We start from the raw sequence: 1,153,433 nt of genomic DNA on the forward strand, positions 1-1,153,433 counted from the left end.
AAGCGTTTTTTTTTCTCTTATAAGCTGGTAAAATCAATTCACATGTAAAAATTCGTAACTGCTACGGCAAATGAAATGTAATATGTTATTAAAAAATGTTAATTAGTGCTTAATTTAGTTTTACCAAATTAGGATGATAGTGCTGTCTAACACAGATATAACATAGATATAAGAAACAAATGTAATGTTTGGAATTATACTAATAAAGAATTAAAAAAAGAATGATTGACTAATCCCAAGCACCATTTGTTGGACCTCTGGAGCAATTTCGATATCAAATTTACAGACCTACTATGTTCTGAAGAGTTTTATATAAAATACACATTTTCTCTGAAGACGTCATACCTTTAAAATTTTCATATGAAAATTTTGAGCGTTTTTTGAGATTTCACTTTTGTCATCATTTTTTTTCAAGCGTATTATTTCAAAATCGCGCAAGTGTAATCAATGAATAAGCATATCATCGAGTGTATTTTAAGAAACTTTGTTCCAATTTTGTGTACAAAATCGTGCATGAATTTCAGAATATTCTGAAAAAATATCCAGGCAAAATGCAAAATTCAAAAACAAACAAAACATAGAAACTAAGACTAAATTTGTAGCAAAATTTCTGTAACATTAAACCCTTTTTTCCACAAAAACAGGGTTGATCAATGAAAAAATGTATAGCTTATTTGTTGAATATCTAATGTTCTTTCTAATTTTTAATAGCAGAACTAATACTAGTTTTTAAAGTCCTGGACGAGTTTCTAAGAGTTTTTTTTTTTGCTTTTACTCCTAACCGTCTCTGGCTTAACTTCTGGAGAAGTTTTAATGAGGTTCTTCAAGAAATTAGGTTTCAGATTCCTTCTATAGTCACAAATTGCTGCAGAAAGGTTACTAGTAGTTTATTCAGCAGGTCTATCAGATAATGGTTCTGGTTTTCGCCAAAATTTATTCAAATATTTTGGTCAGAAAATTCAGGTTAAGGTCGCTTCCTAAGTTGTGCCAGAATCTTTTCCAAAACTTTTCCCAGATTACTTTACATTTTCTGTGAGGAAATTTTTACGAAACATTCCCCTGAATTCTTGAAAAAAGTGACTAAGTCACTAAGAAGTGACTCGCTGCCAGCCAGTATGCACCTATTAAGTGAAACTGTGACATTTTGTTACTCTTAATCGGCTGTGGTAATGAGCTATAGATTATCTTTGCGCTCGTGCATTTTTCAGCGTCCATTTTAGGAGGCTATTAGAATCTATTGTTATTATAAAAATCTACAATCTTCTTGTCCACGCTAAGAATGATTCATTATTTATAATTTTATCATAAATGAATCGACTGTAATTGTATTTGAATTTCAAAAAGGTGGAAAATTTTGTTTTCTAAGGAATTTTAAGGAATAATTCATAACGCATTTATTAGAAAAAATTAAAAAAAAATACCTTCACTAAAGTTTCTTAAAATACACTTTAAGATATGCTTATTCAAGTAGTGGGAAAAGTTTTTGATTTCACTTGCGCCATTTTAAAATGTTACGCTTGAAAAAATGGATGAAAAAAAGTGGAACAACAAAAAACGCATATAATTTTTCACAGGAAAATTTTAGAGGCATGACGTCTTCAGAGACAATGTGCATGTTGCTCATATCTAAAACTTTTCAGAACATAGTAGGCCTTTAAATTTGATATTTTCGTTAGTATTGAGAAAAACAACGTTTTTGACCATAAAATTCTAAACTGACCTAAATTTCCGAAACTATTAGATAAGGTACCGTGGGGGAAGTGTAGCAGTGGGGTAAGTGGATCATTCGTCCGTAATATGAATAAATACTTTAATATTTCGAATGTTTTCACACCTTTGCTTCATTTTACGTTATATTCTCACGTACACACTGAAACTACTGCAAAACTGATACTACACGTGCACTAACACAAACAAACTTGTTGACTGCAAAAATCAATTCATTTTAAAGATGTTTTCTGTCGATAAAAATTCAAACAACATTTTTCTAGGTTTTTCTAAACTGAAATGCAAAAGAGCAAGATATACAAATTCTCCATCTGCAAGCATATTATCGTACGATTTTTGACCATATCGATTGTTCTAGACAAGTATTTCCATAAATAGAATAAAAAGATTTCAGTATGTTAAACAAAAGTAAATGTAATTAAAAATTTTAAACTAAGAGTGTCTTTCGAAAACATCGTTAGGAATCATCCTCAATTCTTTTGTATAACTCAGGTGTATAAAATGGATGAATTTCCTCCAAAATATTCTAGTTACAGTGTTTGTTTTTGTTCGAATAAGTGTAAACTAATGCCCAAATATTTTTCATAATATTTTGATAAAATAAAGATTTTTTTTATTTTAAAGCTATCAAAATATATAACATAGCACGTATAACAAGAATGACAGTAATATCATTCCTACTATACATGATTACTTCACATTTGTTTTGAGAATAGAGTTTTTTTTTATAGGTGATCCACTTACCCCACCATGGTGGGGCAAGTGGATCATTTGGCGCAAAATTTCAAGTCCTTCATGCTCAATAGATAACAATCAGAAAAATCAAAATAATTGACGATTTAAAGTATAATAGTCCCTCATTTGTCTTGCATAGAAAAAAGTTATATTATTATATTATTAACTTTAGCTGTACATAACAATGAAGTTGACTATTGATTTTTCTGTATCCACTTACCCCACGGTACCTTATGAAAAAACTGATGTTCTAGAATGTTTTCTCATTTTCAATAGTCTACAATATTGTAGAACATTTTATTGTGCTATCTCTTGAAATAAAAAAGTTTGAGAGCGAATTTCGAAAAATAAGAAATTTGGCGCTTAGGACACTTTTGCATATAACGTGCCTTGACCATACAAACAAATGTTCAAAAGACACCAAAACACTGACACTTATATTTTTCAAGTTATTAATTTCTTCTTCTTTCTGGCGTTACGTCCCCACTGGGACAGAGCCTGCTACTCAGCTTAGTGTTCAGATGAGCACTTGCACAGTTATTAACTGAGAGCTTACTATGCGAATGGCCATTTTTGCATGCATATATCGTGTGGGAGGTACGAAGATACTCTATGCCCTGGGAAGTCGAGAAAATTTCCAACCCGAAAAGTTCCACGACCGGTGGGATTCGAACCCACGACCCTCAGCTTGGTCTTGCTCAATAGCTGCGCGTTTACCGCTACGGCTATCTGGGCCCCTAAGTTATTAATTTATTCCACTTAATTTCGTTCCGTGGACCAATGTGCATTATTATTTTTTTCAGAAATATATAGGTAGGGAGCCGGATCCTATTCTTGGTACTTTTGATTCACTTCGGCAGAGGGGTTTTTCGAAAGCTACAAAGCTCATATTTGGCCACAATATGTGTCGTACTGAAGCGCTTCTTATTGCAAGGTTTCAGACAATTCGGCAGAGAAAAACCCCTCATGAAAGTGCCCAAGTAGCTCTGCACCCTACTTTGATTCAGTACAGAGACTACTGTTCCTGCCGCTTTAATTGTCACTAAATACCGAAGGGACGACAATGTGAAATAATGCACCTGACATCTCAGTGACATAATACACGTTGAATCCATTTGTGATGGTTGAAACACTTGCCAAAGACCTAAACATCGTAACCTCTGTGAAAATTGAATAAATCATACAGCGAATCACCCAATCGGAATAAACTCCCTAAATTGGACATCTCGTTCATCTCGTTTATGAAACAGTAACTGAGATTCTAATTATGGCGTGAAAAAATTATGACAGTTTTATTAAAAAAAAAGAGCAGCACCAAAGTGACAAATTGGTTTCTAATTTGGGAGGGGTGACTTCTTGATGCGAGCGACGCTACCAAATATATGTTACAGTTAGGGGAAGGTGAAAAGCCCACATGTTCATAATGCGGATTATTTCAACTGGGAAGGGTGGTGTCTGGAACAGGAAATTAGCAATTTTCAGAGCATACGCTTCGAAAGGATAATCTTTCCGGTAAGTGGGATTCTAAGAACAATATTTACGCGAGGGTTGGATTGAAGTCAGACAATGCTGCATCAAGTGAGTGAGTTTAAACTTGTTGAAATGCCTGTAAGTCAAATTTCAAACAAAAGGATGCAACCCTGCTTGATTGATTTTGGACTGTGAAATTGGCGTGAGAATCACAGCATGCGTACCTAGTTATATAATCGGTGTAACTAATCGTTGTGGCAGAAACAATTTTCGTGTGCCATCTGATTTCCTGTTGAAAAATGGTCGCTCAAGAGATATTTAGCCGACTCCATGCAGGCTTATTCACCACTCATTTGGTGCTCCATTTATCGCTATTATAAAAAAACACGACGAAATTTTGAGTTACGTCTTTTTGACTGCGTAATCGTGAAAATTAGTAATTTTAATACATCAACTAAGTGTTTCAATACCTAAAACCGTTTTGGAATGCTCTCACATATAATCTCCAATCTTATAAAAGTTCACCATTACTAACTGTTTATATACAGGCTCAAGCGTTATGAGATGTTACGGAGCCGATTTCATTTTGTAATTACTTACGAATTCCATTTCTCAACATAACAATCTCAATTTTTTCAGTCCTGGTGTATAAAATCTAATAATAAAGCCAGCGGTATTATTTTACGTCATCTGTAAGCTTTTGATGTTGGTTTTGAAGAAAAAATATGAAAACTACAAAAATCCATATATTGGTATCGTAAAACAGGGTCACTTTGATAGTTTTTCGGAATAATATCTAAATATTTCTGCATTCTGATTTCAGGATTTTTATTTTATATTTTTGTAATAGGTACTGTTATATGTTATCGATTGCTATTGAAATATTGCATAACGGTTTATTTTGAATGAATTCATATTTTTTTATATAATCGAAAGTCGATTTTCGGTTTTGGGGTAACTTTGATAATGGGTAGCTAAAAACATGGAAATCCACACCCAAACTACTGTTTGACATCATTGACATTGGAACTGGATTATGAAATGTTAACAGAGAACGTGAATTAGATTATACTAATTGAAGTACAGAATTTATAGAAAAAATACCTTCGAAAGTGAAAGTTGCAAATACAGTCGACTCTCCACATCTCGATATCTCTCTCTACGTCGATGGTTTGTTCGGTCCCTTCATTTTGCTTACATTTTCACTCTCCGTATCTCGATATCCTCTATATTTCGGTCTCTCCAGTGGTTTTCAAACTAGTGTTCATTACAAATGTGTTCTTTGTCTCGATCTTTCCCAATCTCGATGGTCCCTTCAATATCGAGATGTGAAGAGTTGACTGTAATTCGTATAAAATTATATCTCTGAATAGATACCTATTAATAATCATGTTTTGATAATTTACCCGAGCAAAGTTGGGTAACAAAAAGATAACAAGTTGTGTTATCCGATAACAAGCATTTGATAACATAGTTTGTTTTCATTTTGGTTGAATAAGCAGGCAACATAACAAACGTGATAACAAAAGTTTATACTAAAGATATCATATAAATATCTCATTGTGTTATCATTGGAAACACATTGATAACAAGTTTTGTTATCCCGCCAATTTCCTTCATTGATAACTCATTATGTTATCAATTAGTTATGAAGATCGAACTATGATAATAAATATTTGACGTCATTCACCCGTCGGTGGCATCCTCGATCTGACAGCTCAAAATTCGTTGATAACAAGAGTCTTCGTATTGATAACAAAAAATAACAAAATGAAATCATGATGTACATCTTGTTATCACTATGTTATGCGGTTGTTATTCGACTTTGCTCGGGTAGTATCCTTGTTTTTAATTATGAATCGTGGTTTACGGCTTACCAGCCGAGTGTAAGTTTAACAACTACCGAAAAGCTAAACATTACATATACTTTGCAATTGCGTTCTTTTAACTTAACTGATCAATAGAATTTATGCCAATTCGTTTATTATTTATTATGTTTTTATTATTTATTATTATTAGAGTTACATTCATCTGACACATTAGTCTACACGAACACTTAAACCTATTCATAAAAAATTGTCACTCGATTTTGAAATACTCTATAAATAACATTAAAGTCGAACATTTGATAGTACAAATTAAACAAAACAAACATGGAGTTAACTGGCTCGTTTCGTGCGTACACACTCAATCGCGCTTTCTCTGTTCGGTAATTTTTACGGTGTTTGAACCGTAAAACACAAAAAATACCGGGTTTTCAGCTTTTTCAATGAAAATCACTGAGATTCAGCGAAGCTTTTTCGTATTTTACTGAAAACGGTAGTCACTTGTACTGAACACATTGTAACATTTAAACTTTACCGAACAAACTCAGTTTCAGTAAAAAATCAGTAATGTTGAATAACGAGCCTTGGGTAAAAACAATTTCTACTGAGATTTCGTCAAAATATAATAAAAACATTGTTCTGCAAAACATGTCAGCCAAAACGGGCGTGGCTTCAACGGTGATGAATATTGTCTGGTCTGGAAAAGCTTTGTTACTCAAATCTAGCACCCATCAGGTCAGCTGTTCATGGTAAGTATGAATAATCGAATATCTGCAACGTATTCCGATGAAATTTGCTGGAATTAGAACTGGACTCACTCTTCTGTGTTGCACAATGCTTGAGGTTATGTTGCACCGCTTTTTGCATTTTTTTTATAATTTCTTTATTTGTATCATTCCAAACATTACATTCATTTCTTATATCTAGGTGTTCTGTGTTATTAGACAACACTATAATCCTAATTTGGTAAAACAAATTCAAGATTTTATTAACATTTTGTTAACAACATATTACATTTCATTTGCCGTAACAGTTCAGATTTTTTACAGGTGACCACTTGCTAATAAGAGAAAAAACAACGCTTTGAATATACTTAACCTAACATAACCTAAACATATAACGCATCAATAGTGGCAATAGAAGATTGTAACGATTTTTGCCTGAAATTATTAATTATTTTATTTGACATTTGTTCCAATGTTTCATTGGATATTCTATGTAACTCATTGGTACTATACCAGGGAGGAAGCTTCAGAATCATTTTCAAAATTTTATTTTGAATTATCTGCAGAGCTTTCTTCCTGGTATTACAACAGCTAGTCCATATTGGAACAGCATACAACATGGCTGGCCTGAAAATTTGTTTGAATATCAAAAGCTTGTTCTTGATTTTCTATTAATAAGTGGATAGAGACATTTGAGCGGTTCCACAGAAAATGACGACTTTTTTCCCAAATTTCATTTTTATATTTTTTGATTTGGATGAAATTTTGCACATGCTTTCTTTATGCCCAAAAATGCCTTTTTGCATCATCGGCTCGCCATTTTGACTCTAGCCTTACTTTTGAGAAGGGCCTAAGAATAAAATCCTTAATAATTTTCAAAAAATTATAACTTAGAAACGGTTTGTCCGATCAGTTTGGTGCCTTCCGCAAAGTTTTAGGTTATTGTTGGGACTATCTGGAAAAAAAATATACACCGTAAAAAAAATGTTGTAATTTTTTATATATCGAAAATAAAGCTTAAAAATCAATTTTCTCAAAAATCGTATCTTTGATTATTTTTTTTTATAAGGATTTTTTTTAGGCCCTTCTCAAAAGTAAGGCTAGAGTCAAAATGGCGAGCCGATGATTCAAAAAGGCATTTTTGGGCATAAAGAAAGCATGTGCAAAATTTCATCCAAATCAAAAAATACAAAAGTAAACCGACATTCGAATTCAAATGGAACCGCTCATTTTACATATTTGTTACATTTGGGTTGGATGCCCTCAATGTGATTTTTGAAAGTTAAATTCTTATCTAGCATGAGCCCTAGATACTTAACTTCATCTGACTAATTTATTGGAACCCCTCTCATCGTGACAACATGTCTACTTGAAGGTTTCAAATAAAGAGCTTTCGGTTTATGTGGGAATATTATTAGTTGAGTTTTGGAAGCATTAGGAGAAATCTTCCATTTTTGCATTTTTGGAAAAAATATCCAAACTTTTTTGCAATCGACTACAGATGATACGTAGGCTTCGTCTTTTGGCGGAGAGGCCTGTGTCATCCACAAACAAAGATTTTTGACATCCCTGAAGTAACTCAGGTAAGTCAGATGTGAAAATATTGTATAATATTGGTCCCAAAATGCTGCCTTGAGGAACATCAGCTCTTACAGGAAGTCTTTCAGATCTGGAGTTCTGATAATTAACCTGAAGTGTATGATTTGACAGATAACTTTGAATTATTCTAGCAATGTATGTTGGAAAATTAAAGTTTTTTAGTTTTACAATCAAACCTTCATGCCAAACACTGTCGAATGCTTTTTCTATGTCTAGAAGAGCAAGACCAGTAGAATAGCCTTCAGATTTGTTGGAACGGATCAAATTTGTTACACGTAAAAGTTGATGAGTGGTCGAATGTCCATGGCGGAATGCGAACTGTTCATTGGCAAAAATTGAATTTTCGTTGATGTGGGCCATCATTCTGTTCAAAATAATCTTTTCAAAAAGTTTACTGATGGAGGAAAGCAAACTGATTGGACGATAGCTAGAAGCTTCTGCAGGATTTTTGTCTGGTTTTAAAATTGGAACAACCTTAGCATTTTTCCATTTGTCAGGAAAATATGCCAACTGAAAACATTTGTTAAATATATCAACTAAAAATGATAAGCTACTATCTGGAAGTTTCTTGATGAGGATGTAGAAAATTCCATAATCGCCGGGAGGTTTCAATTTTTTTTATTTTTTTTTAATAATAGTTCTCACTTCTTCCAAATCAGTCTCCCAGGAATTTTCGAAAACGTTCTCTTGATTAAGAATATTTTCGAAGTCCTGAGTAACTTGATTTTCAATTGGACTAGTAAGTCCTAAATTAAAATTGTGCGCACTTTCAAACTGCATAGCAAGTTTTTGAGAATTTTCGAAATTAGTTAGTAATAATTTGTTTTCCTCTTTCAATGCCGGTATTGGCTTCTGAGGTTTTTTCAAAGTTTTAGATAATTTCCAAAAAGGCTTACAGTCAGGGTCCAATTGAGAAATTTTATTTTCAAAATTTTTGTTTCTTAATTGAGCAAAACGTTTCTTGATTTCTTTCTGCAAATACTGCCATATAATTTTCATAGCAGGATCGCGAGTGCGTTGAAATTGCCTTCTCCTCACGTTTTTAAGAAGGATCAAGAGTTTAAGATCATCGTCTATAATCAGGGATTCAAATTTTGGAATTGCAATGCTCCTGGCTTCAACAATGCAATTTGTTAAAGTTTCAAGAGCATTGTCAATATCAAGTTTAGTTTCTAAAGAAATGTTAACATCAAGATTAGAGTCAGCATACGTTTCATATATATATATTCCAGTCGACTCGTAAATAATTGAAAGTGAAGCTGATAGGATTGAGAATCGCTTAATGGGATATCTGAAATGTAACAGGGACATGATCAGAATCAAAATCAACATGAGTAATCAGTTGGCTACAAAGATGACTAGAGTCGATTAGGACCAAATCAATCGTAGATAGATTTCTAGAAGAGGAAAAACATGTAGGACTATCAGGGTATTGAATTGAGAAATATCCTGAAGAGCACTCATCAAATAAAATTCTGCCGTTGGAATTACTTTGAGAATTATTCCATGACCGATGTTTGGCATTAAGGTGAAGATAAATCGAGGCCAAACCTCAAATTTTCAAGAGCACGGATCTGGAGAACCGAACACCCGTTTGAGCTGAAAACTTAATCGATTGGTCACTCGCTGGTGGTTTGGCTTCGATTTATCTTCACCTTAAAGTCACCAATGACAAAAAAAATTGACTTATTGCGAGTCAATTTTCGCAAGTCAGTTTGGAGCAAATTAACTTGCTGTCCAGAGCATTGAAAAGGCAAATAGGCAGCTATGAAAGTATATTTACCAAACTGTGTTTCAACAGAAACACCTAAAGTTTCAAAAACTTTAGTTTCAAATGATGAAAACAGTTGATGATTTATACGCCTATGAATGATGATTGCAACTCCATCACATGCCCCATCAAGTCGATCATTACGATAAACAAAAAAGTTAGGATCTCTTTTGAGTTTAGATCCAGGTTTTAAATACGTTTCGGTAATAACTGCTATATGCACGTTATTAACCATAAGAAAATTAAACAGCTCGTCCTCTTTACCATTCAGAGAACGAGCATTCCAATTTAAAATATTTAAATTATTATTTGAATCCATTAGAAAAACGTAATCCAATAACAATTTGATTAGTAAATTTTACACCTACTTGGACTGCTTCAGTCATAGTGGTGGCTTTGAACGTTGCATCAATCATTAGATTCAATTGTTCAGTTAGAAAATTAAAATCAGAGGCAGACATGTCACTTGAAGTGGGTACATTATCTGATAAATTCCCATTAGAATTTTCGGTAGACGAAGAAGCGGAGTTACCTGTGGCGGTAGGATTTTTCCATTTGATTTGAAACAAGTAGAATGGGTACTCATAGTACGAACAGGGGAGGAGTTCAAATTTCCTGCTACGATATCGGCAAAGGATTTTCCGTGGGTAGATACATTCGAAATTGAAAGATTCGAACGACTACCCGACGGATTTAGTTTGTGAATGAGCATGATTATGATCTTCCTGATCATGAATCATCAAGCGATCGTTAACTGAAAAATGAGTATTGTTCGATACTCTACCAGGCAAATTCCGGAAACGACCGTTATGGAAATTGGTGCTTTTCCCCTACCGCGTTTGGTGCTCCCGCATTTGATATTTGCATTTCAAACGCACACAGCAAAACTTATGTCCATAACGGTCAAAATACCAATAAATTTGAGTCTTCAATTGTTTTCGTTTAATCTCATCAAACAAATTGGCAGGTCACTAAGCGATACAGGGATTTTACTCCATTCAAATATATCATATGATATTCCGATATATCGATATTTTGAATCAATTTATCGGTGGTATCGATACTTTGATTCGATAATCGTATCGAATCAAATATCGATACTTCGCAATATCGGAACGTCCCTACCACCCGCAGCGCTCGCATCGTTTTTGTTCGTGTTTGACGTTTATACACTACCGCCATCTGTTGGCCCGTCGGCCAAACACATCGATTGTAGCATTGGGCCTTCATGTCCTTGTAACTATGATTTTGATCGAGATTTGTTCTAAGTGTTACGTCTGTTTGTCTGTGCTGTAGTGTTCACGAAAGTTTAACTCAGAGGTCGTTCACAACGTTCGTCCTTTAAATAAATTTAAATAAAAAATAATAATTCCAGAGAATTGGCTTTTTCTTCCTGGTGAACGACATTACCGAGCATTTCTTCACGCTGATAACAAAAAGTTACTTTCGCACCAGCTTGAAAACCTCTCGACTAACACTTGCTTGGGAATTTATCCTCTGATCCAAAAACCTTGAAAACTGCGATTGAAAATCAAATTGAAGCATTATATTGACTTCGCAGCACCAAACCGTAATCGCGCCTGCTCATGAGATGCGAAGCTAATGTCAAAGTCGAAACAATGGGATGGCGGCTGTGATTACTCCTGGCGGCTTTAACAGATGTAAATAAACGGCTAAACTGACCTCTTACACACTTAGCCATTATCGACGAACTTCAATTAAATGCTGTATAACATTGTGAAATTGATATTTCTGGATTTATCAAAACAGCCAAGCGTTGTTGGAAAAGTTTCATCACAGCCTGTGATTCACAGGTAACATCGGATCAGATCCATAAATAGATTTAATCGATAAAGCAGATACATATAATGTACTTAAAAGTACAACTGTCAAATTAGAATTCGCTCTGGTGATGCCTCATAGCCTGGGACACGGTAATATGAAAAATTTGAACTCTCGCTCCAGTCCACTTTTTGGATTGCATTTGGGTCCCATAACAACTGTGCGAAATTTCAGTTCGATCGGCAAAACTATATTTTAGCGCCAGCCGTTCAAAGTTTGTATGGGATTTAATATGGAAAACTTATTTTTGCAAAGAAAAATCACCATAGGTCGCCCATTGACCTCTATAAAAAATTCTGAGCACATACATCGATAGGTGTTTTTACGATGAACAACATTGTCGAACACCGCAAAGCAATCCGATACTTGTGAAACAAGTTATTATGCATGGACTATTCGGAAATTTTGCCCAATTTTGTTATTATTGTTATTCCTTTACGTGTTTTTTTTCTATCTTTATTAACGAGATTTTTAGCCCTGGGCTAGTTCATCTCGGGACCAACGGCTTTACTTCTCTTCCGAAGGAAGTCGTCACTGAAATTTTTAGTGACTATCTCGGGGATGGGATTCGATCCCAGGTCCTCGACGTGAGAGGCGTGTGTTCTAACCACTACACCAGGTCCGTCCCCTTAAGGTGAAACAGTTTGGAATCAATTTCTGAGATTGCACTAAAACTTCAAAGGCACAAATCTCGCGAAGGAAGCATCCAACATCAGTGAACTTTTAATTTTGGCTTTGTGCACTAGCAGAAAGCTTAAAATAGGAAGATCAGAAATGTTTGTCAACTATTTCTCCAGTTTAGTGCCCTTGAAAACGTGAGTAGGGGCACAAGGCGGCCATTGTGACGGCCATCTTTGTATTCCAAGATGTTTCACCTTAACGTGTTAATGAACGTCGCCTTGCCAACAGGTTTTCATTGAATAACTTTTTTCACAAGTGTCAGAATGTTTCGCGGTCTTCGGCAATATTCTTCATGGTAAAAATACCTACCGACGTCTGTGTTCAGCATTTTTATAGAGGTCAATGAGCGACCTCTGGCGATTTTTCTTTGCAAAAGTAAGTTTTCCCATATTAAATGCCTTACAAACTCTGAACGGCTGGCGCTAAAATATAGTTTCACTGATCGAGCTGAAATTTTACTCAGTTGTTATGGGATCCAAAAAGTGGTCTGGAGCGAGAATCTATTTTTTTTCCCTCACTAATGCCCAAGCTGGCGAATAAGAGCTCAATAAGTTAAGTAAATGGAGAATAAAAAGACGATGTCGCCCACATTCCTCCCACAGCAAGATAGCCGAGGAATTACGGTGGGCGTAAAGTGGGTGGTTGCACAGACAAACAGACGTAACACCTAGAACAAATTTCTTCAAAAATTATCGCCCAGTTTACACCATCATCATCTGGTGAGCAAGTTGCACGAAAAGGTGTTTCGTGCAACAAGACCGGTAGATGGCGGTAGTGTGAAACGTCAAACGCGAAGAAAAACGATGCGCGCGCCTCTGGTGAGATTTGTAACATAGCGAATTTGAAATGATCGTTAAATGAGTTGTCGATGGAAATTTCGTCAGTGTTACGTCTGTTTGTCTGTGGTGGTAGTGTCTAAAAGGAGACCTGACTGTAATTCCAAGAAGATTTAGCTCATATTTGTGCATTCGCCGTAGTATGGGTATTTGAACACGATGAGCAGAAGTACAATTTCAGGACTAGGGTAATCAAAGTATTTTTGACATACCGATCAAATGGAAGTGGCCAAATTGTATACGCGTAACGCTTAAGAGTTGCATTGACTCATTTTCCCCCTTAGATTCCCCTACATTTGTTCTCCCATTTCCCTGGCTTTGAAATTTGCTATTAGGTGATGACAAGACCGCTGAAGCTTCTTTACATATGCTGAATCCTTTTAATTTTATATTTTTTATAAATTTTGTAGGTATAGGCCATGAGACAAAGCAGATTCCATCACATTCAGTTTGATTCGATGGGCTCTGCCGGTTTGGTACCACTCGATAGCTATGTTCTGAAATAAAAAAAAGTGTATAAATGTATAATCAATATTTTTTAATGTTAGCAGGTTCCTTTTAAATCCGAAAATAATTTGAAAATTTCGCGAATGCCGTATTTGTCAGATAGCAAACAACTCAATGATTGCTGAGGCGAAATTTTCAGTTCACTTTGTTTTTATAGCAACACACTATAACAAAAAATTGTGTCGGTAGTACGCCGAAATGTGCCAAAGCAGCGCAAGGCATACACTGCGTAGAGTGACCACCCCCTTGGCTCAGTTTATTCATACGACTTATTATTGTTGAACGATGGAAACATAATTCTTTATTTCTTTATCGATGCGCACTTGATCCGTCCACCTCGCTGCGCTCCACGTAAAAAAAAACAGTACTGACGAAGGCATTTACTCCATTGTCCATCTCCTCGCACTCCGTCTCCTCCAGACGGCATTTTTTCTCCAGGAAGAGGCGGAACTGCTATTGCCGTTTCCGTCTATAACGTTCCACGTTCTGCTGGGTCCCTTGCTGCAGCATGACCGCCCACGCTGCATTCCAGTCTTCAAAAAATCCCACTTTAAGAGCTGCTGAGATTCAATACCACCGGAGCAAGATTTATTTCGCGCGCATATTTTGTTTCAATCCAGGCATGCAATGAATCCTGCCACGTGTATGAAAGGATTGAATCCTAGTATTCAATCCTTGATCGATTGTTTGCTAGTTGTTGTTGTTGTTTGAGAGGGACTTTAACCCGAAGGTCATTCGTCCCTAAATGTTAGCTAGTAGAAATGAATCCAGTTAGTTTTGACATTTCTTGAGCATTTATGGACCTATGCACGGGTTCACTATTTGACGTTTTAGCGGTGCCGTGTTATTTATGTGACCATGGAAACCAGTGAATTCGGCACCGCTCAATGAACCCGTGCATGGGTCCATAGAAAATTTTTGTCTGTCAGGACAGTTGGGATGAGCCTTAATGATGTCAGCATGCACAGTTGATTCCTGGATTGGAATTCTTGTGACAATTTTTGATAGCTTTCTTTCTAATTTAGTGCAAGCATTTCTTGATATGGCAAAAATAGTGATGTGATGGTCAAATCTTTTGCTCTATTCGCTTCAACACCATGACTAACTTGCAGTAGTTTGATTTATCCAGTATAGGCCTGAGTGAAAGCAAAAATACTGAAACCCTCACTGCTCATCGAATTCTTGTCGGATTTAAGCATAGCATAGCATAGACTGACTGTACATGTCAATGGTTGCTACTCCGTGATTGATCCGAACCGGTAAGAATTGCACTTCGATCCAAATGAATAAGGGATGGGATTTTCCGCATATTCTCGAAGTGCAATTTTAGCAGCTCTCATATTATTGATCAATAACGGCGCCGGCCAAGTCCTTACAGTCAGTTGGGAAGGGTAAGGAACGTTATTGTGTAATGATCGTTGCTTCTAAAGACCGAGAATACCTCTGCATCTCCACAATCATCACGGGACAGGTTGATTAGTGAGGAAGGAAAAAGATCTGGGAGTCACCTTTGGTCGGTGATGCGATCCATGGATTAGGAGGGAAAATACGAAACTTAAAACTAGTGTTGCATTTTTTGTATCGCAGTAAAATTATATTGAGAGAAATTATGAAAAAAGTCGACATTCATAATATCGAACTATTCAGAGGTTATTTTTGGTAATGACGAAGACAGAAAGGATTGCGTGTTTTGAAAGTGTATGTAACAGAAATAAGGGTATTGTCGACACATGTAATGACGAACCATTCAAAGTATGTTTGAAAATTAAAATAAAATTAAAAAAAAAAGTTACGTTGCAACAAAAAAATGTCTTACGTCGACATTCATAATGTCGAACTATTCAAAGGTTATTTTGATCAATGACGAAAACATAATGGTATATTAAGTTTGAATGTAACGCGAAAAAGTCGACACTTGTAGTGACGAACCATTCATAGCTTGTTTGAAAATAAAATGAAAGCTACTTATAGCAACGATAAAAATAGGCCAGGGGAAGTGGTTCACCTAGAGTGAATTTCTGTCAGAGAAAAAGTAGATTTTGTATGAGATTTGACAGAAAATGAATGACAAGTTCATCCACTTCTCCTGGCCTATGAATTATCATAAGCATGAAACGATCGCACCAGTACTTCGTCCTCGGATGAACACGAAGCTTTTCGCACTTGATCAACACGAACCGAACACGATTGGTCTTGACTCCGTTGCGCGTCCTTCCGGAACATGCAACCGAATCAAAAGACCACGCACTATTGTCGTTTTTTTTTTGTCCGCACTCGAATGACGCGAACCGAACACGCTTTGTTTTGATTCCGTCGCGCGTTCCATCGGAAAACGCAACCAAATCAAAAGACCACGCACTCTGCTCTGGCCTCTGCAAAGCACTGGGCAAACGAACGAAGCCACCGAAATACACTCCGAGCGCGCGAAAATGAATCGGACAGCTTGGGTCTTCGCAAAGCACTGGACAAACGAACGAAGCCACCGAAATACACTCCGAGCGCGAGAAAATGAATCGGACTGATCTGGTCTTCACAAAGCACTGGGCAAACGAACGAAGCCACCGAAATACACTCCGAGCGCGCGAAAATGAATCGGACAGCTTGGGTCTTCGCAAAGCACTCCATCGAATTCTTGTCGGATTTAAATGCTTTTTTGTCAGTTCACTAGCCCACATATCTAGTTTCTGGAAGTGGCCAGAGGAACTCGGAAATATTGCTGTGGCTGGAGTTATTCCGGTGAGTCACTGGGTCTAGTCGGGTGAAAAAAGGCTATTTTTGGGACATGCCAAGTTACCTTTATTTGTTTGCAATGACAATCATTTTGATTTGCATCAATCATTTAGATCTGATATAAATGAAGAGTTTTGCACCGTTTAAAATTTACCTGATGAGGCCATTCGGACGTAAAACCCGGAAGAACCGGCTGTAGATTTGTTGTATACTAAACCGTTTCAACCTTCGAACAGTAGAAATCCAACATAATTGTGCACTAAAATGCGTCCCCATAAGCTGGGTACAGATGTTCAGATACAAATTGGCGTCTCGGGACCCGAAAATGGTCATTTGTAGGATTAATCAAATGCAAAACAAATAGTTATCCAATTCAATCGTTTCTCAAAAGGTTTACACAGATGCAATTTTTATAAAATTCCGTCATGTAGTGGCCACATTATAGCCGATTCCGGAAATTATCTGTGACTTGAAATTTGTCTACCTTCACAAACGCACAGTACCCTTCTCACCCGACCTGACCCAGTGATCCACCGGAATATTTCCGCGTTCCTCAGTCCACTTCTAGAAACTAAACATGTGTGCCAGTATACTCACAAAAAAACATTTGAATCCATTAAGAATACGCTGAGCGGTGAAAGTTTTAGAATTTTTGCGTTCACTCGGGCCTATACGGTTTAATTTTTAGATATTTCTTACGGTGTACATGATGTTGCTGCCTTCCATACAACTTCGCCTTCTCTTCGGTAACCCACCTAGGTTTGTCCTAATCCTTTATAAAACGTCAAATAATCATGTTCTAGATGAGTAGCATTTTATATTCATTCGTTAGCTTGGATATGTATGCTCAATGACAGAGATTCAATCCTGGGATTGAATCCTTGCACAAATCACGCACGTTTAGATTCAAAAATCAGGATTCAGAAGAATCCCGATGATTGAGATGAATTCAAAGCATGCTTGTTTAAATCTTGGAGTAGAAGGATGATCTAAGAATCTGCCTACGTTCCTCGTCGAACCAATCGTTCCGTCGATTCCGTCCCACGTACCCGACGTTGCTCTCAGCTGCATTGTTGATGGCAGCTTTCACTGTTCTCCAGTAGTTCTCAAGAGGGGCTTCATCCAGCTCACCCTCTTCCAGTAATGCAGCCTCGAGGTGCTACGCGTATGTAGTTGCGACATCCGGTTGCTTAAGCCGCTTTAGGTCACCGGGGCAGCCGTCGCTACGTTACGCTGTTAACGACAGACAGTTTTGGGCCCAGTTTAACCATCACCAGATAGTGGTCAGAGTCGCTGCTAGCGATAAGTCCTGACGTCGATAATATCGGAGAAGTATCGCCCTTCAATCAGAACGTGGTCTATTTCTGATTCTTAGGTTTATTCTATGAGTGGCGTGAGGTGAGCATTGTTGGTCTCGTACACGGCATAAAAATTAACAAGGCAGTCTCTTCACTGATGTAAATATCGAGTTTCATTATAAACATGTGACGTCACTCCTATCGTACCATATACCTTCCGGATCACTAGATCATTTTTTTTCGCAAATTTGTTTGAGGTGGATAGGAATGACGTCGTCAAGTAGCTGTCAGTTTTCGGAGTATATCACCTTCTTAATTTTAGTACACCGTGGTCTCGTATAGCGAGATGACAATTCTCGACTCGAGTGAAGTGACTCTCTGTTTGATTTGCACGCCACTTATAGAATAGTCCGACAAGATACATTTTTCAAGTTATTCAGCATGAAGCTTTCAGAGCTCACATCGGGTCCACCTCGATATCAGGGAAATTTCCTTCACTCATAAAACACAAAAATGGGGTTATTTTCGTGGTTTCAAAAATGATCCCGACCGTGGCCATTCTGTTCCAACGAGAAGCCAAGCGCCGAGCATTTTATTTTGACAAGTTCTGGTTACAGTTTTACACTTAAATCTGCAGGTAGTTCTACAGCTATGTTTTTTATATCATTTTTATCTTTTTGTCTGATTCGCCCTAGAAATCTTATCAGCTACAAGTGTTATTTTTTATTTCTTTGCCATTTTGCCTAACGCAAAAATATATAACATTGATGCTTCTTTAATCCTTGCCAACGATAAAATTTGTCAGTTTAAAATAATCAAACACAAAAAGGGACTTTAAATTTGCTCTCTTTCACAAAAACAAAACATACTAACAGAAGAAGGGCTAAAAATATCGCATCGTAGGATTTATTATCATTAGCTCGTATTCACAATGTCAATTACAGTTGAAATTTACAAACTTATTTAGTCCTGAGGAAAGCAAAAGAGGGAAATCCAACACAGCAGGGAACCGAAAAAACCGTCGACTCAGAGGTCGGCATTACAATGATAAGAGTGGAATATTTACAGAGGGTTGAATGGAGAATACACTTCCCATTTGTTTTAAGCGTTCGTTTTTACTTAACTTACTGTGTTTATGAACACAGATCACTAGGTTTTTTTTCTTCTTGGTGAAATAGTTGAACATATGTTATTTGTTTTTGATGTCGGGATATTCCCCATGTGATTATTATGTATTATTTTTCTTAATTTTTATGTTGAGAGTAGTGATAATGCCCGGCGATCTGTGGTGAGAGATTTTTGTTAGCTTAATCCAATGTTGTAGCATTTGCATCAAAATAGCGTTACAGTTGGTTTTTAGTGCACGTGGATCAAAATGAATTGTACCTGAAACGCATTTCGTGTTTGGGTATTGTCTCTTATGTGAAACAACTTTTGACATAGGTAAAATAATCAGTAGTTTTTTCCTGTTTGAGTGTTATTTTGTTTCCTCAATAGTACATCTCTTAAACACGAATTCTTATAACCTGTACAAACAGCTACTGGAGAATGCTATTAGTTAGGACCTAGTAAGTTTAAAATTAAAACAAAAACTGTGACCAAGGAGAATGAAACTACAAAACGAAATTAAGAAACCATACTCCTGCGGCGATCGAGATCAGAGCCTTCCTCGGCCAAAACCGTATGGAAGAAAGCGGGCAACAATTTACGTTCGTCCCCGTCCAGGCCGATCGTACCATTCCGGATCGTTGGGATCATCTTCTTCCACAAACAGTGATTCGCCAGTGTCGGTTTCCTCGTCATCCATGGGATCGTCATCGTCCAGCACTTCCCGCACCCCGACAAACATTCGGTTCTCGTCACAGTTCTTAAGCAGCTTCTCCATGATGATTTGGTGCTCTACCTTCTTGGCTTGCAGCAGTTCCTCTTCATCGCAGTCCAAATCGTCCAGGTCGTTCTCGGTGGCCGACAGGGTCGTCGACGTGGTGGAAAGGTTCGAACTTAGAGGGTTCTCGATATGGCCGCTACTCGACGGAGCCAGGTTCAGGTTGTTCCGGTTGATCAGCAGAACGTTATTGTTGGGTCGGTTCGGTCGCGTCAGCTTACTTATGGCATCTTCCACCAGGGCGAGGTGGTCACTTGGCATCGTGCGCACCATGTCCTCGTAAATTTCGTCCGCTAGAGGGAACTGCAATGGCTCGTATGGAGGAATTACCTGCAAAAAAGGATTGAAATTTTGTTACATTTTAGATTAACTTCAATAATAGTTTGACATAATTGGAACGACTTATCCAACATTATTTGATATAATGGTTTATTCTCGATATCCAAACTACAGAAATCATTATCAGAAAATCATGCTGCAGTACAATGGGCAGATAGGTATTGTCGGAATATGTAAAGTATTCTGTGAAGCAAATTAGCGAGGGTGCAGTTCGATCACAGAGCAGTAGAGGAAGTCTTTGTTCCTCTGAAGGGGCAGACAACGGAAATATACTTGATTAGCAATTCTACTGAAACAGCCGAAACAGCATATGGACATGATTGCAGATAGAGACAGAAGCAAGTATAGTTGATGCAGATATAGTATTAGCGCATTTGCTCATTCCCGGCGAGATTTGGCGTTACCCAGAGGGAACAACCGGGGTTCTACTTCCTTTTTAGTTCATTTTTATGGGAGATAATATTGCGGTGAATCCAAAGGCTTCTAGTTTCATATGCTGGCTCAAGTGGGCCAATTTATTCCCTATGGCCGGATTTATTCCGGTGTCCTCCTGGGTCAGGTCGGGTGTAATTTCGATTAACTTCCTTTTCTGGACAGTTTAACCATAGTAAATGGTGTTTAAACACCTATAATTTAACAGAAAACGGAAATAATGTGTCCTCGGGTAATATTATGATATCGTGGGACAACCGATTGCAGTCAAGGTACCTTTTTGGTCATTTGGAAGAAATAACGGAACATCCCTAAAAGTGGACATATCCTGAAAGTTGACCTTTGAAAACAAAAAATGTTTTCGCTGTAACCTGGAATCAAACCAAGGACCTTGCGATCGATAGGCCCGTGCGTACACCACGCGCCTATCGACGCCTTGATGTGAGGTGATGCTAAAACGATACATAAAGCGTTCGTCTTGCAATTGGCGATCAAAATTGAGGTTAGGTTGCGAAAAATTTTCAAACCGAAATGAATATATACGGTTTCTTGTGCCTTAAATTGCAAAAATCTTGTCAGTTAAATAATTGTGGTGATTTTCTTCCAAAGTTATCACTAGAAATTTTGATACAGATGCACTAATCCCTATTCTAGAAAAGCGCCATCTACGCATTTAAGCTTTGCGTTAGATCACCAATAATCGTTCCACCTTTCATAAGGCAAAATGTATAAATTTCGATAGTCTAGCTCACAACGTGTAGGAATCCATCAATCAGAAATCCCTCATGAAACCCAGGAAAGTCCAGGATTTCAGTAAGAACCCCCTTCAGATCTACAGGGAAATTTCACAAAATAAAACAATTCAGTTTTTTATCAACTGGATTTTTTTTTAATTTCTTGAAAAATAAAATCTTTTAGAGAATTTTCTAAAAAGCTCTTAATCCGGTAATTGTTCGCCTGGATTCGTTAGGATTCTTGCAAAGATATTATCAAGAATTGCTAGAACCTTAATGGAAATTTATCAAGCATCCTACCAAGAACCTTGCCAGAAATCTTCAAGTAAATTTCTAGAAATTTTCCAAGGATCGGATTATATTTCATAAGTTTTCCTATAAATCTGCTCAATATCTTCAGCCAGAAATACACAAAAAAATCCTGCAAGGGTGTCCATTCAAAAATAGTCTTCCAATTCCCGGATGCCCAAAAAGTTATAAAAACGAATGACAAACTGATCCAGCGACTTGATATTTTCTTTTAAATGGGCACATTTGCACTTTTTTTATGATTTTTTATGGTTTGAAGTTCGAAAGAGTTTTGAACAAAAAGATTTAAAATACGTGTTGCAATATCTAACAGACCATTCACTTCCTAGAACTCGAAAGAACTTCGGAGAGATTTTGGAATTATGTTAACAAATTTCAGTTTGTGTATCTAAACTTAAACTATATTTCGACTCAAGTCGAGTCTAGTAGGGGTACCGGGGGCAGTATGGACACCCGAGGCAGAATGGACATCTCCTGTATCTTTGCATAAGCGAATACTTTTACACTTTAAATGCAAACAATATTTCAGTTGCCTGTCGGAGGAGTAAATTATCCACTAAAATTTAAGAAAAAATGTTCAAAACATTGATTTTGAATAGAAAAAATGAGCATGTTTTTATTTGGTTCGAAAATTATAACATTCACACCTCACCAAATAAGGTTTCAGAGTCAAATGACTGCAAGTTGACCGATAATGTAGCTCTTGATTGAATCTTCAATTATTTATGCTATATTCAAAAATATAGTAGATTTTTTTCTGGTACTTTAAGACATTGAAATACTTATATAAAAATTTCTTATACCGTTGGGGCAATATGGACACCGGGTGACAAAGTAGAGCTGACACTTCAAAGAGAAAAAAATATAACTTCAAATACAAATTTATCCAAAAATATTTAGCATTCAATGCAATGATTATGAAGCGGAATCACAAATCAGTTGAAAATCGTCAATTCTCGCATACTCTGAGATAACGCCCTAAAAGCCATTGGTGGCCACGTGTGTAGCTCGTTGATTCTGAGCAAATGAAAGAATAAGCATCCAAACCAACATCACGGGCAGGTAGATAATGATCCTTTCTTCCCTATAGCGTTGTTAAATAACATGAAAATCCATTCAAATGCTCAGAAACAATGAGTTACACACATGGTTACCAATGGCTTTTAGGGCGAGATCAGAAGTTAGGCGAGAATTCTTGATTAAAACTAACATGGAGGCAATATTGAAAGCATCTCTACGAAAAATGTCATAAATTGGTTTTAATCATGTTTCCAGTGGCACAGTGACCTGTCACTATGGTTTCCTGAATATGAACTTCATTTTTAGAGGTTTTGAGAACGATCGCGGGACAATTTTCCCATAAACATTAGGGTGTCCATACTGCCCCATGGGGGTGTCCACTTTGCCCCGCTAGCTTGATGGCGACTACCAAATATAAGCTTTTTAAAACATATTTTTGAAAACAAAATATTTTTTTCCCAATCATGCAACCATGTTTAACAAATGCTTAAGAACTGCAAAAAAGCAAACTGCACATAAAAAACAGTATAATATTCATGTCCTCACAGTCAAAATAGGCAAATTCTTGAGGGTTTCCATACTGCCCCGTGTTCCCCTACACGACACTGAAGACGGCCTTACAGTTGAGGTCGAAATACGCGTAGGGGAAAGTGGGGCAGTTTGGCTACCTTAAGGAAAAGTCGATAAAAGTGCTGAAAATATTATGAATTTTTCGAATGTTTGCATGATTTCCAACAATTTTTAGATGAACACACTAGATCCGCATGATTTCCTTTGTCTAATAAAGTTCACGGATGAATGAGTGATTTTTCAAAATTTGTCATTTTTCGAGTCGATTTTTTACTGATGGGGTGATATGAGCACCCAATTTTTGATTGCAAAATAATCTCATATAATCTAAAAATTCATTTATTTTGTTACTACCCTTGAAAATTATTAGTATTTATAAACACTTCGTGCAAGAATATATAATTTTTAAGGAACATTCTAACAGTCAAACATCATTATTCTGAAATGATGAAATTCAAAAGAAAGAGCCATTCGGGGCAATATGGGCAGTTTTTTCAAACATTATTTATTTATTTTTATTTGAGTTTCGAATACTGACTTATAACATGCCTATTGTTTTATTTCCTAATCAGCTTTGGGGTTGCATGTTATTTCAGATGAAATTTACAGAATTTATGCAGTTTTCAAGGGGTGCTCATTCCACCCCATTGGCCAAACCGCCCCGAATACCCCTATCTGACAAAGGATACAAACTCTAGTGGAATTAAATGGTATAGTACCTGTGGTAGATCTGGATGTGTATAAGCAGGCCATGCTTCTGGTGCAGATTATTACCACTAAAGCTGTCAACGAAGAAGCTTCACATTGGCGACGAGTGAACCCAGTTTCGTTTGCGATGGCCATCAGATTTAGGATTATATCTTGGATTATACAGCGGGGAAGAGAGTAAGTGAAGAAAACAGCAGCAGTTTGGACCATTACGATGTATATTGCAAACGAGAATTCCTTCATTTGACGACACCAAATTCTTCTACTATGATGTTCGCTTCAAAGTAAAAAGGCGCTATGTGTAAGTAGGTTCTTAAAAAAAAAAAACTTCACCTTAGAAGGGAAGTTGCCTTAGCGGCGGATTCGATCCGTCGGGTCAGGCTGTCGAAAAATAAGTTCACCTTAAAAGGGAACTTATAGCAATAAATGGCTCGCCTTAGAAGGGAGCAGCCGTAGCGACAGTTACGAACTGTCGGGTCCGGCAGAAAAGGAAACAGAGTGCTCGCCTTAGAAGGGGGCAACCGGTGCGGATACGATCCGTTGAGTCCGGTCAATACTGAAATGCTCGCCTTAGAAGGGAGCTGCCGCAGCGACAGTTTCGAACTGTCGGGTCCGGCGGAAATGCTTGCCTTAGAAGGAAGCAGCAGTCATAGCAATGAACACAATCTGTTGGGCTCAGAGGAATCTGGAATGCTCGCCTTTGAAGGGAACAGCCGAAGCAACAGTTCCGAACTGTTGGGTTTGGTGGAAAGTCTAATGCTCGCCTACAAGGGTGACGGGTACGATCCGTAGTATTCGGCAAAAATGTGAACGCTCGCCTCACGTGGAGACGTTTTAAAAACAAATATAATCAGAACGGTTAGGTCTTGGGAAAATCATCCGAAGCAGCGGATGCAATCGGTTTGGCTCAAAAACAAAAGCATGACAATATAAGTAAATGAGTTGATTCAAAAGTTGAGTAACTTTTTGAAATACTTTGCGATACGTGATGCAAAAGATCTTGAACACAGTTCACCGATGTTGTAAATACCGTCCGACGGTAGGTGAAACATTGTTGCTTCAATTATCTGCTGTATAAATTGCTTCGATCAATACGGAAAAAGCACAACTTGTGTTAAACAAAAGGAGATGTGGTAGATCTGGATGTGTATAAGCAGGCCATGCTTCTGGTGCAGATTATTACCACTAAAGCTGTCAACGAAGAAGCTTCACAGTACCAAATTCGGGTCTACCCTGTTCGGAGTGATGCCGTATAGCATAAAATCACTTTGAAAGGAAGCTTCCACGTGGATGTCACAACTTAATACCCGAGTATCGTTTTTACAAAGGAAAAATCTTCGACCAGACGTAGCGTGGAGATGACGCACCACCGATTACCCACTAAAACACAACGAGGTACGCCTACCGTTCATGTTTGATGAGTGTGTTAGTGTGGCTCACAACGCTGCTTAACATCCCGAGTCAAAAATTGTCACCTCACTATACGAGACCGACAATCCCCATCTTACGCCACTCGTAGAATAAGCTCAATTGTATGTATGATCATAGCAGAATACAGTGTTCTGGTACATATTTGTACGCGAAAAGATTTTGCACAAAAGCGTTGAGCATCCGTCTAGGTAGCACCGTAACATAACAAAGTCGCTTAAAATTTCTCGTTCTCCAGTAACCATTGTTTGGAAACGTTTCCAGGATAAACTGTAGGTTGACCGAAAACCTGGATTCCGCGGGAAGTAGAAAGTTAACTCCGAATTGTAGCGGAATGCAGTAAATTTGTTCTATCATAAATATTGCTAAAAAGACGGGATTGGTGGTCTAATGGCTACCGCTTCTGCTCCATAAGCAGAAGGTCATGGGTTCAATCCCAGGCCCTTCCCTTTCCTTGTACTTTGTAGTTGTATATCTCTCACTTGCTTCTATCTTCCATTCTTAATCTATCACACTCAAACTATTCGTGTTTAGCAAACGCTAGAACCAGAGACGGACGAGAAACCGTTTCCCTAACGCTTCCATTCTTCCACGCGCATGCCTTTCCTTACGCCTGATACATAGTCAGACTGCTAACCACAAAAGCAAACATCTCTGCCATGCCTTTCCCCCAATCCACACACTTCCGCAAGAACTGGCGTAGATGCAATCGGACTCCACTGGGCCAGTATAAGTGCAACATAATTTCTTCCCCCTTCCCCACATTGGTCTGCATTCTGACGTGGCTGGTGCCATTGTTGCCTAAAAATAGAAGATCACCAGCATTTATACACTGAGGGTGTCTGTTAGTCCCAAGCAGTCATTCGGTTGGTTCCTTGTGCAAGTGCAGCTGATCTGGCGATACTGGAGTAGCATTCACGGGCGGCCAATCAAGCTCAAGCTCAAGCTCTATAATAAATATGGCTAAGAAGTGACAATGTCGTTTTCTTACGCCAAAAAGTTATGAAAGCATAAAAAAGCTACATATAAGTCGCTCTAGACAATAAAGCCTTGAACAGAAACGGAAGCAGGAAGCAACTTCAAAAACGCAACCAGTTGTAGTTGTAATGTAAATAGCATGATCTTCATAACCACTGGTACAATTATTCAGTAGGAGTACATCAAAAAGTGTCTGCAGAAATGGCTCTTGAGTCCACGCGTTCTGTATTATTATGACCTGATTTAGCGTCATGCTATTGCGGAAAAATGGTGCAGAGGTGATATTCAGAAAACTGCATTAAATTTGATCAAAAGATTGTAATCCTCCAAACACCCCAGAACTACGGCCATTTACAAAATTGTGAGGCATCATGTAGCAAAATAACGTTAAAAAAAGAAGAATCAAATAATGTGAAAGATTTTGTAAAAAAAGGAGAAAATATTCCAAAACTTAGCAAAACTTTATGCATGGAATCATACAAAAAGTTGAAGCATTTGAATGTAACAAGGCAGAAAATTGAATATTGTTTGCTGAATGTTTCGTCAACTCCAATGTTGTTTGTAATAAAAACAATTAGATATCGAATTCTTTTCTGTCAGTTTTTCTTTGGCTAGATTTTGCAATGCGCATAGCTTAGGCTCTATTGGATTTCCCGGATTGGTAGCGTTTAAATGTCTTGAAAGTAAGAACTTATTGCTAGAAGAAAAGAGACCAATAATAGTAATTAAGGCCTTTTGGTGCGTCATCACAAAATGGCTTCTTCCAAAATCATTAACATATTGTTATGATAGTATTGGTATTTGCAACATCGATGAAATATAACTGCTTATCACCTGATTTAATGAATAATTTATGCAAAGAAAAATGCTTCAGGTTGTATTTCAATATTTAATCAACACTTTCAGATACAGCATTATCAATTTAGCGACAATATACATGAGATTTATATTCTCAAAAAAAATCTCCGATTTCATGCCGCATTTCATTGCCTCACACAACTACACTTGTAAATAGAAGGTGCTTACCTTTTTGATTGTAATTCAGCGGCAAGCATTTGTGTTTTGGATCCCATATTGCGTTCATTACACTTCCACTAAACAAATCTTTTATTCACTTTCCTTAAAGGAACACATTTCCACCGGGATTTCAATATTTATAAAGTTTTATCAACCGCACCACTCAAAACTATTATGGCGATGGTTTTCACTTGTTGCGAATCGACGCCGCCACCGCACACTGAGGCATGCCTGTGTTTATAGTCTAAAATATCCAACTTTATTTTCTGTTGTATTAATTTTCAGTGCGGAAAGGCTTGGCAAAGCATAGAAACTTGAAACTCATACGTTGTTTGTTTTTCGATTCTCTCAAATTACAGAAACCATCTCTACGAAGCATAAAATCATACCAACACACTACGAAAAAATCATGTGATTTACGTCTTTTAGGATGCACATAAAAGAAGCGAGCCGAATGACGTAAATTTATGTCGAATTTAAAATTCGCTAGGGTCTGATTCGGGAAATGTCGATCACAGTTCCATTGTTTTCGTGTCCTTTATCATGTAAAATTAATTTTTTTTTTTTCAATACATCTTCAAGGACACATTTTTGTGTCGTTCCACCACTTACATCATGTGTCATTCAGTCATAACAGAATTATGTCCACAGTAATATTCATTATTTTTAAGAGTGAAGTGTTTATCAATTTGGACCACCCAAAATAATCGAAAAGCTCCACAGTGCGATGCGTCGGGATGCGTCGGGACGCGTCTATCGTGTGTGCACAATCATCGCGATCCAATGAGAATATATACTAAGGTGTGGAAGAAGAAGCAATGGCTGTGTATTAGTAAAGAGAAAAAAACGTAAACAAAAATAACTACGTCACTAATTTACACGGCTTCTTATGGGAGCTCGCTTGTTTGTAGTGGTGAATCATTTTGCACCGTACATGGATGTCACGCACACTAAGTGTCATTTCCTCACCTTGGTATATATTCTCATTGATCGCGATCGTTGAGCGCAGTGATGTCAGAGTTGCTATCTGTAAAATCATAGCATTTAATGTGGATTGATCACAAAAATCATTAATTTTTTTTTAAATCAGTGATCTTATGATGGAAAACTATTTGCAAAATGATAAGATTTTATAATATGCAGCAAATGTTCAGAAAACAAGCATATAACAATTGCTAGAAAAATCTATCACCAATCACCTGGCAACACCGTCATCGCATGCAAACATAAACCGTACCGATGCATAACAAAAATATGCGATAAATCCAATAATAAACAGAGAAATTCCGTTGCCCTTCATTAAATTGTAATTATTATTATTAATATTTATTTAGGACACTTTACCATACGTGTGGCATTCGTGTCGAAATAGTCGTATTCATTCTTCAATTACATAACATCGTTTAAAACTAGATTTGATTATAGATATTACAATCTTTGAGAAATTGCAAAATGTTTGCTTCTTTTTTTGCATCGTGCGCTAGTATTTCAGAAAGTGATCCGGTGATTTCGCATCTGACCCGTTGTTGAGAATATCCTCTGCAGTCGATCAGGATGTGTGAGATTGTTATTTGGGTTCCACAAAATCGACATATAGGCGGTAAGGTTTTGTCGATGAGATGTGAATGGGTGAGACGAGTGTGCCCTATGCGAAGCCTTGTCAGAGTCCGTTGTTCGGAAGTATTGTTACGGTCTGGATATTTAACTGGAGAACACTTGATCAGTCGAAGTTGAGACTGGACTTGACGCCATTCAGATTCCCATGTGGACCAAACACCTCGCTTTAGAGCCATTTTTACGTCTTGAGAGGGTAGGGGAGTGTTCAGCTTGTGCTTGTTTCGCGCTGATTTAGCTAGGCTGTCTGCTCGTTCGTTCCCTGTAATACCACAGTGACCTGGGATCCAACAGAAGGTGATGTTCCTGTCCTTAGATAGTCTTTCTACTGATTGAATCCATGGGTGTTTGGATCGCCCACCTCGTAGAGCATCTATGCAGCTGGCGGAGTCAGTGAAGATGATGGTGCTGTGATTTCCATTTACTTTGGACACAGCAGTAAGCAGAGCATGGGCCTCTGCTGAGAATATGCTGCATTCGTCTGGTAGGGAATAGTTTTCTTCTTCTTCATCCATGACAACCCCAACCCCAGTAAAGGAGCCATCTTTCGAGCCGTCAGTAAAGGATTTCACGTAGTGCCGGTAACGATTTGTTGTGAAGTCCTGGAACATTGGTATCACGATCCTACTATTCGTGCCAGCTTTAACGCTATTTCTAAAAAAGTTATCAATGCGTGGAGGCAGGGTGTACCATTCTCGGTCGGTGTTTCTGAGAGTAATGCAAATGTTCGGTAAGGAGTAGCCTGTTGTTTGCTGGAAGATGTCCTTTGCCCTTGATACCACTGGGTATTTGGAAGATAACAGATCTTTCTCCAGAAGTCGTACAGCTAATTTCGCTAGTCGTAGAGTTAGAGCAAGGCGGAAAGGTAGGCAGCCGGCTTCAGCCATAATAGATGTAGTGGGGCTAGATACAAATGCTCCAGAAGATAGGCGCACAACTTCGTTGTATGTTGGCCCTAGCATCTGCTCCATATCCTCGGTGTTAGTACTTGTTAGCCCTAGGCCGTAAAATAATTTTGAAAAGATCAGTGCTGAACCTGCGCTCAGTAGGGTTGATCTGTTACTTCTCTTCAACCGAGACCCTAGAATTCGGAGGATATTGATTCTACTGCTACAGCTTTTCTTGATAGTTGCTAGGTGCTGTTTGAAATTAAGTTTCGAGTCAACCATAATTCCCAGGATTTTAATTTTCCGCACTTGTGGGATGGGAATGCTGTTGATATTGATCGCTCGACCTCGTTTACGGTGGCGTTGACGACAACAGTGCATAAGCTTGGATTTAGCTGGAGCAATGGAGAAACCTACGCTGGCTGCCCATTCCGTTACGATTCCAACGGTTCTCCTCATGCTCTGGCGAACTAATCGACGGTTGTTTCCCTTCACTACGAGAAGAACATCATCAGCGTATAAAAGAATTTCAGCACTCGACGGAATTTTTTTGAAAATAGGCTGCATGGCTACCAAGAACAGCGTAACTGACAAAATAGATCCTTGTGGCACGCCATTGTCCGCTTTTCTGAGGCTTGATGTAGATCCATTGGCGAACACCTGGAAACGTCTGTTTGCAAGGAAGCTGGATAGCATGTTCATCATTCGACCAGAGATTTTCCATTCTTTCAGTGTGTGGAGGATGCCAGGTTTCCAGGTGGTGTCGTAGGCCTTGGATATGTCCAGAGTCACAATCTCAACATGCTCGTCGTTTTCAAAGCTGAGCAAAGATTCGAGTGCAGCCAAGTGGGAATCCACACCTTTTCCCGACCGGAAGGCGTGTTGACGTGGGTCCAGTCTTTGGTTTGTTTCGAGCTCAGTGATAAGCCGACGGTTGACCATTCTCTCGAAAACTTTACCCATGCAGCTCAGAAGAGCTATTGGTCTATAGCCATCCGCTCTGCTACGGTCCGAATCAGGTTTGGGAATTGGCATTATTGTTCCTAGCTTCCACTGATCGGGGAATGTACCGTTGTCCCAGATACGATTAAAAAGCTCTAGCATTGCAACTTTCGATGATATTGGTAGCCGTTGCAGCATTGGGTATCCAATGTTGTCTGCGCCTATTGATGAACCTGCTTTGCGCTCTAAGGCCCATAAGAGTTCCTCCAAAGTAAAGTCTTGGTTGTATTTTTTATAGAGATGCGGTCGCTGAGTTTGCCTGAACGCATTCCAGTCAGATTTATGTTGCCGTCTAAACTTATCAGGGTAAGTAGCATTGGAGGATTTACTTTCATATTCATCGGCTAAAGCTTCCGATACGTCCCTACCATTGTTAGTGAGGCCAGTTGGTAGATTAAGTGTGATTGTGGTGGTGGATTTTTTGCCTTGGAGTCTGTTAATCTTACTCCACACTTCGCTGGCTGGACTATTAGGATTAATGCTTTCGACGAAATCTTCCCAGCATTTTTGCTTTGCTTCTTTGACGATTTTTCGAGCTTTAGACCGGGCAATTTGAAATTGTCGAAGTGCATCGAGCTTTTGGGGATCTTCGTCACTTAACCGCCGGAGAGCACGTAACCGCTTCCGTCTTTGCTTCACTGCTGATTTGACGTCTTCGTTCCACCATGCGACAGATTTCGTTCCCCTTCTTCCGGAAGTTTTTGGAATGGATGCTGCCGCCGCCGAAATGATATAGTCTGAAAATTCCTCCACTGTCAGCAAGTGTCCTGGGCGTAGAGTGTTGCTTGTGAGTTCTTCGAAGCATTTCCAATCGGCTTTGGTATAAATCCATTTTGCCCGGGTTAGTGGTTCGTTTGAGACGTCGAGCGTGTTGATTAGGATCGGTAGATGATCGCTGTCCGAGGAATCCGTCAGAATTTTCCAGTTGAACTTTCCTGCCATAGATGTGGAACACATAGAGATGTCGAGCGCTTGCGAGTTACCAGTTACTGGATCTATTCGAGTGTGGGAACCGTTGTTTAATACAATCATGTCATTTTCGACCACGAGCTCGAGGATTTTTTCACCTCTTCGATTTGCTTCTGTAGCTCCTGTACCGGTACGACTTCCCCAAGCGGCGTGATGTGCGTTCACGTCACCCAATAGTAGGAAGGGTTTGGGAAGTTCTTCTAACAGATTTTTCAGTAGGAGTACTGCTTCCTTGTCCTTCGGTGGCAAGTAAATCGAGACGACGGTAATTTTCAGGGGCGCCAAAAGTTCGATGGCGACAGCTTGAATATTGGTTTTAAGCAAGATCCGTTGGAAAGGTGTTCCGGTCTTAATTGCCATGCCAGCACCTTGTCTCCCATGCGTTGAGCATTTGCTGAACAAAAACTCGTATCCGTTTCCAAGGAATTTGTTCGGAAGTTTGTGCCCATCTACGTTTGTTTCTTGCAGACAAATCACAACCGGTTGGTGTTTCGTGACTAAAATCTGCAATTCGCTACGGTGCGACCGAAGACCGCATATGTTCCACTGCATAGCGAATGAAGACGGAGGGAATCGTTCAGCGACGTCCGAAGCCGATGAAGGGGTGGAGGGTCTAGAGTTGGAATGCGGTGGCCTGGGATACTGTTGGTATCTGTTGCTATCAGGGCCGAATGTGGTGTTGCTCGACTCGACTGGATTCCAGGAGGAAGCCGAGAATGCAAGGCGCTCGTGACAGGCCTCATTCAAGTCCCCCCAGACATCCACTCCCAAGTTTGGGAGGGGGGAGGTTACTACACGCTCTCCCTCCCCTCGTCGAGGACGCCCGCGAACTAGGCTGGAGGTACTTGGTTTGCTGTTGTTGTTTGTGTTGATGTTGTTACTTTCTGGCGTGGTAGTTGATTTAAGTCCTATAAGGATGGGAGAGTTCGAGGGAGTATACTGGTTCACAGTTAGGGAAAGTGAAGCAGGAATACTTGCCTTAGAGAGAAAATTGACCACGTCGACTGCCGCCAGAGGCTCATCGGAAATATCCGGAACATCCCTGGTCAGGGTCGACGTGGTGAGCCTCGCACTTGGCGAATCAGGGTTTGTAGAACTTGACGATGGCACAGGTTTCAGGTTGTTGTAGTGGTCGTAGGCAACAGAATCAGATACGACAGCGCATGGTAGCGCTAGAAGTTTCCAATTGATGGACATTGGAGCTTGGAGGTCCGCGGATAGAGGGTTGGATACCTGAATCGTCTCATTTTTCTGCTTCTCTTTCGGAGGTGTAGGGGTTGCTGAGGACACTCTACTTTCCTCAGCAACAAAGAGCTTGTCATCTTGGTTGGTATAGTCTAGCGTGGTGCAGAATTGTTGTCCATGATCGGGTCCAGGGGTATATTTGCAGGGGTCTAATCTTGCGTCGGTGAATAGTCGTCGTTCTACCGTTATCGTGTCCGTTTTCGATGCCAGGTCAATATTGAGATTCGGTGAGGAGTTTTGAGGGGTTTTACGAGCCATTATCCACTGTGGTTGCACTGCTAGACGTACCTGGGAGATTCTGTACACGCTTTCCACGATTGGCACTGGAACTTGTTGGAGAGATTTCAAATATACGTTTGCCACTTCGGCTCCGAGTGCGGGCGCCCACATCGGTCCCGATGTCACGGTTGTCTTTCCTTTTAGCTGGTGGTGAGACAAATGTCTTATCTTTTCTCGATTGATGTGTTGTCTTGTGGGGGATGTTGGGGACTGGGTTTGATGAAGTGGTCTGGTTGTCCATGAATGGGCTGGGTTGAGAACTTGGCCGCAGTGATTCTCGAGGAGTTGGTGTGAGGGCAGCAAGCTTTTTAGTCGAGTCGGCTACTTGTTTTTGGAGTGTCGCTATTAATTTGTCCTTTACTGCTAGTTCTTGTTTGAGCTGGTTTTGAATCGTGCGAGCAATAGTTTCTCTCCTATTTTCTTCGTTGAAGAGGCGCCTAGCTTCACCAAACGAGATGTTTTGATCCACTTTTATGTGGATGATTTTGTCTTCTTCTTTGAATTTAGCGCAGTCCCGTGAACTAATGGGGTGCTCTTTTTCGCAATGGTAACAGTGTGGGGTGTTGTTGCATTGTTCTCCTTCTGCTAAATGGAGCGGTTGTGAGCAACGTAGGCAAATGCCGGGCTTTTGACAGGCTTTTCGGGGGTGGCCGTATGATCCACAGTTGTAGCACAGTAGCGGAGATGGGTAGTATGTCCGCACTGGAATACGCAACAACCCAAAGAAGACATGATCTGGAAGCGTTGTACCGTGAAAAGCTAGGATCAGCAGCGGGGTGTTCTGGAGCTTGCCATTTACTCGCTTTTTGATGCGACGGACTGCTTGTACTTCTTGGGAGATCAGATGCTTGTGGATCACTTGTTCGTCCGTATTGATTGAGTCCGGCTCATATACGATGCCCTGCACCGTGTTTAGGGTTGGGTGTGGGAATATTTCTATCTCCGTACCATCGGAGAGCTCAGTCAACTGCGTTAGCTTATTAACGATACTTCTGGAGGTAGTGCGAAGTAGGTATCGTGAACCACGACCTTCGCGGGTAGCTTTTACGCTTCTGGCTTCTTTAATACCGATTGCCGATTCTACAGATAGGCCGATGACAAACGGTTCAGGAAGTTGAGGATCGTCCGTTACACCGTCGGGCACTTTGCATCGCAGAACTAAAACCATGGGTTGGCCCAAATCATCCTTATTAAGCATCCATCCCGGCACTCTTCCACCGCGCTGAGACCCAGCTGGGTCACCGGGGGCCCCCGCCAATACGGCGGGGGGTTCGCCGGCCATTAGGCCGAGCGTCAGAAGCACTAATTCGGATAGATTTCTATTTTCGATTAATCGCGACGAATAACTAAGTGTCGATTTTGATCAGTTTTTGACACCAACTTCTATTCGGGATTCACCGATCAGTATAGTCTATTGTTACAGCGTTTGTGTGGATAGGAATAACAACTGCACCACCGTGAGACACTTTTTAATGATTTGCACTGTGAGTCCTTAGAGATTTCACCAGGACTTCACGATGACCGTGGCAGCACCGGCGAGACCAATCGCGTAATGATGGTTTTGAAAATTAATTGCGCGAATTCCGGAGAAAACCGTGCAAAAAACATACGAGCTACTGGCACGTGTTGATGTACGACGTAACCCGAACACTCGAAACTGATTAAATTGTAATGTTTTCTTTTGATATGTACGATTGAACAGTTGATTTTGATTTCTAATACTCGTCAATCTACTAAGTTTCCAGTGTGTTTACATAAAAATATGCTTAACACAAATGTTATATTTTTTGTTTGTTTGTTTTGAAAATATACATGGAAAGGCGACACTACTACTGTTACATCAATGATGATTCTAATGATTCTTTGAGTTACACGCCGCTTCACCTTAAAAAGAGATCCAAAAGGGACTAAATAGAAATCACGATAACCAAGAAACCCTAACCAGAGTTGATTTTTAATCCACAGAGAATTTTACCAGACATTTTGTATTTGATTTTATGGGCTACAATCCGCTACGTTGAATCTACGCCGAATGGATAATTCTTCTCCACTGGGCTCGGTCCTTAGCCAATCGCTTCCAGTCGCCCTGAACGTTAAGTGCCCTTAAGTCCTCTTCAACTGCAAAAAGCCAACGTGTGCGCGGCCTACCACGAAGCCGACGGCCTCGTCCGGGTTCTCTACTGAATATTATTTTTGCTTGTCGTTCTTCCGGCATTCGTACCACGTGACCAGCCCAACGCAGCCTGCCGTGTTTTATGAGCTTGATAATATCCACTTCTTTATATACTTGGTACAACTCATGATTCATGCGACGCCGCCAGATGCCATTTTCTTGTTTACCGCCGAGTATTGTTCGCAGCACTTTACGCTCAAAAACTCCAAACGCTTTCCAGTCGACCTTTTTTAACGTCCAGGATTCATGGCCGTATAGAGCAACCGGAAGGATAAGAGTCTTATATAGCGCGAATTTTGTTTTCGTCTGCAGGCTACGGGACTTAAGCTGGTTACGGAGCCCGTAAAAAGCCCTATTCGCAGCTGTAAGACGCCTTTTCACCTCGCGGGTAACATCATTATCGCAAGTCACTAAAGTACCAAGATACACAAATTCTTCGGATTTCTGTATATATATTATCATTTTTTATTCCGGGAATTGACCCTGGTATTCACTAAAAGTGTTTCCTTCAGGTATAACTACAAAGATTCCTTCAGGAGTTCATTTAGTGATTTTTACGGAATCCTTCCAAAAGTTTCGTTTTAGGAATTCAGGACATCTTCTAAGGCTAACTACAGAAATTGCTTCAGAGGTTTTATCAGGAATTCCACCAGATATTCATGCAGGATTTTTTCAGGCAATAATGATGTTTATTTTTAGGATGGTATTCCAAAAAGAAACCCTTAAGTAACATCTGATGAAACTTGATAGAATTGTAAAGTAACCTTTGATGAGTAACTTGATAGAGTCTCGATGAAATCTTGGTGGATTTTCTAAACAAAATGCTAATTGCTATACTGCACAAATTCCTTGACAATTATCGGACGAAATTCCTAAAGAAACTTGTGTGTGAAAGGTCGGAGATTTTTTTTGGAATTGACACAGTAGTACTAGGTACTACTTATCTGGTAAGAAATCTGAAATAATTGCTTGACAAATCCATTTAGACTTTTCTTGAGAAATTACTCGGAAAATAAAATATTTAGAAGATTTGCAGGAATAATCCCTGAATGTACGACAGTGATACCTGGTTTAATGTGGATGAATTCTTGTAGAAATTCATATGCAAATTCCAGGAAGGATAACAGGAAAATTGGCGTGGGAATTGTTGTAGATCTTCCAGGAAAAATCCCTGGACAAATCTCTCCAAAAACTCAAGAATGGACCTTTTGGATTTCCTTGGAATAACTCCTTCAGGAATCTTTGGAAGATTTCCTATAGACAGCCTCTTGGTAAACCTTTTTTTAATAATCATTGTGGAAATTACTGGCGGTAGAGGCGTCTAAGTGTTCAAGGATTACCTGCAGCAAATAAAAAAAAATCCTCTAAACATACATTGAAAACCCATTGGAAGATTTCCTGGAAGAATTGATGGAGGAATCTAAAGAGGAATGTCTGGAGAATACAATTAATCGATCGATAATGCAAGCTCGTTTACTATTCGGGAATAAGACTGTTTGAATATTTTTTTGAGAATTGGTTTCTTTTTTTTTTGAATCGTGAGCTACCATGCGTCCACATCGTTTTCATTTCGGTAAGCGCTGGGGTAAACGCATTGTGATTGTTGCCATTAAGTACCGTACTGGACCAATTAGACGGAATCCTGGGCAAGCTTGATAATACTCATCAACATCACGCCAAGCTGAGGGATTCCATTTACGCGGTACCAATTACCGTCATACATGGAGGAGCTATAAAATTTGTGTTCATTACATGGCTGGTATGTAGAGAAAGAGGCAGAATATGTTTTTAACCTTTCGGTCGTCGCGCGAATTTTTGTAACGCGAGTAGTCACGCGTTGTACTTTGTACAACACCCTTGATTTTGCGAATATCCGAGGAATCTGACCACTTAGAAAGATGGCGTCTTCGGCAAAGTTGTTCAGTAGCTCAAGGGCTATCATTATTTTAGCCAAGAAATTCGGGATTTTGCCACTAGGCGGCGCTAGTGAGCATGAAACTTTTGTTTCGCAGATCTCAGGATCCTGACCACTTAGAAAGATGGCGTCTTCGGCAAAGTTGCTCGATAATTTATGGACTATCATTGTTCGAGCTAGTTGATTCAAAATTTTGCCATCAGGCGGCGCTAGTGAGCATAAAACATTTGTTTCGCAAATATATCAGGAGCCTGGTCACTTAGAAAGATGGCGTCTTCAACAGAGTTGCTCGATAGCTCAAATTATTTCTTTGTTTAATCCTTAAAGTTCGAGATTTTGTAAAATAATGATAGTTCCTGAGCTTCTGAACAACTTTGCTGAAGGTGCTTGGCTTAAAAGGCAAGATCCTGAAGTATCCACAAAACAAAAATGTTATGCTCACTAGCACCCCCTGGTGGCAAAGTATCCTATTTGTTGGCTCAAATAATGATAGTCCTTGAGCTACTGAACTACTTTGCCGAAGACACTATTTTTCTAAGTGGTCAGGCTCTGGAGATATTTGCAAACAAAAGTTTCATGCACACTAGCGCCGCCTAGTGGCAAAATTTTGAATCAACTAGCTCGAACAATGACAGTCCTTAACTTACTTAACAATTTTGCCGAAGACGCCATCCTTCTAAATGATCAGGATCCTGAAATATCTGCAAAACAAAAGTAAAACTTCCATGCCCACTAGTGCCATCTAGCGGTCAAATTCCGAATTAAATGAGGTACCATCAGATAGCGCTTCACCTCCAGAACAACTTTACTAAAAACCCCAAGTTTCTATATTATCTGGATTTTGAGATATACCGATTCAAACCTGTGGTTTACTCGAACCGTATATAGTGCGTTCATTATTATGCGACTTTCATGTACATTTGTTGATTTTACAGCATTATAAAGGGTCACACTGTAAATAAAAACTGTCGAGTATTGTTCCTAAGAAGATTCTTGAGGAATACATTTTGGTTTGGTGTCGATATCTCGCATAACTTCTGATCTCGCCCTAAAAGCCATTGGTAACCATGTGTGTAGCTCGTTGTTTCTGAGCATTTGAAAGGATTTTCATGTTATTTAACAACGCTATGGGAAAGAAAGGATCATTAGCTACCTGCCCGTGATGTAGGTTTGGATGCTTATTCTTTCTTTTGCTCAGAAACAACGATCTATACATGTGGCTACCAATGGCTTTTAGGGCGTTATCTCAGAGTATGCGAGATATATATCTTTTTTTTTTTTTTTTTTTTTTTTTTTTGTCGGTAGCGATAGGGGTAGTACTGGCACTTTTAATCTGCCCTAAGCTCCTTCCCAGCATTTGCTTTTATAAGCCTCTATTGCGTTCATCACACAGACGTTCCTAAGCAATGTTGCTCAAATGGTCACTGTTTACCCTAGCAGCAATCAGCCCTTACCGTAGTTTTGCAGTCTAGTAGTTCAGACTACTATCAAACTATGATAAGGCCTGAAATGTTACTAGAGTGGTTAAAGTGAAGAACGAAATAGTTTTATTAAAAGGTCCCCATTCCCCATTTTATTTTATTATTGACTGTCACATAATTGCCTCACTTTTGTTTTTGACACTAGCACTTCTATATCCGATTATCATGTATGAACTTTCGTTATCACTTTCCACTGTCACAGCTAAAAGTTTCACCAATATTACATCACGCCACTTTCATACCAATTTATTTTGTTACCAATAATTGAAGGATGTTTTTTAATTACTATTTAATTGAACTACGAATTATCACAACGACCGTAACAAAAAAATACTTCGATCACTTCTATTGCACTCGCTGTTATTATGAACACTGTCATTGTAAAAGTGTAAAGAACTAGGCAATAGTGTTTTTGTTTAAAGAAATAAGTGCATACTGTTACTATTATGTCTGTGGTATTAACGTAACCCTCACAATCACTTCAAATGCAATTTCAACAGTTTATCATCACAATGCAATTCATCAAGTATCATTATCACCCTCACAATCATTAATTTTATAACGACGAATGTTACACAGAAACTCACCGAATATTCACTTTTAAGTCACAAAACAAAAAGTTGGATCATGCGTTAGCTTCGAAACCTATCCACCATTACCGATTAGTACAAAGGATGCTACAATTCATCTAACAAACTGCAACTACAAGTAGTGGTGCATAAGTAACTACTGAGCCCTGGCGGTCCCTCCATTCGAAGAGTTCCTGATAATATGCAGAAACATATTAACAGATCCTCAGCCTGCAAGCAGCCGTTTCATGATAAATCATGATCCGTTAGAGGTGTGCCAAAGTATTGGGAAGGTGATATTTTATACAAACGGATATTATTTTACGGTGCACCTTTACTTTGGCACCGTCAATCCCCATGATCCAGGCCAGGGATTATGCGAGATATATATATCTTTGTTCCAAAATGATAGCATATAAATCACAACTGTTGTACAAAGTACAACAGCGCGACAGCCCGAAGGTTAATGATTTGGCGATTGTGAGCGCAACAGGCGAATCTAGTGTTCAGTAAAAACGGTGATATTTCATACAAATCCGACGTACCAAATAATAGAATGAATAAGTGATAGTTTAGAAACGAGATTATTATTGAATTGTAAGTATAAAACTCTATACAAGAATGAAACGGCACAGGCATCTTCTTATAAACAATTCAAACTTGAAGGTACATGGCATTCATGATAGTGAAAAAAACAACAGTAATATATGAAAGGTTCAAGAAATCGATTTGCGCGCCTTTGTTACACAACTGTTTTCCGCTGTCCTAAATGACGAACTTCCTACGAATGCCATTAATTCTAATGCCAAGTTTGCCGAAGGTTTCATTCTATTAAAATATTGACCTACCTCTCGAATATCTGGCGAACTACTGCGCGGAATCTCCTCTCGCGGCGTTTTGCTAGAAACGGTTCGCCTTCGCTCTTTCCTGTTTAGGCTCTGATTGAGGGCTAGACGTATAACGATAAGAAATAGGTAAATGTCAGATTAAGTGCACAAAAACTCTTGTTTGTCACAACTCTTACCATTGATCACGTTTGTTTCAGACAGCTCCAACGAATCCAGTGGCGTAAGTGGCGTTGAAGGACATGCAGGAGACGTGTTGGACTGCAAAAATCAAAATCAACATTAGTCGAATAATTCTTAAAAATCTCAAAACTCAACGAACCTCATGATCCACCAGCGGAGTCGGTGGCGCCGGGGAAGTTGGATCCGGAGTGTTACCACCACTCGATTCCGCTCTGCTGTCGATTCGACGATTGGCTCGGGGCCTGCTCCAAGGGAACTTCATGTACGTTTGGAACTTCTTACGTTCCTCCTGCAGGGCTCGGTCGTGCTTCACCAGAATGGTCTCATCGGAGATGTCCTCCTCGTCAATCGCCGGAAGCACAATTAACTGCCCCTCCGAAGCCGATTTGTTAACACTGGAAATGGCGGATGCAGATGATGGTAGAACCGGTGCCGACACCGATTGAGATGGTTTACTGATGCTGGCAGCCGCAGGTACTTTCGGGGGTAGCTTATCGCTCGAATCCGCCGCCTTTGAGGGATGACTAGTATTAAGGATGCCCGAATCCGCCGTACTGTCCAGTGTTTTATCCGCGGCGGTGCCGTCCAAATCGGTTGATTCTTCGTTATCACCGACAACGCGCCACCTATGAAATAGAATGGTTGATTAGTTATTGTAACTCTAGCACGGTGTGTTGCGTAGAGCAATAAAAAAACTGTCTCAAATTTTGACACAAAGCCAATATTTTCCCCTTTTCATTTGCATAGCATAGCAAAGACTGATTGTAGGTACATGTCAATGGTTGCTACTCCGTGATTGATCGGAACTGGTAAGAATTGCACTTCGATCCAAGTGAATAAGGGATGGGACTTTTCACTTACTCTCGAAGGGCACATTTTAGCAGCTCCCATATTATTGATCAATAACGGCGCCGGACAAGGGAAGGAATGTTAGTGTGCAAAGAGTGTTGCTGCTAGAGACCGAGAATACCTCTGCATCTCCACAATCACTACGAGAAGGGTGTTGATTAGTGAGGGAAGAAAAAGATCTGGGGGTCACTTGTGGTCGGTGATGCGATCCATGGACAAGGACGAAAAATACGACTCTTACTTGTAACTAGTTTTGCATTTTTGTCTCGTGGTGGAAATACAGTCATCTCTCCCTTACTCGATATTTCGTATCTCGATATCGAGTTAGAGAACCATAGTAAAAGTTGGTTTTCATGGCTACCTCGATGGTCCCTTAGATCGCAGTTGCACTGATTTCGTGTTCTGTAACTCGATACCTCCCTTACTCGATGGTCCCTTCAATATCGAGTTATGGAGAGATGACTGTATATTGGTAGAAGTTTGAAAAAGTAGTCGACATTCATAAAGGTTATTTTTAATAATAACGACAAAAGTTATGGATACATTAAGGGGTCTATTTTGTAAATCGAGCGGATTCATGTGACTCGTTTGTAGTCATTGTCGATCAAAGTAAGCATGCATATTTCAGATGTCACCCGTCGACTCCCAAAGTAATCCAGTCACTTAGAGTGACAACTGTCGATAAACTCGAGTGACAGAGCCGAGTCGAGTGAAATTTTTGGTGACTCCAATCGAGTCGTTTCTGATCGACTCGACTTATAAAATAGGGCCCTAAAATTATGTGCAACAGGAACACACTTATTGTGACGAACCACCCATAGTTTGTTTGAAAACAACATGAACGCAACGTTGCCACGATAAAAATGGGTTATCATAAGCATAGAACGAACTCACCAGGTGACAGTCAATCCTCGACTGAACGTGAACGTGAGTTACCGTAAAATGGGGCGAATAGAAACACTTTCCGACATGTTTGAATGTGTACAACTTAAACCGTGTGGATAAAATCCAATTTTATTAGTCTTAAATATGGGTCGCGTCTTCCTTTACTAAGACCCCAATCGCTGTTAAAAAATAAAAATTATATCGTACAAATATTTATGAAAATGTTGTATGTTTCTATTCACCCCGCAATGGGGCGAATAGAAACATTGTTCAGTAAATATCAATACTTTTTTTATTTAAATGGGAAAATAAACACATTTTTAACTGCATCTTGAAGAAATATCAACATGTACCGTGAAGGCCCCATACTCTGCGCACTTAAGGCTTTTCAAATTTCAAACAGCTGTAATTAATTGAAAACAAAACACAATAGTCTGAAATTTTCGGAGCAAATACTTATTGATCTTATGTATAAGGAAAAAATATAAAAGTTTCACTAAGTAATGATTTTTATTGCATTTTTTTAATTTTTCTCAAGGGTGTCCGTGTTCCTAACTCTGCGCACTCATTTTTGCAATGCTCCTTATTCTGCGCATTTAGGTTCCTAACTCTGCGCACTCGATAAATTCTTTATAACAGTTAAAGTATTTTACTAAAAGCATTACTAGCAGTTAAACTCTGAATTAATCTTCATTTTCTTACTTTATACGACTTTACGTCCCTAGTGGAGCGTGGAATGTCTGTAACATAGAAGTTTACTAAATGAAGTGAATTTTATCTATAATTCAATCCATGATAATTAGTGTTAATGAATGCCATTAAGGGCAACTCTTAAAATAATCGAAATTACAATCACACGTACAAACTACGTCTTTTTTGCGTTCACTTTTGGCGTGTAAAGGAAAATTAGCTTGGACTGTTTATGTATTTTCATTAGAAAATATAAAACCCAAATTTGTTTGGTTCTGTTCGGGTCCGGATTCGGTATTAAATAATTGTCTCGGATTCGGGTCGGATCCGGGTTTGAAGTAAATAAATAAGAACCTGGTTCGGGTTTGTTATATGTAAAACCCAGAGTCTATATACAGAGAGTTGCGCGAAGACGCTTCTTTGAATGATTGTTCTCCTTTTTCTTCAAAAATAGCCCCTCCCCATTAAACATTTGACAGTTCAACAGCCGACTAAATTGGTTGCAAAATCGGTCGATTATTGCACCGTCGCTTATGGAAGATTAACACAAGGATCAATCGAATATCATCCGATTTAATAGGGTGGGCCGACGCAATCCTACTAAATAGGTGGATAAATCGGTATTTTAAGTAAAATCCAAGCAAGTTGACCTACTAAAACGCAGATTTCCTCGGTCACCCGATTTAATCTAGCGATTAGTCAGTTGTTCGCTGTGTTAAACTTCCATAAGCGTCGGTGCAACAACCAATTTAGTCGGCTGTTGAACTGTCAAATGTTTAATGGGGCTATTTGTTATGCTGGTCTGCTCGATAGGTAGACGGTTTGACAGTTCGATAGGTAGATTTGGTTTCACTCTTCGCGCAACTCTTCATTTATAGACTCTGGTAAAACCCGAACATTTCTACTAAATACGAATAATAGTTTAAGCGAAAGGGTATATCCATTCTTCATGTATTGTTCATCAATCAATCGAGAAGTATCGCCACTCTGTATAAGCGTGACGTAATTAATGAACGATTCCTATTGCAGATCAATAACAGTACTTTATTGGCGTTTCTATATAGCAAATACGATTAAACCTCGGTGTTCCATTACTCGATATTGACTCATGAAACTATACAAAATATCTAAATTATTTTATTGCATGGTTAGGGAGCATTCAAAAATTACGTCCATCGTTGAGGGGAGGAAGAGTCTATGACAATGTGACATTAGGTACTGTAAAAATCGCGACAGGGACTGAGGAGACGGAGTGTAGAAATCCTTAAAATGTGAAGGACGTCATTTTTTAATCTTCCCTTACTATGATGGTCCCCTCAAACAATTTTCCAAAGCATTTCTATTCCATATCACGATGGTGTCGACAAGTCGATGGTTCCCTTCAATATCGACCTCTGGAGGGTTGATTGTTTGTTGAAAATAACGTTTTATAACTGCTGCGCATAGTAAGGAACATAGTTGAAAAAAGGGTTCCTTACTATGCGCACTTAAGAAGAATAAGAAAATGAAGGAAAAAAAGTTGCACTTTACCAGTGATGATTGCTCGATAAATAAACTAGTGCCTACGTACTAAAAATCTGAAACATATTCTCTTTAATTTGCTTCAAATGACTTAAGTGATGAGGTACTCCCTTAGCATTTTTGCTAACGGGCAGTCAATTTGGACGTTTTTCAATATTTTTAAAGCTATTTCATTTTTTATTAGAGTAATAAACATAATTTGTCAAGAAAATTCTTCGCGTACTTTTTTATTACTATTGTAGCAATATATGAAACAAAAATTGTAAACAAAAATTTAAGTGTTTTACCAGATTTTGGTGAATTTTGGTAAAAGTGCGCAGAGTTAGGAGCTGCGCAGAGTTAGGGGCCCTCACGGTATTTACTTAGTGAAGAAAAAAAATAAAATTTTTGAAACCAAGTTCAATTTTAGATCATTTTTGAAATCAGCCAAAATGGCGGATGTTTCAAGCTATCAAAAATGATTAAGATTTCAATATTTTCTTCTCAAATTTTTAATGAGAAATGTAGCAAAATTTTTAATTTGAAAATAGTTTAGCGATACTCTGTTGTTATTGAACTAATGAAAAAAAAAATATTTCTGTAGGTTTCTAAAGTTTATCATTGCATAATAGTCGCATTTTTAACTAAAGGTCGCTTTGTTTCTATTCGCCCCACTTTTTCTATTCGCCCCGTTTTACGGTACACATTAAAATACAAAAGAAAGATAGGTTGCTTGATATAGTTCCGAGAGCACTACAAATTCCAACACTAGATTGATACAAAGAAGAGGGCAACTGGATCATTTCTGTGAATTTTCATATCTTGTGCCTAATTCACAAGATGCAATACTCTCTTTTTTTGCAAATTCAGCAATTCAGCTCACTTGATTAAATTTAATTATTGTAAATTTATATAATACTACAGACAACATTTCAAGAAAAAAAAGCACTGGAGAATGCGACACATTATTTTCATTTCACTAGGAAAAGAAGAAATAAAGTCTAAACTTTCTTCTGTACAAATTGTAGACATGTTGATTTTATTTGTTATAACATTAAATGCAAAAGATCTGTGCTAGAAGTAGGTATGTATCAAGATGCAACTTACTTTGGTGTTGTAATTTCCTTATACTGTAGGATTTCTACCCTATTTGCAGCAGCAACGCTGTACGGAATGACAATATTATCAATGTCATACGAGGTTCGGTTTTTCCTAGAAAGATACATTGATTAGAATGTGAATATAAAGTTTAGAGCATAATCCTACCTCTCATTTCGGTGATGATTCGGCGTAGGTGACGAATTTTTGCTCCTGCTGCTGCCGCTGCCGGCTCCATCCTGTTGCATTCCGGTGGGGTCCATGTAGTCATAGCCGCCACTGTTGTACCGACTGTGACCTCCGACGCCGGGCATCGTCGTTGAGGAGTGCGACGATTTCCGGTACTTGCTGCTGGAGCTTTTGTAGTACTTGTTCGAGCTGCCGCCTGGAGTGGCACCGTATCCACTAGAGATGCCGTACTGGCTACTGCCACTGGGCGGATAACCACCGGAAGAGGTCTTTCGACTGCCGCCGCCACCACCACCGCTGGCCAGCAAGAGATTTTGTCGAGATTTCGATTTTTTGAGTTCTGAAATGGAAGACAGTTACAGGTGGCTGGATTAGGATTCCGCTAGATGATTATTTGTTTCACGTAAAAAATGATCTAAAGTTTTAACATTTCAACTTGTTTACATTGATGTATCCTAGCAACTGATCACAGCGGCATGGAATATTCTAGATCTCTAGATCTAGAACATAGGGGCCTATTTTGTAAATCGAGCAGATTCATATGACTCGTCTATATTCATTATCGATCAAAGCAAGCATACATATTTCAGATGTCACCCGTCGACTCCAGTCACATAGAGTGATAACCTGGGAGGGAGAAACCAATACAAAATTTCTGTACGTCATAGTGAGCCGGGATTCCGCTGTCACGAACTGTCACTATGAGCCCAGATCTCAAACATTGGACTAACATAGAAAAAGCGCGTAACTAATTAAAACACATTTTCGCATTTCATCAAAAGTGACAAAAATAGAATGAAAATCAATTCATGCACACAATGCAAGTAATGTTCCGTGAGCACCTTTCAATCGGATTGAATATAAAGCATTGAAAAACGCATCGTTCTACTTTTTCCAATAAAAATGAATATTTAGTGCATAGAAAACTGTGGCCCTTTTTCCATGTTTGTCAGGAAAAATCAAAAGTACACAACAAAAGAAAACTAGCGATTTTCCCCAAGCCTGCCTTGATTGTTGTTGGCAAGCTGGAGTTATCTTGCAGTTCAAACAAACATTGTTCTATATTCCGTGTGTAGTATCGGTGTCTCCCTCCCAGGTGATAACTAGCATAGCATAGCATAGCATAGACTGACTGTACATGTCAATGGTTGCTACTCCGTGATTGATCGGAACTGGTAAGAATTGCACTACGATCCAAATGAATAAGGGATGGGAGTTTCTGCTTACTCTCGAAGTGCAATTTTAGCAGATCTAATATTATTGATCAATAACGGCGCCGGCCAAGTCCTTACAGTCAGTTGGGATGGGGAAGGAATGTTAGGGTGTAATGATTGTTGCTTCTAGAGACCGAGAATACCTCTGCATCTCCACAATCACCACGGGAAGGGTGTTTATTAGTGAGGGAGGATCTGGAAGTCACCTCTGGTCGGTGATGCGATCCATACACAAGAAGAAAATATACGACTTATATTTAAAGCTAGTTTTGTATTTTTGTCTCGAGAAGTTTTTGGTAGAAGCTTTTAAAAATACGTCAACATCTATAATGTCGAACAATTCAAAAGACGTTTTTATTAATGACGAAAACTGAAAATGACATGTATATATTTCAAATTATATGAAACAGGAATAATGCCGACACTTGTAGTGACGAACCATACATAGGTTGTTTGAAAATGACATATGAGTATTACTGTGCATTTTGTCTCGATATGGTAGAAGTTTTAAAAAATACGTCAACATTCACAATGTCGAACAATTCAAAAGACAATTTTTAATAATGTCAAAAAGAGAAAAATATATGTATATTGAAATTGTATAAGAAAAAAGCATAATGCCGACACTTATAGTGACGAACCATACAAAGTTTGATTTAATATTACATAAAAGTTACGCTTTCAAGAAAAAATGTTTATCAGAAGCATGAAACGAACTCACCAGTTGGTAATCCATTCTCGACTGAACACAAAACTGACACTGACAGCAAAACTTCTTGGCGTCCCGAAAACAAACCGTCTTGCTTGGGCCTTCCCAAATACCTCAAGACGCAAGACGCTCCAAATCAGGGAAAAAAAAATCTCCGGCGACGAAAACGCGCGAAATCGTGAGCAAAATCTATCGGACGACGCAAAACCGAACCGTCCTGCTTGGGCCTCACGAAGCACTACCACCAGTCACATAGAGTGATAACTGTCGAAAAACTCGAAAAACGGTACTCAGCTGGAGGTGTCTGGGATCGAGTCTCCTTTAGATTTCCTTGACGTCCCTAAGCGTAGAATCTCCCATAGATTATCACGACATATCCAACTTTCAATCGGCTTTTAATTGTTCGAATACATGTCCCATATAATTTTGCTAACGTTAACGGGAATTTGGAACGATTTTCGATCGAAGTTGAATTCGAACGTCAAAAAGAATGGGGGAATAAAATCGTACCTGCAATATACGGCTAAAAAAGGTAACATTGACAAAGAAAATTCTCAGTCAATAACTGTAGAAGTGCTTTTAGAACACTAAGCTGATAAGCAGACTCTATTTCAGTGAGGACGTAGTACCAAGGAGAAGAAGAAGTTGGTATACCTATCACGAGTGAAAACTAATAATTTCTTTGAGTAACAGAAATCGTTTAAAGATTAGCTATATCTATGAAAAAATAGTTTGGTTCAAAATGTATAATTCATATGTTAAAAACGTTATTGATCCAACTAGACCATGGCGTTACCACTACGCCATGAGAGGACGCAGAAGTTAACCTGAATTCGATTTCAGCTCAATAATCACGTGGTCCTTTTTCGCAAAGTGCACCTCAAATCTTCACATTAATTTGTCCATCGCGCCCCAACTAGAGATCGGGGAGTCGTGAGTTCGATTCTCACTGAGAAGACATGTAACTTTTTCGCAAATATTCACATCAATTTGTCCATCTAAGCCAATTGCAAATTATATGCAATGTTTAGCTATTCGCTACTAACAATGTTTGTTACCCATCTACCTACAGCATGATCCACGCAGTTGAATGAGCCACAAATGATTCAGAAAAATGATGCAGTATTTTACCGAAATGATAGGATCACATCAAAGCCTTGTTGAATTGAAAAATAAGGATCGTGCATTCTCTTTCTCCTTGTTTTATGAATCAAAGCAACGCAAAGCAAAGACAATTTTAAAGACTGCCTCCTACTACGACTCCTGTTTGTATTACCTACAAGATCTTCGGCAACAAAGTTTTGTTCAAGGCCATCTATGTTGACGATATACTCACTTTCACGAATTGTCGTCAATGGTGTAAGAAGCTGAACGATGACCTGTCTTATGACAGACATCGATCCGGCGAAACACATACTGGGAAAGCGTGTCACGAGAAGCCAAAAGCTTTCTATCCAGCCTCCTGACACCGCCTATACAACCCCATTGAAAAATAACGAGCAAACATCTCTGGTTCCTACTGGGAAGTGGTTCCCACTGACAGCTCAATGTTTGTAAACAAATAACCGTTTGAGGAATAACAATCGATGATGGCGAAATCTTTTTCTCCGAAAAAATCTTTTCCCGCATAACAACAGCTATTCGAACAAACAAACGGTTGCAAGCTATTGGATTGCAGTACAGCAAGTCAATTTGGGTTGATGTGATTAGCTAGAAACACATTTTAGTATTGGAGGAAAAATTCCCTTATATAATAAGGCCAATGTACGTTGTTGCTCTTGAGTTTGATGCTGACCACGAGAACATGGCTGCCTAGCACCGGGTTGTTTCTATCGATCAAGAAGCGTACGTTGAGAGTATACTCGATCGGTTCGGAATGTCGAAGAGCAATCCGGTGGCTACTCCACTGAACCCGAACGACAAACTCACGAAGGAGATGCAATCAATCGACGGTGAGGTGACAAGGACTAGCGAATGAAGCAAGTTCCGTACAAGGATGATGTAGGATGTCTTATGTACCTAGCGCAGCGTACACGTCCCGACATCAGCCATGCTGTCTTCTATGCCGATTCAATGAGAATCTCGCCGAAAAGAACTGGAATGTTGTCAAGCATCTTCTGAGGTACTTGCGAAATTCTGTTTGACCTACAAGAAAGCAGCAGATCCTATGATCACCGGGTACTCCGACGCTGTTTGGGCTACGAGCAGTGATGATCAGAAGTGCATTACTGCAAAAGTCAGCAGACAGCACTATGGGCGGTTTCCATACAGACTGGCGGCCAAAAATATGTTTTCCATCTCATGTCGTATTTATGAGTTTTATGATATAAATTTGATGTTTTATTTTCAAAAACAAGTTTTCGAGACTAACTTTTGAATAGGGCCTATAGCGAAATATTAAACTTTGTTACTTATGATGCATGTAAGCCATTTATGCGATTAACGTTGTGCAAACCATTATAAATATTAAAACTTACATAAAGATGATGATTTGAATGATTTAGCGAAATTCAGTTATTTTCTGAATTAGTTTTTAGCTGTTTTCAATAGAAAATGGTTAAAAATATTGGAAAAATTCAAAAAGCCTTAAATTAAAAAAGTGCAAATTTGTGCGGCTGAATTCTTTACGATCCTTTAGTTTACATCTCAAAGTACCCTTGGAACTGAATTTAAGCCTGGGACAAAAAAGTACTCGATGTGTTAACTATAAGCTTATTCGATTTTTTAAACCGCTTTATAAAAAAAACATCATAAAAGCCACTATTTTAAAGCTTTTTTTTATTTTTTTATTGTTTCTAGGAAGCCTTTTTTGTAAGCTTTCAAATGGTGTAAAAACATTTTACGTAAGTATTATAGAAAAAAAGTTATATTCATTTGAGTAAACCATAGTTTTTGTTAATAAAAACAGGTTTTTCTCTATAGGCTCAACTTTGGCACCTCATATCTGAGTGTGCAATGCAAATCATGCCCTAATATTTTGGGGATTTCTTAGCAGACATGTTTACAATGCAATGGCGAACAAGAATTGAAATTTGGGGCACATCACTTTTTTGATTATTGGCCACCTGATAAGCCATAGTGGACAGTAGCACTATCGACAAATGAAGCCGAGTATATGGCCCTCTAGACAGTTGTTCAAGAAGCGCTTTGGTGGAAGCGCCTAAAAGCAACGTTCGATATCGATGAAGCCTTGAAGATCAATTGCGATAATAAAAATGCGTGAAAATCAATTGCGATAATCAAAAAAACTAAAAAAAAGCTAAAAACGGTGGGTACTATCCAAGGACCAAGCATATTGACATCCGTTATTATTTTATTCGGGATTCTGTGCATCGTGGTCAGGTCCGTCCCACTCGGGCTCAGATTGAGTACCACTTCTAGTACTGAATTTGGTCCCTTGGTACTGCAAAAGGTACCCAAGTTTGACATATCGCAGCACACTTTTCACGGAATTCTAGATTTTGCTCTATTACTTTATGTGCCCTAAAATTTTGGGCAGCTGCAAGGGACATGGAGGGTCTTTATTTTGTCTTTGTCGTGGTGATATAGAACATCGTTTATATCAGTACCGATAAACAACTGGTGGACTACTAGACGAAGCCGCTCCCGAAGCCGAAGATCGAACTTCAGCGAGCTGCTATGGGAATCCAAAGACAGTGAGATGAGGAGGAGTATTGAAGTAAATAACGGAGCAAACTATGACTTGTAGACTAGAATAAGATTTTATAAAGTAAACTTTACTTTAGTACCGTCCACACACGAGACAAGACGTGTTTCCTGATCCTCTGCCCAATATTTTCTTCAGGTATTTCCGCAAGGATTCTCTCACAAAAGTTTCACAAATATGATCTTGATGAATTTCCTTAGGATTTAGAATTTTTCCGAAATTTCTCGAGAAATAAGTAGGTGTTTTTTGTATCTATCTTAGGATCTTTTCCAAAATATTTGTTCGGAATTTATCACAGGATCTACTGCAAGGATTCTTTGACGCATTAAAGCTGAAATTTCATCTTGAAAATACGAATAATTTATTCGAAAATTTTCACTGAATTCTTTTAGAATTTCTTCCCATCCTACCATAACTTCTTCTTGAAATTTGACCAAAGCTAAGAATTGTTTTCAAGGGTTCCTACAGGAATTTTGAGAAAGATTGATATATGAATACTTTTGAAATTAAAATATTGATAATCCCAGTATTCTACAACAGTACTCCTCCTATAAAATTGAATATTTTTTTCCCAGCAATTCATCCATGAATTATTTCAGGATTTGCATCTAGGTACTGAACTTGCTTTAAAGATATCTCCAAAGGGATAATAAAAATCCGTTGAAGTTTCCTCGAGGATTATTATACTAATTCTAGGATTATTTTAGAAAATCTTGAAAAACTCTTGCAGATATCCATCTAGCAGTTCTCCAAGGCTCCAGGAATTTTGCTGTGGCTAATGATGTTTATGATTATCATGAGAGTAAGTGTTCACTAAGCTGAACAACTGGATTTATATCTAACATTTTACACACAAATGCATAAAAATAATGACTTCACTTACTGTGATTCGGCTGCTCCAGGGAGCTGCTGTCGGCGAGTTTGTGTTTGTTGTACTTCCGCTTGCCGTCCGGACCGTACTTCTTGTTACCCCCGACGGATAGCGATGATGGTGCGGCCTCGTCACCCGACGACAGGAACGACGGGGTGGCACTGGAAGGTAGGATGCCACAGGGCGGAGACGAACCGGTCGAGGTGAATCCTGCCTTCTGGGCGATGCTTTTACTGATCGATTTCGCCGTACAGCGAATCATTTTGTTCTGCCACTCCGGTATCCGCATGATCGCCTCGAAGTGTATGCTGTGGGAGACGTCTGCAGGGAAAAATAATGCTGTTTAGTGCTTCTGTGAAGTTTTTGACTTGGTCATGAGCATTATCTACCTTCAGGGAAACTTAACACCGGGTGGAAACAGGGGTCTAGTAGTGCCACCCTATCCGACGCCGGCATCGTGTCAGGTAGATCTCGTGGAGCAGTAGGATCTTGTCGGCCGGTACACAACGCACACGGGTGTAACGGCCACGCACAGCCACATTTCACAGTACTGTAATAATTTTGGAACATGATTAGTCTGAATAAAACTTTGAATTACTTATGAAGGTTCTTACCTAGGTCGAGCAGCCTTCTTGGAAATTGTGTGCAGATTTGCAGTCTGCAGTAGTTTCCGCTTTCGGAACCCATTCCGATGGAAGGCTCTCGTTCGACAGGAACCACCGCTTTGATCGTACGCTCCGTTATGGCCGGTGTTGCCCATTGCGATGGCATCGTAGCTGTCGTCCAACGGTTTGCTGTTACCGGGAAGAGTGCCCCGGTATCCGTTGACCGACTGCTGTGAGGGAGGTTGAGTAGACGGGATGGATGATGCATCTTCCAGCGTAACTGCTCCTTTGTTCACTTTGATTTTGTTGTGCAGTTCGTTGTGCTGCCGGATGCGATACTCGAGGTCGGAAATCTGTGCCAACAGCCAGGTCCACCGAGCTGCCACCGAAGCACGATCCTTGGCCCATCGCCACGCCGCTCGCTTGGCTCTGTGGAAGATAGAGCGGAGAGGGAAGATAGTGAAAATGGTTGAATTTGGTGTGAATAAATGTTACGAGGAGCAATAATGCACAATCTATATCGGAATCAGAGAAATACATGCAATGATTATATTTTAAATAGTTGCGTTGAACCTGTGATTGCCACCTTTTATGAAGCTGTGATCATCTTCAAACTTCTACAAACATCCGTGGACCAGTGAAAATATGAAGTTCTAAATATCAAAGTGTACAGCAAGTACAGGGGCCAAGTGGTTAAGAGTCCGCGGCTACAAAACAAAGCCATGTTGTCTGAATTCGTTTCCCGCTCGGTCCAGAATATTTTCGTAATGGAAATTTCCTTGACTTCCTTGGACATAGAGTATCATCGTACCTGCCACACGATGGAGGAAACAGCGGAGCATGTCGTGTTCGATTGCCCCCGTTTCATTGTTGTGAGAGGTCGCATGCTCACTACATGCCGAGTGCTGGAATGCAGTAACTACGGCTGTCACTCTCACATTATGTTAGAATTGCAGCGCCTATGGCCCGCCGACCAAGAGTTGGCTGCAGAGGATTAGCCCTGCCGAGGCTGGTCCCTTGTAACATTGTTGAAGTCGGCTAGGAGAAGCAGTTTGCCTAGGCTACTTCTGCTACACGTGTCGTGCTGTATGCACTGGTCCCTCCCCGAAGAAATACCTTAAGGTGGTTTCGGGGAGATAAGGGTCTGAGCCCAAGGGTCATGTCGATGCACTATACACCACTTGAGCAATTCAAAAAGAATGGCTGGTTTTAGCGGATCGTCATTGGTCTCGCATTCCCTGAGTTACTTTCTTGGGGGATCTGTTTGCAGATTTCTTTCTGGCCAAATATTCACCATGCCCTCTTCAGAATATAAGACATATAAAATAAATCCAGTTCCAATTCTAAATTCAAGACCAACAATTGAAAAGGCCTCAAGTCCAATATGTAAACAAATCGGGTTTCTGCTGATTTTGGTGTAAAACAGTCTATTCTTACTGAAACATACATCAGCCATTCAAAAATATGCATGAAACTTGAAAAAATAACATTTTTCTAAAAGGCCTCATCTTATTTCTCACTAACTAGGATATTTATCGTAAATGCGGCCTTTTTCTAAAAAGGTCTCATTTCTATATTCAACTGGAACTAGGCTTACCAGAAGAATATTTCAGAAAGGAGGACATTTTGCTTTACTGGTTTTGAAAAAGGAGGACATTTCTAAACTTTGCCAAACCTGAACAAATTTCAAATTTTTGGAAAAAAAAAATTAGGATAATGAAAAACACTGATAATTACATCATTTGTTAGAGAAACAAAATATATTCATTGAAAAAGGTATCAAGAAAACCTGGAAAGTGATTCTTACTGAAAAAAAAAAGTTGTTGATTTGCCTATGGCGACAAAGCACTTTGATAAATATAACAATAATAATAACAAAACAAACCTGAATTTTCTACTTTTTTTCAACATAAAACTTAAATTGAGGACAACCTGATTCCTTAAAACGTTTTTTGTATTCCAAATATTAGTTGAATGCATAAATAACTGCATTCGTGCTTTTCATTTCAAGTATCTATTTTTCAAGATAAAATGAAGAGTGGTAATTTGGTAGACAAATGTGTCAAATTTTGATGGTTGTTAGATGGTTGGTGGTTAGATGGTAAATAATTTATCCACATAATAATTTTATTGGAAATCCCAAGAGCATTCAAATCTTACAACATGTCAAGTATTGTACAGCAACCGAAGCCTTGAAGATATCCTATTTAAGGCTCTTCCATCAACAGTGCGCATCGTACCTTCGTGCTGTGCGTACACGAATTCTCTCTGCTCTTGGAAGTTTTCTTAAAAACTACCTAAAGCAATAAAACAGTACTTTTCAGTGCTACAAAAACAGTACTTTTCAGTGCTAAAATTAAAAACGGTACTTTTCAGTGCTACTTAAACAGTACTTTTCAGTACTATTTTTTCTACTATTGATCCCTTTACGATCCTTGTTTGGACCCGTGCCTTCGATTTTTCGTTGGACCCGTTGGCGAAAGCTAGCGGTGGTAATCCTTCTTGGACACCGTCTTGGGAAAAAACCTTTCGAAGGTCACGTCTTCTTTCGTTTATTAATTAAACATGGTATCAACAACTAACAAAAGGAAGGGTGAATCTCTGAATTCACTACTTCCTTCCAAAAAAGTGGGTTTTAAAACTGTCACTACACGTGGCAAGAATGGAAGAAAGGACGTTTCCCCGGAATGCGAACTTTCTTCCAAGGGTGAAATGAATAATTGTATCGAAATGAGCAATCAGTTCGATGCTCTAGACAAATTTTCCGAACACCAAATCGAAGCAGCCTCTAGCCCAGGCTCTTTGATTCAAGTGAGGAAGCAAAGAGTGCCGCCTATCGTGGTCAGTTGTTCCGAATTTGGGGGATTTAGGCAGGAGATCTTGAACTCCATTAGGGGAATCAAGGTTTCCTTCCAAATCGCAAAAAAAGGTGACTGTCGCGTTTTGCCGGAAACTCTTAAAGATCGTGAGCTTCTTCTCAAACATCTTGAAGAGAAGAAGCACAAATTTTTTACTTATGACGACAAAACTGAACGTTTGTTCAAAGTTGTCTTGAAAGGTCTCTCAAGTGACTATAAATCACCTGAAGAGATCAAAAATGGAATAAATGATTTACTTGGATTTTCCCCAGTCCAAGTAATCATTATGAAAAAGAGAACCCAATCTGGCATTGTTCGGAAAGGGCTTTCTCAAGAATTTTATTTAGTTCACTTTAACAAAAAAGAACTAAATAATATTAAAGCTTTAGAAAAAGCAAAACTTTTGTTTGATGTCCGTGTGACATGGGAACATTTCCAGAAACCTGGAGGAAATTACCAGAACCCCACTCAGTGCCGTCGGTGCCAAAAGTGGGGTCATGGTACAAAAAATTGTCGCATGGATGCTAAATGCATGATTTGCGGAGGTTCTTCTCACGCCAAAGACGTCTGTCCAGTGAAGGAAGATACCACCAAATTCATATGTTGTAATTGCGGGGCTAACCATAAGTCCAATTTTTGGAATTGTCCTTCACGCAAAAAGGTCATTGAGGCTCGTGCCAGGCAGATGAAAGATAATATCCGTTACGATAACGGTCGTTTCCGGAATTTGCCTGGTAGAGTATCGAACAATGCTCATTTTTCAGTTAACGATCGCTTGATCATGAATCATACCCATCAGGAAGATCATAATCATGCTCATTCACAAACTAATTTTATTCCGTCGGGTAGCCGTTCGAATCTTTCTATTTCGAATGTATCTACCCACGGTAAATCCTTTGCCGATATCGTAGCAGGAAATTCGAACTCCTCCCCTGTTCGATCCATGGGTACCCATTCTACTTGTTTCAAATCAAATGGAAAAAACCCTACCGCCACAGGTAACTCCGCTTCTTCGTCTACCGGAAATTCCAATGGGAAATCACATGACATGTCTGCCTCTGATTTTAATTTTCTAACTGAACAATTGAATCTAATGATTGATGCAATGTTCAAAGCCACCACTATGACTGAAGCAGTCCAAGTAGGTATAAAATTTACAAATCAAATTGTTATTGGATTACGTTTTTCTAATGGATCCAAATAATAATTTAAATATTTTAAATTGGAATGCTCGTTCTCTGAATGGTAAAGAGGACGAGCTGTTTAATTTTCTTACGGTTAATAACGTGCATATAGCAGTTATTACCGAAACGTATTTAAAACCTGGATCTAAACTCAAAAGAGATCCTAACTTTTTTGTTTATCGTAATGATCGACTTGATGGGGCATGTGGGGGAGTTGCAATCATCATTCATAGGCGTATAAAACATCAACTGTTTTCATCATTTGAAACTAAAGTTTTTGAAACTTTAGGTGTTTCTGTTGAAACACAGTTTGGTAAATATACTTTCATAGCTGCCTATTTGCCTTTTCAATGCTCTGGGCAGCAAGTTAATTTGCTCCAAACTGACTTGCGTAAATTGACTCGCAATAAGTCAAAATTTTTTGTCATTGGTGACTTTAATGCCAAACATCGGTCATGGAATAATTCTCAAAGTAATTCCAACGGCAGAATTTTATTTGATGAGTGCTCTTCAGGATATTTCTCAATTCAATACCCTGATAGCCCCACATGTTTTTCCTCTTCTAGAAATCCATCAACGATTGATTTGGTCTTAACCGACTCTAGTCATCTTTGTAGCCAAATGATTACTCATGCTGATTTTGATTCTGATCATGTCCCTGTTACATTTCAAATATCCCAAGAAGCGATTCTCAATCCTATCAGCTCCACTTTCAATTATTTACGAGCCGACTGGAATATATATAAAACGTATGTTGACTCCAATCTTGATGTTAACATTTCTTTAGAAACTAAACTTGATATTGACAATGCTCTTGAAACTTTAACAAATTCCATTGTTGAAGCCCGGAGCATTGCAATTCCAAAATGTGAAGTAAAATTTGAATCCGTGATTATAGACGATGATCTTAAACTCTTGATCCGTCTTAAAAACGTGAGGAGAAGGCAATTTCAACGCACTCGCGATCCTGTTATGAAAATTATATGGCAGGATTTGCAGAAAGAAATCAAGAAACGTTTTGCTCAATTAAGAAACAAAAATTTTGAAAATAAAATTTCTCAATTGGACCCTGGCTCTAAGCCCTTTTGGAAATTATCGAAAATCTTGAAAAAACCTCAGAAGCCAATACCGGCATTGAAAGAGGAAAACAAATTATTACTAACTAATTGCGAAAAAGCTCAAAAACTTGCTATGCAGTTTGAAAGTGCGCACAATTTTAATTTAGGACTTACTAGTCCAATTGAAAATGAAGTTACTCAGGAGTTCGAAAATATTCTCAATCAAGAGAACGTTTTCGAAAATGCCTGGGAGACTGATTTGGAAGAAGTGAGAACTATTATTAAAAAATTCAAAAACATGAAAGCTCCTGGCGATGATGGAATTTTCTACATCCTCATCAAGAAACTTCCAGAAAGTAGCTTATCATTTTTAGTTGATATATTTAACAAATGTTTTCAATTAGCATATTTTCCTGACAAATGGAAAAATGCTAAGGTTGTTCCAATTTTAAAACCAGACAAAAATCCTGCAGAAGCTTCTAGCTATCGTCCAATCAGTTTGCTTTCCTCCATCAGTAAACTTTTTGAAAAGGTTATTTTGAACAGAATGATGGCCCACATCAACGAAAATTCAATTTTTGCCAATGAACAGTTCGGATTTCGCCATGGACATTCGACCACTCATCAACTTTTACGTGTAACAAATTTGATCCGTTCCAACAAATCTGAAGGCTACTCTACTGGTCTTGCTCTTCTAGACATAGAAAAAGCATTCGACAGTGTTTGGCATGAAGGTTTGATCGTAAAATTGAAAAACTTTAATTTTCCAACATACATTGTTAAAATAATTCAAAGTTATCTGTCAAATCGTACACTTCAGGTTAATTATCAAAACTCCAGATCTGAAAGACTTCCTGTAAGAGCTGGTGTTCCTCAAGGCAGCATTTTGGGACCAATATTATACAATATTTTCACATCTGACTTACCTGAGTTACCTCAAGGATGTCAAAAATCTTTATTTGCGGATGACACAGGCCTCTCCGCCAAAGGACGAAGCCTGCGTGTCATCTGTAGTCGATTGCAAAAAAGTTTGGATATTTTTTCTTCATACTTGCAAAAATGGAAGATTTCTCCTAATGCTTCCAAAACTCAACTTATAATATTCCCACATAAACCAAAAGCTCTTTATTTGAAACCTTCAAGTAGACATGTTGTCACGATGAGAGGGGTTCCAATAAATTGGTCAGATGAAGTTAAGTATCTAGGGCTCATGCTAGATAAGAATTTAAGTTTCAAAAATCACATTGAGGGCATTCAAGCCAAATGTAATAAATATGTAAAATGTCTCTATCCCCTTATTAATAGAAAATCAAAACTTTGTCTTAAGAACAAGCTTTTGATATTCAAACAAATTTTCAGGCCAGCCATGTTGTATGCTGTACCAATATGGACTAGCTGTTGTAATACCAGGAAGAAAGCTCTGCAGAGAATTCAAAATAAAATTTTGAAAATGATTCTGAGGCTTCCTCCCTGGTATAGTACCAATGAGTTACATAGAATATCCAATGTTGAAACATTGGAACAAATGTCAAATGCAATCATTAATATTTTCAGGCAAAAATCGTTACAATCTTCTATTGCCACGATTAATGCGTTATATGTTTAGGTTAAGTTAGGTTAAGTATATGAAAAACTTTTTTTTTTCTCTTATAAGCAGGTGAAATCAACTCACCTGTAAATAAAAACTGAACTGCTACGGCAAATGAAATGTAATATGTTGTTAACAAAATGTTAATTAAATCTTAAATTTGTTTTACCAAATTAGGATGATAGTGTTGTCAAATAACACAGAACACCTAGATATAAGAAATGAATGTAATGTTTGGAATGATACTAATAAAGAAATTAAAAAAAAAAAAAAAAAAAAAAAAAAAAAAAAAAAAAAAAAAAAAAGGCTCTTCCAACATTATCTAGAAAAGAAATCAAAATCCTGTTCCATACTAAAATCTTAGAAAATGTACATTTAAAAAATTTGGAAGAGAAAATTTAAATTTCGCAAACGTGTGAATAAAATGTTGAAAATTGTAATAACTCAACATTGAGCTCAAAGTAAAAAAATCTTCATCCTTATTCAAGACCAATGAACAGTTAGAGATTCTATCAAATAAGTTATCACAGAACTGAAGGATATGAAATTTAATACTCGATTAATTTGAAAAAGGAGGACATTTTCAGCCCAAAGGAGGACGGCAGGACACATGATCGAAAAGGAGGACATGTCCTCCCAAAGGATACCATCTGGTAAGCCTAATTGGAACCGAGTTGAGGCCTATTAAACAAACATCCAAATTGCAATTTAGATTGCGAAAAACGTTCCAAATTCACTAGCCAGATGCAAGTTATACTACAGCCGCTCCGCTATTTATATTATTTTACCCAGCGATTGTCTCAATGGTGAACATTATCAACTTTCCCGTCGGGTTTCTGTAGAGTGATGTATGTTGTATCATACTACCTAATAATACCTGTGTCAGCCTGTCTGTACTTCATTTGGTTATAATTGCATGAAAAATAAAGTTCAATTGAAATATCAATTTAATTGAACTAATATTTCCATACGATTTCTAGACGACACAGTCGCGTAGAACATACATTATGTTCATGGATGACGATGATTGAATAAATCACATATTTAATTGACCGCATGAATCTTTTCTTGCTGCAGACATTCCCTACCTAGGTACCTTACTTTACCACTTAACACTCTTCTACACTTCAATTTTCTCATTCTATCATCAATTTTTAATGATTTAAAAAGGCCACATCTAAGGATGGTGAAAATATAAGCCACAACTAGAAGGCCTCAACACATTTTAGAGTAAACAAAACTGGCCTCATCAGCGTCGGCCGGCGTCTATGGGCACAAATCAAAAGGGCTGCATATTAAATTTGTTTTACCAAATTAGGATGATAGTGTTGTCTAATAACACAGAACACCTAGATATAAGAAATAATGAATGTAATGTTTGGAATGATACTAATAAAGAAATTAAAAAAAAGGGCTGCATAGCTTTTGGTGAAATAAAAGCCTCATTAGCTTTTGGTGAAATAAAAGCCTCAGCCATCTTTTCAATTGTTAGTCTTGAATTATTCCAGTGTTCTGTTTAAATGTTTTGGAGAGATCTTGGAATCAGCTACACCCGAAGACACGTTTGAATCTAACAACCCCCCCTCTCTCTCTGTGGTGCTTTTTCCATTACCTATCTAATACAGGGTGTCGACTCAAAATTCCTTGATTTTCCCTGACCTTCCAGTTAGGCTGATACAAATATTAAATTTCTTTTATGTCCGAGACCACTTGGAAGGTACGAGGGGGGGGATAAAAATAAATAAGGAACAAAAAAATTAAAATGAAAAAAAGTTAATTTTTCGAAATTTTTATTTTTAATGATAATTGTTGAACTTTTTTTAGTCGTCCTCTGGATCATTATTTTACTTGTTTTTTACTTTGAAAATTGAAAAAAACCTAAATGATGTCAAAAAATGATGAATCTTTTTTTTTTCTCCCCTACAGAACATTCGGATTTTCGCAGGGGGGGGGGGGGGGGGGGGGGGGGGGTGACATAGAAGAAAATTAATATTTGTATCAGCCTTATTTTTCAAAGTAATTCCAGACCAATGTATTTATTTATTTTTAAACCGAAATAAGTACGATTTTTGAAGATACATTTTCGGCTATTTGCATAAATTAAAGTTTTAGGCCGTACGAATAAACTGAACAACAATTTTACTTTACTCAAGTTGTCTTACAAACTTTCTCGAGCGTTTTTTTTCAAGGTTATATTCCATAAAATGAAATAAACGTATTTATCCAGTTTTTTCTAGATGGAAACCGGAGGCGTAACCAGTAGTGCTGGTATCACATTTTGGGTGGTATCGCAATGGCCATTGATAGAATTGATGCCCATTTCAAATAATTAATCTATTCGAAGTGGACATTAATACTATTGGTGACGATCAGTTTGCCTTTTGCTAACCAGAATGATCCGTAGCCACTCTTACTATTAGCTAGCTAGACACAACGTTGGGGCTCAGATAGCCGTAGCGGTAAACGCGCAGCTATTCAGCAAGACCATGCTGAGGGTCGTGGGTTCGAATCCCACCGGTCGAGGATCTTTTCGGGTTGGAAATTTTCTCGACTTCCCAGGGCATAGAGTATCTTCGTACCTGCCACACGATATACGCATGCAAAAATGGTCATTGGCATAATAAGCTCTCAGTTAAATAACTGTGGAAGTGCTCATAAGAACTTTAAGCTGAGAAGCAGGCTCTGTCCCAGTGGGGACGTAACGTCAGAAAGAAGACACATCGTTATCATGTACGACGTAGGGAATATTACTCTGAGGAAAATGACTAGTAGATTCACTGAGTAGAAATAAGTAGCGACAATCTTATTTTAATATGGTTTTTACATTGCCATAATAAGAAATACCTCTTTTGTAACAACGGTATAAATAATCTAATTCCAGCTTCATTTTCGCAAAATTTACAAGTAGAAAGTAGGCGTTGTGAAGCATTGCATTTGCCACCGAAAAGTGAATCTTGTAGGAGACTAATATATGTTAAAGCCTAAGGTAACTTGGCACTTAATTATACACTATTAAACTTACTTACTTAGACGCTGAGATCGATCATTAGGGTATACTTGCTAGTTTCGAGAAATTGTTGAACAGACAAGGAAAGTTTTCTTTAAGAATATATGAACGTAATGACCAATAAATACTTTTAACAACAAAAAAATGAAATTAACTAGAACTACTACTAAACAGCCAAATTTTGTTAAGACTTGACGTCAATTGACATTTAAGACTCTAATCTTACGTAAAATACCAGAGTAATCAGAAAAGCGCTTAAATGACAAATTATTCTAAACCATTTCGACTAGACAGTATTAGTAATGACACTACTACAATACTATTTAAAACAAATTCTGATGGAGCTGCTGATTTTCACAATGCTTCCTTTTCCCAGAAGCAAGGGAATATGGGTATTTTTCAAAAACTACCACGTCACCGATAAACAAAAACACAGGCGTAATCAATGAAATGTATTGTTTTGCATGAGGTAAAGTTTCGTCTTCTACAAATTTGCGTTTTTTGAATAGTTAATTTATCGGTAGGGGAAAAGTTTGAGTGCAGTGAATAGACAATCAAGCTATAAGTTTAGCGCTATATTTTCTTGCATTGTGTACATTTCGTCAGTTTCGTCCAGATCGCGAATCTTTCTAGAACTATTAGTTGAAATATCTAAAAGAACATCCACCCACTATTCATAGGAAATTCAGAGAGATTGTGAAATTATATTAACAAATCTCTGCACTGTGTATCTAATGTTAGCCAATACTTTCACAAAAAGGCCAATCCATTACATGGCCCATGACTTGTTCCTTGAGAAATTCTTGATCTGGTGAAACTCGTGTTGAATCCAAGAAAAGATTTTTTTAACAGAAACGATTTCTCCAAATCTATGTTATTGCTCTCCTATGAAGCTGACTAACACTTTTCACATACCGTATTCCGGGGTAACATTGATCTTTTTTTTTTTTGATATTTCTTGAAAAATTTATTTGAAAATGTATATGTTGCAAATTTTATATTTTTAAAACAAGTACTGACACCCAATGCTCGCGTCTACATACTGTATTTTGTTTTCTGAAAGTTTTAAGCATGTTTAAAAAATGTTTTAAGTGATTTTTTTATTTAGCTGCTATGGGGTAAGATCACCCATGAAAACAACGTTAGGTAATATTGAAAATATAATTACTTACTAAAAGCATGGTCCCTGAAGCCGAATATGAAGGTCAAACTCTTACAAGTCATTTACTTTTAAAAGTTTTAGAGTTATTTCAAAATTAAAAACACCTTGAATTGTGAAATACGCTTAAAGGTAGGCAATTTTCTAAGGAATTACTGCATTCTTTATAGTAATTCGTGAATTATGCTTAACTGAACACAGAGCGTTAATGATTAATCATAAATTTAATCATGATTAATGATTAATGATTATGAATAATCAAAAATGTTAATCATTAATCACAAAAAAATAAAAGCTAATCATTATAATTAATCATAATCATTGAAATTTTATGTTTAAATCATTAATCATTAATCATAATCATAAAGATTGCTTATTTCATTCAGTAATCATAATCTTAATCATAAGTCAAACATTTAATCAATCATCAATCAATCATTGAACAAAATTTAACAAATTTTACAAAATTGCCTTCTAATGCAAAAATAAATTTTGCATTTTTATGTCTTATGACAAGAACAGTGATAGTTTATGCCCAAGGAAGTTCCAAATCCAATTGCTTTGTATCCGCGGACGTTACCATAAGACTAAAACGACCCTTAAATATTTCCTCCATATAAGACGGTGCATTTTCTCAGTTGTATTTGATCCGAATCGGAAGATCCGGTTGGAAGCTTGTGAGTGGTACACACTACCAACAAATAATGTGATTTACGTCTTTTGCGAGCCGAATGACGTAAATTTATGTCGAATTTTGAATACGTTAGTGTCTGATTCGGGAAATGTCGGTCAAAGTTCCACCGTTAACGTATCCTTTAACATGTAAAATTACATGTTTTGTTCAATACATTTTCAAGGGCACGTTTTTGTGTCGTTACATCACTTACATCATGTGTCATTCAGTCATAAACAGAATCACGTCCACAGTAATTTTCATTATTTTTAAGAGTGTACCATTCTACATGAAGGTTTGTTAGTTATAGGGGCAGATCACTAAATTTCTACCTAGCACTAGTTTTCTATCCGTTCATAAGATTTGTGTATACTTTGTATGAAATTCCGAAAATTGTCGCAACGAGTGTTTGATCCGTTGAAACTGTTGCATGCTCCTTTGAGGACAAGCGACGAAATCCGGATCAATTGTGTCCGGTTCGCGTTTTTTCGAAAAAAAAAACGAAAACAAAGTACGCGGGTGAAAAAACAAATAAAAAAAATCGACGCGTCAGTAGTTTTTGGTCCGTTGAATCTGTTGCATGCTCCTTTGTGGGCGAGCGACGCAATTCGGATCGTGTCCGTTTCGCATAGTAACCACACTATCGGTATCGATCATTCGTGTCTAGGTTCTATATTTAAAAATATATCTTTATCGTTTACCAAAACGAATCCTTTCCCATATCCAAACTCCCAGTGTTTTCTTGTGGAAGTGCAGAGGACTCCTCGGCTTCCATAAAGCAACGTTCCTCTTATTCCCAAATTGACCTGCATTCAGACGCAGCCAGCGCCGGAATTGTTTGTTATAATAATGAGAACACCAATACTTACACATTGAAGATGCTACTGATCCTGAGTAGCATCTGTTGGTTCCCTGTGTAAGTACAGCTGTTCTTGCAATAACGGAGTAGCAACTGCGGGCGGTCAAATGCGCCAATTTTCGGAGTCATGAGCATGAGGACTCCGAAAATTGGCGCAACATTTTTGAGATCAAAAATTATTCTTTTTCCCATAGGGTCGATGTACCAATAGCCGCATAGCTAAGAACAAAAAATCGTATAAAATCGAAAAATAACACTAGCGTCATTATTTTTACATCATCTGAAAGCTTTTTATCTTGGTTTTGCGGGAAAAATATGAAAACTACGAAAACTCAAATGTATGTATTTATTATCGCGTGTGCCACTATAGGAATACATGTGCCTATAGTAGCACTATTTCTAATTCCTGTTCCTATAGTAGCACTAGCATCACGGCGTTGGCAAAATACTTATCAAAATCGTATTTTTACAAAACTTTTATATTTTTCCTACACAGTGTGGATCAAAAGCTTTCGTTTGATGTAAAAAAGTTGTTATTTCATCAAGTATTTTGTATAATAAAAAATAGTTTCTCTCAGTAGTGCTACTATAGGAACAATAGGTTAACTATAGGCGCAAGGGAGCTCAAATTTTAAGCAAAACTAAATATTTCGATCATTTTTTGAACAAAATCAAACTGTGTATCAATGGTACTTAGATTAATAGCTCCTGCCCTTCATGTCAAAAAATATTTTGAAAAGATTTATAGCTAAACGGCCGTAAAAAGCCACTAGTGCGACTATAGGGGACTGTCCACTAAGGGAACACCGACCCTAGTAGGTTGTTTTTCTGTCAATAGCTCATCGCTGTTTTTGTTCACGTTGGATGTTTTCAATCTAACATCGCCTGCAAATATCCACTGAATGTAGCAGATCATTAAGTTAATCTTGATTAAACATTTGATGATAATAAAAAATAAACCATACTTGAAGCTTTTCAATTTGAATTGTTCTCTTTAATAATGAGTAATGGCTCATTCGTTGCATAGGCCAAGGCGTGTAAGTAGCATCCATTTATTACGTAGCGTCAAAAATTTGATTTTTTGAACCTCGGGGAAAGCCCTCCTCTCTCCGTAATGCTTTTTGTATAAACATTTTCAAAATTTTGTTTGAGGCTCATGCGATGCGAGCCTACCCCCTCCCCCTTCGAGCATAACGTAATTTGTGGACGGTGGCTTAGGGAGATGCCATTTAATCATTACTTCTATAAATAATCATTAATTAATGGTAAAACATGCAAAGGCTAATGATTAAATGCCCGAAAGTATGCACTAAACGTCTTGAAGTATGCAACAAACAAGTTATACATTACATAATTTTTTGCCTTGATTAGCAATAAATCTGATATAAAATCTTTTGAACTTTGTTTCAGCAAATTTTTAATCTCAATCCGTTTCTACTGTAATTTAGATTCAAATCAAGCAAGGGCGGAAATTTCTTTAAAACATTGTTTGAAACAATATTTTCCAGTTTTTCATAAAGATCTCGTCAGGAAATTTCTAGCAAATGTTCAAACTGATTTTACCCAACATTTCTCCAAGAATTGAATTGTTTTTAGCTTGTTCAAAAGATCACATTTTTCCAAGTATATCAAGTATATCGAAAAAGATTTCAATGCGTAAACTCAAAGACATTTCAGTTTACATAATGACAACTCGCTCGAAGCAAAATTTTTCGGAGGTAATTCAAAAGTGATTCCCATATTAATATCAAACGCGTTATTAAAATAGTTTCAGGACACGGACAATTTTGAAATTTTGGGTTTTGGTTCAAACTTCGACGTAGATTCAGAATATACAAAAAAAAAAAAAAACTGGATACTCCTAAACAAGCAAATTTTCCCGAAAAAAATATATCTAATACTTCAATAATTCCCTAGAGAATGAATTCAATGACTTGGTTTGAAAAATTCATGAAGTTCAATATATGGAAAGCTAGGTTTCAAAACTGCCAATATAGTGCTTCACTTTCACTTTGGAGTATGAATAAATAATTAATTCTCGCGTTGAGTATCATACAGGCGTATCTGCAGTGATCGATTTCTCTCCGTCGATTTTCTCTTTGCAATAATACGAGAAAATCAAAAAAAATCGTAACATTTTCGATGTAGCAAGACGAAGGACGATGAGTACTTTTTACTGAACCAAAAATAGCAATCGAAAACAGTCACCCGGCCGAGAAATAAGTCAAAGAGAAAATCGATGAAGAGAAATCGATCATTGCAGTTACGCCCTTATGATACTGAACGCGAGAATTGAATTTTAACACGTCACTTTACCAAAAAAAAAATACTAATAATCACTAGAAAGGCGAGCAAATACCATTAATACCCATCCATTGTATGGAAATCCGAAAATTGGCACAAAATTCTTGTTGGTCGAAAATTAGAGTTTTTCCCCTGATTATAATATTATAATCACAAGATAAGCAACATATTAGAGTTTGTTCGCCTTACTAATGAGTTTTTCAACACTCTTCTTTCTTTTATGAAATGAAGTGTTAAAGTTCAATTACCAATATTTTGAATACTTTCTCCAGGAAATCGACAAACCTTAACAACTCGGCATCCTTCTTTATCAATAACGCTTGAAACATATGTTTAAAACTTGATAATTTATGAAGTTGGATGTGTCGCAAGCTACGCTTCACAAAGCTAATATATTGACCTCTACCTCCAGGTTACTGGCTCTTGAACCAGAGCAATTAATCTTGATTTGTAATTGAACACTGTGATCAATTTGCCATAACAAAGTTCAAAAGATTTTTATATAGGGTTGTTTGTTAATCATGAGTAATATGATCAAAATTATCTAGTCTTAGTGTATAACCCATTGGTTGCATATTTCAAGTCGCTTAGTGAATCTTTGCGGGAATTTAATCATTAGTTGATGAATGATTAATGATTATTCAAAGATTAAATGACTTTAGATGCCCAAAACACATTTAAGTATGCGAATGCATCACCTTCTTGAAAATATATCGGTACATTTACGGTCCACTTCAAATATGAATCAAATAGCTCTCATCGTGATTTTTCGTTTAATCATCAATTTTTGAATCATGATTAACTTACGCTCTGCTCTTGAACCATACCTACACCACGAGAGGACCCATGGACGCAAAAGTTAACCTGAATTCGATTTTAACTCAATAATCACACACTACTCGCCAACGACTTGTTGGACGAGATTTGTATAGTGCGGGCTTACAATGAGTCGCGACGTTCTCAATATAAATACGATAAAAGATAATTAAAAAACGTATTATTTTGAAATTGAAAATTTTGATCAAATTTGACATTAGGCACGTAAGGGTTAATCATAATAATTAATCATAATCACTAATCATACTGAGTTTTATCATTAATCATAATCACTAATCATCTAAAATTGTAATTTAATCATTAATCATAATCATTAATCATACTTTGGTTTAATAATCAATCACAACCATTAATCATGACTTCAAAAATTTTAATCATTAATCATAATCATTAATCATGATGAAATTGAATTTAATCATTAATCACCTAATTAATCATTGCGACCCGTTAATCATTAACGCTCTGACTGAACATATTTATGAAAGTGTTGACAACGAAATAGTATTCAGTGATGTCATTTTTAGTAACAACTGCATTTCTTCTGCTGATATCATTGCCAGGGCTCAGGTGAGACATTCTTTGAGCATGTCATCCATAACCATGAAAATCATTGTTTTCAAAAGTTGAAATTTTTTTTTTTTTTTTTTAAATCAGCCAAAGTTTTTTTAAGAATCCACTAAAACCATATTAGCAATCTACTGATAACCTATCGAGTGTTCTCTCAGAACGAACTTTTGAGAAATTGATTATTTATCGTTTCGATTTCCGCTAGGATTCCAGCAAAGCATTCATTTAAAATTTGCGTTGAATCTAGCAAGCATCTCGCCATGAATCTTTTCAGGAAACCATTAGTACTCTTCTAGAAATGTTTCAAAGAACTTAATCGTTAACTATCTGACCTGGTACACAAGTTAGTCATGAAGCGAAGTACGAGTAACACTCAGTCGTATACTCTCTGGAATAAATTTCCCAAAGTCTCATGTTCAAAATCCTTTTTTTCCGCTGTGCTCTCCAATTCCCGTATGGACTAGCGTTGGGCAAATTTGTCTAGAACATCGATGTTACTGAATCGATTCACATTTGAACTGCCGAATCGATTCTCCGATTTAATCGAATCCTTTGAATCGATGTTTTCGAATCGATTCGAATCGGATAAAAATTTACATTTATGAAGCTTGAATTGACACCAAATGCATTTGCATTCGATTTCAACAGCTTTCAAACAAATCAGTTTCGAAAATCAATCGAACAAATTTACTACATCAAGATTAGTTCAAAAAATGGTTTCTATTCTACAAACTCATTAAGAAATCTTTAACGATTTCAACAAAATGAATCGAATCAAAGAATCGAATGAAGAGAATCGATTCACCCGATTTTAAGTGCTCCAAACATCGATTCAAAAAATCGATTAATCGGAAAGCAAACATCGATTTTCGGAACATCGATTCAAAATCGCCCAACGCTAGTATGGACACTCTTCTGTTCAGAATCGCACTTGCTCCAGTTAAAAATGTAAAAAAAAAAAAAATATACAGGCTAAATTACTATTATTAAAGATTTTACCATCCATGAATTTGACACTGTTGCTTTATAATGGGTACAAGATTCGGCGATCGTTTATCGTTCAACAGAAAAAAAAGTGTAACGAACAGTGAATCAATTTTATGTAATAATGTGAAGAAAGCGACGATGATGAGAAGTCGATTATTGCAAGTAAGCTCCACTGAAAAATTTGGGTGGAAAAAGTGGAGAATTTGAACAAAGAAATGCAATTGATAAGCATTTGCACTGTTTCCACGTTAAAAATCATTCAATAATTAAAAGAAATCTTGACCACCCGAGAAATCACGGTTCCCTTGTGATAGGCGGACAATATAGGAGTTGGTACGTAAATAACTTTTTTTTCGGGAATAACAAAATGTTTGGAATCCGATTAAAAACGTCTTCAAACTTCAGCACATTTCGAATTAGAAGAACTAATAACTAGGTTATATAACGATGAGCCTATCGTACACCGAATCATATTCATCGGTAATATCTATTATCAAATCAATGTATATACCACTGTATAAACAATCGGTAAATCATGATAGAAGTAACTTATTAATCAGCTGTAACAACAATCGTAGTCCAATTACGTAGGGTGCAGAGCTTCTTGGGCACTTCCATAATTCACTTTGGCGTGGGGGGTTTTCCAGGCCGAATTGTCTGAAACTTTGCGATAAGAAGCACTTCAATACGACGCATATTGTGGCCAAATATGAGCTCAGTAACACCCCACTGCCGAAGTGAAGCAAAAGTGCCAAGAATAGGATTCGGCTTCCTATCTGGTTCTCACTATTTAGTTCGTTACACATTAGTTCGCAATTTTAACTACGGAAACTCTCAAGCTTCTCGCGATTAGCTGGGCTCATTAAGTTACTCCAGAACACGACAATAAGTCTTTGTTTGCACATTGTACCATGTGTTACCATTCGTGCGCTGGCAGTAAGTACCACTAAATAAACCATGAAAACATCCCACGACCAACACAAACTCAGGCATAGCAGTTCTGTACGAATGAACGTTCTTCTAATTCTGTCAAACGAAAGAGAAAGCGATAGATGAGCCCCGCAACCTTCCCCTTTAATGGATTGATTATTCTGTTTAGAAGCTTTGCCTATCTAATTTATTCGATATGCCTACAAACACTACTGAATCGAGCAAAAACCAGAGTAGCACGCATATGGAATGTAGAATGCCACATACAGATACAAATTACAAACATACACAAGCATTCTGAAAGGGTTGAGGTATTCATTGAAATGTGTTTTGGTTGTATTACTACTACTCTTGGGCTGTGAGAGGCAAGTGAATAAATAAATATTGTAAGAAGCATCACCAATAATATTTAGTTTTGAGTGCTCGATAAACTACAGTCGGCAGATAAGTATTTGGCAGTACAGGGGTATCTCAATATAAATTTCCCGAGACACAAATGTTCTACATTTGAAAGATTAATTTTATCTATGAATAGGATCATCAGGGCTGGTCTTGAACAGTAGTATCGAACATACACTAAACTTTTCATGTCTTTATATTGAAGGGTAAGTCGAGATACAGAACACAATATGAAAACGCAAATACGGTTTATAGGACCATCAGAGTAGAACATCGAGATGCGGAAAGTTGAATGTAGTTCCTAAAATTAATGACCATTAAAGTGACAATACATTATTTAAGAACGATTCAGTTTACGATTGAAATTCAGGTTAACGGCAATTTCAGTAATTATACAATATTTTGATAGGGTTCCTCTTTTTCTTCTATCTGTTGTTACGTCCCATCTGGGACAGACCCTGCTTCTCAGCTCAGTGCTCTTTTTAATACTTCCATAGTTATTAGTTGAGAGCTTTCTTTGTCAATTGACCATTTGGGGAATTCGAGAAAATTTCCTTTACGGAAAGATCCTCGACCGGTGGAATTCTAATCCACGAATCTTAACTTGGTATCTTGCTGAATAGTGTTTACAGCTACGGTTATTGGGGCCGGCGATCCGAGAAATAGTTGCATAATAAATTCGGCCAAAGTTACAAATCTGAGAATTGTCGCAACAATCTTCATCGTTATCGAAACAGATGGAACCATAATCAAGTCCATGAGATGATGATGATAAAAACATCACGGTACACTCCAGCTCATAATGATATTAAGTTATAAACACTATCAAAACCGATCAATTTGAATTAAAGTTCGTTTCCGCTAATACCATAACGAACGCAACTGTATATTGCACATCCCTATATTAAACAAAAATACGGCCCGTCTTTGCATGTATACAAATATTAAATGGGCAAAAATCACAGGTTCTACCGCCCCCATACTCCGCTCTGTCTGATTGTCTTCGCGATGAACTTTTAGTTACATTGATAGCGGCCACCGACGCGACGTTGCCACGTTTTTGGACTTCTCTCTCTCTCCCTCTCACTCTCACTGACTTGTATACAAACATAGAATGGACGGAACACGTTCTCAAATCTCTTCAATGATATGGCTTCGAGTGTGATTGACTACGACAGCTTCTCCATCACGACGTGTACAACAACAACGTATGGATGATGGGGGTGGGATATAGCATATGACCAGCTCTACTAGCGTGATTAGTTGGTAGCGAAGTTGATGATTATGACATGAAGACTTTAATCAAGAAGAAAAGAACAAATGCGATAGGGTCACTCGTTAGGTAGAAGTTAGATTCATCTACGATTTCATGGGATTTGTATAAGTGGATTCTAGGATAGATTGGCATTATTTAAAACAAAATACAATTATTTTTCAAATTTGGAAAACTATGAATTTTTTGTCACGAGATGTACGAGGTAATAATTTTCAGGTGTGTACTCACTAGAACATCACCTATTTTTAATATGGAAGTGTACTATCGGTTCTTAGAATTAAAACTATGCCATTTTAGGATAATTCCAAAGTTCTTGGATAAAATTGCATTACATTTTATACTTGTTTACGAGGGTGTCAAAAATTTACATTTTAGGCGTTATGAAATTTGTAAATGAACCAAAATTCGTAGGCGGTGCAATTCTACATCACTGTGAGAAGGTTTTGTTCTTCCCATCCTTTACCTAAGACAGATGTTCGAGCCTAATTGATGTCTTTTAAATGAGATTGATGTACCTTCTTCAGAGTTTCTACTCATTTACTGAAATGAAATTCCCTGATATTTCCAGGTTTTTTTCAGGTCTTAAGAAATAGTTCCAGGCTCAAGAAAAACTCCTAAAAACTAATGATTATCGAATTAATAATTTTAGATGAATTTGAATTCATTTCTAACAGTAGGTCTTAAATGACTTCAAAACACTGGAACAAAAAAAAAAGATTCCTTTAGTTCCTTAGTGATTATTTCCCCCTAGAATTTCATTTTAGAAACCTCAAGAATACAATATGGATTTTTCGAAGGAGAACCACAGAGAACACCTTAGAGATTTCATTAGGAATGCCTCCAAATATTCTCAAACGAAGCCCTAAATCCTCCAGACTTTTATGCAATGATTTTTCCGTCTCTTCCTTTTGGGCTCTCTCAAAAATACCCGTTTAAAACATCTAAAAAACAGTATTTTCTTCAGAAACCACCTCTGGGTCTTTCGTAGAATTCCTTACAACATAGTTTTTCAGGATATTTTTCACATTTTAACATGAAATTTCACTATGGATACTTTTTGGATGTACCCTAGAGATTCCTTCTAAGATTTCTTAAAGAATTACTCCAGTAATTCTTTGAGATATTTCCCAAGTAAGTCGTCGAATATTTTTTTCAGGCATTTTTAAATGAACATCTTCACAGAAATTTCATGAAATTTTTCAGAAATAATTGAATAAACCTTCGATAAAAATCTTGACGAGTAATATTTTGGAAGAAAACCTAAAGTAAACTCTGATGAAGCTTGTGTAAGGTTTAAAGTACATAACTCTTGATGAACCAGGATTCTGAAAGAACTCCTGGAAATTTGAGAAACTTTTAGAAGAATTCCTAGAGTATTTGTTCAGATATTGAAAACAAAAATCAATCGAATAGCTTATCCAGTAGGATTTTCTGATTTCTAATTCCTTGAATAACATCGGAAGGAATTCCCAAAGAAGTATGTGTAAGAATGATTGTAGTAATTACTGGAAAAATTGCAGTGGTGTTAACTAGTGTGGAACTGTAAATAAACTTTAGAAGGGTATTTTATTCGAGAAATTCATTGGAAAACGTTTGGAAGAAATGCTGAAGAAACTCTTAGAAAAAAAATAGTACCCCTCGAGAAACTGTTGGAGCAATTCCTGGAAGTAACCATGGATGAACTCTAAAGGAATTCACATGAAAAAGCGTAGTAATTCTTGTGGGGTTGCTTGGTAAAATTTCTAAGCGAATTTCTTCAAAACTATGGAATAAATCTTCGAAGGATTTCTTAAAGAAATTTATGAGCATGAATCTTTGGAAAATTCTTTAGAGCAGCAACTGGAGGAATCGATTGAAGAATTAGTGCATAGTTTGTGATAGTTTTCGAAAAAATAAATCAAAGAAATAAATTAAGAAATTACGGGAGCACAATTTGCAGAAATTCCTCTAAGCATCCTTCGAAAAGTCACTGGATGAATTTCTGGGTGATTGGTAGAGAGAACTCTATAAATAAATCTAGAGAACATCTTTGAAAGTATTCCAGATCAAATCTCTTGGAATAACTGGGATATTTCTTGAAGCTTTTCCTCGAGAGATCTGAGAAAAAAATCTAGATGAGCCTGTTGAATAGCTGCATTATAGTCTCTGAATGTTTCTGTGTCAAATTTTGCATCAGGATTAACAATATATTGAATATAGTGACTTTAGAGACCATTTTGTACAAAACAGAGGCTTTAGAAATCTTCCTTCAAAAATAGAAACTTGTTCAAGACTTGCTTTGAAATAGACACCAAGTATCTTAAAAAAAATCTGCTACCAACTCTGCAAAGGACATATTTTTTTTGTATTTCAGTAGAATTTCTGCGAAAAACAGGAATACTTATATCATAGTAAATCTTTGAGCTGTTTAAATAGATTAAAAATAGATAAAAATTTAATACAATTGAATACTATACCGTTTAAAATACTTACAAAATATTCTGAGAGCGGGCTCTAAACTGCTAGTCTGGTATGAAGAAAATGGTCTATTCAAAAGTTCCATTGAAAAGTATTAATTTTACTAGTGTATGCGTCAATCTTTTACATTAATCAATTACACTGCGGAACTTTTTCTTTGTTTCAAGCATCAAAATACTGCTATTTACATGAATTAGAGGTACTGAAGCCATGCCCGTTTTCAAAAATATTTTCTAGTTTTTGAGATATTGGATGTTGAAATGCATTGTTTAAAGGTTACAGTCAACTTACATGCAAGAACCAGCTTATATGAAGAATTATTTGCTTAGTTTACTACATAATTCAAAGTTAATGTGTTAGAGAATACTTTTCAACAAATTCCATAATACTTTCAAAGCTTAAAAGTTATTTGTTGATGTATTAGAAAAGTATGGTATCTTGCCAATTATTAGGAACGAATAATTTTGTGAGACGATGGTGGCATGTTGAAAAAATCAATTTATTCAACATTTATTCGTGCATTCAAACCAAATTGAATCCCACATAACTCTATTCTGATGATTATTGGTGGGTTAGATCACTATTTACCAATCACAGTTTAATTTTCAACATTAAAAAACAGCATTTTATACAACTTTGAGGACCCGTAGCTCAAAAATGTAATGTGCTGGTACATTTTCGAAATCAGCTTCAAATTCACCAACCCCAAATTTACTATGCACGTGATTTGATGTTTGAGACACGCAATCTTTATCTTTGTTAAGCTGTGTAATATTACTGCTACCTTTGAAAATTTTAATCATGCATATTCATGACTTGCTACAAACGGACATTTTTTTCCGGAACTACGAATAATCTATGATTTTCATAAACATATATCGTTCAAATAGCATTTTTAAGCGGCGCAGCCGAAATTTTTTATATTAAATAAAGTGTGAAAAAATAATTTCGAAATAGTTATTCGTGGACATAAATATTCAACCATGAATTACTGTTTCAACATTATTATTTCCCTGAGTGTGGCCAAAATTCCCTGAGAATTCCAGGTTTTTTCCAGGTTGAATAAAATTCCCTGACAATTTCAGGTTTTTCCAGGTAGTAGACACCTTGTTCTTAAAGTCCAGAACTATCCTAGCTACGTCCCTGTGACAAACGGGGATAGGGAAGTATGATAACTTACCTACTTGAGATGGTTGATGTAGTTGTAGAGAACTATTAGACGGGAAGGTTAGGCGTTTTATTAAAGTTTAAGGCGCAAGAGAAAATGGCACAAAAGTCAGAACTGAAAAAGCAGTTTTCTCCTTTATAAACAACAAATTGATCAAAATAAAAACTTACAGCCTTTTTATTTGACATATAAAAGAGCTGTGTTTTTATTTTCTTCGATTTGTCTATTTAAAAAAAAGAAAACTGCTTTTTCAGTTTTGACTTTTGCACCATTTTTACTTGGGCCTTAAGGGGGACTGAACTCATGATCTTACAGTTCGTGAACAAAAGCGATAGACACTAGATCACCTATCCAATCACTCACACCCACAAATCACTCTAAAACAGCCTGTTGTTTGGTCGGTACAACGAATTGCCTCCAGAGATCCCTTTTTGCTTAAAAGTTTAAAATCACAAGCAGTTTTATTCCGCAAAATTGCTACAATCATCACGGTATAAAATATTTGCCTGGGATTCAACAGGGTGCCTAACATATGTTTGATATTAACAGAACTTCTTCAGTGTCTAAAAATTGATTTGTCCTAATATTGACCTCGTCTACTTCGGGCTCTCAACGCAAACTTTTAGAAATTTGGATGGATGAATCGAGGAAAATCGGAAAATTTCATGGAGAAATTCTTGTGGGGTTTCCTGTAAAATTCTCTAAACAAATATCATTAAACATTCTGGAATAAACCTTAAATCACTCAGGGTAACAACTGGAGAAATTGGTGGAAGCATTAATGCAAACATCTCTGAACTTAATCCCAAGATACATTACTCTTAAATTCTGAACACATTTCTAAACATATCCCAAAATCGTTAAAAAAAATGTATAAACCGTCTTCAATCGATTCAATAAGCTTTAAGACAGTGGCAATTCCCTAACCTCAAATCTATTTGTTTCACGAATAGAAATTCTTGAATTTCAGCAACAAATTTGCATGTAATGAGTAGTGATTTGTTGGACAGGACGATTTCAATAATTAGGTACCTACCTGCTTGATTTATAATCTAAATTTGCCGAAATAGTCATTTTTAGAGTTGTAGAACAGGTAGAAAGTGAGGTTACGAGTCGCCACTGCTTTAAGGTGAAACAGTTTGGAATCGTTTCTAAAACAGCACTAAAATGTCAAAGGCACAAATCTCGCGAAGAAAGCATCCAACAATAGGTCGTGTCGATTTTGGCAAATTTTCGAAATCGAAAAACCGCATGGTCACAAATGGTAGTAAATGGACCCAAACGAAACCATGCAAAATTTAAAAATTCTAAAATATCGTTTAGCCATTCGGCAAGCGACTTGAAGTTCAGTACAGGGAAACGGAACCTTTCAAAATAAAAAAGGAAAAAGTACTTCAGGGACGTACTAAAAATTCTCTCCTTAGCTGATAATTTAGGGCCTCAAATCTACCTGTTCCACGAATAGAAATTATTGACTTTACGCAACATATGTTAGAAAGGAAAATTCCAATCATTTACTATTTGCTTCATGATCTCAATTTACCGAAAAAGGCATTTTTAGATGCGTAGAAAAGGTAAAAAGTGAGGTTACGAGTCGCTTCTGCGTTAGAATACAATTTTCTAGTAGCTCTTCAAAAAATTGAAAGCACCGAAAATTTTATACGCATGATTTGAAATTTTTAATCTGCATTTTATGTAGGAAAGTGGGTGGTAAAGCCGTCTTCCGCATCACCGCCCGCTGGATGGAGGTACCAAGTAGTTGTTGAAACTAATTTCTCTTCAATGTTAAATATTCGTGTGATTTTCACTAGATAGAAGAAAGTTGTTAAAGTTGTTACCTAGTTCGAGAACTATCCCTTGATGAGCCTTTTTTAAGGGCTTCAACCGCTAGGAGGCGCTAGTGAGCATACACACTATGCACAAACTCTACAGATATATGCTTGTATCTCAAGATCCTGATCATTTGGAAGGACGGTTTCTTCGACAAGTTTGTTCAGGTTGAGAATTGCTGTCAATAAAATATTTGGAATCCAAAATGGCCACTTCCGGTTCATGAAATTCATTGTATCTCAAGATCCTGATTATTTAGAAGCTTGTTTTCTCAAAACCGTATGAAAGTTACTTACGTCGATCTGAAAGAAAAGCAATCGATATTTCGATCATTTAATGTTTCCATAATATTATCGATTTGCTAAAATATAAATTTTCAGTGTCGTAGAACAGGTAAAAAGTAAGGTTTTGAGTCGCGACTGAAAATCACAAAAAAAATTGTTATATTTTGTATTCATGCATTGAAAATTTAGAATTATGTGATGCTTTTGGGTTTAGGTCCAAGTTTGTTGGAAATTATCGTAAGTAAAACACGTCTGATAGGGTTTAACGTTGGAAAGCGAATGAAAAGTTTTATTGATTACTAGTGGTCCCGGCAAACTTCGTCTTGCCATCAAGTAGGCTGTTGAAAACCGCTATGAATCGTCCCATACAAAATGACAGTTCCGTTCAGTCCCGTTTCTCCTACATTCCCGGTGAACATCCTGAAACTTTTATACACACAAACACGTCGGAACCCTTGACGAACAAAATGGGGGAAGAATTATCCAAATCCGTTGCCCCGTTCGTGAGCCATTTCGTGACATACAAACACCATTCCATTTTTATTTATATAGATTACAACTAACAAACTTCGGTTACTAAGGTCGTCATGGATTACTTGATGCTAACAGAAATGACAGGGAAATTTAAGAACCCTTATTAATCATATACACTGAAGTTAACGTACCGCGTAAAAACCGCGTTAATTCAAAACGACATAAATAATCGCGTTAATAAAAAAACGTAAAAAAAATCTTTTTCCATATAAATTAATACATTATGATTCGTAGGATCATGAAACGTCGAAAAACATGAGGTGATTTTTATGTCTGTTTTTTTTTTTTTTAATTTCGCGTTTTTTTTATGAACGCGGTTTTTTTACGCGGGACATCGAACGACGTGCCGTTGTTGGGGGTGAGAATGGGTCAAAAAGGGATATGTGCGATTTATTTATTGAATAACTATCGCAATTTAACTCTAATAAACTTCAAATTTGGTGCGTTTGTACTTTGATGGTATATTAACAACTGTTCAAAATATTAAAGAAAAACATTTATTCACCCAACAGAACCCAACATTTATCGTCAAGTTTACATAAAATTTCTTGTGTTTTCCCTCAAATTGTCTTCAAAGTCTCATCCCCATTGCCATAAAGCCTATTCAGTTTCCCCATAAGTGTACTGAAACAGTGATTATTTTAAACCTTCGCAAATAGTTAAATTTCGTTGCGACATTCCACGACCAATACATAGGCAGATGTTGACGTCATAATCCCGGTATTTCAGCGATCCAACTCATTTTTACTTTCGTGAGATGTTTCTGTTTAAAAAAAAATCCTTACGTGAAAAATGAACCGCCCTTAGTAATTACTAAACTTAGCTGGTAGAACACATTTTTATTAAATCATAAGCGGGAATCTTACACAATCCCTAATAGGAATCTGAACAGAATTCTTACAAAATCTTGAGTAGGAATTCTATAGAGTCCTTGGCATTACGACCCCACTGGAACAGTCCCGGTTTCTCAGCTTAGTGTTCTTATGAGCACTTCCACAGTTACTAACTGAGAATTTTTATGCCAAAGTTTCCATTACGAAAAGATCCTGGACCGACCGGGAATCGAACCTACCTGTAACTGGCGCAAGACAGTGACTCACCAGCCGTGCTAGATATCATACACACAGATTCCATGCTTTTCAGGTCTAGGTTAGATTCTGAAGTAAGCCTGATCTCAACTGTAATCCTGATTACAACTGTCACAGTATTTTGGGCAAGATTATTATAGAGTTCTGGGAGGGCTTGTAACAGAATCTTAAGCAGTCTACGTAGACTTTCGTTGACTTACTTTTTCTAGACACACCCCCGTCATAGAGGCTCCATGAGGCTACATAAAACCCTTGAGAATCACGTTTTACATCCTCGTGGTGACCCGACCGTAGGAATATCATGTCGGATCTTGACTGAACACGACTTCGGTTGTACTGCTCCCCGCGGTAGCCAATGTGAAACATCGCCGAATTTTCGGCAAACATATGTCATGCTTTTTTCGCTTGTAATGCTTTGCGTCTCCCCCGGTCATTTCATGCTGCCAGCCATCGAGTTCAGTTCAAGGTCTGTTGTGTTTGGCAAAAATGAGAAATAGAAGAAAGGAAAACTCGCCAACACCAACACTAGCAAACACTAACCAGCATGCCTTCCTTGTTGCGATAACCCGCTGTCCATGTCAGTGAAGTTGCTCACCTCACACACCAACAGGGGTGGGCCAGCAGACAAGAGTGGTGAGAAAACGTTTTGTTTGGTAAAAGGGAGCGAAACGCTCGGCAAACGTTTTCCACACCTCCGTTGTAGTCGTTGTTGGCGACCGATGGGTGGTTTCAACCGTTCGGAAGCTAGATATTTCGCAACGTCAAGTGCGAGTTGCACAAATTTGCCGTTTCTGCCTCTTCCTGCTTGCCAATCTGACCGAGGAGACAGCTAGAGGAAGATCCTATCGTCGACCAGAGTTTGTCTTTCAACACGATTGCATCATAATGGGAACATTGGCGAGATGGACGTGAGCCGGTGAGAAAGGTGTGAGATATGCTGCCTAGAGGCTGCGTTTTTTCCCCGTGAGAATTCAGGTTGCCAACACCCATCGACCGATTGAAGGTATAGTGTGTTGTACTATGATAAGTGCAAATGAATAGAGTACACAGGAATAGTAACGACTAAGGGTCTACGAAATACAAACTTTTGAAACCTCATCCCTGAAATAGATAAAAAAAATGACTAAACAGGAACCAAAAAACGACCAAAGATGAATCAAGAATATGAATATGGAGCTAGAAGACAAGAGTATGCGTAGGGTTTTATTAGAGAATCCAACCATTTCAATGAGGATATTTCTAAGAGTGTTTAAGGTATTCCTTGTAACGATTACAGCTCAAATTGCTGTACTTATTTTTCATTTTTATCTTCAGGAATTTAATCAAAAATTAATTCAGGTGTTTGCCCAAAAGGCCTCTTTTAGACCAATGATAAGCAAAGCCATGGTGAAGGTGCCTGGGTTCGATTCCCGGTCGACATTTTCGTAATGGAAATTACCTTGGCTGTCCTGAGCATAGAAGTATCTCGTTCCTGCCACACGATATACGAAAGAAAAAATGGCAACTTTGGCAAAAAAGCTCTTAGAGTTAATAAATGTGAATTTCCTCATAAGAACACCAGCTGAAAAACGGGCTTTGCTCCACTGGGGACGTAATAAATTGAGTTTATTCAAAGTTTTTTTTAGAAGATCTCCAAAAGATTTCTTGTGGAGTTTATTTAGAAGTTTTGACGAACTTAAAGAAGAATTTTGCCAAGAATTTCATCTAACATATGATGCAGAGCTACTTGGGCACTTTCATGATTCACTTTGACATAAAGGTTCTTTTCTCGGTCGAAATTTTTGTATCAGAAGAACTTAAACACGACGCATGTTGTGTCCAAATATAAGCTCAGTAGCAAAAACCCCACTGCCGAAGTGAATCAAAAGTGCCAAGAATAGGATACGGTTCCCTATCTTTAGAAATGGAACCTTGATTTTTTTTTATTAGGATAACTGTAAAACTTATTCCAAAGAATCCATCAGAATTTTTTTTAGAATGTTCTCAAAAATGTCCTTTAGGAGGAATTAATAAATTTGTTTTTGTCATTTGTTTTCTTAAAATTTCCTTTAAAATTTTCTTGGAGAACATCTTCAAGATTATAACTTGATCAACCATTCTTCCAATTTCTTTATAGATCTTTGTTCAACGATAGCGATCGCCAACGATTCAAAACGATCGCTATCGAAAATCGACTGGTTGACCGGGAATCAGATTTTTTGCCAGAGACATCACCAGGGATTTTTGAGGATTTCTTTAAGAAGTCAACAAGGGGTTTCCTAAGTAAGGATACCTTAATGAGTTTTTCCGGAGATTCTTTCTTAAATTAAAAAAAATCCTAAAGAAGTCCTTAAAGAATAAAATTTAGGAATTCTTTCAGGGTATTGTATGGATTTTTTTAAAATAAATTATTGGATTTTCTTTAACCCAGGAAATTTTGCGATTTTTTGAGGTGTTCAGAAGGATTTCCTAGAATCTAGAAAATTTGCTAAGACAATAAGAAAAAAATCCCTAAAAACATAAGACTTAAGAAATTTGTGAAAGAATTATCTGGAATAATGCCTGATGTGAAACCTGAAATGAACTTTTGAAGAAATCATGGAGCTTTTTTTGAAGAAATGTTTGAAAGAACTGCAGGATTAACTTTTGCAAGAAATGCTAATGAAACACCTGGAGAAATTTGTGAAGGAACTTCATGAGAAATTGGAGGTTGAATTTATTGATTAATTCATGTAAGATTTTGCAATCAACTTGCAGGAATAGTCCCTGGATTTTTTTTAATGTTTGGATATTTTTTTAATCCAGGAGATTTTGAGAAATCTTAACACTTCAACAGTAGTGAAACGCTTATCGTACACAGCTTCAGCGTGGTGGTTCGAACGGTGGCAAACCGCGCGACGACTGAAGGGTTAAAGTAATCTCTGATGAAACTTCTGCAGGAGTTCCTTAAGACTTAAGAAATGTGTGAAAGAATTATCGAAGATTTTGCTGTAGTATTTGCTACTGTGAAACCTGAAATGAGCTTTTGAAGAAATCATGCAGATTTTATTCGAGAAAACGCCTGAGAAATGCTTGAAAGAACTGCAGGATTAATTTCTGGATAAAATGCTAATGAAATACCTAGAGAAATTTGTTAAGGAGTTTCATAAGAAATTGCAAATCGAATTAATTGATGAAATCATGTAAGATTTTGCAATTAACTTCCAGGAATAATCGCTGGAGGATTTAAAAAAGCAATTCTTAAAATAAACCACATTCACTTTTGAAAATCTTGATTTTTGATATCCATATTGATGTAATTCCGGACATGGTTTGAATTAACATCCCCCGGAGCGGCTGGAATCTACCCTAGAGTGGTCCTGGCAGCCATTAGTGTTGAAAATGCTTCGGGAAGTATCTCTTTTGAGAATGTTGAAGTTTGATTCCCATATTGATATGGTTCCGAATATGATCGTAATTGGTTACTTTCCCCAGGGCACCTGGAAAACTGGAACCTACTATAAAGTGATCTATGGTTCTGATTTTGCCTATCTCCCTCAATGGAACGGTTGGTACGTTTCTTCCCTCGCAATATTCAAAAATTTTCTGTCTATCATGTTATTCATCATATTATTGATCGCCGGAAATTTTTGAATTACCTCTAAACTCCAAGTCTGCACAGTGGGCCTGGCCATTTCAATATTTGTATCAAATCATTGATATGCTGCAAATATTAATTCTGACAAGAAAATACTGGTAGAAATATCAGTATTTCCAGGATGCTTTTCAATATAGGCTGTGGAAGCACTTAGAGCCGTCCATAAATGACGTAGCATTTTTTCGCTGAATATTTACGAGTGACGACTGCTTAATTTGATTACACGTCTTAATTTGATCCAGTTGAAACTCTCCATGGCGCATTCTAAGATCAATGAGTTATTCTTACTTTGTGGGTATTTTTCCAAAAAAAATGTGTGCTAAATTTTTGCTAAAAGTTGTGTCATTTTTCAAAAAAACACACTGAAAAAACATGGCTAATTTCCTCAACATTGGATCGACCAAAATTTGAAATCAATTTGTCATTAGAACCGTAATCTTATATTCTCTGAATAGCACTCACGAAATTTAGTCGGAAGAATCTAAAAGAAAAATCAAGATCAATGAAACAGCCGTTCAAATCATCGTGCAAAAGTTTTGGGTTCACCCTCCAGTATGGTGTATCGTGCAAAAGCTTTGTTTCACCTGCAATTTCCTCGTGTCGTGTCGTTTTGCTTCGTTTTCGCTCGAAATCTGTTATTTTTTATGTTGTTACCGTTACTGATCATCAATATGTCCGCTCCACTTTTATCTGCAGTAAAACCGTCAGAATATTATGGTGTCTTACCTCAGTCAAACCGCGGTTTCATAAAGCCAATATTAGAGGTAATGAATTAAAAGAAATTGTAATAAAAGTTTAAATCATTAAATTTAAAAGTTAGGTTCTGTTATGCCTGATGGCGCTTGAGCCTTGAAATAAACAAAATCAATGTAGTTTTGTCGTTTTTATGGTATTCTAATGAAAAAGCGAACACAAGAAGTACTAGAATGCAATAATTCAATAGCCTGCCTGCTTTCATAAAAAAATGTTATCTCAAGCCTGCCTTGGAACATTTTTGTATCAAAAATTAGTTTTTCGGCGCTGATGAATTCTTATTAACTTTGGACTGAACAGAAAACAAAAAAAGTTGGATAATAAATTTGCTTCGATTCTTTCAGCGGAATTCCTGTGAAAATTACTGGAGGTAGAAACTTTGAAATGTAGGGTAACTCAGTGTAATACGCCCCAACGGGGCAATACGCCCCTCTTCATTTTAACTAAATTGTGGCTTCTTTTACATGTAAATATGATCACAAATCTTAAATATTCGCGAAAAAATGATGTTGCGCATATATGTTCTTTGAGAAGTATAAACAATCAATAGAAATTCTAAAAATATAGAAAATCAGGCTTACGCCTTATGCGTACGAAAAGCAAGCCTCGCCGTAAATGAAGCCCTTCCTTTACTATTGTACTTATCACAAAAACTTTTACCGGAAGACGACTGCTAATGGACCCCTTTTAGCTTATCAAGTGGTGGAATCCTCCTTGGAAACATTTCTACAACGTTGCACACCTTTGTTCTATGGGAGGGGCATATTACCCGGGTTGTTTTGAAACGTAAACATTGGGACCGTTTACAAAAAACATCTTAATTCTTTTTTTAAGCAACCTGGAAAGAGAAAGTTGTCTGCAGAGCATGACCAACTAAATAAGGAACACCTTGACATAAAAAACTTTAAAAGTGATGCATTTGCTTCTGCGATAGAGCAGGCAAGCAAGGGGGGCGTATTACACCTTTCTACCTTACAAGAATATTCTGATGCATCTCCGAGAAAAAATCCGCAAAAAATCCCTAGCAAAATCGCTGGAAAAATGTCATTTTCTTAAGGAATTGATAAAGGAATCTTCAGACAAACTTCTGGAGAGATCCCCCGGCCGAAAGTATTTTAAAAGACATCCTTGGGGAATATTTTTTGAAGCTTTCCCTTGAGGAATCTAGGAAAAAAATAAGTAAAACCCTGTATATTAGTTGCGTAAGAGTCGCTGCAAGTTTCACAAGAGCCTCTAGAATAATTCACCAAGATCAACTGGGAGCAAAAAATTAAATAAAAATGCTTGCGAGACCATATTGCCTAAAGACTTGAGGGATCTTCTCTTAAAAATACAGACTTATAAGAAGGTTAAGCATTAAAATAGCGCAGTCCTTCAAATATTAAAAAGTGCGGTCGGTACATTGGGGACAAATCTCAAGATAGTTTTGCAACTGCCAAAATTTGCATGCATTCCTCCTCCAAAAATATACCAAGTTAAAAATAATCATTCAATAATACTCACATTCCCAACGGCTGCTGGTTCATGTTGTTGTACATCACCATCTCGTCGGCCGATTCCCCACCGGAGCTGCTGGCCGTTGCTTCCGAGTCGATCGTACACTGCACCTGTTTCAGTTCCGAGTGCAGCAGCCCGGCCGTCTGCTCCAGCTGATCAATGGTTAAATCTTCGTACTTGGGGATCGTCGTCGACAGGGTCGTGTAGGTGGTGGCCGCCATCGCATCCGGTGGACTACTGGCCGTTCCTTGAAAGTATCGATTACCGTAGATGCGTTTGGTTTGCGTCGAGCACTGCGTGGTGGCGATTCCTTCCAAGCGCTTGACGAACGTTTTCATCGCATTGGCCGAGATGGGTTTCGCTTTCTCAGCGAGCGAAGGTGGCGGAGGTTGGTAGGGAATTATGTCCGGGATCAACGGCGTCGGAGATGCTGAGGAAGATCCCGTGTTTAGGCCTTTGGTATGTTCTTTGTCCTTTTTCTTCCAGTAGCGTTGAGAATACTCAAAGAGGCCGGCTATTTCTTCACTCACGTGCTGGCCCATGTATCGCGCTTGGAGTTTGTTAAGACGCCGGATTAGGAAATCGTATTTACGCTGCATTTGGGCCTGCCGCTTTACGATATCGGCATGCAACTCCATTCGTTCGCGGTCTTTATTTGGAGGTGTTGACTGGGCGACTTCCTCGTAAATGTTGCCGACGTCTACGTCATTGAAGAGCGATAAGCCACCTGCAAGTTCGGCACACAAACCATCGCCACTCGGATTGCCTTCCAAGCTTTTGAACACCTGGAGGAGTTCCATGTCCGACGTGGACGCCAACTCACCCAGCATTTGCTCCATGTCAGGATTATCTTTGAGGTAATCTTTCTGCAAACCCATCGCAGTACTGGTGCTGGAAACGAGGGACGACTGGGAATCTAACTGTTGCAGGTCGGACTGCGGATCGGCGGGTCCGACTTGCTCACCGGTGACTATATCGGCGTGGGCCATCTGTTCAATCACAGCCTGAGTTATAAATGCATCGGTATCTGCGCTACCACTAGCGGTAGCTCCGTCAGCAACCGCCGTCTCCCCTTGGCTCACATCTCGATGGAGCTGCTCAAGAGCAAGCTCAATGAGATCCTTTCCACTTTCAGGATCAATCTTCAACAATTGGCCTCCGCTGCTGTTGTTGTTCTGGATGTCGTCCACCGTTTGGTCTAATCCGGAGGAAGATGTGGTATCTCTCAAGGTAACGTCCGTTTCACTGGGGTTGGTTGATGCTGTGCCAGCTCCGGAATCCGTGCTGGCACTACTGGGAACTTCCTGTTGTGTGCTTGTGGTGGTCTCAACCTCTGTACGGGGCGATGCACCCGATGCTGCCGACGACGAGAGTTTACTTTGACTCAACGGCTCGGTAAGAGCTGGAGCCATTTCCTCATTGGGACTTTGGATTAACGCTTTCGTTACTGCGCCAGCCAGTCCCATTCACGCATACGTACACCCCCCAAAACAAGTGCAAATGTAACTCACATAACACACCGCAGCACACCAGCCGGCTTAATCTTCCTCTTCTTCTTGGTTTTCCTCACCCGCTTAAAAACAACAATGTGCCACACAATGCTAGTCGTCGATGGGGCGAGTTTTGTATTTCACTTTTACTTTGCTTTTTATTGACCGGCTTGAAACCGAAACGATCGCACACTCTTAAACTTTCTGCGGCTCTTCCTACTATTATTATTATTATTCTTCAACCACTCGAATCACTACAAACACACATCCACACGAGGGAACTGGGACGGCGTCGCTTGGTGCAGGGCGCCGCCGGTTTCCAAAACCAGAAAAAAGCCGGCTCAGCACGTTTAGCGCCTTCTCGTGAGATGATACAGCAGGGGTAACCGCGCGCGCACTTGTGCAATAATTTCACTTGACGTTGGTCGTCTCGAATCTAATCTTCACTTGAGGCTAGAGAGGGGGGTTTAGTAGCTTATTGCTACCGATGGACCGAGAAGTGTCGAGTTGCAGCAGCGTGATGTTCGTGGGTTGATCCCATGTGACGGATGATCCGGTGACGACGATCCGGCGGTGGACTGGAAAAGCAAGAGAAATGAGAGGTTGGAGATTAATTTGAATTCGAGGGTGAATGATTAGGACGTTATATGGATAGCAATAAGTTATACAGGCACAAAAACGATGAAACCAGTTCACAGGTAAATTAGGGGATGACGGACGATGAGATGCGAGTTTCGAATTAGGGATTTTTTACCTGCTAAGTAAATGTTGATGCTGTAATCCAAATATTAAGCAATCTAGGGTATGAGGCACTTAAGCTTCGATGTAGTCAGCTACGTTTTGTTGAAAATTTCAACTAGATTAAAAAAAAACTTGCAGTAGGGAGACGTTTCTTAAGGTCTTAAAATTGGTAAATTAGCCATAGTAGAATATTCAACAGATCCAGTCAATTTGTATGTTTCGCGGATGATATGGATATTGTGGACCGAAAATTTGAAAATGTGGTAGACTTCTGTCCACTCGCCTGAAGCGCAAGGCAGCAAGTGTCGGACTGGTAGTGGAAACGTCAGACAAAGTACTAGCTAGTAGTTCGTTTTTTTCCTTTTATTTTAGTGTTTTTTAACTTATAGCTAGTTCAACACTCATCAGAAGAGGTCACCGAAATGGTGCCTCAAAAAGAAGAAGAGGACGCTTAAGGGGTGCCTCTTTCGAGCCCAACCAAGGGGTCTCGCGAAACACAGAGTAACGCTATTTTAGCTGACTCACTGGACTGTCGGCCTGTCGTTGTTTTACATATAACACCCACAGACAGTCTTGATTTGAAATACCATAATTGTAAATGCGCACCGCATAATGCGAAACTTCCTTATTTTGAAAAATGTAATAAACTAATTGCGTATAGCCGCCGATTTTGACGGTAGACATCTATTTAACCGGACTAAGATGACTTGTAGTGTTGGGTCACCCTATTAAAGTTGACACGGTGGCCGCATCGTTCCCTAGGGCGCTGCGGATACTTCCCGAAATTCCGAAGGATCTCCGGGCTGATTCGTATTGCGGACATGTACATAAAAAGTGCTCGACGGAGTTCTGAACGCCGCAAATAGAGCACATCCGTCTGAAAGGACCACGTCCATCCATGTTATGGGAAACCCGCGTATACCCGGTTCTTAAACGGGAGATGACTCGTTGATCGTGGAGAAGAGGACAATCGATCCAGTTTTCGGTTGAGAGTTTGATTTTTCGCAGGTGCGGAGAGTAAGACTGAGCCCATTCAGTACCCCATACGTTCTTGAAGGTTTTCGAAATCCATCTTTTCACGTCATCGAAAGGAACCGTTTCTTCGAAACGAGGGGAAGAATGGCCAGTCCCGGCGAGGTTATCGGCAGCTACATTTCCGGGTATCCCACAATGTCCGGGAATCCATGCGTAGGTTGTATTCGGCAGAGCATTCTCCAGCGTCCCCTGAATCCATGGATGTGTGGGCTTTTCAGATTGCAAGGCAGAAACCACGCTTGCTGAATCTGTAAGGATTAATACTGGTCGGTCGGATGGTATGGTGGTTGCTATGAAAAAAGCAGCGGCTTCCGCAGAAAAAACGAAGCATGTAGGAGGAAGACTAAGGCTTAGTGAAATGTCGGAGGCTGAAACTCCCAAACCGACGCCAAGGTTCGAGCGTGACCCATCGGTATAGCGTTTTTTGTGACTGCTATACTTGTTATGTAGCCAATCAAGGACGGTAGCTCTAAGAAACGATGAATTGTCACCGGCGCGAAACTGAGTTGCAATTGCGTTGTCTATGTTTGGTTTCGATGAGTGCCAAGAAATATTTCCGTACCAGTGAACCTTGGCCACTGCGGGGAGATCCACGTTGGCGGCCGACCGGAGGATTCTGCACCCTTCAGATAGGATAAAAATCCTGTCGTCTCCGGATGTTTTTTCGGTAATAGCGGCAGCTTTTCTGCAGACAGCAGTGTAAATTAAAAAACGGAAGGGGAGAAGACCTGCTTCGGTGCAGCTTGAGTCCGCCGGAGTTGATGGGAGCAACCCTGATATTATGCGTATACACCCGTGGTATAAGGGAGCGAGAGTGCTAACCAGTCGGTCTAACGCTATACAAGTGAGTTCTAACCCGTATGTTAGCCTACTATCGATAATTCGTTCGTTCGGTGGGGGCGTGAGATCGTCCGGATTATATTAAGGCGGGTTTGACAACACTGCTTCACCGAGTCAAAGTGATGCCGGAAGGTGAGCCCATGTTCAACAGTGACTCTAAGCACCTTGACGGTTTTTTTTGTTGTGAATAATTGCCCCATTGACCATAATTGGGACGGGGTTACGATGATTAGATTGACACAAGTGACATCTAACGCTTTTCGATGCGGACAGCTCGAAACCGACTGCAGAGGCCCACTTATATACCGCGTTGGCAGCTGCTTGGGTTTTAATTCTGACACGAACTGGTGTTTTCCCGCTAACGACAAGAAGGATATCGTCAGCGTATACAAATACATATATGCCACAGGGAACAGGGTGGCCACCAAATATCCATTTTGAAATTCCCGCTTTTTGACCGGATTTGCCGGTATAATTTTCTAAATTTTCCCGGTTTTTAATTGAGGGGTCCAAACGCAAAAGGGTGACCCTTTGGCCAGTTTTTTTATATTGAATACACCAAAAAAAAAAATACTGATTTTTTCATCCAATAGGAAAAAACTATATTATCCGTAGAAGATTGGCTTGTTTTTTGGCTCCCGTACAATTAGTCTTCTTCTTCTTCTTCTTGGCATTTACGGCCTCACTAGGACAGAGGGGCCCAGATAGCTGTAGCGGTAAACACGCAGCTATGCAGCAAGACCACGCTGAGGGTAGTGGGTTCGAATCCCACCGGTCGAGGATCTTTTCGGGTTGGAAATTTTCTCGACTCCCAGGGCATAGAGTATCTTTGTACCTGATACACGAAATACACATGCAAAAATAGTTAATTGCCAAAGAAAGCACGCAGTTAATAACTGTGGAAGTGCACATAAGAACACTAAGCTGAGAAGCATGCTTTGTCCCAACTGGGACGTAACGCCAGAGAGAAGAAGAAGGACAGAGCCGGCTTCTCAGTGTAGTATTCTTATGAGCACTTCCACATTTATTAACTGAGAGCTTTTTTGCCAAAGTTGTCATTTTCGCATTCGTATATCGTATGGTAGGTAGGGGAAGTGGTGGTAAAATGAACAGGGGTGGTAAAATGAACACCGTGCCTTTCACCAAGAAAAAACAAATTTCGATGAATTTTTATCACGCACGGACGATTTAGAGCATAAATCTGAGTGTTCGAGTTGATACTCAGGTCAATTGAAGGGAAAATATCAACGAAAACTAAGATTTAAAAAAAATCGCGTTTAAAAATTAGAACTGACGTAACTTTTAGCTCGGAAGACTTGTGGTTTTTCAGTGAGGTGAATATCGTTATGATATGATGTCAAATCTGATAGCTTTAGAATTCTTTTTGAATGAGTTACAATCATTGATGGATGTATTTTCGGTGGGGCAATGAAATTTTTGAAAAATATTTGTTTTGCTCACGTTTTTTGCGTGGTGTTCATTTTACCACCAACCGCTGTTCATTTTACCCACATAGTGCAGGTAAAATGAACATTTGCATCCCTTTTTGAAAGCGATGAAAATATGTGAAAATTTAGCTGTTTCAGTCTGAATCCTTGTCGTTGCTATAGATTACATCCCTATTTTTGATGTTGTGCGATAGAACTATAAAAAATCTTCGTTTTTCTATCAGAAACAAAATGATTTCCTTAAGGTGTTCATTTTACCACCCCTTCCCCTACGAAGATACACTATGCCCAGGGAAGTCAGGGAAATTTAATTTACGAAAAGATCCTGGACTCACCGGGATTCGAACCCAGACACCTTCAGCATGGGTTTGCTTTGTAGCCGCGGACTCTAACCACTCGGCTAAGGAAGGCCCGCCCGTACAATTAGTATGGGACAAAAAAAGTCGACTTTCTCAAAACAGAGTTTCTGTCACTTACACCCTTTTGCTTCTAATCCTTCCAATTGTGTCAATAGGGCGGTTTATGTCCAATTTGTATTTCCCGTTTTTTCAACTTTCTCTGAGGATTTTCAAAAATATTATTCCACAAACACACGTTGGCATTGATGAAAAAAGTGAAAGCATTGTTCACATCGATCGTCACGTTCTCAAGCAACTCGTGACGTACAAACACCATTCCATTTTTTTTTATACAGATATGCCCCTTTTGTACATCTTATTACCACCCTATTTGAAAGTATTTCAATTCCTAATATTTCGATTTTTTTTTCTTCCTGAAAAATGAAGTGTTCGCTTAAGTAAAGAAGTTTAAGGTAAGGATGAAACACAAAGCTACACATGTAAGAGAAAAAATCATAAAGTATCCCGAAACATTACCAACTAATTTCAAACATTTCTAAGAAGTTTAGTGTAATAAAGTAAACTATTTCTACAAGTAGTTGAATCATTAATGTTTAAATGTAATTTGTTCAAGGTTACATATGCTTAATGGAAATATCATCAACCATATCAACTTTCTACAACTTATTTTTGGTGGTTTGTAGATTTAGGGCTGGTTCAAAATTATTTTCCCGGTGACCGTCTCAAATTCCCGGTTTTTCCCGTCTTTTTCCCGATGGATTCAAATTCCCGTCTTTTTCCGCTTTTCCCGTTTTTCCCGGTTCGGTGGCCACCCTGACAATATTTCTTACCAAATTTCTCACAAGAACTGTTCTCCATCTAATTTGGTTACTCATGGATCCGTCCGATGCTCCTGTTAGTCGAGTTGAAATTGGAAACATTCGGCTTAGTTGAACATAGTGAAGGAGACATATTTTGAAATGGTATACACACTCAATTTCAACTGAACTCTTATCCCTCTATTTCAACAAACTGAGCCGGATCCTAGTCTTGGCACTTTTGATTCACTTCGGCCGTAAAGTTTTTTGAAAGCTACCGAGCTCATATTTGGCTATAATATGCGTCGCGTTGAGGTGCTTCTTTTTGTAAAGTTTCAGACAATTCGACCGAGAAAAATCCTTCATGCCAAAGTGAATCATGAAAGTGCCCAAATAGCTCTGCACCCTATCCCTTCAGATTACGTTGTGGTTTGAAAGTGTTTCATAGCGTAGGTATACGTCCACGTTCCCGCCAGTACACTTCCTGTACAGTTAGCGGAGGAAAAACATCCCGAAATATAATTTTACAGTAGCAACTGACGAATTAACTAAGTTTTTATGGGAAATAGCAAACCGTAATGTAAATGGTGAATATGAATATATTACAGATCACCTAGATATAGAAAACTAAGAAAAATAAATGTTGATAACTTTTTTTTCGAAAAAAGTAAGCTTAATAAAAATGATCATATACTCACAAACTTTTTATACGAAATTATGTGCAGTCTCATCAAAACCGTAGAAATGAACAGATTCTATCAAGCTCTTCACAAGTATTTACATGTAATCACAGAAAAGCCGGTTCCAACTTGATATTCGCTGTCAGCCGATCATACAACTGATATAGCTGCCGGAGCAACAGTACCAACAGCAAAAACGTACAATCCAATTGGATTCCATCGAATGATGTCTACCACAGAACCCGGCAGTCATGAAAGCATGAAGGTCCCAACTTTGAACAAATTGAACGACAGTCAACCGCTCACAACTCGCAGTCAAGCAGCAATATGGAGATATCTCCACTCACTCATCATCCCATACAAAATGCGGAACACTATGAAAGCGTTGGGCAAACACCACCACTGTCTCCGTCCGGATTGCGACTACGGCGACAACTACCACTACAAGAAGATGTGTACAAACATTGAATGTTTGACTAGAGAATGGAATGGCCAAATACACTGCCAGCTAACCAGCGTATGGTGGAATCGTTCCTCCGAGGGGTTCTCGCTTCTTTGGTTTTGCAGCTTTGCCAGCGGGTTCGGTATACTTTTGTATCACGAGAATGGGCTGGCCAAGTGGTAGTGATACCGAACAGCATTGCATGCCGGACGAAGTATCCAGCAAAAAACAAGCGTAGAGCTAGAGGCTCCATCGTCGCACAGAGGTTCAGTTTTTTTTTTCCAAAGAGCTGGAAAACCCCAAAAACTCAGTAAAAAATCCATCTACAATGTCATATTTTTGAGAGCAATTAAGGAAATTCCAAAAAAAAAAAATTGTATTTGTACCTATGGTGACATGTGCAAAAAACCTTAACTTTTGCTCTAAAGCTCAACAAATTAATCTTCATCAAAAATCAAATTTAATTTCCTTCGTCGTTTACCCTATCAAATAAACAATTATTATTGTAGGTATTTTAAATAACAAAAGGACAGCTTCTTCATATTGTACAAATAGCTCCCCGAGAAAATATGTTGCTCAAATTATTTTTTAAATCTAAGGAATTAATTTGAGAAGAATTCTCTTGCTTAAGTTTACAAAAAAAAAAGTTTTTTAGGTTAAGTGCATCAAAATATATAAAAAACAGTATTTTTTTTTAAATTATGTTCTTTGAAAATAAAATATTTACTATGCCTAAAATCTGCAATCCAAAAATATGTTCCTCAACACTTGTCATGATCAAATCCTGTAAAACTTTAGGAATGCGTAATTTTTGCCATGCTTTATTTTAACCTAGATCCCTGTGCGTCTTCTCCAAGTTTCGTTATCTTACTGGGATGTCGTCCGCCTTAGTCACGGCGGTTGCGACGGAGGATGATTGTGTTGGCGGCTTTGATTCGGCAATCTGATAACAAATGTGTGATGTCGTCTGACGTTCAATTAGATTGATAACACTTCCCAAAGCTGATATCCGACTACACGTGCGCGACTTTCGTTGGACCCCTTGAAAAAGACTTGGTTACGGTAATTACGCGCGGTTCTCGTGTAACTCGCAGGTACGATAATTATATAATAGATCCGTTCATTTGCCCCTTTGGGGAGTGCAACGTCACTGCAGTTAGTACGGTGGAATTATTGCTAGTCATTGGTTGAGTAAAAGTCGCGAACGGTCGTGCCTCTCTAGAACTTCCGAAGCCTAACACAGGAAATCGAATACGATTGTGGTCGTTGGTCGTCCGAAACGGCAATCATCGGGAAATGATCAACGTGTGACAAAAGTAGGCGCTTTTGATTATCTACCAATTTCAATAGATGGTCAATTAGGTAAATTGATTGTTTTCTGATTTGTACAAAGCCAATTTTTATTTAAGTAAAATTGAAGGATTAAGATAAAAATCTCTCTTTTACTCTTACACAGGGCTGGTAGCGACTAAATATCTTTAAAATATAAACGTTTCGAGACCTTATGCTTGAAAAAAGAGATCGAACATTTAATAATAATAGTAATAATAATAATAATAATGAGATCATACAGGAATCAAGAAATCAAAAATTACCCAAATAGGAATCGAAATATTCAAATTTTTAAAACAACTTTCCAGAAAATTCGACCAGACATTTTCCTATCAATATTATACTTTTTTATGGAAATTGCAAGTGTTAGTGCTCGTAATATTGTATGCATTTTTTGAAGATTTTCCCAAAAATTTAATCGGATTGCAATTCAGGAATTTGTTAAAGAGTTTATTTATTGATTCTTTAACGGCCTTCTTAAGAAAATCCTCCATGAAATGAATTCAATATACCTTCAAGCAGTGGCGCGGAAAGTGGATAGGACAGGTAGAACCACGCACAAAAACACTTGGATAGGACAGTCAAAGGATTGCCTTACCCACAATTTAACAGAATAAAAAAAAAAAAACAAGATCAGCATATAGTTTGAGAAATAAATTAAACTATTTATAATCTGTGCAATATACATTCGAGCTTTCTATGAAAGTTCTACGAGAAGCTAAAGCGCGAGCAGAAATGTGTAGGGATAAGAATGGAAGCATCTTGACGGACGTGGGGTGATTGAAAGGTGGAAGCATCACTATGATGTACACCTGAATGGCACGGAGAACACAGGTGCAGAGGGTCACGACAGCGGACGAGTGACTACGTCAGCACGGCGAATGAAGGAAACCTCACATTGAGGGAAGTTAAGGGGGCAGGATCCGTTATCAATTTGAGAATTTTCAAAAGCAGTTTTTTCGTTCAAAATCATGAAAGTTTACATGGAAATGTGTTCACTGTATTCTATTTTCCAACCGAAACACAGTGAACACATTTTCGTCGAATAAATTTCAGTTTTGAACAGACAATCTTCACTTTACGGCAAATCCTCTAGAAATGCCGTTAATACCAAGTTCCAACGCATCACCTGTTCATCGATTTTAAAGCGGCTTATGATAGCATCGACCGTGAATGAGCTATGGAAAATCATGGACGAGTACAGCTTTCCCGGGAAGCTCACAAGACTAATAACAGCAACAATGAACGGGTTCGAATCCCGCCGGGGAATTCGTCAGGGTGATAGAGTTTCGGGCCTGCTGTGCAACATCGCGCTAGAAGGTGTCATGCGGAAAATCGGGTTCAATAACCGAGATATGATTTTCACAAGATCCAACCAATTTGTTTGCTTCGCGGATGATATGGATATTGTCGCAGAACATTTGGAATGGTTACTTACTTACTTACTTATTTGGCTTTACATCAATTATCTTGATAAAGCCTCGCCAACAATAACATTTGGAATGGTGGCAGACCTGTATACCCGCCTGAAACGTGAAGCGACAATAGTCGGTGGTTAATGCGTCAAAAACATGGTACATGCTGATAGGCGGAAGCAGTTTTACGATAGACGGAGATACCTTCGAGGTGGTGGACGAGTTCGTCTAGCTCGGATCCTTGTTAACGGCTGATAACAACGTTTGTCGTGAAATACGGAGACGCATCGCCAGTGGAAGTCGCGCCTACTATGGGCTCCAGAAGAACTGCGGTCGAGAAAGATTCACCCCGTGCCATGTACAAAACGCTTATAAGACCGGGATCCTCTATGGACATGAGGCACGGACCATGCTGGAAAAGGACCTGCAGGCACGGAGTGTTCGTACGAATGGTGCTTTGGACGATCTTTGGCGATGTGCAGGAGAACAGTGTGGCGACGGAGAATGAACCACGAGTTCGCTAGGCACTACGGCAACCCTGTATCCAGAAGGTGGCGCAAGCCGGAAGGGTGCGTTGGGCAGGGCACATTAGTCCAGGTTCCAGGTCCCGTGCCAATTTTGGTTTCAGAATATTTTTTTTTCTGGTCGATAACTCATTCTCATTAAGATTCAACATCATCAGATGCAAATTTATATTCAAGCGTCGTTAACCTTATTAAATTAATACTTGTTGTCGTAGGTACTTCAAATATTTAAAGAATAGCTTCTCTATACCGTACAAATCGTCGTACAAACATTCTTCTTGCCTAAGTTTGCCTAAACGATAGTTGTTTGAAAAAGTTGAGAGTCAAAAAAACACATATAAAAAACAGCACTTTGTTAGAATTTTGCCCTAAGACAACCAAAAAATTGTGACTATGCCCAAAATAGAGTCCCTAAACCATGTTCCAAAATACTTGTAATGGCTAAAAATAGTAAAATATTGAGAATGCGCAATTTCTGCCTTGATTTTTTTTTTAACTAGACTAATGTGCAGGGCATGTTGTAAGACTGCCGGAAAACAACCCTGCAAAGATGGCGTTCGCGTCGAATCCGATTGGTACAAGAAGGCGAGGTCCCTGAGGAAAAGCTTCAGGAATTATAGTGATTTTATTTAGTATACTTTAAGGGTTTTCTACTGGAATCTCTATAAAAATTTCTCTAGATATTTTTCTACTAATTCTTCGAGCAATTTTCAAAAGAATGCTTAGAAAAAATTCTCCAGAATCTGCTCCAGTAAATCATTGAGAACCTGCAGTAATTTCCTCAGGTATTCGATTTTTTTTACAAAACTATTCTAGAATTTACTCCAGATATTTTTTTACTAATCCTTAAACCGAATTCTCCAGTTGTTAGTCTTGGAGATCTTCCAAAGATTTCTACAGACTTTCTTTTGAGGGAATCCGCAAAGGGTTTTCCAGAGTTTTTGAATAAAAAAATAGTTTAAGGTTTTTCTTCAGCTTCAAGAAATCCTGCAAGAATGCCTTCGTCTGTTCATGTGAATTGTTGCAAGAATTCATCCGTGTTTCTCAGTAATCTAAAATTTCTTAAGGGTTTTTTAGAGCAAATCTACTTTTTTCCTAGGAATTTCTCCAGCATTTCATTCAAGTATTACTCCTTCAGTTTTTCTAAACATTTCTTTAAAAGTTTTTCAAAACATTCTCAAGCAATCTTCCAAAGTTTTATTCAAGTTTTCACACCAGTTAATCACCTCTATTCTTGTTTATTAGACTGGCCCAAATACAAAAAAGTTGGAAATTTCTACGGGGCACCCTTCAGGTTTCTGCTATTGGGTAAGAAGAACACTCTCTGAAAGTTTGAGCCCATTTGATTCTAAAATGAGCTGGCGCATTTGAATTGAAGTTTATATGAGAAATTCCATTAAGTTATATGGTAATTTGAGATATCTTCGCTCTTTTGTTCTGCATTTTGTCCCATTGTGCTTGATATTGCTCAGAATGGCAAAACACTAGTTTATACCCCAAGGAACAAACTTGTAGAAGGTTATATAATGATTAGATTTCGTTTTATAGTGATTAAACCAACAAAAGGTGAAATTTGTCGTGCACCTTCGTATTCTCTCTGTTACAGCATGATGTTCGTTTTCGAGCTGCGGAAAATGCGCGCGCCATCACAGGTGGCTATGTGGTTTTCATAGGTAACAACATATTCGTCCACGTGCATAACTAATTGAAATGACACCGCATTGTTTCAAATTCTGAACGGTCTCATTTTCCGAACAGTCATATTTTATATGGAGTTTTTGCTGAAGCTTTTGCATTGAAATATTTCAATTATTTTCCAGGAAATGAAGGTTATTTGAAAGTTAATCACCTTCAACGCTAATTAAGACCTAGGCGTTGTAATGTTTCTGTAGTTCAAGTTTGTAATAATTAGCACGGATGCATTTATTTGTAATATTATCAATCAAAAGGGTTAATGTTAATGTTGTTCGGAATTTGAATCAAGCAAAATGTTTTTCCATACTTTTGGGTAAAAATAACAGCAAAACAGCAAATGACGCCTAAGAACACTACACACAAAAAATTGTGCGGTAAAAACTACCATTCAAGGGGGTTAACTTAAGCGCTCACACCGGCAATTTTCAGCAGACCAGAAATCAGATTGTTGTAAATTATTTCTGTCAAATGTACCAGTAATGTGGTGGGATGTACCGTAAACATAGTCAATTAGTCCGAAATTCCATGGTAGTTTCAAGAATGGGCGTAGTCAGCTAAAATAGTAATAGTGTACACTGAGAAGCAGGCTCTGTCCCAATGGGGACGTAACACCATAATGGAGAAGAAGAATAAGAAGTAGAAGGCTTCTATTTAAAAACATGTATTCAAATAACCTAGTAAAGATCGGACAAGACGACTAAATGGATGAGTACAGTTCGGAATTCTACCAAAGATTATTTTAGTTACAGTGGAACAGATAAGTTTACAAATACTGATTTATTTATTTAATCGCAGTTCATTGATCATAATTTTATTCCATAAATGGTTTCAATAATGATTGTTTCGTGATGATCTGCTTATGGTAAAACTATCTGCGTCTAGCTTCAGGGACTCCAACACGGCGTGGATCACTTGCACGGCAGAACGGTCAGAAATTTTACTGCGACCAATCTTGGAGTCATTATGTCTTGGCGAGCACGTTTAAGACCTGACTTTCTTACAGGCAAGACGACATCATCACTGCTTGTTGCTTCGGATTCCATATTGCTATCTTCTGATTCAAGTTCTTCAGAATTCATATTGAAATCTGAAGTACAAAACCCAACAGAAGTTATTTCAGAAGTTAGTTATATATACATGTATATAAAAATATATATAAAAAATACCCTCGATTTTATTGCTTTCGTTGATTTCGTCGATTCCTGGACAAGTTCTCTTTCTTTCTTCCGTACATTTTGTTCCTCTATTTTCGTTCAAACCCAATATACATCCTTGTCTTCCCGGTTTTCTTTGCATAAGCAAGAAATTTTTATCTTTTTCACATTTCATTATATCTAAAGCCTTCTCGTAGGCTATATCAAAGAGGTTATCCAATTTTTCCACAAATTGTTCACGGTTTTTCACATCAGATAAGTTTGTTCTGTTTCTACTTTTCCGCAAAACCTTCCATTCTTTGTACAAATCTTGATCTTCGCAAGATTGAATAATATGCTTCTTCAATCTGATTGGTACTTTAGCCTTTTCCCAAAACAACTGCACTTCTTTGGCTACCAATTCTGCACTGTCACAGCAGGATAGTCGAACTTTGTTCAAATTGTAGAAAAATATTTCTAGAACTTGACGGTTTGACGGCAGTTTAGCACCAACGATTTGTGCGCTGTCGTGATCAATCAAAAAGATTTGGCTTTTTCGTCGAGTATCCATTGCGGTTTATGGAGGCACAGCTTTTGAAAACACTTCAAACGTTAATGTTCGAATGCTCTTTTGATCAAAAACTGTTTTGCATTTCCGTTTACGCCAGCAAAATCAAGTGGGCCGTGGATTCAAACGAAGCGGATTCGATTGAAAGTTGAATCCGCCGTAAACGACGATAGGAGTGCATACTATAGCAATTTTTCCGATCATTCCTACACAAATTTCTATAGAGATTCTGTCCAATGTTTTTCGAGAAAACAAAATCCTGCGGAATATTATCTCGTGATTCAATTCACTTTTTTCAATGGGTTACATACAAAGCCTGATTCGCTACTCGTCACATAGTAACGCACATGCGCTAGTGTCTATGCACGAAAAATCCCTAAAAGGTAACGTGAAAAATATTTGTATGGCGAAACGCAGCTAACGAATTATTTCTCAAAATTGGGAACTATTTTCGAAAAAATGTTTGGTACCGGTTGTACGAAATGATGTTGGCTATCACGCATAACAATTATTTTTTCGATTGATGCTTTTATTTACGAGAAATTTGAAGTTAGATGCCTTTTCCCATACAAAATAAAACGAGAACAGGGTGTCCACTCCTTTACATAAATGAAAATCCCTGAGTTTTCCAGGTTTTTCCAGGTTAAAAATAAAAACAATTCCAGGTTGTAGAAATTCTCCAAAATACATAAATGATTGGCAAATATTTCATTTTACATGACTAAAAATTTATTTTAAAAAAAGTGCTTCAAAGCACTTGCACAAAAAAAAAAACGATAAATTTCGAAGTATTTTTCATTTTAATAAACAAAAAAATTATTATCTGTTTGTTCTAAACTTGGTTATTTTTTTTTTATTTTTTTAATGAGGGAAAGCTTGTAGGAGTGAAAAAAAACTCTTCTATAGGCATAAAACCCTCAAACCTATCTTTATTTAGACCCTTATCATTAAGCATTAGGAGCCAACTCAATAACGTTATAAACAATGTTTATATTGATTTTGTTTAGCTTCTACATCTTGTCATACTTTCACGACAAGTTAGAAGTTCTAAACTCGGGGCTTGGGATGCAACGTAGGACGGTTCTCTTGTCATTTTATCTTCTCAATGGATTCGTGAAGTTGCTCAAACGAGATGGCGATGGTGGTATTATTTATTGGAGGCGTCGTGCAGTTCAAAATGGCGGCTTGAGAAAAATTTGAGGAAACTTAATCGCTTTGATATGTGGCTCAAGACATCCGTCAATCACTTGAGTCCCAGGTAATAGTAATTCACTGTTGAAGACAAAAGTGATATAGGGTGCAGAACCAATTGGGCATTTTCATGATTCACTTTGGCATAGGGAGTTTTTCTCGGCCGAATTATCTGAAACTTTGCAATAAGGAGCACTTCACTACGACGCATATTTTGGCCAAATATGAGCTTTGTAGCTTTCAAAAAACCCCACTGAAGTGAATTAAAAGTGTCAAGAATTGGATCCTGGTCCCTATTTAGCTATATAGGAAAGTCAATAGCTTTTAGAAATTTATGTATAGGATTTTGGAAATTATGATTGCGAGAAAATAGAGCATCGCGGACTGTTGCGTTGGGCGGTTTCCATAAAACAGGAAGGGAATCAATCAGTTCTTGTCCTTTTACTTCATACTTAGAACAAACCCAAACAATGTGTTCTATATCTTCAAATCCTTCAACACAGCCACAATAATTAGAATCACTTAAACCAATACGCATAAGGTGAGTCTTAGATCGATAATGATTCGACATAAGTCTAGAAATAACCTTAATAAAGTGCCTAGTTATTTTTTTTTATTTCCGCAAAAAAAACGATTATTCTTATCAAATGATTTGAAAGCGCCTTTAATAATCATAATCAGATATGAAGAAAAAAGTCTATTCGAACTTAAGGGAAAACCTTTTCCTTGAAATGGGATTCTGAATTATGGACATCAGCGTACATCCACAAAATTCGTCTAAAGGGCGTTTTGTAATATTTTTTTTAGATTTTGTCGAATAATGTCTGAAAGAAGCAACTCTGAGCAATTTCTGAAAGTAATAAAGGAATTCATTTGAGCATCCCTTGAAAAATTGCTGATAGCATCCCACGAGGAGCTTATAAAGATATTCCAGAAATAATCACTAGCATACCTGAAGCATTCTTGGAAATTTCCTTCCGAACTTGTGGAATAGTCGAAAAACATTTTTGTGAACAAATTTAGAATGTTTTCAAGTTTCATATGCTCATGAAGGACACCCAACACTGTAAATGGGAACTGTACTTGCCTTTCCCAACTGTCTAATCTTAACGATCAACGCTCCGTCATCGTAATCATCGTCATCATCGAAACTTCAAAAGCAGTTTTTCTGTTCAAAACTGAAAATTATTCGATGAAAATGTGTCCACTGTGTTGTAGTTGGAGAATTGAATACAGTGAACACATTTTCTAGTAAATTTTCTTGATTTTGAACGAAAAAACTGATTTTGAAAATCCCGAAATTGATGACGGATCCTGCCCCCTTAAGCTAGAGTTAGGCGAAGTAGGCTGTCATTGAAATTTGTACGCGTCGTTGATGATTGTTGCTTATGCATCTCACGATTACGAATCAAAGAAAATCAGTTGGGTTTGCTCTGACACAGCTGGAAAAGTATCAGCATACTTTATGTATGTTAGCGAGTACAGTGATACTTTTTCAAGTAATCATTGTTGCCAAAACGAATGACGGGCTACTTAGCCTTAAGATAAGGATGCAATTATCTAAACATGTTTTATGTTGGATAAATAAAAATATTTGAGTACTGAACATATCTAGTAGCTTTTTGACAACGGCGCAGCCTAAAATTTTTATGTTTGTGAAGAATTTCTGTCATAATAAGGATATATTCTACCTTGTTATCACTGATTTAAAATAATTTTCCTGATTATGGCTGAAATTTCCTGAGAATTGCAGGTTGAATAAAATTCCCTGAATCCTGATAATTCCAGGTTCTCCAGGTAGTAGACACCTGCAGGAGTGCCTCAAAACATTATTTCAAAAATTTCTCGAGTAATTGGTGTGTCATCCAGGAATCCAGTAGATCTTTTATCAACTTGTTTTTTTTTTATAAAAAAAAGCGCCACTCTACCATCGTAACGCCCCTCGTGGTCAAACTACAAGTGAACAACATCAAGAACAAGAGACGCAAATGAAAATTCACTCCAAATGGTGGCCTCTCACAAACCGATTACGATTACGATTGTGACGAATAGCAGGCTGAGAAAAACTTTTGCCAGCCATCAAAAAGTGCACATGGTTAGTGGGAAAAATGGCAGCCTACTTAAATTATTCAGCATCCCTGCCTGAATGCAGAAAACATGGAAACCCAACACAGGACTGATCATCAGCAAAATTCATACCATCCATCGTTGGCTCGCCTTTTCCTTTGGGTGATGATAAAAAAGCAACTCACTTCTCACTCCTGTACCAACACCAATGCGCATATGTGGGTGAGCTTTTCGATCGCCCGGAGCGAAAAAAAACACAAGCATACATTTTCAAAACGACGTATGTGCCAATTGATAGGAAACGAGAAAAATGTACTACATTGGGCGTTAAGAATAAAATGTAGTGAAGTTAAGTTTACTACATTCTTCTTCTTTTTCTTGACGTTACGTTCTCACTGGGACAAAGCCTGCTTCTTGAGTACTTCCACAGTTATGTACTGAGAGCTTTCTTTGCCAAAGTTACCATTTTTGCATTTGTATGTATATCGTGTGGCAGGTACGTTGATACAATATGGGACGATTCAAATATGACGTCCATCGTTTTTCGGGACTTCTAGTCTCTCCCCTCTGTCACGCTTTTTTAAATACTCAATACATGCACTGTCACACATTCGTAGACCCTACCCCCTCCCCCAAATGATGGACATCATATTTGGATGATCCTTATGCCCAGAAAAAACAAGGAAATTTCCATTACGAAAAGATCCTAGACCGACCGGGAATCGAACCCAGACACCTTCAGCATGGCTTTGCTTTATAGCCGCGAACTCCAACTACTCGGCTAAGGAAAGCGCCCCGGCGTCTCTTTCCTCCAAAAATTTGGCTTGAGCGTTAGGCTTATTATTGCAAAAACAAGTGCAGAAAAAAATTACATTAGTGACCAGAATTAGGAAAAAAGTGATTAAACAATAATGACTTCTGATTCTCCAAAAAGTGGCATGGAAATCAAAACATAATCAATTTATTTCTGTTCTATTACAATGTGTTACAATGAAATAGGAAACATCTAATATTATCGACTGCAAATATATAGAATTGAATAACATCACGGTTTTATTTTTGGATATTTTCTAGACGTCTGATAGCAAATTTTGATAGAATTTTCAAACCAAACGTTTTAATTTTGGAGCAGTATCTCCAAAAACATAAAATAGTGTCAAATATTGATAAATATTAGCATCACCATTGTAGTTCCATTAATATGGCATTAAACAGATTAGATGGAAAATACCCCAGCAGTTCGGTATTGGAAACAAAATGATTCAAATTGGAAGATTTATGTTGTTTATGCATAAATTTTGATGCAACTGAGCAAAATACCGCCAGTTTTAATTTTGAAAGAGTTTGGAAAAACAGTTACAAACAATTCAAGCGCGTGCTTGAATAAGGGGTTAAGTCGCATGATCGATTTCTCTTCATCGATCCTGTCTTCTGCGAATAAAGATGGCAAGACGCAAGTTCGTCAGCATTTTTCCAGCTCAGGACACAAGATTGTATCGCTGCCAAGCGGTCTGAAGTGAAAAAATACTAACAAACCGGCATCTTGTCACTTTTATTCACAGAAGAGAGGATCGATGAAGAGAAAACGATCATGCGACTTACTCCCTTATTCTAGCAAACGCTTGAATTATTAATTGAAAAATCTAAGAGATCTATTCAGCAACTTTCCATGAATTTTCAAAACTCATTTTTTGTGACAACTACCGAAAAGCTAAACATTACATATACTTTGCCATTGAATTAAATGGACAAATTGATGTTAAGTTTTGCGAAAAACTTACACGTCTTCTCGGTGAGAATCGAACTCACGACTCCCTGATCTCTAGTTAGGGCGCGTTACTCCTACGCCACAAGAGGACTCATGGACGCAGAAGTTAACCTGAATTCGATTTCACATCAATTTGTTCATTTAATTCAATTGCACAGTATATGTAATGTTAAGCTTTTCGGTGGTTGTCATAAAAAATGAGTTCTAGCGTAACATTTGAAAAGGGCCTAACTGCAAAATGTAAACAAACTTGATTATTCATTATTCGTATCATTTTTTACGTAAATTATTCCTACACACTCTTACGGGCATGCAAAATGCATTATTAATGGTAATTTTATTCAAACTTAAAAGGGCCTATCTGAAAATGATAAAACTAAGAGGGCCTAACTGGTCATAAAAGGGCCTAACTGTAAATTTCCATCAACATCATATTGGCCCTTCCGTGCATTTTTAATTTTGCTCCATATTTTTCAATATTTAGCCCTAGCCCTTGTATAGTGATCAGCATAACGTAAAAATTGAGAAATGCTCGATTGAAGATTCTGTAACATATTGATTGTTACTATTTTAAACTTATTGCTATCTAATAGTTTTAAACTTTTGTTCGACACTAATAGTCTATTACTGGGCCACGTAACGTTTTAAATCTAACATAACATAAAAACTAGTAAAAAATGTTGAATTCAAACATCATCGGCAGATAGGCCCTTTTACGAGTCTTCAAACCAGTTAGGCCCTTTCAATTAGGCCCTTTAATTGACCATGGTTTCAGTTAGGCCCCTCCAGTTAGGCCCTTTTATTTAACATAGTTCCAGTTAGGCCCTTTTGGAATTTGTTAATTTTATTGATTATTGAATAGATTTTCAAAGTTTTAGAACAAAATCAATCGATTATGTGAGAAAATCAACATTGAATATTGAAAATTCTTTATTGAAAATTCTGTACTATATTGATTATTCATATTTCAAACCCTTTCTCCTATTTACTAGTTTTATACTTGTGTTCGACACTCAAAATAGTCTACTAGGTATCCCATAACGTTTTAAATCTTAAATAACAAAACAACTCGTGAAAATGGTTGAATTCAAACATCGTCGGCAGATAGGCCCTTTTACGAGTCTGCAAACCAGTTAGGCCCTTTGATTGAACATGGTTTCAGTTAGGCCCCTCCAGTTAGGCCTTTTTATTAAACTTAGTTCCAGTTAGGCCCTTTTGTAATTTGTTAATTTTATTGATTATTGAAGTGATTTTCAAAGTTTTAGATCAAAATCAATCGATTAGGTATGTGAGAAAATCAACATTGATTAATAAAAATTCTTTATTGAAGATTCAGTACTATTTTGATTCCTATTTCAAGCCCATTCTCTTTTTTACTAGTTTTATCATAATCTTAATGCGAAGTTAGTTAAAAAACTGATTTTTTATCCTGAAAAAAAAAATCAATTACATTAAAAATTTTGAATAATTTTTATTTGTTAATTTTTATTTGTTGCCTCTAGTTGTGGATCGAGTTCCAAAATCCGTGATTTTCACAAAAACAAATTCGTTTGTTTTTGTAACAGCCAAGGGGTGGATCACTCTTGATGCATTTGATGTATCAGAAGATTTTGATGCATCTGATTGCATTTAAATGCACGCATTTTCACTAATCCATGGATTGCTATAATGTTTGATTTTCATCATTGTCAAAGTGTCAAATTAGTCCAACCAAAAACTACAACTGATTCAACGGTCTTAAAAAATGAATTCGCCCATCATCCCTGGGACCAGGCCCCTGGGATTGGGTGAATTCATTGGTTATTCGCGACAATCTCCAATGATTCAACAATTCCGGATATTCAACTCAAATATTTATGGAACCTTTGCATGATTTAAAAATAATTAATGTTTTATCTTGCAGCTTTGAAGTTTTATACGGTGGGATCATGGGATGCAAGAGAGCGACCGTATTATTGGAGACTTTATATGCCAGACGAGAAAACAAATATGTGCACTATTTTTTCAAGTCACTGTTACTTCTATAGAATATAGCAGATTGCAAGTAAAGATCAACTTTCAAGAGGATTCTGTTGTAGAGTGAAGTAGGACCAAATAAAAGCATCGATTACAAGTTCAATTTACACAATCGATAAAAAATGTTGAAAAAAAAAAATGAACCGTTGGCCAAGGACACTTGCGTCATTCATGGATTTGATCTGTTCTTTGTTATTATTGACAAATGCAAATCAAGATTTGATTCACATTATTTCTATGGAAAGCGAATCACGGCCGTCACAAATGAAATCAACAAACCGTTTTGACTCATATTCTACGGTGAATCGATCTTAAAGTGGGTTCTGCCAAATACGTCTCTTTAGGATCTTCACGGAATTGGTTTTTCAAATACATAGGGCAGGGATGGAGGCAATATTTAGGCTTAATATTAACCTTATGCTTATGGCAAGCCTATTAATATGTTATTATGCATTCATATATTTTTTATCAATTTATTTCATTATCTTTAAAATAGTTTACTAAACATTAATCTGCACAGAAGCCTTGACAAGATCACTAGCCGAGCCAAAAACGTTCTTGATTTGCCTGGGCTATGCGGATATGCCTCAAAATCAATTGATGATCTGTAAGGAATAAAGAAGAGGTTAAATAACGTTTGTAATAATTATTAATTGATCGATCATCAAAGTTTTTAGCTGACCGACATTTCAAACCACGAGAAATTATGAACTTTCCAATTTTTCACAATAAACAATGAAGTGTTGCTATGATTCTCAGGCTATGATGATATAGAGGGATCACGGCTAAGTTGATGAGAATGAAGGAAAAATGCATTTGATGCAAATCGATGCACTGAAGAAGTGATCCTCCCCTTGGTAACAGCCCTGCAAGAATTCTTCTTATACTTCTTCTTGGCATTACGTCCTCACTGGGACAGAGCCTGCTTCTAAGCTTTGTGTTCAATGAGTACTTCCACAGTTATAAACTGAGAGCTTTCTTTGACAAGTTGCCATTTTCGCATTCATATATCGTGTGACAAGTACGAAGGTACTCTATATTCAGGAAATTAAAGGAAATTTCCATTACGAAAAAAAACCTGGACCGACCGGGAATGGAACTCAGATACCTTCAGAATAGCTTTGCTTTGTAGCCGCGGACTTAAGTTTAAACTGCTCGGCTAAGGAAGGCCCTCAAGTATAAAACAAGTAAAAAAGTGAATTTGTTTGAAATAGATATAATCAATAAGGTACTGAACCTTCAACCGAGAATATCCAACATTTAGCTATTACATTGTTTTTCTCTCGCTTTATTTTATTTAAAAACTATGAAAATCACTTCAATAAGCAATAAAATCAACAAATTCCAAAAGGGCCTAACTGGAACTATGTTTAATAAAAGGGCCTAACTGGAGGGGCCTTACTGAAACCATGTCCAATCGAAGGGCCTAACTGAAAGGGCCTAACTGGTTTGAAGATTCATTGAAGGGCCTAACTGCTGATGATATTTGAATGCAACCATTTTCACGAGTCGTTATGCTATTTGAGATTACTAACGTTCTGGGCCACGTAATAAACCATAATGAGTGTCTAACACAAGTATAAAACTAGTAAAAATAAGTGAATGGGTTTGAAATATCAATAATCAATATGTTGCTGATTTTGTATAGAATAGTTTCCAATATTTAGCTTGTATGATATAGTGTTGTTTTCTCACATAATCATTAAATGTTGTCTAAGAATTATGCAAATCACTTCAATAATCAATAAAATTAGCAAATTCAAAAAGGGCCTAACTGGTTTAAAAATTCGTTAAAGGGCCTATCTGCGGATGATGTTTTAATTGAACTATTTTTACAAGCTGTTGTGCTATTTCAAATTCAAATCGTTGTGAGCCACGTAATAGACCATTATAAGTGTCGAACACAAGGGGTTATCCGAAAATGACGTCCATCAATTGAGGCCTTCTCCAATGGGGGGATGTACGAAAATGTGACAGTGCATGGATTGGGTATTAGAAAAAGCGTGACAGAGGTGGTAGAAGGGTTCTAGAAATCCCGAAAAACGATGGACGTCATTTTTGGATCTTCCCCAAGTATGAAACTTGTAACAATTGAATGGGTTTGAAATAGGAATAATCAATATGGTACAGAATCTTCAACCGAAAATTTCCAATATTTAGCTATTATATAGTGTTCACATAATCGCTAAATTTTGTTCAAGATTTATGCAAACCAATTCAAAAATCAATAAAATTAGCAAATTATAAAAGGGCCTAACTGAAACCATGTTCAATCAAAGGGCCTAACTGAAAGGGCCTAACTGGTTTGAAGATTCATAATAGGGCCTATCTGCCGATGATGTTTGAATTCAACAATTTTGACGAGTTGTTGTGTTATTTGAGATTAGAAACATAATGGGCCACGCAACAGACTTTAATGGGTGTCGAACACAGGTATGAAACTAGTAAAAATGCGAATGGGTTTAAATTAGGAATTATAAATATGGTACGGAATCTTCAATTGAGAATTTCTCAATGTTTACGTTTTGCAGATAGGCCCTTTTCAAATGTTACGCTAGAGTTTTGAAAATTCATGGAAAGTTACTGAATAGATCTCTTAGATTTTTCAATTAATAATTCAAGCGTGTGCTAGAGTAAGTGCGTAAGTTGCATAATCGATTTCTCTTCATCAATCCTCTCTTCCGTGAAGAAGGGTGACAAGATGCGGGTTTGTTAGCAATTTTTCACTTGAGGACGCTAGGCAGCGATGCATCCTGAGGTGAAAAAAATACTGATAAAATTGCGTCTTGTCGCTTTTATTCACAGAAGAGAGGATCGATGGAGAGAAATCGATCTTGCGACGTCTTAGTTGCGACTTACGCCCTTATTCTAGCACACGCTTGATATGTAGATTAAGCGACTGTCGAGCACGCTTTGAGAAAAATTAAATTTTTAATAATCTTGTTTTTGTTTCATACGTCGTCTTGAAAGCTTATCCTAGAGTCTGTTTCGTGTACTCACCCAAACGCAACGCACGCACACACTTTCAATCGGCGTGGAACACTTCGGCCCTCACCAACACTTTTGAACGACGGTTGTGAAGTGCGAAGCCTGCTGCTGCTGCTAACACGTCTCTTCTTTCTCACACACGACAAAAAATCTTTTTCCCGTCGGTTCTTTGCGGTTGAAAACTTCGATTTTCCTATCCCATAAAAGTGGGCACCATCAAAACGGGAGCTTTTTTCTTGTTCCCAATCACTTACCGACGAAACGAATATTCTCGTTGAATTATGCAAGAAATTGAAGCACTTTCTTCGCTGCAATTCTGCTTCCGACTGGCCCAAAAACCATCCAAATCGATTCCGGCTGCTGTTTGTCCCGAAACTCACAGGGTTCCAATTTGCTTCCCTTCGCGCAATGCTGGCTCTGAATAAAGAGTAACTAAAAGCGGCCTCAGCTTTGCAATGGATTACAATTTTCCTCCTCTTTTTCACTACACTGCATCCACACGACGGTCACTTCTCACCGAAGAAAGATTCACGCTTCACAAACTCACGCCTTTTTCGTCTCACGGGAGACGGCGAACGAAAAAAAAGCCCTAGCCAAGAAGCAGGAAGCGCATTTCGCATTCGAAATAGATTTTCATCACCGCACACTTGGATCATTTACGCAGTAGCACTTCGGTTTCAACGCTTTCACACACCTTGATCAGCATCCACGCGGTTCAATTCGTGGATTAATCCACTCGAAACGCCCCAAATTCTGCCGCAGAACAGGAAATTTTTCACAAATTCACAGAACTATCGGAAAAAATGCGCAGCTTCTACGTCCTATCCGATGGACTGATCTCACACGAGTATGACGATTCTACACTTCTTTCTGCTCACCAGGGGGATTATTTCGTCAGCCGCACTGTGACCGATGGCCATCTCACTCGCACGACGCCGTTTGCGCTTCATTGGCGCAAGCGAGACGGAATGAGCGCGTCCGTTCGAGAAACGAGAGCTTTTTTGGGGTGTGCGAGCTTTTTCTAAGGCGTCGCTTCACCAGGTGACGTGTGTGACAGGAGCGAAGCGGCCCAAAAACGGAAGCGGCGCTGAGCGGTAACGCCTGCCGCGTGACGAGGGCAGGCGTTATAATCGTTTCGTGGGTTACCAAATGTGACGATTGTGGTTTCGTTAGTTTCATGGCTACCGTCTGTTGGTGGCGATGTAGACCTGAAATGAGAAATGTGGAAATTTAAAATATTAATAAATACTAATTCATGAAAATATAACCGTTTTCAGTGAAATTGAAATTCTAACACCTGAAATGTAATTATCACTAGTCGAATAACAGCGTGACAAGCCTTACAAAATTATTGGAAGTCTTATACAAAACGCGTGACTAGGGGACGGAGTAAAAAAGTTCCAATAAGCATGATATAATTTGTGTACCACAGTGATACTACCACCCCAAAGTAAATATTGTAATGTCGGGCAGAAACAAACACCGGACTTTCACTATTCACTTAATTTATTACGATGGCTTAGTTTATACTTACAGAACGGTCGATCGGTAAAGAGACCGATCATGGGGACGCATGGTTTTTTATAGGGTGCAGAACAAAAGACATTGTTTTACAATCTATTGAGCGTGGAGAAAGTGTACAGGAAAATCTACGTTCAAGGTCATGACTACTTTTATACACTCTATTGCTAATTACCACAGTATACACTTGATGGATTCTGCAATGCTAATAGGGTTCACAACAGATATCATCGTAGTTCTCAAAAATGCGTTCCTATAAGCTTAGATGTTTGTAGGTAAATTGGCTACCTTATAGAAAATTTGAGTAGATAATGGTTTAATGTTTCCATGCCCACACAGTTACGGATCACCCACAGTGACGGATCACTTTGGCGTTCAACATCGGATAAATCGCTCAAAACATAATCGTTGACGTAAAACACATTTTTTCCATGTTATACTATTTGTCTTCTACTATTTGTAATGTTAAGCACAATTTTCAATCGCTAAATAACGGTGTATTTGACAAATATTTAGTTGGTACCACACAGCTATCATTATATGGGCGTTTTCTGTTAGAAGTGCCGTCAGCATTCATAAGCTTCCGCAGGTGGTAAAATTTAAATGTTATAGCATAAAACATGCTCATTCGCTTCGATTCAGTATGAATTCATCTTTGGAAAACATTTTTCTTGATTGTTGATTCTAAATACCGAATATTAGCACTTCTAACTAGTGATCCATAATATGGACCAGGAAATGATTGTTTACCACGGTTATGGATCACTTACAAAGAATGTTTCCAGCTCTAAGCACTGCTATTTTTTGCAGTAATATGTGACACATTGCTAACTTTCATCAACTCATGAAATACAGATGCATTGGGTTGAAAATCTCTTGATTTTGCGCACTGATCCGTAATATGTCACAATTTGATCCATAATACGAAATTTGATCCATAATATGGTTTTCAGAAACCGATACAATTTTTATTTTTTATGCAGTTTTATGTAAATATTACACTCAATACAGTTTACCAACCGAAGTCCCAATTTAAAACGATTCGATTCGTACTTTTAAATTACAATTTTACGTTTTCCATGTCGTTTCATTGAATTTTATAGGTTGGACTCTACACTATTTGATCCATAACTGTGGGGTCATGGTATATATTAGGCAAATCAAAATAATAATCGGGTCCCAAAATGTTTGATGAAATCTTTTATTTATTTAATAACACGAAAGAGCATGTTGCTGCAACTACTTTAGCAATTTTGTCCGCGTAAATAGCGGCTATATACACGGCGTGTATATAGGGAAGGTTTATCACAAAAAATGCCTATCTTTGCTCAATGCAAATCTTTCACCATTCGAAAATATAGGGCTTTAGCTTTCCCGAACATTTTTTTTTATTTTAAATTTTTGTTCCTTAGAATATTTTTTTTTTCAATGTGATCAAAGTACAATACAGTTTTATTCCTCTTTAGTTCGATCAAAGCTTCTATTTAAAATACGAGTTCATAAAATAAAGTTATATTAGGTCTAATTTTATCAACGATAAAACTATCCTATGTGATTTTCAGGATTTAATGAGCCATAGGACACTTATTCGAGTTGATGTGCTGGAGGTTCGACAGATGGACACTTATTCGTACTGGAAAAGTATATCGATCCGAGCATACAACTGTTCCTTTACAAAGTTAGATTACATTTACTTTCTTCTTGTTCTTCTGTCTGGCATTACACCTCTGCTAGGATAGAGCCTGCTTCTCAGTTCAGAGTTTGTTGAACACATAGTTATTATTACTGGAGAGTTCCATTGCCAATCAATCATTAATCCATTTGAATGTTGTGTGAAAGAACCAATCAAGTTTTTGATAGTAGTCTGCCATCACAGACATTCCATGTTTTCTAGTTTATTGATGTCTAATGATGATTTTAAGCTATTTCATTTTTATTAATTTCAGTTTTGCATAGAAATATTCACAGTTTATGAAGGTGTTAGCAATACTGTTGGAATTGTCGGTATTAAACAATTCGTTGGTGTTAAGCCAGCATGTAAATTTTGAGTGTTAAAAATGTTGTGTGAGCTTCAGTGTGAACTGCTGAACTCATTTTTGAAATCGTACATCATTACAAAAATAGTTTTTTGCTCATAAAACCGTTTATTGTTGACTAACGTGCTTACTTCAAAGGGAAATTGCATACATTTAGGCGTTTTATGCAGATTTACAAATTTTGAAATTGCAATAAAATGATGATATACACGAGATGTAAGAATTTTTACATTATTTTCAGATTCAGGAGACCCAAATTTAGTAGATGGGGAAATTTTACATTCTAAAATATGCTTTATTACAGTGGTCACCAACTCACGGTTATGTGAGGCTCGCGGAGTAATTTTGAATATTGGAGTAGTGCGGCCCGCAAGTTGTAATTTCAAACGTTGAAAATTTATTTTCTGTAAAATCTCGCAAACGATTTTCTTAAAGTGTGGGCCACACTGGGTTAATCTTCAGATATTTTTCTTTCTCATGTGTTGAACAGTGGAATAGCTATTGAGAAACTAATATTTCAGACTGGTATAACTTGATGTCGCTGTTGATATCACTTAAAAAATTCAGATAAGGATGCGGAGATCATATTGCGAATGCTGTTATATGAATTATTATATGTGCATATAGCCGATTTTGCCATTATCTCTCTTCCCATGTCCAATTGTCTGTCCATTGAAAGCAATATATCAGGATTATTCTTGTGCAACTTGAAAAGATTCCCGCTCAGAGTTGCTTCACATGCTCATAAGCCTACTTTTGGTATACGGATCTAAAAAGCTAATGAACACTTTTTTAAGTGCCGAAGATGTACATACCAAATAAATAATGTCAATTTCACATCAAATCTCTACCAAAACCAAATAACGAACATGTCTTTTAATGTAATTAATCTTACGTTTCAAATATTTACTACTAAGAAATGACTAATGAATTATTTGTTAATATTTTGTTGCTTTTCAATGTTTTTTTAATCTCACAATTTGATTTTTTTATCGATGGATTTATAGATAAGGTACACCGGGGCAAATTGAAATAGGTGGAGCAAGATGGAATTGAAAGATCTGAATATGTCGCTAGTAAATGTTATAAGATTTTTCTTCCCTAAAAGTTTAATCCATCTGGTTACTTAATGGTTTTGTCGTTAAATTCTTCAATATTATAAAATTTCACTATGATACCTTGCCATTTCATCTTACCCCAGCTGTTTCAACTTGCCCCGGTGTTCTTTACTGAAATGTTGTTCAATAACTTAATAAATACAAGAACAATTTAATGTCGTTCCTCCCACACTTTGGGAAGTCATACCATATATATTAGAATGGCTGTTGTACCAATACTAATTCAATAGGATTTTATTGTATCAGCACCCTCACTTAAACTACTTATTAAATCAATATACAATGTTGCAAGTGCATTCATATCGAATTGAAGTATTTTCATTATTAAGTAAATTTCATTATTTTGTATATTCATTTTAGTTAGCTACAAGTATACTGGTGTGTTATAAATTCAATGAATATGTTTACCATTGGTGTTATTGTTAAAACTAACAACTTTGGAGGCACGTTGCTAACTTATTTGCAAATATTTGCAGCTAGAACCTTCACAGGTTCATTTTCCTACTCAAACATGATCATCTGGTGGCTGAAGTTTGATTAAATGTGATTAAGAACATATTCAAAAACGTACTTCAAATAAAGTGATGTACTTACGGAGTGAGTATATTTCTATCCTCAGTACTCACATAAATTCCGACTCCTAGAATTCAAATAACACTCTAAAATGTATCGGAGGTGATAGATATATGTATATATGTACTAATGTTCAGTAATCTAAATTGATTGAAGAATCAATTGATTCTAGATTGCGGAGACAATAAACAAAGTGCTGCAATCGATTAATTTTTAACGTATTTTTAACACATGAAAAATACAATCAATCATTCATAGCCCTACTATGCATATTATACGGGAACGTCTATAATATTTATGGTTTTACACTCTTGAGATCGTAATCGATCCATGAAAACGTAAAGGAGTGACAACCAAGAAATTTTGTTTTTCGAATTATGGCCTATGGGCGGTACCACTGTGCGTGATGGTGTAAGGAAAGTTGGGGTAAAACATCTCGATGACTCTACACTAATTATAATGTTTGTTCCTATCTTAGGCTTTAGTGAAATCTAGCAATGATTTTGTTAGCTTCAAACTAATCTATCTGTTTGTGTTAAATAAGTTATAGTTTATTTTTTATCATTTACTAGGTTGTTTATTGTTGTTTATTCTTGTTTTGTTATTCAACATCAAGCATAATATTGATGTTCGGTTCCACCTTGCTTTGCGCTGTTGGCGAGTTATATTGATCATGAAAAAAATAATGATAATGACTGTACTAGTAGTGATTAGTCGGTCTGTTACCTTTCCGATGGATGTGTGCGGTAAGTAATGCACATTATTCTCTATTTTATTGAGTGATCCAGCTACAGTTATGTGAAAAATCTATTTTCAGATAATGGATAATGCATGACAGCCTCTCCAATGATTTTGTGGCTAAAATGCTTGATCAATGTGACTCACAGCTGAAAAAGTAAGTAGTGAATCATAATGAATTTCTTCATTGAGAATCAAGCTAAACACAAAAACAGTGTGTTCACACAAGTTCTCGAGATTTTCGCCCAATCCTGGATATAAAATACAATGCAAAAATGGCTGCACATTTTGATTGATTGATTGATTGACTCTTTTTTATGGGGAAATTCAGCCCGAGGCTGGTTTATCCCCGTACATGCACATTTTGAACGGTCGATAAACTGCATTGTAATTTTAACATATTTGATCGAAAATTCATGAAACAAAAAATTAAGAAAAAGAAATATCAATCCACATTATACAACATAAAGGTTGTTTGATACAAACAACAAACTCGTTTATTTCAATCCAAGAATTGTTTAATTCAAACTACAGTTTCCAGTTCGAAATAACCAAACCAGAGTGTTGGTTGTTTTGAGAACTGTCAAATGAAAAAATCATTTTTTTTGTTGTAGCTAATAAAAAAAGTTTCGATTTAATTGGACTCTCGCATAAACTGAACCTTCTACTTCGTCTCACGGTTCATGCACCAGTTTAAATCGCAAAAATGATGCCGATAACTCAGGTTGGCGCTGCCTTGGAACAAGTAAGGTGTGGAGGGCTGACTGGACGGACTACGATGCGCGAAAAATAGTCCGCCTTAATCAGCAAAAACTATATGGAAAACGCGCTTACCTGGTATACTGAAGGCGAAGTGAAGAGGTTCAAAGAGATCTGTGGAAATCATTTGCTGCTTCGACGCGCAAGAACGCTAGTGAACGCTAGAGGAATATGATATGACTGCGCTCGTTCTTGGCGTAAATGGAGCACGGATCAAAACGTTTGCTAGTAAATTAAATCCACAAATAGGGAATTTTATAATTAAATGAATTAACTTTTGTAACTTATCATAATTACAACTGATTTATTAATAAACTGTTACCGTGATGAATCAAAATCCGGACAGGACCAATATCCGGACACTCTGGTGAAATTCAATAATTTCAATGTTAAATATCCTTCCTAGTGTGAGAATATTATTCCTACTATTAATGTTAACTATTGCTGATCATTGTAACATGAATCGACATCAAGTTAGTCTTGTAAATCATTAACAAAGACAAAAACAAAAGTCGGTTCCGCTAGGACGCGTTTGCTTTCAAAATTAACGATAACCAAAGAAATTCTACTCAATGCGCCATCGCGTTTCGGCGATTCATCACGCGTTTGTTACGTGCTTATCATATGTGATTTATGTTCTGTAGTGATTTGTTTGTATTTTGTTCTCGGTAAAGTCAATAGTTTCGAAGAAATTAATGAAATGCATGTAATTCTGTGCTAGAAAAAGACTGTCCGGATACTTATATGTGTGGTTTCGAATCCTGACACAGTGTGTCAGCATACAATTTTTCAAAGTTCAAAAAGAAATACAACATCATAATTGTTCGAAAACCTGGAAAACGCGTTGAATGTTGTACCGTTGTGATTTTAAATAGTATTAACTGAAAATGTTTGTAAATTATGTGTAATTATTGGGGGAACGACGCACATATCACAAGTATCTTTTGAAGACTTCAAAACCTACGTTTTATGATGTTTCTGTATAATCCAACAGAGGAACAACATTATTTTTGCAAATCCATGAATCTTTGTATCGTGATATCAAGGTATGTTTAATGGTTTTTATTTTTTTTAAGAACAACTGCGATTTTTTGAATGTCCAGATTTTGATTCATGTGTCCGGATTTATGGACACGACATGATGCAGAATTAACTCAATTTTCATTAAATTCATTGTAAATTTGGTGAAAATTATCAAGTTCTAACCTAAAAGCTATCATCCCAAAGTAATACATAATAAAATAACGATTAACCAATCGTATGCAAGCATTTGAATATGTGTATCATCTTAGGTGTCCGGGTTTTGATGCATCACAGTAATCAGTATTTTTGTTTTCTATATTATTTTATTGCTTTCTCCAGTTGATAACTACTTCAGAACATCTTTTATCATTAAATGTGGTGGAAGAATCCCTACTTTGTATTGTTGGCGAAAATGAAAAACTGTTTTCGATCGAAATGGCATTTGAATATAAACAAGAACAGGGGTGAATAATATTTTGCTTGTTCAGCACTAATCTCTCTTTTAAATATCTATATTTTTCAACATTTTTATTACAATCATGAATAATTATAATTCGTCAATCATATATTCCCTATTTCTGTTTGTCTTGTTTCCTGTATACATTTTCCTCATAAATCGAGATAAAAAGATGTCGAGGAATATGATCAGTTGATCATGTAAGCTCAGGCTTTGATTTAAACTTTCATCAGTTTGAATATTCACTCTTGTATAATTTTCAGAGTACTCTTGGCTTTATGTGACTCCATTTTGCTGATTTGAAGAGCAGATTGTTCACTGTTAGATGATTTGACAGCAAATAAACAAATGATAATACTGATAATACTGACATCTAAATTAGAAAAAAAAAATCAGATGGATTTTCCATCGAAAATTGAAATTCAAGGTAAAAGCAATATTCTCCGTCCCAACCTCACCTATCTAAAATAATCTATCCAGCCCAATGTGAAACAAAACCAAAACAACGCCATTATGGGTTCCGGGCAATTCGATCGGATAAACCTTAAGTAACTGTTTGTAAAACGCCTCTAAAAACAGGGAATCTTCCTAGAGTTCTTGATTACGATTCAATATCAAGCACCAGTTCAATAAAATTTTGTGAAATATTGTGTGCAACACTATCATCCAAAGAATTGCTGTTCCATTACTCGATATTTCCATGAGTCGATGGTCCCTCCAATATCGACTCATGGAGGTTTCACTGTATCTAGATATTTTGTGCAAACACTATGGCTTACGTAAAACAAACTTGCTCCTTGTGGATCACTTGTCAATGCGGTATATAAAAAATCGACAAGGCATATTTGATAAAATCTCAAACCATATTACTTAGAACAGACAGAAAGCGAGGATGTGAAAGAGGAGCGTACGCGTTGAAGGTCTCTCCATGCATGTTGTATGAAAATCGCGCTTACCTGGCATACTGAAGCGATGCGAAGAGGGATGGAAAGTGTGGTCAAGCGTGAAAGCAGTTCGTGTGGTGCTTCGACGCGCGAAAACGCTTGAAGATAATTTGAACTATTATTGGTAGCACTAATATTGCGCGTGAATTTCGAACTGATGAAAACAGTTGGGAGTAAACTAAATTAACAAACACAAAAGAAAAGTTCTTTTTTATATTTGAAAAAAAAAAATGTGTGCTTTGTACCACTGAACTGATCTTATACATTAAATTCCCCAAAGCAAAATTATCACTCGGCCATTCCGTAGGAAAAAAAGGAAAACCACAATGTTCCATGACTTATAAATAAGAGAGTCGATTTGTTATCAATCATTAAAACCATAGCTTTTACTTCAATAAAACGGGAAATTGCTCTCAAATTTGATCGATTATTACCCGTTCGGAAAATCAATATTTACTTAAAAATTAACTGCAATTGGAACCATTCGTGATCTTGTTTATAATATCGATGATTCAAGTTTAGAAAAGATTCCCATAAACCATTTAAAGTACTCGTAGAAAAGGTATGCAATTAACATACTATTTCATTCCATAGATACAAACATGATATTATATCTATAACTAGTGTATTGTTTAAACTTCCAGTCGTCGCGCGGTTCACCACCGTCAAAACCACTAAACTGCTGTTGAGGACGAAAAGCGAGTTTTTTTTTTCAAAAGTGTTGTACAAAATACAATAGCGCGACGACTGAAGTGTTAAGTGAATTTAAAGAAATTTTTCGTTCATAACAGCAGAAGTTTAATAATTTAATTTTGATTGGAAAAAGGCATTTAATTTCAAAATTCTCGAAAATTATAACTTTTTTTGAAAAAATATTCGGTAGGCTTGATAGATATCATTTTTTTAATTTCTTTATTTGTATCATTTCAAACATTACATTCATTTCTTCTGTGTGTTCTGTGTTATTAGACAACACTAGCATCCTAATTCTGTAAAACAAATTTAAGATTTTATTAACAACATATTACATTTCATTTGCTGTAGCAGTTCAGATTTTTAACAGGTGAGTTGATTTCACCTGCTTATAAGAGAAAAAAACACGTTTTCAATTTACTTAACTTAACTTAACCTAAAAATATAACGCATTAATCGTGGCAATAGAAGATTGTAACGTTTTTGCCTGAAATTATCAATTATTTTATTTGACATTTGTTCCAATATTTCAACATTGGATATTTTATGTAACACATTAGTACTATACAAGGGAGGAAGCTTCAGAATCATTTTCAAAATTTTATTTTGAATTCTCTGAAGAGCTTTTTTAAAGACAATTTACACCGTCTTCAGCCATAGGCTGCACAGACTGAACATAACTAACATTAGACAACGGACACACGGAACAACCAGTGGACCAGTGAAGAATTTTTCGTTTGACGAAAAGTTTTCTCCGACTGGGGCGGGAATCGAACCCACACTCCATAGCACAATACGCCTAAACGACTGACGCCGCTAACCGCACGGCTACGAAGCCCACATTTCCTGGTTACAATCACAACAGCTAGTCCATATTGATACAGCATACAGCATGGTTGGTCTGAAAATTTGTTTGCATATCAAAAGCTTGTTCTTAAGACAAAGTTTTGATTTTCTATTAATAATGGGATAGAGACATTTTACATATTTGTTACATTTGACTTGAATGACCTCAATGTGATTTTTGAAAGTTAAATTCTTATCTTGCATGAGCCCTAGATAATTACCTTCATCTGACAAATTTATTGGAACCCCTCTCATCGTGTCAACATGTCTACTTGAAGGTTTCAAATAAAGAGCTTTTGGTTTACGTGGGAATATTATTAGTTGAGTTTTGGAAGCATAAGGAGAAATCTTCCATTTTTGCAAGTATGAAGAAAAAATATCCAAACTTTTTTGCAATCGACTACAGATGACACGCAGGCTTCGTCTTTTGGCGGAGAGGCCTGTGTCATCCGCAAACAAAGATTTTTGACATCCCTGACTCTGGTAAGTCAGATGTGAAAATATTGTATAATATTGGTCCCAAAATGCTGCCTTGGGGAACACCAGCTCTTACAGGAAGTCTGTTAGACTTGAAGTTCTGATAATTAACTTTAAATGTACGGTTTGACAGATAACTTTGAATTATCCTAACAATGTGTGTTTGAAATTTTTTTTTTTAATTTTACGATCAAGCCTTCAGTGCCAAACACTGTCGAATGCTTTTTCTATATCTAGATATGCAAGACCAGTAGAATAGCCTTCAGATTTTTTGGAATGAATCACTTTTTTTATACACGTAAAAGTTGATGAGTGGTCGAATGTCCATTTCGGAATCCGAACTGTTTATTGTCAAAAAATGAATGTTCGTTGATGTGGGCCATCATTCTGTTCAAAATGACTTTTTCAAAAAGTTTACTGATGGAGGAAAGCAAACTGATTGGACGATAGCTAGAAGCTTCTGCAGGATTTGTGTCTGGTTTCAAAATTGGTACAACCCTAGCATTTTTTCATTTGTCAGGAAAATATGCTAATTGAAAACATTTGTTAAAAATATACTTTCTTGAAGTTTCTTGATGAGGATGTAAAAAATTCCATCATCGCCAGGAGCTTTCATAATTTTTCAATAATAGTTCTCATTTCTTCCAAATCAGTATCCCAGGAATTTTCGAAAACGTTCTCTTGATTGAGAATATTTTCGAAGTCCTGAGTAACTTGATTTTCTATTGGACTAGTAAGTCCTTAATTAAAATTGTGCGCGCTTTCAAACTGCATAGAAGTTTTCTTGTTCCAATGCCGGTATTGGCTTCTGAGGTTTTTTTTTTTAATTTTAGATAATTTCCAAAAATGCTTAGAGCCAAGGTACAATTGAGAAATTTTATTTTCAAAATTTTTGTTTCTTAATTGAGAAAAACGTTTCTAGATTTCTTATTTATTCTGTTATATTTTTCTCCAATTTTTATGTTGTTCCGCCCACGCAGTTACGGATCACCCACAGTGACGGATCACTTTGGCGTTCAACATCGGATAAATCGCTCAAAACATAATCGTTGACGTAAAACACATTTTTTCCATGTTATACTATTTGTCTTCTACTATTTGTAATGTTAAGCACAATTTTCAATCGCTAAATAACGGTGTATTTGACAAATATTTAGTTGGTACCACACAGCTATCATTATATGGTCGTTTTCTGTAAGAAGTGCCGTCAGCATTCATAAGCTCCCACAGGTGGTAAAATTCAAATGTTATAGCATAAAACATGCTCGTTCGCTTCGATTCAGTATGAATTCATCATTGGAAAACATTTTTCTTGATTGTTGATTCTAAATACCAAATATTAGCACTTCTAACTAGTGATCCATAATATGGACCAGGAAATGATTGTTTACTACGGTTATGGATCACATCCAAAGAATGTAGATTTCTTCGCACGCCATCGAGAAGCAGTCTTCCTGCTTGATGAGAAATGATTTTAACAAACTTGATACATTCTACAGAGTCGCCTTTACAGGCCTCTGTTGATGCGAATGGGACATGGGAAAGGAGAAGAAACCGAATAGAGCAGCCGTGCGCGCTCTCTCTCCGGTCGCAGGCAGCATGCTGTTGCCGAAGCACAAAATCAATGAAAACACGGAGCGCATTGAAACTCTTTCGAAACCTCTTCCAGTATGCCATACCATTTTTACCTCTTCTCTTCTCTTTTCGCCAACACTTCACTTCACTTCTCTTCTCTTTCGGTATGCCATCAGCCTAAGCGGAGAAGGAAGCAAAAATCAACCGCAATAACACAGCTGACAACGGAATGAATCATCATCCAAGCGACAGTCGAAATCGGAATAGTGCGGGTCGACTGGATGGAGACTTCATAGCGGCAGGCGGTCACAGCTTTCTACCACCGGACCGAGTACTTTTGGCAGCAACAAAGGAGAGATTTTCCAGACCACCACAGTGCTCATCATCAGGAACACCGGCTGCTCAACGGCCCATACAGTTTCAACGAGGAGAAATTTTGAATCCCAGCCGGACATGCGTCGAAAATCAGCAACCTACGCATGGCAGGCAGTCACAAAGGATTTCTCCCGGATGCTCATCAAATTCAGCTGCATCATGTGAAGCGTGCCATGCTCAACATTCGTGTTTTCGGCGCAATCGACGCACTCCTTAGAGGTAGGACTCAACTTAACGCACTCTATAGAGGTAGGACAAGATAGAAGTTTACTGTACTTGACACATTCCTCATACAGTGAAGAGGTAAGAGACAGCCAAGAATCAGGTATTCCAATTGACTCAACCCAGAACACTTCTACAAATTCAACACAAATTGGAACAGAAATCGTAGTATATTGCCAAAATTTCAACCGAATGAAAAGTTCGTTGACGATAAGAGAAATTCATAACAAAATTTTGAGTTGTTCCTTCCCAATAATTTTAGCAAATGAAACAATTTGGGATGAAGGAGTTAGGAGTGAAGAAGTGTTTGGGTGTAACTACAATGTTTACAGAGATGACCGGAATTTTGAAACGTCTGAAAAGAAGTCAGGGGGTGGAGTTCTAGTTGCTGTTTCAATTCAATTTAATTCGGAAATTATCAGCACTGAAAAATGTGAAGAATTCGAACATGTTTGGGTGAAAATACTTGTGGAAGGCGAAACACATGTGTTTGCCTCGGTATACTTTCCCCCAAATAATGCTCGTAAAAACTCTTATGATAAATTTTTCCAAATCGCTGACGAAATCATGTCTAGGCTCTCTCCAGAAGTAAAAGTTCACATATTCGGAGATTTTAATCAAAGAAGCATTGACTTTATTTCAGACGCTGACAATGAGTGTATCTTGCTTCCAATCGTTGGTGATAACGAAACATTGCAATTTTTATTTGACAAAATCGCTAGCTTAGGCCTCAATCAAGTTAACCACATTAAAAATAAGCAAAATAACTATTTAGATTTTTTATTAACGAATATGTATTAGGACTTCTGTTTGTCTGAATCACTAACCCCATTATGGAAAAATGAAGCATTCCATACGGCAATTGAGCTCTCAATTTTTGTACACAAGAATAACAGACCTGATGACTGCGTATATGAAGAAGTTTTTCAATATCATTCGGCAAATTATGAAAATATTAGGGAAAGGTTAAATAGGATAGATTGGCAAACGATTTTAAGAAGCGAAAGAAATGTCGAAGCCTCAGTCGACGTATTTTACAAATTGTTATTTGAAATTATTCTTGACGAGGTTCCATTAAAAATAATAAGACGAAGAAACCATTCCAAGACTCCAGTGTGGTACAATGAACAAATAAAAAATTTAAAAAACCGCAAGCAGAAAGCACATAAAAAATACAAAAGAAATAACAATAACGAAAACTTAACAAGCTATCTATCAATTTGTGATCAACTTAATCAAGCCATAGATAACGCATATGAGAATTACAACTTAAAAACTGAAAATTAAATAAAATCTTGCCCAAAAAATTTCTTTTATTACGTCAAAACAAAACTGAAGTCAGATAATTTTCCCTCGATAATGCATCTTGACAAAAACGTTGGTGATAGCTCCGAAAAAATTTGCAATCTTTTTGCATTTTTCTTCCAAGAAATCTATACTACTTTTAATGATGAAGACCGCGATTGCAATTACTTTGATTTCTTACCAGAATATACTAGAGACATTGAAGTCAGTCATATCAACGTTGAGGACGTCATGGAAGGCTTGAATAACTTAGATGTTTCAAAAGGTTCTGGACCAGATGGAATTCCACCATTATTCATGCAGAGCTTAGCTGTAGAACTTACAACTCCATTGTTTTGGCTTTTTAATATGTCATTAGAGTCTGGTATTTTTCCAAAAGCATGGAAAAGCTCATACCTGGTACCCATCTTTAAAAATGGAAAAAAATCTGACATAAGGAATTATCGTGATATTGCCATTATTTCTTGTATTCCTAAACTATTCGAAGCAATCATTAATGAAAAACTATTCAATCAAATTAAAAGCAGAATAACAAATGCTCAACATGGATTCTTTAAAGGACGTTCAACAAATACAAATCTAATAGAATTTGTCAATTACTCACTCACTGCAATGGATAATGGTCACCATGTAGTGGCACTTTATACTGACTTCAGTAAAGCATTTGACCGCGTTGATATACCTATGCTATTATTCAAATTACAAAAACTAGGAATAGAGTCTAATCTTCTGAAATGGATTGAGTCCTACTTAACCAACCGTCAACAAATAGTTAGATTCAAAGGAAGTAAATCGAATCCCATTCAAGTCACCTCTGGAGTCCCTCAAGGTTCCCATTTGGGCCCTCTTCTCTTCATACTGTTTGTCAACGACATCTCTTTGATCCTTAAACACATAAAAGTGCTGATTTACGCTGATGATATGAAACTTTATTAAGAAATTATTAATAAAGAGGACATAAATATATTCCAAAATGAAAAAAAGTCTTCTACACCTGGTGTAATAAATCTCAGCTGCAATGGAATGTAAAAAATGTAACTTAATAGCTTTTAGTAGAAAACGAGACACACCAAACGTTACAATCACCCTGGGAAATCAGACAGTGGTAAAATGTGACAGAGTCAGAGACTTAGGTGTCATCTTAGATTCAAAACTAACATTCATTGATCATTATAATACAATCATCAACAGAGCAAATAACATGCTTGGATTCATAAAACGGTTTAGTTATAGTTTCCATGACCCGTACACAATTAAAACGTTATATACTGCTTATGTAAGGTCAATACTTGAATATTGTAGTGTAGTTTGGTCTCCTTTTTCAATAACACATGAAGAACGGATAGAATCAGTACAAAAACAATTCCTACTGTTTGCCCTACGTGAATTAGGTTGGACAAGATTTCCTCTACCTTCTTATAAAGCCCGCTGCATGCTTATCAACATACAAACTCTAAAAGTGCGTCGTGAATTCGCAATGGTGTCCTTCGTAAATGATATTGTTTCACATCGTATTGACTCCGCAGAACTCTAAGCAAAACTAAATTTTTATGCACCCTTCCGACAACTGCGAAACCGGAATATATTCCTTACATGCCATCATCGTACTAACTATGCCAAATATGGGCCTCTTAATCAAATGATGGCAACATATAATAAACATTGCGCAAGTATTGACTTCACAACGACAAAAACCAAATTGAAGCGATATTTCAATTCAGTTCGATGATTGTAAACTCGTTATGTAACTTTATAATTCCTGTTAGAAATAAGAAAAATATGTAAAATTAGTGTGTAATGAAACGGTCTACTAATGATTGACGACAAATAAATAAATAAATAAATAAATAAATAAATAAATAAATAAATAAATAAATAAACATCAACATAATATTTTAGTTTGGTTCAACCAAGTGACATTGTCACAGCAAACTTATATTTTGTTTGTGCAATTTTCAATGTAGAATTTAAGTTGAAATAAACTAGATTTTGTTTGCCTTTAACCTTCGGGCTGTCGCGCTGTTGTACTTTGTACAACAGTTGTGATTTATATGCTATCATTTTGCCACAAAGATATCTATCGACACCAAACCAAAATGTATTCCTTAAAAATCCTCTTAAGAACAATACTCGATAGTTTTTGTTTACAGCATGGTCCTTTATAATACGATAAAATCAACAAATGTACATGGATCGCATAATAATGAACGCACTATGTACGGTTCGAGGAAACCACAGTTTGAAATCGTCATATCTCAAAATCCAAATAATATAGAAACTTGGGGTCTTTAGTAAAGTAGTTCTGGAGGTGAAGCGCTATCTGATGGTACCTCATTTAATTCGGAATTTGACCGCTAGGTGGCACTAGTGGGCATGGAAGTTTTACTTTTGTTTTGCAGATATTTCAGGATCCTGACCATTTAGAAGGATGTCTTCTTCGGCAAAGTTGTTTAGTAAGTTAAGGACTATCTTTTTTCGAGCTAATTGATTCAAAGTTTTTCCACTTGGCGGCGCTAGTGAGCATAAAACTTTTGTTTGGAGCCTGACCACTTTGAAAGATAGTGTCTTGGGCAAAGTAGTTCAGTAGCCCAAGGGCTATCATTATTTGAGCCAAATAAATAGGATATTTTGCCACAAGGCGGCGCTAGTGAGCATGAAATTTTAGTTTTGCGGATACTGCAGGATCTTGGCTTTTTAGACAGGCACCTTCGGCAAAGTTGTTCAGAAGCTCAGGGACTATCGTTATTTTACAAAATCTCGAACTTAAAGGATTAAACAAAGAAAGAATTTGAGCTACTGAACAACTCTGCCATCTCTCTAGACGATCAGACTCCTGAGATATTTGCGAAACAATTTTTTTTATGCTCACTAGCGCCGCATAGTGACAAAATTTTGTATCAACTGGCTCAAACAATGATAGTCCTTGAGTTACCGAGCAACTTGGCCGAAGACGCCATCTTTCTAAGTGGTCAGGATCCTGAGATCTGAGAAACAAAAGTTTCATGCTCACTTGCGCCGCCTAGTGGCAAAATCCCAAATTTCTTGGCTATGATAATGATAGCCCTTAAGCTACTGAACAATTTTGCCGAAGGCGTCATCTTTCTAAGTGGTCAGACGCTTGGGATATTCGCAAAATCAAGGGTGTTGTACAAAGTACAACGCGCGACTACTCGCGTTACAAAAATTCGCGCGACGACTGAAAGGTTAACAAACTTTTTTCTCCGTGTAGGCTTTATACTTTTATAAAGTTTACAGTTAGGACATGAGGTAGAAATATCCGTTTCCCATCCCAGGAAACGGAAAAGGACTACAAACGGAGTGCGCATAAACATTCTTAGCCACTCCCCAAAGTTTTTGTCTACGTACCCCCGGTTGCCCCCGTTTCTTCCTCAAAAATTTGAAAATTTTCGTTAATCATGTTATTTATACGTGAATAATCTGATTGCCGTAAATGTTTGAACTATCTTAAAACCCACGTCTGCACAGTGGGCCTGGCCATTTTAATATCTGTATGATATTTCAGATATACCTCAAATATTAATACTGACAAGCAAGTACCAGAAGATGTTCCGGTATTTCCAGGATACTTTTCATTATTGGCTGTGCAAGCACTTAGAATAGAATAGAATAGATATTTGTGAAGTTTCAAATATATTGGGACTTTTGAACAGCTAATTGATGGAGTATCAGGGATGGTACACAAATTATGTCACGCTTAATTTCAAATTTTTCGAACACCTTCCACACTTGTCTTGTCACACTTTTTGTATCCTCCGAAAGTTTTTGGACCGTGACATAATTTGTGCTTGACCCCTCAGTAGCATCAACATTCTTTCAGTTGACTCAGCATTTAGTCAATTTAGATATTCAGAGCATACGAATTCCCGTAGAAATAAAACTTTGATTTTTTAAGATAACTGAGAAAAAAAAAACCTGAAAAATGCTATCTGAGTATTCAGCTTTCGGTGGAGGCATATGAGTTCCTGTAAATATTTTAACAATTTCGAGATTTGTAATTTACGACGTAATGCTAAAATTGAGAATTTTCCACCCCTCCCCCACGATCTCCGTATGAAAGCAGAAATCATTTTTTGTATGATTTGTTACACATGTTCCCTCCATCTAAAACGCTACGTAATTTGTGAGCTACACTTAGAAGAATGGCGCGAGAGCTTCTAAAAAAATACCTTCAAGTTTGCAAGTTTGACGAACATTAGAAGAACACAACAGTTGTGAATACAACTGTCGACCAATTTGAAGTATGTCAATGGTTTTTCATTTTCCTCGAAATATAACGCAATTTTATGAATCCTAGTGGAAATTTCGCTCTCAATAAGTAATTTGAAAAAAAAAATATTCCTCCGAGATTTTCTTCAAGAATTCCTTAGGGCATTTCCAATAGCAATTTCTCCGTGGATTTCGTCCAAAAATGCCTTCGGGAATTTTTTCAAAAAGTTTATTCGTAGGTTTCGCCCAGGAATATCTTTTGGGATTTGCACCAGGAAATTCTCCGGAGATTTCCTCAAGAATTTCCATCTGGGGAATTTCTTAACGATTTCCTCCGGGAATTTCAAGGTGTGAAGTGAAAAGTCTGAGAAATTCGACGAAATCGATCGAAAGGTAGACCAGTGTCCGCGACAGTGACATTTTTGGAACCTGTATGACTTCGACTATGGGCAAACTTGGCTTGATCGACAAAACTGGCACTTCTCGGATCGTGGAATTTCGAGAGAGAGTTTGTGGATTGCACACTTCACTTATGGATGGCTTTTTTCGACTGTGCTAAGATATAATTTCTGTGGTTTTGTTGTAAGTGTGTTCATGAACAAGTTAGGTAGATGAAAGGTATGTATGTTTGTATTTAATTCCAATTTACTAATTGTTTTAAGTTTTGTTTGTAGGTAATTACAAATCTCAACACAAGAATTCATCTGGGGATTTTTACCAATAACTCCTCCGAAGATTTTCTCCAGAAATTCCTCAGGGGATTATTCCCAGCATCCGGTGATTTCGTCGAAGAATTCTTCCGAGAATTTCCTCCAGAAGCTCCTCTGGCGGTTTGCTCCAGGAATTCCTCTGGAGTTTTTTTTTTCATGAATTTCTCCGGGAATTTCTCCCAAGGACCCCTCCTGGGATTTTCACCAGGAATTCGTCAGGGTATGTTTTATGGCAATTTCTCCAGGAATTTCGTCTAGGAATTGCGATGGAATTTTCATTCAGAAATTCATCCGGGGATTTCCTCCAGGAATTGCTCAGAGTTCCTACAGGATTTTTCCTGATTTCTCCCATGAATTCTTCCGCAGTTCCTTCAGCAATTTCTCCGTTCCTTAAGCAATTCGTCTGAAGTTCTGCAAGGAATTCCTCAAGGGTCCCTCCAGCAATTTCTTCAGAATTCCGCCGGGAATTCCTCCAGAGTTCATGCGGGAATTCCTTCAGGGTTACTCCGGGCATTCTTCCGAAAATTTCTTCAGAGCTCCTCCACGATTAGCTTCGGAGTTTCTTAAAGAATTCCTTCGGAATTTCTCCAACAGTTAATCCAAAAATTCCTCTGATATTGCTTTGGAGATCCTCCAGAAATTTAGAAAGATTGCCTACGGAATTTCCTCCATAGTTGCTTCAGGAATTACTCCGGTGATTCTCTGAAAAATATTCCACAGTTCAAATGGCTCGATAGTTTAGTTTCTTAAAGTGCTCGTCCAGCATGTATATCTTGGAGATATGAACCCAGGGTGACCATGCAAACATTAAATAATTGTTATTTTCCATGAAATTGTTCAGTCAGAGTGAACCAAATCACTGAACGTTGTTCCTTGGTTCAGTCAGAGTAGACCAAGTGCGCTTAGTTCATCAAAAAATCGTTTCGATAATGTTTTTCCATGACTATTATTTTACATTATATTGTTTGAAAGTTACCCAAAGAAGTGTGCAAATATTGAACCAAAATTTTTACAAGTAAAAAATTGCAAGCCCGTTCTTCTCAAACTATGAAAAATGTCACTTGGTCAACTCTGACTTAACGTTTGCTATGGACCAATGCACGAGTTCATTATTTGACGTTTGAGCGGTGCCGTGTTATTTATGTAGCCATGGAAACCAATGAATTCGGCACCGCTCAAACGTCAAATTAGTGAACTCGTGCATCGGTCCATAGTAGCTCGTCTGTACTAATGTTTTCTGTTAGTTAAAGTTTTGCGTGTTTCGAGTTTTATGTATGTTTTTGCCTTATATTTCGCCACGCCTGCTAAGACTTCGATATGTAATCAGATTAAAACTGTAAATCTTCATGTTAATTAAATTCATTTCAAATTATTAGGAAGGATGCACCTGAGAAGAAAAGAAATCGCCTATCTCGATGCGTGGGAATCTTCTTATCATAAATGGTCAAGAAAATATATTTTCTTCAATCGCAGAACGCAGTTGAAAAGAAATTTCATTACAAATGGAGCAAATGCTGCAGAAAACTTGTGTTTTTTACTTTTCCCTAAACTTTTCCGGTTTCATTTAATTTTTTTTTAAAATTAAAATAATATTTTACAATTTTTTACAACTTTTCTTTCTAAAACTGGGTTCTTGAACTTTTCTGTACATTTGGCGAAATACGGTTTAACCGCTCTTTTTGATCTATTGCCACAGATAAACGAAGCTTAAAGAAGCATTATTTACTCGCTTGACATATTTTTGAGACTAATGCTTATTGAACGGAACAAACCGGAAATGTATACATTTTTAAGTTATCATTGTTTGAATAAGGTTCGTAACAGCCCTGACAAAACATTGGATTTTTTAAATTTATTTACAAATTTCAAAAATTTTGCCACATGGCAACACTTTGATTTGTTTTGATTTTTACCACCGTTCAGTATCACCTCGCAGAAAGCAATTACGCCGCACCGGAGTTGTGGTCGTACAGCTGATCGGGTGAACCATATTTTATGTAGAATGAATCCCATGAACAGATGAACCAGCGAATGGCATGCCAAACAAAATGCATCAAACAAAAATCAAAACAAAAATATAATCCACTGGCTGCTTTTCCCAGAAAGTAATGACAGTTTGATTCTGGCGATAAGAATTGCATGATATTTTTTAAATTTAGTTCGATCCATGCCTATAGTGCGTCATGAACAAATTTCGTCCTAACGCTGTCTGTTGCACTGTGATTCAACTTCTTTTTTTAAAATTTGACAGGCTACCTACGTCACCACATGAACTGGCCATCGAGGCTGTCAAAATGAGGTCAATATCAAGCGAGTTTGATCTCGATAGAAAAATGATCGACCTCAATTGTTACTTCGTGGGGTATTGCATTTTTGTTAGATTTTTGATTGAATCAAGAATCTATTATAGTTAATTTGAAAGGTTTTATGCTATCAGACATGACTACGAAAAGAAGCTCATCATAAATAGAAATTGTAACGATACAATGCGATAAAAACTCAACATGTATCGAAATGCATTTTTGTAATGAATTTATTGGGAAAATCATTATAATTCAACAAATCTTTCCGGGACTCAGTTATATTTAGTTATATTTTACTAACAGTGACAAAAACTGTATTGAAAAACAATATATAAACTACTGCATATTTAAAAATTAAACAATTACCCAATACTCTTACCTTACGTTATGCGACTCGAAGATTACATTTTAACCATTTCCAGCATTGTAAATCCCACATTTTTTCAAATATCTTTGGAAAATGGAAATTATTACAGGCCTTGGCACATCGACACATAGAACCACGTTTATCTGAAAATAAAAACATAATTAGTTGTCAAATAGTTCGAAACGTATTATAGTTATGCTATAAAAACAAGTATTTAGAAGTTTTGTTGATTTTTTGCACATTAGTTTCAAAAATCTTACATTTTCTGAACACTACCAAAACATTGACCTGTCAAATTGTCCATTACTCGCTTGGCCATAACATTAGAAATTTAAGTCACCAACTTTATAATAATAACTTTTACACAACTTGTCACACATTAAAGTATTAAAACTCCATAAAATGTCCCAAATTTTCAACAATTAAAACCGACCGACGTTTCACGTAGAAGGGGAAAAGCTAGTGAAAGTGATTGGATTTCAAAGATCGACGACGTACGCGGATGGAAACTGCTACATGACTGATTGCATGAACCAAAAACTTTTCTGGCAGTCAGTGGATGAATGCTATACTGTCGGCTTGGGCCACGGTCACTGTTTGGCTGTCTTGCAGCGTGCGTTTCGATGGATGAAGGTAGGAGGAGCCGGAGAGATCAATGTTTTGAAACACCATTTACACCGTCGATGGAAGTTTGCGCGTGCAGGCTGGATTGCATTCCCAATTCGGTTTTCATACGAAAATGGTCATTAATGTCTATGACATTATTTGGCGGGATGCATGTTTTATAAGTCTAAAAGATTTTCATTCACAATTAATTCACATTTTTTTAATTTAAACATATTTCATAGCGTCAGATTTTGACAGAGTTAGACTGTTCGCAAACTTTGCCCTTCTAAGCAGTGGCATCCTCAACAACTACCTGTGTAATCATAAATTATTTATCACGATTTTTAATCATTTTACAGTATGGCCCACAAGAATTGCAAAAATCATCATAATATGAAACATCGATTTTTTTGTTCCGAGTAATCGATTTTATGAATCGATATTAGGATCACTTAAAACCGAGTGAAACGATCATTCGATTTTTGGTTTCGATTCAAAAATATGAAATCCTCATTTTTTTAATTTTTAAACAAATTTTGCACCATTTTTTTACAACTTCTCAAAAATCTCTTCTAGTTTGAGAATCCATGTCGATATCTAACATTGGTGATCTGATTTTGAAGATATTTCAATGTTCCTTGGGGATCCGATTTTCTCCATATAAAATTCCTTTGGCGGCCATTTTGTTTTACTTCAATTTATCAAAACAATTAAATGTGGGCTATATGAAGGAAGGTGATAAGGATCTACTCTGAAAAAATCTTACAAATCGGTTAAATATTCTAGAAGATATATGAAATTTACGATATGATGTTTCTTGACGTTTTAAAGATATTTATTTAGCCAGCGTGGTACCAGACACATACCTAAATGCTCATTACTTAAAAACGGCTGCACCAAATTGCTTCATTTTTTCACAACATACTCTCATTAATGTTTTGTTCCGAAGAGTGAATATCAGAATACGATAAAAATTTACGCGGGTTATAGTTACGCGTCGGCCCCCAAGGAATATCGGAATATCTCAGGATACAGTTGACCAATGATCAATAGAGACAGATTCTAAAACGAGAAGAGTTTTTTTTGAGAACTTGTGCAATAATGCTTCAAAAATATCACAGAACAAAAAAGTTATCAAGGTTTGAATATTTTTATGGCGGTAGAGGGGTTAAATATTTCTACACTTGGTTTTGAGTTTCGGATATGATTTTCATCTATACAGCAATTTTAATGTCGTACTCCGCGAAGCCCTGGCAGGTGCTCCGTAACAGTTTTGAAAATTTATAGCAATGCTTTGACCTATCTCAATATTTTGCTTTAAAATACGGTCAAAAATATTTGGCTACCCAGACTTGTGTTCTTGAAAGTTTTAGTTTTGGCTTCGAATCATCTTTACCTTAATAGGGCGCTTGCAGCCAACAAAAGTGTGCCCACCGGCTCCCTTTGATTTTGCTGGGTAACGGTTTGAAACGGAAAACAGGTTACAAAACGTTTCCCAGCAAAAACAAATGGGTCCGTTGGGCACACTAAACAAAGGCTGCAAGTGCCCTATGGAAGATTGGTCAACATAAATCATAGGGGAATTCGGAGCATCAATCAAATGCTTGTTTTCAGACCATACAATGACATATTTTTTCAAATTAATACCAGCTAGTTTTCAAGTTTAATGTTAGTACGATCATGGTAATAAAAATCATATCATATGCCACAAAAGTGAGAATGAAAATTAGATTCAAAACAAGGCTATCAAAAAGGTATCGGGGCAAAATGAACACTTGCATGAAATTTAATGATTCCAAAATATTTAATGTCTGTCAGTCGTTTCGATGTGTAAAAGGGCTCTGTCATAAGAGCTAAAAAGAACCTTTCTGGGTTCGTTATTTTGCTCAAAAATTAGATTCCCCAACCCCTTGCTTATACACCAATTTAGAGCAGAGAAAAACTTAAAGTCAAATTTCAAAGGACAATTGAAGCAAAACATAAACGTTTTTACTGTCAAACATTTCAAATGCAATACAGATTTCATGCAGTGTATGAACTTTTGATGAAGTATGCATATTCTCAGAGATTGAGGGCGTGTCCATTTCGCCCCGGGTGTTCGTTATGCCCCTAATCCCCCTACTTCACGATTTTCGAAGGAGTTATAGGGTCGATTTAAACGTGTAAAAAGTCCAGATTTCAAATGGAGTGGTAATGAAGGACTTTCCCTTACAAAAGAGAATTTGGAAGCATGCTTTCTAAGTATATGATTGAGTTCAATGGTTGGTATGAATAAAAATAGCTTAGCTTCACTATGTGTAGCATCCACTCAGAAACAGTTTACTACACTATTAGTATGAATAAAAAACCTTTCGGGGACGGACCTGGTGTAGTGGTTAGAATCCCATCCCCGACAAAGTCACTTATGACGTAAAAAGTTATAGTGACAACAAAGAAAGCCGAAGTAAAACCGTGGGTCCCGATATGAACTAACCCAGGGCTAAAATCTCGTTAATAAAAACAGAAAAAAAACCTTTCGAGCATGTAGTACGTACTACTTTCGAACATAAGCGTTTACTACATACGTGTAGCAATGAGCTATCAGCTGATGCACATTGAGAGAATGCGATAATCTGGTACATCTCTATGTGCATGATTTTATGATGATTTTACATCAGAGATTTTTCTGGGTTGTTTTCTGTCTTCGCCAACGTTCAACAAATTTAAGAATTGAAGCTTGAAATCTCAATGGGATCAATGGTGCGAAAGTTTAGAGGTAACCATATAATCTACCAGAGCTGCGGCAACACACACGAGCTGGGAATAGCTTATATGGTAATGGGTGCAATTCAGAGGCGCGTGATCGGGGGGTGGCCGATCAATGAGAGAATGTGCAAGTTGAGGCTCAAAGGCCAGTCCTTCAACTTCAGCACAATAAACGTACACCTCACTCCGGAAGCACTGATGATGATAAAGACGCTTTTTACGCGCAGCTCAAACGCGAGTACGACATATGCCCAAGCCATGACGTCGAAATCATCATAGGAAATCTAAACGCTCAGGTTGGCCAGGAGGAGGAGTTCAGACCGACTATTGGAAAGTTCAGCGCCCACCGGCTGACAAACGAAAACGGCTTTCGACTAATTGATTTCGCTGCCTCCAAGAATATGGCCATTCGTAGCACCTACTTCCAGCACAGCCTTCCATACCTGTACACCTGGATATCACCACAGCAGACAGAATCACAAATCGACCATGGACAGCATTTCTCCGACATTATCGACGTCATTACCTATAGTGGCGCTAACATCGACTCTGACCACTATCTGGTGATGGTTAAACTGCGCCCAAAACTCTCCGTCGGTAACAACGTACGGTACCGACGACCGCCCCGGTATGACCTAGATCAGCTTAAGCAACCGGATGTCGCAGTGGCGTACGCACAGCACCTCGAAGCTGTATTACCGGAAGAGGGTGAGCGAGCTGGATGAAGCTCCTCTTGAGGACTGCTGGAGAATAGTGAAGGCAGTCATCACCAATGCAGCTGAGAGCAACGTCGGGTACGTGGGACGAAGTCGACGGAACGATTGGTTCGACGAGGAATGTAGGCAGATTCTGGAGGAGAAGAATGCAACAAGAGACCCGGCAGAACGTAGAGCGTTATAGACGGAAACGGCAACAGCAGACCCGCCTCTTTCGGGAGAAAAAAAAAACGCCACCTGGAAAAGATGGAGCGCGAGGAGATGGAACAGGTGCCGGTCTCAAGAAGCTCAACGCATCCCGCAACGGCTTCGTGCCGCGGGTCGAGATGTGGGATAAAGATAGTAGCATTTTGACGGACGAGCGTGAAGTGATCGAAAGGTGGAAGCAGCACTTCGACGAAAACCTGAATGGCGCTAAGAGCACAGGCAACGAAGGACGGGTCAACGGAGGAAATGCCTTCGTCATGCGGGCGATGGAAACCAACCAGCTCCCACTTCGAGGGAGGTTAAAGATGCCATTCACCAGCTCAAGAACAATAAAGCTGCTGGTAAGGATGGTACCGGAGCTGAACTTATAAAGATGGGCCCGGAGAGGCTGGCCATTTGTCTGCATCGGCTGATAGGCACAATCTGGGAAACAGAACAGCTACCGGAGAAGTGGAAGAAAGGGGTAATATACCCCATCTACAAGAAAGGCGACAAGTTAGATTGTGAAAACTTTCGAGCGATCGCCATTTTAAATGCGATCTACAAAGTATTATCCCAGATCATCTTCCATCTTCTGTCACCTGTAGTAAACGAGTTCGTCGGAAGGAAGGGGGGGGGGACACAAGGAGTGCAAAATTGTGTGAAGGTTTCAGGCGAACATTCCAGTTCCTTTGGATCCCGCCGTGGACTACGACAAGGTGAACTTTCGAGTCTGTTGTTCAATATTACGCTAGAAGGTGGTTATGCGGAGAGCTGGGCTTAACAGCGGGGTTACGATTTTTACGCGATCTGAACATTGTCGGCCGAACATTTGAAAAAGTTGCGGACCTGTACACCCGCCTGAAACGGTTTATGGACAAAAGGTCGAAAGACAAAACGTCGAAAGGACAAAAGGTCGAAAGACAAAAAGTCGAAAGGACAAAAGGTCGAAAATGATTTGCTTGGTGGGAAATTTTTCCTTCTTTGAAAAAAATTTTTCGACCTTTTGTCCCTTCTTTTTTGTTCTTCGACCTTTTGTCCTTTCGACCTTTTGTCTTTCGACCTTCTGTCCTTTCGGCCTTTTGTCTTTCGACCTTTTGTCATAGATTCCCTGAAACACGAGACAGCGAAAGTTGGACTGATAATGAATGCGACCGAGGCAAAGTACATGCTAGTTGGCGGGGCCGAGCGCGACAGAGCTCTCATAGGTAGCAGTATTACGATAGACGGGGATACGTTCGAGGTGGTCGATGAGTTCGTCTACCTTGGATCCTTGCTGACGGCTGACAATAACGTTAGTCGTGAAATACGGAGACGCATCATCAGTGGAAGTCGGGGCTACTATGACCTCCACAAGAAGCTGCGGTCAAAAAAGATTCACACCCTTATCAACATGCTCATAAAACAGGTAGTCTAATGTCATATATAACAGGCCCGGCTCTTAGTATGTGTTCGCCTGTATTAGTGATGAAAAAGATGTAAACAAACGATCAGCTGATGGTGACGACAAGGCTGCGAAAAATTTTGTTCGCGGTTTTCTCAACGTGACGTCATCTTCGGCTGCTTCGTGAACTTTCGGCTCGCCGAAGTTGGCATTGCACAACTACCACTTCAAAACTGATGTTATCACAAATATTGATTTGATGCTTGCCCGCACCTCTAAATACCCCACATCACAGGTAGTCCTCTACGGGCATGAAACGTGGACGATGCGCAAGGAGGACTTGCAAGCACTTGGAGTCAGTGATGGGAAAGTTCGCATCACGAAGCAACTCACGAGTGTATACCAACGCATAACAAACATTACCGACTCGCGAACTGGCTAGGTGTGAGTAAGTCCACACCCGTCTGCTCGGGAGAACATGCCAAAAGAAGTAGCAACAAGCTCGGGAACGTTAACTTGCGAGTAACCGAGCAAGGTGTGATTTATTATGGTTTTGACAGACAAATTAATTGTATAACCCTCAAATAGACAGTAAACTACCAGTTTGTAGTCAAAAACCCTCGGAAACCATAAATTTCGGAGGAGAAGCAGCGTTCTTCCCAAAAGCACAATTGACTCTGAACAGCTCCGAACACGTTCGTGAATCACTTTTAGCTTTGGTTACTCGGGAGCACGACAGATGCGAGTAAATCAGCGCTCTGACGTTCGGGAGCGTTTGATTTTGTTTTTGTTCCAGTTCAGCAGAAGTTTTTGTGAGTTGTGTTTGATCCTTCGACCTTGACGCTTGCTCCTGCGGGGGCGGGCGATGAGGGCAGGATCAAACTTGTCGCGCGTCGTTCGCTCAATGAAATGAAAAAGCACCGCGGGTCGTTAGTAGTGTTTGATCTATTGATCGCGTCGCTTGCTCTTGCGTGGGCGAGTGATGAACACTTGTTCGGCGTAGAATGCGATAATCGCAATTATAATTATATAATTATTTCGCGATATCGATTAGGCGTGAAAATATCTTGGATCGCATCACCAACCATTGGTGACTCCCAGATCTTTACCTTATCCCACTAACCCAATATCCTATCCATGACAACTGTGGAGATGCAGAGGTATATTCGGTCTCTAGTAACCACGGTTGTCAAACTAATATTCCTTCCTTTCCCCGATGACCGTTATTGACTTTTAATATTTGAGCTCTCGATTTGCGCACATCCCAAGTAACCAAATAGCACTTTAATTCGCCCTGCGTGCTAATATACTGCTATTATACAGCTGACAAGCCCTATATATTTTTTTTTATTTTTTTTATTAGGCACTCTGTGCACTTGGCCACTACTATGCCGAGGATCATATTTACAGAATCTATTTATATCCTAGTTCTTATTGCTATTTCTCCCACACCGAGCAGGTAGAGGAGAGTGCTGCCGTTGGTCCAATCCATATCCATATCGAAGTCCATTGGTGTGCGGTGGTTCATTTTGCCATGTATATGTGTCGTGTGAGGCAACAGCCTACAAAGAGGGTCAATGTGTCTCAGTCACCATCCAATACTGACGAAGGATGGATGTGTTCCCCTATACACAGTCCTTCGTGCGGCGTCTTCTGGTGGCTGGACGGAGTTTTTTTTGTGTGGGGGGATTGGGAATCGAACCCATGACCTTCCGCTTACGAAGCGAAACCGTAACCTCGAGGCTACGAGACCCCCCGCAAGCCCTATATTAGCCGTATAATAGTCCTATAAGGTCGAAAAGGCGAATTAGGGGGCTAGTGATTACTTGGGATTGAAGAATGGTAAGCTAATCCCAAGCCCTATTCGTTAATTCTCTGTGCAACTTCGATTGTTCTGGTCAATCAAGGAGTAGCAAATACGAATTGTACGGTTATCTATGCTCATGCTCAGTTCAACAGAAGTGTTTGCCACTTTCCATCACTGCTTGGAGTTTTCGTCGGGTGCTTAGACCGATCTTTGGCAGTGTGCAGGAAAACGGTGTGTGGCGGCGAAGGATGAATCACGAGCACGCCCAACTCTACGGCGAACCCAGTATCAAAAAGGTGGCCAAAGCTGGAATGATACGCTGAGCAGGGCATGTTGCAAGATTGCCTGACAACAGCACTGTAAAGATGATGTTCGCTTCGAATCCGGTCGGAACAAGTAGGCGTGGGGCGCAGCGAGCTAGGTAGTTTGACCTGAAGAGCGTGGGTCGAAGTCAAGGATGGAGAGAGGCGGTCATGAACCGAGTGAATAGGCGATATATTGATGGCGGGGCTTTATCAAGTAAATTGATGTAGAACCAAATAAATACAATAACAAGAACATTCCCAAGTTTCACTGGCTGAACAAAAAGATGAAGTTAACTACGGTAGGTGTACCAGTTGTGGACATAGTGGTTCCCTATTTCGCCACACGTGATTTTGAAAATTATTGTATGATGTAGAAGTTACATTTAAGATATATCTTGATGCTAAAACATTCCAAAAAATTTAAAATGTGAAAGTTGTCAAAATTTCACATATGGCCAATTAGGGAACCACTATGGCCATAACTGGTACACTTTCACTATTGATTTTTCTGTATCCTCGAAGTCCAGACTGTACCTTACAGAGTAGTGTTTGATCCTTTGCTCGCGTCACTTGCTCCTGCGGGGGCGGGTGATGTGAGCAGGATCAATCGTGTTGCGCGTCGCTCGCGTGGCATGATATATTAGTGGCGCGGATCGCGATGCAGGTTAGTAGTGTTTGATCCTTTGCTCGCGTCACTTGCTCCTGCAGGGGCGGGTGATGTGAGCAGGATCAATCGTGTTGCGCGTCGCTCGCGTGACATGATTATATAGTGTCGCGGATCGCGAAGCAGGTTAGTAGTGTTTGATCTTTTGCTCGCGTTACTTGCTCCTGCGGGGGCGGGTGATGTGAGCAGGATCAATCGTGTTGCGCGTCGCTCGCGTGGCATGATATATTAGTGGCGCGGATCGCGAAGCAGGTTAGTAGTGTTTGATCCTTTGCTTGCGTCAAATTATTTATCATGGTCTAATCGCTTATCAAAGTGAATCCTGTGACCCAACGATCCTCCTCATTAACAAACATCCCTCCCAGTAACCTTTGTGGAGATGCAGAGGCAAACACGGTCTCCAAATAGCAAAGGTTACACACCCTGTATAAATAAAGGCACTGAATTATGCACACTGAAGAAGATAATTGCCAATCCCAGCCGAACTTCTAGTTGATTCTTTGTGCATTTTCACTGACTTCGGTCAATCACGGAATAGCAACCATTGATATGTGTAGTCAGTCTAAGCTAAGCTATCCACGAAGTCCAGACTGTACCTTACAGTCATCGCCAAAATGAAGTACCCACATGCGTGTAACTACACATATTAGAAAAATAGTGTATTAAAACTGTTTTAAAAAAAATGTGTGTACTTCGCATTTAACATGTAATCTCTACGACACACACCAAAACAGCTCTTATTTTTGAAAAATATTTTGTTTTGTTTTTCACAAAGACGAAACAATTGTGTCCCAGAGAGAGTCGAAATTGAGTGCACGCTTGGAGTTTCCTTCACTTATTAATATTTTACTTGTGCTGGTCCATTCTGTCACAAACATGCTGTTGTAGTTATTAAATGTTTTTGTGAGAGATTTTGAAATGATTTTTGACGGTTTAGGTGAATTATTGATTAAAATCTGTTTCGTTGTGCTGTTATAAGGGTGTAAATGGATTTGAACCGATTATACTGGAAAAGGATTCGACCCCATTACCCCGAATGCCATCAACCCGAATGCCGTCACCCCGAATTCCATATACCCGAACGGGCATAAATCCCGAATGACATAACACCTAATTCGATTATCGCTAAGAAATGTCATTCTTTGAATTGATCTAACGTGATGCATACGAAAACAATTCATATTGATTGTTATTGATTATAATAAATCTCAAAACGGCTTTCGGGAAGGTCGCGGAACTACTACTGCAATTGTTTAGCCTCTAGATGAGTTTATTAGTCAAATCGATCGACAACATTGTTGGAGGTCTTTTCATTGATTTGAAAAAAAGCTTTCAACGCAATAAACCACGAAATTCTTCTGAAAAAATAAACTCAACAGATGTGGTATAAGAGGAATCGCAAACGATCTTTCGGATCCTTGCCTTTCGTGGTATTGGCACATAGGGAATGTATCTAGTAAACTGGCGTTTTTTGTGGAGTACATCCTTTTGTGCACAAAGATGTAGGGGGGCTGGGGGCAAGAAGGACACCTTAAGATATATAGGTTCAAATCATGGTTGATAAGCACACTTTTTGAAGATTATTCCAGTGAAGGGGCAAGCTCAGCTCTTGTCCTAAATGATGTTATCGATAGATTTCAAAAATATAATCAACACATGATGATTTGAGATTTTTGAAAATGTCCCTTCTTATAAGGTTTTTAAACGAGGCACGGGGCAAGAGTGCCACTCGTATGGGGCAAGAAGACCATCAGAGCAAAATGCCACAAATTTTGTAAATTATTATTTCCCCGCCTAAAGGATAAATTGTAGAGTAAGTAAAGATAAAAACTGAGGGATAAAAGTTGACTTATAGTTAAAAAGTAATTTTACCAAATTAATTTAGTTTTCATCTTATTTGACTATAACAATAATAGTAAACATTTTCAGAAACCATTTTGAATGTCCAAGATGGTTTATTTTGATTTTATTTAGTAGGAAACATTGATTGAATGCAATATTTAACAGGAAAAATAAAAGTTCATTTGATTTTATATGAGAAAATTGCGGTGTCCCTCTTGCCCCATAAGACATACTGTTATTATATATGTAAAATTTAATGTCAAAAGGACTTTTTCGAAAAAAAATCCTTACAGCTATATTAAACAATTGAAAATCATCAATACTGTGCGGAAAAATCAATATTTTTTGTATTTATTGGGAGTCAAACCTTGTTTTCCAGTCTTACATTCTTATAATATTTCGCATATTTTGCGTTGGTGAGTTAAAGACATTTTTCTAATTTTTTGTACTAAACATTTTTAACTGTAATATTTACACAACCCTCAATTAGTACTCAATTTATATTTATCCTGCGTTAAACATCAAAAAATTGATTTGAACTACGTGAAATTAGAGGTGGCACTCTTGCCCCGGGTGTCCTTCTTGCCCCATGTCCCCCTACTAATGCAGTTTTATTATGCTTGTATCCATTCAATTCTTCAGTATCTCATCACTGCCTGGAGTCGTGCCACAAAATCAAAAATTAAAAGAATACATGTTTTGCAGAACAGATGCTTGAAAATTATTTTTATTTTACATCTTTCATATGTTTCTTTTTATATATATACATATATACATAAATCTTTTTTTATATATATCTGTTTCGTCTAGGGTTGTCCAGGCCCTACGTTGTGTTTCTTTCTGGTCCCGAAGGGGCAGACGAAATGACGAACTCTTGACTTCTACTACTCGGATTTATTGCCTCCACCGAGAGGCAGTGCTCCTTCTCGGTGGGAAAACGATTCGTGACGATTACAGCTCCCAACTAATATTTCATACGGAACGGTGCCTCTTCTATACATGCGAGGTAGTACGGCAGAGTGTAACATCACAACCATTTTTCTAGAAGGCAATCTTTCTGGGCATCTAAGTATACTGAAAGAGTTTCGTATTGATAAATCAGTACAGATGATCGAAGACTGGATGGAAAAAATCCTGAACCTAGATAAATCATATGAAGTGATTAATACAAATCGCCAAGTATGGGAATCAGGAGGGCCTATTATTTCACCAGGATCGATTATTTTTTACACAAATGGTTCCAAAATGAAAGATAGTGTCGGAGCTGGTATTATAGGCCCGGGGATTCATGTTTCAATACCTATGGGAAGATGGACAACCGTCTTCTTTGCAGAAGTATACGCCATCTTAGAATGTGCATATATATGTTTGAAAATAAACTACAGACATGCAAGGATGTGCATATTTTCAGATAGTCCGGTGGCTCTGAATGCATTAAAATGGTTCACATGCCAATTAAAATTGGTTTGGGAATGTATAACAATTCTGAAGCAATTGGCTATGAAAAACCAGGTCCATTTGTACTGGGTGCCAGGCCATTGTGGGATTGAAGGAAACGAGAAAGCCGATTTACTTGCCAGACAAGGCGCAAGTTCTCAGTATGTAGGACCAGAACCTTTCTGCGGAATATCTAAATGTGTAACACAATTGCAATTAAAGCAATGGAAGGACAATATGATTCAGTTAAATTGGAAATCTATAAAAAAATTATGGCAATCAAAACTCTTCATAAATCCAAACAAACAAATTACGGAAAAAATCTTGAATTTAAATAAAAAATCACTAAGAATATTTATTGGGCTGCTTACGGGACACTGTCCGGCAAGATATCATTTGAAAAAGATAAGTCGAAATCAAACTGATATCTGTCGGTTTTGTGGCTGTGAAAAAGATACCTCTCAACATCTGCTTTGTGACTGTCTAGCAATATTTGCAAGTAGGAATAAATATTTCAACAAGGGCATTCTAAATCCTTCTGAAATTTGGTTACAGAACCCTAATCTAGTAGTTAAATTTATTTTAAAGGCCATTCCGGATTGGGATACCTCGCATCATCAGATAACGGCAGTCATCCTGAATGGTAACTCTCCGTACCGATCAAGTTGTGATAGTAAACAGGAGTATACCACAATAGATCAATTAATGGTCGCAGTGGTTCAAATCCCAACAAAAAATGAAAAACATTACAATCACAATACTGTAATGCGCCGACCGGCTAGCATCACGCAGCCCAACCCAACGCAGGAGCATCAAAGCAATTGCTGCTAGCTGGAGGAGAAACAGAGAAATTGAATTCACGTTCTTGGATTGCACGAAACAATTACACAGCGTAACAAAAATTACATTTTTGCGTGTTTGTGTCTCTGGTAGATTTGAGGTTGCTAAATCTGTTGCCATTCCCAGGAATGTTCCAGCACGTCACAATTTTTAGCTACAGGTTACCAAAGTCAAAACACTAGTTTCATGAAAGTTTACATAAAGTTTTAGGTATGATTTATCAAACTTTTTTGAGATCTAATCCACCAAGCATGCAAAACTGGACTTTAACTATCATTTCAGTTTCCATACAAAATTCCTCGTTTCTCTTATATGGCAAAATAAAATACTTTTCTAACTATCAAAAACTAACAAAAGTATTATAAACTTTGTTAAGCAATGTTGTTCAACACATGAAGTTTAAATTATGTTGTAAATAAAGCAAACAAATTAGCATACAAGCTGGTGGACTTGCATGTAAGTTGGATGAAATAGACAAATTTAGCATTTTCAACAGCCAATATCTCAAAAACTAGGCGTGCTATGATATTTTTGAAAACGGCAATTGATTCAGCAACCTTTAATTTAGTAAATAGCGGTATTTTGGTGCTCAAGACAAAAACGTGTTTCGCAGTGTTATGTTTGTACGTAATACTTTGAACAACCGCAGTTTCCATAACAACATTATTTTTCCATATAGAATTAATATCCACAATACTAGACATGCATGAGCTTTCAAGAAGCAGAGCATACACGAATCTGGGGCTAGAACGCATCGCCAATAACGAACCTTCAAAATTTAATTCACTTTAAAATTATTTAAAAGAACATAATTAACAATATTCATTTTAGAAGCAAGCTCAAGCAACATTTACTGAGGAATGTGAATGATTTCATTTTAAAACGTGTCAACCATTTAATAATGTAGGGCTTTTCTGGTTCATGCTAGTTTTTACCTGCATAAACTTTTCAATCATAGTAATTTAATTTAGTTGCCATGATCGTTATCACTGCAGTTTGTGATACGTTTACCATTCTGTTATATTTTTCTTCCCGTCAAACGTACAATGTTCCACTAGTACTTCACATTGTTTGTATATGTTTTTCAAATCTCCAAGTATTTGTTAACCTTCGGGCTGTCGCGCTGTTGTACTTTGTACAACAGTTGTGATTAATATGCTATCATTTTGCAACAAAGATATCTATCGACACCAAACCAAAATGTATTCCTCAAGAATCTTCTTAAGAACAATACTCCACAGTTTTTATTTACGGTATGGCCCTTTTTAATACGGTGAAATCAACAAATGTACATGGAAGTCGCATAATAATGAACGCACTATGTACGGTTCGAGGAAACCACAGTTTGGATTCGTCATATCTTAAAATCCAGATAATATAGAAACTTGGGATCTTTATTAAAGTTGTTCTGGAGGTGAAGCGCTATCTGATGGTACCTCATTTAATTCGGAATTTGACCGCTAGGTGGCACTAGTGGGCATGGAAGTTTTACTTTTGTTTTGCAGATATTTCAGGATCCTGACTATTTACAAGGATGTCGTCTTCGGCAAAGTTGTTCAGTAAGTTAAGGACTATCAATTTTCAAGCTAGTTGATTCAAAATTTTGCCACTAGGCGGCGCTAGTGAGCATGGAACTTTTGTTTGCAAATATCTCAGGAGCCTGATCACTTAGAAAGATAGTGTCTTCGGCAAAGTAGATCAGTAGCTCAAGGGCTATCATTATTTGAGCCAAGAAATAGGATGTTTTGCCACCAGGCGGCGCTAGTGAGCATGAAATTTTTATTTTGCGGATACTGCAGGATCTCGACTTTTTAGACAGGCACCTTCGGCAAAGTTGTTCAGAAGCTCAGGGACTATCATTATTTGGCAAAATCTCGAACTTTAAGGATTAAACAAAGAAATAATTTGAGCTACTGAACAACTCTGCCGAAGACACCATCTTTCTAAGTGGTCAGGCTCCTGAGATATTTGAGAAACAAAAGTTGCATGCTCACTAGCGCCGCCTAGTGGCAAAATCCCGAATTTCTTGGCTATAATAATAATAGCCCTTATGCTACTGAACAATTTTGCCGAAGACGTCTTCTTTCTAAGTGGTCAGACTCCTGGGATATTCGCAAAACCAAGGGTGTTGTACAAAGTACTACGCGCGACTACTCGCGTTACAAAAATTCGCGCGACGACCGAAAGGTTAAAAATATTTTTTTTTATCGAAGTACATAATCGTCCACTACCTGTGTGAGCTTTTTAGTGTGGGGTTCAGTGATGGGTCGTTAAAACAGTCCTTTTGAATTTATTTATTAAAACTACATTTACCATCTTTCAATTACTGCCGAAATTGTAAAAATGCTCTGTTATTGCTATTGTGTTTGGCAGAAAACCACTTGTAGTGTGGAATTACTTTTCTTGATTATTCACCCAAAGTATCAACTGCGTTTCTGTTAAATTTTCAGAATGTTCCAACACGCAAAAATATTGTGCGGTAAAAACTACCATTTTAGGGGGTTAAACTAAGCGCTCGCAGCGGCAATTTTCAGCAGACCAGAAATGCGCTTGATTTTATCATGTCTGTAGTTGAAATCAGATTGTTGCAAATTATTTCTGTCAAATGCACCAGTAATGTGGTGGGATGTACCGTAAACGTAGTACATTGGTCCGAAATTCCATGGTAGTTTCAAGAATGGGCGTAGTCAGCTAAAATAGTAATTTTTACCACAGATTTTTTTTCCCGTGAACAATAACAATTTGTCTCAAGTATCAAAATACCACTTCTTCTTCATCTACTTCTTCTTCTTCTACTTCTTCTTCTTCTTCTTCTTCTTGGCATTGTTCTTACTGGGGCAGAGCCTGCTTCTCAACTTAATGTTCAATGAGCACTTCCACAGTTATTAACTGAGAGCTTGCTTTGCCAAATTTGCCATTTTCGCATTCGTATATCGTGTCGCAGGTACGATGATACTCTGTGCCCAGGAAAGTCAAGGAAATTTCCACTACAAAAAGATCCTGGACCGACCAGGAATCGAACCCAGACATCTTCAGCATAGCTTTGCTTTGTAGCCACTTCTAACCACTCGGCTAAGGAATACCTCAAATTCATTTGATTTAGGATTGCTTAACTCATTGATGTTTTCAAGAATATCATAGCATGTCTAGTTTTTAAGATGTTGGCTATTGAATATTCAGAATTTTACGGTTTTAGTGAACTTGCATGCACGTTTGTCAGCTTGTATGGCAATATATTTGCTTAATTTTCCAAAAAATCCAAACTTCATGTGTTAAGCAATACTTATCAATAAAGTTCATATATTCGATGCTCAAAAGTTATTTTTTTTATGGTTCAGAAATGTTTTGTATTTTGTCATATAGGAAAAACAAATAATTTTGTATGGAGACGGCAAGCATATTTAAAAAGTCGATTTAATCTAAATTTATTCGTGCAATTTAAATCAAATTATATCTTAAATGAAAGTTGTAGTCCTATTCTACACGCTTGGTGGATTAGATTAGGGATCTAATATAGATCAATTTAATTTATACATGGAATGAAATTAAAATATCTATTCATCGTAGAAAGCTTTTTATAACACTTGTGCTCCATGATGATAATCCGATTATTGACACAATTATTTCTTTTCGAGACTATACAAGAATTTGAAATGCAATACACATTGAAAATGGCAATGAAATTAATACAACTGTTACATATTACACATGCCAGTAATAGTAAATACAATAATGAGTTTGTGCCTACTTCATTTCTTGCCATTAGTTTTAACTTTCGAGAAGCCCCCTTAAAATTCATACCACACTCCCACTTACCTCGGATTCTTACTTGTCTCGGGATACCACCTTATCTGTATTGACTGTATTCGTAGACTTATGAAATGAATCTATCTACTTTCTACTAGATGCCTCAGATTTGTTTGGAGTGCATATTTACAGATTTGGAAACTGTACGCATTTAGATGAAATGTGAAGGAATTCGTGGAAAGTGCGTACGTGATGAAAAAGGTAATAACTACCATTACGCATTTTGGCACATTTCCGAGCTTATCAATCGAAACACAATTACATTACAATAATATTGCTATTATTATATATAACACAATTCACCAGTGCTGTGCAATAAACAATTAAATTTACTAATATACTTGTATACACATGATTTGGTTGAAATGTCTCATATAGCATGGTTTTCAGTGGAATTGAACTCTGTCATGTATGGATATAACGTTTAAAGAAAACAGATCAAATAGTAGTTTATGTTAATAAATCCTTACCTTCCAATTACTATAAATTGATCGACAAGATCCGAAAGCCCGACTACTCGTATCGTTTGAAAACACGGAACTAAAGCGTGACAGTTTGGCTAGCTGACTGCAGTGCATAGGCCTGAATTCTTCGGCGAGAAAGATGATGAAGGGGGACTATAAACAGATCTGTTGGTGTTCATTCAGTGCGATACGGTGTAATGTGCATGAATTTCGACCAACAATAGTGATTTCGTAAATGTGCAGTGCTGTCAGAAAGTTTCTTATTGGAATGTTCGAAAAAAAAATCTGTAGTTGGTTTCAATACAAAAGCTTTGTTTTTAATTCATTTTTTTACATTATTTCAAACATCACATTAAATTCTAACTTAAAAATCTTCTTTTAAATTTTTGTATTGATACCATTCTAAATATTGCTTTCATCTCTGGTCCCGGCAAACTTTGTCTTACCATCAAGTAGGCTGTTGAAAAAGGCTATGGATCGTCCCATACAAAATGACAGTTCCGTTCCCGCTCGTTTTTTCAACTTTCCCGGTGAATATCCTAGGATTTTTATACACACAAACACGTCGGAACACTTGACGAACAAAACGGAAAAATAATCATTCAAATCGGTTGACCCGTTCGGAAGCCATTTCGTGACATACAAACACCACTCAATTTTTTATTTATTTAGATTTGTTATTTAATGGATATTCTATGTAACTCAATAGTACTATATCAGGAAGGGAACTTCGGAAACATTTTCAAAATTTTATTTAAAAAGTTTTATCTAGCATGACCCTTCGATACTTGACTTCATCTGACCAATTTAATGGAACCCATTTCATCGTGACAACATGTCTACTTGAAGGTTTCAAATAAAGAGATTTTTATTTATGTGAGAATGATGTAAGTTGAGTTTTTAGGAGAAATCTTCCATTTTTGCAAGTATGAAAAATATTCACCCTTTTTTGCAATCTACTACAGATGACACACAGGCTATGTCTTTTGGCGGAGAGACCTGTGCCGCAAACAAAGGTTTTTGACATCCCTGAGGTAACTCAGGTAAGTCAGATGTGAAGTCTTTCAGATCTGGAGTTCTGATAATTAACCTGAAGTGTACGATTTGACAGATAACTTTGAATTATTCTAACAATGTATGTTGGAAAATTGAAGTTTTTTAATTTTACAATCAAACCTTCATGCCAAACACTGTCCAATGCTTTTTCTATGTCTAGAAGAGCAAGACCAGTAGAATAGCCTTCAGATTTATTGGAACGGATCAAATTTGTTACACGTAAAAGTTGATGAGTGGTCGAATGTCCATGGCGGAATCCGAACTGTTCATTGGCAAAAATTGAATTATCGTTGATGTTGACAATCTTTATGTTCAAAATGCCCTTTTCAAAAGATTTACTGATAGAGGAAAGCAAACTGATTGGACGATAGCTAGAAGCTTCTGCAGGATTTTTGTCTGGTTTCAAAATTGGTACAATCTCAGCATTTCTCCATTTGTCAGGAAAATATGCCAACTGAAAACATTTGTTAAATATATCAATTAGGAATGATAAGCTACTTTCTGGAAGTTTCTTGATGAGGATGTAGAAAATTCCATCATCGCCAGGAGCTTTCATATTTTTGAATTTTCTAATAATAGTTCTCACTTCTTCCAAATCAGTCTCCCAAGAATTTTCGAAAATGTTCTCTTGATTGAGAATATTTTCGAAGTCCTGAGTAACTTGATTTTCAATTGGACTAGTAAGTCCAATAGTAAGTTTTCAATAAAAGTTGTGCGCGCTTTCAAACTACATAGCAAATTTTTGAGCTTTTTCGCAATTAGTTAGTACTAATTTGTTTTCCTCTTTCAATGCCAAAGGTTTTTTTTTTTTAAATTTTAGATAATTTCTAAAAGGCTTACAGCCAGGATCCAATTAGGAAATTTATTTTATTTTCAAAATTTTTGTTTTTTTTTATTATGAAAAATTTTCTTGATTTCTTTCTGCAAATACTGTCATATAATTTTCATAGCAGGATCGCGAGTGCGTTGAAATTGCCTTCTCACGTTTTTAAGACGGATCAAGAGTTTAGGATCATCGTCTATAAACGGATTCAAATTTTTCTTCACATTTTGGAATTGCAATGCTCCTGGCTTCAACAATGGAATCTGTTAAAGTTTCAAGAGCTTTGTCAATATCAAGTTTTGTTTGTAATGAAATGTTAAAATCAAGATAAGAGTCAATATACGTTTCATATATATTCCAGTCGAAAATAATTGAAAGTGGAGTTGAGGATTGAGAGTCGCTTCATGGGATATTTGAAATGTAACAGGGACATGATCAGAATCAAAATCAGCATGAGTAACCAATTGGTTACAAAGATGACTAGAATCGGATAAGACCAAGTCAATCGTAGATGGATTTCTAGAAGAGGAAAACCACGTAGGGCTATCAGGGTATTGAATTGAGAAATATCCTGAAGAGCACTCATCAAATGAAATACTGCCGTTGGGATTACTTTGAAAATTATCCCATGACCGATGTTTGGCATTAAAGTCACCAATGACAAAAAAAATGACTTATTGCGAGTCAATTTTTGCAAGTCAGTTTGGAGCAAATTAACTTGCTGTCCAGAGCATTGAAAAGGCAAACAGGCAGCTATGAAAGTATATTTACCAAGCTGTGTTTCAACAGATATACCTAAAGTTTCGAAAACTTTAGTTTCAAATGACGAAAACAGTTGATGTTTTATACGCCTATGAATGATGATTGCAACTCCCCCACATGCCCCATTAAGTCGATCATTACGATAAACAAAAAAGTAAGGATCTGTTTTAGTTTAGATCCAGGTTTCAAATATGTTTCAGTGATAACTGCTATATGCACGTTATTAGCTGTAAGAAAATTAAACAGCTCATCCTCTTTACCATTCAAAGAACGAGCATTCTAATTTAAAATATTTAAATTATTATTAATTGGATCCATTAGAAAAACGTAATCCAATAACAATTTGATTAGTAAATTTTACATTAATTTGAACTGCTTCAGCCAAAGTGATGGCTTTGAACATTGTATCAATCATTAGATTCAATTGTTTAGTTAGAAAATTAAAATAAAAGGCAGACATATCTTAATCAACTTGCAGTGGGTACATCTGATGATTTTCCGTTAGAGTTTTTGGTAGACGAAGAGGCGGAGTACAAATTTCCTATTACGGCTGGTTTTTTTTTCATTTGATTTGAACTCATTAGAACGGGTACTTGTATCGGGTACGATATCGGCAAAGGATTTTCCTTGGATAGATAGATTCGAAATTAAAAGATTCGAACGGCTACCAGTCGGATTAAAATTAGTTTTTGAATGAGCATGATTATAATCTACCTGATGGGTATGATTCTTAATCAAGCGATCGTTAACTGAACAATGAGCATTTTTCGAAACTCTACCAGTCTAACTCCGGAAACGACCGTTATCGTTACGGATATTACTGTTCATCTGCCTGGCACGAGCCTCGACGACTCACCTACGCAAAAGGCAAGCCCAAAAATTTGATTTATGATTGCCTCCGCAATTCGCGCAAATGAACTTATCGGTATCTTCCTTCACTGAACAGACGTCCTTAGCGCGAGAAGAACCTCCGCAAATTATGCATTTAGCATCCATGCAGCACATTTTTTGTACCATGACCCCACTTTTGGCATCAACGGCACTGAGTGTGGTTCTGGAAAATTCCTCCAGGTTTCTGGAAATGTTCCCATATCACACGGACATCGGACATAAGTCTAGCTTAAAGCTGTTAAAGTGAACTAAATAATATTCTTGAGAGAGCCCTTTCCGAACAATGCCAGATTGGGTTCTTTTTTTATAATGATTACTTACGATTTTTGGAACCGCGGTCAACGATTAAAATTTACCGTAATTTTGGATTGATCACGGAGACTACTGAGGTAATCCCACTTGATGAATCAGTAACCACTTTAATTTAGAGTCCATGGCTTGCGACAAATCAACTTCATGATTTAGATAACCAAGTCTAAATAAAAATAGTTCAACCGGTTTTTGATGACTTGGCCACATGCTGGGTTGTTCCGAATACCAGTTCACTGTTGAAAGTAATCATTATTTTGGCGAATCTGAAACCTGGCTTGCGACATACCAATTTTCATGAATTCAAGTCTTAAAGTGGTTCAAAGGTATTTGAATGACTTGGCCACATGTCGGATTGTTCCGAGTTCTCGGTTCCCAGGGGGAAATGGTCACTAAATTGTCGGCTCTGAAACCTAGCTGGTAACATCAAACTTCATAAATTCCCAAATCAAAGCTAGAGAAAGGTAATTCAGACGTCTTTGGATGACTTGATAACATGCCAGGTTGTTTTGATACCCTGTTCTCCAGAGGAAGTGGTCATTCTATTGGCGGTTCTGAGATCTATCTTGCGACATATAAAACATTATGAATTTGCAAATCAAGTCAAAAGAAGAATAGTTCAAGAGATTTTGGATGACCTCGCCACAAACTGGCTTATTCGGGATAACTGGTTTTTCGGTGCAAGTGGCAAATATGTTGGCGGTTCTAAAACTTAGTTTGCGATGTATCGAATATCATGATTTTGTAAACCAAGCCCAAAAAAATGTCAAATCGTGTGACGATTTGTGTAATGAATTTTGAGTTAAATATTTATTCCGAAGAATAACCTTCAATTCGCAGTTGACTTTTTGTCAAGCCTGCAGCTGAAAGAGTCAATATAGGAATTTTTACGTCTTATAAACTCTCTAACTAACTCATCCGCTCTTTCTTTCACTAACTCATACATTTTCTCATTATCACACATACAGAAAACTTTGCTTTCCATCCCAAACTATAAAATCGTTTTTTTTCACTTTTCCACACGTGGCTCCGTTTGGCACATGTCACTTGAGCCTTCATTAGGTGCCTTAACATAGCCTTGAGGATATACGTCCTCTACATTCGGTACAATCTATACGTAAGAACGGTCATTTACAGCAGTATAGTTAGCACATAATTTGTCACTATAATCAGTGGGACTGTTATGCGTAGAAATTCACCAAAAACCCCGTATTTCTAGGCATAACAACCCCACTTTGAATTTCGTAGCTAAATTTTCTTTTTCCCATAATACAAACTCTTGAATCTAATGAACACACTATTCTTGATACTATTGTAAAGATTTTAATTTAATTTACCACACACCAGGTCAATACGAGGCCTAAATGTGTTAAAATCTTTAAATGCGTTTTTCTCGATTGCATATTTTGGAACATGGGACAATTATGCGTATAACGGCAGTTTTGTTGTCATAAGTAAAAAATTGTGCTTTTATCTCCATGATGTTTGAGAGAAGTTCGCGATCCTCAAGAGTTTCCCGCAAAACGCGACAGTCTCCTTCTTTGCAATTTGGAAGGAATCTTTGATTTCCCTAATGGAGCTCGAGTTCTCCAGCCTAAATCCTCCAAATTTGGAACAATTGATCACGATTGGCGGCACTCTTTGTTTCCTCTCTTGAATCAAAAAGCCTGGGCTACTTCGATTTGATGTTACGAAAATTTGTCTAAAGCATCGAACTGACTGCTCATTTGATGCAATTATCAACATTAACCATTTTACCATTGGAAGAAATCGCGCATTCTGGAGAAACTTCCTTTTTCCATTTTTGCCACGTGGCAGTTTTAAGACTCACTGTTTTGGAGAGAAGTTATGAATTCAGAGATTCACCCTTCTTTTTGTTCATGGTTACGACCATGTTTTGTGAATAATCGAAATAAAAATGAACTTCTGGTTTTTTTCCCAAGACGGTGTCCAAAAAGGATTACCACCGCTAGGGTTCGGCAAAGGGTCCAAAAACTTTTTAAAAACTTCTTTCAAAAATCAAGATGTCCTTAGCGATAGAGAGACCTCCATAAATCATGTATTTGGCATGCATGAGGTAAACCGATCTTAACCAGACCACAGTTGCTGCTAAAAAGCAAGCACCAAATTGCGTAGTTCCCATAAGACTGCAGCTCAGAATCTGCCGCATCGATAAGTAATGGCTTGACACAGATTCCTGTGCGCTTCCGTCAGTAACAGTCTGTATCCCGTCGCGAACAGATGCACAACAGCATCACGACTCGGTCCAGCGTTAGAACCGTTCTCTGCAAATTCAGCAACATACTCTAGAACTGCTGGTTTACATTCGAACAACATAGCTTCGAACATCCAACTCCTTACAGTAAACCTCGATTTTACTGATAGTTAAGTGAGTTGGACAGCAGTAATCAAGTGAATTGTTAAATAGTCGGCGCCCGATAACATTCAGTCAAACTTGATGTGGGAATCCATTCCAAGAACATCGAAGAATACATTGCAAAGTCCAGAAATAGAATTTCCCGCCTGCTTTGACAAAGAACACAAGAAAAAATCGGCTAAAGTATTTATGTCACGAGACCGATTCAAGTGAGCGGCGGTCGTCGATGCAGCAAAGAACGCGCCATACCTAGAACGGAACCAATTTGTAAACTCTCTAGTGAAGTGAGTGGAGACGCGTGGTTATCTATGGAACCGTACAACGTGGTTGTGAACAGACAAGATGTAGGTACCGTCAAACGGGGCAAATTGATCAGTAGGGTGAATTTGATCAGGTCGGTACAAAATAAAATTTCCTTCCAAGGATGATGAATGTTTCATTGGTATCACAAACAATGTTACATAAAATATACAAAGTTGTAAAATTTTTGATATTATTTTAAGATTCAGTAAACCCAAGTTTAGTAGACAGGGTTTTTTTGTATTCTAAACCCTGTTTTGTTGTATAATGATTAATTTCGCCCTGTGTCTTAGAAAATTTTTAACATTCAAGCTTATTTCATTAAATGGTAAATATTATTTCATAAAAAAAATCGTTTACATAAACTGATAAAGATCATCAAAGTACTGATATCGTCAAAATGTCTATTTCTGAATTCCTCTATCTTTAGGAATTCGAAAATTGTCAATACATACACTGAGAAAAATCCACACGTTTGATCCGTGTGCCGAAAATTATGGATCGATTCATGAACGTCTATATCGATTTGTTGTGATTTTCTTACAAACCTCGTGTGTGTTACACATTCAATTCTTTAGTTTTGCTTCATGGACCGATTCATCAACCGACAACATGAATTCCATAATTTTCCACATAAGTTCCTGAAGCTTTCCATTTCAAATTCGTGTGTGTCAACCTATGGGTGCATATATCATCATCCAACACGGATTCAGTGTGCTTAACTTATGGTTATCTTGTGTCATGCTCATCATGTTCAAGTTGGTCGATTTGAAATCGATGAGCTTACTGTCGATTTCCGTGTTCCAAATTTCTAAATTGTTAGTGATCAACCCATAGTGAACTAAATTGCGGTCAGACCTCGTGTCGAACGACAGTCATCATCATGTTCCAAAGAGAAAAAGCAAATTCTGAAGCTGAAAGTGTTAGAGGAAAATTTGCGGATTCGTTTTTCTTTCAATTAGACGAGTTGAAGATACCCGAGTGAAGATGATGAGTTCATTCTAATTTTCTATAAATGAAATGCATTACTTCCAGCATTGGAGCATTGGTGTTAGAGAATCGAATTCCACTAACAGATTTTCCTTGCTTTCAGCTTCGAATAAAATGAAATATGCTAATCCCGGACTATAAAATATGGATTTGCGGCGCCACGCTTGTTGCTGACTCACTTGCTTGAAAAAAAAAAAAACATTCAAGTGAGCTTGCGACAAGCAGAGGAGCCTCGAATCCATATTTTGGGGAGCAAGAGTTCTTCTACCAAATTTCTTCTTTCAGTCTCATGACATTCATGTTATATCACACATAACTATCTAAAGCCACTACATTTCGAATTCAATAAGCAAATCAGTTGGTTTTCATGATTTAATATTTAGACATTCATGTTTGTTTCACATGACAACCTAATGTTGATACACATGTTATTATACCGTGAAGTCAATTACGAAATCCATATGGCTACCACACTCAAGTCATGTGGTTTTCCTCTTTGCGCAAATCTATAAGTAAAACACACGACCTTGACGTGTAGATTTTTCTCAGTGTAACAAGAAGTTGTCAAAACAGTGATCAATCCGCCCCCGTTTGACGGTAGTGAAGACGAGTTGCAGTGCGTGTTGCATTCTATTTTTTCGTCCGTAAACAATTTCGACCGCAAAGTGAAGGAAATGCTCTGAGGAGGAGGACAACATGCGAAGTGGCCTCCAAAAATAAAGTGCCCGGATGGATTTCTGCTCAGCCTTCAACCGTTGTTGGTTGTGGAACATGTACTAAGATTGCAGATGGCAAATTGAGTTGGATTGGTGGGGATATGGGGAAGGTTTGTAACGTGTGTTGAAAAGAAGCGATATTATGGGAAAAGTTGGAAATACTTGGAATGGACTATATGCGTTTGGGAGATACATGCTTTGTCTGCTGGAACAGAAACAGAAACGAGTGAACTTTGTTATTAGTCAAGGTCACTACAAACAATCGTGTAGTTGGTAGATATAACAACTTATATAAAAGGTAAGTTAGCGTTATGAAGGTTCAAACATGTAACACGCTATGTCTGAACCAGACGATTATAAAAATCGAATGTACATCGGATTTTTTCTCGGTAGAGTTCAGTATTTGGGTTATATTTTCATAATCGGAAAGATTTAAAATATTCCATCGGTGAAATTTTGATTTTTTCCTCTTTTTAGCCATTTTTCATACTAAATCCCATGAAAATCAAGTATTCGACGCATTTTCGCCCATACAAAATGTATGGAAAAAAAATTCACCGATAGAATATTTTAAAACCTTCCGATTATGAAATTATGGACCAAATACTGATCTCTAGCGAGAAAAAATCCGATGTACATTCAATTTTTATAATCGTCCGGTTAAACATAGCGTGTGTAATTGACAATACAATTGTGAAGGAGAATTACAGTTTTGTTGTATTAAATCCTATTTAATAAGTTCTATCGGCCATCCATATTGACATATAACGATAACGGTAATCATAAGTAGTAGATGTTTGGTTTCGATGTTTATACATCGATATCTCAAGCAAAAGGTAGACATTTTTCAGTAGGATTACATTTTGCAGTGTTTTTTAGACGAATTCAATTCATTTAGAAGAATTCTGCAAAGCTACACGCAAATAAAACCGTTCCAGAAAATGCGAACATTCAGTCCCGTATTTCAGAACGAGCTGTTTTTTGCTTTACGAATATACACCATAAACTAAAATCACGGAACCCAGAACTATGTTCCACAAATATTTCATAACGCCTGCGAAACTGATTGCTGGCAACGAAAAGATTTCATAGATCCGTGAATTCAGTTCTGCTAATTGAGAACACTGTTCTAGGAAACAGGAACATTGTTCATGGTGGTGTTTCGTAAATTGTCATTTCAACACAAATGATAAGAATCCCCTTTTCGGCTTCCTGTCTGTCGATGATTTATACTTAAGCTTTTGGATACAAATCTGGATAATTTTCAACCGAAAAAATGTAATCTTTGCAATCAGAGAAAAGAAAATGAGGCAGTTAAAATTCAGTGCTGTTAGAGACCAGTGTTGTGAAAAACTCAATTTCTCACAACTCACGCTTGAGATTTTTCATGCGTGAGTTGTCAATCACGCAACTCAGCAGTCAAAAAATCATGGATGAGTTGGCTCACCTTTTTAACTCATTGTCTCGAATTTCCACAGTTTACTTACACACGGCAATAATTTCTTGTTAATCTGGTAACATTATAGTAATCCTTTCTAACGTAAACAACAACATTCGGGTTTCACGAGCTTTTGCCGGGTTTTTAGACTGAATCATTTTTTACGGTTTGAGTTGATTGAGTTGATTTTGCACCAAAATCTCAAGCGTGAGATTTGCAAAGCAGATCTCTAATGAGTTTGCTCTCACGGGAGAGCGTATTGATTGAGATTTGAGTGTGAGTCTATCAACACTGTTAGAGACAAAACCTTTACTCCGGAGGAACATGAAAATTTGCACTTGCAAACCCAACAGCTACCCAACAACTACTTTAGAAAACGAAAACACATTTTTAAACTTTTTTTTTAAGATCCCCATTGTTGACTACTTGACTACCATAGTTTTGTTTTTGCGCATGCGTTATTATTTTTGACAGCGCGCATGAACTGAGCTCTCGTATTCAGGAACCCAATTTGATTCTATGGGTTCTTAAGGTGATTATAGAACGAAGCCACACCTCAAATTTTCAAGAACACAAGATTAGAGAACGAAACAGCGCTCCGCGTTGAAAATCTATCCCATTGTTCACCATCAGCAAGCAAGTAATTTGATCGGTTTTCAACGCGAACTGTTGTCAGATTCTCTCGTCTTGTGCACTTGAAAATTTGAAGTTTGGCTTCGTTTTATAATCACCTTAATATCGTGATAACATAGACGTGGCTCTGAAAGCGTTACTAACCAGTGGAAGAGGCAAGAACTCTGTTCTTGGATAAGTGATTACGTTCACGAAAACGTTAGCGTTAGCGTAGTTACGGTATACTTCGTAGATTGGATACTAGCAACATTCATATTTTTTATTTTGATAATCTCATCTAGATTGCTTTCAGGAGCAGGGCTAGGGAGTGAACCTTGATCCAATCCTTAACAAGAATACCAAAACCATGAATATCGCTATTCCCGGCCACGCCCATCTTTGCTTTAATTTGGGAGGGAGAGGAAATGTTGATGTAGCACTTACTTAATGAGAGGCCACCGACTCAGCGACGCCCTCATAAGTGCTACGGAGTGGGGGGTTGGGAAAGGTATTCGTCAGGATTTGCCTGAAAAGCTGGCGATAGACCCAAAGCATTTGATATTCAATTGTTTTAAATTTAATCTTTTGAATGCCGGCAAGCAAAAGAACGGAACAATGCTTTATTTACAGTATGAACAATATTGTTTCTAGTGAAAAACGGAATGATCGCGCGTTCGACGGAAGTGACATTCTGCTCAGAAAAAGCAGGAACGATCCCTCCAAGGTCATCGGATTATTCCTAAAAAAAAAAATGCTGTCAAAATCACATGAAACGAGAGGCTGTCCACAACACATAAACCGAGCAAAACAAAAAACTGCCACTACGCATAGCCAACTTTGCGACAAACGACTAATTGATCATTGATTCCGTCTCCCGTCCCCTAGGAGCAAGCAACAGAATCAAATGAAAAACATTACAACACACTTCGCGATGCTTTTTCGTAACCGTACAACGCAAAAAAAAAACGAGCACGATTGATCTCGCCCTCCCGTAAGTGCAAGCAACATAATCGAATGACACTACTCACCATCGATGTTTTCCAACCGCCCAGCCAAAACCCGTAAACCGAATAAAAATGAATTTCGACAATTCAAATACATTCCGTAATCGAAAAAACGATTCACGGAACTTTTGCCATGGTAAAATGGAACATACTCACCAAATTGCCTGCAACATCTGCAAAATTGTTTTCGCAGATGCGGAATCCTGTTATCCGAATCCCATAGGCCGGAACTCATCGTTGGTTACAGCACGGAAGGCACAATCTTACACGTTTTCATTTTTCATCACTAATCACTATCGCTAAAATGAATATACAGTCACCTCTCCACATCTCGATATCGAAGAGACCATCGAGATAGGGAGAGATCGAGACAAAGAATGCACTTTTAGTGAATACTAGATTGAAACCCACTCCGTTGCCAGGAAAATAACAAACAAGCAGACGTCACCTCGTGTTCCAAAGCTGTTTTGATTAAATAAAATCGGGTCTAGTAACCTTTGATAATGGGCATATCGACATATGGAGAGGAAATCGAGAACGAAAATCAATCAGGAATACATCGAGATAAAGAGATATCGAGATATAGAGGATATCGAGATATGGAGAGAGAAAATGTATGCAGACTGAAGGGACCGAAGAAATCATCGACATAGGGAGAGATATCGAGATATAGAACATCGAGATGTGGAGAGTCGACTGTAATAAGCTAAATTTCTTCACTGGTTAATGAAACTAAAGCCCTCAGTACACTGTTTGTCAAGTGTGCAAATTTTTCCGCACGCATAAACCAACATGCAAACATCGGTCTCAACAATGACAAAACATCTGAAGTGTCAAGTGGATATTGAAGTGTTAGTTTATGCGTGTGGAAAAATTTGCACTCTTGGCAAAGAGTGTACTGAGGGCTTAAGAAATGAAAATTTTGACGGGAATGAAAAATTTTCGCGTCCGGTATGAAACACGGCACACTACGATCGCCCAGTGATTACGTTCACGAAAACGAGATGCAAAAAGTTAGGGAATTCAATCATGAAATAGGACTAGCAATGTGTTGCGTTTACCATGACGTTTTGTACACGAATATGGGAACGGATTTTTTTGTGTGTACGGCAAAGGATATGTAATATGTTGTTAACTCGTATAGGCCTGAGTGAAAGCAAACATTCTAAAACCCTCACCGCTCAGCGAATTCTTAATGGATTCAAATGATTTTTTGATAGTATACTGGCATACATATCTAGTTTCTAGAAGTGGACAGAGGAACGCGGAAATATTCCTATGGTCGGAGTTATTCCGGTGGATCACTGGGTCAGGTCGGGTGAGAAGGGGATTGTGCGTTTGTGCCCCTGGAGGTAGGCAAATTTCAAGAAACAGATAATTTCTGGAATAGGTTATAATGTGGCCACTGCATGACGGAATTTTAAGAAAATCGCATCAGTGTAAACCTTTTGAGAAACGATTTAATTGGATAACTATGGGTTTTGCATTTGATTAATCCTACAAATGACCATTTTCGAGTCCTGGGTCGCCTCAAACTTACGGTAAAGTCGCCAATTTGTATCTGAACATCTGTGCCAAGCTCATGGGAACGTATTGTAATGCATAACTACGTTTGATTTCTACTTTTCGAGCATTGAAACGATTTAGTATCCAACAAATTTATAGCCGGTTCTTCCGGGCATTACGTCCGAGTGGCCACATCCGGTATATTTTAAACGGTGCAAAACTCTTAATTTATAATGTTGAATATTAGATCTTAATGATTTATGTAAATTAAAATGATTGTTTTTGCAAAAAATTAAAGGTAACTTGGCATGTCCAAAAAATAGCCCTTTTTAACCCGACTTGACCCAGTAACCCACCGGAATAACTCCGGCCACAGGAATTTTTCCGAGTTCCTCTGGCCACTTTCAGAAACTAGATATGTGGGCCAGTGAACTGACAAAAAATCATTTGAATCCGTTAAGAGTTCTCTGAGCAGTGAGGGTTTTAGTATTTTTGCTTTCACTCAGGCCTATACGGGTTAACATAATGTCAATAATAGCTTAGTTTTACCATATTAAGCTGATAATGTTACTCAACAAAGAAAACCTATGACAGTGATTGAATTCTGAGAAAATGGAAAGAATTACTCACTTCTCACTCTCTCAAATAATCATGATCTGCTACATATAATGAGCCAACTATAAACAATCAAGCAACTAACAATCAACGTGAGAATACTAACCGGGACAATCGGCGAAGACCTCAGTGACGTAAAAGGACTAGCGATTGGAAGCTCGGTACGTACGTGGAACTGTAAATCTCTCAACTTTATCGGGAGTACTCGCAAACTCGCCGACGTGCTGAAGGACCGCGGATTGTATATTTTGATTGATTGACTCTTTATTAAGGGGAAATTCAGCCCGAGGCTGGTTCATCCCCGTTGTATATTTTGTAAAATGCATGAACCCATTTCGTTCAATGCACTAAAAAGCTCTAGCTCTTTTTTATATATGATTCGTACAATTATACGCAATAAAAGTTCGTTCTCAATACGAAAGAAACGAATTACGATTACGAAATGTTAGTACATTATAACAATCATTGTTTGTTATGATTTGGAGCTTCAATTTTATTACGAAGCTGGTTACATACATTTTACGAAACTGTTTCGTTGCAAAAAACAACGAATAATTTCGTAATACAAACGAACGATTTCGTAATATAAAACAATATATGTTTTCAGTGTATTGAAAATCATGGACGAGAACAGCTTTCCCGGGAAGCTCACAAGACTGGATAAGAGCGACGATGGAAGGTGTGCAAAATTGTGTGAAGGTTTTAGGCGAACACTCTAGTTTGTTTGGATCCCTTCAAGGACTACGACAAGGTGATGGACTTTCGTGCGTGCTGTTCAATATTGCGCTAGAAGGTGTTATGCGGAGAGCCAGGCTTAACAGTACGACAGTCGGGGAACGATTTTTACGAGATCCAGTCAATTTGCTTGCTTTGCGGATTATACGGACATTGTCGGTCGAACATTTAAAAAGGTGGCAGACCTGTACAACTCACCTGAAACGCGATGTACAGAAAACCGATTGAGATTTCATTGATAAATTCAAAAGATATGGCATGTACAAGGTGTCAACTTTATAAAATGAACAGTCTTTAATGTTCTGTTTGGTGGGTGTTTTAACGATACCGATTCAATCTTCATACAACAGAGAATTTTGAGCTATTTTACATTTCGATTATTTTCAAAAGTATTAAGAAGTATACTTACTTATCATTGCTATGTACAAATATTACTAAATGTTAATTTCTTCTTCTTCTTCATTTCCCATTTCGCTTATCCACCAACATTCCACATCTTCTATCCTGTAACTTCTATGCAAGCATTATAGATAGAGGGATAGACAGATAGATAGACGAACAGACAAAACGACGAATTCCAAAACGTCAAATGAACAAACTTGCAATATTTAAGTATTCGATTGAAATCTGTAAGACACATCGCAAAAACTAATTGATACCCTGGTTTCCGGTAACCAGGGAGTGATGGAGATTTACTGACTTTCCCTGTTAAATTTCCATAACTCTAGATCGGATAATCTAGATACCTTAAAGTTGACCTAAAGCTAATACATCTCACGCAAATGCGTTGGTTATGTACGTTGCAACGAACGACATTACGATAAACGCGACCGCAAAGAGCAGGCATCGCATTAATAGGTTGTGACACACCGAAGCACGATGGATGTGAGCGCATTCTTATGAGCGACTGCGAGATTGTACCATACCCAGAAACAGCTGCCGGTAATGACCATACTAGAGCAGTTGATCACCTTACCGGCCATGTGTGTCGATTCTTCCGAGAGAGAGTAGTAGGTAAGTATGATCACGAGACGCCACTGGATGGCGTGGCATATTGGTTTCGATTCGAAACTCGAGAGTCAGTGGGTGCAAATTTTGGCGTGTACATTACTGATGCACGGATGGAAGAATCGATAAGTTCGGTTTGCAACCTAGTCTACAGCTATATCAAAGATGCTTGAATGGTGGACTGTGGGTTGAAGATTTTGAGATGTAGGTTATTCAGAAATGATAGTTTAAAGTGATTATAAGTCGAAGCCATAACTCAAATTTAGTTTATTTACGAAAGCACAAATCTAGAGAATCCGAAAGCAGTTCAAGCTGAAAAACCGAATTTTTGTATAGTTCTCTAGATTTATGCTCTTGAAAATTTGAGGTTTGGCTTCAATGCATCTTCACCTTGAGAAGATTCCTCTTCATCTTCTTCCCAAACATGGCAGAGCCTGTTTCTCAGCTTAGTGTTCTATGAAAATATCCACAGATATTTGACAGATTTCTTCTTCATTCGATCGTTTTTACATTTGTATTTCGTATGACATGGGTGAAGATACTCTATGCCCTGAGAAACAAGGCCCTAAAATGAACATGAATTCGGTCGCAAATCTATTCTATTATTTCTGAATATATGGTCTAACCCGCAGTGTCTCGTGTGTGTTGTATTCACTGCTGTGATGAATTTCATTTGGCGGCGTTAATTATACACATTCAACCACCCACTAGCTAGCTAGTCGGTGGCCGAAGACTCATCTCTCATACAGAGAATATTTCACCTCCCGAGATCCACATAGGCGTAAATAGGAATTAGACTTAGGGGCTCACGTCCCTTGTGCAATTTTTAACCAGTGTACTGGACACAATATTAGGCTTTAATCGTTTTTCATAGAGATGGTCAAGTTAATTACTTGGATCTCTATTTTTGATGCTCTAATTGTCTTTAAAATATCACCACAGCTTGGAAAAAAACTTGAAATTTCTTCTTCTTTTTCTTAGCATATATGTTCTTACTGGGACAGACAATCGTCAGTTTTTGTTTTCCCTCTCGGGTTGAGCGTTCTTTCTTTTTTTTTCTCGCTTCTCCAGAGTGATTTATTTTCCAGTTAGTCTGTATACGTTAAGTGAAGCCGAAAGTGGAATCTGGCTACTCAGTCGAGGATAAAGAATCAATTACTTCATGTTTTTATTTCAGAACTGTAAAATATATATGAATGCACATTTAATCGTAACAATGGTGGGATGTAAATATGATTTTTTCATCAAAACATCAATGGTTCGTCACTGAGAGTCACGGCATCAACTCTTTCTCACAAATTATTTATGTTTTACATTTTTTTTTCAAAACCCTCTTTTCCTTTTAGTTTTATTTTTCTTATTAAGAAAGGACTTTGAATGGTTTGACACTATAAGTGAGGGATTCCACGGAGGCATGCAAGTCGATTCTGATCGACCATTTCAAAAATATCTGAAACTTTGCACAGTTTTTCAGTTCCATCTAAATCGTCATTTTCCGATATCAAATCTTCAAGTTGAGTCACGACTAACTTTTCAAAAGGGTGTATGTGAAAATGGTTCAAAAATATTCAAAAAGCTGCACAGCAAAATCGGTTCGTTCGATTGTTAGACAACTAAAGAAACAAAGTTAGACAACTAAATAAAGATTCCAAAAAAAATACACACAGTAAAAAAAAATTTTTTTTGCATTAAAAAACATCATTTTTGTCACAAAAACTCAAATATCTCAAAACCCTATCGGAATACCAACGTAATTTTTTGGAGGAAAACAGTCCATTATATTAGCTATCTACCATAAAAATTTGGTGATGGTAAGCCAATAAACAAAAAAGTTATGACATTTCAAATATTTCACAAATTTGACACTTAGTGAAATTTTTTTTTTTCATTGTTATTTTTTTTAGGACCGCAGTTTGTTGCTGAATTTTTTGTTAAGGGTACCACATGAGGTTAACAAGTTGTTTTCATGATATTTTATTTAATTATTCATAACTATTATAGCATCTATTAGAAAGTTAGACGCGATCCAGTGTTGTGATCTAAAGTCTTGATAGTGTCATATTTTTTATTGTACGTAACTGAAGAAAAATTCTCTCAATAGTGTTGAAACCTTTTGATAAAAGAAACCTATAAGAAACCTAATATTGAAGACAAAAGCTACAAAAAAAGTTTTCTATACAGGTATACGACTAGTTTACCTGCAAAAAGTTTACCTCGTAGAGAACAAGGCGGGTCTATACCCAGGTGATCTAGTATACGTAAAGCAGGTCGGTTTTCTCGGCGCTGGTTTTCTCCACAAAGTTAAAATCTGATTACACCTGGGTACAGACCCGCCCATGTAGAGAATAGACTTTGTTAATCATATTTGGGAGAAAGCGAGTAACTTCAACAACATCAAAAACATGATAGGTACATACCATGAACATACTCACGAAAAAGCTAAAAATATACTACCACTATGGTTATAAAAGATTTAATTGTAAAATTTTTCTTCAGTCAAGCAAACGACACCAAACTAGTCAGTAAAAACTTAAAAAAGATTTTGTTTATTAAAATCTAACGAGCAACATGAGTAGTCGCTTTCTCAACTGTTGCAGGCCGTTTGCAGAAAAAAAGTGTTCGAAAGAGCTACGAAATCTCACCGAAAGCACCATAGATAAACTGAAAGCGGCTGGTTATGCTCCAATGTCTACATTGAATACAAATTTACGCATTTGTACGTCCTGCCGTTTAAACGTTGACAAACGGGCAATCTGTACATCATCGGTGGATCAGGTTGCAGGAAGTTCGAAAACAACAACAACTGAGGAATTACTAGATGCACCGACATCAACTGAGGAGTTACCAGAAGTACCAAGTGCAGATAGTCTTGCCACGGTATCATCAGTGACATCAGTTTCAACAAATCAATCAGAAGATGAGTGCATCCAGAAGGTCAACATCGAACGCTTCAACGAAGGGATAGCTGGAATAAAAGTGACTCCGATTAAATGGACGAAGATGGGTTACGTCAATTATCCCGAGAAAAAATACCGTGAAATCAACGAAGCTGTACGAAGAAACCTCTTCAAATTAGGACCTGAGGATGTGGAAAATAAAGACTACGATGAGGTAATTATGAATATGAAGGAAAGGTTCTCGAATCTAGCCACGACAAGGAAAGAAAAATTATTGATTTTGTCGATGCTGCCAAGCTCGTGGTCTATTCAAGACGCCATTGATGAGTTCAAAACCAATAGAAATACAGCAAAAGAGGCAAAACAATTCAAAAATAACTGTCTTGCAACCAAAAATGCTAGGTCGAGTACTTCATTAACAGATGAGACAAAAGAAAAAATAATTCAATATTTTGAAGACGATGAAGTAAGTAGAGCTATGCCTGGCCAAAAAGATTATGTATCTGTAAAAAAAGATGGAAAGCGTCAAGCAATTCAAAAACGATTAATGATGACTACTTTAAAAGAAGCGTATACACGCTTCAAGGAAATTAACGAAAATATTAAGGTAGGTTTTTCCTCATTTGCAAGCCTTCGTCCAAGGCAATGCAAGCTTCTATCCAATTCAGGAACACATAATGTTTGTGTGTGCACAACACACGAAAATATTAACCTAATCTTACATAGTTTGAAAAGAATCAATTTATCAAAGGATATTAAAATGTTAACTGGTAGTCTTTTGTGTGAAAATACAACATCAAATTGCTATCTACGATCTTGTTCGGATTGTCCAGATTCTTCATCATTGGAAAATACTTTATTCGCTGACCACGTGACCACGGATAGGTGTGACCTAGAAACTATTGTAAAACCTGTAGATGAGTTTGTGTCATTTTTTTTGCTTGAAATTAGAAAGTTTAATTCCTCACAACTTTATTAAAACAGAGCAATCCCGCTTTATAAAAAATACGAAAAATACATTACAAGATGGTGAATTTTTAGTCATTTGTGATTTTTCTGAAAACTATAGCTTTGTATTGCAAGATGAAGTGCAGTCCCATCACTGGAACGTACAACAAGCTACAATTCATCCATTCGTTATTTATTTCAATGGAAGTACGCAAATTGAACATTTTAGTTTTATTGTAATTTCCGAAGATTTAAGGCCCAAGTCAGTGGCGCGTCTGAAATGCGCGCGGGCTACTTTGATCGCAATTTTAACAAATTTGACCACTTTTTTCAAAATTCTAAACTCACTTGTCTCTTCGAAATTAAATGGAGATTATTTCTTGTGAAGAAACCATGTTCGTAAAGTTATTAGATTTAGCTGGAATGTCTTTTGAGTGGTAAATGAAATGCCGAAAATATAAGACATTGCTTGCTATTTCATCTGATAGAAGCTGTTTGGGGGCATATTTTGAAAATTGGAAAACATCCATCGATAGATATTTCCTCAAGGATTATTCCTGTAAAAAAATATTTCCAATAAAATGAGGCAGGAATACGGGAATGTCTTTTAAACGCGATTTAAAAATCATCATTTTTCTCATAAAATTAGCCATCAAATTGCCAACGATAGCCATGCAACGATCGATGAATCAGGCATAGTTCATCCAAGTGGGCAAAATGAATTCTAGGAGTAATCCACGTTGCAGCTAATGGGAAACTTTCTGGTGGTTGATGAGTTTTGATGATAGAGATATTTTGTTTCTTGGATAAGTACAATTTCATGGTGAAAGTTCATAATGATACTTATTTCACTACTGGACTATCGCAAAAGTTTTTACAAGTGCGGGAACGCTAATGAAAGTGCGCGATGGCATCAAATCGAGTCAGTTACTTCAGCGGGATTATTCATCGCAGTCCAAAGAATAAATGATCTGAAGACACCACTATGATTCGAAGCAATCTCGCACTTTTATTCCCAGTTCAGCAGTGAATGAAATATACAACAACTTGATAAAACTTTTGCGCGAGTTAGAATTGATTTGACGCTTCCACACTAATTATGATTTGCATGAGGGAACAGATGTCAACAATATATAAAATTATGTTTGATAAAACCTGATAAGGAGGTGTTGTTATGTTCCATGGTTATTTGAAAATGATGAGTAAACTACCTATCTAACTGATGCTTTTCTGAAATAAATTTGACTGCTCCAATTGCAATATTGAAATTATATGAAAATTCGCATGCCCACCCTAGCCGTTGAAGAAATGAACCGTTACTCTTTGAACGTGGCAAAGGATGGTATTACCATGGATGGTGGGTGCGCTCGTAAGACATGCAGTTGTTTGCCCCAAGATTATTTGGTTTTCTAATATGAAAGCATAAATTTTTTTATATACCAATGAATTGCTGAGAAAATTTGCAATCTATTGGTGCTAATTATAAGGCTGAAAAATAAAATTCATAGCATACTTTTTCAATTTCCATTTCATGCGCAAATGATTTCCGCTGCAACAGCAGCGGGCCGTGGGAAGAAGGAATACGAAAAAACGACCAACAAGCGATAAATGAAATGTGTTCATCTAACTGTGAGTCATTTTGCTAATGATGTAGGATGGGTGATCTGTTGATATTGATATTGGTATCACGTGTTGATTACTTCGAGCCTCGAATTCTTGGATCAATTATAATTTTATCTGCAAATTGTTCTGAACAAATCTTCTTAATTTTGTTGAATAAAATATATTGGGGGATTAGAGTTTTCTAAATTAGTAAATAATACGCCATAAGTCATTTTTAATTTCAGAGCGGTCGGTTCTCAGCTTGCTCCTGGCGATCAACATGCTCGTGCTGTATGTATCGAGCGAGCGTGCTTGTGCGGAATGTACTAAGTATACGATGCAACTGATCTTGAATTAAATATTTCATATTACAATTGGCATTGGAAATTCCAAGTAAATATTTGTATCTCATGGCTTTCTAAGTGGGATGCCCGAAATTCATTGAAAATATTCTAATTGTTTGTGGCTGAGAACTTTGGACAGACAATTTGAATGTGATTATTGGGAATTTGTTGAATATTTTCCAATTACTGGTAGACACTGAAAAAGGCTGCAATATGAAAAGATGATTGCTTAAAAAGTCTTTGATAAAGTGTACAATATTTTGAAATACATCGAGTTGAAAACAAACAAAGCTATGACAAGAACACTATTTGTATGACATGTTGGTTTATTAAAATAAATCCTAATAATATTTGAGATTTTTATGGAATAATTTGAATATTTCCAAATACCTGATGACAAATGGGCATTCCAGACAAATATTTGAATGAGATGAGGAGCTTTACCAACATTTTGAGTAATACATTACATTCAAATGAAATAAGGGTTTCTAAAAAAAACGGTTCAATGTATAAACGAAATGAGTATTTTCTAGTAAACTCTCGAATATTTGAATGCTCTCTCGAAACATTCGCATTTTTTCAGCAACTTAGATATACTTGTGTTTTGTGGAATTCTTTAAATTATTCTGAATATTTGATGGCGATTGAGAATTTCTGACTTATATTTGAATGAGATTAGAATATTAGAAAATTTCTGAAAAAAATAGAGTATCTCGTCAGTGATATTTGCATAAAAGGAATGTTTTAGAAGAAATTCTGAAGTATGCATGATTGAGATAAGTATTTTTTTAATGCAATTTTAAATAAGACGTCTCAATATTATATGAATATAATTAAATAAACTATTTAAACAATATATGCTCCTTTTTTAAGAATTACCGCTGAATGTTTGACTGAGATGAGAATATTTTGAATGACTCCGGAATAATTCAGTAATTTATGAAAATTTTGAATATTTCTGAATATTCGATGTTATTTGAGAACTTCTGGCAAATATTTTAATGCGATGAGGATTTTGAAAAAATTAAGTATAACAAAATATTTAAATGAAATGAGTTTCTCGTGAATAATATTCATATATGGTTTCTGAATGAAATTTTGATAAATGTATGAATAAGATGAGTATTTTTATTTCACTTCAATATTTGAAATATCATGGAGTTCCTTGGAAAAAATCCGAATTATCGATGGCAATATAAAATTTCTGACAAATATTTTAATGAGATGAGGATTTTTACGAAAATTCTGAGAAATATAAGAATGCGATAAGTATCTCGTAAACAACATTCGAATAAGACTGAATTTCTAAAATAAATACGGTATCTTGCATGAATGATACGAGTGTTTTCTAAATAACTCTCGACTATTTGAATGATCTCTGGAATCTTCCGCATATTTTCGAATATCTGCGAATTTCAAAGATTCTGACAACTTTTTCAATAAGATAAGAATATAAGAAAATTTCTGAATAATAGGAAATAAACATCTCGAAAGTAATATTTGCATATAAACAAGTGTTTCAAAAGAAATTCTGACGAGAATGGGATAGATATTTTCTCAATATAATTTCAAATGATATGAGTGTCAGAAAATTTCTTAATAATATATGAATAAGGTGAGTATCTCATGAATGACAATTGAGTTATATGCTTTTTACAGGAATTCCGCTAAATGTATGACTAAGATGAGTAATTTTTTAATTACTCCGGAATACTCGAATAATTTATGAAATACTTTGAACAGTCACGAATTATCGATGCCATCATGCCAATCGAGAATTTCTGACAAATATTTTAATGAGAAGAGGATTCCAAAATATTTCTGAAAAATATATAAATGTGATGGGAATCTGTAAATGATATTAAAATTATAGAAAGGTTTCTTGAAGAAATTCTGAGAAATGTGTAAATGCGCTGAGTATTTTTTCAGTAACTTCTAAATTCTTGAGTGTTTTGTGGAATTCTTCAAATTACTCTGAATACTTGATGGTGATTGAGAATTTCTGGCATATATTTGAATAGAATGTTAGACAATTTCTGAAAAAAAATTGGAGTATCTCGTCAGCGATATTTGCATAAAAGGAGTGTTTTAAAAGAAATTTTTGAAGAAAGCATGAATGAGATAAGTAGAGTATTTTTGTAAATCAATTCTAAATAAGACGAGGATACTAGAAAATATCCATATAATATATGAATAACATGAACATCTTGTGGATGATATTCAAAAAATATAAGTGTTAAATAACTTCCGCTGAATGTGTGACTGAAATGAGAATCTTTAAATTGACTCCGCAATATTTTAGTAATTTATGAAAACTTTGAATATTTCCGAATACTCCATGCCTATTAAGTACTTCTGTTAAATATTTTAATAAGATGAGGATTCCAGATAATTTCAGAAAAAAAATATATGAGTGAAGGGGCCTAGATAGCCGTAGCGGTAAACGCGCAGCTATTCAGCAAGACCAAGCTGAGGGTCGTGAGTTCGAATCCCACCGGTCGAGGATCTTTTCGGGTCGGAAATTTTCTCGACTTCCCAGGACATCAAGTATCTTCGTACCTGCCACACGATATACGCATGCAAAAATGGTCATTGGCATAGTAAGCTCTCAGCTAATAACTGTGGAAGTGCTCATTAGAACACTAAGCTGAGAAGCAGGCACTGTCCCAGTGATGACGTAACGCCAGAGAGAAGAAGAATATGAGTGAAATTTCTCGTGAATGTTATTTATATACGATAAGTGTTTCCTGATGAAATTCTGATGAATGTATGAATGAGATGAGTATTTTTAATTGACTGTAATATTTGAAATATAATAAAATTTGTTGAAAAATCCGGTCTTGATAGCAATTGAGAATTTCTTACAAGCATTTGAATAAGATGAGGATTCCAATATCTGAATAACATATAAATGAAATGCGTGTCTTGTTATTTGAATTACATAATGGTTTCCTAAAGAAATCCTGAAAAATACGCGAATGAGATGAGAATTTTATCAGTGACTCTGGAATACTTGAGTGTTTTATGAAATTCTTTCAAGTGTTCCGAATACTTGATGCCAATTGAGAAATTCTGACATATGTTTGAATGATATTAGGATATTATAAAACTTCTATTTTATGCATAAAAAAAGTGTTTGACAAGAAGTTTTGAAGAATGCATGCATGAGATAAGTATTTTTTGTTTCATTTAATTTAAAAAAAAATTCTAGAAAATGTATTGATACTATAATAAAATAAATATCTCGTGAATGATATTCAAACAATATAAATACTTTTTTTAGAATTTCCGCTAAATACGACTGGGACGAGAATCTTTTCAATGACTCCGGAATATTTCAGTAATTTATGAAAACTTTGAATATTTCTAAATTTTTGATGCCAATTGAGAACTTCTGGCAAATATTTTAATGAGATGAGGATTCTAGAAAATTTTAGAATACAAGATATATAAATGAGATCAGTTTCTCGTGAATGATACTTATATACGATAAGGATTTCTGAATGAAATTTTAAATTGACTTAAATATTTAAAATGTTCTGGAATTCTTAAAAAAATTAGAATTCCAGATGGCAATTGAAAATTTCTGACAAATATTTGATTGAGAAATGTAAGAATAAGATGAGTATTTCGTAAATTGCATTTGATTGAGATAGAATTTCTGAATTAAATACGAAAGAAAATATTCTAAATAACTCTTGAATATTTCAATGCTCTCTGGAATCTTTCGCATATTTTTGAATACCTGGGCAATTTTTGAAAATTTTCTGAATAAGACTATGACATTAGATAATTTCTAATAAGCATTATTTAGTAATATTTGCACACGGGAAGTGTTATTGAAGAAATTCTGAAGAATGTATGAATTAGATAAATATTTTTTTAGTTTAAATTAAATTGAACCGAGGATACTAGAAAGTCTCTGTTCAATATATGTATACGATAAAAATCTCGTAAATGACATTTGAACAATATAAGTGGTTTTTTAAAGAATTTCCGCTAAAATATATGACTGGGATGAGAATCTTTAAAATGACTCCGGAATATTTGAGTAATTTATTAAATGCTTTGAATATTTCCGAATACTCGATGCTAGTTGAGGGCTTCTGACAAATATTTAATGAGATGAGGATTCAAGAAAATTTTAGAAAGAAAAAACAATAAATGAGTTGAGTATCTCGTGAATGATATTCATATACGACAGGTGTATCTGGTTGAAATACTAATGAATGTATGAATGATTTAAGTATTTTTAAATTACTTTAATATAAGAAATATTATGGAATTCTTTGAAAAATTCGAATTATAGTTAGCAATTGAAAATTTCTGACAACTATTTGAATGAGATAAGGATTCCAAAATATTTCTAATATATAAAAAATGAGACAGAGACGAGCCTACCAACGACTGAAAGCCTTTTTAATAAAGATAGATAATGAAAGTCGAAATGAGGTTTCCACCTTATAAATTATATTTGAATTATATAATGATTTCTCATAGAAATTCTGAAAATTGTATGAATAATGAGTGTTTTTCATTGACTTCGGAATACTTGAGTGTTCAGTGCAATTCATTGAATTATTCTTTTTATTTGATGGCAATTGATAAATTCATGTTTTGAATAAGATTAGGATTTTAGAAAATATCTGAAAAAATTGGAGATAAGTGTGAGTGATATTTGCATAAAATAAGTGTTTTAAAATAAATTCTGCAGAATGCATGAATAGGACAACTTTTACCTTAATTCAATTTCAAATAATACGGGGATACTACAAAACATTTTAATAATATATTAATAAGATGAGTGAATGACATTTAAATAACATAAATACTCTTTTAAAGTAATTCCGCTGAACGTATAACTGAGATTAGTAATGATTCCGCAATATTTAAGTAAATTATTAATTACTGTGAATATTTCCAAATATGCCTGACGCATTCTTATATTTCTCAGAATTTCGTAAAAATCCTTTCTCGTCTTATATAACATTGAATTAAGACAATAGTTATTCATACAAATATATGTTCTAATGTCTCATTTGCTAAAAATTGTACGAAATTTGAAAAAATAACATGAAATACTCAAGTATTTCGGAGTCGTTGAAACATATTGCATCTCATTCATACATTCTTTAGAATTTCGTTTAGAAACAATTATATCACTCAAATGTCATTAACAAAATACTCATTTCATTGAAATATTATTTGGAATCCTCAACTCATTCAAATTTGTCATAAATTCGCAATTGCCATCGAGAATTTAGATTTTTCAAAAAGTTCCATAACATTTTAAGCATTGCATAGTCTTAAAAAAATAATCGCATCCATACATTTGTCATATTCTCTTTTAGAAACTCTTCAAATAACATTCACGAGATACTTATCTCAATAATAATTTTCTCAAATTTTCTTTCATCCTCATCTCATTCAAATATTTTTCAGAAGTTCTCAATTGGCGTCAGGCATATTTGTAAATATTGACAGTAATTAATAATTTACTTAAATATTGCGGAATCATTACTAATCTCAGTTATACGTTCAGCGGAATTACTTTGAAAAAAGTATTTATGTTATTTAAATGTCATTCACTCATCTTATTAATATATTATTAAAATGTTTTGTAGTATCCCCGTATTATTTGAAATTGAATTAAGGTAAAAGTTGTCCTATTCATGCATTCTGCAGAATTTGTTTTAAATCACTTATTTTATGCAAATATCACTCACACTTATCTCCAATTTTTTCAGATATTTTCTAGAATCCTAATCTTATTCAAAACATGAATTTCTCAATTGCCATCAAGTATTTAGAATAATTCAATGAATTGCACTAAACACTCAAGTATTCCGAAGTCAATGAAAAAACACTAATAATTCATACAATTTTCAGAATTTCTATGTGAAATCATTATACAATTTTTTGTTTTCTTTATTAACGAGATTTTTAGCCCTGGGCTAGTTCATCTTGGGACCAACGGCTTTACTTCCCTTCCGAAGGAAGTCGTCACTATAACTTTTATGTCATAAGTGACTATCTCGGGGATGGGATTCGATCCCAGGTCCTCGGCGTGAGAGGCGAGTGTTCTAACCGCTACACCAGGTCCGTCCCCTACAACATCATTATATAATTCAAATGAAATTTATAAGGTGGAAACCTCATTTCGACTTTCATTATCTATCTTTATTAAAGAGACTTTCAGTCGTTGGTAGGCTCGTCTCTGTCTCATTTTTTTATATATTAGAAATATTTTGGAATCCTTATCTCATTCAAATAGTTGTCAGAAATTTTCAATTGCTATCGATAATTCCGATTTTTCAAAGAATTCCATAATGATTCTTATATTAAAGTATTTTAAAAATACTTAAATCATTCATACATTCATTAGTATTTCAACCAGATATACCAATCGTATATGAATATCATTCACGAGATGCTCCCCCTTTATTTTTTTTTCTTTCTAAAATTTTCTTGAATCCTCATCTTATTAAATATTTGTCAGAAGCACTCAATTAGCATCGAGTATTCGGAAATATTCAAAGCATTTAAAAAATTACTCAAATATTCCGGAGTCATTTTAAAGATTCTCATCCCAGTCATATATTTTAGCGAAAATTCTTTAAAAAACCACTTATATTGTTCAAATGTCATTTACGAGATTTTTATCATATACATATATTAAAAAGAGACTTTCTAGTATCCTCGGTTCAATTTAATTTAAACTAAAAAAATATTTATCTAATTCATACATTCTTCAGAATTTCTTTAAAAACACTTCCCGTATGCAAATATTACTTACGAAATGCTTATCTCCTATTTTTCAGAAATTATCTAATGGCTTAGTCTTATTCAGAACATATTCAAAAATATGCGAAAGATTCCAGAGAGCATTGAAATATTCAAGAGTTATTTAGAATATTTTCTTTCGTATTTAATTCAGAAATTCTATCTCAATCAAATGCAATTTACGAAATACTCATCTTATTCTTACATTTCTCAATAATATTCAAATGTCACAAATTATCAATTGCCATCTGGAATTTTATGTTTTTTTTTAAAGAATTCCAGAACATTTTAAATATTTAAGTCAATTCAAAATTTCATTCAGAAACCCTTATCGTATATAAGTATCATTCACGAGAAACTGATCTCATTTATATATCTTGTATTCTAAAATTTTCTAGAATCCTCATCTCATTAAAATATTTGCCAGAAGTTCTCAATTGGCATCATAAATTTAGAAATATTCAAAGTTTTCATAAATTACTGAAATATTCTGGAGTCATTTTAAAGATTCTCGTCTCAGTCGTATTTAGCGGAGATTCTAAAAAAAAGTACTTATATGCTACTTGTTTTTAATTATGAATCGTGGTTTACGGCTAACCAGCCGAGTGGAAGTTCAATAACTACCGAAAAGCTAAACATTACATATAATTTGCAATTGGATTAGATGGACAAATTGATGTGAAGATTTAAGAAAAAGTTACACGTCTTCTTATTTTGTTTGAATATCTTTCACGAGATATTAATTGTATTCATATAATATCAATACATTTTCTAGAATTATTTTTAAATTAAATGAATCAAAAAATACTTATCTAATTAATGCATTCGTCAAAACTTCTTATCAAACACTTCTTTTATGCATAAAATAGAAGTTTTATAATATCCTTATATCATACAAACATATGTCAGAATTTCTCAATTGGCATCAAGTATTCGGAACACTTGAAAGAATTTCATAAAACACCCAAGTTTTCCAGAGTCATTGATAAAATTCTCATCTTATTCATGTATTTTTCAGAATTTCTTTACTAAACCATTATGTAATTCAAATAACAAGACACGCATTTCATTTATATGTTATTCAGATATATTTTGGAATCCTCATCTTATTCAAATGCTTGTTAGAAATTCTCAATTGCTATCAAGACCGGATTTTTCAACAAATTTTATTATATTTCAAATATTACAGTCAATTAAAAATACTCATCTCATTCATACATTCATCAGAATTTCATCAGGAAACACTTATCGTATATAAATAACATTCACGAGAAATTTCACTCATATTCTTCTTCTCTCTGGCGTTACGTCATCACTGGGACAGTGCCTGCTTCTCAGCTTAGTGTTCTAATGAGCACTTCCACAGTTATTAACTGAGAGCTTACTATGCCAATGACCATTTTTGCATGCGTATATCGTGTGGCAGGTACGAAGATACTTGATGTCCTGGGAAGTCGAGAAAATTTCCGACCCGAAAAGATCCTCGACCGGTGGGATTCGAACTCACGACCCTCAGCTTGGTCTTGCTGAATAGCTGCGCGTTTACCGCTACGGCTATCTAGGCCCCTTCACTCATATATTTTTTTCTGAAATTATCTGGAATCCTCATCTTATTAAAATATTCAACAGAAGTACTTAATAGGCATGGAGTATTCGGAAATATTCAAAGTTTTCATAAATTACTAAAATATTGCGGAGTCAATTTAAAGATTCTCATTTCAGTCACACATTCAGCGGAAGTTATTTAACACTTATATTGTTTGAATATCATCCACAAGATGTTCATGTTATTCATATATTATATGGATATTTTCTAGTATCCTCGTCTTATTTAGAATTGATTTACAAAAATACTCTACTTATCTCATTCATGCTTTCTTCAAAAATTTCTTTTAAAACACTCCTTTTATGCAAATATCGCTGACGAGATACTCCAATTTTTTTTCAGAAATTGTCTAACATTCTATTCAAATATATGCCAGAAATTCTCAATCACCATCAAGTATTCAGAGTAATTTGAAGAATTCCACAAAACACTCAAGAATTTAGAAGTTACTGAAAAAATACTCAGCGCATTTACACATTTCTCAGAATTTCTTCAAGAAACCTTTCTATAATTTTAATATCATTTACAGATTCCCATCACATTTATATATTTTTCAGAAATATTTTGGAATCCTCTTCTCATTAAAATATTTGTCAGAAATTCTCGATTGGCATGATGGCATCGATAATTCGTGACTGTTCAAAGTATTTCATAAATTATTCGAGTATTCCGGAGTAATTAAAAAATTACTCATCTTAGTCATACATTTAGCGGAATTCCTGTAAAAAGCATATAACTCAATTGTCATTCATGAGATACTCACCTTATTCATATATTATTAAGAAATTTTCTGACACTCATATCATTTGAAATTATATTGAGAAAATATCTATCCCATTCTCGTCAGAATTTCTTTTGAAACACTTGTTTATATGCAAATATTACTTTCGAGATGTTTATTTCCTATTATTCAGAAATTTTCTTATATTCTTATCTTATTGAAAAAGTTGTCAGAATCTTTGAAATTCGCAGATATTCGAAAATATGCGGAAGATTCCAGAGATCATTCAAATAGTCGAGAGTTATTTAGAAAACACTCGTATCATTCATGCAAGATACCGTATTTATTTTAGAAATTCAGTCTTATTCGAATGTTGTTTACGAGATACTTATCGCATTCTTATATTTCTCAGAATTTTCGTAAAAATCCTCATCTCATTAAAATATTTGTCAGAAATTATATATTGCCATCGATAATTCGGATTTTTTCCAAGGAACTCCATGATATTTCAAATATTGAAGTGAAATAAAAATACTCATCTTATTCATACATTTATCAAAATTTCATTCAGAAACCATATATGAATATTATTCACGAGAAACTCATTTCATTTAAATATTTTGTTATACTTAATTTTTTCAAAATCCTCATCGCATTAAAATATTTGCCAGAAGTTCTCAAATAACATCGAATATTCAGAAATATTCAAAATTTTCATAAATTACTGAATTATTCCGGAGTCATTCAAAATATTCTCATCTCAGTCAAACATTCAGCGGTAATTCTTAAAAAAGGAGCATATATTGTTTAAATAGTTTATTTAATTATATTCATATAATATTGAGACGTCTTATTTAAAATTGCATTAAAAAAATACTTATCTCAATCATGCATACTTCAAAATTTCTTCTAAAACATTCCTTTTATGCAAATATCACTGACGAGATACTCTATTTTTTTCAGAAATTTTCTAATATTCTAATCTCATTCAAATATAAGTCAGAAATTCTCAATCGCCATCAAATATTCAGAATAATTTAAAGAATTCCACAAAACACAAGTATATCTAAGTTGCTGAAAAAATGCGAATGTTTCGAGAGAGCATTCAAATATTCGAGAGTTTACTAGAAAATACTCATTTCGTTTATACATTGAACCGTTTTTTTTAGAAACCCTTATTTCATTTGAATGTAATGTATTACTCAAAATGTTGGTAAAGCTCCTCATCTCATTCAAATATTTGTCTGGAATGCCCATTTGTCATCAGGTATTTGGAAATATTCAAATTATTCCATAAAAATCTCAAATATTATTAGGATTTATTTTAATAAATCAACATGTCATACAAATAGTGTTCTTGTCATAGCTTTGTTTGTTTTCAACTCGATGTATTTCAAAATATTGTACACTTTATCAAAGACTTTTTAAGCAATCATCTTTTCATATTGCAGCCTTTTTCAGTGTCTACCAGTAATTGGAAAATATTCAACAAATTCCCAATAATCACATTCAAATTGTCTGTCCAAAGTTCTCAGCCACAAACAATTAGAATATTTTCAATGAATTTCGGGCATCCCACTTAGAAAGCCATGAGATACAAATATTTACTTGGAATTTCCAATGCCAATTGTAATATGAAATATTTAATTCAAGATCAGTTGCATCGTATACTTAGTACATTCCGCACAAGCACGCTCGCTCGATACATACAGCACGAGCATGTTGATCGCCAGGAGCAAGCTGAGAACCGACCGCTCTGAAATTAAAAATGACTTATGGCGTATTATTTACTAATTTAGAAAACTCTAATCCCCCAATATATTTTATTCAACAAAATTAAGAAGATTTGTTCAGAACAATTTGCAGATAAAATTATAATTGATCCAAGAATTCGAGGCTCGAAGTAATCAACACGTGATACCAATATCAATATCAACAGATCACCCATCCTACATCATTAGCAAAATGACTCACAGTTAGATGAACACATTTCATTTATCGCTTGTTGGTCGTTTTTTCGTATTCCTTCTTCCCACGGCCCGCTGCTGTTGCAGCGGAAATCATTTGCGCATGAAATGGAAATTGAAAAAGTATGCTATGAATTTTATTTTTCAGCCTTATAATTAGCACCAATAGATTGCAAATTTTCTCAGCAATTCATTGGTATATAAAAAAATGTATGCTTTCATATTAGAAAACCAAATAATCTTGGGGCAAACAACTGCATGTCTTACGAGCGCACCCACCATCCATGGTAATACAGTCAGGTCTCCTATTAGATACATGGTTGGGGGCGTAATAGGAATCTACGTTATAGGAGACCCAGGGCTTATGGGATTTCATCACTTTGGGGGTGTCGTTGAATATCTCGTATGCCAAAAGAGATAGTACAGTACTGTCTTCGGCGAAGTTTCAGTACTAAGTACGATCTACCTTTAGGAGTTGAGGATCATCCTTTTAGTTGAGAACTTGGCCGGTAGGAGCGCTTTTTCTGATTTGCACTATATGAACCATGAGGGATAAGAATGCAAAATTTTGTAACATATGATATCTCTGAATCCTGATGTTTTGGAAGGTTGGTGTCTTCGGAAGAGTTGTTAAGTAGCTCAAGGGCTGACATGTGGTGGTCATTCTGATACGGAATTACGCCACCAGGCGGCGCTAGTGAGCATGGAATTTTTGTTTTGCGCATAGCTCAGTTGCCTGACCACTTAGAAACATGGCGTCTTTGGCAAAGTTGCTCAGTATCACAAGGGCTAACATTATTTGAGCCGAAAGTTTCGAAATTTTGCCACTAGGCGGCGCTAGTGAGCAAAGAATTTTTGTTTTGCGCATAGCTCAGTAGTCCGACCACTTAGAAAGATGGTGTCTTCGGCAAAGTTGCTCAGTATTACAAGGGCTAACATTATTTGAGCCGAAAATTTCGAAATTTTGCCACTAGGCGGCGCTAGTGAGCAAAGAATTTTTGTTTTGCGCATAGCTCAGTAGCCCGACCACTTAGAAAGATGGCGTCTTCGGCAAAGTTGCTCAGTATCACAAGGGCTAACATTATTTGAGCCGAAAGTTTCAAAATTTTGCCACTAGGCGGCGCTAGTGAGCAAGAAATTTTTATTTCGTGGATAGCTCAGTAGTCTGACCACCTAGAAAGTTGGCGTCTTCGGCAAAGTTGCTCAGTGTCACAAGGGCTAACATTATTTGAGCCGAAAGTTTCGAAATTTTGCCACCAGGCGGCGCTAGTGAGCATAGAACTTTTGTTTTGCGCATTGCTCAGTTGCCTGACCACTTAGAAAGATGGCGTCTTCGGCAAAGTTGCTCAGTACCACAAGGGCTAACATTATTTGAGCCGAAAGTTTCGAAATTTTGCCACTAAGCGGCGCTAGTGAGCAAGAAATTTTTATTTCGTGGATAGCTCTGTAGTCTGACCACTTAGAAAGTTGGCGTCTTCGGCAAAGTTGCTCAGTATCACAAGGGCTAACATTATTTGAGCCGAAAGTTTCGAAATTTTGCCACTAGGCGGCGTTAGTGAGCATAGAACTTTTGTTTTGCGCATTGCTCAGTAGCCTGACCACTTAGAAAGATGGCGTCTTCGGCAAAGTTGCTCAGTATCACAAGGGCTAACATTATTTGAGCCGAAAGTTTCAAAATTTTGCCACTAGGCGGCGCTAGTGAGCAAGAAATTTTTATTTCGTGGATAGCTCAGTAGTCTGACCACCTAGAAAGTTGGCGTCTTCGGCAAAGTTGCTCAATGTCACAAGGGCTAACATTATTTGAGCCGAAAGTTTCGAAATTTTGCCACTAGGCGGCGCTAGTGAGCAAAGAATTTTTGTTTTGCGCATAGCTCAGTAGCCCGACCACTTAGAAAGATGGCGTCTTCGGCAAAGTTGCTCAGTATCACAAGGGCTAACATTATTTGAGCCGAAAGTTTCGAAATTTTGCCACTAGGCGGCGCTAGTGAGCAAGTAATTTTTGTTTTGTGCATAGCTCAGTAGCCTGACCACTTAGAAAGATGGCGTCTTCGGCAAAGTTGCTCAGTATCACAAGGGCTAACATTATTTGAGCCGAAAGTTTCGAAATTTTGCCACTAGGCAGCGCTAGTGAGCAAAGAATTTTTGTTTTGCGCATAGCTCAGTAGCCTGACCACTTAGAAAGATGACGTCTTCGACAAAGTAATCAGTATCACAAGGGCTAACATTATTTGAGCCAAAAGTTTCGAAATTTTGCCACCAGGCGGCGCCTGGTGGTGTAATTCCGTATTAGAATGGCCACCACATGTCAGCCCTTGAGCTACTGAACAACTCTTCCGAAGACACCAACCTTCCAAAACATCAGGATTCAGAGATATCATATGTTACAAAATTTTGCATTCTTATCCCTCATGGTTCATATAGTGCAAATCAGAAAAAGCGCCCCTACCGGCCAAGTTCTCAACTAAAAGGATGATCCTCAACTCCTAAAGGTAGATCGTACTTAGTACTGAAACTTCGCCGAAGACAGTACTGTACTATCTCTTTTGGCATACGAGATATTCAACGACACCCCCAAAGTGATGAAATCCCATAAGCCCTGGGTCTCCTATAACGTCCTGGTGTGTCTTATAGGAGTGAGCGTAATAGGAGTGCACGTTATAGGAATGCGTTTAATAGGAGACCCGACTGTACCATCCTTTGCCACGTTCAAAGAGTAACGGTTCATTTCTTCAACGGCTAGGGTGGGCATGCGAATTTTCATATAATTTCAATATTGCAATTGGAGCAGTCAAATTTATTTCAGATAAGCATCAGTTAGATAGGTAGTTTACTCATCATTTTCAAATAACCATGGAACATAACAACACTTCCTTATCAGGTTTTAGCAAACATAATTTTATATATTGTTGACATCTATTCCCTTGTGATAATATTGCTAATAGTGGGAGTTCATACCCGGAGGACAGCGAGATCTCTCTGTCTCTGGTAGTTGGTATTGAACTGTGGTGGTCGTGCATCAATTTTGTATTCGTTGGCAATTTGCAATAGAATTATTTACTGAATATTTTTGACGGGATATTTGAATCCTTGTAATGCAATTATGAAGTGGCATTATCCTATATTTGCATTCTTTATATGATAAACCATATCATGCATGGTGACTTGGATTGCTATATAGAGGGATTATAAATAACGAAAAGTTTATGATTTTTAAAGCTAAGTGGTACTGGTAGATTTTTAAATATTGTGGATAAACATTCATAATATTATCGCATTTTCTCATGTGGAGGATAACAATACTTTTTCCGGTAGAGAAATATTCCCTTGCGCATGTGGTAGTGATTAGTTCATTTCGGTAAAGATGTTCATTCAATAAATTTCAAATTGTCGGTTGATTCCAGATCCTCCACTGACTTGGGCCTTAAGACACGACTCAGTATCTGTAAATTTGTTCATTGCCAAAATGATTAACTTTTTACGCGTTGATAAGGATAAAGAAATCAGAAAGATATATTTCATGTCTGATGGAGCAGCATCGCAGTACAAAAACCGTAAGAATTTTTCGAGCCTATGTCAATTTAAATCAAAGTACGGAATTGATGCAGAATGGCATTTCTTTGCTACGTCACATGGCAAAGGTCCTTGTGATGCTATTGGAGGAACCATAAAGCGCATGGCCACAAGAGCAAGTTTAGCCAAAGAACGTGAGCATCCAATTAAAACTGCAAAAGAACTATGATTGGGCGAATCGCAGAAAAGAAGAAGATTTAACAAAATTATCATTTTGTTTTACTACTACTGAAGAGTACGAATTAACGGCATCAGAGCTCAGCGAGCAATATAATAACGCGAAAACGATCCAAGGAACCCAAAAATTTCACTGTTTCATTCCATTGTCAGAAAATAAAATTAAAGCAAAACTATACTCGAACTGTACTGATAATGATGCAAAAGTGTTCGATATTGTAAAAAAATTGAATAACAATAAATAAATAAATAAGTATTAATAAAATGTTTTCATGATCTCATAACGCATACCCAAATCCAAAACTTTTAAAGTTTATATATAACATTTAGAAACTCATCGATCATAATCTAAAAAAAAATATCCTGGTAAAAATAAATTTTATTTTCGTGTAATCTGTTAATTCATTTTAATTTATACATATATACATATACATATAATATTTATACATATACATAATATTTATACATGTAATATACATAATACTAATGAATACATGAAAACGACTTGTTTAATTCACGCAAGGCCCTTAACAATAAAATCAGCAACAAACTGCGGTTCCCGTAATAATTTACACCGAAAAAAATTTTTTTTTTTTTCTACTAAATGTGAAAATTGTGACTTGTTTGAAATGTCATAACTTTTTTGTTTATTGGTTTACCATCACCAAATTTTTATGGTAGATAGCTAATATAATGGACCGTTTTCCCTCAAAAAATTATGTTGGTATTCCGATAGGGTTTTGAGATATTTGTGTTTTTGTGTCAAAAATTATGTTTTTTAATGCAAAAAAAAAAAAAAAATTTTACTGTGTGTTTTTTTTGGAATCTTTATTTAGTTGTCTAACTTTGTTTCTTTAGTTGTCTAACAATCGAACGAACCGTTTTTGCTGTGCAGCTTTTTGAATATTTTTGAACCATTTTCACATACACCCTTTTGAAAAGTTAGTCGTGACTCAACTTGAAGATTTGATATCGGAAATGACGATTTAGATGGAACTGGAAAACTGTGCAAAGTTTCAGCTCAATAGAAAAAAATGAATTAAAAAAATTACCAAATTTTGGGTTGCTTGGAATCACTCAAGTGTAGACTTGCAAAAAGTTCACTTTGTTCAACAAACTTTGAATGGTTCACCACTGTAAGTGTCGGTATAAGAGTGTTTTGTGATGGTCCAGCCAATCGAGTTTTTTTTTTTTCGTATGAATAAAATGTGATAACGTTATAATATGCTTTCGTCCTGACAGCTGTATAAATGTTTGATCGATCATCGATCAGTAATTCATGAAATTACCCATTTTTCGGTAATCAACAGTTTGTTGACAGCGTAATTAACGAATAATCCATGATTCCGATATGATCTGTCAACATTTTCACAGAAAATTTTGTAAACTTGCAATATTACCAAATACGGTAAAATATTTAACAAAAGTTTCGGTAAACAACTTCATAGATTACCGAGGTCGGTAATCTGGCTAAAACCATGTTTAATTTTGGTTAGCTCTTCCGTAATCTAGGTCTATTTATTTTTGAAGCGCTAAATTGTAGTCTAACTTCCTCAAAATTTACTCTCTCAACACCTTTATACAATTTGATAACAATGCGGAACACGTTTTTGTCTCCAGCATTAAAATACCGCTATTCACCAAATTAAGGGTTGCTGAACACATTGTCGATTTCAAAAATATTATAGCACGTCTTGTTTTTGAGATATTGGCTGTTGATAATGCAAAATTAGACTATATCAGCCAATTTGCATGCAAGCTTGCCAGCTTGTATGGCAATTTACTTGCATCTTGCAAAAAAATTGTTTAAAGACACGGACACCGTCTTCAGCCATTTAGCTGCACAGACTGTAAACTTAACACTAGACAACGGACAAGCATGCTCCAGTGGCACAGCCAAGAAACATTCTTGACAAAAATTTTCAATGGCTGAAGCGGGAATCGACCCCACACCCCATGACACGATACGCTCAAATGCCTGACGACATTAACCGCATGGCCACGAGGCCCATAAATTTACCAACGACAAACAACTAAAACGATTGAATATAAGAAGCTATGATCAAAACCAAGCCATATATCGCATTTGGGTGAGTCTTGCATCTCCAAAAACGACGTTTTTATATCTGAAAACTGTAGCCTCCAGGTTCTAGCGGGAAACCCGTTCCAATTGCTTCAAAAGCTGTATGAAAGGAAGTTGCCAGTTTTATCCAGATATGCAAAAAGATCTCATGAGTGATAATATTGTCAATAAAACTATTGAAATAAATGCAATCGTGTTTGCTGGTTGCTTACATTATTGTTAAAAATCAAATAAAAAGACACATTTGGTAGCATAGATTTACCGATCAGTTCGGTGATTTTGACAGCTGTGCTCCAAGCTTCATATTACAGATCGTTCGGTAACCTTTTCTTTTACCGAAGTGATTACCGCACGTTCAGTTGTTGAGATTTTGGTAAATGGATTACCGGATCCAGTTATTTTTTCGGAGTGTGTATTGAGCTCTTATTCGCCAGCTTGGGCAACACCAGAGCGGATTCAAGTTGACAGTTGTTTTGTTTAGTACATTGTCCGTATTCCTATCCGCTTTATCGATTAAATCTATTTGTGTATCTGATCCGACGTTACCTGTGATGTTGCTTTTTCATAAGTCCAGAAAGAAGTTCCTTGCCGTTGGTCTATCGTCATGTTATCCGAGTCCATTAGAGCATGTTCACTCAGAAGAGGGTCAGTTGTCAGTCTGCTTTCAGACTGCCATGGTGCTGGACGGGTGTAGCTCGTGTAGTTTTCAAGCGGACTGACGAGGAGTTTTTTGACGTAGAAGTACGTCTTTCTTCTCTATACAGGAGTGAAATTGGAATTTCAAAACCGAGAGCGTTACGCTGGCATGAAATATTTTAAACGTTTATAACTTTTCGCTGGCTTAACGAAATTTCTTGATTAGCACCTCAATCGAAAGATAAGACATCAAAGCTTCATGTCGTTTACTTACTGAATCCCACATACCTGTCCAAATAGTTTAATAACTGTTTTAAAATAGAACGTTGATTTCATGCAAATCTATAAATAGGGGTGGCTAGAGAAAATTTGACGTCATTTGCTTTTCACTCTCCGATTGGCTCGCATCTCAGCAGGCGACAGATCGGCTTGCTCTGACCGGGCGTGCTTCTCAGGCACAGACATCGATAGCGAAGGACGCCCCCGTTTGTCTTGCTTCGCTCAAATCGAACTGTCGAGCGAGCGAGAGAAGATGCCGTCCGAAGCTATCACCGCTGCCGTTGCCTAGAAGAAGAAGAGGAAGTCCACAGGTGAATTTGCGGTCGAACTGTGAACACGGTCGGGCGAGTCATTCTCGCTTTATGGTTCACCGCTTGTTTGCGTTCACCCAGCCATCGTCATCGCCGCCGCAAATTTCATCGGCCGAGGAGCTGTTGACCCGCGCTTCAAAATTTCGAATCGTGATGAAATCATCATTGGTGGTCAAGAAGCAATCCCGTTAGGGGCAAATACCAGAAACCCCCTGAGTTTTGCTGGTCCGAGCAGTGTTATTTATCCGCAACAACATCGAAGCTTACAAAGCCATCGGTTCTTTTCAGAGCCATCAAATTTGTGGAAAAGAGTTAAAAGAGAAATATTTCCGTCTTTATTTATAACTTCTAATATTCCTAAATCAATTTCACACGGCTTCATACAAAATTTCATTTGTCATGAATAATTTATGACCCAACCATTTGAGATTGTACTCGCGGACGCTGCTGCAGTGCCGTCGGGGTGAGTGCTCAACGATTGTAAAATAGAGTGGCTTTTCCAATAGCGCCTTTTATGTTCCATATTTTATGGGAACACTTTGATTAGGAAAATTATCCCATGTAACAAAATTGCGACATATTTAGAATGCTTTTGAAAGGACATTCTCATTGAACAATTGTAATAATTTTGGCACCCATGAATCAGAAATTTACCGTCATAATAAAGAAAACTATTGATTATCAATAGCTCGTATTGAATATTTAGGGAATGCCAATCATTCCAACAATTCATGTTCGACCAATTTCTCACGTCTTAGTATTCTCCACAATTTTCAAGTAATTCCAAGCCCAACACAGTATTGGCACATACCCATTTCCCAGACTGGTCGATCAGAAAGCGAAGAGCACAAAAGGGAGGAGCATCATCTGCTATTCCAAGGTTATAAAACATGCTGCCTTCGTTGGATTCAGCTTCATTCCATTTCCGCTTTCGAGCTGGTAAGAGCTCCTCCGAACTTGCTTAGCAAGAAGTACCTCGCTGCTAGAAGCCTGCTGAGCTGTTAATCCAGAATCCGGTTTGTGAAATCGCTCACTATTAAGCTACGTATCCAGATTTCAACTAAATCCCTGTGATCCGCTACTCTGTTGCTGTTGTGCACCCATGAAATATTTAGCTGGTTTGTCGAATAAACTGAAAACTTGTTCACATTTTCTTATTCTTCTTCTTTTTCTTCTTGGCATTAACATCCTCACTGGGACAGAGCCTGCTTCTCAGCTTAGTGTTCTTATGATACTTCCACAGTTATTAACTGAGAGCTTTCTTTGCCAAAGTTTCCATTTTTGCAATCGTATATCGTGTGGCAGGTACGATTAAACTCTATGCCCAGGGAATTCAAGAAAATTTCCATTACGAAAAGATCCTGGACCGACCGGGAATCGAACCCAGACACCTTCGGCATGGCTTTGCTTTGTAGCCGCGGACTCTAACCACTCGGCTAAGGAAGGCCCCAACTTATTCACATGCATTTGCAACTTTTTCGATTTTCCATACAAAATGACCAACTTTGGTAAGTTAGATCTCAGTTATTTATGGAAATATTGTCGAATGAAACATTCACAGAACATCAGATGTAACTTGAGTTTTAACATATATTTTTGAATATTTTTTTCCAATTACAAGTTTTTAAGTAATAACGGTTTGACTAAACTGTAATTTTCGACGAAAAATTCAAAACTTGTTATCTTAAATTCTGATTGCCTTACACAAAAACTGTCTTCAGCAAACTTAGTCATCTCGTCAAAATCTACAACTTTGCTGTTTAGTTATGTCAATTATAAAAAATCGTCAAAAAATTCACTTTAGTCAAACCGTTACTGCTTTTCAACGTGTGATTGGAAAAATCACTCAAAAATATATGTTAAAATTTAAGTTATGTCTGATATTCTGTTAAAATTTCATTCAAATCGGTTCATAAATAACTGAGATATGGTTTATCAAAGTTGGTTATTTTGCATGAAAAATCAAAAGAGTTGCAGTTTTTTTTTCGCAGCGAAGAATCATCAACGAAAATAGCGCGAAAGCAATAACCAATCGCGTGCGAGTAGCGAACGGAGTGACGAAACAACTAAGCGAGAACCCCACCACTCGCCATCGGTGAAAGAAGCTCGAGCAAATAAAACCACTGGTTGTTCTGCTCCCAGCTCATTCACAAATCGAACGGCATAACGAACGGATCAAGCAGCGGAGCAGCAAAGAAGAGCGCGTGAAAGCCACAGCAGTGTGCGAGTAACGAACGGAACCACAGAGCAACGAAGCGAAAGCAACAACTGAAAATCATTCAGTGGACGGATTAGTAGTCAGCGCCAACCGGCGACCTGTTGGAAAGTAACGCCAGCGAAATATACACCATCTGCCTCTCCTTACCATTCATATTCTTGTACTTGATGAATTCAATGAAATGGTTTGGTTTGGCGATGGAGCAAAGAGTTGTTTAGGATTATTTGACTTAACAAAGAGTTGTTGATAAATATTCCAATCAATAAGAGTTGTTTTGAAAAAGTTCACTTTTAGCAGAATTTTCCTCGGAAAATTTCTGCTTTACCAAAGAGTTGTTAATGAAATTCCTGCAGCAAAGGGTCGAGTTTCTCCCCACGAATATTTCCAGCCAGGACCTGTCATGGCCCCCGCTTCCAAAAATCTCGACTACGGAAATTGGAAAATGTATTAAAATTGCGACAAATTTTAAATACTATTCAATAAACTGTTTATTGATCAATTGTAATGAGCAACTATTGATCTGAATTGATTTTTCTACATGTTGTCTATTGCGTTAATCTGAGAAATAGGCTATATGAAATTGATGTCTTGGCAAGGGATGTACAAGATGAGCAGTATGCTGTTATTGCATCCCGACGGCACTGCAGCAGCGTTCTCGGGCCATCCTCAAATTGCCGTATTATAGATTATTCGTGATAAATCAGATATTGTATGATGCTACGAGATGAATTAAGAGATTATAGCAAGTATGTGGTAAGCACATTAAGAAATATTACTAGCTATACTGTGTTTATCACGAGAAGTTCTTACTAGCTCGAAAGTGTAAATGAAATGAACCGAATCCAGTTGTTGTTACAGAGGGATTTTAATCCGAAGGTCACTCGTCCCTTAAATGAACCGAATCTGTCGAAGATAGTATGTTTTACATAATTTGAATTGCAGACGATGCTCCTCCCTTTCGTATTCTTCGCCTCCTTCTGATTGACCAATCTAGGATAAGGAACATGAAGTTGATGTCTTTATTAAGGATTTACATATCTTGGAAAATTCACATGCGCGTTCGTATGGACAGTAAAAATATCAACATTACTTTAATAGCTTACAATTAATTAAAATCATGCATGTTTTGGTTTCGTGCAAATTTTAAATATTTCTGATCAATGTTCAATGTGTTCTGATTTATATACTATGACATTTGCAATAGACTAACATGTAGAAAAATTTCAGATCAATAGTTGCTCATTACAATGGGTCAGGAAACAGTTTGTTGAACAGTACTTAAAATCTGTCGCAATTTTAATACATTTTCCAATATCCATACTCGAGAATTTAGGAAGTGTTCCCCCATTATATAATAAATCAACGATGCTGTTAGAAATACCATACAATGCTGAATAGTATGATGTTATTACGGTCCGACGGCGCTGCAGCGGTAAATTCTCAAATTCATGTAATTATGTGGGGTAAATTATGTGAACCAAATTGTAGTATACCGCGATATTTAGATCATTATAGATAAATCAGTAAATATCATCCAATAAACCCTTTTATGAACGTATGTTGGCCCTGAAAAGGGCCGATTGAGCTTGGATGCTGTGACCACGAGTTTACCACGAGTCGAAATCTAGAAGCGCGGATCGGTCAACCTAGAAATCTTGAGTGATTTCACAAACCAGATGCTGGATTGGCAGCTTGAAGATTAACAGCTCAGCAGATTTCTAGCATCGAGGTACTTCTCGCTGAGCAAGTTCGGAGGAGCTCTTACCAGCTCGAAAGCGGAATTGGAATGAAACTGGATCCGACGAAGGAAGCATGTTTTATAACCTCAGAATAGCAGATGATGCTCCTCCCTTTTGTGCTCTTCGCTTTCTGATCGACCAATCTGGGAAATGGGTATGTGCCAATAATGTGTTGGGCTTGGAATTAGGGGGAGATCCCCCAGTACCGGACACTTAAGCCACTTAATTCATAATTCGAAAAATATTGGTTTTATGTGCTCGTGTTACCCATTTATGATAAATATTATCATTTTTATAGTGTACAAAAATAAATTTGAAAATATAAGTATGAATTTTGATATTGCATTTTGATGATGTATTTTAGTACCAAATTGATCGATCTTGAAAGGTGGCACCCAATACCGGACACAATCTGGAAATACCTCGAATTCTGTAAATTTGAACATCATTGAATGTGTTTACTTTAGGAATAGTATATAATTGCCAATTCAATGCATTTGCAACATTTACAAAAACAATTTGAGTATATCATAGTTTGCAAGATGTCCATTAAAAACCTCTCTCTTATATGATGAAAAATAGCACATTTTACGATGTTGTTCTGAATGTTCATTTTTTCCTAATTTTATTGCATGTTTGATACCATGATCGACGGAATCCATGAAAAATGAATGTATTTTGAGACACTCGTGCAATAATTAAAAAGATATCATATGACAAATCAGGCTGTTCGAAACTGGGGGACAGGAGGTGCTTAAACAAAATTGTAATTTGTTCATATTTAGTCCAATTATGGTACAAAATACATTCATTCTATCAAATTAGGATTATGTTCGAATATGCTTGCGTGATCCATAGTATTTTTTCATATTCAAAATAATTAATAAATAGTCTCAAAATTAAGGCAATATGTCAATTTTTTTGAAATTTTCAATCTTTTGTACTTTTTTAAAAAGGCATGCATATTTCAAGGATGTGTTATTCTACGCAAACATTAGTCTCCATAATAGCTTCCTTTACTACTAATACACCATCTTGATTGGACGATGATTTCTCAATGTTTCGAATTTGTCCGGCATTGGGTGCTGTCCGGTAATGGGGGATCTCTCCCTACTTGAAAATTGCGGAGAATGCTACTGCGTGAGAAATTGGTCGAACATGAATTGCTGGAAGGGTTGATATTAACTAAATATTCAATACGAGCTATTGATAATCAATCGTTTTCTTTATTATGACGGTAAATTTCTGATCCATGGGTGCTAAAATTATTACAATTGTTCAATCAGAATGTCTTTTCAGAAGCATTCTTAATATGTCGCAATTTTGTTACATGTGATTATTTTGCTAATCAAAGTGTTCCCATAAAATATGGAACATCAAAGACGCTGTTGGAAATGGCACTCTATTTTACAATCGTTGTGGAATGTTGAGCACTCACCCCGACGGCACTGCAGCAGCGTCCGCGAGTACAATCTCAAATGGTTGAGTAATAAATTATTGATGACAAATGAAATTTTGTATGTAGCTGTGAAATTCATTTAGGAATATAAGAAGTCATATATAAAGTCGGAAATATTTCTCTTTTAACTCTTTTCCACTAATTTGATGACCCTGAAAAGGGCCGATGGCTTTGTTAGCTTTGATGCTCTTACAGATAAATAACACTGCGGGATGTTATCAGTTGATTGCCATGGTCAAACGGGGAATCCTCAACTCAAATGTATAAATTTGAGCATATTTGCTTATACGACGAACCGAAAGTTTCTGGGCGTGGATGGCGCACAACAGTAACAGGTAGTGGATCACCGGGCTTAAGTCGAAATCTGATGATGGTGGCGATGACGATGGCTGGGTGAACGCAAACAAGCGGTGAAGCACAAAGCGAGAATGACTTGCCCGACCGTGTTCACAGTTCGACCGCAAATTTTCCTGTGGACTGCTTCCTCTTCTTCTTCTTCTTCCTGGCGGCGGCAGCGGTGATGACTTTGGCTTCAGACGGCATCTTCTCTCGCTCGCTCGACAGTTTGATTTGAGCGAAGCAAGACAAACGGGGGCGTCCTTCGCTATCGATGTCTGTGCCTGAGAAGCACGCCCGATCAGAGCGAGACGATCTGTTGCCTGCTGAGATGCGATCCAAGCGGAGAATGGAAAGCAAATGACGTCAAATTTTCTCTAGCACCCCTATTTATAAATTTGCTTGAAATCAACGTTCTATTTTAAAACAGTAATTAAACTATTTGGACAGGTAGGGTGCAGAACCACTTGGGCACTTCCATGATTCACTTTGGCATGGGGGGTTTTTCTCGGCCGAATTGTCTGAAACTTTGCAATAAGAAGCGTATCAGTATGACGCACATTGTGGCCAAATATGAGCTTTGTAGCTTTTAAAAAACCCCACTGCCGAAGTGAACCAAAAGTGCCAAGAATAGGATCCGGCTCCCTATGTGGGATTCAGTAAGTAAACGACATGACCCTTTGATGTCTTGTCTTTCAATTGAGGTGCCATTCAAGGAATTTCGTTAAACCAGCAAACAGTTATAAGAGTTCAAAATATTTCATGCCAACGTAAGGCTCTTGGTTTCCAATTTCACTCCTGTATAGAGACTTTTTATTTTACTTTCAAACTGTGCGGCATAATCAACTGCAAACGCATTCAGTTCCCGATGGTTAGTGCCTGTGCTTTTACTGTTCATAAGTCGCAAGGTGGAACTTTCCCCGAGGTCGTGTATGACTATGACAAAAGCCAGGATCAGCAATTGGTATATGTTTGTTTGTCACGGGTTACTTCACTGCAAGGACTATTTTTGACAATATTTTTAAGTTCCATCACGCCAAAGGCAGCAATTCTTCCAAGAGGGTTGACTTGAGGAATGAGCTGCAGCGCTTAGGCAATCATCGATTAGAGAAGCTTTGAGAAGAACTGCGTGAAATACTGGATCATAGCGGCCAAGCCTGCATATTGATGAGTATCAATGTACAGAGCCTAAATGCTCATGCAATGGATATTGCTACAAACCAAAGCACTGGACCGATTCTACCGATTCTAACGATCGAAGCACCCGAGCTATCAAACATCTAATCTACTGGAGAAGTTTGGCGAACTACAGCTGGAGCCAGAAACCGATCACCCAACCAAGCAACACAAGGAAGCAACGACCAAACAAACGAATTTAATCATCTGGCATTATTCCTGGAACACCAAACACTGGTTCTCGGAACCACAGAACGACAAATGATTCTTTTCAGGACTACCAAAATGAGTCCAGAAAGAGTTAACTTCTGAAAACTTCATCCGATCAATAACAACACAAAACTAGTACACTTACAAATTCATAGACATGACAAATCTAATTATTAATCATCGTAGTTCTACGTCAACCCCGCGGTAATGTAAAAGACATTACCCACCCCTAATTTTTTTGGGGGGCTGGGAATCTAACAGCGTTTACCTATTTATTCAACAAACTTTGAATGGTTCGCACTTCAAGTGTAGTGATTATTTTCTTCTACATGGAAATTATCATATCAATAGAAAATATTTTACTTATAAGCATGTTTATATCTCACAAATAATTGTTTATCATGGTCTAATCGCTTATCAACGTGAATTCTGTGACCCAACGATCCTCCTCACTAACAAACATCCCTCCCAGTAACCTTTGTGAAGATGCAGAGGACACACGGTCTCAAAATAGCAAAGGTTACACACTAACATTCCTTCCCCCGATCCCACCTGACTGCATGGACGTGGCCGGCGCCGTCATTGACCCTGTATAAAGAGAGGCACTGAATTATGCACACTGAAGAAAATTTTGGCCAATCCCAGCCGAACTTCTAGTTGATTCTTTGTGCATCTTCACTGAATTCTGTCAATCACGGAATAGCAACCATTGATTTGTGTAGTCAGTCTAAGCTAAGCTAAGTTAAGTTAAGAGATTTATATGCCTTCTTTGAAATGCTGCCGACTTTTATATAAAACAGCTTTATGTGAAACGTCCATTAAGCCAAACGTCTTTATGCGTAATGGGTCACCGCCTAAGAGTAGGCTATGGAAGCCCCCTTGAAATTTACTTATAAAAAAAAAAAACAGAAAACTCATAACATCTCAGATGCAAAATTCAAGTTTATCAATATTAATATTTTGAAAAAAATCAATTTACCAAATTGTTCAATTTTGCAGGGGGCATATTACTCTAAATGCTTTAATTTGAATATTATTTCATGTTGGAAATGTTGTCGTTTTTGTTAAAATGAGAGATTCGCTACTTGAATATTTGTGTCTGAAATGCAGTGAATGATAAATTGAGTGAGTTTTTAAACGTTTAAAGTTGAAGTAACTTATCAGATTATTTGGAGAACTAGAATCGGAGATTCAAGCCTCCAAATCTCCCTAATTTATACAATTTGTATCAAAGTTAGAGACAGTGCGACGCTAAAAATAAAATCTCTCACTGTTGTTCGTAGGCACGTTTAGGACAGTTGATAGGGCATATCAGAGAGCCGAAGGAGTTGCAGATTTGTGGAGGCCGTGGGGTCATGACGAACTTTGGTTTCAGGTTGGCCGACGGCGCTGCAAAATCGTTACCCGTTCTGTGACGTAGTTGGTTTACGCTAGACGTATTGGGAGTCATGGGATCGAAGCCCACCAGAACTATTCTATTTTTTTTTTTTCAAATTTTGCATCTCAATTTGTCGAAATTGACTCTCATGTCTACGAGCTTAATGTTTTTTTTTGCAAGTTAGAGTAAATATGCGCGTTTGAACAATTAAACAGTAACAATAATGTTTTTATTTAAATTGTATTTTTCGTTTCAGTTAATTACATTACTGCCCATAACTGCATATTTGTAACATTCGACAAAAGTAGGCATTGAGTAAATGGAATACCAAGTGTGCATTTTATTGCAGTATGGGAGGAAACTAAAATTTCAAAAAATTACCAGGAATTCAAAAGTGCTTATTTCAGGCTGATATTTTGTACAACTCATATCGTATACTAGGTGAATTGTCAGAAAATAATTCTGATAGAAATTTCATTGCTTTAACATTTATAATCTCAATGTGACTGTTATGCGGTTATAATTACCAATGTGACAAAACAACTTGGTATGTTTTTCGAAATTTCTTGAATAAAATCACAGATTTCAGTAAGTTGATCAAAAGTATTTATCATTTGATGACTCTCCATTGTATTAACTCCATTTTGACAAAAATGTCGAATGTGACTGTTTTGCAGTTATGGGCAGATTACGTCTTTGGTGACTTCAAATTGTGTGCATAATTGAAACAACTTAAAGAAACAATTGATCTCCCAGCCAGGGTTGTTAACGTTAATCAACGATTAACGCCGTTAACGTTAATTTTTCTCGAAATCAACGTTAACGGCGTTTCATGTTTGTTAACGTTAGCGTCAACGGGTTGCGTTGATTTAACGTCAACGAACAGCGGTAATCTTATCGTTGATCACTGGATGACCTGTGTAGATGCAATGAAAATTTTCTCTACGTGGGTAAACAAATGGTTTCCATGCAAATGCTGTAACCAAGGAAATTGAAAAAAAAAACCTGTTTACGGGTATAAAAGGCGGCAAGCCTAGATGGACAAGATCAATTTTCTACGAGCGCTAAAAGAATCCGGACATTTACCGATTGAAATGGTTCGGAGGGCTTGGCATTACGTTTCGCGATTGCACTGGGCAACCCGACATTCAGTACTATATATCCCAAACCGAAGTGATCCCAGCGAGCCAACGTCACATCGCTGCTGAAATTTTAATTAGGAAACAAGGGTTTCAAGGATGATGAACGGAGTAAAATAAAGTTCCGCAGATCAAAACTTCCCCCGTATCAATATTCGCCAAATGGCCCCTCCGCCGAGGAAATTTCCAAATACTGTCTTATTTGTACACTGGATCTGGAAACAAACAACGTTATTTTGAAATCACAAAACATCAGGTCGATTTATTGCATGGATAATGAGAAATTAAAATTCTTGAGAATTCACATCCCGGAACCAAGTGATTGAAAATGGATTTGCATGGGCGTGATCTCCTGAACATACACATTTGGTGATCACGAAGCTACTTCCTGAAAGCTTAGTTTACCTACAGTCAGTGACAAATGCTGTTTTCCGATGCAAAATGTTCAAGTTTGGGGATCTGTGTTTCAGCTCACCTTAGTTTGGCTGAAACCAGGGTTGGGAAAAATCTTCAAATTCACTCTACAGTAGCCAAGCAAAGCCAATCACAGTCAGCGAAGCCAGTGAAACTCACGCCCATCGCTGCTGTAGGCAAAAAGCCTTGAAAATAGCAAAACACCCGTTGCTAAGGGCAACCCAGAATTACTGTAGAAAAATGTTCTATTTCCCGCTGCATTTCCCGCATTTAGAGCCTTCAATGACACTCATGATTTAGAAAATTCGTGCACCCAACAAAGGCTACTTGATGAGATTCACGTTTTTGAACTACTGTACTGGAGAGCCACGTGATTTTCGCGAAAATACAAGCCTACTACTATTACCATTCCCAGCACTGACTGAAACATAAATGACGAGTCACAAAAAGCCTGAAGTTTTGTTGGTAATGAATTCATTACATTACAGTCATTTACCAAAGAGTTTTAGAAGAAAAGTAAGTAATAAAAGTAACGATTTTTTTCTAACATAATTAAAAAAAAGGTAAGCGGTGGTTAATTTCTTCAACAAAGTTATGCACTTTCAGAAGTTACGCAAATTTGCAGAACACAACACCAGCACAGCTTAAAGTTTTTGAATTCAATATGGATATCTCTCGGTTACTTACTTTTGCCACTGAAAAACCATCCTATTTTTTCAATGACTGCAATGTAATCAATTTAGTGCAGACAAAACTTCAGATTATGTGAACTTCATGTCATGTACGAACTACAACTTCATTCAAATGTCCACCAATTCGAAATACCAGAAACTGAGGTACAGAGCCCCCAAACTTGGACGTGTTGTATGGAAGAACACCATTTGATTATTAAATTTGTCACTAAATATATACAAAAAATAAATTGTAGTTTTTCAAAATCGTTCACATTTTGTTATAAATGTATTAACACAATACAAAAATAAACCAAAAACTTATTATTGGATATAAAAAAAGCTAAATAGCTGTTTTATTTCTTGCCTCTCGCTACGCTACATATCCTACTCGGTCTGGGATCTGCTAAAAATTGAAAGCACAAATACCATCATTAACGTATAAATTAACGGAGTCGTTGACGTTAAATCAACGACAAGCGTTAACGTTAACGTTGATCAACGGCTCCAAAAAATCAACGAAAAATTCGTTGATCGTTACAATTAACGTTAACGAATCAACGAAACGCCGTTAATCGTTGATTAACGTTAACAACCCTGCTCCCAGCACTACACCTACCTTGATGGCTACAGGGTAGCGTCACCCCATTGCCAGGCGTATTGTAGAGCTCCATCTTCGTCGGTCCTGGGCAAAACTTCTCCAGTTGCCCCGAACGTTTAGGGTCACCAGGTTCTCTTCCACTGCGTACAACCAGCGTATTCGTGGTCTTCCCCGAAGGCGTCGACCTCTACCTGGTTCCCTGCTGAATATTATTTTCGCTATTCTTTCTTCCGACATTCGCACTAAGTGACCAGCGCACTGAAGTCTGACGTATTTTACACGCTTGATGATATTCGCATCTTTGTACACTAGATACAACGCGTGATTCATGCGTCTGCGCCACCCACCATTTTCGAGTTTCCCACTGAGTATTGTCCGCAGCACTTTACGCTCGAAAACACTGAAAGCTTTCCGGTCTGACTCTTTCGATGTCCACACTTCGTGCCCGTAGAGAGCCACCGGAAGAATCAATTTTGTTTCCGTTTGCAAGCTGTGGGACCTAAGCTGGTTACGTAGTCCGTAAAATGCTTTATTCGCAGCCGCAACATGTCTTTTCACTTCGCGGGAATTCCATACAAAATGGTCATGTTTGGAAACTATAGTAGCTCAGCATTTAGTATTCCGATTGATCGATTCACCGGAGCTTGAAAGATGCTTGAAATTTGCTAAGGGCCGTCCATAAATGACGTAGCATTTTTTCACTGATTTTTCAACACCCCCCCCCTGCCCCCTCGTAGCATTTAGTCACAAATTCTTATACCCCCCCTTGGAAAATACGTAGCATATCAAGTACACCCCCCCTCCAAATCCACAAATTTAAAACAAAGTTTGATATTAATTACTGACTGAAACCAAGGAAGTACTCGCAGCTCTATCTTGCTAGCCCATTGCGTCAAAATCATACAAAATAGTGATCAAATAATGGTGAAGGCGTAATCAATTTTCTCGAAAACATTTATTTTATGAATTTAGCATAATGTGCTGATTAAATTGTCAACTGCGCACTGCAGTAGTTCGTGGTATTTAACTGCTTGCAAACAATATGTTTCAAGTACATCGTTAAACTGAAATTTTGCGAATTATGGTTAAACTGGTTATAAACTTAGGTGGTCGGCTTTTCAATTTTACTCTTATTTGACAGCCGACTGAAATGACAGGATTATCTGACAAATTATAGTTTGATATATTTGCGCTCAAAAATCATTCGGAAACAGGTTAAACAAGCTTTTTTCCAAAATTATGTAACTTGAATTTTGGTTCCCAGTTTATACAGGTTGAATATATTTTTTAGTACTTTTGCTGGTGTTAAAACCTAAAACAAGTTTAAAATCAAAATGTAGAAAAATGTTATGTAAATGTAGTAAAATCTGTTTGGATTGATAAAGCTAACAGCAATGAGTAAGAGTTCAAAATATTTTATAATTTATTAAACAGAAATTTTGTTATATTAGAGGATTTTATCTTTCAATTTGAGAATGTTATTTTAAATTCGAATTCATTACCGAGTGATTTAGAAACCTGAATGATGGAACAATTTGGAAAACACACAAATTTGATGTCCTCACTATTATCCAGGCTGTGACTGAATGAAATTATAGAATGAAAATAAAACGGTTGATTCAATGTCTTGTTAACAAATGGGAAACCAATATTTTTCAATTCGATAAAGCATTGATTTTTACTTAATTTGCTGAACTTTTTTTTTGTTTATATATAAACAACATAGTTTGGACCAGTGCTGGGAATGGTAATAGTAGTAGGCTTGAATTTTCGCGAAAATCACGTGGCTCTCCAGTACAGTAGTTCAAAAACGTGAATCTCATCAAGTAGCCTTTGTTGGGTGCACGAATTTTCTAAATCATGAGTGTCATTGAAGGCTCTAAATGCGGGAAATGCAGCGGGAAATAGAACATTTTTCTACAGTAATTCTGGGTTGCCCTTAGCAACGGGTGTTTTGCTATTTTCAAGGCTTTTTGCCTACAGCAGCGATGGGCGTGAGTTTCACTGGCTTCGCTGACTGTGATTGGCTTTGCTTGGCTACTGTAGAGTGAATTTGAAGATTTTTCCCAACCCTGGTTTGGACACGAATTCAATATAATATCCACATATCTATTTAAAGCTTTATAAAATCTGTTCCATTGTATTTATCATATTAATGTTTTGAAACTGAATCATCAGTTTATAACCCAAGTTTAATAAGTCAGATAAAGAAGTTTGATTAAAAAAGCTACTAAGCTATTTTTTACTGATGTTATATAAAATGCTACGTCCACTAGTTGGAACCCCTCCCTCCCCCTGGTCACACATCGTCACAAATTCGTGAAGACCTCCCTCCCCTCTAAAATGATTAGATTCAGTTTAATAAAATTTATGTTATTTCTGAGCTGAGGTGAAAAATTCAGAACAATCGGATCACTGGAAGCCGAAATCCAGCACGATTAATGTTTACTTTATTCTGTCCATTACTGTATTTTCAAACTACACTCAGGCAAATGGACTATCGATAAACATAGGATCCCCTTATGAAAATTCGCCACAAGGAATCGGGTTGAAATTCATAAACTTGCCTTATGAAATCGAAATTTGAAAACAAAAATAGTTGTCGTGGCAACCTGGAATCGAACCAAGGACCTTGCGATCCATAGACTTGTGCGTACACCCCGCGCCTATCAACGCCTTGATGTGGAGTAATGCTAAAACGATACATAAAGCGTTCGTATTGCGATAATCGTTCAATCTTTCATAAGGCAAAATGTATGAATTTCGATAGTCCAGTTCGCTGCGTGTACTTTTGAACTATTATTTATTTATTTGTTTACTTGGTGTTACATCAATTAGTTTTATCAAACTTCGTTAACGATGTTAAGCCAATTTACTTGGTCCATGGCTGTGTCACTCTAACCTCGATTTTGGCTATTTGACGCGAACACCATCTTTGCAGGTTTGTTGTCCGGTAGTTTTGTAACATGCCTTGGCCAACGCACCCTTCTGGCTTTCACCACCTTCGGGATAGTGGGTTCGCCGCAGAGCCTAGCGAGCTCGTGGTTCATTCTCTGCCGCCACATGCCGTTCTCCTGCACACTGCCAAAGATGATCCTAAGGACCCGTCGTTCGAACACTTCAAGTGCTTACAAGCATTTGACCTACAAGTAGGTCCTCTTCCAGCACCGGTCTCATTAGCGTTTTGTACATGGTACATTTGGTGCGGGGGTAAATCTTTCTCGATCGCAGCTTCTTCTGGAGCCCATAGCCCATAGATGATGCGCCTCCGTATTTCTCGACTAACGTTGTTATCTTAACGGCTGATAGCAAGGATCCGAGGTAGACGAATTCATCAAACACCTCAAAAGTATTTCCGTCTATCGTATAATATCACTATAGAGCATCGTATAATATCACTATAGAGCATAGTTATAACATTGAAATATTTTTCAAGGGACCGAAAAATGTCGCCATAGAGAGCTTTTGTCGCTATAAAAGTTGTCGTTTTAACGAGCTTCGACTGTATGTATGATTTAACTTTCAAAGAACAAAATCTTCTAATATCAAAGGATTATCAATGGAACAGTTTTTGAACAGCACTTTTGTTGGCTAACCAAATAATTGAATAGAGAATTTAACTATTATGCCAATTACCTGTTGAAATTTTCTAGAGGGTGTCAACACCAGGCTTGAGGGTCTTCTGCTCTTCCTTCTTATTACGCCAATGAAGATCAACTATTTTTCTGCGAGGTGCTGCATGGCTCATCACCAACTACAGCTTCCGAACTTTCACATTCACGCGCACTCTTCTCACTCTCTCTCGTGCGCGCAAAAAACTCCCGTTCTGGGACCGTATTCTCACGGAGGACGACCGCGATTTTCTATCCGGTCAGCTTGTCGTCGTTAGTCAGTCGTCGTCCACCCGCAAGGCAACATTTAATTTTAATTTTAAGTCACATTTCTCGCACTCACTTAGAATTATTATACGGCCGATACGGTTATTCGAACAGTTGTCGAAGTTAAGTCATACTTATTTTTAATTGAACCTAATTTATCGCGAACGCAGTGTGTCGTAATCGAACCCAAACTTGAATTACCCATTTTGAAAGCATTGCGAGGCTTGAAACGCGTGTGATCCGCCGAATCGAAAGGATTAGTGCAAAGAAGTAGAATAGGTGAAAATCACTTGGAACCGAATCATCACGAAAAGAAAAATCGCACAAAATTAGTGTTTTTTAAGTTCATTTCACGAAAAATATCGAACCCCTCCAGTTTGGATACGCCTTTAGTTTCCTAAGTTATTTCGAAATTCAACGATTAAGTTCAAAACGAGCTCCGATTATTCAATATTATTTCTTATCAAAGAAACCAAGTGCTCGAAACCAATCGAAAATCAGCATACTATAAGAGTGCGAGTGAAAAACTAAGGGAGTGGAAAATTTGATTTTCCCCCAAGAATAACGAAGTCACGGTGAAGTGTGACGATAAAACATCGCCCGTTTATCGAGTTAATCACAATCACAACAGTGCGAGAAAAGCTGAAAAAGGCGACAAAAATAGAGCGGCGGCTGCGAAAGTGTTGAAGTGTGTATTCTAACGTGCGATCGCCGCTAATTCGTAACGCAGAGTCAACTAGGTAGTAGTCATATCATTGTCTCTACTTAGCTCGGTACATAGCCATAACATAATCTGTGGCTGTTGGTTGGTGCAGAAACGTGACGTTCAATTTGCGAACTGATAGCGAATTGTATGCATTTCACCCCCATCGCGTCGTTTATCCGCCAGAAAAGAGCAACGAGCACTACCAATCGGCTTGGATGATCAGAGCTAGATAAGAAGGTACTTGAAAATTGGATATTTAAGCTATAACTGTAGTAATCTTTGCTGTTAAAATTTTGGGCACAAAATTATTTGGATAATTAGAGATTATTTGTTTTATATATTTTTTTGAATCAAATGAGGCAAAGTTATCATAGCGCCGCTATGATGGCGGTAAACGCGCAGCTATCTAGCAAGATCATAGTCGCGGGTTCCAATCTCTCGATCGAGGATTTTTTCGAGTTGTAAAGTTATTCAACTTTCTATGGCATAGAATATCTTCGTGCTTGCCGTATGACATACACATGTAACAATTGTCAACGGGTTAAGCAAGCTCTCTATTAGTAACTGGGAAAGTGTTGATAAAGACAATTATCTCAGAAGCATGCACCGTCATGTTTGGGTTACAACGCAAGTAATAAGACGAAAAATCGAAGAAGTAATAAAAATACGATTATTTTTGAGTGCTACTGGAATGAGTTAATTCCATAACCTTAGTATGTGTCCTTTCTAATTGATCGATTTTGAAAAAAAAAAGTGGATTCGGTCCGTGGATGTGCCTTTCCAACCTCGATTCGTGTACCAACTGGATTCGTCTCGAACACTAATTTTCAGGGTTGTTGCCCGGTAGTCTTACAACATGCCCTGCCCAGCGCAACCCTTCCTGCATTCGCCACCCTATACAAACTGGGGTCACGGTATTTGGTGAGCTCGTAGTTCTCATGTTTACCCCCAAAAAATCATCATAAGCACCCGTTGTTCGAATACTCGTAGTGCTCCCAGATTTGGACCATACTTCTACTTCATGTACATAGAGGGCCAATGGTTTTATGACCGTTTTGTATATGGTACATTTGGTGCAGGGGTGTATTCCATTGTAGGCACTAGGACTTCTACTGATGATATGCCCCTCTATTCCACAACAAACGTCTTTTTCAGCCATTAACAAGAATCCGAAGTAGACAAACTCATCAACCACCTAGAACGTATCTTCGTCTAATGGTACACGGACTTTTTCTGAGTTCGTCTAGTCCTATCGCTCTCAGTTCTGCCTGTCAACATGTACTTAGTAGTCGACATTTCAGAACAGAGCTACCAACGTTCCAAATATTCTCCCGACAATATCCTTATCCATACATTCGTACCTCGGTTATTAAACCCGGTTCTCCGCATGGCATCTTCTAGAACGATGTTGAACAATAGGCACGAAAAGTTTATGGTCCGTAGTCTGCGGGGTGATTCAAGTTTGCCTGAAATCTTCACGTAAATCTGTAAACTGTCCATTGAGCTTCTTCTCCTTCTTCTCTCTGGCGTTACGTCCCAACTGGGACAAAGCCTGCTTCTCAGATTAGTAATCTTATGAGCACTTCCACAGTTATTAACTGAGAGCTTTCTTTGCCGATTGACCATTTTTGCACTGTATATCGTGTGGCAGGTACGAAGATACTCTTTGCCCTGGGAATCGAGAAAATTTCCTTCACGAAAAGATCCTCGACCAGCGGGATTCGAACCCACGACCCTCAGCATGGTCATGCTGAATAGCTGCGCGTTTACCGCTACGGCTATCTGGGCCCCCTTTGAGCTCTTATTCCCGGAAAAGCTGTTCTTTCGCAATAAGGAAATCTGCAATCAGACCCCTGAGAAGGTATCTCAAGGAGCCACATCAGTGACGACCCACTAAAACCAGCCCTAGTAGTAAGCCCATGTAGGTGAGCAATTTTGCTGAATTGCTCAAGTGGTCTATAGAATGCACCGACATTACCCTTGGCCTGAGATCCTTTTCTCCCAGGAACCACCTTACGGTATTTCTTCGGGGAGGGGCCAGTGCGTATAGCGCTTAACACATGTAGCAGAAGAAAGAAGCTCCACCGTCGGGGACTAAGCCGAGTAGCATCGATCGTCACAAACCAGTTTTGGGTCGTCTGGGCGCCAGTGAACCGGAAGTCATCCTCCAACCGGAATCGCTGGACCGACCTCGGCATCCAACTGGTGAACAAGGAGAGCTCGAACAGCAGCAGCGGAGAACAAGTCGTCGTAGAGCAACGAAGTGCACATGAGCGTCCAGTAGAAGATGAACAGAGCTCTGATGCGAGGCCAGCCCAAGGGAAGTATGCGTCGTCGCACAGAAAGCTGTCCAAAGTCCCGGCGAGATGTTCAATCGCCAATTGGGCAAAACGCTCCAACAGCGAACTAGCAGAACAGTTAGAGGCTGAGATTGAAGAAGTGCATGAGCACAGAAGTGCATGAGCACAGCCCTCCCCCGATGAAGTTGCCTGATGTAGTTCCGGGGGAGATCGAGGCACAGGAGCAGTAGGGAAAGTTTTTTAGTGGTTAAGCACGCCTAACGTGAGTCCCACACCGTGCCAACACACAACAGGCCAGGCTTTTGAAGCTTTTTTGAACCCTACTATAAAAAAAAAAAAAAAAAAAACATGTAGCAGAAGTAGCCTAGGAAGACTGCTTCTCCTAGCTGACTTAAATGATGTTGGGGGACCAGCATCGGCAAAGTTAATCCTCTGCAGCCGACTTTTCGTCGATGCACCATAGGCGCTACAATTCTTGCATAATATGAGTGACAGCCGTAGCTACTGCAGTCCAGCACTCGATATCCGCAGCAAGCGCGATCTCTCACAACAATGAAACGCGGGCAATCGAACACGACATGCTCTGCTGTTTCCTCTATACCAGCACGATTGGGGCACGCAGACGATTCTGAGTGCCCGAACCGATGCAGGTACTGCCTATAGCAACCATGTCCTGACAGAAACTGCGACAGGTGGAAGTTGTCTTCCACATTGTTTTTTTATACCAATTTGACACATTTGGTACTAGCCGATGGGTCCATCATTCCTGCCGTCAACATCTAAGCGATGCTTCTCTACACGCGTTGCGGACTCCTCTGATGACTCTTTAGTTGAAGCCTTGAGCATTTTCTTTGATGATGCGCCCGATGGGCTTCATCCCGGCTTGCTACTCTTAAGCACATGATTCTATACGTGCTTTCCAACCACTCAAGGCTTCTTCTCTTTCCGAGCGTTTTTGGCCAGATTGTTCCTCCTTCATCAGTATGGATAGCGCCACGTTTGCCAGGAGCGTACGTTTGCTGGCAATTACAGCAAAGCTGTTAAACATCATCCTCGAAAGCGCCGGCAATAGGTAGATGCCCTTTTACAGGCGCCTGTTGCACGGATTTGCGGCTGTTACTCATCACCACCTCAATCTTGTGATGTGCCAGTCCCAATTTCCTAGACTTTATGCATTCCTCAACCATGGAGATAGAGTGCGCTGCTGTCAACTCTACTTCCACCATCGATTCGCCATAGATAACTAGGGGAATGTCAATTTAACACTCGTCGCAAGAGACAGCCTCAGTATGGCATCGTACATCGCATTCTATAACACCATTGAACCTTGAGGTACTCCCGTGGTAATTCAAACGCTTTTCTGCCCCTCCCATGTGTCAAAGTAGCTTTCTAGAAGCATACACAACTGCACCGGTAACTTGAGGCGATGAAGTGCATGGGCTATCGCATTCCAGATTGCGGTTGTTGAACAGGCCGTCAGCACCTTCCATATACGGTACTAGCCTGTTGATGATCAACCTCTCCAACATCCATCCTCCCATCGTATCTAGTAGACAGATCGGTCGCCGACGGGGCTGGGCTGTTTCTTCGCCTTCGGTAGTAGTACCAATTTCTGTCGCTTCCATACATCCGGGAAGATTCCTTCATCTTCGTTGCATCATGGTTCGGAACATTTCCGGATCCGTATTCACTGCCGCCAACACTCGGGATACCATCGGATCCCGGTGTCTTATTTGACGCGAATGTTTTCACGACTTCTGCCTTCGTTCGTCACTCTCGCCACTTTTTTTTCTCTAATCTGCCATATACGGTGCTGGGCATGGTCTGGGCTTGTGGGGTGATGAGGAAAGAGTACATCACTCGTCGATCGCAGCATCTCGGCCGACATCTCTTGGGGCGCCATTGCACCTCTGATAGCCATTACCACTCAGTAGGCGTCACCTCACGGGTTTTCTTAATCATCACACACTCGTGATATCGCAGCAACTAGCTCTTCACCGTTTATGTCCAGAGTGCTCCGTTCGCACCCTAGGGCTTCAGTAAGTACTTCGCCGTCAAAGCGCGCTGTTTTTCAACCTCGAACTTGGATGCTCTGCGGGTTCTTTTAAAGTTGGTTGGCCTTACCGGATACGTCATTGTCACACTGCTCTTTGAAGGCAGCCGAACTCTCTGCTGCATCGGTGATTTCATCCTGATTTTTACAACGGAGAGTCACTTCTCCTGTTAGGCATCTCACATAAAACTCGTCGCCAAGTACTTCTTGTTCTAGTTGCTTATAGGCTGCAACCTTTCGCTTAGCATATTTCTTTAAGACTAGGACCCTTGCACCAATGCTAGTCCACTTTGGGCTCCGCACATATACGCCCAACGATGATAACTTTTCCGTGCATCGCATCGCCTTCAGAATCTCGGCGTTGGCGTATTTCGCCTCCTCCGTTTTGACAACGAGGGCCTCGCCTAAGTTCCTACCTTTCCCTGTCTTCGGTTTAAGATTCTTCTTGGTCGCCGTTTCTATTTTTTCTTTTCTCTCTTCTTTCCAACCCCTATCCAAGGGTTGCTATTGCTTTGCGTCCGTGGTTCCCATGGAAGCACTGTCTGGTTCACCATAGGCACCCATGGCTCCTTTTTTTGGCTTTCTTTGCCTCAAACGTGGTATGGACCTCTACACTGTTGTCATGTCCTCTTGATCGCGGAGCCAGGCTCGTACCAGCTTTTCCGCTCAGGAGTACGGCCGCGTAGGTCACTTTTTCTTTTGGAACCATCGTCTTTTCGCCACGTATTCATCTTCGGAAGATCTCTTTTTTTCGCAGTGCGTATTGAATATGTAATCGAAAGAGTAATCCAAATGTTGTGCCATTCCGGATCTTCTGTAGTTCTTTGGGGTCGATGCTATGGTACGCTACTTCAAAATTGATGAACAGGTGATGCGTTAGGACCCGGTATGCATGCCTTTTTTGGAGGGTTTGGAGATTTTGGTTCCTCGTCGAGCGACTGTTGATGAATTCAGCTTTGTGGGCTTGTGGGCTTCGTGGCCGTGCGGTTAGTGTCATCAGGCAGTGATCGCACCGTGTCATGGGGTCTGGGTTCAATTCCCGCGTCAGACATAGAAACTTTTCATAAGGAATGTTTCTCGGCCGTGCCACTGGAGCATGCTTGTCCGTTGTCTAGTGTTAAGTTACAGTCTGTGCAGCTAAATGGCTGAAGACGGTGTCCGTGTCTTTTTTATAACTTCGCACAAACTCATTTGCTATTGGTGAAAGTAAACTGGATATCCTGGTGTTACGTAGGATATTGATCACACGATGAGTTTTCATATTCTAGTTTGTCGCCCTTTTCTTAAACTCACTTCTTCGGCAGCTGTTCCGTCTCTCAGATTTAGATTATCAACCGGTGCAGACAAACGGCCAACTTCTCTAGGTTCAGCCCTAATACCATTCATACTAGTCGCCTCACTGTCCTTAAGTCACAGTTCTGCTTCCATGATTCTATCATCGCACGTTCGTTATTCAGGGTGTTTCTATTCATATCCCCACAAATTTCGGGAAGCCTTTTGTTGAGCTTCATGATGAAGAAGACTGCAGTGCGCATCGTACCTTCGTGCTGTGCGTACACGAATTCTCTCTGCTCTTGGAAGTTTTCTTAAAAACTACCTAAAGCAATAAAACAGTACTTTTCAGTGCTACAAAAACAGTACTTTTCAGTGCTAAAATTAAAAACGGTACTTTTCAGTGCTACTAAAACAGTACTTTTCAGTACTATTTTTTCTACTATTGATCCCTTTACGATCCTTGTTTGGACCCGTGCCTTCGATTTTTCGTTGGACCCGTTGGCGAAAGCTAGCGGTGGTAATCCTTCTTGGACACCGTCTTGGGAAAAAAACCTTTCGAAGGTCACGTCTTCTTTCGTTTATTAATTAAACATGGTATCAACAACTAACAAAAGGAAGGGTGAATCTCTGAATTCACTACTTCCTTCCAAAAAAGTGGGTTTTAAAACTGTCACTACACGTGGCAAGAATGGAAGAAAGGACGTTTCCCCGGAATGCGAACTTTCTTCCAAGGGTGAAATGAATAATTGTATCGAAATGAGCAATCAGTTCGATGCTCTAGACAAATTTTCCGAACACCAAATCGAAGCAGCCTCTAGCCCAGGCTCTTTGATTCAAGTGAGGAAGCAAAGAGTGCCGCCTATCGTGGTCAGTTGTTCCGAATTTGCGGGATTTAGGCAGGAGATCTTGAACTCCATTAGGGGAATCAAGGATTCCTTCCAAATCGCAAAGAAAGGAGACTGTCGCGTTTTGCCGGAAACTCTTAAAGATCGTGAGCTTCTTCTCAAACATCTTGAAGAGAAGAAGCACAAATTTTTTACTTATGACGACAAAACTGAACGTTTGTTCAAAGTTGTCTTGAAAGGTCTCTCAAGTGACTATAAATCACCTGAAGAGATCAAAAATGGAATAAATGATTTACTTGGATTTTCCCCAGTCCAAGTAATCATTATGAAAAAGAGAACCCAATCTGGCATTGTTCGGAAAGGGCTTTCTCGAGAATTTTATTTAGTTCACTTTAACAAAAAAGAACTAAATAATATTAAAGCTTTAGAAAAAGCGAAACTTTTGTTTGATGTCCGTGTGACATGGGAACATTTCCAGAAACCTGGAGGAAATTACCAGAACCCCACTCAGTGCCGTCGGTGCCAAAAGTGGGGTCATGGTACAAAAAATTGTCGCATGGATGCTAAATGCATGATTTGCGGAGGTTCTTCTCACGCCAAAGACGTCTGTCCAGTGAAGGAAGATACCACCAAATTCATATGTTGTAATTGCGGGGCTAACCATAAGTCCAATTTTTGGAATTGTCCTTCACGCAAAAAGGTCATTGAGGCTCGTGCCAGGCAGATGAAAGATAATATCCGTTACGATAACGGTCGTTTCCGGAATTTGCCTGGTAGAGTATCGAACAATGCTCATTTTTCAGTTAACGATCGCTTGATCATGAATCATACCCATCAGGAAGATCATAATCATACTCATTCACAAACTAATTTTATTCCGTCGGGTAGCCGTTCGAATCTTTCTATTTCGAATGTATCTACCCAAGGTAAATCCTTTGCCGATATCGTAGCAGGAAATTCGAACTCCTCCCCTGTTCGATCCATGGGTACCCATTCTACTTGTTTCAAATCAAATGGAAAAAAACCCTACCGCCACAGGTAACTCCGCTTCTTCGTCTACCGGAAATTCCAATGGGAAATCACATGACATGTCCGCCTCTGATTTTAATTTTCTAACTGAACAATTGAATCTAATGATTGATGGAATGTTCAAAGCCACCACTATGACTGAAGCAGTCCAAGTAGGTGTAAAATTTACAAATCAAATTGTTATTGGATTACGTTTTTCTAATGGATCCAAATAATAATTTAAATATTTTAAATTGGAATGCTCGTTCTCTGAATGGTAAAGAGGACGAGTTGTTTAATTTTCTTACGGTTAATAACGTGCATATAGCAGTAATTACCGAAACGTATTTAAAACCTGGATCTAAACTCAAAAGAGATCCTAACTTTTTTGTTTATCGTAATGATCGACTTGATGGGGCATGTGGGGGAGTTGCAATCATCATTCATAGGCGTATAAAACATCAACTGTTTTCATCATTTGAAACTAAAGTTTTTGAAACTTTAGGTGTTTCTGTTGAAACACAGTTTGGTAAATATACTTTCATAGCTGCCTATTTGCCTTTTCAATGCTCTGGGCAGCAAGTTAATTTGCTCCAAACTGACTTGCGTAAATTGACTCGCAATAAGTCAAATTTTTTTGTCATTGGTGACTTTAATGCCAAACATCGGTCATGGAATAATTCTCAAAGTAATTCCAACGGCAGAATTTTATTTGATGAGTGCTCTTCAGGATATTTCTCAATTCAATACCCTGATAGCCCCACATGTTTTTCCTCTTCTAGAAATCCATCTACGATTGATTTGGTCTTAACCGACTCTAGTCATCTTTGTAGCCAACTGATTACTCATGCTGATTTTGATTCTGATCATGTCCCTGTTACATTTCAAATATCCCAAGAAGCGATTCTCAATCCTATCAGCTCCACTTTCAATTATTTACGAGCCGACTGGAATATATATAAAACGTATGTTGACTCCAATCTTGATGTTAACATTTCTTTAGAAACTAAACTTGATATTGACAATGCTCTTGAAACTTTAACAAATTCCATTGTTGAAGCCCGGAGCATTGCAATTCCAAAATGTGAAGTAAAATTTGAATCCGTGATTATAGACGATGATCTTAAACTCTTGATCCGTCTTAAAAACGTGAGGAGAAGGCAATTTCAACGCACTCGCGATCCTGTTATGAAAATTATATGGCAGGATTTGCAGAAAGAAATCAAGAAACGTTTTGCTCAATTAAGAAACAAAAATTTTGAAAATAAAATTTCTCAATTGGACCCTGGCTCTAAGCCCTTTTGGAAATTATCGAAAATCTTGAAAAAACCTCAGAAGCCAATACCGGCATTGAAAGAGGAAAACAAATTATTACTAACTAATTGCGAAAAAGCTCAAAAACTTGCTATGCAGTTTGAAAGTGCGCACAATTTTAATTTAGGACTTACTAGTCCAATTGAAAATGAAGTTACTCAGGAGTTCGAAAATATTCTCAATCAAGAGAACGTTTTCGAAAATGCCTGGGAGACTGATTTGGAAGAAGTGAGAACTATTATTAAAAAATTCAAAAACATGAAAGCTCCTGGCGATGATGGAATTTTCTACATCCTCATCAAGAAACTTCCAGAAAGTAGCTTATCATTTTTAGTTGATATATTTAACAAATGTTTTCAATTAGCATATTTTCCTGACAAATGGAAAAATGCTAAGGTTGTTCCAATTTTAAAAGCAGACAAAAATCCTGCAGAAGCTTCTAGCTATCGTCCAATCAGTTTGCTTTCCTCCATCAGTAAACTTTTTGAAAAGATTATTTTGAACAGAATGATGGCCCACATCAACGAAAATTCAATTTTTGCCAATGAACAGTTCGGATTCCGCCATGGACATTCGACCACTCATCAACTTTTACGTGTAACAAATTTGATCCGTTCCAACAAATCTGAAGGCTATTCTACTGGTCTTGCTCTTCTAGACATAGAAAAAGCATTCGACAGTGTTTGGCATGAAGGTTTGATTGTAAAATTAAAAAACTTTAATTTTCCAACATACATTGTTCGAATAATTCAAAGTTATCTGTCAAATCGTACACTTCAGGTTAATTATCAAAACTCCAGATCTGAAAGACTTCCTGTAAGAGCTGGTGTTCCTCAAGGCAGCATTTTGGGACCAATATTATACAATATTTTCACATCTGACTTACCTGAGTTACCTCAGGGATGTCAAAAATCTTTATTTGCGGATGACACAGGCCTCTCCGCCAAAGGACGAAGCCTGCGTGTCATCTGTAGTCGATTGCAAAAAAGTTTGGATATTTTTTCTTCATACTTACAAAAATGGAAGATTTCTCCTAATGCTTCCAAAACTCAACTAATAATATTCCCACATAAACCAAAAGCTCTTTATTTGAAACCTTCAAGTAGACATGTTGTCACGATGAGAGGGGTTCCAATAAATTGGTCAGATGAAGTTAAGTATCTAGGGCTCATGCTAGATAAGAATTTAACTTTCAAAAATCACATTGAGGGCATTCAAGCCAAATGTAATAAATATGTAAAATGTCTCTATCCCCTTATTAATAGAAAATCAAAACTTTGTCTTAAGAACAAGCTGTTGATATTCAAACAAATTTTCAGGCCAGCCATGTTGTATGCTGTACCAATATGGACTAGCTGTTGTAATACCAGGAAGAAAGCTCTGCAGAGAATTCAAAATAAAATTTTGAAAATGATTCTGAGGCTTCCTCCCTGGTATAGTACCAATGAGTTACATAGAATATCCAATGTTGAAACATTGGAACAAATGTCAAATACAATCATTAATAATTTCAGGCAAAAATCGTTACAATCTTCTATTGCCACGATTAATGCGTTATATGTTTAGGTTAAGTTAGGTTAAGTATATTAAAAACGTTTTTTTTCTCTTATAAACAGGTGAAATCAACTCACCTGTAAAAAAACTGAACTGCTACGGCCAATGAAATGTAATATGTTGTTGACAAAATGTTAATTAAATTTTAAATTTGTTTTACCAAATTAGGATGATAGTGTTGTCAAATAACACAGAACACCTAGATATAAGAAATGAATGTAATGTTTGGAAAGATACTAATAAAGAAAAAAAAAAAAAAAAAAAAAAAAAAAAAAAAATGAAGAAGACTGCAAGTGGTAGTCGAAATACGCGTATCTGTCAAAGATAATTATTTAGGAGCGGAATTAAAAGGTACACGGTACTCCATCTACTTTTAAGTTTCTCTATTTTAGATTCTGCTCAAAGGATTCGAACATTCATTAAAGAGTACTATTTTTACTTGAAATTTACTTATGGAATCCTTCCACGGCAGATTAGCTTTATAAATTCATCCAACGACTACTTTAAAAAAATCGAATGCAAACAGTATTTTAATAATAAATTTCCCTGGGAAATCTTCCTCAGATTACATCAATATTATCATAGATTCTTACAGGCACTTATCCAAGGACTTCACAAAAATATAATCAAATGTTCCTCATTAACTGAAGTAATTACTCCAGAAAGACTCAAATGTACTGGAGAGATCCTATCAAGAACATCATTGTGTGAGGCACGAGCAATGCTGTATCATACAAAGCGCTGTTTGGCTGGGTTTCAAAACGATCTCTCCCAAAGGAATTCTTTGCGATTCCCAAAGGAATAACGCTCACCATTCCATATATATGTGTTTGTAGTATTTTACCCTCAATTGCTAGTTTGTTAGTAGGAGCCTTCCTTAGCCGTGTGGTTAGAGTCCGCGGCTACAAAGCAAAGCCATGCTGAAGGTGTCTGGGTTCGATTCCCGATCGGTCCAGGATCTTTTCGTAATGAAAATTTCCTTGACTTCCCTGGGCATGGAGTATCATCGTACCTGCCACACGATATACGAATGCGAAAATGGAAACATTGGCAAAGAAAGCTCTCAGTTAATATCTGTGGAAGTGCTCATAAGAACACTAAGCTGAGATGCAGGCTTTGTACCAGTGAGGACATTATGTCAAGAAGAAGATGGCTAGTTCATTTCAAAACATATATTTTCTCGCCAACAAATTAGTCCATCACTAATTGATGAACCCTAGTGAAAACGTAAAAGAATGACAGTGGCGCAGATAGTAAAGGCAAACACATCATTCATCATCTCCACATTGTGACCTACAGCCGCAGTCACTAAAATCGTACACCCGGTCGTCAATTCCCTACAGATGTTCAGCACCAAAATGACGTCATACTGTGACACGAAATATTAACTCTGAGAGCATATTGGCTAGCTCTGTGATGTAGAGGTGATACCCAGTTGGCAGCGTGACAACAATGTTCATCACCACACCCTATAGATATCTTTTTTTTGCATCGTGCCAGTGGTTGTTGGTCGTGAAACGATTTTTATTCCATCGTTCTGATTTCACACCATCATCGCTCGTTCGTGAGTCAAATTACCGATCACGCACGCACGGGATCACGCTATGTCTAAAGGGGGTTATTATTCATTTTATATGAAGCGCATTCGAAAGGCAATGAGTTACTTTGTAGGTATTTTTGCATAAACATATTTCGAATTTTATATATTAAATATTTACTTAAAGTTGGAACATATTTAAAAAAAAAAACACACTGAAAAAACATGGCTGATTTTTTCAGCAATGGATCGACCAAAATTTTCGAACAATGTGTCATTAGAATCGTAATTTTATATTAATTTAAGAGCACACGCGAAAAATCTGAAAACTATTTTAAATCAAAAAAAAAAATAGTAATTCATGTCATCGTGCTAAAGTTAGGGTTCACCACATTATCAATAAATATTTTAATTATTTCATCGAAAAATTCTTTACAGGCTCTCTTGCGTAAAACAATAATAATAATAAAAACAATAAATGTTACAAAATTCAAACAAATTTTTTGGTGGTTTATCAAACTGCCCATAAATGCATAACTGTCCCATATTGAAAAAGTAGGCATTGAGAAAACACCGCTCAAAGTTTGAAGTTTGACTTCTCATACAAATGTTCATGATTTTCTAGTACATTTCTACTTGCCATATTCTTTCAGTACATATAGAGACTGTTTTGCCTTTATTTTTCAATATGAGACTGCACCAACTTCATATTTTTCCACAACATTTTCAAACAAAGTGTGTAAATTTTTATGTGCATAGTAAAATACCTATTGAAACATGGATGTTGCGACGATAAAAGGGGTTGGTTCAAAAATCCATATGGGACAGTTATGCTTTTATGGGCAAAGCTGAATTACAAAAGGGCAAAATATACAAATTCTCGAATTGAAAGCATATTATAGTACGTTCTAAAACCATATTAATTGTTCAAGATAGTTGATACAAATTTATTCACAAATAAAATAAAAACAATCAGTTTGTTAATCAAGAATTAAAGTAATTAATAATTTAAAAGTGGGCTCCGTGGCTGTCCAGTTAGTGTTACTTAGCATTTAGCCACATCGAGTCAAGGAGTGTGAGTTCGATTTCCGCTTCAGCCTGGAACATTTTTCATCAGGAATGTACTTCCTTCAAAGGGAAAATCGTCCTGGACTGGAAGCATTAACATGTTAGCTGCCCATAACTGCATAACAGTCACATTCGACATTTTTGACAAATTGGAGTTAATACCATGGAGAGTCATCAAATGATGAGTACTTTCGATCAACTTACTGAAATCTGTGAGATTGTTCTAGAAAATTCGAAAAAAATACCAAGTTGTTTTGTCACATTGATAATTATAACCGCATAACAGTCACATTGAGATTATAAATGAGCCTCGTAATGTAATAGCAATGGCATTTCTATCAGAATTATTTTCTGACTATTCACCTAGTATGCGATATGAGTTGTACAAAATTTCAGCCTCAAATAAGCATTTTTGAGTTCCTGGTAATTTTTAGAAATTTTAGTTTCCTCCCATACTGCCACAAAATGCACACTTGGTACTCCATTTACTCAATGCCTACTTTTGTCGAATGTTACAAATATGCAGTTTTGGGCAGTTAGTGTCTTAACAAAAATACGAGGAAAAAAATGTGTGAAATACTTCTAGAGACTACTGTTGAGACTACCTTTTCAACGCACTAATTACGGACAGAACAGCGCAATAATAGGCATGCAAAGGACGTTCAATAGGGCCGCTTCTGTGTTTGATATTAATTTGTCTCGTGAGACTGTTCGTCGTAATTTCTATGCACTATTTTCCAATTTAAATGACGATTAGTGATATCCTTATGTGTTATATTTTTTATTGTTAACAAATTATGTTTAGGTTAAGGCATCATTGGGACAATTGTTGTCTGTTGGTGTAATATAATAAATAAATAAATAAATAAATAGAGAGACTAGAAAGAACCTAGAGACGGACAAGAAACCGTTTCCCTATGCTTCCATTCTTCGTCCTTCCTTACGCCTGATACATAGACAGTCTGCTAACCAAAAAGTAAGCCTCTCTGCCATAAAACTACCTTACCCCTATACCTTCCCGCATGAACTGACGTAGATGCAGGGGTATATCCGGTCTACGGTAGTTTTAATTGCAACATCAAGTCCTCTCCCTTCCCCTCATTACACAGTGGTCCAGGAATCAGTTTTACGCGGAAAGATGCATTTTGAGCTTTAGAGTGAAACATTAGACAAAAACGGTCTTCTACAAAGTTGTTTGTATTCGTTAACTCCGTTGTTTGGTGTTATTGAAAACTAGGGTGGACCACATTTTCATAGAAATTGTGTAACTAACTTTCTTATTTGTAGAAATTATATTATACATGCTTCAGCAAAGACCATTCAATTTCAAGCAACTTTGCCAAAAAAAAGTGTTTTTGTATCTCTTAAATTGACCGATTTAGAGCTTTTTTCCTGCAGTGACATAGGGTGGTCCGAATAAAATTGGTTTTCTGGCTCTTCTTTTTCAATTCAAATTTCTCATCAAAGTAGTCTATGAAACACTTTTAGAGCTTTGAAAAATGCGTAATTTGGTGAGTGAAGAATTTCGCTATCTCCGAACGACTTTTAGAACTTAACAAAACACAAATTTTCATGCAAAAAGTTTGTTGATATCTATTTTTATTCAAAAGTTATTAAAGTTTTTGTGATAAAAAATATTTGACTTACAAGACGTTTTATTAGAGTTACAAAAATAACACATCTGTAATTTTTAATATAATATACAATTTTATTTTGTCTTTTGAATGCCGTCAAAAGATGTTTTTAATGATTGCTCCAATCAGAGATATTCACAATCAAAGTAGGCATGTTTTTGAGAGAAAAACAACAATAACTCCTAAACGGAAGGAGATAGCGAGTTTCTTCACTTACCAAATTACGCATTTTTCAAAGCTCTAAAAGTGTTTCATAGACTACTTTGATGATAAATTTGAATTGAAAACTCTAGAGCCAGAAAACCAGTTTTGTTCGGACCACCCTATGTCACCGTAGGAAAAAAGCTCTAAATCGGTCAATTTAAGAGATACAAAAAAACTTTTTCGGCAAAGTTGCTTGAAATTGAATGGTCTACAACTTTGCTGAAGCATGTATAATATAATTTCTACAAATAAGAAAGTTAGTTACACAATTTCCATGAAAATGTGATCCATCCTAATTTTCAAATAAAACCAAACAAAGGGCTCAACTAATACAAACAACTTTGTAGAAGACCGTTTTTGTCTAATGTTTCATTCTAAAGCTCAAAATGCATCTTTCCGCGTAAAACTGATTCCTGGACCATAGTGCATTGGTCCGCATTCTGACGTGGCCAGCACTTATACACTGAGGGTGTCTGTTACTCCCAAGCAGTTATCTGGTTGGTTCATTGTGTAAGTGCTGCTGATCTAGCAACCTCGGGCGACCAATCAAGCTCAAGCTTTTTTAACAGCATCAAAAGCAATTTCCTGTGAAAAAAAATCCGAGGTGTGTGAAAATTACATAATAATCCCTTTTGGACAAAGCGTGGCGGGATCCGACAACTCACGGTCAGCTTGGCATATGTAGGCAGTGTTATGACTGTAGATTTTTCTCACGGCTTACTTCCAGCCAGAAATTCACCGACTAAAGTACGGTTGTGCAAAATAAATCATCAATTTTTCCACCACGCGGGCGAAAATTCAACCGATCATAAATCGTGCCAGGATACAGCCAGCCGGCCGGCATGATCTAATCGTAAATATTTATACTTTCTGATTCAATAATCGGATCCAAAATTTGAGTGATTCGAAATCCAACTGTACTGAGTAGTTACTTTTGAAAGAAGTAGATGAAACATTTATTACAAAAAACTCTCTGTAAATGGACAACGGTTCGGACGAGCAGCGCGATCCACGCAAAGAGTTTCCATTTTTGAAGACTGATTCATCTGTCTGGCTGCCTTTAGCCTTGTGCGTTGTAGGATGAGGGATGAACAAAACGTTGTTTCCGCACTTGACATGGCATGGACTCCGAATGTATGAGTTGTGAGCACGCAATCACTTCGTAAGCGGCTAATGACGTGAGTGAAATCGAGATGCAGAACTAGAAATGATGGGTACAGTTCGGTGTCCTACTAAACCTGACTGTTTGTTGTTTTATTCCTTTATTAGTATCATTTCGAAAATAACATTCATCTCTTATATCTAGGTGTTATGTGTTAGACAACGCAACGCAATAACATCCTAATTTATTAAAACTGAATTAGGCTGTTTTTAACATTTTGTTAGCAACACATAACATTTCATTTACGTTGCAATTCAGAATTTTTACAGGTGAGTTGATTTCACCTGCTTATAAGAGAAAAAAAACGCTTTCAATTTACTTCACCTAACTTAACCTAAATATATATCGTGGAAAAAGAAGGTTGCAACGATTTTTGTCTAAAACTATCAATTATTTTATTTGACATTTGTTCCATTGTTTCAACATTGGATATTCTATGTAACCCATTGGTACTATACCAGAGAGAAAGCTTCAGAATCATTTTTAATATTTTATTTTGACTCCTCGCCAGAGCTTTCTTTCTGATGTTACATCAGCTAATTCATATTGGTGCAGCATACAACATGGATGGCCTGAAAATTTGTTTGAAGATCAAAAGCTTGTTCTTAAGACAAAGCTTTAATTTTCTTTTAATAGGAGAACAAGCATTCCAATTCGAAATATTAAAAAAATATATTTGAATCCATTAGATGAACGTAATTCGCAATTCAATAACAATTTTATTAGTAAATCTTTCGCCAACTTGGACTGCTTCCGCCATAGTGCTTTTGAACATAGTATCAATAATTTGAAGTGAATTGATTAACAATAAATTAGGCAACGTGAACAGGTGCGAATGACTGCTGCAGTGGCACGCTTTCTGTCAATTCAAAGATTATTAAAATTCATTCGCGCCATTTCAACACAGTGTTCAAATTTATGACATCAGTCACACGTCGATCTAATAAATCATCCCACATAGAGTTGCGATGCCTAACAAAATCCGTAAACTGTATAAAGCGACTGTGTGAAAATTATTCCTTTCACAATAATCACCTTCATAAAACCGCGAATACTGTTCGTTCCTAAGTGCAATAAAATTCTAGAGACTCTTCAAGCGAAACATGAGCCGCGTGTCCCACATCTTCTTCTTTATGGCATTACGTCTCTACTGGGACAGATACTGATTCTCAGCTTAGTATTCTTATGAGTTTTTCCACAGTTATTAACTGAGAGCTTACTTTGCCAAATACCTTCAGAAGCCATGGTTTGTAGCCGCGAACTGTAACCCGAGGTTAAAGAAGGCCCTATATGCCCCACATCATCCGTGACGATTGTGCTCCATCATCATCATCATCATCCCAGTATAGTCCCAGTCAGCGCAGTGAAAGGCATCCGTCATGATAATGACCAATTAATTTCAATTCCGCGCTCGCGCATACTTACCAACATACCTTTTGAGTGCACGCTAGAGGAAGGAACGATTCCGCAGATGCAACCTCTTGAGGCCCTTTTGGATTGGACGAGGTCACAAGTGTGGCGTGCAGCTATTGATTCTCTCCAGTGGTTCGATCTTGTATCTATTTATTGATGTGTGTTAATTGTGGAAGAACCAGAAGGCCGAACATTTACAAGGAATTATTTCAAGTATAACGCGATATAAAAAAAGATTAATGTAAGCTCTATTCGATGAATTTCCTTAGCAACTTGAGCATTACATCTTGAACGAATGTGTTGAATGATGACGGAGCCCTTATAGACAAAAAGATGGACCGTTTCATATGTGAGGGTACAAATGAAGATAACATTTTGAGCAACATTTTCACTTTAAAAACAAAAAAAAATCCAAGAACACCTAGAGAATCATTAACCGTATAGGCCTGAATGAAAGCAAAAATACTAAATTCCTCACCGCTCAGCAAATACTTGACGGATTCAAATAATTTTTTGTCAGTATATGAGTGCCATATCTTGTTTCTAAAAGTGGCCAGAGGAGCTCGAGAATATTTATGTGGTTGGAGTATTTCCAATGAGTCACTAGGTCAGGTCGAGTAAAAAAGTACTTTAACTTAGATCCTGTACCGACTGGGAATCGAACCAAGACACCTTCAGCATCGCTTTGTTTTGAAGCCACGGACTCTAACCATTGGGCTAAGGAAGGCCCCGAAGGTAATATAAATATAAAAATCATCCAGAAATGCAAATGAAGCATTACTCAAAGAACACATGCACGCAAGAATGCTAAGAGAAGTCCCGCAAGTACTCACTAGAAAAATCACCAGACAAATTCCTGTAACATGTTTCAGGGAAATTGTTAGGAATTCGAACACTACTGCTTTTGTTCACACCTTTTCGGTTTCTTATATATGTAGAGTAAGGTGGGGCAAAAGTTCGACCTTAGTGGTATAATCAAAGTTTTCAGGAAAACAATAGCAGTTAAAACAAAACAAATACCATACAGTGAACCATCAACATATTGGCTATAACTTTGCTGAACAAACTTGTGTCAAAATATCAACCCATTTTTAGTTATAACAGTTTCAAAATTGATTGTCTTATTCGAACTTTTACCCACCGATGGGGCAAGAGTTCGAATCTAGTGTGGGGCAAAAGTTCGCTGGCTAAAACACAAAATATCGATCCTTTTATGACAGACATACTTTACACCAGCCGTAAACTTAAGTTTGACGAAAAATACACACTAAATTTTCATCAAAAAATTGCCCAAAACTGGGTTAATTGTAATATACTCAAAAATAGCAGTTTTTCGCAAAATTAAGTGGAAATGTAAAATTTTGGTGAAAGTTTTCACACGATCAGACAAATTTAACTAAATTTGAAGATAATATGTGGATTTTAGGCAATTTGCAAATTTGTCTGTGATTTTACACATGGGCCGAACTTTTGCCCCGCTGATTCGAACTTTTGCCCCACTATGGGCCAAAAATTGTTTTCCAGCGTTTATGCAAAATCTAATACACCTCAAAGCAACCTTATGATGGGCCTAGAAACGCCCTTACATAAAATATTGAAAAAGATTTTATCTTCATTTGGTTCCATGCAACGAAAGTTTGACCAAAAATTACAATATTCACGTCGAAAAACAACAAATAGCCATAACTTTTCCAAACCTCAATCGATTTTTATGATATTTGGATTGAAAGTCTTTTTCTTGAATAGCATTCGAACCACCATGACGTTTTTAAGATTTGTTTTGAATTGAGCTAGAAATCTTAAAAAGAAACTCTTACCCCACTCGAACTTTTGCCCCACTTTACTCTAATTTTTGACTGCCCTGATAAACTTAGCTCCCTTGGCCAAGATCACACATGACTCGAGTGACCCAAATATTCCTTCCAACCTCAGATTAATCGAAAACTATTTCATTCTTCTCGTTCCAGCCGATTGCATTTTCAAACGACGCCAACACTGAGCAGAACGGTGCACACTCCCCATTTCAGTGAGAATCCGCGATTGGCGCCAAGCTGATGATGTGATTGTGATACTGTCATATTTCCGTGAATAAGAACAAAAAATCGCTAAATTAATTGATAGAGTGTGCCAAATCTAATAAAAAGTCACTCAATATTGAAAAATTAAAATTAAATGTTCAAACCTGACCGAGAAGCAAGCAGCAATACAAGAAGAAATGGCAGACTGTGAAGGTCTACGCAATCAGCCACAGCAATCGAAAGCAAACAACGGAGTGTCCAGCAGTGCATCTGGTTTATCGAAAGCAAAAATGGATCAGAAGAACAAAAACTCTAGTCACGCCCAGAACGCAAATCCGGGCCCTGAAAGTGGCAACAGTGAAAAGGTAACCTTGTACCTGAGTGGCCAGAAGGCAAGTGAATATCAGAGCAAAATGTCCGAAAAGGCGCGGAAGGGCTCTTCGGAGTCTCCACGAGAGGTGGTTGCCATCAGAAGAAGTGCCAATGTGATCAAATGTGATAGTGATAAGGAAATCAATTCACTCAAAAGGAAGAAAGTGCCCTCAGTGAGCCATTCAGAAAACGTTAGTGTTTCAGAACAGGAACAAACGTACGCTTCGGTTGTGAAGCAAACAGACAAAGAGAACGTCCAACCGCCCAATACGGCGGTGGGCGTTAACACAGGAAGTTCAAGCAATAAGCGCATGAAGATGGATCCACTAAACAGTGATAGTAAAATAGTGGCCAGCAAACCACCCATTCCACCGAAACCAGATGGCACCAAGCCGTCAACGCATCACAATGGTAGCGAGAAAGGTAACGGGAAGTCCAAGAAACAGGTCGTCAGCGATGCTCACAATGCGTTGACGGTTCAGAAGCTGCTTGCTCAGAACGAACAGATGAGGCTGGAAATTAATGAACTGCGGTCGAACCTGGCCACGGAACGGAATGCTGTGCGAGTTCTAAGGTAATCATGTCCAATCATTCCTAATTGGATGGAGATCAATAACTTCACTTTCAATTTCAGGGCCCAAAACGAGTCGGACCTGCGGCGCACCAGGACGGAGAACAAGAAGCTCCAGGAAGCGCTATCGCATCAGAAACGTCACAGCACTAGTGGTGCAACGCCGACATCACCAACTAGCTCGGCACCGCCACCGAAGCGACCGAATCGAACTGGAGGCGTTGGTTCCAGTGCCACCAGTTCGGATGAAAACCATGTCCAGGTGACAACGACAACGATCCACCAGCTGAATCTGGACATTCTCAAGCTCAACCAGGAGCTTTCCGCCATGCGAGAGACTAACAAATTCTTGGAGGAGAAAATTCAAGTGAGTTGATGATGTTGCGCGACAAGCGGGAGGGATGTTGTATGCAAGTTGCGATGTTGCATCCGAGGTGATGGTAGGGTGGAAATGTCATACACGCCTGAAAGAGATTACCCACAGTTAGAGTAAAATTTCTTTTATATTTTAAAACTTCGCAAAAAAATGAATAATTTGCAGAGTGGTTCTAAACTAAAAAAAAATCGATAAAAATGTGTTCACAGTGTTTCGGTTGGAGAATTGTATACAGTGAACACATTTTCCTGTAAATTTTGATAATTCTGAACGAAAAAATTGCTTTTGAAAATTTTGAAATCAATGATGGATCCTGCCCCCATAACAAAACAAATTGAAGCGCAATAAAACTTTGTTATACTTAGAAAAATGTGCTGTTGCGAACAAGCTACAAAAAACTGTAATTTTTTTATCACTAAACAATCTAATTCACGGCTTCATTCTAATATCTCCCTTTCGGTTTATGAACACGATTAGAAACAAATTAATATTATGTAGCAAAACACTATATTGTTTTTAAAGTTAATTACGTCTCACTTTTATTTTGGAATTCATTGGCGTGATTTCTGTCAACGGGTTTCTTAATTTAACAATTGTTTTGAGGCGTTTCGAGCATGTATTTGCTCATCTTTAGGGCAAAATCATTAATTTGTTTTTAAGTCAAGTGGGTGCCTTAAAAACATTTCAATGATTTTACCCTGAAGATAAGCAAATAAATGGTCTAAACGTCAACTTTTATCAAAACGATTGTTTATTTAAGAAACCCGTGGACCAAACTCACACCCATGAATCCCAACATCATTTCTCTGGACTCTGGAGCCTGTACAATTTGCATCAGGATTCAATGCGAGAAAAATAAGAAAAAAAGAGAGTTTAGAGACCATTTTGGTTAAAACAGAGACTATAGAGACCTTCCATGAAAGTAGAGACTTTAAGGAACTTGCAGAGACCGAAAAATATCAGTCTGAATTTAATGAAATCTATTTTTTTCAATAATTAACTAAGAACTACTTTCAGAAATTTCTACGGCAATTCTGAATCAGCCAAGAATTTATTGACACTCTGGTAGTTCTTTAGGAATGGTTCTGGAAATCGTCAAGAGGTTCAGCAATGCTTTGATAGATTATATCAAGAGTGGTCGCATGTTGAGAAAACGCTAGCATCACCACACTCGTGCTTTGTATAATACGATGAGACTGGTCTCAGACTAATTCATAACCTCTGCCGAAGATTCTTCAAGAATCTTCTGATAATTCTCTATGCATGTTCCAAAAACTTTTCATGAATTATTTCCAGGAATGCTCCTGGAAATTACCAGTATACATACCAGAACATAAACAGGGTTGTCGTTGATATTTTGAAGAAACTATACATTGCTACTTTAGTCTTTCTAACGATTAAAGATTTTATTGTTACAATCCTTACAATTAGTTTCCCAAGATTTTCCCAGTAGATATTCCCAATCGTTCCCAATGGGGGTCATGCACAAATCATATCACGCTTCACTAGGCATTAGATACTATGAAAAACAACAAAAAACAATCATGTCTTCCATTACACTTTTTTATATTAAACTTTGGGAGGGATTATTAGAGTATGTTTAAAATTACAAATGAACTTTAACACTTCACTTTTTTGCAAAAAAAATAAAATACTAAAATCACTAGTGCTCGACACTGAAGAAGTCTGTAAGTCGCAGACGAAATAGGCCTATCTGTCAAGATAAGCAACACATATTAGAGTTTAAAGGTATTTGCTCACCTTAGTGATTTTAGTATTTTATTTTTTTTGCAAAAAAGTGAAGTGTTAAAGTTCATTTGTAATTTTATGTCTTCCATTGCCCATAAGAATAAATACGATGTTGATCGAGTTTTTATATATGTTGAACAGATGATAAATAATATTTTTGTATAATGTTTTTGTTAACTCGTGGGTTGGACAAACCTTTGGTTGTCCTACCCAGGCTTTTTTGTGCGTAGTACATGTCCACCTGTCCTACCCATTTCCCCCACCACTGATCTGCTCTATTGTGGTTATAACGTTCATTATCATACTCTTAGTGCCCTTGTGTAAATGCTGTAGTGAAACGCTATGGAAGACAATATGCACTCAACCTTGAAAAAATCCAGAATCTGGATGTATTTTTTTTCTAAATGGGTAATATTTCCTTATGCATTTTGAAGACAAAACAAAACAAAAACAAACTGTGAGTGACGAGCGTATGCCAGAGTTCATGTGTTCAAATTTCACAAAACTTGATAAGACTGTGTTACAAGTGTAGTATGCATCTGAAAAGTAAAGCGCACACAAAAAATATCTCCTAATAGGTTTCTGACATAATAACAGGGTAGAGTGATCTCTTGTTACTAATTGAGTAAAATTGCGCGTAAAAAAAAAACAAATGATTCATGATTATTTTAAATTTTAAACTTTTAAAAAATTGGTCGAAATTTCAACGAATTAGTCACTGGGTAATCTGAGTTTAAATCTAATTGAGAGCATACAGTCAAAACGCCAAACGCTGAAGTTTAGGCCAAAAACACATTATTACTCAATTTTTTAAAGTTTTTAGTTTGTTTAAGTCCAAGAAACTTTTTTTTGAGGTTTTGTCACACCGCTTGGCTTAAACTAAAATTTTGGGTGTATTTTGTTTTCCGTGCTCCTTCCGAACTGTCAGATAGGTTCATTTATAGGCCTTTTCATGTGACAGGTCCGTCTATGCATTTGTTTACACCGGTGGAGGACCGGTGCTAACACGAGCCTGTCATTTTCATAGAAGAACTGTCAAAGAGCTTCCGGATCAGCTGATTTGAAACGTTATGTGAAAAGGCCTATGGACCCAACTTTTAGATTCAAGTTTAAATATGATATAGCCGTTAAAAGAGCGGGAAAAAATGCTAAAGTAGTTGCCGTAAGATGCTCTTGCGTGTTATTAAATAGAAACGAGATTCCATTAAGCATTTTGGGACCCTATTGGCGATTTTAACTCTAACAGCTTTTCTGCTGCCTCTGGCATCCCACAAGGCAGCCATTTGGGTCCGTTGATATTTTTGTTGTATATCAACCATGTTCATCTGCTGATCAAAGGTCCTCGATTGCCTTATGCCGATGACCTAAAACTTTATCTACAGATTCGCTCTACAACTAACTGTCACTTTTAGCAACAACAAATTGACGCTTTCGCTAACTGGTGCTCTATAAATAGAATAATAGTCAACCCAACCAAGTGTTCAGTTATAAAGTTTTCACGACAGAAGCAGCTGACCTAGGCTTACCAGATTAAAATTTTTCAAAGGAGGACATTTCGTTTGACTGGCTTTGGTAAAGAAGGATATTGATTTTATTTCTAAATCATGAGATGCTCTGGCCACGTCCAAGAGACAAGTGGTTATAGAATATGTTTCATTTAAGTTAAGAGTTTTTTTTATGTGAAATATGGTCCTGGGATCGAAATCATGACCTCCTGTCAAGAAAGCTGGCGCAGATGCCATTGGCTCTTCTCCAACATCCCAAATGCCAGCAACTCGTATAAAGTGTGAATTGTATTGCACAAAACACAACATAGGGAGACTTACGGCTTCGGCACCATTCGACTATTATCGGCAACTACATTTTAAACGTCAAATACACAGTTTTCTTTATATCAGAACACATCCATGAAAGTATTCAGATGATTCTTTGTTCTGCTGGCTTCCCGCTGACGATATTACCGAGACTGAACAAACAATATCGTCAGAGATGGCATCAATTCAAGAAGAGATTCACTAGCAGTTCTTATGTGAAAGTTGCCGAAAAGAACGAGGGCTGCCGACCAGTGTTGTGAATAACTCAATTTCTCACAACTAACGTTTGAGATTTTTCATGCGTGAGTTGTCAATCATGCAACTCAGCAGTCAAAAAATCATGGATGATTTGGCTCACCTTTTTGACTCATTGTCTCGTATTTCCACAGTTTACTCACACAGTCTCACTTAGTCTGGTAAAATTATAGTAATCCTTTCTAACGTAAACAACAACATTCGAGTTTCACGAGTTTTTGCCGGTTTTTGTGAATGAATCATTTTTGACGGTTTGAGTTGATTGAGTGGATTTTGCATCAAAATCTCAAGCGTGAGATTTGCGAAGCAGATCTCTAATGAGTTTACTCTCATGGGAGAGCGTATTGATTGAGATTTTGAGTGGGAGTCTATTAACACTGCTGCCGACAATAGTTACATTGACAAAAGATGTTCGCAGCGTCGTAAAAACGTTTCCAAAAGCATTTTGACAAGTCTGTCGGTGTGAATCGATAGAGGATTGAGCAACGCATAAATGTAAACAGACAAACATGGAAGTTGTCAACTGATGTCCGTGAAAAGTACAAAAATAATCCAGAAACATAAACAAACGGTTCAAAAGAACCCACGTGAGAATACACCCTTCTTCTTCTCCTTTCTGGCATTACATCCTTACTGGGACAGAGCCTGCTTCTCAGCTTAGTGTTCTTATGAGCACTTCTACAGTTATTAATTGAGAGCTTTCTTTGCCAAGGTTGCCATTTTTGCTTTCGTTAATCGTGCGGCAGATACGATTATACTCTATGCCCCGGGGAAGTCAAGGAAATTTCCATTACGGAAACATCCTGGACCGACCGGGAATTGAACCCAGAAATCTTCAGCATGGCTTTGCTTTGTAGCGACGGACTCTTACCACTCCGCAAAGAAAGGCCCCGCATACATCCATACACGGAGACGGAATTCAACTCAATTTTGGGTTGTTTCAACACAATTCCGTAGTTGAGCCCAATAACTTAATTTTGGCTAAATTTCCAAGGTCTCCACTAGGTAGTTTGGCTTTAATTCCATTAGAAAAATATACTCAATTTTGGGTTGATTTAACGCAAAATTGAGTTCTTTCGACCCAAACATAAGAAAAGTTGCATTTACCCAAATTTGGCTTATTGGGCCAAAGTACCCCCATTGGGTAGATGCAGCTCTCTCTATTTTTGACAACATTCGTGTGGGACAAAGAGAAAACCGAGAGATTCTGGGTTGAAACTATAATCGATATACTTAATTTTGGGTAAAGTAAACTCAAAAATTAGGTAAAAATATTTCTCCGTGTATGTTTCATTATTTCAGTATTTTTCAATCGCGTAGGAGAACAGAACAGGTTAGCGACGCATTTTGTAGCGGGCTCTGATGCCTCTTCTACGAATGCTGCACGATCCAGTCCCAAACCAGAATCACCAGTCTTTACCGGTTCTGGATCTCACATCAGATATAGAATCAGATGCTATGGCAGAAGATTAGGATGATTGATTGATGCCTCCTAAAACAGAACTGAAAAGTTCTACTTTTCAGCACTGAGAAGTGTGCTGAAAAGTAGCACTTTTCAGGTTTGTTTTTTTTTGGTAAGAAAAGCAAGCTGTTGTGTTGTGAATCGTCTCAATAAAAAGTTGATTGATTTGCAAAGGAATTGCAAAAATGTATTTAAAATATCGTGTTCAATGTTTTGAACCACAAATGCAATACTTACTTAAATTAATTTCACCGACCTAAGCCAAACGAATCGTCGGGAACCCAATAGCTTTGAATTCGTTACTTTTAAATTTTATCGAGATCTCTGCTAACGCTTACGAGATTCGGTAAGCGTTTACTGCTTTTATTGCTCGAATAATTCCACAGGAGTTCACTACAATCTTTTGGTAAAATTTCCTCAAGAATCTTCTGAGAATTTTTCATAATTATGAAAAAGTAACATCAATATCTTTTGATGTATTTTTTCAAGATACTTTCTGAAGTTTTTTATAATGTTTGATATGAGCGCAGGAATTGTTGCATTATCTGTAGTGGGTTACAGATGTGGTTTTTAGGTGTACTTGTGATCTGTATATTCATTATGAGATTTTTGAAAGGTTTACACAATTTTTGGTTTCTGGAACATGCATTTCAGAGAGTCCACGGTTTGTTTGTAGAACTTCAAGAGGGGTCACAGCGTAAAAGTTGTAAACCATTGTGCTTCTTCTTCTTTTCGGCATTATGTCCTCACTGGGACAGGTACTATGATACTGTATGCCCAGAGAAGTCAAGGAAATTTCCATTGCGAATACGTGAATAAAAGTGCGGTATAGCATGTAAAGGACTTTTAGGGGGTCTTAAGTATATACTATCTGAAGTACTTCAGGGGAGGAGTAGGTTGAGTAATTCTTGCAAGAGTTGCTACAAGTGTTTTTGTTAAAATAAATTTCTGGTGGAATCATAGGCCAAAAATAGATCAGTTGGTCGGCGTTAAGTCAGAGGGGACCAAGTACAAAACTTGGGAAAATTGGATTATTCTCTCATTAGATGCGAAACTACCTTACCTCCGTTTTACTTCGATCAGATTTTAAGAATGCTGTCAACTGCGCGAGATATGTAACAAATTTACTTTGGATGATCAATAAAACTCGATAAAAGTGTGCAGTCAGAGTGGACCAAGTGCTTATTACCATATCAGCGAAAATGATCAGCGCGCTGAGGAATGCGAGGAAAAACATTTCTAGAAATTTGTCAGATTTCTCGACTTTGAATGATTCTTCTACTCATCCAACAAAAGAAATTTATAAATATTATTTAATTCGATGCATTTGATTTTGATTTTTAACCATTTATCATATTTCGATGGGTGGTCAGAAAATGCAACAATTTCTGTGCAGACAGAGTGGATCATGAGTTGAAAAGCAATACACTGATTGATTATTGCATTTTTTGAGTCAATTTCAGAGTCCGATAGAAGTTTATGGTAGTTCTATGGTGTATGTATGGAATGTGCTAGAACCCGCTTATTAGACCAGTATATTTTGGTCGGTACTCAAGATTTTCCCTTGGTCCACTCTGACTGAACATATTTTTGAACATTTCTGGTCTTCAATACTCTGACCCTGCAAAACCTTAATTTTCAAGCTATCGTAATGCCACTGATTTCAGTATTGACGATATGGATTCTTAAAGAATTTACGATACTGATGTCGAAGGGTCTTGATAATCTGTTTTTCTTAGAGATATGCACCAAGTTTGACCATGCAAGCATTGAATGATTGTTATTTTCCTAGAAATTGTTCAGTCAGAGTGAACCAGCTCACTAAACAGTGGTTTTTAGTTCAGTCAGAGTGGACCAAGTGCACATAGTCCATCAGAAAATCGTTCTATCAGAGGTTTGGATTATGATTTTTTATGATTATCGCTTCACATCATATTGTTTGAAAGTAACACAAAGATGTGTGGAAATATTGAACCAAATTGTAAACGAGTTCAAAAATTACAGAGCATTAGACTTTAAACCCATGTTTCTCAAAATATGAATAATGTCACTTGGTCCATTCTGACTTAACGCCGACCAGTTATGATCTCAAGACCGTAAAAACATAGGTTTTATGTACGTCCTTGCAGAATATTCATAGTTTGTTCAACACACTCCCAAAAATCATGTGATTCACGTCTTTTGGGATGCATATAAAAGAAGCGAGCCGAATGTCATAAGCTTGTGTCAAATTTTAAATACGTTAGTGTCTGATTTGGGAAATGTCGATCACAGTTGCATTGATTTCGTGTCCTTTAACATTTAAAATTAAATTTTTTGTCAATTACATTATCAAAGTCACATTTTTGTGTCGTTCTATCACTTACATTATGTGCTTTCAGTTATAACCAGAATTACATTCTTCTTTCGACGAATTCGTACTTCATTCTGCCCAGTACTGTAAATTACAAAGCGAAAGGCTGAAAAAAATCTAACTATTACCACGAAAATTGCCATTTTAACATGATATATTCCATTGAATTGTCTCAACTTCATTTACGAAATTCACAAAAAGTATTACGTAATTTAAATTTAAAAACAAAAATGAAAAACTTCTACTCAAAACCAGGTTTCAGTGTACTCGATAATAATAGACATCGATTCTGATTAACTTGAACTCTGATTCAAAGTAGAAATCTTTTAGAGTGGCCATGCTAACCATCATTAGAAAATTTGTTGCATGCAATAGACGATTGCAACTTGATTCAAACATCTTGAGAAATGTCTGTTTGCAGGAGAAGCGATACTGATACATGTTGCTTCTATCCCGTGCAACGTAATTTAAAATCTGAACAAACCTTCAATTTGCTGTTCTGTTTCATGTTTAATCAATCAATATCGCTCATCAGTTAGAGAATATGTACTACTTAAGGTAACCCTGACGATAAGTGCCTTGTCCATTAAGTTCATTGGATTACTTCAGTATACGCAAACTTATGAACCTACCACATGGAGCCCAACTGTCTGTTGCTGCCTTCCCGGATAGCGTCGATCATGTCAGCTCATACATCACATCGATTTACATTTGTGACCGTGATTGAGGCCGCGCGGTGTCGACTGACCGTGATCATCATCATCATCGTCGTCGTCGTCTCCCGTGCAGTTTTATCGTCAATTCCGCGATTAATGTCAATCCGGCGATGGGTTGTGTTGAGTGCCCAATACGTCCGACCGCACGCAGAAGGGATGGGTGATTAATAATTGTGTGACCCTGGCGCTTGGTTGCATAATTTATGGCACAGGCAAAATTCCCCCATCGATAATTTGAGAGATGTTACAGTACACAATGATCCGAATTGACAATTAAGCAGGGACAAAGTTTTTTTTCTGTTATCGTTGATTTTAGATGCATGATGTCTTCAGAGAAATTTTTCGTAATCTTGTTGGAAATATTTCATAAATTTTTTTCGTTATCTTTTTGGAAATATATTGAAATGTATTGACGAACGAGGAAACACGCAGCCCAACATATAATTGATAATTTGAAGACCACTGTGTCAAGGTGTCGCATTGAGCTTCAGCGTGGAGGTGTCGTTGTTGGTATTATTAGTGCCATACATAAAGGATAATAACTCCGTGAAGTTTCCATTGGTCCAAATAAGGCATAACCTTTCGTCCGTTTCGGAGACAATCCCGTCAAGGAGCATGTGGAAGTCTGAATAACTACTTATATGGACACTGTTTAAATTAATTTAAACAAGTCTTACGTCGGACGGTTCCGTGCCTCTGGCCAAGATGCGCACGGATGGAGAATTTAAATTGCGTAAAATAATCAAATAATGAGCCGCATTGCTTCGAGACGCTTGGCGTAGGGTCAGATCGCTGTTGGGGTCATTTCGTAATTCTGCGGATCGTTGCCAATCGTGTCGCAGCTTAGTGAGTAGTAAATTGTTTTAATTTAGACGGACACTTCGCGCGATAATGGCGATCGAATGTGGTGATAATGAAGACGTCGTTGGGTCGTCTGATGGAGGTGGGGGTTCACCAGATTGCGCAAGAGCCAGTGGCGTAGCTAGGGTGTTAGCACAATCTTTATGACTAACTAAAGAAAAGCCAGACACTAATTATGGAATTTTTTTTTGTAAAAAAAATGCCACGCTTGAATAATAGATTTGATTATGGCTAATTTACGTGTCAACTGTTATGCTTTTCAAGCAACGCTTTTAGCTGAAAATTCAGAAAAAAAATATATACATGTTATCTTTACATAGTCAAGACGAATGTTATAGTTGTTTAAAACTGAATATACACTGGAAATTAAAATTCATTCATGCATCTTTTTTCTGTAACCATTGATTTTACTGACAGGAAATAGTGATCACCCTGTACGTGGGAACGGTCATCAGTACGCTTAGCCCATAATAGATCACTACTATCACTAGGGCTGTTATGCGTAGAAATTCACCCAAAACCCCGTATTTCGTGGTATAACAGTCCCTCTTTATTTTTTTTTAGCAAAATAATTTTTTCCCATTCCCCAGGATATTCACCGAGAAAGTTGAAAAAAAAACAAGCGTGAAAGGCACTGTTCTTTTGTATGGGACGATCAATAGCGTATTTCAACAGCCTACTTGATGGAAAGACGAAGTTTGCCGGGACCACTAGTAGAATATATTTATTTGGTATTTTGTCTCATTTCGCGGCACATCAGTGATATTTGTAAATTACAATTTTCGCTACAAATAAGATCCATTCTTTTTGTCCTTTAAGAATTCTAGCAAAAACTCACAAGGGTAGTGCTTCGTGAAGCCCAAGCAGGACAGTTCGGTTTTGCGTCGTCCGATAGATTTTGCTCACGGTTTCGCGCGTGTTTTCGTTGCCGGAGAATTTTTTTTTGAGCGTCTTGCTAGGTAGTTCTTTGTGAAGCCCAAGCACTTTACTTTACTTTTGCTGGCTCTACGTCCTTCAAGACATGACCTGCGCCACAATGTTACTCCAACTAACTCGGTCCATGGCTGCTAACCTCCAATTCCTCGATCGCCCCACACTTCCAAGATCCTGTTCCACTTTGTCAAATCACCTAGCTCGTTGCGCTCCCCTTCGTCTTGTACCGGCCGGATTTGAGTTGAACACCATTTTTGCGGGATTGTTGTCCGGCATTCTCACAACGTGTCCCGCCCATTGCACCCTTCCAGCTTTGACGACTTTCGTGATACAGGGTTCACCGTAGAGTCGCGCCAGCTCGTGGTTCATTCTTCTCCTCCATACGCCGTTCTCACATACTCCGCCGAAGATCGTCCTAAGCACACGTCGTTCAAAAACTCCTAGCACTTGCAGGTCCTCTTCGAGCATTGTTCACGTCTCATGCCCGTAGAGGACTACCAGTCTTATTAGCGTCTTGTACATGGCACACTTAGTACGGAAGTGAAGTTTACCAGACCGCAAGGTCTTGTGGAGTCCATAGTAAGCACGACTTCCAGCAATGATACGTCTTCGAATTTCTCTGCTGCAGTTGTTATCCGACGTTATCAATGATCCGAGGTAGACAAATTCGTCCACCACCTCGAACTCATCCCCGTCGATCGTCACGCGTCTGCCTATGCGAGCTCTATCGCGCTCGGTTCCTCCAGCCAGCAGATATTTCGTCTTCGACGTATTTACCTTCAATCCCACCCGATCTGCTTCACGTTTCAGCTTGGTATACTGTTCAGCAACCACCTGGAACGTTCTTCCGACAATGTCCACGTCGTCAGCGAAACAAATGAACTGGCTGGATTTATTGAAGATCGTGCCCCGCATGTTGAAGCCCGCCCGTTTCCTAACACCTTCTAGCGCAATATTGAACAGGAGGCAGGAAAGACCATCGCCTTGTCGAAGTCCTATGCGTGTTTCAAACGGGTCCGATAATGCACCCGATATCTTCACACAGCACTTTACACTATCCATCGTTGCTTTGATCAGTCTAGTCAGTTTCCCGGGAAAACCATTCTCGTCCATAATCTTCCATAGCTCTTCGCGATCGATGGTATCATAGGCCGCTTTGAAATCGATGAATAGGTGGTGCGTAGGGACTTGATATTCGCGACACTTTTGGAGGATCTGCCGCAACATAAAGATTTGGTCTGTCGTCGATCGCCCGTCCACAAAACCGGCTTGATAGCTTCCCACAAATCTGCTTGCCAGAGCGATAGACGGCGGAAGATGATCTTGGAAAGCACTTTATAGTTCTCACATTCTAACTTGTCACCCTTTTTGTATATTGGGTATATTATTCCCTCCTTCCACTCTTCCGGTAGCTGTTCTGTATCCCAGATCCTGGCTATCAATCGGTGCAGACAAGTGGCCAACTTGTCCGGGCCCATTTTAACAAGTTCCGCTCTAATACCATCCTTTCCAGCTGCTTTGTTGCTCTTGAGCTGTTTGATAGCATCCTTAACTTCACCTATTGTGGGAGTTGGCACATCTCCCTCATCCGCCGTTTTGATGAAGCCATTCCTCATGCTGTCTTGATCTTCCTCCTCTGCGCCGTTTAGGTGTTCATCGTAGTGCTGCTTCCACCTTTTAATCACCTCACGTTCGTCCGTCAAGATACCTCCATCCTTATCCCGGCACATTTCGGCTCGCGGCACAAAGCCTTTGCGGGATGCATTTAGTTTCTTGTAGAACTTACGCATTTCTTGAGAACGATACAGCTGCTCCATCTCTTCGCACTCCAACTCTTCCAGGCGGCGCTTTTTATCCCGGAATAGATGGGTTTGCTGTTTTCGCTTCTGTTTGTATCGTTGCACGTTTTAACGGGTGCCTTGCTGCAGCATCATCGCCCGCGCTGCATTCTTCTCGTCCAAAACCGTCTGACACTCCTCGTCGAACCGTTGATTTGCTTCCACGAACCCAATGGCACCTTCCGCTGCGTTGTTTATGGCTGCTTTGAGACTACTCCAGCAGTCCTGGAGAGGGGCTTCGGTGAACTCTCCCTCTTCCGGCAACGCTGCTTCAAGGCTTTGCGCGTAATCAGTTGCGACTTCGGGTAGCTTGAGTCGTTCCAGATTGTACCGTGGCGGGCGTCGGTACCGAATGTTGTTCACAACGGAGAGTCGTTGGCGCACTTTAACCGTCACTTGGTAGTGGTCCGAATAGATGTTTGCGCTGCGATAAGTTCTGACGTCGATAATGTCCGAGAAGTGTCTTCCATCAATCAAAACGTGGTCGATTTGCGATTCAGTCTGTTGGGGTGATCTCCAGGTGTACCGATACGGGAGGCTGTGCTGGAAGTAGGTACTACGTATGGCCATGTTTTTGGAGGCGGCGAAATCAATCAGTCTAAGGCCGTTTTCGTTCGTAAGCTGGTGAGCGCTGAACCCTATAATCGGTCTAAATTCCTCCTCCTGGCCAACCTGAGCGTTGAGATCTCCGATAACGATTTTGACATCATGGCTTGGGCAGCCGTCGTATTCACGTTCCAGCTGCGCGTAGAAAGCGTCCTTATCGTCATCGCCAATTGCTAGGTGAGGGCTGTGCACGTTGATTATGCTGATATTGAAGAAACGACCTTTGATCCTCAACTTGCACATTCTGTTGTCGATTGGCCACCACCAAATCACGCGCCTATGCATTTCGCCCATCACGATAAAAGCTGTGCCCAGCTCATGTCTGTTGCCGCAGCTCTGGTAGATGGTATAACCATCCCTATACGTATGTACCGTCGACCCTTTCCAGCAAACCTCCTGCAGCGCTACGATGTCGAACTTGCGGACCCTCAATAATTCGGAAAGAATTCGGGTACTTCCCAAGAAATTGAGAGACTTACAGTTCCATGATCCGAGTTTCCAATCGTTAGTCCGTTTTCGATGCCTGGGTCTATGCCGATTGTTCCGGTCCGAATTTACATTGTATGCTTCCTGTACTGATGATTTTTACGGCTGGCTTGTAAGGCCTGCACCAACCCCCTGTCTCGCCGGAGGATCATCGTGCACAGCACTGTTTAGAATCCCATGCTGGCACTAGGACGATGATCAGCCGCTCCTAACATGGAGAACAGACGCTCTGATAAGCTACACCCTCAGAAGAGAGGAGCCTCCCTTACCTGTCAGCATACGACCAAGGTCCCACCAGGGTTGGTTACCCGATCTTCCCTACGGTTACTCGTACCCCAGGCGGCACCACGGGGAGGTAGGGATAGGAGTTACTGGACAAGAGGCTAAGGACCACAAATGTGATCTATTTTATACCTGCAGGTACGCGAAGTACCAATGGTACGCATTGTCCAGTCATTTACCAAGCAAGGACGGTTCGATTTTGCGAAGTCAGATAGGTTTTGCTCACGGTTTCGCGCGTGGTTTCGTCGCCGAAGAATTTTTTTTCTGTTTTGGAGCGTCTTGCTGGGTAGGTATTTGGGAAGGCACAAGCAAGACGGTTTGTTTTCGGGACGCCAAGAAGTTTTGCTGTCAGTGTCAGTTTTGTGTTCAGTCGAGGATGGATTACCAACTGGTGAGTTCGTTTCATGCTTGTGATAACACATTTTTTTCTTGAAAGCGTAACTTTTAAGTAATATTAAAACAAACTTTGTATGGTTCGTCACTATAAGTATCGGCATTATGCTTTTTTCTTATACAATTTCAATAAACATATATTTTTCTCTTTTTGACATTACTAAAATTTATCTTTTGAATTGTTCGACATTGTGAATGTTGACGTATTTTTTAAAATTTCTACCATATCGAGACAAAATGCACAGTAATACTCATATGTAATTTTCAAACAAACTATGTATAGTTCGTCACTACAAGTGTCGGCATTATTCCTGTTTCATATTATTTAAAATATATACATGTAATTTTCAGTTTTCGTCATAATTAAAAACATCTTTTGACTTGTTCGACATTAAAGATGTTGACGTATTTTTTAGAGCTTCTACCAAAAACTTCTCGAGACGAAAATACAAAACTAGCTTTAAATATAAGTCGTATATTTCTTCCTTGTCCATGGATCGCATCATCGACCAGAGGTGGCTCCCAGATCTTTTCCTCCCTCACTAATAAACACCCTTCCCGTGGTGATTGTGGAGATGCAGAGGTATTCTCGGTCTCTAGAAGCAATAATCATTACATCCTAACATTCCTTCCCCATCCCAACTGACTGTAAGGACTTGGCCGGCGCCGTAATTGATCAATAATATTAGATCTACTAAAATTGCACTTCGAGAGTAAGCGGAAACTCCCATCCCTGATTCATTTGGATCGTAGTGCAATTCTTACCAGTTCCGATCAATCACGGAATAGCAACCATTGACATGTACAGTCAGTCTATGCTATGCTATGCTTTAAGAATTCTAGCAAAAACTCACAAGGAATATGCTTTGTGATTCTTCCACGAACTTTTTAGGTATTCAACAGGTATTCGGATGAGCTTTGAAGAGATTCCTTTGAGAATTCCTACGGGAATTTCTTCATGAATTATTTTCGTGCTTTGAGTGCTTTCTCCAAGAACTCCTTTACCAGTTTTCACTGAGTTAGTCCTATGACTCTGACGGAATATCATTCCTAGACTTTCTGATCTAACCAGAAAATTTTCTCGAAGAATCTCTATCGAATTGCTGAAAAACCTCTTGAAGAATTCCGCCAGAGAATGTATTATAAATTATTTCAATCGTTTCTCCAGGAAGGTCCTCTACGTACTTATTTCATATAAATTCCAGTTGTTCGTTTAAAGTTTCCTCCAGTTGTTCATAAATAATTTGTTTGGGATTTTCAGGAACTACTGAGGATTACCTCAAAAGAAGGAGAAAGTACAAAAAATTGTAGGAGTCTCAAGTAAGGATTCCACGAAATCTTCAGAAAGTTCGCTAACAGTTTTTCAAACTTTGCTTTTCTCTACACAATTGTTTGAAAAAATCGCAGCTAAAATTAGCCAGACTTCTTGCAAAAATAAACGATTCTTCCAGGTGTTACCGTAAGAATCCCTCGTAATTTTACACAAGAATTTCATGAGCAATTAAACAGAATTCAATTGGGAAAATGTGCAAAGCCGAATACCACCGAAAAGGAATCACCCAGGTGGATGCTGTGGCACGTCTTACCTCCACGTCTTACCTCCACGCTCCAATCGAAAGAGGAGGAATGAGCGTTGTCTGTGTGGATAACAATATTAGTGTGGCACTCGCAGCCTACTGCGATGCCGACTGGGTTGCTAGCAGGGATGGGCAAAAACCTGAAATTCACTCTACAGTAGCCAAACAAAGCCAGTCACAGTCAGCGAAGCCAGTGAAATTCACTCCCATCGCTGCTGTAGGCAAAAAGCCTTGAAAATAGTAAAACACCCGTTGCTAAGGGAAACCCAAAATTACTGTAGAAAAATGTTCTATTTTCCGTTGCATTTCCCGCATTTAGAGCCTTAAATGACACTAACGATTTAGAAAATTCATTCACCCAACATAGGCTACTTGATAAGATTCACGTTTTTGAACTACTGTACTGGGAACAACCACGTGATTTTCGCGAAATTCATGCCTACTACTATTACCATTCCCAGCATCGCTTGCTAGGTGTTAGAGCAACGGAATGTTCAGCTCAGTACTCACTATGCAAGTTCCTACTTAATCACACCCACACAGAAAACATTATTCATGAAATCTCAGAGAAGTTCTCCGCAGATCTATCTGCATTTTTCACAGATAATTATTTTTTAGATTTCTCTAAACTCAAGGAGCAACATCCCGCATTCCTTAAAAACTTTTTTTTCAAAAATACCTAAAAAAGAAATGTTCAAAGATTTATACATTCCTATAATATTCCTTGTGAAATACGTTCAATTGTTCTTTCAAAAACTCTTTTGCAAAAATACTCAAAAATTTTGCGAATAATTTGTCCAGGGATTTTTTAGAAAGGTATATTATTGTTTCCCTGAGATTCTTCTAAAAAATTACCAGAGATTCATCTAAGTATTTTCCAGAGATTTTTATTATTTAATTCACACTAACGATTCTTTTGGGATTTTTTGAAGAAATTTTTCACCAGATTTAGTAATATTTTGCAATTTAATCTTGAACTTTTTCTTTTATGTTCTATAAATAACTCAAATGTTTTTCTTATGATTCTTTCATGAATTACATTTAAAATTTTATTCACTCTTCATTTTTGGTTCAAAAACTACTTAAGGAATATCTAAATATTTCTTAGGGATTGCTTTATAAATTCCTCTGCGAATTACACCATATCAGATTTCTAGAGAAACACATACAAAAACAGGTTTGAAAGAATTTTGTTGGTAAATTTTTGAATAATTCGAGCTTAAATACAATAAATACAATTAAAAAAATCTACTGAATTCCTGTCATAAATTTCAAGAATTAAACCGCGGAGTTTCTGAAACTTGTTAACAATGTGCCTCATAGAAAAGCTCGACTTACCACTGTAGGATTAACTACAATAATTCTTGTACTTTTTTCTTATTTTTTATAATAAAAAATGAATAATGTTTAAACGTAAACTGAAATGAAACTATTTGAAACTTAAATCTTAGATAATATTTTGCATGAACTCCCAAGTTTCATGATACTATGATTAACATATTGATGTAGAACCTATTTTTCCTACCTTTTGAAATCCCAAACCAACTTTTTTAAAGGGTCTATTATCTATTTTTTTGTATATAATTTTAACTGGATGATTCTGGAGGGGGCCAGGCCTCCTGCCCCCTGTTCCTACGCCAATGGATACAGACATTTTATATATTTGTGACATTTGGCTTGAATGCCATCTATGTGATTTTGGATACTTAACTTCACCAATCGTATCGCCAATGATAAATATATTTTTTTCCAAATTTTCTTGTACGTACTTTTAAGACGTACCACATATTTCGTACAACAAAGCCGCTCAGAAATAACGCGATTTGTGCAAAACTTATAAGAAAGGCTCTAGAAATGTACCACACAATCAGGAAGCGAAAAAAATCTCTCAAAATGCAAAATCTGCTCTTAATAAATGCGAGAATAAAATTTGTGAAAATAAGATTTTTATCTGCACTAGTTTCGAAATGGCAGTATGGTAAAGTCGTGCCCATACTTTCTGGAATACCACCTATATTATAAGTCGAGTTTTGGAACCATTAGGAGAAATCTTCCATTTTCGCAAGGAAGAAGAAAACTAGTTAGTTTTTTTGCGGTGGTAGGTCATTTGGCATAAAGTCGTTTGGCATAAATCCGTTTGGCATAAGGTCGTTTGGCAAAATGGTCATTTGGCATAAAGTCGTTTAGCATAATGGTCATTTAGCATAATGGTCGTTTGGAATAATGGGTCTGAAATCAAGCATTCGTTTTTTCGTTTCTATTGAATCTTTCTGATGACATCAGGCATGTTTTGAAGTCAATTGACACTTTTTTCAACAATCATATGCACTTGAATAAACTAAAGCATTGCCAATAATATGTTGTAATTTATCCAGAAATTACCCTTCTTTCAAATATTAACTGTTCTTTTGAGTTTCGCTATTGGAATAAATTTTTGCACTGAAGATTTTGATATATTTGACACAAATTTACCCTTCTTTCAAACGTTCTATGTCTTTTTTGATGCGACCATAATTATAGGTATGAAAACTGTTAATTTAAAATTTCAATAAATTTCACCTTCATTCATACATATGCAGTTCTTTGGAGCTATATTTTTTTTAAATACTTTTTTGTTTCCATTTGATAAATGGGCGGCATTCGATAACATTGATCTGCTAAAATTTTTACTTCTCATAATTGTCGTAACTTTCTACATTTCAGGGTTGTGAACGAACTGGCTATCTAATATGCACCCTTAGAGTGGTTCAAAAAATCGTTTTTGCTCCACACCGCTCATTCGATTCTAGATCAAATTCTGAGCGTCCTCCCAAAATTTGAGCTCATTTGGATGAAAACTGAAACTGCACAAGCCCTTCAAAGTTTATATGGGAATTACTATGAGAAAAGCAACCAATCCATTCAATCGGTCATAGTGTTTGCCCATGTGCTCTTGGGGATTAGAGCTACGTTGATACTGTGAGATACAATCATCAGCTACAACTTTGTCGAAGACCTTTTTCAAATCGGACGCCTCAGTAATTAGTTATTGATTTATATCCAATCACAAATTCTTCAGCAGTGCTCATTTAACTTCTGAACGGGCAACATTGCTGCGCCTGGCGCGAAAGATAGCACGCACAAATCATGGCTACTATGTTTTACTGCATATATCCAGTGATGCCTGCAGAACAGCCCAATGTTTATAGCCAAAGTTTTATAACTCATTCAAAAATCAATAACTTATTACTGGGGCGTCCGATTTAAAAACGTTCTTCAGCAAAGTTGTAGCTGATAATTGTATTTCACAGTATCAACATGGTTCTAATCCCCAAGAGCACATGGGCAAACACTATGACCGATTGAAAGAATTGGTTGCTTTTCTCATAGTAATTTCCATAGAAACTTTGAAGGGCTTGTGCAGTCTCAGTTTTCATCCAAATGAGCTCAAATTTTGGGAGGACGCTCGGAATTTGATCTAGAATCGAATGAGCGGTGTGGAGCAAAAACGATTTTTTGAACCACTCTAATGCACCCTTCTTTATTTAATTGGCGGTTCTTTCGAATTTTATCGTCCTCAACGAACGACAGAATACCTCCTTTTTGATTGCTTATCGTTCTTTCTCGTTCACTATCCAGCCACTGAAGACTATTATAGCACCTATTTTAATTATTCGGGAAAACCGGTCATTCGGGGAAATGGCATTCGAAGAAAAGGGTCATTCGATGAACTGGCATTCGGGGAACCGAAATTTGGAGAAAGGACATTCGGAGAAAAGTAGTACAATCACTTCGATGATTTTGAACGCAATTGTTGATGTCTTTTCGTTTTATTATGCCGCAATAATTTTTTGGCGCCCAATCTTCTATTGATTTAATCATTCATTTTGCCTTCTTTGAAAAATAGACTTCTTTATATTAATACTGTTTTTAATTTTATTATTTATGTTAAGCATTTTTATATTTTGCTGTTTTATCAATTCTTGCAAGGCGTGCTGCTATAATGATAATTACTTCAGAACCTGCCAATATTCAACATATTTTTTTTTGCAAACGCATCATCTCCTTTCGAGATATGCTGGAAAAATATTATCTCAATCACAAATTTTCCTTTCTTTCGATAATACGGTATTTTAATTTTTTTATTTTTTCACTTCTTACATTAAAATTTATATTGAATCGTTGAAAAGTTTTGCTTCAAATATTTTCTTTTAAAAATGTGTTGTTCATTTGAGTTATGCTGTGAGAAGATTTTTTTTTGCGTTAGATTTCAAACGATATTTAATCTGCTCTCGTATAAAGGCTTTTTTTGCATTATGCTGCAGTAATAGATTATTGGGTTAGAGCTTTTAATATTTTGAAAATAAATTTTCCCTTCTTTCATCAAGTAATTTTCATCAAGTCTTACGTCCAAACTGGGCAGAGCTTGATCTGCAGCGAAATATTCAATGAGCGTTCCCTTTATTAATAACTGTGAACTTTCTCTGCCAAATCAATATTTCAAAATATGTTTATTGCAACAAGCTCAACGATACTCTATATTATGCGATGTAGAGAAATATATTATTATGAAAAGATCTACCAGCAGACTTTTCGCGAGTTTTATTTAGTTATGCACTCTAATTTCAAACAATTTTTGACATTTATAGCTTGGAAAATCTCTGAACGTGGTGTTCGTTGAGAACCTACCAACATTTTTTGCTATGGGCTCGGTGGTGTTGATCTCGGTAAAAGCTTCAAAAATGCCGATATGTATTCTAAATAAATCATTATGCCAAACGGCCATTATGCCAAACGACTATTATGCCAAACGACTTTATGCCAAACGGCTTTATGCCAAACGGCCTTATGCCAAACGACTTTATGCCAAACGGGGTACAATCGTTTTTTGCAATCTACTACAGATGACACGCAGGCTTCGTCCTTTGGCGGAGAGGCCTGTGTCATCCGCAAACCAACAATTGCCTTCCCCTAGCTACGCTACTGGCTAGAAGATCACGCTGTATAGCACGAGCCAAAAGGGGGCAGTACGGTGATGACAGTTCCGCCAGAATTGGGCTTCCTTTCAGCCGTCAATCTTCATTTTCCGGCTCAATGCCGAATTCGCCAATGCAATGCAATGGCTGCCACCACCAGGTAGTCTTTTTTTATAGGTCCTGATGAAGTGCCTATCGAGTGACGTGAATGTCTTGATCATTAATAAAATGGTTAATGGAGGTTCTTTGCAGTGAGTTCGGAGTTGGAAAGGTTGCGCCGTGGTGCAATCATCAGTTGTGACAGATTGTCTCCATGACATTTATGCTGGTGTAAATAGAGTTATGGTTTCGCAAAAGGTTTATGATGACTCCATACTCCGTGTTTAACATGGAATCGTTGACATAATGTCCTTTCTCTTAGAGAACGTTTTCGAAAATTCCTGGGAGACTGATATGTAAGAAGTGAGAACTATTATTGAAAAAAAATCAGAAATATGAAAGCCACTGACGCTGATGGAATATTTTACATCCTCAGAAAGAAACTTCAAGAGAATAGCTTATCATTCTTGGTGACATATTTAACAAATGTTTTCAGTTGACATATTTCCCTGACATATGAAAAAATGTTAAGATTGTACCAATTTTAAAACCAGATAAAAATCCTGCAGAAGCTTCTAGCTATCGTCCCATCAGTTTGCTTTTCTCCATCAGTAAATTTTATGAAATAGTCATTTTGAACAGAATGATGGTCCATATAAATGAAAATTCAATTTTTGCCAATGAACAGTTTGGTTTCCTATATAGACATTCGGCAACTTATCAACTTTTACGTGCAACAAATTTGATTCGTTCCAACAAATATGAAGGCTATTGGCTACTGGTCTTGCTCTTCTAGACATAGAAAAGGATTCGACAGTTTTTGGCATGAAAGCTTGATTGTAAAATTAAAGAATTTTTATTTCCCAACATACATTGTTAAAATAATCCAAAGTTATCTGTCAAATCATACACTTCAGGCTAATTATCAGGACTCCAGGTCTAAAAAATTGACTGTAAGAGCTTATGTTCTTCAAGGCACATTCTGGGACCAATATTATACAATATTTTAACATCTTTGGAAAAATCATAGAGGCGTCATAAGTTGGTTTTTGGATAAGCAAAATTTCAGTTTTATTCAACAGAGAGCAACACTTTCCAATTTTCATTGCATTTCCGTGTTGGACTTTTTCCAACTAAGTTTCTGATCAATGCCAGTGATTCTTCAGCATGTTTAATTCCATTATAACATTACGGCAGTGCTTTGATAGCTGCAGCTGAAAAAAATCACACCAGACATTTTTTTTTTGCGATCAACCCAGTAGTAAAGCGACCATGCGTGAGATGATGCCTCAATGCCGCTTTCGTACTAACTTTCCGCAACAACAACTTTACTTCTGTTTACTAGACATTTTTTGTCTGTAGCTCTTCAATTGTTTCATGTAGTAACACTTCCTGGGAGAGTGAGCGATGAAAAAAAATCGAAACAAATCAACCCCTATTAGCATAAACCGTGATGCAAAACTTGGGTGAATACGTTTTCCTCAAGCGATGATTCACTTCATTCATGGTCCATTGTTCATCGCCGCCATCGGAAAGCCGTCATAAATTCTTCAAAGTACCTACCTAGCAAAAGTAGTGCCGAAGATTAAAAAATATCTTTTTTTTATCTTTCGACAGATTTCCTCGGAGGCTGAACGGCGGAAAGCTTCTGACATTCGAGTGCAAAGGGACCTGCACGAACTACGATTGACTCAACTCACCAAGTCTGCCAAAAGCGAAATCCAACGACTGGTAAGTGTGCTGAAAGGGGGAGCAAGTGGGATGTATGGGATTTTTCTGTGGTTTATCGAATCTTTTTTTAAATTCCTTTATCACAATCATTTTCAAAATTTTATTTTGAATCCTCTGCAGAGCTTTCTTTTTGGTATTACAACAGCTAGTCCATATTGGTACAGCATGCAACATGGTTGGCCTGAAAATTTGTTTGAAGATCAAAAGCTTGTTCTTAAGACAAAGTTCCAATTCTTCTAATGAGTGGATACAGACATTTCATATATTTGTTACATTTGGCCCACAATGTGGTTTTGAAATTTTTTTATCGAGCATGAGCCCTAGATACTTAACTTCATCTGACCAATCAATTGGAACTCCTCTCATCGTGACAACATGTCTACTTGAAGGTTTCAAATAAAGAGCTTTTGATTTATGCGGGAATATTATTAGTTGAGTTTTGGAAGCATTAGGAGAAATCTTCCATTTTTGCAAGTATGAAGAAAAAATATCCAAACTTTTTTGCAATCGATTACAGATGACACGCAGGCTTCGTCTTTTGGCGGAGAGGCCTGTGTCATCCACAAACAAAGATTTTTGACATCCCTGAGGTAACTCAGGTAAGTCAGATGTGAAAATATTGTGTAATATTGGTCCCAAAATACTGACTTGAAGAGCATCAGCTCTAACAGGAAGTCTTTTAGTATTGGAGTCATGATAATTAACCTGAAGTGTACGATTTGACAGATAACTTTGGATAATTCTATCAAAATATGTTGGAAAATTCAAGTTTCTTTTATATTTACAATCAAGCCTTCGTTCCAAACACTGTCGAATGCTTTTTCTATGTCTAGAAGAGCAAGACCAGTAGAATAGCCTTCAGATTTGTTGGAACTGCATACCCTTATTTCCTTGAAATTCCGAGTTGCAAAGTCAATATGGCTGCCGAAATGAAAGACAGACTACTTCGGCTTAAACCTTCAGTTTTTTTGCACTAAATCGTATTAAAATCCAAATATATTAAACACGACCACCCCATGGAGCCGCCGCCACACAGTGACCTTTCTATTCGGATGAGCTTTATTTATGAATGGGACGCCGATCCTATCGGAGCTTGTCCCATTTAGCGTTTGACGCTGCTCGAAATCTGTTGGGATGAGTCACTCTTACTGAAATGTTTGGCGCTTTCAAATCTCTCACGAAAATCTTGTTGAAGAGGCAGTACCTATTGTTTCGTTTTTAGTTATCTCCGGAATTCACGTTCCGACTTTTGGTGGTTGATGGAAGCCGTGTCATTAAATTGCTGCATGTTTAACATCTCAAAAGGCTTGTCCGGACAAAGCGATTACGCTTTCTGGCGTAAAGTACAAAATTCTTCAATTAAGCAAAATTATGAATGAATCTTATCGGTGAGCCTTCTCTGCATAAAGCTGTAATTTGCCGGACTTGGGCCCACGGGGCACATTTTATCATCTCCCCTGATTCACCGATCCATATGCAACAAAAAATCTCAAACCATAAGAATCCCCATCCCGTAACAACCGTTTTGGATGGCCCCCGGCGATTTATGATTCTTTGAGTTGAGCAGAAGCACCAACACCGAGGAGGAATCATCATCGGGAGATGTTTTTCGTAATGTGGTTTTGTTCTTTGTCTCGGCTGAATAGGGGTGTGCGATATGATTTTTTTTCGTTTCGATACGCGGATTTTTTAGTACTGTCAATAAAGAAATGAAACGAAATGAGGACTCCAAGCGCAAAATGGTGTAAGCACTAAAAAAATAACTGTTTCCAAGCTGTTCAATTGAATTTTATGAGATTCTTCCGTTGAACAGAAAAAAACGTATTTCGTGAAGAAAAAGTATCCAAACTTATTGTATATCTATTACAAATCACACGCAGACTTCGTCCTTTGGCTGAGAGACATGTGTCATCCGCAAGCAATAATTTTTGACATCCCTGAGGTAACTCAGATAAGCTGCCCTTAGAAACACCAGCTCTTACAGGAAGCCTTCAGACTTGGAGTTCTGATAATTTACCTGAAGTGTACGATTTGACAGATAACTTTGAATTATTCTAACAATGTATGTTGGAAAATTAAAGTTTTTTTTAATATGTTCATACCAAACATTCTCGAACGCTTTTTCTATGTCTAGAAGAGCAGAACCAGTAGAATAGCTTTCAGATTTGTTGGAACGGATCACATTTGTTACACGTAATAGATAATGAGTGGTCGAATGTCCACGGCGGACTCCATAGAACAGGCAAAAAATAAATTTTCATTGATGTGGACCATCGTTCTGTTTGAAATGACTTTATCAAAAAGTTTACTGATAGAGGTAAGAAAACTGATTGGACGATAGCTAGAAGCTTCTGCAGGATTTTTGTCTGGTTTTAAATTGGTACAACCTTAGCATTTTTCCATTTCTCAGAAAAATATGCTAATTGAAAACATTTGTTAAATATATCAGCTAAGAATGATAAGCTACTTTCTGGAAGTTTCTTGATGAGAATGTAGAAAATTCCATCATCGCCTTGGCTACTGAGGTTGTTTCAGAAAATTTCCAAAAGGGTTTAAAGCCAGGGTCCAGTTGAGAAATTTTATGTTCAAAATTGTTATTTCTCAATTAAGTAAAACGTTTTTCAAAAAATAAAATGTTTTTCAAAGTTTCGGCAGCATTGTCACTATCTATTTTTGTTTGTAAAGAAATGCTAACATCAAGACTACTATCGATGTATTCCAGTCGGCTCGTAAATAATTGAAAGTGGAGATGATAGGATTGAGAATCGCTTGATGCGATATTTGAAATGTAGCAAGGACATGATCATAATCAAAGTCAGCATGAGTAATCAGTTGACTTCATAGGAAACTAGAGTCCGTGGTATTCTGCGGAATTTTGTTTCAAACGGACGGAATCATTCGAAATATCGCACACCCTTATTGCTGAAGAAGATGAATGGTGGTGCGCAAAGGTTTCGAGCTATGCATTGTACCAACCTACCAACCAGCAACCCAAACGTAAACTTGTGCATGGCCCAGACAGAATACGAAATTAGCCAAAGCGACTTCGAGGAGGAGGAGGAGGATGAGTCGGTTTGAATCGAAGTAGGTACCTCGAACTGTTCGCGATTTGTTTTGTGCATGCTAAGTTTGTCCGGAGGCAGATTCTCACGCCTCTGTCTTGGCTTCAGGATGTGCAAGGGATTTCTTAGAGCAGTGCAGGAGAGCAGGAATCCTAATTGCTGCGGCATTATGGAATTTTATGTTCTGTATGACTGGTAGATTCTTCGTTAACTCACTTGAATGGCGGGAAGTTTAAATGACGTTGAGGATAAACGTTCATCCATTGTTACTGGATTTGTAATATATAAAATGTGATATATTTTGATATTTAAGTTAAATCAGTTGCTATCTCCACTGCATCTTTAGAATTGTTTTGAAAACATTTTTGATATTTGAATGCAGTGTCGTAGTTTTCAGCTTGGGGATTTAATACTACAGCTGCTTCGAGTTTATATGCTTTAGCTTCTAGATTCTATCTTTAAGTTTATTCCATCTTCAAGTTAATATTTTTTTTTACCCCAGCTTCTAGCGTCTATTTTACAGCATTTGGATGAAGGCCCAATGCATTAGGCTTTTAGCTAATATTCTTTGGTTACTAGCTGCTTGTCATAAGCAGCACATCTACGCCTAGATATAAAATGCCAAACTCTGAAATACTTCAAAAGCTATGCAGAAAAAAGACAATATATTTAAGTTTATAAAAACATAAATTTAATTGAAAATACCGTAAAAACAAGAAAAGTTATACCGTTTTGATTCATATTACGGACACTTAAGGACTCAGTGAAGTATAACCCAGCATAGAGCATACAAAATAAATCATTCCTTATTGATTATCATTATTGATTCCTTAGCGCTATCGAGCGTAGGAAGCCCTTATCTTTCGAATGGTGGGTAAAGAATACGCTTCCGCAACTTGAATAATTTTAAATAAATCAAAATATGTGGCCTTTTCATGATTCTTATTCCGGACGCTTCCTCACTTTTGCCTCATATTCCGGACACTTTGAATCGAATTCCGGACAGCTCATGATAATCATTAATGGAACAGTCAAATCATCAATTGAAATCGTCAAACCGCTAAAGAGACATCTAAGGTAGTTGGGCATTATAAATTTTCGAAGATATTTATGGAAAAAGCTAACTAAAACGAGTCTCGAAAATGAGAACTTTTGAACGACAAAAATTGAAACATTTCGTGTGAAATGTTTCCCATACAAAGTTGAGTGTCCAGAATTTGAAGCTGTCCGTAACATGAATCAAAACTGTACAAAGTTGATATTATTCATTGGAAAAAAATTGAGACATTTATGGATTCTTATTCTACTCGTCAGGATACGTGTTTCCATAAAAAAGATCTTAAATCGGACCATTCTTCGAAAAGTTAAACTAACCACAAAGTTGTGGTGTCGCGCTACGTAAATTTAAACCTTAAATTTCCAGTACGAAACTACAACTTTCAAAATGGTCGTTCTCAGCAATGCTCCAACCAATTTTTGAAATTGTTGGCTTTTAGTAGAACTGTAGAATGAAATCAATGAAATAGTTGTACTAGCTTTTAACATTGGTGCCGCCCCGTTAACACCCCGTTTTTTTAGATGTTCCAAATCTTACCAGACAGGTGTCGTTTAGTGAAATAATAGTCTCTTACATATTAGGCGATACTTTGCTTCGATGGTAAACAACGTTGTTCTCTGGCAGAAAAGCCGGAACATCCGTAAAAATGATCAACTGATGAAAATAATCCAAGACAGTGGCGGTTTTCTGCAAACTCATCAAAATTCCTTATTATAGAATGTAATAAATTATTTGAATTGTTCATGGACCTAGGTGGTCATTATAGTGGCCTATGGTAGATCCGGAACAGTTTTCAAAAATTTTCAGTGGTCAAGGTAGTCTATAGATATGTACAATTCATGTATACCGTAATCCGGGGTAACATTGATATTTTTTTGATATTTCTTTAAAAAGCATTTGAAAATGCATATGGGTTTTTTAATAGATTTCATAACGCGAAAAATTTACATTTTGGATACCCACTCACCCCCTCGTAACACTTTTTGTATGACCTGTAACAACCAACGGACACCCACCCCCTTCAGCGTTATGAAATTTGTGAATGAGCCCTATGTAGAAAGTTTAACATTTTTAAAACAAGTACTGACATCCATTGCTTGTGTCTAAATGCTGAATTTTGTTTTCTGAAAGTTCAAAGCAAGCTTACAAAAATGTTTTGGGTGATTTTTTTATTTACCTGAAATGGGGTAACATTGATGAGCCATGAAAACTACGTTCGGTAATATTGAAAATATCAATGCTTACTAAAATCATGGTCTCTAAAAACGAATATGAAGGCCAAACTTTTACAAGTCATTTACTTTTTGAGTTATTCCAAAATAAGAAACTCCTTGAATTGTGGAATACACCTAAAGGTAGGCAATTTTTTAAAAGAAATTTTGATTTCTTTATTGTTATATTTATTATTTATTTCTAAATTATGCTTAACTGAACATATTTATGGAAGATTCATGAAAGTAATCGTAGAGATCATTGTTTCCAAAAGTTTAAAGAAAAAATTGCGCTGAACGCAACTTAATTTTCGCAAAAACCTTTATATTTAGTACCGTTTTGATTCATATTACGGACACTTAAGGCCTCAGTGAAGTATAACCCAGTTTGGACCATACAAAATAAATCATTCTGTATGATTTTTTAGCGTTATCGAGCGTCGGAAGCCTTTAACTTTCGGATGGTGGGTAAAGAATACGCGTCCGCAACTTGAATAATTTTAAATAAATCAAAACGTGTGGCCTTTTCATGATTCTTATTCCGGACGCTCCCTCATTTTTGCCTCATATTCCGGACGCTTTGATTCGAATTACGGACAGCTCATGATAATCATTAATGGAACAGTCAAATCATCAATTGAAATCGTTCAACCACTTAAGAGACGTCTAAGGTAGTTGGGCATTATAAATTAGCAATGATATTTATGGAAAGAACCTAATAAAACGAGCCTCGAAAATGAGAACTTTTGGACGGCGAAAATTGAAACATTTCGTGTGAAATGTTTCCCATACAAACGAGAGTGTCCGGAATTTGAAGCTGTCCGTAATATGAATCAAAACGGTATGTCATGAATAGAATAGAAAGTATTACATCGATAAATGTTGATTCGAACTTTTTACGAGGAGCGTCATGACGATCAATTTCACCCCGCTGATCAATGTTACTCCGGATTACGGTACCTACGTTATGTTCTATAAATATGATTTTTTCCACGTTAAAATAACATTGATTTTTACGACCAATTTTGCGGATCTTACGGAGAGTTGTAGTGGTCATTTATGTCCATGGACAATTCCGACAATCTATTACAAGAAATTCTGATGAGTTTGCAAAAAAAAAAAAAAAACTGCAGCTTGATTTTCATTAATTGACTATTTTTACGGATTTTCCAGGCTGTTTACCATTGAAGCTAAGCAGTCTCCAACATGTGTGAGGCTATCCGTTCACTGACCGTCACTTTTCTGATCAGATTTTGATCACTTCGATAAACCAGAGCTAAAACCAGAGCTATTTGATTAGCTTTATGTAAAAAAAGAGAAAAAAAAAACACGACATGGCAGGTATACAAGGTAGAATTTCGAATATATTAAACAAAATATAATATTGAATAAACGGTTTTTCGAAACATGCAACATTACAAATTTTGTCAAAAAACATTAGAAAGTTTGAAGTCACACATAGAAGATTTGCCTAGAACAAACCCGGATTCTATAGTGGCGATTATTGAGTGATGTTTGAAAAAGTGCATTTCCGCGATGGTGTCGCGTTTCGAAATGCAACTTCATTTATTTACCATACATACAGACTTAAGACGACGAAGAACTGGCCTAATTCGATAATGAAGGTTGGTCCCTTGTGGTATCGCGATTTTAGCTTTGAGCTTCCTTAGCTTTAGCTTGAGGCCTTCCTTAGCCGAGCAGTTAGAGTCCTCGGCTACAAAGCAAAGCCATACTGCAGGTGTCTGGTTTCGATTCCCAGTCTGTCCAGGATCTTTTCGTAATGAAAATTTCCTTGCGAGAATGTAAACGTTGGCAAAGAAAGTTCTCAGTTAATAACTGTGGAAGTGCTCATTGAACACCAAGATGAGAAGCAGGTTCTGTCACAGCGAGGACATAATGTCGAGAAGGAGAAGCTTATAGCTTCCCCTTCTAATTACTATGTTTTAGAAACTAGATATAATTCTTATAGTTTTTAACTTTCAGTTTTTAATTTTATTCGTCTGTTTCAAGATTCTATTTCTATTCAACTGCTAGCTTTTACCCAGTAAACACAAACTCGTATATGATAGGATATAAGAGTACAAATGTGGAGGCGATATACGCACATGCGCCATAAGGCTACATGATTGTACCCCGTTTGGCATAAAGTCGTTTGGCATAAGGTCGTTTGGCATAAAGCCGTTTGGCATAAAGTCGTTTGGCATAACGGTCGTTTGGCATAATGGCCGTTTGGCATAATGGTCATTTGGCATAATGGTCGTTTGGCATAATGATTGACTTAAAATAAATATCGGCATTTTTAAGCTTTTACCGAGATCAACACCACCGAGCCCATAGCAAAAAACATTGGTGGGTTCTTAACAAGCATGGTGTTCGTTCAGAGATTTTCCAAGCTAAGAATTTCAAAAATTGTTGTGACATTAGGGAGCATTACTAAATAAAACTCTTGACGGGTCTCTACACCTCAGAACATAGAGTATATTTGAGCTTGTTGCGGTATACATATTTGAAAACAGTAAATTGGCAAAGAAAGTTGGCAGTTATTCATCAAGGGAACGCTCATAGAATATTTCGCTGCATATCAAGCTCTTTTCCAGTTTGGACGTAGCAATCGATGAAAATTACTTGATAAAAGAATGGATTTCTCTAAGCTTTAATCCAAGGATTTATCAATGCGACTTAATGCAAAAATAACACGAGAGCAGAGAGGATCGAAGCGTACGGTGCTTAACGATGGACGTGAAAACAAATTCGTGCGTCAAATTTAAGAATTAGCATTCATTTTACCAAAATTGAATATTTAAATATACGCATCAAGCAGTAGTACAAATTGAGTAGTTTTCGGTGAAACGATAGAAGAGGAGCAATGGAAAATACCTAAAGACAATTGGAATCCATTTTCGGTGACTTTAAAATCTCTGGGTGGCTATGAAACCTTCGATAATCTTGAATATTCGTTGTTGCGGAAAAAACAGAAAAAAAACGTTTAACACAACCTTGGTTCGGTGGGCAGTACTGGAACATTATGGATGGACTATTGTTTCAAGCACAGTGTTGTTGCTGTTTCCAAAATCGATGGAGTTCCCTCAACGTAAAAGCCCGAGTTCGGACGGATGAAGTGGCCTTGGTTTTGCGGATAGACCAACAGTAAGTCTTGGCGCCCGGTAGTAGTATTGCAGTATAGCAGATGGAACAATGCGCCAATAGGCTCTCAAAAATGAAAAATGCAGTCTTTGTGGACTACCGGAAAACTCCCAACGATTGCCTCAAGCGTAACTTGCGATCATTGGCGGTAACAGCGGATCCACGATCCTGGAAAAAAAAGTTGGTGCACTACTGAAATCTGGTAAGATCGTTTTTAATACTTTATATTATCATTCTTGTACAAATTGCACACATGGTCTCATTTTTGATGAGTTTTTAAATTTATGGGAAACAGTTTCGGTTTTGTATACCGGAAAGAGACACAAAATTAGAGTTCATATCGTTTCAGAGAGTGAGCAAAGGCGCTAGAGGCTCTAGAGCCAGGACATGAGGAAGAAATACCAATGTCCCATCCCAGGAGAACTACAATAGAGTGTGCATTAACTTTCTTAGCAACGCCACTCCCAACGATTTTACCTATACCTAACCCTGAATCGAAACGGTTGGTACGGTTGTCCCCGTTTCTTCTTTCTTAAAATTGAAAATTTTTTGGCTATCAGTTTATTCATGCGTGAATAACCTAATCGTCATGATTTTTTCAATCTTCTTCAACCCCAAAGTCTGCACAGTGGGCCTGGCCATTTTAATATTTGCATCATATCGTTGATATTCTGCAAATATTAATACTGACAAGAAAATACCTGAATAAATTAAGGTATTTCCAGGATGCTTTTCAATATTGGCTGTGCAAGCGCTTGGATTAGATTAGATTAGAATAGAAATAACACGAGAGCAGATTATTTTTCGTTTGAAATGTTTAAGGCTCTAACGCAAAAAAATCTTTTCACAGCATAGTTCAAATGAACAACACATCTTTAAAAGAAAATATTTGTGGCAAAACTTTTCAACGGTTCAATATAAATTCTAATATTGGAAGTGTACATCAAACCACCGTCTATTATCGAGAGAAGGGAAAATTTGTGATTGAAATATTTTTTTTCAGGAAAAAGTATATGTTGAACATTGGCAGGTTCTAAAGTAATTATCATTCTAACATCTGGCAAGAATTGATAAAACAGCAAAATATGAAGATGGTTAAAATTTAGCTTCACTAAATAATAAAATTTAAAACAGAATAAATATAAAGAACAGCCTATTTGTAAAAGAAGGAAAAATTTATAATTAAACCAATAGAAGAATGGACGCCAAAAATTATTGCGGCATAATAATACGAAAAGAAATAAAAAAGTGCGTTCAGAATCATCGAAGTGAAGTGCTACTTTTCCCCGAATTACTGGTTTCCTTAAAAAGTGGTGACGAGAAAGAAAGATAAACAGTCAAAAAAGGAAGTATTCTGTCATGCTCGGCTATACACATGTTGGCAAAAATGCTGAGGACGGTAAAACTCGAAAGAACCGCCAACTAAGTAAAGAAGGGTGCATATTAGATGGTCAGTTCTTTCACCACCTTGAAATATATACGACAATTATGAGTGCTAAAAACTTTTCGGGGAAGAGGGCAAGTCGGGGAAACGGGATATTCGGGAGATTCGGGATATTTGAAATTTTAATTCAACAGTTTTCATACCAATAATTGTGGTTACATCATATTTAGAAGAAAAATAGAACAATTAAAAGAAGGGTAAATTTGTGCTAAATATATAAAAATCTTCAGTGCAAAAATTTGTTCCAATAGCGAAACTCAAAAGGAGAATTAATATTTGAAAGAAGGGTAATTTCTGGATACTATTGACAATAACTTTCCAAATATGCTTAAATTTATTCAAGAGCGAATGATTGTTGAATAAAGTGTCATTTTGTATCAATTGACTCCAAAACAAGCCTGATGTCATCAGAAAGATTCAATAGAAACGTAAAAACGAAAAATTGAGAAATTTTTGGTTTCAGACTCATTATGCCAAACGACTATTATGCCAAACGACCATTATGCCAAACGACCTTTATGCCAAACGACTTTATGCCAAATGACCATTATGCCAAACGACTTTATGCCAAACGGCTTTATGCCAAACGACTTTATGCCAAATGACCTACCACCGGCTACATGCAAGATGTACGTATATCGCCTCCACATTTGTACTCTTATATCCTATCATATACGAGTTTGTGTTTACTGAGATATGTTCTATTTTTCAGTTTCTAGCTTCTTTCTGTTTCCATGTTTAATTTGATATTTTTTTGCTTCAAGCTTTAATTTTCTATCTTTTATGTAATCTTTAACTTTGATTTTCTATCGTGTTATCTTCTATCGTCTATCTTATTAACTTCATTTTAAAGCCTCAATTAAATTTTGTAGCTCCATGTTTTGGTCATTTAGTTATAGCTTTTACTTATCGGCTCTTAGTTTTGTTGCGTTTTTTTCTGTTTTGTGCAATTGTTGAGGGACAAAGGATTGTAAAATGAAGTGTTGTGCATCTGCGATTACTTCTTCGAGTGATTTGGCTATCCCTTGGCTTATTTTTCATTATCGAGTCTAGTACACGACACTGAAGACGGCCTTACAGTTGAGGTCGAAATACGCGTATCTGTCAAAGGATACAAACTCTAGTGGAATTAAATGGTATAGTACTAAATTCGTTTTTTTCATCTACTTATAGGTATTCTTCTAAACAGCTCGAAGATTTATTATTATTTTTCATTGTTTAATTGAAGTGGTAAGTGTGGTTTTTCTAGTGCCTTCCCTTTCTATACGCAACGAGGTGCGCCTACCGTTCATGTTTTGTGGGTGTATTTGTTTGGCTCATAACGCTACTAGGCATCCCGCTGTTCGAGTGTTGAAATACATCAGCATTTGCTGCCTGGCATGGCCCGCGTTTCGACCTGTGCTGTTTGGGTCGGCCCGCGTGAGAGATGATGCTGTTTGGGCCGGCCCGCCCGAGAGATGATTGTTAGGCGAGCTTTGTTTGTAATTGACAGCCGTACACCCACCCTGAATGGTAGCTATATGTCAGTTAACCCAAATTCGGGTTATCCCACGGATGAGCCGAATTGCGTCGAAAGAAGTCAAAGTTGGGGTTGATTCGTGGCTCCGTATTGATTGATTGAAATATGCAGACACTGGATGGGAGAACGCAGTGCGGAGTACCCGGTGAGTTTGCTCCGATTCACATTCCTTTGAAAGCTCCCCCAAATTAAGGCGATTTTTAACGGCGACAGCGACAAACAATCGCCTTGATTTCGCTGATGTTTCACCACCTTCACAGTTTTATGAGCGTGCCCAAGCCACGGAGCGCGATTTCGCTGCGATTTTCGTTGCGTTGGTCTAGATAGTCTATATATATATATATATAAATAAAAATGGAATGGTGTTTGTATGTCACGAAATGGCTTACGAACGGGTCAGCGGATTTGGATAATTCTTTCTCCATTTTGTTCGTCAAGGGTTCCGACGTGTTTGTGTGTATAAAAGTTGCAGGATATTCACCGGGAAAGTTGGAATAACGAGAGTGAACGGAACTGTCATTTTGTATGGGACGATTCGTAGTGGTTTTCAACAGCCTACTTGATGGCAAGACGAAGTTTGCCGGGACCACTAGTATCATATAAAAGTGCTTGCAGCGACACAACGACGGAATCGCGGCGATTTTTCATCGCTGTCGCTGAAAAAATCGCGTCGATTTGGGGGAGCGTTAAAGCCTGACTCGGCTTGGATTATATTTCTTTCTACGACTAGCAAACAACGTGTCGTTGTCAAGCGTAGTTAGTTTGGCGCAATGCCTTCTCCATATTACTCTCTCTGACTTCTCTCATTCTCAGTATCGATCACTGATTGGTGTTTCAAGAGTCTCATGTAGTAGTTTGTAGGACTATTGGAATGAAAAAATAAACACAGACTGGTATGTCGGGGAATAAGTTCGTCTCTTAATTTTCCACAAAACCAACGAAGACCTTTTACATTTTTCTATTGCAGTATTCTTATAGAAATTCCTGGTTGAAATCTTAAAGCTATATAATTTGTAACTATTTTTTTTTTTGAAAAAAATATATTGAATTCTTAGAGAATAGGTTTGAAATAGGAAATTTTGAAGAAAATCTCAGGAAAATGGGTGAAACAGTTCCTGGAGAACTTGGGAATAGTTTTAAAAATAACTAAAAGAAACTGTAAACGATTCGTTAAAGGAAATCCAGATGCATTATCTAGAGTAATTTCTGGAATGATCGAATGAACAATCCAAATTGATCTTTTTTGGTACCTTGAACGAAAATTTTCAGGTAAATTTCTAAACAGTGCCTTAAAAATCACTAGATGAACTCCTGACAAATTTTCGAAGTAATATCTGAAGTGAAGAAAACTTTAGACAAATTCCTGGATTAAAATTTGACTAAATTTCTGCAAAAAAACGTTCAAAACGCATACAGTCATACGAGAAGCAATTCTTATAGATTCACAAAAACTGTTAAAAATATAATTTGAGAAATGTTCGGTCGGATTGTTTCAGAAACCTTTTGAAAATATACCCGGATTCTGTTTGGCTTCTTTTAATTTTATTGGTTCCTGTTTGGCCTTTTTGTGGTTCTTTTTTCTGTTCCTGGCCTGAGATCTCTAAATTTTCCATTTATAAGACATTCAGTCGCTAGCAGGCCTGATCATAACCATCATAATCAATTAAATTTAGAGCTTCAATAATGAATGTACATATAAGCAGATTTTTTCATACAACGTTAGGTTATAGAATGTTATATTTAGTTCATACTCTTGTACTTTTTTAGGTTACAATTGATGTGTACTAGAACTATTCATATTTTCAAAAATGTCTATAGATTTTCCAATCAACCAATATTTCGATTTATCATGTCAAAATGAACTTCTAGTCGAATTTCAGTAAATTTGGAGAAATTTTCAGTGTGCTCCAAATCAATTATTTGTTTTTGGGCTAATTTCAAGCTTTATAAATTCATAACAACTGAACGGAACACCAAAAATTATCAGAAATTCCTCTACATAGTAGTTGATTCAATTCTCCGAACTTTTGTCGAACACGATTTTATGATTGGAATAAGTTTTAACGTAGTTGAGGCATGAGGTTCGAGGTTTCTGAAAATCATCATTTTTGGGAGTGTTCTCTCTGAAAAACATACCTGTATGAAAATATCGAATTTTTAGTTTACAAAGCATGATGACTTTCAAATGAATATGTAAAAACTCTGTTAAAATCTTGGAATCTGTTTATCCATTTAATACTTTATGTATTTCTCTGAAAGCAAAACACTGCCCTCAACAGAACAGATTGTAAAGTAAACCCATAAAATTGAAATAGTATTTCACGAAAAGTTCTCCCATATGTAATTGGAATAGAATTCTCTTCTAGTTATCACCCAAATAACCAAACACCGTTAGCACACTTAACCCACTGATCCCGTCACACGGTGGCATAATTGTACTTACGCAAAAACAGTTGTTTTTTTTTATATCCAAACTTCTAACGTTTTTTACGATCTATTTTATCTCTACTTTTCGCGCGCAGCTGGAGGAGCTGAAATCCAAAGACCGCAATATCGGTCTTCTGAGGAAGGAGATTTCAGCTCTGCAAGGAACTGCGGGAGGAGGACCGAAGAAGGAGAGAAAGGCTGCTAAAAATTCCGCTCAGCAATCGCAAGAGGTAAGTGACATTCTTGGTTAATTCTGTTCTCGCGACTTCGGTGCGTGCGAAACATGATGTCACTGTGGGCCTGAAGCCCGAATTTTGGGACAAAAGCCCGATATGGACAATTAATTTGGATCACGCGAGCCTGATCGAATACAATCATTATCTGGAGCTGTGAATTTACGCAACTAGATGAAAAAAAAATCTGTTCTTGAAATCATGAATATCCATAATCATGGTCCGATTTTGCATGGAAAAGAGTGCCATGAATATGAGTATTCAGGATTTCATGAATAATTTTCGTGGTTTCAGGAACACATTTTTACCCGTGGGATGGTACACAAATTATTTCACGCTAAATTTCGACTTTTATGACCCCCTCCCCCCCTTTGTCACGTTTTTTGTATGAGTCCTTCAAACATTTGGTAAGGCTTGTCACGTTTGGCTTGACCCCCTCCCCCCCTTGGAGCGTGACGTAATTTGTGCATGGCCCCCGTGTAGGTTTGTCATGTCTGTAAGGCCTAAATCAGCAGACGGTGTTTAAAAAAAAAACCTGAAGTTCGTAGCCAAAATATTGGAATCGTTCTGGTGGGCTTCCATCCGACGACTTCTAATACACTAGTTTGGGTGCGTTAACCAACTACGCCACAGAACGGGTAACGATTCTACAGCGCAACTGTATTTTTGAGTTTGTACTACTTTTTAGTTCATGTCGCGAAATTCGGACCCATAGTGGCGTCTCCCCCTTCTTCAAAACGGTTATTCAAAACACGATCCGATTCTGGTTCTGGTTCTGGAGTAATTGCCCAATGAACGGTATTCGAGCAGCTGAAAAACAAAAAATAAAAATAAAACACGAAATTTTGTCCGCTGCGTGTTGGCGAAGGGAGGGAAGCCAAACAACAGTTAAATTCTCCCTGATTTGCGGGCAATTAGCTTATCCGGGGAAAGAGGCTTGAACTTTTGCTTAATTCAAATGCCAAAGCGCTTACAATCACGGAAAATCAATTTAGTCGGGGGGAGGGGGACACACGGGGGAATCAAAAGCACAAATTATATCACCTTCATATGAGCGGGAGGGCCCTAAGATGCCGGATTGTTGCATTTCTCCGGCTTATTGGCATTCTTAGCCGGAGATTGGTTTTCTGCTACTGACTGGGACCTCTGGCAAACAACGTTGTTAGTCTGGTGGGGGCAAAGCGGGCGCCTGTTCGTGCATGCATTATGGGCCTTTTTTATATGGGCACATTGAACCGAGGGCAATTTGTTGTGCTGCACGAGTTTTCTCTTCCTTTCGCACAGAAAGCCCGCAGACAGGACTTGAATCTCTCAATCACGTTCGCGTGCGGAACGTGGCCGAAGGTATCTTGGCTAAGGTAGATATCTTTGGGTATTTTGCTACCGCTGCTGTTGTCATTTGATGGTACCTTGCATTGGATCAGTTTGTCAGCGACAATGTCAAAATGATGGAACGTGCGACAAAGAGTCGGATCGACATCCGTTTCGATGTTTACAAAATACCACTATTGTTCAATACCAGAGAATGAGTCCTTACAACACTGTTAATAAAATCGTACATGTAGTTAGGGCAGTGAACACCATTTGAATAGATAAGAGCAATTTTTTTTCGATTATGATATATTGTATTGGCGGCTTCCAGCCGAGTGGAAGTTAAAACAACTACTGGAAATCCAGATATTACTCATACTTTGCAATAGGATTAAATGGACAAATTGAAGTCAAGTTTTGCCAGATAGTCCTCTACTCGTTTTCTCAATAAGAATCGAACTCACGACTCCTTATAGGGTAGTATGGGCACGACTTCACCATACTGCCATTTCAAGACTAGTGAAGATAAAAATGTGATTTTTATACATTTGATTACTGTGCCCAACAAAAGTAGACTGTGATTTTTAAATGAATAATTTAATTATTAGTGTGTTGATTACGTAACATTTCTTTGAAGCATCTCTTATCAGTCTTGCACAAATCGCGTTGGCTCCATCCCATTACCCCGAACGCCATTACCCCGTACGCCACTACCCCGAACGCCACTACCCCGAATGGGTCATTACCCCGAACGCCACTACCCCGAATGAGCCATTACTCCGAATAGTATAAGATTTAGGCCAGTATCTTGCTTTGCGGGCAAAAATGTTAACCATACTGTTAAAAAAATCATTTCACTTTGGATGTATGCGTCTCTAATGGTAATTTGTGGTGAGTAAAATTCGTTGGCAAATGATCATCATATATTTTCCCATCTTTCATATGTCTGCTATTTTTGTTTTTAAATATCTTTTTCTTTTATTCTGAGGCAGTACATGTTTCTTAGCTCAGAGGGCACTTTCGCAGTCCAAGGGATCATTCACCAATTTCATAACACCATTTTTGACACCCACCCACACCCGTCATAATACTTTTTCTATGGAAATTTCACAAATTTTGTTTGAGGTGTAACATTTCGAGAACAACCTACCTACCATATTTTTTTTTGTCACCTTCACCGTTATGAAATTTGTGAATGGGCTTTTAATAGAACAAGCCTTTTATTGACTGAGAGCTTTCCTAATCAATTTACATTTCTTGTTCATGTGCTTCTATGTCCAGGAATGTCAAGGAAATTTTCGATGCATTAAGAACCACCACATGAGGATTTCGAACCTATACCCTCAATATGGTCTTGCTGAACAGATGCGTGCTCACCGGTAGTTAGGCTTCTTGGTGGTGATTATATTTCAATTTTGTTTTCAACAAAGATTTTTCTTTCTCATGTATATAGGTTGTGTGATAGCATCACATTGTTACAGTGATTATTCACATCATAGCTGCAAGCATTTCACCAGAAATTTGCCCTTCTTTCTTAAATAGGCTGTTCTTCTAAGTTTTCGTTGGATGACCCATGTAACCACTACCCGCTAATCCACCTTTTTGGTCTTATAGAGCTATTATACGGCTAAAATAGGGTATGTCAGCTCTTTAATAGCAGTATATTAGCACGCAGAACGAATAAAAGTGCTATTTCATTACTTGGGGAGCTTGTCACGCTAGTATTTTCATATGAAACATATATATATATTTTTTTTAAAGTAGGTATCCTCAAGGCATTCTTGAAGATAATTCTGCTATAATTGTAATTAAAAAAAAATCCCTTCTTTTATCTTTTTGTATTAAAACAGTCAGGTAGACTATGGAATCGATTACACTTTTCTACCATCATCTTAAATCAACCACAACTATTTTTTGTGGTTACCTTAAAGAAATTCAGCTCAATGATCTTATAAACCAACGAAAGTATTTACTTTAGAAGCGATCAAATGGTGTCGTTTTTCTATTAGGTTGGTCTTTAAGTGGGTTGCATAGAACATCACTCGCAGCGATAAAATCAGAGTGATCTTCTACAGTACTGACCCGATTTTGTCAGCCCCATTTGAAGGAAAACTTGTTGTTCCTATCATTTCATGAAAGAATTTTCTCCAATATCTTTTTAAGTCATGTTGAAGTTATCATGAATATGCTTCAAGTAAAGAAGAAAGAATATTGAAACATTACTTAGATTTTTAAAGAGAGCTGAAAAACGTTTTCAAAAAGGGGCTGACAAAATCGAGTCATCTATGTATTACCATCGTTTACGAAACAAAATCTTTAACAAGATCTTAATGCTAGTAGAGAAAGTGAGTGGCAGCGTCCAAAACCAGGTATTACTACACCCTAGTTTTGTGCATTTTATAGTTATCCTTTTCATAATAAATTCACCCTTCTTTTAAAAATAGACTGTGCTTCAGAGCATTGCATTGTAGCTATGGAGATCTCATGAATTTTAGTGAACAAAGCCAAACGAAACTTAGTATGTAAAAGTTATTTGCTGAGAACTTGTTTAATACTCATAAATAATCGTAAAATTATCTCCCAACCTTCTGATTATAATTAGTCTCAATATGTTATGCATTCGGGGTAATGGCGTTCGGGATAGTGACCCATTCGGGGTAGTGGCGTTCGGGGTAATGACCCATTCGGGGTAATGGCTTTCGGGGTAATGGCGTTCGAGGTAGGGGCATTCAGGGTAGTGGCGTTCGAGGTAGTGTCATAGAGTCATCGCGTTATGTTTGAGCGAATTCGTTTTACAAAATTTGTTCTATGTCAGAAAGTGCGTATAGTAAAAATCTGAAAAAATATATTTATCAGCGACGATATGATAATTGATTGGACTATCACTTATTCAAATTGAAATTTTAAAGTTGAGTGTGTAAAATATGTATTGGAACTAAAAATCCGTGGTCGATTTGAATATGGTCAAAGAACAAATCCTTATATTTACGTAAAAACATGAATAAATCAAAAATTAAAGTTACCTATCCAAGTGACTAGGGATTAACTTGTAGTAATTCTGGAATGTATTATTTTTATTACTATTGAAAATACCTGAAGAGTTATAACTTCGTGATGTTTTCTTATGTGGAGAGAAAAATACGTGATTTTTCGAATTTTTTCAATTGTTCTCTAACAGAGCCAAAAACAATTCAAACAAAAATTTATGTAAAACATCCTTGATACAATGTACTTAAACTCACTACGGTGAAAGATTTTGATAAAACATAGTTTACTAGTTATTTTTCAACAAAAACAAAATGTAGGGTCTGTGCTGACCAGAAAAGAATTGATTTTCTAAAATAAAAATTTTCAATGTAAACGATTATTAAATCAAACAAACTTATCACAGATGCTGGCTGAAAAAACCTATAGAAATCTACAAAAATATAAAAATATCTGATTGTTTGGAAAAGTACTATGATTTTCATTATCAAAGTCGTGCTCATACTTTCTGGGACACCCTATATTTTTTTGCTTAATCCGTTGGCGTAAGTGAAAGTCTGTTTGCAGTGGTATTTTTTGACACCGTTTAAAAAAAATCTCTTAGACTCTAAGACTTAGATGATCACGTCCTCTGAACAAGGTTGCTTCCACGAACAAAAGGAAGGGTTGATTCAGAACTTCCTTTCACAATTAGGGGCGGTTCATTAATTACATAAGACAATTTTCGTGGTTTTTCAATCTCCCTCCCCCCATGGTAAGATTTTTTGAATGAAAATTAAAAATAAATTGTATGGCGCGTAAGAAATCTCAGACCCCTCCACCCCCCATAAACCCTTACGTAATTAATGGACAGACCCTTACCTTGAATTCGGGTAGAATTGATCGGTAGAGTAAAATTGATCACCGTGTCACACAATTTTATTCTTACTAATAATGCACCAAAATCAATTAATCTTGTAGTAAATGAACGTTTGCTTGTCTTAAATATTGTCGAATTGTGTGTTGTGAAGTTTTTGCTGTTAAAAAATGTATATTTCCATGAAAATAATATAAAAATGTAGAATCATGTTCGGGCGGGTATTGGAAGACATGAATAAACTTTTAGTTCTAAACAAGGATTTGAACATGGTGTCATAGTGAAAGTTTGAGAGTTTGCTTAAAAAATATCCCAAAACAGATTTTATCATCAAAATTCGTACCACATTGCTAATTTTGTTGGAATAATTGAATTTCTGTTTGAAAATTCCTTAAGAAATTGCCTACATTTAGGCGTTTTCCGTGGTATTTTTGAAATTTAATTATCTAATATTTCCATAAATATTGATTTGCATTAAGATATTAAGAATGCATATTCGGATTCAGGAAGCTCAAATTAAGTAAGGAGAGTAGGTTTCGAAACTAACAATAATCGTATTGAGAAGTGATCAATTTCACCTCGAAATGGGATTCCCCGATTTTTTGTTTATGATAAAATTTTTAGCACTAAAATCAAATTTGTTAGAAAATTTTGGCACTTGTGTCAATGAGACTCACCGTCGTACTTGTTTTCCTGTATAAAGTTGTTTGGTACTGACAACAGTATAAAACACAGATCAGAAAAACCGTCAAAAGTGATCAATTTCACCCGAAATTATGGTACCTTCCAAGAAGATAAGTTTCAATGTTGCCGTTTTACGTGGCCGGTGGAACAATTTGTTTTACTCAAAAAATTTACGAGAAATTTTAGGTTTCCAACCTGTTTGCATGTAGATCAAAACTCATAGCGATGATATCTACTAGATACAAATAGTAGGCGTTTTGTATGAAGTGGGTGGATTTAGATTCATTTTTTCAGGTGTACGGATTTAGATCCCACACGTTAATGTATAAAAACACTCAAAATTTATTTTACCAAAAATACACATTGAAAAAACTTATTTTGTATAACTGTATGCCCATAAATCGAATTGCAAATCAATGACATGTAGTTGTTAGTAATAAATTTGATTATACAAGAACAGTGATTAAATTTGAACAGAGAGATAAATTTTTGATTACACTCAAAATTTGTTTTGATTAAAAAACTTCAAGAATCCCAAGTTTTGAACTTTATAGACTAAATCGAAATTCAAAGCGATTACATATATTTTTTGTATGCATTTGCTTATAGAATTTTGGTTAACAAATTTGGGGTAAAATTAAAAAAAATCAGATTACACTCAAAATTTATTTTGCTAAAAGTTTGAGAAAACCAACATTGTTTCAAATTATTTGCTAGTAAATATCTAAAATTGAAGCGATGACATTCAATTTGTCCGACATACATTTCGTTCTAGAAGTTTTAAAAATATCTTGGAGCAGAAATATAAATTTTGGAAAACACTCAAAATTTCTTTTACCTAAAAACCACTTAAAATCTTTTCGTTTTAAACTGTTTGCCTGTTAATCAAAATTTATGGTAATTACATGTATTTTTTCGACATTGCATTGATTGTTGACGTCTAGGCAACACGTTAGAGCAGAAATAAAGCTTTTTGTTTACACTTATTTCTTTTACCCAAGGGGTCATGCACAAATTACGTCACAGTCCAAGGGGGGGAAGGGGTCAAGCCAAGCGTGACAAGCCTTACAAAAATTTCGGAGGACTCATACAAAAAACGTGACAAAGGGGGGGAGGGGGTAAAAAATGAAATTTGGCGTGACATAATTTGAGTACCATCTCTAAAGAGCTGCTATAAACTCAAGATTTAAGCCTGATAGTTTGTAAATCAAAATGCAAAACAATGATATGTTGTTTTCTGACAACATGTATGAGCAAGAATCAAATTTGAGATCACTCTCAAAATTTAGTTTTTCCTAAAAATTAGGAAACATCGTATTATTTAACTTTTGTACTTTAAATCAAAACTCAAAGCATTGACATGTTGGTTGGTTGGTTTGACTTTATTAACGAGATTTTTAGCCCTGGGCTAGTTCATCTCGGGACCAACGGCTTTACTTCCCTTCCGAAGGAAGTCATTATTTTTTCGACCTAAGTTTGTTTGCATAAGATGTTTGGACAGAAAACAAACAGTAACGAGAATATTTTTTTCATTATTCTAGTAAAACAAATTCAAGTATAATGTAATCTTTATATTTCTTATCATTCAAGTTACAAGTCTTTATTTTATTAATTAAATTGGATGATAGCAAAAGAAAAAAAAACGGTTCCCAATGATGTATAACTCATTCTAAATTGCAATCAATTTAGCGTGTAATCAAAAAAATATATTTCTGCACTAATATATTCGATAGACTTCAGCAGTCATGTTTTAGTCGAGAAACTTATCAGTTATTGCTTTCAATTACGATGTATAGGCAAAATCAAATTTTTCGTAGTTTTTTTTTTATAAAAAAATAGTTTGAGTGTAATAAAAAAATCTATTCTCTGCCCGAATATGTTTCCTAGGCTTCAACAATCAAATTCATGTAGGAACAACTACATGTCACCGGGTCGAATTTTGATTCAAAAGAAAAAAAGTTTTCAAAAAGGTTTCTTGAGTAAAACAAATATGGAGCGTAATCAAATATTTATAATTCAATTAAAACATGTAAATTGTGTTTCCTGAGCTTATTTTTTATTAAGAAACCACCTTAAATATTGTTGCATTACTTAGTTTTTGCCACAAATCCGTACCAGATAACACTAAGAAGTATCTTTTGTCAAAAAACGTTATAGGTACTATCTTTTTAAATAAATTTTAAATGGATATTGACGTCGAATAAAGAAAGACAATTTACACCGTCTTCAGCCAAAGGCTGCACAGACTGAACAATCACAAACATTAGGCAACGGACGACACGGAACACCCAGTAGCCCAGTGATGAATTTTTCGTTTGACGAAAAGTTTCCACCGACTGGAGCGGGAATCGAACCCACGCCTCTTGGCGCAATATGCTTGAACGACTGACGCCGCTAACCGCACGGCTACGAAGCCCATTTTTTAGTGTCTAAAGTTCAACTTTTAACTTTTTCTGGACCTTTTGTTGTACGCGTAAGTTTTCTCTCCGTGGTAGCAATAGAGTACAAACGAAAATATTTTTACTACACTTACTGTTTGTAAAGGACTAACTAACATTGATTTTGTCTTAATAAAATGCCAAATTAGTTCTATGGAGCCGTGGATTTATTCATTCCTCACGGGAGGCAAATGCACAAATAATGGTCAGTTGGGACCTGTTTGCTTTCCTTTAAAAACATGACACAAACATCATAAGTTTCTGTAAAGATAGATTGTTGGATGTAGTACTCAATCTAGTTTTATTTGTGATAACATATTGGCGTCGTAAGAGTGTTTGCGTAACAAAATGTTTAAATTCAGACTGAATTGCATCAAATATAAATTTATATTTTTTAAGAGTGTATATTTAATAAAAAAAAATCGAGTCAAACACTGGGAAGAATACATAGGTAAATTCTAGAAATATTTTCAGAATTATTTGAGGAACCCGTACGGGAATCCTGGAAACAATTGATGATACATTTTTTTGTAATGTAGCTACAATCAACGGGAAGTTCTTTAGAAAAGTAATGGAAGAACAAAGAATTATCTTCGCTGGAATAATAGTAGGAATTGTCGCAGGAATCTGAGGCAAATTTGCTGCAATTTTTTTTAAAGTGTAGCTGCAGAAATTATTGTGGTGCTATCTGAAATAAAACAGTCCTATTAGAAGAGTTTTCGAAGAATTTCCCTGTGAAACCCGTAATTAAATTGAATAATAACCTGGAAAACACCATATCAGTAGTACAGAGACTGTCCATCAATTACGTAATGGTTTATGGCAAGAGACGCGTTAGCATAAACCTATCCCTAGATTATGCTAATGTGTCACACACCTTATTTTCAATTTAAACACAAAAGTGGGGAAAAAAGGGAAGGGGATAAAAAAAAACTGCTAAAATAGTTTAACATAATTGATGACCAGCCCCATTTGAAGAAATCTCCTCAAAACTCTACAAAAAGCACTTGAAAATTCTTTAAATGTGTCACTGAATGTTTTTATAGCACAATTTCTATTAAAGTATTATTGAAAAAGTTATCCCGTAGAGCAATTTGAGGCAGCGTTAAAGGAGAGAGTTCCGAAAGAATTCCCAGAAATAAAACATAGAACAAACTCTGGATAATCAAATGAAGTAAGAAATATTTAATTATATCTTGAAAAACCATTATTTGAGAAATCCCTACAGTGATATATGAATGAATTTTTGGCAAAGTTCCTGATAGAATCGCAGGCAAGATTCCTCAAGAAATGAATTCTTGCAGGAGTAATCGGAGGAACTTTCAAAAAATTGTTGTCATTTCTATTCAATTTTGCGTACAGTTTCTATTTTTCTAATGCATTTAGAAGCTGAAGGAATTCGTGAAAAAAGCTGCTAGAATCCTGGAATCGATTCTATGTGTCCTTTAAGGAATTCAATGAGAAATTTCTAGAGAAATTACTTGAGGATTTTCTCTTTGAAATGTTTCTAGAAGAATAACTGATGTTATGTGAGCCTTACTGATTATTTGAGCCACTTCAATGTTTTTAAAACATGACAAACATGATTGAGAAAAGCAATATTTTGCCAAAATTCAAATGCTCATAACTTTTTAAAAAATGGATGAAATTAGATGCATCCGAAAGCACTGGATGGCAAATTTGGTCTAGTTTTAGTAATTTGCTTGGCCATGCATATTGGCCACCGGACACCGGATATGTTCCGGATTTTTCGAGGTCAAAGCCAAATCAGTTTTTTTTCTGTCGTTTGTGGTAAGCTCTATACATGTTGACATTTTTCCAAGAAACTAGATCCAATTGAAGATTGAATGCTGGCGGGCACATTAAGATTCGTTGGAAATCTTTCGAGATATGGTAATTTCCTTAAAACTGGTTCCGGAAAATATGATCAGTCACGTTCATATCTCCAATCATGTATATAAACCGAAAGTGGACGAATCTTCACTGAAATATTTAGTGTTACCGTAAAACGGGGTATCTTTGATAATGCGGGTAACTTTGATAGTGCGTAACCCACCGCATACTAAATGAAATATCATAATTTCTGTTAATCAGTTAAGCAAAACTTATGCAAAACTAAAGAATATTAGTATGACACTTCATGTAAGAGCAGTTTTCATCTTAACACACCGAGGACGAAGCCTCAAAATCAGTTGGAACGCTAAATTCAACCCACTATATCTCAGCTGTCCTAAGTCCGATTTGTAAAATTTTGGCACCTACAGAAATGTATGGGCTTCTAGATCCATGTCAGATTTTTTAAATATTTTTGGGAACTACTGTTTGATTTGTAGTACTTAAAACACCGGAGCAAGTCCTAAAAAAATTTCTAACCGGCAGTAATTTGTAGATAACTTAGAATTTATCGCGATAACCTATAGATTTTTTTAATGTATGATGATCGTAGTATTGTAACCAAACAATTGGCATTGAATTTTTGATTGTTAACTGTTCAAAGAACTACAATATATTCACAAAACTACGTAGAATACAGAAAAAATGCATTTTCAACTATAACTTGAAATTTATCGCGATGACCCAAACATTTTATGATCTTAAAATATACTCATATTTAAGGCCATCGAATTTGCAGAACACTGATAATGAATTTCTGTTGGAAAAACTACAATATTTTCACAAAATATTGAAAAATACAGGAAAATACAGGTTTTCTACAGTAATTTCATATTTATCGCAATGACTCATCAGTTTTATAATTTTAAATTCTTTGTATGTTCATGAGAAACAAATTTCCTGAACATCGTTGATCGCTGTTTGTTTAAAGAACTACAATATATTCACAAAACTGCGTAGAATACAGAAAAAATACATTTTCAACTATAACTTGAAATTTATTGCGATGACCCAAAAATTTTTTGATCTTAAAATAGACTCATATTTAATGCCATCAAATTTGCAGAACACTGATCATGAATTTCTGTTGGAAAAAACTACAATATTTTCACAAAATAGTGAAAAAATCAGGAAAATACAGGTTTTCTACAGTAATTTCATATTTATCGCAATGACTCATCAGTTTTATAACTTTAAATTCTTCGTATGTTTATGAGAAACAAATTTCCTGAACATCGTTGATCGCTGTTTGTTCAAAGAACTACAACATATTCACAAAACTGCGTAGAATACAGAAAAAAATACATTTTCAACTATAACTTGAAATTTATCGCGATGACCCAAACATTTTTTGATATTAAAATAGACTTTTATTTAAAGCCATCAAATTTGCATAACACTGATAATGAATTTCTGTTGGAAGAGCTACAATTTTTTCACATAATAGTGAAAAATTCAGGAAAATACAGATTTTCTACAGTAATTTCATATTTATCGCAATGACTCATCAGTTTAATAATATTACACTCTTTGTATGTTCATGAGAAATAAATTTCCTGAACATCGTTGATCGCTGTTTGTTCAAAGAACTACAATATATTCACAAAACTGCGTAGAATACAGAAAAAATGCATTTTCAATAATAACTTGAAATTTATCACGATGACCCAAACATTTTATGATCCTCAAATAGACTCATATTTAAGGCAATCAAATTTGCAGAACATTGAAAATGAATTTCTGTTGGAAAAACTACAATATTTTCACAGAATAGTGAAAAATTCAGGAAAATACAGGTTTTCACAGTAATTTCATATTTATCGCAATGACTCATCAGTTTTGTAATTTTAAACTCTTTGTTTGTTCATGAGAAACAAATTTCCTGAACATCGTTGATCGCTGTTCGTTCAAAGAACTACAATATATTCACAAAACTGGGTAGAATACAGAAAAAATACATATTCATTTATAACTTGAAATTTATCGCGATGACCCAAACATTTTATGATCTTAAAATAGACTCATATTTAAGGCCATTAAATTTTCAGATTACTGATAATGGATTTCTGTTGGAAAAACTACAATATTTTCACAAAATAGTGAAAAATTCAGGAAAATACAGATTTTCTACAGTAATTTCATATTTATCGCAATGACTCATCAGTTTTATAAATTAAAACTCTTCTTTATATGTTCATGAGAAACAAATTTCCTGAACATCGTTGATCGCTGTTTGTTCAAAGAACTACAATACTTTCACAAAATCTTGTATAATACAGAAAATTCTGAAATTTCTTTTGCAATTTATTGATTGTCTCTAGACCTTATCAATTTAAAGACAATGCTTCAATTGTTAGATATAAAAATTAACATATTTTAAAACTTTTTTTATGTTTTTCAACGAACTACAACATTTTCACAAAACTGTGAATAATACAGGAAAAATACGATCCATGGGTTTTGTGATTTTAAAATATATTCATATTTAGGGTTGTCAAGTTTGCACAACATGATCGATGAAATTTTGTTGAAAGAACTACAATTTTTTCACAAATTACCGTATAATACAAAAATATTCTGTTTCTACCGAAATTTGAACAATTTATCATCTGTATAATTTTCTAAATTGTTGTAAATTTTCAAGAAAAATAAGTGTGCTAGAAAATCATGTATAATACAGAAACATATAAAATTTCTCCTGTAGTTTTGAAATTGCCGCATTGGCTTATTATCTCCACAGTTTAAAATTTTTCAGATTCACATATAAATTGACAGAACGTATCAAAACACAACAAACGTTAAATGACAAAACGTCGAAAGGGATAACACACCGAAAAGAAAAAAATATCGAATTATTTATTCTTTCGGAAGAGAATAATTCTTCCAAGATCATTTCGTTCTTTTCCGTCCTTTTGACGTTTTGTCAGCCAACTGCAAATCACTGATTGCGTCCAGACCATATCATTTTAAGGGTTTGGAGCATACTCATAAATAAAAGTAAATATATCTACAGAACATTTTTGGAAATTTCTAAAGAACTAAAACATCTACACAAAACTGTGGAAAATACCAGAAAATTTAGATCGTAATAACAGCCTGCAATTGACCACAATGTTCCATGGATTTTATTATTTGAAAATGTTAAATAAAATGTTATCGTTTAGAGTTGGCAAGCTTGTGTAAATTAACCGATGAAGTTTCGTTAGAAAACTTCAATATTTTCACAAAATACCATGTAATACAAAAATATACTATTTCTGCTCTTGTTTCATATTTATCAAGATGACTAATTGATTTTTTTTTTCAAAACCGTTATTAAGTTTTGAAAAAAAAAAAACAAACTTTCTCAACAATTATAATGGCTATTTGCTCTAAGAACTACAATATTTTCACAAAATCACGAATAATACAGAACAGTCTCTGACTATGGTTGCGTTTTCATAGTAGTTGTGTTTACGATTTGAAATTTTCTCAACGTAATATATATAAAAAATAGAGCAGTTATAAATTCTGTTTCAAAGCACGACAAGCAGTTTACAAAATTGGTAATATAACAATTTCTATTTATTGATAATATTTGCACAAATCACATCTAATTATTATTATTAATAATTAATAATTGTGACAAAGAGTTATAATTTTCATGATTTTATTATATTTTTTCATATCATAAACCATAAATTAACTGAGCAAATTATATAGTTTCTCCAAAGCATTAAACCATTCTCAAACAATTGTAAATAATACAAAAAAATACCTTCAACAATCTTACTTCATATTTACCGCAACGACCCATAGATTTTGTGGTTTTAAAGTATTCTCATATTTAAGACTTACAACTACAAGTTGTAGCTAATCCATTATTGTTGCAATGACATCATCTTTTAATTTACTAATAATAACGCAATTAATGATATTTTACTTACATGGATGACGGTGTTAAAACAAAAGTGGATCACTTCAATCCTAGTTTGTCCTTATTTGTAGATTCATGTGCGGTTATAGGCTTGGAATCTATGGTTTGATTTGTAGTACTACAAACACTGGAGCTAGTCTAAAAAATTAGCGTTTGGTTGTACATAACTTGAAACTTATCCAACAATGAAGTTCGAATTTAAATTACCAAACATTTTTCATTGTAATTTGTACATTTAACGCATCACAACATATATAATAAACTGCGTAGCATATGGCAGAAAAAAATAGTTTGAGCTATAGTTTAAAATAATCGCTATTACCCATGAATTTTACAATATATAAATTTTCTCATTTCAAGTGTAGTTTGGTGTTCATTTCGATGACGCATCATGACAAAATTTTAAAAATCACAAAATCCATGTATCATTGCAATAAATTTCAAACTGTTGTTAGGATCGTAATTTCCCTGAATTATTCATAGTTTTGTGAAACTGTTGTAGTTCTTTAAAAAACATAAAATATGTTCTGTAAATATATTTATTTTTATAACTTACAATACTTCAAATCTTTTGATTGATCTAGAGGCAATCAATAAATTGCAGAAGAATTTCAAGAATTTTCTATATAATATAAGATTTTGTGAATATATTGTAGTTCTTTGAACAAGCAGCTATCAACGATGTTCAGCAAATTTGTTGCTCATGAACATACAAAGAATTTAAAATTATAGAACTGATGAGTCATTGCGATAAATAAGAAATTACTGTAGAAAACCTATATTTTTCTGTATTTTTCACTGTTTTATGAAAATATTGTAGTTTTCCGTTCAGAAATTTATTATCAGTGTTCTGCATATTTGATGGCCTTAAATATGAGTCTATTTAAGATCATAAAATGTTTGGGTCATCGCGATAAATTTCAAGTTATAGTTGAAAATGTATTTTTCTGTATTCTACGCAGTTTTGTGAATATATTGCAGTTATTTGAATGGCTCACAATCAAAAATTCAATGCCAATTGTTTGGTTACGCTAAAACAAAAATCATACAATAAAAAAAAATCTAGAGGTTATCGCGATAAATTTCAAGTTGTGTACAGGCATTGGCAAAATTTTGTTTTTTTTAGAGACTTGCTCCGGTGTTTCAAGTACTACAAATCCAACAGTAGTTTCCAAAAATATTTCAAAAATCTGACATGAATCTAGAAGCCCATACATTTCTGTAGGTGTAAATCGGACTTAGGACAGCCGCAATATAGTGGGTTGAATTTAGCGTTCCAACTGATTTTGAGGCTTCGTCGTCCGTGTAAGTGACGAATATCTTAGGCGGACAAGTGATATGAGAATATTTTAAAATCACAAAACCCATGGATCATTGCAAAAAAAAAAAAAAATCAAGCTGTTGTTAGGATCGTATTTCTCCTGTATTATTCGCAGTTTTGTGAAAATGTTGTAGTTCTTTGAAAAACATAAAAAAATGTTTCAAAATATGTTTATTTTTATGTCTAACAATGCTTCAATTGTCTTTAAATTGATAAGGTCTAGAGACAATCAATAAATTGCAGATTAAATTTCAGAATTTTCTGTATTACACAAGATTTTGTGAAAGTATTGTAGTTCTTTGAACAAACAGCGATCAACGATGTTCAGGAAATTTGTTTCTCATGAACATACGAAGAATTTAAAATTATAAAACTGATGAGCATTGCGATAAATATGAAATTACTGTAGAAAACCTGTATTTTCCTGAATATTTCACTATTTTGTGAAAATATTGTAGTTTTTCCAACAGAAATTCATTATTAGTGTTCTGCAAATTTGATGACTTTAAATATGAGTCTATTTTAAGATCATAAAATGTTTGGGTCATCGCGATAAATTTCAAGTTATAATTGAAAATGTATTTTTTCTGTATTCTACGCAGTTTTGTGAATATATTGTAGTTCTTTAAACAAACAGCGATCAACGATGTTCAGGAAATTTGTTTCTCATGAACATACAAAGAATTTAAAATTATAAAACTGATGAGTCATTGCGATAAATAAGAAATTACTGTAGAAAACCTGTATTTTCCTGTATTCTTCAATATTTTGTGAAAATATTGTAGTTTTTCCAACAGAAATTTATTATCAGTGTTCTGCAAATTTGATGGCCTTAAATATGAGTATATTTTAAGATCATAAAATGTTTGAGTCATCGCGATAAATTTCAAGTTATAGTTGAAAATGCATATTTTCTGTATTCTACGTAGTTTTGTGAATATATTGTAGTTCTTTGAACAGCTAACAATCAAAAATTCAATGCCAATTGTTTGGTTACACTTATACGATCATCATACAATAAAAAAATCTATAGGTTATCGCGATAAATTCTAAGTTATCTACAAATTACTGGCGGTTAGAAATTTTTTTAGGACTTGCTCCGGTGTTTTAAGTACTACAAATCAAACAGTAGTTTCCAAAAATATTTAAAAAATCTGACATGAATCTAGAAGCCCATACATTTCTGTAGCTGCCAAAATTTTGTAAATCGGACTTAGGACAGCCGAGATATAGTGGGTTGAATTTAGCGTTCCAACTGATTTTGAGGCTTCGTCGTCCGTGTAAGTGACGAATATCTTAGGCGGATAAGTGTTAATGAAGGTTATTTTAGGCTTTTTATACGAATTTAAAAAATTTACACAATTTTAGCATTTTCAAAACGCTTACAAACAATCTGTTCTACGATCACTATTTGATGTAGTTTTGAATAGTTGGCCACTTATCTTTGATAGCCTAGTTATCATAGAACTTGAATACGGTCTCAAATATCTTAGCGAAAAGCATATTCACAAACTGGGACCATTTTTGTAATCTAAGTCAGAAATTTCCATACAACGTTAAACGCCTAGAGGTATGCAATGCCCTACAAATTTTCGTTATTCATTCAATTTTGTTCGAATCATACTCCAAAGTTACCCCAAAACAGAAAATCAACTTTCGATTATATGAAAAATTATATATCCATTCAAAATGAATATTTTGCCAATTTATCGACTGAAATCGATAGCTAGGATGCCAGTACTTGTTTTAAAAATATAAATTGCAAATCTTTGAAACAGCATGCAAAAATATTCAAGTTTTCTTCGAAAAAACTATCAAAGTTACCCCGTTTTACGGTACTCATAAATTAGTTCTGTTTCGTAAAAAGTTGCTGGCGAAAGTTTTTGAAAAAAATCTGCAATAATCTCTTGGTTTTGTTTTTAAGATCAAAACAAATCATGGCTAGATTTATAGAGCAATCTCCGGATCATTTCAAGAAACAATTGATGGATTCCTTCAAGAGACCGCTGGAAGAAATCATGGAATAATCTATGCAACTTTTCATAAAGCGTTCTGGAAAAATTTTAGCAGTGATTTCGGAAAAGTTCTGAATTATATTAGTAATTCTCGAACAAACACTCCTAGACAAATTCTTGAAGAGAAACCCTTGGATACAGTTTCTGGACATAAGTCGAATGGAATACTTGGCAGAGTTCTGTTTGATCCTTCGACCTTGACGCTTGCTCCTGGGCAGTGCGTCAAGAAAGCCCGAACAGTTTTTTTTTAATTCTTTTTGGGTCGCGCGCTTATTTTTTTTTCCTGAGTGCTTTTTTATAGCCGAGTAAACGAGTGAAGCCGAAAGTGGATTGTGGCTGCTCAGTCAAGGATAACGGATCAATTGGTGAGCTCGTTTCACGCTACTATTTCTAATCTATAAAATATGTATGACTGCACCTTTAATCGTTACAATGGTGGGATGTAAATATGATTTTTCAACAAACTATGGATGGTTCGTCACTGTGAGTGTCGACACAAACTCTGATTCATGAGTTATTTATGTTTAACATTTTTTTCAGAACACCTCTTATATACCTTTATTTTTGTAATTAAAAAATCTTTGAATGGTTCGACACTACAAGTGTAGACTTGCGAAAGGTTCACTTTATTCAACAAACTTTGGATGGTTCGCCACTGTAAGTGTCGGCATAAGAATAAGAGTGTTCTATGATGTCCCAACCAATCGAGTTTTTTGTTTCTTTTCAAATGAGTAAAATATAATAACACATGCTTTCGTCCTGACAGCTGTAGGAATGTTACATTTAGGTATTTGTTCAACAAACTTTGAATGGTTCGTCACCTCAAGTGTCGGCATAATTTTCCTCTACATAAAAATTGTTCATATCAAATGAAAATATTATATTTACGTATAAGCATGTATATATCTCACAAATCATTGTTTATCATGGTCTAATCGCTTATCAAAGTGAATCCTATGACCCAACGATCCTCCCCATTAACAAACATCCCTCCCAGTAACCTTTGTGGAGATGCAGAGGCAAACACGGTCTCCAAAAAGCAAAGGTTACACACTAACATTCCTTCCCCCAATCCCACCTGACTGCAAGGACGTGGCCGGCGCCGTTATTGACCCTGTATAAATAGAGGCACTGAATTATGCACACTGAAGAAGATTATGGCCAATCCCAGCCGAACTTCTAGTTGATTCTTTGTGCATTTTCACTGACTTCGGTCAATCACGGAATAGCAACCATTGATATGTGTAGTCAGTCTAAGCTAAGCTAAGCTAAGCTATAAGTCGAATGGAATACTTGGCAAAATCCATGATGGGTTTGCTGAAGTACCTCTTGATCGAATGCCTATACAATTTCATGTAACTGCTAAAAGAAATCTTGCAGAATGCTCTTGAAAAACTTCTGATAACATTTTTCAAGGAATGCTTTGTTTTTTTAGGACATATAGAAGCACACTCTAAGATGGCGTATATTTCTGCAAGGAAATCAGTTGTCCATCTTCCCATTGGTATTGAAACAATAACTCCTGGGTCTGTTATTCCAGCCCCTGTGTTATCAGTTATTTTAAAACCACCGGCGTAGAAAATAATCGATTCTGGTGAGATACTATCTGAGCAAAGTCGAATAACAACCGCATAACATAATGATAACAAGATGTACAGCATGATTTCATTTTGTTATTTTTTGTTATCAATACGAAGACTCTTGTTATCAACGAATTTTGAGCTGTCAGATCGATGATGCCACCTACGGGTGAAAAACGTCAAGTGTTTGTTATCATAATCGATTTTTATAACTAATTGTTAACACAATGAGTTATCAATGAGGCAAATTTGCTGGATAGCAAAACTTGTTATCAATGTGTTTCAAATGATAATACAATAAGATATTAATATGATATCTTAAGTATACACTTTTGTTATCACGTTTGTTATGTTGCCTGCTTATTCAACCAGAATGAAAACAAACTATGCTATCAAATGCTTGTGATCGGATACCACAACTTGTTATCTTTTTGTTACCCGACTCGGGTAGGCCCACCCGATTCCTACATTTGGGGCGGTCTGTTTCAACCACTTTATTTTTTTTCCATCCAGTCTTCGTTCATGACTACTAATGGATTAATTTGAAAATCTTTCAGTATACTTAGATGTCCGAAAAGATTTCATTCATGAAAGATATTCATTCTTCGCAGTCTTAGTGCATTCTTTTCAGCTTCCATTTGCATGTGTTGATGTAGTGGAAGCTTATACAGAACTATCTCTAAGGTCTTTAACCTACGGGCTGTCACGCTGTTGTACTTTGTACAACAGTTGTGATTTATATGCTATTATTTTGCAATAAAGACATCTATCGACACCAAACCAAAATGTATTCCTCAAGAATCTTCTGAAGAACAATACTCGACAGTTTTTAGTTACAGTATGGCCCTTTTTAATGCGGTAAAATCAACAAATGTACATAGAAGTTGTATACATAAACTTTTTGGAAAGGTTATTTTGGTCCACATAGACGAAAATTCACTTTCTGTCAATCAACAGTTTCACATTGATATTCGACTACTCATCAACTTTTACGTGTAACAAATTTGGTTTCTTCTAACATATCTGAAGGCTTTAAATGTGTTCTTGCTTTTCTAGACATAGTAAAAAGTCGACATGAAAGCTTGATTACCTATACACAAAAAAAATTTTTTTTTTGACATATATTGTTATAATAATCCAATGTTATCTGTCAAATCATATACTCTAATCTATTCCCACATAAACCAAAAGCTCTTTAATTGAAACTTCAAGTAGACTTGTTGTTAAGATGAGAGGGGTTCCAATAAATTGGTCAGATGAAGTTAAGTATCTAGGGCTCATGCTAGATAAGAATTTAACTTTCAAAAATCACATTGAGGGCATTCAAGCCAAATGTAACAAATATATTAAATGCCTAATAATAGAAAATAAATAATCCACCTAATAAAAGAAACTCGCAACTTTGTCTTTAGAACAAGCGTTTGATCTTCAAACAAATTTTCAGGCCAGCTATGTTGTATACTGTACCAAAATGGACTAGCTGTTGTAATACTAGGAAAAAGCTCTGCGGAGAATTTGATATAAAATTCTGAAAATGATTCTGAAGCTCTTTCCCTGAATTAGTACCAATGAATCACATGGAATATCCAATGTTGAAATGTATACAAAAATCGTTGGAAACTTTCATTGTCATGTTAAGTGCTTTGTACAATTAGGAATTTAGGGTATGTTAATCAAAACGTTATGTTTTGCCTTAAAAGGTGATTTCAATTGGCCTTTCAAAATTCTAATGTCTCAAATGAAATTTTATAGGTCTGTTATAAAAAAAAAACAAAATGAAAAAAATTCTAAATAAATATGATAGTGTTGCTTGACATAGAACACCTTTATACATATTATGAAATAGTGTAATGTTCGATGAGATATTGATTCATGTGTTAATACCATCCCCAGATTCTAGCAACTGCTGATATCAGTTTGATCGAAGCTTTATGTAAGCTTTCCCGCATCAGCCGGGTTGTAATAGAAACCATATCATGCATGCTCGACTTTCTGCACCGGGTTTTGCATCACAAATGCCACCAAATCGAACGCGACTTGCTTGATAGCTAATTATTTATGCAAATTGACCTGCTACCCGACGGAATACTCCACGGTTGAAGCTCGCTTCAATCAAAGTCCACTCTTGTTGACGCAGAGTGAAACGTTCCATACCAGTAGTGCAAAAGAAAGACTTCTTTCACTACTGAAAGTAAAATGCTAGAGGTGTACCAGGGTGGCTCATAATGATCAGACTAGAAACATTCCGGCCGTTCGCGGTTGCTACTCTTGTATTGTTAGATCAGCTGCACATACACAAGGAACCAACCAGATGACTGCTTGGGACTAACGGACACCCTTAAGGCAACAATGCAGTGGCGCCTGCCACGTCAGAAAGCATATCAATGAGGGAAGGGTGATGAATTGATGTTACTTTTAAAACTGGCTCACTCTAGATCGGATATACCCCTGCATCTGCGCCAGTTCATGCAGGATGGTATGGGTATTGGGGACAAGGCAATTTTATGGCAGAGAGGCTAGCTGTTTGGTTAGCAGACTGCCTATGTATCAGGCGTAAGGAAAGGTGTGCTATAATGATAGAAGAATGGAAACGTAGGGAAACGGTTTCTTGTCCGTCTTTGGTTTTAGCGATTTTTATGATCGAATAGTTGAAGTGTGATAGATTAAGAGTGGAAGATAGGAGTTAGTGATAGATACATTTGCAAAGTACGAGGAAATGGATGTGCCTGGGATTGACCCATGCTTATTAAAAATCAACCGTGTCTGGTCCCTTCTTCCGTAAGAGTGGTCAAAAAATTGCTTTTTTCTGCAAATGACTATTCCGGAAGAAGACTACCCATGGCAAAACTTTTTTTTTGTTTCTCAACGAAAAAGCTATCGGTTTGTTGCAGCTTGTGGGCGTCCAAACAAACAAATTTGCGGGGTAACTTTTCTATGATTTGACTTATTTTTTTATAAAAATGGGCCACCTTAAAGTATACCATCGCGCATCGTTTAGGCATCTCAGTCTAATTTCTGATTTTTTGCACAGCACATGTGAGCTGCCATCGTCGTCGTCATCGCAACCAAGTTGTTTGCATACTTACATAGTTGATCGGTTTGTGGTATGTGGTGTTTCTCTTTTGTGGCCATCAACTTCGGCGCCCACTAACTGACTGACTGACTGGCTCTCGTGGTGGCGGACGAAACACACGAATTAATGGGAAAATAATTAATCAGCTTTTACTCGCCAGTGGCTTTCTATGGTTTAAAGTCTCATGTCTCTAAGGTTAGTCAGGCATGGGTGGTGATGACGATGAAAGATTATGATGATGACGCTGCTGCTGGTTGGGCGATCGGAGTGGTGACTTACACGGCCATTATGGGTTCGACTATCCAACTACCGTTGAACGAGGTATCTTTGGTAATACTGTTACAAAAGTAAGTAACATTAATATGACAGTTGTGACAATTTCAAAACAAATTAAAGGTGTTCCCAAACATAAATGTTATGAAATCTTTCAACTGCAATCGATAACTTAGATACCAGCACTTGATTTAAAAATATGAAATGCAATTATTTAGGACATAATTCAGCAATTATCAGATTCTCCTTCGGTAAACTATCAAAGCTACCCCGTTCCACAGTACTAGAAAGGGTGGTCGAGAAGGGTCGAAGGCAGTCAGACTTATTTGCGCGCTCAGGCTCGGAAGTGACCAACCAATAACTATACCTAGCTAGTAGTGAAACTGATTAAAGGCAATTCTCTTTCCCACAGCCGGTTGTAGTTTTGTAGAGCGATTAGATCGGACGGTGATTAAAAATCTTTTCCTACCTTTTATGGCACCGGAATATTGGTACTTGATGCATATGAGGGTGCGATTATGAGATTTCAGCAAATAGCATGACGTTTGAAAAAAGGTGGTGCAACGAGTTAGTTGGTTTAGTTGGGCAGTGCTGTAACCGCGTATTTACGATGCAGGATGTTATGAAAAGTGTTTTATCGGAAGTTGGCGTAATGAATACGGTGATTTATTGGTTTTATGCTGCGGTCGTTCAACAATGAATGAGTGACTGTTTGTTTGAATAAATTAGCACAGCTTTTCATAACAGAACTATAATCAATCGAAAAGTTTCATCAAATATATGGCATGTTGTATGATTTTTTTTTTAAATTCTTCATCAGTATCATTCCAAACATTACATTCATTTCTTCTATCTAGGTGTTTTATTAGACAACACTGTGTACCAGCTGAATAATTAGCCCTCGTTACGCTTCACACTCGAGCTCAGCCGTCTGTTCTGCTACACTGCTGTACCACGAATGACGCTCGTGTTCGGCAGCACCTTTGCCGTACCATTCTTCTTTCAAGCTGTCATTCCTGATACCCGTCACTGAAAGCGTACGTAGTTCAACTTGACCGTTGGCGACTCGATGAAACCATACATCGTTACACTCCTCCCATATTTTGGATTCATAATATATCTTAAGATCCATATTACAAGTGTTACAAACATTTTATTGATATCCTCTCAAACTGTTACATTAACTAAATTACAAAATCGTTAAACCTAACCGGTCGTCTGCTAATTCGTTTTGAGGAACTGTTATATTTCCCCTGATCTTCAGTGGAGGTCACCGAGCGATCCGTAATACTAAGATGTGTATTAGAAGACCCGTTCTCATCGAAAAGTGCTGAGCCTGCTGTCAACAATTTCTTGAGGTGGGAGCTGTTGCGTCGATACACCTTACCTGTTCGATTTGAGCGTACAGTGATTTCGTTCCCTTTGACGTCAATTGTTTCAAATTCCTCATCCCCGAAGTTTGGTTCATACGATCCAGATTTGAAGTTCTTCATCAACACTACATCTCCTCTCCCCAAATTATGCGCCTTGGCTTGTCGGGATGTATCTGCTCGTAGTTTATGCTGCTCCTTCTGATGCATGTATCTATCTCTGGAAGATTCCCAGTTCAAATTTGGTGGTTGGTGAATGGACGGGATTCGGTTCCGTATCTCACGACCAAACATCATTTGACCTGGAGACACTCCTGTAGCCTCTTGAGGTGTTGAATGGTACAGCGTCAAATATTCATAGAGATCAGCCTTCCAATCTGTTCCCTGAATAATGCTGATTTTGATTCGTTTCCCAATATTCCGCATCTGTCTTTCTACTGCCCCATTTTGTTCTGGCCAATATGGGGTAGAAAGATTGAGGTGTATGCCGTAGCTTAAACAAAAGTTCCGAAACTCAATCGCTCTAAACTGTGGCCCGTTATCTGATGTAATTGACCGGGGAATGCCAAAAGCACTAAACATCCTCAGGAGAGTTCCGATAACCCTTTGTGTCGTTGCCGGTTTCATTGGTTCTACTTGTACAAACCTGCATGTGTAGCAAACAACAACCAATAGTGACATCTCCCCCGGGAGTCCTTCTTTAAAATCGATGGCCAGATCTTGCCACGGCATAGTTGGTATCCGACGAGTCATGGGATTAGGCTTATCCGGTAGCGCAGTCATCTTACATGGCTTACAGTTGCGAATAATTGTATCAACCAGTTTATCCATGAATGGGAACCAAACCTTGGATCTAAGCAGCGCTTTCATAGATATTCCTCCTTGATGTCCTAGGTGTGCCAGGTTGACTATCTTTTCTCTCAACGCAGTGGGAATGACAATCCTGTCTCCTCTTAATATCAATTCCCCGTACAGTGTTAAATCATCCTTGACTGTTGCTGTTTTGAACTCATTCGGAACTTCATCCCAGATCCCCGAGTATATCGCTTCTTTGACTTTCTGTAGATCATTATCGGCCAGGGTTGCTTTTTCCAGCTCCTCAATTGACAAAACCGACGGTTTAATCTCATCTGCTAACCAACTAATGACATCCGAGCGAGTACTGTAATCTTTCACGCCTTGGGACAACCGAGAGAGTGAATCAGCCAAATTGTCTTCCCCTGGTTCGTATTTTACAGTAAAATCGAAGCTCTGCAGCCGAAGAATCCACCTCTCTATACGCGCGGATGGTTTCGACTTTACCCGGTTGAATAGATATTCCAGAGGTTTACAATCTGTGACGAGCGTGAAATGCTTACCGTATAGGTATACGTAAAGTTTTTCCATGGCCCATATGATGGCATAACATTCTTTTTCTGTTTGACAATACTTTTGCTCAAACTCAGCCAAACTCTTCGATATGCAGGAAATCGTTCGCGATACACCGTCTTTAGTCTGAATCAGTATTGCCCCCAAACCGTATGGGCTGGCGTCTGTCACTAACACCGTTTCGTCATTAGGGTCAAAAAAACCGAGGCAACCTGCGCTTGCAATCATGCCCTTCACCGCATCCAACTCTTGACTGTGTTTATCCTTCCAAATGAACAAGGTTCCCTTATTCAAAAGGGATCTCATATTGAAAGTGTGGGCCGACAAATTAGGAATAAACTTCCCAACGAAATTTATGAGACCTAACAAAGATCTCAATTCGGAAACGGAGGACGGTGGTTGCAAATCCAAAATAGCCTTAACTTTTCCGTCTGTCGGACGAATACCTTCAACGGACACAATATGACCCAGAAACTCCACGCTAGGTACTCCAAAGACCGATTTCTCTTTGTTAATCTTCATGTTGAATTTCTTAATTCGGCGAAGAACTTCACGCAAAGTTTCGTCGTGTTCTTCGACTGTCTCCCCATAAATTAGGAAATCATCCATGTAAACTATCAGTCCTTTGATACCCCTGAACAAGTTTTCCATTTCTCGTTGGAAAAGTTCTGGGGCGGATTTGATCCCGAACATCAACCTGCAGAATCTGTATACCCCGCTCCTGGCCACAAATGTAGTGATATGCCTACTGTTGCTATCAAGCTCAAAGTGATAGTAAGCGGCCTCGAGATCGATCTTGGACAATTTAGCAACCTAATTGAAATAAAAAAAAGACCATGACGTATGTTTTCTACGAACTACAACATTCTTATTTATTAGCATACCTTTTTAATTCCGGACATTGCATCGTCGATATTAGGCATCGGGTAGTTTTCACGTTTCACCGCTTTGTTGGCAGCCCGCATGTCTACGCACAGTCTGATTCTACCATCCGATTTTCTAACGGGAACCAGTGGCGAAACCCAAGTTATCGGTCCTTCCGCTCGTTCGATAATGTTTTTGTCCAGCAAATCTTGAATTGTTTTCTCCACATCCGCCTCCATTGACATGGGAAAACGTCGAACTGCTTGCACAACTGGTGGGACCGAATCATCAACTTGGATGGGCAGCTTTACATCCGGTATTTTCGGGAATTCTTCATGACCCTGAACCTCCACATTTGAACGATCTCTAGCAGAAATACTGTTCACATGATAGCCGATTTTCAAAATCCCCAATGCAAAAGCAGTTCCTTTGCTTAACAAGCTGACTTGGCCATGTGGAGCAACCATAACATGAGACCAAATACCTGTCTCGTCACCCGGAATTTTGATCTCCGTTTCGAATACTGCGTTGAAGAAGATATCACGATCGGATGCAAAAGCTTTGAAGGTCTTCTCATTGGTTTGAGGCTCCCGTTCGTTCATAATTTGCGCTCCCTGATCCTTTAGACGTTTGTAGGTTTTGGCATCGATGATGTTCGCTGGAGACCCCGAATCGATGATCATCTTTATGAGAACTCCACCGACATCCATCTCAAGTACTTCAGTCATCTCCTCCGACTTCACGAAAAACACTCCTTTGTCCGTTTCGTTACTGTTCTCAACGATCGCGTGAATCCGTTTGGCTCCTACCTGTCGTCTGTTCGCATGTTCGTCGTGTTTTCGTTTCCGGCAACATATTTTAAAGTGGCCTTTTGTGTGGCAACCGTAACATTCCACATTCTTTGCTGGGCACTTCTCGATATCTCTTGCCAAATGACCTGGTCTGTTGCAATTATAGCACTTTCTGTTATTGTCTGCCGACCTTGCACTGAATGATACTTTGCCAACGACTTTCTGGATTAGGTCACTTTCTCCATGAGACGTGGACGGTCTCTCATACTCTCTCGTTTGTTTTTGAACTTCTTCCAAAGTCTTACCCAGTGATATCACTTCAGCCAATGACATTTCGGTCGTCAAAAGCCTTTTCCGGAGTTCAGTCGAACTACAACCCTCGATAACTTGATCGACTATCATATCGTCCACGTCGGAAAAAATGCAATGGTTAGCTTGTTCCCGCAATCGATACACAAACTCTTCAAAGGGTTCTTGATTGTTTTGCCGCATTGACCTCAAAATATGTCGTTCGAATCTTTTCTTCAACTGTGGGGCAAAGTATTCATCGAGGGAGAGAATCGCTGATTCGTATTTCAATACGATCACTTCTTCCAAAACTTCTTCATTTTCATCGACCGTTTTCTGAACCTCCCATTTTGCAACCTTGTCGTAATATGTCTGAAGATCAATGCCTCCCAGAACTAACAAAAGGTTGAACTTCTCTTCGTCCTGTTCCACTTTGTTTGCATTTAAAAACCGTTCCAGAGCTCTCTTCCACTTGATCCAGTCGTTTCTGGGGTCTGCACCTATCTTGAAAGGTGGCATCGCCGACGCATCTATAACCAAAAACAAAACAAAAAAATATGCCTCCCTTAGTTTCTTTCCACTTGATAAATCACAACAAATATTTTCCAATAACTTGACATTTTTTTTAAGCATCTTATGTTTCCATCCATTGCAATAAACTTTCGTCTTTCAAATTTCTTTTATTTATGTTTTATAAACATCACCTTGCTACGTCCACTGTAATCCAAAAATTGAGTTTCCACTCCGATCCACAATAACATGTCCACTCAACCGATCATCATCACTCCAGAATTTGTGTCCATCGATCAACAAATGCAATAAACTCAGTCAGTTCGACACAATGTACACGAGCACGTAGCATTTTCTGCCGATTTCCCCAAAATATTCACAGTAAGTTTCCTTCGCACTAAGCGTTCTTCCGTACTGAGATTTCTTCGCACTAAGCGTTTCTTCGCACTAAGCGTTCCTTCGCACTAAGCGTTCCTTCGCACTAAGCGTTCCTTCGCACTAAGCGTTCCTTCGCACTAAGCGTTACTTCACACTAAGCGTTACTTCGGACTAAGCATTACTTCGCACTAAGCGTCCACCAGCACGAAGCTTGGCACAAAATGGCCTTTCCAACGAGGTACACTTTTCTTCGCACGCAGCGTTCCTTTGTACCTCTAGTCACGGAGACAATCTTTCACCCAAAAAACAAATGATGAATTCTCCACTCTGCCTTTCTGCTGTTTAACACACACGAAGTGATATATTTTTTTCTTCCATAAAATCCAGATAGATGTTCAAAATGCTGATTATCTCACTGCCGCCATTTTGTCCTTTTAATTTTCACTGTTGATTTCTTTTCCTTTGTTCGCCATCTTGTTTTTTTTTTCGCTCTAACCACGCCGTAAGCATTCAGGGTAGAAAAATTCCAATTCGGACATTTTTGGTAATTTCACATTTTATCCATAGTATCGCTCCCGTTTTTCACCAATTTTGCAACTCAGAAGATCGAAACTTACCTATTTTTACCGTCGTCGCCATTGTACCAGCTGAATAATTAGCCCTCGTTACGCTTCACACTCGAGCTCAGCCGTCTGTTCTGCTACACTGCTGTACCACGAATGACGCTCGTGTTCGGCAGCACCTTTGCCGTACCATTCTTCTTTCAAGCTGTCATTCCTGATACCCGTCACTGAAAGCGTACGTAGTTCAACTTGACCGTTGGCGACTCGATGAAACCATACATCGTTACACACTGTCACCCTAATGTGGTAAAACAAATTCAAGATTTTATCAATATTTTGTTAACAACATATTACATTTCATTTGCCGTAGCAGTTCAGATTTTTTACAGGCGAGTTGATTTCACCTGCTTATAAGAGAAAAAAGAAACACGTTTTCAATTTACTTAACCTAACTTAACCTAAACATATAATGCATTAATCGTGGCAATAAAAGATTGAAACGATTTTTGCCTGAAATTAATAATTATTTTATTTGACATTTGTTCCAGTGTTTCAACATTGGATCTTCTATGTAACTCATTGGTACTAAACCTGGGAGAAGCTTCAGAATCATTTTCAAAATTTTATTTTGAATTCTCTGCAGAGCTTTCTTCCTGGTATTACAACAGCTAGTCCATATCGGTACAGCATACAAAATGGCTGGCCTGAAAATTTGTTTGAATGTCGAAAGCATGTTCTTAAGACAAAGTTTTGATTTTCTATTAATAAGGGGATAGAGACATTTTACATATTTGTTATATTTGGCTTGAATGCCCTCAATGTGATTCATCTGATCAATTTGTTGGAACCCGTCTCATCATCACAACATGTCTACTTGAAGTTTTCAAGTCAATAGCTCTTGGAAAGGGAATATTATAAGTTGAGTTTCGGAAGTATTAAGAGAAATCTTTCATTTTTGCAAGTATGAAGAGAAAATATCCAAACGCAAGCTTCGTCCTTTGGCGGAGAGGCCTGTGTAAATTGGTACAACCTTAGCATTTTTCCATTTGTCAGGAAAATATACTAATTGAAAACACTTGTTAAATATATCAACTAAGAATGATAAGCTACTTTCTGGAAGTTTCTTCATGAGGATGTTGAAAATTCCATCATTGCCAGGAGCTTAAATATTTTTAATTTTTTTTTTAAATAATAGTTCTCTTCTAAATCAATCTCCCAGGAATTTTCATAAACGTTCTCTTGATTGAGAATATTTTCGAAGTCCTGAGTAACTGAGTATTGGACTAGTAAGTCCTGAATTAAAATTGTGCGTGCTTTCAAACTGCATAGCGAGTTTTTGAGCTTTTTCGCAATTAGTTATAATTTGTTTTCCTTTTTCAATGCCGGTAATGGCTTCTGATGTTTTTTTTTTTTCAAAATTTTAGATAATTTCCAGAGGGGCTTAGAGCCAGGGTTCAATTGATAAGTTTTATTTTCAGAATTTATGCTTCTTAATTGTTGAAAACGTTTCTTGATTTCTTTCTGCAAATCCTGCTATATAATTTTCGTAGCAGGATCACGAGTGCGTTGAAAGTGCGTTGCCTTCTCCTCACGTTTTTAAGACGGATCAAGAGTTTAAGATCATCGTCTATTCTATAATCACGGATTCAAATTTTGGAATTGCAATGCTCCTGGCTTCAACAATGGAATTTGTTAAAGTTTCAAGAGCATTGTCAATATCAAGTTTAGTTTGTAATGAAATGTTAACATCCAGATTGGAGTCAATATACGTTTCATATATATTCCAGTCGGCTCGACAATAATTGAAAGTGGAGCTGATAGGATTGAGAATCGCTTCATGGGATATTTGAAACGTAACAGGGACATGATCAGAATCAAAATCATGAGTAACTAATTGGCTACAAAGATGATTAACTGTTTGACTGTTTGCTAGGTTGTTTTGTTTTTGTTGTGTTGGTTTCATAGTGGTTTTACGTTTTACCTTTGTGGTATGGTTGGCCTTATGGGCACTGGTAGTTTTCTTAAAAATTACAATTTGATAACCTAACTACTATTTACAAGTCTTCTAATAAACAATTGATAACCTAGATGGGAACGAGGTCCCGAATGACCTGCTGGCCAGATTGTTGGCAACGAGATACAGGACTATTGATCGAGTCACCAAAGCGCTGCTCAAGTGTTTTTATTTCGGCCAGACGGTGTACCTCAGTTGTTCTCGTTGTTCGTACCAGTTGTTGATAGAATTGGAGACTCAATTGCTTGAGCTCCAATTTCAGGATGTTGTCGAAACCTGGGGCCTTCATGTTTTTAGATGTTTTGACATAGGCCAGCAATTCATCATCTATGATCTCCAACTCCTCCGAGAAGTCGTGGGGAAATCAGTGTAGGTTAGCTGCGTGTTCGGAGACAGCAGCTTCGTGTGGGCTAGGAATGTCTAGTCCTAGAGTGTGTGCTGACGAAATGCCGACCTATCTCAGCAGCATTCTCCGCAGGGGTTATCAAGCGATCCTTAGAGTCGGTGTTGTCTAATGGGATCAACGGTGGAATTGGTCTGGACTTGGTTTTTAATATTTTGATCATCTTCCAGAATGACCTAGCACAATCTGGGAGAGAGCGGAACCTTTTGGAATTCATTGTTACTGAGGTCCACTACTCTGGCCTTGATTATTTTGGATATGCGATTTACTTCGCTTTTTAATGCAGGCAGACCAGTGCGTAATCGAATGAGATCTTTGGTAACACGATCGATAGAAAGGGTGTTGCTCACCTGACCAGATGCCGGTACATACTGCTCTCGGGTCACGGAGATGGCTTCTTCGACGCTCTGCAGCTGCCGGTCAGTATCTTCAGCGGACGCCAGAGGAGCCTCGTACTGGATGTTGGCGTCGACACGTCGCTGGAGTCGACACGGTGACTCGATGCTGGTTGACCAGGGAACCAACTTCTGAAACCACCGGGTAGTCGTCCGAGCTGAGGTCCTGATGAACGACCGGTTGGGAGATGTTGCCGACAATGTTGGTCAGGAAGCCATCGATGGTTAAGTGGGCCCCGGACCGGCTCAGGCGGGTGGGTGAATCCGGGCTCAAGATGGTGTAGTGGTCTTCCTCCAGGTCCTGTTGTAGAATGGAGCCATTCCTGTTTCGCCGGGGGTTTCCTCATGTCTCGTGCCTTGCGTTCAGGTCACCACTGCCCCTGCCACCGTGTCAGCTTGGTGAGGTCTTGCTTTAGAGCCGCCGATGTTCCGTCGTTCATGGTAGCTTGCTTCGGGCAGTACGCCGCGATGATCTTGATTGGGTCGATGGAGGTTTCCACCAGAACACCTACGGCCTCGATGACTTGGAGCTGGAAGCTCGGCAGCAGGGTGCAGTTTATGTTGCTCCGCAGAGCAATCGCAACGCCTCCTCCTTCGGGGCTGGACCGGTCAAGCCTTACAAGCCGGAAGTCGGGGATGAAGACGTTAACTTCCGGCTTGAGGTTCGTCTTCGTGATCACGGCTATGTCGATGCCTCCCTGGTCTAGAAAGGCGGACAGTTCTCGGGTTTTGCTCCTTAGGGAGCAAGCGTTCCAATTCGCGATCCTAGTGATGGCCTCACGGGTTGACGGTGTTGATCTGTTCCGACTTGGAATGGCAGGCGCGCAGCCATTTGAACAAGTCCTTGGTGTACTACAACATTTGCTCCAGTGTGTACCAGGAGCCGTCGTCGAAGGGAGGAGTGCCGGAGGCACTGAGTCCAGGATTCCCCCATCCAGGAGCCTGTTGTGATTTGGCACGGTGTGGGACTTACGTTAGGCGTTCTTAACCACCAAAAAAACTTTCCCTACTGCTCCTGTATCTCGATCTCCCCAGGAATGACATCACGTAACTTCATCGGGGGAGGGTTGTGCTCATGCACTTCGTCAGTCTCAGCCCGTAGCTGTTCTGATAGTTCGCTGTTCGAGCTTAATGTCGTCAAAAACGCTGCTCACTATGACATTTATACGGTGTCTCCGCAACTACTCGTATTGCCCAATTGGCTAATTGAAGCCTCGCCGGTGCTTTGGATAGCTTTCTGTGCGATGACGCATACTCCTCTTGAGCTGGCCTCACGTCAGAGCCCTGTTGAACTTCTACTGAACCCTCATGTGCATTTCGTTGCTCTACGACGACTCGTTCTCCGCTACTGCTGTTCGAGCTCTCCGGTACAGCGATTCTGGTTGGAGGACGGTTTCCGGTTTACTGGGCCTTCAAAGACTCAAGCCGGTGATACGTTACGTACTACTCAGAGTATTCCCTGGCGGTGGATCTATCCTACTCCAACGAAGATTTCCCCGGTGGCGGAATATCACCAGAACCGATGCTATCCGGGCTGACGCCGATTCCGGTGGTGGGAAGCTTCAGGTTCACAGGCGCTAGTCCCCGACTAGTCCGCGACGGTGGACGTAGTCTACTCCGAAGCTGGCCGAGCAGATGTAGAGGTGCGATTCCGCTGGAAAGAAACTCTCGGTTTACATGCGCCCCAACGACCATTCGCCGGTGCTGTTTCGCGAACTACTCAACTAAACCTCGGCGGTGGACTCAGCCTACTCTGACTCAACGTTGGTTGAAATGCTGATATCTATGTATCCAGCCAGAGTGATTCAGAAGGAGATCATTCCGGCGATAACGCACACTGTCTCCAACGATATAGTGCGGCAGGCACTCGCCACCCGTATAGCCATGAACCGGAACGTACCTGCCAGTTTCTCTCGGTTATATTTGATTCCGCTCGGTTACATTGATGAGCGCTGCAGCCTAAACCAGGACTCTGTATCTCTGTATATCTTTAGTCTACGTGGCTGTTGAAATTTAGCCTGTCGTCGACCATTTTTCCAAGGTGCTTTGGAGAACGCTTCGATAAGATTGCATGTCCTCCGACATTGATCTCGAACTGCTAAACCGCCATGCAGTTGCTGACTGCAGCTTGACTCCAGTCATCCACGATTCAATGATATCTAGCGATTCCGCCTTCAGCATCTCCACCTCCTCCGCAGTCTCACCAGTTATCGCAAGAATGACGTCATCTACGAACCCGACGGTCTCGACTCTATTCGGCAGTGTCAAGTTTAGCACTCCATCGTACATCGTATTTCACAGTGTTGGACCAAGTATGCATCCCTTTGGAAATCCCGCCGTTTCTTTGGTTGACATCCGTCTCCGGTTTGTGTCGTAAAACAGTACCCGGTTCTGAAAGAAGTTCTGCAGAGCTTTACACAAATATTTGGGGACCCACATACTGTATAGGGCTGTAGCGATAGCCTCCTAACTGGCACTGTTGGACGCGTTCTTAACGTCTATTGTTACCACTGCGCAGTATCGATTGCCTCTCCTCTTCTGCTCGGACGTTTTCTCAGCACCGTCAAAGTCTTTTTACGGAATCCGAACTGCCTTTTCGACAATCCGTTCTCGCCGGGGGAGGCTTGTAATAGCTATACACGAAGGTTGTATGGGTAAATGACTTTGTTTAAAAGGCAACTTGAATGTTGTTTGAATATACAAATATTGAATAATATGTATTTGATACATTCAACATATTCCCAAAGAATAATGAAGTATCGCAATCGCCTTTCTAGCAAAGGAAAATATCTGATTTTCGCGATCGCGCTCTCACCGTAGAAAGGGTGCAAATTTTCCTCGTTATCGCGACTCACGCGTACCTAAATGAGCTCCCGCCCAAGATACGATATGCAATCTCAAATTTCGCTGGTGTGCTCCACTATCCAATCGTTTTAAAGTTTGGATCATCTTCATGCCGCAGCTCCCACTAGCATATCTGCTAAAGACCGGCGGTGCCCTAATCAACTCCCATCATTGTTGTTTATCGCAAGAGCATAATTAAACTCCCCCTCTCGATTCCCAGTCAGCCAGCCGTTAGACTTGATCTTGTAACACCTCACGCAACTTGTCTTGGCGTGTTACATCGAAGCTAACCCGATTACATGAACCCGATCCAAGACCGAAGAACGGGGTTGTATCAGTCTGGTTAGTTAGCGGCATGTCGAGGGTTCATCGTGAGATCTGAGCGGATCTTCAGATACGAAACCCTCCCGACATAACCGGCGCCCAGAGTATTGACAGAAATCGTGGGTTGGTAATAGAAAAATTGCTTTCTTTCATGGGCCACGGTACCTCTGCACAGTGGGAGATTTCGTCATTTAAGCGCTCTTAGTATTACTTATACTTATTTATTTTACAAAAAAATTACCCATTTGAGTGTATTCTTATGGAATTTCTCAAAGAGACCAGATTTCTTCACTTAAATTAATATTCTTAATCTTCTCTCGACTCGACTGTTGTACAAAAAATGATGCTTTAATTACTTGGCGATACGACAAAATGGTAGAACATGATGCTCAACTAGTTTTTGTAGCCTATCTTACGCATTTTTTCTCAGCTTTTTTGATGGTGATATCAGAATATAAAACGAGCGGTGCGCTAATGGTGAAAAAACGATTTTTCTAACGAAATTCAAAATGGCGGCCAAATTCAAATAAGCCGTCATTTTTTTTAACTTCAAATGAAAGCTCTATCCTTTCTCTATACGATGCCGCTAAGTTTGCTATGTGTTCCAAAGGAAATATGAGACATATCAGGTGAAGAAATACCTAAGATTTATAAAAAAATAGGCATTTTTGCAAACTGTTTAACTAGCTGGCGTACAAAGGGTCCATCAAATTAAAAAAAAAACGAAACGACCACCCTTTAGTTTTATCATATACTAGCGATCAGTGACATTACATTGGAATTCTAACGATGTATGTCAATGGTGGCCTGGTTTCAGCGAAAATTGCTCATTATTTAGAAATTTCTGAAAATTGCTGTGTAAAAATTCAATAAGCAACTTAAAACAGTAGCGCAATCAATTACAGTTTCGTTATGTCTATTAGAACACTGTGTAATTAAGTGCAGAAAAGTAGTCCATTTCATGATAGATTAGCATGATTAAAAATAGCCTTTTACGATGTGTAACCTAAAAAATATGTGCGTAATTGGTTGCAGAGCTCGATTTTGGCACTCTACAGCTTTCTTGTCTACAAATTTTATGAAAACGATAATTTTACAAAGTCTAAAAATGAATTTTCTTTCTAAAAACCAGCCATAATTCAGGCTTAATTTAATAAGAGCGCTAATACGACGAAATTTCCCACTGTGCGTTGCCGTGCTGCTGAAGCCCTGGGAATGGGAAGGATTGTTCTTATAGCTAATTTATGGCCCTTTTGTTTTCCATTTACCGCTCGGTGAGACGAATTAGTGCAGATTTGCATGCTTGCAACATGATTACGAATCGCCAAAGAATGTGCCTGCTCGTAAGATAATTAGTCGATTGCGTTGCGAAGCGCACAACAGATTTTAAGCCGGTTTTTATTGGCGAATCGTGCGATAATAGATCGTTATTAGGCTTTGATTGAAACATATCATTTCGGCGTCTTTCACGCAACCGAAAGCATGGATTATTTTCCTAACTTTAATGATCGCATTACATAACTCGATCGATGACAACTTAACACCTCAATCTACCTTCCGCTTGTCATTATATCAGAGCTGAAATTATGCTGCTCTCTTCAGAGGGCCCAACGGAGACAATACAGCCTATTTGACAACGCTGATTTATAACAACTGCCGAAAACCGTGACGACAATCAATCAAGGTGAGCGTGAAGAGACAATGGCCCGGCTGATGATGAAAAGGTGCGGCTCCACACAAAACAGCTTCTTCAACACGGTGCTTTGTGAGGACAACACTGATTAGTTTTTGGTAATTTCAGCCAATCATCGATTAGGTGTAGCTCATTAGCAAATTGGGCATACTGATATCTTACTTTACTGGAATCAGGTGAATGGTGCATTAATTATAAAAAAGATTTGGTCTTCTGGGACTCCGGATTCCGCATCATTCCAAAATATCTTCTAGGAAAAAAATTTAAGGACACCTGTAAAGAAGTGTGGGAAAATATTCGGTAGTCAAATAATTCATTACAAGAATTTTGAAATTGAGTCATAAATTAACATCCGGAGCCTTAAAACATACGTTATAAGCAATCAAAAATTCCATTATCATGCTTATGTGAATGTAAGTAATTTCAATTTTGTCCCTTTATCTAGGGAAAATCCCAACAGAAAATGCTCTTACTCCTAGTGACATATCTCCCTCTGATTTTGATTTTTTAACTGAACAACTGGATAAAATGATTGATGCAATGTTCAAAACCACCACTGTTACTGAAGCAGTCCAAATTTGTAATTGAATTACGTTTTTGAAATGGATTCAATTTTTATCAACTATTTAAAATTGGACTATTCGTTCTTTAAATTGAAAAAAAAACATGAACTGTTTAATTTTTAACAAATAATAATATACATAAGGCAATTATTATTGAAACTTATCTAAAACCTGGAAACAACTTTTTTGTTGTTCGAAATTATCGAATGGATGGAGTATGTGGTGGAGTTGCTATAATCATTCATAGGCGTATAAATCATCAAGTTTTTCGTCATTTCAAACAAATAATTTTGAAATTCTGGCGTTTCTGTTGAAACACTACAGTAATGTCATGATTTTGTCAGCTCCATGTTGCATTTAGGTTTGACAAAATTGGGAAAAAGCTAAAATCGGGAAAAAAATTCGACTACTTTTTATTTTTATTCTTGCCTATAGACTTCGTTTAATGTTTTTGTTATTGTTTACAGCGATTTTTATATTTTTGTATGTATAAAATACAAGATCCCTAACGTACCTGCGTTCTGTGAATTCATACTTAAGATGATCATATAGACGTGGCCAATGTCATCAGGTATCAGAAGGCCGGCTCCAAAGGCACGTTCCCCACCAGTTGGGAGATTTGTGCCATCGCCATATTTGAGCCTATTTCATCATCTACCCGATGGGAAAGGGAAGGGAAAGATGGGAGGAAATAGGAGTAGGGTCCCTTGAAGAGGGAAGATCGCATAAGCGAAATGAGAGCATGTAGCTCCATACCACAATGGGTTCGAACAGCGCCCTAAAAAGGGCACTGCAAAACGCATGAGCGTAAAGAGAGCCTATAGCTCATTACCACAGCGGGTTAAGAATAACAGAATGTCCTGAAGATTCAGGCTTCTGAATTCAGTTTCACTTAATAAGTGTTTACCAAGTAATTGGAATCGCATTTGCGCAAAAACTGGACAGTTACATATCAGGTGATACGAAGTTCCATAATCGGAGTCACATCTATCACACACAAATGAGTCAGCACGCTGAATATTTGCCATGTGATAGTTGAGTCGGCAGTGGCCTGTCAACGCTCTGACCAAGAGACTGCAATTCTGCTTTGACAGATTTGTTAAATACTTCGCCACTCTTGGAGATGGCTCAGTAATGTACAATTTTGTTTGACGACATGACTCCAAACTATTCCAATATTGCTTGTGCTGAGTTGCCGCCCAAGAGTTTATCTGAAGCTTCACCCAGCACTTAGAAATTGGAATAGCCGGCTCAGCCAATGAAGTCATGCGATGCTCCATCGCGAGCTAGCTCATCAGCCAATTCATTTCCAACGATGGAAGAATGGCCAGGTACGCATACAAGGTTTACAGAGTTGACTGAATTCAGTTCCTCAATTTGAGTTCGACATGCGATAACAAGCTTCGACCTTGAGTTGGCCGAAGCGAGAGCTTTTATAGCAGCTTGACTATCTGAACAGAAGTATATGACTTTACCCATTACGCGCTGTTGAAGTGCTGATTGCACTCCACACATAAGGGCAAATATTTCCGCCTGAAAAACGGTGCAGTTTCTACCAAGTGAGTAAAACTGATTCAGTCTTAGCTCACGAGAATATACTCCTGCACCAGCTCTACCTTCAAGAAGGGAGCCATCAGTGTAACATACTATATTGTTTGATATACTTCTTTCCAAATAGCCAGACGTCCGTAAAGGGAATTGTGTGATAAATGTCCTGTAAGGAAAGTGATAAGCAATTGTGAGATCACTTGGAGCAAGGACAATTTTGTCCCAATTCACCAAAAGTGGAAACAACGAAGTGTGTGTAGATCTACGACTCACTGGATTTTTCTCCAGTAGATCCAGTACCCATAAACGGTAAGAGCAAGAAAGTGCTTCTTGTTTAATATATATGTGTAGTGGCGCAACGTCGAAAAGGGCCTCGAGCGCTGCTGTGGGAGTTGTAGAGAACGCACCAGACATCACCATCAAGCACATCCTTTGGAGATGGCCCAATTTTGATTGGATTGTTCTCACTTCGCCCTTTTGCCACCACACAAGACATCCATATGCCAATATTGGTCGAACAACTGTTGTGTAAATCCATTTGATATATTTGGGTTTGAGGCCCCAAGTTTTACCAAAGGTTCGCCGGCATTGACCGAGGGCCATGCAAGCTTTTTTGACTCTGAAATCAATGTGAGGTGTCCCTGAAAGTTTGGAATCTAGAATGACTCCGACATACTTTACTTGATCAGTCACATTAATCTCAGTGCCAAAAAGACGTAAAGGTCGAATTCCATCGCGGTTTCGTCTTTCCGTAAAAAGAACAATAGATGTTTTATTCGGGTTAACCGAAAGGCCATATTGGCGACACCAACTCTCGACTACCTGAAGAGCACTTTGCATCAGGTCGAATAGGGTGCTTATGCACATACCAACTATCAGAGCTAGATAGTCGTCGGCAAATCCATATGTTGGAAAACCGCTATTATTGAGTTGCCTCAATAGCGTATCTGCTACGAGATTCCACAAAAGTGGTGACAAGACTCCCCCTTGGGGGCATCCGCAAATACTCAATTTTCGAATCGCTGCTTTACGCAATGTCGAGAAGAGATGTCGGTTTTTGAGCATTTGATGAATCCAATTGGTAATCATTGTAGGTAGCCCATGGTTTCGTGCTGCTTCCAATATGGCATCGAAAGACACGTTATCAAAGGCACCCTCAATATCCAAGAAAACACCCAAGCAGGATTGCTTCTGAGCGAATGCTTTCTCGATATCGTATACAACTTTGTGTAAAAGAGTCACAGTGGACTTTCCAGATTGGTAAGCATGTTGATTCACATGAAGAGGCATGTTTGCCAAATAAACATCACGGATGTGATGATCGATAATGCGTTCCAGACATTTCAGAAGAAAAGAGGTCAGACTGATTGGTCTAAAACTCTTCGCTTTTTCATACGACGCACGTCCTCCTTTTGGGATAAACTTTACAGTAATATCACGCCAGGATTTGGGAATATACCCGGTAGCAAAACTGCTTACAAGTAGCTTTTTCAAAACATGTTTGATAAACTCAAACCTCTTTTGGAGCAGAACAGGATAAATCCCATCCGCTCCTGGAGATTTGAAAGGATCAAAACTATTAAGTGCCCATTGAATCGATTCAGTAGTTACGATACTGCGAGCCGAGGCCAGAGACTCGTAACTACATGAAAAGACATTTGGTTCATCCGTAGATGCTATGTCCACACATCCGGGGAAGTGTGTATTGAATTAACATTCTAAAACTTCTTCATCGGAAGAAGTAAAATCACCATTAGGTAAGCGAATTTCGTTCACTTGGAAATCCTTAGATTTTGCAAGGATTTTGTTCAGCCGACTGACTTCACTCAAACTGGAAACATTTGTACAAAGGTTTTTCCAGCCGGATCGTTCAGCAGAACGAAGAGCCTTCTTGTAAGCCTTGCGAGCCGACTTGAACGACTCTGATCCAGCTGAACGGCGTCTGTTCCAACTCCTTCTACATTGTTTCCTGAGTCTAGTCAGATCGGAATTCCACCATGGGGTCCCTCTTGTAGTCTTTACAGACCGCAGAGGACATGCTTCTTCAAAAGCTTCCATAATGTAGGATGTTGTAGTATCAACGGCATCATCCATATCACTCGGATTTTCAATGGACGGAGAATATCCATGAAATTTGGTCGCAACCAATTCAATATAGAGTTCCCAGTTTGTTGATCGGGGATTCCTAAAACGCAAAGTCTGCGCAGTTACATTTGAATGTTCAAAGAAGATGTAGCGATGATCAGATAATGATTCCTCATCTGATACATGCCAATTCGTCAACTCGTGACTGATTCTATTCGAGCAGAGCGTTATGTCTAACACTTCTTCTCTATTAGAAACCATGAAGGTTGGGCGATTGCCTATGTTAAGTAATCCAAGGTCTGTACTACTTAAGTATTCCATCAGACTGGAGCCTCTCAAATTGATATCTGAGCTGTCCCAGATGATGTGATGCGCATTGGCATCACTGCCCACAATCAGCGGAAGGCCTTTTGTTATGCAGTGTACGACAACTCGTTTGAAGTCATCTGTTGGGGATGGTTCATCATGTGGTAAATATATCGAACAATAGATGTATTTCCTGTTGAGGTCACCAACAGAAACGTCAATTGTGACAGCACATACATCTCTGGTCGTCAACTCAGAAATGAGTGTAGCAACGATTGCTTTATTTACGAGCACGCATGCGCGGGGCATGGAGCGCGAGTTTGCCATTTCAAGTTTGCTGAAAGTAGCAAAAACTGGGTTCACTAGGTTACTTAGATAGAAGTTTCCTCTACGAAAGTAGGGTTCTTGAACTAGCGCCACTTGGGCTGCACCATTTTGCATGAGTCTGCAAAGATTGATCGTTGCTGTTCTTTTATGCTGAAGATTGATCTGAGCTAACCTAACCGTAGCCACTACCCAAACTAGGCAGGATTAATCTTTTTGCAATCTCAGCACGAAAAAGACCAGCAACGAAAAAAACAGATCGGTATCTATTTAAAGTCGCCAAAGGCGAAAGAGCACAAAATACACAGTGTAAAACGCATAATGCGAATCCATATAGGTGATAATTTAAATTAAATGTCAACATATTCATAATCCCACCCTTATTAAGCCTCAGGATAGAGACTGAAGAAGGGTAGCCGATTATCTCGGAGAAACACAAGGTCACCTGCACCATTGCTCCGGGTAGCACAGGAAGGACTCAATACTGTGGAGGGCGCCCTGGTACCCCACAGGCTCCGTTTGCGGTTAGGTTTTATTTAGACCCCCCTAACCATTCATTCCTAGGCACGGTACGCATCACACCATAAATTAGGGGTCACCTGTGAGGTGGACTTTTACCACCGGAACAGGCAGTCCGTAGTGTTAATTCTTAGCCAGTTGAAACAACCGCTACGGACACTACGCGGCTATCTAGGCTGCTCGGGAAAAGGAGGTTAATATTGATGATTAACTCCTGACGTGCCCAAGCAGCCAAAAAAAAACATGACTGTTTAATTTTTAACAAATAATAATATACTTAAGGCAGTTATTATTGAAACTTATCTAAAACCTTGAAACAACTTTTTTGTTGTTCGAAATTATCGAATGGATGGAGTATGTGGTGGAGTTGCTATAATCATTCATAGGCGTATAAATCATCAAGTTTTTCGTCATTTCAAACAAATAATTTTGAAATTCTGGCGTTTCTGTTGAAACACTACAGTAATGTCATGATTTTGTCAGCTCCATGTTGCATTTAGGTTGAACAAAATTGGGAAAAAGCTAAAATCGGGAAAAAAATTCGACTACTTTTTATTTTTATTCTTGCCTATAGACTTCGTTTAATGTTTTTGTTATTGTTTACAGCGTTTTTTTTTTATATTTTTGTATGTATAAAATAGAAGATCCCTATCGTAACTGCGTTCTGTGAATTCATACTTAAGATGATCATATATACGTGGCCAATGTCATACCTGACTTTTTACATTATGGTTGTACCTAATATTTCCACATTAAAATAATGTATTTTTTAAGGCTGACACAATCGGGTCAAAAAGGGTGCTAAAATCGAGGGTAGACAAAATCGGGTCTAAAAAGGTGCTAAAATCCGGGGTAGACTTAATCGGGGGTAGACATGGTAAATATACTTTCATAGCTGCCTATTTGCCTTTCCAATGCACTGGCCAGCAAGTCAATTTGCATAAAACTGACTTGCGAAAATTGACTCGGAACAATTCAATATTTTTTGTCATTGGTGACTTCAATTGCCAACGGAAGAATTTTATTTAATGAGTGCCCTTCAGGATAATTCTCAATAAGGTCTCAAAGCCCTGTCCCAATTTTAGTGTCAAACGCTTAAGTTTTGGCCAAAAACAAATGTTTACTCAATTTTAAATATTTTTCGTTTGTTCAAGTCCAAACACGTTTTTTATGTTTATTTTAGATTTTTTCACACCCCTTGGCTTAAACTCAAAATTTGGGTGTATTTTGTTTTCCGTGTCCCTTCGAAATGTCAGATAGGAACAATCCCATAGTTAAAACTTAGACCCCTGTGGGGTTTTGCCGACTAAGCGAACGTCAGACATGATCAAAAGTGTCATGGTTCATTTATGGACTCAATTGTTAAATTAAGCTTCAAATATGATATAGCCGTTAAAATTGCTAAAGTAGTTGCAGTAATATGCTCTCTTATGTTATTAAATAAAATCAAGACTCCATAAGATTTCACCTTAAGGTGATTATTAAACGAAGCCAAACTTTGAATTATCAAGTGCACAATAACATTTCGCGTTGTAAATCAATCAAATTACTTGCTTCTTGGGTGTGACCAAGGGGATAAATTTTCAACGTGGAGCGCTGTTTGGTTCTCAAGTCTTGTGCTCTTGAAAATTTGAGGTGTGGCTTCGTTCTATAATCACCTTAAACATTTTAGGACCCTATTCTATACCCTGATAGCTCTACTTGTTTTTTCTCTTCTGGAAACCCTTCTACATTGGTCTCAACCGACTCTAGTCACCTTTGTAGTCAACTGGTAACTCATACTGATTTTGATTTTGACATTGTCCCTGTTACATTTTAAATATCCCGTGAAGCGAGTCTCAATCCTAACAACTCCACTTTCAATTATTTACGAGCCTATTGGAATGCATATGAAACATGCATCGATAGTAATATTGATATGAGAAATGAATGTTATGGTATGATATGATATTAGTTAAGGATTAAAAGAAAATGCGTAGAGCACAGTGGACAAGTTGAATTGAACAATAGCAATTATATAATCCTTGAAATTACGTTCAATTCAATATACATTAAAGCATTTTCGATTCGTCAACGCTGGCTGTGAGGAAACAATCTTCAATTAGGGCACGATTTTACATTGAAACTGACCGTTAGCTAATTCCCGATAATCGACAGGTGTCGTTTGCTAATGTCTCATGATTGAATGTCCCAAAATTTGAGAACAATCGTGCCCTTTGCAATTGGTTTCATTGCGCTAAGACAGATAATTTCTTCTGAAATGCACTATAATTGATCGGGTGTTTCTACCGTTGGTCCATAATTGACAATTATTGTATTTCAAAAAAGTGTTCTCGACTGGCACCTGCCGGGCACTTATCCAATCAGATGGAAGAATTATAAAATTCGCACCGCTGGAAGAGCTCTCAAAAACATCGTTCAGAAGAGATAAGACCCCTTCACTGAGAGAGAGAGGGAGTGCATGAACCAAAGATGGTTCATCGCAGTTGTTTACATCTTGCTTGGAGCTTATTGCCGTACCGGCTGGCTACACTAGGCGACACATTCCAAACTTATTACATACAATTTGATCATTTCTCGCATAACTCTCGTTCAATCTAGGATAACGCCCTAAAATCCATTGGTCGATATGTGCATGAGGTTGATATCTCCCACAAGCATATAATCCCGGAATTCATCTAAGATTATTCACAAGGTAAATATCTGGTCCGTTATCGAGCGGCCCTCCTGAAGAACCGCTCGGTATTCGCCAACAAAGGACTCCTAAAGCGGTCTTATTCTGTTTAACAGCCTTGTTGAGCCTAGAATAAGGAACAACTCCTTATTGGAAATACTTAGAACAATATGCCCTTCTGCAAAACTGTGCAATACTAAAAGACAAACAAGTTTTTCGAATTTAAGGTCCAGTTTCGAATCCCGTTTTTGATTCTTACGGAACATGTTTCGTCATTTGTTAATACCCATTATGTGAAACATAAAATGGAGGTAAAGTTTGATTATTTTGGATAAATAAGTGTCGTTCCAGATTTTGATTAGTTGCTCCGGTATAAGATTTCGAATCAAATAATTATTCCAAAACTCTCGTTTAGTAACAAAATTGCAGTTTTTGATTTTCGGAAGATCATCGTTTTGTTTTTGAGATTCTTAATATAATGGAAGATATGATGTGAAAATCTTTAAAAAATGCTGATGGGAAATCTGGAAGCAAGCTGGTAGGAGAATCCTGGAAAGATTCTAATGAGAATCCAAGAGGGTCTCCGATGAGGTTCTTGGATGACTTCTGATGAGAATCCTTAAAGGTTTCTGATGAAAATCATCCTGAATGATTTCTGGTTACAATACCGGAAGTTTTCTTTTTGAGAATCCATTCTCAATAGCATTCTGATGAGATACCTAGAACGGTTCTTAAGAGTATATTAAATGTATTCTGTTGAGGATACAGGAAGAATATCAAAGAAAATCTTGGAAGGATTGTGATGAATGCCGTGCTGCATCAGATTGCCGGACGCTTCGAAAGCTGGACACTGGCCTATTTGACGGTGTTTTTGGACCAAATTCTGAAGCATAAGTTGTCAAAAATAGAATGTGTGGGTGAATTAAGGCCGGTGTCCGGAATCCGAAGCATTTGGACACTTCGAATCAATGGGGTATCCAGATTTCTGATGAGATCCCTGCAAGCTTTCTGATGAGAATCCTACTAGGTTTTGATGAGAAAAGGAATGAATATGTTGAAAATCTTGATTTCTGATGAGAATCCTGGATGGACTTTCGTGAGGCTTATTGAAGGATTCTGATAAAAAAATCTGAAAAGAAGAGAATCTACTAGGTACTCATGAAAATCTGGAGAGGATTCTGATGATAATCCAGAGAGGGTTCTGATGAGAATCCAGAGAGGATTCGAATGAGAATCTGATGATGATATCCCGAAAGGACTATGATGTTAAATCGGAAAGGATTCTGCTGACAACCCTAAGATAATTTTGATGAGTGGATAGGCGATTTTAATTATAATCATTGGCGTGAAGCAAAATCTTTTGAAATAATGGTCACTCAAAGAGCCACTAGCTCGCTAATTCACCTTTTTGGGCTCATAGGGCTATTATATGGCTAATATATAGCGGTTCAGTTCAACAACAGCACAAGGGTACCGTGGGGTAAGTGGATACAGAAAAATCAAAAGTCAACTTCATTGTTATGCCAGTTAACGTGAATAATTTAATCCAAAAATTTTTCTGTGGATAACAAATGAGGGACTAATATAGTTCAAATCGTCATTTATTTCAATTTTTCTGACTGTTATGTGTTCAGTATGGGGATCTGAAAATTTGTGCAAAATGACCCACTTGCCCATCCATGGTGGGGTAAGTGGTTTACTAACAAAAAAAAATCTATTTTCAAAACTAATGTGGTGTAATTATGTATAGCATGAATATGTTAATAGTGATAGTTATGTTGCATTTTGGTACTTAAAAAATTCAAAAGTATGTTTTTATCCAAATAGTATTTAAATATTCATACATTCGTTCACACTAATTTAAACAAAAAAAACTTTATAGCTTGAATAATTTGAAGAAAATTCATCCATTTAGTTATACAGAAGTTTTGTAGGATTATTCCTAACGATGTTTTTCAAAAAACACTATAAAAACTTGAAAATTTTTATTCTATTTATGAATATTTGTGTAATCTATCTAGAACAATTTATATAATCAAATAAGGTACGATATTATTCATTTAATTGAAAAACATATTTATATTTTGCTCTTTTGCAACTCAGATAAACCATGGAAAGTTTTGTTTGAAACTTATTCAAAATCATGAAAGCAGTGTGCCAATAAATAATAATAATACTTAAAATGTAGTGGTAAGTGTACCTTGTCCAATATATCTGTATTTATTTATAAATATCATATTTTTTTCATTGTGATTCATTCAATTAGAACTGAAATGTTCACCATGTGTTGAAAAAACTAATAGAGTTCGATTTTAGACAGAGATACAATGGATTTTTGATTGATGGAAAACAATTTTAAAATACATTGACTTTTGCAGCTAACAAGTTTGCTTGTGTTTGTGTACGTGTAGTACCAGTTTTGCAATAGTATCAGTACAGACGTAAGAATATAACCAAAAACGAAGCAATGGTTTAAAAACATTCAACATATTCAAGTATTTGTGCTTAATATACACAAATTATCCACTTACCCCACTAATACACTTCCCCACTGTATCTTATATTTGCAAAATCCTAGTAAATTTAATAGAAATTTCTTAAAAAACAATTTTTTAGCGGTATTTCTTTTGGGAATTTTGTTAGCGCGATTTAAAGAAAAAAACACCTCTGGAAAATACTAAGATGAATCTCTGGAATCAATATTATAGTTCTCTGATTTTTGGATGAGCTTCGACTGAGGTTATGTTATTGAACCAATGTTGGCTGAGCAGTCTTCAGGGAATTAAAAACGCTAATTTTTGAAAAATAATTGGGAAAAAATCAAAAATTAGCGTTTTTAATTCCCTGAAGACTGCTCAGCCAACATTGGTTCAATATAGATCTCTGAAAAATCCCTGATCAAATTACTCGGAAATTTTTGAGTATTTTCGTGGAAGAGTTTTTGAAAGAACAGTTGAACGTATTAAATGTATCCTTAAATTTCTATGTAAGACATTTTAGAACAAAAAGGGATATGGTTTGGATCTAAAAAATAATCATCTGTGAAAAAAATGCAGATAGATTTGCAAAGAACTTCTTCTAGAAATCATGAATAACTTTTTTCCAATGGAATTCTTTTTAATTGCTCATGATTTTTTTGTGGAATATTACGAGAAATACTCTACCTGCCCAACATTTTGCTCTACCTGCCCAACATTTTTTGAAACGCGGGCCAAATCAGAGAAACTTTTTTATATCGCGGGTCACATTTTTAAACGCACAAATATTCGCATGAAGTCTGACAAAAGTCAACAAATGAAATCTGACAAAATCATTGAAGTTCATTTTAAGAAATCGAAAAACAGATAATTGCTGATAGACATCCTGCTGGATTTAATCTATTCCATAATATTTTGCATAATCTACACCAGAAAAGTCATGCCATGATGTCAATTTTTCCATCATCATAGCAAGATTTTGTGTAAATCCTGTCTATTTTAAAATCCTGCCAAGGATTCTGCGTTAATCACGCCCATGTGTTGGTAAATTTTATCTCCAGGATTCTGTGACTAACGACTAAGTGACTCAGTGAAATTATGTATGAAAACTTAGCTTTTTGACAATAAATTTTGTTCTCGCTTTATGTAATGAATGTTGAAGAAAGACATGGTACAAACATTGTTGAAAATCTCAAAATTTGAGATTAAGAATTTGATTTATTAATAATTTAAAGAATCTTCAGAGAAATAAAAAAAAACAATTTGAATTATTACCGAGCTACTATATAAGTTTTAAACCTGGGAGGGAGGCACAGATACTACACACGAAATATGGAACAACTTATTTTCAAACTGCAAGATAACTCCAACTTGCTAACGATAATCAAGGCAGGCTTGGTGAAAAACGCTAGTTTTCATTTGCTGTGCAGCTTCAACTTTTCCAGACAAACATGGTTTTCTATGCATTTTTATTTATAAAAGTGAAATAATGCATATTTCAATTTTTTTTTTTCTATCAAAATTGAATATGTTTTTGTCACAATACTTTTGAATGTTCAATAATCGATTCTCATTCGATTGTTGTCACCTATGATAAAATGCAAAAATAATGTTTGATTAATTACGCGCTTTTCTCATGTTTGTCCATTGTTTAGGATCTCGGCTCACAGTGACAGTTCCTGACAGCAGAATCTAGGCTCACCTTGACGTACAGAAATTTTATATCGGTTACTCCCTCCCAGGTTTAAGCCTAATTGATAACTCAAATAGTTAGTTTTGGCATGATCCTACTTCCGGTTGGTGAAATAGTCAACGGGCCAAACATGAGAAGAATCTTCGAACTTTCCGCGGGTCAGACCAAATGAAGTCACGGACCGTACGTTGAATGTTTCTGACTTAGAGTAACACCCAGAATAATCTTTTTTTTTTTTTTGTTGCGGGAAGTTTGGATAGCTTTTGCTGTGATTTTTTAAACAATCCTGAAGAAAAACTTTAGGAAGAACTTCAAAAGCAAAATGTTCTGAGAAATACATGGAATGAATCCTTGCTTGATGATCTTGAAGACACTTTAGTTGAGACTTCTAGAGTTTTTTGTAGTATTTTTTTGTAGCAATCCTCAGTAATTCCTGGAAATCCTAAACAAATAATTAATGAACACCTGGAGGATACTTTAAACTAACAATTGAGATAAAATAACAGAGATAAAATATAATAAATAATAAAACTTTCATGCCGATAAGCAATTAATATAGAGTAGAGTTCGACCTTAGTGGTATAATCAAAATTTTCAGAAAAAAAAACAATAAAAATTAGACCGACATCATACATATACCTCATTGGGAACATTATTTTAGTTATCATAAAAAGAAGGCGCCGAATCGTCGGAAAATTGAAAATCACTGTTGTCCTCTTTTGCTTTTATACAATTCAGATTTCAAACAGTGTATGAAACTTTCATTAAATATGTCCATTCGAATAGAAAAACGGGGTGTCCATTTAGCTCCTTGTGTTATACCCCTAATCCTTCTATGTAATGTTTAGATTCTCGATAGTTGTTAGAGAAGTAGAGTAGTAAGTAGTAATAGAAGCCTAGTGATAAATCTAGGCGGTAAATATTCATTAATTATGAAGGGCATCGGAGAAATGTCTTTTAGTATAACAAAAATTTAAATTTCTACCGAAGTGAGGACTTTGTGATAATTAAAAACTTTTTTCGTAAGTTTTGATCAACAATTTTGAAATAAGCTAATCGAAGTCTATTGAAAACACTCTAAGCATGTATTTCGATAAGGACATGTAATCGACTGTTGTTTAAAACGGACAATTGTCATGATAATTTGAACATTTGTGAATGAAAGCATTCAAAAAACTGAACTGTACGTAGGGGAAGGGGTGGTAAAATGAACACCTTAAGGAAATCATCTTGTTTCTGATACCAAAACGAGAAATTTGTGTAGTTCTATAGGGATGTAATCTATAGCAGCGACATGGATTCAGACTAAAATAGCTAAATTTTTACATGTTTTCATCGCTATCAAAAAGCGATGCAAATGTTCATTTTACTTGCACTATGTGGGTAAAATGAACAGCGGTTGGTGCTAAAACGAACACCATGCAAAAAACGTGAGAAAAACAAATATTTCTGAAAATTTTCATTGCCACACCGAAAATACTTCCATTAATGATTGTAACCCATTCAAAAAATCTTCTAAGAGTATCAGATTTTACATCATATCATAACGATTTTCACCTCATTGAAAAACCTCAAGTCTTCCGAGCTAAAAGTTACGCCAGTTCTAATTTTCAAACGTGGTTTTCTAAAATCTTAGTTTTCGTTATTACTTTTACTTCAATTGACCTACGTATCAACTCGAACACTCAGATTTATGCTCTAAATCGTCCGTGCGTGATAAAAATTCATCGAAATTTGTTTTTTCTTGGTAAAATGCACGGTGTTCATTTTACCACCCCTGTTCATTTTACCACCACTTCCCCTATTGCTAAAACCCGAGAAAGTGTGGAGTCAGCGGGTCAAAATGTATCAAACCCATAGCAAATGCTTAAAGTGCGTAAACCATTGTTGCCCAGTGCTATCTATCGCCATTCTCTACAGCTAATGAAACTTCTCCAGCCCGCGATCTCCACCGTAAAGATATGGAAAGAAAGTTCAAACTTAGCGAAAGACCGTCACCGCGATCATCTTATGCTGCCTCTCCACGAATGAACCCTTTCGCTCTTTCTAAGCAGCTGCTTTGGTCGGTCGGTCGCCCCCAGGCTACGAATGAGAGAGATACGTACAGGGAGAGCGAGAGAGTTAAGCCGCTTAGCGAATGAACAGCGCGCGCGATCGGCGCGATCTCCACGCGATCGAGTTACGTTCAGTACGTTTTGGAACGTGAATCGTGACGTGTGCATGTTCTGGAGTCGCTATAAGTTTTTCTTTTCTCACGATCGCGTTCTGGGATTTTTTTGGTGTTTTGATTGTTTTTGCACCTTTCGTTAGGGGTTGGGTGCGTCGCGACTTGCGGTTCTTGGAAGAACGTTCCACGGGAGGTCTCCGCTAAGGTCGTAAACGGAAGAAGACGGTCGGGACCCAAAAAGCGGCTCGCTGTGGGAACGAAAGGTGTGGTTAATGGTGAAACTTTACGGATTTAGATCGGATTTGAATTGCTAAGAGGAGCAACAAGGGAAGAGAAGTTGTGAGTGAATTAGAAAAGTAGACAAGTTGGAGATTTGTTGAGGAATGGGCCGTTGACAAGAGTTAAAGAGCGACAAGGTGATGGATGCCGGCGATTAGAGGAGATAGTCTCGGGAATGGGCAGTGTCTGACTATCAGATAAGTGAAATTTTAAAACCCCTTATTACAGGCTGGTTGAACAAGCTGTAGAGTGATAATCGCGGTCTATCGGTGGTGATCGTGTGGCAGCAGCTTAAGAAATAATTAAACCAAAAGGTGAAATTTGGTGTGGTCGTCGTCTTCAAGTTTGATGGCAGACGAAGAGCTTACATTGTTTCATGTGATTCGAAATGCTGAAGCCTGATGGTGTTGGGAATGCGTAAGGGTACCGCCTGCCCGCCAAGTTGTTCAATAATTTATGAATGGATGAAATTAATCAAGTAAAACAACTACTAGTTTCGGAAGAGCGGTGGCGTTTCGGTTCCGCCTCCCCCAAGAGTGGGTCGCTCTGCAAGGAAGCGCTGTTCGATGAAAAGTTGGTGCGAAATCGCGTTTTTCCTAAACATGTCTTGCAGCTGAGGGAAAAGTACTACACGTGAAGCAATAGGCGGTTCGAAACAACGCAAAATCTCTCATGTACAACGAAGGAGTGAAGAAAAAGTGGTCCAATGTAAAACAGGAGTGTTCGCGTAGTAAAGCTAATGGAAATTGATTCGAAACCCATCCAACCGAGAAGAGCCTAAAGAATTCAAAACCGCAGTGAAGAAACATACCAAGTGCATACCAATACACAGAGAAACAGCCACAATTGCTATTAGTTCATGCGTCTAATTAAACGGTTAAATGCTCATTCGTACAAAATTGTAAATACTATCGGTGGATTTGTGGCGCGCGCGAGCAGAAACGAAAGCGCACAGTGCAGTTGCATTTTTCAAGTGCATTCCGTTTTGGTGTAGCCCCGACTGGCAGCAGGTTGGAAAGCCGGCTCTGTGAGTGAATGTGAATGAAGGCAGCCCCAACTGGCCACACAGTACTTAGACATTGCAGCAGCAGTTGCACACAAAACGATCGAACCGGGCGAAGTGTTGAATGGTTGCAGCCGTTTTTTCCGAGGAGATATCGAAGGTGGATCGCCACACCACCACGGGCAGCAAGGAGAAGGATTTTTTGTCCATTAACGAACCCCAAACGGTTGGAAGACACGCGATTTAGAGGTTGGTTGGCTATTTAATGATGTTTGATTGCAGGGTTCAGCGGTTGGGGAATTGTTTTGGTTTGTTATCTAATCGGAAAATTGCCAAATTTATTTGCAAATGTAATACTTTGTAAATTTCAAGAGCTCGAATTTTATTGAACGGAAATTGCAGATAAATTGGTTGACTGTTATCGTAGCTTTACTGTGCAACATTTTTCAACACATATCGTTTTGTACACCTCACCAACGGATGCTAGGTTTTACTACTATGTTGTCTAAAACCTTACAATTCTTGTCTTATGTTAGGATGCTAGGATTATATACAGTCGGCTCTCCTCATCTCGATATCTCTCCCTACGTAGATGATTTTTTTGTCCCTTCATTCTGCATACATTTTCACTCTCCATATCTCGATATCTCAACATCTCGATGTGATTTTCATTCCCGGATGTCTATACGCCTATTATCAAAGGTTACTAGACTAGATTCTAGGGATTCAAAATGGTTGCGAAGATTTTTTTATATATTAAGTGTAACACTTTACACTTTACACTTTTTTCTTGTCAAGGAGAAGTAGATTTCTTATATTTACAAATTCCCATATAACAATTAATTTCTATCACACCTTACAGTTCGATATAATACAAAAATGAAATGACGTCTGTTTGTTTTTAATTTTTCTGGTAACGAAGTGATTTTCAATCTAGTGTTCAAAAAACTTGTTCTATGTCTCGATCTCTCTCTATCTCTATGGTTTCCTCGAAATCGAGATGTACGATTGTATGGCAACTTTACATAATATATTTAAGTAAGAATTTAATACGAGCAGGAGTTCAATTGAAATTGAAATAAAATTGAGAGTATCTCTCACTTATCTCTGTAACAATAATGATCCGGAACACATCATGAGAGTCTGTTTATCATCTTCTGCTACAGCTCTGATTTTATCGGGAGCATAACGGTACACGATGAAACATCTCCAAAGCTTGGGGACATCATTGCATTCAGATGTTCGAGGATTGTTGCTATGCCAGTAAAATAAAACACCTATCCTTAATGGGGAATAAGCGACAAAAATGCCATTATTTATCAAGCTTGTCACATCTTGTGAAACCTTGGCGATCATAGACCGGTACAAATGAGATGTTTTTCTAAGCTTACTTTAATCGTGCATCGAAATCAAATGAGAGCGAAGACGGGGTTGGTGCTCTGATGGCTACCGCTTTTGCTTCACAAGCAGAAGGTCATGGGTTCAATCCCAGGCCCGTCCCTTTCCTCATACTTTGTAGTTGTATATCTCTCACTTGCTTCTATCTTCCATTCTAAATATATCACACTCAAACTATTCGTTCATAGCAAACGCTAGAACCAGAGACGGACAAGTAACCGTTACCCTAACGCTTCCATTCTTCCACGCGCATGTCTTTCCTTACGCCTGATACATAGGCAGTCTGCTAACCACAAAAGCAAACCTCTCTTGCATGCCTTTCCCCCAATCCATACACTCCCGCATGAACTGGCGTAGACGCAGTCGGACTCTACGGTCTACAGTGGGCCAGTATAAGTGCAACATCATTTCCTCCCCCTTCCCCACATTGGTCTGAATTATGACGTGGCAGGTACCATTGTCGCCTAAAAATAGAAGATCACCAGCACTTATTTATACACTGAGGATGCCTGTTAGTCTCAAGCAGTCATTCGGTTGGTTCCTTGTGTAAGTGTAGCTGATCTGGCGATACTGGAGTAGCATCCACGGGCGACCAATCAAGCTCAAGCAAGCTCAAGTATCGAAATCAAATGAGAACGAATACTGTAATGCCTGAATACTATAATGAGACATTTCACAAAATAATAAACGTGGACGTTCCATAAAATTGATGGATCAATGAAATTTTTAAGCATTATTTCAAATGCTACCTAAACTTGTATGGCACTGCTATATGCAAAACTTCCATTATGCCTAACAACTTTATGCGAGATGGGTCACCCCGTCTAACACAGATCTTATATTGAGATTGGAATGCGATCAAAGTTTCGCAAAGGTATCGAAATGCATCGCTCTACTCATATACTGATAAAAAATGTTTTCTGTACGTTTTCCAAGATTTTTTCGGAATTCTTCTAGGTATTTATTTAGGAAATGAAGCTAGATTTTTTACAAATCAAATAAGTGATTCTTTCAGAATAGTTTTCAAGAACAGTTGTAGTATTTGTTTGGAGAAATAAAATTTGGAGTTCAAAAATAAAAAATAATAGAGCATCACGATCTTTTTAGAAAATCTACCTTGCATTCCATAGGCAGGGAGTGCATTTAAAATCAACTTTCCAATGCCCGGATTTTTCCCACATTTAAAAAAATAATAAAATAAAACGGATTATGAGCTGATCTTGCGGCTGGATATTTTCCAGGCATCTGACAGCAGATATAATGGAGAATTAATCATTTATAACTTTTTCATTCTTGGTAAAATTTGAAGCACGATATTTCAAGCTAAATTTTAGGAATTGTCTGAACTGAAAGTTTGCTTAAATTAATTTAAGGGCAGATCTTTGTTTTTTTTTTTTTTTTAATATATCATTTATGCTTTCGTCAAAAACACTACCTATAACTCTCAAACTCATCGAAGACAAGATTGGCGTGGTGAAAAAAACCTTCCAGTACTTATTTTCAGCGCACTTTTTTTTTTGAAATTGTAATTAAATTCAGCCTATAGTTTAACAAAAGCATAAAGTTAATTCCTTTACAACAATGGCTAGGGAATTATGCAAAAGATATGATCCATGACCAATTCCTGGAAATCTTAGATGTAGTTGAACTTTTTCAGGATCAGGGGAGAAATCTTTTCTAATCTAATCTATGCACTTACACAGCCATTATTGAAAAACATCCTGGAAATACCTAAAATTATTCAGGTATTTCTTGGATCTTGGGAGAACTCTTTTTGATAGAAACGCTATCTAGTAAAAAAACGTTTGTTCTCCTTAACAGATTATATCCTAGAGAGCAACTTCTTAAGAATCTATGAAATATTTTTCCAAGTAATTTCTTAGGCATGTCTGGAAGAAATTGCTGTGAATCTGCAGAAATCCATATTAAATCCTATCAAGTGCCTCATAAAGATTTACCTTCGATTAATGGTCAGACGCCAATCAAACTAGTAATACAAAAATACTTCACCAAGAATCGGCAACAGTATATCTTTTGAAATAACTTTCAAGTAAATGTTCAAAAATCTCTTGAATTCTTTTTGGGACTCCTGCAAGAATCTTACCAAGAATTTGACAAGAATTTTTTATAACCTTGCTAGAAATCTCTTATTACTCTAGTATAAATTGTTCAAGGATCTCTATGATGTTCCAAAAAATTTTCTTCGAGTATGCTCTACATTATGCCTTCAGAAGTCTATAGAGCATTTCACAAGAAATTGGCAAAAAATGTTAGAAAATTCTGACAAAGACTAAGTAAGTGCAAATAGCTTTCACTCATGTTAGAATCATGCTGAAGCATAGGAAAGTCAGTCAACATGCGAAGTGCGAGCTGTCAGACAGTCGCACATTTCACAGCAAAATTGTCTAATTTCGTCAATTATGCTTGAAAATGAAACAAAATGGCATTCGAATGTTTGCAAACATATTTTCCCGGTGTATTATACAATTTCCCGTATTTTCCCGGTTATTTGCAATTTCCGTGTTTTTTCCGCTTTTCCCGGATTTCCTGTATGGATGGATCGCTATACAGGGTTTCTTCTCTTCTTTTCACAGTCCCTTTCGGCAATGTCAGCAACGTTTTCTTTAGATATGTCTATTTTTTTAATCTTCAATTTATTTGCATTCTTTTGATTTTCCAAAATTTCTCTGAAATTTCTTACAGGATATCATCCAAAAACCTCTCTAAGAATTCTGTAGTACAAAATGCGTCATGAACTACTCTTATGATTTCTCCTTATGTATCTTAAGAGTTTTATCTACAGCTTATAGAAGGTTTTTCTTCTGAAAATTATCCGCAGAGTTTGTTCCCGTCATTTCAGAAACTTTTACAATTTCTACTAGAAATTCAGTTAGATACTGATACATTACATACCTCCAACATGAAAGCATTATTTATATATTTTTGTTAGTTTCTTTCAGTACTTTCTCCAGAAATTATAGAAAAAAAAGAATAATATATACTTCTAGCTAGCAAACAATTACCTGGAATTTGTTTAAAATTTCATTATAGGATTTCTGTATGAATTCTGTATGGGATACATCTAAAAATAATAAAGGGATTTTTCTTGCTTTTAGGATCTAGAATTGTGGGCTTCGTGGCCATGCGGTTAGTGTCGTCAGGAAGCGATCACATCGTGCCATAGGGTGCAGGTTCGATTCCCGCGTCAGCCATAGAAACTTTTCGTAAGGAATGTTTCTCGGCTGTGCCACTGGAGCATGCTTGTCCGTTGTCTAGTGTTAAGTTACAGTCTGTGTAGCTGAATGGCTGAAGACGGTGTCCGTGTCTTTTAGAATGCCTTCAGAGTATTTAAAAAACTCACAACTTATTGTTTGAATCCTAATTTATTTTTTTGCAGTATGAGGTTTCCTACCTTAAGTCTATTTAGTATCGTTCATTTGCTCATTTACAGCAGTTTTCTTCCGAACGGACAAACATTCTAAAAAAAATATAGACGTCCGTTTCTTTATTTTGTCAATTATGATAAACGGACGTTCTTGTTTTTCTTGATTTGTTGATTATTTTATTTATTTATTTATTATTTCACAATTCTTGCGACGTAAGACCTAGTCTTTTTTGTTGCCACAAAATGATTTCAAAGAAGAAAAACTTTGGAAAGGAAGCACAGTAAACTGATCGGTCTGAGATTAGAAACATCGGAGCAATTGCTTCTTTTCTTAATTGGTTTCCATTTTACAGGAAATATTGAAGTAGCAATAATTTTGTTAAAAAGATGTCTAAAAACTGAAGCTGCTAGTGGTAAAATTATCTTAATAAATTTGATCGAAATATTGTCTAGCCCCACGGCATTCGATTTAATGTCAAATATTGCATTAACAATCTCGAAATCCTCTACTTCATGAAAAACGAAACCATGTGAATTTACTTGGAAGTTATGCATAGGTCGACTATCTGAAGTGAAATTAGAAGAGAAATAACAATTGATCTCTTCCGAAGATGCATCACAAAAACTTTCGTGTGCTCTGTCATTTGCCACTCCCAGTTTTCTTACGTTATTCCATAATTGTTTACTTGGTAGATTAGTGTTTATGACACGTTTATCGTTATCTTCTTTGGCGTTTCTGATCATCATAGTTACTCTATTTCGGATACGTTTATAAAGCGAACAGTTTACTGTAGTCTTGTCCCTTAACCAGTTATTATAGGCAATGTTTCTTGAAATAATAGCGCGTTCAATATCAGCTGTGAACCACGGGCTTTTCTGAATTTTGCATGTTTTCAATGGTATGTATGTATCGTGTAAATACAGTAATTTATCATTAAGAAACTCTAGAAGCATGTCAGGATCACTGTATGAGAAATATTCATTCCAGTTTATTCTGTTAAAGGCATTTTGTAGAGCAGAACATCAAAATGAACATAGTCACGATAGTAAATTGGTGTACTTGAAATAGGAGACACTATTTTTACGGATAAGAATATCATATCGTGATGTGATACACCAGGCATTGATAATTGATCATGTTTGAGAACTTTATTCGGTGAATCCGTTAAACAAAGATCAAGCAAAGAGCATCCTGTTTGATGAAAGAATGTAGGTTCACTGTTTATACACACATAAGACATGCTGGATAAAATATCATTGAATTGTTTTTGTCTACTATTTCTCTTTAGCAAATCAACGTTGAAGTCATCAATGAAAAAAGTGGATTCATATTTAACAGTGAATTCATCAAAATGCTGTGATAATATGTTTGTGCAATCAACGCCAGGAGGATTGTAATACACTGCGAGCATAAAGCGTTCTTCGCCACATAATATTTCTAAACACATGAATTCAGTTGTTCTGACACTGCTATCAATGATCGATGATTTCAAAATCCGACATATTAAGTTCTTGCGAACATAAACGCAAATACCGCCACCATGTCTATTACGATCATTTTTGAATACATTATAATCGTCAATGGCAATAATTCGATTATCAATAGAATCATCTAGCCATCATGATTAGTCGGAAGAAAACTGCTTTTTCAGTTGTGACAAATAATCGGTTCATACTAGAGCCTTGATTCATCAATTCAGAAATGCATTCTGCTTTTTTGGGGTACTCTAGGAAATACTGCAGAAATTCTATGGATAATTTCTACTTTTTAGTATTATTCAAGGAGTTCTATCCCGTCAGGCCTAATGCCGTTAGACCGAATGTAGTTAGCCCGAAGGCCATTATGCCAATTGCCGTTAAGCAGAAAGGGTTGTTCGGCCGAAAAGGTCATTAGGCCGAAAACAATTGATAGTTCTTATATGTCTTTAAGCCGAATGGATTTGAAGGCCGAATGGGTTGTAAGGTGTTTCATTAAGATTAGCTGCATTACTATGATGCACACCATATACATTGTTAAATATAACTAGAAAGGACAGCCTATATTTAAAAGAAGGAATAAAATCTGATTACACCCGATTCTATTTTTGCACGGATTTTTTTTACACGGCCGTGCAAAAAAAGTTTCCATACATTTTTTTCCGCCAAAACCTTATTTTTGCATGAAACGTCGAGAAATGGTGATACTTTTTTTGCACGGTTTTTGAAATTTTGAACTGAAAACTTTTTTTGCATTTTGGATGCGTAATCCCCCGTGCAAAAACAGAATCGGGTGTAATGTGTTAGCCATTTGACCCTTTCGGCCTAACGCCATTCGATCTGATGGCCTGCTCTTATCTAGGGAGAGAGTTGCGTTTAGGGACATGGTGAAAAAAATATAAGAAGCCAATTGTCTTATTGTGGAAATTGTGTTCAAGGGAGGTGGCGCACATGTTTTCATTTTTAAGACATTTTTGTGCTTTTTGTTTTTTTTTGCATTTTATTATTACGAGAAAATCTATGGCGGAGCTTCTACAGCAACATCAATATTTGTTTTGGGAGAAACTTCTTAAGAATATTCAAGATGAAATATTGATCAAACCCATAGAAAAAACTTGTAACGTAACAGTTCGAGATTTTTTCTTTCATAACTTCAAATTAGAGAAAAGTTTTATCTGTCTGTTTTAACTGTAGCAATTTCAGAAGTTCTACATCTAGTGGAATGAATATTCCAAAGTTTTCCGTAAGGAGTATCTCAATAAATTCGGCATAGAGTTCTTGCAAATTGAATTTTACTAGAAGATATTATTCCACAAGCTTGGTGTTCTTGCCAAAGTAAATAACCTTGCGGAAGGCAATATTATGTTTAATATGTTTTTTTTTAATTATGACTTATTTAACTTCCCTTTTTGTCTAAATGGGAAATTTCCTTTACCTCAAAATTTCGTTAATTGAAAGCTGTGAAGTTGCTTGAAAAGCATCCTGGAAATGCTGGCATTCCTTACAGTATTTTTTGTTCTAATTTGCAGCATGTTGATTATATGATTCAAATATTGAGATGTCCCTGTCCACTGTGCAGAAATGGTGGTAGCTATCCTGGATTATATAGCATTAGACGAATTCCATGCCAAATCGGTCAGTTGTAGACCTCGAGTATCTTCGATTTGCTGTAAATTTTGCACATGTTTTTGTTATGTTAGAATAAATGTTTTCCATAGTTAAATCCTGGTTAAATCCATAATTTTGAGTTAAGAATAACTTCGGAAAATGGCGTATGAGTTTTTTTTTAATGTTAGTTTTTTATGCAAATCCAAGATACTCGGGCGCGATTTCTAATAATTTCGACTCATTCTGAATGGAATGATATTGATCAATGATCTTCTTCTTCTTCATTTTTGGCATTACGTCCTCACTGTGACAAAGCCTGCTTCTCAGCTAAGTGTTCAATGAGCACTTCCAAAGTTGATAATAAATCTTCGAGCTGTTTAGTAGAATACCTATAAGAAGATGAAAAAACGGATTTAGTACTATACCATTTAATTCAACTAGAGTTAGTCTAGTGGAATTAAATGGTATAGTACTAAATTCGGTTTTTTCATCTACTTACTTCCAAAGTTATTAAATATGATTTTTTTTGCGAAAGTTAGCATTTTCGCATTTGTATATCGTGTGGCAAGTACGATGATACTCTATGCCCAAGGAAGTCAAGGAAATTTCCTTTACGAAAGGATCCTGGAATCGAACCCAGACATCTTCAGCAAGGCTTTGCTTTGTAGCCGCGAACTCAACCACTCGGCTTTGGAAGGCCCCAACGATCTTTGACGTCCACCCTTAATAACGTGTTGCATCACATCAATACCTACACAAAACTGTCCATCTCGTCTAGTGTAATAATAAAAAACCATAGCCAAAAATTCGCTAGTAGGTGCTCTTATTCCCACAGCAAAAACTTAAACGCCGACCAACTATTCCAACCTTCCGCCAAACGACTCATCACCGAAATCACTACGTCTCATAAACATAGCAATAAATGATGCGCGCGCTCTTTTGTACAAAAAACTCAACTATCTTCAACGATTTGCATAACACACGGGCTTCCCATGTCTCGCCGCTTCAATGCGTTTTGTTATTTTTCCGCACAAAACGACCCCTTTCTCGGCGTTGATGAGTGATGTTGGTGGCGGTGGTCACATTTGGGTGGCTCGAATTCCACAAAAAGTTGCGAATGCAAATCCGATTCGATTCGAGTTTGTCCGAGAGGATAAATGTCGAACAACGACTTGTGAATTGCTTAGGAGCTTAATGACACAAGAGGTGAATATGGAAGGTACCGTAAGGCGGGGGCAAATCGATCAGTATAATATATTCTGTTTACGTTATCCTTAAAATTTCGGATATTGTCAAACTAATTTTGACGAAATCAGTTCTTCGCAATTATTTACTGAAACTTATTTGAAACCTGGATCCAAACTTTTTTGTTTATCGTAATGATCGACTGGATGGAGTATGTGGTGGAGTTTCAATCATCGCCCAAAACATCAACTTTTCTCGTAATTTGTAACCAAAGTTTTTAACACTTTGAGTGTTTCTGTCGAAACACAGCTTGGTAAACAAACTTCCTTGCTACTTATTTGTCTTTTCAATGCACTGGGCAAAAGTTAATTTGCGTCAAACTGACTTGCGGAAATTTACTCGCAATAAGTCAATAAAGTTTGTCATTGGTGGCTTTTTTTTGCAAAATATCTCTCATGGAATAATTCGCAAAGTATTTCCAACGGCAAACTTTATTTAATGAGTGCTCTACAGGATATTTCTCAATACTTGATTTCCGATTGCTCTACTTATATTTCTTCTTCTAGAAACCCTTTTACGATTGATTTGGTCTTAATCGATTCTAGGCACTTTTGTAGTCAACTGGTTACTCAGGCTGATTTTAATTCTGATCATGTCCGTGTTACATTTCAAATATCCCATGAAACGATTCTCAATCCTATCAACTCCACTTTTACACCTTTGGGAAACATAGAATAGAGTTATTTTATGCAAAAAAACATTTTTGAAAAACAAAATATTTTGAAATTATCATTAGACATCCAAAAACTATATTTGTAATGCGGACGGTATGTTTAGCGTCCTTTAGAAGGATTGTAATTCGATTTCGAATCGGTCAAATTGACCCCAGTGATCAATGTGCCCCCGGATCACGGTACTTATCCAGCAATGGCTCTCAACCCCGGTAGAAGCTGATTGATTGCCTTTTAAACAGTGTTAAAAGGCGAAAAGTAAACCTCTTAGAGCTTGCATGGTTAAAGCTGCACGGCTGTCATTGGTAACGACGACATTGTGTGATGCAACGAATGGTTGACAACAAGAGCCACTTTCCTCCTGGCATGGAAAACCAATAGGCTGTAAATAACTAGAGGGGTGGGATGGAACGTTGAATTTGATCGTCCAACAACGGGGTTTGGAGTAAACCTATTATTTCCCCAGAGTCAACAAGGCCCAACGGAAATGAAAGGGTGTTGAAACACAAATTAAGGTGGCGTCGATCGCGTGTGGTTGTCGTTCGTTTGTTGGAAGACATGCCCCTTTGGGTTGGTGGTGGGCATCGAAAGCGACATCATGGAACTAATTGATTAATGTTCATTGGTTGAGGTTGCTCACCGAACGAAGACAAAATGCCTTATATGAGGAAGTTTAGCTACGGTTAGAAAAGTGGAAGGTCTCTGGGAGCACTTCCGGGTGTTTCATTGTGGACATTTTCTGAAAAAAAAAACGACTGCATTCATTTGATAATTCGAATTAATTGTATAGTTAGGCGTGTTATTGATCAAGTTTTCTTTGATCACAGAAATGTCTGGTTGAAGAAACATTTAATGTTCACAAAGATTTCGCAATCTCATGTACTAGCAGGAATAGGCTGGGATTCAATTTTTAATTTTAACGCTATTGATAAGTGTTTCCTCTGTGACATTTTAAGTATTTTTGGATACTGCTGTTTCTAAATCGTTAATTACATATCTCATTGAGATGAATACTTACAGGCATACGTCAAGGGATCCATCTCTCTTAAGGGAACGTGTTCTGTCATAAATCTCATCTTGATTACCACACTAAACTCGTTCATAAATCTCTTTAATTTTCCACTAAACAATTTTTTTCATCGAGAACGAATCAAACAATTCAAATATCTAAGGAATATTCCAGGGTGGTTATGATAGAGGATTGTCTAGAACCACTAATGGAAACTACCAAATACCGAATCTATCAAGAATTTCTTCTATTGATTCTAATTACCGACTGAATTGCTTCTATTAATTCTAATTATAATAAAAATCCGGAATATATCCGGTGTCCGGAACCAATATGCATGGCCAAGCAAGATCCTGAAACAAGACCAAATTTGCCGTCGACTGCTTCTTGATGCATCCAATTTCATCCATTTTTAATGAAGTTATGAGCATTTGAATTTAAGCAAAATTTTGCCTATCTCAATCATTTTGCCTATCCCCTGTAGTTTTTTTGGAATCATTTCCAACATCACATTCATTTCTTATATCTAGGTGTTCTGTGTTAGACAACACTATCATCCTAATTTGGGCTTGAATAGAGATGGTTTTAAATATTCTTCACTTATGATATTTTCTACGTTTCGAACTTTTATGTACTTCAAATATGTTTATGAAAACGTTAAGTATTCATGCTAAGATTTTGTTATTGGAAGGTAAGAATATTCTGTCAGCGTAAAGTTTTAGCTACAAAATAGGATTTTCTTGAATTTGGCATGGAAAACAACCTTAAGGCACAGACAAACAGACATAACATTTAAAATACATTTCTTTAACATCCATCGTCCAATTCAAAACATTATCATCTGGTGCACATATTGCACGAAATACTGTTTCGCACAACAAGACCTGCCGATGGGGGTAGTGTGAAACGTCAAGCGTGAAGAAAAACGATGTGCACGCCTCTGACGGTTTTGATAAATGAAGCAAAAATTTGCTTTCTTTCAATCAATGGATGGAGTTGGTAAAGCGCTCGTCTAGCATACAAGAGTCCTGGGTTCAAATCCCAGCCGAGCACGTGGATTTTTTTCATAATTTCACCCATAATTTGTCCATCTTTACCACTCGTAATGAGTTAAATTATTTAATAACCATGCGGATTGGATTACCGAACAGCTCAATATAAGCGTCAATTTTTTTTATAAACACTTGATTTGCTTTACACTTGTATCTTCGTACCTGCCACACGATATTCACATGCAAAAATGGTCAATTGGCATAGAAAGCTCTCAGTTAATAACTGTGGAACTGCTCATAAGAACACTAAGCTGAGAAGCAGGCTTTGTCCCAGTTGGGACGTAACGCCAGAAAGAAGAAGATCTGCTTTCGAGATATGCTGGAAATAAAAATATTATCTCAATGATTAATTTTCCGTTCTTTCGATAATAAACGGTGTTTTTTTTAAACAAACTTCCAAATTAAAATTAATTATGAATCGTTCAAAAATTTTGCCACAATTTTTTTTTTAATGTGTTGTTAATTCGAGTTATGCTGTGAGAGAATTTTGTTTTGCGTTAAAGTTTTAAACATTTTAAACGAAAAATATTTTTCTCTCGCATCTAGGCTATTTTGTATTATTATTTTTGGATTAGAGCTTTAAATATTTTGTGAATACGCTTTCCCTCCTTTTTCCACTTAATTTTCAATGAACTGAAACAGAGCTTGATCCGGAACTAAATGTTCTTAGATCGTTCCCTTTATTATTATCTGCTACCTTTCTTTGCTAATTTACAACAAGCTCAAAGATTATCCATGATCTGAGATGTCACCAGATCCGTCACGATTTTTATTTTGTTATGCTCTCTAATGTCACAACAATTTTTGACATCCATAGCAAGGCAAATCTCTGAAAGAACGCCACGCTTGTTAAGTACCCACCAAAAATTTTGCCAACTTCAAAAAAATGCCGACATTTATTCTAAATCACTCATTATGCCAAACGACTTTATGTACAATCATTGAAACAATGGATGGCTTGATCGTGCAGTTTTTATCAGTTACGAACAAACACGGTGTTGCAACTACTATGTCTAATAATTCTATATTTTGGTGTCAAATAATAGTGTATGAGTAGTGTTTGATCGTTTCAACTTGACACTTGCTCCTGCGAGGGCGCGCGATGAGGGCAGGATCAAATTTGTCGCGCGTCGGTAGTGAAGTAGTGAAAAAGTGATCGGTTCGTGTTGAAACTGCCCTTAAAACATGGGATATTAATGTGGAAAGAGATAAACGTAACATTGTTGGTGGAGCATCTGGAGTAACTTATGAAACGGGCGTATTTTCTTAAGTTTTATGATATTAATATTTTTGAATCCTAAATATCTTGAAAACGGCTAGTTTTAGGAAGATCATTGTTATTAGCATTTTGAATTGTTTTTGGGTGAAGAATCATATTACAGCATCAAAACGTCTTTTCTACGGCCAGAAATTGAATTTTCAGAAATGCACCAAAAGTTGCTCTTAGAAAAACTTTTTTTTTTAGATTGCACCATGTTGAAACTGTGCTTAAAACATCTGGTTTTACATTGAAATTTTACAGAAAAAAATTGAAAAAAAATCGAAGATACCTATATTTTGCAATATGTGTTTTTAGGTTTAATTTCGATTTTTTCATGAAAATAAAAGTATTTTTTTTTTCAATGTATATTTTATTTACAAAGCCTATTTGATTGTCTACCATCCCTCGTCAGACACTTTTTCTCTATAACAAACGGTTTCCGAAGTACATTTTTTTAAAATGGTGATGCTAAAAATACTTACGCCCTTATCAGAAGTTACTCTTGATTTTAAATGGTCTCTCCACCAGTGGAAAAAAACTTATTCTATTATATCGAAACTATGTGCAAAATTCCATTTGAATCCAAGGTAGTCGAGTTTCATGGTTACCGATTTGGCGTGGAACCGCTCTATTCCAAATCGAGTGTTTTGGAGCGTTTTGCTGGGTAGTGCTTCGTGAAGCCCAAGCAGGACAGTTAGGTTTTGCGTCGTCCGATAGATTTTGCTCATGGTTTCGCGCGTGTTTTCGTCGCCGGAGATTTTTTTTTTACGCATATCGTTTTTTTATACCATCCGATGACCCTGGAGGGATCGGTTTTGCTTTTTACTGACTATTGAGCAAAAATATTACTGCACAATCGACAAGCATTTCGCGAAATACTATGTATACTATAAATAAACTATTGTTTTCTCTTTTGATTGCCGGCATTCAAAAGATTAAATTGAAAACACTTAAACAACAAATGTTTATGGTCTATCGCCAGCTTTCTAGGCGAATCCTGACAATATACCTTCCCCAACCTCCAACTCCGTAGCACTTATGGGGGTGTCGCTGAGTCGGTGGCCTCTCATTAAGTAAGTGCTACATCAACATTTCCTTCCCCTATCCCAAGTTACGGTAAAGATGGGCGTGGCCGGGAATAGTGATATTCATGCTTTTAGTATTCTTGTTTATGATTTGGACAAGGTATACTCCCCTGCCTTGTTCCTGAAAGTAGTCAGGATGAGATTATTAAAAAGAAACATGAATGTTGCTAGTATCCAATCTACGAAGTATACCGTAACTACGCTAACGCTAATCATTGAAACAATGGATGGCTTCTGCCACCGATTTTAAATTTTCGAAATAATAGAATTGTCTGTTATCCAGCTGACCAATCTGGTAAATAAAATCTTATTTTATTCTGAGCATTGTTGCCAACTACGTAATAGTAGTTTACGGAACAAGTTGCAGAACGATGATTTTTACAGCACGAGTCGTAAATTACGACGAGCTCTGCAACGAGTTACGTACAACATTTTTTGCAATTTCGTAGAAGACCACTTGAGGGTATCAGGAATTTTATCGGAATGCATTCACCACTATTTTACAATTTCTGAAAAAATGTTGTGTTACGATTCATTACGCAACTCAAAACAGATGCGTAATGAGAAAGCGTTGCGTAATGAATCATTACTGCGTTGGTTTTATTTGCGTAATGACTATTCCCGCACTGCATACTTCAGTGCAGGAAAGTACGCCGTTTCATGACAAATTAGCATGCGATGAAAAACAGCTTATTACGATGAGAAATTGCAAAATAGTAGTTTACGGAACAAGTTGCAGAATGATGATTTTTACAGCACGAGTAGTAAATTTATCCTACGAGGCTTGCCGAGTAGGATAATTACGACGAGTGCTGTAAAAATCGAGTTCTGCAACGAGTTACGTACAACATTTTTTGCAATTTTGTTGAAGACCACTTGAGAGTATCAGAAATTATATCAGAATGCATTCACTTTTCTTTTACAATTTCTGAAAAATTGTTGTGTAATGATTCATTACGCAACTCAAAACAGTTGCGTAATGAGAAAGCGTTGCGTAATGAATCATTACAGCACTGGTTTCAGTTAGGTAATGACTATTCCCGCACTCCATACTTCAGTGCAGGAAAGTAGGCCGTTTCATGTCAGATTGGCATGATGAAAAACAGCCTATTACGATGAGAAATTGCAAAAAAGAAAAACAAACATCAAACTTTGAGCTGTGGTCAAGTACCCAACTTTCTATACATCTCACATTACTTCTTTGCTGTGGATATAAGACGCAGAACTTTGCTCAGTTGTATTTGAGCAGTTGTGGAAAATACAAGTAGATTTTCAATATTATTGGATATCATTTGATGCTCAATCTAACTTACCAGAACGTTCAGGTTGTCTATCTTCCAGGTGATTTGAGATCTTGTTTCATAATACATCAGAAGAAATACAAACTACTTAAACTTATATGAAAATGCAGGAAAGTTATCTTGCATCAGATATTCAACTAATTCTGATTTCATTAGAGCAGTGTTGTCATATTGTCAATAAAGAATCATATAGGAAAAGTGTACCAGTTATGGCTATAGTGGTTCCCTATATGGCCATATGTGTTTTCTCAAAAACTTACTACTTACTTACATTTATTTTTTCTGGTGTATATTGGTATATTTTTGAATGTTTTAACATCAAGATTCATTTGATATCAAACTACTAAAACACACAGATTGATTAAAAATTTAAAAATTATCGAATTATCACGTATGACGAAAAAGGGAACCATTATGTCTATAACTGGTACACCTACCCAATAAAACTTTAAATAATGATTGTAGCTCCCTCCAATTTTGCAAAAAAAAATGATATTTTGCTATGATTTCACATTGCGGATTATTAGGATTTTCTTTCTTCTCTTTGTATAGTATTGCCACATGCAAAAACTGATAATGTAATAAGAGGTCGAAGAATTATATAAAATCATAAATTTCATTTACTTTCAAGACAGGTCACTAAAACCACGACCTGAGTTTACACCGTGGCATACCTACTGGGAGATTCTTCAGCACGATCTTTCCGCGATTAGCACCAGATCTTTCCTTTGAGGCCTTCCCTCACCTTACCGAGAAAAGGAGCAATAATAAAAATCCGAATCCAAAAATGGTAATGTTGTTTTGTGTGCTTTCTGTACAAAGTTCGTTTGTACTTATAGGTTTGGCGATACATACGGACAGATAAGACACGTTTTCTCCCGATTCCGAGTCTCCAGGTTGCAGTGCGCAGGAAAGGCACAGCAAAGAAAGAAAGACCCAAACGAAGCAGGTAGAAAACCACGAAACCGAAAACCGGAATATGATCTTTTTCTGGAGAATCGGGTGGGAACCCGCGGGCAAGAAACTTGATTTTTTATGTTCCACTCGGTACTGAGGCGGTGCACTTCCTTCTGCATCGACTTTCAGTGACTGAAATTCATATTCGTACAGGGTATTGTTTTCACATCCAGTTGGTAAAACCATATAAAATAGTTCTCCCTTACTCCGAATTTCGAATCTTGATATCGAGTTATAACTGCCCATAAAAGCATAACTGTCCCATATGGATTTTCGAACAAACACCTTTTTTCATCGCAACATGTAAAGTTTATTATATACTTTAGTATGCATATCAAAATTCACATACTTTGTCTGGAAATGTTGCGGAAAAATATGAGCTTGGTGCAGTCCCATATTGAAAAATAAAGGCATCAGAGTCTCTATATGAACCTTCAACCCAAATAGCAATTGCAAAATCTGAGTTGTGTTGAAGTTTATGTTTTCTGCTGATCAATAGAAACAAATGAGTAATCTGTGCGGTGGTACAGAATGAAAATGGCGAGCAGAAATGTACTAAAAAATTATGAAATTTTGTATGAGGAATCAAACTTTAAACTTTAAGTACTATTTTCTCAATGCCTACTTTTTCCATATGGGACAGTTATGCCTTTATGGGCAGTAGAGAACCATAGTAAAGATTTTCATGGCTAACTCGATGATTTCTTGGATCGCAGTTGCACTGGTTTTGTGTTCTGTAACTCGATACCTCCCTAAGTCGATGGTTCCTTCAATATTGAGTTAAGGAGAGTTTACAGCATCATTTGATGGTTTTTTACCAACTTGTTGCAAAACCAGTGCCCTGTACAAATATGGAATTGAATCACTGTTCCACCGACGGTGACGACGACCTCTTCAACCTGGCCAGCAGAAGGGATTGCAGGGTATGCATAGAGGTACACCACCATCATCGGTGCAAGTGCGCGTGTACTCTCACTTGGGGCATTTCATCTTCTCCACGTCATGGAGGAGCGTCGAACTGATCCAAACCGAACCGAAACGAACCGGTCAGAACGGGTGTGTCAGGTCAAGATTGGTTTTGATGGGCTTTTTTCATTCCTACGTTGTTCGTTTGATGAATTGAAATTCACTTTTCCCGATGTTTTCGCTTTCAATTATGAGAGCCTTCTGGAAGGTGCAGGCAGTGCTGAGTTGAATACAGGTTTCAGTTGTGAATTTTGAGTTGGACTCTCTTGTGAATTTCTATGTAGGTTTTACCACAAGGATCATGATGAATTTTTGGTTATTTTTTCTTGTTTAAACCACCTTAGTTCTACTTTATTGATTGATTGACTCTTTATGATAGGAAAATTCAGCCCGAGGATGGTTCATCCCCGATAGTTCTACTTTTCCCTTTTTCATCCTACCATCTAAATTTGTAAAACTGAAGTTAACTATAACTATAACTACAATTCAGGCTTTTAACATTCGTATAGATATGACCTTAAAAGTAAAATTGTTATAATTACTTAACTTCATCAGACCAATTTGTTGGAAGTCCTCTCATCATGACAATGTATCTTCTTGAAGGTATCAAAAGAAGAGCTTCTGGTTTATATGAGTATATAATTAGTTGAGTTTTGTTTGGAAGCATTGTCAGAAATCTTCCATTTTTGCAATTATGAAAATAAAAATGCAAATTTTTTATGGAATCTGCTACAAATTACATACAGAAGACGTCTTTTGGCGGAGAGGCCTGTGTCATCAGCAAATAAAGATTTTTGACATCCCTGAGGTAACTTAGGTAAGTCAGATGTGGAAATATTGTACAATATTGGTCCCGAAATGCTGCCTTGAGGAACACCATCTATTAGAGGAAGTCTTCCAGACTTGGAGGTCTGATAAACTTTGAAGAACCGTCCAATTTATTTTCGAAGGAGAAATATGTTTGCCTTTTCTCTTCAAGATGATTGAGAAATAGTTCGCGATCTTTAAAGGTCTCAGACAAAATCAGAAATCTTTTTCGCTATATCCAAAAAAAAAAATCGGAAATACGATTGGTAGCACCCTTTATTTCGTCACTTGAATCGAAGGGCCTGATCTAGAAGCTGCTTCGATTTGTTGGTAGAAAACTTGTCTTAACCCTTTGGGGCCTGATTTTTTCCAAGAACTACTATACAGTTTTTTGAACGCCTTTCAAAAGTTTTGGTGCTCAAAACGCTAAACATAACAAGAAATGATGACAAATATTTTTTTGGGAGGTGCTAGGTCTTCCAAACTGCTCTTGAGTTCATAACTTGAAGTCTATGCTTGTAATAACAATTTTGTTCATCATACAAGGTGATGAACTGTAATCTACCGTATATTCTGAACCTACTGAGTGTTCAGCAAATATTATCATATCATTTCGAATGTTCTAGGTTATCTAACTTGTCGGGATGTTCAGTACATAAGATCAACAACGCGATGAGAGTCAGGATTTAGTGGTAATAAATTAATAACCAAGAAACGAAGCTCTTCCGAAACATGGTGTATTCGACAATGTTTCCAGTCATAATTAGCGACATCTATTGGGAAGCATCCATAAATTATGTCACGAAAAAAAAACTATTTTCAACCCCCCTGCTTTTCACCTTTTGTTTGAGAACAATTTGTGAAAACGTCAGTAGAGTCTAAATGCGTAAACGAGTAGAAACACGTTTTGAATATATGTGTTTGTCGACGAATCTTCTTCTTTTTTCTTGGCATATCATTCCCACTGAGAGGAAGCTGGCTTCTCAGCTTAGTGTTAGTTTAGCACTTCCACATTTATTACCTGAGATCTTTCTCAGCTAATGACCTTTTTGCATGGATATATCGTGTGGCAGGCATGCGCCCATACTCTGTGCCCAAGGAAGTCAAGACTCTTTCCTTTACGAAAAGATCCGGTAATCTTCATACAAATCTCGAGCTCTACTTCTTTTTTGCAATCGTGCAACACGACTATCCGTGTAGAGACGTCACTACTGTACTGTCACAGACAAACAGATGTAACACTCTTGAGAAGCTCATGGTACATCCGACCGGGAATCGAACCCGGAACCCTCAGCATGGTCATGATGAATACCCGCGTCTTTACAGCTTCGGCTATGGGGGCCCTATATAACCTGGTAGATGACATAACTGAACTCTATTTAGCGAAAAAACACTGCCACAAGGGCAGATTTGAAGTTCTGAGCTCCAGGATAGTTTGGAAAAGCTTTTGAGATTCTCAGAGGTCAATAGATTCCGTTTGAGTTGAAAATATTGTTATTAGCAGCGTTGCCAGATCTACGGAAATTTCCGTAGATCTACGGAATTGAGCACTTTCTACGGATCCGTAAGATAATTCTACGGAATATGTAGATTTTCTACAGAAAGCTACGAAAATTCTCATTATTCTACGGTAATTTACGGATTTTTCCAACGGAAATCTACGGAATTGCAATGCCGGGGATCTCTCCCCCCGTTTATCACTTTTCGTCTACGGAATGATTTCCAAAGAAATCTGGCATCGCTGATTATTTCTAGCGCAAGCAACTACTGCTGTAAATTTCGAGAATTGAGCTTCGGGATAGTCTGAACGTCGTAGAATATCCCAGGACATGAAAAGGCATGTGAAGCAGCGTTTTTCTTGACATAACAGGTATGTATTACCAAGTACGAACATCAATTGTATTTACAAAAGGCATTTTAAGCTACTTTTATTCTAATTATTCTATTTGTCAGACTTCTGCATGTTCAGGATGTTCTAGGTTGTCAAGTAGGACATTAAGGCATACACCTAAAATTTTTCCTTGACAGGGAAATATATTTGCAAGGACTTTTCCGAAGAGTAAATTTTATTCATTGGTTCTTTTTATACAGCCATTTTCCGACTGCGGTCATAAATGACCGTGCCGGCCCCAAAGGGAAAACTTTGATCATTTTAGCGAGAAAAGTTACTGGAACAAGGGTAGACCTGAAGTTCTGAACTCCAGGGTAAATTGGAGGGCCTGGAATATCACCAACGTTCCTTGAAATATCCAATTGGTCTGTGAGAAGGTTCAGTGAACATGGTAGATTATATAACTTCACGCAGTTTAGAAGGAAATATTACTGGAAAAATAGTAGACCTGAAGTTCTTAAGTCCTGGGGAAATTTTGAAGGATCTGCAATACCTCAGTCGTTCCTTGAAACAGCATATTGATCCATGAGAAGGTTCAGTAACATAGTAGATTATATAACTTCACTCAGTTTAGAAAGAAAAATTACTGGAACAAGGGAAGACCTGTAGTTCTGAACTCCAGGGTAACTTGGAGGGCCTGGAATACTCCAAACGTTCTTTGAAATATCTTTTTGATTCGTGAGAAAGCTCATTGAACAATAAATAACTTCATCGTTCAGTAAGAAAAATTACTAGAACAATTGTAGATCTGAATTTCTGAACTCCGGGGTAATCTGGGTGACTCGGAATACCCCAAACGTTCCTTGAAACAGCTAATTGATCCGTGAGAAAATTCAGTGAACATGTTAGATTTTATAACTTCACTCAGTTTAGCGAGATAAATTACTTGAACAAGTGCAGACCTGAAGCTCTGAACTCCAGGGTAATTTGGAGGGCCTGGGATATCCCAAACGTTCCTTGAAAGAGCTTATTGATCCATGGGATGGTTTAGTGAGCATGTTAGATTATATAACTTCACTTAGTTTAGTGAGATAAATTACTGAAACAAATGTAAACCTGAAGTTACGAACACTAGGGTAATTTGGAGGGCCTAGAATACCCCAAACGTTCCTTGAATTAGCCTATTGATCTGTGACAAGGTTCAGTAAACTTGGTAAGTTATATATCTTTACTCAGTTTAGCAAGAAAAAATACTGGAATAAGTGTAGACCTGAAGTTCTGAACTCCAGGGTAATTTGGAGCACCTATAATATCCCAAACGTTCCTTGAAACAGCCTATTGATGCATGAGAAGGTTTAGTAAACAGGAAAGATTTTATAAATTCACTCAGTTTAGCGAGATAAATTTCTGGAATAAGTGTAGCCCTGAAGTTCTGAACTCCAGGGTAATTTGGAGGGCCCGAAAAACTCCAAACGTTCTTTAAAACATCCTATTGATACGTGCGAAAGTTCAGTGAACATGGTACATTATATAACTTCACCCAGTTTAGCAAGAAATTCTACTGGAATAAATGTAGACATGAAATTCAGATTTTCAGGGTAATTTGGAGGGCCTGGAATACCTCAAACGTTTCTTGAAGTAGCCTTTTGATCCGTGACAAGGTTCAGTAAACATTGTAGATTATATAACTTCACTCAGTTTAGCGAGAATAACTACTGGAACAAGTGTAGACCTGAAGTTCTGAACTCCAGGGTAATTTGGAGGGCCTGGAATATCCCAAACGTTCCTTGAAATAGCTTTTGAGATTCTCAGAGGTTGGTAGATTCTATTTAAATTTGTAATGTTATTGTTTTTAACCCAAACAATTACTGTTACGGTTGTAGATTTCGAAGATTGTGCTTCAGGACAGTTTGGACGTCCTAGAACATCCCAGGACATAGCAAAGCAAGTGAAATAGTGTTTTCGTTAAAAGAGTAATTCTGTATTATCTAGCCTGAACATCATTTATGTTCACAAACAGCTTTTCACGCTTCGTATGTACTTATAGTTCAATTTTTCAAACTTCAGGTTGTTCAGGATGTTCTAGGTTGTCAATTAGGTCTTAATTGCATATTCTTCATATTTTTCTCTGATAAAAGAGTATATTTGGGACAACTTTGCCGAAGACAGTATATACATTTGTTCATTGGTTCTTTTTTTACAGCCTTTTTTGTACTGCGGTCATATATGACCGCGCCGGCCCCAAAGGGTAAAGCCAATGCTTCAGATAGACTGATTTTGTGATACATATTTCTTTCATCAGCGATGCTGTACATCAACTGGTGATCAATTTTTTTTAAGAATGAATAGCTTTCATCAGCGCCAATGAATTGAAGAGGTGGAAACTCCTAGCATGTGAGGTACATTTGTGTTCTTAAAAGTTAATAATTTTGGTGCTATGATCCCATATTATCCATATTCAATTAATCATCACCGTCAAATCAATCTACCTTGCCTTCCTCTTCGGTTGGGTTAATCACAAAGCCCGTGCGTCAGAACGATTTGTTCCCTGATCGTGATTGGCCGGTGGTGTTATGTTAGCACACGTGTAAAACGCCAAATCCATGCCTAAAAGCAGGAAAACTCTTCGCACACCTGCAATTACGCTCTTCTCGACTCTCGGCCGAGAGGAAGTATCAAATTAAATGCCTTCTTCAGTGAACAGCACTTTCTGGACGAGTTTTCCGCTGTCCGTTCGTTCGATTCCCCAATTCGACATTCAAATCCAATATCGTACTGCTCGAGCAGATTAGCAGATTGCTGCTACCGTGTGTAAGCGAGCGTGAATGGTCGTTGAAAGAGAATTCGTTCGGTCTGGGCCGGATTCACTAATGTGGGGCTTTTTTCCCAGAAAACTTGTTTGATAGTATAGAACGATCCAAATAGTTTTTTGAGTTTTGCTAAATCTTTTTGAATGTTGTGGAGTCAGCTAAGATCAGGTTAGCTTAGACACTTCTATGAAAATTTGAATATGCTCTTTAAGTATTTTATTTTATGATTTGGTATATATCGCCCATTGTTTAGAATCGTTTTGCATATTTTTGGAATCATCTTGGATCTTTCTAATTGTTTGTTTAAAATCAGTATTGTTTATACCACTTCATAGGTTTCTAATTGTTCTTAGCAGTTTTATTACATATTTATTAATCGTGATTTGCAGGGCCCCCTAAATACGGCCCTGCATCCAGTCTTATCCAGCTCCTACCCCAAACCCCTCAAACACCGCCAGCAGATCAAGCGCGATGATATGTTTGTACACACAGCTCCGGAGTGTGCAACAGTTTTATTCCGCAAAAGCAAAAAAAAAAATTGACCACGCACCGGTTCAGAGGAGAGTTCTTCGGCCAACGGATCTTCTATTTGGGAAAGGTTCTTGAACTGTGGTCCACGGCTCGGCTGCGTTTGCTGGCGCTGTGTAATGAGTTGCAGTTTCTGGAACCTCATCCTCTGCTTGGCTGGTCGGCTGGAAAGATTTGAAAACGGAGCTTCGGGTTCGAAACAAAACGTGAGAACAGTTTTGTACTTCTTCCTGTTGATAAACGATGTCAGAATGGACTGTGGTAGGGTAAAAGCACCGGTTTTGGCCAGTCTAAGAGAAAATGTCGATAAAAATTAAATGGGAAGCCGTATTTATACTACGCATATGTCAAATGTAAGCTTTCAATCCATATTATGTGTGTAAAATATCAAAACTGAGCTAAAACCATTTTTTCGCTTTGAAAATCCCGTTGGTCAACATAGGTCAACGGAACCAGTTTCGGCCAGAGATTTAACTTCGGTTCCTAAATTGGCCAATCGCATTGATTTCTCATAAGAGTGGCCAAATTAGGAGTGCCCTGACCAAATTAGGTGTATGGGAGTTAAAATTATAAGGAAAATGAATTATTTTTCTTATGTTTTGAATCAATTTGGACGAGTAAATGAATGTAGCTCTATCATGTGTATGTTATCTATTGAACACAAAAGGTTTCATGCTGATTGGCTAAGTAAAACGATGTATAATCCCCTATGGCTACAACTGGGGTATGGCCAAAACCGGTGCTTCTACCCTATATGAATTGGAAGGGGCGTCAAACCTAGTACAATATTAATTTTATGCTTTTGTAATTAACTGGAATAGATTGAGTAACCGGTGATCAAAGCAAAAGCATATACTCCCGTGCAAAAGTTTGGGTTCACCCCCTAAAAAAACACAAAATTTCCCAAATTTTTTAAGAAATTTCAACTTTTAATCCGCTAGACTGATTTTCAATTTTCTTAGACGTAATGAAAGCTACAGATTTTGACTTTTCAAGAAAAATATGAAATTTCACAAAAAAATGTTTTTGACATGAAAAAAAAAATCAGTTTGTTCGTGTTTTGAAGGCCTCGGAACTAAAGGGGCTATTGCTGTTCTCATTTTTTCTTGAAAGTAAATTTTACGTTTACTGTCAAATTTTAAGCGATGTTTGTTTTGCAGTTTTTGAGATATATTTTTATGAAATGAAAGCTTAAGATTTCAACTTTTCAGAAAAAAACACAAAATTCTAAAAAAAAACCCAGTTTTTAAGGCTTTTTGTTGGGTTTTTACGGATCTGGGACCAAAGCGGGTATTACTGTTCTCATTTTTTCTAGAAACTTTAGAAAATTTTACGTATACTCTCAAATTTTCAGCGATATATATTCTTTAGTTTTTGAGATATATAATTTTGAAATTGAAAAATAAGGTATCCCGCAATCATACACTCAACATTAAGGGGTTTTTCCTCAATACATGGTATCTCATAATTTCAAAAAAATATATCTCAAAATCTAAAGAACGCAAATTGCTGAAAATTTAAGGGTATACGTAAAATTTTCTGAAGTTTCTAGAAAAAATGAGAACAGTTATACCATCTTTTGTCCCTGAACCGTAAAATCCCAAAAAAGCCTTAAAAACAGGATTTTTTTTAGGGTTCTGTATTTTTTCTGAAAAGTTGAAATGATAAGCTTCGATTCCATAAAAAAACGATTGGAGATCGGTTAAGCTGTTCAAAAGTTATTATATTTTGAAAATATAAAAAAAATAATGCACTGAGACCTACAGTGTGTGCTTATAAGAACTGACTGATTTTTTATTTTCAAAAATGTATATCTAAAAAACTACAAAACAAAAATCGTTTAAAATTTGACAGTAAGCGTAAAATTTTCTGAAATTTCAAGAAAAATGAGAACAGCAATAGTCCCGTTGGTTCCGAGGCCTTCGATTTTTTTCATGTAAAAAAAACATTTTTGTGAAATTTTTATTTGTTTTTTGAAAAATCTGAAGCTTTCATTTCGTCCAAGAAAATTGAAAACCGGTCAAGCGGTTCAAAAGCTGTGGTTAAAAAAAAAAATTGCAATGTCGCTATTGTTTTGGTCACCCTATTTCGGAAATGATCACCCTAATCAAAAAATCCAAAAAGACATGTATCCTTATTTCAGAGAAAGGAACAAAATAGCGAATTTTCACGGAATTCCGTGACCCACTAGATCGGGGTTTCATGGAATGGCTGCATATCAATAACGAAAAAAGAAACAAACAGTTTGTAATCATTAAATCTCTATGCCCTCTGTTAGACTTGATGGATTTTGCTAATAATTCCATTAGCTAATAGTTACAATAGCTTTTTTGGTCGAATTGGATGAATTTTTTTGGATCTGTTGAACATTTTAAGAAAATATATCATATATTAAATAACATAGCTTACACAGTTTTTGATCAACGTTTAAAATCCAATTTAAAATTATCAACATTTTTCCATGGAACGTTAAAATATGAAAGACATCCATCCTCTTTTTCGTTCGCAGTGCGCAAAATGGAACAAGTCTTGGTTCAATTTGTTTTCTGAGTAACAGGTCCATTAACGGTTTGGGAAATTCCAGATTGGAAAAAAATCGAAAATTCTATTGGTAGACATGCTAATGATTAGTTCATACTGTTTCTTCAAGGAATCCTAAGCTAGACTCCATCAACATTTATTCTAAAAGAAACTGCCGAACTGCTGCAAGCATTTTTAAAAACGTTTTTCGGGGTATTCCTACAAGGGAACCGTCGGAAATTATCCCAGAAAATGTCTTGAGATTCCTTTAAAAAAAAATAAGGATTTGGTTTTAATTTTTCCTCCAGTTATTTATTCTTTAAAGTGTTAAGCTTAGTAAACACAAAGATAAATTTTATACTAACACTTGTTGGAAAGATACCTTCGTAAACTTTTCCAATGATTTCTCAAGTATTTTTTCCTGGGTTCATCTCAACATTTTTCTAAGACTTCCACTTATGAAACATATAATTTTTCAACAGATTCCTTCGAATATAACCGCTTGAATTCCCTTCGGATATAGAATTCGCAATTTCTCTATGGATTGTTTTAGGATTTCTGACAATGATTATTTCTGGAATCAACTTAAGATTGTTTCATTATTTTTTTTCCAAATTACATTAATTTTTATTTTTTGGGATTTAAGCAAGATATTTTTTCAGACAATACTTCCAGCATTGTTATCCCAGACAACCAGAATGTACGTATTACGGAATCACTTTATGCGTTATGCGATGATTATATGTGGATAGTTTCACGTATAAGATAGGGTGAAAGGCCTTAAACGTACAAAAGTAAATAATATTTTTTGCATTAAACTCGATATAATTCGAAAATGGCTACTTCTAGAGAAATTATTCATATAATAATTATGGCTTAGTATCATATCAAGATGCTTACTGTATCATCAGAACGTATTTATTTTGACAAAAAATCAATATTTTGAAAATCGACCAAAAGTTGTTCGTAGAAAAACTTTTTTATTAATAATTTCTCCATCATGAAACATTGTCCTAAACATCTTTTTACTATCAAGATTCTATGGTGAAAATTTAAAAAATATTGAAAATGGGGTTTTTGTGTAATTTAAAATTTAAGTTTCATTTTTGATTTTTTTATGAAAATAAACAAAATATTTTTCCAGTGTATTTTTTTTCTTATAGTCCAAACGGTTATGGTCCAAAGAAGTTGTATTATAGAACACTCTTTTTTTAAATCAACAGTTTCAGAGTTAGAATTTTTCAAATAAGTTGCATACAAAAATTTATAGGCCATTTTCAAAAGTTACACTTGAGTCAAAATGATCAATTTTTCTATGGAAAACACTTGTTCTACCATACAAGAAACATGTGCAAAATTCAATCCAAATTGAAGACTATCGAGCACGATTTTTATTTTTTTCGACTTATTCTGGATGGAATTCGTCACATCTGAAGTACTCTCTTGAATTCCTCATCCACGTGTGCAGCCAAATTGCAACGTGCGTTTCGCTGTTTTTGTTTTGTGTGAATGTGTGGGATGCGCGATAACGAGATTTGCCAAAGAGGAACAAAACACGAACCAGCAGCGCGGCGCAGCGTCCGAGAGCTGAGATTGCGGCGACGAGTGCGATGAAGCCGAAACGGGGAATGCCGCAACTCGTCTAGAAGTCCTAGAACTTAGGTGTCTTCGACAACTTGTATAAACGTTCAAAAAATGTCTAATGCTCTAGGAAACGCTTTAAAAAAGTTTTAAAAAAGCGCCACCTATGCGGCGAAATTTCCAACCAACTTGTATTATCAAAAAAAAAAAAAAAAAAACAAATCAATCCAAGATAAGTCTCCGGTCTTGATCGGTTTGAGCTGATATACTGTTTCAAAGCTCGTCATTGGTATTCATGTGTATTTTATCGTACAGAAGGTTTAAATTATACAATTGTTTTTTAGTTTGCTCCCATTCAATTTCTATGGAAACCAAATTTGCTGAAATACTTAAAAGTCGTTTTTCTTAAAACTAATTCCTTGCTACTAACCTAATCATTTGAAAATTGTTATTTTTATCTCATTAGATTCGTTTTTGTAATAAATTTAAAATTGGATTGGATTTCACTGGTGGTTAGATTTAACCTTCCGGTAGTCGCGCGGTTGACTATCGTCAGAAGCACCACGCTGAAGCTGCGTTCGAAAAGCATGGTTTTACAATCGAAGTTCTACAAAATACAACAGCGCGACTGCTAAAGTATTAAATTTAAGGCTGCAGCGAAACATCAGCGAAGTCGCTACGATTGTTTGTCGCTGTCGCCGTAAAAAGCCGCTTAGATCTGGGGGAGCCTTTATGCAGTTTGGAGAGCGAATATATTTATCGCGGATTAGATCATACATGAGTATATGACCGATCATATTATCAACTGAAGTTTATACTCAGATTCTTACCTTTTACGACTTATTTAAACTCATTTTCATTAAAATGAGATGCAGATGATTCCTAGTAACAATAATTGCCTAACTCACATGTTATACCTTTAATGTTGCTGGTACCGCTAGTGATTTTCAAATTTTGGACTTTGGAATTGTATACTTCATATAATTGTCACTCTTAGAGTCTCAATCAATGAGCTCTTTCGTGAGAACAAACTCATTGGAGAATGGAGATCTGCTTCGAACATCTCATGCTTGAGTTTTTCGTGCAAAATTATTCAATTACACTCAAGCCGTCAAAAATGATTCAGTCATAAAGCCTGTCAAAAACTAGTGTAAACAGAATGTTTCAGTTTACTTTAGAAACGATCACTATAATTCTACCAGACTAGCAAGAAATAATTGCTTTGTGTGAGTAAACTGTGGAAATATGAGACAATTAGTCAAACAGATGAGTCAACTCATCCATGGTTTTTTCAACTAATTAGTTGAGTATGATTGACAACTCACGCACGAATAATTTCAATCATGAGTTAAGAAAATTTGAAATTCTCAAAACAATGACGATCATTTATTCTATGCTATGCCATGCTAGAATTTGATATGCAATAAATTGAACTTAAACGGATCTTGAAATCATCAACGTCACTGATCGAAATTGTCCGCACAATTCGCCATCCCATTCACCAGTGAAGTACTCTCTTGAATTGCTCATCCACGTGTGCAGCCAAATTCCAACGTGCGTTTCGCTGTTTTTGTTTTGTGTGAATGTGTGGGATGCGCGATAACGAGATTTGCCAAAGAGGAACAAAACACGAACCAGCGCGGCGCAGCGTCCGAGAGCTGAGATTGAGGCGACGAGTGCGATGAAGCCGAAACGGGGAATGTCGCAGCTCGTCTTTTTTGTGATAAATGGAGAAAACTTTCTCCACACTCACACACTGGTGGCAGGTAGCGCGGCACCCGACAAACGCATCGCTCGCCGTTGGATGTTGGCAAGCATGTCTGTAATAAAGCAAACTGAGATTCGATGGTCATTGGCCACCACCGGCTAACCGAAGACAACGACGCAAAAATGCCACAACAACCCATCAAGCACGGGCATCTTCCGTAACAGGTCAGTGGTTGGTTCCTCCCAGTGCAATGTGTGTCCAGCGCAGCATCATCCAACCGGTGTGGTGACCATTCATGTGCAGCATTCCGAGATTGCCGTAGCGGTGATGTGTGGCGGGCAGCTCTCGTGGTGGTTGAAGCGGTTTTTGGCTCGGTGGTAGACCTGTGTGCCGCTGCCGATTCGGTTTAAGTCATGCAGATGCCAAATAATATTATTTAAAATAAACTCTCATGAAAGTATTTAGATATTGCTGTAGTGATTCCAAGAAGAATTATTTCATAAATATCACAAGAAACTACAGTAAGGATTTCTCGAGGGGATGCTCCAAGAATGGTTATAGGAGTTCCATCGAGAATTTTTTTTACAGATTCTCCCGATACTAAATATACTTTTCCTATGACGCCAATTCCGACTTAAAATATTTCGGCGCACAGGTCTATCTGCTAGTGCTTCGCAAGTGGAACTTTGGACAATCGCCGCGCATGGTGTGATGAAGAATTCGCAAACAATTTCTTCCATTTCCATTTGAGAAGTGGTTGGGACGACTCTGATCGACGATGGATGGGTGTGTGCTCGAACAGCCTCCTCCAAGCACACAGGGCGAAGCTCTGTGGTACTCCGGGATGATGTAGCTTGGGCACGTGTTATGTGAGTCGGAACGGGGCCGAATGGAAAGTGTCAGACAGGGGCCAACAAACAATAATGTTGAAGATTTTAGCCAGAAGCACCATCTCGGATGGAATTTATTGACACATTTCGGGAGGGATAAAGTGAAATTCACCGTTGAAAGTGAATCGATTTTCAGGTTGTGGGTCATAAGGCTGGCTGCGTTCAGCCTTCATGCTTTCAGTGCTTTCGGGTCAATTGCGCAGGTTTATTCGAAATGTAACCGATTGGAGAACGAAATTGATCCCAATTATCCTAGTTTTGAACAGACGCACATGTGGGTGCAACCACATGGGTGGTAGAGTGATGCAAACTTTGAAATTTAAGCTCCCCTATGCTTAAACGATTATAATTATGGTAAATGGCATCCTCCCAAAGTTTCAAGTAATTCGGAAGAAATTTGTCTGTGCACACGCCATTTGAAGTTTATATGGAGATTACTATGGAAAACGCCAATCTTATGTGTTCAGCCCTCTATCTCTTCGTCATAAAATTTTATGGAAAAGTGAATGAATTCTAATGTGAAATCTTCCCAGCTACAACTTTGCCGAAGACCACTTTTTGGTTGGACGTCAGGATAAATTGTTATTCATCATCATAAAGTTGGTTTGCATATAGCATGCTTCACCAACTGTTCGACAGGCAACAGTGGTGCTCCTGGCGGGAAGAATAGATCAAAGTAATCAAGGCTACTATGTTCTACAGCAAAAAAGCAGTGTTGCTCTGAAAGTAGATTTAGACTTTGTTGTCAATAATAAAAAAATATCCGAACGTCCCATCAAAATGTAATCTTCGGCAAAGTTGTAGCTTGGAAGTTTTCTCATAAGATAAGTGTGTTCATTTTTTCATAGATTATTATGACGAGCAGTTAGAGGACTGAACACAAAAGGTTTACGTTTTTCATAGTAATTCCCATATAAACTTCAAGAAGCGTGTGCACAACCAAATTTCTTCCGAATCACTTCAAATTTTGGGAGGATCATTTTCATCATAATTGACATCATTTAAGCATAGGGGAGCAGAAACTTCAAAATTTGCATCAGTCTTATGGAGGGCTTGATTTTAGATATCGATTCGTATGAATATGAAAGAGGAAATAAAACTCACTTTGCTAGATCATGATGACTAGAGTCGTTTAAGACTAAATCAATCGTAGAAGGGTTTCTAGACGATGAAACACAAGTAGAGCTAGCAGGATATTGAATTGAGTAATATCCTGAACAGCACTCATCAAATAAAATTCTTCTGTTGGAATTACTTTGAGAATTATTCTATGACCGATGTTTGGTATTCATCATTTTTGCAAGTCAGTTTAGAGCTATTTAAAATGCTGCCCAGAGCATTGAAAAGGCAAATAGGTTGCTATAGCACTGAAAATATATATTGTTTTATATTACGAAATCGTTCGTTTGAACTACGAAATTATTCGTTGTTTTCTGCAATGGAACAGTTTCGTAAAATGTATGCAACCAGCTTCGTAATATGAATCAAGCTCGAAATCAAAACAAACAATGATTGGTATAATGTACTAAACATTTCGCAATCGAAATTCGTTTGTTTCGTATTCAGAACGAACATTTATACGCGCTTCTTCTTACCTTCCTCGGCTGCGGTCGTGTCATGTTGTATTTTACGAAATGTGTCTACGAAACCTTTCGTTGCAGAAAACAACGAATGATTTCGTAGATTAAACCATCAGTTTCGTAATACTAAACAATTCGTAATACGAACAACATGATAACGCACATCTACGAATTGTATATCGTACATCTTACGATTATTTCGTAAAGTCACTGAATCGCGAAATTCTGTGAAGTACAAATAATTCGTACAATAAATGAAAATAGCGTTATATGTACGAATTTTTGTTTTACGAAATGGATTCTGGATAGAATACGAAGAGATGTTTTCAGTGTATGAAAGTATATTTACCAAGGTGTGTTTCAATAGAAGGTTCTATACCATTTCCCGGAAATCATTTCCCGGATACCCCATTTCCCGGAAAGACATTTCCCGGAATGACCCATTTCCCGGAAAATCGATTCCAGGAATACCCCCAAGAGTAATTAAAATAATCAAAGACAAAATTTGTTTAAACAAATGATGTACCGTCGGCTGGGGGTCTTATGTCTTATGTCAGCCATAAGGGTGAATATGGACCCTTATTTTTACAGCAAAGTAATTTCAAATTCTTGCAGAAAAGTAGAAAGTTTTAAGAATTCTTTGTAAATAGACACTAAATTGTCATAAATTAGTTTATTGACGTTCATGCTAGCCATGAAAAGACGCATCAAACAAGGTGGCTAAAGTCACCCATAGCTCCAATAGTTGGTGGTAATATTTCATTAATGTCTTCTTCTTCTTCTTTCTGGCGTTACGTCCCAACTGGGACAAAGCCTGCTACTCAGATTAGTGTTCTTATGAGCACTTCCACAGTTATTAACTGAGAGCTTTCTTTGCCTATTGACCATTTTTGCATGTGTATATCGTGTGGAAGGTACGAAGATACTCTATGCCCTGGGAATTGAGAAAATTTCCTTTACGAAAAGATCCTCGACCAGCGGGATTCGCACCTACGACCCTCAGCATGGTCATGCTGAATAGCTGCGCGTTTACCGCTACGGCTATCTGGGTCCTCAATTTCATTAATGTATGGTTTGGAAAATCATACTTAATTGCATCCTCACTTTCTTATGGTGAAATAAAATATTTAAAAATTAAACAATTTACCATCCAGCAATCTGTTGCCCTTATATGTGATATTCTGATTTCAAAAGCAGTATTTCCGGCTAATTAAGTAGCACATTGATAAGACATATTCAAGTGAAACCCCTGAAAAAATATTTTATCCATCATATTTTCCGTTAGTGAGCGACGTTGAGGGTTGGGTTAGATTTTTATTAGAACGAGAACTTTGACGAGTAAGTTTTTTTTCGAACAATTCGAGTGCAAGTTAAGTTTAGTCTATTTATATCTCATGTAGACCAATTTTCTGGATCTCATATTCCTTCGAAAGGTTTTCAACTGAAGATTTACGTAAACAAATAATCTTAAGACATTTCAAACCTCCGTACCATCTATGTAGTGTTTGGGAGGAACTTTTCGGCCGGTTCATTTTCGTGTTATTCTGATAGAGTTATTATTGTGCATGCTGTCTATATTTTCATAGAATATTTGCCCTTCTTTCATGCATAGGCTGTTCTTTCTAGTTATGCCATTAGAACAAATAATAATAGTTATGAACAAATCCATCAACATGAATTCCAATTATAGTTACAGCCATTCTCATAGAGAATCACCCTTCTTTTGAACGTTTGCCATTCTTCCGAATTAAACCGACAGAATTTTTTCGGCCAAAAGGCTGCAATATTGAACATTAGAAATTTTCTCTTCTTTTGAACTTAGGTTATTCTGTTGAGTCATTGGATTATACACAAATTGTTTCACGCAAAATTTTGACATATTTGGCCAACTACCCCCTTGTCAATTTTGCAAGGCTTGTGACACTTCCCTCAACTCTTTTTCCACCTTTGAAATGACACATCAGCATGAATTTTAAGCTGTAATAGTTTTTTAATTGGTATCATCCTAGGATAGGACGTAACAGCTAAGCTGCGGCTGCTCTGTTGTTTTCCACCCGATTACCCTTACGACATAGAATTCAGCGCTATCAATTTCTTTTCTTATGAACGAATTTAAATTCCGAGGCTCATAATTTGGGGTTCTTTGAGCATGTATCATTTAATTAGTGCACTATAGGGTGCAAACTATTTACGATTAAAATTAGCAATATGTTTTTGAGAAAATGAGCACAATTTATATAATTCAAGCATATCAAGTATCATTATTCATATGATAATTTTAAGGACTTGTTAGACCAGGCAACATTATATTCAAGTAGATTTGAAATGAAATTGTTCCATGAAAAAATTTCATAACTGTTTATATAAACTCTAATCTATCAACTAGCAACACGGCTAGGATACCAACAAAGTGCCCAGTTGCAATTGAACTAAACAATGTGGAAGTAGGCCTTTGTCAAAACGACTTATGAGAAGTGATATCTTTTGACAGGCAATTGGTTTCATTTTTACATTTTGCCTTGGCAGGTCTTATCTTAGGAATCATGGTAAAAAGAGGCAAGGCATTATACTCCGAAAAATGACATTTGGCAGTGACGTCATTCCTATCGCAAACTCGAACGAGTGCAAAAGAAAGCAAGGCCTGCTCTCCTGTACTATCCTCGAGGCCTCATGTTGGAAAATCGTTGGGAATAGCCTACCTTGGTGTGTCTACCGTGGGAATCATATCCGTATTTGTTTTTTTTTCTGGCATGACGTTCCAACTTGGTCAAAGCCTGCTTCTCGCCTAAATGTTCAAATTAGCACTTCCACAGTGATTAACTGAGAACGTTCTTCGCCAAATGCCAAAGGAACTCTATGAACTCGAAAGTAGAAAAAATTTCGAACTCAAAAAGATCCTCGACCGACGGGATTGGAATCCGCTACACTTAGCTGTGGTCTTGCTGAACAGTTGCGCGTTTATCGCCACGAATGTTAGGGCTCTTGGAAACCATTCGCTTCTGACATTTTAACCGCAAAAATAAAGCATAATCCGCGAAAGTTTGTTTTTTAAGCATTCTGGGAAATGGGTTTCCGGGAAATGGGTCATTCCGGGAAATGATTTCCGGGAAACGGCATTCTGGGAAATGGATTTCCGGGAAATGTCATAGAATCTCAATAGAAACATCCAAAGTTTCAAAAACTGAAGTTTCAAATGACGCAAACAATTGATGTTTTATACGCCTATGATTGCAACTCTCACATATGTCCCATCAAGTCGATGACAAAAATGTTTGGATCTTTTTTTTTTAAATTTGGATCCAGGTTTCAACTAAGTTTCAGTCATAACTGCTACATGTATATTATTAACAGTTAGAAAATCATACATTTTGTTCTCTTAACCATTCAAAGAACAAACATTCCAAGGGTACAATAAATGTTTCAGCTTATTTGTTTATTTCTATGAATTGTCCGTGGTATTTGCCAGGTTCAGTCCCCGTGGGAAAATTCACTTCGAAAATGCAGCCTCTTAAGTACCTGCGTGTAATTAACGATGGCTGAAAACAATCGAAAGTACAGCCAAGAGGCAGTGTGCATTTCCGGTACATATACAGGGTAATTGGTTAATCGGATTACTCCACAGAGCAGACCGCAACAAGCACACCGCGGAAACCAGTGAACCAAACAAATAAAAAAAAAACTCGAAACTAGAACAAACCATATTAGAGGCGCGTGCAATTATCTCTCACCTCCTTCACCTTCAGCCGAGGTTCCCCTTCTTCCCTCCCAAGCGCCATTCCATGTTTGGTTTGGTTGTTTGAGCAGATTAATTTTGGATTGGGATCCGTTGAAATGGAGCTTGTTTGGGGTCTTGTTACTGATGCAAGTAGCTCTTCGAATTTGTATTATTTCCACTGTGCCAAATTTGATGCCGTACCCAGAACGGTACCGGTGCTAATTTTAATCTCGTTGAGATTGCTGTCGGATGGCAGCCGAAGATTTGCAAACAAATCGAATTGGATCGCCGAAAATTAGTCGGGGAGTTTTTGCAGTGCAGGTTGCAGATGCAGATCAAAATTACTATACATTTTTTTACTTTGTAACTGCATTGCAGAAAACTTATTATTGCAAAATACTGTTAGAAACCATCGAAAGAATTTAGATTTTTGTGGTTTTTTAATGGATGAGCAAAGTACGGTATAATTTAATATCAAAATAACTACTGTAGTGTAAAGGAAGTAACGTATGCTGCATTGCAATTTTCAGCACATTTTTCATGATCGAAAAATTGGATTGTTGTGGGAAATCATCATGCAGAATGAATTTTGAGTGATGCTATTCGTAACTCCATAATTCGTGATTCGCAAATTTTAATTAATGATAATTAAACCCTCTACCAGCAGCTTCAATTTTTACCACTAAAAAATATTCAATTCAAGATAACATTTTTGTTTCTCGATATTTTTTCTTTATTTTTTCCCAAGATCTCTTGTCGATATTTATCATTGGTGATCTAGTTTTGAAGATATTCGGATGTTCCTTGGGGTACCGTCATTCTCCAAATAAAATGTCTTTGGTGGCCATTTTGTTTTTGTTCAATTTACCAAAACAATAAGATGTGTACTATACAATACCAGGTAATATGGAGCTACTCTGAAAAAAATCATACAAATCGGTTCAGTATACTTGAAGAAATCTGAAGATTATGCTATGAGGTTTTTCAGAGTTTTCAAGATCTTTATTTGTCCAGCGTGGTACCAGAAACATGAATACTAATTACTCAAACACGGCGTCACCAATTTATTTTTTTTTCACAACATACTCGCATTATTTAATATTTCATTACGACAAGATTATCCGAATACGATAAAAATTCTGTAGCCTGAGATATTTACGTGGGTTATGGCTACGCGTCGTTCCCCCAAGGAATTTTGGAATATCTCCGGATCCACCAGATAACCAATTATCAATATCGATGCAGATTCTAAAACAAGAAGAGTTTTTTGAGAGCTTGTGAAAAAATGGTGCAAAAATATCAAGAAACAAAAATGTTATCACGATATAAATATGTTTTAGCGGTTAAAAATGAAGTTCCCATCAGAGGGGTTAATGGCAAAATAGATTACCGCAGATTTAGGTGTTTTGAATTATGCTCTATTCGGATGGATATCATGTTTTAACAAAGTTAGAGTTTAAATTGTGTAATTGAATATGTTTATAATTGTCTATATATCTTTTAGTTAATCAAGATTTTTCGTTCTTTCTTTCTTTTCAGGTATGATTTTTTGGACACTGAAGCAATTGTAAGTTTGTTGCAGAATATTTGAATTTCAGCCGACTAGATCTTAAAAGTGAAGATAGGCATTAGGAAATCTCTAAATATTCCATACTGTAAAAGATCAGACACTGCAGAATGTAATACAATGCAAAAGCCATAACCGTCATATTTTGTAACCGGTTTAAAGGATATTTTTGTGGACAATAAGCTTATATTATGGATTGACTTCACACAAAAAAAATCAGCTCTATTCAATGAAAAACTGCGGTTTGAGAAAAGTTGATGGTGTCTTTTAATAGAACTTACTACATCTGATTTTGCTAAAGTTAATATCATTCCAGATAGGATTTTACAAAGAGTTCAATAAATAAAGCTCAACCCCAATAAACAACATATTCAGTACAAAACAAAGCGTTAATTGTGCATCTTTGTGCAAGTATTATAGATATGGGAATAGATAGAGAGATAGACAATCGTCCTTTTTGTAGATACGGCATAATACCCTTGGCTCCGCGTCACCGGCAGATGTTATGTCTCTCAGATTCTGACTATCTGCCGATGCAGCCAAGTGATCAACTTTCTTAGGCTTATCTTGATGAGTTCCACTTTTACCTCTGCACAATTCGAACGTTCGCCGAAGTGCAGCTTCCAATCGCATCGACTCCGTCCGACAAAATGCTCCCATCTTTTACTTGAACATTCTGGCTCGCGGCAGAAGGACTTCAGTGAACAAACCCTCTTCTGGTAACGTTTGCTCGAGATGCGGGGCGTATGCTGTGGCGACATCTGTCTGCTTTTGTAGCTGAAAGTTATACAGAGGCGGGCGTCGGTACCGTTCGTAGTTTGACAGCGAGTTTTAAGCGCAGTTTTATGATTTCCAGGTAGCGATCAGAGTCAATTTTAGCATCACGATAGATTCTGAGGTCGATTGCCAAGAACTGATCGATTTGAGATTGCGTTTGCTATGGTGATCTCCAGATGTATCAGTACAGGAGGCTATCTTGTAAGTATGTGCTAAGAAAGGTTATCGAAGGTCATTCATGTTCGTATTGTGCAAAATACAACATAGCAAATACAACGGATATATTAGTTTACCAGAAATAAGCTGTTCATCAAGCGCACATTGATAAAGCTTTATTTATTATCTCGGCATGTCTTAAGTATTGACATTGTGGCGATTGTGCGATGGTACCATTCTCCAGAATTATTTTTCTTGTCGATTTTGATCCATTAATTCAGGATGAAACAATCCGAAATCCAAAGATGGTCGTTACGACAGCTGACTAGTACCCATATTCACATCTTCAAGAGGCCTAAATTGATAATATTACTATCTTATTCGAAGCTTTTTGCTAGGGCACAGAGCGGAGACAATATAACACTTTTATCATACATCTCTTACGTGATTCTTGCCTATGAAGTTTTGATACAATATTCTAAGATGTTTTACCTTTTTAAACTTCGAGAAAATTCCATTTGCTTTTATCGCAAGCTGTTCGTTATGGTAATATTGTATATCACAGAATTTTTCGTACAACTGCCAGGTAATTTATCTGCGAGTGCTACTTTCTCGCAAATATCGGTATCCCGAATGTCGTGTCCCCGAACACCAGTTCTGCGAACGACAGTTCCTTAATACTCCGTTTTCGCAAGTGATCTATTTCCCCGTAGATATTTTGGCATTCATAATTGTCAAAACTTTATGCATTTTAAGGTGATAAACGGTTCATATGATATGCCCCCTCCTTTTTTGATCAGCGGTTCTTTAATGTTTCACCGAACTCAGCATTCGGGGTTATGGGTCATTCGAGGATTTAGAATTCGGGGTAATGGTATTCGGGTTAGTGGCATTCGGGATAATGGTATTCGGAGTAATGGGGTAGAATCGTTTAGGGCAAATAAGATGTCTCTATTCGTTAAAAATAGAATATGCTTATGAATTCTACAACTGTCTTATTTGCCTGACAGCTCCTAAAAGTTGTTAATAGTAAATGTAAATTTGGTTTGTGAGTGGAGGCATTCATTACTTTATGAACAGATGTCACAAATAGCTGAAACGTGTATCGAGATCTCGTAAATATCGAATGAACTAGTCCTTAAGAAGCAGCAAAACTTTAAAGAACATGAAGAAAAAAAGGTAGAATCTCTTGTGAAGTCTTCCTAACCATAATTCCCTAGAGCTTATATTAAAAAACCTTTTACTTTATTATCCGTAATGCTGAATACCAAACTATATACAATTTTGCTGAATCTCGTTTGATATATTTACTCAATATGTACACAATCAGTGTATAGCAAACTAAAAGTACGTAAGAATTCATTCTATAAAAGCATCAAAAGCATACATCGTTCATCAATTTCTATTGCAACTAGTCTAACAATTATATTACGTGAAATAGATAGCATATAACAAGTATAAAGTATACCAATTTTTATAGATTGTGAGATTTGTGATGCAATAGAATTTTAATGAGTTGTTTGCAGTAGCGTAACTAGGGTGGTTCAGTCCACACCGGGCCCCTGGTTATTATGGGCCCCGAAGGCATGACGACAATTTTCTATATAAATACAAATTGAGTGGTGTTTGTATGTCATGAAATAGCTTGAGTACGGATGAACTGATTGACGTAAGTTTTTCACAGTTGCACTCGACAAGGGATGCGACCGACGTGATAGTGTGATGAAAATGTTTGGGAAAGTCTCCGGAATAATCAGGAAAACGGAAGAACACTATTGTATCATTTTGTATGGGGGATTACATTACGTGTTACAATATCCTACTTGATGGCAAGACGAAGTTTTTATTGCAAATTAAGTTCTCTCCAGAAATTATTTTGGCCAAACGGCATTCGGCCAAATGTCGTTCGGCCAAATGGCGTTTAGCCAAATGATCCGGAACCACTCCACAGCAAACGCTCCATATAGGGAGTGTTACGGCATCGGCACCATTCGTTTATTATCGGCAACCAAATTCCAAATGCCTAATACACAATATTTTTCTATCAAATCACACCAATGAAAACATTCACATGATTCTTTGTTCTGTCAGCTTCTCGCTGACGAGATTTCCTAGACTGAAGAAACAATTTCTGCTGCTGACAATAGTCACACTAACAAAAGATGTTCGAAGCGTTGTAAAAACATTTTCATATAGCTTTCAAGAAGTCTGTCGGTGTCGATCGATATAGGATTGAGCAGTGCATAAATGTAATCAGACACACACGTAATTTGTGTACTGCAGGCCGAGAAAATTGAAAAAGAAGCGCGGCATCTGCTTAGACTGCTGAGAACACGTAAATTCCCCAATTCTTTCTTGGATTATTCCAAACATTTATAAGGATTTCCTCCAGGAATTTTACTAAATGTTCAACTAGTGATTCCTCAAAAATTTCTCTGTTGTGAGATCTCTAGAATTATTTTTAAAGTATAGTCTTCTCTCAAATTCAGCATTTCAGCACCTTGTAAGATTTTAGGTTAATATTTATGATGTTTTTAAAAGAGTAGAGAGCTGGCAACACTTATGGATACTGTGCAGTTAATTTTACGGCTCCGTGTATTTTTTGTGTTTTAGAGAGTTTTCATAATCTTTAAATCTCATCAGTGTCAGGAAGTGAAAGTTTGTGGTCCATTGATTTTGGAAATAATGAAGATTCACAACTAAAATTGCAAATTATTCAGTTTCATAAAGTTATTTATGTTCGTACTGCTGAAAAAGGTGAATTATGCACCCGTGTGAGTGATGGTAGGGGAAGTAGTTGCCATGGTGTTTATGGAGTGAAAATAACGAGAAAAATGTAGTTGCACTCACACTAATGGTATGAGTCTGTCCACGAGGTAAACCAAACGAATTACAGTAACTAAGGTAAGATAAATTATAGTAGTATTGGGCATGCTGTCGACGAGGGAAGAACATAATTCCGAGTGCCAATGTAATATAATACAGTGAATTGAGTTTCATACTGGTGCTAATAACTAATGAAGGTTGGGAGCCCTAAGCAATTGAATATCGTTATGGAATCCTTACACATGATACATCTATGTTCGGAAATTAATAATTTGATTTTGAGCTTTAGAACACTTTGAAACATCATACTTGGATATGAGGTAGGCTCACAATGACTCAGTTTCAGTGTATGTATGAAGGGTAACCGCACATCGACGTTGCATTAATACTCACCAATGCAGCGGAAAACCTTCAATCACATGGAAAACCAAACCAGCCAATCGTTTGTAGTAGTGCAAATCATCGATATATGTAAGTAGTATATTACTGGTAGCGTATATGTACGTATATTACTGGTAGCCTCATTTGGTAGTAGTGGTGAGAAGATCTGCAATGCATCGATTGAACTAATCTATCAAATATGCAGCGAAGACGGCCAAGTACAGCTGATGGAGTAAATTATAATTAATTTTGCACGCAAAAAGCGATTTTCCTGAGTGGTTGACCAATAGAAAAGAATATATGCACGGACTAACGCTTACAAATAGGAAAATTGGACGACGTGGATTGTAGATAGGCACCTGCTAGTTAATTCTCTCGCGGGCGATCAGTATTTTGTTGCGTTTGTTTTGTTTTCATAGTCGGAGAGTGTCCTATCGGTAAAACTGTTCTCAAACATAATTCCGAAATGCAAATCTTGCTAATGTTTTTTGTTTACGAAATGAAATTCAGCTTTAAATTGGAAAAAGTCATAACGTCATCGATGAAGACCTACCGATTGTGTGTAAACTGCAGCAATCACACGTGTTACAAAATTGCAATAATGTCTTTCACACAAATCTTGCACAATTTATGATCTTGCCCTAGAGGCCTTTGTTCATTCATTGTTTAATGACAGCGGGCTGCACATTCGGTTACCAATGGTTTTTGCGCTGGGATCAAATGTTGTGCGGAAAATGTTCCAAATCAGTTTGACACTTTTTTCAGAAGATGTAATTCGACACACTGTGCGCGTGCAAATATTAGTAAAGTAAAATTTAAGTGTATGAGGACTGCAGTATACAGTCAGGACTTCTTTAGGACACTGCCACCCACTATCGTCCGACGGCAATTTCTCAGCAGTTGTTGATGGGATGTGACTGGGGTATAGTAGGAGCTTATTAACTACCAAATTTTATCAGAATCGACGGGGAAGTACCTAGCTGAGAAGTTGTGGTGGGTGTAAGGTGGGTGATGGCCTCTAATAGGAGACCTGACTTCCTGAGGAACTTCCGAAAATGGTAAAAAATTGACTGGGAAAAATATAGTGAAACTTTAAGTGTATTTATGTATGTTCATCCTATTGAGACAATTTTGAAATTATATGAAAGCTTTGCTTAGTTCGTCATTTTAAATGACGGCGTGATACAACTGATTCTTTTCATATTTTTATAGTTAAATAAACCATTGTAAAGTTCGCCACCAAAGGTGACGGCACGTATTTAATTCGATTTTTTTCCCAAATAAAAGCCATTTTAGTAGTTACAGGTTGCATGAATCACATTACTTACCAAGGTAAATCCTGAAAATGCAACTTTTTATCCCTTCCCACTGAATCCTCCTCCTGTGACAATCATGGAGATGCAGAGGTGATCTCGGTCTCTAGTAACAATGGTTGTCACACCAACACTCCCTCCCTTCCCCGATGACCGTAAGGACGTGGCCGGCGCCGCTATTGACTTTTTGAAAATTGAACTCTCGATTTGTGCACATTGAGAATGGTACGCTAGTCCCAAGCCCCATTTGTTGGTTCTCTGTGCAATTTCGATTGGTCTAGTCAATCACGGAGTAGCAACTACGAATTGTACGGTCATCTATGCTTATGCTTATGCTTTATGCTTAATATTTATGATGTTTTTAAAACTCATGATAATGTTTTGACTGTTATCTTATTTTCATGAATTTCTATAGCAATCCGTGCTGCAGTGATGGTACCGACTATATCGACCTATTTCGACCTATTCTCTGAAATGAAAAACCACTTAAGTTTCGTATTCAATAAAAATTGTTGCTAAAGTTACTATTTTCCTTTTTTTTCATTCAAATGATGGATTGGATTATCTAACACTGGCACTGGAACACAGTTATGTTTTACAGATATTTGTTATTCTAAAGACACAGACTATTTTTTATTCCAAAAACAAACAAGAAAAGGGAGGGATTTCAGGCCAGTTAAGTCTTGCTGTTAACACCGACGAACTATTCCTAGAAATGCCTGAAAGATTTTTCAAAAAAAAAAAAATCTGAGTCGCACATCTGTGACAAATCTTCAAGGCATGTCTGCAATTTTTTGCAAAATATATCGAAGAATGTCTTCAGGAGATTTATAACAAGTTTCTTTCCACGGAGTTTTCAAAAGCTCTGTACCGTCTCTCATCTTGCTATATTTTTATAGAAATTGTAGCCCAATTATGTCTAGATTGTATTCACTTCGTCCATCTATTAGACACTGCTTTCTCCATTATGACGTGTCAAACCTTTAGTATTATCTTACGTGATTCCTAAGAACTATCAATTTAAATCGATTACATCTTTTTCTTGCTAGAGAACTTTTAGGCAATATTTTAAATTGCTGCGGCTCACCACAGTTACAAATATTATTTTTTATGAATTGTATTACATTCATGATAATTGAAAACGTGTTTTAATTTGATCTAGACGTATTTTTTGGACTATTATATTTGTATTTTTTGTATTTTTTTTTTATTTTGTATTTGTATTTTAGGGGCCCAGATAGTCGTAGCGGTAAACGCGCAGCTATTCAGCATGACCATGCTGAGGGTCGCGGGTTCGAATCCCGCTGGTCAAGGATCTTTTCGTAAAGGAAATTTTCTCGATTCCCAGGGCATAAGAGTATCTTCGTACCTGCCACACGATATACACATGCAAAAATGGTTAATCGGCAAAGAAAGCTCTCAGTTAATAACTGTGGAAGTGCTCATAAGAACACTAATCTGAGTAGCAGGCTTTGTCCCAGTAGGGACGTAACACCAGAAAGAAGAAGAAGAAGATATTTGTATTTTTAAGTCAATTTTTAGTCACTATTTTGATCGTTTGAGTTATTTTGCTCTCTAGTCGCTACCAGCCCTGTATTGGTGGATTATACCAAGATTATGTCCAAGATTTTTTTTTTTTTTGAAAAGAGCTATTGTGGAAATAACGAACGTCTGAAACTCATAAGGCCGTTACCATCTTTATAAAAAAGGAACCACCAAAATTATTCCATTATCCTTGACTTGATTATGACAAAATTCTTGGTAGATTTTAGGAGGGAGTTTGAATGGACTCCTTCCGAGATGGTATAAAGATTTATTGCAATAGCGTTGACAGATTTGGGGAGATTCTTAGTAGATTTAGGACAAGATTTTTCTGAAAAGTTGATGTCAAGTGGTTTACAGGGAATGAATTTTGAGAAAATTGAGAGTATCTCAGTCTCTGTAACAATCATGATTCAAAGCACATCATGCGAGTCTGTTTATCATCTTCTGCTACAGTTCTGATTCGATCGAAGGGATAACAGTGCAGAATAAATGCCATCAAAACAAGCTTCAAACCTGGGGGACAGTATTGCTATCGGATGTTCTGGAATTGTTTATCACGCCTGTAAAGTAAAACACCTACCCTCAATGTTTGATAGGTGAGAGAAATGAGTTTTATCATCACTCTCTCTTTGGGTCTCTCGTTCGCTGCTGTTCATTATCAAGCTTGTTACAACTTTCGAAACATTGCTGATCATGAACCGATACAGATGTGAAGGGTTTCTTCCCTTGCTTGGATCTTGCTTCGAAATCAAATGATCCATCAGGCAATGCTCAATCAATCAAATGATGAATTCTGCAATGCCTGTAGATGAATATCCTTGCCTGATTTCCAATGCGGGTTCTTGAGTTTTTTTGCACCAAATCTTGTACCTGAATCTTTTTAAAGATTTTGCACAGAATCAGCTAACGACATTGATCGTCTTCTTATTCTTCTTCTTCTTTTCGGCATTACGTCCTCACTAGGACAGAACCTGCTTCTCAGCTTAGTGTTCTTATGAGCACTTCCACAGTTATTAACTGAGAGCTTTTTTTTGCCAAAGTTGCCATTTTCGCATTCGTACACTACCCGTCATAAATACGGACTCACTGAAATAAGTATTGCAACACTCAGCTGAATATTGAATCACCCTGAAAAGTTTAGCATCACCTCACATTGCTATATCTCGGGATCCTTATGACTTGCAAAGAAGCGATCTTCAGCAAAGTTGTTCAGGGTATCAAGGACATCCGGAAAGTGAATAGTTTAGTTCGCGATTTTGCCGCTGGGTGGCGCAGCTCAGTTCTACATGCTCACTAGCGCCACCTAGCGGCAAAACCTCGAACCGAACTATCTGTCTTCCGGATGTCCTTGACCTTCTGAACAACTTTGTCGAAGACTCGAATTTTCTATCTCTTATGGATCACAAGCTAGAACTAGTTCAAAATGCTCAATTTTACATGCTAACTAGCGCCACCTAGCGGCAAAATCGTGAACTAAACTGATCGCTTTCCGGATGTCCTTGAACCCCTGAGCAACTTTGCCGAAGACCCGAACTTTCTATCTCTTATGGATCACAAGCTAGAACTAGTTCGAAATGCTCAGTTTTACATGCTCACTAGTGCCACCTAGCGGCAAAATCTCGAACCGAACTATCTGTCTTCCGGATGTCCTTGATCCCCTGAACAACTTTGCCGAAGACCCGAACTTTCTATCTCTTATGGATCACAAGCTAGAACTAGTTTAAAATGCTCAGCTTTACATGCTCACTAGCGCTACCCAACTGTTTGCTTTCCGGATATCCTTGATCCCCTGAACAACTTTGCTGAAGATCGCTCCTTTGCAAGTCGTAAGGATCTCGAGGTGTTAGCAATGTGAATTATCCTGTTTTGAGGTGATGCTAAACTTTTTGGGGGTGATTCATTATTCAGCTTAGTGTTGCAATACTTATTTTAGTGAGTCCGTATTTATGACGCGTAGTGTATATCGTGTGGTAGGTACGATGATGCTCAATGCCCAGGGATGTCAAGGGAATTTCCATTACGAAAAGATTCTGGACCGACCGGAAATCGAATCCAGACACCTTCAGCATGGCTTTGATTGTATTTAGCCGTGGACTCTAACCACTCGGCAAAAGAAGGCCTCCTACTAACGATATTGATAACGTCATTTTCAATATGAACAATCTGTGCTATTTCACACTGTTGATGAACAGAGCTCTAATGTGAAACGAAAAAAAAATGGTTTGGAGATTATTGGCAATACGACTCAACTGTTGATTACGTCTTCTTATTTAAAAGACAAATTCTAAAAAATTGCATCACTATCATTGTATTATTTAGAGGACCAATTTCGATTCGCTTTCAATAAAATTCACACGCTAGATGTTACCAACATCAACAAGACGCAATGTTTACCTTTCCAGCTGCTCTCACGATCATCACACACGTCCATGACACACAGCATCACAAAACGCAAGAAAAAAATCAACCATGAAAATGACTTTCATTGAGCTTCACGCCGTATCGATCCGGATCGGAAGAGCGTCCAAGTGTGCTCGAATTGATTGGATCCGCTCGCTCGGACCGCGAATAGATACGGCATCGACAGAAGATGGCGCAAAATAGTCGAACCACAGTGGTCGCACTGCATACCATAGTTGGCTAAAAGTGCGTTACATTAATATTACTGCGGAACACTTTTATGTCTCAAGCACCAAAATACCGCTATTTACTAAATTAGGGTTTGTTGAATCTATTGCTTTTTTTTTCAAAAATATCATTGCACGTCTAGTTTTTGAGATGTAGATCGTTGAAAATGCAAAGTTTGACTGTTTCAGCCAACTTGCATACAAGTTTACCAGCTTGTACGGCAATTTATTTGTCTAATATGCCACAGAATTCAAACTTCATGTGTATAACAATTATTATCGACAAAGTTCATAATACTTTTGCTGCATAAAAGATAGGTTTTTGTGGTTTAGATTAGAAGTATTGTATTTTGCCATATATGAGAAACGAAGAATTTTGTATGGAATCTGCAAGCATTGGGGAAAATTTGATTTAAGCTTAATTCAATCGTAAAATTTCAACCAAATTATATCTAAAATAAAAGTTTAAGTCATACATTGCATGCTTGGTGGATTAGATCACAAAAATGTTTCATAAATCATGCCTTAAATTTTATGTAAACATTGTATTCACATTCACAGTTCACATGATGTCATAAAAAGAAATAGTCACCAACCAATCTGAAATTTTTGGGAATTAATATTAAATTCTAAAGAAAGACATAATAAATATCAGTGAAAGTGAAAATTCGCAAATTCAACTTTTCTTACTTTTGGCCAGTTTTGGGCAACTGTGCGGCCACCACAAATTTTCTAGTAGTAACTATAAGGTCCATTCGATGTGATGATTGAAAACCATGGTCGTCCAACTGCTCTCAGCTGGATTGGGAAAAGATCTGCCGGCGTGAGTTCGAATTGGTAGCCCTGGTACGGGATTGCTCAAAGTGGTCGCACAATGGGCTTCACGCTTTTTTTCGGAGTGGTTTTTCTTTGGGAATTCCGAGGACCTTTCCTTTCGTTTTTTGAGTCGAAGCTTTAGTTTCAAAAAAAAAAACAATAAGTTTGCTAATATAGACCAAGCTTTATCCGATGCGTGTAATTCTGATGAAATTGTTCCAACACTGGAACCTCAATTTATGAACTTGATCGATACGACTGGTGCTTTAGTTCATTCAACAACTTCTTGAAATAAATACTTTGAATCTACTGACGTAATTGTCAGTCTTATGATTGGTTTAAAGCAAGCGTAAGTAATGATCTTTTGATAGTTTTTAGTTGTGGTACAATCCCTCAATCGTTCATATAAGTCAACGGAGTATTATTGAAATCGACTGAAAATTATGGAAATTAAAGCAAAAAGATGTCGAAAATTTGGTTGTAAAAATAGGTCATATACGCAAAGGTTAATAGCTTACTCAAAATTTTTCGGACTGTCAACATGTTTTAATCCAATCAATTTGTTTAGAAGTTGTCGAAATGTCTGTAATTGTCATACAGAACATGATTTTGAAATTCTCGCTTTTAATAGTTTATATTATACATAAATTTCCATTGAATCGTTATAAATCAATTAACGAACTACTTAGGAAAGCTAAGAATGTACGTCAAAAATTGTGAAAGGAGGTATTAGTGTAGTTACATAAGATACATTTTGAAACATAAATTCCATCACATAACACACAGACTAACAAGTTAGTAAAGTGCATTCCAATGAAAAACACAAAACGTTTTGATCATCCATAAAGCCATGATATCGGACATCTTTATCGCATGTCACCACCTATCACGGTGTCACACGGCTACCGGTTCAATCAACAGGATATGGAAATCAGATTTAGCCATCAACGCTGCCGTACTAACCAACTGCTTCAACTGGGATCACCAATCCCGCTCGATGTTGTCCGATCGTGAGCGCAATATAAAGTCGATGTGAGGGCGGCCGGACATTTGCTTCGTCCGCAGAGCGAATGCAATATGTATGTAAATCTATTCGAGAAACTCCTCTCTCAATCATCGCATCAAAATCCTGCCATCGACAGAATCGCAGTCGGTCTCCCATCATCGTCTGTTCGTCCGTCAATGTTTTCACTTTCATCGAGGGAATTTGCTCTGTTGCAATGGTAGCGCAACTACGACGGAATAGTAATGGGCCGGATTTAAGAGTTTGTGTCGATTTTCTCATCCGTCTCCTCCCCCACAAACCACGTTAGTTTTTCTTTTTCTCGGTTGGGGCTTATTGGTCCCGACTTCGGCAGTCAATGGAGCTGAGGAGTTGCATTCGAGATGACCACCAAAGAGCCGGCCGTAGAAAGTTTCAAACAAATTACTTAGTTGCTCGATTGGATAATTTGCGCTATGCCCACTCTTATTGTGTGAACGATGGATTGCAGTATTATTCCTCCCGGTTCTTCATCGATTGTGCAGGCGTTGAAGCTAAGATGGATAATCAAATTGAGCCGTATCGAAACAAAGTGTGGGATGTTGCATCAATCGTATGGAGTTGGTTCCTTGACTCGGATGATTATATTAAAGATACATCCTAGTTATTGGTTGGCATTTAATATTCGGAGCTTCCATTAACGTTTCTTAAACTCGAAGTTTGTCAGCAGTCATGAAAAACTTTGATTATTATTATTCCTTATATTTTCTTGTCCTTTTATGTAAGATTTTCATTCATTTATTTAGTTAACATCTTAACAGATAACAATGAATCAACAATTTCACGCCACAATACTCGGTTCTCGCATCTCTCCATCCTCGGTTCTGCCCCACGCTCGCAAAATCGATACGCACTTGATCCGCCCACCTAGCTCGCTACACTCCACGTACCAACCGGATCCGCCGCGAACACCATCTTTGCAGGGTTGCCGTCCAGCATTCTTGCAACATGCCCTGCCCATCGTATCCTTCCAGCTTTGGGCACCTTCTAGATACTGGGTTCGCCGTAGAGTTGGGCGAGCTCGTGGTTCATCCTTCGCCGCTACACACCGTTTTCCTGCACATCGCCAAAAATCGTCCTGAGCACCCGACGTTCGAAGACTCCAAGTGCTTGCAGGTCCTCCTAGAGCATCGTCCACGTTTCATGCCCGTAGAGGACTACCGGCCTTACTAGCGTTTTGTACATGGTGCATTTGGTGTGGGTGTGAATCTTTTTTGACCGCAGCTTCTTGTGGAGGCCATAGTAGGCCCGACTTCCACTGATGATGCGTCTCCGCATTTTATGGCTAACGTTATTGTCAGCCGTCAGCAAAGATCCAAGGTAGACGAACTCGAACGTATCCCCGACTATCGTAACACTACTACCTATGCGAGCCCTGTCGCGCTTGGCCCCACCAGCTAGCATGTACTTTGTCTTGGACGCATTCATCACCAGTCCAACTTTTGCTGCCTTGCGTTTCAGACGGGTGTACAGGTCTGCCACCTGTATCGGCCGACAATGTTCATATCATCCGCGAAGCAAATTGACTGGATCTCGTAAAAATCTTACCCCGGCTGTTGAGCCCGGTTCTCCGCCTAACACATCCTAGCGCAATATTGAACAACAGGCACGAAACTCCATCACCTTGTCGTAGTCCCCGTCTAATCGAATTGGAGTGTTCGTCTGAAACCTTCACATAATTTTGCACAACTTCCATCGTCGCTCTTATCAGTCTCGTGAGCTTCCCGGGAAAGCTGTCCATAATTTTCCATAGCTCTACGTGGCCGATACTATCGTATGCCGCCTTGAAATCGATGAAAAAGTGATGTATTGGCACCTGGTATTCACGACATTTTTGGAGGATTTGCCGTACAGTAAAGATCTGATCCGCTGTCGATCGACCGTCAACGAAGCCGGCTTGACAACTTCCCAAGGACTCGTTTACTACAGGTGACAGACGACGGGAGATGATCTGAGATAATACTTTGTAGGTCGCATTTAGAATGGTGATCGCTCGATAGTTCTCACAATCTAACTTGTCGCCTTTCTTGTAGATGGGGCATATTACCCATTTCTTCCACTCCTCCGGTAGCTGTTCCGTTTTCCAGATTATGCCTATCAGCCGGTGCAGACAAATGGCCAGATTCTCCGGACCCATCTTTATGAGTTCAGCTCCGATACCATCCTTACCAGCATGGTGAATGGCATCCTTAACCTCCCTCAAAGTGGGGGCTGGTTGGTTTCCATCTTCCGCAGTACTGACGAAGGCATTTCTGCCGTTGTCCCATCTTTCATTGCCTGTGCTTTCAGCGCCATTCAGGTGCTCGTCGAAGTGCTGCTTCCACTTTCGATCACCTCACGCTCGTCCGTCAGAATGCTCCCATCATTATCCCTGCACATCTCGGCTCGCGGCACGAAGCCGTTGCGGGATACGTTGAGCTTCTGATAGAACTTGCGTATTTCTTAAGACCGGCCCAGCTGTTCCATCTCCTTGCACTCCGTCTCCTCCAGGTGGCGTTTTTTATGCCGAAAGAGGCGGGTCTGCTGTTGCCGGTTCCGTCTATAACGCTCTACGTTCTGCCGGGTTCCTGTCTGCATTGTTCTCCTCCAGAATCTGCCTACACTCCTCGTCGAACCAATCGTTCCGTCGACTCCGTCCAACGTATCGGACGTTGCTTTCAGCTGCATTGTTGATGGCTGCCTTCACTGTTCTCCAGCAGTCCTCAAGAGGGGCTTCATCCAGCACACCCTCTTCCGGTAATGCAGCCTCGAGATGCTGCGCGTACGCATTGGTGACATCCAATTGCTTAAGTCGCTCTAGGTCATACCGGGGCGGCCAACGGTACCGTACCTTGATAACGACGGAGAGTTTTGGGCGCAGTTTAACCATCACCAGACAGTGGTCAGAGTCGATATTAGCGCCACGATAAGTCCTGACGTCGATTATGTCGGAGAAGTGCCGACCATCAATCAGAACTAGGTCGATTTGCGATTCTGTCTGCTGTGGTGATCTCCAGGTGTTTCGGTATGGAAGGCTGTGCTGGAAGTAGGTGCTACGAATGGCCATGTTCTTGGAGGCGGCGAAATCAATCAGTCGTAAGCCGTTTTCGTTCGTCAGCCGGTGGGCGCTGAACTTTCCAACTTGCTCCTGGCCAACCTGAGCGTTTGGATCTCCTATGATGATTTTGACGTCATGGCTTGAGCAGATGTCGTACTCGCGTTCAAGCTGCGCGTAAGAAGCGTCTTAATCATCATCAGTGCTTCGGGAGTGAGGGCTGTGCACGTTTATGATGCTGAAGTTGAAGAACCGGCCTTTGAGCCTTAACTAGCACATTCTTTCGTTGTTCGGCCTCCACCCAATCACGTGCTTTTGCATATCACCCATCACTATAAAAGCTGTTCCCAGCTCGTGTCTGTTGCCGCAGCTCTGGTAGATAGTATGGTTGCCTCTAAACGTTCGCACCATTGATCCCTTCCAACACAATTCATGCAACGCTAATCGATGCCGAATTCAGGAGTTTATTTTTCAACAAAAGATAGGCCTGTGTGCGATTAAATAGTGTCCGCTTCGTGATGCAGAGATTTTTTGTTCAACGAGTTAAATGAAGCAATTTCAAACCCCTCTACCGGCAGCTTATTTTTTTACCACTAGAAATAACTTTTTTTCCATATAAAAATTATTTGGCCGCCATTTTGTTTCTAGTTAATTCGTCAAAAAACAAAAATGTGGGCTATACAATGTCAGGTTATAAGGAGCTTCTTTGAAAAATCATGGAAATGGGTTGAGTTGTCTTCTAGAAGTCTTAAAGTTACAAAATGCTGTTTTTTGAAGATTTCAAGATCTTTATACGGCCAAATTGGTACAAGAAACAAAAATGTTCATTACTCCAAAACTGATGCACCAAATTGCTTCATTTTTTAACAGCAGACTCTCATTGAAGTATTGTTTCGAGAAGCAAATGATGGAACATGATAAAAATTCATGAACCTGAGATATTTACGTGAGCTATTGAAAAACGTCGTTAAAGCTTTAAATAACCCTTAATGTCATTAATGCTGGCTGAACAAAAGTATAAATTGTAGATGAAAAATGATATTCATCTTTGAATGTACTGCTGAATAAGAGTGTTTAAAAAACTTTTCTTCAAATTATTGTTCAGCTGTCACGGTGTTCAGCCTTGTTCACCATTGATCAGCCAATGCTCGAAAATTACTCTTGCTGTTCAGCTTTCATTGTTACTTGGGTTAACAATACATGTATATAAATGAAAGATTTTTTGCAAGTGCCGATGTTCTTGGTCTTCTTAGGACTCCATTTTGCAACAAAGATATATATCGACACCAAACCAAAAATGTATTTCTCAAGAACTCCTAAAGATCTATCCCCAAATTTTTTGTTTACATTATGGCTGATTATAATGTGATTAAATCAGCAAACGTACACAGAAGTCGCATAATAATGATCGTTCTATATACGGTTCGAATAGACAATTTGACATAGCTATATTTCAAAATCAAGATATTTTTGAAACTTTGGAGTTTTTATTAAAGTTGTTTTGGATGTGGTGCGCTATCTGATGATGGTGGTAGGTCATTTGGCAAAAAGTCGTTTGGCATAATGGTCATTTGGCATAACGGCCGTTTGGTATAATGAGTCTTGAACCAAGGATTTCTTAGCGAGACATTCGTTTTTACGTTCCTTTTGTATGGGATCGGCCGTAAACCACGTGGTAAATTATGGAGGGAAGAAGGGGAGGGGGTGTCTGATCAATGACCACGTCCATACCATTTTTTTGTATGGCCAAATGACCACGAGGGGTGGTCTGGAATCCCGAAAAAATGATAACGTGGGTCATTGACAGCCCCCCATCTCACTAAACATATCGGGCTTATTAACAATCCCATGCTTTTAAATAAACTCATTGGTTACCGACAGTGGAGAAAATAACGTGGGCTGTTCTTTGGAGCTATATTGTTTTGATAATTGTTAATATTGATTCTGATGTTGCATTTGATACTGAAATAAGGATGATAAAGGAATACAGTACTGACCCGATTTTGTCTGCCCCCGATTTTGTCTGCCCCCGATTTTGTCTACCCCAGATTTTGTCAGCTTTTTGACCCGATTTTGTCAGCCTATTTTAAATTTGTCAAAAAATTGTAATCGTCATGTTTTACCACGTTTACATTAAAGTTAATGATGATGTTTGATGTCATGCACGCATGGGCGCAGCCAGAGAAGGCAATGGCAATGCCTTTTATTAAAAGTGAAAAAAATCGATATTACCAATGTAAGGAAAGGGGGAGCCCCTGATAAAAAAATCTGGCTACGCTCATGTCCATTGCCCTCTTAAAAGTCCATGTAATCATGTAACACGTCAAAATTTGAAAAACTGGAACAAAATAAAATGACCCGATTTTGTCAGGTTCCTTCTTTTGTCAGCCTAAAATTCATCGAGAGGCTGACAAAATCGGGTCCTTACTGTATTTTAATCCGCCCAAGTTATCAGCAATAAGAAAAATCAATGTAGAAAAATCGATTGCTGCAGTTACTCCGATGCACAGTGGCAAGCCTTCATACAAAGATCGGACTAAACCTCAAATACGTCCCAAATCGCTTGATAATGGTAATCTATTAACTGTTAAAATAAAAATTTCGATTTTCGAGTGAAATTTGTTAAATTTTTTTTTGTCCAGTCGAATGAAAAGGTTATTATTACAAAAAATGGTTTTAATGCAGAAATTTGTGTATAAACCTAAATTTCAGATACATATTTAAGTTCCTTATAATAATTTCAAACGAGTTATGACTCATTATACAGATTTGACTGATGAAATAGATAAATTATAATGAAAAATGAAAATGGAGTTTTCACCTCTAGGAGCAGAGCGGGGCAAGAAAAACTATTGCACGTTAGAAAGGATGGATGATTTGCTGCATAGTGAGTGACTCATTTTCTCGAAATACTTCACATAATACGGACGAAGTTTTGAAAATTTATCAAAATTTTGAAGAAAGATTGCAAAAAAAAAACACGTTTGACTTTAAATAACAACTTAATGTGTTAAAATTTATGTTATTATAGTCAAATCTAAGACTAAAGACTACGCCTTTAAGTGAAGCCTATTGAGCTCAAATTGGTTATATTGATTACGATTTCATTGAGATACAGCTGTTTGAAGTTTTCTAGGTGATCCATAGTTGATTAATTTTAAGCAGTCCGATTTTGCTGACTTTCCCGCACTTATGATGTTGCCAAAAAGCGAAAACAAAACAGTTCAATCTCAAATTTTGAGAAACCGTCACTTAATGGCACAGAAATCTATAGCAAATGTTAATAAGTGATTTTGAGAACATGAATTTTTGAGGTTTTTTTCCGGCCATGCGCCACTGTGCGATGGTAAAAACTGCAATTTTTACTATTCTCTTAAGTTGCAATTGTTTGTGGCGTTCAATCTCGGTAAAAAGCTATTTATGTTGTATTGTGTTTAAATTTACTCATGGTAAATCACTCATTATACCAAGTTGTCATTATGCCAAACGACTTCATACCAAACAACTTTATGCTATATGGGATACTATCCTAATGGTACCTTATTTAACTCAGAATTTGACCGCTAGGTGGCACTAGTGGAAACGAAACTTTTACTTTTGTTTCGCAGATATCTCAGGAGCTTGTCCATTTTGAAAGATGGCATCTTTGGCAAAGTTTTTCAGTAACTCATCACTGTTATCATTGTTCTGGCTAGTTGATTAAAAATTTTGCCATCTGGCGGCGCTAGTGAGCATGGAACTTTTTTTGCAGACATCGCATGAGCCTGAGCACTTTTCTCGAAATTTTTCTCGAAAGTTTTTCAGTAACTCATCACTGTTATCATTGTTCTGGCTAGTTGATTAAAAATTTTGCCATCTGGCGGCGCTAGTGAGCATGGAACTTTTTTTGCAGACATCGCATGAGCCTGAGCACTTTTCTCGAAATTAACTAGTTCGTGGCTAAGCAATCTAAAAATGCCTGTCGATTTACTGACATCATTTCGGAAACCTCTGAAGTCGTTTTGGGTACTCCTAGAAAACTCAAACCATCTGCAACCCTTGGAAACCCCTTTTAACTACTGTGAACCTCTTAGAAATTCAATGAAAATTACCGTAATCCGGGGTAACATTGATCAGTTGTTTTTTATATTTCTTAAGTATTTTATTAGAACATGTAAATGTTGCAAGTTTTATATTTTAAACAAGTACTGGCATCCACTATGTTTTTTAAACTGAAATTTGATTCTTGAAAGATTTTAGCATCATTAAAAAAATGTTTCAAGTGATATAATGATTCTGCTGTTATGGGGTAACATTGATCACGCATGCAAACAACGTTCAGTAATATTTAAAATGTCGTCAATTACTTAAATTGTGGCCCCTGAAGCCGAATATAAAGGCCAAACTCTTACAAGTCTTTTACCTCTTGAGTTACATTGAAAATCAAAATATCTTGAAACGTGAAATATGGCTAAATATAAACAATTTCCTACGAAACTTCTGCATTCCTAAAAGTAATTAGTTGATGTTTCCTTATTAAACATACTTATAAAAGTTTGGACAACGGAATCGTTTGCGGCGATGCCGTTTTTAGTAACTATTGTAATTTAGTTTGCAGAACTCATGCAATACATGAATCGTTGGTAGTGTCATCCTTAAAGATAGAAATCAAATTTTCGAAATGTTGACAAATTTACGCATGAAATAAACGCAATTTTCGCAAAAACTTCAATTTTCATTAGGTCATGAGTATAAGAAAGAGAAGTACCATTTATGCTTTGAAAATGTTTTATTAATAAATGTTGATTCCAACTTCTTAAGAGAATAATAATACCTCGCTAATCAATGGTACCCCGAATTACAATACTATCAATCCTTGGACAATCAAAATTTATACTAGGAGTCCTGTGAACCTTTTCAACAAATTTCGGAAATCTGTTTATGCAGCAGCATGATTGATAGTATGCAATTGCTACTCAGGAAATAAGAGTATGCGATATGGATGCGATACAAAACGAAACGATACACGGAATTACTAGTTTTGTATATGCCGAAACGAAGCAAAATGTGGAAACGTTCCATTTAAATCGATACGAAATGGGAAAATGAGCGGATTTTTTTTCGAAATTGCATTATTGTTTCCTGTATTATAAAGAACGCAGAATTACCTAAAGCTCCCTTCCAGTGTTGCATGGATTAAATCAGAAACAAACCCATATGCTTTTTTTTGCTCTTGTCTTATGGGCTGATTATGAACAACATGATTTTTTTAGAGAACGGATTAAAAGTCCGTACAATATCAAATCACATAATATTCATAAAATTGATCAGATTGTAAATCAAAACTATAAGTTTGATGAGGAAATTTAGTTTGTTAAACAAGGGTTTGAAAAATTAACTGAAAGAGTTACAAGTACGCACAGGAAAACAAAAAAGAAACCGTTTTCATTGATTTACAGTGCATTTCCAAGGGTTTCCAACTGATTCTGAAAGGAAATTCATGGGGCAGCTATATATACGCAAATTAAAAAAAATAAGATATGAGCAATAAATCAAATAAGATTTCAAACCATTCCATTGTAGCTTCCAAAAGATTACAAAAGGTTTTTAAAAAGTTTTCAAGAGCTTCCAAAGGGCTACCAGAAGCTCCCAAGGTCACCTAAGAGGTTCTTAGATGTTCTTAGGCAATTCTTAACTCGATATTTTGCGATTTCTGTTTTATTCCGTTTGTTACCGATAAATTTCGGCGGATTGTTTTTAAACTTCTCGAAACGAAATGAAATTAGAAAATGAAAAGTTCGTCTCACTGCATTTCGTGGAATTCTGCGGTATTTCGCATACCCTTAATAAGAAACCAACAGGCGGTAGCCAGGATCAGTAACATCCTCAATGTGTAAGTACTGATGTTTTAATTATTATATAACGGCGCCGCACAGTGGTACCGCCCATAGGTCATCACTGTGCGCCGGGTGCACCCGAATGCAGGTCAATTTGGGGATGGGAGTAAAATGTTTACGTGTAACTTACTGTATGGGAGTCAAAGAGTCCTCTGTGCTTGCACAAGAAAACACTGGGAATTTGGATATAAGGAAGGCTTGTTTGTTTCCAGGATTTGCATTGGTAAACGATGTAAATTTAATCTAGGATACTCGACTGGAAGGATTTTAACTGTGATTTTATGGCTTTCTCAGTCTAGGGAAATCAAAACGGAAAGTTTTGTTTTGCCCCTTTCCGTTTTGATTTCCCTAGACTGAGAAAGCCATAAAATCACAGTATAAATTTAATTTAAAATGAGTATAAGCATTTAGCCCGGGGCACGGTTATATGAAAAATTTAGATTCTCGCTCCAGTCCACTTTTTGGATTGCATTTAGGTCCCATAACAACTGTGCAAAATTTCAGCTCGATCGGTGGAACTATATTTACGCGCCAGCCGTTCAAAGTTTATATGGGATTTACTATGGGAAAACATACTTTTGCAAAGAAAAATCGCATACAAACTTTGAACGACTGGCGCGTAAATATAGTTTCACCTATCGAGCTGAAATTTTGCACAGTTGTTATGGGACCTAAATGCAATCCAAAAAGTGGACTGGAGCGAGAATCTAAATTTTGTCCCACACTAATGAGCATAGATAACCAATAGTTTTTCATTCACCCTCACAACGCGAAACGTACATGATTAATTCGTCATTCACACCACAGAAGCATGCAACAGAATCGCTTACGCTTACGCTTCAGAAAACTTTGGAACAAATCTTGGGATATCTTGAACTCGACCGGTTATCTTGAAAACCATTTTGGTACCCCTAGGAATGTCTTGGAGTTTAATCGAATCTCCTCAGGTTTTCCATGGAAACCGTTTAGAAATTGTATGATATCTAATATACTTCCTTGTGATTCTTGATAAAGAAGGAGAGGAGCTTTTGGCAACTCCTGCGAAATAGTAGGAACCCATTAAATTGGAATCGCTCTAAAAATTGATTAAATCAATGGATTTGACTCACATTTTCAAAATATTATTTATTTGTTTGGCCTTGAAACAAGGCATTTTAAAATTTTGCGAATTTGTAGAGATTCTCTATCCTAGACAAATATTTGGCATTCAGCTTCTTACTAACTAAATGGGGTTTAAATGACTTTTCCTGCATTGGCCTTAGACTAAGTAATGACTTCCATTGAGAGTCGGATCTAAGTATGTATTACAGGTAAAATGCAATAAAAGCCTCGTGAAAAGCTGCTATAGTGAAAAGTAAGTTAACATGCTGCGCACGAACCCTTTTAAGCCTTTTAACCTTGGGTACTCCTGCAATAATTAGACCAGTAATGTTCCATTTTAACCGGTCTTGAATGGACCCTAATTTCAATTGGCCCGATCGTGATGACCATGAATACTGTTTGCCCAGTAACAATTGGTCGTACTTACGTTAAAAGTACGCCACCACGATCCGAATCGTCCTCTTGAGCCGCATTTAGAGTGTCCATACGACCAAATCGAAGACCACTCGAATCACATCATAATAATCTACCGCGCACCGAAAAGGTAATAAAAACTCGAACACGTCTCACACATCGTATCTCCTGGGCCTCTGTGCGGCAAGGGTATATTTTTTATATTTACATTGTCGTGCTTCACCGAACGCGAATCCACTTTTTCGATGCACATTAAAACGACGGCGGTGATGAATATGGCAAGGGCAGCCAGCCTGCGCCACACGATCGTCATCTTCTTTCGCGTGAGATCCACGCGACTGACTGCCTATGCTTCTGACCGATCATCATTCGAATCGGTTCCGTTGGCTGAGCTTTGTTTTTGTTTCACAAAATCTAAGATGCGTTCGATGCCACGCTTCGATTGTCGTCGTGATCTGCCGTGAACGGATTCACCACTCTGGGCCATTTCACACATGATTTGCGTTTTCATCATATACAGCTACGAATTCTCACGGAGTTTGGGTTGTGTGGACAAAAAAAAACGAGTGAGTCGGATTTCAATGACAATGGAAATCAATAACTTTGAATGGGCTTCATCCTTTCATTGCACAATGGTTCGAATCGACATTTTGGCAGGAAAAAACTGTTAGTTTTAAGTTAAAAATCATTGTGTATAATTAGGGACAATGGAAATTCGCGAAATTTGGCCTTCGCCGCGAAATTTAGAAAATCCCGCGAAATAAGTTAATTTTTGTGAATTTATATGAAAACCACAGTCAATTACAGTTTTTTTTGCTCATGAAAATGGTTTATTCATCTTGAAGTGGAAATTCCATAAAACATTTTTATAATCATTTAGTTTCACTAGGACGTCTGGCTTATTAAATACACTCGATCTAAATTTTGCATTCTCATTCTGATATCAATTTTATCATCTTAATTTGTAAAACAAATATTATATACAATGAAATTCCGCGAAATTTTCACATATAAAGAGTATTTCTACAGAAAATGTGTATTTTTATGTAAAATATGGCCAAAATTATGGGATCGCGACAAAGCCGCGAAATTTTGAATTTATCGCTTTGGTCACACGCGAAATTTCAAGAATTTTGCCGCGAATTTCCATTGTCCCTATGTTTAATAATGGGTTCGAATTTTGCTTCAAATTTTGGTACTGCAATGCCCCTTGCTTCAACAATGGAAATTGTTAAAGTTTTTAAAGCATTGTCAATATCAAGTTTTGTTTGCAAACAAAACATGTTAACATCATGATTTCTATCGATGTATGTTCCATATGTATTCCAGTCGGCTCGAAGCGATTGAGAATCACTACATGGGATATTTGAAATGTAACAGGGACATGATCAGAATAAAAATCAGCATGAGTAACCAATTGGCTACAAAGGTGACTAGGGTCAGTTAAGACCAAATCAATCGTAGAAGGGTTTCTATATGAGGAAAAATATCCTGAAAGGCACTCATCAAATAAAATTCTGTCGTTGGAATTGCTTTGCAAATTATCCCATGAGCGATATTTGGCATAAAAGTCACCATTGACAAATTTTTTTGACTCATTGTGAGTCAGTTAAAGCAAGTCAGTTTGAAGCAAATTATCTTGCTGCCCAGTGTATTGAAAAGGCAAATAGGAAGTTATGAAAGTATATATACCAAACTGTGTTTTAACTTTCACTTTTGTACAAAAACTTTAGTTTCAAATTTACGAAAAAAGTTGATGTTTAATATGCCTATGAATGATGATAGCAACTCTACCACATGCTCCATCTAGTCGATGATTACGATAAACAAAAAAGTTTGGATCTGTTTTGAGTTTGGATCCAGGTTTGAAATATGGTTCGAAATAACTGCTCTATTCGTATCACTAGCTGTTAGAAAATTATTTGGCGTTGATTATTTGTGTTTTTAATTCTTTATCTTATTTATTTGTTGTTTGTAATTTGTGCTCACGCTCAATTTTTGTTTCACATTTCTTCAAAATAATTATTTTAGCAACAAGAAAACAATATGTATTCCTAGAATGGAATGGACAGAAAGGAACCTGAAAGCTATTGCATAAGAAACTGTCACTCATTATACTTGGAATTTCATACGTTTCTATGGCCATGACGACTCAAATTTCTTGATGTTTTATTTTGAATTACGAATCGTTTTATTCTGAAAGAAAATCGTTGATCACCAAAAACTTTTGACTACTAATAGGTTATTGGAGTGGTTCAGCTCTTCTTCGGGTTTCGTCGATAGATTGTTCCAAAGATTGTATAATGATTTTTCCGTGGGATTGCTCTGAGGATGCTTCCCACAATTTGTTCAGGACTTTGTCGATTAGTACTTTCGTAGGTTTCTCTGGGGATTCATCTACAGATTATTAAGTTTCCCAGCGTTTCTCCTGAAAGTTTCCTAGGTAAAACATCTTCAAGTAAGGAAATTTAGAAGCTCCAACACAAGATTTCCTTTTATTTTGTATCAGAGGTTCCTCCATGAGTTCATCCAAGAATTCTTCCACAAATTATTTTTGTCAACCAAAAGGAATTTCTCCAAGGGATACATAGGAATTATTTTAGGAAGTGTCTAGAGATTGCTGCAAAACTCATACAAACTTATTCAAAGCAATCTTCTGGGATTTTTTTAATGGTATTTTGAGAAATTTTTCCAGTGTTTTCTGAAAGTACTGTTTTTTGGATTGCTATAACAATCTCTCAAATATTGCGCCATAAATTCCTGCCGTAATTATCTGTGGAATTGTTCCGTGAGTTTTTTCATGATTTTCGCCAGAAAAGGGAGTTTTCTAGGGATCCCTTCGTGGATTTCACGTGCAAGAGTTCATCCAGAGTTTTTTAGATCCATGTCCATAATTTCTGTATAGACTTCTTAAAAAGATTTCCTTTTTGCAAAAAATGCAGAAACACTTACGCAGACTTCTCTATGTATTTGTCTCAATAATTCCTACATAAAGTCTTCCAGGCATGATACCATTATTTTAGGTACTCTTTAAAGATTTCCTTCGCGAATTCTTCCAGAGATTCCTCCATTTTTCAGAGTTTTTTTTTCAGAAATTCCTTTAAAACCTTGTTCCGGAATGTCTTAGAGAATTTTCTAGATGAAATTTTGGTGAAATTTTTGGAGGAATCTCTGGAGGATTTTTTTAATTCTCATTTGTCAACAAAGCTTGACTGTCTTTATTGCGACTTTTGTTAAAAAAATGATCTGCACAAGGAAGGTTAAAAGCTACACACAATTCAGTTAGAATGCCGGATATCGGACAATTCTAAATAAACGAGATTTACTCCTCCGAATAGTTGGCGAACAAACTTCTTGAGATCCAATTAAGATTTAGAGGTAACGCACACTGGTACAGACCGCTTTTTCGACGACCAAAACCTATAGTACTTTGGATATGCGTCCTAGAATTTGGTGCTTTCGACGAAGTATTGTGGAACAATTTGTACTACACTTTGACTCCTTCGGCATTGACCTGAATTTGTTAAAACTGATCTAGAACAGTTTTATCTACTGATAGAAATCTCCTAGCAAAAACAAATTCATCTGTTAAGTTTTTCCTTGAGACATTTTTGACATTTCTTCCGAAGACGCCTATGCTCTATCACTGATATGGATGGTGCTGTATGACATATTATTAAAAATGGCAAAAAAATAGATTTTGAACATTTTTTCGTGCAAAAATTGTTAAAAAATATTTTACCGTCAAGTTTACAAAGCTAACAAATAGGGAACATTCAAATATGACGTCCATCGTTCTCCTCCCCCTCTGTCACGCTTTTTCCAATACCTAATACATGCACTGTCACATTTTCATAGGCCCCCTTCCCACAAACGATGGACGTCATTTTTAGATGACCCCATAACAAAGGAAATCTTCATCATTTACTAGCAGCAATTTACTACTAACAAGATTCAATACTTTTATTAAGAACAGACCAAAAATAGGGCTTCAAAACTCTGGATTACTTATGAATCGGCAGATGGAAGCAACTGATTTTTGGTCTACGACTAGTCAAGAAAATTGGCTTCATTTTGGCAAAGAAAGAAAAGGCCTGCTGGAACAATTTCAGGTTCGGAAAAAAGGTACCGTAATCCAGGGTAACATTGATCAGCGGGGCAATACTGATCGCAATGACCCTCCTCGTAAAAAGTTGAAATCAAAATTTAACGATGAAATATTTTCAATGCATGAATGGTGATTCCCTTCCTTCTATTCATAAGCTTAGAAACATTAGAGTTTTTTTTAAATTAAGTTGTGTTCATGCGTAATTTTTTTTTTTCAACTTTTGGAAACAATAATTTTTATGATTATGGATGACACGCTCAAAGAATCATGTCTCAGATGAGTTCTGAAAATGATATGGACCAAAGAAATGCAGTTATTACTAAAAATTTCATCGTTGGAAACGATTCCGCTGTCGAAACTTTCATAAATATGTTCAGTTAAGCATAATTTACAAATTACTTTAAATAATGCAGACATTTTTTAGGAAATTGCCTACATTTAGGCGTACTTCACAGTTCAATGTTTTTAAATTGAAAATGACTTGTGAGTGTTTGGTCATCATATTCAGCTTCAGGGACCATGGTTTTAGTGAGACATTATATTTTCAATATTTCCGAACATTTTTTTTCATGGATGATCAATGTTACACCATACATATAAGCTAAATAAAAAAATCCATCAAAACATTTTTTCAAACATGCTTTAAACTTACAGAAAACAAAGTACCGTGTATAAACACGAGCATTGGGTAGGTACCATTACTTGTGTAAAAAAATATAAAACTTGCAACATATGCATTTTGAAATGTAGTTTTTAAGAAATATCTGAAAAAATGAACAACATTACCCTGGATTACGGTGTTTCAATATGTAATTCAAAATGGGAGATTTATCATTTAATCTTCTTTCAGATTAAGAGAATAATCGAATTTAGAAAAATAACTGTAAATATTTTTAAAAATTTGGACTGTTCCATTTATTTGTATCGTATAAAAAATTTTTTTCCAATTAAACACACACCATTCTGTTTATAAAAACCTAACGGTACTGTCATTGAATCTAAAAAATTTTCTAGTACATTATGTTAAGCTTTGTTAACTTGAGGACTACATATTTTTACCAATTTTTTTGCACAAAAGAAAATGATTGAAATAGATATTTTGGCTTTTTCAAATGCAGTGTCATGCAACACCGTTCACTTCAGTGATTGCCATAAGTGTCTTTGGAAGTCAAAAATATCTCAAGGAACAATTTTACACAAGAAAATTTGTGGCTAGGTTAGTCATATCAAAAGATAAAACTGATCCAGATAAGTTTGAACTTATCTAAATCAATGTCGAAGGAGTCAATATGTAGTACAAATTATTCCAAAATTCTTTGTCGAAGACACCAAACCTCTAGGACACATATCTAGAGCACTAGAGGTTTTGGCCGTCGAAAATAGCGATCTTCTCCAGTGTGTGACGCATGCGACTTGAAGGTGAACATTCTAGTCATAAATTATGACCTTCATAACAATGATATTTTCCAACCAATTTTAAAGCTTTAAACATCATTTTTTTTTTTAAATTGAATTTACAAAAAGTTTGAAGAACATCAAAATTGTCTAGAACCTTAACTAGTTTTAGTTAATTGTAGCTATCTCCAAATTGTTCCTCGTTTTACTAAAATAAATAATCTTTGTTTTATCATACTTTCATTTCTTTTTATCTGCTTTTGTAGATTATTCATTTTTTTGTAACTTTGCATTCAACCTATTTCATTTGACTAAACTATACAACAAAATCTGCCACAATTTTTTTTTTTATTTTGCCACTAAAACGTTTATGCAAAAGCTGAAATTGGGTTTTCTCATTTGTGAACCTTCATGAAGAGCTTAGCAACAAGCTTTAATGAATATTATGACAAAAGTATTTTAGTGTCTGTTGAAAATACATATATGCATTATTCGGAACAGTTTTCAGACCTATTGCGACATCAGAAAAGTGTGAACAAAATAACAACAGATTTTTTAGTCTATCCTAAATATAATCATTCAACATCGATTTTTTAAGCTCAAACTAATTATGTCCTCAGCATTTTTTCCAATAACATTTTGTAGAAATTTGTTGAAGTTGTTTGTTGTGCCACCACAAGTACTTCGACTTTGGTGTAGGAACAGGGTGCAGTGGGGCCACCAAGCTTCATGATAGTATGGCGAACAGATGATTCTACGATTCTACCCCATTACCCCGAATCCCATTACCCCGAATGCCATTAACCCGAACCTCTTTACCCCGAATTCCAAAACCCCGAGCGACCCATCACCCCGAATGACAATACCCCGAATTCCAATATCGTGGGGAAATGTCATCAATAACATCATGTCAAGATAATTGTAAATTCGGGGAAATAGCATTCGGGGTGATGGAATTCGGGGTAATGGTACACTCGGGGTAATGGAATTCAGGGTGATGGCAATCGGGGAAATGGCATTCGGGGTAATGGGGTAGAATCGATTCTACAGTCTCAAGAATTTTAGTTCGATCAAATTCGTGTTCCAGGATTTAACCTGAAAAAATCTTTACCATTCATAAGTTTAAACTTTGCCTTAGCAATTTTTCATTAAAATATTTTTATTTCGTTTTTTTTTTTTAATTTATTTATTAGTATCATTCCAAACATTACATTATTTTTTTATATCTAGTTGTTCTGTGTTATTAGACAACACTATCATCCAAAAAATCATTGATTCTGTCAAATATAGTCTTCCCGAAAAAGTATTATGAACTTTTTCGCGAAGTTCATCAATAATCATTAAGAAATAATTCTAAAATACATCGCGTCACAAATTTTCCTTTTTTCTATAAATTTTTCTTCAAATCTACATGATCGTTATCTATGAAAAATAAGTTTAGAATGTCTTTTGTCTTCGAATCTTCAGAGGAACTTTATTGAAAACCCCAGGCATATTTTTGCTTTAGAAATTAGCATTGCGGTAAAGGAATCTGTGGAGAAACATCTAGCAAATTGACTGTACAGGGATTTATTAAGAAATTCATAAAGCAATTTGTAATGATCGTCCTTCAAACATTACTTTAGAAAAAGTTTATCGATTCTAAAAAAACATTTTCTGGAATTAAACTCTTGTGAAATTCTAAGACGAAATACCTAAAGGCTTTTGGTGGAATTATGGGGAACCTCTAGAGAAAAGATTATAGATAATCACTTATCTTTAGCTGTTTCTGATGTTTCGATCTGCTTTAACATTTTGCTGTTTCTCCTTCCTATGCATCAAGCATCATGCAACTTCAGCAACTTCGAACAAAAAATCATACTTCAAAGAGCAACCTTTTGAAAAAATCTAAAGGAGAAAAAATAATTCTAGGAGTTTTGAAAAAAAAAACAGCTACCGAAAGCTAAACATTACATATAGTTTGGAATTGGATTAAATGGACAAATTGATGTAAAGTTTTGCGAAAAAGTTACACGTCTTCTCAGTGAGAATCGAACTTATGACTCCCTGATCTGACGATAAAAATGAACAATTGTTTTGTAGTTCACCCTACCAAAAAAAAAACCTAGCCTTTTCTGTGAGGTTCACCAAAAAGCTTTTTCTGTGAGGAACAACAAAAAGTTTCGAAAATTCTGCGGTGAATTCTTGAATTTCTAGACTAGTATTCAGTATTTGTTTCTTAATTCAATTTAAACTTAAATAATAAATAAAAATAAGTCAATGAAGGGATCCGTAGAGTAATTTGCAAGAATATCCCTTATAAATATAAAGGTATTTCTGGATTAGTATTTGAGCTAAATATGGAGGATGGATAGAATTCTAGATAGTTTTTATTAAATTAACGTTCAGAAAAAATATGGAGATTTGTAGAACTCAAAATAGTGGAATTTCTGGAGAATACATTTTGAGAAGTTCAAGAATGAATTGTTAAATCCTATTGTAAATCTGTTGGAAAGTTTATTTTGAAAGATTCCAGAAGAATTGAAAATGCTGTTCGAAGTAGAAAATCTCTGGAAAAGGCTTGGGTGGATCTCTGACGATTTTTTGAAATAATCCTGAGATAACATCCCGGGGGAAACAATAATATAATTATCCAAGGAAATCTCTGGACAAATTTGGGAAATTTTTGAATATTTTCAAGCAAGAATTTATGTAAGAATAGCTGAACTTATTCCACTAAAAACTTAGGAAAGATTGAATTAAAAAAATAGATATTCGTTTTTGTGGGCCCCAGATAGCCGTAGCGGTAAACGCGCAGCTATTCAGCAAGACTAAGCTGAGGGTCGTGTGTTTGAATCCCACCGGTCGAGGATCTTTTCGGGTTGGAAATTTCCTCGACTTCCACACGATATCCATGCACGCACAAAAAAAAAGGTCATTGGCAGAGTAAGCTCGAAGTTAGGAACTGTGGAAAGTGCTCATAAAGAACACTAAGCTGAGAAGCAGGCTCTGTCCCAGTGGAGACGTAACGCCAGAAAGAAAAAGAAGAAGATGATATACGTTTTTGGAAAAAAATTAAATATTATATGCGAAAGAGCATTTCGAGGGAATTCTGAGAACAATATCGAATTTATTTTTAGATAACTCTAAAGAAACACTTTCTGTGAAAAATGTAGATGGATCTGTGGAATACTTCTCTGAAAAATCACTAAGAACGTTTTCAAAGTTGAATCTTGTTTAATAGTTATGAAAATAATGTGGAATATAAGGAGGAATCTTGAAAAAAATAAGAATCAGGAGGAAGAATCTCGGAGGCAAAGTTGGAAAACTGTTGGTGCACTCTGAAGTATTTGTGGAAAGAAGCCATGCTTGGTGATCTTGAAGACAATTTTGGTAGTATATCTTGTACTCTTTCTTGCAGGAGTCCTCAATAATTCCAGAAATTCTTCAACGAATTATTTATGAACAACTGGATGATATTTTCAACTAACAATTATAATTGATGTGTAATAAGTACGTAGTTCACCTTCATGGAAAAATGTTCAAAATTCGGAATTCTCCAAGAGATTCTTTTGAGCAATATGATACAGCTCCTTCTAAAACAGAAGTTAAGCTTCTAATCTGAACAACTTCAGGACAAAAAATCTGTTAAATGATAATTACTAATCCCGGGAATGATTTTTCGTGGGAGTCCCAGCAGAAAGTCAGTGAAAACTGGTAAAGGCGTTCTTGGAGAATGCACTGAAAAAGTAAGGAAATAGCTCATGAAGAGATCCCCGATCCCTGAAAATTTCGTATAAAAACTGCAAAGCGATATTCCTTGTATTTTTTCTTAGAATTGAGGGATTCTTTGTCTGAATTAGACGAAGAAAGAATATTTTTGCAATGAAAATTGAATATTGATGTAGAGTAAAATGGGGCAAAAGTTCGAGTGGGGCAAGAGTTTCTTTTAAAGATGTCTAGCTCAAACCAAATCAAAACTTAGAAATGTCATGGTGGCTCGAATGCTATTCAAGTAAGAGACTTTCACTCTAAGTATCATAAAAATCGATTGAGATTTGGAAAAGTTATGGCTATTTGTTGTTTTACGACGTGAATATTGTAATATTTGGTCAAACTTTTGATGCATGGAACCAAATTAAGATAAAATATTTTTTAATATTTTATGTAAGGCGTTTCTAGGCCTATCATAAGGATGCTTTGACGTGTATTAGTTTTTCCATAAATAGTTGGAATCAATTTTTGGCCCATAGCGGGGCAAAAGTTCGAATCAGCGGGGCAAAAGTTCGACCCATGTATAAACCCACGGAAAATTTTTCAAATTTCCTGAAATCTACATATTATCTTCAAATTTAGCGAAATTTGCCTGATCGTGCGAAAAATGTCACAAAAATTTTACATTTTCACTTAGTTTTGCGAAAAACTGCTATTTTGTGGGTGTATTACAATTAACTCTGTTTTGGGCATTTTTTGATGAAAATTTAGTGTGTATTTTTCGGCAAACATAAGTTTACGGCTGGTATAAAGTATGCCTGGCATAAAAGTATTGATATTTTGTGTTTTAGCCAACGAACTTTTGCCCCACCGGTGGGGCAAAAGTTCGTTTAAGACAATCAATTTTGAAACTGTTATAACTAAAAATGGGTAACTATTTTGACACAAGTTTGTTCAGCAAAGTTATAGCCAATATGTTGAAGGTTCGCTGTATGGTATTTGTTTTGTTTCATCTGCTATTATTTTCCTGGAAACTTTGATTATACCACTAAGGTCGAACTTTTGCCCCACCTTACTCTACAGAAATATGAGAGAAAATCACAGACAGATAAAATCAACGCAAATTGATGCAAACTATGAAATTTTCGAAAGTCTTGATAATTGCGAGCGACATTACTTCGGGGAACCAAGAATTTATATATAGTCCCCCCCCTAGGTACTCTCTAGAAAAAAATCTACCTACGGCAATGTCGAGGTATGTTCACCACATTCAACTTTGTTCTAAAATTATGCTAAAATCAACTTCTATTAGTACATCATACGTCTAAATTCATCGAGGACAGAAAAAAGTGTTTTTCCGTTGAATTGTCGCTTCGGATCATTGTGCATTGATATTTCCTGCAGAAGAAAAAAACGCAATGAACCATGTGAATCAATGTCACGTTCGGGTTGACTGGAAGTGATTACCATATGGATTATATGATAGCATCTCAACGGTGAATCCGGTACTGTTGGGAACGGAAACGCCTTGAACTTGATCGTGACAATTTCTTGGGCCCGTTTTAACCATAAATCAGGCAAAAAATATGGCAGGAAGGAAGAAGTAGAGTTGTTTTTCTTTGCCATTCCGTCGAGTGAACGTGTTTCTAATTAGGCTTATTAAGTTATCATAACTCCTGCTGTTGATCCGTTGCGTTGGACCATTACGGCGTGCGTCGATCGCAAATCGTTTTTTTTTTCTTTTACTACGCAGAACGCTAATAACAATCATTTATGGTTTCCATTTTTCTAATTATGCTCCCTCCACCGTTCGTTATCAGCGCAGCCACGCCTTCCGCCCGGCGATTCGTCCCAATGAAGAAGAAACGTCATAATGGGTGGAAAAATTATAATACTTAACAGTGCGGATCATTGCGTTGCGTAACAGTTTTCATCTGCGCCACTGCATTTTTCTCCTCACCGAAGTGTCGAAGAGAAGCACCTGTCTCGAAAAAAAAAAACAATAACAGCCGTAAGTGCCATGCGAGCGATGGACAGTCGGTCAGGGCATGTTGTTACGAGATGAGACGCGAGGTCTTTGCGCTTTTTATGCAGAAATAATCGCAACGCGGAATGTGAGGCATTGTGGGCTGAAGCCTTTGACGGCGACGACGAGCCGTATCAGGATGCTAACAATTATTTTTGCCCTCTTCTAGAGAAGCAGCCGTATCCGGTTTGGACTTTTCCTGTGGTGACATCATCGTCATCGGTGTATTGGTATATAAACCGGAAGAAACATGTTTCTTAGAGATACGAGAGCGGATTAATTATAGAACATAACCGTTCTTGGGATGTGTTACGCCAACCTGTAATTTCAGTAATGATTGTACTTTAGACTGATGCAAATTTTTAAGTTTTCGCTCCCCTATGCTTAAACGATGTCCATGTCCCTTACTGCTCGCCATTGTAATCTATGGGAAAATGAACAAACTCTTCTCATGTAAAATCTTTCCAGTTGCAAGTTTGATAGGCCGTAAGAATAATTTGGTATTATTGATAACAAAGTCTAAATCATGCTTAGATGATTGTTCTATTACTTTCAGAGCAGCACAGCTTTTTTACTGTAGAACATAGTAGCCTTGATTACTTTGATTTATTCTTCCCGCCAGGAGTACCACTGTTACCTGCCGAACAGTTGGTGGAGCATGTAAAATGCAACCCCACTTTATGATGATGAATTAGTAGTTTACGGATTTTTACAGCACGAGTCGTAAATTTACAACGAGTGCTGTAAAAATCGAATTCTGCAACAAGTTACGTACAACATTTTTTGCAATTTCGTAGAAGCCCACTTGGGGGTGGTCTATTAATTATGCAAGAGTTTATGGGGGGAGGGGAGGTCTGAGATTTCTTACGCGCCATACTATTTATTTTTGATTTTCATACAAAAAATCTTACAATGGGGGGAGGGGGGTTGAAAAACTCCGAAAAATGTCTTACGTAATAAATGGACAGCCCCTTGAGGGTATCAGAAATTATATCGGAATGCATACACCATAATTTTACAATTTCTGAAAAATTGCTGTGTTATGATTCATAACGTAACTCAAAACAGTTGCGTAATGAGAAAGCGTTGCGTAATGAATCATTACAGCACTGGGTTCAGTTGCGTAATGACTATTCCCGCACTGTATACTTCAGTGCAGGAAAGTAGGCCGTTTCATGATAGATTGGCGTGATGAAAAACAGCCTATTACGATGAGAAATTGTAAAAAATAGTTTATTCTGACGTCCAATCAAAATGTGGTGTTCGGCAAAGTTGTAGCTGAAGGGATTTGACATGAGACGAGTTTGTTCACTTTTCCATAAAATATTATGACGAAGGCAGACGTTTTCCATAGCAATCTCTATACAAACTTCAAATGGCGTGCATACAGTCAAATTTCGTCCGAATCATTTCAAACTCTGGGAGGATGCCTTTTTACCATAGTAAACATTATTTAAGCATAAGAGAGCCATAATTTGCATCACTCTAATGCACATACCAACTATCAAAGCTAGATATTCGTCGGCAAATCCATAAGCTGGCAGACAGTTGTTATTGCGTTGCCTCAATAGTGTATCTGCTACGAGATCCACTTTTGTGGGTTATAAGACTCCCTCTTGGGGACATCCTCAAATACTCAATTTCGAAATTGCAGCTTGACGCAATGTCGAGAAGAGTTGTTGGTTTTTTAATCATTCATCATCGTAGGTAACCCATGGTTTTATGCAGCTTCCAAAAACAACATCGTTCCGCATAAAAAACGCGTTCACAAAGGCATCATCAATACCTAGAAAACACCCAAGCAGGATTGCTTATGAGCGAATACTTTCTTGATATCGTATACAACTTTTTGTGAAAGAGTCACTTTGTTTCCAGAATGGTAGGCATGTTGGTTTCAGAAGAAAAAAGGCCTAACTGATTCGTCTAAAACTCTTCGCTTCTTCATACGACGCACGTTCTCCTTTCGTGATAATCTTCGTAGTAAAATCACGTCAGTATCTGGGAGTATACTCCAAAAAATAGCAAAACTGCATACAAGTAGCTTTTCCAAAACATGTTTGATAAACTAAAATCCCTTTTTGAGCAGAACAGGATAAATCCCATATGTTCCTGGAGATATGAAACGAGCAAAATTATCAAGTGCCCATTGATTCGATTCACTTGATATGATACTGTGAGGCCGAAGTCAGAGACTCGTTACTACATGAAAAGTCATTTGGTTCACCCGTAGATGGTATGTCCACACATCCGGGGAAATGATTGTCATTACCATACCGAACATGATTCTGGAGTTCTCGTCTGTAGATTTCAAGTTTATATTCCAGAATATTGGCACGGTAAACATTGGCGTAGGAACAAGGGGGGCCAGGGGGCCTGGCCCCATCCAGAATCATCCAGGCCCCCCCAGAATTTTTGATGGTAATTGAAAATAAAAATTAAAGAAAAAAAATAACATGAAGCAAAATCTTCTGAATCAATGTACATGGCTCTTGTTATGGACAATAATTTCTTCAGAAGTTAAGTTATTTTAGAGAAAACCTCGCTTGTCTTACACAGCAACAGCGTGGCGGTTCTGTCTTCGGTGAATCACGCGACAACCGAAAGCTTAATCGTCCGGCTATCGAACTAGCTTCTCGTTGATAAGCGCAATTTTTCGCCATCTCCGTTGCAAAAAGTACGCTGATACAAAAAAACGTCAATATTCTGGACATTTGATTCCTTTTTTTTTCTGAATAGTTCATATATAGCTGTTAGGCATAAAACATCATATTTGCTGTTAGCATTTAGCTGTTAGCATAAATCAGCATAATTTCTGCATTCTGATACTTCATGTTTTTTTTTTAGGATACCCTGTTCGAGGAGTCTGGTGATGATGATTTCCTTTATGAGAATTCACAAAAGAAATCCAACTTCAACTCGTAGGGAGCCGGATCCAATTCTTGGCGCTTTTGATTCACTTCGGCAGTGGGGTTTTTTGAAAGCTACTTAGCTCAGTTTTGGCCACAATATGCATCGTATTGAAGTGCTTCTTATTGCAAAGTTTCAGATAACTCGGCCGATAAAAAAAAAACCCATGCCAAAGTGTATCATGGAAGTGTCCAAGTAGCTCTGCACCCTATAATGTCCAAAACAAAAAAAATTGAAATACACAACTTTACGAAAAGAATTTCTCAAACAATACATATCGGGAGTTTTTGTCAAAAAATTAAACTTACTTAACCTTCAAAGAATTTCGGCATGAGGAAGTTTCCTTCAAATGATTGACAGAATTAAACCTGTAGGCCAATTCCGGAAATCAATTTCTTCGAAGAAAAGACATTTTTGTCCATTAATTACCAGCAAGAAAATTTTCTTTTCTTCGAAGAAAATATGCGCCGCAATTCGCCTACTGATGTGAAAAAGGTTACAAAATCGATCATAGTGTTCTATTCCAGCAATAAATTCTCTCTTTGATTAAACTTTTAGAGTATTTTCGTATGAATAAATTTATTGCTTTAAATTATAATTTTTGAGGAAAATTATTATTACATAAATTGTTTGAATAATATCCTGAAGATTTGTATCGAAATTTTATATTTTTTTATAGAATATTAGTGTAATCAATTTTTTCAAGGAATTTTGAAGGGTGGCAACAGAACTTCTATAAATCTCTTGGAAATTAGTCAAACAATATTGTGCGACCTGCAAAGCGAATTCCTCCTAGTGAGCATCCATTCCTTCTATGTCTACTTCTTATAAGCAAATTGATTCTGGAATATGTTCCCGGATTTACCCAAAAAATGTTAGTTAATTCTTCAAAAATTTCAGTTTTCCCTCGAAATTTCTCCAAAAAATTATTGATTCTGTCAAATCTAATACTGAGATATATCGCTGGAAGTTCTACTATAAATTCTTCTGTAAATTTCTTTAAAAGTTTTCCCCCCAATTTCAATACCAATTCTTCCGGGAATTTCATCAAAAGTGTTTAAGAAATATTAAAAAAAACACGCACAATTTGTGTGAAAAAACCTTCTGTTTATTTTGTTTGTTTTAATTTTGCTTCAAATCCCGGATTATTCAATATTTGAAAAGTAAATTGACCCCCAGGAAATGTTTACTTCCTAAATAAGCATAGCAGTAGAGGTATCTGTATTTTTGTGCGATACAAGGGTTAAATTTCTAAAGGCTTTCTGATAGAATTCTAGAAAAACCAGAAATCAAGGAAGGATAGATTTCAAGGATAATTTATAAAAAAGATTCTGATGGAACTTCTTGAGAAATTTGGTTAATTTGTAAATTGTTTAGAATGGTTTAACTATCCTGTAATTTATCTCTAGATAAAAGATTATAAATGACCTTGCATTGTACCATTACCCATCTATTTATACCTACCTCAACATTCTGTTGTTTCTCCTTCCTTTGCGTGCCGATTTGTGGAACTTCGTACAAAAATCAAAGTAAATTATAGGAGTTTAAAAAAATACATCATTCTTATTTGTGTGGTTTCTGATTTCTGAAAGTCCATCAGGAATTCTTCAACATATTATCAAAGTAATGCTAAAGTTTCCACTAAGATTTCAATTCATTAAAGTCTCACATTACGAATTTCACCACAATACATTTTCGGTAATGTCCTTAAAATTACCAGCAATATTTTTGCGTCAAACTTCTACAATAAAAGACCCTTCAAAAATATGTTTGGAATTTCTAAAGGTAGGAAAAATGGGTTCTTTCTGCATCAATATGTTCACAATAGTATCGTGAAACTTCGGATTTCATATAAAATATTATTTAGGATTTTAGTTACAAATACTTACAGTAAAATTCCACCCGTTTTAACGCCAATAATTTTTTACTATAAAAGACAAAAAAAGAACAAGATTTTTGTTGTAAATCCTACAAGAACCACTTAAGTTTGTCTGTGAGGTACATTTGTCAACAAATTTCCTATATTCTACAGTTTAATTGTTAAATTTTACGACAGGAATTTAGTATTTTTCCCGAATGCTGCAATTAAATTGCAATTAAAAATTAGGATGAGGAATTTGTAAAGCAATCCATAAAAATATTGGGATATTCCTGGAGTAGTTTTTCGAACCAAAAATTAAGAGTGGATAAATGTTATAATGTTATTAATGGAAGAATTCTGAGATAATCATTCGGTGTTATTTCTAGAATCTGAAAGAATACTATGTTCCTGGAGATTTTTTTTTTTGAGAAGTTAAAGAATAAATTGCAAAACCTGATGAAAAATTTCTTCAAAATTCCCAAATGAATCGTTAGTGCTGTTGAAAAAAATCTCTATTAAATACTGAGACGAATCTTTGGTAAATTTTTCCGGAGAATCTCAGGGAAAAAATAATATAATTCTCTAAGAAATCCCTGAACAAATCACTCGAAAAATCTTTAGGTATTCTCGCGGAAGAATTTTTGAAAGAACACTTGAACGATTCCGCTAGGAATAATAGAATTCTTTAAACATTTATTTGTTGGGCATTTAAAAAAAAAAAATATGAAAAAATATTTTCGAGGCAGTTTTGAAGAACGCAAATTGTTGCTTCTTGATATTAGAGAAATCCTAAAAATAATTATTTATAAAAATGCAGATAGATCTGCGGAGATTTTTTTTTTAAATTATGAATAACATTTTCCCAATTGATTTTTTTTTTGATTGCTCATGAAATTATTGTGGAATATTACGAGGATTTCTTAGAGTTACACCTAGAAGAATCTATCTTTTTTTCCTCGGAAGTCTGGATAGTTTTTGCTGCGATTTTTTAAACAATCCTGTAGAGAAACTTTAGGAAGAATTTCAAAAGAAAAGTTGTAAAAACTGTTGGCGAACTCTCTAAAGAATTCGTCGAATGAATGTAGAGAAACTTTAGGAAGAATTTCAAAAGAAAAGTTGTAAAAACTGTTGGCGAACTCTCTAAACAATTCGTCGAATGAATCCTTGCTTGATGATCTTGAAGACGTTTTAGGTAAAACTCCTAGAAATTCTTGTACTATTTTTTAACTTAATCAAATTATGAATGAACAAAACTGGAGAATGATTTAAACCTACAATTGGAATTTATATGCAATGAGTACGTGGAGAACCTTCCAGGAGAAATGATTTAAAGAATTTCTAAAGCATTCTCTGGCGGAATTCTTCAGAGATTTTTAAAGCAATTCGATAGGGATTTTTCGAGAAATTTTCTGGTGAGATCAGATAGTCTGGGAATGCTTTTCTGAGAAAATCCCTGGAAGAACACAGTGAGTTCTTGAAAAAAAAAACACTGAAAAGTACGAATAAAATCATGAAGAAATTCCCGAAGGCATCTCTTTAAAGCACATGGTTGAACCTGAAAAAAATCATGGAAAATCACAAAGGACATTCCTTGTGAGTTTTTTTTTCTAGAAGCATTTAAGTATTTTTGGCTGGATTACAAAAATAATGAATCTTTTCCGTACCGAAAATTGATATTTACAAATATGACTGATGTTCCTGACAAAATAGCAAGTAAATAAAATCAATACAAATCTGTTAAAACAACGAAATTTATGAAAATCTTGATTATTGCGACCGACATTACTTCTGTAAAACAAGTATTTACAGCCTCTAGGCCCCCTCCAGAAAAAAATCCTAGCTACGCCAATGACGGTAAATGACTGGGCATGGCGTACCATTGGTACCTGGCGTACCTGCAGGAATAGAAAAGACCCTTTTGTGCGGTCCTTAGCCTCTTGCCCAGCAACTCCTATCGCTACCTTTTCGTGGTACTGGCCGGGGTACGAGTAACCTCGGGGAAGACCGGGTAACCAACCCCGGTGGGAACTTTGGTCGTATTCGGACAGGAAAAGGAGGGTTTGCGTTTGCTTTTGCTTCTGCAAAACTGGAGCGTCTGTTCCCCATGTCAGGGGCGGCTGATCATTGTCCGAATGCTAGAGAAGGACTCTAATCTAAACTGTGCATTATGGTCCTCCGAACATTTAGGGGGAATGGTCCTCCGGAAATCTAGAGGGTTGGTGTCAGGCCCTGCAAGCCAGCCGTAAACAAATCAAGCAACGAATAATCAACGAGAGAATACGAGCTGGGACAATCGACGAAGATCACAGCTACGTAGAGGGACTAAGCTCGGTACGTGAAACTGTAAATCTCTCAACTTCATCGGGAGCACACGCATACTCGCCGACGTGCTGAAGGACCGCGGATTCGGCATTGTAGCGTTGCAGGAAGTGTGTTGGAAGGGATCAATGGTGCGAACGTTTAGAGGTAACCATACCATCTACCAGAGCTGCGGCAACAGACACGAGCTGGGAACAACTTTTATAGTGATGGGTGATATGCAGAGGCGCGTGATCGGGTGGTGGCCGATCAATGAGAGAATGTGCAAGTTGAGGCTCAAAGGCCGGTTCTTCAACTTCAGCATCATAACTAACTAATTGATTTCGCCGCCTCCAAGAATATGGCCATCCGTAGTACCTACTTCCAGCACAGCCTTCCATACCGATACACCTGGAGATCACCACAGCAGACAGAATCGCAAATCGACTACGTGCTGATTGATGGACGGCACTTCTCCGACATTATCGACGTCAGGACCTATCATGGCGCTAACATCGATTCTGACCACTATCTGGTGATAGTTCAACTGCGCCCAAAACTATCCGTCGTTAACAACGTACGGTACCGACGGCCGCCCCGGTATGACCTAGAGTGGCTCAAGCAACCGGATGTCGCAGTGGCATACACGCAGCACCTCGAGGCTGCATTACCGGAAGAGGGTGAGCTGGATGAAGCCTCTCTTGAGGACTGCTGGAGAACAGTAAAAGCAACCACCAACGATGCAGCTGAGAGCAACGTCGGGTACGTCGGGCGGAGTCGACGGAACGATTGGTTCGACGACCAATGTAGGCAGCTTCTGGAGGAGAAGAATGCAGCGCGGCCGGTCATGCTGCAGCAAGGGACCCGGCAGAACGTGGAACGATATAGACGGAAACGGCAACAGCAGACCCGCCTCTTTCGGGAGAAAAGGCCGCCTGGAGGAGACGGAGTGCGAGGAAATGGAACAGCTGTGCCGGTTTCAAGACACACGTAAGTTCTATCAGAAGCTCAACGCATCTCACAACGGCTTCGTGCCGCGAGCCAAGATGTGCAGGGATTAGGATGGGAGCATTATGACGGACGAGCGTGAGGTGATCGAAAGGTGGAAGCAGCACTTCGACGAACATCTGAATAGCTCTGAGAGCATAGGCAATGAAGGTCAGGACAACGGAGGAAATGCCTGCGTCGGTACTGTGGAGGATGGAAACCAACCAGCCCCCACTTTGAGGGAGGTTAAGGATGCCATTTACCAGCTCAAGAACAATAAGGTTGCTGGTAAGGATGGTATCGGAGCTGAACTCATAAAGATAGTCCCGAAAAGGCTGGCCATTTGTCTGCACCGGCTGATAGACACAATCTGGGAAACAGAACAGCTACCAGAGGAGTGAAAGGAAGGGGTAATATGCCCCATTAGAGTGGTTCAAAAAATCGTTTTTGCTCCACACCGCTCATTCGATTCAAGATTAAATTCTGAGTGTCCTCCATAATTTTGAGCTCATTCGGATGAAAATTGAGACTGCACAAGCCCCTCAAAGTTTATATGGGAATTACTATGGGAAAAGCAAGAAAATCATTCAATCGGTCATAGTATTTGCCCATGTGCTCTTGGGGATTAGAACAACGTTGATACTGTTAGATGCATGCATCAGCTACAAGTTTGCCGAAGACCGTTTTTAAATTGGATGTCTCAGTAATTAGCATTGTCCCAGCTACAAGAAAGGCGACAAGTTAGATTGTGAGAACTTTCGAGCGATCACCATTCTAAATGCGGCCTACAAAGTATTATCTCAGATCATTTTCCGTCGTCTATCACCTATAGTAAGCGAGTTCGTGGGAAGTTATCAAGCCGGCTTCCTTGACGGCCGATCGACAATGGACCAGATTTCACTGAACGGCAAATTCTTCAAAAATGTCGTGAATACCAGGTCCCAACGCATCACCTTTCCATCGATATCAAGGCGACATACGATAATATCGACCGCGTAGAGCTATGGAAAATCATGGACGAGAACAGCTTTCCCGGGAAGCGAACGAGACTGATAAGAGCGTCGATGGAAGGTGTGCAAAATTTTGTGAAGGATTCAGACGAACATTCTAGTTCATTTGGATCTCGCCGGGAACTACGAAAAGGTGTTGGACTTTCGTGCCTGTTGTTCAATATTGCGCTAGAAGGTGTTATGCGGAGAGCCGGAGTTGGACTGGTGGTGAATGCGTCCAAGACAAAGTACATGCTAGCTGGTGGGGCGAAGCGCGACAGGGCTCATCTAGGTAGCAGTGTTACGATAGACGGGGATTCGTTCGAGGTGGTCGACGAGTTCGTCTACCTTGGATTCTTGCTGACGGCTGACAAAGACGTTAGCCGTGAAATACGGAGGCGCATCATCAGCGGCGCATCATTATATAATGTACACCAGCGTCCTTATGCAATTCTTCAATAAATTCACGAACAAATTTCTTGGATGAATTACCATAGAAACTCTTGAACGAATATCTAGATGATTTCATTTGAACCTTAGAGTTACTGGGAAGATCTTTAATTTCTTGATAAATTTTCAAATTAATTTTTCTGTAGAAGTTTATTGATACGGTTTGATATATTTTATTTCGAGGGTCCTACCGAGATTTTTTCAGGTATTTCAATTATTTTCGGGTATTCTCCTGAAAACAATCCGAGAATAAAGTCCTAAAGCTTTGTCCGAATTTCAGTACCAAACGCTAAAGTTTAGGCCGGAAAAACGGACTCATGTCCCGTAACCGGTCGTTTGAGAACGTCGCGACCCATTGGAAGCCCACACAATAGAAACCTCAGCCAGCGCAGTTGCTGGCTAGTGTAGTGTGCTATTTCCATACCTAAAAAATAATGCGTTCTCGAGCTAGGCATATGATATATACAGTATTGGACAAAACATTTGCAACTTTCTCGATTTTCCATACAAAATTACCAAATTTGATAAACTATATCTCGGTTATTTATGGACCGATTTGAATGAAATTTTCACAGAATATCAGACATAACTTGAATTTTAACATATATTTTTTAGTGATTTTTCCAATCACAAGTTGAAAAACAGTAACGGCTTGACTAAAGTGAATTATTTGACGATTTTTTATAATTGACATAACTAAACATATTGAAGGAATAGCTTCATGGTATCTTCAGCAAAGTTGTAGATTTTGACGAGATGAATAAGTTTGCTGAAGACAGTTTTTGTGTAGGGCTATCAGATTTTGAGATAAAAAGTTTTGAATTTTTCGTCGAAAATTACATTTTAGTCAAATCGTTATTACTTATAAACTCGTGATTGGAAAAAATATTCAAAAATATAAATTAAAATTCAAGATATATCTGATGTTCTGTGAAAGTTTCATTCAAATCGGTCCATAAATAACTGAGATCTAGCTTACCAAAGCTGGTCATTTTGTATAGAAAATCGAAAAAGTTGCAAATGTTTTGTCCAATACTGTATAGGAAGAGTTGTGTTTGGATGAGCATCTAATTCTTCCGAAAGAGGTGCACTTTGTGAAAAAGGACCACGTGATTATTGAGTTGAAATCGAATTCAGGTTAACTTCTGCGTTCATGAGTCCTCTCATGGCGTAGGGATAACGCGCCCTAACTAGAGAACAGGGAGTCGTGAGTTCGATTCTCACTGAGAAGACGTGTAACTTTTTCGCAAATCTTCACATCAATTTGTCCAACTAATCCAATTGCAAATTATATGTAATGTTTAGCTTTTCGGTAGATGTTAAACTTCCACTCGGATGGTTAGCCGTAAACCACGATTCATAATTAAAAACAAGTACAGAAAAACATGTTTACTCCATTTTTAAGTTCTTTCAATTGATTTACGGTCGAAAAAAAGGTATATTTTGTTTTCCGTGTCGCTTCCGAAATGTCAGACAGAAATAGTCTCAGTGTGAAAAAAAAGTTGAGCCCATGTGATGTTTTTGTCGACTAAGTGAAATTCTAGACTAAGGAGTATCAAGGTTGATGTTTGGATCCATTTTTAAACTTAAAGTTTTTATATGATATAGCCGTTATTTGAACGGGAAAAAATGCCAAAGTACCCAAGCAGCACAGTTTGTTTCAACTTAAGAAAAAAAAATCGCTTGAAACTAATTAGAGTTGTGAATTGTTGAAAATATAACTTACAATTGCACTGAATTGCAACGCAAAAAGCGCAAGAGGCGGAGTCTGTTTGCTACATATTTACGTTAAAGTGAAACTGTTTATTTGTTGCAAAATACTTAAAGAAAAATATAAACGAGAATCGAACTTTCGATGTAAAGATCATAAATCTTCTCCTCTACTCACTACTCCACCAGATCTTCGAAGGAATGCTTCGCCAATCCACTATATAAGCGACTACATTACCTGTTTATGAAGGCTTGTTGTATGTTACCTTACTGCACCCTTCGGTATACAAGCTCAGTGCTAGCAAATTAGCCCACACCTCAAATGCACTAAAGTTAAAGCAAAAACTTTCGCGCAACATATGAGAAACATTTAAACAGACAAATTGTTGCTAGAACATGTTTTCGTAGTTACATTGTGCGTAATGTGAAACTCAACTATATTGCAACTGGATTGAAACAAACAAACAATTAACTGTCAAACACGTAGTAAAGTGCAACTTTCGCGCAACTGAGATGGAACTTCTTGAGTAGTGGTCATCGAAACGGAACTTGAATGCAGTAAACTCAAGTTGCGGATGCTTTAATTGAAAGTAATTTGAAACATAACATTAAAATAGGCATTTTGGGAGAAGTTGCAAGAGTTTGTTTGTTAAGTTACTGAATACATCTTGATAAACTTAACTTCATTGCTGTTTGCAGCAATGTTTCATATACTACTTTGATGAGAAATTTGAATTGAAAACTCTAGAGCCAGAAAACCAGTTTTGTTTGGACCACCCTATGTCACTGTAGGAAAAATAATACAATACAAATACTAATACAAACAACTTTGTCTAATGTTTAATTCTAAAGCTCAAAATGCATCTTTCCGCGTAAAACTGATTCCTGGACCACTGTGCAGTGGTCTTTGACCTAACCCAGCCTTCTCCTTCATAAATGACTACGTAGTTCATCAACGGCCCTTTAAAGGACACCAGGTATTTTTAAAATGTGTTTTTGAAACATAGTCATAGAATTCTTGGAGTAAATCTAGCTTCTGGAATAATCCATGTACAAATTGCCAAGACGAAGTAATGCTAAGAAGAAGAAGAACAAAAGTAATAATAAAGATTGAAAAAAATAGTCGAAAGTTTATCAAAAAAAGTGAATCAAAAGTAAGCTTAAAAAAAAAGGAGTCTTGGTGTAAATTGAGCATGCAACAAAGAAATAAAAGTTTGTCGATTGCTTGCCAAGTCAGTAGAAATTGAGCAGAAAATAATTTACCCTACGGGCTACAAGCTTTCTCGATTGTCCTGAACAAATGTTTTGCTTTCCAAGAGATATACAAATGCTAAAATGTGCTCATAGGCATGTATGCTAAGTTGTATGCTTTATTCTAGCTAAACACTTAAATCGGCAGAAGAAAGTGTTCCACAACTTCAACGTCTAATAGAATTAGTCACCAGCACCACTCTCACTCATCAACCGTGTGCGGTTCCTTTCTTCCAAACATCAAACAGAGCCAAAGCCATTGAGGTCAGGCGCAAAAATTTCCCTCATTACGCGTCGTCGTCGGCTGATTGGTTGTTGATCTTCGGTCGGTCTGTTCGGTTAGCCTATTTGCAAAGTCAAACCGCAAACCCAGCCTAATGGCAAACTTCACTTTCGCGCGGCGCATAATTTATGACACACAACGACGGCCCACTCTCTAGCCTGGATCCCAGCCTCATCTAGGAGCGTGCACAAAGGAAGCTGCAGCAATTGTCGTCTCTTGCGGTAGTTGTCGCCTGGCCTGGCGTGTGTTTGCTTACCCACATTATTTATTTTTTCCTGCCTCATCTCGTGATTAACCCATTCATGCATCCGCACTCCGAAGCAGCAGCAGCAGCAGCATGCCGGGAGGTTCAAGTTCATCGTCACAACCGGCAGTCTCTGGATGCTAACACCAATCATCGCGGCAGGAATGAGAAGTTAACCACCGACGACGACTACGACAACAACCACGTTGTTGGTGTGTCGCTTCCTCCTACCTATTGATGTCAATTCGATTCTTCCGCCGAGCAGTTATAGGTAGGGCAAGATGGTTCAAAATACAAAGTTAAGTCCAGTCGCATTTTACAGATAAATAACAAAGATCTATAAGAAGCCTATAACATATCACGAATTAAATTTCGTTTACGTTTAAGAACTGACGAAAATCTAGACATTACGTAATTGTATTGAACTGTAAATATTAAGTTTTTTAAAAAATGCAAAGTGGGCTATTTTACCCCACGTGCGCATTTCAAACCACTTTGCCCAACCAACAGAAGCAGCTGCACTGTCATTTCCACCGGCGCGGCGGCGGCGGCGGCGTTCAAGTTCATGTGCAAATTTCCTGCCAAACGAGTGTCAGGTCGTGAGGCAGCGAGGAACTTCCCATCGCCCCTACGTCGTAGTGGATGAAGTTTTTTCTCCTTCTTGCAGGGAACAATATTGAAAGGTGAAGTTCGAAAGTGACGATCGCTGTGATGCCAAGTGGCTATGCGATGGTGCGAAAAGCAAATAGAAATGTTTTATTTTCGCCATAGGATGTGTGTGAGTGCGGTGCCTGTTGGCATGATTTGGCACGTTCCCAGAGGAGAAAGGAACTCCATTGAAACGTGATGACTGGAAACGAATGGGTTTTTTTATTTCGTGGGATATTGCCACCGACAACGATGAGGATCTTGTTCCAAGATTATCTATTTTGGATTTCGTGCAAGAGGCTGTTGAAATTTGATATGCCTTGTGATATGCGCCACATGTGCTACCGTGATAGCCAATATTGCGTTGAAAAAAAAAAAACTGTAGAGGGATCCCTCATCGATTGCTGTGCTAAAGCGAACATCCGTTGATGTATCCCGTAACCATATCGCTTAAGAAGGATCGATTACTGGAAGATTATGCCATCCTCATGGAGCATTTCGCATCCATTATGTTGACAGTGCTCGGGAAAAAATCTCATATGGCATTTTTTTGCATCCTGTTGGTAATCAATATGATCCACTTGTGTCGTTTGGTATGTCTAAGCGGATGCAAACTATACAAGGTAACAACACTTTTTGGTCTCAAGCACCAAAAAACCGGTAAAAATTCAATTTAGGGTTGCTGAATCCATTGCCGCTTTCAAAAGGACCATAGAACGTCTAGTTTTTGAGATATTGGCCCCAAATCAGCCAAGTTTGCTAACTTGTATGGCAATTTATTTGCTCAATTTGCTACAGTATTCAAACATCATGCGTGAAACTTTAAATAGCAACATAATTTAGGGTAGGTGTACCAGTTATGGCCATAGTGGTTCCCTATTTCGCCATACCTGATATCTTGGATGCCTTCACATTTTGAAAAATCTTTTGTGTTTTAGCAGTAAAATAAAGGATAAATCTTGATGTTTAAACAATCAAAAAGGTTAAAAATGCAAAAGTTATCCAAATATTGCATATGGCCAAATAGGGAACCACTATGGCCATAACTGGTACACTTTCCCTATACCAATTTCGATTCTCAAAAGTTATGTTTCTGATGATTTAGAAAATTATTGTATTTTACTTTATAAAAAAACGAAGATTATTTTTGTGGAGACTGCAATTTTGTTGAAAAAGCCGATTTGATCTTTAAAACAAATATTGAATTCCTGTTTTGGTGGATAAGAGATCTAAAGGTTGGATAAATCATACTGTTATGTAGACCAATGAAGGCAGTGTTTTGTATGTACAACTTTAGCGACCTGTAGCTAAAAATTGTGACGTGCTGCAGCATTTCTGAGAATGGCATCAGATACAGAAGCTCCAAAAATTAAAGATCAATTTCGAGTCCAAGTAGAAAACAAAATATAAATATTTTTTTCGCGTTTTTTAAAACTTTTTTTTTTTGAAATATACTGAAGTTAATGTTTTATCTACATCTAATATTCGATGATGTGCATTTAAAATGGTAAGACAATTTTTGGTTTTCGAACAATTTTCATTCACAAGACCTGGGCACGGTCCGATCAGCATATAAGTTACGGATTCATACTTAATTTCCAAACATGACTCATATTCCAAACAGTGGAGATTTCAAGATGAGAATTGAAATTTTCACACAACTTCTTAAAGGGCTGAACTTGGACTATTAATTGACCATCCTTTGAGAAAATTCGAGGGTTTCCTTGAAAAATCACTATTTAAAGTGGAGTATTCGGAATATGAATCATGTTTGGCATATGATACAAAACGGTAAATCAGGAGAATAAACATTTGACCATAATTTGGTCGAAATCCGCCTATTTGGATTGTCTACAGTCCTAGACGTTGTGATTGAATATGTCGATTGTTTTGCCACAAGCTATCAAGATATTAAGAGCTTATGATATTTTCCATTGCTGTTTAAGCAACTGTGAGACATTCGAAAGTATTATCATCATGACATGTAGGAATTGGTTGCCCTACTTCAATATTATACAAGCTAGATGGTCCTATATTATCAATACGAAAATTTGCTAGTAATTGACAATAGACAATTCACCCTTTTTTTATTTCCACCAAATTCGGTCAGTCTACTATTCTTCCAGCTATCGTAGAACGGTGTATGCAATGGTTGCAACCACTTTGAGTCGCTCAATTCGAAGCTGCAATTGTTTTTATGCCTTGCAATAATATATGGAATTTGGATATTGATGACAGTGGTTCGTCAGATCCATAAAGAAAAATTTGAAATAAAAATTTGAACATTCTTTTGATAAATTGCTCTCAGAAGCATTAGAGAAACGTGTAAAATATCAAAATGATGAATAGCTTTTAAGGAGATTGTAACTTTTGTTACTGTAGTCAAAACTAAACCAATGTTGTAAATTTCAGTTTCAATTTATTTTCATGCACATATTTGGAGCATCAAAATAATCGGAAATGCCAACGATCAATATCTCATTTTTTAAACCGAATGCATTTTGAATTTACACGATCATGGACAATTGAATGTTAAAGCATCTTTAGTTGTAAAATGAACGTAACGGTGTAAAAATAGATGAATTTGGTTTATTTTTACTATATTCTTCTGTTTATACTACATTGAATTTTACATACTTTTATCTGTGCATGGTTTTAGATGGACGACATTTTTTTTCTATATTTCTACTAACCTTGCAAGCGTACTGAAGCAAAAATGAAGATTTTGTTCCCTTAGTTTCTCACTATATATCGAAAGACAATGCCTTTGAATCGTCAGCCGTCGACGACATCTCTGATCTGACAGCTCCATTGATAATGAAAAAAATGAAATCATGATAATAAAACTTGCTATTGCTGTTTTATGCCGTTGTTATGAGACTTTGTTCGGGTAGCATTTTATACAAAAAAACACAACACGAGAGGTAAATGTCGCTTAGTAATCGATGAAAGAGAAAGTAAACAAGGAGCGCCTCTAAATTTTTAATAGGTCCTCTTGAAAAGTTACGCGAGATTCAAATGTGGCATACTCTGTTGATAAACTTTCCGCTTTCGAAAATCGAAGTTTTTCATCAAGACAGAGCCGCATATCACATATATATATATATATATATATATATATATATATATATATATATATATATATATATATATATATATATATATATATATATATATATATATATATATTCGGTTTTTCGTCACTCACGTGCATGCCCGTGAAAAAAATCCTGAGTTGTGTTTGATCCTTTGACCTTGACCTTGACCTTAAGTGCGTCAAGAAAGCCCGAGCAATCGTCAGTTGTTTTCCCTCTCAAGTCATGCGCCTATTTTCTCTGAGAGCTTTTATATAGCCGAGCAAACGAGTAAAGCTGAAAGTGGATTGTTGCTGCTCAAGGATGACGGATCAATTGGTGAGCTCGTTTCATGCTACTATTTCTAATCTATAAAATATGTATGACTGCACCTTTAATCGTTACAACGGTGAGACGTAAATATGATTTTCAACAAACTTTGAAAGGTTCGTCACTGTGAGTGTCGACATAAACTCTGATTCATAAATTATTTATGTCCATTTTTTTTCAAGACACTTTTTTCTTTTTACTTTTATGTTTGTAACTAAAAAAAAACTTTGAATGGTTTGACCCTACAAGTGTAAACTTGCGAAAGGTTCACATTATTCAACAAACTTTGAAAGGTTCGTCACCTCAAGTGTCGGCATAATTTTTCTCTACATAGATATTGCTCATATCAAATGAAAATATTATATTTACATATAAGCATGTTTATATCTCACAAATAATTATTTATCATGGTCTATTCGCTTATCAAAGTGAATCCTGTGACCCAAGGATCCTCCCCATTAACAAACTTCCCTCCCAGTGACCTTTGTGGAGATGCAGAGGCAAACACGGTCTCCAAATAGCAAAGGTTATACACTAACATTCCTTCCCCCAATCCCACCTGACTGCAAGACGTGGCCGGCGCCGTTATTGACCATGTATATATAGAGGCACTGAATTATGCACACTGAAGAAGATTATGGCCAATCCTAGCCGAACTTCTAGTTGATTCTTTGTGCATTTTCACTGACTTCGGTCAATCACGGAATAGCAACCATTGATATGTGTAGTCAGTCTAACCTAAAGCTTAAAGCTAAAAAGACAAAGCCGCATATCACACTTAAATGGTCGTTGATGTTGGCAAATGGTCGGGACAAGGCCAATGAAGAATCACACCTCATCGTATACGATCGATTTTTTTACATCACAGAGATTTTGAACTCGATAACTGCATAATAAAATTAGAAGGTATGATTCCAAATCTCTGGTAAAAGGAAAGTGATAGATAAAAATCAAATCATAAACGAAAAGCTTGATCAAGATAGACAATAAATTAACAATGAACAAATTTAATAATCTATTTTTATTTTCTGTATTAAAACTATCATAATACATGATATAATGATTCTTATGAATTTACATGCTAAAAGAGATTCTGTACATTGTTTTGAAAAGAATACTCAACAATACCTCTGTTAAAAACAGGACTGATCTGGGCATCGATCTTTCAGCCGGTCAAAAGGAAACACTGATTTACCGCATGCTATGAAGCTATAAAATATTTTATTTGGCATTTTAATATATGTTAAACTTATAAAACACTTACAACTTCGGTGATTTTTCCACATTGGAATAGATCCTATTTGATGCGCCCGTTCTGTCTCTTGTTTTCACTAATTCTGTTATGTGACTTGGTTGACAGAACGGAGCATGACAGAAAAACACAAAACACAAACAATACACACATCAACATAAATTACTCCGACACAGGGGTTTGCAAGCTGCGCTCTCACGTAACAACCCCTGTCAAAAATATTGAGAAACCTCTTTAGCAGACATTGGAGAATTCGTTCTCAAATGATTTCAAAGTGCGATCAAAGCAAGCAAAGAAAAACATCGCATCTGTAGGTCCATCGGTCCATGATCGCTAAAATTTTGCAAACAAGCTTATAACAAGCTGTAACAAGCTTAATAAATAGCTTTAAAAAGAGCGGTGATAAAATCTAGTATTCTAGGGGGGAAGAATCCACTCATTGTCTGGTCATCTGACTGAAGCAGACGAATTCCTTGTCAAATCGGTCAGTCACCGAACTAGACCATCTTCGATTTGCAGTAAATTTTGCACATGTTTTTGGTATGATACAATAAGTGATTTCCATAGAAAAATCGATCATTTTGACTTGAGAATAACTTTTGAAAATGGCCTACATATTTTTGCGTGCAGCTAATTTGAAAAATTCTAACTCCGAAACTGTTGATTTTAGAGATAAATTTTATATGAAGAAGTTGTAGTGAACCATTTGGCCCACAAGAAAAATATACACTCTGAAAAAATATGTTATGTTTTTACATGAAAAATTCAAAAACAAAACTTAAATTTAAAATTACACAAAAATCCTATTTTTAATATTTTTTTCAGTTTTCACCGTAGAATCTTGATAGTAAACAGATGTTTGGGACAAAATTTCATGACGGAGAAAATTGTAACGAAAATTTTTTCTATGAACAACTTTTGGTCGATTTCCAAAAATTGGCAATTTTCATTAGTTATTCGCGATTCTCCATCAATAATAATACATACGTTTTCGAGAGTAGAGAGCTTATTTCTATCCACATACCTATTTTCCTTGATGGAGAATCGCGAATAACTAATAAAAATAGCCTGTTTCAATATTTAAATAGTATTTTTTGCATTGAACTCGAAACAATTCGAAAATGGCTACTTCTAGAGAAATTATTCGTAAAATCATTATGGTTCAGATAAATTTTAAGATTATTATTGTATCATCAGAAAGTATTTATTTTGACAAAAAAAAAAAACAAAATTTTGAAAAGCGGAAAGAATTTTTCTTAGAAAAACTTATTTATTAAAAATTTCTCCATCATGAAACTTTGTCCCAAACATTTGTTTACTATCAAGATTCTATGAAGAAAATTTAAAAAATATTAGAAATGGGTTTTTTGTGTAATTTAAAATTTAAATTTTATTTTTGTTTTTTTTTATGCAAATTAATAAAATATTTTTTCAGAGTTCTGTTTGATCTTCCGACCTTGACGCTTGCTCCTGCGGGAGCGGGTGACGAGTGCAGGATCAAACATGTCGCGCATCGGTCGAGTGAAGTGAAAAAGTTCCGCGATCGGTTAGTTCTGTTTGATCTTTCGACCTTGACGATTGCTCCTTGGCAGTGCGTCAAGAAAGCCTGAGCAGTCGTCAGTTGTTTTCCCTCTCGGGTCGTGCGCCTATTTTCTCTGAGTGCTTTTATATAGCCGAGCAAACGAGTTAAGCTGAATGTGGATTGTTGCTGCTCAGTCAAGGATGACGGATCAATTGGTGAGCTCGTTCCATGCTACTATTTCTAATCTATAAAATATGTATGACTGCACATTTAATCGATACAACGGTAGGACGTAAATATGATTTTTCAACAAACTATGAATGGTTCGTCACTGTGAGTGTCGACATAAACTCTAATTCATGAATTATTTATGTTTAACATTTTTTTGTTTTCAAAACACCCCTTTCTTTTTATCTTTATTTTTGTAATTATAAAAAAACTTTGAATGGTTCGACACTTCAAGTGTAGACTTGCGAAAGGTTCACTTTATTCAACAAACTTTGGATGGTTCGCCACTGTAATTGTCGGCATAAGAATAAGAATGTTCTATGATGTTCCAGCCAATCGAGTTTTTGTTTCTTTTCAAATAAGTAAAATATAAAAACACATGCTTTCGTCCTGACAGCTGTAGGAATGTTACATTTAGATATTTGTTCAACAAACTTTGAATGGTTCGTCACCTCAAGTGTCGGCATAATTTTCCTTTACATAGAAATTGTTCATATCAAATGAAAATATTATATTTTCATAAAAGCATATTTATATTTAACAAAAAACTTTTTATCATGGTCTAATCACTTGTCAAAGTGAATCCTTTGACCCAACGATCCTTTCCATTAACAAACATCCTTCCCAGTAACCTTTGTGGAGATGCAGAGCCCACCTGACTGCAAGGACGTGACCGGCGCCGTTATTGACCCTGTATAAATAGAGGCACTGAATTATGCACACTGAAGAAGATTATGGCCAATCCCAGCCGAACTTCTAGTTGATTCTTTGTGCATTTTCACTGACTTCGGCCAATCACGGAATAGCAACCATTGATATGTGCTAAGCTAAGCTAAGCTAAGCAAATTAATAAAATATTTTTTCAGTGTATTTATTTTTTTTATAGTCCAAACGGTTCACTACAACTTTTTTAAAGAACATTTTTCTCTTAAATTAACAGTTAGTTAGAATTTTTCAAATATGTGGCATGCAAAAATTTATAGGCTATTTTCAAAAGCTATTCTCATGTCAAAATGATCAATTTTTCTATGGTAAACACCTATTTTACCAAAGCAAAAATATGTGCAAAATTTAATCCAAATTGAAGACTAGCGAGCACGATTTTTATTTTTTCCGACTCATTCTGGATGGAATACGTCTAAAGAATCATTCTATGAAACCTTGAAGAGATCTTCAGAGTAAAGTGTGAAGGAAGCTTTGGGTATATTGTTGAATTTTTTTCTGTTAAAAGTCCTAGGGAACAAAAAAAATAGAATAGTACAAGTAGTAATATTTGTAACGTCAAAAGAAATTAAGCATAAGCATAAGTGTTGATGATCGTACAATACGTAGTTGCTACTTCGTGATTGACCAGAATAATCGAAGTTGCACAGGGAATCAATAGATGTAGCTTGGGAATAGCTTTCCATCTTTAATGTACACTTTCGAGAACTCCAAACAATTAAAGCCAATAACGGTGCCGGCCACATCCTTATGGTCATCGGGCAAGGGAAGGAATGTTAGTGTGACATCCTTTGTTACTGGAGACCGAGATCACCTCTGCATCTCCATGGTTGTCTTGGGAAGGAGTTTCGTTAGTCGGGAGGGATTATAGCTGCACGATCAGGATTCTCCTTGGTAAAGGATGCGATTCATGCAACCTTAGTTCATAAAATCACCTATCAGCACTCTAAAAACAACTTTTTTGTAAGAAAAAGTTCATATTTTCCTTCAACAATGTTGTTGTTTTTTGAGCTGCTTACAATTCTATGAGACATCCAAATTACCCTGCTATTTATAACTGAAACCTCGTTTCAACCTATTTTCGAAAATAACTCAATAATTGTTTCTTTGTCTTTTCCAGGTATGTAATTGAATGCGCTGACAATCACGCCTTCATCATCGCCGCTTCGCAACCGAAAACTCCACCGCACGGATCTCGTAAGCTATGCAAATCATCGGCATTCCATGTCTACCGATGCTTGGCTTTTGCGCCATTATCTCCACGAAAACACCCCATAAAGAAAAAAAGATCGATAATCGTTGCCGATTGTTAAACGCTAAACCGCTTAGCAAACGGATTGGTGCCGTCTGGGGTCCAACTTTTGCGCCGCTGCATTTGGGTGCGAAACGCCACCCAGTTTCGATGCTGCCGACGCGACGAGTAACCCCAACAATGGATGCCATATTCTGCGGGGCTACAAATGGGTGAGTGGGTGGACGACTCTTCACCAAACGAACGAATGCAACATCGAGGAGCTCATCGAATAATAGTGGCCCACTGCATCGAAATCACTAAAAGAGTCATTTTAGTTTAGGGGAGCAAAAACTAAACTGAACATCGAAATAAGAAGGAAAAAAACTTCGTTTGGCAGGGGTTCTCAAACGCTTCAACTTGTTCCAATTGTTAATTCTGATCTTCATTGGTTTTAATAGGTGTGTGTCCAGCGTTGTGAAAATCTCAAATTATCATTTCTCACGCCCGAGCTTTTTCACGCGTGATTGAGTTGACTTGAGTTGACTCATCCGTTTGACCCATTGGCTCGTATTTCCACAGTTTTTTCATGCAAAGAACTTATTCATTTTTTTGCGAGAAATATAACAAACCTTTAAAAATTAATCGAATTTATTGAGGTTTGGCAGATTTCCGATAAGTTTCTTGATTGAATCATTTTGACGGCATAATCGTGCCAGTGATTTTGCATAAAACTTGCCAACAAGTAGAAGTGATTCACAATCCTGCAATGGTTGAGAATCACTCCTCTCACTGTGTGGTGGGTCACTTCTAACACAACGTGCAATTTTTTTTCTAGCGCTAATACTTATAGCCGCCTTGGCTAGTACAAAAAAAGTGCCTTCATGTTGAAACGAACGAAAGACTTGGCGATTGGTCAAGCGACGAACCCCCATTTGAAAGCATCTTCAGCGCACTTTAGAAGTGCGAGCAAAAAATCTTTCTATGCGAAAGGAATGCTTCTGAGGCTCATGGACTTTTTTTCGCTGCATGAGACTTTTAGGCGATGGATTAATTGGTTGGAATTTTCAGCCGTTTTTGGTTGCGATATAATCGCGTACCACTTGACCGACTTTTCATCGCGACTGGCTGTCGATGTTTCGTCCGGTTGATGGCTAAAAGTGCCAATAGATTCACACCCAGGTGGACAATTTAGCAAAGTAATAAACGCTGTTTGGCGACACGAGTTGATGATGATTCACTGACCAACGGCGTGAAGCTCGCTGAGTGGATTCCGTGTGACGGGGAGCTACTGATGTAGTTTATCTGCTAACTGTTGGCTGCTGATTTTGCGATGGCTTCTTCTTCTTCTTCTTCTTCTTTCTGGCGTTACGCCCCAACTGGGACAAAGCCTGCTTCTCAGATTAGTGTTCTTATGAGCACTTCCACAGTTGTTAACTGAGAGCTTTCTTTGCCGATTGACCATTTTTGCATGTGTATATCGTGTGGCAGGTACGAAGATACTTCTATGCCCTGGGAATCGAGAAAATTTCCTTTACGAAAAGATCCTCGATCAGTGGGATTCGAACCCACGACCCTCAACATGGTCATGCTGAATAGCTGCGCGTTTACCGCTACGGCTATCTGGGCCCCAAGATTGCGATGGCTGATTGGGCCAATACAAGCGCGACGATTTGTTTAACATGATCGCGGTGACATCATAGAGGCAGGAGAAGCGTGTGAACTATGTCGTTTGTTCGCGAATGATTCAATGGTCAATTAGTGTTGTTTGTACATGATGATTTGATAGATTTGTCATCGTTGAAAAGTGCCATTTCCAGAGGTAGCGAATATTTTCTCCTCAATTTGAAAGTTATTTTTAAACGATTCATGGAATTATACGGTCGCTTTAAGCCATGTATCAATTTGATCAACTTCCAGAGTGTAGCTCATCATTCTTGGTTTATATACATGGTATTTAACAACTGTTTAAAAACCGGAAAAATCCTACAGAAGCTTGTAGCTATCGTCCAATCAGCTTGCTTTCCTCCAACAGTTAACTTTTTGAAAAAGGCATTTTGAACAGAATAATCATCAACGAAAATTCAAGTTTTGCCAATGAACTTTTCGGATATCGACTTGAACATTCCACCACGTATCAACTTTTACGTGTAACAAATTTGATTTGTTCCAACAAATCTGAAGGCTATTCTACTGGCCTTGATCTTCTAGAAATAGAAAAAGTATTCGACAGTGTTCGACATGAAGGATTAATTGTGAAATGAAAAAAAAAACTTTAATTTTCTATCATCCATTGTTAGAATAATCCAAAGTTAGAACTCCAGGTCTGAAAGACTGCCTATAAGAGCTGGTGTTCGTCAAGGCAGCATTTTGGGTCCAATGTTATACAATACTCTTACAGGGAAGAGTACTTACCTCAGGGAAGTCAAAAATCTTTGTTTGCGGATGTCACAGTCCTTTTCTTCGAAGGACGCAGCCTGCGTGTCATCTGTAGTAGATTGCAAAAAAAAAATGGATATTTTCTTTCTCATACTTGAAAAAAGGAAAATTCTCCTAATGCTTACAAATCTCATCTTCATTTAAAACCCTCTAGAAGACAGATTGGCACGATGAGAGGGGTTCCAATAAATTTATCAGATGAAGTTAAGTATCTAGGGCTTATTTGATTTTCAACAATCACGTTGAGGACATTCAATCCAAATTATTAGCATAAAATCTTAGCATTTGTCTTGGAAATAAGCTTTTGATCTTCAAACAAATTTTCAGGCCAGTCACATTGTATGCTGTACCAATATGGACCAGCTGTTGTAATACCAAGAAGACAGTTCTACAGAGGATTCAAAATAAAATGTTGAAAATGATTCAACAGTGTGATGCGATCACATTGATCATGTGCAATGGATTTGATAGATTTTGGTTCACTGAATTTGCATATTTTCTCCAAAACTCGTTACAACAAAACAAAACAAATGTTGTTATCTCTTTGTTTATAAACTTGCAAATCATTATAAAAATTCAAACTTACAAACTCAAACTTGAAAATTCAACATTTTTGTTCCAAAAGAATTTTATTATATCTGTACCCGACCAGTGGATTACAACAAAATTGTATCACAATTATATCAAGATTTGTCACAAATAACAAACTTTGTTTTATTTTTGTTAGAAGCATTCTGAGTTGATGGAGACAATTACACCCCAACCTCTTTTAATCCTTCAGTCGTCGCGTGGTTAGTCACCGTTAGAACCACCACGCTGATGCTGTGTACGATAAGCGAAGTTTTTTCACCACTGCTGTACAAAATACAACAGCGCGACGACTGAAGTGTTAACGACCGTTATCGGGGGGTCGTAAAAAAATCGGTCGTAAAAAATCAGGGTTATAATTATGTTTTTGAAAAATGCAACGTCTAAATGCGGAAATACTGATTCGAGATATTCGGGAAAGTTGAAGCATGGGTTGAGAACTGTCCAAAATGGCCGTTCAAGTTTTCATATTTTGGTAATAGATGGCAACACTGCTCGATTGTTATCAAAAGAGCCACTTTTATGGGAGTGTAATATGCAAATACCAAAAAATTTTAGAGAAAACGATATCGAATGTTGACCAAAGTTGAAGGAAGTGTTGCATGCCATACAGTCGGCCGAATCACAAATGTTCATGTGGCTGGCAACACTGTTTAAGAAGAATAAAGTAAAGATAAAAACCATCAAACTTGAGCGGAACAGAAAAATATAATGCTTAGCAACATAGCAATACTCTTCAACTGTAATCCAGTTTTTCATGAAGGGTTCAAACATTTTTTCGTAGCTGGCAACACTGCTTAAGTGAAATTGCGCCACCAGGCAGTACAAGTGTGCATGCAACTATTGTTTTGCGGATATCTTAGGATCCTGGCCACTTAGAAAGATGGCGCCTTCGGCAAAGTTGTTCAGTAGCTCAAGCGCTATCATTATAAAAGTTATGAGATTCGAAATTTTGCCACCAGGCGGCGCTAGTGAGCATTGAATTTTTGTTTCCCGGATAGCTCAGGATCCTAGCCACTTAGAAAGCTGCCGTCTTCGGCAAAGTTGTTCAGTAGCTGAAGGACTATCATTAATCTAGCCTAGAGATTCGAGATTTTCCCAGGCGGCGCTAGTGAGCATGAAACATTTGTTTTGCGGATATCTTAGGATCCTAGCCCGCTGGAAAGATGGCGCCTTCGGCAAAGTTGTTCAGTAGCTCAAGCGTTAGACTAAAAATAATCCACACGTTCGATCCTAATTATTTTCAACGTGGATCTGTCGTGTCGAATTGCAAGGTGAAATGACGTGTAAAACATGTGATTCTGTGAATGATTGATTTTGGTTCGATAGCAAAGTCTTTTACACATGATTTGAACGTTTTTTACAATGGCGATATCCATCACTAGTAGAACTAGTTTTCCTATCATAGCAAGGACTCACATTTGCCGTTCACGCGTGACAAGACATGTTATTTTTGGAGAAACCAGGTGCCTGGAATCAGAATATCAAGCAATCGCTAATTAATCCTACTGCAAAGTTTACGATAAATTGTAAATTTACGTGTTTTAAATTTGAATTTGAAGCCGATAGCGACTGGTTTTACATCATCGTTTAATGAGTTTTAAATTAGTGAAAATTCACATGTGAAACACATTGATCCAGCTTGTAGAATGTTTTCAGTGTATCAATATAAATGTAATGAGATTTAAAATTTTGCCACCAGGTGGCACTAGTGAGCTAGTGATTTGTTATGCGAATATCTCAGGATTCTGACCACTTAGAAAGATGGCGTCTTCGGCAAAGTTGTCCAGTAGTTCAAGCGCTTTCATTATAAATGCCAGATTGAATGAGATTGCAATTGTTGCCACCAGGTGGCGCTAGTGAGTATGAAACTTTTGTTTTACGGATATCTCAGGATACTCCCAAGCAGCACACATTGTTACAAGTAAGTAACAGCAACGACTACTTAACATATTCAATAGTTACAATAGGAAACATTGTAACATGGAAACATACTGCTATGTAACCGAAAAAGCGCAAAAAGTCGAGCCTTATGTAACTTGTTGGTCGTTACATAAGAAATTTACTGGCAACGGATATGCAATTTGTTGATTACGTATGGGTTTTCCTGCGACAAAATAATAGGAACGGCCTTGAGCTTATTGTTTCATTCTGACAGTTTTGAAACCGAACAATCATTTTAGAATTGAATGTCAACAAATATTATGCCTATTATCTTGGAACGCGTAATTATTCACAAGTACATATTAAATTTAACATGCAGATTTAAATATGTGGTTAAATCAATCATTTTACTTGCTCAAAATTGACGTGCTCATGAAATATCTTATAATTTTAAATTGAATAATACAGGATACGTGAATTGCTTAGATAATATGCCATTGTAAATGCCATAAAAAATGGAAATTTACACTGTTACTCAAATCAGTAGTGTTTCTCATTTGTATTTCATTGTTTGTGATTTCAGAATCACGTTTTTTCGTATCACGCTGTTGGATTTTCTTGATTGCCTATCATAAACCGCCATTTAATTTCATCTGGCCACATATACACTTCCGAATAACTGTTTGAAGACAGCCAATCTAAAATGATGACAACTATTTAAAAGTTGTTAGAAAGGCTGCACATTGTGAATCCAACAATATTAATTCATCACTGTAAAAATATCTATGGAAACAATAACTGGTCATAAACTAGTCAAGTTCTTATATTAAAAGTCACGATACGTATGAACATTTTTGGTCTGTAGTGTTGACCACTGTCAGCAAGTTACTCGTTCGTTACACATCAGTTACCCAGAAATCTTATGTTATTTTGAAACTGATGTGTAACTATACTGAAACTGCCATTAAATTACACTGCTGTTGCCCCTCTGGGGAAGGGGTGTTAAAATGATATCGTCTTGCTAATGGGAAAATGATGCATTTGCGATAAATCACTAAATAATGTGCAAAAATCCCCAAGCCTATTGACTGGAACCTTACAAAGGTATGAAAATTAAATGCTCCATTCAAGAAAGCACATGCTCTGTAACGTGCTCAAATAGCTCGAAAGAAGGCAAACTCTAGCGTGTGCTAGAAAAACGGCGCCAGTCCAATGATCGATTGCTCTTCATCGATCCTCTTTTCTGTGATTAAAGGTGACAAAATGCGGTTTTGTTAGCAATTTTTCACTTCAAGTGGAGGAGGGGGTCAAAATTTCCAAATTTAGCGTTGTTATATTTGTAAGTTTCCAATTTGTGCGTTACTTCAGCGTGGCATTACGTTTGGTAGAGTTTGATTTCAACAGCGGTTTTGGTGTTATAAAATAGGGGGTGGGGGTTTAGACCCTCGAGTTGATTAAAGTTTAGCTCCTCGATAAGTTTTTTTAAGGACAAATTTAACACATATTTTGCACGTAATACAAACTATGACAGTGCACAAATGGACCTATAATAAATTTTAACAACGAAAACAACAACTGATCTGCTGTCGACTAAAAGTCATCGAGCTTAACAAAATACAATCATTTACGAGATTGACTAGAGGACCCAAACATTTTAACGTTCAAGGATCCGTCATCGTCATCATCGAAACTTCAACAGCAATTTTTCTGTTCAAAACTTGAATTAACTCGTCGAAAATGTGTTCACTATGATTCGGTTGGAGAATAAAATACAGTGAACACATTTTCATGAAAATATCCATGATTTTGAACGAAAAACCTGAAAATTATCATGTTGATGACGGATCTTGCCCCGTAAACAAAACCTCGTCATTCCGTGAGGCTCAAAAATTGACGTTCCCCACAAAAGTAGTAAAGAGAACATTACAAATGTAACTCAATGTTCTGTGATATGTTTACTCGCGAAATTTTCCCTTATTTATTAATTTGTTGATTTATTATATTTAGTTCAATCGCACAATACCAAAAATCAGGGGGGTAACCCCCTGATTTTTGGTATTGTGCGACATTGGTTCAACATGGCGTCCAGTGTTCTTGTTTTGATTGTTTTAATAGAGGCAAAACATATATTTTTATGGATAGGAGACATCAATAATACCTCGCTGATGCGTAAAACATGAAACAAAACGATGAACAAATGAAATGCGTCATCAAATACGACGATTTAACGCGATATGTTTAATTGCCAGAATTTAGCACTAGCAGCGTATGAGCTGTATACTCGAAAATCTGGAGCAAGTTTAGGGCAAACCGAGCAGAAAGTGGGTACCAAAACGATGTGAGGAAGAGCCAAAATGTGCCTATAAAAAAAAAAATTAATGAAATTTGTTTTTCATGCGTAACAAGGTCGGTGTTCATTTCACCACCCTGTTCATTTTTCACCTCTTCCCCTATGACACATTGTAACCAAACATACAACTTCATGTTTTTACACACAAGTGACTTAGTAATCTATATGTAACCTAGTTTGTTAGATGTTTTTTTGCAACCACAAATTCAATTTCACTCTAACATATTCATTTTGACAGCTCTAGGCTAAGTTACATGCGAGGCAAAATGCAACACCTTTGTAATGTAAACAAAATGTAAGTTACAATGTTATAGCCTAGTAACCAAAATTGAAAACCGTCAACAAGACATGCTACAGATTATCTTAAATGCCACTGGAATGTAATTTGTTTTATTTTTCTAAAATATTGCATTTGTTACCAGTGCTACTTGGGCTGACCACTAAGAAAGATGGAGTCTTCGGTAAACTTGTTGAGTAGTTTAACTTTGCCCAAAACGCCATGTCTATATAGTCAGGATCCAGATATATCCGCAAAACAAAAGTTTCATGCTCACTAGCGTCACCTGGTGGCAACATTTTGAACCTCATAGCGTTTATGATGATAGTCCTTTAGCTACTGAACAACTTTGCCGAAGACGCCATCTCTCTAATACCTTGGACAGACATCTGATACATGTATCATGGTACAAGTTGTCAAGAAAATTATTCCAAGGCTATCTTGAATGAAGACAATTATCAGTGTGGAACCCATTTCAAGACAATTGTACCATGGTACGTATACCACAAGTGTGTCATAAGTATAAGCGGTCAGAATCCTGAGCTATCCGCAAAACAAAAGTTCTATGCTCACTAGCGCCGCCTGATGGTGGAATTTTGAACCTCATAGCTTTTATAATGATAGCGTTTGAGCTACTGAACAAATTTGCCGAAGGCGCCATCTTTCTAAGTGGCCAGGATCATAAGATAACCGCAAAACAAAAGTTTTATGCTAACTAGCGCTGGCTGGTGGCAAAATTTTGAACCTAATAGCGTTTATAATGATGGTCCTTGAGCTACTGAACAACTTTGCCGAAGACGCCATCTTTCTAAGTGGTCAGGATCTTCAGCTATCCGGAAAACAAAAATTCTATGCTCACTAGCGTCACCTAGTGGCAGAATTCCGCAATTCACCATATGTTAGTCCCTGAACTACTGAACAATTTTGCTGAACATCATGATTTTCTATTTTGAATACTCTTCAAGATAATGATCATTTATAAAAACGGTCGTTAATCTGAATTTCGGTCGTAAAAAAGTGGTCGGAAAAAGAACCGTCAAGAACTTTACAAGAAAAAGAACTTTGCTTCGTTTGTTTTGATGTTCGCGGCCAAGGGACCCGTTGCAAAACTCGATTTTTCATCACTCGTTGTATTTATGTACAACTCGTGCTGAAAAAATCATCATTTTGCAACTTGTTGCATAAATAACTATTTTGGTGTTTAAAAAAATATTGTATTTTGCTATATAAGAGATACAAAGAGTTTTGTATGAAGACTGCTAGCATGTTGGAAAAATCGATTTAATCTAAATTTTATCGTGCAATTTCAAGCAAATTATATGTATAAAATGAAAGTTGAAGTCCTATTTTGCATGCTTACTGGATTGGATCGCAAAATAGTTTAATAAATCATATTTTAAATTTCATGTAAACATTAATTAAACCAGTGTTTTATACAACTTTGTCGACATGTAGCTGTGTGACATGCAGGGACATTTCTGAGGACGGCATCAGATTCAGCGGTCCCAAATCTGCTAGAGACGCATAATTTGATCCTTGAGACACGCAAAAATGTTACGCTGTGATATCAAAAGAAGAACAGCGATTTACTATTTTCCGAAGTTCCGTGGATAACTTAAAATATGTTTACATTCATATATTCCCTAGCAATCGCTTTCTTTAAGGATGAATTGGGAAGCGTCAAATGAACTATGAAGCATTTTAATTTATTTAACACAAATACTTTACCTTTGCTAAGGGGTCGTCCATAAATGAAGTAGCATTTTTTCATTGATTTTTGACACCCCCCTCCCCCCTCGTAGCATTTAGTCACAAATGCTGATACCCCCCTTGGAAAATACGTAGCATATCAAGTACCTCCCCCCCCTTGAATTTTTTATTCGTTTACCTCAGCGGTTGGGCTAAAACAAAACATTAAAATCCAGAAATTCAAAGCAAAATTTGATATTAATTGCTAGCTATTAACTGATATTAACTATTGTCGGAAACGTCAGGATAATCTAACGAATGATAATATGACCGACTTATTTTTTTGTTTTATTTTTTAATTTTTTTGGTTCTCAATTCGTACAGGTTAAATACAATTCGTAGTACTTTTGATATTGATGAAACCTTAAACAAATTTACAGATGGAAATGTACAAAATAGGTACAGTCTTGCACGGGTTGATAAAGCTAACAGCAATGAGTAAGGGTTCAAAATATTTTATAATATATTAAACAGAAATTTTGTTTTATTTGTTGAATTTTTCAAATTATTCTTGATTAAGAAACAGATTTCAGTGGATATGATTAACACAATACCTTATTTTGGAATGGATCTTCGTCTTTATTCTCTAAATTCAAATCCATTCAGCAAACAGTGGTTAGGTAGATATAAAATAACAACTGTTATATTTGGAATGATTTAAAAATCAGCGATTTTTATACAATCATCTTTATTAAGATTTGAACTTCATCATCGTGTCCCGTACTGAAATATTCTTACACAACTTATAATAAAAAACAAATGGCATAATAAAATTGCTTATTTTTAATGATAGGACAATTTCGATAACACTAGAATTTGGTGTACTCATTATTATCTAGCCTGCTCCATCAAGAGCATTGATATATCGAAACAAATCGATGAGTTGACTGAGTGGAGATCTCCTGCAACATTGAACGCATTGAATAAATATCTTGATTTACTACAACTCTTTTGAAGAATTAAAGCTCCAATAGAAAATATGAATAAAACTAAAACGATTTATTCTATATCTTGTTAACAAATGGAAAAAAACAATATTTTCCTAGTCAATTAAGCATTGATTTTCACTGAACTTATTAAACTTCTAATTATTTGATTTTTAAATAAAATAGTTCAGACACGAATACAGTTTACTATTCACATAACTATTTAATGTTTCATAAGTTTCAAAGCTGTTTGATTGTATTTGTCAGGAAATATTTAAATTTCTAAAAAAAAAATAATCTTATCATATTTCTGTTTTGAAGCTGAATCATCATTTTATAACCCAAGTTCAATAAGTCAAACAACAAAGTTTGATAAAAAAAACTCATTTTTTTCAGCACTACTCTTTTTACCGAAATTATTCAAAAAGCTACGTCCACTAGTCGGGACCCGTCCCTCCCTCTCGTCACACATCGTCTCAAGTCTGTGAAGACCCCCCTCCCCCCTAAAATGCTACGTCATTTATGGACGACCCCTAAGTGGAATATGATGGCATGATTTACCGATTTCCTCATTTTTATGAGCAATGAGCACGCCAATGCATATGCATATGATTTCGCACTTAGTTTCTTCTAAGGAGGTCATATACCGTCGTTGGGGGTGACAATGGGTCAAAAAGGGATATGTGCGATTTATTTTTTGAATAACTATCACAATTTAACTCCAATAAACTTCAAATTTGGTGTGTATGTACTTTGATGGTACATTAACAACTGTTCAAAAAATTAAAGACAAATATTTATTCACAGCGGCACCACAAGTGAATGAAATATGACCCAATCTCACCCCATAGAGGGGGTGACATTGGGTCACTGTAATTGAAATAACTTGTTTTTGAGAATATGATTTCAAAACCATTCACAACTGAAAAATATTGATTAAAAACGATGCAAACAAGACAAAAAGATATCTAAAATGTTTCACAAGTATGATCCCACTTAAAAGAAAGATTATACTGAAAATTGAAGAGCAATGAGAAAAAAAATATGTAAAACCAACATTTATCGTCAAGTTTAAATAAATTTTCTTGGTGTTTCCCTCAAATTGTCTTCAAAGTCTCATCCCCATTGCTATAAAGCCCATTCAGTTTCCCCAAAGGTGTACTGAAACAGTGATTATTTTAAGCCTTCGCTAATAGTTAAATTTCGGTGCGACATTCCACTATCAATAATTTTCAAGCAGAAGTTGACGTCATAATCCCAGTATTTCAGCGATCCAACTCGTTTGTACTTTCGTGAGATGTTTCTATAATATGAAAACACTGATAAACAATCAAATTTAGAAAAAAAACACCCTTTTGATAAACATTTACGAAGTTGCTGCGCACAAAACACAATTGCTGGTTTGAGAAGTTGTCAAAATGCGTTGTATTGTTATTAAATGCACGGAATACTCAAGTAGACTTGTTTAATGTTTCAGAGATGCTGTGTTTAGAAAGAATAAACACATCTTAATTAAAAAAGAGAACACCCGGCACCGTAAAATGTCAAAAAAGTGGACTTGGAATTTCATTTACTATCGTTCTTGCTTGACCCAATCTCACCCCCATTTTCAATGTTTGAGACATCGTACCGAAAAAATGATTATTTTGTGGGAAAATCAAACAGATTCCGGAAAATACCTGTGATGTGTAATGAAAAGACTTTCAACATTCTACTAATACAACGATAGAGGCTAGAGTACATGCGTGATACTTTGTACAGGACAAATTTAATGTTGTAAATTTTATCTAGTTTCAACATGCAAGTTTATTGATGTAGTAAACAAAAACTACTATTTCTAAAAATGTATATTGTTATGAATTATGTGTAATAATATGTTCCCTAACATATGAATTATTAATTTTAGTAATATCAGCGTTATTAGCTGAAATATTTCACTAATCATATTTTTCCGTTTTGACCCAATCTCACCCCCTAGACCCATTGTCACCCCCATCGACGGTATACAAAAACAAGAGATATGCGTAAACTCGAAGCATTGGAATGTGTCAATTTTTTGCCACTCTTTGATTTAATTACTTGAACTACAATGCGAGAGGTTTTATGAGCCTTGATTTTTTTTCTGCCTAATGAAATGACTTAAGAGCGTTTTGAGATGATCGCTCATTATGAAAGACTGTTTTGCAACATTTTGTCATTTTGCCTTCATACATTGGAATCAGCTCTGATAAATCGTATTTTTTTCCAAACATGCCAAATCGTTAATCACGTCTACCTAGCTATGTGCAAATAGCGATTCCTTAATGGCTGGCGCATTTTAAACGCCACTCTGATTCGCTCCAGTAGATAACAAATCGTCACCTTCCTAATTTGATGCATATTCAACCACACACATATGTATGAGAAGCGATTATTGCTGTATGACAGCGGAGTAGCGATGGTCATCGGCGGCATTATGGTTCCAGAGAAGGGCACAATCACACAATGCTTGTGATGTGAGAGCATCGCACCCACCGTGACCAATTATGTGCATCCCATGTCGTCGATGCACCCGAAATGGATTGGCGCTTGATTTGTAGATCCGGTGGCAGCCATTGAGTATGCCGGCAATCGAGGGGGTGATTGTTCAAGGATCACTTCACACTTTCGGTAATGGATTGTTCGACTTTGACGGATGGAGGCGTATCGATTTTTGATAGCCAAATTTTTCAAAATTGGGATGAACTTGGCGCAATTCAAGCTCTAATTGCTTCCGTTAACCCTCTAAAACCCGTTTTATTAAATTCCAAGATCCAATTATTATTTATGCCATTCAAAATCAATCTTGGTACTTTTTGAGCAATGTTTTTTTTTAATTGCCTGTGATAAATAAAGATAAATTATGAAAAAATCCACTTGCTCAGGTGGGATTCGAGCCAATGACTCTTGAATGCTAAACAAATGCTTTACCAACTAAGCTACCGAGCCACTTGATGACCCGATAACTCCTATGGTTGCAAGTTTCGTTCACACCCAAATGTCAGAATTAAGACTTTCAGTCTTTAAGTGTTCAAGGGTTTTCGGTATTCCTTGTTTTCATTGAAAGGCAAACTGAAATCATTACATTTTAAGTTGAAGCGTCTTCGTGTATAATTTTATTATCGATTTTAAGCAAAATATCAAATTCATAGTTGCTACTACATGGAACAGTTCTAATTTTAACTTTGATTTACTTTCTCGAATGTTGTTTTATGATTTCCTTTAATTTAATCTTGGTTATCTCGTGTAATGCAACATCTTGCATAATAAGTAGGTACTACTGACGAACCAACTTTAAATTTATCATTTGTATGCACATTACTCATGCGATGACAAGTCGATTACGCTACCACATGTTTTATCGGAAATCAATTGTCAATTTTCGCCGTGACTGCGAGCTGTACGATGACATTAGATAACAGCACCGTGCCGTTCCGAAGACCTTGCATAATCGCCTCAGTCCTAATTGATCGGACTAGAAACGAAATTTTTGCATTCGATTAGACCCGTCGAATTGGTAACAAAATTTATTCAAATGAAAGAGAAAGGCATTTTTACACTTCCAGCCGCCCCAGAAGAAGCGGACAAAAAACAAAACCCGAAAAAAAAATCGCCGCTGCGCTTCTCACTGTCATACCTATGGATAAACCACATGGGAGCACACATTCCTTTGCTTCATTCGTTTGTTGTCCAAGCGTTGCAAGCTTCGGACATTCCCAGTGGCGGAAAATGCACTCATCTATTGAAAGAGTATACAGTTTTTGAATATTCAATCAGATTTTGAAAGCGAAAGGACTGATGGCGATGGCATTTGTTGATGGAACACGTAAAATACGTGTTTGCTATCTGGATGGAAAGAACATGGCTTGTTTTGGTTTGTGTGTTCGTCTAGGACGGGGTTTCAGGCTTGTCGTCGTGGCGGAGCATTTCATAACCTTTGTATACAGTACAGGACATAACAACATTCTTCCTCTTCTTTCTGGCTCTACGAGTATCGGTAATCCATGCTCATGATCATATATTAATTTTAAATTAAGTTTATATCGTTTAAAATTAAATTTATATCGTTTATCGAAAACTGAAAACAAACAACGCTTTCCTATGCACAAATTCCCAGTGTTTTCTGGACTCAATGGCTTCGTTAAAGCAAGCGTCAACATTTCTTTTCCATCCCCAAATTGACCTGCATTCTGACGCAGCCAGCGCCGTTATTGCTTGTTATACCCGCTGTGGACTAGACTATCGAAATGCATACATTTTGTCGTATGAAAGGTGGAACGGATATTGCAATACAAACGCTTTATGTATCGTTTTAGCATCAAATCACATCAAGGCGTCGATAGGCGCGTGGTGTACGCACGTGCCTATCGATCGCAAGGTCTTCGGTTCGATTCCAGGTAGCCGCGAAAACACTTTTTTGTTTTCAAATTTTGGTTTCATAACGCAAATCTATGAATTTCAACCCAATTTATTTATTGTGCAAATTGTCCTAAGTGGTTCCTATGTATTTCGATAGTACATTTGTCTGAGTATAATAATTAGAGTACCAGTACGTACACAATGAGGATGCTACTCATACTGAGTAGCGTCTGTTGGTTCCCTGTGTAAGTACAGTGGTTCTTTCAATAACAGAGTAGCAACTGCGGGCGGTCAATCGCGTTCATGCTTATGTTAATTTCAGTTTGTCGAGTTGTGATGTGTTTTGAGCAGTGAATCAAGTTGTCATCAAAATAGACGAAAAACAAACAACAAAGCAAGTTCGCTCATAACTGTGTCCCAACTTTTGCGGATAGGGATACAATCAAAAGCGAAATTGTCATGACAATCACAGGGCGCAACATTTTTGCAACCTTTTAACTCTCGATTATTCAGTTATTTAAAACACAAAACCAAATTTGTTTTATGGATGTTGTTCGAAAATGTGCCAATATTTACCAACATGGAGAAAGTTCTCGAAAATTGCAATGCGAAGCCCAGAAAATCGCTGCGCTCGTGGTGATCGATCATTGTCATATTCTGTTTAAGTGATGATAAACTGATGTTGCGGAATAAAATTGTTGCAACAAGCAGACGAGATGACAATGTCTTTGTTGTTGCGTGTTAGGTGAAAATTGATTCACTGGTTTTGAGTACCGCATGCAAACCCCTGTCCTAGCCCAGCCAAACAGCCGACGAAATGAAAGGGAAATGGCAATACAACCACAAGAAGGAGGAGCTCACAAATTAAAAGAGAGCCGGTTGAATGAACCTAAGCTGTTTTTAATAGACTGTCGGTGCTGGTGATGATGACTCTTCTTGTTGCCTCATAACTGACAGTGCGCGGTCATCGTCAATACGGAAGGTCTACGCCGAATCGCATCGATGGTTGGCTGGCGTAGGTAATTTGCATATGGAATTGTTGCCCTCCTGTTTGGTTTGGTCGACATTCGGCATGAGGGTGGATTCGCTCCAATGGGCTCCCAATTGCGAGGTGGGCAATAGGTTTCATCCGCCCTGGTGGAGAAAGAAATTTCCTTGTTTGAACTCTTCCGGGCCTTTGCTTTGGGAATCGTTTGATCATCGAACAAAGGTGCTACAACCTGGGCTTCAAATGGTGAACCAAATTACTAAAACTTCGCTCTGACGTAGGACATTTAAATGGAAGAGTAAAGATTTGGAGAAACTACCTTTGTGTAGTGCTTTTTAGAAATTAACTCAGGATGATCCATTTCGAATATGATCGACAAAAACAAACAAATAGTATTGAATCAGTAAAATTCTAAAGTATGATGTCGGGAGCTAAAATTTTTCACCTGGTATTTACTGATAGGTGGAAGAGCTGCTGATAAAGAAAATTTTATGGAAAAACTTAGTAGCAAGTCCCAGTTGAACTTCGGAGGAACTTACAAGGAATTTTTGGATAAAATCCAGGAGAATTTCGGGAAGAAGAATCCCTGGAGGAACACTGGAGGAAATTCAGGAGGAACTCCAGGGGAATTCCAGGAAATTCTGGGGTTCTTGAGAAATTTTTGGAGTAACTCCAGAAGAATGCTTAGGAGACTCCGAAGTATTTCTGAACAATTACTGGAGGAACTCAGAAGAATTCCTGGAGAAACTCCGATAAAATTCCTGGAGAAATCATGGCGGAAATATGAAGAAATTGTCGGTGGACCTCCAAAGAAATTCCCGGAGGAATTCCGAAGAAAATCCATGTGGGACTCTGAAAAATTTCTTGAGAGACCTCCAACTCATTACTGTGGGAACTCCGAAAGATTTGCTGAAGGAACTGCAGAACTCTGCAGGAATTTGTGGAGCATATTCAAAGAAATTCCTAGAGGAACTCCGCAGAAATTTCTGGAGGAACTCTGAAGGAATTCCGGGAGGAATTCTGAAGGAATTCCTCGAAGAACTACGAAAGAATTGCTGGAGGAACTGCGGAGAATCTCATTGGGGAATCCAGAACAACATTACGATGGAACTCTGGAGGAATTCATGAAAGAACTACGGAAAAATGCAACTATGAAGAAAATACAAAAAGATTCCTGGTGGAGCTCTGGAGGAACTTCTGAGGAAATGCTAGATAAAATGTAGAAGAATTGCTGAAAGAACTCCGGAGGAATTTCATGAGCCATCACGAGGAATAACCGGTGAAACTCTGAAAAAATCCTCCGAGGAACTCTGAAGGAATTTCCGGCGGAACTATGAAAGAATTCGCGAAGGTATTTTGAAGGAGGAACTCTGTCCAAACTCCTAGAGAAACTCCATAGGAATTTCTGAAGGAACTTCGGAGGAATTTCAGGAGGAACTCTAAAGGATTTTCAGAGAAATTCTAGGACTCTTGAAAAATTCCCGGAGGAACTCTGGAGGATTTATCGGAGGATCAAGGAAAATTCTCCGAGTAACTCCAGAAGAATTCTTAGGAGACTCCGAAGTATTTCTTAAGAATTCCTAGAGGAACTCTGAAGAATTCCTGGAGAAACTCCGATAAAATTCCTGGGGGAACAATGGTGGAAATTTGAAGGAATTACCGGTGGAACTGTGAAGGAATTTCCGGAGGAACTCCGATGGAATTCACTAAAGTATTTTAAGGGAGGAACTCTGCACAAAATCCTAGAGAAATTAAAAGAGTTCCTGGAGGAACTCTGGAGCAATTCCTGGAGAAATTTCGGATATGTTGGGAACATTGGGATTATTGCGAAACAGTTCCAGATGGATCTCCGGAAGAGCTTTCAAGGAATTACTGGATGGAATCCAAAGCAACTACCTGAAGAACTGTAGAGAAATTTCTGGAAGGACTCTGTTAGTATTTCTGGTGAAGGTGAGGGGACGGACCTGGTGTAGTGGTTAGAACACACGCCTCTCACGCCGAGGACCTGAAATCAAATCCCATCCCCAAAAAACAGTCACTAAAAATTTCAGTGACGACTTCCTTCGGAAGGGAAGTAAAGCCGTTAGTCCCGAGATGAACTAACCAAGGCTAAAAATCTCGTTAATAAAGATAGAAAAAAAAATTCTGGTGGAAATTCCGAAAAAGTTCCGAGAAATTGCCGGATAAAATCCAGAGGAATTTTCGGAAGAAATTAGAAAGAATTTCTGGAAGAATTGAAGAAAAACCGCATGAGCATGAGTATGATTGACTGCCCACAGATGCTACTTCGTTATTGCAAGAACATCTGTACTTACACAGGGAACCAACAGACACTACTCGGGATCAGTAGCATCCTCGGTGTGTAAGTACTGGTGCTCTCACTATTATAACAAACAATAACGGCGCCGGATGCGTCCGAATGCAGGTCAATTTGGGGGTGGGAGGGAAATATTGACGTGCTTCTTGCTTTATGGAAGCCAAGGAGTCCTCTGCACTTCAAGGTTCCGTGTTGGTGTACGTTTGTTATCTACCCGTGTCTCCTAATCGTGTCGCTTTTTTGTGTGCTCGACTGCTGAACTAAAACCAAACTTCGTCCAAAACACTAACAGCCACTTGCTAGTAATCTCTTTAAATATTCTCCACTAACAAATTTGCGTACTTTCTTCAGCTTTTCCATCCGTTAATTCCTCAACTTGTTTATGTGTTTTTTTACTTTTCTATTACCTCTGACATCTGTCATTCTTGTTCTCTTTCATTCACCTCTCGTTGTCAATGTTAACTACACTTACTCGTCGGCGCGACAGTGCTGCCAGAATATTTCGCGACCCGTAATCCTGCGCCAGAGCCACTACCGGCTCAGGCTTACCGTCCTCTATTTTCTGTCTGACCGGCCTCAATGTCGCGGGCTTGTATCTCCCGTAGCTGGAACGCATTCACGCTTTTCGATCTCTTCTAATATCACAATGGTCTCTTCTCTTTCACCGGCACTTCTGCAAGGTGCTAGTATCGCTGAACAAATTTGGAGTATCTGACGTTCAGTGTCGACAGCTGCAAGTCAGTCACCGTTCTCGTATTGACATGCGGAAACTTCTCGTTTGAACCTCTTGCAGAGATGATCATTCCAGCAGCCGTAGATTCACTTTCAAGACTATTGTTTTTGTTTTTCCATGAGACTATCAGTGGCTCGTGAATTCCTTCAGCTTCCAGATTTTTATCTACCACTTAATCTACCGTAGCAGACGATCCTTCGCTCAACAATGCAACAGTATTATACTGCCGCTTATCTACGTATGGCGTAACAGCCATTATCCGAAAAATCATTGTGGTTTTAGTTTGTGTTCTCTGCAACTGCAACGATTCCTGCACTCTATGCAAAAGATAATTATGGTTACAAACCGTAACCCCTTCCGTGCCTGTTTAGGCAGCCTCACTCGCTTATATCGGTCCCAATCCAGTTAATAGCTCGTCGGCAGCGTATCGACCAATGCTTGCACAAACGTCGGATTGTTGAGATGGTCTTTGAGACCTGCAGCTTCAAGGTGGTCGCATAAAATAAACGTAGGATAGGAATAAACGTCTCCAATTGGTCTCCAATCGGTCAGACCTCGGCACTGGAGCGTTTCTAACTTTTCTTAGAAGCGTTTTTAGCAACTTTGCCGGTCTCCCGAAATGATTGCGGCCTAATAAGTCTGCTTCTAACTACTTCTAGCGCATCTCCTTCCAGGCAATCTTGCAGTTGCTTAAAATTCTCCAAGTTTGAAAATCCGCACGCTGTCGTCGTGCGGCCAGACTTCCGCTTCCCCGCGCTACTTTGGAAGATGCTGCGACACCACTTTCCGAGCAGCCAGCTGCTGTCTCATAATTAAGCCGGCAGCTTTCCTCAACCTTTCGCCAACTTCGTTACCTCTCGACTTCCGACCAACATCTCGCCCCGGCCCGTAACAGGCTTTGCTGCTGTAACGACTTCTTCTCACTGCATCCGTCGAAGAATCACTGCTTTCTTCTTCGCTCAGTTCAGACTCGGGGTCGACTATTTCAGGTGCTTTCTTCATTGGCTTCGGCTTGTCAACTCTCTTTCACTTTATATTCGCTCGCAGCGGATCTCCCTTCGGATACGCTCCACGAAAATCGATGGCCGATGGTATTTTGGTAGCTTCCTTCTGCTCGTCCAACCACTCATACACTTTATGCTACGGAATGTCTGCCAAAGCTCAACCAACAGTGCAATATTGGTCCTTCAACGAGTTGACCCTATTAACGCTGCCAGTGAACTTCTTCCGGATTGCATCTCACTTCTTGAGAAAAGCCCTCTCCACAGTCAGTTGAGCATCCAGCATCTGTTGTTCGTGCTGCAACTGCTGCTCCTCCATCTCGCGTTGAACCTGGAGTTCCAACTCACACATCGCCCGTTCTTGCTTCAGCTGCTCTTTCTTCCACACCTTCTGTCGAGCGAGTAAATTCTTCCGTGCCGCCTTCTGCTTCGCGAAGACCTTCTCATGGGTTAATTGTTCTTTTCCAACTGTTCTCAATTGGATCAACGTCGGAACCAACACCCTGATTGGACCCTCCATCGCTTTTTTACCGGACTTCTTCCTCCTCTTCTTGTCGGTCGCATCAGGAACTCTTGGCTGCTGAACACTACTTGGGACACACTGTGGGCAAAGCCAATCACTATTGACAACCCCTAGTTCAACACCAGCGTAGAATGGGCCCAGTGTTTACATTCCCCACATTGGACCCAGTCATCGTCCTCAGACAGTGACTTCGATGTCGAGCAGAAAAAACATAGCTCATGGAAGGAAGCCATTCTGAAAAATTCGATCCAGAGTTTTGATTTTTTGTTCGAATCAACTGTAATTTGAAGATAATGTTTGGGTTTAGATATGTACAAATATAGCACGTAACAAATTCCGAATTGACTATACTCACAATTTTCTTTTCTTTCTTTCCTAGCAGCTTTCCTTCCTTTCCCTTTCGAAGAACTCCTTGCACAGACTTTATTTCGCTGGCCGTATACCAAGTCGCACTGTACAGGTTTTGTTTTGATGTACGTTCGTTATCCACCCGTGTCTGTAGATTGTCTTTCTGTCCGCCTCTAAACTAGCTCGGAAGTTCTACCTAATCCTACCATGCCTTTTTGTGTACCTCAACTGGTGAACTCAATCAAAATTTCGTCCGAAATACTTACAGCCACTTGCTAATGATCTATTAATTTGATTGCGTACTTTCTCTAGCTTTTTCATCCGCTAATTTCTCAACTTGTTTATTTTTGTTTTACTTTCCTCTTACCTTTGACAGTTCTCTTACATCTGTCATATCTTCTCTTCTCTTTCTCTTTCATTTCACCTCGCACATTAACAGTTAACTCACTTACTCATGTTTCGTCGGCGCGACAGTGCTGTCAGAAAATTAGTTATGAACTTTTGATAGGCGTTGAAATGAAAACACAATGGATCATAGTTGTTCGATCTTACGTGAGCATTAATTGCAATGATAAAACTCCCGATGTGAACTGCTGACCTTTGTAAAACTTTGTAAACCTACACTCTTAAAAATAATGAAAATTACTCTGGACGTAATTCTGGTTATAACTGAATGACACATGATGTAAGTGATGGAACGACACAAAAACGTGTCCTTGAAGATGTATTGAACAAAAAATGTAATTTTACATGTTAAAGGACACGAAAACGATGGAGCTGTGATCGACATTTCCCGAATCAGACACTAACGTATTTGGAATTGGACACAAATTTACAGCATTCGGCTCGCTTCTTTTATGTGCATCCCAAAAGACGTAAATCACATTATTTTTTGGTACTGTGTATATTCTAAGAAGTTTGTGAGTTCAAGAAGACATACCTACCTTGAATCATTACGGAGCATATAGCAACCAAGATGTTCTCTTGGCTTAGCATATTTTTTAATGTTTGGAGTATACTAGACATTCATAAAAATGTTCCAAATTACGTAAATGGAATTACGTTAATGGAATTTAACTACAGTATTCAAAGTGTGGCGAAATTTGGGAGAAGACGTTAGGCAGGGCATATGGAAAGATTACTGGAAACAGCCCTACAACTTTAATGTTCTTGTCGTATCTGAATAAAATAGGGAATGAAGAGTACAAAGCATGTTGTTTTAGCCATGACCATATTCTTGCCCTGTCTTACACTATTGAATACCAAAATTGGCATTTTTCTCGGCATTATATAGCTTAAATAAATGAGATACGTGTACAATAGACCTATTCAAATTTTCAAAAATGTCTGGAAACTCCCCAGTCAACCAATACTTTGATTTTTCATTGCAAAATGAACTTCTGGCCAAAATTTCACTCAATTTAGAGTAAATTTAGTTGTGCTTCAAATCAATTATGTGTTTTTGGGCTATTTTCAAGCTTTAAAAAATCATAACTACCGAACGAAACATCAAAATTTATCGGAAATACTTCTACATAGTAGTTTATCCAATTCTACGAACTTTTGCCGAACACAATTTTATGATTGGAGCAAGTTTTAACATAGTTTGGTTGAGGTTTGTATCTCGAGGTTCTTGAAAATCTCTTTTTTCGGGAATTGTTTTCACTGAACAGCATGCCTGCATGAAAATTTCGGATTTTTAATTTCCAGACATGATGACAATGCATATCTAAAAGTCAATCCCGTTCAAAGTAACCATTTATCTTACGAAAATAAATTGTAAAAAATAGGTAATTATGAAGCACATTTGTAAATCCACTGTGGGTGAGCCAAGAGCACCACCGTGAGCTTCAATGAATACAAAAAATGAACACGTTAGCACTGCCTTTTCTCAGTCGATGATGATGATTGTTTTCAAATCGTTCTAAATGATCAGTGAAATGCGATCAAAACAATCATCACTCGGAAAGAAAAAGCAATGCTAACTTGTTCAATTCATTCGTTTCCGGTACATGTGTCATGCATGATTTAACCATCATCAGGTTGCGATGCGGTGCTCGATCTTTGGGCATTTATTGTAATTTATTGCCTTTAGCAACATGTAATCTGTTGATGGTCAATGAATTCATAAATGTATTATGTTTGATTCCCGTTGACTAGGGCCTGAAAAAATAATACCAATGCATGATTTATATACCATGTATATTGAGAAAACTGTAATTTCTGGGTACAGCGGAGTACAAATTTGGATCAAACAATGTTAAAACTCAATTTAATCTTGTTAGCGTGTTCGACAAACTTTAACAGAATAGAATAAGCTTTCAAATAGTGGTAATAGTAAGTGGTTTGGATTTTCCACATGCTAGTTATGATTTTTCAAACCTTGAAATATGCCCAAAAACACATTTTCAACTTGAAGCATACTGAAATCTTTATCAAATGAGCTGAAAATTTGACCAGACATGGTTCTTAGCATGAGAATTCCGAATACTGCTTGACCGGTAGATTTCCAGACATTTTTTTAAATATGAACAGGTCTAGTGTACAACGATACACGTAATCAAAAGCATCCCGCTCAGAAGCTCATGAAATTGGGTTACTAAGTTGTTTATATTCATTATATAAAAAACATAACTTGAAACTATTTGGTAAAAAAGTACATACTGCACATCCAACAGGCTGATCCAATTCCACTGTTTAGGGCTGGTGATCATGACCTTCTTAATTCGCCCTCGCACCAAATAGGAAAGTCGAACTTTCCTACGACCTGTGTCCCACTTCCCACCGTTTTCAAATGCCAAAACGCAAATCCAAACTTGGCACGAAGAAAACAAGAAACGCTAACTAACGCCATTCAAGCTTTTTTTTTTGCGCGAAGCAGCTCATCTCCTCTTTTCTGTAACAAAGCACGCAAAGACTTTCTTCTTCTCGCCCAATGTCTCGTCTCGATCGGTCCCACGAGAGACCTTCTCCATCGCTCAAGGTAGAATCTAAATCAATCATATGGAAACGTTTATTAACAGCAAACGACCGACCCAGTTCGCCCCGATCCGTCTAGCTGTATATCTCTGGTAGGGTCTAACATCCCTGGAGGGACAATTCGAAGCAACTCCGCACACTCTCCAATACCTACAGTTTACCGGAGTTGCTCGTTGGCGCTAGTTTGCAGACTCATCGTCTGTGTCACGCAGCGACAGGCGTATAAGTGGTGCACACTTTTATGACCTTTCTCTTCCTTCGGCCGGCGTGCTCTAACAAACAATGATTAATGGCGAAGCTGCGGATGGGACTAAAACTGGTGCGAAGGTTAATTTTTCTCTCTGCGAAGCGCTGGCGGCGTTTACAAGGCGCGCACCTTCGCTGCTGGAATTGTCAATTTTCACACGCGACAACTCAATTCCCCCGGGGTACGTGATCTATTCTGAGGAGGGGTTTTCATGGATTTCTGGAATATAGACTGAAAGATGTTCTGGAAAGTTCTCTTTATCCGTAAGTATTGAGGACGACCTTGTTTTGCTAAAAGTACTGTAACTTGATGGGTTAATTTTTATACTATTTTCTTCAAAATCAATGGGATGTTATATGCTAACAAGTGCATGGTGTTTCCCCCCTCTGCATTCCAAAGTAACCACTATCATATGGCTAATTTATCAGTCGGTTAAGGCAAGCAGCGAACCTCTTATATCTCATCTAGATAAGTTCTACTCCGGAACCATACGTGACAGCAGCCTTGCTGTTGTTAAGCTATTCTAATATCGAAGAACTTCGATATCCTAAATAACTGACCTTGTATCCTACAGGTACTCATCGTTGTGCTGTTTCCACATTTCGTTCATTTTGTGTCCGTTCATCAAGATGCTCAACGAAACGATATGCGTTAACCCAGGAACTGGTGTCTGTATATCGGCACGGTTCATTGTTCAAATTGTAGACTTGTGCAAAGTGTACTGCGATCTGTCAAACTTGGGTACTTTTTGCAGTACCAAGGGACCAAATGCAGTACTAGAAGTGGTACCCAATCTGAACTCGAGTGGGACGCACTCGGGCTCAGATTGGGTACCACTTCTAGTACTGCATATGGTCCCTCGGTAGTGTAAAAGGTACCCAAGTTTGACACATCGCAGTACACTTTTCACGGCATTCTAGATTACCTTATGAGCCATAAAATTTTAGGCATTTGCAAGGGACATGAAGGTCTTTAATTTGTCTTTGACGCAACTGGATGGGAGCCATCGGAAGAATCAATGTTTTTTTTTTCATTTTTTTTTTTCAATTATTTAGGGAACATCTAAACAGATAACACTGAATCAACAATTTCACGCCACAATTCTTGGTTCGTGGCCGCATCTCTCCATCCTCGGTTCTGCCTCACGCTTGCAAATCGACGCGCACTTGATCCGTCCGCCTAGCTCGCTGCGCTCCACGCCTTCTTGTACCAACCGGATCTGAGGCGAACACCATGTTTGCAGGCTTGCTGTCCGACATTCTCGCAACATGCCCTGCTCATCGTATGCTTCCAGCTTTGGCCATTTTCTGGACATTGGGTTCATGATTGGGCTCATGGTTCACCCTTCGTCGCCACACACCGTTTTCTTGCAGCATCGTCCACGTTTCATGCCCGTAGAGGACTACCGGCCTTATGAGCGTTTTGTTCATGGTACATTTGGTGCGTGTGTGAATCTTTTTTGACCGTAGCTTCTAGTGGAGGCCATAGTAGGCCCGACTTCCACTGATGATGCGCCTCCGTATTTCACGGCTAATGTTATTGTCAGCCGTTAGCAAGGATCCAAAGTAGACGAACTCGTCAACCACTTCGAACGTATCCCCGTCTATCGTAACACTAGGCGAGTCCTGTTACGCTCTGCCCCAAAAACTAGCATTTACTTTGTCTTGGTCGCATTCACCACCAGTCAAACTTTTGCTGCCTCGCGTTTCAGGCATGTGTTCAGGTCTGTCTCCTTTTCAAATGTTCGGCCGACAATGTCCATATCATCCGCGAAGCAAACAAATTGACTGGATCTCGTGAAAATCGTACCCCGGCTCTCCGCATAACACCTTCTAGCGCAATATTGAACAACGGACACGAAAGTCCATCACCTTGTCGTAGACCCCGGCGGGATCCAAATGGACTGAAATGTTGCCTGACATCTTCACACAATTTTGCACACCATTCATCGTTCAATTATTTAGTGAACTTCCCGGGAAAGCTGTTCTAGTCCATAACTTTCCGAAGCTCTACGTGGTCGATACTATCGTATGCCGTCTTGAAATCTATGAAAAGGTGATGCGAAGGGAGCTGGTATTCACGACATTTTTGGAGGATTTGCCGTACAGTAAAGATCTGATCCGCTGTCGATCGGCCGTCAATGAAGTCAGCTTGACAACTTCTCACGAACTCGTTTACTACAGGTGATAGACGATGGAAGATAATCTGGGATAATACTTTGTAGGCCGCATTTAGAATGGTGATCGCTCGAAAGTTCGCACAATCTAACTTGTCGCCTTTCTTGTAGATGGGGCGTATAATCCCTTCCTTCCACTCCTCCGGTAGCTGTGCAGTATCCCAGATTGTGCCAATCAGCCGGTGCAGACAAATGGCCATCCTCTTCGTGCCCATCTTGATGAGTTCAGCTCCGATACCATCCTTACCAGCAGCTTCATTGGTCTTGAATGGAATCCTTAACCTCCCTCAAAGTGGGGGTTGGTTGGTTTCCATCGTCCGCAGTACTGACGAAGGCATTTCTTCCGTTGTGTCGAACTTCATTGCCTGTGCTCTCAGCGCCATTCAGGTGTTCGTTGAAGTGCTGTTTCCACCTTTCGATCACCACACGCTCGTCCGTCAAGATGCTCCCATTCATATCCCTGCACATCTCAACTCACGGCTCGAAGCCGTTGCGGGATGCGTTGAGCTTCTGATAGAACTTACGTGTATCTTGAGAACAGCATAGATGTTCCATCTCCTAGCACTCCGTCTCCTCCAGGTGTCGTTTTTCTCGAAAGAGGCGGATCTGCTGTTGTCGTTTCCGTCTATAACATTCAATTTTCTGCCGGGTCCCTTGATGCAGCATGACTGCTCGCAAAACATTATTCTCCACCAGAATCTGCCAACATTCCTTGTCGAACCAATCATTACGTCAACTCTGCCACACGTACCCAATGTTGCTCTCAGCTGCATCGTTGATGGCTGCTTTTACTGTTCTTCAGCAGTCCTCAAGCGAGGCTTCATCCAGCTCACCCTCATCCGGTAATGCAGCCTCGAGGTGCTGCGCGTACGCATTGGCGACATCCAGTTGATTGAGCCGCTCTAGGTCATACCGGTGAGGCCGTCGGTACCGTACGTTGTACCATCAGAGTCGATATTAGCTCCACGATAGGTCCCAACGTCGCTAATGCCGGAGAAGTGCCGACCATCAATCAGAACGTAGATTTGTGATTCTGTCTATTGTGGTGATCCCCAGGTGCATCGGTATGGAAGGCTGTACTGGAAGTAAGTGCTACGAATGGCCATATTCTTGGAGGAGGCGAAATCAATTATTCGTAAGCCGTTTTCGTTCGTCAGCCGGTGGGCGCTGTACTTTCCAATAGTCGGTCTGAAATCCTCCTCCTGGCCAACCTGAGGGAGGCTATTGTACTAACCGCTGCACTGCTCCTTGCTTCGCTTTCTTCGGGTGACTCACGTGCATCTTGCGCTTCTGTGCTTCCCTTGCTCTCTTCGTTCTGCATTTGGGGCTGGCATCTCGCCAGAGCCCTGCGCAACTTTTGCGCCCGCTGCTAATCCGCTGATTCTCGAGCTCTCCAGGTTGACCCAGTTGGATGCCGAGGTCGGTCTAGCGATTCAGATTGGAGGGTAGCTTCCGGTTCACTGGGCCCCCGACGACCCAAAACTGGTGGTTGTCGCGATCGCTACTCGGCATAGTCCCCGATGGTGGAGCTAGCCTAATCCAGCGGAGAGTTCCCGAAGTAGGAACATCTCCCGAAACGGTCAACGTAACGCGTTTGTTTTCGCTTCACTTCCTGCTGCTGACCGGTGAAGTGCCGAGGTCGATCCAGCGATTCCGGTTGGAGGATGGCTTCAACAGACAGACTTGTCAAGTGCCGATGTCGGCCGATGATTTCGGCTGCTCCAACGACTCAGAGCCATGTACTGTCCGCTGTGTTGAGTACCACTGCTCCTCTCGTCATCTTCGTTGTGAAAGAGACATCAGCTGGACGATTGTTCTGTTTATCGCGTCCCATTTCTCTTCATCAGCAAACATTCGTTGGACCATTTTGTGTACATTAACGTAATTGTCGACGACGGATTTCATCTCGGCTCGCTCATGCTCGAAGCGTGGACATTCGAAGACCACGTGCTCAGGGGTTTCTTCACTATCGCTGCACCCGGTGCATCTTGCTTGTTGAAACCTATTCAGGTATTTCTTGAAGCAGCCATGGCCAGACAAAAACTGCGTCAAGTGGAAATCTACTAACCCGTGTTTTCTGTTTACCCACAACAACAGGCACGGAATTAGTCGGTGGGTCCATCTATCTTTCTCAGCGTTATCCCATCTGATGTTGCCATTTCCTCATGGTTTCATCTCTGGCCCTTTTCTGAGTTCTTCGCGTGCCTCGGTCTCTGTAGCACTCGCTGTCCTCTTCATGTTGAAGGCTTATAGGGATCAATCCTGCAATCACAGACAGGCTCCGATGGTATCGTACGATATGCACTCGACACACGCATGGCCATCAGTCTGAACGTACTATTCAGCCGGGAGTGGTTCCTCTTCGTCTGCAATGCTGTCACTCACACGGAACCAGCGTATCTGAGTATCAACGTCGACACGCTCACCAGTAGAAGCTGATGTCACCTTCACGGCCCTCTCACATGCACATGCTTATCATCACTACTTCGGTTTTGTGATGGATTAACACAAGCTTATTCCCTTGCATCCATTCTTCCACGCCGTCTACTGCTTCAGTAGCAAGTGTCAGTACTTCCTCTAGTGATTCGCCGATGACTACGAGCACCACGTTATTCGCGAAGCCAAAGATCTTCACACTCCGGGGGAAGCTCAGCTGCAAGAGATACTACTTCTTAGCTTAGTTTTATACAAGCACTTTCACAGTTGTTAAGTGAGTGTTTTCCTTGCCAAAGTTTCCATTTTCGTATTAGTGTTTCGCGTGGCTGGTTCGATGGTACTTTATACCCAAGGAAAGTATGAAAATTTCCTAATATACGAAAAAATCCTGCACTCGCCGGGGACATTGCCATTAGCCTAAGGAAGGCCTCCAAGAAACTTTATGTATTGAAAGGTCAAGAAAATTTCGATAAAACCCTCTAGCGGTGGGACTTGAACCCACAACCCAAACCCCAAGATAATATTAATAAACATTTTCGCGTTTACTGCTAGATAAATTTGGGTGCATAAATATAAACTACAGTCGACTCTCCACATCTCGATGTTCTTCATCTCGATATCTCTCCCTATGTCGATGATTGCTTCGGTCCCTTAGTTCTGCGTATATTTTCACTCTCCATATCTCGATATCCTCATTATCTCGATATCTCTCTATCTCGATGTGATTTTCGTTCCCGATTATCCCTCCGTATGTCGATATGCCCGTTATCAAAGGTAACTAGACTGGATTTCAGGGACTCAAAACAATTAGCAAAGACAAAATGACGTCTGTTTGTTTTTGATTTTCCTGGTAACAGAGTGATTTTCAAGCTAGTATTCTATAAAAATTTGTTCTATGTCTCGATCTCTCTCTATCTCGATGGTCCCTTCGATATCAAGATATGGAGAGGCGACTGTACAATTAAAACGATGAAATAGTTAATGCACCATCAAAATAATTCAAAAAACAGCTTATGTATGAACTTATTAATATTGTTGGTAGCAAATACCTGATATATTCCCTAGTAGGATACTAACCGAATATGTTTGAAAAATTTATTCATTATTATTAATCTTCGGACAAAATCTGAAAATACTTCCTGGGCGAATCCTTGAGAAAATGAATTAGAACAAGGAAAATACTCGACGAACCAGAAAGGAACTCACAACAATATTTGGCGAAATTACCACAGAAAAATGTGTGTGATTTATCGAAAAACTGTGTAAGCGGAATCTGTAGATTTGTTTTGCTGATCTTTTGGGAAGACTATTTGAAAAATTCTTGCACGAATGATTGAAGATTTCTCAAAGCAACCCTTAAAGAAATCAAGGACCTTTTTGAAATTCTAGCAGAAACATATGGGATGGTACACAAATTATGTCACGCTAAATTTCAACTTTTTTGACCCCCTCCCCCCCCCCCTTTGTCACGTTTTTTGTATGAGCCCTCCAAAATTTTTGTAAGGCTTGTCACGCTTGGCTTGACCCCCTCCCCCCCCTTGGAGCGTGACGTAATTTGTGCATGATCCCTATCTAGCACATAAAGACTTGCTTGGAAGATGTTCTGGAGAAAACTTTGGAGGAACGCCTTCAGAAATACAAGAAAAAATCTGGTGCGCATCATTGTAAGTATTACTGAAGGAGTTCTAGGACGAATCCTAAGTTAGTATTTTAGAAGAAATCGTTGCATAATCCCTAGAAAAATTTTGGACGTATCCCCAAAAAACGCTTTGAGATCTATTGTAGTATTACCTAGAAGGTATATTGAAGTATCGCTAGAAAATGGTTTGAGTAGTTCTTGGAGTAGCTCTATAATGAATCTCTGGTTCAGTTCTAAAAAATACAAATAAAATTATTTAATAAATATCCCGTTGAAAAAAAAAACAAGAAGATTACTTGTAGAAACTTTAAGGTAAAAACAAAGGTTTCACTTTTTTTTTGAAGTATTAATGTTGAGTAACTCATGAACAAGTGAATTATGATCATTTTCGAACACATTTACATGCGGTATTATGAGCGATATTTTGCTTATGCACGTGAAAGGTGAAGAAATTTGTGAATTAGCTGCATGAATCCTGGAAACAATTCTACAGGAGTTCTAAGAGGAATAACTGTAGTGCGTGGAACTCCAATTAGTACACTACTTTTCCATCAAACATAATACATTTTCGCCGATTAAAATAATACTTTATTAATACATAAGCATAAGCACTGATGACCGTACAAATCGTATTTGCTACTCCGTGATTGACCAGAATAATAGAAATTGTACAGGGAAACAATAGATGTAGCTTGAGAGTAGCATACCATCTTCAATGTACATTTTCGAGGACTCTGAAATTAGTAATGTCAATGGAGGCGCCGGCTTACGGTCATCGGGGAAGGGAAGGAATGTTAGTGTGACATCCCATTGTTACTAAAGACCGAGTATACCTCTGCATCTTCATGTTTGTCATGGGAAGGAGTTTTATTAGTGGGAGGGCTAAAAAGCTACATGCTCAGGATTCACCTTGGTAAGTGATGCGATTCATGTAACCTTTGTTTAAAAAGCTATCTATCAATGCGTCGACACCTTGAACATTGAACTATTCAAAGGTTTGAATCTCGAAATTTTTTAATCGTGTATAAGCGCTTATGTCAACACTTTAAGTGTCGAACCATTTATAGTTTGTTCAACAAATACAAAAAATAAATACATGTCATGGTACAAATGTGTTATTACAAGCATGAAACGAGATCACCAGTTGGTAATCCATCCTCGACTGAACAGTCACAATCTCAGCGTCAACACGCATAAGCAGGGATACATAATCACTCCGTTGGCATGCGAATGAAGTGCTGATTGGAAAAATCACTCCGAGCGCGCGGAAAACGAATCGGACAGCTTGGGCCTTCGCAAAACACTCATAATACTTTATTGATACAGTATATATACTATGGAAAATAACCGAAACTCTAGCGAGAATGCAAAATTGAACCAGCTATTGACTTTGTTGTCATGTTATTTCATAGGAAAATTGTTATTTTTTTCTATATTAACAGAATTCCTAGTTCAATAAAAGAAGTCAAGTGAATAACAAGTATAGAAATCTATCATTCAACCGCTTGGATAGAACGATAAAAATGTGTATAAAATAATATGTTTGGGTTTATTAAAAAAAGTGGTATTTTCAGCTTGTGAAACCACTGTTTTACATTTTTCTGATGGAAAACAAGCTGTGTTTAGTGAATAACTTTCTTTAGCAGTGGTAGCTTATTTAGTTTATCAATCCATTAAAAAATTATGAAATGAAATTTTTTGAAAGAATTCTCGTTGAAATTTGCAAAGGAATTTTGGAACATTGGAAAATCGAGTAAAATTTACTAGACAGTCCTAGAATCCTAGAACAATCTTTGAAGTATTTTCCTAGGAAATATTTTTGAATGAACATTTGATAGATAAAATCGAAGAAGTTTCTTCGGCGGGAGAAGTCGATGGAGAAAATCCACGTGAAAATTACTGGAAAAACTCTAGGTGATTTGATTGAGAATGTTCTGAATAAATTTCAAGAGTGAGTCTCAATGAATTACCTACTCACAAATGCAATTGAGAAATGTAGGCATCCTATATCCATGTTATCCTTTGAGAAATTCCAGACTGCTGGCAGAAATCTTGAAGACATCTTTGTAATAATTTCTCAATAAATCCCTATAACAACGTTCGAAGTTATTACTATCAGAATTTCTGAAATGTTTCTTATCAAATAATTGGAGGAATAAGTGCAGAAATATATGAAAAAATCCCGGAAGAGTTCTTTTCTTGTAGGTTTATAGAAGTATTCCTACAAGATTTTTTTTTTAAATTTGTTATAACACAATTGTTTTCAAAAAATATTGTAGGGTAAATCTCTGAAGTAATTTTGGAGAGAATATTTAGAAGAATTCCTTCAGTTTCCCGGAAAATAAATTTCAAATCAGTTCTATAAGAAACGCCAGGAGAATCTTAAAAATATATGTGAAATTATATAGGAAGAAATCAACAAGCATATGAGAGAAAACTTTTAAAAAATTTCTTTGGCAATAATTCCTGGGCAAATATTTGCTTCAATTATTTGAGAAATATTTGATAATCCTCCTATAGAGATTCCTGAGTAGTGTCTTGGAGTAACTACTGGAAAAAATCAATTGATTTTTATTGTGGATTTTTTTGAGATTCGATGAAAGCTGATGGAATCTGTGTTAGCATTCTTAGAGTATTTGCTGGTCTTATAAGAATTCTAAAGTAATATCTGAAGCAATTCGTACAGGAAACTCTGAAGGAGTTCAACTAGAAATCCGTGTATGTGTTCCAGGATAAATCCCTGAAGAATCTCTGGAAGGTTTCAAGATGGAGTTGATAGATAAATTCCTGAAGTTCCCAAAGAAATACATAGAGGTAGCGGCGGCGAGGAGCTTATCGGCGTATGGCGCGCCGCCGATGCCTCATTCGGCGTCGGCGTGACGTAAAATTGATCGGCGGCGGCGGCGTGGCGCGGCGGCGCACAGGTCTATGTCCACGGCTACGGTTCGGTTCGGTATAGATTACCATTGTACCTGCTACACGAAAGACGAATGCGAAATGACAACTTCGGCATAGAAAGCTCTAAGTTAATAACTGTGGAAGTGCACATCGAACACAAAGCTGAGAAGCAGACCATGTCTCAGTGAGAACGTTAGAGAACGTCCAGGACTATATCATGTTCATGTATCTCATTTGGATTCGAAGGAACATTAGGAAAAGAAATATGTATGAGCTCACACACCGCTCAAAACCCCAAAACTTACAGGTAACAACCTTTACGACAATATAACTTCCAAGTTGGTACTTCTAGCGTTTAGCGAGTGCCGAAACAATCATCTGGTCATTAACATTTCATCTAATGTGTCTCGTGTTACGTTACGACACTTTTACTCGCAGCGTTAGGTTAAGTAGGAAGTTAACTAGTTCCCTTCATAAATGTCGCAATCGTAGAGAGACCTGCGCATTGGCCGGCGCCGCCTTTGAGAGATTACGATCTTTTCTCCTCTGATGGCACCGAACGGTTCCGCGTGTGATACGCTAATTGGCTGTAGCATGCGTATGCGCACGTTTGGCTCTTCAGACAGTAAGTGGATTGCGTAAGGCGAAATGCAGCTATTTTTCCTCGATTTTTGTCAACGCCCCTTCACTTAGCATCGAAGAGGTACCGTAGTCTCGAGTGGAATTGATCACTTTTACAGTTTTATATGTCTCTTTTCTCTAATGTTACGAACCTCATTTATCGAAGCTATTTAGATACATATTAAAAGATTCTGTTACCTTCAGTTTGTATGAAACTTATTCATATATCTACGATGGATCTCTGCCGGAGCAGAAGAAAATAACTACTGAATACCAAATTGAGATATTCCATACCAGATAATTTTCAATACTCACAACCTGAATGAGGTATGAATGAGCCCTGCATAAGAGGTAAAATACCTCAAATAATACCTTCTGCATATTCTACAAATACCAAGCAGATAACTAGATCAGGTATTGTAATACCTAAATAATACTTGATGGATTTTCATATAAAAGTGAAATTTTTCAATACCTCCAGCAGTCCTTAATAGCTATCGAATACCAAAATGAAGTATTTTTCAAATACCATTATAATATCAAAATGAGGTATTGACAACTGAACAATACCTAATTATGGTATGATACCAAAATATGGTATGCATAAGTTTTTGCGAGTTATTCTTTCCTACTCGGGTGGCCATGCTCTTAACTTAATATACTCTTTGGATAATCACAGAAAATATTGGATTCGATACGTTATTGAACATATTTCATAGAGCATGTTTGTTCCTATATTCAAATGAGTTCTTGGATAACCTTTTATTGGCATTGAACTAAAAAACTAATAGATCACATCTATTTGATTCTGCGTGGCTATGAGTTGCAATGATTAAGCTCCCGATGATCAATTTCACCCGAACTTACGGTAACCGCACCGAACAGGTGAAGATGGTTCAAATAGATCGGAAGCCGAACGATAATTGGTCTGAGTGAGTCGATTTCTGTTTCAAAGCCCATTTCGTGGTTTGCCATTTAGGAGATCAATCAAAATATGATCCGTCAATGGGTTGTGACGGTTGTGCAACAGCGGAATCTCCTTGAAGATGTTCATCATCACCTGGTACGGTAGCTGCAAGACCCACAAATCAAACAAGTGATTAAGTTTTTACCGGGCAAACGAGCCAGAGGTATAAACTAGCAGGGCCAACCACGAAGGCCGAAGTCGTGATCGCAGTCATAAAGAAATTCCAGTGATTATTATCTTTAACGTGCGCGGAGAAATTCATGGTTCATTACCGATTAGTCAACGAGGCATGATCTCGATGAATGCGTTGGATTGAACTTGATGGATCCAATGAACTGTGGATAATTGAATTATTGCAGCTCCCTTCGGTTGCGCACAGACTGGGCTAAATTGGTGGCAATCATTTCCTTTGCACTTGAAACAGAGGTCGTTGAGTTTATATCGAAGCGGAAGTGCATCGAAGGCGCTTGATTTCCTCAATATATCTCATATAACACAAATATTCGAAGATCGATTATACTGAATTCTGTTTTCTTTTCTTCTTACAGGTATGATTCCTGACAGAAAGTGCATCTTAATCTTATGATTGGATTTGAAAGTGAGTACTTCGGAGCCACCAATGAAAATGCAAATGATTTGGATTATGCCGTTGATACTACAACATCCTACATCATCGAAGCTTTTGAAGAAACTTGACCTCAGGAAGAAAAAATATTGAACAAATGTTTGAGTGAGGTCAACCGGATGAACAAAATCCTAGCTATATCTGAGAATTTTTAAGTGAAGGATGTTCACTTATTTAATGGTGATTTAACTTTTTCCGGTGAAAAAAAATTTAGAATGTTTTATTAATACAAACTTTTTCGGATGTTTGGACATAGCCTCTACGGATAAACCAAACGTCTTTTCATGTAGTTACATAGTAGTTTTACAACTCATGGATTTGCCGAATGGCTTTGTTTAGAAGCTGTAGACATTACCACAAGGCTAAGACAAGTGTTTTCTTAGTATTCAAATGAATAATTTCATGCAAAATATGATCAATTTGACGACCTTCCTCTTACCACATCTCTCAATGATCAACCCCCCAAAAGTACTATCATTAGACATTTTGGCAGCGAATTGAACAGGGCTTTCACTTTTCGGTTGCCTGTCTAACATTTTACTATAACCGTCGAGGACGGCAACTACGACTTCAAACGCGATGGCGATGATTATGATGACGACGACGGTACGATGCAGTCAAGTACGTGCTCAACTAAACTAGACATTTCCCGTGCGATTAATTTGCAAAACAAAAAAAAAAAGTTTTCGCCAAAAACGAGCGAAGCGATTGCTCAAAACACGCAACCGAAATAACCCTCATCAACCTTCTTCGGTGCGAACGAGACTAACGAGAGGGCTCTACCACCCGAAAGTCGCACAACCAAGACTTTTCGTCCAGGTGTTCGTACAGTGTTAGTGGGCGGAATTGGACTTATTTATAAATCAGTGTACTTTTGTGCGATGTTTCAAATTGCTTGCGGCCCAACGTGTCAAACTTGTTCAGTATGCAAAGCTGGAGACTTGAAGAACACAAAGTATTGTGCTCGTGATTAATAAAAGTCGATTATCTGATCATGTCAACGAGTGTTGTCCAATGTCTTTTTGTATCTCAATTATTATTACTTTTCTCAGCTAATTCGTGGTTCTTACGCGGTGTTATACTTATTTGTAAATAAAATACAAATCTTTCAATTTTTTTTTCAATTTTTTCAGTTTTGTTTTCAAATATTGAACGCTTTATTGGACTGTCTTTTCAAATTTAAACTTTCACTTCTTCAAGATTTGTAAACAAATCGTCAACCCCCCTATTTTAATAATTGATTCCGCTCCGTATATCTCTTAGCGTCTTTATTGCTCTTAAGATGTAAGGGCCCAGGTAGCCGTAGCGGCGAACGCACAGCAAAACCAAACTGAGGGTAGTGGGTTCGAATCCCACCGGTCGAAGATCTTATTGTAATGGAATTTTTCTCGATTCCACAGGGCATAGAATATCTTCATTGTTGACACACGATGTACGAATGCAACAAATTTTAATTGACAAAGGAAGCTATCAGTTTATTCTTCGAAGTGTATTTGTCATCCTCATATCTTGAACATCCGTAACTGTATGCGTACGTGTTCGTCGTAGTACTGCTTCCACCTTTACATTATAAAAAAATGTTATTGCATTCTTACCGCGCATTGCATTACAGCGTGTCCCAGAAAGTATGGGCACAACTTTACCATGCTGCCAACTAGTGCACAAACTAGTGCAGATAAAATTCTGATTTTCACACATTTTGTTCTTGCACTTGTCAAGATCGGATTTTGATTCATAGCGATTTGTTTCGCTACCAGTTTGTTGATGGTGTTACATTTCTGGAAGCTTCTCTTTTCAGTTTTGCAAAAGTCGCGTTATATCTGAGCGAATTTATTGTACGACATTTGTGATAGGCTAAAGACTAAACGAACCATGGTTCAAGCTCCGATCATAGGTATCGGACAATCCGTAGGAGCTGCTTGTAAAGCTTACTTCCGTCGCACGGTTTCTCGCTCGCCAGAAGGCCGCTACATTGTGCGACTTCCCTTGAAACAAGATGTCCTCACTGACAATCGTCGTTCTGCGCTTCGCCGTTTGAAAATCGCCTGTCATGCAACCCAGAGCTATAACGTACCCAATATCGAGAATTCATGTGAGAATATGAAACATTGGGACACATGCAGCAAGTACACGACTACACAAATCCCCTATCTCGATGCTATGACCTGCCGCATCACGCAGTCATCCGTGAAGACAGCACGACCACCAAGGTGGGCGTGGTCTTTGACGCATTCTGTCGTACTCTCGAAGGATCATCCCTGAACGACGCCCTAATAGTCGGACCAATTGTTCAAGAAGAACCTTCTGTTCATAATCATGCGATTCAGAACTCATCCCATAATGCTTATCGACGACATCAAGCAAATGTTCCGTCACATCCGAGTTGACGAACAAGATGCACCACTACAGCGAATCGTTTGGCGACCATCATCGGACGCGCCAATGAGTACGTACGAATTAAAGACCGTCACCTATGGAACAGCAAGTGCACCTTTTCTGGCTACAAGGGTACTACGCCAACTCTCCGAAGACGAGCAAGACTGATTCCCGGAAGCCGTTGAAGTACTACGCATGGACTTCTATGTGGATTCCTTGCTCACTGCTGGCGGTTTTGTACTACAAAAGTGGGCTTTTAATGTCGATGCTGTCTTAAAAGATGTACCCCTGGACAATAGAGTTCTCAAAACATCGGTGGACTTAGATCGAGATCAATGCATCAAAAGTCTTGTTCTCTACTGGGAACCAGCAACCGATCATCTTCGCAACAAAATTAGCCTACAACCGGTCAACGACACCCCACTAACAAAATGCATTGATCTCTCCCAAATTGCTCGCTTATTTGACCCGCTTGGCCTAGTAGGACCATCCTTCGTCAATCCAACACATTTAGCGTGATAGGATCCTGCGCAAAAACCTTCATATGCAATCACTAGTTCTCCATATACTATTTCCATACTGCAACTCAGGCAAACCATCTTGGTGTGTGCGTTGATAGGCAGCTGCTTATTATGACGGGTTTTGAAGCGAATATCGATGATCTTCAATCTTCACTATTCCTTGCAATCAACTGGAAACTGATGTGAGCAGCATAAAGACGATACAGAACACTTGTTGATGCGTGTTCGGAGCGCGGCGGAACAAATTTAATATGAGGATTTCAACATAAAATCGATATAGACCGCGTAGTATCTGAACAAATTGCAGCAGACACGAAACACATACACAGACACAATTAGGTCTATATCGTCCACAAAGCCAAGCAGCATGTACGACCTTGTGATAATAGTGCCATTTCTCTGCACGCCAGATATCCTAATAGCACCCTCGAGTGCAATGTTGAACAGTTAATCCGAAAATGCGTCTCCCTGCTTCAATCCGTCTAACGTTACGAACGAGGTTGACACCTCGTCTGCGATCTGAACACTTGATTTCGAACCATCCAGCGTAGCACGTATCAGCCTAATTAGTTTCGCCGGAAAACCATGATTCGATATTATCTGCTACAGGTAATTTCTTTTAACTGAGTTGTACGCCGCCTTAAAATCAATAAATAGATGATGAGTCTGCAAGTTATACTCCCGGAATTTATCTAGGATCATTCGAAAGTTAAATATCTGGTCCGTTGTCGAACGGCCCTATCGAAAACCGGCCTTTTATTCGCCAACGAAGGACTCCACGAGCGGTCTCAGTCTGTTAAACAGGATGCGCGACAGAATTTTCTAAGCCGAATTCTGCAGGGTAATTCCTCTGTAATTGGCACACTCCAGTCTGCGCCGTTTCTTGTAGATTGGGCGAAAGAGGCCATCCAACCAGCCGGAGGGCAATTCTTCGTCCTCCCATACCTTCAGAAGTACTCGGCGGATCGACTGATAAAGCTGCTCACTTCCGTGCTGGAGAAGCTCGACCGGGATCTCGTCCTTCCCAGCAGTCTTACAGTTCTTCAGCTCGCTGATAGCCTTTTAAACTTTGGTTGGTGGGTCCACATCTTGATCGTAACCGTCAATGTTCATCCTGTTCCTCGCTACATTTATGAGAATCACCACCGAAACTTATCTCTGGGTGGAACCAACCGCAGTTGTTTGCTGGCTCAACTTTACACCATCAGCATGGACTTCCTTCGTAGCAAACCGCGTTTTCAAAATACAATTATCTACTCAAAATAACTTTTGGAACCATGTTACAGAACAGCAAAACCCAGCTGACTATATTTCTCGAGGACTTCTAGCAGAAAATCTCCTCAACAACGGTCTCTGGTGGAAGGTTCCACCATGGTTGTCACTTGAGAAGGAATTATGACCTTTCCAGCAAGTTATGCACGACTTCGTGTACTGCATCTCAGATGCACGAAAACCACCCACAACAGCAATAACGGCTACCGCAGATCCATCATTCATCGATTTGTGTGCCAGCAAATACTCCAGCTACAACAGAATGTTGGGAATTAGTGCCTGCTGTCGCCGTTTCATCCTACACTGTCAGCGGAATTCAAGGCCAGACACAACAATCATTAGCAGCGAAGAAATTACTGGAGCAGAAACGACACTAATCCGCCTAGTTCAACAACAAGCATTCCCCGCTGAATGGAAAAAGCTGCAACAATCTATGACCGTCTCATCTAAATCTCGCATTCTTTGGTTTCCGATAATTCCGCTAAGTGATGACCCCTTCGACTTTGAATCTCTCAGTCCCGGACAATGCCCGACAGGTTCGTCCTTAAAAGCTGTTCCTGACGTAAATGTCTGTAAAATGTAAACTCTACCAAGCGTCCCGAATATCATCAGACTTGGCATCCCTTCAACGTTTCCAGCCAAGAACACCTAAAAATAAAGAAATACAAGGTCCTTTTAACCAAAAGGACAAGGTAAGAACCTGTCCTATTAGTTATGCCGCCCTTGAATCCGCTACCGGGTCTTATGTTTTGATTCCAGTTTTGCAATTCATTCGTCGAGCCGCAACAACAATTGACGTTCCACATATGTGAGAAGCGAAACCTACGAGTCTTTGAGTTTTTTACGTTTTCTGATTTCCGCTTGTTTCTTCTTCCGTCAACTGACAGTATAGGGGCAGAGCACCAATTTTCGACCCATTCATAGGTTTTTGGCCTACTTTGTATGAAAATCCGAAAATTGGAACAGATTTCTTGTGGGTCGAAAATTAGTACTTTTTCCTAAAAGGGACCTCCATAACGTACACTGAACGAAAGCTCCAATATCCGATTGAATGATATGTAATAGGGTAACGACAGTAGAAGCATTAACCTAAGAATGCTAATGTCGCTGCTGTTCGTGTTACCAACATCTAGTTTGCCACAAACTGACAGCGTGAGTACCGGGCATCAAAGTGTCAAATTGATTATAATAACCAAAACAACGACATGGTGATGCGCAAACAATGAAAAACCATAATTTAAGGTAATAATAATTAAAATCAGTTTGGTGACAACAGCGCCGCTAGCGTTCTACTACTAATATTTCTATTGTAACGACTGTTTATTTCATTCATAACTGCCAACAGTTGGCGGCACCGGCAAAAAGTACGGACAACAACCTTTAAAACATTCAGTTTATCTCACTGGCCGCCGTTCAGCGACACTGATGTTTGTATTCCACTCACTGATCGTGCTACGCTGGATTCTCAAACTTCCAACACAAGCGCATGGAAAAATGGTAGTCAAGAGCTGTCAAAACGTATGGAAAATAACTAATAACGTAAATTACTAGCAATTAGGAAACTGGATCGAAAAAGTAGTGATTAGAAGTCAAGCCGAATGTGAATAGATAACTTTTTGTTTTTAGTTCATCTTCCATGGTGGTTTCTTTGCTGTGTAAATATGTTTCGACAAGTGGATTGTAACTGCAAAATTTGGATATCTAGTATTAAATTAACGATTTGAATTAGTGTGAATTATCAAAACGTGACCTGTAAAAAGTAGAATTAAGAAATAAAGTTGAATTAGAGTAGTGAGTGTAGCGAACAATAAAATTAGTGAATTAGTTAACCTAATCGGACAATACTTACTTGTGTTAAAAGAACTTACCTGTGTGGGAAAGTGAAAAAAAGCCGTTAAAATTCGTGTTTCAACCACTGAGCTTTCGACATACATATTTACATATTTGATAATATATCTGTATCAAAATAGCATCGGAATACTTAAAATTGATGGAGTCCTAGTCGTATCGACCAATTATACTCCAAGAAACAACCCAACTATAACGGCATTTATTGTAATTGCAGAAAAATCCAGAAAGAAGAAGAACTGCTGTTGTTGACTGAATAATGAAAGATGACATGTTTCATCAAGTTTTGTATGATCGACTGGATATAACATGTGGTGGAATTGCTATCATCAACTTTTTTCGTCATTCGAAACCAGTTTTTTTGTAACTTTGGGTATTTCCGTTGAAACACAGATTGACTTGCAATAGGTTAAAAAAATGTCATTGGTTACTTTAATGCAAAACATCGCTTATGGAATGAATTTCGAAGCAATTTCAAAAGCGGAATTTTTTTTTTATGAATGATCTTCAGGATATTCCTCAATTCAATACCATTTTTGTAGCCAACTGGTTACTCACGATTTTGATTCTGATCATGTCCCTGTTACATTTCAAATATCCCTTATAGCGATTCTCCATTCTATAAGCTCCACTTTTAACTAGGTATCTATGAGATGAATGGAATACATGTAAAATACACATCGCTAGTAATCTTGATGTTTACATTTCTTTGCAAGCAAAACTTGATGTTGACTATGCTTGAGAAACTTTAACAAATTTCATTGTTGCAATACCAAAAATTCGAATTCGTGATTATAGACGGTGATCTTAAACTCTTGGTCCGTTTTAAAAACGTGAGGAGAAGACAATTTCAACGCACTCACGATCCTTATATGAAAATGATGAATCTATGACAAAATGCCGAAAGACAAAAGGTCGAAAGAAAAAAAGGTCGAAGAACAAAAAAGAAAGGACAAAGGGTCGAAAATATGTATTGAAAGAAGGTAAAATTTGCCATCAAGTTAATCGTTTTCGACTTCTTGTCCATAAGACTTTTTGTGTTTCGACCTTCTGTCCTTTCGACTTTTTGTCTTTCCACTGTTTGTCCATAAACCGAAAATGGTATGGCAGGATCTGCAGAAAAAATTAAAAAACGATTTTCTGTGTTAGGAAACAAAAATTTTGAAAATAAAATTTCTCCATTGGACTCTAAGCCTTTTTCGGAAATTTTCTAAAAATTAAAAAAAACTCAGTAGCTGATTCCGGCATAGAAAGAGGAAAATAAATTATTGCTAACTAATTGCGAAAAAGCTCAAAAACGTACTATGCAGATTGAAAGCGCGCACAGTTTTATTTTGGGACTTACTAATCCAATTGAAAATCAAGTTACTCAGGACTTCGAAAATATTCTCAATCAAGAGAACGTTTTCGAAAATGCTTGTGAGACTGATTTGGAAGAAGTGAGAACTATTATTAAAAAATTCAAAAATATGAAAGCTACTGGCGATGATGGAATTTTCTACATCCTCATCAAGAAACTTCCAGAATGTAGTTTATCATTTTTAGTTGATATACTCGACTAGAGATACAAAACAAAAATATAATAAAATTTTATCAAAATATGATATGCATATCTTATTAAGATATAATTTTGTTAGACACCGTTATCCACAGAAAATATTGAGACAAAAAATATTTCTTTTTGTTTATTTTTATTTAATTATTGACTAATTGCAAGTGATTATAAAGTGCAATGTCTCGACTTTAAATTGCTTATTCTTTATCAAAACATACATTTTTCTGGCTATTGTACCGAATATGAGCTTTAATAAGAATTTTTATACATGTAATTGATAAAAAAATAAATATAACCATGTTTCTGTCTATTGCACGGAATATCATGTTTTGTTAGAATTTTCATATAATTGATCAACAAGGTCGTAACTTAATGAGTTACCCGTTATATTAAACAATATTTTAATTTTGATACTTTGTATCAAAAATTATAACCGGAATGTTTTGGATAGATTAAAATTACATATTGTTATATTTATGTTACAATTCATAGAACTTTTTGTTATAAATTTAGTTATTTTAACATCATTCTGCATCAAAATTGTAACAAGCTATGTTCGATAAAATTTTCATTTTATAATAACATAAACTGATATAATTTTGTTATGTACCTATAGTCGGGTATATAACAAATGTATTCAATTAGCATATTTTCCTGACAAATGGAAAAATGCTAAGGTTGTACCAATTTTAAAACCAGACAAAAATCCTGCAGAAGCTTCTAGCTATCGTCCAATCAGTTTGCTTTCCTCCTTCAGGAAACTTTTTGAAAAGTTAATTCAGTGTTTGGCATGAAGGCTTGATTGTAAAATTGAAAAACTTTAATTTTCCAACATACATTGTTAGAATAATTCAAAGTTATCTGTCAAATCGTACACTTCAGGTTAATTATCAGAACTCCAAGTCTTGAAGACTTCCTGTAAGAGCTGGTGTTCCTCAAGGCAGCATTTTGGAACCAATATTATACAATATTTTCACATCTGACTTACCTGAGTTACCCCAGGGATGTCAACAATTTTTGATGACACAGGCCTTTCCGCCAAAGAAAGTAGCCTGTCTGTCACCTGTAGTAGAATGCAAAAAAGTTTGGATATTTATTCTTCATACTTGCAAAAATGGAAGATTTCTCCTAATGCTTCCAAAACTCAACTAATGATATTCCCACATAAACCAAAAAAAATACATATATAATGTTGAAACAGTGGACCAAATGACGAATGAAATTCTTGATAATTTAAGACACAAATTAGTGCAATATTCTATTGCCATATAGTGTGCCTAACACAGAACATCTAGATCTAAGAAATGAATGTAATGTTTGATATAAAACTAATAATAGAAAATATCGTGAAAGTGCTCATAAGAACACTAAGCTAAGAAGCAGGGTTTGTCTCAAATGGGACGTTACAGCAGCAAGAAGAAGAGGAAAAACAGTTTTAAAAACTTTCAAATTACTCACAGCTACTTATTCAAGTGCCATTTAGCTATTGTTAGGATTCAATTCATTAGTTATTAGTTAAATGTGATATCACCGCAATTGTAAAAATAAACGACTGATTTGGTTTATCATGTATCTGTACACTTGCCATTCAAAGTCTAGTTTTTTTTATTTGTGATTGAGGCAATTCAGATGAATCTACTTAACTCTACATGGTTTAGACTGGTTCAATAAATTAATCCACCAAGAACAATTGAACTATGGAGCATCTGAACAGGCTGTGGGCTTTAACGTGGACTGTAATTTCCCGCATTTTTGTGATGGGAAACGATACACCTCTTAGGTTCACTTGCTCCATGGTTCCACTCGCTCCGGCATACCTTATGCGAATTCCTATGAAAAACACCATTCGAGTAATATCTCGAACACATGTCCTATCGGTTATGGTTTGGTTGATGCGCTTGTCATGACGGTCCCTTCTCAACTTATCCAAACCACTTGCCCAAATCTCTCAGTCGCTGCATCCGTCGGGTTTGTCCTCGTCGATGCAGTCGCGCCAGGACATGATGTAGCCGCATAAACTTGTGTGCCTTCCGGGACTTTTTGTGATGCTTCTTGGAGTGATGTCTTCCGTGGTGCAGTTTTCCGTGATGTCCGTGATGCTCCGAGTCATGATGGTCCGAATGGTGCGAACCTCCACCCAGCATGGCCTGTGCAGTGTGTGCCTGAGCTCTGGCGAAAATCCTCATCAGGGCTCGTTGCTGGCGAAACATATCTTCAAACAGAAGGAACGGTTCCGCAACGCAAACTCCCATCAGGACGAAAAACAGCACGACGGGTGCTATCTAAAATTTGGAGGCGGATTAGTGTGAGGATTTGATTCTAGATGTCAACGTTCTTACCTTCATTGTTATGAATCATATGCAGATTCTATGCTTCCGACAGCATGGCACAATAGGTACTGCGATGCAAATCACGTTGTCGAACGTTTTATAGGTTTGATGCTTAGTGATAAAACGTCCGACATTGAGACCCTGCATTCGTGAAATCTCAAATCGATCATCGGTTCATCGTTATCAAAACCTGTTGCATTCTTCAGATTTGCACAATTATGCTGAGCTAGCTGCAGCACCGAACTTGACGAAACTCGAAGATTTAATATCGATCCAAAAATCTTCGTGTCAAGGTTGATGCTCTTGCAAACCAGTTCAAATCTCATAATTCATGCAGCCAGTAGTTCATTGCCACTGTCGAGTCGTTGTTTCTTCGGGAAGTGATTTGCTATGCGAATTTCACAGCGATATGGGGCACCGTAGTAGCGCTCTCGCAAATTTTATGATGCGACCTCTGAGAACTGACCACCTTCAAGCCCGGTTTCCGCAGCATAAATCTGTTGTTAGGCCTAAACTCCGTTACTATTCCGGATTGCTTTACGATGTTTCCCAGCCGCTATACTGACTGTTCGCCGAAAATGATAGCTCAATTTCTGGTTTCCACTACGGTCAGGGCGAGCCCTCCTTCGGTGCGCTGCGTGCAGTGGTTCCCAATCGTTCGAGAGCGGGACGGCGATGACGATAGATTTTTTTTTTTGCAATTTCTCAATAGCCTTATATGTTTTTCATATCGCACATCTGTCATGAAAGAACTATTTTCAATTATTTTGAATTGCGTAATTATTCAAGTTAAGACCTGAGGGGCCTATTCGGGTTTTTAAAAAAGAACGCGGACTCGTTGAAGGTCGAAACAGAAGTGAGATATAATTTTATTGCAATTATAATGAAAGTATAAAATGCAAACCTAAGCAGCAGCACGGCGTTGACGACAGCCTAGATTCTTCACGGGGTGATTGCCTCGGTGTGGTGCAGCGTCAGCGCATCGCAGGTGATCGGTATCCAGTATGTTATATTGATGAGTTCGGCCAAATGGTTTGATGTGTGGAATGAATTGGTGTTATCTTTCATAACACAACTATTTTGTTAGAATTCAAAAGAATTTTTAATACACTCTGATAAGATTTCACCCTTTAAAGGTTATCTATGAAATTTCAAATAATATTTGTACGCTGTTGAAAAGCTGAGACATATGGGTTTTCCCGATTGGATATCTGACTGGATTTTGTCCCATCTCACTGATAGAAAAGCTTTCGTTAAAGTAAACTCTTCGCGATCCAGTACCTTCAGCATTCCTTCCGGTGTGCCACAAGGCAGTGTATTGGGACCACTGATTTTTGTACTCTACATTAACGACCTGTGTCATCGATTTTCATCTGGGAGACTATGCTTTGCTGACGACCTCAAAATTTTCCGAGTGATCAACTCTACTCTCGACTGCGTTGCTTTACAAGACGACATTGACTCGCTTCTTCAATGGTGTATCGAAAACGGAATGACGCACAATATTGGAAAGTGTAAAGTCATAACATTTTGCCGCAGCTTGTCTTCGATCAACTACACATACGTTATAAATGGAACAACTCTGGAGCGTGTTGGGTCAATTCGCGATCTAGGAGTGGTAATAGACTCAAAATTGCGCTTTAACGAGCATATTACAGTTATCACCGCCAAAGCCTTTTCAGTCCTTGGGTTTATCCGAAGAAATGCATCGCAGTTCACCGATGTGTACGCTTTAAAAGCTTTGTTCTGTGCCCTTGTGCGCAGTGTTTTAGAGTATGCTGCTCCTGTATGGGCTCCATACCACACATCCCTAATGATTCGGATAGAACGAGTACAAAAATCATTTATCCGTTTTGCTCTTCGCCGCCTACCTTGGAACGATCCAATCAACCTACCGGACTATCCCGCACGTTGTCAGCTAGTGGATCTGGAGCTACTTTCAAACAGAAGGCTAAAGCTTCAAAGACTACTTGTACACGATATCCTGACTAATAACATCGACTGCCCTGATCTTCTTTCGGAAGTGCAACTAAGCGTTCCCAATCGTAGACTGCGGCATACAACCCTCATCGCCATCCCTTTACATAGAACGAGTTACGGATATCATGACCCTTTTACCACTTGTTTGAGCAATTTTAACTCTGTTTGTGAAATGTTTGATTTTAATGTGTCAAAAGATTGTTTTAGAGCTAGGATTAAGAATATAGTTTAATTAATTAGTCTGTACGGTAGTATTACCGAAGACGTTTACACAATAATAATATTGCATCATTATGAAAAAAAAATATGAAAATTTCTTGTTTTGTTTCGGAAAATACGATACTTATACTCAGAGTGAAAGCGAGAAACGAAAGTAATGTCATGAAAGATGGATAGAATCGTAAGCGAGCGACGAGAGAAATGAATAGACGTTGAAATTAACAAATATGTGTGAGCAGTACAATCGAAACGACAAATTGTTGCCTAATGTCCAGGTCTTGAACGGCTGGATTGTGTAGTGTTGATCACTACTAACACTAGACAGGCAAACATTTGTCGCCTCAACCTGTTAACTATATTCTGCACTTCTATTACGCTCTTGACGTTTTCTCGCTCTGTGCTCTTGTAGTCTGCGCAGTCAGCCGGTAGTTTGCTCTTGCGTGTTTAGCAGACTGCCTGTCCACCTTCCTTCGATTCTCTGTCTCCTTCCGTCGTTCAACCTCTTCTTCCCTTTTCGCTTCCTTCTCCTCCAGACTTCACCTGGCGTCGGAGGTTGTCACCATCAACGGTTGGGGAGACGTCCAGCGCTCTTCCCGCCAGTTTTTTTCAATGATAGACGTTATCTCCACCACCATATTGTTTGCCAGATTCCAAAGGTTAGGATTGCCTACGATTTTGCTTACCATTCTGTATGCATTGAAGTCCTGTCCAAAAGCAGGGGGACAGGGACAGAACGGTTATAGCGCGTGGCCGAATCGATGCAAATAATTTTTGAAGCAACCGTGACCTGACAGCAACTGTGACAGGTTGAAGTTCACTTCGCCATGCTCCTGTTTACCCAGGTCGACACATTCGGGATGAGTCTGTGGGTCCACCTACCTTTCTCAGAGGCATCCCATTCTTGCTGCCACGTGAGCAGTGAGCCGATCCTTGCCAATTTCCTCACTCGTCTAGCGCCTCTCTACTGATAACACTCGATATCTTCTCCCAGGGTGATGCAACTCTGGATTATCTCGGTGATCACACGTATTGCCTCCGACGACATTGATACAGATCATTGCTACTCTCATAACCATGAGCCGAAATGAGCTGTTGAGCTTGTCCCGACTGCACTTGGTTTGCAGTGTTTCAACCCAGGCCGGAACTCCGTATCTCAGTATCGACGATGATTCGCTGGCCAGAAGACGCCTCCTACTGGTTCTCGGACGATGAGCGTTCGACATGATCCTTGTAAGTGCATTGGTCACATTTGTCGCCTTCTCACATGCATATAGTCGACGTGGCTGTCTGAGCAACCACTGTGATGCTATGACATGTTCCCGACGGCAATCTCAGCGAGTTGAACCGCTTTGCAATTGCTGACTAGTAGCACCTTCGTTTTGAGGTGGGCTATCTTCAGCTTGACTCCATTCATCCAGTTCTCGACGGGCCCATTGCCTCCCACTTCATCCAGCATTTTCCTATTACTGTTAGGAGAGTGTTGGATCCGTTGAATCTGTTGCATGCTCCTTGTGGGCGAGCGACGGAATCCGGTTCGCGTTGCGCGGATGAAAAAACTAAATGTGCCGGTGAAAAACTAAAAAAACGCGTCAGTAGTGTTCGATACGTTGAACCTGTTGTATGCTCCTCTCTAGCGAGCAACGAAATCAGTATCGTGTCAGGTTTGCGTAGTAACCGCACTATCAGTGTCGGTCATTCGTGTATATGCTCACGTATTTATTTCGAATTATATTCGAGTTCATCAAACTTATTCTTCCCCTTCGTCAACCTCGAGTTTTCAGGTTGTTGCCCACCTTGAGCAACGCTTTTGCTCGATTTCGGTGTGTACACTGTACTCTGAATACCTTATCCTCCTAGTAGTCCTTGTGTCTCACATTACTTCGAGCTATTGCTATACGTTGGTAGATTCTCAGTGGTATGCACCGGCACCTCTTTTCGGGAACGTGCTCGCGTCCTCGACTTTTGCTGTGTATTTGCTGTATCCATTGTATCCGCATTGTTTTGGAGATTCTCCATTTTATTGGGACGTATTGAGACTATGATAAGAAAACATGAATTGAAATTCTTTCATCCCGAGGAGAAGAACATGAGAACAAGTACCATACCATGGTAATAGAATTAAATGCCAGCTTGCTCTTCACAAGTTTGGTAATAAGAGGCAAAATACCATATCATGAAATAACTGTAGAAGTGAATTGTGACGAATTCCATCCAGAATTAGTCGCAACAAATTGAAATCTACACGATAGTCTTCGATTTGGATTAAATTTTACGCATGTTTTCAGTATGATAGAATAAGTGTTTTCTTTAGGTAAATAAATCATTTTGACTCAAGAATAACTTTGAGAAATTTAATTAATTATCTAAAATTGATTTATGAAACTGTTGATTTAGAGAACTATATTATATGTATAGGGAAGTTGTTTTGGGCTACAAGAATAATATATACAATAAAAAAATATTTTAGTTGATTTTAATAAAAATTTTCATTAAATTTTATAATACACAAAAACCCCATTTTTATTAGTTAATAATTCTTCACCATAGGATCTTGATAGAAAATAAATATTTGAGACAATATTTCATGATGGAAAATGTTTAATTAAAAACTTTTTCTAAGAACAACTTTCAGTAAAGTTGTCATTTTTGTCATGTTTGAGTTCTTTCAAGTTCAATGCAAACATTTATTATTTAATGAATACAATTATTCGCGGTTCTCCATCAAGCAAAATAAGTCAGTAGAGAAAAATATGGCCTATACACTCGAAAAACTACTGTTTTTCTTATGGAGAACTAACTAATACATTTCTGCATTAAACTTTAAATAACTCGAAAATGACTACTTCTAGAGAGATAATAGTGATAAACATTATGTTTTAAAATAGAGATGGGCAAATCGGCTATTTTTAGTGAACGGGTCCTATCCGAATCACTCATTGTAGTGAATCGGATCTTTTGAACGGTTCAATGGCTCAGTGGCTCGTAAAAGAAGAACGAACTGAACCGAGCGAACGGATACAACGGTTTATTACATGTCGCGCGTCTCGCGTTATAGGGTGGGTAATCAATATATTTTGGACCCTCTGAAGCATTTTCCTGCAAATTTCCCAGTTTAAATCGAAAGACCAACTCAATTCGCATGCCATTTGGAAAAATAGGACTATTCCGCTCTTGCATCAACCGTTTGTACATAGAAAATGTGTTTAATTTATCTGAAATTAATTTAATTTAATCGGTTCATCAATGCAAACGTTACAACACGTTACACACAGAAATTGAAGCCGTTAGAAATTTTTCAAATGTAAACGAAAACTTTTTTCAAATTTCTGAACTAAGAGCGGTTTTCCATAGCCAATCGATTGATTAGACTGTGAGTATGCATATTATGCAACCAGTTTCGTGGAATTTGTCGCCAGACGATAAAAAATGCCGGGTGTCCAAAATATATACATTGAGGGTCCAACATTTATTGGTGTGTCCAAAATAATGAAAAACAGTGCATCACAGTTCAGTTATTATAGATGTTTTTTATCTTACCAGACCGTATGGACATTTTTATCTCGTAGAGGAAGTTTTTCTCTAGATTTTGGCATGTTCTTTGACTTGGTTACGCTTTGCAATTAACTAATTGGGACAAAAAACTAAAATCACTTCCTTAGAGGGTCCAAAATACGACCGTTACCCTTTGTGTTGTATGATCTTTTACTTCATCATTCTTCGTACATTCTTTTCCAAAACTCACGATTCCGGACCGGAAAAGAACACGAAATTCGACCGGTTTCCCCTACTCGAACCAAACGAAAGATGAAAAAATCGGGGATGGACACTTTCTCTCTTTATCTCTCTCTCGTTTGGGTGTTATGCAAATGGGCGAAGCAAACTTGCCTGTGTATGTTGAGAACGTGGTGAGGCACGGGACAGCAGCAAACTGTGCTTGCAAGTGTGGTGTGGCGCGTACAGCAAAGCACATGTTAAGCGTTATAATGAAGCCTCGATACGAACGAAAGAGAATAGGAGAAAATAATCTGTTGGATCTTTTCACAGGTCACTTTTTATCTAATCCGTTGCGTTGTGTGACTGCTGATCGAATGAATCGATTTTCGAAAAAAAAAAAAAAACGCAACACTCGTTCAGTTGAGTGATTCGGTTCTTTTGAACGACTCCAATTCATTTAGCCTATCTGTAGTTTATAATAATTTTAAAATTCTTACTTCATCATCAAATGTACTCATTTTGACAGAAAAATGAAATTCCAAAAACCGACCAGAAGTTGTTCTAAGAAAATCTCTTTTATTCAAAATTTCTCCATCATGAAAGTTTGTCCTAAACATCTGTTTCGTTTCAAGATTCTATGGTTGAATTTGAAAAATGTGTTGAATATATATTTTTTTAACCTTAGTTAGGACCTTGGGTTTTTCTAGACCCATTTCAAAATTCAAGTCTATGTAACTTTGGATTGAAATAACTTGGTAATTTCAAATTTTCTGACAATTATTTTTTTGTGGAAAATTTTATTTTTACGGAAATAGAAGTTTTGAATGGCCCCTAGAGGGGCTTCCATGAAAAAAGTTACAAATTGTGATTTATTTACGTTTTCGACCCGAAAATTCAAATAACTCGCAAAAATCAGTGTTAACTGATTTCAGTTTTGTTGGAATCAATTGAACGGCACATATGTCTAGTTTCAGAAGCTCTCCCGGAGATCCAGATTTGGTCACTGTGTCCACCGGGAACCTGTTACATCTAAAAAAAAGTCACTTTACAGACCCATCTTTTGACAACCTGTAATTTCATAACTAAGATTCTCAAATCATTATTCATACCCGGTTCCGGAAACCCAGAACATCCGAAAGGTAAATTTCCATCGCAGTGCTGTATATGTAATTTACATCGGTACTATTCGGATGATGGATATTTTTGCATAAAATTTCGCTGTAATAAGAAAACAATCACCGGGGAAAATCCCCTGAAAGACTCGGTCCATAATGACCCATGCGGAACCGGTTTCTGGAGTCCCGGAAGGTGGCCAATCTGGACAATTCGATCAAATTACTCGGATTTATGTCTCAAAACCAAATGATGGTTTCCAATTCTATTCGATTTTTTATGGTTGGATGTATTTTGTCAAAAGGATGAATGTATGGTTATTATGATCCTTTTGGAGCACCGGAATGGCCATCGGGAAACCCGTAATATGGGACCACTAAGTTTCAGTACTAAAACTAGGCATGCGACGGCTCCATCTTCATGATATTGAATCCTCGTGACCAGTGAATCAATTGTCACCCAACACGCAGCAACAAAGACATTGTCACCTTCCATTCTTGTTGCAACAATTTTATTCCGCAACATCAGTTTATCATCACTTGAACAGAATATGACGAAGATCGATCTCCACGTGCGCAGCGATTTTCTGGGCTTCACATTGTAATTTTCGAGAACTGTTTCCGTGTTGATAAACATTGACACATTAAAACACAGCATCCATAAAACAAATTTGAGTTTGTGTTTAAAATAACTGATTAATCGCGAGTTGAAAAGGTTGCAACAATGTTGCGCTCTGTGATTGTCATGACAATTTTGCTTTTGATTGTGTCCTTATCCGTAACAGTGCACTATGGTCCAGGAATCAGTTTTACACGGAAAGATGCATTTTGAGCTTTAGGATGAAACATTAGACGAAAACGGTCTTCTACAAAGTTGTTTGTATTAGTAAGGTCCTTTGTTTGGTGTTATTGAAAATTAGGGTGGACCTCATTTTCATAGAAATTGTGTAACTAACTTTCTTATTTGTAGAAATTATATTATACATGCTTCAGCAAAGTTGTAGATCATTCAATTTCAAGAAACTTTGCCAAAAAAAAGTTTTTTTGTATCTCTTAAATTAACCGATCTAGAGCTTTTTTCCTACGGTGACATAGGGTGGTCCGAACAAAACTGGTTTTCTGGCTCTAGAGTTTTCAATTCAAATTTCTCATCAAAGTAGTCTATGAAACACTTTTAGAACTAACAATTTGTGTGATTTGTGCTAACGTAAGAACAACACGACATTCACGATACGCGACGCGAGACAAGACATAACACTTATAGTTCTTACAAACGTCAAGATAGTTTAAAAAATTACCTTTCTGTCGACCGGTTTCGGGCACGATGTAGCCCATCTACGGGACAATGTCCGACTGACTGCTTCTCGTACGTTGTTCGTACGCGTCCGAAGAGAAATGTTACTGGATCGTCGTATCTACCAAATTGAACAGACACGACGATATGGGAGGATCGTCTTCATTCATCAGGGGTCCTTCGTCGTTGCTGATGAACATAGACTCCCATGCGTTCAAGTGCGAAGTTTTTCTTACGTTTTTTATAAGCTTCGCACTTTCCCAATCTATTGCATGATGGGAAGTTATCGCATGGGCTGCTACACTCGATTCACTAATTTTATTCGCCGATACTGCATTTCTGTGTTCCTTTAATCTAATTTTAACTTTTCGGCGGGTTTGGCCTATGTAGACAGCTGGGCAATCCTTACAAGGGATCCGGTAAATTCCAGATTGCTCATCCGGTGGAACCTTGTCTTTAAGGTTGCACAGTAGGTCACGTAGGGTCTTGTCGCTCTTGTGTACCACTTGTAGGCCTTGTCGATGGAGAGTGTTTCTGATAGGGTTTGTTATTTTCGGGAAGAATGGCAAACTGATCCTCCTTACATTTTCATCATCCGATCGTAGTGTTGTTATGTTTCGTCTGTGTCTTTTACGTTTGTGTTTCTGTAGAATTTTGTTTACAAATGATCGGTCATATCCGTTTATTTCGGCGGCCACGTGGATTTGGTGTTCTTCTTTGTTGAATTCCTCTTGTTCCATGGGTATGTTGTACAGACGATGTGCCATGGAATGAAATGCGGCTTGCTTTTGCGCACCGTCTTCAAACTGATTTTTTTACGAGCTGGTTGAATTTTCGGGTCGTAAACGACCCTAAGACACAATTTGTAACTTTTTGTTAGGGACTGAGGAAAGTGAAAACTAAAATTGAAGTTTTACTTTTGAATTTTCCATAATAAAAAATATAATATTTTTTTCAGAGTATATAGTTTTCTTGCAGCACAAACGGTTCACTACAACTTTCAAATAATTTGCATGCAAAAACTTATAGGCCCTTTTCGAAAGTTATTCTTGATTCAAAATGATCTATTTGTCTATGGAAAACACTTATTCTACCATACTGGAAACATGCGAAAAATTGGCTGAAAACCGAAGAAGGTCGAGTTCTGAGTTCGGACTGACTGATTTGACATGGAATTCGTCTTATGAGGCTGAATGTGCATGCTTGATTTGCATTTCCGTGGATACGATTGCAAATACAAATGTTTGCGAAAAAAGAGTTCTTGTAGAATGATTGTGGTGGCGCTTGTTGACTACTGATAATAAGGCTTTGTCTCAGTATGGATGTACTGCAAAATATAAGTATAAAAATAATGTTTGCAGTACTTCAAACCCATAAAATTCACCTCCATAGAGTAAGGTGGGGCAAAAGTTCGACCTTAGTGGTATAATCAAAGTTTCCAGGAAAATAATAGCAGATGAAACAAAACAAATACCATACAGCGAACCTTCAACATATTGGCTATAACTTTTCTGAACAACTTGTGTCAAAATATTTACCCATTTTTAGTTAAAACAGTTTAAAAATTGATTGTCTTAAACGAACTTTTGCCCCACCGGTGGGGCAAAAGTTCGAATCTAGTATGGGGCAAAAGTTCGTTGGCTAAAACACAAAATATCAATACTTTTATGCCAGGCATACTTTATACCAGCCGTAAACTTATGTTTGCCGAAAAATACACACTAAATTTTCATCAAAAAATGCCCAAAACAGGGTTAATTGTAATACACCCAAAAAATAGCAGTTTTTCGCAAAACTAAGTGAAAATGTAAATTTTTTGTGACATTTTTCTCACGATCAGGCAAATTTCGATGAATTTGAAGATAATATGTAGATTTCAGAAAATTTGATAATTTTTCCGTGGGTTTATACATGGGTCGAACTTTTGCCCCGCAGATTCGAACTTTTGCCCCGCTATGGGCCAAAAATTGATTCTAACTATTTATGGAAAAACTAATACACGTCAAAGCATCCTTATGATAGGCCTAGAAACGCCCTTACATAAAATATTGAAAAATATTTTATCTTCATATGGTTCCATGCATCGAAAGTTTGACCAAATATTACAATATATACGACGAAAAACAACAAATAGCCATAACTTTTCCAAATTTTAATCGATTTTTATGATATTTAGAGTGAAAGTATCTTACTTGAATAGCATTCGAACCACCATGGAATTTTTAAGTTTTGATTTGATTTGAGCTAGAAATCTTAAAAAGAAACTCTTGCCCCACTTTACTCTACTGTTCCTACTTGAGTCAGGCTTGCCCAAATCCAAAAGCAGTTACCAACCTCTGTTCAACCGGTCGCACTACTTCCACAGCACAAGGGGTCGAGGGGTGCCACATATAATTGAAAAATGGTATGAAATTAGTGCTAAGGCATAAAAGCTTCGGCTACCAGAAGAATGAATTCATTACTAGTTGTATCTAATATCTCTTCATTTCCTTCTTCGCCCTCCAGTCCGGCATCGTTAAGTCACATTACACCTTTTAGCGACATTGTTGCCTGCTAATTTGAATCGCTTTTGTTTTGCACGGACCACTCAAAGCACCAAAATCCCATGAAGGCAGGCAAGGGTTTCTTGATACGTATCATTCAAAAACCATCTTGGCGGAACCGCGGTGGGAGATATCTAAATAGTGTGTTTAGTTTACAATCAGCGCTGTGATCCGGTTTCGAGCAAGGTGCATAAATAACCATAAAACGAGATGAGGTTCATTTTTCCAAAGTGTCTCTCGCACGATTTTCTTTGGTTTGCAGAATTTCAGGAACGGGGTCAAAGAAAAGTGAAAAATGCAAGCGAACAATCAAGCGGAACACGGGTCTTGATTATGACAAAGTGTTGCTGGGTGCATATTTCTTTTGAATACGATTTTTAAGTGGGGCAATTGTTTGTGCAGATGAAGAGAGGGATTTTGTGGCTTTCCGGCGCAGGTAATAGTCACAGTCTATGATACCATCGAGTACGGAGAGCAAATTATGATTTTACGCGAATGAATGCTTGATTAATTGGATGTTAAATGAGCGGAATTAGATTAATTTGCTAGCGATATGGCTGTACAATACGAATGAGTGAGGTTTTTTTTTTTTGTAAAGTTGTAGATGAATTCACTTTTAAATGACATTTCATAAGATCATCTTTATTATAGAAAGATCTCTAGAAATGGTTTAATTATGAATGTCACTTTCGATCTTTCTCATTGCTTTCATTTCATCTGGAAGACACCAATTAACGCTATATTTGAAGGTCTCAATGCCCAAATAGTATGTTTTTGAATAAAAAACGTCCATAACTTGAACAATGTTTGAACATTTACTGTTTTATTTCAGCGAAAATGTGCCCAATTGAAAGTTCCAAAAGTGTTTAATACAAAGCATTCATAAAAAATACGCTTTAGGATATATTCACCAAACACTAAAATTTATATGCTAAACAGAACTAAAAATGGGAAAGTTTTGCTAGAATAATCAAAATAGAGTTTAGAGAGAATACAGGGTAGAGAAATAAACTACGTTATGTCAATATAAAGTGTAGTTCAGTTACCTCAAAATTGTTGTTGTTCTCGGTTGGATAGTTCTATAAATATTCATCGTACCAGCGCTCGTGGATTCCTCAAATAGCAAATATTTTAAAATTTGTATGGATTGTGATTCTTGACCTGATAATCATCTCACTACTTCTCCCGAAGGAGGTCATGTGCTAATGAACTACTCCTAGCTCACTGCAGTTCAATTGACTGAGAAATCATGTACTATCAAAATCAAACAATCTGAAGTACACAATGGCGCTATAAATTAGAGGCGCCCTAAAATCTTACCTACTCGTTGTTGACATTTCCCTAAATACCCTCATCGTCTGTACATTTTCGTGGCGCCAATGTACTGTTAGTTACTCTACAAAACCCATTCCGGATTTCAAACCTAACAAACGAAAACATATGATCCGCTTTGTTCCGTCCCCCCTTATCTGGTGGCCTCTCGCAACAAAGTTTTACTGTTAAACCTCACGGGTAGGGGCCAAGTTCAACTCGGCACGCCATCTATCACCCCATCTAGATGTTCCCACCTCTGGATCGACTAACTTCCTTTCCTTGTACCAATCCAGGCAAGAGTTTTGCTGGCACGCGATAATCTGCGGAAAACCACCATCCACGATTATTATCGCCGCCCATCATTGCAACTGTTGTTGGTCGCTGCTCAAGAAGGCGCGAACTGAAGAAACTAGCGTAAAACACAGTCGATCGATATCATTGCTCCGTATCCGATTCTAACACACCGTTGTTTTTCCAAGCAGTTTACGGAAACAAACATTCACCATGGGAAGCGATTGAGTTCCATCTGGGCAAGCGCCACCGATCTAGCTACACTGCCGTTCAAAACTTTTAGACATACACAATTCAATTCTCTATGGCTCAATTGAATGACAATGAGAGAATTTTAATGTGTTTCAATCAAAACTATTTTTTATATAAATTTTTACATGAAGTTGGGACAATTTAAAAAAAAACATATTTGGATTGAACAAAATTTTAAAAGCGCGATAATTGATTAAACCATTACTTTCAAGTGTTTATGCCTTTTAAACCATGGATGCATAGTTTTTTTTTTTTTTTTTTTTTTTTTTTTTTTTTTTTTTTTTTTTTTTTTTTTTTTTTTTTTTTTTTTTTTTTTTAAACACGCTTTAATTACTATCGGTCATTCGCGTCTGATGGATGCATGATTTGAGAATATGCTATTCAATACAAATATTATCTTGTATATAACGGACAGCTTTGAATTCCGGAAACTCTGATTTGTATGGGAAACATTTCATGCGAAATATTTCAATTTTTGCCCTTCAAAAGTGCTCGTTTTCAAGGCTCGTTTTGATAAGCATATTCCATAGAAAGCCATGCAAATTTATACTGCATAACTGCATTAGACGTCTATTTAGTCGTTTGTGGGTTTCATTTGATGATTTGACTTTGGAATTAATTATATTCATGAGCTGTCCACAATTTGAATCAAAGTGTCCGGAATACGAGTCAAAAGTAAGGAAGCGTCCGGAATAGGAATCATGAAAAGTCCACACATTTCTATTTATTTGAAAAAAATCATGTTGCGGAATCAAAATCTTCAGCCATCATGCGAACTTTAAGTGTTTAGAAGGCTCAATACCGCGAAGCAATCATACCCAATTATTTATTTAATATGCTTTTGGATGAGTTATACTTCATTGAGGCCTTAAGTGTCCGTAATATGAATCAAAACAGTATTGTCCTTGTTACAATTTCCACGAATTCCACAAAAAATTCATTCATAAATTTCTGCTAATGCACAATAAACAGGTAACCCTAATAAAAATATCACCAAATATTACATGCGTTCGGATTCAAATTTTTAAATTTTGTTGGGTGCAAAAATATTGGAAGTTTTGCTAAAAATAAGTTTCGTTTACCGTTTTGATTCATATTACGGACACTTAAGGCCTCAGTGAAGTATAACTCAACATAGAGCATACAAAATAAATCATTCTATATGATTTCTCAGCGTTATCGAGCGTAGGAAACCCTTAACTTTCGAATGATGGGTGAAGAATATGTTTCCGCAAGTTGAATAATTTTAAATAAATCAAAATGTTCGGCCTTTTCATGATTTTTATTCCGGACGCTTGCTCACTTTTGCCTCATATTCCGGACACTTTGATTTGAATTCCGGACTGCTCATTAAAACCATTAATAGAAAAGTCAAATCATCAATAAAACTTTTTGAACCACTAAAGAGACGTCTAAGGCAGTTAGGCATTATAAATTTGCATACATTTTTATGGAAAAAGCTTATTAAAACGAGCCTCAGAAGTGAGAACTTTTGAACGGCAAAAATTGAAACATTTCATGTGAAATGTTTCTCATACAAAGTAGAGTGTCCGGAATTTGAAGCTGTCCGTAATATGAATCAAAACGGTAAATTGAAAATAAGATAAAACTGATACATAAATTTATATACTTAGGGTGAAGATAAATCGAAGCCAAGCCTCAAATTTTCAAAAGCTCAAATCTGGAGAACCTAAGATCCGTTACAGCTGAAAACTCAATCGATTGGTCACTTGCTGCTGGGGAATAATTGATTAGGTTTTCAGCTCAAACGGGTGTTCGATTCTCCAAATTTACGCACCTGAAAATTTGAAGTTTGGCTTTGATTCATCTTCATCTTAAGATAGACCATTTTTTTCTATAGTTATATAATATATTTTTGATTGATATATTAGATACAATCAAAATCCTGCTGAAATTCCCAATTGAATTTATGAATATTTTCATGGTAATATTTACCCTTCTTGAGATATTGGGTAAATTTTTGTAAAATTTCTGAAAGAGTTTCTGTTAATAACTTTTTATAGAATTCATTGAGAAAATCCATACTTTATTATAACATAATCCATAAAGAAAGTATGACTCATAGAGAAATACTTGAGGAAATACTGTACGGTAACTTAGCTGTTTATTTTACTGAACGATCAGAACTTTTGTTTATTTCCATTAGGTGTTTTGTTCGCCAGAAAATTATTAACTAAACCCATGACAATAGGGTCCTAAAATTTTTAATGAAAGACGAAAGATCATGATCTTGCAACCATTTTAGCCTGTTTTTCCTGTTCAAATAATGGTTATACCACATTTAAAATTTAATTTTAAAAATAGGTTCAAATTTGAACCTTGACACTTTCGGTCATTTTTAACATTCACTGAGTCGGCAAAAAACCCAAAATTTGAGTTTAAACCAAGGGGTGTGACAAAATCTCAAGAATCAGAAAAAAAAGGGTTTTGGCCGTAAACCAATGAAAAGCATTAAAAAATTGTGTAAACATATGTTTCTGGCCTTAACTTAACAGTTTGGTACTAAAATTAGAACAGGACTTTAGGACCCTATTGATTCCAGATGTGTAATTGGACTTAATTCGAAAATAAATGTCTTCCTGACTTTTGGAAATTAATTGCTTCTATAATGATTCGTGTAATTGCGCAAGATATATTGGCAAGTATCTCCCCCTAAAATCCTTCATTTGGTTCACGGTATTTCTGAAAGCATTAATTTCATATATTCTGTCAACTTGTTTTTCAGAACTAAGTATTCAAAATAATCCTGGATGATGCACTGAACAAATTCTGGAATAAATTTTGGCGCTGTAATGTGTGAGTTTTTGGGTAATTTTTGAAGACATCTCTGGTGGAAACCCCGAAAAAATTCTTGAAGAAATATATGGACTAACACTTTAGTATATAATCAAAGATGGTTAGCTTGAGCTTGAGCTTGATTGACCACCCGTGGTTGCTACTCCAGTATTGCCAGATCAGCTGCACTTACACAAAGAACCAACTGAATGACTAACTTGGGACTAACAGACACCCTCAGTGTATAAGTGCTGGTGATTTTCTATTTTTCGGCAACAATGGCGCCTGCCACGTCAGAATGTAGACCAATGAGGGAAAGGAGGAGGAATTGACGATGCTCCCACGTAGACCGTATCTACCACTGCGTCCACGCCAGTTCATGCGGAAGTGTATGGGTTGGGGGAAAAGCAATGGGGAAAGGCGTGCTATAATGATGAAAGAATGGAAGCGTAGTGAAACGGTTTCTTGTCCGTCTCTGGCTCTAGCGTTTGCAATGAACGAATAGTGTTTTTTTTTGTTTTTACAAGGGGGAAATCTGCAAACAGATCCCCTGAGAAGATAACTCAGGGAATGCAGGGATGACGCACCAACGACGACCCGCTAAAACCAGCCTATGCACTGTGCATGAGCAATTCATTTAGAATTGCTCAAGTGGTGAACAGTGCATCGACATGACCCTTGGACTCAGACCCTCATCTCCCCGGAACCACCTTACGGTATTTCTTCGGGAAGGGACCAGTGCATATAGCACAACACGTGTAGCAGAAGTAGCCTAGGCAAACTGCTTCTCCTAGCCGACTTAAACAATGTTACAAGGGACCAGCCTCGGCAGGGCTAATCCTCTGCAGCCAACTCTTGGTCGGCGCGCCATAGACGCTGCAATTCTAACATAATGTGAGTGACAGCCGTAGTTACTGCATTCCAGCACTCGGCATCCGCACACATTCTCTCTATAATATTGTCGGGGGACGTGTCCCCTCCGCATGTAGTGAGCATGCGACCTCTCACAACAATGAAACGGGGGCAATCGAACACGACATGCTCCGCTGTTTCCTCTACACCAGCACAATTGGGGCACGCAGGAGATTCTGAGTGCCCGAACCTATGCAGGTACTGTCTATAGCAACCATGTCCTGACAGAAACTGCGTCAGGTGGAAGTTCACTTCCCCATGGCTTCTACCATACCAATCTGACACATTTGGTATTAGTCGATGGGTCCATCTACCCTTAGTGGAGTTATCCCATTCCTGCTGCCAGCTTCTGAGCGTTTCCTCTTTACACGTGTCGCGGACTCCTCTGGTACCCCTTTGGTTGAAGCATTGAACATCTTCCTTGATTATGAGCCCGATGGGCGTCATCCCGGCTATGATGCACACGGCTTCTTTAGATACCGTCCGATATGCACTTGCTACTCTTAAGCACATTATCCTGTACGTGCTTTCCAACCGCTTTAGGTTTCTGTTCGTTCTAAGCGCTTTTGACCAGATTGGTCCTCCATACCTTAGTATGGATATCGCCACGCTTGCCAGCAGCTTGCGTTTGCTGGCAATTACAGCAGAGCTGTTAGACATCATCCTCGAAAGCGCGATTGAACCTTGAGGTACTCCCGCGGTAATTCGAACGCTTTTCTGCCCCTCCTCTGTGTCATACAGTAGAATCCTACCATCAAAATAGCTTTCTAGAAGCTTACACAACTGCACCGGTACCTTGAGGCGGTGAAGCGCGTGTGCTATTGCTTCCCAGCTTGCGCTGTTGAACGCATTCTTCACATCCAGAGTGACAACCGCGCAGTAACGGATGCCGCTCCTTTTATGCTCGATTGCCACCTCAGCTGTTTGAACGACCGACTGGATGGCGTCCAGAGTAGATTTACCTTTTCTGAATCCAAACTGGTTGTTGGACAGGCCGTCCGCGCTCTCCGTATACGGTACTAGTCTGTTGAGAATCAACCTCTCCAATAACTTGCCCGTCGTATCTAGTAGACAGATAGGTCTATACGCCGACGGGTCACCTGGTGGTTTCCCCGCCTTTGGTAGTAGCACCAATTTCTGTCGCTTCCATACATCCGGGAAGATTCCTTGATCAATGCAGCGTTGCATCGTGGTTCTGAACATGTCCGGATCCGTGTTCACTGCCGCTTTTAAGGCAACATTCGGGATACCATCGGGTCCCGGTGCCTTGTTTGACGCGAATGATTTCACGACTTCTGCGGGAAGAGTACATCGATCGATGAACGAATAGTGTGTGGAACGATAAATGTTGGATCACTCTCATTTTTTTTTTTAACTTTACAAAAATAGGTTTTAGAGGCTGGTTGCCAATAAAAAATAATTAAGAGCATCTACATATACGCAACTTAGAAGAAGCAGTTTAGTGTTTGTTGTAGTTATGATTGAAAACGCTCAATCATTTAATTTTTAAAACTATGGAAAACATTGTTTTTCAACCTGTTTGGCCGTTTATCGAAATTCATTACTATGACATGTAGTTTTTCTTTAGTGCAGGGAAAGACTTTTTTATTACACTTAAAATTTATTATATTTATAAAATTGCAAGAAATCCTAGTTTTTGAACCGATTACTTTAAAATCAGAATTCAAAGCCATCTTTAAGATGTCCATAACACAGTATAACAAAAATGACATGCGTGTCTCAAGGATCAAATTATGTGTCTCGAGTAGATTTGGGATTGCTGTATCTTGTGCCGTTCTCAGCAATGTCTCAGCACATCACAATTTTTAGCTACAGGTCGCCAAAGTTGTATAAAACATTGTTTTCATTGATGCTTACATGAATTTTAAGGCATGATTTATCAAACTTATTTGTGGTCTAATCCACTAAGCATGCAATTTATGGCTTTAACTTTTATTTCAAATGTAATTTGGTTGGAATTGCACGATAACATTCAGATTGAATCGATTTTTTCAACATGCTTCCAGTCTCCATACAAAATTCTTCGTTTCTCTTATATGACAAAATACAGTACTTTTTGAAACCATAGAAAAATAACCTTTGTGCATCAAAAATATTATGAACTTTATTGATAATAATTGTAATACACATGAAGTTTGAATTCTTTGACAAATTAGCCTAATAAATTGCCATCAAGTTGGCAAACTTGCATGCAAGTTGGCTGAAATAGTAAAATTTTGCATTTCTAATAGTCAATATCCCAAAAACAAGACGTGCTATGATATTTTTGAAAACGGCAATGGGTTCAGTAACCCTTAATTAACTCGAAGCGAAAAAGTGTTTTTTTTTTCTTTAATTAAAAATTATTACAAGTCATCGCAATCAACTGAGATTTACAGAAAATATACAGTTGTTTAAAGTAAGATTTTTTTAAGTGAAAAATAATAAGTTTCATCAAAAAGTTCGGTTTCTATAGATGTACGTTTAATAGATATCTACAAGCAAATTTAAATAGAAATATTACATATCTTCGCTTTAAACTTTGATTCACTTGTTAAAGGTTAAAAATCCCTGTTTTCTGTTTTCTTATATTTTTAAGGTAAAAACAGAAGGTGTAATCAAAAATTGTTGTTTCTGCTACACATATTCACAATGTTTTTATATTCAAATTTATGTAGACAAAACTACATGTCATCGCTTCAATTTTATATTTAGAGGCAAACAAGTTTGAAAAATAAGGGTTTAAAAGTTTGTGCAATTCATTGCTTCGATACTTCTTTTAAGGGTACCCAATTGAAAGATATAAGCTTTTACGTATATTTGTTGTAAAAGGAATTTTGAACACATATTTACTATTTCCTGGCCAAGAATATTCACTTCATATTAACAAAACAATCCATGCTACAGAAACTACATGTCATTGCTTTAAATATGGTTTTACAGGATGAAAATTTATGGTTTCTAGTAGGTTTTTCAATAAAATATACTCTGAGTGTAATCCTAAACTTATAATTCTGCTCAAGTATGTTCATTGAACTCATTAAATATTTTTTTATATGCCGAATAAATACATGTTATCTTTTTGAAAACTGATTCACATGCAAACAGGCTAAAAAACTAGGAATTCTTGAAGTCTTAGGTAAAATAAATTTTGAGCGTGATTTCGAATTTCTATTACTAATCAAAAATGCACTCTCAACTACTGCAATCAAATCATCAAACTGTATGTCATTTTTCATACTTCGGTTCATAGGCAAACAGTTAAGAAAAAAAGTAATTCTTAGTTCTTTCCCGTTCTATAAATTTTGAGTGTAATCGAAAATTTATGTTCATGTTCAAACATGTTCACCGTAGGTATAGATGTCGAAATCAGCGACCTACTCAAATTTGCTCCGTTCGAGATGCTTGAAATATTTCTTTTCAAATGTATGTGATATTCTTCTGACAATTATTCGAATCTGATAAACTTTAAGTGATATTTTTTTCGGTGAGATTTGACACGATTCTCATGCAGTTTCAGTTAACAATAAAAAATATTGGTATTGGATTAATTGCTCTAGGGAAATTTTATGTTTCTTCCATTCGTAAGAAACTTGAAGATATGAGCGTGAGATACGTGATACAATTTCGAAAATTGGCTGGGCCATCGCTGATATATAGCTGATAATCCATATAGAAGTTTTTGATCCCGGTAGCGGACTTTGGGGCAAGTGTGCCCCTGCTTTTTATAAAAAAAACTACAACATTTATTTTCTGTTTGAACTTAAGAATATGTTCGTTTATAGTTCACAACATGATGATCAAAATATGAAGAAAGTAGCTCTATTTTCCACCTATTTACATCGACTTTTGTAAAAATAATTATTTTAAAGTTACGTAATATATGAACAACCCTTTCTGAAACAATAAAAACGACAAATAACATATTCAGATTACATATTTCATAGATTAAGGCGATAAAACTAGTTTTGGCCAAACTTGATTTTTTTCGACCATTTTGCATCGTCAAACTATTCAAATGTGTATGTTATTGTGGCATACTAAATCCAGTTTAATTGAAATCTGTAATGAGAGAAGTTTATAAAAATGTAAATATTATCTACAAAATCATAACAATAAACCAAAATGAGGCACCGGTAGTGGTTTCTGAAGTATGGTAGGGGAATAGCTGACACTTTTGCTCCCAAATGATTGTTCCTCCAAATAGTCAAAAATAACTGTTATTTTTTGGCGTGTGCAGTCAATTCATAACAAGTCGTAATGTGTAGAATTGAGTTAAAAAATTTATAATAAATAAAATAAAAACAATAAAATTAAAAAAAATAAAACAAAATAAAACAAATAAAATAAATTTAAAAAAAAAATAAATAAAAAATCAAATAAAATAAAATAGTGAAAGTTGAACTATTTTAGTGATAGTTGCTTATTAGTCATAGTGCAGTAGTAGTCATAGTGGAAGTTGCTAATTGGAAGCTTTTTTAACCTTCCAGTCGTCGCGTGCTTTGCCACCGTCAGAACCACCACGCTGCTGTTGTGAACGAAGAGCGAGGTTTTCTCAACAGTGTTGTATAAAATACATCAGCGCGGTGAGTGAAGTGTCAAAATTAGTTTTGTTTTTGTTAAATGTAAATGGTGAAAAAAATACTTAAAATTATGAAATATTGCCGATTGAAAAATAGCCCAATTCCTGCTGGAATTCTGATGGAACCTTAAAAAAAACATTGGAATATCCTTGTATAATTATAACATAATCATAATCACAATCATAAACACAATAATTATATATAAGTATATCTAATTCATGAATAATTGGAGAGTATTATAAGGTAACTGAGCTGTTCGTTTTACTGAACGATAAGAATTAAATTATTTTTATCAGATGTTTTGCTCTGCCAGAAAATTATCAACGAATCCCATGACAATTAGATACTCTGAAGAGATTCTAAAATATATGGACTAACGCTTTAGACCAAAATTTAATCTTCAGCAATAATCAAATATTAGAACTGTTTTTTTTTTCAAGTTCAAAGAAAAAAATTATTTACTGTATTACAGACAGGAAGTACAGTGCAATTGAAGATTTTCAGCAAAATTGCGTCGATGTTGAATCAAAAAAAAAAAATGGTTTTATAAAATTTTTGAAGGATTTAAAAAAAATTGCTGATTGCAATTAAGAAATTCTCCCAAAAATCGTATTGAGAATTCAGGATGACTCTAAAAAGAATAACAGATTTTCTTTCAAGAAAAGTCTCTTGAAAAGTTATTAAACAAATCTCTGCTGGAACATAAGAAGAATCCTTCAACGAATCCTAAAGAAAACAAGAAGAATTTCCAGATAAATGTTTGTAAAAATATATGGCTAGTAGTACTCTTAGAGGTTTTTAATACTCCTGATACAATGAGAAATTCTCTGAAGGAATTTATCAATCAATTTTTTTTGTGAAGTAGTGCGGTCGAAAATAATTAACGGAATTTCTAGTGCAATCGGAAAAATTGATTACCTGAAGTGTTCGGATCTCAAACTATTTTTTGAAGCAGCTTCTAGTGTTGCCGCTCAAAACTGGAAAAATAGTATATTAGTTTCAAAGTCACCATTTTGTTTTAACATACATGAATAATTTCGTTCACACATTGAACGAAATAAATTTCCTCTTTGCAGTCCTTTGTTTTGTTTTATTTCTCCCTTTCTCTGACTGGTTGAAATTTCCGACGCGCGTTGAATTCAACTACCTAAATTTCGCCACCTTTCATTTCATGCAGTGTGGCCAAGTGCCGCAACAAAAACACTTGAGAAATTTATGGAGGAATATCTATGTCATTTCTGAAGTAATTTAAATCTACAGAAAAGTTTGTGATTTTCTTGAAAAATATAGTGAATTTATTATTTTTAGAATTTGTTGACCTTTGAATTTAAGCGCGCAGAGAAACTTCATTATATTTTCGGCAATAAATCTAATATCTCTTAGGGCCGATTTCTTCACCTTCGCTTAAGCCGTAAACCACGTTTACCCATACGATTAAACCAGGTTTAAGGCCTAAGCGATGGTGAAGAAACCGCTTATTAGTCGTAATAGTTACAAGTGTAATTTATCGATTTCTGTAAGAAACGGCGTACAAATTGGTCATGAAATTCATGTACTTACTATTGCTATGATTTTTTTTGTTCCAATCAACAAGATGTTTTGTAGCTCTCGATAAAACAATATCATGAATGTTTGTTTTGACAAAAGTGCGCTATGTTTTAGGAATTGATTGTAAGGTGCTCCTGTCAATCGTAATATAACCTTCAATAAGCCAAATAAGATGTTCTAGCGATTTCGAACAGGTTTAAATGACTTTATATAAAGCTTATAGTATTAAATATTTTTTTAAAAATGGCTTTATTCATGACTGTATTGAGACTATTATTGAGCATATATCTTAAAGAACCATAAAAAATTATCAAAAATTTCTGTTCGATGTTGCGCAAAATGAAATTATCTGTAGAAATCATAAAAAGTACAATGATCACAAATTCAGAAATGTAATCACAGAGATATGAACTTTTGCATGTTTTTTTTTGTGGGTGGCCCCAATCTTTTGCACTGGATTGTATCATTCATTGCCCGAAGTTAATTCGCACTTTCCACTCGTAACGAACCCATTAGGAACACACTTTACGCGCTCCGGCAATGATGGCGTGGTAAGTTGGCTTGCGGGTAATGTTCAAACCCAACAAACCGTTTGAATGACACAAACTTGGCCGTGAATCCCGCTAATCTGAGTTAGCTTCTCCCCGGGCCCGAAAGGTAATAATGAGTTGCTTGCACGCTTCTGATCGCCAGCAGTCAATCGTTCAGTCAGTCAGTGAGCCAGTACAATCAAGTGGCAATCACGGATCAGCGGAAGGTTTGCTCCATTATACCACCTGTCGTGCGCTCACACTTATCCTGCTGAAGGGGCGTTTGCTAGGTCTAGAGAGATGAAAATTGATCGAATTCGGAAGGTTTTGCAGGCAGTAAGCTGAATTGGGCTTTAATTGTAACGGAAGTTTCGAAGCTTGGCAGAACTTACGGGAAACGAAGGCTGTTCACGTTATTTGGAGATCATAGCTGATATTGACAATGATGGGAGGAAGGCATAGCAGGTGTGATTTACGGTCTGTAGAAAGAACAGTTAGTTCTGGTCTTAGTTTGGTTTGTCATTTGTTAATATTCATCTTCTGCGTCATGACATAGCGTCCCAGCAAGAACAAAGCTTCTCAACTTAGTGATTTAATGAGCACTTCCATAGTCATTAACCAAGAGCATTTTTGTCAATTGGTATATTTTAATGCGTACAACGTGCATCAAGCACGAAGATACTCTGTGCCCTATGATGGTAAGAAAATTTCCATTACGAAACGATCCTCGACCAGTGACAATCGAACCCACGTCCCTTAGCTTGGTGTTGCTGATTAGCCACACGTTTACCGCTACGTCTATTTGGTCCCCAAGAGGATGTTGATGGAATCCTTAAATCACGAATGCAAGTTGTCTGATAAAAAGTCGTAGTCGAAGTTTTCTATGTTATTTTTCTGTATGTATTTCTGGATCAGTGAATTAACGGATCTTCCGTAGAATTGATCATTCATACGGAGACAAGTATACAAGTTCGATCGATAACGGACCAGAATTGTATGAACATTTCGGGCGAACATTCCAGTTCATTTGAACCCCGACAAGGTAATCTACTTTTGTGCCTGTTGATCAATATTGCGTTAGAGGGTGTAATGCGGAGAGTCGGGTTTAATAGTTGGGGTATGATTTTTAACAGATCCAGTCAATTTGTTTGCTTCGTGGATGATATGGACATTGTTGGCCAAACATTTGAAAATATGGCATACCTGCACACCAGTGCACGAGTAGGGTTACCATATTCTGCTTGTGTAAAAAGAGTACATTTACGCTAATATGGAAAAGAGTACAAAAGAGTACATAATGTCTCGAATAAAAATGCTTCTAATTTTTTGGGTAGTTATTTTTATTGAAATCGACGATTTGATAAGGAAAACACATGTTTAAACCTGAGAGTTTAAACCAGTGCAAAAAACAACTATTTGTACTTATCATTGCTCCTAACACTATCCAACAACGTTTTGTCATTTTCAATCTCTTCATAAAACTTAACACAATTCATCTGGAAATTGAATTTAATCATTATCAATGATTCGATCGATTTTGGCAGCAATCGGTTCCGGTCATCCGTCCAAAAATTGTTCATAAAGCAAAATAAACGTTCTACGTTGGCGTTCTGACTGGGAATTGCAAAAAAGTATTCTGCGATCTTACGAAGCTCTGAGCAGGCACTGGAACATACACTTTGAAAATATCTGGTCCATTTGTGTACTGAATGCAGCTTATTTAAAATTTCGTCATCGCTGTTGGATTTCAAGAATGCACACAAATTCAACAGTTGATCGAATAGCAAACTTTCATTAACTTTGACTCCTCTCTCGTCCAAGAACTCCAAGCATCCAGTGACATCATCCCACTGTGGTAATTTATCCAGAACCATCCATCGAAAAACTTTCAGCTCGCTGAAGTGTCCCGTCCATTTATCCAAGTATTCTATGCAATTTTTGTACACTTGCACAAACGACGTCTTCATTTTTTCTGAGAGTTCTGAATTGAGGCTGTCCCGCAGTATCTTCTTAACTTGTAGAGGGAAGAACTTCTGTGTTAGTCTTTCCGAAAGTTGCTTGCGTACGTTGTCAAGGACACAAATAGCTTCGATCAAGCTATAGTCGGCCGCTTCGATTTGTTCGATATTGATGTGAAACATTGACATTAAGGAATGTACAAACCACAAGTATGCTTCATTTGTGTCTTCTCCAAAGAAATCTTCCAAAAGTTTGGAGGGACTATCAATTGACTTGAAATAACTTTTGAGCGCTGCTAACAAATGTAGAATTCTTTCAACAGTGGGCATAAGTGAAAGCCACCTAGTTTTTGAATGTTTTAAAACCTTCTTGTACTCAGTGTCGACGAAAGCACAAAATTTTTTCAATTCTTCGGTGCGCACTGTGTAATTTGAAAAATATCCATATATTTTTAATACGAAAGCTTCAATATCCACATCTAAACGATCGAATCCATGTGGAGCCGAATTATGTAGCAGGTGAGCGGGGCAGCCTACTCCTACTAAATTACATATAGTGGCTTGCTTCATGTGGTAATACACATTATTTTGCCCAGCCCGATTGATACCACCGAAATTAGTTGAGCAGTTATCGCCCCCAAATGCAATGCATTTATCAAGTAATCCATTTTTCTCTAAATTTTCCACCAATAATTGCGAGATACGTACCGCTGTTTCATTTTCTAGTGACTCGAACGATAGTACCACCTGCTGTATTCCCTTTACTCGATAGAAGTATTGAATAAGCACTGGAAACATTTTGATTGATCCATGGTTGCTTCCATCCGTGCTTGCTCCTACGTATTGAATATTCCATTTGCGCAGCTCATCCAAACAAATTTTAACTGAATGTGGTACCAATACATCGTTTACGATGTCCTCCGTTTTCGTTCTAGCACATCCGAATTTAGCCGCAATCTCCGAGTCCGGGAAAACCTTCTTGTACAACTTGTTACCACAATCACAGCTGAGAAAACTGTAATTATGTTGCACAACGTGATAAGCTAATGTAGCTTCAGCAGCCAACACCTTCAATTCCAAAGGGGATTTCTGCACCACGAATATTTGTGTTAGTTTCTGTGACGATCCCGCAGATTTCACGTTAGCACTGTGCTTCTGTGATGCCAAATGCTGAGTCAAATCCGTTCTCCCTTTATTGGCAATCGAAATTTTTTTCTGGCAAATCTCACAAAATACTTCAGATTCGTTCTGGGTTTCTTGGAACTGAGGAAACTCTTTCCGAAGCTTCTCCGAAAATTTATTCTTCCGGCGAGCCATGCTGATGGAGCTGTTTTTTTTCTGTAAAATATAAAAGATTGAGTATGAACTAATTATTCCAAGCTGTTTTTACTTACCGATCATTGAAAAACAAGTTCAATTTATCCGGAAACCTCTCATTTAGAGCAATTAACTTCAACAGAGATTAAAACTACGTCTGATTTGACTGACGACGATACAAAATCAACAAACAAACAAACAAACCCAGTGTTCTGAATTCATTCAGGTAGCGAAGTTCATTTATGCGTGCCACTGGTTCTCTCTTTTATTCTCTAGCTGTGCTTAGGCCGAGCAAATAGTGATGTCACTATTTGCTTTGCATAAGCACAGCGAGAGAGTAAAAGAGAGAGTTAGTGTCACGCATCAGTGATATGCGCTACCTGAGTGAATTCAGAACCTTGGTGTACGTATACGGAGAAAAAAGCTGTCAAACGAGGGGATAGATGATGTACCTAACATTACATTAGTTTGAGGGACTAGTCAAACTTTTCCGTATCGCTATTACAGTTTTGTAGTAAAATATTTTAAACTCATTTTTTTTCTAGCGCGTTTTTAAAGCACATATATTAAAAAAGAGTACAGTTTCTGTCATTTTACAAAAAAAGAATAGTACACTATTTTTTTAACTGAAAAAGAGTACTTGTACTCTAAAAAGAGTACGTCTGGTAACCCTATGCACGAGGCATCTTGACCTAAAACTGTGCATTGATAGGGATGGTACACAAATTATGTCACGCTAAATTTCAACTTTTTTGACCCCCTCCCCCCCCTTTGTCACGTTTTTTGTATGAGTCCTCCGAAATTGTTGTAAGGCTTGTCACGCTTGGCTTGGCCCCCTCTCTCCCCCTCGGAGCGTGACGTAATTTGAGCATGACCCCATACCGACAGTGTCAGGGTTTTGCGTCATAGCTATACATTCTTTAATTGAGTAGAGGAAATCGCATCTGATGCGCCTATTATTGTAATCTGTTTCAAAGTTCAAGTGAGCGACAATTTCACAACTGCTTTACCTTCACCAATTTAAACTAATTATCTCTTTGTTCCTTTTCTCATTCCAGGTAAGAACATTGATTTTCCGTCGAGCCGACTAAGTAAGTACCCGCAAATGAACGCCATTTATGGCACTAAGTATCGCACATCGGCAACAATCTTTCCCCTAGAAATGGGTCACCTCGAGCGAGAGTGACTTTGCACTATTTTTTTCGGTGCACGCACATTACCGCCAATCATTAGGGACACACCTCGGCGGAGCTCGGCCGCCCAACCCGAGCTTAAGTTGTACCTGTTAAGAAGTAAAACAACTCAGTAAGCGTGACCTCAGGGTCACATTTCTTGCTTCTCTCTCAGTGACCGCCGCGCCGCACTTTCCGACGAAGGGCTTCTCTATCCGACTTATGTCAAGGGTATGCGATATGAATTTTTCTCATGGTGGTACGAAACGATACATAGAGAATAGCATTTTTAATGACAAAATTAATCAAAATAAAACTATGTTTTGATAAACTCGATACAATCTTTCTAAGTGGTCTTTTCAAAGTTATTTATTCTATATTTAATCTAGATTGTGAGATAGTCCTCTCAAGATACCTCTAGGAATTATTACTGACATTTCCTTCAGGGATCGCTGCAGGAATACTTTCGTAGACTCCACCAGAAATTTATCTTGGGATTCTACAAAAAGTAACTTCATGAATTTCAATATTGATTTCTGAAAAACTCTAACAGGGATACCACCAGGAAATATTTTTAGAATTTTTACAGGTAATCCTCCGGGGATTCCCATGAATTTTCTCCAGAGATATGTTCTGGGTCTCCAAAAAATCCTCCAGATTTCCTTTGAGAACTCCTCTAGGAATTGTTACAGAGATGAATTCTTCCAGGGATTTTTTCAATGAGAATACATTTTCTCCAGAGTTTTTAACGATTTTTCCAGTAACTTCTTTTCTGAAGAAGGTTTTTTTTAGAAATCCCTAGATAAGCTCCTGGAGGGATCACTGGAGCAATCCTTGGATGAATCTCTAGAGAAAAAAATCTAGAGTAATCCCTAGAGAAATCCCCGGTTAAGTTACAGGAAGAATCCCTGGAGAAAAGAGTACCGGCAATGATAAATACATTTTTTCATTGTACGTACTTTCGTACAACAAAGTTGTGTAAATTTCGTACAACAAAGTTGCGCAGATATAACGTGATTTGTGCAAAACTGATAAGAGGAGCTTCTAAAAATGTAACACCGTCAACAAACAGGTAGCGAAAAAAATGCTACAAAAATCAGAATCTGATAATTGCAACAACAAAATGTGTGAAAAACATATTTATATCTACACTACCCGAGGAGGAAAGAATAACTCGCAATAACTTATGTATACCATATTTTGGTATCATACCATAATTAGGTATTGTTCAGTTATCAATACCTCATTTTGGTATTATAATGGCATTTAAAAAAATGTTTAAAACAACTAAAAATACTTCATTTTGGTATTCGATAGCTATTGAGGACTGCTGGAGGTATTGAAAAATTTTACTTTTATATGAAAATCCATCAAGTATTATTTAGGTATAACAATACCTGATCTAGTTATCAGCTTGGTATTTGTAGAATATGCATAAGGTATTATTTGAGGTATTTTACCTCTTATGCAGGGCTCATTCATACCTCATTCAGGTTGTAAGTATTGGAAATTATCTGGTACGGAATACCTCAATTTGGAATTCAGTAGTTATTTTCTTCTGCTCGGGTAGTCTTGAAATGGCAATATGAAAAAGTTGTGCTCATATTTTCTGGGACACCCTATGAGTTTTATTACCGAAGGATTCCTACAGACATCTCTGGAGGAATTCCTGGAGAATCCTTGGAGGTATCACAGGGAGAATCACTTTAGAGATTTTGCTGGTGGAATCCCTAGAGAAATCCCTGGAAAAATTCCTGAAGAGATGTTTTTTTGAGAAATCCCTGGAATAATCCTTGAAGGAATCCATGGAGATTTTCTAACGAAACCCTGGATAAATTACTGGAGAATTATCTGGAGAAATCCTTGGAGTAAGTCATGTAGCGATTTTCCTGAGAGAAAGGAGCCTTCCTTAGCCGAGTGGTTTGAGTCCGCGGCTACAAAGCAAAGCCATGCTGAAGGTGTCTGGGTTCGATTCCCGGTCGGTCCAGGATCTTTTCGTAATGGAAATTTCCTTGACTTCCCTGGGCATAGAGTATCATCGTACCTGCCACACGTTATACGAATGCGAAAATGGCAACTTTGGCAAAGAAAGCTCTCAGTTAATAACTGTGGAAGTGCTCATAAGAACACTAGGCTGAGAAGCAGGCTATGTCCCAGTGAGGACGTTAATGCCATGGAGAAGAAGAAGAAGAAGAACTCTGAGAGAATCACTGAAGAAAATTTTTGAGGTAGTTCTTGACGTATTCGTGAGCTGTGGAACACCTGGGGGATTGTAACGATTTGTTGTCCAATGAACATGAAATTCCCCAGGAATTCCACGTCAAATACCACGGACAGCATGTGGCGCTGCCATCTTTCAAGAAAAATGGAGAACTCCTACACTCGCGTTACGAAAAGCTTGGCACCAATCAATGTTCTTTCACAGTTCCAAGTCAGGTTGCGAAACGGATCAGACGCATGAGATGGCTCACACCCGAGTGATGTGGATCACGATTGGGTTCGTGGCTTATGCCAAAAGGAAATGCGAAAAAGAGCATCCCTGGATCGGGTTACGTGGCATCTGATGATTGGTCTTTTTATACCTGCATTGCAGATACCGCTACCTAGATGCGAACAATATGTGTTCACCGAAAACCTCCAATTCATTGTACTAGGCCTAGATGAGGCTAACAACATTTGAAAGCGATATTTTTTTTAGTGAAGCCAAGCGCTTAACACGTTCCTGATAAAGGTTAGATCAGTGATATTATCATCAAGAAGTGCACTTTGCGAAAAAGGACCACGTGATTATTGAGCTGAAATCGAATTCAGGTTAACTTCTGCGTCCATGAGTCCTCTCGTGGCGTAGGGGTAACGCGCCCTAACTAGAGATCAGGGAGTCGTGAGTTCGATTCTCACCGAGTAGACGTGTAACTTTCGCAAAACTTCACATCAATTTGTCCATTTAATTTATTTGCAAAGTATATGTAATGTTTAGCTTTTCGGTAGTTGTTAAACTTTAAATCTTTTCAGCGCCTAATCATACGAAACTGTGAGGTGAGACTTGCTAGCCAAATGAACAAGATATTTTTCAATATATTTTAGGTACTACTGACAATCTGAAACTGTTCAAAGATTCCAGAATTCCGTTAGTACCTACGGAGTAGTAGATTACTCTGTGAAAGTCGGACGTAACTGTATGTTTCGGTGACTCCACTCTAGGCGAGAATAATTGCTCTTCTTGAGCTCCTATAAGTTGGATTTCGGTTGGGATGTGCTCAAGTGAATTAACACTGCATAATTCGGAGACCTCTATAGTGGGTTCTGCCAGCTTACGGATTCGAAACGGACTTGGAAAATGGGACTGGGCTGCTCGACCAAGTGTCGCTGCATTACGTGGTACCTACACGCGAGACGGGTTGGTGCATCTTCTCGGAGCAGACTCCGTCTGGTACCGATTCCGAAACCTTTCCGAAAATCGATCTTCGCTGGCTGTTGACTTGACGAGCCTGCTCATGCTGGATGACTCAATGAGTTTCTGCGAAAGATACTTCAAGTGGATCTCAGGTTTCGCAGTGATGTACGAGGTCTTTGCTATTGGTTGAGTCAGAGAACTTTCTCTGATCGGACTCTGACAGCAGTCTAACTAGCAATTCGGCTAGTGACTGACAAAGAATTCCAATGTAGAGGCTCATTGGTACATCGACAGAGATCCCTCAAACTAGGTGACTCGTTGACTAGCCGGGCTTTCAAACTAGGTGGCAATACTACCGATCGAATCGTTGAAGTTCTCGAGTGGTCACCTCTATTACCTCGGTTCCTGTTTCTACTGTGCGCCTAGTTGTTCAGTAGAACACTTCGGTGGTGTCGGATCTCTCGCTATTCGACAGGATTTTCTCGACTGGTCGCCTCGTTGACCAGTAGAAGGCTTCGACGGTACCGATCCTCTCGCTGATCGGTATAAACCTCTCATGGTCTGTTGTGCAGAGATTCCACACTCTATGGTGTTTTTTCCGGTGGCAAGAATGTCACTATTGCATTGACACCAATCGTTACGTTGATCGGCGGGGATTCCTTGGCTGGTCGCCTCGATGACCAGAGAAGAGCAGCAATGAGACCGATCGACTCCTTGATTGGCGGGAATTTCTTGTATGGTCGCCTCATTGACCAGCAAGAACGCTTCGATACTCAACCGGGGACTGTAGGCCGGTTCCACTCCACAGGTACATCCGGATCGAAGGACCAAATGTTGAGGCACCGCAGTACCTCAAGCGGAATTTTCTTTCTCTCTATAGAGAAAACATGGGAAGGTTGATATTCACTTAACACTTTATTCACTGCACTTAAGGACTGTTCATTTAAGAAAGTGGACGCCTAAATATTAGCATCTTGGTGTAAAAATTCCATAAAAACAAATAAAATTTTGTTTCAGTGTGATCTCAAGTGTTTATTTTGACAGCAGACAAAAGTTGACATAAAAAAATTATAAATTCTAAGCGATGGGTCGAATTGACATGGCGACTCTCAATTTTTTTCTGCACAAATGGTGTACAGAAAAACTGCCGTTCCGAGATTTGGCTTAAATCGCGAAGTGTCCAAATTGAATTTTTTCAACGCTGTGGCCAAAACAGATATTCCTGACGACGTACGATACATCCCAACAGAAAAATTTGGGAAAAATGATTTGGTATGGCAAGCAATTTGCTCCTGCGGTATGAAAGTACTACATATTTCACGACGGGTTCAATCAACGGCGAAAATTACAGAACTGAATGCATTAAAAAATGGCTTCTGCCCATCTACTGAAAGCAACCATGCCTCCATTGTTTTTGCCAGACCTAGCATCGGCTCACTATGCTTCAGCTACTTTGGAGATGCTCAAGAAGGAATAAGTCGAATTTGTAGAAAAATGATCGAATCCATCAAATTGCTCAGAACTACGCCTCATTGAAACATATTGGGCAATAATCAAACGGCATCTTAAGAAGGATGGAAGAGAAGCAAGCTCCATCGATTTTTTCAAGAAAATGTGGTCAGCAGTTCAAAAAGAAGTTCGAAAAGTTCCGAAAAAAGTTGTGCAGAATTTTATGGGAGGTATCAAAAGAAAAACAAGAGCATTCTCCAGCAATGCTCAATAAATGTTCAAATTTATGTGAATTTGATCGATTTCCATGTATTTTAGGTAAACTCATGAATTTGTTCGAAAATAAACAGTTTACTGTAACAAACACGTGTTCACTTTCTTAAATGAACAGTCCTTACAAGGCTTTGGCCAGCTCAATTCTACTTAAATAACACTACACTTAACACTTTCACACAACTCGACCGTTAGCCGGATTAGATCAAACTATTCCGCAGTATTCTCATGTAGAATGTTCCTGAATATTTGAGTAGAATCTGTTCATCTGACTACACTGCCAGAGAGAGTCACTCACGAGTAACCCACTCTGTGATTCGGTACACTCAGAAATAAAAATAGTCACAGAATTACTAAAGTTTATGCATTAATGACTATTTTCTATCTGCCTCTCTTTCATTCTGCTGTGATTTTTTAGCCTAACTGTCATATCGACTGGGTTGAAGCTTAGCGATGCTACAACCCTGGCGAATTGACAAATAGGAATAAAATTCCATCCATCTGATGCCATCTGATGACGTTCACTCACTGACAGAGACAGCAATCAGCTGGACGAGTCGGCGGTTGGCATCATTGCTGCTGAATTTTGTTTACTTGTATCGGTGGATGGTGAATCGTGCGCTAGGAACAATCTACACCCGATTCTGTTTTTGCACGGATTTTTTTACACTGCCGTGCAAAAAAATTTCCATACATTTTTTCCACCAAAACCTTATTTTTGCATGAAACGTCGAGAAATGGTGTTACTTTTTTTGCACGGTTTTTGAAATTTTGAACTGAAAACTTTTTTTGCACGGTACGCATCCCCCGTGCAAAAACAGAATCGGGTATACTGTGCCTGTTGCCACTGTGCTTGTTTGATGGATAAATCTACCGGAGCGGTCGATTTGGGCGCGAACAATCCTTGTAGAGGTTGTACTGGAGAAATTCTTAGGAAAGTCTCTGGAATATTTTCTAGAGAAATCTCTGAAGGAAGACCAGAATAAATCACTTTAAAACTCCCTGGAGGAATCTCTGGAGAAATTCCGGAGTGTTCTTGGAAGAATGCCTTGAATAGATCCTGGATGAATCCTTGGAGAAATCCTTGAAAAATACCAGTACAGATTTTACTGGAGGATTCCCTTTAGAATCATATTCCTGCAGGAACTCCTGGTGAAATCTTTAAAGAAATCCTTGTAAATATTTTGTTGCAGGAACCTTTGGATAAATCCCTTCCCGTATCCCTAGAGGAACTCTTTAAGAAATTGCTGAAAGTATTCCTGGAGCCTATCAGAATCGGTCTAAAATTTATCATGTCACACATGCCATACTCACAAAAAATGTCCTGGGTTTCATTCTAGAGTTAAATATCTTTCATATAAAGCTTTAAGAACGAACATTTTTAGAGCGGTTCAAAGTAATGGGTCATTTTTGGCTCTTAATACATAATGTGTAACTTCTTTCTTATGCATTAGAAAGGTTAAGGGTGATATGTCCCGAAATCCTCTCAGATACTCCACAGAACACTTTGAAAGCCACTGGTAATCTTTGGAATCCACTTGGGAATCACTGACAAACCCCATGCGGTTAATTGAACTACTCAGGAAAGCATGAAAAAGCTTTGAAAATCCTTCAGATTAATCGGATAACCACTAAAAGCCTTTGGGAATCCCTTGGTAACTTGTAGCGCAGCTAGAGAGGTGCGGTCCGGTCTAGGGGACCCCTAAATCATGGTGAAAAATTTTGCTAGCAGTTTAAATTTAGTTTTAACCAAACTTAAATATATACAGGAAAAGAAAATCAGGTCTTGAAGAGACCTAAATTTTTAGTGTGTAAAGGCCACTAAAACCAATGCCGTGGCATGCGGTTGACCAGGTTGGCGCCCACCAAAGGCACCAGGTTTCAAGGGGCGCCCAAATGCTTGAAATACTCGATGAAATTTTGAAGGAAACATAGTTTACCAGTGCGCTTTTTAATCCACTGTTCCAAAAATAACCGCATTTTCTGCAGCGCTTCTAACAACAAACATGTTGAAGTATTAGTGAATTGAAAACTCCTGACCAGTGTTGTGAGAAACTCAATTTCTCACAATTCACGCTTGAGATTTTTCATGCGTGAGTTGTCAATCGCGCATCTCAGCAGTCAAAAAATCATGGATGAGTTGGCTCACCTTTTTGATTCATTGTTTCGTATTTCCACAGTTTACTCACATAATTCTTTCTAACGTAAACAACAACATGCGGGTGACACGAGTTTTTGCCGGGTTTTGCGACTGAATCATTTTTTTACGGTTTGAGTTGATTGAGTTGATTTTGCATGAAAATCTCAAGCGAGAGATTTGCGAAGCAGATCTCTAATGAGTTTGCTCTCACGGGAGAGCGTATTGATTGAGATTTGAATGTGAGTCTTTCAACACTGACTAAACTGACGTGACTCTCGATTGCAGACGGTAACCGAAAATATGCAACGGTGAATTCAAATGATGAGTGGTCGCAAATGTCAAACTGATGCAACGTCAATAGTACGAAGGTGACATTTATACAACAAGCATCTTCATTAGTCAACATATAAACACAAACATTGCACAACCAAATACCTCTCCGTTGTCTCTAAATTTGTAATATCGCGAAAAAGTTGAATATGGGTCGATTTTGTGAGGTAATTAGTTGCTACAGCAATACTGTGCGGAATTCCAACAAATCCTTTTTCAAGTTCCCAACCAACAACATTGAAATGTAAGTACAATCGAGCAGTTTCCTGAATTGATTTGCTCATTTGTTGTTTTATTTTAAAGATGCTGGTCATGGATAAGATTCTGTCGCTCACTGGATCTTGAAAAGATGTTTACAGAACACGGCAGGGCGGCTCTTCGCAGAAAAGTATTATGCTCGGATCATTTCTCCATCCAATCCTTACGTGATCCAGTGAGACGCGATAGAGGGTAAGATACTCAGGGCATTAGTTTGAGTTTTTCTTTTACCAAAACAATCCTTTGCAGCCTGAAAATCGGTGCGATTCCATCCTTGATCGTGGATGCCACTTTGGGATTCAAATGCCAGTGCATTTATCCTACAGATCAACAGTTGGATCGGGAAGGGTTCGAACATTATTGTTACGTCGAGTACCTAGACCCCGATCACAATGATGAGGAAGAACAACCACCGCCTATGGAACCACCAGATAGCCCAAGAGTAGTCGAACCAACTGAGGAGTTGATATGTTCTGTAAGTTCTTGGAATCCAGAACATATTGACCTTGGCAGCGTTTTACTGGCACAAGTTTTCGAAATGGACAACCACATTCTAATAACCGAAAACAACAGCACTCCTCAAGCCGACGAATCATCAACCATCCTTTCTCTACGAGCACTGTTGAAAACCGAAAGAGAGAAAAACTTGAGGTACAAAGAGGAAGTGAATCAGTTGAAAGAAAAACTTCGTGCAAGCGAGAGAAAGTGTCACAGGAGGCACTTCATAATAAAATCTCAGCGAAGGAAAATTAGGAACCTAAGCGATTCGATCAAACAAATCCGAAACAAATCGCGCCTTGATAAAAATGTATTGGACAAGCTGAAGCAAAACCTGGTCATTTTCAACAGCCTCAAAAATTGCACGAAGAAGCCTAAAGCAAGACGCTATAAGCAGATGGAACTGCCAAACTGCTCAAACCAAACAATACACACTGGTTTCAAACTAGTAAGGTATGAGTAAAATACTAAATCTTAAATAAACTTAAACAATTTTGTATGTTTTAATTTAGTTTTTTCAAAACTAGGGACAATCATGCAAGTCTGATTCTAAAGCAATATATTTGAGCCAAGAAAATTTTATTTCGTAAAGGAAAGCTTAGATTTTTATATTCTCCATTTCCCAAATATGATTAAGTATATTCCTCGTATTTTTACCCGAACATGTGTAGTTTTTCCTCGGAGTGCTAAAAATTTGTTCGTTAAAGTGTTTCTTTACAAAAACCACCAGGTGGAGTTAGTGTTCCAACGTATTTTCATTCAAATATTTGGCTATTATTCATGAAGCAAAATGCTCTAGCCATCACATCAGTTTAGTCAGTGCTTTCAACACTGCTCCTGACTGAAATTTATAAATATAAACTTATTGAAAACTTTTTCAAATAGTTCTACGAAGATATTATGAATTACTTGGTAAAAAATGATAAGATAACTTTACACACGTTACAAATGGAATTTATATATCAGTATCAATGAAAAATCCACCACATGCATGTTAAGGTTCGAACTCTACCAGTTCGAAGTAAAAACGGAAGAATTTCACACAAACCTGGCTCAATTTCCACAAGAAAATGTTAGGTAGCCTTTTCATTTAATTCTAGGTTTTATTCTAACAGAATACCAGGCGGGTTGTGGACAGAACTTAGAGCGAGGTTCTATGCCAATCTTGGACGGTGTTCTCACCTGACCTTACACAGTTCTAACGAAACGTGTAAATTTCTGAGACATATAATGCACATAATTGGAGCGTGGAATATCATGGATATTTACATGATATGTCATGTAAACTTCAATTATATGTCATGTAATCTAGCAGGATCCTGAGTGATTACATGACATATAACACATTTTTACATGATTTCAAACTGAAATTTACATGACGTCATGTTTACATCGCATAAATGAAGTTTACATGACGTGTAATCTTCATTATTTTTAACTGTGTAGTTGGATTATCTGTACAGAATCACGAGCAGGGTTGAGTCAAAAGCCGTAAAGTTGTGTTTTATTTTTAACGTGTGCAATATATTTATTTCACCAAGAGAGTATTTTTACCCTCACTGATAGACGTTTGATTTTACGACAATGTGATAATTATGAAAAAAAAATGTTCATAAGGTTTTTTCAGAGCTCGAAGAAAGCTATTTTTTTTAAATACGCAATTTAATTTCTTACTTCCAGTTTTAATGGAGATTGCCTTTGCGAAATTTATTGAAAAATCTTCTTTAAACTTTAATGTTTTTTTTTTTTATATTTTTAAAATTATTGGATGTTCAGTATACCTTGTAGTTCCTGCGGATTTATCTCTGATCATATAAACATAATGGTGTCCCAAAAAAATCAATGTCTCAAAGCTCATGATGCTCAACCTTAGAATAAAAGATAGGCTTATTTATAGCCTTTTTGAAAAGCATATGGACTTTTTTTAACAATAGTTAAGAGGTTCCGCTAAATTGATTTTAAAAATGGCTGATGATGAAGTTTTCTGCAGATATTAATTATTGAACATAAATTTTATTCAAAAATTGTAAATTCCTTCAAAATAACCTTCGTGTAGTTCTCTTAAAACAAAATTTTGAAACAATCTTCTTGCAAATTTTATTGGAATGATAAATATATCCTTTGTGTAATACAAAGCACTGGAGAGACGCTTAAGCATGCAGTATATTGGTAAAAGTAGCGTTTATTTGAACATTATAGAACAGTTCTTTTTAACAGAACATTTTTTTTTTTTTGACTAAAAAAATACATTGTTCTGTTAATTATCAAAATTCTGAAGCTCTTTATAAGTAAAGCCTGAGAAAATCAGGGAATGTTTTGGAAACATTTTATTATGAGTCAAAGCCTGAACCAAGTCGAAATGCACGCTTGTACATAATATTTTATACTTTCATGAAAAGTAACAAAGCGCGAACAAAGGACTCTAAATTTCCTCATTTACTCAAACAATATCGAAAGTTAACTTTTATTTTCGCAATGTTATTAATCTTGATGTAAATTCTTGAGGTTCCAGAGATTACTACGCGACTATTCCATAGTTTCATAGATTCTTCGTTCTCAAGCAGTCATCCCAGGAATTTGTCCTGAAACTCTATAGATGATTTCTTAAGATATGTTTAGAGAAATTACCTCAAAATTTGCTCCAGAAAATCTTCCAGCAGTCCAATAATAGAATTACAGTGAAAATTCTCACAAAAATTCTTACCACATCTCCTAGATAGATTCTTTCAAAAATGTTTGTATTTTTTTGTTATGCTGAAATATTTTGAAAATATTCAATAGACATATTTTAGGTAAATTAACAAAGGTTTATTCTAGGATTGAAGCACTTATCCAGTCGTTTTCAGAATCAATCCTTCAACAGTTACCCCACAGATTATCACAGAAATTGCTCCTTTTTTCCATGCATTATTCCCCAAAGTCTATTAGGAATTTTTCCAAAAATGTCACAATAAATTTGATCGGCATTATGTCAAACATTACTCCTTGAAATTCTAGTGCTTTCAAAGATCCTTTGTATTATTTTTGAAGTAAACTCTCCATGGATTCTTTCATTCAAAATTAATTTGTGGTCGAAAAGCACTACAGAAATTATTCCTTTAATTCCTTCAATTTTCCAATAATTATTTTAGGGGTTCGAAATTCTTTGAAAAACTTCTATCCTTTAGGAATTTGTCGTGTATTACGACAGTGATATTTTTAGGCTTTCGTTAAGGAATATCCACCGGATTTTTTTTTCTCAGGAATTGTCACCAATTATTTCTTAAAAAATAACTAGCATTTACTTGGTCACATTCCTAGAGAAATACTTGAATTAATAGTTGAAGGAAACTTTAAGGTGAAGATGCATCGAAGCCAAACCTCGAATTTTCAAGAGCACAAATCTCGAGAACTTTACATACGATCGAGCTGGCAATTCAATCGATTGATCACCACCAGCAAGTGACCAGTTAGTAAGGTTTTCAGAATAAATAGTTGTCTGGTTCTCTAGATTTGTGCTCTTGAAAATTTGAGGTTTGGCTTCGATTACTCTTCACCCTAAGCAAATACCTGAATAACATTTGGAAGAAATTTGAAAAGAAAATCATTAAACACAGATAGCAATTTTTGACGTAACGTCACGAGGAATCCCCACATAAAGTTTTGAAAAGACGCTTTTAGAGATGTCTTGTAGGAGTCGCTGAGAATTCCTTGTTAAAACAAGGAAAAACTTTTCAGTCTCTTTTTGGTTTCGCTTACCAGGCATGAAGTCTCATACATTCCTATTTTCAGACACTTCATTATTATCAGTCCTGAAGTCGTATCAGCATATCATTCTTTATCAATTGACAATTTGATCAGGGGAAGTGGTGGTAAAATGAACAGGGGTGGTAAAATGAACACCGTGCCTTTTACCGAGAAAAAACAAATTTTGATGAATTTTTATCACGCACGGACGATTTAGAGCATAAATCTCATTGTTCAAGTTGATACGTAGGTCAATTGAAGTGAAAATATCAACGAAATCTAAGATTTTAGAAAACCATGTTTGAAAATTAGAACTGACATAACTTTTAGCTCGGACGACTTGAGGTTTTTCAGTGAGGATAATATCGTTATGATATGATGTCAAATCTGATACCTTTAGAATTCTTTTTGAATGGGTTACAATCATTAATGGATGTATTTTCGGTGGGGCAATGAAAATTTTCAGAAATATTTGTTTTGTCCACGTTTTTTGCATGGTGTTCATTTTACCACCAACCGCTGTTCATTTTACCCACATAGTGCAGGTAAAATGAACATTTGCATCGCTTTTTGATAGCGATGAAAACATGTGAAAATTTAGCTATTTTAGTCTGAATCCATTTCGCTGCTATAGATTACATCCCTATTTTTGATGTTGTGCGATAGAACTAAACAAATTCCTCGTTTTTCTATCAGAAACAAGATGATTTCCTGTTCATTTTACCACCCCTTCCCCTACATAATAACAAGCTAAAAACAACTTTAACAATAGATGAACAAAAGGTTCATTATTTCCAATCACGAATCCAAATGTTTTTTAAGGGCCTCCGAATATTACTCAGCACCGAACCTCGAAACCCCTAGCTACGCCATTGTTAGAAACCACACCAAGTAGAAATCGAAAGCCATGCTCGAACATAATTTGCCACAACTAATTTCTCTGCACTGAATCATACGCTGCTTTGAAATTTACAAAAAGATGATAAGTATGCAAGTTGTACTCACAGAATTTGTCAAGGATTTGACGCATCTTCGGCATATGATCCGTCGTTGGTCCGCCCCTCTCGAAAACTTGGTATTCGCCGACAAAGGATTCCTCATGCGGACTAAATCTGTTGCTTTTTATTCTTCAGCCCTTTAATAGATTTCTTTCACTCATTTAGCGTTGGAGGATTGACAGTCTGTCCATCGTCATCGATTTAAATTCTGCTACCAGATCCTTTTCCGTTGTTTCCGTACAACAATGTCTTGAAGTACTTTTTCCACCTAGCGGCCACCATTGTTTTATCCGTCAGCAAGTTTCGTTCGTGGTCGATGCACACTGCTGGAGACGGCGCTGTTTTTCTCCACACACCATTGACAGATTCGTAGAACTATCGCATGTCGTTCTGGTCCATAGCTTCTTGCGTCTGAGTAACTACAACCTCTTAATTCTCTTTTTTCTTTCTGCGATCGATCCATTTTTCGGCTCTGACGGGTACCAGACATCAACATCCGGCTTCTAGCCACGTTCTTCTCGTCCGTCATTCTCTAGCACTCCTCATCGAACCAACCTTTCATTGGTCTTCGTTGAGCAGTACCTATCACTTTTCGCGCTACTGTGCTCGCCGCTCCGTGGATCTCCGTGGACTCCCATAGATCGCAGAGGTTGATGTTCTCGTTGATTTCGCTAATCCACTCGTCAAGCTTCTGATGGTAGTCCGCTGCTACACCATCTGCTAACAGGCGTTAGCTATTGATTCGTATCGATTGCCAATTTCTAGAACTCGAAGCGGTTGATGATTGCGATCGAATTTTGCTTACAACGAGATAGTGGTCTGAATCTTGAAAGTTCTAACATCGAGGACATCGAAAAAAAATGTCGACCGTCTACCAGAGCAAGGTTGATTTGGTTGCAAAGTTCGCCATTTGGGTGTCACCAGGTGCGTTTACGGATATCCTTGAATGCAAAGTAGGTGCAGCAAAATTTACTAAACGTTGACCGTTGTCGTTAGTAACGGAGTGAAGGCTCTCCGTACCAATGATAGTGTGGTCTCTTCCGACCTACGCATTGGCATCGCTGATGACAAGTTTTACGTCATATTTTGGGCATTCTTCATAGGTTTAATCGAGACATACATAAAACGTTTTCTTCACGTCATCAAGTTTGTCGTTTGTCGGATCAAAGACGTAGATCAGGGGCGTAGAAAATGGGCCCGGACAGGTTGGCCACTTGTCTGCACCGATTGATAGCCAGGATCTGAGATACAGAACAGCTAACGGAGGAGTGGAAGGAGGGAATAATATACCCAATATACAAAAAGGGTGACAAGTAAGAATGTGAGAACTATCGAGCGATCACCATTCTTAACGCCGCCTATAAAGTGCTTTCCCAGATCATCTTCCGCCGTCTATCGCCACTGGCAAGCAGATTTGTGGCAAATTATCAAACCGGTTTTGGGGACGGGCGATCGACGACAGACCAAATCTTTATGTTGCGGCAGATCCTCCAAAAGTGTCGCGAATATTAAGTCCCTACGTACCACCTATTCATCGATTTCAAAGCGGCCTATGAACCATCGACTGCGAAGAGCTATGGAAGATTATGGACGAGAATGGTTTTCCCGGGAAATTGACTAGACTGATCAAAGCAACGATAGATAGTGTACAGTGCTGTGTGAAGATATCGGGTGCATTATCGGACTCGTTTGAAACACACAAAGGACTTCGACAAGGCGATGGTCTTTCCTGCCTCCTGTTCAATATTGCGCTAGAAGGTGTTTTGAAACGGGCGGGCTTCAACATGCGGGGCACGATCTTCAATAAATCCAGCCAGTTGCTTTGCTGACGACGTGGACATTGTCGGAAGAACGTTCCAGGTGGTTTCTGAACAGTATACCAGGCTGAAACGTAAAGCAGATCGGGTTGGATTGAAGGTAAATACGTCGAAGACTAAATATCTGCTGGTTGGAGGCATTGACAGATGCGTGATGATCGACGGGGATGAGTTCGAGGTGGTGGACGAATTTGTCTACCTCGGATCATTGATAACGTCGGATAACAACTGCAGCAGAGAAATTCGAAGACGTATCATTGCCGGAAGTCGTGCATGCGGTCTGATTAACTTCACTTCCGTACTAAGTGTACAATGTACAAGACGCTGATAAGACCGGTAGTCCAATACGGGCATGAGACGTGGACAATGCTCGAAGAGGACCTGCAAGCGCTAGGAGTTTTTGAACAACGTGTGCTTGGGACGATCTTTGGCGGAGTATGTGAGAACGGCGTATGGAAGAGAAGGATGAACCACGAGCTTGCGCAACTCTACGGTGAACCCAGTAGCCAGAAGGTCGCCAAAGCTGGAAGGGTACGATGGGCGGGATACGTTGTGAGAATGCCGGACAACAATCCCGCAAAAATGGTGTTCACCTCAAATCCGGCCGGTACAAGACGAAGGGGAGCGCAACGAGCTAGGTGGATTGATCAAGTGGAGCAGGATCTTGGAAGTGTGGGGCGATCGAGAAACTGGAGGTTAGCAGCCTCGGACCGAGTTAATTGGCGCTTCATCTGCTTCCCGATCGAAATCATTCGATATATCGCATACCCTTAGCTCATATGTCTCATGTTTTACCACCTCTCGGGTTCATTAATGGTGCGGCGGGTAACACAATTTTCGTCTAGGGACGCCGCCCCTGTGTAAATAAGGGAGGCGGTTCGTTAGCTAAGGGGTTGTTAATGCAACCCGCAGCCGCCGCCATCATCATCATAATCATCATCGGATCACATTCGACTTCACAAGCCAATCGACCGCCCAAGGGTCTGCTTGATTGAGGTTCAGCAACAATCGTCAATATCACTGACTCATGGTGGCATAGGGAATCGGATTGTTTCGGAACGGTAATGAGGAGTGGAAATAAACTATCTCCTGTTAGACCGATGTGGGAATGATGATTCGGGGTTTAAGGTTTTGGTTTCTGGGTTAGTGTGTTGATCGCTTGAACTTGATTTGTCTGCGGGGTGCCTACCTGAGCTGTTGTGTTGATTGGATTAATATATTTACGCTGTTCGATGGTTTCTGCCGAAGTAATTGCAGTCAACATGCCTGCCAATGAACAGTTATGTTATGAATAATAGTATTGAAAAAAAAAAATATTGGTGACTCATAATTTGTTTCTGAGAACCAACCAAATTTTTTGGGCCTTCCTTAGCCGAGAAGTTAGTGTCCGCGGCTACAAAGCAAAGCCATGCTGAAGGTGTCTGAGTTCGATTTCCGATCGGTCCAGGATCTTTTCGTAATGGAAATTTCTTTGACTTCCCTGGGCATAGAGTATCATCGTACCTGCCACACGATATACGAATGCAAAAAAAATGGCAATTTTTGCAAAGAAAGCTCTCACTAATTTATTCGGCTATCTCAGTCTTAATATTCTACACGATTTTATTTAATTCTGCCCGACGTTTCGGCCACGGATTTTGGCCTTTTTCAAGGGTAAAATTGTCTACCGTTTCTTCTGTCAATTTTTTGTAGTCATTACTGTGGAAGTGCTCATAAGAACACTAAGCTGAGCAGCAGGCTCTGTCCCAGTGAGAACGTTAATGCCAAAAAGAAGAAGATCCAACCATATATTCGTTACTCTTACAACTGAATGGCAAATATGCTACTTCAGGTCATTGCCAATGGAAGAACAAAAACTGTTCATACCTCTGTTTGAAATATAGAAGAGTAGTTGGAAGATTTTGCCGTACAGAAGAAAAAGTGAATGTTTCTAATGCTGCCCCTGAGAATAAGATATTAATTTACAACTAACATCGTTTTAACTGATTTGAAGCAGTACTAAACGTAAACATTAAAATAATAGAAGCCTCACGAATCCATCGGATCGAGTCACTACCCCTTCAGACATTTAAACATTCGATTTCATGTCTCGGCGTCATCATCTTCACTCCAGCGCGCGATTCACTTTCGTTTTCATTCAACTTGCTTCCTGCATTTTAAATCTTCACTTCTAATTGCTCTCCATCCACACGGCCAAACCAAGTGAGGGCGATTAAATCCTCGGCTGCGCGGTTGGAAAAACACTTCAACAACCTCAGCAAACCAAATAATGTTTTTACTTCTCGAGGTCTGGGAGCGTCTATCTACCGACTGACTGTCGAAAAGCAGAACCCCCAATGATGGTCAATTTTAGCACTCATTAGTCATTAGCCGTCGAATGAATTTCATCCAAACTCCCATGAGCAACGTGTACGAGCGTATGGGCGATTATTGTTTTTCTTAGTAAAATTACCATGTTCGAAGTTCGGCGGCACTTTGTTTTAGAAATAGAAACTTTCAAATGACCCTCAGACTTCATGGCTTCATCGCCAACAGTGACGACAGGAGGGTTAATCCGTTAGTTTATAGACCTTTGAAGAGATTATAAATCCACGCAGGTGAAGATTATCCAACGAAGGTGTAAGCGATCTGTTGATAGATGAAAAGGACCACTATTGCAATTAAAGAAGATATTCACCTTAGGTTGAGATGTTCATGAGTAGATATAATGTCCGATAATGGTCAATGATCCATTGCAGACACGAATTAAGCTCTGTAGAATCCTTGACTGACGACATTAGTCGATGACTACAGTAGCTAAGGTCGTGAGAGAATAACTGGGATAATGTGATCAATTGATTGGTAGACAGTTGGTAGATCTTCCTTAGCCAAATGGTATAGTCTGCGGCTTCATTGGCTGGGTTCGGTTGTTGGTCCGTCCAGGATTTTTTCGAAATGAAAATTTTCTTGACTTCTCTAGGCATAAAGTAAAATCGTGCCTTTCCAACGATATACGGATAAAATTTTGGCAAAGAGAAGTTCTCAATGAGCACTAATCTGAGGAGAAGGCTCTGTCTCAGTGGGACGGAATGCCAAGTAGAAGAAGAAGAGCTTGAGCTTGATTGGCCGCCCATGGTTGCTACTCTAGTATCGCCAGATCAGCTGCACTTACACAAGCAACCGACCATCTGACTGCTTGGGGGTGACAGACATCCTCAGTGTATAAGTGTTGGTGATCTTCTATTTTTAAGTAAGGAGGAGGAATTGAGGTTGCATTTAAGACCGGATCACAGTGGACCAGCTATACTCCTGCATCTACGTCAGTTTTTTGCGGGAAGGTATAGGGGTAATGTTGTTTTATAATGGCAGATAGGTTAGCTTTTTGGTTGACAATTGCAGAGTACGAGGAAAGGAACATGCCTGGGATTGAACCCATGAGTTTCTGCAGAAGCGGTAGCCTTGAGACTATCAACCCCGTTTTTTATGTCATTATAACTACTGATGGGAGATTATATTGACACACATTTTTCAACTAAATTGTAGCCAATATGTTGATGGTCAACTATGCGGTATCTTTTTCTTTTCAAGTGTTACCTTACATTACTCTATTCAGTCTTTGTTGAAATTCCATCCCAATTACTTACATTGGAATAACGTTACAGCATGTCAAAATTGACCATTTTGTATGAAAACACAACGTAACAAAACTAACATTTTCGCATATCTCAAGGATCAAAATATATGTAAATTTGGGGTTGCTGAATCTAATGGCATTCTGAGAAATGTTCCAGCACGTCAAAATTTGACGCTACATGTCGCCAAAGTTATGCGAAATTTTAAGTATTTCGAGCGATGGATACAATCACTCATTCATCAATGGGCCGGATGGCACGGGATACCAACCGGAACCCACTGACCTATTGACAGAGCGCGAATCAACCGCACCTCGCTAGAAATGGAATGACGACTCGTCGCCACCGATCGTTCACTGATTGGTTTGTTCCTTTACGATTCTTCACACCATTCCGTAGAGCTGCTCTTACCATCGTCGTTTCTGCCATGTAATCAGTGATTAGCACGACGTATGGTTATGCCGCCGCCGAGACTCCAAGACTTCCTGCTCTGCCAAGACCGATCTTAGAGCATCGCCAACATCGATCTCAATTTTATGGCGGTACTTCGCCTTTTCACGGACTTCCAGCTCGTAACCTTTTTATTTATGCTCAAAGCCATAATCGAACTGACTCACACAGGAGTAATTTGGGTCAATCATAACCCGAACTATTGTATGCCCTTCATTATCCTCTTATGCACTAATAATGACAAAAACGGTCATGCAGTCAACTTTTCATAACTCGATATTGAAGGTAGTCATCGAGTTGGGAAGAGTTGAATGTAGCTTATTTAAGATTCATTTTGAACCATTGCACGACACCTATCAACGTATCAGTGAATAGGTTTGTGCGATTTTTTCCAGAAAACCATTCGCCAGAAAGTACCATATCCCAGAATTATTTTTCTTCTCAATTTTGATCAATAAATGCATGGTGAAATAAACGAAGACGGTGAATGTAAAATGCATGGTGAAATATCTCGGAATCCAAAAATGATCGTCCCAATATTCGACTTGTGCTTCTTTTCACATCTTCAATAAATAAAACTAAAAGTACGCTAACAATCTCGTTCTTCTCATTTTAAGCTTTCTGCTGGTGCACAATATAACACTGTTATTCTACATCTCTTGCAAAATGTTTGCCTATGGGGTTTTGAAACAATATTTCAAGCTGTTTTTCCTAGTTTTAACTTAGAGAAAATTGCATTTCTTTTAACTGCGAGCTGTTCTTCATGAGAATATTGAATTGTACAGAATTTTTTGTACAACTACCTGATAATCTCTGCTTTTCAATTGGCAGTTTATTGGGGTTGTACTACTTTCTCCCAACTATCGATACGCCTAATGTCGTTTCCCCGAACACTAGTTCCGCGTTCATCACGCTTCATATGATACGCGTGCTTCTTTTTTGATCAACGTTTGTGTAAAGTTTTTGCCATACGTGATTATTTAAATGTCTCCAAAATTTGAAAATTGTTGTTTGTTGTGGTAGTTAAAATTAAGTTTTGAATTTGTTTATCGGCATATCGGTCTATTTTGCTCGAAGTAAGAGGGAGCATGGAGAAGAAAGCAATGAATACTAGATGGATAGGTACCGTAAGGGAACGTCGAGAGAAATTGGATTAGTTGTTGAAGAGGGCATACCATATGAAACAGTATTACTTGAAACGTCACTTCCTTGTGGCTAACGTCCCCTATGGGAACGGCTTGGGTGTGTTTTGAGAATGACACTACCAAGACAGGCTGTCAAGCAAAATTAAAACCAATCTGTTTGAAGTTTGTCTGGATACTTTGATGATACCAAGGTCGAACTTTTGCTCCACCTTACTCTACATGTCAAAACTCATAGGCCATTTTTAAAAGTCATTCACTAATACTGAAGAACACGTTTTTGTCTTAAGCGCCAAAATACTGATATTCTGATGAATTTGCCACAGAATTCAAACCTCATGCCCAGACAACCAGAAGTCGCATAACAGTTTACGAACAAAGTCGTTCACTCATACAAACTGAATCATATCCGCACTAAATGGTGGATGAAATCGTCGCATCGATGAGTTTCCTCGCATAAAACGCTATTTTATGAGTTCATATGTACATTTCGTTTCGTCCCGTACACTTGTACAAAGTGAATCGGATCAATCCGTAGCAGCTGTCAAATAAATTTTGTTATCATAAATAAAGTCACATAAGAGTGCAGATCAGTTCGTTATAAAATCTACACACTCGCATTGCATGCTATTTTTCATCATATGAAATATGCACGTATATCGCCTCCACTTTTGTACGTATAAGGCCTTTTCGCGACATCTTATACGTGAAACTTTGCACACATAAGCATCGCATAACGCAAAAGGTGATTTCATTATACGTACATTCTGGTTGTCTAGGTGTGTATAACAGAGTTGCTTGCTGTCACTATCAACGCTTGAAATTTGCTGATTTGTACAGGCCGACTGCGATACAATTCGGATTATTCCATATCACATCAAGATCATGCTCTCTACTCCATCACCAGTGCATTGATGGCGATAGACTATGGATATCACTGATGGCTCAAGTTTAGCCTTAAATTAAGCAAATAAAATGGAAATGTATCAGTACAATATTCTTGATAGTGCTGTAGACGGATTGAAACTGTGTGTTGGTCACTGAAAAACATTAATAGCGTGGGTAAATACCACGTGATCACTCATTCTGCAGTGATTATGATCTAGAGTGCGATGTCGCATCACAGCTGTTGGTTGTCAGATCCAAGTGATATTGATAGTTTGCAACTGATATTGATAGTTTTAGTCCATCAGCCATCAGATGATATGACCGATATTGTGCAACTCTGGTGTAGAACAATACTAATCAACAAAGTTCATAAGATTTTTGATGGCCAAACGTTATTCTTTTGTGGTTCCGTAAAGTATTGCATTTTGCCGTCTAAGAGAAACGAGAAATTTTGTATGGAGACTGAAAGCATGTTAAAAAAAACTATGTAATGTTAATTTTATCTTGCAATTTTAACTTCATGATATATAAATTGAAAGTTTAAATCCTATTTTGCACGCAAAAATGTCATTCTTACTACGCTGTGTAATCGACCAATGACGTTAATTCATACATATTATTACAACAATTTTAATGTAATTTTACGTATTATTTACGACGCGAGCGATTTGCATCTTAAAGGACGTAATATTACAATTTATTTTGTAGGTTCTAACCTGTGCTCATCAGTCGTAAAGTTTGAGTGCCAAAATATGCTGAATGTACATGAAAATGGTGGTGGTGACCAATCGATTAGGTTTTCAGCTTAAACGGATGTTTGGTTCTCCAGATTTGTGCTCTTGAAAATTCGAAGTTTGGTTTCAATTCATCTTCACCTTAAGACAATATTAATGCAAGTTGATCCTTTAGAAACAGTAAGCGTTGTTAAGAATATTTTCGTTTGAAAACGTTAAACTCTTTTACTACCACGCACGGTGGGAACACTAACGCTTACAACAGAGGGTTCAGAAAAAGTTAAAAGCCCAACTTTGAGAATGTATATCTCCGTCGTTTGCTAAGCGATTTTTTTTTTTGCAGCAATGGAATAAGACACTTTTCTATTTCAGTATCAATATAAAATTTATTCAAGAAGATAGTATACCCAAAGTTTATTTTACCAAAATGTACTTCTAAGTTTTATCTGGTACGGGTTTGTGGCACAAATTAAGCAATGTAACAATATTGAAGTTGATAAATTATGGTATTCTTGGTAAAAAAAATTGTTTCGGAACCAAAATTCACATATTTGGGATGAAACATGATTTTTTAATACACTCAAAATTTGTTTTACTGTAAAAACCTCGAAAAACCCTATTTTTGAATCTTTCTCCTGTAAATCAAAATTCGACCCTGTGGCATGTAGTTTTTTCTACATGAATTTTATTGGAGAAGCCCAGCAAACATTTTTGGGCAGAATTAGAAATTTTCGATTACACTCAAAATATCTTGTAATTTAAAAAACTATTAAAAATTTAATAACTGGTGGATTTTTTGACTGAAACATGACTGCTGAAGTCTATTGGATATATATATGTGCAGAAATATATTGTTTCGATTACACACAAAATTGAGTTCAATTCTTAAAATAACGAAGATCCCATTTTTTAAACTATTTGCCAATAATTCAAAATTGAAAGCGATGACATATTGTTTTGTCGCTATAAATTTTATAAAAGAAGGCTGGTAAACATGTTTGTCCAGAAAATAAAATTTTGGAGTGTATTCATTTTTTTTAAATTTCTAAAAACTACAAAAAGGTTTTTCCAACTTTTTTTTCTGTCTTTATTAACGAAATTTTTAGCCCTGGACTAGTTCATCTCGGGACCGAAGGCTTTACTTTCCTTCCGAAGGAAGTCGTCACTAATGTTTTTTAGTGACTATCTTGGTGATGGGATTCGATCCCAAGTCCTCGGCGTGAGAGGCGTATGTTCTAACCACTACACCAAGTCCGTCCCGAATTCCAAACTTTTTGCAAATCAAAAATTAAAAAAAACTATATTTTCGAATTCTACGTTCCCCGACAAACGATCCGGAAAAAAATTAAACTTGTTTTCCTTAATTTCTGGGCGAATAATGAAATTGTATTTGTATGTTTGTCATGAATTGTGTTTGTTAAGGTGAATATAAATCGAAGCCAAACTTAAAATTTTCAAGTGCACGGATCTGGAGAACCAAACACCCGTTTGAGCTGAAAACCTAATCGATTGGTGATCACCAGCTAGTGACCAATCGATTAAGTTTTCAACTTAAACGGATGTTTGGTTCTCCAGATCCGTGCTCTTGAAAATTTGATGTTTGGCTTCGATTCATCTTCACCTTAAACTAGAGTGAATTATACATCATTGGAAACATCAAGGAAACATTTTTGTCACTTTTTTCACATCATTCAGCTTAAAGAAGTTCATTGAAAGTTTCTGGTTGTAAATAGAAAGTTTTTATTATACCAAAATTCATTTTACTACAATTACGAGAAAAGCGTTTACGTATCAAATTCTAAAACCACAACTTTACTTGTCAATTCGTTTATTTCTGTCCAAACATTTTATGCAAACAAACTCAGGTCGACAGGACATCTAAAGGCAAATTATTTTTAAAAAAAATATCATTGCTTTGCATTTTGATTTACAGACTAACAGGCTAAAACCTTGAGTTTTTAGTAGCTCTTTAGGTAACACAAAGTCTCAACAAAAAGCTTTGTTTCTACCCTGACGCGTTGACTAGACTTCTACAATCAATGCATTTTCAAAAAAAGTACATGTAATTACCATAAATTTTGATATACATGCAAACAGTGAAAAAAATAAATAAATAGTTTTAGGGAAAAGAAGTTTTGAGTGTTTACCAATATTTATATTTCTGCTCGAACATATTTTCTAAACTTCTAGAATGAAATTATTGTCGAAAAAATTGATTATTATCGCATCAAGTTGGGAATTACTAGCAAATAGTTTAAAACAATTAGGGTTTCCTATATTCTTAGGCAAAATAAGTGTTGAGTGTAATCTAAAGTTTTATTTTTACATATTGACCAAACTTATATAAGCAAATAAGTACCAAAAAATATATGTATGCACTTTGAATTTCGATTTATAGGCTTATAAGTACAAAACATGTTTTTTTGTTGATTTTCAAGCAAAACAAAAATAAAGAGTGTGATTAAAAATTTCTCTTCCTGCTCAAATATAATGTTCTTGTACAATTAAATATTCTAATAAAAACTACATGTCATTGCTTCACAACTCGATTTATGGTCACATAAAATAAAAAAAAGTATATTCAATGTTAATTTTTGGTAAAATAAATTTTGAGTGTTTCAAAATTTACTATTTCTCCCAACAATGGTCACTGAATTTCTATAAATAAGTTCATGCAAATAAAAATATGCCATTGCTTTATGTACTGATTTTAAGGCAAAGAGGTTGAAAATCCAGGGTTTCTCGTTAGTTTAAGGTAAAAAATATTGTATGTGTAACTCAAATGGGGCCTTTCTTAGCCGAGAGGTTAGAGTCCGCGACTACAAAGCAAAGCCATGCTGAAGGTGTCTGGTTTCGATTCCCAGTCGGTCCAGGATCTTTTCGTAATGGAAATTTTTTTGACTACCCTGGGCATAGAGTATCATTGTACCTGCCACAATGGCAACTTTGGCAAAGAAAGCTCTCATTTAATAACTGTGGAAGTGCTCATAAGAACACTAAGCTGAGCAGCAGGCTCTGTCCCAGTGAGGACGTAAATGCCAAGAAGAAGAAGAACGTTCACTGGACGACACCCGATTCTGTTTTTGCACGGATTTTTTTACACGGCCGTGCAAAAAAAGTTTCCATACATTTTTTTTTTTCGAAAAAAACCTTATTTTTGCATGAAACGTCGAGAAATGGTGTTACTTTTTTTGCACGGTTTTTGAAATTTTGAACTGAAAACTTTTTTTGCACGAATTTGATTTTAACAAAGCGTATTTATTATTACTTTTTAGTAATATAAATTTTGAGTGTTACCAAAAACCTCTATTTTTGCTAAAACGATTTCACTGCACTCCTACAAAAACTTTTATATTGAAAAAAAAAACTATATGTCATCACTTTGAATTTCGTTTTATTGTTTAATGTATTTCCCATAATACTAGGAAGTGTCTATTTCTAAATAACTTTGGGTAGACGCATTTATTATGAACCAATTAAAATGGACGTTGATCTTGCATAATGCTTGCTTCTTTTGCTAAAATAATTTTTGTAAACGCAAAGATATACATTGTCGAAGTTGAATTTCCGACTATTTCATGGGGATGTGCAGATGTAAGGGGCATTTGATCATGCTGGGGCGCCACCTGGTGAGAGAATTCCAAAATATAATTACCACTGAGGGGAAGATATCAGGTCTATGAACAAGTTCTCCTAACATATCATCCAAGGTTTTTATAATGGCAGGTTTACCGATCTAAGCAGTCAGTGGGTGCGCAGTGTGGCGAGTTGACTAGCTGTCGGGTTTATGTACACTGTTTTTCACTCTACCGTTTCTATGGGATTGTTAGGGAATGAATACTCCACCAAACATAAATACAGTGAAATGGCTGAAGACGGTGTTCGTGTCCTTTTTTTTAATTCAGATACTTTGCCACACAGAGAAAAAAAACATTGTATACCTACTTTGTCACGCCATGCACCTGATATCCAAACAACCAAAACAAACTCGCCAGCTTTCACTTGGTATTTCAAAATGGCGGAATGGGAAATATGACACATTGGATTGCCTTCCTCCTAGTTACCTTGATAATATCATTATATTTTGGGGCGCTGGGCATTAACGGGTTAATGTTATGGTGAAAATAAGCCTTCAGTAGTCTTGATTAGTACCTACATGGAAAAGCTGTGTAGAAGTTCAAATTTACTTAAATTACAAACGAAACTTTAAAAAAAGTGTGGAGAAAAATTCATATCGGTTTAAAAAATTTGTTGAAAAAAGTTACATATTTCTAATTTTCGACAAAAGTAGGCCTTGAGTAAATAGAGTACCAAGTGTGCATTGCATGGCAGTATGGGAAGAAACTACAATTTTGAAAAATTATCGAGAACCTAAACGTGCTTATTTGAGGCAGAAAATAAATCTGATAGAAATTTCATTGCTAGTACATTACGAGACTCATGTAAATCTCAATGTTACTGTGATGCGGTTACAATTTCCAATGTGACAAAACAACTTGATAGGGGAACTTACGTATTCTCGGCATTCTAAGCAGCTGGGTTTTTAAAAAGGCAATTACACACAATAATTAAGCACAATAATTAGCAGGATACACCTGAAATACATTTGAGCACACTTTATTCACTGGTTATTATACACAAAACACTATTTTGGTTTCTAAATCGTCTGTTTTTCCTCACCAAAGTCACGAGGCACTTGTTCTTTTATCGGCAATGCAATTACTATTGTCGGCAACAGAATTGTTCTCTTCGGCAATCCAAAATTGTACAAAAACTAGGTTATGTATTGGTAACTTTTCGTATTTGTTGACAATGCCTGAAATTGAACGTCACTCATGATGTTCTACTCGTTGAAAGGGCCAATGCAGAAAAATACAGACTACACTGAGAACAGCACTGCAATTATAAATAGAATAGCTGAGAGTCATATTGAATTGGGAATTGAGAAAATTTCCTTTACGAAAAGATCCTTGACCAGCGGGATTCGAACCCACGACCCTCAGCATGGTCATGCTGAATAGCTGCGCGTTTACCGCTACGGCTATCTGGGCCCCTAATATTGAATACACAACGCCACTAAATTTGTGCAGACTAAGGCGCCGTCCACAAATTATGTAACGCTCTAGGGGGAGGGGGAGTAAGCTCAAACGTTGTGGCTCAAACACAAAATTTATTTTTTTCATACAAAGACCGTTGCGGAGGGGGAATGGTCGAACACGATTCTCTTGATTTGTTCTTATTGCGTATCAATTCTACACGCGGCGATATACGGGGGGACGCGGGGACTATAGAAATTCATACATTTTGCCTTAAGAAAGATGGAACGATTATTGCAATACGAAAGCTTTATGTATCTTGCGCATAATAGGCAAAAGCCAATAAAAATAACTAGGTATGTTCTCATGGATATTTTCGGAACGGGCACGACGAGGGAATGACGGCAATCGATGTCCGACGCCATTTTGAAAACCAAGATGGCGGCCTACGGTTTGGTAAAATCATTGAAAACCCATGCAATATGGGTATTTTCGGAACGGGCACGATGAGGGGATAACGGAAATCGATGTCCGACGCCATTTTGAAATCTATGATTACGGCCTCCGGTTAGGGAAAATCGTTGAAAACCTATGCAATACGGGTATTTTCGAAACGGGTGCGACGAGAGGATGACAGAAATCGATGTCCGACGCCATTTTGAAATCCAAGATGGCTGCCTTTGGTTTGGTAAAATCATTGAAACCCATGCAATATGGTTATTTCCGGAACGGGCACGATGAGGAGATGACGGAAATCATAAATCATGTTTTTGGTCATGTTATATTGAGTTACATTATAAAGAGGTTACGTTATATCGAGGTATGACTGTAATTACAATCGCAGCTGTTGCTAGGATATGGCCAGAACAAGTCTCGACTGTAAAAAGATGTATCAATCTTGTCTAGCAGCCCTAGTCAAGCTTGAACATTCTGGGACTGTTTGGATAGCAGACAAGAAAAAGGCACCCCTCATTGAATGGTATAGGTCGGACTCGATTATCCGGAATTTTAGACTCGTCCGGAATTAGTTTTTTGATATTCTTATTTTTCAGTTTTTATGCATAAATTTGAGATAATTTATTATCGCAGTATACAATATGAATGGTTTGACAGTTTTTGACGTAGGTAGGAATAGGGGGCTTAAAAAAGAGTTTTCTGTGTATGCTGATAAAAAAAATCTTATCAGGAGCCCTAATGTTCCTTAAAAATAATTTCTGGATACGCCACTGCATCATATAAATACAATAACGAAAGAAGAAAGTCTTTAAGTTCTTTTATCGCGAGTTTTAGTTTTTCTTTTAGTGATTCGGTTATCCGGAGGATTCGATTATCCGGAGTGAAAAATAATCGATACTCCGGATAATCGAGTCCGACCTGTATAGGAATTAATACCTACGTTACAAGTGATAAATACTACCATAATGTCGAAAATTCAACCCTGAGGCATTTGAAAAACATATGGCTTGCTTCAACATAAATCTTTAGTTTACTTTCTAAACATTCAAAAAAAATTTTTTTTTTCCAATATATTTGTGTTGATAAAAAAGGAATAAATTGCGAAAGAAATCGGAACGTGACAAAAACGGAACATACATGTATTGCATGAGTTTTAAATGATTTTACCAAACCAGAGGCCGCCATCTTGGATTTCAAAATGGCGTCGGACATCGATTTCCGTCATCCCCTCGTCGCGCTCTTTCCGAAAATGCGCATATTGCATGGGTTTTCAACAATTTTCCTTGGCCAGATGCCGCCATCTTGGATTTCAAAATGGCGGCGGATATCGATGTTCATCATCCCCTCGTCGCGCCCGTTCCAAAAATACCCATATTGCAGGGTTTCCAACAATTCTTACACTCCTGAAGCAGTCACCTTGGGTTGCTAAATATGGAATTTAGTTAATTTTCATAACCATCGTCCAACAATTTTTATTCTATAATATTATCAATTGATATAGATAGTACCTCTATCATTGTTATTTGAGAGATGTTGTACTGATAGTATCATCTTAAGATTTTTTTTGGGATAGGGATACTATCACTCTATCCTCTATCTATGATAGAAACCATTCTCTTAGTGATACTATCAGGATAGACAAGAAATGATAGTATCATCTGGCTGAACTGCTGGTATCAGTTGTCTATCAGATAGATGATAGTATCATCGTCTATCTGATAATTTTGATGCCTGCTCGAGGTTGCCGTGAAATGTATTTTTGTTTTCAAATTTAGTTTTATAACGTAAATTTATGAATTTCAATCCTTTTTCTTGTAATGAGTTTTCATAAGGGTTTCCTATGTTTAATTTGGGCAAATTTTACGTCTCCAATTTAAAGGAAAATAATCAAATTTCAATTATTTGCTCAGAATTTGCAATGAGAATACATATTATTTTTTTAGCCGAACACATCAAGTCAAATTGCGAAATTTGCTCAAAAATAAATAAGGACTTACGCATTTTTGGCCAAATCTCACTCCCAACGACAGTACTTGCACATTTTTTTTTTCAAATTTCTTTAAATTTGAAAGGTAACTAATTACACCGTGAATTGAATTATTCGCTGACACGCTGAATGGCTCGATATGGTTGTGGTCTGTAAAGGTTGCTGCTCTTGAACGCTCATCATCAAGTTATTACCGAGAGAATAAATGATAACATTAGCAAAAAATCCGATTGCGATTTTTATTTTTTGGTTTATGAATATTGTTCGATCGGCTCATTCGGATCAAAATCCAAACTTTGCCAGTAAAATTTATTTGCGTTCCTATTCTTCTCAGTGTATGAGAAAATCAGAATAGGCCCTTTGCAAATCAATGACAATGACAATCACTTATGACTTGACACAAAAACATCATCCTCTGATTGCCTGTAGAACAACAGGAGTGTTGCCAAAATAGTTCAACTATTAAAAGACGTATATTTTATATGTTTCTCAGTATATTGAAGATTATGCACTACAATCTTCAAATAAGAAAGTATTAAAAGGCTCAATTGTTACCAGTGCATGCTTTGTTGCCTACTTCCAATAAATTAATGAGTCGTGTTTGTTATTTTCTGTGAATTTAAATCGTGAATAATAAATACACCGCAATTGAATATGGTTTTCTGGCAACCTTGTCTAATAATAAAAAGTGATTGCCGAGGAAATCAAAGTGCATTAATTTTAATTTGTGATTTAAAGCATGAAAATTAAGTATTTTCGAGTGCTTTATATACAAATCAAAAGTTCAATAGTGCATAAGTGATCGGTGCGTGGCTTTTGTGAAAAAATTAGCATTGGAGCGGAGAATCGGTCCTTTTAAAGTGGTGAGTTTTTGTAAGCTGTTCTTGTGTTGTTTTATTCGGCAGCTCACGAATGACGATAATTTCGTAAGCATTTATTTCATTTAATGATAAAACCCATGTTATATAATATATTTGTGAAAGATGTGATTTACATGGAAGATTAAAGTTCAAGGAATATGTTGAGTACATTGAAGTTAACTCTTGTTCCGCAGATAAATTTAAACAAGGACGATAAGTTAGTGCTGCCGAAAATACCCTCAGGGTGCCGAAGCCATCATTTACCCTATTTGTTCCGAGTTTTCTAGAACAATCTCACAGATTTCAGTATGATCGAAAGTGTTTATCATTTGGTGACTATCCACGGTATTAAATTGAAATTGTAATATATGTCGAATATGACAAACATGCAGTTATGAGCAGTATAAGCTATGTTTCAAAATTGAACGGAATCAAAAATCTCAATTTTTCAAATTTTAAACTACGGCGAATTTGTTCTTGTTACTCCTCTGTGCGATTATTGGATGGATTCTACCGACTTTCCAATCCGGTTTCGCATCACTCGAATCGTTATGAAGTTCAAAGAGAACTGGCTATCGAATCAACTCACCGGCACCATGTTTGTTAATATTAACGCGTTGTTTTCTAAGTCACGGTCGGTAGCTTTGGCAAATAGTGTCTCACTTAGTACAACAATTTATTTACACATTAAAAGTTTCGCAACCGATTGAACGACTAGGTATTGATCGAATCGTCATCATTATCATCATCATCATCATCATCCGCAACCCACCGAGTAGAATCGGTTGTTGAAAACCGTCCGCCAAACCGTCAATTTCGCAATTAAAACCAACCATTTGCAATTTGCAAGAAGAAACCCCCTCGAGCACCTTGAGCACTTATCGGAGCCGGGACGTGAGCAAAAAGCTCCATCATCAAGTTGAATAAGATTCGCAAATAAGACCGACCGGGCGGCGCGGCGGCGGCAGCAGCAGCAGGCGAAAACAAGTCCCTCTTGTTGTCGCAAATTCATCAAGTGCCCAAATTTGTTTTTCTCCGTCGGATGGCGATCCCAAACTTTCACTTTCCTTCTTCCTCGGACACGGATGGCAATGGTAATGTTGGCGGTGCACTATGGGTGATTTTCATGTAGCCAGGTAGCCAAAATGTTTTTTGCCATACCTACCAATGATATTTTTGATACAAACTTGATATTTTGTTTTCGTTGAACAAGTTTTCGAGACGAACTCTTGAAAATAGCCTATAGAAAAAATCATAACTACCGTTGAAAACAAATTTAAGCTCGGGATAACTAAGGACAAAACAGTTTGAAATGTGTAAAATTGTGATAAACAATGTTCTTATTTCATTTCATTTTATTTTTCCAAGATATCATTTTGGGTAGGCTTTCTGAAAGTGTATTAAAATATGTATAAAATATTACAATAATGCAATTTGTTATTCAACAAATTCTTTATGTTTTCATTGAGTTCTCCTTATATCTATGATACTGCAATTTTGTCATACTGTATGAACAAAACTATCAAAGATCTTGCTCTAAAATTTTAGGATTTTCTTACTGGAAGTTTGTACTATGGACAGATTAACAAGAAATACCTTTCAGAGCAAGATATTTTCTTTAGGTTTTGGCCACCCGATCGCCCACAGTGCAGCGCAGTGTTCAAATGGAACCTGCCGTCCGTTCGGCCGCGCCAATAAGTGCTCGAAGGAAAGTGAGAAATGAGTCGCAATAAAACATATCAATGGGGTTCGAGTTGGGGCAGATTCCGGTCCGCCGAAATTTAATCCCGAAGAATTTGCACACCTGATTGAGGAAGCCTAGCGGTTGAAAAGCGGGAACAGGGCGGGGGTTTTGCGGTCCTCCATACCAGACAAATTGGTCACGATTGCAACGTGGAGGTCTCTTGATGGCGTAACCGAACATGGGTGTGACATGTACCGGGAGGTGAAACATAATCATTATGGACGTTACGAAATTTCAAGCCCAAGATACAAGCAAACATTGGACGTACCAGAAGTCATAAAAGAAGACATGCAAAAAATCGATGGACATTTCAACTATCATTTATACTGCATTTTCTTGAAATGACCGTTCAATTAACAACGATTCTTTTTACGACTACAAATTTACAATAAAAACAAAGATAAACGCTCATGCAACTTTATTTAACAGACGTCGTTAGCGTGAGAAAAGCCTCCACAAATCATACATTTAGCATACATGTGGCAATGTTTGGTACCATGATCCCACTGTTGGCATCTGTGGCTCTGAGTGGGGTTCTGGAAGTGTTCTCATTTCACATGGACAAATAACACTTGTTTTTACCTTTTTTCGCAAAGTGTTGACACGGTGGAAGACGCAGAAATCAAAGACAGAGTTCTTGTACCGATTCTAATAATTTTGTCGGTAGAGAAAGGCTTTACAGCTAAAATACACACGGTAACAGATAACAGTCTTACGAAAGGATGTCCCACAAATACAAACTCACAATTCTGTGACTAGTTCTCGGTCTACGTCTTCTATGTCTTGTGTACCTCTAATCGAGTCAATGTACTTCGAAAAATCAAGTTCAATTTCTCAGGCATAAGTTTTACTGTCGAATTTAAGTTTTACTCACAGTTGGTGTTTATACGAGATAGGTTTAGGTTCAGTCAGTCGATAACCAAAGTTAGTTATAAATAACTCAGAAAGCTTTTGACGAATTCCATCCAGAATGTGTCGAAAAAAATGAAAATAGTGCTCGATAGTCTTCGATTTGGATTAAAATTTTGGACATGTTTTTGGTATGGTAGAATAAGTGTTTTCCATAGAAAAATAGATCATTTTGACTCAAGTGTAACTTTTGAAAATGGCCTATAAATTTTTGCATGCAACTTATTTAAAAAATTCCAACTCGGAGACTGTTGAGTTTAGAGAAAAATGTTCTATGAAGAAGTTGTAGTGAACCGTTTGAACTATAAGAAAAAATATACACTGAAAAAATATATTATTTATTTACATGAAAAATTCAAAAATAAAACTTAAATTTAAAATTACTCAAAAACCCCATTTTTAATATTTTTTAAATTTTCACCATATAATCTTTAGAGTAAACAGATGATTGGGACAAAGTTTCATGATGGAGAAATTTTTGATAAAAAAAGTTTTTTAAAGAACAACTTTTGGTTGATTTTCAAAATTTTGAATTTTTATCAAAATAAATACGTTCTGATGATACATTAAGCATCTTGAAATGATTCTAAGCCATGATGGTTATATGAATAATTTCACTAGAAGTAGCCATTTTTGAAATATATCGATTTTAATGCAAAAAATATTATTTAAATATTAAAATAGGCCATTTTTATTAGTAATTCGCGATTCTCCATCAAGGAAAATAAGTAAGTGGAAAGAAATATGGTCTCTACTCTCGAAAATGTGTTATTATCAATGGAGAAACGCGAATAACTTATAAAAAGGCATATTTCAATATTTAAACAATATTTTTTTGCATTAAACTTGATATAACTTGAAAATGGCTACAGTGATACCTCCATGAGTCGATGTTCCGTGACTCGATATCGACTCATGGAACCATACTAATAACAAAATTTCATGGTTACTATGATGGTCCCTAGAAGCAGCTTTCCAAAGGATTGGTGTTCCATGACTCGTAATTTCCATGAGTCGATGGTCCCTATAATATCGACTCATGGAGGTTCCACTGTACTTCTGGAGAAATTATTCATGCAATCATTATGGCTTAGAACTATTTCAAGATGCTTACTGTATCATCAGAACGTATTTTTTTGACAATAATTCAAAATTTTGAAGATAGACCAAAAGTTGTTCTTAGAAAAACTTTTTTATTAAAAATTTCTCCATCATGAAACTTTGTCCTAAACATCTGTTTACTATCAAGATTCTATGGTGAAAATTTAAAAAAATATCAAAAATGGGGTTTTTGTGTAATTTAAAATTTAAGTTTTACTTTTGAATTTTTTATGAAAATAACTATAATATTTTTTCAGTGTATATTTTTTTCTCATAGTCCAAACGTTTCACTACAACTTCTTTATAGAACATTTCTCTCTAAAAACAACAGTTTCGGTGTTAGAATTTTTCAAATGAGTTGCATTCAAAAATTTATAGGGCATTTTGAGTCAAAATGACAATTTTTTCTATGGAAAACACTTATTCTACCATACCAAAAACATGTGCAAAATTTAATCCAAATCGAAGATGGTCGAGTTCTGTGACTGACCGATTTGACATGGAATTCATCTTTTTTGATTTCATTTTTATACTCTTCACTCAAATTTCCCTTTTTGTCCTGATCTAGTTTGACAGTTCTTTTTGCGTCTATCTACACTTTTGGATCAAGTGACAATCGATCTGTGATTCACCCGTTTTGGAGCGCTTCTCCTTCTGTAGCAAGAGCTTTATCCGGCTGTTTGACTTCATGCGAGATAGTAAGAATGAAGTGATTCGGAGTCAATAGCTGTGTTGTTATTTTCACCAAAATGGCTTTGATGAATGAATTTGACGGATAGCGCCGACAATTTTTATTCATCGAATGTAGCGTGGTTGTTGCACCATGACCATATTCATTGCTCGAGATCTATGCGAACTTCGGAAATAGTGCATTCCAACGGTTGACCGAATTTACAATAACACTTGGATTATTCTAAAAATGCTTACGGGATTCCTTTTGAATTTTCCTCATGATTCTACAGAAAATATTTCAGAGAATCGTTTAAGAATTCCTGTGGGATTCTCCCGATAAACCCTTCTGGGATTTTTTCAAATCTCCCTGGGATTCTTCGGAAATTCTGCTGACATTTTTAAAGTTTTCTCTTGGATCGCTCTGTCATTCTTTCGAAACTCTCCCTGGAACTTCCTCTTGGATTGTTATTGAATGGAATCTTTCAAAAAAATCTTGGGTTTTTCTGGAAATCTTTTGAAGATTCTTCCAGAAATCTTTCGGGGATTCTTACAATAATTTATCGGGATTTCTTACAGAAATTCTCCCAACATTATCATATTAGTCCCAATTATATTTTTCAGAAACCCATTAGTAGTTCTCCCGTGCATTTTTTTCGGATCTTGGAAATCCTTCTGAAACATTAATAAAAAATATATTCTTTCATTGTCAGATTCTTCCGTTCGAATTCTTGGGATTCTTCTGAATATTCCTCTGGGATTCTTGCGTAAATCTTTATAGAATTCTTTCAGAAATCTCCATGGATTACTTCTAGAAATCTTGTTGGAATTCTTCCAGATATATCTCGGGTATTCATTTAAAAACCCCTGCGTATTTTTTGAGTAATTTCTCTGAAATTCTTCGGAAAATTCCTCTGAAATAGTTTTGAAATCCTCCTAATACTTTTCCAGAAATCTTCGATTTTTACAAAAAATCTGGTTTATTTATTTTTTTTCAACAATTTTCCAGGAATTATTTTATATATTCGTTTGGAATTTCTACGGAAGTCTATCTGTGATTATTGAGACAATTTATCTAAGATTAAATAAAACCCTCTAGATTTCTGAACCAATCTCTCTGTGATTTTTCTGGATATTCATCGGGAAGTGTTAAGTTCTTTGGGATTTATCAGTTAATTTCCTTGGTATTTTGTTAAAATCCTTGATAGAATCTCCAGAAAATTCTTCTAAAATAAAAATGGAAATCCCTTTACAAAACTTACGAACAGCTCTCTGGATCTCAAAATACCATTGAGATTCTTTCGGTAATCTTTCTACGACTCTTCTGGAAGTTTCCCGTAAATAGTTCCGGAAATTCATTTTGAAATCCTTCCGTGAGTCTTTTCAGAATTTGTTTCAGATGTCTTATGGGTTTTCTATTTTTTAAACCTGTGAATTTCATGAAAATCTTCCAGGGATTTTTCCAAAATAACTTCTGGGATTTTTTTGGACATTACTATGAAATGCATTCAAAAATCCACTTGAAATTTTTCCGAAAATCCTCATGGGATTCTTTTAGATTTTAACAAGAATCCTTAAGTAGTTATTACAGAATTCCCCTGAAATTCTTTCAAAAATCTCTGTAACTCTTTCGCAAATCATCCTGGGAATCTATTGGGATTCCTCCTATGATCCCAATGAAATTTTCAGAAGAATCCAAAATATTCGGAAGAGGCCAGAAGATCCAGAAAAAAAATCTGGAAGGATCTTCCGCTTGAAAGGTATTTGAAGCCTTCCAGCAGAATTTCCGGAAGAAATCTATCGGTATTCCAGAAGAATTTCCGTAAAGATCCTAGGGAGATATTCGAAAGGAATAATCACAGAGAGATTTCTTGAAAAATATAGGGGCAATGTCCAGGACGATTCCGGAAGAATCACGGAACAACTGCTGAAATATTCCTCGAACAATAGTAGGAATACTTCAGAGGATCCTCAGAAAGACTTCTGAAAGAATCCTAGAAGAATTTCCCAAAGATATCCGGAAGAATTCTAACAGGATGACTCAGGAGCAAGAAGAACCAGCCAGTGTTAGCATCCGGAAAAGTCCCCGCCAACTCTTCGTTCTTCGCCGCTCTTTGGTTATCTAATTCCCTTGGGGCGTGTAGGTTTGAGTCGGAACGCTCCTCTTCTTGCGATCAATCGCCGTCAGACCAACTCGCATGCTTCTGTAGAAAGCGACGCTGTCACTTCCACAACTTTTGGACAATTTTCAAAATTTGGGTTTTTGTCGAAATAAATTCAAAATAAAAATGTGTAAGCTTAGCTTAGCTTAGACTGACTACACATATCAATGGTTGCTATTCCGTGATTGACCAAAGTCAGTGAAGATGCACAAAGAATCAACTAGAAGTTCGGCTGGAATTGGCCATATTCTTCTTCTGTGTGCATAATTCAGTGCCTCTATTTATACATGGTCAATAACGGCACCGGCCACGTCCTTGCAGTCAGGTGGGATTGAGGGAAGGAATGTTAGTGTGTACACACTAAGCTCTTACGGTGAATTTCACCGTAATCTCAACAACTGAACTGTTCGGTGAAATAAAACACCGTAATTCCGTCAAAATTTTACGGATTCCGGGGATTTTTAATGAAATACTGTAAAAATTTACCGTACTCCGTTAAGTTATTTCAACGAACTGTTCAGCTGTTGAAATTTTACAGGAATCCGTAAAATAATTTAAGTGTGTAACCTTTGCTATTTGGAGACCGTGTTTTCCTCTGCATCTCCACAAAGGTTACTGGGAGGGATGATTGTTAATGGGGAGGATCGTTGGGTCACAGGATTCACTTTGATAAGCGATTAGACCATGATAAACGGTTATTTGTGAAATATAAATATGCTTAGGAATATCATATTTTCAATTGACATGGAAAATTTCCAAATAGGAGTAAATAATGTCGAAACTTGAAGTGACGAACCATTCAAAGTTTGTTGAACAAATAGCTAGAAGCAACATTCCTACAGCTGTCAGGACGAAAGCATGTGTAACAATATTTTACTAAAATTGAAAAAATAAATCGATTGGCTGGACCTGAGACGAGACTCGCGGAGACGGTCCTCCTTCTCTGCGACTGCTGAACCTTTTCCCATTCCACTCAGTGTCCATACCAATTTTGCGCAAGCCGTTCAAGCTCTCACATGACCATCTCACCAAAAAATCAAAAAACGGCATTTTGAGTGAAATTTCATGCCAGCAAACGTAGCAGACATTATAAATAACTAGTCTTGTGTTTAGACTTATCAGCATCTTAAAAAAACTGCTCCGCTGACTGAGGTTTTTAATAATAGTATATTTTGAATACAATACTTTTTAATTTTTCAGCCATAAAATCGATGGGCTGCACTTGATGCTTCGTGACAGCGGAATCTGGGCTGCATATGACGTTCAAATTTTTCCTCTTCGCGAGTCTCTCTCAGGGCTGGACCATCACTTAATACTCTTATGCCGACACTTACAGTGGCGAACCATTCAAAGTGCTTTGAATAAAATGAACGTTTTGCAAGTCTACACTTCTAGCACAGACAAACAGACCGAACCATTCAAAGCTTTTTTTTAACAAAAATAAAGGTTAAAGGCAAAAAATTAATTAGAGTTTATGCCGACACTTACAATGACGAACCATTCATAGTTTTTTGAATAATCATATTTATGTCCCATCGTTGTTACGATTAAATGTGCGGTCATATATGTTTTATAGATTTAAAAAAATGCATGAAACGAGCTCACCAATCGATCCTTCATCCTTGATTTAGCAGCCACAATTTTCAGCTTTATTTGAAGCATACATACTTCCGTCGCTCACCCTGCAAGAGCATGCCATGGAATCGGAAGACCACACTACCATAAATTCAAAATAAAAATGTTTTGAGGATAAAATAATAATCTTGAAATTATTCTTAACCATAATATTTATCATGATCATCGCTCTTGAAGTAGCTTTTGTGTTACTATTTTCAGCGTAAAACAAAAATGTATTATTTATATAATGATCCAGAGGGATTGTTCTGCCGTTGTTTTGTACTATTTCTTTTTTTTTTGGCTTCACAGTCATTAAAACAATTGCGTTGACTACTTTTTTATTATTATTTTCGTTTACGTTTCGGTCCGGGAATGAAATTTCTAAACAATATTTTCATTAGTTTTTTGTGATGTTTCATCAGGAACAATGGGTTTTAGGGAGTAGATTTATCACTACTGACTTATTTTTCTTGATGCAGAAACGCAACTGCCAAATTTAAATGACAGATTATATTATTTATTTAATACATTTTTGCATTGAACCTAAAATATCTCGTCGACTGGAATAATTATAAGAGGGTTTCATGAGAATTTTGTTGTTCGAATTCTATGTTCTAAGTTTCCAAATTCGCAGTGAAGAAAAAAATGCTTTCTTAAAAAAAAAACAAGTGAAATCTAACCTAATCTAATTTTTTTTAAGCATTTCTTATCAATTCTGAAGCAACTTTTTATACAATCTTTTGAAAAAAAAATCATCAAAAAATCACAGCAAAAACATCCGAAGGGATTATTAGAAGATTATCTGGGTAGAACTAAAGAAAGAATTGCTCAAATCGGGGGTGGTTAGAACACTCCCCTTTCACGCCGAGGACCTGGGATCGAATTCCATTCCCGAGATAGTCACTCATGACGAAAATGTTATAGTGACGATTTCCTTCGGATCGGTAGTAAAACCGTTGGTCCGAGATGAAAAAAATGCTCCAATCATTCGTAAAATTCCTTGAATTTATATTACGCACCAACTTAAAATTTCACAAAATATAAACATGGGATACTTTTCGTGACACAATTTAGCATGCCAACCACGTCTTAGAACAAATTCAACGAGAACAAAACTCCCATCCGATCTGTAAGGGCTAGACCCTCATGCACATTTTCAGGCGTTGTTGCTTTGACACTATCATCTACGATGGTAAAAATGTCTACAATGTGCATCATCAGAACAATAGCCTTACCCCAGTAAACAGTTCAACAAGGCACATGGTATCATTACCTAAAGTAACCGTTGAACTCATTTACATTCTTGGCGAATGCGTTGAATTGCTGCGCTAAATATCGGACGCTAATCCTTGCTGTCCAATCTACCCTTCCACCACCACGTAAACGTCTTAAGCAGCAACCCGACCGAACTCTTAACAACTTAATTGCCCCGCTGGCCACACTCATTTCGCAGCTAATTGTTCTATTGGTGCAATCAATCTGGAAGACACTTCTTGTGGTTCGCTTTCTGGTTTCCCTTGGGTACTGATGTGCGGTCATTAGTCGTGGTTTGCGATGGCTTCAAATAGATGCCGAGGAATTTTCGATGGCATTCTTGGATCTTTCCGTTACGTTGCTTCCCATCAATCTCGTGGGCATTCATTTGGAAGCGACAGTCGTTTTAAGGTGGGAAAATTCCTTTTGATTGTTACCTGTGCAAAACGGTTTCTAATTGAGTGATCCATTGTTTTCGAGATGTTCTCGATAGTTGTTGGAATGATATGCAAATTGGTTCGCGCAAGCTAATTGAAGATTCTTGTAAGCATGAACTACTTCGAGTTGCTGCAATTACGACAATTACATTTTTATGGCAAGGAGTCCTAATCGGAATTCAGCTTCCAGTACGGATGTAAATCGGTCTCCTGATCTACTAGCCCAAATAGCCATATATGGTACCAATGGTCGTTCCATTTGCCTCGTTTCCAAAGAGCTTCTGCCTATGTCTACTTGATTACAAAGCAATGCACAGCACTGGAAGGACAGGAACATGTGACCATACCGGGAGAGATCAAGTTTCCTCGGACTTCGTCATACCACACTGCACTGAACCGAAGTGCGTGGACTTGTGGAAAGACAGAGCGTGAGAAATGTATGAAATTTACCACACTAATGAAGCGTCACAAAACCTGATATCCAGAGGCCAAGACGCAGCCGATTGCACCAGATCCGAGTTGTGAATGAAGTTGAAGACATCACACACGTTATGTGGGAGAAAAAGAAGCAAAACTTTGTAACTTGAGAGACCCGTACCGCAGTGCATCCTTCCGTTGCTTTGGTAGGTTACAAATCGAAGCGTACACCATGAAATTAATTTCAATATGATACCACAATTTAGTGGTTTTCGATCGTGTCCGTCCAATACACACCGGCAATGAGTCGGTTACGTAACAATCACACGAATATTGTTTGTAGATTTCATCTTCTGTGATAGAGTTAGGTGGGGCAAAAGTTCGACCTTAGTGGTATAATCAAAGTTTCCAGGAAAACAATAGCATATGAAACAAAACAAATACCACACAGCAAACCTTCAACATGTTGGCTATAATTTGTGTCAAAATATTTACCCATTTTTAGTTATGTGGGGGGCAAAGTTCGTTGGCTAAAACACAAATTATCAATACTTTTATGACAGGCATACTTTATACCAGCCGTAAACTTATGTTTGCCGAAAAATACACACTAAATTCTTGTCAAAACAGGGTTAGTTGTAATACACCCAAAAATAGCAGTTTTTCGCAAAACTAAGTGGAAATGTAAAATTTGTGTGACGTTATTCATACGATCAGGCAAATTTTGCTAAATTTAAAAATACTATGTGGATTTCAGGCAATTTGCATTTTTTTTCCCGTGAGTTTATAGATGGGTCAAACTTTAGCCCCGCTATGAGCCAAAAATTGTTTCCAAACACATGGAAACAAAAGTCATGAATTCATAAAATTATATGTTGCATGATATCATGACTAAAAGTCATGAAATCGTGACTTTTATGCAATAATTTGTATGCTCAAGGCGTTACACAAATCTAACTGTCACTTTCTTCACCTTAGTTAACGCATCTCAGTACGATCGGTGATGTTTTCTAGTGAAAAAAAATGTTATTTTTGAAAAAGTTTAAATTGAAGACTGCTCTTCGGAACCTTGCCATCATATCCATGACATCCTTGGCGAAATTTCTGTGAGTTTCCACATTGTGTCACGATACAATCAATCTGCCGGAGCTGTTAGATGTTCCAAAATATACTTGTAAGCCTTCATCCATTCAGGGCAATCTATGACTTTGAGCGAAGATTTCGCTTGACAAGCTAGTAGAAGCATTAACCTAAGAATGCTAATGTCGCTGCTGTTCGTGTTACCAACATCTAGTTTGCCACGAACTGACAGCGTGACTACTGGGTCTCAAAGTGTCAGATTAATTTTAAGAACCAAAACAACATCATGGTATAGAACAAACAATGAAAACCATAATTTAAGGTAATAAAAATTGAAATCAGTTTTGTGACAACTACGCCATTAGCGTTCTACTACTAATATTCCTATTGACAAGCTCGACGGCGATTTTAACTATTCGGATGTGATGTATACCCCACGTCCTATAACAGAGGAGCTCACAAAAGGCCTTTAGCAGTTGGATGTTCCAGTTTCACATCCGCAGAGTCGTTAAGGAGTGTTCCATTACTTGTGAAATCCACCAGCGTTTTGTGAGCCCAGTGACCATTTTCCAATTCAATTGATGTTAGAAACAATATTTTGACGTTCAAATTAAACCACCTAATGTTCGCGTTCCTGCTAAAGATTTGGCAAAATCTTGACAATTGGTTGACAGTGGTTTATTACGAAACTACCGGCCGCAACGATTTTAATCTTCATTGCATTTGTTTACCAATAGAAAATATAAACTGGGAACTAAATTGACGCATAATGTTTGTTGTCATGAACTGAGTTCATGATTCAGGGATCCTGCTTCATGATTTCATGACTCAAGTTGCCACTTTTCAGCACTAAAATCGGAATCATAAATGACAGCCATCGAAATAAATGAAGAGTGCTTATGTTTTCATGATGTATGTTCATGATATCAGTTCCTGCTTCATGATTTCATGACCAAAATTTCCACTTCTCGTATCAAAAATAGGAATCATAAATGGCAGATGATTAAATCCATGAGTGCTTATGTTTCCATGAATTTTATTCATGGTTCCAGCATACATACTTCATGATTTGACGAATTCAACTGACATTTTGCTTTGCTAAAAATTGAAAACGTAACGTACAGCCGGCGTTACGGTAAAATGTTTCATGATGTTATGACTTTTGGTCATGGTGTATTTTCATAACATGAAAACACACTTTCCTCCCAGAATCATGACCCATTCTTTTTATTTCGAGTGCCACATTTTTACCCGTGCATTTATGCAAAAACAAATAAACGTCAAAGCATCCTTATGCTTGGCCTAGAAACGCCCTTACATAAAATATTGAAAAACATCTTCATTTGGTTCCATGCATCGAAAGTTTGACCAAATATTACAATATTCAAGTCAAAAAACAACAAATAGCCATAACTTGTCCAAATCTTCATCGATCCTTATGATATTCGTAGTGAAAGTGTCTTACTTGAATAGTAATCGAACCAGCATGGCATTTCAAAGTTATGTTTTGAATTGATCTAGGAATCTTAAAAAGTAACTCTTGCCCCACTTTACTGTACGCTGATTTAGAAATTCATTTTGGATCTCAGCCGTGAGCAATTATGGAATGATTTGTAAATAAGATCTGAATTTAATTGGATCTGGTCTTGGACTCGGATCTGGATATGGATTCAAATATGGATTTGAATATGAATTAGACTACGAACTTGTGAATAAATTGTATCTATATGGGCAATTATTTCTATGCAATAGGCATTTTATTAGAAACAGATCAAAACGGCCTCTAGCTCTGGCGTTCAGGCTTAAGTGAGCAAGCAAAGGGTGCCACCAATCGTGGTCAGTATTTCCGAATAAGCTGCATTTAGGCAGGAGATCTTAATCTCCATTAGGAGAACCAAGGTTTCCTTTCAAATCGCGAAGACAAGAGAGAGTCACCGTTTGTCGGAAACCTTTATCATTTCTCAATAATCTTGAAGAGAAGAGGTAAAAAATTATCACATATGGCGACAAAACTGAACGTTTGTTGAAGTTAGTCTAGAGAGGTCTGTCAAATGTGAAATAAATGATTTTATTGGAGTTCCCCTAGTTCAAGTAGTGGTTTCCTATTTCGCTACACGAAACTGGCGTTCGAAATCAAAAATTGTGTTGCAGCCCCAGCGATACAACCATACAGCGCTTTCGAAGAATGATACCAGCGACAAAGAAAACCAGGTAGAACGTGTTCTTGGAATGGAATAGTTATCAGATGAATTATTAGTTTTTATGTTTTATCGTATGTATACCGTTTTTATTCGTATTTTGAATGAACTGATGTAAAGTTCTCGTGATCGGCTTTCGTAAAATCGTGTAGTTCAGTGCTAAAGTCTGAAAATTGCAAAGATTTTGCGAAGACAAATTTGCTCACTTGTGATACAGTAAACAGTAAAGAATCATCCATTCTTCGCCCATCTATGGGCATAGGAATCGGGTGTTTACGAAAGTGAAAGAGAAACAATGAACTCTGTTTTGTGCAGTGCTTGCGTTCAGAAGATACAGTCTGAGAATGATCGTGTTTACTGTTTTGGTGGTTGCGATCAAATCCTTCATGTGAAATGCTCGGATATCAACACAGTGGGAGCCAAAGCAATGCATGACAATGTGGCTCTAAAATATATGTGCCATGGATGCAGGAAAAAAATGGTATGTCTGACTGACATTCAGAGAAAATGTAACAACATGTCCAAACAGATTGAAACTCTAGCCGCCACCGTTAACGAACTTGAGCTGAAACTAACTACATCCATGATGAACAAGCTAGATGGTTTTGAGAAGAAAATAACCACCAATGTAGTAAAGGCTCTGAAAATCCATTTCCAACCGACTAGAACTTCATCAGAAGTAACTCCGACTACTCTGACAGAACAAAGCACTTCGTATGCAGCTGTACTTGTTCAAAATGATTCAGACGATAAAGCTAATCCTAGAGATTTATACCCTGGAATAGGTGGTTTGCTTCGTTCAGGAAAAAGGCGTAACTTGCAAGTCCAACAAAAAGGTCCCTCCACTATGAATACCCCGGTAGCACCCCCACGTGAAAACCTGCAGACAACAGCTGTATCCACTGCAAAGAAATCTCCAGCTGTAAAATCCAAGTTGGTCACTAGAATTGAACGGTCCGTCGCATTCAAACCAAAAGCAACTCAATCTTCCGAAATTACAAAACGTGCTATTAGTAACCATCTGGACCCACTCGAATTCGCTGTCAAGGAAGTACGCTGCAAAGAAAATGGTGACGTCATCGTTCGTTGTGAATCAAGAGAATACGCGGAAAAGATGTTCCACGTCGCTAGTGCATCTCTATCTGAAGCATACGATGTGAATCTCCAGAAGCCTTTGAAGCCAAGAATGAAGATTATTGGTTTATCAGAGGATATTACGGAAGATGAATTGATGAGCAAGTTGAAAAAGCAGAACAACATTCCCGAACCGTCTGAAATCTCAGTTACTCGTATAGTAAAAAGAAAGCATAGGAGTTCTGACTCAGTGATGGCTTATTTAGAAATGGATCCACAAACCTTCGATCATCTGATGAAAATGCGACGTGTAAACATTGGTTGGGAGCGTTGTCCAATTATCGAATCCATTGATGTCATGCGTTGTTACAAATGCTCTGAATACGGTCATAGAGCTTCGTCGTGCATGAACCCATTATGCTGCCCAAAATGTGCTGATGGACATGAAGTGAAAGATTGTCAGTCCGACTATGAAAAATGCGTAAACTGCGATAAGATCAACAAGCAGCGAACCTCACGGGATGATGATATTATCGACATTTGTCACTCGGCTTGGAGTACGGACTGCCCACTGTATCAAAAGCGTCTACAGAATACCAAAATGAGGATTGACTACTCTATCTAGCAATCACCGAATAGTGCTACGGCGGACTATTACGACATCGGTACGTTGGTAAGACCGAACCATTCAGCGTTGGACACCTCTGTTTTATCAGGTAAATTATTGAATGGTATATGCTCTGCCGAAGCAAGGTATGATACTGCACCACACCTGAATCAAATCTCCGAGTTACAGACGCTTCCTATCAACTCATCCTACATTGTGGATGTCACCGCAGGGAGCTTCAATCTGGACCATTCGTCGTTGGATTGCACTGTCTTGTCAGGTAATTCATTGAATGGTATATGCTCCGCCGAAGCAGGATATGATACTGCACCCTGTCTGAATCAATCATCCGAGTTTCAGTTGGTTCGGACTTCCCAAAATTTTGGTTCTACTGGAGGACTACAACCCGAGCTGAACCATTCATCGATGGATTACACTGTCTTGTCAGGTAAATCACAGAATGGTATATGCTCCACCGAAGCGCGACATGACGCTGCACCCAATCTGAGTGAATTGCCCATATTCCAGATGCGTTCCCAAGGCGATGTCCTACCCGGAAGTAACGGCAGCACGTCACCTGATGCTCTTTTAGACACACCCGACGACATCCTCCATGGACTAAGTATATTCTACCAAAACGTGAGAGGCCTACGTACGAAGATTGATGATTTCTTCTTGGCAGCAATTGAGGCAGAACATGACGTCATAGTATTAACAGAAACTTGGTTGAACGAACAGATTATCTCATCTCAGCTATTCGGTAATTTGTACAATGTATATCGGGTTGATCGGAGTGCAATGAGCTCGGAAAAGGAAAGGGGAGGAGGAGTGCTTGTGGCTGTTGCTCGCAGGCTGATCTCTCATAAGTTGCGTCAGCTAATAAGTGATGAAATTGAGCAACTCTGGGTATGCGTCGTTGCATCAGGCCGAAACATCTGCATAGGTGTTGTATACCTTAGTCCTGATAATGCTATCGATGTTCAGTGTATCAACAAACACATTGAATCGGTTAGTGCCATTGTCAACTCTCTCGGTCATAGTGATTTCCATTTACTTTTCGGAGATTTCAACCAACCTCTACTTAACTGGAAAAGAAGTTCTACTCTGCACATGTACCCTGATCCTATGATCTCAACGTTCACCAGGGCCAGCTCTACACTGATCGATGGCATGTCACTATTCGACATGAAGCAGATGAATGCTGTTACGAATTCCAGGAATCGTATACTGGATCTTGTGTTCGTCAACGATTTAACGGCTCCAGAATGCGTTGTAAACGAAGCCATAGAGGCACTCGTTAGACCTGATAACTTTCATCCTGCCTTGCTTGTTACTCTTAAATGTCCTGTGCCCATTTCGTTTGTAGACTTAGTTGAAGTCAATCAACTCAACTTTCGAAAAGCTGATGTTACTTCGTTGAACCATGCTCTTCAGCTTACTGATTGGTCCCCTTTGTATAACGCACATGATGTTGACGTCGCCGTGGAATTCCTAGTGAACACAATGAACCTGCTTTTTCAAACGCATGTCCCTAAACAACGTGCTCCTTTACATCCTCCTTGGTCAAACCGCCTCTTACGTGAATTAAAACGGGAACGAGCGCGAGCACTTCGTCAATACAAAGCTAACAGAAATGCCAGTACTAAACGCGTTTTCACTGAAGCAAGCAATGCGTATAAGAACTACAATCGCCAGCTGTACACACTGCACGTGCAAAAAACAGAAAATGATTTGAAACACAATCCTAAACGTTTCTGGTCCTATGTTAACAGTAAACGGAAAGAATCAGGACTACCTTCTCGCATGTTTCTGCAAGACGATGTTGCTAGTACCGCAGAAGAACTGAGTAACTTATTCGCCCTTAACTTTTCGAGCGTTTTCAACAGTGAATCAATTTCGGACAATGAAATTACGGACGCACTACTTAACGTTCCGGAAAATGTACTTGATATGCGCAACATTAGCTTTTCAGTTGAACAAGTCAAAACCGCAATCGGAAGATTGAAATCATCTTGGCGAATTGGACCTGATGGAATCCCTCCTGCGATTTTGAAGAAATGTGCAGATGCTCTTTGCGAACCATTGATGTCCATTTGCAATAAATCAATGACGCAATCTAAGTTTCCTGAAATCTGGAAGAGAAGTGTAATGTTTCCGGTCTTCAAAAAAGGGGACAAACGAGATATTGCCAACTATCGCGGAATAACGTCACTGTGCGCTGGATCCAAACTACTAGAAATTCTCGTGGGAACAGTACTATTCAGCGAGGCAAAGCAGTATATTTCATATGACCAACACGGGTTTTATTCGGGCAGATCGACTTCAACCAGTTTGACAGAATTCACATCTTTCTGCATCAAAAACATGGACCGCGGACTTCAAGTAGACACAATATACACGGACCTGAAAGCTGCCTTCGACCGCGTTGACCATCGTTTGCTTCTGGCGAAAATTAAGCACATGGGAGCCACCGACGGCTTCGTTTGTTGGCTCGAGTCATACCTGACCAATCGTCGTCTGTCAGTGAAGCTAGGTGATATCGAATCGTATTGCTTCTGCAATCAATCAGGTGTCCCTCAGGGGAGCAACTTAGGGCCACTCCTGTTCTCTTTATTTTTTAATGACGTATGTCTAGTTCTTCCGCCAGGCTGCAGGATTCTGTATGCAGACGATTTAAAGATCTTCCTTGTAATCAAAACTCTTGACGACTGTTTAGAGCTTCAACGACTGGCGAATATTTTTGCAAACTGGTGCGGCAAAAATCGATTACTAATAAGCGTTAACAAATGCGTAGTTATATCCTTCACGCGTAAAAAATGTTCTGTAGATTGGTGTTATTCCCTTTGCGATGAACCATTAGTGAGGGTAACGTCTGTGAAGGATCTCGGTGTAAAGTTAGATTCAGCCTTGACGTTCAGAGATCATTATGCGAACATAATTGCTAATGCAAACAAAAATTTAGGATTTTTGATTAGATTTTCCAGTGAATTTCGCGATCCATATAGCCTACGAAATTTATATTTCTCTTTAGTGCGTCCGGGCCTTGAATATGCTTCTGTAGTTTGGAGCCCCTATATGGATATCTGGAAAACTAGAATTGAGGCAGTACAATCTAGATTTATCAGATACGCGTTGAGACATCTTCCCTGGAATAATCCAGTCGAACTTCCACCTTATCAGAATCGTTGTCGATTATTAGGGATAGAAACTCTTGCCAGCAGACGTAACTTGCACCGAGTTTTATTTGTGGGAAAAATTCTCACAGGAGAGATAGACTCGCCAAATATTTTAAGTCAACTGAGTTTAAATGTGCCACCACGCCTCATGCGCAGAGCTGATTTCCTACATTTAGACTTTAGACGCACTGAATACGGTAAGAATGATCCAATTCATGTTATGTGTAAATTGTTTAACAATGTTTATTGTCTGTTTGATTTTTCGATTTCAAGTGCAATGTTCAAAAATCGTATTTTAAGATCTAACTTGATGTAAAATTGTAATTAGCGCAAGTAGGTTAGCCGTTCATGTAGACAATAATGTCAGATGGATGAATAATAATAATAATAATAATAATAATAATGAAGATATTTTCGTGTACTTCGTTGAATTACCGAGTAATGCAGATAAGGGTATGCGATATGAGTATTTTCAATGGCGATACGAAACGAAACGATTTACGGAATTTTCAACACTGAACTTGGCGAAACGAAACGAATAATTGAAATATTCCATAGAAACGACACGAAATTCAAATCCTCACGAAATGTTTCGAAACGAAACGAAATTTTTCAGAATATTCCGCGAAATTTTCTCGTGTAGTGATAATTTTGCTATACTTGCACTTCTTCTATTTTTGATAGCTTCATTTTATTACTGAAGAGGCGAATGACGTTAGTTAAAACCTCTATAATAAATAATAATAATAATTTTATTACTCATCTGGCTTAACATACTTTGAACATATTACGTGCATCTTATCGCCTTTTGCATATCATTTAATATGTTACGTGCGTCTTACTGTTCAGTCGATTTGGGTGACAAGAGAATTAAACTACCGATAATATACAAGATCCCATATCTGGAATAAACATCCCGTTCACTTTTATCTCAATTACTGTGTATACACCACACCTGGTGCCCCTAGGATATAACTTTGCGAACTTTTTAAAAACCTTTTAAAAATAGTGATTGTTCTTAATTCTAATAAGGATTTATAAGTAACTATAGAAAATTTAAACGAAGAAATTATTGCAACGTGATATTAATTGCTTCAGCCAAACCATGCTGAGGGTGACAACCCAAGTAACACCGAAAACATCTTCTCTGATACCAGATAGCAGATTTTGTCATATAAGAGTTATAATAGTGAATACCATGACATCTTGTGTTATAAAACAGTTATAAAATAGCTCCCAGAAAACAAATCATTTCAAAACGGTTAATTAAACTTCATGAATCGGAGGTCATAAATTTATGCTGAAATAATGTGTTTTTAACGTTTTTTTATACAAGATTCAAACATCGATAAAACCGTCGAAACTGATAAATGTTGTGTGCCATTTTCCAGAAGCAGAAGAGTCGAGAACGCCATGTTTACAGTTCAATTTCGGTGATTTATTTCACAGGATACTGCGATCCATTTTAAGTGTGTTATTCAATATATTATATTCAATATTCATGCCCTCTGGAGAGAAATAAACCGGAACCAAAATGCAACGAAATCTCTAAGCGATGGTTTTTGGAAGTCGGTTACTTTTCATAATGCCAAAAAAACAATTGGTTTGAAAATATTAACACTGCAGTCGTCGCGCTGTTGTATTTTGTACAACACCGTTGAAAAAACCTCGCTTTTTGTTCACAACAGCAGCGTGGTGGTTCTGACGGTGCCAAACCGCGCGACGACTGGAAGGTTAACGGTAAGAATGTGAAAAAATCGCAGAAACTGCTGAAAAAAAATAACAGCTTTCGGGCCATAAGCGTCGGAACACAAGTGGTCACATAAATCACCTCAAATAGGCATTTTTTTCAAGCTCTTCTTCTAGGATTCCCTGTTTTAGCCACGAACTTCACGAATTTCGCTATATTTGATTTGACAAAGAAACACAAAATGGTGCCAATTTCTGACGGCGTTTTTGCACCGTGATCGGCACATCACATAATCCGGAGCGTTACCTGTACAAGGGACACCTGAAATCACCTGTCACTGAAATCAACATAATATCAAATTGCTCTGGTAGCAAAAAGCACAGGTTCATTATGATGATGTTTCACGAGTATCTATTGAAATAAAGCAGCTCTTTTCTCCTGTGTTGGCTGCATTCATTGTAGTCGAATGCGCTTCCAAATCGATGAATAAAAAACAGCTACCGCACGAGTTTTTTCCGTAAACATTACTGCAAATTTTACAATGTTTACATTTGTAAACCGATGTTTGACGTTTGACGGATAAAAATCGATTCACTAAGCAAGAAGCTGTATAAAAGTTGTTTGGGTGTTATTATTATTATCGAAAGAACAATAAAATAAATTCTCAAAGAGAATGTTGAAAAGATGTTCTCAAGATGTATTATAAACGTTATTAAAAGTTTATCAAAAATTCTTAGTTAAGATGCTCTGAGGATGTTATTCCAACGTAATTTCAGCTTATATCAGAATCAAAACAAAACCATTTCACATTTTGCCAAATAAATAATCTAGATTACAGTACCGGTTGAAAATTTGAATCACCTTAACTCGAATCAATTGAAGCCGCATGTCGATGATATTAACCAGATAATTTTGTTAGAAATCTGGGTTCAATTCAGTGAATTAAGCAATCATGACAAAATATGTAAAAAAATAAGTAACAGTTCGGAGTGTGACCGATATGATCAAAGTAATATTAAAGTTGAATAAAATAATTGAATAGTTCGAACATTTTCGGACGGTGCTGTAAGATTGATTAAAAGTCTGCCATATTATGTTTTCGTTTGAATTTGAAGCAAATTCATGAAAACAACACAATTTGGGTGGATTTGTTTTATATTTAAGGATTATTAAAATGGCCCATGAATTATTGAAGAGTAAAACTGAAAGTTTCACCATAAATTTTGAACCGCATATTAAACTTCCCAAGTATCGATGAACATAATCCACTTTCGTTAATCTTCATTTCAGTGATAATAAAGAATCATAGATATGATAACTTGAAAAATGTTTTTCAGGTTGGAGTAGCCATGTATTATGACGAAAAATTTGTTCTGATTTTGCTGTAAGTTCATTCGTTTTGTATATATATTGACGTTGGACATTGTAATGAGATAGTGTGTAATACAAATGTGTTTTTCAAGTTATATAGCTTACAAATAATGTCACAACAACCAAAACATTTGCCAGTATTATAAATAACAATCTTGTATTATATATACGTTATTTACACTTTCAAATATCTCAATTATAACAAATGAACTTTGTCGCTCTATACTCTTGATTTGTGAGTGTTTAGTACTGAAAAATAACATAATTAGAACAAATGATCAACGCAACTTAAATTTGCATCTTTATTATGTTGGGGGTTTGTTTATAAATCGTCGATTGCATGTGATTTTAACTAGTTGTCAGATCTATAAGATGTTATATAAGCCGCCATTTTTTGCGCTGTTTAAGCTATACAAGTGTTAGATATAAAGTAAATACTACTAGAAGAATACAACAGAATATGTTAAAAACTTGAATTATTTACTCATATATGACTAGCTGTGTTACTTGGGAAGCCCCTGCCCGTTTTGCGATCTTTTCGTGTTGGAAACTTTCCTGACTTTAAAGAACAAACCATCATGTATTATGTCTTGTTTGAAAAAAAAGACCATTCATATATTTCATAACGTTAAAGAGGATGGGTTGGTGTTCTTGAGATGTTGTTGAACCATATCAAAAATATTGAGTTGAGCCCACAAGCAATTATTAGAAATACCTAACAATGTATTTAAAAATCGTGTAGCGGTGATGTTATATCGATAACTGCCATAAAACACGAAATTATGGTTTTCTATTCTATGATTGGCCATACTGTATGCTTTATGGCTTGAAAGAATGTGATTAGGGGCACAAAAAGATAAGTGCCTGTGAGAACAGTAAGTTGAGAAGCATGCTCTCTCCTAGTTGAAACGTAGTGCCAGTAAGAAGAAGAAAAAGAAAAGGAAAAAGAATAAGAACGGAAGAATTACCGGCATAATTGCTGTAGTATTTGCTTGAGTATTGAATTAAATTAAATTTTCAAGTATATATGAAAGTATACATGAGAAATAAGTGGAGATAAATTTGGAACAGCTATAAGAGTAATAAATTTCAAGAGATATTGCTGGAGAAACTTATCAAAGATTTCCTGGTCGAGTTTATTAATGAGTTCCTAATGAATTTCCCGGAAAAAAAATCCTGGAGAAAATGTAAATAAGTTCTTGGAGGAATCGCCCTAAGGCTTGTGCGGTATTTGGCATCTACAACTACAAGCGATTGAGCTCTCATAAAAAGCTGTGTCAATTAGTGACGTAGTTATTTTTGTTAACGTCTTTTCTTTTTACTAAGGGATGGTACACAAATTATGTCACGCTAAATTTCAACTTTTTTGACCCCCTCTCCCCTTTTGTCACACTTTTTGTATGAGTCGTCCGAAAATTGTGTAAGGCTTGTCACGCTTGGCTCGACCCTCACTCCTTGGAGCATGACGTAATTTGTGCATGACCCCTAATGTATAGGCATTGCTTCTCCTTCCACACCTTAGTATGTATTGGCTCATTGGCTGCCAAACTACGGCCCCATCATATCGTCATCAGTAAATCCGTAAAGGTTTCGTAATAATTTTTTTTTCTATGAAATACGACACAAATTAATTTAACTCGCGATTTCCGACAACACCGACACAGCATTTCATCTGCATGAAGATTCGATCAATGTTCTGAACTTACTCAGATAACACACATCATTGATGTGTGCTATTAGTTCTCTCTTATATTCTTCCACTGGTCTTATGCAGAGTTAAAAGTGACGACACTATTTGCTCTGCATAGAAACAGCGGGAGAGTAAGTGAAAGAACAAATGCGTGCATCATTAATCTGCGCCACCTGAGTTAATCCGTAACATTGGGGACTCTTGCAATGCGAAAATATTGCGATAAAGCTTTTTTAACATTTGTGTGTAGTTTTGGGCGATTTGGTTCGAAATTAAACTTGAAATTTCACGAAATTCCGTTTCATTCCGTTCGTTTCTAATTTTCCGCGGAAATATTTTTACAATTTAGCGAAACGAAACGAAATCGTAAAATAAAAATTTCGCTTGTTTAAGTTCCGTGGAATTTCGCGGAATTTCGTTTCCAAGCGTGTTTGACGGAATCATTCGGTATTTCGCATACCCTTAAATACAGAGCGTTCAGGCTCTACAGGGTAGGTTATATATTAACCTCCTTTTCCCGAGTAGCCTAGATAGCCGCATAGTGTCGGTAGCGGATGCTTCAACTGGCTAAGAATTAACATTACGGACTGCCTGTTCCGGTGGTGAAAGTTCACCTCACAGGTGACCTCTAATTTATGGTGTAATGCGTACCGTGCCTAGGAATGGTTAGAGGGGTCTAAATAAAACCTAACCGCAAACGGAGCCTGTGGAGTACAAGGGCGCCCTCTGCAGTATTGTGCCCTTCCTGTGCTACCCGGAGCAATGGCGCAGGTGACCTTGTGTTTCTCCGAGATAATCGGCTGCTCTTCTTCAGTCTCTAGTCTGAGGCTAAATAAGGGTAGGATTATGGATATGTTGCTATTAAATTTAAATTATCACCTATATGACATTCCATAACACCGGACCCAGGATGGAACCTTGAAGGACTCCTAAGGTTATGTGAAAGCACTTCCGACCCACCTCTGTGTCGTAGACTAGTACCCGAACCTGGAAGTAACTCCCAAGAATCTTATACAGGTACTCGGGTATCCCCGACGCAGGAGCGCATCAGCAATAGCCGCCCAACTAGCACTATTGAATGCGTTCCTTACATCCAGAGTCATTACTGCACAGTAGCGAATGCCCCTCCTCTTACGCTGGAGTGCTATCTCAGCGGTTTTTTCAACCGTCAAAATAGCATCTACGGTCGACCTCCCTTTCCGGAAGCCGATCTGTTTGCTTGAGAGACCATTTACACCCTCGGTGTACCTCAACAGTCTGTTGAGGATGATCTTCTCGTGCACCTTCCCCGCCGTGTCGATCAAGCATATTGGTCTATACGCCGACGGGTCACCGGGTGGTTTCCCCGCCTTTGGCAATAGTACCAGGCTCTGCCTCTTCCACACATCTGGAAATACTCCCTCGTCCAGGCATATCTGCTTAGCAGATCTGAACATACCGGGATCCTCCAAGATTGCGACTTCGAGGGCCAGGTTCGGAACTCCGTCCGGAACTGGTGCCTTCCCCATGCATAGAGATTTTGCAATCCCTACAAGTTCCTCATCGGTTACCCTATCCTCATCGCCAGCCCCAATCCCCGGCTGTCCTACGAAAGGAGGCCATGGGCTAGGGTTGTGGCACGGAAAGAGCCCCTGGATGATCCCCTCCAGCATCTCTGGAGATTGCTCTGTAGGAGCCATTGCACCTCCTGTCTTCGCCATAACGATCCTGTAGGCATCTTCCCACGGATTCGCGTTGGCACTCTGACAGAGTCCCTCAAAGCAGGGCTTTTTGCTTGCTTTTATCTCGGACTTCAGTGCGACTTTGGCAGCAGTGAATACCACCCGTCTTTCATCTCGCTCCTCCTCAGTACGTGCTCGCTGCATCTGCCTGCTGGCCCGTAGGCAGGCTCGGCGCAGGTTCGCAATCGCTTGAGTCCACCAGTCCGTCGGTGGTCTCCCATTCCTAGGGTGGACTTTTCTAGGCATGGTCGCATCGCATGCACGCGAAAGCACCGCTACCAGTTCGTCCCCGCTTATGCCGAGTAGGTTACGCTCACGGCGGACCGCCTCCCTAAGTACTTCGTCATTGAAGTACGATGTCTTCCACCTACGAGGGCTTGGCCTTGACCTAGCCGCTTCCTCAACCCGCTGCCTGCTGTTGTTGTAGTCGATACTGTAGCGAACCGCCAGGTGGTCGCTGGGAGTGTAGGCAATGTCTACCCTCTAGTTCGAACTACTCGTTAGGCCAGGACTACAAAAAGTAACGTCGATAATCGACTCCACTCCGTTACGGCTGAAGGTACTTTTGATACCAACATACGCCAGATCGACATCTAGCACGGCCAGTGCTTCTAGCAGGATTTGACCTCGCTGGTTCGTGATACGGCTTCCCCATTCCACGGCCCAGGCATTGAAGTCACCCGCTATTACTACTGGCCTTCGCCCTGTCAGCACGGTCGTCATACAGTCCAGCATCTGCGTGAACCGCTCGATCGACCAACTCGGAGGCGCATAGCAGCTACAGAAGAGGACCCCGTTTACCTTGGCGATCACGAAGCCCTCGGCTCCAGTCTGATGGAATACTTAAGTAGTACAGATCTTGGATTACTTAACATAGGTAATCGCTCAACCTTCATGCTATCTAAAAGAGAAAAAGTGTTAGACATAACGCTCTGCTCGAATGGAATCAGTGACGAGTTGACGAATTGGCATATATCAGATGAGGAATCATTTTCTGATCATCGCTACACATTCCAATGTAACTGCACAGACTTTGCGTTATAGAAATCCCCGGTCAACAAACTGGGAACTCCACACTGAATTGGTTGCGACCAAATTTCATGGATATTCTCCGTCCATTAAAAATCCAAGTGATTTGGATGATGCCATTGATACTACAACCTCCTACATTATGGAAGCTTTTAAAGAAGCATGTCCTCTGCGGTCTGTGAAGACTACAAGAGGTACTTCATGCTGGAATTCCGATCTTACTAGACTCAGGAAACAATGTAGAAGAAGTTGAAACAGACGCCAATTAGCTGGATCAGAGTCGTTCAAGTCGGCTCGCAAGGCTTACAAGAAGGCTCTTCGTTCTGCTGAACGATCCGGCTGGAAAAACCTTTGTACAAATGTTTCCAGTTTGAGTGAAATCAATCGGCTGAACAAAATCCTTGCAAAATCTAAGGATTTCCAAGTGAACGAAATTCGCTTACCTAATGGACTTCACTTCTTCCGATGAAGGAGTTTTAGAATGTTTATTCAATACACACTTCCCCGGATGTGTGGGCATAGCATCTACGGATGAACCAAATGTCTTTTCATGTAGTTATGAGTCTCCAGCTTCGGCTCGCAGTATCGAAACTACTAAATCGATTCAATGGGCACTTAATAGTTTTTCTCCTTTCAAATCTCCAGGTGTGGACTTGTTATAGGGTTTCAATGCTAGTAATGGACCCCTTAGTAGCTGAAATTCATTCTAGACGCTTTTCCGCAATGATATCTCAGAGGCATATACGTTTTGTGGAATCTAACAACAAATTCAATGTCTTTACTTCATAGTACGTCTATGAAACATACAAACTCATTCGATTTTTCCAGCGAAATATGCATTTGAAAAACTGTTGTCCGAATGCCTATTATGGATCCTCCCAGGGCTGGCTGAAGCTTTGAATTAATAATTGTAAAAGCGCTCTTAAAATACAACACTAAGAAGCAAGCTTTATCCCGGAGGGGGATGCAATGTCAATGAGAAGAATTCTGAAGCTCAAAAGTCTTTCAAGTGCTACTTTTTTCCTTTTTGTTCAACCTACAATTCCAATCACCTGCATATGACTCACTAACGGGTGGTTTTTCTGAACCCAGCGGGAAACTCGTAACATTGACCTATCAAGTTCAATCAAGCCCGAATCAATCATTCACTTGGCATTGCACTCTCAAGTAGATATGTTTGTAAGTATGCAGCTACAGTGCCCTCCACTGTATCCCGTTACTTGGTGAACGATTGACTTTCGGGGCCCATGCATTGAGCATAGCTATACTCCTAGGCAACCCGAGCAGAAACAAATAACTTGTACATATTTATTTACACAATATTTTGGTATTATACCTTTATTAGGTACTAGTGGTCCCGGCCTGGGAGGGAGGCACCGATACTACACACGAAATATAAGACAACGTTATTTTGAACTGCAAGATAACTCCAGCTTGCCAACAACAATCAAGGCAGGCTTCGAGAAAATCGGTAGTTTCCTTTTGTTGTGCACCTTCGATCTTTCCTGACAAACATGAAAAAAGGGCCACAGTTTTCTATGCACTAAATATTCATTTTTATTGGAAAAAGTAGAACGATGCGTTTTTCAATGCTTTATGTTCAATCAGATTAAATGGTGCTCACGTGACATTACTTGCGTTATGTGCATGAATTGATTTTCATTCGATTTTTATCACTTTTGAAGAAATACGAAAATGTGTTTTAATCAGTTACGCGCTTTTTTCATGTTAGTCCAATGTTTGAGATCTGGGCTCACAGTGATAGTTCGTGACAGCGGAATCTCGGCTCACTATGACGTACAGAAATTTTGTATTGGTTTCTCCCTCCCAGGTCCCGGCAAACTTCGTCTTGCCATCAAGTAGGCTGTTGGAAAGCGCTATGCAAGTCCCGTGTAGAAAATGTCAGATTATTTTTCTCCCGTTTTCCCCACTATTCCCATGTCTTTCTTAATATTTTTCTTCGCACAAACACGTCGGAACTCTGGACGAATTCAACGGTGAAAGAATCATGTAAGTCCAATCACCCGTTCTCAAGCCATTTCGTGACATACAAACATCATTCCATTTTTATTTATATATATAGAAGAAGATAGATTGTTCAACACACCAAGTATTGTGTCCTCGTCTTAATTTGGTGCTAATATGGTATTGAAAATATTAAGAAAACTAAAAATGCCTCATTGGAGCTTAGGAAAGCAATTGAAGACTGCTTGAGGTATTGAATTACTATTAAAAATATTCACTTCTATATGAAAAGTCATTACCGTAATTTCGGGTGAAATTGATCATTTTTCATGGTTTTTCTAGTTTGTTTTCTATAATGTTAACAATGCCAAACAACTAATTGCAGGAAAACAAGTACGGAGGTGAGCCTCATCGACTCATGTAGCGAAATTTTCTAACAAATGTCATTTTAGTGTTAACAAATATCTCTAAAGTAAAAAATCAGGGGATCTCATTTCGGGGTGAAATTGATCACTTGTCAATGCCATTATTGTTAGTTTTCAAAACAACTCTACATGATCAATTTGAGCTCTCTGAATCCGAATATGCTTGTCAAATTCTTAACTATACAATATTTATATAAATAACGAGCAGCTAAATTTCAACAATTACGCAGAAAACGCCTAAATGTATGCTATTTCCTAAGGAATTCAATGATATCTAACAGAAATTCAATTAATTCAACCGTATGAGCTAATTGGTACGAGTTTTGGTAATGAAATCTGGTTTAGGGATATATCTCAAGCATGCTCACAAACTTTCTGGTTTATACCATGTTCAAATCCTTGCTTAGAAATAGAAGTTTATATGTGTTTGTCAATACTGCACCGTGCATGATTTTGAAATTTATCATTATTTTCATAATAATAAACATTCTTTAACGCAAAAAAAACTTCACAACACACAATTCGACAATAGTTACGACAAACAACGTTCATTTATTGCAGCTTACATTGATATTTGTGCTCCATTACGAATAAATAAAATCGTGTGATACGATGATCAATTTCACCCTTCTGATCAATTACACCCGATTTTACGGTATGTATTACTGAGAAACATACAGCAATACTCGATCCAATTACTCGTTTGTTGAATTTGCATGAGGTATTTTACCTCATATGCAAATCTCTTCCATACCTTAATCAGGTGGTAAGTATTGAACATTATCTGGAATGGAAAACCTTAGTTTGCTATTCCGCGGAAATTTCCTTCTGCTCGGGAAGCTACAGCTGCTAGAAACCATTCGCACGTAGTCAGAGCCCACGAGCGCGTTGCAAAATTGGAAGAATGCCTTTACGCCCAGCACTAATGCAGATAAAATCTCCACCTGTACCAAATCAAACCTGTGCACTGAACACTCAACATCTGTAGGCCTACATAGCTTAGCTTTGGTGGGATACCTGGTGTGAGTGACCTTAGTCACTTTGAACTGACACGCCGGCGTTCAAGTTCCACTGACACCATTCGGAGGCGATCGAAAATCGATTGCACATTTAAGATTACACTTCTTTTTTGTGTGTGGAACCGGACGAATCCACCTGCATTCGGTGCCTACAGCGAAGCCCGCGAAAATTCCAGCGACGGATGATTGACACTTTGGAGCGGGACATCACGGTGTTCCCCAGAACGTTGTTATCAGAAAAAAACTCCATCAAATTTGTGATAACCAATCAATTTCTTTAGCTAAACTGCATTTTTTGTTTTTTTTTTTAAGAAATCGTAGGACTTCCTACAATCAGAAACACGGGTAGTCACAAAATTACTAAATTTTAGTAATTTATCACTATTTTCTATCTGCCTCTCTTTCATTCTGCTGGGATATTTAATCCTGGGTTGAAGCATCCCTAAGCTTCAACCCAGTCGAAATGATAATTAGTGGAAAAATTCACAGCAGAATGGAAGATGGGCAGATAGAAAAAAGTCATTGTAGCATTAACTTTAGCAATTCTGTGACTATTTTTATTTTTGAGTGTAAGGACTGCTTGTATAACTTGAACTCCAAATTTGGTGGAATATATATATGTTGTTCAGTGTGAACCAATTTTTTTTTCATTATTTTGCTCTGAAATGAAGCTGACCCAAGAAATTGACTGGTAAGTACAGATTTTAGGAGGTTTGTTCCTGATAATTGCGGTCTTAGGAGCACTGTGAACGCACGATTGCTCTCTGGATCCAAATAGTACAACTCGTGCCGTTGGTAAGTCGCCCAAAGTTGGAACTCAAATCGCTCGAAGGTGCTACTTTTGCTGTTCACGTCACGATTCGTGTCGCTGTGATCCAATCGCTGCAATTTTTGGGCACTTTTAAACCATGCTACCAAACGTTGACAGCAGTATGACAGTGTAGTTTTTTCGGTTTACCGGAGCTGTAATTTACTGGCGGGCACCAAAGACAGACCAAATCAGAGAGACAGAGACTAGGCTGCGACTTACTGACCGGGCAATCAAATGCCGTGATTTGCGAGCTTTTACTTGGAATTTGGGTCAATCGGTTGTGTTTGATTGATTGTTCGCCACGATTTATATGTTTATGATCGGCAGGGTGGTAAAACTGTTTTGACGAGGTGGACGCCATTAGGCGGCATTGTTCGATTACGAGGTAGCCGCCGTTTGACAATAAAGAAAATTGTTATTTTGATCTTGGTATTTTTTGTGTCGGTAATTTCTAAAACTATAACTATTGAAATCGATGGTCCCTTGAATATCAGAATATGGAGAATCGACTATACAAGCTCGTCGATGATACAAATTATTGATATTTTACCAATTAATACTTGTTGATTACAGACATACCGTTTTGATTCATATTACGGACACTTAAGGCCTCAGTGAACTATAACCCAGCTTGGACCATACAAAATAAATTATTATGTATGATTTTTTAGCGTTATCGAGCGTCGGAAGCCCTTAACTTTCGGATGGTGAGTAAGGATACGCGTCCGTAACTTGAATAAATTTAAATAAATCAAAACGGATGGCCTTTTCATGATTCTTATTCCGGACGCTCCCTCACTTTTGCCTTATATTCCGGACGCTTTGATTCGAATTACGGACAGCTCATGATAATCATTAATGGAACAGCCAAATCATCAATTGAAATCGTTCAACCACTTAAGAGACGTCTAAGGTAGTTGGACATTATAAATTTGCAATGATATTCATGGAAAAAACCTAATAAAACGAACCACGAACATGAGAACTTTTGGACGGCGAAAATTGAAACATTTCGTGTGAAATGTTTCCCATACAAACGAGAGTGTCCGGAATTTGAAGCTGTCCGTAATATGAATCAAAACGGTAGTCATTTTTAACGATCGATCATATCTCAACAAACTTAATGTAGAAAAATAAGTGCAAAATTGGTAATAACGCGATAATAATAAGAGCTCTTCTGAAAATTAAACATTTTTTTTCTCTATCATGCGTGCACTCTATATGACGTGGGTACTACATTAGCAACTCTATGAAGGCGTAACTTATTTCTCATATAATGCCTGTATAAGTACATCCGTGCTTTAAACCTAAAAAAAAGTATTCATTTCTGGTATGTTTGAATACAAATACAGTGGGATTCCGTTTTTGGCAACAAAGTTGAAATTTTCAGTTGCCAAAAATGGAACCATGCCAAAATCGGAACCCATATCTTTCAAATTTTATTTTTCAACTATTGGTTTTGAAAACATCATTACAATGTTAATACATCATTTTTATGGAATCATAAGGCGTTGAGACTTCGAAAAGGTTCGCTTCGAAGCATTTTCTCGAAGGGTTATACTATGCTATGAATCTATAGCCCCGTAATGTTGAATCTGACAAACATTTTTCAGGTGGCGTTACGCCTTAACGTCTTCAATTAGTTTTTAGTAGCTTAATGTATAATTTTTGTATAAGAGGGCCTTGTAAAACCAATAATCTCATAAGTGACTTTTATTGAAGAACTGGACATTTTCTTAAAACTATAAAAGAACACGATTTTTTTTTGTTTTCTTATAAAGACGTATTTGTGAATCAAAAGCGCTGGGTATTGCAAAACGGCATGAACTGTTTTTTCTAATTAAATGACCATTTAAAATCAGTTTAACTTTTGGAGCGTAAAATTTGAAAAATGCGATAAGTTTAGAATTGCTCCTTCAATTTATGTTTCTGATAAAGTAATGCAATTTATAATGCATGGTTGACTGCATCAAAAGGGCAAACGTAAACATGTGATGATGCATAAATGTGACTTGTAATTTTGTAGAATTTAATTTTTACTTGAAATCATTTTTAATTGAGCTTGATATATGTTTTACACCTACCTTATGAAATCAACTGAAATTTACAGGATCCTGTTATGAATCCTCAAGAACCTTATAGGAATTTTTAGGTTCTCATAAGAAATCTACAGAAAAAACGCTTGAGCTCTGATGCAGTTTTTAGGATATTGTAAAGGAATTTGGATTTTTTTGGAGTTAACATCTTGGAATTCCGCTGCATGTTGCTGAACATTCTCAAGTCTGCGATGAAAAATTTAAATGTTTATTATTACTAGGCTACCATTAGCACACCGCAAATTCCTCTAGGAACCTTTTACAAAATCCCCAAGTTTTCGCCGGAAATATTAAAAATACTAATAGAAATTCTTATTATCCCGCTTAAAATTTACAGGACGCCCTAGAGTTTATTAGGAATCACCAGATTTTGGATATAATCCTCAATAACCAATTATATACTCTAAGGATCCCTCAACAAGCCCTCAGTGTCCACTTGGAATCTGCAGATATCCTCATGAATTCGTTAAAATTTCTTAAAAGTCCCACAAGAACCAAGAATTCCTTAAAGATTCTCCTGGTTACAGTCAGGATACTCATAGACTCAGCTCGTAAGGAAAATGTTGATGATAATGAGGCCCGTACCGTTGATTAACAATCTTGTACAGAATTCTGGATCGTCTCTTAACAAATCTAACGCCTTACAGAGTCTATAGAAAAGAAGGAACGTAGAGTCTATAGAAAAGATCAATATACCAATACCAATACCACAGACAAAAAGTTAAAACACTCTCAGTCATATTTATCGCACGCTTAAATGATATTATTGAGAATAAATTGTAGTTTGGACTGTATTCGCATTTGTCATGTTATTTAATGAAATTTTGCTGTACATTTTTGTATCTATTATTGCGGTGTGTTATTACATGCGCAATGTATGTAAAACCATAATAATAAAGACAGTGAGCCAAAGAGATGAGACAAATTTATGATTGTAACTCTGTGTGAGTCTTAGATTTTTTGTTTCTCTTATGTCGGTGCTGGTGTTTGTTCAAACAAGCTGTTCCAAATCTGAAGAACAGAGTTTTTAATTTAAGCACCTACTGGCAGACTCAAGTGGGCTGGTCATTCAATATGAATGCCTAAGAAAAGAGATTGGTCTTTAGTTGAGATACTGGTAGAGATTATTGGCCTCATGAAACGTTGCCAATGTATGTCGCACCGCGTAACTTTCAACGGGAATCGGAATGGGAACTTCTATTTCGGATTACGAGAAGATAACGTCGTGATTTCGAGTTCAACTTTTACTGAAATAATTCACGCCAGCAATAGGACCGGTCCTTTGCGCTATCACTTGAGTACTGACTACGAATTCAAAAGTAGAAAGGTTCAGAGTTCTACGTTATGGAAAGAGAGTGAGAGCGCAAAGGTCGGTATTAAGGGTTGTTCAATAATACATCTCCACATTCGGCCCTCCTGGGAAGCATCCGGCTCGGATGCCGTCTTCTGTTTAGCATTCAGGTTTCATCATCTGGTACGATACGGCAGTCTTCATCACAATCGTCGAATTCGTCATCATCGTCGTTTGGCACAAACCGTTTCATATACTCCGCACACGTTGATGTTTTGTTCGGACCCTCGTGAGTCCCAACCTTCTCTACGTCGTATCGCTCGTTCCGCTTCTTCTTGGTGACCCGATATGGACCGAGGAACTTCGCCGCAATCTTCAAGTGGCTGCCGAATTGGGTTCGACTGATAGCCACCAAGTCACCCACTTCGTATCCTTCAGCTTCCTTCCGGTTCTTGTCGAATCCATTTTTCATTTTCTGCTGGATTTCTTCAATGTTCGCACGAGCTTCAAACCTGGCTTCTTCTCTAGCGTTTTCAAACAGTTTGACCCACTCTTCTTCAACGGCCTCTGCTAACCTGACGTCTTCCGAGGATCGCATCTTTGTGCCGAATAACAACTCAAATGGAGTTCGGCCAATACTTCGCTGAAGGGTGTTGTTGAGGAATCGTTGCAAATCATTCACGTACTTGTACCAATTCTCGGGACGATCAATAGCTAATTTCGCCAGAGCTGGTACTATGACACCGTGTACACGCTCCACCTGTCCGTTGCCTCGGGGAACGCCCGTTGTTATCAGCACATGCTCAATTTGTTCCTTCGCACAATATTCGTGAAAAGAAGATGACGTAAATGCTGAGCCTCTGTCAGAGATTATACGCTTTGGATTCCCAAAAACACATTTCTGCACTTCAAGCTTTTTGAGCACCTCTTCTGAAGTGGTCGATTTGACGGGGTAAATCCAAACAAACTTACTGAATGCGTCGATCACAGTAAAGATGTAACGGTATTGCTTGTTCGACGCCGTAAGAGGTCCCAAATGGTCGACATGGTATGTGGACAACGGCAATTCGTCTTTTGGGATGGGATGCAGAAAGCCTTCCTTCCTACCACATTTTCGAGCCACTAGAATGCATTTCACACAGCTTTTTACATACTTGTCCAGTTTAGCTGAAAGGTTGTCGATCCAATATTCCCTCAGAATCAATTCACTCATCTTCCGTGTCCCGAAGTGACCCTGATCGTGTATCTGTCTGATCACGGAGTGCTGCATCGATTGTGGTGTAACCAGTAATTTTCCTCCACGGACAGCCTTATAGAGTATTCCGTGATCCATAAAGTAATCCGCATATTCACCAAATGCCAGCGCTTTAATTATTGCTCCCAACTTTTCGTCACCTTGCTGACACGCTTTTATTTGCTCAATCAGGTTGCTTTGCAGAAGAAGGATGACTGGATTCCTGCTGAGTGCATCCACGTGCTTCATGCGTTCGCCAGATCGGTGTTCCAGCTCGTAATCGTACTCCTCTAACAGTAGTGCCCATCCTGCAATGCGAGGAGAGATTTCCTTTTTTCCCATAGTCATTTTGAAGGCAGAACAATCGGTAACTATTTTGAACGGGATACCTAGCAGATACACCCGAAACTTTTTGAGGGATGAGACTATGGCAAGTACTTCTAGCTCATAGCTCGGATATCTTTCCTCTGCTGGCATTGTCTTCTTGCTGTAGTAGTAGACAGGGTGGAATATGTGTTCTTCGGGGCATTTTTGTAACAATATTGCCCCATATCCAACTTTGCTAGCGTCAGTGTGCATTTCAGTTATTTTGCCAGGATGATACAATCGAAGTGCTGGAACAGTACACAGGGCTGATTTCAGTCTATCAAACGCCTCTCGCTGCGACGGTCCAAAATTAAAAACCGAATCTTTTTTGAGCAGATCAGTCAACGGTTTTGCGATAACCGAGTAGGCTTCCACGAACTTGCGAAAGTACCCCGTTAATCCCAGGAACTGCTGGATTTGTTTGCAATTCTTGGGTTCGGGAAATTGAACAACGGCTTTGGTTTTCTCTACTGACGGGCGAATAATTCCCTCGCCAACTTCGTACCCTAAACAGGTAATTTTCCGGCACAGAAATTGACACTTCTTCCATTTGATGCGCAGTCCATTTTTGCTCGCCACATCCAAAACCATCCGTAGCTTTTCAAGGGCTTCCTGCTCGCTAGCGGCAGGAATGAGAAGATCGTCGATATAGACGATCACCACCTTCTTGGCTATTAGATCACGGAAGACGTCGTTCACGTAGCGCTGGAATACCGTCGGAGATATGCTTAATCCAAACGGCGTTTTCAGGAACTCGAATTGGCCAGAACTTGTAACAAAGGACGTGTATCTTATGCTGCTCTCCTCGACTGGAATATGGAAAAATCCGTTTTCCAAATCTAGGGTAGAGAACACCGTGGCAGAGTGTAATTCATCGAGAATATCCTCAATTAACGGGATAGGGAAGTGATCGCGCACAATCACCTTGTTTAGCCGACGATAATCTACGCAGAGACGCCTACTACCATCCTTCTTATGTGCAAGTACAATGGGACTGCTGAATTCTGATGAGCTTTTTCGAATTATTCCTTCTCTCAGCCATTCGCTAATTTGTTCTTCGACGATACGCTTTTCTAGCGGTGCCAATCGTCGAGGAAGTTGGTGTATGGGCGATTCATCTTTCAGCACTATCTTCAACGAAACATTCACATCTTCTGTCTGCTGAGGCGAATATCTGTTCACTAAACGCTTCACTTCTTCACGCACAGCAGAATCTTCAATGTGCGCCAATGATTCATCGGAAGCTTCATCCACCACAATTCGCATTGCAAAATGTTCTTCTGCCACTTTAAATTTCGCACCTTCGGCGGTAACACTCACATCACCATACAGCAGAAGATTTCTTCCCAAAATCACTTCGTGCGGTAACTCCTTCGCAGTAAGAACATCGAAAACCATAGGCAGCACCGTATCATCTACCTCCACGTCCAGCTTTGCGGTACCCAGAGTCCACACCGAACCGTTCAATGTAACCAGTTTTTTCTTCTCATCTTTGTTCACCGTTAATCGTAATTTTTCGACCCAGTGGTCGTTCAAAAGCGACACGTCCGAGCCCGAGTCAAAAAATGCACGAACCGGATACGAATTCACTTTTAGTTCCATGAAAGTACCTTTAACTGGCGAAGAAGCTGCATTGCAAATATGCATCTTTTTCTCGCTCCTTGCTTTGGAGCATTTGCGGGAAATATGCCCTGCCTGTCCACAGCTATAGCAAACTATCGGCTTAGCCGTTGCACTTGCACTTGCCCTGTTGTTATTGCGAACTCTGGCTCCAGCAAGTCTCGGCTGACTGCCTTGTCCTTGTCGTCCGCTAGCAGAATGTTGATCTGCTGAATCTCTGCCGTATTTCGCATCTTTCAAACTTTGATAGAGTCGTAATTTCTCACGAAACTCTGCTATCGATTTTGATCCGTACAATACGGTTTTATCCGGACCGTTATCGTTGATCCCGTTTATCGTGTGGGTCATGATTGCTTCAATTTCCAGATCGGCCTTCGCTCCGATTTCGCGCATAACCAGAAAATACTCCAACACATTTTCTCCGCTGAACTTCTTTCGCGAACGTAACTTCTCGTGAACTACTGCACTGTTTTCTTTAAATTCAAATTCGTTTCGCAAAAACACCTTTAGAGCATTCCACGTGGTAATGTCACTCATCGTATTGATAGAAAGCTTCGCCAAGCCCACTAGCTTCTTCTTAGCCAACACAAATCTTCGGAGGTCAGATAATCCAATTGAATTTGCTACTTCCTCGAAATCTGCAATCCACTTGTTGACTGGATACAGATCTGTTCCACTGAACTCGGCAAACGCAGCCTCTATTTCAGCGATATTCCATCGTTGCTCGCCAACATCATCCCCAGCTCGCCTCTCCGCAACTTGCACACCGCGCCAACCGCCAAAACCTCCGTTATCACCAACCCGGTTATTTGCACATGCACGGTTGCAATTCGCGCCATCTTCACCACCGTAGCCGTCCTCAACATTACCGCCACCAACGTGATCACCTCCAGCACCGTCGATGTTGCCCCTAGCACCGTCATGACCCTCGAAACTTCTGTGCCTCATAGCGCTCTGTTGTTCATTGTCTAAGCGATATTGAACACTTCGCGGAGTACTACACGACGGTTGAGCCATCGAAAGCCCGCTCATATTCTGAATGATTCCATTTAGCCTTGCATTTTCTTGAATCAAGGTTTGCATTTCAGAGCGCAAGTTGTTCATCTGTTGGCTCAGATTCATAGCAGTTACATTGGAAAAATTCAGCTGATCAATCAGTCTAGCGAAACTGTTGTCGTTCGGGTTCATTTGTATAGGCATAGTGCTGTTTACAAACAGAGGGGGTTGAAAAGGTGGTATAGGTGGCCTATCATCCATGGTAACACTAACACACCTCAGAACACTATTGATCTTTCTCACTTCTGTTTTGATCTGGTAGTTTGTTTTCACGATCACTGTCTATTGTCTGAGCTGACCTTGATCTTCAAACGATCACTTTCACTAGTTTGTTTTGATCCGGGAATTTGTTTTTCTAGCCACACAAGATCGATTCTATTGTCTAGCCCGACCTTGATCTTCAGACACTCACAACTGGGGTTTGCGGATCAGGGAACAATAGGATACCAATTATCCCTCACTTGAACACGTGTCTTTGGAAATAACTTATTTCCCAACGCACAGTTCTATGATCACGTTTCACGGTCACGTTTACCGTGGTAATATTTGCGGATTTACTTCAGAATATCCACTGATTTTTACGATGAAGCAATAATCCTTCGAACACGTTTGCTCACTGCATCCTTCAATCCGACACTCGCGATATCCGAATCCAACTTCCGTTCCCGGACGAGCCCCCAAAAATTGTCGCACCGCGTAACTTTCAACGGGAATCGGAATGGGAACTTCTATTTCGGATTACGAGAAGATAACGTCGTGATTTCGAGTTCAACTTTTACTGAAATAATTCACGTCAGCAATAGGACCGGTCCTTTGCGCTATCACTTGAGTACTGACTACGAATTCAAAAGTAGAAAGGTTCAGAGTTCTACGTTATGGAAAGAGAGTGAGAGCGCAAAGGTCGGTATTTAGGGTTGTTCAATAATACATCTCCACATGTATGACCAATGAATATTCTGAAGTAAATAAGCGCGTACGCGAGCCCTTAGTAGTTGGTGAGATTTGAGAAAATATCGACGAAAATGGAACTTTGGAATGTAATCGGTGTGGAGTTGACATGCTTTTTAAATGACTAAAGCAACAGACACGATAATATTTACAAAAATTTACAAATTTTAATGGTATTGAAAAATGTTGCCAAAAACGGATCCATTTTGTTGCCAAAATCGGGGGGTGCCAAAATCGGAGCATGCCAAAAACGGAGCATGCCAAAAATGGAATCCCACTGTAAAAATCTTCTTGAATATCCATGAAAATTATCATAAAAACAATTTTCATCTGGGAAATTATTACTTCAAAAAATACTTTGATTTTTGGAGGAGAAGCCTCCTAATTCTTATACATGATGCTTTTGGGTGCTGCTGTTCTCATTTTTTCTTGAAAGTCCAGAAACAAATTTTTTACATGAAAATATATAAAAATTTCCTGAAATTCTAGTTTCATGTAAAAAAAATATTTTTTTATTTTCAGAGTTTTACATTTTTTCTATTTTTTATATATATTTTGGAAATCGGTTGAGCAGTTTTTTAAACATAAAAATCTAATGTGCAGAGACTTACAGTGTGTGCCGATACAAATTGACTGTTTTTTTTTAAATTCTCAAACAAATATATTTCAAAAACTAAATAATATACATCGCTGAAAATTTGACAGTTAACGTAAAATTTTCTGAACTTTAAAGAAAAAATGAGAAAAGCAAAAGCCCCTTTTATTCCAAGGCCTTCAAAACACGGAAAAATGGAAATTTATATTTTTTTTCCTATACAAAACAATTTTTGTGAAATATTATATTTTTCTTGAAAAGTTAAAATCTTGGCTTTCATTTCGTCCAAGAGAATTGAAATTCGGTCAAGCGGTTCAAAAGTTATAGTTTATTAAAAAATAAAAATTTCGCAAAATCGCGATTTTTCTGGTCATTCTATTTCGGAAATGGTCACCCTAGTCAAACAATCCAAAAACACGTGTATCCTTATTTCGGATAAGGTACAAAATAGCAAATCTTTACGGAATTCGGTGACCCACTATTCAGTTTTGTTGTATAAGCATAATTATAATGGAATTCATTAACATTTGGAGGGTATTTGAAACTTTTTATGGAAATATCTAGTTAGAGAGATAAAATTGCATGGGAAGATCGCATCGAGTTAGAGAGGTATCGACTTACAGAGGAATCAAATTATGCTGAATTAGAGAGACCGCGCATTCCATCCAGAGCTGGGAAAAGTTCTGAAATTCACACTACAGTAGGCAAGCGTAGCCAATCACAGTCAGCGGAGCCAGTGAAACTCACGCGTACCGCTGCTGTAGGCAAAATGCCTTGAAAATAGCAAAACACCCGTTGCTAAGGGCAACCAAAAACTACTGTAGGAAAATGTTGTATTTCCCGCTGCATTTCCAACATTTACAGCCTTCAATGACACTACTGATTTAGAAAATTAATGTACCCAACATAGGCTACTTGATGAGATTCACAATTTTGAACTACTGTATTAGAAGAACAACGTGATTTTCGCAAAAACTCAAGCCTACTACCATTACCATTCCCAGCTCTGATTCCATCGAGTTAGAGACAAGATTGTTAGTTTGAAATTGGAGGCGAAAAAGACACAGCTGTTAATCATAGTAACCCTTGAATTATGTTAGCCGTAATAAATTATTTTAGTTTGTCATACCGTTGCAACCACACGTGTTTTCTTTTAGGTTATGGGCCGCAATTTTTCACGCACGTCAAGAACCAAGAAGTGAAAATTGAAGAATTCTGAAGAATTTGATGTCGCTGCAGAGAACTCCAGTACGAAATTCATGAACGGAAATTCAGAAGGAAGCAATCCAGGAGCCGGAGATCCAGTCGGATTAGCGGTAGGAGATGGAAACCAGCAGCATGGCCCAAACGCAATAAAGGTTCTTCTTCTTCTCCTTAGCATTAACGTCCTCACTGGGACAAAACCTGCTGCTCAGCTTAGTATTCTTATGAGCTCTTCCACAGTAATTAACTGAGAGCTTTCTTTGCCAAAGTTGCCATTTTCGCATTCGTATATCGTGTGGCGGGTACGGGGATACTTTATACTTAGGGATGTCATGGAAATTTCCATTACGAAAAGATCCTGGATCGACCGGGAATTGAACTCAGACACCTGGCATGGCTTTGCTGTGTAGCCGCGGACTCTAATCACTCGACTAAGGAAGCTCCCTAGGCTGTGTACAGCAATTTTCGAGAACTTTTTTCGTGTTGATAAATATGTTGAAAACAACTAACAAGTTTTCTTGAGATTGTATACCGATTTGCAAAATTTGACTCAAACGATTGTAAGCTTGCTTTGTTGTTTGTTTTGCGTTTGTTTTCAATGACAATATTATTCACCGCTCACACCTTTTTGCCTTCCTTAGCCGAGTGGTAAGAGTCTGCGGCTACAAAGCAAAGCCATGCTGAAGGTGTCAGGGTTCGATTCCCGGTCGGTCCAGGATCTTTTCCTAATGGAAATTTCCTTGACTTCCCTGTGCATAGAGTATAATCGTACCTGCCACACGATATACGAATGCTAAAATGACAACTTTGGCAAAGAAAGCTCTCAGTTAATTACTGTGGAAGAGCTCATAAGAACACTAAGCTGAGAAGCTGGCTCTGTCCCAGTGAGGACGTTAATGCTAAGTAGAAGAAGAAGAACCATTATTGCGTTTGAGCCCCTCATAGATATATCCTTCCCCGCGTTCCACGGTTGGAACAAAATACCGGCGAATATAGCCGCCATCACCATGACAACGAGTGACCCATTACAAACCCATGCGCACTGCCTACTGTTTTTGATTCTGTTTTATCCACCAGTAAAAGTATCGGCACCTGTCGGTATTGTTCAGGAATTTGCATTCGTCGAGTGGTTGTTTTTTTCTTGTTTTATAATCGATTTGACGAAAAGTTGCTAAATCATTAGAATATGCGCCCGTTTTTTAGTCGATCGAAATAGTGCTAAGGTTCCAAATCACAACCAATAAAAAGTGAAAACATGCTAAGTCGCTGGACCAGAGGCTATTATCAGCAATTGGTAAGTGAAATTTAGGGAAATCTCATCATTTCCATTCCCCATGCAAGTGGTAGCCCATAAAACAAAGATATTCCTCACGAAAACCAACTATTGACCCTGCATCGACCACAACAGGCAGTATCGAATGTGGTTATCGACCCGACTGACTGACCATCACCACTAATGCGATTGCAACAAAGTATACCTACGTTAGATGCAATCAGTCAGCATACCTTCGTCTTCGGCCTGATCAGGATTATCAAACTCAGATTATCGGAGTTTCATCGCCAATGAATGCGATCAGAGGGAGGCTATCTCGTTGCAGTTGCTGTCAGTCGGGTCTCGGGTAGGGGGCTGTCTGTCGATTTGCGGTTTTATCTATAAGGTAGAAGCACCGGTTTTGGCAGGCCTAAAAGAAATTTTATTTATTTTTTTAATTTCTTCATTTATTTTTTAATTTCTTTATTAGTATTATTTCAAATATTACATTAATTTCTTATATACACTACCCACCATAAGTATGGAATCGTTGCAATACTGAGTATTGCAGCACTTTTAAGTTTAGCATCACCCAAAATCCAGTGATGAATGTTTTTTCAACAGAAATAAAAAATCGCAGGGGCTCAAAGACGTATTTTTTAAGATAACCTCAAAAATACATCGATCTAGCACTTCCGAATCACGAGATAATATTCATTTTAGGTGATGCTAAACTTTTCAAGGTGCTGTAATATTCAGTATGAGTGTTGAGTGTGAGTTGTATGAGTGTTACGCGATTCCATACTTATGGTGGGTAGTGTATAAGTGAACTTCGTTCGACAAAACTATCATCCTCATTTGATAATACTAAATTATTTGTATATGAAGATATTGTTATAAAAACGCATTATTCGTGGCAATATACGATTGCAACGATTTGTTCCAATATTTCAACATGGGATATTCTATGTAACTCATTAATACTATACCAGGAAAGGAACTTCAAAACTATTTGAATCCTCTTACAATAGCTGATGTTACAACAGCTAGTCCATATTGGTACAGCATACAGCATGGCTGGCCTGAAAATAAATTTGAAGATCAAAAACTTGTTCTTAAGACAAAGTTTTGGTTTTCTGTTAATAAATTGATACAGACATTTTACATATTTGTTCAGGGCATTCAACCTGATGTGATGCGATTTTCAAAAGTTACATTTTTATTTAGCATGAGCCCTAGATACCTATTTTCATGTGACCAATTTATTGGTCTCTTATGTGAATGTGTTCTACTAAACACAGAATGCGATTCACTGTTTTTTTTTACAATACAGTGTGTAATTAATTGCCAAAACCGGTACTTCTACCCTACCATCGTGTCGTCGGCATCGTTATCGATGAACTGTGGATGGATGCATCAACTCAGACTGTTACTTGCAGTGCTAGAAGGCCGACGATTGATGTCTTTCAAACGTCCATCAAAGTAGGCATAATTTATGCGCGTTGGTAAACCTTTTAAAGTGGAAAAAGGAGCACTCGAAGGTTAACAATGTTGCGAAACGGGGTCGTTGATATCGTATTAAGGGATAAAAGGGAAGAATTTTGATCACATTAAAATAAAATATATTGCGGAATTATGCGTTCGATGCTCAAAGTTTTGAGGTTTTCGAGCTACCAAGTGTTACAGCAAGCGAAATATAGCTCGGTGACAATGGTAAACGACCACTAGTACTGGTTGACGATTTTTTCGCCATTACCCATGACAAAGTAAAACACATTCACCGAGATAAATGCTTTAATTTATTCAACACCAAATGCTCTATATATAACACAAATAAATTGTTGTCACAGTTCAGAAATTGTTTTCTAATGCATATTTTTCTTTTTGCTTTCAGGTATGTCAAGTGGAATTTTCCATTTACAGTCAACTCTCCATAACTCAATATTGAAGAGACCATCGAGCAAGAGAGGGATCGAGTTTTAGAACACAAAAACAGTGCATCTGTGATCCAAGGGACCATCGAGTTAGCAATGAAAACTAACTTTCACTATGGCTCTCTTACTCAATATCGAGATAGGGGATATTGCGTAAGAGAGAATTATAACTGTAATAAAATTATTTCTGCTTTTAATCAAGCCTTTTGGTAAGTTAATTCTTAAAATCAATCTAAATTTATGATATGAAGTTTTCCTAGTCTCGATATCCGATTTGATAAAAAATAGTTTTGTAGAAACATTTTCTAATTTAGAAAACATGGTGTAGATTTCTTGACAAATCCCCCGCTTGTCACCCGGTTAATGTATCCTTCTCGAAATCCATTCAAGATATCCTGTAAGATATTTTTTCGAATTACTGGCCTGATATTGTGTGTATTCTTGACGAGATTCTGTATTGAAGATCTGTAGGCAATATCCGGAAAGATTCTTGACAGATTCTTCAAATTGAGTTTCGCCTTGGCACCCTTCTCGAGAGCTGTCTTCTTATAATATCTTTTGATAAAACTCAAAAGATATGCTTAGAGCAATTCTGCATTTTTTATAAGCGTATTCATCCCAAGATTCTCAATTCCCTCCGGGCGACGTGGGCGAGCGATGAACATTTGTTCGGCGTACAATTAGGTATTATCGAATTATTTCGCGAATCCGGTTAGGCGTGAATATACCATGGATCGCATCACCAAACATTGGTGACTACCAGATCTATACCTTATCCCACTAGCTTAATATCCTTTTCATGACAACTGTGGAGATGCAGAGGTATACTTGGTATCTAGTAATAACGGTTGTCTAACTAACATTCCTTTCCTTCTCCGAGGACGTGGCCGGTACCGCTATTGACTTTTAAATTTTAGCTCTCGATTTGTGCACATTAAGAATGGTAAGCTTAACCCAAGACCCATTCACAAAATCTCTATGCAACTTTGAGTGTTCTGATCAATCACGGAGTAGCAACTTCGAATTGTACGGTCATTTATGCTCATGCTCATGCTCATGCTTATGCTCAATTCACGTCACTAACTGTGACGTCATGTTCTACAGCTCAGGCGCGGAAGAAATTCGAAGAACACCAAGTCCATGTTCATATGGGATAAAAAGACGTAGAACCAGAGGAGCTTATATCACCCTTTGCTACAAGTGTATCAATAGTCTCAATGGTAGAAGCGTCAAGTCCATCCCGGTTGCTTGGTACATGTCTCGATTCATGTCCCGTTAAATGCTTGTTTTTTTTTAAACAGTATAAAACCTTTTTATTTCCTTTCTATCATTTTCTAAAAATATACTAACACACTTACCCAAAATTCGAGCAAAAATTTATAGATTTTATCCTAATTGATTTTTACTCAACTTTGTTTGTAATAATATTATTTTAACAACATCCTGCATCTAATTTATAACAACTATTTCATTTATTTAGTTAACATCTACACAGATAACACTGAATCAACAATTTCACGCCACAATACTCGGTTCGTGGCCGCATCTCTCCATCCTCGGTTCTGCCCCACGCTCGTCAAATCGATACGCACTTGATCCGCCCACCTAGCTCGCTGCGCTCCACGCCTTCTTGTACCAACCGGATCCGAAGCGAACACCATCTTTGCAGGGTTGCTGTCCGGCATTCTTGCAACATGCCCTGCCCATCGTATCCTTCCAGCTTTGGCCACCTTCTGGATACTGGGTTCGCCGTAGAGTTGGGCGAGCTCGTGGTTCATCCTTCGCCGCCACACACCGTTCTCCTGCACACCGCCGAAGATCGTCCTAAGCACCCGACGTTCGAAGACTCCAAGTGCTTGCAGGTCCTCCTCGAGCATCGTCCACGTTTCATGCCCGTAGAGGACTACCGGCCTTATGAGCGTTTTGTACATGGTACATTTGGTGCGGGCGTGAATATTTTTTGACCGCAGCTTCTTCTGGAGGCCATAGTAGGCCCGACTTCCACTGATGATGCGCCTCCGTATTTCACGGCTAACGTTATTGTCAGCCGTCAGCAAGGATCCAAGGTAGACGAACTCGTCGACCACCTCGAACGTATCCCCGTCTATCGTAACACTGCTACCTAGGCGAGCCCTGTCGCGCTCGGCCCCACCAGCTAGCATGTACTTTGTCTTGGCCGCATTCACCACCAGTCCAACTTTTGCTGCCTCGCGTTTCAGGCGGGTGTACAGGTCTGCCACCTTTTCAAATGTTCGGCCGACGATGTCCATATCATCCGCGAAGCAAACAAATTGACTGGATCTCGTAAAAATCGTACCCCGGCTGTTAAGCCCGGCTCTCCGCATAACACCTTCTAGCGCAATATTGAACAACAGGCACGAAAGTCCATCAACTTGTCGTAGTCCCCGGTGGGATCCAAACGAACTGGAGTGTTCGCCTGAAACGTTCACACAATTTCACACATCGTCGCTCTTATCAGTCTCGTGAGCTTCCCGGGAAAGCTGTTCTCGTCCATGATTTTCCATAGCTCTACGCGGTCGATACTGTCGTATACCGCCTTGAAATCGATGAAAAGGTGATGCGTTGGGACCTGGTATTCACGACATTTTTGGAGGATTTGCCGTACAGTAAAGATCTGGTCCGTTGTCGATCGGCCGTCAACGAAGCCGGCTTGATAACTTCCCACGAACTCGTTTACTACGGGTGACAAACGACGGAAGATGATCTGGGATAATACTTTGTAGGCCGCATTTAGAATGGTGATCGCTCGAAAGTTCTCACAGTCTAACTTGTCGCCTTTCTTGTGGATGGGGCAGATTACCCTTTCCTTCCACTCCTCCGGTAGCTGTTCTGTTTCCCAGATTGTGCCTATCAGCCGGTGCAGACAAATGGCCAGCCTTTCCGGATTCATCTTTATGAGTTCAGCTCCGATACCATCCTTACCAGCAGCTTTATTGTTCTTGAGCTGGTGAATGGCATCTTTAACCTCCCTCAAAGTGGGGGCTGGTTGGTTTCCATCTTCCGCAGTACTGACGAAGGCATTTCCTCCGTTATCCCGTCCTTCATTGCCTGTGCTCTCAGCACCATTCAGGTGCTCGTCGAAGTGCTGCTTCCACCTTTCGATCACCTCACGCTCGTCCGTCAGAATGCTCCCATCCTTATCCCTGCACATCTCGGCTCGCGGCACGAAGCCGTTGCGGGATGCGTTGAGCTTCTGATAGAACCTACGCGTTTCCTGAGACCGGCACAGCTGTTCCATCTCCTCACACTCCGTCTCCTCCAGGCGGAGTTTTTTCTCCCGAAAGAGGCGGGTCTGCTGTTGCCGTTTCCGTTTATAGCGTTCCACGTTCTGCCGGGTCCCTTGCTGCAGCATGACCGCCCGCGCTGCATTCTTCTCCTCCAAAACCTCCTGGCACTCCTCGTCGAACCAATCGTTCCGTCGACTCCGTCCCACGTACCCGACGTTGCTCTCAGCTGCATCGTTGATGGCTGCTTTTACTGTTCTCCAGCAGTCCTCAAGAGGGGCTTCGTCCAGCTCACCCTCTTCCGGTAATGCAGCCTCGAGTTGCTGCGCGTATGCCGCTGCGACATCTGGTTGCTTGAGCCGCTCTAGGTCATACCGGGGCGGCCGTCGGTACCGTACGTTGTTAACGACGGAGAGTTTTGGGCGCAGTTTGACCATCACCAGATAGTGGTCAGAGTCGATGTTAGCGCCACGATAGGTCCTGACGTCGATAATGTCGGAGAAGTGCCGACCATCAATCAGAACGTGGTCGATTTGAGATTCTGTCTGCTGTGGTGATCTCCAGGTGTATCGGTACGGAAGGCTGTGCTGGAAGTAGGTGCTACGAATGGCCATATTCTTGGAGGCGGCAAAATCAATTAGTCGTAGGCCGTTTTCGTCCGTCAGCCGGTGGGCGCTGAACTTTCCAATGGTCGGTCTGAATTCCTCCTCCTGGCCAACCTGAGCGTTTAAATCTCCTATGATGATTTTGACGTCGTGGCTTGGGCAACTGTCGTACTCGCGTTCAAGCTGCGCGTAAAAAGCGTCTTTATCATCATCAGTGCTTCCGGAGTGAGGGCTGTGCACGTTTATTATGCTGAAGTTGAAGAACCGGCCTTTGATCCTCAACTTGCACATTCTCTCATTGATCGGCCACCACCCTATCACGCGCCTCTGCATATCACCCATCACTATAAAAGCTGTTCCCAGCTCATGTGTATTGCCGCAGCACTGGTAGATGGTATGGTTACCTCTAAACGTTCGCACCATTGATCCCTTCCAACACACTTCCTGCAACGCTACGATGCCGAATCCACGGTCCTTCAGCACGTCAGCGAGTATGCGTGTGCTCCCGATAAAGTTGAGAGATTTACAGTTCCACGTACCGAGCTTCCAATCGCTAGTCCCTTTACGTCGCTGTGGTCTTCGCCGATTGTTCCGGTTCGTATTCTCTCGTTGATTATTCGTTGCTTGATTTTTTTACGGCTGGCTTGCAGGGCCTGACACCAACCCCCTAGATTTCCGGAGGACCATTCCCCCTAAATGTTCGGAGGACCATAGTGCGCAGTTTAGCTTAGAGTCCTTCTCTGGCACTCGGACGATGATCAGCCGCCCCTGACATGGGGAACAGACGCTGTTGTGAGCCGCTCCTAACATGGAGTACAGACGCTCAAGGTTTGCAGAAGCAAAAGCAAAAGCAAACCCCCCCTTCCCTGTCAGCATACGACCAAAGTTCCCACCGGGGGTTGGTTACCCGATCTTCCCCAAGGTTACTCGTACCCCGGCCAGTACCGCGAGGAGGTAGGGATAGGAGTTGCTGGGCAAGAGGCTAAGGACCGCACAAAGGGGTCTATTTTATTCCTTCAGGTACGCGAGGTACCAATGGTACGCCATGCCCAGCCATTTACCATATAACAACTAACGTAACGAAATAACACATCAAGTTATGATTTTGATAGTTTCAGCTAGTCGGGATTCCTTAGCATGCACAATCTTATGCTACATAACTTTTTTCAAGCGCCCATTTTTGTACATGATTTTATTAGAATGGTGATAGAATTTTATTGAAAACAACAATTTCGCCTGTTTTTGATCAAGTTTGATCAAAATGTACACAAAGAGTGAAAAAATATTTTCTTTAGCGAATTTCTCATAAAAATCGTAAAAAATTATGTAAATATTGAGTTTTTCAAACAGTTTTAAATTTAAAAACCAGCATTTTTTAATTTTTATTTAAATGATTTTTGCGAGATCGAAGAATGCTTTTTAATGTGTAATAATCAAAATGGTGAAAAATATTACATTCTTAAGTAGATGAAAAAACCGAATTTAGTACTATACCATTTAATTCCACTAGAGTTTGTATTCTTTGACAGATACGCGTATTTCGACCTCAACTGTAAGGCCGTCTTCAGTGTCTAGTACACGACACTGAAGACGGCCTTACAGTTGAGGTCGAAATACGCGTATCTGTCAAAGGATACAAACTCTAGTGGAATTAAATGGTATACAGGTATGTTCCGTTTTTATCAACACGATCGGCAATTTTCAGTTAAGGCGAAGTAGGCCGTCATTGGAATTTGTACGCGTCGTTGATGATTGTTGCTAATTCATCTCACGATTTCGAGTCAAAGAAAATCAGTTGGTTTTGCACTGACACAGCTGAAAAAGTATCAGCATACTTTATGCATGTTAGCGCGTACAGTGATACTTTTTCAAGTTAATATAAACTATAGAGACTGAGTTTTATCACTTTGAAATGCAAGCTGATAAGTCATCATTGTTGCCGAAACGAATGACGGGCTACTTAGCCTTAACAAAAACGGAACCGCGACAAAAACGGAATAATTTTCTTAGACAAAATATTTTACAAATTTTTAAATAAAATTGCAGTTTTGCCAGGATAATACACAATTTCATCATATAAATACACAGTATTGGTTTTTAGGAGCGTTGATTAGCATTAAAAATGTTCATTCGTATGAGTTCGTAAATAAGGTGGATTGCAGACTTTAATAAATCAATATCATTAATTAATGCAATAAATGAATAATTAAGTTCAAACTTTATTGGTTAGAATTTCAATGTATGAAATATAGAATATTAAAACGATAATCACATAATTGTGCTTTGCTTCATGAGATAGGTCACATTTGTATAAATAACTACGAAAAAGTGGGTCAAGCTGATATTGTTTTTTTTTTTTTCGAGAAATATTTAACACGAAACAACTCTTTTTTCCTTCTCTTCATCCTCATCCTTCTGCTTCTTCTTCTTTATGGTATTACATCCCAACTGAGGAAAAGCCTTTTTACAGCTTATTGTTCTTATTAACACTTCCGTAGTTATCAATTGAGAGTTTTTTTTTACCAAAGTACATTTTTGAATTTTTGCCAGCCGTTTGGCGATCAAATGTGGGGTTATGTTGCAAAAGTTTTGCAAAATTAAATTAATGTTTCCTGTGCTTTAAATTGTCAAAATCAATTCGGTAAAATGATTATAGTGATTTTTCTTCTAAAGTTATCACTGCCAACTTCGAGTGGGATGGACTAATCGCCATTCTAGAACAGCGCCACCTTCACCTTTTAGCTCTGCGTTCGGTAGCACAAAACAAAACTAAGTTCTACCGTTTTGTTTAGTAAAACATTATCGAATAGGTTTATCCATCACACAAAAGTGTACAAACTCCAGAGCAAGCATAATCAAATAAGAACCTTTTGGTTAGAATCTCTTTTGTTAAGTTTTATGAATAATCGTATGGCAGTTGTTATAAACTCTCTATTAAACTTTTGGCTCCACGTGAAGAAGAGGTGCGAGTTTACTCAAAGATCAAGATCCCAACAAATTTGAGATAGGAACGTGCTTGACATGGGATCATCCATTATTAACAGTTTCTCAAATTGTCACCCATTTCAGTCCTTTTCCCGCTTCCTTGATGCAAACTTATTATATAGAGATTTCAAATATTTCAATAGATTGTTAAGTTTTGCTGGACCTTTGCAACAGGACCTAATCAATGGCTGTTGCTATAATCTGTGACATGTTATCGAGTTTGAGAGATAAAAGATAATGTACAAAATTTGACGGGGTCGACAGTCTTATCAAAAATAAAATAAACTCAATTCCTATTGCTAAAACATTCTTGAGCTCATTCCCAGAAACATCCCTTATAACAAAGAACTGAACATTCTAATTGATATATGTCTATCACATGCACATAGAAAATTCTATGATGCCATGTTATATAAGAAAAGGTAGAGGTCTCTACAACTATCCTAGGTAAGGACTGTTCATTCTATAAAGTGGGCACCTTGTGCATGCTGTATCTTTTTAATTTATCGGTTTTCTGTACATCGTTCGACAAATATTGAACAATGTTGTGATAATAAAAAAGCCTCCAACATAATTAAATTTCACACGAATAAGAACCAGCGTTTAGAATGACCGATTTTTGGAGGTTATCAAAATCAATGATCGTTAAAATTTTCAAAATTTTCAAATCAGAAGCCTGCTAAAAAAAATTAAGTTAGTTTTGTAGCAACAACTTTCCAGATATCATTAAATAATTTTCATAATTTTTTTATTGAAAAATATTTTAAATTAATAGGGAACTGATATTATTAGAATTTTTTGGTTTAAAGTACGTCCTGATGAAAGTACTACAGTGATACCTCCATGAGTCGATGTTCCATGACTCGATATCGACTCATGGAACCATACTAGAAACTAAATTTCATGGTTACTATGATGGTCCCTTGGAACTGCTTTCCAAATGATTTCTGTTCAATGACTCGATATTTCCATGAGTCGATGGTCCCTTCAATATCGACTCATGGAGGTTTCACTGTAATATAGTAATTATATGAAAAAATAACTTACGCCTTCATAGAGGTGCTCATTTAGTCCTCACGTCACATTTAAAGCACAATCAAAAAATAAAAATAAATGTTTTATTTTTAGAAGATCTCTCAAAACCCAATGAAAATCATTCAAACTATCAACACTGCTGTAATGGAATCGATTTTATTTTCCACATATTATTTTCATAATATATTATTCTTAGATTACCGATTGGAATATTTGGAGAAAAACGTTTACAATTTATATACGCATACATGATTTTAAAAGTATGAAAGTTTTTAGTAAAATAACCATAAAGTAAAATATATACTTAAGAATGCGAATAAATCTTACGATTTTGCTCTCGTTTATACAAATATATTTTCTTCAGTAATCTAAACTAGTTTTGAACACGCCTTTACTATTTTATTTTCATTTTATAATATGAAAAACGAATCATGTATCTCGCATAAGAAACGAACGCTTTTGAATTAGAACATTTTTCATATAACTAGTTGAACGTTGAACTATTTACACATGTCTGGTGCACTTTGCTGTGATAAATCCAAGTAAAAATTTTTGACCCTGGAAATTTCTTGAGAGCTCCTCCAAAAAATGCGATGATAGCGAATCGTGACTCTTTAGAAAAGAATCGTGACTCGTTCACTAATTTTCAAAAGGCGACTCTTTTGAGTGAGTCGCCCATCTCTACTAAGTACGTATTCAACTAATCACAAATTTCAGTTGTTGCTAGCAGGTTTGATAATACTACTCAACATAATCAGGGTTCGTTGACATACTCTAGAACAGCTTGATGCTTTTGCCTCTTTGCTAGGGAGTGAAAAAAATATAAGCAAAGAGACAACGAAAATTGAGCGAGAAATATGCTGAACAGAGCAAAATTTCATAAAAAAGAGTGCCATTACAACTCCGAGAGGGCTGTTTTATTCGGGGTGGACACTCAAGAGTTCTTTTAAAGTGTGAGTAAATGTGAGCATGGGGCCTTCCTTAGCCGAGCGGCTACAAAGCAAACCCATGCTGAAGGTGCTTGAGTTCGATTCTCGGTCGGTCCAGGATCTTTCCGTAATGGAAATATCCTTGACTTCCCTGGGCATAGAGTATCATCGTACCTGCCACACAATATACGAATGCGAAAATGGCAACTTTGGCAAAGAAAGCTGTCAATTAATAACTGTGGAAGTGCCAGAGTACCAGAAAAATCCTCATATTTTTTGCACTCTCATTTGAATCGTTTGAGGATCTGTGTTGTATCATCAAGATCTGTATTAAAACATCAAAATCGTCTCATTTTTGTATCGCAGAGGAGTTGTGTCAAGTCTGGTTGCTAGGACGTGGCCAGTGCAACTCTCGAATGTTGAAAGATGCGTCAATTTTTTCCAACAGCCCTTGCTAAGTTTGAAAACTCTAATTGATTAGCGGATAGGAAGGAGTCAAACCTTATCAAATCGTATATGACTTGACACATACCAACGATACATGGTGACCATCACTAACATAAAGTCGAACATTCAAGCCTGAGGCTATTGAAAAACATGTAAATAGCTTCAAAATGGGTTTTCAGTTGCCGAAATCGGAACGTGACAAAATCGGAGCGTGACAAAATCGGAACGTGGTAAAAACGGAACATACCTGTAGTACTAAATTCGGTTTTTTCATCTACTTATAGGTATTCTACTAAACAGCTCAAAGATTTATTATCAACAAGCTAATAAACAAATTTGAAAATTCCAAATTTTCAAATGATTAACACCTTTTTGGAACCCACCTTTTGATACAAGAGACTCGATCAACATTGCATCCGTAAATTTATTAAAGAAATTTCCGGAAAAAAATATAGTGATGACTTCACAGAGAATAATAAAAACGTTCTTTTTCCCAATTTTTTTGATAAAATTTCTTGAAGAACCCTTTGAGCATTTAAAAAAAACTGGAGAATCGTTTGTGGAGAGCCTATTTCAAGCAGTGCAGAATTTATAGGAGAAGTTCTCCAGAATAAATGAAAAAAAAATCGTCAAGTTGTTTAAAGGAATTCCTAATAATCTAATAATCCTTACTCCTGCCTTTGGATTTTTTTGATTAAATTTCAGATTCAGAACAAATTTCAGATTATTCTATTGAAAGTTTTCTTGTTGATAGTGAAAATGTTTTGAAAAAATCCTGTTGTAAAACCTGTTGAATTTGCTCATGGGATCTTTAAAAGAATGCCTTCAACTGTATTTCTTATAAATTTACAAGAGTAGTACCGAGGATAAATCTGTGTAGCAAATATAAGGATAATACCTGAATACCTAAAGAAAATCTCAAACAATTTATGAAGTAATTGCAAGAAAACAACTAAAATTTATCACTTCAACGAAAACCTGATAATTTTGTAAAATATTTTTCCCGGAAAATCCTTTGAGCTGTCCTAAAAGGGGAATCTCATCAACTAGATCAACTTGAAAAAAAAATCTGATATGCAGGAAAAAATCCTAACAGAATACTTCTGGGAACTTTTAAAGAATACCAGATAATAAGATCCTTATGTCAGCGTTGTCTGTGGACTTATTTTCAAGGTCCCAAGTTGTATTTCTTCAATAATTTTCAAAGATCTGTTTCAAGAAATAGTATGTAGATACACTTTTCTTATTGAGAAAAAAAAATAAGAATAAAGTGAAAGATTTTATCAGCATCGAAATTGGGGGGGGGGGGTAAGTTAATGTTATTTAGTTCTCTAGGATTTTTAAATGTTTCCACACATTTTTTATAAAACTAAAAATTCTAAAAATCCATTGTATGTTGGTTTTTTTAATTTCTTTATTAGTATTATTCCAAACATTACATTTATTTTTTATATCTAGGTGTTCTGTGTTAGACAACAGTATCATCCTTATTAAGTAAAACTAAATAATACTTTTATTGACATTTTGTTAACAACATATTACATTTCATTTGTCGTAGCAGTTCAGATTTTTACAGGTGAGTTGATTTCACCTGCTTATAAGAAAAAAAAACCGCTTTCAATTTACTTAACCTAACTTAACCTAAGTATATATAACGCATTAATTGTGGTAATAGAAGATTGTGACGATTTTTTCCTGAAATTATTAATTATTTTATTTGACATTCGTTCCAATGTTTTAACATTGTATATTCTATGTAACTCATTGGTACTATACCAGGGAGGAAGCTTCAGAATCATTTTCAAAATTTTATTTTGAATTCTCTGCAGAGCTTTCTTCCTGGTATTACAACAGCTAGTCCATATTGGTACAGCATATAACAAAAGCATACATCAAAAGCTTGTTCTTAAGACAAAGTTCTGATTTTCTATAAATAAGGGGACATTTGACATACTTGTTACATTTGGCTTGAATGCCCTCAATGTGATTTTTGAAAGTTAAATTCTTATCTAGCATGAGCCCTAGATACTTAACTTCATCTGACCAATTTATTGGAACCCCTCTCATCGTGACAATATGTCTACTTGAAGGTTTTAAATAAAGAGCTTTTGGTTTATGTGCGAATATAATTATTTAAGTTTTGGAAGCATTAGAAAAAATCTTCCATTTTTGCAAGTATGAAGAAAAAATATTCATTTTTTTTTGCTATCGACTACACTGCCGTTATACACATAATTGTCCCATGTTCCAAAATATGCAATCGAGAAAAACGCGTTTAAAGATTTTAACACATTCAGGCCTCGTATTGACCAGATGTGTTGTAAATTAAATTAAAATCTTTACAATAGTATAAGGAATAGAGTGTTCATTAGAGTCAAGAGTTTGTGTTATGGGAAAAAAGTAAATTTAGCTACGAAATTCAAAGTGGGACTGTTATGCCTAGAAATACGATTTTTTTTGGTGAATTACTACGCATAACAGTCCCACTGATAGTAGTGACCAATTATGTGCGAAGCATACTGCTGTAGATGATCGTTCTTACGTATATATTGTACCAAATGTAGAGGACGTGTATCCTCAAGACTATGTTAAGGCACCTAATGAAGGCTCAAGTGACATGTGCCAAACGGAGCCACTTGTGGGGAAGTGAAGAAATACGTTTTTATAGTTTGGGATGGAAAGCAAAGTTTTCTGTTTGTGTGATAATGGGAAAATGTATGATATAGTGAAAGGAAGAGTAGATGAGTAAGTTAGAGAGATTATAAGATATAATGAATTCCTATATCGACTCTTCCAGCTGCAGGCTTGACAGAAACTCATCTGCGAATTCAAGGTTATTCTGCGGAGTAAATATTTAACTCAAAATTCACTACACAAATCTTCACACGATTGGACATTTCTTTGGACTTGGTTTGCAAAATCATGATAATTGATACATCGCAAATTAAGTTTTAGAACCGCCAACATATTTGCCACTTGCACCGAAGAAGTTATCCGAAATAACCCAGTATGTGGCCAGGTCATCCAAAACCTCTTGAACTATTCTTCTTTTGACTTGATTTGCAAATTCATGAAGTTTGATATGTCGCAAGAGAGGTCTCAGAACCGTCAATATAATGGCCACTTCCTCTGGGAAACAGGGTATCCAAAACAACCAGGTATGTTATCAAGTCATCCAAGAACGTTTGAATTACCCTTCTTTAGCCTTGATTTGGGAACTTATAAAGTTTGATGTTGCCAGCTTGGTTTCGGAATCGACAACTTAGTGGCCATTTCACCCAGGGAACTGGGAATTCTGAACAATACGGCATGTGGTCAAGTCAGTCAAAAACATCTGAACCACCTATAGATTTGATTTGAAAATTCATGAAAATTGATATGTCACAAGCCAGGTTTTAGATTCGCCAATATAGTGGCGATCCCCTAACCTTAAATGTACCTCTTCCACGATACAAATTCTTGAGTTTCAGCAACAAATTTGCATCTAACACGTAGCGCTTTGTTAGAAAGGAAGATTCCAACCATTTACTGTGTGCTTTATAATCAAAATTAGCCGAGTAAGGCATCTAAAGTCATTCAAAAATGGTCGAACCATGTTTTATTTAGACTTGATTTGCTATATCATGAAGTTGATTTATCGCAATCCGTGGGCTCGAAATTAAATTGGTTACTGATTCTTCAAGTGGGATTACTTCAGAACTCCCCGCGATGGATCCGAAATAACGGTTTATTTCTAATCGATGACCGCGGTTCCAAAAACTAGAAGAATTTTGTAATTGACCCTAAAAATTCAACTGAAATTCATTGAAAAACGGATGGGAAATAATATTCTGATATTGAAAATTTCAATCAAAATCAAAATCCGTAAAATTTTGACAGAATTACGGTGTTTCATTTTACCGAACTGTTCAGTTGTTGAGATTACGGTTAAGTTTACGGATTACGGTAAAATAATTAAAGTGTATAGGCTCGCATGAATGATGAACGCATCTCGATAATACAAACACATGAAATAGGTTGTGTTCCACATGGGATGTAAAGCCAACGTAAGAAGATATTCAAAACGATTTTCCCAAACACCAGCTAATTAAAAACTGCCTACTGAATATTTTGTTCGAGACCAGCGCAGTGAATTGTATAGTGTGACAGTTATGCGTAGAAATACAGTACTGGGACAGTTATACGTGGAAATTCCACAATGGGACAAATTGACTTGGCATGCTTTTCATTGACTTTCCGAACAAAGTTAATTTTTGGTAAGTGTTTTCCAAAACTATACGAAAAAATAAACTGTTTGATGATAAAAAGTCAAAATGCACAAAAAGTAACATGGGACAATTATGCGTATAACGGCAGTACAGATGATACCCAGGGTTCGTCCTTGGGGGAGAGGCCTGTGTCATCCTCAAACAAAGACTTTTGATATCCCTGAGGTAAGTCAGGTAAATCAGATGTAAATATATTATATAATATTGGTCCCAAAATGCTGCCTTGAGGAACACCAGCTCTTACAGGAAGACCTTCAGACTTGGAGTTCTGATAATAAACCTGAAGTGTACGATTTGACAAATAACTTTGAATTATTCTAACAATGTATATTGTAAATTTTTTTGTTGTATAGTTCATAGAACTATGTTGGTGATGGTTGACCTGTATAATGTCTGGTTGATTATTATTTGAACTTTTTCTACTTCTTCATAGCTTACAGTACATTTTTTACTCAGACAACCTGAACTCTCACTTGCAATTCCCTCGTATCTCAATGATAAGTTCGATTGCATAAACGACACAATTAAGTAACCATTAGTCCACTACCAAAACCCGCTCTGGACGACCATCAGGCTCTGTGTCTCACTCTCTGTCATTGCGAGGTCTCAATTTAACACCTCTTCATGCAATTCACTTTCAACCGAACAAACCGGTCAACACGGTTATAATGGCTGTCATTCACATCCCAGGGCTTTTTTACCAACCTTCTATGACTATGTGAATCCCTGACCGGGACCCCCATTAGAAAAGCGCGCAACCCATCAAAACTAACGGCGGCACGGTGAATGTGGCTCTTATCAGTCGCAATTAATTTGCATCTCTCTCGCTGCTTTCGATTTCCACCAGCGCAGGGCTAGTAGTGACTCAAAATAGGAACTACAGAAACCTCTTGCCTGATGAAGAAGGTTGAAAAGAGATCAAACACGAACCATAACGATACCAAAAATAGATCAACGGATTTACGATCCTGATATCATATAATTATATGGCAGAATTTGCAACAAGAAATTTTAAAACGTTTTTCTTAATTAAAAAAATCAAAAATAAAATATTTATTATAATAAATATATAACTAACTATAATTTAAAAAAAACTCAGGGTACAATTCCGGCATATAAAGTGGAAACCAAATTATTACTAACTAATTGCAAAGCAGCTCAAAAATTTGCTATGCAGTTTGAAATCGTGCACAATTATAATTTAGGACTAACTATTCTAATTGAAAATTAAGTTACTCAGGACTTCGAACGTTCTCGACATTTTCAATCAAGAGAACGTTTTCTAAAATTCCTGGGAGACTGATATGGAGGAATTCTAAAACCGGACAAAAATCCTGCCGGAGCTTTAAACTGTTATAAAAAGAAACCTGCTACCAGCCCTGTCACCGCCAAGTATTCTTCACTATCCCCAAGACTGGATGCTATATAAGTCATTCACACCACCAGCTAGTCAGTGGTCGCGAAAACAGAAAAAAACTAGTCGCGGCATTTTTGTCCCATAAAAATATTGAAATGAGCATCGCGATCTCATAACCAGTTAAGTTAGTGAGCTTTCGCGAAGTCACGAGATGAGGAGAGGAAGACTGCAATTCGCAAGCAATTTGCTAGATCCCTTCATGGCGCATGGACCCCATCATAACCCGAGGGGCTTGTTTGTACATGGAATTTGTTTATCTTTTTCGAGAGGTTCATTATCTAACGTGGGATGTCAACAAGCGAGCGCAGTCCGTTTTTGGACGATTGACGCAAGTGGTCATTACGGAATTTGGCACAGGACAAACTTTCGCTGGTGAGTGGAATGAGAAGAGTTGACAAGGTGGGTTTTGTGTCTAAGATTCAAATGAACTTCCAACAGAAGCTGGAAGAGCTTTCCATTGAAACTGAGTAAGCTTCTCACAGAAGCTGAGAAAGCTTCCCACAAAAGCTGGAAAGCTTCCCTCAAAAGCTGGGAAAGCTTCCTGAAAAAGCTGGGAAAGCTTCCTGAAAAAGCAGGGAAAGTTTCCAACTGTTATCGGAAAAGCTTCCAACTGAAGCTGAGAAATCTTCCCAAAGCTGAGAGATTTACGGACAATTTACGGAGATTTCCCATACGGAAGATTTGAAAGCCTTCAACTGAAGCTCGGAAAGTTTCAAACTATAGATGGGAAACCTTCCCACAGAAGTTGGAAATGTTCTCGCAGAGGCTGGGAAAGCTTCTCACAGCAGCTAAGAATGCATTCCAAATAAGCTTGGAAAACTTTCCTCGAAAGCTGGGAAAGCTTCCCACGATAGAAGGGAAAGCTTCTCACAGATACTGGGAAAGCTTCCCACAGAAGCTGGGAAAGCATCCCATGGAAGCTGAGAAAGCTATCTACATAAGTTTGCTGGGAAAGCTTCCCATGAAACCTGGGAAAGCTTCCAATAGTAACTGGGAAAACTTTCAACTAAAGTGGGAAAGCTTTCAACTGAAGCTGGGAAGGTTTTACACAGAAGCTGAGGCTACTTTCCATAGAACTTGGGAAAGCTTTCCACAGAAGCTGGAAAAGCTTCCCACAGAAGCTGAGAAAGCTTTCCACAGAATCTGGTAGAGCTTCCAACAGAAGCTGGGGAAACTTCCAACTGAAGTGGAAAAGCTTCCAACAGAAGCTGCGGAAGTTTTACACAGGAACTGAGACAACATTCCACAGGAGTTGAAAAAGCTTCCCACAGTAGCTGGAAAAGTTTCTTATAGAAGCTGAGAATGCTTTCAACAGAAGCTGAGAAAATTATCCACAGAAGCTGAGAAAGCTTCTCACAGAAGCAGGGAAAGCTTCCAACAGAAGCCGGCAAAGCTTTCTACAGAAGCTGGGAAAGCTTCCTATAGAAACTGAGAAAGCTTCCCTTAGAACCTGGGACAGCTTTCCACAGAAGCTGGAAAAGCTTCCCACAGAAGCTGGGAACGCTTTCCACAGAATCTGGGAAAGCTATCAACAGTAACTGGGAAAGTTTTCCAGAGAAGCTGAGAAAACTTTCAACAGAAGCTGGGAAAGCTTCCAAAAGAAGCTGGGAAGGCTTCCAACAGTCATCGAGAAAGCTTCCAACTGTAGCTGAGAAACCTTCCCACAGAAGCAGGGAAAGCTTCCCACAAATACTGGGAAAGCTTCTCTCAGAAGCTGGGAAAGCATCCCACAAAATGTAAGTTTCTCACAGAAGCTGTGAAAGCTTACAACAGAAGCTGGGAAAGCTTACTATAGAAGCTGAGAAAGCTTTCCACATAAGCTGGGAAACCTTATTATAGAAGCTGAGAAAGCTTTCTACAGAAGCTGGGAAAGTCTTCCACAGAAGCTGAGAAAGCTTTCCACAGAATCTGGGAAACCTTCCAACAGTAACTGGGAAAACTTCCAACGAAAGCTAGGAAAGCTTTCAACAAAAGCTGGGAAAGCTTCCCACTGAAGCTGGAATAGCTTACCACAAAAGCTGAAAAAGCCTCCAACAGAAGATGAGATAGCTTTCCACAGAAGCTGGAAAAGCTTTCCACAAAAGCCGGGAAAGCTTCCCACTGTGTCTGGGAATGCTTCCTATAGAAGCTGAGCAAGCTTCTCAAAGAAGCTGGGAAAAAATGTCCACGGAAGCCAGGAAAGCTTTCCATAGAAGCTGGGAAAGCTTCTCACAGAAGCTTGGAAAGCTTCCCACAGAAGCTTTGAGATAATATCAGTTTTCGATCGATGTTTAACGCAATCAATTTAAAAAAATTATTAATCATTTGTGCTTCATTGATTTTGTAATTGAGGCATTAAAATCGCCTTTGAAATGCTTTTCATTCACTTATTTTATTTCTACCCGGTGTTGTTTTTCACATTAACGAAGTCGTCTCATTAACTTGTTACCCTGTCGTTTTCCAACGAATCGTTCATTTCCAACCAAAATCAGATAATTGTACAAGCTCAGCAGAATGAGTTTAATTACGTCCCCCGTGTAAATAATGGTCACCGGCATATTGATCTATGCTTTCGATTCCGATCCACGCCAGATTGGACTTGGTTTTGGAGTGTCATTTGTGTTCGCACATTAAAGTAGTTGAGTTTGGCTGGAGGTGTGCAGCGAACACAACATTTTTTCGGCAGCTTAATCGTGGTGATCTTGTTTCGGTTCCGAACGATGGAGGTCTGCCGGAAGATGTGTAATTTGTGGATTTTGTTCAATGGATCGTAAGGCGATCATTATTATATGATTGGAATGTTGTTGCAGCTTTGGCACAGTTTTCAAATTGTTCAGCCTGTCAAAAAATTTGGATCAGACCTTTGGATCTGCTTTGGAAAACTTCTCTCTTTAGCATCAACGTCTTGAACGGTAGTATAAATTTTCGTCTTACATAAGCTCCAGATGTTTGATCAACTCATTCATCTTCCCTATATGGAGTGTCCAATTCATATTGCAAGTCGATTACCGCGAGCCCCGTTCGATCGTTATGCAACCGTTCGAAATAATTAATCGATTGGGATTGATGTTCCAACGGCATCGATTCAAGTGGAAGAATCCCAACTATGTTTGCTCATAAATCAACCAACACTGGTTCAACAGTTATTGAAACAAATTCGAGCGGACCGCTATAATTCAGGGTTGGCCTTCTAGAACGATAGGCAGGTCTTTTGAGATTCAGTGGCTTTTACTTTCAAATTTGCTACGGGGGGTCTTTTTTGTGCAACTAATTTGAATGATGGAGGCTCCTAGAGGTTGCTCTAAAATGGACGATGGTGAGTTAGAAGGCCTTATGATGTCAAGGCTCAACAAAAAAAAACTTTTATTTTCAAAAATGCATTGGCAGTATGATCCAAAGTTATCTGTCAAATCGTACACAAGTTAATTATCGGAAATCCAAGTCTAGAAGACTCCCTGTAATAGTTTGTGTGGCAGCATTTTAGGACCAATATTATCCAATATTTCCACATCTGACTTACCTGAGACACCACAGGGATGTCTAAATTCTTTGTTTGCGGATGACACAGGCCTCTCCGCCAAAGGACGAAGCCAGAGTGTCATCTGTAGTAGATTGCAAAAAAAGTTTGGATATTTTATCTTGATGCTTGCAAAAAGGGAAGATTTCTCCTGATGCTTCCAAAACTCAACTAATAATATATACTATACGAACTGGTTCACAAATGTTTTGAAATCAACACCAATTTCATCGGCATTTAACCCCACAGCTGCAACCCCTGTGAAATGTATCACGCCTCAATACCTCCAGGAAGTTCTGCGTGAGTTTCAATCACCCCTCGCCACCCATGTACGGATTGCATGCGAAAATGTTGTTTTTCATGCCCGTGCAAAAATCATTAATTACTCATTGTACGGTCATTAATTATCTGCTTTGATTCGATTGAACTCGCTGAAATTTGCGTTATTTTCAGGCGTACCAAAAACGCATTCATGATCAAGAGAGCTTGTCGAGAGATACCGCCAACGGCCTACATGCGTGGGCGTGCTTCATTTCTCCTTCATCATTCAGGGGCCCCTTGCGGCAAGACACGAGCATTTTTCCCAAGCACCGACATCGATCCGACATATTGCGTAACCCAATTAGTTGGAGAAATTGCGCAACTGGTAGTGTCTGCAACATTCCGAGCAAGTCAGTGTCACTCACTGCGGAGACGGGGCGACGATCTTGTTGAGGACCTCTCCAAACCCAACAAAACTCGGTGCAGCGCGAAATTGAAAATCAAAACAACGACCCCCAAGTAAGGTGTGCGCAAAGTCCGCGAAAATGGCACCATTGAAGCCATCGATAGACCACGCTGTTGCAGATCGGAACCCATTCATCATCATTACTATCACCTTTTTCGGCGGTGGGTGCCCCAGCTGTCAAACGACCGAATTCCAATATCTAAGCTTTGCGCAAGACTCATGTTGCGGTTCGAACGACACACACCGGTTGATGAAGCTTGAAACAATGGTTCCAAGTACGCACTACAGCACGGGTTGTATTGCCATTAGTTGAGGAGATTGGATTTTGGTTGTGACATCGATAGTCGATAATGCAGTTGGAGGTTGGTAATTTGTTAGGCATTAACCTTTGCGTACCCATCGTCAGGAATTGAGGATTTCCAAATTTTCAGTCAGTTGTAGAAATGTCACTTCATCATGTGCATCCGATCTAGTTTTGTCCAAATTTGCATAGGGCAATTTTTTGGAATCAGTTCACCTAATAATAGGAGTCGAGATAGGCGACTCCTTTTCTTGTCAGTAGGAAACCAGCCTTGAGGAACAACCACAGGAAAAAGTGCTGCGATTTTCTGCATCATTTTCTTGTCTACGCTATCGATTGATCGATTTTTCTACTCGATTCAATGAATTTTTACAATATTTGGTGGTGGTCTGATGGCTACCGCTTCTGCTTCATAAGCAAAAGGTCATGGGTTCAATCCCAGGTCCGTCCTTCTCCTCGTACTTTGTAGTTGTATCTTTCACTTGCTTCTATCTTCCGTTCTTAATATATCCCAGTTGATCTATCATGGTTCATAGCATTTGCTAGAACCCGAAACGGAACAAATAAAACCGGTTCCCTACGCATCCATTCTTTAATCATTATAGCACGCCTTTCCTTACGCTTGACACATAAGTAATCTACTAACTAAGCAGCAAGCCTCTTTGCCATAGAAATTACCGCTCCTCTACACCCTTCCCGCATGAACTGGCGTAGACACAGTGGTATATACGGTCTACCGTAGGAAATGACTTAATGCATCAGGGGAGGAATTCTCTTTCCCTCATTGGTCTGCATTCTGACGTGGCAGACGCCATTGTTGCCTAAAATAGAAGATCACCAGCACTTATACACTGAGGGTGTCTGTTAATTCCAAGCAGTCATCTGGTTGGTTCCTTATGTAAGTGCAGCTGATCTGGCGATACTGGAGTAGCAACCACGGGCGGCCAATCAAGCTCAAGCTCAAACTCGATTTAACGCACTTTTACAATACATTTCAAGGCTGAAGTCTAAAAGCCAAAGCACAATCTGGGCGGCATAGCGGCATAACTGTGTCGGTGAATTTTCATTACATTGCATTAATTTATAATAAAACGCGCATTTTGCAAACAAAATTAGAAGGACACGCTTGCGGAACTAGATTATACACTTACATTCAGTCTATTTTATTATTGATTTCTGAATTGCCGAAGTATTCCGGCAAGTTTTTTTTAAATATCCCACAGGATTACTAAAGGATTACAGAAGGATTTCCAAGGGTTTCTCGAAAGATTTTTTAAGGATTTCTGAAGAATTTCTGAAAGATTCCCAAATGATCCTGAAGAAGGTTTGGAAAGATTCTCAAAGGAGCTTGGAAAGATTCCCAATTGATTCCGGTAGGGTTTTCAAAGCATCCTAGAACGGTTTTCAAATTATTTTGAAACGAGTTACCCAAAGGATACTAAAAGGATTGCAATAGGATTTCGTAAGGATTCCTGAAATTTTCTCCAAGGCTTACAAATTTCTGAAGGATCCTAGAAGGATTCCCGTAGTATTTCAAGAGTATCTCAAAAGGATTGCAAAAATATTCAGAAAACATTCCGGAAGGATTGAGGATGGATTCTGAAAGGACTTCTAAATGATCCTGGATGAATTCCAGAAGGATTTTCAGTGGTTTTTGAGAGGATTCCAAAAGAATTACGAAAAGATTTCTAAAGAATCCAAAGAGAAATTTTGTTAGACTCCAAAAGGATTCTCAAAGTATTCCGGAAGGATTGGCCGTAGATTTTCAGGATCGTTCCGCTAACCGTCAATGTACTTATCAGTGCAGTTAAAGACATAAAATCAAACAACTGCAAACACAATTCGGATATGAAAATTTTTCGATGATTTAAACTCAAGCCGTGGAAATTCTGGAGGTTAAATTTTGAGATTGGATTTCATGTCACTTCCAGTGATTCTCCAGATTTGCATTTGTAATATTTTCGTGAAACAGCAATGTTACATATTATAAATAATAATCAGAAATATATACATCTTCAAGTAACAAGAGAATTGTTTTTTTTACGACGAACCGCAACAGAAGTATTCATTATGGCTATAATACTAATTATGACAATAGCGGGAACAAAAAGTAATTTTTCTTATTGTTTCACTAGAATATAACTGCTAATATGAATGATAAACTTATTTGTTTTTGATGATAACTAAACCTTGATAAGAAAGCTCGTGCAATAAGCTTCGGAAAATGAACATTCGAAAATTTAGCCCCACACATATGTCACCTACTTAGATTGTTTTTCAGCGATACTCAATTTTTGACGGGGTTGGTGGTCTAATGGCTATCGCTTCTGCTTCATATGCATGGGTTTAATTCCAGGCCCGTCCCTTTCCTCGTATTTTGTAGTTGTACCTCGCACTTGCTTCTATCTTCCATTCTCAATCTATCACACTCAAACTACTCGTTCATAGTAATCGCTAGCATCAGAGACGGACAAGAAACCGCTTCCCTTACGCTTCCATTTTTCCATCATTATAGCACGCATTTCCTTACGCCTCATGCATAGGCAGTCTGCTAACCACAAAAGCAAGCCTCTCTGCCATACCTTTCCTCCAATCCATACAATTCCGCATGAACTGGCGTAGACGCAGTCGGACTCCACGGTCTACAGTGGGCTAGTATAAGCGCAACATCAATTCCCCCCCCCCCTTCATTGGTCTGCATTCTGACGTGGCAGGCGTCATTATTGCCTAAAAAAAGAAGATCGACAGCACTTATTCATTGAGGGTGTCTGTTAGTCCCAAGCAGTCATCTGGTTGGTTCCTTGTGTATGTGCAGCTGATCTGGCGATACTGGAGTAGCATCCACGGGCGGCCAATCAAGCTCAACCTGTTTAAATACAGGTAAATGGTGAATAGTAGATGGTGAACACATTTAACCCGCATAGGCCTGATTGAAAGCAAAAATACTTAAACCCTCACCGCTCAGCGAATTCTTAATGGATTCAAATGATTGTTTGTCAGTATGTTGGCACACATATCTCGTTTCCAGTAGTGGCCAGAACAACGCGGAAATATTACTATGGCCGTAGTTAAAAAGGGTACTGAGCGTGTTTGCCCCTGGAAGTAGGCAAATTTCAAGTCATGGATAATTTCCGGAATCGGCCATAATCTGGCCACTGTATCAGGGAAAGTTTAGAAAATTGCGTCAGTGTAAACCTTTTGAGAAACGATTTGAAAACTATGAGTCCTGCATTTGATTGATCCTACATATGACCATTTTTGGGTCTCCGAGACGCCTCAAATAAAGTGGCCAATTTTTATCTAAACATCTGTGCTAAGCTTATGGGAACGCATTTTAGTTGTAGGGTTTTAGTATTTTTGCTTTCACTCAGGCCTAAAGGGATTAACTAGAAAATTCTCGGAAAACCAAATTTTAATTTTGATAGGTAAAACATTTTTGTTTTCTTTTTTAACGACAGGACTTCTGGTTCGTTGCAGTTTTTTACTTATTAATTGGAGAATGTTTAAATTAATAATTGAAGCTTGTTTAACCGTTCCTTAGAGTTGATGGTTTCTGCTCAAATTTTCACAGTAGTTTCTTGTAGTCTGACCAATATGGGCCACCCAAGTGTACACAGACTATAATCTTTTGTAGCTATTATTAATACAATTATTAAATACAAAGGCAATTTTCTAGTGTAGCTGGGTTTTATTATTCTACATAATAACGAAGACAACAAACCTAGAAAGAACAGCCGATATTCGAAAGAAGGGAGAATATCTTAGGCAAGCAAAAAAAAATCCATCTTCCTAGTACACATCACCCTCTGGAAATACAATTTGAAAGCACAGCCAATTTTAAAATATAGAAGAATAAATTTGAAAACAAAACAAAAATACAATAGTTTGGGTCAAGTTTGATCATAAAACATAATAAGGCATATGTAAGAGCAGCTAATTTTAAACGGCTGTGCTACTTTTCCCCGAACGCCAGTTCCTCGAATATCCCGTTTCCCCAAAACGCCCGTGTTTTAAGGTGATAAACGAACCGGTTATCAAATATGCAATCTGTTTTACTTGGTTGGTGGTTCTTTCGAGTTTCACCACCCTCGGCATTTTTGGCAATTTGATTTTAGTCCAGAATGACCTTATAATCATTTCCTTCTTTTGATTGCTTGACATTTTTTCTAGTTCATCACCCTGTTCCTGAAGACTATTCTTACAACTGTTTGAACTGTATCACTTTTCGGAGAAATAGATTTCGAGGAATCGGGTCATTCGAAGAGCTGGCATTCGGGGAAGCTTTTAAACAGCGGTTTCTATTTAAGATTTTGGTCGGGTCTGCCATAGATGGCCAAGTGGGAAATACATGGCTCCTCAGATGGTTTGCCTGAGACAAGGGAAACAAACACTCGCCTTATAAAAGTTTTTTTTTTTGACGAAATTTCGATTTTTTTCCGCTTGATATCTATAATACAGTGGGATTTCGTTTTTGGCAACAAAAATGAAATTTTCAGTTGCCAAAAACGGAACCGTTGCCAAAATCGGAACCCATATTTCAAATTTTATTTTTTAACTATTAATTTTGAAAACATCATTACTATGTTAATACATCATTTTTATGGAATCATAGGGCGTTGAGACTTCGAAAAGGTTCACTTCGAAGCATTTTTCCGAAGGGTTATACTATGCTATGAATCTATAGCCCCGTCATGTTAAATCTGGCAAACGTTTTTCTAGTGGCGTTCATACGCCTCATCATCTTCAATTATTTTTTAGAAGCTTTATGTATAATTTTTGTATAAGAGGGCCTTGTAAACCCAACAATTGCATAAGTGACTTTTATTGAAGAACTGGACATTTTCTTAAAACTATGACAGAACACGAAAAAAATATTTTTGTTCTCTTTTAAAGAAGTATTTACGAAACAAAAGCGCTGGGTATTGCAAAACGGCATGAACTGTTTTTTCTAATTAAATGAACATTTAAAATCAGTTTAACTTTTGGACTTTGGCGAAAATTTTTGAAAAATTCGGTAAGTTTAGAATTACTCATTCAATATATGTTTCTAATAAAGTAAAGCAATTTATAATGAGTGCATCAAAAGGGCAAACATAAACATGCGATAATGCATAAATGTGACTTTTTATTTTGTAGAATTCAATTTTTACTTGAAATAATTTTTAATTAAACTCTATGTATGTTTTCCACCTACCATATGAAATCAACTGAAATTTAAAGGATCCTGTTATGAAACCTCGAGAACCTTAAAAGAATCTTCAGGTTCTCATAAGAAATCTACAGAAAAAAACGCTTGAGCTCTGAAGCATCTTGCCAAGCATCCGTAGGATCTTGCATAGAGTTCTCAGGATCTTGCTAAGGCTTTTGCTGCTTGGAATTCCGCTGCGATGTTGCTGAAAATTCTCAAGTCTCCAATGAAAAAATTAAAAGTTTATTATTATTAGGCTACCACTAGAACACCTCAAATTCCTCTGGGAACCTTTTCAAAATCTCCAAGCTTTCGCCGGAAATAATAAAAAATACTACTAGAAATTCACATTATCCCACTTAAAATTTACAGGACGCCTTAGAGTTTATTAGGAATCACCAGATTTTGGACATAATTCTCCATAACCAATTATACACTCTAAGGATCCCTCAAGAAGCCCTCAGTGTCCACTTTGAATTTGTAGATATCCTCATGAATCCGTTAAAATTTCTGAAAAGTCCCACTAGAACCAAGAATCATTTAAGGATTCTTCAGGGTACAGTTAGGAAACTCATAGACTCAGCTCGTAAGGAACATTTTGATGATGTTAAGGCCCGTACCGTTGATTAACAATCTTGTACAGAATTCTGGATCGTCTCTTAACAAATCTAACGCCTTACAATGTCTATAGCAAAGAGGGAACGTAGCTTTAAATAGTTGACGCAGAAAGAACAATATCATAGACAAAAAATTAAAACATTCTCAGTCGTATTTATCAAACGCTTCAATGATATTATCGAAAATAAATTGTAGTTTGGACTATCCGCATTTGTCATGTTATTTAATTAAATTTATTTAAAGGTATGATACACGATATTTTGCTGTACATATTTATATCTATTATTGCGGTGTGTTTTTACATGTGCAGTGTATGTAAATCCATAATAATAAAGACAGTGAGCTAACAAGATGAGACAAAATTTATGATTGTTACTCTGTGTGAGTCATAGATTTTTTGTTGCTCTTATGTCGGTGCTGGTGCTTTGTTCAAACAAGCTGTTCCAAATCTGAAGAACAGTGTTTTTTTTATTGTATCACCTACTGGCAGACTCATGTGGGCTGGTCACTCAATTAGAATGCCTAAGAAAAGAGATTGGTCTTTAGTTGAGATACTGGTGGAGATTATTCGCCTCATGAAACGTTGCCAATGCATGACCAATGACCATTCTGAAGTAAATAAGCGCGTACGCGAGTCCTTAGTAGTTGGTGAGATTTGGGGAAATATCGACGAAAATGGAGCTTTGAAATGTAATCAGTGTGAAGTTAACATGCTATTCAAATGACTAAAGCAACCGACACGATAATATTTACGAAAATTTACAAATTTTACTGGTATTGAAAAATGTTGCCAAAAACGGATCCAATTTGTTGCCAAAATCGGAGCATGCCAAAAACGGAGCATGCCAAAAACGGAACCCCATTGTAATAAATTTGGCGAAAAATATATTTTGAGTGAATTGACTTCGGTGTCCGGGATTCGAATCAGGTACATTTTTAACGACATAAAATAATAACAATTTTTATGTCCGCTCTTTAAAAATGTCTATATCAGGGGTTTTCAGCATTTTTGTCTCACGGTGCACTTCTTCAAATAAAATTGTCACGCGGAGCACCTGTTCTTTATCAACGCTCCGTTTGAAATCCGCGATTTTTACAATCCTAAATTAACACTATTATTTTAATGAAAACCTTTGAAGTAAGATTATTGTTGATCAATCTTTCAATTTTTATTTTTTTTTATTTTTTAACTTTATTTTATTTTGTATTATGGCTGTATTTTTTACTTGTTTTTAATTATGAATCGTGGTTTACTGCTAACCAGCCGAGTGGAAATTTAACAACTACCGAAAAGCTAAACATTACATACAATTAGCAATTGGATTAGATGGACAAATTGATGTGAAGATTTGCGAAAAAGTTATCCGCCTTCGCAGTGAGAATCGAACTCACGACTCCCTGATCTCTAGTTAGGGCGCGTTACCCCAACGCCATGAGAGGACTCATGAACGCAGAAGTTAACCTGAATTCGATTTCAGCTCAATAATCACGTGGTCCTTTTTCGCAAAGTGCACCTCTTTCGGAAGAATTAGATGCCCATCCAAACACAACGCTTTCTATTTATATCCAATGCCTAGCCCGAGAGCACATTATTTTTTAGGTAAGGAAATAGCACACTAGCCAGCAACTGTACTGGCTGAGGTTTCTATTGTGTGGGCTTCCAATGGGTCGCGACGTTCTTCAATTTGTCCATCTAATCCAATTGCAAATTATATGTAATGTTTAGCTTTTCGGTAGGTGTCGTTTTTAGCTTTAATTTTAAATCGAAAAAGATTTGTTTTGTTTTGTTTGATTGAGCAAGCTTTTTTATTATAGACTTAATCTGTGACAATAAAGCATTTATATGAAACTACATTTGGTTTTTCATCAAAAATTCTAAAATTTGTTGCCGTTATAAAAAAGACACGGACACTGTCTTCAGCCATTTAGCTCCACAGACTGTAACTTAACACTAGACAACAGACAAGCATGCTCCAATGGTACAGTCGAGAAACATTCCTGACGAAAAGTTGCAATGGCTGCAACGGGAATCGAACCTACACCCCATGACACGATGCGCTCATTGCCTGACGACACTAACCGCTCGGCCACGAAGCCCACAATTGGCTAAATGTGTTATTAGTTCGTACAGTTGAGCGAGTTTCTGTAGCAAAATACTTGTTTTTTTAAGCCCTTTTTGATGTTTAAGTGGAAAAATCACAAATTTAACATTCACGGAATCTAAGTTGCGTGTACCTTAGATTACTTTTGACGAGGACTAAAATTCAGACAAACTTTCAAAATATTCTGTCGGGTGAAATTAGATGTCTCAAACCTTAAGGATAGATTTCCACACAAAATTCGTGGATACCTAATTTTTAGCACAGTATGGGACAGTACAAAATATATGAAAAAAATGGCCGGTAGAATATTGCTAACCATCCAATTACCGTTTTGATTCATATTACGGACACTTAAGGCCTCAGTAAAGTATAACTCGTCAAAAAGCATGTAAAATAAATCCTTCTGTATGATTCTTTCGCGTTATCGAGCCTCCAAAACACTTAACTTTGGAATGGCGGGTGAAGATTTTGATTCCGCAACATGAATTAATTTAAATAAATAGAATTGTGTTGACTTTTCATGATTCTTATTCCGGACGGTTCCTTACTTTTGCCTCAAATTCCGGACACTTTGATTCGATTTCCGGACAGCTCATTCAAATCATAAATAGAAAAGTCAAATCATCAGTTGAAATTGTAAGACCACTAAAGAAACGTCTAACGCAGCTCAGCATCATATTTTTTTATAGATATTTATGGAAAATGTTTATTAAAACGAGCCTCAAAAGTGAGAACTTTTGAACGGCAAAAAATGAAACATTTCGGGTGAAATGTTTCCCATACAAAGTAGAGTGTCCGGAATTTGAAGCTGTCCGTAATAAGAATCAAAACGGTACAAAATCTTAACTAAATGGTACCGTGTGTAAGAAACTTGTAGAAGAATGTGTTTCGTCATCCACCATAAGGTCTTATACATTATAAAATGAATCATTGTAGATTCTGGAGAAATGACAATAACAGTGGATTATTAATGCCATTCTACACACGATTTGTACATGTGTTCATGCTATGCCCGAACATACACTGCATATGACTTAAAATATTTAACGTTCTCATCTATATGGCAAAATGTGATCTTATTCAAATCTGAACCAAGTAGTCTCGAACGCAACAAACATTTTGTCAAAAATATCTACCGTTTTGATTCATATTACGGACAGCTTCAAATTCCGGACACTCTACTTTGTATGGGAAACATTTCACGCGAAATGTTTAAATTTTTGCTGTTCAAAAGTTCTCAATTTCAAGGCTCGTTTTAGAAAACTTTTTCCATAAATATCTTTGAAAATTTATGATGCCCAACTACCTTAGATGTCTCTTTGGTGGTTTAACGATTTCGAATGATGATTTGACTGTTCCATTAATGAATATCATGAGCTGTCCGAAATTCGATTCAAAGTGTCCGGAATACGAGGCAAAAGTGAGGAAGCGTCCGGAATAAGAATCATGAAAAAGCCACACATTTCGATTTATTTAAAATTATTGAAGTTGCGGAAGCGCATTCTTCACCCACCGTTCGAAAGTAAAGGGCTCGATAGCGCTAAGGAATCATACAGAATGATTTATTTTGTATACTCTATGCTGGGTTATATTTCCCTGAGTCCTTAAGTGTCCGTAATATGAATCAAAACGGTACAACTAAAACATCAGCATATCTAACCTATCTGCCTATCAAACAACTGAAAAGCCAAGTTGAGATGTAAAATTGTGAAAAATAATATAATTGTTCTGGTGGGCTTCGATCCTACGACTCCCAATACGCTAGACTGGGCGCGTTAACCAACTACGCCACAGAACAGATAACGATTCTGCAGCGCAGTCGGCCAACCTGAAACCGGGGGTCGTGACGGACTTACAATTACAGCGTGATACAATTTATGTAGCATCCCTGTCCCAAACGATCAATGAAATGCGACATAACTAATTGTATTCTCACCTCAACGAATCATAAAGTTAGAGGAAACTCACGAAAGGCTTTGAAAAATATGAAATTGGTCACCAGAATCTTTCCAGTGAGTTCAGATTAGTCCTACATGATCTTTGAACTCGAGACCATTTATTTCCATTCTTGTTTCAACAAATCTCTCTTTCCACAGTATTTTTCAATTGGTCACTTTCAACGGGATATGCGGAACATGTTTAGTGTAACCAGGTAACCCTGAAAGCTTGTTAAACTTTGAAATTATCATATCCAAGTATTATTCAATAAATCCGGAAGTTTGGGGTGTCGCTTTTGGTAACATTTTAGGAATGACCACCTCAATTGGGGTCCGGACAAATGTCCACTATTATTGAGGTCTGGCACAAATGAACAGATTGTTGTGCCCGCAGATGTCACAGATACTTAGTTATTTAAAATTTTACACATGCATAGTGTCTAATAGATGAACATATCGACTATAATCTGTTAGAAACTAGAATTGTTAGACACATCGTGTTTCAGCAGGGTTTATCCTCTACGAAATTCGAAATAATTCCGTAACTGTTAGTTGAACTGGTTCTTTAAAATGTCTCTTGCAAACTACGACTAATGTGGATCGAGTCATTTACTTAAAGAAAATGATTGGAAAAAGACTCTTCAACAGCTTGTTTGAGATTCGAAAACCCTCATAAACTGACGTTGGGTAGGCAAAGGTTAACCGTGCTCCAATTTTGCGCGTCTCAAATCGACGCCAGGTGACTTAATTTGCAGCGAACTGATCGTTTTTTTTTTTTTTGGTTTCTACCGTCGGTAGTTGTTGTGTCCCGCCCATTGAACCACAGTAGGGCGTGATGGTGATTACTATCCGATCGTCTTTGCTGTTTTCTATGACACCCCAGAAGTCCATAATAGGAGCTCTCCTGCCATCTATTTCACAAACAGCTCATACTTATTGATGATTAGCAATGCATTTTGTCGATGTAATAATCCATCCCGCCGGGTCCAAAGACAGACTTGCAGTGACCCGTATTCCTTATTGGGACAGTCAAAGCCGTTGCCAAATATTCTCACAAAGCTTACGCAAGTTCTGGGCTGAGCGCGATGCTGAAACATAAATTACGGACTACGAACCGAAAGCTATAGAAGTCACGCTTCAAGTGCAGCGGTAGGATCGGATCATGTCGCAGTTCATACCCATTGATGTGATGAATCACGCGCGGCATGAAAGCTGCCGAAAGCGAAATTATCGGTAAGGAAAATCAAACCGTCATAAATCACTTTCATTCGACGGCCATTTATGGCGCAGCAGCGTGCCGAATCGTTGCATATATGTATGACCCTAGGGGGCTTCATTGAAGCGCCGATTGGACGCACTTTGTAGTTGACTCCGTGTTCGTTGGTTGCTGGGCAATCCGGTGGAGTATTACATGGATCTGTTTAGATGCTGTTGCCAAAGAAGATCGATTGGCAGGGGATGTTGTTGATTATAGTATCATTGTGATATTATATGTGGCCCTCGTTAGCCGAGTGGTTAGAGTCCGCGGCTACAAAGCAAAGCCATGCTGCAGGTGTCTGGGTTCGATTCCCGGTCGGTCCAGGATCTTTTCGTAATGGAAATTTCCTTGACTTCCCTGGGCATAGAGTATAATAGTACCTGCCACACGATATACGAATGCAAAAATGGCAACTTTGGCAAAGAAAACTCCCAGTTAATAACTGTGGAAGTGCTCATAAGAACAGCAGGCTCTGTCCCAGTGAGGACGTAATGCCAAGAAGAAGAAGAAGTGATATTACCTTTAACAGCGCAACGGTGATGATTTGTCGGAGATGGCGCTTAGAAGGGCTCTGGTCCATTGCCCCGGATGTCACTACGGTGAAGGTGCTCTGCTTGCACTTTCTGCACAGACTGTTTGATTTCGCGTTTTTATCGAGCTCAAATCAGTTGAACTGTCGAATTTATCTGACTATAAAGGTTACTCAACTTCACGTTTCTTTTAATTTGTTTTATTTAAATCTAGGGAAAGTGTACCAGTTATGGCTTTTGTGGTTCCCTATTTCGCGATATGAATTTTTTCGATAATTTTCACATTTTGAATAATTTTTAATGTTTTAACATCAAGATTAATTTGCTGTTAAACTACTAAGACACGCAGAATGATAAAAAATTTGAAAATAGTCAAATTATCCCGTATGGTAAAATAGAGAACCATTATGTCCATAATTGGTACACCTACCCTATACAAAAAAAATCTTTAAATCAACATCTTCATGCTACAATGCTAGTTTTTTTTAAATTCCGTTTAGTAGTATCATCGCAAACATAACATTTATTACATTTCATTTGGCGAAGCAGTTCAGAGTTTTTACAGGCGGTTCCACCTGTTTATAAAAAAAAAAAACGCTTTCAATCAACTTTACCTAACTTCACCTGAATATATAACGCATTTTCCGAGGTTCTGTATCAACGATTTCTCTTAAATTTATTGATAAGTTTATTTGACATTTGTTCCAATGGTTCAGCATTGGATATGCTATGTAACTCATTATTACCATACTAGGGAGAGAGCTTAAGAATCATTTTCAAAATTTTATTTTGTATCCTCTGCAGAGCTTTCTTCCTAGTATTACAACAGCTAGTCCATATTGGTACAGCATACATACAACATGGCTGGCCTGAAAATTTGTTCGAATACCAAAAGCTTGTTCTTAAGACAAAGTTTTGATTTTCTATTGATAAGAGGATAGATACATTTTACATATTTGTTACATTTGGCTTGATTGCCCTCAATGTGATTTTTGATTTTTTTTTTATCTAACATGAGTCCTAGATTCTTAACGTCACCATAATTCTGTTCAAAATGACCCTTTCAAAATGTTTACTGATGGAGGAAATCAAACTGATAGCTAGAAGCTTCTGCAGGATTTTTGTCTGATTTTCCATTCATTTTTCAATATATTTAATATACTGGAACATATATTAATTATTTTCTCGGTCTTGTTACCTTTTTTATTTCAGGTGAGAATCATGAAAGGAGTATCTAAAGTAGGCCCATAATTAGGTAAATCGTAAGTAACGTCACTAGCCATGAATGCAAACAAATTCTTCCTTGGGTTATTATCAATAACCTATTCGGAAGAGATTTAAACGGATCGACTATTATTACAATACACTTCAAAACAAAGCAAGTACTATCGAGAACAGTTCTGTTAACAAATATTAGGACCTGTTTAAAAAGGGCTGGTCCATGGGCCAGGATTTCCATAAGGGGAGAGCAAGCCATTTCAAAAATTAATTCACGTTGTTTGCACCCTTTTCGCAAGGAAGGTTTAACTATGACGGTCATCTTTTGCTTTCACAGTGAGCTAAGTGGAGTCGAAAATACGCCTTGGTCTTGGTCTATAAAGGTTGAATCCACTAGCATTCCTTCCATAAAACACTCCAGAATTTCTCCAGACATGTAGTAAGTATTCCTCTAAACTGGAACTGGACAGAAAATCTCGCAGGAAAATATCCAGAGATTCTTTGAGAGATATTTGCAGGATTCGTTTTGTATTTTGCTCTCTGAAAAATTTGATTTGCATCAACAGATGCTATAAAGTATATCCACTTGAATTCGTCCAGGAATTTAACTCGCAAATTCTCTATGAAATGATTCAACAATACTGTCAATGTATTTTGTGGAATAAATTTAGCATTTTTCCAGGAATTGTTTCAAATATGATCTAATTTTTTCCTGAGATTTCATCAAGATATTTCTTTGGACATTACTCCTATTATTTTTTTTATTTTCCTAACGAATTACTTTAAGTGAAATTCATAAAAGAATGTTATCAAACGTTTTTTCTCTGAGCTATACATCTCGGATTATGTCTCTGAAAAAATCTTTCTCGTTATTTCGTATAATTTTTTTATGGCACACGAGGAACCGAAAAATTTCTACTATGATTCATATAGGAATTTCACTACGGATTTTTTTTAGAAACTCTACCAAAATAGTTAATTTAATCTGCACAATCTTTTTTTTTTTGAATCCTTTTAGGTATAGTTTGAAATAATTTAAAATAGAGATACATGGAATCTTAGAAGAAGAAAACATCTGCAGTTGTTTTTTTTAGTTCCGTTAGGAAAATATAGATGAAAACAGTAAAATATGAAGTAAGCATAAGATGAAGTCCTAAAAAAATGTATTGTATAGATGTATTTCTGTTTGAAATCAAATTATATCACTTGATCTGCTTTTGATTGAGTTCTAGAAAAAATACTCTGGAATGTTTCCGAACTTTCCATAACATTTTCAAGGGAATGTTTTGGGAATTCTTTAAAAGATGGAGGAGAATTCCTCAAGGGAAAGATCGTTAATTAAATCCTTGAAGAAATCTCAGAAGAAATTCCAAAGAATTACCTGGAGAAATTTCTGCTTGAATAGGGTCCTAAAATGTTTAATTAAATCTTGTTATTATTTAATAACAAGAAAGAGCATGTTACTGCAACTGCTTTAGCATTTTTTCCGCTCAAATAACGGCTATATCATATTTTAACTTAACACTTTTGATCATGTTTGACGTTCGCTTAGTCGACAAAAACACCACATGGATAGTAGTTTTAACACTAGGGTTGTTCCTATCTGACATTTCAGACGGGACACGGAAAACAATATACACCTAAAATTTGAGTTGAAGTCAAGGGGTTGTTTTTGGACCTAAACAAGCGAAAAACATTAAAAATTGAGTAAAAATGTGGTTTTAGCCTAAACTTAAGCGTTTGTCACTAAAATTAGGACAGGGCTTTAGGACCCTATTACCAAATGATACTTGTATGCAATACCTAGAATAATTCTCGCGCTTGGTATCTAAAAGGCTGTGATCGATTTTTCATCGTCGATTCAATCGAGCTTTGCAACATTTTACGATGCAACATGACGAAGGACGATAAATACTTTAAAAGCATGAATAGCAGTCGAAATCCCGGCCAAGTAATTAGCTGAAGAGAAATCGATCTCTGCGGTTACGCCCTTGTGATGCTAAATGCGAGAATTTTTAATTTGAAACAATCCAGAACGAAGTTCTCAAAGAATTAAAATGGAAAATATCTAAAACGTCTGAAAACAAAAAAAAAACAATTATCGAAGGAAGGTATACTAATGGTAACGTTTTCAAAGAAGCTGGAAAAGTATTTATTAGGAAATTCAAGGAAAGTAACCGAAAACTATTTTAGGCAAATCGCTTTAAAAAATCTCTAGAGCAATTTCTCAGGGAAACCCCTACTAAGGCAATACTTGGAGATGTTCCTAGTGCAATTCAAAATCAAACCGTTGAAAAAAAAAATATTCCTTTAGGCATTATTCGATAATCTAAGCAGTTGCTTGTGGGATTGTTTAGTGTGTTCACAGTAAATTGAGTTTAGAAATTTTTAGAAAGAATATTTTTATTAGTTTCTGTGAAGAATTAAAAAAAGCAATTCTTTAAAGAAATATACAGAAGACTTTATCCTTAACAAGGATACGGAGGAGTCCTTCACTTCTGGAGTGGTAGCTCAAAAATTTCCTTGAAGAGCGCAAGAAAAAATCACGCAGAGAAATCACAGGGGATCAGGTCAAATTCTTTGACGTATTTCTAGGAGAACTCCTCGGAGAGAATTCGTTTTATGATACAAAGATCTGCCTTTGGCATAAATCTTACGAGTTCCATAATAGATTTTTGGCAGGTTTCTCTCGGAATGGTGGACTGCTGATAAAATATTTCAATAATATCAAGTAAGATCTTTGGTGGACTCCAAAAATTCTACAACAAACTCAGCGGCCAGAGAAGAGCGAGGCAACGTCAAATTCTCTGATTCATTCCCGGAAAGATTCTTGGCATAAATCTGATTTTCACTTGGACTTAAAGAATTATCCAAAAAGCTGAATAAAATATTTGTAAAATTAATATTGTGTATAAATTTTTGCATAAACTGATTGATTTTTTTTTCGTCAGCCCTCCCCAATTCCTCCTTTGGCTATGCCCATATGCTGGTCCGATCACTATAAAAATGAGAGTTTCAGATGCATCCAAAAAATACTTCAATAAAATCCAAAATATCAATATCCAAAATGGTCAACCACAGGGTGGGAAGACTAGGGTTTTGCCTAAAAGACATTAATGATCATGCTAAAGCTTCATGCAACTATTCAACTAACTACCTGCACATGATGGCTACAACGAATTGTGTTCAGGCATTGCCGAATTCGTTATCAATTGATTTCGAATCCCAATCAAAGCAAATGAAGAAAAACATCGGATCTGTGTCAGCCTATAATCGGCAATGATTCGCAAGTTGTAACAAGCTTGATTAATGACAGCAACGAATGAGAACCTCAGAGAGAGTGATGATTTTGTCCGAACATCCTATATCAATAGTGCCCCCCGGGCTTGGAGCTTGTTTAGATGGGTTTTATGATGCACTGTTGTCCCCTCGATCCAATCAGAAATGTAGCACTAGACGATAAACAGACTCTCATGAGGTGTTGTTGATCACGATTATACAGAGAGCGATAAGTGAGAGAAACTCCCAATTTTCTCAGAATTCAACCCTGATTGTATTCTATTGATCTTTGTAATGTTAAGGGCGGATGTAAATGAATCTCAGATCCTGTTCAATTGTACTCTCATGGGGTACTTGTGGGTTTTCGTGGACCCACCATGTTCGCAGTTCCCGTTCTGAACATTATTTTTACACCTTCTTCTTACGACAATGGCCCTAAGTGACCATCCCAGTGAAGTATGCCGTATTTGATTCCCTCAATTATGCTCTCTTCTTCGTACACACAACTTGTGTTTAGTGCCTTTACTGCAATATTGGTTTCAAAATTTACGATACGTCTGTTATTCAGTGTAATTTATGGCAGTCCAATATAACATAAGCCCGAAAGAAAGTGAAAATCAAACCTACCTCCCAGGCAGATGATCAAATGACGTTTTGATTAGCAATTGCCAGTTTGATCGCCGCCATCGAAGCAAACAACCGGCACTGCTAGCAAACCAGTTATACTGTCTCGCTGTTCATCATAGCCAATCCGTGTGGAGCGTGGCGCATCATCTCCGCATGGTCGAAGTTTACGAGACTTGCTGGAAGCTATGTGCATCCAACCCAAAGCGCATCCCATAGTCACGTGATTATTGTATTTCGCTTAACAGTTGCATTTCACTGATTCAGCAACAGCAGATCTCGGTGATGACTGCAAACATCGAGCTTATGCTACTCTTCATCGTAACCGATGAACCTAGACTGATACTCAGATACAAGCCGTTCCAAGTCGCGGCAACAACGCTACCTTCAACAACTTGTGGACATAAATTATATCAATTAATTAACGCACGCGCTTGGAGTTCTCTGCCACGATCAACCGCCGATGGCACGCGTCTTCAGCGGTTTCAGCGCTTCAGACAAGCGAAATGGGAATCGTGCGCGGTTTTGAAGAGAAGAAGGCGATTTTTTCATCACAACAATCGTGAAGTACCGTAAAATGGGGTAACTTTGATTGAAAATCAAGAGAACGTTTTCGAAAAATCTTGAGGAACTGATTTGGAAAAAGTGAGAACTATTACTAAACAAATCAAAAATATGAAAGCCCCTGGCGATGATGGAATTTTGTATATCCTCATCAAGAACCTTCCATAGAGTAGCATTCTTGGTTGATATATTCAACAAACGTTTTCAGTTGGCAAATAGAAAAATGCCAAGATCATACCAATGTTAAAACCGGACAAACATCCTGCAGTAGCTTCCAGCTATCGTCCAACCAGCTTGCTTTCCTCCATTAGTAAACTTTTTGAAAAGGTCATTTTGCATAGAATGATAGTCCATATCAACAAAAATTCAATTTTTGCCAATGAAAATAGTTCGGACACAGAAGACAGAAAAAGCATTCGACAGTGTTTGGCATGAAGGTTTGATTGTAACATAAAAAAAACATTGATTTCCCAACATACATTGTTAGAATAATCCAAAGTTATCTGTCAAATCGCACACTTAAGAATAATTATCAGAACTCCAATTCTGAAAGACTTCTTGTAAGAGCTAGTGTTCCTCAAGGCAGCATTTTGGGACCAATATTATACAATATTTTCACATCTGACTTACCTGAGTTACACTCCCATGCATAAGTATGGGTTCACCCCTAAAAACATACAAAAGTGTTCAGTCCAAATTTCTGGGATAACGCGTCCAATTGAAGCTCTCTAAGTCGCATTCGAAAGGCAAAGAGTTATTCTTACTTCGTATGTAGTTTTGCAAAAACATTTTTCGAATTTTGTTTACTAAATTGTTACTTAAAGTTGTAACATTTTTTTAAATACACACCGAAAAAACATAGCTTATTTCCTCAGCATTGGATCGACCAAAATTTTAAAACAAGGTGTCTTTAGAATCGTAATCTTATATTCTTTGAAGGGGTCCAACGAAATTTTTGCGGAAAAGGCTGAAAACTATTCAAAATTAATAAAACAATAAAAAACAAATTAAAAAAAAAAATTAATAAAAGTCATCGTGCAAAAGTTTGGGTTCACCCCTCAGTATGATGCAAATCGTGCAAAAGTTTGGGTTCACCTGAGCCGCACGCGAATCATTTTTGTCAATATCTCTGCAATTTTTCAACCGTATTTAATAATTCTTAGCATTTTTAAACGCAAATGATGGCGCGTACATAATTGTTTTGAGATTTCATAGATTTTTCGTGTTTTAAATAAGTTCAGGTGAACCCAAACTTTTGCACGATGACTTCAATGACTGTTTCATTGATTTTGGATACTTTTCAGATTTTTTCCGCAAAAAGAATATAAGATAACGGTTCAAATGACACCTTGTTTTAAAATTTTGGTCAATCCAATGCTGAGGAAATTAGCTAGGTTTTTTCAGCGTGTTTTTTGAAAAATGTCAACACTCTAAGTAAAAATTTGGTATTCAACATTAAAAAATGTTTTTGAAAAAATACATACGAAGTAAAAATAACTCTTTGCCTTTCGAATGCGGCTTAGAGAGTTTCAATTGGACGTGCAATCCCAGAGTTATGGACTGAGCACATTTGTATGTTTTTTAGGGGTGAACCCAAACTTATGCACGGGAGTGTACCTCAGGGATGTCAAAAATCTTTGTTTGCGGCTGACACAGGCCTCTCCACCAAAGGACGAAGCCTGCGTGTCATCTGTAGTCGATTGCAAAAAAAGTTTGGATATTTTTTCTTCATACTTGCAAAAACGGAAGATTTCTCCTAATGCTTCCAAAACTCAACTAATGATATTCCCACATAAGCCATAAGCTCTTTATTTGAAACCTTCAAGTAGACATGTTGTCAAGATGAGAGGCATTCCGATAAATTGGTCAGATGAAGTTGATACTTATATCAAGGGCTCATGCTAGATAAAAATTCAACTTTCAAAAATCACATTGAGGGCATTCTTCCAAAAGCTTTCAAATTTACCCCGTTTCACGGTATTCCAACAGCCTTTCGAACAGGTCGATGTTCGTAAGATCGGTTGCTTGCGAAGACTTCGTCTGGATAGGCCTGTTGCTAATCATTAGATCACGTTTGAGCAATTATGAAAATCCGAACACGGTGAGGCGAAGAATCTCAGAGCACGGTATGATTATGGATGATATTTCGCGATGGGAATTGCCGGTGATGGGTGCTAGAATGGAGGTGTTGTTTGTCGGTGAAGACAACAGGTCGTAATAACCAGTTAGCATTCGATGGTTACCGCGTCGTAGATGTCAAAACAAACTGACTTGATGGGATAATATATTTAGAAAGCTTCGTGACATTTTAGAACAAGTGAAGTGGCTGAGAAGATAAGTGCACTTTCATAAATGGGATGAGTGAGAAATGAATGGCACGTTCTACACGGTTACATGGCAAACAAATTGACTGGATCTCGTGAGGATCGTATTCCGTAGAACGTAATATTAGACAGAATATGAAAAGCCATTCACTATCTTTGAGAGTTGAGTTTTTGCGACAGGAACATGTCTGATGGAAACAAATCAAATTTTCGATATCAAAAAAAACTTATTTGACGAAAAATTTATATAAAGTTTTAAAATTGAAAATAATTATAGTTGGCAACACTACAACAGAAATATATGTTGAAGACTCCTTACACGATTTACTTCAAAATTTCCGAAGGTCATTTTTCTCCATCTATCTATTTTTCTAATAATAATTTGATGGTGTTTGTATGTCACGAGTTGGCATGAAAACGGGTCAACGGATTTCATGAATCTTTCACAGTTGAAATCGTTTAAAGCATCGACGTACGCGTGTGAATTAAATTGAATCATTATCCAAAACGTGCTTATTTCAATTTAGAATTCTGAACACAATATTATGATCAAAAATTGAGTTTAATAAGCATAAATTGATATAAATTTAAAACAAAAAATGCGCTTTTCAATAATTTTATGAAAAAGCATTATGTTTTATTAATTTATTTTTTTGTTAAATCGTAAAACCTAAGGTTTAAGATACTAAATTGAATGGCCTTCACTAGCCGAGTGGTTAGAGTCCGCGGCTACAAAGCAAAATTATGCTGAAGGTGTCTGGGTTTGATTCCCGGTTAGTCTAGGTTGTTTTCGTAATGAAATTTCCTTGACTTCCCTGGGAATATAGTATCATCGTACCTGCCACACGATATACACATGCAAAAATGGCAACTTTGGCAAAGAAAGCTCTCAGTTAATAACTGTGGAAGTGCTCATAAGAACACTAAGCTGAGAAGCAGGATCTGTACCAGTAAGGATGTAATGCCAAGAAGAAGAAGACGATTTAATGAAACTCTGCTAAAAATTACACAAGAAAATAATTAATTACCAACTCTTGTTGCAATCAATATATTTAACAAATATTTTTTCGATCATTGCTGAACTTTAGGACCAAGTATACAATGATCTTTACAATTATTGATTTTAAAATAAATGTGTCACTCGATTGCAGATAACAGCTCGCTATTATCCCCGATTGCACATCAATTGCCCTACTAAATGGCAACACTCATTATATTCGATTATGCAAATCCGACACCAATCACTTGCATCACCGAATCGAACCTTTCACATAAGCGGCTTAGTCTCAAACAATCTGTTGATTATGAGTGTTGCAAAAGCACCGTCGCTTTTTACTGCACGCTAGAATAACACGGTATCGTCATCTTCGTCATCACCGTCTTCATCTCGGCAAGTGCTGCAAAGCAATAAAGGCACTGCGATCGGAGTCGATAATAGGTTTCATAAACGGTTCGGCACCTGCTGTTGACGAGCTGATGCAGCCACCTCTAACGCTTTTTTACAAAGTGAATCTAGTCTCATCTCTGATATGGTGAAAACGACACTAGCTTCAGCAATCGGCCAATCTCCCTTAGGGCTAAACGCTACTAATGATGACGCCGGCCACCATCCGCGCGAATACAGGTCTTTTGCGGCGCTTCTTCGGCATACAGTATTGGACAATATATTTGCCACTTTTTTCTTTTTTTAGCTCAGACATAGATGAATTATAACAAATATTGTTTCTTTTACGAATTCAAAAGCAGTTACGAGTTTACTATGATGAATTCTTTGACAAATTTCACATATAACACAACTTATTTGGGATTCATTTTTGACATTATGTCTTTATAACGATTAAGGCCCAATCATTTACAATAGCCTATTACACATGTTAATTCAAAAGTTTGCTATACAATATATCCCGAAATTCCTCACTGAAATATTCAAAATATTCTACCAGGCACTCTCTTAATATTCCAGCTGAAACCTGCATCATCTTTTGAATTCAACATTCGAGAAAATCATTATGCATTTTTTGAAAAATTTATTTTTTGATACTTCTAGAAATTTAATTGATTCTTCAAAACACAACTTCATAGATTCCAGTAGTGTAGCTAGGGGGGGGGGGGGGTCCGCGCCGGGCCCCGAGTTCATAGGGGCCCCCAAAGCGTGGTAAGAGTTTCATTTAATATTATGAAATCAATTTCAGGAAAACTAACACGTTAGCAAGCAGATTAACACTCAATTTAAAGGTGACCTTGATCGGCAATGTGTAGGAGCCCCATGATCAATGATTTTGATGATTAGAAAGCCTATATAGTTATTTAAAATTCATTCTCAATATCTCGGTTTAATTTAATAACTCATACGGATCTACCTAAATGTGTGGGGCCCATAACCGAAAATGAAACTGTTTTGGAGGTACGTTACAGACCATATCATTAAATAAGGTGTTTTTCATTTCAATTATAATTAAAATCATGAATCGATTACCATTTTCGGAACATGGTTTGTATACAATCAAGCAAATCTCGTTTTTGGATGCTTATAGTCTTTTATTTAATGCATTTTTTTTTATTTATTCAGTCTGCAGCGAATTCTGCTTCAAGAGGATCCAGGGAGAATTACAGAGGCTACCCAGGTAACCATTAGCCCGCTAATTCGCTTTTTTGGTCTTATACGGCTATTATACGGCTGAAATGAAGCATGTCAGCAGAATAATAGCATTATATTAGCGCACAGGGCGAATTATCGTTCTGTTTGAATACTTGGGTATTACGCGATTTTCAGGTTCCTCGAGGGAAAACTTCAGAAATTCTTCTAGTGGTTACAAAGATCTCTTCAGGTATACTTCTGGGATCTTCTTCAAAATTCTCAGACCAACACGAAGTGTTCTAAAAAAAATGACCGCATTGTTTCAAGGGATGGTTTGGAGAATTTCTTAGAAATTTGCTCCAGGAAATTCATGAGTAGTGCTCTTTTCCTAACTATTTTGATTTCCACAGCTGTAACTATAGGAGATCTTCCATAAATCCCTACAGGAGTTCTTTTGAGTAAAAAATCTTCTACCTCTCTTCAGGAAATTCATTTTAGGATTTTTTTTTGCCAAGAAGATCTGCACCAATTTGTCGAATTTGCCATTCAAGATTTTTTATATGGATTCCTTTGAGGATTGACCCACATTTACCCCATTTACCCTAGATTCACCGAGAAAATCTATTTGATACTCTTCCTGGAATTCCTCTTCAAATTAACTAGGGATTCCTCAGGAAGCTCCTTCAGAAATTTCTCTAAAGATTTCTGCAACATTTTTTGCGAAGTTATTACTGTAGTTCTTGCAAACAATTTCTCGTGTATTTTTCAAATAAAATCTTCATTGATTCTTCATAATTTCATCTAAGATTCCACACCAGCTTATATTACAGTTAATATTCAAGTAATTGCAATCGTCTAAGCAATTAAAAAAAAATCTACGGAATCCTTCAAGACTTCCTCAAGAGCCCAAGAGTTCATCAAGGGTTACATTCAAACTTAACCTTCATCCAGCCAACATACATTTCACATGCAAAAAACACACTAAAATGTGCATAACTTTTTTGTTTCTCGATGGATTTTGTTGAAATTTTCAGAACTTCCCGAAAAACTATTCTAGTTTATGGTCCAGGAAACTTGGGAATATGGTCCACTTGGTTCCGGAGTTATTCCGGATTGTCTTGGGGTACCAAAATTGGCCACATCGTCCATTCAACGGATATCTCAAAACCCAGATGAGCTAGAAGGTTGGTGTCTTCGGCAATGTTGTTTAGCAGACCAAGAGCTATTAGGCAGTAACAATCTTAGTTGGAAATTTATCCGCTAGGTGGCGCTAGTAACAATTTTTCTTCAATCTTCTATATCTCAAGATCCTGTAGAGCTAGAAGGTTGATGTCTTCGACAAAGTTGTTCAGTAGACCGAGAGCTACCCGTCAGTAACAATTTTAATTAGGAATTTATCCGCAAGGTGGCGCTAGTTACAAATCTTCTTCAATCTTCTATATCTCAAGATCCTGTAGAGCTAGAAGATTGGGGTCTTCGGCAAAGTTGTTCAACAGACCAAGAGCTGTCCGTCAGTAACAATCCTGATTGGGAATTTATCCGCTAGATGGCGCTAGTAACAATTTTTCTTCAACCATCTATATCTCAAGATCTTGATGAGCTAGAAGGTTGGTGTCTTCGGCAAAGTTGTTCAGCAGACCAAGAGCTATCCGGCAGTAACAACCATAATTGGGAATTTGTTCGAGAGTTGGCGCCAGTTACAAATTTTCTTCAATCTTTTATATTCCAAGATCCTGATGAGCTAGAAGGTTGGCGTTTTTGGCAAAGTTGTTTAGTAGACCAAGAGCTATCTGGTAGTGATTGGGAAATTATTCGCTAGCTTGCGCTAGTAACAAATTTTCTTCAATTTTATGTATGAAAAGTTAACAAGCAGATCAATGTTGGATGGCTCCAGTTTGTCTTCGGCAAAGTTGTTCACATCGTGGCGAAAATTTTAAATTTCTTATATTTTATGATCAAGATTTTTTACGCTTGATTTCGCAGCTCAACAGCCACAATACATGAGTTGGATCATCAATTTGTTTTAAATGCTGTTTTCTTTCAAAGCTTTATATTTTATTTACGAGATTTTTTGGTGGAGCCTTCCTTCGCCGAGTGGTTGGAGTTCGCGGCTATAAAGCAAAACCATGCTGAAGGTATTCGATTCCCGGTAGGCCCAGGATCTTTCCATAATGGAAATTTCCTTGACTTCTCTGGGCATTGAGTATCGTACCTGCCACACGAAAATGGCAACTTTGGCAAAAGAAGCTCTCAGTAATAACTGTGGAAGTTCTCATTGAACACTAAGCTGAGAAGCAGGTTCTGCCCTAGTGAGATTACTTCCTCACACTTCCTCTTCCAAGAAGAAGAAGTAGAAGAACGAGCTTTGGGCTAGTCATCTCGGGACCAACGGCTTTACTTCCCTTCAGAAGGAAGTCGTCTCAAAAATTTTAAATGATTATCTCTTAGATGGGTCGCATCCCAGGTCCTCAGCGTATGTTCTAATCACTATACCGAGTCCATTTCCACATAGAGTCCTAATTCTTTCTTTTTCTGCTAGAATTATAACGCACCTTTCTAATGTTAATAATAACATTGGGCTTTGACAGACACTCAATGTGTTTCATGATTGAATATTTTAGTGATTTTGCATCCAAAAATCGATTTTGCTTTTGTGGGAGAACCTCATGGTTGAGATTTGAGTGTCAATGTACCTATACGGGAAGTTCAATAGATAAAGGGCCATCTAAAATGGAAAACTGAACCAATATTCATTCGCTGTATGGTGCTAGTAACCTCCCCAAAAATCTGAAATTGGTGGTCCTAAAGAGCTAAAAAATGATTCACAAAACAGTTTAGAGCCCCAATATCTGTCTGATAGTGATAAAATCGATTTAAATTTTGTTCCTTAAATGTCACTAGTGCTATTTTCATAGAACTTATCTAATTCAACAATATGATAAGCAGGAAGGTTAGTTTTTCGGCAAATATATTGGATGGCTGATATCTACCTAATAGGGATCAAGTTGGTTTGAGTTTTAGTGGCGCTGCCGTATTTCTTTAAGAAGAATTTTATTCCAAATTTGTAACTGGCGCCACCTAGCGAACAAATTCCCAATTAGGTTTGTTACTGCCGGTTAGCTCGTGATCTGCTAAACAACTTTGCCGAAGACACCAACCTTCTAGCTCTACAGGATCTTGAGATATAGAAGATTGAAGAAAAAATGTCACTAGCGCCACCTAGCGGATACATTCCCAACTAAGATTGTTACTGACGGATAGCTCTTGGTCTGCTGAACAACTTTGCCGAAGACACCGACCTTCTAGCTCATCTGGGTTTTGAGATATCCGAGGAATGGACGATGTGGCCAATTTTGGTACCCCAAGACAATCCGGAATAACTCCGGAACCACGTGGACCATATTCCCAAGTTTCCTGGACTATTAACTAGAAGAGTTTTTCGGGAAGTTCTGAAAATTTCAACAAAATCCATCGAGAAACAAAAAAGTTATGCACATTTTAGTGTGTTTTTTGCATGTGAAATGTATGTTGGCTGGATGAAGGTTAATTAAGTTCCATCATATGTTTCTCTTGGAATTACTTCTGAAATATCTCCCGGATTTTTTTTACAAGATTTCGCATAATTTCTAAAAATAAATCCTTGATTCCTGGGAAAAAGGATGGGGAAATTCTTTGAAGACATCGTAGAGAACTTCTAGAATAATTTCCGAAGGAATCTTAGGAACAATCTCTGAAATAACTCCTGATGGAAGTCAGTTGTAGAAATCTTAACAATAAATTTAAAGGAAATTCTAGAAAGTTATTTGAGAAAATACTTTTTGAAATCTTCAAGATGTTTTAAATAGGAATCTAGATATATGTTTTGAGAAAACTAGGGTAAAATCATTGGATACATTCTAATGATTTTACCATCGTTTATCTGGGGTAACTTCTATGGTTATCTTACGGTAAGGAATCCTTAGGAAGTTCATGAAAATAACAAAATGAACTCCTGAAGATTTCATTTTTTAATCTATTTGAAGCTAACTTTGGGCAAATTTATTGATTTTTAAGACATGTCTTTCATCAAGAATTTCAAAATCAATCCCGACTCATAAACACAAAATTTGGAAATTGTCAACTTTCATCCATCTTGATTTATTCACGCTGAAAAATATCCTTCCAGAATCCAAATCCATAGCTCTGTGTCGTGTTTTGAAAAAATCTTTCGAAAAATTACTTAAACATTTTTCAAATAATTTATGTAACCGTACACCGGGGCAAGTTGAAATGGGTGGGGAAAGATGAAATGCAAAGTTTTGAATATGATGACGTTATATTTCAGCAGATTTTTCTTCCCTAAAAGTTCGTTTCATCTTTTAACATAATGTTGCTGGAAATAAAATTCTCATCATTATCAAATTTTACACCGATGCCTTGCCATTTCATATTACCCCAGCCGTTTCAACTTGCCCGGTGTACCTTATGGATACTTCTAGAAATTTAATTATTTCTTCTTAAAACATTTTCAGATATTTTGTTCCGATTTTTTCAGACACCTTTTATGAAATCTTCGAGGTATTTCCTCGCCTATCTATCTAAGGATTATTGTACTTACTCTCTATAAATGATTGCTTTGGATTTCTGTCAAAACCCAACCGAGAATATTCTGTTTCTAATGTGCGATTCTCCTTGAAATATATTCTAGCAATCATGCAACAAGCTATGTCTGCACTCAGGCCTATTAGGAGGGATTCCAAGGGGGCTAATGCCCGGGTTCCCTGATTAAGGAAGCGAGACCAACCTACCCCCCCAGAAGGAAAAAATAAATGAAACACAACTCGATTAACTATGTTTTACATTATTGATTTAAATATATAAGATATACATCCGATACGATTTTGATAGAGATGTTGACTCATTTAGCGCTCAATCATATTCCAAACGGGAGCACCCTCTCAGATTTCAGTAAAATTTTATGAATGTGTAGATCTTGACTGCTTTGCAAACTTAGTTTATCCAAAAATATCAGGACTATCATTTGAAAAATGGGGTTGGTGATCTAATGGCTACCTCTTCTGCTTCAAATGCAATGGTTCAATCCAAGGCCCGTCCATTTTCTCGTACTTTGTAGTTGTATCTTTCACTCTCAACCTATCACACTCACACACTAATCGTTCATAGCATTTGCTAGAACCTGAGACGGACAAGAAACCGTTTCCTTACGCCTCCATTCTTTCATCATTATAGCACGCCTTTCCTTACGCCTGAATATATAGGCAGTCTTCTAATCAAAGAGCAACTCCCGCATGAAACTGGCGTGGATGCAGTCTGACTCCATGGTCTATAAGTATAAGTGCAACATCATTTCCTCCCCCTTCCTCATTGGTCTGCATTCTGACGTGATTGGCAACAATGGCTGCCTAAAAACAGAAGATCGCCAGCACTTATACACTGAGGGTTGGTCCCAAGCAGTCATTCGGTTGGTTCCTTGTGTAAGTGCAGCTGATCTGGCAATAATCCACGGGGGGCCAATCAAGCCCAAGCAAGGTCAAGCAATATCAGGACTATCATTTGAAATGGGCCAAACATTCTAACCCAAAGTTTTTCAAAATAATGTTATCAAAAATGGAGCAACTCTTACAAAAAGTGTTGTATAGATGACTTGTAGATAATCGTCTAAATTTATAAATAAAATACTGAAAAAAACTCATTTGTGGCCTACACTAAAAAAGTCGATTTAAGAAAAATAGTTATTTTTAATTTCAATGATTTTTTTTCTTATGGCAGATTATTGTGTTTACTATCTACCGTCCATACATCGCAAGACAAAAAAATTTTAGGGAAAAAGTTTTTCAAACTAAAAAAAATAAATTTTAGCGTGTCACTTTCATACAAAACCAGTGACAGCTACAATTATCTGAGATTTCAATGAAGCTCTGGTAGCAGTGATTCATCCCGAACAGAAACAGAAGTTAAATATGCGAGTCAATTTTGTATAACCATTTTACCACAATCTTTTGTGAATTTCATTTAAAAATTGTCTCATTTGTGGCCCACACTGAATAAAAGCGATTATCAAAATTTAGATTCGATTTCAAAAATATACCATTTTTTATTTAGATGAAATTTTGTCTTAAGATAGGTAATTATGTTTAGCTAAACAATCGTTTGCTCCTTAACCATTACGAAAACCAATTGAGTATTCAAGTGTCAAACTTCCCAATGCTTAGCGTTACCCGCTCATTTTGTACTAAGGATTCGTCTAGAGATCTGACACGGGTCCCCGAAGTCCTAATCCGGCCCTGTCTACTATATATTCCACACTAGAGTTCAGTATTTGAAGCATAATTTCATCACTAATGTGATAATTAATTTTACATGGTATATACAACAGGTTTTACAGAAATATTTTTCAAAGCATCATGAGAGACTTATTAGTTTATTAAATACTCATATATGATTGACAATACGAATATATGCATTCACAGCATAGTTCTGCTCTAAGTAAATGTGCTTCGACATGACCGTTCTGAAGTCGAATCACCATATGGTTACATAAAGATAAAGTAATAATAATCAATGCTCGGTTAAATAAAACCAGAAAAATGGTTCCAATTTCGTTCAGGGTTTAGTTCCGTTTTTGACAGCTAAAAATTTTGATTTTGTTTCCAATAATGGTATCCCATCTTCAGCAAAGTTTTGCATTTATACGAGATTGTGCTGAAGACACTTCTTGTGAAGGTCTCTCATATTTTGAGAAATATTGACTTGAGAAACCACCAAAGCTAACCATTTAGTATGAAAAAATAAATAAATGTATTGTCCAATACTGTAAGTGTGGTGATGTATGAAAATCAAACGAACGCGCCGCCAATACGCGGATATGGAAACCATCCGTGACGACTACGGGGGATGTTCAACGGTAGAATGGACTCGTCGTCTTCGTCGCCGTTGTGGTGGATCACTTTCACTTGCCGAGCGTTGCAAATCGGATTTGAGTTCTGTCATGCATGATATGCATGTGCTTTGTAGGTGTAATTAGTGTGTTACATCGCAACGCGATGCAAGACATATGGTTGCGAACCGTTACAGATGACCAAAGAGTGCGAATAGGAAACGCGTCCGAATTGTATTTTCGTAACCACATTTTTGTAATTGAAAATCTACCTTAAGTAATGAAACAGTTGTTTTAAAGTGCTATACTCCCATTCAAAAGTTTAGAGTCACCCCCTTATAAACGTACAAAAGTGTTTTGTTCATATCTCTGGGTTAGACGTTTAACTGAAACTCTCTATGATTCATTCGTAGCGCAATTTTCTAATCTTTCTTTGCATGTTTTTATGTTTTTAACAAAACATTTCATGAGCATTGTTTACTAAATGTTACTTAAATTTGCTACTTTCCCTGAAAATAAAGTGAAAAAACATGGCTAATATTCTCAGTTCTATGTCATTGTTTGCAGATGCCACAGGCCTCTCCGCTAAAGGACGAAGCCTGCGTGTCATCTGTAATAGATTGCAAAAAAGTTTGGATATTTTTTCTTCACACCTGCAAAAAAGAAAGATTTATTCTAATGCTTTCAAAACTTTACTAATAATTTTCCCACATAAACCAAAAGCTCTTTATTTGAAACCTTCAATTAGACATGTTGTCACGATGAGAGGGGTTATAATAAATTTGCCAGATGAAGTTAAGTATCTAGGGCTCATGCTATATAAAAATTTAACTTTCATAAATCACATTGAGGGCATTCAAGCCAATTATAACAATTATGTAAAATGTCTATCCCCTTATTAATAGAAAATCAAAATTTTGTCTTAAGAACAAGCTCTGCAGAAGATTCATAATAAAATTTTGAAGGTAGAGATAAATTACAGCGTGCGAATAAGAAACACACATATATGATTTTGGTTATTCTCATCCAGGAAGACGCTTGGCTCCGAAACCGAATCGAAAACGGAAACCAAATTAGTCAACTGACACGACAGCGAGGTACCAGTAATGGTACCTCAATTGACACGAATGTAAACATTAATTTCCTTTTCGCGTGTCGAATTGTTTTGATGGGCGTTCGGTCACGAAACATCGAATGAAAAAAAAAAACACCATCGTCGTCGCCGCCACCGCAGAAATCAATATCATATGCACCGAATCCTTCCCGCCATTCGTCTCCAGTGCACATGGCTGTTACGTAAACCAAAAATGCATTACTTTCGCTCGTTGCTCCCCTCGACATCTTTCTTTTCGTTCCCTGAGACATCAATGCTGATAAACCGCCCAGGGGGAGAATAATCGACACACGGACGAAACTCACCTGAAAGAAAGAACCACCGCTTGCATCGCACTATGGGCGATCGCGAGACATGACCGAAGGCAGCAAACATAGTTTTTACCACCAGACTATTTGTGAACAGTCCATAGTGCATTGCACCGACGACGGCACCATCCCATCCCCTCGCAGGTCTGCAAGTCTGCTGGGAAATTGGTTCAACCGGGAACTTTCACTTGTGTCCGTCTAGCTTGAGTACGCGCTGAGCCGCCAAGACACCAGCAGAACCACCAAAACATTATGGAACCAATCTGGTCTGGTTGAGAAAGAGGAGCGAGAGGAGAATTGCGAGCCCAATAGGGTTCTCTACTTTTGTAGAGGAGTGGATCAGTGGTTGGACGAATGGAGGACTATGATGCTGTTTTCGGTTGGACGGTGTCTAGCGGATCGATTACGATGAATTTCAATTTTCTTCCTGCTATTCCACCTTGTGATGAAAGAGAATGGCTGGAAAACAAGAGCAAAGTAATGTCTAGTCGGAGGCTGACTTGGGTGCAGCCAAGCACGTTTTTGTAGAGTAATCAACTTGCTCAAAGATGTAATAAAGTCAACACCTGACAACGTGTTGGATAGTTATAGATACGTACTCATATAAATTCATGGAAATCGGCTATATTAAGTGTTTGATACTATGGATGTTGTGCGTCATCCAAGAATTTCCTGGAATATATCATGAGGCCATAAAATCTACAAGCGTAATCAGTGATTGAACGACATGTTTTAAACCCAGCTTCTTACTCTGAGCACACATGACGTTGATTTGGATAACAAAAAATTAGCCACCGACATTCACGTTTGTGAGGTATATCAATCTGTTCCCCTGGAAGCGCTTGTAACACCAAATGTCTTTCCAAGCAGATTTCAGATGAACTCAAGAAGTATTAGCAAGAATTTCGAAGAGGTGTTAAGGAGCTCATAAGTGGATTCAAAGTTTTTTCCCTAATCTGTTCCCGCAGAATTCTACAGGTGTTTTCAGAAATTTTCATGCTTGCATAGAAGCTCTCATAGATTTCAAACACTGTTTCAGAGGTTCCAAAAGGATTCTGAAAGTGTTTTGGATGTTTCTAAATAGTTACCAAAAGTTTTTCAATTGTTTCAGAGATAATCATGGAGACTTTCAAGGGGTTATAGAAATCTCTGTCACATCAATGGATGTCAGAGCTTACTAAACGGTAATTAGTGGGTTAAGATCAGGGATGATATGATAAGAGTTACTTGGATACTTCTGAGAACCTTTACTTACTTTACTTTTGATGGCGCTACGCCCTTCAAGACATGACCTGCGCCACAATGTTGCGCCAACTAACACGATCCATGGCTGCTAACCTCCAGTTTCTCGATCGCCCCACACTTCCAAGATCATGCTCCACTTGGCCAAACCACCTAGCTCGTTGCGCTCTCCTTCGTCTTGTACCGGCTGGATTCGAGGTAAACACCATTTTTGCGGGATTGTTGTCCGGCATCCTCACAACGTGTCCCGCCCATCGTACCCTTCCAGCTTTGGCGACTTTCTGGATACTGGGTTCACCGTAGAGTTACGCAAGCTCGTGGTTCATTCTTCTCCTCCATACGCCGTTCTCACATACCCCGCCGAAGATCGTCCTAAGCACAAAGTCGTTCAAAAACTCCCAGCGCTTGCAGGTCCTCTTCGAGCATTGTCCACGTCTCATGCCCGTAGAGGACTACCGGTCTAATCAGCGTCTTGTACATTGTACACTTAGTACGGAAGTGATGTTTACCAGACCGCAAGGTCTTGTGGAGTCCGTAGTAAGCACGACTTTCAGCAATGATACGTCTTCGAATTTCTCTGCTGCAGTTGTTATCCGACGTTATCAATGATCCGAGGTAGACAAATTCGTCCACCACCTCGAACTCATCCCCGTCGATCATCATGCTTCAGCCAATGCGAGCTCTATTACGCTTGGTTCCTACAGCCAGCAGATATTTTGTTTCCGACGTATTTACCTTCAATCCAACCCGGTCTACTTCACGTTTCAGCCTGATATACTGTTCAAAGAAAGCTCTCAGTTAATAACTGTGGAAGTGCTCATAAGAACACTAAGCTGAGAAGCAGGCTCTGTCCCAGTTGGGACGTAATGCCAAGAAGAAGAAGAAAAAGAAGATACTGTACAGGAACCATCTGGAACGTTCCTCCGACAATGTCCACGTTGTCAGCAAAACAGATGAACTAGCTGGATTTATTGAAGATCGTGCCCCGCATGCTGAAGCCTGTCCATTTCATAACACCTTCTAGCGCAATATTGAACAGGAGGCAGGAAAGACCTTTGCGTGTTTCAAACGGGTCCGATAATGCACCCGATATCTTCACACAGCACTGTATACTATCCATCGTTGCCTTGATCAGTCTTGTCAGTTTCCCGGGAAAACCGTCTTGAATAGGTGGTGCGTAGGGACTTGATATTCGCGACACTTTTGGAGGATCTGCCGCAACATGAAGATTTGGTCTTTCGTTGATCGTCCGTCCACAAACCGGCTTGACAACTTCCATAGCTTGCCAGTGACGATAGACGGCGGAAGACGATCTGGGAAAGCACTTTATAGGCCGCGTAAAGAATAGTGATCGCTCGATAGTTCTCTCATTCTAACTTGTCTAACATTTTAATAAGGTCCGCTCCAATATCATCCTGTTGTTCTTGAGATGTTTGATAGCATCCTTAACTTCACCTATTGAGGGAGTTGGCACGTCTCCCTCATCCGCCGTACTGATGAAGCCATTTCTCCTGATGGCTTGGTCTTCCGCCTCTGCGTCATTCAGGTAGTGCTGCTTCCACCTTGCAATCACCTTACGTTCGTCCGTCAAGATATCTCCATCCTTATCCCGGCACATTTCGGCTCGCGGCACAAAGTCTTTGCGGGATGCATTGAGTTTTTTCTAGTCTTCCAGGCGGCGTTTTCTATCCTGGAATATATGGGTTTGCTGTCTTCGCTTCTGTTTGTATCGTTCCACGTTTTGACGGGTGCCTTGCTGCAGCATAATCGCCCGCACACGCTATGTCTGAACCAGGTGATTATCTTAATCGAATTTTTTTCGCTAGAAATCAGTATTCGGTCTATTTTTTCATAATCATTTCATTTTGCGTGGACTGAAATACGTTGAAAAACGCGTTTTTCATGGGTTTTGATATGAAAAATAGCTTAAGAGTGGAAAAATCAAAATTTCACCGATGAAATGTTTTAAAACTTTCCGATTATGAAAATATAACCTAAAATCTAAACTATAGCGAGAAAAAATCTGATGTACATTCGATTTTTATAATCTGCTGGTTCAGACATAGCGTGCCGCACTGCATCCTTCTCGTCCAAAACCGTAGATATTACAATCCTCGTCGAACCAACCGTTCCGTCGATTTCCTTCCACGAACCCAATGGCACCTTCCGCTGCGTTGTTAATGGCTGCTTTGACACTACTCCAGCAGTCCTCAAGAGGGGCATCGATGAGCTCTCCCTCTTCCGGCAACGCTGCTTCAAGGCTTTGCGCGTAGTCAGTTGCGACTCCGGGTAGCTTGAGTCGTTCCCGATTGTACAGTGGCGGGCGTCGGTACCGAATGTTGTTCACAACGGAAAGCGTTGACGTACTTTAACCGTCATAAGGTAGTGGTCCGAATCGATGTTTGCGCCGCGATAGGTTCTGACGTCGATAATGTCCGAGAAGTGTCTTCCATCAATCAAAACGTGATCGATTTGCGATTCAGTCTGTTGGGGTGATCTCCAGGTGTACCGATACGGGACACTGTACTGGAAGTAGGTAGAGGAAAAGCATTAATTTTCGACCTACAAAAAATCTGTGCCAATTTTCGAATTTCCATACAAAGTAGGCCAATATCATATGAATGGGTCGAAAATTGGTGCTTTTCCCCTACTACGTATGGCCATGTTCTTGGAGGCGGCGAAATCAATCAGTCTAAGGCCTTTTTCGTTCGTAAGCTGGTGAGCGCTGAACTTCCCTATAATCAGTCTAAATTCCTCTTCCTGGCCAAAGCCTCCGTAGAAAGCATCCTTATCTTTATCGCACGTTGATTGTGCTGATATTGAAGAATCGGCCTTCAATTCTCGACTTGTACATTCTGTTGTCGATTGGCCACCACCCAATCACACGCCTCTGTATTATTCCCGTCACGATAAAAGCGGTGCCTAGCTCATGTCTGTTGCCGAAGCTCTGGTAGATGGTATAACCATCCCTATACGTACACTCCCGTGCATAAGTTTGGGTTCACCCCTTTAAAAGCATGCAAAAGTGTTCTGTACATATCTCTGTGATTACACGTCCAATTGAAACTCTCTAAGTCGCATTCGAAAGGCAAAGAGTTATTCTTACTTCGTATGTATTTTTCCAAAAACATTCTTTGAACTTTGTATACTAATTTTTTACTTAAAGTTGTGACATTTTTCAAAAAACACACTGAAAAATCATATTTAATTTCCTCAGGATTGGGTCGACCAAAATTTTAAATCAAAGTGTCATTAGAATCGTAAACTTATATTCTTTGAAGAAACGCCACGAAATTTTGGCGGAAAAATCTGAAAAGTATTCAAAATCAATGAAACAGTCAGTCAAGTCATCGTGCAAAAGTTTGGGTTCACCTAAACTGACTTAAATCTGTGAAATCTCAAACCAATCATGTACACGCCATTATTTGCGCTCAATAAAGTTTTAAACTATTAGAATCGGTTGAAAAATGGCAGAGATATTGACAAAAATGATGTGCGTGCGGCTCAGGTGAACCCAAACTTTTGCACGATTTGCATCATACTGAGGGGTGAACCCAAACTTTTGCACGATGACTTGACTGACTGTTCCATTGATTTTGAATACTTTCCAGATTTTACCGCCAAAATTTTGTGGGGTCTCTTCAAAGAATATAAGATTACGATTCTAATGACACTTTGATTTAAAATTTTGGTCGACCAAATGCTGAGGAAATTCAATATGATTTTTCAGTGTGTTTTTTGAAAAATGACACAACTTTAAGTAAAAAATTAGTATACAAAATTCAAAAAATGTTTTTTGAAAAATACATACGAAGTAAGAATAACTCTTTGCCTTTCGAATGCGGCTTAAAGAGTTTCAATTGGACGTGTAATCACAGAGATATGGACAGAACACTTTTGTATGTTTTTGGGGGGGGGGGGGGGGGGTGAACCCAAACTTTTGCACGGGAGTGTATGTACCGTCGACCCTTTCCAGCAGACCTTCTGCAGCGCTATGATGTCGAACTTGCGAATCCCTAATAATTCGGAAATAATTCGGATACTTCCCAAGAAATTGAGAAACTTACAGTTCCATGGTCCGAGTTTCCAATCGTTAGTTCGCTTTCGATGCCTGGGTCTATGCCGATTGTTCCGGTATGAATTTACATTGTATGCTTCCTGTACTGATGATTTTTACGGCTGGCTTGTAAAGCCTGCATCAACCGCCTGCCTCGCTGGAGGACCATCGTGCACAGCACTGTTTAAAGTCCCACGCTGGCGCTAGGACAATGATCAACCGCTCCTAACATGGAGAACAGACGCTGTTTTGAGCCGCCCCTAACATGGAGAACAGACGCTCTAATAAGCTACACCCTCAGAAGAGAGGAGCCCCCCTTCCCTGTCTGCATACGACCAAGGTCCCACCCGGGTTGGATACCCGATCTTCCCTAAGGTTACTCGTACCCCAGGCGGCACCACGACGAGGTAGGGATAGGAGTTACTGGACAAGAGGCTAAGGACCACAAATGAGGTCTATTTTATACCTACAGGTATGCGAAGTACGAATGGTACGCATTGTCCAGTCATTTACCACCCAAACCTTTAGCACCCTGAGAACCTTTAGCAACCGCAAAATATTCTCCGTGAGTCATTTTCACTCTTGGAATTCACCATATAAAATTCCCTTTTCAACTCTTGAAAACCAAAATGAACTTTTATATTATACATAATAGTATTTTGACATTCCTACGTAATTCCAGTGCTACAAAACAAGCTTCAAGAAGTTTCTAACTAGTTTTCAGAGTTTCTCGATGATTACCAAGAGATTTTCATAGATTTTAATGTATTTCAAAATGGTTTGGAGGAACATATTAAATTGAAAGAATACTCAAAAAAAATGTTTCAAAACTTGAAAAATCCTACCCTGAAATTTTCAAAAAAAAAAAAAATAAATGTGAATGCTTTTCAGAGGGCCTCAAAAAATGTTCATTAGGTTCTTAGGGTTTGCGGGTAATTTCAGAGATAGCATAGAAACTCAAATAATCGTATCGGAAAATACACTGCTATTCAACAGACCATGCTGCATGAAGCCCAAGAGGGTTTCAAAGATCCCCAGGGATGTCCAAAAGGTTTTTATCATATCTTTCAAAACCCTAGTAACCGCTTGGAAAGCTTTGAAGCCTTCTGATCTCCATGGCATCCTTGAAGACCCCTAGGAAGCATCTTTTTTATTGTTTATAATAGTGTCCAAAAAAGCTTCAAAAACCTGGCCTGTCGTGTCTTGGCACGGTTTGGGACTCACGTTACGCAACTTCATCGGGGGAGGGCTGTGCTCATGCACTTAGTCAGTCTCAGCTTCTAGCTGTACATCCAGCTCGCTGTCAGAGCTCAATGCCGCCAAAAAGGCTGCTCACTACAACATTTCTACGATATCTCTGCGAGCACTCGTTTTGTCCAATTGGCGGTTGAAAATCTCGCCGGGGTTCTGCACAGCTTTCTGTGCCACGACGCATTCTACTCTTGGGCTGGCCTCACATCAGAGCCCTGTTGAACTTCTACTGGACGCTAATGTGCACTTCTACGACGACTCGTTCTCCGCTGCTGCTGTTCGAGCTCTCCAGGTTGACCAGTTGGATACCGAGGTCGGTCCAGCAATTCCGGATGGAGGATGGTTTCCGGTTCACTGGCGCTTCGATGACTCAAGCCGGTGATATGTAAGGTACTACTCAGAGTAGTCCCCGTTGGTGGATCTATCCTACTCCGATGAAAATTTCCCCGGCAATGCTATCCACGCTGATGCCGAGGTCGGTCCTGCGATTCCGGTGGAGGGGAACTTCCGGTTCACATGCGCCTAAACGATCATTTGCCGGTGCTGTTTCCCGAATTACTCAGCTAGAACCCGGTGGAGGGCTCAGCCTACTCCAACTCGATGTTGGTCGGCCAAGTGCCAGGGGCGGTTCTGCAATTCCGGTTGGAGGATAACTTCCGGTTTGCAGGCGCCCCGACGACTTATTACCGATACTAAGCTCTACTCGCTCTGGCCCCGACGGAGAATCTAGCCTACTTCGATCGCCACCCGGAGTTCTCTGGTCTTCACGTCATCTCCTTCACAGCAACGACATAATCTGCGTTTTCTCTCTGTTCACCGCATTCCAAGTATTTTGATCTCGTTTAGTATATCCCTGAATCGAGGGCAGTCGAATATAACATGCTCCGTACCTACCTTGATACTTTGATGGCTACAGCGTAGCATCACGCCATTGCCGGGCGTATTGTAGAGCTCCATCTTCGTCGGTCGTGGGCGAAACTTCTCCAGTTACCCCGAACGTTTAGGGTCGCCAGGTCCTCTTCCACTGCGTATAGCCGTGGTCTTCCCCGAAGCCGCTGACCTCTACCTGGTTCCCCGCTGAATATTATTTTCGCAATTCTTTCTTCCGACATTCGCACTAAGTGACCAGCCCACTGAAGTCTACCGTATTTTACACGCTTGATAATATTCGCATCTTTGTACACTTGATACAACTCGTGATTCATGCGTCTGCGCCACACACCATTTTCGAGTTTCCCTCCGAGTACTGTCCGCAGCACTTTACGCTCAAAAACACCGAGAGCTTTTCGTTCTGACTCTTTCAACGTCCACGCTTCGTGCCCGTAGCGAGCCACCGGAAGAATCAATGTTTTATACAGGGCGAATTTTGTTTCCGTTTGCAAGCTGCGGGACCTAAGCTGGTTACGTAGTCCGTAAAAGGCCCTATTCGCAGCCGCAACACGTCTTTTCACTTCGCGGGAAACGTCGTTGTCACATGTCACAAGTGTTCCGAGGTAAACAAATTCTTCAACAACTTCAAACACATCCCCATCAAACACTACCTCAGCACCTACACCACCATGCTTGACTCTATCTCTACCTGCAACCATGTACTTCGTTTTGGTAGAATTAATGGTCAGGCCTATCCTCACTGTCTCCCTCTTCAGAGGCACGAAGGCCTCTTCCACTGACCTGCGATCGATTCCAATTAGGTCTATATCGTCCGCAAAGCCAAGGAGCATGTGTGACCTTGTGATAATAGTGCCATTTCTCTGCACGCCAGATCTCCTAATAGCACCCTCGAGTGCAATGTTGAACAATAAATTCGAAAGTGCGTCTCCCTGCTTCAATCCATCTAACGTCACGAACGAGGTTGACACCTCGTCTGCGATCCGAACACTTGATTTCGAACCATCCAGCGTAGAACGTATCAGCCTAATTAGTTTCGCCGGAAAACCATTTTCAGACATTATCTGCCAAAGCTCATTTCTTTTCACTGAGTCGTACGCCGCCTTGAAATCAATAAACAGATGGTGAGTCTGCAAGTTATACTCCCGGAATTTGTCTAGGATCATTCGCAAGCTAAACATCTGGTCCGTTGTCGAACGGCCCTCACGAAAACCAGCTTGGTATTCGCCGACGAAGAACTCCTCGAGCGGTCTCAGTCTGTTAAACAGGAAGCGCGACATAATTTTGTACGCCGAATTCAGCAGGGTAATTCCTCTGTAATTGGCACACTCCAGTTTGTGCCCTTTCTTGTAGATAGGGCGGATGAGGCCATCCAACCAGCCGGTGGGCAATTCTTCGTCCTCCCATACCTTCAGCAGTACTCGGTGGATCGACTGGTAAAGCTTCCGTGCTTGAGAAGCCCGACCGGGATCTCGTCCTTCCCAGCAGCCTTACAGTTCTTCAGCTCACTGATAGCCTTTTTAACCTCTCCTATGGTCGGTGGGTTCACAGCTTGATCGCCATCATTTATGTTCATCCTGTTCCTCGCTACATTTCCATTCTCACCGTTCAACAATTGCTGAAAGTGCTCCTGAAAGTGCCGATCACTTCCCGCGCCGTTGTTGTCACAGCTTCGTGGATAGGGTCCCACAGGCTGTCGACGTCTCCAGCAACGTTGACGCTTCCCAACTTCTCGTCTAGTTGCTGACGGTACTGCGCAGCTACCCCATCAGTCGACAAGCGTTGTATATTGAAGCGTAGCGTTCTGTTTGCTGTGAAACTCGTGACGCTGGATAACCGCGCCCGAATTTTAGCTACAACGAGATAATGATCCGAGTCGATATTCGGTCCTGACATCAATGACATCTGAGAAATGTCGCCCATCAACCAGCACGTGGTCTATTTGGGAGCATCGCCACTCGGGTGTCGCCAGGTGTGTTTGCGGATATTCTTCCTCGCGAAGTACGTACTGCTGATTGCCATCCCTCTAGCAGCAGCGAAGGTTACTAGCCGCAGACCATTATCATTGGTAACGGAATGAAGGCTTTCCGTTCCAATGACGGGTCGGAAGAAATCTTCTTTCCCGATCTGCGCATTTGCGTCGCCAATGACTATCTTGACGTCTTGTTTTGGGCACTCTCCGTAGGCCTTATCCAGGCTCTCATAGAACTCATCCTTCATGTCATCGGGCTTATCGTTCCTTGGCGCATATATGCTGATCAGGCTGTAGTTGAAGAACTTGCCCTTCATTCTCAACACACAGATTCGGTCGCTTACCGGTTTCCACCGAATAATTCGCTTCATCTGCTTCCCAATCACTATGAAGCCAACCCCACGTTCTGCTCTGTCGCCACCGCTGTAGTAGATGTGGTACTTGAATGAAGTGTTGGCGATGGGGTCCACCGCTCGGAATTCGCGTTCTCCGGTTCTCGGCCAGCGTATTTCCTGGATAGCTGCCACGTTCACGCCGACATTCCGCAGTTCACGAGCCAGGAGCCCAACACGCACGGGTTCATTCAAAGTTCTCACGTTCCAAGATCCAACTTTCCAATCGTTGTCCTTTATTCGTTGCCGGGTCTGTTGCCGTAAAATCAATCCGTTTGCTCTACTTTTGCCTTTCTTTGTTGGTGAAGAGTCTTCGATAGGCCACCTAACCAGGGATGTGCTACCTACATCGTGCTAGAGGGGCTGCCTCTTCGGTGCTGACACGATACAGCATTGTCCGCTTGTTCTTTACATGACGACCACGGTCATAGCCATCACAACCATCCACCTTTACCAGGGCTTTGGACCTGTAGCTCTGGTTCTCAATAGTTTCAAGTTCTTTCGGACATGCTACTATGGTGAGCCGTCATGCGCTAGCGGTGTTACATGCTCCGGTGTACTTTATATTTAGACAGGCAGGACAATGTGGAGACTCTGCGTGTCCAAATTTAGCCTGACAAAAACTGGGTCAGGAAGATATTAACTTCTCTATGTTTTTCGTTCGTCCACACTGACACGTTAGGAATGAGCATGTGGGTCCACCTTTCTTCCTCCGAGTTATTCCTCTCCTGCTGCCATCTCCACCTCCTCCGCAATCTCGCCAGTTATCGCAAGAACGACGTCATCTGCAAACCCGACGATCTTGACTCCATTCGGCAGTGACAAGGTTAGCACTCCATCGTACATCATGTTCCACAGTGTTGGACCAAGTATGGATCCCTGTGGAACTCGCGCCGTCACTTTGGTTGACATCCATCCCTGATTTGTGCCATAAAGCAGAACCCGGTTCTGAGAGTAGTTTTGCTGAACTTTACACAGGTATTCGGGGACCCGCATTATGTGTAGGGCTGCGGTGATAGCCTGCCAAATAGCACAGTTGAACAAGTTCTTAACCCGTGAAGACTTGAGTGAAAGAAAAAAATACTAAAACTCCCACCGCTCCGCGAATATTATACGGATTTCAACTATTTTTTTGTCAGTATACTCGTACACATATCTAGTTTCTAAAACTGGTCAAAGGATTTCGGAAATGTTCCTACACATGCAGTCGGAGTTATTCCGGTGAGTCACTTGGTCAAGTCGAGTGAAAAGGGTTATGTGCGTTTGTGCCCCTGGAAGTAGGCAAATTTCAAGTATAATTGAATATAATGTGATCCCTTCTTCTTCTTATTGGCATTACGTCCTCAATGTTGTCATTTTCGCATTCGTGTATCGTGTGGGAGGTACGATGATACTCTATGCTCAGGGAAGCCATTACGAAAAGATCCTGCACTGACCGGGAATCGAACCCAAACACCTTCAGTATGGCTTTGCTTTGCAGCCGCGGACTCTAACCACTTGCCTGAGAACGGTTAGATCTTCTAAATACCTGTTAAAATTAGGCTACCCATTGCAATCGTAACAGAAGTCAGTTCACTGAATCGTTTTAAAGGATTTGCAGAGGTTATTTCTGAAAGACAAAATTTGATCGAATGTTTCCAGCTTGAGTAAAACCATTTAAAGGTATGCATTTCGGTCGTAACTGAAGAGTTACGAATAATCAGCTCAAAACACCAGTAATTTTTTCCTCGTTGGAGCAATACTGCGTGCTGTATAGACATTTAAATACTTCATGCTTAAGCGTAAAATCAAGTTACAAATAGGCGCCAAATAGATTTTCACCATTTAGCAATCGAACACAAGACTAAATCATGCGGAAAACATGCGCAGCAAATGCCTCCATACAAACACCCAGCACCAAAGAATGCCGAAAGCATTATACGCGCTATTTAACAATTCAGTGCACCAAAGCACCTAACTCCAAAAACAAAACCGTTTCTTCCACTTCTAGCCGCCTTAAGTAATCCGATCGCAATTAATCATCCCTGCTTACTTACGCGCCGCCAGCTTTGGGTGCTCGCCCGGCGCGTTACCTACATATAATTGAGCCCAGCCGATTTCCCACAGCTCAAAATTGGACCGAGACCTGTGTCGCAAATTGGCCCGTCTCGTAAACGCAGATTTTCCGAGTATCATAATTTTTCCTGCCGTTCCCCTTTTTCGCTCGGGTAATCTAAATCGCCCACCACGGATCGGCACGGGGCACAGAGGAGAAACTAGACAAATTCGTGGTCAAAATTCAACATATGAAAACAATAAAAGAGACCAAAAGAGGGTTCATGGTACCGAACATTGTCGCATAGATGCTAAATGTATGATTTGCGGAGGTTCTTCTCACGCTAAGGACGTTTGTCCTGTACCAAAGAAGATACAAAAAAATGTATGCGCTAATTGCGGAGGCAATCGTGAGTCAAACTTTTGGGAATGCCCTTCGTACAAACATATCGTTGAGGCTCGTACTAGTTATTTGAACCACAACGTTTTTCGTAGCCGGAATTCTGTAGTCAGCATCGCCAACAATTCTAATTTTTAGTTTTTTTTTAATAAATTAGAAGATCATTAAGGAGAGAAAATATTGTTAGCCATGACTTACCCAAATCACTCCTGTGCACCGCTGTTGGATAACCGGAGCAGCCACACAGATCGCACGCAAGGGTTGGGCATGGATTTAACTATTTAGTTATGAAAGAAATCCCACGCACATGTGCTCGGAACTTATCCGCAAACTGGACTGGACTGGACGGGACCATAATAAGCCGTCTGATCCGGCCGCGATCGCATTTCCGCCAAACAGGTTCACATACGGGGCCCATATGGGTCCACTAGTTACCTGGTGCTCAGAAAACATTCAAAAGCGAAGCAAAAAGAGACATTGAACTTAAGTGCTTATGGTCTGCGCTAACTAACCATCCATCCACGCAAACTCTGGGCAAACACGGGGAGAGGCTTGAGCGAGCTTGTACGCAATGTTGTCGCGGTGGTAAAGCCAAAGGAATGTGAACGCGATTATGCGATTTAGTTTAATGTGCCCTGTCATGCTGGGACAACTCGGCTGAAATGATAGGTGTAGACGGTAGGTACTGTAGTTGCCATTTTCAACCTTACATAGTATTCCTTTCAACGCCGCGATTCAAACACCCTGTCTCATTAATATTATGCTAGTCGGCGGGATTCGACAACGGAAAGTTGTGACATTCGTCACAGGTTACATGTGGGCATTTGAGGAGGTTTCTTCCGTTGCGAGCGAAAGTGATCCAAAAATTGGCCATGCTTCCGGAAAATGTTTCAACAAGTTATGAAAGTTGTCTCAATACAATTACAATGTATTATACATTCTAGTGTAAAAGTTTGGAATCACCCCCCAAAACATACTGAAATGTTTTGTTCTTTTCTCTGTTATTTCACGTCTTATTGAAACTTTCTATGACTCTTTTGAAATGCAATGAGTTAACCTTACTTCTAAAGTATTTAGACCAAACTTTTTTTTCTCAATTTTGTGAACTATTTTTTTACTTTAAGATATGAGAACGCTCGATGAGATGGTGAATACCAAGCTGGTTTTCATGAGGGCCGTTCGACAATGGAACAGATATTTACCTCGGTGCTGAAGTAGTGTTTAATGGGGATTTGCTTGAAATTGTTGAAGGATTTGTTCACCTTGGAACACATTTGTCATGTCATGACGACGTTTCCCGCGAAGTGAAACGACGTGTTGCAGCTGCAAATAGGGCCTGTTACTAAATACATACCCAGACAACCAGAATGTACGCATAACGAAATCACCTTTTGCGATAGACGGGGTTGGTGGTCTAATGGCTACCTCTTCTGCTTCATATGCAGAATGTCATGGGTTGAATCCCAGGCCCGTCCCTTTCCTCGTACTTTGTATTTGTATATTTCACTTGCTTCTATCTTCCATTCTCCTCAATCTATCACACTCACACCCTATCCGTTCATAGCAAAACGCTAGAACCAGAGACGGACAAGAAACCGTTGCCCTACGCTTTCACTCTATCATCATTATAGCATGCCTTTCCTTACGCCTGATACATAGGCAATCTGCTAACCAAAGAGCAAACCTCTCTGCCATGCCTTTCCCCCAACCCATACACTCCCGCATGAACTGGCGTAGATGCAGTGGTATATACGGTCTACGTGGGAGCCAGTTGAATGCATCATCAATTCCTCCCCCTTTCCCTCATTGGTCAGCATTCTGACGTGGCAGGCGCCATTGTTGCCTTAAAATAGAAGATCACCAGCACTTATACACTGAGGGTGTCTGTTAGTCCCAAACAGTCATTCGGTTGGTTTATTGTGTAAGTGCAGCTGATCTGGCGATACTGGAGTAGCAACCAGGGGCGGCCAATCAAGCTCAAGCTCAAGCTCAATCTGCCCATACTCGCAATACAGTCCCATCAGGAAAATCATCATGTCGAGAAAAACGCAATTGAACATTATTGCAAAGGTTTTCGTAGCACCACTGCAGGCAGCAGAAAATTCTAGTGACATTACTCAACACATTATCATTAGAGTACAAGAGAATGAACAACTACTAAAATATTGTGAATGCGGTTGTTTTTTATATACAAATCCAAGATACTTGCCAATGGGACTCGTTATCCGAGTTACCAGTCCCATTACTTGGGACTAGCTTACTTAGTTATCGCGCATCTTGACACATTTATTGCCAAGTTTATCATGGATTCCAAGGGACTTTTCCTTTTGCTACTATAGTGCTTTCATATTTTAATTGCAATACTTATTATACAATATAAAATAATATGGTGGTGATAGTGACAGGCCTCAAGACATTCCTGGGTTTGATAGATGCGTTGCGGCCGGCCATATAGGAAAAGTAGTTAGGATTCACCTGCAGCATGTTGTAGTTTCTGACACACAGGTACTAAGGCGGGTAAGTTTTGATTGTTCTGATTTCGAAAAAGCTGTTGGACATTTCTTAGATATCCATAATGCTGGCTTTTCATTGGACCTTCTTAATTATCACCATTAGTGTCGCTAAACGTACTGCTTGACCAGCCGACGATACCAGTGATGGTATTCTAATTCCCATGTTAGCCCAAAAAGCCTCCACTCCATGTCGTTAGATTTAGGTAATTGATCAGTAGACAAAAGTTATGACAGCTATAGGTTTGACTTAGAGGGAAGCTATTTATCTTATTTTTAATTTAGACTCATAAGGACTAGATATGTTTCAATCACTCATCGCACCAGAAGCATTCTAGACAAAAATGAAAAGCAACATTTGTTATGGAGTGCAGATAGTTTTAAACACTGTAATTTGTAGCATTTCTTTTTCTTATGGGATGAAAACTACGATGCAAGATTACAGAAATCATAATAGGAATAAGGGTACATGATTTTCGTCGTAATCTACTAGTGGGACTGTTATGCGGGTACTTTCACTATGGGACGCACATGATTTGGTATTTTTTTCGCATTTTGTCCATACAAAAATACAATTTTAAGTATGATACCATGAAGTACACTAACAATAAACATGATTCATGAAGAAAACTCAAAACTGATGAAAATTTAAATGGGACTGTTTTGCGAGTATGGGCAGTCAAGCTCATAACGCAATCACCTTTTGCGTTATGCGATGTTTATATGCGCAAAGTTTCACGTATAAGATGTTGCGAAAAGGCCTTATACGTACTAAATGTAAGGCGCTAATGTAAAATCGACTGTTGAAATAAACGATGAACAAACAGCTTTTGTAGAATTATGCCTAAAATGATGGAACTTATGTTGATATGTTAAAGCATTACTTTAATAGCAAAAATGTCAATTAATGTGCCTACAGTTCTTCCTTTTTTTAATTCTTGGTGGGACATACATTAGTTTACTGTAAATTATCAAGAGGACTTCCAGTGAATTGCCATGAAAGTGAGAATATAAGCTGGCGAAGTGGCTCTGGAAAGCTATGATTGTGTTTCCGAGATTGGATTGGATTGCTTTTAAAATTCTCAATAAATGAAATTCCAAATAAATTACAAAATGCATCTAAGGATTTTGTTTTAGGTACCTTCAAACATAAAGTGTAGAGTTTTTCTAAGATTAACCATAGAAGTTGTCTCGGATATTCCATCATGAATTCTTGAAAAGATCCTTTCAGAAATAAGTACTCCAGGAATGTATCCGATGGTTTTACCATCATTTTCTTAAAACTTCCACCAAGATTCCCGTTAACAACATCTTCAAGATTTCAACTAGAATTTTCTCCAGGGATTTTGAAAAATTTCCTTCAAAATTATCGTTCAGATTTTATCCAGAGAATTTCTTCAGGGATTTCTTCGGAGATAGTTCCTATCAATCCTTCAGAAATTGTTCTAGAAGTTCTTAGAGAAGTTTTCCAAAGATGTATTGAAAGGATTTCCACAGGAATAACTCCAGAAAAAGGCCAAGATTTTTTTTTTTCAAAAATATTGATCCGGAAGATATTTCAGAAGATAGCTCAGAGTAACATCTGACAAAACTTGATTTAGTTTGAAAGTAACCCTTGTTGATGTTTGAAATTACTAGAACATTTACTGTTGTGGAACCTTAGATGAACTTTTGGAGATGCCATGAAGATTTTACTTAAAAAAGTACACGAGGAATGGTTTGGAAGAATTGCAGGAGTAATTTCGCATAAAATATTGGAGAAATCTTTAGAAAAAAATACCCTTAATATGATCGTGTTCGATCAAGTCTGAGCTGTTTTTTCAAAATGATAATCTTTAATAGCCAAATTTGCCAGTTTTGAAGAATAATACAATAAGCCTTTTGGAACTGGTTCCACGGAGGTCCTATACATATTAGAAGAGAATCCTCAAAGTTTGAACCAAAAATATTAAGATTTGGAGGTGAATTTTCAAGTATATTTCAAATGGCCTTCACCATAACATCGGTAATTTCTAAGTCAATTTTAAAACTTTCAGCACCATTATCTTAAAAATTAAATTTATGTAAACTTTGTAGGACATCAAATTTGTTTAAAATCGAAACTTAAAAATCTCCAAATTTTTCTTCATTTTACTCAAAAATTCATATTTGTTTGACCATAACTTCATAAGTACTCAAACGATTCCAAATCTTTAGACATCTTTTTGAAGCATTTAGTTTAGTTGTTTACAATATTATTTTTGTTTTATGGCTGTATACATGGCTATAAGCGGTTATGCAACTCAAAGGTAAAGGAAGTCTATAGAAGCAAATGATGGAAACGAATAGGAGCATAGGCGACGCAAGGGAGCGACAAGATTGAAATTTTTTAATTAGGTGGTGAAAATTGAGCAAGCCATTTTAAAGTATGTAAGCATCGAAGCGTCCTGTATTCTACATAGCTTCTCTACTGGAGAAGGGTTGGCTCAAAGCTTCGAGCTTTGCTACCAACACAGGCAAAATACAGGAGGCTTCAATGTGCTCTTATACTGACGGCAATCAACGGATTAATACCTTTACTGCTGAAGGTTTTTGATGACACTTGTAGGGATTGAGAGCGGTATTAGAGAAGACGATGAGAAATGAGGGATGAGAAGTGAGAAATGAGAAATGAGAAGTAAGGAATGAGGAATGAAGAATGAAGAATAAGGAATGAGGAATGAGGAATGAGGAATGAGGAATGAGGAATGAGGAATGAGGAATGCGGAATGAGGAATTAGGTATGTGGAATGAGGAATGAGGAGTGAGGAGTGGGGAATGAGGAGTGAGGTGTAAGGAATGAGAAATGAGAAATGAGGAATGCGGATTGACGACTAAGGAATGAGGAATAAGGAGTGAGGAATGTGGAGTAAGGAATGAAGAGTGAGGAGTGAGCAATGAGGAGTGAGGAGTCAGAAATTAGTAGTGAGGAATGAGGAATGCGGAGTAAGGAATGAGGAATACGGAGTGAGGAGCGAGTAATGAGGAGTGAGAAGTGAGGAGTGAGGAGCGAAGTTTGAAGAGTGAGGAATGAGGAATGATGAATGAGGAGTGAGGAATAAGGAATGAGGAATTAGACATAAGGAATGAGGAATGAGGAATGAGGAATGCCCAACATACAATTCAGAGCCACAATTTAGCTTATTCTATTCATGTTTAATATTTAAGTTTTTGAACAAACAGATTTATATAACAGTTTTGAGTTGAAGAATGTGCTGTAGGACTGATAGCAGGTCTTCTTCTAGAGACTTAAGTCAACAAACATTTTCACGGAATAAGAGTTGAACCAACCACTCTCAAACATATTTCAGCTGAAAAAAACTGGTATTCAGCTACTAATGTATGTTGGGTAGGTCTCTATTTTAATGAAAGTCTTTGAATATTCTCTCTAAGATCTTTATTTTAATTTGAATGTTTTCAAGAGCTTTATTTTTCCCGCATTAGTATTGCAGTGAATCCTGGATGCTAAATTCTACAGGCTCCAGAGAAAAAAATCAAAGACTTTAAGGTGAAGATGCATCGAAGCTAAACCTCAAATTTCCAACACAAATCTAGAGAACCAGACAGCGGTTTAAGCTGAAAACTTGATCGATTGGTCACCACCAGCCTGTGACCAATAGATTAAATTTTCAGCTCAAACCGCTATCTGGTTCTCTAGATTTGTGCTCTTGAAAATTTGAGGTTTGGCTTCGATGCATCTTCACCTTAATGGAGCTTTTCAGCAGGTTCCTTAAGAATATCTCATAGAAAAACTTCATGAAATCTTCGAGAGATTTTTTTTGAGATTTCATCTGAAATGCTTTCAGCGATGCATACTGGGATCCCTCTAGATTTTTTTAGGAATTCCTCTGCCAGAAATTCTTTCAGCGATTTTGCAAAGGATGTTTAAGAGTTTCACCAAGAAAACCTCGAGCACTCCAACGATTCACCTTCAGCTATTTCCTCAGGGATTACCTCGAGTTTTTCCCAAAGACTGTACTAGGATTTCCGCCAGGTATTTTTTCACTAATCCTTCAACCGAATTCCACAGCTGTTACTAAGGAAATCGATGAAAGAATCAACTAGTACAATCATGGCTTAGGCGTTCCTTGAAAAATATCTAAAAGAATCTTTGGAGAAATTCCTGGGTTATTTCTATTGTTATTCTTGTTAAAATCCAGGAAAAAGTAACCTAATTTTCGGAATTATTTCTGAATCTTTGAGAAAATACCTAAATTCTCACGAAATTCCTAGAAAAAATCATGAAAAAATACATACGACAGTACGAGCAGTAACACTGTCGTAATGTCGTAATGAAGAGTTACAAAAAAAAAAGAAATATCTGGCCTGATTCTCTTTTCCTCTGGTTCATTTTAGGTTTCATTTTGTTTTTTCTGTTTCCTGTTTAATCCATTTTCAGTCTCTTTTTTTTTGTTCCCTGTCTGGTCTCTTTTTGGTAAAAATTTTCAAGCTAGTGTTTCCTAAAGTTTCTATATTCAAGGCACTTAAACGCTACCAGGTCTGCAATGTGATCGATAGAGTAATTTCCAAAAAAAAATTAAATAATTAAGTCCTTTTACTTGATTTGCAGATAAATGAATTGCATTCGAACCTAGTTTTAAACTTCGTTGAGATAGCTTTCGTTGTAGTTGGAAAAGTCATGTTAGAAAATCGTCAAGAATTTAAGCAAACGGATGGCACACTCCACTTGTTTTTTCAAATCGTTTTAGAATCTTCCTTGATCTTCTAGTTTTACGTAAAGTCGACTGAATCCCATTCTGAATGTTTGAATATTTTATTCTAGTTATTTTACACATTAAAGTTCATTTCCAAATCATTCAAATCTTATGATGCGTTTCCGAAAAGTATGAGCCGGGGAACACGCACCCCTCTGCCGCCCCGTAAATGCAGCCCTGGGTACTAGAGAAGATATCAACTAAGCAGAAGAGCATATAGTTTCAGTAACAATAAAAAACTAAACAAACGGGAAGATTTTTCTTGAAAACTCCCGTTTATTTAAAAATTGACGGTACAGAAGTTTAAACACTGGCCAGACCAATTCTTTTAGAGAGCAGTTTTCATTTATAAAGGTGATATAAATTTTTGACGTATGGCATGGCAAAACTTTCACATGGATTAATCGTTTTGGCTTTAACTTGGTACAATCATAGGGGTCTAAGTGTTAGGAACAATATCAAACATTAAGGACTTTGTTCAAGAACTTGACCACTCTTCTTACTAACTTATGAGGATTTTGTTCCTCTCACTGGAATTGGCCTTTCTTTGCACTTGTTGGCTCAATTTCTTGGGGAAGTGTTTTCCCACCACACTACACAGCACAAACGGAACGCTGCGTGTTGTGACTTTGCACGGTGGGTTTGCACACTGGGTGCGGTGTATAATTTAAAAATAATAGATCGCAAATTTCATTAACTTTTCATGAGGGTTCTAAACAGACATATTTGATAAATACTATAGCTGAAATACTAGAATATTTTCCAATACAGCCTTATGCATTCAAAAAATGTCAAGCTCAAGTTTCAGCGTCGAAATGAATTAAAATCAATTTTCCTATATTGCATAATTGTTTGTTACTGTCGAAATTTAAATCCTGTACCACGAGGGATCAAAATCTTAAAACATGAATCTAAATCCGTCCACTTCATATAAAACGCCTACTATTTGTATCAAGTGTACGGATTTTGGTCCCCACTGTAGCATATCTGCCATATCATGCCAGCTTTTGCAAGAATTTTTATTTTGAACTCGCCAGACATTTTCCAAATTATATTAGCAATCCTGGTGTGAGTCTTGAAAAGTCTTCTGTTGCAATTCGGCTGATCTAGCTATTAGTTTTACATGTGCCGGTTCCTTCCTCCAGACACTACAGTACTGACTACCATTTCTAATGTACATTCTGAGCAATAAATTGTACTGCACTTCTGTGACCATTCGAATATTTTCAAAGATTCATAGATTACGCTTGCAGATTTCGACTCTATATTCTAAAGTTTTCTGGAATTCATGGCAGTTCATTTATTTCTCTCACTTGTAGCAAATGCTAGATACTTTTTTTCTTCCCAGCTATCTGAGTTCCAATGGGATCAACATACAACATGCCATATGTTCCTCGGAACTACCTCTTGATATTATTTCGGGAAACAGGGCGCTTGTTAGTGCCTTATAGATTGTAATGCACAATCAAGTATTCAATATAATAAAATGTACGCTCTACATTCGGAACCATCTGTAACATAAAAAAAATGAAAACATAAAGACCAAAAAGAGAAGTCACATTTAACATGTAAACTGGTTGATTACAACAAAAGAGGTTCCAAAGAGTACCGTAAACGGGATTAATTGATCAATTTCATTCATTTGATCTGATAAATGCTTACGAGTTTTCGACCAGAAAAAAATAATTAGCCCTAATTCTCATATTTACATCTGCTTTTCTCTCTCTCCCCTATCTCGTCCAGATGCGAAAACTGCGTGAGTCCGAATCGACATGTAGCGGAACAATCAGCAAGAGCACCAGCCAAAGTAGCATCCAGTCTGTCTGCGACGAGTCGGAACAGAATGATGCTGAAGCTGATCCGGTAGCAGCCCCGGCCAAGCAGTCAACGACGACCCTCAACGTTCGCAACCACAGTTCGACTCCTTCTTCGGAAACGACGAACTGCAACAACGGTGGCAGCAATATCCCTCACCACCCTAGCTGTAATCAGCCAACGAAACACTTTAACACTAGCGATAGTAACCCCTTAGGATTAGAAACGACGACGTGTGGCGACGATGACAGTGCATCTCAGGTGAGTAACATCAACATGACTTCCTGCTTTTCCAAACGAATGACGATTCTAATTCCTCCACGAATTTCAGCCACACGAATCACGAACAATGGAAGCTCACAACGATTTGCATGCTTCTGTTAGATTAGTAAGTCATTTGAACGACGGAAACGTCCTCAGTCACGCCAGTAGTAGTAGTAGTAATTGCACCCCTAGCAGTGAACCAAGTGTAGTTCGGTCAACGACCACCGCCATGATGACAACCGGTAGACAGTTGTCCTCAGTTTCCGATGCCGATTCTGCCATATCATCTGCGCCGCCATCCCTTAGCCCGCAGCCAACCGGTTGCCCAAACTCGCCGGAAGTCTGGCGGGCACACATCCACCTTCAACCGGCGACCTCCGACGACACCGAGCGGAAGCATCTGCAGTCGCTTCGGGACGAAAGCCAACTCCAGGAGATCAAACTGGAGCTGGATCGGATGCAGGCCAAGTACGATCTGCTCAGTGCAGACTACGGCAAGGCCAAAGAGCAGATCGACGATCTCGAGCGGGAGTTGATGGAGGTCAGTATCCATGTGGCATGTGCGGCGGTGGCTATCGTCGTGACTCAGACTCGACGCAGAGATTAATGATTTGTTTTGCTTGTTTTTAGGCGGCGCAAGCTCAGCAGGAGAGAGCGAAGTTTGCCGAGCGGATCGATTATTTAGTGCAGCGAGAGGAAAATCTGCTTCGGGAGAGCCACGAACTGCGCGAGCAGAATGAACTGCTCGAATTCCGGATCATTGAGCTGGAGGAGAGCCACGATAAGGTAAGTGCGCGATTTTTGTTGCTTAGGCAATGGTTTGAGTTTTGGGAGAATCGAGCACTTGGTAAGCGAAGTGAATATGCATATGAATCAATGGAGACGCTTGGTCGATAAGTGTGTAGCTTATTGGTTCGTAGTCTTACGGGCATAGAAATCATGCGGCACCGAACTTGCTTTAGCCACCTAAAAAAATGCAAATGGGGAGAGATAAGATGAGAGTTGCAAAAGAATATTTAGATAAATCTGTGACCTGTAATACCTTTCATATTTTAACACGTAAATGGCCATAAATTTTAGTAAATTTCAAAATTTCATAAATTTCAAAACACCCGTTGCTAAGGGAACCCATAACTACTATTTCCCACTGTATTTCCCGCATTTACAGCATTCAATGAACCTATGCAGGTTCACTATTTGACGTTTTAGCGGTGCCGTGTTATTTATGGAACCATGGCAACCAGTGAATTCGGCACCGCTCAAACGTCAAATTAGTGAACTAGTGCATCGGTCCATGACACTACTGAGCAATTCTCGCTGAAACCAGGCCGCCATCGGCACCCATCGTTAGAATTCCAATTTGATGTCACTGATCGCTAGTTTTCGATAAAACTTAAGGGTGGTCCTTTCTGTTTTCTCAAATTGGTGGACCCCTCGAATGCCAGCTAGCTGAACAGTTTGCGAAAAAGCCCATTTTTTTATAAAACTTGGGTATTTCTTCACGGGATATGTCTCATATTTCACTTGGAATACATAGCAAACTTAGTGGCATCGTATAGAGAAAGGATATAGCTTTCATTGAAACTTGAAAAAATTTTGGCGGCCATTTTGAATTTGGCCGCCATCTTGAATTTTGTTAGAAAAATCGATTTTTCACCATTAGCGCACCGCTAGTTTTGAATTCTGAGATCACCATCAGGAAGCTGAGGAAAAATTGCGTAAGATACACTACAAAAACTAGGTGAGCAAAGGTATTTACCCTATGATATGAACGATTTTCTAAATCATGTTCTACTATTTTGACGTATATGGCGAGTGCAATCTATGCAAACATATTTTTTTGTACAACAAAAAAACAAGTTTTCTATCGTTGGTGTATTATTTGAGACAGATGAAGAATAGGAGTATTAATTTGAGTGAAAAAATCTGGCAGCCATCTTGGATTTTGACGCCATCTTGTTTTAAGTAGTAGAATGAGTTTTCACCTTGTTGACACTCAACATGTTGAATTTCAATGCTACCGTTACACTTATTATTTTTCTTGTTATTCTTTTCCCTCACGTTACGTCCCTACTGGAACAGAGCCAGCCCTTCTGCTTAACTAATTTTAAAAACAAATTATCAAATAGGATTTTTTTAACGCTTTTTTGCTACCTGAATGATTCTTCTGCATATCTTCGAGTTGTAAAATAGCATTATTTCTTTCATTTATTTGGTCTAAAACCATTGATACAAATGAACAATCAGTTGAACAGCTGAGATAAGATAAGGAAGAAGGAATCTGGCCTTATAATTCAACATGATAAGCACTGAGATGGTAAAAAATCATGCAACTGCTAAAAACCAAGATGGCGTCGAAAGCCAAGATGGCCGCCAGTTTTTCTAACCTCGAAATTATACACCTGCCTTCCGGCAATACGTCCACATTAGAACAAAACCTGCTTCTCATCATTCAATTTCGCTATTTTTCACATGCATGTTGGGCGGTACTAAAAACGATACTTTATGACTTAGAAAATCAAGGAAGTTTTTTGCTTCAAAATTTAAGACTTGCATTATAAATTAATGCACTTTTGTCAATGTTTTACGTTAGAACTACAGATATTACCACAAGGCTTACTAATGTCCCGACACGCAATCTATAAACTTCATACAATGAACAACAATGCAAAGGGTAAAAAAATGTTTTTTGACGGTTTTCATTTATTGAATTTATTTTTTCATTATTACTGAATTCAAAGATATGTCGAAGAATTATTCTGTTGTCAGAAATCGCATTAAAAAAGAAAATTCCTGTTTAATAACCTGTATTTATAACTAATACAGCTGAGTATCAGGCTCGGTTCCAGTAAGAACGTAACGTCAGTAAAATGAAAAATAATAAGAAGAAGAGTATACGTAACCTTTTTTATTGGTAGCCTCTAAATTCGACATGCTGAGTGCTATTAAGGTGCAAAATTAATTCTACTACCTAAAATCAAGATGGCGTCAAAATCCAAGATGGCCGCCAGATTTTTTCACTAAATATAATATTCTTATTCTTTACTCGACTCGAATAAAACACCAAAGGTTGAAAACTTGTTTCTTTGTTGTACAAAAAATGATGTTTGTATTGATTGCACATGCCATATACGTCAAAATCGTATAAAATGATTTAGAAAATCGTTCATTTGATAGGGTAAATACCATTGCTCACCTAGTTTCTGTAGCCTATCTTACGCAATTTTTCCTCAGCTTTCTGATGGTGATCTCAGAATTCAAAACTAGCGGTGCGCTAATGGTGAAAAATCGATTTTTCTAACAAAATTCAAGATGGCGGCCAAATTCAAAATGGCCGCCAAATTTTTTTCAAGTTTAAATGAAAGCTATATCCTCTCTCTATACGATGCCACTAAGTTTGTTATGTGTTCCAAGCGAAATGTGAGACATATCCCGTGAAGAAATACCCAAGATTTATCTAAAAATGGGCTTTTTCGCAAACTGTTCAGCTAGCTGGCGTACGAGGGGTCCACCAATTTGAGAAAACAGAAAAGACCACCCTTAAGTTTTATCGAAAACTAGCGATCAGTGACATAAAATTGGAATTCTAACGATGGGTGCCGATGGCGGCCTGGTTTCAGCGAGAATTGCTCACTGATTTAGAAAATTCATGCACCCAACATAGGCTACTTGATGAGATTCACGTTTTTAAACTATTGTGCATCCAGATTAACTTTAGAACGAAGTTCATGAGAGAAATGAAATATCACCGACAAAAGTTCGCCGAAGTTCGGCGTCGGCATTCTACCGAAGTGCTACGCCGACAAAGGCAATCCTTATGCGTCGGCGAAGCACCAAATAAGAATGCCAACGCCGAACTTCGCCGAAGTTTTGACTGCCAAACTTCTAACTGTCACTCGAATTGTCAATACTGTACTGGGAAGAGCCACGTGATTATCGCGAAATTCAAGCCTACTACTATTACCGTTCCCAGCACTGATTGTTATTAAGCGCCCAATGAGCCGGAATGTTAAACGTGAAGTTATTCAGCACGACCATGCTAAGGGTTCGGATCACGCCGATTGAAAGATTTTTCGGATTGGAAATCTTTTCGCTTTCAATGATGCAACATCAGGTCTTAAGACAGTGATTCTCAGCCCTGTTTTCTTAACCTTTGTTACTTCTGATAGTAGATAGTTCTCGTATTAATAAGAATGATGTTTTTGTTAACTTTGTGAGTAGAACAGCTCCTCAAAGAAAAATTGTGCGGTAAGGAATACAGATAACACGTACGGCACGCGTGCCATACCTTGGTGACCACGCCCTTATAACATTCAAGTTTTGTACAGCTAATTTTCGTTTTTTTTACATTCTCGATCGAATTTAAAAAGCCTAAAAGGATAACATGTAAGTTCCGCTCTCTTCATCATTCGTTCCATAATGATTCAACTCAGTGAATTGGTCATGAAGAAATCTTAGTTATTTTTATGCTAGCTGATCAAAACCTGACTCGACAATTTAATAAAAAAAAATTGGATTCAATATATCCAGATAGCTTTTATAAGCCATTAAAAACGAAAAGTAATTGGACTCGATTCAGAATTTTCGACCTATCAGCATACTCTGTAGGCTAAAGCTTTTGAATCTTTGCTGAAAAAGCAAATATGCGAATACAATTTTTCAACTGAAATCCAGTCTGACTACCGATTCAAATATTGCACAAAGACTGCGATGATACAATATTCATAGCAATGTACAAAGGAAAGTCAGTCGTTTCAGCAAATTTTACTCCGATTCTCAGCACGATAGCCTGTCATAAAGAGATGAAAAGGTGTTTGAAATGATAATTAAATAGGAGAAAGAGATTGCAATCACCTCATGTTGTTGCCCCTAATGATGCACCTTCTCCCAGAAGAGCCTAAGAAATTTTCCTAGAAAATCTAAAGCCTCGGACATATAGAATGAACCAAAGCCGTTTTTCCATAAAAAATGGCCAACTTCAGTTAGCTATATCTCCGCCGTTTCTCAACCGATTCTTTTTTACTGTGAAGAACTACAAATTATCTCAATTTTTGATAACTATTGAGAAATTTGTGCGAAAACTATTGATTCAAAAGTAACAAATAAGTTGAATTTTGACAAAGAAATGCACCAAGACATTTTCCTGTCAAAAGAGCTATGCGTCGGATCAACTTGGTGTCTACAGCACATATATTCAATAGGTGATAAGGAACAAATTCGTCGAATACACCAAATTGATGCGAACACAGTTTTTTTTTCTGCTAGATCACTTTTTATCTTAGTGATTTTGATAGTGATAGGACCAGGTAATAAGAAGCTCCTCTGAAAAAATCATACAAATCGGATGAGTTCTCTAAAAAATCTCAAAATTCCAATACGATGTTTTTTAATGTTCCAAGAACCTAAAACGGCTAGTCTAGAGTAGTATCATAAACATAAATGCGCATTGCTCGAGAGCAGTTGCACCTAATCCTTTCATTCTATTACAACAGAGTCTTATCGAAGATTTTTTTTTGTGGGAAATGAATAATCAAAGACATGGGCGTAGCCAGGATTTGCATCAGAAGGGTGCAAACGACCTTGAAAAATTATTCACGAATTTCGCGCAAAACGATTATTAAATACAATTTCCGCGCTCTTTTCGCATAAAACGTTAGAATATGCATTTCTTCGGGTGCCTCACAAATATTCATCTGATAAATCCGATAGAATATCACCTAGAAAAATGTTTTTTTTATAGGATTTGTTTTAAAATTCTTCTCCGGGTTATCTGAATTCTGCCAAGAATTCCTCCAGAAACTCTTCAATGTGCTCTAAAACTTGAAGGCACAGCACATAAGTTCATGATCTTTATACTAACATTTGTTGCAGACATATATTTTTTTTTAAGTAAATCCAACAAAGATTCTTTCAGAGTTCTTTCAGAGATATCCATGAGAAACACTAGAAAACCCTTTAAGTATTCCATTCCGAAATTATTTAGGTATAATAAAAAAAGGTCCTCCGCAATTCCATCCAGATATGATAAATTTTTCCGAAAATGCTCCGAAAATCGATCCAGTAGTTCCTTGAAATATTCCTTGTGGATTTTTTTTAAGAAATCCAACGGATTTCTTTTAGGAAGTATCCTTCAATTCATGTTTTGGGAAATCAAACTGCAATTCTTTCAGGAAATCCAACGGATTTATTCTAATATATCTTGTATAAGTAATACATTGATAGATTTATTTTGAATGTAGATGATGTCTTGTGTTCTTGGAGGAATTCAAAGAGAAATGATAGTTAAACCTATAGTAAACATTAGAAGAAGTCTCGAAAAAAAATCTCTGGAATTATTCCTAATGTATCTCCACAAGAATTTTTGTTTGAAAATTTGGACAATTCCTGAGAAACATCACTTAACTCCATGGGAAATCGATTTCAAATGTTGAAAACATATCTTATGAAATTTCTCAGAATTGTCTGGAGAAACTTCTGCAGGAATGTAATCCTAATGAAGAATAATGCTAGAAAATATACAGGGAAAATTCGGAAGTGTCCATCAAACTTTTTTGAACAAACCCAAAAGGTATTTGTGAACATATTCGTAAGATAATAGATAAGAGCTATTTATGGCTAAATACTTTGAAGAATCCCTGAATCATTTTTTTTTTTTTTTTGAGCTATTTCTGCCTAAGACAATGCTTGAAGATGTAACTTTGGCGACTCTATGGCACTACTCCGAACGCCACTACCCCGAATGGGTCACTAACCCGAACGCCATTACTCCGAATGCATAACATTTTAAGTCTTATTCTAGTTAGAGAGTGGGGAGATAATTGTACGATTCTTTATGAATATTTACGAGGTTGGCTTAACAATGTATTTATCAAATATTAGAATATAAAAAGGCAGCTAGTTTTTCAGCAAATATTTTTTAACATACTAAGTTTTGTTTGGATTTGTCCTCTAATTTTGGTGAGATTCACACATCCACATTCCAATGCTCTGAAGAACAGCCTATTAGGAAAAAAAGGGTGAATTTAATATGAAAAGGATAGCTATAATATGCACAAGATTATGATGTTGTAAAGTCTCGGACGTCGGTACCCACTTCCTTAACCTATTTTTGGGGGTGTCGAGCAACTAGCATTGAGATCTTCTTGAAGATTTTGTTTCGTAAACGATGTTAATGGATGATCACCCTGAGATAGTCGTTGGAACCCGCTTAAAGACCAACCTGATAGACAACCGTTCCGCTATAGCAAGGAAACGTTAATACACTTGTTCATGTTGGAAAAACGGCGGCCTCTGATCCCGCTACAGTAAAAACTGTCTTTGGTTTGTGGGATCATTATTTTGAACTATGATGAGATCACCACATTTTTTTTATTCAAGGCGATGATGGCAGAAAAGTGGTGAGCAAATCTATATCCTTTAAAAAAGCTGTTGTAAACGGAAATATTAGTGACTAGCTATTCCTTTGAAAACTTGAAAGAACAGCCTATTCAAGAAAGAAGTGTAAATTTATGGTGAATTTTTTGCAGCTATGACGTGAATGATCACGTGATACTATGGCACAATCTATATTCATAAGCAAGGAAAATATTTGATTAACAACATAATTGAAATATGAACATCACCAAGAAGTCCAAATCAGAGGCGCGTCCACGTTCGGAACCGGGTAAGACAAACGTTGGAAAATATTTTGTGCACAGTGAAACTTAGAAAAATTTCAATCCTATGGAATCCAAGACTGGGGATTTCAATTGACTACAGTATCGGACATATAAAATGCACCAAAGCCGTTTTTCCATACAAAATGGTCAACTTCAGAGAGCTATATCTCCGCCGTTTCTCAACCGATTTTTCTCATTTTTTCTGTGACGAACTACAAATTACCTCAATTTTTGATAACTATTGAAAAAGTTGTGTGAAAACTATTGGTTTAAAAGTTACAGATAGGTTGAATTTTGACATAAAAAATGTACCAAGACGAAAAGTAATGTATCAGACAAATTATGCGTCGTATCGTTTCGGTTTCTTCAGCGCATTTGGTCCTTATCACGCAACGAACAAATGCGCTGAAGACACCAAGATGCTACGATGCGTAGTTTTTATGTTACATGACTTTGTGACTTGGTGCATTTTTTATGTCAAAATTCAACCTATCTGTAACTTTTGAATCAATTGTTTCCTCACAACTTTTTCAATAGTTATCAAAAATTGAGGTAATTTGTAGTTCGTCGCAGAAAAAATTAGAAAAATCGGTTGACAAACGGCGGAGATATAGCTCTCTGAAGTTGACCATTTTGTATGGGAAAACGACTTTGGTGCATTTTATATGTCCGATACTGTATATTTGAGGGGCTTAAACACAAAGGGGTGTAAGCATCATTTTGGCCAATTTTGAGTTGAGGAACTTTTACTGGTTCCAAGCGTTCAAACGATATTTTCAGGTGGGTTTTCCGCTCAACACAAGAAATAACAAAATTATTGGCTTGTGTTGCTTTGACTTTCATACAATTAGTAAGTATAGAATGAAAACTTCAAAGTAGATTTTCTCAAAACTCTTTATTTTTTCACTGACGCCCCTTTGCTTCCAAACCCCTTCATTATTAATGTCAGTCGTTACCACAAGAATAAAAAGGCTTTCCGTCTTTACTGGGCTAGATAAGACAGAGTGCCTTAAAAATAGAAAATTAGAGACCTCTTGCCTGAAAACAGAGACATAAATCATACAGTGGTCGAAAAGAGATCAAACAGGAACCAAGAAAAAAAAAATGAAACCTTATAAGAGCCATGAGATAACAGTTTTATTCTTCATTATGTCAGAGCAGACTGTTCAAGACCTGACACATTTTTGGAATTACTTAATTATCTCAAGGAATTCTATCTGAATTTTTTTCAGAAAAAAATATTTAGACATTACTCCGGAAATTTCTAATGGAGTTTGACGAATTTTCCTAGGGAATTTCTCCAAGAATTTTGTTTTGGATACCTAAAGAATTCAAACTGGATTTAGCCTTGGAGAACCACAGACACGGAATTTCTCCAAAGATTGTTTCAGGAATCATCAGAATTCCTCCAAAAATTTTTTGTGATAGAAAGTCCTAACTTCTCTAAAATTTTATGCAGTGATTAATCCATCTATTTCCTTGGGATATCCTGCAAGATTTCCAGTCAAAACATCTTCTTCAATTGAATCAATAAATTCTCCAGAAATTTCGCCAAGAATTTTTAAGGATTCCCTATGACAGTTTCTTTTGGAATTTATATAAGATTGCAACTAGATATTTATTTTCTAAAAATACCTTTAGCAATTGCTCCAGAGACTTCTTCTTAGGTTTCTGCAGAAATTCTTCCTGTAACACTTTGAGATTTTCTCAAGTAAGCCTTGAAAGTTTTTTTTTTTCAGGAATAAGTCCAGAAAATTTTTCTGAAAAATTAATCCAAGAAAGTGTTCAAGAATCCTGAAGTCACCTCATATGAAACAAGTGGAAGCTTTAAAGTCACTCTGTATGAACAATGATCTCTGAAATAACGCCAGGACAGGGTTTTAGAAGATTTCCTAGATAATTTGCTAAGATAATCTAAATAATCAATCGAGTCATGGGATAGTATTTCGCAGGGTTTTCTAACGGAATTTCTCGAAAGGCCTAGGAGAGAATCTCTAGAGAGATTTAATGTAGGAATGATCGGAGGAATTATTGGGAAACTTGTTGGAGTATTGACTGGTGTGACATTGTAAATAACCTTATGAAATTGCAAGGGATTTTTTTGGGAAACTTTAAAAAAAATAATTGAAAAAACTGCAGGAGTACTATTTGGATGAAATGCTAGAGAAATTCCTAGAAAACAATAGATTTTTTCGAAGAACATCTTGAAGAATTTTGGATTTCTGAGAGGAATTGTGGATGAATACTTGGTGGAATTCACATGGACCTGCAGAGAAATTCTTGCAGAGTTTCTTGAAATACCCTTCGGATTTTTTTAACTCTGAAATAAACTTTTGAAGATCTCCTCGGGAGAAATTCCGTTGAAATCTTAGGAACATTTTCTGGAGTAACAACTGAAGGATTCCGTTAAAGGATTAGTAAAAAAATATCTGGTGAAAATTCTAAGATAGTTTTGAGAAAGGAAACTAAGGTGAGGCAATTACTGGAGGTAATAGTTTTGGAATTCTCAAGGATTTCCTGGAACAAATTATGGAGATTTTTTTCCGAGCATCCTTTGAAAAATCTCTCGAAGAATTGGTAGAGAAATATTTAGAAGAGTTTCTGGAGATATCCCTGTATGAGACCCTAAAAAATCTAAATAAAATCACTATGATAATTCCTGAAGCTTTTCCTCGGAGAATCGGAGGCAAAATTCTTTAATAGCCTGTTGAACCCGTTATAGTCTGTGAAGGTTTCTTAGTAGCCTGTGCAATTTTGCATTAGGATTCAATGCGAGCAGAGTTAGGAATTTATTAAACAAATTTGACAAAAATAGATCGAACTGCTCATCATCACAACCAGTGAGGTTGTTCTAATTTCCTAGATAACAAATTGACCAACAGCCAAAATTCTGTTAATTTGTGTAGTTTTTTTTCTTTGCTCCGAATCAAATTCATAGCAAAAGTTTTCAGAAAAAACTGAAAATTCTTGAAAAATGTTCCATCACGCAGAAACTCTATCAAGTATTTCACTGAAACTTCTTCATCAATCCTAAAAAAAAACTTTTAGAAATCGTCATAATCTGCTCTAAATATTGTTTATGATTAATGCCACAAATATTAGTGGGCATTTCAACAAATTCTTTTTCAGTAACTAACTGCAGGAGTTCTATAGGAATCGTCAAGAAATTCAGCAATACTTTGATAGAACATATCAAAAGTGATTGCACTTTCAGAAATCCCTTTCGCCCTCACACGATGGGACTGGTCTTAGAGTAATCCATTATTTCATCCAGAGATTCTTCAACAATTTTTTTTTCTGTTTCTGTTCGGGATGAACCACTGCGACCAGTTTTCTTTGATCTTTTGTGGTATACCCGTGTCCTTTGTTTAGTGCATGTCGTTCTACTCCATTACTATTGAGAAATAATGAAGTAGTCGTTTTTATACAAATATCATTCTTTACCATTTTGCATAGAGCCTCTTTAGAAAAAGATATCGCTATTTATACCTTTTGGAGAAAACAGTTTGTCACCATTAAACTCTCAAAAGCGCGCCCCTTAATCAGGTTCGGCCACTAAGCTGGTTGAATGATACTGATTTTGACCATGCATCGGTACTCTAGCGTATCAAATTATTGCTTCTACTTATAAGGTTCAAAATTCGTTTTTTTGAAACTGTGAACAGGTTTCATCCCATGAAATATTTAGATTCCTTGAAATAAAAAGCTTATTTTAGGAGTTAAGAGGTCTGCTACTCCACTGATTTGGAATCGTTTCCCTCCTAGATATCGAAAGATAAACTCTTGAACTCGGAAAGAAATTGTCTCATGCGTTGAAACCAACCTCAGATGCTGATTGAGCCATTTTTTTAGTGCCTTGTTACTCTCTTATACTTTTCCGACCCTTAATTATAAGTATTCACAAGAACAGATACAACAAGAGTTCAATATGGTAGATCTTACCTTGTACCGCACCTCGAAAAGGTGATCTACCCGCGTTACGGGCAACAAATTACTATGGAACGATCATAGCAATTTGTCAAAGAACATTTACGGGGTTTTCCGTAGATATTTTTAAGACCCCATCCATTTATTCATTCAGAAATGGCATGGAGGATTGCTTAAAGAAGTTTCTTGTAACAATTCTTACAGTTAGTTTCCTATTGAGATAGAGAATTCGTTCTTCACACAAATTCAAACTTTCTGAAGATTTTTTTTGTTGAACCGTGGGAAGGACAATCCTTGGACTGTCCTACCTAGGTCTTTTTGTGCGTAGTACATGTCCTACCTGTCCTACCCACTTCCCGCGCCACCGGTGATCACGCAGATGTTCAGCAAGACCATATTAAGGATTATGGGTTCGAATTCTTCTGGTGGTGGATCTTATGCATTGAACATTTACTTAAGGGGGCAGGATCCGTCATCAATTTCGGAATTTTCAAAATCAGTTTTTTCGTTCAAAATCAAAAAAAATTTACTAGAAAATGTGTTCACTGTATTCAATTCTCCAACTGCAACACAGTGAACACATTTTCATCGAATAATTTTCAGTTTTGAACAGAAAAATTGCTTTTGAAGTTTCGATGATGACGATGATTACGATGACGGAGCGTTGATCGTTAAGGGGGCAGGATCCGTCATGAATCCTTGTAATATCGATGATGATTTGCATTGGTGTTTGTGAGCACTGACTATTTTCTCTTTTTAGGGTTTTATTGTAGTAAATCACGACTTACCTTCAATTGATTATGTTCACAGGGTAATGGGAAAATCAGTAATTGCTATACCGTGTAGTTTTTCGCATAGAACTGCTTTATATCACTGAAATCTGCTTATTTTCAGTCCACGCTATCATTGATAGTCTACACTAACACCATGACTATACGGACTTTACGTACTTGCTTCAACAGCTACATGCACAAAAACCGGCTTCTTCAATCGGAATTTTTTACCTTTTTCAAACTTTTCACGTCTTGAAAAACTGTTCAGCTCCTGTAAGATATAAATTTCTTCCAAACTACAACAACATTTCTCACTTCTTAACTCTTTCAACTTCGTAAACTACTTTTTGAAACACGAAACTGTGGGGCGAACTTGATGTTGATATTGCTCAAGCAACAAATATCGCAACTCACTACGAGACCTACGCATCAAGTACATTGGCGTAGGAACAGGGGGGGCCAGGGGGGCCTGGCCCCCTCCAGAATCATCCAGGCCCCCCCCCAGAATTTTTTATAATAATAAAAAAAACACAACAAGTTAACACGTAGCAGAATCTTCTGAATCAATGTAACTACTGAAGAGATTTTTGTCAATAACAAGAGTCATGGTTATTGACAAAAATCTCTTCAGTAGTTACATTTTCTTATGTTGAACAACTGAAGTGAGGAAACCTCGCTTGTCTCACATAGCAGCAGCGTGGTGGTTCTGTCCGTTGCTGTCGATCGAATGGTTACTGCTAGAAATAACTTTTTGTTGTATGCGATAAGCGCAATTTTTCGACAATAAAAGCGTCAATATCCTGGAAATTCGATTCCCAAAATTTGTTCCAAATCCAATTAATACTGTTTCAGCATAAAGCAGCATGCTTCCTGCATTCTGATTTATTATGTTTTTGGAGGATACCCTGCTCGAGGTGTCCGGTAATGAGAATTCACAAAAGAAATCCATACATTAACTCCAACTCGTATAGTGTCCGAAAAAAATAATTGAAAAATATAGACAGAATTTCTAAAGGAATTTTTAAGACAATAAATAGCGAAAATTCTTGTTGAAAATTAAGACATAACTTTCATGGAATTTTGGCGTATCCAAGTTTTCTTTAGAAGATGTGAAAAGATGTAACACAATTATCGCTTAAACTATGTTTTTCCAAGAAAACTTATTACTTCATAAATTTAAATTTGATTAATTTCCAGCAGATTTGTAGAATTTTTTTGAATAAATTCGATATTCTTTACAGAATTTTAGTATAATCAAATCCCTCAAGGAATAGGGTAACGGTCGTATTTTGGGCCCCCTAAGGAAGGGATTTTAGTTTTTTGTCCCAACTAATTAATTGCACAGCGTAACCAAGTCAAAGAACATGCCAAAATGTAGAGAAAAACTTCCTTTACAAGATAAAAATGCCCAAACGGTCATTTAGGATCCAGACAACGTCGAAAATAATTGAATGTGATGTACTGCTTTTCATTATTTTGGACACACCAATACATTTTGGACCCTCAAAGTAAATATTTTGGACCCCCGGTGTTTTTATCGTTTGGAAACAAAGTTCACGACACTGGTTGTATAATATGCTTGCCCATAGACTAATCAATCAATTGACTATGGAAAACCGAAGAAATTCTACGCGTTTAGCCCGGAAATTTGAAAAAAGTTTTTGTTTAGATTTGCAAAATTTCTGATGGCTTCAATTTCTGTGTGTAACGTGTTGTAGCGGTTGCATGAATGAACCGATTAAATTAAATTAATTTCAGATAAAATAAACACATTTTCTATGTACAAACGGTTGATGCAAGTACGGAATAGTCCTATCTTTCCAAATGGCATGCAAATAGAGTTGGTCTTTCGATTTAAACTGGGAAATTTGCAGGAAAATGGACCAGGGGGTCCAAAATATATAGCGGTCCAAAATATATAGGGGTCCAAAATATATTGGTTACTATATTGAAGGGTGGCTTCAGAACTTTTGAAAATGTCTTGTAAATAAGTCAAATAATATTGTGCGACTTGTTCATATTTTCATAGTGAATTCCTCCTTGTTGACATTCATTCCTTACCGAGCAGAAGAAAATAACTACTGAATACCAAATTAAGGTATTCCATACCAGATAATTTTCAATACTTACAACCTGAATGAGGTATGAATGAGCCCTGCATAAGAGATGAAATACTTCAAATAATACCTTCTGCATATTCTACAAATGCCAAGCTGATAAATAGATCAGGTATTGTAATTCCTAAATAATACTTGATGGATTTTCATATAAAAGTGATTTTTTTTCAATAATAGTTCACCTCCAGCAGTCCTCATTATCTTTCGAATACCAAAATGAAGTATTTTTAATTGTTTGAAACATTTTTTTAAATACCTTTATAATACCAAAACGAGGTATTGAAAACTGAACAATACCTAATTATGGTATGCATAAGTTATTGCGAGTTATTCTTTCCTCCTCGGGTTGTTTGTCTATTTTTCATTAGCAAATTGATTTCGGAATATGTTCCCGGATTTACCTAAAAAATGTTACTAAATCTTTCACAAGTTCAGTTTTTTCTCGCAATTCCTCAAAAAGTTGATTCTGTCAAATCTAATACTGAGATATTTTGCTGATTGTTCTACTAGAAATTCTTTGCGAATCCCTTTAAATATTTTTTCCATAAATTTTATTACAAATTCTTCCGCAAAGCTCATAAAAGTCCTTAACAAATATTTCCAAAATACATAAAAAATGCGTCAAACATTCTTCTATGTTTTCTTTTTCGAGAAATTTCTCTTCAAATCCTCGGATTTTTCTAGAAAAAAGGTTTTTAGATGCCGCTTGCCTGCGAATTCTTCAGAGGAAATTTGTTGAAAACCCCAGAAAAAGTTTTGCTTCCGAAATTGGCATAGCGGTTCAGGAATCTGTAGAGAAATATGTAGCAAAACAACTGAGAAGTAGAAGAGTAAAGAAATTTGTATTGATCTTCCTTAAAACACTTCTTTGTAAATAATGTTATCAATTATTAGCAGAATCCACTAAGGCGGAATTTCTATAGGCTCGCTGGCAGAATTCTAGAAAACCGGAAATCGAGGAAGGATGTACTTCAGAATAATTTCTAAAGAAGATTCTGATGCAACTTCTTGAGAAATTTATTTAATTTGTTTTAACTATCCTGTAATTAACCTCTCGAAATAAGATAACTAATCACTTGACTTTCATATTACCACTAACCATCTATTGCTCTACCTGCTTCAACCTTTCAACCTGCTTTTGTTTCTCCTTCCTTCGCATGACGCTTTGAGGAACTTCGTATAAAAATCTGTCCATACTCCAAAAAAAAATGCAATATTTTGAAGAATTTAAAAAATGGTGAATTATAGGAGTTTTGAATTTTTATACGTACGGTTATGATCTTAAAACATACTGGCAATGTTTTCGCATTAAACTCCTACAGTATTACAGAATAATAGACCCTTCAAAAAAGTTTTTTTTTGAAATTCTGAACGTAGGAAAAATTCTACATCAATATGTTCACCAGAGTATCATAAAACTTCGGAGTTGATACAAAATTTTATCTAAGATTCAAGTTACAAATGCTTTCAGTAAAAACACCAATAATTTTCTATTATAAGAGACGAGGAAAAGAAAACAAGATTTGTTGTAATAAATCCTACAAGGACCACTTAACTTTTCTATGAGGTACATTGTCAATTCATGAATTCCTGTTGTAAATTCTGTATTTTTTTCTTCCGAATAATGTTTATTCAAAAAATTACCAACAAAGTACTTTCAAACCTTTTTTGTATATGTATGTTTCTCTAGAAACCTGATATGGAGTGATTTGTAGGGGAATATGTAGAGCAATCCCTAAAAATATTGTAATATTCCCGGAGTAGTTTTTGAACCAAAAAATTGAGAATGGATATTTTTTTTAATTTTATTCATGGAATAATCCTGAGATTACCATTACCAAAACAAAAATAGAGTTAATTCTAGACCCTGAAAGAATATTTGATGGAATTTCTAGAGAAATTTTTTAAAAGTTCAAGAATAAATTGCAAAAATCTAAATCTGATGAAAAATTTCTTCAAAAATTCCGAAAAGCATCGTTAGTGCGGTTTAAACAAATAAAAATCTCTGGAAAATATTCAGATGAATCTCTGGTGAATTTTTCGGAGGAATCTTAGGGAAACTAAAAACAAATCTGTGAAAATAATGCAGATACAAATGCGAAGAATTTCTCTGAAAAATCATGAATTAAATTTTCTCAATTGTATTTTTTTTTACAGTTCCTCATGAAATTCTTGTGAAATATTACGAGGAATTCTTAGAGCAACACCTGGAACAATCATTTAGAAAGAACTACTAAAGCAAAGTGGGAAGAACACTTGATGAACTATCTGAAGAATTCATGGAATGAATCCTTGCTTGTTGATCTTGAAGACATTTTTAGTGAGAGTCATAGAATTGTTTGTACTATTTTTTGATGAAATTCTCAGTTATTCCTGAACATCCTAATCAAATTTTTAATGGACAACTGGAGGATACTTTTAACTAACAATTGGAATTTATATGTAATAAGTATTAAAAAGGCCTTCCAGGAGAATTTATTAAAAGAACTTTTAATGCATTCTCTGAAGAAATTCTTCAAGTGTTTTTTTTTTATTTTTTAGCTTTTTGATAGAGAAATTTTCTAATGATCAATAAGTCTAGGAATGATTTTTCGTGAGAATCCGAGGATGAGCTCAGTGGAAACCGGTAAAGGAATTTTTGGAGAAAGCACTAAAAGTACGAAAATAATTGAGGAAGGAATTTCTTCTCCAAGAAGGAATCTCTTCAAAGCACACGGTTGAATACCTGAATAGTTCGTGGAAGTACCACAAAGGACAATCGTCGTGAGTTTTTTTTTGCTAGAATTCTTGAAGAATTTTTGATACAAAAAGAATTCAGTAGCGAAGATTGAAATTTACAAATATCGCTGATGTGCCGTGAAATGAGACAAAATAATAAACAATTAAGTTCAATACAATTCTGGTAAAACTACGAAATTTGGGAAAATCGTGATTATTGTGACCGACGTTACTTCTGTGAAACAAGTATTTTCTAGGCCCCCCCTAGGCCCCCTCCAGAAAAAAATCCTAGCTACGCCAATGATCAAGTAGAAATTGCCAGAAAAAACTATCGCATTCCAACTCCGAAATGCGTCGCAATAAAACCCGCACAGTTGACCGTACACACACCATGGAGCAAACAAATCGGGGGTAACATCATCAATCGATGGTTGCCAACATCATTTACTTATTTTTGCTAGAAAAGTCGAGATTCCAACTCACAAAGTTATAGAAAACTATAAAATTATAACATGGTTTAGTTTGCAAATCATTAGTGTATATATGATGATCTTTTCAATTAAATTGGCAGGAAGAAATCTTGCGTTTATTATGGTTTACTGCTAAGTTCATTAATTACAAATGATCATCATCCTACCAACTGGCATCCTTGCTCGTCAGCTGTTATCCTGATGCCTCCCCATTTTCTCCTACCGTTTGTAAACAAACTTTTTGTAAGATTGCGCATGACTTTTTCTAATGAGCAAAATAATGTTATGAAATAGATGCTTCAGCATGTCACAGAATCAAAGTGAATAAATCCACACGTAGTGTTTGAAATGATGTGGATGTGATCCTGTTTGAATCTATCGGGGAGGATTCTAAAATTAAGCCGAATAACTAAGCAAAGACGGAAGAGACAGGGGAATCAAATAACTGTACATCTTCCTTGTCTGGAAAGTTCAATAATTATCAGCATATTAATTGAGTTGACCAAAAATAGACACTTGCAGCATATAGCATCCAATTTTTTTTTACTACTGCATTACGATTTTTTTTTACCACTGCAAGAGATCGTCTAATCGATATCGATTTCATAAGTAAGGAAGGGTGGTTATGCTAGAGAATTATCGGCTTTGCCTATGTTCACAATTGATACTAAAATACTAAATATCATTTCATTTTGTATGGGGAAAGGCATCTAGCTTCAATTTTATCATGAGTGAGTTTTTTTTTTCAATGGTTTAGTTAGTGAGATGGCATAATTATAATGCACAATTTGTCAAATTTTCAACAAAATAAAATTTGCTGGTGCCATTGCAGGAATTTGGCGAAAGAAAAATCTGTCATTTGGAAAGCAGAGCCAGAAATATTTTTTAAATTGTGAAAAACGAGTAACATAATGAATTTGAAATTTCAATACTTTCCAAGCGGTCCCCGTTCTGCGAAAAGTAAAGCACATGATTTCAATACTCCTCTTTCACATACACACTTGCACTGATTTTCTTCAGACATACCAATACAACAACATATCAGTCATTGATTATCGAAACCAAATTACGGAGCGTTGAACGTTAACGTCCCTGGGCATAGAGGCACATGTACAAGAATGGTAAATTGACAAGGAAAGTTTTCAGTAGCGCAATATACCGGGAATGAAGAAATTATCACAAGTTCTTGTTTTGTAGTTCTCTTAGAATACCTAATTTGTTTGTAAATGGAGTATTGGTTTTAAGTGCTCCTTAGGATAATTCAATTTTCTTTTGAATTTTTCCAGCAATTTCTCCAAAGAATCACTGAAACAAGACTAGTATTTACAAAAAAAGATTTGTGGCCTAAACATAGCTTGAACTGATAAAAAAGATTGACGTGTTTATTGGTTGCCAATTTAGTTATTTGAATGACCAACGAATAACTAAGGTGTATTGATTCGCCTTTTAAATAACCAAACATGACATTAGCGTCAAATCGATCATTTTTATACAATCAGAGCTAAATAAATTACTCTCAAGTATATTTAAGCTGACATTATTGTTATTTGATGGCTAGGAGCAAATTTTGGTTATCATTCTCAGTAATTAGAGAGTATAGTTGACCTCGTCTAGAAAAGTATTGTCCCTCGTCACCGTCACCGAGGGAAAGGTCGCATGAAACGGAGACAAAGATTGGAAAGATGGAAGTAGTGATATTGGTCCCCACCACCCACATACCAATTCAGCCTACTAATCAGGTGCGAATTAGCGGAACCAGTGTCTTTAAGTGCTATGGGTTTAGTACTTATTCTAGGGTATGCTGTCAGTGTTGTGTGTGTATCCCACGGCTGCAGCAGATGGTCATTTGGAGCAAAAGGAGTTATGCTCACCGGCACCAAACCGGAATCTCCAGAAACTGGCCAATGCAGAGACTATGGTCAGGCTAAGAATTATCTATTTGCACTGCCTTCTTGACGATCAACTAGCTACTGAATACTAGAGAGATGATCGGATATCAATTTATGATCCATCGGGAGTATTAGTGAGTGTCCTTCTATCACTCCGCGGGTGGTAATAAGGAGAATATAGGTAGACTTATGAGAGAATCTCCTGAATGATAACTGGATTACTGAAATCATTTTATGGCACTTACTGTGAGAATGATATGGTTGCCTCTAATATCTGAGTGTGTGAGCAAATAATAACTCTTGGTACTGCAGATGTTCTTTTGGTTTTCTGTGTGTAGTGATCAATACATGGCAAGGGATGGAATCTATACCTTATATTTACCACGCTAGACATATAGAGCTACAATTCAATTCAATAGCAAAATCGGTAATAGTGTACAGGTGACAAGCCCCCGTCAAGAGATCTGATCCGGGCCCACTGAAGCCCAAATCCGGCAGTGCGTGCCGAATAAACCAGTGATTTTCCTGCGCAAATTAGTTCTTAAATTATTTTATGCATTTTATACAATATTTTTATTAGCAACACCATATACAATCGGATCTCATCAGAATTTTTAAAAAGATTTTGAAGAACTCACTTAATTGCTGGAACCTTTTTTTCTTGTTTAGGAAAATTGTAAGCCACAGCAACTTTGACCAACCAAACACAATTCCTTCAGAATACTCAAATACAGGGCTGGGAATAAATCTGAAATTCACTCTACAGTAGCCAAACAAAGCCAATCACAGTCAGCGAAGCCTGTGAAACTCACGCCCATCTCTGCTGTAGGCGAAAAGCCTTGAAAATTGCAAAACACCCGTTGCTAAGGGCAACCCAGAATTATTGTAGAAAAATATTCTATTTCCCGCATTTAGAGCCTTAAATGACACTAACGATTTAGAAAATGCATTCACCCAATATAGGCTACTTGATGAGATTCACATTTTTTATCATCTGTATTGGGATAGTCACGTGTTTTTCGCGAAATTCAAGACTACTACTATTACCATTCCCAGCACTGCTGAAATATAATAAATCAAGACTGGAATCGAAATGCTTTTGAGTCAAATTCCAATATATATACAGGCATTCCATGAAAAACCGATCTAGTGGGTCACCGAATTCCGTGAAAATTTGCTTTTTTGTTCCTTATCCGAAATAATGATACACGTGTTTTTCGATTTTTTTTTTTTTGATTAGGTTGACCATTTCCGAAATAGGGTGACCAGAAAAATTGCGACCTCGCCAAATTTTTATTTTATTTTTTAAATCATAACTTTTGAACAGCTCATCCGATTGCCAATCTTTTTTAGAGAATGAAAGCCTAAGATTTAAACCTTTTAAAAAAATATAAAATACAGAAAAAAATAATATTAAAAAATAAAAAAAAAATCATTCATATATTTTCATGCAAACAAATGAAATTTCAGATCTTTTTATTTTTTTCTGGAAAGAAAAACACAAATAAGAACATTTGTTACATTGATTCAAAAACACCCAACAACTTTCTATGTAAAGATGGTACCACATTCCATTCTTAATGGATCTTGACTGTAATAATTTCCGCACCCATAAATCACCCTTATTACAAAGTACACAGCTTCCATTGTTAGCAAATAATCAAAATACTTCTTCAATTGAATTCCATCCATTTAGAGTGCCTATTAAAAGCGTCCCTCAAGATCGATTTGATGAAAGTTAATTCCCCATTCCGATCTGCAACAACAACGCCAACAGCGCCAATCTCAACGACAACAAAGCAAGCACAAAAATGGTACTGGTGCTCATTCAAATTCTCCGCCGAAAACAAGGCCACGGACCTTGGATCGCATCTACGGGGTCTGTTTTCCTTTGATTCCATTATTAGTCATCTAAATACTCTAAACACTCATTATCGGACCCGCTTGGGGCACAGATGCTAGTCAGACACTGTGGGCAGTTTCCAAACAGACTGGTGGTCAAAAATGTTTTTGCCTGTTTATTTCACACTTATAAGTATATGACAACTTAAACAATTCAATTTCAATAACGTTTTGTATCCAGATTTGCAAGTATGAAGAAAAATATCCAAACATTTTTGCAACTTTTTAACACGCAGACTTCGTTCTTAGGCGGAGAAGCATATGTCATCCGCAAACAAAGATTTTTGACATCCTAGAGGTAACTCAGGTAAGTCAGATGTGAAAATATTGTATAATATTGGTCCCAATTGCTACCTTGAGGAATACCACCTCTTACAGGAATTCTTTCAGACTTGGTATTCTGATAATTTACCTGAAGTGTACGATTTAACAAATAACTTTGGAATAATTCTAACAATTTGAGTTGCAAAATTAAAGTGTTTTTGATTTCACAATCAAGCCTCCATGCCAAACGCTGTCGAATGCTTTTTTCCTTCAAAAAACATATTTTAAATTAAGATTTTAATATACTGGATTGTCATGAATACAAAAAAATGCTCTGATATTCCAGTATTATCTTAATAAAACTATTGACTTTAAAATTATGCACTAAAAACGAATCAGAACAATGTTTTTCGACTTTTTGGCCACCTTATAGCCCATAGTGCCACACGAGCAAATGTGCTGGAACAGCACGTAAAGTGTTATGCTGCTCAATTTGAATCGCTCTTGAGACGCTCATTCCAGCGAGCAGTCTGGAAAAGCTGTTGGACCACTTCTTCGCGTGTCTTGGCTTGGCTATTGCTTGGGCCTTCGCCGGCTTTTATGAATGAACGGAATGGTTGCCTTTTTACCACCTCTATTGAGACTGTTTGCATAAACGGGGAGGCCCATATCAAGGGGAACGTGAGAACTGTATCTTTTCTGGCCACGGCTTCGGATGTGAGTCATAATGGTTGGTGCTCTAGAGGTGGTCCCCTCTTGGGGCGATTAGATATAGCGGTCCAGAACAATATGAAAAGTGAATTTATTGGGCACAGGTGGGACACACAGCTGACACGGTTGACAGTGTTTGAAATTTATCTCCCGTATAACTTGAGTTGATAGTTACGGTGCCGTATAGAGTTCTGTTTTTCAAGATCAACTCGCTTTAAGTGCTATTAATTGCTGCGCCAAACCGCGATCAATTTGCGGTGCGAACACACGACCGAGCCGCAATGGTTGTAAGCAGGACCGGATTATTGGAACCCCTATCATCGTGAGAACATGTCTACTTGAATGTTTTAAATAAAGAGCTTTTGGTTTATGTGGGAATATTATTAATTGGGTTTTAGAAGCATTAGAAGAAATCTCCCATTTTTGCAAGTACCAACTTTTTTCAATCGACTACAGATGACACGCAGGTATCGTCCTTTGGCGGAGAGGCCTGTGTCATCCGCAAACAAGGATTTTTGAAATCCTAGAGATAACTCAGGTAAGTCAGGTGTAAAAAAAAAATTGAATAATAATGGTCCTAAAATGCTGTCTTGAGGAACACCAGCTCTTACAGGAAGTCTTTCAGACCTGGAGTTCTGATAATTAACCTGAAGTGTACGATTTGAAAGATAAATTTGGATTAATACCAACAATTTTTTTTTTGAAAATTCAAGTTTTTTTTTAGATTTAACGATTGAGCATCCATGCCATAAATTGTTGAATGCTTTTTCTGCTAGACAAGAACAAGACCAGTAGAATAGCCTTAAGATTTTTTGGTACGAAATGAATATGTTACACGTAAAAGTTAATGAGTGGTCAGATGTCCATGTCGAAATCCGAACTGTTCATTGACAAAAATTGAATTTCCATTGATGTGGACCATCATTTTGTTCAAAATGATCTTTTCAAAAAGTTTACTGATGGAGGAGAGCAAACTGATTGGACGATAGCTAGAAGCTTCTGCAGGATTTTTGTCTGGTTTCAAAATTGGTACAGGAAAATATGCTAATTGAAAACATTTTTGTACATATATCAACTAAGAATGATAAGCTATTTTCTGGAAGTTTCTTGATAATGATGTAGAAAATTCTATCATCGCTAGGAGCTTTCATATTTTTGAATTTTTTGATAATAGTTCTCACTTCTTCCAAATCAGTGTCCCAGGTATCCTCAAAAAAGCTCTCTCGATTGAGAATATTTTCGAAGTCCTGAGTGCCTTGATTTTCAATTGGACTAGTAAGTCCTAAATTAAAATTGTGCGCGCTTTCAAACTGCATAGTAAGTTTTTGAGCTTTTCCGCAATTTGTTAGTAATAATTTTGTGTCCTCTTTCAATGCCGGTATTGGCTTCTGAGGTTTTTTCAAAATTTTAGAAAATTTCCTAAAAGGCTTAGAGCCAGGGTCCAATTGAGAAATTTCATTTTCAAAATTTTTGTTTATTAATTGTGAAAAACATTTTTTGATTTCTTTCTGCAAATCCTGCCATATAATTTTCATAGCAAGATCGCGAGTGCGTTGAAATTGCCTTCTCCTCACGTTTTTAAGACGGATCAAGAGTTTAAGATCATCGTCTATAATCACGGATTCACATTTTGGAATTGCAATGCTCCTGGCTTCAACCATGGAAGTTGTTAAAGTTTAAAGAGCATTGTCAATATCAAGTTTCGTTTCTAAAGAAATGTTAACATCAAGATTAGAGTCATATATATTCCTGTCGGCTCGAAAATAATTGAAAGTGGAGCTGATAGGAATGAAAATTGCTTTATGGAATATTAGAAATGTAAAAGAGACATGATCAGAATCAAAATCAGCGTGAGTAACTAATTGGCTACAAAGATGACTAGAGTCGGTTAAGATCAAATCAATCGTAGATGGAATTCTAGAAGAGGAAAAACACGTAGGGCTATCAGGGTATTGAATTGAGAAATATCCTGAAGAGCACTCATCAAATAAAATTCTGCCGTTGGAATTACTTTGAGAATTATTCCATGACCGATGTTTGGCATTAAAGTCACCAATGACAACAAATTTTGACTTATTGCGAGTCAATTTTCGCAAGTCAGTTTGGAGCAAATTAACTTGCTGTCCAGAGCATTGGAAAGGCAAATAGGCAGCTATGAAAGTATATTTACCAAACTGTGTTTCAACAGAAACACCTAAAGTTTCAAGAACTTTAGTTTCAAATGACGAAAACAGTTTATACGCCTATGAATGATGATTGCAACTCTCCCACATGCCCCATCAAATCTATCATTACGACGAACAAAAAAGTTAGGATCTTTTTTAAGTTTGGATCCAGGGTTTAAATATGTTTCAGTAATAACTGCTATATGCACGTTATTAGCTGTAAGAAAATTAAACAGCTCGTCCTTTTTACCATTCAATGAACGAGCATTAAAATTTAAAATATTTAAATTATTATTTATTGGATCCATTAGAAAAACGTAATCCAATAACAATTTGATTAGTAAATTTTACACCAACTTGGACTACTTCAGTCATAGTGGTGGCTTTGAACATTGCATCAATCATTAGATTTAATTGTTCAGTTAGAAAATTAAAATCAGAGGCAGACATATCACTTGAAGTGGGTACATTATCTGATAATTTTCCGTTAGAATTTTCGGTAGACGAAGAGGCGGAGTAGAAGTTACCTATGGTGGCAGGGTTTTTTTTTTCATTTGATTTGGAACAATTAGAATGGGTACTCATAGTATGAATAGGGGAGGATTTCAAATTACCTGCTACGATGTCGGCAAAGGATTTTCCGTGGGTAGATACATTCTAAATTAAAAAGTTCGAATGGCTACCCGATGGATTAAAATTAGTTTGTGAATGAGCATGATTATGATCTTCCTGAGAGTATGATTCTTGTCCAAGCGATCGTTTACTGAAAAATGAGCATTGTTCGAAACTCTACCAAGGAAATTCCGGAAACGACCGTGTTGCCAAAGGGTAAGGCGATTGGTAGGGGGCTGAACTTCTTTGAGCAAATCAAACGGACTCCGTAATTGGTGGATAAGCTAATGCTGAATATAAGTTTTATTAGTCTAAATTAATGAATCGTGCTCAACATCATCTTAAAAATTTTCAGCGCAACCATTAGTTATGCCCTATCAACCAAATAAGCAAGCTCAGTTGGTATCGGCTTTGCCAGATCTTCTCGGTCTCTGTTGTGATAGTTCAAAACACTATATTGCAACACTTTAAACACTTACTTGCTAATAATATAAACTTAATAAAGACTATTTATTTGATTAATTTCAGCTCTCTGGCTGTGTGCTGACTTCAGTGGCTTTAACTTTTGTTGTACCTGTTTTCTTCACATATGCAAATTCTTATTCTATGATTTATGTCAGATATTGGTTCTCACGTAGCCACTTATCGTTAATGGCAAAAATGGCGAAATGCTATCGCAACATACCGTATTATTTTTCATCTGCCTGGCACGAGCCTCGACGACTCACCTACGCGAAGGGCAAGACCGAAAATTAGACTTATGATTGCCCCTGCAATTGGCGCATATGAACTAATCGGAATCTTCCTTCACTGGACAGACGTCCTTAGCGTGAGAAGAACCTCCGCAAATCATGCATTTAGCATCCATGCGGCAATGTTTTGTACCGTGACCCCACTTTTGGCACCGACGGCATTGAGTGAGGTTCTGGTAATTTCCTCCAGGTTTCGGGAAATGTTCCCATGCCACACGGACATCGAACATAAGTCTTGCATTTTCTAAAGCTTTATTTTTATTTAGTTCTTTTTTGTTCAAATGAACTAAATAATATTCTTGAGCCCTTTCCGAACAATACCAGATTGTGTTCTCTTTTTCATAATGATTACTCGGACTGGGGAAAATCCAAGTAAATTATTTATTCCATTTTGGATCTCTTCAGGTGACTTATAGTCACTTGAGAGACTTTTCAAGACGACTTTGAACAAACGTTCAGTTTTGTCGTCATAAGTAAAAAATGTGCTTCTTCTCTTCAAGATGTTTGAGAAGAAGTTTGCGATCTTTAAGAGTTTCCGGCAAAACGCGACAGTCTCCTTTCTTTGCGATTTGGAAAGAAACCTTGATTCCCCTAATGGAGTTCAAGATCTCCTGCCTAAATTCCCCAAATTCGGAACAACTGACCACGATAGGCGGCACTTTTTGCTTCCTCACTTAAATCAAAGAGCCTGGGCTAGAGGCTGCTTCGATTCGGTGTTCGGAAAACTTGTCTAGATCATCGAACTGATTGCTCATTTCAATGCATTTATCAACATTATTCATTTCACCCTTGTAAGAAAGTTCGCATTTCGGAGAAACGTCCTTTCTACCATTCTTGCCACGTTTAATGACAGTTTTAAATCCCACTTTTTGGAAGAAAGTTGTAAATTCAGAGATTCACCCTTCCTTTTGTTTGTAGTTGCAACCATGTTTTGTCCATAAACGAAAGAAGACGAGACCTCCTAAGAGGTTTTTTCCCAAGACGGTGTCCAAGAAGGATTACCACCGCAAGCTTTCGCCAACGGGTCCAACGAAAAATCGAAGGCACGGTTCAAAACAAGGATCGTAAAGGGATCAATAGTACAAAAATAGCACTGAAAAGTACCGTTTTATTGCTTTAGGTAGTTTAAAAAAAAACTTCAAAGAGCAGAGAGAATTCGTGCACGCACAGCTCGAAGGTACGATGCGCTCTATCTGCGCTGAGATCAATTAAAAAATCCCTCGCAGCCCAAATCCGACCCTGGCATCGCGGCTGTTCGCAGATTAGTCATAATTCAATCATAGAGCGGGTTTGCCCATGCATGCACGTGTGGTTGAGGGATGGGAATTGTAAGTCATTAGCCCTTGGAGGATGGCGTTCTGTGCAATGGTTTTGCACAACGTCCAATCCCTTTGGGCAAAGAAACCGACCCGCTCGCCGTGATTTATGACCATTGCTGAACTTCAAACAAAACCCTTGCTCCGCGAAGAAGAAATCCACCCTCGTTGAACGATTTGTCTATGGTCCAGAGAGATCACACATGCGTCTGTTTCTGTTGTTGGTTGGGAAGGGAAACCATCAAGACGTGATTTTGAAACGGTTCCCAGCTGCGGTCAACTTATGCTAGGATCGCCACATTGCGACGTTTGCGATTGATTTGTATGGGAAAATGGTGCAACAAAACACACTTTGGCTAACCGAAAGCCAATTGCTAATAAAAACATTATACGCATTTCCAAGTGGTTCCACTGCCAGATACCTTTAGTTGATAGGCATACAAAGAGCAAGATTGTTTGTAGCGTTGAAGTTGAAGGCGTGTTTGTTTATGCCGCCATTGATCCCGAGTAGAAAAGTGTGGCAAACGACTACCATGTAAAGGTATTTTTAAATATCAGCTACTATAGTACTCTGCATAAGTTTGGGTTGCGACATGGACATTCGACAACTCATCAACTTTTACATGTAACAAATTTGATTCGTTCTAACACATTTTAAGGCTATTCTACTAGTCTTGCTCTTCTAGACATAGAAAAAGCATTCGACAGTGTTTGGCCTTCAAGAGCGTAAAATAAAAAAAAACTTTAACTTTCCAACATACATTGCAAGAATAATCCAAATTTATTCTGTAAGAGCTGGTGTTCCTCAAGGTTACATTTTATAGGACCAATATTATACAATATTTTCACATCCGATTTACCTGAGTTACCTCAGAAATGTTGAAAATCTTTGTTTTCGGATGGCACAGATCTCTCCGCCAAAAGACAGAGATTTGTAGTCGATTGCAAAAAAGTTTGGATATTTTTTCTTCATACTTGCAAAAATGGAAGATTTCTCCTAATGCTTCCAATACTCAACTAATAAAATTCCCGCATAAACCAAAAGCTCTTTATTTGAAACCTTCAAGTAGACATGTTGTCACGATGAGAGAGGTTCCAATAAATTGGTTAGATGAAGTTAAGTATCTAGGGCTCATACTAGATAGGAATTGAACTTTCAAAACTCACATTGAGGGCATTCTACCCAAAGTAACAAAAATGTAAAATGTCTGTATCCACTTATTAACAGCAAATCAAAACATGAATAAGCTTTTGACCATAAAACAAATTTGCAGACCAGCCATGTTGTATGCTCTACCACTATGGACTAGCTGTTGTAATACCAAAAAAGATAGAGGATCCAACATAAAACTTTGAAAATTATTTGAAGCTTCACCACATTTTTCTGCTCGGGAACCCAAGCTGACTACGCCATCGTCACCCACCGTGCCAGGACCGTTGCGTCGTCGTCATCTTGGCGTTCCATTGACCGTGCGAGATGTGATTTGCAGGCAGCTGTGCAAATAATAATGCTAGTACCTACACCTATTAGTAAGCGCCCCGGTAAGTAGATTGTAATTACCGGTTGGTGCGATGGTTTGATGGGACGAATTCGTGATTAATGGGCTAGGAATTGGGTAGTTGGGGATGGAAGGAAAGGTCGTTGTGAAATGAAAGGCGTGGGAATGGCAAAGTTTGCAAGACACAATATGTAACATAAGTTTTGATTGTTGTTTTCGACAACTTTTCCGGACTGCCAAAACTATTACGAAACACTTGGAAAATGTAATCTCCGATATCTTTCCAATTCTAAAAGAGTTCAACATGTGTTCCTATGTTTCACCATTGGATATTCTATGTAACTCATTAGTAATTTACCAGGGAGGGAGCTTCAGAATCATTTTCAAATTTTTATTTTGAATCCTCTGCAGAGCTTTCTTCCTGGTATTACAACAGCTAGTCCATATTGGTACAGCATACAACATGGCTGTCCCGAAAATTTGTTTAGAGATCAAAAGCTTGTTTTGATTATCTGTCAATAAGTGGATACAGACATTTATATATTTGTTACATTTGGCTTGAATGCCCTCAATGTGGTTTTTGAAACTATGCCAAACGGTTCACGGAAGCTAACATTGAGACTACTAAATAAATGAAGAAATCAAAAAATAAAACCCTTTTGTGGAATAATTCTCTAAACCGTTAAATATATTCATACAGTTGAATCAAAAATCCATTTTCTCTAATCATTATTAATGTCTACCACCTAGTGCAAATCACTCTAAGCTTAGCCTCAACTGGAGTATCTTCCTCATCCGCTAATTAGATTCTTAAGTTAATGGCAAACTCGCGTCACCCATTGTCTTATCGGTAAAATGAACCACTTACACCGCTTACATGGGCAAATTATCTAGAACTGAGCTCATTAGCCGACAATGTCAAGAGAAAAAAAAAACAATAACCACCTAAGACCTCCCCGAGTAAGCCATTCTCACCATCAACTGACACAACACCCGCAATCTTAATTCACCCGTCAGGTTGAAGTGGTAATTCTCGACTCAGCAATCAACATTTGCTCTTTCTGGTTTGGGAACGTACGCGCAGCTTTCTCTGATGGAACCTTGCCCAAAACTTCCTAAGTCAACTTGGATAACCGTAGGAAGCAAATGAGGGGGAAGGGAGTAATAGTAAGTAGTGCCCCAGAACCGACACCACTGGCATCTACGGTGCAGGCTTGGGAACGGTGACCACAATTTACCACAGTTCATCGATTTTACCAGTCAACCAAAGCACGAAGCAGCAGCAGCATCAATACCATCAGGCGTTGCGCTGCCAATGGCTCACACACTGCTTGAATGTTTCTGTCTCTCCACTATGATCGTTTTCGGGCAGCCATCTCGAGGGGAATGATTGAAAAAAATGTTAAATATTTCAATCGTTAATATGTCGCTTGTGTTTTCAACTAATTGAAATCTATTAGCACTGATAGCAAGAGCACAATCAGTCCGTTGCGATACATATAAACAAGTTCAATTCCGTGCTGCCTTTATCGAGCAAAAATGCAAAACCCCGAAAACCGGAAAAATCGTGTCACCACTGTGGTCGAGTCATTTCGCATTCGGGTTTGAAAAAACGTTGGGAAGAAGAAGATTACAGTTTTGAAGAGCCGTGACAATTTTTTTTTTGTTTTCAACGGTCATGGTTTGGTTTGGATTTTGATGGTCGTGTGGAAACATGTAAATGTAGAGGTGGTAAATGTTTGCTACAGTCAGCGTTGCCAACCTTCCAGATTTGTCTGGAATATTCCAGATTTTTGAGGCCCCATTTTACAAAAATCTGGAAGATCCAGATAAAATTTGAAATGAATTTGTAAGGTTTTGCATATACGGCATATACGACATAAACGATTCAGACTTTTCCAGACGAATTTTAAAAATCCAACAGATTTTTGAAAAATTGGCTTGGCATCCCTGGCTACAGTACTTTTCCCATCCCTGCTCCGGTGTGCTTCTCTTTGGGTACCGTAAAACGGGATAACTTTGATAGTTTTTCAGAAGAAAATCGTGAGAGGACTTTGAGGATCTTAGTTTGTAAAATTCAAGTAATAGTATCTTTAAAACAAATGCAACGTTCAATGCCAGAACAAACGTTTTAATGCCAAATGCTTTATTTTTCATCATTAAGAGCGTAAGATTTTTTTTGCAGAGTTCTGTTTGATCTTTCGAACTTGACGCTTGCTTCTGCGGGAGCGGGTGACGAGGGCAGGATCAAACATGTCGCGCGTCGGTCGAGTGAAGTGAAAAAGTTCCGCGATCGGTTAGTTCTGTTTGATCTTCGACCTTTACGCTTGCTCCTTGGCAGTGCGTCAAGAAAGCCCGAGCTGTCGTCAGTTGTTTTCCCTCTCAGGTCGTACGCCTATTTTCTCTGGGTGCTTTTATATAGCCGAGCAAACGAGTTAAGCTGAAAGTGGATTGTTGCTGCTCAGTCAAGGATGACGGATCAGTTGGTGAGCTCGTTTCATGCTACTATTTAAAATTAATAATTAAAAAAAACTTTGAATGGTTCGACACTACAGGTGTAGACTTGCGAAAGGTTCACTTTATTCAACAAACTTTGGATGGTTCGCCACTGTAAGTGTCGGCATAAGAATAAAAGTGTTCTATAGCTATATAGTTCTATATATAAGTGAGTAGCCGTAACCCTTCTTTTAATGAAAAATGCACTGCAAGTTTCTAATGTCTGAACAGATATTACAACTATGTTATATCAATGAAATTATAACATACAGTGTGTGCTCATATCTGAATCTGAATCACCGAAATGCTGGCGATGGTTCGTTCCAAACGGAATTTTTCCAATGAAATGATCTTCAAAAACCATGTAGTTAACCTTATTGCAGAGGTTTGTACGATGTTTGTTCTAAAATGGTGTAGTAGACGTGAGTTATGGTAAAATAATTCTGAAGCACAATCTAAACCATGATATTAAGTGGTCAGGATCCTGAGAAGGGAGTGGTTTATTTTTCGAAAGTTCTCAAGCCCCAAAATTCGTATGCGCTTTTGAATTTAAATCACACAATAAGGTAAACCTCAAATTTTGAGCCAAAAATATTAATATTTAGAGGTGGCGCAAGCGACTTAGAGGTGAATTTTGAAGTTATAAAATATGGCCTTCAGTGAAGTCTGCATAATTTTGTTAATGTTTAATAAATTTTGAGCTCTTAGTTTCATTCTCTTCATAATTAAATTTAGGAAAAGTTAGTCGAATATCAAATTTGTTTAAAATCAAAACTAGTCCAAGCTTACAGTAGTTTTCTTCAATTGTGTCCTTGTTTTACTAAGTAAAACAACTTTGTTTGACCATTACTTTCCAAATACTTAACCGATTCCAAATCTTTTTACATTATTTACGAGAAAATTTAGTTGGTTTTAAGCTATGCATACAACAACTTTATGTAAAAAATAGTTTCAATTTGCTTATTTAACAAAAATTGCTCAAAAACATGAATTTTCAACGGAAAATACTATAGGGAAAGTGTACCAGTTATGGCCATAGTGGTTCCCTATTTGACGATATGTGACATTTTGATAACTTTCACATTTTTATTTTTTTTTTTTTTTTTTATCTTTATTAGGGAGATTTTCAGCCCACGGCTGGTTCATCTCCATATGAAAATGAAAAAGTTCTGAAGCTACCTTAAGGGCAGCAGCAGATTACAGAGTTGTTACAGTGTATAACTTGATTTTTTTTTTCTTACTCACAGTTAAATCTAGTATTAAAATCTATACGAAAGGGTTTATCACAAAGAAATGCTTTCAGAGTACCTTAACTATAAATGTAACATGAGTTAGATACTGTCGAAAATTCTTGCGTCCTTTAGAAAATTTATCAATCGTATTTCAGATGATGGATCATTTTGAAGCGCTCTGACTACATCAGTGATGTCATGTATTCTCCGCAAATCTTCGAGAGCCGGACAGTTACTTACAATATGCTCGGTAGTGCATCGTTCTCCACACGAATCGCATTGTCGACGAAACCTGGTTGCTTCTCCGCTCATGTCATGGGATATTCTGCTGTGCCCGGTCCTTAATCTTGAAAGAACAACCTGCTCCCTCCGAGTCGGCAGATCTTCCCATGGATTAGTAGTGTTTTTGACCTTGCGGCAGAATAGGGTTTGTTCGCATCACCATTCTTGAGACCAAGCGTCCCAGATTCGTTTTTTAATCCATGTTTTAATGTCATCTCCGGGAATTTTCCTTGTTAACTGTGGACTATTTCGACCAATTCCCGCCAGAACGTCTGCCTTTTCGTTTCCAGTAATACCGCAATGACCCAGAACCCACATGAAAGTCACGTCGATCTTACTTTTATCCAGCGCGGCCTGGATGCCCTGGATGTATGGGTGTTTGTTTGTTGGTGACTGAATCGCATCCAGGACACTGGCTGAATCTGTTACAATTAGGATCGGTTTGTCGCCTGGTGAGACAACTGCCTTATGAATTGCCGCTGCCTCAGCCGAGAAGACTGAACAAGAATTTGGTAAACTGAAGCATAGTTGGATTTTTTCACCCAGTATTCCTAGGCCGACCCGGTCTCCGAGTTTTGAGCCGTCGGTGAATCTGATTTCATGATCCCTATAGGTGTTTGCAATCCTCTGAAGAAAGTGGGCTTTCACTCTCTCAGGTGTGGCCTTCCTACGGAAGCTGGATTTCATGGTCCCATCTATCTTTGGGGCTTTGGCCGTCCAGCTTCTTGGTCCAACTCGGTGGAGCCCGGCCACCGGTGGAAGCTGCACTTCGGCCACTGAAGCAAGAGCCGAACTTGCTTGCTTAGCCAAGAAGCAAACCGGCCCCTGATTTCTGGTGCGTTCAAGATATCCTATCGTTTGGTTACAGAGTGTGAGGATAGCCTTGAATTGGAAAGGAAGTACTCCCAATTCAGCGCAAGCTGACAAAGCTGGGGTTGATGGAAGCAACCCTGACAGGTGGCGAATGCACTTATTATAGATCGGAGCTAGGTGCTTTATTAGATCGTCGAGAGCTCTACAGGTTACTTCTATGCCGTAAAGAAGCCGGCTGCATACCACTGCATCAGCGACATTCTTCAAGGTTCCTCGATTGCTTCGTGAACGCTTCTGTGAGATACTTCTTATCATGCTGACTCGGTTTCTGCAGGCTACCTTAACGTTTTTGAAATGGGCCTGGAATGAAAGGTTCCGATCCAGGGTTATTCCAAGAATTTTAACTCGATTCCGTATAGGTATCGGGATCTTGTTTATAGAGATGTTCGCCGGTGGTCGATGATTGGAATTACAAATATGAATTCGCGCGCATTTCTCCGCCGAGATGTCAAATCCTGTCTTTTTGGTCCATTTTTCCACGGCCGATACTGCTGCCTGTAGTTTCCTCCTTGTACTTCTCGGGTGTTTTCCACTCGTTAAGAGAAGAATATCATCGGCGTATACTAGTATAAAAACTCCTTTTGGGAGCACATGGAACTTTCACATTTTAAATCTTTTTGATTGCTTCAACATCAAGATATATCTTGAATCTAACTACTACAACACACAAAAATTTTCAATATATAAAGCCATTAAATTAATCACGTATGGCGATATGTCCATAACTGGTACACTTATCTTATTTTTCAAATTTTTGTCATTTAAACGTTAATACTTAAGTTGAAACTGGTTCTTCTCATTTGTTAAAACTTCAAAATGGTTTCAAAAGCAATGTTCCATAAATTTTAGAACAAAAGTTTTGTTGATTATTTTTAATATAGGTATGCGCTATTTTACTTGTAGTTATGACAAGATGCTTTTTAAACAGTAAAAATGTTATTTCCGGTAAAATAAAATCATCAACTTTTTTCATTTAAATACCATGGTTTTGGGTTGTTTTTGCTAAATATTTTCTAATAATTTCATTGTTTACACAGTTTGAAAAAAACTAATTTGGCTTTAAGAGCATGTAAAAATATCTGGAATCGGATGTGTATTTATGTAGCCATGGTAAAAACAAAGGGATTTTTTTGTAAAAAGAGGAAATTTTTGGAGAAAACTACATGTAATTAAGACTACTTTCAGTTTTAGACAATTTTGGTATTCCACAAACTTTTCATAAATTTAATTTTAAAAAGAATGAAACTAAGGATTCACTGAAGGACATATTTCACAACTTAAAATTTCACCTTCAAGTCGCCTGCGCCACCCTTTCCTGATCCTGATGTATCGACAGAGCAAAAATTTCATGCTCACTAACGTTGCCTGGTGGCGGAATTCCGTATCTAAATGACCACCACATTTTAGCCTTTGAGCAATTGAACAACTCTTCCCAAGACACCAGCCTTCCAAATGATCAGAATCTAGATATTAGAGTGGTTCAAAAAATCGCTCATTCGATTCTAGATCAAATTCTGAGTGTCCTCCCAAAATGTAGAGTAATATTGAACCTAAATTTAAACAAGTTCAAAAATTACAGAGCTTTAGACTTTAAACCCATTTTTCTTAAAATATCAAAAATGTCACTTGGTCCACTCTGACTTAACGCCGACCATATATGCAGTAAAACATAGTAGCCATGATTTGTGCGTGCTAGCAATGTTGCCTGTTCAGAAGTTAAATGAGCACTGCTGAAGTATTTGTGACTGGATATAAATCAATAACTAATTACTGGGGCGTCCAATTTAAAAATAGTCTTCGGCAGAGTTGTAGCTGATTACTGGATCTCACAGTATCAACATACACAGAAAAAAATATTCAATTTTCAATGTAATGTAAACTGAAGTCTACTGTAAATATAAATCAAATTCGTGTGTTGTTACAGCATCATGTAAATTTAAATTAATATACATTTAATTGTCAACTAAAAATGGTTGAGTATTACATGATCGTGTAAATTTAAAGTGAATTCGATTGAAAAATAATGGATTGGTCGTTGAAATTTAGGTTTATTTTGATGCTCCAAATATGTGCATGAAAATAAACTTAAATTTACAACATATTTTTAGCTGTGTAGTTCTAATCCCCAAGATCACATGGGCAAAAATTATGACCAATTGAATGAATTGCTTGCTTTTCCCATAGTAATTCCCATATAAACTTTAAAGGGCTTGTGCAGTCTCAATTTTCATCCAAATGAGCTCAAATTTTGGGAGGACACTCAGAATTTGAACTAGAATCGGATGAGCGGTATGGAGCAAAAATGATTTTTTGAACCACTCTACTAGGTATATCATAAGTTCCAAACGTTACATTCTCATCGCTCAAGGTTCATGTAGCGCTAATTCGAAAAAGAGCTCCAAGTTACCAACTAACAGGATAATCATTTTTCCAGCGTACAAACTCATCGTGTTTCGTTTTACTGAACGCACTTGCACCACTAAATGCATACTCAATTTTTGCTCAAGATTAGACTTAAGTAACAAGCACAAAATTTGATATATTGAGTTTAATCGATTTTACTTCAGAAGTGTTGCCAGTTACTACATAAGTATGAACCCTCAATAAAACAACTGAAATACAGTTGAAGAGTATTCCTATATTGCTGAGCATTCTATTTTTCTATCCCACTCAAATTTTATGGCTTTGAAATGTTCTTAAGCGAGGAGATTTCGACTGATGTGGGAGAATTGGAGCTACTAGTTTCGGCGCTGCAGTCTTGGGTAATCAAAACGACTGTTTTAGGTTTTTCCCGACGTTTCGACTCTAATCCGAGTCTTCTTCAGGGGAGAATTCTGTTTAGTCGTATTTCGTATGGTGTAACATAAAACTGTCGGTGTCAAGTTTGTTACACCATACGAAATACGACTAAACAGGATTCTCCCCTGAAGAAGACTCGGATTACAGTCGAAACGTCTGGAAAAAATCTAAAACAGTCGTTTTGATTACCCAAGACTGCAGCGCCGAAACTAGTAGCTCCAAGAAATGTTCTTAGTTCTTTTTAAACAGTATTGCAAGTCACATTTGTGCTTCGGTCGACTGTATGGCATCAAATATATTATATTAACAATATGAGTCACTCTCATATATTTCTGGCGACCACCTTTATTGTGATGGTAGCGCCACACAAGGCAAACGGACAACTAATACACTCGATTTTAGACAACTTGGTAAATTTTCCAGCTTGTAGGCTGATTTATGTGACTAATTTACTGCAGAAATCTGTTTTTAGGTGTTAAAATATACGAAACAACTAAGTTTGTATTGATTTCTAAACTTACTAAACTCAGATTTTGATGGACAACCACTTGTTCGTGCTCATGCCGTCAAAAATTAATGAGAAATCAATGATATCAAATTGATTATAGTACTATCGCTTTTAATGCGAATGCCGTAATGAAAATTTGTGCACATCGTTGATGATTGCTATTAATTAATCTCACGGTTTCGAAATGATATCAGTATCAGAATATTTTCTGCAAGTAAGCGCATATAGTGATACTCTTTCGAATCACTATCAGCTTTGCAGACTGATTTTCATTACATTAAAATTGCCACAGATGTTTGTAAACAAAACGGCCAGCCCTTCCTCACCTACCCTTCCTGGTTTTCTCCACAAAGTGAGCATAATGTATCACCTTAGGAGGAACTGAAGCCGCCTTGACCAAAACATCACACTTCGAAAAAATCGTGTAATTTTGTGTCATATAAGACCGACATATTAAAGCGAGTCAAATGACACAAAATTAGGGTTGAACTTAATTTTACACGAGGCCACATAAAACAGATTTGTAAAATTACTCGGTATAAATTTGTTCTTGTAATTTTACACGTATACGTATTTTCGTTGTCAACACAACCTCAATCACGATATTTGATATCCTAGCAGGAAAAAAAAACAATGTACCGTCAATATTTATTCCGATCCAAAATAGTGTGCTGTATAGGGAATACCTTTGCGAAAACTTCGTATAACTTCCGCACTGACAATCATATGTTTAGTGAGTGAAACTATATGTCATGTCTATATTTCCGGCTACCAGATCACTATACACCAAGACAATATTCTGCCATATAAATACCCATCCCTTGATCGTCACAATTCAATTATTTTCGGTTGTAGTCTTAAAGAACATTTGTTTCCGTGTTCCATGCTTCCATAATAAGCCATTTTATGAGACGTTTCGAATCATATGGTTTCCGTTTGTTTACCAGCTTTGAAGGTTTCTGGCGGGCCGATTTATTTACGTTTCTTCTAGCGCTACATTTGGAAGGAGCTTATTCAACAATGGCGCTGGTGGCAGTGTAACAAAGTTTTTAATTTTCGCATGTAAAATTGAAATCTGCAGGCAGAGAAGATATTTTTCATTTACAGGTAATATAATACCGAGATAATGTAAACCGAGTAGAACCATGCGCTGAAAGAGACGGGGACGTCATCGCCAACAAAAATTAGACAATTAACACCGTCTTCAGCCATAGGCTGCACAGACTGAACATAACTAACATTAGACAACGGACACACGGAACGACCAGTGGACCAGTGAAGAATTTTTCGTTTGACGAAAAGTTTTCTCCGACTGGGGCGGGAATCGAACCCACACTCCGTAGCACAATACGCCTAAACGACTGACGCCGCTAACCGCACGGCTACGGAGCCCACAAATGTGACCAGCGCCATTCAGATATCAGGCTAGTTTTTTGCACAACAACAATGAGCGGCCCGCCAGAAAACGTCATTCGAACGTCTCGTAAAATGGCTTATACGATACTGTTGAGCTCTGTTGTTCCGATGACAGCAAGGAAAAATAATTCGATTACGAGGAATGTAATCATTCCGTCTGACTGCAAAACATGGATGATGTTTGAGATCACCGAAGCTAACGTGGTTGTGTCACCGTTCTTGTAAATTTACAAGATTTATGCCTCAAAAATGAGTTCGGCATTTGAATATTGCGAAAATGTGTCGGAAATGTTCTAATGCTGATTCGACAAAGTTGATAATCGTGTTTATTTCTCATATGACGTAACATTTAATCAGATATCAATTTGCCATTGAACCATGACTCATTGAGTCAGATCTTGCCAATGTGTCACTGTCAAAATTGAGATTTTTTTAGTGTGATGGTTTAGTCACCTTTTTCGCCAACAGATGGTGCTGTTGGCAATGCTAAATGGGTCGCCAAATTTGTGTATGGGATAAGTGGAAGTGAACCATATTGTTAATAAAATATATTTGATGGCATGCAACACTTTCTTCACCTTAGGTGAATGTTTAATATCATATAACACCCTCATATAATTGGCTCTTTTGATAATCTCGGAGCAGTGTTGCCATCTTTTATCAGAATATTTTAACTGAAATGACAATATTATTTTGTTGATAGTACTATGAAATATATTTTTTCAAAAATTTGTTTCAAAATGATAAAAAATCTTGCTCTTTTACTGACTACCAATATTTTCATTCTTATGTTTCTTCTCTTTCATTACAACTTTTAAGTCTATATTGACTTCCAAACAAGGTGTAGTCCATGTTTCCTCAAATCAGAACGAGTTGTAAATAGATATCAAGTTTGATGTATACTATGATTAGTACACTTTAGAGTGTATTCAGCGGCATATAATCATTCAGCAGAAACTGGCAACATTGCTGTCAAGTTTAAATAGTTAATAAAGTAAGCCAAAGAGCTTGCTTCTGTTCCATACCTAGACCAAACCAGTTGTGCTTCAATCTCTAGAATAAAAATCAACAAAGTGATAAAATCACCCCAATTATTTTAGTGGATTTGTTTTATCCACCAACTTTGATAGATAGATTATGCAGTGATTGGTGAAGCATCTTTATATTTGTCTTGTTTGATTACGGATCTTAAGATATAATAATGTTATAGAGAGAAATTCACCTCACACGTGAGATCGACTAGTGGAGACTTCGATTTACGGAAATGTCGACGAAGTATGGAAATTTGAAGGGACCGAAAAAACCCATTGACTTATAGAATATCAGGTTGTGGAAAGTTGAATGTTATTTCTGGACTATCGTGAATTGCAGGTCAATTTCATATGTAGAAAGTAGTCATTGAGAAGTTTTTTAGGGTTTTTCCTAATTAAACAAAAAAATCGTGCTGTATCATTAGTGCAACTGAAAGCTGGAACATGAAACGTGGAAATATATTATTAACTGTTATCAACTCAATTAGATCTACGATTCATAGCAGTGGCTTATCCTGGTTGTCACTGAAACTGAAAACTTTCGGGATAATTGCAAAATTACTTAGGAAGCTGAAGATTCTTGGTAAACGGATCAACGTGAAGAAACTCTTTTCAATAATTTATGTTATTTCTTCAACAATTATGCAAGCATTTAAAGTGTTTCCAACAAGATTTCTTTCAGAAATTCTCCAAAATATACTCTAATTTGATGAATCATGGGTAATATGATCTTTTTCATTTCTACAAGATTTTCCTTTTCAATTCGTTGTTTGATCTTTTTCTAGGAATTAATAAAGGAAAATCTTGCAGAAATGTTCAATTCAGCGAATAACTTCAACAGAGTGTACTTCGGGAGTTCTGTAGGAATTGCTCAACAGATTGTCAACAGATTCTTCCAGGAATGCCATGATAAATCAAGAGTATCAGAAACACTACGCTCGTGCTGTGTATAACAAGCAAACTTTGTTAAATATGTTTATACTCAGTACACGAAGCTACCGGTTTTGGGTTATCCATGAAATATTCCAACGATTCGTTATAAATCTCTTGATAGTTCTCCATGAATATTTCAGTAATTTGTCAAGAAAAACTTTCCGGAATGTTCATGGCAATTTATCTGAAAACATCTACATCTGATTGTGGACATACTGTGAGAATGATGTCACTTCGTGTTGAATCATGGGTAGGACAATTCTTTGACTGTCCTACCCAGGTGTTTTTGTGCACACTTCCCGCGCCACAGTTGAAGTGTTTATGCAAAGAACATAAAACTTAATGAGAAACGCATGTAGGCTTATAACTTTCTGTACAATGATAGGCTCAAAGTCATTTATTGATTCTTACATTTTGGCATCCTTTTCACACTAATTCAATCGTTCTTGAAGCAGAAATTTGTGCATTTTTTACAATAAATCAGGGATACATCATGAAATAAGAGCGTTGCATACTTCTAGGTATAAGAACGATGTTTGTATAGCTGATGAAGCTTTAAACAGAAAATGTCTCGCATACTCTGAGATAACGCCCTAAAAGCCATTGGTAACCATGTGTGTAGCTCGTTGTTTCTGAGCAAGTGAAGGAATAAACATCCAAACCAACATCACTGGTAGGTAGATAATGATCCTTTCTTCACCATAGAGTTGTTGATTAACGTGTAAATCCATTCAAATGCTCAGAAACAATGAGCTACACACATGGTTACCAATGGCTTTTAGGGCGAGATCATAAGTTATGCGAGATGTGTGCTCAAATCGTAAAATATGTTTTCCATTGAGCGACATAAGCCGCTTATGAGACTCTGCTAACACTAATTTATCAAGAATTGATAACGAAATGATCCAAGCGTGTTTGTAATACGGATTGTTTGCAGGTGATTTCAAAAGGCTAATATACCAGCATTCTCTATTACTTGAATAAAAAGCTTCAAAATGTTTCGAATCTAATGAAAAACAATTCACACAGGTGAGTCATGCTTATAATTTCCACCCATATATTCGTTTCCGAGATGATTATTGAAAAGGTTGTCATCGAATCAACATCATGTAGCATCGTAATAGCCTTCCAACCTGGGGTATTAAAGTTACTCCATATTACGGTACGAGCTCCCGTCCGAAATTTTCACGGGCCCTCTTACCCCGGTGCGATGTGTCCGAGCTGTAAATTAACATTTGTATTAACAATGCAATTTATTCGTCTAGTTTATTGTACTACTGGAAGCGTGACTGGTTTTTGATTGGACACCGTTAAAAAAAATTCGACACTTCTTGGCCATTGTGCTACAATTCACCGAACACGATTTATTCTTACTGTGCCCCTCTCGCGCCAATTGGTTGGTTTTACACGACCGAAAACACGCAATAAGCCCTAATGAAAAGCAGGCAATTTTTCACCATGACAAGTACCACCGCGGGTGCCCCCAAAATGGCAAACAGTCACCCTGCCTGCAAAGATCAGCACGATCTTCAATTTCGAAAGCCACGTGATTTCTAGCGCCCCTCTGTGGGGTGGCAGCGATCTATCATCACAGTCCCTGGCAGGGTACTTCCTGACCCTTTTGCGTTGTTTGAATCGTCATCGTCGTCGGAGGTGTTCTGAATTCTCCCCTCAACAGTTGTCATCTGTCGACCGGTGGATGATCTCCGACATTTATTAGTGTCTTCTTCGTGATTTAGTAAACCTATTAAACTGTGCGCACGCGAAAGCACGCGCGGAAGTAGATCTTGAAGTTTGCTAGGTAGATTCTAGCAGAGCCAAACGTCGTGAAGGTGATTGCCATCATGGAGTCCCCTCGACGATGGCACCCCATTGTTTGCAGGGCTGAGATGTGGTGATTGATGCTTTCCCGTAGTAGCACCACCAAGATGAGTTTGGAATGCTCACTAACGTTGACACGAGCAAAGCATCTTGGGTGAGTAATGGTTTACGTACGTTTTGGGAGAGTTCCTTTCGGTTTTGTTTTGGTTCGTCATTGTAGAGTGAGAAAAATTGGCGCCATCCGATCGGTGAAAGACGAAGAGTGTGCCTTCGGGACATGGCTTCGTCAGCGAAAATCCTTTCTCTGTTTCGAAGATGATGGTTGGATTTACAGTGCTTGCTAAATGTTTTGCGATATTAAACTGTGCTTCATTCCATCAATAAACTGAATGTTGATTTTGAAGTTAAAACTTTCTTGGTATGACTATGCTGAATCGCATGTACGAACCTACTCTCCTGAAATCTTTACATGTTGTACACCTTGATTCAACCAAACTCAACAGTATCAAGCGTAAAAAAAACATCACATATCGTTCCATGATCAGTAATGTTTCGCAAGTTGTAACAAACTTGATAACTACCAGCTGCGAACCAGAGCCCCAAAGAACGAGGGATAATAAAACTCATTTCTCTAGCTTATTTATTATCGAGAACAGGAGTTTAATTTTACGGGCATGATAAACAATCTCAAGACATTCGATAACAATACAGTCTCCCGGGTTTGGAGCTTGTTTAGATGGGATTTATCATACATTGTTTTCCCCCTGATCTAATCAAGGCTGTAGCAGAAGATAATAAAAAGACTCTCATGATGTGCTGCAGATCGTAATTGTTACAGAGAGCGATAAGTCTCGCATAAACTGTGATCTCGCCCTAAAAGCTATTGGTAACCGAGTGTGTAGCTTCTTGTTTCTAATTAATTGAAAGGTCCAGGATGAAAACTTGGGAGACCATTGGGAGATAGAGAAGTATCTTCTTTTCATCGTAACATTGTTTAATAAAGTGTAAATCCATTCGTTTGGTCGGTAACAACAAGCTACACACTCGGTTACCGATGGCTTTTAGGGCGAGATCACAAATTATGCGAGAAGTGAAAGATACTCTCAATTTTCTCAAATTTCAATCCCTGACCACCGCGCACAAGAATGGTAACCCGAGGAGGAAAGAATAACTCGCCAATAACTTATGCATACCATATTTTGGTATCGTACCACAATTAGGTATTGTTCAGTTATCAATACCTCATATTGGTATTATAATGGTATTTGAAAAAAATGTTTAAAACAATTGAAAATACTTCATTTTTGTATTCGACAGCTATTGAGGACTGCACGGCAAATCCTCCAAAAATGTCGTGAATACCAGGTCCCAACGCATCATCTTTTCATCGATTTCAAGGCGGCATACGACAGTATCGACCGCGTAGAGCTATGGAAAATCATGGACGAGAACAGCTTTCCCGGGAAGCTCACGAGACTGATAAGAGCGACGATGGAAGGTGTGCAAAATTGTGTGAAGGTTTCAGGCGAACACTCCAGTTCGTTTGGATCCCACCGGGGACTACGACAAGGTGATGGACTTTCGTGCCTGTTGTTCAATATTGCGCTAGAAGGTGTTATGCGGAGAGCCGGGCTTAACAGCTGGGGTACGATTTTTACGAGATCCAGTCAATTTGTTTGCTTCGCGGATGATATGGACATCGTCGGCCGAACATTTGAAAAGGTGGCAGACCTGTACTCCCGCCTGAAACGCGAGGCAGCAAAAGTTGGACTGGTGGTGAATGCGGCCAAGACAAAGTACATGCTAGCTGGTGGGGCCGAGCGCGACAGGGCTCGCCTAGGTAGCAGTGTTACGATAGACGGGGATACGTTCGAGGTGGTCGACGAGTTCGTCTACCTTGGATCCTTGCTGACGGCTGACAATAACGTTAGCCGTGAAATACGGAGGCGCATCATCAGTGGAAGTCGGGCCTACTATGGCCTCCAGAAGAAGCTGCGGTCAAAAAAGATTCACGTCCGCACCAAATGTACCATGTACAAAACGCTCATAAGGCCGGTAGTCCTCTACGGGCATGAAACGTGGACGATGCTCGAGGAGGACCTGCAAGCACTTGGAGTCTTCGAACGTCGGGTGCTTAGGACGATCTTCGGCGGTGTGCAGGAGAACGGTGTGTGGCGGCGAAGGATGAACCACGAGCTCGCCCAACTCTACGGCGAACCCAGTATCCAGAAGGTGGCCAAAGCTGGAAGGATACGATGGGCAGGGCATGTTGCAAGAATGCCGGACAGCAACCCTGCAAAGATGGTGTTCGCTTCGGATCCGGTTGGTACAAGAAGGCGTGGAGCACAGCGAGCTAGGTGGGCGGATCAAGTGCGTATCGATTTGGCGAGCGTGGGGCAGAACCGAGGATGGAGAGATGCGGCCACGAACCGAGTATTGTGGCGTGAAATTGTTGATTCTGTGTTATCTGTGTAGATGTTAACTAAATAAATGAATGAGGACTGCTGGAGGTATTGAACTAGTATTGAAAAATTTCACTTTTTGTATGAAAATCCTTAAAGTATTATTTAGGTATTACAATACCTGATCTAATTATCAGCTTGGTATTTGTAGAACATGCAGAAGGTATTATTTGAGGTATTTTACCTCTTATGCAGGGCTCATTCATACCTCATTCAGGTTGTAAGTATTGGAAATTATCTGGTATGGAATACCTCAATTTGGTATTCAGTAGTTATTTTCTTCTGCTCGGGAAGTTGTTCACGGAGGCTTCGTTAACTCATTCTACGACAATTATCGAGAATCCGTCATAGACGTGGCATTCTGTAGCCCGTCGATGGAGAGTTATATGTACTGGAGAGTTAGTAACATGCACACTCAAACTGAACTTCAAGCAATTAACTCTAACAAACCTGGATTCTGCATTACATTATCCTATGCATGAATGTGGCGAACTCCCTATTGCAATCCATGGCCTTGATTAGTCTCTGAAGTCCACACTATATCTACCTAAAATGACGACAACCTCAATCGGCTAGTGATGGGTCCATGAGTCCGCTATAAAGTCACCGAACATCCCGGAAATAGTCACCTTTGTGATCCTATTGTTATCTATGCAAGTATAAAGGTCAGGATTGACTTTAGGTTGACTTAGTGTGTTCAGAGTCAAATCAGATTTTGTCATCTGCACCTACTTTCAACCAGGCGGCATGTATGTAATGTACTCTATAGTATGCCAGGATTTCATGGGACAGGAGCAGCCTGTGCCTTTAGCCCACTCGCCGTTTCAGACTTGATCTTGATCTTTTGAGGCATACCCGTGCCCTTTGTTAAGTGCATGTCGTTCTACTCCACTACTATTGAGAATTGATGAAGTAGTCGTTTTTAATACAATTATCATTCTTTACCGTTTTGCATAGAGCATCTTTAGAAAAAGATACCACCATTTATACCATTTGGCGTTTGTCACCATTAAACTCACAAAAGCGCGCCCCTCAATCAGGTTCGGCCACAAGCTGGTTGAATGATACTGATTTTGACCATGCGTCGGTACTCTAGCGTATCAAATTATTGCTTCTACTTATAAGTTTTCAGAATCGTTTTTTGTAACTATGAACAGGTTTCATCGCTTTTGACATTTAGATTCCTTGTAACAAGAAGCTTATTTAAGACGGTAGGAGGTCTGCTACTCCACTGATTCGGAATTGTTCACCTCCTAGAAATCGAAATATAAGCACTTGAACTCGGAAAGAATTTGTCTCATGAATTAAACCCAGTCTCAGTTCCTGATTGAGTCATTTTTCCACTTCGACCTCCTCATCATCTAGGACAAATAGGTGGGTCTCAATGGCTTGTTACTTTCTTATACTCTTCCGACCGTGGCTTTACACAGCTTTCTGTGCAACGATGCATTCTACTCTTGGGCTGGCCTCACGTCAGAGCTATGTTTAACTTCTACTAGACGCTCATGTGCACTTTGCTACTTTACGAAGACTCGTTCACCGCTGCTGCTGTTCGAGCTCTCCTGGTTGACCAGTTGGATGTCGAGGTCGGTCCAGCGATTCTAATTGGAGGATTGCTTCCGGTTTACTGGCGCTCCGACGACTAAATCCGGTGATAAGTGACGTACTACTCAGAGTAGTCCCCTGCAGTGGATCTATCCTACTCCGACAAAGATTTCCCCGGCGGCGGATGATCTCCCGGACCGATGTTATCCGGGCTGATGCCGAGGTCGGTCCTGCTATTCCGGGGGAAGGAAACTTCCGGTTCACATTTACTCAACTAGTCCCAGACGGTTGGTCGGCCATGTGCCAGGGTCAGTTCTACAATTCCGGTTGGAAGAACACTTCTGGCTTGCAGGCGCCCAGACGATTTATTACCGATACTACACTACGCCCGCTCTACTCGATCTAATCCTCGATGGAGGATCTAGCTTAATCCGATCGCGGCCCGGAGCTCTCTGGTCTTCACGCTATCTCCTTTACTGTGACGACATAATCTGCGTTATTCCTCTGTTCACCGCATTCCAAGTGTTTTCATGTTGGCACATGGTGTGCACGATGTGCTCCGGATTTAGGAAGCTTGCGGTTTCTAACATCATCTCGCTTCGTATATTCCTGAATCGAGGGCAGTCGAATATAACATGCTCCGGTGTCTCCTCTATATTTAGACCAGCCAAACAATGTAGAGGCTCTTCGTGTCCGAATCTGTGTAGATCTTTCCGTAAGCATTAATGGCCTGACAAAAAATGAGTCAGGAAGAAGATAACTTCTCCATGTTTTCTGGTCATCCAAATCGACACGATAAGAATGAGCCTGTGGGTCCACCTTGCTTTGTCTGAGTTATTCCACTCCGGCTGCCACTTGGCCATTGTATCCAATCTGATGCAATGCCTCACATTTCTAGTGTCCCTTTGCTGGTAGCATGCTATGTCTTCAACCAGAGTGATTCCGATGGAGATCATTCCGGCGATAACGCACACTGCCTCCGACGATATAGTGCGGCAGGCACTCGCTCCCGTATAGCCATGAGCTGGAACGTACCTGCCAGCTTCTATCGATTGCATTTGATTGTCAACGCTGCAGTCCAAGCCGGGACTTCGTATCTCAATATGGACGATGATACGGTCGCCAGAAGAAGCCTCGTACTGCTTCTTGGTTCTCCAATGTTCCTAGCTACAGTGTTAGCTGCTTCGTAGTCTACGTGGCTGTTGAAGTTAAGCCTGTCGTCGACCATTACTCCAAGGTGCTTTAGGGAGCGCTCCGATGAGATTGCATGTCCTCCGACGTTGATCTCGAACTGCAGTTAATGACCAGCACTACCTCTGTTTTGTGATGAGCCAACTGAAGCTTAACTCCAGTCATCCACGATTCAATGATGTCTAGCGATTCCGCCGTCAGCATCTCCACCTCTTCCGCAGTCTCGTCAGTTATCACAAGAACGACGTCATCTGCGAACCCGACGACCTCGAATCCATTCGGCAGACCCAAGGTTAGCTCTCCATTGTACATCATATTCCACATTATGGATCCCTGTGGAATTCCCGCCGTTACTTTGTTTGACATTCATCCCTGGTTTGTGTCATAAACCAGAACCCGGTTATGAAAGTAGTTTTGTAGAACTTTACACAGATATTCAGGGACCCGCATTCTGTGTAGGGCTGCGGCGTTGAACGCGTTCTTAACATCTATCGTTACCACTGCGCAGTATCGATTGCCTCTCCTAGTCTGCTTGGACGTTTTCTCCGCGCACGCGATAGCTGTTAGAGTAGCATCCACGGTCGAATTCTTTTTACGGAATCTGAACTGCCTTTTCGACAATCCGTTCTCGTCTTCCGTGTAGATCGTCAGCTTGCCGAGGATGACCTACTCCAGAAGTTTACCAAGAGTATCCAGCAAGCATATCGATCTATATGAAGCAGGATCTCCTGGCTCCAGCAAGATCCAGCTTCCGCTAGACACTTCTGCAACGCTGTATTTAAGACAAGATTTCTGCACTTAGCGCTACGTTAGGGATACCATCTGGACCGGGAGCTTTGCTCATCTTCAATCCTTTCGCAACCGTTATCAGCTCGGCTTTTTCTACATCTACGTCAGCGTACGGTGTGGGTGATCGGAGCATGCGTAGGAAAGACACCATCCACTATCAACATCAGTTTGTTGAGGCACACCAGCTGTAGGTATTACTGGGCCCTTAATCTGCACCATCACTTCTCGATAGGCGTTGCCCCAGGGATTTGCGTCAGCTTCCCGGCACAACTCCTTGAAGCAGCTCGATTTACTCGTCGCTATCTCCCGTTTGAACGCGGCTCTGACCAGCCGATAGGTAGCCTTACGCTTCTTCATGCTGGATTCCAATCTAGCTCACTGCACGCGTTTCTGGCTCTTATGCAGACTGCATGGAGGGTGGTGAGTCTATCATTCCACCAGTATGCAGGACGCCGCTGATTTCTTGGCTCCAATTTTCTCGGCATAGTTGCGTCACACGCTCTCGTCAACGCTTCTGTCAACTCTCCTGCACCCATATTTAGAGCGTCGCTTACTGCTCGGAGTGCTTCGATGAAAAGATCGTTGTCGAAATGCTTCGTCTTCCACCTACAGTGCTGTTCTGAATAATAGTAGCGCATGTCGATTTTCATACAAAATGCTCAACTTTGACATGCTGTAGTTTTGTTCCCTTTCAAGCAATCGAGTTGAAATTTTCTCCACAAAACTACAAATATGTTCAATTTTGTAAACACAAAATTTCAAAATTTTCTTTCTGCCGGAAAGTGAGATACTAGGTGAAATTGTTCGAAAAAATAGCAGTTTTTAAAAATTTGAATTTCGGCTTGACATTAGAGTTTTAAATTGTATATCACTTACCATTGGAACAATCTCCTCCTACTTATCAAACCTACACCTAAACCGAAAATGTTTCAAATATTTTTAGAAGAAAAATTTTAAAATGAAAAACTGCTATTTTTTCGAACGATTTCACCTAGTGTCTCACTTTCCGGCAGGGGCTTAGAAAATTTTGAAATTTTGTGTTTACAAAATTGAACATATTTGTAGTTCTGTGGAGAAAATTTCAACTCGATTGCTTGAAAGGGAATAAAACTACAGCATGTCAAAGTTGAGCATTTTGTATGAAAATCGACATGCGCTGCTATTATTCAGAACAGCACTGTACATCCTCAATTCCTCCTCTGCCATACTGCACAACTTCTCTGGACAACGCAGTAGTAAATTGTTTGATGGTTATTGTGGATGTAATCTTCGCCAACTCTCCAGTTCATGTTAGAGATCAGCGACGAGCTGCAGAAGGTCTCGTTGATGATGGATTCCTTACTGTCTTTTCAAAATATGCTAGCGAGACCGTCGTTGCCCAGCCTTACGTCGAGCTTCGCTAAATCTTCCAGCAAACTGTATCCTCTCGTGTTGGTCAGTCTGCTATCCCATTCCACGAACCAAGCATTGAAGTCTCCTCCGAAGATTAGAGGCTCCAGTCTGGTGGGATATTTAAATAGTACAGATCTTGGATTACTTAATATTGACAACCGCCCAACCTTCATGGTATCTACTAGAGAAGAAGTGTTAGACATAACGCTCTGCTCGAACAGAATCAATCATGACTCACATGACTCACGAGCTTACGAATTGGCATGTACCAGATGAGGAATCATTATCTGATAATCGCTACATCTTCTTTGAACTTGATATGTAACATCGAAAACTTAGCGTTTTAGGAATCCCTGGTCAACAAACTGTGAACTCTACACTGAATTGGTGGCGACTAGCGTTGGGCAAAATTGTCAATAACATCGATGTTACTGAATCGATTCACATTTGAACTGCTGAATCGATTCACCGATTTAATCGAATCTCTTGAATCGATGTTTTTGAATCGATTCGAATCTAATTCAAATTTAAAATATAGTTTGAAATGAGACCAAATGCAAATACATTCAATTTTAATATACCGTAAAACGGGGTAACTTTGATAGTTTTTTCGAAGAAAACTTGAATATTTGTACATGCACAGTTAAAAATAATGAAGATTACACGTCATGTAAACTTCATTTATGCGATGTAAATATGACTTCATGTAAATTTAAGTCTGAAATCATGTAAATTTGTGTTATATGTCACGTAATCACTCAGGATCCTGCTGGATTACATGACATATAATTGAAGTTTACATGACATATCATGTAAATATCCATTATATACCACGCTCCAATTATGTGCATTATATGTCTCAGAAATTTACACGTTTCGTTCGAACTGTGTGCTGTTTCAAAGAATTACAATGTATATTTTTAAAACAAGTACTGACATCCTAGCTATCGATTGCCAAAAGATTTATTCTGAATGGATTTATAATTTTTCATATAATCGAAATTCGGTTTTCTGTTCTGGGGTAACTTTGATAATGGAGTATAAATCGAACAAGATTGAATGAATTACGGAACATTTATACGGCGTTGCATACCTGTAGGCGTTTAACGCTGTATGGAAATTTCTGACTTAGATTACAAAAATGGTCCCAGTTTGTAAAAATGGTTTTCGCTAAGAGACCAAATTCATGTTCTACTATAACTAGGCTGTCATGGGTAAGTGACGAACTCATTATGACTTTATCAAATAGTGGTCGTAGAACAGATTGTTTGTAAGCGTTGCAAAGATGCTAAAATCTTGTAAATTTTGAATATTTGCATAAAAATCGTCAAATGCACTTGATTTCAATGAAAATAGCTTTGACATGAAGTGTCATACTAATATTTTTTAGTTTTGCATTCGTTTTTCTTAACTGATTGACAGAAACTTCGTTATTTCGTTTAATATGTTTGGGGGTCCCGCACTATCAAAGTTACCCGCATTATCAAAGTTACCCCGTTTTACGGTACCTCAATTAAATCAGTTCTGAAACTCAATAGAAAAGATTTACAATTGCAAAAGGCTTATTAAAAAATTGATTTATTTTTCATTATGCCATTAAGAAATATTCATAATTTTCAACAAAATGAATCGAATCAAAAAATCGTCTAAAGAGAATCGATTCACTCGATTTCAGATGCCCCAAACATCGATTCAAAAAATCGATTAATCGGTATGAAAACATCGATTTTCGGAACATCGATTCAAAATCGCCCATCGCTAGTGGCGACCAAATTTTATGAATTTTCTTCGTCTATTGGAAATCCAAGTGATTTGGATGATGCCGTTGATACTACAACATCCTACATTATGGAAGCTTATGAAGAAACACGTCCTCTTCGGTCTGTGAAGACTACAAGAGGGACCTCATGGTGGAATTTCGATCAGACTAGATCCAGGAAATAATGTAGAAGGAGTTGGAACAGACGCCGTTCAGCTGGATCAGAGTCGTTCAGGTCAGCTCGCAAGGCTTATAAGAAGGCTCTTTGTTCTGCTGAACGATCCGGCTGGAAAAACCTTTGTACAAATGTTTCCAGTTTGAGTGAAGTCAGTCGGCTGAACAAAATCCTTGCAAAATCTAAGGATTTCTATGTGAACGAAATTCGATTATCTTATGGTGACTTTACTTCTTCGGGTGAAGAAGTTTTAGAAGAAGTTAGAATGGGCACTTCCTCGGACATAGCATCTACGGATGAACCAAATGTCTTTTCTTGTAGTTACGAGTCTCTGGCTTCGGCTCGCAGTATCGTAACTACTGAATCGATTCAATGGGCACTTAATAGTTTTTCTCCTTTCAAATCTCCTGGAGCAGATGGGATTTATCCTGTTCTGCTCCAGATAGGAATCAAACATTTTTGAAAGAAGCTACTTGTAAGCAATTTTGCTCCCGGGTATTTTCCCAGATCCTGGCGCGATATTACTGTAAAGTTTATCCCGAAAGGAGGACGTGCATCGTATGAAAAAGCGAAGAATTTTAGACCAAACAGTCTGCAACGCATTATCGATCATCACATCCGTGATGTTTATTTGGCAAACATGCCTCTTCATGTGAATCAACATGCTTACCAATCTGGAAAGTCCACTGTGACTGATGTTCTGCAAACTTGTGTGTCTTGTCAAATTGCAATTTTTTGCAGAAGAACATATTGCTCTAAATATTTCCATTTAAAAATTATTTCCATTTCAAAATTTTGTCATTTTTATCAAAATTTGAGATTTGCGATAACTTAAAAGTTTGTAAATGAAAAACTATGAATTTTTAGCCTAGTAAATTTGAGGTTACTCCCAAGCTGCGGTGAAAATTTCAGGTCAAACGGACATCTAGAAACCGAGATATAAGCCTCCAAATTTGACCATTTTGTATGGAAAAACGGCCAATGCGTACTTTATTCTGTCCAGTACTGTAGTTCGAAATGGAGCTTCGCATTACTTCAATGGCCCTGTTTCTATTTCGAAGTGCTAGGTGAAACTTCAGATAAATTCTTGGGCGGCATCTCAGCACAAGCAATATCGGAATAGTTTGGAGCTGTGTCGTCAAACAAAATTGTACATTACTGAGCCATCTCCAAGGGTGGCGAAGAATTTATCTAATCTGTCAAAGCAGAGTAGCAGTCTCTTGATCAGAGCGTTGTTTGATCACTGCCGACTCATCTACTTATCACATGGCAAATATTCAGTCTGCTGATTCATTTGTGTGTGATATTTGTGATTCCGATTATTGAACTTGGTATCATCTGGTATGTAACTGTTCAGTTTTTGCGCAACTGCGATTCTGATTGCTTGGTACACACTTATTGAGTGAAACTGATTTTAGAATCCTCAATATCCAGGACATTTTGTTATTCTTAACCCGCTATGATAATGAGCTATAAGCTCTCTTTAGCTTCATGCATTTTATAGTGCCCTTTTCAGTGCGCCGTTTGAACCCATTGTGGTATGGAGCTACATGCTCTCATTTCGCTTATGCGGTTTTCCCACAGCTCCATTCCCTCCCACCCTTCCCTTCCCTTCCCTTTCCCTTCGAGTAGATGATGGAATAGGCTCAAATATGGCGATGGCACATATCTCCCAATTGACGGGGAATGTGCCTTTGGAGCCGGCCTTCTGAAACCTTCTGATACCACATTTAACATTAAAATCAATTTCTTGATTGAACCTTTAAAATTTTATAACCGAGGATCAAACTCTTCCGATCTTCACTGTATCTCCTAGCGTCCCGGCGTCCATTGATCGCTTTCTGTTATGGACGCGTTTTCTAAACAGAGAGACAGAGGGAGAACCGTTCGTCTCTCTTCGTTCCGACCCCGCAACAAAACCCATAAGGTTCCCACTAATAGCTTGAAGCCTCTCGAGATCCGTCGATCGCGCGCACAACCGTTTCGCTCGTTTGCGTCAACAAAAGATTCCACGCTTCGGCTCGCCTCGCCTGTGAGCGAGCACCTTCTCCTTCGTGAAACTCATAACTGCGCACGGCTGCACCCCAACTCAACCCCAGCACCTCTGAGCATTAGAGTTTAGTTTTGTTTGCGAATGCGAGGGAGTTGGTTCGTGTTCCGTACCCAACTTATGATCGAACAGTAATCAATCGAGTTGCGATCGAAGTCGGATTTCGACAGAACGAGGATCAATCCCGGCGGCGCAAGCTCTTCTAATTGCCGCTGACAGTGATCGATGCCCCGCGAGGATCCGGTTGCGAAGTGAGAACTCAATGGGAGCGTTCCGGGTTTCATTTCGATCGGAAGCCGATTCTAATCCTTGATTTATGGCGCTGCGGAGGTCGTGATCCGCATTTGTGTGACGGTTGAAAAAGGGGAAAGTGCTCGCGTATTATTGTTGGTGAAATAGGAGACGGCGCCAGGGGCTGTTGATGAAGAGTTCGGGTCATAGTCCGAGTTTACGGGTATCGTGTCGGATTGGGAGAGATTAGGTGGTCCGGCCATCTAGCGAAACGAAACGTGTGTAGTGAAGTGGATTTATGACAGGCGAGCGGGCGAAAATTGCCGGCTTGTTCCAGATCGTTTGTTGGTCCGACGGCTTTATTTCATCGATTTGACGATCGGGCGTGTTGTGTGGCGTCAGTTAACTATAGTGAATTTTGTTTACGACCGTGAGAGATTACTACGACTTGGAGCGCCACTGACCAGCTGCCAAGTTTGTCAACGAGGAGCGAATCGTCGTCGTCTTAGCTGGACAATCGCACAAGGACGTGCGAGAGGAACAGCGGGCGGTGCCGGACGGGGAGATATTGATTGAATGGTATGTCGCGGCGCGCACAATTAAGGATATGCGATACCGCAAAATCGGGTGTAGTTGATCAACAGTGTGTAATCTATCATGTTGCTACGCGATTTTTTTTTGTAAATGTATTACCAATCTATTTACAGCTTATGCTATATCAGTGAAGTTGGCCTGAATTATTATTGAGTTGATATTCCTGAACCATGTTAATAAGTTTTGTGGATGAGAGTCACTAACTTGTAGTTTAAGTTATTGTTTTTTTATAGGGGTTTATCTGCATTCATCGATTTCATTTCATCGTTGCTTCTGCGATATTGCAGAAAACTGATTCTCTTTTCGTAAAATAATGTTGTGCTGTATAATGAGTTGAATGAGTTGCTTCATTAACAGGAAATATTACAGATTTATCTAATTTAGCGAAGTTATTAGCAAAAAAGAGGATCGATGAAGAGAAATGGCTCATGTTAGTTAGGCTTTATTGAAGTAACAGCGTAGATTTATACATGTTGACAGTCTGAAAGTCTGAGCGGATGTCCATAAAAGACCCCAGATGTCATCATCGAAAGTTGTATGAATTTGTCATTTTGTTTAAATTGTCGATTTTCCAAGAAATGTTTAACAATTTCATAGGAAATTGCCTCCAGCGTAATAGTCATCCAATAATTACGTAAGTTTTTTTTAGGGTAGAGTTGTCTTGTCGCTAAAGTTGTCTTACTTAATTATTGGACAGTCCGTTTTGGGTCAATTCATACCAAGAGTCAACAGCACGAGTAATCGACCTGCACCAACTTCAATCAAATTGTTGGTCTAATTATGATTAACTTGGAACACATTATGAGGCTTATTTCTATGCCTATCGGCGCATGGATTTGTATATAGAGAAGAACAATGACCACCGACACTTTTGAATGTAATCATTCGAAAAGTTTAAAAATATGTTGGTTGGATACAGTGCACTATGCACAATGGTCGGAAAAAAACGAAGTTTGGCCAAAATTCGTTTTATCGCCTTAATCGATGAAATATGTAATCTGAATACGTAATTTGGCGTTTTTATTGTTTCAGAAGGTGTTGTTCACATATTACGTAACTTTTTTTTTAAAGTTTTATTTTATTAGAAATGCAATCATATTTGGCTGAAAGCACAAATTTGGTTTGTATTTTAACGAGTTTGATCAAAATATGTATGAAGAATGGTTAAATATATTTTATATCAACTTTGTATGAAAAATATCGTCAAAATGTATGAAAATATGCAATTATTCAAATAGGTCTAACTTGCAAATCAGCAAATTTCTGCAAAAAATTTAAACGTTTTTTGTAAGATCTAAGGATGCATTTTAAAGTACAATATTCGAAATGGCGGCGACATGACGCGACAAGAGTTGTTTTTCATGTTCAAAATCGTCAAAATTATTAAAGTGTAATATTGAACAGTATTAAAGCTTCAATCAAACATTTTTTCCCATCCTCATGCTCGATAAAAGTGTTGAACCATAAGCTTTCAGATAGTGTGTAACTTTTGAAAAATATAGCATTCCTTAAATATGAGTTTTGTACTTTATTTTATTGTTACATTTTTAAATTTTTTGACTTCAGTCAGTTTCAAGTCATAAAAGTCAAAGAAATTTAAATTTAAGTTCAATTTCAACTAAGAATCATAATAATATAATACATGAGGTATACTTTAAAATGATAAAAAGCATAAAAATCTCTAAAAAGTGTTTTGGTAGTTTTGGCCGCTCCTTTATATGGAGCCCAACCATTGTGCTATGGTCCAGGAATCAGTTTTACGCGGAAAGATGCATTTTGAGCTTTAGAATGAAACATTAGACAAAAACGGTCTTCTACAAAGTTGTTTGTATTAGTAAGGTCCTTTGTTTGGTGTTATTTAAAATTAGGGTGGACCACATTTTCATAGAAATTGTGTAACTAACTTTCTTATTTGTAGAAATTATACTATACATGCTTCAGCAAAGTTGTAGACCATCCAATTTCAAGCAACTTTGCCAAAAAAGTTTTTTTATATCTCTTAAATTGACCGATTTAGAGCTATTTTACTACGGTGACATAGGGTGGTCCGAACAAAATTGGTTTTCTGGCTCTAGAGTTTTCAATTCAAATTTCCCATCAAAGTAGTCTATGAAACACTTTTAGAGCTTTGAAAAATGCGTAGTTTGGTGAGTGAAAAAACTCGCTATCTCTTTCCGTTTGGGAGTTATTATTGTTTTTCTCTCAAAAACATGCCTACTTCGATTGTGAATATTTCTGATTGGGGCAAACATAAAAAATATCTTTTGACGGCATTCAAAAGACAAAATTAAATTGTAAATTATATAAAAAAATTACAGATGTGTTATTTTTGTAACTCTAATAAAACACCTTGAAAATCAAATATTTTTTATCACAAAAACTTCAATAACTTTCGAACTAAAATAGATATCAGCAATATTTTTGCATGAAAATTTGCGTTTTGTTAAGTCCTAAAAGTCGTTCATAGACGACTTTGACGAGAAACTAATATTAAAAACACTAGAATTGAAAACTGATTTTTGTTCGACCACCCTTTGATGATTAGGAAAAAAATGCTCAAGATTGGTCAAATTTTGAGCTACAGAAAAACTTTTTTTGGCAAAGTTGGTCAAAATTCCAAGTTCTACCGCTTTGCCTAAGAGTATATACCAGTATTTTTGCAAATAAAAAAATTGATTATATGATTTGTGTGAAATTGTGGACCTCCCTAGTTTTGAATGACTCAGTATGAAAGCCTACAATTTCATAAACAATTTTGTAGAAGATCATTTTTGTCTAAAATTTTATTTTCATGCTCAAAATGCAAAATAATAAAGAAATACATACTATGAAAATCTTCAAAATAGTTTTAAAGCCCTATCTTTCTTATTTCAGATTTCTCGTCAAAGCGGTCTATGAACGACTTTTAGAACTTAACAAAACGCAAATTTTCATGCAAAAAGATTGATGATATCTTTTTAAGTTCAAAAGTTATTAAAGTTTTTCTGCTTAAAATCATTTGTTTTTAAGGTCATTTTATTAGAGTTACAAAAATAACACATTTGTAATTTTTTGAAATAATATACAATTTTATTTTGTCTTTTGAATGCCGTCAAAAGATATTTTTTATGTTTGCCCCAATCAAAAATATTCACAATCAAAGTAGGCATATTTTTGAGAGAAAAACAACAATAACTCCCAAACGGAAAGAGATAACGAAATTCTTCACTCACCAAACTACGCATTTTTCAAAGTTCTAAAAGTGTTTCATAGACTACTTTGATGAGAAATTTGAATTGAAAACTCTAGAGCAAGAAAACCAATTTTGTTCGGACCACCCTATGTCACCGTAGTAAAATAGCTCTAAATCGGTCAATTTAAGAGATATAAAAAAACTTTTTTGGCAAAGTTGCTTAAAATTGAATGGTCTACAACTTTGCTGAAGCATGTATAGTATAATTTCTACAAATAAGAAAGTTAGTTACACAATTTCTATGAAAATGTGGTCCACCCTAATTTTAAATAACACCAAACAAAGGACCTTACTAATACAAACAACTTTGTAGAAGACCGTTTTTGTCTAATGTTTCATTCTAAAGCTCAAAATGCATCTTTCCGCGTAAAACTGATTCCTGGACCACTGTGCAGTGTTGCCAAATAAATTCATTTTTCATTTTCGATTTTAAAATTTTCAATCAATTTTCATCAAAAGTGTTTTTATTGATTCTATCGTGCTAATAAGAGATTTTACAGTGCAGTGTACAGATGTTTTGAGCCAATTTTGAGAAATTGAGTTTTCAAGTTAAAAAATTTGAATTTTCCATACAAAATCCCAAAAGTTCTTATAATTTCAATTTTTTTTGAATGTATCAAGTTAAACTTTGTGTTACAGTGTTGCCAAATATGCGGAATATGTACTAAAAATCGAAATTTTATCTTAATTTGAGTTTATAATTCCATTATTGACCAAAAAGATAAAACTGATATTTTTTAAATTAGCGTATCGAGCAACTCTGTTATCTCATGTTTGTTTAGAGTAGATGTATTGCTCTGTATTAATACAACTGGATTGAAAATAAATAAATAAATAAAAAAAAAACAGTTGTAAAATATTATGATCTGAGAACAACACTCTTGTGAGCTTTTTTAAATGTTGTTGTTTGTTGTGTTCTCAAACAGCCCGGATTACCTTAGATTTGCATTGAGCAAAAAAAATCGTCGAAATCCAAGACAGGTTTTCAACTTAAAAACGTATTTTCTCAAGATTGCCTTAATCTCGAAAAGTTAAGTGCTTTTGATTGTAATATATCTGATAAACACGACGGAATCAACATTCGTTTAAAAAAATAGTCATCGATCAAAAATTCAATTTGAAATTTTCTAATTGAAAATAAGTAGGGTGCCGGTACCAATGGTTGTTAATTGTTATGTACCAGTAGATTGGACATTGGAATAAAACGTTATTTTTGGAAGCCTCTAGTTCAATCGGTTTGTCAAATTCCAGCTTTTTATCTTACCAAGAAGTCATATAAATAATTAAGATTCCGCAAAAATATATCTCCCTTGCACCAGTAGTTGACATTGTTTTCCAGTAGTGGATAAAATGATGGAATCAGTTCTTTAATTTGATGTATAGAAATGAGGAAAAGTCACAGAGATGGGTCTAATGCTTCATTCGAAAGATTTTAGTTGCTGTTCCGAGGGAAAAATGTTAAACCTTTGTAAAAATCAACTATTTTGTTTGAAATTCCGTGCGTCATTACCGATTGGCTACTTCTGGAGTACTAGCGCAACTATTGGAACATGTGTACCAATAGTGGCTCAAACGACATAATTTTATCTCTTTATATTATTTCCTCATAGAAGAGGTTGAAATCTTTTGATTGACGCCAAAAGATCTCTTTTACATGGTGTCTACTACGCGAAAAAAGCTGGAAAACCTAGAACTATCAGGGAATTTTATACAATCTGGAAAAAAAACTGGAAGAATCAGGGATTTTTTTAAATTAAAATATGTTCCTCATGTGATACGAAACTTTTAAATCGAAAAAAAAATCGGCTGCTCCATTATCAAAGCGCTACTTTCGATGACCACTCCTTCATATTTTTAGTCATTTTCAATTATTCAGCATATAACAAGTAGATAATGGATGAACTGAAGATTGCTTTTATGTCCAGCTTGAATTATAAGCAAAGGTTACTAAGGTAGATTGACGTGAGCTTTCCAGTGTCAGCTGCAAATAAGAGGCTCGGTACAAACGAAAGTGATCGATCATCTGTAATTAGAGTGTCCATCCCGGGACATCCCGGGACAAAAAATCCCGGGATTTGATAAATTTCGGGATTTCCCGTTTCCCGGGATTTTATTTCTGATATCCCGGGAATCCCGGGATTCCCGAAATGTACGTAGAATTTGATGTAAACCATTAAATTTCAATGAAAAACAATGTCATTTTTCCTCACTATCAACCTTATTTGGTAAAGTAGCAAAGCATAGTGAAAAAGAGAATAAACGAGTTACAGTCACCCCACGCAGTTGAATCACCCACAATTTATGAATCAGCAGACTTCAAAAGACAAAATTATTATCAAACTCGTCACAAAACATCACAGAATTATTTTTACTGATAAGAAACTATGTGTAAAAATAATTCTATGATGTTTTGTGACAAGTTTGATAATAATTTTGTCTTTTGAAATCAGCTGATTCATAAATTATTGGTGATTCAACTGCGTGGGGTCACTGTATTAGTTTCATGAAAAGATCCATTTACCAAGTAAGAAACACATATTTTTATGTGTCTAGTTATAAAGTTTTAATGCTTATCTTTTCAACATTAGTCATTTTTATAAGCCTATGCTGAGATAACAAATTTAAAAGTACACCTAAACTGCCGCAAATCGGTACCATCTGTAAAAAGTAGGCATTGAGAAAATGGACTGAGAAGTTTTCAATCCCGTTTTCCATGCAAATATTCAAAAAATTCCAGGAGATTGGAACATGTTTCGATTTCAATGAAACTTTCATAATTTGCTTTTCACCCCGTTACCTTTCCAAGAAAAATATAAAGATGACCAAATAACGATTCATTTTTGTGTTACGCGATGCGAAAATCTGCTGTGGAACTGACATGCGTTAAATTTTCATTATGGGACAATTCGACTTGGTTTTCTTTCCTAATTTTACTGAACAAAAAGTGATTTCTCGTCAGTGCAGCTGAAAGATCATTAGGAGATAAAATAAAAACTTATATCAACTCAATTTTGACCAAAATGTAGATACCACTGACTTGCGATTCACGGCTGTAAACTTCAGCCATTAATTTTTAGTAATTAACTTTTAGCATGATCTTTGATCGTTTCTTTTGTTTTTAAGGTTTTTATGGCTTCTCAAATGTTTGAAGTAAATTGCTTTAATATTAGGACTTAAGTTTTTATCATACTTCCATTCATAAGTGTTATAGAGAATTTGAAAAAAAAATCCATTTCAAACCCGTAATTAGTCAAACTAAGTTTTGATTTTTGTTAGGTTTCTTCACCAGAATATCTGAAATGTGATTTTCTTTAATTAACATATTATTTTGCATTATCTGTTTATTTCATTGAAAAAACATTGTATTTTTAAATTTGAACTTACATTTTCAACCAACTAAACCACACCATTCAACCAAAATGCTCGTTTTATTGAAAAATTGATAAATCCCGGGATCCCGGGATTTCCCGGGACAAGCATAGATTTTTGTCCCGAATCCCGGGACGATCAAAATGGCCGGGAAGTGGACACTCTATCTGTAATTTATTGCAGACCTCAGTTATACTGTTATACATTTGCTTTTACATTTACTAAGTGTTGATAACAGACCAAAATATATTCTTATAAAACAGTGAAGGCTCTGTAGAGTGGACACTACTATTACCAAATTGGTAAATGCAAGTACAGTTCCCAGTTCCTGTTGGGTATCGTTCATGAGCATGTGAGCATTCCATTTTTTTACAATTTTGTTTGTCTGTTCTACAAAAATAATAAACTTTGTAGGTCAAAAGCAAAATTAACAACAGGTACGAAAAATAGTCTTAGGCAAGCAGGTCTCCTTCTAGAGTTTATTCTAGAGGCTCCAGAGAAACCTTCAGAAACTTTCACGCGACTATTCCACAAATTCCTGATGATATTTTTTACCAAAATCCGAGGAATGGTTCAGGAATTCTAGTGATTTCTCCAGAGAGGCCTTTTAAAATGCTTTCAAGGATTTCACAAGGGATTGATGGAAATTTTTTTAGCAGAAAATTCTAGAGCACTGAAACGCTACTGCCTCCAGTAATATTAACAGAAATTACTCTGAAAAAATCCTAACGATAATCCCAGGATTTTCACCATATGTTTTTTCATTGTCTCTTTGTTCAGTTTTTATCTCTAGGAGATTCCCAACGAATACCGTTTTGATTCATATCACGGACAGCTTCAAATTCCGGACACTCTCCTTTGTATGGGAAACATTTCACACGAAATGTTTCAATTTTCGCCGTTCAAAAGTGCTTACTTTCGAGGCTTGTTTTATTAAGCTTTTTCCGTAAATATCTTTGCAAATTTATAATGCCCAACTACCTTAGACGTTTCTTAAGTGGTTTGACGATTTCAATTAATGATTTGACTGTTCCATTAATGATTATCATGAGCTGTCCGGAATTCGAATCATAGTGTCCGGAATATGAGGCAAAAGTGAGTAAGCGTCCGGAATAAGAATCATGAGAAGGCCACACATTTTGATTTATTTAAAAAAATTTAAGTTGCGAAAGCGTATTCTTTACCCACCATCCGAAAGCTAAGGGCTTCCGACGCTCGATTACGCTAAGGAATCATACAGAATGATTTATTTTGTATGCTCTATGCTGGTTTATACTTCACTGAGGCCTTAAGTGTCCGTATTATGAATCAAAACGGTACAACAGGATTCTTCTACAAAGGTTCATTCCTTTGTTTATGAAAATAATTCGTTTCGGCATTTTCCAAGAAACCTTACAATAATTTCTATGCCATTATTTTTTTCATTTATTCCAGAAATTTACATAAAGATTTATTTTTAAATTAATCTACAATAACTCTCAGGAATTACTTCAAACTCTTCTAAGAATTATTAGATATTCTATAATAAACCAAGAATTCCTACATGAATTCTGTTTGGTATTCCTCTCGACATTTCTCTAGCATTTCATCAAAGTATTATTGCTACAAATATTTTTTTTATTTTTTAAAAATTTACTTAATATTTGACATCCCTTGATGGAACATTGAAAAAAATATCTTTGAAGATTTCCTTGGGAATATTTGGGATAATTTGTAGAATTTAGAATTTTTCAATACGCTCTCAATGGAAAAACTTGGAGGAAGTCCTAGTGAAAATCAACGGAAGAATCAATAGATAAATTTCTGGAAAACTTAGAACATCCTTAAAATATGTAACGATCTTTGAAGGGGAATAATCTTTCGAAAAATCCAGATTGAATTCATGAGGGTATCTAAAAGCAATTTTTTTAAAGGATTGCTCAGAAAATTCGTGAAAAACCACATCAGATTCCTTAAGAGATCTTCGGAATAATTTGTGAAAGAAATCTATTGCAAGACAAGCCGTTATATTTGTCTTAATGCCACTTGATATTCAAAAAAAATCTTAGAAATATTCTAAAGAAATTGTCTGTTCAAATGAGAAATTAGACTCTCTGGTTCCTGTTAGGTTTATTTTTAACGAATGAGGTCTTTAAAGTTGTCGTTTCCAAGATTTCCCAAAGATATCATCTATGAACAAAATACAAAACGTCCTCCAGCGAAACTTTCTGTCCATAAATCTGAATCCCATTTCAAGAAAAATACTTTTCCTTCAATAATACCTGACTTTTATTAGCATAAAAATTTGGCTTATTAAACATATTTAGTGAATGATCAGTTGAACAAATTGATCGATTAAAATCACTTAATATGGAATGACCCTTATTGAATATTTCTATAAATATTGACATGGAAAGTATTAAGCAAGTTTATTTCAATAAATTAACTCATTACGCGTGGTGAAGATGGATAAACTATGGGTGAAATTATGAAAAAAAAAATCCACGTGCTCGGCTGGGATTTGAACCCAAAATTCTTGTATGCTAGACGAGTGCTTTACCAACTAAGCTACTGAGCCACTAAGTCAACTAAGCCACTTGGTGACCCAATAAATAAGTTGGTTACAAGTTTCAAATTCAAATCCCTACAGATCACACGGACCCTTTTCCTGTGGGGAACTTCACGGAATTGACACTTATTTATAATATTGTATTTGCTTAATTCAACAGTGTTTATTTTTCCCCGATATTTTTTACGAGATTTGTTTAAGACCCAGAAGAGAAAAAGTTAAGAAGAGAAACACAATTTGTTTACTCCCTCGGATTTATCCATTCAGGAGAATGAAATAAACTACGAGGAATCGATTAACCTTCTCGGGGGGGAATTGATTTAATTTTCCGGAAGAATTGATTTACCCTCTCGGGGAAGATGAACTCCCGGGGGAATTGATTGAGCCTTTCATTCCGCCGAGATTATTAACCCTCTCGGAGGAATTCATTTACCCTCTTCGGGAATTGATTAACCCTCTCGGAGGTATTTATTTCGCTCTTGGGGAAATTGATTTACACTCTCGGGGGATTTCATTAATTCTCTCAGGAGAATTAATTTACCCTTTCGATGGAATTGATTCATCCTCTCGGGGGAATTGATTAAGCCTCTCGGGGAGAATTAATTTACCCTTTCAAGGGAATTGATTTACTTTCTCGGGGAATTGATTTACCCTCTCGGGGGAATTGATTTACCCTCTCGGGGGAATTCATTAACTCTTTCAGTAGAATTAATTTACCCTTTCGATGGAATTGATTCACCCTCTCAGGGGAATTGATTAAGCTTTTCGGGAGAATTAATTTACCTTTTCGGGGGAATTGATTTACCCTCTCGGGGAATTGATTTACCCTCTCGGGGGAATTGATTTACCCTCTCGGGGAAATTCGTTAACACTCTCGTGGGAATTAGTCTACCTTCTCGGGGGATGGATTTAGCCTCTCGGAGGAATGGATTTAGCCTCACGGGGGAATTGATTTACCCTCTCGGGGAAATTCGTTAACACTCTCGTGGGAGTTAGTCTACCTTCTCGGGGGATGGATTTTGCCTCTCGGAGGAATTGATTTAGCCTCACGGGGGAATTGATTTACCCTCCCAGCGGAATTGATTTACCATCTCAGGCAAATTGGTTTACCCTCTTGAGGGATTTAATTTATCCTCTCAGGGGAATTGATTTACCCTCTCGGGGGAATTGATCTACCCTCTCGGGGGAATTGATTTACCCTTTCGGGGGAATTGATTTACCCTCTCGGGGGAATTCGTTAACACTCTCATGGGAATTAGTTTACCTTCTCGGGGGATGGATTTAGCCTCTCGGGGGAATTGATTTAGCCTCTCGGGGGAATTGATTTACCCTCCCAGTGGAATTGATTTACCATCTCAGGCAAATTGGTTTACCCTCTTGAGGGATTTGATTTATCCTCTCAGGGGAATTGATTTACCCTCTCGGGGGAATTGATTTACCCTCTCAGGGGAATTGATTTACCTCTCGGGGGAATCGATTTACCCTCCCAGGGGAGTTGATTTAACTCTCGGAAGAATTTATTAAAACGTCGAAAGGGACAAAAAGGAAAACATGTTGAATAATTTATACTTTCGGAAGAAAATCGTAATTCTTAAAAATTTCGTTCCCTTCCAGTTCTCTTATTTCGACTTTTTGTTCATTCAATTTTTTGTCCTTTCGACGTTTTGTCACCCAGCCCACCTCAGAGAACCCGTTGAAAATCTCTGAAACCCAACAATTGTTGAGCACTTATGAATTCTTTATTGCCAATTTTTCTTTAGTCGTTATAAGATTCGGCATCCAATGTCAACCCTTGGAAATACTTTACTAGCTCATGGAAATGCTTCGGGATTCCATAATTTGCCTTTGATAATTTTTGAAACTCATTCGGTATTTTTACAAAATCATGAATATCGAACTAAATTTCCTATTTTAATTTATATAAAGATACATGATAACAAATTTATTCTACCTTCTGACGTTATGTCCCAACTGGGACAAAGCCTGCTTCTCAGCTTAGTGCTCTTATGAGCACTTCCGCAGTTATTAACTGAGAGCTTTCCTTGCCGATGGACCATTTTTGCATGTATATTTTGTGACAAGCACGAAGATATTTAATGCTCTGGGAAGTCGCGAAAATTTCCTTCACGAAAAGATCCTCGACCGATGAGATTCAAACCCACGACCCTCAGTTTGGTCTTGCATGAACAAGTGCAAAAATACATATCGCTTACCCTTATCCACAACGACGACTTTTGCTGTTCGGTCCGGGCACGCGGACTCTGGGACAGCTTTCGGTGAGGCCTATCTCTATCAATCGAATGCCATTTTTACGCTAATGATTTTATAAATTATCCGTTATTAGCGGGTTGTTGTTATTAGTCATCGGGTGTCGCAAGGAATGTGGATGCCGATAGACTGGCTAATGGTATGGAGTTCATTGCTTTTGTTTGGAGTCTGATCTTATGGGTTATTTAACTTGATTATTCACTCTTTGTTATTGGCATCTATTGAGCAAGTTTAAATAGGCAAATTGAATATCGAATAAATTCAGGTTTGTTATTTGTTTTAAAAGACATGCATCTAGATCATGTGTCGTTTTCCTCTTTTCTTGTGTAACGTCTCTAAAGGAACATATCCTGTTTGTCAGCTTAGTGTTCTATGCATGAGAATATCCACAATTATTGACTGCGAGCTTTCTTTACCAACCAACCGTTTATTGCATTCGTTTGTCGTGTGGCAGAGACGATGATACTCTATGCTTAGGGAAGTCAAAGAAATTTCCATTACGAAAAGATCTTGAACTGACCGGGAATCGAACTCAGACACCGTCAGCATGGCTTTGCTCTATAGCCGTGGACTCTAACCACTCTACAAAGAAAGGCCCCTAACAAGACTGTATTCCTAAAAGTAAAAATGACTCCAATGAGCTGCATCTAATTTTTCATTTGCAATCTATGTACCATTTTGATTCATATTACGGACAGCTTCAAATTCCGGACACTCTACTTTGTATGGGAAACATTTCACACGAAATGTTTCAATTTTCGCTGTTCAAAAGTTCTCACTTACAAGGCTCGTTTTAACAAGCATTTTCCATAGATATCCATGAAAATTTATAATACCCAACTTCCTTAGGCGTCTCTCTAGTGGATTAACGATTTCATTTGATGATTTGACTTTTCTATCCATGATTTGTTTCACCTGTCCGGAATTCGAATCATAGTGTCCGGAATATGAGGCAAAAGTAGGGAAGCGTCCGGAATAAGAATCATGTATATTCCACACATTTCTATTTATTTAAAATTATTCATGTTTCGGAATCAAAATCTTCACGCACCATTCGAAAGTTAAGGGGCTTGAAGGTTCGATAACGTGGAGGAATCATACTTAGTGTTTTATTTTACATGCTTTTTCGTGAGTTATGCTTCACTGAGGCCTTAAGTGTCCGTAATATGAATCAAAACGGTATTTCAGAGGCAAAATTATCGTTAAAATGTTACAAAAACTCTTTCACTAAACATTTCCTCCTCACCACCTTGTAATCAAACCATGATTCTGCTAAACGATTCCCACCCTGCTCAAGCGTTTGCATCCGTCAAACTCAAAACGCCATGAAAATTGATGGGTTCGTCACTTTCCAGCTCGTTCAAGTCACTGAAGTTTCGCACCAATCGTTACAAAACCAAATCGCCTTCCCCTCCACTACTGAAAAGACACCCTCGCTTTTGCACCGTAGCAAAAGCTTTTCGTTTTCAAGCGCCATAACCATAAAGTTAATGAACCTGACACGAAACTGACCGCAGCAAATTGAAGCATAAACAAGAGATGGGTATCGCTATTGCTGCTCGGTGGTTTGTTCAGGCATTTTGGCGTCGTCGCGTGTTTCCGAACTCAGTTAAGCACGGTTGCTTACCTATAGGTACCTTTTTTCCCAATGGGTTCATTGTTTCTTGGCGGACACGACACTTTCGGGGGAAGAATTTCTTCCCCTTTTCGATGAAGGGGAAGATTGTTTAAAATGCTCCAACAAATCTGAAGGCCATTCTACTGGTCTTGCTCTTCTAGACGTAGAAAAAGCCTTCGACATTGTTTGGCATGAAGACTTGATGGTAAAATTAAAAAACTTTAATGTTCCAACATACATTGTTAGAATAATTCAAAGTTATCTGTCAAATCGTACACTTCAGGTTAATTATCAGAACTCCAGGTCTGAAAGACTTCCTGCAAGAGCTGGTGTTCCCCAAGGTAGCATTTTGGGACCAATATTATACAATATTTTCACATCTGACTTTCCTGAGTTACCTCAGGGATGTCAAAAATCTTTGTTTGGAGATGACACATGCCTCTCCGCCAAAGGACGAAGTCTGCGTGTTATCTGTAGTAGATTGCAAAAAAGTTTGGATATTTTTTCTTCATACTTGCAAAAATGGAAGATTTCTCCTAATGCTTCTACAACTCAACTAACGATATTCCCACATAAACCAAAAGTACTTTACTTGAAACTTTCAAGTAGACATGCTGTCACGATGAGAGGAGTTCCGATAAATTGGTCAGATGAAGTTAAGTATCTAGGGCTCATGCTAGATAAAAAGCTTACTTGCAAATGTAACAAATATGTTAAATGTCACAAAAAACTCAAAATGTTGTCTTGAGAACAAGCTTTTGTTCTTCAAACAAATTGTCAGGTCAGCCATAATGTATGCTGTACGAATATTGACTCCCTGTTGTAATTAGGAAGAAAGCTCTGCAGAGGATGCAAAATAAATTTTTGAATCATTTATTTCATTTAAATTTAAACTGTGCCATTCCACTCCAAGAATGCTTTTTTATCCATTTTGCCCTAACTGGGATCACGAAAAATCCATTCTGACGAGGAGGTTCGCTTCATTATCGATACGTTATCGCCTTCTTGACCGGACGATTTTTGTGCTAGCCATCTGTTGTTTTCTGTTAACCTCCCCCTCGAAATCCAAATCATTATCATTCGTCTAATGTACCGAATCTGCTCCAGCTGTGGTCGATTATTTTTCCGCGCAAATGTGGGTAATATCGTTCCCTCCTTCCCCCAGCCGAAGCCAAAGCCAGAGTAATTCGACGATTTACTTGCTAATTTATGAACATCTTCCTCCTACAGTTTGGCGCGCTGTTCCGTCTTCGACCCGCCCCAATAAAACGATTTCGGTTCGAAATTCAGCTCTCTAATCGCTACCATAAAAAAAGATCCACACCAGAGGGGGAAAGACGGCCTCGGAAGTTCTGAGCCGAAATTGTGTCGGTTGGCGGGAAAGAAACTATGCTTTATTGTTACTACGATCATTCGTTTGATGATGGACTCTGCCATAGCGCCTCGCGATATCATAAGCATTTAATTGTTGTGGGGCCATTCATTGAGTGGATTATTTTGGGCTGCCCAGGAACCAGACAACACGATCGACCTCCATTACCATTTGAGGGGTGGTGGATGTCGGCTTCGGATTTGTTGCCCTCTAAAGTGGGTCTAATGATATAATTGTTTGAGTTGGAGTGCTTGTTGTTGAATTTCTTTATTGTAAGTTGAATAAAATTGGTACAATAATGTTCAAATGACAGTAGATTAAAGCTTTCACAAAAAGCTGAAAAATATCGACCAATCTTTTTGAACCCCTCTCATTGTGACGACATGTCTACTTGAAGGTTTCATATAAAAAGTTTTTGGTTCATGTGAGAATATTATTAGTTGAGTTTTGGAAGCATTAGGAGAAATCTTCCATTTTTGCAAGTATGAAGAAAAAATATCCAAAGTTTTTTGCAATCAACTACAGATGACACGCAGACTTCGTCCTTTGGCGGAGAGGCCTGTGTCATCTGCAAACAAAGATTTCTGACATCCCTGAGGTAACTCAGGTAAATCGGATGTGAAAATATTGTATAATAGTGGTCCCAAAATGCTGCCTTGAAGGACACCAGCTCTTACAAGAACTCTTTCAGACTTGGAGTTCTGATAATTAACCTGAAGTATACGATTTGACAGATAATTTTGAATTATTCTAACAATGTATGTTGGAAAATTAAAGTTTTTCAAATTTACAATCAAACCTTCATGCCAAACACTGTCGAATGCTTTTTCTATGTCTAGAAGAGCAAGACCAGTAGAATAGCCTTCAGAATTGTTGGAACGAATCAAATTTGTTACACGTAAAAGTTGATGAGTGGTCAGATATCCATGGCGGAATCCGAACTGTTCATTGGCAAAAATTTAATTTTCGTTGATGTGGACCATCATTCTGTTCAAAATGACCTTTTCAAAAAGTATACTGATGGAGGAAAGCAAACTGATTGGACGATAGGTAGAAACTTCTGCAGGATTTTTTTCTGGTTTTAAAATTGGTAAAATCTTGGCATTTTTTCATTTGTCAGGAAAATATGCCAACTGCAAGCATTTGTTAAATAGGTATATCAACTAAGAATGATACGCTACTTTCTGGAAGTTTCTTGATGAGGATGTAGAAAATTCCATCATTACCATGAGCTTTCATATTTTTGAATTTTGAATAAAAGTTCTCACTTCTTCGAAATCAGTCTCACAGGCATTTTCGAAAACTAGTAAGTCCTAAATTAAAATTGTGCGCGCTTTCAAACTGCATAGCAAGTTTTTGAGCTTTTTCGTTATTAGTTAGTCAAAATTTGTTTTCCTCTTTCAATGCCGGAATTGGCTGCTGAGGTTTCTTTTTCTCAATTTTAGATCATTTCCAAAAAGAGCTTAGAGTAAGGGTCAAATTGAGAAGTTTTGTTTTCAAAATTTTTGTTACTTAATTGTGAAAAACGTTTCTTGATTTCTTCCTGCAAATCCTGCCATATAGTTTTCATAGCAGGATCGCGAGTACATTGAAATTGCCTTCTCCTCACGTTTTCAAGACGGATCAAACTATAGTAGCAATGTATATCGAAATCTGGTGAATATCTAATGAGTTAGCCCTTAAGAAGCAACAAAACTTCAAAGAACAGTTTTTGATGAAAAGAAGGCAGAATCTCTTGTGAAGCCACTAACACTAATTCACTGTTTAACTTATATTAAAAACACTTACTTTATTATCAGTCATGCTGAATATCAAATCTTTATATTAGTAAGTAGTATCTTTTATACATAGTGTAGCAGCTATTAATGAAATAAATTGTTATTATATTGTGTGTTCTTCTTCTTTCTAGTTCTACGCTCCCTCAGGGTTAAGCGCTGTCTGTTCACTTCATATTGATAAAGTTACAAATGTTAATGTTGATCATTGGATGCCCGAGAATTTTATATTTTTTTTTTTAACCGTAAGGAAGTCATTTTTACCTAGTCCAAGAATTTGAATACTAATACACCCCCCCCCCCCCTTTCCCTACATTACATGCCCAAAACGGATATTCGAAGCATGCTCACTAAGTCACCTGGAGAAGGTCTGTAAGAGACCATATTCTCACCAAATTTGTTAACGCTCTGCTCGATTATTCCCCCTACAATTGCAAACTTCTTTTATCTGAAAAAAATGGGGATGGTCGATTCTGGGGTACTTTCTGGCGAATGGTTTTCTGGCAAATATCGCACAATCTTAAAAACTTCTTAGAGCAGAAAAATATTGTGTACGTACAACACGAGAGTATGATGGACATTGGAAAATGGAACAGTTTTTCACAATAAGGGCATTACCGCTACGAATCAGCCTCAACAGACCCATTTAATTTATGGAGTTATCATCTGGCACATTCGTCATCGGTCACCTCGAAAATCTGCAACAAACTATCGGTAAAACTCTGCACATCAAAATATTGCTCAACCGTTGCGTCGTCGTACGCAGTTCAAGCACCGTTCGTCCATTACATACGAATTTTGCAACCAATCAATGCACAAATTTCCGCATCTTGCATCTTTTGCTAGCTATCGTCAGTGACGTCATTTCAGACATCCGTATGAATACGTTTTCCTCCGTATTAGGCCTCTTTAAGATGCGCGTTCGCGAATCGATACACCTCGCGCGAGCCTAACGTTATTGTGGCGGCACTCTGGGGTAGGCGTATCAGTATTCGCCACCCCTTGTTTTCAAAATCGCTTTCAATTAACTTAACCTAATTTAACTTGAATATATAACGCATTACCGTGGCAATAGAAGATTACAACGATTTTTGCCTAAAATGTTTAATAATTTTACTAGACAGTTGTTTCAACATTTCAACATTGTATATTATATGTAACTCATTAGTACTATACCAGAGCATAGAGTATCTTCAAAATTGGTCAAATGGCAAAAATATCGATTCATCTACCCTACCGCGAGAGCGGTGAAACGGAAAAAAACAGCAAAACAGTTCACATTTCTCCCCGTGCGTTTGTTAGAGGAGATCTGCGCGGACGCCGCGCCGTTTGTCTATTAGCTCACACACATGTCGGAAGTGGAACGGGAAGGGGTGGAGGTGATGGTATTGGAGAGTTATCTTACAAACTCATAAAATAACGGAGGTGCTGCCGGAGCGCCAAAATTATAATCGCAAAATAATGGATGCACTTTATCACTGGCGAGTTGTATGGGGTGATAGTTGGAACTGGAGATTGGACTGGTCCATATTTTTTTGCAAATGACACCGGATACTTCTAATCTAGATTGCCTAACACCAGTTCGAACTTGACCACTGCAAAGTGAGTGGTGGTTCGTATCAGTAAAGCATTTGACCATAAATATGAGTAGCTTGTATCATTATAAATTTCAGGTGATATTACCCGTAAAGTATATCTATGAAGTTTATCTTCACTCAGTCATGTTCAAAGCTGCCTCACTTTACTAAAATATCAGCACAAATGGTCGTCCATAAGCGCTAAATCTGGCACGCATGATATCTTGAGTCATTAGCATTAGCTATAAGCAATTCGCACAAATTCATATGTGGTACAGTCCTCGACCGCTATATGAGAGCTTCCTCCTTCTTGTTTGTAACTATGGACCGAGGTTTCGGAACATTTCTCTGGCACTTAAACGAAACTGACGCATTTTCTAACGGTCTATAATTGTCCTGGTATCTTCTTTGCGAAAGCAGAAGGATGAACATTTTCTTTCTAATTATCGGACAGGTTTAGGTCAAAGGTTCTTCATTTTGTACCAAATTTTTACCAGAGGTAGAGCTCATGGATAGATGACCAACAGCAAAATTTAAAAAAATATAGAGACCCATTTTCCCGGAAAACTCAATACGAATTTCACGATTCTGTATACCAATAACTTTAAAAATTCATAGCTCAGACACTATGCATCGTAGAGCAACGTTTTTGGTGAAATCTAATGGAAACTTTCTCAGCAATAATTTAACAGTATAAAAATAAAAACATTTCCCCTAAAAAATACCAACGCGGAAAAACTATCGTCCGTATCAAGAAAATTTTTCTAAAGATTATTTCCTGTTTCATAAATTTGTACTCTAATATTCGTCCATAGACGTCAAAATGGTATTTTTACCGTTTAGGCGATAAAACTGAAGAACAGGTGACCATCCACCTGTTTAGAAGCTGGGATCCCATAGGAATATATGTATATTTGTGGGGATGAACTCTGTCCATATTTGCCATATCGAAGTAAGCGCTATTCATAGCTTCAGCATTCTAACTACATTATTCAGTGTGTGATTACAAATTCTACATTGTGATACCGATAAAGCGTTTTTTCTACCCCTCATCTAGATGCAGATACCAATCTGCGTTTCAAAAAAAACTTGAAATATTTGTTTTTCTTTGTCGTTGAAATGCCGTAAATATGCCAAAATCACCAGTAGCGCTTACGCCCAATATGGAAAAGTAAAAGAAAGAAGTAGAACTTCTGTTTTTTTAATAATTTAGTCATTGTCGTCAATCAGGTTTGTAGACCGTTCATATATAAAGAATTTCTTCTGCGCTATTTACACTTATACATTCATCTACCTAACTTTACTTCTTAAGATATATAATAAGCGAAAATATTTGTTTTAGCTTCGCCTTGGACCAAGTTAACTCTTAAATCGTTATGTTTTTTAAAATAGTCATCATTTAGTACAATGGCCCGAATAATTAGCATGGTGATAGTTGATTGCAAATAGTTCTCGATGAAATAGTTTAGACAACAATTCTGGTGAATCTATTTAATGAGAAACAGTATCGTTTATAAATGAAATCATTGCATATCCACGACGCTCTCTAAGTGTTTGAATGTCAATCAACATACATCTTTGTAAGATTTTAATGAGAATTTGGTCCTACCTAACTGGATCACCCACAGATATGGATCACTTTACTGTTGTACATTGAATAACTCACTCAAATCATATGTTTACTAAGTTATACTCTTTGTCTTTTATCATTTGTAATGATAAGCATAACATTCAAATATAATTGTGTTTATGACAAATGTTAAGTTAATACCAACAAAAGCTATCCTAAGATTGTTGTTATCTGTAAAAAAAATCCGTCTGCATTTTTTAGCTCCCACAGGTGATAAGATTTAAATGTTATTGCATGAAAATATAACATAGTATATGCAATCATTTCGTTCGCTCAAATTCAGTTTGATCTTTAATCTTTGTCTTTATCTTTGAAAAACCTTTTTCCTGATTGTTGATTCTGAATACTGAATATAAGCGGTTCCATATTGTGATCCAAAATATGACTCAGGAACTGATTGTATGCCACAATTATGGATCACTTAAAAAAAGTAGATTTCTGCCATTTGAAGCATTGGATTTGAAATTTATTTATGAAATCATTACTACAGTGACCATCAAAACAAATCTACAAAACATATAAAATCCAAACAGCAACTTATTTAGAGATCAAATACCGTTCTGATTCATATTACGGACACTTAAGGCCTCAGTGAAGTATAACCCAGCATAGATCGTACAAAATATATCATTCTGTATGATTCCTTAGCGTCATCGAACGTCGGAAGCCCTTATCTTTCGAATGGTCGGTAAAGAATACGCTTTCGCAACTTGAATAATTTTAAATAAATCAAAATGTGTGGCCTTTTCATGATTCTTATTCCGGACGCTTCCTCACTTTTGCCTCATATTCCGGACAGCTCATGATAATCATTAATAGAACAGTCAAATCATCAATTGAAATCGTCAAACCACAAAAGAGACTTCTAAGGTAGTTGGGCATTATAAATTTTCAATGATATTTATGATAAAAGCATACTAAAACGAGACTCGAAAATGAGAACTTTCGAAAGGCAAAAATTGAAACATTTCGTGTGAAATGTTTCTCATACAAAGTAGAGTGTCCGGAGTTTGAAGCTGTCCGTGATATGAATTAAAACGGTATGCCTGAAAATAATGACAATTACAGTGGCGGACCGACATCCATACAAGCTCAAAATCTGTACACTTCATACAAATAGTAGACGTTTTGTATGAGATGATTCAAATATTCTTCTTCTTCTTTCTGGCGTTACGTCCCAACTGGGACAAAGCCTGCTTCTTAGATAAGTGTTCTTATGAGCACTTCCACAGTTATTAACTGAGAGCTTTCTTTGCCGATTGACCATTTTGAATGTGTATATCGTGTGGCAGGTACGATGATACTCTATGCCCTGGGAATCGAGAAAATTTCCTTTACGAAAAGATCCTCGACCAGTGGGATTTGAACCCACGACCCTCAGCATAGTCATGCTGAATAGCTGCGCGTTTACCGCTACGGCTATCTGGGCCCCTTCAAATATTACGTAACGCAAAATTTACCAATTTTAGACACCCTCCCATGTAACTGATTTTGTATGGAAAATTTAACATTTTTATATGAATCGTAACACTATGGAAGACCCCCTCCCTCCCCCTATTGCGTTACGTAATATTTGAATGATCCCTATGAAGTGGATGGATTAAGAATCATTTCTTAGGTGGATGGATTTCGATCCCTCACGCTATATGGTTGAACCAGGTCCGTCAAACTCGGTCTCTGATTGGGTACCACTTCTAATACTGCATTTGGTCCCTCGGTAGTGCAAAAAGTACCCAAGTTGGACAGATCGCAGTACACTTTGCACGACATTCTAGATTACCTCATGAGCCATAAAATTTTGGGCAACTGCATGGGCATGGAGGTCTTTAATTTGTCTTTGGTTGAACGGTCAAAGCTGGGTTTCTCGAAAATGTGAAATATTTGAAAAGTGCCTCTAGGTAATTAGGATCCATTCTTCTTCTTCTTCTTGGCATTAACGTCCTCACTGGGACAGAGCCTGCTTCTCAGCTTAGTCTTCTTAAGAGCACTTCCACAGTTATTAACTGAGAGCTTTCTTTGCCAAAGTTGCCATTTTTGCATTCGTATATCGTGTGGCAGGTACGATTATACTCTATGCCTAGGGAAGTCAAGGAATTTTTCATTACGAAAAGATCCTGGACCAACCGGGAATCGAACCCAGACACCTTCAGCATGGCTTTGCTTTGTAGCCGCGGACTCTAACCACACGGCTAAGGAAGGCCCCCATCCTAGAAGGATCCATTCCTAATTCTTTTTCCTACTGTAAAACGTCCTTGTATGACCTTTATTTCCGACTCTAAGTTTGCTATTATTTGCAATGACAAGTTTTGCACTGTTATCTTTTGCCAAATCACTGCAATACAAAAGCATTAAGTTGAAATTTCATGATTTTGATCCATAATATGTCACAATTTGATCCATAATAATAAAATTGATCCATAATAGTGTTTTTGCTATTCCGTTGCAAATCAATCAACTTTTCATTGAAAACTTGAACAACACAACGGCCTACTTTTCCCTAAGACAAGGCGTGTCAGGTCAAAGTACAAAAACGAAACCAATTGCCTGTCAAAAAAGACCACTTCTCATTGGTCGTTTTGGCAAAGGCCTACTTTCACAACGTTTAGTTGGATTGCAACAGGGCACTTTGCTGCTAGCTCGGCCGTGTTGCTAGATCATAAATTAAGTTTTCATCATAAGTTTGAAAAAAAATCGTGGAATCTCTTTGTTTCAAACACTGCAATACTAAAATAAATAAAAAATACTTATTTGAGAGCAATAACGGAATCTGTGTCAAGTATCTCTAAAAAATAACGCCAGTATTGATTATAACCCTGATTTCAGAAACAGATGGCATCTTCTACTACACTAAATGAATAAAGCGTGCAAGAAACAACCAAATTTATGAAGTTTGATATTCGAATTTGTCCATAAGATTTGCTTAAAAAGAATACTGGTAACACTGGCTTTTGTATCGTCAAGGTTATCGACTGAAGAACAACTGGGCAGTCTTAGTTGAGCTGTCACGTCCTTTCCTAGACTTTTCCTATCGAAACAAGCAGTACTGAAAAGTGCTACTTTTCGCGATCGAGACTCGCGAAGAGGAAAAATATCAACGTCATATGCTGCCCAGATTCCGCTGTCACGAAACGTCAAATGCAGCCCGTCGTTTTTATGGCTGAAAAAGTGAAAAGTATTGTATTCAAAATAAACTATCATTAAAAACCACAGTCAGTGGAGCAGTTTTTCCAAAGATGCTGATAAATCTAAACACAAGACTATTTATTTATAATGTCTGCTACATTTGTCGGCATTAAATTTCACATAAAATTCCGTTAATGCTTCGGTGTGATGCAAATTCAATAGTTCTTAGCTGAGATGGTTATGTGAGAGCTTGAACGGCTTGCACAAGATTGATGTAAACACTGAGCGCAATAAGAAAAAAAACTCAGCAATCGCAGAAAAAGAAGACCGTCTCCACGAGTCTCGTCTCAGGGTATGATTAACGTTCAACGCTCCTGCATCGTAATCATTGGCATCATTGAAACTTCAAAAGCAGTTTTTCTGTTCAAAACTGTAAATTATCATGAGATGAACATTCCGTTGCTCTAGCAACTAGCAACCCAGTCGGCATCGCAGTAGGCTGCGAGTGCCACACTAATATTGTTATCCAAACAGACAACGCTCATTCCTCCTCTTTCGATTGCTGACCAGCGTGGAGGTAAGACGTTCCACAGCATCCACTTGGGTGCTTCCTTTTCGGTGGTATTCGGCTTTCACAACGACGTTATTACCAGACACGACGACCACGACACGATGGCTGAAATTTGCAAGCAGCTTAGCGAGATGATGAAATCCGCCGGTATCGTACTCCGTAAGTGGGCTTCGAACTACAGAACAGTTCTTTTCCACGTTCCTGAAGAGCTTTGGGAAACTTCATAACCTTGGGGTTGTTATGGCTCCCCCCGCGGGATGTTTTCAAGTTCAAGGTCCCTACTCTACCAGATCTTCCCGTCGTGACTTAAGGGATTGTCGTCTCAGAGATGTCCCAACTCTTCGATCTACTCTGACTGCTTGGACCAGCGGTCGTTAACGCCAAAATGTTCATTCAATTTCTCTGGGCAGCTAACTTGCCGTGAGATTATGAGCTTGCAGAAGAGTCAGCAACCTGGTGGAGAAATTACCGTGCTGACATCAAACCCCTTCAACAGCTGGTTGTCCCGAGGAGGGTACTGTGGAACACCCAACACAAATATTCAATCTGCTGTTTCTGCGACGCCTCACAGAAAGGCTATGGATGCTGTGTCTACATCGTCTCGTCGGATCAACTTGGCCAGTTTCGTGTCGCATCTCTTCGTGAACAGTGAATTAGTGGATTTCACACTAGAACCAATGGTTCGTCTTCCCCAGCGCTAGGAATTCCCGGCAGAAATACGCTTGTATAGCCGCAACGAGTCAGACAGTACTGTTATTATCGCATCGAAATCGTCGCTCAAAAATCTCAATATTTCCAAAGACGGATTCGGACTTCTTCGGATTGATAGACGGCTGAAGAAGCTGAATGCCCCTTTCGACACACGTCATCCGATTCTGTTACCAGCAAACCATGAACTTAGCTGGTTGATTGCAACGTGCGTCCATCTGCAGACCCTTCACGCTTACCTCCGCTAATACTCGCTACAATTCTTCAACGCTTTTGGCCACTTCGGAGTAGAGACTTGGCCGTTGTCATTGTTGCCATCAGTTCGCCTCAAATCATCCTGGTACCTACCCTGGAATGGATTACTGTGGGTTGTTTTTCATTCATCCGGGGATAATTGGGAAAGGTACGTCGCGTTGTTCGTCTGTCGGGTGGTGAAGGCCGAATACCTCGAAGTTGTTCCGGCTCTGTCGTCCACCGCTTGCATCGCTTTTCGAGTTACATAGCGACAACGCGACTACGTTTGTAGGTGCAGATCGCGAGCTCCGGCAACTTCGAAAGGAGTTCCAGCTGCAGTCAAGTCACGGGAATGGGGCGATTACTGCTCCGGAAAAAGAAGGCATTTGGGAAGCTGGAGTGAAACAATTTAAGTATCACTTTCATAACATTACGGGACATAAGGCTTTCTCCATGTATCAGCTCCTAACTGCTTAGCCCTGATTGAATCTGTCCTGAGCTCCCGTCTCCTCGTCCCTATTTCCGATTCTCCTGATGATCTGTTCGCCCTTGCACCAGAGCATTTCCTGATTGGAGAGCCTCTTTGCTTCAGGATTCGCCTAATCGCATCACCGGTTTGAAGGAGATGCAACGCTTGGTCCAGGATCTGTGGCGCTGTTGGTCGCGGGAATACGTCGGCCAGTTACATCGTAGCAAGTGGAGACGTCCATCCGTAGATGTTCGGAAGAGTCAACTGGTACTATTAATGCAAGACAACTACCCTCCGCTACAGTGCCCTCTTGGGCGCATCATAGGGCTCTACAAGTGGACTATCACAGAGGTTACCGTTCTACCAATCAAGGAGATGGAAATATCTACCAGAGGGGGAGAATGATGTATCTCTATTACTATCAACAAGCAAGGTGGTGGTTGGTTGAAAAGGATGATGGTTGATTGCAATATCTGTAAATATCTTAAACCAAACTTTATATTAATTAGAAATGAAACACACAATCATTTGTTTGAGCACACTTACCTTAACTACGTACACTTACCTTGTTTCCTATTGTAATTTCGCTATTGAACACACACTTTTGTTAAAGCTACATAGTTGAAAAACAGAAGGTACACCATAAGTTCAGTCGAAAAAAAAACATCGAAAAATGAAGAGCGCGATCCACACTCTCTCTTTCAAAATTTCACGGTCCAAGAATCAAGTTCTTGCCTGTTTTGTCGGTCAAACCAAATTTGTCCGTAGTCGAAGCTCTCCCACACGTGTCCAAAAGTGTCGTAGGCTAGTCAGGGTGTCTATTCGTTTACCGAAATGAAATTCCCTGATATTTCCAGGTTTTTTCCAGGTTTCTCAAAATAATTCCAGGTTCAAGAAATACTCTAATTTTATATGGCTAAAACAAAATAATGATAAATTTTGAAGTGTTTTTGATCCAATAGCAATTTATACACTTCTAGACATTTTTTAACGCATGCTGAAGCTATTTCTAATATGAAGGTGCTAACAATACCAAAGATTATGTTTTATTCAAATGAGTTTAATTTGCCATTGATAGAGTCTTTGATTTCGTTTGTAAGAGCTCTTTTCATCATCGTGAACTTAACGGAACTTTCAAGTGTATCAGTATGCTTGTTACATTGTTACATTTCATTCTAAAATGTTCAAGAGTTCTAAATTACTTAATCTTCCCTTTCCCATGGTAGCTCAAGGGCTCCATCGATTTTCGACGAACTTAAGACAAAGTCAATCAAATAAATACAATGTAATAGTTAAATAATATATATATGATTCTATACACATCATATCAACTGTTTCAATAGTAAAACTATTGATAAACAATAATTCTAACTGGGTTCGAATTATTTAGCCCATTTGCAACCATATTTGTTCAAGCAATTTTTACATTTTTATAAAAACGCTTTTTTCCTAAATAAATAGTCGATTGAAGTCGTGGGAAAGAGAGAGTTAATCATAATTGTTAAGAAATTTTAAATTCAACAGTTGTTTAAATTTCAGAATGGTTTTTTCTGCAATCAAATATTTTTCAATAAAATTAAAAAATGTGCATTAAATAATTTTAAAAATTGTGCACGTAGCAGTTCTGATAACGAATGAGTGTCTTGAAAATTCGAAATTTAAAAAAAAAACTGAAAAAGAGCTAAGCAGGAACTAGAAAGAGACCGAAAAGAGACCAAACGAAATCCAAGTAACTAGGAGAAAAGAGTTTGATACGACCAGACATTTATCAGAGAATATTTCTAAAACTTGTTTTGGAAATTGTTTGTGATAACTAAAAATTCCTTTAGATCATAGATTACTTTATTTGAGAGATTTTTTTTTCTTTAGAAGTTTGTTTTGTGATTATTTCTCATAAAATCTCTCAAAAAAATTTCTTAAAAAATCTCTTAAAAAAATGTTTTGGAAAATGAAACTTGCATTTTCAAAAAATAATGATAACTAACAATACCTAACGGATTCCAACAGGAATTCCTTCATATATTATTTTTGATATTTTTTAAGACAACCCTTACTGCCGTGAATCGTAAGTCAGTCCCATCTGCATTTTCGTCAAAATTGAGTTGAGTTTAGTTTTCAACATCTTTTCCAATGCTCTTTCAGCTGTACTAATGAAATAATATGGTTTGTTCGGAATAATTAGGGAAAAACAGCAAGTCAAATTGTCCCATAATGAAAAGTAACCGCATATCCGTCCCACTACAGACTTTCTCACTGTGGAACACAAAAATTTAACTTGTTTTGACCATCTTTTATTTTTTTCGGAAAGATATCGTTGTGAAAAGCAAGTTGTGAAAGTTACATTAAGATTGTTACATGTTCCAATCCTGTGGAATTTTTTGAATATTCGAGTTTGAAAACTTTACAGCCAATTTTATCAATGCCTACTTTTTTAAGATGGGAATGACTTGCGATTGAATCTATGACATTTGGTCGAATGACATTTAGTCAAATGACGTTTGGTCGAAAGTACATTTGGTCGAACGGACATTTCGTCGAATGGACATTTGGTCGAAAAGGTTTAGTTGCAATACAAAGCATATGATATTTGGTCGAACCGACATTTCGTGGAAAGAATAGTGGTCGAATCTAAATAGTATGAAAACGAAGGTTAACGCTTAGTCTGACTATCGTCGAGAGTAGCATTTTGTCGCTTATACAAGAGTGATCAAATAATTGAAAATGTATTAGCCATTTTACCAACAATCTATATGCGATAATCAAAATTTTGTTATTCAATTTGATGGACGCTCTTCCAATATATTGATCAATCTCTTGTGTTTTTTGTTACGTTACATGCTGCTTTCGTTTCGGGCATATTGAATTCGAGATAAGCTTATCTTAAATGAAAGCAAGACAACCTCAGTCAACTCGTTTTCCCTTCCCCGATACATAGAATTAGCACAACTTTATTTTTTTATAATTCAAAGCTTTTACTGCAAATTCTGTTTTTCACCCGAGGTGATTAACACTGTCAGCAAAGCCATACATTTGCTTGAGGAATGTTATTAAGCTGGAAGTCACAATACTTAAGCCAATTGGCCATAAGTAGAGTTATCGACACCTAACATTCACTTCGCCATAAAGATGTTCCATAAAAAACAAATTTTTGCTGCCGTTTTAATTCTAATTTCCGCATTTAAAAGTCTTACCCACGTCCATAAGCTGCAAGACCCGAAATTCAAAGAAAGATCAAGAGCACTATCTCCGAATGCTTCCATCAAATGAAGATCAGCAGTTCATTACAAAGAACGAGGACATTTCAAAAGAATAATAAATAATGAAAACGTTATGTTCACATCGTTGAGCTATAAAATAACTTGTTGAGCAGTTTTTTAAAAAATGGTGATATTTTCAAAGAATAATAAATTCACTAGAGTTAAATACCTCAGTCAATGTACAAAAAACTACTTCCAAAATTTTCATTTGAGTAATTATCAAAATGCTTGAATTTGACATAACTTCAAATTAAAAATAAAAAAAAATGGAATTAAAAAAAAATACATAAAATGTCCCGTTTTTTATTCAACAACAGCGAATGATTCAGATTATTCAAAAGAATAAGTTATCTTACCAATTTTGCAAAACTTGGAAAACAATACTCAATTTTACCAAATGATCTTTCAATAATCCATTTGAAAATAAGCTGCCAACCAAATTTTCGTTCAACTAAACGTCATTCGACCAGAATAAATGTTCCAAAGCAATTTGACCAAATGTCCATTCGACCAAATGTCCTTTCGACCAAATGTCATTCGACTAAACGTCATTCGACCAAATGTCATTCGACGAAATGTCCTAAAGCCCTTGCGATTCACGGCAGCTTAGTCCTCCAGGATTTTATCCGGCGATTCTTCCATCGACTTTTCTTCTAGATTCTCGTTTAAAAAATATTGGAATATTCAACCAGAAACTACTCCAGATGTCTCCAAGAATTTTTCAGGATTTTCTACAAAATTGTCCTTCTGAAACTCTTTAAGATTACTCCTAAGATTATTTTCAGAAGTCATCGAATCATACAAGACGCGACGCGAGACAAGACATAACACTTATCGTTCATACGATAGTGTTATGTCTTGTCTCGCGTCGCGTCTTGTATGTGTCGTTTAGTTCTTACGTTAGCACACACCACAAAATGAGAGTCATCGAATACTTCTAAGAGATTACTTGAGACGAGACTCGCGGAGACGGTCTTCATTTTCTGTGATTGCTGAGTTTTTTTCTTATTCCACTCTGTGTTTTCATCAATCATGTGCAAGCCGTTCAAACTCTCACATGAACATCGCAGCAAAAAAATATTGCGTTTGTATCACACCGAAGGATAAACAGCCTTTTGAGTGAAATTCCATGCCAGCAAACGTAGCAAACATTAGAAATATCAAGCCTTGTGATTACATTTATCAGCATCTTTGGAAAAACTGCTCCGCTGACTGAGGATTTGAATAACAGTTTGTTTGAATACAATACTTTCCACTTATTCAGCCTTAAAAACGACGGGCTGCATTTGACGTTTCGTGACAGCGGAATCTGGGCTGCATATGACGTTGATATTATTCCTCTTCGCGGGTCTCTCTCAGAAATTTACCAGGAAGCTGAGAAATTGTTGAAAAAAAAAATTCGACGGCATTTTCCTAAAGCAAATCTTAGGGTAACTTATGTTCTTAAGTCACCCTTGATGAATAAGGATTTCTAGAAGAACTCACTCTTGAGGTCATCTCACAAGATTTTCTAGATTGTTGCTAAGATAAGTGAAAAAAAAGAAAAATATTCATTGAATCTCTGGATGTCATCCCGCATGATTTTATGAAGGAATTCGTGAAAAAACATAGGACGAAATCACAAAAAAAATGTGTAGGAATGATCGGAGGATTTCTTGAAATGTAAAAAAATACTATAGTGTTAACTGGTGTGGAACCTCAAATGAACTATTGAATATTCTTTGCGGATTTTTTGAGTAATTCATTGAAAAATGTTTGGAAGAACTGCAGTCATCCTTGGATAAAATGCTAGAGAAATTTCTCGACAAAAAAACCTAGGGAAACTCAAAATGAAACAGGTAATTTTAAAAACCGTAGATGACGGCGTAGAAATTTTTGTCGGGTTCCTTAAAAAAATAATTCTTGAACGAATTTTCATCAAAAACTCAAGAATGAACTCTTGCGGGTTTTCTTGAATAAAAAAATCTATGGAAATCATTGGGCGATCTCTTAGAGTAACGACTAAAGAATTCGGCTGAAATGTTAGTGAAAAATATCTGAAGGAATTCCTAGGATAGTCTTTGGAAAATTACTGGAGGTAGTAACATTGAAGTGCTTGAGGATTTCCTGAAGCAAATTCTAGAAGAATTCCTTTAAGCATTATTTGAAAAATAATTTGCTGATAGTATTTTAAATAAAATCCCTGGAGAAACGATTAGGACGGTTCCTGAAGCTGTTCTTGAGAAATAAGAGAAGACATTTAGCATCATAATTATCTGCAAAAAAGATAAGGAAAAAGAGGCTTGAAAGGCCATTTTGGTTAAAATAGAGACTTCGGAGACCTTTCATCAAAAATAGATACCAGTTGCAGACTTGCATAAAAACAAAGACCAATTCTCTAAGAAGGAACCTGCTACCGGCCTAGATATGTTAATCTTTTACTGATTAAATATAGAGATATTAAAAATGTCAATCATGTTTTGGTAAGTCGATAAAATTCCATACTTGAAAGGGGTCTCGCTGAATGCCTCAAATAATATTTTGACAGCGGGGCAGCCGAATTTTTTTCTATTAAAGAGAATTTTCTTGCAAATAATAGTTGCTCTGGGTTTTGGCGCAAAATATCTGTGTCGTGAACAAATTTTATGATAGAATTACTACCTCAAAATAATTTCCCTGATTGTGATCGAAATTCCCTGAGAATTCCAGGTTTTTTCCAGGTTGAATAAAATTCCCTGATAATTCCAGGTTTTCCAGGTTTTTCCAGGTAGTAGACACCCTGCTAGTGTCCGGTCGAATTCCCTCAATTCGTTTTATTCTCCTCTAGCACATAGAAAGTGATGGTCAAGACAGTGAGCATGTGAAAACCACTCATATTTCACTTGAAAGGAAGTTAAGGATGCTGATCATCAGCTCCAAATCAACTATGAACATCGAAAACCATAGTGTCGGAGCAGAGCTGATCAAGATGGTTCCAGAATTATGCCAACATCTGTCACTATACTCTGTATGTTTTCTTGATGATAAAATTTATGTTTGATAAAATATAGAACGCAATTGGACCGTCTAGGCAGCTATTTAATGATATTATAAATTTCTTCTTTGATAGGATTTTTTCATGTAACTATATTGAGAAACTCTGTTTGGCAAAAAAGTTAAATAATAAAAGATTACGAAACTCCAAACGTGACACGCATGTTCATACTGTACAAAACATGACCATTATTTTACGTTACGAATCTTGTTCAAGGTAAACTATTATTTTTATACATAGAAACATTGTGTGGAATAAATATAAATATAGTATCTGAAGAAACAGTATATAACGTATATACAATTGAACCAGTCTGCTGCACTGTTTGAAAGATTTACGTTTCACAGTTCGTTTGCCTGCGCGCGTCGTTATTTCTGGGCCGGTGAAGATTTCAAACGTCTTTCGGCCGAAGAAGGTGTTCGCCGTACAAATGGCGCGGGTGGCCAAATGTACCGCCTGCTGATATGGTTGTGCTACATTAAATTCCGACCGACGGGAAGTAGCGCACAAGCACATTGCTACTTATCATACAAGCACGCACTTTTACAATTCCATAATTCATACCTGGCTCCATTTTCGGCCGGAGGGTGAAAAGTGCTTCGGAAAACCGAAAATGTGTTTACACGTTGTTGTTGTTGCTGTTCGCCTCTCATGTTGGCAAGTGAATTTGGCTACCATTGAAATCCATTGTTGCACGCGGAACCAATTTGACGCTCGGAGCAGTGGCTGCAATTAGCTCAGTGACCTTTGTGCTTTATTCAACTGGATTGGTTTTCTCTCAGGCATGTTTGAGGTTTCTTTCGATTTTGTGTTAGATTGGTGGTACATGGCTCGTGTTGATGAAAGGTGGTGCCAACAGAATGCAGAGTCAATGCTCAAGGCCAGTTCTGAATGGGGTGCAATTCACTTTGAAGATTGAGAAGTTGTTCTGAGAGAGGTGTTTCTTATGAGGTAATGATACATTTTATGAACAATGGCCAAATTTGCTTGAAATAGTATCATTAGACAACCGACACTTGCTTTGAGAACACGGTTTCACTTAATCGTAAAAGTCTAGTCTTGCAAAGAACATTCGTCAATTTCTTATTACAACAACATTTGTAAGGTTTTGAACTATTTTTCTTTTCAGTCACAATGATTACAAAATACCACATTGATTGTAACACCTTTATAAGCTGAAGCTAATCGTCAAATTATCATTTAATCGCAGCAAAGTGCTCGATCTCACTGTCATTAATGTCCACTTGGATCGCACTTTCAAATGCATCCATGATTAATTGTTTTCGCTTTTGAAATACGTACAAACACAGGTGGTTAGATACCGCTCGATTCCGACGCCCATCCCTCGCTCATTTGTAATTCCGTTTAATGCTAACCGAGACACTTTCCAACATCTGTTTCTCCCCTTACAGTGGTCACTCCGCAGTAATTCCAGCCCAACGGTCGGCAGCACCAGCATCAACGGTAGCACCACAAAGGACGTATGGACCGACACAGACAAAGAGCACGACGATTTGATCATGCACCATTCGGAACGGTCGGATTCGGGCGTCACATCGCCCAACAGCCATCACCACCTGGAAGATCAACAAACCAGCGGAGTTCCTTCGCCCTGTTGTGACCTCTCGCTGCTGGACCAAATCCCGACGGATGATGTGCGGAAGCGCATTGCGACCATGACCAAGCGGGCATGTTACGACGAGGAGGACAAAATGTGCCTACTGCAGATCCTGTCGCTGTTGAACAACTTGGAAGCCCTGTCGCAGGATCACGAGATTGCGAGCGACGACATGAGCCTGGAGCTCCCGGTGGTAAGAGAAACACAAATTCCCAGAAACAAACATTTTCTAACAACATCTCATTACAGAAGTTCAGCAACTATAGCTTCCCGGAGAGTCATCCCCCAAAGTCCCTGACGGCAACATCGACACCGTTCAAGAGTCAACAAGGCAAGATGGTTGCGACGGTGCAGCCTTTCAGCAGCAATGCCAACAACTCAGCCTCAATGACAACCAGCAGTGAACCGAAGAGTATCTCGATCGCATCGATTGCGGAGACTTTTGGCGGTATGAAGAAGTCGGCCAAGTGGGGTTCGACCAGCCTGCAGGAAAGTGGAGTGTTTGTGGACGAAATGATGGTCAGCTGCGTGGGGACTCAGACGGAGGTGGAAGATTTCCCTTGTCTGGAGAAAACCAACGCGGAGCTTTGTGCGGAAATTGAGAAGCTGAACAAATTCCGGCAGAAAATCGAGGAGTGTACGATTAAACGGAACGGTAAGAATCCAGTAGGAGTGAGCCTTTCGCTACCAGCGGAATCTTGCGAACAAAGAAGACTGCAGTACTATGTAAATCGTATGGAGCAACTGGAGAATAAGGTTAAGGTTTATGAGAGCAGCGGTGATCAGCAATTGCGGCATCTAGCGGATAGATTGCAGCGAGAAATCCAATTGGAAAGTTGGGTCGATCAGCTGAGTGAGAAGCTGAACAAGCTTGAAGACGAAAACGAGAGACTGGAAGAGGAGAGATGTGAACTGGAAGAGATCGAAAATGACACTAGGCTACGGTTACAGCGCATGGAAGTGGACTACGAGATGATGAGCCAGAGGAATACGGAGCTCGAAATGTCAAAGAGCTCGTATCAATCCAAGTACCAAGACGCCAGAGACAGCGTGATAAATCTCGAAGAGTTAGTGCATAAATGTGAGGAAAGGATATTCGTTCTTGAGGAAACAGAAAACGAACTAAATGATCGCATCGATCTGATACTAGCGTTTATTCCGGTACTGTTGATGTTCAACAGTTGGCAGTTGCAAGAGCAGATGGCAGCTACCCGGAAGCAGTACGCCATCAACTCCATCCCACCGGAGCATATCGAATACTACGAATCGACAAACGGAGATTTACAAATGAGACTGAACGATCTGATGAACCGTGAGAAGGAGCTCACCCAGAACATAGCCGAGTTGAATCGAGCTTACAATGAAACCCTGGAGAATGCAGACAATCTCTGGGCCCAGATGGAGAAAGAGTACAAAGACAAGATCTCCAAGTGTGAGACGGTGGAATCGAATCTCAAATCAAAAATCGCTCAGTTAGAGGAGCGATTGAGCAAGGACAGTGAGTATGCTCACGAGAGGATATCTCACTTGGAAGAGGCTGAAAACAGTCTCAAGAACCGAGTATCCAAACTCAACAAAGAAAACAAAGATCTGGTTGCCAAGCACGCTGTGCTCCTAGAAGAATACACCACTTTGAAGGACGAATACCGGAAGCTGCAGAACTACCTCAAAGGAACCGTGGCGGAGAACATCGAACGGGAGAAGCGCAAGATCGTGGCGCTGGAGGAAGAGCTCACCTTATCTACATCACTCCTCCAAGAAGCCGAAGAGAATCACAAATCTGAGGTGGGACATATGCGTGGTAAGCTGCTCAGTGCCACCAAGGAGCTGAATCACATCGAAGTGACCAACAGCGAGCTGCGAGAAGAGGTCGAGACTCTAGAATGTCGCATCCGAGAGCTGTTGACTCTGAGGAATTGTGATGAAGAGCGAATCAAGCACCTCACTGAGGAACTTCAATCGAAGCAGGCTCAAATCAGTCAGCTGCAGCTGCACCCGACTCACAATAATTACAGGGGTGGCTTCGGACGAAGCCTTGCACAAGAACTGGAACGACCTGTCAAAGGGTCATACTCGAAGCTGGGATACGAGATTCACCCTCTCAACCGTAAATTCCCAGGAGACAGCGATAGCAGCGGAAGCGAGGTAAGATCTACTTGTTGTATCTTGTGCACAAAATTACTAAAATAACTAAAATAACTTGTTTTCTAGGACAAAGTGAAATTCCCCATCGCAAAAACAACTCCGGAAGCCAAAGAAGTCAAGAGTCTGGCCGAGACCATTATCATTAATGCCGAGAACCGAGGCATTCGTGCGCCAAAGAAGTCGTTCGTCGAGGAGGTAAGTTGCGCTTTCGATCTCCTTTTCCGGTTTGACGGTGACAGACCTTAACCTCGTAAACCTTAAGCGCTCTTAATTGGTTGATGGACGTTTTTAATAACAATGCCATTATTTTCGTTTTTATTCTTTCCATCATCATTCGCTGGTGTCGTAGGCCCGTAGCCGTTTTGCCCGTTGGGTTTGAGAAGTGTGAATCTCTTTTCATTGTACATTGACATTTTGAGCTACGCAAGTCGACAAATGAGAAGGTATCGCACAGAACTCGCTTTCGTTGTTTGGACGTGTGAAAAAACCCATTTAACACCTTATCTAAGCAGCCCTTGGCCAGTCAATTCACTAGGAAGTGTCAATCATTCTCTTGGTCTGGGTTCTCTTGATACCATGGTGAGTTATTAGCATCAGCTTGCTTCGACGTTGAGTGGCAACTAACTACAAACCTTAATTTTGTACGTCGCCGTAGAGATTAACCAAAACAATATTTTTCTTTCATATCCCTTTTGATATAGACCTTCTAAAGTGCCTTATAGTAAAATCAATTAGCAGTTTGGAAGCACTCTAGCGAAAGAAATCAACATGGACCCGCAGTAGGCCAGAAAATCTACAAAACATATACCGAATAATTCATCACTCCGACGCACCGCAGCAGGCGCCGCCCCTTGAAGAAGAAATTGATTCTAGTCGTTCACTTTGTTTATATTAATTTTGTACATCAACCGACCCCTAGGTTAAGAAGACAACTGCCCTACGGTTTTGTCATCACCCAATCACATGGCAATTTCTATTTAAATATCGCACGACCCCATTGAAACTCGCCGCCCCTCGAAACAAACGAAACGAATCATGACGAAAGGTTTAATTTCGCGTTTTTGAAATTACACTCCCCGAGCTTTTGAGTTTGTTTCGTTCTCAGCTGCCAAAATTCGTACACTTGGTTTACATCATTATTTCCCAGTTACACAAATAATTATGTTAAGCTTGCACTTTACTTCGTACTCTTCATTCTTGTTGTTTAGTTTTCGTTGCCCTCCCCTGTACATACCCGGAAGCCGTAAGTTAATGAATCTCCACACACACTATCGAATAGTTTTTATTTTGTAGTACAATTTACTTTGTAGTGAATGCTGTTTCCTCTGAGGAAAGCTTCGATTTTACTCTGTTTTTTTGTTTAGTTTCCGTTCTTTATCATAATTTGAAGGCGTGACATTTTTACTGAATCTCTCATTTCGGAAGTTAACTCTCTAAACTAAAAAATGTTATTTATTTCTTTTTTGAAAAATGTAAAACCGTTATTTTCAATCATAAAAAAGAGAAATCCATCTAACCAATTGCATGTGCATGTTGGAATGTAGAGTTCAATCATAATAAGTGGAAACATTGGCCACAATAATGAAAAATTGAAGGTGAGCTTCCACATTGAAAATATACTCAAAAACAGTTAAAAGGAAAAACATGTTAGAAACAAATCCCAATGTAATAAACACATCATCAAACAATTGTAGAAACAGAACATTATAATATATTGAGACTTATTAGATTTTGTGTGTGCCAATCTTTTTTAAATATCCGAAATCCTTGAGAAATAACTAAATACTAAATACTTGTCACTCATATTCAGACATCTACTTATTTATTGAGTTAACATCTACACACATAACACTGAATCAATAATTTTACATAACAATGGTTGGTGGCCGCATCTTTCCATCCTCGGTTCTGCCTCAGGCTCATTAAATCGAAACGCACTTGATCCGCCCATCCAGCTCGCTGCGCTCCTTTTGTACCAACCGGATTCAAAGCTAACACTATCTTCGCAGGGTTGCTGTCCAGCATTCTTGGATCATGCTCTGCCCATCGCATCTTTCCAGCTTTGACCCTTCTTCTGGATACTGGGTTCGCCGCCACACACCGTTTTCCTGCACCCAACCAAAGATCGTCCCGGCATTTAAAAGTGTCAAGAGCTTACAGGATCTTTTCAAGCGTAGTCCACGTTTCATGTCCCTAGAGGAATACCGCTCTTATAAGCGTTTTGTACATGGTACATTTGGTGCGGGTGTGAATCCTTTTGGATCGCAGTTTCTTGTGGAAGCCATAGTCGGCCCGACTTCCTCTGATGATGCGCCTCCGTATTTCACGGCTAACGTTATTATCAGCCGTCAGCAATGATCCAAGGTAGACGAACTTGTCGACCACCTCGCACTTATCCCCGTCTATCGTAACACTGCTACATAGAGGATCCCTGTCGCGCTCGATCCCACCAGCTAGCATGTATTTTGTCTTGGTCACATTCACCACTAGTCCAACTTTTGCTGCCTTGTGTTTCAGACGGGTGTGCACCTCTTTCACCTTTTCAAATTTTCGGCCGACGATGTCCATATCATCCGTGAAGCAAACAAATTGACTGGATCTCGTAAAAATCGTAAAGCCCGGCTCTCCGCATAACACCTTTCAGCGCAATATTGAACAACAGGCACGAAAGTCCATCAACTTGCCGTAGTCCCTGGTGGGATCTAAACGAACTGGAGTGTTCGCCTGAAACCTTCACCCAATTTTGCAGACCTTCCATCGTCACTTTTACCAAAGTATTTCCTCCGTAGCCCCGTCTTTCATTGCCTGTGCTCTCAGCGCCATTCAAGTCTTCGTCGAAGTGCTGCTTCCACCTTTCGATTACCTCACGCTCGTCCGGCATTCTTCTCCTCCAGAATCTGCCTACATTCCTCGTCGAACCAATAGTTCCGTCGACTCCATCCCACGTACCCGACGTTGCTCTCAGCTGCATCGTAGGTGGCTGCTTTCATTGTACTTCAGCAGTCCTCTCGGGGGGAGTGATGCAGCTCACCCTCTTTCGGTAATGCAGCCTCGAGGTGCTGTGCGTATGCCGCTGTGTCATCCGGTTGCTTGAGCCGCTCTAGGTCATTCCGGGGCGGCCGTCGATACTGTACGTTGTTAACGACGGAGAGTTTTGGGCGCAGTTTGACCATCACCAGATAGTGGTCAGAGTCGATGTTATCGCCACGATAGGTCCTGACGTCGATAATGTCGGAGAAGTGCCGTCCATCAATCAGAACGTGGTCGATTTGAGCTACTGTCTGCTGTGGTGATCTTCAGGTGTATCGGTATGGAAGGCTGTGCTGGAAGTAGGTGCTACGAATGGCCATATTCTTGGAGGCGGCGAAATCAATCAGTCGTAAGCCGTTTTCGATCGTCAGCCGGTGAGCGCTGAACTTTCCAATAGTCGGTCTGAGCTCCTCCTTCTGGCCAACATGAGCGTTTTAGATCTCCTATAATGATTTTGACGTCGTAGCTTGGGCAGCTGTCGTTATCACGTTCGAGCTGTACGTAAAAAGCGTCTTTATTATCATCAGTGCTAAAAGTAAAAGGAAAGATCCTACCTTCTTTTTTCCTCTGTCGTAGAAGCGATGCCCAGGCGTTCCCAAAATTTGTGCCGCACTGTAGACACTACTGGACACTACTGTAGTGAAGCCCTGATGAGAATCGCTCACTTTCTCAATTCCACTTACTTCCCAAACTTTCGACACTTTTTTTTTTTGTTTCAGTGAAAAACAATTCAAGCACACTGTGCACCACCGAATGCTGAATGAGAACGGCCGGGGAGCCGGCTGACGGCGATTTGTTTTGCCGTTTCGAAGCACGTGGGTGTCACTTGTTTTCGCCGTTTACGGCCGTTATTACACCGATTTCCACCAAACCTTCACTACGCACTTATGTTTCACCACCGCAACCACAGATTCACACGCGTTTCGAACGCGAAAACCGCGAAAAACTCGGAAAAACACCTGGTTTAACTCGAACGCGTGAACGAAGACAACCGGTCAACACAGTGTGTCGGAACGATCTCTGTAAAAAATAATGACGCTAGCGTTATTTTTCGATTTTATATGAATATTTGTTCTTAGCTATGCGGCTATTGGTACATCGACCCTACTCTAATATTCGTCCATAGACGTCAAATGGTATTTACCGTTTAGGCGATAAAACTGAAGAACAGGTGATCATCAACCTGTTTAGAAGCTGGGATCCCATAGGAAAATATGTTATATTTGTGAAATAATGGTATCAACTCTGTCCATATTTGCCATATCGAAGTAAGCGCTATTCATAGCTTCAGCATTCTAACTACATTATTCAGTGTGTGATTACAAATACTACATTGTGATACCGATAAAGCGTTTTTTCTACCCCTCATCCAGATACGAATCTGCGGTTCAAAAAAACACTTGAAATATTTTTTTATATGTCGTTTAAATGCTGTAAATATGCCAAAATCACCAGTAGCGCTTACGCCGGATATGGAAAAGTAAAAGAAAGAAATAGAACTTCTGTTTTTTTAATAATTTATCATTGTCGTCAATCAGGTTTGTAAACCGTTCATATACAAAGAATTTCTTATGCGCTATTTACACTAATGCATTCAACTACCTAACTTTACTTCTTAAGATATGTTATAAGCGAAACGCCCGAATAATTAGCATGGTGATAGTTTGTAGCAGAGTATAGAAACAACAGTTTATTACGCAGTACTCATTCACAATACTTTATTATTCACCAATCCTCCTGTCACATCTCTCGGGCATGGCCTACTCTATCTCATGACACAACACTATACTACATCTTTCCTTTTCTCTATAATTTGAAAACAATAGCAAAACGTAATAGATAAAAATGGGAACAAGCTAGCTTCAATAGTCCTCAGTGATATTTTCTTCATAATGTACAAAAATCCGTAATGAATTGTGTTGAAGATTTGTTGTTCGAATGACTGTTGATCGATGCCAGAAACATCTTATCATACCATCCTCATCTGTTTCCTTATATTTCCATCGTCTTTGGTTTCTTAGGCGTATCTTAACACGGTTCATGTTTGTTTGATACCTAAATAAAAATACATTAAAATTTATTTTCAAATAATATATTTAAGTTATCAATAGCATACTTAGCTACATTCTGACACTCTTTTTTTTCTTAAAATATTCAATAGTGAAACTTACTTTTTGTATTCACCATCAATATTACCAAACAAACGTTTCCTTCAATCTGTCATGATTCTTTCTTGAGCGTTCGTCCATTATTCTTTCTTGAATATTATGATATTCCTTTCAATTGAAGTTAAACATTTCAGGCTCCATTCAACTTCAGGAACTAAAGAAAAACAATTTAAAGATATAAATATGATGTTAAAAGACATAGTGGATGTGGCTGTAGTTCTACTACCATAGGATCACAAGGTTTTTTTTTTCTAAAAATTGCAAAACTAAGAGTTTCATTCATTTCGTGGTATACTGGACTTTCAAATGAACCAAGGCAAGCCACCTACAATGGACTTTTCTATTGTATAATGAAACCTTTTGTTTTCATTGCACATCCCTTTACCATAGATGGACGAAGACATTCTTCCTACATCTCATAGTAGACTGGATTGCCAAATGGACTGAGATGGATCTCCTACATCTGGTCTTTCATAGAACAGACTGAAACATTTTGTTTCCTTTGCATATCCGTCAGGATTTGAACCAATAATATTTTAATTGAGAGCCACGTTCTCTACCACACAAATGTGTTTTTCTAGAAACGGACCGGATGACTCGTTTTATTCCTTCTGTCATCTTTTGAACAGGTCCGAATTTCAACGACATCCCTACGTTCTTTTTACAGAAATGGACCAGGATTATTTTATCCTCTTCATTTCTTATGGAGAAGTAGACCAGAATCATTTTTAATGTTCTCTTTACTCTCTACTTTTTTCTAAGACGGACCGGACGATTTGTGTTACTCCTTCATTTATTTCAGAAATGGCCGAATTTCCACAATCTCCCTTCGTTCTTGTTACAGAAACGGACCAGGTTTTCTATCTCTCTCGTTTCTTACGGAGAAGTAGACCGGAATTACTTGATGTATTCCCTTTACTCTCTACTTATCAACAAGGTTCTGGAACTACGCTTATCTATCCAAAACTATGGATTTACCAAATTTACTTGTTGATTATTCTAGTGGTAGACTGTTCTATATATATCCTTCATTTCATTCTAAAAATGGACGAATGTTCTTTTTCTACTCTGTCTTCATAGTTCCTTTGAACAACTTGAGATTGTTCATTTAAATCCGACTTATCTGCCGTGAATCACTGTATTTTCTCTTCAGATTTAATATTTAATTTTGTTTAACATATGTGTTTGCATAAATTCATTAGAATACAATGTTTGTTCCGCTTGTACATCATTGGGCAATAAATAAATAAATAAATAAACTTAAACATTTATTCCACTTTCCAGAAAATTTATATTTTATAAGTCCAAAAACTACAGATACCTGAGGAAAACTAAACCTAAAAACTGAAATGTTTGATTTAAGATAAAAGATTTAAGATCTGTCCGTTAGACTACAAACCTTTTAATCCATGACATTTACAAATTATTATTATCAATATATCACAAACAAGTCGATTTACTGTGTACTCTTATTTGTGATTCTGCATTCCCAATTAATTTTGATCTGTCTCTTCAACTTAATGACATTCATTTATTAGGCAAGTGCAGTGCTCTATTTGTCTGCTATTGCATAAATATGGATAATGTATGACACGCACGATAATAAAATATGCCCAAAAAGTATAGACTTTTCATACACAACTTTATAATTATGCAATTTAGCATCCATTCAATCAATTTAGGATGACCACTAGTTTAAAATTACTAATTAAATATCGTCAATGAAAATCTTGCTGGATAACAGATCATTTTTATCAAACCTCGCGTCCTTTTTTTTTCTTCAGAAGACGGTATTTAAATTACTTTTGAAGCATTAAGATTTTATTCATATGCAGTTCTAATTTTCTTACATCTTTTTAAATAGTGAATTCATCACATTATGAGCAACACATCGTAGTACGGCACAGTAGTTTCAACCCAATAGTAATATCAAATCTAATGAATACTTTTTTTACTAAATAAAGTACATGTTTCTCCATAAGGATAATAATGTTTACATTTATTCAAAATTAAAAGATATAAAAGTTTATATAAATATACAATTGTTATTAAATTCATCGCAAGTTCGATCATTAAAGTAATCAGATCACTATCTATAGATTTTTTTCATGTGCTTGTAATAAAAGGACAGTCAGCTAAAATAGCTCCTTGCCAAAGTAGTAAAATCAAGAATTTGAAGCACAGAAAACACTATAAACACACTATGCTTCATCACTCCTCATTACTTAAGAATTAAAACCATTACTTCTCTGATTAGTTATCCTATTTTCAAGAAATTTGTGACAATTTGCGTCAATTGTAAACTGAGCGTAGAACGTTCAACCATTGGAATGCTAATTTCGATATCCCGTTGGGCTGTTAGTAGTACGAGATAAATATTAGAGAAGTTATTTTCTGTACTATTTTGTTGTTGTACTGTTGGTATTTCGGAATGATTTTAAACAGTCAATACCGTATGGAAAATTCAATATGACTAATATTGTTCCAGGAACAATTTTATGAATTACTTTTTTTTTACAAAATTAGATCAAAGTAGCTCTGACTAATCCAGTACGTAGCAACTATAAACACTGTATTTTCTTTACACATGCTGTCAAACAAAAAGTATCTAGCATGTTTTGATAACGTACAAATAACAAGTTTTAACGACACACAATTCACACAATTAACTCGTTGTCAGTTGGCTCTCATACAACGTCACGATGTTTCTTTTTAGTTAAATTTGAATCGTTTTTCTGTTATTCCGTACTGTCACGATTTTCTCTTCATATTGTATTGACATTATCTTACCAGAATCCTTACGCTTCTCTCCAACTAATCAAAACTGTAGATTCACTTGGTTCGATCTTTGAACCATTTAAACCGGGATATAAAACTTAAACTCGATCATAGCTTGATCCTTCTTCTCCATAAAACCGTCCTCTTGATTGTTCTTTAAATTAGGATACATCTTTCCGTAGTACTGTATACACTTTTACCATCGTTTCCTGCACTTTCATCAACAATTTCCGCATGAAAGTAAATCGAGGAACACTTTTTTTAATCTTTGCGCCAATGTAGCAGAGTATAGAAACCAACAGTTTATTACGCAGTACTCATTCACAATACTTTATTATCACCAATCCTCCTGTCACATCTCTCGGGCATGGCCTACTCTATCTCATGACACAACACTATACTACAATAGTTGATTGCAAATAGTTCTCGATGAAATAGTTTAGACAACAATTCTGGTGAATCATTTTAATGAGAAACAGTACGTTTATAAATGAAATCATTGCATATCCACGACGCTCTCTAAGTGTTTGAATGTCAATCAACATACATCTAGCATTGTAAGATTTTAATGAGAATTTGGCCTACCTAATTGGATCACCCACAGATATGGATCACTTTACTGTTGTACATTGAATAGCTCACTCAAATCATATGTTTACTAAGTTATACTCTTGTTCTCTATCATTTGTAATGATAAGCATAACATTCAAATATAATTGTGTTTATGACAAAAGTTAAGTTAATACCAACAAAAGCTATCCTAAGATTGTTGTTATCTGTAAAAAATTCCGTCTGCATTTTTTAGCTCCCACAGGTGATAAGATTAAATTTTATCATTGAGAAAATATAACATAGTATATGCAATCATTTCGTTCGCTCAAATTCAGTTTGATCTTTAATCTTTGTCTTTATCTTTGAAAAACTTTTTCTTGATTGTTGATTCTGAAAACTGAATATAAGCGGTTCCATATTGTGATCCAAAATATGACTCAGGAACTGATTGTATGCCACAATTATGGATCACTTAAAAAAAGTAGATTCTGCCATTTGAAGCATTGATTTGAAATTTATTTATGCAATTATTACTACAGTGACCATCAAAACAAATCTACAAAACATATAAAATCTAAACAGCAACTTATTTAGAGATCAAATATGCTTTAAAATAATGACAATTACAGTGGCGGACCAAAATCCGTACAAGCTCAAAATCTGTACACTTCATTCAAATAGTAGACGTTTTGTATGAGATGATTCAAATATTACGTAACGCAAAATTTACCAATTTTAGACACCCTCCACGTAACTGCTTTTGTATGGAAAAAATTAACATTTTTATATGGATCGTAACACTATGGAAGACCCCCTCCCTCCCCCTATTGCGTTACGTAATATTTGAATGATCCCTATGCAGTGGATGGATTTAGAAATCATTCAATACAAAGCATTAAGTGTGAAATTTCATGATTTTGCACACTGATCCATAATATGTCACAATTTGATCCATAATAATAAAATTGATCCATAATAGTGTTTTTGCAATTCCGTTGCAAATCAATCAACTTTTCATTGAAAACTTGAACAACACAACGGCCTACTTTTCCCTAAGACAAGGCGTGTCAGGTCAAAGTACAAAAACGAAACCAATTGCCTGTCAAAAAAGACCACTTCTCATTGGTCGTTTTGGCAAAGGCCTACTTTCACAACGTTTAGTTGGATTGCAACAGGGCACTTTGTTGCCAGCTAGATCATAAATTAAGTTTTCATCATAAGTTCGAAAAAAAATTCATGGAATCTCTTTGTTCCAAATACTGCAATACTAAAATAAATAAAAAATACTTATTTGAGAGCAATAACGGAATCTGTGTCAAGTATCTCTAAAAAATAACGCCAGTATTGATTATAACCCTGATTTCAGAAACAGATGGCATCTTCTACTGCACTAAATGAATGAAGCGTGCAAGAAACAACCAAATTTATGAAGTTTGATATTCGAATTTGTCCATAAGATTTGCTTAAAAAGAATACTGGTAACACTGGCTTTGTATCGTCAAGGTTATCGACTGAAAAACAACTGGGCAGTCTTAGTTGAGCTGTCACGTCCTTTCCTAGACTTTTCCTATCGAAACAAGCAGTACTGAAAAGTGCTACTTTTCAGCACTCTTATCGGTGCCATAAAAACCGACGCAGAGAAAATTTTCCAGCAGATTTGAGTTCAACCAGATGACCGTAAGTTCCAACAAATCTCGCTAAACATTACTAAATGCCTACTCGATTGTTTATGTCCAATCCGATGCTACATTCTCGAAGTTCTTTCAACAGGCTTTTGATAAGGCAATCCATGAGACAGCTGCGATCAGCTGGTTTTTTGTTTACCATGAGTGACCGTTCGATAACAAAGGAAAATGCTAAGCTCTGTTAACACTCGCATGCTTTGTTTACCCATCTGTTTCGGTTACATGCACACTTTTAGCTGTCAGTCCTATCATGAAAAGTCCTCATGGATAGCCTTATTGTCAGCCATCAAAACAGGGTTGGAAGACAAGATCTATGACAATGTTCATTCAGTACCACACACCTACGGTCTTGCGAGTTTGCCGTTTCATGTTGCCCGAATCTTAATCCAGTAAGCCAACGATGAAGATCATGGCTGCGTAGACGACTGTGTGGGTATGATCTGAGAGAACTCGTGAAGAGGAAAAATATCAACGTCATATGCAGCCCAGATTCCGCTGTCACGAAACGTCAAATGCAGCCCGTCGTTTTTATGGCTGAAAAAGTGAAAAGTATTGTATTCAAAATAAACTATCATTAAAAACCACAGTCAGCGGAGCAGTTTTTCCAAAGTTGCTAATAAATCTAAACGCAAGACTAGTTATTTATAATGTCTGCTACATTTGTCGGCATTAAATTTCACATAAATTCTGTTAATGCTTCGGTGTGATACAAATGCAATAGTTCTTAGCTGAGATGGTTATGTGAGAGCTTGAACGGCTTGCACCAGATTGATGTAAACACTGAGTGGAATAAGAAAAAAACTCAGCAATCGCAGAAAAAAGAAGATCGTCTCCACAAGTCTCGTCTCAGGGTATGATTAAGTAGGAACTTGCATAGTGAGTACTGAGCTGAACATTCCGTTTCTCTAGCAACTAGCAACCCAGTCGGCATCGCAGTAGGCTGTGAGTGCCACACTAATCTTCTTCTTTCTGGTGTTACGTCCCAACTGGACAAGGCCTGCTTCTCAGCTTAGTGTTCTTATGAGCACTTCCACAGTTATATAACTGAGAGTTTCTTTGCCAATTGACCATTTTTACATGTGTATATCGTGTGGCAGGTACGAAGATACTCTAGGCCCTGGAATCGAGAAAATTCCTTTACGAAAAGATCCTCGACCAGCGGGATTCGAACCCACGACCCTCAGCATGGTCAAGCTAAATAGCTATGCGTTTAGCGCTACGGCTATCTGGGCCCTAAGAGTGCCACACTAATATTGTTATCCAAACAGACAACGCTCATTCCTCCTCTTTCGATTGCTGACCAGCGTGGAGGTAGACGTTCCACAGCATCCACTTGGGTGCTTCCTTTTCGATTGTATTCGGCTTTCACAACGACGTTATTACCAGACACGACGACCACGACACGATGGCTGAAATTTGCAAGCAGCTTAGGGACTGTCCATTAATTACGTAGACAATTTTAGCGGTTTTTCAAACCCCCCCTCCCCCCATGGTAGATTTTTTGTATGAAAACCAAAAATAATTTATATAGCGCGTAAGAAATCTTCAACCCCCCTCCCCCCATAAACCCTTACGTAATTAATGGACCACCCCTTAGCGAGATGATGAAATCCGCCGGTATCGTACTCCGTAAGTGGGCTTCGAACTACTGAACAGTTCTTTTCCACGTTCCTGAAGAGCTTTGGGAAACTTTATAACCTTGGGGTGTTATGGCTCCCCCCGCGGGATGTTTTCAAGTTCAAGGTCCCTACTCTACCAGATCTTCCGTCGTGACTAAAGGGATTGTCGTCTCAGAGATGTCCCAACTCTTCGATCTACTCTGACTGCTTGGACCAGCGGTCGTTAACGCCAAAATGTTCATTCAATTTCTCTGGGCAGCTAACTTGCCGTGGGATTATGAGCTTGCAGAAGAGTCAGCAACCTTGTGGAGAAATTACCCGTGCTGATATCAAACAGCTTCAACAGCTGGTTGTCCCGAGGAGGGTACTGTGGAACACCCAACACAAATATTCAATCTGCTGTTTCTTGCGACGCCTCACAGAAAGGCTATAGATGCTGTGTCTACATCGTCTCGTCGATCAACTTGGGCAGTTTCGTGTCGCATCTCTTCGTGAACAGTGAATTGGTGGATTTCGCAAGCCAATGGGTCGTCTTCCACAGCGCCAGGAATTCCCGACAGAAATACGCTTGTATAGCCGCAACGAGTCAGACAGTACGTTATTTATCGCATCGAAATCGTCGCTCAAAAATCTCAATATTTCCAAGGACGGATTCGGACTTCTTCGGATTGATAGACGGCTGAAGAAGCTGGATGCCCCTTTCGATACACGTCATCCGATTCTGTTACCAGCTAACCATGAACTTAGCTGGTTGATTGCAACGTGCGTCCATCTGCAGACTCTTCACGATGGACCTCCGCTAATACTCGCTACAATTCTTCAACGCTTTTGGCCACTTCGGGGTAGAGACTTGGCTCGTAAGGTTGGTCGTCAAAGCGTCACCTGTTTTCGATGCAACCAACACCCGCTAGTCAGATTATGTCACCGTTGCCATCAGTTCGCCTCAAATCATCTTGGTACTTACCCTGGAATGGATTACTGTGGGCGTTTTTCGTTCATCTGGGGATAATTGGGAAAGGTACGTTGCGTTGTTCGTCTGTCGGGTGGTGAAGGCCGAGCACCTCGAAGTTGTTCCGGCTCTGTCGTCCGCCGCTTGCATCGCTTTTCGAGTTACATAGCGACAACGCGACTACGTTCGTCGGTGTAGATCGCGAGCTCCGGCAACTTCGAAAGGAGTTCCAGCTGCAGTTCAAGTCACCGGAATGGGGCGATTACTGCTCCGGAAAAAGAAGGCATTTGGGAAGCTGGAGTGAAACAATTTAAGTATCACTTTCATAACATTTCGGACATAAGGCTTTCTCCATGTACCAGCTCCTAACTGTCATAGCCCTGATTGAATCTGTCCTGAACTCCCGTCTCCTCGTCCTATTTCCGATTCTCCTGATGATCTGTTCGCCCTTGCACCAGAGCATTTCCTGATTGGAGAGCCTCTTTGCTTCAGGATTCGCCTAATCGCATCACCGGTTTGAAGGAGATGCAACGCTTGGTCTGGCGCTTGGATCTGTGGCGCTGTTGGTCGCGGGAATACGTCAGCCAGTTACATCGTAGCAAGTGGAGACGTCCATCCGTAGATGTTCGGAAGAGTCAACTGGTACTATTAATGCAAGACAACTACCCTCCGCTACAGTGCCCCTTTGGCGCATCATAGGGCTCTACAAGTGGACTATCACAGAGGTTACCGTTCTACCAATCAAGGAGATGGAAATATCTACCAGAGGGGGAGAATGATGTATCTCTATTACTATCAACAAGCAAGTGGTGGTTGGTTGAAAAGGATGATGGTTGTTGCAATATCTGTAAATATCTTAAACCAAACTTTATATTAATTAGAAATGAAACACACAATCATTTGTTTGAACACACTTACCTTAACTACGTACACTTACCTTGTTTCCTTTTGTAATTTCGCTATTGAACACACACTTTTGTTAAAGCTACATAGTTGAAAAACAGAAGGTACACCATAATTCAGTCGAAAAAAAACATCGAAAAATGAAGAGCGCGATCCACACTCTCTCTTTCAAAATTTCACGTCCAAGAATCAAGTTCTTGCCAGTTTTGTCGGTCAAACCAAATTTGTCCGTTAGCGAAGCTCTCCCACACGTGTCCAAAAGTGTCGTAGGCTAGTGTCCGACGAATTCCCTAATTCGTTTATTTTCCTCTAGCCACATAGAAGTGATGGTCAAGAGAGTGAGCATGTGAAAACCACTCATTTTCACTTGAAAGGAAGTTAAGGATGCTGATCATCAGCTCAAAATCAACTATGAACATCGAAAACCATAGTGTCGGAGCAGAGTGATCAAAATGGTTCCAGAATTATGCCAACATCTGTCACTATACTCTTATGTTTTCTTGATAATAGAATTTATGTTTGATAAAATATAGAACGCAATTGGACCGTCTAGGCAGCTATTTAATGATATTATAAATTTCTTCTTTGATAGGATTTTTCATGTAACTATATGAGAACTCTGTTTGGCAAAAAATAATAATAATAAAAGATTACGAAACTCCAAACGTGACACGCATGTTCATACTGTACAAAACATGACCATATATTTACGTTACGAATCTTGTTCAAGGTAAACTATTATTTTTATACATAGAAACATGTGTGGAATAATATAAAATATAGTATCTGAAGAAACAGTATATAACGTATATACAATTGAACCAGTCTGCTGCACTGTTTGAAAGATTTACGTTTCACAATTCGTTTGCCTGCGCGCGTCGTTATTTCTGGGCCGGTGAAGATTTCAAACGTCTTCGGCCGAAGAAGGTGTTCACCGTACAAATGGCGCGGTGGCCAAATGTACCGCCTGCTGATATGGTTGTGCTACATTAAATTCCGACCGGCGGAAGTAGCCACAAGCACATTGCTACTTATCAACAAGCACGCACTTTTACAATTCCATAATTCATACCTGGCTCCATTTTCGGCCGGAGGGTGAAAAGTGCTTCGGAAAACCGAAAATGTGTTTACACGTTGTTGTTGTTGCTGTTCGCCTCTCATGTTGGCAAGTGAATTTGGCTACCATTGAAATCCATGTTGCACCGGAACCAATTTGACGCTCGGAGCAGTGGCTGCAATTAGCTCAGTGACCTTTGTGCTTTATTCAACTGGATTGGTTTTCTCTCAGGCATGTTTGAGGTTTCTTTCGATTTTGTGTAGATTGGTGGTACATGGCTCGTGTTGATGAAAAGTGGTGCCAACAGAATGCAGAGTCAATGCTCAAGGCCAGTTCTGAATGGGGTGCAATTCACTTTGAAGATTGAGAAGTTGTTCTGAGAGAGGTGTTTCTTATTAGGGTAATGATACATTTTATGAACAATGGCCAAATTTGCTTGAAATAGTATCATTAGACAACCGACACTTGCTTTGAGAACACGGTTTCACTTAATCGTAAAAGTCTAGTCTTGCAAAGAACATTCGTCAATTTCTATTACAACAACATTTGTAAGGTTTTGAACTATTTTTCTTTTCAGTCACAATGATTACAAAATACCACATTGATTGTAACACCTTTATAAGCTGAAGCAATCGTCAAATTATCATTTAATCGCAGCAAAGTGCTCGATCTCACTGTCATTAATGTCCACTTGGATCGCACTTTCAAATGCATCCATGATTAATTGTTTTCGCTTTTGAAATACGTACAAACACAGGTGGTTAGATACCGCTCGATTCCGACGCCCATCCCTCGCTCATTTGTAATTCCGTTTAATGCTAACCGAGACACTTTCCAACATCTGTTTCTCCCTTACAGTGGTCACTCCGCAGTAATTCCAGCCCAACGGTCGGCAGCACCAGCATCAACGGTAGCACCACAAAGGACGTATGGACCGACACAGACAAAGAGCACGACGATTTGATCATGCACCATTCGAACGGTCGGATTCGGGCGTCACATCGCCCAACAGCCATCACCACCTGGAAGATCAACAAACCAGCGGAGTTCCTTCGCCCTGTTGTGACCTCTCGCTGCTGGACCAAATCCCGACGGAATGATGCGGAAGCGCATTGCGACCATGACCAAGCGGGCATGTTACGACGAGGAGGACAAAATGTGCCTACTGCAGATCCTGTCGCTGTTGAACAACTTGGAAGCCCTGTCGCAGGATCACGAGATTGCGAGCGACGACATGAGCCTGGAGCTCCCGGTGGTAAGAGAAACACAAATTCCCAGAAACAAACATTTTCTAACAACATCTCAATACAGAAGTTCAGCAACTATAGCTTCCCGGAGAGTCATCCCCCAAAGTCCCTGACGGCAACATCGACACCGTTCAAGAGTCAACAAGGCAAGATGGTTGCGACGGTGCAGCCTTTCAGCAGCAATGCCAACAACTCAGCCTCAATGACAACCAGCAGTGAACCGAAGAGTATCTCGATCGCATCGATTGCGGAGACTTTTGGCGGTATGAAGAAGTCGGCCAAGTGGGGTTCGACCAGCCTGCAGGAAAGTGGAGTGTTTGTGGACGAAATGATGGTCAGCTGCGTGGGGACTCAGACGGAGGTGGAAGATTTCCCTTGTCTGGAGAAAACCAACGCGGGAGCTTTGTGCGGAAATTGAGAAGCTGAACAAATTCGCGAGAAAATCGAGGAGTGTCGATAAACGGAACGGTAAGAATCCAGTAGGAGTGAGCCTTTCGCTACCAGCGGAATCTTGCGAACAAAGAAGACTGCAGTACTATGTAAATCGTATGGAGCAACTGGAGAATAAGGTTAAGGTTTATGAGAGCAGCGGTGATCAGCAATTGCGGCATCTAGCGGATAGATTGCAGCGGAGAAATCCAATTGGAAAGTTGGATCGATCAGCTGAGTGAGAAGCTGAACAAGCTTGAAGACGAAAACGAGAGACTGGAAGAGGAGAGATGTGAACTGGAAGAGATCGAAAATGACACTAGGCTACGGTTACAGCGCATGGAAGTGGACTACGAGATGATGAGCCAGAGGAATACGGAGCTCGAAATGTCAAAGAGCTCGTATCAATCACAGTACCAAGACGCCAGAGACAGCGTGATAAATCTCGAAGAGTTAGTGCATAAATGTGAGGAAAGGATATTCGTTCTTGAGGAAACAGAAAACGAACTAAATGATCGCATCGATCTGATACTAGCGTTTATTCCGTACTGTTGATGTTCAACAGTTGGCAGTTGCAAGAGCAGATGGCAGCTACCCGGAAGCAGTACGCCATCAACTCCATCCCACCGGAGCATATCGAATACTACGAATCGACAAACGAGATTTACAAATGAGACTGAACGATCTGATGAACCGTGAGAAGGAGCTCACCCAGAACATAGCCGAGTTGAATCGAGCTTACAATGAAACCCTGGAGAATGCAGACAATCTCTGGGCCCAATGGAGAAAGAGTACAAAGACAAGATCTCCAAGTGGAGACGGTGGAATCGAATCTCAAATCAAAAATCGCTCAGTTAGAGAGCGATTGAGCAAGGACAGTGAGTATGCTCACGAGAGGATATCTCACTTGGAAGAGGCTGAAAACAGTCTCAAGAACCGAGTATCCAAACTCAACAAAGAAAACAAAGATCTGGTTGCCAAGCACGCTGTGCTCTAGAAGAATACACCACTGAAGGACGAATACCGGAAGCTGCAGAACTACCTCAAAGGAACCGTGCGCGAGGAACATCGAACGGGAGAAGCGCAAGATCGTCGCTGGAGAAGAGCTCACCTTATCCATCATCACTCCTCCAAGAAGCCGAGAGAATCACAAATCTGAGGTGGGACATATGCGTGTAAGCTGCTCAGTGCCACCAGAGCTGAATCACATCGAAGTGACCAACAGCGAGCTGCGAGAAGAGGTCGAGACTCTAGAATGTCGCATCGAGAGCTGTTGACTCTGAGGAATTGTGATGAAGAGCGAATCAAGCACCTCACTGAGGAACTTCAATCGAAGCAGGCTCAAATCAGTCAGCTGCAGCTGCACCCGACTCACAATAATACAGGGGTGGCTCGACGAAGCTTGCACAAGAACTGAACGACCTGTCAAAGGGTCATACTCGAAGCTGGGATACGAGATTCACCCTCTCAACCGTAAATTCCCAGGAGACAGCGATAGCAGCGGAAGCGAGGTAAGATCTACTTGTTGTATCTTGTGCACAAAATTACAAAATAACTAAAATAACTTGTTTTTAGGACAAAGTGAAATTCCCCATCGCAAAAACAACTCCGGAAGCCAAAGAAGTCAAGAGTCTGGCCGAGACCATTATCATTAATGCCGAGAACCGAGGCATTCGTGCGCCAAAGAAGTCGTTCGTCGGAGGAGTAAGTTGCGCTTTCGATCTCCTTTTCCGGTTTGACGGTGACAGACCTTAACCTCGTAAACCTTAAGCGCTCTTAATTGGTTGATGGACGTTTAATAACAATGCCATTATTTTCGTTTTTATTCTTTCCATCATCATTCGCTGGTGTCGTAGGCCCGTAGCCGTTTTGCCCGTTGGGTTTGAGAAGTGTGAATCTCTTTCATTGTACATTGACATTTTGAGCTACGCAAGCGACAAATGAGAAGGTATCGCACGAACTCGCTTTCTGTTTGGACGTGTGAAAAAACCCATTTAACACCTTATCTAAGCAGCCCTTGGCCAGTCAATTCACTAGGAAGTGCAATCATTCTCTTTGGTCTGGGTTCTCTTGATACCATGGTGAGTTATTAGCATCAGCTTGCTTCGACGTTGAGTGGCAACTAACTACAAACTTAATTTTGTACGTCGCCGTAGAGATTAACCAAAACAATATTTTCTTCATATCCCTTTTAGTATAGACCTTCTAAAGTGCCTTATAGTAAAATCAATTAGCAGTTTGGAAGCACTCTAGCGAAAGAATCAACATGGACCCGCAGTAGGCCAGAAAATCTACAAAACATACCGAATAATTCATCACTCCGACGCACCGCAGCAGGCGCGCCCTGAAGAAGAAATTGATTCTAGTCGTTCACTTTGTTTATATTAATTTTGTACATCAACCACCCCTAGGTTAAGAAGACAACTGCCCTACGTTTTGTATCACCCAATCACATGGCAATTTCTATTTAATATCGCACGACCCCATAAAACTCGCCGCCCCTCAGAACAAACGAAACGAATCAGACGAAAGGTTTAATTTCGCGTTTTTGAAATTACACTCCCGATCTTAACGACGAAGGAACCAAACTGTCACTTGCCTGTGGGACGCTTTGTCCCACATTGCCAGCTGCTGTCGAAACCATTACACTAGTTCTGCCAATACCGACAACAGCCGGCACCGGGGAAGCGCTTTGTGTAATGTTTCTGCGATGAACTCTCGAAGGGCCTTCTCCGGGAGATGGTGTTGATGCGGCGTACCCTGAAAGATAATCAGGCGCAGCAGCAACCGTTTGAGATGGGAATTTAAAAAGACTGACCTGTGGGACGTCTTGTCCCACAGTGCCAGCCATTGCCGAAACTACTACACGATTGCTTCCAGAAACACCGGCAACAGCCGGCACTGGGGAAAGACTTTGTGTAGTATCGTCGGTGAGGTGGTTGTTGAAAACGAGGTTGTTGGTTGGTGCTGGTTGATGTCGATTGGGATTTGCAGCGGTTGGTGTAGTTTGGTGGGTGTCTGAAAATATTGCAGACGCGGCAGTACCAGTTTGTGGTAGGGAAAATCGAGAACTGACCTGTGGGACGTCTTGTCCCACAGTGCCAGCCATTGCCGAAACTACTACACGATTGCTTCCAGAAACACCGGCAATAGCCGGCACTGGGGAAGGACTTTGTGTAGTTTCTTCGGGGTGGTTGTTGATGGCGAGGCGATTGGTTGATGTTGGAGTAGACTGATCAGGTGTTGCTACGGTTGGTGTCGTTTGGTTGGGATCTGAAAAGATAACAGGCGCGGCAGTACCTGTTTGCGGTTGATAATAGATAGGACTGACCTGTGGGACGTCTTGCCCCACAGTGCCAGCCATTGCCGAAACTACTACACGACTGCTTCCAGAAACACCGGCAATAGCTGGCACTGGGGAAAGACTTTGTGTAGTATCGTCGGTGTTCTCGTTGTTGGTTTCGATGCTGTTGCTTGATGTTGGTGCCGTTTGAGTTTGTAGTGTCGTGGTATAGTCGTTGGATCCGTCGGCTACGGAGGTGAACTCGTCATCAACGGGTTGGGGTAAGACGTCCCGGATGACTCCTTCAGCCTGCCGTACTTGCGTCGGAAGAGGTACTACACTTTCCCTACTTCCGAACCGAAAAGTCTCGTTGTCCGTGTTCGTGCGAGGGTCGTCGTTGTTTTCCGAACGTTGTTCAAGAGTGGGATTATCGAAGACGCTGGTTAGGGGGTGTCTCCGATACCTCAGACTCTTCGCCGGAATACTCCATCTGAGTCAGGTCATGGGTAGTGGGTGCGGTCTTCTTCGGGGGCGGGCTGGTATCTGGCGAGGTGGCTGGTTTGGGGTAGACGAATTTCGGAGGTCTTCCGCGCTTGGTCTCCTGAACGGCCGGGGAGTTGTTCCTTGAGCGTGTCATCGGGCCAGCCGTCGACTGGGCCACTCGTTGCTCTCGGCTGTGGCGGGGCTTCTCAACGACGACGGTTTCGCTCACATGATGCACTCTTTCTGGGTTAGACTGCTGCTTGACCTGCTTGATGAAAGCCATCATCTGCTCGATCCTCTCCTCTTTCTTTTTATTGTCTTCCAGTAACCGGGCGATTTTCTTATCTTTTTGGAGCATGGCCGCTTCCAGCTCCTTCAGCTTCTTTTCGAACACGCTTTGTTGGGCGGCTACTTGGGCGTAACTACCTGATTGTTGCTCCACTCGTTTTCTCGCTTCGGGGAAACTCAGGTTTTCACTCACTTTCACCTTGATCACTTCAACCTCTTTTTTAAACACTGGGCACTGGCGATTGGTCGACCGATGGTCACCCTTGCAGTTACGGCACGACGGGGCTTCACCGCATTCTTCCCCGTGGAAGTTCTGCGAGCAATTGACGCAGCGTTGCGGTCCAGGACAACGAACACGAGTGTGCCCGTAGCTGAAGCAGCCGTAGCAGAGCATCGGGTTCGGAAAGTAGGGGCGAGTAGCGACACGGAGCAAGCCAACTTTCATATATTCCGGGTACGTGGTCCTACAGAACGTAAGGATCAGCGCCGGTGTATTGACCCTTTTGCCACCTTCATTTCTGGTGATACGCTGCACACGAATCACCTTCTGGCTAATCATCTCCGTCAAAATGTCCTTTTCCTCCATCTGAATGAGGTCAAAGCACGAGATGACACACCTACTTACGTTCAGATTGGGGTGAGGGACAACCTCTACCTCGGTTCCATCAATTAACTTCGTCAGCTTTAGCAATTTGGCAACTTGGGCTGGGTCCCGAACTCGCAGAGTGTACTTCGTACCCTGCGCTTCGGTCTTCGCACTCTCAATTGGACCGCCGGCACATGCCTCTACCGATTTCCCGGTAATGTACGGGTTGATCGGAAGTGGAGTTCCGTTCTTTCCAGACAGCTGGAGGAACGTCAATTCGCCAAATTGGTTCGTGGGATCCATAAATTCTGGCAATCTACGTTTGGCGGACCCCCCTGGGTCGCCGCTACTAGCGGCCGCCATGTTGTTTTATGTGGAAGAAACTTCCACTGGCAACGGTCACCCGTTACCTACCCCAAATGGACGATAGAAAAAGTAAAAGGAAAGATCCTACCTTCTTTTTTCCTCTGTCGTAGAAAGCGATGCCCAGGCGTTCCCAAAATTTTGTGCCGCACTGTAGACACTACTGGACACTACTGTAGTGAAGCCCTGATGAGAATCGCTCACTTTCTCAATTCCACTTACTTCCCAAACTTTCGACACTTTTTTTTTTTGTTTCAGTGAAAAACAATTCAAGCACACTGTGCACCACCGAATGCTGAATGAGAACGGCCGGGGAGCCGGCTGACGGCGATTTGTTTTGCCGTTTCGAAGCACGTGGGTGTCACTTGTTTTCGCCGTTTACGGCCGTTATTACACCGATTTCCACCAAACCTTCACTACGCACTTATGTTTCACCACCGCAACCACAGATTCACACGCGTTTCGAACGCGAAAACCGCGAAAAACTCGGAAAAACACCTGGTTTAACTCGAACGCGTGAACGAAGACAACCGGTCAACACAGTGTGTCGGAACGATCTCTGTAAAAATAATGACGCTAGCGTTATTTTTCGATTTTATATGAATATTTGTTCTTAGCTATGCGGCTATTGGTACATCGACCCTACTCTAATATTCGTCCATAGACGTCGAAATGGTATTTTTACCGTTTAGGCGATAAAACTGAAGAACAGGTGATCATCAACCTGTTTAGAAGCTGGGATCCCATAGGAAAATATGTATATTTGTGAAATAATGGGTATCAACTCTGTCCATATTTGCCATATCGAAGTAAGCGCTATTCATAGCTTCAGCATTCTAACTACATTATTCAGTGTGTGATTACAAATACTACATTGTGATACCGATAAAGCGTTTTTTCTACCCCTCATCCAGATACGAATCTGCGTTTCAAAAAAAACACTTGAAATATTTGTTTTTATATGTCGTTTAAATGCTGTAAATATGCCAAAATCACCAGTAGCGCTTACGCCGGATATGGAAAAGTAAAAGAAAGAAATAGAACTTCTGTTTTTTTAATAATTTAGTCATTGTCGTCAATCAGGTTTGTAAACCGTTCATATACAAAGAATTTCTTATGCGCTATTTACACTAATGCATTCAACTACCTAACTTTACTTCTTAAGATATGTTATAAGCGAAACGGCCCGAATAATTAGCATGGTGATAGTTTGTAGCAGAGTATAGAAACCAACAGTTTATTACGCAGTACTCATTCACAATACTTTATTATTCACCAATCCTCCTGTCACATCTCTCGGGCATGGCCTACTCTATCTCATGACACAACACTATACTACATCTTTCCTTTTCTCTATAATTTGAAAACAATAGCAAAACGTAATAGATAAAAATGGGAACAAGCTAGCTTCAATAGTCCTCAGTGATATTTTCTTCATAATGTACAAAAATCCGTAATGAATTGTGTTTGAAGATTTGTTGTTCGAATGACTGTTGATCGATGCCAGAAACATCTTATCATACCATCCTCATCTGTTTCCTTATATTTCCATCGTCTTTGGTTTCTAAGGCGTATCTTAACACGGTTCATGTTTGTTTGATACCTAAATAAAAATACATTAAAATTTATTTTCAAATAATATTTAAGTTATCAATAGCATACTTAGCTACATTCTGACATCTCTTTTTTTCTTAAAATATTCAATAGTGAAACTTACTTTTTGTATTCACCATCAATATTACCAAACAAACGTTTCCTTCAATCTGTCTATGATTCTTTCTTGAGCGTTCGTCCATTATTCTTTCTTGAATATTATGATATTCCTTTCAATTGAAGTTAAACATTTCAGGCTCCATTCAACTTCAGGAACTAAAGAAAAACAATTTAAAGATATAAATATGATGTTAAAAGACATAGTGGATGTGGCTGTAGTTCTACTACCATAGGATCACAAGGTTTTTTTTTTCTAAAAATTGCAAAACTAAGAGTTTCATTCATTTCGTGGTATACTGGACTTTCAAATGAACCAAGGCAAGCCACCTACAATTGGACTTTTCTATTGTATAATGAAACCTTTTGTTTTCATTGCACATCCCTTTACCATAGATGGACCGAAGACATTCTTCCTACATCTCATAGTAGACTGGATTGCCAAATGGACTGAGATGGATCTCCTACATCTGGTCTTTCATAGAACAGACTGAAACATTTTGTTTCCTTTGCATATCCGTCAGGATTTGAACCAATAATATTTTAATTGAGAGCCACGTTCTCTACCACACAAATGTGTTTTTCTAGAAACGGACCGGATGACTCGTTTTATTCCTTCTGTCATCTTTTGAACAGGTCCGAATTTCAACGACATCCCTACGTTCTTTTTACAGAAATGGACCAGGATTATTTTATCCTCTTCATTTCTTATGGAGAAGTAGACCAGAATCATTTTTAATGTTCTCTTTACTCTCTACTTTTTTCTAAGAGCGGACCGGACGATTTGTGTTACTCCTTCATTTTATTTCAGAAATGGGCCGAATTTCCACAATCTCCCTTCGTTCTTGTTACAGAAACGGACCAGGTTTTCTATCCTCTTCGTTTCTTACGGAGAAGTAGACCGGAATTACTTGATGTATTCCCTTTACTCTCTACTTATCAACAAGGTTCTGGAACTACGCTTATCTATCCAAAACTTATGGATTTTACCAATTATTACTTGTTGATTATTCTAGGTGTAGACTGTTCATTATATTCCTTCATTTCATTCTAAAAATGGACCGAATGTTCTTTTTCTACTCTGTCTTCATAGTTCCTTTGAACAACTTGAGATTGTTCATTTAAATCCGACTTATCTGCCGTGAATCACTGTATTTTCTCTTCAGATTTAATATTTAATGTTGTTTAACATATGTGTTTGCATAAATTCATTAGAATACAATGTTTGTTCCGCTTGTACATCATTGGGCAATAAATAAATAAATAAATAAACTTTAAACATTTATTCCACTTTCCAGAAAATTTATATTTTATAAGTCCAAAAACTACAGATACCTGAGGAAAACTAAACCTAAAAACTGAAATGTTTGATTTAAGATAAAAGATTTAAGATCTGTCCGTTAGACTACAAACCTTTTAAATCCATGACATTTACAAATTATTATTATCAATATATCACAAACAAGTCGATTTACTGTGTACTCTTATTTGTGATTCTGCATTCCCAATTAATTTTGATCTGTCTCTTCAACTTAATGACATTCATTTATTAGGCAAGTGCAGTGCTCTATTTGTCTGCTATTGCATAAATATGGATAATGTATGACACGCACGATAATAAATAATGCCCAAAAAGTATAGACTTTTCATACACAACTTATAAATTATGCAATTTAGCATCCATTCAATCAATTTAGGATGACCACTAGTTAAAAATTACTAATTAAATATCGTCAATGAAAATCTTGCTGGATAACAGATCATTTTTATCAAACCTCGCGTCCTTTTTTTTTCTTCAGAAGACGGTATTTTAAATTACTTTTGAAGCATTAAGATTTTATTCATATGCAGTTCTAATTTTCTTACATCTTTTTAAATAGTGAATTCATCACATTATGAGCAACACATCGTAGTACGGCACAGTAGTTTCAACCCAATAGGTAATATCAAATCTAATGAATACTTTTTTTACTAAATAAAGTACATGTTTCTCCATAAGGATAATAATGTTTACATTTATTCAAAATTAAAAGAATATAAAGTTTATATAAATATACAATTGTTATTAAATTCATCTGCAAGTTCGATCATTAAAGTAATCAGATCACTATCTATAGATTTTTTTTCATGTGCTTGTAATAAAAGGACAGTCAGCTAAAAATAGCTCCTTGCCAAAGGTAGTAAAATCAAGAATTTGAAGCACAGAAAACACTATAAACACACTATGCTCCATCACTCCTCTATACTTAAGAATTAAAACCATTACTTCTCTGATTAGTTATCCTATTTTCAAGAAATTTGTGACAATTTGCGTCAATTGTAGAACTGAGCGTAGAACGTTCAACCATTGGAATGCTAATTTCGATATCGCCGTTGGGCTGTTAGTAGTACGAGATAAATATTAGAGAAGTTATTTTCTGTACTATTTTGTTGTTGTACTGTTGGTATTTCGGAATGATTTAAACAGTCAATACCGTATGGAAAATTCAATATGACTAATATTGTTCCAGGAACAATTTTATGAATTACTTTTTTTTTACAAAATTAGATCAAAGTAGCTCTGACTAATCCAGTACGTAGCAACTATAAACACTGTATTTTCTTTACACATGCTGTCAAACAAAAAGTATCTAGCATGTTTTGATAACGTACAAATAACAAGTTTTAACGACACACAATTCACACAATTAACTCGTTGTCAGTTGGCTCCTCATACAACGTCACGATGTTTCTTTTTAGTTAAATTTGAATCGTTTTTCTGTATTCCGTACTGTCACGATTTTCTCTTCATATTGTATTGACATTATCTTACCAGAATCCTTACGCTTCTCTCCAACTAATCAAAACTGTAGATTCACTTGGTTCGATCTGTTGAACCATTTAAACCGGGATATAAAACTTAAACTCGATCATAGCTTGATCCTTCTTCTCCATAAAACCGTCCTCTTGATTGTTCTTTAAATTAGGATACATCTTTCCGTAGTACTGTATACACTTTTACCATCGTTTCCTGCACTTTTCATCAACAATTTCCGCATGAAAGTAAATCGAGGAACACTTTTTTTAATCTTCGTCGCCAATGTAGCAGAGTATAGAAACCAACAGTTTATTACGCAGTACTCATTCACAATACTTTATTATTCACCAATCCTCCTGTCACATCTCTCGGGCATGGCCTACTCTATCTCATGACACAACACTATACTACAATAGTTGATTGCAAATAGTTCTCGATGAAATAGTTTAGACAACAATTCTGGTGAATCTATTTAATGAGAAACAGTATCGTTTATAAATGAAATCATTGCATATCCACGACGCTCTCTAAGTGTTTGAATGTCAATCAACATACATCTAGCATTGTAAGATTTTAATGAGAATTTGGTCCTACCTAATTGGATCACCCACAGATATGGATCACTTTACTGTTGTACATTGAATAGCTCACTCAAATCATATGTTTACTAAGTTATACTCTTTGTCTTCTATCATTTGTAATGATAAGCATAACATTCAAATATAATTGTGTTTATGACAAATGTTAAGTTAATACCAACAAAAGCTATCCTAAGATTGTTGTTATCTGTAAAAAATTCCGTCTGCATTTTTTAGCTCCCACAGGTGATAAGATTTAAATTTTATTGCATGAAAATATAACATAGTATATGCAATCATTTCGTTCGCTCAAATTCAGTTTGATCTTTAATCTTTGTCTTTATCTTTGAAAAACCTTTTTCTTGATTGTTGATTCTGAAAACTGAATATAAGCGGTTCCATATTGTGATCCAAAATATGACTCAGGAACTGATTGTATGCCACAATTATGGATCACTTAAAAAAAGTAGATTTCTGCCATTTGAAGCATTGGATTTGAAATTTATTTATGCAATTATTACTACAGTGACCATCAAAACAAATCTACAAAACATATAAAATCTAAACAGCAACTTATTTAGAGATCAAATATGCTTTAAAATAATGACAATTACAGTGGCGGACCAAAATCCGTACAAGCTCAAAATCTGTACACTTCATTCAAATAGTAGACGTTTTGTATGAGATGATTCAAATATTACGTAACGCAAAATTTACCAATTTTAGACACCCTCCCACGTAACTGCTTTTGTATGGAAAATTTAACATTTTTATATGGATCGTAACACTATGGAAGACCCCCTCCCTCCCCCTATTGCGTTACGTAATATTTGAATGATCCCTATGCAGTGGATGGATTTAGAATCATTCAATACAAAAGCATTAAGTTGAAATTTCATGATTTTGCACACTGATCCATAATATGTCACAATTTGATCCATAATAATAAAATTGATCCATAATAGTGTTTTTGCAATTCCGTTGCAAATCAATCAACTTTTCATTGAAAACTTGAACAACACAACGGCCTACTTTTCCCTAAGACAAGGCGTGTCAGGTCAAAGTACAAAAACGAAACCAATTGCCTGTCAAAAAAGACCACTTCTCATTGGTCGTTTTGGCAAAGGCCTACTTTCACAACGTTTAGTTGGATTGCAACAGGGCACTTTGTTGCCAGCTAGATCATAAATTAAGTTTTCATCATAAGTTCGAAAAAAAATTCATGGAATCTCTTTGTTCCAAATACTGCAATACTAAAATAAATAAAAAATACTTATTTGAGAGCAATAACGGAATCTGTGTCAAGTATCTCTAAAAAATAACGCCAGTATTGATTATAACCCTGATTTCAGAAACAGATGGCATCTTCTACTGCACTAAATGAATGAAGCGTGCAAGAAACAACCAAATTTATGAAGTTTGATATTCGAATTTGTCCATAAGATTTGCTTAAAAAGAATACTGGTAACACTGGCTTTTGTATCGTCAAGGTTATCGACTGAAAAACAACTGGGCAGTCTTAGTTGAGCTGTCACGTCCTTTCCTAGACTTTTCCTATCGAAACAAGCAGTACTGAAAAGTGCTACTTTTCAGCACTCTTATCGGTGCCATAAAAACCGACGCAGAGAAAATTTTCCAGCAGATTTGAGTTCAACCAGATGACCGTAAGTTCCAACAAATCTCGCTAAACATTACTAAATGCCTACTCGATTGTTTGATGTCCAATCCGATGCTACATTCTCGAAGTTCTTTCAACAGGCTTTTGATAAGGCAATCCATGAGACAGCTGCGATCAGCTGGTTTTTTGTTTACCATGAGTGACCGTTCGATAACAAAGGAAAATGCTAAGCTCTGTTAACACTCGCATGCTTTGTTTACCCATCTGTTTCGGTTACATGCACACTTTTAGCTGTCAGTCCTATCATGAAAAGTCCTCATGGATAGCCTTATTGTCAGCCATCAAAACAGGGTTGGAAGACAAGATCTATGACAATGTTCATTCAGTACCACACACCTACGGTCTTGCGAGTTTGCCGTTTCATGTTGCTCGAATCTTAATCCAGTAAGCCAACGATGAAGATCATGGCTGCGTAGACGACTGTGTGGGTATGATCTGAGAGAGACTCGTGAAGAGGAAAAATATCAACGTCATATGCAGCCCAGATTCCGCTGTCACGAAACGTCAAATGCAGCCCGTCGTTTTTATGGCTGAAAAAGTGAAAAGTATTGTATTCAAAATAAACTATCATTAAAAACCACAGTCAGCGGAGCAGTTTTTCCAAAGTTGCTAATAAATCTAAACGCAAGACTAGTTATTTATAATGTCTGCTACATTTGTCGGCATTAAATTTCACATAAAATTCTGTTAATGCTTCGGTGTGATACAAATGCAATAGTTCTTAGCTGAGATGGTTATGTGAGAGCTTGAACGGCTTGCACAAGATTGATGTAAACACTGAGTGGAATAAGAAAAAAACTCAGCAATCGCAGAAAAAGAAGATCGTCTCCACAAGTCTCGTCTCAGGGTATGATTAAGTAGGAACTTGCATAGTGAGTACTGAGCTGAACATTCCGTTTCTCTAGCAACTAGCAACCCAGTCGGCATCGCAGTAGGCTGTGAGTGCCACACTAATCTTCTTCTTTCTGGTGTTACGTCCCAACTGGGACAAGGCCTGCTTCTCAGCTTAGTGTTCTTATGAGCACTTCCACAGTTATTAACTGAGAGCTTTCTTTGCCAATTGACCATTTTTACATGTGTATATCGTGTGGCAGGTACGAAGATACTCTAGGCCCTGGGAATCGAGAAAATTTCCTTTACGAAAAGATCCTCGACCAGCGGGATTCGAACCCACGACCCTCAGCATGGTCAAGCTAAATAGCTATGCGTTTAGCGCTACGGCTATCTGGGCCCCTAAGAGTGCCACACTAATATTGTTATCCAAACAGACAACGCTCATTCCTCCTCTTTCGATTGCTGACCAGCGTGGAGGTAAGACGTTCCACAGCATCCACTTGGGTGCTTCCTTTTCGATGGTATTCGGCTTTCACAACGACGTTATTACCAGACACGACGACCACGACACGATGGCTGAAATTTGCAAGCAGCTTAGGGACTGTCCATTAATTACGTAAGACAATTTTAGCGGTTTTTCAAACCCCCCCCTCCCCCCATGGTAAGATTTTTTGTATGAAAACCAAAAATAATTTATATAGCGCGTAAGAAATCTTCAACCCCCCCTCCCCCCATAAACCCTTACGTAATTAATGGACCACCCCTTAGCGAGATGATGAAATCCGCCGGTATCGTACTCCGTAAGTGGGCTTCGAACTACTGAACAGTTCTTTTCCACGTTCCTGAAGAGCTTTGGGAAACTTTATAACCTTGGGGTTGTTATGGCTCCCCCCGCGGGATGTTTTCAAGTTCAAGGTCCCTACTCTACCAGATCTTCCCGTCGTGACTAAAGGGATTGTCGTCTCAGAGATGTCCCAACTCTTCGATCTACTCTGACTGCTTGGACCAGCGGTCGTTAACGCCAAAATGTTCATTCAATTTCTCTGGGCAGCTAACTTGCCGTGGGATTATGAGCTTGCAGAAGAGTCAGCAACCTTGTGGAGAAATTACCCGTGCTGATATCAAACAGCTTCAACAGCTGGTTGTCCCGAGGAGGGTACTGTGGAACACCCAACACAAATATTCAATCTGCTGTTTCTGCGACGCCTCACAGAAAGGCTATAGATGCTGTGTCTACATCGTCTCGTCGGATCAACTTGGGCAGTTTCGTGTCGCATCTCTTCGTGAACAGTGAATTGGTGGATTTCGCAAGCCAATGGTTCGTCTTCCACAGCGCCAGGAATTCCCGACAGAAATACGCTTGTATAGCCGCAACGAGTCAGACAGTACTGTTATTATCGCATCGAAATCGTCGCTCAAAAATCTCAATATTTCCAAGGACGGATTCGGACTTCTTCGGATTGATAGACGGCTGAAGAAGCTGGATGCCCCTTTCGATACACGTCATCCGATTCTGTTACCAGCTAACCATGAACTTAGCTGGTTGATTGCAACGTGCGTCCATCTGCAGACTCTTCACGATGGACCTCCGCTAATACTCGCTACAATTCTTCAACGCTTTTGGCCACTTCGGGGTAGAGACTTGGCTCGTAAGGTTGGTCGTCAAAGCGTCACCTGTTTTCGATGCAACCGAACACCCGCTAGTCAGATTATGTCACCGTTGCCATCAGTTCGCCTCAAATCATCTTGGTACTTACCCTGGAATGGATTACTGTGGGCCGTTTTTCGTTCATCTGGGGATAATTGGGAAAGGTACGTTGCGTTGTTCGTCTGTCGGGTGGTGAAGGCCGAGCACCTCGAAGTTGTTCCGGCTCTGTCGTCCGCCGCTTGCATCGCTTTTCGAGTTACATAGCGACAACGCGACTACGTTCGTCGGTGTAGATCGCGAGCTCCGGCAACTTCGAAAGGAGTTCCAGCTGCAGTTCAAGTCACCGGAATGGGGCGATTACTGCTCCGGAAAAAGAAGGCATTTGGGAAGCTGGAGTGAAACAATTTAAGTATCACTTTCATAACATTTCGGGACATAAGGCTTTCTCCATGTACCAGCTCCTAACTGTCATAGCCCTGATTGAATCTGTCCTGAACTCCCGTCTCCTCGTCCCTATTTCCGATTCTCCTGATGATCTGTTCGCCCTTGCACCAGAGCATTTCCTGATTGGAGAGCCTCTTTGCTTCAGGATTCGCCTAATCGCATCACCGGTTTGAAGGAGATGCAACGCTTGGTCTGGCGCTTGGATCTGTGGCGCTGTTGGTCGCGGGAATACGTCAGCCAGTTACATCGTAGCAAGTGGAGACGTCCATCCGTAGATGTTCGGAAGAGTCAACTGGTACTATTAATGCAAGACAACTACCCTCCGCTACAGTGCCCTCTTGGGCGCATCATAGGGCTCTACAAGTGGACTATCACAGAGGTTACCGTTCTACCAATCAAGGAGATGGAAATATCTACCAGAGGGGGAGAATGATGTATCTCTATTACTATCAACAAGCAAGGTGGTGGTTGGTTGAAAAGGATGATGGTTGATTGCAATATCTGTAAATATCTTAAACCAAACTTTATATTAATTAGAAATGAAACACACAATCATTTGTTTGAACACACTTACCTTAACTACGTACACTTACCTTGTTTCCTTTTGTAATTTCGCTATTGAACACACACTTTTGTTAAAGCTACATAGTTGAAAAACAGAAGGTACACCATAAGTTCAGTCGAAAAAAAAACATCGAAAAATGAAGAGCGCGATCCACACTCTCTCTTTCAAAATTTCACGGTCCAAGAATCAAGTTCTTGCCAGTTTTGTCGGTCAAACCAAATTTGTCCGTAGTCGAAGCTCTCCCACACGTGTCCAAAAGTGTCGTAGGCTAGTGTCCGGACGAATTCCCTTAATTCGTTTTATTTTCCTCTACCACATAGGAAGTGATGGTCAAGAGAGTGAGCATGTGAAAACCACTCATCTTTCACTTGAAAGGAAGTTAAGGATGCTGATCATCAGCTCAAAATCAACTATGAACATCGAAAACCATAGTGTCGGAGCAGAGTTGATCAAAATGGTTCCAGAATTATGCCAACATCTGTCACTATACTCTATATGTTTTCTTGATAATAGAATTTATGTTTGATAAAATATAGAACGCAATTGGACCGTCTAGGCAGCTATTTAATGATATTATAAATTTCTTCTTTGATAGGATTTTTTCATGTAACTATATTGAGAAACTCTGTTTGGCAAAAAAAATCAAATAATAAAAGATTACGAAACTCCAAACGTGACACGCATGTTCATACTGTACAAAACATGACCATTATTTTACGTTACGAATCTTGTTCAAGGTAAACTATTATTTTTATACATAGAAACATTGTGTGGAATAAATATAAATATAGTATCTGAAGAAACAGTATATAACGTATATACAATTGAACCAGTCTGCTGCACTGTTTGAAAGATTTACGTTTCACAGTTCGTTTGCCTGCGCGCGTCGTTATTTCTGGGCCGGTGAAGATTTCAAACGTCTTTCGGCCGAAGAAGGTGTTCACCGTACAAATGGCGCGGGTGGCCAAATGTACCGCCTGCTGATATGGTTGTGCTACATTAAATTCCGACCGGCGGGAAGTAGCGCACAAGCACATTGCTACTTATCATACAAGCACGCACTTTTACAATTCCATAATTCATACCTGGCTCCATTTTCGGCCGGAGGGTGAAAAGTGCTTCGGAAAACCGAAAATGTGTTTACACGTTGTTGTTGTTGCTGTTCGCCTCTCATGTTGGCAAGTGAATTTGGCTACCATTGAAATCCATTGTTGCACGCGGAACCAATTTGACGCTCGGAGCAGTGGCTGCAATTAGCTCAGTGACCTTTGTGCTTTATTCAACTGGATTGGTTTTCTCTCAGGCATGTTTGAGGTTTCTTTCGATTTTGTGTTAGATTGGTGGTACATGGCTCGTGTTGATGAAAGGTGGTGCCAACAGAATGCAGAGTCAATGCTCAAGGCCAGTTCTGAATGGGGTGCAATTCACTTTGAAGATTGAGAAGTTGTTCTGAGAGAGGTGTTTCTTATGAGGTAATGATACATTTTATGAACAATGGCCAAATTTGCTTGAAATAGTATCATTAGACAACCGACACTTGCTTTGAGAACACGGTTTCACTTAATCGTAAAAGTCTAGTCTTGCAAAGAACATTCGTCAATTTCTTATTACAACAACATTTGTAAGGTTTTGAACTATTTTTCTTTTCAGTCACAATGATTACAAAATACCACATTGATTGTAACACCTTTATAAGCTGAAGCTAATCGTCAAATTATCATTTAATCGCAGCAAAGTGCTCGATCTCACTGTCATTAATGTCCACTTGGATCGCACTTTCAAATGCATCCATGATTAATTGTTTTCGCTTTTGAAATACGTACAAACACAGGTGGTTAGATACCGCTCGATTCCGACGCCCATCCCTCGCTCATTTGTAATTCCGTTTAATGCTAACCGAGACACTTTCCAACATCTGTTTCTCCCCTTACAGTGGTCACTCCGCAGTAATTCCAGCCCAACGGTCGGCAGCACCAGCATCAACGGTAGCACCACAAAGGACGTATGGACCGACACAGACAAAGAGCACGACGATTTGATCATGCACCATTCGGAACGGTCGGATTCGGGCGTCACATCGCCCAACAGCCATCACCACCTGGAAGATCAACAAACCAGCGGAGTTCCTTCGCCCTGTTGTGACCTCTCGCTGCTGGACCAAATCCCGACGGATGATGTGCGGAAGCGCATTGCGACCATGACCAAGCGGGCATGTTACGACGAGGAGGACAAAATGTGCCTACTGCAGATCCTGTCGCTGTTGAACAACTTGGAAGCCCTGTCGCAGGATCACGAGATTGCGAGCGACGACATGAGCCTGGAGCTCCCGGTGGTAAGAGAAACACAAATTCCCAGAAACAAACATTTTCTAACAACATCTCATTACAGAAGTTCAGCAACTATAGCTTCCCGGAGAGTCATCCCCCAAAGTCCCTGACGGCAACATCGACACCGTTCAAGAGTCAACAAGGCAAGATGGTTGCGACGGTGCAGCCTTTCAGCAGCAATGCCAACAACTCAGCCTCAATGACAACCAGCAGTGAACCGAAGAGTATCTCGATCGCATCGATTGCGGAGACTTTTGGCGGTATGAAGAAGTCGGCCAAGTGGGGTTCGACCAGCCTGCAGGAAAGTGGAGTGTTTGTGGACGAAATGATGGTCAGCTGCGTGGGGACTCAGACGGAGGTGGAAGATTTCCCTTGTCTGGAGAAAACCAACGCGGAGCTTTGTGCGGAAATTGAGAAGCTGAACAAATTCCGGCAGAAAATCGAGGAGTGTACGATTAAACGGAACGGTAAGAATCCAGTAGGAGTGAGCCTTTCGCTACCAGCGGAATCTTGCGAACAAAGAAGACTGCAGTACTATGTAAATCGTATGGAGCAACTGGAGAATAAGGTTAAGGTTTATGAGAGCAGCGGTGATCAGCAATTGCGGCATCTAGCGGATAGATTGCAGCGAGAAATCCAATTGGAAAGTTGGATCGATCAGCTGAGTGAGAAGCTGAACAAGCTTGAAGACGAAAACGAGAGACTGGAAGAGGAGAGATGTGAACTGGAAGAGATCGAAAATGACACTAGGCTACGGTTACAGCGCATGGAAGTGGACTACGAGATGATGAGCCAGAGGAATACGGAGCTCGAAATGTCAAAGAGCTCGTATCAATCCAAGTACCAAGACGCCAGAGACAGCGTGATAAATCTCGAAGAGTTAGTGCATAAATGTGAGGAAAGGATATTCGTTCTTGAGGAAACAGAAAACGAACTAAATGATCGCATCGATCTGATACTAGCGTTTATTCCGGTACTGTTGATGTTCAACAGTTGGCAGTTGCAAGAGCAGATGGCAGCTACCCGGAAGCAGTACGCCATCAACTCCATCCCACCGGAGCATATCGAATACTACGAATCGACAAACGGAGATTTACAAATGAGACTGAACGATCTGATGAACCGTGAGAAGGAGCTCACCCAGAACATAGCCGAGTTGAATCGAGCTTACAATGAAACCCTGGAGAATGCAGACAATCTCTGGGCCCAGATGGAGAAAGAGTACAAAGACAAGATCTCCAAGTGCGAGACGGTGGAATCGAATCTCAAATCAAAAATCGCTCAGTTAGAGGAGCGATTGAGCAAGGACAGTGAGTATGCTCACGAGAGGATATCTCACTTGGAAGAGGCTGAAAACAGTCTCAAGAACCGAGTATCCAAACTCAACAAAGAAAACAAAGATCTGGTTGCCAAGCACGCTGTGCTCCTAGAAGAATACACCACATTGAAGGACGAATACCGGAAGCTGCAGAACTACCTCAAAGGAACCGTCGCGGAGAACATCGAACGGGAGAAGCGCAAGATCGTGGCGCTGGAGGAAGAGCTCACCTTATCCACATCACTCCTCCAAGAAGCCGAAGAGAATCACAAATCTGAGGTGGGACATATGCGTGGTAAGCTGCTCAGTGCCACCAAGGAGCTGAATCACATCGAAGTGACCAACAGCGAGCTGCGAGAAGAGGTCGAGACTCTAGAATGTCGCATCCGAGAGCTGTTGACTCTGAGGAATTGTGATGAAGAGCGAATCAAGCACCTCACTGAGGAACTTCAATCGAAGCAGGCTCAAATCAGTCAGCTGCAGCTGCACCCGACTCACAATAATCACAGGGGTGGCTTCGGACGAAGCCTTGCACAAGAACTGGAACGACCTGTCAAAGGGTCATACTCGAAGCTGGGATACGAGATTCACCCTCTCAACCGTAAATTCCCAGGAGACAGCGATAGCAGCGGAAGCGAGGTAAGATCTACTTGTTGTATCTTGTGCACAAAATTACTAAAATAACTAAAATAACTTGTTTTCTAGGACAAAGTGAAATTCCCCATCGCAAAAACAACTCCGGAAGCCAAAGAAGTCAAGAGTCTGGCCGAGACCATTATCATTAATGCCGAGAACCGAGGCATTCGTGCGCCAAAGAAGTCGTTCGTCGAGGAGGTAAGTTGCGCTTTCGATCTCCTTTTCCGGTTTGACGGTGACAGACCTTAACCTCGTAAACCTTAAGCGCTCTTAATTGGTTGATGGACGTTTTTAATAACAATGCCATTATTTTCGTTTTTATTCTTTCCATCATCATTCGCTGGTGTCGTAGGCCCGTAGCCGTTTTGCCCGTTGGGTTTGAGAAGTGTGAATCTCTTTTCATTGTACATTGACATTTTGAGCTACGCAAGTCGACAAATGAGAAGGTATCGCACAGAACTCGCTTTCGTTGTTTGGACGTGTGAAAAACCCATTTAACACCTTATCTAAGCAGCCCTTGGCCAGTCAATTCACTAGGAAGTGACAATCATTCTCTTGGTCTGGGTTCTCTTGATACCATGGTGAGTTATTAGCATCAGCTTGCTTCGACGTTGAGTGGCAACTAACTACAAACCTTAATTTTGTACGTCGCCGTAGAGATTAACCAAAACAATATTTTTCTTTCATATCCCTTTTAATATAGACCTTCTAAAGTGCCTTATAGTAAAATCAATTAGCAGTTTGGAAGCACTCTAGCGAAAGAAATCAACATGGACCCGCAGTAGGCCAGAAAATCTACAAAACATATACCGAATAATTCATCACTCCGACGCACCGCAGCAGGCGCCGCCCCTTGAAGAAGAAATTGATTCTAGTCGTTCACTTTGTTTATATTAATTTTGTACATCAACCGACCCCTAGGTTAAGAAGACAACTGCCCTACGGTTTTGTCATCACCCAATCACATGGCAATTTCTATTTAAATATCGCACGACCCCATAAAAACTCGCCGCCCCTCGAAACAAACGAAACGAATCACGACGAAAGGTTTAATTTCGCGTTTTTGAAATTACACTCCCCGAGCTTTTGAGTTTGTTTCGTTCTCAGCTGCCAAAATTCGTACACTTGGTTTACATCATTATTTCCCAGTTACACAAATAATTATGTTAAGCTTGCACTTTACTTCGTACTCTTCGTTCTTGTTGTTTAGTTTTCGTTACCCTCCCCTGTACATACCCGGAAGCCGTAAGTTAATGAATCTCCACACACACTATCGAATAGTTTTTATTTTGTAGTACAATTTACTTTGTAGTGAATGCTGTTTCCTCTGAGGAAAGCTTCGATTTTACTCTGTTTTTTTTTTTTTTTCGTTTACTTTCCGTTCTTTATCATAATTTGAAGGCGTGACATTTTTACTGAAACTCTTATTTCGGAAGTTAACTCTCTAAACTAAAAAATGTTATTTATTTCTTTTTTGAAAAATTTAAAACCGTTATTTTCAATCTTAAAAGAGAGAAATCCATCTAACCAATTGCATGTGCATGTTGGAATGTAGAGTTCAATCATAAGAAGTGGAAACATTGGCCACAATAATGAAAAATTGAAGGTGAGCTTCCACATTGAAAATATACTCAAAAACAGTTAAAAGGAAAAACATGTTAGAAACAAATCCCAATGTAATGAACACATCATCAAACAATTGTAGAAACAGAACATTATAATATATTGAGACTTATTAGATTTTGTGTGTGCCAATCTTTTTTAAATATCCGAAATCCTTGTGAAATAACTAAATACTAAATACTAGTTGTCACTCATATTCAGACATCTACTTATTTATTGAGTTAACATCTACACACATAACACTGAATCAATAAATTTATATAACAATGGTTGGTGGCCGCATCTTTCAATCCTCGGTTCTGCCTCAGGCTCATCAAATCGAAACGCACTTGATCCGCCCACCCAGCTCGCTGCGCTCCACGCCTTTTTGTACCAACCGTATTCAAAGCTAACACAGCTTTGACCACCTTCTGGATACTGGGTTCGCCGTAGAGTTTGACAAGCTCATGGTTCGCCGCCACACACCATTTCCCTGCACCCAACCAAAGATCGTCCCGGCGTTTAAAAGTGTCAAGAGCTTACAGGATCTTTTCAAGCGTAGTCCACGTTTCATGCCCCTAGAGGACTACCGGCCTTATGAGCGTTTTGTACATGGTACATTTGGTGCGGGTGTGAATCCTTTTGGATCGCAGTTTCTTGTGGAGACCATAGTAGGCCCGACTTCCTCTGATGATGCGCCTCCGTATTTCACGGCTAACGTTATTATCAGCCGTCAGCAAGGATCCAAGGAAGACGAACTTGTCGACCACCTCGCACTTATCCCCGTCTATCGTAACACTGCTACATAGAGGATCCCTGTCGCGCTCGATCCCACCAGCTAGCATGTATATTGTCTTGGTCGCATTCACCACTAGTCCAACTTTTGCTGCCTCGCGTTTCAGACGGGTGTGCACGTCTGTCACCTTTTCAAATATTCGGCAGACTATGTCTTTATCATCCGTGAGGCAAACAAATTGACTGGATCTCGTAAAAATCGTAAAGCCCGGCTCTCCGCGTAACACCTTTCAGCGCAATATTGAACAACAGGCACAAAAGTCCATCACCTTGTCATAGTCCCCAGTGGGATCCAAACGAACTGTTGTGTTCGCCTGAAACCTGCACACAATTTTGCACACCTTCCATCGTCACTTTTACCAAAGTATTTCCTCCGTAGCCCCGTCTATCATTGCCTGTGCTCTCAGCGCCATTCAAGTCTTCGTCGAAGTGCTGCTTCCACCTTTCGATTACCTCACGCTCGTCCGGCATTCTTCTCCTCCAGAATCGACTCCATCCCACGTACCCGACGTTGCTGCATCGTTAGTGGCTGCTTTCATTGTACTTCAGCAGTCTCTCTCGGGGGGAGTGATGCAGCTCACCCTCTTCCGGTAATGCAGCCTCGAGGTGCTGTGCGTATGCCGCTGCGACATCCGGTTGCTTGAGCCGCTCTAGGTCATACCGGGGCGGCCGTCGGTACTGAATGTTGTTAACGACGGAGAGTTTTGGGCGCAGTTTAACCATCACCAGATAGTGGTCAGAGTGGATATTAGCGCCACGATAGGTCCTGATGTCCATAATGTCGGAGAAGTGCCGTCCATCAATCAGAACGTGATTTGTGATTCTGTCTGCTGTGGTGATCTCCAGGTGTATCGGTACGGTAGGCTGTGCTGGAAATAGGTGCTACGAATGGCCATGTTCTTGGAGGCGGTGAAATCAATCAGTCGTAAGCCGTTTTCGATCGTCAGCCGGTGAGCGCTGAACTTTCCAATAGTCGGTCTGAGCTCCTCCTTTTGGCCAACCTGAGCGTTTTAGATCTCCTATAATGATTTTGACGTCGTAGCTTGGGCAGCTGTCGTAATCACGTTCGAGCTGCACGTAAAAAGCGTCTCTATTATCATCAGTGCTTCCGGAGTGAGGGCTGTTCACGTTTATTATGCTGAAGATGAAGAACCGGCCTTTGAGCCTCAACTTGCACCTTCTCTCATTGATCGACCACCACCCGATTACACGCCTTTGCATATCACCCAACTATATAAAAGCAATTCACTGCTCGTGTGTGTTGCCGCAGCTCTGGTAGATGGTATGATTACCTCTAAACGTTCACAAGATTTACAGTTCCACGTACCGAACTTCCAACCGCTAGTCCCTTTACGTTGATGTGGTTGATTATCCGTTGCTTGATTTTTTTACGACTAGCTTGCAGGGCCTGACGCCAACCCCCTAGATTCCCGGAGGACCATTTCCCCTAAATGTTCCGAGGACCATAGTGCGCAGTTTAGCTTGGAGTTCTTCTCTGGCGCTCGGACGATGATCAGCCGCCCCTGACGTGGGGGGCAGACGCTGTTTTGAGCCGCTCCTAACATGGAGTACAGACGCTGCAGGTTTGCAGAAGCAAACCCCCCTTCCCTGTCAGCGTATGACCAACCCTATAGTTGATCGTATCCCGGTCAGTACCGCAAGGAGGTAGAGATAGGAGTTGCTGGTCAGGTCTACGCGAGGCACCAATGGTGGCCATGCCCAGCCATTTACCAACCCATTTCGGTCGATCAACGAGTTATCTTAACGATCGAACGGTTTTTCCTCTAGGCCACTCCGTTTTGCTCCTGTGCCTACCCAGCCGTATACTTGGGAGCGATTCCATTCTTACGATAGAAACGTCTTATCTTCCTGCCGAGATCAGGCTCGACTCCAAATCTGAAACGTAGAACACTTCGGACAGGATTAGTTCTTGATGCTTACCTTGTTCATCTTGGCAAAACAGCCGTCCAGAATCGACACCTTTTACCAACGTCTAGTTTCCATCTGCAAGGATCCTCCCGGGTTAACTTCTTGGTTTCTCAAAAAATTCCTTAAGAGTTCCGATATAAATTTCTCTGGAGTTCCTTCAAGAATTCTTTCAGATTTTTGCCAGAAATTTCATTTGGAGCTCCACCGAGAATTCCTTCAGAGTTCTTCCAAGAATTTTACCGTGGTTACGTCAGGAATTTCTTCGGAGCTGCACCGAAAATCCCTTCGGATTTCCTCCATGGATTCTCCAGGATTTTTCACAAAGTTTCCCCAGAAATTCCTCGGATTTCCTTCAGAAACTCCTCGGAGCTCTTTGGAGACCCGCCAGGATTTTCTCTAGAGTTCTTACGGTTCCTTCAGGAATTTCTCGAAAAAACAGTCAGCAGTTCCATCGGAGTCTCTGCAGGAATTCCTTTGGTTCTCCAAGATTTTTTTTCTGAGTTCTTCATGGAATTTCTTTGAGTTTTTCATGGAGCTTCTTCGGAATTCCTCCTGTAATTCCTTCAGATTTACTCTGGGATATTTTCTTGGAGATCCACCAAGAATTCTTGCGGATTTCCTCCATAGTTCCTACTGGATTTTTTTTTTTTCGGAATTTTTATATGTATTCAGAGTTTGTCTAGTAGTTCCTCGGAAATCAGGATTACTTCTGAAGTTATTTCGAAAAATTCCCTAGTTTATCCGGAAATTCCTCTAGACTTCCTCCAGGAATTCTTCCAGAGTTGCTCATGTTATTCCTCCGGAGCTCCACAAGGATTTTTTAAATTTCTTCCAGAAATTCTTCCGGACTTCCTGATTTCCGCCGGCAAATTCCGCTGGATTTCATCCAGTAATTCCTCGAGAACTTCCTCGAATTTCCACCAGGAATTCCTTCAGGAATCGCTCTGGAGTTTTTCCAGGAATTCCTTTCGAGTTTCTCTAGAATTTTATCCAGAGTTCCTCAAGGAATTCGTCCTGAAATGAATTCAGAGTTCCTTCGGAACATCAACGGTTATTCCTCCTAAGTTCCTACAGAAATTCCTCCGGTGTTCTTTCCGCATATCTTCTGGATTTATTCAGCACTAGTGGTCCCGGCAAACTTCGTCTTGTCATCAAGAAGGCTGTTGATAAAGGCCATGCAATCTCCCATACAAAATGAGAGATAAGTTTTCTCCAGGTTTTCCACTTCTTCTACGCACGAACACGTCGGAGTTCTGGACGAATGCAAGTGTGGAAGAATTGTGGAAATCTGATGACCAGTTGTCAAGCCATTTTGTGACATACAAACAACATTCTATTTTTATCTATACAGATTCCTCCGAAGTTTCTCCAGAGTTCCAATGGGAATTCCTCTGGATTTCCATCATAGTTCCTTATGGAATTTTTCCGTAGTTTTTTTCAGGAATCCCTCCAGCGTAGCTCTAGGAATTTTTTTTCAGATTTCCCCCATGAATCCCCGTTTCTAGAGCAATTTCCTGAGTTCCTTCAGCAATTTCTCCGGGGTTCCTCCAGGAATTTCTTAAGAGCTCCACCAAGAATTCTTCCAGAGTTGCTCCGGGCATTTCTCCAAGATTTTCTTCAAAGTTCCTCTAACGATTCCTTCGGAATTTCTCCAATAATGCCTCCAGACGTCCTCCAGAGCTCCGCAGGAAATTCTTCCAAAGTTCCTACGGGAATTCCTACAGAGTTACTACGGACATTCCTCCAAGATAATAAATCTTCGAGTTGTTTAGTGGAATACCTTAGTCGAGTCTAGCACACGACACTGAAGACGGCCCTACAGTTGAGGTTGAAATACGCCTATCTGTCAAAGGATACAAACTCTAGTGGAAATAAATGGTATAGTACTAAATTCGGTTTCTCATTTATTCCTCCAAGTATTTCTTTAGAGTTCCTCCAGGATTTGTGCTAATTTTTCTGTAGTTTTTTCAGGAATTGCTCCAGAGTAGATCTAGGATTTTTTTTTTCAGACTTCCCCCATGAATCCCCGTTTCTCCAGCAATTCTTCCTGAGTTCCTTCAGCAATTTCTCTGGAGTTCCATAAGGGCTCTACCAAGAATTCTTTCACAGCTGCTTCGGGCATTTTCTTCAAAGTTCCCCAACAATTCCTCCGGAGTGTAATGCCTCTCCACGTCCTCCAGGAAATCCTCCAGAGTTCCACCAGGAATTCTCCCAAAGTTCCTTCGGGAATTCCTGCAGAGTTACTTCAGGCAGTCCTCCAGGATAATAAATCTTCGAGCTGTTTAGTGGAATATCTGAATCGAGTCTAGTACACGACACTGAAGACGGCCCTACAGTTGAGGTTGAAATACGCGTATCTGTTAAAGGATACGAACTCTAGTGGAATTAAATGGTATAGTACTAAATTCGGTTTTTCATTTATTCCTCCAAGTATTACTTAAGAGTTCCTCAAGGATTTGCTTTGGAGTTTATTCAGGAATTCCTTCTGAGTTTCTCCAGGACTTCTTTAGGTGTTCTCTAGAAATTTCTCCAAGAATTCTTTAAAAAAAATTGCCGGGGATCACTTTGAAATTTTACCGGGAATTTCTTCAAAGTTCCTCAATGAATACTCCAAGATTTCTTCGAAGTTTTTCCAGAAATTCCTCCAGAAATTCTTTGGGAGAACCTCCAAATAATTTTAAAGAGTTCTATTGGGGATACCTCCATAGTTCCTTCAAGAATTTCTCCGGAGTTTCTCTAAAAAAATATTCCGCAGTTCCTCAAGCAAATCCTTTGGAAATCCTCCAGAAATACCTCCAAGAATTTCTTCAGAGTTCCCCATGAAATTTCTACGGAGTTCCTTTACGACGTGACTGACTGAAACTCGGGAGTAATTCCTGCAACACTGCTGGAAGAATCATGAGAAGAAAACACCGGAGCAATCCCTTGAGGCATTTACGAAGTACCGTAATCCGGGGTATCATTGATCAGCGGGGATAACATTGATCGGAACGACACATCTCGAAAAAAGTTTGCATTATCATTTACACATGGAACGTTTCCAAACCGAGAATGGTGCTTCCCTTTTTTATATTCATGAGCTAATAAAAGTGAAGATTTTGCGAAAATTGCATTTACCTTATACGTAAATTTTACAACTTTTCAAAACAATGATTTTAATGGTTAAGGATGACACTACCAAACATTCATGTCTCACATAAATTCTGTAGACGATATGAGCAAGGAAAATGCGGTTCTTACTAAAAAAGGCATCGCCGAAAACGATTCCGTTGGCAAAACTTTCATAAGTATGTTCAATTAGGCAAGATTACCTACCTTTAGGCGTATTCCGTGGTTCGATGTATTTTTAATTTTAAAATAACTCAAAAAGTAAATGTACTTGTAAACGTTTGGCCTTCATATTCGGCTTCAGGGGCTATGATTTAAGTAAGTAACGAAATTTTCAATATTACCAAATGTTGTTTACATAAGTGATTAATGTTATCCCATACCAGCTAAATAAAAAAATCGCTTAAACATTTTTTCTAAACATTCTTAAATAGTTCAAAAAAAGGAGTATATAGTCACAAACCATTGTTTTAAAAATATAAAATTTGCAATATTGGCATTTTCAAACGCAATATAGGGTAGATGATGGCTTCGGCACCGTGAGGGTATTTTCGGCAACACCAACTTACTATCCTTCATACAATTAATCTAGGCAACACACCTTAGCTTCAATACTCTCAGCCTATTATTTGATGTATAAGGTCCCTTGTAAAAGAAATCTGATCACAAAATATCATAAAATACCGGATTTATCACCAAAAGAAAAAAGTGCCTTCGAAATTATCGTCATTCTTGGCCTGCCGAAGAGAACAACACAAGAACAGCTAAGAAAAAACTCACCGTTTTGAAGGGCCCACTTCTCAGCTCCAATGCAAATATTTCATAACTGTTATACACCGATCACTTAAGCAATAAAACACACTTTCTCTGTCTTCTAAAGCACATAAAAATACCTCATTTCAACGTTTTATAATCACAAAACAAAATTATTGCACTTTGCATTCTTCGGCAACTGCTTTTTATGACTGCACCAGGTTGCCAGAAAACTGTATTCTATATTGGTGCATAAATTATTTAGATTTGAAAGGCATTGAAAAGTTCAAGTGAAACTTGTTAAGTTGTTGTGAATAAGTAACATAGAACATGTTCAGCAAAACCAAGACTTTAAATGTACTTTTCTTTGAATTTAGCAGCGCATAAGTTCCAATAAACTAGGCAAAACATAAAACACACGTCTTTGAAATGAACACCAAATTTGGCAACACTCCAGTTGTTTTACAGGATGATGTTTTTTTATGTGGTGGTGTTGAACATGGTTTTCCAAAGGGCTAATCTGATATTTTTGAAGTTCGCATTTGGTGAATTTAAAGTATTATTAATATTTGTTATGTCTTTTCAAGAAGACTTGTTATGTTTATAAACAAGAATATTGTAATACATTCCAATGATATTGCTACTCAACCAACTGTTTTACTAGGGCGATTCTAAATTTGAAAATGTTTGAAAATCCAATCTGCCATATCTAACTTACCAACCTAACCATAAAAATAGTGTTCTCTGAAATTTTCTGCGGTGCCGTGCTGTTTATGTAACCATGGAAACCAGTGAATTCGGCACCGCTTGGACGTCAAATTAATGAACTCTTGCATCGGTCCATAAAGGGTTTCTTCTCACTTGAAGTTGCAGCGTGACGTCAACGTAAATTAGCTCGACGCGGCGAAGTTTGTCAAAAATCGAAAGGTTTATTCACATGTTTCATAACGCCAAAAATTACAATTTTCAACCCGCCCTCTCATAACGTATTTTGTAAGAATATTTTCCGAATATTGTATGGTCTGTACGCTAAGATCAGTCTAGCCAAATATGGGTAAAGTTTACCCATAATCGCCGGAAAGTGCACACACTCATTTTATGGGTAAATGAGCTTTACTTTACTTTACTAGTTGGTAAAGCCTTTCTACCCATAAATGGGTAATTTGTTTTTCTTTAGAAATTCGTGATTTTCACTTTTTTAGAGCTAGAATATTTTTTTAAATATTTATGGTTTTGTAGTTTAGTTGAATTAATACACTTCAATAGAAATAGTAGGTATTGTCAAGGTATTGTCAATTTACCTCTATCATCCAGCTTCTCTTAGCCGCTAGCTCCTTCTTGACAACGTTGTTGATGACCATGAAGTTATTTTTTTTTTCATCCAAATATGGGTAGTTTGCAGCTACTCAGTGGCCCAATTTCATATTCGTACAGGATACTGTTTTCAAATCAAGTTAGTAAAAAAAATATTAAATGTTGTATTGAGTTTAAAATATTTTATCCACATTGAAGGTTATAGGTGTCACCTATTATTTGCCAATCACATAATGTTTCAATTTACATTCATTTTTGGATTAATGGAAAAGTATTGAATTTATGTCAAAAATTCACCCAATTCCATATTCGTACACCGACCAAAATTCAAACGTACAACATTAAAAACTAAATTTTAAAGCTCTATTTGATTGCTGAAGTGCTTTATTATGATGTTTAGATGTATTGAAGTATATATATACAATTTATTAGTGGACATATATGAAATTTAGGTAAAATTATGAGAAATGCAAGTTTTCCAATGATTTTTGCAAAAAAATTCAATAATTCTAACTATAACATTCATTTTGGTCATTGGCTCCAATCTATTAATTATATTCGTGAGCTCTGATAGAAATTTAGTTGAAATACATAGAGTTTACAGAAATCATAAACAGTTTTTATCCCTTTTGAGTTCAGCAAATTGTTGTGCCATAACTTCAAAACTCTTCTAAAATGATATTTTTAATCAATGTGAACCAAATTTTCATTCTAAACAACAGGTAAAGGTTCATTTTGAAAGTGTATATAAAAAGAATTTGAACTACGAACTTCGTTTTAAAATAAAGTACCCTAAACTAAGCTGTACATACCTCCACTTAATTGATGTTATCGTAATATTCAACTATCTTTGAATTAATATTTAAACTATATTCATAATAGCATCGTATTTTGCAATTTATTGATTTCATAAGAAAAATACAAAATAACTTGAATGAGCAGAGAGCATTGATATACTTTTTTCTAGAACATATCCTGTTGTTTTCATCATTTGAAAAAAACGTTTGTGTTGCGGTTATGGCAATAATATTTATTATATAAATCTTTGGCAGTGAATTGTAAATTAAAAATAATAATTACGCAATGTTTTGATACGAACATTAACTATGTATTATGTATATCAATTTAGGAGCCAAACTGAGAGAAATTGACTAAAATTTTTGGTATTGGATTTGTTATAAATGTTATATTACCTAAGATCCAAAAGTATAAGTTGTCGATATCCACTCCTAGCTACTCTAAAACATATTATAATTTTTTGAAACTTGTGCAATATTCACAGTAATCATTCTTAAGCAAGTAATGTTGAAAAAAAAAATTAAGTTATTGTTCAAATAATCGAATATTTTAACAAAAAACATGGAAAAAGTGGTATTTTTCTTAAATTTACTTAAGTTTCAAATATGTCCACTTACAACTTTTTCAATTGTACTCTACTACATCTGGACAACACAACGAAGAACTTAAGCAATCATCTAGTCCATTAAAAATTGGTTTTGAATACAACTTTTCTATGTTGTTAGGTGTACGAATATGGAATTGGGTCAATTATAGAAACAAACCCAATACTTTTCCATTTTTCCATATATTTTAGCAAATGACTATAGTTTTTCATTGCCAAACAATAGATGACACCTATGACCTTCGTTATTGATAAAGTATATCGAAGTCCATGCACCATTTAATAGTTTGATATCAACTTGCTATGAAAACAGTGCCCCGTACGAAAATGAAATTGAGTCACTGTAGGTAAACATATTTTACTCATAATATGAGTGAATTTCACCAAGTTTTATCAGTATAATTTACCCATATTATAGGTTGTGCAACAGAAACCCAAATTAGGGTGAATCAACTACCCAATTTTAGGTAAACTGAACCTAGCGTTTGTACATCTTGAAGACACCCACCCACCCTTTGCAGCGATGTGAATAGGCCCGAATTTCAAACGTGATTAAGCCATATTTCAACGGTGAAGCATAGTATGTTATTTCGTTCAAGATCGCCCCTAAAAGTAAAAAAAATCGTGACCGAATGGGTTAACAAATTTGATACAGTGAGTTCCATTGGAAATGACGTTTGGTTTTAGCTGCGTACTCCGATCTAAGAAAATTGATTTTCTTGACCATTTCAGGGAAGTATTTTCCTACTCATCAAGATAGACGATCATTTTTCTTGTCATCAGCAAATCTGCAGTATGTATATATTTGATTTTATAAGTATGCATTTTCTGCATTGGCCCTTTCACCAAGTACAGCATAACGAGTGACGTTTATTTTCACAAGATGTCAACAAACATGATTTCTAACCTATACATATACCAGTTTTTCCGCAGTTTTCGATTGACGAAGTGAACATTTTTGTTGCCGACAAAAGATATTGCATTGCCGACAATAATAAAAGTGCCTCGTGATTTTGATTACGAAATATCGAATATTTCTATAGTAATGTGTTATATTGTGAATATCGATCAATAAATAAAGTGTGCACAAGTGTGTTTCAGATATCCCCTGCTATTTATCTTGCGTCATGCTGAATATAATTGCATTTTAAAAAGTTCACCCGCTTAGACTGCTGAGAATACGTAAGTTCCCCTATAAGAAATATTCAAAAAATTGATCAATGCTACCCCGGATTACGGTAATACTTTAAGAAATACATATTGGAGTTTTTGGAAGACACTCCGGAAGCATTGTTGGAAACATCTCTAGAGAAACCCTGGAGTAATGCCTTGATGAATGTTTTGAAGAAATTTTGAGGTTAGTTACGGAGAAATTTGTGATGTTAATTCTGGAGAATCATAGGAAGAATTAATGTAAATATTCCTTTAAAAATACACGTTTGTTTACCAGTTCGGATTTTTCGGAGATTCGCTCCATGAATTCTTCCAGAGATATCCTACAGGAATTCATTCGGGGATTTCGTCCAGGATTTCCTCTGAGCATATCGTCCAGAAATTTATTGATGAATTACTCCGCAAATTTTCTCCAGGAATTCCTTTGAGGATTTTCCTAAAGAATCCAAAAATTTCCTCCAGAAATTTTTCTGGGGGTTCACAACACAACAGGAACTCCTCTGGAGGTTTTCTCCAGGAATAGCACTGAAGATTTCCTCTAGTGGATATCCCCAGAAGAAGACTCGATGCTGAGTCGAAACGTCGGGAAAAATATAAAAACATCGTTTTGATTCCTCCCAAGACTGCAGTGCCGAATCCAGTAGCTATAAAATTCACATCAGTCGAACCTCTTTCTTCTTCTTTCGATTTCCTCTAGGAATTCTGTAGGTAATTCCTAATAGCAATTCCTGTGAGGATTTCGTCCAGAAACTAATCTGGACTTTTCTCCAGGAATTGCTTCAGGGATTTCCTCCAGGTACCAACGGGGATTTCCTGCGGAAACTCCCTTGGGGATTCCCAGAAATTGTTCCGGAAATTTCATCCAGAAATTCTTCCGGAGATCCGCTCCAAGAAGACCTCCGGGGATTTCTCCCAGGAACTCCTCTAGTCCTCTTAAACTTTTCACAAGAAATTCCTTTGGGTATTTTCTTCAGAAATTCATTCGGGATTCTTTTACATTTTTTTACAAGATTTGCTCCGGGCATTCCCCCGTAGTTTTATTCAGATTTCTTTCAAGATAAGCTTCGGAGTTTCTCAAGAAATTCCATCAGAGTTTACTATAAATTCCTCCGTAGTCCTATCAGGAATTCTTCCGGAATAGGGCGACATTCAAAACTGAAAAGGCAATAGATGACTCTTTTTCAGTGGTAGTAAAAACGAAATCCTGAAGCAAAGAAAACACAACGGAAGATAAACTTAACACAAAAAGTTGCGTATTCACTTTACACTTGATTTCTAATCACTACTTTTTTGATCCAGTTTCCTAATTGCAAGTAATTTACGTTTTTCATTATTTTTCATACGTTTTGACAGTTTTCGACTACCATTCTTCCATGCGCTTGTGTTGAAAGTGTGAGAAATTTGACATTCCAGCGTAGCGCGATCAGTGAGTGGAATACAAACATCAGTGTCGCCGCTCGGCGGCTAGTGAGAGAAACTGAATGTTCGAAAGGTTGTTGTCTGTACTTTTTGCCACGGGCGCCAACTGTTAGCGTTTAAGAACGAAATAAACAGTCGACTCGTTACCCTATTTTTGATTAGAATTTGTACGGAGTTCCACTGAAAATTCCTTCGGATTTCAAGGATTTTCTAGGAATTCTTTCAAAATTGCTCCAGGATCTCTTCGGATTTCCTTCATAAATTCCTCGGAGCTCCTTCCGGAATTCTTTTGATTTTCTCCAAAGTTCCTCCGTTATTTCATCCATAGTTCCTGAATAACAGTTCACATAACTAGGGGAAAAGCACCAAGTTTTCGACCCATTCATACGATTTTGGTCCACCTCGAGAGTAAGGTGGGGCAAAAGTTCGACCTTAGTGGTATAATCAAAGTTTCCAGGCAAGCAATAGCAGTTAAAACAAAACAAATACCATACAGTGAACCTTCAACATATTGGCTATAATTTTGCTGAAAAAACTTGTGTCAAAATATTTACCCATTTTTAGTTCTAACAGTTTCAAAATTGATTGTCTTATTCGAACTTTTGCCCCACTGGTGGGGCAAAATCTGGTGTGGGGCAAAAGTTCGCTGACTAAAACACAAAATATCGATTCTTTTATGATAGGCATACTTTACACCAGCCGTAAACTTAAGTTTGACGAAAAATACACACTAAATTTTCATCAAAAATTACCCAAAACCAGGTTAATTGTAATATACTCAAAAATAGCAGTTTTTCGCAAAACTAAGTACAAATGAAATTTTGGTGACAGTTTTCACACGATCAGACTAATTTAACTAAATTTGAAGATTATATGTGGATTTAAGGCAATTTGCAAATTTTTTCGTGATTTTATACATAGGTCGAACTTTTACCCCGCTGATTCGAACTTTTGCCCACTATGGACCAAAAATTGTTTTCAAGCATTTATGCAAAAACAAATACACCTCAAAGCAACCGTATGATAGGCCTAGAAACGCCCTTACATAAAATATTGAAACAGATTTTATTTTCAATTGGTTCCATGCAACGAAAGTTTGACCAAAAATTACAATATTCACGTCAAAAAACAACAAATAGCCATAACTTTTCCAAATCTCAATCGATTTTTATGATATTTGGATTGAAAGTCTCTTACTTGAATAGCATTCGAACCACCGTGACATTTATAAGATTTGTTTTGAATTGAGCTAGAAATCTTAAAAAGAAACTCTTACCCCACTCGAACTTTTGCCCCATTTTACTCTATGCAAAAACTAATACACCTCAAAACATCCTTATAGTAGACCTAGAAACGCCCTTCCATAAACAATCGTAAAAGTTTTTATTTGTATTATGTGCCAAGCAATAGAATAATCCCTGGGCTTGGAATTATATTTTCCAGGGAGCGATGAATTTTGATAATTGATCGCTGTTGTCAGTAGTTTTGATTAGATGTTGGGTAAATTTCAAAGCAATGGCAACCTTTTTATTACAAAATTTAGATTTTATCTTCTGACCTAAAGATTCTGATTAAACTACTGTACTATGCAGTTGGGCTGCACTGCGCTATCACTCATCAAAATTGCTTTCACTTCAGGAAAATATAATTCTAAACTGGCGAGAAGATTACAGACTGAGGGTGGGTTAGGAGCACAATCAGACCCTTGAATGTGCAATGTGGGGTAGTAATTGGGAATGCCATTGACGGTTTGTAATCTTCTACGAGGTGTTCGAAAACCAACAGGGCGCGTGCACCGGGTTGCGGATAGGAGCAAAGGGAGATCAATAGCATCTACTTAAAATAATAGAGCAAAAAGCCGTTCCATGATTAGGTAATGTTTAGCGATCTTCTATGGTGTTCTAGTACTATAAAATTCTTCACTCACTGGGAATTCTGGCCTTGATAATATCAATAGTGATAAAAACATAAAATAATACCTAATACTTAATAAGTACAATGCAGTGATAAATGAAATAAAATCAATTTTCTATACTTGACAAGGTTTTGAAGACAATCAATGAGTGAAAGAACTACCTATTAGAAAAGCCACATCAGCTAAGGCTATACATATACAAATGTTGGTCATAGGGTCATGGCGAGCATTCGGTATGTATGTCTATAAATGATTCTTATCTAATAGGGGCACTAGAAGACCACGCGGACAATTTCGAAACAAATTATGTTTATACATCGGTCTTACGATCCGAAAGGCTCAGCTATGCTGCAAAGTCATTTTATAAGCTATTCATTACTACTGTTTAATTGTTTATAATTCTAACAAAACTACATAATTAACTCATTACTAATCACTGTTCCTATATTCTCTTTTTCTCTCCTTCTTGTCTGTTGCATGCTTATGAGCATCACTAATATAATGCATGAGCATGCACAATAAGAATAATTTCAGGATTGAAAGCAGTACATGGATACCTGGATAGAATAGCTTCGAAAAGGATGCTCAAAATAGAATATTTCTGGTCAGGGAAGTATCATCATTAAGGGTATGTAAAATTTTTCCATTATTAACTCATAGATCACTCAAACAAATGAACTAATAATATCAAATATTTTTATATAAATCAGCATCGTCAATCAGTGCAAAAACAGATAAAGTTTGTAAAGTTTTCACCATCGATTGAATTGCGCTCTTTATAGTAATGTTCAATCAGTATCAAAATCTCCTAAAGCGTCGCATCGTGCCATCAGCAACCCTTAGCATCACTCTCATATTGTTACTATTTTGTTGTTTATAAAATTTCTAGAAAGCGATCAGCATATTCTTTCTTACTTGTACAATGGCCGATCTATTTGGAATTTTAATAAGTCAAATCAAACTTCAAAACTCAAATTAAAATGCTTTCAGCACATTTACATTTTGCAGCATTAATAGCATTACTGTGTCAATTCCCTATACCCTACCCCAACCCTTCTTATCCTTTCCGATGGTGTTCAAGTGGTCCGCATAGACTATTACGGCCATTACCTATCCCTTCCCCCGGCTTTGGACTGACTTGCGCTCTCATTGCCCCACCAAACGCTGCAAAATGAAAATGAAAATGAAATTATGTGCCAAGCAATAGAATAATAATAATATTTGGAGTGAAAACCTCTTACTTGAATAACATTCGAACCACTATGAAAATTATAAAATTTGTTTTGAATTGAGCCAGAAATCTTAAAAAGAAATTCTTGCCCCACTAGAATTTTTGCCCCACTTTACCCAATAGATACAGTGTGCCTGCACGGGTTACCTAATTTAATAACTACAGTCGACTCTCCACATCTCGATGTTCTAAATGTCGATATCTCTCCCTACGTCGATGATTTTTATCGATTCCTTTATTCTGCATATACTTTCACTTTCCATATCTCGAAATCGATTTTCTCTCCGTATGTCGCTATCCGTCTCAAAATAGTGATAGATTATAAATGTTAAATAGTGATCATCAAGACAAGTCTTACTTATTAGTACAGTTAACTCTCCCTTACTCGATATTCCATTTCTCGATATCGTGTAAGAGAACCATAGTAAAAGTTGGTTTTTATGGCTAACTCGATGGTCCCTTGGATCGCAGTTGCATTGGTTTTGTGTTCTATAACTCGATATACCTCACTTACTTGATGATCCCTTCAATATCGAGTAAGGGAGAGATGACTGTATTACGATATGCATGAACGCTATCTGGATAAGCAGAGTGAACTCTTAGATTTGATTTAATTAATTCGAATTAATGTTATTGTTATGTTCATAGCGTAAATCCTGAGGACCTATGGATAAGACCTTAGATGAAGAATATCCTTTACTACTTTATGACTGAGTGGAAAAATATTACAGTGTAACAACACTTGTGCGCCTACGCTTATGCAAACAAGTACGTCGCACGGGATAGAGTCAACTGTGGCCACGGCGAATGAGAACTATCTTGGTCCATATTTGCTCTTTCACAAAAATACCTGGCCAAATATGAAAAGTGGTTGTAATCCTAAATAATTAATTATGTAATAAAATAAAATATAGATTATTTATATTTATTCGTTTGTTACGAAATTTTCTATTGTCAGCATTATTTAATGTCCATCGAATTTCACCTAATTCTGTCTTCACAACACTTGGCCAGTTGCATCAACCGTTCCAGGTTCTTCTTTTTGATTGGAATTTTAATGACCACATCCGCTGCCAACATCACCATCTCGTCACCCTTGGATACTTGCCTTCCGTAGCACTCCGTTGGACATTCCTCACAACGACAGGGGCACATCTCCACCAATTCCGGCTCCTGGTCAGATCCGTCCTCGTCATCGTCACTGGGTTGCAGCTCCAGAACGGCATTCGACTGCGTAGCTTTCAGTTCGGTACATTCGAATAGACGCTCGATGGAAGGTTCCCTGCGTAGGGACCCCCGATCGGAAACGGAATATGGACTTTCGATGGACAGGCGCTCGTCGGAGGTGGAAACCATCTGGATGGTTCCGTCATCGTAGACATCCAGGATCAACTCCAGCTCGCTCGAATTGGACAAGCTTGGCTCGTTTTCGGCGTATTGTAAACTCATTTTATCTAGCAAAGTTGAAATTTTATCAAGATGATAATTTATTGAGGGATATTTGTTTATTTACCTAAAAGATTTTGTTACTTTAAATTTTGGTCGATCGGGAAACTTCTTTTGCCTTTGACGGGTAGCTAAATCATTTGAATGTCAAGGCAGACTAGACGCAAATTGACATGCTTGGATGAAAATCATCAACAACATGGCCGGGTTGAAAATTTGATCCAACATTATATTAGCTCCTCTTTAAGAAAATGTTTTGATATTCTGTTAATAAGTTGATACAGACAATTTAGGTGAAAAAGTTTTCTCCTACACAGGTCCCGTCAAATTTTTCAGATTTCACAAGTGATTAAAATTCTGATGTTTAGTGAAAAAGTGTGAGAAAGTGACCAGCCTTGCTAAGAAACATCATGTTCCGGAAGTATTGGAGTTCGAACAGAAGAAAGGATTTGACTTTTGTATACACTAAAGTGACCAGACGGCCCGGATTGTGCGGGACAGTCCCGGGTTTGAGCAACCTATCCCGCATCACCAAGCGTCCCGGAAAACGTCCCGGATTTTAGAGGTCACCAGAAATAGAACTTATGTTTGAAATATGAGTAATGAAATGTTATTAATTGCTATATAGAAATTTAAAATTACTGGTCGGCTTTCTCTATGGACCAATAGAAATGTAATAATAATATAGGAAATTAGTTTACGTTGAAATCTTTTCAAAATGTTATTGGAATCCTAACATAATTCCTTTCACAGTCAACATTTCTGTAACTATTTTGTTTCCGTCAAAATAAATAAAATTAACAGATTAACAGATTAGATTATTAATAGAATTCTTATATAATTCTGATAGAAATAAGAATTTCCGCAGTATTCACTATAACAATATTTCAGCTCAAGTCTTGTCAAAACACTTCCAGGACACGCAACAGCATTTATTATATTGTAGGCTCTTGATTTAGTTAAGAAACTTAAAATGGTACTGTTAAGGAATTCATGATTTTGTTCAGAATTTCCCTAATGATTTGATTCCCTAATCTCTCAAAAATGTTTTTTTTAATTGCTGCAAAGATTTTGCCCAAAAACAAGTCTCAATTTTGTGGATTTTGTTCAGCGAATCAACTCACTTAATCTAGGTCAGACTCCTTCATGATTAGGATTCTTTCTCGGATTTTATTTAGTCCACAATCTTATAAAGATTCAGTTCGAATTACTAAAAAATGTTGCTTCGATATCTCTAGAAGCAGTTTGCAAAGCATACAAACATTCTGATTGGAATTCTGGTTAAAAAAAAAAAACTCGTGATCAAGATCTAAATTTATAAATATTTTGTTATTTTTATCTGTTCAATAATAAGAACCCTTTCGCAACAGGTTTTGGAAATCCTACTAGAATATTTCAAAATACATGTGGAGTGTGAGCGGACGTGCGAAATTTTTTTTCTAAAGTTTACAAATTTTATCCCGCATTGAAGCCAAACATGTCTGGTCACTTTAGTATACACCAAAAAGAAGTGCAAAGTGCCCTCCAGCAGAACATCCAATCACTGGCATTAAAACACAGGCGGAAGCCAAGATCCATGAGGGGATTCAAATGGTGGTAAGCGACTGTAATATGGTGAGATCGTTCATTATTCGTTTAGTCTTATGTTAATTGTTCATATGCATTATTATTTTGTTAATTTTCAAAATCTCCTTTATTTGTGAAAGCTGTTTTTGTCCCGAGCGCATTCTCAAGCAATTGAAAGGACTTTTATTATATGAATTAAATTTTACATTAATCGATGCATCGATGCGCTGAATGCATATACAGTGAACCCTCCATGAGTCGATGTTCCATGACTCGATATCGACTCATGGAACCATACTTAAAACAAAATTCCATGATTACTATGATCGTCCCCTTACTCAACTTTCCTAAGTATTTATATTTTAATACTCGTTATTTTCATGAGTCGATGGTCCCTTCAGATATCGACTAATGGAGGTTTGACTGTATTTGGGCATTGAAGACCTGACCTAACAAAACTTTAGTTTCAAACTAACGTAATGTCTGAATTCTATATACAATTTGTGACTATATATGTTCTGCAAACAAAAAAGGGGTGGGATAATATTTTCTTCTCGTTTCAGAGAGCGAGTAACGGCGCTTTAGCCTAGGCTTCCGAGCTAGGACATAAGAAGGAAATACCTGTGTCTCATCCCTGACAGAAGAGCACCCACAACAATGGAGTGTTTATTAATATTCTTAGCAACGCCACTCCCAACGATTTAAACTTTCCCCTGAAATGAGACGGTTGGTACGGTTGTCCCCGTTTCTTCCTCAAAACAAATCAAACATTTACGTCTATCACATTATTCATAAGTGGATAATCTGATCACCGTGAACTTTTGAGTTATCTTCAAAACCAAGTATGCACAATGGGCCTGGTCATTTTAATATTTGTGTAATATCACCGATATTCCGCAAACATTAATGCTGACAAGAAAATACTAGAAGAAATTCTAGTATTTCCAGGATGCTTTTCAATATTAGCTGTGCAAGCGCTTAGATTAGATTAGATTAGATTAGATAAGTTGATACAGACAATTTGAACATTTGTTACATTCGCCTTAAATGCCCTCAATGTGATTTTTCGAGTAAAATTCTAATCTAGCATGAGCCTTAGATACTTAACTTCATCTGTCCAATTTATTGGAATCCCTCTCAACGTGACAACATGCTTAGTTAAAGGTTTCAAATAAAGAGCTTTTGGTTTATATGGGAATGTTATAAGAAAAGATTGGGAAGTGTTAGGGAAAATCTTCCATTTTGCAAGTATGAAGAAAATATATCCAAACTTTTTTGGTGGAGAGGCCTGTGTTTACATCCTTGAGGTAACTCAGGTAAGTAAGGTGTGTAAATATTGTATAATATTGGTTCCAAAATGCTGCCTTAAGGAACACCAGCTTTTACAGGAAGTCTTTTAGACTTGGAGTTCTGATAATTAACCTGAAGTGTACGATTTGACTGATAACTTTGGATTATTCTAACAATGTATGTTGGAACATTAAAGTTTATTTTTAAATTTTGTGATCAAGCCTTCATGCCAAACACTGTCGAATGCTTTTTCTATGTCTAGAAGAGCGATACCAGTAGAATAGCCTTCAGATTTGTTGGAACGGATCAAATTTGTTACACGTAGAAGTTGATGAGTAGTCGAATGTTCATGGCGGAATCCGAACTGTTCATTGGCAAAAATTGAAGTTTCGTTGACGTGGGACATCATTCTGTTCAAAATGACCTTTTCAAAAAGTTAACTGATGGAGGAAAGCAAACTGAATGGACGATAGCCAGATGCTTATGCATGATTTCTGTCTGGTTTTAAAATTTGAACAATCCATTTATTAGAAAAACATGCCAATTGAAAACATTTGTTTAATATTTCAACTAAGAATGATAAGCTAGTTTCTGGAAGTTTCTTGTTGAGAATGTAGAAAATCCCATCGTCTCCAGGAGCTTTCATATTTTTAAATTTTTTAATAATAGTTCTCACTTCTTCCAAATCAGTCTCCCAGGAATTTTCGAAAACGTTCTCTTAATTGGGAATATTTTCGAAATTCTGAGCAACTTGATTTTTAATTGGACTAGTAAATCCCAAATTAAAATTGTACACGCTTCCAAACTGCATAGCAAGTTTTTGAGATTTTTGGCAATTAGTTAGAAATAGATTGTTTTCCTCTTTCGATGCCGGTATTGGCTTCTGAGGTTTTTTCAAAATTTTAGATAATTTTCAAAAAAGCTTACAACCAGGTTGCAAATGAAAAAAAAAAATCATTTGCAAAATTTTTGTTTCCTAATCGAGAAAATCGTTTTTTAATTTCATTTTCCAGATCCTGCCATACAATTTTTATGGAAGGCATTGGCGTAGGAACAGGGGGGGGGGGGGCAGGGGGGCCTGGCCCCCTCCAGAATCATCCAGGCCTCCTTCAGAAAAAAAACAATTTAACATTAAGCAAAACCTACTGAATCAATGTACATGACTCTTGTTATGGACAAAAAAATCTCTTCAGAAGCTACGTTATTTGAGACAAAACCTCGCTTGGCTTTCACAGCATCAGCGTGGCGGTTCTGACTTCGGTGAATCATGCGACAACCAAAAGCTGAACTGTCCGGTTTTCGATCGATTGATTATTGTTAGAACTAGCTTCTTGTTATAAGCGATAAGCGCAATTTTTCGCCATATCCGTTGATACAAAAAAACGTCAATATCCTGGAAATATGACTCCCAAAATTAGTTTTTTTTTCTGAATAATCCAAACATTGCTGTTTCAGCATAAGGCAGCATATTCACTAAAGAAATCCATAGTATTCCATACATTAACTTTAATTCATGTAATGACCGAAAATATAATTGGTAGCTGTTTTTTTTTATCAAAAAATAAGACTAAACTTTCAAAAAAATTTTCATGACCAGATAGCCGTAGCGGTAAATGCGCAGCTATTCAGCAAGACCAAGCTGAGGGTCGTGGGTTCGAATCCCACCGATCGAGGATCTTTTCGGGTTGGAAATTTTCTCGACTTCCCAGGGCATAGAGTATCTTCGTACCTGCCACACGATATACGCATGCAAAAATGGTCATTGGCATAGTAAGCTCTCAGTTAATAACTGTGGAAGTGCTCATAATGGTCTGAAAAATATAATAAAATCGTTTATTCCAGCAATAAATTATCTCTTTGATATTGATTCAACTTTTCAAAGTATTTTCGCATGAATAAATTTATTGCTTAAACTATATTATTTCAGGAAAACTTATTATTTCATCAATTATTTGATTAACACGGATTTGTAGCAAAATTTTTCATAAAATTTTTCGATATTCTTTATAGAATTTTACTATAATCAAATTCCTCAAGGAATATGGAAGGGTAGCTTTAGAACTTTTGGAAATCTCTTGGAAATTAGTCAAACAATATTGTGGGACTTCCTCTTGATAGTCATGCATTCCTTCTATGTCTACTTCTTTTAGTAAATTGATTCCGGAATATGCTCCCGGATTTACCTCAAAAATGTTAATTATTCTTTGGGTTGGTTTGGTTTGACTTTATTAACGAAATTTTTAGCCCTGGGCTAGTTCATCTCGGGACCAACGGCTTTACTTCCCTTCCGAAGGAAGTCGTCACTATAACTTTTTACGTCATAAGTGACTATGTCGGGGATGGGATTCGATCCCAGGTCCTCGGCGTGAGAGGCGAGTGTTCTAACCACTACACCAGGTCCGTCCCCCCCAATTATTCTTTCAAAAGTTTAGTTTTCCCTCGTAATTCCTCCAAAAAATCATTGATTCTGTCAAATCTAATACAGAGATATTTCGCTAGAAGTTTTACTACAAATTCTTCTGTGAAATTATTAAGATAGTTTTCCCACAAATTTTATTTCAAATTCTTCCGCGAAGTTCATCAAAAGTCCTTAAGAATGTTTTGAAAATAAATCACAAATTGCGTCATAAATTCTTCTGTTTTTTTAGAAATTCTGCTCCAAATTCCCGGATTATTCAAGAATCGGAAAGATTTTTTTTTTAAATGTCTCTTACCTTCGAATTCTAAGAGGAAATATGTTGAAAAATCCCAGGAAAACTTTTGCTTCCGAACATAGCGGTACAGGAATCTGTAGAGAAACATGTAAACATGAAAAAAAACTGGGAAGGAGGAATGCCCATCTATTTTTACCTGCTTCAACATTTTGTTGTTTCACCTTCTTTCACATGACGCTTTAAGAAACTTCGTGCAAAATGTATTCCAAAAACTCCAAAAAGCAACAGTTTAAAAAATCTAAAAAAGGGTAAATTAAAAGAGTTTTAAAAATTACAGATTTCTTATTTGTATGGTTCCTGATTTCTGAAAGTCCATCAGGAATTCCTCAACAAATTTTCAAAGTAATGCAAAAGATTCCCCTAAGATTTAAATTCATTAAATCTTACATTACGAACTTTACCACAAAACATCTTTGGTAATGTGCTTAAAAGTTGCGGTAAACTTCTATAGAAATAGACCCTTCAAAAAAGTATGTTTGGAATTTCTAAAGGTAGTAAAAATGGGCTCACTCAACATCAATATGTTCACCATCATGAAACTTTGGAGTTCATATCAAATATCATCTAAGATTGAAGTTACAAACCTTTTCGGTGAAAATTCGATCCGTTTTAACACTAATTATTTTCTATTATCAAAGAAGAAAGAAAAAGAACAAGAATTTGGGAGCAAATCCTACAAGATATGGAGTGATTCTTAGAGGAATTTGTCAAGCATATAAAAATATTGAGATATTCTTGGAGTAGTGTTTGAACCAAAAAATGAAGAGTAGATAAATTTATAAATGTTATTTGTGGAAGAATCCTGAGATTACCATTCGGAATAAATTGAGGTAATTCTTGAACCTGAAAGAATACTTGTTGGAGCTTCTGGAGAAACTTTTCGAGTAGTTTAGTCTTAGTCTTAGTCTTAAATTTTCAAAAGAATCGTTAGTGTGGCTAAAGCAATCTCTAGAAAATACTTAGTTGAATATCTGGTGTTTTTTTCGGGCCAATCTTAGGAAAACACTGATATAATTATCTAGGAAATCCCTGAACTAATCACGAATCTTTGAGTATTTTCGCGGAACAGGTTTTCAAACAACAGTTGAACTACTCCTCTAAGAACTTTATAGGAATTATAGAATTCTTAGAACATTTGTTAGTAAGAAATTTTCGAAAAAAAAAATCAAGAGGGTTTTGAACAAATGCGAGATGTTGCTCCTGGATTTTGGAGAAATCTAAACAATAATAATCTGTGGAAAAATGCAGATAGATCTGCGGAGAGTATCTTTGAGAAATGATGAACAAGATTTTCCCAACTGAATGCTTTTTGATTGTTCATGAAATTCTTGTAGAATATTACGAAAAGTACTTAGAGTAACATCTGGAAGATTTTTTTTGCAGGAAGTCTGGATAATTTTTGCTGCGATTTTTTTTGAAAACCAATCCTGTAGAGAAACTTCAGAAAGAACTTCAAAACCAAGTTGGAAAAACTGTTGGCGAACCTTCTAAAGAATTCGTGAAATGAATCCTTGCTTGGTGATCTTGAAGATATTTTCGGTGAGGCTTCTAGAAATCAGCAATTTCTGAAAATCCTAAACAAACTATTAATGAACAAAACTGAAGGATACTTTAAACTAACAATTGGAATGTATATGCGGCAACCCGTTTTTGGTCGATGATGGTGTCCTGAGGATGAAAGGCAGAGCGGCACAGGGTACGGTCCTCTCGTTCGAACTCCAGTTTCCGATTATTCTGCCAAAAAAGCATTCCATTACTCAGGAGTTGCACACAGCTTGACGACACAGACGTGTCTGATGGCTATTCGACATTTTGTGTGTCGCAGAGGCAAACCGGTCGAATTCCATTTCGATAACGGGACAAGTTTCCAGGGAGCTAGTAGGAAAATAGATGGAGAATGCGAAGAAGCGATGACGGATTCTTGGACTCGGAGGAGTTTCAATCCACCAAGCGCGCCCCATATGGGAGGCGTTTGGGTACGGTTAGTGCACTGGCCGAAACAGAGGACCTTGTGAATTCACGGCCGTTGACGTACGCGTAGGTTTGAGACCCGAGGCAGGTGAAGCGTTAACACCTAATCACTTCGTGAAAGGTGGAGACCTGGCTGTAGCAAGCGCGGAGGCGCGACCTCTACAAGCGGTCGCAGGTGTTGGCCGATCGGCAACCGTACGAGATGGCATGCAGAGATCCAACCAATCGGACCGGGGTATGTGGTGTATATAGCTGAAGGAGTGAGAAAGTGTTGGACACGTGGAATTGTTAGAGAGATGTATCCGGGCGCTGATGGCCGAGTGAGGCAAGCGTTGGTGAAAACGGCGAAAAGAGAGTTCCAGCATCCGGTGGCGAAGCAAGTGGTGCTAAAAATCTAGGAGCGCAACTCTGGTTTTGGAGAATCCCCCGTGAATTACGACGAGGGTTATTTTCGCACCACCCAACATTGAACATACATCACCCAGCTTTTTTTTTTTTTATTAACTAGAAGTTAAAAAAAATCTTCTAAGGACTGGCCTGTTGTGTGTATTGTTCATGCACATGCCAGTATACAGATTTGGCGCTGTGTGGGATTCACTTGAGTGCCTACCCACTAAAAAAAAACTCTCCTAGGATTCCTTTCACCTGACTTCCCCTCCGGCACCACCTTGCAGTATTACTTCGAAGGAGAGGTGTTATGTGCTGTTTGCACCGCTTCGTTACTCCACGATCTACTCGGTCTTGTCCCCGGCGGTGGATCTAGCCTACTCCGGTCGCGCCGCGTGCGCCATTTAGCGCTCCATCATCTCGCGCTCTACTCGAATGGTCCCCGACGGCGGATCCATCCTACTCCGACAGAGAGTTCCTCGACGTAGGAAGATCCCCCGAAACCGACCGGGAGCCATTTAGCTCTCCAACATTTGTGCGCGGCTCGGGCAGTATACGACCGGGCTACGAAACCCGACCCGAGTTGTCGCCGCGCGCACTTGCTTGTTCCTCCCTCCACTTCCGCTGAAGCAATGACATTATTTTCGTCACCGCCATGTTCACCGCGTTTCACATCACCTCATCGCTACACATTCTATCCACTACGTTGTCTACGGTTACGTCAGCACCACAGACCGCTGTCATTTCGCTACGTTCCTCAGCAAAACGTGGACACTCGAAAATGACATCACCCAGCTGAAGGTGTCTGTTCTGTAACGTGTAGTGCTAGGTAGGCGAATTGTCGGGTGGTTGAATTCAACCTGGCGCAAAATGTAAATAAATCATAGGGAAGCATAAGAATATTTATAAACTATAGATCATCGTATTGAAGTTATTGTGAAAAGGTAGAAGTGAAGTTGGCGATGCAAAAATTAGTTTATTGGATCTTTAAATTACCATCTCCAAGAATATGGCCATTAGTAGCACCTATTTCCAGCACAGCGTTCCGTATCGATACACCTGGAGATCACCTCAGCAGACAGCATCGCAAATCGACCACGTTTTGATCGATGGACGGCACTTCTCCGACATAACCGACGTCAGAACTTATCGTGGCGCTAACATTGACTCCGACCATTACCTGGTGATGGTGAAATTGCGCCCAAACTATCCATCATCAACCATGTACGGTACCGACGCCCGCCTCAGTACAATCTAGCACGACTGAAACAACCGGATATCGCCAATGCGTACGCGCAGCATCTTGAGACAGCGTTTTCGGATGAGGGCGTGCTCGATAGGACCCCTCTTGAGGTCTGCTGGACGACAGTCAAAGCAGCCATTAACGACGCTGCCGAAAGCATTGTCGGATATGTGGAACGGAGCTCAAAAAACGATTGATTCGTCGAAAAGTTCCAGAGGGTTTTAGAGGAGAAGAATGCAGCGCGGACTGCAATGCCGCAGCATGTTACGCGACATAACGAGAATAGCAAACCCGCCTATTCCGGAGTTGCTGTACCGTTCTCAAGAAACGCGGAAGTTCTATCAGAAGCTCAACACATCCCGCAAAGGCTTTTTCCGCGAGCTGAAATGTGCCGGGATAAGGATGGGAGCATCATGACGGACGGACGCGAGGCAATCGAAAGGTGGAAGGAGCACTACGATAAACACTTGAATGGCGCTGAGAACACAGGCACAGAAGGTCAGGACAGCGACGGCGATTGCTACGTCAGCACAGTGGACAGTGGAAACCAACTGGCTCCCACGATGGCGGATGTTAAGGATGCCATCAACAGCTCAAAAACCTCAAGGCCGCTGGCAAGGATGGTATCGGATAGAACGGTATAGGTCTGCATCGGCTGATAGTCAGGAAGGAGTGGAAGTAAGACGTTATATGCCCTGTCTGCAAAAAGGGCTACAAGCTTGAGTGTGAAAATTATCGTCTAATCGCTATCCTAAACGCCGCCTACAAAGAGCTATTCCATATTCTCTTGCGTCGTCTATCACCTATAGCAAACGAGTTCGTGGAAAGTAATCAAGCAGTTTTCATCGACAGCCGCTCGACAACGGGCCAGATCTTTTCCCTGCGACAAATCCTCCAGAAATGCCGTGAATACCAGTTCATCGTCGTGCCATTCGTGTTCATCGATTTCAAGGAGGCATACGATAGTATCGACCGCGTAGAGCTATGGAAAATCATGGACGAGAACAGCTTTCCCGGGAAACTCATGATACTGATAAGAGCGACGATGGAAGGTTTCAGGTGAACATTCCAGTTCGTTGGGATCCCGCCGGGGACTACGACAAGGTGATGGACTTCCGAGGAGGCACAAATAACTCCCTCATAACTTTTGCATACCATATTTTGGTATCATACCAAAATTAGGTATTTTTCAGTTGTCAATATCTCAATTTGGTATTATACTGGCATTGAAAACAATCTCTAAAACAATTAAAAATATTTCATTGAGGTATTAGACACCTATTGAGGTCTGTTGAAGGTATTGAACTAATATTGAAAAAAATCACTTTTGTATGAAAATCCATCAAATATTATTGAGGTATTACAATACCTGATCTAATTATCAGTTTGGTGTTCGTATAATATGCTTGAGATATTATTTGAGGTATTTTACCTCTTATGCAGGGCTCGTTCATACCTCATTCAGGTTGTAAACATTCGAAATTATCTGGTATGGAATACCTTAGTTTGGTATTCAGGAGTTATTATCTTCTGCTCGGGTTGCGTGCCTGTTTTTCAATCCAGTTTTTTACGGTAGCTATAAATCAACAAGGGGTAATTCAATTTTGACATTTTTTGCCTGCAGATTTTATAGTTAAGTCTAAGCAGGCAATGATTTTATTTTGTTGATTGAACTGTCAATAATTTTCACTTGATGTGTGTTTGCAGCAACAAAATCTTCGTGTTCAACTTTTTATATTTATCCAGCTTTTTACGCTGGCTATAAAACAACGAGGGGTGATTTGACTTTGACATTTTTAGCACCCGATTTTATACTTTAATCTTAGTAGGCAATAATTTGAGATTGTTTTTTATAATGTCAATTATTTTCACTGGCTTTGTGTTGCAATATCTACCCCCGTTTTCATCAATTTTTATTATTTTCATTTTAGGCATAAGTGGACCTCAATGTTATACATAGAAAGCATTTCTGATCGAAAGGAGAGCATTTTATACGCCATCTTTGGCTTGAATATTCAGACAATTACAGTCAGCAAACAAAACGGAACCCTGACGAGCTTGGCCGTTAAATTTTTGATAACTACCATGAAAAATCGTGGAGAAAAGAAAAATTTAATCATAAACTTTTTCAAAAGTCCACAAGACGTGGTCTGAGTTGTTTCAATATTGATCGTCGTCAAGGTCTGTTGTGTCGTTCATGAACAGTACTTTACTATTACATGACTTGAACCATCCCCATGGCCGGACTGGTCGAACAATTAGCTTTTTTCAGTACTATGATAGGAAATTGCAAGGGACAGTTGGATGTAATGGAAGTTTAAAACTAGACGAAGGACGGTGGAAGACAAAGATTGTTTTAAATCCTCCGCAGTCCACACCAACCTTACGGAAAAAAGGGGTCTTGAATCGCTTCAGTCACGTTTTGGGCTGTTCTATTAAGCGGGATTATCTCCTGAATTTTTAAACGGCACCTACATATATGTTCACTAGTCTTAAATAGTCTGTGTTACAGAGAAAACTCAAAAATTAGCCACCGACGTTTTGTTTAAAACACTCTTGCACGTAGCTCAGTTATATACCAAGAATTAACAGGAATCAATCCATCGGATGGTTGCTAATCATAAACCTAAAATAGAAAAAATATGTATTGAACAGAAAAATATAAAGATAGTTTTAAAATTCCCATATCCTGTAATTAGGAAATTTTGACGTTTCACTCAACATATCAACATGGAAAAATTTACATCGCACAGTTTGCTTTGATGAAACCATAAAAATATTATAGTGTGGGCAAGATACGTCAAAAAGGGGTGAATTAAAGTTTATAGCGAGCTAGCGTAAAGAGCTGGATATTGCGCTAGAATGTGTAATGCGAAGAGCCGGGCTCAACAGCCGAGGTACGATTTTTACGAAATCCAGTCAATTTGTTTGCTTCGCGGATGATATGGACATTGTCGGCCGAACATTTAAAAAGGTGGCACTTGTACACCCGCGAGGCAGCAAAAGTTGGACTAGTTGTGAATGCGACCAAGACAAAGTACATGCTAGCTGGTGGGCGGAGCGCGACAGTGTTCGCCTAGGTAGCAGTGTTACGATAGACGGGGATACGTTCGAGGTGGTCGACGAGTTTGTCTACCTTGGATCCTTGCTGACGGCTGACAATAACGTTAGCCGTGAAATACGGAAGCGCATCATCAGTGGAAGTCGGGCCTACTCTGGCCTCCAGCAGAAGCTGTACCATACAAAACGCTCATATCCAGAAGGTGGCCAAAGCTGGAAGGATAAGATGGACAGGGCATGTTGCAAGAATGCCGGACAGCAACCCTGCAAAGATGGTGTTCGCTTCGGATCCTCGTACCAACCGAAAGGCGTGGAGCGCAGCGAGCTAGGTGGGCGGATCAAGTGCGTATCGATTTGGCGAGCGTGGGGCAGAACCGAGGATGGAGAGATGCGGCCACGAACCGAGTATTGTGGCGTAATATTGTTGATTCAGCGTTATCTGTTTAGATGTTTACTAAATAAATGAAATGATCGTTTTCGGATGCGTTTATGGCGGATTTTATGCTCGTTACTAGATTCATAATCTTGTGATGCACATAAGTCCTGTCCTTCATGTACTCGTAGAGTTCATTGACCTTCTTTCTGACCTCCATCAAGTTCGAATTCCTCGTTAGGCCTTCCTGACAAATGCTGTTGCGGTGTGAACGATGGGCGTCTAGTCCTGCTTGGAGTCTAGAATTCTCACCTTGTAACGCTCTGCTCCTACTTGCTGGTGTCTCCTGCAGTGCTACTGGCGAACGTTGTAGCTTTCCGCTTCTCGCGAACGCGTTGGCGTTGTCACCAAAGACAAATTAAAGACCTCCATGTCCCTTGCAGTTGCCCAAAATTTTATGGCTCATAAGGTAATCTAGAATGCCGTGATAAGTGTACTGCGATCTGTCAAACCTGGGTACCTTTTGCACACCCGAGTGACCAAATGCAGTACTAGAAGTGGTACCCAATCTGGACCCGAGTGTGACGGACCTGTTGTCACCCTCTGATGCTTCAACCTCCTTTACGGTATTATCTGAGATGTTCTGCATTTATATTGGGTCCCCCCTCCAAGTCGCTACCTTGGTTCAACTGTGCCTACTTTTACCGGCTAAGGTGGCGAATTTGGAACGTACTCGGAGGCTTATCAAAGTTTTAACGGGACGGGGAAACCGCATACAGGGAAGTGGAATAGCACGGAGATTCAACAGAGCCCACTGATGAACCTCCGCCCCTAGGTAGACCATGCTTGAGCTCCTGGTCAAATGGACCAGAAACTCGGCTACCTCCTGGAGGAAGTGCCAAAGGTGGTTTTCCATACGGCTGTATTAAACAATAGAAATATAAGTATATGCTTCTGTAGTAAACGAACGATGATTGGATAAATTTACATCCATCCGCTACTGCAATGGTTACAAGAATGAATTCACACGCTTCCTATCACCCGATCTTTCTCAGCTGAAACCCACAAACCAACGCAACACGAAATACATTGCAAATCTTCCGTTCTTTCTCCGCATCAGCCGATTCCAATACAGTTGCATTCTTTTGAAGCCGATGCAAACTTTCGTTCAGTTTTTACTTATATGACATGTTCACACACTGATTCCGATTAGGGGTGCTCAGTTAACATGTTGAAGCTGACTCGATCACACACAAAAGGAAAACTAGTAATATTATTTAACATTCCTACCATGACTACCACAGCTCCTACTTATTAAACACATACATGGATGAGTTACGCTTAGGAATGGCAAGAACCCCAATCTTCCACCTGTACTCATGTCAATTTGTATTTGTATTTCTCTCATGATTCAAATGTTCTAGAACAAATAAAATATTTTCGCATATCCAACGAGTTTAATACAGTCATCTCTCCCTTACTCGATATTGAAGGGACCATCGAGTTAGGGAGGTATCGAGTTACAGAACACAAAACCAATGCAACTGCGATCCAAGGGATCATCGAGTTAGCCATGAAAACCAACTTTTACTATGGTTCTCTAACTCGAGATACGGAATATCGGAATACGGAATACGGAATATCGAGTAAGAGAGAGTTAACTGTATTAGAAAATTAAGTGAAATGAAGAAATGCATTCTGGTCATAGGCAGCGTCCATTTATTACGTAACGCTAAAATTGGAAATTTTTGACCCCCTCCCCCCCCCTCCGTAACGCTTTTTGTATGAAAAATTTAAAATTTTTGTATGAGCCGTAACGCTTGAGGCTACTCCCCCCCTCCCCCTAGAGCGTTACGTAATTTCTGGATGCCGCCATATTGACGCTTACGTCGACTATGCGAACATGAGCAGTTTTGGAACTTCCATCAGCAGCAAGAATGTTTGTACGCATAGTAGGCCGTGAGTTTAGCCTTGATTTTGATCAAATGATAGTGTCAAATTTTGGTTCACCAAAATTGAAAGTTTTCAAATTTTCTGTAGGTTTTAAAGTTCTCTACTTAATCACAACGATTTCATCAAATTATGCATTTCAAGGTGTTCAAATTCAAATCCATCCAAGATGGGACGTCCCCTGAATCGATCCAACCCGACCCGTCGTGCCATTCGAACGTTGAGCAATCATCACCTGGTTATCGAAGTGTCCGAAGACGGCCATGTTCAAGTCGTTTCGCAATCCATCCGATCCATGTCAAGCCCCGACGATCCTCCGGAGTTAACAACCAGTATTGTCAACGCCCCGCCTCTACATCCAACGATCTTCGACGGAACGTACCATTACGATGAGGAAGACGTCAATTCCGAGTGGACCGTATCTTCGGAAAGTATCCCATCGGAAACCAGTGACTCGGAGATGGCCCTAGAAGAAGTCGTAAGTAAACAGGTTTGTTCTGTTCCGGTGATTGAACCGAGTGGCGAAAGGGCGGAAGCGCGGAAAAAGTCCATTTCTGTGGTGGGGAATTTTAGGGGTCAAGCCGTAGGGACTATGATAGATCCGGATAGTACGGTATTGATGCAGCTTTCCAGGGGAAGCTTCGGTGGATACAACGAAATACTGGATTGTATGGCTGATGTGGATGAGATGTTAAACAATCAGCAAAGCGTGGTGATTTTGAAGTACCCGGATGGGAATGATTCGCAACGATCTACGAGGACACCGAAGAGCCACGTGGAAACGGTGAAGAACATGATGGAGATGACCGAGGACATCCTACGGCGCGTTCAGGGTTCATCACGGGAATCAATTCTTGTGAAGCTACAAAATACTTTGGGGGAGATCCTGCGTCAACCGGAAGATACGATCGCGATTCATACGTTTTCCAGAGAAGATACGGAACATCCTAGGTCAAAAGCGTTCATAGGATACTTTAAAAAAGACGATGATGCTGCACTGTTTGTCCAATTTCATGAGTCAAACAATGAAATTGTAAAAAGCTTCTCTGGTTGTGAGGATGAAGAACAAATGGGCGTTGAGCGATTGAAAAGTTTCCTTCAAGAGTCGTTGCACAGTCAAGAGCAAATTCTGGGACGAACTTTGGAGATCGAACCGGAGATCACTATCAGCAGATCAGGAAACACTGTTATTGGTGTCTTGAGCTTTCCAAATACATCGTCTGCGTTGGTAAGGACAAATGTGGACAACTTTCCTGTGGAGCAAGAGCGACCAGAAATGGTTCGCTCCATGAAGGATCTTCTGCAGAACTTAGTTCAGCAATCTTCTGGGAAGCTGCTAGTTCAAATGCACTCGGAAAGCGATCGGAGGACTTTAGTGGATCAAATCAAAAGTGAATTGGACGAGTCTATCAAAAGTGGCACAGCGGAAAGCGAAGTGTCGGCTATCAGCGTTAGAGAAAGCGATGATAAAGTCATTGGAGTCCTAAGCTATTCAGGAGGATCCATAGTCATTCAAACGTCAAGTAAAAACTGGATTCACGCTCATTCTAGCAGCGATCCGAAAGACTTACTAGCAAGCATGCGACTTATGATCGAGTTGTTTATCATGAGCAGTGAACTAACCGACGTTGATCTGCGATCCCTAGCCTCTATCATCGTTCAAGCATTCCATAGCGCTCGTGTTCAAATTTCCGATGAATTTCGCAATGAACACGTGCTGCAAAAGATAAAATTCGTCATCCATCAGCTAATGAATCCCTCGAGCAGGGAAGATCCCCTTCTGATAATCAACCAAATTCGAAATACTATGGAAGACATCGCCAGCCCTGAGTTTGCGGCGGGTCCCTCTGAAGAACCGTATTCTACCGATGTGCTGATAAACTACTTGGACGAACTTATCTGTGAGGAAAACACCCAATATGACGACGCCCTGATCCTTCGCACTCTCCGTGGGGCTCTCCTTGATGTTCTGATCCACTACGACCTTTCCCTGTCAGCCGCTCTCGAAGAACTCCTGGAAGTGATTAAAATGGTCCCTGCAGAAAATGTCGAGCTACACCCACCGTCTACCGTCGTCAGTTCTCCGGGAATGATAAACATAGCCAACGAACCTTTCCTACTGGAACGGTTCTCCTCCGATCACCCGTCTCGCGAAGTGGTTCAAAAAATTCACAACCTTCTGGGAGACGAAGAACCCTCCGAAGGGCGTGAAGTATCCTACCTCACGACTTTCCAAACGCTTTTCCTAACCCTGCTTCGAATCATCGGTGGATGGAGCCTCCGAGTGAAGTCCTTTCTTAGCAAGGAATCTCGGCAGACTGATTCGACGAAGCAGGAGTCCGAATCCAAATTAGAACCAGAACCGGGAACGTCTATCCAGCGGAAACCATCCGTATCGTTCCATCTGCTGAAACATCCGAATGATGCCGACGAGCGAACACCTTCGAACATATCGCAACAGCTAGAAGACGAACGGCAGAAGCTCAACAGTGCGATCGACGATTTGCGAACATTTCTGGAAGAGTCCTTGAACGTCCCGGACGCGTGGGACCGGCAGCGGAAGGGATCACGTTTGGAGTTCTCCGGTGGACGTACCGCAGTGAAACAACGAATGCTTCATCTGTTCTCCAAGCTGCTGGATGAAGCGGGTAAACTGAAGGTGACGGAAAAGTCGTGCGACTCAATACATATTCATCTGGACTCGGCATCCGGTGAGCTGGAACGTAAGGAAGGAGCGCAGTATGTGGTGCTGAGTGGAAACGTCCGCGATCGGCAGCACAATTTGGGGTTGTTTTTCGAGGCCAGAATGATGGATTTGGAGGAAGCTTCCAAGGTGGAATCGGAGGTGGAATGCGTGACAGAAGTTCGGCGGCTGTCGGATGAATCCGAAGAACTGGATGCGAGCGAACTTGTGCCGGAAATTGTGAACTCCTGTCTAGCCGAAGTGGGAAGTGAGCGGGAGGAAGATGTTGAACAGGAGGGTGGTGGAGTCGGCGAGTTTCGTTTGCAGGAGACTTTGAGTAGGTACTTCGAGCTGATTCAAAGCTACATGCAGGAGACGATGGATCCGATGCGGGAGGCGTTGGGTTTTATTTTAGAGAAATTGGCTGCTGCAGGAACGGAAAAGATCCGGGAGATACGGTCAAGTTTTATTCAAACCAGTAGCAATTTTGAGCAGAGTTATATTGTTGAGGAGCAGGACAGTCGAGAGGAAGTCGTGGAAGCTCGGGTAGAAGGTGAGTTGGGACGGTAAAATATGGTTATGGATTCGTTTCATGGGATTTGTTTTCAGATTTGACCCAACAGGCGACGTCGGTTCAGTGTGTGGCTTCCGTTGCTCATCAGAGCATTCAAAACGACGAGTTGTTGATTGTAAGTATCGTTTTCACAAAATATTAGATAACTTCTATTATTTTTCAGTGTCAAAATTGAGTTTAAAAATCATGGTTTATGTGTAGTAGGGTGCCAATGAAAATCGATTTTTCGAATTTCAAAAAATGGTAGTGCTCAAAAGTTTTGTCTCCTCGAAAAAAGTCCCCATGCAAAATTTGAGCTCAATCGGACTTCATTAAGTGGACCCCCAAAGCGGTCAAAGTTTGGCTTTTTTGACCCATGAAAAATCTCCATGAAATTTCCGAAATCGAAATTTTTTTTTTGATGCCAGATGTCTTAGAAATGCATGAAACGTCGAGATCTGGTGTTATTTGGAAAAAAAAATTTCTGAAAAAAATCGGCCTTTTGAGTTGGGGGAGTGAATTGAATTTGAAATGAACGATTAGAATTCAATTGCTGAGAAATTCAAGGCAATAGTATTGAAACATATCCTTTATCATTGTTGGTCACTGAAAGCATATTATATGTGATATTTCATTAGGGTGGTTCATTTACTTTCCATTAGGGTGGTCCTTTTTGTTATAAAATAAAAAAAATAAAAAAATAGAATTTTAATTGAATATTGAAGACAAAAGTATAGGAACATCTCTCACATTATCGTAAGCCATTTTCTACATTTAATATGTGGTATTTTATTAGGGTGGTTCACTTATTTTCCATTGGTGTTTGCCGAAAATTTAAGAAAAAAATCAAGAAATTTAGAATTTGATCCTTTTTTTCAGCACAATAGTATTTTAACACCTCTTTCAAAATCGTAGGCCATTGTCTTCATTTTTGTTTTGAGAGGCTTTAAATTCCTCTGAATTCATGCGCCTCTAGTTCCATTTGGATACTGTTAACATATTTCATTAGGGAGTTTCTCTCATTTTCCATTAGGGTGCATTATTTTTCGTATAGTTTGAAACCATGATTTCTCGCAAAAGTCTCGTCCACTTTCCTTAATTATGGTGTCATTGTAAAAATTTCAACCTTAATATCTACAGACCGAAAGATTATGGTGTGGACTACTACATAATATTTGCGTAATGTGCAACGAAAAATGTAAAGGTAACTTAGTTAACAACAAAAGAGTTTTCTAGAAAGCCTCTCATTGTTAGAAAGGTCCTTTTGAAAAGTTTTGCGTGATTTTCATTCGGAATGCAACACTTCACTAAGCTGAACCAGTTCGGAGTCCTCGTCTCATACAAAATCCGCTTGCTATTTCGTGATTTCAGATGCACTCATCTCAGAGATCAAGCATTGAGCCTCAGTGACTTTTCCACTTTAGTTTTGCAAATTCCGAAGGAAATTGCAGATAAAATTCTGAAGGAAATTCTAGAGGAAATTCCAGAGGGAATTACGAAGGAAATTCCAGTGGAAATTCCGAAAGAAATTCCAGAGAAAATTCCGAAGGAAATCCCAGACGAAATTTCTCAGAAAATTCCATAGGAAATTTCGCAGGAAATTCTAGAGAAAATTCCGAAGGAAATTCCAGAGGAAATTCTAGAGAAAATTCTGAAGGATATTCCAGAGAAAATTCGGAAGGAAATTCCAGAGAAAATCCCGAAAGAAATTCCAGAGGAAATTCCAAAAGAAATTTCAGAGAAGAAAATTCTAGGAGAAATACGGAAGGAAATTCCAAAGGAAATTCCGAATGAAATTCCAGAGGAAGTTCCGAAGGAAATTCCAGAGGAAATTCAGAAGGAAATTCCAGAGGATATTTCGAAGCAAATTCCAGAGAAAATTCCGAAGGAAATTCCAGAGAAAATTCCAGATAAAATCCCGAAGGAAATACCGAAGGAAATCCCAGAGGAAACGAAAATTATAGAGATACTTCCGAAGAAAATTCAGAAATAATTTCAAAGCTTCAAAAGAAATTCCGAATCAAATTTAGCATGAAGCTCCAAAAGGAATTCCGAAGGAAACTCCAGAAGAAATTCCGAAGCAAATTGCAAAGTAAATTTCGACGAAAATAACGTAGAAAATTCCAAATCCAATCCCGAAGGTAGCTCCAAAAGAAATTCCAATCGAAATTCCAAAGCAAATCCCGAAAGAAATTCCAAAGGAAATTTAAAAGGAAATTCCATAAAAATAAATCCGAATGGATTTTTGAAGGATATTCCGAAACAAATTCCAAAGAAAACTCGGACGAAAATTGCGCAGAAAATTCCAAATATAATTCCGAAGCCAGCTCTAAAAGAAATTGCAAAGGAAATTCCATAAGAAATTTCAAAGGAACTTCCGAAGCGAATTCCAAAGGAAATTCCGAAGGCAATTCCAGAAGAAATTCCCAAAGAAATTGCAAAGGAAACGCCGAAGAAAATTTTGAAAAACTGAAAAAGGAAATTCCGAAAGTAATTCCTGAAGCAACTGAAGAAATTCATGAAGAAATTCCAAAGGAAATTCTGAAGTAAATGAGATATGAAGTTCCGAAGAATACAAAGGAATTTTAAAGGATACTCCTAAGAAAATTCCGAAAAAACAATTCGAAGGAAATTCCAAAGTAAATTCCGAGAAAATTCAACGGAAATTTCGATGAAAATTACGTAAAACAGTCCAAAGGAAAATTCCGTTAAAAATTCCAATCAAAACCTCTAAATAAAATTCCGAAATCTCCATAGGAAATTCTAAAGATTATTCCAAAGGAAATTCCGGGGAAACTCTACAACAAATTTGGAAGTAAACTTCAAACGAAATTCCGAAAAAAAATTCAAAGAGAATTTTGAAGGAAGTAATAAAGGAATTCCAAAGGAAATTCTGAAGAAAATTTGATAAGTAGCCTCAAAGAAAACTGCAAAGGAATTTTAAAGGATACCGAAATTCCAAAGCTAATTCCGAAGGAAACTAAAAGAAATCCAACGGAATTTCCGAAGCAAATTTCAGAAATTTCGCAATTCTGACGAAAATTGCGTAGAAAATTCCAAAGGAAATTCCGAAAAAAATCCAAAGGAAATTGCGAAGAAAATTCCGTGGAAAATTCCAAAGGAAATTCCAAAAACTACATAGGAAATTCCATAAAAAAATTCAAAGCAAATTCCGAATGAAATTCAAAAAGGAACTTCTAAGGAAATTTCGAAGAAAAAATCACAGCTCCAAAAGAAATTCCAAAGGAAACTTCGATGGAAACTTTCAAAATATAAGGAAAATCCCGAAAAAAAAATAAAAACTAACTGAATAAAATTCTAATAGAAATTCTGAAGCACATTCCAAAGGACATTGCGACGACAATTCTGAAAAATATCCAAAGCATATTCAAAAGGGAATTTCTAAGGAAATTCCAAACAAAATTCCAAAGCAAATTGCAATGAAAAAAGGAAGTTAAAAGGAAATTTCGTAGAAACTTTCTAAGGAATTTTCTATGGAATATCCAAAGCAAATTAGTAAGGAAATTTTCAAGAAAACTATGTAAAAATTTCAAAGAAAATTGTAAAGGAAATTTCTAAGAATATTCCGAATTAAATTTCAAAGGTCCAAAAGAAATCCCAAATGAAATTCCGAAGAAAGCTCCAAAGAAAATTTCGAAGGAAATTCCAAAGTTAATTCCAATGCTTCGAAAGAAATTCCAAATAATATTTCGAATACAATTCTGAAGGAAGCTCCAAAGATAAATACACAGGAAATTCCGAAACAAACTCCAGAAGAAATTCGGAAGGAAACTCCAAAGAAAATTCCAACGCAAATTTCAAAGGAAACTCAAAAAGAAACTCCGAAGAAAATTCCAATGAAAAGTTCAAAATGAAATTCCGAAGGACACTTCATAGGAAATTTCGAAGGAAATACCACAGAAAATTCAAATGGGCACTTCTAAAGATACCGAAGAAAATTCCACAGGATATTCCGAAGCAAATTCAGGATAAATTTCCAATTTTGATGAAAATTCCGTAGAAAATTTCAAAGGAAATTTCGTAGAAAAGTCCAATAAAAATTTTTAAAAGAAATTTCGAAGGAATTCCGATTAAAATTCCAAAGGAAACTCCAAAGAAAATTCCGTTGAAAACTCCAACGAAAAAATCCATATGAAATTCCGACGAAATTTCTATAAGGAACTTTGTTACATCTTTGAAGAATAAACGAGAACTGATTGTTAAAACTGGAATTGCCTACGTTGTCACAACCGAATCGCATGTACTATGGCAAGCAGAAGGCAACGTACTTTTGTTTCGGGAATGAAGGAGCCCAAGGCTGAGAATCTCTTTTGAAAATATAAACTAAACACTTTTGTTGCCCTTCATCGTCGCCCATCAAGCTATTGTCATAATTTGAATACGTCAAAAAATATTTCATTCCTTTTTTATCTGTATTTTGATTATGGCAGTTTGAGTTGTGCTTCACTGAATTCACTGATTATTGTTATTGGAACGTTTTATTTTAACTATTCAAAAGAAAACCTTAATGAAAATATCTTAACGAAAAGTTGCATGCCAATGAAGAATCATGATTCAAAACTATACAAACAAAGTTGATTTTTTAGATCTGTTGAGAATTTTTTTTTAATTTACAAATTAAATAATCACCCTTATGCAAAACTGAGGACAATAGCCCCAATGAAATATCACATATTATATGTTAACAGTGGCCTACGATGACAAAGGAGATGTTTAATTACTCTTGTATTTTCTATTCCATTCAAATTCTCAATTTTTTTTAAAGGACCACCGTAATGGAATATAAGTGAGCCTTCCCAATTAAATATCACAAATCTAATGAAGGAAATGGCCTACGATGATGAAAGAGGTGATAAAATACTATTGTTTTTAATATCCCATTCAAATTATGATTTTTCGACAGAAAGGCCCACCGTAATGGAAAATAAGTGAATCACCCTAATAAGATACCACATATTAAATGTAGAAAATGGCTTACGATAATGTGAGAGATGTTCCAATACTATTGTCTTCAATATTAATTTTAAAATTCAATTTTTAATTTTTTTTTTTTTTAACAAAAAGAACCACTCTAATTAAATATCACATATAATATGCTTTCAGTGGCCAACAATGATATAGGATATGTTTCAATACTATTGCCTTGAATTTCTCAGCAATTGAATTCAAATCGTTCATTTCAAATTCAATTCACTCCCCCAACTCAAAAATTTACTAAGTCGCAAAAGGTCGATTTTTTGCAAAAAAATTTTTTTCCAAATAACACCAGATCTCGACGTTTCATGCATTTCTAAGACATCCGGCATCAAAAAAAAATTTCGATTTCGGAAATTTCATGTACACCCCCCCCCCCTTTGGAGATTTTTCATGGGTCAAAAAAGCCAAACTTTGACCGCTTTGGGGGTCCACTTAATGAAGTCCGATTGAGCTCAAATTTTGCATGGGGACTTTTTTCGAGGAGACAAAACTTTTGAGCACTACCATTTTTTGAAATTCGATGGCAAAATTTTTCCCATACATTCCATTGGCACCCTGTAGTAATATTATTTGAAATTGAAAGTGCTTTAGGAACAAGGTTTATACCTTTTTGGACTTATATAAGCGCTACCAGAATTTGAGATCGACGACTATTTAAAGTTGCTCAAAAAATTTTTGGAGTATAGCTCATCAGATCTAATTTAAAAATCGTTACGAGTGACCTTTCAGAATCTTGCAAACTAGGGTAAAATCCATACAGACTCATGTAGTTAGGTTGTATCATGTTTCGAGCCCAACGTTTCAACGTTATCCAAACCTCCGTTAAGTACAGGTCTTCAAATCTACAAACGAACCAGTGATCTCTCGAAAATTTGTCAACATCATCTACAGTCATCTCTCCCTTACTCGATATTGAAGGGACCATCGAGTTAGGGAGGTATCGAGTTACAGAACACAAAACCAGTGCAAATGCGATCCAAGGGACCATCGAGGTAGCCATGAAAACCAACTTTTACTATGGTTCTCTAACTCGATATCGAGATACGGAATATCGAGTAAGGGAGAGTTAACTGTATATTCATAAAGGCCCATGAAAATGTATTTCACCATTTTTGAGTTCAATTACCGCTCAAGGTTATACAAGAACTTCTTTGAGTACAGGCCTTCAAATCTACAAGCGTAACCAGTGACTTTTCGAAAGATTAGAAACAAGGTTGATGCCTTTTTGGACTTATAATATTACGCGCTTTCAAAATTTGTGCTCAATGACTATTTAAGACTAGTGGTCCCGGCAAACTTCGTCTTGCCATCAAGTAGGCTGTTGAAAAACGCAATGGATCCTTCTATACAAAATGACAGCTCCGTTCACTCTCGTTTTCTCTACTTTTCCGGTGAATACCCTGGGATTTTTATACATACAAACACGTCGGAACCCTTGAGGAACAAAACGGAGAAACTATTATTCAAATACGTTGACCCGTTCTTAAGCCATTTCGTGACATACAAACACCACTCCATTTTTATTTATATAGATAAGGTACCGCGGGGCAAATGGGAACGAAAAAAACGATAGTTCAAACAAATTGTTCAATCAAATTTTCAAATGTCAATATTTTTCAAATCCAACAACACAATCACGTTTTGGCAACATATTTGCTGGTGTGTGCATGAAACTAATCGAATAATTTCGAAATTGTGAAAACCTTGGAAGAAAGTTTTAGAATGAGCCAATGGTCCCACTTGCCTCGCTAAGCGGGGCAAGTTGGACACATCCAGTTTCATGCGTCAATCCACATCAGTAAGTCAACCATTACAATAATAGGATTGATAATTCATAGATTTTTAATTTTAAGTACATATTTGATGTACATACGGGATCAACCATAAAATACGTTACGTTTTAGGAAGAAACCCTTTATTTAATAGTATGTCACCTCACATTTAATATTAACTGAAAATTCCTCAATGAAAGCGTAAAGAGGTATTAAACATGTTCAAAATATATCGTTTATAAGTTGTTAATTAAAATGTAGAACATAAACAATCAATAATTGACGAAATTATAAATATGTTTTGTTATTTTTTATATGCATGGCAGAAAACCACCTTATGGGGTGGAATTGTTTTCTCTCTCTACTTAATTTGGTAGAAATAACAAATAAAGTTCAAATAAAATAGAAAAGTAATCGTTCTCATGATGCATTTCAAATTTCAGCTGTGTGTTTGTTCAATTTTGAAGTCGTATTTCAAAAATAAAAAATAAATTTAAAAATAAAGAATAATAACACTTTTCTACTCCCTCCTATGCAATTACGTAATTTGAGGTTGATCTTTTTTGATAAAAATCATTTGTTTGAATGTTTTAGTGCTACTCTCTAGGAGAAGGTATGAAACGTGTACGAAAAGTTTTGATTCTGGTTTTTGTTTTGATAGGTCCCACTTACCCCAGGTACAAATATATTCTGGGGTAAGATAGACCATCGAAAATTTCATATGAAATGAAAACAAAATACTGGTTTATCGTTAGCAGCTTGTAATAATACTCAAAATTATAGCATACTGATGGAAATTCGATTTAAAACACATTTATTTTTTGCGAGTCAATGCAAGACGTGGAACGTGTCACAATTTGTCATGCAAGTTGAAAATGGCGCTGAACTGACAACTGTTACATGAACCACATGGTAATAAAAACAACAATATGTTTAGTACTAAATACATTCCTTGTCATTGTATCTTCAACTTTCTAGAAGAATACCCCCATGAAAAACTTTTCCTAGTTGAGCTATGACGAAACGCCCCACTTACCCCGTATTCTCACTTGTCCCGCGGTACCTTATCCAAGAAATACTTGGAGCATAGCTCATCGGATATATAAGTGTAACGAGTGACCTTTCAGAATCTTGCAAACTAGGATAGCATTTATTCAGGCTCATTTATATAGGTTGTACCATATTTTGAGTTTAACGACTATTCAAGGTTATCCAAAATGGGGGTGGGACATTTCGCATAAAGACGATTCGCATAAATACGTTTGGCATAATGGACATTTGGCATTATTTGATTCATATGCCTTATTTAAAATGCTACCTGTTCTTTTATAAAACTGGTTTATGCGAAACATCCATTATGCCAAACGTCCGTATTCGAAACGTCCTTATGCGAAACGTCTTTATGCGAAAAGGGTCACCCCCATGCAAAATCTCTTTTAAGTACAGGTCTTCATATCTAGAGGCGGAAATAGTTATCACTCAAAGGTTTACAAACAACACTTGTACTCATATATGAAATTTTATTCCATCAAAAGTTCAACAACCGTTCAAGATTATACAAGCACTTATTTGAGTACAGGGCTTCAGATCTACAAACCAGGGATCTTTCGGACGATTAAGAACGTGGGTGATTTCTGTACGATCATATATATTTTTTTCTCCACCAAGATTTTCAACGTTGGCTTATCCAAGAACTACTTGGGTATTGGTCATTAGATCTACAGTGAAACATCCATGAATCGATGTTGCAAGACTCAATATCGAGTCATAGAACCATACTAAAATAGTAGTTTACGCAACAAGTTGCAGAATGATGATTTTTACAGCACGAGTCGTACATTTATCCAACGAAGCTCGCCGAGTTGGATAATTACGACGAGTTGCGTACAACATTTTTTGCCAATTTCGTAGAAGACCACTTGAGGGTACCAGAAACCATATCGAAATGCATTCACCATTATTTTACAATTTCTGAAAAATGTTGTGTAATTATTTATTACGCAACTCAAAACAGTTGCGCGATGAGAGAGCGTTGCGTAATAAATCATTACAGCACTGTTTTCAGTTCTGTTATGACTATTACCACATTGCATAATACAGTGCAGGAAAGTAGGCCGTTTCATGACAGATTGGCGTGATGAAAATCAGCCTAATACGATGAGAAATTGCAAAAACAAACTATGATGGTCCCCTCAAACTGCTTTCGAAAGCATTTCTGATCCATGACTCGATATTTCCATGAGTGGATAGTCCCTTCAGATATCGACTGATGGAGGTTTGACTGTATAAGCGCTAAAAGTGACCTTCAGAACCTCACAATTTAGGATTATATTCACACAGTCTCTTATACTTGAGTGTATCAAGTTATCCCTTGTATTCAGGTTTTCAGATCTAAGCGTAACCAGTGATTTTTCGTGACCCACATGTAGCGGGCCCCCCGGCTTGGTCACTGGTTTTTTTCGGAATATTGATCAATCTGTTTCTTCTCACAATTTTCTCCACAATTTTATTTATTACTAAAAAGTCGTCACAATTCACTAGCTTTCCGCCCTTAGAATCGTTCTTAAGGAATCGATGGAGACACTTTCACTTTCCCTCGATTCTGATCGCGTATGTGGGTGGTTCCACCAATTTCCCGAAATATACTTTATCCACCTTATAACACTCTCGACCCGAATTGACCCGCTCGTCAATTTGGCAGAAAATGCCCACTGAACTTTGAACGAAAATGTCGAAAACGAACGGCACACCTCGTCCGAACTGGGGGACCGTCAGAACAGCGCGCGTCGTACACACCCGGACTCCTCCGGTCAGAACTGCAACCCCCGCCGCCAGCGATCGGGGCGTTTTATCGCGCTCCCGCGGGGAACTCAATCTCCCAATCTGAAAATAAAGAGAGAAAAGCCAAAACGAGCGTTGCTCTGGCTCAGTTAGTGCAGCCATGTGACCGAGACCTTGTTGGGGCGTTCAGTCAGCGCTGTCGGGTGACCCACATACTGCCGCAAATCGCAAGCCACTTCCATCTGCATTTTTGTCAAAATTTAGTTGATAGCAGTCTTCAACATAACTTCCAATGATCTTTCAGCTGCACTAATGAGACAACTTTTTCTGTTCGGTGAAATTAGAAAGAAAACACCAAATCAAATGATGAAAACACCATGATGAAAAGTAATCGCATGTCAATCCCACTGCAGATTTCCGCATCGTGTAACGCAAAATTGAGCCGTGTTTTGGTCATCTTTATATTTTTCTCTCAAAGGTACAGGAGTGAATAGCAAATAGTGAAAGTTTTATTGAGATCGAAACATACATAAATTCTATAATAATAATTACATAATAATTATATTTAATAAGCATAAGCATAGATGACCGTACAATTCGTAGTTGCTACTCCGTGATTGACCAGAACAATCGAAGTTGCACAGGGAATTAATGAATGGGGCTTGGGATTAGCTTACCATTCTTCAATGTGCACAAATCGAGAGCTCAAATTTAAAAGTCAATAACGGCGCCGGCCACGTCCTTACGGTCATCGGGGAAGGGAAGGAATGTTAGTGTGACTACCGTTGTTACTAGAGACCGAGATCACCTCTGCATCTCCACGGTTGTCATGGAAAGGATATTGGGTTAGTGGGTAAGGTATAGATCTGGGAGTCACCAATGGTAGGTGATGCGATCCATGATATAATTACGCCTAACCGAATTTGCGAAATAATTCGATAATCGCATTGTACGTCGGACAAGTGTTCATCGCTCGCCCTCGCAAGGGCAAGCGATGCGATCAATAGATCAAACACAACTAACGGATCACGCCATTTTTCACTTCACCCGACCGACGCGTGACATGTTTGATCCTGCCCTCATCACCCGCCCCCGCAGGAGCAAGCGTCAAGGTCGAAGGATCAAACACAACTAACGGATCACGCCACTTTTCACTTCACCCGACCGACGCGCGACATGTTTGATCCTGCCCTCATCGCCCGCCCCCGCAGGAGCAAGCGTCAAGGTCGAAGGATCAAACACAACTAACGGATCACGCCACTTTTCACTTCACCCGACCGACGCGCGACATGTTTGATCCTGCCCTCATCACCCGCCCCCGCAGGAGCAAGCGTCAAGGTCGAAGGATCAAACACAACTCTATAATTACATAATAATTATATTTCTATAATAAGGCCGGAACAAATTTGAAATTTTACTTTTGTCCCCCCCCCCTTCAAAATTTTCAAAAAGTCATAAGGGGAAAATAAATAAATAATCTTATTTTCAGTGTTGATTTTCATTATTTTCCGTGTTTTTTGCTAGTTTTGTTTTTCGTCTTGACTGTATTACATGAGATAACATGTGTTATTGGATTACAAGTCCTCAATTTGTTTGTTTTACTGTAACAGTGTGGCCTATGAAAAAAGTTTTTTTTTATGATTCACGTGGATTCTTTTTCTTCTTGGCATTATGTCCCCACTGGAACAGAGCCTGCTTCTCAGCTTAGTGTTCTTATGGAGCACTTCCACAGTTATTAACTGAGAGCTTTCAGTGCCAAAGTTGCCATTTTCGCATTCGTATATCATGTGGCATGATATATCATGACCTTTAAAGCCCAGGGAACTCAAGGAAATTTCCATAACGAAAAGACCGGGAATATTACATACATTTGGACCAAATTGAAATAATCTAAATATGATTTCAAGTTGCATATAAGTGCAACATTTTCGCAGTCTTCTAAAAATTGTTAATAGCTAGAGTACAATTTGAAATCCGTTTTATGAAAAATGTTATGTGATCGATGTTAAGAATAAAAGAAATGTCGTGTTTATTATTCAAACATTTTGATTTGACGGATATATTAATTGAAAAATGATGACTTTTCCTGAATTTCCATTTTATTATTTTTTGTCCCCCCCCCCCTTTGACACATTTTGATGGAAGGTGCCAAATAAGATTTTAAGATTTGTTCCGGCCTAATTACAGAAAAAAAAAACCTCCAGTTATTTTTTCAAGAATCTTCTCATTATATCACCAGATATTTCTCTAGGGGTTACTACAGATATTCCTACAAAAATATTTTCTAGAAACTCCTGTCGAGCAATGTCATCATAAGATTTTTTGAGCTACTCCTCCGATAACTTCTGATTACAGCGTTCATTCAATATGTTGACCAGGAAAACTAAATCATTTCAGCTTGAGATATTATTGCAGGAATTATTCCAATGATGTTAAAAAAAATCCAAGAGGAATTCTGCATGATTTCAAGTGAGGCTTTTTAATATTTTCTCCAACGGTCTTTCTTCTAAATTCTCCAAAACTATACCAAGTTTGAAAGAATTCCTTTATATGTCCTTATTTTAAGGATTACGGTAAAGGCTACTCAGGTTTTTTTCTTAGAGTTTTTCCCCCAATATTTTTTAAAGGATTTCTCTGAGGTATCACTGTACATATTCCTTAAGAAACCCGCAAGCGCGTTCTTGGAGAAATCCCTTGGGGGCTCTAGAATACCTCCAAACGCAATACGAAGAGTAATTTCTGTTTGAATTTCTCAGAGTTCTGAATATAAATCTTGTTGGAAATCCTTGACGAATCCGTGAAAGAGTTACTGAAGTATTGCTTGAAAAAAAATCATTTATACCTATAGGAAGCATTCAGCAAATTTGTGGATTATTTAGAATTTTCTAAACAATTATTAAAATTATTTCTAAGGACGCAGTTGCACTATGTACTCCAGGAAAACCTCCAAAATATTTTCAATTTAAAGAATTTTTGAAATGTATCCAGGGATTCCACAAAGAGTTTTTACAATGATTCCCAAAAACATTGCTACACATTCATCATGGTTTCTTCAAAGATTCCAACCACAAAACTTTTCAGCAATTCTTTGGGATTTTTTCACTGTTTGTAGGGACTTCATGAATACCTCCAGAAAATCTAGTTTAACATTCAACAAAATTTCCTCATTTTAGGGTCAACCGTCTCGACTGGACAACATCGAGAGTAGTTTGAACGAACTTACACAGCAAATGAGCGAACTTTGCCGTCTACTTCGGAAACCTATCACAGAAGACCTACCCATGGCCCCGCCATATCTCAACTCACCGCCTTCGACGCCGACTTCGCCTCCACCCAGCATCCAATCCAGTGACACGGAAACCTCCTTTGTTAGTGTTGTACCAACTGCACCGCCTCATGAAGAAATCGACGGCTGTCTTTCGGTAACGGTTGAAATAGTGTCCATCGAAGAGCAACGCAGACTGTCGGAAGTTTCGGGTGCAAGCGATGAGCATGATCAATTCCAATCAGCGATCGAATGTTCCACGGACGCCAAACTGCGAGCTTCTGATGAAATTGCGGAACCTCCGGAATCGTGTCAAGTGGGTTCGGGTGAAGCACCTGCACGGGAGACTACGTTCACCGAAATGGAACAACCTGAATGGTTTGGGGAGCTACCACGTCGTTCAACTGCTTGTCAAACCGTAGAGTCCAGCGGTACTCAAACGGATGCTGAAGTTTCGCCGGATACTATTGAGGTGGCAGTTCAAGTAGTCGAACTAGAGGAACCTGATGTTCCGGAGATTCAGGAGTCTTCGGTTGTTTCAGAGCAACGTTCCTCATTGTTCGCAGAGTTGGGTAAAAGATTGTCTAGTTTGATAACCAGCATTGATGCCAAACCAGCTGTCGAAGATAACAAGAAGCGCCGGTCAACTCGTGTATCGATCGTGGAGCCTGTTGCTTCATCAGATAGCGAAGAAGATCAGCCAACTGACCCAATCAGTCAAACTGACATGGACGATCAGATTCAGTTAGAACAGGAACAATCAAGCAGGCGAATCACTACTGTTTCAATCACAGAAGCGACTGAATCAGTCGAATCCAGTAGTGAGTTGAATCGTTCATCCTTGGATGATCAATCGCAAGATCCTCAACGGCGATCGACGTCTGCTTCAATCGTCGAACCAACGACTTCATTTTCCGAAACTGGTGAAGATCATAAGAGAATTTCACGGCAATCTAAGGAGAGTGATCTTGTTGATGAACCTTTTGTCCAAACGAGGCGATCTACATCGACATCCAGCAGAGATCCCGCGAAAATGTCTACCGAACAATTTAGGAGATCGATGGACAAACTCGAGGAGGATGCTCTGCAGATGACGGAAATTCCCGTTCGTGATGGACGGAACCCCAAGCTGTGTGACGTAGTCCTAAGTTACCAGTGCAGGCAGATGGACGAGATTGGTCGGAGGTTCACCAGTCCTGTGGAAATCTATTCATGTCATGCGGTTGGTCCAAGTCAGCTAATGGTACATTGGAAGGTTGCACCGCAGTTTGAGGATCAAATCGGTGGATTTGAGGTTTGTCTGAGGTGGTTCAGGACACGTATATGATATAATGGTGATTTTTCTTTCCAGATCTACGTAGATGGAGAAGCGAGCATGTTCTACTACTCCCACCGCAGGAGGACTGGTCTGTTAGAAGATATCGATACGGAGAAGCAGCATCGAATAGTCATCTACTGTAATCCGAAGAGTTGGATCAGTGACGGAGTGCAATGGGCTCCAGGGATTTTCTTTTATCATCTCTAATGGAAGCTGTCCGGTAATACAATTTTCAACACACATTTATTTTTCTTCAAATTACTTGGCGACGGTGTATGTACAATTCGTTGTAATCTCTGGTCCAAGGACCCAGATCATTCCGGAGATTGTCATGAGCTCTCGTTGTAAGGTGCTTGCTTGATTGAGCGCTTTGAGAGTTAGTAGATGTGAACGTACTGAATAGGGTTAGAGTGAGCGGTTGAAATGTCGATCTTCTTCGGGGAATGATCGCGGCTGCAGAGTGAGTCAATAAGTTAGGTGTCTAGGAGCCAAGAGGTCATGATCTGCGGAATGATCTGATGTTTTTCCCGATTCAGGGCGTGGGTTAGTGCGTCAACTCTTAACTACCTAAAAATATACGAATACAATGCAATTTCTGTAAGGATTTCTTAGGATGTCAGGAATTCTGGGGGTTACCTTAGCTAGCTTACCAACAAACAAAATAACTAATTTTAAAAAGGAAAGGTGGGAAACTAAGGGTTGAAAGGATGAGGTAGGAAAAGGACTGTGGGTGTTCATCTCCGAATTTTGATACATGGTTCACAACTGCCAGGTCTCATGAACGCAGGATGGCACTGGGGACACTTGGCGTTTTCGCCGTACCAAGCCCTGCTGTCGTCATCGCTGCGAGCGTAGGCTGGAATTTTGATCTGGAAAGAGTTGACCGCTCCCTCCTGCTCGTAGACGCTTTGGGCAGTGCCGGCGCTTTCCAGTGGGAACGTGAAATCAGGAATGGCCAGTTGTTTGCGAAGTTCAAGGTAGTTGTGCGTTGGCAGTTGGATTTTGCGTTTGTTAGCTTCAGCGATCGTGTTGCTGGTCGAAGGATTCTCGCCGGGATTTCCCGTTTCGGAGGAAATCGAGCGAGCGGTTTGGTTGTGTTCGCGGTTGGAGTCGGGTGAATCCTGGGACGCAGGGTTCAGTTGAGTAAGTAGTTTTTCCTCATCGGTTAGTGGGGCGTCCAGTGGAGGTTCAAGCCCAAATGATGGAATGGACCACTTCCATTGATAGTAGATTGGCGGGCCTTTGGTGGTGGCATCATCGTAGAACACGTATTCCTTCTTTGGGGGGAGAAGGTCGTTGGCCGGAGTTGGGACACTGAAGGGTCGAGGAACGTTATCGTTGCGTACTTGGATTTGGACGTCACCCTGGAGCTTGTCGATTCCGGATTTGATGGGCCCGCTAGACGGTTCGTTGGTGATGGGTTGACGGGTGAAGATTGCTTCGCTGACGAAACGGTTCTTGATCTTGTCAAAGTTGGCGACGTTTTGGAATGGTGGCAGGATATCTCGAGATGGAACCGGGACTTTGGACGTAACCGGGGGTCGTTGCAGAGCGAAACGGTTTTCAAACAAGCCAGCTGTGGCTGCTGGAGGGTTGAACAGGATTGTCGTTGGAGCGCGGTTCGATTGACGAGGGTCTGATAGGGTTAGGGGCCTTGGTGTTGTCGTCGTAGTTGTAGCAGTTGCTGTGAAAGTGCTTCTTGGAGCTGCGGTTGTTACAGCTGGTCGGAAAGCTGGTCCAGTTCCAGGCGAAAACTGAGCAGGATTCAACTGAGGTGGTTGCAAGTCAGAGACAATGATAGAAATTGGCTTTTGGGTTGTGCCTGTGGATGTGACGAAGCCAGTTTGGCGCGAAGTTGATGAGAATCTTGTTGTTGAACGGGATGGCGTTGTAGAAGAGCTGCTGAAGAACCTGGTGGTGCTCGATTGGATGGTTCTTGGTGTGGTAGTTGATGCCGGAGTTGGGGTTTGTGCTGGTGGTGTATTCCTAATGCTTTCATTCCTTCCGAAAAGGTTTGAGAAATCGTAGTCCTTGCGGTTACCTTTCTTGTTGAAATTCAAGATAGATTCGAAGGGTTTGAAACCTGCTCCTAACGTTTCTTTACTGGCACTTCCTCGTTTGACTTGCTCTTCTGGTGTAAATGGTGGTTCGTACCGAATGGACGGCACTTTAACGTTGACCTGATTATTGTTACTTGCAGCTTCTTCAACTCTATTCGATTGCTTTTCTTTGGCGTTGACCCGCACTGTGGTTCTATTCTCATTTTCCTTCACATCTCGACGTTCGTTAGTCTTACTGCCTTGCAACTGCGCTTCTTCGGTGCTCAACGGAATAGCAGTACTCAACGGAGTGTCCAGCTCCTGTTTGTCATCCTTACGTTCCTTATCATCGTCTTCCTTAGCATACCTCGTGCTCCAGTGAATCGGAAGACCATGATTGCTGGCGCTCTCCTCAAAGATCTCACTCGTCGTTTGTTTTGGCTTGACGGTTTGAGTCTTCACTGAACTCTTACCGTTTGCTGGAATCGCATTCTGCGGGGCTTGAGTGTTGGTCTGAAAATTGAAAATAAAATTTCAATTTCGAATTTCTTGTTATCAACAAATTTACAAACCTTGAAGTAGTTGTATTTGAACGAATCCATGTTGTATCCAGCTGCGTAGGGTGTGTCCAGCAGATCGGGTCTTGGCGTACGAAGTTCGTTCTCGTCATCCGTAACGAATGGCTTATCTCGTTGTCCTGAAAACACACGTTCGTAACAATTGAACTAGCCATTTTAAGAATTCAACCCGCATTACCTATCAGCAAATTTGCTGCGTAGTTGCTCTCCGCTTTGGAGCAGTTGACCATGTACCAATGATCGCAGATCAGCATTCGCTGCTGGAACAGCGTAGTGTTGGGACAAGCGTAGCTAAACTGCCGTCCCAATCCGTCACACATGTGGTAGATCTGCCGGAGATTAAGAACCCACGTTTGACAAAATCCCCATTCTTGATTGATATCGATAACCCACCTGACAACCCGTTTCGACGTCTGCGTAGTATCCGGCGGCTCGTCCACTGCAGGAAAAACTCGTCTTGGCGGCAAACTTGAACGATCCATCGTTGAGCACCTGGGACCGCTGTGGCGAGAGAAAAACAGAAGAAACGAATTAATAACGTCTTTCGTCACGGAAATCAGCGGCCAAATAGGCGTTGTGATTGATTGTGGGCAGCAGGTGAGACTGAAACGGTAGCGCCATCCAATGCGGTTTGGTTAGAGGAAAATCAGATTGCCTTTAGTGCATTTACTGCACATTGGATAAATGTGTTTAACGAGATGATAAGACAGACCGCTAGGCACTTCGTCACTTAGTAATTAAAAACCTTGCGGTGACGTTGCCCTTGAATAGAAATCGTCTTGATGAAAAGGTGATGCAGTCATACACGAGTCTGGCTGTTGGGGCGGCGTAAGGGGAGATTTAGTGATCTGTTGGACGCTTTGATTGCTAATTAACGTTCGAGGCTTTGTTGTGGGTGTTACGAAGATTCTTGTGAATAAATTGTAAAATGATGACTGTAATTAACGATTCTGATGAGTCGCATTTCACTATACTGTACTTGAAGCGATGTCTGTTATTTTCATTTTATCATTGAAGTATAATAAATAATAGCTTGATATTCATGATAGTGGGATTACAAAGAGTCGCCCAACAAGTAGAGACTTTCAAATAAGTATTTCGATCGAATATGCTATGAGACACATGACTAATACTGATGGTCTAACGGATCCAGTACTTTTGTTCTGATTAGAGTACATACATGAATTCGACTCACACAATGCGTTTATAAGTGCTTGTAGAAAAACAGCTCCTGACCCATCGTTTCACGGAATAAAAATTCTAGTTCTTCAACCATTTAGTACCTGAAACTGGAGGCCAGTCCATCTTAGATTAGCATCAATCTTGGTAACTTTCCAGACTTCAATCCTTTTTTTTTAGGAGGGGTCCGTTGCGTAGTTGGCTACACGTTCGCTTTGATAAGCCGATGGTCATGGGTTCGATTCCCAGCCCCCTAACAAAAACCCCGCCCAAGTTGCTCAATGATTCACTATATGGAGTGATGATGGAGCCTCCACATCTATCCTATCTATGGTTGAAGAGCAACTGAGGCAAAAAATGATCCTCTTCGCAGGCATTCTTGCACACAATTCGAGATACACAGCAAAACAAACCAGGCATCAAACACTAGACTATGCTGCCGTGAATCGCAAGTCAGTTCCATCTGTAAAAAGTAGGCATTGAGAAAATTGGCTGTGAAGTGTCCAAACTCGTTTTTCATACAAATATTCAAAAAATTCCAGAGAGTTGGGTTGTTGACTGATGGAAAAATCACGATTTTTTGTAGCTTGATCGAAAAAGAACCTTTTCCTAAGTGTAACACGATTTTATTGCGCTTTACTATGATAATTTTGATATAGTAAATTATTAAAAAAAATCATTCCGTCGACTCAATGACATTTCAATTTACATAATGACAGCTCGTCCCGAAGTAAAATTTGCCGAGGGGTGATTCAAACGCGATTTTAATACTGAGTTCAAACGTGTTTTAAAAATAGTTCCAATGCACGGAAAATTATGAAACTATGTATTCTGTCTCAGTTTTTAACGTAGAATCAGAATACGTAAAAAACAGGATACCACTAAACAAGCCAATTGGAACAAGTTCAAATCTTAATGAAACTTTCACAATTTGCTTTACACTACGATATATGTACAAGAAAAATATAAAGATGATCAAAACACGATTCATTTTTGTGTTAGTCGGTGCGGAAATCTGCAGTGGGACTGATATGCGATTACTTTTCATTATGGTACAATTTGACTGGCTGTTTTTTTTTCCTAATTTTTCCGAACAAATTATATTATCTTATTAGTTGAAGAAATTGGTATAGGGCAGATAGCAGGTGTTTTTCCTAGAGACTTTGTCTCTATTTCAATGCAAGTCTCTGAAAAGTCCCAATTTTTAATGAAAGGTCTGTTAGGTCTCTATTTTAATCAAAATGGACTCTAAAGCGTTTTTCTTATTCTGATTGCAGTGAATCCTAATGTAAGATTCTACAGGTTCCAGAGACACAAAGACAAAGACATGTTGAAGCATTTGAGCAAGAATTGCGTCTCACATGCCTCGAGGAAAGGCTTCTAGTGATCTGTCGAGAGGTTTGATCTGGGATATTTTCAGGGGCTCATACAGGGATCTCCCCAGAAATTCTTCTAGAGTTTCCTCTACCAATGCTCCCAGAAATTCTTCCAGTAATTTCCTTAGGGATCACCCCGTTTTTTTTTTTTCAAAGAATATACTACGAGATCCTCCAGATATTTTTAACTAACCCTTCAACCGAATTCTCCAGTTCTCGATTACTTTTTTCAAATCGACGTAAGTAACTTTCATACGGTTTTGAGAAAATTAATTCAGAAGAATCACAACAACTTTATAACATTTTTTCGATGTGTACATTTCTTAAATTTTGCATACAATGAGCTCGCGTTCAAAAACTATGGAGTTCCTATTATTTCACACAAGAATTTTATGACAAAATGATAAGCCGTTTTATTCAGTTACTTGCGACGTTTTTCTACCAGTGTAAAATCGACTCAAGCAGTGTTTTGTTTTGATTCGTGGTTAAGTCACTTTGTCTCTCCATACAGCGGGGCGGCGAAAGTATTGGTTAGGTTTCGAAAGTTGAAAATCTTACTTTCGTCGTTTTGTAGATCCGGAAATTAACCGTTCTAAAAGTGAAAAGTTGAGTTGGTACAGAGCGGTACGTGTAGAACTCCGCCTGCTTAACACGTAGGATCGATAAAGTAAGTTTGTATACTTTTTTGACTTGAGTCTGTATAAATAAGTTTTCGAGAGTTGTTAATCCAGGAGATCTTACAGAGACTTTTTGAAGATGTTCTAAATGTAAATCTTGGAAGATATACTAAGGAAATCGATGAAAGGATCGCGCAATAAAATCGTTGAGGATATAGGGCTTTGAGCTAAAAGAATCTTTGGAAAAAAAAATTGATGAAATCTCTTAAGTAATATATAGGGTAAGTGTTCCCTTAGTTGTGGGTGTTCCTATAGTTGCGGTAGTGCCGTTTTCACTGATTTTATTACATTATCCACAGAACCGACACTGCCAATCGACGTATTGGCTTGTTGATACACGGAATAGATGAAAAGAGTGTTCAAATTGCTTTGAAACTGATGAAATATCACTAAAACTGCTAAAACTGTTCTTGCTTGTACCAATAGTTGCGGTAAAGTGTTCCTATAGTGGAGGATCCCATAAGAAAACAACGGATACCGCAACTATAGGAACACAAATTAAAAATATACCGCAACTAAAGGAACAGTGTACCAATAGTGGAGGTATTTTGTTTCACTGACATGCCGTGGATTACTGCGATGAAATCATTTTTATCATTAAGTCAATGGTCGTTACTTCCCGTTACAACATAAAACCTGTACATTAATTGCGCTTCTTGAATTTAGGCGGTTAAATGAAGTTCAATAGTGCTTATTACCTCCACTATTGGTACATCTACCCTATGGCTATACTTTAAAAATCCAGGTTTATTCTTGAGATATTCGTAACAGAATTAATGGAAAAAAATCGTTGAGAAAATTTTTGGATGATAATCACATAATGAACTCCTGGAGAAATCTTTGATATATTTGTAAGTAACACTGTCGTAATTTCACGAGGAATACAAAAAAAGAAATGTCTGACCTAATTATATGATGAAGATTCAAACTTTTATCTTCTGCTTCCTATTAGGTTACATATTGTTGCTAGATGAATTTAAACTTACCACATTCAAAACACTCGAACACCACCAGCCCTATAGAGTGTTCAATAGATTAATTTTTAGAAAAAAAAAGGACTGTTCATTAAAGAAAGTGGACACCTGATTGTTAACATTTTGGTGTGAAAATTCCAAGGAAAAAATTCAAATTTTGTTTCAGTGTGTACTCAAGTGTTTATTTTGACAGCAGAAGAAAGTTGATATCGATCAGCTGTAAATTCCAAGCGATAGGTCGGTTTAACATGGCGGCACGCAGATTTATTCTGCACAAATGGTGTTCAGAAAAGCCGTCGTTCCGAGGTTTGGCTTAAATCGCGAAGTGTCCAAATTCCAATTTTTCAACACTATATCGAAAACAGATGCTTATGACGACGTGCAATACATCCGAACAGAAAAAAATGGGAAAAAAGTTTTTTTTTTATGGCACGCAATTTGCTCCTGCGGTATGAAAAGTACTACATTTTTCACAACGGGTTTAATCAACGGCGAAAATTACAGAACTGAATGCATTTAAAAACGTCTCCTGCCCATCTACCGAAAGTATAACAAGCCTCCATTCTTTTGGCCAGGGCTGGCATCGGCTCACTATGCTTCAGCTACTTTGGAGATGTTCAAGAAGGAAAAGTCGAATTTGTTAAAACATGGCAGATTCTACCGAATTGCCCATAACTATGCCCCATTTGGAAATATTGGGCAATAATCAAACAACATCTTAAGAAAGATGGAAGATAAGCAAGTTCCATGGATTTTTTCAAGAAAATGTGGTAAGCAACACAAAGAAAAGTTACGAAGAAAGTTGTGCAGAATTCGATGGGAGGCATCAAGAGAAAAGTTAGATCATTATCCAGGAATGCTCAATAAATGTTCAAACTTATGTGAATTTGGTCGAGATTACTTTGATTTCCATATATTTCAAAACAACTCATGAATTTGTTCGAAAATAAACAGTTTGCTTCAAAAAATCGTGTCCACTTTCTTAAATGAACAGTCCTGTTTAAATCATAAAGTGCTATTTCTTGATCTGCTGATATATAAATTGCATTCGTTGACAACTTCGTTGAGAAAGCTTTCGTTACAGTCAACAACAACAAACAAACAAAATCTCATTCTGCATGTTCTGTTAATTAATTTAAGTAATTTATTTTAATTTATTTGCATGAATTTCGACCATTATTCGGGATTTGAAAAAAAAAAACTGTCAAATCATATGATGCGATTCAAAAAGTAATAGTACATACTGCATTCATTCTTATAATTCGTGAAATTTTAATATTTATATATTTATCGAGATTTGTGGGGGCAGTTGGCTCTGAGACGCGGTGAGAAACGGAAGTGTCGATTGCCGGTTTTGAGTGGTTTTATCAGTCTCCCGGAGTGTATAGACGGTTGATAAAACTTATTTTCGGTTGTTTGAAGCTGGGGAGCTTGAAAAAGTGAAAATTTTGCGTACGAAAGTTCTGTTGGGAAGATCCGGCTCAAGAGGAGGAAAAGAAAAAAAATACAAAAGTGACAGTTGATGTTGAAGTGGTAGGGAAGAGAAAATAGAGAGAATTGTGTTGCTTGGTTTGAGTGAGAAGAGTGAGAACGAGGTAGGTGAACGTTAAGTGAGAGCATTGGAGCAGTCAAACACGTAGGGTGTGAATTGTGAACGAAGAGAGGAAAAAAGGGGCGATCAATCGACTGCCTGGACGGCAGTGGTGGTGCCGGTTTGCTGGTTGGGATTCGGGACTACGAAGCTGCTGATGTTTTCTTCGGTTTTCTGTGAGAAAAACAAGGAGAGATATATTTTTTGCTTTTTTTTTTCACGCACACGGTGACAGTTCCTTACGAGGTTTTCCATAAGTGCGAGTGCTTTGTAAATCTCTTTTTGTTTCGTAGTCGCGAATTGCTAGTGTTGGATGAAGCGCGGTGTGTGTTTTTGTCGGGGTGTGTTGACGATAACACTTGGGTAAGTTGCATATTATATTTTATTCGTATACTCAAATACATTGGGTCACGGATGATGAATCTAAATACGAAGCTAACGAACATGGGTACAAAGAGGTAAGATACTTAAATAACACTATATATGATATATTACTATATATTGGGTATTGGGGAGGGGTAGCCTAAGGGAGTTAATTGAACTGTTGACTGGATGAAAGTGCGTGGGGTCGCCAGCCTTTTGTCATGAGAAAACAGCCTTAGTGTTGTCTTCCAAAGGTCTTCAAAGATATTAACTAGCCCTGCTACAACAAACCATCAGGTAGATCATTCCATACCGGTATGATTCTGCAGCCATAGGTAATCCTTGCGCTGATGGTGGCTAAATAATCATCATCATCATCATTTATCGAGATTTGTGGGGGCCCCTAAAATGTGGGGACCCGGAGTTCATGGCCACCTCGGCCTTCCCGTAAATGCGGCTCTGTGAATACCCTTAAAATTATTACATGCATGTTGCTTAAGTCATTTGAATAGCAGGACAACTACCCACAGATTACATTCCAGAGCTTCGGGGCATTTATACTGTGTGACCAGCTCACCAGCATGCCAGTGGGCTAATACATTAAATAAAAACACTTTTCTTAAGATTTTGAACAATTTGTTCGAACAAAGCACAAGCACCGACATACGAGCTACAGAAAGTCTACAGAAAGATTTTTATTGATCATCCAAAGTAAATTTATTACATATCTCTCGCAATTTACAACATTCATCATATCTGATCAAAGTGAAATGGAGGTAAGGTAATTTCGCATCTTATGAATGAATAATCGAATTTTCCCATGTTTTGTACTTGGTCCCCTTTGACTTAACGCCGACCATATATACCGTTTTGATTCATATTACGGACAGCTTCAAATTCCGGACACTCTACTTTGTATGAGAAACATTTCACACGAAATGTTTCATTTTGTGCCGATCAAAAGTTCTCACTTTTGAAGCTTGTTTTTAATAAGCATTTTCCATAGATATCTATTTGAATTTATTAAACTCAACTGCATCATCTCTTTAGTGGTCTGACGAATTCAATTGATCATTTGACTTTTCTATCTATGTTTTACTTGAGCTGTCTGGAATTCGAATCAAAGTGTCCGGAATATGAGGCAAAAGTGAGGTGGCGTCCGGAATAAGATTCATGAATAGCCCACATATTTCTATTTATTTCAAATTATTCATGTTGTGGAATCAAAATTTTCACCCAGCATTCGAAAGCTAAGTGTTTCGAAGTCTCGATAACGTGGAGGAATCTTACAGAATGATTTATTTTATATGCTTTATGATGAGTTTTTACTTCACTGAGGCCTTAAGTGTCCGTAATATGAATCAAAACGGTACACGTGTTACCTTCGGTATAATATGCTTAGGTAGCCATGAGTTTTGTGACTTGAACTTGGATGAACATTCAATAAATATGGATTTATCTCATATTGTCAATTAGTAAAATCGATTTGGAACGAAATAGAAAAATATCATCCATCCAAATTTTGCTCAGAGGTAATCGAAAGACTGCAAAATTATTAGGTGGGAAAAATATATATATTTTTTTGCGGTGCTCATATTTCAGACACAAAGCATACAAAATAGAAAACTTTTAGTTGAAAATCTCAAATAACATGAAACCCATAAGAAATTCCACTATGACATGTTCGCAAAGTTGTAGTAAATGATAAGTATAAAAACTTTATAGAACATAGTAGGCCAATAAAACTAAAAAAATAAAACATTGAAGAACAAAAAAACGATTTTTCATTAAAAAAAAAAAACGAGACAGAATTATCTCTATGATGATGAGATATGAGCAAAGTTGTAGAACTTTGCTGAATATACCTTCTTACGATTCGTCGAAATAAAAAGTTGGCTGAACATATTCTCGGAAGCAACTATGGCTCTAAAATCAATAAATCGAGACGATAACGTCCATGTCCGCCTAAATTAGCTTCCCTAAAAATAGAAGATCGGCAAAAGTAGAGGTAAAATTTGCCACTAATGGGTCTAGTACTGACAAGAGAGCTATCCAAAAAACCACTAGCCCGTTAATTCGCCTTTTCGTCTTATATGGCTATCATGCGGCTAATGCAGCATGTTAGCTCATTAGTGTCACTGCTCTAGCACGGAGGGCGAATTAAAGTGCTATTGATTGCTTAGGTAGGGTGTCCCATTTTTCCTCGATCATCTCGGTTTTCACGTCCCTCAGAATTTCGTTTTGATATTCAAAGACTTCCTGCAATATTACAGCTCAAATCTCAAGCATTGCAAGGAGTTTTAAGAAAAATAAAAAATGCTATTGGTCTACGTTTAGGCTATTTTATGTATGAGACTGATATTGAATTTATGTCGTTCTGCACAGTAAACAGATATAGTAGCCATTAGGCCACCGATGCCAATTTTGTTTATTGAAACGGTTCGTAATCTAAATTTCGGTTGAAGAAAAGTGGTCGTAGACAGAACCGTTGAACAAATAACAGACGTAAAAAATGGTCGGAATGTACAACAATTCAGTTTTACCGCAAATTCCAGAAGGAGGAGAACAACTCGAAGGGACTCGACGTCAATCATTGTGATGATTTATTGAACCTTATTTCTGACTTAAAGTAGTCATTTATTGAAAGACCCACCAATTAAGAAATATTACTTGAATCTTCATCAAGGTTTAACTCACTCACTTTCCATTAAATGTGAATGAATCATCTCAACAGAAATGCATCCGAATATGAGAGATCTTAGCCGAGTGGTTAGAGTCCGCGGCTACAAAGCAAAGCTATGCTGAAGGTGTCTCGGTTTGATTCCCGGTCGGTCCAGGATCTTTTCGTAATGGAAATTTCATTTACTTCCCTGGACATAGAGTATCATCGTACCTGCCACACGATATACGGATGCGAAAATGACAACATTGGCAAAGAAAGCCTTCAGTTAAGGTGAATCGAAGCCAAGGTTCAAATTTTCAAGAGCACGGATCTGGAGAACCAAACATCCATTTGAGCTGAAAACCTAATCGATTGGTCACCACAGCTAGTGACCAATCGATTAGATTTTCAGCTTGAATGGATGTTCGGTTCTCCAGATCCGTGCTCTTGAAAATTTGAAGGCAGGCTCTAACCCAGTGGGGACGTAATGGCATGAAGAAGAAGAAGATGAGAGATCTTCCCATCGGCTGCATCTCAACGACTCAACTGCAGATCTTTTCGAAATTCTCAACAATTTTGGTGACAGTCAAGGGCGAAGTGCGGATTGCATGAAACCTTTTCGTAAATCCAACCGCATTTCCGAAGATAACCATCACCCTCTCATAGTAGCTATATAGAAGGTAAGTGCCGCTCACGCCGGAACTGTGCTTCATGCTGGGTGGCCCAATGCCTAACTAGTTGCCACAAATATTTCAATGGCCATTGTACGGACCGTGTCGCCACACTTCCCATGATCTGAAAGCCCTACTTTTCAAACATTTCGTTTTCAATGCAACACGCGATTAGAGGGTCTTGTCGCACCACAAAAAAAGCGATTGGTTGTTAAATGTGGCTAAGCTTGTTGTTAAATACATTGCACTTGAAAGCTCGCGACTCAAGTCGTTTCCTATTCAAAGCGAGTTTGATCTTAATTGAATCGTACCAAAGTCAACAATTCACAATTCGCCGCCAGAGATGAATCATCGACTTCGGCTACCAACTGGAGCCAAGTGCGGCACTGCGGTCGTGATCAACCAACAAACGCACCCTCTCCCATACTTCTCTATGCTTGGTAAAGTGGTTGTTTAACGAAGATGAAAGGAAAAGATTAAACTCGCGCTGACTGTTTTCGGAGAGGAAGGTGCGTACGTTTCGTAATCATGCTGTTATTACACACCCACGAAGTCACAACGCAGGAAAGAAATGCCAAGGCCGTCAAACTTGAACTTGCCCCGTTCTTGCGCCTCCCTCATTGTTTGTCTTTGTTGGTTCGTTGGATGCGTGGCTTTCACGAGTATACAGATGATCATATCGGGGATTGGCGTGAAGAATAATTAGCCGCGATTGCATCATATAAATTACACCGCTTAAACGTTGTTTTAAGCTTTTATCTTGTATGGTTTTGAAAGGGTTTTTGGTACAGTAGAACCTCAATTTACGCTGTTTTTTATACAAAGTTTGTAAATTAAATTAATACAATTCAATGGGAAATTTTGTATTAAAATGATAAGTTTCGCGGAAGAAATGCGAATTGTATTTACCTTTCGCTTTGTAGTTTGGTTCAGACGTGTTTAATCTATTAAAAAATAAAACATATTATTGGGCATGTGAATGGTTGTTGCCTGCCTTGGACGAGTGGTTAGAGTCCGCGGCTACAAAGCAAAACCATGCTGAAGGTGTGTTGGTTCGATTTCCGGACGCTCCGGGATCTTTTTCGTATAGAAATTGCCTTGACTTCCCTGGGCATAGAGTATCATCGTACCTGCCACACGATATACGAATGTGAAATGGCTACTTCGGCAAAGAAAGCTCTCAGTTAATAACTGTGGAAGTGCTCACTGAACCACTAAGCTGAGAAGCAGGCTCTGTTACAGTGAGGATGAAATGCCAAAACCAGAAGAAAGATGGTTAACGGTCTGTATCACTTTAACAAATACATTACATTATACATGACTAGGAATGCAAAAAATTACAAATTATATATTCCGAAACCAGTTTTACGGAAATGGTCATTTTTGGAAGTTTTCCAGTTTATTGCGCCCCGCCAGCATCAACATAATATTGATATTATATCAATAGGGTTCTAAAGCCTGGGGTGGATGTAGGGTTCCAATTTTAGTACCAAACGCTTAAGTTAAGACCAGAAACACTTGTGTACTTCATTTTCAAGTGTTTTGCGTTGGTTTAAGTCCCTAAAACATTTTTTCTGGTTTTGACTTAAACTCAATTTTTTGGGTGCATTTTGCAAGGATAGCAATAAGCACCTCTCTTTTGTTGTCTTTATAGAACGAAGAAGAGCTCACCCATAGATACGGTAGTATAAATTATGCTCCCGATGAGGCCATTCTTCATCGAAGTAATACCTATCTAGGTATGTGTTCAGTATTTTTTTAGAGCTCAATGGGCGACCTCTGGCGATTTTTCTTTGCAAAAGTAAGTTTTTCCATAGTAATCCCATACAAACTTTGAACGACTGGCGCGTAATAAAGGGGTCTATTTTATAAGTCGAGCGAACAGCGCGGCGTGTGAGTCGAGACGAGTCGCTCTCACCGCGAGTGACGTGAGACGACTAATGTTAATCAAATGGGAGCGAGTCGACAATTGTCACCTCATTCGACTCGTGTCACCTCACACGCCGCGCAGAATAGGCACGACTGTCGACCGAAAAAATCACTCGATTCAGCTCTGTCACTCGAGATTTTCGACAGTTGTCACTCTATGTGACTGGATTACTATGGGAGTCGACGGGTGACATCTGAAATATGCATGCTTGCTTGATCGACAATGAATACAGACGAGCCACATGAATCTGCTCGATTTACAAAATAGGCCCCATAGTTTCACCGATCGAGTTGAAATTTTGCACAGTTGTTATGGGACCGAAATGCAATCCAAAAAGTGGACTGGAGCGAAAATCTAAATCTTTCACATAACCGTGTCCCAGGCTAATGCACAATGGTCCAGGAATCAGTTTTACGCGGAAAGATGCATTTTGAGCTTTAGAATGAAACATTAGACGAAAACGGTCTTCTACAAAGTTGTTTGTATTAGTTAAGCCATTTGTTTGGTGTTATTGAAAATTATGGTAAACCATATTTTCATAGAAATTGTGTAACTAACTTTTCTTATTTGAAAGAAACTATACTATACTTGCTTAAGAAAACTTTCAAACTTTTCAATTTCAAGCAACTTTGTCATTTTTTTTTTATTTCATATATTGATCGATTTAGAGCTTTTTTTCATACGGGAACATAGGGTGGTCCGAACAAAATTTGGTTTTCTTAGCTCTAGTGTTTTCAATTCAAATATCGCATCAAAGTAGTGTATGAAACACTTTTGAGCTTTAAAAATACGAATTTTAGAACTTAACCAAACGCAAAATGTCATGTGAAAATATTGATGATATCTATTTCAGTTCAAAAGTTATTTGAAGTTTTTCTGCTAAAAATCCTTTGTTTTTCAGGACATTTCATTAGAGTTACAAAAATAACACATCTGTAATTTTGATATAATATACAGTTTTATTGTGTCTTTTGAATGCGGTCAAAAGATTATTTTTTTTTTTTGTTTGCCCCAATAAGAGATATTCACAATCAAAGTAGGCATGATTTTGTGAGAATAACAACAATAACTCCCGAACGGAAGGAGGTAGCGAGTTTCTTTACTCACCAAGTTACGCATTTTTTAAAGCTTTTAAAGTGTTTCAAAGACTACTTTGATGAGATATTTGAATTTGAAAACGCTAGATCTAGAAAACCAGTTTTCTACGGACCACCCTTTGGTCGCCCGTAGGGGAACCTTAATCATCTTTCTCATGACATACAAAAAAAAACATTTTTTGACAAGCTGCTTGAAATTTATGGTTCACAAGTTTTTTGAAGCAAGTATAGTATAAATTCATCAAATAAGCAAAGTAAGTTACACCAAATTTCTATGAAAATGTGCGTCAACCCTTATTTTCATAACACCAAACAAAAGGCTTAACTAATACAAACAACTTTGTAGAAGGCCGTTTTCGACTCCTAATGGTCTTCATTTGTAAAGCTCCAAAACTGCATCTTTCGCGCTAAAACTGCTTTTCTTGGACCCATAGTGTGCAATGGAACCAATGCAGGAGATCACTATTTGGACGTTTTAGCGGTGCCGTGTTATTTATGTTGCTGGTAACTAGTGAATTTAGCACCGCTTTAGGATCTCAAGATGCTCCAGTACTCGTAAATATCTATGTTCAATAAAGTCATATTACTCCATTGTGTTTATACAGCATGACAATTTCGATTGTCATTGCTGTATTGTAGTACCTCACACTCTTAAAAATAATGATAATTACTGTGGACTTAATTCTCGTTATGACTGAATGACACATGATGTAAGTGATGGAACGACACAAAAACGAGTCCTTAAAGGTGTATTGCACAAAAAATGTAATTTTTCATGTTCCAGTACACGAAAACGATGGAACTGTGATCGACGTTTCCCGAATCAGACACTAACGTATTTGAAATTCGAAACAAATTCACGTCATTCTTCTCGCTTCTTTTTTGTGCATCCAAAAGACGTGAAATCACATGATTTTTTCTTGGGAGTGTGCAGCTATTCCATGAAAAACCGATTTTTACGGAATTCCGTGACCCACTAGCACCGAATTCAGTAAAAATTTGCTATTTTGTTCCTCATCCGCAATAAAGATACACAATGTTTTTGGATCCAGAAAGATCGTGACTTTGCAAATTTTTTTTTAATTATTACTTTGAACCGCTTGATCGATTTTCAATTTCTTGGACGAAATAAAGCTAGAGATTTAGAATTTAAAAAAAAAAATATATAAATTTCACAATATTTTTTTTTTACATGAAAATGAATCAAAATTTCCTTTTTTTCTTGTTTTGAAAGGCCTCGGGACCTGCTGTTCTCATTTTTTCTTGAAAGTTCAGAAAATTTATGTTTACTGTCAAATTTTCAGCGATGTAGGGATATCTGATTTTTAAATTTCAAGAAATATATCTCCCCAAAAAAAAGAACATACATTCTGCTGACAAATTTTAGCAGGTGGGTATAACATAAAATTTTTCTATTTTTTTTCATGAAAAGTCTGGAAGATTTTCAAGGCATTTTATTCTTTTAAAAAAAGATGGAGAATCGGTTTGAGCTGTTTAAAAGTTATAATTTAAAAAAAATGAAAAATCTAAACCGCTGAGACCTACAGTGCCAATAAAAAATGATTTTTATATTCAAAAAAATATATCTCAACAACTAAAAACATACATCGCTGAAAATTTGACAGTAAACGTAAACGAAGCCTTCAAAAAATGAAAAAACGGAAATTTTTGATTTTTTTTAAGTAAAAAAACAATTTTTGTGAAAAGTCAAAATCTTTAACTTTTATTTTTTCTAAGGCAATTATACAGTTATTAAATGATGTCCTATAGAGCATACCGATGAAATCTTGAGGACAAAATCAAGTTACTCCAGGGCTTAATCGATTGATGCCATACGAACCGTTAAGATGCATCTGATTTACGCGGACTAAAGTCAAATTACTCCAGGGCGTTGATAAAGGTCGAGAATTTCAATTGATGTCCTACAGGGCGTTAAGCTTAGTATGCTGTTCCACTCAAGCTCCATTTGAATTGACATTTCTTTTCAACTGCGTACTGCGATTAAAGAAAAATGCATTTTTTGAGCATTTTTTGCAAGAAATTTCCCACGCATCGAGATAGGCGATTACTTTTCTGTTGAAGTGCATATTTCGCTTTGATGTGTGCCTGTTTTATATGGAACTAGTGGTCCCGGCAAACTTCGTCTTGCCATTAAGTAGGCTGTTGAAAACGGCTATGAATCGTCCGATACAAAATGACAGTTCCGTTCACTCTCGTTTTTCCGACTTTCCCGGTGAACATTTTGGAACTTTAATACACACAACCACGTCGGAATCCTTGACGAACAAAATGGAGAAAAAATCATCCAAATCCGTTGCCCCGTTCGTGAGCCATTTCGTGACATACAAACACCATTCCATTTTTATTTATATAGAAGATAGAAGATATTCTACAGGGCTTCAAGATGCAGCTGATCTATTTGAGACCTGGTCGGATTACTGTAAGGGCATTGGAACAGCTTAAACAATTCGATTGATGTCTTACAGGGCTTTGAGATGCCCCAGATCTTCATGGAATAAGGTCAAATTACTCCAGAGCGTTGATAAAACTTTCGATTGATTCTCTACAGGGCGTTCAGATCTCGCAAAGATTTTGTGGAATATAACTCCTCAATGGCGTGATACAGATTTATTATGATCGATTGATGTCAAACAGAGCATTAATATTCATCTGATCTATGTGCAATAGTGTCAAATTACTCCAGGACCTTGATACAGCCTGTAGCTTACATTTTTGTCTCACACGACATTAGATGCACCTAATCGCCAAAGTATAAGGAAAAAATACTCCAGGGCATTGAAAGAGCTTATCATCTAATAATTGATGTCAGGATGTTAAGATGCAACTTGATCAAACATAGGATAAAGTCAAAATACTTTAGGGCGTTGATACAGCTCGGAAAATTCGAATGATTTTTTATAGTGCGCAAAGATGCTCCAGATCTCGCAAAAATCTAGTCAAATTATTCCAGCGCGTTGATACAGCTTGTAATTTATAATTGATGTCCAACAGTGGCACCTGTTTGACGAAGGATAAGGACAAATTACTACAGGACGTATTAAAGCGTTGAACTTTCAATTGATGTCCTAAAGGGCATTAAGATGCACCTGATCTACATACGATAAAGTCAAAATACTCCATGGCATTTATACAACTCGGAATTTCCACATTTTCTACAGGGCGTAAATATACTACAGATCTCGCAAAGACACGTTTGGAATAAAGTCAGATTACTATAGGACGTTGAAACAGCTTGATCCATTGATGTCATACAGGGCGTTGAGATGCATATGATCTACATGGAGTAAGGTCAAGTTATTCCAGGACGTTTATACAGCTTGGAGTTATTAAATGACGTCCTACAGGACGTTAAGATGCTGCTGATTGTAGTGGTTGTGGTAAGAATGTGAAATAAAATGGTATGATTATGTTGAGTGTGTATAGGATCAAAATCTAACGTGTTGATCGAGTTCTAGTCGGAACAACACGTGAACAAGCGAAACGCGAAAAATTAAACGAAGGCTTGCTTCGGATTGAAGCAAGCCCAATACAGAAAAACGAATTGAAGCCGACGTGTATAGAATCGTGTGGTGTTCGGGATATGATAACCCGCCACGCGAGTGATTTGCATGTTTGTTATGCAGCCCACAGACTCTCAGACGGTTTGACCAACATTGACTCCGCCCCCAAGTTAGTCAAACCGACTTATGTTGATACAACCGTTTGACCGACTGTCAAGGTTGGTTGGCAGCAAACACGATATTTCTTCGCATGTTTTTAGATAGAGTCTAGTAAATATGTGATTATTTTTTTTTTTTGAATGCTGTGGCTGTGAGTAGGGTTACCATATTTTAGGTCTCACCGGAAAGAGTACATTTTTTTCAACTCTGTAAATTGTACTGAAGGGTTACGCTTAGCCTAAAAGCTTAAAATTTTGAAAATGCACTATCTAGTAATGTGTTAGCCTTAATTTCATGTTTTGATCAATTTTGTGTTTTATAACGGGCCAGCCTGTGCGAGCTTACTTTTTTAATTGGGTAGCTTATGCGCCACTCCGAAAAGGAGACCACCCAACAGAGATTACGTGCCGGCTGAGACCTTCTTGGGGAAGGGTCACTTCATTAGTGGGTAAGCTGACTGGCTGACTCAAATAGTCCGTCGTACTTCACGTTTTCCGAGCGGACACAGAAACTTCAGAAAAGTTCACAAATGAAATTCCTACCAATAAACGGCGAGGACAAGTTTTGAAGGCGGGGTTTTTCCCACAGTCCAGTCCAAAACGTTCACCCGTCCCACTCCGCAGAAAACTAAAGAACAGTCCCAAAATAACATAAAGTCAGTTTCGGGCTGACCACCCAGTAAATAACCCAAAAGTACTACAAAAACTACATACGGACGCGAAGCAACATAGAAAACCTTAAAAGACGCTAACTAAATACATTCAAAATACATAGAGCTTTTTCCTCCGTGCATGGAGCAAACTAAATTTATTGGGGAAGCACAAATATACATGGATTGCTCCAAAACGAGATATACATGTTTTATTTCCACTATTGCTCTCTACATTGCCTAGGCCTAGACTACACTCTTTCCCACTGATTCCCTCTAGCTATTCTATCTGTGTGTGCGGATCAAACTTCTCCTGTGGCGCGCACTCGATGCGCGAGATCTTCTGCTGCTCTTCTCCTTACGCTCCGAACTCCGACATTCGCTCCGGGGAGCTCACACCATCACCTCTCACTCTCGGGTGAGTTCTATGCTAGAGCCGTCGAATTATGGGCTATGACGGACTAGCAAAAATAATGTTGTTGTGCCTCTATTGGGTCACATGGCCATGGACGACACTAACAAACATGCATGCAATAGTACTCACGGTTACCTAGGGTTTTGATGTGGGTGGGGAGACGCTTACGTTGACTGGGGCAGTTTAGCTCACTACCTCCAGCTTGGTACTCTCGCCGGGATGGCAATCGAACAGGCGATGCGGTTTGGTGGTGTCTCCCTCACCGGTGCGCGAGCTTACGCGTAACTATATACTCGCACTCGCACTCGATCCTGCAGTGGCGCGCAAACACAAGTTGAGGCGCCGTCGGCAATTTGCTGCGCGGTGGCGTGCTGGCTTGTTTGGTGCTACGATGCTCGCTGCAGGGGTTGGTTTCCTCTCTCGACTCTTGCTGGTGGTTGAACGATATAGTAGGCTTGCCTGCCAAAGCGCGAAATTGGCGATCGCGTCCTTCTCCGGCCACGTGTACCCCGGGAAGCTTTGAAGCCGTTGCGTGGGGTCAAAAACGGTCGAAGTGGTGGATATATGTAGTGTGACGGCTTCGCCTTATGCTGCCACGAACCTATTCCAACAACAATTTCAACGCAACACGTGTCGATATTGACAAATATATCCTTTCATTTAATTACGTTTCTCTCGCACATTTACCTTGGTCAACACTGATCAACGCACTACACTATCTATACAAAAGCTAATCTGCTTGCGCGTAATTGACTTTTGCGCTTGAACTAAAGGAAACAATGTACATTATGCTAACAACTAATTAAGGAAACATTCACTTTTTACCTTCACAATACACTACGGCACGGTAACAAGACTAAGACGTTCTTGCCTCTTCTTCCCACGAAACGGAACAAATGGAACGATTCGAGGCTGTATAATCCTCAGATGCCGCATATTTTTGTATTTACATTGTCCCCAGACTTCGCGAAATTCAACAGAAGTTTAAATTTCGCGAGAACCGAGCATCAAAGGAATTTATCTGCAATATTTCCCGAAGTCGTGCATCTCATTCCAACTGGACTATTCAAACCATCTAGTCAGCTTGCTCGCTAAGCTTCGTGACAAGCGTGGAATGCCGAACAAGGAAAAGGTCAACGCATCCTGAATAGCATAGGCATATGGGTCAGTGCCCGCGACCCAAGCGGATTTTGGGTGGCGTCATGACGCTCAACAGGCTTGCAAAACCATGCGCTTTCCTGGTAGCTGACCATAGGGAACTCAAGACACTCGTTTTTAGGCGTGAGTAACTATGTCGTATATTCTCTATGAGAGCAATTGGCGGTGATTGAATTGGAAATTAATTTGGAAAAAACGAATGGGCATGGGATGCAAAGTTTAATAAATTAACAAATCTTTAATTGACAAATAACAAAATAACATGTAATATTTACAGTCTTAAATTTAACAAAGAATTTATAATAAATAATGAAGCGTACTTGCTACAGTTTACAGTTAAACCTCCATGAGTCGATGTTCTATTACTCGATATCGACTCATGGAACCATACTAAAAATCAAATTTCATGGTTACTATGATGGTCCTTTCAAGCAGCTTTCCATAGCATTGCTGTTCCATGACTCGATACTTCCATGTGTCGATGGTCCCTTCAATATCGACTCATGGAGGGTTTGACTGTATTTTTAAGACGTTTGTTGCATTAAATTTATTGACTATAAATTTTAATTTTGAAAAAATCGAAATAATTCACTAATTTCGCCTATTTACCTGAGTTCAAACAATTGTCAGATTCAAATTCACAGTCAATTTTCCTATTTTCACAGTTAAGTTTGTCTTACCTTTTATACCGGTTTCATGAAATATATTCTTAATTCATTCGCTAATCCTAATATGCTTGCTTACTTTACTGGGCATTGATTCTAAGACAATGTTTTTTTTTTTAGTTTTTTTATAATGATGCATATCATACAGAAATACGAATACAATTTTGGAAAAAATATAGTCAATCAAATGATGTTTTTGGTACCTACTTAGCAAGAATGTTCTGTAACAAATGTAGAACAATATAGGGTAACGGTCGTATTTTGGACCCCTAAGGAAAAGATTTTAGTTGTTTGTCCCAATTAATTAATTGCACAGCGTAACCAAGTCAAAGAACATGCCAAAATGTAGAGAAAAACTTCCTCTATGAGCTAAAAATGTCAAGGAGTTACATTAGAATAATCCACCAGGAATTTCTTGAGCGATTCTTTTTAGCAATTTTTCAATAGATTTCTCCAGGGATCTATACAAATACTTCCCAAGGGGTTTCTCCAGTGGTTCATCCAATGCTTCCTTCAAGAATTCCACCAAAAAAATCCTTCAAAGATTCATTTAAGAATTCCTCCAGCGAAACTTCAAGCATTTCTATACAGATACTACCCACAATTTATCCAAGGATTCATCAAGTTCCTCCAGGGATTCCATCAATAATTCCTCCAAGAATTCCATCAGAAAGCCTTCAAAGATTTCAAGAGAAATATTGCAAAAAAAAAAATCATCAAAACTTGATCAGCAGGATTTTTTTTAGAGATTCCACTTGTAATTTTTTGAGAGGATCACCCAGGTTATCCTTCGGTATTCATCTAGAGAGAATCTTCAATAATTTTTTTTTATAAACTCCACCAGTGTTTCATCCAAAGATTCTTCCTTGTACACTCCCGTGCATAAGTTTGGGTTCACCCCCTAAAAAACATGCAAAAGTGTTCTGTCCATATCTCTGTGATCTCAGTGAGCTTTAAACTATCAAAATCGGTTGAAAATGGCAGAGATATTGACAAAAATGATGGCGTGCGTGGCCTCAGGTGAACCCAAACTTTTGCACGATTTGCATCATACTGAGGGGTGAACCCAAACTTTTGCACGATGACTTGACTGACTGTTTCATTGATTTTGAATACTTTCCAGATGATTCACCAAAATTTCATGGGGTCTCTTCAAAGAATATAAGATTACGATTCTATAATGACACTTTGATTTAAAATTTTGGTCGACCCAATGCTGAGGAAATAAATATGATTTTTCAGTGTGTTTTTTTGAAAAATTTCACAACTTTAAGTAAAACTTTTACCCCAGCAAACACATATGTTATAATTGTGTATTATCAACTGATATATGACCAAAACTAGTCATATATAAGTTGATAATACACAATTTTAACATGTGTGTTGGTCGGGTAGTATACAAAATTCAAAAAAAATTTTGTAAAAATACATACGAAGTAAGAATAACTCTTTGCCTTTCGAATGCGGCTTAAAGAGTTTCAATTGGACGTGTAATCACAGAGATATGGACAGAACACTTTTGCATGTTTTTGAGGGGGTGAACCCAAACTTTTGCACGGGAGTGTATCTCTGAAGGACCCTACGAGGCATTCGTCCTAGGTTTTCTGCAGGAATTACTTCAATGATCTAATATAAATTTCTCCGAGGATTTCTAAAGGAATTCATCCATCAATTCCAACTAGTATTCCTTGGAGGATTTTTCCAAGGAATCTACCAGGATTACCTTAGAGAACTTTAAGAAACTCCTTCAGGGATTGCTTAAAAAGTTCTTCCAGAAATATACTAAGGAATGTTTCCTGGAAACTCTCTAGGATTTAATCTATTGATTTCTTGGTGATACCTTCAAGAATTTCTAAATATATATCTCCATGATTTTTTTTCAGAAATGAAAAAAAAAAATCTTTAGAGATATACCCTGAGGCATTTAGAGGAATGTGTTTTTTTGAAACTCTGAGTAAATATCAGTTAACTCCCTGAAGGAATTTATGATAATCCTGAAGCACAATCCTAGTAATACCTTTGAAGTTTTTATGGTTTGAACTTCTGGCGAAACTCTGGTAGATTTTTCTGGTTGGTAATTCTAGCGAAACTCTGGTGATATTCCCAGTGTTAACGCTAGAAGAACTCCTTTGTGAAAAAACTTGTCTCGCGAAAAAATACAGGTGATTAATTAGGAAAAATACTGTTGAAGTATCTGAAGGAACTACTAGTGGAATCTTTTATAGGAAATTGTGGTCAAATCGCAAAGGAAAGCGTTATTGTATAATTGTAGTTCATCTTGGTGGCATCCACGAAGGAATTCCTGTTTTGAATCCCAGGAGGAATTCCTGATGGAGTCACTGGATGATATACTGATAGATTCCCAAATCACAGGTTAAACTATTATAATAAATTTCTGGTAATATCGCTAGAGGGTTTCCTGAAAACCCCCAAGAATCCTTGGAGTTATTCCACGAGAAATTCCTTGAAAAATCCGGAGAAATCCCTTGAGGATTTCCGGAATTGATTACTTAAAGAAATCCGGGAGGAGCTCCATGATAAATTCCACGAGGAATCCTTTGAGAAATTCCGAAAGGAATCTCTTGATTAATGCCGGTAATGGAATACTTATAAAAAATTTCTGATAAAATCCCTGGAGGAAATTCCCTCCTGATAATCTTTCGACAGAATGAGACATCCGTTGAGATTATTGTGACTGGAGAAATTCCTTGAGGAATTTCGGGAGGTATCCTTGACTAATTCTGGGAGGAATCCCTTAAGAAATCCAGGAGGACTACTTTGAAGAGTTTCTTGATGAATCTCTTGGAGTTTTTTTTGAAGTTCGGGTAGTATCTCCAAATAAATATTCGGAAAGAATTCATAGTTAAATTAACACAGAATAACCCTAGAGGATTCCTTAAGGAACCTTTAGAAGAATTCCTGATAGGAATCCCTGACAGAACTTCTGATGGAATCCCAGAAGGATTTATAGAAAGCTCGAGTCTTAGAAGTTTTTTTCTAATGGAATCTATGAAAGAACTTCCGATGCAATACCTGCAGAATTCCCAATCAAATCTATTGAAGAACTCCTTCAGATGCAATCCTTGGAAAAACTTGTGATGTAATCTCTGGAGTAACTCTGATAGAATTATTAGAGAAACTCTTGATAGAATTCCTGTAGAAATTCCAGGTGGAATCTCTGAAGGAACTCCTAATGGAAACCCTAGATAAACTCCTGATAAAGTCCTTTGAAGAACTCCTTATGGAATCCCTTGGGAACTCGTGATGAAATGCCAAAAACGACTTCTGTTGTTTTGCCCTTCCTACAATTGAATCCCTATTGGAACTCCTGATAAAATCCTTAGAAGAACTCCTGATGAAAATCCTTGGGAACTCCTATTGAAATACACAGTGGAACTCCTGATAGAGTCCCTATAGAAACTCTTGATAGAATCCCAGAAGGAACTCCAGATGGAATGTCTAAAGAAAATGCTTTTGAAACCCCTCAAGGAACTTGGAATCCCCAGAAAGAGATCTTGATGTTATACCTAGAAGAAACTTCTGATGTAATCCCTCGAGGATCGAGGTAAAATCTCAGAAGAAACTTCTGGTACAATCTCTAGAGGAACTGCTGATGGAATCTCTAAGGAACGCCTGTTAAAATTTCAGAAGAATTTAATGATGATTCCTGACGGAATCCGGAGGAATTCCTGATGGAACCCTTGTACGAATTCTTAAAGATATTCTTGCAGGAACTCCAGATGAAAATCATTGGAGGAACTCCTAATGAAATACCTTGAAGAATTCCCTATGGAATCACTATAGGAACTCCTGATGAAATCCCTGGAGGAATTCTTGATAAAATTCCTGATAGAATGCCTAGAGAAATTCCTTATGATATCCCTAGAAGATCCTGATGGAATTCTTTGGTAACCTCCTGATATAAAGTCTGGAGAAGTCCTAATAGAATCTCGGAAGAAATGCTAGCTGGAATCTCTGAACGAACTCTTGGTGGAATTTCTGGAGAAACTCCTGATGAAATCCTCAGAAGAACTTGAATGGTAGCCCTAAAGCTAATTCTAATAGAATCCCTATTGGAATTCCGGATAGAATTCCTGGAGGAACTCCTGATGGAATCCTTGGAGGAATATAAAGATATTGTTGGAGGATATATAGAAAAACTCCTGATAGAATCTCTTGAGGAATTTCGGGTGAAATCTCAAAAGAAACTCTTTATGGCATCCCTGGAGAAACTCCTGATGAAATCCTTGGAGGAAATTCTGAATATATTGTTGAAGGAGTTCCTGATGGAATCAATGGAGGAATTTCTGATGGAACGCCTATAAGAATCCCTAGAAGAATTCCTTATGATATCCCTAGAAGGAGTCCTGATGAAATTCCTCAAGGAATTCCTGATATGATCTCTGGAGGAAATCCTGATTGAATCTTTGGAGGCAATTCAGGTGGAATTTCTGAAAGAACTCCTGATGCAATCCCCAGAAGAACTCTAATGGAAGCCCTAAGTTATTCCAGATAGTATCCCTATAGGAACTCCTGATGGAATCCTTGGAAGAACTCCTATCTATAGATATTCTTGAAGGAACTCCTAATCATTGAAGGGACTCCTGATAAAATCCCTGGGAGAATTCCTGATAACTTTCCGGATAGAACTCCCAGCTGTGGTTTCAGTAAAATCAAACTCGTTTGATTTTGGCCGACCGATTCGTCAACCGTCAAATTGGTTTCACAAACTGTCAAATTGGTTCGTCAAACAGCATCACTCACGGTCAGACATAGCACCAACATGAGCATCAACCTGGGGGGCGGAGTCAATGTTGGTCAAACCGTCTGAGCGTCTGTGAGGTGCATTAAGTATGTAGTTGTGAAGCTTCGGAGATAAAGCTCCGAGATGGCACCAGATGGTAGAGCAAAATTAGGATCGTTGCGGGTTGAAGCGGGTCGATTTGATTCCGTCATCTTTCGTTTACTACACTGATCTATTTGAAACAAGATCAAATTTTTCCAGGGCATTGAAACAGGGCGTTTTTAATTCAATTCAACCTACTTCAGATTGAATTTTCAATTGATGTCCTACAGGGCGTTAAAATATCTGAGCAAAGCTTCTTAGTCGTCGACTAAGCGCGACTAAGCGGGTCGACAGGGCTGCATTTACCGTTAAGTCACCAGTGACCGTGCGGCCTCCATTCACCGTGCACATATACAAATTCCTACAGAATATTCATACAATTTTCACAAATTATTCTTTTGTCAGCAAATAAGATAAAACTGATGAAATGAAGTAGTTCTTGCCACAAAATAATTTGAAAAACCTAGTTTATGTAGTCAAAATCATGTGAATTTTGTTTAATAATGGGATTTTTTCAATGGACCAATGAACGTGTTCACTAATTTGACTTTTGAGCGGTGCCGAATTCACTGGTTTTCCATGGTCACATAAATAAAACGTCAAAAATTAACATTTTGCATTTATACGTTAGAGTATAATTTTTTTCATAATTTCAACAAGTTTTTGCTGTAGATACTTCGAGTAATATACATCATCGTATGAACCATGAGAATTTATGCAAATAAGATTTTCTTTTATTGTGTTTCAGTCGAAACTACATCATATTTAGTTTTTGAGCGAATATGAAATGGTTTGGACAATACAGTCAAACCTTCTATAACGATCTTGATGAAAAAATAATGGTTTAGCCATTTTTTCAACTTTCAATGGCTTTTATTGTAATACAAGATTTGAATACCCTTAAAAATGAGTAAGCACACTACTAGCAACATATTTTCTTCACCAACAACGGTTCTTCAAGATACAAAATTAAATCATGACGAAAACTATACGCATGGTAAATGGTGCACCAGCATTCACGGTAAATGGTGACATAGAACGGTACGAGGCGACCTTGACAAGATATTTGTAAACATAATTTTTGAGTTATTTTTTGTTATGCATCACTGATTTTAGATTGTGGTATTCTAGTTCGCTTCAAATGATTTGGAAAAAACATATTTTTAAGTTCAGATTTTTTTTAAATGCACGGTGAATGGTAGCTTGACGTTCATGTGTAAATTTTTCAACTTCTCGATGCAATAATTTCAATCATTATGGATGATGCTACCGAAGATTCATGTCTCACATGAGTTCTGCAATGGATGAGCAAAGAAAATGCGGTTATTACTTAAAATGACATCACCAAAAACGATTCCGTTGTCAAAACTTTCTTTTTTTTCAATTAGACAACATTAACGAATTAGTTATAAGCAATTAGAATTATCTAAGAAATTGCATACCTTTAGGCGTAGTCTGCGATTCAAGGTGTTTTTAATTTTAAAATAAATGACTTGTAAGAGTTTGGTCTCCTATTCGGTTTCAGAGGCCACGATTTAAGTGAGTAACGACATTTTCAATATAACTGTCGCATCCTAACAAGGCGCAACGCACCGAATGATCTAAATCACTCAACAAACAGCTCCGACCCTGATCTTGAGTTGCCAACGGTCCATGGGTCTACGAATGACAGGCAAACTATCGTGAGTAGGAAACACAACATGGGTAAAAGGTGATAAGCAAAGTGAATTGTCTGTTTGGTGAAATTTAATAATCTAAAAAGTTTTTTCTACTTAAATTTAGTTTTACAGCCAGGCCAATTTTAAATTTCTCTATTCTACTTAAATTCTACTTGAACTTAAACATACAACAGGTAAACTAAGAATTGAAAACCATGCAAATCCTAACCCTAACTATCCACATATTTACAGTAATTGAGACATAAATTGTCATTAAACTAGAACTAATAGTACGAATGTTGTAGTTAGTACGGACGAGAGTATTAGCAGAAGAACACTAAACGTAACCCAGTGAACACAAACTCGTTTATGATAGTGCATAAGAGTACAAAAGTGGAGGCGATATACGTACATGCGCCATAAGGCTGCATGCAAGTTGTTCGTATATCGCCTCCACCTTTGTACTCTTATATACCATCATATACGATGGTGTGTTTACTGGGAAGTACCTACTTAATTATTGTACTGCAACGACACAAAAACGAATTCCTACATATCCTAAAAAACCAACATATATCAAATCAATCATTGAAGCCACAGTAGGCTGAGGTCGCAAAAATTAATGTTGAAATTTAACGTTAATTCTAAAATGAATTTATTTGATCTTCTCTATTCCTCAAAGGGATTTTATAACGCTTCGTTAATAAAGTTGTTACGTAATCGGAAACTGTTCTGTTTGTCAATCCGTCCGTCTACTGGCGCAACAATTTATAAAATCCGTTTACGATCGGGGGCTCAGTATGTCAAAGAAAGGTGACGGTCAAAGCAAGCGGGGAACTTCTCCTTCGAACAAAGATCCTTTGCCGGTAGTGAGCTGCGATATATGTCGGAAGCCGGATGATAGCCGTATGGTAGCGTGTGATTCGTGTGGGTAGTGGTATCATTTCATGTGCGTTAGTGTGGACTCGAGTGTATACAGGACGAAGATTGGAGCTGCAAGAAATGTTCTGAAGCAGGAAAACAATTTCTAGCCAACACTTCTACACCCAACAACGCCGGAGCTATACCGAAGTCAGGAACGAGCAAACCAACGGATCTGAACGTGGAGGAATATCTTCAGAAGCAGCTAAAAGCAGTTCGAGAAGATGATGAAGGAGAAGGATGACCAGAGGCTGAAAGAGCTCAGAGATCAACGGAAGCAGTACGACCAGCTACTGAAATACACGGAGCAACGTGTGCAACTGGAACAGCAACATCGGAGCATCACGTCGAGTGGAAGCGGAATAGCAGAGAGTTTGTCTGATAAGCAGCCCAAGCAGACTTTGCCTAGAGGCGGATCGACGACAAATTCTAATAATCTGCGATGATGCTTTATCTGCTACCACATAAGGCGGAAAAATTACAATCGCTGATTGATTTTGGAGCAGCTGTTCAAAACGTTTGTGCCACTATCACTGCTTCAGGCCTGGACGAGTACATGTGTAATGTGGCTCTTCTCCAAGAGTTGACGGAGAGACTGCCGCCGGCAATCAGGTTGAACTGGGCGTATCATCGACAGGGTTTGAATAGGGTGACACTTTCACACGGAGATTGGCTGGGTAAGCTGGTTGAAGCAGCAAGTATAGTTACGATACCATCCATCAGCGCTCCGAAGGCAGAGCGGCGCGGACAGAAAGGAGATAATTACATCAACGTTCATGCGGAAAGCAGTTCAACTGACGATGCTGCTGCGAAAGAGCGTCCTCCTACACCGAAAGGTTGTCTCGTATGTCAGAACGAATGCAGTGGTTTAGAAAAGGTCCCGAGATTCCTAGATATGGACGTCGGGTCCCGCTGGACGATTGTGAAAGACCAAAAATTGTGCAGAAAGTGTTTGCGGAAGCATTTCGGAGCCTTTCACGTCAAAACGTCATGCGGAAGACATGGATGTACGTTCATGCACAACAGTCTGCTGCACGACGACAAGCGATACGCAAGCCTGCCACCATGAAAGCAGTGAAAACGCCGGCAGAAACTCGTCGGAAATCTGTAACACACATTCGAAACGGCGAGAAAATTCTCTTTCGATACGTGCCAGTTACGATCTACGGTAAGGGTAAACAAGTAACTACCTATGCCTTTCTCGATGATGGATCATCAGCAACTCTGATGGAGCAATGTCTGTTAAGAGAGTTGGGGCTTAAAGGTAGGTCCCATCCATTGTGCCCTGGACTGGACTGGTGGTCATCAGCGAGAGGAAAACGAGTCGGTCATGTTGGCCCTAAAGATTTCCGGTTGCAAACGATACCAGCGAAGTATTCGAGCTTTCAGAGGTCCATACGGTCCGAGACCTGTCTCTGCCGAAACAATCAGTGTCAATACCGCAGTTAGAAAACAAAGTATAGCTATACTATAGAGTCGTACAACAATGTCTCTCGCGAATCCTTATTGGAATGGACAACTGTCGGCGGGTCACGCTCTTAGAAGCATAGAAGGGAGATGAGAATGAACCAGTGTGTCCAAAACGCGTCTTGGATGGATGATCTACGGCCCTTGTGCGATACAATCCGGTACGATTAATTCCAGCTATAGCGGCCATCATGCTTTCATATCTGCCCGTTGCGTGAAGGAAGACGAAGAGGACCTGAACCAGAGCTTTAAAGGAGTATTTTTCCATCGAGTCTCTGGGAATCTCCGGGTCGTCCAAAGCACTTCCATCGAAAGATGAAGAACGAGCGTTAAAGATCCGTCTACTGAAACGCGATTGGTTGGAAACCGTTATGAAACCGGCCTACTGTAGCGGTTTGATCAAGTTCAGCTTACCGACAGGAAGGCAATGGCGTTGAAACGTTTGACCTGTTTGCAGAAGCGAATGAGACGGGAGCCTAAATTAGCTGTGGCGATGCGTGAGAAAATGGACGAATACGAGATGAAGGTTACATTCGGCGGCTTTGGACAAGGGAGAAGGCAGAGAAGCACTCCAACGGACTGGTATCTGCCGATTTCCCTGTTACGAACCCGACAAGCCCGGAAAGTTACGAATTGTCTTTGATGCAGCGGCGAAAGTTAACGGTGTCTCATTAACTCGTTTTTTCTGGACTGGACCTGATCAATTAGTATCGCTGCTCGCCGTGCGTTTACAAGTTCCGCGAATTTAGAGTTGCCGTCGTAGGAGATATCAAGAAATGTTCTTCCAAGTTCGGATGAAGAATCAAGATCAACGGAGCCAGATGATTCTGTGGGACGGAGGAGAACCCGAAGATGAGCCGAAAGTGTACGTGGTGGCAGTTATGACCTTTGGCGCGGCGTGTTCACCGAGCAGTGCACACTACGTAAAAAACCAAAAATGCTGACAGATTTGAGAAAGATTATCCGAGAGCGGCCGAGTGCAAAAAGTATGAAGCACTACGTCGACGACATGTTGGCGAGTGTCGAAACTGAAGAAGAAGCGGTGAAACTAGCCAGCGAAGTACGAACCATTCATTCTGAAGGAGGCTTTGAGATACGAAATTGGCTATCTAACTCCAGTGCTGTTGTGGCGAGTCTGCATGAGAACAGCGTGACAGAAAAGAGCATGAGTTTCAGTACAGAGCAGTCAACGGAAAAGGTACTAGGAATGTGGTGGGATACCACGACAGATACGTTCACGTTCAAGTTGTCTTCGAAGCACGATCTGGAGCTACTCTCAGGTAATAGAATGCCCACAAAACGGGAAGTCCTTAGGACGCTGATGGCGATATATGACCCAATGGGACTCATCGCCAATTTCCTGATCTATCTCAAGATCCTGCTGCAGGAAATCTGGCGCTCTGGATGCGGCTGGGACGACGAGATCAGCGGAAAGCTAGCGGATAGGTGGACGACATGGATTGAAGCGTTACCGAATGTCCGTCAAGTTAGGATCCCGCGCTGCTATCGATCCGAAACATCCGCTGAACCGACGAACAACGTGGAATTACACATTTTCTGCGATGCTAGCGAGAACGGGACAGCTGCTGTAGCCTATTTCAGGTTCGAAGAAGAAGGAAAGGTGGAATGCGCGCTGGTTGGGTCGAAAACTCGTGTGGCACCCCTAAAGTTCCTATCCATCCCTCGCCTCGAGCTTCAGGCTGCGGTCATCGGAGCCTCGCCGATTGTACCGTAAAATCACATCGTTTGAAGATTACGCGCCGTGTGTTCTGGGCAGACTCACGAGATGTGGTTTGCTGGCTGCGATCAGACCACCGGCGATACAGCCAATTTGTTGCATTCAGGGTGAGCGAGCTGCTCAATACAACCCAGGTGAGCGAGTGGAGATGGCTGCCGACCAAACAAAATGTAGCAGATGAAGGCACGAAGTGGCAAAGGTTCCCGGACTTCCACCCGAGTAGTCGCTGGTTCCGCGGGCCTGATTTTTTATGGCAACCCAAGATGGAATGGCCCAGAGATAGCGAAGATCAAGGTGTGACCATAGAGGAAATCAGACCCAATGTCCTACATCATACAATCGTCTCTCCAGTAGTAAACTTCTCAAAATGGACACGGCTGCTCAGATCCGTGGGATACGTTTACCGATTCGTCGCCAACCTTCGCAAGGGCTCCAAGAAGCTCATTGGCCCTCTAACGCAGTACGAGTTGAAACTAGCCGAAAATACCATTCATCGTTTAGTTCAGCAGCAAGCCTACCCAGATAAAATTCAACTGATCCGCGACAAAGATCCAGGATCTCATCCATGGGAACACGTCCTACCGAAAACAAGACCGTTACACAAGCTGAGTCCGGCCATCGATGAGCACGGTGTGCTACGAATGCGTGGACGTATAGACGCTTGCGACTGGGCCGATAAAGCTGCTAAGAATCCGATCTTGCTTCCAAGGAATAACTACGTAACCAACCTTGTGATTGCTTACTACCACGCAGCGTGCCGCCACCAAAACCACCAAACGGCGATGAATCAGATTCGATTGAAATACAATGTGCCCCGTCTTCGTTCGGAATTCGGTCGCGTTCGCAGAAATTGTCAGCGCTGTGAAATTCGACAAGCATGCCCACAACCTCCAGAAATGGGAAGTCTTCGGTTCGCTCGACTGGCAGCCTTTCAGCAACCGTTTTCATACACAGGAGTTGACTATTTCGGGCCGATGACTGTACTAGTTGGCAGACGCGCTGAGAAAAGATGGGGTGTCTTGCTGACCTGCATGACTACCAGAGGAGTGCACATCGAAGTTGCACATTCGCTGACAACGGCCTCGTGCATCCTCGTGTTACGCAGCTTTATAGCTAGAAGTGGCGCACCGTTAGAGATCATAAGCGACCGAGGAACGAACTTCATCGGGGCCTCTCGAGAGCTCCGTGAAGCCCTGAACCACGTCAACGAGGAGAAGCTGATGGTAGAATTCGTCAGTCCCGATACCAAATGGACATTCAATCCACCAGCCGCTCCACACTTTAGTGGCTGGTGGGAGCACTTGGTCCAATATGTGAAGAAGACCCTGCACGATTTCGACCCACCCCGCTTGCCATCAGATGAAATTCTGCGAACTATGTTAATGGAGATTGAAATGATCCTTAACTCTAGACCGCTCACCGACATAGCGCTCGATAGCGATACCGAACCCCACCGAACTCCGAACCACTTCCTGCTAGGTTCTGCAACAGGTAGTAAGCCCCCGATCGTCTTTGACGACAAACCTAGTGTGCTTAAGAGATCGTGGACGATGGCCCAGCTGTACGCAGACCACTTCTGGAAGAAGTGGGTAGCCGAATACTTGCCTACCTTGACCTTGAATTCTAAAATGAATTTATTTGATTTTCTCTATTCCTCAAAGAGATTTTATAACGCTTCGTTAATAAAGTTGTTACGAAATCGGAAACTGTTCTGTTTGTCAATCCGTCCGTCTACTGGCGCAACAATAACTAATCAATCTACCATAGCGTAATCCTAATGGAATATATGGACTCTCTACCCAGTATCCAAAAGCTCCTAACTTATAAAAGTTTTCTTCAGCGATATCTGGATGTGTTTTCAAATTAAATGGGTCAAGGTTTGACTCGATGTATGAATCTTGATTTTACCAAATGCATGGTATACAGTTTTCTAAAAGCCCATCACGATCCACGTCATGGGCGCCAATACACACGAAGGACAGTTGTTCTTGACCGATATTAACTAGAGCAACCAACCGAAACTAACTTCACATGATCGCTACGATCAGACCAGATCATAATGGATCAAAATACCAAACACACGGTCGGTACGTTCTCAGCATCTAATTACAATATTGATTCGTTCGTCCTCTTGTTTGTACACACACATAATGAACAGCCAGCCTAATTATGCCAACTCATTTCTGATGCCGTCTTGGGACTGCCTGGGAATCTCGTGACTTGGCGTGAAATCCAAATTTCAAGAGAATATTCCATGCACCAATAAGCCGATTGGCAAGTTAAGGTGCCACCACACGATCGCTGATCTCTCACTCTCAAAGACGTCCAACAGAGCGCGGTGCAGCAATTGAGTGGCGGTGTAAAGGGTAAAGCACCCGCACCGATAGATCAATCCGCAGCTGGTTTCAATGTCAGCCGAAAACGACTTCATTCAGATAGATCTCCCCCATCACGTCCTGATTGTCAGTTCGTCTAGCACTAAACTGCTGCTGCTGCCGATCGAGCCTGGGGCGATCATTTGCGCAGGTTCTTACTATACGAACATCACGTTTGCTAAACGACTTCCATCCTTCCATCACCACCGCTGGCTGTCCAATTTGCCGATGCGAACCCGACTAACGATAAACCGCAAGTCACATCCGTCGAAATTATGTTAGGTATTTGTGTGATTTAAATTTGGAGCACTTTAGTTGAGGATTTCATTTGTCAAGTTGCAACCTCCGTTTGGCCATACAAGGATGGGAAATGGAAGATAAGGCGGGAGAGCAAACGTGACCGATTCGAATCGGGATCACTTTCAGTGGAACGTGAAACTGGGCTTAGAATGCTACAAATTGAAGGTTGAATGTACCCAAATATGAAGATATGCATGTCAAGTTTAATTCTAAGGCTCGGAATTAAATAAAAATAAGAAGAAAGTCATGCAATTACGACACATTTATTTGCGAATCAGCTGAAAAATACCAAATTGAACTTTTCTTTCAAGTGCGCACAAAAATTCTTTCTGCTGACGAATGTTTTAAAACTAAATACTTATATTAAATTAACAACAATAGTTAGCTACAATCTGTTTAGTATATGTTAGTAGACTTTTGATGGGCTACACTGCCGTGAATCGCAAGTCAGTCCCATCTGCATTTTTGTCAAAATTGAGTTCATTTCAGTTTTAAACATGTCTTCCAATGCTCTTGCAGTTACGCTAATGAGATAATGAGAATTTGTTCAAAAAAAAAAAATAGTCAAATTGTCCTATAATGGAAAGCAACCGCAAATCAGTTCCACTACAGATTTCTGCATCGCGTAACAACCGTGTTTTGATCATCTTTTTATTTTTTTTCGGAAAAATACTGCGGTGAAAAGCAAATTGTGAAAGTTTTAGTTTTAGTTATAGACATATTATTTTGATTTTTATATTTTTTTTTTTCAATGATCTTCTGGTTCTATAGCTTATCAAAAGTCTAACCCCATACACTTAACAGAATTTGATTGAATTGTGGTCTGAATTTTGTAGAAGCATTTGAAAATTGGCTTCCTATACTTTGGCATGTAAAAAATCGGAGCTTCACGCGTAGGGTTAACTGAGGAAATCACTAGGGACATTGTAAATTCGTGTAAAATTTTACGAAATTTTGCGGGTGACTAAGGTGTTGAAACCAATATCTCGCGATTTGGTCGCGGTTCCTTTGGTCATATTGTACATAAGAATGCATGTTTTTAGTGGGAATAATCTTTAAATGTGTTAATTTAGCAGAATCTCATCAATTAAAATTTTTACTTCATAGATAACCATAACGAGTTCAATAACATCGTAGCATTTCAAAATTTTAAACGTAATAAGCAAGCCAGAAGGACGTTTAAGTTAAAACAAAATGGTTGGTAGAACTTCATCTTCAAACTAAGAAAACTATGTTCATAAGCAAATTGACTCCCCCGAAACTTGGGCTTGGAGCATCCCTTCCCCTAAAAATAAATTGCAGTATAGTTTAAATGCATGTTGATTTTTTTTATAAATATTTGGATACTCATTGTTCGACTGGCAATAGCAATATTGTCAGTTAAGACAAAAGCAAGAACGAAGAAAAACTTCGCTCGACCAAAATGCGCTGGTCTCTGGCGACCTTTCCATGTAAGTACCCAAGCGACACAGACTATTTCAGTGTTGATGTTGCAAATGAAGTTCCAATTTTATTTTATACCAGTTTTCTCGTCTATTATTTTGGAACAGGCTACCTGCCTGATCTATTTTTGGTCAGATTTGGACCAAGATTTGAGCTGTTCCAAATCTGGTTTGCATATGTTTGTTTACCAGTTCGGATTTTTGTCTTTGTAGTCTAGGAGGTGAGGGTGCAAAAGTAGAGTGATTTAAGAAGGAAAGTTTCTCAGAGACATTCCAATAGTAATTCCACCGGTGATTTTGTCCAGGAATTCTTCTACAAATTGCTTCGGGGATTTATTCAGATAATTTGTCCGAGGATTTCCTCCAGAAATTTTTCTGGGGATTTGCACCACGATTTTCTCCGGGGATTTAGTCCAGGAATTCCTCTGGAGATTTCCTCCAGAAGAAAGCTAATTTAAACTGAATTTTCCGACCAAAATATTTGAATAAACTTAAGCGAAAACCAGGACCAATACCCGACAGACCTGCTGAATAAATTGCTTGTGAACCTTCTGTAGTTATCTACAATTTTTGAAGGAATCTTATCTGCTTTCTGAGAGATCCTCATCAAACTCTTCTGGAAGATTAGCCAGAGACGGTTTGGGAAACAACAACAAAAGTAAAATAAAATAAAATAAAAGAGTTTGTAAAAAACTCGTTCAAAAATTTTTCCTAGAAATCGTTTGAGAAATTACATTAGAAATTCCAATCAATAAAATATACATTTTTCCATTCATTAACCCTTGCTATAGTTTTTACTCGTCTTTGGTCAACGTTGTGAAACGAAACAGCCCGAAGGCAAACCAGAAACACGGTTTTAAGTTTTTAAGTTCAAACGGTTTACATGAGGTACCGTTCAAATTAGCGGGGGTGTACGGTATGCAAAATTAATTATTTTCAGGGTCGTAGGACAGATAAATCCCGTAACCTCACGAGTTTTTTTTTTGGAATGTTCAGTTGAAATGTAGATATTAGTGTAAAAAGTGTTTATTTAGAAGAAATGGTTTAAATTTTACAGAAATTCTGCCACAAATTTTACCATTGCTTCTATTTTTTTGCTTGTTTAAAATTTTCGTATGGCAAGGATTTTTTTCAGAATGTTCTGAAATACATCCTTTTTTGTGAAGAATTTAAATCTTAAATGCACCATCTTTTTGAGCAATCAAGTCTTATCCTGGACAGATAAATGTTCAGAAACATTTCCAATAATTACTGCTAGAATAGAATAGAACGTATTTTCGTTTCTGGTTTATTTCATAACTAATACTTCTAGTTTTGAAGTCACTTTAAGGAAACTTTTGATCATTATTTTGATCATTTTGGTCACTATTATTTTGGCCTCTGACTACTGCCAGCCCTGTCTTATGAGCACTTTCACAGTTATTAACTGAGAGCTTTCTTTGCCGATTGACCATTTTTGCATGTGTATATCGTGTGGCAGCTACGAAGATACTCTATGCCCTGGGAATCGAGAAAATTTCCTTTACGAAAAGATCCTCGACCAGCGGGATTCGAACCCACGACCCTCAGCATGGTCATGCTGAATAGCTGCGCGTTTACCGCTACGGTTATCTGGGCCCCTCTGAATACATGTAAAGTGATTGTTTTGTATTAACACAAAATAATAACACACAATGTCTATAATAAATAAGAATTGATATGCAACAAATAGTGTGAAAATTAATTGGATATTTAGCAGTAGAAATCTGCCATAAGTTCGTGACGGTCTCAAGCCAGGAAATAGAAGAGGCTAACATTATCCAATGTCAACTTGGCGGTCGTATCTCGGAAACAACCTCTTACTTTTTTTGCACTAATATGTGACGCATTGTTAACTTTCGCCAAATCATGCAATACAGATGCATTGAGTTGAAAATCTCTTGATTTTGCGTACTGATCCGTAATATGTCACAATTTGATCCATAATATGAACATTGATCCATAATATGGTTTACAGAAACCGATACAATTTTTAATTTTTGTGCAATCCTATGTACCGTAATCCGGGGTAACATTGATCAGCGGGGTAAAATTGGTCGCAATGACCCTCTTCGTAGCTCGAATCAACATTTGTTGATGAAATATTTTCAATGCATGAATGGCGATTCTCTTTCTTCTAACCATGAGCTAATAAACAATAGGGTTTTTGCGAAAATAAAGTTGTGTTCATGCGTAAATTTTTCAACTTTTGTAAACAATGATTTTCATGATTATGGATAACACCATAAAAGAATCATGTCTCACATAAGTTCTGTAAACGATATGAGCAAGAGAAATGCGGTTGTTACTAAAAATGACATCGCCGAAAACGGCTCCGTTGTCAAAATTTTCATAAATATGTTCAATAAAACATAATTCACAAATTATTATAAAGCGTGAAGAATTTCCTTAGGAAATTGCATACATTTAGGCGTATTCCACAATTCAAGGTGTTTTTAATTTTAAAATAACTCAAAAAGTAAATGGCTTATAAGAGTTTAACCTTCATATTCGGCTTCAGGGACCATTATTTTAGTAAGTAATGATATTTTCAATATTACCGAACGGTGTTTTCATGGTGTGATCAATGTTACCCCATATCAGCTAAATCGAAAACTCACTTAAAACATTTTTTTAAACATGCTTTAAACTTTCAGAAAACAAAATACAGTACATAAACACGAGCAATGGGTGGCAGTACTTGTTTTAAAAATATAAAATTTGCAACACATGCATTTTCAAATCAAATGTTTAAGAAATATTCAAAAAAATGATCAATGTTACCCCGGATTACGGTACCAAAATATTACTAAAGAAGTTCCAATTTGCAACGATTCAATTCGTGTTTTTAAATTACAATTTTACGTTTTCCATGTTGTTTTATTGAATTTTATAGGTTGAACTCCACACTAATTGATCCATAACTGTGGGGTCATGGTATTGAAATATGGCTCACATAGTTGTAACACCACACGTTTGCCTTGATTCCGTTCCGGTTTTTTTTTATCTACTTTTCCTACAAAGAGAAGCAAGACATATCTCATAATATTCAGTCAATCCATGTTTATGATACAATTCTTACCTGCATAAATATCGAAATTACAAAGCATCGAATTTTCGGGGTCAATAGCGCACCACAGTTTTATGCCATATCAGCATGGCCTTCCCTTCATGTAAACTCGAAAGATACATCTTCCCCGAAAAGGGATTATTCTCTCGTCGACTGTTACATTATATGATGGCATGTTCGACTGAACACGATCTGAAACATTCCGTATAAGCCAGATGATTTAGTTTTGTTTGTGACCTTGGAGCTGTTCAGAGAACCTCGAGCGGTCTGCTCAATGAATCGTCGAACCGTATAAATTTACATATTTGTTTGAATCTAATATGATCAAAAATATTGAAAAATAATATTCCATAAATTTATGTGTGTTACAATAAAAGCCTACTTGCATGAAAAATGAACCAAGTGTTAAAAAATACCACTTTTGTCATACCATACCAATACTGTTGAGTCCTACCTTCCATACTTTCTATAGAAAGAAGAGAAAAGCCGAAACGAATGGGTTACATGCATGTCCTGATTCGCTACTCGCCACATAGTAACGCACTTGCGCTAGTGTCTATGCACGAAAAATCGCTAAAAGGTAACGCGAAAAATGTTTGTATGGCGAAATGCATCGAACGAATTATTTCTCAAAATTGGGAACTATTTTTGAAAAAATATTTGGTACCGTAAAACGGGGTATTTTTGATAATGCGGGTAACTTTGATAGTGCGTAACCCACCACATACTAAACGAAATATCATAATTTCTGTTAATCGGTTAAGCAAAACGAATACAAAACTGAAGAATATTAGTATGACACTCCATATAAGAGCTGTTAGTTTGCATTTGAATCGAGACCATTTGAGGCTTTTTACACGAATATTAAAAATTGACACAATTTTAGCATTTTTGAAACGCTTACAAACAATCTGTTCTACGATCACTATTTGATGTACTTTTGAATAGTTGGCCACTTATATTTGGCAGCCTAGTTATCATAGAACTCGAATACGGTCTCAAATCTCTTAGCGAAAAGCATTTTCACAAACTGGGACCATTTTTGTAATCTAAGTCAGAAATTTCCATATAACGTTAAACGCCTATAGGTACAGTCACCCCACAGTTATGGATCAACTAAGGGCCATTTTTCAGAAGAAAATACGATTAAACAACAAGGTGAAGCTGTACAGAACAAAATTACCTCCCTGGCACTGCAGAATATAGTTGTTTTTGAGAATACACCTCAAAATACCCGGTTATTTACGAAAAATGTCTAATACAATAGAAATTGCAAACGATGTCCACCCCACAGATGGGGATCAGTGGGAGACGAGGATCCTTATTGTGGATCAAATCGACTCATATTATGGCTCACAACACTATAACAGCAATTTATTTGCGAGGTAAACGAATGGTGTGCTAGTGAAAGTATACTTTTTGGCGTTTACTTCGGAATCATCTTATCTTTGATTCATAACTGTGGTATGGTTTTCAATGCCCCACAGTTATGAATCAACGCTTCTGAGAATACGATTGATATTTTATTTCATACGGTCGGGAAAAATATGCTTAAGCATGTTTTAATTGATTGCGATGCTGTACAGATTTTTGGTTCACGTAGGTAAAATGTATTCTGCGTAATTGCAACTCAATTTGATGTGATATTCCCGTTTTAATCCAACTCTGATCCATATCTGTGTGCTATTCATAACTGTGGGGTGACTGTATGCAATGCCCTACAAATGTTTGTAATTCATTCAATTTTGTTCGATGCATACTCCATTATCAAAGTTACCCCAAAACAGAAAACCGACTTTCGATTATATAAAAAATTATATATCCATTCAAAATAAATCTTTTGGCAATCTATCAACAGCAATCGATAGGTAGGATGCCAGTACTTGTTTTAAAAATATAAATTATAATTCTTTGAAACAGCATGCATAAATATTCAAGTTTTCTTCGAAAAAACTATCAAAGTTACCCCGTTTTACGGTACCGGTTGTACGTAATGATAATGACTATCACGCCTACCAAATATTTTTTCGAATAATGCTTTCATTTACGAGATATTTGAAGCTAGATGCCTTTCCTCATACAAAATGAAACGAGAAAACTTCTGCTGATCAACTGTGGACAAGAGCAAAGCAGTTAATCCATTGAAAGGAATGAAGTCCTAAATTTCCGAAAAAGAGTAGGAGTTAAAAGTCGTCAGGAAGGATGAAGGTGAAAAGTATCGTATTGCCGATAAGTATGTCCCGCTCGATATTTTTATGTCCAATTGTTTTATATCAACACATATTACAATTAAAGGTTGTTTACTGAGGCCATTGAAGCAAAAAATAAGCAGAAAATCGAACTAGCATAAGCTATGTTGGAAGGCGTTTCGACTATTCGGAAGGAGCAAGCGAACCTTAAACGAACAGCGGGTAAGATTCAAGAAAGCTTGGATAAGAAAAAGGATACGTTGATTACCACATTTTTGTTCCAAGAAACCACGAAAAAGAAGTTATCATTTTCACGAAAGTTAAGCTGTGGATTGATGAAAACACCTCTAGTTGATGGACAAAATTTAGTCACATTTTTCTTAAATTTTGTTACGAAATTTCCACAGTACATAACATGTGGGCCTCGTGGCCGTGCGGTTAGTGTCGTCAAGCATTTAAGCGCATTGTGTCATGGGGTGTGGGTTCGATTCCCACTTTAGCTATTGAAACTTTTCGTCAAGAATGTTTCGTGGCTGTGCCACTGGAGCATGCTTGTCCGTTGTCTAGTATTAAGTTACAGTCTGTGCAGCTAAATGGCTGAAGACGGTGTCCGTGTCTTTTTTAAATAATTTCAAAATATTTTTGAGTAATTTTTCCAATCACCTCAAAAGTAATTATGCAAATCGGTCCATAAATAACTTAGATGCACCCATCTGAAGTTCTGCTAGCTATAATTGTCCGTTTGCTCGTGCCATACATTCGTTCAATCAGTCCTAATTTTTCATGATGACATCAATCTGGAATATTTTCATATCTCTCGCAAACTCCTATTTTTCATCCAACTCCGCCATATTACCGCATACGGCGGCGATAGAGTGGAAAGGTGATTTTCACACGTAAATGTCACACCACGCGAGAGTCCCTCTCCTTGCCATTTGCTTATTTGCTAATGGTCTCATTTGCGTTCAATGGGGCTTGCGGAATTTAAAGGCTTGGGGGTTTAGCTTAGACAAACACCATCGGCGCAAGTCAAGTCAAGGGGTGTGAGCGTTGCGCGTGTGTTCCTTAAAGATAAATCGGTTGCTGCACCAACTGATGAGCTCTGATGAGCTTGGCTAACGATGCGATCACAGACAAATAGATCTAACACTCGGAATTATTTTCATCTTTCAGCAAAATAGCGCTCAAATTTTCTCATTTGTATAAAATCCCAGAGTCATCTGTCTGTCAGTAACGCTCAAAAATGTTTCACACGAAATACTCCATAGCAGCTTCTTTTGCTACAACAGCTATCCGGGAACACTACAACAGCAACGACAGACAGGCTGCTTAATTAAGTATAGTTTGTGTATATTTAGGTAATTTTGACATTTTTGGTGGAACTTTTGAAATGTTTCTCAACAGATTGAACACTACAATAGCATTTCAGGCTGAAACTTTTTGGCGGTTGCATTCAACCAACGGGAGGATGGTGGAGGCATAAATCCCGGCGATTTTGCAATCATTGAAACCACGCGTGTGTTGTGGATCTTGCATCGTTTTTGCTCGAGTTTGATATTTGCGCACTAGCGCCATCTACTTCCCGGTATACTAAACACAGTATTTTAGCTGCTACGTCTGTTTGGCTATGATGTGATGGTTTCTCCTTTTAGGCAGTCGTCTGACACGGTCGCGGTGATGAAGATCACAATGCGTTTCCAGATGGCATTCATGGTTAGCAGTGACGGCGAATAATTGGGTAAATTGTCAAATTTGTCGCATTTCAAGCCAGGGACAATTGCGTCTGGTGTTTGTTGTTCAAGTGCATGCAAGGTAGGAGCATCAATTTTTAAATCAAAACTAATTTTTGCTAACGAGGCTGGAGCTTAATCAAAAAGCAGAAGCATAGAAATTGAAACAGTCAGTTTTATGTAATAAAATCATATCATCTCAATCAATAGGTTACATGCATGCCCTGATTCGCTACTCACCGCACAGTAACGCACATGCGCTAGTGTCTATGCACGAAAAATCGCTAAAAGGTAACGCGAAAAATATTTGTATGGCGCAATGCATCTAACGAATTATTTCTCAAAATTGGGAACTATTTACGAAAACATATTTGGTAACGGTTATGCGCAATAATGATGGCTAACACGCCTACCAAATATATTTTCGATTAAAAGCTTTCATTTACGATAAATTCGAAGTTAGATGCCTTTCCCCATACAAAATGAAATGAGAAAACTTCTGCTGATCAACTGTGGACATGAGCGAAGCAGGTAATCCATTGAACAGCACTTGCAGGGTGGAAACGAAGCCTGCGTGTGATCAATAGTAGAATGCAACAATGTTTGGATTTTTTTTCTTCTTACTTGCAAAAATGGAAGATTTCTCCTAATGCTTCCAAAACTCAACTAATAATATTCCTACATAAATCAAAAGCATTTGTTTTGAAACCTTCAAGTAGACATGCTGTTACGATGAGAGGGGTTCCAATAAATTGGTCAGATGAAGTTAAGTATCTAGGGCTCATGACATTTCTTCAGAAAATTATGAAAATTCAAATATGCAAATGCAGAAAATTTGATATTTTAAATAAGTACCGTTAAACGTGGTAACATTGATCAGCAGGACCAAAAATACTATTGCGACACACAGTGAAGAAGAAAGTAGCCCGCAGATGCGTTGGAGGTATATATCATTCAACAAATTTACCTTCGGAGTTAATGAATAAAACCCTATGAAATCTTCTACCTCAAACAATGAAAGCCGTTTTTTTTTAAATCCATATCCGAAGACACTGAAGCATTTGAACCTGTGCTGCATGTTCTAACACTTCAGATGCCAAAGACTAATTTTTCTTCTGAAATTTGTGATTTCACCGAAGTGTACACCACTAACTAACATAAGCATTCGTCACTTCATCCACCGAATTACACTCATCACATCCAAGTGGTTCTACAACGTTTAAAATGAAGTCGCCTTAAATGTGATCCGTTAGCGAAGGAGACGAAGAAATGTTCTGTTTTTTTTTTTTAAATTAGTGATATATTCATGAACACACACCTTTTTGGTCCTTTTCATTGAGTAGGGGAACTGGGGGTAATTTGTCCATGGAACGCATTTTTTTCACCCGAGATCATAGAAAATGTGTAAGCTGCTTCTCATATTACATCCTTAAGTGTTTTACTGACAAACATGTAAAAAAAGTTTTTACGGTAATATTGCGGAAATTTTGTAATTTTCTGGTTATTTTTTAGATCGATGAATAACCAAACTTTTGAAACTATCACCTAGTCTTGTACATTCCCATAGTTTGTATGTCATACGAAAAAGAATTGAATTTGTCCTTAAAAGGCTTATTGAAAGATATAAACTTCAATACACTTGTAGGGCAAAACACCCACCCATATTTCATAATATTAAGGCAGCCGTTTGAATGTTAGATGTAGGTAGCGTAATGCCACGCTGCAGTTACGAGCAAATTTGAACTTTACAAATATATATTTTACCACGGAATGCTATCGACTGAGGTTCAAGATCACTGGGGAATTTTTCGGCTTCGCAGTCACCAAAGCAATCAAACGATTATTATTTTTCTTGCTTCCAACGTTTCGGTGTTTATTACACCTTCTTCAGGGAATTAGAACTTATAATCGTTCTCGTTCTGAAGGCCCTGTTTTAGCAACATCCGTCTGAATTTGAAAAAGTGTTGGCACAAAACTTTCTGAACGCAAAACATCGAAAGAAAAAGTACGAGGTTGTTTCCGAGATACAACCGCCAAGTTGACGTTGGATAACATTAGCTTCTTCTATTTCCTGGCTTGAGACCGTCACGAACTTATTAAAGATTTCTACTGATCAAAATCGAATCCATTTTCATACTATTTGTTGCATGACAATTCTGACCTATTCAGGCTTTATTTTGCTCATCTTGATCTGATAGATGGAGCGACCTCGTACGCTCACAACAATTACGAGTCAGCATTCGATGTTGGTTGAATAATCCGTGGCTGAGAGAATGGAGAGAAACGTTGGCTCTATCCAAACGCACATCTTCCATTTGACAGCTCTAGCTTACTGTGAGGCTCTGCAAACACATCATCATTGCTTTTGGGATGAACTGAGGTTGGTTTCTCCGTCAACGCAAGAGCATGATTTTGCTTTCCTCTTTGCCCTTTTGAGTAAAGAGCTACAAAGAGACAACGAAGAGCTGTCTGGAAGTGCTCTTCCCCGAACTGAGAAATGGGAAAAAATGCTCTCCCCCTAACTGAGAAAGAGAGAAAATAATCTCTTTCTCTTTTAAGCGCTGAGGTTGTCAAAACAAACTCTTTACCACAGTGGGAATGAAAATAAGCAAAGACAAACCTGTAAACTCTTCATCCCGCAGATCAAGTACGCTCAGTTTGTGTGTGGGTAAAATCGCTTCTCTTTTGTAGTTGATCATTAAAAGGGGGAGAAAGAGGATAAGTCAAGAGCAGGGAAGAAGCCTGGCCTATTATGGACATTGTGTGTTATTATTTGGTTGGTTCGGTTAACACTTCAACACCGATAGAACCGGTCGATGGAAGAAGAAGCATGAGTGGTAACTCTTGCTTCCCAAACAAATATTCCGGTCGAAAGTTAGGTTAAACTATCAAGACTGAGTTTAATCACTTTGAAATGCAAGCTGAAAAGTCATCATTGTGGCCAAAACGAATGACGGGCAAGACCCACAACATATTAAACGAAATAACGAAGTTTCTGTCAATCAGTTAAGCAAAACGATTGCAAAAGCAACGAGTATTAGTATGACACTTCATGGTAAAGCCTTTTTTGTTGGAATCAAGTACATTTGAGGATTTATTTGCAAGTATTGAACATTTACAAGATTTTAGCATTTTTGCAACGCTCACTAACAATATGTTTTACGATCACTATTTGATAAAGTCATAATGAGTTCGTCACTTATCTATGACAGCCTAGTTATAGTAGAACATGATTTCGGTCTCAAATCTCTATAGCGAAAACCATTTTCACAAACTGGGACCATTTTTGTAATCTAAGTCAGAAACTTCCATATACAGTCACCCCATAGTTAGGGGTCATGCACAAATTACGTCACGCTCCGAGGGGGGGAGGGGATCAAGCCAAGCGTGACAAGCCTTACAAAAATTTCGGAGGACTCATACAAAAAACGTGACAAAGGGTGGGGAGGGGGTCGAAAAAGTTGAAATTTAGCGTGACATAATTTGTGTACCATCCCTTATGGATAGCACACAGATATGGATCAAAGTTGGATTAAAACGGGAATATCTCATCAAATAGAGTTGCAATTACGCAGAACTCATTTTACCTACGTGAACCATAAATCTTCACAGCATCGCAATCAATTATAATATGCTTTAGCATAATTTTGCCGTCCATAGGAAATAAAATGTCAACCGTATTCCCAGAAACGTTGATTCATAACTGTGGGGCATTTAAAACCACACCACAGTTATGAATCAAAGATAAGGCGATTCCGAAACAAACGCCAAAACGTATGCATTCACTAGCACAACATTCGTTTACCTCGCAGGTAAATTGCTGTTATAGTGTTTTGATCCATAATATGAGTCGATTTGATCCATAATAGGGATCCTCTTCTCCCACTGATCCACATCTGTGGGATGGACATCGTTTGAAATTTCTATTAAAATCGACACTTTTTCGTAAATAACCTGATATTTTGAGGTGTACTCTCAAAAACAACTATATTCTGCAGTGCCAGGGAGGTAAATTGTTTTATACATCGTCACCATGTTTTTTTAATCATGTTTTGTTCTGAAAAGTGACCCTTAGTTGATCCATAACTGTGGGGTGACTGTAGCGTTAAACGCAACGCCCTATAAATGTTCCGTAATTGATTCAATTTTGTTTGATTGATACTCCATTATCGTTATCCCAAACAGAAAACCGACTTTCGATTATTTGACAAAAAATATATTCATTCAGAATAATTCTTTTGGGCATCTATCAAGTGCCATCGATAGCTAGGATATCAGTACTTGTTTTAAAAATTTAAATTGTTATTCTTTGAATCAGCATGCATAAGTTTTAAAGCTTTCTTAGAAAAAAAAACTATCAAAGTTACCCCGTTTTACGGTACCGTAAAACGGGGTAACTTTGATAATGCGGGTAACTTTGATAGTGCGAGACCCACAACATATTAAACGAAATAACGAAGTTTCTGTTAATCAGTTAAGCAAAACGAATGCAAAAGTAAAGAGTATTAGTATGACACTTCATGTCAAAGCTATTTTCATTGGAATCAAGTGCATTTGAGGCTTTTTATACGAATATTAAAAATTGACACAATTTTAGCATTTTTGAAAAGCTTACAAACAATCTGTTCTACGATCACTATTTGATGTAGTTTTGAATAGTTGGCCACTTATCTTTGACAGCCGAGTTATCATAGAACTTAAATACGGTCTCAAATCTCTTAGCGAATAGCATTTTCACAAACTGGGATCATTTTTGTAATCTAAGTCAGAAATTTCCATATAACGTTAAACGCCTAGAGGTATGCAATGCCCTACAAATGTTCGTAATTCATTCAATTTTGTTCGATTTATACTCCATTATCAAAGTTACCCCAAAACAGAAAACCGACTTTCGATTTTATGAAAAATTATATATCCATTTGTAATAAACCTTTTGGACATCTATCGACTGCAATCGATAGCTAGGATGCCAGTACTTGTTTTAAAAATATAAATTATTATTCTTTGAAACAGCATGCATAAATATTCAAGTTTTCTTCGAAAAAACTATCAAAGTTACCCCGTTTTACGGTACATTTAAACTTCAAAACGTCAAAACTTTATAACAGCAAGAATAATGTGCTCTTTCTATGAAAAATAAGACATGCTCCGATATTTACCTATTTTTCAATAGTTATGTCTTGAAAATCAATAATTTTCATTATTGGAGTAGATTCGTAGAAAGATTTTCAATCGATTGTTGCAAGAATCTTGAAAATCTATCCGGGCGTTAGTAAGTTATTAACAGTCAAAATCTAACCACTTTTCGTGACGCGAGCAATTTTTTGTTTTTCGAAATTGTACCCCAGTATGTTGCCGTAAGACGTTATCCAACGTCAAAAAAAGTTCAGAAAGTTTTGTGCCAACACTTTTTAAAATTCAGACGGATGTTGCTAAAACAGGGCCTTCAGAACGAGAACGATTATAAGTTCTAATTCCCTGAAGAAGGTGTAATAAACATCGAAACGTTGGAAGCAAGAAAAATAATAATCGTTTGATTGCTTTGATGACTGCGAAGCCGAAAAATTCCCCAGTGATATATATTTTACGTAACAGCATTTGTACTTTATCATCATTTATATGTATAAAATCCCAGAGTTGTCTGCTTGTCAGTACAGTGGTCACATTATTATCACTCACTAATATGGGTCATTTCCATTTGAATTGCATGTGGAACAGAGTGACTAATAATCGTGACTAGGTGACGCATAATAGTGTGGGCAGTGTAACGCTTTGAAATGTTTCATCGAAAAGTTTCGTTGAGCACTACAACAGTACATTTTAAGATTAGAACATTACAAGTGCAAATTGTGGAGTACTACAATAGCTCTTTGGCAGAATATTCTGGAGTTTTCTGGAACTTTGTTCATTCCAATTCGTAGAATATTCTCGAACATTTCATCATTATCGTCTGATTTGAAATTTGGTTGGTGATCAAAACGTCAATAAATCAACTTCAAGCAAATTGCAGTTCAGTTGAACTTGAATCGGGTGTGAGTTGAAAATGTGAAACGTTTCTCTAGTTCCATCTCAGGTTCAAAAACGAGTTCGACATATACAAAAGCAGGATAAACATAAATGAGATGATTGTGCGCCAAATATTCGAGTTTTATTAATTTACATTGAAACCTCCAAGAGTCGATGCTCAATGACTCAATATCGACTCATGGATGCAAGCTTAATACAAAATTTCATGTTTACTGTGATGATTGCTTAAAACATTCCTGTTCCATGACATGGTAGAGTGCAGAACCACTTCGGCACTTCCAAGATTCACTTTGGCATGGGGGGTTTTTCTCAGCCGAATTTTCTGAAATTTTGTAGTAAGAAGCGCTTTAGTACCATACACATTGTACCCAAATATGAGCTCTGTAGCTTTTAAAAATACCCACTGCCGAAGTGAATTCAAAGTGCCAAGAATAAGGTCCGGCTCCCTATTTCTCTGAGTCGACAGTTTTCACAACTGCAATTTTGAAAAATGACAATGAATCTTACTACACTACAGCAGCTATTTGGGAGGATATGCTAGATTTTGACGTTGGATAACGTCTTACGGCAACATACTGGGGTACAATTTCGAAAAACGAAAAATCACTCGCGTCACGAAAAGTGGTTAGATTTTGACTGTTAATAACTTTCTAACGCCCGCATAAATTTTCAAGATTCTTGCACCAATCCATTGCAAATCTTTCTACGAATCTACTCAAATAATGAAAACTATTGATTTCCATGACTAAACTATTGAACAATTGGTAAATATCGAGGCATGTCTTATTTTTAATAGAAATGCACATTTTTCTTGCTGTTATAAGGTTTTGACGTGTTGGAGTTTACATGTGCCGTAATTTAGTGATAATTGATCATTTTTCATGGTTTTTCTTGTCTGTTTTCAATCATGTTGAAAATGCCAAACAACTGAATACAAGTACGACAGTCAGCCTCTTTAGCTCATGTGCCAAAATTTTACAACAAATGTGGTTTTAGTGCTAAAAATCATCCCTTAAATAGAAAATCTGGGAATCCCATTTCGGGGTGAAATTGATCACTTGTCAATGCGATTATTGTTATTTTTTAAAACGACTCTACATAATGAATATGAGCTCCCTGAATTCGAATATGCTTGCAAAATGCTTAATAATGCAATATGTAAAGAAATAATGAATAATAGTTAATTTCAAGAATTGTGATAAAAACGCCTAGATGTAGGCAATTTCTTAAGGAAAAACCTGATATATAACAGAAATTTAATTATTTCAACCGTATGAGCTAATTGGTACCAGTTTAGAAGATGAAATCGGGCTCGGGGATATATTTTAAGCACTTTGAATAATTCCGTTGTCGTCGTCGCTACCTACATGCAAATGCATGCTAGAGCGATCAGAGTATTAATTTGTCAAACAAAGAGCTAAAACTAATCAGCAACAGCTAACTAGAAAACTAATCAACCAAAATTATAATTGATAAATAAATAAATTAATTAATCAATTAAGGCGAAGTAGGCCGTCATTGAAATTTGTACGTGTCGTTGATGATTGTTGCTGATTCATCTCACGATTTCGAATAAAAAAAAATCAGTTGGTTTTGCACAGACACAGCTGAAAAAGTATCAGCATACTTCATGCATGTTACCGCGTACAGTGATACTTTTTCAACTCAATATAAACTATCAATACTGAGTTTTATCACTTTGAAATGCAAGCTGAAAAGTCATCATTGTTGCCAAAACGAATGACGGGCTACTTAGCCTTAATAGTTATAGATGTAGTGTCTCTGGTTGTATTACGAATTACCGTAAAACGGGGTAACTTTGATAGTTTTTTCGAAGAAAACTTGAATATTTATGCATGCTGTTTGAAAGAATAATAATTTATATTTTTAAAACAAGTACTGACATCCTAGCTATCGATTGCAGTTGATAGATTTCCAAAAGATTTATTATGAATGGATGTATAATTTTTCATATAATCGAAAGTTGGTTTTCTGTTTTGGGGTAACTTTGATAATGAAGTATGAATCGAACAAAATTGAATGAATAACGAACATTTGTAGGACATTGCATACCTCTAGGCGTTTAACGTTATATGGAAATTTCTGACTTAGATTACAAAAATGGTCCCAGTTTGTGAAAATGCTATTTGCTAAGAGATTTGAGACCGTATTCAAGTTCTATGATAACTAGGCTGTCAAAGATAAGTGGCCAACTATTCAAAACTACATCAAATAGTGATCGTAGAACAGATTGTTTGTAAGCGTTTCGAAAATGCTAAAATTGTGTCAATTTTTAATATTCGTATAAAAAGCCTCAAATGCACTTGATTCCAATGAAAACAGCTTTGACATGAAGTGTCATACTAATACTCTTTACTTTTGCATTTGTTTTGCTTAACTGATTTACAGAAACTTTGTTATTTCGTTTAATATGTTGTGGGTCTCGCACTATCAAAGTTACCCGCATTATCAAAGTTACCCCGTTTTACGGTACCCGTTTTGTTTGAAATTGTGCTGCAATTCAATTTAAGCGCGTTCTCCACGGATACGACGAGTCAGTTGGATGTCCTTCGGTATGATGCTGACGCTGACACGCTTGGCGTGGATCGCGCATAGTTTGGTAATCTTAAACAAACCGATCAGATAGGCCATTCGCTTCCTGCAGGACCATGACGGCCGAGCTCTGGAATCGCAGATTTGCCTCTACATTTCCCCGGATACCACTACGAAGCAGAAAAAAATTTGGGGTGGGTAATGTCTTTTACATTACCGCGGGGTTGACGTAGAACTACGATGATTAATAATTTGATTTGTCATGTGTATGAATTTGTAAGTGTACTAGTTTTGTGTTGTTATTGATCGGATGAAGTTTTCAGAAGTTAACTCTTTTTGGACTCATTTTGGTAGTCCTGAAAAGAACCATTTGTCGTTCTGTGGTTCCGAGAACCAGTGTTTAGTGTTCCAGGAATAATGCCAAATGATTGAATTTGTTTGTTTGGTCGTTGCTTCCTTGTGTTGCTTGGTTGGGTGATCGGTTTCTGGCTCCAGCTGTAGTTCGCCAAACTCCTCCAGTAGATTAGATGTTTGATAGCTCGGGTGCTTCGATCGTTAGAATCGATAGAACCGGTCCAGTTCTTTGGTTTGTAGCAATATCCATTGCATGAGCATTTAGGCTCTGTACATTGATACTCATCAATATGCAGGCTTGGCCGCTATGATCCAGTATTTCACGCAGTTCGTTTCAAAGCGTCACTAATCGATGATTGCCTAAGCGCTGCAGCTCATTCCTCAAGTCAACCCTCTTGGGAGAATTGCTGCCTTTGGCATGATGGAACTTAAAAATATTTTAAGAGTTTGTCAAAAATAGTCCTTGCAGTGAAGTAACCCGTGACAAACAAACATATACCAATTGCTGATCCTGACTTTTGTCATAGTCGTACACGACTTCGGGGAAAGTTCCACCTTGCGACTTATGAACAGTAAAAGCACAGGCACTAACCATCGGGAACTGAATGCGTTTGCAGTTGATTATGCCGCACAGTTTGAAAGTAAATTAAAAATTCTCTATACAGGAGTGAAATTGGAATTTCAAAACCAAGAGCCTTACGTTGGCATGAAATATTTTGAACTCTTATTACTGTTTTCTGGTTTAACGAAATTCCTTGAATGGCACCTCAATTGACAGACAAGACATCAAAGGGTCATGTCGTTTACTTACTGAATCCCACATACCTGTCCAAATAGTTTAATTACTGTTTTAAAATAGAACGTTGATTTCAAGCAAATTTATATATAGGGGTGCTAGAGAAAATTTGACGTCATTTGCTTTCCATTCTCCGCTTGGATCGCATCTCAGCAGGCGACAGATCGGCTTGCTCTGAACGGGCGTGCTTCTCAGGCACAGACATCGATAGCGAAGGACCTCCCCGTTTGTCTTGCTTCGCTCAAATCAAACAGTCGAGCGAGCGAGAGAAGATGCCGTCCGAAGCCAAAGTCATCACCGCTGCCGCCGCCAAGAAGAAGAAGAAGAAGAAGAAGAGGAAGCAGTCCACAGGAAAATTTGTGGTCGAACTGTGAACACGGTCGGGCAAGTCATTCTCGCTTTGTGCTTCACCGCTTGTTTGCGTTCACCCAGCCATCGTCATCGCCGCCATCATCAGATTTCGACTTAAGCCCGGTGATCCACTACCTGTTACTGTTGTGCGCCATCCACGCCACGAAACTTTCGGTTCGTCGTATAAGCAAATATGCTCAAATTTATACATTTGAGTTGAGGATTCCCCGTTTGACCATGGCAATCAACTGATAACATCCCGCAGTGTTATTTATCTGTAAGAGCATCAAAGCTAACAAAGCCATCGGCCCTTTTCAGGGCCATCAAATTAGTGGAAAAGAGTTAAAAGAGAAATATTTCCGACTTTATAAATGACTTCTTATATTCCTAAATCAATTTCACAGCTATATACAAAATTTCATTTGTCATGAATAATTTATGACTCAACCATTTGAGATTGTACTCGCGGACGCTGCTGCAGTGCCGTCGGGGTGAGTGCTCAACATTCCACAACGATTGTAAAATAGAGTGCCATTTCCAACAGCGTCTTTGATGTTCCATATTTTATGGGAACACTTTGATTAGCAAAATTATCACATGTAACAAAATTGCGACATATTAAGAATGCTTTTGAAAAGACATTCTCATTGAACAATTGTAATAATTTTGGCACCCATGGATCAGAAATTTACCGTCATAATAAAGAAAACTATTGATTATCAATAGCTCGTATTGAATATATAGTTAATGTCAACCTTTCCAGCAATTCATGTTCGACCAATTTCTCACGCATTAGCATTTTCCGCAATTTTCAAGTAATTCCAAGCCCAACACATTATTGGCACATACCCATTTCCCAGATTGGTCGATCAGAAAGCGAAGAGCACAAAAGGGAGGAGCATCATCTGCTATTCTGAAGTTATAAAACATGCTGCCTTCGTAGGATCCAGTTTCATTCCAATTCCGCTTTCGAGCTGGTAAGAGCTCCTCCGAACTTGCTCAGCGAGAAGTACCTCGATGCTAGAAATCTGCTGAGCTGTTAATCTTCAAGCTGCCAATCCAGCATCTGGTTTGTGAAATCGCTCAAGATTTCTAGATTGGCCGATCCGCGTTTCTAGATTTCGACTCGTGGTAAACTCGTGGTCACAGCACCCAAGCTCAATCGGCCCTTTTCAGGGCCAACATACGTTCATAAAAGGGTTTATTGGATGATATTTACTGATTTATCTATAATGATCTAAATATCGCGGTATACTAAAATTTGGTTCACATAATTTACCCCACATAATTACATGAATTTGAGAATTTACCGCTGCAGCGCCGTCGGACCGTAATAACATCATACTACTCAGCATTGTATGGTATTTCTAACAGCATCGTTGATTTATTATATAATGGGGGAACACTTCCTAAATTCTCGAGTATGGAAATTGGAAAATGTATTAAAATTGCGACAGATTTTAAATACTGTTCAACAAAATGTTTCCTGACCCATTGTAATGAGCAACTATTGATCTGAAATTTTTCTACATGTTAGTCTATTGCAAATGTCATAGTATATAAATCAGAACACATTGAACATTGATCAGAAATATTTAAAATTTGCACGAAACCAAAACATGCGTGATTTTAATTAATTGTAAGCTATTAAAATAATGTTGATATTTTTACTGTCCATACGAACGCGCATGTGAATTTTCCAAGATATGTAAATCCCTAACCAAGACATCAACTTCATGTATCTTATCCTAGATTGGTCAATCAGAAGAAGGCGAAGAATACGAAAGGGAGGAGCATCGTCTGCAATTCAAATTATGTAAAACATACTATCTTCGACAGATTCGGTTCATTTAAGGGACGAATGACCTTCGGATTAAAATCCCTCTGTAACAACAACAGGATTCGGTTCATTTCATTTACACTTTCGAGCTAGTAAGAACTTCTCGTGATAAACACAGTATAGCTAGTTTATATTTCTTAATGTGCTTATCACATACTTGCTATAATCTCTTAATGCATCTCGTAGCATCATACAATATCTGATTTATCTCGTAGCATCATACAATATCTGATTAATCGACAATACGACAATTTGAGGATGGTCCGGTACGCTGCTGCAGTCCCGTCGGGATGCAATAACAGCATAATGCTCATCTTATACGTCCCTTGCCAAGACATCAATTTCATATAGCCTATTTCTCAGATTAACGCAATAGACAACATGTAGAAAAATCAATTCAGATCAATAGTTGCTCATTGCAATTGATCAAGAAACAGTTTATTGAATAGTATTTAAAATTTGTCGCAATTTTAATACATTTTCCAATTTCCGTACTCGAGATTTTTGGAAGCGGGGGCCATGACTGGTCCTGGCTGGAAATATTCGTGGGGAGAAACTCCGAGGAAAATTCTGCTAAAAGTGAACTTTTCCAAAACAACTCTTGATTGGAATATTTTTCAACAACTCTTTGTTAAGTAAAATCATCCTTGCTCCATCGCCAAACCAAACCATTTCATTGAATTCATCAACTACAAGAATATGAGTGGTAAGGAGAGGCAGATGGTGTATATTTCGCTGGCGTTACTTTCCAACAGGTCGCCGGTTGGCGCTGACTACTAATCCGTCCACTGAATGATTTTCAGTTGTTGCTTTCGCTTCGTTGCTCTCTGGTTCCGTTCGCTACTCGCACACTGCTGTGGCTTTCACGCGCTCTTCTTTGCTGCTCCGCTGCTTGATCCGTTCATTATGCCGTTCGATTTGTGAATGAGCTGGGAGCAGAACAACGAGTGGTTTTATTTGCTCGAGCTCCGTTCACCGATGGCGAGTGGTGGGGTTCTCGCTTGGTTGTTTCGTCACTCCGTTCGCTACTCGCACGCGATTGGTTATTGCTTTCGCGCTATTTTCGTTGATGATTCTTCGCTGAGAAAAAAAAAACTGCAACTCTTTTGATTTTTCATGCAAAATAACCAACTTTGATAAACCATATCTCAGTTATTTATGAACCGATTTGAATGAAATTTTCACAGAATATCAGACATAACTTCAATTTTAACATATATTTTTGAGTGATTTTTCCAATCACACGTTGAAAAGCAGTAACGGTTTGACTGAAGTGAATTTTTTGACGATTTTTTATAATTGACATAACTAAACAGCAAAGTTGTAGATTTTGACGAGATGAATAAGTTTGCTGAAGACATTTTTTGTGTAAGGCATCAGAATTTAAGATAAAAAGTTTTGAATTTTTCGTCGAAAATTACAGTTTAGTCAAACCGTTATTACTTAAAAACTTGTGATTGGAAAAATTATTCAAAAATATATGTTTAAACTCAAGTTACATCTGATGTTCTGTGAATGTTTCATTCGACAATATTTCCATAAATAACTGAGATCTAACTTACCAAAGTTGGTCATTTTGTATGGAAAATCGAAAAAGTTGCAAATGCATGTGAATAAGTTGGGGCTTTCCTTAGCCGAGTGGTTTGATTAGAGTCCGCGGCTACAAAGCAAAGCCATGCTGAAGGTGTCTGGGTTCGATTCCCGGTCGGTTCAGGATCTTTTCGTAATGGAAATTTTCTTGAATTCCCTGGGCATAGAGTATAATCGTACCTGCCACACGATATACGATTGCAAAAATGGAAACTTCGGCAAAGAAAGCTCTCAGTTAATAACTGTGGAAGTATCATAAGAACACTAAGCTGAGAAGCAGGCTCTGTCCCAGTGAGGACGTTAATGCCAAGAAGAAAAAGAAGAAGAAGAATAAGAAGATGTGAATAATTTCTCAGTTTATTCGACAAACCAGCTAAATATATCATGGGTGCACAACAGCAACAGGGTAGCGGATCACAGGGATTTAGTTGAAATCTGGAAACGTAGCTCAATAGTGAGCGATTTCACAAACCGGATTCTGGATTAACAGCTCAGCAGGCTTCTAGCAGCGAGGTACTTCTCGCTAAGCAAGAGCTTTTACCCGCTCGAAAGCGGAAATGGAATGAAACTGAATCCAACGAAGGCAGCATGTTTTATAACCTTGGATTAGCAGATGATGCTCCTCCCTTTTGTGCTCTTCGCTTTCTGATCGACCAATCTGGGAAATGGGTATGTGCCAATAATGTGTTGGGCTTGGAATTACTTGAAAATTGTGGAGAATACTAATACGTGAGAAATTGGTCGAACATGAATTGTTGGAATGAGTGGCATTCCCTAAATATTCAATACGAGCTATTGATAATTAATAGTTTTCTTTATTATGACGGTAAATTTCTGATCCATGGGTGCCAGCCAAAATTATTACAATTGTTCAATGAGAATGTCTTTTCAAAAGCATTCTTAATATGTCGCAATTTTGTTACATGTGATAATTTTGCTAATCAAAGTGTTTCCATAAAATATGGAACATAAAAGGCGCTGTTGGAAAAGCCACTCTATTTTACAATCGTTGAGCACTCACCCCGACGGCACTGCAGCAGCGTCCGCGAGTACAATCTCAAATGGTTGAGTCATAAATTATTCATGACAAATGAAATTTTGTATGAAGCCGTGAAATTGATTTAGGAATATTAGAAGTTATAAATAAAGTCGGAAATATTTCTCTTTTAACTCTTTTCCACAAATTTGATGGCTCTGAAAAGAACCGATGGCTTTGTTAGCTTCGATGTTGTTACGAATAAATTACACTGCTCGGACCAGCAAAACTCAGGGGACTTCTGGTATTTGCTCCTAACGGGATTGCTTCTTGACCACCAATGATGATTTCATCACGAGTCGAAATTTTGAAGCGCGGGTCAACAGCTCCTCGGCCGATGAAATTTGCGGCGGCGATGACGATGGCTGGGTGAACGCAAACAAGCGGTGAACCACAAAGCGAGAATGACTCGCCCGACCGTGTTCACAGTTCGACCGCAAATTCACCTGTGGACTGCTTCCTTTTCTTTTACTAGGCGGCGGCAGCGGTGATGGCTTTAGCTTCGGACGGCATCTTCTCTCGCTCGCTCGATAGTTTGATTTGAGCGAAGCAAGACAAACGGGGGCGTCCTTCGCTATCGATGTCTGTGCCTGAGAAGCACGCCCGGTCAGAGCAAGCCGATCTGTCGCCTGCTGTGATGCGAGCCAATCGGAGAGTGAAAAGCAAATGACGTCAAATTTTCTCTAGCCACCCCTATTTATAGATTTGCTTGAAATCAACGTTCTATTTTAAAACAGTTATTAAACTATTTGGACAGGTATTTGGGATTCAGTAAGTAAACGACATGACCCTTTGATGTCTTATCTTTCGATTGAGGTGCTAATCAAGAAATTTCGTTAAGCCAGCGAGAAGTTATAAACGTTTAAAATATTTCATGCCAGCGTAACGCTCTTGGTTTTGAAATTCCAATTTCACTCCTGTATAGAGAAGAAAGACGTACTTCTACGTCAAAAGTTCTTCATGGTGCGGAACTTCTTCGAGTATCAAAAGGAACTTTAACATCGTTTTGAGCAAAGAGGAGAACATGGAGCTCGCGGACTTATATACTATTATTACTTATTATACCTCAAACTGGATTCGTAAACTACTAAAATAACCAATCTTAGTGGATCATGCGTGGACCTAACGTTCGACCGAAATATTTGTTTGGGAAGCAAGAGTTACTGCTCATGCTTATTCTTCCATCGACCGAGTATATCGGTGTTGAAGTGTTAACCGAACCAAACTTACACCACAGATTTTCTGTGCTAACACACAATGTCCACAATAGGTCAGAATTGACATGCAACAAATAATATGAAAATTGATTGGATTTTTATCAGTAGAAATCTTTCATAAGTTTGTGCCGGTCTTAAGCCAGGAAATAGATGAAGCTAACGTTATCCAACGTCAACTTGGCGGTTGTATCTCGGAAACAACCTCTTACTTTTTTGGTACGATTCTACTCTTCAATTCATAGAATCTCCTGGAACTTTTGAAATATTTCACAACACAAGAAAAACTACAACAGCATATAAGGCTATAATTATTTCAGATTAGAACACTACAGCAGTATTGAGGCCACGTGCTCGATGGAGTATTGCCTGAGCATAAATTTAGGCGATTTTTAGGTATTCAGTATCATGCGATTTGTAGCTTTTCCCTTTGTCTGTGAACCGTTTCACCAATTCCTTAACTATTAGTTAAAATTTGACACTTCGATAGTTATTTTCCCTCAAATGGTTAAATTGAACTTTGCGGTCAACCCATTTGAGCTTTGACAGTCGAGTAGTTATTTCTGAACAAAGTTGACAGAGGTTTAGTTATTCTCAAATTCTCGGGAGCGGAAAATAACTTTCGAACTGTCAAGTTTAATCATGCTTCAGAGCAGGGTTACTTTCAACCGGAGGGGAAATAACTATCGAGCTGTCAAATTTTAAATAAATGTTAAACGAATCGATGAAACGGCCTTTAAGATATCGTTGCAACGTGGCTAGCCACGTCGGGTAGGCTAGTATTTTAATATTAGAACAAATTGCAAATTTTGGAACACTACAGCAGCTAATTGACAGAATGTTCTGGAGTTTTCTGGAACATTGTTCATTCCAATGGGTTACATGCATGCCCTGATTCGCTACTCGCCACACCGTAACGCACATGCGCTAGTGTCTATGCACGAAAAATCGCTAAAAGGTAACGCAAAAAATATTTGTATGACGAAATGCATCTAACGAATTATTTCTCAAAATTGGGAACTATTTTCGAAAAAATATTTGGTACCGGTTGTACGTAATGATGGTGGCTATCACGCCTACCAAATATTTTTTCGATTAAAGCTTTAGTTTGCGAGTAATTTGAAGTTAGATGCCTTTCCCCATACAAAATGAAACGAGAAAACTTCTGCTGATCAACTGTGAACAAGAGCAAAGTAGGTAATCCATTCGTAGAATATACATACTCGAACCCATCATCATTGTCGTGTGTTTAGGAATTTGGTTGTTGAATAAACCGTAAACAAATCATCTTCAAGTAAACTGTAGTTCGGTCGAACTTGAATCGGGTTGGAGTTAAAAATGTGAAACGTGTTTTTCCAGTTCCAACGCAGGTTCAAAAACGACCTTTACCTTTGCAAAAGCAAGATAAATATGAATGGGTCTAATGTGCGCCAATTATTCGAGTTTTATTAATTTACAGTAAAACCTCGATTTCGACTCATGGATGCATACTAAAAACAAAAGTTTATGCTTACTATGATGTAAGGGACAGTTTTCCAAAAGTGTCCTAACTGATCGGTTTGTTTGAGGATACCAACCTGTGCGCGATCCACGCCAAGCGCCAAGCATTTTTGCAGTCTTCTTTGTATGCGTATTTCGATTCGATCGACAATTTCTTACCAAATCAAAACATCAACAAAGCTGTTGCTGATTAGTTTCAGCTCTTTGTTTGACAAATGAAACTCTGATCGCTCTAGCATGCATTTACCTGTAGGTAGCGACGACGACAACGGCATTATTCGTAGTAAGTAAAGTTTGTAAGGATGCTTAAAATATATCCCCGAGCCCGATTTCATCTTCTAAACTCGTACCAATTAGCTCATACCTACGGTTGAAATTAAATTTCTGTTAGAGCATCTTTAACGGGGGCGACTATTCCAGTGAGTAAAATGATCACCCACAGAGCTGTCATTTTAGTTTGGTCACTCATTCTCACACCGGTCGCTACTATATTTAGTAACTCGTTTCCGTACCGGTCGTTGCCTTTTGGGTCAACATATTGGGTTGTGAAAATAATGGTGATTATTTCAGGTTGGAAATTTTTTTGGAACTCTACTGGAATATCTATTACATTGTGGTGCGGGATTCCGACTGGAATCCTCGGAATTCCGACTGGAATCCTTGGGATTCCGACTGGAATCCTTGGGATTCCGACTGGAATCCTTGGGATTCCGACTGGAATCCTTGGGATTCTGACTGGAATTCTTGGGATTCCAACCGGAATTCTTGGGATTCCGAAGTGAATCCGTGGGATTTTTTGAATCCTTTTCTTGGAATTCCTGTCAGAGTCCCAAGGATTCCGGTTGGAATCCCAAGGACTCTGGTCGGAATTCCGAGGGTTCCAGTCGGAATCCCGAGGATTCCAGTTGGAATCTGGTTGGAATCCTAAAGATTCCAGGTGGAATACCAAGAATTCTGGTTGGAATCCCAAGAATTCCGGTTGGAATCTCATGGATTCCAGTTGGAATCTAAAGGTTTCCGGTTGGAATCCCAAAGATTCGAGGTGAAATCCTGAAAGATAAATTCTTGCGATGCATCGAATAATTCAAAAATTTCTCCCGGATTTACAATAATCACATCAGATTCCTAGTATTCTTAAAAAACCTTGAAATTTTACCCGAATTCCCAAAATTTCATAATTTCCACTTTATGCGCATCAAATTTTCAAAATTCCCACCAGAATCTCAGAACTCTCACTGTATGCTTAAATTAAAATCGAATAGCAGCGCTACTATCGCGCAACTAAATTTGCTCACCCGATGCTTCCCGAAAGCAGCGCTGTCTTTTTGCTACCCCGGTTAGCAGCGCCCGGTACGGATCAGCGTAATGATGCTGCGCAATGTAATTTAGTTTAGTCGCGCACCGTTAAAGTTGCTCTTAGATATCAGTGATTTAGTAGGAAATTGCCTACATTTAGGCGTTTTCATTGCAATTCTTGAAATTAACTATTCATTATATCTTTAAATATTGCATTATTCGGATTCAGGGAGCTCATATTCCGTAGAAACGTTTCAAAATATAACAATAATCGCATCGGTAATTATCAATTTCATCCCGAAATGGGATTCCCGATTTCTATTGTTGGAATAGTTTCGTAGAAAGATTTCCAATCGATTGGTGCAAGAATCTTGAAAATCTATCCGGGCGTTAGTATGTTATTAACAGTCAAAATCTAATCACTTTTCGTGACGCGAGCGATTTTTCGTTTTTCGAAATTGTACCGTAAAATCGGGTGTAATTGATCAGAAGGGTGAAATTGATAATCGTATCACACGATTTTATTTATTCGTAATGGAGCACAAATATCAATGTAAGTTGCAGTAAATGAACGTTGCTTGTCGTAACTATTGTCGAATTGTGTGTTGTGAAGTTTTTTGCATTAAAGAATGTTTATTACTATGAAAATAACGTAAAATTTCAAAATCATGCACGGTGCAGTATTGACAAACACCTATGAACTTCTATTTATAAGCAAGTATTTGAACATGATATAAACCTGAAAGTTTGTGAGGATGCATGAGAGATATCCCCAAACCAGATTTCATCACCGAAACTCGTACCAATTTGCTCATATGGTTGAAATAATTGAATTTCTGTTACCGTAAAACGGGGTATCTTTGATAATGCGGGTAACTTTGATAGTGCGTTACCCACCGCATACTAAACGAAATAGCATAATTCCTGTTAATCGGTTAAGCAAAACGAATGCAAAACTGAAGAGTATTATTATGACACTTCATGTAAGAGCTGTTTTCATTTGAATCGAGAATATTTGAGGCTCTATATAAAAATAATAAAAAATGATACGATTTTAGCATTTTCGAAACGTTTACAAACAATCTGTTCTACGATCACTATTTGATGTAGTTTTGAATAGTTGGTCATTTATCTTCGAGAGCCTAGTTATCATAGAACTTGAATATGGTCTCAAATCTCTTAGCAAAAAGCTTTTTCACAAACTGGAACCATTTTTGTAATCTAAGTCAGAAATTTCCATATAACGTTAAACGCCTAGGGGTATGCAATGCCCTACAAATGTTCGTAATTTATTCAATTTTGTTCGATTCATACTCCATTATCAAAGATACCGTAATTTCGGGTGAAATTGATCATTTTTCACGGTATTTCTAGTCTGTTTTCTTGAATGTTAACAATGCCAAACAACTAAATGCAATAAAACAAGTACGAAGGTGAACCTCATCGACTCATGTACCGAAATTTTCTAACAAATGTCATTTTAGTGTTAACAAATATCTCTAAAATAAAAAATCAGGGGATCTCATTTCGGGGTGAAATTGATCACTTGTCAATGCCATTATTGTTAGTTTTCAAAACAACTCTACATGATAAATTTTATCTCCCTGAATCCGAATATGCTTGTCAAATTATTAACAATGCAATATTTATATAAATAACGAATAGTCAAATTTCAAGAATTACACAGAAAACGCCTAAATGTATGCAATTTCCTTAGGAACTCGATGATATCTAACAGAAATTCAATTATTTCAACCATATGAGCTAATTGGTACGAGTTTTGGTGATGAAATCTTGTTTGGGGATATATATCAAGCATCCTCACAAACATTCAGGTTTATACCATGTTCAAATCCTTCCTTAGAAATAGAAGTTCATAGGTGTTTGTCAATACTGCAAGGTGCATGATTTTGAAATTTTACATTATTTTCATAGTAATAAACATTCTTTAACGCAGTACACTTCACAACACACAATTCGACAATAGTTACAACAAACAACGTTCATTTACTGCAGCTTACATTGATATTTGTGCTCTATTACGAATAAATAAAATCGTGTGATATGATGATCAATTTCACCCTTCTGATCAATTACACCCGATTTTACGGTACCCCAAAACAGAAAACCGACATTCGATTATATGAAAAATTATACATTCAATCAAAATAAATCTTTTGGCAATCTATCAACTGCAATCGATAGCTAGGATGCCAGTACTTGTTTTAAAAATATAAATTATAATTCTTTGAATCAGCATGCATAAATATTCAAGTTTTCTTCGAAAAAACTATCAAAGTTACCCCGTTTTACGGTACATATAATTGTATTCCTTAGGAAATTGCATACATTTAGGCGTTTTCCGCGTAATTCTTGAAATTCAACTATTCGTTATTTATAACAAAATTGCATTGTTAAGAATTTTAGAAGCATATTCGGATTCAGGGAGCTCAAATTTATCATATAGAGTTGTTTTGAAAACTAACAATAATGGAATTGACAAGTGATCAATTTCACCCCGAAATGAGATCCTCTGATTTTTTATTTTAGAGGTATTTGTTAACACTAAAATGACATTTGTTAGAAAATTTCGGTACATAAGTCGATGAGGCTCACCTTCGTACTTGTTTTCCTGCATTTAGATCTTTGGCATTGTGAACATTATAGAAAAGAGACTAGAAGAACCGCGAAAAATGATCAATTTCACCCGAAATTACGGTACCCCAGTATGTTGCTGTAAGACGTTATCCAACGTCGAAATCAACCGAACTAATTTTGTAGGAAGATTAGAATAATGGCTTAATGAGTAAGTACGTTACGGTAACAGAAACCGACTCTGTTAACTACGGTGGTCGACCAGAAGTACAATCATTTCCCGGATGAACTTGCGTTTGCAGCCGTAATGAGAATGCGATCCTCTGGTGACAAAGACGTTGCTCAAGCTATCAAACAAGCTGTTGAGACAGGCAAGCAATCAAAACCGATATCGCCAAGAAAGGCAAAGTCAATAAATCAACAAGCAAAATTGAGCAAATAAATTTATAATATAATACGAAGGCCAGTAAAGGAATACTATTCCTCCTATTATAAAGTGTTTCAAGCCAAAAAGAATAGTTACACCCCTGAGGATTCTTATACGGTTGATGAAGTTGGAGTTTGTATCAAACTCCAAACACTTTTAGATACAAAAACTGAAAGGTTGCTGTTGAGTCTTAACAATAAAATCGCTGAATATTCAGATACAGCACTGTAAAATCTCAACGTTATCATCAAATGGGGGTGTGACGGAGCATCTGGTGTCTCTGAATACAAGCAGCGTTTTAAAAACACAAATTATCAAAGATTCACATGTGTTATTTACTTCGTTCGTTCCGGTGCGCTTGTCTAGCAAAGAATCGATCAATATTATGTGGGATAACGAACATCCCGGTTCTCCATATTCCTGTAGGCCTATTAACTTACAGTTTCGCCCTGAATCCCAATAGGTTGTATATTGACATAATCATGAATTCTTATTTGAATTAAATTCAATGTTCAATAGAAGATTATAGAAGAATTCGAAAGCACCAATCGAATACCAAAGGACTCAATCCTTCAGCTTTCTTTCCTTTGAGCTGAAAAAACACTGACAAATTTGCGTCTTGTCACTTTTATTCGCAGAAGAGAGGATCGACGAAGAGAAATCGATCATGCGGCTTACGCCCTTATTCCAGCAAACGCTTGAAATGGTTAAAAAATGCAGACTTTGCACCAAAAAGCAATGGAGGCAAAAAACGAAGAAGAACGAAAACAAGCTGCTATCTCGTACGGTAGCTCAACAAGAAGTGAATGTTATATAATATGATCAATTGACCCCAAAGGCACGGTAATGCTATTTGCATAGCTATCCTACCTGATTTGAAATAGAATTGTAGAGCTGATAGTATCTGGCATTCTATTAAAGCTAGAATAGTAATGAAATAACTCATAGAGCTTGAAAGACGTTTCAAAAGCTTCAAAATAGAGTTTTATTTTCGATCGGTATCGGATTAATTCCTTTTTCATCATCGACCACCACTTCGAGACCGCCCCCATATCGGCCATTAAATCATCGTCCATAAAAATTTACTACTGCAGCTGCACCTGATCAGCACAAATTTGGTTAATTCAAATGTTTGTTTTTTGCTGTTTTACCGCATGCCTCGCACCATCACGCGTTGCAACTGTTTTGTCTCATGGAAGCAATAAATTGCCTGGCGTGTACAGGGTTGCCAGTCCTTTTAGGAAAGTGTCTGGCGAATTCAAAACAAAAAGTTTGACACAATCTGGCACGCACTATTGTTTGTTCTTTGTTTTTCTCGGAATTACGTCCCCTTTGGGACAGTGCCTGCTTCTAAGCTTACTGTTTTTATAAGCACTTCCACAGTTATTAATTCTTTGTTAAAGATGCTATTTTCGCATTTGTATATCGTGTGACAGGCACGATGATATTCTATGCCTCAGGGAATTCTAGAAAATTTTCATTGTGAAAATATCCTGGACCGACCGGGCATCGAGTCTGGCCCTCCAGCATTGCTTAGATTGGTAGCCACGGACGTCACCACTAGCCTTAGAATGACCCCGATGTATTCTTGTCAGTACCGTAAAACGGGGTACACTCTTAGAAAAAATCATGTAAATTTAAGTCATATAGGATGCTCATAAAAGAAGCGAACCGTTTGACATAAATTTACATCCGTTCTTCAAATTACACGAATAGCACAAGCCAAAAAAATACACGCCATGACGTGAAAGTAAGCCATAAGATTTACTTTCACGCCATGACGTGTATTAAATTTGTACCAAGCACATTGACTGATGTATCTGATAATATTAGAAAGCGATTATCATGGCGATAATCTTCACGCAATTGAACAAACTGATTCGAAGCTCTCAACGAAGAAAACACTTACCATCTAATAGTGGAACTGCTCATCCTCATGTCGCATGTGTTCTGAATACTAAGGCAATTGTGTACCTTCTTGCAAAACAAACTCCAGATCTAACATAAAATCAACATTTCAGATCATATCAATTATTTATCCGGCACAATTTCACTGGCACAATAAGCATATTTCAGTAAAAATTCACTAGGAACACAGCACATGCACTTTAATCCACTTTCCGTCAACATTTTGTGCTTTTAAAATTGGCTTGGTCGACCACCGCGTATCAGCTGAGTTAGAATAAATTTATCTTTCTTCAGACTCCTTTCGGTAATTTGGATTGCAGGACCGGCACTTTCAAAATATTCGCGCACTTCTAGAACAAATCATCGCTCGACACAAGAAAGATCACGTACCGGTTTATTTTGTAGTATAGGATAGTTAACGAGAGCAAATTGCATTTAATTACAAACAGTATTATGCCAAGTTTTTTTCATCTGCACTCGCTTTGATTGACACGTTGCACACGATTGAAAACAGACTCAAACGTTTGCCATGGCGTTGTCGCGGGCATCAAAGATCATGTAAATTTACACCTTGAAAAACTTAAAAGTGAGTTATGTGTTGAACTTTCATAGCTTAATCTAAATTTAAAGTCGCCCAATAAATTTTAAATGTTATTGTAAAAATAGGTTATCGAACAACTAGATTTTATGATACATCAAAAGAAACCCAAAATTGAGTCACATTTCTGTTTGAGTCGATGAATAATTAAGTTTTACAAGGTTTACGTCACATGTAAAACTCATTATTTTTAAGAGTGTATCTTTGATAATGCGGGTAACTTTGAAAGTGCGAGACCCACCACATACTAAACGAAATATCATAATTTCTGTTAATCAGTTAAGCAAAACGAATGCAAAACTAAAGTATATAAGTTTGACACTTCATGTAAGAGCGATTTTCATTTGAATCAAGAACATTTGAGGCTTTTTATACGAATATTAATAATTGACACAATTTTAGCATTTTCGAAACGCTTACAAACAATATGTTCTACGATCACTATTTGATGTAGTTTTGAATAGTTGGCCACTTATCTTTGATAGCCTAGTTATCATAGAACTTGAATACGGTCTCAAATCTCTTAGGGAAAAGCATTTTCACAAACTGGGACCATTTTTGTAATCTAAGTCAGAAATTTCCATATAAAGTTAAACGCCTAGAGGTATGCAATGCCCTACAAATGTTAGTTATTCATTCAATTTTGTTTGAATTATGCTCCATTATCAAAGTTACCCCAAAACCGAAAATCAACTTTCGATTATATGAAAAATTATATATCCATTCAAAATAAATCTTTTGGCAATTTATCGACTGCAATCGATAGCTAGGACACCAGTACTTGTTTTAAAAATATAAATAATAATTCTATGAAACAGCATCCATAAATATTAAAGTTTTCTTCGAAAAAACTATCAAAGTTACCCCGTTTTACGGTACAATCAACTGTCCCGTACTCGATATTCTCCATCTCGATATCCAGTAAGAGGACCATAGTAGGGCAATTCGTCAGATGTTGAACGGCTAAAACCTCGCCTATTGTTGAACTGTCCGTGAATTCCTTATGGCGTGTTCAACAATTAGCTAGCATTTTGACCTTTCAACAATTGGCGACTTACCCTAAATGAAAGTTTTCATGGCTACCTCGATGGTCTCTTAGATCGTATTTGTACTAGTTTTGTGTTCTATAACTCGATAAGGAAACGGGTGGTAAAATGAACACCTCAAGGGTATCATCTTGTTTCTGATAGAAAAACGAGGACCTTGTTCTATCACACAATATCAAAAATAGGGGATGTTATGTATAGCAGCGACACGAACTCGGACTAAAATATCTAAGGTCAAATTGATGTCCGTTTTCTATTGCATGTTGCGTGAGAGCGTTGGTGCGTATAGAGTTCTTGTGTTGCGCGATGCGCTTGTCCAATGTTTGAGATGTTTGTCCATTGTTGGTTTGCTCCATCGGTGATTAAGCATCCTTGAGTTTGGTGAATACGGTAGTTTTCACCTGATCACACGGTTTGAATGAAGTAGTGATGTCGTGTTTTTTTAAACTATGCTCACCTTCTCGCTTAGACTAGGGATGTATGGGATAGAAACGTATTTTTTTATTTCCTCCTTTTCCCTCTCATTCTCCAGTGTGTTGAACAGCAAATGAACTCACTCCTTAATCGTTCGCTGTATCACGTTATCCGGGTAGTTGTTACTTCGGAGAATATGTTTGACCATTCTAAGACTTTCCTCTCTCCTTTCGACGTATGTTAGCTTGAGTGCTCTATCGATCAGCGCGATCATCGTGTTCACTTTGTGAGTGTGTGGACTCTCCGACGTGTAATCCAAGTATCGACAGTCTCGTTGTTTTGGAAACCATATTTTCTGTAGTATCTCACCAACTCTCGTGAGAGTGAGATCCAAAAAACGAAGAGGTTTTCTCTTCGACGATGAATGTCAGCTTTTCATCGATGGCGTTGAAATGCTCCACCACTTTCTCCATATCCTCTCTTCGAAGAGTGCCCAAAACAAGAAGATAGTCATTGGCGACACAAATGCGCAGATCGGTCGCGAAGACTCCTTTCGAGCCGTCATTGGAATGAAAAGCCTTCATTCCGTTACCAGCAATGATAATGGACGGCGGCTTGTAACCTTCGCTGCTGCTAGAGAGATGGCAATCGGCAGTACCCACTCTGCAAGAATATTCGCGAAATCACCTGGCGACACCCGAAAGGCGATAGGGGAAAAGCACTAATTTTCGACCCACAAGATTTTTGACGTTGGATAACGTCTTACGGACACATACTGGGATACAATTTCGAAAAACAAAAAATCGCTCGCGTCACGAAAAGTGGTTAGATTTTGACTGTTAATAACTTACTAACGCCCGGATAGATTTTCAATATTCTTGCACCAATCGATTGGAAATCTTTCTACGAATCTACTCCAACAATGAAAACTACAGTTAACTCTCCCTTACTCGATATTCCGTATCTCGATATCGAGTTAGAGAACCATAGTAAAAGTTGGTTTTCATGGCTAACTCGATGGTCCCTTGGATCGCAGTTGCATTGGTTTTGTGTTCTGTAACTCGATACCTCCCTAACTCGATGGTCCCTTCAATATCGAGTAAGGGAGAGATGACTGTATTGATTTTCATGACTAAACTATTGAAAAAATGGTAAACATCGAGGCATGTCTTATTTTTCATAGAAAAGTACATTTTTCTTGCTGTTATAAGGTTTTGACGTTTTTAAAGTTTACATGTACCGTAATCCGGGGTAACATTGATCATTTTTTTGAATATTTCTTAAATATTTCGTTCGAAACTGCAAACCTTGCAAATTTCATATTTTTAAAACAAGTACTGCCACCAATAGCTCGTGACTATGTACTGTATTTTGTTTTTTGAATGATTTGAGCTTGTTTATAAAAATGTTTTAAGTGATTTTTTGATTTAGCTGATATGGGGTAACATTGATCAACTATGTAAACAATATTCGGTAATATTGAAAATGTCGTTACTTACTTAAATCATGGCCCCCGAAGCCGAATGTGAAGGCCAAATGCTTACAAGTCATTTACTCTTTGAGTTATTTTAAAATTAAAAACACCTCGAACCACGGAATACGCCTAAAGGTAGGCAATTTCCTTAGGGAATTCTATATTCTTAACAGTAATTCGTTAATGTTGCCTAATTGAGCATACTTATGAAAGTTTTGACAACAGAATCGTTTTCGGCGATACCATTTTTAGTAAGAACCGCATTTTCCTTGCTCATATCGTTTGCAGCACTTATGTGAGACATGAATGTTCGGTAGGGTCATCCTTACCCATTGAAATAATTGTTTCGAAAAGTAGACAAATTCACGCAAAAATGTTCACTTTCATTAGCTTATGAATATAAGAAAGAGAAGCACTATTCATGATTTGGAAATGTTCCATCAATAAATGACGATACGAACTTTTTACGAGATGAGTCATTCCGATCAATGTTACCCCGCTGATCAATGATATATGAAAAATAATTTATCCATCCAGAATAAATCTTTTGGCAATCTATCAACTGCAATCGGTAGCTAGGATGCCAGTACTTGTTTTAAAAATATAAATTGTAATTCTTTGAAACAGTATGCATAAATATTCAAATTTTCGTCGAAAAAACTATCAAAGTTACTCCGTTTTACGGTACCGTAATTTCGGATGCAATTGATCATTTTTCCTATCTGTTTTCAATGATGCTGAAAATGCCAAACAATTGAATGCAGGAAAACAAGTACGACGGTCAGCCTCTTTGGCTCATGTGCCAAAATATTCTAACAAATGTGTTTTTAGTGCTAAAAATCATCCTTTAAATAAAAAATCGGGGAATCCCATTTCGCAGTGACATTTAATCATTTAATGACACATAATCGCATTATTGTTATTTTTTTAAACGACTCTACATAATGAATATGCGCTCCCTGAATCCGAATATGCTTGCAAAATTCTTAATAATGCAATGTCTAAAAATATAATGAATTATTAATTTCAAGAATTGCGATGAAAACGCCTAAATGTAGGCAAGTATCATAAGGAGATCATGCCAATTGTCGTGATTGGCAACTTTAACATCAATTTGAGCAAGGAGCAAACTGGCTTCGGAACACACTAAAGCAACCAATCTTAGTGCAACATGTGTGGACCAAACGTTCGACCGGAATATTTGTTTGGGAGGCAAGAGTTACCGCTCATGCTTCTTCTTCCATCGACCGGTGTTGAAGTGTTACCCGAACCAACCAAATAATAACACACAATGTCCATGATAGGCCAGAATTGACCTGCAACAAATAGTATGAAAATTGATTGGATTTTTATCAGAAGAAAGCTTTCATAAGTTCGTGACGGTTTCAAGTCAGAAAATAGAAGAAGCTAACGTTATTCAACGTCAATTTGGCGGATGTATCTCGGACACAACCTCTTACTTTTTTATTTCCGTACGGGTTTGGGCCGAAAGGTCTCAGATTTTCATGAAACTTTTCCCACAGGCAGGGCTCATCAATATATGAATAAAAAAATTGAGAAAAATTCAGGGTCGCCCATTTTCCCGGAAAACTCAGTTGGAATTTTTTTGTTTTCCCCTGACACTACTTACTTTGAAAAATTATAACTCAAGAACGAAGCATCATAGAAACAAAGTTTTGTTTTATGAAAATGAAAGCAAATTTTCTCAGGAATAAAAAAAATATTAACTGGAAAAAGTTTTCCACAAAATTTTCCACCGTTGAGAAAATTCGTAAAGAAAAGCCGGAAAAGCTATGCTCCAAATCGTGGAAAATTTTCAAAAAATATTTTTGAGAAGATAATTTCATAAGCTTTAATCGCTAAAATTTTTGAAATGTACTTTTTTTTCGTTTTTGAGTTATGGCCAATTTTGTGGAAAATGACCATATAAGCTTTTTCTTTGAAAACCCATATTTCAATCGAAGCATCGGAAAAACAAAGATTTTTTATAAAAGCAATTGCAAATTTTCTAAAACATCTGAAAAAAGATATGGGATTGGTTTTAATGAAGTATAAGTCGGAATGGATGATATTGTTCATAAAAAATTACACCGCTAAGAAAAACTGAAAAAAAACTGTTTCTGCCTCAATTTTTCATTACACTGAAAAGGGATTCTTTCTTTTCTATGGAACAAATAGGATTATTATTATTATTTTTTTTTAATTTTATTTATTTATTTATTCAGTATATAACTTAATTTTCATCTTAATGCTATCTATTTTTTCAACCGGGAAGATTGTCTTTGGTTGCTAACACCGATTTTCGTTTCTTTGTATTATTAAGAACAAAGCATGCTATATTTTCTTGGTTTTCATGTGCATCTGAGAATTCACTAGCAAAAATGCTTCGTTCGTCTCTTGGTATAAATGAATGATATTTTTTTGTTCCAGGAATTGTAACAAGGTTAGGAAATCTTTCCTGAAGAAATTTTTCAGCCTCTGAATAGTCATTTTCAGTTGCATAGATAAATTCCCAATCTTTTTTAAATTGGTCTTTCACCTTTTGCGACACAGCCCAGTTGAAAAATTGTTTGGCGTTATTAATTTCTGCTGACTTGCTAATACTAGCATCTCTAGCCATTCGCTTAATGTCGAATTTCAAAAATGTATGCAACCATGAAAATGATTTTAAAATTAAGAAGCAGAATGGCACTTTTTCCCAACCTCACATGGAAAAGGTCCTTGTGATGGTATCGACTTAAGCGAATGGCTAGAGATGCTAGTATTAGAAAGTCAGCAGAAATTAATAACGCCAAACAATTTTTGACCAGAAAACCATGTTCAGATATTATCTGCCACATCTCATTTCTTTTCACAGAATCGTACGCAGTCTTGAAATCAATAAACCAATTCACCATCTATCTGCAAGTTATATTCCGGAATTTATCCAAAATCATTAGCAAAGTAAACATCTGGTCCATTGTTGAGCGGCCCTTCACGAAAACCAGCTTGGTATTCGTCGACGAAGCGTCTCAGTCTGTTAAACAGGATGCGCAACAGTATTTTGTACGCCAATTTCAGCAAGGTAATCCCTCTGTAATTGGTACACTTCAGTCTCTGCCCTTTCTTGTAGATTGGGCGTATGAGGCCATCCAACCAGCCAGTGGGCATTTCTTTGTCCGCCCATACCTTCAGAAGTAATCGGTGGATCGACTGGTACAGCTGCTCACTTCTGTGCTTGAGAAGCTCGAACGGGATTTCGTCCTTCCCAGCAGCCTCACAGTTCTTCCATTTTCACCGTTTAACAACTGCTGAAAGTGCTCCATCATTTTCTTCACGTCTGTCAGTCTATGGCACTCTTCGTCGAACCAGTCGCTTCGCCTTCGTCGTTGATCAGTGCCAATCACTTCTCGCGCCTTTGTAACCGATTGATTCCAATTTTTAGATTATTGTGTTGGTATGATTTTATGTTGTTATGAAAATTCACGTCTTAGATAAAAGTACAGTAGATTACACGGAAGTGAGAAAACTAGTACCGCTGTAATCAAAACCACCGACTTTGCTGAGGGATGATAACTCACCCCAAAAAAGGGATTAAAAAAAAATGGTCGAATGGATTGAAAAGAAATGAGACTCTTGTGGGCTTTGCCATTATGAAAAAAAAAACTAGAGGTTTGGTCAGAATTGATTTAGGCGTCCATGTGTTAAGACCAGAGACTGTGAAGTGCAGTGTAATTGTTATATTTGTGTAGGTGTTGGGAAAGGGAACTGCCTCCGTTCAGATAAAAAGCATTTGCATTTGACCTCCCTGACGATAAACCTCCAAATTCGTTGTAACAGGACCTCGTATCCGTTTTGAGAACGATCTACACACGGCGGCTCGGAAGTCAAGATAACTTCCAAACCTAACAGCAAAGGTTTCGTCTTCGTTCGATTTCGGACAATTCCCTCAGGCCTACGCCCTTAACCATCAAGGAGTGTCCCTTCTCGACACGTTCATTCCGGTATTGCAGTGAGTACAGCAATTCCCTATCTCGCTTACACGCCACACAAATCTGTTCAACCCAAACGACACAAGAAGGGCTCAATAAAGGTTTAAGAATGTGAAATTTCTGAAGTTTTTATACCTTGTTTGCGAAGCTCCTCCGATTACCCAGTAACATGCCGACCCTGTGACACAGTTCGGGGGTCTCATGTTACTAGTTGCTAGTTTACCGGGAGTGGTTGGAAGCCACAGTAGCTCTTATCAGCGGTTCCCACGGGATTCTCGGAGGTGTTATAGCGTGGATAGCGTCCCACAGGCTGTTGACATCTTCAGAAACCTTGATTCTTCCCAACTGCTCGTCTACCTGTTGGCGGTACTGCGCAGCTATCCTATCAGTCGACAAGCATTGAATATAGAAGCCCTCAGGGTCTCGAAGGTACATCCATGACATCTGAGAACCAACCAACACGTGGTATATTTAAAAACAGGTAGGAGAAGAGCACCAATTATCGAATTCGAAAGCACCAATCGAAAAAAAGTAAGAGGTTGTGTCCGAGATACATCCGCCAAATTGACGTTGAATAACGTTAGCTTCTTCTATTTTCTGACTTGAAACCGTCACGAACTTATGAAAGCTTTCTTCTGATAAAAATCCAATCAATATTCATACTATTTGTTGCAGGTCAATTCTGGCCTATCATGGACATTGTGTGTTATTATTTGGTTGGTTCGGGTAACACTTCAACACCGATATAATCGGTCGATGGAAGAAGAAGCATGAGCGGTAACTCTTGCCTCCCAAACAAATATTCCGGTCGAACGTTTGGTCCACACATGTTGCACTAAGATTGGTTGCTTTAGTGTGTTCCGAAGCCAGTTTGCTCCTTGCTCAAATTGATGTTAAAGTTGCCAATCACGACAATTGGCATGATCTCCTTATGATACTTGCCTACATTTAGGCGTTTTCATCGCAATTCTTGAAATTAATAATTCATTATATTTTTAGACATTGCATTATTAAGAATTTTGCAAGCATATTCGGATTCAGGGAGCGCATATTCATTATGTAGAGTCGTTTAAAAAAATAACAATAATGCGATTATGTGTCATTAAATGATTAAATGTCACTGCGAAATGGGATTCCCCGATTTTTTATTTAAAGGATGATTTTTAGCACTAAAAACACATTTGTTAGAATATTTTGGCACATGAGCCAAAGAGGCTGACCGTCGTACTTGTTTTCCTGCATTCAATTGTTTGGCATTTTCAGCATCATTGAAAACAGATAGGAAAAATGATCAATTGCATCCGAAATTACGGTACCGTAAAACGGAGTAACTTTGATAGTTTTTTCGACGAAAATTTGAATATTTATGCATACTGTTTCAAAGAATTACAATTTATATTTTTAAAACAAGTACTGGCATCCTAGCTACCGATTGCAGTTGATAGATTGCCAAAAGATTTATTCTGGATGGATAAATTATTTTTCATATATCATTGATCAGCGGGGTAACATTGATCGGAATGACTCATCTCGTAAAAAGTTCGTATCGTCATTTATTGATGGAACATTTCCAAATCGTGAATAGTGCTTCTCTTTCTTATATTCATAAGCTAATGAGAGTGAACATTTTTGCGTGAATTGAGTTAACTTTATGCGTAAATTTGTCTACTTTTCGAAACAATTATTTCAATGGGTAAGGATGACCCTACCGAACATTCATGTCTCACATAAGTGCTGCAAACGATATGAGCAAGGAAAATGCGGTTCTTACTAAAAATGGTATCGCCGAAAACGATTCTGTTGTCAAAACTTTCATAAGTATGCTCAATTAGGCAACATTAACGAATTACTGTTAAGAATATAGAATTCCCTAAGGAAATTGCCTACCTTTAGGCGTATTCCGTGGTTCGAGGTGTTTTTAATTTTAAAATAACTCAAAGAGTAAATGACTTGTAAGCATTTGGCCTTCACATTCGGCTTCGGGGGCCATGATTTAAGTAAGTAACGACATTTTCAATATTACCGAATATTGTTTACATAGTTGATCAATGTTACCCCATATCAGCTAAATCAAAAAATCACTTAAAACATTTTTATAAACAAGCTCAAATCATTCAAAAAACAAAATACAGTACATAGTCACGAGCTATTGGTGGCAGTACTTGTTTTAAAAATATGAAATTTGCAAGGTTTGCAGTTTCGAACGAAATATTTAAGAAATATTCAAAAAAGTAAGAGGTTGTTTCCGAGATACAACTGCCAAGATGACGTTGGATAACGTTAGCTTCATCTATTTCCTGGCTTAAGACCGGCACAAACTTATGAACGATTTCTACTGATAAAAATCCAATCAATTTTCATATTATTTGTTGCATGTCAATTTTGACCTATTGTGGACATTGTGTGTTAGCACAGAAAATCTGTGGTGTAAGTTTGGTTCGGTTAACACTTCAACACCGATAGACTCGGTCGATGGAAGAATATGCATGAGCGGGAACTCTTGCTTCTTATTTCGGTCGAACGTTAGGTCCACGCATGATCCACTAAGATTGGTTGCTTTAGTAGTTTACGAATCCAGTTTGAGGTTGAGGTACTTCTCCATGAAGTCCGTGAGCTCCATGTTCTCTTCTTTGCTCAAATCGATGTTAAAGTTCCTTTTGATACTCGAAGAAGTTCCGCACCATGAAGAACTTTTTCATTTCTGCTTCGTAGTGGTATCTGGGGAAATGTAGAGGCAAATCTGCGATTCCAGAGCTCGGCTGTCATGGTCCTGCCGGAAGCGAATGGCCTATCTGATCGGTTTGTTTAGGATTACCAACCTGTGCGCGATCCACGCCAAGCGTGTCAGCATCATACCGAAGGACATCCAACTGACTCGTCGTGCAATTTCAAACAAAACGGGTCATTCGATGTAAAAGAGTTACAACCAGAGACACTTCATCTATAACTATTAATTGATTAATTAATTTATTTATTTATCAATTATAATTTTGGTTGATTAGTTTTCTAGTTAGCTGTTGCTGATTAGTTTTAGCTCTTTGTTTGACAAATTAATACTCTGATCGCTCTAGCATGCATTTGCATGTAGGTAGCGACGACGACAACGGAATTATTCAAAGTAAGTAAAGTTTGTAAGGAAGCTTAAAATATATCCCCGAGCCCGATTTCATCTTCTAAACTGGTACCAATTAGCTCATACGGTTGAAATAATTAAATTTCTGTTATATATCAGGTTTTTCCTTAAAAAATTGCCTACATCTAGGCGTTTTTATCACAATTCTTGAAATTAACTATTCATTATTTCTTTACATATTGCATTATTAAGCATTTTGCAAGCATATTCGAATTCAGGGAGCTCATATTCATTATGTAGAGTCGTTTCAAAAAATAACAATAATCGCATTGACAAGTGATCAATTTCACCCCGAAATGGGATTCCCCGATTTTCTATTTAAGGGATGATTTTTAGCACTAAAACCACATTTTTTATAAAATTTTGGCACATGAGCCAAAGAGGCTGACCGTCGTACTTGTATTCAGTTGTTTGTCTTTTTCAACATGATTGAAAACACAAGAAAAACCATGAAAAATGATCAATTATCACTAAATTACGGCACATGTAAACTCTAAAACGTCAAAACCTCATAACAGCAAGAAAAATGTGCTTTTCTATTAAAAATAAGACATGCCTCGATATTTACCAATTGTTCAATAGTTTAGCCATGAAAATCAATAGTTTTCATTATTTGAGTAGATTCGTAGAAAGATTTGCAATCGATTGGTGCAAGAATCTTGAAAATTTATACGGGCGTTAGTAAGTTATTAACAGTCAAAATCTAACCACTTTTCGTGACGCGAGCGATTTTTAGTTTTTCGAAATTGTACCCCAGTATGTTGCCGTAAGACGTTATCCAACGTCAAAAATGATCAATGTTACCCCGGATTACGGTACATGTAAACTTTAAAAACGTCAAAACCTTATAACAGCAAGAAAAATGTACCGTAAAACGGGGTAACTTTGATAGTTTTTTCGAAGAAAACTTGAATATTTATGCAAGCTGTTTCAAAGAATAATAATTTATATTTTTAAAACAAGTACTGGCATCCTAGCTATCGATTGCAGTCGATAGATTTCCAAAAGATTCATTATGAATGGATATGTAATTTTTCATATAATCGAAAGTTGGTTTTCTGTTTTGGGGTAACTTTGATAATGGAGTATGAATCGAACAAAATTGAATGAATAACCAACATTTGTAGGGCATTGCATACCTCTGGGCGTTTAACGTTGTATGGAAATTTCTGACTTAGATTACAAAAATGATCCCAGTTTTTGAAAATGCTATTCGCTAAGAGATTTGAGACCGTATTCAAGTTCTATGATAACTAGGCTGTCAAAGATAAGTGGCCAACTATTCAAAACTACATCAAATAGTGATCGTAGAACAGATTGTTTGTAAGCGTTTCGAAAATGCTAAAATTGTGTCAATTTTTAATATTCGTATAAAAAGCCTCAAATGCACTTGATTCCAATGAAAATAGCTTTGACATGAAGTGTCATACTAATACTCTTTACTTTTGCATTTGTTTTGCTTAACTGATTAACAGAAACTTCGTTATTTCGTTTAAAATGTTGTGGGTCTCGCACTATCAAAGTTACCCGCATTATCAAAGTTACCCCGTTTTACGGTACTTTTCTATGAAAAATAAGACATGCCTCGATGTTTACCATTTTTTCAATAGTTTAGTCATGAAAATCAATAGTTTTCATTGTTGGAGTAGATTCGTAGAAAGATTTCCAATCGATTGGTGCAAGAATATTGAAAATCTATCCGGGCGTTAGTAAGTTATTAACAGTCAAAATCTAACCACTTTTCGTGACGCGAGCGATTTTTTGTTTTTCGAAATTGTATCCCAGTATGTTGCCGTAAGACGTTATCCAACGTCAAAAAAATCCCCACTATCACCACACGGTCGCATATGCTCCTTGGCTTTGTAGACGATATCGACCTTATTAGAAGCGATCGCAGGTCAGAGGAGGAGGACTTTGAAGAGGGTGACAGCGAGGGGGGGGGCTGAGATCGGAAAGGAGTTGCAAACTTTGCCAACGCACTCCAGGCTCCTTACCGTTCACCTACCGTCATCTAATTGGGACTAAATCCCGACCTCGTGAGCGTAAATTCGGAGGAGCAGCAGAAGCCATCAGAACGTTCACGATAGATATGTAAAGATGGAGCTCTACAGACTGCCGACAATACCTACGCAAGTTCCCCTAATTCTTATGACAGAAAACTGCATTTCACTAGAAACGAAATGAATGTTGACGTTGCGTCTGCACAACTGATATTGCAGTTTGTGTGTGTATGTATATATTTTTTTTTAATAAATGTTTTCTTTTAAATAAATCCTCAAATATTTAAGTTAGCGCTAAAAAGTTTTTCAGAGTTCAAAAAATCTGCCATAATGGCAACCCTGGAAATGCATCGCTAATCATTAGATGTGGGATGAGCATAATCATCCCCCACGGCAGTTAAACGTCGTTCATAAAAGCATTTTGGAGCTGCTGTTTGGGAGTCTTTGCGATTTCACGGCTTTGCATGTATTTGACGATGTTGAGAAAGGAAGTTAGAGAAGCCACATGTTAGCAAGTGTGTATCAAAATGTACACTTGGCCGTGCGAGAGATGAAGATACGTTTCAATTTATTGCGCCACTTGCTTTGAGTCAACCATAAAAGTTATCAGCCATGAAGTTTTGAACAACTCAATTAAAGGAATGGATTTCAAGTCCACTACGGCATTGCTGATACGAATCGCAGCATATAGTTTTTAGTAGCCACAGATGATTCGGCCTTTGCATTCAACGCTGACAAATTCAAAGCATAACACAAGAACCCTGAAGCTAATTTGCACACAATACGACGACCAGTCACCGAGAGATGCATCTCATCGTATGTATTTTGTCTTGCTTGTGATGCCGCCGAAAACATTTTGCACAATTTTCCCTTCGATGGGTACTGTAACAGTACGTCTGGACCAGGGATGAGAAAAGTACTGGAGCAAACATTTACCGCCTCTACATTTACATCTTTCTACACGACCATCAAAATCCAAAGCAAACCATGACGGTTCAAAACAAAAAATGTCACGGCTCTTCAAAAAATGTAATCTTCTTCTTCCTAACGTTTTTCAACCCCGAATGCGAAATGACTCGAGCACAGTGGTGACACGATTTTTGCGGTTTTCGGGGTTTTGCATTTTTGCTCGATAAAGGCAGTATGAAATTGAACTTGTTTATATGTATCGTAACGGAATGATTGTGGTCTTTCTGTTAGAGCTAATAGATTTCAATTAGTTGAAAATACAAGCGAAATATTAGCGATTGAATGATTTAACACTTTTCTCAATCATTCAGCTTGGAATGGCTGCCCGAAAATGGTCATAGTGGAGAGACAAAAACAGTCAAGCAGTGTGTGAACCGTTGGCAGCGCAACGCCTGATGGTATTGATGCTGCTGCTGCTTTGTGTTTTGGTGGAATGGCAGAATCGATGAACTGTGGTGAATTGTGGTCACAGTTCCCAAGACTGGTCTGGACGCATGTCTCACAAACTTTTGTTTCTGCAATGGATTTGCCCGTCCTCTTCCTAGGGCATAGTTTGTTGTTCTGCTCCAATTCACATTTAAAGTCCCGACGAGGTGGGTCGTCGTGTAGCTTCTAATTTACGAGGTAATACGAGGTTTCAGTAGAGCAAAAACTTGACGAAACATTTCGTCGGAACAGTTAAGTATACATGATTGGTTTTTGCTTGCTTAATAATACATCTAAACGACCAGAAGGGACACGACCCCATGTCACCTTTTACGGCATGATACGTAAATACGGGTCTCAACAGCTACAGTGACTCTCCCTCTTGATCGAACAGAGTTAAACGATTGAAGTTTCATATAAACTATGATATATTTTTTTCCTGGTTACTAAAATAAAATATTAAATTAATTTCTCCTAATGATCTCATATGAAATCATTTTATGTTTTTAATTGTTTTATTTGTCATTTATATTCCACTGAATGATTCAAAAATTATCGGTCACTCGAGTGATCTAATGCAAGTATCCATTGAATCCTACTGTAGATAGTAAAAGTGTCGTGATGGTGGTCGCTGTATAGCCGGGAAAGTGCTTTTTGCCGTTTCGATATACATTGTTGTTAGAATATAATTAACTGCCAGTGAACTTCGACCTTGCATCGTAGAAATTGCCGTTCGTTAGTCACGCTTTGCTGCATGGAAATCTTAATTTAGTTATGACCATTGACGGTTGTTATTGGCTATAAAACGTCAACGAACAACATTGTTGAAATGTTAACCAAATGAAACTATACTTTGCTTCGTCACATTTATCCCCTGCATGATAGCTTTCGAACTTAGAGACTTGTGCGGTGCCTGGATAATGCATCGTAGCTTTCTGTTTTTTTTAGAAATCTATTTGTTAAAAAAATGATTTCTTAATGCGTGCATGAGTCTGTTCAAAATCTGAGGCAATCGCCACCTCCTTTTGGATAAAATTGAAAAAGTGCCTGTACTAGCAAACGCTATTTTGATGAGCCTGCATGCCGTCCGCTACCTACAGGATGTGACAAAACATTTGCAAACAATTTTTCATATAAAATGGTCAGCTTTGGTGGTAGGCTAGATCTCGGTTAATTATGACTCGATTTTAACGAAAGTTTTCTCAGCACATCAGATATATTTTGAATTCTAACACTGAATTATTTAAAAAAGTGTATGTTGAAGTTGAAGTCAGACGTGCTCTACCAAAGCTGACCATTTTGTATAAAAAATCGAAATACATTAAACTCTCCACAACTCGATAGTGAAGGGACCAAGATTGATTGAAGGGAGGTTCAGTGATTTAAGCAGTCAGTGGGTGCGAAGTGAGGTCAGCTACAGGGGAGGTGTAAGTGACAGCTGGCGACCTGGCTTGCTGGCGAGTATGTTTTCATGTATCGTTTCTATGGGAATGTTAGGGATTGTTTAGCACAGAAAACAAATCCTACTGGTAAGTGAATTTTCTCCCGCATTTCTGAGTAACGTTTATCTTCTTTGTGTGTTTTAGAGGATGTAAAATTGCAAGTGTTTTATTTATTAAAATGAGGAAAAGCTACTAGGATGCTACATTTGTTCTATGACTAGTGAAATGAAAAGCCGAACGACACGAGATGGAGTGTGGCTGTGAAAAATGTTTGGAGGTCCGTCTTGAGTTAGCACCCTCAAACCAAAATAAACCTGCCAGCTGTCACCTGGTATTTCAAAATGGCGAATTCAACATTCTGACACATTGAAGTACCTCCTTTCTAGATACCTTGGAAGGGACCATCGAGCCAGCGTGGTATCGACCTGGGAGAGAGAAGACAGCTCACTGACAGTGTTTTCTGGCCTTCTTTGATTTCTTTCTTCCATTCTTGGAATAAACATAATCTAGTTGAAAATCATTCACACCTCCTAGCAGTCACGACACGCCACTATGAAAAGAGTACACTAATATAAAAGATTCCAACAGCAGTTCAGCTACACCCAAATGTATGAAAGTCAGCAGTTCAAAATGCGAGATAATCGAGAAACACCTAGAACTTTCAATTATATATTTTTTTGAGTTTTGGCCGAATTTTCGCACTCTGCCCTTCCAATGTGCGGTTTTCAATGGCACTTGATGACATAATCGCCATGAATTTTAAGAGCTCGCAATCCAAGCAAGCTGTCTCATCTCTCTCTCGACTTACAGAACACAAAACCAGTGCAACTCGATCCTCGATCCAAGGGACCATTGAGTTAGCCATGAAAACCAACTTCTACTATGGTTCTCTAATGCGATTTCGAGATACGGAATAGAATTTTTGCTCAAATCTATGGTCATTATTAATACAGTTGTTCATAATAGCTGTCCTTTTTTTCAGATTGCTCAATTTGTGTAACCTGTCTGAAGTGTTATCTAATTTCATTACTTTGTCCAGAAGATTCACATCTGATTTGTGACCGTGTAAATGTGTTTGTATTGATTGTCATACCAACGTATTTTGCATCACATTGTTATTATTACAGTAATGACCCGACTTTGTTAGTCCCCTATTTTGACTACCCTCGATTTTAGCACCCTTTCTGACCCGATTTTGCCTACCACCGATTTTAGCATCCTCTTTTGCCCGATTTTATCAACCTTAAAGTGATATTTATTTTAATCAGAGTAAGCTCGTCATTACTGGCAATATTGGGTGCATAGAGTCAATGATGACCTTGGCCACGTCTATACAATCATCTAGAGACCGAAATTTTGAAAATTAAAATTTTAATAATTATCCATGAAATTGATCAATGTTGGATTACGATACATAGAAAATGGAAGTAAAACAATGATTTTTATATTAACAAAACTATAAAACTACTTCTTTAAGTTAAAATACAAAATTGAAACCAGTTGAATTTTTTTCCCGATTTTAGCTCTTTTTTTTTATTTTTTCAACCCTAAATCCAGCATGAGGCTGACAAAATCGGAACATTACTGTACAATAAATTACGCTACTTCGCTGGTATGCATCTGTTATCCCTTCCATAACTTCCTTAAAAACGTCTTAGAAATTCTGGGTAGCTTCTATAAATCTTTTGTATATTTCTGAAAGCCCTGCAATTTCTAACATCGATTTTGAAACCCGAAAACCCCATAGTAACATTTTGAGAGCATTTTCAAATTCTTGATTCGTCAGCTGGATAGCCTTTCGGATATCTATACCAGTCTCTAAAAAATCTCTTGGGAAAGGAAATGAAACAACGAAACTCATGAGACCTCTGAAAACTCCTTGACAATTCTCAGGAATGCTTGCCCCCGGGTTTATCTGTTAATTCATGGGGAAGTCCTGCATTTCCAAGAAAACTCAAGGGCCGAACGGAGGTTTGTAGTACGACTGTGGTTGTGCCAAATGCAGAAACGCCGAAAATTTTATTTGAAAATGTTAATCAAAGTCAGAGCTGCCAGATGATTTGATAGAAAATCTGTATCTACCAGATTAAAAAATCTGTGTCTCATACAAAAATATCTGTGTCCATACAGAAATTGTTGAAAGAAAATATGTGTTCCATACAAATTGATTCTGTGTAAGAATAAAAAAAATCTGTGTAATACAGATAAATCTGTATATGTGGCAGCCCTGATCAAAGTGAATGCGCAATCTTACGCTAACAGTGCACAGTGGTCCAGGAATCAGTGTTACGCGAAAAGATGCATATTTTTGCGAAACAGTTACACGTCTTCTCAGTGAGAATCGAATTCACGACTCCCTGATCTCTAGTAAGGGCGCGATACCCCTAGGACTCATGGACGCAGAAGTTAACCTGAATTCGATTTCAGCTCAATAATCACGTGGTCCTTTTTCGCAAAGTGCACCTCTTTCGGAAGAATTAGATGCCCATCCAAACACAACGCTTTCTATATATATCCAATGCCTAGCCCGAGAACGCATTAATTTTTAGCTAGTGAAATGCCACACATCACTCTCCATCAGTTGTTTGTATTAGTAAGGCCCTTTGTTTGGTGTTATTGAAAATTAGGGTGGTCCACGTTTTCATAGAAAAGATGTAACTAACTTTCTTATTTGTAGAAATATTATTTCTCATCAAAGTAATCTATGAAACACTTTTAGAGCTTTGAAAAACGCGTAATTTGGTGAATGAAGAAACTCGCTATCTTCTTCCGTTTAGGAGTTATTGTTGTTTTTCTCTCTAAAACATGTCTACTTTGATTGTGAATGTCTCTGATTGGGGCAAACACAAAAAATATCTTTTGACGGCATTCATAAGACACAGTAATATTGTATATAATATCAAAAAAATAATAAAAATTTTCAATCACAAAAACTGCCTCCATGTTTGCCAGTATATTACAGCTGCTGCCCGACACTTTAATCAGCAGTAAACCTTATAAAATTTCTCCAGGAACTGGAAGTTCCATCAAGAATTTCTTCAGAGACTCCTCCTGGGATTCCTCAAGAAAGTTTCTTCGGAAATTCATCCATATCCGCATGTTCATCGAAAATATTCCTCCATGAAATTGCTATGAAAGTTCTTACAGGCAGTTTCTTCATGAAGTTCATGTAGGAAGTTCCTCCAGGAAAATCTTCTAGAAAGTTCCCTCATAAAGTTCCTACAGAAAGTTCATCCAGGGTGATCCATCAGGAGGTTCCTCCAGAGTTCTTCTAGGAGTTCCTTTAGAATTTACAAATTCCGCCGGAAGTTCCTCAAGGAGGTCGTCTAAGAGCTCTTCCGGATATTACTTTAGGTGTTTTTTCCTGAAATAACTCCAGTGTTTCCTACAAGGATCCCTTCTAAGAAGACCCGGTATTCACCAGCAGATTTATTCCAGAAATTTACCTCAGGATTTATTACGAAGTTCCTCCTGCAATTCTTTCTATGGTTCTTCTAGGAGTTTCTATGGAAATTCCTCTGATCCATGAATGGAACCATCAATGAATTCCACAGTAAATTCTCCCAGGAATCCCTAATTGAATTCCTCAAGAGATTATCTTCAGAAGTTCTACTAGGGATTTCTCCAGGGATTCCTAAAAATAAATATTTCTGAATTTTTAACCTAAGATATTTTCAGGACACTATGTCGAGAAATTGTGGGACAAATTCCTAAAGGAATTTCTTGTAAAAAAATCATGTAAGAATTTCCTTATAACTTGCTGAAGGAATCCAATAAGGAATCTTGGAAGACTTTGCAGGTATCAGAATTATGAAATAATTCCTGGAGAATTTCTAAAGCTCTTCCCTGTTAAAATTATGGTGTTATTCTCTAAGAAATGGCGGGATTCATGAAAGTTCATGAAAGCGGGATCTATGAAAGAATTCTCTGAGAAATTCCTGACAAAATACCTGGAGAAATATTTTGAGGAATCACTGAAAGAATTCTCTAAGAAGCCCACAGGACTTTTTTTTGAGAAATTGAAGGAGTTCCGGAGAAGTTTCTAAAAGATTTCATTAAGAAATTTAGAAGGCACACCAGGAGGATTTTTTGGATTATTATTAGCAGGTATTCCCGGAATAATCAATTCTCGGAGCGATTTTCAAATGAGAAGAATAACTGAAAGAATGCCTAAATAAGGTCCGAAGAATTCCTAGCTGAAATTCGTGAAGGAATTCTTGATGCCTTTTATGAAGCTCATCTAGTAAGAATTTCAAATGTAATTTCCGATTGGATATATGGTCAGCGTTAAGTCACATTTTTCATATTTTGAGAAAAATCGCAAATATATTATATTAACAATATGAGTCACTCTCATATATTTCTGGCGACCCCCTTTTTTGGGATTGTAGCGCCACATAAGGCAAACGTGGCAACTAATACACTCAAAACATTCGAGCTCATCAAAGTGACACTGGTGACACTTCATATGTTATCCAGTGTAACATATGAAAAGTACCAAGCTAAAATATGAATGAACTTTTGCAAAGTTTCAAAATAATGTGTACACATACGATAGAAGACCATTGTGTATTATTAACAAAATTATTTGCTGGAATATTGGACAGACTTAGAAAAAGGGACAAATAAACAAAGTACTACGTAATTTATACGCCATGCCATAAGAGTTTGTAAATTAGGGCGTAAAGCATTATGTGTCGATTTCAGACATCTTAGTTTTCCAGCTTATAGGCTGATTTATGTGACTAATTTATTGCAGAAATCTGTTTTTAGGTGCTAAAATATACGAAACAACTAAGTTTGTATTGATTTCGTTACTAAACCTATTTTGGATGATTTTGAAATGTGTTGTATCTGGCAATATAGGATAAACAACGAATTTTGTATGAAAGCCAGTGTTGGTAGACTCACACTCAAATCTCATTTATTGAGTTCATCCTCGAGAGTAACCTCATTTCAGATCTGCTTCGCAAAACTCACAATCGAGATTTTGATGAACATCCACTCATTGAAATTTGTGCGCATCGTTGGTGATTGTTGTTGATTTTTTTCACGATTTCAAATTAATATCAGTATTAGCATGTTTTCTGCAAGTAAGCGCATATAGTGATACTTTTTTGAATCCTTATCAGCTTTGCAGACTGATTTTCATTACTTTGAAATTACGAGTTTAAAATTCAACACGGCTATTGTAAAGAAAGACGGGCTACTTAGCTTTAAATAAAGTGAAGTATACCAACGTTGAAAATTGTACGCGTCTACCTATATCGAAGTATGCATCATTACTGTCATAGTTGAAAAAGTTACATTTACGGAAAATCAACAATAGCTAAAATTAGGCCAATGAACGGGAGTTAATTTTTATGACAATTTTTATGTTATTTCATGTGTAAAGTAATAAGTAAATAATTATTCAACGGTCATATCCTAATTGAAAACATAAAGTGCCGTAATTTTCACGTTATCATAAGTTGAACCAATCTTTTTTACGTTCATGACTTTGGTTGTGAACGGTGTTTTTACAGTAAGTTTTCAAATGTTAAGCTCTAATTCTACAAATCTAAAATCAAAACAATGAGAAATGTCACCAAGGGACGTCAAACCAGTGTACACGATCGAAAGGAATTAATCAAAGCATGGTTTAGTCGCCTTTTCCGTCAACAGATGGTGCTGTTGGCAATGTTAAACGGGTCGCCAAATTTGTGTATGGGATAAGTGGAAGTGAACCATATTGTTAATACAATATATTTGAAAATGGGCTCAAAGTCTAACACTTTGTATTTTTTTACCTCGTTTAAATTTTGGTTCAACATTTCTGCACATCTTTGTGTTACTTTTAAACATTATAATATGAAGTGATAATTAAAAGAAAACATTATCCAAACCATTAATAGAGCATTTTTTTATGGATTTTGTGCACTCGGTCCACTCTGGAAGAATTTTTGGAGGTATTGCTGGAGGAGAATTTGTTTGAAGTAACTTCATGAGGAGGAGGAGTTAATTAAAAAGTTCCTGTTTTTTGTTTTTAACTGAACTGAAAATTGAGAGGACATTGCTAAAGCTAACTTTTGCAGTTTTTTTTAAATATTTTGTAGACTTTTTTTTGGGAAAATCATCTTTAGGAACTGAATAAATTAGTGATCCCGGCAAACTTCGTCTTGCCATCAAGTAGGCTGTTGAAAAACGCTACGGATCGTCCCATACAAAATGACAGTGTCGTTCACGCTCGTTTCTCCGACTTTTCCGGTGAATATCCTGGGCAATTTATACACACAAACACGTCGTAACCCATGATAAACAAAACGAAGAGAGATTCATTCAAATTCGTTGACCTGTTCATGAGCCATTTCGTGGCAAACAAACATAATTCCATTTTTATTTTTATAGAAGATATATAATTAAATATTACAAACAATGATTGAATAAAGGACTATAAAAAGAATCCCCTTCTGTTTTTTTTTATTTCTATCTTTATTAATGACATTTTTAGTCCAGCAAAACATTTTACTGAGCTAGTTCAGCTCGGGACCAACGGCTTTATATCCCTTCCGAAGGAAGTCGTCACCTTAACCTCTACGTCATAAGTGGCTATCTCGGAGATGGGATTAGATCCCAGGTCCTTGGCGTGAGAGGCGTGAGTTCTATCCATTACACCAGACCCGTTCCCAATTATCCCTTTGAGTTATTCTTAGAGGCTATAGGAAAACTTTCACATAGTTTGAGAAAAACTATGGAATACCAAAAGCAATTTTTTGAAAAATTGTTAGGAGAATTTTCGGTAACTATATAATTTATTGCTTAAAAAGTATCTCAAAGTGTTCCTGGCAGAATGAGGAAATGAAGCATAGACAATTTTCAAAGGTTTTTCACGCAGGATATCACCTTCAGTTCACTCAGTCAATATGTTTTGAAGAATGAAAAATAACAATTAAAATGGCATTTCAGTCAAATATTCACAGGGTTGCTGCAAAATTTGTCTTCGAGTAGCATATTCGAGCAATTTGTATCATTATATTTGAATTATCACGATCAAGAAGGTGATATTGGAGCTGTCACAAATTTATGGAAATATTATGTTCCACAAAACATGATATTGGCTCAATGACATGAAAACTACTTGTATTATGATACTACTTCGTAGACTAAACGTAGCATAAGAGAAAATATTAATAAAAAATATAAAAGAAATGCCCAGCATGTACTGCAAATGAAAGCTCTTAATCCGTATTATGTATAAAAATATCGGAAATAGGCAGAAATCTTATATTTGAACTGGAAATCAGATTGGTCAATATAAGACACCGAAACCAGTTTCAGCCACATATTCAACTGATTCCTAAATTGATCATTCACATGGATTTTTCCTGAGAGTGGCCGAATAAGGGATACCCTCACCAAATTAGATGTGTGAGAGGTAAAATTATAAGGAACATATTTTGTTTTTTGGATCGATTTGAAGGAATAAATGAATGTAGCTCTAACAAGTGAATGCGTTCCACTTACCACAAAATGTTTTATGCTAATTTGTTGCGTAAAACGGTGTACAATCCACTATAGCTATAATTGGCGCTTTGGCTAAAACCGATGCATTTATCCTAATTAAACAAAATTCTGTTTTGCTCGTCTGCTCAATAGGTATCCGGTTTGATAGGTTCAATTTGGTTTCGCTTTTTGTGCGACTCATCATTTATCGACTGTGGGTCTTACGACTCTTTTGATATACCGTAATCCGGGGTATCATTGATCAGCGGGGTAACATTGATCGGAATGACTCATCTCGTAAAAAGTTGGTATCATCATTTATTGATGAAACATTTCCAAAGCATGAATGTTGCATCTCTTTCTTATATTAATGAGCTATTAAAAATTGAGATTTTTGCAAAAATTGCGTTAACTTTATGCGTAAATTTGTCAAGTTTGCGAAACAATGATTTCAATGGTTAAGGATGACACTACCGAAGATTCATGTCTCACATAGGTTCTGCAAGCGATATGAGCAAGGAAAATGCGGTTCTCACTAAAAATGGCATCGCCCAAAACGATTCCGCTGTCAAAACTTTTATAAGTATGTTCAATTAGGCAACATTAACGAATTACTGTTAAGAATGTAAAATTCCCTTAGGAAATTGCCTACCTTTAGGCGTATTTCGCAGTTTGAGGTGTTTTTAATTTAAAATTAACTCAAAAAGTAAATGAGATGTAAGCGTTTGGACATCATATTCGGCTTCAGGGGCCATGATTTAAGTAAGTAACGACATTTTCAATATAACCGAACGTTGTTTACATGGATGATCAATGTTACCCCATATCAGCTAAATGAAAAAATCACATAAAACATTGTTGTAAACATGCTTAAATCTTTCAAAAAACAAAATACAGTATGTAGTCACGAGCTATGGGTGACAGTACTTGTTTTAAAAATATAAAACTCAGAACATTTGCATTTTTGAATTAGATATTTAAGAAATATCCTAAAAACTGATCAATGTTACCCCGGATTACGGTATCAGTTCTTTCGGCATAAGCTTTAGTAATTTAACCATTTCGACTTAACGACAATGTTTGTCTTCCAACCATTCATAGCCCTTCTTATCTTCCAGATCTTTTGGACGGACAGTCCTTCAAACTTATGACCTTTTTGATGTAACGATTTTTTTAACGAAGGCCCAACGTCCCTTTTCGGGCCGTCGATGTTCGGCCTTACAACGTTCTGCTTTCTTGGACAGCACCATACGATGTTCATGGGATCTCTTTAGAATACTAATCGATGTAAACTCTGGAGAATTGTCGTGGGTTCGCTGAATCATTGCGAATTTATTGAAAATACCTAATTGGAAACTCCTGTGAATCGTTAGGTATAACTGCAAGATATTTGAACTGCTGCGCTGATATTCTCTGCGAAATCGTTTAAAACTTTTTGAAATGTTTGCGTATTTTCGGGGTGCACAGTGCATAAAAAAATATTTAACAATGTCTGATAACTTGTACATCTAGATCTATCTCATTGGAAAGCTTGGAAGCTATCCTCTAAATAGGAAATAATAAGATAAACAAGTAACAGAAACATAAAAATAAGAAGCAGATGTAGAATAATAAAAGGAAGAAGAAAAATATCATTATAAATTTGAATTCTGATCGAAACGAAGAGTCTTCACAAAGCAACGAAAATACTTACTAGCAATCCCAACACTCTTTTGGTAAAAGTTTCAGTTCCATTTTTACAAAACTAGATTACCTGTAAATATAAGAAAAAAATGTTGAATTAGATAACGAAAATTTGTTTTTTTTTATTAATGGGAATAGATTGTCTGAAAGATAAAAATTGTTGAAGATAGATTCAAATCGTTCATGCCGCTCTAGCGTTATGTTTATTTCGGAGCTTAAACAATATCTGGAGTATGACAACCGGTGGTGATTCGTAATATTTTCCCTAGATTGACGAACCATTGATGCTTATAATTCCTTCATAGAATAGATTCCACACGGAATAAGTGATCATACGACCTTTCCCCCATGCTCTAGTCACTTCGAAATGCAAATTCTTCCATAGTGAAATAACAAATGAAACTACTGCAGCTGACTTGTCCTTCACATGAAAATAGTATCTCGACAACTTACATTTCAAGATCGTTGGTCAAACGAAATGTAACCGATTAACTCATCCTCATTATCTTAAAAACTCTCGAACAGCAGCATCTGTGTGAATCTCAAATGATCAAGATCGCCACTTAATGCTCGGTCAGCTTGGGTCAGATTTACGATTGCACTACAAACCCAAAATCGAGGGTTACTCATAATAGAAGCCGAGTCTCGTTATGCTAACTAGGCGCTAAACCATCCACCGAAAAAAAAAACCCAACAGCTCATTTACCTCCGCTTCTTCTTCTTCTTTCTTGAATTACGTCCCAACTGGGACAAAGCCTGCTTCTCAGATTAGTGTTCTTATGAGCACTTCCACAGTTATTAACTGAGAGCTTTCTTTGCCGATTGACCATTTTTGCATGTGTATATCGTGTGGCAGGTACGAAGATACTCTATGCCCTGGGAATCGAGAAAATTTCCTTCACGAAAAGATCCTCGGCCAGCGGGATTCGAACCCACGACCCTCAGCATGGTCATGCTGAATAGCTGCGCGTTTACCGCTACGGCTATCTGGGCTCCATTTACCCTCCGCTCTCGTTCCTTTCAACAGATCCGACCCCCCTAGAGCAAATATGATCACCCTACGAGGGGGTGTACGCAACAGTGGGCAACTGTTCACCACCCAGACCTCAGCGGACAGCGACGACGACCGGCTGAATGATGGAAATTAAGGGTCTCTCTCTTAATTTATGCATAGTTGCAAAATGTGGTGCACTGCCAACAACAGCGAGAAGTTCGCAGTGCTAGACACCCTCTGTGCAGAGAAGTCCTATTGAGTCAGTGCGTCGTCATCGTCGCCGCCGTCTGCAGTAGGGTAAAGCGGATCAAACTGGGTTGAAGTGGTTCAGTTAACATCTTAATGAATTTAATGACCGCGGCGAACTAAGCTTGGAAAATTCAGAATCCTGTATTTTTTCGAATATACAGCTATATCCATCCTTCAAATGTTATTGTGGTTTGAGAATTTGCTCCAGAATTTTTGAATGTTCCTCTTCGTCTGCTTGGCATTAGTTGCCATTTTCGCATTCGTATATCGTGTGGCAGCTCCGATGATACTCTAGGCCCGGGGAAGTCAAGGAGATTTCCATTACGGAAAGATCCTGGACCGACCGGGAATTAAACTTAGGCACCTTCATCATGGTTTTGCTTTGTAGCCGAGGACTTTAAGGAAGCTAAGGAAGACCACATCCATTAGACAACCCAATTACACCCCTTCCCAATCCTCATAGAAGAATTCCGTCGAGAAAGTCTTGTCTTGTTAAACTTCGTTATATTTCTATAAAATGCAATTGATCTTATGTTGCCATTTCACATCATCTTCCCCTAAGCGTCGCATTGTGTGGCGCGTTGGAGTGTGACTTTTCCGAGCCCCCGATGCTGGGCTGTGCAGTCGTTTGTCCAATAATGGACCCCTTGTCCGCGCGAGTGGGTGGGCGGTGGCTTGTTTGCTACGGCTGGTGCTGAAGTACGCGTTTAACTGTCATTAAAAGTCTACTCTCCGTAGTGATGTGGATTTATGGATTATTGTGATTGTGAGATCGGTTGGCGGTGACGATGAAAATGGAAGGAACCGGGTGGTGAAAAAACTACGAATGAATTGTATCTTACTATTGATCTTGAATTGTGCGTTGCTCATTGAGGTTCAAGTGGAGGAGGATGCTCTCACAGACCATGCGTTACGCGTACTTGGCTACAAATGATGCAATTTGAAAAGTAGCTATTGGTAAAGAGAAGTTGTGAAATATTGCACATCATTGCCGTAGTACCTGACACTGCAGAATACAGTTGTTTTTATGAATACACCTCGAATTTCCCAGTTATTTTCGAGAAGAGTCAATTTAGACATTATGTCTAAAAGATTTTCATCCCACAGTGGATCAATGACATATGACGATTCCGCCCCAAAGTTATAAATAGCAAACAAATATGAAACATTGGATATGAGTTAAATTGAGAATATCTCATGAAATAGAATTGCAATTACACAGAAAACTGCTTACGTGAACCATAAATCTATACAGCATCGTAATCAATTATAATACGCGTAAGTACAGTTACCCCACAGTTATGGATCAACTAAGGGTAATTTTTCAGAACAAAATATGATTAAAAAACATGGTGACGCTGTACAAAACAAAATTACTTCCCTGGCACTACTAAATATAGTTGTTTTTGAGAATACACCTAAAAAATCAGAGGGGGTTGTGTACAAGACACGACCGCATGACGTTAACTACGCCAAGTGATTTTTTGCATTTGAATGTTAGTCGATTCTCATAGTTGCAGCCTTCCTTTAGTTCAAACTCTAACATAATATCGTGACGGTCCCAACATTTTAGATTTTTAATTGACACCCAGTATTGAAAATCTACCGATAAATGGCTGAGTTATTAGTATTTAAAATCTTACATAATTTCGTGACGGTCACAACATCAAGTGAAAATCTAAAATTGACACCCAGTTTATTGCCGTAAGACGTAGTTAACGTCAAAAGAAGAATGCGCGAAGAAGCAGAAATTGGTCTGCTTTTATAGTGCACTAGCCAACCCAAAGGAATCGTGGAAGGCAATATGAACGAGTTTGGTTGCGTAAGGAAGGGGTCGACATTTTCCCAATTTTCGACAGTCTATCCCCAAAAATCAAAAGTTTTCTCCATTTGAGTAAAATGTTGTATAAATTTCCGACCGATTGGTGGGAAAATATTGAAAATATACCGATAAATGGCTGAGTTATTAGTACCGTAAAACGGGGTAACTTTGATAATGCGGGTAACTTTGATAATACGAGACTCTCAACATACTAAACGAAATAAAAAAGTTCCTGTTAATCTGTTAAGCAAAACGAATGCAAAAGTGAAGAGTATTAGTATGACACTTTATGTTAAAGCTATTTCCGTTGGAATCAAGTACATTTGAGGATTTATATGCAGATATGGAAAATTTATAAGATTTTAGCAATTTTGAAATGCTCTCAAACAATCTGTTCTACGATCACTATTTGATGAAGTCATAATGAATTCGTCACTTATACTTGATAGCCTAGTTATCATAGAACTTAAATTCGGTCTCAAAACTCTTAGCGAATACTATTTTTACAAACTGGGACCATTTTTGTAATCTAAGTCAGAAATTTCTATATAGCGTTAAACGCCTAAAGATATGCAACGCCCTACAAATGTTCTGTAATTCATTCAATTTTGTTCGAGTGATGCTCCATTATCAAAGTTACCCCAAAACAGAAAATCGACTTTCGATTATATGAAAAATTATATATCCATTAAGAATAAATCTTTTGGAAATCTATCAACTGGAATCGATAGTTAGGATACCAGTACTTGTTTTAAAAATATGAATTAAAATTCTTTGAAACAGCATGCATAAATATTCAAGTTTTCTTCGAAAAAACTATCAAAGTTACCCCGTTTTACGGTATTTAAAATCTTACATAATTTCGTGACGGTCGCAACATTTTAGATTTTCAATTGACACCCAGTATATTGCCGTAAGACGTAGTTAACGTCAAAATACCCGGTTATTTACGAAAAAGTGTCGATTTGGATGGACATTGCAAACGATGTCCACCCCACAGATGTGGATCAGTGGGAGAGAAGGATTCGTATTATGGATCAAACCGACTCATATTATGGATCAAAACACTATAACAGCAATTTATCTGCGAGGTAAACGAATGGTGTGCTAGTGAAAGCATACGTTTTGGCGTTTGTTTCGGAATCGTCTCATCTTTGATTCATAACTGTGGTATGGGTTTCAATGCTCCACAGTTATGAATCAACGCTTCTGGGAATACGGATGACATTTTATTTCCTACGAACGGAAAAAATATGCTTAAGCATATTATAATTGATAGCGATGCTGTACCGATTTATGTTTCACATTAGTAAACTATGTTCTGCGTAATTGCAACTATATTTGATGAGATATTCCCGTTTTAATCCAACTCTGATCCATATCTGTGTGCTATACATAACTGTGGGGTGACTGTATATGCATATTTTCCGTCTGTAGAAAATTAAATATCATCCATTACTCATAGAAGCGTTGATTGACAACTGTGGGACATTGAAAACCACACTACAGTTATGAATCAATGATAAAACGATTCCAAAAGAAACGCCAAAACGTATGCTTTCACTAACACCTCATTCATTTACCTCCAGGCATTGGACATCCCGCATGTCTTGGGCTCAAAAAATCGAGCCCTCTGTCAGTGTGCAGTCAACGTTTTCAATCGCGCATTCTTGTTTTTGTTTTGATCGTGCTGCTGAGAATAAAAGTATTCTGCTGGTGAAAAGTTTTTTTTACAAAATATTTCAAGTGAAATTGTGAACTGCATCCCGTTATTCAATATATTTGCGTTCTTTTTCGACTTCTCACAATGGGGCGCGTGCGGAGAAGGTCTTGTGCACTGTGGGCTAATGAATTTTCTATTACTTTTTCCCAAAACCAAAACTAATTTCCGGCTACCGTAAAACGGGGTATCTTTGATAATGCGGGTAACTTTGATAGTGCGTAACCCACCACATACTAAACGATATATCATAAATTCTGTTAATCGGTTAAGCAAAACGAATGCAAAACTGAAGAATATTAGTATGACACTGCATGTAAGAGCTATTTTCATTTGAATCGAGAACATTTGAGGCTTTAGCATTTTCGAAACGCTTACAAACAATCTGTTCTAAGATCACTATTTGATGTAGTTTTGAATAGTTGGCCACTTATCTTTGACAGTCTAGTTATCATAGAACTTGAATACGGTCTCAAATCTCTTAGCGAAAAGCATTTTCCCAAACTGGGACCATTTTTGTGATCTAAGTCAGAAATTTTCATACAGCGTTAAACGCCTAGAGGTATGCAATGCCCTACAAATGTTCGTAATACGTTCAATTTTGTTCGATTCATACTCCATTATCAAAGTTACCCCAAAACAAAAAACCGACTTTCAATTATATGAAAAAGTAAGAGGTTGTTTCCGAGATACAACCGCCAAGTTGACGTTGGATAACGTTAGCTTCATCTATTTCCTGGCTTAAGACCGGCACAAGCTTATGAAAGATTTCTACTGATAAAAATCCAATCAATTTTCATATTATTTGTTGCAATTCTGACCTATTGTGGACATTGTGTGTTAGCACAGAAAATCTGTGGTGTAAGTTTGGTTCGGTTAACACTTCAACACCGACCCAAGTAGCACACATGTTATAATTAAGTCATATCAACTATTGTATGACCAGATCTGGTCATATATCAGTTGGTTTGACTCAATTACAACATGTGTGTTACTTGGGGATAGACTCGGTCGATGGAAGAATAAGCGTGAGCGGTAACTCTTGCTTCCCAAACAAATATTTCGGTTGAACGTTAGGTCCACGCATGATCCACTAAGATTGGTTGCTTTAGTAGTTTACGAATCCAGTTTGAGGTTGAGGTACTTCTCCATGAAGTCCGCGAGCTCCATGTTCTCCTCTTTGCTCAAATCGATGTTAATGTTCCTTTTGATACTCGAAGAAGTTCCACACCATGAAGAACTTTTTCTGCTTCGTAGTGGTATCCGGGGAAATGTAGAGGCAAATCTGCGATTCCAGAGCTCGGCCGTCATGGTCCTGCAGGAAGCGGCCTATCTGATCGGTTTGTTTAAGATTACCAACCTGTGCGCGATCCACGCCAAGCGTGTCAGCATCATACCGAAGGACATCCAACTGACTCGTCGTATCCGTGGAGAACGTGAATTGCAGCACAATTTCAAACAAAACGGGTCATTCGATGTAAAAGAGTTACAACCAGAGACACTTCATCTATAACTATTGATTGATTAATTAATTTATTTATTTATCAATTATAATTTTGGTTGATTAGTTTTCTAGTTAGCTGTTGCTGATTAGTTTTAGCTCTTTGGGATCGTTCAAATATTACGTAACGCAACAGGGGGAGGGAGGGGGTCTAGCAGAGTGTTACGGTCCATACAAAAATTTAAAATTTTTGGCAAATTTTGCGTTACATAATATTTGAATGAACCCTTTGTTTGACAAATTAATACTCTGATCGCTCTAGCATGCATTTGCATGTAGGTACCGACGACGACAACGGAATTATTCAAAGTAAGTAAAGTTTGTAAGGATGCTTAGAATATATCCCCGAACCCGATTTCATCTTCTAAACTGGTACCGTAAAACGGGGTAACTTTGATAGTTTTTTCGAAGAAAACTTGAATATTTTTGCATGCTGTTTCAAAGATTTACAATTTATATTTTCAAAACAAGTACTGGCATCCTAGCTATCGATTACAGTCGATTTATTGGCAAAAGATTTATTTTGAATGGATACATAATTTTTCATATAATCGAAAGTCGGTTTTCTGTTCTGGGGTAACTTTGATAATGGAGTATGATTCGAACAAAATTGAATGAATAACGAACATTTGTAGGGCATTGCATACCTCTAGGCGTTTAACGTTATATGGAAATTTCTGACTTAGATTAGAAAAATGGTCCCAGTTTGTGAAAATGCTTTTCGCTAAGAGATTTGAGACCGTATTCAAGTTCTATGATAACTAGGCTGTCAAAGATAAGTGGCCAACTATTCAAAACTACTTCAAATAGTGATCGTAGAACAGATTGTTTGTAAACGTTTCGAAAATGCTAAAATTGTGTAAATTTTTTAAATTCGTATAAAAAGCCTAGAATGTTCTTGATTCAAATGAAAACCGCTCTTACATGAAGTGTCATACTAATATTCTTTAGTTTTGCATTCGTTTTGCTTAACTGATTAACAGAAATTATGATATTTCGTTTAGTATGTGGTGGGTTACGCACTATCAAAGTTACCCGCATTATCAAAGTTACCCCGTTTTACGGTACCAATTAGCTCATACGGTTGAAATAATTAAATTTCTGTTATATATCAGGTTTATCCTTAAGAAATTGTCTACATCTAGGCGTTTTTATCACAATTCTTGAAATTAACTATTCATTATTTCTTTACACATTGCATTATTAAGCATTTTGCAAGCATATTCGAATTCAGGGAGCTCATATTCATTATATAGAGTCGTTTCAAAAAATAACAATAATCGCATTGACAAGTGATCAATTTCACCCCGAAATGGGTTCCCCGATTTTCTATTTAAGGGATGATTTTTAGCACTAAAACCACATTTGTTATAAAATTTTGGCACATGAGCCAAAGAGGCTGACCGTCGTACTTGTATTCAGTTGTTTGGCATTTTCAACATGATTGAAAACAGACAAGAAAAACCATGAAAAATGATCAATTATCACTTAATTACGGCACAAGTAAACTCCAAAACGTCAAAACCTTATAACAGCAAGAAAAATGTGCTTTTCTATTAAAAATAAGACAGGCCTTGATATTTACCAATTGTTCAATAGTTTAGTCATGAAAATCAATAGTTTTCATTATTTGAGTAGATCCGTAGAAAGATTTGCAATCGATTGGTGCAAGAATCTTGAAAATTTATGCGGGTGTTAGTAAGTTATTAACAGTCAAAATCTAACCACTTTTCGTGACGCGAGTGATTTTTCGTTTTTCGAAATTGTACCCCAGTATGTTGCCGTAAGACGTTATCCAACGTCAAAAAAAATTATAAAATAATACGTTAATTGACATCCCATAATGGATAGCACACAGATATGGTTCAGAATTGAATTAAATGGAGAATATTGTATCACATAGAGTTACAGTTACGCATAACACATTTTACGTGAACCTTAAATCTATACTGCTTCGCAATCAATTATTGCATCTCTCATAACATATGATCTCGCCCTAAAACTATCTACTAACTAAAGTGGACTAAAATAAAAACTATCACCCCTGTGAGATAGAGTAGAGTATGCTCTTCATTGCAGCATTGTGAAATAACGTGTAAATAAACAGCTATGAATCAAACATTAAACGATTCCGAATAAAACGCCAAAATGTATGCTTTCACTTATACACAATTTCTCGCATAACTTATGACCTTGTCCTAAAAGCCATTCGCAACTAAATGTGTAACTAAGCAAACGAATGGTCTTACACGTGATTTTACAATGCTACGATGAAGTTCTTCCTCTATCTAACAGAGGTGATAGATTTTATCTTTGTGCATTTATTTGCTTGAAAACAACGAGCTACACACTCTGTTGTGTTTTTAGGGTGAGATCACAAGTTAAGCGTTAACTCGCAATCGCTGTTATAGTGCTCTGATCCATAATATGAGTCTATTTGATCCATGATATTTAAAGACCCTCCTTTACTAAAAGAGGGAAACTTTGATAGTTTTTTCGAAGAAAACTTGAACATTAATGCAAGCTGTTTCAAAGAATTATTATTTATATGTTTAAAACAAGTACCGTAATCCGGGGTATCATTGATCAGCGGGGTAACATTGATCGGCATGACTCATCTCATCAAAAGTACGTATTATCATTTATTGATGAAACATTTCCAAATTATGAATGGTGCTTCTCTTTCTTATATTCATGAGCTGATGAAAGTTAATGTTTTTGAGAAAATTGAGTTCACCTTATACGTAAATTTATGAACTTTTTGAAATAATGATTTTAATTGTTAAGGATGACACTACCGAAGATTCATGTCTCACACAAGTTCAACAAACGATATAAGCAAGGAAAATGTGATTCTTACTAAAAATGGCATCGCCGAAAACGATTCCGTTGTCAAAACTTTTATAAGTATGCTCAATTAGGCAACATTACCGAATTACTGTTAAGAATGTAGAATTCCCTTAGGAAATTGCCTACCTTTAGGCGTATTCCGTGGTTCGAGGTGTTTTTAATTTTAAAATAACTCAAAAAGTAAATGACTTGTAAGCGTTTGGCCTTCATATTCGGCTTCAGGGGCCATGGTTTAAGTAAGTAATGACATTTTCAGTATTACCGAACTTTGTTTATATATGTGATCAATGTTACCCCATATCAGATAATTCAAAAAATCGCCTAAAACATTTTTTTTAGCATGCTTAAATCTTTCAATTAACAAAATACAGTATATGGTCTCGAGCTATGGGTGGCAGTACTTGTTTTAAAAATATAAAATTTGCAACATTATAAACGAAATATTAAAGAAACATTCAGAAAAATGATCAATGTTACCCCGGATTACGGTACTGGCATCCTAGTTATCGATTGCATACCTCAAGGCGTTTAACGTTATGTGGAAATTTCTGACTTAGATTATAAAAATTGTCCCAGTTTTTGAAAATTCTTTTCGCTAAGAGTTCTATGATAACTAGGCTGTCAAAGGTAAGTGTTCAACTATCGAAAACTACATCAAACAGTGGTCGTAGAACAGATTGTTTGCAAGCGTTTCGAAAATGCAAAAAAAACTTTTTAACATTCATTTAAGCCTCAAATGTTCTCGATTCAAATGAAAACAGCTCTTACACGAAATGTCATGCTAATATGATTTAGTTTTGCATTCGTTTTGCTTAACCGATTAACAAAAAATATGATATTTCGTTTAGTATGTGGTGGGTAACGCACTATCAAAGTTATCCGCAGTATCAAAGATACCCCGTTTTACGGTACGTGGAATGGGCAACGTTAGATATTTCTATAGAAATCGACACTTTTTCGTAAATAATCTCGAATTGTGTGATCTATCAGCAAAAACAACTTAGCATATTCTGTAGTACCAGGGAGGCATTTTTGTTTTGTACTGAGTAAATATGATTTTCAATCATATATATATTTGTTTAATGGTTCTTTCTTGATCCATAAGTGTGGGGTGACTGAAACAACGCAGTTCACCACTTACCCATGCGTCTTGGAGGTAAGCGTGCAATGCTCAGCGATTTGCCTACACTTAGGCGTCACACTTTTTCGCTTCAGCTATATTTGACTGAACTGAGAGGTTAAATAAATTACAGTCACCCCACAGTTATGGATCAACTAAGGGTAATTTTTCAGAATAAAATATGATTAAAAATCATGATGACGCTGTACTAACCGAAATTACCTTCCAGGCACTGCATAATATAGTTGTTTACGAGAATACACCTCAAAACCCACGATTGTTTACGGAAAGGTGTGTTTTTTATGAAAATTTCAAACGTTGTTCATCCCACAGATGTGGATCAGTGGAAGAGGAGGATACCTATTGTTTGATTGACTCATATTATGGATCAGAACACTACAAACGCAATTTATCCGCGAGGTAAACGAATGGTGTATTATTGAAAGCATACGTTTTGGCGTTTGTTTTGGAATCGTCTTATCTTTGATTTATAACTGTGGTATGGTTTTCAATGCCCACAGTTATGAATCAACGATTCTGGGAATACCGTTGACATTTTATTTTCTACGGACGGAAGAAATATGCTTCAGCATATTATAATTGACTGCGATGCTGCACAGATTTGTGGTTCACGTAAGTAAAATGTGTTCTGCGTAATTACAACTCTATTTGATAAGATATTCTCCGTTAAATTCAATTCGAATCCATATCTGAAGTAAGAAACACACGCATAACTGTTGCATGCATCGAAGCAAAGTGATGCAAATAAATTATGACATAATTTATTTGTCCAAAAAAGTAAGAGGTTGTTTCCGAGATACAACCGCCAAGTTGACGTTGGATAACGTTAGCTTCATCTATTTCCTGGCTTAAGACCGGCACAAACTTATGAAAGATTTCTACTGATAAAAATCCAATCAATTTTCATATTATTTGTTGCAATTCTGACCTATTGTGGACCAGGGTTGTTAACGTTAATCAACGATTAACGCCGTTTCGTTAATTCGTTAACGTTAATTGTAACGATTAGCGAATTTTCCGTTATTTTTTCCGAGCCGTTGATTAACGTTAACGTTAACGATTTCCGTTGATTTAACGTCAACGACTTGCGTTGTTTCTTGCGTTAATGACTGGAAATGTGTGATACTCAATATTGATAGAATATAAAATTTCTCGTTTGGGGAAGGATTTGAAAAGTCTTAAAATTATCATTACTACCGGAGCAAGTTGACACGGATGGTGAAAGATTGAACGCGAAGTTTTGAGTGTGATGTCAAAAAATGTTACCAGGCATGTCTTTAAATTATTTTATATTTATACAATGGAAACCAGTGAATTCGGCACCCCTCAAACGTCAAATTTGTAAACTCATGCATTGGTCCATTGCCATTACTTGCCATTTAGGGTTATCTTACGACTGGCGTGAGGTGAGAATTGTCGGTGTCGGTTAGCCCACGGGGAGTTTACAACTCAAGAGAAAAAGAAGAAAACAGGGAAGAAAGTGAAAATTACCAAATAAGGTATAATATTTATTTTCAGAAAAGAACACTCTTGATTAAGGCTTTGCTTTCGGCATTTCATTATAAAGCACCTCCAGGATGAATACTAACAGGCCTCGAAGAAGTGCCTCTTATAAAGATCCTTGCCAACCTTGCATCAGTGAAGACGTTCTTCGTCGCTGTTCTAATAGATTTGAGACTGGAAAACCTGCTTCATGATCACCGTGTTCTCCAGAATGGTTGAAATATGGTAATAGTTTCGCATGGAATCCAACGAGTCGGCGAAGAGCTTGGTACAACTGCAATCCGGAAGTGGTGGTTGGCGTGCTGAGTGGAGGCTTCTGTTTGCAATCCTTAGCAGGGGTTTTCATGGATTGTTGGCAATTGGTGACTAGCTTCTGCAGTTCAAATTTTCGTCAGACACAGATTATTTGAAGGAATCCGATAAAATGAATCGAAATGTAGGTACTTATGTCCAAACAAGACGACTGGTGGAATCAAAATGATGGCTGAAAAAACTTTGCATTAGAGCTGGTCAAATATTGTTTTCCTTTCGGCTCTCCTTGGAAACGGAATCAGCATGGAAACGATCTATTTATCGATGAAAAGAAAAATTTTCATGCAGCTACGTGAACTGCGTGATCAACGATTTGGTTAGCGATGTCCGTTGACGTTGATTCAACGCATATCGTTATCGTTGACGCTAACAGCCACAAAAATCAACGGAAAGGCGTTAACGTTGATCCGCGACAAAATCAACGTTAACGGCGTTAATCGTTGATTAACGTTAACAACCCTGTTGTGGACATTGTGTGTTAGCACAGAAAATCTTTGGTGTAAGTTTGGTTCGGTTAACACTTCAACACCGATAGACTCGGTCGATGGAAGAATAAGCGTGAGCGGTAACTCTTGCTTCCCAAACAAATATTTCGGTCGAACTTTAGGTCCACGCATGATCCACTAAGATTGGTTGCTTTAGTAGTTTACGAATCCAGTTTGAGGTTGAGGTACTTCTCCATGAAGTCCGCGAGCTCCATGTTCTCCTCTTTGCTCAAATCGATGTTTAAGTTCCTTTTGATACTCGAAGAAGTTCCGCACCATGAAGAACTTTTTCTGCTTCGTAGTGGTATCCGGGCAAATCTGCGATTCCAGAGCTCGGCCGTCATGGTCCTGCAGGAAGCGAATGGCCTATCTGATTGGTTTGTTTTAGATTACCAGCCTGTGCGCGATCCACGCCAAGCGTGTCAGCATCATACCGAAGGACATCCAACTGACTCGTCGTATCCGTGGAGAACGTGAATTGCAGCACAATTTCAAACAAAACGGGTCATTCGATGTAAAAGAGTTACAACCAGAGACACTTCATCTATAACTATTAATTGATTAATTAATTTATTTATTTATCAATTATAATTTTGGTTGATTAGTTTTCTAGTTAGCTGTTGCTGATTAGTTTTAGCTCTTTGGGATCGTTCAAATATTACGTAACGCAACATGGAGAGGGAGGGGGTCTAGCAGAGTGTTACGGTCCATACCAAAATTTATATTTTTGGCAAATTTTGCGTTACGTAATATTTGAATGAACCCTTTGTTTGACAAATTAATACTCTGATCGCTCTAGCATGCATTTGCATGTAGGTACCGACGACGACAACGGAATTATTCAAAGTAAGTAAAGTTTGTAAGGATGCTTAAAATATATCCCCGAGCCAGATTCCATCTTCTAAACTGGTACCAATTAGCTCATACGGTTGAAATAATTAAATTTCTGTTATATATTAGGTTTATCCTTAAGAAATTGCCTACATCTAGGCGTTTTTATCACAAATCTTGAAATTAACTATTCATTATTTGTTTACATATTGCATTATTAAGCATTTTGCAAGCATATTCGAATTCAGGGAGCTCATATTCATTATGTAGAGTCGTTTCAAAAAATAACAATAATCGCATTGACAAGTGATCAATTTCACCCCGAAATGGGTTCCCCGATTTTCTATTTAAGGGATGATTTTTAGCACTAAAACTACATTTGTTATAAAATTTTGGCACATGAGCCAAAGAGGCTGACCGTCGTACTTGTATTCAGTTGTTTGGCATTTTCAACATGATTGAAAACAGACAAGAAAAACCATGAAAAATGATCAATTATCACTTAATTACGGCACAAGTAAACTCCAAAACGTCAAAACCTTATAACAGCAAGAAAAATGTGCTTTTCTATTAAAAATAAGACATGCCTCGATATTTACCAATTGTTCAATAGTTTAGTCATGAAAATCAATAGTTTTCATTATTTGAGTAGATTCGTAGAAAGATTTCCAATCGATTGGTGCAAGAATCTTGAAAATTTATGGGGGTGTTAGTAAGTTATTAACAGTCAAAATCTAACCACTTTTCGTGACGCGAGCGATTTTTCGTTTTTCGAAATTGTACCCCAGTATGTTGCCGTAAGACGTTATCCAACGTCAAAATTATAAATCTATTCATAATATATCTTTTGGCAATCTATCAACTGCAATCGATAGCCAGGATGCCAATACTTGTTTTAAAAATATAAATTATAATTCTTTGAAACAGCATGCATAAATATTCAAGTTTTCTTCGAAAAAACTATCAAAGTTACCCCGTTTTACGGTACGTGAAATGCTTCGATTTCTACTTATTCGAGGAACATAAAGACAGTATCAATCGCGCCATGAGCAGCACAAATTGATGTTTTTAGGAATAAATCGTCAATAGTAAGGTAGGTCAAATGTTTACGATTGCAGTTGTATTTCTATTCCAGTTTTTCCATCGACCCATCTCGTAGTTTGTCATGGATGTGAAAAGTGTTAGAAGACTCTCCTGGCTTCACATTCCCACCGGAATACTGATTGACTTCCAAAGAAAGACCAGGACCAGGGATGTAGATTTCCCAGCCCAAAATGATCCTGAATCGGACCCGATTATTTTCAAGCGGCTCTACCCCATTTGGCATAATGCCATTTGGCATAATTCCGTTTGGCATAACGCCATTTGGCATAATGGTCATTTGGCATAATGGCCATTTAGCATAACGGCGATTTGGCATAATTTGAAGTATACATTTCCACAAATTGTTATTCTCAATGTTGAACTCGATAAATCCAATGTACGTCATCTTCTTAACAATATAATTGAATCTCTTTGGAGTTCCGACCGGTTCCTTCCAAGATACATTAATAGCTGTGAGTACGTACTCGTATCGTTTCATGATAGAGTAATATGCGAAGTATAAAATTTGGCACCATAGAGTGAGCTCGCTTTAATCAATTTAATGATGCTCTTCTTGACCGTGGCGTGGGTGTCACGATTTTTTCGTAGCTGAAAACACAGTCACATGAAACTATTTAGTCTAGCCTTAAAATTATATTGAAATTTATTTATATTTATTCATGAGGGCGCAGAAATTAAATATGAAGAACATTCAATGTTCTAAATAAGGAAAGTCTCAAAAGATATGCTTTGCCTCAAATGCTATGAAAAACAGTTGATACACTTGTGGAGTTTAGAATTGAAGTGGGCAAACGGGAGCCCCACGAAGAACTTGACATTCTTCTCTGACGTTACAATGGACCGATGCACGAGTTCACTATCTGACGTTTGAGCGGTGCCGTGTTATTTACGTGACCATGGCAACGAGTGAATTCGGCACCGCTAAAACGTCAAATTAGTGAACTCGTGCATTGGTCCATAGGAGTGAGGCGTCGAAGTTGTTCCATGCCTACTAGATCGTTTGATGTGCGATCCAATGCTACATTCTTCTAATGGACCAATGTACGAGTTCATTACTTGACGTTTGAGCGGTGCCGTGTTATTTACGTAACCATAGGAACAAGTGAATTCGGCACCACTAAAAAGTCAAATTAGTGAACTCATGCATTGGTCCATAGACTTTTGATTGTCGCCCAGCATAACATAGTTAGAAGCCAAGATCCATAACAATGTTTATTCAGTGCCACACAACACTGTTATTAATTCAGTAGGGTAATGCGCCTATTGTTGAACAGTACGTGTATTCCAAACGACGTGTTCTACAATTAGCGAGCATTTTAGGCATTCAAAAATTGACGAATTACTCTATTATAAATTCCACCTTCTTTCAAACATAAGCTGTTCTTTTTAGTTTGCACCGTAACCGTGATTAGCATTGCCCGGACTCTTGAAATCCCAGACACTGGGCATAATGCACCAAAAAATATATTTTTTCAATTACATTTGAGAATGTATAAGAACATGGAATGTATAAGACGTCGCAATTATGGACTTTAGACAAAAAAAGTTTCCTTCATCTTTTTTTTCCTGGCATTCTAGCATTTGGATTTATTCTACGAGTGGCGTGAGGTGAGAATCGTCGATTTCGTATAGTGAGATGACAATTTTCGACTTGACTGAAGTGACTCTCCATTTGATTTACACGATAGAAGCCATACAATCTCGACACCCAGAGATACAGCCACACACACCTTGGAACGTACATACTGAACCCATCAACTTATGGGCCAGGACCAACGGTTTTACTTCCCGAAGGAAGACGGGATTAGGAATTTCCGAAAGAAGATGCGATCAGGAATTTTCTGTCTTAGAAGATCACGACGGCGTCGACGGGCATAGATACCCGACCGACTGGAGTGAGAGGCAATCACACTTACAAATATACCACCGACACCGCTACGAAAAAAGTCGAATGTAAGTCCAAAAATAACACCGTGAAATACGCCACTGCCCAGCTGTCGAAGTGTCCTGCATTTTGGTATAATAGTTAAGATTCACTAAACTGCAAACTCAAAAGAACAGCTCATGTTTGAAAGAAGGTAAAATTTACTAATCTAAAGTAATTAATATGCTTTAAAGCTTGCTTATGATGTTGTATTTAACAAGTTATCCTATATAATTAGATCTTGATCTACACGATACCTTTTAAGCGATATGATCAACGTCACATGTGACTTAACGTAACGCCCCAAATATATACTTTGAAACTTTTTTCAATGCAAGAATAGCTCAATTTGGAATATCCCTTCAAAACATTTTTCAAAAAAGCAACGAGTCTATTTTAAAGTGATTCCTTGTACTTCACATTATCTTCTTTGGACTAACATGGTCAATATTTTCCCTTTAACTCTACTCGTCTTAGACAAAAATTTCAAGCATTAAAATGAATGCTTTGAAATGTGAAAGAAAAATAATATATTTGTTTAAATTATGCCAAATGGCCGTTATGCCAAATGGCCATTATGCCAAATGGCATTATGCCAAACGGCATTATGCCAAATGGCTTTATGCCAAATGGGGTAGAACCTTTTCAAGCTTTATTCAATTCATGGAATGCAAAGTGTTCGTAGGGAGGAACTTTTATATTTATTTAATAAGTATAAATGTATAATTAGATTTGAATGTAATTGATTAAGTATGTCCATACATTGTTAAGTCACCGAAAAAGTGTAGTGTCCTTCAAAAAGAATTAGCTTAGTGAGTTTCTGACGATTAGACGGCTTGAATGGAACAATCTGCGTTGAATAAACTGCAATTCTGGTGGGCAGATAACTTTCTGTCGAAGTTGATGGTTGTCGTCACAAGGCATAAGTAAATTCAAATTAGCTGCGCTTCGTGAAACAGCCTTAGTCAGAATGCTGGTGAAATGTAATCCCACATTGAGATTCTTTTTGGTTTCAACAATAGTCTAAAAATGAGTAACAAATTAATTATTGAGTTGATTTTCTGTTTGTATACTTACTTCAAACTCAAATGCATCCGCTTTGCACATTAAAACCAATGCATCAAAATTTGCCATCACTTCAACGCATTGATTGCAGCTGTGTTTGGGAATAACTTTCTTGCGGAGCTGCTCGATGTCTGTTCTTACTGCATATGTAGTGATATCATCACTGCAAAAGAGTTCCCACTGCTTCTCAATTTCTGCGTTAGCTTCATCTGATCCCATCTCGAGCAAATTATGTGTATTTGATGTGTCAGATGCATTACAGCACTGCAAAAGAGGCGTGGTGATGAAATCCGTACAGTTTCCATACATTGTACTGCTTATCTCGATTTGATTAAGCATCCTTTTGAAGCTAGCCCGAAATTGAGCTGCATTTGGATTGTTGTTCGATCCACTTCTTGATCGTATAGCTCCAAAAAATATTTCAAGGTGGTCCTGACTGAAACGGTATGTATAGATCACTAAAATCCGTTTGCTAGTCTCAGTGTACTCTTCGAAAAGGCTTTGAAATGTTTTGATGGCGACGAGAAAGCCAAGGAAACCAGTCTTATAAATCGATTCTAGAACCGGAGTGCCATCAACAAGCTTGATATTGTTTATATAGGTATATCTCCGCGTATTGAAATTTACTACGGACGTCGTCAATATTCGTTTCATCCAACGGTTTTTTGAAGTTTTCAGCGTCATTCCTCATACTATTCAGAATGTCGAACAGGTCTTTGAACAGCTGTACGAACTCCGCAGTACTTACGGAATCTTTAGAATCTGGTTCTTGTGTAACGCCCCCCCCCCCCCGGCTTGGACACTGGTTTTTTCGGAATCTTAACACAACTTTTCCATTCACACAATTCCTTAATAATAAGTGTTTATTCACGAATTCACCTGTAGATATAACACCCAAACCCCCCCCCCCCCGGAACACATTTTTTCATTAACACCTTTAATCCACTTATCTAATTATACAAGTCTAACTTTCAGAATTAACTTACTCCACTACTAAATCAACCACCACTTCAACCGTCAGCAACCAACGTCGAACATTTTCTTCACACGGAGGCCCCTTTCATCTTGGCGGGTCGGTTTTAAAGGGTTGATTCCACTCCCTGGCGAGGAACTCACTCTCTTAATTGGTAGAACTTGTCGTCTTGTTCTAACGATCCGTGAGCGATGAGCGTAACAAAATCCGCATGTGAGTCACCGTTCTTCGCGGTTTGTGGTGTGGCTGAAAGGAAACACTTAAGCAAAACAATACGATTACCCGCCGCCTATAGGGCTAAGCAAACCGGAAAGCTGCGTAAGTAGAAAGTTCTCGCGCACGTTTGTTTGCTTTACTCCATAGCGGTAAAATTATGTCACTTTAAATTTGGCACTGTCGGATTCCTGGCCAAGGTAAAACAAACAAAACCAAATTGACTTCTGGTTTTGCAGTTACGCAACAAACCACTGCAACGAGGAAGCACCCGTTACTTTGCTTCGTCAGGCTATGTGCAAGAAAACCATGCTAGGCTGGCACACTTGAGAGCTTAAGAAATTCAAGGCTGATGCCACGCTGCCACTGAGCGTTTGAACAGCCAAAATGACTTTCATTTTGCTGTTGTCAAAATGGATATGTTTGTCGGTTGAGGTTTTTGCTATCTTAATACCCCGCTTATTCTGAAATTCGTTTAGTTTCTCTATGTACTCCCATTTCACAACTCCATTGCTTGTAAGTAGCTTTTGTTGTGAATGCAACGTATTCGCACCAATTTTAGCATATGTACAACATCCATAAGAACGAACACATCGTACTCACCTGATGGTTGAGGGAAACTTGTTTTAAAATGCATAGAATCTGTATGCAAGTCGCAGCCAAGTGCATTCGCTGTTGCTATGTTGGACTTTGTGCCATCGAAAGTTAAACATATTACTTGGACTCCAACTTCATGCAGGTTGTAAAGAATGGTATTTACAAGGGTTTTCCTGTCGACGGCTTTCAATTCATTAATCAAAAGTAAGAGGTTGTTTCCGAGATACGACCGCCAAAGTGACGTTGGATAACTTTAGCTTCTTCTATTTCCTGGTTTGAGACCGTCACGAATTTATGAAAGATTTCTAAGAGAGCAGCACCAATTTTCGAACCAACACTAATTTTCGATCGATTTTCGACCAACCGATTTTCGATACGGTTTTGGCCTACTTTGTATGAAAATCCGAAAATTGGCACAGAATTCTTGTAGGTCGAAAATAAGTGCTCTTCTAATCAATTTTCACATTATTTGTTGCATGTCAATTCTGACCTATTAGGAACATTTTGTAATTGGTTCGATTAACACTTCAACCGGTCGATGGAAGAAGAAGCATGAGCGGTAACTTTTGCTCAACAAACAAATATTCCGCTTGAAGGTCCACGCATGATCCACTAAGATTGATTGCTTAAGTGGGTTCCGAAGCCTTTCGATACTCGTATCCGTGGCGAACGCGCTTAAATTGCATTGAAGCACAATTTCAAACAACTGCCCTTTTCAGGGCCACAATTGGATAAATAAATTATTTAGTTATCAATTATAGTTTCGGATGATTAGTTTTCAACGGAAATAAATGGCAAACAAAGTTTAACATAGGCGGCGGTAGCATTTTCGCAGTCTTTTCTGTGTGCGTATTTCTATTCGATCGACAATGTCTTACCAAATCCAAACGTCAACAAAGCTGTTGCTGGTTAGTTTTGCTCTATGTTCGACGAGTTGATATTGTGCATTCAGATTAACTTTAGACCGAAGTTCATAAGAGAAATGAAATATCACCAACAATAGTTCGCCGAAGTTCGGCGTCGGCATTCTACCGAAGTGCTACGCCAAAAAAGGGCATTCCTCATGCGTCGGCGAAGCACTAAACTAGAACGCCGACGCCGAACTTCGCCGAAGTTTTGACTGCCGAACTTCTAATTGTCACTCGAATTGTCAATACTGATTGCTCTAGTATCATGTAGGTAGCGACGGCGACAACGGCATTATGCGATCATCTCTAAATGCGAAACAAACCGGGAGGGATTCTTCATTCAAGTGCCGTTCGCAATTTATCCGATTCATGCACACACTGTCGACGATTGCCCCGCGCGCGCACAATGGGAAATTTATTTCCCATTTATGGTTGCGTGCAAATGACTGACCAAAATCTGAATCAATCACATCCAATCATCAGTAATGTCGCTCTTCACGGTGGAAAATTCTCACAACTCTTTTAAAATGAAATTGACGTCCTGAAAAGGACGGTTGGTGGTAGTCACCGTCGATCAAACTGGGTTTTCATTCCATTGTTAGACAGAAACACACCAAAAGATCACCGAAGACGATTAAATTAAAATGCGGTCGGTAATTTTGTGCCTTGTATTCGATGGTTTGCTCACTCCTCCGACGGTAATTATCAAGGTTTCTGGACGCATTCTCCACGAATTCGATGGGCTAGCTGGATGCCAAGGGCCATGATGAGCGATTACACGGAACCCGCAGCTTTTAACTTGGGATCAAAAAGCAGCAGCAGCAGCGACGAACGTGTAAAATTTATTCCGATGTGAGTCCTTCTCTGGTTGCTGGTCAACAACTGACTGATGCGCGCGTGAAGTCGAAGTTGGCTTCGACTGAACACGAGATAGGGGCGTTTCCCTTTGAATGACGAAAGTGGCTAAGATATCGCGCAATGATGTCTGTGTTAGGAATACACAAGAAAAATGTGCTTTTCTATGAAAAATAAGACATGCTTCGATATTTCCCAATTTTTTAATAGTTTAGTCATGAGAATCAATAGTTTTCATTATTGGAGTAGATTCGTAGAAAGATTTCCAATCGATTGGTGCAAGAATCTTGGAAATCTATCCGGGCGTTAGTAAGTTATTAACAGTCAAAATCTAACCACTTTTCGTGACGTGAGCGATTTTTCGTGTTTCGAAATTGTACCCCAGTATGTTGCCGTAAGACGTTATCCAACGTCAAAAATACCCGATTGGCACTTTCCATGCTTCCTCCATGCCAGACAACATAAAGACCAGAGCCTCCTTGGCGGGTTTCATCAGTTTATCCTGTGGAGCTATTCCACCATACATCACTGAACCATCGAACCGTTGGCTATGTTGATTCCAGGTCACTTGCTGACGAATGGCCATTTCGTCCATCAACAAGCAACCAATAAGTTTTTTCCCCTGTTCCGCCATTCTCTGGGCCTTCAAACGTAGGGTATTCAGTGCCTGACCACTAATACCTGGTTCACCATTGACGTTGACGTACCATCGGGAAATTGTACGTGTGCTGGGGAGAGGATTTCGAAACATCTTTCGAACATAATTGTAGGCTCTTGGTGAGTAGAAGTGCAGAGTGATAGTGAACTTCCGTAGTGCTTCACTGTAAGGATTACCTCTTTTCCGAGATTTAAGCTCCATAAATATATCATTATTGGAAGAATATTCCTATATAACATTAAAATAAAAGTAAAATAAAAGGAATACAAAGTTCTATAATTTTAAAATGTTTATTGAATAATACTTAATAATTATTATGGCTCAAATTTTATAACGACAAAGGGGTGGGTAACATGTTATAGTTCTTACAAATTAACTAGAATATTTATAGAAGAAGCGTTACGAGGGGGTATCAAAATAGTTTATTGAAGAATACTTAATAATTATTATATTATAAACTTTATGAGCAAATCACAGTCAACTTTCCATAACTCGATATTGAAGGGACCATCGAGTAACAGAACACAAACACAAACCCGTAACGCGGGTAGATCACCTTTCGAGGTGCGTTACTCTTGCTGTATCTGTTCTTGTGAATACTTACAAGTTACGGTCGGAAGAGTATAAGAGAGTAACAAGCCACTAAGACCCACCTATTTGTCCTAGATAATGAGGAGGTCGAAGTGGAAAAATGGCTCAATCAGCATCTGAGGTTGGTTTTGAGACAATTTCTTTCCAAGTTCAAGAGTTTATCTTTCGATATCTAGGAGGGAAACGATTCCGAATCAGTGGAGTAGCAGACCTCTTAACTTTTAAAATAAGCTTTTTGTTTCAAGGAATCTAAATGTCTCATGCGATGAAACCTGTTCACAGTTTCAAAAAACGACTTTGAACCTTATAAGTAGAAGCAATAATTTGATACGCTAGAGTACCGATGCGTGGTCAAAATCAGTATCATTCAACCAGCTTAGTGGCCGAACCTGATTAAGGGGCGCGCTTTTGAGAGTTCAATGGTGGCAAACTGTTTTCTCCAAAAGGTATAAATAGCGGTATCTTTTCCTAAAGAGGCTCTATGCAAAATGGTAAAGAATGATAAAAGGACACGGTATGTATCGCACAATACCAGTGAATTTTTGCCGCAGAGATGGCACATTTTTGGTCTGTGTATTTTGATGGGGCATTGTAAGTTCCAACTCAGGTAAAGTTACATCTATTGAATCAGTTCGTTTACTTTAATATAAATAAAACATTCATTAACATTCAACTTTTTTTTTAAGAAATCAAAAGCACAACCGGAATACATACCATGAATTTGATGTTTCGCCACCGAACAACGTACACGGAGACGGAATTCAACTCAATTTAGGGTTGTTTCAACGCAATTCCGTAGTTGAGCCTAATAACTCAATTTTGGCTAAATTTCCAAGGTCCCCACTAGGTAGTTTGGCTTTAATTCCATTAGAAAAATGTGCTCAATTTTGGGTTGATTTAACGCAAAATTGAGTTCTTTCGACCCAAACATAAGAAAAGTTGCATTTACCCAAATTTGGCTTATTGGGCCAAAGTACCCCCATTGGGTAGATGCAGCTCTCTCTATTTTTGACAACATTCGTGTTGGAGAAAGAGAAAACCGAGAGATTTTGGGTTGAAACTATAATCGATATACTTAATTTTGGGTAAAGTAAACTCAAAAATTAGGTAAAAATATTTCTCCGTGTAGGAACTGCGGTGATAAGAAGCATGTTCTTTGACTCCTTAAATGAGCCCGGTGTAAAATGCTCAGAACATATTCTGGCAGTTTTAAAATTAATGGCTTGGTACATCAAAGCATTCTCCGCGGTAACTATGGATCTGATCCACAGTAAACGCTTCTCGTGTTTTTTTCGGGAAACGATGCTTCGAATAGCTGGTTTTCGAAACTCCGTGGAAATCATTTTTACATGACGGCACAATACACTTCATAATGATTGTCGTTCACTTTTCCGGAAAACTGCTAAAAGTAGAACACTTCGAAATAATGCAGTTAACCAAAACAAATGAAATAATGTTGACACAATTTTGACAGTTAGGCTCGTCGAGATGATGACTCGCAAAATACCGTATCATAGGCCTCGCAGATAAATTGCTGTTATAGCGTTCTGATCCATAATTTGAGTCAATTTGAGCCATAATAGGTTTTTTAATATGACAGGTCCGTCTATGCATTTGTTTACATCGGCGGAGGACCGGTGCAAACAAGAAGCTGTCATTTCCATAGAAGAACTGTCAAAGAGCTTCCCAATCAGCTGATTTGAAACGTCTTGTGAATAGGCCTATAGGGATCCTTCTCTCCTAGTGATCCACATCTGTGGTATGGACATCGTTTGTATTTCTGTAAAAAACAAACACTTTTTCGAAAGCAACCGCGAGTTTTGAGGTATATTCCCGAAAACAACTTTATTTCTCAGCGTTAGGGAAATAATTTTGTTTTGTGCAGCGTCACCAGGATGTTAAGGCCCAAGTAAAAATGGTGCAAAAGTAAAAACTTAAAAAGCAGTTTTCTCTTCATAAATAGATAAATCGAAGAAAATAATAACACACAGCTCTTTTATTTGCCAAATAAAAATGTTGTGTGTTGTTATTTTCATCAATTTGTTGTTTCAAAAGGAGAAAACTGATTTTTCAGTTCTGACTTCTGTACCATTTTGTCTTGCGCCTTAATAATTTATTATTCTTGAAAATGACCCTTAGTTGGTCCATAACTGTTGGATACTTTTTGGGATATCTCATAATGGATCATTAAAATAACCAAAACGGCCGCTATGAAAAGCACAGATAGCGGCACCATAGTCTTGTGTGTTTGACATAACACCGATGCTGTTACAATGTTAAACCACATATACGGTGGCGCCGCTGTTTCGATGCGGTGAGTGCCGAAAGAGTTACCTTCGATGATTCATTATATCAACTTAAGGCCGCACGGGACGTCATCATAATCACCCTATCCATTTCAAGAAGCAAATCTCAAGAACCACTTCATATATCGATGCGAAAAACATATCACTATGATTCCATATATGTAGTGCACAACCCGATAAATTTTCAGCTTCATCGGTTTACTAAAACTTGAGATTTGCTTCCACAAAGTTTTGATGATAATTGTTAGAGTGAGACGAAAGATAGGAAAAATAACACGGTCTCCCGTGTCCCCTTAATTTGCGAAAGCAGGCAATTCCATAATGAAAGTCTGCATTCTTTATGGATCATTGATGGTAGTTTTTGTCAGTGCTCACCGCATCAAAACAAAGGCGCCACTGTATATGGGATTTAACATTGTGACAGCATTGCTGTTCTGTCAAACACACACGGTGGTGCTATCTATGCTTTCCATAGCGGCCGTTTTGGTTATTTTAATTTCAAAACAATAAGAGGAGAAATTCTTTGATAGACATTTCCAATACTGATCCATGAGTAAATCATGTATTTTGGACAAGTTAAGATAAGCCTGGAAACGGCGATCGGCGAAACTGCATCAGATAGTTATAAGTCATTACGGAATATTTCTTATATATTTAATAATTTACTGCACTTTGAGTATCTGGAGAGAAAAAGCTCATGAATTAGCTTCCAAGATAATGCTTTTAGTGGCCTGTCTCAATCTATCACAGTTTCTAAAACCAGAGACAGAAAAAACCGTTGCCCTACGCTTCCACTCTTCCATCGTTATAGCACGCCTTTCCTTACGCATGGCAGTAGGAATAGTAGTTTACGCAACAAGGTGCAGAATGAAGATTTTTACAGCACGAGTCGTACACACGGCCGTCCGTAGACATGTCTGAAAATTTATGCTCATAGCAGACTGTTCTGAGCAATTGTCATAATTTTTCAAACCATTGTTTGAAACAATAAGCGACTCTGATTCTGAAGTTCCGATTGATAATGAGTCGGCAACGGAAGTGAATCTGGCTGGTATTCTACCGGAGGAATCTAAGGCAAGATGCGAAGAAGCTTTCAAGCATTTCGATGAGTGGTGTATCAAAAACAAGATCGGTAATATTGATGAAACGAAATGGATGCGATTTTCAATGCTTAAAAGTATAAGTATAGATATCGACGTTGATATTGAAATTTGACCGCTCTCTTGAAGCGGAAGGCAGATGGATACCGTCCAAATAAATCAATAATCTTCACCAAAAAGGACATATTGTGTGCTTATTCTGCGCGACGTGTGAGGTGAGACGAGCCGAATGAGGTGACAATTGTCGACGCACTCCTATTTGATTAACATCAGTCGTCTCACGTCACCTGAGGTGAGAACTACTCGTTTCGACTCACACGCCGCGTAGTATAAGCACATTTTGATAATTTGAAGAACGCCGGTGACGGTATTTATTTAGCTGTATATTGCGATTTTTTTCACCACTTAGACTTTAGTGATCTGAATTTAGTCTTTTTCAGATTTCGCCTTCGATTTCGCTGCCCCTTTTCGATCACCGCCGCCCATGTAATTATCCTGACCTCCGATGGTCCAGCTGGTCCTCCGATGTTTACAGTCATCGTCATTGTTCTCATGAACCAGCTGGTTGTGTTGTCGTGTCAAAACCAGCTGGTAGCGACTGAAATCAAGGACGAAAGGTAAATGGTGTTTGAAAATGTACTATGAGTACATTATTGGCAGCTTCTCAATTTCGTCATGAAAGTCTAATCATTCTTGAAAATCACAATAGGTAAATTTGATTTTATTTTAAACAAAGAATTTTAATCCAATCTTAATTTATCTTTTTATAGGTCGCGATGATCGTTGGAGTGTGCGGAGCATGCAGGCGAGAATATATGACCAATTTAACGCTGAACGACATTGAAGATATGGGATATAGTGTAAAAATCACTATTCCGAATACTAAGACTAAAATCCTCCGACAGTTCGTCATCACGGCAGTTGAAGTTGTTCCGTTTGTACAGACAACTGCGTCCGGCTGATACAATGTACGTTTTTTGTGCTATCGATCTGGAAAGTGCACGCATGAAGTACCCAATGGCAAAATAGGTACGTTAATTAATTGCAATAACTGTCTATTTTGTCTTTCGTGTGCAATTTACTAACACGCTTCAACGCCCGATTCAATCGGGCGAAATCGACGATGGCAGCGCCACATCCGGGGCAAAGACGAGGAGAGAGAAATCGCGAAGGAGGAAGAAGAACGAAGGAAAGGCAGTTGATCTTGGCAGCTGAACAAGCAAGACATCAAAGACCCTCTAGTAACGGAAAAGTGAGGTGAAAAGTAAGAAGTTAGTCCGGAGACCTGTGAAGGGACTCCCTCGTACAATGAGCCAGAATCAAGGAAATTCCCGCCGTGGTTGTAACGCCAACTATACCTTGCGGAAAGCGACGCCAAGGGATCATCCCTTGTGCTGGCGGGCGCGCAATCAGACCCAGTCCTGGTGGAACCACGTGTGCCCCAGCGTCAGATAACCCGCCTAACGAGATCCGGCCAAAAGTGACGGCTACTACCCATCTCTCGTGCCTGGTAGGCGCGGTATCTGAAACCCGCCCCGGAAGAGCCACGTGTGTCCCGACCACCTGCTAGCCAACTCGCCGTACCCTCCAACCGGAGCGACCAAGCCATCAACATCTGACCCGACCCGTCCATCTGAGCATCCTCGTGGTCATAACCGGAATGGTCGGCAAGGTCGTCAAGGATAGGTCGTAGTGATCACGGCGTCGGGTGCAATCCATCCAGGTATCAGGTATCAGAAGGCCGGCTCCAAAGGCACGTTCCCCACCAGTTGGGAGATTTGTGCCATCGCCATATTTGAGCCTATTTCATCATCTACCCGATGGGAGAGGAAAGGGAAGGGAAAGATGGGAGGAAATAGGAGTGGGGTCCCTTGAAGAGGGAAGATCGCATAAGCGAAATGAGAGCATGTAGCTCCATACCACAATGGGTTCGAACAGCGCCCTAAAAAGGGCACTGCAAAACGCATGAGCGTAAAGAGAGCCTATAGCTCATTACCACAGCGGGTTAAGAATAACAGGATGTTCTGAAGATTCAGGCTTCTGTATTCAGTTTCACTTAATAAGTGTTTACCAAGTAATTGGAATCGCATTTGCGCAAAAACTCCCATAATCGGAGTCACAACTATCACACACAAATGAGTCAGCACGCTGAATGTTTGCCATGTGATAGTTGAGTCGGCAGTGGCCTGTCAACGCTCTGACCAAGAGACTGCAATTCTGCTTTGACAGATTTGTTAAGTACTTCGCCACCTTTGGAGATGGCTCAGTAATATACAATTTTGTTTGACGACACGACTCCAAACTATTCCAATATTGCTTGTGCTGAGTTGCCGCCCAAGAGTTTATCTGAAGCTTCACCCAGCACTTCGAAATTGGAATAGCCGGCTCAGGGCCAATGAAGTCATGCGATGCTCCATCGCGAGCTAGCTCATCAGCCAATTCATTTCCAGCGATGGAAGAATGGTCAGGTACCCATACAAGGTTTACAGAGTTGACTGAATTCAGTTCCTCAATTTGAGTTCGACATGCGATAACAAGCTTCGACCTTGAGTTGGCCGAAGCGAGAGCTTTTATAGCAGCCTGACTATCTGAACAGAAGTATATGACTTTACCCATTACGCGCTGTTGAAGTGCTGATTGCACTCCACACATAAGAGCAAATATTTCCGCCTGAAAAACGGTGCAGTTTCTACCAAGTGAGTAAAACTGATTCAGCCTTAGCTCACGAGAATATACTCCTGCACCAGCTCTACCTTCAAGAAGGGAGCCATCAGTGTAACATACTATATTGTTTGATATACTTCTTTCCAAATAGCCAGACGTCCACTCTTCCCGTGAAGGGAATTGTGTGGTAAATGTCCTGTAAGGAAAGTTACAAGCAATTGTGAGATCACTTGGAGCAAGGACAATTTTGTCCCAATTTACCAAAAGTGGAAACAACGAAGTGTGTGTAGATCTACGATTCACTGGATTTTTTTCCAGTAGATCCAGTACCCATAAACGGTAAGAGCAAGAAAGTGCTTCTTGTTTAAGATATATGTGTAGTGGCGCAACGTCGAAAAGGGCCTCGAGCGCTGCTGTGGGAGTTGTAGAGAACGCACCAGACATCACCATCAAGCACATCCTTTGGAGATGGCCCAATTTTGATTGGATTGTTCTCACTTCGCCCTTTTGCCACCACACAAGACATCCATATGCCAATATTGGTCGAACAACTGTTGTGTAAATCCATTTGATATATTTGGGTTTGAGGCCCCAAGTTTTACCAAAGGTTCGCCGGCATTGACCGAAGGCCATACAAGCTTTTTTGACTCTGAAATCAATGTGAGCTGTCCATAAAAGTTTGGAATCTAGAATGACTCCGACATACTTTACTTGATCAGTCACATTAATCTCAGTGCCAAAAAGACGTAAAGGTCGAATTCCATCGCGGTTTCGTCTTTCCGTAAAAAGAACAATAGATGTTTTATTCGGGTTAACCGAAAGGCCATATTGGCGACACCAACTCTCGACTACCTGAAGAGCACTTTGCATCAGGTCGAATAGAGTGCTTATGCACATACCAACTATCAGAGCTAGATAGTCGTCGGCAAATCCATAAGTTGGAAAACCGCAATTATTGAGTTGCCTCAATAGCGTATCTGCTACGAGATTCCACAAAAGTCGCTGCTTGACGCTGCTTGACGCAATGTCGAAAAGAGATGTCGGTTTTTGAGCATTTGATGAATCCAATTGGTAATCATTGTAGGTAGCCCATGGTTTCGTGCGGCTTCCAATATGGCATCGAAAGACACGTTATCAAAGGCACCCTCAATATCCAAGAAAACACCCAAGCACGATTGCTTCTGAGCGAATGCTTTCTCGATATCGTATACAACTTTGTGTAAAAGAGTCACAGTGGACTTTCCAGATTGGTAAGCATGTTGATTCACATGAAGAGGCATATTTGCCAAATAAACATCACGGATGTGATGATCGATAATGCGTTCCAGACATTTCAGAAGAAAAGAGGTCAGACTGATTGGTCTAAAACTCTTCGCTTCCTCATACGACGCACGTCCTCCTTTTGGGATAAACTTTACAGTAATATCACGCCAGGATTTGGGAATGTACCCGGTAGCAAAACTGCTTACAAGTAGCTTTTTCAAAACATGTTTGATAGACTCAAATCCCTTTTGGAGCAGAACAGGATAAATCCCATCCGCTCCTGGAGATTTGAAAGGAGCAAAACTATTAAGTGCCCATTGAATCGATTCAGTAGTTACGATACTGCGAGCCGAGGCCTGAGACTCGTAACTACATGAAAAGACATTTGGTTCATCCGTTGATGCTATTTCCACACATCCGGGGAAGTGTGTATTGAATAAACATTCTAAAACTTCTTCATCGGAAGAAGTGAAGTCACCATTAGGTAAGCGAATTTCGTTCACTTGGAAATCCTTAGATTTTGCAAGACTTCACTCAAACTGGAAACATTTGTACAAAGGTTTTTCCAGCCGGATCGTTCAGCAGAACGAAGAGCCTTCTTGTAAGCCTTGCGAGCCGACTTGAACGACTCTGATCCAGCTGAACGGCGTCTGTTCCAACTCCTTCTACATTGTTTCCTGAGTCTAGTCAGATCGGAATTCCACCATGGGGTCCCTCTTGTAGTCTTTACAGACCGCAGAGAAAATGCTTCTTCAAAAGCTTCCATAATGTAGGATGTTGTAGTATCAACGGCATCATTCAGATTACTTGGATTTTCAATGGACGGAGAATATCCATGAAATTTGGTCGCAACCAATTCAATGTAGAGTTCCCAGTTTGTTGACCGGGGATTCCTAAAACGTAAAGTCTGCGCAGTTACATTTGAATGTTCAAAGAAGATGTAGCGATGATCAGATAATGATTCCTCATCTGATACATGCCAATTCGTCAACTCGTGACTGATTCTATTCGAGCAGAGCGTTATGTCTAACACTTCTTCTCTATTAGAAACCATGAAGGTTGGGCGATTGCCTATGTTAAGTAATCCAAGGTCTGTGCTACTTAAGTATTCCATCAGACTGGAGCCTCTCAAATTGATATCCGAGCTGCCCCAGATGATGTGATGAGCATTGGCATAACTGCCCACAATCAGCGGAAGGCCTTTTGTTACGCAGTGTACGACAACTCGTTTGAAGTCATCCGTTGGGGATGGTTCATCATGTGGTAAATATACCGAACAATAGACGTATTTCCTGTTGAGGTCACCAACAGAAACATCGATTGTGACAGCACATACATCTCTGGTAGTTAACTCAGAAATGAGTGTAGCAACGATTGCTTTATTAACGAGCACGCATGTGCGGGGCATGGAGCGTGAGTTTGCCGTTTCAAGTTTGCTGAAAGTAGCAAAAACTGGGTCCACAAGGTTACCTAGATAGAAGTTCCCTCTACGAAAGTAGGGTTCTTGAACTAGCGCCACTTGGGCTGCACCATTTTGCATGAGTCTGCAAAGATTGATCGTTGCTGTTCTTTTATGCTGAAGATTGATCTGAGCTAACCTAACCGTAGCCACTACCCAAACTAGGCAGGATTAAGCTTTTTGCAATCTCAGCACGAAAAAGACCAGCAACGAAAAAACCAGATCGGTATCTATTTAGAGTCGCCATAGGCGAAAGAGCACAGAATATACTGTGTAAAACGCATAATGCGAATCCATATAGGTGATAATTTAAATTAAATGTCAATATATTCATAATCCCACCCTTATTAAGCCTCAGGATAGAGACTGAAGAAGGGCAGCCGATTATCTCGGAGAAACACAAGGTCACCTGCACCATTGCTCCGGGTAGCACAGGAAGGACTCAATACTGTGGAGGGCGCCCTGGTACCCCACAGGCTCCGTTAGCGGTTAGGTTTTATTTAGACCCCCCTAACCATCTCTTGGGTTTTTTTTTCCACAAAATTAAGTACTGGAAAGGTAATGTGAGTTCATTAACAATGTTTCATATGATAATAAATCTTAGAGCTGTTTAGTAGAATACCTATAAGTAGATGAAAAAACCGAATTTAGTACTATACCATTTAATTCCACTAGAGTTTGTATCCTTTGACAGATACGCATATTTCGACCTCAACTGTAAGTCCGTCTTCAGTGTCGAGGACTGGTTATTACCCCAAAGGACGGATGCAGCATGGAAAGGAAAGGTCAGGACATACATGAGGTTGGCAAGATTGTGCATGGACGAAAACTACTTTCAATTTCGAGGAAATTTCTACAAACAGACGAAAGGAGCCCCCATGGGAAACCCTCTCTCCCCGTTTTTGTGCGAACTATTCATGGCGAATTTTGAGGCTCTACCAAGGATCCGGTAAACTTTTCAGAAGGACGACGGCCGATATCAAAATTTTGAGAAATGTTTCTTCTCCTTGGAAACTGGATGTGACGAAGAGTCTGGAAATTTGCAAACAGGTACCTACGACGCTACTCAACAGAGACAACGGAAACGGCAATACATGGCTATTCAACTTGGTACCGTAAAACGGGGTAACTTTGATAGTGCGTAACCCACCGCATACTAAATGAAATATCATAATTTCTGTTAATCAGTTAAGCAAAACGAATGCAAAACTAAAGAATATTAGTATGACACTTCATGTAAGAGCGGTTTTTATTTTAATCAAGAACATTTTAGGCCTTTTATACTAATTTAAAAAAATTACACAATTTTAGCATTTTCAAAACGCTTACAAACAATCTGTTCTACGATCACTATTTGATGTAGTTTTGAATAATTGGCCACTTATCTTTGATAGCCTAGTTATCTAGAACATGAATACGGTCTCAAATCGCTCAGCGAAAAGCATATTAACAAACTGGGACCATTTTTGTAATTTAAGTCAGAAATTTCCATATAACGTTAAACGCCTAGAGGTATGCAATGTCTTACAAATGTTCGTTATTCATTCAATTTTGTTCTAATCATACTCCATTATCAAAGTTACCCCAAAACAGAAAACCAACTTTCGATTATATGAAAAATTATACATCCATTCAAAATGAATCGTTTGCCAATTTATCGACTGTAATCGATAGCTAGGATGCCAGTACTTGTTTTAAAAATATAAATTGTAAATCTTTGAAACAGCATCCATAAATATTCAAGTTTTCTTCGAAAAAACTATCAAAGTTATCCCGTTTTACGGTACCTACTAATCGTTCCCGTGATGTACCTTTCATCATTTAAAGTTTCAACAAAAGAGGGATGGAATATACCTAAATGTTCATAAATTTTAAGTTAAAAAAAAACTAGGTAGGGAATTAGATTTAAATATAATGTTTTCTTCAAGTCGATGGTTTTCTTCAAGTCGAGTCTAGTACACGACACTGAATACGGCCTTACAGTTGAGGTCGAAATACGCGTATCTGTCAAAGGATACAAACTCTAAAGGAATTAAATGGTATAGTACTAACTTCGGTTTTATTCATCTACTTACTGTTTCGTATATATTTTTTATTTTAGTTAAAACGGCTTGTGCAATCTCAGTTTTTAATCAAATGTGTTCACATTTTGACAGCTTACAGTGGGGTGGGGGGGTGGTGGGTGTAAAAAGCAAAAATTTTTCGGGTTCGGGTCGGGTCCGGGTTTGCTTTAAAATTGTTTCTCGGGTTCGTGTCGGGTCCGGGTTTGAAGAAATAAAATAAGTCGGGTACGGGTAGGGTTCGGGTTTGAAAAACCCGACCATCTCTATTACTTGTAAGCAGCGAATCAGGCTATAGATCGAAAAGTAGTACTTTCGGCGCAATTCCTCAACCGAAGTTCGAACTTTTGAAAATCAAATCGACAAATCACGATGCCAGAAAGTAAACCGAAGCTGTCACTCGTACACACTAAGCACAATTTAATCTTAAAATGTATATATGTTAGCCTGTTTTATTTGCGGATTTTTCGTTTTTTTTATGTATACATATGCAAAAAATTTGTTCTTTTTCGGTAAGCAGGAAATATCAGGACAAAACATGAAATATGAAAAATAAATCAGGACGCCGTTAAAGGATCTCGAAATCAGGACATGTCCTGCTAAATCAGGACGGATGACAACCCTATGTGGGTAAAATCACTTCTCTTTTGTAGTTGATCGTTGAAAGGGGGAGAAAGATGGTAAATCAAGAGCAAGGAAGAAGCCTGCTATTAACGCGATCCGCGATACTATTCCACCGTGGTATGGAACGACGCGCGACATGTTTGATCCTGCCCTCGTCGCCCGCCACCGCAGGAGCAAGCAACAAGGTCGAAGGTGTTAAGTTTTAGACTCAGTGGGAGTAATCACCACCTGAGGGAAAATGGTTTTAAACTGAGTGGAAAATTTCCAACCTGAGGGCAGGTTTCTATAATAGCCAATATGGAAGTCGCTGGGGAGATCTTTCTTTAAAAAGTATGATTCCGATGGATACTAAGGTAAGGAAATCTCCTTCTCCTTTGTCCTCTCGGAGCACACTTCACAATCAGAAAAAGCAAGTTAAATTATTAACACTACTTTATTCCGATACAAAAATGGTCTTAGGGGCTGTCCATTAATTACGTAAGGGTTTTTGGGGGGAGGGGGGGTCTGAGATTTCTTACGCGCCATACAATTTATTTTTGATTTTCATACAAATAATCTTACCATGGGGGGAGGGGGGGTTGAAAAACCCCGAAATTTGCCTTACGTAATTAATGGACCGCCCCTTAGCATAATGCCATAGCCTCATACATATCAACGTGATACATTAAGAATGGCATTCATCTTCTCCAGATAGTTTGAAACATTTTCTGGACTTGCTGCCATTTAGTTAGTCGATTGCAGGGAACGTCAGAGACATCGATGTCCGGAATAGCCTTGAGAGAGGACCCGATCAAAAAGTGGCCCGGAGTAAGCACTTCGTAGTCTGTTGGATCGTCAGTTAGAGGTGTAATAGGGCGTGAGTTCAAGCAGCACTCGATTTGTGACAAAAGCGTCTCCATGTCGTCGTGGGCCAGTGTGCTTGTACCAAGGTCCCGTACGAAGTGCTTTTGTGCGGAATAAATTGCTGCCTCCCATAGGCCCCCAAAGTTCGATGCTTTTGGGGGGTTGAATTGCCAGCGAATATTGTTGGAGGCGCATTCGTTGGCAATTGCGTTGTGGTGCTCCTTGCTTTGAATCAGCTTACGCAGCTCGTTAGCTGCACCAAGAAAGTTTCTACCATTATCGGAGTAGATTTCATTGCAGAGTCCCCGCCGTGACACGAAGCGTCTCAGTGCCTGCAGAAACTTCGCTGTAGTCAAATCGACCACCAACTCCAGGTGAACTGCTCGAGTTGAAAAGCATACGAACACCGCCACAAATGCTTTTCTAGGGCCGGCGCGGCGATGTGGTGGCTGTAGAGAAATTGGACCCCAGTAGTCTATGCCTGTTTTAGAAAAGGGTCTGCTCGCTGTAACTCGTGACGCAGGTAGCTCTGACATAAACTGCTGAAGCAATTTCGGACGGGCTCTAGTGCAGATTACGCAGTTGTGGACGATGTATTTTGCCAGATTTCTGGCCCCTGCGATCCAGTATCGCAGGCGTAGGGTATTCAGCAGGAGCTGGGGCGCTGCATGTAGGTGCTTTTGATGTAGAGTACGAAGCAAGAGGGATGACAGGGCATGTTTGGCAGGCAAAATTATTTGGTGTTTACTGTCGAAAGGTTGGGAAGCTTGATTTATGCGGCCTCCGATTCTCATCAACAGATCATTGGAAAGAAAAGGGTGAAACCATCGCAGTTTTGATTTGGACGAAATTGGTCGTGATTTTTCTAATGCCTTCCATTCTTCCTTGTAGAACTGCTGCTGAACCAGTCGAATTATGACAGCTTCGGCTTCTTGGATTTCGGTTGAACTCAGAAAGGGTTGACTGGTCAACGAAGATGGCTTGCACTTTCGTAGGAAACGACGACAATATGCGACAACACGCAGAAGTTTATGGTAATTGGAGAACTTTGCCACTAAATTGTCGACGAAGGAGGTGGTCCATGTGGTAGGTGTTGCCTTCAACCAGCAGAGGACAATTGTTGAGTCGACCCAAAAGTAGACTTCGTCGAAGCGCTTCAGGGAGGTGGAAACCTTTTGAAAAAGTTCAGTTGCCAGAAGAGCTCCACACAACTCCAGCCGGGGTATGCTTTGTTGCTTTATAGGTGCAACTCTAGACCTAGCTGTCAACAAGGCGACCTTGACAGTAGCAGTGCTGTTAGCGGAACGGATATAACAGCAAGCTCCGTATGCAAGTTTTGAGGCGTCCGAAAAAAAGTGGAGTTGAATCGAGGACGGTGTTGGACAGAGAACCCACCGCTCTATCCGCAATTCATTTAGCCGAGGTAGTTGCTCACAGTAGACCAGCCAACGCTCCTTGACTGTTCCAGGTAGTTCCTCATCCCAGCCCCAGGACTCACCGTTTTCGTGTTTGAGCAACCAAAGTTCTTGCATGAACAGTTTAGCTGATGTAACTACTGGACCTACTAGTCCAATTGGATCGAAGAGTCGTGCAATTTTGGAGAGAACGGATCGTTTGGTAATAGCATCTTCTGTCGTGATGGAAGGGAAGCTGATTCGATAGCGGAGGTAGTCGGTAGAAGGTTCCCAATACAAACCAAGCGTTTTTATGCACTGATCAGGATCGAAATCAACAGACGATTGAAGTGCTCGATTATCAGGTGAAACACCATGGAGAACTGCTGGAATATTGGAAGCCCATTTTCGTAGAACAAATCCTCCCTTGGAAAGCAGTGTGTCGAGCTGTTCTCGTAGTTCAATCTGCTCCAGAAAAAAGGTCATCTACGTAGAAATCCTTTCGCAGTACTTCGGTAGCCATTGGGAAATTTTCGTGTTCGTCGTCAGCCAGCTTGTGCAGCACTCTAGTGGCCAAAAACGGTGCGCATGCAGTTCCGTAGGTAACTGTTTTGAGCTCGTACGTGTCTAGAGGTAGATCAGGAGTAGTTCGCCATACAATTCGTTGCAAGGGAGTGTCCTTTTCGTCAACCAGGATCTGACGAAACATCTGTTTTATATCAGCAATCAGCATAATTGGATGAGTTCTAGCACGCATGATAATGGACCTCAGTTCCTCTTGGCCTACCATGAGAGCGTCATTTAGAGATGGCCCTCGACTGGTTTTACACGATGCATCAAAAACGACGCGAACTTTGGTGGTCGTGCTTTCTTCTCGGAGAACGGCATGGTGCGGCAAATGATAGCATGGATTAGGGGGTGTTTCGTAATCATCTACCTTTTGCATATGTCCTAGGGCACTGTACTCATTCATAAAATCGATGTACTGCTGACAGAGCTCAGGGTTGTGATGTATGCGTTGTTCGATCATTCGAAATCTTCGTACAGCGGTGCGACGGTTGTCGCCAAGCAAAGCTAGGACATCATTTTTTACTGGAAGGCGTACGATGTATCGCCCATGGTTATCGCGTGATACAGTTTTCACAAAGTGCGATTCGCAGGCTGCTTCTTCGATAGAGTGGCACGATGAAGATTCCTTTGCTTCGAGCGCCCAGAATTTTTCCATCATTTGCGACAAATCAGCTATCGTGGCTACATTTGCGATGAGCGGCCTTTTTATTCGTGGGGAACTAGCGGCTCTACCGGAAACCACCCAACCGAAAGTGGAGTTGATAAGAGGCGGAAGAGAATCACCAATGTGAATCCGACCAGATACATTGAAAATGTCGTAGAACACATCTGCTCCTAGAACAAGGTCAATTGCATTGCGCGTGTGGAAAGTTGGATCCGCGAGTTGTATTCCAGGTGGGATGTTCCATGCAGCAACGTCGATGGAGGCGGAGGGTAAATCGATAGTTAATTTTGGCAGAACCAAACATTCAATGGTCGTTGAGTAGTTACAGACTCTTGATCGGATTTGAGATAGAACCGTGAATTTAGCGTTGATTGTCGATTGGCCGATACCAGAGATGGGAATGGAAACTCTTTTTCTGGTGCTGTTGACAGTTTGCAGGAATCTTTCCGAAACAAAACAGCACTCACTGCCTGAGTCCAATAGTGCCCTAACGGCATGTTCAGTACCGTTGTCATCGACGAAGAGTACTACAGCGGTAGCGAGTAGCACTGTTGTGTGCTTCCTTTCAGATGCGGTGTAGGTGGTCATCTCGTTGACGATCACTGATGCTGATGTTCGAGGCTGTTCCTCTGGAGAATTGACTACTGATGACTTCGGCGTTGGTGTAGTATTGCTGTTTGTAACGTTAGAAGGTTCTCCGTGACAAAGCTGAGTGTGGTGGCGATGCTTACATTTACGGCAAGAACTGGATGATGGGCATTCCCGAACTAGATGCCCTTTGCGTAGACAGTTTCTACACAACTGAAGGCGACGGATTTCCTTCTCCTTATCCTCGACAACCATTTTTGAGAATGTGGGGCACATATAAAGTGGGTGGTGTTCGGAGCAAACGAGACATTTTCGATCGCTAATTACATGGGAGGCGCTGTGGCATGCAGTTGGGCGTTGGGTAGTAGACCTTTTAGGCTGATTGAACGACGATGGTGATGGCGGAGTTTCAACGCCTTTCCCTTGAAGAGTCTGAAGAACGGATACTCTACGCTGAATGAAGCTGGTGAGATCCTTGAATGTGACGTCGTCCTTAGTCGAAGAATACTCTTCCCAGTCTCGACGAGTTGTAGCATCGAGTCGAACGCTTAGCATTCGAATCAAAATAAGGTCCCAAAATTCAGTTTTCTCTCCTAACTGCTGGAGAACTTTCACGTTGGATTCAAACCTTTCTACTAGCGAATGTAGATCTGCCGCAGACTCACGCGTGAGTGTTGAAAACTCGAATAGGGCATTCAAATAGGACTGTTTTAAGCGAGGCTTGTTTTGGAAGTGTTCCTCGAGCAAATTCCAGGCCACAAGATAATTAGCTGCAGTGATAGGGATCGTTTGAACCAACTTAAGGGCGTCACCAGATAGGGAAGCACGCAGATAATAAAATTTCTGTATGTTTGAGAGCTCTGACGAAGAGTGAACCAAAGACACATACAGATCATGGAAATTAAGCCAATAATCCAAATTTCCGCTGAACGTAGGCAGTTTTATATCAGGTAGACGAACATGAGATGAAGAAGGCGCTTGCGTTGGAGAATAAGAAGTCGAACCAGCATGCGTCGGCGATGAGGGTGCTGGTTTATTAACAGAGAGGAGAAACCCTTTCACCTTGTAGTATGACGATTCATAGCTAGCCCGTTCCTTCAAATACTGTTCAATGCCAGCATCATCAGACGTTTCCAGCTCAGACTGTACAGCACAGTAATCCGTCCACAGCTTCGTCAAGCTTTCCAATCGTACCGGGACTTCCATGGAGTGTACCTCTTCTTCATATTCGTCGACGAAGTTCTTGATCAATATGAAGGACGACTGCAGGCTCTTCAGACGCGCCTTGAGGGTCTTAATCCGCCGTTCCGTGGACATCACGACGGTGCAGGATGTGGAGATTGATCTGTGGAATCAAATACACCGCGCAGCACAAATGGGATCTCACTACCGAGTTTTGGAAATATAATTACCTTCTCGAGGCAATTCAATGCCTTGAATGATTTTGTTACACAGCAACTCCAGCAACACAGTCTGCCTTCACGTCAGGTAAAACGGCATGTTTCCTCCGTCTCGGGGACAAAAACTGCTCCTTCGTGGGCTAAACAAGGCTCATATTTTCAGTGTTTTTAGTTCTCATCTGATCAGTATATCTACTTATTGTTATCATGGCACGAAATATGACTATTTTCCGAATTTCGGAGGACCCAGCCAAGCGTCGCGAGATGACGCACTTCGATCTTGCAGCTGACAAACCCCCGACTTATCCGTCCGAGTGGTTCAAAAGCAACCCCGGGCAAAAGCCGCCAATGGAGGTACACATCATACCTGACAACCGGCGAGGAAACCTACACTCAACAGTTAGAACCCAATTTGCCGCCGGGACCCTTTCTCCAGCTGTTGCTACCGCCTTCATTTGGTATGAGCTGTCGAGAGATCACTACACTCTCTCCAAGGATTGGACTTCTTTTAATATCGTGATTGGTGCTCAAGGATCCCGAATCAACATCTCCAATTTTGCTGCAGTAGTGGAGCAAAATAGCAACTTAGATCTGGTCGCCGAAAATGTCTTATTTGAGGCGAAAGATCTCAGACGATACATCATAGCTGTAGCATGCGTGCTGCGCATCATCGGAATTGATCGGGAGGAGTATCGAGAACAGGTGATCACGCATATGAATGCGCTGATAACTCAGGCTCCGGGGACTGAGATAAATCTTGACCAGGTGTACATCCACTATAAAACGTGGGCCACTTACACCCAGTATGCGAAATGTCTAGCGTTTGCGGACATGTTTTTAGCGGAATTTCCCGCTCATCCGTTAGCGGGTTTGAGAATGGGATCAATTGTGTGCCGAATGAGAGATTGTTCGGCCCTTGTTGCCACTTTTTACATCTTGAAAATGTTCGGGATGACCATTGGCAATTTCGCAATGTGGATTTGGACAAAGCCTGTGACTGCGCAATATGACCAAGTAACGGTCGGGGGTGAGGAGATGGACCAACCCCGGTCTTATGCATTGTATTTCCGAGACTTGGGACTATCGGATAAGTCCCCCTATTCCGCACCCTCGAACGCCGACTTACATCTTTTCCTTCACACTCTAGGAGTAACAGAGGATTCGGAGAGATCTGTCAGGGCGAGGCAGGTAGGAACGCCACTTAAAAATGCGATAATAGCTCAATGGTGCCTGCTATCGGGTACCTATCTATCTCATACATTATTCTATAGTGATGCATAAGCAATCACGACGGTAACCTATGTTATTTACTCTGCTATGTATGAATGATTGTTTCCTTTCTGCTATGTATGAATGGTTTGCTTCTGTTATGTATCTACCTATCTATTCTGTTTTGATTGACACCGACGGGACTGGGATTTTGATGTCGAACTGTCAAAGATTTAGAATAGGGGAAACTTGACTAAAACGCTTCACGAAGATGAAAATTGCCCTATTTAATAGAAGGATCAAACACAACTCTCTGCATTTTCAGTAGCCAAAACTAGACTTGCTTTAATTTTAGAAAACGGCGATGAATGAATCTTAAATTAGGTAATACCACTAGGGAAAAAACACTAATTCTCGACCTACAATAATTCTGTTCCAAATTTCGGATTTTTATAGAAAGTAGGTCAAAATCGTATGAATGGGTCGAAAATAAGTGCTTTTACCCTAGTGGTATTTTAGTTCTTGAGACAGAAATGTGTTCCGCAGTGTCACCTTTAACGGTGAAGTTAGCAGTGAGCCTCGAAGTACAGTCTATTGGAGTTGGGCTCAACGGAGAATATCACATCAAATAGCAGCGATGCCAAGTAAATTTTTCAAATATCTGGAAGAACTTGGAAATTTGTCTGGCAAAGTCTGGATCGCTTATGGCGTATATGGAGAACCTTACAAATTATTTACGAAACCTAATAAATTCATTCAAAATTTTATCTGGGTCTTCCAGATTTTTGTAAAATGGGGCCTCAAAAGTCTGGAATATTCCAGACAAACCTGGAAGGTTGGCAACGCTGTCAAATAGAGTTGCAATTACGCAGAAAATGTTTTACCTACGTGAGCTATACTTCAATACAGCATCACAATCAGTTATAATATACTTAAGCATATTTAATATATTCTGTCCGTAGGAAATAAAATGTTAGTCATATTCCTAGAAGTGATGATTCATAACTGTGGGGCATTGGAAACCATACCCCAGTTATGAATCAAATATAAGACGATTCCGAAAGAAACACCAAAACGTTTGCTTTCACTAGCAACGTTTACCTCGCAGATAATTTGCTGTTATAGGGTTTTGTTCCATAATAAATAAAAATCCTATTCCGCTGATCCACATCGGTCGGGTGACTCGGGTGGACAGGGTTTGTAATTTCGATACAATTCGACACTTCTTCATGGTGGCATACGAACCGTTTTCTTTTATGAACATACCCTTTATGGATGCCAAAACGATCAAGAAATACGTAATTTCAATGATTAGGAACTAGAATCGCTTCTTGAAAAATTTTAATGGAGCAGTACTTACTGAGAAAGAAATAACTGTCAGTAACAGTTTCACAGTAACCGAAAGCGAATTGGGGAATCTGTCTTCAGTACTTGACGGATCTTGGGAGCAACGCAGAAATGTACTGCATATAATGGAGACCACAATCGGCCAATGAGAGATCATTTGAATCAGCACAAGTGTTTCAAAAATTAACAAGGAGCTTCTGGTGGCATGGAACCTGACATTATTAAAAAAGGTAATTATAAAGAATTTTACGAGAAAAACATTGAAACAATGACGGTTGTAACAGATGGTGATTCGATAACCAGGGCGAAATGAAAAAAAAAATGCTTGCAAATACGGTCATGAGATCTAGAAACAACTGTTTTGCAATCATGACTTACAGAATGTTGGAAAGAAGCTCAGAGAGGTATTTATTTTAAGTAACCACAGCAGTAATCAAATTTTCAATATTTCTGAAGCAAATGTCCACAGCACGTTTCTGATGAAGTTGAAAAATATTTTGCCGCATTACCAAAGAAATACGCTACGGTTCAGTTCATAGCACAGAGAAAAACGATTGGAAAGATGTTGAAGGGTTACGGTATAGGATATCGAATGTCCCATATCACGTGTTTGAGTCGCACGAGATCATCAGAGACTATTGTTATCACGAGGTTAATGAAAGCATTCACAATATAATTCTTGAATTCCAAAAGCCTGGCAGCTGCAGTAAAATAATGGTCTTCATTGAGAAGCTTGCGCGAAAGCGAAGTTTATCAGTGAAGACCAGTCAACAAATTTGTAAGAATGATGCTTTACACAATCTCTTATAAATATTTATACATTTTTATTTTATTTTACAGGCCGATAATCTTTATTGCAGAATCAGTAAGTATAACGTATCGATACCATGAGCCAAGGATCATATCAACGGAGAGTATTTATTACAGTCCTGCAGCACAATGAAGGGTATTCATGGCTTAAAAAGTACATGGAAATATTCACCGGTGAAGCAGCTGGATAACACAAAATAAACGAAAATAAAAAGATTGTTCGACGTTTCCCGAACGCATATTTCGCGAATGTTTTTCGCCGAAAAATATTTGCCCGAATGTACCATTTCCCCGAATAGTATACGTACATTTTATAGACGGTTTATTTTTTCCTTATTATGATTTACTCAAAAAAATGTTTTAATACAAAGTAAGTATTGCATTGTAGAGTGAATTGCTGTTTGTCTCATATGTATGTCACCATTCGATTAGTGCAGACGCGTTTAAGGGAAGCACATTCTAACAGTTGAAAATGAGAACTACGTTGGAGAAATTGAGTAAAATATATCGAGAAATGAATACCTCATCAGGAGCTCTTTTCACCTTCCAAGATGCTTGCGAACCTGTGTATTTATGGTTATCCTACATAAAAAAATAATAGTGTCGGACACTTTCACATATCGTGAAAGGGTTGAAATAACCACTTTTATGTTAACGGTCGACGAATGACGAAATATGCATAAAGAAGGCAAATTTGATTTGCAACTAAGCTTTAGGTTGATGAGAACATATTTCAATGAAAATGGGTCATCCGCATCCCAAAAAGTAAGATAAAACTTATCGAAGAGCTTTGCGATTGCTAAAATGATTAGCAAAGTAGAACAATATATTCGTTTGAAACGGGGTAACTTTGATAGTTTTTTCGAAGAAAACTTGAATATTTATGCATGCTATTTCAACGAATTATAATTTATATTTTTAAAAACAAGTACTGGCATCCTAGCTATCGATTGCAGTTGATAGTTTGCCAAAAGATTTATTCTGAATGGATATATAATTTTTCACAATTCACAAAATTGAATCAATTACGGAACATTTATAGGGCATTGCATACCTCTAGGCGTTTAACGCTGTATGGAAATTTCTTACTTAGATTACAAAAATGGCTCCAGTTTGTAAAAATGGTTTTCGCTAAGAGATTTGAAACCTAATTCATGCTCTACTACAACCAGGCTGTCAAGAATAAGTGACGAACTTATTATGACTCCATCAATTAGTGATCGTAGAACAGATAATTTGTGAGCGTTTCAAAAATTCTAAAATCTCATAAATTTTTAATATTTGCATATAGGGAGTCGATGCCGGTTATGGACCCTTTGCATATTATGGACCCCCTACAGAAAAACATAAAATTAACACTCAAAGCAACTTTATTCCTATGAAAATCCACCGGGGGAACTTCGATTACATTGTTAGTCAGCAGTTTCAGGCAAAAAATTTGGTTTGAGACGCATAAATGCAGATATTTGAACAGTTTTGTAAATGAAACCACACAAGAGGGTCCATAATACGCATTTCCAGGTGGGTCCATAATAGGCTCGTCGGCAGCGAGCCGGATTACATGGGAATCAAATGGAGGGTCCATAATACGCAACGTCAAATTTGTAAACAATCCTATTATGGACCCCGGGAGGGTCCATAATAGGCATTCGGACAACAGTTTTTCAAATGCATATTTCGCTGGAAAAATCGAATGATTTTGTATGTTTCATAGACGTACCATGAAGTAAAGACATTGAATTTGTTGTTAGACTCCACAAAACGTATATGCGTCTGAGATATCATTGCGGAAAGGCGTCTAAAATGAATTTCAGCTACTAAGGGGTCCATTACTAGCATTGAAACCCTAACTCCTCAAATTTACTTGATTCCAACGAAAATAGCTTCGACATGAAGTGTCATACTAATACTCTTTGCTTTTGCATTCGTTTTGCTGAACTGATTATCAGAAACTTTGTTGTTTCGTTAAGTATGTCGTGGGTCTCGCACTATCAAAGTTACCCCGTTTTATGGTATTTTGAAAAAACATATGTTGGTAGGATTATCGCACAAGCTGATGGAACGAAACGGCAAAAGAAGGCTAGGTTTCCGCCGGAGTTCTGGTACGTTTATAACTTGACAAAGAATAATTATCCCAGACCGTCCAATGCCATCGAAGGTTATCACAATAAAATTTTTGTAACCTGGTTAATTGATGGGGACAGAGAGGAACGATGTTATCGTATAGTAAGGGTGTTCCAACAGGAGGAATCTTGGATGCCAAATCAATTTTTCCAAAATCTGGAAGATTTTGAAAATTTGTCTGGAAAAGTCTGGATCGATTATGTTCTTTATGGAGAACCTTAAAAATTATTTACAAAACATTACAAATTCACTTCAAATTTTATCTGGATCTTCCAGATTTTTGTAAAATGGGGCCTTAAAATTCTGAAATATTCCAGACAAATCTGGAAGGTTGGCAACGCTGGGAGGGATAGGCAACTTCGGCACCCTCATGGGACACTATGGGAAAATTTACTTTTGCAGATAAAAAAGGTCGACCATTGACCTCTAAAAAAATCTGAACACAGACCTCGATAGGTACTTTTACGATGAAGAATATTGTTGAAGACCGCGGAACAATCTGACACTTGTGAAAAAAGTTATTCAATGAATACCTGTTGGCAAGGTGACGTTGATTAACACGTAAATGAATAACAATAATAACAAAATCGGGCAAAATGTCAATATTCTTAACAACTTTTTTCACAAGCATGCGGTCTTCGACAATGTTGTTCATCGTAAAAATACCTATCGAGATCTGTGTTCAGAATTTTTATAGAGGTCAATGGGCGACCTTGCAAAAGTAAGTTTTCCCATAGTAAATCCCATACAAACTTTGAACGGCTGGCGCTAAAATATAGTTTCTCCGATCGAGCTGAAATTTTTCACAGTTGTTATGAGACCTGAATGCAATCCAAAAAGTTGACTGGAGCGAGAATCTAAATTTTTCATATAACCACCCGAGTAACACACATGTTATGATTGTGTATTATCAACTTAAATATGACTAGTTTTGGTCATATATCAGTTGATAATACACAATTATAACATGTGTGTTGCTGGGGCATGTCCCAGGCTAATGAGTATATACATTCCAAAATGACACGAGAAATTGAAATAGTTGTATATGCAACAAGTGGCAAAACTCGGGTCATTTATAAATGTTTGCTACATACCCAGACAATCAGAAGTCACATGAAAGTTCACGTAATATCTCGTTTATTCATACACATTACATCAAAACCGCAAAACAAGGTGAATAATATCGTGAGATTGATGAGTTTCCTCGCATATACGCGTTTTTGCTAAGTTCATTTGTACATTTTGTTTCGTCCCGTACACTTGCACAAAGTAAATCGAATCAATCCGTAGCAGCTGTCAAATCAACATTTGTTATCATAAGTCAAGTCGCATAAGATCACAGGTTAGTTCGGTAGAAAATTTACACTCTCGCATTGTATGCTATTATTCATCACATAATATATGCACGTATATCGCCTCCATTTTTGTACGTAGAAAGCCTTTTCGGGACATCTTATAAGTGAAATTTTGCACATACAAAGCCTCCACATGATTTCGTTATACGTACATTTTGGTTGTCTGGGTAGTGGGATCGCTTCATGTTTGAAGGGCACCCCCATAATCAGTTAAACTGAGGAACACTCCGGCATTAAATGGCTGATAGTACATCCGTGGCCAATTATTTGTTTGTCTCAGCCTTAGAATCTCCATCACTCATATGTGACATACGCAGCCTTCAAAACTGTAGTGCATTATCTAACCATGTGTCACCCATCTGCCCATACTGAAAGCCGCTAAACAATTATTTGAATAAACCTCAACGCTCAACTGGCTACTTTATGAGAACAGTTCAAGTTCAATCCGATCGCACTCGTAAGATTCGTCAAACCCTCAGTGTGGTCCGGTTGACTTCTCATTACCGTTCGTTCAACAGTGCTTCTTCTCAAGCTTCCTCTCCCAGCGAGACAATGATGATCCGAGAAAATTGAAGCATATTTTTCGCACGCTGCACAGTGGTTTCGTTTGATCTAGGAGGCGGTCATAAGTTATCTTGTACGAGATCCAATGAAATGGTCGTCAGAAATTGAAGAATCAATTATGTTAAGACTAAATAGTGGGCTATCCTTAGTCGAGGGATTAGAATACGCGGCTACGAAGCAAAGCCATGCTGATGGTGTCTGGGTTTGAGTCCCGGTCGATCCAGGATCTTTTCGTAATGGAAATATCCTTGACATCGCTTAGAGTATCATTGTACTTACCACATGATATACGAATGCGTAAATGACAACTTTGGCAAAGAAAGCTCTCAGTTAATAACTGTGGAAGTGCTCATAAGAACACTAAGTTGAGAAGCAGGCTCTGTCCCAGCGAGGACATTTTGCCAAGAAGAAGAAGAAGTAGAAGAAGAAGTTGCACATAGAAAATGAATCCTATATATTGGCAAAGAGTATAATCCAATGAATTGCTGGTTTGCCCAGAGTAATTCCCATACAAAGTAAATTTCCTAAACAACTTTTCCCCATTGCCAATCGAAATTACGAGTGTTTTCTTGTGGAAGTGCAGAGGACTCCTCGGCTTCTATAAAGCAAGTAACACGTCAACATTTCCCTCCCATCCCCAAATTGATCTGCATTCGGATGCAGCCGGCGCCGTTATTGTTTGTTATAATAATGAGAGCACCTGTACTTACCCTTTCAGGGTGTCTACTACCTGGAAAAACCTGGAAAACCTGGAATTATCAGGGAATTTTATTCAACCTGGAAAAAACCTGGAATTCTCAGGGAATTTGAATTACAATCAGGGAAAATATTTTAAGGCAGTAATTCATGGTAGAATATGTTCACTTCAAAGGATTTTTGCGTCAAAATCCAGAGATTACCATTACTTTCCAGTGTTGCCACATTTTTCCGACTCTCATCTGTGTTTTCGGCTAAAAAAATCTTTTTTATCTTAAGTCAACCTCCAAAAATCTTGGTATAAATCTGTGACGCAAAAATATCTAAAATTTTCATTTTTAAGGTCAAAAAGAATGTTTGCAAACGTATTATGACTGTTTTTGGCATGTCAACAATTTCCAATTTGTACTTATTCTTCTAAAAGTGAGTTGAAGGTACGTAATAGTTTCTAAAATATCAAAATATGTAAGTTTTTGAGAAAAACTAAACAGAGAAATGCCATTTCTGAGTTAATTCTTCCAAAACCGTGTCCTAAACTCGTGAAATATCCTAAAATCTCAAAAATCTTTTTTATCTCAAAAATCTGTGATCTGTGATCATAGATATCTGTAGGCGAAAACAGGAAAAAATCTGTGTAATTACAGATAAATCTGTGTATGTGGCATCACTGTTACTTTCCCGAATTCTCTCTTCAATAACAAAAATTCGGCTACGGCGCTATTATACCGTTACTTAAGTTATTCAGTGAGGATCTTTTCAGATATGGAACTTTATCGCCTTATCTAAACATCAAATATCTTCAGGTATACTTGATCAGTATTGGATTCACATATCTGGGGCTGGGGGCAGGGTATTTTTTCAGAGACTTGGTCTCTATTTTTATTCAAATCTCTAATAAGTCTCTATTTGTGATGAAAGGTCCCTATTTTAACCAATATGGTCTCAAAAAGGATCTTTTTCCCTATCTTGCTTGCAGTGAATTTTGATGAAATATTCTATAAGGCCTCGAGAAACTTTCGGAGTCTGTTACGAGACTATTCAACTAATTCTTTCAGAAATTCTTCACATATTTCTAGAGAAAATGTTCAAAGAATTTTCCTTGTGTTTTCTCCAGATATTTCATCTGGAATACTTTCATGGACTGATGCACGATTCTCTCCAGGAATTCTTCAAGAGATTCCTCTACCAATTTTTCAAAGGATGCTATTCCCTTAAGCAAGTCACCAGAATTTGATTCAGGACATCTTCGAGCAATTCAACGTTACTACCTCCAGTCATTACCTTAGAGATTACTTCAATTTTTTTCCAAAGACTATTCTAGGACTTCCTCGAGATTTTTTTTCAATAATTCTTCAACCAAATTTTTCAGCTGTAACTCTATCGGATCTTCCAAAGATTCCCACAGAATATCTTCCAAGAAGCCCGCAAAGTTTGATTCATAAGCTTTCAGTTTTTTTTAAGAATTTCTATGCCATTATGTCCACATTCACTCCAAAGAATTGTTACAAAAAAGCCTCGAGTAATTAATCAGTAAATTTATTAGGAACATTTCATATTCGACCTGTGTTTCGTGGTTCAGTTACTCTATTATTTATTTTTGAAATTTCCTCTGCATGTCAACCAAGAATTACAGTTGTCCTTCATCCTTTGATCATTCCTACCAATTTCATAGCGATTTCGTTTTTCAAGGAGTTGCTTCACAGAGATTCAATATTGATCTGTTTTTTTTTCAATAATTTTAGCAATTACTCTTAAGTTTTGTCAAGAGTTTCTCTAAAAATCCTTATTTATCAAGAATGACTTAAGAACTTACACAAGTTTTTTTAGAGGTTACTCCAATATTTCCTTTGGAAATTGATGATGATGATGATGATGATTTTTTTTTAGCCACCATCAGCGCAAGGATTACCTATGGCTGCAGAATCATACCGGGATGGAATGATCTACCTGATGCTAATATTTCCTTTGGAAATTCGTCACAAAAAACTTATGGAAGAATGCTGGGCAAAATCTGAGAAAACTTCATTGAGAAACCTCTTAATTTTACAGGAAGAGTTACTGATACTAGAATTTCCTGGATTTCTTGTTGCTGTAATTTCCAAAGAAATCTTTTTTAGAAGTTATCTCTGGAGTAATTTCTCAAGATATCCTTAGAGAAATTCGTAGTCAAAATCTTAAAGAAATTCTGAAGGACAATTATGTAGAAAATCCTGAGAAATCCCTGAAGGCATTTCAGGTTGAATATTGCAACATGTTTAAAACGGGAGCCTTGGACGATGTTCTAGGAAACCGATGGGAAAATCACCGAAAAAAAACCTTGAGGACTAGAGATTTTCTTGAAAAATATCTGAAATTGTATATGAAGTAATTCCTGTGATTTTTTTTTTGGAAAAATTCAGGTTGTTATTTAAGATATCCAAAATAAAATTCTTAGCGAAATACCTTAGGAAAATTCTTGAAGTGATTTTATGGGAAATAATTACTAAATGAACTCCTCAATAAAAATCAAATCTCTCAAATTATATTATCTATCCATTTATCTAATTTGAAGAAATCTTCAGAGTTATTTCTGGATCTTTGGGCAAATACCTGAGATTATTTCTGATGAGATTCCTTGAGAAAAAGCAGTAATACGAACACTATTATTTGTCGTAATATCACGAGGAAGTTCAAACAAAAAAATATTCTCAGAGAAATGTCAAGTCTGATTCCATAAAAAATCAAACTCTTTTCTCCTGGTTCCTGTTAGGTTTTTGATTTGTTTTTTTGATTACTGTTAGGTCTCTTTTTTCAAGCAAGAGGTTTCTGAATTTTCTATTTTCAAAACACTCAGTCCCTACCAGCCATGCTTCATGAACAATTTCTAAAATTATTGGAAAATATTCAATTTCGGAAAAACCGATTCCGGATAAGTTATTTGGAATTTAAACAACTTCGAATTATTTTTTTACAATCATGATTCATTCAGATCTCTTGAAAGTTTTTGAATGAAATGCAATCAATTAATCATTTACCTAAATTACTACATTTGTAAATGTTATACAGGTCGGATTCGATTAAACGGGAACGTTATTATCCGTTTTCTAAACACGATGACAGAACTTTTACAAACAAAATAAAAAAAACATTATCATTATTAAATACAATTCACATGAATATTTGAATTAAGCTTTAATATTGTTAGAACATTGTTTTAAAATATCAAGAAGAGTGAATACACTTTAAAACACTTTTTAGTTTTTAGTTTGTTTTGGTCATATAAAATTAGAGTATTTCTTGAACCTGGAACTAATTTATAAAACCTGGAAATATCAGGGAATTTCATTTCGGTAAACGAGTAGACACCCTGCCTTTGAAGATGCTACTGATCCTGAGTAGTGTCTGTTGGTTCCCTGTGTAAACACAGCAAGTTCTTGCAATAACGGAGTAGCATCTGCGGGCGGTCAGTCATGCTCATGCTTTTGAGAACCTAATCGATTTATGGCCATCGAGCGGTACCACTGTGTGCTGTCGGGCTGTTGGTGGCAATCAACGGAAAGACGATCGCAAATCATTCAATTAGACTGTGAGGCGGGTGTCGGTCGTCATCGGTCGAACGCCGTTTGATCGTCGTTTGCGAACAATCAATCCGAAGCCGTGCGTGCAGTGCAGGTGGAGAAGAGTTTGGCTCTAATTAGCATAAACGGAGCCATTGGCGAGGTGAGAGAAGTTCAGTCGTAGGATGATTTGTACGATTTTTTGCTTTGATTCGGATTTTCGTACCTACATGGTCGATCGATCAGTTCGATGATTTGTCGGGAAGTGACGCCGTCGAGGGACAGGAAACCTACAATGTTGCTGTTTGACTCGGAGTTAGCTAGGGGGTCGTCAATCTTCTTCTTTTTGGCATAACGTCCTCATTGGGGCAGAGCCTGCTTCTCAGCTTAGTATTGAATGAGCATTTCTACTGTTATTAACTGAGAGCTTTCTTTGCCAAAGTTGCCAAGTACGATGATACTCTATGCCCACGGAAGCCAAGGAAATTTCATTACGAAAAGATCCTGGACCGACCGGGAATCGAACCCATAGACACCTTCAGCATGGCTTTACTTTGTAGACGCGGACTCAAACCACTCGGCTAAGGAAACGTGTTAGATGTTAACATGATAAATAAAGGCCCAGTTTGCATAATCTTTCAATTCAATTTATTCACATAAAACTATTTCAGTAAATATTATATATGTAGCACAAGCCAAAAAGATTTTTTTGTTTCATTAAATATATGAAATGCGAAAATTTACAGCGTAAAATACTTATAGCAGTGTAAAGCTGCAGATTCAAAATGCCACTTCTGGAATCCATTTACCCTCAAGAGTCAATGCATCTCACCTTGCAACCGTTCGATTAGCTCACATTCGCTCATCACAATCATTCACCCCCACAAGCCCACCGAATCGGAATGCACCCAATCACAGTGGCAAATCTTTGGTTCGGTAGGCACCTAGCATATGGCCGCGGGCAAAGACATCATCCGTTTCCCATAAGACCCTGTTCGATTCGTACTCCACAAAGCTCACCTTCAGCGCCCCCTTAATTAATCGTGCGGTTGTTTTCCATTGGTTCGATTGGCGCAATTGGTACTAAATTAACCATTCATTTAGTTCGTTGAGAACCTGCGCGATGGGATGTTACACTACACTTAGGCAAGTTAACTTAAAAAAAATGGAACGGCATTATGATAGTTAACATTATAAATTATGAATTTGAATTATACGTGCAAAAAACGACAAATTATAAGCCTTCATGTTTAAATTTGTTAACAAGTGTTTTTTTTTTCAAAAAAATCAGGACTAGCTTTTATTTCATCAGGGTTTTGTTAGAAAAACAACGGGACTGAAATAATTCACAAAGCGCATTGTAAATTTATATCTCAGGCTTTATGAAAAATATGAATGCCTTATGGAAGTTTGATTTTTCTAAATATGTGTTGATAATAAATCTTCGAGCTGTTTAGTAGAATACCTATAAGTAGATGAAAAAACCGAATTTAGTACTATACCATTTAATTCCACTAGAGTTTGTATCCTTTGACAGATACGCGTATTTCGACCTCAACTGTAAGGCCGTCTTCAGTGTCGTGTACTAGACTCGACTTGTCGAGTCTAGTACACGACACTGAAGACGGCCTTACAGTTGAGGTCGAAATACGCGTATCTGTCAAAGGATACAAACTCTAGTGGAATTAAATGGTATAGTACTAAATTCGGTTTTTTCATCTACTTAAATATGTGTTATTTTTTAAGCCTTGGCTTTCGATATTCTTATGTTCAGTTTCCTTGGTGTAGGCAGTCAACCTGTCAGCAGTTGCTATCAGCAGTTTGGTTCCTCGGGTCTGGGGAGGGTAAATAATTTATGATGCGGTCCCCGGTTTCAATTATCGATTGCAAGCGGGCAGTTAGCTGGTTAGGGGGCTTCAATCAATTTGCTAAATGTGATGAGAAACCTTACCGCCGTTGTCGGAGGTCTAGGTGCTTGGGTTCCTCCAGCGGTCGATGGCGCAGTGCTAATGGCTATCCAATCATCGACTGTCTTGGAATTTGTGGTCGTTCATTTAAGGTGCATTAGCATGGCGCTAACTGTTCGATTAAAATGGCATTCCGATCTTGTGGATGCGTACTGGTGGTGTTGATGTAAATTTGTTTGTTGTATCTTTGGTTGACTGTTTTATATTTTATTAAACGTTACTAAAAGTCTCGAAGCTCTTTTAATGAGACAACAGAGTATCACATTTCACAGGTCTTAATGCGAGCCATAAATTGGAACCTTAATTGAAAGAGAAAAATGATTCTTATTAAAATTAGGTCCCACCTCGTCCAGATTACAACCAAAGCTACATACTCGAATAGAACTTGAATCCATTTATCTACTTAACAGCCCAACAATTTCACGCCATCATTCTCGATTCGTGGCCACATCATTCCATCCAGTGGCGTAGCTAGGGTTTTTGGGGCCCGGTGCGGTGTTCCATTTAGGGGCCCTCAAGAAAGTAATGTGAACGCCGTTCAAATGCGAACGCTAATGTGAAATCAACTGTTGAAATAAACGATGACCAAATAGCTTTCATAGAATTATGACTAAAATGATGGAACTTATGTTGATATGTTGATAATGTTGCTGTAGTCGTTAAATGACACAAATGTCAGTTAATGAGCCTACAGTTCTTCTTTTTTAATTCTTGTTCAAAAATACATTAGTTTACTTAGAATTATCGAGAGGACTGCCAGTGGACCAGTGAATTGCCATGTATGTTGATATATTAGCTGGCGGAGTAGCTCTGGAAAGCAATGATCCATATACAGCTTAAATTGGGAATTATAACGTAATGTTGACATTACCCGAATTTAGTGTTTTGTTTGATTTTGAAATTCTTGTTGACAGAAAAGCCTTAAATTATGCTAACTAATTACAAAATGAACACCAAAGATTTTCTCAACAGTTCATTTTGTAATTTTCACGAACTTCCTAAAAATTAATAAACCCTAAAAAATCCAATGTAGAATTCTCCTTAGCATAACCATAAAAGTTACCTTAGAGATTCCAGCATAAATTTCTTCAAAAAACCTTACTGAAATTGAAGAAGAAAATAAGTACTCCAGGAATGTTTACAATGGTTTTACGTTTTCTCAAAACTTCCACCAAGATTCCCGTTTACAATATCTTTATGATTTCAAATAGTATTTTCTCAAAGGATTTTCTAGATTTTTTTTTCAAATTATTGTTCAGATTTTAACCAGTGAATTCCTTCAGGAATTACTCCAGAGATTGTCCCTAAGATTACTTTGGGAATTAAAGAATATAGAGTTCTTGAAGATTTTTTTTAATTGCGACAGTGATCTTGTAGGAATTCCACTAGTTAATCCTCATGATATTTATACATAAAAACTTCTGAGATATTCCTTAAAAATAATTCCAAGGATTCCACTAGATTTTTTTTTCAAAGCGATTTCAGAGATTGCTCTAAGAGTTTCTAGAAACATTTGATCAGTATTGACTTAACGGATTCCCGTCCCAAGGATTTCTTGAGAAATTTCATAAGAAAATTGTAATTAAATTCCTCCAGTATTTTATCCAGAATATGTCCAAGGACTGTTTCCAAATAATTCCGGATTCTAGGGATTTAAAATTCAAGGATTTTGAATTTCTCCAATAGTTTCTTTTTCAAATATATCTATGAATTCTTCTATGCCTTTGATCAAGAATTTCACCAAGTGATTTCTCCAGGATATAAAGAAGATTCAACTATAAATTCTTCAAACCATTCTGCCTACGATACTTTAATTTTTCCGAAGTTTAGAAATTCATAAATTATTCCAGCAGTTTATCATGAATTCTTCCTGAAACTCTTTCGAAGAACTATCCAGTAATGATTCTTGAAATGCCCTAGCAATTATTCTAAAAACTCGTATAGGTATTCGTCCAAAAACCTAAAAAGCAATCTTCTCAAAATATCGTCAGTAAATTAATTACGAAATCCTTCCATTTGATTCCATCAGGAATTTCTTAAGAAAGTTCTTTAGGATTTTTTTCAGTAGGTTCTCCAAGTAATCTCTAAAGTTTTCGTCTATAGAATATCCTACTGATATTTTGTATTACAAAATATATTCGGGAATTCGTCCTAAGACTTATCAAGATCTCCAGATCCCCCAGAGAATTCTCCTGGAATAATGCCGATACTCTCACTACGTATTCGTTCTGAAACTTTTCCATGGAAAATCTCTCAACGCTAGTTCTTCTTTGAATGGAGATTTCTAGTGATTCCTCCATCAATTTACTGATACGTTTTTTCAAAGAATTCTTGGGGAATTAGTTCTAAAATTCTGTCAAGAAATAACAAAAGGATTTATTTCAAGAGTTTCTCATAACAAAATTCTTCAAGTCCTATAATTGCCTAGGGTCGGTGTTCTCTTAGTGGACAGTCCCCTATAGTCGCACTAGTGGCTTTTTACGGCCATTTTGATATAAATCTTTTCAAAACATTTTTTGACATGAAGGTCAGGAGCTATTTATCTAAGTACCATTGATACACAGATTGAATTTGTTCAAAAAATGATCGAAAAAAATAGTTTTGCTTAAAATTTGAGCTCCCTTGCGCCTGTAGTAAACCTTTTGCTCCTAAAGTAGCACTACTGAGAGAAACTATTTTTTTATTTTACGAAATAATTGAAATTTTTTACATCAAACAATAGCTTTTGATCCACACTTTGTAGAAAAAATATAGAAGTTTTGTAAAAATACTGTTTTGATGAGTATTTTGCCAACGACGTCATCCTAGTGCTACTATAGAAACAGAAATTAGAAATAGTGCTACTATAGGCACATGTATTCCTATAGTGGCACACGCGATCATAAATGCAAACATTTGAGTTTTCGTAGTTTTCATATTTTTCCCATAAAACCAAGTTAAAAAGCTTTCAGATGATGTAAAAATAATGACGCTAGCCCTATTTTTCGATTTTATACGGATTTTTGTTCTTAGCTACGTGATTATTGGTACATCGACCCTACTAGAACTGTTAATGGACGGCTCAACATTAACGTTTTAAGGGTTTCTGAAAGATCTCGTTTATGAATTTCTTTCAGAGTTTTTCTGAGTGTTCAAGGATTCCTCCAAAGATATTTCTGGAACACATTCCTTCAAAGATTGCTGCAATAGAGACGTAACAATAAAAAAAGAAAAAAAAAACACGCAAAAATATGTAAGAAAGACTGAAAATGATTGCTAGGTTAATAACATCAATTCATGATGCATTTTCCAATGAAAATATACATGTTGAAAGAAATTTAGATACAAAAAAACTTGCTTCGATATAACGTAACCTCTATGTAACGTAACGAATATAAAAATCGAGTTCTGTTATATTGAAGTATTGCTGTAAAAAGTCCCGTATGGCAAACTGGAGAAACTGGTATAGGAATTCTCTTAGGAATTCTTTGAAAAATCCTCAAATGCAAATGAACAGTATAGTATTTTTTAAAGAGCTCCTTTATGAAGCTAGGGAAGATCTCCTATACCGTTCTGATTCATATTACGGACACTTAAGGCCTCAGTGAAGTATAACTTATCAGAAAGCATATAAAATAAATCATTATGTATAATTCTTCTGCGTTATCGAGTCTTCAAAACACTCTTTCGAATGTTGGGTGAAAATTTGGATTCCGCAACAGGAATAATTTTAAATAAATGGAAATGTGTGGCCTTTTCATGATTCTTATTCCGGACGCCTCTTCGCTTTTGCCTCGTATTCCGGACAGCAGTTAGCAAGGTCAAATCATCAATTTAAATCGACAAACCATTGAATAGACGTCTGAGGCAATTGGGTATTGTAAATTTGTATAGAATCTATGGAAAAAAAATCACTATCAGAATCTATTAAGTTTTTTCTCGAGGAATCTGAAAAGAAATTCCTAAAGAACCAGTTAAAAAATTTTCTTTAAAAAAGTCTCTATTTTTAAGATCTCTTAAAAATAGAGCCTTTAAAAATAAAGCCATTAAAATAGAGGCTAAGCCTCTAAAAAGAGATCTTCTACCAGCCTTGAATATGTACAAACCATGTCCCGAAGATGGTTACTGATTTCTATTCTAAATTATAATTGAAATGAAATACGGTGAGGTCTGTAACATACCTCCAAATCAGTTTCAGATACGGTTATGGGCCCCGCACATTTAGGTAGATCCGTATGAATTTCAAAATCAAACCGAGTTATCGAGAATGAATTTTGAGGTACCGTAATTTCGGGTGAAATTGATCATTTTTCACGGTTTTTCTAGTCTGTTTTCTATAATATTAACAATGCCAAATAACTAAATGCAGGAAAACAAGTACGAAGGTGAGCCTCATCGACTTATGTACCGAAATTTTCTAACAAATGTCATTTTAGTGTTAACAAATATCTCTAAAATAAAAAATCAGAAAATCTCATTTCGGGGTGAAATTGATCACTTGTCAATGCCATTATTGTTAGTTTTCAAAACAACTCTGCATAATAAATTTGAGCTCCCTGAATCCGAATATGCTTGTCAAATTCTTAACAATGCAATATTTATATAAATAACGAATAGTTAAATTTCAAGAATTACGCGGAAAACGCCTAAATGTATGCAATTTCCTAAGGAATTCAATGATATCTAACAGAAATTTAATTATTTCAACCATATGAGCTAATTGGTACGAGTTTTGGTGCTGAAATCTGGTTTTGGGATATATCTCAAGCATCCTCACAAACTTTCAGGTTTATACCATGTTCAAATCTTTGCTTATAAATAGAAGTTCATAGGTGTTTGTCAATACAGCACCGTGCATGATTTTGAAATTTTACATTATTTTCATAGAAATGAACATTCTTTAACGCAAAAAACTTCACAACACACAATTCGACAATAGTTACGACAAACAACGTTCATTTATTGCAGCTTACATTGATATTTGTGCTCCATTACGAATAAATGAAATCATGTGATACGATGATCAATTTCACCCTTCTGATCAATTACACCCGATTTTACGGTACTGGCACCCACCGCTCCTAACTATGTACTTTATTTTGTTTTTCTAAAGATTTAAACATGTTTAAATAAATGTTTTAAGTGATTTTTTGATTCAACTGATATGGGGTAATATTGATCACCCAAGTAAACAACGTTCGCTAATATTGGAAATGTCGTTACTTACTAAAATCAGGGCCTCTGAAGCCGAATATGAAGACCAAACTCTTACAAGTCATTTACTTTTTGAGTTATTTCAAAATGGATCATTGAATGTAGTTTTTGCAAGTGCTTACCGCATCAAAACAAAGGCAACACTGTATATGGGATTTCACATTGTGACAGCATTGTTGTTCTGTCAAACACACAAGGCTACGGTGGCGCTATCTATGCTTTCCATAGCGGCCGTTTTGGTTATTTTAATGATCCATTAAAAACACCTTGAATCGCGGATTACGCCTAAAAGTAGGCAATTTCCTCAGGAAATTCTACATTCGTAATAGTAATTAGTTAATGTTGCCTAATTGAATAAACTTATGAAAGATTTGACAACGGAATCGTTTTCGGCGATGTCATTTTTAGTAACACCCGCATTTTCCTTGATCACATCGTCTGCAGAACTCATGTGAGACATGAATTTTCGGTAGTGTCAGTGAAAATGATAGAAATCATTGTTTCGAAAAGTTGACAAATTTGCGCATGAACTAAACGCAATTTTTGCAAAAACCTTAATTATCATTAGCTTATGAATATACGAAAGAGAGGCACCATTCATGGTTCGAAAATGCTTCATCAATAAATCTTTATTTGAACGTTTAACAAGATGAGTCATCCCGATCAATGTTACCCCGCTGATCAATGTTACCCCGGATTACGGTATATGAAAAATTATTTATCCATCCAAAATAAATCTTTTGGCAATCTATCAACTGCAATCGGTTGCTAGGATGCCAGTACTTGTTTTAAAAATATTAATTGTAATTCTTTGAAACAGTATGCATAAATATTCAAATTTTCGTCGAAAAAACTATCAAAGTTACTCCGTTTCACGGTACCGTAATTTCGGATGCAATTGATCATTTTTCCTATCTGTTTTCAATAATGCTGAAAATGCCAAACAATTGAATGCAGGCAAACAAGTACGACGGTCAGCCTCTTTGGCTCATGTGTCAAAATATTCTAACAAATGTGTTTTTAGTGCTAAAAATCATCCTTTAAAAAAAAATCGGGGAATCCCATTTCGCAGTGACATTTAATCATTTAATGAAATATAATCGCATTATTGTTATTTTTTTAAACGACTCTACATAATGAATATGCGCTCCCTGAATCCGAATATGCTTGCAAAATTCTTAATAATGCAATATCTAAAAATATAATGAATTATTAATTTCAAGAATTGCGATGAAAACGCCTAAATGTAGGCAAGTATCAAAAGGAGATCATGCCAATTGTCGTGATTGGCAACTTTAACATCAATTTGAGCAAGGAGCAAACTAGCTTCGGAAAACACTAAAGCAGTGGTCACCAAACTGCGGCCCTCGAGAAGGTTTTGTGCGGCCCGCGAATGGATTTTGAATATTAATGTGATGCGGCCCGCATGTTAAATGGCTGATGTTTAATACCGTGAAGGCCCTTAACTCTGCGCACTTTCACCAAAATCCACCAAAATCTGGTAAAATACTTACCTTTTTGTTCAAAATTTATTTTTCATATATTGCTACAATAGAAATAAAAAAGCACACGAAGAATTTTCTTGGCAAATTTACGTTTGTTACTTTAATAAAAAATAAAATTGCTTTAAAAATATTGAAAAACTTCCAAATTGACTGCCCGTTAGCAAAAATGCTAAGGGAGTACCTCATCACTTAAGTCATTTGAAGCAAATTAAAGAGAATATATTTTAGATTTTTAGTACGTAGACTCTAGTTTATTTATCGAGCAATCATCACTGATAATGTGCAACTTATTTTCTCTCCATTTTCTTATTCTTCTTAAGTGCGCATAGTAAGGAACCATTTTTCAACTATGTTCCTTACTATGCGCAACAGTTCTTCTTCTTCTTTCTGGCGTTACGTCCCAACTGGGACAAAGCCTGCTTCTCAGATTAGTGTTCTTATGAGCACTTCCACAGTTATTAACTGAGAGCTTTCTTTGCCGATTGACCATTTTTGCATGTGCATATCGTGTGGCAGGTACGAAGATACTCTATGCCCTGGGAATCGAGAAAATTTCTATTACGAAAAGATCCTCGAACTGCGCAGCAGTTATAAAACGTTATTTTCAACATACAATCAACCCTCCAGAGGTCGATATTGAAGGGAACCATCGAGATATGGAATAGAAATGCTTTGGAAAATTGTTTGAGGGTACCATCATGGTGAGGGAAGATTAAAAAATGACCTCCATCATATTTAAAGGATTTCTTCACTCCGTCCCCTCAATCCCCTGTCACGATTTTTACAGTACCTAATGCATGCATTGTCACATTTTCATAGACTCCACCTTCCCGTGAACGATAGACGTAATTTTTAAATGCTCCCTAACCATGCAATAAAATAATTTTGATTTTTTGTATAGTTTCATGAGTCAATATCGAGTAATGGGACATCGAGGTTTAATCGCATTTGCAACATAGAAACGCCAATAAAGTGCTGTTATTGACCTGCAATAGGAATTGTTCATTAATTACGTCACGCTTATACAGAGCGGCGATGCTTTTCGATTGAGTGATGAACACTACATTAAGAATGGATATACCCTTACGCTTAAACTATTCTTCGTATTTAGTAGAAATGTTCGGGTTTCACATATAACAAACCAGCACCAGGTTCTTATTTTTTTTTTTCAAACCCGGATCCGACCCGAATCGAGACAATAATTTGACACCAAACCCGGACCCGAACCAAACCAAAGAAATTATTTGTTTTATATTTGCTCGTGAAAATACATAAACAGTCAAAGCTTATTTTCCCTTACATGTCAAGGGTGAACGCAAAAAAGACATAGTTTGTACCCTTTTTGTATGTTGGTTAACCATTCATGTGAGTAATTTTAAGTTAATCACATGTTTTGGAAATCATATGATGATTTCGATTGTTTTGAGTGTTGCACTTAATGGCATTCAATTGAATTATAGATTAAATTCACTTCACTTAGTAAACTTGTGTTAGAGACATTCCACGCTCCACTGGGGACGTAAAGCCGTATGAAGCAAGAAAATGAAGAGAAATTCGGAGTTTAAATGCTAGTAATGCGCAATGATGCGAATAGTAAAAAGGGACATGCCACAAAAGTTCAATCCATTGGACGCAGTGGCTTAACCTTCCCAACAAAAAAAAAAAATGCTATGAGTAAAACACTTCAACTGTTATAAAGAATGTATCGAGTGCGCAGAGTTAGGAACCTAAATGCGCAGAATAAGGAGCATTGCAAAAATCAGTGCGCAGAGTTAGAAACACGGACACCCTCGAGAAAAATTAAAAATTTGCAATAAAAATCATTACTTAGTGAAGCTTCTAAATTTTTTCCTTATACATAAGATCAATAAGTATTTGCTTCAAAAATTGTATTGTTTTTTGTTTTCAAAAAGTATTGTTTTTTGTTTTCAATCAATTACAGCTGTTTGAAATTTGAAAAGCCTTAAGTGCGCAGAGTATGGGGCCTTCACGGTACATCGCTCTTGCAACTTTGTTCTAGGAAAGTCAGTCATTGAAATTATGTAAAATGTTTCTGCGTTTATCCATTTCCATGGCATAAGGAGTAATATGAAATTTACTTTGACTCATTCAAAGGTTCAAAGTTTATGAAAAACCTGATTTTTTTAGAATTTTGAAAGGAAAGCAAAAAGTCTTCAAATCTCTAAAAATCTCTCTGTTGAACATATTTCAGTTTAAAAAATTGAACCAGGATCTTCGTCTTGCAGAGGTGTCCGCAGCACGCTGATATTTTTACAATGATTCATTTTTTTGACTTCAAAAATGCCTCATATTTCTGTAAAACTTTGATAATTATGGTATTTGAAATATTTGAATATGGATTGATTTTTGAATGGTTGAGAAGCCAAATGCAAAGAGGTGTACAATATTGGACAATACATTTTCAAAATGGTAAATTTTTGTGGGATATATCTCATTTATTTGTAGTCTGATATTAATAAAATTTACACAGCATATCGAACATTACCTAAGTGTCAACATTTTCAATATATCAAAAATCAAAAATAAAGAGATTAAAATTGATATCAATCCGATTAAAGTGAATTTCGCGAAAAAAAAAACAAACTATTTATCTTAAAATATAAGAGAACACAAGTATCTTCAACATAATTGTTAATTTAATTTGAATGTTCAACTTTGCTGAAGATACTACCAATATATTCCATTTTTTTTGGTTTGTGTAAATTTTGAAATTTGTCGAAAAAATTACCGTTATTGCTTTTAACTCGTAAAAGAAAAAAAAAGTTACAAATATATGTTAAAATTTAATATAAATCGATCCTTCAAAACAAATTAGATAGAACCCTCTAAAATAGACTATTTTGTATTATTAATCGAAAAAAAATTAACATACCGTTTTGATTCATATTACAGACAGCTTCAAATTCCGGACACTCAACTTTGTATGGGAAACATTTCACACGAAATGTTTCAATTTTTTCAACTCAAAAGTTCTCACTTTCCAAGCTCGTTTTAATAATCATTTTCCATAGATATCTATACAAATTTATAATACCCAATTGCCTCAGACGTCTATTTAATAGTTTGTCGTTTTCAAATGATGATTTGACCTTTCTAACCATGAATTTCATGAGCTGTCCGGATTTCGAATCAAAGTGTCCGGAATATGAGGCAAAAGTAAAGAGACGTCCGGAATAAGAATCATGAAAAGGCCACACATTTCCAATTATTAAAAATTATTCCTGTTGTGGAATCAAAATCTTCACCCACCATTCGAAAGTTAAGTGTTTTAAAGAGTCGATAACACGGAGGAATTGTACAGAATGATATATTTTATATGTTTTCTGATGAGTTATACTTCACTGAGGCCTTAAGTGTCCGTAATATGAATCAAAACGGTACATTGTCCAATAGTGTAAGTGACATGTTGATCGAATTTGAGTAAAGTGTAGTAATAAAGCTCTGTTCCTAGCTTTTAAAAAGTATTTGAAGGTGAGTTTTTTTGCCATGAATTATTTTATATTAGCTAACATAATTCATTAAAAACTTGGCATTGTTTCTCTGTCACCTTATATCTTTGCTTCCAAACCCCTCTGCTTTGATCATAAAGTTCCCAGAAATGTATTATCCGTTTTCATATAAATAGTGTTTTTTTGCAATCACATTGAAAGCTTTTAAAATTATTCCTTATAAATTTTGCGGCCCGCGACTTATTTTGAAAGCGTTGAGTTGGCCCGTGTACTCGGTTAGGCTGAGGACCACTGCACTAAAGCAACCAATCTTAGTGCATCATGTGTGGACCAAACGTTCGACCGGAATATTTGTTTGGGAGGCAAGAGTTACCGCTCATGCTTCTTCTTCCATCGACCGATTCTATCGGTGTTGAAGTGTTACCCGAACCAACCAAACCAACCTCCATTCTCTATATTGAGCAAAATACACAATGTCCATGATAGGCCAGAATTGACCTGCAACAAATAGTATGAAAATTGATTGGATTTTTATCAGAAGAAAGCTTTCATAAGTTCGTGACGATTTCAAGTCAGAAAATAGAAGAAGCTAACGTTATTCAACGTCAATTTGGCGGATGTATCTCGGACACAACCTCTTACTTTTTCATGAATTCCTTCTCGAACTCCGTTGAGAGTTGCACCCGGAAAGTCGTTTCAGTATTTATATTTTTCTTCTAACCTTGTGCAATTCCTTCAGAAATTGCTTATGACAACCCTCATGCGATTAAAGAGTTCATTATTATTTATTTATTTAGTTGGTGTTACATCAATTAATTTGATAAAACCTCGTTAACGATGTTACGCCAATTTACTCGGTCAATGGCTGTGTCTCTCCAACTTCTATTTCGGCCCACGTTCTCCAGATCTTGTTGCACCTGATCAAGCCACCTCGCTCGCTGTGCTCCTCGCCTTCTTGTGCCAACCGGATTCGACGCGAACACCATCTTTGCAGGATTGTTGTCCGGTAGTCTTGCAACATGCCCTGCCCAGCGCACCCTTCCGGCTTTCGCAACCTTCTGGATACTGGGTTCGCCGTAGAGCCTAGCGAGCTCGTGGTTCATTCTCCGCCGCCACACACCGTTCTCCTGCACTCCGCCAAAGATCTTCCTAAGCACCCTTCGTTCGAACACTCCAAGTGCTTGCAGGTCCTCTTCCAGCATGGTCCATGCTTCATGTCCATAGAGGACCACCGGTCTTATAAGCGTTTTGTACATGGTACATTTGGTGCGGGGGTGAATCTTTCTCGACCGCAGCTTCTTCTGGAGCCCATAGTAGGCGCGACTTCCACTAATGATGCGTCTCCGTATTTCACGACTAACGTTGTTATCAGCCGTTAACAAGGATCCGAGGTAGACGAAATCATCAACCACCTCAAAAGTATCCCCGTCTATCGTAACACTGCTTCCCAGGCGGGCTCTGTCGCGCTAGGCCTATCAGCATGTACTTTGTTTTTGACGCATTCACCACCAGGCCGACTTTTGTCGCTTCACGTTTCAGGCGGGTGTACAGGTCTGCCACCGTTCCAAATATTCTGCCGACAATATCCATATCATCCGCGAAGCAAACAAATTGACTGGATCTTGTGAAAATCGTACCTCGGTTATTGAACCCGGCTCTCCGCATGACACCTTCTAGCGCGATGTTGAACAGCAGGCATGAAAGTCCATCACCCTGTCGAAGTCCCCGGCGGGATTCGAACGAACTAGAATGTTCGCCCGAAATCTTCACGCTATTCTGCACACCGTCCATCGTTGCTCTTATAAGTCTTGTGAGCTTCCCGGGAAAGCTGTATTCGTCCATGATTTTACATAGCTCTTCGCGGTCGATGCTATCATAAGCCGCTTTGAAATCGATGAACAAGTGATGCGTTGGGTCTTGGTCATGGGGCAGGACACTAGATCCAGTATTAAAATATTAATATTTATTAATGATATTAATATTGATATTGAGAAAACTATCAAGTATGCATGGAGTTTTGATGTTTGCCTGTTGCCGGAGTTGCCAAGGCAAATTGATTATTTATATGAAAAAACAAGTTGTGTTTATTGTCAGTTCGTCTTAGATCCATATGGTCATGATATCATGATGGGTGAATGGATCAGAATTACCTTTTAGCCAAAATATGTTCAATATGTTATGGGAGTTCCATGTACCTACTTGCTAAATCTAGATACCGTAATTGAAACATCCTCACCTCCATTCTCTATATTGAGCAAAATATATGAGAAATGCAACATAGACCACACTTTTTGTCTGGCTAGAAAGAGACTGGCACCTTGTACGATGCATCACATTCGGTGAAGCTTCATTGTCATCAATGCCCCACATCTTTCTACGACTTCCAAGCCATTCCGCAACTCGATTCCGATACAATTTGTCTCCTGCGGTATATCAGATCCGCAAGACATACAATCCACGATCTAGCCGTTTGTTTATGAGCCCCCTACATTGAATTAAATTCAAGATACTTCTGTCAGATGTCTTTAGGAAAATCATGGCTATCTCGATGATATCATAAAAATAATATATATTAATCCGTGTTAACGGATATTAATACCAATATTAATGAGTGTCTTACCCCATGGTCTTGGTATTCACGGCATTTCTGGAGGATTTGCCGTACAGTGAAGATTTGGTCCGTTGTTGAGCGGCCGTTGATGAAACCAGCTTGATAACTTCCCACAAACTCATTTGTTATTGGCGATAGACGACGGAAGATAATCTGGGATAGCACTTTGAAGGCGGCATTCAGGATAGTAATCGCACGATAATTTTCACATTCCAGTTTGTCGCCCTTCTTGTAGATGGGGCATATGACCCCTTGCTTCCACTCCTCCGGCAGCTGTTCCCGTTCCTAGATTCTGACAATTAGCCGGTGCAGATAGGCGGCCAATCTCTCCGGGCCCATTTTGATGAGTTCAGCTCCAATACCATTCTTACCAGCGGCCTTGTTATTCTTGGGTTGGTTGATGGCATCCTTAACCCTCTAATACCCAAATTTTTATTTTCGATTTAAGTATTATTTTTCGTTATCTAAAATCGTTCTAAACACGTTTTGGGCAATTATTTATTTTTATTTGCAAATTTTTAAATTTTGGTTTTTGATTTTTATAATTTTTATTTTTGAACATCCCTAGCTTTTTTTATTTTTTCTTGAAGCCTTTTCTAGTTGTTGATTTTTGGAAATAATAAAAATTTAAATTTTTACGGTGCTTTTGAAAACATTAAACTTTAAATTTTTTTTCGGAGCGTATTTTATTTTCCGTGTAACTAACGGAAAAACAGGTTTGAAATTATATTAATACCACCAGGCTCTTCTTTTATGATAGGTTGATCGTAGAAAAATATAAAAGGTACGATTTTTTATATTACACGTTAAATGAACCCCAGGCATTTGTAGGTTATATAAGAATGCAATTTTTCAAACAATTTTTAAAAATACAAAAAAGTTTCAAAAGTCATGAAAAACTTTTCTTATATGCGTGTTATGAGTCAAGGTCTAAGCCAAAGATAAAATCATTTTGATTTCCGAGCTACGAAAAAATACACAAAATTCCAAAGTGTACCCCGTCTAAAGGCGGGGTTGGGTATTAGAGGGTTAACATCCCTCAATGCAGGGGCAGGTTGGTTTCCTTCATCCGCCGTGCTGACGTAGTCACTTCCTCCGATGTCGTGACCCTCGGCGCCTGTGTTCTCCGTGCAATTCAGGTATTCATCGTAGTGCTGCTTCCACCTTTCAATCACCTCACGTCCGTCCGTCAAGATGCTTCCGTCCTTATCCCTATACATTTCGGCTCGCGGCACGAAGCCTTTTCGGGATGCGTTAAGCTTCTCGTAGAACTTTCGCGTTTCTTGTAAACGATGCAGCTGTTCCATTTCTTCACATTCCGCTTCTTCCAGGCGGAGCTTTTTGTCCCGGAATAGGCGGGTTTGCTGCTTTCGTTTTCTTTTATATCGCTCCACGTTTTGTCGCGTTCCTTGCTGCAGCATTGCAGCCCGCGCTACATCCTTCTCCTCCAAAATCTGCCTGCATTCTTCGTAGAACCAATCGTTACATGTCCTCCGTTCCACGTACCCGACGATGCTCTCGGCTGCGTTGTTGATGGCTGCTTTTATGTTGCTCCAGCAGTCCTCAAGAGGGGCTTCGTCAAGCTCGCCCTCTCCGGCTCCTTATACACACTTTGATTTTTTTCACGAGCTCGGCTGTGCGAATCTCGGTTTCCCGATTTTAACCGAGACTCAGCTAACAATTTTCCGGTTGCTTAGCAACGAAGCCCGATTTACTTATACTCGGCTTTTATTTGCTGAGATCCCAGGCAATTTGTTTGCCGACTTCTCGGCTGTGCGGATCTCGGTTAAAATTAGCCGAGATTCGGCATTCTAATTTAAGTGTGTAGGATGTCTCAAAAAATTATTTTTTCTGACATTTTCTCTGAAAATCACCGAAGATTTTTTTAGGGATACCTCTGAGAGCTACTCCTAGATCTGGTTCAGAGATTCTTATAAAAATTTCTCTTATTTTATATTTGGAACTCATATCAAACACAATTCTTTATGAACATTTTCTGAGCAATTCTCTGAAAGCAAATTGAACTAAATCCTTGATGAAATAAATTGGAAAATTTATTACCGACTCCCAGAATAATTTACCAGGAGTAATGTTTCAAGAAATATCTTCACATTTTCGACTCCCTGTTCTCTAGATAGGGCGCGTTACCCCTACGCCACGATAGTACTCATGGACGCAGAAGTTAGCCTGAATTCGATTTCAGCTCAATAATCACGTGGTCCTCTTTCGCAAAGTGCACCTCTTTCGAACAAATTAGATGCCCATCCAAACACAACGCATTCTATTTATATCCAATGCCTAGCCCGAGTTCGATTCTCACCGAGAAGACGTGAAACTTTTTTGCAAAGTCACACCATCCAATTGCAAGTTATGTGTAATGTTTAGTTTTGCGGTACCGTAAAATCGGGTGTAATTGATCAGAAGGGTGAAATTGATCATCGTATCACATGATTTCATTTATTCGTAATGGAGCACAAATATCAATGTAAGCTGCAATAAATGAACGTTGTTTGTCGTAACTATTGTCGAATTGTGTGTTGTGAAGTTTTTTGCGTTAAAGAATGTTCATTTCTATGAAAATAATGTAAAATTTCAAAATCATGCACGGTGCTGTATTGACAAACACCTATGAACTTCTATTTATAAGCAAAGATTTGAACATGGTATAAACCTGAAAGTTTGTGAGGATGCTTGAGATATATCCCAAAACCAGATTTCAGCACCAAAACTCGTACCAATTAGCTCATATGGTTGAAATAATTAAATTTCTGTTAGATATCATTGAATTCCTTAGGAAATTGCATACATTTAGGCGTTTTCCGCGTAATTCTTGAAATTTAACTATTCGTTATTTATATAAATATTGCATTGTTAAGAATTTGACAAGCATATTCGGATTCAGGGAGCTCAAATTTATTATGCAGAGTTGTTTTGAAAACTAACAATAATGGCATTGACAAGTGATCAATTTCACCCCGAAATGAGATTTTCTGATTTTTTATTTTAGAGATATTTGTTAACACTAAAATGACATTTGTTAGAAAATTTCGGTACATAAGTCGATGAGGCTCACCTTCGTACTTGTTTTCCTGCATTTAGTTATTTGGCATTGTTAATATTATAGAAAACAGACTAGAAAAACCGTGAAAAATGATCAATTTCACCCGAAATTACGGTAGTTGTTAAACTTCTACTCGGATGGTTAGCCGTAAACCACGATCATAATTAATTATTACAAGCATAAAATAGAAGTCGTAAAAGTTAGACTTTTGATAACTTATTTCTATGAAGCAACAAGTTCTTGAAAAACTACCATTACTTTTTGTGATAGTTTTGTGATGCTGTCATGAACTCTCTATGATTTTGGTATAATATAGCAACGTATAGCAAGTGAACTCAAACCCACCCCGAGGAGGAAAGAATAACTCGCAATAATTTATGCATACCAAATTTTGGTATCATACCCTAATTAGGTATTGTTCAGTAGTCAATACGTCATTTTGGTATTATAATGGTATTGGGAAAAACAATTAAAATACTTCATTTTGGTATTCGATAGGTAATGAGGACTGCTGGAGGTATTGAACTGTTATTGAAAAAAAAAATCACTTATACATGAAAATCCATCATGTATTATTTAAGTATTACAGTACCTGATCAGCTTGGTATTTGTAGAATATGCAGAAGGTTTTTGAGGTACCGTAAAATCGGGTGTAATTAATCAGAAGGGTGAAATTGATCATTGTATCACACGATTTTATTTATGCGTAATGGAGCACAAATATCAATGTAAGCTGCAGTAAATGAACGTTGTTTGTCGTAACTATTGTCGCATTGTGTGTTGTGAAGTTTTTTGCGTTAAAGAATGTTTATAACTATGAAAATATAAAATTTTAAAATCATGCACGTTGCAGTATTGACAAACACCTATGAACTTCTGTTTCTAAGCAAGGATTTGAACATGGTATAAACCTGAAAGTTTGTGAGAATGCTTGAGATATATCCCCAAACCAGATTTCATCACCAAAACTCGTACCAATTAGCTCATATGGTTGAAATAATTGAATTTTTGTTAGATATCATTGATTTTCTTAGGAAATTGCATACATTTAGGCGTTTTCCGCGTAATTCTTGAAATTTGACTACACGTTATTTATATAAATATTGCTTTGTTAAGAATTTGACAAGCATATTCGGATTCAGGGAGCTCAAATTTATCATGTAGAGTTATTTTGAAAACTAACAATAATGGCATTGACAAGTGATCAATTTCACCCCGAAATGAGATCCCCTGAATTTTTATTTTAGAGATATTTGTTAACACTAAAATGACATTTGTTAGAAAATTCCGGTATTTGAGTCGATGAGGTTCACCTTCGTACTTGTTTTCCTGCAATTAGTTGTTTGGTATTATTGACATTATAGAAAACAGACTAGAAAAACCGTGAAAAATGATCAATTCCACCCGAAATTACGGTATTTTACCTTTTATGCAGGGCTTATACCTAATTCAGGTTGTAAGTATTAGAAATTATCTGGTATGGAATACCTCAATTTGGTATTCAGTAGTTATTTTCTTCTGCTCGGGACGTACTTTGGTTTGTTCTTGATGGAGCGTATCGCTACGGCTATATGGACCACACAAACATAAAATTATCATACTCGAATAAAATTTTTGAATCAGCATCATTCGACCAGTTCACTTTTATAATCTATAATTAAAACGACATTTTACCGCTGACGATTTTTTTTGACAGAAATTTAAATTTCAGTATCAATTCAAATAGGCTCCAGCAAATCTTCCAAGAAACCCTTCATAGATTCCTACAAAACTTCCACTTAAAGTTTTTCCAGAAATTCTTCTTCAAGGGGTTTTCCTGAAAATCTTCCAAAATCTCTACCGTAATCCCAACAGCGTTTTCTCCAGGGATTCCACAAGCGTTTTTTCCAGTTGTTCCTCAAGGAAGAACTTTTGTTTGCTACAAGATTCTCTAAACCGGTTCCGATAGGACTCCAAAAATACCTTCAACAACTATTTGGGAATTCTGCCAGGAGTTCATCCAGGGGATTCATACAAGGATTATTCCAGGAGTTCAGAGATATTTCAATAAGGATTCATCTAGCGATTACGCCGGGAGTTCCTGAAGGAGTTTCTCCAGAAATGTTTCAGTGATTTCTCAATAGATCCCTTCAGTAAATTTTTTTACGGGGATTTGTCCGGTAATTTCTCCAAGGATCCCTCAGACAGAAATTATTGCAGAGATAACTTCAAGGACTTCACTTAAGATTCTTCAAGTGATTTCTCTTCACATTCATCAAAAAATGCATCCAAAGAGGATTCCTCTTGGTAAATCTATACAGGAATTTTTGCAGAGATGTCTCCAAGGCTTTCTCCAGGTTACACTGCGAAAATTTCTTCTAGGATTATTTCAGATATTTCTCCAGAAATTGCTCAGGTAGTTTCCTTGAGATTACTCTAGGAATTATTCCTTAGGTATCCTAATGGGATTGCTCCAGGAATTCGATCAGGAGTGAATTCCACCGGAAATTTATCTAGGGGTTTCACAAGAAATATTTTTTCATGAGTTCCTTTGGGAATTCTCTAAGAGTTCTCTTCTGGAACTCTCGCAGAGATCTCTCCAGGAAAATCGCAACATGAATTATTTTAAGGATTTTTCCAGGTATTTCGAGCAGAAGAAAATAACTGCTGAATACCAAATTGAGGTATTCCATACCAGATAATTTCCAATACTTACAACCTGAATGAGGTATGAATGAGCCCTGCATAAGAGGTTGAATACCTCAAATAATACCTTCCGCATATTCTACAAATACCAAGCTGATAATTAGATTGTATTGTAATACCAAAATAATACGTGATGGATTTTAATATAAAAGTGTTTTTTTTTTCAATAATAGTTCAATACCTCCAGCAGCCCTCAATACCTATCGAATACCAAAATGAAGTATTTTAATTGTTTTAAACATTTTTTTCAAATACCATTATAATACCAAAATGAGGTATTGACAACTAAACAATACCTAATTATGGTATGATACCAAAACATGGTATGCATAAGTTATTGCGAGTTATTCTTTCCTCTTTGGGATTCAAATTTGTTCTGTGATGTGTTCTTGGCCTCCAAATAAAATTTCAGTTATTCGCACAGAAACTTTTTTTATGAACAAATTTCAAGAGAATTTCCTTGATGAGTTTTGAGAAATTCTTGGAGCGATTTCTGGAGCAATCGCTGGGGAAACTCTAGAAAAAAGTGTAGAGTATTTTCTAAGGAAGTTAAATTCCTGAAAAAAAACCCTGGAGAATCCCTTGCAGGAGTGTACGGAAGGATACTCGAGGATATTTCTGGAGGTACTGAAAAAATCCCTGGAACATCCAATGCTTTTTGGTTGGTTACGCAGTTTTTATTTTTTCAATGGCTTTTTTATAATTAAGGCTGCGAAAAGCAAATTTCATTATAATATACCGTCGATTTTCTACAACTCGTCAACAAATTCTCGAAGAAAAGATTTTTTTGAAGCAATTCTTAGAGATATTCCTGAAGGAAAATCTGCAGGAATCTCTATAGCGGTTTTCTTATTGAAATCTTTAAAGAAATATCTGGAGGAACTCTTGTAGGAATCTCTGAAGGATTATCTAAGCTAAAAGCTGAATGACTCCTGGAAGCATCTCTGGAGATTCTTTAGAGATATCTCTGGAAGAATCACTGTAGAGATTTTGCTGGTGGAATCTTAGAGGAATCCATGGAAAATCCCTGTAGAGGTTTTTCTGATGAAATCCCTGGAACAATCATTGAAGGAAAACTTGGAGAAATCCCAGAAGAAATCTTCTGATAAATTCATGAAGAGATTTCCCAGAAGGAATCTGCGTAGAGATTTTACTGGAGCAGTCTTCAAAAAATCTCACTCCAAGAGCTGCTGAGATCCAAATCTTCCAAAGCAAGACCGTTTGCGTGCGCTAAATTCCTTTTGATCAAGGCACGCTTTGAATCTTGCCTCTTGCATGAGAGGATTCAATCCCGGGATTGAATCCCTGATGATGATAACGTCTGGCGTAACGATGAAAATATATCTAGTTACCGTTGATGATATAGTGTCAGGAATAATTTGGTTTGACAGGATATACCTATTCATACCTCTACTACAGTGTATTTTTTCCAATATTGGTGGGAAAGTTGTGTTGATTCTAGCTATTCATGAGTGCAACGGTGAACCCTGGTAAAACCATTCATACGATACATATCTGAGCTTCTCTAACCAATGTGAAAATATTTCAGACAAATTCAAGCAAACGCATCTGTCGAAGTCCCTGCAAGTCTAATGCTTCAAATTTTGTTATAGATGATCCCAAAGCTGCAGTTAGCAAAGGTCATATTCGTAACTATGATGGCACCGGACCGTATGATGTCCGTAATTAAGGGGTCTATTTTGTAAATCGAACGAATTCATGTGACTCGTCTGAAGTCATTGTCGATCAAAGTAAGCATGCATATTTCAGATGTCACCCGTCGACTCCCATAGTAATCCAGTCACATAGAGTGACAAATGTCGATAAACTCGAGTGACAGAGCCGAGTCGAGCAAAAATTTTGATCGACAGTGACTCCAGTCGAGTCGTTTTTGGTCGACTCGACTTATAAAATAGGGCCCTAAAAATTCAAGCAAAAGTGACTCGGATTGGTTTCAAGAATTATGTCGTCCCTTGTTCAGTTGGAGTCCTTAAGAAACACTTAGAAGATGGACACCAAAAACATTGAATAATAAGTTAAATAAGTCAAAAATAAAATTATTGCCATTGAACGGTTTTGTGTAAAATTGTTTATTTCCCTTTCTTGAATCGAGATCCAAATCTAAACCCCTAGAAGTCCTTAGATTCTAAGGCATTTCATTCTTTTCACATTAGCGGAAGCTAAAGCAATACACGTAGGAAAATCTTCATCTAAATAAAAAAATAATAATACAGCTTTTTGAGAGTGTCAAATGGCCGCTACAAGTAAGCTTTCTTCCTGATAGCCACCCTGTGTAATTTTTCTGGATCTTTTTAGAACGACCATCAAACTTATCTTTTCTAGGGCAGTCTTGAATTCTTTATTTAAACAGTAGAAAAATACTGTTTTGATTGAGTATTGATGACTGAAAGCCAAAAATTCTTCCAATATTTGAGTTACAGTCGATCTTCCATTAATGATTTTAACTATTGTTTTTCAAACGCACCCAAGCCGATTGTCAGATCGTTTGATTCCTATCAGGAAGGGTGCCTATATGTGGCGGGGATGAGCGTTCGCAAAAAGCTGGGCAACTCTCAGAATTCCACACAAAATTGAAACAAACATCTCCCGTACGGAGATACAATTCTGACACTTCATACCGTTTTGTCTCAAATTCCGAACAGACTCATATTCCGAACACTTGGTTTTTTTATGGCGATTTGGTTGAAATGTTTCGCTGAAATATGTCATCAAATTACCACGAAATGGCAGTCAATTGCAATTAAATTTAAACATATTCCAATCTATTTAAGACCTCAGGAATAGTGATGATTCTCTAGTTCGAGGTCAGTAGAACAAGCTCAGATAAATTTATTTGCGAAATTATTCATTTGAATACAATTTATTCGTGCTGTTCGGAATTTGAATCAAGGTGTTCGGAATATTAGACAGAATGAACACAGTGTTCGGCATTTGAATCAAAATTTTATTCCATACTTCTGCGTTAAAACAATACTAAATAAGTTAAAATAAACATTATTAACGGCACACTCAACAGCTAACAGTTAGGCTTTGCAAAGAAATTAAAATTTTCACAAATATCGACTAATTTGTGCCCCTCAGATGAATTTGAAATCACAGCTGGCCTTAAGTGTTCGGAATATGAGTCAAAACGGTATGTAAGGATTCAATCCTGGGATTGAATTCCTAGCAAAATTACGCTCACTGATTATGCAGCGGTTTTCCTGGGAGAATCCCTGGAGGAAATTCTTGAAGTTGTAGAATACCGTGTGTTGTAGAATACCGGGAGGAATGGCTGAAGAAATCCCTTGAGGATTTTCTGGTAGAATCTCAGATCCGATCCGTGTAGTAGTCCCGAAAAAAAAATCACCGGAATAATTCCTGGACGAATCTTGAGAACACTACTTGGAGATATCTTCGTATGTATCTGTGAAGGAACGCTCGGGAGAAATTTCTGGAGTATTCCTGAACGAATTTCTGACACAGATCCTGAAACAACCTTGTGAATTCCTGGAAGAATCCCAGTAAAGATTGCACTGGAGAAAGCTATGGAAGAATCACTGGAGACATTTCTGTAGGAATTTGTGAAATCATCAAAGGAACCCTTATACATTGGCGTAGGAACAGGGGGGGGGGGCAGGGGGGCCTGGCCCCCTCCAGACTCATCCAGGCCCCCCCAGAATTTTTGATGATAATAAGTATTGAAAAAAAAAAAACAATTTACCATGAAGCAAAACTTTCTGACACAATGTCCATGACACTTGTTATTGACAAAAATCTCTTCACTAATTACGTTATTTTACGTTGTACAACTATAGTGAGAAAACCTCGCTTGTCATACACAGCATCAGCGTGGTGGTGCTGACTTCGGTGGAACGCGCGACAACCGAAAGCTTAATCATCCGGCTGTCGATCGATTGGTTACTGTTGAGACTAGCTTCTTGGTGTAGGCGATATACGCAAGTTTTCGACATCTTCGTACTCCAGTGCACTGCACCACTGTAGTGGTACAAAATAGCGTCAATATCCTGGAAGTTTGATTCTCAAAATTCGTTTTTAACTGTATTTTGCTTTCTAATGTTTTTGGAGGATAACCTGCTCGAGATGTCCAGCGGTGATGATTTTCCTTATGAGAATTCACTTAAATAATCCTTACATTAATTTCAACTCGTATAATGTCCCAAATTTTTTTGAAAAAAAAAAAAGACAAAATTACTAATTTCTAATTTCATGGCAGAAATTTTTATCGAAAAATCAGCCTCAACTTTCAAGGTATTTCAGCATTTCCTAGTTGTCTTCAGCTGAATGGTAGAACTTAAACCTGGTGTGAAACAATGTAACAAAATCAATCAGAGTGTTTTTTCCAGCAATAAATTCTCTCTTTAATGCAACATTTTTCAAAAAAAAACTTTTCGATGTACTTTATGGAATTTTAGTATAATCAAATTCCTCAAGTAATATTAAAGGTTGGCTTCAAACTTTTGCAAATCTTCTGGAAATTAGTCAATTAAAATTGTTGGACTTGTTCATACTTTCAAATCGAATTCCTCCAGAAAGACGTTCATTCCTTCTTTGTCTACTTTTTATTAGCAAATTGGTTCCGGACAATGTTCCCGGATTTACCTAAAAAAAGTTACTTAATCTTTCAAAAGTTCAGATTTTCCTCGCCATTCCTCCAAAAATCATTGATTCTATCAAATCTAATATTAAGATATTTCGCTGAAAATTCTATTAGTTATTTCTTTGAATAGTTTTTCAAAAGAAAAAATATTACAATTTTTTCCGCGAAGTTCATTAAAAGTCCTTAAGAAAGATTTCCAAAAAACATCGAAAATTGCATAAAAAACCTTTTTTTCCCAAGGAACTTCGCTTCAAATCCCCGGTTTGTTTAAAAATTGGAAAGCAGTTTGTTTTTCTGAAAACCTTCAGGAGAACTTTCGCTTTCAAAATTAGCATAGGGGTAAAGTAATCTGTAGAAAAAATGTAGCAAAATAACTGGGAAGAAGGAAAAGATTTATTAAGATATTCATAGATACATATATTGGTCTTCTTTAGAAAACTTGTTAGAAACAATGTTATCAATTATAGGCAGAATCCATATTTTTGGTTTGAATTTTGTGCGATACGAGGGCGGGATTTGTAGAGGCTTTCTGGTAGAATTCTAGAAAACCATAAGTCAAAGAAAGATAAATTTTAAGGATAATTTCCAAAGAAGATTCTGATGACCTTGGGTGTGTACACATGAAAATCGCCAACCAAACTGCTGTTCAGCATCATTTCTGTTAGAGTTTGATTGGAGAACGTGGGTTCCAATTTGTTTATGAAATAACAGAATTTGTAAAAAAAATTCACCTGCAAAAGTATGTCAAGTTCAAATATGCATAACAAACACTTATAGGGCTGTATAAATGGGTATAAACTAATATTTCTAAAAATATATGGAATGATTCACGTTTCGACATTGAATTCAACATAAATCAAACATTTTTGAAGTATAAATATTTCGAACAAAACCGAGTGAGGATGTCGCATACTTTCAGGCGTATAAGATTATATGGAAATTTCTGACTTTGATTACAAAAATGGCCCCAATTTGTGAAAATGATGTTCGATATGAGATTTGAGACCGGATTCATGATCTACTATAACTGGGCTGTCAGGGATATGCAACGAATTATTTAAAATCTTATCAAAATGTTTGTAAGGATTTCAAAAATGCAAAAATCTCATCGATTTTTAATATTAGAATATACAAACTCAAATGCTATCGCTTCCTATGAAAATAGTCCTGACATGAAGTATCATACTAATACTCTTTACTTTCGCATATTTAACTGATTAACATAAATTATGTTATTTCGTTTAGTATGTTGCATTATCAAAGATACACCGTTTAGGGTATTTGGAAATTTATTAGAGAGGTTTCAATTATTCGACTTCAACATTTTGTTGTTTCACCTTCCTTAGCATGGAACATTTTCCATACTCCAAACAGTACTACAGTACTACAAAATAATCGAAATTAAACTTTTCAAAAAAAGTTTGTTTGGAATTTCTAAAGGAAGGAAAAATGGGATCTACATCAATATGTTCATCAAAGTATCATGAAATTTCGGAGTTCTAAGATTTTAATTACAAATATTTCCAGTAAAAATTCCATCCGTTTTAACACCAATAATATTCTAATAATAAAAGACGAAGAAAAAGAACAAGATTTTTTTGTAGTAAATCCTACAAGTACCACTTAAGCTTTTCTGTGAGAAACATTGTCAACAAGTTTCAGAAATTCTATGGAATAATTCTTGAATATTAAGACAGGAAATAAGTATTTTTTCTGAATTCTTGTGAAGCATTACTCAAAAAATACCAACACACTTCTTCCAACCCGTTCTTTGTGTTCTAGAAATTTGATATGCAGCGATTGGTATAGGAATTTGTAAAGCAATCACTAAAAATATTGAAATATTCCTGAAGTAGTTAATAAGATGATAATTTTTTTAGTTTTTTTTATGGAAGAATCCTGAGATTACCATTCGTAAAAAAATGAAGTTATTTTTAGAACCTGAAAGTTATTTTTAGAACTAGTAAGAATATTTCTTGGAACTTATGAAGAATTTTTTGAGAAGTTTAATAATGAATTGCAAAATCTTAGTTAATCTGGTCAAAAAAATATTTATAAAAAGTCCTAAAAGAATCGTGAGTGCGGTTCGAAGAAAAAAATATCTCGGGAGAATACTTAGATTATACTCTGGTTAATTTTTTGGAAGAATCTTAGGGAAACAGTGATATAATTCTCTATGAAATCCCTGAACAAATTACTCGAGAAATCTTTGAGTAATTTCGCGGAAGAGTTTTGAAATGACGGTTGAACGCTAGGAACTTTATAGGAATTTTAGATTTCTTCAAACATTCAATAGTTAGGCATTTTTAAACAAATAAAAAATATTTTTGAAAGTGTTTTGAAGTAATACGAGATGTTGTTCCTTTATTTTAGAGGAATCTAAAAATAATATTCTGTGAGAAAACACAGATCTGCGGAGAGCTTCTATGAGAAATCATGATTAGTATTTTTACAATTGAATTATTTTTAATCTTTTGTGAGATATTACGATGAAACCTGGAAAAGTCATTTAGTTTTTTTTGCAAGAAGTTTGGATAATTTTTGCTAAGATTTTTTCAAACAATCTTGTAGAGGAACTTTAGGACGAACTTCAAAAGCAAAGCTGAAAAAAACCGGTTACAAACTTTCTTAGGAATCCGTGGAATTAATCCTTTCTTGATGATCTTAAAGACATTTATGATGAAACTCCTAGAGCTTTTTTTGTAGAAATCCTCAATAATTCCAAAAAATCATAATCAAATTATTAATGAACAACCAGAGGATACTTTAAACGAAATATTGGAATTTATGTGTAATAAGTACGTAGAGAACCTTCCAGGAGAAATAATTAAAATAATTTGTAATGCATTATCTGGCAGAGTTCTTCAATATATTTTTTAAACAATTCGATACAGATTCTTCGAGACATTTTCTGGTAAGATCAAAAAGTCGTGGGAATCCCAGGACAAAATCAGTGAAAACTGGTAAAGGAGTTCTTGGAGAAAACGCTGAAAATTACAAAAAATAATCCCGTAGGAATTTTCAGAGGAATCTCTTCAAAACACATGTTTGAATTTCAAAAATTTCGTGGAAGAATAACAAAGAACATTTCTTGTGATTTTTTGTTAAAATTATTTAAGAAATTTTGACTGGATTACAAAAAAAAAAAAAATGAATTTTTTCGTAGCGAAAATTGAAATTTACAAACATCACTAATGTGCCGTGAAATGAGACAGAATAACCAATAATTAAAATCAATACACATCTATTAAAACTATGAAATTTTGCTCTGGATGTTATAAATCCGTGGTCACCAAAGTGCGTTCCGCGGGCCGGACGTGATGTCTGTATCTCTTAAATCTGAAAAGTTCCACAATTTTTTTCTTCGGGAAACTGTTCTACTCCCAAAGTTATGAAGAACATCAAACAAAACTATTACGAAAACAATCCTCCATCAGGTATAAAAATGGTTGAAAAAAAAAACAGGGCTGAGGATCACTACTATAAAACTATGAAACTAAAAAAAAACATAAAACTATGAAATTTTCTAGGCCCCCCCTAGGCCCCTTCCAGAAAAATTTCCTAGCTACGCCAATGCCCTTATAGATATTTTCTTGCAAGAATCTTTGGAGGAATCTCTTGTCGAATCCCTGGAGGAACTTTTGGAGAACCGCTAAAGTTATTACTGGAGCCTCACCGGTTCTGGTTCTAAATTAATCTTGGCGAATAACAGTTCTTCATGTCGGAATCTCTGGAGAAGCACTAGCGCATTCGTTAGATATATCGCTGTAAGGATTTTGGTACAGATTATCTTGGAAGATTTTTCACTAAAATCCCTGGAGGAATATCTGAAAGAATTCCTGAGGAAATCTTTAGAAGAGTGTCTGGAGATATGTCGAGAGTATTTTTGAAGGAATGTTGGAGATTTTCTTGAAGGTACTCCTGAATAACCATTTGAACTATTTCCAAAATTGCGATTGCAGTCAAAGGTTATAATTCGTTAGCGATAAAATGTCGTTTTACATATAGATTTAAAATAACATGAATTGAGACTTGTCGAATGATTCCGATTCCTCATATCCTTTTCCTAATTTGGCCTTAACGGAAGTTTTATTCAAGTATGATAATTTTATGTTAGGGGGGCTCATAGCCATAGCGGCAAACGCGCAGAATAACCATACTCACAAAACATGTATAGGTTTCTCTCACTGTGGTTCGTAGGTACACTTTGGAGAGTTGAATTGGGCATCTAAGAGAGCCGAAGGAGATGTAGGGTTTTGAAGGAGAATATGGAGTCGTGGCGGACTTTGGTTTCAGGTTGGCCGAATGCGCTGCAGAATCGTTACCCGTTCTGTGGCGTAGTTGGTTAACGCGCCCAGTCTAGCGTATTGGGAGTCGTGGGATCGAAGCATGTGTGAACTATTTATTAATAAGGTTTTTTTTTTCAAAATTTTATTTGTTATGAGAATCTTAAATCTGATTTGAAAATTCAAGTGTGATCCAAATGTTGATGTGTTTGTCAATCCTCTCTTACCATTTTCATTCGAGTAAAGAAGATTAATGCTTTCGATCACATGAAGATAAAGTTAATTTCGTGTTCCTTGAAGTTTACCTGAAAATAAAAGATAAAGAATCGCAATTAGTCATGTATTATAATAATCATTGCACGAAATGATAAATGTTTCTTCGACAAAATGAAATTTGATCTGCAATTTTTCATACCGAACATCATCCCCACCAACATTAATCCACTTAGTCACGATTCCTTACCGGAGTAGTTTGGAACAAAATCCCACACACATTTCGGAAGAACCATCGCCCAATTGATTTATCGCGGCAGAGTTGTTTGTCAGACTAAACCTTAGACTGCGCATCCCAAAATGGGCGGTTCTGTCATTTACAAGTTCTTGGAGAAAAATTGACATTCGCCAACTGGAATCGGCTCGCACCCCGGATAACAACGGGAGCCAAATTAACGAGCATTTAATGAAGGAGAACTTTCTGTGTTTGATCAAAAGGTAGGCAATGAAATAATAATAATAAATAGTTTAAACATGTTTAGCAATAAAAAAGTCGAAACAGCACTAAACATGTTTCCTACCGGTAGTTCAATAAAAATAAGCAATGATAATTTGGAAGCCCGCAATAAAAAATCCATCGATATTCAAATACAAAATATCAACAAATGGCTGCGAATGGATTACTACTCATAAGACTTAATGTCCTAATTTTGATTTTTCTTTGTACATTTTTTTTATATGGCAGTGCTTATGTTCTTAAATGTTGATTTTCATTTTTTTTGCTGTATTTTGTGATATTTTCGGCGAAAAACATAGACTTGAACGCTATTTATCGTGCACAGTAGGCCGTCCCTTATTTTTCAAAAATGCGAAATGTTATAAGTTCGTCATTGTACAGTGCTCGTTTTGGTAACAAAAAAATCAGGTAAAAATTTGAAGTCCGTACGTGGACGCTAAATGGTCCCCCAATGGCCTTGAAGGTATTAGGCGAAGATGACCCTTGCGCGAAATCGAGCTCGCTGCTCTAGTGCACGCAGCATGAGTACGAAAGGCCACCAGTAACAAATTGTACACTAAAGCAGCGAGCTCGATTTGGCGGACGGGGGTCATCTACACCTGATATCTTTAGGGCCGTTGGGGGACCACTTAGCGTCCACGTACGAACTTCAAATTTTTACCTGATTTTTTTCTCACCAAAACGAGCACTTTACAATGACGAACTTATAACATTTCGCATTTTCAAAAAATAAGGGACGGCCTAGTGCACAGTTTGTCTAGGATGTTTGAACAAGCGTGGATGAACTTTTTAACCCGTATAGGCCTGAGTGAAAGAAAAAATACTTAAACTCTCACCGCTCAGCGACTACCTAACGGATTTCAATTATTTTTGGTCAGTATACTCGTACACATATCTAGTTTCTAAAAGCGATCAAATGATCTCGGGGATGTTCATGTGGCCGGAGTTATTGTGGTTGATCACTGAGTCAGGTCGGGTGACAAAGGTTCTGAGCTTCTTTGCCCCTGGAGGTAGGCAAATTTCAAGTCACAGATAATTACCAGAATTGGCTATAATGTGGCCACTACATCAAGAAGTTTTAAGAAAAACGCATCTGCGTAAACCTTCTGATAATCGATTAAATTCAATAATTATGTCAACTGTATTTGATTGATCCTACAAGTGACCATTTTCGGGTCTCCGGGATGCCTCAAATTTATGATAAAATGCACAATTTGTATCTTAGCATCTGTTTCAAGCTTATGATAACGCATTTTAGTGAACTATTATGTTCAATCTATACTTTTAGAGATTTGAAACGGTTTAATAACTAACAAATCTAGAGCCGGTTCTTCAGGGCGTTAAGCCCGAGTGGCCGCATCTGGTACACTCTAAACGGTGCAAAACTAATGATTTGTAATGTTGAATATCAGATTTTAATGATTTATGCAAATTAAAATGATTGCTAGTGGAAATAAATAAAGTTATCTTTGCATGTCCCAAAAAATCGCCTTTTTCTACCCGACGTGACCCAGTAACCCACCGCAATAACTCCGGCTACAGAAGTATTCCCGAGTTCCTCTGGCCACTTCTAGAAACTAGATATGTGGGCCAGTATACTGACAAAAAAATATTTGAATCCGTTAAGTATTCGCTGAGTGGTAAGGGTTTTAGTATTTTTGCTTTCACTCAGGCCTATACGGGTTAATATAGTTTGTGGTACGTGAGTGCTCTGTTGTCTGAGTTCATTTTTTTCTTTGAAATAGTCACGGGGCTCAGAACTTGTTTGCAATATGGTTTTGGAGTCAATTTTGTACACGGAATTTAAAAATAAAGGAGTTTCAACACCCCTGAAAACAATTATTTTATTGGCTGTTTTTTGATAAACTAGTGCTGATTATCGTTTTCCTAGGCCATGATAATCTTTTCCCCGATAACAACCGTGACTGCCCATGGAGAAACGTGCATCCCGAAGCGAGCGTGTGATTCATAGGACATTGCTTTCTTCCCAACGTGGTCCAAGTCCAGAGGGCCAAGAGCCGACCGAGTGGAGGCGTTGCTTCGGTCAAGAACCCAACCACGACTAGAATTGCAAAAACGTGTCGGCGTGCGCAGAGGTTCCTTTTTTGCTTCTTTATCGCGGTCAGATCTAAGTGAAAAAGTGGACAATTTAAGTGAGGCGTGTTTCTTTTTATGGTCAGAGAGTGTGGCATTGGCCTGCTAATTGAAATTAATTCCGGCGAAGACGTGAGGCGGCGGTAATGCTGCCCATTTCGGATGTTGGGAAGAGCTAAGCTGAATGATTGTTCATAGTCGGAGCTGGATTTGAAATGACATACTTTTTCAATCTGTTACAACGTGATTGACGTGCGGAGTTTTAGTTTACGTGAGGTGGTAGAATTAATATGCTGTGCGTCAATGTGCATCGTACTCTCAAGCTGTGCGTACACAAACTATTGATGCATTCGGAAATGTTTAAACTACGTAAAGCAATACAACAGTACTTCTCAGTGCAACAAAAACAGTACTTTCAGCAGTATATGAGCAATTCTAACTGGATTGCTCAAGTGGTGTAGAGAGTGCATCGAAATTACCCTTGGCCTCAGACCCTTATCTCCCCGAAACCACCTTACGATATTTCTTTGGGGAGGGGCCAGTGCATATAGCACAACGCGTGTAGCAGATGTAGCCTAGGCAAACTGCTTCTCCTAGCCGACTCAAACAATGTTACAAGGGACCATCCTCGGCAGGGCTAATCCTCTGCAGCCAACTCTTGGTCGACGCGCCATAGGCGCTGCAACTCTAGCACATTGTGAATGATAGCCGTAGTTACTGCATTCCAGCACTTGGCATCCGCACACATTCTCTCTATAATATTGTCGGGGGACGCGTCCCCTCCGCATGTAGCGAGCATGCGATCTCTCACAACAATGAAACGGGGGCAATCGAACACGACATGCTCCGCTGTTTCCTCCACACCAGCACGAGGAGATTCTGAGTGCCCGAACCTATGCAGGTACTGTCTATACTAACCATGACTGCGTCAGATGGAAGTTCACTTCCCCATGGTTTCTTCCATACCAATCAGACACATTTGGTATTAGCCGATGGGTCCATCTACCCTTAATGGAGTTATCCCATTCCTGCTGCCAACTTCTGAGCGTTTCCTCTTTACACTTGTCGCGGACTCCTCTAGTACCTCTTTGGTTGAAGTATTGAACATCTTCCTTGATGATGAGCCTGATGGGCGTCAGCTTAGCTATGCTGCACACGGCCTCTTTAGAAACCGTTTGCTATGCACTTGCTACCCAGACAACCAGAAATCGCATGAAAGTTCATGTTACAACTCGTTTATTCATACTAATTACATCAAACTCGCTAAACACCGTGGATAAACTCGTCAGATTGATGAGTTTCCTCACATAAACACTTCTTTTCTGAGTTCATTTGTACATTTTGTTTCGTCTCGTACACACGTACAAAGTACCGTAAAATCGGGTGTAATTGATCAGAAGGGTGAAATTGATCATCGTATCACACGATTTATTTATTCGTAATGGAGCACAAATGTCAATGTAAGCTGCAGTAAATGAACGTTATTTGTTATAACTATTGTCGAATTGTGTGTTGTGAAGTTTTTTACGTTAAAGAATGTTTATTACTATGAAAATAATGTAAAATTTCAAAATCATGCACGGTGCAGTATTGACAAACACCTATAAACTTCTATTTATAAGCAAGGATTCGAACATGGTATAAACCTAAAAGTTTGTAAGGATGCTTGAGATATATCCCCGAACCAAATTTCATCACCAAAACTCGTACCAATTAACTCATATGGTTGAAATAATTAAATTTCTGTTAGATATCATTGAATTCCTTAGGAAATTGCATACATTTAGGCGTTTACGGCGTAATTCTTGAAATTTAACTATTCGTTTTTCATATAAATATTGCATTGTTAAGAATTTGACAAGCATATTCGGATTCAGGGAGCTCAAATTTATCATGTAGAGTTGTTTTGAAAACTAACAATAATGGCATTGGCAAGTGATCAATTTCACCCCGAAATGAGATCCTCTGATTTTTTATTTTAGAGATATTTGTTAACACTAAAATGACATTTGTTAGAAAATTTCGGTACATAAGTCGATGAGGCTTACCTTCGTACTTGTTTTCCTGCATTTAGTTGTTAAGCATTGTTAACATTATAGAAAACAGATTAGAAAAACCGTGAAAAATGATCAATTTCACCCGAAATTACGGTAAGTCGAATTAATCCGTAGCAGCTGTCAAATCATCATTTGTTATCATAAGTTAAGTCGCATAATATTACACGTTAGTTCGGTAGAATATTTATACACTCGCATTGTATGTTATTATTCATCACATAATATATGTACGCATATCGCCTCCACTTTTGTACGTAGAAGGCCGTTTCGCAACATCTTATAAGTGAAATTTTGCACATATAGAGCCTCCAGGTGATTTCGTTATACGTACATTTTGGTTGTCTGGGTACTCTTAAGCACATGATCCTATACCTGCTTTCCAACCGCCTTAGGTTTCTGCACGCTCTAAGCACTTTTGATCAGATTGGTCCTCCATAACTTATAGATAGTGCCACGCTTGCTACGAACTTGCGTTTGCTGGAAATCATAGTAGAGCTGTTAGACATCATCCTCGAAAGCGTCGCTATAGCCTTAGATGCCCTTTTACAGGCATATTCAACGTGGCTAGCGAAGCTGAGCTTGTCATCGATCATTACCCCAAGATGCCTAAGGGATCGCTTGGACTCTATGGTGCAATCACCTACCGAGATAAGCGCCCGTTGCTCGGACTTGCGGTTGTTGACCACCACCACCTCAGTCTTGTAACGGGCCAGTCCTAGTTTCCTAGACTTCATCCATTCCTCAACTATGGAAATAGAGTGCGCTGCTGTCAACTCTACTTCCTCCATCGACTGCCACCATCGAGACCACTAGGATGATGTGGTCGGCGAAGCCAACAATCTTAACACCAGTCGGAAGGGGCAGCCCCAGTACGTCATCGTACATCGCATTCCATAACAGCGGGCCCCGGATTGAACCTTGAGGTACTCCCGCGGTAATTCGAACGCTTTTCTGCCACTCCTCTGTGTCATACAGAAGAATCCTACCATCAAAATAGCTTTCTAGATGCTTACACAACTGCCCCGTTACTTTGAGGCGGTGAAGTGCGTGGGCTATTGGTCCTCAATTTGCGCTGTTGAACGCATTTTTCACATCCAGAGGGACAACCGCGCAGTAATGGAAGCCACTCCTTTTATGCTCGATTGCCACCTCAGCAGTCTGTACGACCGACTGGATAGCGTCCAGAGTAGATTTACCTTTCCTGAATCGAAACTGGTCACCTTCCGTATACGATACCAGCCTGTTGAGGATAAACCTCTCTAATAACTTGCTCGTCGTATCTAGTAGTTAGATACCTATAGATACGCCGACGGGTCACCTGGTGGTTTTCCCGCCTTTGGTAGTAGCACCAATTTCTGTCGCTTCCATACATTCGGGAAGATTCCTTCATCAATGCACAGTGGGACGGATAGGGGTTTTAGGAGGAAAGATGGAACTCACGCCTTCAATTGCGATTTTACGTAAAAATGATGTTCTACAAAGTTGTTTCTAATATAAAAACAATTTTTTTGGTCGGAACGAAAATTAGGGTGGCCCTATGTTAAAAAAGATAACTATTAAAACTTTTTTATTTTAAGGAATATTGACATAGCTTGTTCTACAAAGTTGAAGATCGGAGATTTTTAAGCTGATTTGATAAAAAAGTTTTTTCATAGCTCAAAAATTGACCGTTTTAGAGCATTTTTTGCTATTGGGTAGCCCTTCAAAAATAGGTTTTTGTGTTATATTTATTTTTATTTTTAGATATCTCATCAAAGTTGTCATTCCTTCATCTTTAGACGATTGAGACGCATATTTTAAGGCCTATACAATTTTGTCGGTGAATAGTTATAGACATTTTTCATGAAAAACAAACGTTTTTTTACATGTAAATGTTGTTGGGGCAAAAAAAGATTTTTTTTTGCATGACAATTATTATCTTTCGGCTTCAAATCGGAATAAAAAACTAACTTATTTTATATTCTTATATACGTACTTCCGAAAAGAGTCAAAGGAGCTCAGCAATATAAATAAGGAGAAAAGTTTTTGAAAATATCTTCTAAATTTACCTCACGGTTGAATTTCCTGACATGACTCATCCCAAACTTCCGAATACTTCTGTTCTGGGATTTGCCGGGCTCTTTGGGATATATTCTGATTGGAAGTAACGAATGCTCAATTACTAGTAATTCGTCCACCGTAGGAGATATATTGTATCTGGAACGGTATATTACTACAGTACGATTTCTGATTATGACGCTGACTTTCAAGGATAGATTAAGAAGAATAACTATATGCATTATTTGATCATGTTTAGATGTTTTGATTAATTAAGGCTATAATTTAGAGATAGCCATGCCTGAAAATTGAACATTATAGTAAATTTGGGAGTTCCTTCAAAAATCTGTTAGTAACGGTTATTTATATATGAACCAGTCATATCATTAGCAAACAGATCCGACGAAGTATTATACGATTATTCACATTTTTAAGCTGACAAACACTATCGTCATGTCAACACAATTAATTTTGTTTTCCCAACTACAGTGATACCTCCATGAGTCGATGTTCCATGACTCGATATCGACTCATGGAACCATACTAAAAACAAAATATCATGGTTGCTATGATGGACCCTAGAAGCAGCTTTCCAAAGGATTGCTGTTCCATGACTCGATATTTCCATGAGTCGATGGTCCCTTCAATATCGACTCATGGAGGTTTCACTGTATACAAACATATAAACATGTTTTTTTTGGTTATCAAAAAGTCTTTAACTTTTCATCAGAAAAAAAAATGTATCAATATTCTTTTTTTTTTGGCATCGCGTCCCTACTGGAACGGATCATACTTCTCAGGTTATTGTTGTTAGGAGCACTTCCACAGTTATTAATTGAGAGCTTTCTTTGCCATATTTTTCATTTTGCATTCGTATATCGTATGTATTAGTATCGATGATACTTTATGTCCAAGGAAGTAAATTAAATTTTCATTACGAAAAGACTCTTGTATCTATTTGTTTCCATTAGCTATATCTTTTATGTTTGCGTTTCAATTAGTCTTGAAAGTAATGGGAAGACAATTTTACTAAGAAACTTGAAATAATAAAAATTAAACACAAAAAAAAAACAATTTTTGATGGGCCACCCTACATTAATAGCGAAAAATGCTCTAAAACGGTCAATTTTTGAGCTAGGAAAAAACTGTTTTACCAAATCAGCTTGAAATTTTTCGATCTTCAACTTTGTAGAACAAACTATATTAATATTCTGTAAGTTAAAAAAGTTTTGATGATTATCTTTTTTAACATAGGGCCACCCTAATTTTCGTTCCGACCAAAAAATTGTTTTTTTATTAGAAACAACTTTGTAGAACATTATTTTTACGTAAAATCACAATTGAAGTCGTGAGTTCTATCTTTCCTCCTAAAACCTCAATCCGTCCCACTGTGCAATGCAGCGTTGCATCGCGGTTCTGAACATGTCCGGATCCGTGTTCACTGCCGCTTTTAAGGCAACATTCGGAACACCATCGAGTCCAGCCATTACCACTCTGTAGGCGTCACCCCTCGAATTTGAGTTGGCACTTTGTCATAGACTATCAAAGCATTCTCGTTTCCAAGTTTTGATTCTCTTTTTGAGAGCTAACTTTGCCTCTCTAAATACTGCACCGCGTTCTTCTCTTTGTACTTCTGTGCGTGCGCTTTGCTTTCTTCGTCTAGCCCGAAGGCAGATTGCTCGAAGATTTGCAATTGATTCGCACCACCAATAGACCGGCGGTCTCTTCTCTCTGGGAGGGGCTATTCTCGGCATGGAAGCATCACACGCTCGTAAGATCACAGCAACTAGCTCTTCACCGTTTAGATCCAGAGTGTTCCTTTCGCGCCTCAGGGATTCGGTGAATACTTCGCCATCGAAGCGCGCTCTTTTCCAACCTCGGGCTTGGGTTGAGTTACATCGCAATGCCCTCCGCTCGCCCGGTATTATACTATAGCGAATAAATTGATGATCGCTATGAGTATAACCATCATCAACGCGCCAGTTTATGGTACCGTAATCCGGGGTAACATTGATCATTTTTTTGAATATTTCTTAAATATTTTGTTTGCATTTTGTTTTTTGAAAGATTTAAGCATGTTTAAAAAAATGTTTTAAGTGATTTTTTTATTTAGCTGATATGGGGTAACATTGATCACCTATGTAAACAACGTTCGGAAAATATTGAAAACATCGTTACTTACATAAATCATGGCCCCCGAAGCCGAATATGAAGACCAAACGCTTACAAGTAATTTACTTTTTGAGTTATTTTAAAATTAAAAACACTTCGAACCACGGAATACGCCTAAAGGTAGGCAATTTCCTAAGGGAATTCTATATTCTTTACAGTAATTCGTTAATGTTGCCTAATTGAGCATACCTATTGAAGTTTTGACAACGGAATCTTTTCGACGATTGCAGAACTTATGTGAGACATGAATCTTCGGTAGTGTCATCCTTACCCATTGAAATCATTGTTTCAAAAAGTTGACAAATTTACGCATAATGTAAACGCAATTTTCGCAAAAACCCTCACATACATTAGCTTATGAATATAAGAAAGAGAAGCACCATTCATGATTTGGAAATGTTCCATCAATAAATGATGATACCAACTTTTTACGAGATGAGTCATTCCGATCAATGTTACCCCGCTGATCAATGATACCCCGGATTACGGCACCTTAAAGGTTAGGACTACAAAACGTCACGTCGATAATCGATTCAACACCATTTCTGCAGAAGATACTCACTGTACCCACATTTGCCAGCTCTACATTTAATGCGGCCAGGGATTCCAACAATAGCTGGCCTCCTTGGTTGGTACAGCGACTACCCCACTCCACTGCCCATGCATCAAAGTCGCCAGCTATCTCTACTGGCTGCCGATTAGCTATTTCGGCTATCATCCTGTCGACCATGTGGGAAAATTCCTCAATCGACCACCTTGGGGGCGCGTAACAACTACAATATAATACGCCGTTGATTTTTGCTATCGAAAACCGTCATTTCAGATAGAGAATACTTCTTGGATTGGGTATCGTCCTGTCGTCGCTATAGTTGCTAGCTGTTGAGATCTATCCACCACTCAGTTCCCGTTGTTGGCTAGTATGCGGTATGTGTCCGATAGTAACACCACGTCAGTCTTGGTTTCCGCTGCATCGGTGACCTCATTCAGATTTTTCACTGGAGAGTCGTTTCTGCAGTCAGGGATCTTACATCAACCTCGTCGCCAAGTACTTCTTGTGCCAGTTGCTTATAGACTGCACCCTTTTGCTTGGCATCCTTTTTCAAGACTATTAGGACCATTTCACCAATCCTAGTCCGCCTTATGCTCCGCACATCTGTGCCCAATGGCGATAACTTCTCCGTGCTTCGCATAGCCTTCAGAACATCGGCGTATTTCGCTTATGCCGTTTTGATAACGCCTCAATTCCTACGTTTCGCTGTTTTCGGTTTAGCATTCTCCTTGGGATCCGTTTTCGGTTTCCTCTGTTTTTTTCAGATGTCCAACTCGTATCCATGGATTGCCGTTGCCTTGCGCCCATGAGTCCTGTGGATGCATTGCCTGGTTCGGGCAATCCCGTGGCTCTTTTTTCTTGGCTTTCTTAGCTTTTGGCTTGGTGTTGGCCTCTCCACTGTTGCCATACCCTTTTGATCGCGGAGCTTGGCTCGTGCCAGCTTTTTCGCGTAGGTCACGTTTCCCTTAGCAACCAAACGTCTTTTTGCCACCGAATTTCGCGTATCGAATAACATCATCAGATGTATTCGCGTTGCCTGTGAAGGAAACCATTTCAGTCTGACACGACTTAGTGTCTGTTTTGCCTTCTACCTTGCCAAGTTGTGCCTTGGCTTTCTCGTAGTCTGAATTCTGCGACTGATTGACGCAATTTCAGTAGATTTGTTTTCAAGTCCTGCATTCTCGGGAGGTACTCCCTATTGCGATCCATGGCGTCGATTAGTCCCGGGTCATCAATCACCTTCCATGTTGCACTGGAGCGGCCAGTGCCTGCCGTCGTCACAGTGTCTGTCATTTGCCCACACTGTTTTCACTTAAGTTGATGTTGTGCGCCTTCGTCCTTGGCGGAAACTTAACCGGTTACTGATAGGTCCAGAAGCGTCTCCATTACATTCTGCTAGTTGTTTGTTTTGGTTGATCATCTTTTATGCCCCTCTAAGAGCCGCTATCCATCTCTGCTGGAATAGTCGCCTTTGTGATCTCATGGTAATCTATGCAAGCAGGGAGGCCATGCTGGGGTTGACATAGTCCTTCATGGAGCACTATGTTTAGAGCCAGATCGGCACAAGTCAGGTAATGACATCTAAGCCTTCTCGCGCCCAGTTGGAACAACAGGTCGACGGATTTGGAACGTATTCTGCGACGGTTTTACGGGACGGGGGCAGCCTACGCCATTAGTCCACTCGCCGTTTCAGGCCAGTGTCACCGGACCCTACGAAGGGAGTGGAATGTCGCCGCTGTCAGTCGCATCGCATATTATTCAATACATATATACCGTTTTGTCTCAAATTCCGAACAGACTCATATTCCGAACACTCGGTTTTTGTATGGCGATTTGGTTGAAATGTTTCGCTGAAATATGTCACCAAATAACAAGAAAATGGCAGTCAATTGCAATTCAATTTTAACGTCTCATTAGAGGCGAATGACCGCTTTTGCGGTTAAAGCCTCGTTAAACCAACCAACTAACTTTAACGTCTCCATTATAATTTATACCGCGGGAGTAGTGATGATTCTCTAGTTTCAGACCAGAAGAACAAGCTTAAGTAAATTTATTTGCGAAATTGTTCATTTGAATACGATTTATTCGTGCTGTTCGGAATTTGAATCAAGGTGTTCGGAATATGAGACAGAATGAACACAGTGTTCGGCATTTGAATCAAAATGTTGTTCCTTACTTTAACGTAAAAAGAATACTAAAACTAATTAAATCAACATTATTATTGGTACACCCAACAGTTAACAGTTAGGTTTTGCGAGTTAATTGAAATACACACAAATATCTGCCAATTTATGCCAATCAGATACATTTGAAGTCACTGTTGGCCTTAAGTGTTCGGAATATGAGTCAAAACGGTAGTTACATCCTTAGTCGTGCGATACCAGTATACGTAATTGATCGCGACTAGTATGCCATAATCAGGATCTTACTGGCATAATCCTAATGTGCTCCTGTTAGGTTGGGCTGGGGTGCTTTGGTACCTTAAGCGGCACCGGTCGCTTTGACAGAGTATCATTCGGATTTTTGTGGTTTTTATGAAGGTTTATAGTTGGTAAATGGCTGAGCATGGCGTTCCATTGGTACCTCGCGAACCTGAAGGAATAAAATAGACCCCTCAGTGCGGTCCATAGCCCAGCAAATCCTATCCCTACCTCCTCACAGTACTGGCCGGGGTACGAGTAACCTTAGGGAAGATCGGGTAATTAACCCCCGGTGGAAACTTTGGTCGTATGCTGACAGGGAAGGGGGGAGGGGAGGATTTGCTTTTGCTTTTGCTTCTGCAAACCTGGAGCGTCTGTACTCCATGCTAGGAGCAGCTCACAACAGCGTCTGCTCCCCATGTCAGGGGCGGCTGATCATCGTCCGAGTGCTAGAGAAGGACTTGAAGCTAAACTGTACACAATGGCCCTCCGAACATCTAGGGGGAATGGTCCTCCGGAAATCAAGGGGGTTGGTGTCAGGCCCTGCAAGCCAGCCGTAAAAAATCAAGCAACGAATAATTAACGAGAGTAAAACGAATTGGGACAATCGGCGAAGACCACAACGACGAAAAGGGACTAGCGATTGGAAACTCGGTACGTGGAACTGTAAATCTCTCAACTTTATCGGGAGCACACGCATACTCGCCAACATACTGAAGGGCCGCGGATTCGGCATCGTAGCGTTGCAGGAAGTGTGGTGGAAGGGATCGATGGTGCGAACGTTTAGAGGTAACCATACCATCTGCCATAGCTGCGGCAACACACATGAGTGATGGTTAAACTGCGCCCAAAACTCTCCATCATTAACAACGTCCGGTACTGACGGCCGCTCCGGTATGACCGAGAGCGGCCATGCGTCGCAGCTGCATACGCACAGCACCTCGAGGCTGCATTACCGGAAGAGTGTGAGCTGGATGAAGCCCCTCTTGAGGACTGCTGGAGAACAGTGAAGGCAGCCAAACAATACAGCTGAGAGCAACGTCAGGTGAGTGCGAGGAAGTTGGCGGAACGATTGGTTCGACGAGGAATGTAGGCAGATTCTGGAGGAGAAGAATGCAGTGCGGGCGGTCATGCTGCAGCAAGGGACCCGGCAGAACGTGGAGCGTTAGAGACGGAATCAGCAACAGCAGACCCGCCTCTTTCGGGAGAAAAAACGCCGCCTGGAGGAGACTGAGTGCGAGGAAATGGAACAGCTGTGCCGGTCTCAAGAAACACGTATCTCTCAGAATCTCAAAGCATCCCTCAACGGCTTCGTGTCGCGAGCTGAGATGTGCAGGGATAAAGATGGGAGCATTTTGACGGACGAGCGTGAGCTGATCGAAAGGTGGAAGCAGCACTTCGACGAACATCTCAATGGCGCTGAGAGCACAGGCAATGAAGTTCGGAACAACGGAGGAAATGCCTTCGTCGGTACTGTGGAGGATGGAAACCAACCAGCCTCCGCTTTGAGGGAGGTTAAGGATGCCATCCACCAGCTCAAGAACAATAAAGCTGCTGGTAAGGATGGTATCGGAGCTGAACTCATAAAGATGGGCCCGGAGAGGCTGGCCATTTGTCTGCACCGGCTGATAGGCACAATCTTGTAAACAGAACAGCTACCGGAGGAGTGGAAGGAAGGTGTAATATGCCCCATCTAAGAGAAAGGCGACAAGTTAGATTGTGAGAACTTTCGAGCGATCATCATTCTAAATGCGGCTTACAAAGTATTATCCCAGATCATCTTCCGTCATCTATCACCTGTAGTAAACGAGTTAGTGGGAAGTTATCAAGCCGGTTTTGTTGATGGCCGATCGACAACGGACCAGATCTTTACTGTACGGCAAATCCTCCAAAAATGTCGTGGATACCAGGTTCCAACGCATCACCTTTTCATCAATTTCAAGGCGGCATACGACAGTATCGACCGCGCAGAGCTATGGAAAATAATGGACGGGAACAGCTTTCCCGGGAAGCTCACGAAACTGATAAGAGCAACGATGGAAGGTGTGCAAAATCGTGTGAAGGTTTCAGGAGAACATTCCAGTTCGTTTGGATCACGCCGGGGACTACGACAAGGTGATGGACTTTCGTGCCTGTTGTTCAATATTGCGCTAGAAGGTGTTATGCGGAGAGGCGGGCTCAACAGCCAGGGTACGATTTTTTACGAGATCCAGTCGATTTGTTTGCTTCACGGATGATATGGACATTGCCGGTCGAACATTTGAAAAGGTGGCAGATCTGTACACCCGCCTGAAACGAGTGGCAGCAAAGGTTGGATTGGTGGTGAATGCGTCCAAGACAACGTACATGCTAGCTGGTGGAGCCGAGCGCGACAGGGCTCGCCTAGGTAGCAGTGTTACGATAGACGGGGATACGTTCGAGGTGGTCGACGAATTCGTCTACCTTGGATCCTTGCTGACGGCTGACAATAACGTTGGCCGTGAAATACGGAGGCGCATCATCTCAGGAAGTCGGGCCTACTATGGCCTCCACAAGAAGCTGCGGTCAAAAAAGATTCACACCCGCACCAAATGTATCATGTACAAAAGGCTCATAAGACCGGTAGTCTTCTACAGGTATGAAACGTGGACGATGCTCGAGGAGGACTTACAAGCACTAGGAGTCTTCGAACGTCGGGTGCTTAGGATGAACTTTGGTGGTGTGCAAGTAAACGGTGTGTAGCGGCGAACTCTACGAGCTTACCCAACTCTAAAGGTGAACCCAGTATCCAGAAGGTGGTCAAAGCTGGAAGGATACGATGGGCAGGGCATGATCCAAGAATGCTGGACAGCAACCCTGCAAGAATGGTATTCGCTTCGGATCCGGTCGGTACAAAAAGGCGTTGAACGCAGCGAGCTAGGTGGGCGGATTAAGTGCGTATCAATTTGGCGAGCGTGGGGCAAAACCGAGGATGGAGAAATGCGGCCACGTACCGAGAATTGTGGCGTGAAATTGTTGATTCAGTGTTACCTATCTGTTTAAATGTTAACGAAATAAATGAAAAACATGAAATAAAGGTTCATCAAAGCCCACTACTGTGAACTCTACCGCATCCTGGGCAACTCCCCAACTCGCAAAGATCCTAGGAGAGATTCGTTTAGCCTCTGGACTATCATCCCTGCTACCCCGGTAGATCTTACCTCGTAACGCATCACGTAAAGGTGATCTATCCGCGTTACGGGGATGGCCCTTCGCATATAGTCATATGGAAAATCCCCTGCCGCTGTAGGCGGATAATTCCAACAAAAATCATAAGAAAATGCACCTACTTCTTGTGAAATGTCTCCCAATGATTTTTTTTTCGCTGAACAATTGAATCAAATGATTGATGTAATTTTCAAAGCAATATGTTAATAAAAATCTAATTTAGTCATACTAAATTAGGATTGCCTAATACAGAACACTTAGATATAAGAAATGAATATATAATGTTTCAAATGATAAAAATGAAGGATTTATAAAAAAGAGACAGGCTCTTTCCTAGTTGGGACGTTATCCGAAAAAAAAAGAAGAAGACATATCTTGTTCCTTGGGATACGCAATAGCGTTATTTATTGCGCGCGGCAATATTTTAAAGAATTATTCCAAGCCTTGTAGAAGAACTTCTAATCGCGAAAACAAATAATAATCTCACGAAAATAAGCCATCTCCGCCAGAATCATAAAATTCAAATCAACACCCATAAAACCATCTGCATATTTCTCTGTTGTATTCTAATTAGACCGGATGGATACCTCCCAGAAAACGCAGCGATCCATCCAGCAACAACAAAAACGACTACGAAGACGACACATTGTCTATGCCGATCACGATCGCCGCAAGTCCACAATACGGATCGATCGTCTTTTCCGTTCCACATATCGATCCAGAATCATTCGACTGCTACCCGAGAAGGAATAAATAACACGTAACTATTTATATATATCTTCATTGGGTATTGCTTAGTAGTTCAGGTATTGGCCACACTTCGATTTGGTATTATTATGGTATTGGGGCCTTCCTTAGCCGAATGTTTAGAGTTCGTGGCCACACGATATACGAATGCGAAAATGGCAACTTTGGCAAAGAAAGCTCTCAGGTAATAACTGTGGAAGTGCTCATCAGTACACTAAGCTGAGAAGCAAGCTCTGTCGCAGTGCGGACGACCTTACACAGGTTGTAAGCATTGAAAATTATCTGGTATGGAAACCTTAGTTTGCTATCGTACAATTATTTTCTTCTACTCGGGCACCGCTGCGCCATATGTGTCCAATGGAACGCGGGCATTCCTGCGCACTGCAATAACTCTCCGAAAACTGCGATCATGGCCTTGAAACAACAACGGCGACGGGCAGGAAGCCGTGGTTCTTATCAATGAATATGCAAAGCAGCAAACTTAGCATAATGGAAGATTCTTTTCTCACACTTAAAATATGAAACAACTCGTTTGTTCGCGGCGAAGTTGGTAGCATGGCAACATCCGCCCCTTGAGGATCACGTGGAGACATAGTTATGGGATTGATACATATTCGGGTAGTGGAATTAATTGGAGCAACATTAATGTCACCTTTCGGGGGCAATTTATCAGATCGGAATCGTTAAAATTTATTCCTATCGGGGATCTTGGAAAGGATGTGGCATCTTTGCTAACACACCCTATCCTTTTTCCTCGTTTCACGTTAACTTCAATTGATGTTGGGCCTTTAGGTTAAGTTATTCTATCCGTTTGATAAAGATGTCAAAGGATGAAGAAAATATAAATGATAAATGAGAAAGAACATCTTATTTGTGATTTAGAAAACGGAAGGCAAAACGATCTTCACGAAAACCCCATATAACTCGTAAGATAAAGCTCTGCTATCTAAGAAGGGGTTTATTGCCCTTTGGATTGCTATCTCAGAATATCTTTCGTTGTCTATCACCAATAGCAAATCGTGAAATGTTATCAAGTACCGTTTTGAATCACGTTACGGACAGCTTCAAATTCCGGACATTCTACTTTGTATAGGGAATATTTCAAACGAAATGTTTGAATTCTTGTCATTCAAAAGTTCTCACTTTCGAGGCTCATTGATTATTTTACTTTTCTATCAAAGTATATCAAAGTATATCATAAGTATATCCGAAATATTAGCCAAAATTGAAGAAGCGTCCGGAATAAGAATCATGAAATTTGTCAAAATATTCACCCACCATTCCAAAGTAAAGTGTTTTGAAGGCTTGATAACGCGAAGGCATCATACAGAATGATTTATTTTATATGGCTTTTCGATGAGGTATACTTCACTGAGCCCTTAAGTGTCCGTAATATGAATCAAAATGGTAGATAAACGACTACATTGCCTTTAGCGATCCAGTTCAAGTATATCAATAGATCAACAATCAACTGCAAACGAAGAAGCTACTTGAATGATCACAATCAAAATAACCTCTTATTGCATGGAGTGTCGAACTGGAAGAAGAGATATTGTTGTGAATACAATCATGACCACCTGTCGGGAACGCTTCATGAAAGGTATTTCCCCGCTTCGCGCAACCTGTTCGAAAGGAATGTTCGGTTTGTTTCCATCCTCTGATGTAATTGAACTCGTCGACTTTGGGAAGACCTCTATGACGCTATCTAGTGACTGTGGTCACGTTGATCGTTATCACAAACAACCTCGGAGTTCTTTGATTTTAAATGACTCGATAATAATATTCAGAACCTTCTTGATACAGAATTTTTGTGCAGCTTATGATTTGCGTTTGAATAACATATTTAAATTCAAGTACCGTAATCCGGGGTAACATTGATCATTTTTTTGAATATATCTTAAACATTTGATTTGAAAATGCATGTGTTATAAATTTTATATTTTTAAAACAAGTACTGGCACCCATTGCTCGTGTCTATGTACCGTATTTTGTTTTCTGAAAGTTAAAAGCATGTTTAAAAAAATGTTTTAAGTGATTTTTTTATTTAGCTGATATGGGGCAACATTGATCCCCCATGAAAACATTGTTCGGTAATATTGAAAACATCATTACTTACTAAAATCATGAAGCCTGAAGCCGAATATGAAGGCCAAATTCTTACAAGTCATTTACTTTCTGAGTTATTTTAAAATTAAAAACACCTTGGATTGTGGAATACGCCTAAAGGTATACAATTTCCTAAGGAAATTTTGCACGCTTTACAGTAATTTGTGAATTATGCTATTTTAAACATATTTATGAAAATTTTGACAACGGAATCGTTTTTGGCGATGTCATTTTAAGTAACAACCGCATTTCTCTTGCTTCTATCGTTTACAGAACTCATGTGAGACATGATTATTTGATGGTGTCATGCACAATCATGAAAATCGTTGATTCCAAAAGTTGAAAAATTAACGCATGAACACAACTTAATTTACTCAAAAACCTTGTTGTTTGTAAGCTCATGAATAGAAGAAAGAGAATCACCATTCATGCATTGAAATTATTTCATCAATAAATGTTGATTCGAGCTTTTTACGAAGAAGGTCATTGCGATCAATTTTACCCCGCTGATCAATGTTACCCCGGATTACGGTATCTGCTTATTGGATAACTATAGTTTAAACAAAAAATTCAGCTTAAGTGGAAATCTTAACTTTACCAGAACTCATAACCAGATTTTTATAAGCCACTGTGACTACTTTACATCGCCCAATAGTTCTCATACAATTTGTTCCTGCTCATATTAGCATGTAAATCAATTTCACACGAGAAACGACCTTAGCGTAATTTGTTCCATTTCCCGAAACAAATTGGTCCAAATTAATTCGCTGCTGGTTTCGGTCATTTTGATGCATGGAACCGAAAATTAAAAGAACCGTGTGAAGTCAGCGACTCGGCACACAGTTCATTCTCGACGTCTTATTAGTGGTGAACTTGTGGCTTGAACTCAACCCTAAGTCAGTGGTGCGAGAAAAAAAAATGAAGGACCGAAAAATTGAATAATTGCCCCCATCGCTTCGTGTTGCCTTTGGGCAAGCACAGAGAGTTGCTTGTAGAGTAGGGTGTTTCAGAAAAATATCAAGGTTCGAAAAGTAGTGGTGCTCAACACTGGAATAGTTAGTACTATTCCAGGGAGGGAAGTTCAGAATCATTTTCAAAAATTTATTTTGAGTCCTCAGCAGAGCTTTCTTCCTGGTATTACAACAGATAGATGGAAGGGTAAAAACAATATTCAACATTTTGGCATGCACGAATGTGTTTTTTTATAGATCCAGTGAAGTGATTATTGTGGTGGAAAATTACAGAGCAAGAAAGTTTTGCAGAGGGGCACTCGGGGCAATTTTGCTGAGGTCCTGTTGCTATCTTTGAACCAATGATCGTCATTTCGGAAATTTTTATAGAAAATTCTGAGTGAAGATCCAGAAAATCGTCGTGCATCACTTCTGATAATTTCACGGAGGTTCCAAAAATATTCCTGTTTAGATTAATCAAGAAATTTCAAGGTTGTTTTTTGACTATAGGGAGCCGGATCCTATTTGATTTATTTCGGCAGTGGGTTTTGTTTTTTGAAAGCTACTGAGCTCAAAGGTCAGAATATGCGTCGTACTGAAGTGCTTCTTATTGCAAAGTTTCAGACAATTTGGCCGAGAAACCCCCCACAAACCTGTACTGGAATTCCCTTGGAGGATCAAACTTGGAACAATTCCAAAAATTCCTTCAAGAAATTCTCGGATAATTACTCAGTTAATTCTTCCAGCAATTTATTTAGGTTATTAATCTGGGATTACTCCTAGATAGCCATAAAAAATTCCTCTGGTAATCAGCCAGAAAATTTCACGAAGTTGCTCCTGTAGTTTTTCGGGGATTTTTCCAGGAATTTTTTTGGGTTTACTACTGACAATTTCAGGGATCTTCACAGACTTTCAGGAATTCCTCCAGAACTTTTACGGGGATTTCTTCACATACCCTTTTAGTAATACCTATAGAATTTCTTCTGGAATCTCCTTCAGGAATTATATCGGGAATTTTTTGGTAATTCCTCGGCAATTTCCCCAGAAAATGTTTCGGAAATTTCTACAGGAATTTTTTAAAATAATTTTCTCTACATAATCCTCCAAGAATTCACCGCGGAAGATTCTTCAAACGTTCTCATGGCAATGCGCCAACAATTCCTCCTGAGTGTTCCTCAATGGAATTTCTTAATTAACTCCTTCAAGGATTTTTTTAGGAAAGTTGGCCAAGCATTCCCACATTTCTAATCTGGAAATTCCTTCAGAACTTATAACAGGGATTCTGCAGGACATTTTCCATAAATGAGAATGGAGCTGGAAGAATATCATCAGAATTTCCTTAGGAAATACCGATGGACCTTCATTGAAATTTCATGCAATTTTTCTTCGGATTTTCCTTTGGAATCTCCATCGGAATTCGGCCGAATTTTCTTCGGAATTTCCTCTAATTTTGTTTCCTCATTTCCTTCGAAATTTTTTTTGATTTTCTTTTGGAATTTCCTCTGGAACTTTCTGCAGAATTTACTTTTAAATTTCCTCTAGAATTTTCTTCAGAATTTACTTTTGAATTGCTTCGTAAATTTGTAATTCATAATTTTCGTTGGAATTTCCTTTGAGGGTTTGTTTTAGAATTTCCTCCGGAATTTCTTGGAATTATCCGCGAAAATTCCTATGGATTTTTCTCCTGAATTACCTTCGGAATCCCTTTCGGAGTTTCTTTAGGAATGCCTTCCGAATTTACTTCGAAATTTTCTTTTCAGAATTTTCTTCGGAATTTCTGCTGGAATTTTTCGGAATTTTGTTTAGAATCCCCATTTAAATTTCCTTTTGGAATTACTTTTGAAATTTCTTCTGGAATTTCTTCCGAAATTTCCTTTGAAATTAATATAGGTTTTTTTTCCAAATTTCTTTTGAATTTTTTTTTGGAATTTCCTTTAAGGATATCTTTTGGATTTTCCATCGGAATGTCTTGGAATTACCTACAAAAATTTCTTCGGATTTCATTTGGAATTTCCTTTTGATTTCCTCATGAGTTTTATTCGGAATTCCCTTTGAAATTTTTTTGGGGATTTCTTCCAAAATTTCCTTTGGAGTTGCTTTCGAAATTTGCTTCGATAGTTACTTCGGAACTTCCTTTGGAATTATCTTCAGAATTTCCTTCGAAATTTCTTTCGGATTTTTTTCAGAACTTACTTAAATATTTTCATTGAAATTTTCTTACGAATTTTATTTGGAATTTCCTTTAGTTCTTCCTTTGAAATTTCTTTCTGAATTTCTTTTTGAATTTCCTTTGGAATTTTCTTCTTCTCTGGAATTTTTTTTCAGAATTTCCTCTGGAGTTTCATTTGAAATTTCGTTAGGAAATTTGTTCGGAATTTTCTTTGGAATTTCCTTTGAGGGTTTCGCTCGAAATTACCTTTGAAATTTTCTTTGGAATTCAGTTCAGAAATTCCTTTTGGAATTTCTTCAAAAAATTTCTTTAGAATTTTCATTGAAATTTTCTTAGGAATCTCCACTATTTTTTTTCGGAATGTGCTTTGGAATTCCTTTCAGAATTTCCCTTGAAATTTCCTTTGGAATTTCCTGCTAGAATTTCCGAAATTTCGTACTGAAATTCATTCGAAATTTCGTTTAGAATTCTCTTTGGAATTTCCTTCGGATTTTTCTTTGGAATTTCATTTCATTTGTTTCAGAATTATCTTCGAAAATTCCTTTGGAGTATCCTTTGGTGCATTACAAAGGATACTCCAAAGGAATTTTCGAAGATAATTCTGAATTTCATTCGGAATCCTTTTAAAAATTTCTGTTCAAATTCCTTTCAGAATTTCCTTTGGAATTCCTTTCAAATATTTGCCCTTCAGAATATATTTGGAATTTCCATTAAAATTTACTTTGAAATTTCCTAAGGAATTATCTTCGGAATTTCCTTTAGATTTTCCTTTGAATTTTTTTCGGAATTCCCTTATTGTTTCCGGATTTCCCTTGAAATTTCCTTCTGAATTTCCTATGGAATTTACTTCTGGGCTTTCCTTTGTAAGTTCCTCTAGAATTTCCTTCCAAATTTCCTTTGATATTAACATAGGAATTTCCTTTTAAATTTCGTTTTGAAATTCATTTGAAATGTTCTTTGGAATTTCCTTCGGATTTTTCTTCGGATTTTTTTTCGGAGTATTCTTTGAGGATTTCTTTTGGAATTCTTTCGGAATTTCTTGGAATTAACTTCAAAAAATCCTTCGGAATATCCTTCGAATTTTTATTGTAATTTCCTTTGGAATATCCTCAGGAACTATCTACGGAATTTCTTCCCAATTTCCTTCGAAATCTTCTTTGATAGTTACTTCCTTTGGAATACTCTTCAGAATTTCCTTCGGAATTCCTTTTGAATTTTCTTCAGAATTTGTACTGAGATTTCCTTTGGAATTTTATTTGAAATTTTTTTATGAATTTTCTTCGGAAATTTCTTTAATTTTTGTTTTGCATTTCCTTTGGTTATTTTTTCGGAATTTTCTTTGAAATTTCCTCTGAATTTTCTTTGATTTTCCTTTTGAATTTTCTTTGAATTTCCTTTGGAATTTCCTTCTGGAATTTTCTCTGGAGCTTCCTTCGAAATTTCCTTTGAAATTAACAAAGGAATTTCCTATGTAATTTCGTTCTGAAATTCGTTTGGAATTCCGTTCGGAATTTTATTTGGAATTTCCTTTGAATTTTTCTTTGGAATTTCCTTTAGCGATTTCTTCTAGAATTCGCTTAGGAATTTCTTGCAATTACTTTCGAAAATTCCTTTGGAATTTCCTTTGAATTTTCTTCAAAATTCCTTCAGGAATTTCTTTTGGGATCCTACCGAATTATTTTTGGAATTTCCTTTGGAGTTTCTTTCGAACTTTCCTTTTGAAATTGACTCTTTAATTTTATTTCAAAATTTCCTCTGGAACTTCTATTAGAATTTATTTCGAAACTTCGTTTGGATTTTAGGGTGCAGCTTATTTTTCAAAAGTTCTCAAAACCAAAAATTCGTGTGCTCTTTTGAATTGAAATTAAATAAGAAGAGAAACCTCAAAGTTTGAACCAAAAAATACTAAGATTCAGATGTGGCGCAAGCGTCTTGAAGGCGAATTTTGAAGTTATAAAAAAGGCCTTCAGTGAAGTCATCAAAACTTCGGTAGTTTTTAACCAATTTTAAAACTCTTAGCACCATTATCTTCAAAATTAAATTTAGAAAAAACTTTGTGGAACAATCGAAACAAGTCTAAGTTAAAACTAGTTTTCTCCAAACTTTTCTTTATTTTACTCAAAAATTCATATTTGTGTGACCATTACTTCATATACACTCAACCGATTTCAAATCTATTTACATATTTTTGAAGAAAATTTTGTTGTTTCCAAACTTTCCATACAACACATTTTTCTAAAAATGGTTTTGACACAGTTTTGTAACAAAAACTACCTAAAAACATGATTTTTAATGAAAAGATCAAAGCATATTAATTACATTTTTCCTGTAAAGCTTGAGTTTATAATGCATCTTGTTTTAATTACAAGTTGAACAGAGCATATAATTTTCAACATGTGCAAAAATATTTTTGTTTCAAATTTATTTAAAAATTGTTGCAAAGTCCTTTTCAAAGATTTAACAAATGAGGAAACTCAGTTTTAGCTTTAAAAATATTGTTTACCTGACAAAAATTTGAAAAAAAAACTGGCATTCTCGTTAAAAAATCATGTTTTTGTTGAGTTACTTGGTCAGAACAATGTTTGAGTAAAATGTGATGAATGAAAAGTTTAAAAACAATTTATTAAGCTTCAAAACCATGCAAAAAGATTTGGTATCGATTGAGTACTCATGAAGTTATGGTCAAATAAAGATATTTTTTCCAGTTAAATTAGGAAAAAAATGGAGTAAACTACTTTTAATTGAAACTAGTTTTGATTTTAGACAAATCTGATGATCTACAAAGTTTTCATAAAATTATTTTGAAGATAATGTAGCTAAAAGTTTTAAAATTGGTTAGAAATTAGCGAAGTTATGGTTACTTCACTGAAGGCCATTTTTTATAACTTGAAAATTCACCTTCAAGACGCTTGCGCCACGTCAAAATCTTCATATTTTCGGCTCAAACTTTGAGGCTTCTCTTCTCCTGTGATTTGAATTCATAAGAGCACACGAATGTTTGGTTGTGAGAACTTTTGAAAAATAAGCCGCATCCTTTTGGATATTCTTCGGAATTTCCTCCAGAGTTCCATTCACGAAATTCCTTCAAATTCATGATTTTTCTCTGGAATTCCTTTAGAATTTATTCGGGTTATCTGCTAATTGCATTCTACTTGAAGTTTCTTCACAAATTTGTCTGGATGTTCCTGGAAAATGCTTAGGATTTTCTCCAGAAATTTATTCATCGATCATTGTTTCATCGATATCGATTCTTTCGTAATTTGTTTCATGAATTACTCTATGGATTCCTGTAAACTTTCATTCTTTCCTCTGCCATTCTTTAAGGAATTTCTCCAGGAATTATGCCGGAAATTTCTCCAAAAATACCTCAGTAACTCCTCCAAAAAATCCACCAAGATTTGCTCCGTAAATACTCCTCCAGGATTTCCACAGGGAATTTTCCAAGAGTCTCCTAGAATTCTGCAGTGATTTTTTTCAACCGTTCCACAGTGGCGGTCCTTCATACAAAGGTCGGACAAAACCTCAAATACGTCTCAAAATGCTTGATAATGGTAATCTTATAATTATCTTGCATACCTGATATCATCCCGTTGGAAATAACAGTCAAATTGAAAATTCGATTTTCTTGTGAAATTGGTCCAAATAAAGTTTTTTCATCTAATCGTATAAAAAGGCTATTACTACAATTTTTTTTGTTGTAATACAGAAATTTGTGGATAAACCCAAACTAGAGATACAAATTTAACTTCCTTTTAGTAATTCCACTAAAGTTTCAAACGAATTATGACAAATAATATAGATTTGAATGATGAAATCGATAAATTATAATATAAAATGAAAATGGAATTTTCACCTCTAGGGGCAAAGAGGGGCAAGAAAAACTATTGCACGTTTGAAAGTATGGATGATTAGCTGCTTCACAGTGAGCGACTCATTTTTCCGAAACACTTCACATAAAACGTACGAAGTTTTGAAAATTTAACAAAATTTTGGAGAAAGATTGTTTGAAACTTTTTTTGCTACAAATAACAACTTGATATGTTAAAATTTATATAATTAGAGCCAAAACTAAGGCTTATAACTACGCTTTCAAATGGAACCTATTGAGCCTCAATCGGTTATGATTTCGTTGAGATACAGCTGTTTGAAGTTTGCTAGGTGAATCATAGTTGATGAATTTCGAGCAGTCCAACTTAGCTGACTTTCCCACACTAACGATGCTGCCAAAAATCGAAACAAGAACAGATCAATCTCAAATTTTGAGAAATTGTCGCTCAATAGTATAGAAGTCTATAAAAAATATTGACAAGTGGTTTTGAGAACATGAATTTTTGAGGTTTTGTCCGGCCATGCGCCACTGTGCGTTCTTTTTGGAATTTCTCCAGATGAAACTTCTGGATGAAACCCTAGAGCATTTTCTGGAAAAATTTCCAAGAAAATTTCCGAAGGAAGTTCCTTAGAGAAACTCCAAATGAAATTCCTAAGAGTATTCCGAAATAATATGTTATGGAAATTCAAAGAAAATACTGAAGGAAATCATGGGAGTTCCGATGGAAGTTGCAAAGGAGTTCCTAATCATGAAGGAAATTCCAATGGAAATTCCGAAGAAAATGCTGAAGTAATATCCAAAGGAAATTTCGAAGAAAATTACAATAGAAATTCCACAGGATGCTCTGAGGGAAAGAGAAATTTCAAAGAAAGGAATTTTTAATGTAAATTCTGAAGGAAGTTCCAAAGAAATTCGAAGAAAATTCCGAAGGAAAATACAAAGGATATTCCGAAGAAAAGCTAAAGGTAATTCCGAAGAAAATTTCAGAGGAAATGCCGAAGAAAATTCCAATGGAAATTCCAAAGGGAAATCCAAAGAAGTTTCACAGAAACTTCCGAATTCCGAAAGAAATCATGGAAGTTCCAAAGAAGTTGCTTAGGAATTTCCTTGGGCTTTTTCATTCGAATTGAAAAGATTATCGTTCGATTACTGGACGGAAGAAAATTTGCTCGTGAAACACCCTAATGTAGCCCAAAAAGCACCCCAATTCGCTTCAGTTGGCAGCTTTGGTTGGCTCATGGCAAAGTTCAACAGTGCAATGATTCACGGGGAATAATGCAAACAAATCGTTTTTTTTTCACCGATCGTGAACATGAACTTACGGACTGTTGCGACACTCGTTTTGCAGGAAGTCTCTGCGGTAAATGGGACGAAACGCATAACAAGTGTGTGCCGGAATAAGGGCGTAAGTAACATGATCGATTTCTCTTCATCGATCCTTTCTTCAGTGAATAAAGGTAACAGGATACAAGTTTGTTGGAACTTTTACCCTATTGGACGCAGGATTGCATCGTTACCAAGCGCCTTGTTGAAAAAATCTGTTAAAAATCTTGCCACTTTTATTCATGCTATAGAGAAATCGATTATGTGACTTAAGCCAATATTCTATCACACACAGTCACTCCAAAAACCACGAATGAATATCGGTTTTTGTTTTGCTCGTTTTGTGGTCTCCATTAATTTTGCGAAATTGGTTTGACCAATTTAAATTTCACGATTAAGTCGAGCTGGACGAGGTGCGGTAAAATGCCGATTAATGTAAGGTACACAATTGCACGTAAGGCACGACGTGAATCAGTTGGATCAAAACCGCGTGATGTGTGAGAAAGCCTTTTATGTGTCGATCGATTCGAACCGGATTGGTTTTGGATAAGTAACGAGATTATTATGTTACCAACTTTTAATGATGATGTTTTTTGAGGGAATAAAAATTCACTTGGAGTGATGGATGCAAATTGAAACGAAATGGATGGAACAAAAACAGGTTTGAACAGTAATTTTTCTGGTGCTAAATCATTGAATTAAAATGATATGCTGTTTTACCAATGGGGCGTCTTATTTTGCACCAATGGAACCATCGGTAAAGTTTGATTATTTGGTTTCGGGAATCACGTATTATTAAAACAAATAAAAATAAAATAAAAGAAAACTTCATTTTTTCAACATACATTGTTAGAATAATCCAAAGTTATCTGTCAAATCGTACACTTCAGGTTAATTATCAGAACTTCAAGTCTGAAAGACTTCTTGTTAGAGCTGGTTTTCCTCAAGGCAGCATGTTAGGACCAATATTATTCAATATTTTCACATCCGACTTACCTGAATTACCTCAGGGATGTCAAAAATCCTTGTATACGGATGACACAGGACTCTCCGCCAAAGGACGAAGCCTGGGTGTCATCTGCTGTAAATTCCAAAAATGTTTGGATATTTTTTCTTCATACTTGCATAGATTTCTCCTAATGCTTCCAAAAGTCAACTGATAAAATTCTCACGTGAACGAAAATCTCTTAATTTGACTTTAACTTAGGTTTAATAAAAACTAATGGTATATCTCTTCTAATCATCTTCTACTGAACCTTACTGAACAATCAGCTACATGACCCATTATCTGACCAAATGGCGTGGCAGGTCATCTTTGTAGCATGAACCCATCGACTATGATTAGCTTGGACGTGGCGGTGCAATTGTTGCACTTGCTTCTTCCAAGTACCAAGCATTACCTATCTATCGGTATGAATACGACGGGAAATCGCTGGAGTCGCTTGACCTCACGTTGAGAGCTCACACAGGAAATTACGTGTGCGAATCTGCCCGTTTTTTTTTCGTGGCATCATTTGCGAATCTCCCATATTGGCACTGGAGTTGCGCAATAGGTTAGTAAGCCGATGATGAGGCATTAGTTTGATACCTCGTGTATTATCTCATTGTGTGTGTACAGTATTGGGCAATACATTTGAAACTTTTTAGAATTTCCATACAAAATGATCAATACAAAATGATCCATACAAAGTGATCACGAGTTGAAAAGCAATTACGATTCGATTCCACTGAGTTTTCTTTTTTGAGAAATTTAGGTAATTGACACATAACTTATGAAATTCAAGGCATAGCTTTACTACAAAGTTGTAGATTAAAATGAGATAAACCAGTTTGGTAAGACAGTTTTGTGTAGGGCTTTCAATTCGTTATTACTTTTGAACTCGTGATTACAAAATTTGCTCGAATATGTATGATAGAATTTATGTTATGTAGGTATCATGTGCTTTATAAATTTCATTCAAATGAGTCCATGAAAAACTGACTTATAGCCAAACAAAGTTGATAATAGGCCAGGGGAAGTGGTTCACCTAGAGTGAATTTATGTCAAAGAAAAAGTAGATTTTGTATGAGATTTGACAGAAAAATGAATGACAAGTTCATCCACTTCTCCTAGCCTATTTTGTATGGAAAATCGAACAAGCTACAAATATACTGTTCAATACTGTATGAGTTTAGGAGGGACCTGGGGAACTCCGCAAGTGATTTATGTCATTCATAAGCGTCATCGCTCTGCGCTATTATCACCACAGCTCCGATCAGGCTATCGATCAGTCCAAGGCTGGTAGGAACCCATGCCGGTTCTTTTTATAGTCCTGTGGCTGATTTCATTAGCATGCCGCTGATTTCATTCAGCAGTATTTACGCACAAACGCCTACTCAGTCGTGACGACTTTTGCCTACATACGATCGCTATAGGATTGAATCAGCATGCGCGGGATCTGGTAAGGTAATAGATTTTGGCAAACTGGTTTCGCGTCTCGCATTAACAGATGATAGGGTGCGTCATTTGAGTCTCATTTCATAATCTGTGTTAATTATAAAGACGATTTCTCGCATAACTTGTGATCTCGCCCTAAAAGTCATTGGTAACCGAGTGTGTAGCTTGTTGTTACCGAGCAAACGAATGGATTTACACGTTATTCAACAATGCTACGATGAAGAGAAGATTCTCCTCTCCTTCCCAGTGGTAATAGTTTTCATCCTGGTTCATTCATTTGCTTAGAAACAAGGAGCTACACACTTGGTTACCAATGGCTTTTAGGGCGAGATCTCATGTTATACGAGATTTGTTCCGATTGAATGTTACCTACTTTTGCTTAGAATATTAGGTCCCCAATAAGACTATCTGACATTTAATTACCCTTCTCTTTTCCGCACTCAAGCGTAAATGAATTGTATTCATACGACGGAAACCATTTCCGTATGAAAACAACAAACAAAAAAATCAATTTGATCTTGTTGCTGGAAAGAGAAGGCTGAGAGAGCTTTATTAAAAACTTTCTAAGTCTGTTTGAAAAACGTCGAGCCGCACTAATAGACAAGGCTTGTTTACCATCTACAAAAATTGACGAATATATTGGTAGAGGTTTAAGCTGCTCATAAATCGACAACCTGCCCAATTAGCTGAATGAATGGCTCGATGGATTGATTTGATTATGTTGATATGTTTTCGAATAAAGAAGGTCTACAGGCGATGGAAGATGGAGAGTTATTTTAACTCAATTTCAAAAGTAGACGCGACGGATTTTGTTTTTTTTTTGCTTGCCTTAAAATAGATATCTTTTATGAAACGTGAAACACCGAAAGTGAAGAAGTTGTGTAATGTTGATATAATGTTTATCGAATAGGGAAGTACATCTTCGTGCGCTTGTTGATGTTTGAGGTTATGGCTTTCAGTCTTAAATAAAACTCAAAAACGGATTTTTGCTTACATCCGACGTTTCGGACACATGTATTGTGCCTTTTTCAAGGTGTGTTCCGCAACATTTGTCCAACAGCATAAAACGAATTCCTCGTTCGAGTACTATACAGGAGTAGAAATCCAAAAACGATCCGGGTCGCAGAACTGAAGACGCAGTTGCCTGTTTTGGCGCCACTTTAACTCTTGTTGTGTCGATTCATATATACATATATAACAACCTTTGATATAATTTTGACAAAGCTAACAATGATTGACGAAGCTAACATTCTGTTCCAGTTATAAACAAAATATTAAAAATTGTTGTAACATGATATGTTATGAAATGAGATGTAACACATTCTGCTATTTTCTTGCTATGAATCATTTAAATAAAAAAAATGTTATATCTAATCTTTATCAAGGAAATATATTTCTTTCTCAATATGATAAATTTGTGATATAATTTTGATATGATCAGTTAATCGAGATGATTATTCTAAAAGCAAAGCTTGAGAGAAAAAATCAAACAGCAAAATATAAAGAACAAGACTTTGCAAAATGTTGTCTTATAACAATTAACTCTAAGTATAACAGTATATGTTTAAAAGATGGCAAAATGAATTATTCTATAAAATAGAAGACAATTACAACTTGAAAAAAATGGAAGAATAGTAATATATCGTTTGTATCATCGCAGTAACGGTGCCAATCGATTTCTTTTCATTGATATTTCTTATAACTGATAACTTGTGCAAATCAATGTATTCGTTTGCCACCCATATTTCAGTAAGAAGTTCAATATCAGCTTCAGAACCAATAATTATCAGGTCAATATATCTCCAAAGAACAGTGTATATGTAAAAAAAAGGTGGAATTAATTTAAGTTTGAATTAATAATTGTAATATCTTAAATTATAGTTACATAATATTTTGAAAGAGCAATAAATATTTAAAAGAAGGGTAAATTTGAGATAAATATATCAAATACAAATCAAAATTTTTGAAAGACTGGTAAATTTGAGATGAATATGCCAAAATTTATTCCGATAGCGTAACTCAAGAGAAAAGTTTATATTTGAAAGAAGGGCAATCTCTGGGTAAATAATAAAATACTATTTGCAATATTTTCTCCACTGTCGATTATCAATGAGTTTATTCAAGAGGGTGGGATCGTTGAATAAAGTATAATTTTGGTTGTTGTACTTGGATATTGTATACCAAGTGTGTTTAATCTCTATATTTAGAATCTCACTTTTCAGCCGGTTAACTGCCCTTTGTAGCTCATTCAGATATGGACAGCGTTCCTCCAGTAGCGGAAAGATATATTTTAGAGTGTTCACGATGTGGTTGGGATAGATTCCTTTTCGTTGGCACTTGGTGAGGAAATCCTTCCTGGACAGTACACTGCTGAGTTTTTGTTTGTAGTCAGCGTATTGCTTAACTTGATTGACAGTGTCTGGGTGGTTCCGGGCCATTTGGCCGAATGCCATTTGGCCGAATGGCATTTGGCCGAACGCCATTTGGCCGAAAGGGTCATTTAGCTGAACGCCTTTTGGCCGAATGCCGTTTGGCCGAAATTGAAAACAAAAGTGAACTACAGTTAGCATGGATGTACAGCCGACTCTCCACATCTCGATATCTTTCCCTATGTCGATGATTTTTTCGGTCCCTTCAATCTGCATACATTTTCACTCTCCATATTTCGATATCCTCCTTATCTCCTTATGTGATTTTCGTTCCCGATTTTCTCATCGTATTTCGGTATGCCTCTTATCAAAGGTTACTAGACTATATTTTAGGGATTCAAAACAATTTGCGAAGACAGTATGACGTCTGTTTGTTTTCGATTTTCCTGGTAACGGAGAGATTTTCGATCTAGTATTTATTAAATGGTCGATTTGCTACCGAGATGTGAAGAGTCGACTGTATAATAAATTTCAAAAGCTGAATTTCAAAGAACTTATTCAGCTTATTCATAAAGAAGGATAAATCATCATTGACATACACAAATAATTAGCTCTTTAGTGTTAGTTCAAGAAACAGACAATGCTGAAAGAAGAACATCCTAAATGTGAGCAATTATTTACATCTCTGCTAGTGGTAATAGCCACCCGTAGATGCTTTTCCATCGCGTTTGTAGTTAGCTTTCGACAGTAACCAAAACGGTTTAAGATTTATTCGTACTTCTGCTGGATCGGGTTGCTTCGATCCCTGGAATCGTACTAAGTAATATATTCCATAGTTCTAGCGACCGCAAATCTTGGATTCTTCTTTTCACAATCGTTCGGTTTACTGCTATACGCAATCATCGATGCAGAGCTCTGTTCACATGTTGCAATCTCAATCTTGGTATCACCTTAGTTAACCCTTGAGCTAAAAAAATGTTTTGAAAAAGACTTAATTAACGTATTATAAACCTTAATTCCAATAATAATGAAAAATACTTTCCTCTTGAAAGAACAGCCTATGAAGGAAAAATAACTTATGAAAATTTAACCTAGTGTAATGCGTATTATCGTTTTATCAGTACAACTACAAAGAAATGCCGATGATTTAAAAAAGTTAAAATTCCCATTGAAAATATAAGCTTAATTATTGCCGATAGTAATGAAACCAGTATAACTCGAAAGAATAGCCTATGTTTAAAAGAAGGAAAAATTTCTGATGAGATCATTAGAAACACTTGAAATCCTATTACACCGCTGGTAACCCAGGTAAGCTACAGCTTTGATATTTTATCATTCTCTTGGAACTCTTATATAGTGACAAACAAGACGTCCAGTCACATCATAAAAAAAAACAACAAATTAATTAGCTTATCAGTTACTGGGCCACACTTATGAATCCTGCACATCAGCATTGTAGCAATTTGATTGTTTTGTTCGCGATTCGGCCAAACGGCATTCGGACAAATGGCGTTCGGCCAAATGGCCGGACACCGTTTTATATTACCGGTTTGGATTGTTTATAAAACCCCCTTTTGTGTCTTTTTCGGTCAAACGTAGCGAAAGCGGTATAGTTAGTTAACTTCCAACGTTTCGGCTCGTAATTGGAGCCTTCCTCAGGGAGGTTTAGAATTTTTAATGTATCATCATTTTTGTACAAATTTATATTATGTGTTTTTTTTTTCAAAAAATACTCACTATACACTCCCGTGCATAAGTTTGGGTTCACCCCCTAAAAACATGCAAAAGTGTTCAGTCCATATCTCTGTGATTACACGTCCAATTCAAACTCTTTGGGCCGCATTCAAAAGGCAAAGAGTTTTTCTTACTTCGTATGTATTTTTCCAAAATTATTCTTTGAACTTTGTATACTAAATTTGTACTTGAAGTTGTGACATTTTTTATAAAACACACTGAAAAATCATATCTAATTTCCTCAGCATTGGGTCGACCAAAATTTTAAATCAAAGTGTCATTAGAATCGTAATCTTATATTCTTTGAAGAGACCCCACGAAATTTTTGCGGAAAAATCTGAAAAGTATTCAAAATCAATGAAACAGTCAGTCAAGTCATCGTGCAAAAGTTTGGGTTCACCCCTCAGTATGGTGTATCGTGCAAAAGTTTGGGTTCACCTGAGCTTACTTAAATCTGTGAAATCTTGAACCAATCATGTACGCACCATTATTTGCGCTCAAAAAAGCTTTAAACTATTAAAATCGGTTGAAAAATGGCAGAGATATTGACAAAAATGATGTGCGTGTGGCTCAGGTGAACCCAAACTTTTGCACGATTTGCATCATACTATGGGGTGAACCCAAACCTTTGCACGATGACTTGACTGACTGTTCCATTGATTTTGAATACTTTCCAGATTTTTCCGCCAAAATTTCGTGGGGTCTCTTCAAATAATATAAGATTACGATTCTAATGACACTTTGATTTAAAATTTTGGTCGACCCAATGCTGAGGAAATTAGGTATGATTTTCCAGTGTGTTTTTTGAAAAATGTCACAACTTTAAGTATAAATTTGGTATACAAAATTAAAAAATGTTTTTGGAAAAATACATACAAAGTAAGAATAACTCTTTGCCTTTCGAATGCGGCTTAAAGAGTTTCAATTGAACGTGTAATCGTGTAATAGATATGGACAGAACTCTTTTGTATGTTTTTGAGGGGGTAAACCCAAACTTTTGCACGGGAGTGTACAACGAAGATCCAAAATATTTGGCAAGCCCTTTTTGGAGCCGGTCGATATTTGGAACGCATCTCCCAGGGAAGTGGTCGGCTTTATTAGGCTAATCGTACCAGATTGGGGGATTCACAATGCTGCAACTTAGGACTTCTGCCCATCAATGGCAGATGGCTAAAAGTTCAGTCACTGCGCAAAGTATTCCGGAGGCGTTCTCGCCACTGAGTGTCTTTGTAAAAGCAAAAGAGTATATCACACAGCCAATTCAGATTACCGACCCCAGTAAAATTTTACTGGGTTTTGGAACTACGGTTTTTTCGGTAATTTTTACGATTACCGAAAAAAAACAGTAATCAAAAATATGTTTTGATTGATTGAAATAACTGACTTAGTCAGTAAAATTGTTGAGCGTTTTTACTGGCTTTCCAGTTTCCCATGCTTCATGCTTTGCTTCTCCGGATACTGTTTTTTTTCAGAAATCAATACAAATTAAAACCCAATCGACATGAACATGAACATCGACATGCATTTTTCGTACGAATAAACATCTACGGTATGCTTATATCTCAGTGGAAGTAATCGAAAAATGTGTGACAAAATCATTATTTGGTTGGTTTGCATACAAGAGGCAAACTCAATGATGCAGATGAATTTACTTCCTGTATGGAAACCAACCGAATTTTCCAACGTAAGCAGTTAAAATCGTGCTAAGCCTTTTGGCTGCTTAAAATGGTTAATTTTCTCACTAAATTTCGACTACTTACCACGAGAAAGTGCAAAATAGGTGCAGGAAAAGTTTGGTTGCAATAGCCGTGTCTTCCGGCGCCGGTCGATTCTACAGCAGGAGATTCACATTTGACACTTTCCCGCATGCGCATCAGTTTGTTTTGATTTGATTTTGACGACAAGTCAGTAAAAAAACATCAACTACTGAATAGCCGGTAATTGGTTTTACTGACTTTTCAGCCTGTTCGGTAATGTTGCAAAATTGGGTCTGACAGCTACCGTAGTTCAGTAAAAAGTAAAAATTATTACTGAACCTCAGAAGATTTCAGTCAAAAAGCTGAAGGTTCGGTATTTTTTATGATTTACAATTCGTATAAAAAATAAAGTATAAAAAATTACCGAACAAGCAAATCGTGATTGAGTGTGCACAATAGTTCTAAAAAATGGACGCAGTGATCTCACACCCGACAGAAGGAGGAATATATTCCATAGTTCTAGCGACCACAAATCTTGGATTCTTCTTTTCATAACCGTTCGGTTTACTGCTATACGCAATCAACGGTGCAGAGCTCTGTTCACATGTTTCAATTTCAATCTTGGTATCACCTAAGGTTTGATTCACCTTAGTTAACACTAGAGCTAAAAAAATGTTTTGAAAAAGACTTAATTAGCGTATTATAAACCTTAATTCCAATAAAAATGAAAAATACTTTTCTCTTGAAAGAACAGCCTATGATTAAAAGAAGGAAAAATAACTTATGAAAAGTTAACCTAGTGTAATGCATATTATCGTTTTATCAGTACAACTACAAAGAAATGCCGATGATTTAAAAAAAGCTAAAATTCCCAATGAAAATATAAGCTAAATTATTGCCGATAGTAATGAAACCAGTATAACTCGAAAGAATAGCCTATGTTTAAAAGAAGGAAAAATTTCGGATTTGTCAACACAAAGTGTACAAATTTGTATGGAAAAACTCGTTCAAAACCATTTTTTCTCATAACTTTTTACTTAAATTTTTAACATTTTTCATATCTTCTACAAAGTTCCTAAACATCTTAAATCACGTGTGTTAGTGAACATCGCACCTCTCTATCTCTTAAAGTAAAAGATTTATCAGTCGAATTCGTTTTAATAAGGCTTATTTGTTTGATAGTAAAAACCCATGCAAAGACGTTTATAGACAAAAGTTTTTATCAAATGCCGAAAGAGGAGTTATGGTACTTTCATGATTTGTAAGAGTTGTCTGCGCCATTTTGCGCCGAAGCCCGTAATAAAGGCCTAAACTACCCCTCGAAAAAAGAGTAATTCATGGATAACTTTGTTACTTCAAAAGATAGGGTGATGATATGTTCAGCATGGATTGATCACAAAACTTTTTACGTCAAAAGTTGCGCTTTTATATACCAAGAAACTTCTCCGAACAAACTATATCGCTAAAATCAACAGTTTGGGCGCTATTCAAAAAGCGTATGAAATCGAGAAAATAAAACACAGTGCATTGTAGCAATTTGATTGTTTTGTTCGCGATTCGGCCAAACGGCATTCGGTCAAACAACCCGTTTGGCTAGTTGGCATTCGTCCAAATGGCGTTCGGCCAAACGGCATTCGGCCAAATGGCCGGACACCGTTTTATAAGACCGGTTTGGATTGTTTATAAAACCTCCTTTTGTGACTTTTTCGGTAAAACGTAGCGAAAGCGGTATAGTTAGTTAACTTCCAACGTTACGGCTCGTAATGGGAGCCTTCCTCAGGGAGGTTTAGAATGTTGCATCATTTTTGTACAAATTTTTATTATGTGTTTTTTTACAAAAAATACTCACTATATGTGCACCGCTATTTGTTCATAGCCTTTTGCTAGGCGTAGATTTGTTAAGGTGTGGGAATGATTTGGCCTAGAAGTTTTGTTGCATGATTTTTGTGTGTACAGTTCATTTGTGTTATTTGCAGTCAATTTACTTTCTGTTGGATAATAGTGGGTAGAAATTGAGCATGAACTTTTTAATTTTAGGTATTAACACTGCACCAACTACTAACATGGCGTCTAGACACTGTCATACAAATATTTGTGGGGTAATAATGTTGGTGTTTGTGTAAAGACTGGTGAGATTTTCCTTTCTTTACTTGTGTCAGTGTGTTCAGTTCTTACTCTGCATGCTTGTGTATACATTTTACGGTTGTATCTGTTCAGGTTGTTCGTTGATAATTTCAAATTAAGCTTGATTTTGTGAGTGGGATTCAAAAGATACGTGATAACTAAAGTCACCTCATGAAATCCTCGGTATCAGATTCATTATGGCAAACGGAAATTATGCCAACCGACCATTATGCCAAATGATTCTTTGCCAAATGACCTACACCACTAGGGTAAATCGCCAAATATTACGGTTGTTAAGAAAATTTTCCGTTTTGCGGTAGCCGCCGAGTTCTACCACAGCTGTCAAAGTTCTACCGTAGGCTTCGAAATCATTCTATCATTGAAGCAAACAATTCAATCATAGTATGCTTGAAAAGGAAGCGCTATGAAAAACACCAACAAACAACAATCATCAAGACGGTATCCAAGGTATCATTGAAGCCTACTGATGATTCACCAGTGCAAATCAGTGATGTGACAGCTGCGGTAGCTTTCTGTTGAACCGTAAAACGGAAAGTTTTCTCTGAAATTGCAATATTGAACAGTTAGGACGAAAGACTCTATGTTTACCTGATTTTTAGGAGAATACCCACATTACTGCTGAAAAAAACTCTTTAAGCATCTTAGGCATACTGTTTTACAGCAGGTTTGTTATATTTTTAATGCGTTGTTTTCCATTTTCCATGTGAAAATAATAGATTTCAAGAGATGGTCTTACACCTAATTGTTCAACACATCCCTAACCTAGATAAACCTAATGTTGAACGACAGTCGCTAAATGTTGACCGATTCACATGATCTTACTGCCGCTTCAAAAACACGCATTTAAAACTGGGACATTAATTTGCTGTTGAATTGCTTTGAATGTAATTTCCAGGTTCATCATCCAGCAAGATGTCCACTCAATTTCACCTATCAATTTCACAGAAACTTCTGGCCGGTATTGGAAAAAGTATCAAACAGTACGGTGCGTGAATCAAGCGAATGTAATCAAAATAAACGGTGCACAGTATTTCGATCGGCCGAAATCGTGAACTTTATTAACGTAATTTTTTCTGAATGGTGACTTCGGACGAAAATTTTCTAAAAATATAGCGCATATATTGACGGTAAATGTTAGTTCGCAACTTTGTCACGGGCGGCGCTGCGAAACTATTTTTTTGAAATGACGATTTTTAAATATGATGTATTCGGCAAAGTTGTAGATCATTCAAATACAAACAACTTTGCTAAAGACACCAAGTGTGTGTTCAGCCGCATGTCCAAAATACGGGAGTATTTTATGAACGACCCCCCAAAACTAGTTTTTCTCGTATATTTTGAACATGCGAAGTTTCCGGTAGCAACAATGTTCTACAAAATTGTGTAAACAGTCAAAATTAATCATTTTCTAGACGACACTAGGTTTCTAAAGATCAAGGAAAAGTAGTTATAACCATTTAAGAGCAAAAATCAGTCATTTTTGGGGTCCGTGTATTTATTCGGGTGGCAGGTGGTGGCAGATGAAACCTAGTAGGATTCATAATACATCATTAGCCAATTAGTTACTCATGCTGATTTTGATTCTGATCATGTCCTTGTTGCATTTCAAACATCCCTAGAAGCGTTCCACTTTCAATTGGTCGCTGATCTGACATACCGGACCACATGACTTTTTGCCGTCCTAAAGAAATGTTAAGAGGAAAATAACCATCATCGTTTTTCAAATTTTCAAAACCAGTTTTTTTCGCTCAAAATCGAAGCAATGTTTAAGAAAGTCTATCATTGCATTGCACTTAATATCTGTAATTCAATGATAGATTTTCATAAATATTTATTTAAATTTGAACAAAAAAACTGGTTTTTAGTTTTCGATGATTGCTGATGATTGAATGATGGATTCTTGAGCCTTAAGGACTGCATAAATTCTGATTGTTCCGATGTTATTTTGTTTCAGATGTTTCGACAAATAGATAGGTTCTATTATCATAGCTAATAATGCGAATATTTTGGTATTTCGCCAACTGGAATATGTATGAAACATATAGCGATAATAATCTTGATGTTAGCATTTCTTTACAAACAAAACTTGATATTGACAATGCTCTTGAAATTTTAACAAATTCCATTGTTGAAGCCAGGGGCATTGCAATACCAAAATGTGAAGTAAAATTCGAATCCGTGATTATAGACGATGATCTAAAACTCTTGATCCGTTCTAAAAACGTGAGGAGAAGGCAATTGCGACGCACACGCGATCCCGCTTTTACGATTATATGGCAGGATCTGCAAAAATAAATTAAAAAAAAATTTTCTCGGTTAAGAAACAAAAATCTTGAAAATAAAATTTCTCCATTCAACCCTGGTTCTAAGCCCATTTAGAAAATATCTGAAATTTTGTAAAAACCTCTGAAGCCAATACCGGAATTGAAAGAGGAAAACAAATTATTACTAACTAATTGCGAAAAAGCTCAAAAACTTGCTATGAAGTTCTCAATCAAGAGAATGATTCCGAAAATTCCTGGGAGACGTGTATCAAATTGTTCGTTCACAACGCTAACAATTCTTGACGACTCTTCAAACAAATTCTTTGTCATGAGAATGTGAACAATGTACAAAATTCCTCAATTGCATCACACCAGGAAGCGAAAAAACACTAGCTCCGACAATCACTATCATCATACGGTCCCAAAATAACCCATGTTCTGCGATGTGGTCACGTAAAAATCAAATAAAAGCCATCGTCAGTCACCTCACGGTGCGGCCGAACTCAAAAGCGCATGTGTCAGAAAGAACAAAAAAAAAATTCCCGACAGCGCCAAATTACCGATCTACACGACAACATCCACCTGGGAGCATCTTCCTCTGGCCACCGAATGAGCACTCACAAAATCCACCATCAAATCTCGGCATTGTGTTTCCGCATAGCTTCTGCGAAACGTGCTCAAGATGGAAATTACCAGTTGTGGTTGAAAGTAGCAAAAAAGTCCCACTTACTTAGCTGGCAGTGAAGTAGGGAAAAAAAGATTGAATCACGTCGGATCCATAGATCACCAACCACCGTTGAATGCCGTGTGTGACCTATGCTGTTTGCCCAAGCGTTACTCATCTCATCTACGCGAGCATAAGAACCTAACCTATCTACTGTCCAGATACTCAGGCCGGCGCAAATGTAAGCCAAATTTATGAGCGCCACAAAGTCACGCACAGAAAAAAAAAACGAGTAGAGCCTGTTACTTTTCTTTTAATAAAGAAGGGTGGAAATATTTCCAGTAAAACAATAATTTTGATACCATTTCCCATTCGTCATTTACCAAGTAACATTTCTAGTTTTAATACTGTTTTGAGCAACTATGCTCAAGGTGTCTAGGTTTGATGCTCGGTGGGTCCAGAATCTTTTCGTAATAAATTTCCTTGACTTCCCTGGGCATATAGCATCATCGTACCTACCACACGATATAGGGAGTCGATGCCGGTTATGGACCCTTTGCGTATTATGAACCCCCTACAGAAAAACATAAAATTAGCACTCAAAGCAACCTTATTCCTATGCAAATCCACCGGGGGAACTTCGATTGCATTGTTAATCAGCAGTTTCAGGCAAAATATTTGGTTTGAGGCGCATAAATACAGATATTTGAACAGTTTTGTAAATGAAACCACATAAGAGGGTCCATAATACGCATTTCCAGGTGGGTCCATAATGGGCACGTCGGCAGCGAGCCGGATTACATGGGAATCAAATGGAGGGTCCATAATACGCAACGTCAAATTTGTAAACAATCCTATTACGGACCCCGGGAGGGTCCATAATAGGCATTCGGACAACAGTTTTCCAAATGTATATTTCTCTGGGAAAATCGTATGAATTTGTATGTTACATGAGTGTACTGTCAAGTAAAGACATTGAACTTGTTATTGGACTCCACAAAACGTATATCGGCCTGAGATATAATTGCGGAAAAGCGTCGAGAATGAATTTCAGCTACTAAGGGGTCCATTACTAGCATTGACACCCTACGAATGCGAAAATTACAAGTTTGAAAAAAAGGCTTTCAGTTAATAACTGTGGAAGTGCTCATAGGAACACTAAGCTGAGAAGCAGGCTCTAACCCAGTGAGGAAGTCATGTAGAAAAAGATCATATAGATCCAAATTGTTCTAAACAGCTTTTTAACATCAGGAACTTGGTAATCAGTTTCGTTTTTTGTTAATGAAGGAAGAATTTTTCATACATTTAATTTCAAATTCCCATTTCAAGTCCCCATCGGTGGATAGATCCTCATTCTTTTTCTCGTTGCCCCGCTCGTTTGTTTGAAATTTGAATATCTATCTGCTAGCAATAAAAAATGTCATGGGTCGAGTCGAGCACGGCGTGATTTCAATAAATAATAATAATGATATCTGTTTACAAATAAGCACCACAGCCGATCGGTGGGTTTTGGTGGGCGCCAAGCTCAAGTAGCTAGACATGGGAGGAAGAAGTGTTGTTGAGCGAGTGATGGGCGGTAGACATAAAAAAGCAATCTTTTCGGAATGGTTCTGAGTTGAGACAGTTGGCCTTCTCGATTGGGGAACCAAACCAGTCGATCCTTTAATGGGTCATGATTTGGATGTGGGATTCATGTGAGTTAAGTCAAACGAGGAAGAGGTAATGGATGGCTTTGAAGGGTATCTTCATTTTTGTAAGCATTGGCAGCTTAAGTGAACTGTTACAGATAAGAGCGAGTTCTAAATTATCTAAAAAGTAATGTCGATTTTTCAGTCATGGCAAGTTTACACAAGACTTTTAGAATTAGAACGAAATCTTGCGAGTTCTGTTTCATAACTGTTAAGATTCTTGCCAGTTATTTTGTGTGGCCATCGAAAGTCATCTGCGGAATGCCTAATGGACCTCTTATGATGTACTAAGAATAAGACGAGGAAAAAATTCGACCTTAGTGAAATAATAATTATAATCACTATTTCCTGAAATGCTACAACAAAAAAATAAATATGAAACTGATTACCTTCAATATAATGACTACAATTTTATGAAAACTTGTGTTAAAATATTTAATCATTTTTATTTACAACAGTTTTAAAGTTGATTGTTCTGGACGAAATTTTGTACTAATGGTGCAATGGATCAAAACTAGTGCGAGACAAAAGTTTTCTGAAATACAAGATATCGATACTTTTGTGACAGGAATACCTTTTACTAGCCATGGAGGATGTGTGAATAAAATTATACATTTAATTTTGATGTAAATTTTACCCAAAATTCACGTTAATGGGCTAGCGTTACGGTTCACCCAAAAATTTTGAATTTTTTGTGCAGAAAGCTTTACGGAGTTAAAAATTTCCAATTTTAGCGTTACGTAATAAATGTGAAATGTTGATGTTTTTTTCGCACGATGAAACCTATTTAGTTAAATTTAAAGTGTGAACATATACATTAGACCTATTCATATTTACAAAAATGTCTGGAAATTCCCCAGTCAATCAATACTTTGATTTTTCATTGCAAAATGAACTTCTGGCCAAAATTTCACTCCATTTAGAGTACATTTAAGTGTGCTTCAAATCAATTATGTGTTTTTGGGCTATTTTCAAGCTTTGAAAAATCATAACTATCGAACGAAACATCGAAATCTATTGGAAATACCTCTACATTGTAGTTTATCCAATTCTACGAACTTTTGCCTAACACGATTTCAAGATTGGAGCAAGTTTTAACATAGTTTGGTTGAGGTTTGTATCTCGAGGTTCTTGAAAATCTCTTTTTTCGGGAAGTGTTTTCACTGAAAAGCATGCCTGCATGAAAATTTCGGATTTTTAATTTCCAGACATGGTAGTCATCATATCTTAAAGTCAATCCCGTTCAAAGTTACCATTTATCTTACGAAGATAAGTTGTAAAAAGTAGTTAATTATGAAGCACATTTGTAAAACCACTGTGGGTGAGCCAAGAGCACCACCGTGAGCTTCAAAGAACACAAAAAATGAACACGTTAGCACGTTAGCACTGCCTTTTCTCAGTCGATGATGATGATTGTTTTCAAATCGTTCTAAATAATCAGTGAAATGCGATCAAAACAATCATCACTCGGAAAGAAAAAGCAATGCTAACTTGTTCAATTCATTCGTTTCCGGTACATGTGTCATGCATGATTAAACTATCATCAGGTTGCGCTGCGGTGTTCGATCTTTGGGCATTTATTGTAATTTATTTCCTTAAGCAACATGTAAGCTGTCGATGGTCAATAAATTCATAAATGTATTATATTTGATTCCCGTTGACTAGGGCCTGAAAAAATAATGTCAATGGGTGTTTTATATACCATGTATATTGAGAAAACTGCAATTTCTGGGTACTTTGGAGAACAAATTTGGATCAAATAATGTTAAAACTCAATTTAATCTTATTAACGTGTTCGACAAACTTTGACATAATATAATTAGCTTTCAAATAGTGGTAAAAGCAAGTGGTTTTGATTTTCCACATGCTAGTTATGATTTTTCAAACCTTGAAATAACCCCAAAAACATATTTTCAACTTGAAGCATACTGAAATCTTTATCAAATGAGCTGAAAATTTGACCAGACATTGTTCTTAACATGAGAATTTCGAATACTGCTTGACCGGTAGATTTCCAGACATTTTTTAAAATATGAACAGGTCTAATATACATGATGTCTGTAAGTTATCCGAACAATAAAATATGGGAAAGATGATCTTACATTGAAAGCAACAACAAAAAACATTGTCAATATATCTTTTTTATTAGGAGATAGGATAATCCATATTTTTCTTAAGGATATGCCTGAGGGCTGCTAGTCAACTAAAGATATTTTCTGCCTGAAATCTAAAATAGAAGAATCCAGTTCTTTTATTATTTGAGGTAATGTACAGGTGAGCGGCTTAAAAAAAGGCTGAACATAGAAAACGATGCGATTTATGTCCAGTGAGTTTTATAGACGTTTATTAGGGCGGTTCAAAATTTAAAAATGTTTAAGAATCCCTTCTCCCACATGTTCCTTACTATCCTTACCATAAAAATGTTCTGTGAAGTTTTCAGCTTTCTAGGTGATGATTCCAAACGAAACTAGCTCAAAAGGGATTTGTTTTTTCAGCAACATCTTTTTGAAGGTTTGAAGAATGAGTTTTCAATATGGGATAATAAGTTTTTACTTACATTGCAGTACTAGCGTGTTTGGAACATTTCTCAAAATTTCTCCATAGTAAGTTCCATACAAATACCTACACCTAGAAAGCTGAAAATTTATGGTAAGAATGGTAAGAAGCCTATGGAAGAATGGATTTTCAAACATTTTTTTAAATTTGAATCGCCTTATCGTTCATCTTCTATCATAAAGCATAAATAACGATTTTCTTTTAGACCAATCAACACATTTGGTATGATTTTATAATAAATCTTCGAGCTGTTTAGTAGAATACCTATAAGTAAATGAAAAATCCGAATTTAGTACTATACCATTTAATTCCACTAGAGTTTGTATCCTTTGACAGATACGCGTATTTCGACCTCAACTGTAAGGCCGTCTTCAGTGTTGTGTACTAGACTCGACAAGTCGAAGTCGAGTCTAGTACACGACACTGAAGACGGCCTTACAGTTGAGGTCGAAATACGCGTATCTGTCAAAGGATATAAACTCTAGTGGAATTAAATGGTATAGTACCGTAATTTCGGGTGAAATTGATCATTTTTCACGGTTTTTCTAGTCTGTTTTCTATAATGTTAACAATGCCAAACAACTAAATGCAGGAAAACAAGTACGAAGGTGTGCCTCATCGACTCATGTACCGAAATTTTCTAACAAATGTCATTTTAGTGTTAACAAATATCTCTAAAATAAAAAATCAGGGAATCTCATTTCGGGGTGAAATTGATCACTTGTCAATGTCATTATTGTTAGTTTTCAAAACAACTCTACATGATAAATTTGAGCTCCCTGAATCTGAATATGCTTGTGAAATTCTTAGCAATGCAATATTTATATAAATAACGAATAGTTCAATTTCATGAATTACGCGGAAAACGCCTAAATGTATGCAATTCCCTAAGGAATTCAATGATATCTAACAGAAATTCAATTATTTCAACCATTTGAGCTAATTGGAACGAGTTTTGGCGATGAAATCTGGTTTGGGGATATATCTCAAGCATCCTCACAAATTTTCAGGTTTATTACTATGTTCAAATCCTTGCTTAGAAATAGAAGTTTATAGGTGTTTGTCAATACTGCACCGTGCATGATTTGGAAATTTTAAATTATTTTCATAGTAATAAACATTCTTCAACGCAAAAAACTTCACAACACACAATTCGACAATAGTTACGACAAACAACGTTCATTTACTGCAGCTTACATTGATATTTATGCTCCATTACGAATAAATAAAATCGTGTGATACGATGATCAATTTCACCCTTCTGATCAATTACACCCGATTTTACGGTACTAAATTCGGATTTTTCATCTACTTATGATTTTATAAATATTTGAACTCAGAAATGTGTCAAACTTACTGAAGAACATAATAGGTCAATGTATTAAAGCTGAATATATTTGACTTTATTACATAGATCCATGCTCTCAAAGTTTTTACGGATAATTTACGGACATCCTGTAGATTGAAAGCAATTTTCAATTTTTCCGCGAGATTATATATGGCTCGAACTTTTGCCTCACTATCAGCCAAAAATGGCTTCGTAAAATTCATGAAATAACTTATACGTTTTAAAATATCCTGAGAGATATTCATCCAAATAATCTGAATTTAAAGATTTCATATGTTCTTAAGGTTACATTATCATCCCTCAAGATTAATATAGTACAAGTTTGAAAAAGCGCCTTACCGGCCCAGTTCTCAACTAAAATAATGATCCTCAACTCCTAAATGTAGATCGTACTGAGCAATAAAATTTCACCGAAGATAGTGCTGAGCATCTTAACGCATACGAGATATTCAACAACGCCCCCAATTTGTTGAAATCCCATAAGCCCTTGGTTGTGACTTTAGGACATTTCGTCGAATTACATTTGGTCGAATGACGTTTGGTCGAAAGACGTTTGGTCGAAAGACATTTGATCGAAAGGGCATTTGGTCAAATGGCTTTAAAACATTTCGACGAAAGATTATTTTGTATTGGTTGATTGAAAAATCGCTTGGTTAGCACATATGGAACCGAACTAGATTTTTTGCACAATGGATGAACATTGGATGTTAAGTTTATTATGAAGCAATTCCACCGAACATGACGATTTTTTTTTAATTTTATTTTTGTATATTTTGAATCGCCTGAAAATTTGCATACAGATTCTTTATGACCAAAAATGCCATTTTGCACCTTCAGACCGCCATTTTGAACCTCGCCTTATTTTTAAGAAGGGTGTATCGGAAAATGCATAGCAAATCTTTAAAAAATTGTAACTCAAAAACGGTTTGTCCGATCGATTTGAGATCTTCTACAAAGTTGTAGGTATTACTTAGGACTATATAAAGAAAAATTTGCACGGTAAAAAAAAGTTACAGATTATTTTTTATTTCAAAAACAAAATTTTAAAATCAATTTTCTCCAGAAACGCAGTTTTGATTTTTTTTTATTTTTGGATATGTTTTAGGGGACAACTTATGTGATTTATTGCACAATGTTTCAAAATGGAAGAATTATGGACAAAAAAGTTATGAGTTTTTAAAAAATTACAGATTTTGAAAAAAAAAATCGAAATAGAGGAAAACAATATTTTTTTATGTGATTATTTGAAAGTACAGAAAAATTGCAATCGAAAAGTACTTAAGTAAATTTTTTCAAGGTTGCATCAATTTCGAGATATACACATATTTATATAAAATTTTCAAATAAAAAGAGTAAAATAGGCCCTTTTCAAACATTTTTCGTGTTTCTCCATTCCAGAAATATTTTATTTTGATTGAGTGAATCGTAGCTGAATTGTTTATTGTTTGATCAAAACCTATATACTAAAGTATTTAAAAAAGTATGCACGGTAAAAAAATATAAACGAAATTTTCAAATGAAAATTTGAAGTTCATTGTTCTTAAAAGCCGCAAAATTGATGTTTTTAATTTTTGGATATGTTTTGCAGCATATTGTTTGTAATTTCTTGCACAATGCCTCAAAACGGAAATTTTTTGGATAACAAATAAATTATTTAAAAAAATAAATAAAACGAATTTATGTAAAACGATATTTTTGAGTACACAAAAATAACTATATATTTTTAAATATTTAAAATTTCTATCGAAAAATACTCAAGTAAAATTTAGCTGAGATGCATCACTTCCGAGATATACACGGTAAATCTAAACGTGGCATTAAAAATGTGATTCTATCACACCGGTGTACCATTGGTCCCCAGGGCTAAGCCCGGCTAATGGGTAAAGCCCTCTCATCGCGGCAAGATCGTACAACCATGGAGAAGGAGTTTGTTTTTTTTTGTTTTTTTTATATATATACTGCAATTTTATTTCCTAATTATATCAACTACTTTCTTGTTATCGTCACAGCTCGAAAATTGTCTAACTTCAATTTGTGTTTCAGAGATAGGGATAAACGAGTGATATTTCTGAGTGCCTTGAACTGTTTTTGCACTTGAAAATAGTTGGTTAAGTTCTTGTGCAATGATATCATATTCCTCAGTAGTTGAATAACAAAAGAAGATTTGTGTCAGCTGCTCTTCTTTCCGATTTTGAGCCCAATCATATAGTTCCTTAGCATTTTTTATCGGATGTTCACGTTCTTTGGCAAGACTGCCTCTGGTAGCCATACGTTTTAGTGTCCCTCCTATGGCATCGCATGGACTTTTTCCATGTGATGTTGCAAAAAAATGCCATTCAACTTCTATATCATATTTGATTTTAAATTGCCAAAGAGTTGAAAAGTTCTTCCTATTTTTGTACTGTGATGCAGCTCCGTCAGACATAAAATATATCTTGTTGACAGTTAATTTGTGATCAAAACGCAAAAAAATGTTTGTCCATAATTCTTCCATTTTGAAACATTGTGCAATAAATCACATAAGTTGTCCCCTAACACATATCCAAAAATAAAAAAAATCAAAACTGCGTTTCTGGAGAAAATCGATTTTAAAATTTTGTTTTTGAAATAAAAAACAATCTGTAACTTTTTTTTACCGTGCATATTTTTTCTCTATATAGTCCTAAGCAATACCTACAACTTTGTAGAAGATCTCAAATCGATCGGACAAACCGTTTTCGAGTTACAGTTTTTTAAAGATTTGCCATGCATTTTCCGATACGCCCTTCTCAAAAATAAGGCGAGGTTCAAAATGGCGGTCTGAAAGTGCATAATGGCATTTTTGGTCATTTTTGGAGGCGATTCAAAAAATACAAAAATAATCGGGTTTGCGAAACGGCGTGGAACCGCTCATTTGATATAATTGTGCAATGCCTTTTTGATCGAAAAGGGCCATTTGGCCATTGATAAGGTCCAAAAGCTGAATGGTCGTAAGGCTGAAAGAGTCAATGGACTTGAAGGGCTATTTTGCAAAAAAAAGCCGAGCCACTAAAAAGTGACTATGCAAAATACCAAAAAGGTCGTTCGGAGGAAAATGCAAAAATGGTAACATTGACGAAGAAAATCTCAGTTAATAACTGTGGATGTACTCATAAGAACATTAGCTGATTCTGTCCCAATGGGGACGTAATGCCAATATGAAAAACAAGAAGAAGAAATCAAAAGTGTTTACAAAACGAACCGTTGTACCAATTTGACCAATTTTTCACTGTCCATATTTCCGTCACGAACTTCATTTGCAACTTAAAAAAGATGACCATTCCCGCTGCATTTGATGTTCAATTGTGATCGACGTGGTCGCCGAAGCATCGCCTTTTTCAGCCAACCAGCCATGTGATGATCTTCGCCGATGATAGATATCGATCTTACAGTGCTTGTATTCGACGAGCATATGTTCCAGTGATTGATTGACCTTTTGGGGAGTCGAGCTACCTGTCGATGATGTTGCATTCGAGATCGGATCTTCCACCTAGAGCCAGATTGATGAAAACACGACATCGAAATGAAGGTTGATTGGTAAATGTCAAACTCGGTATGCTTTCCTACGCGACCAGAAGAATGTTTTGTAAATTTCTTTGTATCCAATCCTTTGAGCACCAGTCTACCCTTCAGAAGATCACGTTTCTTGGATTGTCCCAATCAAATGTTTGGTTGTTCTTTGGCATGACACCCACTTGCATTCTAATACACCGACTGCGGTGATTTATGTCAACCTTCATATTCCTCCGAATTCAAACACCAATCAATATCCAAAATTTAATAAATCGAAATACCTTCCACAATTCCAGCTACCGCACAATGGTACTTGATTGGGCAGAGAGTGGTGATATTTATTAACTGACCGCAGCAAGTGGCATGGGTGTCACCGTGCCTCAAAATGTGTTTGCCTTTGGCGTTTCCATTTGAATCTTTGACCGCACTCGTACCTAATGTTCATCACTGAGAGTGGTTGACCTTCCAGATAGCGTCAAACCCGATCCGCGGCGACCACTTTGGGATTGCCGTTTGGTCAACCGCAGTGAACTTGACACTTTGACTTGATTCGCTCGTCCAGTTTTGGATCGCTTGGACTTACGATTTCGATGAATCAATTACGGTACACTCAAACCTTTATTTATCCAAAGGAAATGTTGATGCTTTTGAGACTGCGCAGTATTCGATAAACACATACATGAATATTCCGTAAATGCGAAATATCGAAGCTTAATTATTTTTTGTTTTTCGATATTTTTGCTCCATTTTTTCACAAGTTCTCAAAAATCTCTTCTGTTGGAAGAATCCGTCGATATTAATCATTAATGATCTTATTAATCATTAATGATATTAATCATTAACGATCTGGTTTTGAAGATATTCCGATGTTCCTTGGAGGACCGACATTTTCCATTTGTTTTTGGTCAACTTATTAAAAATAAAATAAAATGTAGACTATACAATGCCAAGTAGTAAGGGAGCTACTCTGAAAAAAAAAAATCATACAAATCGATTAAATATTCTTCCTAATTTGGCTAGCGTGGTACTAGAAACCAAAACGCCCATTACTCAAAGACAACTGCACCAAGTTTATGTATTTTTTTTACAACATACTCTCATTAATGTATTGTTCCGAAGAGTAAACATCCAAATACGATAAAAATTCTTTAGCCTGGGAAATTTACGTGGGTTATGGATAAAGCGTTGTGTTTAGATGAGCATCTAATTCTTCCGAAAGAGGTGCACTTTGCGAAAAAAGACCACGTGATTAGGCTGATACAAATATTAAATTTCTTTTATGTCCGAGACCACTTGGAAGGTACGAGGGGGGGGGGGGATAAAAATAAATAAGGAACAAAAAAATAAAAATAAAAAAAAGTATTTTTTTTCGAACTTTTATTTTTAACGATAATTGTTGAACTTTTTTCAAACGTTCTCTGGATCATTATTTTTCTTGTTTTTTACTTTAAAAATTGAAAAAACCTAACTGATGTCAAAAAAATTATGAATCTTTTTTTTTCTCCCCTTCAAAATTTTCGGATTTTTGAAGGGGGGGTGACATAAAAGAAAATTAATATTTGTATCAGCCTTATTGAGCTGAAATCGAATTCAGGTTAACTTCTGCGTCCATGAGTCCTCTCGTGGCGTAGGGGTAACGCGCCGTAACTAGAGATCAGGGAGTCGTGAGTTCGATTCTCACCGAGGAGACGTGTATTTTTTTCGCAAAACTTCACATCAATTTGTCCATTTAATTAAATTGCAAACTATATGTAATGTTTAGTTTTTCGGTACCGTAAAACGGGGAAACTTTGATAATGCGGGTAACTTTGATAGTGCGTAACCCACCGCATACGAAACGAAATATCATAATTTCTGTTAATCAGTTAAGCAAAACGAATGCAAAACTAAAGAATATTAGTATGACACTTCATGTAAGAGCGGTTTTCATTTGAATCAAGAACATTTTAGGCTTTTTATACGAATTTAAAAAAATTACACGATTTTAACATTTTCGAAACGCTTACAAACAATCTGTTCTACGATCACTATTTGATGTAGTTTTGAATAGTTGGCCACTTATCTTTGATAGCCTAGTTATCATAGAACTTGAATACGGTCTCAAATCTCTTAGCGAAAAGCATTTTCACAAACTGTGACCATTTTTGTAATCTAAGTCAGAAATTTCCATATAGCGTTATACGCCTAGAGGTATGCAATGCCCTACAAATGTTCGCTATTCATTCAATTTTGTTCGAATCTTACTCCATTATCAAAGTTACCCCAAAACAGAAAAACAAATTTCGATTATTTGAAAAATTATATATCCAATCAAAATAAATCTTTTGCCAATTTATCGACAGTAATCGATAGCTACGATGCCAGTACTTGTTTTAAAAATATAAATTGTAAATCTTTGAAACAGCATGCAAAAATATTCAAGTTTTCTTCGAAAAAACTATCAAAGTTACCCCATTTTACGGTAGTTGTTAAACAAATTCCAGTTGAGCTCAATGCCTACAAAAGGTTATCCAATTATGAATCATTTGAATGTAGCACTTCAGTTCTACACGCGTAAACAATGATCTGAAAAAGTCTTCGATTCTAGGGAAGTAACCAGAGATCTCCTTTAAGTTTATGAATAAGGTTCATGCTCAATAAGATATCTGAAAACATAATTTATAAAGTTTTAAGCAGGGATGAGGAGCGACTCAAATCTCTTTCGGTACTTCACACGCTGCTGCGAGATAGCACCTTAAATTCGAAAGAGACGTACACGGGTAATTTTTCTGCACTGCACTGCGATGGACTACGTGATATCGAGTTGTTTCATTTTTATCTTTGCGTTTTGCGCACGTGTCAAAAATTTCACTCAAATTCATTTCAATATCATAATTAGTTACCACCTTATGTTTCTGACTTTACCAAATATATAAAGATCCTTAACTATAACTTTTTGCAGATCACTTTTTAAGCTTGTCCGGCTTCAAACCATACCTTGCTGAAATATTGCTAGAGTGAATTTTTATGCTGCCACAAAAGAGATTGAAAGAGTGGAAATTGTGCTTCACTCTGTCTCCTGCACCTTGCTTTGAGTTTACTCGCAAAGAATGGATGGAGGACAATTAATTTCGGAGTAGCATGCATGTTTTTTGCACAGCACTGAGTTTTCAGACATTCCCTGGTTTTGAGTCCAATAGCTCGTTTGGCATTGTGGCCGTTTGGCATAATAATTGACTTAGAATGGATATCGGCATTTTCGAAGTTTATACAGAGCTCAACATCACCGAGCCCGTAGCAAATCTTTTTCGTAGGTTCTCAATAAGCGTGGTGATTGTTCAGAGATATTCCAAGCTATGAATGTCAAAAGTTGTAGTGACAATAGAGAGCATAACTAAATAAAACTCGTGACGGGTCTGGTGGAAGATCTTTTGGGAGTAATAATTTTCCCCACATTCCAGAACATAGAGTATCTTCCCAGACAACCAGAAGTCGCATAAAAGTTTACGAACAAAGTCGTTTATTTACATAAATTGCATCACACCCGCGCTACATGGTGGATGAAATCGTTCGAACGTTGAGTTCCTCGCATAAAACGGCATTGTATGAGTTCATTTGAACATTTTGTTTCGTCCCGTATACTCGTGCAAAGTAAGTCGGATCAATCCGTAGCAGCTGTCAAATCAACTTTGTTATCACAAATTAAGTCGCATAAGAGTAAAGATTACTTCGCAATAAAATCGTCACACTCGCTTTGCATGCTATTTTGCATCATATAAATATGCACGTATATCGCCTCCACTTTTGTACGTATAAGGCCTTTTCGCAACATCTTATACGTGAAACTTTGCACATATAAGCATCGCATAACGCAAAAGGTTATTTAATTAAACGTGCATTCTGGTTGTCTGGGTTTGAGCTTGTTGCGATATACATATTTGAAAACAGTAAACTAGAAAAGAAAATTCGCAGTTATTAATAAAGGAAACGCTCCTAGATGAAGCTCTGTCCCAGTTTGGACGTAACACTTGATGAAAATTACTTGATTAAAGAAGGGGAAATTTTTTTACAGAATCTTATCCCAAGATCTATAATTGCAGCATAATGGAAAAATAGCCTATATACAAGAGAAGATTATTTTTCGTTTAAAATGTTTAAAAATTTAACGCAAAACAAAAACTTCTCACAGCATAACTCAAATGAACAACAAATTTTTGAAAGAAAATATTTGTGGCAACACTTTTGAACGATTCAATATAAATAAAGTCGCAAAAATGATGAGGACAGTAAAACTCTAAAAAACCGCCAATTAAATTAAGAAGGGTGCATATCAAATGCCCAGTTCATTCACCACCCTGAAATGTATAAAGTTATGACAGTTATGAATGGGAAGCGGGATATTCGGGGAACCGGCATTCGGGGAATTGGCGTTCGGGATTACGACATTCGTGGAACCGATCTTCGGGGAAAAGTAGCACAACCCATCGAAGTAACTGCAGTCATCGTTTTCTCGTTTCGCTGATAATCTTAGCAGATCAATGTTATCGATTTCCGCCCTCTTGTCAGTTGGAAACAAAAATATATCTAAAAATAATGCTCCAAAGAACAGCCTAAGCATAAAAAGGTGAAATTTAATCAAATTTGAAATCAACAGTTTTGCATCTTTAATTTGAGTTATATCATATTTTGAAAAAAAAATTGAATGTTTGAAAGAAGGGTGAATTTCTGCTAAATATATCAAAATCTTCAATGCAAAAATTTATTCCAATAGCAGAACTCAAATTAAGAATAAAAACTTGAAGAAGGGTAATTTCTGCATAAATAACAAAATACTATTGGCAATAACTATCCTAATTTGCTTTAGTTTATTCAAGAGCATATGGTTGTTGAATAAAGTAACATCTTATATCAATTGACTCCACAACAAGCCAGTCATCAGAAACATTCAATGAAAACGTAAAAACGAATGTCATTTCATGAAATTCTTGGTTTCGGACTCATTATGCCAAACGACTATTATGCCAAACGACCATTATGCCAAATGACCATTATACCAAAAGACTTTATGCCAAACGACTTTATGCCAAATGACCTAAAACCTGGCGACCCTAAACTTACTGGAGAAGTATCACCCAAGATAGTCGACGATGGGGCTCTACAATACGGTCGGAAATGGCGTGACGCTACGCTGTAGCCTTCACGTTACAAGGTAATAGGTGGACTTGACAAGGGGAATGAGTTACATGCATCTAGAGCCGGCATCCTGGGTACAAAATTGCCCAAAATTCAAAAGAGTAATTGAATATCGTACAGCGGTCAATACATAAATGCCCATACAGCTCTCCAGATTCCTTTACTTATTATCCGAAATTACTTAATAATTTGCTGCAGGAAATCATTGAACACTTCAATCTTTCAGTAATTTATGGGTGATTATGATAGTAATTTTTAATAATACCTCCAGATATTTGTCAACTAAAAACTCGTCGAGGCGGGTAATGCCCCAGTTGTTATTTTAGGAGTTTTTCGAAACATTCTTTCAAGGGTATTTAGGAATTGCTGTAGTAATTCAAGGTTTAATCCTGCATTCCTTCCAAATAATTTCTGAAGTAAACACTTACCGGGATATTTCGTAAAATGCATCTAAGATTTCACACCAGAAATACTTCTTAATAATTCCAATAATTCCTCCGCTCTCTCCTACACAAATTTCTTCAGATAGTCCGTTCGATAGTTTTCAAGATATTCCTGTGGGAAAGCAGCTAGCAATTTGTTTAGGAAATCCTTAAAAATTTCCTCGAGAGTCTAGAAGTTCTTACACACAACCTTGTGAGAGTTAATCAAGGATTACTCTAGAACTCAATCAGGATTCATCAGATGTTACTTAAGAATTTGTTTTTGAAATTTATTCTGAATTATATAAAAAAAAATCAATTTATTTCTAAAAAACAATCTTCCCATTTTAGAAATTACCGGATTTTTTTTTAAGATTTTGGAATTTTCCCAAAAGTTTCATGAAAGGTTCTCAAAGCAATCTTCAATGATAACTTTGTGGAAATCCCGGAAAGTGCCTCGAGATAATTCTGGTTGATTTTTTGGAAATCTTCTAAGCGATAATTTTGGAGGAAGATCAAGAATAAAGGATGGTAGAATAATTGGATAATATTTTGTTTGGGAAAAAAAATCCGAAAGAATCTTTGGAGGAAATCCTTATGAAATCTCAGAGGTAATTTCTTTAATTATCTTTAGTAGATTTCCTTATTACCTAAAACGAAATTTAAGGTTTCTTAAAAATTCCATAAAAATCTTGAAATTAACTCTTGAAGAAATCTTTGAAAGAGGATCTTTGGGCAAATACTTCTACTTGAATCAATTCCTGGGGGAAATAATGTAGAAATTCATACAGAAATACGAGCAGTAAAACTTGTCGTAATGTCATGAGGAATTCCCAAAAAAGTATCTTCTAAATATTCTCACAGAAATGTCTGGTAAGAAGAACAATCTTATATTCTGTTTCCTATTAGGATTCTTTTTGTTATCTTGGTTACTCATAGGTCCCTTTATGATCTCTTTTTGATTCTTGTCTGGTCACCTTTAGGTATATTTTTTCAGGTAAAATGTCTCTATAGTTCTTATTTTCAAGACACTTAGACGCTACCAGCCCTGTTAAGGAAGAAACCAATAGCTTCTGTCGTGAATAGCAAGTCATTGGTAGTTATGTTGAAAAATGATATCAATTCAATTCAACATAGCAATTGTGTTAACTGGATAGCACCGCATCTAGAAACATTGGGGCTATAATTGTATAACTACTTAACAAGCTAAATTTTCTTGGTAAATGGTTCAACGTGTAGAAACTCCAACAAATATTTCGCTGGAATTTCCCATTTCTGTTCAAAAATTATATTTACTTAATGTTTCCATTTACGAAAAATCCCCTTTTCATTCTCCGAACCATTACGTAAATGGAACTTTCAGTGTACAACAGAAACATATGTGACATGATTCGACTGACCGAAACCTTGATCTGCGTGCGGGTGAAGAAATACCACCTTAGAGGCGGGGGCGCGTTTTGCATTGAAATATTTTTCTGATCCGGTTGATGTATGATGTGACCTGCTGGTAGAGTCGCCACCGAATCAACGGCGCTGTTGTTCTACTAATTTAATCCGTCGCGGAGCTCAACGATAACGATCTGATTCGGGTCTGAAAACAAGCACTACTGCACTATCTCCGGAATATCTCAGTGTGACCGAACAAGCTTTTAGTGTCGTGCATTGTTTCCCTTCGGCGAGCTGAAAAAGTAGGTTCAATGAGACTAGAACAGCACAGTGGCCCGATCAGAAGAGCGGAACAGAATTGTAACAACTGACGTTATTTATTTTAAGCTTATATTTTTAAAACAGAGTGTTTAGAATATAAGCTGATAACAAGGTGTTAATATGACAAATATTAACACAAAATAATCACTGACTGTAACAGATATTGATACAGTAATTTAGAAATTACAACACATTTATTTACATGCGAAAATTGGAGAATCACCTTATTTGGGTATCTTTTAACTCCTATTTGATGTATTATTTTGAAGAGATCTGAGACTGAGACAAAGCCTGCTTCTCAGCTCAGTGTTCAATAAGCACTTCCACAGGTATTAACTAAGAGCTTGCTTTGCCAAAAATACTATTTTCGCACTCGTATATCGTTTGGCAGGTACGATGATACTCTATGCCCAGGGAAGTCAAGGAAATTTCAATTACGAAAAGATCCTGGACCGACCGGGAATCGAACCCAGACACCTTCAGCATGGCATTGCTTTGTAGCCGCAAACTCTAACCACTAGGCTAAGGGAGGCCCCATTTAAGAATCATAAAAGTTAAAAATCGTTAAAAATATTATAATAGTTAAAAAATTCGTTCCATATCTGAGCATTTCTGAATAAAATTGTTTTAATTTTGTTATACCTTCCTGATCGGAGAGTCTGCCACTCTCAGTGCAAGTAGCTGCTAGCCTGTCGTAATTGGCATGCTCAAATCGGTTGCACTCTGGGCGCTGTAAATGTAATGCTGTTTTATTGCGTCAAATGCGGATGTTGCGCGTGCTTTAGACAAATTGTTCTAGCGTAAAATAGTTAGGGTTAGCTTTTCACACGAAAGTGTGATCTATCAACAAACACAGACGCGGATCACCTTTCTGGGAAAATTCGCTCACCCAACCGAAGGGGGGAACGAACGTTCGTGAACTGGGTGCCAAAGTGCACAACGAGCTTGGCTGTGAAGTGCGAGTGAACTATGTCTAAGGTAACTGAACTTGACATGGCTTGTGGGATTGCTTCATTTAGAGTGGAAAATGGCTCTTGTTAGAATTAAATGCTGTTCCGGCACGGTTCTTGACATTTCCGTACCCTTCAAGATGTACCGAACCCAGGTTAATGACTATTCAAGAACGATATAGTGACACATTGGGGCCTTTCTTAGCAGAGTGTTTAGAGTCCAGGAGGGTGTCCTGGAGTGATAGGACTAATCAATTTTGAGTTATTGCGAGTCAATTTCCGCAAGTCATTTTGAAGCATATTAACTTGCTGCCCAGTGCATTGAAAAGGCAAATATACAGCTAGTAAGTATATTTACTAAGCTGTATTTCAACAGAAATACCCAAAGTGGCAAAACATTTGGTTTCTAATGATGTAAAAAGTTGATGTTTTATACGCTTATGAATTATGATTGAAACTCCCCCCAAGTCGATCATTAAGATAAACAGTTGAGTTTCGATTCTAGTTTCATCTCTTATGATTTTATAGTCTTGTTTGCAGTTGGTTAACGCTATGTTGTCCGGATTCATTGTTTTCTTTAAAATTTTCTTATATTTTTAAAAATACCTAGTGTCGTTCGAAGTTTATTAAAAAATAAATTGCATTCAGTTTTTAACTACAAATCTAAAAATGAAATAATATCTTCACCCTTTAAAACCCCAGTTGTGCAATACTCGCCACCAAACTACAGCAACTAATAACATCGTCAATGCAATCCTACTTCATTGCTAGCGACATACACCCGTAAAAACTGCACTGTTGCAAGTACCTACCTTGAAAAGACATTTCCCAGCCCTGTGACCTTTCGTAGCGCTCGTCATGAATTCGATGTCACCAAGGCTCATCTTATCTTTTGCCGTTACCTACAAGCTAGTTCAAACCAACCGAGTGGTTTATGCTTTTTTGTGGCCTACTCTCCGGGGATGCGACATCTCTGCTGCCATTCGAAGTTTGCTGCAAAATTTAAATATCATTTTCACGAGTTTCCCTCCCTTCTGCATCGCTTCCCAGTACACAGTGGGACGGAATCAAAAAAAGTGGGACATGTGGGTTTGCGCCAAAACTATCGGTTTTAGCGTTTTGGTGTCTTCTGCAATGTTTCTTCTTTTTAAAAGTACTTTATTATAGAAATAAAAAAAAAATCGTTTTCAATTGTATACACTGAGAAAAAAAAATTAACTTTTTTATTTTTTCTTAAAATTGAAAACTACCTAAGGAAGTATTGTAGGTAACGTCATTTGAAGAAACTTTGTCGAAGACGAAAAAATTCTAGCTCTCATACTCACTAAGTTATATGGTAAAAATGATGTTAACCCCCTTAAAAATGATTTTTTACAATATCTTTTTTATATGATTTTTTTAATTTTTACAATGTTCTACAATGTTGTAGATACTCCAAAAATACACATTTTTGCTGAAGAGACTAAAGCGCTATCTCTTATTTTGAAAGAGCTATGAACTATTTCTTCTTTTTTATACGTCACCTTTAAGGGTTAACAGCTTGCAAAGTTGCAGGTAGTAGCAGTTAATTTTGACGTTATACTGTTCAGTAACTTACACACTTTCAAAACATATATGAACCAGAGCGGGATCCAATGGGATCAATAATGTTTTTTAAGTTTAACGATCTTGATGTTATAACATAATATTGCAGTTTTCAACAATTATGATGGACATATTATGCTTCTGAATAATTTTATATTGCTTTTGAGGTTCATATGTATTGCAAAACATTAGTAAGCAATTGGTTTCAATATTGGAGTACCTTTTTTAACTCATGTTAGAATATTGATTTATTTTCGGAGATGTTTCCTTCATCCAAATTTAGTTCATATTTGTTCAACAAATTCATCGAATTCTAATATTTTCATCTGCTGGAGTTATAATTAAAGCTCATTTAAATCATTTTCTTCCCAATCTTCATCGTCGGAGGAATTTGACCAATCGTTGTGAGAAACATCTGCTCAGGTATATGTAAAGCATTACGACTGGTACAAAATGCCATCCAGTGTTCACCGTGTTCTGATTCATGGCGCTGAAATAGTCAGACATTGCATCGTTCCAGTCGGAACTTTATCTGAAGAACCTCAAGAATGTCGAAATAAGGACATCAAAAATTTTCGCGAAAATCGATCAAGGAAATGCTCACGGTAAACTTTTCAAATATTTATGTCTTCTCAAATAATAAAGCATACTTTTCTTTTTAACAGTGTAGCAACCAATCAGGACATTTTCAACCGCCTCATGGTATCTTCGGATCCGCTGATTTCATCCATGCAAAAAATTCCAAAGAGGAAAAGTATTCCGTTTCGAAACGAAGTATTGGAATGTTTGAAAGAACCAGATGTTTCTCACAACGATTGGTCAAATTCCTCCGACGATGAAGATTGGGAAGAAAATGATTTAAATGAGCTTTAATTATAACTCCAGCAGATGAAAATATTAGAATTCGATGAATTTGTTGAACAAATATGAACTAAATTTGGATGAAGGAAACATCTCCGAAAATAAATCAATATTCTAACATGAGTTAAAAAAGGTACTCCAATATTGAAACCAATTGCTTACTATTGTTTTGCAATACATATGAACCTCAAAAGCAATATAAAATTATTCAGAAGCATAATATGTCCATCATAATTGTTGAAAACTGCAATATTATGTTATAACATCAAGATCGTTAAACTTAAAAAACATTATTGATCCCATTGGATCCCGCTCTGGTTCATATATGTTTTGAAAGTGTGTAAGTTACTGAACAGTATAACGTCAAAATTAACTGCTACTACCTGCAACTTTGCAAGCTGTTAACCCTTAAAGGTGACGTATAAAAAAGAAGAAATAGTTCATAGCTCTTTCAAAATAAGAGATAGCGCTTTAGTCTCTTCAGCAAAAATGTGTATTTTTGAAGTTTCTACAACATTGTAGAACATTGTAAAAATTAAAAAAATCATATAAAAAAGATATTGTAAAAAAATCATTTTTAAGGGGGTTAACATCATTTTTACCATATAACTTAGTAAGTATGAGAGCTAGAATTTTTTCGTCTTCGACAAAGTTTCTTCAAATGACGTTACCTACAATACTTCCTTAGGTAGTTTTCAATTTTGAGAAAAAATAAAAAAGTTAATTTTTTTTTCTCAGTGTATACATTTGAAAACGATTTTTTTTTATTTCTATAATAAAGTACTCTTAAAAAGAAGAAACATTGCAGAAGACACCAAAACGCTAAAACCGATAGTTTTGACGCAAACCCACATGTCCCACTTTTTTTGATTCCGTCCCACTGTGCAGTAGAGGCAGAAGCTGCACCAGTCGTTTTTCCAACCAAACCCCATAGGCTTTGAACAACCTCCCGATCGAAAGTCACCGAATGAACTCAACCAGCAAGATGATGGAGAAAAAAAAACGGTCTCATCAGTTTACGGCTAGTTTATTAAAACCGAAATGTCAAAATCCTACGCGAACCAGAGCTGTTTATCTTTCACGCTTGCGCTGGAGCAGCGCACCCAAGAGAGATAGGGTGCCAAATAGCCGAAGAACTTATAGTCTGCATCATGGGCGTAGATAGGATTATATCTTATGATTTCTCCAGGATATTCCTCTAGGTACAAAAACCCCTAGGTATTCCATCAAATGTATTCAAATATTTCTTCATACAGATTTTCTTTAGCATTTTACAAGGATTGAATAAAATGTTCGTAGAATAATTCCACAAATGACTCTTACAAGACTTGCTTAACAGATACTTCAAACAGTGCCGGATTTGGACTTTGTTAGAGGGGACCATTTTATATAAAATACTGCACGTTTTGGGTTCCCACTGCTAATTTTTAAAATTGAAAAAATGCGCTAAATAATATATCAACAAACACGTTTTTTATGTTGTTTATGGAATTATACTATAGTCATTGAAATTTTGAATAACGAGAGCAAAATATGTATAGAATTCAACAAATTTTGTCTCCGTTTCAAAATGATAAACAAACCATTTATCGATCATGAATCCTTCATTTTCTATAGTTTTTCTGGAACAATTTTGAACGTTTGCTCGTTATATGAATCTAAATATAATGTTTAAAATATGATATGATAAACATAGTATTTATATCCAATATCTTCTATTCAAAGGCTTAGAATATCCAAAGAAAACTTCAGAACTACGGCGTACAAAATGAAACAACATATTTCACTTAAACTTTCAAGATATTCAAATTTATTTCAATTTTATAATTCTGATAGGATACCAACAAATTGAGTTGAGGAGTGCTTCACAGGCTCAGGCGTTTATTTCCTTCATAAATATTCGAATGTTGACTTTTAAGTTAAAATTATATGTCGAAATTAAAAAGAAAGTACTTCATTTTTTTAATATTGGATCCTCGGTGGCATCTTTTATCCGGAGGTGATCTGGAGCGATTGTTTTCGTTGTCCCCTTCAAATTTGGACCTGACCTAAAGAAATTCCGTTAGGAATTTCTACAGGAATCATATCCAAAATTTCTCTAGAAATCCTTTCAGTTATAGATACCGCCTTGTTTGTTATGCAAGATATTCTTAAGAATATCTTTGAAAATCCACTAAACCCTTGTCTTAAGACATCCTTAGCATATTATACTCCATGAATTTCTCATTGGATCCCTACCATGAGGAATTTTCCAGGAGTTTATTATAGAATTACATCCCAAACAACAATGAGAATATCTTCGAGAACTTATTTAAGGTATTCTGCTTAGATTCTTTTGGATTAATTCAAGACTACTTTGGGATCACCTCCAGAATACTAACAGTAAGTTGCTCAGAAGCTGCGCTAGGGATTTTTTTTTTCAAATATACGTTTATGAAATCCATCAGGTATTCATTCTGAGATTTCATTATGAACTTTTCCAAAAACTTCTAGAGAAAGCAATTTCTTTCAGAATTGTGTAAGAATTTTTGAAGTAGCACTTTCTGAAATTCAGGAAGCAATACAACAAATAATTTCTGTCTCTGGGTTCATTACTAATGTATCTGTAGGGAAATTTCAGGGTGAGTTATTTTTGGGATCTTTAACACTCTGTGAAAAAAACTTCTGTGTAGAGGATTCCCTGTATGTACAGCTGTGTACATTGTTAGATGATATGCCTTGAGTATTTCCTGAATGAATTCTAAGCGTTACAACTGTATTATTCAAGAGAAAACCATTTAAAAAATTAACTTCATGAAGAGAAAAAATTCTGGATGAGTTTATAATGTTATATCTTAAAGTTTTCAAGGAATATTCCTGGATGAACAGCTTAAATAATTAAGCTTAATAGCTTGAAGCTTAAATTATTTAAGAAGGAACAATCCGTAATGGTGTTTGTTTGAAATCTTTCGCCAAGGAAAATGCTTGAAAATATTCCTTGTAAATACTTTTCAAAGATATTTAAATGTTTGCTGAGATATTTCACATCAAGTCTTGACCCACTTGACGACGGTACAGAAAATTATATTATTACTAAATGGAATTGCGGTTAAAATTCCTAGAAAGCACGACAAGGAATGCCTGAAAAATCGAGAAAATACTTGTCATCTATCGGGTTGTAGGACAGAATGCAAAAGGTGGAAGGACAAGTGTCTAATAGACAAAAGTCCTATTGCCAAAAAGTAAAATGGACAAAAAATCGAATGGACTAAAGGTCGAATGTTCAAAAGGTCTAATAGACAAAAATGTCCAATAAACCAAAGGTTTAATGAATTTACGGTCGATTGAACAGAAGGTCAAAGGGCAAAAAACAAAATGGACAAAAGGTCGAATGGACAGAAGGTCGAATGGAAAAAAGGTCGGATGGACAAAAGTCCGATTGGCAAAAGGCCGTAAGGGCAAATGGTTAATTGGGCAAAAGGTCGAATGGGCTAAAGGCCGAATGGATAGAAGGTCTAATAGACAAAAAGGCCAAAAGGACTAATGGACAAAAGGCTGAATGGATACAAAAGGTAATAAAAAAGATCGAATGAATGAAAGGCCCAATAGGAAAAAGGTCGAATAGACAGAAGGTTGAATGTCAAATATTAAGACGGAGAGAAATTATAAAGGATGAAAATACAGTGCGATTCCGTTTTTGGTAACAAAGACGAAATTTTCAGTTGCCAAAAACAGAACTGTGCTGAAATCGGAACCCTTTTTCTGATTTTCTTTTTCAATTTATTGTTTCTTAAAATGGAATTAGAATGTTGTTGCATCATCCCTACGGAATTATATGATGACAAGACTTCTGAACGATCAACTTCGAAGCCGAAGCCGTTCCACACTGCTTAAAGGTCATCAATCATTTCAATAAGCTTTATGTATACTATTTGTTTGCATGGCCCATGTAAAAAATAGCATAAGTGACCTTTTTTCGAGATTTGTGTAGAAATACAGAAATACATTTTATTAAAAACATATTGACAAAAAATGTTCTGAGTTGAATATTTTTTCGAATGATTAGCCCCCAGAGCTCTCAGGATCTGTCTTATGATCTCGAAAGGAATTGACATATGACCAGCTCGCTAGTAATTTCGAGGATATCGCTTAGAGCTCTGTTTCTCAACCTTGGTAACGGTGAAAACACGACTCGCCGTGAGGTGTTCGTTTCAGCGTGCTTCTTACATGTTCGGGTTTCCGTGGATCCCTTGTTGAGAAACGTGGGCTGAGTTTTAAGATTCCAGCCTGAGCACCACTAGCATCTGTTATGGTGGTGCTGTAACGTATTTGAATGCTAAAATAGAATACAGTTTATTCTAATAAGCATTCTCAAGTTGAAGGTACGGTATAAACAATCCTACTATACCCGGTATTATCTAGTATATCTATTTTTGCAATGTGAAAAACTTAAGGTAGGGTATTAGGTGACGGGGTAATTATGTTTCACTGGCTTCTGTTTAGGCCTATTGTGTTATTTTGCTTAATTCGTCACTAAGATTCGCAATATTGATTGATTCTATTCATATTTTATTTTACAAATCATAAGTAACGGAATAAGCGACATAAGACGTGGACCTAATAAAGACGCTGGTGAATTTCTCTAGCTACTGTCAAAAATGATGCATTTCCGAAATATACTAGTAAAATGCAATTTTCTTTATGGAATTCCATAAAAAGTTAAGAGACACGATTTGTTTGCTTCATTTGCTCTTATTATTATTATTATTTGCATTTCGAATGCGTCTAATTCCACAGTCAAATTAAATATTAAATTTAAAATAAAATAAAAACAATAGGTGGAATTTATGGTTGAAGTTTTCTAAGAATTTTTGTTGCTCTTGTGTCAGTGCTTGTGCTAGTGCGAATTGTTCCAAATTTGAATAAAAAATATCTAAAACCTTGTCACGCATCAGGCTGTTTGATAATGTGAAACAAAATTTAACTAAAAATTGTCACTTTTCTTCCTCTGTTTTTCTTACTTTTTCCATGAATTTCTTCGACTATTTGAACACACAAACACGTCGGAACACTTCAAGAACCTAATAGAGAAACAATTAGGTAAATCCGTTGACTCGTTTCCAAGCCATTTAGTGACATAATAACAAGATTCCATTTTTATTCATACAGGATTCATACAAGCAGACCCAAATGGGCTGGTTACACAGTATAAATGCTTGACTTCATGAAATGTTGCAAACACATGACCATCCCAAAGTAAATAAGCGCGCAAAAGAGCTCTAGTGATTGGAGGGATTTGGGAAAATATCGACTAAGATAGAACTTTGGAAAGTGGTCGAAGCTGGCCTGCTGTTCAAAGAACTAAAACAAAACACACGGTGATATTCAAAAAAATACAATTTTAATTAAATTCAAAAACGTTGCCAAAATTGGGGGGTACCCAAAATGGAGCATACCAGAAATGGAATCCCACTGTTTTTATTTGATTAACGAAGTTACCGTAAAATCGGGTGTAATTGATCAGAAGGGTGAAATTGATCATCGTATCACACGATTTTATTTCTTCGTAATGGAGCATAAATATCAATGTAAGCTGCAGTAAATGAACGTTGTTTGTCGTAACTATTGTCGAATTATGTGTTTTGAGGTTTTTTGCGTTGAAGAATGTTTATTACTATGAAAATAATGTAATATTTCAAAATCATGCACGGTGCAGTATTGACAAACACCTATAAACTTCTATTTCTAAGCAAGGATTTGAACATAGTATAAGCCTGAAAGTTTGTGAGGATGCGTGAGATATATCCGCAAACCAGATTTCATCACCAAAACTCGTACCAATTAGCTCAAATGGTATAAATAATTGAATTTCTGTAAGATATCATTGATTTCCTTAGGAAATTGCATACATTTAGGCATTTTCCGCGTAATTCTTGAAATTTAACTATTCGTTATTTATATAAATATTGCATTGTTAAGATTTTGACAAGTATATTCGGATTCAGGGAGCTCAAGTTTATCATGTAGAGTTGCTTTGAAAACTAACAATAATGGCATTGACAAGTGATCAATTTCACCCTGAAATGAGATCCCCTGATTTTTTATTTTAGAGATATTTGTTAATACCAAAATGACATTTGTTAGAAAATTTCGGTACATGAGTCGATGAGGCTCATCTTCGTACTTGTTTTCCTGCATTAAGTTGTTTGGCATTGTTAACATTATAGAAAACAGACTAGAAAAACCGTGAAAAATGATCAATTTCACCCGAAATTACGGTACCAATGAATGGAAAATTATACAGAATTGACAGAGTACAATACATCTTTGCAATTTCTCATTGGTTTTCATCACGCCAACCCGTCATGGAATGGCCTATTTTCCCGCATTGTCGTATGAGTTACCTAACTGAAACGTTTGATAATGACTCATTACGCAACGCATTTAATTGCGTAATGGTTCATTATGCAACGCTTTTCAATAACGTAATGAAGTACATGTTATTTATATAACTGTCATTTTTAGAAAAAACGAAGAGGACTATGAATTTTCGTTGTCAGGATTTGTGTAATTAGGATAAGTGTTCCCTTAGTTGTGGGTGTTCCTATAGTTGCGGTAGTGCCGTTTTCACTTATTTTAATACATTAGCCACAGAACCAACGTTTTGGCTTGTTGATACACGGAATACTTGAAAAGAGCGTTCAAATTGCTTTAAATTGATGAAATATCGCTCAAATTGCTAAATCTTTTCTTGCTTGTATCAATAGTTGTGGTAAAGTGTTCCTATAGTGGAGGATCCCATAAGAAATCAACGGATACCGCAACTATAGGAACACAAATTAAAAAAATACCGCAACTAAAGAAACAGCGTACCAATAGTGGTATTATTACGGTCGTAGATCCCAAGGCCTACATTCAATGGAGTCCTTGGAGGACCTAGGACATCCGCACATATTATTACGATACACTGTATACTCACATGAATGGTTAGGGGCCTGTGGAGTATTTGAAAATTAATCTCTAATCTCTTATTACGGTCGTAGATCCCAAGGCTTATATTCAATGGAGTCCTTGGAGGACCTAGGACATCCGCACGAATAATAACAATACACCGTCTACTCACATGAATGGTTAGGGGCCTGTGGAGTATTTGAAAACTAGCCTCTAATCTCTTATTACGGTCGTAGATGCCAAGACCTGCATTCAATGGAGTCCTTGGAGGACCTAGGACATCCGCACAAATTATTACGATACACTGTATACTCACATGAATGGTTAGGGGCCTGTGGAGTATTTGAAAATTAACCTCTAATCTCTTATTACGGTCGTAGATCCCTAGGCCTATATTCAATGGAGTCCTTGGAGGACCTAGGACATCCGCACAAATTATTACGATACACTGTATACTCACATGAATGGTTAGGGGCCTGTGGAGTATTTGAAAACTAACCTCTAATCTCTTATTACGGTCGTAGATCCCAAGGCCTACATTCAATGGAGTCCTTGGAGGACCTAGGACATCCGCACAAATTATTACGATACACTGTATACTCACATGAATGGTTAGGGGCCTGTGGAGTATTTGAAAACTAACCTCTAATCTCTTATTACGGTCGTAGATGCCAAGACCTGCATTCAATGGAGTCCTTGGAGGACCTAGGACATCCGCACAAATTATTACAATACACCGTTTACTCACATTAATGGTTAGGGGCCTGTGGAGTTTTTGAAAACATTGTATTGTAAGTATTGTGAAACATTCTTCTACATAGGAATGATAAATTGATCTTCTTTAACTCATGTAGAATCATATGACCAAACTCCAAAGAGTTCTTGGAAGACCTTAACTTGCACACATTCTAGCCTGATTTAGAACCAAATGTATTAAAAATATGTTAATGGTACTAAAAGAGCATATTTTTTTCTAAATAATATAAATTAATTTCATACAAGTAGACTCCAAACTGCAAAACCTCGTTTTACGCACTGAGCTCCCTCGTTTTAAGCACTGATTCAATTTACGCACCAACTCAATTTACACACCCCCGATCTAGTGCGTAAATTGAGGTTATAGTGTATTATTTTTCACTGACATGCCGTGGATTACTGCGATGAAATAATTTTTCTCATTAAGTCAATGGTCGTTACTTCCCGTTACAACATTAACATGTACATTAATTGCGCTTCTTGAATTTAGGCGGTCAAATGATCTTCAACCGTGCTTAGTACCTCCATTATTGGTACATCTACCCTATCATTATTTTATTATTGCAAGGAAATTTCGAAGCATCCTCCACGCTCCTTCAAAACATAAATATCTACCCTGAATCTGGCTGTAAAGACGCGGACGATCAATAAAAGCAGTGTCCTGTGTGATCTGCTGGTGATTTTTGGTAAATTTGATTTCTCCGGTAGGAGACGACCATTCAGTGCCATTTCTGCTGCCACCAATCGGAATATCTGAATCGGAATCGCTCATTGTTTCGAATAGGTAATGATGCTTTCCGGACGTTGGTTTGAAAAATTGTTATAATTGCTCAGTACAACCTACTATGATCAGAATTTCTCAAACATGGCTACGGAAGACCATGTGCAGATTGATGAGAAATAGTTTCTAAATCATTCCTCAAGTAACATTTTATGAAATCGCAAAAAAAATGTACGCAACGCGGTGCTGTACTCGATTTTTACAGCACTCGTCATAATTATCCAACTCGGCAAGCCTTGTTGGATAAACGAGTGGAACCGTGGTGTAAAAATCTTCATTCTGCACCTTGTTGCGTAAACTACTATTTTGCAATTTCTCATCGTAATAGGCTGATTTTCATCACGCCAATCTGTCATGAAACGGCCTACTTTCCTGCACTGAAGTACGCAGTGCGGGAATACAGGGTGTCCGCAAATTATCCGTACAAACTTTGAAAACATGGCTCTATACAATCAAGCATAATAAATTCAATATTCTTGCATGGTTTTAAACATTGGCTTATTATATTGTTAAGAAGTAAGTTTGACACATTTCCGATTTCAAATAATTGCACAACCAACCCAAATGTATTGAGATGTCTTAAAGGGAGCTGTTTTCCAAGCTTTATGACGGAAGAGAAATGTCCATACAACTCACAGGATTTGAACCGTACAGTTTTCTACTTCCAGTCTTACTTGAAGCCACTAACCTGTAGATCACTTCAAATAATAATAGGATATTTGGATTCATCTCTTTTAGGTTTTAGGGATAACACATCTCCAGTATGACTCGCGGCCCTCAGGAAAAACGTCTCCGAAAAATTTAAATTTGTCTATCTCAGTAACAAGCAATTATTTCGAAATTTTTTAAAGTTGTATTTTGTGTTAACCTATAGATATATTATAAAAGGTACATGGACATTGATTTTTCATTGTTTTCAATGCAAGATCATCTTTCCAATATTTTGCTGTTCGGATAATTTGCGGACACCCTGTAGTCATTACCTAACTGAAACCGGTGCTGTAATGATTCATTACGCAACGCTTTCTCATTACGCAACTGTTTTGAGTTGCGTTATGAATCATTACACAACAATTTTTCAGAAATTGTGAAATGATGGTGAATGCATCCCGATATAATTTCTGATACCCTCAAGTACTCTTCTACGAAATTGCAAAAAATGTTGTACGTATCTCGTTGCAGAACTCGATTTTTACAGCACTCGTCGTAATTATCCTACTCGGCAAGCCTCGTAGGATAAATTTACGACTCGTGCTGTAAAAATCATCATTCTGCAACTTGTTCCGTAAACTACTATTATTGTATACTTTTCATACACTTAGTGTGCCATGCAATGGTGTAAATATTACAATGATTGATTCGAATTCCATAGAAATGATTGCTACATTTTCATCAGAGGATTACAGGGGGTTATCAAAATAATTGAGACTGGCAAAAATTGGGCCAAATTCGGAAAGACGTAACTTTGTTAAAACGACCATATGTGTCCCGCCAAACGGAACACCATGTCAGATCTCATTCCCAATTAAACATTATTCGTATTGGATGTGTATTCTACATACATTTTTGGTATATATCATGATCTAACCTCTCAGTTCAGTCAAACAATTAGATTTGACGCAGCCATATCATGTTGAAAATTGCGTTGTCCCGCGGGACGTCTGGTCACCTTAAACTTCGTCAAACATTAACTGATTTTAGTTCTTCAAGAAGTACTGAACGGGTCAGTTTTTAACCTGACCACCGGATACCGTTGAAAATTCAAAATTTTACTGCACATAGAGATAGAAGATCACATCCTGAAGCGATTAGTGCATCAAGTATTGAGGTCGAACCAGAAACAACCAAGACATTACAAATAATTTATCTACTCAAAATATGCCATGCAATATATTTTTCTGTACAGCATATCATAAATAATCCTATCCTAAATCTGTTTGATGCAACCGATTGGATTAGCAATAGTATTAGCATTAAGCATTTCGCACAAATTCGTAGGTGGTACAGTCCTAGACCATTGTATGAGGGTTGCCTCCTTCCTGTCCGTTACCAAAGTCAGAGATTTGGGATTAACCTCTAACTCTTAGACAACGTCCTTGCGAAAGCTGGGGAATGGAAAAGGATGATTGATTGAACACATACTTAAGAAAGATGCAGAGAACTCTACGACCTCTCATAGGTGTTACGGGATGTTGTGGAATGTTGATGGAAAGGGTAGTGCAATAGGATACGTTCGGTAGACGTTCTGGCCGACAAATGGTTAGTATTTACGCATTGTGATTATGCGCTGCTGATCAGAACAAACTCACCAAATTCCTTTTTCGAAAATCCTCTGCAATCTGTCACTCCTTTAATAATGAACGATAGCGCGAGCCGTAACTTAGCACTGCCCCAATGCTCGCACTGCAGTTCTTAATCCATCCCGACCCGAGCATCCACGAAGCACATTCAATTTTTGAATCAACACGCACGGGAGATAAAAAAAACGAGTCGTGAAAAACATGTTTCTACAGAATGATGCAACCGGTTGGATTGTTTATAAAACTTATATTTTATTCTTAATTGAAAATGAGTCTTGGTCAAATATGTCCACTCATGGCCCCGCCAAGTGCTACGGGGAAACCTTGCATAGGTGACATGTCTTTTTTTCACTACATATAGGTTTTTTTTAATTGGAGCAGGTTAACAAAGTAATGGGATTTTGTCAAATTTGCAATCACGGGTTCCATGGGTCGAGCGTGGTTGTACAGGCTAAATTATATAAGTATATAAGTAAATATGGTTTAAATTTGTGATGGTAGATTACACGCAACGCCCCCACCCTGTCCCTATTCTAGCTACAGCTACGCTCTGAATCTCAACGAACGAAGGGATGAAATTGCTAGATAAATTCCACCGTGATGGAAGCGAATCTCATCACGGCAAATTGTTATGTAACGATAGGCTGGCGCGTGTTCCGCGAAGCAAAGAGATTGTTCTCTGATCTGAAATCGATACATTATTGTTATGGTTATTACCTACCACCAATGGGAACACTTGGGCAGGCTGAAGTGCGGGAGAGACTCCAAGCAAGAAGCATCCAATCCGTGTACTGCGGGAGGTTAGTAGTCAATTCTGATAGCGTTCGTCGCTGCTGAGCTGCAGAGCTGGTGAATCGTTTGTTGTGAATGGGAGATGAAAGAGGAGACTTCGATTAGAGCACCAGCGAGGAACGCACGTCTTTTGGCTTCTGGTAGGTTAGTAAGGTATCTCCCTAGATTGGATGCTCGGGTCGGGTCAGCCCGATGATTCCGATGGTGCGCAATGAGGAAAAACATCGGAACATTATTGAGTGATCTTAAAACCGATTGTTATGCTTTGACTTCTTAACGGCCGCACGAGTTCATGGTGAAAAGCTTAGATTGGCGGTAGGCAGTAGAAATAGAAATAGATACAGAAATGGTGAAATCAGCACAGGGCATAGGTCTTATGAAGCTTACTTAATAGCAATGTGGGTCAGGTTGATTGGAATGTAAATTTATAAAAATAAATGTAACAGCTCAGCAAATTTCTTGCAATTTACCAATAATTGGCCGTAATCTAATTTAGATACATTCAATTATACGGTAAAGAACTACTTGGGCACTTCTATGATTCACTTTTGGTATTTTCAATACATATAGGGTATCTCACATCTTATATAGTTGCCTTCCTTAGCCGAGTGGTTAGACTTCGTGGCTACCAAGGAAAACCATGCTGAAGGTGTCTGGGTTCGATTCCCGGTCGGTCCAGAATCTTTTCGTAATGGAAATTTCCTTGATTTTCCTGGGCATAGTGTATCATCGTACCTGCCACACGATATACGCTTGCGAAAATGGTTACTTTGGCAAAGAAAGCTCTCAGTTAATAACTGTGAAAGTGCTCAAAAGAACACTAAGCTGAGAAGCAGGCTCAGTCCCAGTGAGGACGTTAATGCCAAGAAGAAAAAGAAAACTGACACATTTTAGTACAATTTTGTTTGGCATAACCAAACAGCCTACTGCGGGACAAAACATATTAAATCATTCTAGAAATTCCTAGATATGCTACACGAATTCCTCCAAAAGTCTTTTTAAAAACCATCCATTAAGTACGCCACACAAATTCAATGTATTTCCAACACTTCTACCATGTTGCCTTTCTTTAGTTTAGCGGTAACTCCGTGGCTTTAAAAGAAACAATGTATGCAGCGTCTAGCTTTGAATCGCAGACAGTCCAATAATAGTAACTGTCACATTATATATGAATGCCAAAATGGTGGTCTTAGCAAAGAAACTTTCAGCCAATCAATGCTCTTACAGAATCAAACTTAAACTGAACTCTCCTGGAACAAATCTTCAAAATTGCATCAAAATATTTCGTTACGGTGGGCTCTGAAATGCTACGCCATTTATTAATGGTTTTTTATCTTCCTATCTGACCGAGATAAAATTTTTATTGTCACATATTTTATGTTACACTCGATTAAGAAATCATTCACTTCCGCACATTAGAGATGAATCGCAAAACTTCAAAAGACCACCCCGAACTCTACAGCTAGCAATTTGACCTTTCTGATCAATTAGTACAGTTCGACAAGGACATATAATGAAGGAGAAACAAATAATGCAATCAGTTCAGCCATTTTAACTGCCCTGCAAAAAATATTTGCTATCTACGAAACTTGGCTATATAGGACCCCGAGCCATAAGCTCGATAATTATTATTGGATGCCATATTTTATTCGCGTTCCATGGATACCAAGCAAAATCATGCATCTTGTTTCCTGAGTTTGCGAAATCGACAGCGGATGGCATTCCACAAATCCACGTCGTCGTCATCTTGAACACCGACAATCTATTATTAAAATCAATTAGACGCAACCCGACTTCAAGGGTGCCGATCGGGGATTTACTGTCAAACTCATCGCCATCTGATGTTGATCCCAGTGGAAAGATTTTCAGGCCGTTTTAAAAAAAATGTGGATGCACACTTTCGAAAACGTGAGGTGATTTCGCTTTCCGCAAAGATTCTCTGTGAAAAGTGATTCAAAATCATTTCAAAATGATTGCTGCTTTACACGTTATTGTTATTCAATATCGAGTGCAAAATTCAATTCAAACGGAACATTTCACTACATAGGGCACATGAGCTGGATTGGTATTTCCCAAACATAATGCGCCTCAAGATGAACGATCTTGGCTTTGAGATGACGACTGACTTTCCGTATATGGTAAAATTAATCATCATTAGTCGTGCGATTGTCATTCGGTTGCCATGAGTGAGAAAAAAAGCGTATGGATTAAACGAGCATTATCGTTTGCGATGCATCCTTGTAAGTGTTCTTTGTGCTTTGTATCATTGTCATTTTAAAGATCTTGGAATCAAGTTGAATCAACAAGGGTTGTTTAACTAGCTTTCATCAGCTGCTAATTGTAAACTCTGAGTCAAATAAATAAAGATAAAGCCTTTTATTCAATTCTACGATTGAATGCTTATGGAATCCTGTAAAAAATCAGAACTGCTACGGTAGATGAAATATAATATGTTGTTAACAAAATGTTGATGAAAACATAATTTAGTTTTACCAAATAAGGATGATAGTGTTGTCCAACACAAAACACCTAGATATAAGAAATGAATGTAATGCTTGGAATGACACTAGTAAAAAAAAATTGACGAAAATGTAAAAGACAGAATTACTTGACTTGCCTTTTTCAGCTTACTATTTCCTTTTAATAATGAGAGCTACTCCAACAGTCTCACAAATGAACGTACCTGAAAAAAAAAGAAAAAAAAAAAGAAAATGTTATCATCGAATCTGTTTGATATTCTGCACCTTACGACTAATACAGCTTGATAGAATGCGAGGATGCCAACCGTGTCATCCTCCGGAATGCTAATGAACACAAGTAATTTGTCTTTGCCGGCAGACGCAATCACGATCGAATTCCACACTCGCCGATTACTTCCCCGTAGTGTGTATAATAATAACAGGCATGCGATATCAGATATTCCACCAGACTGCAAGTCAATTTAATACCTGCCTGTATGTAAATGAAAACGTGCAGGCGCATCATCCCGCAAGATATTATTTACACTTCATCTGCACGCTATAATTAAGCTCCGCAATGAAACGTGCCTCTCAAGGGCCTCAACTAACTCCGAGGGTGCCAGATCCATTTCATAACCTCCTCATAGCTGTCAAGCAGCCCAAACCTAACCTACCCAGCTCATATGTGTGTTTTATGGGTAGCTCATTTCCAAATTGCACCGACCCTGAAGTCCTTCGAAGATCTCGTTGTAACGGCATAAACCTGCTGCATCAGAGGAAGATTACTGCTTACTACTAGAGATCTAATTCAATGCGCCGGAGATCCGATAGACCACGTGTATCCACATGGGCCTCGGTGCGAATTTACGAGGCGATATATATTTTTTTTCTCCTCTGGCTTTTCATTTCCATCCGGGCCTACAGCAGAAAGCATAAGCGTAGTCAGGATTTCCACCATGGGGATGGGCGAACAACCTCAAATACATTGCCAATTTGAATCAAAACGACAATTTTCGACACTCTCCGCAATCTTTTTGTACGGTTGTTCTGAACTTAGGTAAGAAACGTAACGTTATTATTATTTATTTGGCTCAACATCAATTATCTTGATAAAACCTCGCCAACAACATTTCGCCAATTCACTCGGTTCATGGATGAACAAATCTGCCACCGTTTAAAATTTTCTTCCAATAATATCCATGTCGTCCGCGAAGCAAACAAATTGTCCGGATCTCGTGAAAATCGTGCCTCCACTGTTAAGTCCGGCTCTCCGCATGACACTTTCAAGCGCAATATTGAACAACAGGCACGAAAGTCCATCGCCCTGTCGTAGTCCCCGCCGAGACTCGAACGAACTGGAGTGTTCGCCCGAGATCTTCACGCAGTTTTGCACACCGTTCATCGTTGCTCTAATCAATCTTGTGAGTATCCGGGGAAAGCTGTTCTCGTCCATGATCTTCTATAGCTAAGAAACGTAACGGTACTCAGTAAAAATAATATTAACATCGGCAGCAGTAATTTCTGGCTTTGTATCAATAATCAATCCGATTGATTGATTCAATCTTAAGCAAATTAAATAAAATATCACTCACTAGACCGGGATTTAAATCCCACTTAAACTTTTTCTATTTTTGTGAGTTTTTTGTTTTGAGCAGTTCTATCGATTGCTAGATCCCGATTCTCAACTGTCTCCGGCTATATTTGTTCGTTTAAGGCTCAAGAATCCATCCTTCAATCATCAAAAACCGAGATTGTTATTTAAACTGAAATAAATCTTAATGACAAACACATCCCATTCCAGATAGCTAATGGTTTACATTACAAAGCAGGCTAAGAATATTTTTAGAACGGTGATGGTTATATTCCTCTTGAAAGATGTAACCGTACAACATATTCGCGACGAGACTGATATGCAGCTCAAATAACGTGATATTATAATATTGTTTTGCTGTGTATGAAGGACGCAATCCCCATTCTATTACAGTGGGCAATAGCCCAAAATACAAAATAGAATTTCTATATAACTTAAACATGTTTCAAGTAAAAAAAAAACCTGTCACTGAAGAGCTTTTTTCACTACAAATTTTGTGGTTATACACAGCAAAAAATAAATTGTAATATAACGTTAATTCGTAGGGGATTTTCCTGGATTTTATCTCAGGATCTTCATACAACAATCTTAAAATTTGTATGGACCGTTTTCGTTATCGAGTTCTTGAGGAATTTGTCTAGAAATCACATCTGAGACTTTGTCCAAAGGTTAGTCTAGAGATACCATTGAGAACACCTTTGAGGGTTCGCTGGATTTGTCAAGAATTAAAAGTCACAACCTCCCCTGTAATCTTCGTATATCTTCCAGGTCACTGAAACTCTTTCGACAATCATTTTAAATTTTCTTCAGAAATAGTTTTAGAAACTCCCTTGCTTAGCTTAGCTCAGACTAACTACACATATAAATGGTTGCTATTCCATGATTGATCAAACTCAGTGAAGATGCCCAAAGAAACAACTAGAAGTTCGGCTGGGATTGGTCATAGTCTTCTTCAGTGTGCATAATTCAGTGCCTCTATTTATACAGGGTCAATAACGACGCCGGCCACGCCCTTGTTATCAGGTAGGATGGGGGGAAGGAATATTAGTATGTAACCTATGCAATTCGAGAACCGTGAATTTGATAAGTGATTAGACCATGACAAACAATAATCTGTGGATAATGCCAGAAAATATAAAATTGTTAGCAAATATGAAAAAAAAAACACATGGAAAAAATATAATGCCGAAATACGGAGAGACTACTTTATTAACCCCTCTACCGGCAGCTTCAATTTTTACCGCTAAAAAAATATTCAAATCGCTATAACTTTTTTGTTTCTCGATATTTTTGCACCATTTTTTCACAAGATCTCAAAAAACTCTTCTAGTTTAAGACTCTGTGTCGATATTACTCATTGGTTACCTAGATTTGAAGATATTCAGATATTCCTTGGGGGACCGACATTCTCCAAATAAAATGTCTTTGGCGGCCATTATATTTTTGGTCAATATATCGAAAAAATAAAATGTGTACTATACAAAGCCAAGTAATAAGGAGCTACTCTGAAAAAATCATATAAAGCGGTTCAGTATTCTTGGAGAAATTTGAAAATTACGATATGAGGTTTTTTGATGTTTTCAAGGGGTTTATTTGCCCAGCGTGGTACCCGAAACATAAACGCTCATTACTCAAAGATGGCTGCACCAAATTGCGTCATTTTTTCACAACATACTCGCATTAATGTATCATTCCGTGGAGTGAATATCCGAATACGATAAAAATTCTGTAGCCTGAGATATTTACGTGGGTTATGGCTACGCGTCGGTCCCCCAAGGATTTTTGGAATATCTCCGGATCCAGATGACCATTTATCAATACCGACACATATTCTTAAACTAGAAGAGTTTTTTGAGGGCTTGCGAAAAAATGGAGCAAAAATATCAAGAAACAAAAAAGTTATCGCTATTTGAATATTTTTTCAGCGGTGGAGAATGAAGCTGCCGGTAGAGGGGTTAACGTAACATTCTAACCGTTGTCAGAACGAAAGCATGTGTTATCATATTCCACTCATCTTAAAAAAGCATGAAACGAGCTCACCAATTGCCATTGGTACTTGAGCATCCAGAAACCAATTCCAACTACGTCAACACAAAATCGCGCGCTAAACGTATCTACTTGATTGCTTGGAACGCTTTGCCCAGCAAAACGCGCAAAAACGAAAAAAAAACTTCTCCGCCGACCCAAAAACAAATCTTCTTGATGGGCCTTCCGAACAACGCCCACTCCCCTAACAAAAAGTCAAAGTTTGGACTTCGAAATAAATTTCAAGTATCGCCAAAATTTCTCACATATTTTCTTCTTCTTCAATATGATCTTTGGCACCTACCATTCAAATCTCAATGACAATCGTCATGTTTGTCTATAATAGTTTAAAAACGAGCGCGTTTAGTGGTACATACAAGAACAGATGAAATAGCTACTGCCGTTCTACGCATATTTATCCCATGGTCCATAAGGTTTACGTAAAACATGGGACAAGTAAACGTAGAAAGGCTGGTTAGGTGTCAAATACATTATTCTTCAGATGTATATGTTTTCATAAAATGAGTGTCTCTAACAAACGTTTAGTATATTTTTGTTTCTAAATTGCTCCCATACCATTATTTTCACTCCTTTCCAGCTTTTTCGCCCCCCAAATTTAGTTTTTCAAATTTTTGCCCCTCAGGACCTGAAAATCGCCCCCAGGGTGGTGATTTCGCTCACTTTGGGAATCACTGCTCTAGAGCAGCGTGCTATATTTGCCTCTTATTGTGAGAGCGAAAAATACTAAATAGAGCGGCAACGAAAAATGAGCGAGGAATAAGCTACACAAAATACAACGGAAGAAAATTTCATAAAAAGAGTACCATTACAGCTCCGCGAGGCCTGTGTTGTTAGGACGGGTCACTCAAGAGTTCTTTCAAAGTGTAAGTGAACATAGAAGGAAGAGAGAAAGAGTACCAGAAATAATACTCGCCATTCGATGTACTTCTACTCGAATCGTCTGAGGATTCGTGTTGTGAATTGTGAGTTTAATTTTTACTCGCAGAGGGATATCTGTCAAGCCTGCTTTTGGAGAGCCATAGATAGATTCGTCGGGTATCCCATGAAGCGATCAGTGAAGGGGCCGCTGTAGGACCATTCAGATCTGATGACTCGATAAACGCCTGGTAGAATCTGGATGAGTTACATTTACAAATTCCTCTCAGTTTCTTAAAGAGAATGGCAGAAATAAAAATTCTGGAGAAATTCCTTGGGAAATACTTAAACATATACTCTGAAAATTTGCTGTATTAATTTTTCTTGCAATTAAAGAAGAAATACTTGAAACCCCCTGATGGAATTTCTTAAGAATTTCCTGAATGTCTAGGAGGTATCCTTATTCCTGATTTAATTCTAGACAGATTATTTTAGGCATACTTCAAAAATCTTTAACAGAATGGGATTTTTAAACATATGTCAGGAATTTATAGGTATATGATTTTCTTTCACAATGCTTTGAAACATTCAAGAGTAGTCCTGAAAGGATTCCAATGTCCAACAAATCATAATATTCTAAAGTTTTACCAAGGATAGTTTAAAAAAAATATGCATGTGTATTTTTAAAATTATTGAATAATATCTCAAACAAAATGCTTAGTTTTTTTTAATAATAATTTTGTGAAAACTTGCTGATGTTATTCCAGGACAAGTTCGAGTGTCTTGAAAAAATAACTTAAAAGAACCCATCCCACTGTTTAGAAGCAATACCATTTGATTTTTCCTGTAGCTCGGCAACCAAAACTATTTAATTCGGACTATCACCTAAATTATCGGGCCTGATATGCATATTAGGGAAGATTTTAGTGACTATGAAACATTTTTCATTTTTGTTTTATTAAATTTTTATATAATATTTTATATAATTTCAAAATTGTTTTTCTGTTAGTTGCACGGGAAATAAAATATGTTCCAAAAAATAATGTTTTTAAAAGTAGCTACCGTAAAATTCAAAGCTTAATTATTGTTCAAAATCGATAATCGGAAAAGGCTGTTAAAAGAATTTTTTTTAATGGAATGGGACGAATTATATGTCAAATCGGTTAGTCACAGAACTCGACCATCTTAGATTTGCAGTAAATGTTGCACATGTTCACGGTATGGTAGAATAAGTTCCTATGGAAAAGGAAAATCGATTATTTTGACTCAAGAATAACTTTTGAAAATGGCCTACAAGTTTTCGTAAGTATTTTTTGTTTTGAAAAAATCTAACTCCAAAACTATTGATTTTAGAGAAGAATGTTCTATGAAGAAGTTGTAGTGAACCTTTTGGACTAGAAGAAAAAAGTATTCACTGAAAAAATATTTACTTTGTTTATTAAAAAAAAAAACAGATATGATCCTGTTACTTTAAATTACACACAAACTCCATTTTATTTTATTTTTTATTTTCACCATAGAGTCATTAAACTTTGTCCCAAACATCTGTTAGAAATTTCTGAAAGAAATGTTTAATAAAAAAAATTATCTAAGGACAACTTTTGGTAGATTTTTAAAATTTTGATTTTTTGTCGAAACAATAAGAATCTTGAAACCATCCTTAACCATAATGATTATCATGATCAGTTCTCTAAAAGTAGTTATTTTTTAATTTCAAGTTCAAATCAAGTTCAATGCAAAAAAATATTATTTAAATAATAAAATATACCATTTCCATTGGTTATTCGCGATTCTCCATCAAGAAATATGATATATTTTTTCGAAATTGTATTTTTTTTATGGAGGATCAAGAATAACTAATGAAAATGGCATATTTCATTATTAAAAAAACATTTTTTACATTAAACATGATATAATTAAAAAAATGTGGCTACTTTCAGAGAAGTTATCATGATATACCATATGGTTTAGAATGTTTTCAAGATTGTATTTATTGTATAATCAAAACGTATTTATTTTGACAAAAAATCAGAATATTTAAAATCAACCGAAAGTTGTCCTTGAAAAAACATTTTTATTAAAAATTTCTCCATCATGAAACTTTGTCTCAAACATCTGTTTCCTACAGTACAGTTTGTTTAACAGTGTATATTTTTTTCTTGCAGTCCAAATTATTCGCTACTATTTCCTCATAGCATTTAACAATCCATGTTGCAGTTTGTGGCTCTGCTATGGTCATATTTTTGCCGTATTAGCCTTTAGTTTTAAGTTCTTTTCTAAATTGTGCTGTAACGTTATATGAAAAGATGAAGAGGTTTTGTGCCTCTTTGAGAAAGATTTCGTAACAAAATCACTCAAAGGAGTTCCTCTTCCACAATTTTTGCTAAAACAAATAAATAACTTCTTCATAGAATATTTTTAACTAATATCAACATTTTTAGAGTTGTAATTTTCAAAAATAATGCATGCGAGAACTTATAGGCCATTTCCAAAAATTATTCTTGAGTCAAAATAATTGATTTTTCTATGGAATACACTTATTTTGTTTTCAACCTGTTATCAAACATGTCTGTTACGGATACAATGATAACAAATTTTGTTATCATTCGGTTATCATTGATAACAGAATATTTAAATGATAACAGCGATAATGGAAGTTGTTATCAATTTGATATCATCCAGATATCCGACTTTACTCGGGCTACCTCTACAATTATCATGAATAACACATCTTTGATCAGAAATACAGGCGGTTGAAAAATGAGCTTGAGAATCGCTTCACAAGCAAAGTGAGTGAACTTGCATACAAGCTGAAGACGGGTGGTATACCTGTAGGCGATAGGCAAGAGAAGTAGAAGAAGAAAAGTAAACAAAAATCAAAAGTTCAACAAAAATTACAACAATCGTGTCTTTGGCGCCACGGCATTCATTCTATACAAATTCCAAAAAGATCCAAATCAAGGAAATATTTTAAGACAACCCTTGAGATTTTCTTTGTCGTATACAGCGACCATTCTTCTTGAATGGATTTATTTTAAAATAACTTGTTGTTAGAGGGTCTTCCTTAGCCAAGCGGTAAGAATCCATGGCTACAAAGCAAAGCCATGCTGAAGGTGTCTGGGTTCGAAGTCCCGATCTTTTCGTAATGGAAATTTCCTTGACTTCCCTGGGCATAGTGTATCACCGTACTTGCCACACGATACACGAATGCGAAAATGGCAAATTTGGCAAAGAAAGTTCGCAGTTAATAACTGTGGAAGTGCTCATAAGAACACTAAGCTGAGAAGCAGGCTCTGTCCCAGTGAGGACGTCAATGCCTAGAAGAAGAAGAAGGACTAGTTGTTCCGCTGGCAAGATACTTGTCGGAATTATTGTGAATTTCATAGTTTTTTCTTGATTCTTGGCGAAATACATGAATGACATTTGCCTGGAGTGCTAGTTTAATGTAAAGTCCCCTCTCTGTAAACGCCCATGGCAGCGCAAGCTCCCCGGTTGTGTATTAATTATGACGAAAGGAGTAATAAATACAAAAAGCTGCTTCAACATCAGACAACCCCACAACCCCGCCATTAAAAAGTTACAAGCCGGTTCTCGTTTCTTCAGCCGGAATGGTTTGTTTGGATTTTCTTCATCGAGCCGGGCGCTCTAAACGGTACTGATCACTTGTGAAATTCACCTGATGGCGACGGCCACCAGATTCGATGGGGCGGTTGAACTTGACCGTAAAATTTGGATTCAAACTCAACGAACGTCTAGGGCACCCAGTCTCCGGGTCGAACCAGATCCAATCGGAAGCCACTAATCTTCCGCAGCTGGCTGAGACGAAGAGGCCCATAAAATCGATCAAATCAAGATGAGACCTTAGCCGTTGTTTGAATTAGGGACCGCTTAGTGACCTTTGTAGTTTTTTGAGGTGCAACAGTAGTACGGAAATGTTAGCGCTTTATGGTTTGTTTACAGATTGATGCGTGAAAATGGTTTGTTAAAGGGTGATTAAGAGGCTGTAAAGATGATTGATCTCCATGGAAAACATGGGTGTAAAATTGAGAAATAGATTTGAGTAAATTTGACGAGGGTTCTTAAAATCTCACATGAAATATAAAAATGGCGTAACTGCAGTGATTTATCTTTGCCATTATTTTATTCTGTTTTGTAACTTATGTTGTTGCAGTAGAATGTCTGATTTTTTTATTCCCTTAGAAGTATCATTTCATACAATTCTTTTCTTTTCCTATATCTAGGTCTTATGTATTCGGTTACTCTACCTTCCTAATTTGGTAAAACTGAATTTTAGCTATTATTAACATTTTGTTAACAACGTTTCATTCGCTGTAGCAGTTCAGAATTTTTACAGGTGAGTTGATTCCACCTGCTTATGAAAGAGAAACGCTTTCAACTTACTTAAGGTGAAGATGAATCGAAGCCAAACCTCAAATTTTCAAGAGCACGGATCTGGAGTACCAAACATCCGTTTAAGCTGAAAACTTAATCGATTTGGTGGTGACCAATCGATTAAGTTTTCAGCCCAAACGGGCGTTCGGTTCTCCAGATCCGTGCTCTAGAAAATTTGAGGTTTGGCTTCGATTCATATTCACCTTAACCTAACTACACAGTTCGAACGAAACGTGTAAATTTCTGAGACATATAATGCACATAATTGGAGCGTGGAGTATCATGGATATTTACATGATATGTCATGTAAACTTCAATTATATGTGATGTAATCCAGCAGGATCCTCTGTGGTTACATGACATATAACACATTTTTACATGATTTCAGACTTAAATTTACATGACATCATGTTTACATCGCATAAATGAAGTTTACATGACGTGTAATCTTCATAATTTTTAACCTAACTAAACCTAGATGTTTAACGCATTTATCCGATTTCTGTGTGGATGAATCATGTTCTTCGCCATGGACAGCAGAAGTCAAATAAATCGATATGCAAATTTTCTAGGTTTATGGTTCTAAGAACATTTAAATCCAAGCACTCGACTCGAGAGTAAAATCCAGTTTCACTTCATGAGTAGGCGTCAAGATGCTCGCTTTAGATTTCGCCATAGACCCCCTTTAGGGAGGAAGAAGTCATATGATTTATACCACTGTCTGGAATGCAGTTTGTCCTCTAAAACGATTCTATGGAAGTACCTACAGCAGATCAAAAATGTTTTATATGAACATCTAGCCACTTCAAATCGAAGGCAAAGAAGACGACAACGCAAAACACCCCAGCAAAAGGCTTGTTTACTCTGGAGTCAATCACTGCCATCTCGAGGCGGGAAGTGAGAAAACCCACACCTTCCGCAGCGACCTCGAGCCATCATCTTCAAACAGCGCATAGCCGATCTCCCCTCCCAGTACTCAGTAACTCAGTATAGATCTATCGGCTGCTGAATGTCAAGTCGGAAATAAATCGCAAGACCAAAAGCATAAATTTCGATTATCGATTGCATCATTGAGATGTGCGCTCGGCTCGGTACCGTCGCGTCGTCGTCAGAACAAACGTAAGCACCCTTCCTCCTCGGGTTAAGTGCTGGGTAAGAAATGGAAGATTTATAAAGATCATTGCCGCCTTTGGTGACTTGGAGAACATATTTCACACTGGGTTAGATATAAAACTTAGCCGGATATAATCTCTAGTTTTTTGCGAGGGTTTTTTTTTGAGTTGTTGTCGTAAGAGATCAATCTTCAATTTATTTGTTTTTATTTCAATGGTAAACAGTTTATGGCTGATATATTTAACAAATGTTTTCAGTTGGCATATTTTCCTGACAAATGAAAAAAATGCTAAGGTTGTACCAATTCTTAAACCAGACAAATTCCTGCAGAAGCTTCTAGCTATCGTCCAATCAGTTTACTTTCTTCCATCAGTAAACTTTTTGAAAAGGTCGTTTTGAACAGAATGATGGCCCATATTAACGTAAATTCAATTTTTGAACATTTCGGATTCCGCCATGGACATTCGACCACTCATCAACTCCTACGTGTAACAAATTTGATTGGTTTCAACAAATCTGAAGGCCATTCTACTGGTCTTGCTTTTCTAGACATAGAAAAAGCATTCGACAGTGTTTGATTGTAAAATTAAAAAAAACTTTAATTTTCCAACATACATTGTTAGAATTATCCAAAACTATCTGTCAAATCGTACACTTCTAGTTATTTATCAGAACTCCAGGTCTGAAAGACTTCCTGTACGAGCTGGTGCTCCTGGGCAGCATTTCGGGACTTATACAATATTTTCACATTTGACTTACCGTTTTGATTCGAATCCCGGACAGCTTCAAATTCCGGACACTCTTCTTTGTATGGGAAAGAATCACTCGTAATGTTTCAAAATGGGCCGTCAAAAAGTTCCCAATTTGAGAGATGATTTTTATAAACATGTTACATAGCAATCCATGAAAATTTACATTGTTCAACTAGTTTTGACGTCTTTTCAACGGATTAGTGCATTTAGTTAATGATTCGACTATTCTAGTTGTGTTTTTCATGAGCTGTCCGGATTTCGAATCAATGTGTCCGGAATATGAAGCAAAAGTGTGGTTGTGTCCGGAATAGAAATCATGAAGAGGCCGAACATTTTTGTTGATTAAAGTGAACTAAAGCTGTGGAATGCAAATCTTTACCCAGCATTCGAAATTTAAGTGTTTGCAAGGCCTGATTACGCTAAAGTTGTATAGGGAACGATTCAATTTATATATGTTTCGATTAGTTGAAGTTCACTGAAGCCTTAAGTGACCGTAATATGAATCAAAACGGTACCTGAGTTACCTCAGGGACGCCAAAAATCTTTGTTTGCCACAAGCCTCTCTCTGCCAAAGGACGAAGCCTGCGTGTCATCTGTAGTAGATCGTGAAAAAGTTTGGATTTTTTTCATACTTGCAAAAATGGAAGATTTCTCCTAATGCTTCCAAAACTCATCTAATAATATTCACACATAAACCAAAAGCTCTTTATTTGAGCCTTTAAGTAGACATATTGTCACGTTGAGAGGGGTTCCAATAAATCGGTCAGATGAAGTTGAAAATCTAGGGTTCGTGCTAGACAAATATTCAACTTTAAAAATCACATTTAGGGTATAACTAATATATAAAATGTCTTCATTCACTTATTAATATAAAATACTTTGTCGTAAGGCAAGCCTTAAAGCGTGGGTGCTCACTTGCACCGCCGGAATGCAGACAGTTTTCACTGTAGGCTCAGTTCATACGAAACATTAGAGAACGGTGCTCAAATTTTGCGAGTAGTAAAGCGAGATACCACAGTTTGGATGTGGTAAATGTGTTGAGCAACGTTACTTGTTGGTGCAAAGTGAGTGTGCGCAGAGCATGAAGGTACACCAAACGCGCGAATTTACCAACAAGCTCATCCCAATTTAGTTTGCTCGTAGGACGTACTGAATTCCCAAACGTGATTCCTAATAGGCAGCGTCCATTTAGGCTGATACAAATATTAATTTTCTTTTATGTCATCCCCCCCTTCAAAAATCCGAAAATTTTGAAGGGGAGAAAAAAAAGATTCATCATTTTTTTGACATCAGTTTTTTCAATTTACAAAGTAAAAACAAGTTAAATAATGATCCAGAGTTTAACAACTATCATTAAAAGCAAAAGTTAGAAAAAATAACTTATTTTTTCATTTTTATTTTTTTGTTCCTTATTTATTTTTATCCTCACCCTCGTACCTTCCAAGTGGTTTCGGACATAAAAGAAATTTAATATTTGTACAGGTCGGACTCAATTATCCGGAGACTCGATTATCCGGCAACTCGATTATCCGGGATTCGATTATCCGGAATTTTAGACTCGATTATCAGGAATTGGGTTTTTGATGTTCATGTTTTTCAGTTTTTAAGCAAAAATTTTAGATAATTTGGTATTGCAATATACAATATGAATGGTTTAGTAGTTCTGGACGTAGGTAAGATAAAGAGGGCTTAAGGCCGCACGGGACGGTGTTTTAATCACCCTCTCCATTTGAAGAAGCAAATCTCAAGAACCACTCAATATATCGATGCGAAAAATGTATCACTATAATTATATATATGTAGTGCACAACCCGATAAATTTTCAGCCTTATCGGTTCACTAAAACAAGAGATTTGCTTCTGCAAAGTTTAGATGATAATTGTTAGAGTGAGACAAAAGATAGGGAAAATAACACGGTCTCCCGTGTCCCCTTAAAAAGGGTTTTTTTTTTGTGTATGTCGTTCAAAACATTTTTTTCTTCTGATGCCCCCTAAAGTTCCTAGAAATAATTTCTGACTACGCCACTGCATCATATAAATAAAACAACGATAAAAGATAATATTTAAGTTCTTTTATCGTTGACTTTAATTTTTTTAGTGATTCGATTATCCGGAGGATTCGATTATCCGGAGTGAAAAAAAAATCGATACTCCGGATAATCGAGTCCGACCTGTATCAGCCTTATTACGTAACGATAAAATTGGAAATTTTTGAAAACCCCTCCATCCCTCCGTAACACCTTTTGTATGGAAAATTTCAAATTTTTGTGTGAACCGTAACGTTCGAGCCTACTCCCCTCTCCTCTTCCCCATCCGGCGAGCGGCATGTCATCGGTGTACCACACCGATATTGATGAGGATTTTTCTAAACTCAGTCTCGTATCAGGGACACGCTCAAAACAACAAAAAGTCTCTCGCATCCGTTCGAGTCTTGCTCTGCAGGTTGAGATCACCGACACGTCATCAGCATATGCCACCACTAGATCAGTGTGGTGAACAGAGTCTGGGCTATGAGATTTATAATGAAATGCTTTTCTCCGTGCATGTCCGCTAAGAAAAAATAAGGCAAGTTTCAGTGTTGGGGTGAGCGCGCATCTCTATACCTACATTATGAGCTTTTCATTTGACTTCTGCTTTCATATGCATGGGATTGAGTATGATGTGATCAAACTCAGCCTTTGATTGTATTGTTGAAGGCGAGAAAGAGATGCGCGTTCAAAGGAATCGTTGCGAATGATGAGCGCGAGGGAAGATGATTTTTCGAATGAATGCAAAAGAGACAGCGTTGAAAATTGCTGATCAACAAATATGTATGGGTTGTAGATAGGAAAAATGAAGTACGGATGGGATATGATCGATTGATAGAGATTCAGTTTGTTAGCGAATTTTGTGACGAACGCATACTCTCTGCGTTTGTCATTAGCTAACACGAAAGTGGTTCGGCGAGCGTCCGTTAGGGGCTGTTGAAAGTGAGAACTCTTACCACCATCAGGTCCTGCTATCTGTTCGAGTCGTTTGATTCGAGGATGGAGATAAAGCACGGAAAGATGCACCGAGAGAAGGTTTCCTTGTCGGATCGATCTCTCCATAGGGAAAGCTTCAGAAAGTCGCCCATTAACCAACAGGCGCGATGTAGACAATTCTCCAATTTTGTTGAGCAGTCTCACGAGACCCGAGTGGAATCTGAGTAAGCGCATGTTCCGCGAGAGGATCTCACGATCCACCAGATCAAAAGCATGTCGCAGTTAGAATGAAGCAAGTAGACCGTATTGCAATATCAGTTTTTTTAGTATTCTGATATGGACCAAGCAAACGAGCCGGTTTCGTGCCTCGTTGTGTTTAGTGAACCTGAAAGGGGATTGTGGCTGCTTAGTCAAGGGTGAAGGATCAATTGGTGAGGTCGTTTCATGCTTTTATTTATTTATTTATTTATTGTCGTCAATCATGTTTGTAGATTGTTACAGAGAATTTCTTATGCGCTAGTTTCACTAATACATTCAATTACCGAATTTTCCTTCTTAAGCTAATGTGCGGAAGTATTGTTTAGCTTCGCCTTGAACCAAGTTAAGTCAATTAAACCGTAATGTTTAAGTAAGTAGTCATAATTTGGTTCATTAGCCCGTATTTTGAATAATTAGTACGGTGATAGTTGATTGCAAATAGTTTTCCGAATAAATTTTCATATCGTAAGCATAGATTAATAATTTTATTTTGTCAAGAACCAACGACAGATCGCTCACAAACAGTGTAAACAAAAGCAGACCTAATTGAGAGCCTTGTGGAATCCCTGAAGTGGCTTGTATGGGAGTTGACCTATATCCTTTGAATTTCACTATTAGCTCGTGAGTGGTTTAATATGATTCAATCCATTTAAGCAGTTTGGCTTCAATACCTATTTTTCGCAGTTAAAATAGAAGCATGGGTATATCAACACGGTATGACTGCACATTTAACCGTTACAACGCACAGTGCTTCGAATGCATGGTACTTCGGGACAAAAATCATAACTTCCGTTATAGACGTTTATGCTCAATGAGATTGTCCGACATTTCCCCGAAAACCATTTCCCCGAATGCAATTTCCCGAATGATACTTTCCCGAATGAACCATTACCCCGAAAAAATCCTAATGTTAGCTACATACTTAAAGTTATTCATAATCATGCTGCCAAAATGTGTTTAACGTGCTAGCTGATGTAAGGTTAGATGAAAATTTGTTACATTTGTTATAAAATCCATGTGTCTGAAGTAACTGGTGTTCAAAATGATATGTGCAAGCTCATGATAGTTAGCTTCATTGTAAGCGGTATGATTAGCCTATGGCTGTTTACCTTATGGACATTTGGGCGAATGGACATTTGGCTGAGTTATGCCTCCTTAGAATTATGGGCTTTTATTTTATTTAAACTGTTTCCATAATTATTGCCAACTAGCTGATAAAATTTCAATTTGAATTTTCCCTTCTTTCAATGATAGACTGTTCTTTCAAATTGTTTCGGAATATTTCGCAAAGATTCATTATTCGGTTAAATGATCTTTATCCATGTATTTATTTAGTCAAACGATTATTCTTTCATATACTTAGCGTGCCATGAAGGACTGTAACTACAATAAGCCAAGCTTTAGTACAGTAGGCTGATTAAAGAATCTATTATATCTTACCCTGCATAACTAGACATTCCATCAAGAAACTTTTAACACCAAGCTTCTATTTCAATTTTCTGACAATAAATCAGTTTTAAGATAAATGTCTTCATAAGAATTTTTTTTTTTTTGAAAATGACTTAAAACTAATAGCCGAAAACATCAAATGAAGTGAGCATGCTAATAATGAATATTCAAAATGCTAATAATCACTACTTAAATAAAAAAACATGCCTATTCAATGAATAATCTTTATCAAGGGTTGATCGGAAGCATTGAAAATGTTGGTTCAAAACATTAGAATTGCCTTCTAATTAAAGAAGAGAAAATTCCTGTTGAAATGAGGAGAAGCTGTAACCAGAACAATATTAACACAGCAAAGCTTCAAAGAACTGCCTCACGTTATGTTTAAAAGAGCTGGTTATGCGAATCGAATGTACCTCGGATTTTTTTTCACTTGAGTTTAGCAATTGGGTTATATTTTCGTAATCGGAAGGTTTTAAAATATTCCATCGGTGAAATTTTGATTTTTTCCACTTTTTAGCTATTTTTTCATATACAGATTATGTAAATCAATGAAAATGACGTTTTCCTACACATTTCAGCCCATACAAAATGTATGGGAAAAATTTCGCCGATAGAATATTTTGTAACCTTCAGATTATAAAATTACAAACCAAATACTGAACTCTAGCGAAAAAAAAATTCGAGGTACATCCGATTTGCATAATCTGCTGCTTAAGACATAGCGTAAGCCTACGATTGAAAAAGGAAAAGCCTAGATTTAAAATAATCATCTTTCGTGGTGCGTTATGGGGTAAAGATCTACCAGTGAACCTCGATAGTGACAAAGTAATACAACATGTACTAAACATAGGACACGAGAAATACTACAATAGATCAAATATTCTTCGTAGTGATTTATGTTCCTAAAAGAATGATTATTAGAGCAGTAAAATAATAAAGTAGAACAACCTATGTTTAAAGAAGTGATATTTACAAAATTTAAAACAAGCAACTTTTATGGTATCAATTTATTGTTACAGAAAAAAATATAACAGAATCCACCTTCTACATTTTCTACATTTTTATTGCTATTCTTAGCATAATAAAATTTTAGTTCTATCCCGTTAGGACCGAATGCCATTAGGCTGAATGTCGTTAGGCCGAAGGTCATTAGGCCGAATGCCGTTAGGACGAAAGGGTCGCTAGGCCGAAAATGACCGATAGTTCTAATGAACTGTAAGGTCGAATGGATAACAGGGATTGTTCAGGCTAATTTGCGTTACCTAGAAGCCGCCGAATGAATTGTAAGGTCGAATGGATTGTTAATTTTTGATCAGGATAATTTGCATTACCTAGAAGCCCACAATATCCGCTGTGATATATAACTAGAAAAAACAGCCTTTGATTTAATGAAGGAAAATGTGTTAGCCTTATGAAATAAAAGAAAATGAAACGACCCTTTCGGCCTTAGGCCTAAAGACATTCGGCCTAACGACCTGCCCCCTGAATTTTAATACTAAACTTTATGTTTAACATATTTTTGTTAGCAGGCCTTACAATAAAAACTGTCATCGAATTCCAATCCAAATATCTCGTCTGTCGTTTCTTGAATCAAATCATTCATAAGAGAATCATTAGTTTGAAGCGATTACCTGACTTACTGAACTCTGATAGTTGAAAAAAAAAATGAAAAATGTGTTTGCAGAAAGCTTTCGGGGAAACAGTGCATTCAGGGAAATGGTTCGAGAGAAAATCCTTCGGGGAAAAATCATTCGGGGAAATGGTTTTCGGGGAAATGTCGGACAATCGCCTGGGATTGAACCCAAGACCTTCTGCTTATCAAGTTGAAGCGGTAGCCATAAGACCACCAACCCCGTCATAAGTACCAGAACGGGCAAATTCTGTATGTTGACTTACATAAGCTGCCTATGCTGTGGGCACAAGCTTTGGAAAATTTAACGATCTTTGACACACGAGCCATAATGTCATCCCATTTATTCGCCTGCATTCATACAACACGCATGACTTTTATGGTTTGTGGAAGATAACGAGCCGAGATCGAAAACAAAACAGACACACACCATCCACTGTTTGACGCCGATCACTGTTTGTCAACATTTGTAACATGGGACTCTCATTCTGATCAAGAAACAGAGGCGAATATTTTTTATTTTCTGTGCTATGCTTGCAACCAAAGGGGTGTTAAATGGTCCCATAGATTATAATAAGATTGCGAAAGGCTGCATTACTAGAAAATATGAAATTAATTAGAGGAGGTGTACCAGTTATGGACATAATGGTTCACTATTTCGCCCTAAGTGATAATTTCATTATTTTCGAATTTTTAATCATCCCGTGTGTTTTAGTAGTTTATTATCAAATGGATCTTGATATTCCATACAAAAATATTCAAAATGTGAAAGTTTTCGAGAAAACACATATGGCCAAATAGGTAACCACTATAGCCCTAACTGATACACTTTCCTTACCAAGTTTATGCAAAACACAAATCATCCGAATGGCTCGACTGTTGCAGTCTGTGAGAGTTGCTGAACGCTCTCCTGCCGCGTACCAAAGGAGAGAGTGAATGTTAACATTCATAGGGCTCTCCGAATGCGATGTGCCACGAACTGTTATGGCTCGCGAACTGTAACACTCTCCGAATATGGTTCGATCGGCTCATTCGGATCAAAATCCAAACACTGTGTGGGCATGTTAACGAAAAAACGGCACACAGTTAATTTCTTGAGAAAGGTAAAATAAATGTGTCCGAAATGTCGAATGAAATAATAAAATCCGTTTTTGAGCATAATAGACTGAAGGTCATAACCTAAAACATTTAAATCCAACTCAAAATTTTATTAAAATCCCACCTAGGATTATGTGAATGCCCTACTCATGATTATGTTCCAGTATAGTGTTGTTTTTATCGAGGATACTGTCAAAGAACTGTAAGAATCCAGCCCAACACACATTAGAATCTTGCACATGTTTTCCATAAAATTCATGTCAATAATTTTATAAGAACGATGCTGAAAATTTTTCGAAAAATCTCTATAAGTTTTTTAAAAATCCTGCCCAGGACTTTGCTTGATTTTTTTCCAGATTTGAATAAAATTACGCCCAGAAATTTAAGAGAATCCATTGAGGTTGTTGAATTGCGTGAGTTATAACTCAGTGTGAAAAATCTCAACCGTAAAACATAAGAATTTGAGATTTTCACAATGCTGTAAATAATCCAAAAGAGCACAATTGGCTACATTATCAATGAGGCTTGCTTATCTGATGCAAAAAGCTATATGTACTTAATACCTGATTTTTTTTTATCTTTTTGTAATTTCTATTGATTCATTGTACTTCTCAATAAAAATACATGCAAATAAGCTTAATTCTCTTGAAAACCAAGTAGGCCTTTTGCCTTATAAACCATGTTGTCATATTTGGATTTTCGGAACCCATGTTAAAGTTCAGTTCATACAAAAAAAAAATGAAATTATATGGACCGAAGTCTTTGGTCAGATCCCCCCTCCTTACAAAATGACCACGTGGTTTATGGACGGCATTGGCTGTATATTTCGATGCAACTTTCAACTTTGTCCATTCAACCCTTGTGAGAAATTGCGCATTCTGAAAAAAAAAAAAAAAAACGCTTTCTTTCTAATTCTGTCACATTTATTGGAAGTTTTGAATTTTAAGATTCTTTTTGCCTTTTGTTCTTGTTGCAACGTACAGCACAGAACTTGCCTCTCAAGACTTCACAACACGTATGTGACCATATTTAGTCAATATTTGGAAGTGTTCAATCTTCAAAGTGCTAGAAGATTTATCCGCTTAAGTTCCATACCTGGCCCAGTGTTCATTGCGCTAAAGATCTTCTGCCCGCTCGATGTCTGGCCTATTGATATCTATAAAGCTAGCAGCCAAGCCGCCTTACCGCACCGTCTCGATCTTTGCTCGGTGCGGCGCGAAATGATGAATGGGGAAGGAATAATGAGAAACACGCTCTGGGACAAATTGTCACCTGGTTTGCCTTCGGACGCGTAACTGCTTCGATCGAATAGGTACCTCCGACTTTGAATGGGTGGTGGCATCGTCGGGTGATCTTCGGTCCAAGATTTACGGATGCCATTACCATCGATGCTGTTGTTGTCACCAGAGATCACCGAAGGCAAGTTCGACCGGATCGTAAATCTCGAATCGCGCGTTGCTGTAAGAAGGCGATGGCTGTTTCGATAAGTATTTGGATTACACCTTGCCGGGGAGCCCTAATGATCTGATAATATAGGCTCGATATTGTTAACATGGCTAATGGATGATCGCATCGCCGGAGGCGGTCTGGTGGGAATGTTGATTCAATTTCATACACGGTGTGTCTGGAGAAAATTTTTAAAGTTCGATGTCTTAAAATTAAAAATTAAAAATCAATTTCAATCCACTCGCAATCCTGCTATGAATATTATATGGAAGAAACTGCAAAACAAAATTCAAAAACGTTTTACTCATTTAAGGAACCAACATTTTGAATTTTTCGCTTGTGTTAGCTGAATTCGAGTTCGTATAATTTCGATTTCTTATGGGCCATACTTCCCACGCCGTTCGCAGCTTAAATTGATCATACTTATTAATACCAGAATCTTCTTTCTCGCCATCTGCGTGCGATCGGTGCACTTTACCCTTCTTAAGTGCGAATCTGTGTACCTTTGACATAAATCTCCCACCGGAGCAGTGGGTGAACGTTCGAGCTGAAAACTGCCAATCAAGGATCATAACTGCTGGACTGGATGGTTCGCTAACACAGAGAGGGCCAAACGACGAAACGGCCACTCAGTGCTAATACCTTTGACGTGATTGGATCATACATTTAACATTTAGCCAAACGAACGTGCACTCATCACGGTCGAACTTAAGTTGACAGTTGCTCTTCGGGGCAGTTAACCCCAAACACAATTCCAATGCTTCCAAAGCAGAAAGGTTTCTGCTAATTTGAACCTTTTAACTGCCAAGGGAAAGATTTGCGAGTAACCATCAATTTCAACCGTTCGCCGAGCTCCGAGCTGAGCTGTTGATCTTCGGAGGGATTTATGCCATATGGGCGGTCGGCTGTTAGCGAGCAAATCTCAAATTGTCAAGATGTGATTTGCATTAAATTTAAATTAAGGGTTTTTTGGCAATCTGATTAATTGCGTTTTGCACCGTGAGATCATATTGCCTGAAGGATGAATCAAAGGTATGGTTATTCATCCAACAGATCTGATGAATTCAAAAGTATAATCGCTTAAGCTGCATGAGAATTATTCATGATACATTAAAAGTGTAAAAAAAAATATTGAAATTCGAGTACAGTACAGCTCTTCATAACTCGATATTGAAGGGAACATCGAGATAGGGTGGTATCAAGCTTCTTCTACTTGGCAATATGTCCTCACTGGGACAGAGCCAGCTTCACAGCGAATTGTTCAATGAGTTATCACAATTATCAGATTCTGGACTGACCTGAAATTGCACCTTCAACATGACTTTGTTTAGTGACCGCGAACTCTAACCAGTTGGCTAAGGAAGGCTCCTATCCAGCTATAGAACACAAAAACAGTGCAAATGCGATCCAAGGAATCTATGACATTTGGTCGAAAGACATTTGGTCGAATGACATTTAGTCGAATGACGTTTGGTCGAAAGTACATTTGGTCGAACGGACATTTCGCCGAATGGACATTTGGTCGAAATGGTTTAGTTGCAAACAGAAAGCATATAATTATTTGGTCGAACCGACATTTTGTGGAAAGGATAGTGGTTGAATCTAAATAGTATGGAAACAAGTTTAGTCTGACTATCGTCGAGAGTAGCATTTTGTCGCTAATACAAGGGTGATTGAATAATTGAAAAAGTATCAGCCATTTTACAAACAATCTATATGCGATTAGCAAAATTTTTCCAACATATTGATCAACCTCTTGCGTTTTTGACGTTTCATGTTGCTTTTTCGATCAGGTATTTTCTGCGATTCGAGATAAGCTGATCTTAAATGGAAGCAAGCCAACTCTTGTCGCCTCAGTCAACTCGTCTTCCCTTATTCAATACATAGAATTGGCAAAACTTTCAGTTTTAATAATTCAGAGTTCAGAGAATTCACAATAGGCCAATTGGCCATAAGTATAGTAACCGACACCTCACATTCACTTCGCCATAAATATTTTCCTTAAAGCAAATTGTTCAGGCCGTTTTAATAGGGTTACGACTGTTTATTTCGTTCTTAAATGCTAACAGTTGGCGCCAGCGACAAAAAGTACAGGCAACAACCTTTCGAACATTCAGTTTCTTTCACTGGCCGCTGAACGATGACACTGTTGTTTGTATTCCACCCACTGATCGCGCTACGCTGGATTTTCAAATTTCTCAAACTTTCAACACAAGCGCATGGAAGAATGTTAGTCGGAGAATTGTCAAAACGTATGGAAAATAAAAACGTAAATTACAAGCAATTAGGAAACTGAATCAAAAAAGTAGTGATTAGAAATCAAGTGTAAAGTGAACACATAACTTTTTGTGTTTAGTTCATCTTCCGTGGTGCTTTCTTTGCTTCAAGATTTCGTTTTTATTACCACTGAAAAAAAAACCATCTATTATCTTTTCAGTTTTGAATATCGCCCTATTCTGATTTCCGCATTAAAAATCTAACCACGTCCGTAAGCGCTGCATGTCCCGGAATTTAAAGAATGATCCCGAGCACTCTCTCCAAATACTTCCATCAGATGAAAATAAGCAGTTCATTAAAAAGAACGATGACATTTCAAAAGAATAATAAATAATGAAAAAAATATGTTCACATCGTTGAGTAATAAAATAACTTGTTAAGCATTTTTTTTTAAATGATGATATATTCAAAGAATAATAAATTCACTAGAGCTAAATATTTCAGCCAATGTACAAAAAAGCTACTTCTTAACAGTGAATTCTTCATAACTTTAATCTTTCCCAACCATTTTTGAAGCTCTTAGCATCATTCTCTTCAAAATTAAATTTATGAATCAAATTAGTCTAATATCAAAACTAGTCTTAGTTAAAAGTATTTGTTGGATACCTGGACCGGTGAATAGCCCGATAGTTGGGAAATCGATGGATGATAGGGGCCTGGATCTCGTTCTTCTTTCACAGGCAATAAACAGCGCACGACACTTAATTTAAACACATCATTTAATAAAATCCGACTCTAACATCTTACATTTATTGACACTTAACACGTAACAGTTACTTAAACTAGATTATGGTCACGCAGGACCGTCTTCGACCGAATGCCACTTCTAACTATCTAAAATTATCGTGATCCTCAGCAAATAACCCAATATAGGACCCGAACATATCTGTGGTGAATTTGATGCGATTATATACCTCCGCCTTCGATAATAATCTCTCGCTCAGCATCCCCAAACAATCTCTTATCGGGATCGATGACGTCACCGCAGGCATGCTCGAAAGCGAAAGTGATCTGGCTATAGCCGACGATAGAACGGCGATAGAACAAAGGGTGCTGGATCGTCTGCCGTTCTGTTGTTGATCAGACGACGGTGGGATGTTAGGGTGGTCCACACAGACATTCTCACCCACCCTGAAATCTGATTTCTGAACCTGCAAATAAACAAATCCTCTTCGATCGGGACGGGGAAGGGTAGGGTAATCTTGATTCTAATCGGTTGCAGGAATTGGTAACATACAAAGGTTCTCGATTGCTCGTTTCAACTCCCCTGTTGCCGTTTTCAGAGTTACGACCCTAACGACACCATCTGCGCCCGGGTGTACATCCACAATGCGACCCATTCGCCAGCGATTCGGGGGTTGGTTCTTGTCGTTAATAACAACCAATCTTCCAATTTCAAATTGGACTGGTGCACTCCAGCGCTTAGATCTGCCCTGAAGTTGACTAAGGTATTCGCGCTTCCATCTATCCCAGAAGTTCTGAAGCTGTTGTTGAACTACCTGATATTGTTTGAGGCGGTTGGTTGGCACCGATCGCAAATCAACCTCGGGCAACGATTGCAAGGAGTTGCCTACAAGAAAATGAGCCGGGGTTAGTGGTTCAAGATCGCTTGGATCATCTGACATCGGAGTAAGTGGCCTGGAGTTTAAACAGCCTTCTACTTGAACCAGCAGTGTGAACATGTCTTCATGTAACACAGGATTGCAACCGATAACGCGTAGTAGGTGGTGTTTTGCCGAACGTACCGCTGCTTCCCACAATCCTCCGAAATGTGGGGAGCCGGGAGGGTTAAAATGCCAATCAATCCCTTCACTAGCACAGAATCTGGCTACATCTTGCCGATGGCTGTAATCCTTCCATAGACGAAAAAGCTCCTGCAGCTGATTCCGAGCTCCAACGAAATTTGTACCGTTGTCCGAATACAAATCGGTACATCTTCCTCTGCGTGCGATGAATCGCCGCAATGCTTGTAGAAACCTCTCCGTGGACAAGTCGGATACCAACTCCATGTGTACTGCCTTCGTACACATGCACACGAAAACGGCTACGTAGGCTTTCACCGCAGGTTTTCGTGGTGCTGGACGAATGTAGACTGGCCCAAAGAAGTCCACTCCAGTTTTAGAAAAGGGACGAGACACTGTTACTCGTGATGAAGGTAGGTCTCCCATGAGCTGCCGTATTTGCTTTGGCTTCGACCTAAAGCACGTTACACATTGATGAACGACCTGCCTTGCAACATTCCTTCCTCCAAGAGGCCAGTAGCGTTGTCGAACTGTTCCCAGTAGAAGTTGGGGACCTGCGTGGAGCAATCGAAGGTGATAATGATCAAAAACCATTCGGGTAATACGGTGACGTGCGGGCAGAATCATAGGATGTTTGGTTTCATCTGCCTCTTCCGAATGGTGCAAACGCCCGCCAACTCTTAGTAGACCATTTTCGCAAATATAAGGATGATACCAGCGAAGTGGTGACCTTCTGTTAACCAATTCCTTCTTCCGAATAGCTCGAAGTTCGTTCGGAAATACTTCCTCTTGTACCTTCCGTATCAGCGTATATTCGGCGATCCGTAATTCTTCTGCCCTCAAAAATCCAGTTGTACGTTGCTTTGTCTGAAGAAATCGTATCAACCGTTGCCAAATAGCAACGCGACGAATCAATGTCGTGAAGGAGTTGGTCGAAGAAACAATTCTGTCATTGAAAATTTCAACTGCCGATGCTGTTCCGACAACTGCAGCGCGCTTCCTTTCTTCCTCACCTTCCTCGTTCGGAGTTATATCAGGAACTGGCCAGTTTTTTCGATCTGTCGCCAACCAGCAAGGACCATTCCACCAGAAGTTGTTGTTGATGATTTCCTTCGGTCCTACTCCTCTCGATATCAGATCTGCTGGATTATCAGTACCTGGAACGTGCCTCCATTCGCAGCCTTCCGTTAGCGCTTGTATTTTAGCCACTCTGTTTGCGACAAACACCGACCACGTCGACGGAGCAGCTTCAATCCACCGCAGAGCACACGTGGAATCCACCCAGAATGTAGTTTTAACTTGAAGATTGGTAGCCTGACGAACCTTATCGAACAGTTGAGCGGCAAGAAAGGCACCACAAAGCTCCAACCTCGGTATAGACTGGCTTTTAAGAGGAGCGACCTTGGATTTCGACGACAACAATTGGACCTTAACATTTCCAGCCTTACCTTGGCTACGAATGTAGAGGCATGTACCATATGCCTTCTTTGACGCATCCGAAAAACAATGGATCTCTACCGAAACGGCGTCAGAAACGATTACGCATCGGTCTATGTATATTTCGTTGAGAATGGGTAGCTGGATATGAAATTTTCTCCAGGACTCACCCACCGTCAAAGGTAGCGGTTGATCCCAGTCCAACTTCTTGCCATTTTCGCCCACCAATGTCCACAAAAGTTGCATAAACACCTTTGCAGCTGTAGTTGTAGCACCAATAAATCCAAGCGGATCGAAAAGAGTAGCTATGATCGACAGGACCCTTCGTTTAGTGAGTACTACTTCGGGATTCACAGGAGGAACTTCAAATTGGAACCTGAATACGACCCTTCCAGGCAACCAAGTTAATCCTAAAGCCTTAACTGACGGATCAGGGTTGAGATCAATTCCATCAGCCGGACGAATCGCCAGATTATCGTCGGAAATGCCATGCAGTACCTCTGCGCAATTAGATGCCCATTTCCTGAGTCGAAAACCGCCTCTACTTGTCATCCCCTCTAGTTGGTTCTGCAAATTCTTGGCCTCCTCCAAGTTATCGCAGCCAGTTATAACATCATCCATGTAGGTGTCTTCTGTAATTGCCTTCACTGCTAGCGGATATCGATCTCCTTCATCCAAGGCCAGCTGATTCAATGTACGAGTCGCCAAGAACGGAGCCGGTTTCGTTCCATATGTAACCGTGTTCAACTCGTACACACAAACCTCTTCCAATGGTGTCGGACGCCACAGGATCGATTGATATGGTCTATCTTCGTGATGCACCAAAATCTGCCGAAACATTTTCTCCACATCGGCTACCAGAAGAATCTGCTTTGTACAGCAGCGCAGGATGATCGAACGGAGATCCTGTTGAATTACAGGTCCCACCAGCAACGCATCGTTCAACGACAATCCCGCAGCCGTTTTGCAGGATGCGTCAAACACTACGCGGACCTTGGTAGTGGTGCTGGCCTCCTTGACCACTGGATGATGGGGAAGAAAGCATCGTTTTGTTGGTTCTGGATCATTTTCGATTTTCCGCATATGGCCCAGTTTCAGGTATTCGTCCATGAAGGCGACGTATTGCTCACGGAGGTTAGCGTCCCTTGTTAGCCTCCGCTCGGTACCAAGAAAACGTCTAAATGCAATCTCCTTAGATTCGCCCAACCGTGAAATGACGTTTTCATCCTTGGGAAGTGCTACGGAATAGCGACCGTCCGCCGCTCGCTGTACGGTACTCGAAAAAATATCCTCACAGCGAGTTTGCTCGGGGGAATAGTTGTTTGTGGAATCCACCTCCTCCATGGACCAGAACCGAGCTAGTAAATCCTCCAAACGATCAGTAGTTGAGATGTTGCAGTTGATATGCAAGCCTTGAAGTTCTTCGTTGAATCCTCCACTAATAATCCAACCGAAAACTGAGTCGTGTAGAGATGGAAGACGTTCTCCCAGCGAAATCCTCCTTGTAGACTCGAAAAAGTCGAAAAACGCCTCTATCCCCAGCGAAATCCTCCTTGTAGACTCGAAAAAGTCGAAAAACGCCTCTATCCCCAGGACGAGGGCAACGTCAGATGACACGCAGAACGATGGATCAGCAAGTTCGACTCCCCTTGGAATCGTCCAGCCAGAAATGTTGATGTGAGCGGTAGGAAGATTGGCTGTTACCTTCGGAAGTACCAGAAAACCCATCTGGCGTGAGAACTCCGACAACCGGGAACGGATCGTGACCAGGATCCTTTGTTTGACCTTGGTTACTGCCTGACCAATGCCAAGAACCGAAATATCTACCTTACTCCGAGAAACCTTCAAACGTTGGCTAAGACGTTCGCTAATGAAATTGCTCTCCGATCCTGAATCGAGAAGAGCGCGAGCTGGAATGCGGTTACCGTCATTATCCTCAACCACGATAACTGCTGTTGCCAATAAAACCTTCGACGAGCATTGGTGCACTGTACCTGCCACCAAGCTGTCAGTAGCTGCCATGTTAGCTACTTGTGGAGGATTCGAATTAGATTGAGTGGAAGTACTCGTGGATTGCTGAGCTTCCTTGGCTACGTTGCTGTTTTTGGTTGCCCTTGCACTGGAGTCCCTTTCCAGTTTAAAACAAACTAACGTGTGATGACGACCCTTGCAATTCCTACAGGAATACTTAGATTGACAATCCTTGGCTTGGTGTCCTGGTCTGAAGCAGTTCCTGCACAACGAATTCGACCGTAGCAACGAATCCCTATCCGTCACTGACATTCGTTGAAAAGTGCCGCACTGGAAAAGTAGGTGATTTCCGGTACATGCAAAGCAGCGCCCCCCGGACGCTTGAACAGTGTTGAAGCTATTCTTCACCGCAGAGTTCCGTTGCCTGGATGGAGGTTGGTTGGACGGCTTGTTGACCTCTGAAGTCTTGTTTGGTAGGGATTCCAGAATGCGTACTCGACGTTGGAGAAATTCCGTGAGTTCCTTCAGCGTGTCCTGTTCTTTAGTAGAAGAGAACTCTTCCCAGCTGCGACGAGTGGATGGATCCAAACGAGTCGTCAACAAGTTCACCAGTAAAAGGTCCTTATAATCACCTGGTTGTATAATCTGATCCAAAGTTTGCACGATCCTTTCGAAATTTTCAACTAAGCTGTGCAGTTCAGAGGCAGACTCCTTGGCGATAACGGGTAACATGAGAAGAGATTGGATTTGCCTTTTCTTCAACAACTTACTATTGTTGTAACGCTTAGTCAACATACCCCATGCGACCTGATAATTAGCAGCTGTGATTTGGAGCGAGTCTATCAAAGTTTTTGGTTCCCCTTGTAGACAACCCTTCAAATAATGAAGTTTTTCTACATCGGGTAGATCTGCCTTCCAATGAATCAAGGAAGAGAACAGATCCCTAAAACTTAACCATTCATCTATCTCGCCGTTAAATGTTTGCAGCTTAATCTGCGGAAGACGCACGTGATCAAATGTGGCTGACGTTTGAGGATCACCGCGGATAGATTGGTTCAAACTAACTGGTTCTTGCCTTTCCCTAACCTGATCTGTCAAAACCGACTTAACTTCATAGTAACTATCACTAAACTCTTGCCTCTGCTTATCTAGTGGGTCACCGTCCTCTTCAATATCGTCGAAGTCCTCGTGAGATTCGATATCCACGAGGGTTGCTCCGTATCTTTCCCAAAGCTCGTCAATTTTCTCCAACCGTAGGAGGATTTGGGTGGTGGAAGTACATTCCTGGATCCTTTCAGAAAATCGACGAATGTCGTGGAAGGATGCTTCAATCTGCTTCAGTTTGGTCATCAGCTGCTTCAGATTTGGTGTCTTCTTGGCATGCGACTTCTTGGTTGGAGCCATCGTTCCTCAACTCGACAATAGTTGCACGGTAGAGAAAGAGAGGTGATGTAGTATTCTGCAGAATCCTTTGCTACGGCGGACACACACTATTCTAAATTAACTGACCTTCACAACGAAACTTTCGCCAAATCGAATTGAAATACACAGCGATTCCAGTCAATCAGCATCAGAGGAGTAAGCAATCTCGGTTTAAGTTGGAACGAACGAAGAGGAGAGGAAACCAGCATGTAGTAATCATAAACGGTCCAGCTTCGACTGGACATATACTGTGGCGCTCACCTGGATGGACCTACAGCTTCACTATTGTCCAATCGGCAGTAAATCCAAAACTGTTCAGTTAGCTGGCAGGTTTGAATTGCAACGTCACCAATTTTCAAAACTCCAATCAATCAATTCGGCAATGGGGTGGGAAAGAGGGAAAATCCAAATGTAGCATCAAAAGTATTCGGCTTCGGCCGGGCATATACTGCGGTCAACTCACCCGGAGAAACCAGCAGCGTCTCCAAACCCGGTGGTAAATCCAGCAATCCAAAGCAATTGGCAAAATAGTATAAAAATCACCGAAATACTCGATGAGCAAATCAAGGATTGGTCCACAATAATCGAAGAGGATAAAATTCAATTAAAACGTGTATTTCTGCTGCCCAAGCTTCGGCAGACATATGTCTAGCACTAGTTCACTAACCTGGGCAAAATACGATGGCGCCTCCTCTTCTTGTGGATTCCCTTCGCGTTGAACTGGATGCTTCGATGGCCGCAATCAGGGCTCGCCAGATACTATTAACACTGGCAGCGATGTTCTCGCACGTTGATGATAACTCGGTGAGTACAGTGGGGTCGATACTATCCGTTGGTGGTTGATTGATTGTACCGATGATGAGAGCAGTCAAACCGTTGAAATGTTGGTGTGAAATAGCGACTGGAGTGGCACATAAATGCAACGCATTCGATCCTCACTCAAACCCAGAGATGCCGACGGATGTCGATAACCGCTCGAAAGTAGAGTTGTAGTTCGGAAACCTCCAAATGGATTGGCCTCTCCAGGACCGGTTGGTCATCAATGGTCCAAATTCCGTGGTCGAAGAGCGTTAAGTCCAGAGAGGGGTCAAAATATGGTGTTAGAGTCACGAATGTCTATGCTTCGGTAGGACATACACTAAATTTATAATTACCTGGAGAAACAGGAATCCGATCCGGATTTAGTGTCCAGTCCAAACCAAAGCTGTACCAGGAAGTGTCCAACAATGTCTTGAGGTCCAAAGGTAGTGTCTAGTATCCAAATGGCGCCAACCCAAGCGACGCCTGAAGTCCTTGACAAAGGATCCCTTTGATGGCTTTGTCACCAGCAGCTATGGCGATAAATCAATTATCCCTCGCTAATTATTCCGCGGAATGATGGCGACACTCCTTTCTTCCGTGGAGCACAAAGGAGCAATTGTTGGATAGTGTGGCTGTTTCCAAGGTTCCGTGGCGCAACTCGAGCTTGGTCCTTGGCTTGTCCCTGGCGCACAGTCCTTAGGAATCCGGTTCGAAGGACCAATAATGTTGGATACCTGGACCGGTGAATAGCCCGATAGTTGGGAAATCGATGGATGATAGGGGCCTGGATCTCGTTCTTCTTTCACAGGCAATAAACAGCGCACGACACTTAATTTAAACACATCATTTAATAAAATCCGACTCTAACACCTTACATTTATTGACACTTAACACGTAACATTTACTTAAACTAGATTATGGTCACGCAGGACCGTCTTCGACCGAATGCCACTTCTAACTATCTAAAATTATCGTGATCCTCAGCAAATAACCCAATATAGGACCCGAACATATCTGTGGTGAATTTGATGCGATTATATACCTCCGCCTTCGATAATAATCTCTCGCTCAGCATCCCCAAACAATCTCTTATCGGGATCGATGACGTCACCGCAGGCATGCTCGAAAGCGAAAGTGATCTGGCTATAGCCGACGATAGAACGGCGATAGAACAAAGGGTGCTGGATCGTCTGCCGTTCTGTTGTTGATCAGACGACGGTGGGATGTTAGGGTGGTCCACACAGACAGTATTGTTCTCCACATTTTTCCAATTTTATTCAACAACAGGTAATGATTCGAATCTATGACATTTGGTCGAATGACATTTAGTCGAATGACGTTTGGTCGAATGACATTTAGTCGAAAGTACATTTGGTCGAATGGACATTTCGTCGAATGGACATTTGGTCGAAAAGAATTTTATTGCTCATGAGCAATTCTCGCTGAAACCAGGCCGCCATCGGCACCCATCGTTAGAATTTCAATTTTACGTCTCTGATCGCTAGCTTTCGATAAAACTTAAAGGTGGTCCTTTTTGTTTTCTCAAATTGGTGGACCCCTCGTACGCCAGCTAGCTAAACAGTTTGCAAAAAAGCCCATTTTTTTATAAATCTTGGGTATTTCTTCACGTGATATGTCTCATATTTCCCTTGGAACACATACCAAACTTAATGGCATCGTATAGAGAAAGGATATAGCTTTCATTTGAAGTTAAAAAAAATCCGGCGGCCATTTTTAATTTGGCCGCCATCTTGAATTTTGTTAGAAAAATCGTGTTTTCACCATTAGCGCACCGCTCGTTTTGAATTCTGAGATCACCATCAGAAAGCTGAGGAAAAATTGCGTAAGATAGGCTACAGAAACTAGGTGTGCAATGGTATTTACCCTATGAAATGAACGATTTTCTAAAACATGTTCCACGATTTTGACGTATATGGCGAGTGCAATCAATGCAAACATCATTTTTGGAACAACAAAGATACAAGTTTTCAATAGTTGGTGTATTTTTCGAGTCAGATGAAGAATAGGAGTATTATTTTGAGTGAAAAAATCTGGCGGCCATCTTGGATTTTGACGCCATCTTGGTTTTAAGTAGTAGAATGAGTTTTCACGTTGATAACACTCAACATGTTGAATTTTAATGCCACCGTTACACTTACTATTCTTCTTGTTCTTCTTTTTCCTGACGTTACGTCCCTACTGGAATAGAGCCAGCCCCTAAGCTTCAAAAATAAATTAACAAGTAGAATTTTTTAACGCTTATTTGCCACCTGAATGATTGTTCTGCATATCTGCGAGTTGAAAAAATAGCATTAATTCTTTCATTTATTTGGTCTAAAACCATTGATAGAAATGAACATTCTGTTGAACAGCTAAAATAAGATAAGAAATAAAGAATCTGTTTGTTTTTTAACGGAGATCTTTAATTAATTAAACATGAAGAGCGCTGAGATGGTAAAAAATCATTCTACTGCTAAAAACTAAGATGGCGTCGAAATCCAAGATGGCCACCAGATTTTCCAAACTCAAAATGATTCACCTGAGTTTCGGCATTACGTCCACATTAGAACAAAGCCTGCTTCTCACCTTTCAATTTCGCTATTTTTCACATGCATGTTGGGTGTTAGTAAAAACAATACTTAATGATTCAGAAAATCAAGGATTTTTTTTGCTTAAAAATTTAAGATTTCCATTCTAAATTAATGCACTTTTGGAAATGTTTTACGTTAAAACTACAGATATTACCACAAAACTTACTAATGTCCCAACGCACAATTTATAAACTTCATTCGATGACAAAAAAAGCATATGGTAAAAAAAAAAATGTTTTTTTTTTCAATCAATGTTTTTGGACGGTTTTTATTCATTAAATTTATTTATTCATAATAACTGAATTCAAAGATATGTCGAAGAAATATTCTGTTAGTAAAAATCGTATTATAAAAGAAAATTCCTATTTAATAACCTGTATTTATAACTAATAAAGCTGAGTATCAGGCTCGGTTCCACTAGGGACGTAACGTCAGGAAAATGAAGAATAATAAGAAGAAGAGTATACGTAACCTTGTTTTTATTGGTAACCTCTAAATTCGACATGCTGAGTGCTATCAACGTGAAAAATTCATTCTACTAGTCAAAATCAAGATGGCGTCAAAATCCAAGATGGCCGCCAGATTTTATCACTCTAAATAATACTCCTATTCTTCATCTGACTCGAAAAATACACCAACTATTGAAAACTTGTATCTTTGTTGTACAAAAAATGATGTTTGCATTGATTGCACTCGCCATATACGTCAAAATCGTGGAACATGTTTTAGAAAATCGTTCATTTCATAGGGTAAATACCATTGCACACCTAGTTTCTGTAGCCTATCTTACGCAATTTTTCCTCAGCTTTCTGATGGTGATCTCAGAATTCAAAACGAGCGGTGCGCTAATGGTGAAAAAACGATTTTTCTAACAAAATTCAAGATGGCGGCCAAATTCAAAATGGCCGCCGGATTTTTTTTAACTTCAAATGAAAGCTATATCCTTTTTCTATACGATGCCATTAAGTTTGGTATGTGTTCCAAGGGAAATATGAGACATATCACGTGAAGAAATACCCAAGATTTATCAAAAAATGGGCTTTTTTGCAAACTGTTTAGCTAGCTGGCGTACGAGGGGTCCACCAATTTGAGAAAACAAAAAGGACCACCCTTAAGTTTTATCGAAAGCTAGCGATCAGTGACATAAAATTGGAATTCTAACGATGGGTGCCGATGGCGGCCTGGTTTCAGCGAGAATTGCTCTCATAGAAGCATATGATATTTTGTTAAAAGGATTTTTAGTCGAAAATTTAGTCGAATAGGGATTTTTCAGTTTATTTTACAGAGTGTAGTTTTGACGATAAAACTCGGAGATAGAATCATTGGAAAAGTTGACGGTCTGTATAGTCTGTATGCATTACTAGAGGTTGCATATGCTGGTACAACATGATAGACTGCAAGAAACCTGCATTGGTGTATTAGTATTTCTTAGACAAGCTTCAAAGCTTCAATATGTGACATGCATAATTATGGAATTTCAGTTGATAACACAGACTCCCCCACAAACTCGACCTCTTGCGTTGGGGGCGTTACTTGATGTCATTTTTCTCATTCAAGCTTATTCTGCGGGTCGGATGAATCGCGACAAGCTGATATCAAACGAAGGCAAATCAACTTGTTACATAGGTCAACTCGTCTCAACTCACACAATACACAGGATTAACACAATTCTCTTGTTTGATTATTTTCGATTGAACCAATTATCAACTTATTATCAATTGAATACATCGACACCGTTTTCAAATCCACGTGTTTACCCAAGAAATGTAATGTAGCTTGAAGTCACAATCATAACAAATAGTAGGAAAACGAATTACTTATATAGGCAATACTTTTAGTTCACTTCGTCAAAATCGTTGGAAATAAAATTGTTATAAAAGTGCATTATATGCAGATAATTCAAGATGACGCAATTTTTCAATGTACATCTGTATCAGTTCTAGTTCTCAAATTTCAAATTCTTACCCTAAGTCACATTGCCATTGGATAAATATCAGCTGTTTTATGTAAAGAACGATGACATTTTGAAGGAATAACAAATTCAACAATGTTTAATATTTCAATAACTGCACGACACAAACATATAGGAGTTTTTTTTACAAAGAATGATGATATTTTGAAAGAATAATAAACTCAACTTGATTCAAAGTTGAGCATAAATGTTTTTGAACTTCTACAAAATTGGATGAAACAAAACGTCCTGCTTTCAAATTCAAAAAGGCTGCAGAATAATAACATTATCAAGAATAATTTATCATATATGGACGCTAGTAGTATATGTTCTAGCGTCCATATTTGAAATTTTTGTCAGGAAAATGTAATTATGCTTCAGCCTTTAAGCATTCACCACGTTGCAAATCGTAGGTAATATTTATCATGTATTAATATTCGTGTTTGCCCAAAATAAACTTAAGGTCATCCATTGAGCAAAAATTCTAGCTTGATTTTGGTTCTGCTGAATTAATCGATTTTTCAATCAATCATTACTAAATAAAGTTTCGACGAAATTTTCTGAAGTCATTCGACCAAACGTCCATTCGACCAAATGTCCATTCGACCAAATGTACTTTCGACTAAATGTCATTCGACCAAACGTCATTCGACCAAATGTCTTTCGACCAAATGTCCTAAAGCCTAATGATTCAGATTATTCAAAAGAATACGTTATCCTACGAATTTTGCAAAACTTAGAAAACAATAATCAATTTTACCAATTGGTCTTTCAATAAGCATTCAACCAAATTTCCGTTCAACTAAACGTCATTCGACAAAAAAAAGTGTTCCAAAATAATTCGACTGAATGTCCATTCGACCAAATGTCCTTTCGACCAAATGTACTTTCGACCAAATGTCATTCGACCAAATGTCATTCGACGAAATGTCCTAAAGCCGATCCAAGGGACCATCGAGGTTACCATGAAAACCAACTTATTCTATGTCTAGTCGATATCAAGATGCGGAATATCGAGTTAGTAAGAGTTGACTGTACCGTGCTGCATTGAATTGCCGGACGATTGAGAGCTGAACACTGGCCTTTTTCATGGTGTTTTTGCACTAAATTCAATTTTTGTTTTCGCTCAGAATCCATAATTAGGATGTCTTTCACATTATCTGCGCATAAAGTTATCTTAAAAAGAATTTTTGGGCGATTTAAGGCCTGTGTCCGGGATTGGGATTCGAAGCAACCGGACACTTCGAATCAACACGGTTTGAAAAATATCAAATTGTTATCAAGGTTATCACCATATTCTGGAAATTTTCAAACAAGTTACATATATTATTCACACAAACATGTAATCTCAACTGTCCCATGATTCTGGGACCTACAATATACTAGTGGCAACTGGTGGTTCTCAAAATGCTTCCGAAAGCATCACCTAAATCAAATTTTAGAGTTTGATAAGTATTGTCGGATATTACATACTTGATTGGATTCATGACGATGTTTATTATGATAAATAGCATCCTTCCAAAATTTAAAGTGATTCGGAAGAAAATTGACTGTGCACACGTCATTTGAAGTTTATATGCAGATTACTATGGAAAACGCCAACCTTTTGTGTTCAGCTCTCTATCTTTTCGTCATAATATTTTATGAAAATTGAACAAATTCTGCTCATGTGAAATCTTTCCAACTACAACTTTGCCGAAGACCGCATGTTGATAGGACATCAGGATAAATTGTTATTCATCATCATAAAGTGGGTTTGCATGTAGCATGCTTCACCAACTATTCGGCAGGCAACAGTGGTGCTCCTGGCGGGTAGAACAGATCAAAGTAATCCAGGCTACTATGTTCTACAGCAAAAAAGCAGAGTGGCTCGAAAAGTAATGGAATGATCTTCTCAGCATAGGAGCTAACATTTTCAGCACAAGTGTTTCCCTTCTTATTTGTGATTTTTTCTTCTTTTAAACGATATCTGTTCTTAGGAATTACTATTTGCAGCAATTTGTGTTTCGGGTATTATTTTCCGATTAATTGTCCGTACGTGGGTTGTTATTATCTTGAGTTATGCTTTGGAGTGGTTATAAGCTCACTGTTTGATACATTTTCAATATAAATTTGTCCTTTTTTAAACATTGGCTGCTCTTCTGGAACAAGATACTATAGCGATTTATTGTATCGACGATTATTTCTTCTTTTGAACATCGGCTATTCTTCATTGATACCTTTATACCTCAAATTTACATTTTGCCTGTATATTTTCCAGTTGAAATTTTGCCTTCTTTAAAATATTGGCTGATCTTTATGCTTATGAGTATTTATGAGCATTTCATTTGTATGTTTTGCTGTTCTTTATGCATTATAGTATTATCTGACCGTCGGTTTCGAAAGATTTCAATTAGCATAAGAAATTACTGCCCTTCAACGTCTACTTGTCCCATGTTCTATGTAAACTTTAAGGACCGCGGGACAAATACAATGGGTGTGACAGTAGGGTGGTGCTTATTTCCCAAAATCTCAAAGTTCAGTAGTCAAAATTTACAAAGTGGAAAATGATCATCGGTCTCAAAATAACATTTTGTGAAAAAATGAGAATTTTTAGTAAAGGTTTAGAGGTAGCGAAAAGGTCGTAAGAGCAGTTTTACCGTTATAGTGATCTCTTTATAATTTTGGTAAGCTTTTCAAGGCTTGTTTTGAGGATTTTAGGACCCATAAGGACAAAAAATCACCTCAAAACTGCGATATCTTCCACTCATATTTGACGAAACATCTTCAACTAATGCGATTCTTGGCCCTTCGAAAAGTTACGCTGACTGACTATTATGAACCGTTATAACCGAATACAGATGATTCCTTTGCTAGTAGAATACAACGAAGAGCAAAGAAGAAAGAGAGAAAGGACAACTAACACTCAAGAAGGTTTGGTGGAGTGGGTTGTGATCTGTATGGACGGAGGAATGAAAGACGAGACCGCTCTATACACTTACCAATGTGGTTTATTATACAGTCGAAATACAAAAGACATTTGAATAAAGCAAGATAGTTGTTTACAATCAAGATAGGAGATAGGAGACACTGACATCTATAGCTAATTTCTATTTGCTATAATTATGGAATCTAAATGGAGTGATCTAATATATTTCAGGTTGTAACTAGGGTGTAACTAGTATTGTATTAAAATTAAATGAGAAATCTTGTAAATATCTCGTTTTTACGCATGGGGATGAAATTCATGTAGAAAATGATAATCATATCAGTTGCTATAAAAAAGTAACTATTCAAAAATATTTTGAGCAATTTTTCTTTAAGTGATATCGGCAGAAATTTCTACAACACTTTCATGAGGAGATTCATCATTGTCCTCTTGGTAGATTCAGAGTAATGCATGTGCATGTATATAAACTTTATATATATTTTATGCATACAATGTGCACTGCTTAAGTTCGATGATTACTTGGGTATTTCTTCAATGTTTAAAAACATTCCTCTGAAAAGACCGTAGAAAAATATATCTGCATGGGATCCTTTAAATGCGTAGTTTTTTTTTGTAAATAACTCTATAGGAAAGTCTGTGATAAAACTCTGTCTCAGTTCTCACACACTAAGTTATGCTCGGTTACTTGGGCACTGCCGTGTGCTCAGCAAGTTTCCAAACAAAATCTCGGCAAAATGGCGGATATTAGATGTTTTTCAGCAAAATATTTCCAAAAAATTAACAAAAAAAAAAAAAAACATCGCGTTCGCTGAGATCTTGCCAAAAAATTGTTTGCTGATCACTCGGAGGTGCCAATCTTGATAAAATGTTATGAAACATACCGAGATCAGCCGGTCAAAATTAGGGGTGTATAAAAAAACTTAGAGGACTACATTTTGGCTTAATTTGAGAGATTTTCAACCAGAGGTGCTTGATCTCCAGCACCCTATAGTGATTCGCGCACTTATTTCAAATTTACTCCTGATATTTTGCAGCTGCTGTTTATTCTATATATTGAATCTAAATTCAGATAAGGAACGTTGTATTTAACATCAATTGCACTTGGGCAGGAGCATCCTAAGTCAGGTTAAACGTGTATTTATTTTTGCTGGAATATCATTACTTCATAATCTAGAAGGTCCTGCGGGAATTCTTTAATTAAATTTTATTGATAGAATGCAGCAATCTATGCATTTTATGCGACCTTTTCAAAAAAAAAGTCAATCAAAATTTACGGGATGCTTCCAGACGTATTGGCAGAAATCATGAAATTTTTATTTTAGATGAACATATTTAATAAAGCTAAAACTTTCTCTGGGAACTGTGAAATAAATTTCAATCAATACTACTGAGAGTAAAATTGCTGGAGGTATTTTAAGAGAATATCCGAAAATGCGAACTTTGGAGTCGACTTCCTTGTTTGGCTTTGATTTCAATAAATATAATCACATCACATACAGAAAGCCGGAATATTTTCATGATTGCGCGATACATCCTTATATAATACTAGTTACACCCTTCCATCTATTCAACGCTCCCCCCCCCCCCCCCCCTTATATGTACCTTCTTCTTTGCTCTTTGTGTTCAATTCTAATAGCATATCTATATTCATTCATATGGACACCCCGGTCATATAGTAATCAGTCAGCGTAGCCTCTCCAAGGGCTCAAAGTTGCATTAGTTGAAGATGTTTCGTAAATTTTCTCCTGGAGGAGTGGAGCTATCGCAATTTTGAGATGATTTTTTGCCCTTATGGATCCCAAAATCATAAAAATAAGCTGAAAAGCATACCAAAAGTATGAAGAGATCATTATAACGGTAAAACTGCACTTACGACCTTTACCAAAAGTTCTTATTTTTTCACAAGATGTTATTTTGAAACCGATGATCATTTTCCACTTTCTCAATTTAGACTACGAAATATTTTGGGAAATTAGCCCCACCCTAGTGGGACAGCCTACCGATCTTGAGCTAGATTACGATTTACTTTTGAGCGGCTCTTAACAACTCAAATCGATCGTCGTCACGCTTACATAGCAACCGTAAATGTTTGGTTGTTTATCTCGCAGTGAAAATTTCGTATCGCATCGTATGCAGCCAATATTCCTAATCAGAGGTCTTTTGCTGAATGCTTTCTTTCAGTTTTGCCCAAATATTTTGTGAGCTATCATGGAATGAAATGAGCAACCATTCAATTGCAGTATCGTGATAACTCTGCACTGATTCATTGTTAGAACTTCCCTCAAGTTGTCGCATTGATATAAAAGAACTCACATAAAACTGCATGCGGCGAAATATTTTCTACAGTGGGATAAAAGGGCGACTAGTATACTCGTCGACTTTTGAGAGCCTTTTACCAATCATTTGATATAAGAATGTGTTGCTTTTCATATGCTTCTTAAACGTATGTAGTTAGCTATATCATAAATGTAAATTAAACAAAGACGAAATGTTTATGTTTATTTTTAGGCGTGTATAAATTCAAATGAAGTGCATGAATATCATTCAGTACTAATAAGCTTGTAAATCCGTTCACAAATGTCGAAGAAATCAGTTTGACTGGCCTCATACTTTTTGCTACACCTCACATTTTCTTAAACCTTCAAATAATATAAACCCCCTTTTTCGTAATGATAATTCAATCCCCTACAAATTAAACAGCAGAAGAAGTTAAGGTTAAGTAGCCCATCATTAATTTTGGTAGCCATGTTGACATAGCAGCTCGCAATTTCAAAGTTATAAATCTCAGTCCTCATACTTTTTCATATGCATCAGTGCAATAACAACTGATTTTCTTTACTTTAAAATTGTGACATAATTAAGCAACAATCATCAACGATACGTACAAGTTTCAATGACGGCCTACTTTGCTTTAATTAGCTGATTTCTGAACATTTGTTAGCAACTCAGAGTTTGCTCGATGCGCAAAGCCTGCTCAGAGCAGAGCTGTCCCCCTTGGGACAAATATGCGTAGAACGTCAGAATAGTCACCATCCTTTTGCTGGCATTCAGTCCCAACTAGGAAAAGGTCTGCTTCTCAGCTACACATGCATTGACTGAGAGCTACTTCAGGCAACAGGTAGCACATAGTCCACTAAGTTTGGAAATAAACACAAAGGACGGCTTTCAATCGTCGTTTATTTAGCATGCCTCCCGAAATTCTGTCTGTATGAGATTTTGCTCTACAGATATGTTTGTCTATTCGACCTTTTGTCTATCCAACCTTCTGTCCTTTCGACCTTCTGTCCATTTGGCCGTTTGTCGTTCGTCCTCTTGTCATAGTTTAAAAAAAGTTTACTTACTCATTAAAAAGGTAACTACTAGTTGATGCAGCAATATGATTTTTGAAGTCCCGATTAAGTGTTTCTTTGTTCTTTTATGAAATTTCTGATATTGAGCGGTGCGACCGTCATAAAATACAATTATTGCAATCAGTAAGACAATCTTTATTTGATGACAAGGATTCATAATGTTTCTACTCTGATCGACTCTGATGAGCTCACACTGTGACCCTTTGCAGCACCTTGCTGTGTGTGTCATCTGTTCAGAATCGAAAGTAGGTCACCGGAGATGTACTCGACATATGGCACGAGCAGATCCGTTCCATTCTCGCGATTTTTTCCCCCGACGGATAAGAATAAACCTGTCATGTAGTTGATTTGTTATGACCCACACGCGTGCGCCCGAAGTCCTCTGCCCTTGCACCGTTCATCAGCAAGACGCTTTTAGCCATTATTGAATCTAATTGTTTGACCGTTTGCGTGCTCACGCTTATCAAAAGCACTAATTCATTTGGACGGTTTCCGTCGACTGAGTCAGTGCTTTTATCACCTTTCAATGCTACCCACTAAGTCCCCCAAAGATGGCACTTTGAGCGATTTACATAATTACGCAAAACGCATTTGAGAAGAGGGCGCTTCTCTGGGTTAAAGCGCGCACACGTACCTATCTACAAATGGCTCCTTCACTCGAAAGCCGGTTCGGTCACATCCTTGACCTGATCTTGTGAATGAAATGGCACCGGGCGCACTATCAGAGCGACCAGCCGAACAAGAGGATAATTCTCGTATTTCTCGTTTTCATTGAACCGTGTAGGTTACACATATCGTTGTCGGTCGACTGATGGGACGATCTTTGGGGTTCAAGTTGGAGTGCTGCTGTGAGATGCCCTCTGGGCTGCAACAACTGGTTTGCTTTTTGGGGATGAAATATGGCTGGGTTTGAGTATCACCACAGCTGAGTGATAAAAGCAAGTTAAATTTGGTGATGTATATGGGAAAGCTAGTATGCGCGTAAACGATTGCTTGATAGAAAATATATATAAGTTCGTTTTTGAACAATAAGCTATTTGAAAAAAGATTCTCGAGGATTGGATATCCGTGTTGCAACGTCATAATGGCACGAAGGCGAACCCGATTTGATCCACAATTTACTTATTGGAACTCTTCTGCCTCTTCTTCCTGGCGTTTCGTCCTAACTGAACTAGAGTCTGCTTCTCCGCTTAGTGTTCTTATGAGCACTTCCACAGTTACGAACTGAGAAGTTCCTTTTCCCAATAACCATTTTTTCATCTATAACAGTGTGGCAAGTGTAGGGATTATGAGAGGTTAGAAGCAGAGTATAGTTAAAACAAAATATGTTCGTGAACCAACGAGCTGTTTAACTAGTACTGAAAATGAAATCAATTCAGATCATAGTAGGCATAGGTTTACGAAAGAAAATGAGGAATCAGTTTGTTGATGTGTTTTGGGAAGAATAAACGTGTTTTTATAATGATGAAGAAAGTGTTAATTATTTAGTCTAACTCGATTGAAATTCTAAGGGGAGCATGATCGGGAAAGTGTCTAAATTCAGCCACTTAAAAAGGTCCAGTCACTACAGCAAGCACGAGCATACTTTATGCCTTAGGAAGTCGAGAAAATTCCCAACCCGAAAAGATGCTCGATCAGCGGGATTCAAACACATGACCTTGGTCTTACTAATAAATATAGGCCTCTGTTGAATCTGTTTGGGCAGCACTGATCGAAACTTTGAAATGTCATTCTAGTCTACCTTATCGTCATTGCCAAATCATTATCGCGTTAAGGCTAGTACTCGGTGTTCAAAAATTTGTTTTTAATGCTTAACCAGCAGCTTCATTTTTGACCGCTAAATAAAATTTCAAATCACGACAACTTTTTTGTTTCTCGATATTTTGCACCAATTTTTCATAAGCTTTCGAAAAACTCTTCTAGTTTTAGAATATGTGTCGATATTGATAATTGGACATCTGGATTCGGAGAAATTCCAAAATTCCTTGGGGGACCGACGCAAAGCCATACATTTAAACATATAACACTGAATCAACAATTTCATGCCACAATACTACGTGGCCGCATCTCTCCATCCTCGGTTCTGCCCCACGCTTGCTAAATCGATATGCACTAGGTCCGCCCACCTACCTCGCTGCGCTCCATGCCTTCTTGTACCAACCGGATCTGAAGCGAACACCATCTTTGCAGGGTTGCTGTCCGGCATTCTTGCAACATGCCCTGTTTATCGTATCCTTCCAGCTTTGGCCATACTGGGTTCGCCGACGAGTTGGCAAGCTCGTGGTTCATCCTCCGCCGCCATACACCTGCACACCGCCAAAGATCATCCTAAGCACCCGACGTTCGAAGACTGCCCGTAGAGGACTACCGGCCTTATGAGTATTTTGTACATGGTACATTTGGTGCGGGTGTGAATCCTTTTTGACCGCAGCTTCTTGTGAAGGCCCGACTTTCACTGATGATGCGCCTCCGTATTTCACGGCTAACGTTATTGTCAGCCGTCAGCAAGGATCCAAGGTAGACGAACTCGTCGACCACCTCGAACATATCCCCGTCTATCGTAACTCGGCCCCACCAACTAGCAAGTACTTTGTCTTGGACGCATTCACCCCCAGTCCAACTTTCGCTGCCTCGCGTTTAAGGCGGGTGTACAGGTCTGCCACCTTTTCAAATTCTCGGCCGACGATGTCCATATCATCCGCGAAGCAAACAAATCCAAACGAACTGGAATGTTCGCTTGCAACCTTCACACAATATTGCACACCTTCCATCGTTGCTCTTATCAGTCTCGTGTGCTTACCAGAAAAGCTGTTCTCGTCCATGATTTTCTATAGCTCTACGCGATACTATCGTATGCCGCCTTGAAATCGAAGAAAAGGTGATACATTGGGACCTGCTATTCACGTCATTTTTGGAGGATTTTCCGTATAGTAAAGATCTGGTCCGTTGTCGATCGGTCGTCAACGAAGTCGGCTTGATTACTTCCCACGAACTCGTTTACTACAGGTGACAGACGACAAAACATGATCTGTGATAATTCTTTATAAGCTGCATTTAGAATGGCGATCGCTCGAAAGTTCTGACAATCTAACTTGTCACCTTTCTTGTAGATGGGCATTGTTTCGTCCAGGATGAGAAGGCCCTAGGTTGTGTTTAAATGTTCCGACGGGACTCCGGGCGACGAGGAAGAACAAACTGAATACTACAATTAAACGATTTATTGCTCCCCACCGAGAGGCAGTGCTCCTGCTCTGTGAGGTATATGATAAGCACACTAAAATTACATTCATTTGCTTGCACCTTATATAGGTGCAAGTAGTACGGTAATGATACAATGCAATAAAGGGAAGCAGTGCGCAGCAGATGACTTCACTATGCGTACCGTTGCTCTCGGCTGTTTGCTGCTACCCGTTCAAAGGCGAACAATAGTGAATGGACTACTGCGCTGCTTTGGAGCGTTTGAAGCAGCCAACGATGACGCCGACTGCGATGCGAGAGCGAGCAGGCATATTACCCCTTCCTTCTACTCCTCCGGTAGATGTTCTGTTTCCCAGGTTGTGCCTAGCAGCCGGTGCAGGCAGATGGCCAGCCTCTCCGGACCCATCTTCATGAGTTCAGCTCCGATACCATCTTTACCAGCAGCTTTATTGTTCTTGAGCTGGTGAATGGCATCCTTTACCTGCCTCAAGGTGGGGGCTGGTTGGTTTCCGTCGCCCGTTGTTCCGTCCTTCATTCTCAGCGACATTTAGGTGTTCGTCGAAGTGCTGCTTCCACCTTTCGATCACCTCACGCTCGTCCGTCAAAATGCTGCCATCCTTATCCCTGAACACCTCGGCTCGCAGCACGAAGCCGTTGCGGGATGCGTTGAGCTTCTGGTCGAACTTACGTCTTTCTTGAGCCGGTCTCACCTCCTTAAAGTCCGTCTTCTCCAGGCGTCGTTTTTTCTTCTGAAAGAGGCGAGTCTGCTTTGCTGTTTCCGTCTACAACGTTCCACGTTCTGTCGGGTCCATTTTGCAGCATGACCACCTGCGCTGCATTATTCGCCTCCAGAATATGCCTATATTTCTCGTCGAACTAATCGTTCCGTTGACTCCGTCCCACGTACCCGACGCTCTCAGCTGCATTCTTGATGGCTGCTTTCACTGTTCTCCAGCAGTCCTCAAGAGGGGCTTCATCCAGCTCACCCTCTTCCGGTAATGCAGCCTCGAAGTGTTGCGCGTACGCAGTTGCGACATCCGGTTGCTTAAGCCACTCTAGGTCATACCGGAGCAGCCGTCGGTACCGTTTGTTGTTAACGACGGAGAGTTTTGGGCGCAATTTAACCATCACCAGATAGTGGTCAGAGTCGATGTTAGCGTCACGATGGGTCCTGACGTCGATAATGTCGGAGAAGTGCCGTCCATCAATCAGAACGTGGTCGATTTGTGATTCTGTCTGTTGTGGTATCGTAAATATCTCAGGCTATAAAATTTTCATCGTATTAAATCAATGCGAGTATAAAGTGAAAAGTGTATGAAGAGTGAAGAAACGCCAGAACATGTTATCTTCGACTTCTCGAGGTTCAACTTTTTTTTTCATTTTAACATAGTACGATTCATTGTGGCAGCTGCTTTTGGTGAGTACTTCAGCGTAGAAAGTGTTGTACACGGAATAAGAAGCGATCACGATCATTGGAATATGATGACCAACATGGTGGTGCAAATAATGTCTGGCTAACAGCGCAACTGGCGAGCAGAGCAGAGAGCAGCGCTTGAGGCCGGGTCGTCGGGGCTCTGATGAACTGGAAGCCAACCTCCCACAGGAATCGTCGGACCGATCTCGGTACTCAACAAGTCAGTCTGGTGATGAGAGGAAACCATCGGGCGCGATCGGAGTAGGCCAGATCCTCTGTCGGGGACTATACCGAGTGAAACGAGCGTAACGTAGCATCAGTAATAAGTTTCCGTGGCACCTCCAACCCTCCAACCCGAATTGCAGAACCGACCCTGACACTTGGCCGACCTTCATCGAGTCGGAGTAGGCTAGATCCTCCGCCGGTGAATAGCTGAGTAGATCACGAAACAGCACAGGCAAATGCTCGTCGGGGCGCCTGTGAACCAGAAATTTCTCTTCACCGGAATCGCAGGTCCAACCTCGATAGCATCGGTTCGGAAGATCTTCCGCCGTCGGGGAAATCTTCGTCGGAGTAGGATAGATACACCGTCGGGGGCTATTTGGAGTATTCCGTAGCGTATCACCGGCTTGAGTCGTCATAGCGCTAGCAAACCGGAAGCCATCTTCCAAACAGAACCGCTAGGCCGACTGCGGTGTAACGTTACCGGTTTCGGAAGATATTTCTCCGTCGGGGTACTATCCATCGGAGTAGGCTGTAGCGGTATTGGCTAGAGTCATTAATTAATTATATTTGTCACGGTAGAAGTATAATAAAACGAACAGCAATATAAATTCATTTACGTTTCAAACGAACAGCAGTATGGACCAATGCACGGGTTCACTATTTGACGTTTTAGCGGTGCCGTGTTATTTATGTGACCATGGAAACCAGTGAATTCGGCACCGCTCAAACGTCAAATAAGTGAACTCGTGCATCGGTCCATAGTTCACTTGCACTGAACTTGCATGCAAGAGTGAACCCGAATCACTCGCAAATAAACTCTTCATCGAGCTTCACTCGTACAAGTTATCGTTCACTCACTTGGCGCGAACATAACTCATCTCACGAAGCATGTGCCAGGGGCCGTTGGGATTGAGTATGCTCTCCCGTCAGGACCACTTGTCGTTAGATTTAAAGAATAAGACGTTGAGGAAAAGAATGGACCCGATCTAGCTAAATGCGAAATGTTTGAGAGGGAAAAAGACAATATTCACTGATCGGCTCAAGGGATAATCGGGAACCGACTTTTGATAAGATCGTTCCACGATTTCCGGTACGAATGCCGAAAACATAAACTGCGACCTTTCTGAGGCATCTCAAGTTCTGTCTCGTCCACTTTGATCTGACCCGTGGAAGAGGCAGGAGTGTGAAGTTTTCTTTTAAGTAGTCTCGCGGTGTGTTTTGTGAAGGTAGTGTAAAAGTTATAGCCAGCTAGCTTGTTTGTGCGGTACTGTGCGTGATTGTGAAAATAAAAAAGCCGTTCGACGGCTTTTTATTTGCCAGTTTTTGTCTCCCGCACCAACCCACCTCCTGCTCGGCACACCGCGCCCATGTTCGCCATGTTCCACACTTCTGACCCCACGTGCCAGCTTCAAAGGATTTCCTAACTGCCGGCCGGAGTTAGAAGGGAGTTGCGCCGTCACCATCGCACTCCGGATGAGCGATTTTCCACCCCAACCAGGAAAATTCATCGTGTCGAAGACGATATCGGCACAGAGCGTCATCACCCTATTCATTTCGGACGCCTTTGTTCATCCGCGTGGGTAGGCGCCGCGAAGAAGGAGGAAGCAGCCGGTAAAGCAGAAGCCGACTGTAAGTAGAAAGGCTATTTTTGTACATTTGCTCGAGAGTTGGTGAAGCGTTTGGAAGCTTTGGGAAGCGTTTGAAAGCTCCGAAGCGTTTGTCGAAAGTTTAAAGTTTAAATAGATAGCTAGAGAAATCCGCACAGTTAGGAGAGAGTGAAGGGAGAGGAAAGAAAGAAAGTAATGTAGAAAGTGGGAACCCGAGTAGAAATGAATCTGAATAAATGTTGCTAGTGGTTTTGCGTTTCTTTAAATGTTGTAGTTAAAGTTATTGTTTTCTTATATTGAGTGCACTGGTCGTAGGATATTTTTCACGTTTCGTTGTTTGTTGTAGTATAGTTGTTTGTTACTCCAAGTCGGACTGCTTGGGTTTCTCAATCCTCCATTTTTGTCCTGAAGCGAGAAGGTGAATTGTGGTCGGAACGAACTTGGCCTGTGATGATACCTGTGACAGTACCATCTATGGAAAAATGTCTCGCATGTGTGGCCGGCCCCAAAATGTGGATGACGTTGAAGAGACAAATTGCAGCCAGATCGAATGAAGCAATAGGTGACGAAAAGGCATAGAGGCATAAACAAGCCCGCAGCTCCGTAATGCCATGAGGTAGTTCCAGGGGGACGCCAGATTTGTAGCCCAGGTATCAGGTATCAGAAGGCCGGCTCCAAAGGCACGTTCCCCACCAGTTGGGAGATTTGTGCCATCGCCATATTTGAGCCTATTTCATCATCTACCCGATGGGAGTGGAAAGGGAAGGGAAAGATGGGAGGAAATAGGAGTGGGTTCCCTTGAAGAGGGAAAATCGCATAAGCGAAATGAGAGCATGTAGCTCCATACCACAATGGTTTCGAACCAGTGGCGCAACCAAGGGGGGGTTTTGGGGGTCAAAACCCCCCAGAGCCGAAAAGTTATATGGCTTGCCAAGTACATTTTTTAAATGCAACACTACACATTATACAACTACAGAACAGTAACTTAGTTTAATTCGTATTAACACTGGGAATGTTAGTGGTTTTCACAGTTATATTATTCTAAGTTGTACTTATTTGAATTATCGAACTCTTCAGGAAGTTTGATAATAACAAAGTCATCTGTGGATTATTACTACAATAAGCTGTTAAATAACAAAATTCTCTAGCCTGTTTTGAAAACAAACTGATCAGAAGGTCGGTTCCAAAGGCACGTTCCCCACCATTGCCTCAGCATTTTGCCAAATTTGGCGACCTTCAGAGCATACGAATTCTTTGATTTGAAGAAACATCTGTATTTCGCTGGCAGTTGAAGCATTTGGCACCTTTGAAAATTTCGACAATTATTAAATTTTGTTAGTGTGGATAATGAATTTTTTTTTTTATTTTTTTAATAAATCGTGAATATAGGGTGGAACAATGTGACTCGGATTTGTCCATAAGAAATATGGATGCATTAGCGTCCTACTCAATATCAAATCAATCGGATTACAAAATCATCCAAAACAAAGTTTGGAAGATGTGACAATTAGTTTTCCACCGCAGTATTAGTTTTGCAATGTTGATCTACTTTCGACCTACTGCAACAATAATGTGAATGATTTCTATTGCAAATTACTGCGCTTAAAGATTGTTCTCGAAGTCATTCTCATTGTTGCAAAACTCGAAAACATATAAAAAACAACACAGGAGAGACATATAAGGAACAGCACAGAAAAAGAGCGGATGAATAGCATCACGATAATTTACTAGAATAATTCTTAAATCATTTTACTATGCAAATACACTTAAACCTACCTAAATGCTTCAACTCGATTTTTTATATCAAAAATATCTTCTCAAAAAGTATTTTAGAATTTGCAAAACCCCCCCTAGAACCAAATCCTGGTTGCGCTACTGGTTCGAACAGCGCCCTAAAAAGGGCACTGCAAAACGCATGAGCGTAGAGAGCCTATAGCTCATTACCACAGCGGGTTGAGAATAACAGATTCAGGCTTCTGAATTCAGTTTCACTTAATAAGTGTTTACCAAGTAATTGGAATCGCATTTGCGAAAAAACTGGACAGTTACATATCAGGTGATACGAAGTTCCATAATCGGAGTCACAACTATCACACACAAATGAGTCAGCACGCTGAACATTTGCCATGTGATAGTTGAGTCGGCAGTGGCCTGTCAACGCTCTGACCAAGAGACTGCAATTCTGCTTTGACAGATTTGTTAAATACTTTGCCACCCTTGGAGATGGCTCAGTAATGTACAATTTTGTTTGACGACATGACTCCAAACTATTCCAATATTGCTTGTGCTGAGTTGCCGCCCAAGAGTTTATCTGAAGCTTCACCCAGCACTTCGAAATTGGAATAGCCAGCTAAGGGCCAATGAAGTCATGCGATGCTCCATCGGGTGGTAGGTCATTTGGCATAAAGTCGTTTGGCATAATGGTCATTTGGCATAAAGTCGTTTGGCATAATGGTCATTTGGCATAATGGTCATTTGGCATAATGGTCATTTGGCATAATAGTCGTTTGGCATAATGAGTCTGAAACCACTTAAGATTTCTTAAGATGACATTCGTTTTTACGTTTCTATTCAATTTTTCTGATAACATCAGGCTTGTTTTGGAGTCAGTTGAAAAAAAATGACACTTTGTTCAACAATCATAGGCTCTTGAATAAACTTAAGCATATTAGGAAAGTTATTGCCAATAGTATTTAATTATTTATCAAGAAATTACCATTTTTCCAAATAATAATTCTTCTTATGAGTTTCGCTATTTGAATATTTATTGGCACTGAAGATTTTGATATATTGAGCACGAATTTATCCTTCTTTCAAAAATTCTATGTTTTTTTTTTCTAAACATGATGTAGCCATAATTATTGGTGTAAAGAGTGTTGATTTGAAATTTTAATAAATTCCACCTTTCTCTTATACATTGGCTGTTCTTTGGCGTAGCTCCGCTTGTTCCCTGAATATCCCGTTTTCTTGATTAGCCCACGACCCGAAAAGGTTTTGGCACTCATAATTGTCGTAACTTTATACATTTCAGGGTGGTGAAAAAACTAATCATCTAATATGCACCCTTCTTTATTTAATTGGCGGTTCTTTCGAGTTTTACCATCCTCAGCATTTTTGTCAACATGTTTATAGCCGAGAATGACAGAATACCACCTTCTTTTGATTGCTTATCATTCTTTCTCGTTCACTTTCCAGCCACTGAAGACTATTATAACTTCTATTTAAATTGCACCACTTTTCGGGGAAACCGGTTATTCGGGAAACTGGCATTCGGGGAACCTATGATTCTGAACGCAATTTTTAATGTCTTTTCGTTCCGCTATTATTTTTGGCGTCCAATCTTCTATTGGTTCAATTATGAATTTTGCCTCCTTTAAAATTAGGCTGTTCTTTATATTTATACTGTTTTGAATTTTTATTATTTAGTTAAGCTAAATGTAAACCATTTTTATATTTTGCTGTATTATCAATTTTTGCAAGACGTATTTTGTTTCTTGCGAATACATGATCTCTTTTCCCTTCTATCGATAATAGACGGTGTCTGGTATGATACCATAAAGGACATATCGGAATTAGTCAACTTGACTCTATGGTTGTTGATTATGTTCTGTCTTTTATTTTGAAGTCAATCTTACAGCTAACCTCGAGCTTAATCTAGTACTCCACTATATTACGAGAAGGCTGAAACAACCAATATCAATTAACCAATCATAGAATACAAATTTAAAAGAAGGCGTTTACCAAACGGATGGGTAAACGTTTACATGTGTGTTCGCTGGGCCGTTGCACTGTCGGGTCAAATCAGTGCAAAGGCAAAAGTAGAAATTGTCTTTATGGGAATTGAAATATGAAGCTTCTCAGCATGAATGCGCTTCGTCATGAGAACAAAATAAGTTGCTCAAGTTGTGTGGTATGTGGATAATCGATGGGTTGTGAAAAATGAAACCTAGTCGATTAGTTGAAAAATGACATGTACCAAATGCTTTGAAGATGCAAGTACAGCTAACTTGCGTGTGGGAATGTTTTCCTAGAAGTTGAGCAATGTAAGTTGTCATGATCCTTAAATTATGATCTTTTTGAAATGCGTTAAGATAAACATGCTACACCATCCCCCTTTGGGTGAATGACGTAACGTAGTGAAGACATTCAATTCTTGTCAACATATGTGATATAAATGAAAAAAAAAATGTTGTTTCAATCTCCTTTACAATGTTAGATTATATTATTTTGATAGAATATTGGTAAATGTATTCAAAAACAAGAAGAAAAAATGCTTAATTAAATATCCGAATTTCTCACTTCTCAGCTTGCGCTAAGAATTTTGACCTATCTCATTTTTTTACTGTTTTTTGATTTTCATTATTTTTTTTTTATGAGATTAGGCTCGGTTTTAAAACTAACACTTCCTAGGATTTAATTAACCTATTTTTATGAACTAAAGATAATTGATTTGTTTGTAAATTGATGATCTCACAATTTGGTTCTGTTATTGATTTTACTTTATATGGACCTGAATAAAATGAATCTAATTTACGTCTGTTTTCTTTTTGCAAATAAACTATATCTCCTATCTTGATTTGTAATGGGTTTATCGAACGATCATTTATTTCCTTTCGTATTTGTTTTTGTTCAAGTAATTTTTGTTTAACTATTTCATGTGACTTTTGAAGTTTGTATCTTAATTCTTTACTATAGAGATCAAAATTATAAACAGGATCAATTCTATCTGTGTATGTTTCGTGTGGTACTCTTGCTTTAACTCCAAAAACCAATTCATATGGTGTTAAACCATGATCAGTGTGTGGGCTAGTATTATATGTAAATGCATAAAATTGTAACCAATCATCCCAATCTGACTGATGTTCGTTGACAAAATTTCGCAGGTATTCATTTAAACACCTGTGATTTCTTTCCAACGAACCAATCGTTTGAGGATGATAGGCTGTAGAAAAAGTTTGCTTAACCTGTAATAGTTTACAAATTTGATCAAGGACTTCATTTTTGTATTCAGTTCCTTGATCCGATTTTAACTCTAAAAATTTTCCATATATTAAAATAAAATTTTCAACTAAAGATTTAGCAATTACGTTTGCTTCTTTTGTTGAAATAGGGACTAAAACTACATATTTAGTTAATTCACACTGTATCGTTACAGCATATCTATTATTATTGTTTGATTTGGGAAGTGGTCCTATAGTATCAATAGATACCACTTCAAACGGTTTAGACGGTGTATTTGTAATTGTTAATTTTTCCTTTGTATGTTTGGTAATCTTGTTCAGTTTACACAATTCACAGGCCTTTATAAATTGTGCTATTGAACTTTTCATATTTGTCCAATTATAAATTTCTCTTAACTTGAGGTATAGTCTGTGCTGACCTATATGTCCTCCAGTCGGTGTTTGATGGTAATTTTCAAGTATTCTTTTAATCTCATCAAGATCACTAATGAACTTGGGTGGATTATATATTATTATCTGCAAATTTTTTATAGATTTCAAAACTAGTTCTTTAAATGTTTCTTTGGGTACCCATTCAAAAATACAGTCATGACTCGATAGCGCGATTTTTGTAATTCTCTTCATTTGCATTTCTTTTTCTAACACTGAAAGTGCAAACACTAATGTTTGTCTTATACTTCGCAGTTGTGTTGTAATTCGTATTATTATTTTATTCTTTTGTGATGCTTCATGTAATGTAAAAATTAAATTCTCATTTTCCATTGCACTTCGAAGTTTTGGTAGTTTTCTAGTTTCAGTCGGGTTCTCTGTCGTATAAATAACAAGTTGATCAGGCTTATTATTAACGGCATTGTTTTGACTTTTGTTTTCATCAGGTAGTTCCTGACTACGTTTAGACTCTTTCAGTTTTCTTTTTGTCATGGCTCGTGTATTAACAGTAAATATACTTTTAGATTTTAATTCATCTGACGTCGTTACTATACGTGATAACGCGTCGGCAGTAACATTTGTTTTACCTTGAATATATTCAATAGTAAAATCGAAATCTTCCAAATCTAATCTCATCCGGGTCAGTTTGGATGTTGGGTTTTTCATATTAAATAAAAATACCAATGGACGATGATCTGTACGAATTACAAATTTACGTCCATACAAATAAGCTTTGAAGTAATCGATAGCCCAATGTATTGCTGTCAATTCCTTCAAAATTACTGATTTATTTTTTTCTCCAGGCGTAAAACTTTTACTGGCAAACGCTATGGGTAAATCGTTGCCATCAATATTCTGTGATAATACCGCACCACATCCTACATCTGATGCGTCGGTAGTCAATATAAATGTTTGCTTAAAATCTGGATATTGTAATAGTTTTGGTGACATCAAAAATGATTTTAGAGCATTAAAAGCATCTTCACATTTTGATGACCATTCAAATTTTATGTTTTTTCTCAACAATTGATTCAACGGGTATGCAATTGTTGCAAAATTTGGGACGAATTTCCGGTAGTAGTTACAAAAAGCTACAAACCTTCTGACTTCGTCACTGTTTTTGGGAACTGGATAGTTCTTTACGGTATCATATTTACTACTGTCAGGCAAAATACCTCTATCGGTTATTCTGTGCCCTAAGTACGTTACTTCTGTATTAAAAAATTTGCATTTTGACAAATTTAATTTTAAATTATATTTTCGAATTCTTTCAAAAACAACTGATAAGTTGTGTAAATGGTGTTGCATTGAACAACCTACAACAATTATATCATCGATGTAAACAAATGCTAGTTCTGGCGTCAACCCAGACATTGCAATTGTCATCATCCTTTGAAAGCTGTTTGGGCTAATGTTTAGTCCAAACGGAAATCTTGTAAACTGGTAATGACCTGATTGGGTCGAAAAAGCTGTATATTTTTTCGAATTTTCATCCAATGGGATTTGGTGAAATCCCGACATTAAATCTAAAGTTGAAAAATACTTCGCTCTACCAAGCTGATCTAATATGGAATCAATTCTTGGTAAAGGAAATTTGTCACTTAAAATCTTTTTGTTGAGTTGTCTAAAATCTATGACAAGACGCCATTTTTTCTTATCATCTGTTGATTTCTTCGGAACCAAGAGTATTGGACTATTATATGAGGATACTGAGGGTTCAATAATATTATCCTTCAACATTTTATTAACTTGGGATTGTATTTCATTACTTTGAGAATGAATAGTTTTATAATTTGGTATATAAGTTGGAACTGGATCATTCAAATTAATGGTCTGTTCGTAAAAATTGTTTGTAGTTACTGGTTCATCGGGTAGTGAAAAAATATCTGTATATTTTGTAATTAATTGTTTTAAATCATTTTTTGCATAATCTGGAACATTTGTTAAGTCAACTTCCTTCAAAATTTCATTATTTCTTTTCTGTGTGTCATCGGGTTTATTATTTTTTCTAGTATTTAATATTTGATAACGGGTTAATGGTTCTAACATAAATTCTAGGTCAACATTTGAAACATTGATGGGTCGTGATGTAGTATTCATAAATTTTACATACTGACAGGTTGGTGAAATTATTGCATTACCACAGAAAAGACCAGGCTTAATTTCCTTAGAAAATAAAACCATGTCTTCCGTGATTTTTAAATCTTTGATCTTCCGAATCACTTCACATCTCTGCGGAATTATGTAATTCTCATTTACTGTATCTTGGATTGGAACAGATACAGCTATATTATCAATATTAAAATTCAAAAGCCAAGATTCGTAATCAATATTGCATCTAAAAAGAGACAAAAAATCTCTTCCTAAAATACCATCTGTTAAAATCGGAAAATTCGCATCAACTAAATGAAATGAATGGTTAACTCTTATCCCATTTCCAAAATTCAACACTGTCTCTGTTATTGCCATTGTTTCAATTTCTCCTTCTGTAATGCCTGTAATTCTTGTTTTAACTTTGTAGTTTATATTGTGATTTGTTAAAATTTTGTCAGTTTTAAATATAGAAATGTCCGCACCGGAATCTACAAGTAAAGTACAAACTGAATTTGCCATTTCTACTCCAATCTCGATAAAATTAGAAGCAGAAAGGTTTATGGTTAACACTGACCTAAAAAATTTCTTTGACTTTGTTGTTGTTGTTGTTGTTGGGGAGCAGCTCTGTTTGGAGCATCGCGGTTCTGGTTTTGTGGTGGACCGTACGGTTGATCCACATTTGCCACATATACTCGATTAGGGTTGTCATATCGTGGACGATTATCATTAAATCTTCCACGATTATTGTATCCGTTATGGTAACCACCACGTTGGTATCTTCCACGCGAAGAGTTATGATAATAATTGTTTTGGGGTCTTTGAGAAAAACCTCCTCTATAGCAATTTCCAAAATTTCGGTTTCTGTTGAAACCATTACCTCGGAAATTCATTTTCCTTTCATTTGGGTTAAATTGTTTATTCCGCAAATTGAAAACTTGCGATGATGTATTATCAGTAGCACTCTCTTGTGCTTTTTGCAAGGCTTCTCTAATCGAAGAGAAATTGCCAGCTTTTAGGATTAGTTTAGTTTCGCTAGCGTTAATGCCATTAATGAGAGCATTTACGCCTGCTTTTGTGGTCATTGCCTTTGCTACATTTTCCGGGACCTTTTGGGAAATGTAACTATTTTCGAGTTTGCTACAGAGATTTTCAATCTCTTCACAGAAATTTAATACTTGCCCTCTCTGTTTTGTTGCATTTAATTTTGCAACAATCAGATCTGGTGTTAAAGTATCTTGACACTTTATTTTAATGTGCTCAATTAATGCATCAATTGTTACTATCGTATCTGGAAAGCCACAGCGAGCTTTTCCTGTTAAACGTGTTTTAAGGAATTTTACGGCCATTGCCGTATGGTTAGGTTGAATCAATTCTTTTAAAAAATTTACAGAATCGATAAACGATTCCAAACCAGCCGCACTACCATCATAGGGCTGCACTAGCGCTGTTGCTTGTTTAACGTCAAACTGACGTTCCACTTCTGGTTGCACCATACTGATCGAAGTTTCGTCCAACTGGTTTTTGGTGTTTAAATTATCTAACTTGGCTTTTAAAACTTGATTTATTTCTAAATACCACTTTTTTGCATTACTTATTAAAATTTCATCCACAGAGTTTTCACTAAAATAAATTTGCAAATTTTCATAAATTTCCTTACAAGAATCTGATTTCTCTCTCAGGGTGTTCTCTGTGAGAGGAGTGTTAATTGATTTTTTTATATAATTATATAAATGTTTTAATTTTTCATATTCACTCATTTGAAATTCAAGATTATTAAATCTTTGGAAATTATTAACTATAAATGAAATTACTAAAATAACAATAAATTTGTGATGCTTGCTATGTGTTACATAATAATTTTTCCTAAATCAGTATATGATGGTGATGTAATAGTGATGTAATTGCACGTAGAGAAATAGATACACTGACCTCATCTAGTCGACTGGTCCGCGACTACAAACCTCAGCGACGGTAAGCCGGAATCATCTTACTTACGAACTGGTCCGCATTCCGCAACCACGAATCTCCGCGGCAGCAAGCAGGCATCATCTTCTTATTAAGCTGCCTAGAATCACTGGACACTGGCACCATCCCTGTACGTTGAATTGTTGCACCACTGCTCCACCGCAAAAAAATCTCAAATTTACACGACTCGCAATTTCACCTTGAACCATGTAAAGTCATTCTTTTCCACTTTTCTGAAATAACTTTTTCCGTGAACTCTCAAAATGCTCACATAATTGTGCACTGTACGGCGGTATTAGATTTTCATTTGCACACATACTGTACTGGAACCAAGAATGTTTTGTTCGTAATCACCTTTTAACCTTTTCAAACTGTGCGGAGGTTACTTAATTGTACTTCTCTCCTCGCTTCTTCTTTCACTTTTCCTTGCATGTACTTTGTGTACATCCTCATTATGACGAAAAGAATTAAAACTGCCACAATCACTACGAGTGTAGATGCAATTACTGTGTTCTCGGGCGTGGATGCATTGGCAACAATCTCATCGTTACTGAAAAAGCCCATTATCACTTATAATATCACTGTTTTTCCACTAAAACTTTGTCTGATTTTCCACTAAGACTTTGTCAGTTTTTCCACTAAAACTTTGTCTGATTTTCCACTAAAACTTTGTTGACTGTGAATATTTCACAAAGTGTCAACCAGTCCGGTCGCCATCTGGTATGATACCATAAAGGACATATCGGAATTAGTCAACTTGACTCTATGGTTGTTGATTATGTTCTGTCTTTTATTTTGAAGTCAATCTTACAGCTAACCTCGAGCTTAATCTAGTACTCCACTATATTACGAGAAGGCTGAAACAACCAATATCAATTAACCAATCATAGAATACAAATTTAAAAGAAGGCGTTTACCAAACGGATGGGTAAACGTTTACATGTGTGTTCGCTGGGCCGTTGCACTGTCGGGTCAAATCAGTGCAAAGGCAAAAGTAGAAATTGTCTTTATGGGAATTGAAATATGAAGCTTCTCAGCATGAATGCGCTTCGTCATGAGAACAAAATAAGTTGCTCAAGTTGTGTGGTATGTGGATAATCGATGGGTTGTGAAAAATGAAACCTAGTCGATTAGTTGAAAAATGACATGTACCAAATGCTTTGAAGATGCAAGTACAGCTAACTTGCGTGTGGGAATGTTTTCCTAGAAGTTGAGCAATGTAAGTTGTCATGATCCTTAAATTATGATCTTTTTGAAATGCGTTAAGATAAACATGCTACAGGTGTTTTTGACCAAAGTTTTGCCACACATATTATTAAAATGTGTTGTTCATTTGAGTTATGCTGTGGGAACATTTTTTTTGCGTTAGAGCGTCAAACATTTTAAACGAAAAATTATCTGCTCTCGTATATAGGCCATTTTTGCATTATGCTGTAATAATAGTTCTTTGTATTAGAGCTTTAAATATTTTGAAAATAATAATTCCCTGCTTTTATCAAGTAATTTTCATCAAGTATTACGTCCAAACTGCGACAGAGCTTGATCTGCAGCAAATTCTATGAGCGAAATAGTCTACTTCTAACTTTCTTTGCCAATTTAATATTTTCAAATATGTATATCGCAACAAGCTCAAAGATACTCTATGTTCTGAAATGTAGAAAAAATATCATTCCGAAAAGATCTTCCATCAGACTCGTTACGAGTTTTATTTAGTTATGATCTCTAATGTCACAACAGTTTTTGACATTCATAGTTTGGAAAATCTCTGAACAACACCATGCTTATTGAAAACCTATCAAATTTTTTCGCTATGGGCTCGATGGTGTTGATCTCGGTAAAAGCATCAAAAATGCCGATAATCATTCTAAGTCCATCATTATGCCAAACGACCATTATGCCAAATGGCCATTATGCCAAACGGCCGTTATGCCAAAGACCATTATGCCAAACGAATTTATGCCAAACGGCTTTATGCCAAACGGCCTTATGCCAAACGACTTTATGCCAAACGGGGTACAATCCTCCATCGCGAGCTAGCTCATCAGCCAATTCATTTCCAGCGATGGAAGAATGGCCAGGTACCCATACAAGGTTTACAGAGTTGACTGAATTCAGTTCCTCAATTTGAGTTCGACATGTGATAACAAGCTTCGACCTTGAGTTGGCCGAAGCGAGAGCTTTTATAGCAGCCTGACTATCTGAACAGAAGTATATGACTTTACCCATTACGCGCTGTTGAAGTGCTGATTGCACTCCACACATAAGAGCATATATTTCCGCCTGAAAAACGGTGCAGTTTCTACCAAGTGAATAAAACTGATTCAGCCTTAGCTCACGAGAATATACTCCTGCACCAGCTCTACCTTCAAGAAGGGAGCCATCAGTGTAACATACTATATTGTTTGATATACTTCTTTCCAAATAGCCAGACGTCCACTCTTCCCGTGAAGGGAATTGTGTGGTAAATGTCCTGTAAGGAAAGTTACAAGCAATTGTGAGATCACTTGGAGCAAGGACAATTTTGTCCCATTCACCAAAAGTGGAAACAACGAAGTGTGTGTAGATCTACGATTCACTGGATTTTTCTCCAGTAGATCCAGTACCCATAAACGGTAAGAGCAAGAAAGTGCTTCTAGTTTAAGATATATGTGTAGTGGCGCAACGTCGAAAATGACCTCAAGCGCTGCTGTGGGAGTTGTAGAGAACGCACCAGACATCGCCATCAAGCACGTCCTCTGGAGATGGCCCAATTTTGATTGGATTGTTCTCACTTCGCCCTTTTGCCACCACACAAGACATCCATATGCCAGTATTGGTCGAATAACTGTTGTGTAATTCCATTTGATATATTTGGGTTTGAGGCCCCAAGTTTTACCAAAGGTTCGCCGGCATTGACCGAAGGCCATGCAAGCTTTTTTGACTCTGAAATCAATGTGAGCTGTCCATAAAAGTTTGGAATCTAGAATGACTCCGACATACTTGACTTGATCAGTCACATTAATCTCAGTGCCAAAAAGACGTAAAGGTCGAATTCCATATTGGCGACACCAACTCTCGACTACCTGAAGAGCACTTTGCATCAGGTCGAATAGAGTGCTTATGCACATACCAACTATCAGAGCTAGATAGTCGTCGGCAAATCCATATGTTGGAAAACCGCTATTATTGAGTTGCCTCAATAGCGTATCTGCTACGAGATTCCACAAAAGTGGTGACAAGACTCCCCCTTGGGGGCATCCGCAAACACTAAATTTTCGAATCGCAATGTCGAGAAGAGATGTCGGTTTTTGAGCATTTGATGAATCCAATTGGTAATCATTGTAGGTAGCCCATGGTTTCGTGCAGCTTCAATATGGCATCGAAAGACACGTTATCAAAGGCACCCTCAATATCCATGAAAACACCCAAGCAGGATTGCTTCTGAGCGAATGCTTTCTCGATATCGTAGACAACTTTGTGTTAAAGAGTCACAGTGGACTTTCCAGATTGGTAAGCATGTTGATTCACATGAAGAGGCATGTTTGCCAAATATACATCACGGATGTGATGATCGATAATGCGTTCCAGACATTTCAGAAGAAAAGAGGTCAGACTGATTGGTCTAAAACTCTTCGCTTCCTCATACGACGCACGTCCTCCTTTTGGGATAAACTTTACAGTAATATCACGCCAGGATTTGGGAATGTACCCGGTAGCAAAACTGCTTACAAGTAGCTTTTTCAAAACATGTTTGATAAACTCAAAACCCTTTTGGAGCAGAACAGGATAAATCCCATCCGCTCCTGGAGATTTGAAAGGAGCAAAACTATTAAAAGCCCATTGAATCGATTCAGTAGTTACGATACTGCGAGCCGAGGTCAGAGACTCGTAACTACATGAAAAGACATTTGGTTCATCCGTAGATGTTATGTCCACACATCCGGGGAAGTGTGTATTGAATAAACATTCTAAAACTTCTTCATCGGAAGAAGTAAAGTCACCATTAGGTAAGCGAATTTCGTTCACTTGGAAATCCTTAGACTTTGCAAGGATTTTGTTCAGCCGACTGACTTCACTCAAACTGGAAACATTTGTACAAAGGTTTTTCCAGCCGGATCGTTCAGCAGAACGAAGAGCCTTCTTGTAAGCCTTGCGAGCCGACTTGAACGACTCTGATCCAGCTGAACGGTATCTGTTCCAACTCCTTCTACATTGTTTCCTGAGTCTAGTCAGATCGGAATTCCACCATGGGGTCCCTCTTGCAGTCTTTACAGACCGCAGAGGACATGCTTCTTCAAAAGCTTCCATAATGTAGGATGTTGTAGTATCAACGGCATCATCCAGATCACTTGGATTTTCAATGGACGGAGAATATCCATGAAATTTGGTCGCAACCAATTCAATATAGAGTTCCCAGTTTGTTGACCGGGGATTCCTAAAACGCAAAGTCTGCGCAGTTACATTTGAATGTTCAAAGAAGATGTAGCGATGATCAGATAATGATTCCTCATCGGATACATGCCAATTCGTCAACTGGTGACTGATTCTATTCGAGCAGAGCGTTATGTCTAACACTTCTTCTCTATTAGAAACCATGAAGGTTGGGCGATTGCCTATGTTAAGTAATCCAAGGTCTGTACTACTTAAGTATTCCATCAGACTGGAGCCTCTCAAATTGATATCCGAGCTGCCCCAGATGATGTGATGAGCATTGGCATCACTGCCCACAATCAGCGGAAGGCTTTTTGTTACGCAGTGTACGACAACTCGTTTGAAGTCATCCGTTGGGGATGGTTCATCATGTGGTAAATATACCGAACAATAGACGTATTTCCTGTTGAGGTCACCAACAGAAACATCGATTGTGACAGCACATACATCTCTGGTAGTTAACTCAGAAATGAGTGTAGCAACGATTGCTTTATTAACGAGCACGCATGCGCTGGGCATGGAGCGCGAGTTTGCCGTTTCAAGTTTGCTGAAAGTAGCAAAAACTGGGTCCACAAGGTTACCTAAATAGAAGTTACCTCTACGAAAGTAGGGTTCTTGAACTAGCGCCACTTGGGCTGCACCATTTTGCATGAGTCTGCAAAGATTGATCGTTGCTGTTGTTTTATGCTGAAGATTGATCTGAGCTAACCTAACCGTAGCCACTACCCAAACTAGGCAGGATTAAGCTTTTTGCAATCTCAGCACGAAAAAGACCAGCAACGAAAAAAACCAGATCGGTATCTATTTAAAGTCGCCAAAGGCGAAAGAGCACAGAATACACTGTGTAAAACGCATAATGCGAATCCATATAGGTGATAATTTAAATTAAATGTCAACATATTCATAATCCCACCCTTATTAAGCCTCAGGATAGAGACTGAAGAAGGGCAGCCGATTATCTCGGAGAAACACGAGGTCACCTGCACCATTGCTCCGGGTAGCACAGGAAGGACTCAATACTGTGGAGGGCGCCCTGGTACCCCACAGGCAGTGCTGTAAAACGGTGAACAGAGTCTGTTCATGCACACCAGAAAAATGCTTCCGCATCGGTGGTTCATTTTGTGCGATTGCGTTCTTGCTTTCTTTGCTCACGACCGCCCGAACACATATACTGTAAAGGGCATCGCATCATTTTATTTTGACATGCAATCACTCGTCCGATTCCCTGTGATAATTCTACAATAACAACACATATCGGTCAATGTTCTCAATACTGTCGTACATTAGTTTGTAATCTATCTATTATAATCGTAATCCATCCAATTATTCATAAAAATAGCAATTAACGGAAAAAGAACGGCTGTGAGCAGACTCTGCTCATGCAGCAATCACGTTCTTTTTTACATTTGTTTTGTTCTGGTTCTCCGATGCAAGAATCTGTGACCAAATCGGTCGATGTGGGTTCGTGAGCGTGTGAGCGTGGATCCTGCTTAATATTGGTTCATTTTGCGTAAACGGCATGATTCTTACCACCACTGCCCACAGGCTCCGTTAGCGGTTAGGTTTTATTTAGACCCCCCTAACCATTCATTCCTAGGCACGGTACGCATCACACCATAAATTAGGGGTCACCTGTGAGGTGGACTTTTACCACCGGAACAGGCAGTCCGTAGTGTTAATTCTTAGCCAGTTGAAACAACCGCTACCGGCTATCTAGGCTGCTCGGGAAAAGGAGGTTAATATTGATGATTAACTCCTGACGTGCCCAAGCAGCCGCAAATTACCCTTGTTTACCCTTTTTTCTCTGTAATCACATCCGCATTAGACCGTTAAGTAATATACCGTTATAGCCATCAGGGGCCCAGATAGCCGTAGCGGTAAACGCGCAACTATTCAGCAAGACCAAGCTGAGGGTCGTGGGTTCGAATCCCACCGGTCGAGCATCTTTTCGGGTTGGAAATTTTCTCGACTTCCCAGGGCATAGAGTATCTTCGTACCTGCCACACGATATACACATGCAAAAATGGTCATTGGCATAGTAAGCTCTCAGTTAATAACTGTGGAAGTGCTCATAAGAACACTTATCTGAGAAGCAGGCTCTGTCCCAGTGGGGACGTAACGCCAGAAAGAAGAAGCCATCAGTTATAGGGACGACATAACGATACCCAATCCAAGAAGTAGTCTCTATCTCAAATGACGATTTTACAATAGCAAAAATTTACTGCGTGATCTATTGCAGTTGGTCGATTGAGGAATTTTCCCACATGGCTAACAGGATGATAGCCGAACTAGCAAATCGTCAGCCAGTAGTGATAGTTGGTGACTTTAAGGCATGGGCAGAGACCAACTATTGTTGGAATCCCTGGCCGCATTAAATGTAGAGCTGGCAAATGTAGGTACAGTGAATATCTTCCGCAGAAATGGTGCAGAATCGATTATCGAAGTGACGATCTGTAGTCCTAACCTTTCAAATACCATGAACTGGCGCATTGATAACGGTTATACTCATGGCGGTCATCAATCGATTCGCTATAGTATAATACCAGGCGAAGAATGCAACGCGCACGCGCAGAAGCACAAAGAGAAGAACGTGGTGCTGCATTCAGAGAGGCAAAGTTAACTCTCAAAAAGGAAATCAAGAGCAGTGCTGTAAAACGGTGAACAGAGTCTGTTCATGCACACCAGAAAAATGCTTCCGCATCGGTGGTTCATTTTGTGCGATTGCGTTCTTGCTTTCTTTGCTCACGACCGCCCGAACACATATACTGTAAAGGGCATCGCATCATTTTATTTTGACATGCAATCACTCGTCCGATTCCCTGTGATATTTCTACAATAACAACACATATCGGTCAATGTTCTCAATACTGTCGTACATTAGTTTGTAATCTATCTATTATAATCGTAATCCATCCAATTATTCATAAAAATAGCAATTAACGGAAAAAGAACGGCTGTGAGCAGACTCTGCTCATGCAGCAATCACGTTCTTTTTTACATTTGTTTTGTTCTGGTTCTCCGATGCAAGAATCTGTGACCAAATCGGTCGATGTGGGTTCGTGAGCGTGTGAGCGTGGATCCTGCTTAATATTGGTTCATTTTGCGTAAACGGCATGATTCTTACCACCACTGATCAAGAGTCGAAAACGGACTTTGTTTGATAGTCTATGCCAGAGTGCCAACTTGAGCGTACAAAGTGGTAATGGCTAAGACCAAAGGTGCCATGGCGCCCCAAGAAAAGTCGTCCAAGTTGCCGCGATCGATAATCGATGTACTCTTCCCGCATTATACCACAAGCTCATGCCCCCCAGCGCCGTATGCGGCAGATGAAGGAGAAGAAGTGACGACGGTGACGAACGAAGAGCTGGCAGAAGTCGAGACTCGAGATCATTCGCGTCAAACAAGGCACCGGGACCCGATAGTATCCCAAATGTTGCCCTAAAAGCAGCGGATCCGGACATGTCAGAATCACGATGCTCCGTTGCATAGGTCAAGAAGTCATTCCGGATGTATGGAAGCGACAGAAATGGATGCTAATATCAAAAAGAAGGGAATCCACTAAATGATCCGTCGGCGTATGGACCTATCTGTTTACTAGGCGGGCAAGTTGTTGGAGAGGTTGATCCTCAACAGGATAGTGCTGTATACGGAAGGTGAGGACGGCTTGCCTAACAACCAGTTTGAATTAAGGAAAAGTAAATCTACTCTGGACGCTATTCAGTCTGTCATTCAGACGCCTGAGGTGGCAATTGAGCATAAAAGAAGCGGCATCCGTTATTGCGCGGTTTTGAAGAATGCGTTCAACAGCGCAAGGTACCGGAGCAGTTGTGTAAGCTTCTAGAAAGCTAGTTTAATGGAAGGATTCTAGTGTATGACACAGAGGAGAAATCGTTCGAATTACCGCGGGAAAAACTCAAGGTTCAATCCTATGCCCGATTATTATGGAATGCGATGTACGATGAAGTACTGAGGCTGCACCTTCCGACGGGTTTTAAGATTGTTGTCTTCGCCGACGGCAATGTGTACCTTGTATTTGTACTGAATTCTTTTCTTTTCTCTAAAACTCTAACTTTGACATACTGTATCAATTAAACTATAAAAGATCTTGCCCTAATATTCCATGAATATCTTAATTGAAGTGTTTACTATGGAATGATGTACAAGAAAAACATATCAGAACTAGTCATTTTTTCGATTATTTGCCACCTCATTCGAATAATATTTCAGAGTAGGTCCAATCACTCTTAGTTAAATCCACATGTCTACCGTATTGGGCGCTTGGTAAGTAATATTTGGTCGGCGTTAAGTCAGAGTGGACCAAATGACATTTTTCATATTTTGAGAAAAATGGGCTCAAAGTCTAACGCTTTGTAATTTTTTAACTCGTCACAATTTTGGTTCAATATTTCTACCCATCTTTGTGTTACTTTCAAACAATATAATGTGAAGTGATAATCATGAAAAATAACAATTCAAACCTCTGAAAGAACGATTTTTTGATGGACTATGTGCACTTGGTCCACTCCGACTGAACTAAACACCACCGTTCAGTGAGTTGGTTCACTCTGACTGAACAATTTCTAGAAAAATAACAATCATTTAATGCTTGCATGATCAAACTGGCTGCATATCTTTAAGATAAACGTATTATCAAGACCCTTCGACATCAGTATCGTAAATTTTTCAATTATCCATATCTTCAATCCCGAAATCAATGGCATTACGATAGATTGAAAATTAAGGTTTTGCAGAGTCAGGGCATTGAAGACCAGAAATATTCAAAAATGCGTTCAGTCAGAGTGGACCAAGTGAAAATCTCGAGTACCGACCAAAATATACTGGTCCAATAAGCGGGTTCTAGTGCAGTCTATACATACACCATAGAACTACCATAAACTTCTATCGGACTCTGAAATCGACTCAAAAAAATGCAATAATCAATCTGTTTGTTGCTTTTTGACACTTGATCCGCTCTGTCTGCACAGAGATTGTTGCAATATCTGATCACCTACTTAAATATGGGAAATAGCCAGATATCAAAATAAGATCCATAGGATTATATCATATTTATGAATTTCTATTAATGGATGGGAAGAAGAATCATTCCATATCGTAAAATCTGGAAAATAACTTGAAATTTCTTACATTTTCTAGACTTTCTCAGCGCACTGATCGTTTTCGTTGTTATGGTAAAAAGCACTTGGTCCACTCTGACTGCATACCTTTATTGATTTTTATTGATCATCCAAAGAAAATTTGTTACATATCTCTCCCAGTTTTCAACATTCAATAAATCGAATCAAAGTGAAATGGAGATCACATTATTTTGCATCAAATGGCAGAATAATCCAATTTACCCAAGTTTTGTACTTGGTCCACTCTGACTTAACGCCGACCATTTGTGCTTACGAAAAGGCTCAACATGATATTGAATAAGCTTTATCAGGATACGGTGAGCATCTTGGCATCACAATTTAACTGACTGAAATATACAAAAAGCAGACAAATCTCATACAAAGGCTTCGTAATCGTCAAAATCAAAAACACCTGCATAACAACAAAGTGAAATATTTTAATACAGAAGGCATAGCGAAACATTAAAGAGCGTTTTGAGCCGATTATATTGATGAGTAGGTATTGAATTCGAAATTAAAAGCAAGCAATTGGAAAAGAAAGCTCAGGTGATAACTGTGGAACTACTTAAAAGAACACTAAGCTGAGAAGCATGCTGTGCTAAATGTCATGCTTTTAAATTTCTTCTAACTTTACAGGGATTGTACGAGGAGTCTCGCTTTCATAAGAAAGGCAATATCAAACTCACTGTAATTGATATCTTCCAAAAATGTTTCAAATTGCAGATTAGTATCTTACTACCCAGAAACGTCCCGTGAAGTATCAAACTAAAGGACTTCACTCGTACATATATGCGAGAGGCAAACTTGTCACTCAACATTCCCAAGAGTACCCACTGTGAAACTGGTCGACCTCGTAGTAAAATTGTTTTACTCGTTTTACTCCCCAACAGCAACCATTTGTGTGTCGTCTTTCGTTGTTCTTTTCTGTCTTCAACTACTTGTTGGTCAAGTGGCTTGCGTGAGCCGCCAGGACAAAAGCTTAACATGTACCCATACAAACTTTTGCCCCCAACAAATAATGCACAATCGATCCGTAAAAATCACCTCAATCCATTCTCAGCACCCAATAGCCGATCCGAAGAGACTATCCCAAAAGCGCGACTAATAAAATGTACAAGTATGGCATGTGACCACTGCTCCACTACTCCGCTGGGAGACCCCCAAATCACCACTAGCCCGATAGCAAATTGCTAGATAATAGCCAATCTGTCGTTCTTTTCACTTTCATTGCGCTTCGCTCGCGCGGATTTTCGGCTTTCTTTGTGGGAACCGGTTTATGGCCGTTGTTTGCCGAACTGACGCGGCGAAACGACGATGCGGTTGGACCAAAAGGTCTTCGGTGGATGTGTGGGCCGGCAGCGTTTGCTTTGGCCTAGTGCGAAAGGCAATTCAACTGACCGTCGTCGTTTCGCTGCTCCATCACTCGATCGTGGTCGTCGTCTCGTCTTGGTGCCTATGTATATTAAGGGTATGCGCGATGTTTCGAATGATTCCATCAAATAACGCAGTGCGCATCGTACCTTCGTGCTGTGCGTACACGAGTTCTCTCTCATGTTGCAAGTTTTTACAAACTACCTAAAGCAATAAAACAGTACTTCTCAGTGCTACAAAAACAGTACTTGTCCCTCCGATTTTTCGTTGGACCCGTGGCAAGAATGGAAGAAAGGACGTTTCTCCGGAATGCGAACTTTCTTCGAAGGGTGAAATGAATAATGTTGATCATTGTATCGAAATGTGTAATCAGTTCAATGCTCTAGCCAAATTTTCCGAACACCAAATCGAAGCAGCCTCTAGGCCAGGCTCTTTGATTCAAGTGAGAAAGCAAAAAGTGCCGCTTATAGTGGTCAGTTGTTCCGAATTTGGGGGATTTAGGCACGAGATCTTGAATTCCCTTAGGGGAATCATGGTTTCCTTCCAAATCGCAAAGAAAGGAGACTGTCGCGTTTTCCGGAAACTCTTAAAGATCGCTAACTTCTTCTCAAACATCTTGAAGTGAAGAAGCAAAATTTTTTTTACTAATCACGACAAAACTGAACGTTTGTTCAAAGTTGTCTTGAAAGGTCTCTCAAGTGACTATAAATCACCTGAAGAGATCAAAAATGGACTAAATTATTTAATTGGATTTTCCCCAGTCCAAGTAATCATTATGAAAAAGAGAACCCATTCTGGCATTGTTCGGAAAGGCTGCCGTTATACGCATAATTGTCTCATGTTACTTTTTGTGCATTTTGACTTTTTGTCATCAAATAGTTTATTTTTACGTATAGTTTTAGAAAACACTCTCCAAAAATTAACTTTGTTCGGAAACTCAATGAAAAGCAAGCCAAGTCAATTTGTCCCATTGTTGAATTTCCACGCATAACTGTCCCACTACTGTATTTCTACGCATAACTGTCACACTATACAATTCGCTGCGCTGATCTCGAACAAAATATTCAGTAGGCAGTTTTGAATTAGCTGGTGTTTGGGAAAATCGTTTTGAATATCTTCTTACGTTGGATTTACACCCCTTATGGAACAGAACCTGTTTTATGTGTTTGTATTATCGGGATTAGACTGGCCCAGCTCAGTATGGGAGAAAAATAAAGTTGTATGATTCCACGGGGCACCCCCCAGGATTATTTCTTGGGGTTAGAGGAAGCCTTTCTGAAAAATTCAGCTCATTTGGTCGTTCCATGAGCTGGTGCATTTGAATTGAAGTTAATATGGGATTTTCAGCTCAAACATATGAGCAACAGCACATCATCTACTGTTTGGTTCAGGAAAATTGATGATCGCGTTCAATTGGACCCAGAATGTCAAAAACACTACTTGATGTAATAGCGAAAAATATTGTAGAAGATTGTACCATGATCAAAATTAATAAAGTTGGTGTTTTAACCATCTGAAGTATATCATGCAATACTGCTTGTATTTCTTCAGCATAGTTTGGAGGTAGCCACTAAGCGCATCATAGCCACCTATGACGCTGGGCGAGCTGAGGCACATGTCGCATGCATGTAAGTGACTGTACGGGAGTGCTGATCTAAGCCTAACTTTCAACAACTGAAAGAGTCATGAAAATTAGATTAAATCCAGATACAACCTTCTGCAATTATGTTCATTAGGGTATCAACTAGTGAATTTGTCATTCTGGGCTTATTTGAACGTGAACAATTAGTATACGGAACGAAGCAGTGCCATAGGATCAATTTTCAATATATTTGAGACGAATATCCCATACAAACTTCAAATCGAATGCGCCAGCTGGTGGAGCAACCAATTGAGTTGAAATTTTGAGAGAGCGTTTTTCTTAACCTAAGGCTCATATCTAGGGGGTGCCCCGTTGAGTTTTACAACTTTTTTGTTTAAGGGCCAGTCTAATCGGGATGCATTCATCATTCATGCGAGCCTGATGGCAAATTTGATTGAAATTTTCAATATCAAAATATTATTTCCCATCCGTTTTTCAATAAATTTCAGTTGAATTTTCAGGGTTGATCACAAAATTCCTCTAGTTTTTGGAACCACGGTCATCGATTAAAAATTTATCGTTATTTTGGATTCATCACGAGGAGTACTGAAATAATCCCACTTGAAGAATCAGTAATCACTTTAATTTCTAGTCCATGGCTTGCGACAAATCAACTTCATGATTTAGTAAACCAAGTCTAAATAAAAATAGTTTGACCGTTTTTAGATGACTTGGCCACTTGCTGGGTTGTTCCGAATACCGGTTCACTGGCGGCCATTATATTGGCGAATCTGAAACCGGGCTTGCGACATATCAATGTTCATGAATTTGCAAATCAAGTCTAAAGGTGGTTTAAATGTATTTGAATGACTTGTTCACATGTCGGATTGTTTCAAACTCCAGGTTCCCTGAGGGAAATGACCTCTAAACTGTCGGTTCTGAAACCTAGCTGACAACATCAAACTTCATAAATTCCCAAATCAAGGCTTAAGAGGTTCTTGGATGACCTGATAGCACGCCAGGTTGTTTTGAATACCCTGTTTCCCGAAGGAAGTGGCCATTATGTTGGCGGTTCTAAGACCTATCTTGTGCCATATCAAACTTGATGAAGTCAAGAAGAAGTCAATAGTTCAAGAGGTTTTGGATGACCTGGCCACATACGGGGTTATTCCGGATTATTAGTTCTTCGGTGCAAGTGGTAAATATGTTTATGGTTCTAAAACTTATTTTGCGATGTGTCAAATATAATGATTTTACAAATCAAGTCCAAAGAATAGTCAAATCGTTTGAAGATTTGTGTCGTGAATTTTGAGTTCAATATTTACTCCGCAGAATAACCTTGAATTCGCAGACGAGTTTCTGTCAAGCCTGCAGCTGGAAGATTCCCAGTGAACCACGTATCGTATAAGAATGTGCATCTAAAATCTCATATTCATGCGTCCAAAATCAGAATTGCACAAGATGCCATATTAAGCGTTATCAATGTCAATACAAGTTGTATATAAATCCCCAATACGATTCAAAAACGACAATCTGTGTTGACAACAAAACATGTCGTAAATAGTACAACATAGAATCACGTTATGTTATACTAACTGACAGATCATATATCATTCCAGTAAGCATCGTATGAAATCGCAATAACTTAGCAAAAATTGCTCCCCAAACTTTGTCTATCTGCTGACGATGGGCCTCGAAAAACAACAGAGTATGTGTCGCTTTACATGAAACATGTATTAACATTGGCAAATAATCACCCATCAGATAAGTAACCCTTGGTGGTACAGTGGTAAGGTGCCCGATTCCTCATCCAGAGGTCCCGTGTTTGAGACTCGTTGGAATTTTTTTTTATTATCATCCAAATTTTGTGGCATAGTATATCTGATCGCAGAAAGTCCGAATAAGTCGTGCCAAGTACGCATATAGCCTCCACTTTGGTAGGTATATAGCCTTTTCGTGCATTCTATACGATTGAATTGATTCATATAGAATGATGTATAACAAAAGTTATACCTACCAAAATGTTGACTGGGTCGAATATGAATTTATTACACCTTATAAACTATCTTACTTATTTATCCACTCTTTCTTTCACTAACTCATACATTTTCTCACTATCACACATACAGAAAGCTTTGCTTTCCATCCCAAACTATAAAATCGTATTTCTTCACTTCCCCACACGTGGCTCCATTTGCCACATGTCACTTGAGCCTTCATTAGATGCCTTAACATAGTCTTGAGGATATACGTCCTCCACATTCGGTACAATCTTTACGTAAGAACGGTCATCTACAGCAGTATGCTTAGCACATAATTTGTCATTACTATCAGTGGGACTGTTATGCGTAGAAATTTACCAAAAACCACGTATTTCTAGGCATAACAGTCCCACTTTGCATTTCATAGCTAAATTTACTTTTTTCCCATTATAAAAACTCTTGACTCAAATGAACACGCTATTCTTTATACTATTGTAAAGATTTTAATTTAATTTACCACACACCTGGTCAATACGAGGCCTAAATGTGTTAAAATCTTTAAATGCGTTTTTATCGATTGCGTATTTTGGAACATGGGACAATTATGCGTATAACGGCAGAAGGGCTTTCTCAAGAATATTATTTAGTTCACTTTAATAAAAAAGAACTAAATAATATTAAAGCTTTAGAAAAAGCAAAACTTTTGTTCGATGTCCGTGTGACATGGGAACATTTTCAGAATCCTGGAGGAAATTACAAGAACCCAAACTGAGTGCCAAAAGTGGGGTCATGGTACAAAAAATTGTCGCATGGATGGTAAATGCATGATTTACGGCAAATCTTCTCACGGCTTCCCGAAGGAGAGTCGTCGAGGCTCGTGCCAGGCAGATGAAAGATAATATCCGTTACGATAACGGTCGTTTCCGAAAATTGCCTGGTAGAGTATCGAACAATACTAATTTTTCAGTTAACGATCGCTTGATTAGGAATCATACCCATCAGGAAGATCATAATCATGCTCATTCACAAACTAATTGATCCGACGGGTAGTCGTTCGAATCTTTTAATTTCGAATGTATCTACCCACGGAAAATCCTATGCCGATATCCTAGCAGGTAATTTGAACTCCTCCGCTATTCGTACTATGAGTACCCATTGTACTTGTTTCAAATCAAATGGAAAAAGAACCCTACCGCGACAGGTAACTCCTACTCCGCTTCGTCATCTACCAAAAATTCTAATGGGAATTCATCAGATAATGTACCCACTTCAAGTGATATGTCTGCCTCTGATTTTATTTTTCTAACTGAACAATTGAATCTTATGATTGATGCAATGTTCAAAGCCATCACTATGACTGAAGCAGTCCAAGTTGGTGTAAAATTTACTAATCAAATTGTTATTGGATTACGTTTTTCTAATGGATCCAAATAATAATTTAAATATTTTAAATTGGAATGCTCGTTCTTTGAATGGTAAAGAGGACGAGCTGTTTAATTTTCTTACAGCTAATAACGTGCATATTAGAGCGATGAAAATTTTTAAATATTGGCTCCTCCCTATGCTTAAACGATGTAAATTATGATAATTAGCATCCTCCCAATGTTTTAAGTGATTCGGAAGAAATTTGACTGTGCACACGCCATTTAAAGTTCATATGGAGATTACTATTGCAAACGCCAACTTTTTGTGTTCGGCCCCTATCTCTTCCTATCTCTTCGTCATAATATATAATGGAAAAGTGAACAAACTCTTCTCATGCGAAATCCTTTCAGCTACAACTTTGCCGAAGACCATATTTGAGCAATTCTCGCTGAAACCACCCAGATAACCATAAGCCGTATATCGGGCCCAATCCCCCATATACGGCTAATATAGTGCTACTTAACGGCTTATTGGCATTATATCAGCCGTAAATCAACATTTTGGCCCAATATGCGGCTTATTCGTTACCTGGGCAGGCCGCCATCGGCACCCATCGTTAGAGTTCCAATTTTATGTCACTGCTCGCTAGTTTTCGATAAAACTTAAGGGTGGTCTTTTCGTTTTTCTCAAATTGGTGGACCCCTCGTACGCTAGCTAGCTGAACAGTTTGCAAAAAAGCCCATTTTTTTAAATAAATCTTGGGTATTTCTTCACGTGATATGTCTCATATTTCGCTTGGAACACATAGAAAACTTAGTGGCATCGTGTAGAGAAAGCAAGCTATCTAGGTCTCATGCTAGATAAGAATTTAACTTTCATAAATCACATTGAGGACATTCAAGCCAAATATAATAAATATGTAAAATGTCTCTATCCCCTTATTAAAAGAAAATCAAAACTTTGTCTTAAGAACAAGCTTTTGATATTCAAACAAATGTTCAGGCCAGCCATGTTGTATGCTTGATAAATGGCTGGGCATGGCGTACCATTGGTACCTCGCATACCTGCAGGAATAAAATAGACCCCTTTGTACCCTTAGCCTCTTGCCCAGCAACTCCTATCCCTACCTCCTCGTGATACTGGCCGGGGTACGAGTATCCTTAGGGAAGATCTGGTTACCAACCCCGGTAGGAACTTTGGTCGTATGCTGACAGGGAAGGAGGGGTTTGCTTTTGCTTCAGCAAACCTGGAGCGTCTGCACTCCATGTTAAGAGCGGCTCACAACAGCGTCTGTTCCCCATGTCAGGGGCAACTGATCATCGTCCGAGTGCCAGAGAAGGACTCTTAGATAAACTGATCATCATGGTCCTCCGAACATTTAGGGGGAATGGTCCTCCGGAAATGTTGGTGTAGGGCCTGGCCAAGCCAGTCGTAAAAATATCAAGCAACGAATAATCAACGAGAGAATTCGAACCGGGACAATCGGCGAAGACCACAGCGACGTAAAGGGACTAGCAATTGGAAGCTCGGTATGTGGAACGGGAGCACACGCATACTCGCCGACGTGCTGAAGGACCGTGGATTCAGCATTGTAGCGTTGCATGAAGTGTGTTGGAAGGGATCAATGGTGCGAACGTTTAGAGGTAACCATACCATATACCAGAGCTGCGGGTGATATGAAAAGGCGCGTGATCGGGTGGTGGCCGATCTATGAGAGAATGTGCAAGTTGAGGCTCAAAGGCCGGTTCTTCAACTTCAACATGCACGTTTACACGCGCATCGTACCTTCGTGCTGTGCGTACACGAATTCTCTCTGCTCTTGGAAGTTTTCTTAAAAACTACCTAAAGCAATAAAACAGTACTTTTCAGTGCTACACAAACAGTACTTTTCAGTGCTAAAATTAAAAACGGTACTTTTCAGTGCTACTTAAACAGTACTTTTCAGTACTATTTTTTCTACTATTGATCCCTTTACGATCCTTGTTTGGACCCGTGCCTTCGATTTTTCGTTGGACCCGTTGGCGAAAGCTAGCGGTGGTAATCCTTCTTGGACACCGTCTTAGGAAAACACCTCTTAGAAGGTCTCGTCTTCTTTCGTTTATTCACTAAACATGGCTGCAACTATGTACAAACAAAAGGAAGGGTGAATCTCTGAATTCACTACTTCCATCCAAAAAAGTGGGTTTTAAAACTGTCACTACACGTGGCAAGAATGGAAGAAAGGACGCTTCCCCGGAATGCGAAGTTTCTTCCAAGGGTGAAATGAATAATTGTATTCAAATGAGCAATCAGTTCGATGCTCTAGACAAATTTTCCGAACACCAAATCGAAGCAGCCTCTAGCCCAGGCTCTTTGATTCAAGTGAGGAAGCAAAGAGTGCCGCCTATCGTGGTCAGTTGTTCCGAATTTGGGGGATTTAGGCAGGAGATCTTGAACTCCATTAGGGGAATCAAGGTTTCCTTCCAAATCGCAAAGAAAGGAGACTGTCGCGTTTTGCCGGAAACTCTTAAAGATCGCGAACTTCTTCTCAGATATCTTGAAGAGAAGAAGCACAAATTTTTTACTTATGACGACAAAACTGAACGTTTGTTCAAAGTCGTCTTGAAAGGTCTCTCAAGTGACTATAAGTCACCTGAAGAGATCAAAAATGGAATAAATGATTTACTTGGATTTTCCCCAGTCCAAGTAATCATTATGAAAAAGAGAACCCAATCTGGCATTGTTCGGAAAGGGCTTTCTCAAGAATATTATTTAGTTCACTTTAACAAAAAAGAACTAAATAATATTAAAGCTTTAGAAAAAGCTAAACTTATGTTCGATGTCCGTGTGACGTGGGAACATTTCCAGAAACCTGGAGGAAATTACCAGAACCCCACTCAGTGCCGTCGGTGCCAAAAGTGGGGTCATGGTACAAAAAATTGTCGCATGGATGCTAAATGCATGATTTGCGGAGGTTCTTCTCACGCTAAGGACGACTGTCCTGTGAAAGAAGATACCAGAAAATTTCAATGCGCCAATTGCAAGGGCCCTCACAAAGCTAACTTTTGGGAATGCATTTCACGCAAAAGAGTCGTTGAGGCTCGTGCCAAGCAGATGAAGGATAATATCCGTTACGATAACGGTCGTTTCCGGAATTTGCCTGGTAGAGTATCGAACAATGCTCATTTTTCAGTTAACGATCGCTTGATTAGGAATCATACCCACCAGGAAGATCATAATCATGCTCATTCACAAACAAATTTTAATCCGTCGGGTAGCCGTTCGAATCTTTCAATTTCGAATGTATCTACCCACGGTAAATCCTTTGCCGATATCGTAGCAGGTAATTTGAACTCTTCCCCTGTTCGTTCCATGAGTACCCATTCTACTTGTTTCAAATCAAATGGAAAAAACCCTACCGCCACAGGTAACTCCTACCCCGCTTCTTCGTCTACCGAAAATTCCAATGGGAAATCATCAGATGATATGTCTGCCTCTGATTTTAATTTTCTAACTGAACAATTGAATCTAATGATTGATGCAATGTTCAAAGCCACCACTATGACTGAAGCAGTCCAAGTAGGTGTAAAATTTACAAATAAAATTGTTATTGGATTACGTTTTTCTAATGGATCCAAATAATAATTTAAATATTTTAAATTGGAATGCTCGTTCTCTGAATGGTAAAGAGGACGAGCTGTTTAATTTTCTTACAGCTAATAACGTGCATATAGCAGTTATTACCGAAACTTATTTAAAACCTGGATCCAAATTTAAAAAAGATCCTAACTTTTTTGTTTATCGTAATGATCGACTTGATGGGGCATGTGGGGGAGTTGCAATCATCATTCATAGGCGTATAAAACATCAACTGTTTTCGTCATTTGAAACTAAAGTTTTTGAAACTTTAGGTGTTTCTGTTGAAACACAGTTTGGTAAATATACTTTCATAGCTGCCTATTTGCCTTTTCAATGCTCTGGACAGCAAGTTAATTGGCTTCAAACTGACTTGCGAAAATTAACTCGCAATAAGTCAACATTTTTTGTCATTGGTGACTTTAATGCCAAACATCGGTCATGGAATAATTCTCAAAGTAATTCCAACGGCAGAATTTTATTTGATGAGTGCTCTTCAGGATATTTCTCAATTCAATACCCTGATAGCCCTACATGTTTTTCCTCTTCTAGAAATCCATCTACGATTGACTTGGTCTTAACCGACTCTAGTCATCTTTGTAGCCAATTAGTTACTCATGCTGATTTTGATTCTGATCATGTCCCTGTTACATTTCAAATATCGCATGAAGCGATTCTCAATCCTATCAGCTCCACTTTCAATTATTTACGAGCCGACTGGAATATATATGAAACGTATGTTGACTCTAATCTTGATGTTAACATTTCTTTAGAAACTAAAATTGATATTGACAATGCTCTTGAAACTTTAACAAATTCCATTGTTGAAGCCAGAAACATTGCAATTCCAAAATGTGAAGTAAAATTTGAATCCGTGATTATAGACGATGATGTTAAACTCTTGATCCGTCTTAAAAACGCGAGGAGAAGGCAATTTCAACGCACTCGTGATCCTGCTATGAAAATTATATGGCAGGATTTGCAGAAAGAAATCAAGAAACGTTTTGCAGATTTAAGAAACAAAAATTTTGAAAATAAAATTTCTCAATTGGACTCCGGCTCTAAGCCCTTTTGGAAATTATCTAAAATCTTGAAAAAACCTCAGAAGCCTATACCGGCATTGAAAGAGGAAAACAAATTATTACTAACTAATTGCGAAAAAGCTCAAAAACTTGCTATTCAGTTTGAAAGTGCGCACAATTTTAATTTAGGACTTACTAGTCCAATTGAAAATGAAGTTACTCAGGAGTTCGAAAATATTCTCAATCAAGAGAACGTTTTCGAAAATGCCTGGGAGACTGATTTGGAAGAAGTGAGAACTATTATTAAAAAATTCAAAAATATGAAAGCTCCTGGCGATGATGGAATTTTCTACATCCTCATCAAGAAACTTCCAGAAAGTAGCTTATCATTTTTAGTTGATATATTTAACAAATGTTTTCAATTAACATATTTTCCTGACAAATGGAAAAATGCTAAGGTTGTTCCAATTTTAAAACCAGACAAAAATCCTGCAGAAGCTTCTAGCTATCGTCCAATCAGTTTGCTTTCCTCCATCAGTAAACTTTTTGAAAAGGTTATTTTGAACAGAATGATGGCCCACATCAACGAGAATTCAATTTTTGCCAATGAACAGTTCGGATTCCGCCATGGACATTCGACCACTCATCAACTTTTACGTGTAACAAATTTGATCCGTTCCAACAAATCTGAAGGCTACTCTACTGGTCTTGCTCTTCTAGACATAGAAAAAGCATTCGACAGTGTTTGGCATGAAGGTTTGATTGTAAAATTAAAAAACTTTAACTTTCCAACATACATTGTTAGAATAATTCAAAGTTATCTGTCAAATCGTACACTTCAGGTTAATTATCAGAACTCCAGATCTGAAAGACTTCCTGTAAGAGCTGGTGTTCCCCAAGGCAGCATTTTGGGACCAATATTATACAATATTTTCACATCTGACTTACCTGGGTTACCTCAGGGATGTCAAAAATCTTTGTTTGCGGATGACACAGGCCTCTCCGCCAAAGGACGAAGCCTGCGTGTCATCTGTAGTCGATTGCAAAAAAGTTTGGATATTTTTTCTTCATACTTGCAAAAATGGAAGATTTCTCCTAATGTTTCCAAAACTCAACTAATAATATTCCCACATAAACCAAAAGCTCTTTATTTGAAACCTTCAAGTAGACATGTTGTCACGATGAGAGGGGTTCCAAAAAATTGGTCAGATGAAGTTAAGTATCTAGGGCTCATGCTAGATAAGAATTTAACTTTCAAAAATCACATTGAGGGCATTCAAGCCAAATGTAACAAATATGTAAAATGTCTCTATCCCCTTATTAATAGAAAATCGAAACTTTGTCGTAAGAACAAGCTTTTGATATTCAAACAAATTTTCAGGCCAGCCATGTTGTATGCTGTACCAATATGGACTAGCTGTTGTAATACCAGGAAGAAAGCTCTGCAGAGAATTCAAAATAAAATTTTGAAAATGATTCTGAGGCTTCCTCCCTGGTATAGTACCAATGAGTTACATAGGATATCCAATGTTGAAACATTGGAACAAATGTCAAATAAAATAATCAATAATTTCAGGCAAAAATCGTTACAATCTTCTATTGCCACGATTAATGCGTTATATGTTTAGGTTAAGGTTAAGTATATTAAAAACTTTTTTTTTTTCTCTTATAAGCAGGTGAAATCAACTCACCTGTAAAAAATCTGAACTGCTACGGCAAATGAAATGTAATATGTTGTTAACAAAATGTTAATAAAATCTTAGATTTGTTTTACCAAATTAGGATGATAGTGTTGTCTAATAACACAGAACACCTAGATATAAGAAATAATGAATGTACTGTTTGGAATGATACTAATAAAGAAATTAAAAAAAAAAAAAAAAAAAAAAAAAAAAAAAAAAAAAAAAAAAAAAAAAAAAAAAAAAAAAATGCACGTTTACACAGCCCTCACTCCGGAAGCACTGATGATGATGAAGACGCTTTTTACGCGCAGCTCAAACGCGAGTACGACAGCTGCCCAAACCATGACGTCAAAATCATCATAGAAGATCTAAGCGCTCAGGTTGGTCAGGAGAAGGAGTTCAGACCGACGATTGGAAAGTTCATCGCCCACCGGACGAACGAAAACGGCTTACGACTGATTGATTTCGCCGCCTCTAAGAATATGGCCATTCGTAGCACCTACTTCTGGCACAGCCTTCCATACCGATACACCTGGAGATCACCACAGCAGAGAGAATAAAAAATCGACCACGTTCTGATTGATGGACGGCACTTCTCCGACATTATCGACGTCAGGACCTATCGTGGCGCTAACATCGACGCTGACCACTATATGGTGATTGTTAAACTGCGCCCAAAACTCTCCGTCTTTAACAAAGTACGTGGAGCGTTTTTCCGGAAACGGCAACAGCAAACCCGTCTCTTTCGGGAGAAAAAACGCCGCCTGGAGGAGACGGAGTGCGAGAAGATGGAACAGCTGTGCCGGTCTAAAAAAACGCGGAAGTTCTATCAGAAGCTCAACACATCCCGTAAAGGCTTCGTGCCGCGAGCTGAGATGAGCCAGGATAAGGATGGGAGCATCTTGACGGACGGACGCGAGGTGATCGAAAGGTGGAAGCAGCACTACGACGAACACCTGAATGGCGCAGAGAACACAGACACAGAAGGTCAGGACAGCGAAAGCGATGGCTACGTCAGCACAGCGGACAGTGGAAACCAACCAGCTCCCACGATGGGGGAAGTTAAGGATGCCATTCAACAGCTCAAGAACAACAAGGCCGCTGGCAACGATGGTATCGGAGCCGAACTCATCAAAATGAGCCCGGACAAGCTGGCCGTTTGTCTGCATCGGCTGACAGTCAGAATCTGGGAAACGGAACAGCTACCGGAGGAGTGGAAGCAAGGTGTTATATGCCCTATCTACAAAAAGGGTGACAAACTGGAGTGTGAAAATTATCGTGCAATCATCATCCTAAACGCCGCCTACAAAGTGCTATCCCAGATCATCTTCCGTCGTCTATCACCTACAGCAAACGAGTTCGTGGGAAGTTATCAAGCAGGTTTCATCGACGGCCGCTCGATAACGGACCAGATCTTTTCCGTGCGGCAAATCCTCCAGAAATGCCGTGGGTACCAGGTCCCTACGCACCATTTGTTCATCGATTTCAAGGCGGCATACGATAGTATTGACCGCGTAGAGCTATGGAAAATCAAGGACGAGAACAGCTTTCCCGGGAAACTCACAAGATTGATTAGAGCAACGATGGAAGGTGTGCAAAACTGCGTGAAGATCTCGGGCGAACACTCCAGTTCGTTCGAGTCTCAGCGGGGACTACGACAGGGAGACGGACTTTCGTGCCTGTTGTTCAATATTGCACTTGAAGGTGTGATGCGGAGAGCCGGACTTAACAGGCGAGGCACGATTTTTAAGAGATCCGGACAATTTGTTTGCTTCGCGGACGACATGGATATTATTGGGAGAAAATTTGAAACAGTGGCAGATTTGTTCACTCGCCTAAAACGCGAAGCAACAAGAGTCGGGCTAATGGTGAATGCATCCAAAACAAATAGTGAACAAACAAATGGCGAATGCGTCAGCGAAAAACAAATTTGTAATATGATAATATTTTTACTGCAAAAAAGTCCCGTGTGTTCAAATATGGTGTACAATTGCATCTTTTAAACGTATAGAATCTGTCGGGGACTTATTTAAATCTGGGACTAGCAATCGATAGAATTGGTTTCATATGTTCAAAAAAGATGTAGATGTTTTGCTCGGGTTTCTCACCACGTCCAGCAAAGTGAGTATGTTTTGTTTTGGCATTCTCGTCGATCTAATCCGATTCTAGTGGAATATTGTAGTAAAATGGATGAAATAGGATTCACTTACACGTAACTACAAATAACGTTAGCCAATATTAATTTATTTAATAATGTGCAGCTTTTTACTCACTGAACAACTTTTCCGAAGATGCAATCTTTGTAAGTTCTCTACTAGACGGAAGAATCTAGATTATAACAGGATTTGTTATCTACTGTGTTTTTTTTTGAATCACCAGTTGTTTTAAAACATGTAAACATAACAAAAATTCTAACAAAATGTGCATCAAATAAAACAAAAACAAGATAAATCATATAATACAAAAACAAATTTATTACAGTATGTACACTCCTTAACGTAACCAATTATTGCAAATTATGTAACTGTTCATAACTATGGATGTAATTTAGATTTTTAACTGGTGCTATTATAAATGTCTAACAGGCTGGTTATTTAATACTGGTCCGGTACAGATCCGACTTGGTATTCGACGGATAATTGAGGCCTCGGACTATCAAGTCAAATCTGTTTTCAGGATCCTGAGATATCTGCGAACCAAAAATTGCATGCTTACTAGAACCATTTGAAACCAAAATCTACTGGCTCGAAAAACGACAACCCTTGACATACTCAACAATAACTTTTCACCTTTCGAAGTGATAGGGCTCTAGAGGTATCTGCGAAATGGAAAAAATATACTGACAAACGATACCTGATGGAATACCACGATCTACTGAACAATTTTGCCGAATACACCAAAATTTCAAATTTTCAGGATCCAGGGATATTATATTAAACATACATGTCCCATATGTTTCAAATAAACTATAAATAACGATAAAAAAGCCTATTTTGGCTGAGTTCTGAACTAAAAGAAGGATACTCAACTCTTAATGCGATCTAGAGAGCTTGAGCTTGAGCTTGAGCTTGATTGGCCGCCCGTGGATGCTACTCCAGTATCGCCAGATAAGCTGCACTTACACAAGGAACCAATCGAATGACTGCTTGGGACTAACAGACACCCTCAGTGTATAAGTATAAATACTCAACTTTCTTTTGTAGAGAATTTTCCAAATATTTATATTGTTCTAACGAAAACACCGTTCTTGAATGTTTCCTGGCTCTGCAGTAAATAACGTGGATAAGTTTTTGTTTTCTTTGATGAATAGCGTGACAGTATGTTTAAAATCCCTGAGAAACTCTGAAACCACTTTGAAAAGCTCTATGAACCGCTTCTAAATTTAAGAACACTGCCTGAAAGCATCTAGGATCATCTGTGAATCTGAACATTTTTTGGAAATATTGGGAATGCACTGAAACATTTTTTAAACCGTATTCAAAACACAAATAGCCCACGTAGCTTTGGAAGAGGTTTTGAAGGACGAATGATTAAAAAAAAACAGGTTTCACGGCATTCAGTTTCGCTCCGAGAAATTCTAGGCCTTATCGAATTTTGTAACTAGGTTTTCGAAAGATGTTCATATTTCGTTTCGTTTCGTCATTATCAGTGCTAGGAATTTCGTGTATTGCTTCGTTTCGTATCGACATGACACTATTGCATATCGCAGTTTATGGACAATGGTCGAAAGACAAAAAGTCGAAAGGACCTAAATTCGAAGGACAAAAGGTCGAAAATTATTTGTTGGTGGGAAATTTTCCCTTCTTTGAAAATACATTTTTGACCTTTTTTCCTGTTTTGTTCTTGGACCATCTGTCCTTTAGACCTTTTGTCATAGATTCGCATATCGCATACCCCTTATGCATCTTTGTGTGGAAGCTCCGGAGATTGAGCGATTACCGCGTCGACGCCTTCCATGGAGGATCGGGTTGGCCTTTCGCGTGTCCCATCGATCGGGAGGTGCCGCAACGAGACATTCAATTTGCTACGTCCATCAGCAGGGCAAAGATATAATGGTTTTTGGAGAAGCAAAGGAAGAACTGACGACGCGACGTTTGTTGCACTGTGAGTTGGTTAGAGAGGCGTCTTGTGCCGTTTGAAGTGATTTTCATTGTTATAAGTTTGTGAGTAAATATGTCACTTTAACACGTGAAATGGGCCGTAATATTGTGTTCATTTTGAGATTTATGGGCACGACTCGTTTGGGGATGTCGAAGCCTATTGATTGGAGTTTGAGAAGTGGTGGCACTACAATAGGCACTTGACGATTCCATGATGGCCAATTTAGACTTAAACTGACCGTTGGAAAATTCATTTGGGGGGGAGATCCTATTAGTACCGCACAACTACGATACTATACTAAAAGTTCACCATGAAAGACAATTGTGCAAGAAATACGAAGATATCATATGAAAAACGAAGCTGTCTGAAACTGGGGAACAGGAGATGCTAGACCAAACTTATAATTTTTCCACAGCAACTACAATAATCAAACTATTCAAATTATGGGTAAATCGAATGTTCAAAATGTTTGTTCCGTGTTCAAAATCATTAAACGATTCGTTTAATCGATTTTCAAACATCTTTTCTTCTTCGTTCTGAGGTTACGTCCAACTGGGGTAGAGCCTGCTTCAAATAATGTTTAGAGCCAATGACATGGGTTTGTCAAGTTCTTGTATGAGCAATTCTCGGTTAAAATCAAACATGATTCGGCATACAAATTGAGTAAGCTCTCCTTAACTTTCGATTCTCTTAAATGTATCACCTATATGACTTACCTGTGTCGCAGTTTCTTGAGCACCAGCCATCGTAGCCAGCAGAGCCATCAATCCTAAATATGCCCCTAATCGCAACCTTGATGTCACGGTCGCCATTATGTCAGCTCACTGTCAAATCTATCTCCAAATTCAATTATTGCGCAACACCTCACTCGAATCACCAAGTAAAAAAAAATATGTACCGATTTTCACCTAAACCCTAATTAGCATTTAAACACATGCAAAACGATCGTCGCTTTGAATCACCTTTCAGAGGTTCCTTCGTCAGATCAAATCAATCCCACGCGCCGATGTCAAATAATCCCTTAGACTAACGTCATACACTTCATAGACACGCGCGTTTGGTCTTCACATCCCCGTCTCCAATGTTGCCGACTTCGCCATTTGAACCTGCAAATATATAGAAAAACAAAGTAATCCATTATTCGGAGGAGTTTTGCATTGACTCGTCGCAGATCTGAATCAGCATGAATGAAAAACTAGGAATTCCGTGTCCTAGCATTGGGGTCACCGCTGCACAGTGGTCTGAATCGGCAATTCAGCGGGAAAATACTTGTTTCTCTGCTCTTTGAGAAAATTTCCGTAGTAATTTTTTCCTAGGAGATACAAATATATATTAGGAAAAACTTTTCTGGAGAAATCATTCGTTTTAAATAAAATGAAAAGAGCGATTTGGACCACTGTGCTCTGGAGATAGATCGTAATTTGAGCAGCGCCGCTTAATCCGATCAGGTCCAAAAACTGCAAAACCTCTCGATGACATTTCCAGATCGATCTCCTTTGGAGTGGATTTCGGCATGAACCGATCCCGTCTTTGGGACACGCGATCGATGGATGGTTACAATGATCTTGATTTCACTCGATCGCTGAATGGGCAAAGGAGATGCTGCGCTATGCTTTTTTAATGAAGTTATTACGGTTGTTTTGTGGCGTCCTGCGGCTTGAAGTTGCTGCAAGAACTAGTTACCGGATTGACTTATTGGTTAGTTGTTCACGACTGTCGTCGTCATAAATATTTGTCCGCTTTTTAGTGTGCCATGCCATGCCGTTGGCGGCGCCATTCTGATGGATCACGAGATGGAGATTAGTCGTCTTCAGGGAACTAAGCCGGTGCGAGGCAGATGTTTCGGATGGAGTCTTGGGAAAACGGTGGACGAAAGGGTTGACCGACCAATCACAGGTCGTATCGTTGCAAAAGAAGACTTAATTTTAGTTGCATGTCGTTACTTATAGGTACCTTCTCGTAGAGCCAATGCAAAATAAGAGCATTACTCAATTTCTGTAAATCGATTAGGCATCGTCCATTTACTGAACTAGATAAATCTATGGAAGAGTTAAAGGTATCATTTTAGGAAGATCTTGTACATTGCATATTATTTCTGAAGGAGTTCCCTAAGGAATCATTGAATGAGCACCGAATAATTATTTTGGAACCCCTGGAAGAATCATTGATAGCATTCATGAGAGAATTCTTGAAGAAATTTCGATGAAAAGCTTTAGAAAAATGTCTATATGAATCGTTTATAGATATCTTGAAAGAACTCATGTAAAAACAAACTTGAAAAAACGTCCAGGAGAAACCCTATGAAGAATAAGTAGAGTAATCTAAAAATATCTACAAAAAAAATAAAAAATAAAAAATATATCTTTAGGAATTTTTATAGGAATCCCTAAAGGTATCATTGCACAATGGCCGGAAAATAATGGAAGTTTGGCCAAAACTATTTTTATCGTTTTAATCGATGAAATATGTAATCTGAATGCGTTATTTGGCGTTTCTATTGTTTCAGAAGGGGTTATTTTGTTTGAATTGATCAAGTTTGATCAAAATGTGTATGAATAGTGGTTAAATATATTTGAAACTAGTGGTCCCGGCAAATTTTGTCTTGCCATTAAGTAGGCTGTTCAAAAATGCTATGGATCGTCCCATACAAAATGACAGTTCCGTGCACTCTCGTTTTTCCAACTTTCCCGGTGAATATCCTGGGATTTTTATACACACAAACACATCGGAACCCATGACGAACAAAACGGAGAAAGAATCATTCAAATGCGTTGACCCGTTCGTAAGCCATTTCGTGACATACAAACACCATTCCATTTTTATTTATATAGATAAACATTGTATGAAAATATCGTCAAAATATATGTAAAATATTGAATTATTCAAATAGCTCTAACTTACAAATCAGCAAATTTCTGCAAAAATTTTGAAGGTTTTTTGTAAGAACTAAGGATGCTTTTTGATGTGAAATATTCGAAATGGCGGCGACATGACGCAACAAGAATTGTTCTTCATGTTCAATATCATCAAAATTACTAAAGTGTAATAATAAATTGTATTAAAACTTCAACCAAATAATTTTTCTATCCTCATGCTTGATAAAAGTGTTGAACCATAAGCTTTCAGATAGTGTATAACTTTAGGGAAATATTGCATTCCTAAAATATAAATTTTGTGCTTTATTTTATTGTGACATTTTTCAATTTTTTGACTTCAGTTGGTTTGTCGTCATAAAAGTCATAGAAATTTAAATTATGGTCCAATCTCAATTAAGGATCATAATAAAATAACACATGAGGTATATTTTAAAATTATAAAAATAATGAAAATCTCAAAAACAGGTTTTGGTAGTTTTGGCCGCCCCTTTATATGAAGCCCGACCACTGTGCATTGGAAAGAATTTTGAAGAAATACCAGAGAACATTAAGAAATAATCCATGGACGAATTTCTAAAAAAATATTGATGGGGATCCATGGAAAACCCTCTGCAAAAAAATCTGCCCTAAATAAACCAGGAGGGGGAATAACAAAAAAGAAAAATGGCTGGATAAACAAGAACGATCTCAATCATTGCCAGCATTTCCAATTAAGTTCTTGGAGAAGTTTATGGAGAAATGCATAAAATTTTTTAGTTAATTGTATGATTTTTTTATCATATTCAAGAACTTTTCTTAGCTTGAAAAATTCTTTCCGATGCTTCAGAAATTACATGAAAGTTGATTGAAGAAATTCCAAAGCAAACTGATCGAAGATTTTTTTTTATGAAAACTTTTGATTAGCTTTCGGAAAAATTCCGTATTTTACTGGAATTATTTCTGAAGAAGTTCATGGAGGAATCTCTGAAAAAAACCCGATAAAATTTGTCTAAAATTATATTTAGATGAATTCAAGCAAAAAAAATTGATCAACTGTTGGGAAAATTCCAGGTGCATTTCCTGACAAGTCCTTGCTGGAATATATGGATGATTTTTTTCAAGACTCCTCGAATGCACATAGAAACATTTCTGAAATAATCTCGCGGGCAGCTCATGGAAAAATGTCTGCAGAATATCTTGTAGGAGTCCTTTAGACAATATTTTACAAAATTCCTTCAAAAAATCTGAAGCAGCTTATGTAGAAGAAATCTTGAAATCTTGTATTGAAGAATTCCCATAGGAATGCCTTAAGAATTTATTTCAAGATTTGCAGAAATTCAGCGATAATTTCTGTACAATTTATGAGAAGTATCGGTAAAGAGATTCATGTAAAAGTATTTAAGTTCTTGGGAAAAAAGGAGAAAGAATTACTCTAAGGTACACGCTAAAAAAAGAGTTCTGGAAAACGTGAACTGTGAAAAATACACCATGAACTACCATCATGTTAACGCATAAACATGATCTAGTTCACGGTGTATTTTTGCTTGTTGGCGAGTTAACGTCTGCTGATATCTTTGGGTAGACGCATCTATTTCAAAAACGCATATCAATCTTGAATAGTATCTGGTTTCATTGTTGAAAAATTTTTGAAAATCGCATCGAAAACGACAGAGATATGTATGTTCAAAGTTGCACTTTCAACTCTTTTTGGACCCTTGGTATTTGGCGTATGTTTTCACCCTTTTGATTGAAGAAGAGTTAAAATTGAACAATTTTCTTTTGGTTTTACCGAGTTGCCGCCTCCATATAAAATTTATTGTTTCTGCTATATGGCCAAATACAATACGTCAAAGTAATTTTAAGTGACAAAATTATTAACAATATTGTTTTCTTGTATTTTAAGTACCTAAAAACTAATTTCTGTTATAAATTAAGCACATAAATCAGCATACAAGCTGGAAAACTTGCAGGCAAAGTTAACGGAATTCAATATGTTTTGGATTTTCTACAGTCAATGTCTTAAAACCCAGACGTGCTATGAAATTTTTTAAAGCGGAAATAGATTCAGCGACCTCTAATCATGTAAATAGCTGTATGTTGGTGCTTGAGACAGAAACTTGTTCCGCCATGTTATTGAAAATATGCTTACTGGGGCCTTCCGAAAAAATCCTTGCCTAGAGTCCGCAGCTACAAAGCAAAGCCATGCTGAAGGTGCCTGGGTTCGATTCCCGGTCGGTCCACGATTTTATCGTAAAGAAAATGTCCTTGAATTTCCTGGGCATAGAGTATCATAGTACTTGCCACACGATATATGAATGCGAAAATGGCAAAGAAAGCTTTCGATTAATAACTGTCGAAATGGTCGTTGAACACTGAGCTGAAAAGCAGGCTCTGTTCCAGTGAGGACGTATTACCAAAAAGAAGAAGAAGAAGATTTCGCGAACAAACACTTGAAGAAATTCATGGCAGAACCCCTCGGGCAACAACACACCAGAAAGGAAATCTTGTATGATATTTCAGATTAAATTCATATAGAAAACCTTCAGAGCGTTCAATTAACAGGGGGTTGTTTTTGGAACAGTTCTCAGATAAAATTCTTAAACAATCCTTGAAAGTACTGCTATCAACATTACCAAGAAAGTTCTTAAAAAAAATCGTAAAATACTTGAAGTAATCGTTCAAGATTTTCCTAAGGAATGCTTGACAAAAAACTTGCAACGAATCTTCCTATAGGCAAATTTCTGAAGGGAAAACCTGAGAGAATATTATGTCTAATATGTACCTTGTGGATTTTATTTTAAAGAATCTCCGCACCAATTTATGTGAAAAGCATTGAAAAAAAAACGTGGATGAGTACTAATAATTTCAGAGGATTTTACAGGTTTCTTCGAAAATGGAGCACATTGCAGTGTGAATGGCTGTTACTTAATAATAGGGGACGGACCTGGTGTAGTGGTTAGAACACACGCCTCTCACGCCGAGGACCTGGGATCGAATCCCATCCTCGAGATAGTCACTAAAAATTTCAGTGACGACTTCCTTCGGAAGGGAAGTAAAGCCGTTGGTCCCGAGATGAACTAGCCCAGGGCTAAAAATCTCGTTAATAAAGATAGAAAAAAAATAATAAGCATAGTTTGGTTAACCCTCTAATACCCAACCCCGTCTTTCGACGGGATACACTTAGAAATTCTGTTTATTTTTCGTCGGTCGGCAATCCAAATGATTTTATTTTCGGCTTAAACTTTGACATTAACACGCATGTGAGAAAAGTTTTTTTTATGACTTCTGAAACTTTTTTTTTTGCATTTTTAGAAATTGTTTGAAAAATTGTATTCTTATATATCTTACAAATGCCCGGGCTCATTTAACGTGAAATTTTCACTTCTTATATTTTTTCTGCGATCAACCTATCACAGAAGAAGAGCTTGAGGGTATTAAAATAATTTCAATCCTGTTGTTCAGTTAACTACACGGAAAAACACGGAAATTTCAGTTGATTTTTACTCTAGGTGAACCACTTCCCCTGACCAATTCGCAGATTCTGTTTTGATGCCTAGGAAGATTCATCATGCTTCGTGTTTCCGATCGCTGTTCAGAAACATTGGAAAATATAAATTTTCTAAGCAAAGGCTAGGTAAATCTAACAGTGAAGCGGTTCATCTAAACTTCCTGAGATTTCTAACTGAATGTGTAATAAACTTGTCAAGACACAAACATTTCAACGTTTTGGTACATATGTAAAGTTTTCTAATCTTACTTTTAAATGTGTTTTTGATGAGCATCAGCAAGAAACATTGAGGAACTTAGGTTGATATCGCTGTCACAAGATACCCCGTTTGACGATAGCCTAATTCAATTTAAACAAATATGGATTATAAACTTGCCTAACTTGTAACCATTTGTAATTATTTACCATTAGGGTTAGGTGTTTGGTTTCACTGACATGATAAACAATTGGGGATTTTTTTTTATTTCCGTACAAAGTGGGCCGAAGGGTCTCAGATTTTCATGAAACTTTTTCCACAGGCAGGGCTCATCAATATATGAATAAAAAAATATATAAAAATCCAGGGTCGCTTATTTTCCCGGAAAACTCAGTTGGAATTTTTTTGTTTTCCCCTGACACTACTTACTTTGAAAAATCATAACTCAAGAACGAAGCATCGTAGAAACAAAGTTTTTTTTTCATAAAAATGAAAGCAAATTTTCTCAGGATTTAACAGAAAAAATATTAACTGGAAAAAGTTTTCCACAAAATTTTCCACCGTTGAGAAAATTCGTAAAGAAAAGCCGGAAAAACTATGCTCCAACTCGTGAAAAATTTTCAAAAAAATATTTTTGAGAAGATAATTTCATAAGCTTTAATCGCTGAAATTTTTGAAATGGTATTTTTTTCGGTTTTGAGTTATGGCCAATTTTGTTTCTTTGAAAACCCATATTTCAATCGAAGCATCGGAAAAACAAAGATTTTTTATCAAAGCAATTGCAAATTTCCTAAAACATCTGAAAAAAAGATTTGGGATTGGTTTTAATGAAGTATAAGTCGGAATGGATGATATTTTTCATGAAAATATACACCGCTAAGAAAAACTGAGAAAAAAAATGTTTCTGCCTCAATTTTTCATTACACTAAAAAGAAATTCTTTCTTTTCTATGGAACAAATAAGATTGTTATTATTATGTTTTTTATTTTATTTATTCAATTATGCAGTATATAACTTACATTTTCATCATAATACTATCTATTTTTTCAACCGAGAAGATTGTCTTTGGTTGTTTACACCAGAAAATTTTCGTTTCTTTGTATTATTAACAACAAAGCATGCTGTATTTTCTTGGTTTTCATGTGCATCTGAGAATTACCTAGCAAAAATGCTTCGTTCGTCGTTTGGTATAAATGAATGATATTTTTTGTTCCAGCTTCGTTAATAACGAGTAATATACAGCTGACAACACTTGCACTTTCTCACTGCTCTTTGTTAGTTTTTTGGTAAACTTATGATTCTCAAGCCATTTCAACGCTTTAAACCAGAATTGCGATAATGTCTACCCATTGATTTAACTGTCAATTTTGTAGTTACCTAACAGGTAGCTGGAAAAAATGCCTACATTATGATTGAAGAAATATTTGTTTCTATGCTGTTTCGTTCTTAAGTAGTTTTGTTTATAAACTTATAAATTTGAAAATAAGCTTTATAAACTTATAAATGCATAAATTTGTAAACAGCTCATCTTGGCAATATTGGATCATGTTTTAGGAACGAAAAATGAGTGTATTTGAAAAATGTTTAGGATTGGATCTTATTGATCGCTCTTTTCAAATATACTCTGTTTGTAAGCTGGAATAGCTAATCGGGTTATCATTATTTATTTTCCTATTTTCCTTAACGGTGAAAAATGTCCTGGGAAACTTATTCCATTTCAAAAAATCTCAAAGTTTTGAGAAAATTCCGATTTGACAAAAAAATGTTTTTGTGACGCTTTTATCTTCAATTATGGTTTTCGAACGAAAAGACTTGTACCAGAAATCTGGGCATTTTTCACAAAACTATGACCAAACGCAGGAATTAAAAAGTAGTACATCTTAAAAATTTCAGTGATTGAAATTTATAAAATTCTGTTCTCAAAAATATTTCTTTGAAAATCCTACACGAGTTGGAGCATAGTTTTCCCGACTTTTCTTAACGAATTTTCTCAACGGTGGAAAATTTTGTGGAAAACTTTTTTTTTTCTATTCCTTAGAAAATTTGCTTTCATTTTCATAAAAAAAACTTTGTTTCTACGATGCTTCTTTCTTAAGCTATGATTTTTCAAAGAAAAGGCTCAAAATGGCACATTTGCACATTTTTTACAAAATTGGCCATAACTTTAAAACGAAAAAAATACCATTTCAAAAATTTCAGCGATTAAAGCTTATGAAATTACCTTCTAAAAAATATTTTTTTGAAAATTTTCCACGAGTTGGAGCATAGTTTTTCCGGCTTTTCTTTACGAATTTTCTCAACGGTGGAAAATTTTGTGGAAAACATTTTCCAGTTGATTTTATTTTTTATTCCTTAGAAAATTTGCTTTCATTTCCACATAAAAAAAACTTTGTTTCTATGATGCTTCGTTCTTGAGTTATGATTTTCAAAGTTAGTAGTGTCAGGGGAAAACAAAAAAAATCCAACTGAGTTTTCCGGAAAAATAGGCGACCCTGATTTTTTCTCAATTTTTTTATTCATATATTGATGTGCCCTGCCTGTGGAAAAAGTTTCATGAAAATCTGAGACCTTTCGGCCCAAACCCGTACGGAAATAAAAAAAAATCCCCAATTCCCGAATATACTATAGCCCTCCAGGTTTGGAACTTGTTTAAATGAGTTTTATCATACACTATTCTTACCTGATTAATAACTTAATTAGAGCAGTAGCAGAAGAAGATAAACTGACTCTCATGATGTGTTTCAGATAAGTGAGAGATACTCTCAATTTTCTCAAAATTCAACCCCTGCTTTATCTCGAATTACGGCCAAGCATGGGAAACACTCACTCAGTTATTGTGTTTCCCTCACTCGCTTCCACGCACAGTCGGGAGCAGGGATGCCAGGTTGGAAGACATGTCTTCCATTGGAAGACATTTGAGTAGTGTGGAAGACATTTGGAAGACGGAAGATTTTTGGAAGACTTTTCAGAATTTGTGTAGACATTTGGAAGACAATTTTAAATTATTGGCATTTTTACAATTCCTAGATTAAAAAAAAAACATGTGAGTTGGAAAATACAGAAACGCCTCTATAAGATTTTTGCACGCCTTACTCCATCTTCAGCTATCCCTCTCCGAATTCCATTGATTTATTTGGATATTGATCTGAGAATTCAGTCAAGGATTCTTCCAGAGTTTCTTCTATAAACTCTTACAGAGATTTGAAAAAACATTCTAGTAATGCATTTAAATATTATTCCAGAGATTCATCAAAGGTATTCAGGGATTCCTACAATGTTTTTTTTCTAAAATCTGTTTCAGTGATTCTCGTGTATTTATTTTACGAGTTCATAAAAAATATACAGATTTTTATATGATTTTTCCTGAGATTGCTACAATCTTTGCTTCTGAAATTATTCCAGAGACTTTCGGGATATCTGTCAAGGTTTTTTCCACTGGTTTCTCCGGAAACTTCTTCAGAATTCCTTCAACAATTGTTTGATAATATTTCAAACAATATCTGCAAAAAATATCCTTAATAAATTTCAATGACATTATTTCAGATTTGTTTAAGAGTACTCTTAGGTATGTTTCAAAAGAGTCTGTGGAGTATTCTATATACTTGGGGCTGAAACTAATTGAAACAATTTTAGTGAAAAACCCGCAGAAATATTTTTGCAAGTTCTTAAAACTGTCTGGAGAAATTTTTAAAAGTTTCTTTTTTTAAGAATTTGTACATCATTTCTTTATCGATTTTGTAAAATATCATGGAAATATCATCTTGCTAGAAATCCTTACCAAAATACTCGGATAAATAGCTCAATGGAATACAGAGAATTTGGGAACGAGATGGTTGGGAACGAATCCTACATAGCTGATATTCACATGGGAAGTCCTAGAGAAATCCTGAACAACCAGAAGTGAAGGTGTAATAAAAAGTACTTTGAAATTGAAATTTTGTTCCATGAAGTTTATTGCTGATTAAAAAACACATACTGGGCAATGCAAAAATAGACAAGTGTGCTAATTAGAAGTGTCTTAATTTTTTGAACATTCTCTTCAAAATGCATTTTAACAGAATAATTTGACTATGGAACAGTTCTTGGTGATTTATTGTAGTTCACCAAAATAATAATTCATATTCCAAAGATTTCTCTAAAAAATAACTATTTAAACAAGATTTTTTTTCAAAAACATGAGTTTTTCTAAAAGTTGAAATATAATCTTTAATTATTCATTCTAGAGTTCCACTAACTTTGAACATTTCACTAGAGATTCTTAAAACAATTCTTTGGGCATTCCGTCCTGGAATACTATCCATAATTCCACTATTGAATGTTTAGGATTACTTCCAAAGGCTTTTCAGAATAAAAAAAAAGTTATACCGCATTAAAATTTGACTCACACTGCACCGAGAATTTCCAGTGAAATAAAGGCAAGTATTCGTTCACAAATCCGTCCACAGATACCACTGGCGATACCTCCATGAATTCTTATAGAGGTTTCTTCAGATTTCTTTGTCTGAAATTATTCCAATTTCCAACAATTTTTTCCTGCAAATTATGGAGTTTTCTATGAAATTCTACCCAGATTTTAAACAATTAGGGGAAGAGCACCAATTTTCGACCCATTCATACAATTTTGGCTTTATATGAAAGTCCGGAAACACAGCGCAACAAAAATGACATTTTTGCGTGTCTCAAGAATCAAATTATGTGTCTCTAGTAGATTTGGGGTTGCTGAATCTGATGCCGTTTTCAGAAATTTTCCAGCACGTCACAGTTTTTAGCTACAGGTCGCCAAAGTTGTATAAAACATTGGTTTTATTGATGTTTACCTAAAATTTGAAGTATATTTTATCAAACTTTTTTGTAATCTTATCCACCAAGCATGCAAAAAAGGACTTTGTTTTAGATATATTTTCGTTGAAATTTCACGATTAAATTTAGATTAAACCGATTTTTTCAACATGCTTGCAGTCTCCATACAAAATTCTTCGTTTCTCTTATATGGCAAAATACAATACTTTTCTAAACCATCAAAAAATAACTTTTCCGCGTGAAAAGTATTATAAACTTTGATGATAAGTATTGTTATACACATAACGTTTAAATTCTGTGGCAAATTAAGCAAATAAATTGCCTTACAAGCTGGTAAACTTGCATGCAAGTTGGCTGAAATAGTCAATTTTTGCATTTTCAACAACTAATATCTCAAAAACTAGACGTGCTATGATAATTCTGTAAACGGCAATGGATTCAGCAACCCTTTATTAAGTAAATAGAGGTATTTTGATGCTGGAGACAAAAACGTGTTCCGCAGTGAAATCGGCACAGATTTCTTATAGGTTATTATATATTAACCATTTATCTGGAGTTTCTGTGATGAAAATTTCACTAGATAAAAAACCAGATCTTCATAGATTTTTCAAGAGACTTCTACTAAAACCGTTTTCAGAAATTTTAAGGTTGTTTTTAATTCTTTTTTTGCAGAGGAAAAAGATGCTCAAATACTGGTAATTTTTTGTGTATTTGCCTCGAAACTTTTCATGAAGTGCTCTTTTATTAGTTACCTCAGATATTCTCGGAAGAGTGTAGTCCTTAGAAAAATGTCTGGTGAAAATCTTTGAGAATCTCTAACGATTTTATTGGATCATGGAATTCCTGAAAAACAAAACCCCTGAAGATAGAAAAAAGACAGAAATTTCAATGAAATTCCTGCTCTGATTCCCATCAAACTCTTTTAAAAATCCGTAGAAGATTTATTGGGAGATTTCAAAAAGAAATATAGTTAAGTCATTCATGTAATTCCAAATATAAAAAGAGCTAGCTTGATTTTTTTTGAATGAATTTCATGCATTTCATGCACAAATTATCCAAGTAGGGTACAGAGCTACTTGGGCACTTCCATGATTGACTTTGGCATGGGGGTTTTTCTCGGCCGAATTGTCTGAAACTTCCCCATAAGAAGCACTTCATTGCTATGCATCGCGTTTAAGACAATTGTGGGAGCTTAGAAGCTTTCAAAAAACCCCGCTGCCGAAGTGAATCAAAAGTGCCAAGAATAGGATCCGGCTACCTAATCCTTGAAATCTTGAGAAAAAAAAAACAATGAAAATATCAAGAAGTATTGAAACCTTCAAAAAATCTGAAGAAATTCTTTGAGTAATTCATAACCTCCGGACTCAAAGGTAAAGGGAGCCTATAGCATATTTTTGCAAATAATGGAAATGACTAGGTGGATAGGCGTCGCAAGGGAGCGACAAGATTAAAATTTTATTAGGTGGTGAAAATTGAGCAAGCCATTTTAAAGTCAGTAAGCATCGAAGCGTTCTGTGTTCTACTTAGCTTCTCTAATGGAGTAAGATTGGCTTAAAGCTTTGATCTTTGCTACCAACACAGGCCTGAGCATTTTTACCTGGAATTTCTCTGGAGATTTCCTCCAGGAAATCCTCCGGGGAATTCTTACAGGAATTTTTAAGAGAATTTCCTCCAGATACTTCCTCAGGGGATCTCCTCCAGGAATTCCTTCGGAGATATCCAGCTAGAACTCCCCAGTTGATTTTCAATAGCAATTTCTCCTAGAACTTCGTCCAAGATTACCTCTGACTCTGAGGATTTTTTCCATGAATTTCTACGGGGTTTTCCCTCAAGAACTCTTCTGGGAATTTCCTCCAGGAATTTCTTCGGGGATTTTCTCCAGAGATTCATCCGGAGATTTTTTCCCAGCATTTGTCCAGGGATTTCCCCCCCAAAAAACCTTTGTAGATTTTCTTCAAAAATTCCTCCGGGGATTCGGTTTAGAATTTTTTTTCAAAGATTTCCTCCAGCAATTTATACATCCTGGGATTTTGTTTAGGACTTCCTCTGAGGATTTCGTCAAGAATATTTTTTTCAGAGCGTTTCTCCGGAGATTTATTCCAAGAATTCCTCCAGAGATCTCCTCCAGAAATTAACCCCCTAGGGATTTCCTCCAGGAATTCCTCCGAGAATTCTTTTCGGAGATTTCCTCCAGGAATGCCACGGAGGACTTCTCCCAAGACCGCCTCTAGAAAAAGAAATTCTTCCGGAGATTTTTTCCGGGGATTTCATCCAGTAATTCTTCCGGCGATTTCCTCCAAGGATTCCCCCGGATATTTCCTCCAGATTATCCTGCTGAGATCACGTCCAGGAATTCCTCCGAGAATTGTCTCCAGGATTTCCTCCAGTAATTCCTCTGGAGATTTCAAGGATTCTTCCGGGCATATCTTTAAGAATTCCTCCGGCGATTTTCGTAATGAATTCCAAAAGCAATTCATCAGGATACTTTCTCCAGAAATTCCCTCAAGGTTTTTTTTTCAGAGAATTTATCCGGAAATTTCCTCTAGGAATTCCTCTGGGGATTTGCACCACCGGAGATGTCTTCAGAATTTCTTCGTAGTTCCTCCAGAATTTACTTTGCAGTTCCTCTAGGAATTCCTTCAGAGTCCTCAAGATTTTTTTTTTTAGAATACTTGCCGGAAATTCTTTCGGAGGTCCATCTGTAATTTCTTCAAAGTTTGTCCGAGAATTCAATATACTACGGGAATTCCTTTGGAGCTTTACCGAAAACTCCCACGGGTTTTTCCATGGATTTTCATAGAATTCTTTCCGTGTTCCTTCAGAAATTTATCGGATTTTTTTCTTACATTTCTTGGAGCTCCTTCAGGATTTCGTTTGAAGATCCTCCAGAGTATTCTCCAGAGTTCTTCCGGGATATCCTCCATATTTCCTTTAGAAATTTCTTCGGAGTTTCTCTTGAAATTATTCCTCAGTTCCTCCTCCTTTGGAGACCCTCCATAAATTTCTTCACAGTTCCTCATGGAATTTTTTCGGAGTTCTTCATTGGATATCTCTGAAGTTCCTCTGGGAGTTGCTTCAAATTTCATCCGGGAATTCTTTTGGAGCTCCATCGGGAATTTCTTCGGATTTTCTGCTAGATATTTTTTCGGAATTCTACAGGAATTATTCCGAGCTCCTCTAGTAGTTCTTTGAAAATCCTCCGCAGTTTCACTACGAACTATCCTGAAGTTACTTCAGAAAATTCTCTACATTTCTTCCGGGTAATCCTCCAGAGTTCCTCAAAAAAAAATTCAAGAGTTTCTTTGTGGATTACTCTAGATGGTAATTCCTGCGGAGTTTCTCCAGGATTTTGTTTAAAGTTCTTCTCTGTGGGTTTCATTATTAAATTCTTCCAGGAATTCCTTAGAAAATTTATAGGAGAATTTATGCAGGAATTTCTCCGGGGATTTCCACCAAGATCTGCTCCAGGGATGTTCTCCAGGAATTCTTCAGGGGTTTTCCAATAAAAATTCCTTCGGGGATTTTGTTCAGCAATTCATTAATAAATTTCTCAGAAGATTATTTCTAAAAATTCCTTCTGAGATTCTTGCAGAAGATTTATCCCGAGATTTCCTCCAGTTATTTTTCTGGGGTTTTGCATAAGGAATTTCTCCGGGGATTTTCTCCAGGGACTTCCTCAAGAGATATCATCTAGGAATTTCTTCGGGTATATAGCCCTATAGCTCATCAATGGATTTTCAATAGCATTTTCTCCGGGGATCAAGTCCAGGAATTCTACCGGAGATTTCAAAGATTTCTCCAGAGATATCCCCAAGAACTCCTCCGGTGACTTTCTCCAGCATATCTTCAGGGGCTTTTATTGAGAAATTCCTTCGGCATTCCCTCCAGAAATTCCTCCGCTGATTTCCTCCGGGAATTTGAAAGATTTATTCGAAGATATCATCCAAGAACTCCTCCGGGTATTTTATCTATGAATTCCTCAGGGGAATTCCAATAGCAATACCCCCTGGGATTTCGTTCAGAACTCCGCCTGGAATTTTTTCGGAGCTCCGCTGCGATTGCCTCAAAATTCTTCCGGGAATTTCTTTGGAGTTTATCCAGCTACTCCTTTGAAATTCCTTAGGAGCTCCACCGGAAATTCCTAACAAGTTCCTCCAGGAATTCCACCATACTTCAATCAGGAATTTCTCTGTGAGTTTCTCCAATAATCCCACTGGCAGCTACACCTAGAATTCTACCGAAGTTCGCGCTGGTATTCCGCTAGGTGTTTCTACTGGAATACTTCTAGGAATTTTCCAGAATCTCCCCGGGAGTTCTTCCATAAATTTCTCTAGGAGATACTCCAAAAATTTTTGAGGCTTCCGTTCCCAGGAGTTCCTCAAAAAATGTTATCGGGAGTTCCATCAAGAATTCCTAAGTTCGTCTCCTAGGTCATAGTTCATCCGGAAACGATAAGTGCCACCAGGAGTTCCAATATACAAAACGTCAATAATTCTTAAGTCCGCTTGAAATTTCAGGATGAATGAACTTTGCCAGGAACTCCTTTGTAAATTTCGTGATATATTTAATGCGCATTCCTCCGGTGGTTACGTTAATTTCTACGGAAATTCCTCCAGGGATTCAGCTTGAATTTTGCTTTTCCAAGCATCACCAACATGTTTGTTTTTTGATCACGTTTGAAATTGATCAGAAAAAATACAACACCGGTGCATCCGCGGGCGGTTTGTTTTATTTTTACTGGTCCAAATAATTTTGACATATTTGGAGTAAATTTGGACCAAAAAATTGACCACCATTTATGCTGCCCTTGAGTTACCATGATAATTGAAAACTTTAAAGTGGAAGACATTGGAAGACATTTTTTCCGTGCAATTGGAAGACATTGAAAAAAATCACCTGGCATCCCTGGTCGGGAGCGAGAAAGCCGTTTCTCTAACCAAGCCAAACGTTTCATTTTCCAGTGCCCATTTTGCTTCTTCGGTGAGCGCCAAGCGAAACAAAAAACGGCAACTGATTGAGTCGCTACCGATTACAAAAGCCGAAGGCAACCGAATGCATACCGAATGATTGTTCACATTCTGATTCCGTTGGAGTGACATTTGGATCTGAGTGCTGGTGAGTGTTCACTGACTATCAATCCACACCACGGAATGATTCAGTGAGTGGGAATCCGCTCACTCAGTTCGATGCATTCGGCGAATGGATGCTTAATGCTTTCACTCGTGCCTCACAGATAAAAGTGTATTGGTAATCATTTCTCTTCGTGTTCCTTCCGATTCTTGCTTTTACACAATCGGTTTTGACGCTTTCATGCTACACTCCACCCAGTACGATTCAGCTATCACTGAATGTTCGGTAGCAGCAGATTTTTTGCTATTTTTTTATCGGTGGCGTTCGATTGAGTGAGTGAATTTTCCCATGCTTGATTACGGCATTTGAAAAATTTGTTCAAAATGGGATAGCTAAGAAAATTTACAAAACTTAAGGAAAATCAGTGTATTTGTCATTTAAGCCGTTATTCAATGTTAAGAAGCAATTTGATTGAACATTTGACTACAAAAAATATTATCGCACTTTTTTCAAATCTTGTGCAAGAAACCAGAATGATTGCTTATTTCTTGTCGTACGATCCATACCTTAACCTGCTCAATACCAGTTTTTCCCGTTGCACCTGATCGCCGCCATTCTCTTGATGAAATAACTATATGGGTTACTGTGGCACCAACTTTCCACCCTGCGCAGCATTTATCTCTCCCATTCAGGCAATTATGTGCGCAATCCATCAAGCCTAACGACTTCCCATGTCGTCGAGTGACTAATGTCAACGAAGATCAAGCCCACTCGGAAGATGCTACCTGGTTATGAGCACCGCAACAGGTTATGATGGGGAGTTATTAGAACATAAAAGCTCACTCGACTAGAGACTGCACAACCTTTGCAAGTTCCACAACATTTTATGCTGATGCTCTCCAAGCAAACCGCAATATTTAATTCTTTAATGATGCGTTGCCATCTTCCAGTTTAACATTTTTCTTCGTTATAAACAGCCCACCACAGCACGAGCCTAGCACCGCATAAAGCTGGGCGATAAATCAATTTTAAAATAATAGGTCTTTAATGGCTACTGGCAATTAAACACCTAACGATATCCTGGTTCGACGATGCCTAGACTAGAACCCGACTCCGTCTGCGTGGTTTCAACGATGTAACTTCAATTACCCATCTAAACCACCTTCCATGGTGGGTACGTTTCGCGACTTCGCATTAATCTTTAACCTTTCCTTCACTTGCGCCAACTGCGCAAAATTGCGCGAATCGAGTTTTTAGTGACGGTACGATCTCTATTCTGTGTGCGCGCGCTTCGAGAAGTGATCGCACAATTAGAGAGATACGCCAGATTGTCGCATTTTATGGATCAGCAGCTCGCAACAGGTTAGCGTTGCTGATCGCTTCGATCGGATCTAAATGTTACCTTCCGACAGGGGGTCGATTGCAGCGTCATCCCTCGTAGGGGCCAAGTGCCAACTTCCCACGGAATTAATTGTAGGGTAACACATCATCATTGGTGGCGTGTCAGACCACCGCGAGCTGACCGGCTAGGAGAATGATTGTTTTATTACTGCCCGAAGCCAAAAAGGGAAATCGATCAGACACGTCGCCTGCGTAGGCCAATTTGATCACGTCTGTCTACCTTTTCAGGAAATGGATTAAGGACGGAGACGATTCTTCATTGTTCCAAGATATTAGAACTTACGAATAAGGTTAGTATGGATTAGATTTCCAATCCTGTGCTAGGCTCTATCATTTTTCAAGTGAAATTTTGGAAATTCTACACATACTTTTTCCGAGTCTAATTACATCCATTGTGCAGAGAAGCCTGTATCAACCTTGCTTTACGTTGACTCCAGTGTATCTTCGTATGATACGGGCAATGCACGAAGGCCCCGAACTTTTAAGGTACCACTTCTTTTGCAGTCACTGACTTCTACCTAGTGAAATATAAGGGCTGTTCATTTTATAAAGTTGATACCTTGTATATGCTATATCTTTTCAATTTATCATTGAAATCGCTATCGGTTTTCTGTACATCGTTCAACTTTAATTGTACGATGTTGTGATAATTAAAAAGCCTCCAAAATAATTACATTTCACACTAGTAAGGCAAAACGTTTAGAACAATCGACAATTAATATTTTTTATTTTCAAATGCAGCAAAGATGGTTAGAAGGAAAAAGATAACCGACTCTTGTCTTTTCTAGGCGACATGAATAGCGCCGCTCTGGTGAGTCAAAAGCCAACTAATATGTAACGTTCTCCAAGTGACCACCAGATGTTGAAGTGGTCGTTTATGACATTCACGCTTAAAAAAGGTACACAGCTAAAACGGGGATGTCCGATATAGCCAATCATTTCTAAACACCATAAAATGTTGAAAGGAAGAAAAAAAGCGCAGGAACTTTGTTTTGTATGTGTGAAAATCACACCAATTTTGTGTTTGTCCAGAAGAGCCTTATTTTATGTGAGTCGTACTCAATCCTGTGTAACATTTTTGAAGCGTGTTTGATTTCATCCACTTTATCATCGTTTTTTAATTGCACGATGATTTCAATTTAGTCGAAAAACAAACAAGCACTTTTCACTCAACAGATGGCAGTAGCGTTACTTGAATAGCGTGTCGTCGGCAAAATATATGGCAAAATGAAGAGTCGATCATCTTTTTCCTTTAAACTATCTTTGAAAACAGGCTTGTTCTTCAAAAATATCTTCTATCAGAAGCCTGCTGAAATACATCGAGTTATTTTTGGAGTAACAATTTTCCAGATAACATAAAATCATTTTTCATCGAGTTTTTAAAAGAAGTAGAATTAAATGGTAAACAGTGAGTCACAGTGAAAATCGTCCACCCTTATATTTCTGTTTCAAAGTTTTGTTATTACTGTATATAAAAAGCTGTGGTTTTCTAATTCATACAATTATTTGAATATTCCCATTATTTCATTGTGGCACTGTTTTTATAAATATTAAAAACAAAATGTGTTAAACAAAATATGTACTCGTACACATATCCAGTATCATATAAGGGCTTCGTAGCCGTGCGGTTAGTGTCACCGAGGCATTTAGCCGCATCGTGCTAAGGAGTGTGGGTTCGATTCCCGCCTCAGGCCGAAAACTTTTCGAGAGGAATGTTTTTCGACTGTGCCACTGGGCGTTGCATGCTAGTCCGTTGTCTAGTATGGTGCTTCCTTCAAAGGGCAAACAGCCCACTGGAAGCATTAACGTGTAGTGTCTTTTTTTAAGAAAAAAAATGGAATCGAAAAATAATACAGTAATTTCAAACCTCAAAAATAAGTCACAGTGAAAATTGTCCACCGATATCAATTTATAGTTGATCAATTATCAATTTTTCAGGTGTCAACTCATAAGCTAGTATCGAGTAGGTAAGCCTTTGTTCTTAAAAACTTCCCTGAGACGATTTGGCATAGATCGCACAAGTTTTGCAGTTTAAATTTTAGCGATCTTATTCCATTCAATAGTATGCGCACTTTTCAAAGTATGTCTGCTCGTTATTTGATGTTTCCTGATTTAAACGTCCAACTGATGCCAGAAGTTCTCGATAACGTCGAGATTTGGAGATTTCCTCGGCAGATTGATGATCGATGGGCATTTTTTTAACCAAGCTTTCGGTTTTGCCACTGAATGTTTCAGATTTTTATCCTGGTAGATGTAATGCCCATTTTTTTTATGTAAGGTAAATGGTAAATTAAAAGCGCTAGGCTTTAGATTCTTCTGCAGTGAATCAAGATAGACGTATTGAGCCATGATCCCGTCGATAAAGTGCGAGTTACTAACACCAGATGCTGGCATGAAGCCTCGAACCATCACGAAACTACTACCATGCTTAGCAGATTCACAACGATTTTTCAATTTCAGGTCTTCATCCGGTTTCCGCCAAACCATAACCCTGCCGTCAGATCCAGAAATATTAATCCGTATAGGCCTGAGTGAAAGAAAAATTACTAAAACTCTCACCGCTCAGCAAATACTTAACGGATTTCAATTATTTTTTTGTCAGTATACTCGTACACATATCTAGTATCATATTCTAAATCATATTCTATCTATTCTAATCTAGTATCATATTCTAAAAGTGGTCATATAATCTCGGGAATGTTCCTGTGTAAAGAGTTATTGCGATAGATCACTGGGTTAGGTCAGGTGACAAGCGCTTTGTGCTTCTGTGCCCTTGGAGGTAGGCAAATTTCAAGTCACAGATAATTTCCAGAATTTACTATAATGTGGCCATTATATCAAGGAGTTTTAAGAAAAACGCATCAGCGTAAACCTTTTGATAGTCGATTAAATTGAATAATTATGTCAACTGCATTTGATTGAGCATACAAATGACCATTTTCGGATCCCCGGCATGCCTCAAATTTATGATAAAGTGCACAATATGTATCTTAATATTTGTGTCAAGCTTATGGAAACGCATTTTAGTGAACTATTATATTCGATCTATACTTTTAGAGATTTCAAACGGTTCAATACATCTGGTACACTTTAAACGGTGCCTAACTATTCATTTATAATGTAGAATATCGGATTTTAATGATTTATGCAAAATAAAATGAATGCCATTGGAAATAAATAAAGATAACTTGGCATGTCTCAAAAAATCGCCTTTTTACTTGACTTGACCCAGTGACCCACCGCAATAACTACGGCTACAGAAGTATTCCCTAGTTCCTCCGGCCATTTCTAGAAACTAGATATGTGGGCCAGTATATTGACAAAAAACTATTTCAATCCGTTAAGTATTCGCTGAGTGGTAAGGGTATTAGTGTTTTTGCTTTCAGTCAGGCCTATACGGGTTAAACTTGTTCTCATCTGTGAATAATAAGTACTTCCAGAAGTTGAAATCCTTTCCAACGTGTGTTTCTGTAAACTCCATACGACATTTCACGTACTTCGGTGATACAAACGTCTTCCGACTTGCAACTCGGCCATGAAACGTTATGTTTTTGAAGCACTATATGCACAGTTTCTGGCTTTATGAGATATTTTTTTCTGAGATACCTGCTTTCTGAGATACTTTTTCGCTTCAATTGCGAGTTTCGGTGCACTTACACTGTTCGACAAAAAAAGTCGATCTGAATGCACAGAGACCGGACACCCGGGCTTGAAAGTATAAAAATAAACAAAAATAATGACGTTTTCAGAATGTTCGTGTCCACCCCAGGTCATTTTTAAAATATACTTAAACTTTTTGCAATTTTTATTTAAAAATCTAATCTAAACAATAAACCGACACAGTGTTTTATATCCAGGACAGCGGAATTAATGTGCCATATAATGTTTTCAACTTTAAATACAATATGAAGAGTTGTTATAAGATTTGCAGGGAGCTCTCCACCCTATTTTTGTACCCTCCCCATTTTTAAAGTATCGCAAATGATGGAATATTTGATATACAAAGGGTTGTCAAAATAACAAACACACAGGGACAGGCAAAAATTGGGCCAACTTTGGAATGCTGCAACTTTGACAAAAATTGACCGATTTCAATTCTTTAAGAAGTAATGGACGGTTCAACTAGTCTAGTTTTGAGGTGCATCCATGGAGATGAACTATGACCACCGGATACCGGTGATAATCTAGATTTCCGGAAGCATGTCTTATGCAGTAAAATTATGACATGTTTTTAGCAAAGGTCGCGGCTAAAAAATCAAAATTTCACTACACATAAAGATAGAAGATCAAATTCTGAAGCGATTGGTGCGCCAAGTATTGAGATCGGTCCAGAAACAACCAAGATACGGCCATTTACCCGGAATCGGTGCCGGTAGTGGATCCGAATTGGGATCAAACAATTTATTCACTCAAAATATGTCGCGCAATATTTTTTTCTCCCTATCTTATCATAAAATACCCTATTATAAATTGAAAATGAGTCTTGTACAGATTTGGCCACTCATGGCGCCGCCAAGTGCCCCGGGGGAACCTTGCATAGGGGACATTTCGATTTTGACACCTAAGCATATCATGCGACGGCTTATTCTTCATATCATGCCAATGAATGACATGATTATAGGCGATAAATGGTATTTAAACTGAAAAAAATAACACAAAACTTATGTATATAACGGTTTTTAACACTATTTATCAAAATTTTGTCAGTTTTCAAAAATAGTAAGCTTTGGAAATTTGTCGTCTTTAGCAATTGTTTTCAACTTGAAATAACGATCGACTTTGCCGAAGGAATCATATACCTACATTTCCATTCGACCGAAATGGTTTGACATAATGAGTTTGGCGCTTAGGGCGTTTTTGCGAATAGTAAATATACAAGCAATGTAAAAAGTAAATAATTAAGTGTTAGTGTATTGGTACCCAAATACCAATAAACCGCTGATTATGTTGAACTTTTGTTTATATTGTAAATCTATTACATTGTCATGTAAAATAATTTTGAGCCTTTTTATAAGCTTAGCATACTTTCAGATCACATAGAAAAAATATATTAAATATCAAATCTTTGGAAAAATTAGACATGAATGCTCTGACCTTTCGTAAGTAGATGGCGTTTAAAACACCTGCCCGTACTTGCCCGATCGCAAGAATGGCCTATACGTAATATCCCTGTTTTTTTTTTATTTTACTTAAAAAATCCAATAAAATTTTATTTTAACCATAAAATTTTCACCAGACCTGCTTTATGTTAATTAACGACATAGTCATAGGCGATATATGGTATTTTAATTGAAAACTTGCAAGCAAAACTCAAGTATTTCGGTTTTAAGCACATTTTTTAAATAAATGTCTATAATTCAAAAATAGTAGGCCTTGGAAATTTGACGTCTTCAGCAATTATTTTCAGCATCAAATAACGATCAACTTTGCCGAAGAAACCATACACCTAAACTGCCATTTGACCGAAATGGCATTTCAGTCATTTATGCGAATAACACTAAAAAATATGAATTTATCTCAAAACATCGGCCTCATTGAAAGGATCATTTTCGCTGAAGACACCAAACGCCTATCTCTTCATTCCGAAGAACTACAGGTTTTTTAAGCGTTTTTTCAATTCTGCCCCAGTGTTCATCGCCTTGCCATCAAGTAGGCTGTTGAAAAACGCCATGAAACGTCCCATACAAAATGATAGTTCCGTTTACCTCCAATTTTTTAGACTTTCCCGTTCAATATCCTGTGCTTTCTATGTACACAAACACGTCGGAACACTTTAGGAACATAACTGTGAAAGCATGTCTGAAGTCTGATAGCCCGTTCTCCAGCCATTTCGTGACATACAAACACCATTCCATTTTTATTTATATAGATAGATTACGCAGGAAGCTAAGAAAGGAGCAGTTTGATTATTTTTCTTATTTAATATGCGCTATTTATCACTTCCAAATCTATATTCCACAAAGGTCACTTTTCACATTAGGCTAAAATTGTTTGTGAGAAGAGCTTGAAATATCCCTTTGCTAATAACTTCTTTCCAAAGTTACGAAAGCTTTTTTGTTATTATTAAAACAACGATTGTCTGATGCGAACCAGCCTGTGGCTAAAAGCCTCACTAATGAAGGAATAAAAAAACTACGATTCCTTTGTTATCCTTCTGTTCACCTCAGAAAATCATGCTTTGATTGACCGACAGTTGCAAGAGATGTGCAATGTCAAACTCAAACGGTAAAGTTCAACGGTCGACAAGTGTTCACGTGAACCATTCAATTAGTTACTTCAAAACATAAACCGGTGTTGCCCCCACAACTGGAAGCCCCGGCAGTTCCTCATTTGCACGATCAGCTGCTGTGATTAGCAAAGCAGATTAGCTAACCCCCAAAGCGAGCGAGCGATTCCATCTTCGATCGAACTAAATTGATCGTTCGTGCTGATTCGTGCTGAGTCGCTTCTGCCTTTCGGTGATCGGTTCGGCGTGCGGCGCGGCGCGGCAGGCATTTAATTAGCCAACGACAATGGTGACATTTAAAAGTCCACCCCATCTCTAGCGTCAGAGGCAGAGGTTGTGTAGCCAAAACACCATGTTACGGCACACTTCTTCGCGGACCCTAAGCCGAAAAATTTAGGGTCAAATGGTCCAAAATTCCATGGTAATAATGGTCCAAATGGATGTGTGTCCTTTTCTCCTAATTAGATCCACATTTTGACGCCATCCGAAGTCTTAACAGTAACTTTACAATATATGCTAGCTACCATCATGAAAACATTTTTTAAATTTGAGTTTTTTTACGGGTTTAAATCGTGTAGAAAAGTTGATTGAAAAATGGGGGTGGTACAAAATGACCAAATGGATGGGGTAGAATGCCATTTAGTATGGAGAACTAGTAGTTAACAACCAAGTTTCTCCTTGAGTTTGCTCTGTGGTATGGTAACGCTTATTCCTTAATGAAATCATCGGAAAACCTCAATGCTTAGGCAAAAAAGAGAAAAATGCTGAATTTCACCGGAAAATTAAGGAAAAATCTATGAGTTTATGTCCAATGGGTTGTGGCGGCAACTCTTGGGTACACATATTTTAACATCGTGTGGCAAAGTATACAAATTGAAACGTTCTAGGAATGATTTAATGAGGTGGGCCATTTTACCCCATCAGTGCGTCTTGGACCATGTTCCCCTACAAGGAAAGATTACGCTACATTGTGGTTGTGGAGATGTGTCGCCGCCCGCTGCTGTAATTAAGAGCGCTGCGCGTTGAAGTGTGCAATATTTTGCTCTCTCTCTATCTCTCTGGTGTCGGGCTTAAATTAGCGGGATTTTTACGTGCTTTAAAACACGATTAGTCGGTGATTTAACACTGGGACTCGTGGGAAAAATAAGTAACTGTAATGAGGCGGGTCTATCTCTTAATCGTTGATCTGCCCTGATATGGTTACGGCTTGAGGATAAACGATAAATATGTATGACAAACAATGATGTCTCCAAGATGTATTATTGTCTTTTTTATCGTTATCATCGAGATTAGGGGTTGTGGGTTCGAATCCCGCCTATCGAGTTAACCAGTTTATAATTCTAGAAGTCAGTGCACATCGTACCTGGGGTTGTTGCAAAATCTCAATTAATCGATCAGTTCATAATCGATTACAGTCTAAGAATGCGGATCATCGATAACGATTGATCGACCAGTAGTAATCGATTAATCGAATTAATTGACATTTTTTTTCTGTAAAAATGAGTTCTTACTGCTATATGCACCACTATAAGCACTGATTTATCCCCGAGTTGCACCCATTTTACTAAAATTGAAATAACAAAAAAAAGCTTTCAAAATTGTTGCCAATATAAGGACTGTTCATTTTATAAAGTGGACACTTTGGACATGCAATATCTTTTTAATTTATCAATGAAATCGAAATCGGTTTTCTGTACATCGTTCGACTAATATTGTACAATGCTGTGGTAATAAAAAAGTTACCAAAATAATATGATTTCACACTAATAAGGCACAACGTTTAGAAGGGTCGATTTTTGGAGGTTATCAAAATCAAGGATTATTAAAAATCGGCAGGAAAATTCGACAATTTATATTTTTTATTTTCAAACAATGGTTGTACTTAGAAAGCATCATCAATTAGAAGCTTGCTAAAAAATATCAAGTTATTTTTGGAGAAGCAATTTTGCAGATATCATAAAATCATTTTTTATCAATTTTTTTTAAAGAAAAATATTTTAAATTTAAATGGAACTGATATGAGTAGAATTTTAAGGTTTAAAGTACGTCCAGACGGAAGTAATAATATAGTATTTATAATAAAAATAACTTACGCCTTCATAGAGTTGCTGATTTAGTCCCCACGTCATATTTTAAGCACAATAGAAAAACAAATAATTTATTTTCAGAAGACCACTCAAAGCACAATGACAATCATCAAGATTGGGAACACTGCTTGAATTAAATCAAATTTATTTTGCATGTATTATTTTCAGAATGTGTTATTCTGAGACTACCTATCAAAATATTTTGAGAAAAACGCTTACAGTTTGCTCTAGATCGATAAACATGCGTATAAAATTTTAAAAGTATGGGATTTTTCAATAAAACGACCATAAAGAGTAAATTTGGTACCCAAGAATGCGGTTAATATATAGTTTCTTTAGTACCGTAATTTCGGGTGAAATTGATCATTTTTCACGGTTTTTCTAGTCTGTTTTCTATAATGTTAACAATGCCAAACAACTAAATGCAGGAAAACAAGTACGAAGGTGAGCCTCATCGACTCATGTACCGAAATTTTCTAACAAATGTCATTTTAGTATTAAGAAATATCTCTAAAATAAAAAATCAGGGGATCTCATTGCGGGGTGAAATTGATCACTTGTCAATGCCATTATTGTTAGTTTGAAAAACAACTCTACATGATAAATTTGAGCTCTCTGAATACGAATATGCTTGTCAAATTCTTAACAATGCAATATTTTTATGAATAACGAACAGTTAAATTTGAGAAATTACGCGGAAAACGCCTAAATGTATGCAATTTCCTAAGGAATTCATTGATATCTCAAAGAAATTCAATTATTTTAACCATATGAGCTAATTGGTACGAGTTTTAATAATGAAATCTGGTTCAGGGATATATCTCAAGCATCCTCACAAACTTTCAGGTTTATACGATGTTCAAGTTTTTGCTTATAAATAGAAGTTCATAGGTGTTTGTAAATACTGCACCGTGCATGACTTTGAAATTTTTCATTATTTTCATAGTAATAAACATTCTTTAACGCAAAAAACTTCACAACACACAACAGCTTACATTGATATTTGTGCTCCATTACGAACAAATAAAATCGTGTGATACGATGATCAATTTCACCCATCTGATCAATTACACCCGATTTTACGGTAATCTAAACCAGTTTTGAACACGCTTATTACTTTACTTGTTTGCTGGTAGTAAAAAGATGGTGTATCAGCAAATTTGACCATAAGGATTAGATCAATAAAGTGACTCAGCGTCAGGAACTGATGGAATATTATTGATGTTTTTAAAAGCTCTACCTTAAGTTGAATAGTAAAGGATACCAACATACAATTTGTTCATTAAATTTAGGATTTTTTTCATGCGAAAAATAATGCTTAAACTTGACGAACAGTTTTTCTTAGGAGTTTTTGCAAAAACTATTTAGTTCTTCAACCGAAAGCATTTTGTAAGTTTCTGTATTTTCATAACATTGTAGAATAATAGTTGAACGATACACAGAAAACCGTTTACGATTTCATCAATAAATAAAAAAGATATAGCATAAACAAGGTGTCCACTTTATAAAATGAACAGTCCTTATAAGTCCTTGCAACCGGCACGATGAAATTTCTCTCAAAATATTAGTACAAAACCATATTTCAAATCATGAAGATGAGTTAATGTTTAGTGTATTGTTGCTTGATTTCTTTTAATTTTATTTAAACTTAGATGATTTTCGGTAAATAAATAAATAAATAAATAAATAAATAAATAAATTAATAAATAAATAAATAAATAAATAAATAAATAAATAAATAAATAAATAAATAAATAAATAAATAAATAAATAAATTGCTAGAACCTATGGCCTACATTTATACCGCGTTATTTGCAGTGATCCCTTCCTTCTTCTATGTGTCATGATTTCAATAATTATATAATTTAAATTACAAGACACTACTAGAACTGATTCATGTATGCAGAACATTCATGATCCCCGAGTTTTGTAGGAAAATACTGCTAAGCTTTTTTAGAGATTTTCATTGAAAATATTAAAAATCAAATTGAAATAATGCAAATACCGTGCATAAAACATTTATCGATGGCACAGTAGTAAGCTGATAATTGTTTGCTATGCTGGTCCAGATTTTTGTACAGCTATCGAAGCTATCCTTGCTTTCTTA

At 37.9% G+C, this 1,153,433-nt stretch overlaps 7 protein-coding genes and 1 pseudogene across 12 annotated transcripts in view; 4 read left to right on the forward strand and 4 right to left on the reverse strand.

The window, feature by feature from the left end:
- Window positions 1-18,351: 18,351 nt before the first annotated feature.
- LOC5567603 lies at window positions 18,352-111,236 on the reverse strand. The gene is made up of 11 exons (XM_001657531.2): window positions 110,062-111,236; window positions 85,527-87,588; window positions 52,617-53,036; window positions 52,392-52,552; window positions 52,015-52,323; window positions 45,521-45,881; window positions 45,362-45,466; window positions 40,470-40,956; window positions 40,327-40,408; window positions 40,151-40,251; window positions 18,352-19,963 (listed from the first exon to the last, which is right to left on the reverse strand). The coding sequence occupies exons 2-11, from the start codon at window positions 86,984-86,986 to the stop codon at window positions 19,454-19,456; spliced, it is 3,996 nt and encodes a 1,331-aa protein (XP_001657581.2). The 5' UTR covers window positions 86,987-87,588; window positions 110,062-111,236; the 3' UTR covers window positions 18,352-19,453.
- A 92,161-nt stretch (window positions 111,237-203,397) lies between these two features.
- Window positions 203,398-730,295, forward strand: LOC5579248 (putative leucine-rich repeat-containing protein DDB_G0290503). Of its 4 annotated transcripts, none has more exons than XR_002501244.1 (13): window positions 203,398-204,349; window positions 223,447-224,443; window positions 224,504-224,807; window positions 246,813-246,926; window positions 260,886-261,020; window positions 622,410-622,742; window positions 622,813-623,286; window positions 623,376-623,531; window positions 709,274-709,672; window positions 709,732-711,624; window positions 711,691-711,819; window positions 711,974-712,203; window positions 712,326-713,353. XR_002501244.1 is itself a non-coding variant. In XM_021849556.1 (12 exons), exons 2-12 carry the CDS (start codon window positions 223,695-223,697, stop codon window positions 712,332-712,334), a joined length of 4,698 nt encoding a protein of 1,565 aa, XP_021705248.1. In that variant the 5' UTR covers window positions 203,398-204,349; window positions 223,447-223,694; the 3' UTR covers window positions 712,335-713,353. The 4 variants fall into 4 exon arrangements, 1 of the variants encoding a protein (XP_021705248.1); XR_002501243.1 differs by lacking the exon at window positions 712,326-713,353 and adding an exon at window positions 730,242-730,295 and having other exon boundaries at window positions 203,399-204,349; window positions 709,729-711,624; XR_002501242.1 differs by having other exon boundaries at window positions 203,399-204,349; window positions 709,729-711,624.
- LOC110677854 lies at window positions 449,097-450,007 on the reverse strand. The gene is made up of 2 exons (XM_021849557.1): window positions 449,880-450,007; window positions 449,097-449,822 (listed from the first exon to the last, which is right to left on the reverse strand). Exons 1-2 carry the CDS (start codon window positions 449,883-449,885, stop codon window positions 449,463-449,465), a joined length of 366 nt encoding a protein of 121 aa, XP_021705249.1. The 5' UTR covers window positions 449,886-450,007; the 3' UTR covers window positions 449,097-449,462.
- LOC110678119 lies at window positions 726,640-729,828 on the forward strand (annotated as a pseudogene).
- Window positions 730,296-735,307: 5,012 nt separating the features above from the next.
- LOC110679678 (myosin heavy chain, clone 203-like) lies at window positions 735,308-749,319 on the forward strand. Its single transcript, XM_021855180.1, has 6 exons — window positions 735,308-735,312; window positions 736,754-736,757; window positions 745,230-745,630; window positions 745,687-747,582; window positions 747,649-747,777; window positions 748,283-749,319. Exons 3-6 carry the CDS (start codon window positions 745,340-745,342, stop codon window positions 748,289-748,291), a joined length of 2,325 nt encoding a protein of 774 aa, XP_021710872.1. The 5' UTR covers window positions 735,308-735,312; window positions 736,754-736,757; window positions 745,230-745,339; the 3' UTR covers window positions 748,292-749,319.
- A 15,819-nt stretch (window positions 749,320-765,138) lies between these two features.
- On the reverse strand, window positions 765,139-765,852 carry LOC110679512. Its single transcript, XM_021854322.1, has 2 exons — window positions 765,734-765,852; window positions 765,139-765,674 (listed from the first exon to the last, which is right to left on the reverse strand). Exon 2 carries the CDS (start codon window positions 765,667-765,669, stop codon window positions 765,202-765,204), a length of 468 nt encoding a protein of 155 aa, XP_021710014.1. The 5' UTR covers window positions 765,670-765,674; window positions 765,734-765,852; the 3' UTR covers window positions 765,139-765,201.
- A 14,380-nt stretch (window positions 765,853-780,232) lies between these two features.
- Window positions 780,233-798,155, forward strand: LOC110679879. Its single transcript, XM_021855930.1, has 5 exons — window positions 780,233-780,306; window positions 780,365-783,456; window positions 783,513-783,592; window positions 796,181-797,566; window positions 797,624-798,155. Exons 2-5 carry the CDS (start codon window positions 780,390-780,392, stop codon window positions 797,795-797,797), a joined length of 4,707 nt encoding a protein of 1,568 aa, XP_021711622.1. The 5' UTR covers window positions 780,233-780,306; window positions 780,365-780,389; the 3' UTR covers window positions 797,798-798,155.
- Window positions 797,815-1,153,433, reverse strand: part of LOC5567598 — a 387,298-nt gene continuing 31,679 nt past the window's right edge. Inside the window, exons 2-7 of one of the 3 annotated variants that reach the window (XR_002502772.1) lie at window positions 1,125,900-1,126,289; window positions 800,601-800,708; window positions 800,386-800,536; window positions 800,202-800,326; window positions 798,227-800,142; window positions 797,815-798,157 (exon numbers count right to left, since the gene is read on the reverse strand). Coding sequence is in view for 2 of the 3 variants with exons in the window: in XM_021855931.1 (XP_021711623.1) it covers window positions 798,325-800,142; window positions 800,202-800,326; window positions 800,386-800,536; window positions 800,601-800,708; window positions 1,125,900-1,125,995 (2,298 nt within the window). In the remaining variant the exon portion in view is untranslated. Of the gene's footprint in view, window positions 800,143-800,201; window positions 800,327-800,385; window positions 800,537-800,600; window positions 800,709-1,125,899; window positions 1,126,290-1,153,433 lie in introns of all 3 variants that reach the window. The other 2 variants (XM_021855931.1, XM_001657525.2) reach the window with 2 other exon arrangements.

Source organism: Aedes aegypti, chromosome 3, assembly GCF_002204515.2.
Source record: "Aedes aegypti strain LVP_AGWG chromosome 3, AaegL5.0 Primary Assembly, whole genome shotgun sequence".
Taxonomy (NCBI): Eukaryota; Metazoa; Arthropoda; class Insecta; order Diptera; family Culicidae; genus Aedes; species Aedes aegypti.

Excerpts from the sequence above, each read along its gene's own strand:
- LOC5567603 (XM_001657531.2), bottom strand. The coding sequence starts at position 86,986 with ATGGGACTGGCTGGCGCAGTAACGAAAGCGTTAATCCAAAGTCCCAAT. Across the intron at positions 40,957-45,361 it reads AAGGAAATTACAACACCAAA|GTGGCGCGTTGTCGGTGATA; the intron begins GTAAGTTGCATC and ends TCTATTTCATAG. Across the intron at positions 19,964-40,150 it reads GTTCGCCAGATATTCGAGAG|GTAATTCCTCCATACGAGCC; the intron begins GTAGGTCAATAT and ends CCTTTTTTGCAG.
- LOC5579248 (XM_021849556.1), top strand. The coding sequence starts at position 223,695 with ATGGCAGACTGTGAAGGTCTACGCAATCAGCCACAGCAATCGAAAGCA. Across the intron at positions 224,444-224,503 it reads AATGCTGTGCGAGTTCTAAG|GGCCCAAAACGAGTCGGACC; the intron begins GTAATCATGTCC and ends TTTCAATTTCAG. Across the intron at positions 709,673-709,728 it reads TGAGCCTGGAGCTCCCGGTG|AAGTTCAGCAACTATAGCTT; the intron begins GTAAGAGAAACA and ends ATCTCATTACAG.
- LOC110679678 (XM_021855180.1), top strand. The coding sequence starts at position 745,340 with ATGCACCATTCGGAACGGTCGGATTCGGGCGTCACATCGCCCAACAGC. Across the intron at positions 745,631-745,686 it reads TGAGCCTGGAGCTCCCGGTG|AAGTTCAGCAACTATAGCTT; the intron begins GTAAGAGAAACA and ends ATCTCATTACAG. Across the intron at positions 747,583-747,648 it reads GCGATAGCAGCGGAAGCGAG|GACAAAGTGAAATTCCCCAT; the intron begins GTAAGATCTACT and ends CTTGTTTTCTAG.
- LOC110679512 (XM_021854322.1), bottom strand. The coding sequence starts at position 765,669 with ATGAGTTTACAATACGCCGAAAACGAGCCAAGCTTGTCCAATTCGAGC.
- LOC110679879 (XM_021855930.1), top strand. The coding sequence starts at position 780,390 with ATGGGACGTCCCCTGAATCGATCCAACCCGACCCGTCGTGCCATTCGA. Across the intron at positions 783,457-783,512 it reads CGTGGAAGCTCGGGTAGAAG|ATTTGACCCAACAGGCGACG; the intron begins GTGAGTTGGGAC and ends ATTTGTTTTCAG. Across the intron at positions 797,567-797,623 it reads ATCAAATCGGTGGATTTGAG|ATCTACGTAGATGGAGAAGC; the intron begins GTTTGTCTGAGG and ends TTTTCTTTCCAG.